Source organism: Lissotriton helveticus, chromosome 7, assembly GCF_964261635.1.
Source record: "Lissotriton helveticus chromosome 7, aLisHel1.1, whole genome shotgun sequence".
Classification (NCBI taxonomy): domain Eukaryota; kingdom Metazoa; phylum Chordata; class Amphibia; order Caudata; family Salamandridae; genus Lissotriton; species Lissotriton helveticus.
In genome coordinates, this window is record NC_136068.1 from 1,760,055,155 (window position 1) to 1,761,208,587 (window position 1,153,433).

Here is a 1,153,433-nt window from a genome sequence, read left to right on the forward strand (position 1 = left end):
TAGAAATGACAATACTTTCCATCCCCAGGCAGATATGATACTCCAGAGCCAACCGGACCATGTCCAGGTGCCTGGATTCTGGTGTAACTGATGGGCAATTTTGTGAAGTCTGGTTATAGCTGAATAAACATACGGCGCGTTATTAGGAATAAAAATGCAGCAACTAGATCCGATGACTCTACATGCTCCTCCTCTATCGGCCAGTATGACGTCAAGAACGAGACGATTTTGGAGCACGACAAATCTCATAGCAGATTGCTCTTCGGTTAAGTTACCTAGAGCAGAAGTAGTCTCATTCACTACTGCTTCAAGGGTTCTGGTTAATCTACGTATTAACTTACTATTCTGGATAGGTCCTATAAAGAAGAAGAAACCTTTATTGAAGTCTTGATATTGTTCTAGAGTAGTTTCAGTTTGATCGACAATTGGGGACTCGATCTCCCTTCTAGGTCTGACGTGTACTAGATGTGTGTTTCTGTGATAATCAGATGGGGCTAGAAAAACTGGTGGCAGTAGGAAGGCAATGTAACATGTTCCATCCCAATCGAGGGGCAGACGAACATATGCGGTCTGATCACAAACAAAATAAGAATGACGTGAGGCTTTGAAAATAGATTTCCCACTGTCACTATACTCAACAGTAGTAGTACAATCACTATGTCCTACATGTGCGGAACCATTCTTTCTGACACATAATTCGCCTTTGACTGGTAATACTGAAATATCAGGCAAATCTGGAGTAGTATCGGACTGAACATTCAGGACCATAAAATTCGAAGAATAATTACCTAAATCATATACTTCATTTTCTAGATCTAACCCTGTTCTATGGGGGAGACCTTGCTTGTCTGGAAAACATGTTCTATTCAGGAGGGACATATCATTGGAGGATGACGTTAACGTGGACCATGCTCCACACGAACCATTATGTGAAAACGGGTATGGAAAGAGTGGCAGAACTCCCTTCGGTGTCTGGAAAGGGGGGAGTCGACCACACACCCAACAATTAGTGGCATTGCTGGTCTGGTGTGAATAGTGTAACATTCGGATGAATGTATTATTTCGCATAGCAAGACGATAGGATAGCTCGTGAGGAGGCAGATCACTAAATGTGTGCTCTACTGTAGCATTAGAAAACTTATTTACATGAGAAATTGGAAAACATAAATGTAATGCATAACTTGTGCAGGTAACCATTAAACTTAGAAACAATAAGAAACTTAAAATGACGATACATCGTATAGAGTTTTGACTAACTCTCTCACTATGGGGGTCTATCTCATACATGTCAGGGACCTGTCTAACCGCTTCACCCGAGAGGGACTTAGACAATTAAACTGGCTGACTTATTTTACTAGACCTCAACTTCAATTTGTACTCCTGTTGCGGAGTTTTCTCTAACAGAGGAACTTTCAGTTCCGAATCAAGTTCAGAGTCTGGTTTCAGGCAGTCTTTAAAAATGTCCTTTGCAAATGTTTTTTCTCGAATTCCATGGAACTTCTTTACGTGGGACAGATGGACCCACCCCTTGCGGCCCTCCAACTTCACGGCCGTGCGGGTGGTCAGAAGGACAAGTCGTGGCTCCTTCCAACGGGGCTCCAGTGGACTTGAACGATCAAAGTTCCTGACGAGGACAAGGTCGCCTGGAATGACCTCATGCGGTTTCACTTCGGTATTGTCTGGAAATGCAGCGGCAACCTGTGAACGACAAGAGTGTAGGGCAGACATCAAGGAAGCTAGGTAATCTGTCAGCATATTACTGGAAACATCTGTAATACTGCGGGGTCTGGGTGTACCCCACATGTTTGGGGGGCGGCCGAATACGACCTCATAAGGGGACAGACCTGATCTGGAATGTGCAATCATTCGCATATAAAATAATGCAACTGGCAGGGCAACTAGCCAGTCTACACCTTTCTCTTTACATGTCTTGGCAATACGGATTTTCAGGGTCTGATTATGTCTCTCTACGAGACCGGCTGCTTCAGGATGGCGCACACAATGGAACTTCCACTGGTACCCTAACAAAAGGGAAACATGTTTCATTAACTCGGATGAGAATGGCTGGCCGTTATCAGAATACACGACCCTAGGGAGTCCATAACGGGGAAAGAATTCACGAACCAACTGCTTGGCAGTGGTCGCGGCTGTGTAATCTGGAACTGGATATGCTTCTGTCCACCTGGACAAAGCGCATACAACTACGAGGACATACTTGAAACCTCGACATCGCTCCATCTGAATATAATCCATCTGGAGGACTTCAAAAGGGTGGTCAGGAGGTTGGAATCCACCTTGTTCCACCGGGACACTTTTACCTGGATTGAACTGACAACATATCATACAGGTACGGACTTTCTGCTTGGCTGCAGCTCGTAAATGCTTGTTGAACCAAAGGTTCTGAATACTGTCTAACATAGCTTTTTCTCCTAAATGTGCTGGACTATGTGCGGTATTGATAATGACTTGAACCATAGAGTCGGGGAGAAACCATGTGGCTTTTCCCTTCGTCACCCATCCCTGATCTGTCTGGACCCCTCCTTGTTCGGACCATTTCTTTATTTCTTCGGGAGTAGCGTGCAACTGTATGTCTATGACATCTTGTGTAGGGTCCTTAACTGTCATACAGGTAGTCTGATCTGGAGTGAGTGTCTGTGTCGTGTTAACTGGAATGTCTGGAGTCTGAGCTGTAAGCTTGGCTGTTCGATCTGCTAGATCGTTACCCTGGGAAATGATATCAGTAACTTTCGTATGTGCTTTGCACTTCATGATAGCAATAGCTGTCGGTAAATGTATTGCATCTAACAGAGCTTGAATGAGGAGACCATGCTGAATCTTGGTTCCATGAGAAGTCATGAAACCTCTCTCCTGCCAGAGCACTCCGAAGTCGTGTACAACTCCGAATGCGTAACGTGAATCTGTATATATGTTTACTTTCAGGTTCTTGGCACGTATGCAGGCTTGGGTCAGAGCAACTAGCTCTGCTGCTTGAGCAGACAGGGTGTCAATACAATGTGTTTCTATAACTTCAGTGTCAGTAGTCACTGCATACGTGGCTACTAGTTCTCCTGTACTTGTTCTCATACATGAACCATCCACATAGAGTGTCAGGTCGGGGTGAGGTAATGCAATGTCTGTCAGGTCTTGTCTTGGCTTGGTCATAGTGTTAACAACTTCCACACAGTCATGTGTGGCAGGATTTGAAGTAACTGACGGTAACAGTGTAGCAGGATTTAGAATGTTGCAGCGTCTGATTTCTATGTGTGGCTGGAACAGTGTCAGTTCATAACCTGTTAAACGTGCAATTGTCAAGTGCTGAGTCTGTGTTCGGTTTAAAAGAACTTCCACGGAATGTGGAACTTGTACTGTCAGGGAGTGTCCTAATACTATGGAATCACTTTGTCTGATAGCTAGAGCTGTGGCTGCAACTGACTTAAGGCACGCAGGCAGAGCCTGGGCTACTGGATCTAATGTGCTAGAAAAATAAGCACAGGGCTTGTACTGTCCTGCTTGATCTTGTGTGAGAACAGATAATGCAGTACCATAACGTTCTGTAACAAAAAGTGTAAAAGGCTTACTGTAGTTCGGTGTTGCTAAAACAGGTGCTTGGCATAAGGCTTTCTTTAATTCATTAAAAACAAGTGTATGTTCAGATGTCCAAGGGAGGACAGTCGATACGGCTGCCTCCTGTGTCGTTAACTGTATCAATGGCTTGGCTAGAAATGCATACTGAGGAATCCATTGTCTGCAGTAAGAAGTGAGGCCAATAAAAGCTCGTACCTCCTTCTGTGTCTTGGGCTGTGGAAGACTCGCTATTAACTGGATACGGTCTGGTGTCAACTGCCTACCCCACTTGGACAGTAAGTGGCCTAAGTAGATCACTTGCTGGACACAGAACTGAAGCTTCGAAGGGGACACCTTGTGCCCCATCTCGGCTAGAAAATACAGAACTGTAAGTGACGCACGCTCGCAATCACGTTCAGAATGGGCTGTAATCAGTAGATCATCGACATACTGGAGCAGGGCAGTGTCAGTTGGCATGTGAATATTGTCTAGTTGTCTCTTAAGTCTTTGACTGTAAATACTAGGACTTTCTGTGAAACCTTGAGGAGCTCGTGTGAATTTATTGCTCCTTCCATTTAAACAAAAACCGAAAAGGTACTTGCTGTCTGGATGAATCGGGACACTGAAAAAGGCATTCTTGAGGTCGATAACAGTAAAAAATGTAGCTTCCGAATCAATGGCTGTCAATAGGGAAGAAATATCTGGGACTACTGGATACTGGGGTATGATACATTTATTAAGCTCTCGAAGGCATTTGGATCAGTACGTTTCATGACTGGAATGATAGGAGAATTACATACATTGGAGTCAGTTTCTACAACCACTCCTTGAGCAATGAGCTCGTCAATAATTCTGGATAAGGCTGCTACAGCCTCAGGTGGCAATCTGTACTGTCTGATTCGTGGCAAAACTATACCTTGTTTGAGAGTCACACGATGGGGTGTGATTTGCATAAAACCTACATCAGTTGGACCTTGCGCCCATAGATGCTGCGGTACATTCAGTAATCTTGGATCAAAATCACGTAATACATAGTGACCTTTAAAGTCTCTGAGGAACAATCGGACTCCTTCTGGGGAACAGCATATAACTGCACCTAATTCTTTTAACGTCTTGATGCCTAACAAATTTTCGGGACATGATTTCGTGAGTAATAAATCAGTAGTTCAGGACAATGGACCAACTTCTAGAGTAACTGGTTTTGAAATCTCGTTCACAATAGGCTTTCCTGAAAATCCAAGGGAAACATTTTTAGAGCCTGAGAGCGGAGCCCCTGGAACCTCGTCATGACTGATAGTAGTCCTACTTGCCCCTGTATCAATCAAAAACTTTCTGTCTTTCCCTAATACTTGACTGTGTACATAGGGACCCTCTTGATCTACAGGTATCTCGATGAGAGGCAAGCCTACCTCCCTCTCTAGGCTGTTTCATGAATACTGTTGATACTCTGGATACTCTGGCTGGGCATACTGGTACATTTGCTGTGTAACATGCTGTGTTGCAGCGATAGGCTGCGGTGCTGGAACTGTCTGTTGTGCATTCTGTGGTGACTGAGAAGTCTGTGAAACTTGTTCTTGTCTAGGCGGACGTGGTCTTTCTTTAGTCTTACCAGTTGCTATATTGTGTTTCAGGACTGCACACTCGTTTATAAAATGACCCGGCTGTTTACAATAATTGCAAGTCCCTTTAACGGGAGCTGCAGGATGACTGGCTTGATTCGGACCCCTCTTCTGACTGTCCTGTGGAACAGATTGTGCAACTAATACTTTCATTTTCGTGTCTTTCATACGTCTCCTTTCGTGTTCTTGCTCTTCCCTGATTCTGTTCTGGTGATACTGGAGCATCTGTAACATTTGTGACGGGGTATTAGCTTGCCAGGTACTTTCGACTTTCAAAACTCGATTTTTAACTTGTGGACTGGAATTCTCGACTAGTTTAGTAACAAAAAGATGAGGGTATGACTCGCTACTTGTCTTCAGACCACTGTTAATAATAAAACATTTCTCAAATCTAGAATAAAAATCACTAGTATCTTCATCCTGTTTCTGTTTACATGCTGAGATTGCATCCCAATCTTCCTTTTTCGTGGCTAGTAACCTTGGCAAAACTTGTATCAATAACTCAGGCAATTCTTTACATTTGTCCCCAAGACCGGTACCTGGTACTCGTATTTTATCTTCAGCTTCTAGAGCTGTCCAATCAATCTTTTTCTCTCCCACCTCCCATTCTTTTTCCTTGAGTTTTTCATATACCCCTGCGGGCAACAAGACCTTTAGCATTTTAATGATATCAGGATACGTGTATTCTCCCATACGGAGCATGTCTTTTAATTCTCGATGGAACCCTGCTGGATCTTTGTCGTGACAGGGAATTAATTTCTTCATCTCTAAGAGTTCCATCTTTGTGATAGGGGTGTAAACAAATACTCGTTGCATTTCACCACCCGCTGTCCTAACTGGGTGTACTTCTCGTAACGGATGCTGTCTATCTATGTAAAATGGTTTACTTTCTGGAGGTGAGACGTGAACAAAATGCGGATTCAGAAACGTTCCATATTTGTGGCGCTGTTCTAGAATGATACTAATTAAATCGGTACCTAAACCTCTCCATTTATACTGGAGTAACTCGTTCAGAACATCATGTAACGGACCTGGATCAGAATGTTGTCCCTCATATAGTGTAATGAGGTGCTGGATCATATACATACCCACCAGTCGCTGCTCGGCTGGGGGCAGTTTCAGAAACATTTGTGCCACTATTTCGTCTGGAAAAGTGGTAGAATCAGTAGTCCATCGGACTGCTGATCGGACTAGTTCTTGTTCATGCATAGTACTAAGTTCATTATAACCGATTCGTGATTTCAGAATGTGATCGGTAACTTGAAATACTTGTTCAAGAGAACCTTGTTCTGGTGCTGGAAGAGGAAAAACTTTCTTGTGTTCTAGACGTGAATGTCGGTCGGGAAGTCTAGTTCTACCTACATACGCTATTCTGGTGGGATTCTCGTCGTCTACTTCTTCAGTAGCAGAGTCGTCTTCTTTCTCGGACACTTGTGCTGCTTTGCGTTTCTCGTGTAACCTTATTATTTCCTTACGAATTTTCTTGTACATACTCTCTATACAACTTAGCGTCCTGTGTCTTCCCTCGGCTATATGATCACTCCACTTTGTCAGGACTCTCATTTCGGTCCGATCTTTATCTGGATAATCTTGTTCCCTTATTAAACAATTAATTAGAAACTTTAATAGCATGAGCTGAGTCTCAGTTTTCCTTTGAGACATGGCTTCGCCAATACTTTCTGGATCTGTTCCTGTACGGATGAAACGATATATTCTGTCTAGATCTTCTTTCATATTGGGTAGGGTGTCCAAATACTCGGTCACCCGTCTTACACGCAATGAATATATGACCATATCATCTTTGCCTGGGACTGAATCATAACGGCATTCGGTAAGCGCTCGTCTGATATCTGCAACGGACTGCTGTTTGGGCGTACGCTGTAACGCACGTTCATGTAACTAAAGTAACGTTACACGTTTGTGTTGCGGCGGGGTTCCCGGAGGACTTCCCCCCCCCCCCGCGGCTCCTAAACTGGAATCATCGACGGGTATCATACGGGCTGGCAGAGTGACTGATGTAGCGGGTACTTGTACTGTGGGTTGGACCGGGGGTACCGTAACAGGTGCCCCGGTGGCTGGAGGAACAGGAATTACATTATTTACAGGAGCTGTCGGAGCAGGATTTGCATATTCTGGGACTGTGTCGTCCAAGTAGGACGAGAGAAAAATATCAGCTGCGGTCGATTTGTGACGTAGCTTAATCGGAACTAATGGCGGCGGAAAATTACATGGTGCTTCCGGGGTTGCTTTTGGCAAGCCCTCGGCAAGAAGAGGATACATACCCTTAATAAGGGCATTTCTCTGTCTTTCTGACTGTTCGGCTTTAACTCGTTCACCTACTTTGATTAATTCCCTTTCTTGGGCTCTTTCTGAGGATTCTCTACTTAATTCTGACTTTCTGATTTCTTTTTCTGTTCTTTTATGAGATTCTTTGCGCCATAACTCGATGGCATCTTTCTGGGACTGTCTGGCTTTCTTTTTCCATAATACTTCTTCTACTCGCATGATGCACTCGGCATCCCACGTACCTGATACGGGCCATCTATATTTCTCTTCTAATTCCTTGGTGTACTCCACCCATAAGTCTAGATATAATATGGCACTTATGCCATGCTTATGATACATAAAATGACCTGGACTGTCCCTAGGCGGGACAGGAACTGCTTCTTCGAGCAGACCTTTTCTAGTTTTTAACTGACGTAATTTCGAGAACAGAGGCATAACTTAGGCTGGAGTCTGGACACAATACAATACACGATAAACACAATAATAACTTGAATACAAATCACTCATACCACGACATTGAAAATACATGGAATAACATTTAAAACAACAGTTCGGACAGAATATTACCTGAAATACTGAAAAACAGAACACATGAATTTCTCGAGAACAGAACTTACTAGACTGACTAGATGTACTGCTAAAACAGCACGAAACTTACCGGTCCCATAAAGAGACACGTCAGGACCCGCGTCCACCTAGGTGAACACTTCGTGTTGGATTTGCGTACCCAAACCCACGACAAATTAATTGACCCTGTCTAGATACTACCCCAGCAACGGTACTCACCGGGCAGCAAGAACGGAAGGCCTCGGACTGGACTGGACTGCTACGACGACGGACGGACGAACTCCGGACTTCAGTTACAGGTGGGCCTCCGGATACCTCGGACCTTGGACTCTCGGCTTGGGCTCTGGTCGGGACTCGCCGCGTTCCTCCACCGCCTCGTCTGGACGCTGGACCGCAACCTCCCTCTCCTCCGTGGGCCTGAGGGATACTTGAAGCAGAAATATCTGCACGTGCACGGTATGGTTCCGTCACGGCTGCAGAGGATCAGGGGGCCTGCGTGGCTTCTCCGGCGCGTGGGGAAAGGGCAAGTCCCTATTCGGGCGCCATTATGTGGTAAATAAATAAATTATTACCGGATCTATTTTTCGGAATTAATCAATAAACAGGTAGCTCAATAAATAAGAGTCAAGATTCGAGGTAGCTGAAGTTTACAGGCTTTAATCAGGCATAAAGGACAGGAACAGGACAGCCTGTACGGGAATAGGATGGCACGGCAGCTGCCAGGGACAGGAATGGGAATGGCTAGCAAACTTTTAATAACAGTGCACAATATATATAGTTAAACAAATACATTACATTCAATACAGTAGGCGTAGCAGTAGGCGTGGTTTGTAGCAGTCGCGAAAGATAAGGGCAAAATGATGTAACAAGAAGGCGTGTACAGGGCGTATACATAGACATGCGATGTAAACGTAACAGAATATGTCATAAATGGGGCAGAAACATGGAGGGGGCTACCTGAGCAGCTGGGACCTCTAACCTAGTGGTGCGCGCAAACTGGCAGTGACGTGTTACCAGGGAGAACTGGGGGCTATGGCTTCTGCGCTAGAAGAGGAGACTAAAGTCTGGAGTGTCAGAGCGACATGTACCCAGGCATATCTAGTATCTGGTGTTTAGAGTACATGTTGATAGAATCCAAAAGTTATCAGGGTAAAGGCTAACAGACACTAAGACTGGTGTATGCATAATTCTAAATGTATTGCGTGTGCGAGGAATATTCTATGAATATTAATACAGTATTTCTCTTACATGGAGACATAAAGGCTAGACCATGACGGAAACTATTGATGCGATTCAGTAGCTTAGGAATGCAGAGAAGGAGGACTGGACTGATAACTAGAAACATAACATACTCTTGGCAGACTGGGAGGCAGAGCCAGGCCGGGCCGGGCACTGCGAGGCATGAAGTAAGTGAAGGGTCAGGGATGCAGGTGGGGGCTGTATCGCTCCTCGGAGAGGGTTCAGGAGACAGGAGCTGAATCTGAGTCCGGGCCCTTTTGAGGCCTAGAAACGGGGATATTTCAATGAATTAACGTGCACACTGTGAAATGTGGCAACGTAGGTTTACATAGGCCTAATATTCGTTGCTTTCACGGAGACTGGAAACTGGCATACTAGAGATGGACACAACTGTAATTGCGTCTTTAATCGATCAGGGGGGAATACATGCATATCGATCATGCACATATAACATAAGATGGGGAACACGTAGGCACATATAACATGGCAAAATTTACTTTTCCACACACCACGGAGCTGAGCCGCTTTCGCCAAAGCCCGCCACGTACCTGTCACCAGTGTCCCGGCGCTGTATTTCACCGAGCCTGAGCTTTCTAAGCGATCCTCGTGTCTCGGCCAGGTCTGACCCCAAAATGGCGGCCCGCTTCACCCGGCGCGACTCCCAGCTGCGTTAAGACACCCACTGAGTGACTCTGCCATCCCCGGCCTCGCCACCATATATACAGCCCATGAAGAATTGGAGTGACCCTCGCCAAAGGTGTGCTGTCTAGCGCCCTCACCTGCTCTGCTCAGTACTCTTGAGGAGCCTTGGCTGACCTCAAAATGGTGGCGGCTGGGACATTTTTTCGGCGCGAAGATCCCTGTTAATAAGACAAAAGCCCACCTACCATGCTTAAGTTCTATAAGGAATCATATCTTGTGTCACCAAATGCTGCTAACCTAATCACATGCACTGCCGCCTCAAGCCAGGACCCTGCAGCACTCTCTCAGAGAGTACATCAGCCGCTCCTACACTCTCCAAGCTCTGCTGAGTGTCCATCCTGCCGCTGAATCGCATTTCGCACAGCACCCTACTGTCTCAGGGTTCACGGGGGAGTGCTGAGTGTCGCCAAGTACCAAGACCAAGACACCAAGTCGCCAAACGCCAAGACCCAGTACCCTACTGCCCCAGAGCACATGGGGTTCCTGAATATCGCCAAGACTTGCTCTAAGAGGTGGTACAAAGATCAACACCACGCCAATTGTGCAAATAGCAGTGGAGAAAACGATATACACATAGGCAACGAATCCCGTGTGGTGCCCACCCTACAGCCAGCACACGTCGCCCGTGTCAGTGCCTGCACCCGGCCCCAGTTTCAGCATATCTACTTCCACTAGAACTGGTCCTGCTGTCAAGCTGGAAAATCTCCGCTTCACGCGAGCCCGTTAAAGAAATCCAATAAAATGTCTGAGAGAGAAGACAAGAAAAACACCCAGAAAGTGAAGCCAGAATTGTCCCTATCTGACTCACCTATCAAGGCAAGAGCGGACCTCAACAGCACCCTGGATATGATCCTCAAAAAGCTGGTGGAGGTGCAAAATCGACGAAGAGCAATACAGATACAATGCAGCTTGAACTGACATGAACTCGGTCCACAAGAGCTTAGACGAGGCAGAGCAAAGAATAAGTGTTGTTGAAGACAAAACCAACCTCTCGACCAAAACTATTTTCCAGCTTCAAAGATCAACCGACTCCCTCAGACGCCAGAATGCAGAATTGGAAGACAGAAATAGGAGGGGAAATGTTCGCATCTTTGGAGTTCCGGAGAATGCGGAGAAGGATGCTGACTCCTGCGTTGCTTTCTTGGAGGCCTGGATTCCTTTGGTGACAGGTATTTTGTTCAATCATGACTTTGAGCTTGACCGAGCTCACAGAGTTCCAACCTTCATCCCTCATGGATACAAAGGCCCGCGACCACTGATCTGTAAACCACTGCGTTTCCAGCACACTGAAGCCATCTTGCAATTCGCTAGACGCAACCACTCCGTCACCTGGGGAGGCCACAAAATCACCTTCACTCAAGAGTACTCGAAAGACACGATGGAGGTCAGGAAAGGTTTTCTAGCACAAAGAGAGAAGCTAAGATCGAAAGGTATACAGTTCTCCTTTGCAGGCCCAGCTAAATTTAAAATCATCACCAACGGCAGACCGCGCTTCTTCTCCAACCCTAATGAGCTGGCACAGTTTTAGGATGACCCACCTACTCAAACAATGGACTCATCTAACATTGCATCTAATAAAAGGAAGACAGAAATTCAGGAAGCTGAAAACTTGCCCACGGGGCAAGGTTGAGATGCCTTCAAAACGTAAGCTCAGGTTTATGTTACATTGGCTGGTTCCCTGCATCCAAAGTGTCAGGTAGGACCGGATTACACCTTCCTTGGTCCCCACGCTACATATTCAGTCTGCTCCTTCTTGCTACTTGGGGAACCGGAAGATCCATGCCCAAAGACTTACCTATGTCTCTACTGTTTAATACGCTCTGTAATGGAAACATTCACTCTTGTGACCCTTGCATGGTCACCGGGCTCCGCTGTTATTCCCTTAATGTTACAGTCCTGTAAATCGTTAAACTTGTAGTGGTTACTACTATTGTTATATGTTACATTAGCTGGTTCCCAGCATCCGGTATGTAACCTTTACCACGCATTTTTTACAACGCAATACCATTACCACGCATTTTTTACAACGCAAAAACTTTTACAACGAATACTTTTACAACGAATACTATTACAACGCAAGTACTTTTACAACGCATGTACTTTTACATCGCATTTAGTAAAATAAAGGGGTATTTTAAGGGTTAAGGGTTATGGTTGGGTTTTTGCGTAAAGGGGTATTTTAAGGGTTCAGGGCTAGGTTTGGGTTTTTCGGTAAAGGGGTATTTTTAGGGTTCAGGGCTAGGTTTGGGTTTTTGGGTAAAGGGGCATTTTTAGGGTTCAGGGCTAGGTTTGGGTTTTTGGGTAAAGGGGTATTTTTAGGGTTCAGGGCTAGGTTTGGGTTTTTGGGTAAAGGGGTATTTTTAGGGTTCAGGGCTGGGTTTGGGTTTTTGGGTTTTTGGGTAAAAGGGTATTTTTAGGGTTCAGGGCTAGGTTTGGGTTTTTGGGTAAAAGGGTATTTTTAGAGTTCAGGGCTAGGTTTGCGTTTTAAATAAAATTATATTAAAGTTAAATATAATTAAATGAAAAAAAAAATTAATTACATTTTTTTAAAAATTCTATACTTACCAATACTTACGTTGTAATGGTATGCGTTGTAAAGGTATCTGCGTTGTAAAAAAATGCGTTGTAATGGTATTTTGTTGTAATGGATCCTGCGTTGTAAAAAATGCGTTGTAAAGGTATGCCTGGTAAATGTATGCGTTCTAACGTCATACATCCCCAGCATCCAAAGTGACCCTCGCCGTCAGGTAGGACCGAATTTCACCTACTTTTGGGCCCCATACTACGTCCTTAGACTGCTCCTTCTTGTTACTTGGGGAACCGGAAGATCCATGTTCAAAGACTTACCTAATGACTTTACTGTTATATGCAAAGTGTTAAATACGCAGTTGTGATCAGCTATTGCCTATACAGGAGCTCTGCCAATGGCTTAGATTAGCTTACGAGTTATTCTCCTACAAAATACAAACAATAGCTAGACATATTAACTTAAGACAAAATCCTAAACGTACTACTTTTGGTATTCACAGAAGTTAGGATTTTGTCTTAAATTTGTCTTAAGACAAACTTAAGACAGACTTAAGACAGACTTAAGTTAGGATGTTGTCTGAAGTTTGTCTTAAGCCTGTCTTAAGTCTGTCTTAAGTCTGTCTTAAGTTTGTCTTAAGTTTGTCTTAAAACAAACTTAAGACAAAATCCTAACTTCTGTGAATACCAAAAGTAGTAAGTTTAGGATTTTGTCATAAGTTAGTTCTGTGAATCGACCCCACTGTCTGGTGCCCTGTTAGTTTAGGGGTCCAGATGGCACACTGTGAGCTAGCCTGGAATTAAGTCAATATTTTGATGATATTAGTGGACTCAGTCCCACATAGTTCTGGAGCTTATGTTGCCCAAATGCAGAGTCTAACTAAGAAAGTATGAACCATACAAAAGTCCTCATCAGTATTTTACATGTTGATCACCATTTATTCTCAAGAACTTTTTTTTCATATTTGAATCATCCAAGATGTCCTCAGTTCACCTAAGTTCTTTTTAAAAGGCATACATCTAGGTGGACTCATCCACGAGGCATTAGCCTTAATTTCTTTATGGCACAGCTGGGGTCCTACAAGTCAAACAATTTACCACCCTAAGCCAGCACAATGACAATACGCACCTACAGACCTTATAGGTCACTTAAACACAGGGCCTAAGGATCTGTCTGTATACTCAAAAGTTTTGCATCCATCTCCCTACAAAGATTGAAAGCTAGTTCAATAGCATGTAGCTGCAACGGTTATCACAAGCTCTTCTTCACCTCCAGATCCCTGGGATTCTATATGAATGCCTCCCTCTTTTTCAAAGAGAATGTACAGCAGAAATCTCATAAAGCTTGGTATGAGGTGACTTTCATTCTCGGGTTCAAGATCTTTCAACCAGCCACCAACTTTAGGTCCACAAAACAAGTGTTGTCTTTGCAAGTGTCATACATTTCAGGATAAGGGTAATACATTTGAGTAAATGATCTGCGTTTCCACATGATCTAGATTCTGCTTGCAAACCAGCTGAGCTCTGATGACACTGATAACAGTGCATTTTCCTTTGCAGATGTTATTGATTTGAAAATAGGGTTTAGAGCCACACACCTTCACACCTTGCCAAATGCCTGTTTACCTTCTCTGATGATTAATGCGCTATACAAATCAACATAACATAACATAGCATAACATACCATAACACAATATAACATCCAAGAAAGGTATGTGTAGATACATCTTCGTTGTCACCTCTCTCTACTTGGGACAAGCGGAGTTCTGCTTCAGAAGGAAGATAGAGTTATGCAAGAGCTAAGATAAATACAACCTGCCCATTCCAAAGATGAATCCAAGCTACATCTCTGGAATATGGCAGGTATTCTTGCAGCTGCTGCTACCTGCATGCTTTTATTCCTCATTATCCCAGACTATATGAAGGATTTTGCAGTACATATCACTTTTCCCTTGGTTTGTGAGAAGACGTCCTTCATTGTGGTGAAGTGTTGAGAACAGTAACTTCAGAATTTGGTACTGAGAGTGTGCCGTCAAGGGCTTCTGGCGACATCATAGTCACAGTTATGAATTGGATTGGTTAATAAATTTCATTTGAACCCCAAGATGGCGATGCGTCACTTTTCACTGCACACTCCTTGCGACACCAATGATACGTCATATTTAATGTCGCAAGGAGTTACAGATACGTCAGTATTTCTGACATATCTGTAAGCGCAAAAGTGACGCATTGCTGGAGTGTGTCACAAAAGTGACGCAACTCTAGCAATGCTCCCTTTCACATGGGGCAAGCCCCATGTGAAAGGGCATGCGTCAGTCTTACGCCTGCCGTGAGGCAGGCGCAAGATTTTGACACAACGGCGTCCTAAAAGTGACGCAGTGAAATCTCATAGATTTCAATGCGTCACTTCTACGACCCTTCCTTGCGTCAATACGCCCCCCTTGCATACATTATACCTGGCGCAGGTATAATGTGGCGCAGGGGTTTACAAAGTGACGCATCTACCTAGATGCGTCACTTTGTAAATATGGTGCAACAAGGCATATTATCTACGCTGCTGGTGCGTCACAAAAAGTGACGCACCGGCGACGTAAAAGTGACGCACGGCTTCATAAATGAGGCCCATGGTATCCAACATGTATTTTTTTCATTTCACTTATTTATTTTGGGGTAGAACCTTGAAGAGGCAATTTCTTCAACATGCAGCTCACATTGGGATCTGATTGGAGTTTAAGGTCCATTTTTCTGGCCAAGGCACACAGCACAGCGCAGCAAGTCACCTTGCTGCACTGCACTGCATGAAGGGAAGGGGCAAGGGCAGGGAAAGGACAGGGTGCCGTATTTAAGGCAATATGGCAAATTTCTGCCCTTTCCCTTGTGCTCTTTTGGCAACCTAGTAACTACACAGGCACCCTTGCACCACGGTGCAAGGGAGCCTGCATTGCATGCAGGATTGTTTTGTGCAGGAAGTGGCACTTTCCTGCACAACACAATCCTAGGAGGCATATTCCTCTTTCTATATGTGGTGCAGAATGCAGGACACATAGAAAGAGGAAGAAATGAGGAGAAATAAACATATTTCTCCTCGTTATGTCTCCACTTGGAAGGTGCATCCAGAGGTTTACAAGTCCGTGTTAATCTGGAGATGCGTCAAAATCCAAGGGAGTCTTTGTGAAAACACCCACACAACGCCCAAGGAATGCCTTCTCAGGGCATATTAATGCTGTGGTTTCCGCTGTGTTGCATTATTCTAGTTTTTAAAGCCACTCAGAGCCACACAAATTGGTTTCACGTGACTTAGAGGTTTTTGTCACAAATGTATTACTTTGTGTGGGGCAAACATGATGCAACCCTCATATAAATATGTCCCTGAATGTTTAGAATACATTGTTAATGAAACAATAGGCATTGGTGAAGAACAGGGTCAGATTTAGGTGATTCTGCGGCAACAGCATAACTGTGGAGGTGCCATATTTGTCACATAAAGTGCGTAATAATTTGCAGAATTTGCAGATTTCACCAAAAATTGTGTTTCTAGTTCAAATGGATGAAAATACCCCAACAAAGAATGTGCCACCCAACGAGCTCAACCCTGCAGGCCCGGCCTTGAACCAAGTGTGTAATAATGAATCCACATGCAGTGTGTGAAAATAAACATTGTTATTGCAGAACATTGCCCTATCACTTTATTTTCTTTCTTTGTATATGTCGAGTTGGACCTACACTATGGCGTTAATGTATTAGAATAAAAAAAGCATCATTTAGAATGCAAGTTTTTAATTAATTAATTTTCTTCCAACGAGCTTTGCATTTAAAATGTGACATCATAATACAAATGTATCATAGATCTCATTTCGAATACTAGCACATTATCCTCAACAAAAACATAGATTTCTCAAAACATTGACAAACATATCTGCAGGGTCAGAAAAATAATAAATATCAAATGGATAACACTCAGATATTTTTAAAGAGTACAAAAATCAATTAATAATGTAATATAATATGTAATGAGTAACATGCCTAATGTGATCCTATATTGCTGTCTCGTGGTTCAGGATCAGCCTGGATCCATCCACCTGGTTTATAAATGTCACCATAATCCCTCAATGGCAAAATAGGCCCTTTTACACAGTTACCTGTTATGTATTCTCTCTGTATTACCTACTGGCGGTCGCCAGTAGGTAGTTATAGTTAGGATCGTTTTCCATAGGAAATCTGCAACATTCTATTGGGAATAACTTTGGTGCCGAATGAGGGATCTGCCTGTAATTTTCCTTAACTGTGCCTCGCTGCACTCCGCTGCTTCCCTGAAAGTTTCGGGGGGATCCGTCAAGCGGGGGCCGAGATAAAAGGGGGGTCCCAAAATGTGTTTTCCCCATGTTAATTTCCATAGGGCGGTTGGACTCACTTTTAGCCCGGCTGAATGGATTTCCACCAAACTTGGCAAAATTGTAGGGACTGGTACCCAGATGTGCCTTTGCTATGTCTCAAGATATATGCTCCAGTGTTTTTTACGAAAATTAACTTTGAAAAAATATATATTGGGCTACATTGGGCTATATATATGTTAGAGCCCAAATGTAGCCCAATGTAGCCCAATGTAGCCCAATGTAGCCCAAAGATGGCCACCAGAGACAAAAAAAAACAAATGTAGCCCAAATATCAGCCAGATGTAGCCCAACTATAGCCCAATGGCAGAATGTACCAGCCAGAGTGTTCTAAAGAACAACTAGAGCGCTAACAGTCTTACTTATGACAAAAGTATGGCACTCCTGAAGTCATCTTGATTGGAATAAAGTTTTAACACTTAAAACATTTAATTTGCAAAGGAACAGAATGAGGGGGTTCATTTTGCCATAGAAATTATGATTAGTGCTGAAGAAAGAAAAATTAGGGCACATTTTGAGTGACTTCTCAAATCCTCTTATATTTCATTACAAAAATTCTGATATGCAGTCTCCCAAGATGGCCACCAGAGACAAAAGAGCCCAAATGTAGCCCAAATATCAGCCAGATGTAGCCCAACTATAGCCCAATGAGAGAATGTCCCAGAGTGTTCTAAAGAACAACTAGAACACTAACAGTCTTACTTATGACAAAAGTATGGCACACCTGAAGTCATCTTGATTGGAATAAAGTGGTAACACTTAATACATTTAATTTGAAAAGGAACAAAATGAGGGGTTTCATTTTGCCATAGAAATTTTATATATATATATATATATTCATTGGAAAAACCATAGGTTACACACCAGTTATAGTTAGGAATTAGCATTTAAAAAACCTTCGAAATTCACTGAAAAAACCATAGGTTTCACACCAGTTATAGTTAGCTGGAAATTTTACTGGCATAAAACCATTGAAATTCCCACGTTATAGTTAGCTGGACTCACTATAACTTGCACGTCTGCAATGCACTGCTGATGACGTCACATATTACATCACTCATGCATATATATAAGCCAGTTAACCAATCCATTTTTTTTTTAAAACACTGTCATGAGTGATGTAATATGTGACGTCATCAGCAGTGCATTGCAGACGTGCAAGTTATAGTGAGTCCAACTAACTATAACGTGGGAATTTCAATGGTTTTATGCGAGTATAATTTCCAGCTAACTATAACTGGTGTGAATCCTATGGTTTTTTCAGTGAATCTATATTTAAGTATGTGTGAGGGAGTATGTATGTGTGTGCATCGATTGTGGACACAGCAGTTTATAATAAAGCTAAAGCAAATGAATGGGTCATAAAGATCTTATATACATCAGAAAAGTGGGAAAGAGCAAGAAGTAAGGTCATATAAGCCGAACATATCAGCAAAAATGGTTCAAATGCAACAGTTTCTCTCTATATCTAGTTCTAGATGGCTATCACAGGATGTCATGCTTCTCTACGAGCCTCACAAAGGCATGAGAGTTATTGGATGTTCCTTCACATGTTCAGTTGAGTTTAATAAAGTGACTGATATTTCAGGAAAGCCAGAGAAATGTCTCAGTCCCATTCAGGGTGTCAATCTCTGATCAGAATCTGATCTGATCAGAATGCAGGTGGAGCTCCAGAAAGTCTACGTGGATGACGAAGACAAGGCCCTTGTGCTTGCCCTTCAAGTACCTACAGCAAACGTCCATCTGCTTTCAGAACTGGGATCCAGACATCCACTAGGAATGCCCCAATCCCTTATCCTCCTATCCCCTTGGTCAAATTTTTCTAAATTCAACTCAGGTAGAGCTCTCAGATAGAGCCCAGCAGTTGTCCAGGGCTCAGCCTGAGGACCTAGCCATTAGGCAGCCCGCAAGGCAGGACTTTATAGAATTGTGAAAGTACCAAATGACCTGCCAAAGTTACAGACATCTACAGGGCAAGAAGCATAATTACGACCTTAAATAGAGCTGCCTGGAGACCAACGTGCACGAAGGAGGAAAATAACTGGCCTGTCCTCAGGGGTTAGCAGCTCAAGTCATTCCTCTGCCCAATTCCAAAATGACCCACTGGGCCTGCAAGAATCCTCTGGGTTTAATATCTCTTGGCACCCAGGACTGAGCAATGTGCGTTGGCAGTCCAAGCAGGGAAAGAGCTACTGAGTGCCACAATGACACTTTGGTTGCCTACATGAACTGGACTACTGATTCTACTCCAAAATCCCAAATGATTATGACCCCTAACTTTAGGAAATATAAATACTCTTGACCCTTAATTATACAAACCATTGACCTATGGATGCCCTATTCCATAGGCTACTAAATCTGCAGACGTTGGACTCCGCTGACATCATGCAATACTGACTTCATTTTCCTGACGTAGCTGTCCTGACTCAACAGCATGCTCTGTGTTCTAACTCCATTTCTTGACTTCAGTGAATTTGTAGCACAGTGAACTGAGACACCATAAATCTATTTAACATTTACATTTGTGATTTTGATTTTTTAATTTGTGGAGTTTATTTAATCTGTGCATCCCTTCCTTGTATTCTCTATTCACGCTACGCTGTTCCAGAGCTTGAATGTACTCCTAGCTGGTCCTCCTCATCACACGTTTTAGGCGGGTGAGATCCCCCGGGAAAAGAGAAATGGCCGAAACAAGCTGTGAGAAGTAAGATTAACCGCAAATGTTGGTCACAACCATGGCGCTTCATCCACTCCAATCTTCACCGTCATGAGGCTTACTCAGTGAGTTGGGATCTTCTCACCCTCGGACCATGAGGACATCTAGAGCTTCCTTTTCACAATCCTTACTCAGTGAGCCGGTGCCTTCTCACTTCCTGGACCATAACAGGACGGACAGAGATACCTTGTCACAACCCTTACTCAGTTAGCTGGTGTCTTCTCATTTCCTCAGTCATGAGGACAGCTAGGGCTTCCTTGTCCCAACCCTTACTCAGTGAGTTAGTGTCTTTGCACTTCCTGGGCCATAAGGACAGCTAGGGCTGCCTTGTCTCAACCCTTATTCAGTGAGCTGGTGTCTTCTCACTTCATGGACCGTGGCAAGGATGGCCAGGTCATTTCATCCATCTCTCTATCACGCTCTTTCTCCATCCCGCGCACCTGTCCTTTCATCTTCCTATCATACTTTTGAGTGTTTTAATCCCACTGTCCTCACAAACCCACTTCTAACTTACCTCATTCAGTATCTCCTGGGCCATCTCATATAAAATGTTTTGTGCTAGTGATGTTTGAATTTATCTCCAGTTTTAACCTCAATGTGTAAACAGATCTTTGCTGATTTTTTAAAATTAGTTAGTGTTGAAGGCTAATTAAATTTGCTATAGAAAAGTTTATTAAGTGCAGCATCATTGTCATCAATTGAAAATACATTATGTGGTACAAGAACTCTGCCATTTAGTGTAGCTGAACTATAATAATGCTAGTAGTTTGTACTGATGACAAATTCAAAATCGGTTCCTTCCTCTTAACTTCCCCTGCTTTTCTCTCCACTAGGGAAAATACCATTACAGTACAGAGGGAAACAACACAAAAATAAAGCATGGATGAAAGGGGTAGACATTAGGCCCCACAAATCCTTTAGAAATGCTTTATCGTTTGAACTGGGGAAATTGGAGAGTCTTTTAAAATCTGAGTATTTGGTCATCATGTTGGATAGCAGGGTTTCGTTGTATCTGCACATTCAAAAGACAAAGGACAGTCCTCCAGCACCAAGGTATAGCTATCTATAAATGACATTTAAAAAAAAGGGGTGACCCTGTGTCCCTCAGAACCTGGGTAAGTATGGAAATATAACAAGAATGGTTCTGTCGGGTAGAGTTAACATGAGTGATAGTTGCTATTAATGCTTATCAGAAAAACAATTTGGTATTGCGACACACAATAATACTTTATGAATAAATCTGACTCACGCAACTTTAGTAATTAATCAAGGATTGCTCCTTTCCTGCAGATACCGAGCCTCACGGCCCTCATCAATCTTTCTGGCTAATCAGTCAGCCTTCAATAGGGTGAGTAATTTTACAACCCTACATGTGCACTTTTACATACATGCACTCAATGCCCCTATGACACGCATTTCTCTATTTAAATTTCAGACAGTCTAACACCCCCTGAACTGTCTTGAGAAAGACCCGCCGTGACCACCCATTGGGGCACCACAGGGTCGAAACATCGACGCTTGATTCAAGGTCCAGCTTTACCAAGACTCTATACTTGAACAGATAGATATCTTAGTTTTTTAAATTAGTTACCTGGCCTTATCCTATTCTATTCCATTTGTATATTTGTGTATGTCCGCACTGTATATAATGTTCACCAATTAAGCACTATTGTACTTGTGTCACCTCCATTTGTTGTGTATCCCCTTTGACAGTCCATTCTACCAAATTGTATTTATCAATGAATGAAGCAATTCTGAGATAAACTTTCTCTTATAAGCAATTTTGCTCCATGATTGATTTATAAAGTATTATTGTGTGTCGCAATACCTAATTATTTTTCTGATAAGTATTAATAGCAACTATCACTCATGTTCGCTCTACCCGACAGAACCATTCTTGTTATATTTGTATCTATAAAAGACAGCAGGCAACATCAACAAGAACCCTACTTCCCGCTATGGATTTATACAACTTAAAGATTCATTCTGTGGGTTTATATGGAACTGAAATTTGTGGCCGTGTGACTACTGAATTGCTCACCTTGAGCAAGAGCACATTTGTTTGCTCACTTCTCCATCTACCCAAGAGTACTCCTCTAGTCCCTATGTTCCTGGATGTTGCCCTCAAAAGAGTGGAACATATTGCTCGGCTGAGGCTTCTCTTATATTGAGTGAGGATCTGGAATTCATGGAGCTTGTGTGGTATAGAAATGAGGTAGAGAAATTATTGGTGATAGATAAGAACATCACTTTCCTGTGGTTTTGGCATGTCCAATCATGGTTCCTGAGGTTCGGTCTTGGAAATATTCGGTCTGATCTGAGAAATGTAAATCCTTATTCGAAAAAACAACTAAAATCTCTTTACTGGGATTACATCCTAGCTAATCTCCATCGAAGCTCCCCTTTCGTTTTTAATTCTGAAGGGCAACCCTTACTATAAAGCTTTTCTGTACATCCCCAAACCACAGTTGGCCAAATCCCTATATTTAAAGTTCTAATATGGCACACTTGAAATAGGGTATTTTACATCTCTGTGGAATGCAGATAGGTCAACTGACCCTACTGATATCCATCCATTGTGTTGCCTGCCCTCCAAAGAAAACATAAGCAATATTTAGTTTTTTTGCCCTGCCGACGCCAAGCCAGGGAGTGATGGATCTGTCAACTGTGTAAACGATAAGGCCTCAGGTGACATCTCGAAGCAATAAGTGCACTGAAGGCAGACACATCTATTTCTATTGTGTATATCTTGAGTAAATATTTATTTGCTGTAGGACTGCTGAGGGAAAAAAAATATCACATTTTTAAGAGATGTTGAGTCCCTCTGCTTGGCTACCGTGTTAGACTCCAATGAAGGATATGCCTATATTGAATGAATTTCTTTTTTGTCCTGACCTTGAAGCCACATTTCACATTTCCTGCCACGGACTAGACTAAGGTGTTCTATGTAAGTGGTTGTTGACCTGTGGTCTGCAACAGCTTAGAAAAATACTAACAACAGATTAATAATGTGTACATAAATAACATTTTAAAACCTTCTGTACACGGGAAGTAATTCTGAAATTGGAAGCTAAAAATTAAGTTAGCATTCTCAGATTGATTTGTGGGAGCAGAGCAAGTGCATCAAACAGGTTGTACAATGGTTGACAAATGGCCTCGATTGAGTTTGGGAAAGCCCTAACCTTCACATTAAAATTAAAAAATATATATTTTTTATATTTGTGAATTGAATAGAAAAATTTCAACATTTGTGTATTTGTTTGATGAATGCTTGCTTCTTTATTTTATTTGTATTGTTTTGCAGTTGAGATAATCGAAAATGCTCAGCCTAGGAACCACAGCTTCCAATATTGATTCATTTTGAGATTTGCCATTTTGCCCCAACATTTGCACCAACTGATCAGAGGAAAAATGTTTTAGTCCAGTGGTAAGCTCTCAAAGTGTGGCAAATATTGGTGAAAAACTTGCACCGGCCTAAACGTAATGCAATTTAATCAAAAAATGTCATTGCAAAAGTCGCCCTGGCATCAATCAGCATCATCCCATGGCACTGGAGGGGAAGATACCGTCCTGCCACCGGTACCATGGATTGTAATCTGGCTCCAATAAGTGTGATGTGATGAGGCTTGTTTCCCTCTGCTTCCACGGCAGTCTGGTGTTACTCATTAAAAAATGATGTTGGTGTACACTTTGAAAAACAATCTGAGGCATAGTCTTGAGTTTAGAAAATGATCATATAATGGAAACTGTAAGATGGCACCTCCCCCCCAGGGTGCATCATCTGTCTTCAAACATGAAAGGATTCCAGCTGGCACATTCACATGTCTAATCTCTAATTGTTTTACTAAAATACCACACACACAACAAAAAAGACTGGCGATTAGTGATAGATTATTTAAGACTCAAGTTTATTTAAGTAGCAGCCATTGTAGCTGATTTACTGTACTGTACTGTATGTTGATAGCAAATACTAGCAAGTTAATGAGAGTTGGCGGGTGAGAAATGCAGAGTGGGGGCACACATTGAACATTCAAACATGGTTTCATATTTATCATTTTCTAAATTCCCTGTAAGAGTAAGATTAGGTGATAGCAGGAGAGGTCTGTAAATGGAGACTAACGAGACAGGTAACATCTTTCGATGATTCTAAATCTAATCACGAGGGCCGATTGATTAAGCAATCGCTACTCTAGCACAATTCAATATTCCATGTCGAAAAAGCATCAAACTGCGGGAAAGACTAATGGGTGATTCGTAAAGTCAATTCTGTAGGTTCAGGTGTTATACACATGAAAATTCTTCTAGGCCTTCAGATTTTCCAAATGGGTAATATGCAGCTGAAAAGTCGGCTCGGCTATTCCCAGAGAGGTGGCAGGGTGGTCTAGGAAATGCCATGGAAATGAGACGTGTCTTTGTCACACATTTAAACATAAATCTGAATGACATAGTGGTGGTAGGTGATGCAGTAAGTGTAAGAAAGTACCCCAATACTTTTAGGTCCGGCGTTAGCCCAAATCCTTCGATTTTACTCAAAAATATATACATAATGTCTTTTTATAGGGGCTTTCAGCTATCCATTTTCATCCATTCGTTTGATATTGAGTCATTAATATTTTAGGTCGAGCCACTAATGCAGCATCTTCCAGTGGGTCAGCCCACTTCAGCAATTGGCTAACTTTTGGTGCCCATTTACAAGGAGCACATGTACATACAAAGTAGTTCCATTCAGAATCAGAGACTACTATTGCAAGAGAACAAAAATTATACTCTTCTTTTGGCCCAAGTCTTTTTCAGATTAAGGAGTGTCCGACAGATTTCTCAATAATACATTTCGCGAAAATCGTAAGAAAGCATAACCAGCATTGACCAAACCATAAGACTCGCTGATATGCCAGATCTCCTGGCTTTGACAGTTTATATGTTATGGGAATCGGTATATTTTGACCTGACTTGACAAAGATTGTGGGTCAATGGGAAAACTTTTTCTCAAATTTCCTAACCCTTTGCAGATGGGTGTATCTCTCTGTATTGAGGGGACTGAAAGCATATCTAAGAAATATTGGCACTCATCATATATTTCCTATGTAAAAAATAATAATTCCAGGTTTGTAAACCGCAAACTTATCACCCCCTAAGGTTATCCAGGCGTCGGAGCCCGTTGGGGAGATTTAGGGCCAGATGTAGGTAAATCTCATTTGTGAATGAGATGTAGGTAGAAAATCGGTATTTTTTACCGAATCGGTAAATACCGAATCGGTATTTGCTATTGAATCCTATGGGCCTTGAAGCCCATAGGATTCAAAAGCAAATACCGATTCGGTATTTACCGAATCTGTAAAAATACCGAATTGCTAAGGGGGACAGGGTGTCACTTTGACACCCTGTTGCACCCCTTTAACTGGCGTTTGCGCCATGTGGCACACAGACATGCCCTTAGGGCATGTCTGTGTGCCACATGGCACAGGTGTACATGCACAGATGTGCATGTACACAAGAATTCGTAATTTACCATGCAATTGAATTGCATGGTAAATACCGAATTCTAAAGGCCCTGTAGCACTGTTAGAAGTGCTACCTACATCACAAAATACATTTTCGGTATTTTTACCGAATGGTAAATTTACCGATTCGGTCAAATTTACAGAATCAGTGAATTTACCGATTCTGTAATTTTACCGAATCGGTAAATTTACCCATTCGGTAAAATTACCGAAAATGTCAGTTTTTTGTGCCCCTACATCTCCATAGCCCTTTACCGGTCGGAAACGGCCGAAAATCGGTATTTTCGTCCGATTCCGACCGGTAAAGGGCTACCTACATCTGGCCCTAAGAGAGCTATTGCCTAGAGTCATATGAGTCTGAGATGTCGCCGGCGTTCCAGAGTCAGCCGCTCTGGCCGCTGCGCCACACATCCCCCCATATGGGAAATTGGAGGGAAACGATATTCAAACCGTTGATAGATTTATGAACAGAAGAACAGTTGTAAATCTCTGCAATCCTGAGCCTGTGTCTCGCGCCCTTTTGCTTGAAGTCACTTTGGCGGGCTTCGCCAGGCGCAGGCAGTTAGTTATTCAGGCGTGAGGTTGGAGGTATATACCCTGGGCAAATCACTGAGCACAATATTCACTCAATAAGCAAGATTATTCATTCACGCGGTCGCGCTCCTGTCATGATACTCTAAGAGGATCTTGATTGCAGCTGATAACACTTGATGACAATCTGCGTGCGCAACAACCATGGATTTGATCGACAGGCCCTTTTGGAAATAATACCATGCATTACAGCAGCTACGCGCATAAGGAAGATGAGGTTGTTGCCTGCCTGCTAGGAGAACTAATAAAACATTGTCATTTGCTGCTACTGCCTAGGGTGCCTGAACCAAGCTTACTTCAAAGAATAATTTAAAAATACATTTTTAAAGAAACATTTTGACACAAGTCAAGTCAAGTCAAGTCAGAATTTATATAGCGCACTACCTACCCAGAGGGTCTCAAGGCGCTTGAGGAAGGGGGGGGGGAAGGTTTACTTATCGAATATCCACGTTTTAAGCTGTTTTCTGAAGGCTAGGTGGTTTTGAGTAAGGCGGAGGTGGATGGGAAGGGAATTCCAGGTTTTGGCCGCTAAGTAGGAGAAGGATCTTCCCCCCATGGTGGCTTTGTGGATGCGCGGAACAGCGGCGAGGGCTTGGTTGGACGAACGCAGCTGGCGGGTGGGGGTGTAAAAGGAAAGGCGCGTGTTGAGACATTCAGGTCCAAGTTCGTATAGGGCTTTGTGTGCGTGGGTGAGGAGACGGAATGTTATTCTCTTGTTAACGGGGAGCCAGTGAAGTTCTTTCAGGTGAACGGAAATGTGGTCTGTGCGGGGGATGTCTAGTATGAGTCTGGCTGAGGCATTTTGGATGCGTTGGAGTTTTTTCTGCAGTTTTGCGGTGGTACCGGCGTAAAGGGTGTTTCCGTAGTCCAGACGGCTTGTAACCAGTGCGTGGGTGACCGTTTTTCTTGTTTCGGTGGGGATCCAGCGAAATGTTTTTTTGAGCATGCGTAGGATGTTGAAGCATGATGATGAGACTGCGTTGACTTGTCTGGTCATCGAGAGTGAGGAGTCCAGGATGATGCCCAGGTTCCGTGCGTGGTCCGTCGGTATCGGGGCTTTTCCTAGGGCCGTTGGCCACCAAGAGACGTCCCAGACGGAAGGGGATGAACCTAAGATGAGGACTTCCATTTTGTCCGAGTTCAGTTTCAGACGGCTGTGCTTCATCCACTCGGCTACTTCTTTCATCCCTTCATGTAGGTTGGTTTTGGCGGTCGTTGGGTCTTTTGTGAGTGATAGGATCAGCTGAGTGTCATCAGCGTAGGAGATGATGTTGAGGTTGTGTTGACGTGCGATGGTTGCGAGGGGGCTCATGTAGACGTTGAAGAGGGTGGGGCTGAGTGATGATCCTTGCGGGACGCCGCAGATAACTTCGGTGGCCTCTGACTTAAAAGGGGGGAGGCGGACTCTCTGAGTTCTTCCAGCGAGGAACGAGATGATCCAGTCCAATGCTTTTCCTTGAATTCTGATGTTTCTGAGGCGTTGTATCAGGGTGCTATGGCAGACTGTGTCGAAGGCTGCGGAGAGGTCAAGTAGGATGAGGGCGACTGTGTCTCCGTTGTCCAGTAGTGTTCGAATGTCGTCTGTTGCTGCCATGAGGGCGGTCTCGGTGCCGTGTTTGGCTCGGAAGCCAGACTGTGAGGAGTCGAGTGATTTGTTGGTTTTGAGGAAGGCGGCGAGCTGATTGTTGATGGCTTACTCAATGACTTTGGCAGGGAATGGGAGGAGCGAGATGGGGCGGTAGAGTTTGAGTTCGGTGGGGTCAGCTGTGGGTTTCTTCAGAAGGGCGCTGAGTTCGGCGTGTTTCCAGCTTTCTGGGAATGTGGCGGAGTTGAGGGAGCAGTTGATGACGTCTCGGAGATGGGGTGCGATCATGGAGTCTGCTTTGTTGAAGATGTGATGGGGGCATGGGTCTGTAGGGGATCCTGAGTGGATGGAGTTCATCAGGCGAATGGTGTCTTCTGTGGTGATTGGGTTCCAGTCGAAAAGGTTATTTGGAGGAGGTACAGGTTCGGAGGTGGGTGGGGTGGACTGGTTTACGGGTTGGTTGTCGAAGCTGTTATGAATGTCGGCGATTTTGTCATGGAAGAATGAGGCGAGGGAGTCGCAGAGGACTTGAGAGGGGGTGATGTCGTTAGAGCTGGCGGTGGGGTTGGTGAATTCTTTGACGATGTTGAAAAGTTCCTTGCTGTTGTGGGCGTTGTTGTCTAGTCGGTTATTGAGTGCTGATTTCTTGGTTGTCCGGATTAGTTGGTGGTGTTTGCGGGTGGCGTTTTTGAAGGCGGCTTGGGTGATAGTGTTTGGGTCTATTTTCCAAGTTTTCTCAAGGGAACGACAGAGCTTCTTGGATTTCTTAAGGTCATCGTTGAACCAGGGGGCGTTCTTGCTTCCTTGCTTGATTTGATGTTTTTTCAGGGGTGCTAGTTTGTCGGCGGTTTGGGTTAACCATTGTGTGAGGTTGATGGCGGCTTGGTTAGGGTTCGTTGAATAGGCAGGGGGTTTTTGAAGAAGCGATGTGGAGATCTGGTCGATGGTGATTTTGTTCCAATTTCTTCGCAGAGTTGGTTAAGGCTGGTTGTGGATCGTAGTCTTATTGTAAATGAAGTGGATGCAACTGTGGTCCGTCCAGTGGAGGGGTGTGGTGTGAGTGAAGGAGATATGCTTGCTGGGAGTGAAGATAGGGTCGAGTGTGTGTCCTGCATAGTGTGTGGGGGTGTTAACAAGTTGTTTGAGTCCGAGATTGGCGAGATTGTCCAGAAGGGTGGTAGTGTTACTGTCGTTGTTCTTTTCCAGATGGAAATTGAGGTCTCCTAGTAGAATGTATTCTTCCGAGGGGAGGGCGTGTGGGGTGATGAAGTCAGTGATGTCTTCGCTGAATTTTGTACGGGGTCCTGGTGGCCAGTAGAGGAGGGTGCCTCTGAGTGTGGTCTTGGGGTCGGTGTGGATCTGGAAGTGAAGGTGTTCGGCGATAGCGAGATTGTCTTCTGAGCTGGTTGAGACGCGGATGGTGTTCTTGTGGACGATGGCGATGCCTCCTCCTGTTTGAATGGTGCGGTCCTTACGGATGATCTTGTAGCCGTCCGGGATGGCTATGGCGATGTCTGGAGCTGAAGAGGCATTCATCCAGGTTTCTGTTAGGAAGGCGATGTCCGGAGAAATGGTGTCGAGTAGATTCCAAAGGTCGACAGTGTGTTTGTGAACCGAGCGGGTGTTGAGAAGGATGCATTTAAGGTGGTTGGTGTTGGATCTCTGTTTGGTGTTTGTTGGTTTGGTGTGGGTCTTGATGCAGGTGAATTTGCAGGAGTGGCAGCAGAAGGGTCCATGTGTGTGTCCTGGTGCTGCTTGGGCGCAGTTAGGGAGTCGGCCGGGGTTAAGTGTTAGGAGGGTGGATGGGTCGTATGTGATGCGGGAGGGGTGGGCAATGCGGGGACCAGGGGGTCTGGCGCTGGGCGCGGTCCAGGCGCGGACGCGCGTAGACGGGCTTACCTTTGGCGCACCTTCGGCGCGGCCGCTGCGCGTGGACGCTGCGCGCTGAGTCATCTGTCTTAAATTGATAGTGGAGGGGGTGGAGTGTGGGAGGGTCAGCTGGGAACCGGGAGCTGGGAGGAGACACGGGCTCACGCAGGTAAACACAAACCTAAAATGGCAGCCCGGTCCCTGAAACGAAACTGGGTCACAGCCGGAGTGGTACAAGTTAAAAACACTCTCCACACAATTTTCTCTTCCCCCCAAAGTAATGCCAATAGTGCGCAGCAATAATAAACTGAGTTAATGCAGGCAAATGAAACCAGGCGCCGAATGCGCTATTACTTAAATTAATGAATTGATAAAATGTCAGCAGAACGATACCAGGCGCTGAATGCGCTCTTTCAGGGCAGGCAGGCAGCAGCGCGATGTCCTGATCAGTGCGATTCAGGCAGCAGCGAGTTAAAGCGTCTGAAGGGAGGCAGAGGGCGAGGGGAGCGACCGCAAAGGAAAGCGTCCACACGGTCTGTTACATGAAACGTTATGCCCTTACCTTTGCAGGTCTCGCCTACGCATTTCATAATGCATTTCTATATATCAAGGAGATGGTCTTTTCTGGGGTGTGTCCATCCAAAACTCGGTCTTCGAGAGGGGAATGCCTTCGGGTATGTGGGCGAGAAGGGCATGCCTGATCTGTCGATACCGTAAATGTTCATTATCAAATGTATGCACGCTGTCTCTGCCCCACACATCCTTAATCTGACTAATCCCAATGAGGTCCCACTTGTCAAATCCTTTGGATTTCCACAAGCTCCCGAGCTTCTCAGAGCAGAACAGGGGGGTGGCCAACGTCAACTTTCCCTCCCATCCCAAACTTCTGGTAGCCGCGTGCCAAACGTGCACGGCCTGTGCTGTCGGGCCTGCCAGCGAGAACCTCCCGGGTCTAGCATACAAGGCTCTGACAATGTCTCCACCCGGTGCCTGCCCGCGGTCCATAGCATAACCTGGGTCCCCAGGTGGGCCATAGACAATGTGATTCACAGCCGCGAGGTGAGCGGCCCAATAATACTTCTTCAAATCCGGGAGCCCAATCCCCCCATCGTACCATGGGAGGGTTAATTTAACAAAAGCTATCCTGAGTCTACCGTCCCAGAGGAGCTGCAGCTGAAGTACCTCAATCTCCTTAAAATAGGACATCGGCACCAGGTCCATTGTGTTTTGGAGCACGTATAAGAACTTAGGCAGAGCCATCATTTTAAATAACACCGCCCTCCTGAGCAGTGATAGCGGGAGAGCTTTCCAGCGCTCCACATCATTCTTGAACCGGCTCAAGGGGGGTCCCAAGTTGTTAGCATACCTCATCTTCGGGTCTAAAGTTATATATATATCCCTAAATATTTGAATCCTATAGGCTCAATCTTTATAGGGCATGACTGCGAGATCTCAGGTGGCTTACCTGATATAACGAACAATACCGACTTTGACCAATTTATAGCAAATCCGGAGTATCTGCCAAATATGGCCAGAACATCCAGAAAATTTATCAAGGACACCCTAGGGTTGGTGAGATACAGCAGAATATCGTCCGCATAGAGTGAAATTTTATCTTCCCACTCTGGCCTCCACCGCAAGCCACGAATAGACCGGTCCCATCTGACCCACGCCGCCAAGGGTTCCCGTGCCAGAGCAAATAGAAGTGGAGACAGCGGACATCCCTGTCTCGTGCCTCTCCCATGGGAAAAGTCAGCCGACTTGCAATTATTTACAACCACCCTGGCCAAGGGATCTGCATAGAACAATCGAACCCAGCCGATATACTCCTGACCAAAGCCCAACTTAGCCAGAACTGCAAACAAATAGGCCCATTCAACCCGGTCAAAGGCCATCGTGGCATCCAACGAGACCAGTACTTCCGGCTCAAGTATCTTTTGGGAACCGCCAAGGATCCCGTGCAGCCTCCGCAGGTGCAGGGCCGTGCTCCGACGCGACATAAAGCCGGATTGATCAGGGTGTATCAGGGTCGAGATGACCTTGACTAATATGATGGCAAGCAGTTTCGCTAAGATCTTAGGCTCAGCATTGAGAAGTGAAATGGGCCGATACGAGTAAGGCAGCGTCTTAGGCTTGCCTGCTTTGTGAATGACCACAATATTTGCCACCCGCTGGTAGTACGGAAGCTGACCTCATTCCTTACTTTCCAGGAACATAGCCCGGATATGCGGAGCGATCTTATGGGCATTCAGTTTGTATAATTTTATTGGTATCCCATTTGGACCTGTTGCCTTCCATGATTTTATGCCTCTAATCGCCTGCGCGGCTTCATCGTCAGTAAACGCAGAGTCCAAATATTCCCTATGATGTTCCGATAATCCTGGCATGCTAATATCCTTGATCATTTCACCATTCTCTGCCTCAGTGTAGCCACCAGTTGTAGTGTACACCTCCCTGAAATACTCAGAAAATCCATCTGCCACTGCCTGCGGCTCTGTGAGTCTATCGGATCCCGACCCCTCCAGCTCTCGCACTATACTAGATGCCCATTCCCCACGCTCCAGCCAAGCAATCAACTTACCGGCCTTGTCTCCGTGCTCATATATTCGACTCTGTACTGCATCGTTCTGAACAGTCGCCCTCTCCCTGGCGAGGCCTTTGTATTCATCCTGTTTTAACTTCAATAAGTGGAGGTCCCCCTGAGCGGCCGATTCAGCCACCCTCTCCTCCAACCTTATCACATCGGACTCTACCCTAAGCACCTCCACCTGACTCTTCTTTTTCTTGGCCGCCACCAAGGAGAGGACCTCACCCCTCAACACAACTTTATACGCCTCCCACAATGACTGCGCTGAATCGACCGCACCTACATTCTCCTGAAAGTAGTGCTCCGAGACCCGAAGTATCTCCTTTTTGATGGCAGGATCCTTCAGTTGCCACGCACTGATCGGAGCAACCCTACCCACAGCTGGCTTTCCGCACTCAACCTGTATCCACATTGGGGAATGATCAGAGATGCCTCTGCCAAGATATCGCCCCTCTCTAATTGCGGCAGCCATAGCCGCCGGTATCAATATGTAGTCCAGCCTGGACATACTTTTATATGCGGCTGACACATGAGTAAAATGCTTCTGCGTCAAATTGCGTAACCGCCAGCAATCAACCAGTCCTAATGTTTCGAGGAAATCTGGAAGCCACCTCTGCGATGGAGTGTGCATTTGCGCCGAATACCTATCCATTTCCCCATCAAGCACTGCATTGAAATCACCCCCCAGTACCAGGAGGCCCAAGGGTAGCGTCAAAAACACCACCCCCAAGTCTATGAAAGTGTCTGACTGAAGGCCAGGTGGGACATAAATTGACAAAAAGGTAACTGCCTTTCCCCCCATCTGCCCGAGACACCGACATATCTGCCTCTTTGGTCCGCCCATGTAGCCTGAATCGCCAATGGGAAGGAATTATTTGTCAGAATACCGACTCCCCCTAGACCCCGATGTAAACCCAGCGTGAGCCACCAATTTATACCCCGCTTTATGAAGGGTCAGGCATCGATTACTGATAAGGTGTGTCTCCTGCAATAGTACTTTTTATGCAAATTAACATGCCCAGGCAAAACTAGAGAAAGGCAATGAGTGCAAATAAAACAATCTAGGCACTTGAAATTATAGAAATATTAAATTTAATATATTGATAAAAAGTTGATAAGGTGCGGATTTAGTATATATTCATAAAAAATACATGGAATTAAAACATTTTCAAACGTTCATATAGTATGAATAAAACAGCAGTGTAGTTGGTGACCCAATGAATGTGGGAAAACCAGACGATTTCTTCTCTACGCGTTTCGACACGAGCGTGTCTTCATCAGGACAAAAATCATCTTTAATTGAAAATCTAAAGATAAACGGACAAACTTTAAAACATTGTTTTGACATAATCAAGTGCACAAATGATTGTTTCAATAGAATACAGTATTGCCTACAGCATTGCCTTTAAATATGATAAGAATACATGGTATACCGCTCTAAAGTCATGAGACAGATGTCCAATCTGAAATGGTCTCCTGCAATAGTACTACATCTGGGGAATGTAGTCTAACAAGCTGATTCACCATCCCCCTCTTAATCTTGTCTCGCAGGCCATTAACATTCCAGCTCAGCACTCTTATCCCGGATCCCTGACTTTTGCGCGACATTCAACCCACACCTCTAGCATCCAGCTGCAATATGACCGCCTGATGCGAAAAGAAAACACATACAAACAAAGACCCCCTAACATCCAATATGCAAGGGAAGATTTTTTCCCCAGAATCAAGTATGTCTGGCGTATACAAATGGGGGACCAAAATTGAACAAAACAAATACAAATGTTGCTACACTAAATGACAAAACGAAACTCACCCATTCCACCCCCCAACTTCCATCCCCCCTCCCTGCACCCCTGCATATGGCCAATGCCCATCCCCAACTCGCAGTGTGCCTGTCACCCTATAACCCCCAAACTAAGTGACTAAAGGTAGAAGTGAGGAGGAAGCCAATGCCCTGCCCTCGCCCCCAGCCCCCAAAACAACATCACACTCCCTGCGCTTCTTACACCAGTAAAGAAAGTTCTCCAGATATGGAAGATACTGCACCCGGTTTGTTTCACAAATGTTCGAAGTGCCTCCCAGGCGCACCCAGTCCCAGGCCCCAGTCCTACTGTTCCGTCCTCTCCTCCTCCCTCTCGCGCTCATGGCCCTCGGGTCCGGCCGAATGCCTGCTGTCAATCCAGTCCGATGCGACTTCCGGATTGTCAAATAACCAAGCCTTTCCTTCAATTTCCACCCGCAATCGAGCCGGATACATCATGCCATATCGCAGTCCCTTCTCCCACAGCTTCTTCTTCACTCGGAGGAAGCTCTGTCTCTGCTTCTGCACCGACTGAGTAAAGTCTGGGAAGAAGGAGAGAGTGTCGTTCTCATATTGCAACGGAGCCCCCGTCCGCGCCGCCTGCAGGATAGCGTCTCTGTGGCGGAAATTAAGCACTCTGGCGATCATTGGGCAAGGAGGTGCTGCAGGCTTAGGGCTCCCCCCCGGCACTCTGTGGGCCCTATCGATGGCAAAGAAATTTCTTAGACCTTTGGGCTTAAGATGGTCAAGAATGATACCCTTCACAAACAGATCTGGTGCCGGACCCTCCGATCTCTCGGGAACCCCCAGGATGCGCACCTTGTTGCACCGGGCTCTCCCTTCGTAGTCATTGAGTTTCCAGTCTGCAGAGTCACGAGAGGCCTTGAGGGCGCGCACTTCCTCCTGTAGTTCCGCCACATCGTTGATCAAACTAGTGTTCTTGATATCCAGTGACTTCACTTTCTCGCTAGCCTTTGTGAGGTCCGCACGTATCAGGTTTACTTTGATCGTGACGGCATCCAATTTATTGTCCATAGACTCCATCTTTTTCCCAAGAGATGACTGGACCCCCATTATTGCAGCCATGAGATCTGACAGCGTTGGCTCAGTGGGGGCATCAAGCTCGCCCCCGTTCGGCCCTTGAGTCTTCTTAAGCTACACTGGGGACCCCTTGGGCATAGTGTACCTATCAAGCTTATTAGATTGCACCTGTTTCATCCTCTTTGATGTCCTGGGCATGGACCTATCAGAATCAAACTTCGTCACCATCACTGTAAGTAACACACCCCCGTAACACGCCCCTGCCCTGAACGTGCGGCTCCACTTGGGGAGCAGTTGTCGTCTGCCGTAGGTATGCTTTCGCTGGCGACACTTACTTCCAACGGCCTCTCAGTCAGCAGGATATATGACGTTACAACGCGGACTTTTACCACGCAGACCATTACCACGCATTTTTTACAACGCAGGACCCTTTACCACGCATACCATTACAACGCTGGTATTTACAACGCAGGTACTATTACAACGCATACCATTACAACGTAAGTATAGGTAAGTAAATAATATGGTAAAATAATTATTAATAATATTTTTTTAAATTATTAAATTATTATTTTAATATTTAATATTTTAATTATTTATGTTAATATTTAATTATTAATTTTTAAATATATATGTTAAAAATACCCCTGTACCCCAAAACCCAAACCCAGCCCTAAAACCTAAAAATACCCCTGTACCCCAAAAACTGAAAACTGACCCTGAACCCTAAAAATACCCCTGTACCCCAAAAACTGAAAACTGACCCTGAACCCTAAAAATACCCCTGCACCCCAAAAACTGAAAACTGACCCTGAACCCTAAAAATACCCCTTTACCCAATAACTGAAAACTGACCCTGAACCCTAAAAATACCCCTTTACCCAAAAACTGAAAACTGACCCCGAACCCTAAAAATACCCCTTTACCCAAAAACTGAAAACTGACCCTGAACCCTAAAAATACCCCTTTACCCAAAAACTGAAAACTGACCCTGAACCCTAAAAATACCCATTTACCCAAAACCCAAACCTAAAATATTTTAAATAAAATTATATACTTACCAATACTTACGTTGTAATGGTATGCGTTGTAAAAGTACTTGCGTTGTAAATACCAGCGTTGTAATGGTATGCGTGGTAAAGGGTCCTGCGTTGTAAAAGTTGCGTGGTAATGGTAGGTCGTGGTAAAAGTTGCGTGGTAAAGGTTGTATACCAGTCAGCAAGCTCAGCCACCACCGGCCAGTCAGCGTGCGGAGCCACCTCTGAAATGTCGCAACTGAATACTGCGGCACCCTCTGTCTTAACTGCCAGGTTTCACATGTCGAGGGGCGTGAGTCATCACATCCCGGACCCTCACTCATGGCCAAGACTCCAAGGCGGGACATCCGTCGCCCCCCATCTCAGAAATAAGAACTGTACTCTGATTCAGCCCACAGTCCTTCAGCAGTCCCGGGCTGCCGCCTTTATATACATACAATCTCAGTCCTGGCTGTCTCCTGCCAGTTACTCAGTGGTGCCACATTGCCTCACCCTCCAATACGCCCATCAAATATCCCATGGAGGGCGCCGCTCACACCAGCACCAGGCCGACTCTTCCTTACAGGATCGCTGTATGGCCCGGCGTCAGCGCAGCGGCCTGAGGCACTCCGCCCATTCACCCCCGGCAGCGCGGGGTCTCACTCCCTCAAGAAATTCAAGCCGCTCTCCTCCGGTCTCACAGCAGACAGCTGGTGACCCGACCAGCGGCACCCGGCCTCTTTATGTCGCTCAAGAAGTTGCAGTGCACCAGCCAAGGTCCGTCGTCAAGATTGGGGCCGGACCGGAGACTTCCGGTCACCGGCACCCGACACTACTCCATAACGCACTGGGCATCGCGTCTGCCTCAGGTAGCGACCCAGGGGGACAGCAGGCACCACCACAACCCCAAGCCGGCACCTCCAGTCGAAATCGCTGCAGACCCAGCGTCACGCAGCGGCTCGAGGCAGTCCGCCCGGTCGCCTCCCAAAACGCCGGATCCCACTGCCTCCAAGGGACTCCCTCCGCGCTCCTCCGACCCCACGGCAGTCAGTCGAGAGCCCAACCGGCGGCGCCTCTGCTTCCTCGCTGCCCCGGGCAGCCACTGCAACTCACCCGCACCGCAGGTGTGTCAGCTGGCGTCTATTAGCAAGCCGGGTAAACTTTATGTCCGAATCGGCGCCGGGCCGGCGACTTCCGGCACTCGGCAGCTGATGTTGTTCACTTGCGGCCGGGGGAGCGACCCACTCCAGGGCCCGGCTCAGGCAGGCGGCAGGACCCGTCCCCACGGGCGGCACAACTTGAAGACCAGAGGTCGGATCACGCCGGGGTTGCTGCGCTGGGTGCCGCTTCTCCTACACCACAGGTGCATCGGCGCAGGGCGCAGGATGTATCGACGGAGGCTGGGGTCTCAGGAGCCCCCGAGCTCATGCGCCCATCTTGGTTCCACGCGTAGCTCCTCCTCCCAGTTCTTACTTTTAACAGGGAGATGTGTTCGGGTAGGTTCTCCGGGCGGACCTCCTCTTCTTCCAGTACTGCCTCCCTTGGTATACGGTTGCAACACAGAGCCACACAGGCAACATAGCAAACCCCCCTCATAAAACAAGCATTGGCATGTGCTGGATAACTAAACACTTCCCAAAGGCGAGACCTATTGGCTATGACACTGACAGTGTTTGTCAGTGTGTGTTAATGATATCATGATGTATTTGCTGTGGTACATATGTGCATCACTGTGCATTACGAAAACCAAGCACAAATGGGCATTACTACAGCACTGCATAAGTAGGACAGATAAGTTTGCTACTGCATAATTGTGATCGGGAAGCGTGCAGTGGCATTGTGGCAAAGGGACAGACATTTCCGCTAGTCCAGCACTGTAGAATTTAGAGTACCATGTGGATCAGTGTGGCATTGTGAAAATCGCATAATGTAGATTACAGAAGCATTGTGAAAAATGTGGGCTTTATTGCATTTTTATGCAGTTGCAAAGCATCTGAAGCATTGCAGAACCTGGACAAATGTGCATTACGTGCGGCTAGGACGACTATCCAACTGCAGCACTGCGGAGATTAGGCAAACGCGAATTACTCCAGTTTGTGCAACCCCCCCCTCCCCCGCGTACTTCAGGAGCCTAAAAACTGGGATGCATTCTTGTATCACAATCAAACTGGGTAAAACGTGGATTAGTGCAGCACTGTGGAGACTGCATGAATACGTGCAGTAATCTAGGAAAATGGGCTAACTGTATTGCTGCATCTCTGTGTGCAGACTACAAAAGATGCTTTAGTGCAGCAGATTTGTGGAAACGGACATTTGTGCTCTACTGTGCAGTGTGAAAAAAATTGTGTAGTTCTGTATTTTAGATTTACTGCCATAATGAGACATTTCATCAAAATGAATATAAAGTAGAGTTGCCAGCACGGCCCTCCCCGACCCCCAGTTTGGTCCCCACACTCAAACACTACCCTGCATGACCCCCCAGCACTACCCTAAACCCTAAAACACTACCATACACTACACAATCACCACAATACTACCCTAAACCCTAAAACACTACCCCAGCATGACCGTCCCCCGACTCCCAGTCTGGTCTCTACACTCAAACACTACCCTCTATGACCCCCCAGCACTACACTGAACCCTAAAACACTACGCTACACTACACAAACACCACAACACTACTCTAAACCCTAAAACACTACCCCCAGCACAACCCTACCCCGACCCCCAATCCGGTTCCCACACTCAAACACCCTGCACAACCCTCCAGCACTACCCTAAAACACTACCCTACACTACACAAACACCACAACACTATCCTAAACATTAAAACACTACCCCCAGCACAACCTCAAGTCAGGTCTCCACACTCAAACACTACTCTACACAAGCCCCCAGCACTACCCTACCCTGAAACACTACCCACACTACACAAACACCACAACACTATCCTAAACCCATAAAGCACTACCCCCAGCACAACCCTCCTCCGACCCCCAGTCCGGTCCCCACACTTAAACACTACCCTGCACGACCCCCCAGCACTAACCTAAAACCTAAAACACTACCTTACACTACACAAACACCACAACACTAAACCCAAAAAAACACTACCCTCAGCACAACCCTCCCCCAAACCCCAGTCCGGTACCTATATTCAATCACTACCCTGCACGATCAACCAGCACTACCCTAAACCCTAAAATAGTACCCTACACTACACAAACACCACAATAGTATATTAAATAAGGCATACAATAGTATAATGAATAAGGCACCGATCTACCATTCAGCATTGAATAGAATGTTAATAGTGGTCTGTGTAAAGTCTAGTAGTATTCAAATTGTTTGTATTCACTAAATGTTCTGCATTGTAAATGAAGACTATGCGATTACAAATAAGTATGTGCTTAGTATTCTGTTAGTATTCAAGCGGCGAGAGCGATTGTCGGTCTGCCCAGATTTTGTCCGGTGGCGAGTGTCCTTCGCTCCCTACACTGGCTCCCGGTGAGGAAGCGTATTCTCTTTAAGGTCCTCTGTTTGACCTTTAAGATCTTGAGAGGTATAGGCCCTGAAATCTTGTCTAGCTGTCTTTCTCTCTATGTCCCCACTCGCACCCTCCGCTCTCAGGGCCAGGCCCTTGCTGTAGTTCCTAGATTCAGACTCAGCCGTATGGGGGGTCGCTCCTTCAGAGTAAAAGCTGCACTATCTTGGAACTCTCTCCCAGTTGAAATTCGTCTTCTAGAGGACCTTATGACCTTCCGGAGAGCAATAAAAACCTTTTTGTTTTAGCTGGCCTTAATTTGTCTTACCTTTTCCTGTTGTGTTATGTTTCTCCTTGTCTATGCGCCGGGACGCTCCTTGGCTGGAGTAGCTGTGCGCACAATAAATCAATATAACATAACATAACATAACATTCAAAAAGCACCACTCACATATCAGTAGTCTTCATGCACTAGCCTTCCCAAAAAGAACACTATTGAATACTAAATATGGCATAAAATAGTCTTCGAATGCTATAAAAAGATAGGTTAACCACTAAATGTAGTATTCGACTTCGGTAAGGGTCCTTCAGTCTGTAGGCATTCACTCAGTTGGAGAGATCAAGGCTGACTTGGACAGTGTGAGAGTTACTGCTCACTGGTCACTGAAGAGAGCTTTCCATTCAATCTGTAATACCGGAATGTGGATATGGGGATCAAACTAATTGGTATAGGACTGCAAGAAGTGTTTACAATGATGAATAAAAGATTGTGTGCAGAGGTGGGCACGTTTGTGTGATGTACGAAAGCGCAGTGCAGCAGGGTGGGCCAGAACATCAAAATGAGGAGTTTCTGGAGGAAATGTTGCTTCAGGGACAGACAGCAGCCTGGTGCCTGGAAGGAAAAAATACACTGATTGTCAAAATTGGTAAGTGGGGTGAGAATTACGATTATAGACCATGGCTTATTATTTTACCCAGTGATGACGCACCGTGGAAACTTGATGGCTCTTTTTTCTTAAATAATAGGCAGTCAGTCAGTCAAAGGAAACTTTATTTCGACCATACAAGCGAAAAAAGCACATACGTAAAAAAACAGAACAATGTATACATGAGAAAAAAAAGGTAAGAAGTAAGACTACTATTTCTCATCATGAAAACTGCTATGACCATGCTATATACTCTTTCTGAAGTTGATTTAGACGAAAGTGTAAATTCATTAATTGTCCTCTCTATTTGAGCTTTTAATAAAGTGCAATGTACAATACATTTCTAATTTCTGTAATTGTTTTGCAAATAAAATGACACATATTACAACTTAAATGCTAGTACATTACCTATAATGCCTGTTGGTTGCTAAAAACATTTAAACTTCGTCTAGAAGATGTTTCTAACAAATGTTAAAAAGAGACTAAAAACAGATACAATTCAATGATTAAAAAGCCATCCAAATAGGTTAGTTAGAGGGGGTGGGAGCCATAGTGTGAATATGTGCAAAATCACGTTATTTTTCCCTATCGTACGGCTTTTCCGGACATGTAACTGTGGAGATTACTAGTAGCTACAGATTTCCGAAGGAAGTTTGCTCAAAAATGGCTCTACAGGTGCACCACATAGAGTAAATACATCGTGAGCTGGCAAACACAATAAGTGAGTCAGTACCGTACCTAAGGAGCCTGTAAACTTCTGTGCAATGTCTAATCCCCATGTTTCTGCACAGCTGTAAGGTCCACCGTGACCTGGGTTTACCATAGGCAGGGCATAAGAAGAGGACATGCGTTTCAGTTTCCTCGTGCTTGATCACACCCAGGGCAATCCAAGGGGTGGACTCCCTGCCATTTGTTCCTGAGTGCAGGGAGCAGGAGCGCCCCGTGTCTGAACTGAGTGAACAAGTGGGCAAGTCTCTATATGATAGTGATCTTTCTTTTAGGAGAAATGAAATCAATGTTGGTGGCAGGGCTGGGTTACATAGTTTGAGTAGGGGGGACACATATACCAATTACCGATTTTTCCAGCAGGGCAAGCGGTTGCAAGTTCTCTCCGATGCTTTTTTAGACATTTCCACTTAGCATGACTTGAGATTTATCTGGTCTGTTTTGAGAAGCACAGTTCATTCGACTTCTTCATGGAATGCAGACTCGATCAGGTGTAAAAGAGATTTTTTTAAAACTGCCTTAAAGTTGTCACCGATGAAAATATAAAAGATTGGAGTGAAGCAGGCATTGACACATGATGCAATGATGGCCACCAACATACTTGCTTGTGTCAGTAACTCTGGGACAGATCCTCCGAAGAGTTTTAAACAATGGAGCAGGTGGTATGGTGTCCAACACACAAAGAATGACACCACAGAGACCATTATGACTTTAATTAATTTACTTGACCTTGAAATGCTTCTCACATTCACCTTGAAGGCTATGCTGACATAGCAGGAAGTGATGACCACGAATGGTAAAAGAAATGCAACTAAAAACCTGAATAGGAACAGGCACAGGCGGATTTTATCTCTTCTGGCTTGTACTTCTGGAGTTTTCCAGTCATCAGAAAATAAGTAATTGTTGGTACAGGTGGTTTTATTATTCTTTTCATCATGCCTGAGTTCTCGAAAAACCAAATATGGTGCACTTAACATGAAAGCTGCGCTCCAGATGGAATAGCTGATTATTGTAGCCTGTCGGGGTGTCCTGTAGCGCCTGGCACAGATTGGGTGGAGAACCAGGATGTACCGGTCTATACTAATGATGGTCAAGGTGAACACTGAAGCATACATAGAGAGAGAAATAAGCGTGTTCACCATTTTGCACATCGCTTTGCCAAAAGGCCAGTGGGAATCAAGCAAAACAAACCCCCCAAGGATTGGCATGATCATCGAGTAAGTCCAACTCGACAAAACCAAGCTGAAAAACCATACGGTGTTGACTGTCTTCTTCATCCTGAATCCCAAAGTCCATAGGAAAAGAGAGTTTCCAAAAATACCAATGGAAGCAGTAACGAAAAAAAACACAGATGATACCAAGTTCACTGTATTATTGTATTTCTCCTCAGAAGACAAATTCGTCCTGTTATGTAGAACCATAATGCCCTGGGAGAGAAGAGACAAATGAGAAGAATTAGGCAGCATGTGAAAACCTAGAGAATGGGACAAAGCACATTGCTTCACAACAGTTTAAATTGTGGAACCTAAGACAAACTGGACCAGATGTATCAATAGTGTTTCCCGGTCGCAAATGTTTGCGAACGGAAAAAAGCCTTTTGAGCTGTATCATTACAAAAGGCATTTGCAAAAAATTTAATCGCATAAATTGTGATACCCTATTTTGCAAATGCATTTAAGGAATCGCAATTTGTGATTCTTTAAATGAAATGCAGCAAGCAAATAAAATTTGCAACCTTGCTTTAAGGAATCGCAAATCATCCTCCAACTTCAAGTTGGTGGTAATATGCAAATTCCATGAAAAATGCATTTTTTTTCATTTTTCAAGGTGCCTTGAGGCGTCCATACATGTCCATAGTGCATGTATGTGCGCCACATGGGCAAACTTGCATATTTCAGGGGTGCAACAGGGTGTCCATTTGACACCCTTGCACCCTTGAAATTGCATGCGCAATTTGCGAGTACCTATTGGGTACTCGCAAATTGCGCATGCAATTCCCATTCATTCCTATGGGCCTGTAGAAATGAATGGGAAGCCATTCCTTATTTGCGACTCACAATTTACGAGTCACAAATAAGGAATAGGTAAGAATTTCAAATATTATTGCGAGACCTACATACATTGCATCTTGCGATTCCATAATAGTGAATCAGTACATTTCGCTATTATGGAATCGCAAAATTCAATATTGATACATCTGGCCCTTTTCGTGTCCTGAGAATATGTTCAGTTCAGAGGCAACAATGAGACCATTTCATTTGATGAGCTACTTGTAGTCCCAAGTGAAAACTTTAGACAAATTCCAGATCTTTTGAATTTGATTGCAAACGTGTTTTTCTAACATGATCCTGCAAGTTCTTAAAAAATGGTCTCTCTAACTATAATTGCGAAATAAATGTCAATTTATAGTGACCCCCACATGCAATAGAAAACAACCACCTATGCAATTTGTTTGAAAGGAAACACTTACAAATAATTTAGGTCTAAATGTGCCAAAGGCCCATTTAGAATTTGGTGCTTACTGAAATGGCTCCAGTTTCTATAGGAAATTATAACAAGAGTGTGTTGGACCGGGTGCGTGGCCTAGATGGCAACAAAGGCAAATGTGTGAGCTGGAGCTCCGTGTAAGGCACAAAAATGATCCAGAGCCTAATCCGTCCATCCTGCCTCACATCCTACAATGGGTCCGCCTAAGTGCTCCTGCAGCCCCACCACGCCATCTGATGACTCTCTGACTGCGCTGGGCACCGAGGTGCCACTGAACCTGCTTTGCGCCCTGCCCAGCTAAGCCTACATGCAAGGTGCTCTGCTGAGGACTACCTGCAGCGCTCTAGTAAACGGGCTCTCTAGGACTGAGTAGCGAATGCGAGGTGTGCGTGGTCCCAAGATGTCAACCCCGCCAGCCGCAAAGTTGCGAGAGGTGCTGGGTGTCTTGCTGATATCCGACGCCCTGAGGGAGTGAGGCTTTCCTGCGGACCATCGATGCTGTGGCTAGCGGCTGGGCCTGAGGTGCGTCGGGCACCCTGTTCCCGGATGTTGCCTGTAGCAAGGTAGGATCCTTCTGCATGGTTACTCCACTTTTTGCCTGGTGCTAAGCTGTTATTGCAGAGCTGGCTCTGTATATACTATATCAAAGTGTGATGTATAGTGTGCACAGAGTCCAGTGGATCCCCAAAGGTAGGCAGAGGTAAAGTTAGATAGCTCCGCTCTCTCTATTTGTGGTAGTGTGGCCGTGCAGTAAGGCAGTATCAGAGGACAATGTTAAGCATTTGTTGTACACACTCAGTCAGCAAATGAATTCACACACTCAAAGATTGAACAGCAGACCGATTGTTTTTGTATCAAAATATTCTTTAAGTTATTTAATTTTCTAGAACCAAGCAAGCGTGACACAGGTAGGTTGATACTTTGCAGTACATATACAGTTTGAACTGCAATTGTAAATGTACGTTGAAGGGGTTACAGTTTGAATTAGTGGTAATGCAATACTGTGGAATGCTGTACATATACTTTGTATCAATCTTGCAGTGAAAATACAGGTAAGTTACTTTTACATTACTTTTGAGATAACTTTTTCTACTCAGTGTGATATGACTACATATCACACCGGGACATTTCCTAGAGAAAAGGTAAGTAAAGTCAGTTTTGCACAATTGTTATTTTTCCTTACAAATCACCTCCACACAAAGGAAAAACAGTCAATAGGTTCCTATGGAGAGAAATGAAGTGAACAGTTACCAGGTAAGTAATCGGTCTTTGGAGCTGAGCTTCTGGGGCTAGAAAAAGGGATCCTCCCGGGTCAAGGATGCATTCTTGTTACACCCTCAGCGGCACTAGTGCGGCCAGGTGCAGAGTGCTGAGGCCCAATGTTATCCAACGGGGCTTAGGGGGCCGCCGGTAGGTGGCTGCTGGCTGGCAGGCCACTCGGCTATTGGAGAAAAGCTCTAGGACTTTAGCTCAGGGCAAATGGGGAAACAAAGTAGCACCAAAGGTGCACCCTCAACAGCAATAGGGCGGCCAGGTGCAGGGTGATTTTTCAACTTTGGGTGCCCTGTTGGTTTCAATAGGGAACCTCCGGTTTGTAAAGGCACTGCAGGCTTGGGGACGAAGGTCTTCTGGGTGCGACCACTACTTCCAGAGGTAAATTGGGAAGTTAGGGGTTGATTAGGCACCGTCGGTTTAGGCACACAAGGCCGTGGGGCGTTGGGTGCATGGGTGCTTTTTGGGGTGGGATCTTCTTATCAGCTCCTGGTGGCGGTTGGGGGGACCTTCTGGATTTAGGCTGCAGGGGTCACCTGGAGGCTTGAGGCAGGTCAGGGGTCATCAGATCTTGGGTCAGGATTGCCGGGGTGACCTCCTCATGGTGTTTGCCCACTCAAGCTCAGGCCATGGACGGCAGGTGCAGAGTGGGTCAGATCAGTGGTGTCTGGCCGGAGCCAAAGGTTGCAGATGAACAAATCCGGTGTTCAGGGGAGACAAAGGGCTAGATGTAGGTAATCCAAAAAAACTGATTCTAAAATACCGAATTTTACCGATTCGGTATTTCAGAATCAGTATTTGGTATGTAGATAATAATTCGGTAAAAAATACAGAATCTGTAAGATTCGATATTTACCAAATCGGTAATTATCGATTTGTTATTAGGAATGAATGTCAATTACCGAATCGGTAATTATCGATTCGGTAAATACTGAAAAATTCAAGGGTGGCGGGGTGTCACTTTGACACCCTGTTGCACCCCTGATTAGTGATTGTGTGCCATGTGGCACACATACATGCCCTAAGGGCATGTATGTCTGTCACATGGCACAGGTGTACATGCACAGATTTGCATATACACAGGTATTCGTTATTTACCACCAACTAATAGTTGGTGGTAAATAACGAATCCTTAAAGCCCTGTGGCACTGTTTACAGTGCCACCTACATAAAAAAATACAGATTCGGTAATTTTACCGAATCGGTAAATTTACCGATTCAGTAAAATTACCGATTCTGTAAAATTACCGACTTGGTAAAATTACCGAATCTGTATTTCGAGATGCCCTACATCTCAGTATCCAAATACCGGTCGGTAACGGCCGAAAATCTGTATTTTCGGCCGTTACCGACCGGTATTTGGATACCTACATCTGGCCCAAAGTCTTTGTAGTTGAAGGCAGGGAGGTCCCGCAGGATTTTTGAGGTTGGTGGCTGCAGGACACACTGGGTTTTTACAGGAGCAGGTTCGAGGGGGAGAAAGGTCGGTAGGGCTGGGGCCAAGTCAGCGGGTGTCTGACTCTTGTTAGATGCTGCACGGCTGTTCGGTTCTTCTTCTTTTTCTAGTTTCTTCTTGTCTGAGGAACCAAGGTTCAGGGGTGCCCCTAAATGCTAGTTTTAGGGGAATTACAGGTAGGTGAAAGGCAGGGACCAATGGATCCCTTCCCTGGGGTGGGTACACCCCCCATTATGCCATCCTCCAGTAGGAGGGGGGCATGAGCCTGTCCCTGGTTGGCTGAGTCCCCCATCTTCAAGATGACGTGGACTGAGAGTTGTGCTTTACCTTGCCTCGAAAAAACAATAGGGAGAGCAAGGGTTTCTGTTCACGTTACGTGAACGGGGAGTACTCCTGTACCCCATGGTATATCAATAGAAACAGAGAAAGGAGTACCACCAACGTGGAATCACAGATTCCTAATGGGGTGTGTGGTTGTACAAAAGTGAGAAATTCTCCTTTTGTTAAAAAACCCCTCACTCACCACCTAGTGGTGACATGCTTCATCATCGGGGTCCACCCTAATGACCTAGCGTCATCAGGGTGTGCTACAACACCTGTTTACAGTGGAGCAGGTTGTGAGTGAAGGTGCATGAACAAAAATAATAAGTGTGTTAAAAATTGTCCTGGTTTAACTTGGGAAAAATAAAACTTTATTTTCAAGCAACTGGACAATGTTAAAAACAATGGCGAGATAAGGTGAGGGTGATTATGAGCCCGTGTATCTCTATGTGTGTCTGGTCTACATGTTTCAACCGTAAAGGTATAATTTAACCAGGTTTTCTTCAGGACCAAAAAAAACCAAGGGAGTGGATGGTCTGCGTCCCCTAAAAGACGCACCCGATCCTACTCTCTGGAACCACAAAAGGGCAAAAGTGTGCCTGTGGTGTCAGCTTATACCACAATGGGTAAGCGTAAAAAATGATCAAAATACCTGTAAAGAAGGTGAAGACAAATGTCAAAATTTAAACTTCTACATGCCTGTTACGTTGTGCAGTGCCTCAAAATCGTGCCTGCATGCTGTCAGTCCCATTAGGATAATTTAATTGCTCGGCGTCGCAAAAGTCAGGGCGCAAAGGGTTGTTGGATGTGCCTTTTCTCAGTGAGAGGATGTGTTTGTGCATGGCCGTGGATAGGCGGTTGATATTTACCACAACTTGCAAGCTTTACAATTGTGCGTGCTGCGTGGTAACTATGTTTCTAAAAAACTCACGCGCTTCTCATCAATTTAAGTGGCGTGATCATATCTCGCATTCAGAATCGTGAGGGCGAGGCCGTATCTTATAGATAGTGCATGTGCTGCCATACTTCACATACTCAACATAAAACAGACTCACTGACATTAATACGTGTAGGACAAACAAACATATAGTTGATAATATGAGGCTTACTCTCAGTGAGGTATTGATAGACATCATAGGGCAGGGAAAGGTTATCCTCACTATGAAACGTATTCTGAAACGAAAATAGGTATACCGTTTCATGAATAGCGTTTTGGGGAGACCGGCAAAGGACACTGAGCCGTATCTGGAAAAAGCGCTACGGAGCTTGGTTGAAAAGCGGTACCCTTAGTGGTTCTATGACTATGGGCTGGTCTGACAGGCTTACAGTTTCGATGAGTGGTATGAAGCCGTTAACCTACTTCTGTCCGCCGCCCTGCTACAGTGAGACCGGGCGCTCGGGGACTGAAATACGGAAGTTCGACTTCCGCGTAGGGCGGAGCTACGTTCCGGTCACGTGGGGCGTTACCATGGGTGCCTGTGAGACAGCATCGCCTATGGAAGCTGTGTAGGTTCACACTCGGCTTTCACGGAAGGGGTTCGATCCTGGGTTGAGGGACCGATAGATAGTTGCTAAATTAAATGGCTGGATTCCTAAAAAATCTTTTAATGAGAAAGGAATATTCACATTATGTATCGGCATATTTGGAATCATGATTTCCAGTTGTTTATTTGAGTACAATCATCTCGGGTTTTTCATGAGTCATCGCAACACTGTCATAAAAGTGAAGGATACTAGCGTCATTCAGTACAATGCTGGTAATTTCTAGGGTGGGTTACCCGGTGGGGTGAACCTATTGTTTGGCGCTATCAACAAGGATATGGTTGTGGTGGAGTAGGGAATACACAATTGGTCTGGTTCCTTTTCGTGCTGATATCAATGTCAGGGTATGTTAGTACAACCACCGCATTACTGTCATAAAAGTGGTTGATACTAGCGCCGTTCATATCAAGAATGATAGATTATTGGGTGGGTTACCCGATGGGGTGAACCTATTGTATGGCGCTATTAACAAAGATATGGTTGTGATGGTGTGGGGAATATACAGTAGGTCTAGTTCATTTTAGTACTGATGCCCACGGGATATTGTCATTAAGGCCTGTTTTGTGGGTCGACAATCTATAGACCCAGCGATGCTCTTTTTCGTATAAGAGCTGTTGTGTATTAGGTCCAGGTGCGATCTGTTCAATAATGGTCCATCTCATATCGTTTGGTGTGTGGTGTGCTTCTAGAAAATGATCTGTCAGTTTTGTCGCATTCTTCTTGCAGCGTATGGTGCTGCGGTGCTCACAAATGCGTTGCTTGACTTTGCGTGTAGTCATGCCGATGTAGGGTGCTAAATTAACAACACCAGGAGCAGATCGGGAACGAGCAAAGCAGGACCCAGCAACATGAGGAACTAGTGACCAACTTGTCATCCAGAACCCTTACTGATATAGAAACCAAGGTCCTCAACAAAGGCCTTGGCTTTGTACCAACAACACGACTAGACAAATTCAAGCTCCATTGCGAGCTGGCCACTTTCTTCCGAAAACTGAAACTAAAAGCTTTCTTTGAGAAACATCCAAGCAAGGAGACTGAGGAGAAACCCAATGAAACGGGACTGAGAATCAAGTCCACATTCATACCACCACCCCATACCATTCCTGTGGAGATCAATACGTTTGAACAGGCAGTGTTCAATGACATCGAGCAAATGAGAGTAACCAAACAATTCCAAAATAATAGCAAGGCAGAACAAGATGCCATTCTGAAACTAAAAGCAGACAACAATGTCATAATCAAACCAGCAGACAAAGGGGGTGGCCTTGTCATAATGAACAAAACTGACTACAACACAGAATGCAGGAGATTGTTAGGGGATGTTAGGAACTACCAACCCCTACTAAGGGACCCCACTGAAGACCTTAGAGCAGAAATTCTACAACTGGTAGAAACGGCAGAGGCAACAGGAAAAATTTCCAAGCAGGAAGCAGATTATCTGAGCAAGATGGAAGGCAAGATCCCGTATTTCTATATAGTGCCCAAAATGCACAAAGGAAAAATCCCCCCTCCAGGCAGGCCTATCGTTTCAGGGATTGGTTCACTGTTAGAACCACTTTCAAGGTTCTGTGACTTTTTCCTCAAGACTATCGTGCAATCCACACCCACATATTTGAAGGACACTAAGAACCTGTTGGTACTCCTCAATGAAATCAGAGTTGATGATGAAACCATCTTACTTAGCTTTGACATCGAAAGCTTATACACAAGCATACCACAGGATGCCACCATCAATGTACTCAAAACCACCCTGGAAGGGAGCACCTGGGAGCTTCAAACACCAAAATCATTTATCCTACAATGTGCCACTCTTGCATTAAAAAGGAACTATTTTGAGTATGAAGGTTCACTCTACCTCCAAACCGGAGGTACCTCTATGGGCAGTGTTTTTGCCCCAAGTGTGGCTGGACTATACATCCACGACTTTGAAGAAAAATTCATCCTGGCGGAGACAAACCCTTTCGCCGATCACATCAAGTTTTGGCGACGATACATTGATGACGTCCTAGCTATCTGGCAAGGGCCAGAACAAATACTCAAAGAATTTATCACATGGATCAACACCTGTGACCCACATCTAAGATTTACCCACTGTTATGACAAACAACAAATGGTCTTCTTGGATATAGAAATCTCAAAGGAGGAGAATGGGTTGACATCCAAAACCTACTTCAAACCCACTGCCAAGAACAACCTCCTCAGATATGAAAGCGTCCATCCTCGCCCACTCAGAGAAAACCAGCCCTACGGGCAATATCTAAGGTTACGGAGAAACTGTAGCAAACTGACGGACTATAAAGCCCAAGCAAAGGACCTAACCAGCAAACTCAAACAACGTGGGTACCCCTCCAGGATCATTGATAAATGCCAAAAAAGAGCCAGAAATCAACCGAGAGACATGCTCCTAGAAGACAAAATGGTTCACAATGACCCGGTTCCACTCACCTGTGTCACCACATACAACACAATATCGAACCAAGAGAGTAGGAGTATCAACAAGCATTGGTCAATATTGAATACGGGCATGCTACAATGGGAAAAACCACTCTTCTCTTACAAAAAGGCACCCAGTCTAAAAGACAGTCTAGTCAACACCAGACCAAAAGTGAAACCACCTAATCTGAACCCAAGTGTCACAGAGGCGTGGAACCTTCCACCAGTAACAGGACACTTCAAATGCGGGGATTGCAGTGTGTGTCACCTGACAGAGAACACAAAGACTCTGAATTTGGAGGAAGGAAAGGTCTGGGAACAACGAACACATACGAACTGCAACAGTGCAAACGTTGTGTACCTGATCAAGTGTGCATGCGGAAAATCCTACATCGGCATGACTACACGCAAAGTCAAGCAACGCATTTGTGAGCACCGCAGCACCATACGCTGCAAGAAGAATGCGACAAAACTGACAGATCATTTTCTAGAAGCACACCACACACCAAACGATATGAGATGGACCATTATTGAACAGATCGCACCTGGACCTAATACACAACAGCTCTTATACGAAAAAGAGCATCGCTGGGTCTATAGATTGTCGACCCACAAAACAGGCCTTAATGACAATATCCCGTGGGCATCAGTACTAAAATGAACTAGACCTACTGTATATTCCCCACACCATCACAACCATATCTTTGTTAATAGCGCCATACAATAGGTTCACCCCATCGGGTAACCCACCCAATAATCTATCATTCTTGATATGAACGGCGCTAGTATCAACCACTTTTATGACAGTAATGCGGTGGTTGTACTAACATACCCTGACATTGATATCAGCACGAAAAGGAACCAGACCAATTGTGTATTCCCTACTCCACCACAACCATATCCTTGTTGATAGCGCCAAACAATAGGTTCACCCCACCGGGTAACCCACCCTAGAAATTACCAGCATTGTACTGAATGACGCTAGTATCCTTCACTTTTATGACAGTGTTGCGATGACTCATGAAAAACCCGAGATGATTGTACTCAAATAAACAACTGGAAATCATGATTCCAAATATGCCGATACATAATGTGAATATTCCTTTCTCATTAAAAGATTTTTTAGGAATCCAGCCATTTAATTTAGCAACTATCTATCGGTCCCTCAACCCAGGATCGAACCCCTTCCGTGAAAGCCGAGTGTGAACCTACACAGCTTCCATAGGCGATGCTGTCTCACAGGCGCCCATGGTAATGCCCCACGTGACCGGAACGTAGCTCCGCCCTACGCGGAAGTCGAACTTCCGTATTTCAGTCCCCGAGCGCCCGGTCTCACTGTAGCAGGGCGGCGGACAGAAGTAGGTTAACGGCTTCATACCACTCATCGAAACTGTAAGTAAATAGCCTGTCAGACCAGCCCATAGTCAAAGAACCACTACCGGTACCGCTTTTCAACCAAGCTCCGTAGCGCTTTTTCCAGATACGGCTCATTGTCCTTTGCCGGTCTCCCCAAAACGCTATTAATGAAACGGTATACCTATTTTCGTTTCAGAATACGTTTCATAGTGAGGATAACCTTTCCCTGCCCTATGATGTCTATCAGTACCCCACTGAGAGTAAGCCTCATATTATCAACTATATGTTTGTTTGTCCTACACGTATTAATGTCAGTGAGTCTGTTTTATGTTGAGTATGTGAAGTATGGCTGCACATGCACTATCTATAAGATACGGCCTCGCCCTCACGATTCTGAATGCGAGATATGATCACGCCACTTAAACTGATGAGAAGCGCGTGAGTTTTTTAGAAACATAGTTACCATGCAGCACGCACAATTGTAAAGCTTGCAAGTTGTGGTAAATATCAACCGCCTATCCACGGCCATGCACAAACACATCCTCTCACTGAGAAAAGGCACATCCAACAACCCTTTGCGCCCTGACTTTTGCGACGCCGAGCAATTAAATTATCCTAATGGGAGTGACAGCATGCAGGCACGATTTTGAGGCACTGCACAACGTAACAGGCATGTAGAAGTTTAAATTTTGACATTTGTCTTCACCTTCTTTACAGGTATTTTGATCATTTTTTACGCTTACCCATTGTGGTATAAGCTGACACCACAGGCACACTTTTGCCCTTTTGTGGTTCCAGAGAGTAGGATCGGGTGCGTCTTTTAGGGGACGCAGACCATCCACTCCCTTGGTTTTTTTTGGTCCTGAAGAAAACCTGGTTAAATTATACTTTTACGGTTGAAACATGTAGACCAGACACACATAGAGATACACGGGCTCATAATCACCCTCACCTTATCTCGCCATTGTTTTTAACATTGTCCAGTTGCTTGAAAATAAAGTTTTATTATTCCCAAGTTAAACCAGGACAATGTTTAACACACTTATTATTTTTGTTCATGCACCTTCACTCACAACCTGCTCCACTGTAAACAAGTGTTGTAGCACACCCTGATGACGCTAGGTCATTAGGGTGGACCCCGATGATGAAGCATGTCACCACTAGGTGGTGAGTGAGGGTTTTTTTAACAAAAGGAGAATTTCTCACTTTTGTACAACCACACACCCCATTAGGAATCTGTGATTCCACGTTGGTGGTACTCCTTTACCTTGCCTCCCCACCTGAGGGGTGTTGGTAGAGGTGAGCACACACTTCTTCCTCACTTGTTGTCCACACAGGTTCTCCCACCCAAAGTGGGGGTCAGAACCAGAGGGGACGAGTTGCTGAGAGCAGCAAGTGGCCTGGAAGAGCTCATAAAGGCAGCAAGCCTATGAAGCTTCCCCTTTGCGAATCCTGCCCATTCTGGGGGAGGAGACTTGGCATCTGGTCCCAGGATGTGCATTGTTTAGGCCCCAGAGAGCAGCAGGCTCTCAACCCAGGGGTCCAGAAACATCATGTCTGGTAGTAGCAGCTGAAAGCAGCCACTCAGCCTGAACACTAGTTGTATGTTAATTTTTAGGGGGCATCTCTAAGATGCCCTCTGTGTGTATTTTTCATTAACTCCCACACTGGCATCAGTGTGGGTTTAATGTGCTGAGAAGTTTGATACCAAACTTCTCAGTTCTCAGTATAGGCATTATGGTGCTGTTCAGAATGACAAACTCCCAGCACCATATACTCTTAATGGCAGCACTGCACTTACAATGTCTAAGAATGAACTTAGACAATGTAGGGGTACAGGGTTCATGCTCTGGTATAGTGCAAACAGCTAGAGGGGTGACTGATCTATGCCAGGGCAGTGGGTTTTAGGCATGGCACACAGGGATGTGTGCCATGTCGACTCTTCAATTTGCTCTGCACCAAGACATGCAGCCTGAAAAGGCAGTGTGTGAGTGTCAGGTACAGGACCTCTAAGGGTAGCACAATAAGTGCTGCAGACCTTAGAGGCCTTCTCTGGTCACAGTGCCCTAGGTAACTGTGGTACAATTTACCAGGGGCTGACCTGTGGCCAAAGATGCCGATTGTGTTTTGGCTTCAATGCTGTTTTAGGGAAAGAACACAGGCCCTGGGTATCTGATTAGCAGGAGTCCAGGGCACCCTCAGTCAAAGTACATCAGCAATTCAGCAAAATGTGAGGGCAGCCATGCAGAAAGAAGGCACTTTCTCACAGTTATTGACTAGTCAGACTGGTATCCTGCTAACCAGGACCTCAGTCTTTCTTCTTTCTCCCTTAAATTGTTATGTTCAGCATTTAAGTGCATCCCATATTGGATACTAGGATACCCTTACCAGTCCCTAGTATATGATAACCAGGGCATAGGTACCCCAGAGGTCTCTCATGGGCGGAAGCATGCATTATTCCACCCATGGGAGACCATTCAAAATGGAACTACAGGCCTGTCATTACAGCCTGTGTATACTGGTGCTAGCACCACTTACTAAAGATATACATTTCCTATATCTAGGGTCACTGCACTTAAAACTTATAAGTCGTCCTCCAGCAGGCCTTTGCAATCCTGGAGGCAGGGTGCTTGGTTATAAATGTGAAGGTGCCTCTGCATGAGCAGGTCACCCCTACAGCCTATGGAGTCCATTCTCCTGGATTGTAAGTGAAGCAGCCATATACTATACAGAGGGGCACTCCGTAATTATGCAATGACCATCTCGAAATTTAGTATCAAACATGTTGGAATCATACCCCCACACCATAAACGGTGTGGGGGTATGATTCCAAGCACTGGAAGAGCCCTCCTTAAGGCTCTCAGTGTTCCTTGTAAAAGTTTTCTAGACCCAGACAGCACAAAATGGTTGCTGCCGATCAAAAACACGATTCTGCTCTCCTGCTGCTGAGCCAAGCTCGAGCAGGGCAAGGGAGAACAATAGGTATCATGTCACAGGTAGTTGTGACCACCTCCCAGACAGGATTTAGTCTATTGGGACCGGGTGGATGTGCTTGCCAGCACCACTAAGTCTGCATGAGGGGCACATTTTGTGTCCCTGTGCATATTCCAGTTCAAACCAGTCCTGGGAGCCGTTGGTTCCCGCTCTGGTGCAAAATTGGACAAAGGACATTGGAGTAACTTCCCCTCTGTCTAGACCCTCCCCTGGGAGGTTAACCTGAATTGTCCCAACCCATTCCCTAGGGTACTCAGGGGCCTACCTGTGGTTGGATCCCTAGATTCTTTGTAGGACAAGATTCAGATCTGACACCACTTCTACTTTTACCGTGTAGACACTCAAGACTTCGCTGAGCTTCGTTTGGGCTCGACTTTGTCTCCCTTCCAGTCTGCTCCATCATCTGTACCTGTGCACCATACAGGAACCTTTCAAGGCCTGTGGGCATCAAAAACACCTGAAGCAATCTCCCTTGAAGTAAAGGAGTCACTTCCCCGCATTTTCAGGCACCGCAACGAATTCGACTGGTCTGCTGATCCTGAGCTCCTCCGGACTCTGAAAGGTTCAGCAACACAGGTGGTAGTTCTTCACAGCTCTTGAGGCCTGCCCTGCCCTCTCACCAAATTTGATCTCTCGTGCAGGCTGCAATAACCGAACCCCTGTGCACCGCATCAACTTGCAGTTGCAAAAGGCTTGTAGGCTTTCTTCCACCAAGATCTTTGGGCTCCAAGTATCCCCAACCTCAAACATCTCCAGTGACCAAATTCTTCATCCACACTGCATTGCTTGCATCGTGACCTGCATCTTTTGGTGAGCCGCTCAAGGTCATCTTGCGACTCCAGTGGCTCCGGCCTGTGGCTCCTCTTGAGGGTCACATTTTTTTCTAGTGCACTCCCCTATTTGCCCAGGCCTGCCCTGACTCACTTGTTTGTGGAGAGTCCCCTGGACCTTGCTGGTCCCGACATTTCACCTTCTTCGACTTCTGCGTGGGTTTCAATTGTCAAGGCTTGGTGATGCTCCCGCCAGACACCGACCCCTCAGCACTCGACATCCAAATTGGGACAGTTCGTGCACAGCTCTTGGTCTTCCTCAGTGTTGCCTGGTGCTCTCAGCTGTAGAGTCAAGGTCATCATCATCTCTCCTGCAATTAATCACTCAATCAATACACTTGTAGAGCGCGCTACACACCCGTGAGGGTCTCAAGGCGCTGGGGGGATGGAGGTGCCGCTACTGCTCGAAGAGCCAGTTCTTGAGGTGTTTCCTGAATGGAGATGGTCCTGGGTCAGTCGTAGGTGGGTGGGGAGGGAGTTCCACGTCTTGGCCGCCAGGTAGGACAATGATCTTCCTCCGGCGGTGGTTCTGCGGTTCCGTGGGATGGTGTTGAGGGTGAGGCTGGCGGATCGGAGTTTCCGTGTTGGAGTGTAGAACGTGAGGCGGTTGTTGAGATATTCGGGACCTATGTCGTGGAGCGTTTTGTGTGCGTGGGTGAGGAGCCTCAACGTGATCCTTTTGTTGGCGGGGAGCCAGTGCAGGTCTCTCAGGTGGGCTGATAAGTGGCTGTGGCAAAGGATGTCGAGGATGAGTCGTGCGGATGCGTTCTGTATGCGTTGGCGTCTTTTCTGAAGTTTGACTGTGGTTCCTGCTTATAGGGCGATCCCGTAGTCTAGTCGGCTGGTGACGAGGGCCTGGGTGACCGTCTTTCTAGTTCCGGTAGGGATCCACCTGAAGATCTTACGGAGCATGCGCAGGGTGTTGAAGCATGAAGATGAGATGGCGTTGACTTGCTTGGTCATCATGAGAGAGGAGTCCAGGATGAATCCCAGGCTGCGTGCGTGGTCAGTGGGTGTTGGTGCGGTGCCCAGTTCTGTGGGCCACCAGGAGTCGTCCCAGGCGGATGGGAATGGTCCGAGGATGAGGACCTCCGTCTTGTCTGAGTTCAGTTTCAGACGGCTGAGTTTCATCCATTCAGCGACGTTTTTCATTCCTTCCTGGAGGTTGAGCTTGGAGGTGGCTGGGTCTTTGGTGAGGGAGAGTATCAGCACGGTGACGTCGGCGTATGAGATGATGTTGAGGTTGTGTTTGCGCGCGATGGTGGCGAGGGGGCTCATGTAGATTTAGAAGAGGGTCGGGCTGAGCGATGAGCCTTGGGGTACGCCGTAGATGATCTCGGTGGCCGCGGAGCGGAAGGGAGGGAGGCGGACTCTCTGGGTTCTGTCGGAGAGGAATGAGGTGATCCAGTCCAGGGCTTTACCTTGGATCCCGGTGTTGTGGAGGCGGGTTATTAGGGTACGATGGCAGACTGTATCAAAGGTGGCTGAGAGGTCTAGGAGGATGAGGGCAGTGGTTTCCCCGTTGTCGAGTAGGGTCCTGATGTCGTTGGTGGCGAGGGCTGTCTCGGTGCTGTGGTTGGCTCGAAATCCGGACTGGGATGGGTCGAGGGATACATTGGCCTCGAGGAATGCGGTCAGCTGTTTATTGACGATCTTCTCAATCACTTTCGACGGGAAGGGAAGAAGAGAGATGGGGTGGAAGTTTTTGAGGTCTTTGGGGTCCGCTGTGGGTTCCTTCAGTAGGGCGTTTATCTCTGCGTGCTTCCAGCTCTCTGGGAAGGTGGCAGATGCGAGGAAGTTGTTTGTGATGTTCCATAGGTGGGGAGCGATGATGGTGTCGGCTTTGTTGAAGATGTGGTGAGGGCATGGGTCGGAAGGAGAGCCGGAGTGGATGTTGTTCATAGCGTGGGCAGTGTCTTCGGTGCTGATGGGAGTCCAAGTTCTGAGGGTGGTTGTAGGGGGCGTTGGTTCGGTGGCTGGGGGCAGAGTCTGGGCACCTAAGCTGTTGTGCATATTGTCGATCTTGCGGTTACAGAACGTGGTGAGGGAGTTGCAGAGGTCTTGCGACGGTGTGATGTCGTTGCTGTTGGCGTTGGGATTGGAGAGCTCTTTTACGATGCCTGAAGAGTTCCTTGCTGTTGTGTGTGTTGTTGTCCAGCCGTTCTTTGAATTATGTCTTTTTGGCGGTGCGGATCAGCTTGTGGTGTTTGCGGCTGGCGTTCTTGAGGGCTGTCATGTTTTCTGTCGTCTGTTCGCGGCGCCAGGTTTTCTCAAGGGTTTGGCATGATTTCTTCGATTCTTTGAGGTCGTTGGTGAACCATGTTGTTTTCCTGTTGCCGGGCTTGCCAGGGTTCTTCAGTGGTGCAAGGCCGTCGGCGCAGTTGACGATCCACTGTATGAGGTTGCGGGCTGCGTCGTTGGTGTCAGTGGTTGTGTCAGGTGGGTTCTGGCTCAGTCATGTGGTTAGCTGGTCTGCGGTGACTTTGCTCCAGCATCTATGGGGGATCTGTTGCGGGCGATGGTGGGATGTGGTCTTCTTAAAGGTGAAGTGGATACAGCTGTGGTCGGTCCAGTGTAGTCTGGTGGAGTGGCTGAAGGCAACGTGGCTGCTGGTAGGGATGATCGGGGTCGAGCATGTGGCCAGCGTAGTAGGTGGGGGTGTTCACCAGTTGCTTGAGTCCGAGGTTGGCGAGGCTGTCGAGCAGGGTGGTGTTGTTGTTGTAATTGTTGTTCTCCAGGTGGAAGTTCATGTCCCCTAGGAGGATGTAGTCTGATGAGGCGAGGGCATGTGGGCTGATGAAGTCGGCGATAGCTTCACTGAATTCTGTGCGTGGGCCCCGGGGTCTGTAGACGAGGGTTCCTCCAGTGCTGGGAGCCCATTGTTTGCCGCCTCATCCCCTGGAAGCGGGTGCTCACGGCCGATGATCTTGAACCCTGCGGGCCCTGGTCAATGTGGGTGGCCCTGCCGTCAGCCCCTGCATGCACACAGAAGGAGGTGCTGCTGTGCGGAGTGGACCACGGTGCTCCCCATTGACTATTGCCATGTAGGAGCTGGAAGACCTGACAGCCTCCACCTGGTATTGCAACAGCCGACATTAGAGGGCATTCATTGTCCAAGTCTCCTGGTCACTCCGGAGTGACATAGATTCTGTCCCCTCGGCTTCCAGGTTCTTCCCAACTAGAATCCACCTTCAGATTCCACCGGACACCTTCTCTTCTTCCAGTAGCGGCACTTTCCTAAAGTCCTACATTGGGTTCAACTGCAGGTTTCCAACACTACTTCACACCTATGCACCCGGCTTCCCTGGTGTAGGTAACAAGGGTAATAGGGTATCCATGTGTGGGGTGGCTCTCCAACCTTCTGTCTTCCCCTGAGTTTCTTCAGGGTCCACTAGGAAGGGTCCTTATCTTTAAAAATCTAACCATGACTTCCACGTAGAGTTGTACAGAGATCTCAGTTGTGTACTCAAACTGCACTCACTCTCTGTGGGGTCCCTATCTACTTACCTTGGGTGGTTCCTTGGGTCCCCAGCCCTTCTACGTCCTCTAGAAATTCTCCTGACACGAGTCATGGTTCTTATACCCCTTTCTTAGTATGTGGTTTGGTCCCCCCATGGGGTCCACTGTGTATTCTCTACTATTTACTTGATTTCCATGCAAAGTATTGTGTGCATTGTGTATATCTCCAGGTAGGAGATATTTGTATGTATTAGTGAGTGTTATATAATAAATATATATTTTTCTAAATTCATTGTGCAGTTCTTTTTCACTTGTTCCTATACTATAAGATTACATTCTGGTAAAATAAGCTGCTTTACACTCCTTCTGGACTAAGACTGAAGGCTGCTCTCCACATGTACCACTTAGAGAACTTTCTAAGGTTGTCTAAGAACTCTTAAATCACTGTCAGGGTTGTCTGGACTGGTGCAGGGTGCCCACTTGCATTAGTGGACATCATATAGCAGGCCAGCCTCTCACAGCGCCTGAGCGCAGAGGTACCTGGTGGAGGAGTGCAGGCACCACATCCATCTATTCACAAGAGCACGTGGGCCATCTGGGAGCCCCTCCAGTGCTGGGAGCACATTGTTTGCCGCCTCATCCCCTGGGCATCGGTGCTCATGGCCGATGATCTTGAACCCTGCGGGCCCTGGTCAATGTGGGTGGCCCTGCCCTCAGCCCCTGCATGCACACAGAAGGAGGTGCTGCTGTGCGGAGTGGACCACGGTGCTCCCCATTGACTATTGCCATGTAGGAGCTGGAAGACCTGACTGCCTCCACCTGGTATTGCTGACTACCAGAAGCTTGATGCCATAGGGAAGCAACCACACATCATTGCACCATCAGTGGTCAGGGCCTGCTCATGGAGGACCGCACTTGTGGTGCTCCTCTGCATGCCTCAGTGCCTTTTGGGTGCAGTAGAACCAGCAGACTTTTGCCTTTTTTTTGTCCTTGACCGTGTGCAGCCACACTGCGCCTCCCACCTGAACCTGTGGGGTGCCCCGCTCCTCCTGCCTATTGGACAACATTTGATCACCCTCTGTTGAGAAGAAGACCCTTCTGACACCTGGGGGGGTGCACACTGCACCCATCAATTGCCTTCATCAAGCTGTCGCTCGCAGCGCTCCACTCGAGGGGTCCCGAATCAGTGGAAGCTCCTGGCTCTAGTACAGACTTAGGGCACCCGTACTGACCTGGCTCGGAGAGCTGCAGGGAACTAGTGATTGTTTCTTCCTCAATCACTCACTTTGTTGGGGAGGTGTGCGCTGGCAAATTGAAGGCGCTCAAGAAAAGACACTCATGCGCCTGCCTGACCTGCTGCACGCTGCCAGCCCTGACTCTGGCCCACTGGCTTGCCGAGGACCTCGCTCCTATTCAACTCAACTCGCCCATCTCCTGCGCAGCAAACCAAACTACACCTGTTTCTATCCCTTGCTACTCTCCTCAGGGACTGGGGACAACCTCTGCCAGACCCCTTTACCCTCTTGACTGCTCACCAACACTGGCTGCACTTCACACCTGTCCCCTCAGCCACCCCCTTAATTTTCGCAACGTGGTAGGCTGACCGTGTGAGCTGTAGCATCTGGGTAAAGGACTTCCCGATGAAGGTGAAACACAGTGTGAAACCTGACCCTCAACTGCCCACAGCTTGGGTGGACCCGCTGACCAAACAAAGAGGGGCACAGGCTACATTCTCGTGTTGCAGACTCTCCCCGCAGCTAGTATTATCCCATGAACATTGTGAAAATAAAGGGTACCAAAATATTGCACATGGGCAGGGCTGATGCCAAAATGGACCTGGCGCTTGTGGACAGAACTCTTAGTAGCCTCTAACATCTCGAAAAGACCCTCCAGGCAAACTCTGTGCAATTTGATAAAGTACTACAGGCCATTTTGGACATTAAGACCTCCCTGGAAGCGCATCCACTCAGTCATTGTGGAAGTGAAATTATTGCGTGCCGACCACCGTAAGCTGTCGTACCGAGTAAAAGGAACCGAGTCTGCACTGGCTGTTCTGCACCCCTCAACCACAGAGCTACTGTGCAAGGTGGAAGCTGAGGTCTCCTTGTAACACCACAGGGCAGAAGACGCTGAAGGCAGATCTAGACACAACATCATTTTCCAGATGGGCTTCCCCGAACGTTCAGGGGCCCCCAGTGTGAAGCTGTTCTTGGAAGAATGGCTGATGCAGGACATCCTGGAGGGCAAGGCAACACACTTCTTCTCGATCGAGAGAGTGCACCCCACTCTGGGACCACCCCCTCTCCCGGGAGCTCCTCCGTGCCCCATTGTACCGCATCTCCTCAATTACCTGGACCATGACCTGCTCTTGCAGCGATTCTGTACCATGGGTCCATGGACTTTTAAGAATGCCAAGATAGCAGCATACCCAAATTTCACCATGGAAGTGCAGCGTCACAGGGATCCTACACCCGTGTCAAACAATACCTCTGCTGTTTACATTGAATGTGCCATTAAGTACAGGGCTATTGCTTTTATGTGATATTAGAAGCCTCCTTTAATAACTTCCTATTGTTAGGGCTCGCCTGCTGATGCGCTTCAGCGCATAGCTGGCGAAGCTCTATAGGGGCTTATCCAGTGTTTATCCACTGGCGATTCCACTGGCGATTCCTTCAAGTGCATGTGCTTTTTAGGTCATTGCGCTTGCGCAAGCCCTAAAAAGCGCGTGCACAATGCCACCAGCCGCCTGCCTGCCTGCCTCGCATTACCACATCAAAGGCAGCCCTCCGAGCGCATTTCTCACCCCCTAATTATTCACGGCCGGCCGGCAGGCACATCAAAGGCTGCTGCTGCCGTGACTCGCATTTCTCCTCCCTCCTCCCCTATCACTGCCCAGGCCGGCCATACTTTCTCTTTACAAGGGCGCCCATTCCTGAATCACTTGAAATCTCTCCACATTATTTGCATTTTGTTAATTAAAAAAATTAACTTCAACACAGCGTTGCACATTTTTCTCGACTTCGGAAGGATGAGTCCCAATCTCATTTGTACAAAGTGTTGTAATGGGATTATTGGAGAGTTAGAGAAACGTGCTCACAAGTTACATTTTTATGCAAATCATCTGAGTAAATAAACAATAGCATGGTGCCGTTTGCGTCCTTGACTTGATCTGGTTTTTATTTTTATTTTGCTATTATTCTCACAAAGGCTAAGAAGGTCTGCCTACTTTAGTATTAAGTGCTATACGTCGCATAAGCAACAGCTAACCATTCACTCACCCACGCAACGCCACTCACCCATGCAACGCCACTCACCCACGCAACGCCACTCACCCACGCAACGCCACTCACCCACGCAACGCCACTCACCCACGCAACACCACTCACACACGCAACGCCACTCACACACGCAACGCCACTCACACACGCAACGCCACTCACACACGCAACGCCACACACGCAACGCCACACACACACGCAACGCCACACACACATGCAACGCCACACACACATGCAACGCCACTCACACATGCAACGCCACTCACACATGCAACGCCACTCACACATGCAACGCCACTCAACCACGCAACGCCACTCACACACGCAACGCCACTCAACCATGCAACGCCACTCACCCACGCAACGCCACTCAGCCACGCAACGCCACTCAGCCACGCAACGCCACTCAGCCACGCAACGCCACTCAGCCACGCAACGCCACTCACACACGCAACGCCACTCACACACGCAACGCCACTCACACACGCAACGCCACTCACACACGCAACGCCACACACACACGCAACGCCACACACACACGCAACGCCACACACACACGCAACGCCACACACACACGCAACGCCACTCACACATGCAACGCCACTCACACATGCAACGCCACTCACACATGCAACGCCACTCACACATGCAACGCCACTCACACACGCAACGCCACTCAACCACGCAACGCCACTCACCCACGCAACGCCACTCACCCACGCAACGCCACTCACCCACGCAACGCCACTCACCCACGCAACGCCACTCACCCACGCAACGCCACTCACCCACGCAACGCCACTCACCCACGCAACGCCACTCACCCACGCAACGCCACTCACCCACGCAACGCCACACACACACGCAACGCCACACACACACGCAACGCCACACACACACGCAACGCCACACACACACGCAACGCCACTCACCCACGCAACGCCACTCACCCACGCAACGCCACTCACCCACGCAACGCCACTCACCCACGCAACGCCACACACACACGCAACGCCACACACACACGCAACGCCACACACACACGCAACGCCACTCACCCACGCAACGCCACTCACCCACGCAACGCCACTCACCCACGCAACGCCACTCACCCACGCAACGCCACTCACCCACGCAACGCCACTCACCCACGCAACGCCACTCACCCACGCAACGCCACACACACACGCAACGCCACACACACACGCAACGCCACACACACACGCAACGCCACTCACACACGCAACGCCACTCACACATGCAACGCCACTCACACACGCAACGCCACTCACACACGCAACGCCACTCACACACGCAACGCCACTCACCCACGCAACGCCACTCACCCACGCAACGCCACTCACCCACGCAACGCCACTCACCCACGCAACGCCACTCACCCACGCAACGCCACTCACCCACGCAACGCCACTCACCCACGCAACGCCACACACCCACGCAACGCCACACACACACGCAACGCCACACACACACGCAACGCCACACACACACGCAACGCCACACACACACGCAACGCCACACACACACGCAATGCCACACACACACGCAACGCCACTCACCCACGCAACGCCACTCACCCACGCAACGCCACTCACCCACGCAACGCCACTCAGCCACGCAACGCCACTCAGCCACGCAACGCCACTCATCCACGCAACGCCGCTCACCCACGCAACGCCGCTCACCCACGCAACGCCGCTCACCCACGCAACGCCACTCACCCACGCAACGCCACTCACCCACGCAACGCCACTCATCCACGCAACGCCACTCATCCACGCAACGCCACTCATCTATATGCAAAACGAAAAATGTCAAACTCTTCTATTGCGAGACCTATTGCATTTTCAATGCTTGTTTTTATATTTGTATTGATTATTAATTTGTGCGGGTCACTGTTTACAGGTGCTGTAATACAGTAATTTGAGGATTTTTGACCAATTGATGTTCTTTTATACTCTCATGGTCTAATTAGACCGGATAATGTTTATCAAAATGAAAATGAAAGCAGGAGACTGATAAGTAATGCATCTGAGTAATTCACAGGAGTTCACTATGGTACCTCTGAATAAACACGCGTTTTCATACTATTCACTCCACAGAATGTTTAGGGTATTAATGCTTATTGGTCCCATGTCATGGGTGGCCCCTTCAACCACATGCACATGCCTTTTGTCTCAAGATAGTTATTGTTCTTCTTTGCAGCTAATTATCACAGAGGTAAATTCATAAGCAGCCCTCAAATTGTGTCATTTACACCTCAGTATTGCCGCCAGTGATTTCTGGCTATAAGGTGGCATTGAAAATTAGAAAAAAAGATATTTAAAGTATTTTCATTTTCAAAGTGTGTTCTATTAAATAATGTATTGTTAATATCCTTTTATTTTATTTTTTTAATCACCTTCACAATACATTTTGGGAATGGTAGTTTTCATTTTTAACATACTAATCACTGTTTTAAGTGGACAAGGTCCTGTCTCTAGTGGGCCCTCATTTCTGTACTTGACAGTGGCATCAAAAGTAACCTGAAATCAAAAAAATAAAGACAAATCTGTGTGGTAGGCTTAGAGGCTGTATCTGAACAAAGTCATTTTGAGAGCTTTCTGGGAAAGGAAGCACTAGGAAGATTCGGATGAAAAGTGGGGGTTTAGGGTTCAAGGGGTGGAAGACTAGGAGGGCTAGGATAAGAAGAACCAGTCCCAGGGAAACCTGATCTATGAGGACCAGCGTTACCAATGCCAGAGGGGACTCGGAACAAACATATCATGAGTAGCAGGATACTGAAAAACCACACTAGGTGTACTGAGACCAGGGTGAGAAGGATCAGGAGGGCCAGGAGAATGTGGAACATGGGGACCTGGAGCCAGTGGACAAGGGTCTAAAGGAAGAGAATGGCCAGAGATAGAAGGAACAGAGAGTGTGGACAATAATGGTAAAAAGGGCTATGAGGGATGAAGGCCAGGCGTAGCAGATCCAAGTAGACAGACCAAAGTGGGCCAGTACCAGGCGATCAGTAGAGAGAAGGGCCAATGATAGTAGGGCAAAGACCACAGATATCAGATAAAGGAGGACAAAAGTGCCAGATTCATAAGAACAAAGAACACTACAACCAGATATCTACTTTTTGATATGGCGATACACAAAGTTTGTGATGCAGGAATGTCATTGACAAAAATATCAATTTTCCACGGTAAGTAATATCAATGTTAAAAATATCTATTTTGATATCATTTACAAAAATCCTTCATTTTAACGGCCTTTCCTTTTACCAACTGTCACATTCAGCTGCCGTCTTATCCTGTGTGCTAATATCCCTTCCTTCAAAATGGTTAGAATGTGAATTGTGGGTCATAGTTCTGTTTATTGGGCCAGAGAGTGCACTAGAAAGAGTGGCACTGACAGGGACATTGGTTTGTCTGGAAATTACTTGTATAAAGTATCATCTGTCTGTCATACTAAAACGCTTTCTGCGCCCTCAGACCTCTTCCAAGCTATTCACTTTGCCATTTCATCCTCTCCTTCGGTGTCCTTCACAGGTCTCCTCATTTACAGACCACCCGGCCCCAGATCCTGCTTTAGCCTTAATCTATTTAAAATCTTGGAACCCTATTTTGGCAAACCCCAACTTACGATTCTGGGAGACCTTAATTTTCATCTAGATGACTTTTGTTCTAAGGACACCCTCTCCCTGGTGGACCCCCTGGCCGCATGTGGATTCATCAGCTGGTTGATAGCCCTACCCACCTGGCTGGCCACATCCTTGATGGGGTGTTCTCCAATGATCCTAGATTATCTGTAGGCCCCCCTATTCCTCTGGTCTGGTCAGACCATCTGGCGGTTCCCTTAGAACTTAAAACCATTTCCTCTTCTCTACCTCAACAAAGTTCTACTAATAAAATACTTAAGCGGAACTATAAGGGTATCACCAATGACTCTCTTGCCCCTCTTATAGTGCAGGCTCCTATCCCCCCCTTGAAGGATGCCAGTGACGCTGCACTGGATTTTGCTAATTCTATTTTCAGAGCGGTTGATCTATTAGCCCCTGCCTCTCTACGCTATTCAGCTAGACGGAAACCTTCTGCCCCCTGGTTCACGGAGCAGCTTAGACTGCTGAGGCAGGGATGTAGGAGGCAGGAAAGGCAATGGCGAAAAACTTGGAACCCTACAGATAGGGATAAACACAATTTGTTACTTGGAGAATATAAGACTAAGGTCATCAAAGAAAAGCAGGACTACTTCTCTAGGCTCACATCGTCCCTTACATCCCCTAGGGAATTATTTAAGATTGTAGATTCCTTGTGCTCTCTACAAACGCCCGGTCCCATCATAGGTTCCCAAGAGCTATGCGACAAGATTGCTCAGTTCTTTCATGCTAAGATCGCCGATATCTCTCTCACTCTGGAAACACAGAGAGATCTTATGTGTTCCTGTCCCCTCCCGCCTCAACCTGTCTTAGAATCGTGGGCCAAAGATCCCTCTAAGACTTTGACCAACTTCCCGCTCCTTACCCTCGACCAACTAGACTCACTGTTAAACAGGACAAAATCTGGTTCACCCATGGACCCCTACCCTCTGAAGGTTCTAAAAGACTGCAGGGAAATCCTGCTGCCCCCTCTTCTTGAGGTAATGAACCAGGCTATGGCTCAGGGCCTTTTTCCTGCATCTTGGAAACAGGCCATAGTCAAGCCATTGCTCAAAAAGCCCACTCTGGATCCGGACACCCTTAAAAACTTCCGGCCGATCTCCTTACTGCCTGCTCCAGCCAAAATGTTGGAATCACACCTCAATCAGCATCTTACTGCTTTCCTTGATGCCTCTGGGTTCCTGGACCAGTCTCAACATGGCTTCCGAAAATTCCACAGCACTGAGTCGGCGCTCACAGTAGTTACAGACAATATACGATCTATGGTCGACCGAGGCCAAACCACTCTTTTGGTCCTCTTAGACCTGACCGCCGCTTTTGATACCCTATCTCCCTCGACTTTAACAGCTCATCTGAGGGAGATAGGGGTGGAGGGCCCAGCACTGAGCCTGCTGTCCTCTTTTCTTGATCAGAGAGAACAGAGGGTCAAGCTAGTAAGCATGGGCGGATTTTGCGGATCCACGATTTCGGATTTGCGTATTCACGGATCGTGGATCCGCAAAATCCGCGGATTTTGCGGATCGGCGGATTTGGGGCGGGGCTTCCGTGCCAGGATCATCGTGCCAGATTGAACCCTGCCCTTCATATTTATTCAAGAAGACGCCACCGTTTTGTGCCATACCTCTGCTCAACTGGAGTACTTCCTACTAGATAATCAGTAAGTGCTACCTCGTTGGGTAGATGTATTGTGCTTTTACTACACTACAGCTGCCTAAAGTGCCAGGGAGTTGTCTACAGCGACCAGGTGTGTGTTACTATGCAATCGCGCCGAAGGGCGCAGGGGTCCCGTGAGTGAGCTGTCATAGTGGGTAAATGGCGGGAAGACGGTGCACACCACGAGTGTGTGGGCGGGGCCAAACGGACGGGGCTTCCATGCGAGTGCACATGCCTCTTGTGTGCATTAAAGATGAGAGACCGATCAGAGCCGCAGATAAAGATACAGAAGCTCCTGGCCACAGGAACAGCACGAGGATTGCGCTCGTGAAAGTCAAGGATGCAAAGGCCTCTGTCCAGCATCACAGCTGATTTGCGATGGTATATTAGGGAAGAAGGCACATCTGCCTAGCCTTGACAACGCTCACGATTGTTTTTGGGCCAATGAATGAGTCACTGAATTTAAGCTTCAACCAGGGCACATGCTTAATCGATATCTGAAAGTGCCTGCGGTTCAGGTTTAATTTTTGTGCCAGGACCGTCGTGCCAGAATGAACCCTGCCCTTCATATTTATTCAAGAAGACGCCACCGTTTTGTGCCTGTTGTAACTAATTTACGATGGCGCCGGCAAGCTGCCAGCGCCATCCTAAAATAGTTACTAAATTAGCTTCAACAGGAAGCTCTAATAGATAAAATAAAGCAGGCGCTCGATGACCTGCTTTATCTTATCTATTAGAGCTTCCTGTTGAAGCTAATTTAGTAACTATCTTAGGATGGCGCTGGCAGCTTGCCGGCGCCATCGTAAATTAGTTACAACAGGCCAGCAAGGCTTGAACTTTTGCCCCCGGAATCCGCCGCTCGCGGATTGCGAATTTTCGGTAAATTCGCGAGAGTTCGCGGATCGCGGATTTACCGAAAATTCGCAAAATCCGCGAGCGTAGCGGATTTTGCGCTCATGCTTACAAGCTAGGAGAGTTCCTCTCCCCTGCCAAGCCTGTGCAATGTGGGGTTCCACAGGGGTCGGCCTTGAGTCCGACCCTCTTCAACATTTATGTGGCCCCACTTGCTAGGCTAGTAAGAGCTCAGGGGATGGAAGTGGTGTCATACGCCGATGACACCCAGATCATGGTGTCCCTCTCCCACCCGGCGAGTACCTCTGCGCTCGGCTTCAGGAACTGCATGCAGGCTGTCTCCGATTGGATGATTTTAAATGCCCTGAAGCTGAACGGAGAGACAACCGAGGTCTTGATTTTCGGTAAAGATCAAAACAGCTGGTCCAGTGAATGGTGGCCTCCTTCTCTTGGAGCTTGTCCCGTATCATCAAATTCCACCCGGAATCTTGGCGTGATCTTCGATACCTCTCTGGACATGTCATTACAGGTCAATAGAACTGTTTCTACCTGTTGGGGAGTTATTAAAGTTCTTAGAAAAATCGCTCACTATCTCTCCCCTCAAGCCCGCAAACAGACCGTGGTGGCCTTAGTTACATCACGGCTGGATTATTGTAACGCCCTTTACGCTGGCATCAATAAAGGCCTCATCCAACGCCTCCAGACCATCCAGAACGCGGCTGCCAGATTTGTTCTGGATGTCCCTAGCATCGCTTCTGTTTCTCTTGCTAGGAAGAGTCTTCACTGGCTCCCGATCCAGTCCAGAGTCTCTTTTAAAATCCTATGCCTAGTTTTCAGTGCACTATCCGGCGGAAGCTCTGAGGCCATAAGCTCCCTTCTGAGTCCCTACACCCCCAGCAGAAATCTTCGCTCTGCCAATAAGAACCTTCTTACCGTCCCTCGGACAAACAAAGTCAGATGGGGTTGAAGAGCCTTTTCATCTGTAGCCCCTAAACTATGGAATGACCTCCCCTCTGAGATCAAATCCCAATTCACCATGGCTCTCTTTAAGAAAGCTCTAAAGACGTGGTGTTTCACCAAGGCCTACCTGTAATCATGCTCTTTGACCTCATCGTTTTATTTGGCTAGGCGCCTTGACGCCCGCTGGGGCTAAGTTGCGCGATATATAAATCTGGCTTCATTCATTCATTCATTGGCCAGAGAGAGTTAAAGTGACAGCAATTGCTGCCTTTTGTTGAGAGCATTGCAGATTGGCAATATCTAGACCTCTTAATTGTGCACTGTAGTGGCAATGACCCAGGCATTTTTTCAGAGAATTGGAAATTGCAATGAAAGAGACCTTTGGCTAACTAATGGCACTTTTCCCTTGCACTGCCTTGGTGTACTCAAACATTTGCCAAAGGCAGAAATGGAAATGGTCAGACAAACTTTGTCAACAAATATACAAAGCCAGGGTACATATTACAAAACTGTTTTTGCAATCCTTAGCGACTACAACATGGGCTCTATCACCAACAACAACTTGCGCTTTGACATGGAGCATGTATATAAAAGTGATGGAGTACATTTCTCTGAGAAAGGCAACAGGACATTCCTTCATAACTTGAAATACTTTATCATGTTTTATGTGTAGGCATAGCTACAATCAATAAGCCCAAAGGCTATTCTAAGAGGGATGTATGTTGAAACATCGCGCACCATTACATCGCATGCTTTTAGCACACGTTTAATACATCGCAAAGTCCACAACTTCGTCAACTTTAACATCGCACGTTGTTGCAACGCCAATGCGTTGATTGCAATTGGCAAGTACATAACTTCGCAGACTACTTAATCCTACGGCATGACAACGCCTCGAGGTGCGGACACGAGGCACAGTGATGAGAAGGTCGCCACCCCGCTCAGATCGCTATAATGATGTGCAAAGGGGAAAGGCTGGAGTGATGGGGCTGGGCCAGGCAGACAGGAACAGGCAATGGATTCTGAATGTAAGAGGTTAAGAAGGGGGGGGGCTGGCGCGGCAGCAGGTGACGAGCGAAAGGAGGCAGAAACAGAAAGCGCTGCAAGTCTGAGAGAAGTCAGGCACCTCCTTCCAGTTTTGGGAGTCAACGGAATGCATTGGTCCTTATCTGCTATCTTCTAAAAAAATCCTCCTGTTGGGATTTTAATTTCCATGGCAAAGTAATCTCAAAACCTGAGGTCGCTCTTCTTTTAGTAGACTTAGAGAAACCTTGAATAAACTATTGTGTTGCAGGTCCTACACATGTGGCTTGCCACACACTGGACTTGCTCCTCACTAATTCCCCCTTTTTGCATAGTGAAGACCCTATTCCTCTTACTTTGATAGACCGTCATCTGATTTAGTTACATATTGCCAAGCCAGATCGTACTAACAGGTCTTCCAAAGAGCTCTACAAAGAGCTCAATGACTTTGCCTAGCCTCATGCCTGCACCTTAGATATTCCAACTTTTCTACAACTATGTGACTCCTTAGCTGACCTTTTTTAGGATAAACTTGAGACCACATACAAGAAGTTTCCCACCAATCGGGGTCAGACTAACTCTATCCCTATTGTTCACCCTAAGTTGTCAGGATATGCCCAGACGTGGGTCCCTTGCTCACTTTGCCACTGTATTCAAGCTAGACTGGCTGATGAGGGGTCTACCCCTCATCAGCCAGTCCTGGGACCCAGGATGCTTGTTTCTGGTCCAGGGAAGACATGGCTGGCAGTTCGGACTGGTCTGTTCCCATGAGGCACAGGGTCAAGAGTAATTTGCATATAGCTGTGTCTGAACTGGGGTGGCATGTTGAGCTAAAGAATGATGATGGAAAGAATCCAGATCTGTGACTGGGTTTGAGTGTTTGATAGTTTCAGTACTCCGTCCATCATCTCCTAGTGTTTACTTTGTTCGCCCTAAGTAGGCAGGAAATGCCCAGGCGTGGGTCCTTTGCTCACTTTTTCACAGGATTCAAGCTACCCGGGCTGATATTTATTTATTAATTGAATTTATGTGTCAGCGCAACAGCTACCCAAAAAGGGTTTCCTGGCGCTGTGAGGGAACAGCAAAGACACAGGAGAGAACTATAGGCCAAAGAGCCAGGTCTTCAAAGATTTGCGGAATAAGAGATGGTTGGATTGTGTACGGAGAGACAGAGGCAGAGCATTCCATAGGACAGGACCCAAGTATGATAAGGAGCACCCTCCCATATTGGAAAGTCTGGTCTTAGGGACTTGGAATTTTGCTAGTGTAGAAGACCGAAGAGTGCACAAAGGAATGTAAAGATGAGCTAGGCGTTGTAGGTAAAGGGGAGACGCTGCATGCTTAATGCGGAACATGTAAGTAAGGGCCTTAAACACAACGTGTTTCTCCACCCAGAGCCAGTGGCGGCTCCCCAGGAGCCTAGAGGCCAAAGCGGTTTTGGAAGATTAGCAAAGTAATCTGGCAGCAGAGTTTTAGACTGTCTGCAACTTACGTGTTACATCCTTATTGACGCCCAGATAAAGGATGTTCCCGTAGTCCAGCCTTGATGTAATGAGGACCTGGACTAAGGTACGCTGGGTATGAGCAGGTAGCATCCACACAATGTTCCTCAGCCATTTTAAGAACAGGTCGTGGCAACCTTGGTAAGTTGCTGACGCATGGATAGTGAATCGTCGATGATGAAACCAAATTGCGTGCCTGAGTTGAGGGTTGTGGGAGCACACTCATTTCCGGGGGCAAGTGTTGGGGGCCCCAGAGATATTTATCTTTGCCCAGGACCAGGACCTCTGTTTTTTCGCCATCAAGTTTTAGGAAGTTGGCCTTCATCCAGGTTATTCCTTTGCTTAGGCCTGTTTTGAGGATAGACGACTCAGAGGTCTGACCCGCTGAAAGGGAGAAGATGATCTGGGTGTCATCGAGGTATGAGAATAGCGACAGCCCAGAATCCTCTACCAACACTGCCAGGGGTCTAACATAAGTGTTAAAGAGCAGGGGGCTGAGAATTGAACCCTGTGGGACCCCGTAAGTTGAAGAGTAGGGCTTAGATTTAGCAGCAGATGAAAAAACCTGGAAGGAACGATTGGAAAGGAAAGATGAAAGCCAGCTCAGGGCCGTCTCAGTGACCCCAGAGGAGTGGAGGGCCTTTATAAGAACGGTGTGGGAGACCGTATCAAAGGCCGCGCTGAGATCCAGCAATACCAGGGACATAGTTCCACCTGCATCCAGGTTCTGTCGGAGCATTTCAGTCACACCTAAAAGTGTGGCCTCCGCAGAGTAACCGGTTCTAAAGCACGATTGGGATGGGTTTTACCCCGAAACCGGTCCCAGGATGCTTGTTTCGGTCCAGGGAAGACATGACTGGCAGTTTGGGCTGGACTGTTTCCATGATGCATGGGGTCAAGACTGATTACCGTGTAGCTGTGTCTGAACTGGGGTGGAGTAGTGAGCTAGCAAATGATTATGGATTCAACCCAGATCTGTGACTGGGGGAGAGTGTTTGAAATGTTTCATCACTCCGTCCTTCATCTCCTTGTGTTTTTCTTTGTTCGCCCTAAGTTGGCAGGGTATGCCCAGACCTGGGTCCCTTGCTCACTTTGCCACTGGATTCAAGCTACCCGGGCTGATGAGGGTTGTTACCCCAAAACCGGTCCCAGGATGCTTTTTTTCTGGTCCAGGGAAGAGATGGCTGCCGGTTCAGGCTGGACTCTTTCCATGAGGCACAGGGTCAAGAGTGATTTGCATATAGCTGTGTCTGAATGGGGGTGGTGTAGTGAGCTAAAGAATGTACCTGGGGTGAGTGTTTGAAAAGTTTCAGCACATCATCTCCTTGTGTTTGCTTTGTTGCCCTTAGTAGGCTGGCAATGCCCAGACGTGGGTCCCTTGCTCACTTTGCCACTGGGTTCAAGATGCCCTGGCTGATGATGGGTGTTACCCAGAAACCGGTCCCAAGATGCTTGTTTCCAGTCCAAGGAAGGCATGGCTGGAAGTTCGGGCTGGACTGTTCCCATGAGGCACATGGTGAAGACTGATTTGCATATAACTGTGTCTAAACTGGGGTGGTGTAGGTTTGTAGGTTTTTATTAAATTAGCACAGTTAATTATAACCATCGCAATACTGTGTCATTATAGCGCAATTACCACGTTAAAAGCAAAAACTAAAAAAACATCAAGTTTAAGTTCCTATACATATAACTAACAAGGCAATCCTGTAGTTACCATTATAATCACGTAACCGGTTTCCAGAGCCAAGAATAAAAAAAATTAGTACAGGAATACAAGGACAGGGGGTGAAAAAAGTTGGTGATATGTTTTTGCGGGGAGGAACTGGAAGGGGAGGGGCCAGTAAGGATAAAAAGAGATTGTCCAGGAGTCTCACATATTTTCACTTGAGTGTCTAAGGAAGTAAAGCAAAGGGCCGATGCCTCCCAACATGTTCTGATGCCCCTTTTTAAATATAAGGGTTTTAAAAGAAGTCTTCTGGGAGCGTCAAGGGCGGGACAACAGCACAAAAGATGCAATCATGATTCAGATCTGAAGTTGCACAGTCTGCAGGCCCCCTCCTCACTTGTTGGAGCCCATCGGTTGAAGGTACTGGAGGGCAGACCTAAGAGACGCATGAACATTATGTTCTTCCGGGCCACTGCCTTCAGATTTTCCAGGAGGTAAGATTGAGGTACCCCAAGGAGGTATGAGTTATTCAAGGGAAGCAGGATAGTTGATGATTTAGAACCTGGATGTCCATCCGGTAGGAAATTTGTCTGACCTGCTTATTGATAACCCTTTTCCAGATTGTGTATGGAATAGTGTCTGCGGTTAGTAATGAGTTGTCAATGTCTAGCGTTCCTATGGCCTTCATGATTTGACGATTCCACGGATTCCCAGAGCTGGCAAGAGTTTCTTTTAATCGGGCTTTTAGAGTGTTGTCTGCTGCTTTTAGTGTCCTTATAAAGTATTTCAGGGTATCAGCCTCACAGAAAATAGATTGTCTTTGAAGGCCCAGCTCCAGTCGTAGTCTTACCCTGTGGATGAAATTCGGAAGTTGGAAGATTTTTTTATAAATGAAAACTTGGGCGTGGTCGAGACTGGCTGAACATGCGCCAGAAAAGGCCTGATGCCCATAGTTTAAGGCGGGGAAAAGAGTGGCTTTAATCACCTTCAGAATGGGTTATGCAGAAGGACTACTCAGGGACATGTTGAGTCGGGTCAGAGTGAATGTTATTGCTCCAGCTCTCTTTTTCAAGGCTGCTAGATGAACTGATGGCCTGGAAGACTCGCTAAACCAGACCCCCAGGTAATTGTATCTTGATGTTGTTTTGATCTTTGCGGGCATGTTCCACCTTAAACTTTTCTTGTTCTTGCAACAGCTGAATATCAAAACCTTTGTCTTTTCCTGGTTGATTTTTAGAGCGTTTGCAGTATTATATTTGTGGAGCGTGCTTAAGGCTCTTTGAAGGCCAGATTTTGCCTGGTCCATTATAACAATATCGTCGGCATATTGCAAAATGTGCAGGTTCATTTTTGCGAGGACCAGTTTTGGCAGAAGGAGATTGCTTTTCTCCAGGAATCTTCCCAGGTCGGTGGTGTAAAGGTTGAACAAGAGGGGGATAAGAACGCAACCTTGCTTTAGGCCGTCTGAGGTTGGAATTTTTGCACAGACTGTCATTGGGCCAGTTCTGACTTCTATCCATGTGTTCTTATGCAAGGAGATAAGGGCTCCTAGCAGACTCTGAGGGATCCCTCACGTGTCTAATTTTCTCCATAAGGTGTTGCGAGACACTTTATCAAAGGCAGCACTGTAGTCTATAAAGCAGCAATAAAGGGGGAGATGATTTTTTTGCACTGCTTGTTGACTCAGGATGGCTAGAGTGGTGATCTTGTCTATTGTGGAGGCCGAGGATCGAAACCCAGTTTGAAAGTATGGTAGAATGTTGTTTTCCGCTACCCATTTTTCTAGCGACCCGAGAAGACAAAGGGCATATACCTTGGCCTCAAGATCTAATAGGGCAATGAGTCGATAATTAGCTGGGAGGGAGGGATCTCCTTTCTTAAAACTTGGGCATAAGATTGAGCCTTTTCATGAGTCTGGTAACTGATAGGTAGTAAACGGGTTGTTATATAAGGGCACTAAAAGCTTAGCCCAATCTTCCAGCGCACATTTGAATACCGCAGATGGAAGGCCATTGGGCCCGGGAGCGCCATCGTTTTTCATGTCTTGGAGACCTCGACCAGAGTAGTGAGCTCATGGGTTTCCATCTGCGTAGTATCTCTAATTTCACCCTCCACCCTCCACAGGGTCCAGGGTATCACAGCAGTATTGTTGAATCACATGCTGGGACAAATCTTCTTCAATGACTGCGTTCCCCCTGCTCCTATTGGAGGAACGAAGTTTGTTTATATGGTTCTAAAACTGGGTCAGGTTTTCCCTTTAACAGGGCAAATATTTTTAGCCAGTCATTCTGTTCTTTTTGTCTCTTGGCTTCCCACGATGATTTTTGTAGTCTTTGCGCAGTAAGGCCATATTGTTAGCAGATTGCTCTGTGCCTTTCGATTTGTGCAGGCGCACAGCCCTCCTTAGGGCTCTTCTTTGGATGGCTAACACTGGGTCAAAAATCTGCTTCAGGTGAGGCCTGGGGGATCCGTGGTGAGCTTCAGGGCCTGTTAAGAGGTCTCGTAATTTGACAATGGCGTTGTCCCACCAGTGATGGAAGTTTGTCGGAGCATTGTGCATCAAGTTTGAAGTTGTTCCCATGAGCCAAGTGCCCACCTTATCAGAGCTCGAAGCATCCCATTTAGTTTATCTGACTAGAGTGTGGAGTTCGATCTGCATTGAATGCCCCACTTCAGTTGTTTCGGCAGCAGCAGGCACTTGCAGGTCCATTGTTACAGTCAAAGGGTTATGGTCGCTCTCAGTACGAGTGGGTATTTCCATCATGATTCATTTATTTGCCAGAGATGGTGATAAAAAAATGTAGTCAATGGTCGAAAGATTTTTAAATGTTGGCGACAGATGGGCACCAGGTTCCTGTTCCAATGTGATTTGCTACGCAGAAAGTAAATTGTAATTGGTTAAAATAGTGGTCATGACTTCTTGCTCTTTAGTTTTGGTGACTGAATGGGTGTTGGAAGCCAGGTCTCTGATGTTGAAATCCCCTAGTAACAGTACTTCTGCAGAGGCAAATTCCAATAAAAGTTATTCAAGATGTTTGACCAAAAGGACTGTTGACGTTGATTTTGCTGTGTTGTGGTAACAGTTAATTAAGAGCAAGGGAAAGGCCCTGCTTTAAGTTGAAAGACCGGTAATTAGTACAGTTTGCCCCGCCGTTAAGTTCCGATAGATGGGAGTAGCTGTGATCTTGCACCTGTGTTTAATGAAAATGGAGAGGCCCCCAGAAGGTCTTCCATAGGAATTGGGCTGGGAGGCTGATTGAAAGAGTTCATAATTGTTGTGGAGAGCCGATGGAGATAGAGCCCAAGTCTCTTAAAAACAAATTATGTCACTTTTATTCATATATTCCACTGCTGATTTGGATGAGAGGATTGACTTTAACCCAGCCGCATTCCAAGAAGAAATGGTCAGTTTGGAGTCTGACCATTTGGTTTTCCCGTTCAGAGGAGTACTGCTGGGAGCATACAGTACTTCCATCGAGAGCATGGAGGCTCTCGATGGAAGTACCCATAGTGGCTGTGAGTATTGTGGAAGACAGGGAGACTGGATTTACAGCTCACCAGACTTTGATTGTTATTACATGAGATGTTTATGAGGTTATCCGCTTTCGAAGCTTCTAGAAGCCAAACATGGGTTGCACCCCGAGTCCCCTTCAGTACACTGATGTACGGCCTCACTGGGTCATCCTGAAGAAGAACGTGGGGATATTTTTATTGTAGAGAGACCCACAGTTCTATGCCCCAGTCTTCAAAGAGGCTGGCTTCCAAAAAATTGCATCCCTTAGGGATTCTCGAGACCACGTTGTAACAGTTGCTTCCGAACCCCCTCTGCTTGGTATTGAGGCAAACTTGACCAATGTAAGATATGAAGAAGTAACCCCAGAAAGCACCGGAACATGGTTGAATAAGCGGATGAGGTTGTTTCTATTAAGGATGTCGTGCGGGCCCTTGCGTACAAAGTGAGGAAAAAAAGCAAGTTCTGCATCTTTTTCCAGACTTTGGTATTTCCGTCTCCCAGCTATTCCAGATAGAGGCACAGGGACCTTGAGATGTTGGGGTCGAACTTCAGATAGATGATTATTCCCCACCAGTTGACTTTGCCCTCCCGAGACATGTATCAATTGAGACTGAGAAGGCCTCTGCATTTGTATAGGGTGATCCCGAAGAGTTTTGGGTGGGTCACCTGACGAGTGACACAGAGAAGGGCCCGTCAGTACACCTTCTGTTGTAATTTGGAAATCTACGTTGGTTTGTTTTGCATTTTCCGAGCACTTGTTTGGGCTATTCCATGTGTTTGGGACTTCCATTAGGGGCTGAGCTATGCTGTCTTGCCTGCCCAGGCTTTGGCTTTGAGAGGCTGTCCCCTTGGTTTAGTTGTCAAAGATCCATGCTTCGCGATTGTATAGTTCAATGATTCCGGAGGCCGGGGGGGGGGGGGTTCCCTTAGGCACTTACTGTGTTAATGACCGGAGATTATTGGTGGCATCATTATTGTCCATATAAGTCATTCTAGTCTCAGGGGTTTTTATTTTAGGTTTTGAGGCTTGGTTAAAAATGGGGAAGTAGGAGAGCTCCCTCGCTTCAGAAGCAGGCATACTAGATGCCCCTGACCCATCGAGCCCCGATCTCCTTTCGCAAGATGTTGTTTTTTTGATTGTTTTTTAAGTTTCTTTCTCTCCCTCCTAGACAGTGGTCATTTTGTGGGAAGATTAGATGGCAGGTAGGCGATGTTTAAATGGGCTGGGTCAGTGAGATCAGACTGCGTAATCGCTGATGTAATGGTCATTAGACTGCTGATGTTAGTGGACTCCGAGCCAGCTTTGGGATCACTTGGGCCGGTTGCCAAGGACAAGCAAGGTGAGAAAGGTGAATTTTCTAGGTCTAATTCCAAGGAGGGGGAGATAGTTCTTCTCGCTGATGATAGGGCATCCAATGTTGCTACACACAAGGATTCTTCAGAGAAAAAAACGTTTTGAGTCTCTTGAGTGGATTTCAGTTTCCCGTTTTTATTGGTGTTGAGCTTCACCCTGTCCAAAAGCAAGCCCAGAATTTCTAGAACGGATGAAAGTTTGTTAATTAATGGACAGCAGGAACAAGAGTTGGAACTGTCGGTGAGGCCCTACGGACCTTTCGAGAGAGCTTAGCCTGGAGCCCAGGTCAGACAGTGCTGAAGCCAAAGTTTGAATCAGTAGTTCCATTTTCTGAGATTATCATAACAGAGCTGTTGCAATTGAGTCTTGCTTTACGCGAAGGGATGTCAACGAGACCGAGAAAGGACTTATAGTCCCCAAGGGGGTAGGCACAGATGGGTCCTTGTCTTCTTGCACAGTGCTGAAGAATAGTAGTGAGGGCTGTAGCCCGGTGTATGGGCTAGGGCACAGCTTTCCAAACTTTTCATGTTGGTGACACACTTTTTAGACATGCATAATTTTCGCGACACGGTAAGTCAGTGTAGCGAGTGACCCCGAGCCCCCTAAGTGGGCAAATGGTGGATTTTCAAGCAAATTTGAGAAAGCAGGAAGGTTAATAAAGCAATTGTGAATCTGTTCTAACATAGACAGTGACTGGAAAAACTGGGTGTAAGGTTAGGTTTCTGCCTTAAACACGAATATAATGATGCACACATTGATTGACACATGCCCCAGTAATTTACGGCACAAAAAGGGCGGGTGCAGGCACTGCAAACCCTTTTAACCATGCACAATGTCTGCCTGCTGCCAAGTCTATGAAGGGCCATATATAATTTTAAATTTCAGTGTTGAAGGTTAAAATGACACATTTTCACCTTCCAGTATTGCTTGTGAAAATTGTCCATTTTCAAATTTGAAGAATTGTTCTTCTAGGTTTGAGGAGAAATACAATATGTACGCAAAGGTACATACATTGCATAAAACTTACGAGGGAGCAAAGGTGTGTTACTGGTTCTGCTCTTCCGGCTGTTGGGCTAGTGCTAGTTCCTTTAACTGTTATGGTTTGTTTGGGATGTAACAAATGTGTATGTCCTAAAATTTAAAGAAATTACAGCCTGATTCATGAAAAACGGCATTTGCGAGTCTCAAATAGCGATAAAATGCGAATCGCTATTGAGAACTCGCAAATCAGAATTCATGTACATTACGGGGAAAAAAAAGCGACTCGCACGCGGGCGCTAAATCCGTTAGCGACTAACTATAATCGCAGAATAATCGCTATTTCCGGCTACCAGCGTCGGGAATGCGAGTCGCAATCTCGTGCGATCGGGAATGCGAGTCGCAATCTCGTGCGATCGGGAATGCGAGTCGCACTCTCGCGCGATCGGGAAAACGGGAAGTCGCTTTTCGAGCACAGTGATGACATCACAACCAGGAAGCAGGCAGTTCCCACCCCCAAACACCACAGTGAGGGAAACCTCGAGGGAGCAAGTCAGAAAGCAGCAGCTAATCTGGTGATTGCGAAATTACTACCAAACTGCTGCCATGTCTGAGGAACCTGTTCCTGGCCCCAGCAACAGCACAGGGCGGAAGAGGAAGCTGAAGTTCTCAGAGCAGGAGCTCGAGAATCTGATAGAAGGGGTGGTGGCCAACCACGACAGACTCTTTGGGATCAACTCCAGGAAGGTCCCAGAGCAAGACAAAAGGAGGATCTGGCTGGGAATAGCCTCCAGTGTGAACTCCGTGGGTGTGGCCGATAGGTCATTGGAGGAGCTCAAGAAGCGATGGTATGACCTCCGAGGTCGTGCCAAGGAGAGGGTGGCGGAGCGCCTTGGAGAGGCATCGGGCACTGGAGGTGGCGGACCTACAGTCCCTCCCAACACACCCTTGGAGGACCAGGTGGAGAACACCCTTGAGAGGGAGGCGTGCGTTGGCGTCACACCTCTGGACTCCTCCCGCCCCACCCAAGACACCCAAGGTAAGTGGCATGCGACTGCGACCCTGTCCCCTATGACCGTCCCTGACCAAATAGGCTCACATAATGGCCCTTAGTCATGCCTTTGTTGCGCATCAGGAAATGCCCTGAAGCATTGTGGGAGATGTAGTATGTCCACAATGTAGTAGTACCACAATGCAGCCAGACAGGTTCCAAAGTACGCAAATCCACAGCCATCCAGGGAATGTCACCCAGCATGCATGTAACATCAGCACGTCTGACAGTCACATGCAACTAATGAGTATCCACTTACCCTCACAGGTGGCGCAGAAAGCAGCGACAGTGAGAGGCTGCTGATAGATGAGGAGGCCCAGGAGGAGGATTTTCAACCGGAAACCCAGGCACCAGCCCCTGCCGCTGCAACAACACCAGCAGCCAGGCCCCCCACCGTTGTGGCCCCTGCATCTGCCGTTCCACCCGCAGCCAAAGCCAGGCCCCCCACCGTTGTGGCCCCTGCATCTGCCGTTCCACCCGCAGCCAAAGCCAGGCCCCCCACCGTTGTGGCCCCTGCATCTGCCGTTCCACCCGCAGCCAGAGCCAGGCACCCCACTGTTGTGGCCCCTGCATCTGCCGTTCCACCCGCAGCCAGAGCCAGGCACCCCACTAATGTGCCTCCAGTCCCTGCCGCACCAGCAACGCCTGCTGTGACACCACCTGCAGCTGGTGCTACGACATCTGGTCCTGCGACAGCGCCAACACAGCGGCCAGCCACTGTGACAGGCCAGCAGAGCAGGCGTGGGAGTTCTCGCCATCACACCACAGCTCCAATCAGCAGGAGGGGCAATGGACAGCGCCATGCCTGTTTGAGCGTAGAGAGACGCATGCTGAGGATCCATCAGCGCCAGTCACAGCAGCAAGGTGCCATTCAGCTCCAGCTGCACAAAATTGGGCGCAATGTGGCCGGAGTGGGAGACCGCATGGACCGCATGACGGCGGCCATGGGCCGCATGACTGCAGCCATGGAGGCAAACACTGCTGCGATGATCAAGCAGCGCAGTGCAGCAAGCCGGCGCCACCACCAGCTCATGAGCCGGCTGGCCTCCTACAGCAGGTCTAATTATGTGGCTGCAAATGCCACCTCACAGTTGTCGCGGCGGTCACTCACACAGCAGCACCAACTAGTACAGTGCTGTGAGGACATCACCAGGGTCCTGGAGCACCTCACCACGGCGGTAACGGCACTACACCCTCCTGCTCTACCTGCCACTGTAGGGGGTGACGATGGCAGTGAGGGGGCTTCCAGCGTCAGCAGCCAATCTGCCACACTAGTCCCGCCACTTAGGCGCAGCACCAGGGCAACGCCAGGTACAGGTGCCCCGGAAGAGGAAGAGCCTCAGAGGCGCTTGGGCATAACGCGCAGGAGGCGCAATTGACTCTGTCAGAAAAACACTGGCACAGGCTGACTATAAGCCTGCCATGTACATTCACACTGCAGTATGAAGGAATACTGTTAGTTGTAAATAGTTGTACTGATTACCTTTTTTTTGTGAATGAAACAAATATATTTATTTTGCAGCACACATTAGCCTTGTGTAATCATTACATTTTGCATGCAATTGTGATTTGTGGGGTGGGGGAAGAGGGTGGGCTAGAAATTGTTCTCTGTGATGTGGTTGCGACGTCTGTGGCCTTCAGCTGGGTTCTCCCCGCTTGCATGGTGCGCATGTGCTGGTGGCCGGTCATCCCCTTCTGATTCACTGCCTGAGATCTCAACAGGTATCCGGCGCTTGGTTGCAATGTTATGAAGCATTGCACAGACAGCCACAATGCGGCAGCACACAGCAGGACTGTAATACATGGCCCCACCTGTCTTGTGCAGTATACGGAACCTGCTCTTGAGCAGCCCAAATGTCCTTTCTATACAGTTCCTTGTCCGGATGTGCGCAACATTGTAGCGCCGTTGCTGAGGTGTGGCAGGGTTGAGGTAAGGGGTCAGGAGGTATTCCCGTAGGGCGTAGCCACTGTCACCTGAATGAGAGGAGCAGATGTTGATTGCCTGTGCAGCGCAGTGACTTCATTGCAATGTGACATTGTCGACAAAGTGTACTTACCAAGTAGGTGTCCTTCCCCAAACTCTCCCCTGAGCAGTCGTGTGTGGAGTCCGCTGTGCCTGAAGATAAAGGAGTCATGGGTACTCCCTGGGTACTGGGCGACAATGTCAGTGATGATGGTCTTGGCATTGCAGACCATCTGTATGTTGAGGGAGTGGTAGGACTTCCTGTTGCGGTACATATACTCCGTGGCAGCTGGTGGGCAGATGGCGACGTGGGTACAGTCTATGCAGCCGAGGACATGGGGAAAATGGGCTACATTGTAAAATTGTAGTTTTGTCAGGTCCAATTCCTGTTGGCTCGTGGGAAATGTGATGTGGCGGTGGAGCTGGGTGAGCATGGCGTCAACGAAAGTGTGGAGGCAGCGTGACATGGTGGGCTGGGATATCCCCCCAGCAGCCGCTACTATGCCCTGGAAACTGACGGAGGCCAGGAGGTGCAGGCTGCACAATACCTGCACATGTGTAGGCACCGAATTGTTTCGCCTTGTTGGGTGCTGCATGAGGGGGTCAAGTTCATGTATCAGCCAGATGATCATTTCCCCATTCAGCCTGTATTTAGCATATATCTGTTCTCTGGTTTGGCCCAGCAAGGTGACCCGCTGCCGGTAAATCCTTTCCTGCCTCATGCGTCTCCTCCGTGCTGCTCGCTGTAGCCTTCGCCGCCTCACCACCATGTACATTCCTGGCATTGTGGAACGCCTAATGCTGCTGCTCAATGTCCTTATGTGTGATTGGTCAGGCCTGGACCTGTTGGTGATTGGCCAACGGTTTTTCAAATTTTAGTTAATCATGGCTTTTATGGTTACCACCTGCTTTGAGTTGTCCTTAATTTGCGCCGCGCAAACTGCGAATTTGGGGTTTTTCGCAATTGTATAATTTTCATGAATGCCGATAGAGAATATATTGCGTTTCGCTATTTCTTTCGCAGATTCCGTGGTTGGTCACTATTTCCGTATCGCTAATGCTCGACTACCGGGAATCTGCGACTATTATAGCGTAATCGCTATTATATTCGCTATTCTGTGTTTGCGAATTCGCTATTTTGTTCTTGAATGCCAATTCCGTAATTTGCACCCGCAATTGCATTTTCGCAGCGATTGCGGGCGCTATTTCGCTTCATGAATCAGGCTGCATGTTCCATGTGGTCAGATGCTAATTTCAGGGGTTTATCAAGGTGTCCTTTGGCACCCTTGCAGCCTTGAAATTGCATGCGCAATATGCGAGTACCTATTTGGTACTCGCAAATTGGGCATGCAATTCCCATTCATTCTTATTGGCCTCTAGGCCCATAGGAATGAATGGGAAGCTATTCCTTAATTGTGAATCGCAATTTGCAATGCGCAATGCGCAATGCGCAATTAAGGAATATGTAGAAATTGCAAAAAAAAATTGCGAATCCTACATGCATAGGCAATTGCGTTTCTATATTTGTGATTCCTTAATAAACGCAATAATGGAATCGCATTTGCACACAATGATGCAAGTGCCCCAGAGTGACAGAGAGAGTGGTGAAAGAAGTGAAATCTGCGTGTGATGGTACAGAGAGATCTCTGAAGGAGAGAGGAGAAACAGTTACCCAAGAAGTGGCAGAAAGAAGAAAGAAGAGTAAAAAATGGGAATGTGCAGTGTGTGTAATAATGAGCATAGTCTTCCCTATATGATATGTTGTGTGCTGTTTTTTGGGGGCGGGCAAGTTTGGTTGCGCAGTGTCTAATTCTGTCGCATAACACCTCAATCCTAATGTTAGCAGGTAACAATATATTTTGTTTTATTGTATTTCAAAGTATATTTTGTGTAGTTCTCACACTACCCTTTGGCTGACTCCTTGCAGCAGCATTGATGAAGTGGAAGTGTGCATTGCCAGGACGATTTCCTGATTATTGTGATGTTTTCTAGTGTTGTCGAGAACAACTAGGCTACCATGGGTCTGTTTAGGTCAGAGAAGTGACCTGCTTTGCTTAATTGGTAGATTTTCTAATACCACGACTCTTAATCAGTTAACACAGATAACACACACAAAAACACAGGCACACATATGGTATATGCAGATGTGCAGAGGATAATAAAGCATCTTTTTCCATTGTTACTATCGTTGTGTTTCATACAGCACACACACAGCAGGCCACATAAGAGTGATAGGTGCAAATCTACAAGTTATTTGTGACTTTCAATGAGACCATGTTACACTTCTGTGACCCATGGGGTATTTCGCCAACTTCTTCGACAAAGTGGCAATCATTGGGAGCATTAAGAAATCGACATTCACAGACTGAGTTGTGTCTGGCGGCAGATTTATCATTGAGTTGTGTTGCTCTTGCACCATGCAAGGCAGTGCTAGGGCAACGTAACAAGTGAGTCTGGATTATCAACCACCTTGCAAAGCCCTGCATTGCCCTGCATGGCCCGGCGTGGCCCTGGTTGCTTGATAAATCTAGAGCAACGCGTTGCAGTGCAATTCATTGCCTTGCGTTACTCTGCCCCAGGGAGGTGTTCCATAGTTGGAGCTTGGGTGTGTAGAAAGTAGAAGATGGAGTCTGAAGTATAATTTCAAGTATAAGTTTATTTGCAACAGCCCCACACCTAGTGCGGTGCGTAGGTAAGGCATGAAATGACAGGAAAGACCGTTGGTCATAGGAGGGGGGCCAGAGGGAGTGTGGAATGTTGGGGAACCAATGGGAAAGGTGTGGGGACAAAGGGTGCTCTCGCGTAGGAGAGATGGATTGTCACCGTCACGCGCTTAGGGCACGAAGGAATTGCAGAACTGGGATACAACACATCTTCCTCTCTTGCGAGTTTTAACAAATAGGCCACATAATGTGATATAACAAAACATTAATGTATATTTAACTTTGCACCTTTAGTCACAAACAAAGTCTTCATAGCGTTTGGGTTTATGGATGGTTCTCCCAAACCTTCCCGTGACTAAGTGGGGATCAGGAACACTTTCTGTGTCTGAGTGAGGATCATTTCTGGTTCTACCAAACCTACCACTGAAGCTATGACCGTCAGACATGACTTCAGAGTCAGAGTGTGAGTCACCGTAACAACTCCGATTGGGTATCGGAGTGCGAGGACTGACATCAACAGACTGGTCTGATGAGTGACAATCAGCAGAGTCAGTGACAGGTGGGCGATCGTGTGAAATCTCATTTCTGGGCATGCAGCCATGTTCTAAACTGGTTTTATCAACATCTACCCACAGATCTTTGCAAAAAGTATTATGTTGCAGTTGATTGGGTACATTGACTCCATGATGATATCTGGCCAACCTACTCATGTGCCACACTTTCCCATCACTGAGTCTGGCCGCATTGTAATAAAGTTCATCGATCTGAAGAGGAGCGGTGAATCTGCTTTCTCCTTTTCTCACTTTTTTTTCTAAATGAACTTTTACAAGGTCGCCTACCTTAAATGAATGTTCTTTGGCACCATGTTTGGAATCATACCATTCTTTGTAGTATTTTTGCGCCTTGATTATGTTACTTCTGATGACATCTGGTGACCATTCTAGTTGTTTTGAAGTAGGCATCCAACCGAGATCTATACTCAGGGGCTGTCTGCTTCTCATGAGAACAAATGGTGCATTACGGGTGCTGGCACAAGGAGATATCCTGAAGGCCCAGATGAGTTTGAACACTTCTTCTTCCCAGTTAAGGTTAGCATTTCTTGACAGCTGTATGTGTCCTTTCAAGACGGGGTTGAAACGTTCAGTGAGGCCATTTCCTTCTGGATGGTATAATGAGTTGGTGTGGTGGGTGAAGGAATGACTTGAACGCTTCAGAGCAAAATTGTGGCCCATTGTCAGTGAGCACAAATTTGGGTAATCCTTCACTCAAGAATAGTTTATCCAGGAAGGAAATAACTGTTGAGCTGTCAATTTCTGAGACAATTTCTATTTCAGGCAACTTGGAGAAGTGATCTATTACCACTAAGATATACTTGATCTCTCCATCATGACCTTCAATGGGTCCCGCGATGTCCAGGCCTAACGCGTGGGTTCGTATCCCATCCTCATCGCCACTTGTAGAAAGTAGAAGATGGAGTCTGAAGTATAATTTCAAGTATACGTTTTTTATCAACAGCCCCCTCCTACTATTGTGGAGAAGTGTGGCTCACTGGTTAGAAGCGGCACACCCTGAAGCAGAGGTCGGCCCGGGACCAGGGTTCAATTCCCGACGCGGCAGGGTCTTGGGTCAATGTCCGCGGACTCGATAATTCTTGCTTAGGTGCCTATGCTAACCATGGGTCCCACTCTGCAACTCTGGGCAATAGCTTGCTTAATCTCCACAACGGCCCCAGCAACGCCGGGGATGCCTGGCTTCACCTTGGGGTGCCCTCTCACAGGGAAAGCCAGGACGGGTTCCCCAGCGGTATACAGCGCCAGGACACCACGTAACGAGGTAACAGTGCGCTTTACAAGTATACATACATTACATTACATTACATTACATTACATTACATTACCTAGTGCGGTGCGTAGGTAAGGCATGAAATGACAGGAAAGACCGTTGGTCATAGGAGGGGGGCCAGAGGGAGTGTGGAATGTTGGGGAACCAATGGGAAGGGTGTGGGGACAAAGGGTGCTCTCGCGCAGGAGAGATGGATTGTCACCGTCACGCGCTTAGGGCACGAAGGAATTGCAGAACTGGAATACAACAGGGTGGAACGGGTTTGTTCCCATGCATCCACCCATGGATTTTGGCACATTTACAGATTTAACATGACTCCTAGACCTGGGAATGCGTTAAATGACACACCTCCCCAGGGGCGGCATATTGAGGAGAAATGTGTCAATTTCTCTCTGTTTTTCCTCTTTCTATGAGTGCTCCTTTCGGCAGAGAGATGATGTTGCATAACAGCCAGGGCTTCCGAATTTGAACTTTGGGCTCAGGTTCGAGTCACGGTGTAGACTTAACATCCTGTCATTCTGGGCAAATCACTTAAATTCCTCATGCCTACAATATTGAATGTGTCGTTGTGTAATGTAACTGGTGTTCCTTCCTGCACAAAGCAATCTTGCCTATAGCACAGGCACCCTTGCACCATCGAGCAAGGCTGTCTGTGCCAGTGCAAGGAAATGACAGGAATGCACCATATAAAGTTAAATACGGCTCATTCCTGCCCTTTCACACAGCACAGCTCATCAATGGGCTTCTTACAATTTGGTAACAGTTAGAAAGAGCGCACAGCAATTATAGGTAATGTCATATGACAACATGTAATAAGGTGCTCAAGGAGAAAGGGGGCCGGTTACCACAACCCCAAAACAAATCACAAATGCGATTCAAACAGTTATAAAGATCTTCCGATGGGCTTGCTGGGTTGCGCTTTGTAAAAGCTTGATAAATGTGCCCCTTAGGTAATTACAGGACCGATATTATGAGTACCCAAGTAAATGCTACTTCGTGATATCGATGTGGGATGGATAAAAGACTAGGTTTTCCACACAGGCATGCAACCTGTGACTTGCTGCTTTTTATCAATTTAAAGGACAAGTGTAAAGATTGGCCAAACTAATGGTATACTTTTGACTACAAAGGAAGAATACAATTTGGGAAGGGTCTAAAGAAGCGGGTCTTCAGCACACGCTCTAGACAATTAAAATGTCAGTTTGAAGTTGTTTAAAATCCACCATCCTAGGGGTAACACCAGCATTTTTATTTTTATTCCTCATTTAAAAATGTCCAACATTGTTAGAACTAATCTTGATATAAAAATGGCCACTGCAATATTTGCTGAAAATGCAGGGACCTGGAAATGATTTTAATGCAGACCACTGAAGCCCCCTCGGTGCGCGGGTGCCCTACATTGTTCACTTCAAAGTAAGAAAGTAGTATCTACAGTGGCCCAAAAATTTGGGTCCCCCCGGTTAAACTGCCACTTACACTCATGCACCCATACAGCTTCATTAAAAGATCTCCAAAAAAGAGACCCTTTGGGGGAACCACAGGGCATTACAGTGCCGGCCCGATGAGGAACAAAAGTCCAATGTTGAAGCATGACATCTTTCGGGGTGTGTGAGGGCATCAAGATGAGGACACACTGCCCCCCACAATTAGAGTAGCACACAACAAGAGTACCCCTTACTCTCCTTCCTTCTCTCTCTACTTATGAGCGGTGACTCCCTGTTAGTATAAGTGCACACACTTGCCAGTTTCTAAACCATCCATTTTCTACATATTAGTCACCCCTAAGGTAGGCCCAAGGTATCCTTGTGAGCAGGGTTCATTTTATGAGAAAGGTAGGATATGCCCTGATGTGTGTGGCATGTCCTGATTGTGAAATACATCCAATTTAGTTTTTCACTATTGCAAGGCTATCTGTTTCCATAGGACAGAATGGAGAGTTTGTTTATAACATCATATAAACATAACTGACACTGGGAACAAGATAGAAAAATAAAGTTAAAATACCTGAACTTTTAGAAAGTAAACATTTTCTTGCCTAACCTTCCAGTGTGCCTCCTCATGGACACAACAATGTCATCCCTTCTGTCTCTCTGCATCTGGAACTGCTGTTTAAGCTGCTTTAGAAGGAAATTGCAACACTGACTCTAGCGAGTTACGCCGTAACCTGCACCAAAGCCATGGGTACTGCTCGTGAAGAGCACGATGCACCGCCCCAACTTACACTGTTCCCCAATGCCTGCCGACGCTGTGCCGCATCGACTCTGAAGCCGTCAACGAAGCCGCTGCCTGCGCCAGAGCCAAGGGCACCGCTCGTGACACCCATGGCGCACTCTCACAACTCGCACTGCAGCCCGGACTTCACCGATGTGGTGCTCCATCAATGCGGAGCTGATCCTTGACGTGGGCGACTCGTAAATCTAACGATATCGCACAGTCAAAAGGAAGTGACGCATCGCCGCCATCCGTGACGTCACCTCTCCGACACAGTAAGGAACTAATGTCTTACCTCTCCTGCGCTGCAGTAAGGAACAGAGGCATCACCTCCCCTAGAGTCATAAAGTTTTTCAGCTGCACAGCCGGGGCTGCGTGGGAGTCCGTATATCCTCCCAGCCGCAAAAAGGTACGGCATCAGAAAAAACAGGCACAGATGTCGCTGCCTGGATTTTCTTCTACATTCTGCTGCAAAGCCACCGCAATGGCCAAGAACTTGAATTGGCGCCACTTGGCAGGTCATAACTCCCAGCAGAGGAGTCCAGGGGCTGCAGGTGTTTGATTTCTCAACAGGAGGCAAGCTCATATAAGCTCTTGGAGAATCTTCTGAAGCAGGATACAAGGCAAAGTCCAGTCCTTTTTCTCTCCAAGACAGAAGCAGCAAATGCAGGCCAACACAGCAAACCAAAACTGTAAAGAGGCAGTACTCCCCCTGACAGCTCTCCAGCTCTTTCTCGTGGCAGCCTCCTCTTACTGGTCCAATACTTATACCCCATTTCACCTTTGAAGTAGGCATGCTTCAAAAGATAGTCTATGTAGTGCACAGATCCTGACTTGCCCTGTCCTGGCTCCAGACACACTACAATGGGTTGGAGACAGCATTGTGAGAGGACAGCCACATCCCTAATCAGGTGTCAGTGACAACTCCTCCCACTACTGTAGCTCAGTAAGACACATCAGCCTAGTGATGTGCAATCAGGATATGCAGGGCACATCTCAGTTCCTTTGTGTAACTGTCTAGACCAAATGCACAAACAGCCCTACTGTCAGTGGCAACCAGACATGGATTCCACAAGCAGGCAGAGACACAGGATGGTAAACCAATAAAATGTCCACTTTCTAAAAGTGATATTTTAAAACCACCTTCACAGGAAGATGCGTTTTTAGATTCTGATTTCAGGGAACCCAAACTCCAAATCTCTATCTCTTTCTAATCGAAAGTTAAACTTGTAAGATGTTACAAGGCAGCTCCAATGATAACCTATTGGAGAGATAGTCCATACAATAATGAAAAATGAAATTGTCAGTACTTCACTATCAGGACATGTAACACATACAAGCATGTGTCCTACCTTCCACATTCACTGCTCCCTGCCCATGGAGTTACATTGGGCCAACCTTAGGGGTGCCTTAGACGTAATAAAAGGGAAGGTTTGGGCCAGGCAAGGGAGTAACCTTTAAAACTGCACATCCAGACACTGCAGTGACAGGCCTAAGATGTTTGTAAGGATACTCATGGGGGTGGCACAATCAGTGCTGTAAGCCCACTGGTAGCACTAAATTCACAGGCCTCGGGCATACACAGAGCACATTACTAGAGACTTACCTGTAAATCAAATATGTAAATCATGGATAACCAGCCATCAATACAATTTAGTCGGAGAGCATATGCCCTTTAGCACTGATCAGCAGTGGAAAAGCCCGTAGCATTCTAGAGCTAACAAAATAAGGTCAGACTAATTAGGAGGAAGAGGGAAAAATGTTTGGGGATAACCGTGCACAAATGGCCAAGCCCAACAAGAGGTTAACCAGTGCTAGAATGGAAAGGGATAACAACATTATACGGTTTGCCGAGATCCTCGAGAGACATGCATCTGCAGAGGTGAACTGGATTTGGCTTTGGTCAGTACTCCAAAGTAAAAGGTTAGAGTTTATCCAAATGTGGAATTAAATAATTAAGGGTCACAGTTTGAGGAATAGAGTTAAGCAAACACAAGGAAATGATGTACGGAGTGCTGAATCCTTTCGAACACTCACCCCCAGTCACAGATCTTGGTTGAATCCATCATCATTGTTTAGCTCACTACGCAACCCTGGTTCAGAGACTGTTATGTGCAATCCATATAGATCCTGTGCCTCATGGAAACAGCCCAGCTCGAACTGCCAGCCATGTCTACCCAGGAATGGAAACAAGCATCCTGGGACCGGTTTCGGGGAAACACCACTCATTATCAAGTCTAGCTTGAATCCAGTGGTAAAGTAAGCAAGTCACCCACGCCTAGGCATACCCTGCCAACGTAGGGTGAACAAAGCAAACACAAGGAGATGATGGACGGAGTGTTGAAACCTTTCAAACAATCACCAGCAGTCACAGATCTGGGTTAAATACATCATCACTCTTTCGCTCACTATGCCACCCCACTTCAGACACTGATATATGCAAATCAGTATTGACCCTGTGCTTCATGGGGACAGTCCAGCCCAAACTTCCAGCCATGTCTACTTTGGACCAGAAACAAGCATTCTGGGACTGGTTTCGAGGTAACAACCTTCATCAGGCAGAGTAGCTTCAATCCAGTGGCAAAGTGAGCAAGGGAACTGTGTCTGGGCAATTCCTGCCAACTTAGGGCGAACAAAGCAAACACTAGGAGATGATGGATGGAGGGCTGAAACTTTTCAAACATTCAACCCCAGTCACAGATCTGGATTACTTTCATCATCATTCTTTAGCTCACCTCGTCACCTCAGTTCAGACACAGCATTATGCAAATTAGTCTTGACCCTGTGCCTCATGAGAACAGACGAGTCCGAACTGCCAACCATGTCTTCCCTGGACCATAAACAAGCATCCTGGAACCGGTTTCGGGGTAACAACCCTCCTTAGCCAGGATAGCTTAAATCCAGTGGCAAATTGAGCAATGGACCCACCTCTAGGCATACCCTGCCAACTTAGGGGGAACAAAGCAAACACAAAGAGATGATGGACGGAGTGCTGAAAATTTTCAAACACTGATCTGCAGTTACAGATCTGGGTTGAATCCATCATCAATTTTTAGTGCTCAATCTTTAGCTCACTACACAAGAGGACTCACGCATACCGGTTCTGCACTACTCGCGCATACCCGTCCTGCTCCAGAGAGCATACTGAAAAGCCGCACATCACGCTTTGAAGGTCCTGCTGCCGGTGACTGCTACCCCTTGGTGTCCCCCTTAGCATTCCGGGGGTCGCCTGAAGGCTGGGGGTAGCGGCGGAGAAGCCTGTGATGGCGCGAACCTCCTGTGTGGCCTGGTGCGCTGTTTTGGCTTCTGAGACGAGGTGAGGCGGTGAGCGGTTCCTGCTGGGCACGGTACGCCGTGAAACCAACTGGGCTGTGCTCCGACACTGCAGCTGCAGCCGGTGCTCGCACGGTGGGTGTGCTCCTGTGTGCGAGCTCGATAGACTCTTCCAGGCTGTTGTGAGCCTAAATCGTGATGGATTGTGGTCCCTATAGTTTCTCCCTCCACCACACTAACTGGCTTCCTGTTTGCGGGGTGCAACCTGCTACAGAGGGGTCCAGCGTGTCCAGCCGCAGCCACAACCAGCCGCCTGTGCAGATCGGGGTGAGACGAGCAGAGCCAGAACCAGAGTTTTGACCCGGCGTCCTGAGGAACGGATCAAGGTGCTGGGGTTGCTGCGGTGGAGCTGAGGGGGTTGAGCAGGGTCAAGCCACGCAGGTCAGTGCAGCGGCGGCAGTTCTTCCTGCACCCCGCTTCCCCGCTCTCAGTTCCTCAGGTGCTCTCAGTATCTCAGGTGCGTTCACCATCTCCTCTTCCTCCCTCACGCCCACGCACCGTGGTGGTTGAGCGGTATACAGCGGCGCAGAGCAGGGATTAGAGCCCCGCTCCTACAGACGACCCCAGGCAGACCCGGACTGGAATGGACCAGACTCCATCAGAAGGGGGATAACTCCTTCCACACCGCCTTCAACACACGAGAGATGCCCAGTTGGGTGGCAACGAGGGAAAAGGTTGTCTTCCATTGCCTTTGAACCCATCCATGTGAAGACTGTTGGGCAGCAAGGAGTGCGAAGTGGCCCAGCTCACCTAGCTCTGCTCACCTATCAGCAAAGAGGAGAGAGGAAGGCCTTGCAAAATGCCTTAATCACCACTAGCGCCTCTGGTGGCAGTAAGTGCCTTCCACTACCACTACCACGTTATACAGACGGGCTGCTTACAACTACAGCTAGTTTGCCACCCTCACTGGCGTAAGCAATCGCTGGACAGTGCGGAGAGGGGTTGCTGATAGGGAGAGCGCAAGCTCCAAGTCGCTAATTTGAAAGCACTACCTCGCGGGAGATTTATGGAGGGTCACTATGCCACGTAGGAAACTTCCCCGGAGAGAGGGTACCACCCTTTGAGCTGTCTCCCTGGTGGGTGCTCTACAAAAGTCGCCGTCACTGCAAGACAAAGTGTTATACCCAGGTGGCCAACTGTCACAAGCACGGATTAATGAGTTTTTCAGTAAACCCGCTCCTCAAACTGGCTCTGCCACTATCACGACATCGCAGTGCAATGTGGAAGTCCAGGACCATGACCAGCTCTCTTCCCACAGTCCTGGGCATATTAAAAGATCACTTTCGGAGAGTCCTCGCTTATTCTCACCTGAAGCTCAGGTTCCTCCCATGGGCGCTGGAAACCTTTCTGCACAAGACCCTGGCTTAGACTTTACAAAAACTATTGTAACAACTACTGTAGCCAAATTACAAGTTGAAGCCCAAGTCCATGACAGCATCTTGTCCACCTCTTTAAATCTTCAAGAAAGCAGCAGAGACCCAGCAGCACCTCATTCATCATCAAAGCCTGCACCGCGATGCAACCCGGGTGCACATCAAATTGAGCCCAGTGACTCCTCATCTTTAAGGATGCGCCCAAAGTATGAAAGTCCCTTGTCATCTAAAAACCTATCCGATCGATTTTTGGCTTCCTTAGAAGCCTGAATCGAGGATTTCCTAGCCCAGAGCTTTCCCAACTCTGTGTCGCGACACAGTACTGTGTCGCCTGCCATGTGTAGGTGTGACGCACGATGTTGACCAGATGCGGAAATATTCACTTTTTTGCGCAGGACTGCATGTCAGTGATGCAGGACTGTACGTGGAGGAAAGAGAGGGAGATCTTTATGTGAGCGTGTGGGCGTGGCCTCGTTACCTTTGCAGCACGTGTCTAATGCGCAGTCAGTCCTCAAAGCCGCCTCTGCTCCACATTCCATGTGCTCGGTACGGCGCAGTTTTGATAGGCGAGGCAGCCCGGGTGTTCCCGCAGCCATGTGGTAAAAACAATGTCGCCAATTATTTAATTTTACTCTGAACATTTGAATAAAATGCGAGGTGCATCAACAAGTGGTCAGCAAGGGCAGCATTGAACAATAATCCGTATAGCTTCAGCAATATTTGTAAATCTATAAATCAGACGATCAACATTATTATCAGCTGATTCATCAAGCCGAAATCGGCTCGCAAAGGGCCAGATTCTGAGAATCTGGCCCTTTGCAAGCGCTATTTTTGCATTTGGGATTCATCATCCCAAATGCAAAAATCGGTAATAGCGATTTCGCTATTTTGCGAGGAATTACATTTAAGGAATCTCTATTTGAGATTCCTTAAATGCAATTCATCATCCATTTAAAAATTGCGAATTCGCAATTTCGGCCTGCTATTTACCGTGAGGTCAAACCTCGTGGTAAATAGCGAAAACTTAGAAAAATGCTTTTAAAAGCATTTTTCTAAGTTGCATGTTGCACACACACATGTCCTTTGGACATGTGTGTGCGCAACACCTGTTTCAATTTGCATTTAAGGGGTGCTACAGGGTGTCCGTTGGACACCCCTGGCACCCTTTAAATCGCTATCTAATTTGGGATTAGCAAATTGCTAATCGCAAATAAGGAATACTCCCCATTCATTCCTATGGGCCTTTTGGCCCATAGGAATGAATGGGGAGTTATTCCTTATTTGCGATTAGCAATTTGCTAATCGCAAATAAGGAATGTGTAGGAATCGCATTTCTTTATGCAATTTCTACATGAATCCCGTTTTGCAAGTCCTTAATAGCGATTCGTTATGAATCGCTATTAGGGGCTCGCAAAACGGGAGAATGATGAATCAGGCTGATGGAACTTTGACAAATGCACTTTTGTGCAGTTTTCTAAGTTTTCAAAAATTACCATCAACTTTGAATTGATGGTAATTTACGATTGCCATTTGCAAAATCGATATTTCCTTTTTCATCATGCATTGCATTTAGAGAATCACAATTTGCGTTTCCCTAAATGCATTGGCAATTTAAGTAATAGCAAATTTTGCGATTACTTAAATTGCGATTTTTCATTTGGGTTGATGCATCCCAAATGCAAAAATACCGGTCGCAACAGGGCAGATTCTGGGAATCTTGCGCTTTGCGACCAATATTTAGAATGATGCATGTGGCCCAATGTCTCCGCTCTTTCCTTCCTTGCACACCTCTCAATACCTTTCCCTCTTCCTTACTTCAAAGCCTTTGTTTTTCCTGTGTCCCCTCATTGCACAAATTTCAATACCTACCTTCCCTATTAAATCTCTGGTCTCCGCTACTTTGTTTCTTCTCTCGCGCCTTAGCAAGGCACCAAAAGCATCTTTTCACTCTCGCTCTGTGTCAGCGTGTCCTCTCCTTCATTACTCCACTCTATACACCTTTTTTTCTTCCTTCTAGCTCACATTATGTTTTTTTTATTTTCTCTCTCTATATGTGCACCTTTTTAAACACACCTCTCTCTGATCTTTGCAGCCTTATCATATAATTTCTCTTCCCTTTCGTTGCACACCTCTGTATACCCTTCCTATTTTCATCTCTTTTCCCTGTCGCATTTCTTCACTCTTTCTTTCTTTGTATATCCCTTCATACATCTCCTTTCTTCCCCGCTCTGACGCGTTGCTTACTTTGCTCTCTTATCTTCTTAGCAGCCCTTACCTTTCATTCTTGTGCCAATGTTTTCACGCGCTTCTCTTTCTCTCCTTTGCACTGTTCTCTGTACTATCACTCTTCACTCTCTACAGACATTTTGCTCATGTTTCTACACTATCACCGCTTTCATCATCCCAGCTCTCTTCACTTTCTTTTCGCTCTTTCCTTATATGCACACCTGTCTCTAGCCTCTCCTGTCGTTCACGCCCACTCTCTGTTGCTTCTTCTCTTCCCAGCCTTCTTTTCACCCTTCTGTATACCCTGCCCCTCCTTTCCTTCCCACACTCTCTCACTCACCTTTGCTTGAGCCTTGGGCAGTGCTCTGGAGCCCACAGTGACCCTCCCTTTGTTCTGTACTCGGGGTCTGAGTAAGTGATGCCCTCGGGGCTGATAACATGTCAGAGTTTGTAGCAAAGTAGAGCTACAATATAGAATCCACCAAAGGGGATGTTGCAGCGAGATTGCCACAATGATTGTCACTCCCCTAGCTCCCCTTGTTTCTGTGAAAAGCCAACGGAAATGACTTTCATTTTTCTTTTTATTTTTAACTCTAACTCGTGATAAATATTTCAACAGAGCATTTTGCATCTTTCGGATTAGGAGATGTTCTCTTGGCGGTAGAGGAAGACATGACCGCGTAACAACACTCATGGTAAAACGATAATGCAGCGTACCCTCAGCTACTTTAATCAGCGCCTCTTAGCGTTCTTGCGACTAACATGAGGCTAAGACCAATAGGCCACTATACTTAAGGCATGTGTAGATATAGTTGGCAAAAACATACTAGCGCCCACTATAAGTATCTCTACAAAGTGGTTCTTTTAACCCCGAGCAAGACCATACATTAGCACCTTTACTCTCCATTATTTACTGCCTTCCTAGGTCAAGATGTATTGGTAGAGGGAAAATGTCACTTAACCAATCGTGATCAAAAAATGTAAAGCATTAAGAAAAAAGTGTATGTGTGCAATTTTGTATATTATTTCGTCTCATTACAGATTATGAAGGAGAATTTCCTAACTACATAATCAAACAAAGTGTGTCTATACCTGAAAAACTACTACACTAATTGTGTGAGTACCAATTTTTTATGTTTGTTAGTCCTGACGAAAGCTCCATAGACCCATCCAGGCCCAAGGAGCTGAAACATGTCGACGTATTCCTCTAATTATACTACTAGACTCAGTAACTTGGTCTAAAGGCGTATTACTCATTTTTAACGTGGTGGTTAAAACAACCTTTATTAAAGAACTTCTGGGTCGTTTACCATTTTTAACGATTCTTTCCTTTTTTGCACAATTTAATTTACACCTTTTTTCACTCAATTTCTCTGGACGCTGCACCCTAGACCAGAGGCGCCTCGGGTGAGGCTGGCAAATTCACCACTTCGGAGTAGCCAATGATAACTGCCACAACTCTAATGTGGGGCGGATGAACCAGATATACCGCACCTCTTTCCAACTATAACATAGAGTTTTTTGAGGCTACTCTGATCTTTATTCCTTGTGCCAATGGTCATAAGGTGTAACTAGTGTCCGTTTCCTTAACTGATGAATATAGAACTGACTACGGGGAATGAAACGGAGATTCTGATCCCTTATCCCTCCTTTTGATTAATTACGGTAGAGGAAGACAAGCATCAACTCCCTAACAGTAAAACGTGATACAATGTATATAGTGCATGCTCTTGCCACTCTCGTTTTATGTTTTATTGGTTACTGTTTTTTCCTTATTTAGCTTTATTGTGAACATTTATGTATTATTTTTATTGTGATGTATTTTTTTATCTGAGTGCACCACTTGATGTTGCTTATTAAAAATTATGTGATTTTAATAATAACTTTTTGTATTAGTGATCTTCTCCTCCACATATATTAGTCCTTGTGTATGTATCCTAATTGCCTAGGAATTGTTGCATATATATAGTGCATGCTTTCCATCACAATAAAACAAGCACCGGCAAATGCAATAGGGCTAGCCAGCATTTTCAGTTATCATCACAACCCATAATTTTGTCATTGCTTATTTATCATTGAGAACAAACACCACAACCAGTCCTAGGGCACAGAAAGGCTTTGAGAATTAGTAACTACCTCCTTTGAGGTGTTGCTAACTGATCAATGGTTTGCAGCGGCAGTTGCATTCTCAAACCCTTGATAGGTAGCGTTGCGACTCACAATTAGGACGGAACATCCCTTTTAAACTATTTATTGGTGAGAATAATGTTTCCATTTCTGACCTTCTGGGCTGCATATCCCCAAGGGAATCTTTTTATTGCTTTGAACATTATCTCTCTGCACATGTTTTAAAAATGTTCTGTAATTGTGATCGATTCAAATTTACAAATAAATTATAAATGTATTGCATCATATAGAATGTGGGAGGCACCAATAAGTGTGTGGAAATGGCATCCCCGACCAATACACACCCCAAAAGTGCAGAAGGGCAAAGTTCAAGTGGAGGTAAAGGATTTTCAGCTAACATATAGTCCAGAAGCACTTGAGAGTAGCATTCAAGAGGATGGACAGGATGTCCAACTAATGCATTGTCCTGAAGCACTGGAGAGCAGCATTCAGGAAGAGGTACAAGAGCTTCAGCCAACACACAGTCCAGAAGTGCCGTAGAGTCACATTCAAGAAAAGGTAAAGGATGCCCAGCTAATACTTAGTCCAGAAGTGTGTGAAAGGAGCTTTCAAGAAGAGGTACATAATGTCCAGCTAATATGCAGTCCAGAAGTGCTGGAAAGAGATATTCAAGAGACATTCAAAAAGAGGATTAGACTATCCAGCCAGTACACAGTTCGGAAGTGCAGGAGACCAGCATTAAAGAGGTGGTGCAGGATTTCCAACTAATACACTGTCCAGACGTGAATTAGAAAAGTACTCAAGAGAAGGTACAAGAAGTCCAGCTAGTTCACAGACCAGATTTGTGGGAGAGCAGCATTCAAGAAGAGGTACAGGATGTCCAGCTAATAAATAGTCCAGAAGTATGAGCATGCAACATTCCAAAAGATATACAGGAGTTTTAGTTAATACACAATTCATAAGTGAGAGTGAGTGGAATTCACGAAGGGGTACAGGATGTCTATGTGATACATAGTTCAGAAGTGTGTGAAAGCAGATGCCAAGAAGAGTTGCTGGATGTCTAGCTAATACACAGTCCATAAGTGCAAGAGAGCAGCATAAAGTAAGAGATACAGGAGATCGAGCTAATACACAGTTTTTGGAAGGTAGGGACAGACCACTAACAATAAGGCCAACAACCAATTTAGATGGTGCAGTCAAGGTCCCAAAACATTGGCCCCTGACTCAACCCTTGGTAGCTCTCTACAAGCAGGCAGATTTCACTTACGAGATAGGTATGTAAAGCATTTAAATTCACCAATACATTAAATACGTTTGGCAGAACACACCATTAACATCCCACACCAATTTACAAAAATAGGAAATATTTTTATCTTTAAAAGAATGCATTACTGATTAAAATCCAATATAGGAACCAGAGATATGAATTTTTAAAAGTTTAACACTTTCCTGTGCTTAAAAACATATAGCACTACTGTGGGACATCTGGTCACGCTTGCCCAGTCAAAGTTTTACCTCAACACTTAGTAACTTTTCTGTTGGATTTTCTCTTTACGTTGTGCGGTCCCCTCGACCAGGCCACATGCCAAAATCTGTTCCAAACTTCTGGAACTTCTCCCTGAAGTTAATCTTTAGGGTGCAGCATGTCCAAATTACAAATCCAAGAGACAAGAAGCTCTGAGAAGGTCCTTCCTCATCCGGACTACAATTCCCACAATGAATCGGGCCAACCCCTTAAAAGTCCACAGGATGCACTCCCGGCTGGATACTTCATGAAGTAGATAGTGCAGGGAAGTTCTGTTAACCTGTTGCTTTCAGGGAGTCCACTCCTTAATCCTTTTTGAAGCAAGGCAAAGTCTTCAGGGATGTAGTTACAAGTGTGCAACAGGGGCAGTCCTTCAGGGAGTAATTCAGTGTGGTCCAGACTAGGGTTCCAGCAGGCAGTCCTTTGAGTTCTAGTTAAGTGTGGGTGAGTATATTTCAAGAGGAGGGAAAAGATCCCTGATAACACACAGTCCAGAAGCATGGAGGAGTGGTATTCAATATGAGGTAGAAGATGGCCAGGTAATAGACAGCCAAGAAGTAGGACACTGGCATTCAGAGAGAGGTACTGTATGGCCATCTAATACACAATTCAGAACAATTGAAGAGACAAGAAGCTTGGAAAAGTGTAAATCAAGAAGTGGAAGAGAATGTCCAGCTAATACACAGCCATGAAGCATGGGAGAGAAGCATATAAAATGAGGTGCAGGCTGTCCAGCTAAGACACAATTAAGAAACAGAAAAGAGGTGGCATGCAAGAAGATTTGCAAGAGGTCCAGGTAATGCGCAGTACAGGAGCGAGGGAGAGCATCATTCAAGAAGAGGTACATGGTATCAAACTAATATACAGTCAAGATACACAGGAGGGCGACATCCAAAGTTAGGTACAGGATGTGTGATAAATTGAGTTATTAGTTGTGGTAGGTAACTACCCCCTCAAGTAATAATCACAATCCTTGTCAGAGAGAACGACTACAGTCACTACATAACCTTACGTTCAGCTCACTTGTAGTTCCTGAGCATTGCCCAAATGGTCATCCTGCCAGAGGAACAGACAAAATCTCCGCTCTCTAGTCTTGTCTCTTGTTCTGGGAGAAGTTTCCATACCTCATTTGCTGAGCAATTGCCAGAGTTGCACACTCAGAAGGCTGCAGCTACAAGCATTGCAAATTAGGCTATAGGTAGGAAAATGTATCCTTTGTTAAAAGTACATTTTCCTTAACATTTAATAAAAATTCGACGTTACCAATGAAGTGTACTATTAATAAATATCACATATAGTACAAGAATGTAATTTCTAGCCATTTTCTAGCTGGAAATAGCATTATTAAATATAACATTAAATCAAAGTGATTTTCCATGGACTAGCTCACTTGCTACAAAGAAAATAGCTTTTGGGGCTTTTTAACTGTAACCACATGTTTTAACATTATTTTTCTATATTTCCTACTTTTAAATACCATGAACCTATTGCCTATTTAACAGCAAGACATATGTAGGGATGAAATATTAATATTTAAAATAAAGGTGTAGACCTGTTAAAAGGATTTATGTTGACATGTCAAATGGCAGGTTCAAAGCTGCTTTAGTCAAGCTACAATAGTAGGCCTGAGGATGTGTTTACACAGTCACTATAGCTGATGGCACAAAGGGTACTGCAGTCCATTAATGATATTAACCTTAGAGGCCCTGGGTACATTTTCTACCATTTACTAGGGACAAATAGGCAAGTTTAATTTGCCAATTAGGAGTGTACCAATTTTATCATGTTTATAGGAGGAGCACAGGCACATTTTCACTAGTTAGCAGGGCATTGAATTTCACACAGAGCCAGGAGTGAGTGGATCTAAATAGGTGAGTCTGGGGCATGATATTCTTGATGACTGTGTGATGATATAGATATGCCAGCCCGCCCCCTGAGGAGCTTTGCGAGTGACCCAAAGTTGGCACAAACAATTTTACCAACAAGCATGGTCAGGCAAGTCTCCAGAAGCCATGCATAATATTCAGATACATATTTTTAGAAAAACAATGGTTCAGGGGTGGCCTAATGAGGTCCTTAAAAAATATATAAAGCATACAATTAATTCACGCTGGGGAGCTGGAGATGTAGGTAGACCTAAATTCATTAGTTTATTTTCATTTTTTAGCATATATCAAAACATTTCAGGTGCTCATACGGGTGACAAAAAATAAATAAATAAATAAATAAATAAAATAATAATATTCAGATACTGCATGTGATTTTCACGTAGAGTGGCTATTTTCTGCAAGTAATCGGGGACATTTAAAAGTCCCTATGTCCTGACGGAAGCCCTGGACGTTGTGCAAGTCAGTGATAAGACTGAAACATGTTGACAAAATAAGAAAGGGTCATAGGACCATAATAAACCTAGACAACCCTGTGTGGGGCAGTTGGTATCCAGGAGGAGAGAGAGTGCATGGAGCAGAAGCTTCTTGGTGTGTTGGCTGAGTTGTACAACCTGTAACTTAAATAGAGGGACTTCATATCAACTGCTGTAGACTGATACTTCATTACATTGCTGAAGATTGGCAAGAAACTCATCTTGTCCCTCACCCCTACTCCACTGTGAATATTAACCAATGTTAACCAATGTTAGATTAATCACTTTAACCCTGTTTGTAATTCAGCTTGTCATAGGAACATTTTCAAGGCAGGTGACTGTGACTATTCATGGCATTATCTTATATTTTAGCCCATTTTAGGATATAAATGTGCTGCAAGTTACTGTGCATGTGATCCCATTGGTGCCAGTTGCTTGTGCCACATTCTGCATGCCACCACATCCCAGCAGCTCCAACTTTCTCTCTCGACTTTGTGTGTTCATTTTTATTATGTATGATAACAGCAGCTTGCTTGTGTAGTTCCATTTCATTGCTTGCACATCTCCCCGAGCACACATTTGGTGGCAGCAGATGCATTTTACCCACTTTCATATATTGGGCAGCACAGGGAACTGCTAGCATTTCTGGTACCCACCATCTTAGATTGGGAAACATAGTGGCTGGTAAGATTTCGGAGTTAAGTCATCTTGGATTGGGCTGTACCTTGGATATGTGTTATTTCTGAACCACCATTTCGGATTGGGCAGTACCTAACAGAATAAGTGGGTTTCACAAACATTGGAACTCGACTATTGTATGGAGCATTTTAAGGAACTTTGGAACTCGTCTTTTTTTGTGGAGCAACTTTTAGTTTCTGTGCGATCTGCTCCTTGCAGGATCTTCACTCCTGATGCTCGTTCAAAGCAGTTGTCTTCCTCATGCCAGTTTACAGTAGCTGTTGTACTTCCTTCTCTGAGCCTTTTTTCCCAGTAAAGTAGCAATCTGATGTTTAAAGCTTGAGTGCAGTAGTACATCTCCTGGGTTGCCATATACCTTTTGGTAAACGGTGGCAAAGGTCTTAGGAAACATTGGGAGAATGTATCACTTTGTGGAAATTGGCGTCAAAATGTAATTTTTGTGCATATAGTGAAGCACATTTGAGGGATCAAATCATGTTGGGTTGCTTGGGAAGAGCAAAAGAATCATTTAGGCAAAAGGATAATTCTTTACTAACTGAAGTAAGCACATTTGCCAAGACAAGTAAACTTTGTCAAGCCTATGCATAAATAAACAATGGGTGGGCTGCTCTAATAGGAAAAAAGGCGAAATAGAGGTTGTCAAATTTTACAACCGATGCTAACATGCATTAGCGCATGTTATCAGCCGTTTTGCTGACGCCTCGCTTTGCATCTCTAATGCGATGCAAAGTGGGCATCACTGGGCATACCTCTGATGGACTACCTTTTAAATTATCGCTAAATACACATCTCAATATTTACAAGCTGGCCCTCAGGATTTTAGCAGATGTAACAGGGTGGTATCATCAAGCAAATTGCCGTTTTGCAGGGAACATCCCTGGAAAATCCAGCGATGCTCCCTGCAAAACCGGCGATTTCCCCACTATTGCTGGAATATATATCGCCCCTGAGTTATGCGTTGATGATAACATGTTAACTCAGTGATTTAATTTAGCGATAGCCTGCGTTAGGGAAATCAGCGCTAGGCGCGATGGGCGATAATTATCGCCCCTTGTTGTTGTTGACATGCCCCTTAATGCTTAAGCTGGTTCCTAATGAAAGTCCAACTGTAAGTTGCTTCAGATTGTTACTATTAGACCTGAATATGAGAAAACCTTTCCTGATGTCTTTCAAGACAGGTTGTGTTGCCTCAAAGGATATTTCATAACGTTAAACAAAAAGGGTTCTCTGCCTGTCGTAAGTAAAGTCAGATCGATGGACACAATGGTTAAGGACCGGATGCGGGAAGAGTTACAGAAAAGAAAAGAAGCATAATTGAGGTAGTTGAAGGGGCTGAGTGGGTTGTCCCAGTTATAATGGCACATAAAGCTAATGGAGAGGTAATATATTTTGTGGATTAATGTGAATGTGTTGAAGCAGACTATTACTCATTAACCCAACATAACTGAAATGTGGTCTGTTGAAGGGTGACACTTTTTCTCATACATAGTTCTTCTTACCACAGCTCATCATCAGGTGATGTTGCATCAGGACACCCAAGATGTTACTGCATTTGTCACAGCATTTGAAACATTTACATTTCTGAGGATGTTTTTTAGGCTGATTTCTACTGCTGCAATATTCCAAAGAGTGATAGAAATTGTGTTGAAAGGAGTGAATGTAATAGGAGGCTAAAAAAAGTGGCATAACATTAAAAGCCAAGAAATGTAAATTCAATCTTACAGAGATTGACTACTTGGGACACAAAAATCGCTTCTTCAGGTACTGAACCTACTGAACCTAGACGTGAATTGGTTAGTTCTATCAATAAAATGGTGAGTCCTAAGTGTAATCAGGAAGTTATTACATTTTGAGCACATCAGAATATTATAAGAAGTTTGTCCCAAATTTTGCAGAAAAAGCTAAGGGTCTGATTTAGATTTAGTCAGACAGGTTACACCTTCACAACAGTGGCGATTTCTATTTTCGCAGACTGGATATCCATCACCGTTGTGACAGAAAAACCTGTCTGCTGAAATCTAAATCAGGCCATAAATGTATGAGAAGTTTGTTTAAAAAGGCTCAGTGTTGCAGTGGAATGGTGAAAGTAAGAAAGAATTCAATTGTATGAAATCATGATTATGAAAGACCTCTAGTTTACAAGGTTTTGAACCGGGTCATGGAGCCTTTATTATGTGTTATGCCAGATAAAAGGCTTGGGGGCTGCTCTACTATAACAACATAAGGACCATTTCAAGAGGTTTGAAATGGGCAGAATTGAATGATTCTGTGCTAGAGAAGGATGCATTGACTGTTTATTGGGCTGTGCATAAGTTGATAAAATGTAGTGGGGGGGGGGCAAATTTAGGATCAAACCAGATCATAAAGCTTTGAAAGACAATTTTGAAAATAAAGGAGTAGATACCTTCAGGAAGAATTAGGTTTTGAATTTGATGCAACATATGTACACACTGAAAAGAACAATTTTACAGATTGATGCTTATGTCACATTGGTGAGAGTGAGAAGAATGATTTGGAAGTAAAAGGTGATGAGGCAGATGATTTTGATGCCTGTCTTATCAGAGATAGCATCATAAAGGAGGATGAGAGTTTGGGAGAAGTTGGTAAGGATTTGCTTTTGCAGCAGGTGTTTAGATGTCAGCATGTGTTTAGATGTCTCAAGGATGGTTAGAAAGCTGTAGATAAGTTAGGCAATCAATTATCAGGAATGAACATACACATTAGGCTGGGTTTCTGCTATAAGGAACCAGATTGATCCCACCAATCTCTCTGAGCGAAGGCCAGATTGCCTTGGCTCATGAGAGTTATCTTGGCATTTCTAAAACAAAAGAAATACTCAGACACTCAGGTATTGGTAACTAGGCATTAATATCCAGGAAGAGAGATCAGTAAGAGAAGGTCTGGAGTATTTACATTCTGATAAACAATTAAATGCAGGGTGCAGCCCATGGTTTTAAGAAGAGTACCTAAAGAACCTTTGGCTGATGTCACTGTGGAAATTTTAGGTCCTATCAGGATTTTAAAGGCATCGACAAGTATGCAATCTCTTTACTAGGCATGCACTCAAGATGGCCTGAAGTTGGAATCACTAGTTGTGTCAAAACTTGTGATTTGAGTGATTTCCTTGATTAGGTGTTTGAGAAAGAAGATTTTACTTCCACTTGTTTGACTTACAGCGGTGTTCATCTGCTTCCAGGGAAAAGGCATCAGAAAACTACTGTGTTGTATATCTGAGGTAAATGGCATGGTAGACATGTTCAATATTGTATTAAAAGAAACAATACAGGGAGCAGTTTTGGTATGATTATGTTGGACAAACGTAGTACTTTTGAAAGATTAGGAATTGCAGATTAATACCTCATACAACAACAGGGGTCACCCCATTGGAATTGAAGAGGAGGGCTAATACATTTATTTGTTCATCCTCTGTGAATGATATGTTAGTGAGTGGTATGAGTGTTAATCATGATGCAGAAGAGTGGAGAGAAGTAGAACAACAGAAGATAGTTCAGAGACAGGGAAAATGTGATGGCCAGAAAGCCGTGAAGAAGACTTTGGTGCAGGTGGGTGATGTGGCAAAGATAAAAAAACCCATGGAGAGGGACTGCACAATCTAATTTCTTATCTACCATGAAGGTGATTAAAGTATTCACGATTGCTGTCAGGACAGAGGATCAAGGGATCTGGAATATGAAAAGATTTGCAAAGATGCCTGGTGTGAAGTCTTCTAGTGGTTATGTAAGTACTAATGAGAAAGCTGAGTGGTCCAATGCGGGTAAGGGTGTGAGGAGAAGTGAAAGATGATACAAGAAATCCGCTGTTTGAAAGAATATGGGTAACCTTTTCATGACGGAAAATGTCTTCTATTCGGATTCTAAAACTCAATGATACTCATGTCAAATGCTTTTAGGATCAAGTGTTTTCTCATGTGAAATGTTTTACGTTCAAGTGTTTTCAACTCACCCGAGAGTAGTTTGTTTATGGGTATAGTATTATGGCTTTCTCTGCTCAGTTTATTTTGATGTTAATTTATTTTTCCTACCTTTTTGTTTCAATAAAGCAAGGGTGATGTGCGGTATTTTCTGATTATGGAATGACAATACTCATAGTGTTTTAGAGATTCAGTAAGTAGTACGTTGGGAGGTTGATAGTCAAAAGAAGACAGAGAGCTTGGAACAGAAGCTGAGGTATACAACCTGTAAATTAAATACAGGAACTTCATTTAAACTGCTGTAAGCTGATATTTCATTACAGAGAAAAAGGATGTTCCGCTAATACACAGTTAAAAACTAGAAGTGTACTAGAACAGCATTCAAGAAGAGGTACAGGACACTGAGCTAATACACAGTCCAGTGGAGTGAAAGAAAAGGGAGATACAGGATGTCACCTAATGCATAAAACACATTTGGGAGAGCAGCATTTCATAATAAACCATGAGATGCTCCGGTAAATAAATGAATGAAATTGACTAAAGAGTGAGATTTTGCCACTTACACTCAGCATTCCTTAATAAACGTGTTCAGGATCTTTACATATTTGGCCATTATAGTCAATCAAGGTCTCTGAGACATGGTACCTTGTAACATGAGGACACTGAGGCAAAATTGAACATTGCACCACTTTTTAACTATTTCTTTAGATTGCTTGCTCTGGTGAAGCCCATTTTTAAGAGAAATGGAATCTCAAAGTAAATACTTCATATGGGATACAGCAAAATGTAGGCTTAAGGTATCTAAATGAAATGGTGCAACCACTTCTTTTGGCAAGTAATCGCCTCTTGTTATATGGTGCATTCAATGGAACATTACCCATACATATGACCGTATTCCAGCATGGGTACAGATAGAAAAAAAAATATTGTCGTTTCTGGGTAAATTGATATGTCATTAAACCAACTATATACTCCACTCTTTTGGCATGGTGCTCTTTAAAATCAATGGCCACATCTATGTTGAAGTGCTTGTCTGGAAAAAACTAAGGTCCTAATCAATCCCTTTATAATTGGTGCCTACAGAACATTTTAAATCATTCACTGAACTTACATATGACATTGGCCTCCTTACATTGCAACTATTGAGATTTAACCAAATACTGCAATTGCATAACATCTAAGCTAGCTCTACCACTATATCACCCTCCCACATCTCCAATATGGCCTCTCTAAATATGCGAATAAAAGTGTAATATCAAGCGTGGCAAAAACACCTTCCAATGTAATTTACTTAGGGATGATAATTGGCCAAATATGCTGTGTTTCATCAAAATGGGCTCAGAGAAAGCCATGTTAAATTAAATGTTAAGGGTCTCCATGATTGGCATTGGGCACCCAAGATACTGAAACATTCCAACTTGAGCAAATCTTCAGATTGTTTGAAGTGTGGCTACTTGGGTTGTAATGCATATGCTTTGGCCGTGCCCTACCCTAACCCACTATTGGACACTATACCGGCTTGTGATGGCTGCTTTAATCACATTACATGTTTCAAACATAACTACTCCTATTGCTAATTGGGGATGTTGACTCTTTACATCGCTTTAGGTCACAAAATTACCTATGCAGAGAAAATAAGTCCCGTATTGCCTTAGCAAATAGGGGCTAGCTTAGGGAATGATGACATGGCTGTTTGTGAAGACTAATTTACAGACTCAGAAATCAAACTCAATTTTCAAAAAAAACTATTGGGACATTTATCACACTTGAATTTACTACTATGATGTATGGTTCCTTGTGTGTGATAGTCTTCTCGAGCTCATGATTTTGTGGACATTCTTTGTTACCACAGTGACAGCTGCGGCCCATGGAGGAAGTTCCGCGGGGCAAAGAGGCGGGGTGGGGGAGGGATAGGGTGGGGGTACTAAACACCGGAATATGGACAATTGGAGGTAAGTAAAAAATATAATAAATAAAACAAATTTCATAGCGCGCTGCATCAAATTTTGCAATGCTGGGCGCGCTACGAAATTTATTTGCAGATGAGTGTCTGCCTGAATCATCCTCTGGCTGCCAGCGAGTGGAACCCAGAGTCAATCATAAAGTTGAAGCCTGATTGTTATTCAAGCCAACTTCACGGGGCTGAGGAGGTGCAGGCTGTTTTTGGCCACAACATATTCTAAGATGCGAAGGGAAATAAAGCTTCTGCCATTTATACCAGCACCACAGGGAGCATTAATTGTAATGAGTGTTGCACAAACCAGAGTAAAGAACATTGGTGCATACCTGAGTAGGAGACCATTAGTTATGCGCCCGCACTCCTGAGCTGCTTCACGGAAGTGTCTACCTTTTGGACTGGTTATCCCGCACCATCATGAAACATAAAGAGAAGACAAATTTGAGTGTGTAGTTTTTAAGTGGCTACTATTACCAGCAGTCGAAAGGAGAAACACAACAATGTGCTATTCAATACTTGGAGGTATTTGCTCCTGAAAATAATTTTATATATATCATTCCAAAGTAAAACACTTGATGATTGATAACCAATCCTTACAGTCATTAACTCTTCCCCCAATGTTTTTATCTTTAGCTGGCCCACCACTGATTATATGAGAGGAATGGATTCACAACTTTGAAAATTAATTTGAAGCAATTAATGGCCTCAATTTTAGACCATCGGGGCAAAGAGCTTTATAAATCAATGCATTAGGCAATGAGGGGCAACATGTTTTTAAGTTCTAACTAGTTGCCAGGGGCACACAAATACGGCATTAACAGATGCTTATCTGGAAGCTTAGAATTGGTTATTTTGGCAAGCAGGTTAATATTAGTATGTAAATACACAAATCTTTGCTCCGCCTAAAAGAGGTCATGATTATTTAGAGTAGTAGTATTGAGTTTTACCTGCTTTTATAGATCACAATGGTCACTAGTCAGTGAAGAATATTCCCTAAATTATGTTTAGTTCGTTCCTTCTTTCAACCATTGCAGGGTAGAATACTGATCTGTGCAGTAGTTTTTCACCTACATGACCTAACATTGTATGATTGTACAGATCATAGAACTGGGCTTGCTAGGACACATATATTGTTCTATTGTCGATGCTGATGATATGAGAAAATCAATAAAGTTTGTTTACAAAAAAAATGAAATGGTGGCTAGTTTGTGAACAGACTGAGGGAATTAGTTGTCAAATGTTACTTTGAGGAAATTAAAGATCAAATGATCAGAGATCAACTAATAGTGCAATGTAAAAATAAAAATGCAAGAGAGATTATGTGCTGCATGGAATCCCTCCTTGTAAGAAAAAATAGGCATTGAAAACATTGTGGAAGAGTTAGATATGTGCATGTGAGAGATGCAACAAATGGATGGGAGGAAAGGTGAAAATGTTAATGTAGTTCAGAGGAGAGATAGCCAGGCAAGGTTTTCCAAGGATTGGACAATAAAGGGAGTTCAATAGAGAGAAATAAAGATAAACAAACTCAAAGCTACAATATGTCATCATTTACGGCATAGACTTCAAGGGATGTTTTGTGAAAGACAAAGATTGTCTTAAATGTGGGAAAAGGTCACATAGCAAGGGTTTGTGGAGACTTAAATAACTTACAGGTTAGGTGTGTGGATGAAGATTACTAATTCACAGATAGGGTGGTATGCATTGAGGATAAGGGAAATGCAAGGAGAACCAGACCAAAAGATGATTTTGTGGGAATCTCCATTCACAAATGAATACATTTAATGGGTGACCCTGGTTCTATGTACACCAATATTTCATAATTGTTCCGTGAGAAGATGGGCAGCACACTTCATTACATCCAAGAGACATAAAGCCTAAAGGATATGGAGGCTTTATATAGATTTTTGAGATCCATGGAATCCACCTTTTCATTAAGGTTCAGGAAGCAAATGGATAAATTCATTCTTTCACAAAATGCACCTGCACTACGGAGGTGGGTTCAGCATTACAATATAGAGATAATACAGTTCCCTGGGTCTAATGAACAAGTGTTGGGTGTTATAGGTAATTAGTCAGTGGAAGGTAGAGTTGAAAGTGTGTTTTAAGAAACAGCTGGATCAATAAAGGGATATGTACAAGAGATCCATTTTAAAGAAGGAGTTTTAATAGTAAGACACAATTAAAGGAAATTACCCATTACAGTTAGAGACAAAGTTAAGAAAATGCTAGAAGACGTGAGAATCAAGGGTATTGTAGAAGTCATTGGGGCTCCAGAGTGCCTGCCTCTTGTTGCAATAACGAAAAAAGCAGATGGTTGTTTAAGATTTTGTGAGGATCTAAGAAGCCTTCACCAGTGTTTAATGATGGATGGAGCTTCTTTACTGAACTTTTCTGAAATGGTTTTATTACTCAATAATGCCAACTTCTTCACTAGAGTAGACTTGAAGCATGCATACCTCTCAATTCCAGTCTGTTGATGGTGTTTATTACTATGGAAGTTCATTTTACCAAACTTCCCTTTGGGTTAGCATCAGCTGCGAGTGTATTTCAGCGAATGATGAATAGTTTGTTTAAGGACATTTCAAACGTATGGTTTTTCCAAGGTGACATACTGAATTTTAGAACCACAATAGAAGAACATTATGAGGTTTTAGTAGAAGTGTTGAATGCATTGAGGAAAGTAGGTCTTACTTTACGTAAAGAGAACCATCAGCTTTTGTTGACACACATTGAATATTTGGGGTACGCCATTACAGAGTAAAGAGTCATGCCTAATGAAGATTTATTGAAAGCAATCAGGTTGGTCCCAGTTCCACAAGGAAATGATCAGTTGAATTTATTCATTGGGTTTGTTGAAAATGTATGCATAAGTTGTGTATAAAATTGTAGTCAAAACAGATACATTGCGACCCATTGAGAGAATAATGAAGGAAATATAAATAATTAAAATAGAAGAAGAGACAAGAAGAAACTTTTGATTGTGTCAAAAATTAGATTAGGGAAGCAAAATGTAGATTCCACTCAGTCCTAAATGTATGAACATATTAATGGCCGATGCAAATGCCCATGGGCTAGGGGCAGTTTTATCCAAACTAAAAGTGGGAGTTGAAAAGCCTGTAGCCTTTGTTTCAAGATTACTGAATACCACAGAGCACAATTATGAAATAATTCTGTGTGAAGCTTTAGCAGCTGCTTGGGGGTTGAATATTTTTGAACATATTTGTAAGGTGTGACTTTCATATTATGTAGAGACAGGGCTGGACTGGGAACCCAAAGTAGCCCTAACAAATGTTGTCAGACCAGCCCGTGTATGATCTATAGTGAGCGATCCTGACCACAACATTTGGGAACAAATGAAAAAAATGGTGCATTCAACAACACATTTTTCAGTATATATTCAACAATATTAGCTTTTAAAACATAGCAAATGATGACCTTACAATGCACCAGAATACAACAATCCTTATTGGGGCTTCAATGATTCCCTCACTATCACCAGCCCTCACATGTATTTCATTTGTTTTATAGCACCTCTCATACCAGTTAGAGCATTTAACACTACACACACACATACAGAGGCAAGGAATCATATGAGTGTAAATCAGTGTATAAAACATGTTACATAACACAAAGGGCACTACAAGGGGTAACATTCACATGTTATTCAATCCATACTGGTAGGTATTTTAAAAGAGTGCTTGCTGATCGAGAAGTACAAACTCATGATTCTGAACGTAACACAGTTGTTAGGGCCAGCTTTAGTAATGAGAATTTATTTCTACTTAAACACACCCTTTTTTAGCAACATGCACTTCAGCACTGGTTAGCAGTGATAAAGTGCACAAAGTCCTAAGGCCAACAACAATTAGATTGGTAAAAATGGAGAAGTAAGGAAAAGAGTGTGGAGGGAAACCACCCTAAGGTTTAACACCTTCAACCCGGACTAACCCTTGTAACTCCAAGGGTCAGTTGTCTGAACTTCTGTTTTGAGCTTCAGGGACACAGCAAGAGCTCCAAAGACCTCCCTGTAACTGACCAGCTGACCTACTGCAACAGGGCCTGCCTTTACCTGCAACTGGACCTGCCTGAGCCCTGCTGGCTGTCTGCTAGAGAGAGTCCCTGATCCACAAGATATTTCTCCCCAGGTCCTGGATCCTTGACTGGCATCAGCGTGCACTCAAATGAAGAAAAGGGAAAAATCATGACATTTTGTGTCCTTCAAAAGTGTGATTGGGCCCATTCTTGCCGAAATCATGCCACCAGTTACAACCGGTGACACAAGGTCTGCACTTCGTGCTACTGCCACAACAGCCACGGTGGCCACCAATGCAAAGATCTGGCAACAACCCTCTGTGCCGCCTGACAGGTTCTCTGTGCTACAGCGACGACCATCTGCAACACCAGGCTGCTACAGCTATGACCATCCATAAGACTATGAATCATATGAGTGTAAGATTAACATGTCATCCGTACTGGTAGGCATTTTGTAAAAGCACTTGGGCTGGAAAAGCACAAAGTCAGGATTCAGAACATAACACAGTGGTTAGTGTAGCTTTGCAAACGTATTTCTACTCAAACACACCCTTTTAAGCAACTTTTGGACAATGAATGCCTTGAAATAAACATACCTTTCTAACCTTTCCCATGAAGGTGGCATGCAGCTCTTTTTGCTCACTGTGCTAGATTATGATTGTAACTCATGACCTGCACAGAGAAAATTAATCTCTTTGACAAAAGCAGTTACCCACTGAAATGTGCAAATAAAATACTGTTCTGTGATATGCATGGTACATGTTCTTTGACGCAAGTATATTAACCCTCTGTGCTGCCTTAGATGAGTCAAAACTGGCACTAGACAAAACTCTGATCTCTCTCTAATAGGTATATTAATCCATTGTCACTAGAGTTATCTTGACACTTGTAATATTGCCTGAAAACTGCTACATATTCAAGGAACTCCACAGCGGGTGCTTTTTAAACTGCTGCACTGCTACAAAACTGACCAACAGTAACAACGCTGGCCCCCCAACCTTCCACCCTCCCAGCAAAAAGCCTGTTGCCTGGTATGGCCAGTCCGTCCCTCCTTGCAGATCATAAACCATTGCTTAAAGGATTACAACCAGGAAGAGTGAAAAAAGGTTTCAGCGAGATTGGCACGATTTGTTTCATGTTTGCAAGATATATAGACATAAAGTGGAGCTTGTAGCATGGTGGAAAAATGTACAGTCTGATTGCTGGTCTTGACTTTCTTTGAGGCATGATTTCCCCAGTCTTTTTGCTTCTGACCTCCTGTTTTTTGACTGTACGCTGCATTTCGTTTTTTTGCTGGTTTTAGGACCCTGGGCACTTTATCACTGCTGATCCGTGCTAAAGTGCAAGTCCTCCCTGTATAAATTGTATTGGTGATTGGTTTATCCATTATTGGTATATTTGATTTACTAGTAAGTCCCTAGTAAAGTGCAGCAGGTATACCCAGGGCCTGTAAATCAAATGCTACTAGTGGGCCTGCTGCACCAATTGTGCAACCCACATGAGTAGCCCTGCAAGCATGTCTCAGACGTATCACTGCAGTGTCTGTGTGTGCAGTTTTAAACTGCCATTTTGAACCCTGTAAGTGCGCCTACTTGCCAGGATCAAACCTCAACTTTTACTACTTGAAAGTCACCCTTAAGGTAGGCCCAAGGCAGCTATATGGACAGGGTGCAGTTTATTTTTTTACATGTCCTAATAGGGAAATACTGCTAATTTCATTTTTCACTATTGCAAGGACTATCTCTTCCATAGGGTAACATGGGGATTGCCTTGAAATAGCTATTAAGTTTAATTTTCCATTGGGAGTAGATGGAGATTTGAAGTTTGGGGTCTCTGAACTCACAATTTAAAATTGCATATTTTGGTGAAGTTGGTTTTTAAATTTCATTTTGGAAAATGACACTTTTAGAAAGTAGACATTTTCTTACGCATCCATTCTGTGCGTCTGCCTGTCCGTAAATCCCACGTCGGGATTGGCTGACATTTGGGCTCTTGTGCATTCACTTTAGATAGACTCTAAGTGTGGCTTGTATATCCTGATGGGTCATCACCGGGTTCGTGGGCCTTCCTGAGCTAGGGAGATGGGAAGGGACACCTGAATAGCTGTGCCTGTCCTCACAAAAAGCTGTCTCCACCCCCCTGTAGTCTGTCTGTAGCCAGGTCAGGGTAAGGCATGTTCTTGTGCACTACAAAGACTTTCTTTTGAAGTCTGCCTACTTCAAATGCAGAAACATATATAAATACTGGAGCTATGACAACATAACTTTGGAACACTTCTGGACTAAAGACATTCTTCCTGGATGAAGAGCTGGACTGATACTCTGCCTGTTGCCTTTTGCTGGCCTGTTGCTTGCTGTTTCTGTCCTGGGAGTGAAAGGACTGTTCTTTGCAGTCTGTATCCTGCGTCACAGGTTCTCTAAGGGCTTATGTGTGCTCGCCTCCTTTTGAGATGTCTCAGGGCTCTGAAAGACTTCACCTAAAAGTGCCTGGGCTCTTCTGCTGAGACTTCTGACCTGCCAAGTGGTGCCACATCCAGTTTCTAGGCCTTTGGAAGTATAATCTGGTGATCTCAGACAAAAGTTCATGCATCGGTTCCCAGCAACTATTTTATTGATGCACCGCAGCCCAAAATTGCCGCATCGCTGCTTTGCAGCTGAAGAATTGATGCAGTGACTGCAGAGTGACTGAAACATTGCTGCATCATCAGTCGTGTGCCCTATGTCACCAGCGTCCGTGGCACCCACTGTGACTCCTATGCCTCCTCCTTTTGTGGCTGTGGAAATGACACAGCACCTATTTCGCTGCTGTCGCATTGATGCAGCGCATCTTGATCTACGATGCATCATCCCTGGGTGCCGAGTTTTTATCGACACCGCAGTAAAGATATGAGGCTGTGTGTCTGGATCATGACACCACACCTCCCCTACCAACAAAGAATTGATGCCTCACCTCCCGTTTCAGCAAGTATTTGATGCATCACCTCACCTGTCAGCAAGAAATCAATGCATCACCTCCCCTGCCTAGCAGTAAGGAACCGACGCATCAGGTCCTCTGCAGTTAGGAACCACCGTATCACCCCCTCTGCCAGTAACAAAACGATGAATCACCTCTTCTGTGTAGTGAGGAACCTACGCACCACTGTGCTTTCCAGTGCCTCACCTTCCCTGCGGACCTCATTGTCTTTGTTTTTGATGCATCTCAGATACTTTGTGCAAAAACAACTGCATACATTGATTTCTGTGGATTAAGACTTATTGAACTGTTTGTAAGTGATAACTTTACTTATTTATGTTTGGTTTTTGCCGTTTTGGTCTTATTTTATTTAGGTAAATATTGGCTATTTGTCTAAACGGGTGTGGACTAATTTTTTTCTCTATGTAACTGTGCATGTATTTACAAATGCTTTACACGCTGCCTCTGAAATAAGCCTGACTGTTCACACCAAGCTACCAAGGGGATGAGGGGGGTTGGCTTCCTAACCCTGACTAGAGTGAGGGTCCCTACTTGGACAGGGTGCTAACCACTGTCAACTAGGACCCCATTTCTAACAGACTCTGTTGTGGCAAACATCACAGATGTTTTGGAAGCACTGATCGGTGGACTTCTTCTTGGAAAGCAGACTCGATCAGGTGCAGAAGAGACTTTTTAAAACTTCTTTAAAGTTTTCTCTGATTAAATTATAAAATATGGGAGTGAAGCAGACATTAACACATGATGCAACGGTTGCCACCAACATACTTGCTTGTATCTGTAAGTCTGGGACAGATCTTCTGAAGAGAGCACATGAAGAATGACACAACAGAGACCATTATGACTCTGATGAATTAACTTGACCTGGCAAGGTTTCTCAAATTCACCTTGAAGGCTATGCTAACATAGAAGGAAGCGATGAACATGAATGGTAAAAGAAATGCAACTACAAACCTGATTAGGAACAGGAACAAGTGGAATTGTTCTCAACTGGTTTCCACAGACACAGGGAAGCACTGTATTCACAAGGGTACAGTGCACTCCATGTGTTTTCCCTTGCGCTGATAATAACAACCAAGCACCAATGCAGACTCCCTTGAGCCATGGTGCAAAGGTGCCTGCGTGGATCACAATTGTTCTTTTTGCAGCTGCGCAGGGGTGTGCACAAAGTTGGCACATGTTACAGTTAATATGAAATGATGAACCTTGGCTCTGCAAATATGTTAGCATTAACGCCCTGCACTTTTTCATTCAAAATATGGCCCATTGTCCACTGGTGTACATGACTTGCAATCTACCACACAACCAGTCATATATTTGTAGATGAGAGGGGTTAAAGTGGTCCATTCCATGGCAGCTGACACCTGTGTGGTCTGAGCCTGCATGCCAGAACCGCTGAGTACCATGTAGTTTGATCTAGGGGAGCATAGAATTGAGTCTTGAAATGTCCCTATGAGTAGGCGGTACCCATGACCTACATACCCCCCATCCCGCAGGTTTGTTGTTTCTATTGTGACATACCAATCATATGCTAGGCATTTGCATGTCAGGTTCATGTGTATGGGCCCAGGAGAGACAGAGGGGAATATTTCACAGACAGGTGGTGCAGAGCAGCTCAGCGCAAGGAACCATTTTGCAGAGCAAAGCTGTGTGAATTGGAAATTGCAGGCTTGAGCTGTGTTTAGGAGGATACAACTCTTCCCTGTGCTTGGAATGTTGCTGCTCTTTCATTTTGAGGTAGGATAGTATAGCTAGTAAGGCTTGCAAGGCTGCCCTATGCCAACATATTATCCAAATGCGCATGAACATTCCATAGATCTACTGTCTGACCTTGGATGAGCCAAGTGGCTACTACTTATCCTACAGACAGTACCTCAGAGCACAGGGACATAGCTGCGTAGGGGATCCACATTATGTGGCTCCCCTCATTGGCCCTTGTTAGGATTTACCCTGTTGGCGTTGTAATTGTTCAAAGTCAGCACTTTCCTGTCCCGCAAATCCAACCACTGACGCCTCAGAGATGATAGCGGACACCAGCTCCTCCAATGGATCAAGCTCCTCCTGGGGCGCTGGACTACCATCTCTGGTCTTTAATGCTGCCTGGAGATTTGTTGTCAGTTTCACCCTTGTTTTGCACTTGCCATCATGCCAACGCTTCTTGCAATCCGTACTTTCCTCTTGACTTCAGCAACACTGTTCACCTTGTTAACTATGAACTGCCACATGGCCTTTTTCCTCCCCAATGACACTTTGGAGATGATGAAAAGCTGGTGTTGGTGCTCCATCACCTCTGTGATCAAGATTTCATTCTCGTCCTGAACTTGCATTTCCTCTTCCTCTTCCCTTGGGACTCTGGCTGGTCATCCTGACTGGTAGTGGAGTTATTGTTATGTGGTGTGCTCTCTCCGGGCTGCTCCATCACTGCTTTCAGGTGAGTGTAACTTTTTTTTTCTCTCTGTGACTTTTTTTTCGGGGGGGTGCCACTATGCCCAGAATAGTGACATTAGGCCAGCTGGCGTGAACTTTCTCACAGCGAATTGGCAGAACGACACTTATTTTACCATACCGTAAATTTCTTTATTTACTTGACACTGATTTCAGCATCAGTTTTTTCAGCTGTTTAATCTTCCTTTCACCATGAGTGCCATATTGTAAATATGACACTAAAATGTAGTTAGGAAGTCTCGTATCGCAGTGATAACATTTTTGAAACAGTGGAGCACCATTTCTTTTAACTATACGTCCAACTTTGTTGCCAATGTCTGTGACCCCCCCATAGCTGTAAATTAACCACTGGTAGCCTGAGCGCCAATTAATCATATATGCATGTATATTGCAGCCAGTCTCATCAACATAACAATTTCCTTTGCTTAATTTCCTTCTCCGCTTTAAATTTTAAGGTCAATCACATACCTCAACCTTTACCCTCTTTTCTTCAGTGAATACTCCTTCATCCCAAACGCGTTCATCTCTTCACTGAGCTAAGATTGCCTTATCAGCCACCTGTCACAAGCAAGTTACTACATGGAACAGGCAGTGTCTGTACAAAAAGGTGCAGTCCAACATACTTAGCTAACACCTTCCCCAATGACTACCACTAATGCAGATGCTACAATATAAAGACACACAATCCACTGCTCTCTAACTGTAACTCCTCCAACCTCACATCCTCAAGAAAACTGTAGGTAAACTTAAGAGCCAGAAACTCTAACACCAATTCCACAACAGTTTAACTATTAGAACTTTCCTTCTGTGTCAGCCACACCTTCAACATAACCATGCCTGTGCACAAACTTGCAAACAATCTCACCCTTCCTGTCAGTAAGTCTCACCCCCTTCTGTGTACACACCCTCTATGTCAACCTAGCCCCTCTCCATACAATATCCTTTAACATGAACTCTTCTTATCAGTTTTGCCAGGTATCTGTTGCTTGGTCCTGTGTGGTCAGATATGCACCCACCCAAGCCATTCGTTGCCAAATGTACACTCTCACCAACAGCCTTAATACCAAACATTAAGTCTACTAATATACCAAGAAGTTCAAAGCAAAACAACTGAAACCAAGCTCTTGATCTTAGCAACTCCTAACTAGGACAGCTTAAACATATGGTGGTCCACTCTCTTTCTCAAAATTCTATACAATGCATGTAGATTGTCCATAACTATTAGATGCAATTTGTAAAACCTTGCCTACCTTAACATAGTAAACAGGTGTTTACCCCTGTCCCAAGGCTCCCACTGCTATCTTGAAACAAGTATTCTGACTTTTACTCAGCCCATGCTGTCATTTGCCTGTGCACAGAGGATTAGGCTCATCATTGATAACGAGGGTACCAGACCCTGCTCTGTGAATTGGCGAGGGGCTTCAAATGTGTCCTTATAGCAGACCCTGGACAACCATCCAGTTCCATATTGCATCACCTAAAGTGGTAGTGTCCACGCACCATGTTTTTCAATCTGTAGTCCTGTGGACCTTTACCCACTTTTCGGGAGGTGGCAGTCTATAGACAGCCTGCAGGCATTTCTTGTGCAGAGTTCTGCTGTTATATGAAGCCCAGAAACTTGCTCTGACATCCCATGTTTATGTGCAGTGAATATGAAGCACCACAATTTGTTTCAATCACAAGCCCTTCTTCAACGAAGAGCTCTATGAACTACTTGAAGAGCTGCTATGCAACCAGGTCTTGTGTTTGCCTGTCTTTTAGGGGACATCACCTGAAGTCTGCACATTTCTGCTGGATGAGCTGAGTATCTTTTTAAGTGCCTTGAAGTCTGACTACCTGCTGTGAGAGGGACGCACTGTGCCTGCCCCGCAAGAGGAGTGGCTATCCGAGAGACGATCCTAGTATTGTTGCCACTTGAGAAACATACAAAGCTGACTATCATAGCGAGCAAAGCCAAGGGGGGCCATGCTGTGAAGGGTTCTCCTTGGACTCTCTGCCCAGTTCCCATTAGAGTTGCAGTTATGTTGTACCAGATCAAGTATTCACCCTTGATGCCTGGCAGTCTGCCCTAGAATTGAGAGACCAGTGTTGCCACTACCGGCATTAAGAATGAAATGGATGTATGTCATTACCACGCATGCTTTTACAACGCATGCCTTTACCACGCAACTTTCACAACGCAAGTCGTTACAACGACTTGCGTTGAGGGGTGCTGGATAGTGAATAGTTTAATTTACTATTCCAACTCCAGTCCCAGTGGATAGTAGGGAAGGTTTTGGATAGTAAATTAACTATTCCCTATCCTAGAGTGCCCCCCAGCGCAAGTCGTTGTAACGACTTGGTTGTAAAAGTTGCGTGGTAAAGGTACTGCGTTGTAAAAGTTGCGTTGTAAACGCTGTTCCCCGAATAAAATATGTGTAGCTGCCAAAGCAGGAAGCTCCGTTCGGCCTGGAGGCTGTGACTGCCAAACACCACATCAGTGTATTCAGTCTGGCAACCACAACTGCCGACTCTGATTACTCGTCCACAATGAGCCAGGACGGCTGCCGCTGACATGTCATGTCCCTCAGATTTGTCTCTTCATTCCATGCCTGCAAACACTGTCCATAGAGTGCTATCATTGCATCCCTGCTAGAAAACAGCCACCAGCACGTGGGCAGTGACCGCATATACCACACAGCCTACACTGCATTGATAACTCCCAGGTAAGTGTAGCATGCACCTGGCGCAAGAGACTAACTTGCGGATGAGTCTGCCATGCTGCATAGGAATTTTGTTAAAGGTGCAAAACGACATTGCGTTGCAAGGGTGACCATTGACAGTAATTAATGCACCTGTTCCTAAGCAGTGCCTGAATTTGTAGATTCTAGTGGACAATAGATACAGGATCTTGCCCATAGCAGAAAGAAAATAGGATACCAGGAAGAGAGGGAGTGTAGCACTTTAATGTTAACCCCAATTTATGTCACAATCCGTTCAGATGTGCTCATCAGATTGTGTATTCTTTCTTTCTTTTTACATAAATGAAAAGCTCTGGTTTCAACTACATATCATTGTGTTTGTGTTTTTTACTGTTGAGCTCTGAGCTCTTGCTCCACACTACCTCCCAGGGAAGCTTGCTTCCTAGAGAGTCAAGTACAAAAAGGGTGGTACCTGGCCCATTTCCCAAAGCCATATTAGGATGACAGTGGCAAATGAACCTAACCAACACGGTTTGGGCCCTGAATCCCTGTATGCCAGGTGGCACTCCAAACGAGGGTGTGATGACTAATTTTGTGCTTTAAATTTTTAGCTTGTTGCCTATCGCCCTGCTTGATAATATGCCCCATAATCTTAAAACTAAGTTGCTTGACCAACTTCTAAAGGAACTGAGGGGACTAGAACCTAGAAGGTATGAAGACATTCTTGTTTTCTGGCTGAATACAAAGGGAGCTGATACCTCTTCAAAGAAATTCAGAAGCTGGTAGTACCTGAAAACATAGTTGTGTACTTTAAATTGAGTTTTATGAACATGCTTGCAACTTGAGCCAATGTTTTTTTAAGGAACGTTTCTTGAATGTATGAAGACTTTCTGAGTTCAGGAAAAGAATTGCAGAACTTTTTCTAAAAGTTTGGACCTACAAAAAAAAGTGTATATTAGGAGCACCAGGGCAAGATAAGATGTTGAGGGAGTGAGACCTTGACCTCCAGTCTGGGTCAGCTCTCTCCCGGCAGCGCCCCATCTCTAACACCTCGCCTCTGCGCCTCCTCCTCCTCCTTCTGGTGAGGGTTCACGCCAGCAGACATATCCTGCCTTGGAGCTGCACCCTCTCGCCCTCATTTATTTTAACTCAAACCTAAGCTGCACCCTTCTCGCCCTCATTAAATTTAATGTAATCTTAAAGCTGCACCCTTCTCGTCCTCATTTAATTTAATTTAATTTAATTTTAAAGCTGCAACATTCTTGCCCTAATTTATTTAAATGTAATCATAAAGCTGCACCCTTCTTGCCCTCATTTATTTTAATTTAAATCTTAAGTTTATTTTCACTCCTCTGCACCGCCGGTTTCCGGCCGCTGCTGCCCCTGAGGCCCCACTCCCTTGCTCAGCCTCCACTCCCGCCTCCCTACCTCTCGTCCCGTCCCCCTCCCCTACTTAATGGCGGCCGCTGCGGGGGAGGGCGAGTGAGACCTTGACCTCCGGCTCATCCCCACCGCCACTAACAGAGCTGGACACACCCTGGACCCCATCTTTGTAGGACAAACAAACACCCACTTCAGCCACACCACGCAGCCCCTCTGGACAGACCACCACTGCGTACACTTCACCTTCACCAACTCCACCGCACCCAAACCCGCTGCCCTCCTGCCATGGAGGAACTGGAGCAAGATCACAGAGGAACAACTCAATAACACCCTCCTCCACGACCCCCCCTCTGCCACAACCAACGCCAACTCTGCAGACAGAGAACTACACCGCTGGATCGCCAGCTGCGCTGACAAGCTCGCCCCCCTCCACCACCCCATCAAACAACGTCCCCTGAAGGCAGCCTAGTTCACCACTGACCTCCAAGAAGCCAGATGCTCCTGCAGGCGCCTCGAGAAACTCTGGCGGAACAGGAAAACCACAGAAGACCAGAACAACTGCAGAAACACCATGAATGAAAACCACCAGCACATAAGAGTCACCAAGCGGACCTTTATCAAGAATAAAATCCACACCAATGCAAGCAATGCAAAAGAACTCTTCAACATAATACAGCAGTTTGCCAAACACCCCAGCGATGCCACAGACTGCGCTCCTTCTCAGGACCTCTGCAACAAGCTGAGCTCCCACTTCCATCTGAAACTCAAGGCCCTCTATGACAACTTCAGCTAACAGACTCCGGACACTGCACCCGTCTCCACCACCGACAACCAGCTGACCATCACCACCTGGAAACCTGCCACCACTGAAGACACCACCACGACCATGAATAACACCCACTCAGGAGCTTCCACGGATCCCTGCCCACTGCACCTCTACCACAGAGCTGACGCCGCCATAGCACCCGAACTAGGCCGGACCATCAACGCCTCCCTCGATTCCGGCATCTTCCCTGATAACTGGAAGCGGGCAGAAGTTAAGCCTCTCGTCAAGAAACCCTTGGCCGACCTGATGGTCCTGAAAAACTACCAGCCCATCGCTCTCATTCCCTTCACAGCCAAAGTCACTGAGAGATTCATCAACACCCAAATGACCGCCTTCATTGAAGAGAAAACCATCCTCGACACCCTACCAGTCCGGATTTCACAGCAACCACAGCACAGAGACCGCCCTCCTTGCCGCCACCAATGACATATGCATGCAACTAGTCTAGGGCTACACTGTGGCCCTCATCCTACTAGACCTCTCAGCAGCATTCAACAACTTCTCCCATTGGACTCTTGCAGCCAGACTCCACGATGTCAGTATACAAGGAACCACCCTTGACTGGATTCTCTCCTTTCTCTCCAGCAGAACCCAATGGATCAAACTCCCTCCCTTCCTCAACAAACCTACTGAGATCAACCGCAGAGTACCCCAAGGATCCTCGCTCAGTCCCACACTCTTCAACATCTACATGACCCCCCTCGCCGCCATCGTCAGATAGCATGGGCTGAGCATAGTATTTGAGCAGAGGATACCCAGCTCATCCTCTCCCTCACGAAGAACCCCGAAGACACTAGCCTCAACTTCCAAGAAGAAATGAAAGATGTTGCAGCCTGGATGAGCAACAGCTGCCCAAAACTGAACTCGAAGAAGACAAAGGTCCTCGTCCTCAGACCCTCCCCACTGCGTGGGACAGCTCCTGCTGGACTCCTGACCTTGGAAACCCACTCACATCGACAGACCATGCCCAGGAACATCTGCATCATTCTAGACTCTTCCCTCACCTTGACCCAACGGATCAACGCCGTCGCCTCCACCTGTTGCAACTCCCTCTGCATCCTCCGCAAGACTTTAAAGTGGATCCCCCCGAATGCAGAATGACTGTCACCCACGCACTCATAACCAGCAGATTGCACTACGGCAACGCCCTCGACACCGGAATCAAAACAACCCTGCTACACAAGGTCCAAACCATCCAGAACTCCACAGCCAGACTCCCCCTTGGGACCCCACGACACAAGCACATGACCCGGCACCTACAAGACCCCCACTGGCTCCCCATCAAGAAGAGGGTGACCTTCCAACTGCTCACCCATGCCTACAAATTCCTCCACAACATCAGACCCAAATACCTCAACGAAAGAGTCTCCTTCCACGTACCCACAAGGAACCTCCGCTCCGCCGACCTCACCCTGGCAGAGACCCCACTCATCGGCAGAACCAGAACAGGCGGAAGAGCCTTCTCCTACGCTGCAGCAAAGACCTGGAACAAGCTCCCAGTCAGCATCAGACGGTCCCCCACTCTGCACACCTTTAGGAAGTGCCTCAAGACCTGGCTCTTCGACTTATTCGGAGCTGCACCCCCCAGCGCCTTGAGACCCTCATGGGTAAGTAGCGTGCTTTTCAAACCTTTGATTGATTGATTGATTGATTGATTGATTAATTGATCAAAAAATATAGGACCTTAACTGGAAAAAAAATTTGTAAGTTGGTTCCACTTTTAGGTGTTATCTCTGATGCTACAGTGGAACTTGGAAAGAGCTTTATCTAGATTTGTGTAGACCTGTGCCGCTGCATATTTCATCTTTTTCTTCAGAGGCGGGGAGTTTATATCGTGCGACATTGACATAAAGGTATCAGAGCGCTTTACATTGCACCAGTTGGTTACAGATGGACACATTTATTTTTGTTTGACACAGGGAGATTTATGTGATTTGCCCAGAATCACAGGATGTTGAGCGTCCCTGTTGAGATTCGAACCCGGTTCACAATTGTTAGACCTGGCACCTTGGCGTAGGTCTCACTTTCATTTTTTGCTGTTTCCTCATGTATTTTTGCTGTTGTTAGATGCTTTGGGCACTGTGCCACTGCTGTCCAGTGCCACAGTGCAAGTGCTCCCTATTGTAAAATTGATGTATGGATTAGTGATTCCATGATTGGCTGGTTTGGTGTACTTGTCAAACCTTAGTACAGTGCACCAGGCGTGCCCAGGGCTTGTAAATCAAATGCTGCTGGTGGGCTTGCAGCACTGGTTGTGCCACCCACTGAAGCAGCCTGTAAAAGCGTGTCTAAGGCTTGTCATTGCAGAGCCTGTGTGCAGTCTGGTACTGCCATGCTGAATGAGCAAGAGCACCCACTTGCCAGTCCCTAAACCTTCCCTTTTCTTCATATCAGACACCTCTACGGTAGGCCCAAGGGAAGGTTGCATTGTAAGTATAAGGTAGGACATGCCCTGATGTGTGTGGCATGTCCTAATAGTGAATTACAGGCATTTTCGTTTTTCACTATTGCAAGGCTACCTGTTCTTCATAGGCCAGAATGGGCAGTTGGATTATTACATTTTATAATCCTGACTGACTATGGGAACATGATAGAAATTCGACTTTAGTATGCTTGAACTGAGAATGATAAAATACATCTTTTAGTGAAGTTGATTTTAACATTCTGTGTTTGAAAATACCACTTTTAGAAAGTAGGTATTTTCTTGTCTAACTATCCAAGCCTGCCTCTGCCAGGTTGTGTAATCTTTGTCTGGAGTTTAAGTGACCGGGGCTGGGGGAGTCAGCCCAGTGGTGAATAGAGAGATCTGCATCTAGATGGGAGGGAGGAGTTGCACCTGGGACCTAAATAGGGCTGTGCCTTCCCTCCACAATGCTGGCTCCACCTCCTATGGTGCATCTGATTTCTCTGCCCTGTGAAAGGAGAGAAGGAGTCATGTCAACAGAGTGCTACAGGGCGGTGCCTTCCCTTCACAATGCTTGCTCCACCTCCTGTGGGGCATCTGATGTTTCTGCCCTGCACTGTGAAAGGAAAGAAGGAGTCATGTCAACAGAGTGCTCCAAGACTGACCAGAACTGGTTTGGACTAGGCAAAGGCCTCTCTGCCTTCAGAGAACAAAGAGAAAAGTAGTATAAAAGAGGTGACTCAAACCCCAGAGAATTAGATCACTTTTGGACAACAAGAAGAAACCTTTGCTGAGGAGTGGATCCAGAAAAAACTGAGGAGAGACAATCCCTAAGCTGAAGTGCTTGGCGGATTGGCCTGCAGTGGTTGCCTGACTGCCAAAGAAAGGAGAAAGTAACTTTGTGTACTTTATTCAACTTGTAAAGGATCTCCAAGGGCTTGAGAGAAGAGCTTGCCTACTGCTGAAGTCTCGGGGGCAACAGACTTCAACCACCAGCACCCCAAGAGTTCTTTGGAAGTGCCGGCTGCTGTAGTGGGCCTTCTGAGGGACTGCGTGTCACAAGGAGCTGGAAGCATCTCGCAACATGCCTGTCGCCGTCCCATCTGCTGCCGTGGCATCGAAGGATGTCGCCGCTATAGCTGTCGCATTGCACTGCATCACGAGAAGCGTCTCACAACATCGAAGAAGCGTGTCACCGTCGCAGCCGCTGGCGTTGCATCACTGAACAAGGGTATCGCCGCTGTAGCTGTCGCATTGCACCGCCGAAGCGCCTCGCTTCCACAGAGAAGCATGCCACTGTCAAAGCCGATGTTGTCGCATCATGGAACAAGGGTGTCGCCGCTGCAGCTGTCGCATCGAGCGGAAGCTTTTTGCATCATCGGAGAAGAGTGTCGCTGCTGAAGCCACTGTCGTCGCATCACAGAACAAGGGTGTCACCCCTACAGCTGACGCATTGAGTCAAGACTTTTGTCACATTCCCGCCCTGGAATTGGGTAAAATCCGATGAATGATTGTGGTATGTGTGCAAAACTACATGTCCCAGAAAGCCAGGGGCGGCGAATCTCCTCCTCTCTTTCTGCTGCTTCCCTCTGCTTCCCTCTGCCTACTTATACACTTTCTGTCTCTGACTCAGGTGCTTGTCACCTGATATCGTCGTGAAGCCTGTGTTGGTTCAACCTTGCTTGTTCTGGCATCAAACCGGTAGCGCATAGCCGCGCTGGATCTCCTGCAAACTGCTAGACTTATTTGATTGCTCAGCGCTCTGTCGCGCTGACCCGCCGAGCCTCGTGACGCGCTGGAAGCTGAGCGCGAGGTATCATTTGTTTAGAGAAGCGTGTGAAGCGCTTCTCCTCTGAACATCGAGACGCGCTGAAAATGGAGCGCGAGGAATTGTTTATTTCATTTTAGCGTGTGCCGCGCTGGATTATGGGCGCCCTCTACATTTGGCTCTGAGAGTGACGAGTAGAAGAATTCTCTGCTGTTTACCCGGAGGAGTGTGGAGGGTTTATCACCGTGCACGACTGTTGCTGAATTATTCCTTTTAGTTGCATATAATGCTGATAAGAGTTGTCTGAGCGTTCGAACACAAGCATCTGGCTCCAGGAGCTCCGCTGGTTGCAGATAAGTACAATTGTTGGGTATGAGGCAACATCCAATCAAGTACAGTTAATTACCATCAACATTCCGAAGTAGTAATTATCGCCTGTGAACCTTTCAGTTATTTTTCTTGCTTTATTTTTCTCTTTTGTACCTTTTTCTTGAGAGATACTTGTGGCAGTTATAACTGTAAGTTTATGTTCACACATAGACATATTGATAACCCCGCAGTGGTGTGTATGGTATGTATGACGTGTCCTCTCTCCCCTACAGGGTTGTGGCCAGTGAGTAGTCATTCCCCGCAGCTTCCAACCAGTCCAGACTTGCTGATTTAAACTGCTGCAACTTTATTGTTTATTTATCCATTTTTCCCCTTCCCCTGGTGTGGTGCCTTGTGTATGAGTTTCACGTTTACTCGCAGGAGGTTCAACATAGGGGAGGATGGAGAACACACATCGGTCATCGCTCCAGCTGTATCCGGCTTTGGAGGTTAGTTAACCCATGTTCACTTCTTGACAACTTCTCGCAACATCAGAGAAGTATGCCCATCAAGAAGAAAACTACGTCTTTATTTCTTTGCACCAACATTTAATTGCATCGCTGCGTTGCTCGCAGCGATGCAATTAAATTTTGATCGCCCCAGAAACGCAGTAAGGAATCAACGCAACACAATCTTTACAACACTTTCGTTGCACTGCGTGTCACATCTTAAGGTACATTGACTCAAAGTGTCGCATTTTAAGATCTAAAGAGAACTAGGCTAATTCTACCATTTTAAGTACAGTATTGTGGATTTTTGTCGTTTGTGGTCTTGTGGTAAATCTATACAAAGAATCCTTATTTTTAATATACAACTGTGTGGTGTCCATTGGAAGTGCTGTCACTGGATTACTGGATGTGTTCACAAATGCTTTACACACTGCCTCTGAGATAGGCCGTTCTGCTCGTGCCAAGCTACCAAGGTGGTGAGCAGGGGTTATTTTAGGAGTGTACCCCCTTACCCTGGCTAGAGACAAGGGTCCCTATTTGTCACAAGTACCTACCTGTGCCAACTAGAGACCCCCAAATCTAACATCCAGCCTCGAGGTTGACAGCTTAATGAAGAATCCACAACTCCAAAATGTAGTCCACTGGCTATTCACAAGGGCAAATCACTAGATTTTACCCAGTCATACTCTATCCCTGCTTAGACAAAAAGAGTTCTGATGCCCCATTCCACTTCATCAAACAATGAAGATAGAATTTACCTTTCCATTTATTTCTTCTGGAAAGTTTTTTACAATAAATCTTGATCACAAAATATTACTTTCCTTATTAGATTTCCCTCTAACTCAGTCAAATTGGAATTTGTGTAATTGATTTATTTTTCAACTGTACTGTTTTTGTGTTGTTACTCATAGATCATGTGCATTTACTGAGATAAATATTGCTGTTTAGCCAAACTATCAAGCGTGAGCTGGGTATTCCTCACAGAAATCTGTCTATGGATTAGAAGATATTGTTCTTGTTCCTAGCTTTTGGGACTTTGTGGCTGCTATTTAATAGCCTTTCTCACATGTAAAATACCATTAGTTCTCTTACAAAGTAATTAAGAACTGTGTACATTCTTCCTACATGCTGTCAGCGCTCAAACAATGTGAAAAAACAACACCCATCATTGAATAGAAAAAAGAATCAAAAGCTTCTTTGTGAGTGAAATGTAAACAATCTGAAACAAAACTCGCAATTACATCATCCATTAAAACATCCCTCTAATATTCCTTCAAATCACCCCTCCACTTGTAATACTTCAATATCTCGAATTGAAAACCTGTCAAATCATTAACTTTTTTTAAATTGACTTCAAATGACAATGACATATCTCCCTTATCAATCTTCAAGTGCCTTCTCCTGGCTGTGTCAAGGTCCTGCATGGAAATAAACACCTCCTCATGTGCCAAAATATTCTAGTCCTGTATAAAAACTTATATATTTACCTGCATGATCTGGTCAATTACCAACAAAACTTCTAACTTACCTTCCATTGCAGTCTCCTGCCAAGAAATGTCTATGGCATTTTCCCCACCTCATTTCTAGATGGACTCATCCCAAAGGGATAATCTTCAATCTTAATACGGCACTGGTGGAGGTTCTACAAACCAAACAGGTTTCCATCGTTTGCAATGAAAAAACACAACTACAAACCTCAGAGGTCACTGAAGCACACTGCTTAAGGCGCTGTCTGTATATTAAACATTTTTGCAGGCATCTCCCTGCCAAGATTGAAAGCTAGCTATTCGGCACGGAGCTACAACTGTTATCACAATCTTTCCTTCCCCTCCAGATCCCTGGGATTCTACATGAATGCCTGCCTTTTTTTCAAACAGAATGTAAAGCAGAAATCTCATAAAGCTTGGCATGAGGTGACCTTTAATCTTGGGTTCACGCTCTGCGAATCAGCCACAAACTTTACGTCCCAAAAACAAGTGTTTGTTGGCAAGTGTCACACATCTCAGGTTCGGGTAATACATTTGAGTACATTGTCTGCATCTCCAAAAGATCTAGGGGATCATTATGATGGCCGTATGCCCGCCATCATAATGGGTTTGGGACCGCCGAGCAGACATGCGGCGGTCCCACCAGTGCAATTAGGATGCGCCCGCCATACTGGAGGGCACATCCTGGCCTTTTAACATTGCGGACGGTGCTGCAACACTGTCTGTAATGTCAAAAGAGCATGCACAGCATTTCCTTGCATGGAACTGCAGGGGGTTACCCATCAGTGCTCCCCCCCACACACAGAGGGGGCCCGCAACAGGCCCCCAAAGCCATTCTCCGCCTGTCTTTTTGCGGCAGGATTTCCACTGCAAAAAGACAGGGGGAAGGGCATACCCCAATCACTATTGCCCTGGTTCCGGGTTCTGCAAGGCCGTCAGAAAAGGACCGCCTTGCGCAACCATAGCGGACTGAATTTCCGTCTGACGCAGAACCATTGTGATTCCCACCACCATCCTAATTTGGCGGTGGGAATTTTCAGTATGAGGATGGAAGGACCACCACAGCCGGCCCGGCAGTGACGGTCCTTCCGCTATCATAATTAGCCTCCTAGATGCTTTCTAAAAATCAGCTCAACTCTGATAATAGTATATTTTCATTTGCAGACATGTTATTGATTTCAAAACAAAAATCCTTGGCACCGCACACTTAGACACATTTCCCAAGCACCTGGATATCCTCTCAGGCAATTAGTACGCTATAAAAATCAACATAAACTAAAATAACATACAACCAGGCATGAAGTTTCAAACCAAGATATTGCATGCTAGCATCTCATCTAGAGTTCCAGAAAGCCCCTGTGAATGACTAAGACATGTGTTAGAAATGGGATTCCTAGTTGGCTAAGACTTGCGCCAAAGCCAGGTAGAACCACCACTCTAGTCAGGGCAAAGGAGTTACACACTGAAGAGAACCCCTGCTCACCCCCTTGTTAGCTTGGCACTAGCAGTCAGGGTTATCCCAGAGGCAATGTGTAAAGCGTTTGCACAACACACTCACACAGCAGTAACACACTAGGCATACCACAAAAGGAACTCCACACAAGGTTATATAAAAAATAGCCTTTGTATTGTCATAAACACATTAGACACGTAATCACACATTTACACTGTGTCAACTGGCATGGGCAATATTCACAGGGGACTATATACAGGACCAGGCCAATCGGGCCACACTCAGAACCATCAGAACAGGTCAGTAAAATGTAAAACACAACCAGTAATTACTGGTACCATGATGACCCAAGCATTTTCACATTAGACATAAACCCACACTAGGACCCCACACCTCATCATCCTAAACACATTACGCAATGGGCCTCACCAGCATAAACACATTATGCACTAACCCCATAAGCATAAACACATTACACAAACAGGTACTACCCCAAAACATCATCGCATGACATGAGGCATTAGCACATTAGGTACAAACCTTTCTAAGCATAACCACATTACGCAATAATCAAGGTAGGTCAGCCATAAGCTTAATCATAATCATAGGCAGGTACCATACTAGGAATAAACCTATTAGGCCTACCCACAGAACTGACCCCAGGCCATCGGGTCTTTCACCGGGGTGCCAATGCCCTACGTCCAGCTCCAAAGTGGATTTTACATATCTGACAGTCTTTGCGACATGTAATAATGAATCCACCCCCCCAGTGTTTGAAAATAAACTCTGTAAATGAAGAACACACATCTCCTGTCACGTTTTTTTCTTTCTTTATATATGTCGAGTTGAACTTACAATATAGCGTCAATGTGTTACAAAATAAAAGCACATTTTAGAATTCAAGTTTTAATGAATTATTTCCTTCCACTGAGCTGTGCATTTAAAATGTGATATAATATAAATGTTGCATAAATCACATTTTAAATATTAGTTCTTCATCAACAGCACAAACATATATTTCTCAAAACATTGGCAGACATATCTGCAGTCTCAGGTAAAGAATCAAAATCAAATGGATAACACTCAAATATTTCTTAAGAGTGCTAAAATAATTTAATAAATAATGAAACATAATATGGAATGAGTAACATATGTAATAATATATGATCCTATATTGCTATCTTGTGGTTCATGATCAGCCAGGATCCAGTCTCGCGTTACATAAATGTCACCAGAGCCACTCACTGACAAAATATACCATTGTTACACAGTTTACTGTTATGTGTTCGCTCTCTATCTATTTATGAATTTGTGTGACAGTGTGTGAGTGAGTCTCTGTGTGTGAGTCTCTGTGTGTGTGTGTGTGTGTGTGTGTGCACGCGCGCACACTTATTGTGGGCTCAGCAGTTTATAATAAAACATAGTCATGTCAATAGGATGATAAAGATCTCATACACAGCAGAAAAGAGGGAATATGCTAGTGGTAAGGTTACCAGTCATGGGTCGAACAAATTAGCAATAATGGTGCAAATGCAACAATTTCTCTCTAAATCTAAAGTTCTAGATGCCTATCGCAGACTGCCATGCTTTGCCTTGCATTTCACCTATAAAGACAAGAGAGTTAGAGTTCCTAGAGGTCCTCTCAACTATTCAGCGGCGCCCAGGCTATGATTTCAGGCACCGACCTGTGACTCTCCTAAGAATGACTGATATTTCCGATAGACTCGGCAAAGCTCCCAGTCTTATTCAGGGTGTCAAGCTCTGGTCAGACTCAGGGTAGAGCTCTAGAAAGTCTATGTGGATGACCAAGGCAAGGCTAATGTGCTTCTCCTTCAAGTAACTATAGGAAACGTCCATCTGCTTTCAGGGCTGAGATCCAGACATCCACTAGGTTTCTCAGTTTCCCCTGGAGCAAACATTTCTAAATATAACTGAGTTAGAGCTCTCAGACAGAGACCAACAATTGTTCAGGTGAAAGCCTGAGGACCTGGGCATTAGGTGCACTCCAAGCAGGAGTTTATGTAATTGTGAAAGTACCAACCCACCTGCAAACATTCATAGACTCCTACTGGACATGAAGCTCAAAAAAGACCCTAACTAGATCTGCATGGAGACCACGGTGAATGACTAAGGCAAATCCCTGGCCTGTCCCCAGGGGACAGCAACATGAGGCGTTCCTTTGCCAAATTTTAGAATGCCCCACAGAAGCTCCCAAAATCCTCTGGGTTGAAAAGCTCTTGGCACCAGGACTTAAAAATGTGCGCTGGCAATCCAAGCAGGGAAAAGGCCACCAAGTGCTACAAATGACAGCTTGGTTGTCTAAAAAAACTGATTCTGTTGCAAAAACTCAACTGATTCTGACCCCTAACTTTAGGAAATAGAAACACCTGTGACCCTTAATTATACAGGCCATTGATACGTGGATGCCTTACTCCATAGGCAATTGCAGACATCTGTCTCCATGGAGACCGTGCATTAATGACTTGACTCTCCTGATGTAGCTGTCCTGACTCAACAGCATGCTCTGAGTTCTAACTCCACTGATTCTTGACTTCAGTGAATCTTTAGCCCAGTAAAATCAGGCACTATAAAACTATTTAAAAATGACATTCGTGATTATGGTCTTTTCTTTTGTGGAATTTATTTCATCTGTGCATCCCTTCCTTACTTGTCTCTGTATTGATGTTGCGCTGTGCCAGAGCCTGAATGTACTCCTAACTGGTCCTCCTCATCACACTTTTTAATCTTTGAAGATGTCCAGGGGAAAAGAGAAATGACCGAAATGAGCTGTGACAAGGAAGAGTAACCGCAAATGTTGGTCGCTAACCATGGCACTTCATCCCCCCAAATCTTCACCGTCATGATCCTTACTCAGTGAGTTGGGATCTTTTCACCCTCTGGGCCATGAGGACATCTAGAGCTTCCTTGTCACAATCTTTACTCAGTGAGCCGGTGCCTTCGCACTTTCTGGACCATGAGGACAGCTAGGTGTTGTGTCTGCCTCTCTCCTTCCTTGCTGATATATTGTTTCTATTATAAAATAGGGACATGTGTAGTGTCTGCCTCTCTCCTTTCTTGCTCATCCACTGTTGTCATCTTGTGGAATGTTAACATTCAATGATGATGTATTAGAATGTTGGTTTCCCTGTCTCTGATGAGTTCAGTTGGGAGCTTGGGGCTGAGCTGAATGGAGCCTGCTCCTGGTGTTTTGTTTCAATTTATTATCCTAATTACTACCCTGATTTTCCTTCACTACATTGGCGACTATTTGGGCGAACTTATGCCTACTACTTCAACCTCAAGGTAATGTACTTTGTTTTCATCTGACTACTAATTCACAAGTGTTACAATGATGGAAGGTCCAGAGGTGGTAGGTTTCAAGTAGGTATTTATTGAGATACAAGTTGATGTTAAAGCCAGGATGTAAAGTAAGCCATTAAGTATCCTTGTAAATATGCCCCACCAGGAGCTGTCCTCCTGGCAGCTCAGCCTTCAGTCACCAACTGAATCTGTACTCTCATTCAACATTCTTATGACATGTGTAACATTCTACTTAGGGAGCAGGGGAAGAAAGAGAATATATAAACACCTATACAACATATCCCCTTTCTTTACACTAGAGATAAAAAGAAAAGAAGATTCAAAGAATGAATAAAATATGTTAAATGTAATAAACATTAATTGAAGAAAGCATATATGTCAACGGAATAGAATAGAAGACTAGGGAGTAAATTGAATAGAAGAACTAATAATCTAGAATATTTATGAAAGCAGAAATGTCAACAGAATAGAATAGAAGACTAGGAAGTAAATCGAATAGTATAACTAATAAGTTTGAAAATAAGAGAACACACATCTTCTCTCTTTAATAGTGAAAAAATAAGTAAAACAGTTACAAGAAATAGAGAAGAATTAGAAAAATGGATAGTTAGTGAAGAGTTCACAGACACATCAACACACACCAGTTGGCCGGACCAGGATGGAGAGTAACCAATGAACATGAACACCATGAAGAGAAAAAACAAGAGAAGTACTCCCAACAGGAGAATTCATGCGAAAACTCCACTTCAAAATTGAGAAAAGAGAAGTGAATATGTAAGAGAATATGTACAATGAACAGGAGTACGACGAAGAAAAATAATTTTTTGCATTTTCCAGTAATAAGGAAACATGCGCATAAAGGAAGAAGAACTGGCATCAACTTTAAAATATAAATGTGAAGGGATACACTCACCCAACACTCTAACTGAATTCCGTGTGACGTACGTCTACGCACAGGAAATACAGGAGCTCTAGAATAATAATCATAAAACAGTACTTGATTTTAAAGAATGACGTCAAAATGTACATTTTAAACCGGTAAATGTAGACATGTGTCCACTAATAAAACATGTTTAAGCTTGAAATATTAATATATTATTTGTATCTTTTAAACCGGTAACTGTAGACATGTGTCCACTAATAAAACATGTTTAAATCTAAATTATTTAAATACTATTTGTATCATTTAAACTGTTAATCGTAGACAAATACTGTCCACTAATATAGCATGCGTAAAATCATCAATAAAGTATGCATTAAATCGACTTATATAAACAAACACTCATATTCGGAACAAAATCTACAGTAATCATACCTGCAGCAACTCATAAATAAATAGCATTGAAATAGTAAAAGGCTTATATAAACTGTACTTCCTTAATGATACAGGTTATTATTTCCAAGTTCCCACAAACTCCATGAAAATATTTAAAAGTGGAACTTCATGTTCCTTCAAACTCCATTAAAGTATTTTTAAAAAAATGGAATACCAAGTTCCATAAAACACCATGTAAATATCACTCCCATTCCTAGGAACTAAATTTCAGGGCACTTAGCTCCCATAAACTCGGTGAGTAAACGGTGAGCGATGTCTCACCCAAGATCTTCATAGGGGTAGAGAAGTCTGTCCTTAAACTGCCGGAATTCACAAATCCAAATCACAAACTAAAGACCATAGAGTGTATTGAGAAGTTTGCTGAGAAATACACCCTGCACAGACATTTTCATCTTCTTCACATCGACATGTCGGTGCATATGGTTAATTGCGGCAGAAGTTATCAAAACAGTACCTTTTCCTGAAGTGTCTTAGCTGAAACACGAAGCATTTTGACATTTTCTCACATTTCCTTGCTGTCTCTGTGAAATGCGCTGTAACTCTGTCCACAATGTAGGTGTAAACTGAACGTGTAAGCTCCATGGCTCCGACTTCAAAACGTAGTGTTTCCATGGTTTCAAATAGTTGCAGACTAAAGTGGAGGCAAGCAGTTTACGTTCTGCCGGATGGCTACCGGCACGTTAAAGCAGCAAAGCGTCTATATTCAGCACAATATCGTCGAGCAGGCAAGGTAAGGTGTGCGCGTGTGAAAACCGAACTTTCACAAAGGTTTAAACATCGCACACTTCAACGGCAATTACTTCAACTGACTCCGGAATGGCTTGTTTTGCTTCGTGTTAGAAGATAAAATAAAGCAACAATTTCTCTCTTTGGGTTCATAAACTGTAAAGCACGAGTTAGTTACCAAGTGCATTTGCCGAAAGTGAAGCTCTTAGGTGCAATAGTATACACGTTCATGTTTAAATTGTTTAAAACGTTGGGCACTTATCTGTTCTCCATGACTCATGAAAGCATACATACAGGCAGGCTCTTACTTGGACACAGCTGTTTTCCAGACTACACATCAGCTGATTTATGCTCTAGTAATTGAAGTGCTGTCTCTTCTCAGCTGTTCCCTGCCACATCGCATTTCTATATGCTGCTTTCAGTTACTGTTTGCCGTTTCACTGCTCAGTACAGCTCCAGTTCAATCAAGAGCAGGCAGTAGAAAAATGGCACACTTCTCTGGTTATGTTGTTATTAAAGATGACTTCACTTTAAACGTGTAAGCTTAATTTGGTTGCTTAGTGTCAGTTGGTTAAACACATGTAAACATAAAATCTTCACAAGTTCAACAGAATTGTAAAATAAAACACTGCAGGTTTTCAATAGGCAGACGAAATTTGGGAATAAATACTGCAGGCTTCATTAAGTGCAGTTTTCACTCGACATGGGTGTGTGGGAATAACACAGCAGGCTCCATAATCATTGTGCTTCAGACTTTCAAATTAGTAGGTTCATAAATCAAACGCTGTAGGCTTTTAAATGAATAAGCTTCTTAATTAGGTGAAGCAGATTTTAAATCGGCAGGCTTGAAAATCTTGTGTAGCTGAAGATAATTTAAAAGGAAATACAGTCAATTTAGAATATGTAAATGAACTCACCAAGCTTCAGTAGCAAATTGGCATGCCCGAGTTGAGGCTGACGATATCTTTGTCACTGGTGGGGCTGGGGCTGCCAAGGAAATTTTGCTCAGTAAGTACAAGATTGGGTTCTTGAAATAGTTGAAGTCTTTTAATTTTTTTTTATATAATTTGCTGTAGAAGGGAGTTCTTTGAAGTAGGATCCACGCAGGTTTTTTTTTCCAGAAACGTCGCCAATGTTACAATGATGGAAGGTCCAGAGGTGGTAGGTTTCAAGTAGGTATTTATTGAGATACAAGGTGATGTTAAAGCCAGGATGTAAAGTAAGCCATTAAGTATCCTTGTAAATATGCCCCACCAGGAGCTGTCCTCCTGGCAGCTCAGCCTTCAGTCACCAACTGAATCTGTACTCTCATTCAACATTCTTATGACATGTGTAACATTCTACTTAGGGAGCAGGGGAAGAAAGAGAATATATAAACACCTATACAACAACAAGCATACTGGCACACAAAGAACCCCACCAGTGACCATTTCACCAGTGGCCCTCATCCCAACAGTACCAGTCCCTGCCGCAATTATGCCTGCCTGCTTCCTGCCTTCTACATGCCCACTATCTTGATCTCTCCTTTTTCTGCTGCCAAGAAGCAAGTGTCACTTTCTTTCTTCCCATTCTTCAACGTTAGGATTCTCTGCTTCCTCTGTGTGGCGTTGTTCAGGAGAGCTCCTGCCCTGATGTGCTGTTGTCCCTATTTCAATCTCCATAGTTTATTCTGCATTTTAAAGTTATGAACTTAAGGTCTGGTGAGAGAGGACCCCTGATTCTGTTTGCCATGTGGGAGTACAACTTTCTAGTGCTGTGGGAAAGTATCTACCTTCCTCTTTCCGCTTCAACAGCATTTCGCATAAGCAATATTATTTTTCATTCACCTTGTTCATACAGATCCGTAACCTCTGATTACCCTTGGATTTTTAATATTTATAGAGTCTATGGCTTTCAGTGAAGAGACGTATATACAATAATTACATTTTTTTAAATGCCTGTAAAGTCTGGCAAATCTAGTTACTTTTTGGCAGTTGATCCGCCATTCTACGTTCAAAAATAAGCAAGAGGGTATACCTCTGTCACAGCGTTCTCGTGCTCTTCCCTCAGTGACAGTCTTTATTTCAATCTCTGAATCCTCAGTTGTGACGTTCCGGATTAGTGCCATTTCTTCAAACGTTGTGATGCACGCTCTCACCTTGAACCACCCGGCCGTGCGTAATAAAATGTGCCTCTATCTTAGGAATTCCACTCTTCGCCTACCAAGTTTTATTTTGTTCACATACAATAAAGTTTTCATCATCAAGCAACTACTTCATCTCCTCTTCTGATGTTCTGTTTTTTTTAAAGACGATTTCATCTTTCTAATTCACCAAGTTACTGGCTTGACACCGATTACAATGTTCAACGTGTAAGAGGTATTCTTATTGAATGTATCATCCCACTGCCTCAAAGGATCTTCCTATTTGAACACAGGTACTGTTTCCCTGTATCTACTCTTCGTAATTGAACTGTACATGAACAACTACGCCACGCATGTCACCCTGCATTCTGTGAGCACAGCCGTTACTGTTTCCTGATACATACACTGATGGACAACGGTGACCACTTTTATTATTTTATTTTATTTTATTTTTTTGTTTCCACAGAAACACACTTTGGGTGAGAATTCGCTCACCATTTTCTGCTTCAGTACTATTGATTAATGTATATTGTGCTATTGTATTTGGTGTGCGCTGTAATGTTATTCATTCTATATTTTTGCCTTTCTATATAATTGTTGTATGCAGCAGGCATAACTACCAGTTCTTTAATTACGTTGATTTTTTCACTATTTAATGCTTGGTTCTAATTTCATTTTTATGATGCATCTCACAGTTTTGCTGTCCAAGCTATTTTATTGCATTCACCATGATTGTTATAAGCAGGAGATATAAGTATCAGTACTTTAATTATGTTAATGTTTCAATGTTTAATGCTTGGTTCTAATTTAATTTTTATGATGCATTTCGCAGTTTTGCTTTCTGAGCTACTTAGTGTAATTTTCTACTTATCTGCGATTCTTCCGATTGAATGTACATTCTTGTTTCATATTATAATTGCTGATGTCAGTTTTCAACTTTGATGGTTCTTTGCACGGAACCTTCCTAATTCTTCTTCATGAGCTCTGTGATTGTCCAACAATTGTTATGCCAGCTTTCTCCTTTGCACAAAGATTTTATTCATTGATATTTCTGGCAATTGAGGTTTTACCTCAAACTTCATTTGTGTTCGTAGTCCTTTTAGGTGTCTTCTTCTCACCTTTCTTTCTGCTATTTAACTAGAAATTTCCTTCTGGTTTCTTCTTTCAGGAGTACTTTTCTTCTATATTCTGGTTGTTTTCATCTTCCTTCTCTGATGTTCGTTGGTGTTCATCTCCATACCTGTCTGGCCAACAGTTGTGTTTTGATGAACCCTTAACGTTTTTCCCTTTTGTTCGGATTCTTGTCCTGTTTTCGATCTTTTGTTACTGTATTGTTACGTCTTCTCTTTCATTCATTTTCAGGAAGAAGATGGTCTATCTCCTTTATCTCCTTTATCTTCTATTTTTTTCTATGAAATTCTTTCACTCATCCTTATAGTGTTTCTTTATGAAATTATTTCTTTCATTCTTACATTGTTCTTTCATTTCTTACCTCCTTTTCTATTCTTTTCATTATATTCCCTTAATATTCTCTTTTTCTATTCTTTTCATGAAGTTTCCTTATTATTCTCTTTGGTTAATTTGCTAATATTATGTGACATCTTACATATTGTTTCTATTTTAAAAGAGGCAGATGTGTAGGGTCTGCCTCTCTCCTTTCTTGCTCATCCACTGTTGCCACCTTGTGGAATGTTACATTAGCATCGATTGATGATGTATTAGAATGATTGTTTCTCTGGTTCTGATGAGTTCAGTTGGGAGTTTGGGGCTGAGCTGAAAGAAGCCTGCTCCTGGTGGTTTTTTTATTTATTATCCTTTATTACTACCTATGGACACACCACCTTGTACCATCTTAAAATAAATATATACTTGAAACTACATGAATCCTGATTTTCCTTCACTACACTAGGGCTTCTGTGTCACTACATTTGCTCAGTGAGCCAATGCCTTCTCACTTCCTGGAACATGAGGACAGCTAAGGCTTCTGTGTCACTACCCTTAGTGAGCTGATGACTGCTCACCTTCTGAGCCACAAGGACATGCTTCAACCCTTACTCAATGAGCAGGTGCCTTCTCACTTCCTGGACCAAGGCAAGGACAGCTCTTTCACCAGTCCTTCAGTCCCACTCTTCCTCCATCCCGTGCCAGACCTTCCATCTTCCCATCATGCTTTGGAGTGTTTTAATCCCACTGTCCTCACAAACCCATTCCTAACTTACCGCATTTCAGTGTCTCTTAGGCCGTCTCATATAAAATGTTTTCTGTCTGCGATGTTTGAATTTATCTTCAGTATTGACCTCAATGTGTAAACAGATCTTTGCTGTTGATTTCAAAATTAGTTAGAGATAAAAATTTTATTAAGTGAAACATCACTGCCATCCATGGAAAATACATTTTATGGTTCATGAACTCTGCCATTTACTGTAGATGAGCGATCATACTGCTACCGATAACACATTTAAAATGGTGTCCTTCCCCTGAGCTTCAGCTGCCTTTCCTTCTGCCGGGCTGTAACGAATGTCTGTCAGTGTGATAAATACCAGCACAGCACAGGGGGAAAAGACACAAAAATAAACCACGGATCAACAGGGCGGACCTGCAAACTCCTCATGTGCCAAAGGTCACAAGGTCACAAACTCACTGCTGCAAGTTAGGGCTGCAAACTACCGACAGCGCATCTCTGTACGTTTCACAGATCCCACGATACCGACACAGGCATCAAACTGTACCTGTAAGTGGGTCTTGTCCTTGGAGGTTCTTCTGAGCATAGTTTACGGGCTTACTTTCTGTCTCAATCGCTTATCAATAAATACTACTGCTATTCGTAGGAGGATTCTTTCCTGGCTCTGTATTTAAATGAGATGCAAATGGTTGAGGTAGATCTCCTGAGGCAGCAGGCGAGCTCTGCTGATAAAGACTTGTCTGCACCGCATAAGACCGAGCAGGCGTTGGTGATGTTTAAGGATGTACTTGTCTCTTTTGCACCCTCATGGTGCCCACTTGGTTCTGACCTTTAAGCCACATTTCACATTTCTAGCCACGGACTAGACCAAGGATGTTCTATGTAAGTTGTTGTTAAACTGTGGTCTGTGACTGCTTAGAAGTATACTAATAACAGATGAATAATGTGTACCTAAATAACATTTTAAAACCATATGTACATGGGATGATTTAGATTTTAGATTTAATTCTGCGTGATTAATAAAAATCATTTCAATCAAAACATCTTCACAATCACATAATAGGTAAATACAGAGAACTCTGTACTTCAAATGTTATTAACAATTGCACCAATACATTCATAAATATGTGTTAAAATCAAACATAGACCGAATCATGCAATAAAAATTAATTCTAAGAAGAAACAAATTCATTTTGGAAAATGTCAATGATTACTATAGCAAGATATTGCACATATTGCGATTTAAAGTGTCAATGTGCATAATTAGTAATTCCATAGCTCAAGGACAATAATAAAGTGCATCAATTTGGTCTGACCCAGGGTTGTCTCAATTATTACATTGCTTAGTTATTACCAGGAAAACATATACACTTGTTCTACTAGGTATCAAACTGTCCAGAGGATCGCTGGTGATATATAATTTATGCTATAAATAGCAATTCCATTGATGAAACAAAGTTATTTAAAAAATAAAAATGAAAAAAATCAACAATTACTATAGCAAAATATTACACCTATTTTGTCTTAAAGTGCCATGAATTGTAATTTCATAGGACCAGGATGATAATGAAGTGCAGCAAATATGTCTGTCCCAAAATAGAAACAATAGGTTCAGTTTGTGCTACTAGGTATCTGACTGTGCAGAGGATCTCTTAAGTTCAGGCAATACAATTTTAATACATCTCAAACTAGAGATACCAAACATTTTTCCGCTGCATATAAAATGATTATTAGCTGTAATAACAACGGAATCGACTCACTAGATAAGTACCTGACAAGTGCCTGGCCTCCTGCTCTAACCCCAATCTTCAGAAATAGGGGTTTTAAATAAATACACCGAATTGTAATCAGTTTAGGATACACACATACTATATGAACTAATGATTTTTGTGGCCATCCGCATAATCTGCAGTTGGTATCCGTCCACTGCTCAATGCAGGGCTGCATACACTCTTTTGTCAAATGTATTCCCATATGCAGATTTAAAAAGCTATTTTTTATTTTAGCAGAGAAGTATGCTGTCAACTAGGGCCAAATATATAACGACTGATATGAATGAAACACATACCATGCATGCTTTTTCCCTGCTAACGACACTTTTATCCAATTTAAGGTATTCAACTTTAATTTGCTTTTTTTAAATCAACTTATAATTGGGCGTTGTCAATTCCTGAAGTGCTACTTGCAGACCAGTATCCCTTAGGCATGTTGAAATATGAGATCTCCATTTAACAGTATAGGCAGACCTATTTATATCAATCCAGCAATAGTTCTCTAAGGAGACAGGGGCAGCAGAAAACATAGAGAACATACATTTCAAAAAAGCTCTGGCTGACACCAAGCTCTACCTTTGGAGACCAAACTCTAGTTTTATACCTGCTTGCCCTTCTGATATGGGGATCACATAAATTGATTTAAGCGCCTTGATAACCAATAAATACCGAAGCTTTACATCTTTCCCCCTAGTGATTGGTGAGCCATCTAACAGAGTTGGCTCTCACTGAGCTTTGATGACTTTAAGAATATAATGATAAGATTGACAATTCAACAATTTGTTTTTTTTTAAAATTTTAAAAGCATGAATTAAAACCATAGTTTTTGCCCTTAGATCTTTAAAATTAAATTTAAAAGAAACTCTATTATCAAACACCACACCTAAATTTCTGGGAAGGAATTCTGGAATTGGAAGCTAAAAATGAAAGGATTTATTTACAAGCCCTGTGCAATACTGGTTCGTCACATTTGTTATGCACTGGCGGCGCAACCTGCTGCCCCATATTTACACGCAACACTTTGCGTGAAAAAGGCATGACAAGGGTGTTGCTGTGGGTGTTCCCACCCAACACCCGTGGGTTCTACCACATTTACAGATTTACGAGAATATTTAAACCTAGAAATGAGTCAGAATGTTATGCCTCCCCAAGGAAGGCATAGGGAGGTGCAACAAGGAGAACTGTTTTCATTTCTCCTCTTTTTATTTCCACTTTTTAGGCATGTTATGAATTGCAGCCTACATAGGGCCTCGTTTCTGAAAAGTGTTGCATTACTGCAATAAAACAACCATGGATGAGCCATATTTACCGTGCTGTGCTCCATTTCGCAAGGTTTGACAGATGCGTCAGGAATCCTGATGTATCTGGAATGCATGTGGGAGGCCTATACCTATTGCACTGCATCACCCTTACGTCTGATAGTAGGCAGGCGTAAGGTTTTAACACAGTGGTGTCCTAGAAGTGGCGCAGTGACATCTGAAATTTACTGCGCTACTTCTACGAGGCTTTATTGCAGGGGAAGCCCACCCTGCAAACATTATATCTGACGCAGGTATAATGTGGCGCAGGGGTTTACAAAGTGACACATCTAACTAAATGCTTCACCATTTAAATATGGTGCAAAGTGGCGCCTTATTTACTCTGCCGTTGAAACAGGAAAAGTGACACAATTGCAGCACAAAAGTGTGGCAAGGTGCTCATAAATAAGCCCCATAGAAAAAGGGAATCGCCTCTTGTTATTGTGTATGTGCAGGAAGGTGTCTTTTCCTGCACATGAACAATCTTAAAAAAAAATGACCCTTTTCAACCTGTATGAGTGTTGCATTAAGAAGCATACATAGAAGTTTAAAAACACAATTTCAGATTGTTTATGTGCAGGAAGCGACACCTTCATTCCCCCGTGCACTATGGTTATGGTGCAATGGTGCCTGTGTCGGCACATGACAACAAATTGTGCGCCAGCGCAGATGGCCGCAGAGGTAGGATCGGTTTGGGATCACTAACTAGTGTAAATCCCACCCGGCCCGTTCACCCTGCCATCAGCCATCACTCTCTCAGTCAGGACTTACCAATCCGGGTGCCTGACGGCTCTGGGAAGACGTCCCCTGCCCTCCGGCTGTTCTGCCTCGCCGGAGCTGGGAGCCGCCCCCGGCACTCCGGCTGAACTGCCCCATGGGAGCTGGGAGCCGCATCGGTGACCCCCGAGGCGGCGACACGACGACGAAGTGGCCAGGACCATCCGATCTGCCCTGCGGGAGATCGGAGCTGCATCGTACCGCTCCCCCACCGATGCCTTAACCCGGCGGGAGCATAGAACAGAAAAATCGCGCCCGCCAGCTGCTGGGGTTGTGACGCTCGGCTCTGCTGCCCCCCTCACCACAGAGCACGCTACGAGCTCGAACGTGACCCCCCTTCCCTCCCGCTGCAACGTCTGAGGGGAGCCGGGATCGGCTCAATTGTCGAAGCCTGGCCTCAAGATGGCCGCTGCCTGGGACCGGAAGGACGGAAGAAAAGCACATTAGGCAGCTCCTTCTGAAGCTGGAGCACGCCTCCTCCTCCCTTGCACTGCACAGTGAGTCCCCTGCTTTACCCCAACAGAAACGTGGCAAAGAGATTGAATCCCTCGTAGGATCGGCTCAAATGGCGATGCCTGGGCCTAAGATGGCCACCGCCCGGGACCTGAATGACATAATAATGAGCACATCAGGCGGCTCCTTCTGAAGCCGTAACACGCCTCCACCTCCCCTGCCCTTCACAGTGAGTCCCCCTGCTAAACCCTGCCAGAAGGTCTGTAAAGAGTTGAATTTCCACACAGGATCGGTTCGGATGGGGATGCCTGGCCCTAAGATGGCTGCCGATTGGGACCTCGAGTGATCAGTGGAGTTCACCTGAAGCTGTTTCTGCCACCTTCTAAATCGCTTATTAACACGGAGGCGAGACCCCTGCTCACCGGGGCACTCAATCAGATGAAAACGCTCCCCCCCTGAGATCTGCCTAACAGAATACATAGAATTGAGCTCCTTCAACGCCAATTCACCTCGGCATTAAGAAAGTGGCCCTTAACCCGCCGCCAGGTTTAAGACTACACCTAGGTCGCCAAACCAAATGCCCATGCAGCCTAAGGACATAACCAGGACGCCCAAGCAAGCGCGATCCGCCCCTCACATTTCCTGTCCTGATGAGAATTAAGGCCAGCCCTCCGAAGATTTCCGGACCCTTTCGATGGTGAGCAACAAGTAACAACAAGGACCACCCTCCGCTCTGCTCCAACGACGCTAGCGACCCCTGGCCTACTCTAAGGTACCAGTCCAGCTCCAAGACCCCTACCGCAACCAATCTTATACCTTAATCCACTCCGTATCCCCTCCACTTGCCCCTAGCCCCACGCAGCAATCACCCCTATAACGTAGTCCACTCTGTGCCCCCCTCTACTTGCTCCACGTCGCTTTCTCCCTCCTTCAGAAACCACCACTATACCTTAGTCTACTCTGTGCCCCCGTAATCACAGCTCCCGTAAGTAGGGTGGAATCCCAAGGGCCCACCAATCATTCTTCGTGGCCAGTCACCCACAGTCGATACTTCCAGTCCAAGGGAGTGCTTTCCCCCATCAATAGCTCGTCCCGTACCGCCTAGACAATTCACAAAAATGTCACCAGGCACACCTGTTTCCGTTGACCCACCCATGTCGATCCACATGAAACCGCACAGCGCAAATACCTTCGCCATTATCTTCCCCCTAACCTCTCACCTAAAGCGAGAAGAAATCACATACACAATCTAATCAGACAACACCCAGAATGCTATTTGTAGACACGTACCACTGCTCCTCCAAAGGGCAGGTGAAGATGGATTACATCTTCCACACTGACAGACCTGAGAGCTGGAACACCACTCTAAGAATGCAACTTCACATATCTAAAACGATGACCAGCTCACATACCCGTAAACTGACAACCTCTCTTCCCAACCAGGCAACTAGAAAAGGTAATACATCAGTGACCATTTACACAAATGGCACAGTTCTGATACAGGCCAATGACGAGAACTTGGAGGCCTTTGACTACCTCTTCCCCACTCTTTGCTCCTCTCATCTACACTTTCTTCATCTCGCCCCACCCAAGCCCCCCTCCCCGATCAACCGGCCCCTTCAGGAGAAGCAATTATCTACCTCCACTCCCACATTGAGACCCCCCAACCCCACCTAGAAACTCCTCCCACTCCTCTGTCCCCACGAATCGTGGCAAGGAAGATCAGTCCCCACAACCCCCTCAAGCCTATCCTCCTCAACATTACCCCATCATCCCTCGGGTTCGGTCTACTGACCCCCTTCTTTCACACGAAGAAGAGCAACCTTCATTGCCCCCTCAATCGCATCTTCCTCACCAGCACAACATCATCTTCGGGCTCTCTCCACCGACCCCCCATCACTCCTCTAGAAGCATTAGGGAAGAGCCCATGACTAATCCCCCTACCAAGGGTCAAGAACAGAGACAGCCTGGTTGTCCCTTCCAGCATTAGACCTCACAAGTCGACCCTGTCCCCCACCCCACGAGTGGTCCCAACCCAAAACTACACGCCACCAGCCCCGAAAGAGATGGCGCACCGGCTGGATCTACTAGAAAACCAACTAGAAATTATATTCAGAGGCCTTGATGAAATCCTTCCCAACCTAGACAAGGCGAGAAAGCCCCAATATTCCCAACCAATGCCTTCCTATCCGGCTGAGTTTACCCCACTAAAACCCCAACTCGAGACCGCTCCCGCCCGCGGGAACAGAATTCTGAGGCCCACTAAAACCAACGCTATGATCCCTCCTCAATCTCTCACAGGAATCAAAGCCCCCACATCCGGAGCTCAGAGCCACACTGACAAGGATGTGGAGACCCAAAAACAACTTATGACTCCTCTTTCCCAATGCCCACTAACTCCAATATCCAAGTGATCACGGGCTTCGGAAGAGACCTCCCTCTCGTGAAAACATCAAGACCCCCGCCCTACCTCACCACCATACTGAGGGCCCCATTAGGAAAGCATCTGAACAAAAATAATCCAGCGACTAACTGCATGCTCATTAACTGCAGATCCGCCCCCAAGCATACAACGGAATTAGCTGAAATCATCCTCTCTCAGGACCTTGACATTGCGTTCATCACGGAGACATGGCTAAATGAGACCTCCCCACCCTGTCTAGACATGCTGGTATCCCCAGGTTTCACCATCATCAATAGAGACAGAAAAGGTCAACGCGGGGGTGGTGTAGCCATCATCCATAAAGATGACATTGACATAGCTGTAACAGACCCATGCAAATATAGCTCTTTTGAATGTCTATCTGTCACCATCAAGACTAAGGATAACCGCCCTTTAGTTGTTCACCTTCTCTATCACCCACCTGGCAATTCCCCCACTTTTGGCGAACACCTATCATACCTGATTGCCCACTGCACTCTCAAAGACACTAACTGTTGCCACGCCCCGCCTTGCCTTGCCTTGCTGAAACACTGCCGTCGACGTTGGAGGAGGAGGCGGAGTGACGAGTTACGAGAGACGCTCGGAGTTGAGCCGAGTACGACGATACGTGGGAACTAACGGCGCGAAAACGCCGCGGATGCCCGGAGCTGAGCCGAGGGACTGTTGCTTAGTAAACAGATTGCTACACACGGAGCCCACGGAGTAAACGCCGAAAACGCCGAAAAAATGGCGGGATAAGCGCGATAAACGCCACAAACCCAATAGTCTCTGGAAGCAAGCTTTAACCCAAAAAAACACCAAAACGCCGTGTTTTGCATGGCTGGGGAGTGCGAGCCGCTTGTGCTATGAAGTGCAGTGCGGAGAAGCGGTGACCGCGCCACCTGTCAAGGTGAAACCCGCGCCGCACGGTAAAGCCCCCAAGCACCCCCGGTCATGGCCGGAGAAACCAAGGACCGGGAGACCGAGAAGGGCGAGAGGTGTGGCCAGTTGCGACCCCAGGGGGATGGGACAGAGTTGCAGAGCCATAGAGCTGTAACTCGAGTGTTCCACCAAGGCTGAACTTTCTCAATAAGCCTGAACCTTTTTGGATACCCCAGTTTAGGGGAAAAGACGGAAAAGACTTCCAGAGAAGGAAGAGGAGGAAGAGAACATTATAAACCCTCGGCAAGGCAGGCTGGTGGACAGTGCACAATAGAGGTAAGTGAGCTACAGTGTGGAGGAGTGTGGAGGAGTGGATGGTTTAAATATAACAACATTAATTGGCGACTACTTCTTACACGGTAAAGTAAGAAGAAAGGAAGCCTAGGAGGGATAAAGCAAATAATCCCCCCAGTATAACCCCATAAAAGGGTATGGGCCCCAAATTAAGACAGAAAGCATGGAAGGATGCACCAGATAACAGCCTGGAGATGAGCGAAATACTGGTAGGATCCAGGTCAAGGGAAGAGAGCCAAGAGAGTCTGATTTCCCAGGAGGATACATCCGTGGGGAGACGCAAGAAATGGAAATGTAAAAAAGGAGCAAAAAAGTCCCCGCAAGCAAGAAAGGGGTGCTCCTTAATATCTTCCAAAAAAAAGACCATCGAGTCCTCAAACCCTGGAAAGGTCTTCTTAGGTAAACACTATAAAGTTCAAAATTCATCTGCAATTAATGTGGACTCGGAAGAGGAGGATGGCTCCGAGACATCAAATAGAGAAACAGATGATGTGCCTCAAGCAGACCAAAACCTGGGAGAAATGCTAGGAAAAGTACAGGAAGATGAGATAGAGGATCCTCTGTTAATAAATCTATCACTACACAGTCAGGATTCAAATCTGCCGGTACCTCGGCTCTCTTCATCCCCAAAACTGTTTTCCCTCCAAGCTTCGGGAAACAAAGACCATATGAGAAGAGTCAGCCTGGGGACAAGTTTTGTTTGGAGGGCAACCCCCAACCAAGTACCACTGAGTGAAGAAAGGGGAAACAACTCAAATACGCAGAACCCTGGAAAAACCAGAAGTCAAACAATCCCTGAGAGAAGCAGCCAACACGATCCCGACCGCTCAGCTACCCCTACCACCTCAATGATGGACCTTTTATTAATGCTACAAAAAACTCTGCAAGGGATCCTTGAAGTTTCACTACTGAACAATGGGGTTTTGAATGCCCAAAAACAATACTTAAAAAAGATAGAGGATGAGTTGACTGGAATTAAAGGACAAATGTCTACCTTGATAAGACCAGTAGGAACTACCCAAGTTATTGAACAAAGCTTAGGAAGTGATCTGGTAGAGCCTTCAGATAATGTGTATATTTCTAGGCGCCCAATGCTGGTAAGAAGGAAATGTGATCATGTAAGAGCCCACACCAAAGGTAGGGCAGACAAAAAGCAGGCTAGACAGGTAGCGCCAAAGGAAAAGACGAAGAAAAAGGAAACCGGAGGTACACTAAATGTTATGGCTCGGACCTTTGTCCCGACCAGACCTTCGGAAACAGAAGTGACAAGGCTCAAAACATACAGAAAAAGAGGCAGAATGGCAAGGACTCCAAAGAGATAGTACAAAAGAATAAACCTTTAAGCCAGAGAATAACCACCTCACTAAAAAGCCAAAGGCAGACCCCCCGAGACATCGTAACCTGGAAGATATATCTCAGTTGCACGAGCTAGAAAGGGGAGCAACATGGAAGAAAGGACCAAGACAGATAAATACAGCGTCCCCAGAGAAAGGATATGATCAGGGGAACAATAAATGGGTCTACTTAGAACCAGCAGAGGAAGGCCAAAGGGGTAAGAAGTCAAGGAAAATAAAACCCCTAAATAGATCACAAATTTTGGCGATCTTCTCTAAATGTGTAAACCTGAGTGGGATCGACACAAAAGATCTAAGACAGGTGGGCTTCATAGATAGCTCACAAGGTAGGGAAATAACAAAAGTATAGTTATACTCAGACCTGGTAAAAAAGGCAATTTTGAGGGCAGCCAGTGAGATTCTCCAAGAGAGAGTAAAGGTCTCTGCAGGCGTGGCTGACGGACAGGCTGAATGATCTAGCCCCTGTGATGGCCCCCCGATTAACATCTAAACGGGTCTCTGCCCCTTGGTTTACTGAAGCACTGTCGGCTTCTCGGCGGCAGTGGAAGGTGGCCGAGAGGGCTTGGCGTTCACAGTATGATTCCGCAGCCAGGCTTGTCTACAGGATAGTGGTTAAAGCTTACCATCGGGATATCCTCCTTGAAAAAAAAGGCTACTTCGCTAGGAGGATAGAGGCTGCCTCTAATTCCTGTAAGGAGATTTTTACCATTGTTAGGGAATTTACGGCCCCACGATCCAATTCGACCCAGGCCGTTCCTTCCGAGCCGTGGGTTTCTGCCCTTGCCAACTTTTTTACTACCAAGATAAAACTGATCCAGGACTCTTTCCCCTTGAGGATGGTTGAAGTACCTCCCAGCATCGAGGGCGGGTCAGTTCCACTGGCCCCTTTGGGTCCCGTCTTGGCAGACGTTCCGCCAATTTCAGCTTCTTTGTCATTGGCACTCATGGCCAACCTTAAATCTGGGTCGCCTCTTGACCCATGCCCGGCCAAATTCCTGGCGAAGATGGCGGTACTTGTAAATCCGTTGGCGAACCCACTTTTGAATCTTTCCTTGAGTCGGGGGGTGGTTCCGCAAGCTTGGAAGCAGGCGATGGTTATTCCCCTTCTCAAGAAGCCTGGCCTAGACCCCGAGGCTTTGGCCAATTACAGGCCCATCTCTCTCCTCCCTGCGCTGGTTAAGATCTTGGAGAAGCATGTGCATATCGTGCTTTCCAATTTTTTGGAATCCCACGACTTGCTTCACTCCACTCAATCTGGCTTCCGCCCCAATTTAAGCACCGAGACGGTGGTTTTGGAGGTGTCTGAAGCCATTAAAGAGGCACTGGATTCGGGAGGCAAAGCTATGCTTGTAATGCTTGATCTGTCGGTGGCCTTTGACACCGTCCCCCATGAGGGTGTCCTCGCCAGACTCCATGAGATCAGTCTGAGGGGGACGGTGTTCAGCTGGTTTAGATCATTCTTGGCTGGCCGTCGACAAACGGTCTGGGCCTCTCCTAGCTCTGCCGTGATGCCACCTTTGGGAGTCGGAGTCCCGCAGGGCTCTGTGTTGAGCCCGACTCTCTTCAACATCTTTATGACCCCTCTGGCGGCACTGGCGGAGTCTTTTGGGGCCCAGATCATATCCTATGCCGACGATACCCAGCTCCTCTTTACGTGCGGGAAAGGAGAAGATTTCGAAGGAGAGAGTATCCGTGCGTGCCTTGGGCCTGTTTTTAAATGGTTCCAGCTCAACAGCCTCAAATGCAACTCAGACAAGTCTGAGGTGCTCTTCTTCGGATGTCCATCTGACCCAGACTGGCAGGAATGGTGGCCTGTTAATATGTTTCCTCCAGCGCGCTCGTCCCAGCTAGCAAAGAATTTGGGGATCAAGATCGATAACGGTCTGACGTTAAGATCTCAGATCCTTGGTCTCACGGGAACATGCTTTGGCCTCCTTAAAATGCTCCGTAGGTTTCTTCCTTTGCTCTCAGAAGATCATAGGAAGACTACGGTGCAGGCCTTAATCGGTTCAAGACTGGACTACTAAAACGTCCTATACCTTGGCCTGCCGGAGTATCTCCTGCAACGGCTGCAGGTGGTCCAGAACTCGGCCGCGCGGGCCATCTTTGGCCTCCATAGGCGAGCCAGAGTCTCCGGCCTTTTGCAGTCACTTCATTGGCTGCCTATCCGGAACCGGATAGTTTTTAAGGCCTTGACCTTGGCCCACAAGGCTCTCCACGCCTCGGGAGCAAAATATCTCCAAAGGAGGCTCGCCTTTTACCATCCGGCCCGATCTCTCAGATCTGAATCATTGTTCCTTGCTGTGGTCCCTCGATAAAAAAGGCCCGCATTGGAGGGCGCTCCTTTAGGCTGATGGCACCACAGCTTTGGAATGCTCTGCCTTTGGCATTACGCAGCACCTCTAATCTGCTGACTTTTAGGAAGGGCCTTAAAACTTGGCTTTTTGCCCTTTAGTGCGCTCTTCTGTCTTTTTGCTGGGTTTGTTTATTTCACTGTGTTGTGTTTTTCTGCTACGAGCTGTCAATAAAAGCGCCGGGACACTCTGCGGAGTAGTCGCGCGCTATAAAAGACTAAATTAACATAACATAACATAACATAACAGGTGTTCACTGAAAAAGACCTAAGGGGAAATGCACTTCTAGGAAGGGACTTCCTAAATTGTCATGCAGGTCTGAGGATGAGACCGGTGAGACTACATCAGGGTAAAGAGGAAGGGAGTAACCATCTAAAGGTAGTGATAAATAACACGGCGAAAGAGGATTGGAGGGGCAATTGGAGTCAATGCAGTTATGTAGGGGACTCAACTGAGTGCGATCTGGATGGAAGTGGGGGAGATGGGGGATTAAGTGAGATAGAATAGGAGAGGCGGGTGCCACCTGCCCTAAGTCTCTTAACGTGGAATGTAAATGGGCTAGGCAATGATCTCAAAAGAGAACAGATAAATAATCAAGTAAATGAAGTAGCAATTGCCTGCCTACAAGAGACTTGGGCATGTGGCGAAACCCCCATCTTCGAGGGCTACTACCAGCTAAAACGACCGGCAACGAGACAAAGATTTGGTTGCCCTTCGGGGGGAATAATGACGCTTATCTCAACGAAAATATTAAAAAATGTGACATTGCTAAAAGTAAAGAGTAAATGGTTATTGGTGTGCAGGATAAACCACCTCTCCCAGGATAAGACATATGAAAAGTTAATTGTCATAAATGTATATATACAGTGGGACAATGTAGGTGACTACGTAAGAGGTTTAAAACAGACTGCCCCGCAAAGAAAACCTCTAAAAAAGATTACAAAATTCCCCAATCGACTATGTCTTTATGCCAGCTTGGAACTTCCCCTTAGTGCAGGACTTCAAGGTACTTCACGGTGAGGGTAGTGACCATAACCTGCACTCTGTGAGTTTAAAATGGGGAAGGGTGGAATCAAGGGAAAAAGTGATTCACCAAGAAGTGGATTACCCAAAAAGGGCAACAACCAGAGTAACCGAAGAGTATGTGGAAAAGTTAAAATCATTCCAACAAAATACAGAATTAGTAAATCTTGAAAAGTTAAAATTAAAATGGTACGAGGAGAAAATTGCCCAATCAGTCCAATGCCTTAGGATAGAATTAAACAATAATAAAAGAAAAGGTATAATAAATCAGGCTCAAAAGGGAGATAAGGGCTGAAGCTAGAAAGCAAAAGAAAGAATTCAATCAAGAGAGGAAAAAACATATTATTTCTCTAAAAGTAGTGTTTAAAAAGATGGTCCTCGACGCAAAAAGGGAATATAAAGAGAAATGCTGGGGAGAGCTGCTAGAATCAATTGAGAATAAGAACTTGAGACAATTTTGGAAATTGATAAAAGCAGCATCGGCTGCCCCAGCTGGAGACATGATTTGCATCGTAAGTGAGGCAGCCTGGGACAAATACATAAGGGAACTGTACGAAGCTAGATTAGTCTCAGGAGCAAGAGTAACCCCAGACTGGCAGGAAATCTCAGATGAATTTAAAGTAGACTTCACAGAAGACCATGTTGTAGAAATAATTAGGAAGCTGAACCTAACTAGAGTGGCAGGGCCGGATAACCTCCCAGCCATAATCCTTAAGTCCCAAATAAAATGGTGGGCAAAGTTTTTCTCCCACCTTTTCCAACTATTCCTAACAGAGGGAAACATGCCAATAAATTGGAAGGGGGCAATAATTAGACCTATCCACAAAAAGGGTATCCCAGGGGAACCACAAAACTACAGATTGATAAATCTCCTGCACATAGGGGAAAAGGTCTTTTCAAAACTAGTCTTAAACAGACTAAATGAGTGGGTTGAGGAGAACTCAATAATACCGATTGAACAGGGAGGGTTCAGAGCAGGACATTCAACGACAGATCATTGCTTCTCCTTATAGGCAATGGCAAGGAAGTCGACGGAGCAGAATGGAAAACTCTGATGCTGCTTCGTGGACTTCCGAGCCGCATTCAACTCTGTGGACAGGGACTGTCTCTGGGAAATATTAACAAAGAAAAATATCCCAAGAGTCCTCTTGACGGTACTTAAAGAATTGCACCGGGAAGATTGGGCTCAAGTGATCAGTGATACTGAGGGGTCACTGACACCGAAAATTCCAATTGGAAATGGTCTGAGGCAAGGTTGCGTACTGGCCCCCCAGTTATTCTCCATTTTCCTATCTGAATTGCCGAAATGCCTTGAAGTGAAGGGTATTGCCAGCCCAAGAATGGATGGCAATAAGGTGCCGTGTCTGCTATACGCAGGTGATCTAGTAATAGTGGATCAAACAGAAATTGGCCTACAAAGGAAATTAAATTCCTTTAATGAATATTGTAAAAAGTTATTTTTAAAGGTAAATCTAGACAAGACGAAAATCCTGTGCTTTGGGAAAAAAGCGATCAAGTTTAATTGGTTTTTAGGGGATCTTAAATTAGAATCTGTAAATGAATACCGATACCTAGGAGTGTGGTTCGATAAAAAATTAAACTGGCAAACACACCTGGAAGCCCAAAAAGCGAAGTCACAAACTTCAATTGCTGGTTTAAAAATGTTTAACCGGGATTATGGGGATAAGTCTCACCGACCATTACTGAAAGCTTTTAATGCGATGATTCCACCACAAGTCCTCTACGGAGCAGAGATCCTTTATTTGAGCGGTAAGGAAGTCTGGGACCTAGAGGAAGGAAAATGCTTGAAAAAGCTCTTATCCCTACCCCCATCGGCAATGGATCAAGCCATAAGAACTGAGCTAGGGACAACTGCTTGGGGGGTGCAGGCACAATGTGCAGTAATTAGATTTTGGAAACGCCTTGAAAATGATAAAAAAGTTGCACACTGGTGTCGAAAAGAAATAAAACAAAGCGACCTAAAATGGGCAAAAATGTGTAGGAAGAGAATGTTACAGGCCTGCGAAAATATAAATGTGGATATATGCTGTGATTCGCTAACAATAGAGTGCTCAAAACATGAGCTAAGAATTAATGGCCAAGCCTCTACTAGAAGCATGGATAGGGAATATCTTGGTAAGAAAATATCTGTGGATTTTATGATGAATGCATGGGGAAAGGAAACCTGGTTCCCCTATTTGGATCTATTGCCTAACCGGTGGTTTAGACAAGAGAGCCTAAGGTTACGCATTGGGATCAATCCATGGATATCAAATAAAGGATTTAAAGCCAAAATGTTGGACCCTAATGGGCAATGTAAATGCAGGTTGGGTACAAAAGGGGATACCGTGCACTTTTTGTAGGACTGTATAAAAATAATAGAACAGCGTAAACTTTGGCTGCGTCCAATATTTATAAAATACGATATAAGAAACAGGAAACAAGCACTTGAGCTAATAACAGAACTTCCAAGCATTGATATTGTAATCGCACTTGGGAAATTCATAAAGGTTGTACAGAGTTTTATAATAAGTCAGAAATAGATTTTGAAGTTTTACATAGAAATGTGTCTAGAGCTAACCGGTTTTATGAATCTTTTAGGATAAAAATCATTTGGAGTCATTGATAATACGTGCACCCAGTTCTAAATACCAAATGATTGAGGGAAGTCCATTTACACCTTTCTTTTAAAGGAATGAGATTTTAACGAGAATTTTGTATGAATTGTATGAATTGTTGTTAATAGATTATATTTTATTGCAAGTAAATACTGTGTATTGGTTTAAAGATTATGATCTATTTTATTATTTTATTTATTTTAAGGTTTTATAGAGCGCGTAGTAACCCTAGAGCATCCCAGCGCTAGAACCAGAACTCAGGAGAGGTCAAAATCGAAGGGGGGGGGATTTAAGGAAAGAGAAAGGTTTTCAAGGCCTTCCTGAATTGGAGAAGATTAGGTTCAGTTCTCAGTCTCCGAGGAAGGTTGTTCCAGTGTTTGGCCGTGTGGACCGAGAAGCGGCGTCCTCCGGACCGGGCCTTTTTGACTCTGGGAACAGTGATGAAGTTCTCTCTGCCTGAGCGGAGGACCCTACTCGCATTGTAAGGGATGATGAAATCCTTGAGGATGGGTGGGCCTTTGTCATGGAGGGTCTTATGGGCCAGACAGAGGGCCTTGAAAGCCACCCTTTCTCTGACTGGGAGCCAATGCAGGAGCTTCAAGGCTGGCTTTGCCGAGGATCTGGCGGGGGTGTCGGTAAGTAGGCGGGCCGCGGCGTTTTGGACTTTCTGCAGGGTATTGAGGGTGGCTTCGGGGGCACCCAGGTAGATTGCGTTGCAGTAGTCCAGCCTCGCCATAATGAGGCCCTGAATCAGGAGTTTCTTGGAGGTAGCGGGGAGCAGGGGGAAGACCTTTCTGCAGGCCCTAAGGAGTCCAAAGCAGATTCCTGCCGTTTTTTTGGCCTGTGATCTGAAGCTCAGGTCCTTTTCGAGCCATACGCCCAGGCTCTTGACCTCCGCCTTCGGTGTAGGGGGGTCACCTAGACAGACGGGCCAGATGTCAGGCGGCAGGGAGGGCTCTTTATGTCCGAGCAGCAGGATCTCGGTCTTGGACCCGTTCAGTTTCAGTGCCGAGGAGTTCATCCAGTTATGAATTTCCGAGAGACAGCTGTGAAGGTCGGGTGGGGATTGGTGCGGGTGTGAGAGGGTTACCACCAGCTGGGTGTCGTCGGCGTAGTTGATAATCGAGACGCCGAACGGGTTGACCAGTTTCTCCAGCGGGGACATATACACGTTAAATAACGTAGGGCTGAGAGATGAGCCCTGCGGTACTCCACAACGGAGGGGGATTGCGGGGGAGTGGCTGTCATTCTCCCAGACTTGGAAGGAGCGTCCGTCTAGGAAAGATTTTAGCCACTTCAAGGCCGTGCCCCTTACTCCGATGTCTCCCAGTCGTTGGATTAGGGTGTGGTGGCTCACAGTGTCGAAGGCCGCACTGAGGTCCAGGAGAATCACTGCCACTGATCCTCCCGTGTCCAGAATGCTTCTGGCCTTCTCCACTGCTGCCAGGAGGGCTGTGTCAGTGCCCTGTCCTGGACGAAACCCTGTCTGGGAGGTCCCGAGTAGGTTGTTGCTCTCAAGGAATAGTGATAGTTTTTTATTCACTAGCTTCTCCGTGATCTTGCTATTTCCTGGGAGGAGGGAGATAGGTCTGTAGTTGGCTAGGTCCAGGGGGTCTAGAGAGGGTTTCTTTAAAAGGCCTTTGACCACTGCCGCCTTCCAGCTAGGAGGGACTAGACCCTGCGAGAGGGAGGAATTAATGAGGGACGTGAGGGGGGGGAGGATGGTGCTAGACACTTTTTTCGGAAAACGGAGGGGGGCGGGATCGCGAGGAGAGCCACTTTTAATTGTAGCCAATGTCGCGGCTACCTCTTCCGTAGACACTGGGCCAAAGGTGTCCAGAAAGGGTAGGTTGCCATCAGGGGAGTGAGGGCAGTAAATGGGAGATTTAGAAGGATCCCCGCCCAGGTTGTCAGCCGTGATTGGGGGTAGGTCCGCGAGAATTTTTGGATTTTCTCGTCGAAGAAGGTGGAAAGTTTAATGCATTTGCTTTCCGCTGCTTTGGGGTCCAGAGGTTTTACTGGGGGGTCTGGGGCCTGGAGGAGTTCCTTAAGGACGGCAAAGGTTTAATGTGCCGAGCAGGAGGCGTTTTTAATTCTATCTTCGTAGAAGGCGCTTTTAGTATTGAGGAGTTCCGTTTTATAGGATTTTAAAGAGGCCCGAAATATATCTTTTTTGTCTGCCTTTTTATCTTTCCTCCATAAGCGTTCGTTCCTCTTACATTCCTTCCGTAGTAAGTTTAATTCGGGGGTGTACCAGGGGGAAGGGGTGACTCTCTTGGTACGTTTGAGGGTGCTGGATTTCGGGAGGATGTCGTCCAGAGATTGGGAGATCCATGTGTTAAATTTGGTGTCAGCAGTGATAGTGTCTTGAGAGGGGGGAGGGGTATCTTCACTTAGTTTAGCTGCCCATTCCTCTGGGACCAGTTTATGCCAGCGTCTAATAAGGGTTCTGAATTTAGGAGGTTGAGGTGGAGGGATGTTAATGTGCCATTCGAAGGGGACCAGGAAGTGGTCGGTCCAAGGGACTTACCCTTTGACTTGACTTGACTTGACACTAACTTCATAATCCTGGGTGATCTCAAATTACGCTGGAACGAAGCCAATCTCTCAACAATCTCCTTTGTGATAATAACCTTTCCCAACACTGCTCTGAAGAAACCCACAACAAAGGAGCGACCCTGGATGCCATCATTGCCCACCAAGACGTAATCACGATCGACAACATCCTCCCAGTGGACTGGTCGGATCATCACATGATTTTTTTCCACATCAACCAAAGAATCCTATCCCTGCCTCCTGCTCAAGATCCCCCCAAATGGTCAAAAAATCTAAACCAGATCCCCCTGGACTTCATGGAGGAGAGACTCAAGTTGCTCCTACCAAATGACAAAGATCTCTCCACAAACGACCTCACCTCGCTCTATAACGTGAATTTGAGATCCCTTCTTGACCAACTAGCATCCTTGAAACTAAGAAAAAAGCGAGGCATCCCATCCAGACCCTGGTTCGACTCTGACACTAATGAAGAAAGGAGACAACTAAGAGCCGCAGAAAGACGCTGAAGGAGCTTGTCCACTACCTGCCATCGCGACAAACTCAGAACTATCCGGAATAAATACAATAATCACATCAAGAACAAAAAAATCTATGTTCTTCTGCTCTGCTCTGGAGAGCGCAAAAAACAGACCCAAGGAACTCATTAGACAGCAAACCCCCAAACCAGATACTTCCCTGGAGCAGGCCTCCAAAGAACGATGCGAAAACTCCGCCAACTTCCTTGATGATAAGATCTCCAAGATCGAGCACTCTCTGGTCACCAACTACACCCCCCCCCCCACAGCAGACATGGAGGAGTGCTTGGTAGCGCACCCCCTACCACTACTAAACCCTGGTAACTCTTTCAGCCCATTCTAGAAGTAGAGATAGTCAAACTTATCGCCACCCCCAAACCTTTGACCCCCTTCCTGCTCAATTCACCAAAAAATTTAAACTCTCCCTTGCCCCACTTTGGTGCAGGATTATCAACAGCTCCCTAAAAACTGTGGTAGTCCCAGACTGTTTGAAAGTGGGACAAGTCACCCCACTACTAAAAAACCAGGCCTGGGCAGAAATGACTTGAACAACTTCAGACCCGTCTCTAACCTTCCTCTTCTCTCCAAAATCATAGAAAGATGTGTTCTCCACCAACTAACTCGGCACTTAGACAATACCAGCCTACTCGACTCACATCAATCGGGATTCAGGAAAGGGTGCAGCACATAAACTGCAATCCTCAATGTACTTGATGACTTACACAAATCACTGGACTCAGACCATTGCTGCCTCCTCATTCTCCTAGACCTATCGGCAGCATTTGACACAGTCGATCACATTCTTCTCCTCAAAGCTCTGGAAGAAAGGGCCGGACTCAACAATGTGGTCCTCAACTGGTTCTCCTCATTCTTGCACAACTGCTCCCAAAGAACCAAAATCAGAAGCTTTGAATCCGACTTCCACCCAGTCAAAAGGGGAGTACCCCAAGGCTCAGTGCTCTCTACCCAACTCTTCAACATCTACAAGGAACCCCTCACCATCCTACTCAGAAAACCTAACATGCCCTTTCACCTCTACGCTGATGATACACAACTCTACCTGGGAACCTGTCCTTGGCTGACTCCGTCAAATCATTAGGCATCACGCTAGACTCTAAACTTGACTTGACCAAACACATCAAGATCTCGGCAATGAGTGCCTTCCTTAACTTGAAACTACTAAACAAAATTAAACCTTTCATTCCATCCAAAGATCTCAAACAAGCCACCCAATCATTGGTGTTGTCACGAATGGACTATGGAAATGCAATCCTCTCGGGAATAGCCAAAACTCACCTTGCTCCTCTGAAAACAACCCTCAACGCGGCCGCCAGAATGGTTACTGGAATAAAGAAATGTTATCACATTTCTCCGGCACTAAAATAACTCAAGTGGCTACCAATAGAAACGCGGGCGAACTTTAGAACAGCCTGCCTCACTCACAAAACCCATCACACAGGCAAACCTGAATATCTGGCATCCAAACTCAGAAAAGCGGGTAAGAACAGGACTACCAGAAGCTCTAACACCCTACTTCTTATCCCACTAAAAGCACGAAAACAAAATAACGCGGTCAGGTCCTTTGCCGGGAATGCTCCCAAAATATGGAACTCTATCCCCCCCAACTCACAACTATTCCTTCCTTTCCGAAATTCAAAAGCCAGCTCAAAATCCTTTTCCTCGACCGCTCCCTATCGAACAGATAGGAACTGTTTGGAGTGTTTAAAACGCCACTGCTCTCCTCTACGATGCGGTTTGTCAAGACCTGTTTTTGGAACTCGTCAGCACCCTCTCTACTACGACTCGTATCCTGAATGTCTTGCTGACTGTATTATATTTGCTTTCTTTTGCACTGCTCTCTACTTGTTGTGAAGCGCTCCGATACCTTCCGGTCAGGCTAGAGCTATATAACCCTTCTTAAATAAAAAAAAATAATAATAAAAAAGGGGAGAACAAAGCGATCCATCATATCATTGTAGTTTTGACACATCTTTGTGCTTCGGAATTAACGCAGCCCGGTGCAGCCAAATGGCTTGCCGCACCATGCTGCGTTAATTCCTTGTAAATGTGGCCCTAAGTTAATATCCTCAGATTAATTTAATAGAATATGTCAAAATTTTGTTAATGAATGACAGATTTTTTGCATTTTATGTGTATTGTTTTGCAGTTGAAGTATTCGAAAATGCTTAACTCGGGAACCACAGCTTCCAATAATGATTCATTTTGAGATTTTTGATATTGCACCAAAATATGCACGTATTGATCCGTGCAAATACATTTAATCATCTGAAAAACTCTCAAAGTATGTGAAAATGTTGGTGGAAAATTGCACTGACCCAAATATAAAGCAATTTGAACAAAAAATGTAATTGCAGAAGTAGCCCTGGCATCAATCAGCATCATCTCATGGCACTCGAGGTGCAGACATTGTCCTGCCACCGGTACAATGGATTGTAATCTGGCTCCAAGAACTTTGATGGCTTGTTCCCCACTGACTGCCACTGCAGTCTGGTGTTCCTCATTAAAAAAGATTTTGTTTTAAACTTTGAAAGATAATCTGAGCCATATCCCTCATATAAATGAAACTCTAATATGGCACCCCCCCCCCAGGGTGCATCATCTGTTCTCAAACATGAAAGGATTCTAGCTGGCACATCACATGTCTAATCTCCTGCGTGTCCTACCAAAAAAACACACACAGAACAAAAAAGACTGGCGATTTGTAATACCTTAATTAAGAGTCAAGTTTATTTCGGTAGTAGCCATTGTAGTTGACATACTGTACATAGATTTAGATAGCAAATACTAGCAAGGTAATGAGAGTTGGCGAGTGAGAAATGCAGAGTAGGGGCACACATTCAAAATACAATCATATTTCCATATTTCCAGTTTCTAAGTTCCCAGTAAGATCAAGAGTATGTGAAAGCAGGCGTTGTCTTTCAGTCTGCAGGCATTCACTCATCAGTAGTGGGCATCATGGCTGACTTGGACAGTGTGAGAGGTACTGCCCACTGCTCAGTGAGGAGAGCTTTCCATTCAATATTTAATACCAGAATGTAGATATGGGGATCAAACTAAGTGGTTTGGGACTGAAGGAAATGTTTACAAAGATGTATTAAAAATTGTGTGCAGAGAGGGACACGACAGGGGTGTCCCCTCTCACCCTTGCTTTTTGCCATGTCTCTGGAACCACTTGCCGCCTGGATCAGACAGGACCTCTCCCTGAGGGGGCTTCGGTGGACTGATGGCTGGGAGGATAAGATATCGCTCTACAACATCCTTCTCTATCTCACGAGACCCCGTAAGTCCCTTATAGTAGCCATGGACGTCTTCACTAGATTCGGAAGGAACTCGCGGTATGGTATTAATTGGGGCAAGTCCCTACTTTATGTTCTTCATTGTGACCCTCCGGTGATCCCCCGGAATTGCCCGATTAAGGTGGCCACAGATGGGTTTAAATACCTTTGGATCTTTATCTCCAAAGAAAAGGCCACCAGATATGAGAGGAATCTCCTGCTGCCTTTACAGCAGTTCAAAAGGGACTCTGCCTCTTGGCGGAAGCTCCTGCTGTCCCTACTAGGTAGGGCGTCACTCTTTAAAATGATGGCGCTGCCGAGATTTTTATATGCCCTGCAAAATTATCCAGACCTGGTTCCACAGTCCTACTTTGCGTCTATTGAAACCACGCTGAGAGAGCTACTATAGTCCGGGGCGACTCATATTTCCCTACAGAAACTCACATTGTGATGGTTTGACGGAGGTATAGCGCTCCCGGACATTCGGAAGTACTACTGGGCTGCGCATCTCTCGGCCATTAATCAGGGCACATATTGTGATGGCAACGATCCGGGATATGGAATGGACCAGTGGGTCCTACCGGGCGGGAATTTTGAGGCGGCGTTATACTCCAAACCTGGCAGGTACCCGCTTACCGGGCCCACAAAGCACTCAGTTCAACTATGGCACATTGTGCAGCGTAAATTGGGATGGGCCGGCACCCTAACTATGGCTACCCCGCTATGGGTCTCAGAAAGATTGGGCACTTTGAGCCGCACCAAAGGGTTTCGCAACTGGGCTTTAATTGGGATCTCCCACATAAAAGACTTATGGGGTCCAGAAGGTGTTGTGTCCTTTGCCTCACTCCAACACACGTAGGAGCTCGCCCAAACAGAATACTTCTGATATCTACAGGTCAGACGCTCCCTGCAATCCAACATCCCCCCGGGGACCTTGCCCCCAGCCTCCGCACCCCTGGAGGACAGACTACTGGACGCCCATCTTTCCGAGCATGCCATTTCACTCACATATAAAAAATTATTAATAACTCCCCAGATTTATTGCAAAACCTTAAAGGGAAATGGGAAGCTGATGGGTTGGAAATAGATGAGGAGGAGTGGAGGAGTGTGCTAGCGTCCCCCAAGGAAGTAGCTATATCAGCCAGACTTAGGCTGATTCAGCTTAAAATTCCACACCGAGTTTACATCTCTGGGACTAGGTTGCAAATGATGGGCGGCAGTGAGGATGGGCTCGGCAGGAGGGGATGTGGAGAGGTGGGGACATTCTTCCACATACTATGGGAGGTTCCAGTGCTCCAGGTGTATTGGCAACGGATACATTGATGTATGCAAGAGGTGTGGGAGGTGGAGCTTCGAGTTGAGGCAAAGAGGTGCCTACTGAATATTTGGGAGCCCACAGACCTGTCACCCCCTGGGAGGATCTGGGCCACACTGGGATTCGCAATTGCAAAGAGGAACATTGCTAGGCTATAGGGGCAGTGGGGCCTCCGAAACTGAGCTCATGGAAAACGGACATGGACTGGTGCATGCTCCAGGAGAAGACAGTGTATGTAGCCAGGGGGTGCCCCAGGAAATGGCTGAGGTATGGTCGAAATGGAATGAATACAGGGGTCACATATGCAAACCCCCCCAAATAACTCCGGTTGACGAACCACTCGCATTGTTGACTGTTTAGTGATGAACTGCAATGAGTATTTTAAACTGTACACGGCCTGTATGCTTTGTCTTTCCTAAGGTACAACTGTGAGTATAATATTGTCTGATTGTGACGACCACCACTGTTTTCTGAAACGTTAATAAAAAGATTTGTGCAGACGGGGCCATGGCTATTGTTTATGTGATGTATGAAAGCGCAGTGCAGCAGGGTGGGTCAGAAAATCAAAATGAGGAGTATATGGAAGAAATGTTGCTTCAGGGACAAGCAACAGCCTGGTGTCTGAAAGAATAAAAAGCGACTGATAAAAAATTGATAACGGGGGACTTTGTGGATTAGTGGGCAAATGCGTCTGCTGAAGGGGCCTTTGTTTGACTTCATGGTCACAGCTTCAAATTCTGGCAGGTCCACACAGCATTTCATCCTTCTACGGTCAATAAAGTGAGAACCACTGAGTTGAGTAACAATGAGCAACTGCTATTCAGTGCCAAGATACCCTTCTTGGTTAATGTGCACTTTACAAATACTTATGTTATGTGTGAAGATAAAGATAATAGCGGGTAGCTGATTATTTTACTTAGTGTTGACACGCAGTGGAAACTGGTGGCTGTTTCTTAAATGACAGGAAGAGGCCCCAGGGTATTGTTGTGTAGTCCTTTTAATCCATATGATCTGCGCCTTTTTGGACAACGGTGTCTAGAGTGCTTCCTGACACCCGCAGGATATGTTGGCCTACAGACCAGCTAGCTCACAGTTCCACCGTAAGCCCCCCTTACCTTATCAGGAAGCAAATGGTTTCTAGCCACCACTGAACATGACAACCCTGACCCCACTGGGAGCATGGAAACAGTACAGAACATTTCGCTCAGTCACTCATGCTCACTTTTTCTAAGAGAAGTATAGAGAGAATACACAGTGGGACGTGTACAATAGGTTTATTGAACCAATGTTATTCTCGTAAAAAAATATGTATGCTGCAATGATTAACAGACAGATGCAGATAAAAGTGATTACAAGCACCAAAAGCATAATTAGTATATATAGATCTACCAAGGTGCTAAAAGTATGCATATATGCAGGCACATAACAACGCAGTAATCTGGCGTACTCCTCCAATGCAAATCCTACTCTAAATGTACCTAGAGTGTGTGTAAGTGTGGTGCTAAGAATCCCCCCAAGAAACGATCCAACCCCATTACCTGATGGGAGAGAATGAAGGACCCACAAACAGACACCCCTCATGAGAGTTCAGTGATGAAGTCTCAGCATGCAGGGACCCCGAATGTTGTCTGAAGTTCCTCTTCTACTAATCTATCGGGATGCTCATCTTTTATAATAGAATGAAACCTTGCGATGTGCGTATAGACTAGTGATGTTGTGGATATGTAGATAACCCTGTCACCCCGTGGATGTAGATAGACATGGCATGTGTACATAGTGTGAGAAGAGACCTTCAACATGATTTTCAGGACATTGTGATAATGTTGTGCAAAGCTAGATGTGTAAACAAGTTTATTTCCAGGGAAACTAATGTAACGTTGTGCACGCAAATATGTGCGAAAGTTCACAGCTGAAAATGTTATTTTGAGGACAATGTAAGAAATAAGTTGCTTCGCCTAACCCGGTAATATAATAGTAGAGGAGAGGAGAAGATTGTGGGTGAAGATAAGGCGAATGAAGTGATAAAAGTTAAGGCCCTCCCTTGTTTGGGAGAGAAAAGATGGTACGAAAGCAAAATACTTTTTGCAATTCAAAGTGAGACAACATTAGACTTCATGGAATTGGGGGTCTTCAAGCCATTGGACGTATGATATATATAGGATAGAATGATTGGATAGAAATGTTTTACAGGGCAGATCCTTGGAGAAGAGAGTTAGAGGCCTTGTTTAGAGTTTGGAGGGACCCGGAAATCATCTGACTTCTAGCAGAAACTCTAAATATGTGCTGGAGTTTGTCAGCTGAATTTTATACTCCACCTTGATAGAAATCTGTGGAAAATTCTGCCTCAGGATTCTAGTTCGCACTCAGTATATCCTCCTGAAACAGGAGGCTTGTCAGTACTTTCCACCCTCTAAATGAGGCCCTTATTGATTTTAGGATCCTTGGATTGGAGGGGGAAAAGGGAAGCAGTGTCAACGGTAGTAAGGGTATGCATTCCAAATATTTGGTGAGGAAAAAGCAAATTGAAGTGAGAGCAAAGGTGTAAGGCAGCAAGTAAAGCAAGGAGGGAAAAAGGCAATTTTCTATCTGATAGTCCTATTTTTAAGAGAAATTAAAGCAATGTCTTATGAAGGACTGGGTTGCAGGACTGGGTTACATAGTTTGAGGAGGGGGACACACATATCAATTTTTCCAGCAGGGCAAGCTGTTGCATGTTCTCTCTGATTCTTTTATAGACAAATCTTCTTGGTTAATTTGAGACTCATCTATTCTGTTTTGAGAACCACAGTTCAGCCGATTTCTTCATGGAAATTGGACTCGATCATGTACAGAAAAGACTTTGTTAAAATTGTTTTAAAGTTGTCACCGATGAAAATATAAAAGATGGGAGTGAAGCAGGCATTGACACATGATGCAATGGTGATTGCCAGCGTACTTGCTTGCACCAGTACCTGTGGGACAGATCCTCTGAAGAAACTTAAGCAACCGAACAGGTGGACTGGTGTCCAACCCACGAAGAATGACACAACAGAGACCATTATAACTTTAATTAATTTACTTGACCTTGACAGGCTTCTCACATTCATCTTGAAGGCTATGCTGACATAGCAGAAAGTGATGACCATGAATGGTAAAAGAAATGCAATTAGAAACTTGATGAAGAACAGGTACAGGCGGATTTTCGTTCTTCTGGTTCGTACTTCTGGAGTTTTCCAGTCATCTGAAAATGAATAATTGATGATACAGTTGGTTTTATTCTTTTCATAATGCCTGATTCCTTGAAAGACCAGGCACGGTGCACTGAACATGAAAGCTGCGCTCCAGATTAAATAGCAGATGATTGTAGCCCTTCGGGGTGTTCTGTAACGCCTGGCCCAGACAGGGTGGAGAACTAGGATGTACCGGTCCAGGCTAATGATCGTCAAGATGAACACTGAAGCATACATACAGAGAGACATAAGGGTGTACACCACTTTGCACATCGCTAAACCAAATGACCAGTGGAAATCAAGCAAAGCAGCTCCTCCAAGGATTGGCATGGTCATTGAGAAAATCCAACTGCACAAAACCAAGCTGAAAAACCATACAGTGTTGACTGTCTTCTTCATCTTGATTCCCAAGGTCCAGAGAAAGACAGAGTTTCCAAGAATACCAATGAAAGCAGTGAAGAAAAAAACCACAGATGATCCCAAGTTCGCCAAATTCTTGTCTTCTCCCTCATAAGTCAAATTCTTTGAATAGTAAGTCCTATTATGAAGAGCCATAATGCCCTTGGGGAGAAGAGACAAATACGAAGAATTAGACAAAAGGGAAAATGTTAATGAAAGGAACAAAGCACATTTCTTCACATTAGTTTAAATTGATTCATTTTCTTCTTGAAAACATGTTCAGCTGAGCCGCAGCATTGAGACCATTCCTATAGTGGCCTACTTGTTGTGCCAAGTGGAAACCTTTAGGGAAATTCCATCCCTCTGGAATTTGGCTGCAGAAATGTGTTTTTCCAGCTTGTTCATAAAAGTTCTGTAACATTTTTCTGTCTAAGTATAATTTTTTTTTTAAATGTCAGTTTCTAGTGACCACTCACCCACAATAGAAAACAACGACCAATGCAATTTATTTAAAAGCAAACGCTTGAAAATAATATAGGTGGAATAAAGTATATTTGCTGAAGGAAACTAGTTTGAAATGCATAGGGTGTAATCTAAAAGTGGCAAAAGACTTATTTGCAAAATATAACTGAAATGGATCCAGTTTTCATACTAGATTCTAACACGAGCATGTAATCCATCAGCAGTATATTACCCTTGTTAGAGAAAATATTGAGGAAATGAAGCTGCTGGAATCTACACAGTATACTGTGTACACAGTTTCCTACAGACATTTGAGGTTATTAGTTAATCATCAAACTCTAATCAGCGGCGAACCATCGTACCCATTTGGCCATTTGATGTTTCACGTGCAGTTCAAAGCAAATATAATTATAAATTCAAATTCAAATAAAGGGAGACAGCGTTTACAACTCTGGCAATACCACGCTGGTTAAAGTCCACATTTGTAAAGCGCACAATCACCCGTAAGGGTCTCTAGGCGCTGGGGGCCGTCGGGAAGATTAAGCGAGCTATTGCCCAGAGTCACATGGTGCTGGGCTAAGCTGCCGCCGGAGCCGGGGATCGAACCGTGGTCCCCAGATTCCAGCGTCAGTCGCCCTGGCCGTGGCGCCACACCTCTCCCTGGTTGATAACAAAGCAGTTGTTACAATGACCGCGTTGTTACCATGCGTGGCATTACATCGCAAGTCGCTTCAACGACTTGCACAAGGTGGCGGGAAACACCAGGGAATGAGTTGGATTTTAAATCCAACACCTTCCCTGCTGTTGCGCTAACTGGAGCAGGAATAGTAATTTATAATATTCCTAAGTCCAGCGTGCCACCTATCGCAAGTCGTAGAAACGACTTGCGATGTAATGCTACGCCTGATAAGAACTCGGTCATTGTAACAACCGCGTCGTTACCTACCACGTGGTAACACCACGCGTTGTATCATCATGCATTCATAAATTAATGACGTAGCCGTATACATTCATCAAATTTAGGAACGTTTTAAACATTCAGAAATCAAGCCTTGTTTGGGCCAAATAAGATCAGGAGGGGTTATAGGCCAGAAACACAGTGTATCTACATACATCAAAGTAAGTCACAAAGGGGCATGTTGATGTTTTTTGTGGTGTAGGGCAGCCAGGAAGTCACTTTGCTGCACCGCCCTGCATCACAGGGCAAGGGCAGGAATGCGCAGTATTTATCCAAAACAGCACATTCCTATCCTTTTAACTTGAGCTGGTGCGATTTTCGCAGCCTACCACCAATGCAGGCACCCTTGCACAATGGTGCACGGGTGTCTCTGTTGCATGCAGGATTGTTTTTGTGTAGGAAGGTGCACCTTCTGAAATAAAAAAAAGTCTTAAGAGGAATTTTTCCTCTTTCTATGTGTGCAGCATACATTAAAAGAATTAGAAATTAGTAGAAATAAACATATTTCTCCTTGGTACGCCTCTCCTGGGGAGGCTTATCTCTTTGGTGCATTTTGGTTGGTCAAGTCCTTGTAAATCCGTGAGTGTGTGAAAAAACATGGGAGTTTCATGGAAACACCCACAGCAATGCCTATAGAACACCTCCCTTGCACAGAGTAAGGCAACGCACCGATCTGTGCTGCGCTGCTTTACTTTTGAAGACATTCAGGTCCACGCGAAGTGGAGTTGCAGGGCTTGAAAAATCTGACTCATGAGGTTTGCGTCACGCCTGTACCATGTTGCATGGTGCAAGCATGATGCAAAGCTCTCATAAATATGCCACCAAGAGTGTTTGAAAGCCCCTGTGACCACCCCAGCTCTGAATTAACCCTGCAAAGCTTGAGCCCTAATTAATCATAGAAGCACCCTTATGCACCAGTCTCATCAACACAGTCACTTCCCTTTCCTAATTTCCTTCTACCTTCAGCATTTTAAGGTTGATTACATGCCACAACCTTGATCCCCTCTTCATCAGTGAATTTTCATTCATCCCCAACTCATCCATGTCATCACTGAGCAGTTATCAGATTGCCTCAACATCAGAATATATGATGATACAACGCGATCATGTTGATCGTTGTATCTTACAATGCAGGTTTTACAACGCTGGAGGGTGCTGGACTTAGGGTCAGTACGATTTACTATTCCAACACCAGTCTACATACAGTAGGGAAGGTGTTGGATAGTAAATCGTACTATTCCTTAGCTTGCAGCGCCCTCCAGCGCAAGTCGTTGTAACGGTATACAGTCAAAATACTGAGTTTTTAATATCGATTTGCATTAATATCGATTAAAAAATATAGAATGGACACAATATCGACTGGACAGAATATAGACTACAAAAATATCGAATAGGATTGCATTAATATCGAATTCGAAAATATAGAATGGACATAATACCGAATGGACAGAATATAGAAAACAAAAATATAGAATGGACAGAATATAGACTACAAAAATAACGAATTTGAGGTAAGTAAGTTGATATCAATTTTTAAAGTGTTTTTTATGTTAGTATATGTTTGAAAAGTGTATATTTATTTTATTATTTATATTAATTAATTATTTTGATGGTATTTAATTTTTGCATAATATAATTCTGTAGCAGGTTGTGGGTTTATAGGGGAATAGGGTGGGAAGTAATTTAATTATAATAAATTAAATATGTTAATTTATTTATTGGAATTTATTTTGAATTAATTGTTAACTAATTATTAATTGGTAATTAATTAAAATATAATTGGTAATTAATTTAAATTAATTGATTAATTGATAATTATGTTCATTTTAGTAATTTATTTTCTGTAGCAGGCTGTGGGTTTATAGGGGAATAGGGTGGGAAGTAATTTAATTATAAATAATTAAATATGTTAATTTATTTATTGGTATTTATTTTGAATTAATTGTTAATTAATAATTAATTGGTAATTAATTAAAATATAATTGGTAATTAATTTAAATTAATAGATTAATTGATAAATATGTTAATTTTAGTAATTTATTTTCTGTAGCGGGTTGTGGGCTTGTAGGGGAATAGGGTGGAAATATGTTAATTTATTTATTTGTATTTATTTTTAATTTTTATTAATTAAATATTAATTGGTAATTAAGTAAAATATAATGGGTAATTCATGTTAATACATTTATTAATTGATAATTATGTTAATTTTATTAATTTCGTTTCTGTAGTGGGTTGTGAGTTTATAGGGGAATGGGGGAGTAATTTAATTCTAAGTAATTCTATTTTTAAATTCTTTTTTTTATTTTATCAAATTGTTAATTATTTTTTAATTGTTAATTAATTCATTGTTAATTGGTAAATATTTTGTATTAGTAGGTAATTATTTTTATTAATTATTTTTTATTTGTATTTTTAATTGATTAATTAATATATAATATAAAAGTGTTAAGTATAATTTTTTTTAATTTTATTTATATATGAAGTATTTACTTTCCCTACTGTTGCACTCACTGGAGTGGGAATAGTAATTTCTACCCCCCTGCTATCCAATGCTTTCCCTACTGTTGCACTCACCGGAGTGGGAATAGTAATTTTTACCCCTACCCTATCCAACGCTTTCCCTACTGTTGCACTCTCTGGAGTGGGAATAGTAATTTGTACCCCTATGCTATCCAACGCTTTCCCTACTGTTGCACTCTCTGGATTGGGAATAGTAATTTTTACCCCTACGCTATCCAGCGCTTTCCCTACTGTTGCACACTCTGGAGTGGGAATAGTAATTTTTACCCCTACGCTATCCAACGCTTTCCCTACTGTTGCACTCTCTGGAGTGGGAATAGTAATTTTTACCCATATGTTATCCAGCGCTTTCCCTACTGCTGCACTCTCTGGAGTTGGAATAGTAATTTTTACCCCTACGATATCCAACGCTTTCCCTACTGTTGCACTTTCTGGAGATGGAATAGTAATTTTTACCCCTACGCTATCCAGCACTTTCGCTAGTGTTGCACTCTCTGGAGTGGGAATAGTAATTTTTACCTCTACGCTATCCAACGCTTTCCCTACTGTTGCACTCTCTGGAGTGGGAATAGTAATTTTTACCCACCCGCTATCCAACGCTTTCCCTACTGTTGCACTCTCTGGAGTGGGAATAGTAATTTTTACCCATATGTTATCCAGCGCTTTCCCTACTGCTGCACTCTCTGGAGTTGGAATAGTAATTTTTACCCCTACGCTATCCAACGCTTTCCCTACTGTTGCACTCTCTGGAGATGGAATAGTAATTTTTACCCCTACGCTATCCAGCACTTTCGCTAGTGTTGCACTCTCTGGAGTGGGAATAGTAATTTTTACCTCTACGCTATCCAACGCTTTCCCTACTGTTGCACTCTCTGGAGTGGGAATAGTATTTTTTACCCCTACGCTATCCAACGCTTTCCCTACTGTTGCACTCTCTGGAGTGGGAATAGTAATTTTGACCCCTACGTTATCCAGCGCTTTCCCTACTGCTGCACTCTCTGGAGTTGGAATAGTAATTTTTACCCCTACGCTATCCAACGCTTTCTCTACTGTTGCACTCTCTGGAGTGGGAATAGTAATATTTACCTCTGCGCTATCCAATGCTTTCCCTACTGTTGCACTCTCTGGAGTTGGAATAGTAATTTTTACCCCTTTGCTATCCAACACTTTCCCTAGTGTTGCACTCTCTGGAGTGGGAATAGTAATTTTTACCTCTAAGCTATCCAACGCTTTCCCTACTGTTGCACTCTCCGGAGTGGGAATAGTATTTTTTACCCTCCCGCTATCCAACGCTTTCCCTACTGTTGCACTCTCTGGAGTGGGAATAGTAATTTTTACCCCTACGCTATCCAGCGCTTTCCCTACTGTTGCACTCTCTGGAGTTGGAATTGTAATTTTTACCCCTAGGCTATCCAACGCTTTCCCTACTGTTGCACTCTCTGGAGTGGGAATAGTAATTTTTACCCCTACGTTATCCAGCGCTTTCCCTACTGCTGCACTCTCTGGAGTTGGAATAGTAGTTTTTACCCCTATGCTATCCAACGCTTTCCCTACTGTTGCACTCTCTGGAGTGGGAATAGTAATTTTTACCTCTACGCTATCCAACGCTTTCCCTACTGTTGCACTCTCTGGAGTTGGAATAGTAATTTTTACTCCTACGCTATCCAACACTTTCCCTAGTGTTGCGCTCTCTGGAGTGGGAATAGTAATTTTTACCTCTACGCTATCCAATGCTTTCCCTACTGTTGCACTCTCTGGAGTGGGAATAGTCATTTTTACCCTCCCGCTATCCAACGCTTTCCCTACTGTTGCACTCTCTGGAGTGGGAATAGTAATTTTTACCCCTACACTATCCAGCGCTTTCCCTACTGTTGCACTCTCTGGAGTTGGAATTGTAATTTTTACCCCTAGGCTATCCAACGCTTTCCCTACTGTTGCACTCTCTGGAGTGGGAATAGTAATTTTTACCCCTACGTTATCCAGCGCTTTCCCTACTGCTGCACTCTCTGGAGTTGGAATAGTAGTTTTTACCCCTATGCTATCCAACGCTTTCCCTACTGTTGCACTCTCTGGAGTGGGAATAGTAATTTTTACCTCTACGCTATCCAACGCTTTCCCTACTGTTGCACTCTCTGGAGTTGGAATAGTAATTTTTACTCCTACGCTATCCAACACTTTCCCTAGTGTTGCGCTCTCTGGAGTGGGAATAGTAATTTTTACCTCTACGCTATCCAACGCTTTCCCTACTGTTGCACTCTCTGGAGTGGGAATAGTAATTTTTACCCACCCGCTATCCAACGCTTTCCCTACTGTTGCACTCTCTGGAGTGGGAATAGTAATTTTTACCCATATGTTATCCAGCGCTTTCCCTACTGCTGCACTCTCTGGAGTTGGAATAGTAATTTTTACCCCTACGCTATCCAACGCTTTCCCTACTGTTGCACTCTCTGGAGATGGAATAGTAATTTTTACCCCTACGCTATCCAGCACTTTCGCTAGTGTTGCACTCTCTGGAGTGGGAATAGTAATTTTTACCTCTACGCTATCCAACGCTTTCCCTACTGTTGCACTCTCTGGAGTGGGAATAGTATTTTTTACCCCTACGCTATCCAACGCTTTCCCTACTGTTGCACTCTCTGGAGTGGGAATAGTAATTTTGACCCCTACGTTATCCAGCGCTTTCCCTACTGCTGCACTCTCTGGAGTTGGAATAGTAATTTTTACCCCTACGCTATCCAACGCTTTCTCTACTGTTGCACTCTCTGGAGTGGGAATAGTAATATTTACCTCTGCGCTATCCAATGCTTTCCCTACTGTTGCACTCTCTGGAGTTGGAATAGTAATTTTTACCCCTTTGCTATCCAACACTTTCCCTAGTGTTGCACTCTCTGGAGTGGGAATAGTAATTTTTACCTCTAAGCTATCCAACGCTTTCCCTACTGTTGCACTCTCCGGAGTGGGAATAGTATTTTTTACCCTCCCGCTATCCAACGCTTTCCCTACTGTTGCACTCTCTGGAGTGGGAATAGTAATTTTTACCCCTACGCTATCCAGCGCTTTCCCTACTGTTGCACTCTCTGGAGTTGGAATTGTAATTTTTACCCCTAGGCTATCCAACGCTTTCCCTACTGTTGCACTCTCTGGAGTGGGAATAGTAATTTTTACCCCTACGTCATCCAGCGCTTTCCCTACTGCTGCACTCTCTGGAGTTGGAATAGTAGTTTTTACCCCTATGCTATCCAACGCTTTCCCTACTGTTGCACTCTCTGGAGTGGGAATAGTAATTTTTACCTCTACGCTATCCAACGCTTTCCCTACTGTTGCACTCTCTGGAGTTGGAATAGTAATTTTTACTCCTACGCTATCCAACACTTTCCCTAGTGTTGCGCTCTCTGGAGTGGGAATAGTAATTTTTACCTCTACGCTATCCAATGCTTTCCCTACTGTTGCACTCTCTGGAGTGGGAATAGTCATTTTTACCCTCCCGCTATCCAACGCTTTCCCTACTGTTGCACTCTCTGGAGTGGGAATAGTAATTTTTACCCCTACGCTATCCAGCGCTTTCCCTACTGGTGCACTCTCTGGAGTTCGAATAGTAATTTTTACCCCTACGCTATCCAACGCTTTCCCTACTGTTGCACTCACTGGAGTAGTAATAGTAATAATACCCTTTTCGCTATCCTACGGTAAAAATATAGTACATTTTTTATTAATGTTACGTTTATATATATATATATGTATTAACAAATCAATTTGTATTTTTTTTTACTTACATTATTAATTATTTAATAAATTTAAGGTTATTTAAGTATTTTAAGTATGTTTAAGTTAATTATATTTATTATTTCATTATTTTTTTATTAATTTCAAGCATTTTAAAAAATGTGATATTTTGACTAACTATATTTTTTACATCAATATTTTTGATTCGATATTTTTGTACTTACCTGTTTGGAGATAAGAGGTCGATATTTTGGTATTCTATACATTTACCTCGATATTTTGGTAGGTCGATATTCTGGCATTCTATATTATGTCAGTGATCCCGTTGTAACGACGTGCGTTGTAAAACCCACGTTGTAAAGCGCCCGCGGTGAATCTCCCGCGTGGTAAAGGTTATCTCTCTCAATATCAGTCACCATTCACAAGCAATTAACCAAATGGAAGAGGCAATGTCTGTACCAAAAGGTGCAACTCAACATAATCAGTTAACAGCTTCCCTAACTACTACCACTAATGCAAATGCTACAATATAAATCAACACAATCCACTGCTCTCCAGCTATAATTCCTCCAATTTCACATCCTCAAGAAACTTGTAGATAAACTCAAGGGCCTGACACTCCAGCACCAATTTGACAACGGTTTAACTATTGGAACTCTTCTTCTCTATCCACCACACCTCCAACATAACCATGCCTGTACACAAACTTTTAAATAATCTCACCCTGCCTGTCAACAAGTCTCACCCCCTTCTGTGTACAGCCATGGTATGTTGACCTCCACACTCCGCAATACGGTGTCTCCTAACCTGGATTATGATCTACTAATGAGTCCCTTAGTTGTTCATGAACTAAACTGTTCTGGTGTCGGAATAATGGCCTGTGCACCAGCACATGGAGTCCTTGGGAATTGGAATATATGAACTGCAGCCCATGACTTTCTGGCACACAGTTATCTCAAAGAACATCCCAGTTAATGGTGCTAGAGGCTCCAGTTGTTGAGGAACATGTGTGTTCTTTTCCACTGCTTCATTGGATGGCTGAAATGTTTGCTGAAGAAAGCAACAACTTCATGTTGGAAGCTGTTGCCACGTATTGTGCCTATACGCTGTTGGATTGAAGTAACAATTTTTGGTCTCATTGCTTCACAGACACGTACTGCACTCATTTTTTTTCTTTTTCTCAACATTTTTTTCTCGTATCACATGTGTTTTGACATTATGCTCCCCTGTTGGGTTACTTGAATTTTATATTTCCTAATTCGGATTTTTCTTCCAATTACCTGGTTTGGCAAAATTTTAAACTTGGTTCTATCTCATTCGAACTTGAACTCTGCGTTCTAAATACTTGCCCCTTACGTCTTGTGCATTCTCCAATCAAGGGAGGGTGTAGTGAGGCCTGAGCCTAGTTTGCGTATACTGTTATGTTAGCATGAGTTTATTAGAAGTTTAAACGCCATTTTACTTTTTTGCTGCTTTTGCACACAACACTGCATATAACTGTTTTTGTAAGTTAGGCTGCGTGAAATGCTTTACATGACAACGGCTTCTTTTCGGCTTCCCTAGACTTACATTGCATCCCTAGTCTGCACAATGAGTGCTCAAGCCTCCAAGGTTATCATAACAAGGTAGCTGTTGTTCGAACTGATTGGTTCACGTTTTTAGACCTAAAATACATCCAGCTGCAAACCAACGGAGATGCTGGCACCATTAATATCACACTGTAAGCATGATTTCATGCACTTGGAAGAATTCAGTTTCCAGAGACAAAGAGCTTTTGCAGATCCTGATGTGATTTACTCCTGCTGATCTTAGAGGTATGGGGTCCCCCACACAAGCCTGAGAGACCTTCTATATTTTATAAAACATAGTTCCTAGCACGGGAGGGTGGATTTATTAGGCGCTATAATACTCATTTTCACCATCATTGCAATATGATTTCTCCTTTTGTGTTTTATGAAGTTGTAACAATGCTGATCATATTATTTCTAATCATATGCCTGCTTATGATAGCAAAGATACTGCATCTTAGAGCACGTCGTTAAAATAAATATTTTAACCTTTCCAGTGTTTCTTTTTTACTCCTGTTGTGGACTGGTATGAGAGTATGACAAAAGAGTGTTCTTATTTCCCACCATTCCAGAGTATAGCCTAAGTCGCATGTTCTGGGATGTCTAATCATTGGTTCCTTTGCTGTAGGACGAAGAGCTAATGAGACACTGATGCTAACTGGTTAGGGTTTTTAGGTACTGAGGTGAGTTTTCTGGTACACCCCAATTCACTGAGGTCCTGGGTCTCTGTGCACAGTTCTGTGTAGGAGCAGAATGCTAGCAACAGCACTGCCTTCCTCTGAAGCTTGCTTTCCTGAGAGTCAAGTGCAGAAAGGGTGGTACCTGGACCATTTTCCAAAGCTATATTAGAATGGCAGTGACAAATAAACCTAACAACCACGTTTGGGGCCCTGAACCGTCTGCCATGTGACCCTCCAATCGGGGTCTGACATTTTATTTAACATTTTACATCTTTAACACTTTTTATGCTTTACATTTTTAAATTAAGCTGCTTGTCCCACTACTAACTGAGATGACTAGACCCTAGACAGTAAGAAGACATTATTGGTTTCTGCTTGAAAAACTCCTGATCAAAGGGAGCTGATAGCTCTTTACAGAATTTCAGGAGCTAGTAGTACAAGAAAACTTAGCTGTGCACTTGAAATTGAGTTTTGTGGACATGATTGTAACTTGAGCCATTGGTTTTTAAGGATCGTTTCCTAAATGTTTGAAGACTTTCTGAGTTTTGCGAAGAAAGTTGTAGAATCTTTTCTTAATTTGAGACATAGTAAAAGTGTACCTCTGGAGTGCCAGGAGAAGATGTTAAGTGTCCTCAAAAAATGTATGACCTTCACTGCAACATTTTTTAAGTCGGTCCCACTTTCCACAAGTGCAATGTCCAACGCTTCAGTGGGAGTAGGGAAGAGACTTATCTGGACTTGTGTAGCCCTACCCTGCTACACATTTCAGCCTTGGCTCAATGAAGAACCCGCAACTCAAAGGTTGTGTCCAATGGTTCTTCACAGGGGAAAAACCACTAGATTTTACCCAGTCATAATCTATCACTACTTGGGCAAAAAGAGTACCAAAGACCCATTTTATTGCACCACAAATTAAAGATAGAATGTAACTTCCCCTGTATTTCTTGTGGAATGTTTTTTACAATCAATCTCGATCCCAAACTACTATTTTGCTTATCAATTTTCCCCCTTATAACTAATCCAAATTGAAATTTGTGTAATTAATTTGCTTTTCAACTGTATTGTTTTTGTGTTGTTGCTCATAGTTCATGTGCATTTGGGGGCAGATGTATCAAGATTCTATTTTGCGATTCCTAAATAGCGATTTATAAGGAATTGCTATTTAGAAATCGCAAAATGGAATGTATGAAAAAAATCGCTATTTTTTTGCGATTCTTTACACTTTCTTATTTGCGAATTCGCATTTTGCGAATTCGCAAATAAGGAATCATTTCCCATGCATTCCTATGGGCCAGAAGGCCCATAGGAATGATTTTGAACTAATTCTCAAATTGCGAATTCGCAATTTGCTAATCGCAATTTGAGAATTATTTCAAGGGTGCAGGGGTGTCTGAAAGACACCCTGCTGCACCCCTGGCGTGTACATATGTGTGCATATGGCGCACATACATGCCCCATGGGCATGTGTGCGCGTCACATGCCACCTTTAAAAATGTAAAATAGTGCATTTGTTGAGGACTACGCAAATTACCATCAACTACAAGTTGGTGGTAATTTGCGATTCCTTAATCAAAATGCGCAACAGAAAAATGCTTCTTACATAGCATTTAAGGAATCGGAAAATTTGCGATTCCTTAAATGCTATGGCAAATTAAGGAATCGCAAATCTTTGCGATTTCTTAATTTGCGAATTTTTGATACATTCAAAATAATGCAAAATGACCATTTGCGAGTCGTAAAGGCCGAAATTCTGTGAATTTCGGCCTTTGCGAGTCGCAAAACGGTTGATACATCGGCCCCTTACTGAGGTAAATATTGCTGTTTATGAAAAAATACCAAGCTGGAGATAGCTATTCCTCACAGAAATCTGATTATTGATTAGAAGAGATTTTTTCCAACTTTCTTTGGACGTGTGTTTTTAACAGCCATTTTCACATGTAAATTAACAATATGTCTCCTACAGTGTATTGAACAACTATGTAAATTCTTGCCTCATGCTGTCACCGCTCAATCAGTAGTAAAAAATATGAACCTTCAGTGAATAAACACATTTATCAAAAGCTTTTCTACGAGTAAAATGTAAACAATCTGCAATAATCTTCACATTTTCATCATCAATGACAACATCCCTCTACCACTTGTTATACCTTAGAGCACCTCTTAATTCAAAATCGGTAATATTATTAATTTAACTTAATAAATGTGTTGAAGCAGACTATTACCCATTCACCCTACATAACTGAAATGTGGTCTAAGTTGAAGGGTGACATTTTTTTCTCGTACATAGTTCTTACCACAGCTCATCATCAGGGGATGTTGCATCAGGACACCCAAGATGTTACTGCATTTGTCACAGCATTTGAAACTTTTACATTTCTGAGGATGTTTTTTGGGCTGATTCCTACTGCTGCAATATTCCAAAGAGTGATGGAAATTGTGTTGAAAGGAGTGAATGTAATAGGCGGTTAAAAAAAGTGGCATAACATTAAAAGCCAAGCCCTTAAAAGCCAAGAAATGCAAATTCAATCTTACAGAGATTGACTACTTGGGACACAAAAATCGCTTCTTCAGGTACTGAACCTACTGAACCTAGACGTGAATTGGTTAGTTCTATCAATAAAATGGTGAGTCCTAAGTGTAATCAGGAAGTTATTACATTTTGAGCACATCAGAATATTATAAGAAGTTTGTCCCAAATTTTGCAGAAAAAGCTAAGGGTCTGATTTAGATTTAGTCAGACAGGTTACTCCTTCACAACAGTGGCGATTTGTATTTTCGCAGACTGGATATCCATCACCGTTGTGACAGAAAAACCTGTCTGCTGAAATCTAAATCAGGCCATAAATGTATGAGAAGTTTGTTTAAAAAGGCTCAGTGTTGCAGTGGAATGGTGAAAGTAAGAAAGAATTCAATTGTATGAAATCATGATTATGAAAGACCTCTAGTTTACAAGGTTTTGAACCGGGTCATGGAGCCTTTATTATGTGTTATGCCAAATAAAAGGCTTGGGGGCTGCTCTACTATAACAACATAAGGACCATTTCAAGAGGTTTGAAATGGGCAGAATTGAATGATTCTGTGATAGAGAAGGATGCATTGACTGTTTATTGGGCTGTGCATAAGTTGATAAAATGTAGTGGGGGGGGGCAAATTTAGGATCAAACCAGATCATAAAGCTTTGAAAGACAATTTTGAAAAGAAAGGAGTAGATACCTTCTCAGGAAGAATTAGGTTTTGAATTTGATGCAACATATGTACACAGTGAAAAGAACAATTTTACAGATTGATGCTTATGTCACATTGGTGAGAGTGAGAAGAATGATTTGGAAGTAAAAGGTGATGAGGCAGATGATTTTGATGTCTGTCTTATCAGAGATAGCATCATAAAGGAGGATGAGAGGTTGGGAGAAGTTGTTAAGGATTTGGTTTTGCAGCAGGTGTTTAGATGTCAGCATGTGTTTAGATGTCTCAAAGATGGTTAGAAAGCTGTAGATAAGTTAGGCAATCAATTATCAGGAATGAACATACACATTAGGCTGGGTTTCTGCTATAAGGAACCAGATTGATCCCACCAATCTCTCTGAGCGAAGGCCAGATTGCCTTGGCTCATGAGAGTTATCTTGGCATTTCTAAAACAAAGGAAAGACTCAGGCACTCAGGTATTGGTAACTAGGCATTAATATCCAGGAAGAGAGATCAGTAAGAGAAGGTCTGGAGTATTTACATTCTGATAAACAATTAAATGCAGGGTGCAGCCCATGGTTTCTAAGACAGGACCTAAAATTTAAAGCCATGGGCTTTAAACAAACTTCTCATACATTTATGGCCTGATTTAGAAGAGTACCTAAAGAACCTTTGGATGATGTCACTGTGGAAATTTTAGGTCCTGTCAGGATCTTGAAAGGCATCTACAAGTATGTGATCCTATTACTAGGCATATACTCAAGATGGCCTGAAGTTGGGTTCACTAGTTGTGTCAAAACTTGTGATTTGATTGATTTCCTTGATTAGGTGTTTGAGATAGAAGATTTTACTTCCACTTGTTTGACTCACAGCCGTGTTCATCTGCTTCCAGGGAAAAGGCATCAGAAAACTGTGTTATATATCTGAGGTAAATGGCATGGTAGACATGTTCAATACTGTATTAAAAGAAACAATACAGGGAGCAGTTTGGTATGATTATGTTGGAAAAACGTAGTAATTTTGAAAGATTAGGAATTGCAGAAATAAAAATCCCTTGGAAAGGGACTGCACAATCTAATTTATTTGCTACCATGAAGGTGATTAGAGTATTCACGATTGCTGTCAGCGCAGAGGATCATAGGATCTGGAATGCGAAAAGATTTGCAAAGATGACTGGTGTGAAGTCTTCTAGTGGTTATGAAAGTACTAATGAGAAAGTTGAGTGGTCCAATGCATGTAGGGTGCGAGGAGAAGTAAAAGATGATACAAGAAATCCACTGTTTGAAAGAATATGTGTAACGTTTTCATGACAGATAATGTCTTCTATTCCGATTCTAAAACTCAATGATACTCATGTCAAATGCTTTTATGATCAAGTGTTTTCTAATGTGAAATGTTTTCAACTCACCTGAGAGTAGTTTGTTTATGGGTATATTATTATGGCTTTCTCTGCTCAGTTTATTTTGATGTTAATTTATTTTTCCTACGTTTTTGTTTCAATAAACCGAGGGTGATGTGCGGTATTTTCTGATTATGAAATGACAATACTCATAGTGTTTTAGAGATTCAGTAAGTAGAATGTGGGGAGGTTGATAGTCAAAAGAAGACAGAGAGCTTGGAACAGAAGTTGAGGTGTACAATCTGTAAATTAAATAAGGGAACTTCATATCAACTGCTGTAAGCTGATATTTCATTATAGAGAAACAGGATGTTCAGCTAATACATAGTTAAAAACTAAAAGTGTGCTAGAACAGCATTCAAGAAGAGGTGCACTGAGCTAATACACAGTCCAGTGAAGGGAAAGAAAAGGGAGAGACAGGAGGTCAGCTAATGCATAAAACACATTTGGGAGAGCAGCATTCCATAATAAACATGAAATGCTCCAGTAAATAAATAAATGAAATTGACTAAAGAGTCAGATTGTGCCACTTACAATAAGCATCCCTTAATAAAGGTGTTCAGGATCATCACATATTTGGCCATTATAGTCAATCAAGGTCTCTGAGACATGGTACCTTGTAACATGAGGCCACTGAGCCAACATACATCAGGTGATTTTCTGTTATGTACCTCCCTATGGCTTGCTTTGTACAGGAAGGGTTCATGTGGGGCAATTGAACATTGCACCACTATTTAACTATTTCTTTAGATTGCTGGCTCTGGTGAAGCCCATTTTTAAGAGAAATTGAATCTCAAAGTACATACTTCATATGGGATACATCAAAATGTAGGCTTACGGTCTCTAAATTAAATGGGGCAACTACTTCCTTTGGCAAGTAATTGCCTCTTGTTATATGGTGCATTCAATGGAACATTACCCATACATACGACCGTATTCCAGCATGGGTACAGATAGAAAAAAGAATATTGTCTTTTCTGGGTGGATTGATATGTCATTAAACCAATTATATTCTCCACTCTTTTAGCATGGTGCTCTTTAAAATCAATGGCCACATCCATGTTGAAGTGCTTGTGTAGCAAACAACTAAGGTTCTAATCAATCCCTTTATAATTGGTGCCTACAGGACATTTTAAATCATTCACTGAACTTACATATGACATTGGCCTCCTTACATTGCAACTATTGAGATATAACCAATTACTGCAATTGCATAACATCTCAGCTAGCTCTACCACTAGACCACCTTCTCACATCTCCAATATGGCCTCTCTAAATATGCGACTAAACGTAAAAGTGTAATACCAGGCGAGGCAAAAACGCCTTCCAATGTAATTTACTGAGGTATGATAATTGGCCAAATATGCTGTGTTTCATGAACATGGTCTCAGAGAAAGCCATGTTAAATTTAATTTTAAGGGTCTCCATGATTGGCATTGGACACCCCAGATACTAGAACATTCCAACCTGAGCAAATCTTCAGATTGTTTGAAGTGTGGCTACATGGGTTGTAATGCACATGCTTTGGCCACGCCCTACCCTAACCTAACCCACTATTGGACACTATAAAGGCTTGTGATGGCTGCTTTAATCATATTACATGTATCAAACATAACTACCCCTATTGCTAATTGGGGATGTTGACTCTACATTGCTTGAGGTCACAACATTACCTACGCAGAGAAAATAAGTCCTGTATTGCCATAGCAAATAGGGGCTAGCTTAGGGAATGATGACCATGGCTGTTTGTGAAGACTAATTTACAGACTCAGAAATCAAACTCAATTTCCTAAAAAACTATTGGGACATTTATCACACTTGAATTAACTTCTATAATGTATGTTCCATGTGTGAGCTCATGATTTTGCGGGCATTCTTTGTAACCACAGTGATCATCATCTGTGAGGTCACGGAGGTCTAAAGGCTTACAGACAGTTGGTAGAGTGCAGGCGAAGGCGCGCCGGTATGCTATTGGAGATGTTCAATAAAATAAATCTTTTTTTATGTTTAGCAACAGAGGTATATCATTTCAGTTTGCAGATGAGTGTCTGCCTGAATCATCCTCTGGCTGCCAGCGAGTAGAACCCAGAGTCAAGCATAAAGTTGAGGCCAGATTGTTATTCAAGCCAACTTCATGGGGCAGAGGAGGTGCGGGCTGTTTTTGGTCACTACATATTCTAAGATGCCAAGTGAAACAAAGCTTCTGCTGTTTATACCAGCCCCACGGGGAGCATTAATTGTAATGAGTGTTCCACACAACAAAGTAGAGAACACTGGTGCACCATTAGATTTTGTGCCTGGACTCCTGAGCTGCTTCACGGAAGTGTCTACCTTTTGGACTGGTTACCCTGCACCATCATGAAATATAAAGAGAATACAGACCTGAGTGTGTACTTTTTGAGTGGCTATTATTACCATCAGGTGAAAGGAGAAACACAACTGTTTGCTATTCAATACTTGTAGGTATTTGCTCCTAAAAATAATTGTATTTATATCATTCCAAAGTAAAACACTTGATGATTGAGAACCAATCCTTACAGTCATTAACTCTTCCCCCCATTTTTTTATCTTTAGCTGGCCAGCCACTGATTATATGAGAGTTATGGATTGACAACTTTGAAAATTATTTGGAAGCAATTAAAGGCCGCAATTTTAGATCATCAGGGCAAAGAGCTTTATCAATCAATGTATTAGGCAATGAGGGGCAATGAGGGGCACTAGTTGCCAGGGGCGGAAAAATACAGAATTAGCAGACGCTTATCTGGAAGCTTAAAAAATATGTTGACGATTTATTTTGGGAAGCAGGTTAATATTGTTATGTAAATACACAAATCTATGCTCGGCCACAAAGAGGTCATGACTATTTAGAGTAGTAGTATTGCGTTTTACCTGTTATTATAGATCAGAATGGTCACTAGTCACTGAAGGATATTCCCTAAATTTTGTTTAGTTCTTTCCTACTTTCAACCTTTGCAGGGTAGAATACTGATCTGTGCAGTAGTTTGTCACCTACATGACCTAGCTAGGGGAAGCCGTTCATGTCAAAATTACAGATCCCCTTATAAGACACCTCCTGAAATGCATGGAGTGCTCCAAAATAAATTTGACACACACCAGAATGAATGTAACATGTGTCTAAACAAATATGAAACATGGCAGAGTGAATGTGCTACTTAGTGATTAACATGAATAATACACAATCCGAATTGAATACGAGATATACTGAAATATATATCAGTCAAACTAAAATGAATATGGCCCTCACTGTAAACAATATAGCAATCACTGAAGCGAATGTAATAAGCATCAGGAAGAATTAAACATTTCTTGATTTGATGTACATATGCCAAGATGAATATGACATATATTGAAATGTATATTACAGATTGAAATGAATATAAGTTACTGAAATGAATATGTTATATTCTGAAAATGATATGATGCACATTGAGAATATTATAACATACACTGAAATGAACATTACATATGTTGCAATTAATATGAATTGCTGTGAAATTAATGTTACCCAGATTGCAATGAATATGAGATATACAGAAATGAATAGGAGATGTTTTAAAATAAATATGGCTTGTATGTAATTAATATAAGCCCTATAGATTTGAGTGTGGCAAGCCTTAAAATGGGTATGACTAAAGCTGAAATTCTCATGACATCCATCAAACTTAATATGGCATGCATTGACATTAATATGATATATATACAAATGAATATAATATATTTTAAAAAGGGTAAGTTGCATCTTAAAATGAACATGACAAATGTTAATATGAATATGGCATCTATTGAAATAAATACAACATTGATTGAGAGGAATAGGACACATTAAAATGAATATGCATGTGTTAATATAAATATAAGCTTTTGTAAAACGAATTTGACATGATTTAAAATGAATACGAGTAATGTTGCAATGAACATGACATTTATCAGAATGAATATGGCTTGCTCTGAAAAAAAGTACGATTCACAGATATGTGGTAAAATGGATATGTCTTATGTTAACATTAAAATAAGAAGTATTAATATGAATGTGACATCTAGTGAAAATAATATGTCACATGCTAAGATGAAAGTGACATGTGTTGAAATAAATATGAGTCTCATTGGAATTAATGCAACTTGCTTGAAAATGAATATGACAAATGCTGAAATTAAAATGGCCCCCAGCAAAATAAATATGACATGCATTAAAATTATTATGATAAACATTGAAATGCATATCACATATTTTGGAATGGATATGACTCACGTTAAAATGAATATGACAAGTGGTAATATTGATATTACATCCACTGAAATGAACATGGCATGAGTTAAAATTAATATAACAGATATTAAAATTAATATAACATACGTTGAAATGAATATAAGCTTTATTGAAATGAATTTGACATGTTTTAAAATGAATATAAGTAAAGTTAAAATGAAAATGACATTTATCAAAATGAATACGACTTGCATTGAAAGTAATATGATATGCATTTACATGATCATGATATGTGTTGAAATGGATATGATTCATGTTAAAATTAATGTAAGATGCGCTAATATGATTGAAACTTCCATTGAAAGGAATATGACAAATGCTAAGATGAATATGACATGCATTGAAATGAACATGATCCCCTTTGAAATTAATTCAACATGCCTTAAAATTAATATGACCCATGCCGAAATGATAATGAAACTTGCCAAAATGAATATGGTATGCTTTAAAATGGATATGATACACATCAACATTAATATTGCATCTATTGAAATTAATATGATCTATGTTTAAATGGATAGGACCCATGTTAAAATTATTATGGCAGATACTCCGGAGCAATGCATCGTCAACGCGACCTCTGGGAGTTTACTGAGGTGCCCGCAGGACCAAGCCACCATCGTCGACACCAAACATGGCCTGCTGACGAGACTGATTTGCATATAGCCATGTCTGAACTGGGGTGGCAGAGTGGGCTAAAGAACAGTGATGGATTAAACCCAGATCTTTTGACTGGGTGTGAGGGTTTGATTGATTCAGATGCTCCGTTCATCACTACCCCCTTTTGTACCGCTTTTGGCCGCCATAAGTGTGGCAGGGTATACTCAGACGTGAGTCCCTTGCTCACTTTGCCACTGGATTCAAGCAAGCCGGGCTGAAGACGGCTGGAATGCCAGAAACCGGTCCTCGGAAGCTTGTTTCCGGTCTAGGGAAGACATGGCTTGGCAGTTCGGGCTGGACTGTTCCCATGAGGCACAGGGTCAGACTGATTTGCATATAGCCATGTCTGAACTGGGGTGGCAGAGTGGGCTAAAGAACGGTGATGGATTAAACCCAGATCTTTTGACTGGGTGTGAGTGTTTGATTGATCCAGATGCTCCGTTCATCACTACCCCCTTTTGTACCGCTGCTGACGAAACCAGCATGACGCTGAGAGAAAAAGAACCAAAAAAGTGACTATGTCCAAAGGTAAGGTTTTGACCGGTCCAAACCCCCAAGTCCATTACGGTGGGCCTGAATTTTGACTTGGTCCTGGTCTGGTGCATCCAGATAGCTGCAGTTGGCACTTTTAACTTTCTGGTGCTAAAAAGCACAGTTTTACATTTAATCTTTGAAAATGTATGTCTCTGGCTCCCTACCTTGGATTTTTGTCATTTTGGTGTCATTTTAATCATAACAAAATTTCCTATTTTAATAAATTGGTGTTGGATTATAATTGTCGGTTTTTTCTTTCTTATTTAGTGTATTGGTGTTTTTAAATGCTTTACACTCCTGTCTCCTAAGATAACTTTGTCTGCTGGCAGCCAGCTACCAAGTGTTGAGCAGGAGAATAACTTATCAAGACCTTGACTGAGCCTTATATTGTGATTGTGGTGTTGATACTTATTTATCTGTATTTATTTATTTGAGCTTTATATAGTGCTGGCTAATCCCGGAGGTATCAGAGCGCTTTACATAAGGTTCCACAAAATTACATCAGTTACAAGTTACATCAGTTACTAGAAAAATATTTCAAGGACTTAGAATACAAAATAAATGGAGCTTAGAAGGGTAAGGCGGTTGGGTAAAGGGGAAGGAGGGAGATAGGATGGAGAGACGAAGGAGAGTCTGCCCAAAATCCGGCTGGGTAGGTGACGTCCGAGGGGGAAGACAACAGCCCAACACCTCTATAGCTATCAGGTAGCTCCACCGGGCATCAGCCAAACAGCTAGGTCTCAACCGGAAAACAATTAAAGATCAAAGAGGAGGGATAAATGTATCATAAAGGAGAAAGTGAGTAGAGTAAAGGGGTAGGAGGGAGAATACGACAGAGAGACGAAGGAAGGTCTGCCTAAAGTCCGGCTGGGTAGGTGACGGCCGAAGGGGTACTGCACAGCCCATCTCCTCTTTAGCTATCTAGTAGCTCCACCGGGCATCGGCCAAAAAGCTAGGTCTCTACGGTCAGGGGCCTCCCTTAGGGTGATTGTTTTTGTTCCCTGGAGACGATCTTCCGCAGGTGCCATTTTGTTGCACAACTTTGGGCTCATACGCGTTTCACAAAAAAGGCTCAGGGAGAGTATTGATTTCAATTACCCTAATAGTCTAAAGGAAGACAGTTCATTGATATGTAGCTTAATGTCAGTTCACCCCTTGAGAGAGGATTGATCTGCCCTTATTGTCCTTTCTGAGCCCCAGTCTTGTGGTTGCTCCTTTCCTCCTGCACATTATTTACCTTGTACGCCGTCTCTGGCACTCACGTTGGTATTGATGCCTGTATTGTGGCAGCGGCCGCCATTTTGAAGCCAGGCAGGCCGCTTGGGGGCTTTCTTACTCATTCAGGTGCCGCTGGGGAGCCTCTGTCCTATTGTCTCCAATGCCCCAGGTGCCGATGCTCGCTGTAGTGTCACAAAAGTGTGTCTTACAGCTAGTCTGGCCAGTAATCTCTCAATTCACTCCTTCAGTCCATAGTATAGTAGTACTGAGTAGTACTAGCGGTAGGTACCTACTTGCACCTACTACCAAACCACCATTCAACAAACACCCCAATCCATTGGGGGTCTTCCTTGGCAGGCCCCACACTGCAGCCAAGTAGGGAGAGAGTCTGTGGCATGCACACAGTTGGCATTGGAGGAGAGCCGTAGAACAATCCTTGCATCACTTCCTTTTAATTCTGCTGACTAAAGATAAAGTTGTCCTGCAGAGGTTGACTAAATGGGGGATCCAATGACTAAGGAGCTATTCCATACCATCCAATTTTTGGGTTGCCCAAAGGCTGATTTGCTCCTGATGGGCACATTCACCTACTTTTGCATTCGGGCATTGAGCGGAGAGCACTATCATCTGTTTCCTGAGGAGCTGCTGAAGCCAAGATATTAACCATGTTCTTAAATCAGGTGTGCAATGACTGTAGGGCTAAAAGGGCTTTAGCCCTTTCCTGTGTCTCAGCCCGGGCCGCTGCAGCTCCAACTGCTGGGGCAGATAAGGGCTAGAAGTACTGGCTTTGGGTGATTTCACTTATTTCTGTGCTGGCTGGCACATCAAAATACTGGTGCTGCCGTTAGAAATCTGGTCAGCTGGCAACCCGAATCCGGAGACTGAAAGTTTGTTGCAGGATCAGCACTTCATTTATTTACTCCACTCTCAATCCCTGATTGATGCCATAATAGCAATAGTTTAGCTTATATCTGAAACCCTACGCCAGCCGTCAATACAATGCTGCATTCAGACAACTCACTCCTCATTCTCACTCTTCACTTTTATGATTACCCTGCACTCACAGCAGTCACACAGCACTCACATTGCTCACCAGGCACTAAAACCCCTTCACCCTCCTCCTACCCTGCACTCACACTTGCACACCGCTCACCCTGCACGCACATGACACTCCAATCACTTGTAACGTTCACTGCTCACCATACACTCATAGCGATCACACTGCACTCATGCTGTTGCCCTGCACTCATACCATTCACCGTCCTCCTAACCTGCACTCACACTTGCACGCCACTCACCCTGCACACACATAACACTCCACTCACCTGTAGCTTTCACTGCTCACCCTACACTCATAGTGATCACACTGAACTCACGATGTTACCCTGCACTCATGCTGTACATCCTTCTCTTACCCTTCACTCACACAAGCACACTGCTCACCCTGCACTCACAGTGACCACACTGCACTCATGCTCCTTGCTTTCAACTCACGTCGTCCTCCCTCTACTTACCCTGTGGTCACACGAGCACACTACCCACCTTGCACTCATTTGACACTTCACTCACCTGTCACTCTCATGGTTCACTCTTCAATCTCACTCAAACAAGCACATCAATCACTATGCATTAATTCCTCTCACTCTGTTCTCTTACCTGCACCTAAACTCATCTGTCACATCAGTCACCCTGCAGTCACTCCTCTAACCCTCCTCTCACACTCTCACATCGCTCACTGTGCACTGAGAGGTACTCCTTTCATTCACACAGCTCACCGTTCACTCACATGGGCACAGCACTCCCCCGGCACACATACCATGCAAATAAGCACAGCACCCACACCACTCACCCTGCACTTCCTCTTCTCATCCTGTACTCACACAAACAAACCTCTCAGCCTGTTTTCCATATAGGCAATCTGTTCCTCGTGTCTGCACACAGGGACAATAGTCTGCCTGAACTCATGGGGACACACAACTCACGCTGCAGTAACTCCTCTCACCATGCACTCACCCGTCTCTCTCACAGACCACCCTTCATTCTCACCGCTCACCCTGAACCACGCACAGGTACACCACTCACCCTGCATTTAGACCGCTTACACCACCCTGCATTCACTCCTCTCACCCGACACATGAGCCCTCCTCTCACATTGCATTTAGCTCACCCAACGCTAACATCTGCACATTTTTTACACTACACTCGCACCACTCATGCTGCACTCCCTCATACTATTCACCATCACCCAGCAGCACTTAAATGAGCATACCTATTATTCTGCACATATAAAAATGACACAACTCTCATGAATATAAACATATTTCTACAAAGGCACCCACAGAATACCTGCTCTTTCCAAAGTACTAAATGCCTACTAAATTCCATCTTCAACAACGGGGCTGGTGCAAGAGGGGAGAGCGGACTGAGAATGTGAGAAGGCACAAGGGGTTGGCACACAATCCTCAATCCATCACCATATACCAAAGATTCAGCCCTATGACTGAGGCTTTGAGGTGTGATTAAGGATCATGTGACTCCTTCAGCCATTCCTGGCTTTTCATTCACCACAATGCTTCATTCCAGGACATGTGGTGTTTCTTTACATTGTAAGTTGGGTCTCAAAAACCCAAACATGCAAAGTGTTACTGGATAAAATCCATGGTTGCAGAAGAAGTCAAGCATTTTATTAGATCAGTTGGATGCTGTGATATTACATGTTAGAATGTAGATTAGTTATTTTCCAGTACTGTAACTGTTTGATCCACACGTGAAACCAAATATAAGTCCAGCTATTTTAAGGAAGTGCACTTTTCATTCACATTATACTTGTAACAAACATTGACAAGGCGTTATATTATTATTTTTGGATAGCGTGTAGAGAATATGTTTTTATTAGGATTCATTTTTAAGGAAAGGCAGGTATAGCAGAAGCAGCCGAGCAAGCTTATCTAACACAATACAAGCAGATTGACTAATGGAAGTATAAGTGGGAGTGTGTCTGTGTGTGAGTGTGACAGAGTATATATGTAGGAGAGAGTGCAAGACAGAATGAGAATGTGTGTGTGAGAGAATCTGTGAGTGTATATGTGTTATGTGTGCAAGTGTGCTTCTGGAGGTTATTCTTGCTTTATTGACAAGGGCACTAACAGCATATGGATGGGAGGTGTTACCTATGGCAAACTGCAGGCCCTGACATGCATCTATTAAGACACCATCATTGTCTGAGGGAACTTGAACTGTCTAAGTGAGAAAGCCACTAGCCCAGTCATACCCAGCGGCAGGGACACAGAAAACATGCCGCGAAACCTGTTTGAAGACCTAGACATGATGCTTGTGATTCTTAGCATATGGGGTGGGTCCATAGCAAAATGTTGGAAATGATATTTGAGGTAACTCTTGTTATAAGATTTCCTGTACTCATTTTATGTGGGGTGTCAATGAAAAAATGCTGGCTCATGTATGGAGTGAATTTTAGAGGTACCCCTGACATGACATGAAATTCTGGCACTGTCATATTGAATGTACTCCTTGGCATAAGGGGTTCACCCATGAAATAATGATGACCTTGGTATAGTGGAAGTAATTTCTGACTTAAGACATTTGAAAAACATGAGATCTGCTATGAGGAAAGGCCAGGTTTCCCTGGTGCACCAGGAAAGTGCTGGAATATTTCATGAATGCCCTATAAGGGCCTTTGGTGTTTTAGCAAATTTGATCCCAAACGTTTCAGAAAAAAATTCAGAGGAGAAATCACTCTCCCTTAAATCATCTAAAAGAAATCTGTTAACTTATTTTGCTTGCTGGAATTTGGGGGAAGTATCACACCTCACCAGTTACATATATCTTTAGGTCTCGTCCTTTACCATTCCGAAGGAATGGGAAATGGCCGAGAATTCAAGTGCTCGAACGGATTGTCAAACCACCGTTTTTTTCGTGGCGTTTTCTTCGAGTGCACGTACAGGCACGCGCTTTTGGCCCATACACTTTCATGGCCATCTGTTCCTGTTTCTCAATGTCCCTCCCACCCTTCGTTTGATCTTGCCGCGAGTTCAGGCTAATGGCCCTCCCCCCTCCCCCAGCACAGAGCGCGCATCGCGGCCGCACAGCACATCAAAGGGCTTCTCCCAGCGTGTGCTGTGCAGCTTCTCCTCCCCTAATTATGTGGCCGGCCGTACTTGTGTTTCCTGGCCGCTTCCCGGCCGCTCTTGTATTTAATTAGCAGCAGCAGCATTTCTCCTGCGCCAGGCCACATCAAAGGCTCTGTGCCACTTTCACCCACACAGCAACACTTACAGACACGCAACGCCACTCACACCCACGCAAGCCCACTATCATCAACGCAACACCACACTCACCCACGCAACGCCACTCACCCAAGCAACACCACTCACACACGCAACCCCACTCATCCACGCAACCCCACTCATCCACGCAACACCACTCATCTAAGCAACCCCACTCATCCACGCAACGCCACTCATCCACGCAACGCCACTCATCCACGCAACGCCACTCACCCATGCAACGCCACTCACCCACGCAACACCACTCACCCACGCAACGCCACTCACTCACGCAACGCCACTCACTCACGCAACGCCACTCACACACGCAACGCCACTCACACGCGCAACGCCACTCACACGCGCAACGCCACTCACACGCGCAACACCACTCACACGCGCAACGCCACTCACACGTGCAACACCACTCACACGTGCAACTCCACTCACACGCGCAACGCCACTCACACACGCAATGCCACTCACACGCACAACGCCACTCACACGCGCAACGCCACTCACACGCGCAATGCCACTCACACGCGCAACGCCACTCACACACGCAACGCCACTCACACGCGCAACGCCGCTCACACGCGCAACGCCACTCACACGCGCAACGCCACTCACACGCGCAACGCCACTCACACGCGCAACGCCACTCACACACGCAACGCCACTCACCCACGCAACGCCACTCACACGCGCAACGCCACTCACACGCGCAACGCCACTCACACGCGCAACGCCACTCACACGCGCAACGCCACTCACACGCGCAACGCCACTCACACACGCAACACCACTCACACGCGCAACGCCACTCACACGCGCAACGCCACTCACACGCGCAACGCCACTCACACGCGCAACGCCACTCACACGCGCAACGCCACTGACACGCGCAACGCCACTGACACGCGCAACTCCACTGACACGCGCAACGCCACTCACACGCGCAACACCACTCACACGCGCAACGCCACTCACACGCGCAACGCCACTCGCATGCGCAACGCCACTCGCACACACAACGCCACACACACACGCAACGCCACTCGCACACGCAAGCCACTCGCACACGCAATGCCACTCGCACACGCAACGCCACTCACACACGCAACGCCACTCACACACGCAACGCCACTCACACAGGCAACGCCACTCACACACGCAACGCCACTCACACATGCAACGCCACTCACACATGCAACGCCACTCACACATTGTGGGTGCAGATTGTGGGTGCAGATTCAGAGAAAACTCAGCAGCACCACCACCATTGCAATGCAATAGGTCTCGTTTTAACGCAAATTTAAGCTATAGGCCTTGTAAATGGCAAAGCCTTTTATTTATGTTCCAAAAACCAGAACGCAAAAATAAAGGGCATAATCATTTACAATGCTAATAGTTCAGACTCGCGTTATTGCGAGACCTATTGCATTTTCAATGCTTGTTTTCCTCATATAATGGCTAAGAGGTTAGCTCTGACCCCATTTCTGGAAATGTGTGTCCTGCCCCATTGCTGGGGTCCTGACTGGCTTTAGGGCGAAGCGACCAGTGCAGCAGCACCTGGCTTTTGACTCACTGTAAAGTAGCGCAGAGGGTTTATATGTCTGCTGCAAAGAATGTGTACCATGCAGATCACACAACTGAGCTTGAGTGAACTGTAACACTATAAAAAAAAATGAAATGTACATCAGAGAAAGGCTATGGAGAGATGAGATGCACTGTTGGAAAGTGGTAGTGAGGGAATATATGGAGAAGATGTTGTAGGAGAGAAAAGCACCAAAAAAGCCTGTGGTAACGGCCGCCACCAGTGCTCGAGCTAGCCCTGGCAGGGAGTCTTAGCTCCCCAAAAGTTTGGGTCTAGTTGTGCCCCTGTCTTAAATGAGAAGATGGCTAGACAACTGGTAACCAAGCTCTACTCCTCCATACAGGCCGAGCTCTCAACACTAAGGCCTAGTACCAAGGTGCTGTGGGATGTGGACCTGGGAGATCTAATTACAGATAAGAAGTGGCCTTACTGTTGTAGCTAAATTGAGGAGCTATCTCCATCAGCATGTTTACACAGGACATACCACACTCTCCTCAAACTGATTAATCACAAATCACAGGTCACTTCAGGTTTGTAAGATGTAACGTGCTATAAGTGGGCTTCCTGCATCTGACCTGAGCATGCCCACTGATTGCTAGCTACTGGGGGAAAGTATTTCATGTTCTAGGAGCTATACTAAGGCCGCGCCATGTGACAGTTCACATTGATGGCACTACTGTTGGCAGAGAGGCGTGTGTCTTGTATGAGGGGTAGGGATCACATACCTACTGTGAGAACCTGGTTGCATGATATGATATACTACAGTGACCAACTGGAACTCTACTCTTCCACTATTCTACAGTGTGTCCAACCCAACATCTGGGGCCCATTGCAAACTTACTTGTAAACTCATGATATCAATGTCATCGCAACCCGTTGAAAATGTGGCCAAACATGCAGAATAGGGGAGGGATGGAGGCATGGTGGGAATGTACATACACATTGATTCCTGGACAAAAGCTCTAAATGTAATAGTACCTGAAGTGCCATATTGGCCCCATTATAGCTTCGATTAATGCAACTGTGCTTTGTAGGTGCCATCTTTATGTGTGAAAAAGATGTTCTGGGAAAAGAATGATTCTGCTGGACTGTTAATCTGTTGATGTATTAAATGACATGCTGTTCCATGTGTTAAGGTGCTGTCATTTACTACATGCAAGTGTACTGTTTTGCATACAGTTGATATAACATGAAAGCTAATTTAAAAATGAATTAAAACATTTTCCTTACAAATGGTTTAAATATGACAAATCTTGAAATTGATATAACTTAGAGTGAAGCAAATAATACTGTTGTCAAAATTAATATGGGCATCACTGAAATCGGATATGAATCACATTGATTTGCATAGAGTACTGAAGGAACTGGATACGGATGTGAATGAATTGGATATGGTGAACTGTTGTGTATAACATGCACTGAAAAGCACATGACACTGAGAGCCAATCAGAGTGGAGTCCAATGCGGAAACCATGCAGAGCTTCGGCGCCTTCTCCCCGAGAATGCTGAATGCCGGTTCTTTCTCTCTACGGTGTGGGAGACCCCTGGGCCTTCTCGGTACTAAACTGTGGCTTGGACAGGATAGTCTGTCTTGCAGTCTCACAGTTCTGTCTGTGCTCGCAGGTCGGGGGTGGGGTCCGGACTCGTCCACGACCGAAGCAACGCCAGGAACGCAGTGATGGATGAGGCCCCGGGTCTTAGCGCCATTATCACAGCTCTTATGGGTAACACGGACCGGTACTGGTTCACTCGACCAATCCTGCCCTGGTGCACGCCCGTCCGTGCCCCCCTCATTCCATTACAACCGCAGTGCTCGGCTAGGGCTGGGCCCACCTGTGCGGCCGGGCCTCAGACTGTAATAATATCTGACTTTAAAAATATTTAATTTTAGAGCGTCACTGAGCAGCGTCCGCTCAGCTGACGCATAATGACGATGGTAACCACTTCACCGCCGGCTGCTGGTGAGCGTTGACCACACGGAGCAGGCTCAGAATGTAGCCGGCCCTTCTGAGTTTGTGTATTTCATCGAGGGCCCGGTATTGCAGGCTTCGCATATCAGCGGTGTGAGGGGCACTAGGGGCACGAGGCTGAATGAATTTCTCAAGGAGTGCGAGACACGAGACTGGAGCCAGTTGCTGCTTCAGGTTGTATGGTAAAAGAAACTCCCCTGACGCTCTCCGAGTTGCGATTTTAGTTCCACTGAAAGGGCAAGCATGTAATAAAATTCCAGTTGCAGCAACTCAAACTAGCATCATGAATAATCATTTAATACAGTCCTCTGTGCAGCTCTCTACTTTGCTCAGCTGAAAGTATGACCGCTGCCGGAGACTCCTCGCGCCGTGGCACACATTTACTTAATGTACAGCTGAGCGTGCCTTGGCATTAGCCTTTCGCTCACTGCTTGTATCCTCGGGCTACACCGAAATGATGCCTCTGCAGGCTGGGCACTGGGCAGCGAGGTCAGCTTCAGTGGCTCTACATAACTGTTTTATATTCTAGCAGCTGATATCTTTTACTGTGTGATACGATGACTTTTGGGAGCAAAGCTAAAGTACTGCTTAAGACAACTTATAAAATATGTTAGCAACCTTCCATTGTTCCTGATTTACAACACTTTGTACAGCTTCTTAAAATTTCCTGTTGTTCAAATGGATATAATTAGTGATATTTATATATTAGCCTCGTCTTCATTGCTTGATTTGGCATGCCAAAAAGTGTCACTCATACTTGTTGAAATGTCACTCATAATTACACTGAAATTATGAAAACGTCACTCATAGCAATCTGAAACCTTGGCAGCTATGCCGGGGGAGCCCCTCTCATCATGACGCCTCATGATTGACCCGGCTGCTGGAGACTCGACCTTTTTGGAAATATGTTTAAAGTTTACAGCGTCAGCCTGTAAGTATCGCCCTCTCCTCAGGCTGAGCTGACAGTGAGTGGGACCGTCTGCTAGAGACTCGTAACGGCCGTGGTTCACAGTCACTGACACCCTCGGGTCTTATCATCCTTCTTGTACTGCAGGTAGCAGTGAGCATCTTCCTTGCCTGTTTGTTTTCTGCCAAAGGCACAATTTCATGCGCAATCTAGGACTGCCATGAGTCTTGAAAAGAATTATAAATTAGGATTTGGATCTGGAGACTTGCTTAGGCTTGCGGCTAAATCTGCAGAAGAGGTAGGCATTCACTGCCAACACCCCACTGAGCGTGTGCCTGCATTTCCACCCTAAGCTAACCTGCTCTTCTTTACAGCCATTTTATAATTCGTGGCATTTTTACCAGCTGTATGTACATTTTAAAAAGATCAACATTTTTTAGAATCTTAACAAAGTTATAGCATAAAATACAAAATATCAAGTTCTGGTGACTCATCCATTGCACTAGAAGTGGTCGTAATCTTCGAGCTCACAGCTGCGCTCAACCACTGCTACGTAAAAGTGATTGTGTACAATTAAGCAATCAAAGCAGGGTTGTTTTTACACTTATGAACGGAGAAGCTCAGGGTTCACACACTTCTATAATCACATTGGTTTCGCCTCAAGTCCCATAGCACACATTGTCTTTCGAGTTCATGGAAGTCCCAACAGACACCAAACTCCCTACATTGGAAGCCTACCCATTCTATATCATTTTTTCAAGCTATCAGCGGTCATAGTTTATTTCCCTCTCTACGCCTTGGACAGGCTGCAGTGACCTCGGTTTTCTACTGGGTAGTAGGTTATTATTTTGAACAGTCATTCCTACTCTCGGGCATTGTTCTTTCCTTCTTTCTGATGGCATTGCTTAAAAGCCTGTGCACCTGGACATGTACAGTTGAATGCCAAACTTGAACAGTAAATCAGACTGGGTAGGAACAGTGAAGGCTCCCAGGTTCAACTTGTGAATCCTTTGTGGTTCACAAGAACAGGTTTGATAGGCAACTATCACCATCAACTGATTGGTGGTTTCAAGCTATTGCAGTTATTTTAAGTCCCCTTTAAACTACCACCTGTAACTAAAGTTACTAAAGTGTCACTCATAAGCCTTGAAATGTCACACATAAATGCACTGCACACATTGAATGTCACACATAAGCCAACCAAACCTTGGCAGCTATGGGGAGGGGGGAGTAGGACTGCAGGGCACGTTCTGCTTGGTTGGCCCAGGGTTGGGGGCAGCTATGGTGGGGTCAGCTATGGTGGGGTCAAGAGCGATGTGGCACTGCCCTTAGCGCCTGTCAGTGCCCACAGTACAGATCGCAGGCTGCAGTGATCTGTGCATAACTGGTTTCAAATCCAGATAAGCAGACTCTTCATCATCCTGCTACTCAAAAAAAATAAAGTGTGCCCAGGCCCCGGACCGCGTTCAGGCCTTGGGTTCAGTCGAGGTCTCCCACCTGGTCCCAAGTCCATGCAGTGCTCACCCCAGCTACTCGGGTCAAGGCTGAGGCGCAGTGTACAACCATTTGGGTGCGTGCTTTGACACCCGACCACTGGTCGGATGCGAGGGAGCCCCTTTATTGGCATACAAGGGGTCGCACACCGCCCCAGCATAACCGCAAGGCTGGGGTGGCTTATAATTACGATTGGTGCTCAGCGTCAGACATGAACACTGGTTTGAGCTCCACCCCAGTGGATCACGGGCCCTCAGCGGGATCCTTTTCTCCGGGCACCATTTCCGTCCCTCTTGTGGGCAGACGATCACGGTTGCCCATGTGTGGGTGGGTAGTAGCTGCACGATCAGTGGCAGTATCCCTTTAGCCGAAAACTATGTGAAATGCAAGACCGGCTCAACCATGGCGATCACGCAAGGGGTTAGGTTTATATTTCAGGAAGGTATGATGGCTTTTAAAGGTGTGCAAGTTAGAGACCAGTGCCTAGGGACCCAGTGATACAGTATAATGGTCCTATGTAGTTATGTACCCCTCCATCACCTGTATAATCATTTAGGGGGAGAGCTGCTTGGGAGGAGCAGGAGGCGGGCCCATGGGTGTCTGCTAGGGTCGCTCTCCAGCCTTCTAACTCTTTTAGACCCGTGGTGCTGGGTATGGGCTGTTCCGGGGCCCCTCCCCCTTTTTAGGTCTCGCCTCGATGCAGCGCATGTGCTCCACGCTTGCGAGATCTATTGTTGTCGATTTAGCTTGCGAAGGGGGACAGGAGATGTGCACGTGCCCGGACAGGCGATGTGTACATGTACGGCTCGTGGAGCACAACGCACGCATGGCACGCTTTCACTTTCCTAGTTTTCTTCTTTGGTGGCACAAAGGAATTGCTCAGAAGATGGCAAGAGGGTGTCTTACAGCTGTCCGTGGATATTATCTTATGTTGCCCAGTGTCAGAAGGCATATCTCCTCAAAAAATGTGTCACTTTGTGGCATCTTAAATTGTCTACAGCCAAAGGGGGTTTCAAAAATGTGAACGCACCGGATTTTCTCAGACGTGCATTTGAAAGGTAGGGTGTGTTCAAAGACATACTGACTCAGTACAGAAGATCTGTTGGTTTCTGAAAAACCAACCAGGGCAAAAGGAGTTTGTCGCGCGTCCAGCACACCTGCCTGTATAGTTTTTTCGGTCTTAATTAGAAATACATATGCGAACATTCTCAGACTCTTAGAGAAAGAAATATGGTAATAAAATAGTTTTATTTACAGAATGGGTGACACAAAGGAATCGATTGCTTAGAAGACGGCGAGAGGGTGTCCCACAGGTGTCCGTGGATACAACACATCAAAAGTGTCTGGAGAATTTGTCTTACTCGGTCACAACTCATGTTGAGAAGATCACTCCTGAAGGGCATGTGAAGTCATTTATAGGACCATGGCAGAAGGGTGGTGGTCTCTTGTTTCTGTTTACTAACTAATGTTTTTGATTGGTACAATAAAATCAAAAATATGCACAAATTATAATTAAGACAACATGAAAATGCATATGCATGCAAAAATGAGGCAGAATAAGTAGTTTGATTAATTGTTGACCATTCGATTATTTAAACCCATTACAGTAAAAAGATAAAAGATTAAATTCAGTCCGATGTTGGTTCCAACTTTTGCTGATAGAGCTATGGGGCTTAATTTGACTTGTACCCAAGTTCCCTTGTGAGGGGATATGATGGCTTTCAGTAGCTTAGGAGGTACCCCAGGATAACAGTTTTCCCCAGAGTTTGCCCCCATCGACTTTATCAAAAGCTGTGCTGTAATCGATAAAACAGCAGAACAACGGCAGGTGACTGACTTTCCCAGCACGTTTTGAGAGGTAGGCCAGGGCCATGATGTTGCCGCTGTTTTTCCTGAAGCCGGTCTGGTAGAATGGTAATATTTCGTTGTTATTATCCCAGTCCTCTGGATCTCTCAATAGTAGTTTGGCAAAAGCTTTGGCTTCTACATCCAGCAGGGCCACTAGCCTGTAGTTTCGGGGTTGGAGTGGTCGACTTTCTTGTGAATAGGGAAGAGGATAGATCCTTTCCAAGAGTGTGGAAATATTGCTGTTGCATATGAAAAGTTGTATAAGGGGGTGAGGACGGTGGAAAAGAATGTTTGAACTGTTTACAAGCCGTGGCTGGAACTCCGTTTGGGCCTGGCACCCAGTCATTCCTCATTTTCCTAATCTCCATCATTATTTCAGCTTCCGTAAATCCATTGCCCTCAAGCATCAATTGTCCTGCGTCTTCTGTGTGCTTGGGGAGAGTGGCTGTGTAGGAGCCTGTTCTTCAAAGGGACTTGGTCAGTAGCTGCTGTACCTCTGGTATATAATCCCCTTACGTACTCTTGCCACTCGTTGCTTGCAATGTTGTTCTCCTTGCTCCTAGGTTGAGAGCTCAGGCGGGTTCTTTAAAGAGTGGGCCGTATGACAGATAGTTTTTTTACAGTGATTTTTGCCCAGCTTCCACAACAGGTTTTCTGTCAGTTCTTCCCAGCGACCAATCACCTCCCGTAATCCTCGAGCCTGACACGTTAATACCCACTCATGCATTTTCCCTTTGAGAGAAGTTGTCCATTTTATTCCTTTAATGTCTCAGAAGCGTTAGTCACCTGTGGTTTCTCCCAGCATTTTCTAGAGATTTGCTGCTTCCATACCTAAGTTGAATCTTGCGCGTTGAGGCCTATGGTCACTTCCCCTCTGTCATCGACCTGGAATTCTTCCAACCTATAGGTTATTTCCTCATTGATTAAAATATAGTCCATGATAGATATATTCCGGAACAATGGTTTGGAGCACCACAAGGGTGATCGTAATTTCTTCAGGAAGTGGGTTGAGTGGAGTTTAAAATTTATAAGAATACAAATCATTGGGCCTGCCTTTTGCTGTTTGTTCTGGTTTCCCGTGGCACTTTCCAAGCCCCTCAAGTTAAAGTCTGCTGATAAGAATACATTGTAGTGCTTATATTTTATTAATATGTCTTCCAGCGTGTTGGTAAGAGATGTCATACTGGCAGTAGGCAGTGCCGGGTTGATGTAGCAGTTTATGAGCAGCAGATTAAACTGCAGGTGGCTCTCCCTTAACCCAGCGATTGTTATTGCTTGCAGGTCTGGGGAGTTTACTATTATTCCTGTGGGCTTGAGTTTTCTCGCGTGGCTTATGAAGATATAAAGACCCCCCGATGGACATCCAAAGATTTTTTTTGTTGCATTAATCCGATGTTCATGAAAGTCCACTATGGGTGTTGATGTCATTGACCAAGTTTCTTGACAGCAAATAATGTCCCCTTTTGCAAAATAGTCCTTTACTTCCTTGGTCCCTGCTTTTTTGTTTAACCCTGCGATGTTCCATGATATGAGGGTTAAATCTTGGGGGAGGTCCAAGTTTTGGCCTTAGCATTGATCTTCCAGCACCAGCTTTACCCTTCCTTCTCTATCGAGGACTTGATTTTTGCTAGGGGTGCTGTTTGCCAGCTGTCGCATATTGTAGCCTGGTTCGTTTGACCCATTATCACTCTTCGCAGGTTGTCTCTTTGAAAGATAGACATATTGATTGGTGTTTTAGGGTGTTCATTAATGTATTCTCCTTTTTTCCTGTTATGAGTGGTGCCTTTCAGGATTGATGTAGGCCCCAGCCCCTCTGTTTGAGGTATGAGGACGAAGGGGTAATTAGATTGAGTGGGTACTGTTACTTCTATGCCCCAAATTGCGAATTGTTGGGCTTCACCAAGGACTGCTCGTTAAGGGATTGCTCGCAAAAACCCAGAAGAGTTGAATCGCCGTGGCTGTCTCCTGGTGACCTTTTGAACTTTTCCCACTCTATATTTTCCGAGGTGATCTGAGACATTGGTTTGACATGGCCAAAACGTCGTAGGATATTAGTTCTGTTTAAGATGTCTTGAGGCCCTTTCATGTGGTACCTGGAGGTGAGCGCCACCTTGTAGAATGTGGAAGGATCCACAGGATTTCTTGTTTGTGTAACCCCCCCCCCGGTTGCACTTGCTGCTTGATTTCAAACTGTGGGAGGGTTTGATCAGGGTTAATCAATGTTGTTCATCTTCTGCCCTGTTGTTATTTCCCCGCATGCTAGCTATATGCTTTTGCTCCATCGGTGGCGATGTAATGTGCTCCACAGGACCTTTGTGACCCTCCAGTTCCAATAGGTCATAGAGCCTTATTTGTGTGGTGGCGTCCTCCTTACCCATGCTGACCTTGTTAGTTGTCGCCAGGTCTGCCGTTGATGATAACACTGCTGGGTGTGGTAGGTCAGCCTGGTTTTCTTGAACCCTGCCTTGTTGAATTGCGCCGCCCCTTTCTCTTTCTTAGGCCTTTTCTTTGTCTCCCGGTAGGCTCTGGCTCTTGATCTGCTGTTTGGGATAAGAAATCGAGTAGTAAGTTGCTTTTGTCTTCAGGTCTATGGCTATTCAACATTGCCGGTAGGAGGGATCTTCTTTTCATTTTTGATCTCTTCATCTGTTTCTTCAGCTTTCTCTTTGCCCTCCTTGTTAGTGGTCCTTCTGTTCTGGCTTCAGGTTTCCCCTCCATGTTTCATTTTTGTTCTTTGGCTTTCTTTGTATCTGATCTTGCCAGAGCTTCCCAGGTATCACTCTTTGTCAGGGATGCCAGAGTCTCTTGATTAGTCTTCTTGTTCTCTAGGGCTTTTGTTTCCATTTCCCTCGCTTGGCCGTGTTCTCCCTTGAAGGCCACTTTGAGATTGCCCTTTTCCAGCGGTTCAATTGTTCCTGGTGTTTTTAACAGTTTGCCCCTGCTCTTGGTTAGTGCCACTCTATCCCCCAGAATTTCTGGCAATTCGGCTCACTTACCTATTATGTTGACGATTGAGCTTGTACGAGCTATCATTGTCTAATTATATCTGATTGTTACCTCCAATTTGTCCAGTTTGTGGCCCTGCTTCTCTAGGCACTGGGCTATTAATTGTAGAAGGTCAACTTGGACCTCCATTTTAGTTGCTTGCCATATCAGGGCCTTGGCTATTGACTTCTGAGCTTCTCTGATGGTTGTCAGAAGGGAGGTGTCTTCTTGCTCGTCTTGCTCATCCCGATCCTTCTGGCCTGTCGATGAGGACATCCCTGCTCGTTATTTGCCCTGGTTTACTGCTACGTCCCCAATACGGAGGGGGGTAAGGTCCAAAGTTCTTTCAATTGTCTGATCTAATTTTTGTAAAAAGGAGTTGGTGAAATCTCCTATCTCTAGTGAGTGAAGGTGTCGTCGTCCAGTAGATGAAACCTTTGAATTTAGTCATGAGGTGTCGCGCGGACTAGTATGCGTTGGATCTTTGCCCTCGATAACTTCCAACGTGTCTTCCTCCTGGGGCCGATGGATCAAGGCTTTAATTGGTGAAAGGCTGTGTATCAGGTCAATGGGCTTCATTCCGATCCGAGCGACTGTTGTGAGCCTCCCAGGGGTCAGAGTCGCCGAACCTTTCTTTATATGTTATGCTATTTTCATCTGCAATTAGTATTTTACACCCAGTAGAAGGGGACACGTTTTAATCTCCCTGTGCCCATGTATCTCGTGCCTGGACCTGGTCCTGGTCCTCTTCATTGGGCAGAAGGTTGCTTCCTCCCCCAGATGTTGTTTTTTAAATATATAGCTGCTTGATGATTGCCTTACCGGGTCGAGGTGCTTGGGGGTTACTCGCAGTGACCTCTTCCGGGTCTTCAGTCCCCCCGGAAAGCATGCCAGTGGGTGGCGAGCTGCCTGGCATATGAAAATAATGGGTGATGAGCCCATGTTGAAAGGATTGTAAAAGGGGGCTCATGGTGTGCGACTCTTGTCTAACGTTCTGAGCCGTACTCCTTGTGACCCTAGTTGTTTGTCCATTGGGGACTTCTTTATCAGAGTCAGCGTCAGTGTCCCTCTTTTGTTTGAACAGTTTTCCCTTGAGCATTGTCCTCCGCGCACCAGGGAAATGTATTTGAAGGTGTTTTAAGATTCATAAAAGTCACTCCCTTAGTTTTTGTTTCCCGTGAGCACTGTTTCCTGTGAGCACTCTTCTACTTCTTCCACTCTTCTACTTGTGCTACCTGGGCCACACTCCTCGCAATGTAATTGGGCTAAACCAAAATAGGAAAGCTTTGACTCCTGCAGCCTTCTCCACTGTTACTCTGCCTGTGCACTTTTATCCCTTTGTCCTTTTGCGCTTGCGGATACTCAGACTAGTTCTCTTGCTCTCTTGCCACGCTGCTCACTCTAAGCTCCTAACCGGTAGCCACCACCACTAGCCATCAGCCAGGTATCATGCGCTTCTGTTGATAGTCTCTCTCCCTTTCTCTTTTCCCCAGCGATATTTGGTGGGGGCTGAGCCTGGTTCGGGCTGCGTGGGGGATATGAGGGAGGTGTGAGGGGTATGAGGGTGTGGGGGAGGGGTGATAGTGATCGTGCAGGCTTTTTCAGTTTTTTCTCACTCACCCGGTGCTTGTGCAGTAGCCCCCTCGCAGCTCGCCGGTTGCTGCGCCACTGTGCCGGATGCTTGTTTCCGGTCCAGGGAGGACCTAGCTTGGCAGTTCAGGCTGGACTGTTTCCATGAGGTTCAGGGTCACGACTGATTTGCAGATGGCCAGGTCTAAACTGGGGTGGCATGGCGAGCAAAAGAATGATGGATTTAACCCAGATCTCTTGACTGGAGGTGAATGTTTTGATTTGTCCTGCATTCCGTCCGTGAATTGTGTGTCTTTTGCTTTCTCGCCCTAAGTGTGCCAGGTATGCCCAGACGTAGGTCCTGGGCACACTGTGCCACTGGAATCAAGCTATCCTGCCTGAAGAGGGGTGAAACCCCGAAACCGGTCCTAGGATTCTTGTTTCCGGAACAGGGAGGACCTGGCTTGGCAGTTCGGGCTGGACTATTCCCATGAGGCAAAGGGTCAAGACTGATTTGCATATGGCCAGGTCTAAACTGGGGTGGCATGGTGAGCAAAATGATGGATTAACCCAGATCTCTTGACTGGGGGTAAATGTTTTGATCTGTTCTGCATTCCGTCCATCAATTGTGTGTCTTTTGCTTTCTGTGCTGGGCTGGGTGTTATTCTGACCAATATCAAGTTTCAGTTCCCAGTATTTTCCAGCCCCAATGCCCTCTCTCCGCGTGGCACCTGCGACTTGATGGATGTGTCCAGAGAGGGTGGGAGCAAGTAAAAGTCTTCTCCTGGAACTGGTGTCACTCAATTCTCCCGCAGCCCCCCTCGGCTTCCAGCAGTTCCCCAAGGCTTAACATGGCTCCCTGTAGTGGTTCGTGGTTCGTGGTGCGGTTCTCGGTCAGGAGTTCCTTGCTCCCGCGGCTCTGCTGCCGCTATTGTTGTTTTCTGCGCTCTCCCTAGGTCTCTCACAAGACCTGGACTAGAGTCACAAGACACAAAGCATGTAAAACATACAGAATAAGTAATCCCTTGTCGTGATTAACGTGATGTGCCATGAAATAAGTTTCTGATTAAAAAGCAAAGTTCTGAATAGGAGTGTAGGGTTCACCAAGGGCTCTGGTAGGTCCACCCCCCACCCCCTGCCCCCCACACCATAGTGCAGACGTGCTGGTAAGTTATTCAGTGTGTTTCATTCTGGACCTCTCCTCCACCAGGGCAACAGCTGGGCTACCCTGTGGGCAGGGAGTACTCCTGTGCCCCTCTCTCACCTCAAGGTGATGCATCACCCCCCCCCCCCCCCCCATAGGTTTCACCTAATCGGAGAGCCACCTCTGAGGTACACCAGCGCAGATATCTCGACTTCCCTCTGGGCAGTGCTGCCACCGGTCAACAAGAAGTCCTAGTACAACAACTGCACGCCTCAGTCCTTCTCTTATAGGTACTTTTCCAACAGACTTTTTTTATTTTGCATCTGAACTTTGAGGCGCTATCAGGCAGGATGAGCTGCTTTGTGTATCTGTGCTTTGTCAGTTAATACGCTTTCTTTGTGTCCAGGATTCATTGGCGGGGTGGCTCTACTGGAGATGGTTCACTTCCACCCACCCAAAACATGGATGGAGAGGACAAGACAGGCTTCACGTCTTGCCACTACCACCAGCACTGCTAAGTACCACACATCAGGCATAAGACTAATCCATTTTAGTGAGGTGTCTGAATTACTACACTTAAGTGCACTGGTCACGCGTTTATAGCGCCCAACAACCATCTGTGAGGCGTCTCAGCGAGGAGCTGCATTGTGCATGGAATGTGGTGGCGGGTAGTGCGTTGTGCTGCCTGAGCCTTGTGCTGTCTCAAAAATGCACTGTGTCATCTCTTGAACTTGTTTAGACCCACGATTATATGATATCTGACTAGTTCGATGATACAGTTAACTAAACATACAGCGTGACTGGGGCATCAATCAAGGGGAGCCCGGGCCTTTCTCTTCAGCGTACCACGTTGCCTGTCAGTGCCCTGTGGTATTGTAAATAACAACCCTGAGGACCCGGCAGGCCCTCACATGGATCATGTTGTAGCAAGACATGGCCTAGCACTTTTACAGTAGAGACAGCAGTGTGATTTGTCTGTTGTTCTGCAGTGTAAGAAGGTATAAACAAGCATTTCACAATGCAATAGGTCTCGCATTTTCTAAGCTTTGACCTATTGGCATTGTAAATGACAATGTCTTTTAGTTATGTTCACTTTGTACTTCTAGTCGTCGCTTGCACATAAATAAAAATGCATTGTCACTTACAACGCCAATAGCTCAAAATCTCGCAAATGCGAAACCTATTGCATAGCAAATGCTTGTTTCGCTACGTGGGTGGTTTTCCCGCCCATGACCTGGTGGACAGTGGGCAAGAGTGGGCTCGGTATACAAGCTGCAAGGGGGGCTGGTCAGGCACGCTAGCAGCGCAAGGCAGAGTTCTGTGAGCGCAAGGGGCACACAGAAGTTTCTCTCTAGAGCGAAGAAACAGGCGGCACAAGGATGGATGGCAACTAAGGGGGTAGTCAGCTTGAGTTGTAGAGGTAGCAGCAGTTGGCTGTGCAGCAGTGTAGCTGGGTTCGGGACACAGGTTACTGCTTGTGCATGATTCGGGGCATGGGGCGCCAGGCCAAGCCCTCGCATAATAAGTAGTGTCAGGGGAGCTTCTGCACATGTGCACTGTGCTGTGCCAAGCAGCATTGGGCTGGTGAGCGGCACCAGGGCTCATTCTGGGAGTGTACCACACATGACACAAACGCATAACATACATTTGGCATAATAGCAACAGGATCTAGGTTAGTGCATGGACTGCTACATGAGTGGCCCAGTAGACCTCTTCTCCACTAATACAGGTAAAAAGGGCTGGTCAGAACTATGGATTCGCAAAGCTTGGTAAGCTACCACCACTTATGTCCATGCTAAACCTACAACAGGGACAGTAGTCCTCTTTCAGTAAATGACAGTACAGTTGATGTTCCCCACCAGGTCACCAAACATGTCCAGAGCCTCTCTCATGTCAAAGTACAGGCCTAGGCCTCTGTGCACAATCTACATTATGATGAAGCTAGGGCCAAATATCAAAAATCAGGAAACCAGATACTTGCAGCCGGGCAGGAGAACACAGCTGTACACCATGTAGGAGAAATTCCTGTCTCAATAAACAGAAACACTCTCAAAGTTACATCTTTCTCCACGGGCAGAGTTTAATACCGTGGAGTGTGTTTGTTGGGCATGGGATAGCCTCCACTGCCGGGCTCAGTGACACTGCCTATATGCCCCCTCCATCCCGTCAGCTTACAATCCAATGCTGCCAGCCCTACATGATGATGGTGCTTAAGTGCTGGCACATAGCAAGAAACTATTTACATACAGTGATTTATACCCTGACTGTCAATTCTTCCCCCCCATTTGCAATGGAGGAGAACACACCATGCTCAACACACTCTATTATCAGATTCGCACCACATGCATGGCGCAACACACTACATTTCCTGAACCTCTGCCTAAACTACATGCCCTTTGAATACATATTGACAAAAGCCTTCCCTCGTAGACTAGTCACATGCCTGTACGCCACCATGCAAAATAAGGCACCTGCTCGCAGCCCCATGGCCTTAGCTGGGTGGGCAGCAAACATAGTCCCCCCACCTACGGAGGCACAATGGACTTATTGCTGTGAACAACTGGGGGCCCTTTCGCTCAATTACAGACTCAGAATCCTATATTTCATATTCCTATACAGGCTATATCGTACACCTGAACAGATGCATTGTATGGGCCTTCTGAAAGAGGCATGCTGTGTGCGATACTCAGTGCCCCAAGCCTCCTTCCTACAATTAGCCTGGGAGTGCCCCAAAGTTGCAGACTATAGAAGTGAAATACATCACACTATCCACCAGTAAATTCGTCACTCACTATCGCCAACTCCACTAGTCAGTCTATTGTGTTATGTAATAGACATCCCACCTGAACATCGACGCCTCACGGCCATGCTCTAGCTTCAAGTCCAAATGTCAAAATGCTAATAGTTGGGGTAGAAAACCCTGGTTATGAGACGTCACCTACTGCCAAGAGCAATTGGTCCATTACTGGAAATTAATGCAGCTGACCTCCAGCCCTATAGACATTTGGGTACCATTCTTAACTTACCTACGATTCCGAGCTCCTTCCTCTTCTTAGTGGCTGTGTGATATATCTGTTCCCTAGCCATTGCTGTCCGCGAATCGATCTAGCCAAATTGATGCAACCTATGGCTGGTAATTCCTCTTTGAATTTGTCTTTGTATTAAAAACTGCCATATTAGGAAATACCACAGCATTGTTGTGCTTTACAGTGAATTTGCTCTTATTCATAGTTGTGGCTCCTTGAATGAAAAGTTTTATGGGATGATATAATGTTTCAATGACTACACAGAATTCTGCCTCTCTGTTCTTTATATAAAATGCAAATAAAAATAAAGAAATACTAAAAATAGTTACGTCTTTCATTGTTTAACACAACACATGGTTAGTCTTGAAGGCCTCTTTACAACTGTCATACCCTTTTCCCTGTGATAACGGGAAGCAATGCCAGTTATCCAGTGTTACATCTTTTACAGTTGAGGTGCTGGTTGAATGTTCCCCGCTATAAATCTGAGAATCCTCAGTAAAATATGTTGTAAATGTGGTATAATAAAAATAGAATGTGTTATGGTGCTGTACGATGTCTTGAAGATCTCTGTATTACATTTACTCCTATTATGGTCCTGGTACGGAAGCCCATTTCAGCTATAGGAAAACTAATTAACTCTGTAACAGTACTTTGTAGTATTGTGTGGGGCTTGTGTTTGCCATTGTTTACTAGTGATATCTAATCAGCAGTGCTTGGTTGAGGTAGAACTATCCGATCTAATCTTCATTTCAGTTGCCATGTTTAGGTTCACTTGTCTAAATGCTTCTTGTCGGGTTCACAGGTGATTCCATACAGAATTCCAATACCTCAGGAGCGAAGCCAATGTCTCAACTTTCCCTAAGGGTGCCTCCCTCACTGTGTCAGCAAGGAACAAGGCAGGGATGAGAGGCAACCCGAGAAAAGGAAGAGACCAAGTCAGTGGTCAATCCGCTGGAGGAGTGTTTCAGGCAGGGAGGGCGGCTAATAGCTGCAGTGGAAACAAGAAAGAGAACAGGACAATGTCACTCTATTCTGTTTAGGTGCAATAATAACTTTCTTAATATAAATGACCTGACGTGTGTGCTGCCCCACACTTACCTGTGACTTCAATAAGGAAGGATTTCCATAAAGGTGATCCAACAGGATCAACTTGGTCTCTTATCAAATGAAAAAGGCTCCAGATATATTCCACCAGGGTTTGACACAAATAAACACCACCCAAGATTGATAGCAGGATAAGGATTGAGTAGCAAACAGGATAATCCAAAATAAAAAAATAATCGTGTCCGAATCCAGAAGGAACACGAAGGCAGGTTACAGCGGCATACAAGATTCGGTATGTCCCAGATTCACAAAGGAAATCCGTTAGAACGCGTGAAAACGTCTTGATCTAAATAGCAAAGGTGCAGCGTCTCTCACACGCTGTTCGTTGATCGCCCAAATGTATTAATAAAGTTTTATTCAGATGGGGGCAAACAAACAACAAAAAAGAAAAAAGGAACGCGTCGACCCGTTGCCTTCACGGGGACACTGACCTAAATTGCAAGGAGGTTTCTTTGAGCAAGGAAAAAGTATCGTGCCGGAGCTCAGAACAAACAAAAAGTTGTGTCAGGAGCGAGCGCGTCACAGACACACCGAGAGAATCCAGGAGCGGGCAGGGGTCACAATGGAGAGTCACGGGAATCCAAAGAGGAATCATGCAGGAGAAAAGGGAGTAATGAGCGCTACTGACTCGAGGAGAAATTACACGAGACACCAGCAGTGCAGCTTGACACGAGGAGGAATCCAACAAGAGTAAGGAGAGTAGGAGTGGAAAGCCAAGCGCCGCCATTATTGCGCTAGAGGCTTAAGAACCTCCCTTCAGGATCAGCTGATCTGTCACAAGGCAGTATGGAACAACACACCGCTCCTCCCATAGAAGTGCATTATGGTACTAGTAGTGCAGCCTGTGATCCCCTTCTATGAGCCCTAACACTTCTGATATTGAATGGACATGTTATGGTAATGGAACATCTAGATGTTAAACGAATATGTGGCTTTAATGCCTTATTTGAGCGTATGATGACCAACTGGTGTGCTGAGTTTGTTCCGTTAGAGGGTGATGATTAAATAGTTTCATGTGCATTAGCCGTTGAGATGGCAACTTGTAATATACTATTGACCTGTTTCACAAATCTATTTGTGTTAATGGCAAGATTTACAAATGCACAGAACAGAGCACAAAATAGTTATTTAACAGCTGTAAATCACTTTGCTCCTGCTTAAGAATACTTTGATACGCCCACAAAAATAAAAAAAATATGGTGACAGGATTTTCCCAAGTTTACTCCTGTAAACTTTTATGATTTGTAGACCTAGAGATCTAATATGCAAATTGCTCTCAGTTTCATGCCCTGCATGTCTGTGGTGCCATGGTGTCCACTTAATTGTCTCCAGTGGTGTGTCTAACATTCTTATTTGGAGTATGGGAAAGAACAACTATATCTGGACAGAACTGAAAAGTTACATTGTTGAATGCTGGATTGTTGTTTGATCTTCAGATGTATCTGATTAACTAGCATATTGGAACAAGAATAAATAGTAGTGATACTTACTGTCTTATATGGTAAATTGGAATATAGTGTGTAATTTCATGGGCTTTGGCGTTGTCTGTAAATTGTGATAGTCGAAGGCACCTCTGTATGGCGTTGTAGATGTCAGATGACCTCTTCTGTATGTTCTTTTGGAAACTGGGTTGCTCCAATAGAGGAAAGCAGCAAATGAAATTTATAGCTTCATACTTATAGATATAGGAATTAAATAGCAGTTTCTTCCCTGCAAAGAACACACAATTAGTGAATGAGCGGTATAGGAGGAAAAAATAGGTAAATGAAGTTTTGATGATATTTCATAGTGAGGGGATCCTGTTGGAATGGTAGTGATAACGGAAGGATGGACTGATTCTCAAGGTCAGAGCGTTTATGAGGATGACAATTAAAAATTTTTTTTTTTTTTAATTTAAAGCATGGAGTAAGATCGATGGTAACCCACCTACGCTGGACGGATAAAGGAGATAAATTATCAGATCATTGACACTGTTATCTGTAAGGATACCCAAGTTTTGCTATCATTAAATTTAGTTAGCCGAGTTTCTTAGTGCTTGCGGATTTGAGATCTGCATAAAAGGTTTGTACGGTTTATATATAAAGTTATATACAGATATCAAATAAAGTTATCAAATATCTAAATATCTATATATTTATATATATTATATATTATATATTATACTTTATATATTATTATATTATATATTATTTTATATATTATACTATTTCATATTGCATATTTTATATAATTGTATACTTTTATATATTTATTATATATTATATATATTTATATATATTATATATGTTTATATGCACATATATTATTATATTATATATTGTTTATATATTATATTATTTTATATTTTATATATTCTATATATTTATATATTATATATTTATAAATTTATATATCTAAATATCTAAATGTCAAAAAATTTAAATATCTAAATGTTATCAAATATCTAAATGTTATATGGTCAGTCCTGCAGAGTTATCTCTCTAGCTTGGGCAAGGGGTCCACCTTATTCTCAGAGAAATATAAAGAGAATACACAGTGGGACATTTTCAATAATGTTTATTGAACCAATGTTATTCTTGCATAAAATAAGTGTGCTGCAATGATTAGGAGACAGAAGCAGATACACGTGATTAGAAGCACCAAAAGCATAACAAGTAGGTAGAGTTCTACCATGGTGCTAAAACAATGTATATATGCAGGCATATAAACAAGACAGTAATTGGGCGTACTCCTACTCTGCGAATCATACTTTAAGTGTACCTAGAGTGTATGTAGGTGTAGAGCCAAGAATCCCCCAAGGGACGATCCAACCCCATTACCTGATGGGAGAGAATGAAGGACCCTGTTTTGGTCACAAACTGGACACCCCTCACGAAATGTCAGGTAGCTGCATGATGATTTCTCTGCATGCAAGGACCCTCATTGTCAGCTGAAGGACCTCCTCTACTAATCTATCAGGCTGCTCATTTTTGATAATAGAAAGCAGTCTAACTGACTAATGGTTGCCACTGTTCTCTGCTTATATGTATTATTGCTGGTTTGACTTCTGGTTGTGCAAGTCTTATTCATGCTCCTTAATTCTTCTTTGAATGTCATTATCCATGCCTACCTCTCTCGAGGAGGTGATGTCAGTCATCCTAGTGAAATAGAAATAATTTATAGTTCTCAATACAGCTGCGTGTATCGACTTCAGAAGAATGGAAGGCTGACGTCCTACAGCGCGCTAGGTGCAGAGAGGAATGTCAAACTAAACTCACCACCCTCGTTGCGGCCTCGGCTCGAGGAAGAATGTATGTGGGATCGGAACGGAACCGGAATCCTCACAGACTCGGACTATCTTGTTGAAAAGTCGGTTCACCCGTACTGAGCCTAAAGACCACCGCGGTCTTACAGTTGCTACAGGCCCTGACTCAGGCTGAATTATAGTGGGACGATGATAGTCTAGTCATACGTGGCCGCCGAGGACCCGTATCACACGCAGCACTCGTCCCCGCTTTTTAGACAAAAAGCACACAGATCACTTTATTACTTGTTGTTTCTTAGACAAATAAATTTGGGTTTTGTTTTAATAATTCACCAGACAAGGTGGCTTCTGTCTACAAATACAGGATCAACTGAAAGTGTGATTAGCAGATTAGCCTCTGTCTGCACTGTTTGCAAAGTTCCCTGGTTAATCCAACTGTGAGCATCACCATCGCTGCAAAAATCAATGTATAATTTAAATAAAATATTCCGATAATATGGACACTTTGGACTTACTTTTGTGCACATCACGTCGTCACCACCACATGATCATCCCCCTTTCGCTACTACACACACAACAACCAGCACTGGACGTGGCGGTGATGCCACATCACCCCAGCCATCCCGCTAAGCGTTTTTGGCCAAACAAACACTCACAAGACAAGAAGAAGTCAGACTACGTAAAATAAACACACACCAAGAGATTACCCACTGATAGCTTTTAAATCCTAATATTCTTCTCACAGGCCGCATGTAGCACTGCAGGCACCATGGTCCATGATTAAAAAAATCTCATTCATTGACTGTACTGTTTTACTGAGCAACATCGACGTTAGTGCCGGTGTTAGCAAGCACCAATCAATCATGATGCGCTGCCAGAATTTCAACAGTCATACTCACCTCCAGTCCTGCTGCCAGGCACAGAGGCCTGTAACTTACAGGCCTGGCAGCAGGCGGTGTTGAAGAAGTTCTGGCGGGCCGGCGCACGCCTGATTGGTATAGGTGCGCACTGTGCAGGGGATTGATTGAGGCTACTACGGGGTGGTCTACGGCTACAAGCAGGAAAAGAATCTTACTTTCTGTTTCATCAACACACAGATCCATCAGAATCAGATGGAGTCTCGTTGTCAGAAAATCAATGATCAATTAGATGGATGCCTGCTAGCTAGCAGCTATCTGAAATCTGAAGTACGTCAGTCATGAGCAGTAGGACATTAGATCTGTGTGTCGTGTCGTGTGTGGCGGGGTGATGGACTGCAGTGCGTGAGGTGACGTCACTACTAACGAAATGGCTAATCACTGTCTGCATGGCTTCACATAAGCCACAGTGATTGGCCATACATATTTAGTCAAGTGCGGCAGTGCCACCACCCACGCGCGGCACCCAATGCTTCTCAGGCTCAGGCTGCGCGGTGTCTCAGCCAATCCAGAAGCTGCATTAGCAGCGCCAGGATTGGCTAGGGCACCAATACGGCCCGCCCATTAGGAGACCAGGGGCTGCTGCATGAAGCAAGCAACCCTCAGCCTCTCGGGTCCCCCCTCGCTCTCCTAATGGCTTGGGATTGGGGGAACGTAGTGTAGTGGCTCTAGTGCACATGTTCTGGCTGGTCATAAAAATGACCAGCCCAAACCCGAACATGCGCACTACGCGCCGCTGTCAGTGTGACAGTCTGAGTCTGACTGTTACTCAAACCACCACATTCGGTGCTCCCGCAGCCCCGCCCCCACCCACTTCAGCGTCGCGGCCGATTGCTTAGGGCCTGTCCCGACTCCCAGGTACAACAGCTGAAGATCTTTTCAGCGCGAGTCGCAAGTGAGACTGCGAGTTTCATGAACTGTTGCTTGTACAAATTTAGGGCGTGATGTGGCTAGTGGGGCAACGCTCCAATGGACGCACTGCCCCTGACTTTAACCCCCTGGGACAGAAAACAAAACCAATTCACCACCCTGAAGCATCAAAATGATACACAGAGGAACACAAAAAAAGCTAAACTGGAGCTTTGCCAGTTATGGCAAAATGGCAGAAAACATATACTCCGGAGAATAAGAAAATGTTTTGGTGCGACTAAAAGCCTACAAGAAATCAATTTGGGGGGCTTAATATGCCTATTTAGCAAATAAAATCCTAAATTCTGGCAAGAAAACTAAAGAAATACTTGATACTGTCAGCAAACTTTCTGACCCTGATCTCTCAAGTATGACTACTTGGGCTTCTTTTTCATAAAAATACGGTTGATTAAAGACAGTATTCCTCCCAGCCTCCTAACTAGCACTACTGGCTCGGAAGATGTGAATTTTATAACACTCTCAGTTTTACATGGATGGGCTGTGCTGAGGGGTCCCCCACGGGGCTGCAGGTGCCTGTGTTACACCACTGCCCTGAGGGCTAGTAATTAGCTGCGTTTTGTAGTAGTACAATAGCACTACTAGCATACTGACAATGGTATTCACAAACCTCTGTGCATAGTTTTCACCTCTACTGCTCCTAACATTTGTGGGCATGGAAGGAACAGGGAAGTGGATGGGCAAAACAGCATACTTACTACTAAAGAGGAGGTTTTGGGGAGGAGTTTAGGGAGGGGCAGTGAGAAGTTTAGGGAGCCCCCTTGGGGACGCACCAGATCATGACGGCGGCGGGCCCCCACCAAGAACATGTGCATTAGCCGTTGACCCACCCACACCTGAAATGTGGGCATCGCAGTCACAGGCAGAGGTTGGGCTCAGGCAGGGCGGTGACAGCACAGAGGGACAGCAGTCGGAGCTGAATAGCCAAAGAAGAGCTGCTCAAACCCGTGTCATTGGGATGCCTTACGGCAGGGGCACTGGGAGCAGTCAACAGGTCAGCATGGCAGAGCAGAGGGTGGACATGGCATTTGCAGCCCTGGTCAGGCATGGGTGCTGCCCTTCAACACTTGGCAGCAAGGTGTAGCCTAGAGGCTGCAAAAAAAGGACTAGACCTGCTGACAAAGGAGGTATTCGCTCAGGACACTGTCAAAAAAGGGTTGTGCTGTCAAAATTGAAGCAAGGAAGCAGGAATTGCATGATTGATTGAAGTGTTTTGAAGTTTGTATATGACAATATGTAAATAAAACGGTGGCCTTTTGCACCATCAATGAATTAAGTGTTTTGTAGAATAAAGGAATTTAGGGTGCACAGGTTACATGCATGGCTGGAATCTCAAGGGGCTTATGCTCCATATCTTTGTTAATACAGAACATTTTTATTTTCTCCCTTTCACACAACGCAGTGCAGAAAATTGTCTTTGTGTCAGCGTTGTGTGAAAGAAAAATAAATCTGGGCCCCAGTGTACAGCCAGTCCTCAAAGCCTGAGTGCCTACTGGAAATTGCCTTCAACTTTGAACAACCTCAATATGGTTTGCAGGAGTGGTGCCTTTGCTTAGACCCATACATTTGTATAGTCTCAAAATATAAAAACAATTGAACCACACAAGAACACAGCGAAAACCAGCAACACCGCAGAAAACATCAAAAGCTCTAGAGGGCACAAAAACACAAAATAAAAGCAAAACAGCAAACAACAACTCAGCAACACTACACCGAACAAAACTACACGAACACCACAGAAAACATTAATACTACAAGATTCAATATTGTTAAACAACACTCAACACAGCCACGTGCTATAGGAGGATTTTAGAAATTACTAAAGGCACATGGCCTTAGTGCAAACAGTGCAACAGGGCATAGTCTGAAGCTCAAAGTTGTTGCTGAAGGGCAGAGTTTAGATAGCATTTTCTAGTTTTGGCCTAAATAAATCACTTATAAAACATTGTTAAAGTGAATCACTGACACCCGTAGAGAGAGAAGTAACCTATACATGATAGATCGACAGACAGATAGAAAGATAGTGTTAGAAATGGGATTTCTGGTTGGTTATGGTTTGCACCAAAGCCAGGCAGGAACCACCACTCTAGTCAGGATAAGGGAGTTACACTCCTAAAATAACCCCTGCTCACCCCCTTGGTAGATTGGCACGAGCAGTCAGGCTTATCTTAGAGGCAGTGTATAAAGCATTTGAACATAACCAACAGTAATACAGTGTAAGCACTACAAACGGACACTACATGAGTTTAGAAAAATATCCAATATTTTTATATACTCAAACAAGACCAATTACAATAAGCATCCACAGTACAGTACTTTAAAAATAGTTGCGTTACAAGATGTCTTGGAAACACAGTACTTTGATGTCGATAGCTCCGTCCGAGCTATCACAGTCTCGTGAACAAGCAAGTCCAAACAGTTCTGGCTGGACGCGGCATCGCGGGTCAGCTGCGATGTCGGGAAGACCCGCCAACAGTACCTTTCAGAGATGCAGGTCGTCGATTACCTCTCGTTGTCACGCCCGTTGCAGGTCGATCTCCTCTCTGATGGAATCAGGAGCGCGGGCGTTGGCAGGCGTCGGGTGCTGCGGTGCAAAGTGCGGCGTGTGGTGCCCTCAGTTTGCGGTGCAAGCAGCGGCTCGGTGGCGGCGTCCGATGGCGTCATCGGTGAGACCAGGGTCGCGGTGTGAGATGAAGGCAGTGCTCGTCACGGTACTGGCAGGTCACGGTGCAGCAGCTGCGTCGCTGTTGTTGAAGCGCTGTCGTCAGCTGACAACTGGAGTCAATGGCACCGGCGTCGGTAGGCCAAGGCTGTGATGCGAAATGAGGGCGGTGCGTCGTATAACTTTATGAGCGGTGCCCCCGAACCACGGTGCATGCAGCAGCGTTGAGTCCGGCGTGGAGTGTCGTCGTCAGGGGTACCACGGCGTCGTCGTGAAGCAAGAAGTTGTGGAGGGCGGTGCCCACAGGTCGCGGTGCGAGCAGTGGCGGCGTCAGCAGGCGTCGTCGGGAAGACCAGGGTCACGGTGCGGCGTTGCGGTGGTGCTCTCTGCGGTGCCTTCAGGACACGGTGTCGGCAGTGGCGTTGTAGACGGCATCGGGCTTGAAGTCTTGGATGTTCCTGAGACTTCTATAACAGGGAGCTCTACCTCAAGCCCTTGGAAATGCTCAGCACAAGTAGAGAAAGTTCAGTCCAGTCACTGCCCAAGGCAGTAGCAGCAACTGCAGGCCAACTAAACAAAGCAACAACACTGCAGTACTCTTCCTGGCAGCTCTTCCAGCTCTTCTTCTTGGCAGGTTCCTTGAGTTGGAAGTAATCTAAAGTCTTGGGGTCTGGGCCCCAATATTTATACCAAGAAATCCTGTGTCCTCTAAAGGCAGAGGGGCCTGGACCTCCTTCAAACCAGTTCGGGGTGCATTCTGCCAGGGTGCACCTTCTTTCTTTGTCCGTGTGAGCCAGGGCCCTCAGACGCACCAGAGGAAGTGGAGCCAGCATTGTGGACGGTGAACTCAGCCCTATTCAGACCTAGACACTACTCCTCCCACCCATCTAGGTGTAGATGTGCCTATTCAGCCCGGATGAATCACCCTGTCTCCCCCCAGCTCCTGTCACTCACAAACCAGACAGACAATGCACATGCTAGCAGAGGCAGGCTGGATGGTTAGGTCAGAAAACATATATCTAAAAGTGGTATTTTCAAATACAGAATGTTAAAACCAACTTCACTAAAAGGTGTATTTTATCATTCTGAGTTCAGGTATACTAAACTCGAATTTCTACCATGTTCTCTGAGTCAGTTAGGATCATAGGATGTAATGATCAAACTGCCCATTCTGGCTTATGGAGAACAGGTAGCCTTGCAATAGTGAAAAACAAAGTAGGCTGTAATTCACTATCAGGACATGCCACACACACTAGGGCATGTCCTACCTTTTACATACAATGCACCCTGCCCATGGGGGTACAATGGGCCTACCTTAGGGGTGACTCACATGTAGCAAAGGGAGGGTTTAGGGACTTGCGAGTGTGTGCACTCGCCAAGTCGGCACGGCACCCCCAGGCTGCGTACAGGCTCTGCGATGGCAGGCCAGAGTAACACTTTACTGGCTGTTTACGTGGTTGGCACAATCCAGTGCTGCAGCCCACCAACAGCATTCGATTTATAGGCCCCGGCACCGCAGTGCACTTTACTGGGGACTGACACATAAATCAAATATACCAATCATGGAAACACCAATCCATAGCACATTTTATACAGGAGCACTTGCACTTTACCACTGTACCGCGGTGAGAAAAGTGTGCAGAATCATTACACCAGCAAAACCGGGAGGTCAGAAAGCAAAAAGTCAGAGGAAACACGCCAAAAGATACCAAGTCTAACAGATAGATCGATAGATTGATAGAAAGATAGATTGGATGCTTTACCATAAATAATTTGGACCTTGCATATGGTACACCCTTCGTTGAATAGCTGTATGTTGTCTAATTGCTCTACCAACAGGGCCAAGAAGATGAAGTCTTTTTTTTACTCTCCGTCTTTGAATTCTTAGTCCTCTACCTCTCAAGCTTCCACATTCATAACTTTCTCCTGAATCAGGCGTTGAACTTAGAATGTTTATGATTTGTTGATCAAGCTCTGCATCACGTTTATTGGTAAATTTATTTTCAGAAGATGTGCACAAACTCATTTCAACTCTTCTTCTGTAAAGAGTTGAGGAACTTATGTTCAAACATGATGCAATTGATGCCCATGAAAATCCAATCTCCCCTAGGTACTCCATTTTGTCTTTTGAAACAAGAAACCTGCAGAAACAGAATTAAAATAGACTGTAAAAAGCCATTTGCAAAACAGTGTGACTGAAATAAGAAAATTGAACTTACCTTGGCCTTCTTACACCTTGATTTGCTGCAGGTGTATGAAAAGGACTTGCAGAAACAGTTGACAAACTGGTGATTTTGTTTTCAATGTTTGTAATGGAAACAGAAGTGAGCCTACACAACTCTTCCAAAATGAAGCTCACAGTGATGGTCGCACTTCCAGAAAGATTGTAGGCCGTTAATATGGCAATTAAAATTTCCAAATGGCTCCCCAGTTTTCTCTGCAGGTGTTCCAAACAGTTAATATTAACACACAACAAAGCTCTATCTAAAGCAAAAATGAATGACTTTGAAGAGGTAAGATGGTCCACAAGATCATCTGATAATGCTCATTTAAGAAACAAACTAACAAAATCAGCAAAAAGCTAAGGGGTATATTCACAAGGAGCTATCGCCAAATTAACGGGACTTTATCGCAGCCGAAGTAGTTATACATTTACCTCCCCATTCACAAGCTCATGTAAACAGCCCATAGCACCATTTTATCGGCGATAGCAGCCGCAAAAAACATCGCTGCAAAGGATCCCCGCAACTATCGCTAATGAGATGCAGAGTGGGTGTTCCCCTGCAAAAAGCCTCAACAACATCACACCTCAACATTTCAATGACCAGCCAGATCTGCGATAAGAACACAAACAGGTGATAAGGTGCGTTAGCACCAGGAAATTTACACCTGCTCTGACCAGGTGTAAAGTCGGACGGCAGCCTGCACCACAAAAGGGAACACAGCCCAGTGCTACATCGGAAGGGCAACAGATGCCATGGAGCCACTCATCATGCGGCCCAGACACCCAAGAGGGCCACAACACCCACCACCACCACCCCAGGACCCCAACCCCAACCCACACCCGGAACCCCCCCCCCGGACCACCACAGATGCAGCACAGACAAATACAGCAGACCCCCAGGAAGTGTACCAGCCGCACAGACCCAACATCTGACAATGTCACGGTCCACTACAGGCTGAAAGGGACAACATCCTATGCATTCTGACCATCATCGTGTAACAGGCCTAGGGCACCAACACAGCGGACAACCAACATCCCAACCCACAGCAAGCTGCTGGCTTGACTGTACCTGTTGACCCCTGGTACCCCCCAACCAGCACCCGCCAGAGTTGGAGGAGTCTCACAATCAGCCACATCCAAGTCCCCCACACCTGTCATGAACATCACCATCACCCTGGTACCCCAAGCCCCATACGTCCAACACAATGCACAAGATCTCCTGGAGCCCAAGTAAGGACCATACGCCCCAGCAGGATGCACGCACATGTTGGGGGCAATACACAGCACACATGTCCTACATGTGCCCCCTGGTGACACAGCACACAATCACCACAACAGGAAGCATACGTCTCACATCAATGTGCAGGCAACAACAGAACACTGTAGAACTGTGGATTCCTTCATCCTCCGACAGTCCATCATCAACCAGCGTTCCCAGGATGGCAACAAGGGAAATGCACAGCCCCTTGGCAAATTCCAAATGAACACCCCACTCACCTCAACTCCACAACCATGCAACTCACAACTCTGGCAATGCACACATCACAAAATCACAACCAACATGCACAACAACATGTTCACCCACGTAACACGACAGAAGAACGTACAATGGTAACCTGGTCAAGCCCTGAACATGAGCCAGCAACGGCATGGCACCTCAGCCACACAATAGCCAAATGTGGGGAGAAGTGGCAACCAGGCATGTGTGAAGGATGCAGTAGAACCATGATTGGTAAAGTACACAATCTTAAGAGTGGCGAAGAAGTTCTGGACAGACCGCAGTATGCAGAACACACCCATATCCATGGCGACATACACCTCTGGTGTATGGAGTGTAGTGGACAGTGGACGCAACCATGCCATCAAAGCCAGTGGGGGACCGCGCGGAAATGTTGCCCGTTACACCCCCCCTAAGCGTGACTGGAGTGGGATGGCCCAGCGTACGCCACACCAGCGTAGGGGTGTGAATAAAAAGCACATAGCCCTGGGCGTGGTCCTCTTCCGGAAAGCCCAACGTCTCTGCCAGGGCGGCGCCTGTCACCCACCATGAGGCCGATGCCGTCCTCATGAGCGCAGTTGCCTGCGATGCTGTGCGCCTGCCCGACCATGGCACGCTGGACCACAAACCCGTCAGGTCCGCCCCTGCGCAGCCAGGCCACACTGATCACCTGCCGACAAGGAGGGCCCACCATGTGCTGGCACTAGCTCCAAGCCCGAGTCCCGCGACCTTGGCAGCCTCCTCAGACCATCACGGCCTCCACGACACAGGCCAGATTTAGTCTCGTTGACGTACTCTACTGCCGTCTTTGGCCTACTCTTCGGCCCAGTAGGTCCCATATGTAAAACTGTGTCCTGAGTCATGAATGGCAGTGACCCCAAATACGGGCCAGCGGCCTCAGCACCAGACCCCACCCGATCAGTGATGCATAGTTCCATATGGGCATCTTGCGAAACGTGGTGCCACTAACCCTGTTCAACGTCAGCCGGCTCCACATGGAGCCACTAACCCTGTTCAATGTAAGCCGGCGACACGTGGTGCCACTAACTCTGTTCAATGTCAGCCTGCTACACATGGTGCCACTAACCCTGTTCAACAACAGCTGGCGACACGATGTGCCACTAACCCTGTTCAATGCCAGCCGGTGCCACGTGGTGCCACTAACCCTGTTCAATGCCAGCCGGCGACACGTGGTGCCCCTAACCCTGTTCAATGTCCTAGTTGCAAATCACGAATGGCAGAGTCCACACCAGTGGTCGCACGGAGAGGAATAGGAGGAAGATGCGGCTCAGTCCGGACTAAAGCCGGGTCAAATACACGGAGGTGACCGAACACGTGGTGCCACTGAACCTTAACTACGCAGGCCGGAGGGGCTCTGCAACCTATGCCGGCAACACTCGGTGAATGGGCCGTGCTGACCGCTGCCTCCAGCCTACACTGCGTTCCAGTCGGTCGCAGTCTTCATTTGGCAATGGTGGAGTTCATATCAGTGTACTGACATCATTGCAGACTGCATCCCCTCTCAGCACCTGTTCCACTAAGTCTGTTCTCCGACATTCATGGACACTCACTGGTCGTACATTGGTGACATTTGAGTCTATGGACTAGGGGTTAGTTTTCATACTCATGTAGCTGATACCGAATTGTTGGCAAAAACGAGGGTTGCACTTTCCACTCCTTCTTTTGCTGCTTCAAGATAACATCAGAACTTCTCGCATGGCCCATCTGACTGCACCACAAGTCACCGTCCCGTGGCTAGGTGCCTGTGCCGGCTGCAGTGCATCCAGGGCCATTAACTCTGTGCTGGTCAGGTCTGGGACCCCTTCTGCTGAGATATTGGATGGCCTCTGAAGGGATGGTCTTGGGGTCATTAACGCCAGGTGTCTGTGGCCCTGTGCTGTCCGCAGCCTCCAGCCTCCACTGCGGGCCACCAGGGCCCACACATAGAATCAAGTCCTGACCGGCCCGGACTTCGCATCACTGCATCTACCAGCCTCGAAACGGTGGTCCTGACAGACCTACAGAGTTGCTCAGACCTGTCGTGGATGTCATCATCGGCCTGATACCCTGCTCAGCACTCCAGGTGGCAGTGACTCAGTGCACCGCAAAGCATTGTCTGTTACTGATTGAGTTTTGTGCTGTGGAGAGGTTGCGCAGCAATGTCACCTCAAACAGTGTGGGAGCCCTGGTATGTTGATGTGGGAGATGATGCAGGTCTAACACACCCCACATCATCTGCATCATGTGTATATATCGAAGGGACACAATCTGAGACTTTTTCTTCACATGAGCGCGCTCATCTCCAGTGCCTCAACCCCAGTGCCCAGCAACTCACGGACATTTCTGTTTGCATGTTGGCTGTCCTCTGGAATTTCTCTGGCTCACTCCATTTTGTCAGCTGTTGACTCTGTTATGCATGAGTTTTCTGTTTCTGTGGCACTGGTGTCCAATGTTCAAGTTGCCAACACCAAGCATTCCGTGTGGACTGGCTTACACTCACCCCACACACATCCAGCACAGGCATCACTGTACATGTGGCCATGCCAATAAAGGGGCCGGGTGCACATGCCCGTAGCCATGCTGATCCAGTCCCGGTTTTGGCTCCCGCTGGTTCTACCTGGCGATTCTGCTGACTGAGTTTGACGAGGAGGACATTTGGAGAGAGCTGCTCCCGCTTTTCTGCCCTCACAACCTCCGCGGCCCCGCGGTCTGCCAATAAACCACAGCCAGGTGAAAGGACCCGCATCGAGTTGCGGCTGCGAGGGAGACGGGGACGGCGACGGAGACTTAGGAGCAGCGGTCGCAGCTGTTCAATCAAACCCATGGTGATGGCGGCCGTTGTCCTGACCATCTAACCAGGCAGTAAAAGAGGTGAGAGGGGGTTTAAGGGAGAAAGCCCCGACAGGTCTCACTGTCCAACAACATCTGCATGCCCCCCCCCCCCCACTGCTGCTGACGCCTCTCCTGCTTGGATGTAATGAGCAGGGGTCTGAGGATTGGTTCTACCGGCGTATTTGTACTGCCCGCCACCCGCCTGGAGGAAAGACTGCTGAGTGATTGACCACAGACTGCGGATTTGGCAGCTTTAAAGACATTTGATTTTCTTTTACCTGTGTCATATTGATGGTTGCTGCTGTACAAGTGTGGCAGGCAGTGTGGCAGGCAGAAGCCCTATGAAGCAGCTCGAAGTGTCCTGCACGCACAAGCTGAGCTGAGAGCTCGTTGGTGCATTCTGGGTTCGCTTCTGAACGCAGCGGAGCCTGGTGTGCGGCCGAAGCCGCGAGGGTTTTTCAAAATATGGCAGGAGCCTCGAGTGAGGCCTAGTCCACTGTAAAAGCCACAATTGTTTCCCGGATGCGGCAGGTGCTGCAAAGGTGTCAATCCCTTCTGTGTTTGGTGATAACAAACGCTCCATTTTGTTCGTGATCACCAGCCATTAGGTGAGCTATTGTGATACTTGTGTTTATGTCCACGGAGAGCTGTATTCGGCGCGGTGTAAGGGGCCGCACAAAACCTTGTTGACTCTACCACGATTACCACGATTGACAAAAGCAGGAGCTTAGCAGTTTCGCTACATAAACAGTAGGTGGATTGAGCAGTCAAGGGACGCTTGCCGTGATTTGTAGTGATCGACACGAGCCAGGGGGTGTCGGGGGTCAATGCCCAGAACCAGTGTGTATAGATTAGTATACCGCAGCTCCTGGTCTGAGTCCTCTTCCAAGCACCTTCCTAAAGGACCCATTATCACTTGTGAGAGTGCGAGGCTGCAAGGGAGTCTGCTTAATCAACCACCAGCAATAAGTTTGTCAATTCACCAAGACATCGGCACAAAGGAGAAACAACGAAGAAAAAGCGTTGAATGCTGAGAAGTAGGGGATAAGTGTTGTACGGAATAGAAACCTCCTTCACCTACTACCCGACAGGCTTACGCTGATCAGTTACTTAAACGAAAAGAAAGTCAAAATAAGTTCAAAGGTGAAAACACGTTAATTATAAGTAAAATGAGGTCTGGGAGAACCAGAAAACAATTGATACAAAAAACGGCCAAGCGGGGAGAAAGAAAGCAAAAGAAGGTGAGGACTCCCTGAAAAAAGTCAGGAAAAAACAAGTCCGCTAATTCCTTTACAATTCTCAATATTTGGAAAACCGGCTATCAATAAAAAATTTATGTTGTTAAAAGATCCGACGACAGCCATTTTTTCAGAAACAGGCCAACTAGAGGGTCTTCCAAACCCATTAACACCGCAAAAAAATCATTTAAAACCTGAGAACAACAACATGGAGAACACAGAAACTTGGAATAAAAGTCACATAGTCATCCAAGCTCAAGTACATGCTACTGACAGTGTAGACTACGTACATTCAACACCAAAATCAGCATTACAGACAACATCATTTACACAAATGCCTGAAGAATCGCATCGGCATACCCTCAACTGTGCCAGGCGTACACAGAACAATTCATGGCTACACTCAATTTCATTAAACAACAATACTGATCTCCTTCAAGCTCTGGAAGTCGAAACCTTAAACGTTCTAGAGAATAGAAAGAGCAAAGTAGTAATAGGAAAATGGATAGATCCCATGTACCCGACGATTGACATCTCAAGTACCTTGGAGCAGCCAATCCAAACCCTGAGCCTACCAAGTAACAAGGATATCGCGCACGAGCGGGAAGTAGAAAACTTAAACGCTCCAGAGAATAGAAAGACAAAGGAATCAACAGAAAAAAGGAAAGAGCCAAGGATGCAACTATGGAAATATCAAGTACTCTAGAGGCCTCAATCCATAGTCCATCAAATCCGAATACAAAAAAAGCGGATCGAGAACAGCCGGCTCAGGGCTGTGTGAAAACTGACACAGCAACGTCATCACAGAGTATTATCCGATCACTAGACAATGTTTTGGAATTAGGAACAAACAAAGATAAAAGTGGAACCATACCAGCATCTGAAGAAAAAGGAGTGACTCAGCAGGCAGCATATACATCATTACTTAAAGTGCTGGAGACTACAATAACAGTCTTGAATATGCAGTCTGATAAGTTAGATACCCAGATTGACCTCATGAACATCATTGCCTCCTACATCATAGGAATAAATACGAAACTGGAAACACTAGCTGATCTAACAATGAAAGACCTAGAAATAAAAACAGTATTCAGCAAAGACTGTGTATGTGGCCCGATAATTGATAAGCTAAGTAATGTCCCAGCGATACTAACAAGCATTCTAAATGATAGAAAAAAGTTCAATGTACAGGAGGAAATAACAAACAGTCTAACAAAAGCTGCAGTAGCAAACCCACAAAGTGTCGGTACCGGAGTTTCAAAAGTATCAATTGTGGCAAGAACACCAAGGATTTCTACGGATATCGAAAGTCACAATCATAAGAAAGGTAACACCGGGAAGGAACCACAATATATGACAAGTGATGGGCATAGGACCATAGTAAAAAATGCAACCGATAGTCACAGTGAGCAATGGCAACAAGAAGGTCAAAACAAGGTAAAGAATGGCTGGCAAACAAAGAGACAGAGAAAAAGAGCAAGGAAAACGAGAAAGAAAAATCTCAATGCAATACAGGAAACTACTATTAGTAGGAAATGGTTCCCCATCTTTGAAACCAAAAAACATGACGTCGACTCAGAAATGAGAGAGGTACAAATAGATCAAAAATCTACAATAGACAAAGACTGTCAACAAGGAGATCTTACCCAATGGTCATCATTAAGCCATAGCATACAAACAGATGAATCATGTGATATAAGGCAGATAAATCATCATCAAATTGTATGTGCATCAAAAAGCACCATCGCAAAGTGTACAACCATCAATAAGAATAATCTGCCAAAACCCACGGTTAGCTTACAGATGGAGCAAAGCGATCGCCCACAAGAGATGCAAAAAACAGAAACCAACGCAAAAAAAGGCAACAAGCCAGATCTCTTTGGAAAGATGCAAAGAGGGACAGTAGAACAACCACAAGAAAGGCACCCTTTGTGCGGTAGAAGTAATACCGTGGAAAGAAATGGCACAGTAGAACTGGACGGTAGAAATTGTGCAAGTAAAGAGGAATCGAAGGATAAACTGAGCATTAAAATCAACACACAATCAGGGGTTAGATATGGAAGTATTCACAGAGAAGTTTCATGCCTCACCTCCACAATTCAAGCGGCAGATGACCATATTGACCTAGTGCATAGGAAGGAAGCAGCAGAGATGGAGCTGAGGAAACCACCGATTGAAGAAGTACCCAATGAGAACCTCATAATTAAAGTCTATAAGCGGGAAGGTGACAGTAATGGAACCACTCAAACAGAGGTACTCCAACGCACAGAACCAAGAGTCACGCATCAGAGTAATACTCGAGAAAATAATTGGGATAAACAGATCATATTGACCCCCCAATATATCTCTCAGGGACAACAAGATCTTCTCAATCGAGGGAATTTATTAAAATTAAAATTAATAGCTGCAATTCCGTCACTGAAGCATCTGTCTACTTCTGATTTGTTGTCAATCGAATTTCTGGATAAAGAAGAGAATAGTAGTTTGGAAAAAACATTATCAACCTGGCAAAATGAAGATACTGTAGCATTAATAATGAATGCCAGAGAACGGTTTGAAAGTTGGGGTATCGTATTGACAAGACCAATAAAGAAACGATGTCCCTCACCCCTAATAACAGAGATAAAGACAAGGAAAAAAGAGGAAGTACAGAGCATACCAGCATACTCAGTACTCCATAACGCAAGAGGAAAATCAAACCTGGCCGGAGAAACTACAGTGAGTCCTATTTCGCAACAAGAGGCCAATAAATGGAATTGGATGGCCACAGCCCTAAATGTTAGAAATATGGTATGACCAGCCATAAAGGGCAAGAGCACCATCAGGAGTAATATAAGATTTTTATCTTGGAACATCGCGGGTGCTAAAAAAGAATTAGAGGAAGACACAGCTCCAGCCTATTGGGAGTGCTATGACATCATCACCTTGCAAGAAACATGGATGATGGAGTGTATGGAGGTACCCAATTATACACTTCACCAAGTAAAGGCTATCAGAATACATAATTATGGAAGGCCGAAGGGCGGTTTGGCAACCTACATCTCAACTGCGCTAAATATCCGCACAGAGCAATTATCAAGTACGACACATGATCTACAAGTAATAAAAATGGAACAGGGTCAAAAGAAAAATAATACAACAATTATTCTAATAAACCTCTACATGCACCCAAATGCAAGGAAAAAGAAGGTACAAATAGAAACATTAACGTCATTAGTCGCCTCGATCAGATTTGATAATCCAGAATGGGAAATCATAATAACTGGGGATTTTAATTCACATTTAATCCATACACCAGAAGATGATGATCAGCTATCAGTAGACAATGAGCGATGGGCCGTTCCGCCACAAGCACATGCATTAACGAAGATACAGGACCTAAAGGGGCAACAGCTGGTCCCGACACTAGAACATCTAGGCCTGCGAGTCCTAAACGGTAGAACAAAAGAGGACAACCCTCCACGGTGGACCTATCAAGGTATTCACGGGCAGTCAATTCTAGACTATACTATAATAACACTTCCCTTACTGGAGTGCATGACGAAATATAAGATTAAATATTCCACCCGAAGCGATCACGCATATCAAGTATTTGAACTGGAATTAGGTTATAACAAGCATTGTGCTGCCCCTGCAGATCTGGGTCAGTTGACCATGACAAACCTCAAAAGAATTCGGTGGTCAACAGATACCCTACCTGAACTACTAATATTGGCTAAAGAAATAGTCGAAGCCAAGAATACAACAGGAAAAAACACAGTAGAATGTTGGTCTATCTTCACCAAAACGCTATTGCTTAAGGCTCCAAAAATCAATTTCGCACAGTCCAGGAAGCCTAAAATCAAAACTAATATACCTAGGACAGCATACTGGTTAAGAAAAGAATTAAGAAAGATGGTAAGGAAAAATAACACACAGAAAGCCCCCAAACAGTTATGGCAGGATATAAAGACCGCCAAAAGGCAGTATAAAATTCAAATTTGGAAGGATCGAGCACAACAGGAAAGTCTATGGACAAAATTACTCTACAGCGCCAAACAAGCAAACAACAGGCTATTCTGGGAACAAGTCAACCAATTGATACGATCAAAAAAAGTGATAAACAGCGCATCGGTATCAGAGAACGCATGGGTATCCCATTTAACAAAAATATTTGAGGATGATACAAGATCCGTGAATCAGCCAATCACTCTGACTACCAAGGCCTTAACTGTATTACCCACTGGGAAGAATCAGGCAGGATCATTCGACCAAGGAACGATTATAACCCAGGAAAGTCAGGGCTACCCAGTAGAAGACATTGCAAGAATAATAAAAAAGGGACGCAAGGATGGCGCCCCTGGTCCAAATGGCATTCCTCAGGCCCTTTTCAGAACGGATCCAGACTACTGGGCAAAATCACTACATGGCCTTTACAAGGAGATCACCATAACAAACACCCTACCCAAAAGCTGGAAGGGGTCAATCATTAACCCAATTCACAAGGGTGGTGACCGGGCAGATCCAGCAAACTACCGATTAATTGCATTAATGGACGTGGAGGCAAAATACTTTGCCACACTAATCCTGGAGGACCTGGTGAAATGGTCTACAACGAATGGCCTGATTTCTGTAAACCAAACGGGATTTCGTAAAGGTTGTGGTACCACTACAAATATCCTAGCTCTTGCAATGATCGCAGATAAATGCAAACACCTGCAACGACCGCTACATGCGTGTTTCATAGACTTCAAAGCGGCATTTGATCGAGTGAACCGTGGGCTACTATGGACCAAACTACATACCCTGGGGCTTCCAGAAACAATATTACTTCCAATTATACAACTCTACACAAATACATGGGTCCGTGTAAAACTGGCGAACGGTACCAAATTAACAAAAAAAATACCAACTAACATCGGACTAAAACAAGGTTGTGTATTAGCCCCCCATTTATTCAATCTCTTTATGACTGACCTCTCACCTCGATTGGATCAAGCTAATGCTCATCCACCACGTCTGGGAAAACTGCCCATAACGCATCTCTCTTATGCAGATGATATTGTGTTGCTTAGCCTGACCCGTGTAGGCCTTCAAAGAGCGCTCAATGAACTTTTGCTGTTTGCCAACATTAACGCACTGGAAATCAACGAGACTAAAACAAAAACCATGTTGTTTACAAACTGCTCACGACATCAGTATCAATTTAAATTAGGAGAAAAACGCCTTGAAATAGTAAAAACCTATAAATACCTAGGGGTTTATATTGACAAAAGTCTGAATTTTCAATCCCAAATTCAATATCTCGGAAAAAAAGGAAATGGAAATATTTACGCCTTTTGCGCTATCGCAAAGAAATTATATGGCCCGTCATTTACGCCTCTAATATCTGTGATGGCCGCAAAACTTCTACCATCAATCATGTATGGAAGCATAGCGTTAAACGGGAAAGAGTCAAAATCTTAGACTCATTACAAGCAAAGGCATACAAAAAAGCTTTCAGACTACCCCAGTCAGCAGCCCCGGCACAGGTCCGACTTGAATTTGGCCTCATTAAGCAGGATATTGGAAGAAAATATGCAGCAATCAAAACATGGTACAAACTATGGCAGAATCAATCCAACCTGCTAAATGAAGCCCTTTGGCAAGCCCAGGAGGATCCAAATTCAAGCTACGGTAACTATTTAAAAAAAGGCATTAGATGAGACAAAGACAAAAGAGCTATGGTTAAAGAACCCGTCATTCCAAATTTTCCGTAGCTTAGCTAACAAGGGGGCAAAACTACAATCATTATTGGCAGAAAAAGCCACCTTATCAAAAAGATCGCACGGATGGATGGTTCTCCAATCATACACAATACTGCGACCGGCGGAATATCTCGGCGCAACATACTCGGCGCACTTGAAACTCAAATTAATGGCAACAAGATTTGGGGTATTACCAAGCCTAGCTGAGCAACCGTCGTGGAAATATAGTGGCATCAAATCTTGTGGTTTATGTGGGTACGCATGGCAAGATATCATCCATCTAATATGCGTCGGTCCTAATCTAAAAATGGAACGCACGAGATTACTGAAAAAAGCATTCAATGTCAGAGGTATTCGAACGTGTAGAGGTGCAATAATTAAAGGACTCAGTACAACTGACCCTCAGCTGACTTGTAAAATTATGAAATTCATATTGTATTATGAGACAAATTTTAAATTGGCATCATGAGAAGAACACTGCTGTCGTTTTATTGGTTACTGAATTATATCATTCTTTAAAAAAAATATTTTATAATGACATTATAGTACTACTATGATATTGTTATGGTTTTAACTAACTGAAACAATAAAGATTCCTTCATTCAGTACGTGCCCGGTTCAACATGATATATGCGTGTGTCCCTGTGGTCTTATTGTATGCATGAGGGCCCTAGGGCATTACATTATTCTGTGTACATCAGATGCAGACATGTCACCGCAGGCAGCGGGTTGTAGCTTGGACATGTAGCTTTGTCGTCACCCAATCAATTTGTAAGGGGAGTGCCCAGGGCCGTCATATGCATAGCCAACATGGATGTGTGACTGCTATTTGTGCACCCCTGGGCGTGGTTCTGTACAGTGAAAGTGCATCTGCATGTGTCTCTATAGCAGTGTGGGTCTCCTTTGTGGGTGTGGGTGGTCCCTGAAGGGTGATAGACACCTATGTATGTGTTCTAGTTCACATTCCAGGTGTTCGGCTCCCACCCACACCTGTTGGGCCATCTCCTTTGGCATGCTGACACATGGCATTGTGGTGCCATGTGTGGGTGGGTGAAGTGTTGTGAGCCAGCTGTGCTTGCGTGTGCTTCCTGCTGTGTGGTCTGTTGCAGGCTCTGTGTTTTCCTCTGAGTAGCTTGGTTGCACGGGTCCTGGTGGTGGGTTGCGTGGGATATCCATGGACTGTTGTAGGACGTTGATGTCGTTGGTGTGGTGGTCCTCTCCGGCATCGCAGATGTGTTGTCTTCTGTGCTCTTCTGGAGGTTTTGTGTGCCCCACTGCAATGTGCATGGGAGATGCATGTTGACATTGTGTTGCAATGTATGTTGGCGCATTGTTCTGGTTTACATGCAGACTGTATGACAATGTACATTGTGACTGTTTGGGATGTGCTGGATTCTTCTGCGCGACAGTGTACATTTGGACTACATGATGGATGTGAGGTCGTATGTGTACATTTCCATTTCACACTTTACAGCTCTGTCAGATGTAGTAGTCATGTTTCTGGGTATGTACTGAGGCAGTTATGTCCTCTGTTCTGCAGTGTCGGCTATGCGCATTGTACCACATTGTCATCGATGTGCGTATGCTGTTCATGCTATGTGTGTGTGCTGCAGTGTGCCAAGGGGATCTGGGACATGATCCTGGGTAATTATGGGTGTGCAGTGTGGAGAAGTGTGGCTCACTGGTTAGAGGAGGCAGACCTGGAAGCAGTGGTCAGCCCGGGACCAGGGTTCAATTCCCGGCTCGGCGGGGTCTTGAGTCCTAAAAATGTCCATGGACTCGACAATTCTCGCTCCGGTGCCTACTCGATTCACGGGTTCACACTCTGCGACTCTGGGCAATAGCTTGCTTAATCTCCACAACGGCCCCTCGCGGCGGGATGCCTGGCTTTCACCTTGCGGATACCCTGCCGGGGTTATCTCACAGGGGAATACCAGGACGGGTTCCCTAAGCAAGCGCTTAGAAACCGCTTGGTGATTTGCGCTATATAAATTCCTGTACATTTACATTTACATTTACACCTCGTTGTACATTTGTGCCATTGTGCCCATCTCCCCCGTGCCCCCAGTTCTGTTCATTACACTCCCTGTTGATATTGTGTCAGGTCCTCTCGAGCTGTGTCCGTACTCCCTACTCCTTGCATAGTCTCCACACTGATGACTGTGGCCTGGGTTTCCTCCAGCTCCTCCTGTGGCGCTGGACTGCCACCTCCTGTCACCTTTGCGGCCTTCCTGTTGGCAGCGGGTTTGTACCTGGTATAGGTTGTCACGTCCTGCCAGCGACTCTTGGCCTCCTTGATTTGCCTCCTCGGCACTCCGACTGCATTCCAGGTGGTCTGCTTGTGGGTCTGTGGCTGGTAGTGGTCTGTTGCCTCTGTGACGCTGGTCTTGTGTTCCTGCGGTCTGCACCCCGTCTTCCTCTCCCTTTTCTCCTTGGCCTTCCCCGACCCCATTGTTCCTTACAGGTGGTCTGTGCGGGTTGTGGGGTTCGCGTTGACCTCTGCGCTGGGTCAGGGTGCATCCATGTTGCTACGTGTTTTGGCTTGTTTCTGGTGTGTTGTTTCTGTGGTTTATATGGTGCATTTTCCCGCCAGACGTGTGGGATTTACAGGCCTGTGGCTGGTTTCCGCTACTTTTTGTACTGCGATTGGCCTCATTGCATGATTTTTCGCGTTTTGCAATTTTGTTGGCGTGGCGTTGATTTTCACGCTGACATTTGACGCGTTATCTGGTGACTATCGCATTCTACCTCCTTGTTGTGAATTCCATGTTGACAGTGTGTTATTTTCCTGCGATGGGCTGCGATATTGAAAGTTGTGTTACGCTGCGGTAGTTATCACACATTCTTTTGAATATACCCCTAAATGTAGAGGCATTTGTTAAAGCCATGCTCACTAAGGGCTAAAAACTCAAGGACTGAGCATTTTAAGAAGTTGCATTTCCTGTTTGACTTTTCCTGCATTTTGATTGGGCCACTATGTCATGTGCCTTACAGTGCGACTGAATCGGCCACCTCAGTAATATTTATTTATCTAGGCAGTTGTTGGTTAACTGTAGCAGTCCTTTTTACTTTATGTGCATATCATATTCATCATAGAATGTCATAGTCAATTAGGTGAACTACACATTAATTTCAGTCCATGCTATAATCATGTGAGTCCAGATTTTATGTACTTCATTTGACTTTATTATTTGTTTGGTGTGTGATAAACTAATTCTAAGATGTATCAAACTGATTTTAATCAGCGTGGGCCGTATTCATTTTAATCCACATCAAATTCATTTCAACTGCAATCATATTTATATTAACATGTCATATTCAGTTCAGTATTAGTGATATTCATTCGAACATGTGTCATATTCATTTGTTCATGGCTTGTATTCATTGCTGTATGTCAGACATTCACTTCATGTGTGCCACAGTCATTTTAAAAAGTGTCAAATTCTATTTAATATGTGCCATATTTGTTCCAGTGTAGGTCAAATTCATTTCAGCACTGGTGTATATCATTTCAATAAGATTTATATTCACTTTAGTTCTAGTTGTATTCTTTTCACCAACAGTCATATTCCTTTTAGCGTAGGTGCTATACATCTCGGTTTATCTTATATCCAATTCAATGTGTATTATTCATATAGTCCAATAGATAGTATGTTTATTCTGCCATGTTTCAATGATTCCAATGCATGTTGTATTCAGTTTGAAGCTTCTCATATTCATTTCAGTGTGGGCCATATTCATTTAAATTGCACACCAAATTTATTTCAACTGGAATCATATTTATATTAACATGTCATATTCAGTTCAGTGTTAGTCATATTCATTCTGACACTAGTCATAATTATTTCACCTTATCATGTATTCATTCGAACAAGTGTCTTTTTCATTTGAACATGGCTGGTATTCATTGCTGTATGTCTGGCATTCATTTCATGTGTATCACAGTCATTTTAAAGAGTGTCAAATTCAATTTAATATGTGCCATATTCGTTCAGATGTGGCTAATAATCATTTCAGCACCGGTGTATATCATTTCAATAAGATTTATATTCACTTTAGTTCTTGTTGTATTCTTTTCACCAACAGTCATATTCCTTTCAGCGTAGTTGCTATACGTCTCTGTTTATCTTATATCCAATTCAATGTGTATTATTCATATATTCCAATAGATAGTATGTTTATTCTGCCATGTTTCACTGATTCCAATGCATGTTGTATTCTGTTTGAAGCTTCTCATATTCATTTCAGTGTGCGCCATATTCATTTAAATTGCACACCAAATGTATTTCAACTGGAATCATATTTATATTAACGTGTCATATTCAGTTCAGTGTTAGTCATATTCATTCTGACACTAGTCATAATTATTTCACCTTATCTTGTATTCATTTGAACATGTGTCTTTTTCATTTGAACATGGCTTGTAGTCATTGCTGTATGTCTGGCATTCATTTCATGTGTGTCACGGTCATTTTAAAGAGTGTCAAATTCAATTTAATATGTGCCATATTCGTTCTGATGTTGGTCATATTCATTTCATCACCAGTCTATATCATATCATTAAGGTTTATATTCATTTGAGATCTTGTTGTATTCTTTTCAGCAACAGTCATATTCATTTCAGCGTAATTGCTATACATCTTGGTATACCTTTTATCCAATTCAGAGTGTGTATTATTTCTATTGTCCACTAAGTAGTATATTCGCTCTGCCATGTTTCATATTTGTTTAGACACATGTTACATTCATTCTGGTGTGTGTCAAATTTATTTTGGAGGATTCCATGCATTTCAGGAGGTGTCTTATATAGGGATCTGTAATTTTGACATGATCGGCTTCCCATACCTAGCGTTGTATGATTGTACAGATCATAGAACAGGGCTTGCTAGGACACAGATATGTTTCTATTGTCGATGCTGATGATATGAGAAAATCAATAAAGTTTGTTTACAAAAAAAATTGAAATGTTGGCTAGTTTGTGAACAGATTGAGGGAATTAGTTGTCAAATGTGAGTTTGAGGAAATGAAAGATCAAATGATCTGAAATCAACTAATAGTGCAATGTAAAAATAAAAATGCAAGAGAGATTATGGGCTGCATGGAATCCCTCCTTGCAAGAAAACATAGGCATTGCAAACATTGTGGAAGAGTAAGATTTGTGCATGTGAGAAATGCAACAAATGGATGGGAGGAAATGTGAAAATGTTAATGTAGTTCAGAGGAGAGATAGCCAGGCTAGGTTTGCCAACGATTGGACAATAAAGGGAGTTCAACAGAAAGAAATAAAGATAAACAAAGTCGAAGCTACAATAAGTCATCATTTACGGCATGGACTTCAAGGGATGTTTTGTGAAAGACAAAGGTTGTCTTAAATGTGGGAAAAGGTCACATAGCAAGGGTTTGTGGAGACTTAAATAACTTACACGTTAGGTGTGTAGATGAAGATTACTAATTTACAGATAGGGTTGTATGCATTGAGGATAAGGAAAATGCAAGGAGAACCAGACCAAAAGATGATTTTGTGGGAATCCCCATTCCCAAATGAATACATTTAATGGGTGACCCTGGTTCTATGTACACCAATATTTCATAATTGTTCCGTGGGAAGACATGGCAGCACACTTCATTACATCCAAGAGACATAAAGCCTAAACCGTATGAAGGCTTTATATAGAATTTTGAGATCCATGGAATCCACCTTTTCATTAAGGTTCAGGAAGCAAATGGGTAAATTCATTCTTTCACAAAATGCACCTGCAATATAGAGGTGGGTTCAGCAGTACAATACAGAGATAATAGATGTCCCTGGGTCTAATAAACAAGTGTTGACTGTTATAGGTAATGAGTCAGTGGAAGGTATAGTTGAAAAATGTGTTTTAAGAAACAGCTGGATCATTAAAGGGATATGTACAAAAGATACATTTTAAAGAAGGAGTTTTACCAGTAAGACACAATTAAAGGAAATTACCCACTACTGTTAGAGACAAAGTTAAGAAAATGCTAGAAGACATGAGAATCAAGGGTATTGTAGACGTCCTTGGAGCTCTAGAGTGCCTGCCTCTTGTTGCAATAACGAAAAAAGCAGATGGCTGTTTAAGATTTTGTGAGGATCTAAGAAGCCTTCACCATTGTTTAATGAAGGATGGAGCTTCTTAACTGAGCTTTTCTGAAATGGTTTTATTACTCAATAATGCCAACTTCACCTCACTAGAATAGACTTGAAGCCTGCATACCTCCCAATTCCAGTCATCTAACAGTGTGTATTACTAGAGAATGTCATTTTACCAGACTTCCCTTTGAGTTAGCATCAGCTGCAAGTGTATTTCAGCGAATGATGAATAGTTTGTTTAAGGACATTTCAAACGTATGGTTTTTCCAAAGGTGACATACAGACTTTTAGAATTACAATAGAAGAACATAATGAGGTTTTAATAGAAGTGTTGAATGCATTGAGGAAGGTAGGTCTTACTTTACGTTAAGAGAACCATCAGCTTTTGTTGACACACATTGAATATTTGAGGTACCCCATTACAGAGTAAAGAGTCATGCCTAATGAAGATTTAGTGAAAGCAATCAGGTTGGTCCCAGTTCCACAAGGAAATGATCAGTTGTATTTATTCATTGGGTTGGTTGAAAATGTATGCAAAAATTGTGTATAAAATTGTAGACAAAACAAACACATTGGGACCCGTTGAGAGAATTATGAAGGACATGCAAATAATCAAAATAGAAGAAGAGACAGGAAGAATCTTTTGATTGTGTCAAAAATTGGATTAGGGAAGCAAAATGTAGATTCCATTCAGTCCTAAATGTATGATCATATTAATGGTCGATGCAAATGCCCATGAGTTAGGGGCAGTTTTATCCAAACTAAAAGTGGGAGTTGAAAAGCCTGTGGCCTTTGTTTCATGATTACTGAGTACCACAGAGCACATTTATGAAATAATTCAGTGTGAAGCCTTAGCAGCTGCTTGGGGGGTTGAATATTGTTGAACATATTTGTAAGGTGTGACTTTCATATTATGTAGAGACAGGGCTGGACTGGGAACCCAAAGTAGCCCTAACAAATCTTGTCAGACCAGCCCCTGTATGATGTATAGTGAGCAATCCTGACTACAACATTTGGGAACAAATGACAAAAATGGTGCAATCAACAACACATTTTTCAGTATATTTTCAACAATATTAGCTTTTAAAACATAGCAAATGATGACCTTACAGTGCACCAGAATACAACAATCCTTCTTGGGGCTTTAATGATTCCCTCACTATCACCTGCCCTACATGTATTTCATTTGTTTTATAGCAACTCTCTTACCAGTTGGAGCACTTAACACTACACACACACATACAGAGGCAAGGAATCCTATGAGTGTAAATCAGTGTATAAAAAATGTTACATAACACAAAGGACACTACAAGGGGTAAGATTCACATGTTATTCAATCCATACTGGTAGGTATTTTATAAGAGTGCATGCTGATCGAGAAGTACAAACTCATGATTCCGAACGCAACATAGTTGTTAGGGTCAGCTTTAGTAATGAGAATTTATTCCTACTTAAACACCTATGGGCAGATTTATGATGCCCTTGCGCCTCCTTGCGCCGCAATTGCGTCACTTAATGTGACGCAACGGCGGCGCAAACAATGTGCCCTATTTACAACGTGACGCATCTAGGAGATGCGTCACGTTGGAAAGCCCTGCGCCATAAGGAGGCGTTCCTGCGCAGGGGGGGGGGGCGTTCCTGCGCAGGAACGCCTCCTAAAAGTGGCTGAGTGAAATCAATGAGATTTCACTCAGTCACTTTCTACGTCAATTCCTTACGCCTGCTTGAAGCAGGCGTAAGGGTGACGCACCATGCATGGAAGAGGTGGCTCCTGTGCATTGCAGGAGTCATGTCGCCCTTGTGACATGACTCCTGCAATGCGCCGCCCGTACGCCGAGAGATGCGTCACGCATCTTCACTGCCTTGCACCATGGTGCGCCGCATCATAAATGCGGCGCACCATGGGTGGCGGAGCAGTGGCGCACTGTGACGCACGTTAACTGGCGCATCCCTGGGGATGCGCCAGTTAACATAAATCTGCCCCACCCTTTTTAGCAACATGCACTTCAGCACTGGTTAGCAGTGGTAAAGTACACAAAGTCCTAAGGCCAACCACAATGAGATTGGTAAAAATGGAGAAGTAAGGAAAAGAGTGTGGAGGGAAACCATCTTTTAACCCCTTCAACCCAGACTAACCTGTGTAACTCCAAGGGTCAGTTGTTTGAACTTCGGTTTTGAGCTTCAGGGACACAACAAGCTCCAAAGGCCTCCCTGCAACTGACCAGCTGACCTGCTGCAAAGGGGCCTGCCTTTACCTGCAACTGGACCTGCCTGAGCCCTGCTGGCTGTCTGCTAGAGAAAGTCCCTGATCCACAAGATATTCCTCCCCAGGTCCTAGATCCTTGGCTGGCATCAGAGTGCACTCAAATGAAGAAAAGGGAAAAATCATGAAATTTTGGGTCCTTCAAAAGTGTGATTGGGCCCATTCGTGCTGAAATCATGCCACCAGTTACGACCGGTGACACGAGGTCTGCACTTCGTGCGACTACCACAACAGCCACGGTGGCCACCAACGCAAAGATCTGCTAACATCCCTCTGTGCCGCCTGACAGGATCTTTGTGCTACAGCGACGACGATCTGCAACACCAGGCTGCTCTATGTGAGAATGCTATGTTCATCCATGAGATTATGAATCATATGAGTGTAAGTTTAACATGTCAGACCATACTGGTAGGCATTTTGTAGGCGCGCTTGGTCTGGAAAAGCACAAAGTCAGGATTCAGAACGTAACACAGTGGTTAGGGTAGCTTTGCAAATTTATTTCAACTCAAACACACCCTTTTAAGCAACTTTAGGACAATGAATGACTGGGAATAAACATAACTTTCTAACCTTTGCCATGAAGGTGGCATGCAGCTCTTTTTGCTCACTGGGCTAGATTATGATTGTAACTCATGACCTGCACAGTAAAAAAGGAATTTTTTTGACAAAAGCAGTAACCCACTGAGATGTGCAAATAAAATACTGTTCTGTGATATGCATGGTACATGTTCTTTGCCGCAGGTATATTAACCCTCTGTGCTACCTTAGGTGAGTTAAAACTGGCACTAGACAAAACTCTGATCTCTCTCTAATAGGTACATTAATCCATTGTCACTAGAGTTATCTTGACACGTGTAATATTGCCTGAAAACTGCTACATATTCAAGGAACTCCAAAGCGGGTGCTTTTTAAACTGCTGCAGTGCTACAAAACTGACGAACAGTAACAAAGTTGGCCCCCCAACCTTCCAACCTCCCATCAAAAAGCCTGTTGCCTGGTATGGCCAGTCCTTCCTTCCTTACAGATCATAAACCATTGCTTAAAGGATTACAACCAGGTGGAGGGAAAAAAGGTTTCAGCGAGATTGGCACGATTTGTTTCATGTTTGCAAGATATATAGACATAAAGTGGAGCTTGCAGCAGGGTGGAAACATGTACAGTCTGATTGCTAGTCTTGACTTTCTTTGAGACATGATTTCCCCTGTCTTTTTGCTTCTGACCTCCTGTTTTTTGACTGTGCGCTGCGTTTCGTTTTTGCTGGTTTTAGGACCCTGAGCACTTTATCACTGCTGACCAGTGCTAAACTGCAAGTCCTCCCTGTATAAATTGTATTGGTGATTGGTTTATCCATTATTGGTATATTTGATTTATTAGTAAGTCCCTAGTAAAGTGCAGCAGGTATACCCAGGGCCTGTAAATCAAATGCTACTAGTGGGCCTGCTGCACCAATTGTGCAACCCACATGAGTAGCCCTGCAAACATGTCTCAGACCTGTCACTGCAGTGTCTGTGTGTGCAGTTTTAAACTGATATTTTGAACCCGGTAAGTGCGCCCACTTGCCAGGCCCAAACCTCACCTTTTACTACTTGAAAGTCACCCTTAAGGTAGGCCCAAGGCAGCTCCATGGGCAGGGTGCAGTTCTTTTTTTTACATGTCTAATAGTGAAATAATGCTAATTTCGTTTTTCACTATTGCAAGGACTATCTCTTCCATAGGGTAACATGGGAATTGCTTGAAATAGCTATTAAGTTTAATTTTCCATTAAAAGCAGATAGAGATTTGGAGTTTGGGGCCTCCCAACTCACAATTTAAAATTGCATACTATGGTGAAGTTGGTTTTTAAATTCCATTTTGGAAAATGACACTTTAAGAAAGTAGATATTTTCTTACGCATCCATTCTGTGCTTCTGCCTGTCCGTAGAACCCACGTCTGGATTGGCTGACATTTGGGCTCTTGTGCATTCACTTTATGCAGACTCTAAGTGTGGCTTGTATATCCTGATGGGTCATCACTGGGCTTGTGGGTCTTCCTGAACTAGAGTAATGGGAGGAGACACCTGAATAGCTGTGCCTGTCCTCACACAAAGCTGTCTCCACCCCCTGTATTCTGTCTGTAGCCAGGTCAGGGTAAGGCAGGTTCTTGTGTACTACAAAGACTTTCTTTTGAAGTCTGTCTACTTCAAAGGCAGAAACTTATATAAGTACTGTAGCTATGACAACATAACTTTGGAACACTTCTGGACTAAAGACATTCTGCCTGGATGAAGAGCTGGACTGACACTCTGCCTGTTGCCTTGTGCTGGCCTGTTGCTTGCTGTTTCTGTCCTGGGAGTGAAAAGACTGTGCTTTGCTCTCTGTATCCTGCGTCCAAGGTTCTCTATGGGCTTATGTGTGCTCGCCTCCTTTTGAGATGTCTCAGGGCTCCCAAAGACTTCACCTACAAGTGCCTGGGCTCTTCTGCTGATACGTCTGACCTGCCAAGTAGTGCCACATCTAGTTCCTAGGCCTTTGGAAGTATAATCTGGTGATCTCAGACACAGGTTTATGTATTGGTTCCCAGCAACTATTTTATTGATGCACCACAGCCCAAGATTGCAGCATCGCTGCTTTGCAGCTGAAGAATTGATGCAGTGGTTGCAGAGCGACTGAAACATTGCTGCATCATCAGTCCTGTGCCCTATGTTACCAGCGTCCATGGCACCCACTAAGACTCCTATGCCTCCTCCTTTTGTGGCTGTGGAAATTATACAGCACCTGTTTCGCTGCTGCCGCATTGATGCAGCGCATCTGGATCTACGATGCATTGTCCCTAGGTGCCGATTTTTCATCAACACCTCAGTAAGGATACAAGGCTGTGTGTCTGGACCATGACACCTCACCTCCCCTACCAACAAAGAATTGATGCCTCACCTCCCCTGTCAGCAAGTATTTGATGCATCACCTCACCTGTCATCAAGAAATCAATGCACCATCTCCCCTGCCTAGCAGTAAGGAACCAACACATCACCTCCTCTGCAGTAAGGAACCACCGTATCACCCCCTCTGCCAGTACAAAAACGATGCATCACCTCTTCTGTGTAGTGAGGAACCTACGCACCACTGTGCTTTCCAGTGCCTCACCTTCCCTGCGGACCGCATTGTCTTTGTTTGTGATGAATTTCAGATTTTGTGCAAAAACACCTGCATACATTGATTTCTGTGGATTAAGACTCATTGAACTGTTTGTAAGTGACATCTTTACTTATTTATGTTGGATTTGTGCCATTTTGGTCTTGTTTTATTTAGATAAATATTGGCTATTTGTCTAAACGGGTGTGGACTCATTTTATAGTGTTTTCACTATGTAACTGTGCATGTATTTACAAATGCTTTACACGCTGCCTCTGAAATAAGCCTGACTGTTCATACCAAGCTACCAAGGGGATGAAGGGGGTTGGCTTCCATACCGTGACTAGAGTGAGGATCCCTACTTGGACAGGGTGCTAATCACTGTCAACTAGGACCCCATTTCTAACAGACTCTGTTGTGGCAAACATCACAGATGTTTTGGAAGCTCTGATCGGTGGACTTCTTCTTGGAAAGCAGACTCGATCAGGTACAGAAGAGACTTTTTAAAACTTCTTTAAAGTTTTCTCTGATTAAATTATAAAATATGCGAGTGAAGCAGACATTAACACGTGATGCAATGGTTGCCACCACCATACCTGCTTGTATCTGTAAGTCTGGGACAGATCCTCATAAGAGAGCACATGAAGAATGACACAACAGAGACCATTGTGACTCTAATGAATTAACTTGACCTGGCAAGGTTTCTCACATTCACCTTGAAGGCTATGCTAACATAGAAGGAAGCGATGAACATGAATGGTAAAAGAAATGCAACTACAAACCTGATTAGGAACGGGAACAGTTGGAATTGTCCTCAACTGGTTTCCACAGACACAGGGAAGCACTGTATTCACAAGGGTATAGTGTACTCCATGTGTTTTCCCTTGCGCTGATAATAACAACCAAGCACCAGTACAGACACCCTGGTGCCATGGAGCAAGGGAGCCTGCGTTGGCTCACAATTGTTATTTTTGCAGCTGCGCAGGGGTGTGCACAAGGTTGGCACATATTACAGGTAATATGAAATAATTAAGCTCTGCTCTGCAAATATGGTAGCATTAACGCCCTGCACCTTTTCACTCAAAATACGGACCATGATCCACTGGTGTACATAACATGCAATCTACTACACACCCAGTCATATATATGTAGATGAGAGGAGTTCATATGGTCCATTCCATGGCAGCTGACACCTGTGTGGTCTGAGCCTGCATGCCAGAACAGCTGAGTACCATGTAGTTTGCACTAGGGGAGTATGGAAGTGAGTCTTGAAATGTCCCTATGTGTAGGCGGTACCCATGACCTACATACCTCCCATCCCTCAGGTGTGTTGTTTCTCTTGTGATATACCAATCATATGCTAGGGATTTGCAGGTTAGGGTAATGTGTATGGGCCCAGGACAGACAGAGGGGAGTATTTCACAGATAGGTGGTGCAGAGCAGCTCAGTGCGAGGAACCATTTTGCTGAGCAAAGCTGTGTGAATTGGAAAGTGCAGGCTTGAGCTGTGTTTACGAGGCTACAACTCATCCCTGTGCTTGGAATGTTGCTGCCTTTCATTTTGAGGTAGAATAGTATAGCTAGTAAGGCTTGCAAGACTGCCCTATGCCAACATATTTTCCAAATGCCCATGAACATTCCATAGATATACTGTCTGACCTTGGTTGAGACAAGTGGCTAGTACTTATCCTACAGACAGTACCTCAGAGCACAGGGACATAGCTGCGTAGACAGCACAAAATTATGTTTCCGAACACGGATGGAGGAGCAGACGGTGCCATATACCATATTAGAGGTCCCATGACAGTGATTTATACTGCCCCCGGCAACTTGAACGAACGCCACCCGGCGTCGAGTTTTACATTTATCGACCAGAACTGTTGGCGCAAAGCACAAATACACCCCCATTGGGGGCAAGAACAACCTTTTCGTTTTCTCTGCAAATAGTATTACTCCGCCTATACCAAGGAATGCATTTGGATTTCCTTCCAAGAAGACGACCCAGAATAAAGGCATTGGACACTCGGGTCCCTGGCTATAAATTTATCTTGCGCCCACGGTGAACGTGCAACTTTTCTATTGAACTAATGGACTGAGATGATGTTACTTTAGCCCTGACGAAATTCCCAAGGCACAAAAAGGAAAAAAAAGCGTTGGCTGTGCCTCTGTATTCTTAAAAGAAAGAAACCAATAAAGAAGGAACAGAAGATTCACAAATTCTACGAACTTTTTTTGCTAATTACATCTTTGAGTGCACCTCTCGAACTTTTTGTAAATTCTTAGCACAAAATTATGTGGCTCCCCCCATTGGCCCTTGTTAGGATTTACCCTGTTGGTGTTGTAGTTGGTCAGAGTCAGCACTTTCCTGTCGCGCAAATCAAACCACTGACACCTCAGATATGATAGCGGACACCAGCTCCTCCAAAGGATCAAGCTCCTCCAGGGGCGCTGGACTACCATCTCTGGTCTTTAATGCTGCCTGGAGATTTTTTTGTCAGTTTCACCCTTGTTTTCCACTTACTATCATGCCAACGCTTCTTGCAATCCATCACTGTCCTCTTGACTTTAGCAACACTCTTCACCTTGTTAACTATGGCCTGCCACATGTCTTTTTTTCTCTCCAATGACACTTTGGAGCTGATGAAAAGCTAGTCTTGCTGCTCCATCACCTCTGTGATCAAGATTTCATTCTCCTCCTGACTGAACTTGCATTTCCTCTTCCTCTTCCCTTGGCACTCTGGCTGGTCATCCTGACTGGTGGTGGAGGTATTGTTCTGTGGTGTGCTCTCTCCTGGCTGCTCCATCGCTGCTTTCAGGTGAATGTAAGTTTTTGTTTCTCTCTGTAACTTTTTTTTGGGAGAGGGTTCACACTAGGAGCAGAATAGTGACATTAGGCCAGCTAGAGTGTATTTTATCACATATAATTGGCAGAACGTCACTTATTTTACCATACCGTGATTTTTTTATTTACTTGACGCTGACTTCAGCATCAGTTTTTTCAGCTGTTTAATCTCCCTTTCGCCATGTAGTGCCATATTGTAAATATGACACTAACATGTAGTTAGGAAGTCTCGTACTGCAGTGATAACATTTTTGAAACAGTGGAGCACCATTTCTTTTAACTATAGGCCCAACTTTGGTGCCAATGTCTGTGACCCCCCATAGCTGTGTATTAACCACAGTTAGCCTGAGCCCCAATGAATCATACATGCATGTATATTGCAACCAATCTCATCAACATAATCATTTCCTTTGCTTAATTTCCATCTTTGCTTTAAATGTTATGGTCAATCACATACCTCAACCTTTACCTTCTTTTCTTCAGTGAATACTCCTTCATCCCAAACTCGTCCATCTCTTCACTGGGCTAAGATTGCCTTATCAGCCACCTGTCACAAGCAAGTTACTACATGGAACAGGCAGTGTCTGTACAAAAAGATGCAGTCCAACATACTCAGCTAACACCTTCCCCAATTACTACCCCTAATGCAGATGCTACAATATAAAGCCACACAATCCACTGCTCTCTAACTGTAACTCCTCCAACCTCACATCCTCAAGAAATCTGTAGATAAACTCAAGAGCCTGAAACTCTAACACCAATTCCACAACAGTTTAACTATTGGAACTTTCCTTCTGTGTCAGCCACACCTTCAACATAACCATGCCTGTGCACAAACTTGCAAACAATCTCACCCTTCCTGTCAGTAGGTCTCAGCCCCTTCTGTGTACAGACCCACTATGTCAACCTAGCCCCTCTCCATACAATATCCTTTAACATGAACTCTTCTTATCAGTTTTACCAGGCATCTGTTGCTTGGTCCTGTGTGGTCAGATATGCACCCACCCAAGCCCTTAGTTCCCAAATGTACACTGTCACCAACAGCCTTAATACCAAACATAAAGTCTACTAATATACCAAGAATTTCAAAGCAAAACAACTGAAACCAAGCTCTTGATCTTGGCAACTCCTAACTAGGACAGCTTAAAGATATGGTGGCCCACTCTCTTTCTCAAAATTCTATACAATGCATGTAGATTGTCCATAACTATTAGATGCAATTTTTAAAACCTTGCCTATCTTGCATTTAACATAGTAAACAGGTGTTTACTCCTGCCCCAAGGCTCCCACTGCTATCTTGAAAAAATAGTATTCTGACTTTTATTCAGCCCGTGCTGTCACTTGCCTGTGCACAGAGGATTAGGCCCATCATTGATAACGAGGGTACCAGACCCTGCTCTGTGAATTGGTGAGGGGCTTCAAATGTGTCCTTATAGCAGACACCGGACAACCATCCAGGTCCATGTTGCATCACCTAAAGCGGTGGTGTCAAACCACCATATTTTTCAATCTGTAGTCCTGTGGACTTTTTCCCACTTTTCAGGAGGTGGCGGTCTACAGGCAGCCTACAGGCATTTCTTGTGCAGAGTTCTGCTGTTATATGAAACCCAGAAACTTGCTCTGACATCCCATGTTTATGTGCAGTGAATATGAAGCACCACAATTTGTTTCAATCACAAGCCCTTCTTCAATGAAGAAGGGAGAGCTCTATAAAGTACTCCAAGAGCTGCTATGCGACCAGGTCTTGTTTTTGCCTGTCTTTTAGGGGACATCACCTGAAGTCTGCACATTTCTGCTGGATGAGCTGAGTATCTACTTAAGTGCCTTGAAGCCTGACTACCTGCTATGAGAGGGACGCACTGTGCCTGCCCCGCAGGAGGAGTGGCTGTCCGAGAGACGATCCTAGTATTGTTGCCACTTGAGAAACATACAAATCTGACTATCATAGCGAGCGAAGCCAAGGGGGAGCCATGCTGTGAAGGGTTCTCCTTGGACTCTCTGCCCAGTTCCCATTAGAGTTGCAGTAATGCTGTACCAGATCAAGTATTCACCCTTGATGCCTGGCAGCCTGCCCTAGAATTGAGAGGCCAGTGTTGGCACTACCGGCAATAAGAATGAAATATGTGTAGATGCCAAAGCAGGAAGCTCTGTTCGGCCTGGGGGCTGTGACTGCCAAACACCACATCAGTGTATTCAGTCTCGCAACCACGACTGCCGACTCTGATTACTCGTCCACAATGAGCCAGGACTGCAAACACTGTCCTTAGAGTGCTATCATTGCATCCCTGCTAGAAAACAGCCACCAGCACGTGGGCAGTGACCGCATATACCACACAGCCTAAACTGCATTGATAACTCGCAGGTAAGTGTAGAGTTAGCATGCACCTGGCACAAGAGACTAACTTGCGGATGAGTCTGCCATGCTGCATAGGAATTTTGTTAAAGGTGAAAAAAGACATTGAGTTGCAAGGTTGACCATTGACAGTAATTAATGCACCTGTTCCTAATCAGTGCCTGAATTTGTAGATTCTAGTGGACAATACATACAGGATCTTGCCCATAGCAGAAAGAAAATAGGATACCAGGAAGAGAGGGAGTCTAGCACTTTAATGTTAAACGCAATTTATGTCACAGCCCGTTTAGATGTGCTCATCAGATTGTGTATTCTTTCTTTCTTTTTACATAAATGATAAGCCTTGGGTTCGACTACATATCATTGTGTTTGTGTTTTTTACTGTTGAGCTCTGAGCTCTTGCTCCACACTACCTCCCAGGGAAGCTTGCTTCCTAGAGAGTCAAGTACAAAAAGGGTGGTACCTGGCCCATTTCCCAAAGCCATATTAGGATGACAGTGGCAAATGAACCTAACAACACGGTTTGGGCCCTGAATCCCTGTATGCCAGGTGGCACTCCAAACGAGGGTGTGATGACTAATTTTGTGCTTTACTTTTTTAGCTTGTTTTGTGCTTTACATCTTTAAAGAAAGTTTCTTGACCAACTACTAAAGAAACTGAGGGGACTAGAACCTAGAAGGTATGAAGACATTCTTGTTTTCTGGCTGAATACAAAGGGAGCTGATACCTCTTCACAGAAATTCAGGAGCTGGTAGTACCTGAAAACATAGTTGTACACTTTAAATTGAGTTTTGTGAACATGCTTGCAACTTGAGCCAATGTTTTTTTAAGGAACGTTTCTTGAATGTATGAAGACTTTCTGAGTTCAGGAAACAAATTGCAGAACTTTTTCTAAAAGTTTGGACCTGCAAAAAAAAGTGCATATTTGGAGCACCAGGACAAGATAAGATGTTGAGGGAGTGAGACCTTGACCTCCAGTCTGCGTCAGCTCTCTCCCCGGCAGCGCCCCATCTCTAACACCTCGCCTCTGCTACGCCTCCTCCTCCTGGTGAGGGTTCGCGCCAGCAGACCTATCCTGACTCCTGCCTTGGAACTGCACCCTTTCCCCTCATTTATTTTAACTCAAACCTAAGCTGCACCCTTCTTGCCCTCATTGAATTTAATTTAATCTTAAAGCTGCACCCTTCTCGTTCTCATTTAATTTAATCTTAAATTTATTTTCACTCCTCTGCACCGCCGGTTTCCGGCTGCTGCTGCCCCTGAGGCCCCGCCCCCTTGCTCAGCCTCCACTCCGGCCTCCCTACCTCTCGTCCTGTCCCCCTCCCCTACTTAATGGCGGCCGCTGCGGGGGAGGGCGAGTGAGACCTTGACCTCCAGTCTGGGTCAGCTCTCTCCCCGGCAGCTCCGCATCTCTGTCACCTTGCCTCTGCGCCGAGTCCTCCTCCCGGTGAAAGCAGACGGATCCTGACTCCTGCCTTAGAGCTGCACCTTCTTGCCCTCTTTTAATTTAACTCAATACTAAACTGCACCCTTCTCGCCCTCATTTATTTTAATCTAATCTTAATGCTGCACCCTTCTCGCCCTCATTTAATTTAATTTAATCTTAAAGCTTCACCCTTCTAGCACTCTTTTATTTTAATTGTATCTTAAGCTGCACCCTTCTTGCACTCATTTATTTTAATTGAAATCTTACGTTTATTTTCGCTCATCTACAATGTCGGTTTCCCTCCGCTGCTGCTCCTGAGGCCCCGCCCTATTGCTCAGCCCCCACTCTTGCCTTCCTACCTCTCACCCCCCCAACCCTACTTAATGGCGGCCACGTGCCGCTGACAGGCAAGTCCGTCTGCGCCCGTCCGTGACCCGCGCATCCACAGAGCCAGAGCAGGCACATTGCAGCCAAAACCTGGAACGAGCTCCTGCCAGACATCAGACATGCACCCTCCCCGAACACCTTCAGTAAGACTCTCAAGACCTGGTTCTTTCGCTGAACGGATCTGCGCACTACCCCTCAGTGCCTTGATACCGTCATGGGTGTGTTGTCCACTTACAATTCTCTGATTAATTGATTGAATGATTGACCCGACCGCGGCAAGCACCAGGGACCCTGGATCTACGACTGCCCCACTGCTACAAATCTGCCACCCTCCTCGTACTGAACCCCGGGAGAAACAACCACTGCCAGATATCGGCGCCGACCACCACCCATGGCCAGTTCTCCTGCCGACACTGCTGAATATCCTTCACCATCAATAGCTCTCCCATGACCACAAAACCCCTCGATGGACGCCCTGATGTGCTTTCTCCTCAAAATGCGGTCCCTCCACAGACACGCCACGGAGATCTGGGACCTGCTCGACAGTCTCTCGCCTGACGTCGCCTTCTTCACAGAAAGCTGGACCAACACCACCTCCTCCTCCCGACATCGCCACGGCCATCCCTGATGTATACAAGACCCAAAGAAAGTCCGGCACCCTCCGCCAAGGAGGAGGACTCTCCATTGTACACAAGAGCTCCCTTCAACTCTCCACCTCCAGCACGAGCGACCCCCTCTCCAACACCTCCACTTCCAGTTCCAAACCAGCCCCAGAACCATGCTGTGCGGGACCCTCGTCTACAGACCCCAGGACCCCGGGCCTCTTCCGCCACCACCATTGCAGACTTTGCCGCACCCCACTCCATCACCTCCATGAACTACATTCTCATCGGAGACTAGAATTTCGACCTCTACAACCACAGTGACCCCTGCACCAATCAATCAATCAATCAGAGCATTTGTATAGCGCGCTACTCACCCGGAGGGTCTCAAGGCGCTTGGGGAAGGGGGGTCTGCTACTGCTCGAACAGCCAGGTCTTGAGTTGCTTCCTGAAGGCGAGGTGGTCTTGGGTCAGGCAGAGGTGTGTGGGGAGGGAGTTCCACGTCTTGGCAGCCAGGTAGGAGAAGGATCTTCCTCCCGTTGTGGCTCTTCGGATGCGGGGGACGGCGGCGAGGGCGTGGTTGGTCGATCGAAGCTGGCGGGTGGGAGTGTAGAAGGTCAGCCAGTCGTTGAGGTATCTTGGGCCTTGGTTGCGGAGAGTTTTGTGTGCGTGGGTGAGGAGTCGGAATGTGATTCTCTTGCTGACTGGGAGCCAGTGCAGGTTTCTCAGGTGTGCGGAGATGTGGCTGTGTCGGGGGATGTCCAGGATGAGTCGTGCTGAGGCGTTTTGAATGCGCTGGAGTCTTTTCTGGAGTTTTGCAGTGGTTCCGGCGTAGAGGGAGTTGCCGTAGTCCAGTCGGCTGGTGACGAGGGCCTGGGTGACCGTCTTCCTGGTTTCGGTGAGGATCCACCGGAAGATCTTACGTAGCATGCGTAGGGTGTTGAAGCATGACGAGGAGACGGCGTTGACTTGTCTGGTCATGGAGAGGGAGGAGTCCAGGATGAAGCCCAGGTTGCGTGCTTGGTCTGTTGGTTTGGGTGCGCTGCCCAGGGCAGGGGGCCACCAGGAGTCGTCCCAGGCGGATGAGGACTTCCGTCTTATCTGAGTTCAGTTTCAGGCGGCTGTTCATCCCTTTGTGTAGGTTGGTTCTGGCGGTAGCGGGGTCGTTGGTGAGGGAGAGGATCAGCTGGGTGTCGTCGGCGTAGGAGATGATGTTGAGGTTGTGTTGGCATGCGATGGCCGTGAGGGGGCTCATGCAGATGTTGAACAGCATGGGGCTGAGTGATGATCCTTGTGGTACACCGCAGATGACTTCGGTAGCCTCGGATCTGAACGGGGGGAGGCGGACTCTCTGGGTTCTTCCGGTGAGGAAGGAGATGATCCACTCCAGTGCCTTCTCCTGGATTCCGATGTTGTGTAGGCGCTGTTCTAGGGTGCGGTGGCAGACCGTGTCGAACGCCGCGGAGAGGTCCAGGAGGATGAGGGCCGCTGTTTCCCCGTTGAGCAGGGTTCGGATGTCGTCGGTGGCTGCGATGAGGGCGGTCTCGGTGCTGTGGTTGGCCCGGAAGCCGGACTGCGAGTGGTCGAGGGATCCATTCGTCTCGAGGAAGGCGGCCAGCTGTCTGTTGGCGGTCTTCTCGATGACTTTGGCAGGAAAAGGAAGGAGCGAGATGGGGCGGTAGTTTTTGAGGTCGGTGGGGTCTGCTGATGGTTTCTTCAGTAGGGCGCTGAGTTCGGCGTGCTTCCAGCTCTCTGGGAAGGTGGCGGTGTCGAAGGAGGCGTTGATGGTGTTCCGTAGATGGGGTGCGATGACGGAGTCGGCCTTGTTGAAGACGTGGTGAGGACAGGGGTCGGTTGGTGATCCGGAGTGGATGGAGTTCATCGTGCGGATGGTGTCTTCAGTGTTGATCGGGGTCCAGGCGCGGAGGGTGGTGGTGGGGGGCGTTGGTGCGGTCGGACGGTGCGTCAGCTGTGTGCTGAAGCTGTTGTGTATATCTGCGATCTTGCTGTGGAAGAACGAGGCGAGCGAGTTGCAGAGGTCTTGCGATGGGGTGATGTCGTTGTTTCCGGCGCTGGGGTTGGAGAGCTCTTTGACGATGTTGAAGAGTTCCTTGCTGTTGTGGGCGTTGTTGTCCAGTCGTTCCTTTAATGCGGTTTTCTTGGTGGCGTGGATCAGTTGGTGGTGTTTTCGGGTAGCGAGCTTGAGGGCGGTCATGTTGTCTGTAGTAGGGTCTCTGCACCAGGCTTTCTCGGGGACCCGGCAGTTCTTCTTGGAGCTCTTGAGTTCGTCAGTGAACCAGGAGGCTTTCTTGGTGCTGGGTCTGGCAGGGGGGGTTTTCAGTGGAGCGAGGTCGTCTGCGCAGTTGCTGATCCACCTCGTGAGGTTGATGGCAGCTTGGTTGGGGTTCGCTGAGCTGGCGGGAGGGTTCTGGCTCAGGGATGTGGCGAGTTGGTCGGCTGTGATCTTGTTCCAGCTTCTGCGGGGGACCTGTTGCTGGTGGTGGTGGAGCGTGGTCCTTCTGAAGCTGAAGTGGACGCAGCTGTGGTCTGTCCAGTGAAGTCCGGTGGCAAGGCTGAAGGAGATGTCCTTGCTGGAGGAGAAGACTGGGTCAAGCGTGTGGCCGGCGTAGTGGGTGGGGGTGGTCACCAGTTGCTTGAGTCCGAGGTTGGCGAGGTTGTCCAGTAGGGTGGTGGTGTTGCGCTCCTTGTTGTTCTCCAGGTGGAAGTTGAGGTCCCCGAGGAGGATGTAGTCAGCGGAGGGGAGGGCATGCGGGCAGATGAAGTCGGCGATGTCTTCGCTGAATTGTGTGTGTGGTCCCGGGGGTCTGTAGATGAGGGTGCCTCTGAGGGTTGTCTTGGCTGTGTTGTGTGTGTTGTGGATCTGGAAGTGCAGGTGTTCGGTGGCGGTGAGGGTGTCGTCAGCGTTGGTCGGGAGGCGGATGGTGTTCTTGTGGACGATGGTGATGCCTCCTCCAGTCTGGTTGACGTGGTCCCTCCAGGTGATCTTGTATCCGTTCGGGAGGGCGATGGCGATGTCGGGCGCTGAAGAGGCGTTCATCCAGGTTTCCGTGAGGAAGGCGACATCTGGGGCTGTGGTGTCGATGAGGTTCCAGAGTTCTATGGCGTGTCTGTGGATGGAGCGGGTGTTGAGCAGGATGCATTTCAGGCTGCTGGTGCTTGTCTCGGCGGGTGCAGTGCAGGTCCGGATGCAGGAGAACTTGCAGAGTTGACAGGTGAAGGGTCCGTGGGTGCGTCCTGGGGTGGCTCGGTGGCAGCCGGGGGTTCGGCCGGTGTTGAGAGCGTTGAGGGTGGCGTGGTCGTAAGCCCGGCGGGTGGGCTGGCTTCTTCGGGGGCAAGGGGGTCTGGCGCTGGGCGCAGACGGGCTTACCTTTGGCGCGCCCGCTGCGCGTCAACGCTGAGTGTACGCATGCACTCTGCCATAAATGGAGAGTGGGGAGGGGAGGGGCGAGGGAGGAGCAGCTGGGAGGCGGGAGCGGGGTGGCGAGTGGGGAGGGGAGTGCTGCGAGGTGAGGCTGAAGGAACGGGGGTGGGGCCGCGGGGGAGCAGCGGCAGGGAGCGGGGAGCGGGGTGGATCTGCGGGAGCACAATCAAGGGCACAACAGTGAAACCAGGGGGAGGAACGGCGATAGCACGGAGAGAACAGAGAGAGCAGAAATACAATCAAGGGAAACAGAGTACAATGCAATACAAACGGTGATAGCACGGAGAGAACAGAGAGAGCAGAAATACAATCAAGGGAAACAGAGTACAATGCAATACAAACGGCGATAGCACGGAGAGAACAGAGAGAACAGAAATACAATCGAGGGAAATACAATCAAGGGAACAGAGTACAGTGCAATACAATAAGTACAGTGCAATACAATAACAGACCAAGCAGTGGCGGCAGTGGCGGCGGCAACGGGGACTGGGCACACGCAGGTGGGCCACGTGGCGGGTGGAGCGACCGGCACTGACCAGGTCAGGTCAGGTCACAGCTCCCCACCTCGCGGACCCCACCTTAAGTAATCAGTGGGAGGGAGGAGCAGCTGGGAGGCGGGAGCGGGGTGGCAAGTGGGGAGGGGAGCGCTGCGAGGTGAGGCTGAAGGAACGGGGGTGGGGCCGCGGGGGAGCAGCGGCAGGGAGCGGGGAGCGGAGTGGATCCGCGGGAGCACAATCAAGGGCACAACAGTGAAACCAGGGGGAGGAACGGGGATAGCACGGAGAGAACAGAGAGAGCAGAAATACAATCAAGGGAAGCAGAGTACAATGCAATACAAACGGTGATAGCACGGAGAGAACAGAGAGAGCAGAAATACAATCAAGGGAAACAGAGTACAATGCAATACAAACGGCGATAGCACGGAGAGAACAGAGAGAACAGAAATACAATCGAAGGAAATACAATCAAGGGAACAGAGTACAGTGCAATACAATAAGTACAGTGCAATACAATAACAGACCAAGCAGTGGCGGCAGTGGCGGCGGCAATGGGGACTGGGCACACACAGGTGGGCCACGTGGCGGGTGGAGTGACTGGCACGGACCAGGTCAGGTCAGGTCAGGTCACCACCACCCTCCTTGACAACCTCGCCAACCTCGGACTGAAGCAGGTCATCACCACCCCCACCAACAGAGCTGGACACATACTGGACCCCATCTTTGCAGGACAAACAAACATCCACTTCAGCCGCACCACGAAGCCCCTGTGGACAGACCACCACTGCGTATGATGGAGCAAGGTGGCAAGACAACATTTTGTGTACCCCTTGTAAAGTCAATGTTCCATAACGTTAATATTTACTAATGGTATGTTGTGTTAAAATTAATCAACCATAGAGTAAGTTGCATACATTTTTACATACAGGAATACTAATTTTGCCTGCATGATGCCATAAAATTAACTAATATGTGTTGTTATCGTGTTGTGAATTAATGCACAGCTTAAATATAAACAAACGCAGTTTAAATGTGCTTATTGTACATGTTTTGTGCTAGAAAAGTTGTCGGATATGTAAGTATGAAGCGCATTTATGTAGCTTATTTGCTAGGTAACAACTAATGGGGAAACATTAGTATGGTTGGAGGTAAATAGAAGGGTTTTAGTTCCATATTTAACATGAATTTGTGTTTGTTTCTATGATAGTTCCAAAAAGTGGCCTCTGAGGCCTGTCAGAAAATGGCTGCTCGGGTAAACTGTGAGCAAGTGCTGGACAGCGCAGGCGCGCCTAAAGCCTGCAAGTCAGACTGAACTGCCTGTGCTCGGGGAGGTTCAAGGCTACCTTACCCCGGAACCAAGGATGGGTGCCAAACATGGACGTTCGAATGTTCTGATCCTGGGAAAAAGTCCTGAAGTTGCGAGTGAAGGAAGTGACTAGGCCATGGAATGTCCTAAACAAAGACCCTTTAATTTTCTGCTGAATCATTGTGAAAATGATGTTGTAATGGTGAGAAGATGCTCACCCACCCCAAATTGTCCAATCAGAACCCGAATTGGTAATGTTAGATACTTTTTAGATAGATTAAGTTAGGAAATTAGTGTATAAAAACCCCTGGTTTTGCTTAAGAAGCGTCGCTTTTTCGATTTCCTCTTGAAGTGCTGCCCGATTGAAGATCGATTCTTGGATGTAAGAGAACTCTAATTTTTCTCCTTGTTTGTTTTTCAGGATATAAGGATAAGATGAGGGCGTTAGTTAGGGATGTTAGGAGAGAATGAATTTGGAACTATCTGTTCTTTGCTAAACTTTTAACTGTTTTCTAAATAAATGATTTTGCTGAGCTCTAAATAAAATGATCATTTTGAAATAACGATTAAGATTTACTTAATACAGATTTATTAATGCTTAAATGACAGACATATTAAAGTTTTGCTTTTAATAAAATTGGGAAAATGGAATATTAAAGCTGGTCTTGTGATTTTCCTACGCCTAATTTTCTTTCTAGCAGTTCCATTGCCACTATGGTGGTGCGTCTGAATAAAACTGAAATATTTGGAATTAAACCATGGTAAATGTATAAAACTGTTGGTGTAAATAATAATTGATTAAATAGGTTTAGACACTCCACCAAATGTTACAGCATTTCTCCATTTTGATTCACCAAAAGCCTTGAAGCCAAGTTTAAGTGAAAGAGTAAAAGTGCAGTGTTATGGGCCCCACTGACGAATGGTTGTGTGTTTGAAGGTTTCAGGGAAATGGTGAGTGCTGATTAGAAACGATTTTTGGAGTTCCGCTGTAGCACGTACACTTCACCTTCACCAACACCACCGCACCCAAACCCGCTGCGCGCCTGCCACGGAGGAACTGGAGCAAGATCACAGAGGAACAACTCAATAACACCCACCTCCACGCCCCCCCTCTGCCACAACCAACGCCAACTCTGCAGACAGAAAACTACACAGCAGGATCGCCAGCTGCGCCGACAAGCTCACCCCCCTCCGCCACCCCATCAAACAACGCCCCCTGAAGGCAGCCTGGTTCACCACTGACCTCCAAGAAGCCAGACGCTCCTTCAGGCGCCTCGAGAAAATCTGGCGGAACAGGAAAACCACAGAAGACCAGAACAACTGCAGTAACACCATGAATGAATACCACCAGCGCATAAGAGTCACCAAGCGGACCTTTATCAAGAATAAAATCCACACCAATGCAAGCAACACAAAAGAACTCTTCAACATCATACAGCAGTTCACCAAACACCCCAGCGATGCCACAGGCTGCGCTCCTTCTCAGGACCCCTGCAACAAGCTGACCTCCTACTTCCATCTTAAATTCAAGGCCCTCTATGACAACTTCAGCTAACAGACTCCGGACACTGCGCCCATCTCCACCACCGACAACCAGCTGACCATCACCACCTGGAAACCTGCCACCACTGAAGACACCACCAGGACCATGAAGAACACCCACTCAGGAGCCTCCACGGACCCCTGCCCACCGCACAGCTACCACAGAGCTGCTGCCACCATAGCACCCGAACTAGTCCAGACCATCAACGCCTTCCTTGATTCCGGCATCTTCCCTGATAACTGGAAGCGGGCAGAAGTCAAGCCTCTCCTCAAGAAACCCTCGGCCGACCTGATGGACCTGAAAAACTACCAGCCCATCGCTCTCATTCCCTTCACAGCCAAAGTCACTGAGAGATTCATCAACACCCAAATGACCATCTTCATTGAAGAGAACACTATCCTCAAACCCTACCAGTCCGGATTTCACAGCAACCACAGCACAGAGACCGCCCTCCTTGCCGCCATCAATGACATCTGCATGCAACTCGACTAGGGCTACACTGCGGTCCTCATCCTACTAGACCTCTCAGCAGCATTCAACACCTTCTCCCATCGGACTCTTGCAGCCAGACTCCACGCTGCCGGTATACAAGGAACCACCCTGGTCTGGATCCTTTCCTTTTTCTCCGGCAGAACCCAATTGATCAAACTCCCTCCCTTCCTCGCCGAACCTACTGAGATCAACCACAGAGTACCCAAAGGATCCTCGCTCAGCCCCACACTCTTCAACATCTACATGACCCCCCTCACCACCATCATCAGACAGCATGGGGCCAGCATAGTATTTAAACAGAGGACACCCAGCTCATCCTCTCCCTCACGAAGAACCCCGAAGACACCAGCCTCAGCTTCCAAGAATAAATGAAGTATTTTGCAGCCTGCATGAGCAACAGCTGCCTAAAACTGACTCAAAGAAGACAGAGGTCCTCGTCCTCAGACCCTCCCCCACTGCGTGGGACAGCTCCTGCTGGACTCCTGACCTTGGAAACCCACTCACCCCACGCCCAGGAACATCTGCATAATTCTAGACTCTTCCCTCACCTTGACCCAACGGATCAATGCCGTCGCCTCCACCTGTTTCAACTCCCTCTGCATCCTCCGCAAGACTTTCAAGTGGATCCCCCCGAATGCAGAATGACTGTCACCCACGCACTCATAACCAGCAGATTGCACTACAGCAACGCCCTCTACACCGGAATAAAAAAAAACCTGCTACACAAGCTCCAAACCATCCAGAACACCGCATCCAGCCTCGCCCTCGGGACCCCTGGACACAAGCACATGACCCGGCACCTACGAGACCTCCACTGGCTCCCCATCAAGAAGAGAGTGACCTTCAAGCTACTCACCCACGCTTACAAATCCCTCCACAACATTCGACCCAAATACCTCAACGAAAGAGTCTCCTTCTACGTACCCACAAGGAACCTCCGCTCCGCAATACATCACCCTGGCAGAGACGCCACTCCTCCGCAGAAGCAGAACTGGCGGAAGAGCCTTCTCCTACATTGAAGCAAAGACCTGGAACGAGCTCCCAGTCAGCATCAGACGGTCCCCCGCTCTGCACACCTTTAGGAGGTGCCTCAAGACCTGGCTCTTCGTATTCGGAGCTGCACCCCCCAGCGCCTTGAGACCATCAAATCCTTGACTGATCGATCGATTGATTAATTTATCAAAAAATATATGATCTTCACTGGAACTTTTTTTGTAAGTTGGTTCCACTTTTAGGTGTTATCTCTGATGCTACAGTGGAACTTGGAAAGAGACTTATCTAGATTTGTGTAGACCTGCGCCGCTGCATATTTCATCATTTTTTTCAGAGGCGGGGAGTTTATATCGTGCGACATTGACATAAAGGTATCAGAGCGCTTTACATTGCACCAGTTGGTTACAGATGGACACATTTATTTTTGTTTGACACAGGGAGATTTATGTGATTTGCCCAGAATCACAGGATGTTGAGAGTCCCTGTTGAGATTGAAACCTAGTTCACAATTGTTAGACCTGGCACCTTGGCGTGGGTATCACTTTCATTTTTTGCTGTTGCCTCATGTATTTTTGCTGGTGTTAGATGCTTTGGGCACTGTGTCACTGCTGTCCAGTGCCACAGGGCAAATGCTCCCTATTGTAAAATTGATGTATGGAATAATGATTCCATGATTGGCTGGTTTGATTTACTTGTCAGACCCTAGTACAGTGCACCAGGCGTGCCCAGGGCTTGTAAACCAAATGCTGCTGGTGGGCTTGCAGCACTGGGTGTGCCACCCACAGAAGCAGCCTGTAAAAGTGTGTTTAAGGCTTGTCATTGCAGAGCCTGTGTGCAGTCTGGTACTGCCATGCTGAATGGGCAAGAGCACCCACTTGCCAGTCCCTAAACCTTCCCTTTTCTTCATATCAGACACCTCTACGGTAGGCCCAAGGGAAGGTTGCATTGTAAGTATAAGGTAGGACATGCCCTGATGTGTGTGGCATGTCCTAATAGTGAATTACAGGCATTTTCGTTTTTCACTATTGCAAGGCTACCTGTTCTTCATAGGCCAGAATGGGCAGTTGGATTATTACATTTTATAATCCTGACTGACTCAGGGAACATGGTAGAAATTTGAGTTTAGTATGATTGAACTCAGAATGGTAAAATACATCTTTTAGTGAAGTTGATTTTAGCATTCTGTGTTTGAAAATACCACTTTTAGAAAGTAGGTATTTTCTTGTCTAACTATGCAAGCCTGCCTCTGCTAGGTTGTGTAATCTTTGTCTGGAGTTTGAGTGACAGGGGCTGGGGGAGTCAGCCCAGTGGTGAATAGAGAGATCTGCATCTAGATGGGAGGGAGGAGTTGCACCTGGGACCTGAATAGGGCTGTGACTTCCCTCCACAATGTTGGCTCCATCTCCTGTGGTGCGTCTGATGTCTCTGCCCTGCAAAAGGAGAGAAGGAGTAATGTCAACAGAGTGCTCCAGGGCTGTGCCTCCCCTCCACAATGCTGGCTCCACCTCTTGTGGAGCATCTGATGTTTCTGACCTGCACTGTGAAAGGAAAGAAGGAGTCATGTCAACAGAGTGCTCCAAGACTGACCAGAACTAGTTTGGACTAGGCAAAGGCATCTCTGCCTTCAGAGAACAAAGAGAAAAGTAGTATTAAAGAGGGGACCCAAACCCCAGAGAATTAGATCACTTTTGGACAACAACAAGAAAACCTTTGCTGAGGAGTGGAACCAGAAAAAAACTGAGGAGAGACTGTCCCTAAGCTGAAGTGCTGCTTGGGGGATTGGCCTGCAGTGGTTGCCTGACTGCCAAAGAAAGGAGAAAGGAACTTTGTGTACTTTATTCAACTTGTAAAGGATCTCTAAGGGCTTGAGGGAAGAGCTTGCCTCCTGCTAAAGTATCAGGTGCAACAGACTTCAACCACCAGCTCCCCAAGAGTTCTTTGGACGTGCCTGCTGCTGTTGTGGGACTTCTGAGGGACTGCGTGTCGCATGGAGCTGGAAGCGTCTCGCAACATGCGTGTCGCCGTCGCATCCGCTGCCGTGGCATCAAAGGATGTCACCGCTATAGCTGTCGCATTGCACTGCATCACGAGAAGCGTCTCACAACATCGAAGAAGTGTGTCGCCGTCGCAGCCGCTGGTGTTGCATCACTGAACAAGGGTATCGTCACTGTATCTGTTGCATTGCACCGCAGAAGCGCCTCGCATCCACGGAGAAACGTGCCACCGTCAGAGCCGCTGTTGTTGCATCACGGAACAAGGGTGTCGCCCCTACAGCTGTCGCATCGAGCGGAAGCTTCTCGCATCATCGGAGATGAGTGGCACTGCCGAAGCCGCTGTCGTTGCATCACAGAACAAGGGTGTCGCCGCTGCAGCTGACGCATCGAGTCAAGACTTCTCGCAACATTGGAGAAGTGTGACCATCAAGGAGAAAACTGCGTCTTTATTTCTTTGCACCAAAATGTAATCATATCGCGGCGTTGCTCGCTGCATCGGCCCGGAAACGCAGTAAGGAATCAAAGCATCACAATCTTTACAACACTTTCGTTTCCCTGAGTGTCACATCTTAAGGTACATTGACTCAAAGTGTCGCATTTTAAGATCTAAAGAGAACTAAGCTACTTTTACCATTTTAAGTACAGTATTGTGGATTTTTGTCATTTGTGGTCTTGTGGTAAATCTATATAAAGAACACTTATTTTTAATATATAACTGTGTGGTGTCCAACTGAAGTGCTGTCACTGGATCACTGTATGTGTTCACAAATGCTTTACACACTGCCTCTGAGATAGGCCTGTCTGCTTGTGCCAAGCTACCAAGGTGGTGAGCAGGGGTTATCTTAGGAGTGTACCCCTTACCCTGACTAGAGGCAAGGGTCCCTATTTGACACAAGTACCTACCTGTGCCAACTAGAGACCCCCAAATCTAACATCCAGCCTCGAGGTTGGCCGCTTAACGAAGAATCCACAACTCCAAAATTTAGTCCACTGGCTATTCACAAGGGCAAATCACTAGATTTTACCCAGTCATAATCTATCACTGCTTAGACAAAGAAGAGTTCTGATGCCCCATTCCACTTCATCAAAAAATGAAGATAGAATTTACCTTTCCATTTATTTCTTGTGGAAAGTTTTTTGCAATAAATCTTGATCACAAAATATTACTTTCCTTATTGAATTTCCCTCTAACTAAGTCAAATTGGAATTTGTGTTATTGATTTATTTTTCAACTGTATTGTTTTTGTGTTGTTGCTCATAGATCATGTGCATTTACTGAGATAAATATTGCTGTTTAGCCAAACTACCAAGAAAGATCTGGCTATTCCTCACAGAAATCTGACTATGGATAAGAAGATATTGTTCCTAATTTTTGAGACTTTGTGGTCGCTATTTAATAGCCATTCTCACATGTAAAATACCATTAGTTCTCTTACAAAGTAATTAAGAACTGTGTACATTCTTCCTTCATGCTGTCAGCGCTCAAACAATATGAAAAAACAACACCCATCTTTGAATAGAAAAATGAATCAAAAGCTTCTTTGTGAGTAAAATGTAAACGATCTGAAATAAAACTCACAATTACATCATCCATTAAAACATCCCTCTAATATTCCTTCAAATCACCCCTCCAACTCTTATAAATTGATTTCAAATGACAATGACATATCTCCCTTATCAATCTTCAAGTGCCTTCTCCTGGCTGTGTTGAGGTCCTGCATGGAAATCAACACCTCCTCATGTGCCAAAATATTCTAGTCCTGTATAAAAACGTATATTTTACCTGCATGATCTAGTCAATTACCAACAAAACTTCTACCTAACCTTCCATTGCAGACTCCTGGCAAGAAATGTCTATGGCATTTTTCTCACCTCATTTCTTATCAAAAGGCAACAATACATCCAGATGGACTCATCCCAAAGGGATAATCTTTAATCTCAATAAGGCACTGCTGGAGGTTCTACAAGCCAAACAGGTTTCCATCCTTTGCAATGAAAAAACACAACTACAAACCTCAGAGGTCACTGAAGCACACTGCCTAAGGTGCTGTCTGTATATTAAACATGTATGCAGGCATCTCCCTGCCAAGATTGAAAGCTAGCTCATCCGCACGGAGCTACAACTGTTATCACAATCTTTTCTTCCCCTCCAGATCCCTGGGATTCTACAGGAATTCCTGCCTCTTTTTGAAACAGCATGTAAAGCAGAAATCTCATAAAGCTTGGCATGAGGTGGCCTTTAATCTTGGGTTCACGCTCTTTGAATCAGCCACAAACTTTACGTCCATAAACAAGTGTTTCTTGGCAGGTGTCACACATCTCAGGTTGGGGTAATACATTTGAGTACATTGTCTGCATCTCCAAAAGATCTAGGCGATCATTATGATTGCGGGCGGGCATCAGTATGCCCGCCATCATAATGGGTTTGGGACAGCCCAGCAGACGTGCGGCGGTCCCACCAGTGCAATTAGGATGCGCCCGCCATACAGGTGGGCACATCCTGGCCTTTCAACATTGGGGACGGTGCTGCAGCACCGTCTGTAATGTCAAAAGAGCATGCACAGCATTTCCCTGCATGGAACGGCAGGGGGTACCGACCAGTGCTCCCCCTGACACACAGAGGGGGCCCGCAACAGGCCCCCAAAGCCATTCTCCGTCTGTCTTTTTGCGGCAGGATATCAGCCACAAACAGACAGGCGGAAGGGCATACCGTAATCACTATTGCCCTGGTTCTGGGTTCTGCAAGGCGGGCAGAAAAGGACCGCCTTGCGGAACCACGGCAGACAGACTTTCTGTCTGCTGCGGAACCATTGTGATTCCCACCACCATCCTAATTTGGCGGTGGGAATTTTCAGTATGAGGATGGGAGGACCGCCACAGCCGGCCCGGCAGTGACGGTCCTTCTGCTATCATAATCAGCCTCCTAGATTTTTCCAAAAAAACAGCTCAACTCTGATAATAGTATATTTTCATTTGCAGATATGTTATTGATTTCAAAACAAAAATGCTTGGCACCGCACACTTAGACACCTTTCCCAAGCACCTGGCTATCCTCTCAGGCAATTAGTTCGCTATACAAATCAACATAAACTAAAATAACATACAGCCAGGCATGAAGTTTCAAACCAAGATATTGCATGCTAGCATCTCATCTAGAGTTCCAGAAAGCCCCTGTAAATGACTAAGATGTGTTAGAAATGGGATTTCTAGTTGGCTAAGGCTTTCGCCAAAGCCAGGTAGAAACCACCACTCTAGTCAGGGCAAGGGAGTTACAGGCTGAAGATAACCCTTGCTCACCCCCTTGGTAGCTTGGCACGAGCAGTCAGGGTTATCTCAGAGGCAATGTGTAAAGTGTTTGCGCAACACACTCACACAGCAGCAACACACTAGGCACAACACAAAAGGAACTCCACACAAGGTTATATAAAAAATAGCCTTTGTATTGTCATAATTTTGGGAACCACACCGCTGTTGGGCGGGTCCGCTTCCCGGCGTAATTCTCTCCAGCAGCGCCATATTGGAAGTACTTGGTGCCGCTTTTCGGCGCCAGCAGGTAGGCTTCACGCGCTAGTCGTCAGAAGGACGCTAGGCGTGTACTTAATGTGAGTCATGCTGACGCGCAGCGGTTACGCGCAGCGGGGACGCCGGACTGACGCCGGAGTTACGCCAGAGTTCAGCCCGTCTGCGCCCGTCCGCGCTGAGGACGGGCTGCAGGAGGGGCTGGACGCTGGAACTCCTGTGTGGTCTGGTGAGTCTTCTAGTAGGGATCTGGCTCGCGTCCTGTTGTCCCTCAGACCCCCAGCACTTCTCTGCCATCATCGGCTTCCTCCAGAGGTCCTTTGCGTGGCGCGGGTCTGTCCCTCGTGTAAAACCTGTCTGAATATATCTTCGCAGACGGTCCCAAAGTCGGGTCTTTTTCCCTTAGGCCCGCGTACCTCCCAATCCAAACATGGCTTTCTGATTAATGCGAGGTCGTTGGTCAAACACAATATTGACTTCCACGACTTTGTGACCTTAAGACAACCCGACTGGGTCTTTGTTACTGAGACCTGGGCTTCGGAGACTTCTGGTCATGACCTCCTGTTGGCTATTCCAGAAGGATATGCCTTTCAGAGGCTTGATAGAGTTCGTTGCAGAGGGGGTGGACTGGCTATCATCTTTAAGTCCGCACTCTCCTGTACCATAAAATCTCTATCGGTCCCCGCAGACCCATGTGAGGCTTTATACTTTTGCATCGGGAATGCCCCCTCAAGCTCCTTCACTGGAATTCTTATATACAGGCCCCCAGGATCTAGAACTAATTTTTGTTCTGAGCTATTTAGAATTCTGGAACCATATTTTGGTAGATCGCATTTTACCATTCTGGGAGATATGAACTTCCATTTAGAGAATCTGGAGTCTAAGGACACATCCTCCCTAGTTAACCCCTTGGAAGCCTGTGACTTTATACAAAGAGTGCTCCATCCGACCCATAAGGCTGGCCACATCCTAGATGGGATATTCTCTAATGATTCCAGATTAACGGTCGGCCTGCCGGTGCCGATAGTCTGGTCTGATCATTTTGCTGTTCCACTGTCCCTGGATACTTCCTGTTTAGAGGCGAATCCGGGTATAAACAGGAAGTGTTTTAAAAGAAGCTTTAGGAACCTTACGAATGAAACACTGGCCCCTTTTATTCAAAGTATGAATATTACATCTTTGCGGATTGTGGATGAATCGGCCCAAGAACTCGCAGACTCCATCACTAAAGCAGCTGATGAGCTGGCCCCCCCCTCACTCAAACATGTGGCCCGGCATAAGCCGACAGCCCCATGGTTTACGGAAGAACTTAGATCCTTCAGACAAAAATGTAGAAGGAAGGAACGATGCTGGCGTAAATCATGGGATCCCAAAGACCGTGAGGTCTACAAGGGCTTGCTACGAGATTATAAGAACAGAGTAATCAAGGAGAAACAGGACTACTTCACCAACTTAACCTGTTCTCTTACGTCATCCAAAGAGCTTTTCAAGATCGTTGACTCCTTATGCTCACTCCAGCTGCCCGACCCTGTGGCCACTTCACAGGAGCTATGCAATAACATCTCAGATTTCTTCTATAAAAAAATAGATGATATCTATGTGGCTCTTCAATCTCAGAGGAACTCACTTGGGGAGGAGGACTTTTCTAGAGTCCAACTTTTGGAATCTGGGGATGCGGCTACTCCCCAAGTCTTTAATCAATTTCCTATGCTTTCTCTGGAAGGTCTTAATCGCCTATTAGATAAAACAAAATCTGCTTCCCCTGTGGACCCGGTCCCGTTGAGAATACTAAAGATCTGTAGGGCTACTATTCTTCCTCCAATGTTGGAAATTATGAATGGTGCTCTGGAGCAGGGTGTTTTCCCAGGGGCGTGGAAGAGGGCTATTGTAAAACCCCTCCTTAAAAAGCCCACCCTTGACCCTGGTCTATTGAAGAACTTTAGGCCCATCTCCCTGCTGCCGGCGCCTGCCAAAATGTTGGAGGCTCATCTGAACTGTCATCTGTCCAACTTTTTGGACGCCTCAGGGTTTTTGGATGGGTCCCAACATGGGTTCAGAAAGCTGCACAGCACGGAGTCGGCCCTGACTAAGGTCGCAGATAACATCCGTCGGAAAGTCGACCTTGGGCAGACCACTGTGCTAGTCCTGCTGGATCTTACAGCGGCTTTTGATACCCTGTCTCCCTCCACGTTAACATCTAGGTTAAGGGAGGCAGGGGTAGCAGGTCCGGCTCTGAGTCTCCTGAACTCCTTTTTACATCAGAGAGAGCAGCGAGTGATGCTTGGGGACTACCTCTCCCCTGTTAAGTCTTTGCAATGTGGGGTGCCACAGGGGTCGGCGTTGAGTCCGACCCTGTTCAATATCTATGTGGCCCCCCTTGCAAGGCTAGTAAGATCTCAGGGGATGGAGGTAGTGTCGTATGCCGACGACACGCAGATTATGGTGTCCCTGACCCACTCCGTAAACGTCACCTCGTCCAGCTTTAAAGCCTGTATGCAACTTGTTGCAGAATGGATGGTCTTCAACTCACTAAAGTTGAACGGTGACAAAACGGAGGTCCTGGTCTTCGGCAAAGACCAGGGTATGTGGTCAGGTGAGTGGTGGCCCTCATCGTTAGGCATCTGCCCCACACCCACCGAATCTGCTAGGAACCTAGGCGTCATTTTTGACACTCGGCTCTCCATGGAGCTTCAGGTCAATAGGACAGTGGCCACCTGTTGGGGGGTCATTGGAATTCTGAAAAGAATTGCTCACTATCTGTCCCCACAGGCACGCAAACAGGTTGTGGTTGCCCTTGTTGGCTCAAGGCTTGATTATTGCAACTCTCTCTATGCCGGGGCCAACAAGGGTATTCTACAACGCCTGCAGGTGATTCAAAACGCCGCGGCACGTTTTGTTTTGGCCCTCCCATGGCGGACCTCTGCAACCTTGGCAAGGAAGAGTCTCCACTGGTTGCCCATCCCTTCCAGAGTGTCGTTTAAGCTTCTTTGCCTTACCTACAGCGCCCTGAGGGCAGGCCCGAATGATGCTTTGGGGTCTTTGTTAACTAGGTATGTCCCAAATAGATGCCTCCGCTCTCTCGAGCTTAACCAACTGGTAGTCCCGCGCGCCAGGATGGCGAGATGGGGGAGCAAAGCCTTCTCCATTCTTGCACCACAACTGTGGAATGCTCTCCCCTTAGAGATAAAATCACAGCCTTCACTGGATCTCTTCAGGAAGGCATTGAAAACTTGGTGCTTCATTAAAGCCTACCAGTGAGCTCCTGGTTTCTGTTTGCCGTCAGCTAGTTTTGGAGTTAGGCGCCTTGACGCCCATTGGGCATAGTTGCGCGGAGATAAATAACATTTCATTCATTCATTCATAAACACATTAGACACGTAATCACACATTTACACTGTGCCAACTGGCAATGGCAATATTCACATGGGACTATATACAGGACCAGGCCAATCGGGCCACACTCAGAACCATCAGAACAGGTCAGTAAAATGTAAAAACACAACCAGTAATTACTGGTACCATAATGACCCAAGCATTTTCACATTAGACATAAACCCACACTAGGCGCCCAAAACTCATCAGCCTAAACACATTACGCAATGGGCTTCACCAGCATAAACACATTCTGCACTAACCCCATAAGCATAAACAAATTACGCAAACAGGTGCTACCCCAAAACATCATAGCATGACATGAAGCATTAGCACATCAGGCACAAACCTTCCTAAGCATAACCACATTACGCTATAATCAAGGTAGGTTAGGCATAAGCATAGTCATCGGCAGGTACCATACTAGGAATAAACCTATTAGGCCTACCCACAGAGCTGACCCCAGGCCATCGGGTCTTTCACTGGGGCGCAATGCCCTATGTCCAGGAATGTTAGACTTCTCTAGGGCTATCCCATTAGCCCTCTGGCTGCCAATGCAGCAATCACCGGGGCACAGTTGCAAAAACCTAAACGTAGCAGCTGCCCACTACTTGCTGGGCAGCTGCGGAGCAGTACGTGGACCTGGGCACTCACTGTGCCTTCCCTTAAAGTGTCCCCAAGGAAAAGAATATGGCTGGCACTACAGTGTCTGCTGAACCCCCACCGGGGCTCCTCAACAAAATCTGCCCCCACGTTGCAGTTGCCTACTACGGCGGCGCAACTGAGGAAGTCAACAGGTACTGGCACCAACATGCCCTTTGGGCCCCCACTGGGGTCCGGGAAACAATGTGCCCACGTGGGAGCGGCCCACTCTACTGTGGAACAGCTGAGGGAGCCATTAAACACCAACAATGTTATCAAGCAGACCCCCACTCTGGGCGTCCGCAAAACAAATGGCCACCACGTCGGGAATTCAGCAAGTACCGTGCCCCCTTCACCGGGGTACCTCCTGTGTAGCTCTGGCTCTAACACCACTCCGTGAGCCCCCCCTCCTTGCAGTCAGAATGAAGCAAAAGGAGCAGCCCCACTCACAGGACTGACTCAGGACTCCCTCGCTGCTCTCTGGGCAGGTCTTCCTCCCTATTGGGAACACGCAGGGCTCCCACCACACACGGGATCCCTCCTCTGGCAGGCGCTCCCTTCCTCTCACCCCGTTCTACTCACGTCCACTAATGCCTGCAGGCGGGGCGAGCTCCCGCCCCAGACTCCACATGGTCGGCTCTTTTGCTTCATTCTGCTTCATTCTGACTGCAAGGAGGGGTGGCTCTCATCTCCGGTTCCCTCTCAGGGCTCCTGCTGGCATGCAAGGGTACCGCCCCTCTTCCTGGCGCTGACTTCCCCCACGACTCCCTGGTCGCTATGGCAACTTACTGGGGGCGCTGCACTCAGCCTCGGGAACAGAGGCAACTTCTTCCGGGCTGATCTCAGGCCCCGTCCGCAACCAGGCTTTGACTGCCTGACTTCCGAGTCACCGCAGGCAGCGCGGCAGCCCTCAGTGTTATTTGGTGGTGGCGGCCTCACACAGGGGGGCACAGACCGGCTGGGCTCCTGCTCTGGTTCTAATTATAAAAATAAGCGGAGTGGGCATCCGCGTTGTCGCAGACTCCATAAGCGGGATGGGCACAGCAAGCACGTTAAGAATGCGGGGTGTGCACCCGCAATTAATACTGTAAGCAGCACAAATGCGGGGTGGGCACCAGCTCTCCTGGCATCGATGGGGGGGATCCCCATGTCGGGACCCCCTCACAACAAGCTGCGGCTCAGCCCTGCAAGGTCAATGCACAGAGGCTCCTCTTTTCCCTGGAATCACAAGCAAATGGCTCGCAGGGCGCCACCAGCAAAAGTCCTGCTGGAAAAAGAATCAGTCTCCTCAAAATGCTCCTCTAGGTCCAGGGGGCATAGCGGGGCCCAGGGAGGTCAGCACAGAGGGCCCTCCAGCAGGGAGGTAAGCCTCCATGGCAGTTCCTCCTGGGTCCCAAAAGCAGCAAGCTTCCAAGAAGTCAGGAACAGCCCAAGAACTGAACAAACACATGGGGTCACAGCACCTTCTTTTATACACCCTTTCTCTTTGTGTCACAGCACAGGGCTTGGGGATAGCAGTCAGAACTGGTTTAGGCGGGATTTGGAGCACTTTGTTTGCCACGCTCCTCTTCCCCTTTGTCAGGCGGGGGCTCACCATCAGACACACCACAAGGGGGTGGAGCCAGCATTCACAAGAGAAGACACCAGCCAATTCAGAGTCAGGGGATTACCCCTCCCACCACTCTTCCTCCAGGTGTCCCATTCAGCTCAGCACTGACTCACCCTACCCCTCCCACACCTCTCAGCTCATGTCACTCACAAGCCAGACATGCAATTCACATCAGGCAGGTAGACACATAGCACACAGAAATGCCAACTTCTAAAAGTGGCATTTCTCCACCACCACCAATCACCATAAATCTGCGCACACCATTGCGCAGCATTTACCCTAACGAGTTCATACATACTAAACTCATCCCCAATGCATTCCTATGGCAGGGCAGGCCCATCACACCACACATACACAGAGAGCGCACACACTTAGCACTGGACCACAGTGCTAAAGTGCGCAGAGGCCTGAAATCACCAACACCAAGTTACAGCAAAAGGCTGGGAGAATGCAAAACGTTTGGGGAGAACCTGCCAAAAGGGCCAAGTCCAACAACATGGATGCATCTACTAATCATAAAGCCCAGACTCCTGGCCCTCACCCCCTGGCACCAAGAATGTATACTCACCAATGTGGAGCGGAATTGCCCATGCACCCTGCTGCACATTATACTAAAAATAGGACCTTAATTTGCACATGCAATCAATCCTGCCACCATCCTTGCAGGTTATTTTGAAAGTTTCCTATAGCCACCCCTTAATTGCTACTTGAGGAAAATAGTTAATCTACTACAAATCTTTATTATGGAATTAGCAATTACAGAACAGCTGTAAGAAAGTGGTAGTAAATAGTTATCAAAATACAAATACAAGTGTACAAAATGAGCAATCCAAGAAAGGTATTTGTAGATAAATCTTCTTTGTCTCCTCGCTCTAACTAAGACAAGCTGAGTTCTACCTTGATGAGCAGGATGATAGAGTTATGCATGAGCCAAGCTGAATACTACCTGGTGAGCCCGAGGATGAAACCAAGCTACATCTCTGGAATTTGCCAGGTATTCTTGCACATGCCGCTTCCTGAATGCTTTTATTCCTCAGAAAATATGAAGGTTTTAACCTTATGTATCTCTTTTCATTTGATTTGTGAGAAGACGTCCTTCATTGTAGTGACGTGTGAGAACAGTAATTTCAGAGTTTGGTAGTGAGAGTGTGCCGCCAAGGGGTTCTGGTGACATATTAGTCACATTTATGAACTGGATTGGTTTTTAAATGTCACTTAAACACCACGATGGCAATATTGGTCAGCAATACACATGGTACTCATTATGTATTTTTTTCATATCACTTGTTTATTTTGAGGTAGATAGCTTGAAGGGGCAATATATTCAACATGCAGCTCACATTCAGCACTGATTGGAGTTTGAATGTTTAGAATTGATTTGCCTTTAAAGAATAAATTCTTGATACAACAACGGGCATTGGTGAGGATTCTTTGGCAACAGCATTTACTGCTCAAAAGTGGATTTTACATATCTGACATTCTTTGCGACAAGCATATAATAATGAATCCCCACTCCCCCCCAGTGTGTGAAAATAAACTCTGTAAATGAAGGACACACATCTCCTGTCACGTTTTTTTCTTTCTTTATATATGTCGAGTTGAACTTAGAATATAGTGTCAATGTGTTACAAAATAAAAGCACATTTTAGAATTCAAGTTTTAATGAATTATTTCCTTCCACTGAGCTTTGCATTTAAAATGTGATATAATATAATTGTTGCATGAATCACATTTTAAATATTAGTTCTTCATCAACAGCACAAACATACATTTCTCAAAACATTGACAGACATATCTGCAGTCTCAGGTAAACAATGAAAATCAAATGGATAACACTCAAATATTTCTAAAGAGTGCTAAAATAATTTAATAAATAATGAAACATAATATGGAATGAGTAATGTTAGACATGGCATCATTGGCATGAGTCTCTCCTCCATTTTTTTCTGTTTGCCTCCTCTGTTTACAATGTTTTTGCTGGTATATTGCTTTGGGCACTGTGCCACTGCTGATCAGTGCCACAGTGCAAGTGCTCCCTATGTGAAATTGATGTATTGATTGGATTCCATGTTTGGCTTATTTGGTTTACTGTCAGTCCCTAGTAGAGTGCACCAGGAGTGCCAGGGCTTGTAAATACAAATGCTGCTAGTGGGCTTGCAGCACGTGTTGTGCCACCCACAAGAGCGGCCTAGTAAAAGTATGTCTAAAGGTCTGCCATTGCTAGACCTACGTGCAGTCTGGTACTGTCACGCCGAATGCGCAAGTACACCTACTTGCCAGTCCCTAAACCTTCCCTTAACTTCATGTTAGTCACCCCTATGGTAGGCCCAAGGGCAGGGTGCATTGTAAGCATAAGGTAGGACAAGCCTGACAAGGTTGGCATGTCCTAATAGTGAATTACAGCCATTTTCGTTTTTCACTATTGTAAGGTTACCTGCTCTCCATCAGTTAGAATGGGCTGCCAGGATTATTAATGCTATAATCCTAGCGGGCTCGGGGAGCATGGTGCAATGTCGAGTTTGGTATCCCTGAACTCAGGGTTTAATAACGCATCCGTTTGGTGGATGGTTTTTGGACTCTGTGTTTGAAAATAGCACTTTTAGAAAGTAGCTATTTTCTTGTCTAACTGTCTACCGGTCTCTGCTGGTTCTGGTGTGCGTGTGACAGGAGCTGGGTGGCTCCAGAGGTCTGAATGAGTCAGTGTGGGATGAGTGGGGCATTTGCATTGAGAGTAGGGGAAGAGTAGCTCCTGATAGCCTGCCCTGCCTGATACAATGCTGGCTCCGCCCCCCTGCCAGGCGACTGATGACTCTGTGCCTGCCAGGGACTTTCCTGGCCCCACCTCCTGCCGGGCGACTGATGGCCCTGCCCCTGCCAGTGACAATGCTGGCTCCGCTCCTGCTGGGCGGCTGAAGACTCTGCCCTGCACAGTGAATAGGCCAGGTGCCTCGGCCTGGCAACACCCACAACAAACCCACGATGGGGGGAAATTCCCCTGCATGGACAAAGGGATCAAAGCCAAAAAGGGGTATAAGAGAAGGACCCCTGAACCAAGAATTCAGATCACTTCTGACAAGGAAACTGGAACCAAGGACAAGAAGCCTGCTGATCCAAGGACTTGCCTACCCCTTCTGCTAGTGTGCTGTTTGTTGGGGGAATCCTGCAGTTGCTTCTTTATTTTTGCCAAGGAACCAGGAGAGAGGAACTGAGTGTGTACTCTCAAGACTTGCTAAAGAAAATCTCCAAGGGCTGGAAGAGTGCCAGCCTCCTGTTGAAGTCACAGGGCCAAAGGACTTCATTTGTTTGCTGAAAGTGCTTGTTGCTGGAACCTGAAAATCCAGCACCTCTGAAGAATCCAGCAATCTCGACGCCGACGGACGCCGCCGAATCCAGCTCGACATCGTGAGTGCAGCTCCCGTGTCCCGCACCTTCGACGCCGGCCGCCGGGCCCGATCGACGCCAGTAGCGACGCCAGTGAGCAGCGAGTTCGGCTCCAGCTCCAAGTGACCCTGTGTCGACGCCGCTGCTGATCGCATGGACCTCGAGCCCTCTCGACGCCGTGAGCGCTGCTCACTCTTGCAACATCATCATCGACATCGACGACAACGCCGTATCCTGCTTCGCCTCGTGAGCGCTGCTCCTGCCTGACATCTGTCAACGCCGCTGCAGATCGCCCCGACTCCGAGGCCCGATCGACGCCGAAGACGCGACGCCGGACATCTCGACGCCGCTGATCCTCGAGTGCTTCACTTTTCCAAGGTACTGTGTTGTGGGGGGTCTGTGCGACTCCGGGCTCGACGTAGCGCTTTTCGCGGTCGACGCCGAACCTTTGGATTAACTTTGCCTCGACGTCGTGTGACTCCCGTGTGGGTTACATTGTTGCCAAGAACTGTGTTTTAAAGAAGAAGAGTTGCTTTTGTTACTAAAGACTTTGTGCTAAGAAGAAACTACGCTTGAACTATTATTTTTCCTTCCAAGAGTATTTATTAAGATTGTGGTATATTTTTGTCGTTATTTGGTCTTGTGCTAAGCCTTATATAAACATTCTTATTTTTACAATACTACTGTGTCGTGTCCATTTGTAGTATATTCACTTTATTACTGTATGTGGTCATAAATGCTTAACGCACTGCCTCTGAGATAAGCCTGTCTGCTTTGCCAAGCTACCAAGGGTGTGAGCAGGGGTTATCTAAGTGTGTGATCCCCTTGCCCTGACTAGAAAAGGTGTGTCCCTATTTGTCAGAAATGTATACCTCTGCCAACTAGAGACAGCCGCTTCTAACATTGGTGGCAGCGGTGGGATTTGAACTTTGCATTTATGACCCATGTGCAGTGATTAGTGTGCGCTACATAGTGAAAGCAGACTATAGCGCAGCCACAATCTGTTTTTGGTAGGATTCTATTTTTGTTCTCCGCTTTCCTGGAGCTTGATTTTTGAAACTGCCAGTTTTGACCATGAGTGATGCCGGAGTCACTACCCCTGTTGTTGTGGAGGAGTTTGATAGGAAGAAGATAAAGAAATACAACAGAAGGCAACTGGAGCACTTTTGCGAGCAGTTGAAAGTCCCTACTCCAGGCCTCTCCAGAAAAGCAGAATATCTCAAAGCATTGGAGGCCTGGTTAGAGGCCAGAGATCCCTCTGATCCGGTGGTGGTACCGACAGGGGAAGGGGAAGAGGAAGTGCCCGTGAATGGGCCTGTATCCCCTCCTGGCAGCAGTGTTTCCTCCAAAGGTCTTTCTCCTGAAGAAAGAGAAGAAAGGGCGAAGGAGCGAGCATACAACATGGAGATGGCAAAACTTAAGATAGATGGGCAGTTGGAGATAGAAAATGCAAGAGGCAGGAGAGAAGCTGATATGGAGATCAAAAGGTTGGAGTTTGAAAGAGAAAAGTTAGCTTTTGAGCGTGAGAGAATGGTGAGGGAAATTGAGCTCAAGGCTAAGAATTTAGAATTGAATCCCTCTGGTGGCAGCATCCCATCTGTGCCTGCAGAAAGTAGGTTTTATTTTCCTAAAGATGTGATCAAAGATTTTCAGAAGAATGAAGATGTTGGTCAATGGTTTAAAGCATATGAGTTAGCATTGTTGGCCCACCGGGTCCCTGAGAAGGATTGGGGAGCGGGGGTGTGTGGTCGCTTTGTGAATGAGGGAAGAGATACCCTGTTAGACATGCCTGTTGAGGATAGGATGTCTTATACTCATATGAAGGATGCCTTAATGTTAAGGTATGGCCTAACCCCAGAAAAGTACAGACAGGCCTTTAGAGAATGTAAGAAGTTGCCTGGTACTACGTGGGTTGAATATGTGTCATTTTTTTGCAGAGCCATGGATGGTTGGGTAAAGGGCAGCAAAGTGGAAAGTTATGATGCTCTTTATGATCTGTTTGCTTGGGAGCACTTGTCTAATAACTGTTTTCCAGAGCTGCGCCAGCACCTTATTGATAGCAAGATATCTAACCCTAGAAAACTTGCTGAGGAGGCGGACCGCTGGGTCAGTACCAGGGTCCACAAGGGTCCAGTGGGAGACTCAGCCAAAGGTGGGCAGGGTCCCCAGCAGAAGAGTGGGGGGGACAAGGGTAAACAGAGGGAGTTCCAGAAAGGGCCCCAAAGTAATCCCCAAGGGAACCAAGGGAAGGGTTCCCAGCCTCCCCCTGTGAAGAAGTCAGAGGCCCCGACAGGTAAACCTGTTCATAGGGGCCCAATGACCTGCTATGTTTGTAAGCAGGTGGGACACCGTTATTATGATCCTCAGTGTCCCCTGAAGAACTCTAATGCACCACCACGTGCACCCCCCCCCGTCAGTTGGCAAGTGTAGCCCTGGGAGGGGAGGAGATGGTTGCCCATGGTGGGGAGGGTCCCGCAGAGATGTCCCTGGTCTCTTTAGGAGACATGGAAATGGTCCCTCCACCCCCTCTGCCTAGTAACACTAAGAAATATAGGCAGTGGGTGACCATTAATGGCCATAGAGTGGAAGCTCTCAGAGACACCGGAGCGAGTGTGACAGCTGTCAAGTGTCACTTGGTGTCCAGAGAGCAGGTTGTGTCCCACGCATTCTACCCTGTGATAGCTGCTGACAACTCCCAGAGAGAGTGTGAGGTAGCTCAGGTTTCCTTTGAATGGGGGGGAGTTTCAGGTACTCTTCAAGTTGCTGTAAGGCCCGCCATGCCTGTTGATTGTCTCCTGGGCAATGATTTGGAAGACTCCCCTTGGGCTAAGGTGGAGAGGGAGACACATTTGAAAATGTTGGGTGTGCCAGAGTGGGTGTGTGCAACCACTCGATCGATGACAGCAAGTAAGGGTGTTGATGGGTTTCTGGAGCCTGAAAAGATGGCCCAGGACCCAGCTGTGAAGAGAAGAGGCAGGGGGCGCGGGAAACCGTCCTCCGTAGTTCCCGTGGTCCAGAAGGAGGCAGACCTTGAGGGGGATGCCCTGGAACCCACAGGTGAACAAGTTGCTGAACTGGGAGACCTGCCCGAGCTGACCCACTGGCAGCAGGATGGTGGTCCCTCCAGGGAAGAATTTTGTGCAGAACAGAAAGTGTACCCTTCTCTTGTGGGTATGAGGCAGCAGGCCTCAGCCCAGACAACAGGTGATCAGTCAGGGTCACATTTGGTCTACTGGGAGAACGATCTCCTGTATAGCAAGCCTAAGGCTGCTGAGCCTGGGTCAGCCCGTGTGATGGTGGTACCCCAGCGCTTCAGAGCCTTCCTACTGGGTTTGGCTCATGACGTTCCGTTAGCTGGACATCTGGGGCAGGACAAGACCTATGACAGGCTTGTCACCCATTTTTATTGGCCTCAGATGAGAAGGGATACAGATATCCATTGCAAGACCTGTCAAACTTGCCAGGCAAGTGGGAAAAGCGGGCGGAAGCAGAAGGCTCCCCTCCAACCTTTTCCCGTGGTCAGTACCCCCTTTGACCGGGTGGGGATTGACATTGTTGGGCCCCTGGACCCCAAGACAGCCATGGGCAACAGGTTCATCCTGGTCTTGGTGGATCATGCCACACGGTACCCGGAAGCCATCCCTCTCAGAACAGTGACGGCCCCCGTGGTGGGACGGGCACTGATGGGTGTTTTTTCCCGAATGGGGTTCCCCAGAGAGGTGGTGTCAGACCGGGGCACCAACTTCATTTCCAACTATATGAAGTCTCTATGGAAGGAGTGTGGGGTAACCTATAAGTTCACCACTCCTTACCACCCCCAAGGTAATGGGTTGGTTGAGAGATTCAACCGTACCCTCAAAGGCATGATTATGGGTCTTGAAGAACCAATGAGGCGTAAATGGGACGTCCTCTTGCCATGCCTGCTATTTGCTTACCGTGAGGTGCCACAGAAGTCTCTAGGGTTCAGCCCCTTTGAGCTTTTGTATGGACACCCATTAAGAGGTCCTTTGAGTCTGGTCAAAGAAGGCTGGGAGCAATCTCCCAGGAAACCTCCCCAGGATGTATACAGTTACATGCTGGCCTTTAGGAACCAGACTAGGCGCTTCAGAGATCTTGCTCAGGCAAATCTGGAGGCCAGCCAGGAAGAGATGAAGCGGTGATACGACCGGAATGCCACTCTGGTGGGGCTTCAGCCTGGTCAGAAAGTTTGGGTCATGTCCCCTGTGGAACCTTGTGCGCTCAAGGACAGGTGGACTGGACCATTTGAGGTTGTGGAGAAAAAGAGCGATGTCACCTACATGGTGGACTTGAAGTCTCCCAGGAACCCCTTGCGGGTCCTGCATGTCAACCGTTTGAAGCCCCACTTAGAAAGGTCCGAAGTGGGAATGCTCCTAGCTACAGAAGCTGGAATGGAGGAGGAGAGTGAGCCTCTTCCTGACCTCCTGTCTGCAAAAGAGCAATATGGGTCAGTGGATGGTGTTGTCCTCTCTGACACACTGACCCCTGAGCAGCAGCAGGATTGTCGCCAACTGTTGGGACAATTCCCTGATCTGTTCTCCTTGATTCCTGGTGTCACTCAGTGGTGTGTCCATGATGTGGACACTGGGGACAGCACTCCTGTGAAGCACAAGGCTTACAGAGTGACTGACAAGGTCAGAGCATACATCAAGGAGGAGGTCTCCAAAATGTTTGCCTTAGGGGTGGTTGAGTCCTCTAGCAGTCCTTGGGCCAGCCCAGTTGTCTTGGTCCCGAAGGCTGCGGCGCCTGGTGCTTCACCAGAACTTCGGGTTTGTGTGGCTTACCGAGGACTCAATTCAGTCACCAAAACTGACGCGCACCCCATCCCCAGAGCTGATGAGCTCATAGATCGGTTGGGGGCTGCCCGGTACCTCAGTACGTTTGATCTAACGTCTGGGTACTGGCAGATCGCCTTGACTGATGGGGCAAAAGAGAGGTCAGCATTCTCCACACCAGATGGCACTACCAGTTCCGGGTTATGCCCTTTGGGATGAAGAATGCCCCTGCCACCTTCCAGAGGTTGGTCAACCAGGTCTTGGCTGGACTGGAGGATTTCAGTGCCGCCTACCTGGATGACATCGCAGTGTTCAGCGCCAGCTGGGAGGAACACTTCCGCCACCTCCAGGAAGTGTTGTTGGCCCTGCGCAGAGCAGGCCTCACAATCAAAGCCAGTAAGTGCCAGATTGGGCAGGGTTCAGTGGTGTACTTGGGGCACCAAGTAGGGAGCGGCAAGGTGGCCCCCCTGCAACCCAAGATTGATACCATCCTGGCTTGGGCACCGCCCAAAACCCAGACTCAGGTGAGAGCCTTCTTGGGTCTCACGGGTTACTACAGGAGGTTCGTCAAGGATTATGGTAACATTGTGCACCCCTTGACTTTGCTGACTTCCAGGAAGCAGCCACGACTTGTGATCTGGACTGACGCCTGTCAGACGGCCTTTGACACCCTGAAAACTGCAATGTGCACAGCACCCATACTCCAGGCACCCGACTTTTCTAAAGAATTTGTTGTCCAGACGGACGCTTCAGAGCATGGCGTGGGGGCTGTTCTAGCTGAGGTGAATGAAGATGGCCGAGAATTACCTGTAGCCTTCATCAGTAGGAGGTTACTTCCCAGGGAACAGAGGTGGAGTGCGATAGAGAGAGAAGCATTTGCTGTGGTCTGGGTGCTGAAGAAGCTAAGACCCTACCTGTTTGGGACTCACTTCCGGGTTCAGACAGACCACAGGCCCCTCAGATGGTTGATGCAGATGAGGGGTGAGAATCCAAAGCTGTTGAGTTGGTCCATTTCCCTACAGGGGATGGACTTCACGGTGGAACACCGCCCTGGCACAGATCACGCCAATGCTGATGGTCTGTTCAGATTTTTCCGCCTTAGTGATGAGGACTCCCTAGGGTAAGGGTAGTTCTTCCCACATTTCAGCTGGAGGGGACACGTGTTAGACCTGGCATCATTGGCATGAGTCTCTCCTCCATTTTTTCTGTTTGCCTCCTCTGTTTACGATGTTTTTGCTGGTATATTGCTTTGGGCACTGTGCCACTGCTGATCAGTGCCACAGTGCAAGTGCTCCCTATGTGAAATTGATGTATTGATTGGATTCCATGTTTGGCTTATTTGGTTTACTTTCAGTCCCTAGTAGAGTGCACCAGGAGTGCCAGGGCTTGTAAATACAAATGCTGCTAGTGGGCTTGCAGCACGTGTTGTGCAACCCACAAGAGCGGCCTAGTAAAAGTATGTCTAAAGGTCTGCCATTGCTAGACCTACGTGCAGTCTGGTACTGTCACGCCGAATGCGCAAGTACACCTACTTGCCAGTCCCTAAACCTTCCCGTAACTTCATGTTAGTCACCCCTATGGTAGGCCCAAGGGCAGGGTGCATTGTAAGCATAAGGTAGGACAAGCCTGACAAGGTTGGCATGTCCTAATAGTGAATTACAGCCATATTCGTTTTTCACTATTGTAAGGTTACCTGCTCTCCATCAGTTAGAATGGGCTGCCAGGATTATTAATGCTATAATCCTAGCGGGCTCGGGAGCATGGTGCAATGTCGAGTTTGGTATCCCTGAACTCAGGGTTTAATAACGCATCCGTTTGGGTGGATGGTTTTTGGACTCTGTGTTTGAAAATAGCACTTTTAGAAAGTAGCTATTTTCTTGTCTAACTGTCTACCGGTCTCTGCTGGTTCTGGTGTGCGTGTGACAGGAGCTGGGTGGCTCCAGAGGTCTGAATGAGTCAGTGTGGGATGAGTGGGGCATTTGCATTGAGAGTAGGGGAAGAGTAGCTCCTGATAGCCTGCCCTGCCTGATACAATGCTGGCTCCGCCCCCCTGCCAGGCGACTGATGACTCTGTGCCTGCCAGGGACTTTCCTGGCCCCACCTCCTGTCGGGCGACTGATGGCCCTGCCCCTGCCAGTGACAATGCTGGCTCCGCTCCTGCTGGGCGGCTGAATACTCTGCCCTGCACAGTGAATAGGCCAGGTGCCTCGGCCTGGCAACACCCACAACAAACCCACGATGGGGGGAAATTCCCCTGCATGGACAAAGGGATCAAAGCCAAAAAGGGGTATAAGAGAAGGACCCCTGAACCAAGAATTCAGATCACTTCTGACAAGGAAACCGGAACCAAGGACAAGAAGCCTGCTGATCCAAGGACTTGCCTACCCCTTCTGACAGTGTGCTGTTTGTTGGGGGAATCCTGCAGTTGCTTCTTTGTTTTTGCCAAGGAACCAGGAGAGAGGAACTGAGTGTGTACTCTCAAGACTTGCTAAAGAAAATCTCCAAGGGCTGGAAGAGTGCCAGCCTCCTGTTGAAGTCACAGGGCCAAAGGACTTCATTTGTTTGCTGAAAGTGCTTGTTGCTGGAACCTGAAAATCCTGCACCTCTGAAGAATCCAGCAATCTCGACGCCGACGGACGCCGCCGAATCCAGCTCGACATCGTGAGTGCAGCTCCCTTGTCCCGCACCTTCGACGCCGGCCGCCGGGCCCGATCGACGCCAGTAGCGACGCCAGTGAGTAGCGAGTTCGGCTCCAGCTCCAAGTGACCCTGTGTCGACGCCGCCGCTGATCGCATTGACCTCGAGCCCTCTCGACGCCGTGAGCGCTGCTCACTCTTGCAACATCTTTAGTAAATATTGGGGTTGAACCCATATAGTCAACGGGACCTGGGTATTTATTCGGTATAAGAAGAGAGGGGTCCCAGACACAACACAACAAATTCCACAATTCGAAGTAAAGTACATGGGAATATTTCACAAAAGGGTCAAGTCAAGGTGCAACGTGTTTTAATTTTCACAGCACCGTTGCTAAATATTCATTAGCTCATTACTCACAGCATGAATACACACATATTGAACATAATTACAATGAGCCCGGAAAAGGGGAGAGAGGGAGAGGGAAGTGCAAGGGGGAAGAAATTAACATTTTTTGCTAGTTAGACATCACTCTTACAAAAAACATATTTACAAATACATGTGACCATGTTTGGAAATTCACATACACAGATCCCCAGGCGTGGGGTCTACAACAACGTGTGAGAAACCAACATCATGTTTTGTTTTGTTAGTGTCTTTTTTATATACAGAATCTCCTATATGGCTGTGTACATTAAACCATTCCGTGGGAGTTCAAAATAGTAGAGAAGTCTACGTTTCGACCCTAGGTTGTAGGACAGTGTATCCTTACTAGGCGGGTCTTCGTCAGGACGTGAGGGAGGGGAGGAGTGTAGGGCTGTTCCTAAAGGTGAAAATAGAAGAAACTTTAAAAAAGGTCTCCGAAGGGAGTCCCTGTTTTGTGCATCAAAAAACAACGAAGTTAAAGACAAAAAGGGTTTATGATTGACAAGGAGGTATGAAAAGCGTGTTACCTGCTCAGGAGTCATATAAGATCCTGCTTAGCACATAGTTCTAGGCCGAAGCCGGGCGAAGTGATGGATCGTTAAAAAGCCAACGGTATCTGGGGGTCACAGAATGAGGGAAAAGGGAACCGTCATTGAAAATGCTAGTCACCCAGAGTTAACAGAAAACATTTCAAATATTTGGAAAAGTACTTGAAAAAACTAATTGAAAAAACTAGGCCGGTATTCCTACCTCCAAAGCGTGGCTGGGTAGGATCAGGGTGCATGTATCATTAAAATGAGGTGTGGTCCATACCGATCAAAATTCAGCATACGATCTGTGATGTATGGAGGAGCCCAATTAGTATACCAGTCTTAGGAAAAATGTTTTCAGTTGTCTGTAAAAAACGTCTAAGCACAATAGGCAATTAAGACACCTTAATTAATAACTCACCCGCGATGACCTGGTAAAGCTGAAACGCGAATCAGCGTCAGTAGTGTTCAGGGTCCGATATTTATATTGCAAAAGTCTAAGGGCCAAAAACAATTGGGGGTGGCATTCAGTAATTGTGCGCCAGATAATAAACGTTTGTACATCAAAAAATATATACATTGCCCTTACAACGTACCTCTAATTTAGAGGGAACCTTGTAGTGAATATTCAAAAGAGGTCAAAAGATTTTCTTAACGGGCGGCAGTGTGCTCGAGGCGAGATTCCACCATTAAATCTGTGAAGTTAAAACAGGCGGACTTAGTGAAAGCGTTTCACTAACACGTGGATTTTAAAGCGCTTCACAGCAGGACATACAGATGCCGCGACTAGACTCACCCAAAGTGTTTGTCTCCATGCGTGCGTGCATGCAGCGGCGTCTCATCTCAGTCTGAGAGAACCAGGAAGTGCTGCCTAGGATACGGAGATCGTTTTCTAACCTCGCATACGGCGAGACTGGTGTTACCAAGGTAACCCAGGACGCCAGTCACCGACCCGGCCAGCGCGACGGAGTTAGAGGGAAAAATACGGGGCTTGACAAAAAAACTTTTCTGGTAGAGATTACAGTGGCAACCTTTCAAGGATTGTAAATTGTGACGCCCCCGTGCTACATTTCATGGAAAATGATGATACAATACCATTAAATCGAAGATTACATAAAATATGGCAAATGAAAAATAATTAATTAATTAGGCTAGCTGAGCGGACCTGCCCTTAACATGGTAGTCTAAGCGCAGCATTTTGAGGTCTCAAAACGGTAAACAACCACAGTATTCATACAGATCCTGGACATTGATGAGCTCATCTCATAGAGACCGTTGACAAAACAGATATTTACAAGCGTGCATCATTTACAAGGTTGTCAAAACCAGAAATACTCCATACACTGGAACAAAAGTTATTATTGACAAACTAGTCAATACAGAAGACACACATCACGTCACAGTTATCCACCGCATGGGTCATGGCCGACACATTGACCAGAGTAATGCGTGAACCTACCACATGGTGGTTAAGACGCAAGATTTACAGAGTGGCCATTTGAGAGAAACTGCTTTCTGATTCATTCAACCCCAGCCGTACTGAATCAAAAAACCTGATCCATTTTATCTCTCTGATGTTCAGGATTGGCTCAAGGTTCCCACCCCTAGGGCCCAGTCTAACTTGTTCCAAAATGGTCCATTTAAGACTTTCCGGGGGGTGAGCAAGGTTCTTGCAATGGTCTACCAAAGGTGCTCCCTCAACCTTGCACCTAACACGGCTGCAGTGTTGTAAGAAACGTACTTTTGCACGTTGCTGGGTCTGGCCAATATATATTAAATTACAGGGGCACATTATGCAATAGATAACGTTGGATGAGTTGCAGTTGGTGTGTGACTTTAGTGTCACTTGATGTTGTCCATGCACAAAGACTTTAGTCTGGATAGTCGCTGGGCAGGCTTTACAAGATCCACAACGATAGTGACCCACGACGGGGGGTAAATTCCACATTGATGTAAGGGATTGTTCCTTTTCTGTATTCAGGAAAGAGGATACCACGTGATCTCGAACATTCTTCGCTTTCTTAAAAGCGTGAAGTGGTGGGTGGCTGCAATTTAGGTCCTCGGCGATCAAATGCCAGTACTTGTTTACAATTTTCTTTATCGAATTGCTTTTTGTCGAGAAAGTGGTTACACATACGATGCGTTGGTCAACATTGTTTTCCTGTTGAGCTCCCTGTTGCAGTAGAATGTCCCTTGGGTTATGCCAGGCTCTCTTTTTGGCTTTTTTTATCAGGCGTCTCGGGTACCCACGTTCAGACAACCGTTCCATCAGAATGGCAGCTTGCTCATCATAGTCATCCTTTTTGCTGCAGTTACGGCGAATCCGTAAAAATTGCCCGAAGGGGAGGTTATCACGCAGTCCCCGTGGATGATGGCTCGAATACAGAAGCAAGGAGTTTCTCTCCGCAGGTTTTCTAAAGAGGGTGGTATGCAAAGTCTCATTCTCCTCAAAGATGGTAAGATCCAAAAAGTCTATGGATTTTTTGTCATACTGAATCGTGAACTGAATGTCCGCCGTGCGTCCATTTAACCAATCCAGGAATGACATGATCTCCTGTTCATTCCCAGTCCAGATACAGATGATATCATCTATGTACCTCATCCACATATTTATTTTGGGTCTGAAGGGATTGGTATCATTCAATATGAACACCTCTTCATACATGGACATGAAAATGATGGCCAGATCGGGAGCAAATGCCGCCCCCATCGCCACGCCCTTGGTCTGTAGGTAGAATGAATTGCAAAAAATGAAGAAATTCCTCATCATTGCGATTTTTAATAGCAAGATGATAAAAGATGTAGGGACACGAACTGGTGCCTCCCGTTTGTCAAGTGCAATGGTCATGGCTTGAAGGGCCTCCTCTTGGGGTATGCTGGTGTACAGTGACACGATGTCGCAGGTTACCAGGATTTCTTCATGCGAGTTGTATGGACGTCCGTCCATCAAATTAATGACCTGTGTAGTGTCTCGCAGATATGTTGTGGTTGCTTCTGCTAGGGGCTTCAGAAAAAAGTCAATATACCTGCATAGTGGTTCCAGCAGGGAGCCACAGCCCGATACAATTGGTCGGCCAGGTGGATGGTGTAGGTCCTTGTGCACCTTCGGCAGTGTATAGATAGTGGGAAGGCGTGGGTTCTTTTGGTTAAGATATTGAAATTCGTGATCCGACAAGAAACCTTGTTGGAGGCCTTCCTGTGTCACTCTCAGGATTTCGGCTTTGAGATCACCGGATGGATCCCCATCCAAACGTTTGTAACTCACCCCATCATTTAATTGTCTCATTATCTCACCAGTGTAATTTTCCAGGTCCTGTACCACGATTGCACCACCCTTATCTGCAGGTTTTACTACCACATCGGTGTTGTCCTTGAGCGATCTAAGCGCCACTTTCTCTGCTTTGCTGGTATTAAACTTAACAAATTTGTGTTCTCCCAAGATTTTATTCACATCCCGTAGGACGAGGCTCTCAAAGGCCAAGATACGCTGAGTCATAGCGTAAGTGGAAGGAACAAAGGTAGAAGGTGGCCTGAAATGGGTCGCCGAGAGAGACTGAACAGAGGGTTTATCTTTGAAAAAATATCGCAGTCGTACCTTACGAAAGAACTTATGAAGTTCTACTATGGTGTTGAAGGTATCAGGCTTGGCGGTTGGAACGAATGATAGACCTCGACTGAGTATCTTGATTTCGTCATCAAGTAGAGTGTATTTAGAGATATTGATAATGGGGGAAATCCTTTTTACCACCTGTAGTTCTTCCTGCGGGTGGATCGTTCGCCGTGTTCCTCCTGGGGGAAGCTCACTTGTTTCGTACCCCTCCCTCTCACGGAGTCCCACTCCTGACCAGCATTGGATTGGCCCCTGCTGTTGCCTCTGTTCCAGTTGTTTGATCTGCCACGAGGGGGTCTCCATCCGGCCTGCCCTAAAAAAGGTTGGGGTTGGTATGTGGGTCCGTAGGGATCTTGATAGCCGTATGTACCACTTGGGCCGGCCCGATCAGAATCCTCTCCCGAGCTATACGACGAATCAGAGAAAGTGGTGTAATTTCGTCTCCCTCTGAAGGAACCGCGGCCGCGGTTAGTGAATCTTCCCTGGCTATCTTGCCTGTAGTATTCGTCCTGGAGGTAGGGATATGTTCTTTTTTTGTCATACAATTTCACATCACGTGCCAATTTCTCAAGTTTCCTCTTTATCGTATTAGTTTCAAAGTCTTGTAGAGTGGCCACAAGTTTAGTCAAAGCTTCCTTTGAATTTGTGAGGGTAGCGTCTCCACTTATTTCTGCCTTGAGGTCCGATATCTGTTTTGTTAAGATGGCAATTTGCTCATTGGCAGTTTCAATTCCTAAGACCATCCAATGTCGCGAACAATTGTTCGCGACAAAACTGAAGCCTTCACGGAATTTGGGCACGTCTATGAAAATTGCTGGTTCTACCTTAACCTGTAGGCCTACAGGGATAATGTTCGACTGCAAACATTGGGCCAGAAAGTGACCATGGAGTTTGGTTCTAATCAACTTCTTTTCCAGACGTTCCAGATTGTTTATTTTGTCATTAAGAGAGAAGTCCAAGACAGGTGTGGTAGGTGACAGAAAGTTATTAGCAGGGTCTAGGAGAAGTTGTTTAATGTAATCATCAGTGTATGAAGGACCTCCTTGTCAACCATAGTGGTTGAGTGAAATAACAAAAAATTACAAAAAATTACTTATAAGAAGAATCACACAGGAAGAAACCTCGCAGACCAGCGTCTGCACGAAGTATTTAGTAAATATTGGGGTTGAACCCATATAGTCAACGGGACCTGGGTATTTATTCGGTATAAGAAGAGAGGGGTCCCAGACACAACACAACAAATTCCACAATTCGAAGTAAAGTACATGGGAACATTATCCCTGTAGGCCTACAGGTTAAGGTAGAACCAGCAATTTTCATAGACGTGCCCAAATTCCGTGAAGGCTTCAGTTTTGTCGCGAACAATTGTTCGCGACATTGGATGGTCTTAGGAATTGAAACTGCCAATGAGCAAATTGCCATCTTAACAAAACAGATATCGGACCTCAAGGCAGAAATAAGTGGAGACGCTACCCTCACAAATTCAAAGGAAGCTTTGACTAAACTTGTGGCCACTCTACAAGACTTTGAAACTAATACGATAAAGAGGAAACTTGAGAAATTGGCACGTGATGTGAAATTGTATGACAAAAAAAGAACATATCCCTAGCTCCAGGACGAATACTACAGGCAAGATAGCCAGGGAAGATTCACTAACCGCGGCCGCGGTTCCTTCAGAGGGAGACGAAATTACACCACTTTCTCTGATTCGTCGTATAGCTCGGGAGAGGATTCTGATCGGGCCGGCCCAAGTGGTACATACGGCTATCAAGATCCCTACGGACCCACATACCAACCCCAACCTTTTTTAGGGCAGGCCGGATGGAGACCCCCTCGTGGCAGATCAAACAACTGGAACAGAGGCAACAGCAGGGGCCAATCCAATGCTGGTCAGGAGTGGGACTCCGTGAGAGGGAGGGGTACGAAACAAGTGAGCTTCCCCCAGGAGGAACACGGCGAACGATCCACCCGCAGGAAGAACTACAGGTGGTAAAAAGGATTTCCCCCATTATCAATATCTCTAAATACACTCTACTTGATGACGAAATCAAGATACTCAGTCGAGGTCTATCATTCGTTCCAACCGCCAAGCCTGATACCTTCAACACCATAGTAGAACTTCATAAGTTCTTTCGTAAGGTACGACTGCGATATTTTTTCAAAGATAAACCCTCTGTTCAGTCTCTCTCGGCGACCCATTTCAGGCCACCTTCTACCTTTGTTCCTTCCACTTACGCTATGACTCAGCGTATCTTGGCCTTTGAGAGCCTCGTCCTACGGGATGTGAATAAAATCTTGGGAGAACACAAATTTGTTAAGTTTAATACCAGCAAAGCAGAGAAAGTGGCGCTTAGATCGCTCAAGGACAACACCGATGTGGTAGTAAAACCTGCAGATAAGGGTGGTGCAATCGTGGTACAGGACCTGGAAAATTACACTGGTGAGATAATGAGACAATTAAATGATGGGGTGAGTTACAAACGTTTGGATGGGGATCCATCCGGTGATCTCAAAGCCGAAATCCTGAGAGTGACACAGGAAGGCCTCCAACAAGGTTTCTTGTCGGATCACGAATTTCAATATCTTAACCAAAAGAACCCACGCCTTCCCACTATCTATACACTGCCGAAGGTGCACAAGGACCTACACCATCCACCTGGCCGACCAATTGTATCGGGCTGTGGCTCCCTGCTGGAACCACTATGCAGGTATATTGACTTTTTTCTGAAGCCCCTAGCAGAAGCAACCACAACATATCTGCGAGACACTACACAGGTCATTAATTTGATGGACGGACGTCCATACAACTCGCATGAAGAAATCCTGGTAACCTGCGACATCGTGTCACTGTACACCAGCATACCCCAAGAGGAGGCCCTTCAAGCCATGACCATTGCACTTGACAAACGGGAGGCACCAGTTCGTGTCCCTACATCTTTTATCATCTTGCTATTAAAAATCGCAATGATGAGGAATTTCTTCATTTTTTGCAATTCATTCTACCTACAGACCAAGGGCGTGGCGATGGGGGCGGCATTTGCTCCCGATCTGGCCATCATTTTCATGTCCATGTATGAAGAGGTGTTCATATTGAATGATACCAATCCCTTCAGACCCAAAATAAATATGTGGATGAGGTACATAGATGATATCATCTGTATCTGGACTGGGAATGAACAGGAGATCATGTCATTCCTGGATTGGTTAAATGGACGCACGGCGGACATTCAGTTCACGATTCAGTATGACAAAAAATCCATAGACTTTTTGGATCTTACCATCTTTGAGGAGAATGAGACTTTGCATACCACCCTCTTTAGAAAACCTGCGGAGAGAAACTCCTTGCTTCTGTATTCGAGCCATCATCCACGGGGACTGCGTGATAACCTCCCCTTCGGGCAATTTTTACGGATTCGCCGTAACTGCAGCAAAAAGGATGACTATGATGAGCAAGCTGCCATTCTGATGGAACGGTTGTCTGAACGTGGGTACCCGAGACGCCTGATAAAAAAAGCCAAAAAGAGAGCCTGGCATAACCCAAGGGACATTCTACTGCAACAGGGAGCTCAACAGGAAAACAATGTTGACCAACGCATCGTATGTGTAACCACTTTCTCGACAAAAAGCAATTCGATAAAGAAAATTGTAAACAAGTACTGGCATTTGATCGCCGAGGACCTAAATTGCAGCCACCCACCACTTCACGCTTTTAAGAAAGCGAAGAATGTTCGAGATCACGTGGTATCCTCTTTCCTGAATACAGAAAAGGAACAATCCCTTACATCAATGTGGAATTTACCCCCCGTCGTGGGTCACTATCGTTGTGGATCTTGTAAAGCCTGCCCAGCGACTATCCAGACTAAAGTCTTTGTGCATGGACAACATCAAGTGACACTAAAGTCACACACCAACTGCAACTCATCCAACGTTATCTATTGCATAATGTGCCCCTGTAATTTAATATATATTGGCCAGACCCAGCAACGTGCAAAAGTACGTTTCTTACAACACTGCAGCCGTGTTAGGTGCAAGGTTGAGGGAGCACCTTTGGTAGACCATTGCAAGAACCTTGCTCACCCCCCGGAAAGTCTTAAATGGACCATTTTGGAACAAGTTAGACTGGGCCCTAGGGGTGGGAACCTTGAGCCAATCCTGAACATCAGAGAGATAAAATGGATCAGGTTTTTTGATTCAGTACGGCTGGGGTTGAATGAATCAGAAAGCAGTTTCTCTCAAATGGCCACTCTGTAAATCTTGCGTCTTAACCACCATGTGGTAGGTTCACGCATTACTCTGGTCAATGTGTCGGCCATGACCCATGCGGTGGATAACTGTGACGTGATGTGTGTCTTCTGTATTGACTAGTTTGTCAATAATAACTTTTGTTCCAGTGTATGGAGTATTTCTGGTTTTGACAACCTTGTAAATGATGCACGCTTGTAAATATCTGTTTTGTCAACGGTCTCTATGAGATGAGCTCATCAATGTCCAGGATCTGTATGAATACTGTGGTTGTTTACCGTTTTGAGACCTCAAAATGCTGCGCTTAGACTACCATGTTAAGGGCAGGTCCGCTCAGCTAGCCTAATTAATTAATTATTTTTCATTTGCCATATTTTATGTAATCTTCGATTTAATGGTATTGTATCATCATTTTCCATGAAATGTAGCACGGGGGCGTCACAATTTACAATCCTTGAAAGGTTGCCACTGTAATCTCTACCAGAAAAGTTTTTTTGTCAAGCCCCGTATTTTTCCCTCTAACTCCGTCGCGCTGGCCGGGTCGGTGACTGGCGTCCTGGGTTACCTTGGTAACACCAGTCTCGCCGTATGCGAGGTTAGAAAACGATCTCCGTATCCTAGGCAGCACTTCCTGGTTCTCTCAGACTGAGATGAGACGCCGCTGCATGCACGCACGCATGGAGACAAACACTTTGGGTGAGTCTAGTCGCGGCATCTGTATGTCCTGCTGTGAAGCGCTTTAAAATCCACGTGTTAGTGAAACGCTTTCACTAAGTCCGCCTGTTTTAACTTCACAGATTTAATGGTGGAATCTCGCCTCGAGCACACTGCCGCCCGTTAAGAAAATCTTTTGACCTCTTTTGAATATTCACTACAAGGTTCCCTCTAAATTAGAGGTACGTTGTAAGGGCAATGTATATATTTTTTGATGTACAAACGTTTATTATCTGGCGCACAATTACTGAATGCCACCCCCAATTGTTTTTGGCCCTTAGACTTTTGCAATATAAATATCGGACCCTGAACACTACTGACGCTGATTCGCGTTTCAGCTTTACCAGGTCATCGCGGGTGAGTTATTAATTAAGGTGTCTTAATTGCCTATTGTGCTTAGACGTTTTTTACAGACAACTGAAAACATTTTTCCTAAGACTGGTATACTAATTGGGCTCCTCCATACATCACAGATCGTATGCTGAATTTTGATCGGTATGGACCACACCTCATTTTAATGATACATGCACCCTGATCCTACCCAGCCACGCTTTGGAGGTAGGAATACCGGCCTAGTTTTTTCAATTAGTTTTTTCAAGTACTTTTCCAAATATTTGAAATGTTTTCTGTTAACTCTGGGTGACTAGCATTTTCAATGACGGTTCCCTTTTCCCTCATTCTGTGACCCCCAGATACCGTTGGCTTTTTAACGATCCATCACTTCGCCCGGCTTCGGCCTAGAACTATGTGCTAAGCAGGATCTTATATGACTCCTGAGCAGGTAACACGCTTTTCATACCTCCTTGTCAATCATAAACCCTTTTTGTCTTTAACTTCGTTGTTTTTTGATGCACAAAACAGGGACTCCCTTCGGAGACCTTTTTTAAAGTTTCTTCTATTTTCACCTTTAGGAACAGCCCTACACTCCTCCCCTCCCTCACGTCCTGACGAAGACCCGCCTAGTAAGGATACACTGTCCTACAACCTAGGGTCGAAACGTAGACTTCTCTACTATTTTGAACTCCCACGGAATGGTTTAATGTACACAGCCATATAGGAGATTCTGTATATAAAAAAGACACTAACAAAACAAAACATGATGTTGGTTTCTCACACGTTGTTGTAGACCCCACGCCTGGGGATCTGTGTATGTGAATTTCCAAACATGGTCACATGTATTTGTAAATATGTTTTTTGTAAGAGTGATGTCTAACTAGCAAAAAATGTTAATTTCTTCCCCCTTGCACTTCCCTCTCCCTCTCTCCCCTTTTCCGGGCTCATTGTAATTATGTTCAATATGTGTGTATTCATGCTGTGAGTAATGAGCTAATGAATATTTAGCAACGGTGCTGTGAAAATTAAAACACGTTGCACCTTGACTTGACCCTTTTGTGAAATATTCCCATGTACTTTACTTCGAATTGTGGAATTTGTTGTGTTGTGTCTGGGACCCCTCTCTTCTTATACCGAATAAATACCCAGGTCCCGTTGACTATATGGGTTCAACCCCAATATTTACTAAATACTTCGTGCAGACGCTGGTCTGCGAGGTTTCTTCCTGTGTGATTCTTCTTATAAGTAATTTTTTGTAATTTTTTGTTATTTCACTCAACCACTATGGTTGACAAGGAGGTCCTTTCATACACTGATGATTACATTAAACAACTTCTCCTAGACCCTGCTAATAACTTTCTGTCACCTACCACACCTGTCTTGGACTTCTCTCTTAATGACAAAATAAACAATCTGGAACGTCTGGAAAAGAAGTTGATTAGAACCAAACTCCATGGTCACTTTCTGGCCCAATGTTTGCAGTCGAACATTATCCCTGTAGGCCTACAGGTTAAGGTAGAACCAGCAATTTTCATAGACGTGCCCAAATTCCGTGAAGGCTTCAGTTTTGTCGCGAACAATTGTTCGCGACATTGGATGGTCTTAGGAATTGAAACTGCCAATGAGCAAATTGCCATCTTAACAAAACAGATATCGGACCTCAAGGCAGAAATAAGTGGAGACGCTACCCTCACAAATTCAAAGGAAGCTTTGACTAAACTTGTGGCCACTCTACAAGACTTTGAAACTAATACGATAAAGAGGAAACTTGAGAAATTGGCACGTGATGTGAAATTGTATGACAAAAAAAGAACATATCCCTACCTCCAGGACGAATACTACAGGCAAGATAGCCAGGGAAGATTCACTAACCGCGGCCGCGGTTCCTTCAGAGGGAGACGAAATTACACCACTTTCTCTGATTCGTCGTATAGCTCGGGAGAGGATTCTGATCGGGCCGGCCCAAGTGGTACATACGGCTATCAAGATCCCTACGGACCCACATACCAACCCCAACCTTTTTTAGGGCAGGCCGGATGGAGACCCCCTCGTGGCAGATCAAACAACTGGAACAGAGGCAACAGCAGGGGCCAATCCAATGCTGGTCAGGAGTGGGACTCCGTGAGAGGGAGGGGTACGAAACAAGTGAGCTTCCCCCAGGAGGAACACGGCGAACGATCCACCCGCAGGAAGAACTACAGGTGGTAAAAAGGATTTCCCCCATTATCAATATCTCTAAATACACTCTACTTGATGACGAAATCAAGATACTCAGTCGAGGTCTATCATTCGTTCCAACCGCCAAGCCTGATACCTTCAACACCATAGTAGAACTTCATAAGTTCTTTCGTAAGGTACGACTGCAATATTTTTTCAAAGATAAACCCTCTGTTCAGTCTCTCTCGGCGACCCATTTCAGGCCACCTTCTACCTTTGTTCCTTCCACTTACGCTATGACTCAGCGTATCTTGGCCTTTGAGAGCCTCGTCCTACGGGATGTGAATAAAATCTTGGGAGAACACAAATTTGTTAAGTTTAATACCAGCAAAGCAGAGAAAGTGGCGCTTAGATCGCTCAAGGACAACACCGATGTGGTAGTAAAACCTGCAGATAAGGGTGGTCCAATCGTGGTACAGGACCTGGAAAATTACACTGGTGAGATAATGAGACAATTAAATGATGGGGTGAGTTACAAACGTTTGGATGGGGATCCATCCGGTGATCTCAAAGCCGAAATCCTGAGAGTGACACAGGAAGGCCTCCAACAAGGTTTCTTGTCGGATCACGAATTTCAATATCTTAACCAAAAGAACCCACGCCTTCCCACTATCTATACACTGCCGAAGGTGCACAAGGACCTACACCATCCACCTGGCCGACCAATTGTATCGGGCTGTGGCTCCCTGCTGGAACCACTATGCAGGTATATTGACTTTTTTCTGAAGCCCCTAGCAGAAGCAACCACAACATATCTGCGAGACACTACACAGGTCATTAATTTGATGGACGGACGTCCATACAACTCGCATGAAGAAATCCTGGTAACCTGCGACATCGTGTCACTGTACACCAGCATACCCCAAGAGGAGGCCCTTCAAGCCATGACCATTGCACTTGACAAACGGGAGGCACCAGTTCGTGTCCCTACATCTTTTATCATCTTGCTATTAAAAATCGCAATGATGAGGAATTTCTTCATTTTTTGCAATTCATTCTACCTACAGACCAAGGGCGTGGCGATGGGGGCGGCATTTGCTCCCGATCTGGCCATCATTTTCATGTCCATGTATGAAGAGGTGTTCATATTGAATGATACCAATCCCTTCAGACCCAAAATAAATATGTGGATGAGGTACATAGATGATATCATCTGTATCTGGACTGTGAATGAACAGGAGATCATGTCATTCCTGGATTGGTTAAATGGACGCACGGCGGACATTCAGTTCACGATTCAGTATGACAAAAAATCCATAGACTTTTTGGATCTTACCATCTTTGAGGAGAATGAGACTTTGCATACCACCCTCTTTAGAAAACCTGCGGAGAGAAACTCCTTGCTTCTGTATTCGAGCCATCATCCACGGGGACTGCGTGATAACCTCCCCTTCGGGCAATTTTTACGGATTCGCCGTAACTGCAGCAAAAAGGATGACTATGATGAGCAAGCTGCCATTCTGATGGAACGGTTGTCTGAACGTGGGTACCCGAGACGCCTGATAAAAAAAGCCAAAAAGAGAGCCTGGCATAACCCAAGGGACATTCTACTGCAACAGGGAGCTCAACAGGAAAACAATGTTGACCAACGCATCGTATGTGTAACCACTTTCTCGACAAAAAGCAATTCGATAAAGAAAATTGTAAACAAGTACTGGCATTTGATCGCCGAGGACCTAAATTGCAGCCACCCACCACTTCACGCTTTTAAGAAAGCGAAGAATGTTCGAGATCACGTGGTATCCTCTTTCCTGAATACAGAAAAGGAACAATCCCTTACATCAATGTGGAATTTACCCCCCGTCGTGGGTCACTATCGTTGTGGATCTTGTAAAGCCTGCCCAGCGACTATCCAGACTAAAGTCTTTGTGCATGGACAACATCAAGTGACACTAAAGTCACACACCAACTGCAACTCATCCAACGTTATCTATTGCATAATGTGCCCCTGTAATTTAATATATATTGGCCAGACCCAGCAACGTGCAAAAGTACGTTTCTTACAACACTGCAGCCGTGTTAGGTGCAAGGTTGAGGGAGCACCTTTGGTAGACCATTGCAAGAACCTTGCTCACCCCCCGGAAAGTCTTAAATGGACCATTTTGGAACAAGTTAGACTGGGCCCTAGGGGTGGGAACCTTGAGCCAATCCTGAACATCAGAGAGATAAAATGGATCAGGTTTTTTGATTCAGTACGGCTGGGGTTGAATGAATCAGAAAGCAGTTTCTCTCAAATGGCCACTCTGTAAATCTTGCGTCTTAACCACCATGTGGTAGGTTCACGCATTACTCTGGTCAATGTGTCGGCCATGACCCATGCGGTGGATAACTGTGACGTGATGTGTGTCTTCTGTATTGACTAGTTTGTCAATAATAACTTTTGTTCCAGTGTATGGAGTATTTCTGGTTTTGACAACCTTGTAAATGATGCACGCTTGTAAATATCTGTTTTGTCAACGGTCTCTATGAGATGAGCTCATCAATGTCCAGGATCTGTATGAATACTGTGGTTGTTTACCGTTTTGAGACCTCAAAATGCTGCGCTTAGACTACCATGTTAAGGGCAGGTCCGCTCAGCTAGCCTAATTAATTAATTATTTTTCATTTGCCATATTTTATGTAATCTTTGATTTAATGGTATTGTATCATCATTTTCCATGAAATGTAGCACGGGGGCGTCACAATTTACAATCCTTGAAAGGTTGCCACTGTAATCTCTACCAGAAAAGTTTTTTTGTCAAGCCCCGTATTTTTCCCTCTAACTCCGTCGCGCTGGCCGGGTCGGTGACTGGCGTCCTGGGTTACCTTGGTAACACCAGTCTCGCCGTATGCGAGGTTAGAAAACGATCTCCGTATCCTAGGCAGCACTTCCTGGTTCTCTCAGACTGAGATGAGACGCCGCTGCATGCACGCACGCATGGAGACAAACACTTTGGGTGAGTCTAGTCGCGGCATCTGTATGTCCTGCTGTGAAGCGCTTTAAAATCCACGTGTTAGTGAAACGCTTTCACTAAGTCCGCCTGTTTTAACTTCACAGATTTAATGGTGGAATCTCGCCTCGAGCACACTGCCGCCCGTTAAGAAAATCTTTTGACCTCTTTTGAATATTCACTACAAGGTTCCCTCTAAATTAGAGGTACGTTGTAAGGGCAATGTATATATTTTTTGATGTACAAACGTTTATTATCTGGCGCACAATTACTGAATGCCACCCCCAATTGTTTTTGGCCCTTAGACTTTTGCAATATAAATATCGGACCCTGAACACTACTGACGCTGATTCGCGTTTCAGCTTTACCAGGTCATCGCGGGTGAGTTATTAATTAAGGTGTCTTAATTGCCTATTGTGCTTAGACGTTTTTTACAGACAACTGAAAACATTTTTCCTAAGACTGGTATACTAATTGGGCTCCTCCATACATCACAGATCGTATGCTGAATTTTGATCGGTATGGACCACACCTCATTTTAATGATACATGCACCCTGATCCTACCCAGCCACGCTTTGGAGGTAGGAATACCGGCCTAGTTTTTTCAATTAGTTTTTTCAAGTACTTTTCCAAATATTTGAAATGTTTTCTGTTAACTCTGGGTGACTAGCATTTTCAATGACGGTTCCCTTTTCCCTCATTCTGTGACCCCCAGATACCGTTGGCTTTTTAACGATCCATCACTTCGCCCGGCTTCGGCCTAGAACTATGTGCTAAGCAGGATCTTATATGACTCCTGAGCAGGTAACACGCTTTTCATACCTCCTTGTCAATCATAAACCCTTTTTGTCTTTAACTTCGTTGTTTTTTGATGCACAAAACAGGGACTCCCTTCGGAGACCTTTTTTAAAGTTTCTTCTATTTTCACCTTTAGGAACAGCCCTACACTCCTCCCCTCCCTCACGTCCTGACGAAGACCCGCCTAGTAAGGATACACTGTCCTACAACCTAGGGTCGAAACGTAGACTTCTCTACTATTTTGAACTCCCACGGAATGGTTTAATGTACACAGCCATATAGGAGATTCTGTATATAAAAAAGACACTAACAAAACAAAACATGATGTTGGTTTCTCACACGTTGTTGTAGACCCCACGCCTGGGGATCTGTGTATGTGAATTTCCAAACATGGTCACATGTATTTGTAAATATGTTTTTTGTAAGAGTGATGTCTAACTAGCAAAAAATGTTAATTTCTTCCCCCTTGCACTTCCCTCTCCCTCTCTCCCCTTTTCCGGGCTCATTGTAATTATGTTCAATATGTGTGTATTCATGCTGTGAGTAATGAGCTAATGAATATTTAGCAACGGTGCTGTGAAAATTAAAACACGTTGCACCTTGACTTGACCCTTTTGTGAAATATTCCCATGTACTTTACTTCGAATTGTGGAATTTGTTGTGTTGTGTCTGGGACCCCTCACTCTTGCAACATCATCATCGACATCGACAACGACGCCGTATCCTGCTTCGCCTTGTGAGCGCTGCTCCTGCCTGACATCTGTCGACGCCGCTGCAGATCGCCTCGACTCCGAGGCCCGATCGACGCCAAAGACGCGACGCCGGATATCTCGACGCCGCTGATCCTCGAGTGCTTCACTTTTCCAAGGTACTGTGTTGTGGGGGGTCTGTGCGACTCCGGGCTCGACGTAGCGCTTCTCGCGGTCGACGCCGAACCTTTGGATTAACTTTGCCTCGACGTCGTGTGACTCCCGTGTGGGTAACATTCTTGCCAAGAACTGTGTTTTAAAGAAGAAGAGTTGCTTTTGTTACTAAAGACTTTGTGCTAAGAAGAAACTACGCTTGAACTATTATTTTTCCTTCCAAGAGTATTTATTAAGATTGTGGTATATTTTTGTCGTTATTTGGTCTTGTGCTAAGCCTTATATAAACATTCTTATTTTTATAATACTACTGTGTCGTGTCCATTTGTAGTGTATTCACTTTATTACTGTATGTGGTCATAAATGCTTAACGCACTGCCTCTGAGAAAAGCCTGTCTGCTTTGCCAAGCTACCAAGGGGGTGAGCAGGGGTTATCTAAGTGTGTGATCCCCTTGCCCTGACTAGAAAAGGTGTGTCCCTATTTGTCAGAAGTGTATACCTCTGCCAACTAGAGACAGCCGCTTCTAACAAGTAACATATGTAATAATATATGATCCTATATTACTATCTTGTGGTTCATGATCAGCCAGGATCCAGTCTCGTGTTACATAAAGTCACCAGAGCCACTCACTGACAAAATATACCATTGTTACACAGTTTACTGTTATGTGTTCTCTCTCTATCTATTTATGAATTTGTGTGACAGTGTGTGAGTGAGTCTCTGTGTGTGAGTCTCTGTGTGTATGTGTGTGTGTGTGTGTGTGCACGTGCGCACACTGATTGTGGGCTCAGCAGTTTATAATAAAGCATAGTCATGTCAATAGGATGATAAAGATCTCATACACAGCAGAAGAGAGGGAATGTGCTAGTGGTAAGGTTAACAGTCAGGGGTCGAACAAATTAGCAATAATGGTGCAAATGCAACAATTTCTCTCTAAATCTAAAGTTCTTGAAGCCTATCGCAGATTGCCATGCTTTGCCATGCATTTCACCTATAAAGACAAGAGAGTTAGAGTTTCTGGAGGTCCTCTCAGCTGTTCAGCTGCAGCACCCAGGCTATGATTTCAGGCACCGACCTGTGGCTTTCCTAAGAATGACTGATATTTCCGATAGACTCGGCAAAGCTCCCAGTCTTATTTAAGGTGTCAAGCTCTGGTCAGACTCAGGGTAGAGCTCTAGAAAGTCTATGTGGATGACCAAGGCAAGGCCAATGTGCTTCTCCTTCAAGTAACTATAGGAAACGTCCATCTGCTTTCAGGGCTGAGATCCAGACATCCACTAGGCTTCTCAGTTTCCCCTGGAGCAAACATTTCTAAATACAACTGAGTTAGAGCTCTCAGACAGAGACCAACAATTGTTCAGGTAAATGCCTGAGGACCTGGACATTAGGTGGCACTCCAAGCAGGAGTTTATGTAATTGTGAAAGTACCAACCCACCTGCAAACATTCATAGACTCCTACTGCACGTGAAGCTCAAAAAAGACCCTAACTAGATCTGCATGGAGACCACGGTGAATGACTAAGGCAAATCCCTGGCCTGTCCCCAGGGGACAGCAACATGAGGCGTTCCTGTGCCAAATTCTAGAATGCCCCACAGAAGCTCCTAAAATCCTCTGGGTTGAAAAGCTCTTGGCACCAGGACTTAAAAATGTGCGCTGGCAATCCAAGCAGGGAAAAGGCCACCATGTGCCACAAATGACAGCTTGGTTGTCTAAAAAAACTGATTCCATTGCAAAAACTCAACTGATTCTGACCCCTAACTTTAGGAAATAGAAACACCCTTGACCCTTAATTATACAGACCATTGATACGTGGATGCCTCACTCCATAGGCAATTGCAGACGTCTGTCTCCATGGAGACCGTGCATTAATGACTTGACTCTCCTAATGTAGCTGTCCTGACTCAACAGCATGCTCTACGTTCTAACTCCACTGATTCTTGACTTCAGTGAATCTTTAGTCCAGTAAAATCAGGCACTATAAAACTATTTAAAAATGACATTCGTGATTATGGTCTTTTCTTTTGTGGAATTTATTTCATCTGTGCATCCCTTCCTTACTTGTCTCTGCATTCATGTTACGCTGTGCCAGAGCCTGAATGTACTCCTAACTGGTCCTCCTCAACACACTTTTTAATCTTTGAAGATGTCCAGGGGAAAAGATAAACGACCGAATTGAGCTGTGACAAGGAAGCGTAACCGCAAATGTTGGTCGCTAACCATGGCGCTTCATCCCCCCAAATCTTCACCGTCATGATCCTTACTCAGTGAGTTGGGATCTTCTCACCCTCTGGGCCATGAGGACAGCTAGGTGTCGTGTCTGCCTCTCTCCTTCCTTGCTGATATATTGTTTCTATTATAAAATAGGGAGATGTGTAGTGTCTGCCTCTCTCCTTTCTTGCTCATCCGCTGTTGTCATCTTGTGGAATGTTAGCATAAAATGATGATGTATTAGAATGTTGTTTTCCCTGGCTCTGAGGAGTTCAGTTGGGAGCTTGGGGCAGAGCTGAAAGGAGCCTGCTCCTGGTGTTTTGTTTAAATTTATTATCTTAATTACTACCCTGATTTTCCTTCATTACATTGGCGACGATTTGGGCGAACTTATGCCTACTACTTCAACCTCAAGGTAATGAACTTTTTTTTCATCTGACTACTAATTCACAAGCATACTGGCACATAAAGAACCCCACCAGTGACCTTTTCACTAGTTGCCCTCATCCCAACAGTACCAGTCCCTGCGGCAATTATGCCGGCCTGCTTCCTGCCTTCTACATGCCCACTATCTTGGTCTATCCTTTTCCTGCTGCCAAGAAGCAAGTGTCACTTTCTTTCTGCCCATTCTTCAACGTTAGGATTCTCTGCTTCCTCTGTGCGGCATTGTTCAGGAGAGCTCCTGCCCTGATGTGCTGTTGTCCCTATTTCAATCTCCGTGGTTTATTCTGCATTTTAAAGTGATGAACTTAAGGTCTGGTGAGAGAGGACCCCTTATTCTGTTTGCCATGTGGGAGTGCAACTTTCTAGTGCTGTGGGAAAGTATCTACCTTCCTCTTTCCGCTTCAACAGCATTTCGCATAAGCAATATTATTTTTCATTCACCTTGTTCATACAGATCCGTAACCTCTGATTACCCTTGGATTTTAATTATTTATAGAGTCTATTGCTTTCGGTGAAGAGACTTATATACAATAATTAAATTTTTTTAATGCCTGTAAAGTCTGGCAAAGCTAGTTACTTTTTGGCAGTTGATCCGCCATTCTACGTTCAAAAATAGGCAAGAGGATATACCTCGTCACGGCGTTCTCGTGCTCTTCCCTCAGTGACAGTCTTTATTTCAATCTCTGAATCCTCGGTTGTGACGTTCTGGATTTGTGCCATTTCTTCAAACGTTGTGATGCACGCTCTCACCTTGAAGCACCCGGCCGTGCGTAATAAAATGTTTCTCTATCTTAGGAATTCCACTTTTCGCCTACCAAGTTTTTTTTTGTTCAGATACAATAAAGTTTTCATCATCAAGCAACTACTTCATCTCCTCTTCTGATGTTCTGTTCTTTTTTAAAGACGATTTCATCTTTCTAATTCACCAAGTTAATGGCTTGACACCGATTACAATGTTCAACGTGTACGAGGTATTCTTAGTGAATGTATCATCCCACTGCCTCAAAGGATCTTCCTATTTAAACACAGGTACTGTTTCCCTCTATCTACTCTTCGTAATTGAACTGTACATGAACAACTACGCCACGCATGTCTCCCTGCATTCTGTGAGCACAGCCGTTACTGTTTCCTGATATACACACTGATGGACAATGGTGACCACTTTTATTATTTTATTTTATTTTATTTTTTGTTTCAACAGAAACACACTTTGGGTGAGAATTCGCTCACCATTTTCTGCGTCAGTACTATTGATTAATGTATATTGTGCAAAGTACTATTGTATTTGGTGTGCGCTGTAATGTTATTCATTCTATATTTTTGCCTTTTGATATAATTGTTATATGCAGCAGGCATAACTACCAGTTCTTTAATTACGTTGATTTTTTCACTATTTAATGCTTGGTTCTAATTTCATTTTTATGATGCATTTCACAGTTTTGCTGTCCAAGCTATTTTATTGCATTCACTATGATTGTTATAAGCAGGATATATAAGTATCAGAACTTTAATTATGTTAGTGTTTCAATGTTTAATGCTTGGTTCTAATTTAATTTTTATGATGCATTTTGCAGTTTTGCTCTCCGAGCTACTTAGTGTAATTTTCTACTTATCTGCGATTCTTCCTAATGAATGTACATTCTTGTTTCATATTATAATTGCTGTCGTCAGTTTTCAACTTTGATGGTTCTTTGCACGGAACCTTCCTAATTCTTCTTCATGAGCTCTATGATTGTCCAACAATTGTTATGCCAGCTTTCTCCTTTGCACAAAGATTTTATTCATTGATATTTCTGGCAATTGAGGTTTTACCTCAAACTTCATTTATGTTCGTACTCCTTTTAGGTGTCTTCTTCTCACCTTTCTTTCTGCTATTTAACTAGAAATTTCCTTCTGGTTTCTTCTTTCAGGAGTACTTTTCTTCTATAATCTGGTTGTTTTCATCTTCCTTCTCTGACGTTCGTTGGTGTTCATCTCCATACCTGTCTGGCCAATAGTTGTGTTTTGATGAACCCTTAATGTTTTTCCCTTTTGTTCAGATTCTTGTCCTGTTTTCGATCTTTTGTTACTGTATTGTTACGTCTTCTCTTACATTCATTTTCAGGGAGAAGATGGTCTATCTCCTTTATCTTTTATTTTTTTCTATGAAATTCTTTCACTCATCCTTACATTGTTTCTTTATGAAATTCTTTCTTTCATTCTTACATTGTTATTTCATTTCTTTCCTCCTTTTCTATTCTTTTCATTATATTCCCTTACTATTCTATTTTTCTATTATTTTCATGATGTTTCCTTATTATTCTCTTTGGTTAATTTGCTAATACTATGTGACATCTTAGATATTGTTTCTATTATAAAAGAGGCAGATGTGTAGTGTCTGCCTCTCTCCTTTCTTGCTTGTCCACTGTTGCCACCTTGTGGAATGTTACGTTAGCACCGATTATTGTATTAGAATGTTGGCTTCCCTGGCTCTGAGGAGTTCAGTTGGGAGCTTGGGGGCTGAGCTGAAAGGAGCCTGCTCCTGGTGTTTTTTATTTATTTATTATCCTTTATTACTACCTATGGACACACCACCTTGTACCATCCACTTGAAATAAATATATACTTGAAACTACATGAATCCTGATTTTCCTTCACTACACCAGGGCTTCTGTGTCACTACCTTTGCTCAGAGAGCCAATGCCTTCTCACTTCCTGGATCATGAGGACAGCTAAGGCTTCTGTGTCACTACCCTTACTCAGTGACCTGATGACTGCTCACCTTCAGGGCCACAATGACATGCTTCAACCCTTACTCAATGAACGGGTGCCTTCTCACTTCCTGGACCAAGGCAAGGACAGCTAGATCTTTCACCAGTCCCTCAGTCCCACTCTTCCTCCATCCCACGTGCCAGTCCTTCTATCTTCCCATCATGCTTTGGAGTGTTTTAATCCCACTGTCCTCACAAAAACACTCCTAATTTACCGCATATCAGGGTCTCTTGGGCCGTCTCACATAAAATGTTTTGTGTCTGCTTTGTTTGAATTGATCTTCAGTATTGACCCCAGGGTGTAAACAGATCTTTGCTGTTGATTTTAAGATTAGTTAGAGATGAAAATGTTATTAAGTGAAACATCACTGCCATCGATGGAAAATACATTTTATGGTTCAAGAATTCTGCCATTTACTGTAGATGAGCGATCATACTGCTACCGATAACATATTTAAAATCGTGTCCTTCCCCTGAGCTTCAGCAGCCTTTCCCTCTGCCGGGCTGTAACAAATGTCTGTCAGTATCATAAATACCAACAAAGCACAGGGGGAAAAGACACAAATATAAACCACGGATCAAAGGGGCGGACCTGCAAACTCCTCGTGTGCCAAAGGTCACAAGGTCACAAACTCACTGCAGCAAGTTAGGGCTGCTCACTATCGACAGCGCATCTCCGTACGTTTCACGGCTCCCACGATGTCGACACAGGCATCAAACTGTACCTGTAATCTCGTTTTGTCCTTGGAGGTCCTTCTGAGCATAGATTACGGGCTTACTTTCTGTCTCAATCGCTTATCAATAAATACTACTGCTATTCGTAGGAGGATTCTTTCCTGGCTCTGTATTTAAATGAGATGCAAATGGTTGAGGTAGATCTCCTGAGGCAGCAGGTCAGCTCTGCTGATAAAGACTTGTCTGCACCGCTTATGACCGAGCAGGCGTTAGTGATGTTCAGGGATGTGCTGGTCTCTTTTGCACCCGCATAGTGTCCACTTGGTTCTGATCTTGAAGCCACATTTCACATTTCCTGCCACGGACTAGAAAAGGATGTTCTATGTAAGTGGTTGTAACCTATGGTCTGTGACTGCTTAAAAGAATACTAAAAACAGATTAATAATGTTTACATAAATAACATTTTAAAACCTTCTGTACACGGGATGATTTAGATTTTAGAATGTAATTCTTTATTGCGTGATTAATAAAAATCGTTGGAATCAAAACATCTTCATATTCACTCTTGCAGCCCGCCCCGACCTTGTCCGGGAGCAATCAGGCTTTCCCGCCCCCCGCCCGCCCCGACATAGCAGCCCGTCCCGAAATGAGTGTTCAGGGCCCCCGTCCGCCCTGGCCCCCGCCCGCCCCCCGCCATGAGTGTTCAGGGCCCCAGCCCGCCCCGGCCCCCGCCTGCCCCGACCCCCGCCTGCCCCGACATTGCCCCCGCAGCCTTACCTCAGCCGCCGCTCCTCCCCCGCGCTCCTCAGTTCATCACTCCGCCGCTCCTCGCCGCTGGTCACCGCTCCTCCCCGCCTGTCCGCCGCTCCTCACCGCCTGTCCGCCGCTCCTCACCGCTCCTCCCCGTTTGTCCGCCGGTCCTCCCCGCGCTCCTGACGTCAGCACGCAGGTCGCGGCCGGCGCTTCTTCCATGGGACAACTTTTTTTTCGCTAAATTTTTTAAATAACGTATATTTTTTACCTTTATATAGCCTATGTCCATCTGCACACCCTGACGATTACAACAATGTATCGGGTGTGTGGATTGGCGCTGTGGTTCCCGAGTTTACCCGCCTCAAAGGTTCAAAGTTCTTCCTTTATAATAGTAGTATAGATAATAGATAAAAACAGAGAACTCTGTACTTCAAATGTTATTAACAATTTCACCATACATTCATAAATTTGTGTTAAAATCAAACATAGACCGAAAAATGCAATAAAAACTAATTCCAAGAAGAAACAAATTAATTTTTGAAAATGTCAATGATTACTATAGCAAGATATTGCACATATTGCAATTTAAAGTGTCAATGTGCATAATTAGTAATTCCATAGCTCAAGGACAATAATAAAGTGCATCAATTAGGTGTGACCCTGGGTTGTCTCAATTATTACATTGCTTAGTTATTACCAGGAAAACATATACACTTGTTCTACTAGGTATCAAACTGTGCAGAGGATCGCTGGTGATATAATTTATGCTATAAATAGTAATTCCATTGATGAAACAAAGTTATTTAAAAAATAAACGTTAAAAAAACTCAACAATTACTATAGCAAAATATTACACCTATTTTGTGTTAAAGTGCCATTGTGCCATAAATTGTAATTTCATAGGACCAGGACGATAATGAAGAGTAGCAAATATGTCTGTCCCAAAATAGAGCGCTACAAAAGGGGGTGGTGATGGACGGAGCATCTGAACCAAACAAACACTCACACCCAGTCAACAGATGTGGGTTTAATCCATCACCGTTCTTTAGCCCAATCTGCCACCCCAGTTCAAACATGGCCATATGCAAATCAGTCTGACTCTGTGCCTCAAGGGAACAGTCCAGCCCGAACTGCCAAGCCATGACTTCCCTGGACCGGAAACAAGCTTCCTAGGACCAGTTTCTGGCATTTCAGCCGTGTTCAGCCAGGCTTGCTCGAATCCAGTGGCAAAGTGAGCAAGGAACTCACGTCTGAGCATACCCTGCAAACTTATGGCGAACAAAGCGGTACAAAAGGGGGTGGTGATGGACGGAGCATCTGAACCAATCAAGCACTCACACCAAGTCAACAGATCTGAGTTTAATCCATCACCGTTGTTTAGCCCACTCTGCCACCCCAGTTCAGACATAGCCATATGCAAATCAGTCTGACCCTGTGCCTCATGGGAACAGTCCAGCACGAACTGCCAAGCCATGCCTTCCCTGGACTGGAAACAAGCATCCTAGGACCGGTTTCTGGCATTTCAGTCGTCTTCAGCCCGGCTTGCCTGAATCCCGTGGCAAAGTGAGCAAGGGACTCACGTCTGAGCATACCCTGCCAACTTATGGCAAACAAAGCGGTACAAAAGGGGGTGGTGATGGACGGAGCATCTGAACCAATCAAACACTAACACCAAGTCAACAGATCTGGGTTTAATCCATCACCGTTCTTTAGCACACTCTGCCACCCCAGTTCAGACATGACCATATGCAAATCAGTCTGACCCTGTGCCTCGTGGGAACAGTCCAGCCCGAACTGCCAAGCCATGCCTTCCCTGGACCGAAAACAAGCTTCCTAGGACCGGTTTCTGGCATTCCAGCCGTCTTCAGCCAGGCTTGCTTGAATCCAGTGGCAAGGTGAGCAAGGGACTCACGTCTGAGCATACCCTGCCAACTTATGGCGAACAAAGCGATACAAAAGGGGGTGGTGATGGACGGAGCAACTGAACCAATCAAACACTCACACCCAGTCAACAGATCTGGGTTTAATCCATCACCGTTCTTTGGCCCACTCTGCCACCCCAGTTCAGACATGGCCATATGCAAATCAGTCTGACACTGTGCCTCATGGGAACAGTCCAGCCCGAACTGCCAAGCCATGCTTTTCCTGGACCGGAAACAAGCTTTGTACGACCAGTTTCTGGCATTTCAGCCGTCTTCAACCAGGCTTGCTTGAATCCAATGAGAAAGTGAGCAAGGAACTCACGTCTGAGCATACCCTGCCAACTTATGGTGAACAAAGCGGTACAAAAGTGGGTGGTGATGGACAAAGCATCTGAACCAATCAAACACTCACATCCAGTCAACAGACCTGGGTTTAATCCATCACCGTTCTTAAGCCCACTCTGGCACCCCAGTTCAGACATGGCCATATGCAAATCAGTCTGACCATGTGCCTCATGGGAACAGTCCAGCCCGAACTGCAAAGACGTGCCTTCCCTGGACCGGAAACAAGCATACTTGGACCGGTTTCTGGCATTTCAGCCGTATTCAGCCAGGCTTGCTTGAATCCAGTGGCAAAGTGAGCAAGGGACTCACGTCTGAGCATACCCTACCAACTTATGGCGAACAAAGCAGTGCAAAAGGGGGTGGTGATGGACGGAGCATCTGAACCAATCAAACACTCACACCCAGTCAACAGATCTGGGTTTAATCCATCACCGTTCTTTAGCCCACTTTGCCACCCCATTTCAGACATGGCCATATACAAATCAGTCTGACCCTGTGCCTCATGGGAACAGTCCAGCCTGAGCTGCCAAGCTATGCCTTCCCTGGACCGGAAACAAGCTTCCTAGGACCGGTTTCTGGCATTTCAGCCGTCTTCAGCCAGGCTTGCTTGTATCCAGTGGCAAAGTGAGCAAGGGACTCATGTCTGAGCAAACCCTGCCAACTTATGGCGAGCAAAGCGGTACAAAAGGGGGTGGTGATGGATGGAGCATCTGAGCCAATCAAACACACACACCCAGTCAACAGATCTGGGTTTAATCCATCACCGTTCTTTAGCCCACTCTGCCACCCCAGTTCAGACATGGCCATATGCAAATCAGTCTGCCCCTGTGCCTCATGGGAATAGTCCAGCAAGAAACTGCCAAGCCGTGCCTTCCCTGGACCGGAACCAAGTTTCCTAGGACCACTTTCTGGCCTTTCAGCCGTCTTTAGCCAGGTTTGCTTGAATCCAGTGGCAAAGTGAGCAAGGGACTCACCACTGAGCATACCCTGCCAACTTATGGCAAACAAAGCGGTACAAAAGGAGGTGGTGGTGGACAGAGCATCTGAACCAATCAAACACTCACACCCAGTAAACAGATCTGAGATTAATCCATCACCGTTCTTTAGCCCACTCTGCCACCCCATTTCAGACATGGCCATATGCAAATCAGTCTGACCCTGTGCCTCATGGGAACAGTCCAGCCGGAACTGCCATTCCTTGCCAGACCAGAAACTAGGTTCCTAGGACCGGTTTCTGGCATTTCAGCCGTCTTCAGCCAGGCTTGCTTGAATTCAGTGGCAAAGTGAGCAAGGTACTCACCACTGAGCATAACCCTGCCAACTTATGGCAAACAATGCGGTACAAAAGGGAGTGGTGATGGACGGAGCATCTGAACCAATCAAACACTCACACCCAGTCAACAGTTCTGGGTTTAATCCATCACCGTTCTTTAGCCCACTCTGCCACCCCAGTTCAGACATGGCCATATGCAAATCATTCTGACTCCGTGCCTCATGGAAACAGTCCAGCCCAAACTGCCAAGCCTTGCCTTCCCTGGACCGGAAACAAGCTTCCTAGGACCGGTTTCTGGCATTTCAGCCGTCTTCAGCCAGGCTTGCTTGAATCCAATGGCAAAGTGAGCAAGGGACTCACGACTGAGCATACCCTGCCAACTTATGGCAAACAAAGCGGTACAAAAGGGGGTGGTGATGGAGAGAGCATCTGAACCAATCAAACACTCACACCCAGTCAACAGATCTGCGTTTAATCCATCACCGTTCTTTAGCGAACTCTGCCACACCAGTTCAGACATGGCCATATGCAAATCAGTCTGACTCTGTGCCTCATGGGAACAGTCCAGCCCGAACTGCCAAGTCATGCCATCCCTGGACCGGAAACAAGCTTCCTAGGACCGGTTTCTGGCATTTCAGCCGTCTTCAGCCAGGCTTGCTTGAATCCAGTGGCAAAGTGAGCAAGTACTCACGTCTGAGCATACCCTGCCACCTTATGGCGAACAAAGTGGTACAAAAGGGGTGGTGATGGACGGAGCATCTGAACCTATTAAATACTCACACCAAGTCAACAGATCTGGGTTTAATCCATCACTGTTCTCTACCCACTCTGCCACCCCAGTTCAGACATGGCCATATGCAAATCAGTCTGACCCTGTGCCTCATGGAAACAGTCCATCCCGAACTGCCAAGCCATGCCTTCCCTGGACCGGAAACAAGCTACGTAGGACTGGTTTCTGGCATTTCATCCATCTTCAACCAGGCTTGCTTGAATCCAGTGGCAAAGTGAGCAAATGACTCACGTCAGGGCATACCCTGCCAACTTATGGCGAACAAAGCGGTACAAAAGGGTGTGCTGATGGACGGAGCATCTAAACCAATCAAACACTCACACCCAGTCAACAGATATGGGTTTAACCCATCACCGTTCTTTAGCCCACTCTGCCACCCCAGTTCAGACATGGCCATATGCAATCAGTCTGACCCTGTGCCTCATGGGAACAGTCCAGCTCGAACTGCCAAGACTTGCCTTTCCTGGACCGGAAACAAGCTTCCTAGGACCGGTTTCTGGCATTTAAGCCGTCTTCAGCCAAGCTTGCTTGAATCCAGTGGCAAAGTGAGCAAGGATCTCACGTCTGAGCATACCCTGCCAACTTATGGCGAACAAAGCAGTACAAAAGGGGGTGGTGATGGACGGAGCATCTGAACCAATCAAACACTCACACCCAGTCAACAGATCTGGGTTTAATCAATCACCGTTCTTTAGCCCACTCTGCCACCCCAGTTCAGACATGGCCATATGCAAATTAGTCTGACCCTGTGCCTCATGGGAACAGTCCTGCCGAACTGCCAAGACATGCTTTCTCTTGACCGGAAACAAGCTTCCTTGGACCGGTTTCTGGCATTTCAGCCGTCTTCAGCCAGGGTTGCTTGAATCCAGTGGCAAAGCGAGCAAGGGTCTCACGTCTGAGCATACCCTGCCAACTTATTGCGAACAAAGTGGTACAAAAGGGGATGGTGATGGACGGAGCATCTGAACCAATCAAACACTCACACCCAGTCCACAGATCTGGGTTTAATCCATCACTGTTCTTTAGCCCACTCTGCCACCCCAGTTCAGACACGGCCATATGCAAATCAGTCTGACCCTGTGCCTCATGGGATCAGTCCAGCCCGAACTGCCAAGCAATGCCTTCCCTGGACCTGAAACAAGCTTCGTAGGACCAGTTTCTGGCATTTAAGCCGTCTTCAGCCAGGCTTGCTTGAATCCAGTGGCAAAGTGAGCAGGGGAGTCACGTCTGAGCATACCCTGCCAACTTATGGCGAACAAAGCGGTACAAAAGTGGGTGGTGATGGACGGAGCATCTGAACCAATCAAATACTCACACCAAGTCAACAGATCTGGGTTTAATCCATCACTGTTCTTTAGCCCACTCTGCCACCCCAGTTTAGACATGGCCATATGCAAATCAGTCTGACTCCATGCCTCATGGAAACAGTCCAGCCCAAACTGCCAAGCCTTGCCTTCCCTGGACCGGAAACAATCTTCCTAGGACCGGTTTCTGGCATTTCAGCCGTCTTCAGCCAGGCTTGCTTGAATCCAATGGCAAAGTGAGCAAGGGACTCACGACTGAGCATACCCTGCCAACTTATGGCAAACAAAGCTTTTACGAAAGGGGGTGGCGATGGACGGTGCATCTGAACCAATCAAACACTCACACCCAGTCAACAGTTCTGGGTTTAATCCATCACCGTTCTTTAGCCAACTCTGTCTCCCCAGTTCAGACATGGCCATATGCAAATCAGTAGGACCCTTTTCCTCATGGGAACAGTCCAGCCCGAACTGCAAAGACGTGCCTTCCCTGGACCAGAAACAAGCATACTTGGACCGGTTTCTGGCATTTCAGCCGTATTCAGCCAGGCTTGCTTGAATCCAGTGGCAAAGTGAGCAAGGGACTCACGTCTGAGCATACCCTACCAACTTATGGCGAACAAAGCGGTGCAAAAGGGGGTGGTGATGGACGGAGCATCTGAACCAATCAAACACTCACACCCAGTCAACAGATCTGGGTTTAATCCATCACCGTTCTTTAGCCCACTTTGCCACCCCATTTCAGACATGGCCATATACAAATCAGTCTGACCCTGTGCCTCATGGGAACAGTCCAGCCTGAGCTGCCAAGCTATGCCTTCCCTGGACCGGAAACAAGCTTCCTAGGACCGGTTTCTGGCATTTCAGCCGTCTTCAGCCAGGCTTGCTTGAATCCAGTGGCAAAGTGAGCAAGGGACTCATGTCTGAGCAAACCCTGCCAACTTATGGCGAGCAAAGCGGTACAAAAGGGGGTGGTGATGGATGGAGCATCTGAGCCAATCAAACACACACACCCAGTCAACAGATCTGGGTTTAATCCATCACCGTTCTTTAGCCCACTCTGCCACCCCAGTTCAGACATGGCCATATGCAAATCAGTCTGCCCCTGTGCCTCTTGGGAATAGTCCAGCAAGAAACTGCCAAGCCGTGCCTTCCCTGGACCGGAACCAAGTTTCCTAGGACCACTTTCTGGCCTTTCAGCCGTCTTTAGCCAGGTTTGCTTGAATCCAGTGGCAAAGTGAGCAAGGGACTCACCACTGAGCATACCCTGCCAACTTATGGCAAACAAAGCGGTACAAAAGGAGGTGGTGGTGGACAGAGCATCTGAACCAATCAAACACTCACACCCAGTCAACAGATCTGAGATTAATCCATCACCGTTCTTTAGCCCACTCTGCCACCCCATTTCAGACATGGCCATATGCAAATCAGTCTGACCCTGTGCCTCATGGGAACAGTCCAGCCGGAACTGCCATTCCTTGCCAGACCAGAAACTAGGTTCCTAGGACCGGTTTCTGGCATTTCAGCCGTCTTGAGCCAGGCTTGCTTGAATCCAGTGGCAAAGTGAGCAAGGTACTCACGTCTGATCATACCCTGCCAACTTATTGCGAACAAAGTGGTACAAAAGGGGGTGGTGATGGACTGAGCATCTGAACCAATCAAACACTCACACCCAGTCCACAGATCTGGGTTTAATCCATCACTGTTCTTTAGCCCACTCTGCCAACCCAGTTCAGACATGGCCATATGCAAATCAGTCTGACACTGTGCCTCATGGGAACAGCCCAGCCCGAACTGCCAAGCCTTGCCTTCCCTGGAGCGGAAACAAGCTTCCTAGAACCGGTTTCTGGCATTTCAGCCGTCTTCAGCCAGGTTTGCTTGAATTCAGTGGCAAAGTGAGCAAGGTACTCACCACTGAGCATAACCCTGCCAACTTATGGCAAACAATGCGGTACAAAAGGGAGTGGTGATGGACGGAGCATCTGAACCAATCAAACACTCACACCCAGTCAACAGTTCTGGGTTTAATCCATCACCGTTCTTTAGCCCACTCTGCCACCCCAGTTCAGACATGGCCATATGCAAATCAGTCTGACTCCGTGCCTCATGGAAACAGTCCAGCCCAAACTGCCAAGCCTTGCCTTCCCTGGACCGGAAACAAGCTTACTAGGACCGGTTTCTGGCATTTCAGCCGTCTTCAGCCAGGCTTGCTTGAATCCAATGGCAAAGTGAGCAAGGGACTCACGACTGAGCATACCCTGCCAACTTATGGCAAACAAAGCGGTACAAAAGGGGGTGGTGATGGAGAGAGCATCTGAACCAATCAAACACTCACACCCAGTCAACAGATCTGCGTTTAATCCATCACCGTTCTTTAGCGAACTCTGCCACACCAGTTCAGACATGGCCATATGCAAATCAGTCTGACCCTGTGCCTCATGGGAACAGTCCAGCCCGAACTGCCAAGTCATGCCATCCCTGGACCGGAAACAAGCTTCCTAGGACCGGTTTCTGGCATTTCAGCCGTCTTCAGCCAGGCTTGCTTGAATCCAGTGGCAAAGTGAGCAAGTACTCACGTCTGAGCATACCCTGCCACCTTATGGCGAACAAAGTGGTACAAAAGGGGTGGTGATGGACGGAGCATCTGAACCTATTAAATACTCACACCAAGTCAACAGATCTGGGTTTAATCCATCACTGTTCTCTACCCACTCTGCCACCCCAGTTCAGACATGGCCATATGCAAATCAGTCTGACCCTGTGCCTCATGGAAACAGTCCATCCCGAACTGCCAAGCCATGCCTTCCCTGGACCGGAAACAAGCTACATAGGACTGGTTTCTGGCATTTCAGCCATCTTCAACCAGGCTTGCTTGAATCCAGTGGCAAAGTGAGCAAATGACTCACGTCTGGGCATACCCTGCCAACTTATGGCGAACAAAGCGGTACAAAAGGGTGTGCTGATGGACGGAGCATCTAAACCAATCAAACACTCACACCCAGTCAACAGATATGGGTTTAACCCATCACCGTTCTTTAGCCCACTCTGCCACCCCAGTTCAGACATGGCCATATGCAATCAGTCTGACCCTGTGCCTCATGGGAACAGTCCAGCTCGAACTGCCAAGACTTGCCTTTCCTGGACCGGAAACAAGCTTCCTAGGACCGGTTTCTGGCATTTAAGCCGTCTTCAGCCAAGCTTGCTTGAATCCAGTGGCAAAGTGAGCAAGGATCTCACGTCTGAGCATACCCTGCCAATTTATGGCGAACAAAGCAGTACAAAAGGGGGTGGTGATGGACGGAGCATCTGAACCAATCAAACACTCACACCCAGTCAACAGATCTGGGTTTAATCAATCACCGTTCTTTAGCCCACTCTGCCACCCCAGTTCAGACATGGCCATATGCAAATTAGTCTGACCCTGTGCCTCATGGGAACAGTCCTGCCGAACTGCCAAGACATGCTTTCTCTTGACCGGAAACAAGCTTCCTTGGACCGGTTTCTGGCATTTCAGCCGTCTTCAGCCAGGGTTGCTTGAATCCAGTGGCAAAGCGAGCAAGGGTCTCACGTCTGAGCATACCCTGCCAACTTATTGCGAACAAAGTGGTACAAAAGGGGATGGTGATGGACGGAGCATCTGAACCAATCAAACACTCACACCCAGTCCACAGATCTGGGTTTAATCCATCACTGTTCTTTAGCCCACTCTGCCACCCCAGTTCAGACACGGCCATATGCAAATCAGTCTGACCCTGTGCCTCATGGGATCAGTCCAGCCCGAACTGCCAAGCAATGCCTTCCCTGGACCTGAAACAAGCTTCGTAGGACCAGTTTCTGGCATTTAAGCCGTCTTCAGCCAGGCTTGCTTGAATCCAGTGGCAAAGTGAGCAGGGGAGTCACGTCTGAGCATACCCTGCCAACTTATGGCGAACAAAGCGGTACAAAAGTGGGTGGTGATGGACGGAGCATCTGAACCAATCAAATACTCACACCAAGTCAACAGATCTGGGTTTAATCCATCACTGTTCTTTAGTCCACTCTGCCACCCCAGTTCAGACATGGCCCTATGCAAATCAGACTGACCCTGTGTCTCATGGGAACAGTCCAGCCCGAACTGCCAAGCCTTGCCTTCCCTGGAGCGGAAACAAGCTTCCTAGAACCGGTTTCTGGCATTTCAGCCGTCTTCAGCCAGGCTTGCTTGAATTCATTGGCAAAGTGAGCAAGGTACTCACCACTGAGCATAACCCTGCCAACTTATGGCAAACAAAGCGGTACAAAAGGGAGTGGTGATGGACGGAGCATCTGAACCACTCAAACACTCACACCCAGTCAACAGTTCTGGGTTTAATCCATCACCGTTCTTTAGCCCACTCTGCCACCCCAGTTTAGACATGGCCATATGCAAATCAGTCTGACTCCATGCCTCATGGAAACAGTCCAGCCCAAACTGCCAAGCCTTGCCTTCCCTGGACCGGAAACAATCTTCCTAGGACCGGTTTCTGGCATTTCAGCCGTCTTCAGCCAGGCTTGCTTGAATCCAATGGCAAAGTGAGCAAGGGACTCACGACTGAGCATACCCTGACAACTTATGGCAAACAAAGCTTTTACAAAAGGGGGTGGTGATGGATGGTGCATCTGAACCAATCAAACACTCACACCCAGTCAACAGTTCTGGGTTTAATCCATCACCGTTCTTTAGCCAACTCTGTCTCCCCAGTTCAGACATGGCCATATGCAAATCAGTAGGACCCTTTTCCTCATGGGAACAGTCCAGCCCGAACTGCAAAGACGTGCCTTCCCTGGACCAGAAACAAGCATACTTGGACCGGTTTCTGGCATTTCAGCCGTATTCAGCCAGGCTTGCTTGAATCCAGTGGCAAAGTGAGCAAGGGACTCACGTCTGAGCATACCCTACCAACTTATGGCGAACAAAGCGGTGCAAAAGGGGGTGGTGATGGATGGAGCATCTGAGCCAATCAAACACACACACCCAGTCAACAGATCTGGGTTTAATCCATCACCGTTCTTTAGCCCACTTTGCCACCCCATTTCAGACATGGCCATATACAAATCAGTCTGACCCTGTGCCTCATGGGAACAGTCCAGCCTGAGCTGCCAAGCTATGCCTTCCCTGGACCGGAAACAAGCTTCCTAGGACCAGTTTCTGGCATTTCAGCCGTCTTCAGCCAGGCTTGCTTGAATCCAGTGGCAAAGTGAGCAAGGGACTCATGTCTGAGCAAACCCTGCCAACTTATGGCGAGCAAAGCGGTACAAAAGGGGGTGGTGATGGATGGAGCATCTGAGCCAATCAAACACACACACCCAGTCAACAGATCTGGATTTAATCCATCACCGTTCTTTAGCCCACTCTGCCACCCCAGTTCAGACATGGCCATATGCAAATCAGTCTGCCCCTGTGCCTCATGGGAATAGTCCAGCAAGAAACTGCCAAGCTGTGCCTTCCCTGGACCGGAACCAAGTTTCCTAGGACCACTTTCTGGCCTTTCAGCCGTCTTCAGCCAGGTTTGCTTGAATCCAGTGGCAAAGTGAGCAAGGGACTCGCCACTGAGCATACCCTGCCAACTTATGGCAAACAAAGCGGTACAAAAGGAGGTGTTGGTGGACAGAGCATCTGAACCAATCAAACACTCACACCCAGTCAACAGATCTGAGATTAATCCATCACCGTTCTTTAGCCCACTCTGCCACCCCATTTCAGACATGGCCATATGCAAATCAGTCTGACCCTGTGCCTCATGGGAACAGTCCAGCCGGAACTGCCATTCCTTGCCAGACCAGAAACTAGGTTCCTAGGACCGGTTTCTGGCATTTCAGCCGTCTTCAGCCAGGATTGCTTGAATCCAGTGGCAAAGTGAGCAAGGGACTCACGTCTGATCATACCCTGCCAACTTATTGCGAACAAAGTGGTACAAAAGGGGGTGGTGATGGACTGAGCATCTGAACCAATCAAACACTCACACCCAGTCCACAGATCTGGGTTTAATCCATCACTGTTCTTTAGCCCACTCTGCAAACCCAGTTCAGACATGGCCATATGCAAATCAGTCTGACACTGTGCCTCATGGGAACAGCCCAGCCCGAACTGCCAAGCCTTGCCTTCCCTGGAGCGGAAACAAGCTTCCTAGAACCGGTTTCTGGCATTTCAGCCGTCTTCAGCCAGGCTTGCTTGAATTCAGTGGCAAAGTGAGCAAGGTACTCACCACTGAGCATAACCCTGCCAACTTATGGCAAACAATGCGGTACAAAAGGGAGTGGTGATGGACGGAGCATCTGAACCAATCAAACACTCACACCCAGTCAACAGTTCTGGGTTTAATCCATCACCGTTCTTTAGCCCACTCTGCCACCCCAGTTCAGACATGGCCATATGCAAATCAGTCTGACTCCGTGCCTCATGGAAACAGTCCAGCCCAAACTGCCAAGCCTTGCCTTCCCTGGACCGGAAACAAGCTTCCTAGGACCGGTTTCTGGCATTTCAGCCGTCTTCAGCCAGGCTTGCTTGAATCCAATGGCAAAGTGAGCAAGGGACTCACGACTGAGCATACCCTGCCAACTTATGGCAACCAAAGCGGTACAAAAGGGGGTGGTGATGGAGAGAGCATCTGAACCAATCAAACACTCACACCCAGTCAACAGATCTGCGTTTAATCCATCACCGTTCTTTAGCGAACTCTGCCACCCCAGTTCAGACATGGCCATATGCAAATCAGTCTGACCCTGTGCCTCATGGGAACAGTCCAGCCCGAACTGCCAAGTCATGCCTTCCTTGGACCGGAAACAAGCTTCCTAGGACCGGTTTCTGGCATTTCAGCCGTCTTCAGCCAGGCTTGCTTGAATCCAGTGGCAAAGTGAGCAAGTACTCACGTCTGAGCATACCCTGCCACCTTATGGCGAACAAAGTGGTACAAAAGGGGTGGTGATGGACGGAGCATCTGAACCTATTAAATACTCACACCAAGTCAACAGATCTGGGTTTAATCCATCACTGTTCTCTACCCACTCTGCCACCCCAGTTCAGACATGGCCATATGCAAATCAGTCTGACCCTGTGCCTCATGGAAACAGTCCATCCCGAACTGCCAAGCCATGCCTTCCCTGGACCGGAAACAAGCTACGTAGGACTGGTTTCTGGCATTTCAGCCATCTTCAACCAGGCTTGCTTGAATCCAGTGGCAAAGTGAGCAAATGACTCACGTCTGGGCATACCCTTCCAACTTATGGCGAACAAAGCGGTACAAAAGGGTGTGCTGATGGACGGAGCATCTAAACCAATCAAACACTCACACCCAGTCAACAGATATGGGTTTAACCCATCACCGTTCTTTAGCCCACTCTGCCACCCCAGTTCAGACATGGCCATATGCAATCAGTCTGACCCTGTGCCTCATGGGAACAGTCCAGCTCGAACTGCCAAGACTTGCCTTTCCTGGACCGGAAACAAGCTTCCTAGGACCGGTTTCTGGCATTTAAGCCGTCTTCAGCCAAGCTTGCTTGAATCCAGTGGCAAAGTGAGCAAGGATCTCACGTCTGAGCATACCCTGCCAACTTATGGCGAACAAAGCAGTAGAAAAGGGGGTGGTGATGGACGGAGCACCTGAACCAATCAAACACTCACACCCAGTCAACAGATCTGGGTTTAATCAATCACCGTTCTTTAGCCCACTCTGCCACCCCAGTTCAGACATGGCCATATGCAAATTAGTCTGACCCTGTGCCTCATGGGAACAGTCCTGCCGAACTGCCAAGCCTTGCCTTCCCTGGAGCGGAAACAAGCTTCCTAGAACCGGTTTCTGGCATTTCAGCCGTCTTCAGCCAGGCTTGCTTGAATTCAGTGGCAAAGTGAGCAAGGTACTCACCACTGAGCATAACCCTGCCAACTTATGGCAAACAAAGCGGTACAAAAGGGAGTGGTGATGGACGGAGCATCTGAACCACTCAAACACTCACACCCAGTCAACAGTTCTGGGTTTAATCCATCACCGTTCTTTAGCCCACTCTGCCACCCCAGTTTAGACATGGCCATATGCAAATCAGTCTGACTCCATGCCTCATGGAAACAGTCCAGCCCAAACTGCCAAGCCTTGCCTTCCCTGGACCGGAAACAAGCTTCCTAGGACCGGTTTCTGGCATTTCAGCCGTCTTCAGCCAGGCTTGCTTGAATCCAATGGCAAAGTGAGCAAGGGACTCACGACTGAGCATACCCTGCCAACTTATGGCAAACAAAGCTTTTACAAAAGGGGGTGGTGATGGACGGTGCATCTGAACCAATCAAACACTCACACCCAGTCAACAGTTCTGGGTTTAATCCATCACCGTTCTTTAGCCAACTCTGTCTCCCCAGTTCAGACATGGCCATATGCAAATCAGTAGGACCCTTTTCCTCATGGGAACAGTCCAGCCCAAACTGCCAAGCCATGCCTTTCCTGGACCGGAAACAAGCTTTCTAGGACCGGTTTCTGGCATTTCAGCCGTCTTCAACCAGGCTTGCTTGAATCCAGTGAGAAAGTGAGCAAGGAACTCACGTCTGAGCATACCCTGCCAACTTATGGTGAACAAAGCGGTACAAAAGTGGGTGGTGATAGACGGAGCATCTGAACCAATCAAACACTCACATCCAGTCAACAGACCTGGGTTTAATCCATCACCGTTCTTAAGCCCACTCTGGCACCCCAGTTCAGACATGGCCATATGCAAATCAGTATGACCCTGTGCCTCATGGGAACAGTCCAGCCCGAACTGCCAAGACATGCCTTCCCTGGACCGGAAACAAGCATACTTGGACCGGTTTCTGGCATTTCAGCCGTATTCAGCCAGGCTTGCTTGAATCCAGTGGCAAAGTGAGCAAAGGACTCACGTCTGAGCACACCCTACCAACTTATGGCGAACAAAGCGGTGCAAAAGGGGGTGGTGATGGACGGAGCATCTGAACCAATCAAACACTCATACCCAGTCAACAGATCTGGGTTTAATCCATCATCGTTCTTTAGCCCACTATGTCACCCCATTTCAGACATGGCCATATGCAAATCAGTCTGACCCTGTGCCTCATGGGAACAGTCCAGCCCGAGCTGCCAAGCTATGCCTTCCCTGGACCGGAAACAAGCTTCCTAGGACCAGTTTCTGGCATTTCAGCCGTCTTCAGCCAGGCTTGCTTGAATCCACTGGCAAAGTGAGCAAGGGACTCATGTCTGAGCAAACCCTGCCAACTTATGGCGAGCAAAGCGGTACAAAAGGGGGTGGTGATGGATGGAGCATCTGAACCAATCAAACACTCACACCCAGTCAACAGATCTGGGTTTAATCAATCACCGTTCTTTAGCCCACTCTGCCACCCCAGTTCAGACATGGCCATATGCAAATCAGTCTGCCCCTGTGCCTCATGGGAACAGTCCAGCCCGAACTGCCAAGCCGTGCCTTCCCTGGACCGGAACCAAGTTTCCTAGGACCAGTTTCTGGCCTTTCAGCCGTCTTCAGCCAGGTATGCTTGAATCCAGTGGTAAAGTGAGCAAGGGACTCACCACTGAGCATACCCTGCCAACTTATGGCAAACAAAGCGGTACAAAAGGGGGTGGTGGTGGACGGAGCATCTGAACCAATCAAACACTCACACCCAGTCAACAGATCTGAGTTTAATCCATCACCGTACTTTAGCCCACTCTGCCACCCCATTTCAGACATGGCCATATGCAAATCAGTCTGACCCTGTGCCTCATGGGAACAGTCCAGCCGGAACTGCCGATCCTTGCCATCCCTGGACCAGAAACTAGCTTCCTAGGACCGGTTTCTGGCATTTCAGCCGTCTTCAGCCAGGCTTGCTTGAATCCAGTGGCAAAATGAGCCAGGGACTCATGTCTGAGCAAACCCTGCCAACTTATGGCGAGCAAAGCGGTACAAAAGGGGGTGGTGATGGATGGAGCATCTGAGCCAATCAAACACACACACCCAGTCAACAGATCTGGGTTTAATCCATCACCGTTCTTTAGCCCACTCTGTCACCCCAGTTGAGACATGGCCATATGCAAATCAGTCTGCCCCTGTGCCTCATGGGAACAGTCCAGCCCGAACTGCCAAGCCGTGCCTTCCCTGGACCGGAAACAAGCTTCCTAGGACCAGTTTCTGGCCTTTCAGCCGTCTTCAGCCAGGCTTGCTTGAATCCAGTGGCAAAGTGAGCAAGGGACTCACCACTGAGCATACCCTGCCAACTTATGGCAAACAAAGCGGTACAAAAGGGGGTGGTGATGGACGGAGCATCTGAACCAATCAAACACTCACACCCAGTCAACTTTTCCGTTCTGTAGCCCACTCTGCCACCCCAGTTTAGACATGGCCATATGCAAATCAGTCTGACCCCGTGCCTCATGGGAACAGTCCTGCCCAAACTGCCAAGCCTTTCCTTTCCTGGACGGAAACAAGCTTCCTAGGACCGGTTTCTGGCATTTCAGCCGTCTTCAGCCAGGCTTGCTTGAATCCAGTGGCAAAGTGAGCAAGGGACTTTCGACTGAGCATACCCTGCCAACTTATGGCAAACAAAGCGGTACAAAAGGGGGTGGTGATGGACAGTGCATCTGAACCAATCAAACACTCACACCCAGTCAACAGATCTGGGTTTAGTCCATATATATATATATTATATTTAGCATTTGTTAAGCGCACTGTCACCGTTGCAGGCATCCTGGCGCTGACTGAATCATATGAAGGCAAGAAAGTAAGAACACAGGAGCGGGAGTTCTCAGGCGGTAGTTTTGGGGAATAGCCAGGTTTTAATCCTTCTCCTAAATGGGAGAAGTTCGAAGATGAGCCTGATTTCCACTGGGAGCGTATTCCAGAGCTTGGCAGCTGCTACCTCGAAGGATCGGCCTCCGGATCTAACTTTCTTAAATCTGGGAACCACTGCTAGCTTGGCCTCAGAGGAGCGAAGCTGCCTAACTGGCGTATGCCAGGCGAATTTCAATTGTAGGGAGGCCGGGCCAATTCCATGGAGCGCCCTGAATGCTATACAAAGGGCCTTGAATTGTACTCTCTGTCTCACCGGAAGCCAGTGGAGTTTGCTCAGAGAGGACGACCCATGTGCTCTTCAAGGAAGCCCTAAGGCTAGTTTAGCCGCTGCAGATTGGACCCTTTGAAGCCTGTCCAGCAAGAAGCCAGGGGATCCCAGCAGAAGGGCATTACAATAGTCCAATCTGCTGAGGATGGTACATCTTACCACTTGGGCGTGCGCATGAGAGGGAAGGAGAGGCAGTACCTTCCTTAGGGAACGGAGTGTGGAAAAGTAAATTTTGCCATGTTCTGTGTCCCTACGTGTCCCCCATCTTATGTTGTATGTGCATGATTAATATGCCTATGTATTCCCCATGATCGATTAAAGACGCAATTACAGTTGTGTCCATCTCTAGTATGCCAGTTTCCAGTTCTCGTGAAAGCTACGAGTATTAGGCCTATGTAAAGCTACGTTGCCACGTTTCTCAGTGTGCACGTTATTTCATTGTAAAGTCCCTGTTTTCTAGGCCTCAAAAGGGCCCGGACTCAGATTCAGCTCCTGTCTCCTGAACCCTCGCTGAGGAGCGATACAGCCCCCACCTGTATCCCTGACCCTTCACTTACTTCCTGCCTCACAGTGCCCGGCTCGTCCTGGCTCTGCCTGCCAGTCTGCCAAGAGTATGTTATGATTCTAGTTATCAGTCCAGCCCTCCTTCTCTGCATTCCTAAGCTACTGAATCGCATCAATAGTTTCAGTCATCGTCTAGCCTTTACGTCTCCATGTAAGAGAAATACTGTATTTATGGTCATTTAATATTCCTCAACACACACTACATGTAGAATAATGCATGCACCAGTCTTAGTGTCTGTTAGCCTTTGCCCTGATAACTTTTGGATTCCATCAACATGTTCTCTAAACATCAGATACTAGATAGTGTTTAGGTACATGTCGCTCTGACTCTCCAGACTTCAGTCTCTTCTTCTAGCTCAGAAGTCATAGCCCCCAGCTTCTCCCTAGTAACACGTCATTGCCAGCTTGCGCGCACCACTAGGTTAGAGGTCCCGGCTCCTTAGGTAGCCCCCTCCATGTTTCCGCCCCATTTATGACATATTCTGTTACGTTTACATCACATGTCTATGTTCACGCCTCCTGTTACACCTACTTTCACCCTTATCTTTCGCGACTGTTACAAGCCCCACCCACTGCTACGCCTACTGTATGAACTCTAATGCAATTGTTTTAGTATATATATGTTGTGCACTGTTATTAAAGTTAGCGCGCTCATTCCAGAACCTGCCCGACAGCTGTCGGGGCCCCCTGTTGGCTAGCCATCCCAGATCTTGCCCGTGCAGGTTGTCCTGTTCCTGTCCTTTATGCTGTATTAAACCTGCAAACTCCTACTACCTCGAATCTTGACTCTTATTTATTGAGCTATCTGTTATTGTTATTGTTATATCTAGTCAAAAATAGAGGTATTATTTATTTATTTACCACATAATGGCGCCCGAATAGGGACTTGCCCTTTCCCCACGCGCCGGTGAAGCCACGCAAGCCCCCTGATCCTCTGCAGCCGTGACGGAACCATACCGTGCACGTGCAGATATTTCTGCTTCAAGTATCCCTCAGGCCCACGGAGGAGACGGAGGTTGCGGTCCAGCATCCAGACGAGGCGGTGGAGGAACGCGGCGAGTCCCGACCAGAGCCCAAGCCGAGAGTCCAAGGTCCGAGGTATCCGGAGGCCCACCCGTAACAGAAGTCCGAAGTTCGTCTGTCCGTCATCGTAGCAGTCCAGTCCAGTCCGAGGCCTTCCGTTCTTGCTGCCCGGTGAGTACCGTTGCTGGGGTAGTATCTAGACAGGGTCAATTGCATTGTCTCTGGTCCGTGGGTTTGGGTACACAGATCCAACACGAAGTGTCCACTTAGGTGGATGCGGGTCCTGACGTGTCTCTTTATGAGACCGGTAAGTTTCGTACTGTTTTAGCAGTGCATCTAGTTTCTGTTCTAGTCCGTTCTGTTCTCGAGAAATTCATGTATTCTGTTTTCAGTATTCCAGGTAGTATTTTGTCAGAACTGTTATTTTAAATGTCATTCATGTATTTCAATGTCGTGGTATGAAAGTGGTGTAATTATTGTGTTCATTGTGAATTGTATTGTGTCTAGACTCCAGCCCAGTCATGCCTTTGTTTCCCAAATTACGTCAGTTAAAAACTAGAAAAGGTCTGTTAGAAGAAGCAGTTCCTGTCCCGCCTAGGGACAGTCCAGGTCATTTTATGTATCAAAAGCATGGCATAAGTGCCATATTGTATCTAGATTTGTGGGTGGAGTACACCAAACAGTTAGAAGAAAAGTACAGATGGCCCGTATCGGGTACATGGGATGCCGAGTGCATCATGCGAGTAGAAGAAGTATTATGGAAAAAGAAAGCCAGACAGTCACAGAAAGATGCCATCGAGTTATGGCGCAAAGAATCTCATAAAAGAACCGAAAAAGAAATCAGAAAGTCAGAATTAAGTAGAGAATCCTTAGGAAAAGCCCAAGAAAAGGAACTAATCGAAATAGGTGAACGAGTTAAAACCGAACAGTCAGACAGGCAGAGAAATGCCCTTATTAAGGGTATGTACCCTCTTCTTGCCGAGGGCTTGCCAAAAGCAACCCCGGAAGCATCCAGTAATTTTCCGCCACCCTTAGTTCCGACCAAGCTACGTCACAAACAGACCGCAGCTGATATTTTTCTCTCGTCCTATTTGGACGACACAGTCCCAGAATATGCAAATCCTGTTCCGCCAGCTCCTGTAAATAATGTAAATCCTGCTCCTCCAGTCACCGGGGCACCTGTTGCAGTACCTGTTACGGTACCCCGGTCCAGCCCGTAGTACAAATTCCCGCTACTTCAGTCACTCTGCCAGCACGAAGAGTATCCGTCGACGATTCCAGTATAGGGGCCGCGGGAGGAGGTCCTCCTGGTACCCCGCCGTCAAGTAGACGTTTAGGAGCAGTCGAGTTACATGAACGTGCGTTACAGCGTACGCCCAAATATAAGACTATTGCAGAAATCAGGCGACTTCTTACTGAATGCTGTTATGATCCAGTCCCAGGCGAGGATAGTATGGTTATATATTCCGTACGTATAAGACAGGTGTCCGAGTATTTGGTCACCCTACCGAATATGAAAGAAGATCTAGACAGAATGTATCGTTTCATTCGTACAGGACACGATCCAGAAAGTATTGCTGAAGTCATGTCTCTCAGGAAATCTGAGATCCAGTTTATGCTATTAAAGTTTCTGATCAATTGTTTAATTAGGGAACAAGATTCCCCGACTAAAGATCCGACCGAAATGAGAATTCTGACAAAGTGGAGTGATAATATAGCCGAGGGTAAGCACAAGACACTCAATAGTATTGAGAATATGTACAAGAAAATTCGTAAAGAAATAATAAGGTTACACGAACAACGCAAAGAAGCTCTAGGAAGCGAGAAAGAAAATGACTCTTCTACTGAAGAGGTAGACGACGAGAATACCGCCAGAATAGCGTATGTGGGTAAATCTAGAATTCCAGACCGACATTTACGCCTAGAACACAAGAAAGTCTTTCATCTTCCAGCACCGGAACAAGGTTCCCTAGAACAAGTATTTCAAGCTACCGATCAAATTCTGAAATCACGAATCGGTTATAGTGAGTTAAGTACTATGCATGAACAAGAACTAGCCCGATCAGCAGTCCGATGGATTACTGATTCTACCACTTTTCCAGACGAAATAGTGGCACAAATGTTTCTGAAACTGCCCCCAGCCGAGCAGCGACTGGTGGGTATGTATATGATCCAACACCTCATTACACTGTATGAGGGTCAACATTCTGATCCAGGTCCGTTACATGATATCCTGAACGAGCTACTCCAGTATAGATGGAAAGGTTTAGGTACCGATTTAATTAGTGTCATTCTAGAACAGCGCCACAAATATAGAACGTTTCTGAATCCGCATTTTGTTCATGTCTCACCTCCAGAAAGTAAACCGTTTTACATAGACAGACAGCATCCGTTACGAGAAGTACACCCAGTTAGGACAACGGGTGGTGAAATGCAACGAGTATTTGTTTACACCCCAGTTACCAAGATGGAACTCTTAGAGATGAAGAAATTAATTCCCTGTCACGACAAAGATCCAGCAGGGTTCCACCGAGAATTAAAAGACATGCTCCGTATGGGAGAATACACGTATCCAGATATTATTAAAATGTTAAAAGTCCTGTTGCCTGCAGGCATATATGAAAAACTCAAGGAAAAGGATTGGGAGGTGGGAGAGAAAAAGATCGATTGGACAGCTCTAGAAGCTGAAGATAAGATACGAGTACCAGGTACCGGTCTTGGAGACAAATGTAAAGAATTACCTGAATTATTAATATAAGTTTTGCCTAGATTATTAGCCACTAAAAAGGAAGACTGGGATGCAATCTCAGCCTGTAAACAGAAACAAGACGAAGACACTAGTGATTTTTATTCTAGATTTGAGAAATGTTTTAGCATCAACAGTGGTTTGAAGACGAGTAGTGAGTCATACCCTCATCTTTTTGTTACTAAACTAGTCGAGAATTCAAGTCCACAAGTTAAGAATCGAGTTTTGAAAGTCGAAAGTACATGGCAAGCTAATACTCCGTCCCAAATGCTCCAGATGCTCCAGTACCACCAGAATAGAATCAGAGAAGAGCAAGAACACGAGAGAAGACGTATGAAAGACACGAAAATGAAAGTACTAGTTACACAATCTGTTCCTCAAGACAGTCAGAAGAGGGGTCCGAATCAAGCCAGTCATCCTGCAGCTCCTTAAAGGGACATGCAATTATTGTAAACAGCCAGGTCATTTCATAAACGAGTGTGCAGTTCTGAAACACAATATAGCCACTGGTAAAACTAAAGAAAGACCACGTCCGCCTAGACAAGAACAAGTTTCACAGACTTCTCAGCCACAGAATGCACAACAGACAGTTACAGCACCGCAGCCTATCGCTGCAACTCAGCATGTTACACAGCAGATGTACCAGTATGCACAGACAGAGTATCCAGAGTATCAAGCGTATACATGAAACAGCCTAGAGAGGGAGGTAGGCTTGCCTCTCATCGAGATTCCTGTAGATCAAGAAGGTCCCTATGTTCATAGTCAAGTATTAGGGAAAGACAGAAAGTTTTTGATTGATACAGGGGCAAGTAGGACTACCATTAGTCACGACGAGGTTCCAGGGGCTCCGCTCTCAGGCTCTAGAAATGTTTCCCTTGGATTTTCAGGAAAGCCTATTGTAAACGAGATATCAAAACCAGTTACTCTGGAAGTAGGTCCATTGTCCCGAACTACTGATCTATTGCTTACGAAGTCCTGTCCAGAAAATTTGTTAGGTATTAAGACACTGAAAGAGTTAGGTGCAGTTATTTGTTGTTCCCCAGAGGGGGTACGTTTGTTTTTACGTGACTTCAAGGACCACTATGTTTTACGAGATTTTGATCCAAGATTGTCTAATGTTCCGCATCATCTATGGGCGCAAGGTCCAACTGATGTTGGTTTCATGCAAATCACACCCCATCGTGTGACTCTCAAGCAAGGTGTAGTCCTGCCAAGAATCAGACAGTACAGATTGCCACCTGAGGCTGTAGCAGCCTTATCCAAAATTATTGACGAGCTCATTGCTCAAGGAGTAGTTGTAGAAACTGACTCCAATGTATGTAATTCTCCTATCATTCCAGTCATGAAACGTACTGATCCAAATGCACCCCCAGTATATCGATTAGTGATTGATCTTCGAGAACTTAATTAATGTATCATCCCCCAGTATCCAGTTGTTCCAGATATCTCATCTCTATTGACAGCCATTGATTCTGAGGCTACATTTTTCACAGTCATAGACCTCAAAAACGCATTTTTCAGTGTCCCCATTCATCCAGACAGCCAGTACCTTTTCGGTTTTTGTTTAAATGGAAGGAGCTATAAATTCACACGAGCTCCTCAAGGTTTCACAGAAAGTCCTAGTATTTACAGTCAAGCACTTAAGAGACAACTAGACAACATTCACATGCCAACTGACACTGCCCTGCTCCAGTATGTCGATGATCTACTGATCACAGCCCGTTCTGAACGTGCTTGCGAGCGAGCATCACTTACAGTCTTGTATTTCCTAGCCGAGATGGGGCACAAGGTGTCTCCTTCGAAGCTTCAATTCTGTGTCCAGCAAGTGATCTACTTAGGCCACTTACTGTCCAAGTGGGGTAGGCAGTTGACACCTGACCGTATCCAGTTAATAGCGAGTCTTCCACAGCCCAAGACACAGAAGGAGGTACGTGCTTTTATCGGCCTTACTTCTTATTGCAGACAATGGATTCCTCAGTATGCATTTCTAGCCAAACCACTGATACAGTTAACGACACAGGAGGCAGCCGTATCGACTGTCCTCCCTTGGACATCTGAACATACACTTAGTTTTAATGAATTGAAGAAAGCTTTATGCCAAGCTCCCGTTCTAGCTACACCGAACTACAGTAAGCCTTTTACACTTTTTGTCACAGAACGTAATGGTACAGCATTATCTGTTCTCACACAAGATCAAGCCGGACAATACAAGCCCTGTGCTTATTTTTCGAGCACACTAGATCCAGTAGCCCAGGCTCTGCCTGCGTGCCTCAAGTCAGTTGCAGCCACAGCACTAGCTATCAGACAAAGTGATTCCATAGTATTAGGACACTCCCTGACAGTACAAGTTCCACACTCCGTGGAAGTTCTTTTAAACCGAACACAGACCCAGCACTTGACAATTGCACGTTTAACAGGTTATGAATTGACACTGTTCCAGCCACACATAGAAATCAGACGCTGCAACGTTCTAAATCCTGCTACACTGTTACCGTCAGTTACTTCAAATCCTGTCACACATGATTGTGTGGAAGTAGTTAACACTATGACTAAGCCAAGACAAGATCTGACAGATATTCCATTACCAGATCCTGACCTGACACTTTATGTGGATGGTTCATGTATGAGAACGAGTACAGGAGAACTAGTAGCCGCGTATGCAGTGACTACTGACACTGAAGTTATTGAAACACACCGTATTGACACCCTGTCTGCTCAGGCAGCAGAGCTAGTTGCTCTGACCCAAGCCTGCATACGTGCCAAGAACCTGAAAGTTAATATTTACACAGATTCACGCTACGCATTCGGAGTTGTACACGACTTCGGAGTGCTCTGGCAGGAGAGAGGTTTCATGACTTCTCATGGAACCAAGATTCAGCATGGTCTCCTTATTCAAGCTCTGTTAGATGCAATACATTTACCAACATCTATTGCTATCATGAAGTGCAAGGCACATACGAAAGTCACTGACATTATTTCCCAAGGTAATGATCTAGCAGATCGAACAGCCAAGCTTACAGCACAGACACCAGACATACCAGTTAACAAGACACCGACATCCACTCTAGAACAGACTACTTGTATGACAGTTAAGGACCCTACTCAAGATGTCATAGATATCCAGTTACATGCTACTCCCGAAGAAATCAAGAAATGGTCCGAACAAGGAGGGGTCCAGACAGATAAGGGATGGGTGACGAAGGGTAGAGCCACATGGTTTCTCCCCGACTCTATGGTTCAAGTCATTATCAATACCGCACATAGTCCAGCACACTTAGGAGAAAAAGCCATGTTAGACAGTATCCAGAACATTTGGTTTAACAAGCATTTACGAGCTGCAGCCAAGCAGAAAGTCCGTACCTGTATGATATGTTGCCAGTTCAATCCAGGTAAAAGTGTCCCGGTGGAACAAGGTGGGTTCCAACCCCCTGACCACCCTTTTGAAGTCCTCCAGATGGATTATATTCAGATGGAGCGATGTCGAGGTTTCAAGTATGTCCTTGTAGTTGTATGCGCTTTGTCCAGGTGGACAGAAGCATATCCAGTCCCAGATTACACAGCCGCGACCACTGCCAAGCAGTTGGTTCGTGAATTCTTCCCCCGTTATGGACTCCCTAGGGTCGTGTATTCTGATAACGGCCAGCCATTCTCATCTGAATTAATGAAGCACGTTTCCCTTTTGTTAGGGTACCAGTGGAAGTTCCATTGTGTACGCCATCCAGAAGCAGCCGGTCTCGTAGAGAGACATAATCAAACCTTGAAAATCCGTATTGCCAAAGTTTGTAAAGAGAAAGGTGTAGACTGGCTAGTAGCTCTGCCAGTCGCCCTATTTTATATGCGCATGGTCGCACATTCCAGATCAGGTCTGTCCCCTTATGAGGTCGTATTCGGCCGCCCCCGAATGTGTGGGGTACACCCAGACCCCGAAGTATTACAGATGTTTTCAGTAATATGCTGACAGATTACCTAGCTTCCTTGATGTCTGCCCTACACTCTTGTCGTTCACAGGTTGCCGCCGCATTTCCAGACAATACCGAGGTGAAACCGCATGAAATTGTTCCAGGAAGCTTGGTTCTCGTCCGGAATTTTGATCGTTCAAGTCAGCTGGAGCCTCGCTGGAAGGAGCCGAAGTTAGTCCTTTTGGCCACCCGTACTGCCGTCAAGTTGGAAGGCAGGAAGGGGTGGGTACACCTGTCACACGTCAAGAAATTTCACGGACTAACAACTGTTTCCAAGAACTTTTCCAAGGATTGTCAAGATTTTAAAGACTGCCAAGAAACTATTCTTAAGGACTGTCCCGCAAATGACATTGATACCAAGCCTCCCCTGTTAGAGAAAACTCCACAGCAGGAGTATAAAAGTAAGCTCCGGTCTAGTAAAATAAGTCAGCCAGTTTAATTGTCTAAGTCCTCTCCTAGGTGAAACGGTTAGACAGGTATCTGACATGTATGAAATAGACCCCCATAGTGAGAGAGTTAGTCAAAACTCAATCCGATGTATCGTTTTTCTAAGTTTTATATTGTTTCTCAGCTTGATGGTTACCTGCACAAGCTATGCATTTCATTTATGTTTTCCAATTTCTCATGTAAATAAGTATTCTAATGCTACAGTAGAGCACACATTTAGTGATCTGCCTCCTCACGAACTATCCTATCGTCTTGCTATGCGCAACAATTCATTTATCCGTATGTTACATTATTCACACCAGACCAGCAATGCCACTAATTGTTGGGTGTGTGGTCGACTCCCCCCTTTCCAGACACCGAAGGGAGTTCTGCCACTCTTTCCTTATCCGTTCTCACATAATGGCTCATGTGGAGCCTGGTCCATGTTAACGTCATCTTCAAATGATATGTCCCTTCTGAACAGTACATGTTTTCCAGACAAGCAAGGTCTTCCCCACAGAACAGGGTTAGATCTAGAAAATGAAGTTTATAATTTGGGTAATTATTCTTCGAAATTCATGGTCCTGAATGTTCAGTCTGATCCTACTCCAGACTTACCTGCTATTTCAGTACTACCAGTCAAAGGCGAATTATGTGTCAGAAATAATGGTTCCGTACATGTAGGACATAGTGATTGTACTACTATTGTCGAGTATAGTGACAGTGGGAAATCTATTTTCAAAGTTCACGTCATTCTTATTTTGTTTGTGGTCAGACCGCATATGTTCGTCTGCCCCTCGATTGGGATGGAACCTGTTACATTGCCTTCCTACTGCCACCAGTTTTTCTAGCCCCATCTGATTATCATAGAAACACACATCTAGTACACATTAGACATAGAAGGGAGATCGAGTCCCCGATTGTCGATCAAACTGAAACTGCTCTAGAACAGTATACAGATTTCAATAGAGGTTTCTTTTTCTTTATAGGACCTATCCAGAATAGTAAGTTAATACGTAGATTGACCAGAACTCTTGAAGCAGTCGTGAATGAGACTGCCTCTGCTCTAGGTAACTTAACCGAAGAGCAATCTGCTATGAGATTTGTCGTGCTCCAAAATCGTCTCGTTCTTGACGTCATACTGGCCGATAGAGGAGGAGCATGTAGAGTCATCGGATCTAGTTGCTGCATTTTCATTCCTAATAACGCGCCGTCTGTTTATTCAGCTATAACCAGACTTCATAAAATTGCCCATCAGTTACACCAGAATCCAGGCACCTGGACATGGTCCGGTTGGTTTTGGAGTATAATTTCTGCCTGGGGATGGAAAATATTGTCATTTCTAGGTATTGCAGTAGCGATCATATTCAGTTGCTGCCTCTGTATACAATGTGGCCCTGCGATTTGCGGCATTTGTGCTACCTCTTGTATTCCTAGTCCCAAGTCCCGTCCTAGATCCCGTTCCAAGAAATTTCGAGACGAGCAAATGATACTGTATGAAATGATAGATGGTATCATGAATATTGATGTTTCCTGATGGAAACGTAGTGACAAGGAGGGAATGTGGAAAAGTAAATTTTGCCATGTTCTGTGTCCCTACGTGTCCCCCATCTTATGTTGTATGTGCATGATTAATATGCCTATGTATTCCCCATGATCGATTAAAGACGCAATTACAGTTGTGTCCATCTCTAGTATGCCAGTTTCCAGTTCTCGTGAAAGCTACGAGTATTAGGCCTATGTAAAGCTACGTTGCCACGTTTCTCAGTGTGCACGTTATTTCATTGTAAAGTCCCTGTTTTCTAGGCCTCAAAAGGGCCCGGACTCAGATTCAGCTCCTGTCTCCTGAACCCTCGCTGAGGAGCGATACAGCCCCCACCTGTATCCCTGACCCTTCACTTACTTCCTGCCTCACAGTGCCCGGCTTGTCCTGGCTCTGCCTGCCAGTCTGCCAAGAGTATGTTATGATTCTAGTTATCAGTCCAGCCCTCCTTCTCTGCATTCCTAAGCTACTGAATCGCATCAATAGTTTCAGTCATCGTCTAGCCTTTACGTCTCCATGTAAGAGAAATACTGTATTTATGGTCATTTAATATTCCTCAACACACACTACATGTAGAATAATGCATGCACCAGTCTTAGTGTCTGTTAGCCTTTGCCCTGATAACTTTTGGATTCCATCAACATGTTCTCTAAACATCAGATACTAGATAGTGTTTAGGTACATGTCGCTCTGACTCTCCAGACTTCAGTCTCTTCTTCTAGCTCAGAAGTCATAGCCCCCAGCTTCTCCCTAGTAACACGTCATTGCCAGCTTGCGCGCACCACTAGGTTAGAGGTCCCGGCTCCTTAGGTAGCCCCCTCCATGTTTCCGCCCCATTTATGACATATTCTGTTACGTTTACATCACATGTCTATGTTCACGCCTCCTGTTACACCTACTTTCACCCTTATCTTTCGCGACTGTTACAAGCCCCACCCACTGCTACGCCTACTGTATGAACTCTAATGCAATTGTTTTAGTATATATATGTTGTGCACTGTTATTAAAGTTAGCGCGCTCATTCCAGAACCTGCCCGACAGCTGTCGGGGCCCCCTGTTGGCTAGCCATCCCAGATCTTGCCCGTGCAGGTTGTCCTGTTCCTGTCCTTTATGCTGTATTAAACCTGCAAACTCCTACTACCTCGAATCTTGACTCTTATTTATTGAGCTATCTGTTATTGTTATTGTTATATCTAGTCAAAAATATAGGTATTATTTATTTATTTACCACAGGAGGATAGCAAAACAGCAAGCCATAGTCTTTTGTGTGTGCGTCTCCATACTGAGCCTGTGGTCCAGCATGACCCCAAGGTTGCGGACTGAATCCACCGGCCGAACTGTGGTCCCAGATTCAGAGGGCCAGAAGTTGTCTGGGAATGGCCGTGGAAGCTTAGTTCCAGCGCTAAAGATCACCTCCGGTTTGCCTGCGTTAAACTGGAGGGAATTGTCCTTTAGCCAGCGAGAGATGTCGCGCAAACAGTTGTGGAAGACCTCAAGCAAAGTAGAGTCCTCTCCCTCCAAGGAGAGGATCATTTGCGTGTCGTCAGCATAATTGACAATTTTAATATTGAAGCTTTTGATTAGCGTAATCAGTGGTCTGAGGTAAAGGTTGAAAAGGATTGGGCTAATTGCAGAGCCCTGGGGGACCCCATGGGAAATCACAGTAAAAGCTGACTGAAAGGGAGGGACAGACACCGCCTGCTGCCTATCCTGCAGAAATTAATGGAACCACTGCATTGCTGACCCTCTAAGTCCCGCCTCAAACAACCGCTTCAGCAAAATGTTGTGGTTCACAGTGTCAAAGGCGGCAAACATGTCAAGCAAGATCAAGAACGCTGCCTGCCTTCTGTCTGCACGCCTCTGAAGTTCGTCCATAGCGGTGATGAGGGCGGTCTCGGTTCCATGGGCGGGCCGGAAGCCAAATTGATCAGCATCTAATAGTTGGTGACGTTCCAGATGATTGGAGAGGGTATTACTAACCCACCGTTCGGCAATCTTGGCTGGGAATGGTAAAAGGGAGATGGGACGATAGTTTTTAGAGCAGTCTGGGTCGAGAGAGGGATTTTTTTAGCAGAGGGGATACTAACGCCCGCTTCCACTGAACTGGAACAGTCCCAGTCGTAAGTGATTGGTTGCAGATAAGATGGAGTGATGGAAGCAGTTCCCTCTCAAATTCTTTCCATATTTTATGTGGAACAGGGTCTAAGGGAGACCCGGAAGAGATCTCTCTGGCTAATTTACAGAAGGCCTCGTACGTTATAGGCGGGAACTCGAGTAGGAGATCACTCGAGGCCAAGGTTGGCCCTGCTAGCTGGTCCACCAGGGGTCCCAGTCTCAAGTCGGCGGGAGGGATAGAGTCTGGCGAGGCTTCTAAGTCCCTAATAATAAGTTCGATTTTTTCCTTAAAGAAGACAGCAAGGTTCTCACAGAGATCTTGAGACGGGTCAATGGCGTTTTTGGCGCATTCTGGATTCGTGACGCTATTCAGTATATTAAAAATGTTTCTGGAGCTGTTGGTGGAGTTACAGATCATGGAGGAGTAGTATTCCGCTTTTGATTTTTTAATCAGGTTCTTATATTCCCGAACTTTGTTTTTCCACAACTCCTTAAAGGTTTCTGAGTAGTCACGTCTCCACCTTCTCTCGGCTTGTTTACAGCCCTGCTTTAGATATTTTAAGGTATCGTTAAACCAAGGCGCGGAGTCAGTGCCCTTACAACTACGCGTTTTTAGAGGGGCATGAGCATCAATGATGGTTGTAATACTTGTGCAAAGTGAGGAGTAGTTGTCATCTACCTGTTTTTCCTCGTCAAAGAAATGCCCCAGCTGGAACACTTCCCCCATGGAATGCAAGCGTGTGAGGGCTCTCCAGTCTCTACAGTTAATTTTGTTGGTGAACCCAGGAGCCTTATGATGACCACCGTTCAAAAGTCTAAAACAATTTATAAGAGAATGGTCGGTCCACTCCATAGATAGGGTTTCCCCCATTGCTACTAACTGAGGACCTGCGAACAAAAGATCTAAAAGGTGACCTCCCCTGTGTGTTGCTCCAGTAACCAATTGGGAGAGGTCGAAACTTTCGCAGGAATGAAGTAAGTTACGGAGACCAGAGTCAAGGGCGCCATTGCGCCAGAGATTAAAATCTCTGAGAATAAGCAGTTTGTGATGGGAACGTCCTATATTGGTCAGAGTGACCAAGAGCTATTGTTGTTGCTGGAGGCTAAACGCACCAGGTGGGCGATAGCATACTATCCCGGTCACAGTGGTCCCGGAGTAGGCCTGAATTGATAAGCATGAAAGCTCAGGGCCTTCGGTCGGATCTAAGACAAGAGCCGTAATGTTGCAGGACGCAATGAAAATCACACCTAACCCCCCTCCTCTACCACTAGCCCTAGGAGTGTGTAGGAATTGATATCCGGGGGGACATGTGAAACCAGGGTCAACCAGGCAGTCAGGACGAGTCCAAGTTTCCGTCATAAAAAGGACATCTAGTTCATGAGTTTCAATAAGTAGCTGGATCTCAATGCTATGCCTAGGCAGGGACCTTACATTCAAAAACCCACATTTTAACATAATGTTACCCAGGAAATCGGCTTGTGGGGAGGCCGCATGTAACAGTTTAAAAGTACCTTTGTCAGCATGTAGCTCACCGTTCTTTAGCCAACTCTGTCCCCCCAGTTCAGACATGGCCATATGCAAATCAGTCTGACCCTTTGCCTCATGGGAACATCCAGCCTGAACTGCCAAGCCATGCCTTCCCTGGGCCGGAAACAAGCTTTCTAGGACCGGTTTCTGGCATTTCAGCCGTCTTCAACCAGGCTTGCTTGAATCCAGTGAGAAAGTGAGCAAGGAACTCACTTCTGAGCATACCCTGCCAACTTATGATGAACAAAGCGGTACAAAAGTGGGTGGTGATGGACGGAGCATCTGAACCAATCAAACACTCACATCCAGTCAACAGACCTGGGTTTAATCCATCACCGTTCTTTAGCCCACTCTGGCACCCCAGTTCAGACATGGCCATATGCAAATCAGTCTGACCCTGTGCCTCATGGGAACAGTCCAGCCCGAACTGCCAAGACTTGCCTTCCCTGGACCGGAAACAAGCATACTAGAACCGGTTTCTGGCATTTCAGCCTTCTTCAGCCAGGCTTCCTTGAATCAAGTGGCAAAGTGAGCAAGGGGCTCACGTCTGAGCATACCCTACCAACTTATGGCGAACAAAGCAGTACAAAAGGGGGTGGTGATGGACGGAGCATCTGAACCAATCAAACACTCACACCCAGTCAACAGATCTGGGTTTAATCCATCACCGTTCTTTAGCCCACTCTGCCACACCAGTTCAGATATGGCCATATGCAGATCAGTCTGACCCTGTGCCTCATGGGAACAGTCCAGCCCGAACTGCCAAGCCATGCCTTCCCTGGACCGTAAACAAGCTTCCTAGGACTGGTTTCTGGCATTTTAGCCGTCTTCAGCCAGGATTGCTTGAATCCAGTGGCAAAGTGAGCAAGGGACTCATGTCTGAGCATACCCTGCCAACTTATGGCGAACAAAGCTGTACAAAAGGAGTGATGTTGGACGGAGCATCTGAACCAATCAAACACTCACACCCAGTCAACAGATCTGGGTTTAATCCATCACCGTTCTTTAGCCCACTCTGCCACCCGGAAACAAGCTTCCTAGGACCGGTTTGTGGCATTTCCGCCATCTTAAGCCAGGCTTGCTTGAATCCAGTGGCAAAGTGAGCAAGGGACTCACGACTGAGCATACCCTGCCAACTTATGGCAAACAAAGTGGTACAAAAGGGGTGGTGATGGACGGTGCATCTGAACCAATCAAACACTCACACCCAGTCAACAGATCTGGGTTTAATCCATCACCGTTCTTTAGCCAACTCTGTCTCCCCAGTTCAGACATGGCCATATGCACTCAGTCTGACCCTTTGCCTCATGGGAACAGTCCAGCCCGAACTGCCAAGCCATGCTTTCCCTGGACCGTAAACAAGCTTCCTAAGACTGGTTTCTGGCATTTCAGCCGTCTTCAGCCAGGATTGCTTGAATCCAGTGGCAAAGTGAACAAGGGACTCACGTCTGAGCATAACCTGCCAACTTATGGCGAACAAAGCTGTACAAAAGGAGTGATGTTGGACGGAGCATCTGAACCAAACACTCACACCCAGTCAACAGATCTGGGTTTAATCCATCACTGTTCTTTAGCCCACTCTGCCACCCCAGTTCAGACATGACCATATGCAAATCAGTCTGACCCTGTGCATCATGGGAACAGTCCAGCCCAAACTGCCAAGCCTTGCCTTCCCTGGACCGGAATCAAGCTTCCCAGGACCGGTTTCTGGCATTTCAGCCGTCTTCAGCCAGGCCTGCTTGAATTCAGTGGCAAAGTGAGCAAGGGACTCACGACTGAGCATACCCTGCCAACTTATGGCAAACAAAGTGGTACAAAAGGGGTGGTGATGGACGGTGCATCTGAACCAATCAAACACTCACACCCAGTCAACAGATCTGGGTTTAATCCATCACCGTTCTTTAGCCAACTCTGTCTCCCCAGTTCAGACATGGCAATATGCAAATCAGTCTGACCCTTTGCCTCATGGGAACAGTCCAGCCCGAACTGCCAAGCCATGCCTTCCCTGGACCGGAAACAAGCTTTCTAGGACCGGTTACTGGCATTTCAGCCGTCTTCAACCAGGCTTGCTTGAATCCAGTGAGAAAGTGAGCAAGGAACTTACGTCTGAGCATACCCTGCCAACTTATGGTGAACAAAGCGGTAGAAAAGTGGGTGGTGATGGACAGAGCATCTGAACCAATCAAACACTCACTTCCAGTCAACGGACCTGGGTTTAATCCATCACCGTTCTTTAGCCAACTCTGGCACCCCAGTTCAGACATGGCCATATGCAAATCAGTCTGACTCTGTGCCTCATGGGAACAGTCCAGCGCGAACTGTCAAGACTTGCCTTCCCTGGACCGGAAACAAGCATACTAGGATAGGTTTCTGGCATTTAAGCCGTCTTCAGCCAAGTTTGCTTGAATCCAGTGGCAAAGTGAGCAAGGATCTCACGTCTGAGCATACCCTGCCAACTTATGGCCAACAAAGCGGTAGAAAAGTGGGTGGTGATGGACAGAGCATCTGAACCAATCAAACACTCACTTCCAGTCAACGGACCTGGGTTTAATCCATCACCGTTCTTTAGCCAACTCTGGCACCCCAGTTCAGACATGGCCATATGCAAATCAGTCTGACTCTGTGCCTCATGGGAACAGTCCAGCGCGAACTGTCAAGACTTGCCTTCCCTGGACCGGAAACAAGCATACTAGGATAGGTTTCTGGCATTTAAGCCGTCTTCAGCCAAGCTTGCTTGAATCCAGTGGCAAAGTGAGCAAGGATCTCACGTCTGAGCATACCCTGCCAACTTATGGCGAACAAAGCAGTACAAAAGGGGGTGGTGATGGACGGAGCATCTGAACCAATCAAACACTCACACCCAGTCAACAGATCTGGGTTTAATCAATCACCGTTATTTAGCCCACTCTGCCACCCCAGTTCAGACATGGCCATATGCAAATCAGTCTGACCCTTTGCCTCATGGGAACAGTCCAGCCCGAACTGCCAAGCCATGCTTTCCCTGGACCGTAAACAAGCTTCCTAGGACTGGTTTCTGGCATTTCAGCCGTCTTCAGCCAGGATTGCTTGAATCCAGTGGCAAAGTGAGCAAGGGACTCACGTCTGAGCATAACCTGCCAACTTATGGCGAACAAAGCTGTACAAAAGGAGTGATGTTGGACGGAGCATCTGAACCAAACACTCACACCCAGTCAACAGATCTGGGTTTAATCCATCACTGTTCTTTAGCCCACTCTGCCACCCCAGTTCAGACATGACCATATGCAAATCAGTCTGACCCTGTGCATCATGGGAACAGTCCAGCCCAAACTGCCAAGCCTTGCCTTCCCTGGACCGGAATCAAGCTTCCCAGGACCGGTTTCTGGCATTTCAGCCGTCTTCAGCCAGGCCTGCTTGAATTCAGTGGCAAAGTGAGCAAGGGACTCACGACTGAGCATACCCTGCCAACTTATGGCAAACAAAGTGGTACAAAAGGGGGTGGTGATGGACGGTGCATCTGAACCAATCAAACACTCACACCCAGTCAACAGATCTGGGTTTAATCCATCACCGTTCTTTAGCCAACTCTGTCTCCCCAGTTCAGACATGGCCATATGCAAATCAGTCTGACCCTTTGCCTCATGGGAACAGTCCAGCCCGAACTGCCAAGCCATGCCTTCCCTGGACCGGAAACAAGCTTTCTAGGACCGGTTACTGGCATTTCAGCCGTCTTCAACCAGGCTTGCTTGAATCCAGTGAGAAAGTGAGCAAGGAACTTACGTCTGAGCATACCCTGCCAACTTATGGTGAACAAAGCGGTAGAAAAGTGGGTGGTGATGGACAGAGCATCTGAACCAATCAAACACTCACTTCCAGTCAACGGACCTGGGTTTAATCCATCACCGTTCTTTAGCCAACTCTGGCACCCCAGTTCAGACATGGCCATATGCAAATCAGTCTGACTCTGTGCCTCATGGGAACAGTCCAGCGCGAACTGTCAAGACTTGCCTTCCCTGGACCGGAAACAAGCATACTAGGATAGGTTTCTGGCATTTAAGCCGTCTTCAGCTAAGTTTGCTTGAATCCAGTGGCAAAGTGAGCAAGGATCTCACGTCTGAGCATACCCTGCCAACTTATGGCGAACAAAGCGGTAGAAAAGTGGGTGGTGATGGACAGAGCATCTGAACCAATCAAACACTCACTTCCAGTCAACGGACCTGGGTTTAATCCATCACCGTTCTTTAGCCAACTCTGGCACCCCAGTTCAGACATGGCCATATGCAAATCAGTCTGACTCTGTGCCTCATGGGAACAGTCCAGCGCGAACTGTCAAGACTTGCCTTCCCTGGACCGGAAACAAGCATACTAGGATAGGTTTCTGGCATTTAAGCCGTCTTCAGCCAAGCTTGCTTGAATCCAGTGGCAAAGTGAGCAAGGATCTCAGTCTGAGCATACCCTGCCAACTTATGGTGAACAAAGCAGTACAAAAGGGGGTGGTGATGGACGGAGCATCTGAACCAATCAAACACTCACACCCAGTCAACAGATCTGGGTTTAATCAATCACCGTTATTTAGCCCACTCTGCCACCCCAGTTCAGACATGGCCATATGCAAATTAGTCGGACCCTATGCCTCATGGGAACAGTCCAGCCGAACTGCCAAGACATGCCTTCCCTGGAGCGGAAACAAGCTTCCTAGAACCGGTTTCTGGCATTTCAGCCGTCTTCAGCCAGGCCTGCTTGAATTCAGTGGCAAAGTGAGCAAGGGACTCACCACTGAGCATAACCCTGCCAACTTATGGCAAACAAAGCGGTACAAAAGGGAGTGGTGATGGACGGAGCATCTGAACCAATCAAACACTCACACCCAGTCAACAGTTCTGGGTTTAATCCATCACCGTTCTTTAGCCCACTCTGCCACCCCAGTTCAGACATGGCCATATGCAAATCAGTCTGACTCCGTGCCTCATGGAAACAGTCCAGCCCAAACTGCCAAGCGTTGCCTTCCCTGGACCGGAAACAAGCTTCCTAGGACCGGTTTCTGGCATTTCAGCCGTCTTCAGCCAGGCTTGCTTGAATCCAATGGCAAAGTGAGCAAGGGACTCACGACTGAGCATACCCTGCCAACTTATGGCAAACAAAGCTTTTACAAAAGGGGGTGGTGATGGACGGTGCATCTGAACCAATCAAACACTCACACCCAGTCAACAGATCTGGGTTTAATCCATCACCGTTCTTTAGCCCACTCTGTCTACCCAGTTAAGACATGGCCATATGCAAATCAGTCAGACCCTTTTCCTCATGGGAACAGTCCAGCCCGAACTGCCAAGCCATGCCTTTCCTGGACCGGAAACAAGCTTTCTAGGACCGGTTTCTGGCATTTCAGCCGTCTTCAACCAGGCTTGCTTGAATCCAGTGAGAAAGTGAGCAAGGAACTTACGTCTGAGCATACCCTGCCAACTTATGGTGAACAAAGCGGTAGAAAAGTGGGTGGTGATGGACAGAGCATCTGAACCAATCAAACACTCACTTCCAGTCAACGGACCTGGGTTTAATCCATCACCGTTCTTTAGCCAACTCTGGCACCCCAGTTCAGACATGGCCATATGCAAATCAGTCTGACTCTGTGCCTCATGGGAACAGTCCAGCGCGAACTGTCAAGACTTGCCTTCCCTGGACCGGAAACAAGCATACTAGGATAGGTTTCTGGCATTTAAGCCGTCTTCAGCTAAGTTTGCTTGAATCCAGTGGCAAAGTGAGCAAGGATCTCACGTCTGAGCATACCCTGCCAACTTATGGCGAACAAAGCGGTAGAAAAGTGGGTGGTGATGGACAGAGCATCTGAACCAATCAAACACTCACTTCCAGTCAACGGACCTGGGTTTAATCCATCACCGTTCTTTAGCCAACTCTGGCACCCCAGTTCAGACATGGCCATATGCAAATCAGTCTGACTCTGTGCCTCATGGGAACAGTCCAGCGCGAACTGTCAAGACTTGCCTTCCCTGGACCGGAAACAAGCATACTAGGATAGGTTTCTGGCATTTAAGCCGTCTTCAGCCAAGCTTGCTTGAATCCAGTGGCAAAGTGAGCAAGGATCTCAGTCTGAGCATACCCTGCCAACTTATGGCGAACAAAGCAGTACAAAAGGGGGTGGTGATGGACGGAGCATCTGAACCAATCAAACACTCACACCCAGTCAACAGATCTGGGTTTAATCAATCACCGTTATTTAGCCCACTCTGCCACCCCAGTTCAGACATGGCCATATGCAAATTAGTCGGACCCTATGCCTCATGGGAACAGTCCAGCCGAACTGCCAAGACATGCCTTCCCTGGAGCGGAAACAAGCTTCCTAGAACCGGTTTCTGGCATTTCAGCCGTCTTCAGCCAGGCCTGCTTGAATTCAGTGGCAAAGTGAGCAAGGGACTCACCACTGAGCATAACCCTGCCAACTTATGGCAAACAAAGCGGTACAAAAGGGAGTGGTGATGGACGGAGCATCTGAACCAATCAAACACTCACACCCAGTCAACAGTTCTGGGTTTAATCCATCACCGTTCTTTAGCCCACTCTGCCACCCCAGTTCAGACATGGCCATATGCAAATCAGTCTGACTCCGTGCCTCATGGAAACAGTCCAGCCCAAACTGCCAAGCGTTGCCTTCCCTGGACCGGAAACAAGCTTCCTAGGACCGGTTTCTGGCATTTCAGCCGTCTTCAGCCAGGCTTGCTTGAATCCAATGGCAAAGTGAGCAAGGGACTCACGACTGAGCATACCCTGCCAACTTATGGCAAACAAAGCTTTTACAAAAGGGGGTGGTGATGGACGGTGCATCTGAACCAATCAAACACTCACACCCAGTCAACAGATCTGGGTTTAATCCATCACCGTTCTTTAGCCCACTCTGTCTACCCAGTTAAGACATGGCCATATGCAAATCAGTCAGACCCTTTTCCTCATGGGAACAGTCCAGCCCGAACTGCCAAGCCATGCCTTTCCTGGACCGGAAACAAGCTTTCTAGGACCGGTTTCTGGCATTTCAGCCGTCTTCAACCAGGCTTGCTTGAATCCAGTGAGAAAGTGAGCAAGGAACTCACGTCTGAGCATACCCTGCCAACTTATGGTGAACAAAGCGGTACAAAAGTGGGTGGTGATGGACAGTGCATCTGAAGCAATCAAACACTCACACCCAGTCAACAGATCTGGGTTTAGTCCATATATATATATTATATTTAGGCATTTGTTAAGCGCACTGTCACTGTTGCAGGCATCCTGGCGCTGACTGAATCATATGAAGGCAAGAAAGTAAGAACACAGGAGCGGGGGTTCTCAGGCGGTAGTTTTGGGGAATAGCCAGGTTTTAATCCTTCTCCTAAATGGGAGAAGTTCGGAGATGAGCCTGATTTCTACTGGGAGCGTATTCCAGAGGTTGGCAGCTGCTACCTCGAAGGATCGGCCTCCGGATCTAACTTTCTTAAATCTGGGAACCACTGCTAGCTTGGCCTCAGAGGAGCGAAGCTGCCTAACTGGCGTAAACCAGGCGAATTTCAATTGTAGGGAGGCCGTGCCAATTCCATGGAGCGCCCTGAATGCTATACAAAGGGCCTTAAATTGTACTCTCTGTCTCACCGGAAGCCAGTGGAGTTTGCTCAGAGAGGACGACCCATGTGCTCTTCAAGGAAGCCCTAAGGCTCGTTTAGCCGCTGCAGATTGGACCCTTTGAAGCCTGTCCAGCAAGAACCCAGGGGATCCCAGCAGAAGGGCATTACAATAGTCCAATCTGCTGAGGATGGTACAGCTTACCACTTGGGCGCGCGCATGAGAGGGAAGGAGAGGCAGTACCTTCCTTAGGGAACGGAGGATAGCAAAACAGCAAGCCGTAGTCTTTTGTGTGTGCGTCTTCATACTGAGCCTGTGGTCCAGCATGACCCCAAGGTTGCGGACTGAATCCACCGGCCGAACTGTGGTCCCAGATTCAGAGGGCCAGAAGTTGTCTGGGAATGGCCGTGGAAGCTTAGTTCCAGCGCTAAAGAGCACCTCCGTTTTCCCTGCGTTAAACTGGAGGGAATTGTCCTTTAGCCAGCGAGAGATGTCGCGCAAACAGTTGTGGAAGACCTCAAGCAAAGTAGAGTCCTCTCCCTCCAAGGAGAGGATCATTTGCGTGTCGTCAGCATAATTGACAATTTTAATATTGAAGCTTTTGATTAGCGTAATCAGTGGTCTGAGGTAAAGGTTGAAAAGGATTGGGCTAATTGCAGAGCCCTGGGGGACCCCATGGGAAATCACAGTAAAAGCTGACTGAAAAGGAGCGACAGACACCGCCTGCTGCCTATCCTGCAGAAATTAATGGAACCACTGCATTGCTGACCCTCTAAGTCCCGCCTCAAACAACCGCTTCAGCAAAATGTTGTGGTTCACAGTGTCAAAGGCGGCAGACATGTCAAGCAAGATCAAGAACCCTGCCTGCCTTCTGTCTGCACGCCTCTGAAGTTCGTCCATAGCAGTGTTGAGGGCGGTCTGGGCGGGCCGGAAGCCAAATTGATCAGCATCTAATAGTTGGTGACGTTCCAGATGATTGGAGAGGGTATTACTAACCCACCGTTCGGCAATCTTGGCTGGGAATGGTAAAAGGGAGATGGGACGATAGTTTTTAGAGCAGTCTGGGTCGAGAGAGGGCTTTTTTAGCAGAGGGGATACTAACGCCCGCTTCCACTGAACTGGAACAGTCCCAGTCGCAAGTGATTGGTTGCAGATAAGATGGAGTGATGGAAGCAGTTCCCTCTCAAATTCTTTCCATATTTTATGTGGAACAGGGTCTAAGGGAGACCCGGAAGAGATCTCTCTGGCTAATTTACAGAAGGCCTTGTACGTTATAGGGGGGAACTCGAGTAGGAGATCACTCGAGGCCAAGGTTGGCCCTGCTAGCTGGTCCACCAGGGGTCCCAGTCTCAAGTCGGGGGGAGGGATAGAGTCTGGCGATGCTTCTAAGTCCCTAATGATAAGTTCGATTTTTTCCTTAAAGAAGACAGCAAGGTTCTCACAGAGATCTTGAGACGGGACAATGGCGTTTTTGGCGCATTCTGGGTTGGTGACGCTATTCAGTATATTAAAAATGTTTCTGGAGCAGTTGGTGGAGTTACAGATCATGGAGGAGTAGTATTCCGCTTTTGATTTTTTAATCAGGTTCTTATATTCTCGAACTTTGTTTTTCCACAACTCCTTAAAGGTTTCTGAGTAGTCACGTCTCCACCTTCTCTCGGCTTGTTTACAGCCCTGCTTTAGATCTTTTAAGGTATCGTTAAACCAAGGCGCGGAGTCAGTGCCCTTACAACTACGCGTTTTTAGAGGGGCATGAGCATCAATGATGGTTGTAATACTTGTGCAAAGTGAGGAGTAGTTGTCATCTACCTGTTTTTCCTCGTCAAAGAAATGCTCCAGCTGGAACACTTCCCCCATGGAATGCAAGCATGTGAGGGCTCTCCAGTCTCTACAGTTAATTTTGTTGGTGAACCCAGGAGCCTTATGATGACCACCGTTCAAAAGTCTAAAAAACTTGATAAGAGAATGGTCGGTCCACTCCATAGATAGGGTTTCCCCCATTGCTACTAACTGAGGACCTGCGAAGAAAAGATCTAAAAGGTGACCTCCCCTGTGTGTTGCTCCAGTTACCAATTGGGAGAGGCCGAAACTTTCGCAGGAATGAAGTAAGTTATGGAGACCAGAGTCAAGGGCGCCATTGCGCCAGATATTAAAATCTCCGAGAATAAGCAGTTTGTGATGGGAAAGTGCTATATTGGTCAGAGTGACCAAGAGCTCTTGTTGTTGCTGGAGGCTAAATGCACCAGGTGGGCGATAGCATACTATCCCGGTCCCAGTGGTCCCGGAGTAGGCCTGAATTGATAAGCCTGAAAGCTCAGGGCCTTCGGTCGGATCTAAGACAAGAGCCTTAATGATGCAGGACGCAATGAAAATCACACCTACCCCCCCTCCTCTACCACTAGCCCTAGGAGTGTGTAGGAATTTATATCCGGGGGGACATGTGAAACCAGGGTCAACCAGGCAGTCAGGACGAGTCCAAGTTTCTGTCATAAAAAGGACATCTAGTTCATGAGTTTCAATAAGTAGCTGGATCTCAATGCTATTCCTAGGCAGGGACCTTACATTCAAAAACCCACATTTTAACATATTGTTACCCAGGAAATCGGCTCGTGAGGAGGCCGCATGTAACAGTTTAAAAGTACCTTTGTCAGCATGTAGCTCACCGTTCTTTAGCCAACTCTGTCCCCCCAGTTCAGACATGGCCATATGCAAACCAGTCTGACCCTTTGCCTCATGGGAATAGTCCAGCCCGAACTGCCAAGCCATGCCTTCCCTGGACAGGAAACAAGCTTTCTAGGACCGGTTTCTGGCATTTCAGCCGTCTTCAACCAGGCTTGCTTGAATCCAGTGAGAAAGTGAGCAAGGAACTCACTTCTGAGCATACCCTGCCAACTTATGATGAACAAAGCGGTACAAAAGTGGGTGGTGATGGACGGAGCATCTGAACCAATCAAACACTCACATCCAGTCAACAGACCTGGGTTTAATCCATCACCGTTCTTTAGCCCACTCTGGCACCCCAGTTCAGACATGGCCATATGCAAATCAGTCTGACCCTGTGCCTCATGGGAACAGTCCAGCCCGAACTGCCAAGACTTGCCTTCCCTGGACCGGAAACAAGCATACTAGGACCGGTTTCTGGCATTTCAGCCTTCTTCAGCCAGGCTTCCTTGAATCAAGTGGCAAAGTGAGCAAGGGACTCACGTCTGAGCATACCCTACCAACTTATGGTGAACAAAGCAGTACAAAAGGGGGTGGTGATGGACGGAGCATCTGAACCAATCAAACACTCACACCCAGTCAACAGATCTGAGTTTAATCCATCACCGTTCTTTAGCCCACTCTGTCACCCCAGTTCAGATATGGCCATATGCAAATCAGTCTGACCCTGTGCCTCATGGGAACAGTCCAGCCCGAACTGCCAAGCCATGCCTTCCCTGGACCATAAACAAGCTTCCTAGGACCGGTTTCTGGCATTTCAGCCGTCTTCAGCCAGGATTGCTTGAATCCAGTGGCAAAGTGAGCAAGGGACTCACGTCTGAGCATACCCTGCCAACTTATGGCGAACAAAGCTGTACAAAAGGAGTGATGTTGGACGGAGCATCTGAACCAATCAAACACTCACACCCAGTCAACAGATCTGGGTTTAATCCATCACCGTTCTTTAGCTCACTCTGCCACCCCAGTTCAGACATGACCATATGCAAATCAGTCTGACCCTGTGCCTCATGGGAACAGTCCAGCCCAAACTGCCAAGCCTTGCCTTCCCTTGACCGGAAACAAGCTTCCTAGAACCGGTTTCTGGCATTTCAGCCGTCTTCAGCCAGGCTTGCTTGAATCCAGTGGCAAAGTGAGCAAGGGACTCACGACTGAGCATACCCTGCCAACTTATGGCAAACAAAGCGGTACAAAAGGGGGTGGTGATGGACTGTGCATCTGAACCAATCAAACACTCACACCCAGTCAACAGATCTGGGTTTAATCCATCACCGTTCTTTAGCCAACTCTGTCTCCCCAGTTCAGACATGGCCATATGCAAATCAGTCTGACTCTTTGCCTCATGGGAACAGTCCAGCCCGAACTGCCAAGCCATGCCTTCCCTGGACCGGAAACAAGCTTTCTACGACCTGTTACTGGCATTTCAGCCGTCTTCAGCCAGGCTTGCTTGAATCCAGTGGCAAAGTGAACAAGGGACTCACGTCTGATCATACCCTGCCAACTTATGGCAAACAAAGCAGTACAAAAGGTGGTGGTGATGGAGGGAGCCTCTGAACCAATCAAACACTCACACCCAGTCAACAGATCTGCGTTTAATCCATCACCGTTCTTTAGCCAACTCTGCCACCTCAGTTCAGACATGGCCTTATGCAAATCAGTCTGACCCTGTGCCTCATGGGAACAGTCCAGCCCGAGCTGCCCAGCTATGCCTTCCCTGGACCGGAAATAAGCTTCCTAGGACCGGTTTCTGGCATTTCAGCCGTCTTCAGCCAGGCTTGCTCGAATCCAGTGGCAAAGTGAGCAAGGGACTGATGTCTGAGCAAACCCTGCCAACTTATGGCGAGCAAAGCCGTACAAAAGGGGGTGGTGATGGATGGAGCATCTGAGCCAATCAAACACACACACCCAGTCAACAGATCTGGGTTTAATCCATCACCGTTCTTTAGCCCACTCTGCCACCCCAGGTCAGACATGACCATATGCAAATCATTCTGACCCTGTGCCTCATGGGAACAATCCAGTCCGAACTGCTGAACCATGCCTTCCCTGGACCGGAAACGAGCTTCCTAGGACCGGTTTCTGGCATTTCAGCCGTCTTCAACCAGGCTTGCTTGAATCCAGTGGCAAAGTGAGCAAGGGACTCATGTCTGAGCATACCCTGCCAACTTATGGCAAACAAAGCGGTACAAATGGGGGTGGTGATGGACGGAGCATCTGAACCAATCAAACACTCACACCCAGTCAACTTTTCTGGGTTTAATCCATCACCGTTTTTTAGCCCACTCTGCCACCCCAGTTCAGACATGGCCATATGCAAATCAGTCTGACCCCGTGCCTCATGGGAACAGTCCAGCCCAAACTGCCAAGCCTTGCCTTCCCTGGACTGGAAACAAGCTTCCTAGGACCGGTTTCTTGCATTTCAGCCGTCTACAGCCAGGCTTGCTTGAATCCAGTGGCAAAGTGAGCAAGGGACTCACGACTGAGCATACCCTGCCAACTTATGGCAAACAAAGCGGTACAAAAGGGGGTGCTGATGGACGGTGCATCTGAACCAATCAAACACTCACACCCAGTCAACAGATCTGGGTTTAATCCATCACCATTCTTTAGCCAACTCTGTCTCCCCAGTTCAGACATGGCCATATGCAAATCAGTCTGACCCTTTGCCTCATGGGAACAGTCCAGCCCGAACTGCCAAGCCATGCCTTCCCTGGACCGGAAACAAGCGTTCTAGGACCGGTTTCTGGCATTTCAGCCGTCTTCAACCAGGCTTGCTTGAATCCAGTGAGAAAGTGAGCAAGGAACTCACGTCTGTGCATACCCTGCCAACTTATGGTGAACAAAGCGGTACAAAAGTGGGTGGTGATGGACAGAGCATCTGAACCAATCAAACACTCACATCCAGTCAACAGACCTGGGTTTAATCCATCACCGTTCTTTAGCCAACTCTGGCACCCCAGTTCAGACATGGCCATATGCAAATCAGTCTGACCCTGTGCCTCATGGGAACAGTCCAGCCCGAACTGTCGAGCCCTGCCTTCCCTGGACCGGAAACGAGCTTCCTAGGACCGGTTTCTGGCATTTCAGCTGTCTTCAACCAGGCTTGCTTGAATCCAGTGGCAAAGTGAGCACGGGACTCACGTCTGAGCATACCCTGCCAACTTATGGCAAACAAAGCGGTACAAAAGGGGGTGGTGATGGACGGAGCATCTGAACCAATCAAATACTCACACCCAGTCAACAGATCTGAGTTTAATCCATCACCCTTCTTTAGCCCACTCTGCCACCCCAGTTCAGACATGACCATATGCAAATCAATCTGACCCTGTGCCTCATGGGAACAATCCAGTCCGAACTGCTGAACCATGCCTTCCCTGGACCGGAAACGAGCTTCCTAGGACCGGTTTCTGGCATTTCAGCCGTCTTCAACCAGGCTTGCTTGAATCCAGTGGCAAAGTGAGCAAGGGACTCATGTCTGAGCATACCCTGCCAACTTATGGCAAACAAAGCGGTACAAATGGGGGTGGTGATGGACGGAGCATCTGAACCAATCAAACACTCACACCCAGTCAACTTTTCTGGGTTTAATCCATCACCGTTTTTTAGCCCACTCTGCCACCCCAGTTCAGACATGGCCATATGCAAATCAGTCTGACCCCGTGCCTCATGGGAACAGTCCATCCCAAACTGCCAAGCCTTGCCTTCCCTGGACTGGAAACAAGCTTCCTAGGACCGGTTTCTGGCATTTCAGCAGTCTACAGCCAGGCTTGCTTGAATCCAGTGGCAAAGTGAGCAAGGGACTCACGACTGAGCATACCCTGCCAACTTATGGCAAACAAAGCGGTACAAAAGGGGGTGCTGATGGACGGTGCATCTGAACCAATCAAACACTCACACCCAGTCAACAGATCTGGGTTTAATCCATCACCGTTCTTTAGCCAACTCTGTCTCCCCAGTTCAGACATGGCCATATGCAAATCAGTCTGACCCTTTGCCTCATGGGAACAGTCCAGCCCGAACTGCCAAGCCATGCCTTCCCTGGACCGGAAACAAGCTTTCTAGGACCGGTTTCTGGCATTTCAGCCGTCTTCAACCAGGCTTGCTTGAATCCAGTTAGAAAGTGAGCAAGGAACTCACGTCTGTGCATACCCTGCCAACTTATGGTGAACAAAGCGGTACAAAAGTGGGTGGTGATGGACAGAGCATCTGAACCAATCAAACACTCACATCCAGTCAACAGACCTGGGTTTAATCCATCACCGTTCTTTAGCCAACTCTGGCACCCCAGTTCAGACATGGCCATATGCAAATCAGTCTGACCCTGTGCCTCATGGGAACAGTCCAGCCCGAACTGTCGAGCCCTGCCTTCCCTGGACCGGAAACGAGCTTCCTAGGACCGGTTTCTGGCATTTCAGCTGTCTTCAACCAGGCTTGCTTGAATCCAGTGGCAAAGTGAGCACGGGACTCACGTCTGAGCATACCCTGCCAACTTATGGCAAACAAAGCGGTACAAAAGGGGGTGGTGATGGACGAAGCATCTGAACCAATCAAATACTCACACCCAGTCAACAGATCTGAGTTTAATCCATCACCCTTCTTTAGCCCACTCTGCCACCCCAGTTCAGACATGGCCATATGCAAATCAGTCTGACCCTGAGCCTCATGGGAACAGACCAGCCCGAACTGCCAAGCCTTGCCTTCCCTGGACCGGAAACAAGATTCCTAGGAACAGTTTCTGGCATTTCAGCCCTCGAATTCAGTGGCAAAGTGAGCAAAGGACTCACGTCTGAGCATACCCTGCCAACTTATGGCTAACAAAGTGGTACAAAAGTGGGTGGTGATGGACGGAGCCTCTGAACCAATCAAACACTCACACCCAGTCAACAGATCTGCGTTTAATCCATCACCGTTCTTTAGCCAACTCTGCCACCCCAGTTCAGACATGGCCATATGCAAATCAGTCTGACCCTGTGCCTCATGGGAACAGTCCAGCCCGAGCTGCCCAGCTATGCCTTCCCTGGACCGGAAATAAGGTTCCTAGGACCGGTTTCTGGCATTTCAGCCGTCTTCAGCCAGGCTTGCTTGAATCCAGTGGCAAAGTGAGCAAGGGACTCATGTCTGAGCAAACCCTGCCAACTTATGGCGAGCAAAGCCGTACAAAAGGGGGTGGTGATGGATGGAGCATCTGAGCCAATCAAACACACACACCCAGTCAACAGATCTGGGTTTAATCCATCACCGTTCTTTAGCCCACTCTGCCACCCCAGTTTAGACATGACCATATGCAAATCAATCTGACCCTGTGCCTCATGGGAACAATCCAGTCCGAACTGCTGAGCCATGCCTTCCCTGGACCAGAAACGAGCTTCCTAGGACCGGTTTCTGGCATTTCAGCCGTCTTCAACCAGGCTTGCTTGAATCCAGTGGCAAAGTGAGCAAGGGACTCACGTCTGAGCATACCCTGCCAACTTATGTCAAACAAAGCGGTACAAATGGGGGTGGTGATGGACGGAGCATCTGAACCAATCAAACACTCACACCCAGTCAACTTTTCTGGGTTTAATCCATCACCGTTCTTTAGCCCACTCTGCCACCCCAGTTTAGACATGACCATATGCAAATCAATCTGACCCTATGCCTCATGGGAACAATCCAGTCCGAACTGCTGAGCCATGCCTTCCCTGGACCGGAAACGAGCTTCCTAGGACCGGTTTCTGGCATTTCAGCCGTCTTCAACCAGGCTTGCTTGAATCCAGTGGCAAAGTGAGCAAGGGACTCACGTCTGAGCATACCCTGCCAACTTATGGCAAACAAAGCGGTACAAATGGGGGTGGTGATGGACGGAGCATCTGAACCAATCAAACACTCACACCCAGTCAACTTTTCTGGGTTTAATCCATCACCGTTCTTTAGCCCACTCTGCCACCCCAGTTCAGACATGGCCATATGCAAATCAGTCTGACCCCGTGCCTCATGGGAACAATCCAGCCCAAACTGCCAAGCCTTGCCTTCCCTGGACCGGAAACAAGCTTCCTAGGACCGGTTTCTGGCATTTCAGCCGTCTACAGCCAGGCTTGCTTGAATCCAGTGGCAAAGTGAGCAAGGGACTCACGACTGAGCATACCCTGCCAACTTATGGCAAACAAAGCGGTACAAAAGGGGGTGCTGATGGACGGTGCATCTGAACCAATCAAACACTCACACCCAGTCAACAGATCTGGGTTTAATCCATCACCGTTCTTTAGCCAACTCTGTCTCCCCAGTTCAGACATGGCCATATGCAAATCAGTCTGACCCTTTGCCTCATGGGAACAGTCCAGCCCGAACTGCCAAGCCATGCCTTCCCTGGACCGGAAACAAGCTTTCTAGGACCGGTTTCTGGCATTTCAGCCGTCTTCAACCAGGCTTGCTTGAATCCAGTGAGAAAGTGAGCAAGGAACTCACGTCTGAGCATACCCTGCCAACATATAGTGAACAAAGTGGTACAAAAGTGGGTGGTGATGGAGAGAGCATCTGAACCAATCAAACACTCACATCCAGTCAACAGACCTGGGTTTAATCCATCACCGTTCTTTAGCCAACTCTGGCACCCCAGTTCAGACATGGCCATATGCAAATCAGTCTGACCCTGTGCCTCATGGAAACAGTCCAGCCCGAACTGCCAAGACTTGCCTTCCCTTGACCGGAAACAAGCATACTAGGACCGGTTTCTGGCATTTCAGCCGTCTTCAGCTAGGCTTCCTTGAATCCAGTGGCAAAGTGAGCAAGGGATTCACGTCTGAGCATACCCTACCAACTTATGGCGAACAAAGCAGTACAAAAGGGGGTGGTGATGGACTTAGCATCTGAACCACTCACACCCAGTCAACAGATCTGGGTTTAATCCATCACCGTTCTTTAGCCCACTCTGCCACCCCAGTTCAGATATGGCCATATGCAAATCAGTCTGACCCTGTGCCTCATGGGAACAGTCCAGCCCGAACTGCCAAGCCATGCCTTCCCTGGACCGTAAACAAGCTTCCTAGGACCGGTTTCTGGCATTTCAGCCGTCTTCAGCCAGGCTTGCTTGAATCCAGTGGCAAAGTGAGCAAGGGACTCACGTCTGAACATACCCTGCCAACTTATGGCGAACAAAGCTGTACAAAAGGAGTGATGTTGGACGGAGCATCTGAACCAATCAAACACTCACACCCAGTCAACAGATCTGGGTTTAATCCATCACCGTTCTTTAGCCCACTCTGCCACCCCAGTTCAGACATGACCATATGCAAATCAGTCTGACCCTGTGCCTCATGGGAACAGTCCAGCCCGAACTGTCGAGCCCTGCCTTCCCTGGACCGGAAACGAGCTTCCTAGGACCTGTTTCTGGCATTTCAGCTGTCTTCAACCAGGCTTGCTTGAATCCAGTGGCAAAGTGAGCAAGGGACTCACGTTTGAGCATACCCTGCCAACTTATGGCAAACAAAGCGGTACAAAAGGGGGTGGTGATGGACGGAGCATCTGAACCAATCAAATACTCACACCCAGTCAACAGATCTGAGTTTAATCCATCACCATTCTTTAGCCCACTCTGCCACCCCAGTTCAGACATGCCCATATGCAAATCAGTCTGACCCTGAGCCTCATGGGAACAGTCCAGCCCGAACTGCCAAGCCTTGCCTTCCCTGGACCGGAAACAAGATTCCTAGGAACAGTTTCTGGCATTTCAGCCGTCTTCAGCCAGGCTTGCTCGAATTCAGTGGCAAAGTGAGCAAAGGACTCACGTCTGAGCATACCCTGCCAACTTATGGCGAACAAAGCAGTACAAAAGTGGGTGGTGATGGACGGAGCATCTGAACCAATCAAACACTCACACCCAGTCAACTTTTCTGGGTTTAATCCATCACCGTTCTTTAGCCCACTCTGCCACCCCAGTTCAGACATGGCCATATGCAAATCAGTCTGACCCCGTGCCTCATGGAAACAATCCAGCCCAAACTGCCAAGCCTTGCCTTCCCTGGACCGGAAACAAGCTTCCTAGGACCGGTTTCTGGCATTTCAGCCGTCTACAGCCAGGCTTGCTTGAATCCAGTGGCAAAGTGAGCAAGGGACTCACGACTGAGCATACCCTGCCAACTTATGGCAAACAAAGCGGTACAAAAGGGGGTGCTGATGGACAGTGCATCTGAACCAATCAAACACTCACACCCAGTCAACAGATCTGGGTTTAATCCATCACCGTTCTTTAGCCAACTCTGTCTCCCCAGTTCAGACATGGCCATATGCAAATCAGTCTGACCCTTTGCCTCATGGGAACAGTCCAGCCCGAACTGCCAAGCCATGCCTTCCCTGGACCGGAAACAAGCTTTCTAGGACCGGTTTCTGGCATTTCAGCCGTCTTCAACCAGGCTTGCTTGAATCCAGTGAGAAAGTGAGCAAGGAACTCACGTCTGAGCATACCCTGCCAACATATGGTGAACAAAGCGGTACAAAAGTGGGTGGTGATGGACAGAGCATCTGAACCAATCAAACACTCACATCCAGTCAACAGACCTGGGTTTAATCCATCACCGTTCTTTAGCCAACTCTGGCACCCCAGTTCAGACATGGCCATATGCAAATCAGTCTGACCCTGTGCCTCATGGAAACAGTCCAGCCCGAACTGCCAAGACTTGCCTTCCCTTGACCGGAAACAAGCATACTAGGACCGGTTTCTGGCATTTCAGCCGTCTTCAGCCAGGCTTCCTTGAATCCAGTGGCAAAGTGAGCAAGGGATTCACGTCTGAGCATACCCTGCCAACATATGGTGAACAAAGCGGTACAAAAGTGGGTGGTGATGGACAGAGCATCTGAACCAATCAAACACTCACATCCAGTCAACAGACCTGGGTTTAATCCATCACCGTTCTTTAGCCAACTCTGCCACCCCAGTTCAGACATGGCCATATGCAAATCAGTCTGACCCTGTGCCTCATGGGAACAGTCCAGCCCGAACTGCCAAGCCATGCCTTCCCTGGACAGGAAACAAGCTTCCTAGGACTAGTTTCTGGCATTTCAGCCATCTTCAGCCAGGATCTTTGAATCCAGTGGCAAGGTGAGCAAGGGACTCACGTCTGAGCATACCCTGCCAACTTATGGCGAACAAAGCGGTACAAAAGGGGGTGGTGATGGAGGGAGCATCTGAACCAATCAAACACTCACACCCAGTCAACAAATCTGAGTTTAATCCATCACGGTTCTTTAGCCCACTCTCCCACCCCAGTTCAGACATGGCCATTTGCAAATCAGTCTGACCCTGTGCCTCATGGGAACAGTCCAGCCGAACTGCCAAGACATGCTTTCCCTTGACCGGAAATAAGCTTCCTTGGACCGGTTTCTGGCATTTCAGCCGTCTTCAGCCAGGCTTGCTTGAATCCAGTGGCAAAGTGAGCAAGGGTCTCACGTCTGAGCATACCCTGTCAACTTATTGCAAACAAAGTGGTACAAAAGGGGGTGGTGATGGACGGAGCATCTGAACCAATCAAACACTCACACCCTGTCCACAGATCTGGGTTTAATCCATCACTGTTCTTTAGCCCACTCTGCCACCCCAGTTCAGACACGGCCATATGCAAATCAGTCTGACCCTGTGCCTCATGGGATCAGTCCAGCCCGAACTGCCAATCCATGCCTTCCCTGGACCGGAAACAAGCTTCCTAGGACCAGTTTCTGGCATTTAAGCAGTCTTCAGCCTGGCTTGCTTGAATCCAGTGGCAAAGTGAGCAAGGGATTCACGTCTGAGCATACCCTTCCAACTTATGGTGAACAAAGCGGTACAAAATGTGGTGGTGATGGAGGGAGCATCTGAACGAGTCAAACATTCACACCCAGTCAACAGATCTGAGTTTAATCCATCACCGTTCTTTAGCCCACTCTGCCACCCCAGTTTAGACATGGCCATATGCAAATCAGTCTGACTCCGTGCCTCATGGGAACAGCCCAGCCCAAACTGCCAAGCCTTGCCTTCCATGGACCGGAAACAAGCTTCCTAGAACCGGTTTTTGGCATTTCAGCCGTCTTCAGCCAGGCTTGCTTGAATTCAATGGCAAAGTGATCAAGGGACTCACCACTGAGCATAACCCTGCCAACTTATGGCAAACAAAGCGGTACAAAAGGGAGTGGTGATGGATGGAGCATCTGAACCAATCAAACACTCACACCCAGTCAACAGTTCTGGGTTTAATCCATCACCGTTCTTTAGCCCACTCTGCCACCCCAGTTTAGACATGGCCATATGCAAATCAGTCTGACTCCGTGCCTCATGGGAACAGCCCAGCCCAAACTGCCAAGCCTTGCCTTCCATGGACCGGAAACAAGCTTCCTAGGACCGGTTTCTGGCATTTCAGCCGTCTTCAGCCAGGCTTGCTTGAATCCAATGGCAAAGTGAGCAAGGGACTCACGACTGAGCATACCCTGCCAACTTATGTCAAACAAAGCTTTTACAAAAGGGGGTGGTGATGGACGGTGCATCTGAACCAATCAAACACTCACACCCAGTCAACAGTTCTGGGTTTAATCCATCACCGTTCTTAAGCCCACTCTGGCACCCCAGTTCAGACATGGCCATATGCAAATCAGTCTGACCCTGTGCCTCATGGGAACAGTCCAGCCCGAACTGCCAAGACGTGCCTTCCCTGGACCAGAAACAAGCATACTAGGACCGGTTTCTGGCATTTCAGCCGTATTCAGCCAGGCTTGCTTGAATCCAGTGGCAAAGTGAGCAAGGGACTCATGTCTGAGCATACCCTACCAACTTATGGCGAACAAAGCGGTACAAAAGGGGGTGGTGATGGACGGAGCATCTGAACCAATCAAACACTCACACCCAGTCAACAGATCTGGGTTTAATCCATCACCGTTCTTTAGCCCACTCTGCCACCCCATTTCAGACATGGCCATATTCAAATCAGTCTGACACTGTGCCTCATGGGAACAGTCCAGCCGGAACTGCCAATCCTTGCCTTCCCTGGACCAGAAATTAGCTTCCTAGGACTGGTTTCTGGCATTTCAGCCATCTTCAGCCAGGCTTGCTTGAATCCAGTGGCAAAGTGAGCAAGGGACTCACGTCTGATCATACACTGCCAACTTATGGCAAACAAAGCAGTACAAAAGGGGGTGGTGATGGAGGGATCATCTGAACCAATCAAACACTCACACCCAGTCAACAGATCTGCGTTTAATCCGTCACCGTTCTTTAGCCCACTCTGCCACCCCAGTTCAGACATGGCCATATGCAAATCAGTCTGACCCTGTGCCTCATGGGAACAGTCCAGCCCAAGCTGCCAAGCTATGCCTTCCCTGGACCGGAAACAAGCTTCTTAGGACCGGTTTCTGGCATTTCAACTGTCTTCAGCCAGGCTTGCTTGAATCCAGTGAGAAAGTGAGCAAGGAACTCACGTCTGAGCATACCCTGCCAACTTATGGTGAACAAAGCGGTACAAAAGTGGGTGGTGATGGACGGAGCATCTGAACCAATCAAACACTCACATCCAGTCAACAGATCTGGGTTTTATCCATCACCGTTCTTTAGCCCACTCTGCCACCCCAGTTCAGACATGGCCATATGCAAATCAGTCTGACCCTGTGCCTCATGGGAACAGTCCAGCCCGAACTGCCAAGACGTGCCTTCCCTGGACCGGAAACAAGCATACTAGGACCGGTTATGGCATTTCAGCCGTATTCAGCCAGACTTACTTGAATCCAGTGGCAAAGTGAGCAAGGGACTCACGTCTGAACATACCCTTCCAACTTATGGTGAACAAAGCGGTACAAAAAGGGGTGGTGATGGATGGAGCATCTGAACCAATCAAACACTCACACCCAGTCAACAGATCTGGGTTTAATCCATCACCGTTCTTTAGCCCACTCTGCCACCCCAGTTCAGACATAGCCATATGCAAATCAGTCTGACCCTTTGCTTCATGGGAACAGTCCAGCCCGAACTGCCAAGCCATGCCTTCCCTGGACCGGAAACAAGCTTCTTAGGACCGGATCCTGGCATTTCAGCCATCTTCAGCCAGGTTTGCTTGAATCCAGTGGCAAAGTGAGCCAGGACTCACGTCTGAGCATACCCTGCCAACTTATGGTGAACAAAGCGGTACAAAAGGGGGTGGTGATGGACGGAGCATCTCAACCAATAAAACACTCACACCCAGTCAACAGATCTGGGTTTAATCCATCACCGTTCTTTAGCCCACTCTGCCACCCCAGTTCATACATAGCCATATGCAAATCAGTCTGACCCTTTGCTTCATGGGAACAGTCCAGCCCGAACTGCCAAGCCATGCCTTCCCTGGACCGGAAACAAGCTTCCTAGGACCGGTTTCTGGCATTTCAGCCGTCTTCAGCCAGGTTTGCTTGAATCCAGTGGCAAAGTGAGCCAGGACTCACGTCTGAGCATACCCTGCCAACTTATGGCGAGCAAAGCGGTACAAAAGGGGGTGGTGATGGACAGAGCATCTGAACCAATCAAACACTCACACCCAGTCACCAGATCTGGGTTTAATCCATCACCGTTCTTTAGCCCACTCTGCCATCCCAGTTCAGACACTGCCATATGCAAATCAGTCTGACCCTGTGCCTCATGGGATCAGTCCAGCCCGAACTGCCAATCCATGCCTTCCCTGGACCGGAAACAAGCTTCCTAGGACCAGTTTCTGGCATTTAAGCTGTCTTCAGCCTGCCTTGCTTGAATCCAGTGGCAAAGGGCCCGATGTAGGTAGCCCTTTACCGATCGGAATAGGCCGAAAATACCGATTTTCGGCCGTTTCCGATCGGTAAAGGGCTATGGAGATGTAGGGGCACATTTTCGGTAATTTTACCGATTCGTTATCATTACCGAATCGGTAAATTTACCGAGTCGGTAATATTTACCGAGTCGGTAATATTTACCGATTCGGTAATGATAACGATTCGGTAAAATTACCGAAAATGCAATGTAGGTAGCCTATGTTCCGGCAGCACATGGCTTACAGAATCGGTATTTTACCATGGAATACAAATCCATGGTAAAAAACCGATTCCTGTGTACATGCACATCTGTGCATGTACACATGTGCCATGTGACAGACAGACGTGCCCTTAGGGCATGTCTGTGTGCCACATTGCACACATGGCCGTTTTGGGGGTGCTAGAGGGTGTCAAAGTGACACCCCCTGCACCCTTGTGAATTCTTTAATTACCGATTCGGTAAATACCGAATCGGTAATGCCTAATCATTCCTATGGGCTTCAAAGCCCATAGGAATGAATGGGCATTACCGATTCGGTATTTACCAAATCGGTAATTTAAGAATTGTTAAGGATTCGGTAACGAATCCAGATGTTGGGACCTACATCCCATTTACCGATTTTTGAATACCGAATCGGTAAGATTCGGTATTTCAAAATCGGTAAATGGGATTTACCTACATCGGGCCCAAAGTGAGCAAGGGAGTCACGTCTGAGCATACCCTGCCAACTTATGGTGAACAAAGCGGTACAAAAGGGGGTGGTGATGGAGGGAGCATCTGAACGAATCAAACACTCACACCCAGTCAACAGATCTGAGTTTAATCCATCACCGTTCTTTAGCCCACTCTGCCACCCCAGTTCAGACATGGCCATATGCAAATCAGTCTGACTCCGTGCATCATGGGAACAGTCCAGCCCAAACTGCCAAGCCTTGCCTTCCCTGGACCGGAAACAAGCTTCCTAGGAACGGTTTCTTGCATTTCAGCCGTCTTCAGCCAGGCTTGCTTGAATCCAATGGCAAAGTGAGCAAGGGACTCACGACTGAGCATACTGTGCCAACTTATGGCAAACAAAGCTTTTACAAAAGGGGGTGGTGATGGACGGTGCATCTGAACCAATCAAACACTCACACCCAGTCAACAAATCTGAGTTTAATCCATCACGGTTCTTTAGCCCACTCTCCCACCCCAGTTCAGACATGGCCATTTGCAAATCAGTCTGACCCTGTGCCTCATGGGAACAGTCCAGCCGAACTGCCAAGACATGCTTTCCCTTGACCGGAAATAAGCTTCCTTGGACCGGTTTCTGGCATTTCAGCCGTCTTCAGCCAGGCTTGCTTGAATCCAGTGGCAAAGTGAGCAAGGGTCTCACGTCTGAGCATACCCTGTCAACTTATTGCAAACAAAGTGGTACAAAAGGGGGTGGTGATGGACGGAGCATCTGAACCAATCAAACACTCACACCCTGTCCACAGATCTGGGTTTAATCCATCACTGTTCTTTAGCCCACTCTGCCACCCCAGTTCAGACACGGCCATATACAAATCAGTCTGACCCTGTGCCTCATGGGATCAGTCCAGCCCGAACTGCCAATCCATGCCTTCCCTGGACCGGAATCAAGCTTCCTAGGACCAGTTTCTGGCATTTAAGCAGTCTTCAGCCTGGCTTGCTTGAATCCAGTGGCAAAGTGAGCAAGGTAGTCACGTCTGAGCATACCCTTCCAACTTATGGTGAACAAAGCGGTACAAAATGTGGTGGTGATGGAGGGAGCATCTGAACGAGTCAAACATTCACACCCAGTCAACAGATCTGAGTTTAATCCATCACCGTTCTTTAGCCCACTCTGCCACCCCAGTTCAGACATGGCCATATGCATATCAGTCTGAACCTGTGCCTCATGGGAACAGTCCAGCCCGAACTGCCAAACCTTGCCTTCCCTGGACCGGAAACAAGCTTCCTAGAACCGGTTTTTGGCATTTCAGCCGTCTTCAGCCAGGCTTGCTTGAATTCAATGGCAAAGTGATCAAGGGACTCACCACTGAGCATAACCCTGCCAACTTATGGCAAACAAAGCGGTACAAAAGGGAGTGGTGATGGATGGAGCATCTGAACCAATCAAACACTCACACCCAGTCAACAGTTCTGGGTTTAATCCATCACCGTTCTTTAGCCCACTCTGCCACCCCAGTTTAGACAAGGCCATATGCAAATCAGTCTGACTCCGTGCCTCATGGGAACAGCCCAGCCCAAACTGCCAAGCCTTGCCTTCCATGGACCGGAAACAAGCTTCCTAGGACCGGTTTCTGGCATTTCAGCCGTCTTCAGCCAGGCTTGCTTGAATCCAATGGCAAAGTGAGCAAGGGACTCACGACTGAGCATACCCTGCCAACTTATGTCAAACAAAGCTTTTACAAAAGGGGGTGGTGATGGACGGTGCATCTGAACCAATCAAACACTCACACCCAGTCAACAGTTCTGGGTTTAATCCATCACCGTTCTTAAGCCCACTCTGGCACCCCAGTTCAGACATGGCCATATGCAAATCAGTCTGACCCTGTGCCTCATGGGAACAGTCCAGCCCGAACTGCCAAGACGTGCCTTCCCTGGACCAGAAACAAGCATACTAGGACCGGTTTCTGGCATTTCAGCCGTATTCAGCCAGGCTTGCTTGAATCCAGTGGCAAAGTGAGCAAGGGACTCATGTCTGAGCATACCCTACCAACTTATGGCGAACAAAGCGGTACAAAAGGGGGTGGTGATGGACGGAGCATCTGAACCAATCAAACACTCACACCCAGTCAACAGATCTGGGTTTAATCCATCACCGTTCTTTAGCCCACTCTGCCACCCCATTTCAGACATGGCCATATTCAAATCAGTCTGACACTGTGCCTCATGGGAACAGTCCAGCCGGAACTGCCAATCCTTGCCTTCCCTGGACCAGAAATTAGCTTCCTAGGACTGGTTTCTGGCATTTCAGCCGTCTTCAGCCAGGCTTGCTTGAATCCAGTGGCAAAGTGAGCAAGGGACTCACGTCTGATCATACACTGCCAACTTATGGCAAACAAAGCAGTACAAAAGGGGGTGGTGATGGAGGGATCATCTGAACCAATCAAACACTCACACCCAGTCAACAGATCTGCGTTTAATCCGTCACCGTTCTTTAGCCCACTCTGCCACCCCAGTTCAGACATGGCCATATGCAAATCAGTCTGACCCTGTGCCTCATGGGAACAGTCCAGCCCAAGCTGCCAAGCTATGCCTTCCCTGGACCGGAAACAAGCTTCTTAGGACCGGTTTCTGGCATTTCAACTGTCTTCAGCCAGGCTTGCTTGAATCCAGTGAGAAAGTGAGCAAGGAACTCACGTCTGAGCATACCCTGCCAACTTATGGTGAACAAAGCGGTACAAAAGTGGGTGGTGATGGACGGAGCATCTGAACCAATCAAACACTCACATCCAGTCAACAGATCTGGGTTTTATCCATCACCGTTCTTTAGCCCACTCTGCCACCCCAGTTCAGACATGGCCATATGCAAATCAGTCTGACCCTGTGCCTCATGGGAACAGTCCAGCCCGAACTGCCAAGACGTGCCTTCCCTGGACCGGAAACAAGCATACTAGGACCGGTTCTGGCATTTCAGCCGTATTCAGCCAGACTTACTTGAATCCAGTGGCAAAGTGAGCAAGGGACTCACGTCTGAACATACCCTTCCAACTTATGGTGAACAAAGCGGTACAAAAAGGGGTGGTGATGGATGGAGCATCTGAACCAATCAAACACTCACACCCAGTCAACAGATCTGGGTTTAATCCATCACCGTTCTTTAGCCCACTCTGCCACCCCAGTTCAGACATAGCCATATGCAAATCAGTCTGACCCTTTGCTTCATGGGAACAGTCCAGCCCGAACTGCCAAGCCATGCCTTCCCTGGACCGGAAACAAGCTTCTTAGGACCGGATCCTGGCATTTCAGCCGTCTTCAGCCAGGTTTGCTTGAATCCAGTGGCAAAGTGAGCCAGGACTCACGTCTGAGCATACCCTGCCAACTTATGGTGAACAAAGCGGTACAAAAGGGGGTGGTGATGGACGGAGCATCTCAACCAATAAAACACTCACACCCAGTCAACAGATCTGGGTTTAATCCATCACCGTTCTGTAGCCCACTCTGCCACCCCAGTTCATACATAGCCATATGCAAATCAGTCTGACCCTTTGCTTCATGGGAACAGTCCAGCCCGAACTGCCAAGCCATGCCTTCCCTGGACCGGAAACAAGCTTCCTAGGACCGGTTTCTGGCATTTCAGCCGTCTTCAGCCAGGTTTGCTTGAATCCAGTGGCAAAGTGAGCCAGGACTCACGTCTGAGCATACCCTGCCAACTTATGGCGAGCAAAGCGGTACAAAAGGGGGTGGTGATGGACAGAGCTTTTGAACCAATCAAACACTCACACCCAGTCACCAGATCTGGGTTTAATCCATCACCGTTCTTTAGCCCACTCTGCCATCCCAGTTCAGACACGGCCATATGCAAATCAGTCTGACCCTGTGCCTCATGGGATCAGTCCAGCCCGAACTGCCAATCCATGCCTTCCCTGGACCGGAAACAAGCTTCCTAGGACCAGTTTCTGGCATTTAAGCTGTCTTCAGCCTGCCTTGCTTGAATCCAGTGGCAAAGTGAGCAAGGGAGTCACGTCTGAGCATACCCTGCCAACTTATGGTGAACAAAGCGGTACAAAAGGGGGTGGTGATGGAGGGAGCATCTGAACGAATCAAACACTCACACCCAGTCAACAGATCTGAGTTTAATCCATCACCGTTCTTTAGCCCACTCTGCCACCCCAGTTCAGACATGGCCATATGCAAATCAGTCTGACTCCGTGCATCATGGGAACAGTCCAGCCCAAACTGCCAAGCCTTGCCTTCCCTGGACCGGAAACAAGCTTCCTAGGACCGGTTTCTTGCATTTCAGCCGTCTTCAGCCAGGCTTGCTTGAATCCAATGGCAAAGTGAGCAAGGGACTCACGACTGAGCATACTGTGCCAACTTATGGCAAACAAAGCTTTTACAAAAGGGGGTGGTGATGGACGGTGCATCTGAACCAATCAAACACTCACACCCAGTCAACAGATCTGGGTTTAATCCATCACCGTTCTTTAGCCCACTCTGTCTCCCCAGTTAAGACATGGCCATATGCAAATCAGTCAGACCCTTTTCCTCATGGGAACATTCCAGCCCGAACTGCCAAGCCATGCCTTTCCTGGACCGGAAACAAGCTTGCTAGGACCGGTTTCTGGCATTTCAGCTGTCTTCAACCAGGCTTGCTTGAATCCAGTGAGAAAGTGAGCAAGGAACTCACGTCTGTGCATACCCTGCCAACTTATGGTGAACAAAGCGGTACAAAAGTGGGTGGTGATGGACGGAGCATCTGAACCAATCAAACACTCACACCCAGTAAACAGATCTGGGTTTAATCCATCACCGTTCTTTAGCCCACTCTGCCACCCCATTTCAGACATGGCCATGTGCAAATCAGTCTGAAACTGTGCCTCATGGGAACAGTCCAGCCGTAACTGCCAATCCTTGCCTTACCTGGACCAGAAACTAGCTTCCTAGGACCGGTTTCTGGCATTTCAGCCGTCTTCAGCCAGGCTTGCTTGAATCCAGTGGCAAAGTGAGCAAGGGACTCACGTCTGATCATACCCTGCCAACTTATGGCAAACAAAGCGGTTCAAAAGTGGGTGGTGATGGACGGAGCATCTGAACCAATCAAACACTCACACCCAGTAAACAGATCTGGGTTTAATCAATCACCGTTCTTTAGCCCACTCTGCCACCCCATTTCAGACATGGCCATATGCAAATCAGTCTGACACTGTGCCTCATGGGAACAGTCCAGCCGGAACAGCCAATCCTTGCCTTCCCTGGACCAGAAACTAGCTTCCTAGGACCGGTTTCTGGCATTTCAGCCTTCTTCAGCCAGGCTTGCTTGAATCCAGTGGCAAAGTGAGCAAGGGACTCACGTCTGATCATACCCTGCCAACCTATGGCAAACAAAGAGGTACAAAAGGGAGTGGTGATGGAGGGATCATCTGAACCAATCAAACACTAACACCCAGTCAACAGATCTGCGTTTAATCCATCACCGTTCTTTAGCCAACTCTGCCACCCCAGTTCAGACATGGCCATATGCAAATCAGTCTGACCCTGTGCCTCATGGGAACAGTCCAGCCCGAGCTGCCAAGCTATGCCTTCCCTGCACCGAAAACAAGCTTCTTAGGACCGGTTTCTGGCATTTCAGCCATCTTCAGCTAGGCTTGCTTGAATCCAGTGAGAAAATTAGCAAGGAACTCACCTCTGAGCCAACCCTGCCAACTTATGGTGAACAAAGCGGTGCAAAAGTGGGTGGTGATGGACGGAGCATCTGAACCAATCAAACACTCACATTCAGTCAACAGATCTGGGTTTAAACCATCACCGTTCTTTAGCCCACTCTGCCACCCCAGTTCAGACATGGCCATATGCAAATCAGTCTGACCCTGTGCCTCATGGGAACAGTCCAGCCCGAACTGCCAAGACGTGCCTTCCCTGGACCGGAAACAAACATACTAGGACCAGTTTCTGGCATTTCAGCCGTATTCAGCCAGGCTTGCTTGAATCCAATGGCAAAGTGAGCAAGGGACTCACGACTGAGCATACTGTGCCAACTTATGGCAAACAAAGCTTTTACAAAAGGGGGTGGTGATGGACGGTGCATCTGAACCAATCAAACACTCACACCCAGTCAACAAATCTGAGTTTAATCCATCACGGTTCTTTAGCCCACTCTCCCACCCCAGTTCAGACATGGCCATTTGCAAATCAGTCTGACCCTGTGCCTCATGGGAACAGTCCAGCCGAACTGCCAAGACATGCTTTCCCTTGACCGGAAATAAGCTTCCTTGGACCGGTTTCTGGCATTTCAGCCGTCTTCAGCCAGGCTTGCTTGAATCCAGTGGCAAAGTGAGCAAGGGTCTCACGTCTGAGCATACCCTGTCAACTTATTGCAAACAAAGTGGTACAAAAGGGGGTGGTGATGGACGGAGCATCTGAACCAATCAAACACTCACACCCTGTCCACAGATCTGGGTTTAATCCATCACTGTTCTTTAGCCCACTCTGCCACCCCAGTTCAGACACGGCCATATGCAAATCAGTCTGACCCTGTGCCTCATGGGATCAGTCCAGCCCGAACTGCCAATCCATGCCTTCCCTGGACCGGAAACAAGCTTCCTAGGACCAGTTTCTGGCATTTAAGCAGTCTTCAGCCTGGCTTGCTTGAATCCAGTGGCAAAGTGAGCAAGGGAGTCACGTCTGAGCATACCCTTCCAACTTATGGTGAACAAAGCGGTACAAAATGTGGTGGTGATGGAGGGAGCATCTGAACGAGTCAAACATTCACACCCAGTCAACAGATCTGAGTTTAATCCATCACCGTTCTTTAGCCCACTCTGCCACCCCAGTTCAGACATGGCCATATGCATATCAGTCTGAACCTGTGCCTCATGGGAACAGTCCAGCCCGAACTGCCAAACCTTGCCTTCCCTGGACCGGAAACAAGCTTCCTAGAACCGGTTTTTGGCATTTCAGCCGTCTTCAGCCAGGCTTGCTTGAATTCAATGGCAAAGTGATCAAGGGACTCACCACTGAGCATAACCCTGCCAACTTATGGCAAACAAAGCGGTACAAAAGGGAGTGGTGATGGATGGAGCATCTGAACCAATCAAACACTCACACCCAGTCAACAGTTCTGGGTTTAATCCATCACCGTTCTTTAGCCCACTCTGCCACCCCAGTTTAGACATGGCCATATGCAAATCAGTCTGACTCCGTGCCTCATGGGAACAGCCCAGCCCAAACTGCCAAGCCTTGCCTTCCATGGACCGGAAACAAGCTTCCTAGGACCGGTTTCTGGCATTTCAGCCGTCTTCAGCCAGGCTTGCTTGAATCCAATGGCAAAGTGAGCAAGGGACTCACGACTGAGCATACCCTGCCAACTTATGTCAAACAAAGCTTTTACAAAAGAGGGTGGTGATGGACGGTGCATCTGAACCAATCAAACACTCACACCCAGTAAACAGATCTGGGTTTAATCCATCACCGTTCTTTAGCCCACTCTGCCACCCCATTTCAGACATGGCCATGTGCAAATCAGTCTGAAACTGTGCCTCATGGGAACAGTCCAGCCGTAACTGCCAATCCTTGCCTTCCCTGGACCAGAAACTAGCTTCCTAGGACCGGTTTCTGGCATTTCAGCCATCTTCAGGCAGGCTTGCTTGAATCCAGTGGCAAAGTGAGCAAGGGACTCACGTCTGATCATACCCTGCCAACTTATGGCAAACAAAGCGGTACAAAAGTGGGTGGTGATGGACGGAGCATCTGAACCAATCAAACACTCACACCCTGTAAACAGATCTGGGTTTAATCAATCACCGTTCTTTAGCCCACTCTGCCACCCCATTTCAGACATGGCCATATGCAAATCAGTCTGACACTGTGCCTCATGGGAACAGTCTAGCCGGAACAGCCAATCCTTGCCTTCCCTGGACCAGAAACTAGCTTCCTAGGACCGGTTTCTGGCATTTCAGCCTTCTTCAGCCAGGCTTGCTTGAATCCAGTGGCAAAGTGAGCAAGGGACTCACGTCTGATCATACCCTGCCAACCTATGGCAAACAAAGAGGTACAAAAGGGAGTGGTGATGGAGGGATCATCTGAACCAATCAAACACTCACACCCAGTCAACAGATCTGCGTTTAATCCATCACCGTTCTTTAGCCAACTCTGCCACCCCAGTTCAGACATGGCCATATGCAAATCAGTCTGACCCTGTGCCTCATGGGAACAGTCCAGCCGGAGCTGCCAAGCTATGCCTTCCCTGCACCGAAAACAAGCTTCTTAGGACCGGTTTCTGGCATTTCAGCCATCTTCAGCTAGGCTTGCTTGAATCCAGTGAGAAAGTGAGCAAGGAACTCACCTCTGAGCCAACCCTGCCAACTTATGGTGAACAAAGCGGTGCAAAAGTGGGTGGTGATGGACGGAGCATCTGAACCAATCAAACACTCACATTCAGTCAACAGATCTGGGTTTAATCCATCACCGTTCTTTAGCCCACTCTGCCACCCCAGTTCAGACATGGCCATATGCAAATCAGTCTGACCCTGTGCCTCATGGGAACAGTCCAGCCCGAACTGCCAAGACGTGCCTTTCCTGGACCGGAAACAAACATACTAGGACCAGTTTCTGGCATTTCAGCCGTATTCAGCCAGTCTTGCTTGAATCCAGTGGCAAAGTGAGCAAGGGACTCACGTCTGAGCATACCCTACCAACTTATGGCAATCAAAGCGGTACAAAAGGGGGTGGTGATGGATAGAGCATCTGAACCAATCAAACATTCACACCCAGTCAACAGATCCGGGTTTAATCCATCACCGTTCTTTAGCCCACTCTGCCACCTCATTTCAGACATGGCCATATGCAAATCAGTCTACCCTGTGCCTCATGGGAACAGTCCAGCCGGAACTGCCAATCCTTGCCTTCCCTGGACCAGAAACTAGCGTACTAGGACCGCTTTCATGCATTTCAGCCGTCTTCAGACAGGCTTGCTTGAATCCAGTGGCAAAGTGAGCAAGGGACTCATGTCTGATCATACCCTGCCAACTTATGGCAAACAAAGCGGTACAAAAGTGGGTGGTGATGGAGGGAGCATCTGAACCAATCAAACACTCACACCCAGTCCACAGATCTCCGTTTAATCCATCACCGTTCTTTAGCCAACTCTGCCACCCCAGTTTAGACATGGCCATATGCAAATCAGTCTGACCCTGTGCCTCATGGGAACAGTCCAGCCCGAGCTGCCAAGCTATGCCTTCCCTGGACCGGAAACAAGCTTCCTAGGACCGGTTTCTGGCATTTCAGCCGTCTTCAGCCAGGCTTCCTTGAATCCAGTGGCAAAGTGAGCAAGGGACTCATGTCTGAGCAAACCCTGCCAACTTATGGCGAGCTAAGTGGTACAATAGAAGTGGTGATGGATGGAGCATCTGAGCCAATCAAACACACACACACATTCAACAGATCTGGGTTTAATCCATCACTGTTCTTTAGCCCACTCTGCCACCCTAGTTCAGACATGGCCATATGCAAATCAGTCTGCCCCTGTGCATCATGGGAACAGTCCAGCCAGAACTGCCAAGCCTTGCCTTCCCTGGACCAGAAATTAGCTTCCTAGGACCGGTTTCTGGCATTTCAGCCGTCTTCAGCCAGGCTTGCTTGAATCCAGTGGCAAAGTGAGCAAGGGACTCACGTCTGATCATACACTGCCAACTTATGACAAACAAAGCAGTACAAAAGGGGGTGGTGATGGAGGGATCATCTGAACCAATCAAACACTCACACCCAGTCAACAGATCTGCGTTTAATCCCTCACCGTTCTTTAGCCCACTCTGCCACCCCAGTTCAGACATGGCCATATGCAAATCAGTCTGACCCTGTGCCTCATGGGAACAGTCCAGCCCAAGCTGCCAAGCTATGCCTTCCCTGGACCGGAAACAAGCTTCTTAGGACCGGTTTCTGGCATTTCAACTGTCTTCAGCCAGGCTTGCTTGAATCCAGTGAGAAAGTGAGCAAGGAACTCACGTCTGAGCATACCCTGCCAACTTATGGTGAACAAAGCGGTACAAAAGTGGGTGGTGATGGAGGGAGCATCTGAACCAATCAAATACTCACACCAAGTCAACAGATCTGGGTTTAATCCATCACTGTTCTTTAGTCCACTCTGCCACCCCAGTTCAGACATGGCCATATGCAAATCAGTCTGACCCTGTGCCTCATGGGAACAGTCCAGCCCGAACTGCCAAGACGTGCCTTCCCTGGACCGGAAACAAACATACTAGGACCAGTTTCTTGCATTTCAGCCGTATTCAGCCAGTCTTGCTTGAATCCAGTGGGAAAGTGAGCAAGGGACTCACGTCTGAGCATACCCTACCAACTTATGGCGAACAAAGAGGTACAAAAGGGGGTGGTGATGGATGGAGCATCTGAACCAATCAAACATTCACACCCAGTCAACAGATCCGGGTTTAATCCATCACCGTTCTTTAGCCCACTCTGCCACCCCATTTCAGACATGGCCATATGCAAATCAGTCTACCCTGTGCCTCATGGGAACAGTCCAGCCGGAACTGCCAATCCTTGCCTTCCCTGGACCAGAAACTAGCGTACTAGGACCGCTTTTTTGGCATTTCAGCCGTCTTCAGCCAGGCTTGCTTGAATCCAGTGGCAAAGTGAGCAAGGGACTCACGTCTGATCATACCCTGCCAACTTATGGCAAACAAAGCGGTACAAAAGGGTATGGTGATGGAGGGAGCATCTGAACCAATCAAACACTCACACCCAGTCCACAGATCTCCGTTTAATCCATCACCGTTCTTTAGCCAACTCTGCCACCCCAGTTTAGACATGGCCATATGCAAATCAGTCTGACCCTGTGCCTCATGGGAACAGTCCAGCCCGAGCTGCCAAGCTATGCCTTCCCTGGACCGGAAACAAGCTTCCTAGGACCGGTTTCTGGCATTTCAGCCGTCTTCAGCCAGGCTTCCTTGAATCCAGTGGCAAAGTGAGCAAGGGACTCATGTCTGAGCAAACCCTGCCAACTTATGGCGAGCAAAGCGGTAGAAAAGAAGTGGTGATGGATGGAGCATCTGAGCCAATCAAACACACACACACATTCAACAGATCTGGGTTTAATCCATCACTGTTCTTTAGCCCACTCTGCCACCCTAGTTCAGACATGGCCATATGCAAATCAGTCTGCCCCTGTGCATCATGGGAACAGTCCAGCCAGAACTGCCAAGCCTTGCCTTCCCTGGACCGGAAACAAGCTTCCTAGGACTGGTTTCTGGCATTTCAGCCGTCTTCAGCCAGGCTTGCTTGAATCCAATGGCAAAGTGAGCAAGGGACTCACGACTGAGCATACTGTGCCAACTTATGGCAAACAAAGCTTTTACAAAAGGGGGTGGTGATGGACGGTGCATCTGAACCAATCAAACACTCACACCCAGTCAACAGATCTGGGTTTAATCCATCACCGTTCTTTAGCCCACTCTGTCTCCCCAGTTAAGACATGGCCATATGCAAATCAGTTAGACCCTTTTCCTCATGGGAACAGTCCAGCCCGAACTGCCAAGCCATGCCTTTCCTGGACCGGAAACAAGCTTTCTAGGACCGGTTTCTGGCATTTCAGCTGTCTTCAACCAGGCTTGCTTGAATCCAGTGAGAAAGTGAGCAAGGAACTCACGTCTGAGCATACCCTGCCAACTTATGATGAACAAAGCGGTAAAAAAGTGGGTGGTGATGGACGGAGCATCTGAACCAATCAAACACTCACACCCAGTAAACAGATCTGGGTTTAATCCATCACTGTTCTTTAGCCCACTCTGCCACCCTATTTCAGACATGGCCATGTGCAAATCAGTCTGACACTGTGCCTCATGGGAACAGTCCAGCCGTAACTGCCAATCCTTGCCTTCCCTGGACCAGAAACTAGCTTCCGAGGACCGGTTTCTGGCATTTCAACCGTCTTCAGCCAGGCTTGCTTGAATCCAGTGGCAAAGTGAGCAAGGGACTCACGTCTGATCATACCCTGCCAACTTATGGCAAACAAAGCGGTACAAAAGTGGGTGGTGATGGACGGAGCATCTGAACCAATCAAACACTCACACCCAGTAAACAGATCTGGGTTTAATCAATCACCGTTCTTTAGCCAACTCTGCCACCCCATTTCAGACATGGCCATATGCAAATCAGTCTGACACTGTGCCTCATGGGAACAGTCCAGCCGGAACTGCCAATCCTTGCCTTCCCTGGACCAGAAACTAGCTTCCTAGGACCGGTTTCTGGCATTTCAGCCGTCTTCAGCCAGGCTTGCTTGAATCCAGTGGCAAAGTGAGCAAGGGACTCACGTCTGATCATACCCTGCCAACCTATGGCAAACAAAGAGGTACAAAAGGGGGTGGTGATGGAGGGATCATCTGAACCAATCAAACACTCACACCCAGTCAACAGATCTGCGTTTAATCCATCACCGTTCTTTAGTTAACTCTGACACCCCAGTTCAGACATGGCCATATGCAAATCAGTCTGACCCTGTGCCTCATGGGAACAGTCCAGCCGGAACTGCAAATCCTTGCCTTCCCTGGACCAGAAACTAGCTTCCTAAGACCGGTTTCTGGCATTTCAGCCGTCTTCAGCCAGGCTTGCTCGAATTCAGTGGCAAAGTGAGCAAAGGACTCACGTCTGAGCATACCCTGCCAATTTATGGCAAACAAAGCGGTACAAAAGTGGGTGGTGATGGACGGAGCATCTGAACCAATCAAATACTCACACCAAGTCAACAGATCTGGGTTTAATCCATCACCGTTCTTTAGCCAACTCTGCCACCCCAGTTCAGACATGGCCATATGCAAATCAGTCTGACCCTGTGCCTCATGGGAACAGTCCAGCCCGAGCTGCCAAGCTATGCCTTCCCTGGACCGAAAACAAGCTTCTTAGGACCGGTTTCTGACATTTCAGCCATCTTCAGCTAGGCTTGCTTGAATCCAGTGAGAAAGTGAGCAAGGAACTCACCTCTGAGCCAACCCTGCCAACTTATGGTGAACAAAGCGGTGCAAAAGTGGGTGGTGATGGACGGAGCATCTGAACCAATCAAACACTCACATTCAGTCAACAGATCTGGGTTTAATCCATCACCGTTCTTTAGCCCACTCTGCCACCCCAGTTCAGACATGGCCATATGCAAATCAGTCTGACCCTGTGCCTCATGGGAACAGTCCAGCCCGAACTGCCAAGACGTGCCTTCCCTGGACCGGAAACAAACATACTAGGACCAGTTTCTGGCATTTCAGCCGTATTCAGCCAGTCTTGCTTGAATCCAGTGGCAAAGTGAGCAAGGGACTCACGTCTGAGCATACCCTACCAACTTATGGTGAACAAAGCGGCACAAAAGTGGGTGGTGATGGACGGAGCATCTGAACTTATCAAACACTCACATCCAGTCAACAGACCTGGGTTTGATCCATCACCGTTCTTTAGCCCACTCTGCCACCCCATTTCAGACATGGCCATATGCAAATCAGTCTACCCTGTGCCTCATGGGAACAGTCCAGCCGGAACTGCCAATCCTTGCCTTCCCTGGACCAGAAACTAGCGTACTAGGACCGCTTTCAGGCATTTCAGCCGTCTTCAGCCAGGCTTGCTTGAATCCAGTGGCAAAGTGAGCAAGGGACTCACGTCTGACCATACCCTGCCAACTTATGGCAAACAAAGCGGTACAAAAGGGTATGGTGATGGAGGGAGCATCTGAACCAATCAAACACTCACACCCAGTCCACAGATCTCCGTTTAATCCATCACCGTTCTTTAGCCAACTCTGCCACCCCAGTTTAGACATGGCCATATGCAAATCAGTCTGACCCTGTGCCTCATGGGAACAGTCCAGCCCTAGCTGCCAAGCTATGCCTTCCCTGGACCGGAAACAAGCTTGCTAGGACCGGTTTCTGGCATTTCAGCCGTCTTCAGCCAGGCTTCCTTGAATCCAGTGGCAAAGTGAGCAAGGGACTCATGTCTGAGCAAACCCTGCCAACTTATGGCGAGCAAAGCGGTACAAAAGAAGTAGTGATGGATGGAGCATCTGAGCCAATCAAACACACACACACATTCAACAGATCTGCGTTTAATCCATCACTGTTCTTTAGCCCACTCTGCCACCCCAGTTCAGACATGACCATATGCAAATCAGTCTGACCCTGTGCATCATGGGAACAGTCCAGCCAGAACTGCCAAGCCGTGCCTTCCCTGGACCGGAACCAAGGTTCCTAGGACCAGTTTCTGGACTTTCAGCCGTCTTCAGCCAGGTTTGCTTGAATGCAGTGGTAAAAGTGAGCAAGGGACTCACCACTGAGCATACCCTGCCAACTTATGGCAAACAAAGCGGTACAAAAGGGGGTGGTGATGGACGGAGTATCTGAACCAATCAAACACTCACACCCAGTCAACAGATCTGGGTTTAATCCATCAGCGTTCTTTAGCCCACTCTGCCACCCCATTTCAGACATGACCATATGGAAATCAGTCTGACCCTGTGCCTCATGGGAACAGTCCAGCCCGAACTGCCAAGCCATGCCTTCCCTGGACCGTAAACAAGCTTCCTAGGAGCGGTTTCTGGCATTTCAGCCGTCTTCAGCCAGGCTTGCTTGAATCCAGTGGCAAAGTGAGCAAGGGACTCACGTCTGAGCATACCCTGCCAACTTATGGCGAACAAAGCTGTACAAAAGGAGTGATGTTGGACGGAGCATCTGAACCAATCAAACACTCACACCCAGTCAACAGATCTGGGCTTAATCCATCACCGTTCTTTAGCCCACTCTGCCACCCCAGTTCAGACATGACCATATGCACATCGGTCTGACCCTGTGCCTCATGGGGACAGTCTAGCACGAACTGCCGAGCCATGCCTTCCCTGGACTGGAAACAAGCTTCCTAGGACCGGTTTCTGGCACTTCAGCCGTCTTCAGCCAGGCTTGCTTGAATCCAGTGGAAAAGTGAGCATGGGACTCACGACTGAGCATACCCTGCCAACTTATGGCAAACAAAGCGGTACATAAGGGGGTGGTAATGGACGGAGCATCTTAACCAATCAAATACTCACACCCAGTCAACAGATCTGAGTTTAATCCATCACCGTTCTTTAGCCCACTCTGCCACCCCAGTTCAGACATGGCCATATGCAAATCCGTCTGACCCTGAGCCGCATGGGAACAGTCCAGCCCGAGCTGCCAAGCCTTGCCTTCCCTGGACCGGAAACAAGATTCCTAGGAACAGTTTCTGGCATTTCAGCCATCTTCAGCCAGGCTTGCTCGAATTCAGTGGCAAAGTGAGCAAAGGACTCACGTCTGAGCATACCCTGCCAACTTATGGCGAACAAAGCGGTACAAAAGTGGGTGGTGATGGACGGAGCATCTGAACCAATCAAATACTCACACCAAGTCAACAGATATGGGTTTAATCCATCACTGTTCTTTAGTCCACTCTGCCACCCCAGTTCAGACATGGCCATATGCAAATCAGTCTGACCCTGTGCCTCCTGGGAACAGTCCAACCGGAACTGCCAAGCCATGCCTTCCCTGGACAGGAAACAAGCTTCCTAGGACCGGTTTCTGGCTTTTCAGCCATCTTCAGCTAGGCTTCCTTGAATCCAGTGGCAAGGTGAGCAAGGGACTCACGTCTGAGCATACCCTGCCAACTTATGGCGAACAAAGCGGTACAAAAGGGGGTGGTGATGGACGGAGCATCTGAACCAATCAAATACTCACAACAAGTCAACAGATCTGGGTTTAATCCATCACTGTTCTTTAGTCCACTCTGCCACCCCAGTTCAGACATGGCCATATGCAAATCAGTCTGACCCTGTGCCTCATGGGAACAGTCCAGCCCGAACTGCCAAGCCATGCCTTCCCTGGACAAGAAACAAGCTTCCTAGGACCGGTTTCTGGCATTTAAGTCGTCTTCAGCCAGGCTTGCTTGAATCCAATGGCAAAGTGAGCAAGGGACTCACCACTGAGCATAACCCTGCCAACTTATGGCAAACAAAGCTTTTACAAAAGGGGGTGGTGATGGACGGAGCATCTGAACCAATCAAATACTCACATCCAGTCAACAGACCTGGGTTTAATCCATCACTGTTCTTTAGTCCACTGTGGCACCCCAGTTCAGACATGGCCATATGCAAATCAGTCTGACCCTGTGCCTCATGGGAACAATCCAGCCCGAACTGCCAAGACTTACCTTCCCTGGACCAGAAAAAAGCATACTAGGACCGGTTTCTGGCATTTTAGCCTTCTTCAGACAGGCTTCCTTGAATCCAATGGCAAAGTGAGCAAGGGACTCACGTCTGAGCATACCCTGCCAACTTATGGCGAACAAAGCTGTACAAAAGGAGTGATGTTGGACGGAGCATCTGAACCAATCAAACACTCACACCCAGTAAATTTTTCTGGGTTTAATCCATCACCGTTCTTTAGCCCACTCTGCCACCCCAGTTCAGACATGGCCATATGCAAATCAGTCTGACCCCGTGCCTCATGGGAACAGTCCAGCCCGAACTGCCAAGACTTGCCTTCCCTGGACCGGAAACAAGCATACTAGGACCGGTTTCTGGCATTTCAGTCTTCTTCAGCCAGGCTTCCTTGAATTCAGTGGCAAAGTGAGCAAGGGACTCACGTCTGAGCATACCCTACCAACTTATGGCAAACAAAGCGGTACAAAAGGGGGTGGTGATGGACGGAGCATCTGAACCAATCAAACACTCACACCCAGTCAACAGATCTGGGTTTAATCCATCACCGTTCTTTAGCCCACTCTGCCACCCCAGTTCAGATATGGCCATATGCAAATCAGTCTGACCCTGTGCCTCATGGGAACAGTCCAGCCCGAACTGCCAAGCCATGCCTTCCCTGGACCGTAAACAAGCTTCCTAGGAATGGTTTCTGGCATTTCAGCCGTCTTCAGCCAGGCTTGCTCGAATTCAGTGGCAAAGTGAGCAAAGGACTCACGTCTGAGCATACCCTGCCAATTTATGGCAAACAAAGCGGTACAAAAGTGGGTGGTGATGGACGGAGCATCTGAACCAATCAAATACTCACACCAAGTCAACAGATCTGGGTTTAATCCATCACTGTTCTTTAGTCCACTCTGCCACCCCAGTTCAGACATGGCCATATGCAAATCAGTCTGACCCTGTGCCTCATGGGAACAGTCCAGCCCGAACTGCCAAGCCATGCCTTCCCTGGACAGGAAACAAGCTTCCTAGGACCGGTTTCTGGCATTTCAGCCGTCTTCAGCCAGGCTTCCTTGACTCCAGTTGCAAGGTGAGCAAGGGACTCACGTCTGAGCATACCCTGCCAACTTATGGCGAACAAAGCTGTACAAAAGGAGTGATGTTGGACGGAGCATCTGAACCAATCAAACACTCACACCCAGTCAACAGATCTGGGTTTAATCCATCACCGTTCTTTAGCCCACTCTGCCACCCCAGTTCAGACATGACCATATGCAAATCAGTCTGACCCTGTGCCTCATGGGGACAGTCTAGCCCGAACTGCCGAGCCATGCCTTCCCTGGACTGGAAACAATCTTCCTAGGACCGGTTTCTGGCACTTCAGCCGTCTTCAGCCAGGCTTGCTTGAATCCAGTGGCAAAGTGAGCATGGGACTCACGACTGAGCATACCCTGCCAACTTATGGCGAACAAAGCGGTACAAAAGTGGGTGGTGATGGACGGAGCATCTGAACCAATCAAATACTCACACCAAGTCAACAGATGTGGGTTTAATCCATCACTGTTCTTTAGTCCACTCTGCCACCCCAGTTCAGACATGGCCATATGCAAATCAGTCTGACCCTGTGCCTCCTGGGAACAGTCCAACCGGAACTGCCAAGCCATGCCTTCCCTGGACAGGAAACAAGCTTCCTAGGACCGGTTTCTGGCTTTTCAGCCATCTTCAGCTAGGCTTCCTTGAATCCAGTGGCAAGGTGAGCAAGGGACTCACGTCTGAGCATACCCTGCCAACTTATGGCGAACAAAGCGGTACAAAAGGGGGTGGTGATGGACGGAGCATCTGAACCAATCAAATACTCACAACAAGTCAACAGATCTGGGTTTAATCCATCACTGTTCTTTAGTCCACTCTGCCACCCCAGTTCAGACATGGCCATATGCAAATGAGTCTGACCCTGTGCCTCATGGGAACAGTCCAGCCCGAACTGCCAAGCCATGCCTTCCCTGGACAGGAAACAAGCTTCCTAGGACCGGTTTCTGGCATTTAAGTCGTCTTCAGCCAGACTTGCTTGAATCCAGTGGCAAAGTGAGAAAGGGGGTCACGTCTGAGCATACCCTGCCAACTTATGGTGAACAAAGCGGTACAAAAGGGGGTGGTGATGGAGGGAGCATCTGAATGAATCAAACACTCACACCCAGTCAACAGATCTGAGTTTGATCCATCACCGTTCTTTAACCCACTCGGCCACCCCAGTTCAGACATGGCCATATGCAAATCAGTCCGACTCTGAGCCTCATGGGAACAGTCCTGCCCGAACTGCCAAGCCTTGCCTTCCCTGGACCGGAAACAAGCTTCCTAGAACTGGTTTCTGGCATTTCAGCCGTCTTCAGATAGGCTTGCTTTAATTCAGTGGCAAAGTGAGCAAGGGACTCACGTCTGAGCATACCCTGCCAACTTATGGCGAACAAAGCTGTACAAAAGGAGTGATGTTGGACGGAGCATCTGAACCAATCAAACACTCACACCCAGTCAACAGATCTGGGTTTAATCCATCACCGTTCTTTAGCCCACTCTGCCACCCCAGTTCAGACATGACCATATGCAAGTCAGTCTGACCCTGTGCCTCATGGGGACAGTCTAGCCCGAACTGCCGAGCCATGCCTTCCCTGGACTGGAAACAATCGTCCTAGGACCGGTTTCTGGCACTTCAGCCGTCTTCAGCCAGGCTTGCTTGAATCCAGTGGCAAAGTGAGCATGGGACTCACGACTGAGCATACCCTGCCAACTTATGGCAAACAAAGCGGTACAAAAGTGGGTGGTGATGGACGGAGCATCTGAACCAATCAAATACTCACACCAAGTCAACAGATGTGGGTTTAATCCATCACTGTTCTTTAGTCCACTCTGCCACCCCAGTTCAGACATGGCCATATGCAAATCAGTCTGACCCTGTGCCTCCTGGGAACAGTCCAACCGGAACTGCCAAGCCATGCCTTCCCTGGACAGGAAACAAGCTTCCTAGGACCGGTTTCTGGCTTTTCAGCCATCTTCAGCTAGGCTTCCTTGAATCCAGTGGCAAGGTGAGCAAGGGACTCACGTCTGAGCATACCCTGCCAACTTATGGCGAACAAAGCGGTACAAAAGGGGGTGGTGATGGACGGAGCATCTGAACCAATCAAACACTCACACCCAGTCAACAGATCTGGGTTTAATCCATCACTGTTCTTTAGCCCACTCTGGCACCCCAGTTCAGACATGGCCATATGCAAATCAGTCTGACCCTGTGCCTCATGGGAACAGTCCAGCCCGAACTGCCAAGACTTACCTTCCCTGGACCAGAAAAAAGCATACTAGGACCGGTTTCTGGCATTTTAGCCTTCTTCAGACAGGCTTCCTTGAATCCAATGGCAAAGTGAGCAAGGGACTCACGTCTGAGCATACCCTGCCAACTTATGGCGAACAAAGCTGTACAAAAGGAGTGATGTTGGACGGAGCATCTGAACCAATCAAACACTCACACCCAGTAAATTTTTCTGGGTTTAATCCATCACCGTTCTTTAGCCCACTCTGCCACCCCAGTTCAGACATGGCCATATGCAAATCAGTCTGACCCCGTGCCTCATGGGAACAGTCCAGCCCAAACTGCCAAGCCTTGCCTTCCCTGGACCGGAAACAAGCTTCCTAGGACCGGTTTCTGGCATTTCAGCCGTCTTCAGCCAGGCTTGCTTGAATCCAGTGGCAAAGTGAGCAATGGACTCACGACTGAGCATACCCTGCCAACTTATGGCAAACAAAGCGGTACAAAAGGGGGTGGTGATGGACGGTGCATCTGAACCAATCAAACACTCACACCCAGTCAACAGATCTGGGTTTAATCCATCACTGTTCTTTAGCCCACTCTGGCACCCCAGTTCAGACATGGCCATATGCAAATCAGTCTGACCCTGTGCCTCATGGGAACAGTCCAGCCCGAACTGCCAAGACTTGCCTTCCCTGGACCGGAAACAAGCATACTAGGACCGGTTTCTGGCATTTCAGTCTTCTTCAGCCAGGCTTCCTTGAATTCAGTGGCAAAGTGAGCAAGGGACTCACGTCTGAGCATACCCTACCAACTTATGGCAAACAAAGCGGTACAAAAGGGGGTGGTGATGGACGGAGCATCTGAACCAATCAAACACTCACACCCAGTCAACAGATCTGGGTTTAATCCATCACCGTTCTTTAGCCCACTCTGCCACCCCAGTTCAGATATGGCCATATGCAAATCAGTCTGACCCTGTGCCTCATGAGAACAGTCCAGCCCGAACTGCCAAGCCATGCCTTCCCTGGACCGTAAACAAGCTTCCTAGGAACGGTTTCTGGCATTTCAGCCGTCTTCAGCCAGGCTTGCTCGAATTCAGTGGCAAAGTGAGCAAAGGACTCACGTCTGAGCATACCCTGCCAATTTATGGCAAACAAAGCGGTACAAAAGTGGGTGGTGATGGACGGAGCATCTGAACCAATCAAATACTCACACCAAGTCAACAGATCTGGGTTTAATCCATCACTGTTCTTTAGTCCACTCTGCCACCCCAGTTCAGACATGGCCATATGCAAATCAGTCTGACCCTGTGCCTCATGGGAACAGTCCAGCCCGAACTGCCAAGCCATGCCTTCCCTGGACAGGAAACAAGCTTCCTAGGACCGGTTTCTGGCATTTCAGCCGTCTTCAGCCAGGCTTCCTTGACTCCAGTGGCAAGGTGAGCAAGGGACTCACGTCTGAGCATACCCTGCCAACTTATGGCGAACAAAGCTGTACAAAAGGAGTGATGTTGGACGGAGCATCTGAACCAATCAAACACTCACACCCAGTCAACAGATCTGGGTTTAATCCATCACCGTTCTTTAGCCCACTCTGCCACCCCAGTTCAGACATGGCCATATGCAAATCAGTCTGACCCTGTGCCTCCTGGGAACAGTCCAACCGGAACTGCCAAGCCATGCCTTCCCTGGACAGGAAACAAGCTTCCTAGGACCGGTTTCTGGCTTTTCAGCCATCTTCAGCTAGGCTTCCTTGAATCCAGTGGCAAGGTGAGCAAGGGACTCACGTCTGAGCATACCCTGCCAACTTATGCCGAACAAAGCGGTACAAAAGGGGGTGGTGATGGACGGAGCATCTGAACCAATCAAATACTCACAACAAGTCAACAGATCTGGGTTTAATCCATCACTGTTCTTTAGTCCACTCTGCCACCCCAGTTCAGACATGGCCATATGCAAATGAGTCTGACCCTGTGCCTCATGGGAACAGTCCAGCCCGAACTGCCAAGCCATGCCTTCCCTGGACAGGAAACAAGCTTCCTAGGACCGGTTTCTGGCATTTAAGTCGTCTTCAGCCAGACTTGCTTGAATCCAGTGGCAAAGTGAGAAAGGGGGTCACGTCTGAGCATACCCTGCCAACTTATGGTGAACAAAGCGGTACAAAAGGGGGTGGTGATGGAGGGAGCATCTGAATGAATCAAACACTCACACCCAGTCAACAGATCTGAGTTTGATCCATCACCGTTCTTTAACCCACTCGGCCACCCCAGTTCAGACATGGCCATATGCAAATCAGTCCGACTCTGAGCCTCATGGGAACAGTCCTGCCCGAACTGCCAAGCCTTGCCTTCCCTGGACCGGAAACAAGCTTCCTAGAACTGGTTTCTGGCATTTCAGCCGTCTTCAGATAGGCTTGCTTTAATTCAGTGGCAAAGTGAGCAAGGGACTCACGTATGAGCATACCCTGCCAACTTATGGCGAACAAAGCTGTACAAAAGGAGTGATGTTGGACGGAGCATCTGAACCAATCAAACACTCACACCCAGTCAACAGATCTGGGTTTAATCCATCACCGTTCTTTAGCCCACTCTGCCACCCCAGTTCAGACATGACCATATGCAAATCAGTCTGACCCTGTGCCTCATGGGGACAGTCTAGCCCGAACTGCCGAGCCATGCCTTCCCTGGACTGGAAACAATCGTCCTAGGACCGGTTTCTGGCACTTCAGCCGTCTTCAGCCAGGCTTGCTTGAATCCAGTGGCAAAGTGAGCATGGGACTCACGACTGAGCATACCCTGCCAACTTATGGCAAACAAAGCGGTACAAAAGTGGGTGCTGATGGACGGAGCATCTGAACCAATCAAATACTCACACCAAGTCAACAGATGTGGGTTTAATCCATCACTGTTCTTTAGTCCACTCTGCCACCCCAGTTCAGACATGGCCATATGCAAATCAGTCTGACCCTGTGCCTCCTGGGAACAGTCCAACCGGAACTGCCAAGCCATGCCTTCCCTGGACAGGAAACAAGCTTCCTAGGACCGGTTTCTGGCTTTTCAGCCATCTTCAGCTAGGCTTCCTTGAATCCAGTGGCAAGGTGAGCAAGGGACTCACGTCTGAGCATACCCTGCCAACTTATGGCGAACAAAGCGGTACAAAAGGGGGTGGTGATGGATGGAGCATCTGAACCAATCAAATACTCACAACAAGTCAACAGATCTGGGTTTAATCCATCACTGTTCTTTAGTCCACTCTGCCACCCCAGTTCAGACATGGCCATATGCAAATGAGTTTGACCCTGTGCCTCATGGGAACAGTCCAGCCCGAACTGCCAAGCCATGCCTTCCCTGGACAGGAAACAAGCTTCCTAGGACCGGTTTCTGGCATTTAAGTCGTCTTCAGCCAGGCTTGCTTGAATCCAGTGGCAAAGTGAGCAAGGGGGTCACGTCTGAGCATACCCTGCCAACTTATGGTGAACAAAGCGGTACAAAAGGGGGTGGTGATGGAGGGAGCATCTGAATGAATCAAACACTCACACCCAGTCAACAGATCTGAGTTTGATCCATCACCGTTCTTTAACCCAGTTCAGACATGGCCATATGCAAATCAGTCCGACTCTGAGCCTCATGGGAACAGTCCTGCCCGAACTGCCAAGCCTTGCCTTCCCTGGACCGGAAACAAGCTTCCTAGAACTGGTTTCTGGCATTTCAGCGGTCTTCAGATAGGCTTGCTTTAATTCAGTGGCAAAGTGAGCAAGGGACTCACCACTGAGCATAACCCTGCCAACTTATGGCAAACAAAGCTTTTACAAAAGGGGGTGGTGATGGACGGTGCATCTGAACCAATCAAACACTCACACCCAGTCAACAGATCTGGGTTTAATCCATCACCGTTCTTTAGCCCACTCTGTCTCCCCAGTTCAGACATGGCCATATGCAAATCAGTGGGACCCTTTTCCTCATGGGAACAGTCCAGCCCGAACTGCCAAGCCATGCCTTTCCTGGACCGGAAACAAGCTTTCTAAGACCAGTTTCTGGCATTTCAGCCGTCTTCAACCAGGCTTGCTTGAATCCAGTGAGAAAGTGAGCAAGGAACTCACGTCTGAGCATACCCTGCCAACTAATGGTGAACAAAGCAGCACAAAAGTGGGTGGTGATGGACGGAGCATCTGAACCTATCAAACACTCACATCCAGTCAACAGACCTGGGTTTGATCCATCACCGTTCTTAAGCCCACTCTGGCACCCCAGTTCAGACATGGCCATATGCAAATCAGTCTGACCCTGGGCCTCATGGGAACAGTCCAGCCGAACTGCCAAGACGTGCCTTCCCTGGACCGGAAACAAGCAAACTAGGACCGGTTTCTGGCATTTCAGCCATATTCAGCCAGGCTTGCTTGAATCCAGTGGCAAAGTGAGCAAGGGACTCACGTCTGAGCATACCCTACCAACTTATGGCGAACAAAGTGGTACAAAACAGGGTGGTGATGGACGGAGCATCTGTACCAATCAAACACTCACACCCAGTCAACAGGTCTGGCTTTAATCCATCACCGTTCTTTAGCCCACTCTGCCACCCCATTTCAGACATGGCCATATTCAAATCAGTCTGACCCTGTGCCTCATGGGAACAGTCCAGCCGGAACTGCAAATCCTTGCCTTCCCTGGACCAGAAACTAGCTTCCTAAGACCGGTTTCTGGCATTTCAGCCGTCTTCAGCCAGGCTTGCTTGAATCCAGTGAGAAAGTGAGCAAGGGACTCACGTCTGATCATACCCTGCCAACTTATGGCAAACAAAGCGGTACAAAAGGGGGTGGTGATGGAGGGATCATCTGAACCAATCAAACACTCACACCCAGTCAACAGATCTGCGTTTAATCCATCACCGTTCTTTAGTTAACTCTGCCACCCCAGTTCAGACATGGCCATATGCAAATCAGTCTGACCCTGTGCCTCATGGGAACAGTCCAGCCGGAACTGCAAATCCTTGCCTTCCCTGGACCAGAAACTAGCTTCCTAAGACCGGTTTCTGGCATTTCAGCCGTCTTCAGCCAGGCTTGCTCGAATTCAGTGGCAAAGTGAGCAAAGGACTCACGTCTGAGCATACCCTGCCAATTTATGGCAAACAAAGCGGTACAAAAGTGGGTAGTGATGGACGGAGCATCTGAACCAATGAAATACTCACACCAAGTCAACAGATCTGGGTTTAATCAATCACTGTTCTTTAGTCCACTCTGCCACCCCAGTTCAGACATGGCCATATGCAAATCAGTCTGACCCTGTGCCTCATGGGAACAGTCCAGCCCGAACTGCCAAGCCATGCCATCCCTGGACAGGAAACAAGCTTCCTAGGACCGGTTTCTGGCATTTCAGCCATCTTCAGCCAGGCTTCCTTGAATCCAGTGGCAAAGTGAGCAAAGGACTCACGTCTGAGCATACCCTGCCAATTTATGGCAAACAAAGCGGTACAAAAGTGGGTGGTGATGGACGGAGCATCTGAACCAATCAAATACTCACACCAAGTCAACAGATCTGGGTTTAATCCATCACTGTTCTTTAGTCCACTCTGCCACCCCAGTTCAGACATGGCCATATGCAAATCAGTCTGACCCTGTGCCTCATGGGAACAGTCCAGCCCGAACTGCCAAGCCATGCCTTCCCTGGACAGGAAACAAGCTTCCTAGGACCGGTTTCTGGCATTTCAGCCGTCTTCAGCCAGGCTTCCTTGACTCCAGTGGCAAGGTGAGCAAGGGACTCACGTCTGAGCATACCCTGCCAACTTATGGCGAACAAAGCTGTACAAAAGGAGTGATGTTGGACGGAGCATCTGAACCAATCAAACACTCACACCCAGTCAACAGATCTGGGTTTAATCCATCACCGTTCTTTAGCCCACTCTGCCACCCCAGTTCAGACATGACCATATGCAAATCAGTCTGACCCTGTGCCTCATGGGGACAGTCTAGCCCGAACTGCCGAGCCATGCCTTCCCTGGACTGGAAACAATCTTCCTAGGACCGGTTTCTGGCACTTCAGCCGTCTTCAGCCAGGCTTGCTTGAATCCAGTGGCAAAGTGAGCATGGGACTCACGACTGAGCATACCCTGCCAACTTATGGCGAACAAAGCGGTACAAAAGTGGGTGGTGATGGACGGAGCATCTGAACCAATCAAATACTCACACCAAGTCAACAGATGTGGGTTTAATCCATCACTGTTCTTTAGTCCACTCTGCCACCCCAGTTCAGACATGGCCATATGCAAATCAGTCTGACCCTGTGCCTCCTGGGAACAGTCCAACCGGAACTGCCAAGCCATGCCTTCCCTGGACAGGAAACAAGCTTCCTAGGACCGGTTTCTGGCTTTTCAGCCATCTTCAGCTAGGCTTCCTTGAATCCAGTGGCAAGGTGAGCAAGGGACTCACGTCTGAGCATACCCTGCCAACTTATGCCGAACAAAGCGGTACAAAAGGGGGTGGTGATGGACGGAGCATCTGAACCAATCAAATACTCACAACAAGTCAACAGATCTGGGTTTAATCCATCACTGTTCTTTAGTCCACTCTGCCACCCCAGTTCAGACATGGCCATATGCAAATGAGTCTGACCCTGTGCCTCATGGGAACAGTCCAGCCCGAACTGCCAAGCCATGCCTTCCCTGGACAGGAAACAAGCTTCCTAGGACCGGTTTCTGGCATTTAAGTCGTCTTCAGCCAGACTTGCTTGAATCCAGTGGCAAAGTGAGAAAGGGGGTCACGTCTGAGCATACCCTGCCAACTTATGGTGAACAAAGCGGTACAAAAGGGGGTGGTGATGGAGGGAGCATCTGAATGAATCAAACACTCACACCCAGTCAACAGATCTGAGTTTGATCCATCACCGTTCTTTAACCCACTCGGCCACCCCAGTTCAGACATGGCCATATGCAAATCAGTCCGACTCTGAGCCTCATGGGAACAGTCCTGCCCGAACTGCCAAGCCTTGCCTTCCCTGGACCGGAAACAAGCTTCCTAGAACTGGTTTCTGGCATTTCAGCCGTCTTCAGATAGGCTTGCTTTAATTCAGTGGCAAAGTGAGCAAGGGACTCACGTCTGAGCATACCCTGCCAACTTATGGCGAACAAAGCTGTACAAAAGGAGTGATGTTGGACGGAGCATCTGAACCAATCAAACACTCACACCCAGTCAACAGATCTGGGTTTAATCCATCACCGTTCTTTAGCCCACTCTGCCACCCCAGTTCAGACATGACCATATGCAAATCAGTCTGACCCTGTGCCTCATGGGGACAGTCTAGCCCGAACTGCCGAGCCATGCCTTCCCTGGACTGGAAACAATCGTCCTAGGACCGGTTTCTGGCACTTCAGCCGTCTTCAGCCAGGCTTGCTTGAATCCAGTGGCAAAGTGAGCATGGGACTCACGACTGAGCATACCCTGCCAACTTATGGCAAACAAAGCGGTACAAAAGTGGGTGGTGATGGACGGAGCATCTGAACCAATCAAATACTCACACCAAGTCAACAGATGTGGGTTTAATCCATCACTGTTCTTTAGTCCACTCTGCCACCCCAGTTCAGACATGGCCATATGCAAATCAGTCTGACCCTGTGCCTCCTGGGAACAGTCCAACCGGAACTGCCAAGCCATGCCTTCCCTGGACAGGAAACAAGCTTCCTAGGACCGGTTTCTGGCTTTTCAGCCATCTTCAGCTAGGCTTCCTTGAATCCAGTGGCAAGGTGAGCAAGGGACTCACGTCTGAGCATACCCTGCCAACTTATGGCGAACAAAGCGGTACAAAAGGGGGTGGTGATGGACGGAGCATCTGAACCAATCAAATACTCACAACAAGTCAACAGATCTGGGTTTAATCCATCACTGTTCTTTAGTCCACTCTGCCACCCCAGTTCAGACATGGCCATATGCAAATGAGTTTGACCCTGTGCCTCATGGGAACAGTCCAGCCCGAACTGCCAAGCCATGCCTTCCCTGGACAGGAAACAAGCTTCCTAGGACCGGTTTCTGGCATTTAAGTCATCTTCAGCCAGGCTTGCTTGAATCCAGTGGCAAAGTGAGCAAGGGGGTCACGTCTGAGCATACCCTGCCAACTTATGGTGAACAAAGCGGTACAAAAGGGGGTGGTGATGGAGGGAGCATCTGAATGAATCAAACACTCACACCCAGTCAACAGATCTGAGTTTGATCCATCACCGTTCTTTAACCCAGTTCAGACATGGCCATATGCAAATCAGTCCGACTCTGAGCCTCATGGGAACAGTCCTGCCCGAACTGCCAAGCCTTGCCTTCCCTGGACCGGAAACAAGCTTCCTAGAACTGGTTTCTGGAATTTCAGCCGTCTTCAGATAGGCTTGCTTTAATTCAGTGGCAAAGTGAGCAAGGGACTCACCACTGAGCATAACCCTGCCAACTTATGGCAAACAAAGCTTTTACAAAAGGGGGTGGTGATGGACGGTGCATCTGAACCAATCAAACACTCACACCCAGTCAACAGATCTGGGTTTAATCCATCACCGTTCTTTAGCCCACTCTGTCTCCCCAGTTCAGACATGGCCATATGCAAATCAGTGGGACCCTTTTCCTCATGGGAACAGTCCAGCCCGAACTGCCAAGCCATGCCTTTCCTGGACCGGAAACAAGCTTTCTAAGACCAGTTTCTGGCATTTCAGCCGTCTTCAACCAGGCTTGCTTGAATCCAGTGAGAAAGTGAGCAAGGAACTCACGTCTGAGCATACCCTGCCAACTAATGGTGAACAAAGCAGCACAAAAGTGGGTAGTGATGGACGGAGCATCTGAACCTATCAAACACTCACATCCAGTCAACAGACCTGGGTTTGATCCATCACCGTTCTTAAGCCCACTCTGGCACCCCAGTTCAGACATGGCCATATGCAAATCAGTCTGACCCTGGGCCTCATGGGAACAGTCCAGCCGAACTGCCAAGACGTGCCTTCCCTGGACCGGAAACAAGCAAACCAGGACCGGTTTCTGGCATTTCAGCCATATTCAGCCAGGCTTGCTTGAATCCAGTGGCAAAGTGAGCAAGGGACTCACGTCTGAGCATACCCTACCAACTTATGGCGAACAAAGTGGTACAAAACAGGGTGGTGATGGACGGAGCATCTGTACCAATCAAACACTCACACCCAGTCAACAGGTCTGGCTTTAATCCATCACCGTTCTTTAGCCCACTCTGCCACCCCATTTCAGACATGGCCATATTCAAATCAGTCTGACCCTGTGCCTCATGGGAACAGTCCAGCCGGAACTGCAAATCCTTGCCTTCCCTGGACCAGAAACTAGCTTCCTAAGACCGGTTTCTGGCATTTCAGCCGTCTTCAGCCAGGCTTGCTTGAATCCAGTGAGAAAGTGAGCAAGGGACTCACGTCTGATCATACCCTGCCAACTTATGGCAAACAAAGCGGTACAAAAGGGGGTGGTGATGGAGGGATCATCTGAACCAATCAAACACTCACACCCAGTCAACAGATCTGCGTTTAATCCATCACCGTTCTTTAGTTAACTCTGCCACCCCAGTTCAGACATGGCCATATGCAAATCAGTCTGACCCTGTGCCTCATGGGAACAGTCCAGCCGGAACTGCAAATCCTTGCCTTCCCTGGACCAGAAACTAGCTTCCTAAGACCGGTTTCTGGCATTTCAGCCGTCTTCAGCCAGGCTTGCTCGAATTCAGTGGCAAAGTGAGCAAAGGACTCACGTCTGAGCATACCCTGCCAATTTATGGCAAACAAAGCGGTACAAAAGTGGGTAGTGATGGACGGAGCATCTGAACCAATGAAATACTCACACCAAGTCAACAGATCTGGGTTTAATCAATCACTGTTCTTTAGTCCACTCTGCCACCCCAGTTCAGACATGGCCATATGCAAATCAGTCTGACCCTGTGCCTCATGGGAACAGTCCAGCCCGAACTGCCAAGCCATGCCATCCCTGGACAGGAAACAAGCTTCCTAGGACCGGTTTCTGGCATTTCAGCCATCTTCAGCCAGGCTTCCTTGAATCCAGTGGCAAAGTGAGCATGGGACTCACGACTGAGCATACCCTGCCAACTTATGGCAAACAAAGCGGTACATAAGGGGGTGGTGATGGATGGAGCATCTTAACCAATCAAATACTCACACCCAGTCAACAGATCTGAGTTTAATCCATCACCGTTCTTTAGCCCACTCTGCCACCCCAGTTCAGACATGGCCATATGCAAATCCGTCTGACCCTGAGCCGCATGGGAACAGTCCAGCCCGAACTGCCAAGCCTTGCCTTCCCTGGACCGGAAACAAGATTCCTAGGACCGGTTTCTGGCATTTAAGTCGTCTTCAGCCAGGCTTGCTTGAATCCAGTGGCAAAGTGAGCAAGGGGTCACGTCTGAGCATACCCTGCCAACTTATGGTGAACAAAGCGGTACAAAAGGGGGTGGTGATGGAGGGAGCATCTGAATGAATCAACACTCACACCCAGTCAACAGATCTGAGTTTGATCCATCACCGTTCTTTAACCCACTCGGCCACCCCAGTTCAGACATGGCCATATGCAAATCAGTCCGACTCTGAGCCTCATGGGAACAGTTCTGCCCGAACTGCCAAGCCTTGCCTTCCCTGGACCGGAAACAAGCTTCCTAGAACCGGTTTCTGGCATTTCAGCCGTCTTCAGATAGGCTTGCTTTAATTCAGTGGCAAAGTGAGCAAGGGACTCACCACTGAGCATAACCCTGCCAACTTATGGCAAACAAAGCTGTACAAAAGGAGTGATGTTGGACGGAGCATCTGAACCAATCAAACACTCACACCCAGTTAACAGATCTGGGTTTAATCCATCACCGTTCTTTAGCCCACTCTGCCACCCCAGTTCAGACATGACCATATGCAAATCAGTCTGACCCTGTGCCTCATGGGGACAGTCTAGCCCGAACTGCCGAGCCATGCCTTCCCTGGACTGGAAACAATCTTCCTAGGACCGGTTTCTGGCACTTCAGCCGTCTTCAGCCAGGCTTGCTTGAATCCAGTGGCAAAGTGAGCATGGGACTCACGACTGAGCATACCCTGCCAACTTATGGCAAACAAAGCGGTACATAAGGGGGTGGTGATGGACGGAGCATATTAACCAATCAAATACTCACACCCAGTCAACAGATCTGAGTTTAATCCATCACCGTTCTTTAGCCCAATCTGCCACCCCAGTTCAGACATGGCCATATGCAAATCCGTCTGACCCTGAGCCGCATGGGAACAGTCCAGCCCGAACTGCCAAGCCTTGCCTTCCCTGGACCGGAAACAAGATTCCTAGGAACAGTTTCTGTCATTTCAGCCATCTTCAGCCAGGCTTGCTCAAATTCAGTGGCAAAGTGAGCAAAGGACTCACGTCTGAGCATACCCTGCCAACTTATGGCGAACAAAGCGGTACAAAAGTGGGTGGTGATGGACGGAGCATCTGAACCAATCAAATACTCACACCAAGTCAACAGATGTGGGTTTAATCCATCACTGTTCTTTAGTCCACTCTGCCACCCCAGTTCAGACATGGCCATATGCAAATCAGTCTGACCCTGTGCCTCCTGGGAACAGTGCAACCGGAACTGAAAAAGCCATGCCTTCCCTGGACAGGAAACAAGCTTCCTAGGACCGGTTTCTGGCTTTTCAGCCATCTTCAGCTAGGCTTCCTTGAATCCAGTGGCAAGGTGAGCAAGGGACTCACGTCTAAGCATACCCTGCCAACTTATGGCGAACAAAGCGGTACAAAAGGGGGTGGTGATGGACGGAGCATCTGAACCAATCAAATACTCACAACAAGTCAACAGATCTGGGTTTAATCCATCACTGTTCTTTAGTCCACTCTGCCACCCCAGTTCAGACATGGCCATATGCAAATGAGTCTGACCCTGTGCCTCATGGGCACAGTCCAGCCCGAACTGCCAAGCCATGCCTTCCCTGGACAGGAAACAAGCTTCCTAGGACCGGTTTCTGGCATTTAAGTCGTCTTCAGCCAGGCTTGCTTGAATCCAGTGGCAAAGTGAGCAAGGGGGTCACGTCTGAGCATACCCTGCCAACTTATGGTGAACAAAGCGGTACAAAAGGGGGTGGTGATGGAGGGAGCATCTGAATGAATCAAACACTCAAACCCAGTCAACAGATCTATGTTTGATCCATCACCGTTCTTTAACCCACTCGGCCACCCCAGTTCAGACATGGCCATATGCAAATCAGTCCGACTCTGAGCCTCATGGGAACAGTCCTGCCCGAACTGCCAAGCCTTGCCTTCCCTGGACCGGAAACAAGCTTCCTAGAACCGGTTTCTGGCATTTCAGCCGTCTTCAGATAGGCTTGCTTTAATTCAGTGGCAAAGTGAGCAAGGGACTCACCACTGAGCATAACCCTGCCAACTTATGGCAAACAAAGCTTTTACAAAAGGGGGTGGTGATGGACGGTGCATCTGAACCAATCAAACACTCACACCCAGGCAACAGATCTGGGTTTAATCCATCACCGTTCTTTAGCCCACTCTGTCTCCCCAGTTCAGACATGGCCATATGCAAATCAGTGGGACCCTTTTCCTCATGGGAACAGTCCAGCCCGAACTGCCAAGCCATGCCTTTCCTGGACCGGAAACAAGCTTTCTAAGACCAGTTTCTGGCATTTCAGCCGTCTTCAACCAGGCTTGCTTGAATCCAGTGAGAAAGTGAGCAAGGAACTCACGTCTGAGCATACCCTGCCAACTAATGGTGAACAAAGCAGCACAAAAGTGGGTGGTGATGGACGGAGCATCTGAACCTATCAAACACTCACATCCAGTCAACAGACCTGGGTTTGATCCATCACCGTTCTTAAGCCCACTCTGGCACCCCAGTTCAGACATGGCCATATGCAAATCAGTCTGACCCTGTGCCTCATGGGAACAGTCCAGCCGAACTGCCAAGACGTGCCTTCCCTGGACCGGAAACAAGCAAACTAGGACCGGTTTCTGGCATTTCAGCCGTATTCAGCCAGGCTTGCTTGAATCCAGTGGCAAAGTGAGCAAGGGACTCACGTCTGAGCATACCCTACCAACTTATGGCGAACAAAGTGGTACAAAACAGGGTGGTGATGGACGGAGCATCTGTACCAATCAAACACTCACACCCAGTCAACAGGTCTGGGTTTAATCCATCACCGTTCTTTAGCCCACTCTGCCACCCCATTTCAGACATGGCCATATTCAAATCAGTCTGACCCTGTGCCTCATGGGAACAGTCCAGCCGGAACTGCAAATCCTTGCCTTCCCTGGACCAGAAACTAGCTTTCTAAGACCGGTTTCTGGCATTTCAGCCGTTTTCAGCCAGGCGTGCTTGAATCCAGTGAGAAAGTGAGCAAGGGACTCACGTCTGATCATACCCTGCCAACTTATGGCAAACAAAGCGGTACAAAAGGGGGTGGTGATGGAGGGATCATCTGAACCAATCAAACACTCACACCCAGTCAACAGATCTGCGTTTAATCCATCACCGTTCTTTAGTTAACTCTGCCACCCCAGTTCAGACATGGCCATATGCAAATCAGTCTGACCCTGTGCCTCATGGGAACAGTCCAGCCCCAGCTGCCAAGCTATACCTTCCCTGGACCGGAAACAAGCATCCTAGGACCGGTTTCTGGCATTTCAGCAGTCTTCAGCCAGGCTTGCTTGAATCCAGTGAGAAAGTGAGCAAGGAACTCACGTTTGAGCATACCCTACCAAATTATGGCGAACAAAGCGGTACAAAAGGGGGTGGTGATGGACGGAGCATCTGAACCAATCAAACACTCACACCCAGTCAACAGATCCGGGTTTAATCCATCACCGTTCTTTAGCCCACTCTGCCACCCCATTTCACACATGGCCATATGCAAATCAATCTGACCCTGTGCCTCATGGGAACAGTCCAGCCGAAACTGCCAATCCTTGCCTTCCCTGGACCAGAAACTAGCTTCCTAGGACCTGTTTCTGGCATTTCAGCCGTCTTCAGCCAGGCTTGCTTGAATCCAGTGGCAAAGTGAGCAAGGGACTCACGTCTGATCATACCCTGCCAACTTATGGCAAACAAAGCAGTACAAAAGGGTGTGGTGATGGAGGGAGCATCTGAACCAATCAAACACTCACACCCAGTCAACAGATCTGCGTTTAATCCATCACCGTTCTTTAACCAACTCTGCCACCCCAGTTCAGACATGGCCATATGCAAATCAGTCTGACCCTGTGCCTCATGGGAACAGTCCAGCTTCGAGCTGCCAAACTATGCCTTCCCTGGACCCGTACCAAGTTTCCTAGGACCAGTTTCTGGCCTTTCAGCCGTCTTCAGCCAGGTTTGCTTGAATCCAGTGGCAAAGTGAGCAAGGGACTCACCACTGAGCATACCCTGCCAACATATGGCAAACAAAACGGTACAAAAGGGGGTGGTGATGGACGTAGCATCTGAACCAATCAAACACTCACACCCAGTCAACAGATCTGGGTTTAATCTATCACCGTTCTTTAGCCCACTCTGCCACCCCATTTCAGACATGGCCATATGCAAATCAGTCTGACCCTGTGCCTCATGGGAACAGTCCAGCCCGAACTGCCAAGCCGTGCCTTCCCTGAACCGGAACCAAGTTTCCTAGGACCAGTTTCTGGCCTTTCAGCCGTCTTCAGCCAGGTTTGCTTGAATCCAGTGGCAAAGTGAGCAAGGGACTCACCACTAAGCATACCCTGCTAACTTATGGCAAACAAAGCGGTACAAAAGGGGGTGGTGATGGACGGAGCATCTGAACCAATCAAACACTCACATCCAGTCAACAGACCTGGGTTTAATCCATCACCGTTCTTTAGTCCACTGTGGCACCCCAGTTCAGACATGGCCATATGCAAATCAGTCTGACCCTGTGCCTCATGGGAACAATCCAGCCCGAACTGCCAAGACTTACCTTCCCTGGACCGGAAAAAAGCATACTAGGACCGGTTTCTGGCATTTTAGCCTTCTTCAGACAGGCTTCCTTGAATCCAATGGCAAAGTGAGCAAGGGACTCACGTCTGAGCATACCCTGCCAACTTATGGCGAACAAAGCTGTACAAAAGGAGTGATGTTGGACGGAGCATCTGAACCAATCAAACACTCACACCCAGTCAATTTTTCTGGGTTTAATCTATCACCGTTCTTTAGCCCACTCTGCCACCCCAGTTCAGACATGGCCATATGCAAATCAGTCTGACCCTTTGCCCCATGGGAACAGTCCAGCCGGAACTGCCAAGCCATGCCTTCCCTGGACCGGAAACAAGCTTTCTAGGACCAGTTTCTGGCATTTCAGCAGTCTTTAGCCAGACTTGCTTAAATCCAGTGGCAAAGTGAGCAAGGGACTCATGACTGAGCATACCCTGCCAACTTACGGCAAACAAAGCGGTACAAAAGGGGGTGGTGATGGACGGAGCACCTGAACCAATCAAACACTCACACTCAGTCAACATATCCGGGTTTAATCCATCACCGTTCTTTAGCCCACTCTGCCACCCCATTTCAGACATGGCCATATGCAAATCAATCTGACCCTGTGCCTCATGGGAACAGTCCAGCCGGAACTGCCAATCCTTTCCTTCCCTGGACCAGAAAATAGCTTCCTAGGACCTGTTTCTGGCATTTCAGCCTTCTTCAGCAAGGCTTGCTTGAATCCAGTGGCAAAGTGAGCAAGGGACTCACGTCTGATCATACCCTGCCAACTTATGGCAAACAAAGCGGTACAAAAGGGGGGTGGTGATGGAGGGAGCATCTGAACCAATAAAACACTCACACCCAGTCAACATATCTGCGTTTAATCCATCACCGTTCTTTAGCCATCTCTGCCACCCCAGTTCAGACATGGCCATATGCAAATCAGTCTGACCCTGTGCCTCATGGGAACAGTCCAGCCCGAGCTGCCAAACTATGCCTTCCCTGGACCGGATCCAAGTTTCCTAGGACCAGTTTCTGGCCTTTCAGCCGTCTTCAGCCAGGTTTGCTTGAATCCAGTGGCAAAGTGAGCAAGGGACTCACGACTGAGCATATCCTGCCAACTTATGGCAAACAAAGCGGTACAAAAGGGGGTGGTGATGGACGGAGCATCTGAACCAATCAAACACTCACACCCAGTCAACAGATCTGGGTTTAATCCATCACCGTTCTTTAGCCCACTCTGCCACCCCATTTCAGACATGGCCATATGCAAATCAGTCTGACCCTGTGCCTCATGGCAACAGTCCAGCCGAAACTGCCAATCCTTGCCTTCCCTGGACCAGAAACTAGCTTCCTAGGACCTGTTTCTGGCATTTCAGCCGTCTTCAGCCAGGCTTGCTTGAATCCAGTGGCAAAGTGAGCAAGGGACTCACGTCTGATCATACCCTGCCAACTTATGGCAAACAAAGCAGTACAAAAGGGTGTGGTGATGGAGGGAGCATCTGAACCAATCAAACACTCACACCCAGTCAACAGATCTGCGTTTAATCCATCACCGTTCTTTAACCAACTCTGCCACCCCAGTTCAGACATGGCCATATGCAAATCAGTCTGACCCTGTGCCTCATGGGAACAGTCCAGCTTCGAGCTGCCAAACTATGCCTTCCCTGGACCCGAACCAAGTTTCCTAGGACCAGTTTCTGGCCTTTCAGCCGTCTTCAGCCAGGTTTGCTTGAATCCAGTGGCAAAGTGAGCAAGGGACTCACGTCTGATCATACCCTGCCAACATATGGCAAACAAAGCAGTACAAAAGGGTGTGGTGATGGAGGGAGCATCTGAACCAATCAAACACTCACACCCAGTCAACAGATCTGGGTTTAATCTATCACCGTTCTTTAGCCCACTCTGCCACCCCATTTCAGACATGGCCATATGCAAATCAGTCTGACCCTGTGCCTCATGGGAACAGTCCAGCCCGAACTGTCACGCCGTGCCTTCCCTGAACCGGAACCAAGTTTCCTATGACCAGTTTCTGGCCTTTCAGCCGTCTTCAGCCAGGTTTGCTTGAATCCAGTGGCAAAGTGAGCAAGGGACTCACCACTAAGCATACCCTGCCAACTTATGGCAAACAAAGCGGTACAAAAGGGGGTGGTGATGGACAGAGCATCTGAACCAATCAAACACTCACATCCAGTCAACAGACCTGGGTTTAATCCATCACCGTTCTTTAGTCCACTGTGGCACCCCAGTTCAGACATGGCCATATGCAAATCAGTCTGACCCTGTGCCTCATGGGAACAATCCAGCCCGAACTGCCAAGACTTACCTTCCCTGGACCGGAAAAAAGAATACTAGGACCGGTTTCTGGCATTTTAGCCTTCTTCAGACAGGCTTCCTTGAATCCAATGGCAAAGTGAGCAAGGGACTCACGTCTGAGCATACCCTGCCAACTTATGGCGAACAAAGCTGTACAAAATGAGTGATGTTGGACGGAGCATCTGAACCAATCAAACACTCACACCCAGTCAATTTTTCTGGGTTTAATCCATCACCGTTCTTTAGCCCACTCTGCCACCCCAGTTCAGACATGGCCATATGCAAATCAATCTGACCCCGTGCTTCATGGGAACAGTCCAGCCCAAACTGCCAAGCCTTGCCTTCCCTGGACCGGAAACAAGCTTCCTAGGACCGCTTTCTCGCATTTCAGCCGTCTTCAGCCAGGCTTGCTTGAATCCAGTGGCAAAGTGAGCAAGGGACTCACGACAGAGCATACCCTGTCAACCTATGTCAAACAAAGCAGTACAAAAGGGGGTGGTGATGGACGGTGCATCTGAACCAATCAAACACTCACACCCTGTCAACAGATCTGGGTTTAATCTAGCACCGTTCTTTAGCCCACTCTGTCTCCCCAGTTCAGACATGGCCATATGCAAATCAGTCTGACCCTTTGCCCCATGGGAACAGTCCAGCCCGAACTGCCAAGCCATGCCTTCCCTGGACCGGAAACAAGCTTTCTAGGACCAGTTTCTGGCATTTCAGCAGTCTTTAGCCAGGCTTGCTTGAATCCAGTGGCAAAGTGAGCAAGGGACTCATGACTGAGCATACCCTGCCAACTTATGGCAAACAAAGCGGTACAAATGGGGGTGGTGATGGACGGAGCACCTGAACCAATCAAACACTCACACTCAGTCAACAGATCCGGGTTTAATCCATCACCGTTCTTTAGCCCACTCTGCCACCCCATTTCAGACATGGCCATATGCAAATCAATCTGACCCTGTGCCTCATGGGAACAGTCCAGCCGGAACTGCCAATCCTTGCCTTCCCTGGACCAGAAAATAGCTTCCTAGGACCTGTTTCTGGCATTTCAGCCTTCTTCAGCAAGGCTTGCTTGAATCCAGTGGCAAAGTGAGCAAGGGACTCACGTCTGATCATACCCTGCCAACTTATGGCAAACAAAGCGGTACAAAAGGGGGGTGGTGATGGAGGGAGCATCTGAACCAATCAAACACTCACACCCAGTCAACATATCTGCGTTTAATCCATCACCGTTCTTTAGCCATCTCTGCCACCCCAGTTCAGACATGGCCATATGCAAATCAGTCTGACCCTGTGCCTCATGGGAACAGTCCAGCCCGAGCTGCCAAACTATGCCTTCCCTGGACCGGATCCAAGTTTCCTAGGACCAGTTTCTGGCCTTTCAGCCGTCTTCAGCCAGGTTTGCTTGAATCCAGTGGCAAAGTGAGCAAGGGACTCACGACTGAGCATATCCTGCCAACTTATGGCAAACAAAGCGGTACAAAAGGGGGTGGTGATGGACGGAGCATCTGAACCAATGAAACACTCACACCCAGTCAACAGATCTGTGTTTAATCCCTCACAGTTCTTTAGCCCACTCTGCCACCCCATTTCAGACATGGCCATATGCAAATCAGTCTGACCCTGTGCCTCATGGCAACAGTCCAGCCCGAACTGCCAAGCCATGCCTTCCCTGACCCGGAACCAAGTTTCCTAGGACCAGTTTCTGGCCTTTCAGCCGTCTTCAGCCAGGTTTGCTTGAATCCAGTGGCAAAGTGAGCAAGGGACTCACCACTGAGCATACCCTGCTAACCTATGGCAAACAAAGCGGTACAAAAGGGGGTGGTGATGGACGGAGCATCTGAACCAATCAAACACTCACATCCAGTCAACAGACCTGGGTTTAATCCATCACCGTTCTTTAGCCCAAAGTGACACCCCAGTTCAGACATGGCCATATGCAAATCAGTCTGACCCTGTGCCTCATGGGAACAGTCCAGCCCGAACTGCCAAGACTTACCTTCCCTGGACCGGAAAAAAGCATACTAGGACCGGTTTCTGGCATTTTAGCCTTCTTCAGCCAGGCTTCCTTGAATCCAGTGGCAAAGTGAGCAAGGGACTCACGTCTGAGCATAACCTGCCAACTTAAGGCGAACAAAGCAGTACAAAAAGGGGTGGTGATAGACGGAGCATCTAAACCAATCAAACTCTCACACCCAGTCAACAGATCTGGGTTTAATCCATCACCGTTCTTTAGCCCACTCTGCCACCCCTGTTCAGACATGGCCATATGCAAATCAGTCTGACCCTGAGCCTCATGGGAACAGTCCAGCCCGAACTGCCAAGACGTGCCTTCCCTGGACCGGAAACAAGCTTCCTAGGACCAGTTTCAGGTATTTAAGCCGTCTTCAGCCAGGCTTGCTTGAATCCAGTGGCAAAGTGAGCAAGGGACTCATGTCTGAACATACCCTGCCAACTTAGGGCGAACAAAGTGGTACAAAAGGGGGTGGTGATGGACGGAGCATTTGAACCAATCAAACACTCACACCCAGTCAGCAGATCTGGGTTTAATCCATCACCATTTTTTAGCCCACTCTGCCACCCCAGTTCAGACATTGCAATATGCAAATCAGTCTGACCCTGTGCCTCATGGGAACAGTCCAGCCCGAACTGCCAAGACGTGCCTTCCCTGGACCGGAAACAAGCATACTAGGACCGGTTTCTGGAATTTCAGCCATATTCAGCCAGGCTTGCTTGAATTCAGTGGCAAAGTGAGCAAGGGACTCACGTCTGAGCATACCCTACCAACTTATGGCGAACAAAGCGGTACAAAAGGGGGTGGTGATGGACGAAGCATCTGAACCAATCAAACACTCACACCCAGTCAACTTTTCTGGGTTTAATTCATCACCGTTCTTTAGCCCACTCTGCCACCCCAGTTCAGACATGGCCATATGCAAATCAATCTGACCCCGTGCTTCATGGGAACAGTCCAGCCCAAACTGCCAAGCCTTGCCTTCCCTGGACCGGAAAGAAGCTTCCTAGGACCGCTTTCTCGCATTTCAGCCGTCTTCAGCCAGGCTTGCTTGAATCCAGTGGCAAAGTGAGCAAGGGACTCACGACTGAGCATACCCTGCCAACCTATGTCAAACAAAGCAGCACAAAAGGGGGTGGTGTTGGACGGTGCTTCTGAACCAATCAAACACTCACACCCTGTCAACAGATCTGGGTTTAATCCATTACCGTTCTTTAGCCCACTCTGCCACCCCATTTCAGACATGGCCATATGCAAAGCAATCTGACCCTGTGCCTCATGGGAACAGTCCAGCCGGAACTGCCATTCCTTGCCTTCCCTGGACCAGAAAATATCTTCCTAGGACCTGTTTCTGGCATTTCAGCCTTCTTCAGCAAGGCTTGCTTGAATCCAGTGGCAAAGTGAGCAAGGGACTCACGTCTGATCATACCCTGCCAACTTATGGCAAACATAGCGGTACAAAAGGGGGGTGGTGATGGAGGTAGCATCTGAACCAATCAAACACTCACACCCAGTCAACAGATCTGCGTTTAATCCATCACCGTTCTTTAGCCAACTCTGCCACCCCAGTTCAGACATGGCCATATGCAAATCAGTCTTACCCTGTGCCTCATGGGAACAGTCCAGCCCGAGCTGCCAAACTATGCCTTCCCTGGACCGGAACCAAGTTTCCTAGGACCAGTTTCTGGCCTTTCAGCCGTCTTCAGCCAGGTTTGCTTGAATCCAGTGGCAATGTGAGCAAGGGACTCACCACTGAGCATACCCTGCCAACTTATGGCAAACAAAGCGGTACAAAAGGGGGTGGTGATGGACGGAGCATCTGAACCAATCAAACACTCACACCCAGTCAACAGATCTGGGTTTAATCCATCACCGTTCTTTAGCCCACTCTGCCACCCCATTTCAGACATGGCCATATGCAAATCAGTCTGACCCTGTGCCTCATGGGAACAGTCCAGCCCGAACTGCCAAGCCATGCCTTCCCTGAACCGGAACCAAGTTTCCTAGGACCAGTTTCTGGCCTTTCAGCCGTCTTCTGCCAGGTTTGCTTGAATCCAGTGGCAAAGTGAGCAAGGGACTCACCACTGAGCATACCCTGCTAACTTATGGCAAACATAGCGGTACAAAAGGGGGTGGTGATGGACGGAGCATCAATCAATCAATCAATCAAGACATTTGTAACGCGCACTACTCACCCGGAGGGTCTCAAGGCGCTTGGGGGGGGGGGTTAGCTACTGCTCGAACAGCCAGGTCTTGAGCTTCTTCCTGAAGGAGAGGTGGTCTTGGGTCAGGCGTAGGTCGGGAGGGAGGGAGTTCCAGGTCTTGGCGGCCAGGTGGGAGAAGGACCTTCCTCCTGTTGTCGCTCTTCGGATGCGGGGGACGGCGGCGAGGGCGTGACTGGTCGATCGGAGATGGCGTTTGGGAGCGGAGAAGTTAAGGCGGCTGTTGAGGTAACTCGGGCCTTGGTTGTGTAGGGCTTTGTGTGCGTGGGTGAGGAGCCGGAAGTGAATTCTCTTGTTGACCGGGAGCCAGTGCAGGTCTTTCAGGTGTCTGGAGATGTGACTGTGTCTGGGGATGTCGAGGTTGAGTCTCGCTGAGGCGTTCTGGATCCACTGGAGTCTCTTCTGGAGCTTGGCGGTGGTTCCGGCGTAGAGGGCGTTGCCGTAGTCCAGACGGCTGGTGACGAGGGCCTGGGTGACCGTCTTCCTGGTCTCGGTGGGGATCCACCGGAAGATCTTACGTAGCATGCGCAGGATGTTGAAACAAGACGAGGAGACGGCGTTGACCTGTCTGGTCATGGAGAGGGAGGAGTCCAGGATGAAGCCCAGTCCAGAATGAAGCCCATCTGAACCAATCAAACACTCACATCCAGTCAACAGACCTGGGTTTAATCCATCACCGTTCTTTAGCCCACTGTGACACCCCAGTTCAGACATGGCCATATGCAAATCAGTCTGACCCTGTGCCTCATGGGAACAGTCCAGCCTGAACTGCCAAGACTTACCTTCCCTGGACCGGAAAAAAGCATACTAGGACCGGTTTCTGGCATTTTAGCCTTCTTCAGCCAGGCTTCCTTGAATCCAGTGGCAAAGTGAGCAAGGGACTCACGTCTGAGCATACCCTGCCAACTTATGGCGAACAAAGATGTACAAAAGGATTGATGTTGGACGGAGCATCTGACCCATTCAAACACTCACACCCAGTCAACAGATCTGGGTTTAATCCATCACCGTTCTTTAGCCCACTCTGCCACCCCAGTTCAGACATGACCATATGCAAATCAGTCTGACCCTGTTCCTTATGGGAACAGTCCAGCCCGAACTGCCGAGCCATGCCTTTCCTGGACCGGAAACGAGCTTCCTAGGACCGGTTTCTGGCATTTCAGCCGTCTTCAACCAGGCTTGCTTGAATCCAGTGGCAAAGTGAGCAAGGGACTCAAGTCTGAGCATACCCGGCCAACTTATGGCAAACAAAGCGGTACAAAAGGGGGTGGTGATGGACGGAGCATCTGAACCAATCAAACACTCACACCCAGTCAACAGATCTGGGTTTAATCCATCACTGTTCTTTAGCCCACTCTGGCACCCCAGTTCAGACATGGCCATATGCAAATCAGTCTGATCCTGTGCCTCATGGGAACAGTCCAGCCCGAACTGCCAAGCCATGCCTTCCCTGGACCGTAAACAAGCTTCCTAGGAACTTTTCTGGTATTTCAGCCGTCTTCAGCCAGGCTTGCTCGAATTCAGTGGCAAAGTGAGCAAAGGACTCACGTCTGAGCATACCCTGTCAACTTATGGCAAACAAAGCGGTACAAAAGTGGGTGGTGATGGACGGAGCATCTGAACCAATCAAATACTCACACCAAGTCAACAGATCTGGGTTTAATCCATCACTGTTCTTTAGTCCACTCTGCCACCTCAGTTCAGACATGGCCATACGCAAATCAGTCTGACCCTGTGCCTCATGGGAACAGTCCAGCCCGAACTGCCAAGCCATGCCTTCCCTGGACAGGAAACAAGCTTCCTAGGACCGGTTTCTGGCATTTCAGCCGTCTTCAGCCAGGCTTCCTTGAATCCAGTGGCAAGGTGAGCAAGGGACTCACGTCTGAGCATACCCTGCCAACTTATGGCGAACAAAGCGGTACAAAAGGGGGTGGTGATGGAGGGAGCATCTGAACCAATCAAACACTCACACCCAGTCAACAGATCTGAGTTTACTCCATCACAGTTCTTTAGCCCACTCTGCCACCCCAGTTCAGACACGGCCATATGCAAATCAGTCTGACCCTGTGCCTCATGGGAACAGGTCAGCCCGAACTGCGAAGCCATGCCTTCCCTGGACCGGAAACAGGCTTCCTAGGACCGGTTTCTGGCATTTCAGCCGTCTTCAGCCAGTCTTGCTTGAATCCAATGGCAAAGTGAGCAAGGGAATCACGTCTGAACATACCCTGCCAACTTATAGCGAACAAAGTGGTACAAAAGGGGGTGGTGATCGACGGAGCATCTGAACCAATCAAACACTCACACCCAGTCAACAGATCTGGGTTTAATCCATCACTGTTCTTTAGCCCACTCTGCCACCCCAGTTGAAGGACTGGGCTATTTAAGGCCCAGCGGTGCCAGGGAACAACACCTAAAACCTTCACGGGATACCTGTTTTGGCGCACTAAAGACAGAGACACGGGAGACTTCCTTCGGCGTCAAAGATCAGCGTTTATTACTGCAGGGAGGCAAAAGTCACAAGAAGTACAAGCTCATGTAGGTTCTGAGAGTCTGCTTCAAATTGCATATGTGGGCATCTCTCTTTTATACAGGATTTTGTCATTGCACAATATGTAAGCAAAAGGTTACACTCATTTCCCACAGTAAAATTTAAAGGGTCGCTTTCATGTATTCAGAGCACCGGAACATAATTACATTAACATCACCAGTTCCAACTGTAAAAGCACATCTTCCCACCATTAGGTACATTCCACTTGAGTTGTAAAACAGGAGAAAGAGACAAGAACAGCTGCAAGGAAGTCAGACAGCAGGGAAGAGGGAGTGTCAGGATAATATTGGATGCGTAATCGTAGCCTGAAAGGACTTGATCCCAGCACGTGCGAGGCTGAAACAATAGACCGGCACGGCAGGATCACCTCCGAGCGGAGGCAACTGCTTTAGCAGTGTCTCCCCCTACTCATAAAAGACGCATGAAAGGAATATGCTTCTTCCGTAAAGCTTGGGAACGAAAAGGTCACGATGCGGACAGTTGCCTGTTCGCTGACTACGTGAGGGCAAGAAACAAAATGGATGCCATATCTAAAATGGAACCCAAGGGTTCAGATGTAGAAACACGTAAATAAGGCGAACCATGCCAGGTAGTGTAGTGAAAACGCGTACTCTTTCTGAACACGTCATTTACGGTTCATAGATACCTTACTTGCCCATATTCGTTCATGCCTAAAACGTCGTAACGATTTTTACGGAACCTCAGACGCTCCTTTTGCCCTCATGTAGGCAAGAACTAGTCGAAGTCGGAGTCGACCTCGATATTCATTAGATCATTCAGATGTTGTTGGAACATACTTCTATCCATCAATGTCTCCTTGGAAACGGGTGGCCTTCTTATACACGTTGTGGCACAAAGGCCACATAAGGCAGGACCACACTGTACACAAAGACAACACGTGAACAGAAATGTCACGACAACCCCTATGATCATCAGAATCTTCCAACCCCAAGTCGACATTAGACCCCAAAACCATCCTAGAAGCGTCCAATCTCCCTCGTCCTCGTGTATGGACTCTGAGATTTTGTGCAACTTGGAGATGGCTTGATAAACCGTTGGAGCGTTATCAGGTATGAATATGCAGCAGCTCGAATGGATGACTTTGCACACACCACCTCTATCTGCTAGAACCACGTCTAGAACCATACGGTTCTGTAACGTCATAAGCCTATCCGCTTGAAGCTCTGCTGTCAGATTACCAAGGGCGCTTGCAGTTATGTTAGCAGTTGACTCTACTACACGAGTTAACTGTCTCAGATTTCTGCTATTGACCATGGGGCCCCAAAACGGTAGAAAACCGTTGAAGAAGTCTCCTGGTTCTTGACCGGAAGTATCCTCTTTACTAATGACACCTCTCACAACTCTGGTTTTGTGATAGTTGGCAGCAACAGTGAAAGTCGGGGGCAAGAGATTTGCAATATAGCAGGTACCTGAGAAGTCATGTGGTAACCAAGTATATGCTCGGTCATAACATACAAAATAGGTACCCTTGGCAGTCAGAAAGACAGGGGAAGAGAGCATCGTTAGAACGTAGGTATCCACGCAAGCACTTTTCCCAAGCTGGGCTCTTGGATTTCGGCCACGGCCTTGCAGACAAAAGTGGCCTAGGTGAGGTACAATCCAGATTGGAGATGAGCTTTTAAGCTGCCTATCACCCACTGATATACTATACTCAGCCTCACTAAGGTACTTATAGGTTTGCACCTCTTCTTCTGGGATAAGTGACGTATCGAAGATATCTCTATCTAGATCGGCAATAGCTATCATTAGAGGCTTGTGGTACGGGTCAGGACCAAAGTTTGCTGAGCGTGGCTCTCGATGGGGGTAGGAATCTAGTGCACTACGGAACATTATTTGGAATGCCCGAACTGACCCTTGGGGGCTGTACGGAAGGACCAAATATGGAATACCCCTGTCCATGGTATGTGGCATTAGCCCACACACCCAACAGTTTGTAGTATTTACCACCAACTGATGCTGATGCAAAAGTTGCACAAAGGAATTGTTTCTAAATTCCGCACGTCTGACTTGCTCATGTTGCGGCAGTAGGTGAAAAGAATGTGGAGAAACAGTAGAGACGAAATTTAGATCATGAGAAGGAGGAGTAGGTGTAATGGAAGGTAATAATAATTGAATCCCAAAATATACCCCACCCACCAGTAGCATTGAAACGGTTAGGAACAACATAAAGATCTGAAGTAGAAAACATTTTGTACAAAACACTTTTGATCTTTGCGCCAACATTTTCTCTCTTTCCGACAGCTTCGAGAAGTTCATCCTCTAAAAACCGTCCGTGGCGTTCTTGACGCACTTCGTTCTGAGTAGCGATTGCCAATTCCCAGGAGTTCCCAGAATTTGACAAAAGAAACCGACCTAGTGTCGATAGCTGCTAAACAGAAGGAAGTACCCGCACGGCCCTACGGCCAACCCAGATGATAGGTTAAATGAATTAGAATTCATTCAATAATAGTCTCTTAGCTGCATGAAAAGAAAAGGCAAACACAATATATAATGTCCACAATGTTCATGACAACAGTAAGGGGTACTGTAAATTCAAAAAGGGAATAAAAAAACAGAACTTTTTTATTTGTCCTTAACGCGCGGTCGAAGAAAGTATCGACTTCTCCCGGGTTGAGTCTGATCTTCAAACAGTGGAGTGGATGGCGAAAGAGTGTTCGATTGTCCAGGCAATTGTTCAGTACTTATATTCTCCAACGTTGAAGGAAGAGAAATTGTTTGAGAGGGATCAACAGGGATGTCAGATAACACTGAAGTGTTCCCTATGGTCTGAGCTTCGCTAAATGGGACAAAGCGCTGGGGAACGTCTGTTTCAGATGAGGAAAAACCTTTACGTATCCACGTGTCTGCCGGCAGAGGAAGCGGAAGCTTCTTGGTGTGGGTGGCATGCACCCAGTGTTTCCGTCCCTCCAGTCGAACCGCCGTCCTCGTTGCTAGTAGCACCTGGAAGGGTCCCACGAATCTTGGCTCAAGATGGCGTTTTCGTCCGAAATTTCTAGTGAGGACCCAGTCCCCTGGTTGGAGCCGATGACCAGGACCCTCTGTTTGTGACGGCAGAGCCTCAAAGACCTGTTGATGAATCAAACTCAATTTAGCAGTCAGATCATATAGATAATCAATTAACATTGGATATTCAAGTATGTTCAGTTCTTTTAGTCTCGGAACCCCCCAAATATTCGCAGGGCGGCCGAACACAATCTCATATGGGCTAAGCCCTACCCGAGAGTGTACAGTAGCCCTGGTCGATAAGAGAGCTAGAGGCAAAGCGTCAGGCCATGATAAACCAGTTGTTGCCTGAATTTTAGCAAGTTTTAGTTTCAGGGTGCCATTGTATCCTTCCACCAAACCCGCTGACTGAGGATGATTAGCACTATGGAATTTCTGGGATATCCCTAAACCACAACACACACTCTTCATCACGCTCCCCACAAACTCACTTCCGTTGTCCGACCATACAATCCGAGGCATGCCATACCTGGGGAAATACTCTTTTAGAAGAATTTTAGCTGTGGATAGGGCAGTATTATCCTTAAGGGGGTAAGCCTCAATCCATCTGGAGAACGCACAAACCACAACCAGCACATACTTTAAGTTATTGCATCTCTCCATGTGGATGAAGTCCAATTGGATAACTTCGAAAGGACATGAAGGAGGGGCAAAATGACCAGGTGGAGTGTGGGTGCCCTTACCGGGATTATGCATCAAACATACCATGCAATTCTTAACCACTCTCTCTGCACATTTAGTAATCCCATCATTCTTCCATACAGGAGACAACAACTTGCATATGCCCTTCGAGTTAATATGTGCTGTGCCATGGGCCATTGTAACAACAGCAAGCACATATGCATCTGGTAACATCCATCTCTGTTTCTCTGACAAATCGACCCAACATCCATCCTCATCTAATTTTCCCGTGCTTTCTTTCCACTTAGTCTTCTCCATCTCAGTGGCCTCATTCTGTATTTCCTTCACACTCTCCACTGTGTCCTCACACACACTAGTTTCCGCAGGCCATCTCACTGAACTTGTAACATACATTCGATTTGTCAGATCTTTCGCTGTCTCCTTAGCGGTCTCATCTGCAAACGCATTACCACGACCAACATCATCTGTCACTTTTCGATGCGCACTACATTTAATTATGGCCACCTGTTTAGGCAATGTGAGTGCATCTAAAAGGTCATTCACAAGCTGTCCATGCTGAATCTTTGTGCCATGCGAAGTTAAGAATCCTCTTTCTTTCCACAATCGCCCAAAACTATGTGCAACACCAAAAGCATACTGACTGTCTGTGAACACATTCACCCGTTTTCCTCTGGACAACACACACGCTCTCGTCAAGGCGATCAACTCAGCAGACTGAGCCGAGTTCTGATTTAATCTCGTAGATTCCACAACCGTTCTCAACGTCACTACAGCATACGCAGTCGTCACATCACCATTTGGTAACTTAAAACAGGAACCATCAACATACAAAGTACCATCGGGATCTACCAATGGAATATCCTTTAGGTCAATACGACCCTTCGTCTCTTTTTCGGTTCTTTGATAACAGTCATGTGGTGCTACATCACTTGACTCCGTGTTGATCGGTAACAATGTTGCTGGGTTCAACACATTACACCGTTTTATCCTTATGTGACTAGCCAGTAACGTCAGCTCATACCCAGACAACCTTGCGCTCGTCAAATGTTGAGTTTTCGTTCGGTTCAGGAGAGTGTCAACTGCATGCGGAACCATCACCGTAAGCATATTATCCATGACCAGACCTGCGGATTGTCGAATGGACGCCGCAGCTGCCGCTGTTGCTCTCAAACAACTCGGCAAAGCTCTAGCTACTGGGTCTAAGGTCGAAGAAAAATATGCGCATGGACGCTGTTTGTCGCCGAATTGTTGTGCCAGAACACTCAACGCACAACCATCCCTCTCATGAACGTACAGTGTAAACGGCTTACTGTAATCAGGAGTACCTAACACAGGAGCCGAACACAACGCATCACGTAATTCAGAGAAACTTTTCTGACACTCTTCAGTCCATGGCAAAGGAGTCGGAACATCCTTGCACGTGAGAGCTAACAATGGTTTCGCCAATAGAGAAAAATTTGGGATCCATTGTCTGCAGTATGACGTGATACCTAGAAAGGCACGTACATCTCTCTGAGTTTTTGGCACAGTCATTCGAGTAATCGCTGCAATTCTCTCTGGGGTCAATCTTCTCCCTTCTTTTGATAATAAGTGACCTAAGTAGGTTACTTCTTGGCAACAATATTGCAGCTTGGAAGATGACACCTTGTGATGTAAGTCACATAAATGCCGCAACAATGATACTGTAGCAGTTCTACAAATATCTTCAGTATCAGCGGCGACCAACAGGTCATCAACGTACTGAATCAAGGCTGTGCCTGCCGGTAATATAAATGAATCAAGTTGAGTTTTAAGGGCTTGACTGTAGATCGACGGACTCTCACAATAGCCCTGTGGTGCGCGTTTCAGTCTAAAACTGCGACCACCTAATGAGAATCCGAATAGGTCTCTGCTTTCCTCAGCAATCGGGATACTAAAGAAAGCATTCTTTAGATCGATCACCGTGAACCAGGAGGCAGAAGCTGGAATCAGGGTCAACAAAGCCGTTATATCAGGGACCACGGGAAACTGTGGGATCACGATTTTATTCACTTCTCTCAAATCAATTATGAAACGATACACAGGAGGTTTAGATGGATCAGTGCGTTTTAAAATTGGTAGTACAGGACTATTACACACATTTCCTCGAGTTTCTTCAACGACATCCTTTTTGATCAGGTCGTGTACAATCGCTAATAGCGCCCGTTCTCCCTCAATGGAGATACGATACTGTGGTATACGTGGCAATCGCACATTTGGCTTCAGCTTGATTACATAAGGTGGGATGTCCAAGAGACCCACGTCATTGGGACCTGTGGCCCATAGAGATGCAGGAAGGGAGCTCAATTCCGGTGGGAATTTATCGATCGACAAGTACATAGGAGAGATTACTCTCCGAACTAATGTAAGCTCCACTCCTTCAGGAGAGCAATACAAAGTCGCATATAATCGTTTTAGCAAATCCAGACCCAAAAGATTCTCACCACAACCAGTAGATAGAATCAATGGAGCCTCCAGCTCATGAGGACCAATAGTAAGGGGCAAAGGGCTAGAGACAGGATTGCTAACCGGGGCGCCAGAGAATCCAACGGAAACATTTGTCAAGCCGGACAAAGGTGCGCCAGGGAGTTTCGAATGCATGATGGAACTTTTCGTCGCACCAGTGTCTAACAGAAAAGGCTCAACTACGCCAGATGTAGCAACTGCGACGTAAGGCCCACTCTGATCAACCGGAACTGATACTACTCCCTCTCTCTGTCGGTGGCTGTCCTAGTAACGGTCGTTTACAACAGTCTCATGTTCAACGTAATAGTCGTCCGCGTAATACTGCGCTGATTTATCGGACCTTACATTTCGCTGGTCAAAACAATTATTTGCGTCCGAGGACGTTTTAGGGTGCTCAGTCTGATTTTGGAAGGTACCGCGACCTCTACCTCGGGATGCTTGTTGAGGACCACCACGACCCCCTCGTGCCGATACACCATTAAGGCGGTCACGCAAAGTGGGACAATCCTATTTTATATGTCCCTCTCTTCTACAATATGCGCACTGATTATACCCAAGCATATCTCTAAAGTCAGAGGAATCAGAACGTAACTGCATTCTGGAGGACTGCGATTGCGGCCTATACTGCTGCTGCGACTCATATTGATTTGAACGTGGAGGATACGCCTGTTGTAACAAAACCTTCGTTTTGAGCTCCTTCGTTTTGTTGTCTGAACGATCACTTTCTTCCTTTTCCCTATTCTCATAATATTGAGCCGTTGCCAATATCTGTGCAGTGGTTGAAACAGCCCATGCACTTTCTGAATTCTTCAATTTGTTGCCTAGTTCAGGCAACAAATTTAAAACAAATTTATCGACGAATAACCGTTGGCCTCCCTCAGTGCCCATATCCTGACCACTATGATCGACAAATGCCTCTTCGAATCTAGTAAAGAAATCGGAGACACTCTCATCCTTCTTTTGCTTACAAGCTGCTAATTTGTCCCAGTTTACCCTCAACGCTGGCATAAGCGTTTTCATGAGCGTAATGATTTTCTGGGGGAGATCCGCAATTATTTGTTCAGGCTTAGCTCCACCAACTTGTCGGCCATCAGCCGCTATTAATGCAGCCCAATCACCGCCTAACTCATTCTGATGATTTTGCTGGCGAATTTTCGCCCAAACTGGTTGTGGTACAACATTACCAAACAACATATCGATGTCGGCTAGGTTCATAGTAGTAGCATCTACCAATTGGGATAATTCCTTGTAATAACCCGCCGGATTCTTGCGTGGATCAGGCAAGGACTGCTTGACCTGCAAGACTTCTGATCGCTTCCAGGGGAGGTGTATCCAAACTCTTTGGAAACGTGCCGGAACTGTAGGATTAGCTGCAGGATCCCCTGGTATGTATACTGGCGGAACCTCTCTCATAGGATACTGACCAGGAGCCGCTTTCCAAGTTTCTAAGTCGTCCTCATTAAATGACACACGAGAAGGCACTGTGGACCTAAAGGATAACAATCGCTCTAAGGCACGTCGTACATCGCCACCTACAATCATACCGTTTGAAAATTGACTCTGAAGTTCAATCATATCGGGCGGTACGTTATCTAAATTGTCATTATACCATTGTTCCCTCAAAAAGTTACACATTTCTTCGAACACGAATCTCTGTGTAGGCTCATTAAACTGAGAAAACGTCTCGAAAACCATGCGTGGAGGGTAGTTAGCAGGATGTCTTATCCACCTACGAGCCATTGTCGCTAATGTTGCACTCTCTCTTCCACCAGGGATTTGACTTCGTCTCTGGGGAGTTTCGGAAGCACTGGTTGGTAGGATCGATCCGGATAGTGGGGAATAGAGCGTAGCAACAGTATTAGGAATACGGGTACGAACAGAAGGAGAAGAAGGAAAAAGAACAGGGGCGACAATATTAGAAGTGAACGTAGGAACAGCAGAAACAGGCAAGATAGTCGGGGTAACAGGGACAAAAGGCTGAGAAGGTACAGGCAAAGGAGCAGTAGGAATAGAGACAGGTGGAACAAGCTGCAACAACCACTAAGGACTGGGAGCGACCCACAAATACTTAACTGAAAATATAATGGCGTCACCCGGAAGGCCCGTCTATCGTCTCGCTTGTACGAAAGGTCTACGGCAGGCATCGAAAACAGGTCGACAGTCGGGGCATCGGTCCGTCGCAGCCGTCAGGAGGCGGGAACCTTCGCGGGAAAAATCTTCGGACCACTTATTTCGACAACAGGATCGATGAAGCAGGGTGCACCTTTTCCTCGGAGATTTCACACGAAGTTCCTCACAATCGTCAGGCTTTGGACCGGTACCGCCGATGTCGCCCCGAGTTGGGCGCCAACTGAAGGACTGGGCTATTTAAGGCCCAGCGGTGCCAGGGAACAACACCTAAAACCTTCACGGGATACTTGTTTTGGCGCACTAAAGACAGAGACACGGGAGACTTCCTTCGGCGTCATCCAGACATGCTTGAATCCAGTGGCAAAGTGAGCAAGGGACTCACGTCTGAGCATACCCTGCCAACTTATGGCAAACAAAGCGGTACAAAAGGGGGTGGTGATGGACGGAGCATCTGAACCAATCAAACCCTCACACCCAGACAACTTTTCTGGGTTTAATCCATCACCGTTCTTTAGCCCACTCTGCCACCCCAGTTCAGACATGGCCATATGCAAATCAGTCTGACCCCGTGCTTCATGGGAACAGTCCAGCCCAAACTGTAAAGCCTTGCCTTCCCTGGACCGGAAACAAGCTTCCTAGGACCAATTTCTGGCATTTCAGCCGTCTTCAGCCAGGCTTGCTTGAATCCAACGGCAAAGTGAGCAAGGGACTCACGACTGAGCATACCCTGCCAACCTATGGCAAACAAAGCAGTACAAAAGGGGGTGGTGATGGACGGTGCATCTGAACCAATCAAACACTCATACCCAGTCAACAGATCTGGGTTTAATCCATCACCGTTCTTTAGCCCACTCTGTCTCCCCAGTTCAGACATGGCCATATGCAAATCAGTCTGACCCTTTGCCTCATGGAAACAGTCCAGCCCGAACTGCCAAGGCATGACTTCCCTGGACCAGAAACAAGCTTTCTAGGACCAGTTTCTGGCATTTCAGCAGTCTTCAGCCAGGCTTGCTTGAATCCAGTGGCAAAGTGAGCAAGGGACTCATGACTGAGCATACCCTGCCAACTTATGGCAAACAAAGCGGTACAAAAGGGGGTGGTGATGGACGGTGCATCTGAACCAATCAAACACTCACACCCAGTCAACAGATCTGGGTTTAATCCATCACCGTTCTTTAGCCCAATCTGTCTCCCCAGTTCAGACATGGCCATATGCAAATCAGTCTGACCCTTTGCCTCATGGGAACAGTCCAGCCCGAACTGCCAAGCCATGCCTTCCCTGGACCGGAAACAAGCTTTCTAGGACCGGTTTCTGGCATTTCAGCAGTCTATTGCTTGAATCCAGTGAGAAGGTGAGCAAGGAACTCACGTCTGAGCATACCCTGCCAACTTATGGTGAACAAAGCGGTACAAAAGTGGGTGGTGATGAACGGAGCATCTGTACCAAAAAAAACTCACATCCAGTCAACAGACCTGGGTTTAATCCATCACTGTTCTTTAGCCCACTCTGGCACCCCAGTTCAGACATGGCCATATGCAAATCAGTCTGACCCTGTGCCTCATGGGAAAAGTCCAGCCCGAACTGCCAAGACTTGCCTTCCCTGGACCGGAAACAAGCATACTAGGACCGGTTTCTGGCATTTCAGCCGTATTCAGCCAGGCTTCTTTGAATCCAGTGGCAAAGTGAGCAAGGGACTCACGTCTGAGCATACCCTACCAAATTATGGCGAACAAATTGGTACAAAAGGGGGTGTTGATGGACGGTGCATCTGAACCAATCAAACACTCACACCCAGTCAACAGATCTGGGTTTAATCCATCACCGTTCTTTAGCCCACTCTGTCTCCCCACTTCAGACATGGCCATATGCAAATCAGTCTGACCCTGTGCTTCATGTGAACAGTCCAGCCCAAACTGCCAAGCCATGCCTTCCCTGGACCGTAAACAAGCTTCCTAGGACCGGTTTCTGGCATTTCAGCGGTCTTCAGCCATACTTGCTTGAATCCAGTGGCAAAGTGAGCAAGAGACTCACGTCTGAGCATAACCTGCCAATTTATGGCGAACAAAGCGGTACAAAAGTGGGTGGTGATGGACGGAGCATCTGAACCAATCAAACACTCACATCCAGTCAACAGATCTGGGTTTAATTCATCACCGTTCTTTAGCCCACTCTGCCACCCCATTTCAGACATGGCCATATGCAAATCAGTCTGACCCTGCGCCTCATGGGAACAGTCCAGCCCGAACTGCCAATCCTTGACTACCCTGGACCAGAAACAAGCTTCCTAGGACCAGTTTCTGGCATTTCAACCGTCTTCAGCCAGGCTTGCTTGAATCCAGTGGCAAAGTGAGCAAGGGACTCACGACTGAGCATACCCTGCCAACTTATGGCAAACAAAGCCATACAAAAGGGGGTGGTGATGGACGGAGCATCCGAACCAATCAAACACTCACACCCAGTCAACAGATCTGGGTTTAATTCATCACCATTCTTTAGCCCACTCTGCCACCCCAGTTCAAAAATGGCCATATGCAAATCAGTCTGACCCTGTGCCTTATGGGAACAGTCCAGCCCGAACTGCCAAGACATGCCTTTCCTGGACCGGAAACAAGCTTTCTAAGTCCGGTTTCTGGCATTTAAGCCGTCTTCAGCCAGGCTTGCTTAAATCCAGTGGCAACGTGAGCAAGGGACTCACGACTGAGCATACCCTACCAACTTATGGCGAGCAAAGCGGTAGAAAAGGGGGTGATGATGGACAGAGCATCAGAACCAATCAAACACTCACACCCAGTCAACAGATCTGGGTTTAATCCATCACCGTTCTTTAGCCCACTCTGCCACCCCAATTCAGATATGGCCATATGCAAATCAGTCTCACCCTGTGCCTCATGGGAACAGTCCAGCCCGAACTGCCAAGCCATGCCTTCCCTGGACCGGAAACAAGCTTCCTAGAACCGGTTTCCTGTATTTCAGCCATCTTCAGCCAGGCTTTCTTCAATCTAGTTGCAAAGTGAGCAAGGGACTCACGTCTGAGAATACCCTGCCATCTTATGGCAAACAAAGCGGTACAAAAGGGTGTGGTGATGGACAGAGCATCTGAACCAAACAAACACTCGCACCCAGTCAACACATCTGGGTTTAATCCATCACTGTTTTTCAGCCCACTCTGCCACCCCAGTTCAGACATGGCAATATGCAAATCAGTCTGACCCTGTGCCGCATGGGAACAGTCCAGCCCGAACTTCCAAGCCTTGCCTTCCCTGGACCGGAAACAAGCTTCCTAGAACCGGTTCGTTCCATTTCATCCGTCTTCAGCCAGATTTGCTTGAATCCAGTGGCATAGTGAGCAAGTGACTCACGTCTGAGCATACCCTGCCAACTTATGGTGAACAAAGTGGTACAAAAGGGGGTGGTGATGGACGGAGCATCTGAACCAATCAATCACTCACACCCAGTCAACTTTTCTGGGTTTAATCCATCACCGTTCTTTAGCCCACTCTGCCACCCCAGTTCAGACATGGCCATATGCAAATCAGTCTGACCCCGTGCTTCATGGGAACAGTCCAGCCCAAACTGCAAAGCCTTGCCTTCCCTGGACCGGAAACAAGCTTCCTAGGACCAATTTCTGGCATTTCAGCCGTCTTCAGCCAGGCCTGCTTGAATCCAATGGCAAAGTGAGCAAGGGACTCACGACTGAGCATACCCTGCCAACCCATGGCAAACAAAGCAGTACAAAAGGGGGTGGTGATGGACGGTGCATCTGAACCAATCAAACACTCACACCCAGTCAACAGATCTGGGTTTAATCTATCACCGTTCTTTAGCCCACTCTGTCTCCCCAGTTCAGACATGGCCATATGCAAATCAGTCTGACCCTTTGCCTCATGGGAACAGTCCAGCCCGAACTGCCAAGGCATGCCTTCCCTGGACCAGAAACAAGCTTTCTAGGACCAGTTTCTGGCATTTCAGCAGTCTTCAGCCAGGCTTGCTTGAATCTAGTGGCAAAGTGAGCAAGGGACTCATGACTGAGCATACCCTGCCAACTTATGGCAAACAAAGCGGTACAAAAGGGGGTGGTGATGGACGGTGCATCTGAACACTCACACCCAGTCAACAGATCTGGGTTTAATCCATCACCGTTCTTTAGCCCACTCTGTCACCCCAGTTCAGACATGACCATATGCAAATCAGACTGACCCTGTGCCTCATGGGAACAGTCCAGCCCGAACTGCCAAGCCATGCCTTCCCTGGACCGGAAACAGGGTTCCTAGGACCAGTTTCAGGCATTTCAGCCGTCTTCAGCCAGGGTTGCTTGAATCCAGTGGCAAAGTGAGCAAGGCACTCACATCTGAGCATACCCTGCCAACTTATGGCGAACAAAGCTGTACAAAAGGAGTGATGTTGGACGGAGCATCTGAACCAATCAAACACTCACACCTAGTCAACAGATCTGAGTTTAATCCATCACTGTTCTTTAGCCCACTCTGCCACCCCAGTTCAGACATGACCATATGCAAATCAGTCTGACCCTGTGCCTCATGGGAACAGTCCAGCCCGAACTGCCAAGCCATGCCTTCCCCGGACCGGAAACAAGCTTCCTAGGACCAGTTTCTGGCATTTCAGCCGTCTTCAGCCAGGCTTGCTTGAATTCAGTGGCAAAGTGAGCAAAGGACTCATGTCTGAGCATACCCTGCAAACTTATGGCGAACAAAGCGGTACAAAAGGGGGTGGTCATGGACGGAGCATCTGAACCAATCAAATACTCACACCAAGTCAAAAGATCTGGGTTTAATCCATCACCGTTCTTTAGCCCACTCTGTCACCCCAGTTCAGACATGTCCATATGCAAATCAGTCTGACCCTGTGCCTCATGGGAACAATCCAGCCCGAACTGCCAAGCTTTGCCTTCCCTGGAAGGGAAACAAGCTTCCTAGGACCAGTTTCTGGCATTTCAGCCGTCTTCAGCCAGGCTTGCTTGAATCCAGTGGCATAGTGAGCAAGTGACTCATGTCTGAGCATACCCTGCCAACTTATGGCGAAGAAAGCGGTACACAAGGGGGTGGTGATGGACGGAGCATCTGAACCAATCAAACACTCACACCCAGTCAACAGATCTGGGTTTAATCCATCACCGTTCTTTAGCCCACTCTGCCACCCCAGTTCAGACATGGTCATATGCAAATCAGTCTGAACCTGTGCCTCATGGGAACAGTCCAGCCCGAACTGGCAAGACTTGTATTCCCTGGACAAGAAACAAGCTTCCTAGGACCGGTTTCCGGCATTTCAGCCATCTTCAGCCAGGCGTGCTTGAATCCAGTGGCATAGTGAGCAAGTGACTCACGTCTGAGCATACCCTGCCAACTTATGGCGAACAAAGCGGTACAAAAGGGGGTGGTCATGGACGGAGCATCTGAACCAATCAAACACTCACACCCAGTCAACAGATCTGGGTTTAATCCATCACCGTTCTTTAGCCCACTCTGTCACCCCAGTTCAGACATGTCCATATGCAAATCAGTCTGACCCTGTGCCTCATGGGAACAATCCAGCCCGAACTGCCGAGCCTTGCCTTCCCTGGACGGGAAACAAGCTTCCTAGGACCAGTTTCTAGCATTTCAGCCGTCTTCAGCCAGGCTTGCTTGAATCCAGTGGCATAGTGAGCAAGTGACTCATGTCTGAGCATACCCTGCCAACTTATGGCAAACTAAGCGGTGCAAAAGGTGGTGGTGATGGACGGAGCATCTGAACCAATCAAACACTCACACCCAGTCAACAGATCTGGGTTTAATCCATCACCATTCTTTAGCCCACTCTGCCACCCCAGTACAGACATGGCCATATTTAAATCAGTCTGACCCTGAGCCTCATGGGAACAGTCCAGCCCGAACTGCAAAGCCTTGCCTTCCCTGGACCGGAAAAAAGCTTCCTAGGACCGGTTTCTGGCATTTTAGCCGTCTTCAGCCAGGCTTGCTTGAATCCAGTGGCAAAGTGATCAACGGACTCACGTCTGAGCACAATCTGCCAACTTATGGCGAACAAAGCGGTACAAAAGGGGGTGGTGATGGACTGAGCATCTGAACCAATCAAACACTCACACCCAGTCAACAGATCTGGGTTTAATCCATCACTGTTCTTTAGCCCCCTCTGCCATCCCAGTTCAGACATGGTTATATGCAAATCAGTCTGACCCTGTGCCTTTTGGGGACAGTCCAGCCCGAACTGCCAAGCCATGCCTTCCCAGGACAGGAAACAAGTTTCCTAGGACCGGTTTCTGGCATTTCAGCCGTCTTCAGCCAGGCTTTCTTGAATCCAGTGGCAAGGTGAGCAAGAGACTCACGTCTGAGCATACCCTGCCAACTTATGGTGAACAAAGTGGTACAAAAGGGGGTGGTGATGGACGGAGCATCTGAACCAATCAATCACTCACACCCAGTCAACTTTTCTGGGTTTAATCCATCACCGTTCTTTAGCCCACTCTGCCACCCCAGTTCAGACATGGCCATATGCAAATCAGTCTGACCCCGTGCTTCATGGGAACAGTCCAGCGCAAACTGCAAAGCCTTGCCTTCCCTGGACCGGAAACAAGCTTCCTAGGACCAATTTCTGGCATTTCAGCCGTCTTCAGCCAGGCCTGCTTGAATCCAATGGCAAAGTGAGCAAGGGACTCACGACTGAGCATACCCTGCCAACCCATGGCAAACAAAGCAGTACAAAAGGGGGTGGTGATGGACGGTGCATCTGAACCAATCAAACACTCACACCCAGTCAACAGATCTGGGTTATGTTAATATGTTATGTTAATAACTTTTATTCAGCGCACAGCTGCCCCAGCAAAGGGGCGTCCTGGCGCTTGATCAAGTACCACAACATAACAGATCGCCGCTGAGAAGAAGAAATTAGTTAACGGAGGTGAACAGATGGGTCTTAATCGCCCGTCTGAAAAGAGTCAGGCTATTCAGGGCACGGATATGGACAGGAAGAGAATTCCATAATCCAGCCGCCATAACACAGAAAGAACGACCTCCTATCCTACTCAATCTAAATCTAGGCACGTTCGCCAGGTAGAGGGATTCCGACCTGAGAGACCGCCTGGGGACATAAGGGGAAACAAGGCCCAACAAGGCGGGGGGAGACGAGAGTTTCAGGATCTTAAATGTCAAACAGAGTGCCTTAAATTTGATTCTCTGTCTGACCGGCAGCCAATGCAGGGAGGTCAAGACTGCCGATACAGAGCACCGTCTCGGGAGGCCTACAATGGCCCGCGCAGCGGCATTCTGCACCCTCTGCAGTCTAGTCGCCTCGACCTGATTAACGCCGAGCAACAGAGCACTCCCGTAGTCCAGCCGGGAAAGAATGGAGGCTTGGACCACCAGTTGCCGAGTGGGGGGGTCGAAGAATTTAAGGACCGGTCTTAGTCCTCGCAGAATCCCATAACAGGTGGCTGCGATCTTCTTAGTATGGCTGGTAAAAGAAAGGTTGGAATCCAGCCAGACCCCCAAGTTCTTCACTTCAGCCGCTGGAATGGGAGTCACCCCCAGCTCAGGAGGCCACCATTGATCTCCCCACAAATCCGCTTGCTTTCCTAAAATCAGGACTTCGGTTTTCTTGGCGTTTAACTGTAAACAGTTAATACGCATCCAGTCCGCCACGGCAAGAAGCCCTGCGCGAAACCTGGGGGCAGTCACCTCAGGGTCCCCACTGAGTGTCACCGCTAGCTGCGTGTCATCGGCATAAGATGTCATGGTTAAGCCAGATTGTCTAACTACGGCAGCTAGCGGTTTTACATACAAGTTGAACAGCGTGGGGCTCAACGCCGAACCCTGAGGGACTCCTAACCCCAGAGGATGGAACGAGGACTGACCAGGAGGAATGGCCACTTTAAAAAACCGGTCCGAAAGGAAAGAGCGGAACCATTGAAGAGCCTTGCCCTCAAGTCCCACTTCCTCCAGCCTCCGCAACAAGATGCCATGAGACACAGTATCAAACGCGGCGCTCAGGTCTAACAAAAGGAGCGCCGCTGTCTGCCCCACATCCAGCACCGAACGGAGATGTTCGCTCATAAAGAGCAGGGCCGTTTCGGTGCTGTGTTGTGCCCGAAAGCCATTCTGACTCTCGTCAAGAATATTATTACGAGAGAGATGGGCAGACAAGATGGAATTTACATGTGCCTCAGTGACCTTGGCGGTCCAGGGCAGGAGGGAGATGGGGCGATAATTCTCAGGGAGCAGAGGGTCTAGACTAGGCTTAATTCAGCCGTCTTCAGCCAGGCTTGCTTGAATCCAGTGGCAAAGTGAGCAAGGGACTCACGTCTGAGCATACCCTGCCAACTTATGGCAAACAAAGCGGTGCAAAAGGTGGTGGTGATGGACGGAGCATCTGAACCAATCAAACACTCACACCCAGTCAACAGATCTGGGTTTAATCCATCACCATTCTTTAGCCCACTCTGCCACCCCAGTACAGACATGGCCATATTTAAATCAGTCTGACCCTGAGCCTCATGGGAACAGTCCAGCCCGAACTGCCAAGACTTGCCTTCCCTGGACCGGAAACAAGCTTCTTAGGACCGGTTTCTGGCATTTCAGCCGTCTTCAGCCAGGCTTGCTTGAATCCAGTGGCAAAGTGATCAACGGACTCACGTCTGAGCACAATCTGCCAACTTATGGCGAACAAAGCGGTACAAAAGGGGATGGTGATGGACGGAGCATCTGAACCAATCAAACACTCACACCCAGTCAACAGATCTGGGTTTAATCCATCACTGTTCTTTAGCCCACTCTGCCATCCCAGTTCAGACATGGTTATATGCCAATCAGTCTGACCCTGTGCCTTTTGGGGACAGTCCAGCCCGAACTGCCAAGCCATGCCTTCCCAGGACAGGAAACAAGTTTCCTAGGACCGGTTTCTGGCATTTCAGCCGTCTTCAGCCAGGCTTTCTTGAATCCAGTGGCAAGGTGAGCAAGGGACTCACGTCTGAGCATACCCTGCCAACTTATGGTGAACAAAGTGGTACAAAAGGGGGTGGTGATGGACGGAGCATCTGAACCAATCAAACACTCACACCCAGTCAACTTTTCTGGGTTTAATCCATCACCGTTCTTTAGCCCACTCTGCCACCCCAGTTCAGACATGGCCATATGCAAATCAGTCTAACCCCGTGCTTCATGGGAACAGTCCAGCCCAAACTGCAAAGCTTTGCCTTCCCTGGACCGGAAACAAGCTTCCTAGGACCGATTTCTGGCATTTCAGCCGTCTTCAGCCAGGCTTGCTTGAATCCAATGGCAAAGTGAGCAAGGGACTCACGACTGAGCATACCCTGCCAACCCATGGCAAACAAAGCAGTACAAAAGGGGGTGGTGATGGACGGTGCATCTGAACCAATCAAACACTCACACCCAGTCAACAGATCTGGGTTTAATCCATCACCGTTCTTTAGCCCACTCTGTCTCCCCAGTTCAGACATGGCCATATGCAAATCAGTCTGACCCTTTGCCTCATGGGAACAGTCCAGCCCGAACTGCCAAGGCATGCCTTCCCTGGACCAGAAACAAGCTTTCTAGGACCAGTTTCTGGCATTTCAGCAGTCTTCAGCCAGGCTTGCTTGAATCTAGTGGCAAAGTGAGCAAGGGACTCATGACTGAGCATACCCTGCCAACTTATGGCATACAAAGCGGTACAAAAGGGGGTGGTGATGGACGGTGCATCTGAACCAATCAAACACTCACACCCAGTCAACAGATCTGGGTTTAATCCATCACCGTTCTTTAGCCCAATCTGTCTCCTCAGTTCAGACATGGCCATATGCAAATCAGTCTGACCCTTTGCCTCATGGGAACAGTCCAGCCCGAACTGCCAAGCCATGCCTTCCCTGGACCGGAAACAAGCTTTCTAGGACCGGTTTCTGGCATTTCAGCAGTCTTCAACCAGGATTGCTTGAATCCAGTGAGAAGGTGAGCAAGGAACTCACGACTGAGCATACCCTGCCAACTTATGGTGAACAAAGCGGTACAAAAGTGGGTGGTGATGAACGGAGCATCTGTACCAAAAAAAACTCACATCCAGTCAACAGACCTGGGTTTAATCCATCACCGTTGTTTAGCCCACTCTGGCACCCCAGTTCAGACATGGCCATATGCAAATCAGTCTGACCCTGTGCCTCATGGGAAAAGTCCAGCCCGAACTGCCAAGACTTGCCTTCCCTGGACCGGAAACAAACATACTAGGACCGGTTTCTGGCATTTCAGCCGTATTCAGCCAGGCTTCCTTGAATCTAGTGGCAAAGTGAGCAAGGGACTCACGTCTGAGCATACCCTACCAAATTATGGTGAACAAATTGGTACAAAAGGGGGTGTTGATGGACGGTGCATCTGAACCAATCAAACACTCACACCCAGTCAACAGATATGGGTTTAATCCATCACCGTTCTTTAGCCCACTCTGTCTCCCCACTTCAGACATGGCCATATGCAAATCAGTCTGACCCTGTGCCTCATGTGAACAGTCCAGCCCGAACTGCCAAGACTTGCCTTCCCTGGACCGGAAACAAGCTTCCTAGGACCGGTTTCTGGCATTTCAGCCGTCTTCAGCCAGGCTTGCTTGAATCCAGTGGCAAAGTGATTAACGGACTCACGTCTGAGCACAACCTGCCAACTTATGGCGAACAAAGCGGTACAAAAGGGGGTGGTGATGGACGGAGCATCTGAACCAATCAAACACTCACACCCAGTCAACAGATCTGGGTTTAATCCATCACTGTTCTTTAGCCCACTCTGCCATCCCAGTTCAGACATGGTTATATGCAGATCAGTCTGACCCTGTGCCTTTTGGGGACAGTCCAGCCCGAACTGCCAAGCCATGCCTTCCCAGGACAGGAAACAAGTTTCCTAGGACAGGTTTCTGGCATTTCAGCCGTCTTCAGCCAGGCTTTCTTGAATCCAGTGGCAAGGTGAGCAAGGGACTCACGTCTGAGCATACCCTGCCAACTTATGGTGAACAAAGTGGTACAAAAGGGGGTGGTGATGGACGGATCATCTGAACCAATCAAACACTCACACCCAGTCAACTTTTCTGGGTTTAATCCATCACCGTTCTTTAGCCCACTCTGCCACCCCAGTTCAGACATGGCCATAGGCAAATCAGTCTGATCCTGTGCCTCATGGGAACAGTCCAGCCCAAACTGCAAAGCCTTGCCTTCCCTGGACCGGAAACAAGCTTCCTAGGACCGATTTCTGGCATTTCAGCCATCTTCAGCCAGGCCTGCTTGAATCCAATGGCAAAGTGAGCAAGGGACTCACGACTGAGCATACCCTACCAACTTATGGCGAGCAAAGTGGTAGAAAAGGGGGTGATGATGGACAGAGCATCAGAACCAATCAAACACTCACACCCAGTCAACAGATCTGGGTTTAATCCATCACCGTTCTTTAGCCCACTCTGCCACCCCAGTTCAGATATGGCCATATGCAAATCAGTCTCACCCTGTGCCTCATGGGAACAGTCCAGCCTGAACTGCCGAACCATGCCTTCCCTGGACCGGAAACAAGCTTCCTAGAACTGGTTTCCGGCATTTCAGCCTTCTTCATCCAGGCTTTCTTCAATCTAGTTGCAAAGTGAGCAAGGGACTCACCTCTGAGAATACCCTGCCATCTTATGGCGAACAAAGCGGTAAAAAAGGGGATGGTGATGGACGGAGCATCTGAACCAATCAAACACTCGCACCCAGTCAACAGATCTGGGTTTAATCCATCACTGTTCTTCAGCCCACTCTGCCACCCCAGTTCAGACATGGCCATATGCAAATCAGTCTGACCCTGTGCGCATGGGAACAGTCCAGCCCGAACTGCCAAGCCTTGCCTTCCCTGGACCGGAAACAAGCTTCCTAGAACTGGTTTCTTCCATTTCAGCCGTCTTCAGCCAGATTTGCTTGAATCCAGTGGCATAGTGAGCAAGTGACTCACGTCTGAGCATACCCTGCCAACTTATGGCGAACAAAGCGGTACAAAAGGGGGTGGTGATGGATGGAGCAACTGAACCAATCAAACACTCACACCCAGTCAACAGATCTGGGTTTAATCCATCACCGTTCTTTAGCCCACTCTGTCACCCCAGTTCAGACATGGCCATATGCAAATCAGACTGACCCTGTGCCTCATGGGAACAGTCCAGCCCGAACTGCCAAGCAATGCCTTCCCTGGACCGGAAACAGGCTTCCTAGGACCAGTTTCAGGCATTTCAGCCATCTTCAGCCAGGGTTGCTTGAATCCAGTGGCAAAGTGAGCAAGGCACTCACATCTGAGCATACCCTGCCAACTTATGGCGAACAAAGCTGTACAAAAGGAGTGATGTTGGACGGAGCATCTGAACCAATCAAACTCTCACACCTAGTCAACAGATCTGGGTTTAATCCATCACTGTTCTTTAGCCCACTCTGCCACCCCAGTTCAGACATGACCATATGCAAATCAGTCTGACCCTGTGCCTCATGGGAACAGTCCAGCCCGAACTGCCAAGCCTTGCCTTCCCTGGACGGGAAACAAGCTTCCTAGGACCAGTTTCTGGCATTTAAGCCGTCTTCAGCCAGGCTTGCTTGAATCCAGTGTCAAAGTGAGCAAGGGACTCACGTCTGAGCATACCCTGCCAACTTATGGCGAACAAAGCGGTACAAAAGGGGGCGGTGATGGATGGAGCAACTGAACCAATCAAACACTCATACCCAGTCAACAGATCAGGGTTTAATCCATCACCGTTCTTTAGCCCACTCTGCTGCCCCAGTTCAGACATGGCCATAGGCAAATCAGTCTGACCCTGTGCCTCATGGGAACAGTCCAGGCCGAACTGCCAATCCTTGCCTTCCCTGGACCGGAAACAAGCTTCCTAGGACCAGTTTTTGGCATTTCAGCCGTCTTCAGCCAGGCTTGCTTGAATTCAGTGGCAAAGTGAGCAAAGGACTCACGTCTGAGCATACCCTGCCAACTTATGGCGAACAAAGCGGTACAAAAGGGGGTGGTCGTGGACGGAGCATCTGAACCAATCAAACACTCACACCCAGTAAACAGATCTGGGTTTAATCCATCACCGTTCTTTAGCCCACTCTGTCACCCCAGTTCAGACATGTCCATATGCAAATCAGTCTGACCCTGTGCCTCATGGGAACAATCCAGCCCGAACTGCCAAGCCTTGCCTTCCCTGGACGGGAAACAAGCTTCCTAGGACCAGTTTCTGGCATTTAAGCCGTCTTCAGCCAGGCTTGCTTGAATCCAGTGGCATAGTGAGCAAGTGACTCATGTCTGAGCATACCCTGCCAACTTATGGCGAACAAAGCGGTACAAAAGGGGGTGGTGATGGACGGAGCATCTGAACCAATCAAACACTCACACCCAGTCAACAGATCTTGGTTTAATCCATCACCGTTCTTTAGCCCACTCTGCCACCCCAGTTCAGACATGGTCATATGCAAATCAGTCTGAACCTGTGCCTCATGGGAACAGTCCAGCCCGAACTGGCAAGCCTTGCCTTCCCTGGACGGGAAACAAGCTTCCTAGGACCAGTTTCTGGCATTTCAGCCGTCTTCAGCCAGGCTTGCTTGAATCCAGTGGCATAGTGAGCAAGTGACTCATGTCTGAGCATACCCTGCCAACTTATGGCGAACAAAGCGGTACAAAAGGGGGGGGTGATGGACGGGGCATCTGAACCAACAAACACTCACACCCAGTCAACAGATCTGGGTTTAATCCATCACCGTAATTTAGCCCACTCTGCCACCCCAGTTCAGACATGGCCATATGCAAATCAGTCTCACCCTGGTCCTCATGGGAACAGTCCAGCCCGAACTGCCAAGCCATGCCTTCCCTGGACCGGAAACAAGCTTCCTAGAACCGGTTTCCGGCATTTCAGCCATCTTCAGCCAGGCTTTCTTCAATCTAGTTGCAAAGTGAGCAAGGGACTCACGTCTGAGAATACCCTGCCATCTTATGGCGAACAAAGCGGTACAAAAGGGGGTGGTGATGGACGGAGCATCTGAACCAATCAAACACTCGCACCCAGTCAACAGATCTGGGTTTAATCCATCACTGTTCTTCAGCCCACTCTGCCACCCCAGTTCAGACATGGCCATATGCAAATCAGTCTGACCCTGTGCCGCATGGGAACAGTCCAGCCCGAACTGCCAAGCCTTGTCGTCCCTGGACCGGAAACAAGTTTCCTAGTACCGGTTTCTTCCATTTCAGCCGTCTTCAGCCAGATTTGCTTGAATCCAGTGGCATAGTGAGCAAGTGACTCACGTCTGAGCATACCCTGCCAACTTATGGCGAACAAAGCGGTACAAAAGGGGGTGGTGATGGATGGAGCAACTGAACCAATCAAACACTCACACCCAGTCAACAGATCTGGGTTTAATCCATCACCGTTCTTTAGCCCACTCTGTCACCCCAGTTCAGACATGGCCATATGCAAATCAGACTGACCCTGTGCCTCATGGGAACAGTCCAGCCCGAACTGCCAAGCCATGCCTTCCCTGGACCGGAAACAGGCTTCCTATGACCAGTTTCAGGCATTTCAGCCGTCTTCAGCCAGGTTTGCTTGAATCCAGTGGCAAAGTGAGCAAGGCACTCAAATCTGAGCATACCCTGCCAACTTATGGCGAACAAAGCTGTACAAAAGGAGTGATGTTGGACGGAGCATCTGAACCAATCAAACTCTCACACCTAGTCAACAGATCTGGGTTTAATCCATCACTGTTCTTTAGCCCACTCTGCCACCCCAGTTCAGATATGACCATATGCAAATCAGTCTGACCCTGTGCCTCATGGGAACAGTCCATCCCGAACTGCCAAGCCATGCCTTCTCTGGACCGGAAACAAGCTTCCTAGGACCAGTTTCTGGCATTTTAGCCGTCTTCAACCAGGCTTGCTTGAATCCAGTGTCAAAGTGAGCAAGGGACTCACGTCTGAGCATACCCTGCCAACTTATGGTGAACAAAGCGGTACAAAAGGGGGCGGTGATGGATGGAGCAACTGAACCAATCAAACACTCACACCCAGTCAACAGATTTGGGTTTAATCCATCACCGTTCTTTAGCCCACTCTGCCACCCCAGTTCAGACAAGGCCATAGGCAAATCAGTCTGACCCTGTGCCTCATGGGAACAGTCCAGGCCGAACTGCCAATCCTTGCCTTCCCTGGAGCGGAAACAAGCTTCCTAGGACCAGTTTTTGGCATTGCAGCCGTCTTCAGCCAGGCTTGCTTGAATTCAGTGGCAAAGTGAGCAAAGGACTCACGTCTGAGCATACCCTGCCAACTTATGGCGAACAAAGCGGTACAAAAGGGGGTGGTCATGGACGGAGCATCTGAACCAATCAAACACTCACACCCAGTCAACAGATCTGCGTTTAATCCATCACCGTTCTTTAGCCCACTCTGTCACCCCAGTTCAGACATGTCCATATGCAAATCAGTCTGACCCTGTGCCTCATGGGAACAATCCAGCCCGAACTGCCAAGCCTTGCCTTCCCTGGATGGGAAACAAGCTTCCTAGGACCAGTTTCTGGCATTTCAGCCGTCTTCAGCCAGGCCTGCTTAAATCCAGTGGCAGAGTGAGCAAGGGACTCACGACTGAGCATACCCTACCAACTTATGGCGAGCAAAGCGGTAGAAAAGGGGGTGATGATGGACAGAGCATCAGAACCAATCAAACACTCACACCCAGTCAACAGATCTGGGTTTAATCCATCACCGTTCTTTAGCCCACTCTGCCACCCCAGTTCAGATATGGCCATATGCAAATCAGTCTCACCCTGTGCCTCATGGGAACAGTCCAGCCCAAACTGCCAAGCCATGCCTTCCCTGGATGGGAAACAAGCTTCCTAGGACCAGTTTCTGGCATTTCAGCCGTCTTCAGCCAGGGTTGCTTGAATCCAGTGGCAAAGTGAGCAAGGCACTCACATCTGAGCATACCCTGCCAACTTATGGCGATTAAAGCTGTACAAAAGGAGTGATGTTGGACGTAGCATCTGAACAAATCAAACACTCACACCTAGTCAACAGATCTGGGTTTAATCCATCACTGTTCTTTAGCCCACTCTGCCACCCCAGTTCAGATATGACCATATGCAAATCAGTCTGACCCTGTGCCTCATGGGAACAGTCCAGCCCGAACTGCCAAGCCATGCCTTCCCTGGACCGGAAACAAGCTTCCTAGGACCAGTTTCTGGCATTTCAGCCGTCTTCAACCAGACTTGCTTTAATCCAGTGGCAAAGTGAGCAAGGGACTCACGTCTGAGCATACCCTGCCAACTTATGGCGAACAAAGCGGTACAAAAGGGGGTGGTGATGGATGGAGCAACTGAACCAATCAAACACTCACACCCAGTCAACAGATCTGGGTTTAATCCATCACCGTTCTTTAGCCCACTCTGTCACCCCAGTTCAGACATGGCCATAGGCAAATCAGTCTGACCCTGTGCCTCATGGGAACAGTTCAGGCCGAACTGCCAATCCTTGCCTTCCCTGGACTGGAAACAAGCTTCCTAGGACCAGTTTTTGGCATTTCAGCCGTCTTCAGCCGGGCTTGCTTGAATTCAGTTGCAAAGTGAGCAAAGGACTCACGTCTGAGCATACCCTGCCAACTTATGGCGAACAAAGCGGTACAAAAGGGGGTGGTCGTGGACGGAGCATCTGAACCAATCAAACACTCACACCCAGTCAACAGATCTGGGTTTAATCCATCACCGTTCTTTAGCCCACTCTGTCACCCCAGTTCAGACATGTCCATATGCAAATCAGTCTGACCCTGTGCCTCATGGGAACAATCCAGCCCGAACTGCCAAGCCTTGCCTTCCCTGGACGGGAAACAAGCTTCCTAGGACCAGTTTCTGGCATTTCAGCCGTCTTCAGCCAGGCTTGCTTGTATCCAGTGGCATAGTGAGCAAGTAACTCATGTCTGAGCATACCCTGCCAACTTATGGCGAACAAAGCGGTACAAAAGGGGGTGGTGATGGATGGAGCAACTGAACCAATCAAACACTCACACCCAGTCAACAGATCTGGGTTTAATCCATCACCGTTCTTTAGCCCACTCTGTCACCCCAGTTCAGACATGGCCATATGCAAATCAGACTGACCCTGTGCCTCATGGGAACAGTCCAGCCCGAACTGCCAAGCCATGCCTTCCCTGGACCGGAAACAGGCTTCCTAGGACCTGTTTCAGGCATTTCAGCCGTCTTCAGCCAGGGTTGCTTGAATCCAGTGGCAAAGTGAGCAAGGCACTCAAATCTGAGCATACCCTGCCAACTTATGGCGAACAAAGCTGTACAAAAGGAGTGATGTTGGACGGAGCATCTGAACCAATCAAACTCTCACACCTAGTCAACAGATCTGGGTTTAATCCATCACTGTTCTTTAGCCCACTCTGCCACCCCAGTTCAGATATGACCATATGCAAATCAGTCTGACCCTGTGCCTCATGGGAACAGTCCAGCCCGAACTGCCAAGCCATGCCTTCTCTGGACCGGAAACAAGCTTCCTAGGACCAGTTTCTGGCATTTTAGCCGTCTTCAACCAGGCTTGCTTGAATCCAGTGTCAAAGTGAGCAAGGGACTCACGTCTGAGCATACCCTGCCAACTTATGGTGAACAAAGCGGTACAAAAGGGGACGGTGATGGATGGAGCAACTGAACCAATCAAACACTCACACCCAGTCAACAGATCTGGGTTTAATCCATCACCGTTCTTTAGCCCACTCTGCCACCCCAGTTCAGACATGGCCATAGGCAAATCAGTCTGACCCTGTGCCTCATGGGAACAGTCCAGGCCGAACTGCCAATCCTTGCCTTCCCTGGAGCGGAAACAAGCTTCCTAGGACCAGTTTTTGGCAATTTCAGCCGTCTTCAGCCAGGCTTGCTTGAATTCAGTGGCAAAGTGAGCAAAGGACTCACGTCTGAGCATACCCTGCCAACTTATGGCGAACAAAGCGGTACAAAAGGGGGTGGTCATGGACGGAGCATCTGAACCAATCAAACACTCACACCCAGTCAACAGATCTGCGTTTAATCCATCACCGTTCTTTAGCCCACTCTGTCACCCCAGTTCAGACATGTCCATATGCAAATCAGTCTGACCCTGTGCCTCATGGGAACAATCCAGCCCGAACTGCCAAGCCTTGCCTTCCCTGGACGGGAAACAAGCTTCCTAGGACCAGTTTCTGGCATTTCAGCCATCTTCAGCCAGGCCTGCTTAAATCCAGTGGCAAAGTGAGCAAGGGACTCACGACTGAGCATACCCTACCAACTTATGGCGAGCAAAGCGGTAGAAAAGGGGGTGATGATGGACAGAGCATCAGAACCAATCAAACACTCACACCTAGTCAACAGATCTGGGTTTAATCCATCACCGTTCTTTAGCCCACTCTGCCACCCCAGTTCAGATATGGCCATATGCAAATCAGTCTCACCCTGTGCCTCATGGGAACAGTCCAGCCCAAACCCGCAAGTCATGCCTTCCCTGGACCGGAAACAAGCTTCCTTGAACCGGTTTCCGGCATTTCAGCCATCTTCAGCCAGGCTTTCTTCAATCTAGTTGCAAAGTGAGCAAGGGACTCACGTCTGAGAATAGCCTGCCATCTTATGGCGAACAAAGCGGTACAAAAGGGGGTGGTGATGGACGGAGCATCTGAACCAATCAAACACTCGCACCCAGTCAACAGATCTGGGTTTAATCCATCACTGTTCTTCAGCCCACTCTGCCACCCCAGTTCAGACATGGCCATATGCAAATCAGTCTGACCCTGTGCCGCATGGGAACAGTCCAGTCCGAACTGCCAAGCCATGCCTTCCCTGGACCGGAAACAAGCTTCCTAGAACCGGTTTCTTCCATTTCAGCCGTCTTCAGACAGATTTGCTTGAATCCAGTGGCATAGTGAGCAAGTGACTCACGTCTGAGCATACCCTGCCAACTTATGGCGAACAAAGCGGTACAAAAGGGGGTGGTGATGGATGGAGCAACTGAACCAATCAAACACTCACACCCAGTCAACAAATCTGGGTTTAATCCATCACCGTTCTTTAGCCCACTATGTCACCCCAGTTCAGACATGGCCATATGCAAATCAGACTGACCCTGTGCCTCATGAGAACAGTCCAGCCCGAACTGCCAAGCCATGCCTTCCCTGGACCGGAAACAGGCTTCCTAGGACCAGTTTCAGGCATTTCAGCCGTCTTCAGCCAGGGTTGCTTGAATCCAGTGGCAAAGTGAGCAAGGCACTCACATCTGAGCATACCCTGCCAACTTATGGCGATCAAAGCTGTACAAAAGGAGTGATGTTGGACGGAGCATCTGAACAAATCAAACACTCACACCTAGTCAACAGATCTGGGTTTAATCCATCACTGTTCTTTAGCCCACTCTGCCACCCCAGTTCAGACATGACCATATGCAAATAAGTCTGACCCTGTGCCTCTTGGGAACAGTCCAGCCCGAACTGCCAAGCCATGCCTTCCCTGGACCGGAAACAAGCTTCCTAGGACCAGTTTCTGGCATTTCAGCCGTCTTCAACCAGACTTGCTTGAATCCAGTGGCAAAGTGAGCAAGGGACTCACGTCTGAGCATACCCTGCCAACTTATGGCGAACAAAGCGGTACAAAAGGGGGTGGTGATGGATGGAGCAACTGAACCAATCAAACACTCACACCCAGTCAACAGATCTGGGTTTAATCCATCACCGTTCTTTAGCCCACTCTGCCACCCCAGTTCAGACATGGCCATAGGCAAATCAGTCTGACCCTGTGCCTCATGGGAACAGTCCAGGCCGAACTGCCAATCCTTGCCTTCCCTGGACTGGAAACAAGCTTCCTAGGACCAGTTTTTGGCATTTCAGCCGTCTTCAGCCGGGCTTGCTTGAATTCAGTGGCAAAGTGAGCAAAGGACTCACGTCTGAGCATACCCTGCCAACTTATGGCGAACAAAGCGGTACAAAAGGGGGTGGTCGTGGACGGAGCATCTGAACCAATCAAACACTCACACCCAGTCAACAGATCTGGGTTTAATCCATCACCGTTCTTTAGCCCACTCTGTCACCCCAGTTCAGACATATCCATATGCAAATCAGTCTGACCCTGTGCCTCATGGGAACAATCCAGCCCGAACTGCCAAGCCTTGGCTTCCCTGGACGGGAAACAAGCTTCCTAGGACCAGTTTCTGGCATTCCAGCCGTCTTCAGCCAGGCTTGCTTGAATCCAGTGGCATAGTGAGCAAGTGACTCATGTCTGAGCATACCCTGCCAACTTATGGCGAACAAAGCGGTACAAAAGGGGGTGGTGATGGACGGAGCATCTGAACCAATCAAACACTCACACCCAGTCAACAGATCTGGGTTTAATCCATCACCGTTCTTTAGCCCACTCTGCCACCCCAGTTCAGACTGGTCATATGCAAATCAGTCTGAACCTGTGCCTCATGGGAACAGTCCACCCCGAACTGGCAAGACTTGCATTCCCTGGACAAGAAACAAGCTTCCTAGGACCGGTTTCTGGCATTTCAGCCGTCTTCAGCCAGGCGTGCTTGAATCCAGTGGCATAGTGAGCAAGTGACTCACGTCTGAGCATACCCTGCCAACTTATGGCGAACAAAGCGGTACAAAAGGGGGTGGTCATGGACGGAGCATCTGAACCAATCAAACACTCACACCCAGTCAACAGATCTGGGTTTAATCCATCACCGTTCTTTAGCCCACTCTGTCACCCCAGTTCAGACATGTCCATATGCAAATCAGTCTGACCCTGTGCCTCATGGGAACAATCCAGCCCGAACTGCCAAGCCTTGCCTTCCCTGGACGGGAAACAAGCTTCCTAGGACCAGTTTCTGGCATTTCAGCCGCCTTCAGCCAGGCTTGCTTGAATCCAGTGGCATAGTGAGCAAGTGACTCATGTCTGAGCATACCCTGCCAACTTATGGCAAACAAAGCGGTACAAAAGGGGGTGGTGATGGACGGGGCATCTGAACCAATCAAACACTCACACCCAGTCAACAGATCTGGGTTTAATCCATCACCGTAATTTAGCCCACTCTGCCACCCCAGTTCAGACATGGCCATATGCAAATCCGTCTGACCCTGTGGTTCATGGGAACAGTCCAGCCCGAACTGCCAAGACTTGCCTTCCCTGGAGCGGAAACAAGCTTCCTAGGACCGGTTTCTGGCATTTCAGCCATCTTCAGTCAGGCTTGCTTGAATCCAGTGGCAAAGTGAGCAAGGGACTCACGTCTGAACATACCCTGCCAACTTATGGCAAACAAAGCGGTGCAAAAGGGGGTGGTGATGGACGGAGCATCTGAACCAATCAAACACTCACACCCAGTCAACATATCTGGGTTTAATCCATCACTGTTCTTTAGCCCACTCTGCCACCCCAGTACAGACATGGCCATATTTAAATCAGTCTGACCCTGTGCCTCATGGGAACTGTCCAGCCCGAACTGCCAAGACTTGCCTTCCCTGGACCGGAAACAAGCTGCCTAGGACCGGTTTCTGGCATTTCAGTCATCTTCAGCCAGGCTTTCTTGAAACCAGTGGCAAGGTGAGCAAGGTGTGGTATATAAATAAATAATACCGGATCTATTTTTGTCTAGGCATAGCAATAACAGATAGCTCAATAAATAAGAGTCAAGATTCGAGGTAGTAGGAGTTTGCAGGTTTATTACAGCATAAAGGACAGGAACAGGACAACCTGCATAGGAATAGGATGGCAGGGCTTGACAGGGGGGTCCCGACAGCTGCCGGGCAGGATCTGGGATGAGCGCGCTAACATTTAATAACAATACACGATCATATATACTAAAACAGTTGCATTACAATACATACGATAGGCGGAGCAGTGGGTGTGGTCAATAGCAGTCGCGAAAGATAAGGGTGAAAGTAGGTGTAACAGAGGCGTACACATAGACATGTGATGCAAACGTAACAGAATATGTCATGAATGGGGTGGAGACATGGAGGGGGCTACCTAAGGAGCCAGGACCTCTGACCTAATGGTGCGCGCAAACTGGCAATGACGTGTTACTAGAAGAAACTGGGGGCTACGAACTCTGTGCTAGGAGCAGAGACTGAAGTCTGGAGAGTCAGGGCGACATGTACCTAAGCAGTATCTAGTATCTGATGTTTAGAGAACATGTTGATAGAATCCAAAAGTTATCGGGGTAAAGGCGAACAGACTCTAAGACTGGAGCATGCATTATTCTACATGTAGTGCGTGATGAAGAGTATTAAATGATCATTAATACAGTATTTCTCCAACATGGAGACGTAAAGGCTAGACAATGATGGTAACTATTGATGCAGTTCAGTAGCTTAGGAATGCAGAGAAGGAGGACTGAACTGATAACTGGAATCATAACATACTCTTGGCAGACTCAGAGGCAGAGCCAGGCTGAGCCGGGCACTGCGAGGCAGGAAGTAAGTGAAGGGTCAGGAACACAGGTGGGGGCTGTATCGCTCCTCAGCGAGGCTCAGGAGACAGGAGCTGAATCTGGTGTCCAGGCCCTTTTGAGGCCTAGAAACGGGGACTTTACAATGAAATAACGTGCACACTGAGAAACGTGGCAACGTAGCTTTACATAGGCCTGATATTCGTAGTATTCACGAGAACTGGAAATTGGCATACTAGAGGTGGACACAAATATAATTGCGTCTTTAATCGAACATGGGGAATACATATGCATATTAATCATGCACACATAACATATGATGGAGGACGCGTAGGGACACAGAACATGGCAAAATTTACTTTTCCACATTCCCTCCTTGTCACTACGTTTCCATCAGGAAACATCAATATTCATGATACCATCTATCATTTCATACAGTATCATTTGCTCGTCTCGAATTTTCTGGGAACGGGTTTTAGAACGGGACTTGGGACTAGGAATACAAGAGGTAGCACAAATGCCGCAAATCGCAGGGCCACATTGTATACAGAGGCAGCAGCTGAATATGATCGCTACTGCAATACCTAGAAAGGACAAGACTTTCCATCCCCAAGCGGAAATTATATTCCAGAACCAACCGGACCATGTCCAGGTGCCTGGATCTTGGTGTAACAGATGGGCAATTTTATGGAGTCTGGTTATAGCTGAATAAACAGACGGCGCGTTATTTGGAATGAAAATGCAGCAACTAGATCCGATGACTCTACATGCCCCGCCCCTATCGGCCAGTATGACGTCAAGGACGAGACGATTCTGTAAAACGACAAATCTCATAGCAGATTGCTCTTCAGTTAAGTTACCTAGAGCAGAGGCAGTCTCATTGACTACTGCTTCAAGGGTTCTGGTTAACCTACGAATTAGCTTACTATTCTGGATAGGTCCTATAAAGAAAAAGAAACCTCTATTGAAATCTGTATACTGTTCTAGAGCAGTTTCAGTATAATCGACAATGGGGGACTCCCTTCTATGTCTAAGGTGTACTAGATGTGTGTTTCTATGATAATCAGATGGAGCTAGGAAAACAGGTGGCAGTAGGAAGGCAATGTAACAGGTTCCCTCCCAATCGAGGGGCAGACGAACATATGCGGTCTGACCACAAATAAAATAAGAATGACGTGAAGCTTTGAAAATGGATTTCCCACTGTCACTATATTTGACAATAGTAGTACAATCGCTATGTCCTACATGTACGGAACCATTATTTCGGACACATAATTCGCCTTTGACTGGTAGTACTGAAATAGCAGGTAAGTCTGGAGTGGAATCAGACTGAACATTCAGGACCATGAAATTCGAAGAATAATTACCTAAATTGTAAACTTCGTTTTCTAGATCTAACCCTGTTCTGTGGGGAAGACCTGGCTTGTCTGGGAAACATGTACTGTTAAGAAAGGACATATCTGTTGAAGATGACGTTAACGTGGACCATGCTCCACATGAACCATTATGTGAAAATGGATAAGGAAAGAGTGGCAGAACTCCCTTCGGGGTCTGGAAAGGGGGGAGTCGACCACACACCCAACAATTAGTGGCATTGCTGGTCTGGTGTGAATAATGTAACATGCGGATAAAAGAATTGTTACGCATAGCGAGGCGGTAAGAGAGTTCATGAGGAGGCAGATCACTAAACGTGTGCTCTACTGTAGCATTAGAGGACTTATTTACATGAGAAACTGAAAAATACAGATAAAACGCATAACTGGTGCAGGAAATCATAATACTGAGAAATAATATGAAACATAGAAAAACGATACATCGGATTGAGTTTTGACTAACTCTCTCACTATGGGGGTCTATTTTATACATGTCAGAAACCGGTCTAACCGTTTCACCTAGGGGAGGACTTAGACAATCAAACTGGCTGACTTATTTTACTAGACCTTAACTTAAGTTTATACTCCTGTTGCGGAGTTTTCTCTAACAGGGAAGGGTTCGTAGCAATGTCTTTTGCGGGACAGTCCTTAAGAATAGTACTTTGGCAGTCCTTTAAATCCTCGGAAATGTTCTTTGAAACTGGTTTCAATCCATAAAATTTCTTGATATGCGAAAGATGCACCCAGCCTTTGCGTCCCTCCAACTTCACGGCTGTACGGGTGGCCAAGAGGACCTGTCGGGGCTCCTTCCAGCGAGGCTCCAGCGGACTTGAACGATCGAAATTTCGCACTAGGACCATGGATCCGGGAACGATTTCATGCGGTGCCACCTCGGTATTGTCTGGAAATGCGGCGGCAACCTGTGAACGACAAGAGTTGAGGGCAGACATCAAGGAAGCTAGGTAATCTGTCAGCATATTACTTGAAACATCGGTAATACTTCGGGGTCTAGGAGTACCCCACATGTTAGGGGGGCGGCCGAAAACGACCTCATACGGGGACAGACCTGATCTGGAATGTGCGACCATGCGCATATAGAACAGGGCGACCGGCAGAGCTATGAGCCAGTCCACACCTTTCTCTTGACAAACTTTTGCAATTCGAATTTTCAGGGTCTGATTATGTCTCTCTACGAGACCGGCTGCTTCTGGATGGCGTACACAATGGAACTTCCACTGGTACCCTAACAAAAGGGAAACATGCTTCATGAGTTCAGATGAGAATGGCTGGCCGTTGTCAGAATATACGACCCTAGGGAGTCCATAACGGGGGAAGAACTCACGAACCAACTGCTTGGCAGTGGTCGCGGCTGTGTAATCTGGGACTGGATATGCCTCCGTCCACCTGGACAAAGCGCATACAACTACAAGGACATACTTGAAACCTCGACATCGCTCCATCTGAATGTAATCCATCTGGAGGACTTCAAAAGGGTGGTCAGGGGGCTGGAATCCACCTTGTTCCACCGGGACACTTTTACCTGGATTGAACTGGCAACATATCATACAGGTACGGACTTTCTGCTTGGCTGCAGCTCGTAAATGCTTGTTGAACCAAATATTCTGGATACTGTCTAACATAGCTTTTTCTCCTAAATGTGCTGGACTATGTGCGGTATTAATAATGACTTGAACCATAGAGTCGGGGAGAAACCATGTGGCTCTACCCTTTGTTAACCATCCTTGATCTGTCTGTACCCCTCCTTGTTCGGACCATTTCTTGATTTCATCGGGAGTAGCATGTAACTGGATATCTATGACATCTTGAGTAGGGTCTTTAACTGTCATACATGTAATCGGATCTGGGGTGTGTGTCTGTGTCGGATTAACTGAAGTGTCTGGAGTCTGAGCTGTAAGCTTGGCTGTGCGATCTGCTAGATCATTACCTTGGGAAATAGTGTCAGTAACTTTCGTATGTGCTTTGCACTTCATGATAGCAATGGATGTCGGTAAATGTATGGCATCTAACAGAGCCTGAATAAGGAGACCATGCTGAATCTTGGTTCCATGAGAAGTCATGAAACCTCTCTCCTGCCAGAGCACTCCGAAGTCGTGTACAACTCCAAATGCGTAACGTGAATCGGTGTAAACATTAACTTTCAGGTTCTTGGCGTGTATGCAGGCTTGAGTCAGAGCAACTAGCTCCGCTGCTTGAGCAGACAGGGTGTCAATGCGGTGTGTTTCAATAACTTCAGTGTCAGTAGTCACTGCATATGCGGCTACTAGTTCTCCTGTACTAGTTCTCATGCAGGAACCATCCACATAAAGTGTCAGGTCGGGATCTGGTAATGGAATATCTGTCAGATCTTGTCTTGGCTTTGTCATGATGTTAACTACTTCCACACAGTCGTGTGTGGCAGAATTCGAAGTAACTGATGGTAACAATGTAGCAGGATTTAAAACGTTGCAGCGTCTGAGTTCTATGTGTGGCTGGAACAGTGTCAATTCATAACCTGTTAAACGTGCAATTGTCAAGTGCTGAGTTTGTGTTCGGTTTAAAAGAACTTCCACGGAGTGTGGAACTTGTACTGTCAGGGAGTGTCCTAATACTATGGAATCACTTTGTCTGATAGCTAGTGCTGTGGCTGCAACTGACTTGAGGCACGCAGGCAGAGCCTGGGCTACAGGATCTAATGTGCTCGAAAAATAAGCACAGGGCTTGTATTGTCCTGCTTGATCTTGTGTGAGAACAGATAATGCTGTACCTTCGCGTTCAGTGACGAAAAGTATAAAAGACTTACTGTAGTTCGGTGTTGCTAGAACTGGGGCTTGACATAAAGCTTTCTTTAACTCATTGAAACTAAGTGTATGTTCAGATGTCCAAGGGAGGACAGTCGATACGGCTGCCTCCTGTGTCGTTAACTGTATCAGTGGCTTGGCTAGAAATGCATACTGAGGAATCCATTGTCTGCAATAAGAAGTAAGGCCAATAAAAGCACGTACCTCCTTCTGGGTCTTGGGCTGAAGAAGACTCGCTAATAACTGGATACGGTCTGGTGTCAACTGCCTACCCCTCTTGGACAGTAAGTGTCCTAAGTAGACCACTTGCTGGACACAGAATTGAAGCTTCGAAGGGGACACCTTGTGTCCCATCTCGGCTAGGAAATACAAGACTGTAAGGGATGCTCGCTCGCAAGCACATTCAGAACGGGCTGTGATCAGGAGATCATCGACATACTGGAGCAGGGCAGTGTCAGTTGGCATGTGAATGTTGTCTAGTTGTCTCTTGAGTGCTTGACTGTAAATACTAGGACTTTCTGTGAAACCTTGAGGAGCTCGTGTGAACATATAGCTCCTTCCATTTAAACAAAATCCGAAAAGAAACTGGCTGTCTGGATGAATGGGAACACTGAAAAATGCGTTCTTGAGGTCTATGACTGTGAAAAATGAAGCTTCGGAATCAATGACTGTCAATAGGGAAGAGATATCTGGGACAACTGGATACTGGGGAATAATACATTTATTAAGCTCTCGAAGGTCAATCACTAATCGATATACTGGAGGTGCATTTGGATCAGTACGTTTCATGACTGGAATGATCGGAGAATTACATACATTGGAGTCGGTTTCTACAACTACTCCTTGAGCCATGAGCTCGTCAATAATTTTGGATAAGGCTGCTACAGCCTCAGGTGGCAATCTGTACTGTCTGATTCGTGGTAACACTACACCTGGTTTGAGAGTCACACGATGGGGTGTGATTTGCATAAAACCAACATCAGTTGGACCTTGCGCCCATAGATGCTGCGGAACATTAGACAATCTGGGATCAAAATCTCGTAATACATAGTGACCCTTGAAGTCACGTAGGAACAATCGTATTCCCTCTGGGGAACAGCATATAACTGCACCTAACTCTTTCAGTGTCTTAATGCCTAATAGATTTTCTGGACATGACTTAGTAAGTAACAGATCAGTAGTGCGGGACAATGGACCTACTTCTAGAGTAACTGGCTTTGATATTTCATTTACAATAGGTTTTCCTGAAAATCCAAGGGAAACATTTCTAGAGCCTGAGAGCGGAGCCCCTGGAACTTCGGCGTGACTTATAGTGGTCCTACTTGCCCCTGTATCAATCAAAAACTTTCTGTCTTTCCCTAATACTTGACTATGAACATAGGGACCTTCTTGATCTACAGGTATCTCGATGAGAGGCAAGCCTACCTCCCTCTCTAGGCTGTTTCATGAATATGGCTGATACTCTGGATACTCAGACTGTGCATACTGGTACATCTGCTGTGTAACATGCTGTGTTGCAGCAATAGGCTGTGGTGCTGTAACTGTCTGTGGTGCATTCTGTGACTGAGGAGTCTGTGTAACTTGTTCTTGTCTAGGAGGACGTGGTCTTTCTTTAGTCTTACCGGTAGCTATGTTGTGTTTCAGAACTGCACACTCGTTTATAAAATGACCTGGCTGTTTACAATAATTGCAGTTTCCTTTAACGGGAGCTGCAGGATGACTGGCTTGATTCGGACCCCTTTTCTGACTGTCTTGAGGAACGGATTGTGCAACTAGTACTTTCATTTTCGTGTCTTTCATACGTTTCCTTTCATGTTCTTGCTCTTCTCTGATTCTATTCTGGTGATATTGAAGCATCTGTAACATTTGGGACGGGGTATTAGCTTGCCAGGTACTTTCGACTTTCAAAACTCGATTCTTAATTTGTGGACTTGAATTCTCGACTAATTTAGTAACAAAAAGATGAGGGTATGATTCGCTACTTGTCTTGAGGCCACTGTTTATGGTAAAACATTTCTCAAATCTGGAATAATAATCACTAATATCTTCATCTTGTTTCTGTTTACAGGCTGAGATTGCATCCCAGTCTTCTTTTCTAGTTGTCAATAACCTAGGCAAAACTTGTATTAATAATTCTGGTAATTCTTTACATTTATCTCCAAGACCGGTACCTGGTACTCGTGCCTTGTCTTCGGCTTCTAGAACTGCCCAATCGATCTTTTTCTCTCCCACCTCCCATTCTTTTTCTTTGAGTTTCTCATATACCCCTGCGGGCAACAAGACTTTTAACATTTTAATAATATCTGGATACGTGTATTCTCCCATACGGAGCATGTCCTTTAATTCTCGGTGGAACCCTGCTGGATCTTTATCATGACAGGGAATTAACTTTTTCATCTCTAAGAGTTCCATCTTTGTGATAGGGGTGTAAACAAACACTCGTTGCATTTCACCACCGTCTGTCTTAATTGGATGTACTTCTCGTAACGGATTCTGTCTGTCTATGTAAAAGGGTTTACTTTCTGGGGGTAAGACATGAACAAAATGTGGGTTCAAAAACATACTATATTTGTGGCGCTGTTCTAGAATGACACTAATTAAATCGGTACCTAAACCTTTCCATCTATACTGGAGTAACTCGTTCAGGACATCGTGTAACGGACCTGGATCAGAATGTTGACCCTCATACAATGTAATGAGGTGCTGGATCATATACATACCCGCCAGTCGTTGCTCGGCTGGGGGCATTTTCAGAAACATTTGTGCCACTATTTTGTCTGGAAAAGTGGTAGAATCAGTAATCCATCGGACTGCTGATCGGACTAGTTCTTGTTCATGCATAGTGCTTAACTCACTATAACCGATTCGTGACTTCAGAATGTGATCGGTAGCTTGAAATACTTGTTCTAGAGAACCTTGTTCTGGTGCTGGATGATGAAAAATTGACTTGTGTTCTAGGCGCAAATGGCGATCTGGAAATCTAGATTTTCCTACATACGCTATTCTGTCGGGATTCTCGTCCTCTACCTCTTCTGTAGAAGAGTCATTTTCTTTCTCGCTTACTTGTGCTTCTTTACGTTGTTCGTGTATCCTTATTATTTCTTTACTAATCTTCTTGTACATACTCTCTATACTACTGATGGTCTTATGCTTACCCTCGGCTATATTATCACTCCACCTTGTCAGGACTTTCATTTCGGCTCGATCTTTGGTCGGATAATCTTGTTCCCTTATTAGACAATTAATCAGAAACTTTAATATCATGAGCTGGACTTCAACTTTTCTTTGGCACATGACGTCACTAATACTTTCTGGATCATTCCCTGTACGGATGAAACGATATATTCTGTCTAGATCTTCTTTCATATCTGGTAGGGTGACTAGATACTCGGTCACCTTTCTCACGCGTAATGAATATAAAACCATACTATCCTCGCCTGGGACTGGATCATAGCCACATTCGGTAAGGGCTTTTCTTATTTCTGCAACAGACTGATACCTGGGCGTACGCTGTGACGCTTGTGCATGTAATTCGGCTAACGTTAAACGCTTGTGTGGCGGCGGGGTTCCAGGAGGACCTCCCCCTGCGGCCCCTAAACTAGAGTCGTCTACTGATGCTCTTCGTCCTGGCAGAGTGGGAAATGGAAATGCAGGCTGGACTTGTATGGCGGGCTGGACCGGGGGTACCGTAACAGGTACTCCGGTGTCTGGAGGAGCAGGAAGTGCCTGATTTACAGGGACTGGCGGAGCGGGATTTGCATATTCTGGGACTGTGTCGTCCAAATAGGACGAAATGAAAATATCAGCTGCGGTCGGTTTGTGACGTAGCTTGAGCGGAACTAATGGTGGCGGGAAATTACTGGATGCCTCCGGGGTTGCTTTTGGCAAGCCCTCGGCAAGAAGAGGATACATACCCTTGATGAGGGCATGCCTCTGTCTGTCTGACTGTTCGGTTTTAACTCGTTCACCAATCTCGATTAGTTCCCTTTCCTGGGCTCGTTCCAAGGATTCTCTACTTAGTTCTGACTTTCTGATTTCTTTTTCGGTTCTTTTATGAGATTCTTTGCGCCATAACTCAATGGCATCTTTCTGTGACTGTCTGGCTTTCTTTTTCCATAATGCTTCTTCTACTCTCATGATGCACTCGGCATCCCACGTACCTGATACGGGCCATCTATACTTTTCCTCTAACTGTTTGGTATACTCTACCCATAAATCTAGATACAATATGGCGCTTATGCCATGCTTCTGATACATGAAATGACCTGGACTGTCCCTAGGCGGAACAGGAACTGCTGCTTCTAGCAGACCTTTTCTGGTTTTTAACTGACGCAGTTTTGAAAAGAGCGGCATGACTGAACTATAATCTGGACACAACACAATACACAATAAACACGATAATTACTTCACACTCATACCACGACATTAAAATACATGAATAACATTCAGAATAACAGTTCGAACAGAATACTACCTGGAATAGGGAAAACAGAATACATGAATTTTCTCGAGAACAGAACTGACTAGAACAGAAACTAGATGCACTGCTGAAACAGTACGAAACTTACCGGTCTCATACAGAGACACGTCAGGACCCGCATCCACCGAAGTGGACACTTCGTTTTGTGGGTCTGTGTACCACCAACCCACGGACCAGAGTCAATTAGATTGAGCCTGTCTAGATACTACCCCAGCAACGGTACTCACCGGGCAGCAAGAACGGAAGGCCTCGGACTGGACTGGACTGCTTCGACGCCGGACGGACGAACTTCGAACTTCTGTTACGGGTGGGCCTCCGGATACCTCGGACCTTGGACTCTCGGCTTGGGCTCTGGTCGGGACTCGCCGCGTTCCTCCACCGCCTCGTCTGGATGCTGGACCGCCACCTCCGTCTCCTCCGTGGGCCTGAGGGATACTTGAAGCAGAAATATCTGCACGTGCACGGTATGGTTCCGTCACGGCTGCAGAGGGTCAGGGGGCCGGCGTGGCTTCACCGGCGCGTGGGGAAAGGGCAAGTCCCTATTCGGGCGCCATTATGTGGTATATAAATAAATAATATCGGATCTATTTTTGTCTAGGCATAGCAATAACAGATAGCTCAATAAATAAGAGTCAAGATTCGAGGTAGTAGGAGTTTGCAGGTTTATTACAGCATAAAGGACAGGAACAGGACAACCTGCATAGGAATAGGATGGCAGGGCTTGACAGGGGGGTCCCGACAGCTGCCGGGCAGGATCTGGGATGAGCGCGCTAACATTTAATAACAATACACGATCATATATACTAAAACAGTTGCATTACAATACATACGATAGGCGGAGCAGTGGGTGTGGTCAATAGCAGTCGCGAAAGATAAGGGTGAAAGTAGGTGTAACAGAGGCGTACACATAGACATGTGATGCAAACGTAACAGAATATGTCATGAATGGGGTGGAGACATGGAGGGGGCTACCTAAGGAGCCGGGACCTCTGACCTAATGGTGCGCGCAAACTGGCAATGACGTGTTACTAGAAGAAACTGGGGGCTACGAACTCTGTGCTAGGAGCAGAGACTGAAGTCTGGAGAGTCAGGGCGACATGTACCTAAGCAGTATCTAGTATCTGATGTTTAGAGAACATGTTGATAGAATCCAAAAGTTATCGGGGTAAAGGCGAACAGACTCTAAGACTGGAGCATGCATTATTCTACATGTAGTGCGTGATGAAGAGTATTAAATGATCATTAATACAGTATTTCTCCAACATGGAGACGTAAAGGCTAGACAATGATGGTAACTATTGATGCAGTTCAGTAGCTTAGGAATGCAGAGAAGGAGGACTGAACTGATAACTGGAATCATAACATACTCTTGGCAGACTCAGAGGCAGAGCCAGGCTGAGCCGGGCACTGCGAGGCAGGAAGTAAGTGAAGGGTCAGGAACACAGGTGGGGGCTGTATCGCTCCTCAGCGAGGCTCAGGAGACAGGAGCTGAATCTGGTGTCCAGGCCCTTTTGAGGCCTAGAAACGGGGACTTTACAATGAAATAACGTGCACACTGAGAAACGTGGCAACGTAGCTTTACATAGGCCTGATATTCGTAGTATTCACGAGAACTGGAAATTGGCATACTAGAGGTGGACACAAATATAATTGCGTCTTTAATCGAACATGGGGAATACATATGCATATTAATCATGCACACATAACATATGATGGAGGACGCGTAGGGACACAGAACATGGCAAAATTTACTTTTCCACAAAGGGACTCACGTATGAGCATACCCTGCCAACTTATGGTGAACAAAGTGGTACAAAAGGGGGTGGTGATGGACGGAGCATCTGAACCAATCAAACACTCACACCCAGTCAACAGATCTGGGTTTAATCCATCACCGTTCTTTAGCCCACTCTGCCACCCCAGTTCAGACATAGCCATATGCAAATCAGTCTGACCCTTTGCTTCATGGGAACAGTCCAGCCCGAACTGCCAAGCCATGCCTTCCCTGGACCGGAAACAAGCTTCTTAGGAGCGGATCCTGGCATTTCAGCCGTCTTCAGCCAGGTTTGCTTGAATCCAGTGGCAAAGTGAGCCAGGACTCACGTCTGAGCATTCCCTGCCAACTTATGGTGAACAAAGCGGTACAAAAGGGGGTGGTGATGGACGGAGCATCTCAACCAATAAAACACTCACACCCAGTCAACAGATCTGGGTTTAATCCATCACCGTTCTTTAGCCCACTCTGCCACCCCAGTTCATACATAGCCATATGCAAATCAGTCTGACCCTTTGCTTTATGGGAACAGTCCAGCCCGAACTGCCAAGCCATGCCTTCCCTGGACCGGAAACAAGCTTCCTAGGACCAGTTTCTGGCATTTCAGCCGTCTTCAGCCAGGTTTGCTTGAATCCAGTGGCAAAGTGAGCCAGGACTCACGTCTGAGCATACCCTGCCAACTTATGGCGAGCAAAGCGGTACAAAAGGGGGTGGTGATGGACAGAGCATCTGAACCAATCAAACACTCACACCCAGTCACCAGATCTGGGTTTAATCCATCACCGTTCTTTAGCCCACTCTGCCATCCCAGTTCAGACATGGCCATATGCAAATCAGTCTGACCCTGTGCCTCATGGGAACAGTCCAGCCCGATCTGCCAAGCTATGCCTTCCCTGGACCGGAAACAAGTTTCCTAGGACCGGTTTCTGGCATTTCAGCCGTCTTCAGCCAGGCTTGCTTGAATCCAGTGGCAAAGTAAGCAAGGGACTCACGTCTGAGCATACCCTGCCAACTTTTGGTGAACAAAGCAGTACAAAAGGGGGTGGTGATGGACGGAGCATCTGAACCAATCAAACACTCACACCCAGTCAACAGATCTGGGTTTAATCCATCACCGTTCTTTAGCCCACTCTGCCACCCCAGTTCAGACATAGCCATATGCAAATCAGTCTGACCCTTTGCTTCATGGGAACAGTCCAGCCCGAACTGCCAAGCCATGCCTTCCCTGGACCGGAAACAAGCTTCTTAGGAGCGGATCCTGGCATTTCAGCCGTCTTCAGCCAGGTTTGCTTGAATCCAGTGGCAAAGTGAGCCAGGACTCACGTCTGAGCATACCCTGCCAACTTATGGTGAACAAAGCGGTACAAAAGGGGGTGGTGATGGACGGAGCATCTCAACCAATAAAACACTCACACCCAGTCAACAGATCTGGGTTTAATCCATCACCGTTCTTTAGCCCACTCTGCCACCCCAGTTCATACATAGCCATATGCAAATCAGTCTGACCCTTTGCTTCATGGGAACAGTCCAGCCCGAACTGCCAAGCCATGCCTTCCCTGGACCGGAAACAAGCTTCCTAGGACCAGTTTCTGGCATTTCAGCCGTCTTCAGCCAGGTTTGCTTGAATCCAGTGGCAAAGTGAGCCAGGACTCACGTCTGAGCATACCCTGCCAACTTATGGCGAGCAACGCGGTACAAAAGGGGGTGGTGATGGACAGAGCATCTGAACCAATCAAACACTCACACCCAGTCACCAGATCTGGGTTTAATCCATCACCGTTCTTTAGCCCACTCTGCCATCCCAGTTCAGACATGGCCATATGCAAATCAGTCTGACCCTGTGCCTCATGGGAACAGTCCAGCCCGATCTGCCAAGCTATGCCTTCCCTGGACCGGAAACAAGTTTCCTAGGACCGGTTTCTGGCATTTCAGCCGTCTTCAGCCAGGCTTGCTTGAATCCAGTGGCAAAGTAAGCAAGGGACTCACGTCTGAGCATACCCTGCCAACTTTTGGTGAACAAAGCAGTACAAATGGGGGTGGTTATGGACAGAGCATCTGAACCAATCAAACACTCACACCCAGTCAGCAGATCTGGGTTTAATCCATCACAGTTATTTAGCCCACTCTGCCACCCCAGTTCAGAATCCAGATCTGTTGACTGGGTGTGAGTGTTTGATTGGTTCAGATGGGTATGCGCAGACATGAGTCCCTTGCTCACTTTGGCACTGGATTCAAGCAAGCCAGGCTTAAGACGGCTGAAATGCGAGAAACCGGTCCTAGGAAGCATGTTCCCGGTCCAGGGAGGTCATGGCTTGGCAGTTCAGGCTAGACTGTACCCATGAGGCACAGGGTCAGACTCATTTGCATATGGCCATGTCTGAACTGGGGTGGCAGAGTGGGCTAAAGAACGGTGATGGATTAAACCCATATCTCTTGACTGGGAGTGAGTGTTTGATTGGTTCAGATGCTCCGTCCATCACACCTCCTTTTGTACCGCTTTGTTCGCCATAAGTTGGCAGTGTATGCTCAGACATGAGTCCATTGCTCACTTTGCCACTGGACTCAAGCAAGCCTGGCTGAAGACGGCTGAAATGCCAGAAACCATTCCTAGGAAGCTTGTTTCTGGTCCAGGGAAAGCATGGCTTGGCAATTTGGGCTGGACTGTTCCCATGAGGCACAGAGTCAGACTGAATTTGCATATAGCCATGTCTGAACTGGGGTGGCAGAGTGGGCTAAAGAACAGCGATGGATTAAACCCAGATCTGTTGACTGGGTGTGAGTGTTTAATTTGGTTCAGATGCTCCGTCCATCACCACCCCCTTTTGTACCGCTGTGTCCCAAAAACTATACAATAGGTTCAGTTTGTACTCCTAGGTATCTGACTGTGCAGAGGATCTCTTAAGTTTAGGCAATACAATTTTAATACATCTCAAACTAGAGATACCAAACATTTTTCAGCTGCATATAAAATTATTATTAGCTGGAATAACAACGGAATCGACTCACCAGATAAGGACCTGACAAGTGCCTGGCCTGCTGATCTAACCACAATCTTCAGAAATAGGGGTTTTAAATAAATACACCGAATTGTAATCAGTTTAGGATATACACATACTATATGAACTAATGATTTTTGTGGCCATCCACATAATCTGCAGTTGGTATCCGTCCACTGCTCAGTGCAGGGCTGCATACACTCTTTTGTCAGATTTATTCCCATATGCAGATTTAAAAAGCTATTTTTTATTTTAGCAGAGAGTATGCTGTCAACTAGGGCTGAGCATATAACGGCTGATATGAATGAAACACATACCATGCATGCTTTTTCCCTGCTAACGCGATTTTATCCAATTTAAGGTATTCAACTTGAATTTGCTTTTTTTAAATCAATTTATAATTGGGTGTTGTCAATTCCTGAAGTGCTACTTGCAGACCAATATCCCTTAGGCATGTTGAAATATGGGATCTTCATTTAACAGTATAGGCAGACCTATTTATATCAATCCTGCAATAGTTCCCTAAGGAAGCAGGGGCAGCAGAAAACATAGAGAACATACATTTCAAAAAAGCTCTGGCTGACACCAAGCTCTACCTTTGGAGACCAAACTCTAGTTTTATACCTGCTTGCCCTACTGATATGGGGATTGCAAAAGTTGATTTAAGCGCCTTGATAACCAATACATCCAGAAGCTTTACATCTTTCCCCCTAGTGATGGGTGACCCATCTAACAGAGTTGGCTCTCACTGAGCTTTGATGACTTTAAGAATATAATCATAAGATTGACAATTCAACAATTTGTTTTTTAAACTTTTAAAAGCATGAATTAAAACCAGAGTTTTTGCCCTTAGATCTTTAAAATTACATTTAAAAGAAACTCTCTTATCAAACACCACACCTAAATATCTGGGAAGGAATTCTGGAATTGGAAGCTAAAAATGAAAGGATTTATTTACAAGCCCTGTGCAATACTGGTTCATCACATTTGTGATGCACTGGCGGCACAACCTGCTGCCCCATATTTACACTGTGCGTAAAAGAGGCATGCCAAGGGTGTTGCTGTGGGTGTTCCCACCCAACACCCATGGATTCTGCCACATTTACAGATTTACGAGAATACGTAAACCTGGAAATGAGTCAGAATGCTATGCCTCCCCAAGGAAGACATAGGGAGGCGTAACAAGGAGAAATGTTTTAATTTCTCCTCGGTATTTTCCTCTTTTGAGGCATGTTATGAATTGCAGCCTACATAGGGCCTCTTTCTGAAAAGTGTTGCATTGCTGCAATAAAACAACGATGTAACACTTTGCACTGCACTCTCCTTGTGGCACCATAGATGAGCCGTATTTACTGTGCTGTGCTCCATTTCGCAAGGTTTGACAGATGCGTCAAGAATCCTGATCTATCTGTTAGAGCAAAACTCACACATTGCTAGAGTTTTGTCACAAGCATGACCCAGCTCCAGCATTGCATGGGAGGCCTATACCTATTGCACTGCATCACGCTTACGCCTGCTAGGAGGCAGGCGTAAGGTTTTGACACGGGTGTGTCCTAGAAGTGGCGCAGTGAAATCTGATAGATTTTACTGCGCTACTTCTACGAGGCTTTATTGCAGGGGAAGCCTACCCTGCATACATTATATCTGGCTCAGGTATAATGTGGCGCAGGGGTTTACAAAGTGACACAACTAACAAAATACTTTACTATTTAAATATGATGCAAAGTGGCGCATTATTTACTCTGTCGTTGCAACATGAAAACTGACCCAATTGCAGCACAAAAGTGTTGCAAGGTGCTCATAAATAAGCCCCATAGAACAAGGGAATCGCCTCTTATGATTGTGTATGTGCAGGAAGGTGTCTCTTCCTGCACATGAACAATCTTTAAAAAAATGACCCTTCTCAACCTATATGAGTGTTGCATGAATAGAAGTTTAAAAACAGAATTTCAGATTGTTTATGTGCAGGAAGCGACACCTTCCTGCACATCCACAATCATTCCCCCCTTGCACTATGGTTATGGTGCAATGGTGCCTGTGTCGGCACATGACAGAAAATTGTGCGCCAGCGCAGGGGAGAACAAAGGGATCCGTCATATCATTGTAGATATGATGCATCTTTGTGCTTCGGAATTAACGCAGCCCGAAGAAGCCAAATGGCTTGCGGCACCACGCTGAGTTAATTCCTTGTAAATGTGGCCCTAAATTAATATCCTCAGAATAATTTAATAGAATATGTCAAAATGTGGTTGATGAATGACAGATTTTTTGTATTTTATGTGTATTGTTTTGCAGTTGAAGTATTCGAAAATGCTGAACTCAGGAACCACAGCTTTCAATAATAATTTATTTTGAGATTTTTGATATTGACCCAAGATATGCACGTATTGATCCGTGCAAAAACATTTAATCTTCTGGAAAGCTCTCAAAGTAAGTGAAAATGTTGGTGGAAAAGTGCACCGGTCCAAATATAAAGCAATTTAAACAAAAAATGTAATTGCAGAAGTAGCCCTGGCATCAATCAGCATCATCCCATGGCACTCAAGGTGCAGACATTGTCCTGCCACTGGTACAATGGAATGTAATCTGGCTCCAAGAACTTTGATGGCTTGTTCCCCACTGAATGCCACTGCAGTCTGGTGTTCCTCATTAAAAATTATTTAGTTTTAAACTTTGAAAGATAATCTGAGCCATATCCTAGGAAAGTCTCATATAATGGAAACTGTAAGATGGCACCTCCCCCCAGGGGGCATCATCTGTCCTCAAACATGAAAGGATTCCAGCTGGCACATCACATGTCTAATCTCCTGCGTGTCCTACTAAAAAAACACATACAGAACAAAAAAGACTGGCAATGTGTAATACCTTAATTAAGAGTCAAGTTTATTTCGATAGTAGCCATTGTAGTTGACGTACTGTACATAGATTTAGATAGCAAATACTAGCAAGGTAATGAGAGTTGGCGAGTTTGAAATGCAGAGTGGGGGCACACATTCAAAATACAATCATATTTACAGTTTCTAAGTCCCCAGTAAGATCAAGAGTATGTGAACGCAGGAGATGTCTTTCAGTCTGTAGGCATTCACTCATCAGTAGGGGGCATCATGGCTGACTTGGACAGTGTGAGAGGTACTGCCCACTGCTCAGTGAGGAGAGCTTTCCATTCAATCTGTAATACCAGAATGCAGATATGGGATCGAACTAAGTGGTTTGGGACTGAAGGAAATGTTTACAAAGATGTATTAAAGATTGTGTGCAGACGGGGCCAGGGCTATTGTTTATGTGACGTATGAAAGTGCAGTGCAGCAGGGTGGGTCAGAAAACCAAAATGAGGAGGGTATGGAAGAAATGTTGCTTCAGGGACAAGCAACAACCTGGTGTCTGGAAGAATAAAAAGCAACTGATTTTCAAAATTGATAAGGGGAGATCTTGTGGATTAGTGGCCAAATGCGTCTGCTGAAGGGGCCTTTGTTTGACTTCATGGTCTCAGCTTCAATTTCTGTCAGGTCCACACAGCCTTTCAACCTTCTACGGGCAATAAAGTGAGAACCACTGAGTTGAGTAACAATGAGCAACTGCTACTCAGTGCCAAGATACCCTTCTTGGTTAACGTGCACTTTACAAATACTTATGTTATGTGTGAAGATAAGGATAATAGAGGGTAGCTGATTATTTTACTCAATGTTGACACGCAGTGGAAACTAGTGGCTGTTTCTTAAATGACAGGAAGAGGCCACAGGGTAGTGTTGTATAGTCCTTTTAATTTGTATGATCTGCGCCTCTTTGGACAACGGTGTCTAGCGTGTTTCCTGACACCCGCAGGATATCTTTGCCTACAGACCAGCTAGCTCACAGTTCCACCGTAAGGCCCGCTGACCTTATCAGGAAGCAAATGGTTTCTAGCAACCACTGAACATGACAACACTGACCCCTCTGGGTACACGGAAACAGTACAGAACATTTCGCTCAGTCACTCATGCTCACTTTTTCTCAGAGAAGTATACAGAGAATACACAGTGGGACGTGTTCAATAGGTTTATTGAACCAATGTTATTTTCATAAAAAATATGCATGCTGCAACGATTAACCGACAGAAGCATATAAAAGTGATTACAAGCACCAAAAGCATAATTAGTATATATTGTTCTACCAAGGTGCTAAAAGTATCTATGTATGCAGGCACATAACAACACAGTAATCTGGCGTATTCCTACTATGCTAATCCTACTCTAAGTGTACCTAGAATGTGTGTAAGTGTGGTGCTAAGAATCCCCTCAAGAGACAATCCAACCCCATTACCTGATTGGAGCGAATGAAGGACCCACAAACTCAACACCCCTCATGAGAGTTCAGTGATGAAGTGTCAGCATGCAGGGACCCTGAATGTCAGCTGAAGTTCCTCTTCTACTAATCTATCAGGATGCTCATGTTTTATAATAGAATGAAACCTTGCGATGTGCGTATAGATTAGTGATGTTGTGGATATGTAGATAACCCTGTCACCCCGTGGATGTAGATAGAGATGGCATGTGTACATAGTGTGAGAAGAGACCTTCAACATGATTTTCAGGGCATTGTGATAATGTTGTGCAAATCTAGATGTGTAAACAAGTTTATTTCCAGAGAAACTAATGTAAAGTTGTGCACGCAAATATGTGTGAAAGTTCACAGCTGAAAATGTTATTTTGAGGACAATGTAAGAAATAAGTTGCTTCACTACATGGGCCTAACCCAGTAATATAACAGTAGAGGAGAGGAGAAGATTGTGAGTGAAGATAAGGCAAATGAAGTGGTAAAAGTTAAGACCCTCCCTTGTTTAGGAGAGAAAAGATGGTAAGAAAGCAAAATACTTAGGGCGTTTGAAAACTTTTTGCAATTCAAAGTGAGACAACATTAGACTTCATGGAATTGGGGGTCTTCAAGCCATTGGATGTATGATATATATAGGATTGAATGATTGGATAGAAATGTTTTTACAGGGCAGATCCTTGGAGAAGAGAGTTAGAGCATTGTTTAGAGTTTGGAGGGACCCGGAAATCATCTGAATTCTAGCAGAAACTCTAAATATGTGCTGAAGTTTGTCAGCTGAATTTTATACTCCACCTAGATAGCAATCTGTGGAAAATTCTGCCTCAGGATTCTAGTTCGCACCCAGTCTATCCTCCTGAAATAGGAGGATTGTGAGTACTTTTCACCTTCTAAATGAGGCCCTTAATGATTTTAGGTTCCTTGGATTGGATGGGGAAAAGGGAAGCAGTGTCAACGGTAGTAAGGGTATGCATTCCAAATATTTGGTAAGGAAAAGGCAAATTGAAGTGAGAGCAAAGGGGTAAGGCAACATGTAAAGCAAGGAGGGAAAAAGGCAATTTCCTATCTGATAGTCCTTTTTTTAAGAGAAATTAAAGCATTGTCTTATGCAGGACTGGGTTACATAGTTTGAGGAGGGGGACACACATTCCAATATTTCCAGCAGGGCAAGCTGTTTCATGTTCTTTCTAATGCTTTTGTAAACAATTCCTCTTAGATGATTTGAGACTCATCTGGTCTGTTTTGAGGACCACAGTTCAGTGGACTTCTTCATGGAAATTGGACTCGATCATGTTCAGAAGAGACTTTGTGAAAACCGTTTTAAAGTTGTCATTGATGAAAATATAAAAGATGGGAATGAAGCAGGCATTGACACATGATGCAATGGCGATTGACAGCGTACCTGCTTGCATCAGTAACTGTGGGGCAGTTCCTCCGAAGAAATGTACCCAACTGAACAGGTGGACTGGTGTCCAGCACACGAGGAATGACATAACAGAGACCATTATAACTTTAATGAATTTACTTGACCTTGACAGGCTTCTCACATGCACCTTGAAGGCTATGCTGACATTGCAGAAAGTGATGACCATGAATGGTAAAAGAAATGCAACTAGAAACGTGATTAAGAACAGGTACAGGTGGATTTTCGTTCTTCTGGTTTGTACTTCTGGAGTTTTCCAGTCATCAGAAAATAAATAATTGACGCTACAGATGGTTTTATTCTTTTCATAATGCCTGAGTTCCTGAAAAGCCAGGCACGGTGCACTTAACATGAAAGCTGCGCTCCAGATGAAATAGCAGGTGATTGTAGCCCTTTGGGGTGTTCTGTAACGCCTGGCCCAGACAGGGTGGAAAACTAGGATGTACCGGTCCAGGCTAATGATCGTCAAGATGAACACTAAAGCATACATACAGATATACAGAAGGGTGTACACCACTTTGCACATCGCTAAACCAAATGACCAGTGGAAATCAAGCAAAGCAGCCCCTCCAAAGATTGGCATGGTCATTGAGAAAATCCAACTGGACAAAACCAAGCTGAAAAACCACACAGTGTTTACTGTCTTCTTCATCCTGAATCCCAAGGTCCAGAGAAAGAGAGAGTTTCCAAGAATACCAATGAAAGCAGTGAAGAAAAAAACCACAGATGATCCCAAGTTCGCCGAATTCTTGTCTTCCCTCTCATAAGTCAAATTCATTGAATAGTAGGTCCTATTATGAAGAGCCATAATGCCCTGGGGGAGAAGAGACAAATACGAAGAATTAGATAAAAGGGAAAATGTTAATGAAAGTAACAAAGCACATTTCTTCACAATAGTTTAAATTGATTTATTTTCTTCTTGAAAACATGTTCAGCTCAGCTGCAGCGTTGAGACCATTCCTATGATGTCCCACTTGTTGTGCCAAGTGGAACCTTTAGGCAAATTCCACCTCTCTAGAATTTGGCTGCGGAAATGTGTTTTTTCCAGGTTGTTCATAAAAGTTCTTTAAGATTTTTCTCTCTAAGTATAATTTAAAAAAATGTCAGTTTCTAGTAACCACTCACCCACAATAGAAAACTACGACCAATGCAATTTATTTAAAAGCAAACGCTTAAAAATAATATCGGTGGAATAAAGTATATTTGTTGAAGGAAACTATTTAAAATGCATAGGGTGTGATCTAAAAAGACCTAAAAAGAGGGCCTCTCAATGACTCTAAATTTTCTATTCAAGGTACCCTTTTATTTCCTACCTGCAATAGCCTAATATGATTGGCGGGGCGATTGACCACTTAACACTGCGTGACCCTAAATTGGCGACTGCGCTAGTAGCGCTTGCTTAATACCAGTCTAGGGGAGTTAACACTTTACCTCACTCATACCAGATCCTTAACTCTTCACTTGCGAGCTGCCCATTTGCTATCTGGGTACAATAACGAGCATCTTCATTGACTCTGATCTCCCTGAATATATGATGGCGCCCGCCTAGTGGAAACCTGACTTTCCACATCATTTGTGACTGTACACTCAACATCCACGCACTTCTGACCCGATAGTGCAGAAGCCTGCTAAACACCTCCCAATCGCATGGATGGTTCGCTCTGGACTACAGATACCACAGACAGTGGCATGGAGCGCGAAGCTGCACGGTACCCCCCCATATTGCCGAAATGACCTAACACTTAATCTTGGCACTGGACTTAATGACTATGTGACCCCATCTGAGCTATGAGCCCATTTACTCTTACATCCTGGGCCCCCACAAGGTATTTCTCTACCACTGCTAATCTGCCAGAACTGTACTGCTTCTTAGTCCCCTGTTACTACCGCCCCAGCCCCCCCCATTCCCTCTATTCCTCTATTGGGACTGGTTTCTTCTGTGTTTGACTATGTAACTGTAACAATTGTAACCTTGTTTTTCCCTGACTGCCGAGACCTGAGCAACATGGCTGATGTCCAGTGGACCTGCTAGACAGCTCTAGAGGAGATCCGCCCTGGCTCACCACCTCGGCTGTCACCTACCCAGCTGGACATTGGGCACTGTTCTCCTCGTCTCGTCGATGCAGCCGTAACTAATGTATCCTAGTTTTACCTGACCGCTGAGACCTGAGCTAAATGGCCGATGCCCGGTGGAGCTGCTCGACAGCTATAGAGGAGATCTGCCCTGGCTCACCACCTCGGCCGTCACCTACCCAGCCGGACATTGGGCACTGTTCTCCCCGTCTCCCCGCCCTGTCTCCTTCCTCCCCCTCCCTTCGACGAATTACTGTAATATTGTTGTTTTGCCTATGTTTTACTATGCTCTGGTAACGGATGTAATTTGTAACTTGTAATGCTACGATTCCTCATGTAAAGCGCTCTGATACCACCGGATCTAGCTAGCGCTATATAAAACTTCAAATAAACAAATAAATAAATAAAGATCTAAAAGTGGCAAAAGGCTTATTTGCAAAATATAACTGAAATGGCTCAAGTTTTCATACTAGACTCTAACAAGAGCATGTAATCCATCAGCAGTATATTACCCAGGTTGGAGAAAATACTGTGGAAATGAAGCTGCTAGAATCTACACTGTATACTGTATACACAGTTTCCTACAGAAATTTGAGGTTATTAGTTAATCATCAAACTCTAAACAGCGGCGAACCATCATACCCATTTGCCCGTTTGATGTTTCACGTGCAGTTCAAAGCAAATATAATTATAAATTCAAAGCAAACATAATTATAAAAAATAATACTTACTGTATTATACATGGGAGCTTGTAATAGTTTAAAATTCATATAATTGCTCCTGAAGTTTATAGTCACCTCTAATAAATAAAGCAAGACAGCGTTTACAACTCTGGCAATACCACACTGGTTGATAACAAAGCAGTCGTTACAACGACCGCGTTGTTTCCACGCGTGGCATTACATTGCAAGTCGTTTCAACGACTTGCACTAGGTGGTGTGAAACACCAGAGAATGTGTTGGATTTTAAATCCAACACCTTCCCTACTGCTAACTGGAGTAGGAATAGTAATTTATACTATTCCTAAGTCCGACACGCCACCTATCGCAAGATGTAGAAACGACTTGCGATATAATGCCACGCCTGATAAGAACTCGGTCGTTGTAACAACCTCGTTGTTACCTACCACGTGGTAACACCACGCGTTGTATCCTCATGCATTCATAAACAAATGACGTAGTTGTATACATTCATCAAATTTAGGAACGTTTTAAACAGTCAGAAATCAAGCCTTGTTTGGGCCAAATAAGACCGGGAGGGGTTATCGGCCATAAACACAGTGTATCTACATCAAAGTAAGCCACAAAGGGGCATGTTTATATTTTTTGTGGTGTAGGGAAGCTAGCAATTCACTTTGCTGCACCGCCCTGCATCACAGGGCAAGGGCAGGAATGCACCATATTTATCCAATACAACACATTCCTATCCTTTTTCCTTGCGCTGGTGCGATTTTCGCAGCCTACCGCCAACGCAGGCACCCTTGCACCATGGTGCACGGTGTCTCTGTTGCATGCAGGATTGTTTTTGTGCAGGACGGTGCACCTTCCAATACAAAAACAGTCTTAAGAGGAATTTTTCCTCTTTCTATGTGTGCAGCATACATAAAAACAATTAGAAATGAGTAGAAAAAAACATATTTCTCCTTGTTACGCCTCTCCTGGGGAGGCATATCTCTTGGTGCATTTTGGTTGGTCAAGTCCTTGTAAATCCGTGAATGTGTGAAAAACCATGGGAGTTTCATGGGAACACCCACAGCAATGCCTATAGAACACCTCCCTTGCACAGAGTAAGGCAACGCACCGATCTGTGCTGCGCTGCTTTACTTTTGAAGACCTTCAGGTACATGTGAAGTGGAGCTGCAGGGCTTGAAAAATCTGACTCATGAGGTTTGCGTCACGCCTGTACCATGTTGCATGGTGCAAGCATGATGCAAAGCTCTCATAAAAATGCCACCAAGACTGTTGAAAGCCCCTGTGACAAGCCAAGCTCTGAATTAACCATGCAAAGCCTGAGCCCAATTAATCATAGAAGCACATGTATGCACAAGTCTCATCAACACAGTAATTTCCCTTTCCTAATTTCCTTCTACCTTCAGCATTTTAAGGTCGATTACATACCACAACCTTAATCCCCTCTTCATCAGTGAATTTTCATCCATCCTCAACTCATCCATGTCATCACTGAGCAGTTATCAGATTGCCTCAACATCAGAATATATGATGATAAAACGCGATCATGTTGATCGCAGTATCTTACAACACGGGTTTTACAACTCAAGTAATTTCAACGACTTGCGCTGGAGGGCGCTGGACTTGGGGACAAGTACGATTTACTATTCCAACACCAGTCTACATTCAGTAGGGAAGGTGTTGGATAGTAAATCGTACAATTCCTTACCTTGCAGCGCCCTCCAGCGCAAGTCGTTGAAATGACATGTGTTGTAAAACCTGCGTTGTAAAGCGCCCGCGGTGAATCTCCCGAGTGGTAAAGGTTGTCTCCCTCAATATCAGTCACCAGTCACCATTCACAAGTAATTAACCAAATGGAAGATGCAATATCTGTATCAAAAGGTGCAGTCCAACATACTCAGTTAACACTCTCCATACAATATCCTTCAACATGATGTCTTCTTACAAGTTTTGCAAGGTATCTGGTGCTTGGTCCTGTGTGGTCAGATATGCACTCACCCATGCAATCCATTCCCAACTGTACACTCTCATCAACAGACTTCATACCACACATAAAGTTTACTTATGTAAGAAGAAAGTCAAACCAAACCAACTGAAACCAAGCTCTCAATCATAGCAACTGCTAAATCGGACAGCTTAAAAATGTGATGGTCCACTCACTTTCTCAAACATTTATATAATGCATGGAGACTGTCTATTACTATTAGATGCAATTTTTAATTTGCATCTAATCGTAAAAGAAATGTAAATTTAAAGCTTTACATAGTAAACAGTTGTGTACCCCTGTCTCAATGCTGTCACTGGTCTGTGCACAGAAGCTTAAGCCCATCATTAATAATGTGAGACCCAGATCCTGCTCTGTGACTTGGTGAGGGGCAACAAATGTGTCTTCATAGTAGACACTGGAAAACCATCCAGGTCCTTGCTGCATCACCTCAAGGAGTGCACCATGTTTTTCAATCTGAGTGTAGCTGGACCTTTTCCTTCATGTTAGGAGGAGGCAGCCCACATGCATTTCTTGTGCAAAGATCTGCTGTTATGTGAAACCCAGAAACTTGCTCTAACATCCCATGTGTACGTGCAGTGAGTTAGACGTGCCGCAATTTATTTCAGTCTCAAGCTCTTCTCCAACAAAGACCTGATTTGCAACCAGGTCTGGTGTCTGCCTGTCTTATAGGGGTGTGAGGACATCACCTACAGCCTTCACTTTTCTTCTGGGTGAGCTGATGATCTTCCTGAAGTACCTTAAAACCTGACTGCCTACAATGAGAGGGAAGGAGTGTGCCTGGCCCTGTAGGAAAAGGGACTGCCCAAGAGAAGAAGTTGATACTGAGAAAGCTGACAATCTTAGTGAGTGAAGCCAGAAGTTACCCATACTGTTAAGGGTTCTCCTTGGACTCTCTGAGCTTCAGTAAGTCTGTAACAGATCAAGTATTCACCCTTGTAACAAGGCAGTCTGTTGTAGAATTGAGAGACTGATGCTGCCACTACTGGCATTGAGAATGAAATCTATGTAGCTGCCAAAACAGGAAGCTCTGTGCCAAACGCCACATCAATGTATTCAGTCTGTCAATCGCAACTGCAACATCTGGTTTCTCATCCACAACCATCCTGGAAAGCTGCTGCAGACATGTGATGTCCCTCACAGCTGCCTATTCATTACATGCCTGCACACACTGACAAGAGTGAGCTGTCGCTGCACCCCTGCCAGAAACAGCGATCACCAGGTGGCCTGGACCGCATATACCACACAGCCTAAAGTGCACTGATAACTACCCGGTAAGTGTAGGCTTAGCAGGCACAAGGGACATAAGACTAATGTGCAGATGAGTCTGCCATGTATGCATAGGAATTTTGCTATAGTGACAAAAAGACATTGAGCTGCACAGTTGACCATCGACAGTATTTGATGCCCCTGTTTCTCAGCAATACCTGAAATAGTAGTGTCTTGGGGACTGTAGAGACAAGATCTGGATCATAGCAGAACGAAGTTAAGATAAAGAGGGGGTGTAGCCCTTTACTGATAAACGCAACTTAGGTTAACCCAGTATGATTTGGCCATCAAATCGTGTAGTATTTCGTCCTGCTATGAGATTAGAGTACTTGCTTTTTATTTAAAAGATAAGCTGTGGGATCAACTATACATTATTGTGTTTCATTTTTTGATGTTGAGTTCTAAGCTCTTGCCCCGCACTGTCTTCCTCGGAAGCTTGCTTCCCTGAGAAACAAGTGCAGAAAGGGTGGTACCTGGACCATTTTCCAAAGCTATATTATAATGGTAGTGACAAATAAACCTAACCACCACATTTGGGACCCTGGACCGTCTGCCATGTGACCCTCCAATGGGGGTCTGACAACTGATTTAACATTTTACATCTTTAACACTTTTTGTGCTTTACATCTTTAAATTAAGCTGCTTGCCCGACTACTAACTGAGATGACTAGACCCTAGACAGTAAGAAGACATTATTGGTTTCTACTTGAATAAGTCCTGGTCAAAGGGAGCTGATAGCTCTTCATAGAATTTCAGGAGCTGGTAGTACCTGAAAACTTAGCTGTGCACTTGAAATTGAGTTTTGTGGACATGATTGTAACTTGAGCCATTGGTTTTTAAAGAACGTTTCCTGAATGTCTGAAGACTTTCCGAGTTTTATAAAGAAAGTTGTAGAATCTTTTCTTAATTTGAGACATAGAAAAAGTGTACCTCTGGAGTGCCAGGAGAAGATGTTAATGTCCTCAAAAAATGTATGACCTTCATTGCAACATTTTTGAAGTTGGCCCCACTTTCCACAAGTGCAATGTCCAACGCTTCAGTGGAACTGGGGAAAAGACTTATCTGGACTTGTGTAGCCCTGCCCTGCTACACATTTCAGCCTTGGCTCAATGAAGAATCACAACTCAAAAGTTGTGTCCATTGGCTCTTCACAGAGCAAACAAATAGATTTTACCCAGTCGTACTCTATCACTACTTGGTCAAAAGAGTTCCAAAGCCCCATTCTACTGCACCAAAAATTAAAGATATGATTTAACTTCCCCTGTATTTCTTGTGGAATGTTTTTTGCAATCAATCTCGATCCAAAACGACTATTTTGCTTATCAGTTTTCCCCCTCATAACTAATCCAAATTGGAATTTGTGTAATTAATTTGCTTTTCACCTGTATTGTTTTTGTGTTGCTGCTCATAGTTCATGTGCATTTACTGAGGTAAATATTGTTTTTTAGCAAAGATGCCAAGAATGAGCTAGCTATTCCCCACAGAAATCTGATTATTGATTAGAAGATATGTTTTCCAACTTTCTTTGGACTTGTTTTTAAACAGCCATTCTCACATGTAAATTAACAATATGCCTCCTACAGCGTAGTGAACAACTGTGTAAATTCTTACCTCATTTTGTCACCGCTCTCTTCGTTGTAAAAAATATGAACCATCAGTGAATAGAAACATTTATCAAAAGCTTTTTTATGAGTAAAATGTAAACAATCTGCAACAATCTTCACATTTTCATCATCAATAACAAAATCCCTCTACCACTTGTTATTCCTCAAAGCACTTCTCACTTCAAAATCTGTCACATTATTAACTCTCTCAATTGACTTCATGTGACAATGGCACATCTCCTTTTCCAATATTTAGATGCCTTCCCTTGCTTGTTTTAAAGTCATGGCTAGAAGAATATGTGACATTTCACATGCGTTTACAATTCATGCCTTTATAACGACCGCGTTGTTACCACACATGCCATTACTTCACAAGTCGTATCAACGACTTGCTGTATAGGGCGAGCTGGATTTAGGAATATTAATAATTACTATTCCTACTCCAGTTTGTGCAACAGCATGGAAGGTGTTGGATTTAAAATCCAACACATTGCCTGGTGTTGCACGCCCCCTACAGCAAGTCGTTGATACTACTTGCAATGTAATGGCATCCATGGTAACAATGCTGTTGTTGTAACAAGTACAATGTAAAGTTACTGTGTTGTGGAGACAGAGTTGTAGACGCTATTTTCCAGGCTAGACATCATCACCACCTCCCCATATGCCAATATATTCTGACACTCCATGAAAACCTATATTTTTGCTGTGTGTCCTTGACAATTACCGACCCATCTCACACCTTACTTTCCTTTGCGAAGTCCTGGAAAGAAATGCCGAGGACTATTTTACTGCCATAGGTTATCCTCCTTGCTGCCATAGACAGACACCGCCAGTTTCCTGTTCATCTGTGAAGGCTTTTGAAAGACCAGAAGTGAAACATCTGCTTAGCAAATGGTACACCACTAAAAGGGCATAAACACTGGAATTATGAGGTCTGTGTCCAAAGGTGTTCTTCAAAAACGTCCTTTATTTTTTCAATCAATTCAAGAACTCTATAGTTGAGCAGAACAGCCAAGACATTTCGTCCAAAGAAAAGGACTTCTTCATGGCATATGTCAAGAAACTCTTGACATATCACCATGGAATGTCCATAAATGATGGGTGTGACTAGGTATAGAAAATTCTGTATCCAATTTCCTTTGATAAAAAGTTGAGCAGTTGTCTGTGTTAATAATAACTACCGGACTACAAAGGTGTCCAAATAGGGTGAATAATATGGTCACACAAACAGAGCCGCAGGCCAGATAAGGACCATCAAGAGTACCCCACCATGCTTAGCATTATTAACATGCATTACTGCTTGACTTTATATCAAAGAAATTGGATGCAGAATTTTGTACATAGGTCGGCTTAGAAGCAATCCAAAGCAAACTAATCCATAAAAAATGCATGAGCATATCTTAAGGAAAATACCAGAAGTTATACTATAAAAGCATAGTAAAAATCGGTTTAAAATCAGGCACTCATACAATTTAAAGGCCCTAAACATAAAGAAAGCTGATAGCTGTTAAACATATAAAAACATTAAAGTGCAAGACAATTTAAAACAAGCTTGGAAGTTAACACCTTAGGAGCTTCGTAAACATACCTCCCCAGTGCTGCGCTGTCCATTATCCAGTGCTGAACTGGACGTCCAACGGTCGCACGCAGCACTGGGGAGGTAGTGCCCGTGACGACCGTTGGCCGACGGCAGCACTTAAAGGGTTAAAAGCAGGCCAAATCAAAAGGTTTTGAGCACATGGAAAGCCAAATGTTTACATGTTCCGAATGGTAGAAGAAACATTGCTGTTCTGAGCGTCCACAAGCAATGACCCCAGAGGCACACCTCGGAGCAAATTGATAAAGTCAGTTCTCATCCAACCCCCACAACAGCAGCTGAGGAAGGGAAGTCCCCCACTCAGTATTCTGTTAAAACAGAGCCTAGTTCCAAATCACCAGGTGCTAAAGAAACAGAGGGAAGCTCCACAGAAACATGGCCAGGAGCAACGGAATCTGCAAACGACAGCTGCACAGATTTGCTTTCATTGGATCAATTAGTACATGTACACCTGAAAGTTCAACCAATTGCAACCCCAAGCACAAGTTCAGGGCACGCTTGTGAATGCACAAGAGGCAGTGGGCCACAGGCTGTACTCAATGAAGCCATACAGGCTGAAATGAAAGGGACCAATGTTCATCCAGTTCTCCAAGCAAAGGCATGCCAAAAAAATGCACCATACATTCATGAGGCAGTGACAGCTCCACTTGAACTTGAACTGGGACATCCATTGCAGAAAAAAATATCAAAAGCAGTATTTCTGCAACTAGGAGCAGTACCAGTGGAAGACCTCTAAGGACGCTGCAGAGGATGGAGTGGATAAATGATGGAACAACTCCAAACGCCCTCTGGAAATTGCTGACCAACCCAGAGCCAATGCACATAAAAAACACTACAATTCCAGTCGTACAAGACATGTTAAAAATACGATGGACTGGCTCCACAAAGTGTGGTGGGAATTTGGTACGGAGAAGCACCTGTATCTTCGAAGAGGCACACACCAACTGAAAATAAAGCGTCTCCTTGGCCGAAGTTAAGGCCATATAATAAGGCTTTCAATTTGCTCGCGGTGTTAAAAATTAACATTGGTGAGATTAATTGAAGGTCATAGCATATCCTCCCTAACTGCATGGGCATGCGGAAACAGGACTTGTGTACAGCATGTAACAATGAAAGATACGGTCACCACATAAGCAACACCTGGTTTCATATGGCAGCAACCTTTACTGTCAACATCAGGTAACTCCTATTCGAAGAAATCTGAAAGTTTGACATATCATGGCTGCCAGAGAGCCTTTCAAGTCGCAGGGCAAGTTTGCCACAGACGCATTGTATGCTCTGTGCAACGGAGTGCCTGTGCATACTAGGGACCCAATTAAAGTTTTCTCACTGTCAGAGCCACTAAGAAAAGTTTCAGTTTCCTTATTCCGACAACGGAATGTTAAAGAAAGTTCCCATTGTTTGTGTATGTACACTTCACCCAACGCTTCATATCTGCCCACTTGATGGCGTTGTAGACAGTACTAAAAGTGGAAAATCGAGATTTATTGTGTAATTTACCTATGGATTATCCAATCTGAGCATGCTATTTTAGCAATGGTAAAAGGTAATTTCTCCAGTCTTTCAAAATGTAACATAGTGAAGTTAGCATCCATTCATTCCATAGCTATCTGTTGTTCTGAAAAGTGGTATTGTGAAAACATATTTGTGATGTTTAGAATTTAGTGTCTGTAGTGTCCAACTTAACAATGGAATTAACCTAAATTGGGACTGCCCATTTAGTAATGCATAGAAGTCTTGTTGAAGCACATATTATGTGGATGTGTCAATGTTACCTAATGAATACATTCTAGACGATAGGGTAGTCATACCGTTGTCCACTACTGCAAGAGCCTGTTCTAAGTTGGCTGTGTCAATCTCACACAGCCTTTCAGCAGCCGCTTGTTGAGAAATTTTCCATATTTCAATATAGACGGCATGAAGGAATGGCTTTTGACGTGGTTTCTGAGGACCCAATAAAGTCTGGAAATACCAGGTCATCAGAAAGAAGGGATAAGTTCTAGACTGTTCTAGAATCACACTCTGATGGTTCTCTTTCGCAGCATGAAAGTGTAAAGTGTAAGGGGGAGAAAGTAGTTTTTAAAGCAATCAATTAATCAATAATTCTTTTAGATACATAATAACCCTTGGACAACTATTTAAGGTAAGTTAATTTATTACATTGCCAAAAATAACTGAACATAGAGACACCTCAACACAATTGTGAAGAAATACATAGGGCTCAGTATGAAGACAAATCTGTGTATCCAGTTTAGACGGTGCAGCTTAAGCAACACAATTAGTTGAAGAAGTAGAATACAGAAAATCAGAAAGCATGAGTCCAGATTACCCTGCATCGAGGGTTGGTGAGTGAAAAGCATTAAATCTATTCCTACTCTAACACTAAGGTGACATCCCTAAATAAGCATTTTCAGGAGGAAGGATAAAAGGTGTCAGCATGTGTAGTCTTCCCAAGAAGTCTCTCCATGATCAATGGGTCAAGTAGCATGAAGCTACCAAAGACAGAGCTCGTTCTAGGATTCTCTCAATCTGGAGGCAAAAAAGAAGTGGCACACTATCCCTACTTCCAACAAACAGTTATCCATAGGTAGCAATCGCATGATGCACCTCGGATCATGCCATCCACCCTGGGTACAGTCCTGAAGGTATTTTTGCACAATGTCGATGGTGCACCTTCCTTGATATAATTCGTCCTTGGTTCCGAGGCCCTCTCCTGAGTGAAGCATAACAACCTTCCTTTATCGACTTAAGCTTCACGATTGTAACTTCTTTTCTCATTGACTGACCAGTAAAACAAAGACATTATTCTATCTAAGAGTGCGCCTCTTCACCTACAACTCAAAACGTGAGAAAGAACAGATTCCACAGCACACATGAAATTCAAACTGTTAATTCTAAAGCGAGAGTCTCAGGGACTTGCGCTTCAGGCACTTCAGGCCTACGTGTTTTAGCTAACATAAGAGAGACATAATATAAACTTGGCAAAATCACATAACATTAATGCAATCTCAACTAACATTTACCTATATTTAAAATAAAGTAATTATTAAGCACATTTAATATGTGAATAAGTGTCAATTGCACAACATGAGTTCTTTCATTTTAATGTTTCCTGCTAGTTACATTCATTTTCTATGTCAATTCTCTATGTTACTTGTCTCTGGGCTAAAATACACCATGTATTTGTGTGGATATATTTCAAAATTCTAGCACTTCATGTTATTACAACAAGTGATTTTATGTGGGTGCCCTTCACACATGATTATTATGCACCCCTACAATTAAAATTAAACCTCAGCTTAGTCAGTTTCGAGGTTTTTAGTCTATCAAGGCACAACTTCCCAACACTGTAAATTGTTACCACAGTCTGCACATACCGCATGTCAGGCTTATTTGCTGTAAATCCCTTGCTGTTCCCTAGGAATATATTCTGAAATCTGTTAGTGTCTCGCGGCCAGACTATCCATCTCTTCCGATTAAGATCTGATGAGTTACCCCTACTCTTACACAGCACGTTATCGATAGTGTTTTCATTGTGTGGTGTTAACTGCTACCAGTTGTCAAATTATGTAAGAGAGCGAACCCATGGTGTGTTCAAATCCTTTATCTTGGCCAAGCCACGGCTAGTTGTCTGCTGCACTGTTTTGTTCAGGAAAATCATTTGTTGTGGTATTACACAGGGCCAAAATAAAGTCTGCATTTTCTGAACCTGACAATCTTTAGTCCCCAGATAGATTTTACATCTACTGTATCCCTCTAAAAGTTGAAAACTTGTACAGAGAGTTGAGAAAGGAAATAAGCAGAGTAAATTAGCTTGGTGCAGTTAACATATTTTTCTTTGCAGGTGGCAGTGCAAGCCTATAATAAAATGAGGCTGGTTTAGATGTATCATAACCAGAAAAATTGTCAACCTTCTGTGCAAATGCTTTCTGAACTACCTGTCTCTGGTGTAGGGCAATGTTCCCATTGTGTAAAGTTAAATAATTCACCAGGTCTACTAGCCCTGTGTAGAAAATGATGATTGTAATGTTGAAAACAGAGCATTTCATCACAATTAGCTGTACCATCCTATAACTCATCGGAAGAAAATACAGTGGAATGTTCTAGATCTTCTAATATTTCATACACTCTATCAATGTCCCAATCATCAGAAATTTTACCCTGGTAATATTTTCATTTAAAGATATTTTAACAAATGGGCAATTTGCAAAGGTTCAGTGGGACCAAACACACCATACCATACCGTGTCCCATACAATCACATCCATATCTAGAACAGCTGAACTGTTCACCAGGGGCAAGTATCTTTGCTAACCATGTGATGATGCATGTGGTTTCAGAACCCAGTTTACTATGTGTACTGCAGAGCATTCTGGGACAAAATGACCATTCAGGAGAAGGAAGAACACAGTCACAAAACCATTCCAAAGGACTAGGAAAAGTAATGGAAATGTACTGCAAAGGTGCAATAGTGGAGAAAAAAGTTATGTTCTTTTCATCCAAAGGGTGGGGCGGTGGTGCTTCCGGTACATTGGAAAAGAAGTCATCAAAGTTGATGGCGCATCCAGAAGTCATCTGGTCTATCTTGGGCAGCTCAGCAGGTTAGTTTGAATTCGATCTGCGATACATTGACGTAGATCTTGTTCTTTTCAGGATTCCAAATCGAAATGTGTGTTTCTGTACTTGTTGACTGCACAGTTGTCATTTTTTTTAAACCGGTATAAGATATACTTCATTGTGGTATAATGTTGTCTCTTGTTGAAGAGAGCAGGCTTCATTTGTAATTAAAGCTTTCATCTCAACCTCCTGAACGGCAGCAAGAGGAGATTGGTAGCTACCCAGGAGTCCGCACAGTTTACTGTTGAGAATCAGCAACATAGTGTGGCTTGAACAAATCAATAAAGACAAACCATTTGTCTTGGCATCCGGAAAGAGGTGGGAGAAGTAATGTTTGTGTGCCTTCAGCAGCCAGGACAGGCACAGGCTCTCTGTAAAATGGCCCAAATTCGTTCTTAGCCACAATCTTTTCTCTGACCAGATCCCCAGCCTTGGGGATTCAGCAGGTCCTTGCCGGAACAACTTTCACTTCTCCAGTGGCAGGGTGTTTTAATTGAATGGGGCTTTGTTTGCCACGAAAATGTTTCAATTCCTCTAAAACGGCTAAACGCTCATTTATGTCAAACAGTGTTTCCGCGGCCTCTATGTTGGCATAATCCAGATCTAGGACCCACATCTTAACCCCAAACAGGATCTTAAAAGGAGTCTGACCACCCAGGGATTTTCTTGGTGTATTGTTCAAAGCCCGATGGACCCCATGTGGGTGATGGACTCAACGTTCATCTGAGCCTAATACCCTTGCTGTTAAAGACTACTTCAAGTCCCAGTTTTTCCACCCACAACTGCATTTCCCTCAGTATGGTATGGAGATGAGAAACTCTGTGTCACACCCAAACTTCCCACGGCCTCTTTGTAAGCCCGAGAACTAAATGACCCTGAACAGAATGTAGTGCACCAACTGCATATGTCCTGATAAAAACTAGCAGATCCTTTAGAATAGTTCTGGCGTGAACCGATCACTGTGGCCATACCCACAGGAATTGAGAGCAGGAATCCACTGCCACCAAAATGTACTTTTAGCCCTGTCAGACAATTGGGGGTCTCAAAGTTCCAAATAAACACAAGTCAAGGGCTTGGTAAAATCAAAAGAGGTGTCTGAGGTGGACGCGCCACCGTGGAGCGCTTCATCTGCTGACAGATGTCGCATCTCAGGGCAAACACCTTGGTCTGTTTGTAAAGACCCAGACACCAATGATGTTACAGCAGTAGTGACATTGTAGCAGCCACCCCTGCATGTGCACAAGCCAGACCCTCATGAGCAGCCAGAATTAATCCAAGTCTGTGATCACTGTTTGGTATTACTCTGTCCACCACTCCTGGAATCTGAGCAAATAGTGTGTTTTGCACATGTAACTTTTAGGAGTACTTCAGTGGACAGCCTTTTGGCAGGTGTGTGTCATCGCATGCAGTATTGGCGGCAACATGATATTGTCGATTCTCATACTCGAATGAGTGATTGCTGCATCTACAGCAGTGCGAAGCGTCACCTTTTGGCTTATCTGCCAAATAATTTCCTGTAACGTGAATAACAACACATTAATGACACAATGTATGAATGACATGAGTCCGTGGCAAGCATTATTTTAACTTTGCCACCTGTTCCGTAAAGAAATTTGTGCTTCACAGTGCAGCCTTTTGAATCCCTGAATCCATTCTGACTCCAATAATGAAGATACTCATTAAATGACTGTAGACAATAATACGATTCACACACAATAAGTGTGGTGAATCAGGCATCTGTATTAAGTAGTGGCCGAACCGGAGCCTTGAGTTCTGCCAGCTGTGCAGTGCAATCACAGTGTAGTTGTGTGTAGGTTTTTTCAGGATGCAAAGTTCCATTGTGAATACGGCCTCTTATGACTGCACATGCAGCTGAATATTAGTGGTTGTTTCTTACAGAAGGCTGAGCAGAACCATCTTTGTAAATGATGTAGTCACAGCGTTCTAGAGGTATGTTTTCATTAGGCAGAAGAGATTCCTGTTCATACTGGAGAAATGCTATGTTTGTATTGTAGGGTCAAATCTGTAGTCTACATCTGTTGCAGTGAGGGAATTTTCCCATTGTATGCATCTTTAATTTAGAGCTTTAGCAATCAAAATGCTTGCTTTGGTGACCGCCTCTAAGGTCGGTACCGCAGTCATACCAATAATTGTTTCCTTTGAGCCAGGGCACGCTCTCTCACTAAAAAAGTCTGAACTGCTGTCAGCATTCTTTCAGTAAGTGCAAAATGCATTTCTGCAGTTGGATAGAGATGTGATTTATGTCACCTTCATTGAGCGTGAAAGATGAATACAATGATGTAACCGCGATTAAACGGATCAGACAGGTATGTTGTATTGACACATGTGAACAGATATTTGGAAGCTATCATGTCAGCTTGGACGGAACATAAAATGTCGGTGTGCTCTTGTGACAAATGAGTGCTTGAAAATTCTTGACAAATGAGATCATAGGATGGCTTTTCCCCACTAGACATCTCAAATTGATTTTTCTGCCAGTATTTTGGCAGGAAAAATCTTTCACACACGGATATTCATTAGCACAGCAATGTGTGCATTTTATACTGCAAATGTGCGAGTAGCTGAGTTTAGGTGCCTCTAATTTAATACTAGATGAAATGATTGAACTGGTTTCATGACAGGAAACAGAGGATTATTCAGTTAAGAGGTGCAACTTTGAATACCACATTGATATATTAAGTTGTTCTAGGAAAAATGCTTTTTTTTAACAAAATATCAAATTCTGACAGCGTTACAGGTCACTGGTCACGGGAAACGCAAAATGTTCATGACTCCCATGCCCACAAAAGTCAGCTTTTCCAATGTGTAAGTCTTACATCCGGGATAGATATGGTGGGCAACAGAAGAAAGACTACATATATGACTCTACACTACAAACACAGGCTTACCTTCAGTATGAATAAGAATACACTCTGCCCAGTGATATAATTCCTTTAGATCAGTATCACTTTATAGTTTACACTGATACTTTGGCCCAGCCTGGAGTCAGAACAAAACATCAATACTCAGTCCCTTGCGCAGCAGTAAGTGGTAAAATGAGGGATGGAGAATTTCAACCTCTAAAAACATTCATGCAGTCACCAGGTGATTGCACGGCACAGCTAGCTTAACTGAAAACTCTAATTCTGACATAAATTCCCCACACTTATAGTGTTTGATTTATATCATTCTCTGGTCTTAATATGAATATCTACACTATTGGAGCCAGAATGGATTCAGAGACTCAAAATAGTACACTATCAAGCACAAGTAGTAAAATTGGCAAATCTTAAAGCAAGTTTGCCTCAGGCTCATGTTATCCATACAATGAGCCACCAATGTGTACGAATACACATTGCAGGGAATTCATGGGCTGATGAATAGTGCAGACTTCTGTCATAGCTGCAGTGTCATCCAATATGAGTATAGATGGAGACAGCTTTGTGTGTGGCACCCTTTACCAGAAACATATCCAGCAAAGCATGCCTACCTTCTCAGTGCACAAAACATTCGATTTTCTTACCTTCCCAGAGTGGCAGATAAACTAATACCACATTTGGACAGCAGGCCAGAATTAATCATAACAAATGAGGGTCTAGTATCTGCACATGGTGGGGTGGCAGCTGTAGTTTCACTGCTACCGCAGTAATATTGGTTGTTAGGTCTATACAAACAGGCTAAGGAGTATGTCCTTGAATGTGATATATGGCAACAAATAAAAGTTTCCACCACAGCACAACCACCACAGACACCTCTCTCAATAGTAAACAAGCATATGCCTTGAATTTATGTAGACCATTCGGCCCACTAGATACATTCTGATAATTGTGGATTGCTGTTCTCAATTCCTATGGGTATGGCCACAGTGATTGGCTGATGCAAAAACTTTTATAAAGGACTTGCAAGTCTTCATTGGGACATATGCATTCCATTCGGACCAGGGCCCATAGTTTGCCTCTATGGCCTACTGGGATACCATGAGTACCTTGGGTGTGGCTGTACACTTTCCCATATTATCCTGAGGGAAATGCGATTGTGGAGAGGAAAAACTTTTAGTTAAAGAAGTCTTTAATAGCTAGAGTATTAGGTTCAGGTCACAATTGAATCCACCACCTGTATGGGGTACAGAGAGCTTTGAATACTGTGCCAAGAACATCTTTGGGTGGTCGGACTCCCTATGAGGCCCTGTTTGGGGTCAAGATATGGGGTCTAGACCTTGACAATCCAGGTTCCGTGGCAGTGAAAACACCTGTGACTGTTTGGCTGTCTTACAGGAACTGAAAGCCTTTCAGGACAAGCAAAGCATCGAGCTTCAGAAATGTTGTGCCCCTAATAAGGGGAAAAGACAACCAGTAACTCCTGGTTGGATTGCAAAGATCAGGTATCTGATTTGAGAAAATATTTTGGACGAGAAGGAGTTTGGTCCATCTTCCAGAGGGCTGGTGCTGGTCCTGGCTGTTGAAGCTACCAGAAGTATACTTCTACCACCCCTTGATGGTTGTAAACACAAGAGATTTGTATCTATAGATCTCAATGGACCACACCATGTGGCCAGTTCTGCATAGATTGCAACAGGGACTCCTCGATTGTTGTCTGCCTCCTCTCATTAACTTACAGGAAGTCACATTGCAAGCTTTAACCAACACTGAGAGGAAACATCCATTACAACACAGTCATTACATCGCACTGCTTTTAAAACACAACCGTTAAAACGCATCTGCCTTTACATTGCATGCCATTACAACGCATGCCATTACAATGCATGTCACTACAACGCATGCCATTACAATGCACAGCATTACAATGCATGCCATTACAACGCATTATAAGTTAAGTATTGGAATTTTTTAAGTATTAGGGTGGGTATGGGTTTTGGGGTAGTTGGGAATAGTAATATTTACCCCAACGCTATCCAACACTTTCCCTACTGTTGCACTCACTGAGGTGAGAATAGTAATTTTTACCCCTACGCTATCCAACATTTTCCCTAGTGTTGCACTCACTGGAGTGTGAATAGTAATTGTTAACCCTAGGCTATCCAGCACTTTCCCTACAGTTGCCCTCACTGGAGTGGGAATAGTATTTTTTACTCCTACACTATCCAACGCTTTCCCTGCTGTTGCACTCACTGAGGTGAGAATAGTAATTTTTACCCCTAAGCTATCCAACATTTTCCCTAGTGTTGCACTCACTGGAGTGGGAATAGTAATTGTTAACCCTACGCTATCCAGCACTTTCCCTACTGTTGCCCTCACCGGAGTGGGAATAGTAATTTTTACTCCTACACTATCCAACGCTTTCCCTACTGTTGCACTCACTGAGGTGAGAATAGTCATTTTTACCCCTAAGCTATCCAACATTTTCCCTAGTGTTACACTCACTGGAGTGGGAATAGTAATTGTTAACCCTACGCTATCCAGCACTTTTCCTACTTTTGCCCTCACTGGAGTGGGAATAGTAATTTTAACTCCTACACTATCCAACACTTTCCCTACTGTTGCACTCACTGGAGTGGGAGCAGTAATTTTTACCCCTACACTATCCAACACTTACTTGGCTGTTGCACTTAAAGTATTATGCATTGTAATTGTATATATTGTAATAGAATGCATTGTAATGATAGTTCTTAAAAATGCTTTCTAATGGCATGCGTTGTAAAAACATGCGTTGTAACGCTAGTGGCGATGTAAAAAACATGTTGTAAACGCATGTTTTGTAAATATTATTAATATTATTATTATTATTTGACATTTGTTGAGCGCACAGCTACCCCCAACGGGGGTGTCCCGGCGCTGAGGAATGCAGGTGGGAGTGGCAGTAGCATGTTTATAGTATTAACTTAGTGGGCTAAAAATAAAAAGGTTTTCAGTTTGCCCCTAAACTGAGATTCAGTGTCGGTCATCCTAAGGCTGATGGGCAGAGAATTCCACAGTTTGGATACTGCCACTGTGAAGGCTCTACCACCCTTTCTCGCAAAACGGAAACGGGGAGTAGACAGCAAGTGAAGGTGGTTTGATCGGAGGTTAAGAGTGGAATGCACTGGTTTTAGTCTGTGACTCAGGTATTTAGGGCCTTTCCCCTTAAGAGCTCTAAAGGCTAGTATCAGAGCCTTGAATTTAACGCGAGCAGCGATCGGTAGCCAGTGCAATTTCTTCAAGTGGGGGGAGATTGAGTGACGATAGGGGACTTTGCAAATCAGCCTGGCAGCAGCATTCTGCACAATTTGCAATCTGTGCAGCAGGTAGGCGGGGAGTCCTACGTACAGGCTATTCGCATAGTCCAAGTGTGACGTAATTAGAGCATGTGTCACTGTTTTCAGAGCTTCAATGGGAAGAAAGGGGGAAATCTTTCTAATCATATGGAGTTTCCCGAAGCATGCTGAGGTGACTTTCTGAATCTGAGTCTTAAACGATAGATCATTATCAAATTGAACTCCGAGATTGCGAGCCACCCTCACCGGAGTAGGTGGAGGGTTGAGTTCCACAGGCCACCATGTGGAGGGGGGTAGGGAAAGAGTCTGATTAAAAAATAACACCTCAGTCTTATCCGTATTTAGCTTTAGCGTGTTAGAGGTCATCCAGGCCACGATATTAGAAAGACAACTTCTAAAATTGTCGAAACCTGAGGGTGAGTGATCTTTAAAAGAGAAGATAAGCTGGGTGTCGTCAGCATACGATATCACTCTTACCCCTAAAGACTCGATTACCTTTGCTAGGGGCGCTACATAAATGTTGAAGAAGAGGGGGCTAAGAGCAGAGCCCTGGGGCACCCCACAATCGAGAGGTTTCTCATCCCTGGACCAGAAAGGGCGGCACCAGACTTGTTGTGTGCGGCCTGTGAGAAAGGAGGAGATCCAGGCCAGAGGGGTGCCATGAATTCCCATCTTGCGGAGTCTCCCCAGGAGGATGGCATGGGAGACAGTGTCGAAGGCCGCGGACAGGTCGAGGAGCACTAACATAGCCACCTCTCCCCTGTCCACGGTTTCCCGCACCGTCTCCGCCACCTCTAGTAAAGCCGTCTCCGTGCTGTAGCCGGTCCTAAAACCAGATTGTGAGTCATGCAGCAGGTTCTGGTTTTCAATATAGTCCGCTAGTTGTTCCTGTACTATTTTTTCCAAAATTTTGGCCGGTTTTGGTAGCAGGGATATCGGACGGTAGTTACTGAGGACCGCCGGGTCCGCGTCGGGTTTCTTTAACAGGGGGATGAGAACTGCCTGTTTCCAAATGTCTGGAAATTGTCCTGATCTAAGGGAGGAATTCCATATTGATAGTAGGGGTTGCACGATCACAGGAGCAACTGTGGAGTACACGTGGGCAGGCATCGGGTCTAGGGGAGAGCCTGATTTACATAGATGGAGTTTGCATAGTGCAGAATCTAAGGTGATGGGTTTGAACGCCGTAAACCTCTTGTCCTCGGGGCTGACGTCAGTAAGGGGAGTGACATCTGTATCGAGGTCAGATCCTGTATTAAAAGTTGCATAGATGAGGGAAATTTTCTCATAAAAGAAATTGGATAGATTGTCGCAGAGTTCTTGACAGGGCTCTGTCTTTTGTAGAAGGGCAGAGGGATTCGTGAAATTTTTTACAACTTGGAAGAGTGCCTTGGCACTGTTATCTGCCGCTTTGATTTTATTAGCAAAGTATTCCCTCATGGCAGTCTGCTTAAGTTTATGGAAATTTTTTAGTGCCCCTCTGTATGTTATTTTGGCACCTGGATCATAGGCACGCCGCCAGAGGCGTTCAAGCTTTTTGCATTTGCTTTTTTCTTCCCGCAGCAGCTGGGAGAACCAGGGAGCAGAGGGCTTGGTTCTAGCTGAGGAAAGGGTAGTGAGGGGGGCGATATTTTCAATGGCCGTGATGAAATATTGGTTTAGGTTAGCCACATCCTCGTTGATGTCAGCGGAGGGTTGCCATTCCAGTTTGGCTAAGGCGGGCTCAAGCTCCTCGGGCGTAACTTTAAACCACTTTCTACCCGTCCTCTCTGACCTACAGACTGAGGACATAGTCGTGGCGAGTTTTAGATTAAAAGGGATCGTAAAATGGTCTGACCAAGTCACAGGGAGAGGGGTACCGGTGGCGAGACCGGGGAGGTTAGTGAAGATCAGATCTAACGTGTGCCCTGCAGAGTGTGTGGGGCCAACAACTTTCTGCAGAAGGTTGAAACCCTCCAAGGTCTCTACCAAAGAACAAGCCTTAGTGCAGTTACTATCATCTGCGTGTAGATTAAAATCCCCCAATACAGTAAAGTGCGAGTGTTTTAGTGAGAGGTCAGCTAACCTAGATATTAATTCCGTAATATGAGTGGGGGGGGTGTTCGGGGGGTTGTAGATAAGTACCCCTGCACAGATAAGGAGAGCTGCCTCGGAGATACAAAAATACATAGCTTCAATAGGGCCCAAGTTGTCTAGTTTCCTAGAGGAAATTGTCCAGTGGGCTCTGAGAATGATAGCTATTCCTCCCCCTGTCTTGGCGCCTGGTCTATCAAGCCCAGCAAATTGATAGTTCGGGGGGACAGCTAGGGCGATGTCGGGGTGCGAGTGCTCCTTGGTCCAAGTTTCCGTGAGGAACAGCATGTCCCAGGCATTAGTAGAGAGGGAGAGCCAGATGTCACTAGCGTGTTTAGGCAGGGAGCGGCAGTTGACTAAACAAGCCTTCACTTCACGCAAAAGGGAGCTGTGACAGCTTATGCTGGTAATCTTACATGAGTTGGTACTCGCCGGTTGCAGGGAAAAATGACACTTAGGGCAAGAGTAGCTTTGCAACATTAACGTAGGGATGTACCTTGGGTGGTTGTCAACTGATATGGGTCTGAGATCTAGGAGACTTTCTCTAGACCAGCTCCGGCGTATCGATGAGTCATTTTGGGCATAGTGACCGGCGCTGAGCGCGGGCCTGGCGCGGACGGGCGCAGACGGGCTTGCCTTAGGCGCGCCTTTGGCGCGCCAACGGCGCGCCCGCTGCGCTCGCCCGCTGCGCGTTCTCAGACACATTGATTATATAGGAAGCGGAGTTTGCAATCAGCTCCGCCCCATGTGGTGCCGGAACCGCCCTGCGCGTTCAGGTGCCGGTCTCCACGCCCTCCACTCAAACAGCAGGCAGCTGCGGGGAACGAGGCGGGAGCCAAGCGGTATAAATGTATATGTGCAAATTGCAAGTTAAAATAAGTTTTAAATGAAGTTAAAAATCGTCCATCATTTTACATCATTCTAAAACATTTTTCTAGCGTTTCTGTTAGTTTTCCACACAGAGAATAATGCCCCCAATGTCAGAAGTATGCAGAGCACAATGGTAAACACAGAGGGTGTTGGGGGGACAGGCAGCCGCCTACTCACCGCAAATATTTGCATTGTAACGTCATATATTCACACTGAGGCTTATGCTCCCTGTATGGGTATATCTGACACTGAAGTTGTGCTACCTCCAGTTATATCTACCAACACAATACACTGTATGCACATTCACAAGTTTTAACACCATGTGTTAACAATAACATTGTTTTTATTGCCATTAAAGTTGACTACTAGCTCATCACAACTCAGCGAGGTCCCTGATTTTGCACAATCATCCTTTGGCTACTTTGTTGACATTGATGACTTTCCCTTAGGTTCTTTAGACCCACACCACATCGAACTTGTGCATTTATAATTTGGCTCAAAAAGATATTTGTTCCACCTTAGATTTACATTCGAATTTACACTTCATTGCTTTCCTTTGGATTGGTGTTGTGACATATTCTTTTTGCGTCTGAATTGACACTATCTCCTAGAAAGCTCTGCTGTTGAAAATTTAACAAAAGGAATTGAAGCCTTATTCTTCATCACACAAAGCATGAAGACATCTGTCCCTTGTGAAAACTTCAGCGGTTCCATTGTTGATTTGAAATATATTTGGGGGATGAAAGGCTGGCTAAATGAAGGTAATGAGTCTTTATTTAGAGCTTGTGTAATACCACACCAACATTTTTGTCCTCAACAAAACAGTACAGAAAACATCATGCCTCAGCCTGGCCAAGATAAAGTACAGGAACACACCAAACATTCCCACATTTGCACATATTGGAAATTGGCAGTCATATAAATTACACAGAGGAAAAACTCATCAACATGCGCAAGAATGGTGCATACAATCCTTCACATTCCAGTCCAGAGTGATGGCTAGTGTGGCCATTTGATATCAATGGTTGTGAGTGTTTGATTGGTTCAGATGCTCCGTACATCTCCACCCCCTTTTGTACCGCTTTGGCCGCCAAAAGTGTGGCAGGGTATGCTCAGACGTGAGTCCCTTGCTCACTATGCCACTGGATTTAAGCAAGCTTGGCTGAAGACGGCTGGAATGCCAGAAACCGGTCCGCGGAAGCATGTTTCCGGTCCAGGGAAGGCATGGCTTGGCAGTTCGGGCTGTACTGTTCCCATGAGGCACAGGGTCAGACTGATTTGCATATAGCCATGTCTGAACTGGGGTGGCAGAGTGGGCTAAAGAACGGTGATGGATCAAACCCAGATCTTTTGACTGGGTGTGAGTGTTTGATTGGTTCAGATGCTCCGTCCATCACCACCCCCTTTTGTACCGCTTTGGCTACCATGAGTGTGGCAGGGTATGCTCAGACGTGAGTCCCTTGCTCACTTTGCCACTGGATTCAAGCAAGCCGGGCTGAAGACGGCTGGAATGCCAGAAACCGGTCCTCGGAAGCATGTTTCCGGTCCAGGGAAGGCATGGCTTGGCAGTTCGGGCTGTACTGTTCCCATGAGGCACAGGGTCAGACTGATTTGCATATAGCCATGTCTGAACTGGGGTGGCAGAGTGGGCTAAAGAACGGTGATGGATCAAACCCAGATCTTTTGACTGGGTGTGAGTGTTTGATTGGTTCAGATGCTCCGTCCATCACCACCCCCTTTTGTACCGCTTTGGCTGCCATGAGTGTGGCAGGGTATGCTCAGACGTGAGTCCCTTGCTCACTTTGCCACTGGATTCAAGCAAGCCGGGCTGAAGACGGCTGGAATGCCAGAAACCGGTCCTCGGAAGCATGTTTCCGGTCCAGGGAAGGCATGGCTTGGCAGTTCGGGCTGGACTGCTCCCATGAGGCACAGGGTCAGACTAATTTGCATATAGCCATGTCTGAACTGGGGTGGCAGAGTGGGCTAAAGAACGGTGATGGATCAAACCCAGATCTTTTGACTGGGTGTGAGTGTTTGATTGGTTCAGATGCTCCGTCCATCACCACCCCCTTTTGTACAGCTTTGGCTGCCATAAGTGTGGCAGGGTATGCTCAGACGTGAGTCCCTTGCTCACTTTGCCACTGGATTCAAGCAAGCCGGGCTGAAGGCGGCTGGAATGCCAGAAACCGGTCCTCGGAAGCGTGTTTCCGGTCCAGGGAAGGCATGGCTTGGCAGTTCGGGCTGGACTGTTCCCATGAGGCACAGGGTCAGACTGATTTGCATATAGCCATGTCTGAACTGGGGTGGCAGAGTGGGCTAAAGAACGGTGATGGATCAAACCCAGATCTTTTGACTGGGTGTGAGTGTTTGATTGGTTCAGATGCTTCGTCCATCACCACCCCCTTTTGTACCGCTTTGGCCGCCATATGTGTGGCAGGGTATGCTCAGACGTGAGTCCCTGGCTCACTTTGCCACTGGATTCAAGCAAGCCGGGCTGAAGACGGCTGGAATAACAGAAACCGGTCCTCGGAAGCATGTTTCCGGTCCAGGGAAGGCATGGCTTGGCAGTTCGGGCTGGACTGTTCCCATGAGGCACAGGGTCAGACTGATTTGCATATAGCCATGTCTGAACTGAGGTGGCAGAGTGGGCTAAAGAACGGTGATGGATCAAATCCAGATCTTTTGACTGGGTGTGAGTGTTTGATTGGCTCAGATGCTCCGTCCATCACCATCCCCTTTTGTACAGCTTTGACTGCCATAAGTGTGGCAGGGTATGCTCAGACGTGAGTCCCTTGCTCACTTTGCCACTGGATTCAAGCAAGCCGGGCTGAAGGCGGCTGGAATGCCAGAAACCGGTCCTCGGAAGCATGTTTACGGTCCAGGGAAGGCATGGCTTGGCAGTTCGGGCTGGACTGTTCCCATGAGGCACAGGGTCAGACTGATTTGCATATAGCCATGTCTGAACTGGGGTGGCAGAGTGGGCTAAAGAACGGTGATGGATCAAACCCAGATCTTTTGACTGGTTGTGAGTGTTTGATTGGTTCAGATGCTCCGTCCATCACCACCCCCTTTTGTACAGCTTTGGCTGCCATAAGTGTGGCAGGGTATGCTCAGACGTGAGTCCCTTGCTCACTTTGCCACTGGATTCAAGCAAGCCGGGCTGAAAGCGGCTGGAATGCCAGAAACCGGTCCTCGGAAGCATGTTTCCGGTCCAGGGAAGGCATGGCTTGGCAGTTCGGGCTGGACTGTTCCCATGAGGCACAGGGTCAGACTGATTTGCATATAGCCATGTCTGAACTGGGGTGGCAGAGTGGGCTAAAGAACGGTGATGGATCAAACCCAGATCTTTTGACTGGGTGTGAGTGTTTGATTGGTTCAGATGCTCCGTCCATCACCACCCCCTTTTGTACCAGTTTGGCCGCCATAAGTGTGGCAGGGTATGCTCAGACGTGAATCCCTTGCTCACTTTGCCACTGGATTCAAGCAAGCCGGGCTGAAGACGGCTGGAATGCCAGAAACCGGTCCTCGGAAGCAGTTCGGGCTGGACTGTTCCCATGAACCACAGGGTCAGACGGATTTGCATATGGCCATGTCTGAACTGGGGTGGCAGAGTGGGCTAAAGAACGGTGATGGATCAAACCCAGATCTTTTGACTGGGTGTGAGTGTTTGATTAGTTCAGATGCTCCGTCCATCACCACCCCCTTGTGTCCCCCCCCCCAGAGGGCATCTGTCTTCAAACATGAAAGGATTACAGCTGGCACATTCACATGTCTAATCTCTAATTGTCTTATTAAACTACCACACACACAACAAAAAAGTCTGGCGATTAGTGATAGATTCTTTAAGAACTCAAGTTTATTTATGTAGCAGCCAATGTAGCTGATTTACTGTACATAGATGTTGATAGCAAATACTAACAAGGTAATGAGAGTTGGCAAGTGAGAAGTGCAGAGTGGGGCCACACATTCAACATTCAAACATGGTTTCATATTTAGCATTTTCTAAATTCCCTGTAAGAGTAAAATTAGGTGATAGAAGGAGAGGTCCTCCTGTCTGTAGGCATTCACTCAGTAGGGGAGATCAAGGCTGACTTGGACAATGTGAGAGTTACTGCCCACTGGACAGTGAGGAGAGCTTTCCATTCAATCTGTAATAACAGAATGTTGATATAGGGATCAAACGAATTGGTATAGGACTGCAAGACGTGTTTACAATGATGAATAAAAGATTGTGTGCAGAGGTGGGCACGTCTGTGTGATATATGAAAGCGCAGTGCAGCAGGGAGGGCCAGAAAATCAAAATGAGGAGTTTCTGAAGGAAATGTTGCGGCTGGAAGGAAAAAATACACTGATTGTCAAAATTGGTAAGTGGGGTGAGGATAACGATTATAGACCATAGCTTATTATTTTACGCAGTGATGACGCACCGTGGAAACTTGGTGGGTCTTGTTTCTTAAATAATAGGAAGAAGCCCCGGATTAGAAGAGGGGAGAACATTGTGGGCGGAGATACAGCAAATTAAGTGATAGAAGATAAGGAACTCCCTTGTTTGGTACAACAAAGGAAGTTAGAAAAAATAATAATTAGAGTGAAAAATGTAATAAAAAATAAGAGAGCATTAAACTGCAAGTAACTTGGGGACTTCAAGGCATTGTGCTTATGATATATATAGAATATAATGATTGGATTCAAAAGTGTGGCAGGGCAGATCTTTGGAGAAGAGAATTAGAGCCTTGTTTAGAGTTCAGAGGGACCTGAAATCATCTGACTTCCGGTTAAAACTCTAAATATGTGGTGGAGTCCAACTGCTGAATTTTATCCTCCTTCTGGATAGCAATGCGGGGAAAAGTCTCCTGCAGGGTTCTTAATCACATTTATTCTATCCTCCTGAAATTGGAGGATTGTCAGTTCCTTGCACCCTCTAAATGAGGCTTTCAATGATTTCAGCGAACTTTGGATTGGATGGGGAAAGGGAAGAAGTATTAATGTCTGAGGTAGGGCTGGGTTTCATAGTTTGAGGCGGGCAGCACACATACCAATTACCAATATTTCCAGCAGGGCAAATGAGAAGAATTAGGCAGCAGGTAAAAACCTAGAGCATGGTACAAAGCACATTGCTTCACAACAGTTTAAATTGTGGAACCTAAGACAGACTGCACCAGATGTTTTTAGCGGTTTTCCCGTTTGCAAACGTTTGAGAACGGGGAAAAGCCTTTTGGGATGTATCATCCCAAAAGGCATTCGTAAAATAGGGAATCTCAACAATTGCGATGCCCTATTTTGCGATTGCATTTAAGGAATAGCAATTTGTGCTTCCTTAAATGAAATACAGGAAGCAAATAAAATTTGCGACCTAACTTTAAGGAATCACAAATTACCCTCCAACTTCAAGTTGGTGGTAATATGCGATTTCCATGAAAAATTCACTTTTTTTTGCATTTTTCAAGGTGCCATTTGGCGTACATACATGCCCATAGGGCATGTTTGTGCACCACATGTGCATACTTGCATATTTCAGGGGGCAACAGGGTGTCCATTCGTCACCCTTGCAATTGCTTGCCCAATTGCGAGTACGTATTGCGTACTCACAAATTGCCCATGCAATGGTCATTCATTCCTATTGGCCTCTAGGCCCATAGGAATGAATGGGAAGCCTTTCCTTATTTGCGACTCGCAATTTGCAAGTCTTAAATAAGGAATATATAGGAATTGCAATTATTATTGCAAGACATACATACATACATTGCATTTTGCGATTCCATAATAGCGAATTGGTAAATTTCGATATTATGGGATCACAAAATCCTATATTGGTACTTCTGGCCCTCTGTGAGTCCTGAGAATATGTTCAGTTAAGAGGCAACGATGAGACCATTTCATATGATGAGCTACTTGTAGTTCCAAGTGAAAACTTTAGGCAAATTCCAGATCTCTAGATCTCTAGAATTTGAAAGCAAAAATTTGTTTTTATAACATGTTCCTGGAAGTTCTTGAAAATTGGTCTCTCTAACTATATTTGCAAAATAAATATAAATTTATAGTGACCCCCAAATTCAAAAGAAAACAGCCACTTATGCAATTTGTTTGAAAGGAAACACTTACAAATAATTTAGGTCTAACAGCCTGATTCATGAAGCGAAATAGCGCCCGCAATGGCTGCGAAAACGCAATTGCGGGTGCAAAACACGGAATCGGCATTCAAGTACGAAATAGCGAAATCGCTAAAAAATAATAGCGAGCGGAATAGCGATTACGCTGTAAAAGTCGCAGACTCCGGGAAGTCGAGCATTAGCGAAAATGAAATAGCGACCAACCACGGAATCTGCGAATTGGATAGCGAAACGCAATATTGTCTCAATCGGCATTCATGAAAGAAATACATTAGCGAAAAATCGCTAAATCGCACATTAGCGCGGCGCAATTTAAGGACAACTCAAAGCAGGTGGTAACCATAAAAGCCATGATTAACCAAATTTTGAAAAACTGTTAGCCAATCACCAACAGGTCCAGGCCTGACCAATCACACATAAGGACATTCAGCAGCAGCAATAGGCGTTCCACAATGCCTGGGATGTACATGGTGGTGAGGCGGCGAAGGCTACAGGGAGCAGCACGGAGGAGACGCATGAGGCAGGCACGGATTTACCGGCAGCGGGTCACCTTGCTGGGGCAAACCAGAGAACAGATTTATGCTAAATACCGGCTGAATGGGGAAATGATCACCTGGCTGATACAAGAACTCGACCCCATCATGCAGCACCCAACAAGGCGAAACAATTCTGTGCCCACACATGTGCAGGTATTGTGCAGCCTGCACCTCCTGGCATCCGGCAGTTTCCAGGGCATAGTAGCCGCTGCTGGGGGGATTTCCCAGCCCACCATGTCACGCTGCCTCCACACTTTTGTTGACGCCATGCTCACCCAGCTCCACCGGCACATCACATTTCCCACGAGCCAACAGGATTTGGACCTCACAAAACTTCAATTTTATAATGTTGCCCATTTTCCCCATGTCCTTGGCTGCATAGACTGTACCCACGTCGCCATCTGCCCACCAGCTGCCACGGAGTATATGTACCGCAACAGGAAGTCGTACCACTCCCTCAACATACAGATGGTCTGCAATGCCAAGACCATCATCACTGACATTGTGGCCCAGTACCCAGGGAGTACCCATGACTCCTTTATCTTCAGGCACAGCGGACTCCACACACGACTGATCAGGGGAGAGTTTGGGGAAGGACACCTACTTGGTAAGTACACTTTGTCGACAATGTCACATTGCTATGAAGTAACTGCGCTGCACAGGCAATCAACATCTGCTCCTCTCATTCAGGTGACAGTGGCTACGCCCTACGGGAATACCTCCTGACCCCTTACCTCAACCCTGCCACACCTCAGCAACGCCGCTACAATGTTGCGCACATCCGGACAAGGAACTGTATTGAAAGGACATTTGGCCTGCTCAAGAGCAGGTTCCGTATACTGCACAAGACAGGTGGGGCCATGTATTACAGTCCTGCAGCGTGCTGCCGCATTGTGGCTGTCTGTGCAATGCTTCATAACATTGCAACCAAGCGCCGGATACCAGTTGACATCTCAGGCAGTGAATCTGAGGGGGACGACCGGCCACCAGCACATGCGCACCATGCACGCGGGGAGAACCCAGCTGAAGGCCACAGACGTCGCAACCACATCACAGCTAACAATTTCTAGCCCACCCCCTTCCCCCACCCCACATATCACAATTGCATGCAAACTGTAATGATTACACAAGGCGTATGTGTGCACCAAAATAAATGTATTTGTTTGAATCACAAAAAAATAAATGGGTCTTCGTAACAACTATATACAAAAAGCAGTATTCATGCATACTGCATGAGACGCTCCATTGCAGGCTTAAGTTCAGCCTGCGCCTGTGTCCCTGTCACAATGTCATTGGCGTCTCCGGCGCACAATTCCCAGGCGCCTGGGAGCCTCTTCCTCTTCCTGGGCAGCTGGAGGTGGGGCAGCCCTTGCGCTGCGCCTAGGTGGGGGGGCCTGCGTGGCAGAGTGGCTGCTGACACTAGAGGCCCCCTCACTAGCATCATCACCCCCCACAATTGCCGGAATCACAGGTGCGTGCAGTGCGGTGACCGCGGTTGTCAAATGCTCCAGCACCCGGGTAATATCCTCGCAGCACTGGACGAGTTGGTGCTGCTGGGTTAAGGAGCGGCGCGCAAGCAGGGTGGTGGCATTTGCCGAGGCATAATTGGAGCGGCTGTAGGTGGACAGCCGGCTCAGCAACTGGTGGTGGCGCCTGCTAGCAACACTTCGGTGCTTCACCAGCGCAGCAGTGTTGTGTTCCATAGCCGTCGTCATGCGGTCAATGGCCGCCGTCATGCGGTCCACCCTGTCGCCCACTCCCGCAACATTGCGGCCGATCTTCTGCAGCTGGAGCTGGATGGCTCCCTGCTGCTGCGACTGGCGCTGGTGTAAACGCAGCATGCGCCGCTCCACACTCATGCATGCGTGGAAGTGGCCATTGCCCCTCCTGGTGGTCGGCCGCTGTGTAGCCGATGTGGCTGGCCCAGATGGTGGTGGACGAGCTGCAGGTCTTGCAGCAGCTGGTGTTGCAGGTGCGGCAGGTGTGGTGGGTGGCCTGGCCTTGGCAGCCGGTGGGCCTGAGGCGGATGCGGCAGGTGTGGTGGGTGGCCTGGCCTTGGCAGCCGGTGGGCCTGAGGCGGATGCGGCAGGTGTGGTGGGTGGCCTGGCCTTGGCAGCCGGTGGGCCTGAGGCGGATGCAGCAGGCAAGGTGGGTGGCCTGGCCTTGGCAGCCGGTGGGCCTGAGGCGGATGCAGCAGGCAAGGTGGGTGGCCTGGCCTTGGCAGCCGGTGGGCCTGAGGCGGATGCTGCAGGCAAGGTGGGTGGCCTGGCTGCTGGTGTTGGCGCTGGCGCAGGGGCTGGTGGCTGGGTAGCAGGTAGGGATTCCTCCTCCTGGGCCTCCTCGTCGATCAGCAGCCTCTCACTGTCGCTGCTATCTCCTGCACCTGTGAGGGTAAGTGGATACTCATTAGGTGCATGTGACTGACAGACGTGCAGATGTTACATGCATGCTGGGTGTCATTCCCTGGGTGGCTGTGTATTTGCGCACTTTGGAACCTTTCGGGCCGCATTGTGGTAGTACTACATTGTGGACATACTACGTCTCCCACAATGCTTCAGGGCATTTCCTGATGCACGGCATGACTAAGGGCCAATGAGTGAGCCTATTTGGTCATGGGCGGTCATAGGGACAGGGTCGCAGTCGCATGCCACTTACCTTGGGTGTCTTGGGTGGGGCGGGAGGAGTCCAGAGGGGTGACGCCAACACACGCCTCCCTCTCCAACGTGTCCTCTACCCGGTCCTCCAGGGGGGTGTTGGGTGGGACAGTCGGGCCACCTCCTCCGGTGCCTGATGCCTCACCAAGGCGCTCCGCAACCCTCTCCTTGGCACGCCCTCGGAGGTCGTACCACCGCTTTTTTAATTCCTCCAGGGACCTGTCCGCAACTCCCACAGAGTTCACACTTGCGGCAATCCCCACCCAGATCCTCCTCTTCTCCTGCTCCGGGACCCTCCGGGAGTTTGCACCAAACAGCTGGTCGTGGTTGGCCACCACACCCTCTATGAGGTTCTCCAGCTCCTGTTCAGAAAATTTCAATTTGCGCTTTCGGCCAGCGCTGTTGCTGGGTCCGGGCTGCGGGTCGTCTGACATAGCGGTCGCTATTTCGGCGGGGTCGGGATGCGCAAACGGCGGGTTGGTGGCAGCTTTCCGTCGTGGACAGTCGACTGTTAGCGTCACTGTGGTGTTTGGGGGTGGGATTTGGCTGCTTCCTGGTTGTGATGTCATCACGGTGCTCGGAATGCGTCTTCCCGTTTTCCTGATCCCGCGAGAATGCGACTCGCAATCCCGTGCAATCGGGATTGCGAGCGCAATCTCGTGCGATCGGGATTGCGAGTCGCAATCCCGATTGCAGGTAGCCGGAAATAGCGATTATTCTGCGTTTTTTGTGGGTCGCTAACGGCTTTAGCGCCCGCATGCGAGTCGCTATTTTTTCTCAGAAAAGTACATGAATGCCGTTTTGCGTTTCCTCAATAGCGAGTCGCTATTGATCGCTATTAGGGACACGCAAAACGGCCCGTACATGAATCAGGCTGTAAATGTGCCAAAGGCCCATTTAGAATTTGGTGCTAATTGAAATGGCTCCAGTTTGTATGGGAAATTATAACAAGAGTGTATTGGACCGGGTGTGTGGCCTAGATGGCAACAAAGGCGGATATGTGAGCTGGAGCTCCGTGTAAGGCCCAACAGTTATCTAGAGCCTAATCCGTCCATCCTGCCTCACATCCTTCAACGGGTCCGCCTAAGTGCTCCAGCGGCCCTTCCACACCATCTGATGACTCCCTGACTGCGCTGGGCACCGAGGTGCCATGCAACCTGCTTTGCACCCTGCCCAGCTGGGTCTACATGCAAGGTGGTCGGCTAAGGGATGCCTGCCATGCTCTAATGAAGGGCTTTGTAGGACTGAGTCTAGAATACAAGGTGTGCATGGGCCCGAGATGGCCACCCCGCCTGCCGCAAAGTTGTGAGAGGTGCTCTGTGTCCTGCTGATATCCGACACCCTGAGGGAGTGAGGCTTTCCTGCGGACCATTGGTGCTGCGGCTAGCGGCTGGGCTTCAGGTGGGTAGGGCTCCCTGTTCCCGGATGGTGCCTGTAGGAAGGTAGGATCCTTCTGCATTGTTATCCCATTTTTTGCCTGGTGCTAAGATGTTATTGTAGGAAGTTGGCTCTGCATATACTATATGAAAGTGAGGTATAGTGTGCACAGAGTCCAGTGGATCTCCAAATGTAGGGAGAGGTAAAGTTAGATAGCACCTCACTCTCTATTTGTGGGAGTGTGGTCGAGCAGTAAGGCAGTATCAGAGGACAGTGTTAAGCATTTGTTGTGTACACTCAGTCAGCAAATGAATTCACACACTCAAAGACTGAACTGCAGACCAATTGTTTGTGTATAAAAATATTCTTTTAGTTATTTTATTTTCTAGAACCAACGAAGCCTGGCACAGGTAGGTTGATAAATACTTTGCAGTAAATATACAGTTTGAAATGCAATTTGTAAATGCACTTTTGTAGGGGTTACAGTTTTAATTCCTGGTAATGCAATACTGTAGAATGCTGTACATATACTTTGTATCAATCTTGCAGTGAAAATTACAGGTAAGTTCCTTTTACGTTACTTTTGAGATTCTTTTTAGATAATTTTTTCTACTCAGTGTAATATGCCTACATATCACACTGGGACATTTACTAGAGAAAAGGTGAGTAAAGTCAGTTATGCATAATTGTTATTTTTCAGGTTTCCATACAAATCAACTCCACACACAGAACAATTTTCAACGGAAAAACAGTCAATAGGTTCCTGTGGAGAGAAATGAAGTTAACGGTTACCAGGTAAGTAATCGGTCTTGGGAACGTAGGTCTTCTGGGTGCGACCACCATTTCCAGAGGTAAGTTGGGAAGTTAGGTGCTGATTAGGCACTGTTGGTTTGGGCACACAAGGCCGTGAGCATCGGGTGCAGGGGTGCCTTTTGGAGTTGGATCTTCTTACCAACTCTTGGTGGCGTTTGGAGGGACCTTCTGGATTTAGGCTGCAGGCATTGCCTGGAGGCTTGAGGCAGGTCAGGGGTTACTGGATCTCGGGTCAGGATTGCCAGGGTGACCTCCTTGTGGTGTTTGCCCACTTGAGCTTGGGCCGTGGAGGACGGGTGCAAAGTGGGGCAGATTTGCGGTGTTCGGCCCGAGCCAGAGGTTGCAGATGAAAAAATCCAGTGTTCAAGGGAGACAAAGTCTTTGCAGTTGAAGGCAGGCAGGTCCTCTGGGTTTTCGAGGTTGCTGGCTGCAGGACTCACTGGGATTTCACAGGAGCAGGTTCGAGGGGGAGACAGGCTGGTAGGGCTGAGGCCAAGTCAGTGGGCGTCTTCCTCTTGTTAAATGCTGTACAACTGTTCCGTCCTTCTTCTTCTTCTTGTAGATTCTCCTTGTCTGAGGAAGCAAGGTTCAGGGGTGCCCCTAAATACTCGATTTAGGGGAGTTACAGGCAGGTAAAAGTCAGAGACCAATAAGTCCCTTCCCTGGGGTGGGCCATCCCCTATTATGCCACCATCCAGTGGGAGGGGGGCATGAGCCTGTCCCTGGTTGGCTGAGTCCACTCATCTTCAAGATGGCATGGACTGAGAGTTGTGCTTCACCTCGCCTCCCCCACCTGAGGGGTGGAGTTGGCAGACGGGGGCACACATCTCTTCCTCACTTGTTTTTCCCGCTGGTTCTCCTGCCCAAAGTGGGCATCAGAACCTGTGGGGATCCGTTTCTAAGTGCAGCAAGTGGCCTAGGGAAACTCACAAAGGTGGCAAGCTTTTGAAGATTCCTCTTTGTGATCCCTGCCCATCCTGGCGGAGTAGACTTGGTACCTCTTCCCAGGATGCACATTGTGTCAGGCCCCAGAGAGCAGCAGGCTCTTGATCCAGGGATCCAAAAACATGTCTGGTGGTGGCAGCTGAAACAAGCCACTCAGCCTCGACTCTACTGGTAGATTCATTTTCAAGGGGCATCTCTAAGATGCCCTCTGTGTGAATTTTTCATTAAATCCCACACTGGCATCAGTGTGGGTTTAATTTGCTGAGAAGTTTGATACCAAACTTCTCAGTTTTCAGTGTAGCCATTATGGTGATGTGGAGTTTGTAATGACAAACTCCCAGCACTATATACTCTTAATGGCAGCACTGCACTTACAATGTCTAAGAATGGACTTGGACGTTGTAGGGGTACAGGGCTCATGCACCCATACCCTCACCACTGGTATAGCGTACCCAGCTAGAGGGGTGACTGAGCTATGCCAGGACAGTGAGTTGTAGGCATGGCACACAGGGATATGTGCCATGTCGAATCTTCACTTTATTCTGCACAAAGACACGCAGCCTGCAAAGGCTGTGTGTGAGTGTCAGGGTACAGGGCCTCTAGGGGAGGCGCAATAATTGCGGCAGCTCTTAGAGGCCTTCTCGGGTCACAGTGCCCTGGGTACCTGTGGTACCATTTAATAGCGGCTGACCTGTGGCCAGAGATGGCGATTGCGTTTAGGCTTCAATGCAGTTTTAGGGAAAGAAAATAGGCCCTGGGTACCTGATTAGCAGGAACCCAGGGCACACTCAGTCAAAGTACATCAGTAATTCAGCTAAATGTGGGGGCAACCATGCAGAAAGAGGGCACTTTCTCACAGTTGTTACCTAGTCAGACTGGTATCCTGCTAACCAGGACCTCAGCCTATCTGCTATCTCCCTTAAATTATTATGTTAAGTATTTAAGGGCATCCCAGATTTGATACTAGGATACCCTTACCCGTCTCTAGTATATGAAACCCAGGGCATAGGTACCCCAGAGGTCCCCCATGGGCAGAAGCAGGAATTATGCCACCCATGGGAGACCATTCAAAATGGAACTACAGGCCTGTCATTGTAGCCTGTGTAAGCTGGTGCTAGCACCGTCTACTAAAGAGATACGTTTCCTATATCTAGGGTTGCTGCACTTAAAACCTATAAGTCACCCTCTAGCAGGCCTTTGCAATCCTGAAGACAGGGTGCTTGGTTATAAATGTGAGGTTGCCCCAGCCTTTGGAGTCCATTCTCCTGGGTTGTAAGTGAAGGAGCCATATACTACATAGAGGGGCACTGCGTAAATATTCAAGGACCATCTCGAAATTTAGTATCAAACATGTTGGAATCTTGGTCGTCCTCAGTGTCGCCTGGCCCTATCAGCTGTAGAATCAAGGTCATTGTCATCTCTCCTGCAACAGCCGTCATCGGAGGGCACTCATTGTCAAAGTCTCCTGGTCACTCCTGAGTGACATAGATTCAGTCCCCTCTGGTTGCAGGTTCTTCCCAACTAGAATCCACCTTCAGTTCTGCCGGACACTTTCTCCTCTTCCAGCAGCGGCACTTTACTGAAGTCCTCTATTGGGTCCAACTGCGGTTTCCAACACTACATCACACCTATGCACCCGGCTTCCCTGGTGTAGGTAACAAGGGTAATATGGTATTCATGTGTGGGGTGGCTCTCCAACCTTCTATCTTCTAATGATTTTCTTCAGGGTCCACTGGGAAGGGTCCTTAATCTTTAAAAATCAAACCTCGACTTCCATCTAGAGTTGTACAGAGATCTCAGTCGTGTACTCACAGTGCACACACTCTCTGTGGGGTCCCTATCTACTTACCTTGGGTGGTTTCTTCGGTTCCCAGCACTTCTACGTCCTCTCGAAATTCTCCTGACACAAGTTGTGGTTCTTATATCACTTTCTTAGTTTATGGTTTGTTCCCCCCATGGGGTCGACTGTGCATTCTCTGCTATTTCCTTGATTTCTATGCAAAGTATTGTGTGCATTGTGTATATCTCCAGGTAGGAGATATTTGTATGAATTAGTGAGTGTAATATAATAAATATATATTTTTATAAATACATTGTGTGGTTCTTTTTCACCTGTTCCTATACTATATCTTATAGTCTATAAGATTCCATTCTGGTAAAACAAGCTGCTTTACACTCTTTCCGGACTAAGACTGAAGGCTGCTCTCCACGCCTACCACTTAGAGAACATTCTAATGTTGTCTAAGAACTCTTAAGTCACCATAAGGGTGACTTAAGAGTTACCCTCTGGACTGGTGCAGGGTGCTCACTTGCATTAGTGGACATCATATACCAGGCCACCCACCCACAGCGGCTGGTGGAGGAGTGCAGGCACCACATCCATCTATCCACAAGAGCATGTGGTCCATCTGGGAGCCCCTCCAGTGCTGGGGGCCCATTGTTTGCCGCCTCACCCACCGGGGTGCGGGTGCTCCCAGCCAATGATATTAATCCCTGCGGGTCCTGGTCAATGTGGGTGGCCCTGCCCTCAGCCCCTGCATGCACACACAAGGAGGTGCTGCTGCGTGGAGTGGACCACAGTGCTCCCCATTGATTATTGCCACATAGGAGCTGGAAGACCTGACTGCCTCCGCCTGGTATTGCTGACTACCAGAGGCCTGATGCCATAGGGGGGCAACTGCACACCATTGCACCTTCAGTGGTCGAGACCTGCTCATGGAGGACCACACTTGCGGTGCTCTTCTCCATGCCACAGTGCCTTTTGGGTGCAGAAGCACCGGCAGACTTTTACCTTTCTTTTGTCCTTGGCCGTGTGCAGCCACACTACGCCTTCCACCTGGATCTGCGGGGTGCCTCCATCCTCCTGCCTACTGGACAACATCTGATGAACCTCTGTTGAACAGAAGACCCTTCTGACACCTGGGGAGGGGTGCACCCTGCACCCATCAATTGCCTTCATCAGGTTGTCGCTCGCAGCTCTCCACTCGAGGGGGCCCGAATCAGTTGAAGCTCCTGGCTCTGGTACAGACTTAAGACACCCATACTGACCTGGCTCGGAGAGCTGCAGGGAACTAGTGATTGTCCCTCCCTCAATCACTCACTTTGATGGGGAGGTGGGCGCAGGCACATTGAAGGTGCTCAAGAAAAGACACTCATGCGCCTTCCTGACCTGCTGCACGCTGCCAACCCTGACTCTGGCCCACTCACTTGCTGAGGACCTTGCTCCTTTTCAACGCAAGTCGCCCAGCATCCCCCGAGCAAACCGGACTACACCTGTTTCTATCCCTTGCCACTCTCCCCGCGGACAACTTCTCACAGACCTCTTTACCCTCTTGCCTGCTCACCAACACTGGCTGCACTTCACACCTGTCCCCTGGGCCACCCCCTTAATTTTCGCAACGTGGTAGGCTGACCGTCTGACCTGTAGCATCTGGGTAAAGTACTTCCCCACGAAGGTGAAACATAGTGTGCAACCTGATCCTCAACAGCCCGCAGCTCTGGTGTACCCGCTGACCAAACAAAGAGGGGAGCAGGCTACATTGTCGTGGTGCAGACTTCCCCCCGGCTAATATTACCCCACGGACATTGAGAAAATGAAGGGTACCAAAATATTTTACACAGGCAGGGCTGATGCTGAAATGGACCTGGTGCTGGGACCAGGACCCTTAGTAGCCTCTAACAGCTCAAAAAGACCCTCCAGGCACATTCTGTGCAATTTGATAAAGTGCTACAGGCCATTTTGGACATTAACAGCCTGATTCATCATTCTCCCGTTTTGCGAGCCCCTAATAGCGATTCATAACGAATCGCTATTAAGGACTTGCAAAACGGGATTCATGTAGGAATTGCAATAAATATTGCGATTCCTACATGTTCCTTATTTGCGAGTAGCAAATTGCTAATCGCAAATAAGGAATAACTCCCCATTCATTCCTATGGGCAAAAAGGCCCATAGGAATGAATGGGGAGTATTCCTTATTTGCGATTAGCAATTAGCTAATCGCAAATAAGATAGCGATTTAAAGGGTACCAGGGGTGTCCAAAGGACACCCTGTAGCACCCCTTAAATGTAAATTGAAACAGGTGTTGCGCACACACATGTCCAAAGGACATGTGTGTGTGCAACATGCAACTTAGAAAAATGCTTTCAAAAGCATTTTTCTAAGTTTTCGCTATTTACTACGAGGTTTGACCTCGCGGTAAATAGCGGGCCGAAATTGCGAATTCGCAATTTTTAAATGGATGATGAATTGCATTTAAGGAATCTCAAATAGAGATTCCTTAAATGTAATTCCTCGCAAAATAGCGAAATCGCTATTACCGATTTTTGCATTTGGGATGATGAATCCCAAATGCAAAAATAGCGCTCGCAAAGGGCCAGATTCTCAGAATCTGGCCCTTTGCGAGACAATTTCGGCTTGATGAATCAGGCTGCATGACCTCCCTGGAAGCGTTCATCAAATCAGTCACTGTGGAAGTGAAATTATTGCATGCCGACCTCCGTAAGCTTTTGTATCAAGTGGAAGGAACCCAGTCTGCGCTGGCTGCTCTGCACCCCTCAACCTCAGAGCTACTGTGCAAGGTGGAAGCTGAGGTCGCCTTGTAACACCGCAGATCAGAAGATGCTAAAGGCAGATCTCGACCCAACATCATTCGCCTGATGGGCTTCCCCGAACGCTAAGAGGGCCCCAGTGTGAAGCGGTTCTTGGAAGAATGGCTGATGTAGGACATCCTGCAGGGCAAGGCACCACACTTCTTCTTGATCGAGAGGGTACGCTGGTCTCTGGGACAACCCCCCACCTGGGAGCTCCTCCGTGCCCCATCATAGCGCATCTCCTCAATTACCTGGACCATGACCTGCTCTTACAGCCTTTCCGTACCAAGGGTCAATGGACTTTTGAGAATGCCAAGATAGCAGCATACCCAAATTTCACCATGGAAGTGCAGCGTCACATGGGATCCGCCACCCGAGTCAAATAGCACCTCTGCTGTTTACATTTATTTATTTTATTTATTTGCAAGCTTATACCGCGCTGGGAATCGACTCCCTAGGGAGTATCTCCGCGCCATTGGCAACCTCAGAAAGCAAATAGCCCTGTCATGTCTAAATAACATACTACAAGTGTCAATAGTTGAATAAAAAAGTTTTTAGTTTTTTCCTGAAAGGAAGATGTTCCCTGCAAGCTCTGATTTCCAAGGGGAGTTCGTTCCAGAATTTCGGGCCGGCCACAGACAGAGCTCTACTACCTTGTCGTGTTTTCCAGAATCTGGGGACACATAGTAGTTCATGGTCTCCAGATCTCAGAGTTCTTACGGGAATATATGGAGTAAATTTCCCTGTTAAGACCTCCGGGCCACTACCAGACAGGCACTTATGGATAGTACAACAAGTTTTAAACAGCACTCTCTGTTTTATGGTAAGCCAGTGGAGTTTTTTTAGAAGGGGTTTTGAGGGGGTTCTGGCCGGGGCATTTAGAACAAGGCGGGCAGCCGTGTTCTGCACAACTTGAAGTCTAGCGATGACCCCTTCATTGGCGGATAGCAGCAGACCATTGCAATAGTCCAGTCTACTCAGCACGAGTGACTGAACTAAAGTTCTTCTGGTGGAATCGGGTAGCATGGGAAACACCCTACGGAGAAGACCAATAACGTGAAAACAGGAGCCTACTACAGAAGTAGCGTGATGTTTTAAAGTAAGCTCCTGATCCAGTTTGACTCCCAGATCTTTTACTACCATTTTTGGCTCTGGGACTGGGCCAAGATCACAGGGCCACCAGTCCGGAGTCCATAGTTGTTTTGCTTCCCCAAAAAGCATCACCTCCGTCTTGGAGACGTTGCACTGAAGGAGATTTGCTGCCATCCAGTGTGCTACTTCTTTCATCCCTTGAGCAAAGGAGTGGCGCACTTCAGGAGTCAAGATTTTAAAAGGAAAGAGGAGTTGTGTGTCGTCTGCATACGATACAGGGATAAACCCGTGGGATCTCACGATGTTAGCTAGGGGTGCCACGTAGATATTAAATAATGTAGGGCTCAAGCAGGAGCCCTGTGGCACCCCCTTTGAGATCTCCACCTCCTCTGACTGGTAGGAACCCAGTATTACTCTCTGAGTGCGTTTGCTGAAAAAACTCCTCAGCCAAGCTAGCGCCTTGCCACCCAGACCGATGTTAACTAGTCTGGCGGTCATGATCTCGTGTGACACTGTGTCAAACGCCGCTGACAAATCTAATAGCACCAGGATAACGGAGTACCCCTTATCCTGAAGCATACGAAGATTGTCAGTGACGGACAGCAAGGCGGTCTCGGTGCTGTGCCTAGGCCTGAAACCCGATTGAGAGGGATCTAGTCCCCCTACACTCTCAATGAAGTTGGATAAGTGCCGATTAACAAACTTCTCGGCCAGCTTCCCTAGGAAAGGGAGAAGAGAGATGGGTCTCAGGTTCGTGAGGTCAGTCCATGGAATGGAGCTGTTCTTACGTAGAGGCCTCACCAAGGCACGCTTCCAATTAAGGGGAACATCACCTGATGCTAAAGATAAATTAAGCAACTGTTGAATCCCTACTCCTAGATCTTCCCTTAGAAGAGACATGATCCGGGCTGGGACAATATCTGACGGGCAACCGCTCTTGGTCTGGTTGATTAGAGTATCAATTTCCTCGATAGATATAGGGGGGAATTCAACAAGTTTATTAGCACTAACTTCTGTTGTGCAGGGGTGAGGTGGAACCATGCTATCCACAGTACACGAGATGTTGGAGGAGGAGTTTGAGGCCAGGATCTTTGCATAAATGCCCTCTATTTTCCTTACAAAAAACTGCGAGATACTGCTGCAAAGTACCTGGGACTCAATGTCCTCAGTTTCACAGGCTGTAGGTTTAACAAAGGTCTGTAAGATCTGATAAAGGACTTTCACGTTTTTACCTGCAGCTGTTATTTGGTCTGCTATGTGATGTTTACGAGCAGAACAAATTGCTTTATGGTAATTTTTCTGTGCAGTCCTATAAAGGACCTTATCCTCAGCCTTATGAGTGGCTCTCCATAATTTTTCCGACTTCCGTGCCGTAATTTTTAATTGCCTTAGATCATCTGTGTACCAGATTTCTTGTCTTGGGGCAGGACGGGGCTTATATGTTTTAAAAGGAACAGCATGATTAATGGAAATAGCTACTGCTTCATTGAGAGCGGTTAGTGCCGCATTAACATTGTTGCCATATTCAGGCCAATTGGGTTCAATAAAGTTATCCCTGAAGCTCTTAGGCGTTAGTTTATTCCAGGGTCTTCTAACATCAGCCAATATTTTATGTGCTCCTTTAGGCACGTGAGTGAGTCGAGTATAGAACTCAATAATAGAGTGATCCGTCCAATCCACTTGGCAGGGAGGTAGACACTTTATAGAGGCGGAATTATATAGCACAAGGTCCAAAGTGTGACCAGCTAAGTGCGTGGGTCCCTGATTAACTTGGTGTAGGCCTAGAGTGGTTAGATCTGTCAAAAGAGTCTGCGCCTCCACACAAGAAGAAAGTTCACTGTGGACATTAAAATCCCCTACCAGGAGAAAATCAGAATCAATCTGTATGTGTGGGGCCAGAATTTCAACAAGTTGGAGAGAAAAATTCCCAAGCGAGCCAGGGGGTCGATAGGCTAATGCTCCCTTCGTTGTATTTTTCGAGTTGGGGTTTACAGTAAAGATGAGGAGCTCCATTTGTGAATTACATACGGTCTCAGTGACCACAACCTCGAAGTCTTGTTTAAAAACAATAGCCAATCCCCCACCAGTTTTAATGGGTCTGTCCACCCGTACTAATTTGTATCCTTGTGGTATCCCCATAGTAATGGCTGGGACATTGAATGTGCCATTAAGAACAGGGCTATTGCTTTTATGTGATATTATAATCCTCCTTTAATAACTGTTCCTATTTTATATTTTAATTGATTATTTATTCTTGTGGGTCATTGTTTACAGATGCTGAAATACAGTAATTTCGGGATTTTTTACCAATTAGTGTTTTTTACTGTCATGGTCTAATAAGACCGAATAATGTTTATCAAAATGAAAATGAAAGAAGGAGACTGATAAGGGTGAACAACACTTACAACGAAACTTTTACAACGCACTACCATTACAACACGGTCATTACAACGCAAACTACTACAACACATTGCTCTAGGGGGCGCTCTAGGATAGGGAATAGGTTAATTTACTATCCAATAACCTTCCCTACTATCCATGGGGACTGGAGTTGGAATAGTAAATTAAACTATTCACTATCCAGCACCCCAAATCGCTATGCGTTGTAATGGACTGCGATGTAAAAACCGCGTTGTAAAGGCAGGCGTTGTAATAGCCTGCGTTGTAACGTCATACACCCCTGATAAGTAATGCATCTGAGTAATTCACAGGAGTTCACATTGGTGCCTCTGAATTAATACACGTTTTCGTACTATTTACTCCACAGAATGTTTAGGATATTAATTCTTATTGATCCCATGTCATGGGTGGCCCCTTCAACTACCTGCACATTTTAGTCACCTTCACAATGCATCTTTGGAATGGTAGTTTTAATTTTTAACATGTTAATCACTGTTTTAAGTGGACAAGGTCCTGTCTCTTGCGGGCCCTCATTTCTGTACTTGACAGTGGCATCAAAAGAAACCTGAAACCAAAAACAATAAAGACAAATCTGTGTGGTAGGCTTAGAGGCTGTATTTGAACAAAGTGATTTTGAGAGCTTTCTGGGAAAGGAAGTACTAGGAAGATTCGGATGAAAAGTAGGGGATTAGGGTTCAAGGGGTGGAAGACTAGGAGGGCTAGGATAAGAAGGAATAGTCCCAGGGAAACCTGATCTATGAGGACCAGCATTACCAATGCCAGAGGGGAATCGGAACAAACATATCATGAGTAGCAGGATAATGAAAAACCACACTAGGTGTACTGAGACCAGGGTGAGAAGGATCAGGAGGGCCAGGAGAATGTGGAACATGGGGACCTGGAGCCAGTGGACAAGGGTCTAAAGGAAGAGAATGGCCAGAGATAGAAGGAACAGAGAGTGTGGACAATAATGGTAAAAAGGGCCATGAGGGATGAGGGAAACAAAGGCCAGGCGTAGCAGACCCAACTAGACAGACCAAAGTGGGCCACTACCAGGAGATCAGTAGAGAGAAAGACCAATGATAGTAGGGCAAAGAACACAGATATCAGTTAAAGGAGGACAAAAGTGCCAGATTCATAAGAGCAAAGAACACTACAACCAGATATCTACTTTTTGATATGGCGATACACAAACTTCGTGATGCAGGAATGTCATTGCCAAAAATATCTATTTTCCAAGGTAAGTAATATCAATGTTAAAAATATCTTTGTTGATATCATTTACAAAAATCCTTCATTTTAACTGCCTTTCCTTTTACCAACTGTCAGATTCAGCTGCCGTCTTATCCTGTGTGCTAATATTCCTTCCTTCAAAATGGTTGGAATGTGAATTGTGGGTCATAGTTCAATTTATTGGGCCAGAGAGTGCGCTAGAAAGAGTGGCACTGACAGGGACATTGGTTTGTCTGGAAGTTACTTGGATTGGTCAGAGAGAGTTAAAGTGACAGCAATTGCTGCCTTTGGTTGAGAGCATTGCAGATTGGCAATATTTAGACCTCTTAATTGTGCACTGTAGTGGCAATGACCCAGGCATTTTTTCTGGGAATTGGAAATTGCAATGAAAGAGACCTTGGGCTAACTAATGGCACTTTTCCCTTGCACTGCCTTGGTGTACTCAAGCATTTGCCAAAGGCAGAAATGGAAATGGTCAGACAAACACTGTCAACAATTAGACAAAGCCATGGAACATATTACAAAACTGTTTTGCATTCCTTAGCGACCACAACATGGGCTCTATCTACAACAACAACTTGCGCTTTGACATGGAGCATGTATATAGAAGTGATGGAATACATTTCCCTGAGAAAGGCAACAGGACATTCCTTAATAACTTGAAATACTTTATCATGTTTTATGTGTAGGTATAATCTACAATCAATAAGTCCAAAGGCTCTTCTAAGAGCCACCCTATTACCAAACGCTAAATAATTGTCATTTTAAATCTGAGTTGAGACTCCCATGTGGATCTGCAAAGCAAAAGCAAAAATTCAATGCACAACAGCACATTTAACGTTTAGAACTCTCACCTTGACTCGATCAACATGATAATGGCTCTGTGAGTATTTTTGACTGTTTAGATGTGTAAGTCGGCGCATACACGTCTCAGTGAGTCTGTGATTATATACATCACTTTCTGAGTGGGTATGCTAGTGTGTGCCCAAGTGTCTCAGTGGGTTTGAGAGTGGGTGTGTCAGTGTCTGAGTGGGTCTGGGAGTGGGTGCATACATTTCTGAGTGAGTTTGTAAATGGGCTCCTACATATCTAAATAGGCTCGTGACTGAATGAGTGTTTGTTTCAGTTGGTCTGTGAATGGATGCATCAGTGACTACTTGGATCTGTAAATGGGTACGTGACTGTCTGAGTGGGTGTGTGGGTGGCTGCATAAGCCTCTTAGAGGGTGAGTGAGTGAATGTGTGAGGTTCTGACTGGGTATGTACATGGGTGCATAACTCTATGAGTGGGTCAGTGAGTAGGGGTGCGAGCCTCTGAGTAGGTGAGTGAGCGGGTGCATGAGTATTTGAGTGTGTCTCAGAGTTGATGCATGAATCTCTGAGTGAGTGGGGTGTGAGTCTCTGGGTAGGTCTGTCACTGCATACATTAGTGTGCAAGTGAGTGTGTAAATGTATATATATATATATATATATATATATATATATATATATATATATATATATATATTACCTACTGGCGGTCGCCAGTAGGTAGTTATAGTTAGGACCTAGTTTCCATTGGAAATCCGCGACATTCTATTTGGAATAACTTTGGCGCCGGTTGACAAATACACGCGGAATTCTCAAAGAAAATGGCCTGCTCCGCTACGGTCCTTCCCTGAAAGTTTGGGGGTGATTTGTGAAGCAGGGGCTGAGAAAAAGGGGGGTCCCAAAACGTGTTTTCCCCATGCAATTTTCCATAAGACCTTTAGCCAGGGCTACAGATCGAACGGCTGAACGGAATCACACCAAATTTGGCAAAAAGGTAGAGTTCGGTTTGCAGATTACGCTTTTTGTTAAATGGTGCAAATCCGTTCAGTAGTTCCTGAGAAAATCAAAAGTAAATACATAGATATATCTATAGATGAAGTTCCATACTCTGTACTGTACTCTGTACTGTACTCTGTACCTTCCCGAGCACGAGCTGCATGCTCATTGGCTGTCAACTGTCTGTTAACACTCCAAACCAGGAAGGGTTGGCAGCCATCTTGTGCCTCGGCAGACCCGAGGCACAAGAAAACAGTAAAACAAACGTGCAAAACACACAAAGGGGGCTGGGTAGAACCCCCCTGACCCCCTAGGCCTTCTGAGGGGGTCCCACAAGTACGCTTATGCGTACCGCACTCTGTACTGTACTCTGTACCTTACAGAGCACGAGCTGCATGGTCATTGGCTGTCAACTGTCTGTCAACACTCCAAACCAGGAAGTGTACTGGAGGTTCCTGGTGGGCTAGTTGGCTCCCATGGACCCACAGTATGCAAGGGGAATTAGCTCTCTCTCTGCAAACGCGCCAGGGGGCTGCGTTGCAGAGAGGTGTAAAAAGGGGAGTGGCCTCATTACACCTCTCTGCAAGGCAGCCCCCTGGCGCATACTGGAGTTTCCTGGTGGGCTAGTTGGCTCCCAGGGACCTCCAGTATGCAAGGGGAATTAGTTCCCCCTCTGCAAACGTGCCAGGGGGCTGCGTTGCAGAGAGGTGTAAAAAGGGGTGTGGCCTCATTACACCTCTCTGCAACGCAGCTCCCTGGCACATACTGGAGGTTCCTGGTGGGGTAGTTGGCCCCCAGGGACTCCCAGTATGCAAGGGGAATTAGTTCCCCCTCTGCAAACATGCCAGGGTGCTGCGTTGCAGAGAGGTGTAAAAAGGGGCGTGGCCTCATTACACCTCTCTGCAATGCAGCCCCCTGGCGAATACTGGAGGTTCCTGGTGGGTTAGTTGGCCCACAGGGACCCCCAGTATGCAAGGGGACTTAATCCCCCAACGTAGAACACGCTACGGGGCGTGTATGCACAGTGGTGAAGGTAGGGGGTGGGGCTTGAGGTGATGTGAGTGCAAACATGCCCTGTGGTGCATTTTAAGTTGGGGAATTAATTCCTCTTCAATCCAGAGGTCCCCTAGGGGGCAACTAGTCCAACAGGTATCTCCAGTAAGTGCCACGGAGCTGTGTTGCTGAGTGTTGTAAAAAGGGGGCGTGCCCTCTGAAAACCTCTCTGCAATACAGCTCCCTGGCGCATACTGGAGGTACCTGGTGGGCTAGTTAGCTCACAGGAGACCTCAGGATTGAAGAGGAATTAATTCCACAACCTAAAACGCGCCACAGGGCGTGTTTGCACACATGTTACCTCAGGCCATGCCCCCTTCCTTCACTATTGAGCAAAATATTCCTGTAAAATCAGCCGAACTACGAATTCCAATTTACTCACCTGTTATCACAAGAGACGTCAGTGCTGCATCTTTGAGCGCACTACTGATCCAGAAAAGTAATTCTAACCATACGTACAGAAACTTGAATTTCCTTCTATAGGCTAACATTGGCTGGTTTCACTTGGAAATTTTTCTAAGTGTGGAATTTTGGAACTTTAAAAAATTCCTTTAAAATCAGCCAAACTATGAATTCCGATTTACTCACCTGTTATCATGAGAGACATCAGTGCTGCATCTTTCAGCCCACTACTGATCCTGAAAAGTAATGCTAACCATACTTACAGTAACTTGAATTTCCTTCCATAGGCTAACATTGACTGGTTTTACTTGGAAATTTTTCTAAGTGTGGAGTTTCGGAACTACCTCTGCCTGTCTCCCTCTCTGTTAACTGAAACACCCAAGAGCTTTATTTCGCCTCCATTATCAACTATTTGAGAGAATTCTAGTTCTTCCTCAACTATTCTACCAGTGCTGTTTATGGGGCACACTGTAAGAACGACTCAGAGCCATCTTCATGGCATTTATTACATATCCCTTCACTACAGGCACATGCAACTGAAATTTGGAATCTCTTAGCATCACTTTCCCCCAAAATCTTAACTAAATAAGTCAGCTGTCCCCTGTATTCATCTTCCACTGCCTCATAACTACCAGTTGGTCAGACTGGTTAGAGAATCCAGACTGGCTGGTGGAGTTGCCATTGCATTTCACAATTTTGTTAAGGTTTAAGGTATTGAATCCTTTAAAGCGGAGTTGGTGGAAATGTGCATTTTTAGATTTGAGCTGCTGACAGGTCCACACTGGAAGGGAGCATTGGTTTATCACCCACCAAGACCTAAGAAAGATTTTAGTCATCTTCTGACCGAATGCATTGGTCCTTATCTGCTATCTTCTAAAAAAAAATCCTCCTGTTGGGATTTTAATTTCCATGGCAAAGTAATCTCAAAACCTGAGGTCGCTCTTCTTTTAGTAGACTTAGAGAAACCTTGAATAAACTATTGTGTTGCAGGTCCTACACACGTGGCTTGCCACACACTGGACTTGCTCTTCACTAATTCCCCCTTTTTGCATAGTGAAGACCCTATTCCTCTTACTTTGATAGACCGTCATCTGAATTAGTTCCATATTGCCAAGCCAGATCGTACTAACAGGTCTTCCAAAGAGCTCTACAAAGTGCTCAATGACTTTGCTTAGCCTCATGCCTGCACCTTAGATATTCCAACTGTTCTACAACTATGTGACTCCTTAGCTGACCTTTTTTAGGACAAAATTGAGACCACATACAAGAAGTTTCCCACCAATCAGGGTCAGACTAACTCTATCCCTATCATTCACCCTAAGTTGTCAGGATATGCCCAGACATGGGTCCCTTGCTCACTTTGCCACTGGATTCAAGTTAGACTGGCTGATGAGGGGTGTTACCCCTCATCAGCCAGTCCTAAGACCCAGGATGCTTGTTTCTTGTCCAGGGAAGACATGGCTGGCAGTTCGGACTGGTCTGTTCCCATGAGGCACAGGGTCAAGAGTAATTTGCATATATGTGTGTCTGAACTGGGGTGGCATGGTGAGCTAAAGAATGATGATGGAAAGAATCCAGATCTGTGACTGGGTTTGAGTGTTTGATAGTTTCAGTACTCCGTCCATCATCTCCTAGTGTTTACTTTGTTCGCCCTAAGTAGGCAGGAAATGCCCAGACGTGGGTCCTTTGCTCACTTTTCCACAGGATTCAAGCTACCCGGGTTGATATTTATGTATTATTTATTTATTAATTCAATTTATGTGTCAGCGCAACAGCTACCCAAAAAGGGTTTACCGGCGCCGTGAGGGAACAGCAAAGACACGGGAGAGACCTACTGGCCAAAGAGCCAGGTCTTCAAAGATTTGCGGAATAAGAGAAGGTTGGATTGTGTACGGAGAGACAGAGTCAGAGCATTCCATAGGACAGGACCCAAGTATGATAAGGAGCACCCTCCCATATTGGAAAGTCTGGTCTTAGGGACTTGGAATTTTGCTAGTGTAGAAGACCGAAGAGTGCACAAAGGAATGTAAAGATGAGCTAGGCGTTGTAGGTAAAGGGGAGACGCTGCATGCTTAATGCGGAACATGTCAATGAGGGCCTTAAACACAACCCGTTTCTCCACCCAGAGCAGGTGGCGGCTCCCCAGGAGCCTGGAGGCCGAAGTGGTTTTGGAAGCAGAGTTTTAGACTGTCTGCAACTTACGTGTTACATCCTTATTGACGTCCAGATAAAGGATGTTCCCGTAGTCCAGCCTTGATGTAACGAGGACCTGGACTATGGTACGCTGGGTATGAGCAGGTAGCAGCCACACAATGTTCCTCAGCCATTTTAAGAACATGTCCCGGCAACCTTGGTAACTTGCTAACGCATGGATAGTGAATCGTCGATGATGAAACCAAAGTTGCGTGCCTGGGTTGAGGGTTGTGGGAGCACACCCATTTCCGGGGGCCAGTGTTGGGGGCCCCAGAAATATTTATCTTTTTCCAGGACCAGGACCTCTGTTTTTTTGCCATCAAGTTTTAGGAAGTTGGCCTTCATCCAGGTTATTCCTTTGCTTAGGCCTGTTTTGAGGATAGACGACTCAGAGGTCTTACCCGCTGAAAGGGTGAAGATGATCTGGGTGTCATCGAGGTATGAGAATAGCGAAAGCCCAGAATCCTCTACCAACACTGCCGGGGGTCTAACATAAATGTTAAAGTGCAGGGGGCTGAGAATTGAACCCTGTGGTACCCCGTAAGTTGAAGAGTAGGGCTTAGATTTAGCAGTAGATGAAAAAACCTGGAAGGTACGATTGGAAAGGAAAGACGAAAGCCAGCTCAGGGCCATCCCAGTGACCCCAGAGGAGTGGAGGGTCTTTATAAGTACGGTATGGGAGACCGTATCAAAGGCCGCGCTGAGATCCAGCAATACCAGGGCCATAGTTCCACCTGCATCCAGGTTCTGTCGGATCATTTGAGTCACACCTAAAAGTGTGGCCTCCGTAGAGTAACCAGTCCCAAAGCACGATTGGGATGGGTTTTACCCTAAAACTGGTCCCTGGATGCTTGTTTCCGGTCCAGGGAAGACATGGCTGGCAGTTTGGGCTGGTCTGTTCCCATGATGCACGGGGTCAAGACTGATTAGCGTGTAGCTGTGTCTGAACTGTGGTGGAGTAGTGAGCTAACAAATGATTATTGATTCAACCCAGATCTGTGACTGGGGGAGAGTGTTTGAAATGTTTCATCACTCCGTCCTTCATCTCCTTGTGTTTTTCTTTGTTCGCCCAAAGTTGGCAGGGTATGCCCAGACTTGGGGTCCCTTGCTTACTTTGCCACTGGATTCAAGCTACCCGGGCTGATGAGGGGTGTTACCCCAAAACCGGTCCCAGGATGCTTGTTTCTGGTCCAAGGACATGGCTGGAAGTTCGGGCTGGACTGTTCCCATGAGGCACATGGTGAAGACTGATTTGCATATAACTGTGTCTAAACTGGGGTGGTGTAGGTTTGTAGGTTTTTATTGAATTAGCACAGTTAATTATAACCATCGCAATACAGTGTCATCATAGCGCAATTACCATGTTAAAAGCAAAAACTAAGAAAACATCAAGGTAAAGTTCCTATACATATAACTAACAAGGCAATCCTGTAGTTACCATTATAATACCGTAACCGGTTTCCAGAGCCAAGAATAAAAAAAATGAGTACAGGAATACAAGGACAGGGGGTGAAAAAAGTTGGTGATACATTTTTGGGGGGAGGAACTGGAAGGGGAGGGGCCAGAGAGGGTAAAAAGAGATTGTCCAGGAGTCTCACATATTTTCACTTGAGTGTCTAAGGAAGTAAAGCAAAGGGCCGATGCCTCCCAACATGTTCTGATGCCCCTTTTTAAATATAAGGGTTTTAAAAGAAGTCTTCTGGGAGCGTCAAGGGCGGGACAACAGCACAAAAGATGCAATCATGATTCAGATCTGTAGTTGCACAGTCTACAGGCCCCCTCCTCACTTGTTGGAGCCCATCGGTTGAAGGCAGTGGAGCGCAGACCTAAGAGACGCATGAACATTATGTTCTTCCGGGCCAGTGAGTTCAGATTTTCCAGGAGGTAAGATTGAGGTACCCCAAGGAGGTATGAGTTATTCAAGGGAAGCAGGATAGTTGATGATTTAGAACCTGGATGTCCATCCGGTAGGAAATTTGTCTGACCTGCTTATTGATAACCCTTTTCCAGATTGTGTATGGAATAGTGTCTGCGGTTAGTAATGAGTGGTCAATGTCTAGCGTTCTTATGGCCTTTATGATTTGACGATTCCATGGATTCCCAGAGCTGGCAAGAGTTTCTTTTTACCGGGCTTTTAGAGTGTTGTCTGCTTTTTTTAGTGTCCTTATAAAGTATTTCAGGGTATCAGCCTCACTGAAAATAGATTGTCTTTGGAAGGCCCAGCTCCAGTCGTAGTCTTACCCTGTGGATGAAATTCGGAAGTTGGAAGATTTTCTTATAAATAAAAACTTGGGCGTGGTCGAGACTGGCTGAACATGCGCCAGAAAAGGCCTGATGCTCATAGTTTAAGGCGGGGAAAAGAGTGGCTTTATTCACCTTCAGAATGGGTTCTGCAGAAGGACTACTCAGGGACATGTTGAGTCGGGTCAGAGTGTATGTTATTGCTGCAGCTCTCTTTTTCAAGATGGCTAGGTGAACTGATGGTCTGGAAGACTCGCTAAACCAGACCCCCAGGTGATTGTATCTTGATGTTGTTTTGATCTTTGCGGGCTTAATGTTCCACCTTAAACTTTTCTTGTTCTCGCAACAGCTGAATATCAAAACCTTCGTCTTTTCCTGGTTGATTTTTAGAGCGTTAGCAGTATTATATTTGTGGAGCGCGCCTAAGGCTCGTTGAAGGCCAGGCTTTGCCTGGTCCATTATAACAATATCGTCGGCATATTTCAAATTGTGCAGGTTCGGTTTTGCGAGACCCAGTTTTGGCAGAAGGAGATTGCTTTTCTCCAGGAATCCTGGAGGTGTAAAGGTTGAACAAGAGGGGGACAAGAACGCAACCTTGCTTTAGGCCGTCTGAGGTTGGAATTTTTGCAGACACTGTCATTGGGCCAATTCTCACTTCTATCCATGTGTTCTTATGCAAGGAGATAAGGGCTCCTAGAAGACTCTGAGGGATCCCCCACTTGTCTAATTTTCTCCATAAGGTGTTGCGAAAAACGTTATCAAAGGCAGCGCTGTAGTCTAAAAGCAGCAATAAAGGGGGAGATGATTTTTTTGCACTGCTTGTTGACTCAGGATGGCAAGAGTGGTGATCTTGTCTATTGTGGAGGCCGAGGATCGAAACCCAGTTTGAAAGTATGGTAGAATGTTGTTTTCCGCAACCCATTTTTCTAGCGACCTGAGAAGACAAAGGGCATATACCTTGGCCTCAAGATCTAATAGGGCAATAAGTCGATAATTAGCTGGAAGAGAGGGATCTCCTTTCTTAAAAATTGGGCATAAGATTGAGCCTTTTCATGAGTCTGGTAACTGATAGGTAGTAAATGCGTTGTTAAATAAGGGGACTAAAAGCTTAGCCCAATCTTCCAGCGCACATTTGAATACCGCAGATGGAAAGCCGTTGGGCCCGGGAGCACCATCGTTTTTCATGTGCTTGGAGACCTCGACCAGAGTAGTGAGCTCATGGGTTTCCATCTGCGTAGTATCTCTAATTTCACACTCCACAGGGTCCAGGGTATCACAGCAGTATTGTTGAATCACATGCTGGGACAAATCTTCTTCAATGACTGCGTTCCCCCTGCTCCTATTGGAGGAATGAAGTTTGTTTATATGGTTCCAAAACTGGGTCAGGTTTTCCCTTTAACAGGGCAAATATTTTTAGCCAGTCATTTTGTTCATTTTGTCTCTTGGCTTCCCACGATGATTTTTGTAGGCTTTGCGCAGTAAGGCCATATTGTTAGGAGATTGCTCTGTGCCTTACGATTTGTGCAGGCGCTCAGCCCTCCTTAGGGCTCTTCTTTGGATGGCTAACACCGGGTCAAAAATCTGCTTCATCCGAGGCCTGGGGGGTCTGTGGTGAGCTCCAGGGCTTGTTAAGAGGTCTCGTAATTTGACAATGGCGTTGTCCCACCAGCGATGGAAGTTTGTTGGAGCATTGTCCATCAAGTTTGAAGTTGTTCCCATGAGCAAAGTGCCAACCTTATCAGAACTCGAAGCATCCCATTTAGTTCGTCTGACTAGAGTGTGGAGTTCGATCTGCATTGAATGCCCCACTTCAGTTGTTTCGGCAGCAGCAGGCACTTGCAGGTCCATTGTTACAGTCAAAGGGTTATGGTCGCTCTCAGTACGAGTGGGTATTTCCATCATGATTAATTTATTTGCCAGAGATGGTGATAAAAAAATGTGGTCAATGGTCGAAAGATTCTTAAATGTTTGCGACAGATGGGCACCAGGATCCTGTTCCAATGTGATTTGCTACGCAGAAAGTAAATTGTAATTGGTTAAAATAGTGGTCATGACTTCTTGCTCTTTAGTTTTGGTGACTGAATGGGTGTTGGAAGCCAGGTCTCTGATGTTGAAATACCCTGGTAACAGTACTTCTGCAGAGGCGAATTCCAATAAAAGTTCTTCCAGATGTTTGACCAAAAGGACTGTTGCCATTGATTTTGATGTTTTAGCTGTGTTGTGGTAGCAGTTAATTAAGAGCAAGGGAAAGGCCCTGCTTTAAGTTGAAAGACCGGTAATTAGTACAGTTTGCCCTGCAGTTAAGTACCGATAGATGGGAGTAGCTGTGATCTTGCACCTGTGTTTAATGAAAATGCAGAGTCCCCCAGAAGGTCTTCCACAGGAATTGGGCTGGGAGGCTGATTGAAAGAGTTCATAATTGTTGTGGAGAGCCGATGGAGATAGAGCCCAAGTCTCTTAAAAACAAATGATGTCACTTTTATTCATATATTCCACTTCTGATTTGGATTAGAGGGTTGACTTTAACCCAGCCGCATTCCAAGAAGAAATGGTCAGTTTGGAGTCTGACCATTTGGCTTTCCCATTCAGAGGAGTACTGCTGGGAGCATACGGTACTTCAATCAAGAGCATGGAGAATCTCGATGGAAGTACCCATAGCGGCTGTGAGTATTGTGGAAGACAGGGAGACTGGATTAACAGTTCCACAGACTTTGATTGTTATTACATGAGATGTTTATGAGGTTATCAACTTTCGAAGCATCTAGAAGTGAAACATGGGTTGCACCCCGAGTCCCCTTCAGTACGCTGATGTACGGCCTCACTGGGTCACCCTGAAGAAGAACGTGGGGATATTTTTGTTGTAGAGAGACCCACAGTTCTATGCCCCAGTCTTCAAAGAGGCTGGCTTCCCCAAAAATTGCATCCCTTATTGATTCTTGAGACCACGTTGTAACAGTTGCTTCCGAACCCCCTCTGCTTCGCATTCAGGCAAACTTGACCGATGTAAGATCTGTAGAATTAACCCCAGAAAGCACCGGAACATGGTTGGATAAGCCGACGAGGTTGTTTCTATTAAGGATGTCGTGCTGGCCCTTGCGTACAAAGTGAGGAAAAAAACAAGTTCTGCATCTTTTTCCAGACTTTGGTATTTCTGTCTCCCAGCTATTCCAGATAGAGGCGCGGGGACCTTGAGATGTTGGGGTCGAACTTCAGATAGATGATTATTCCCCACCAGTTGACTTTGCCCTCCCGAGACATGTATCAATTGAGACTGAGAAGGCCTCTGCATTTGTATAGCGTAATCCCGAGGAGTTTTGGGTGGGTCACCTGACGAGTGACACAGAGAAGGGCCCGTCAGTACACCTTCTGTTGTAATTTTGAAATCTATGTTAGTTTGTTTTGCATTTTCCGAGCACTTGTTTGGGCTATTCCATGTGTTTGGGACTTCCCTTAGGGGCTGAGCTATGCTGTCTTGCCTGCCCAGGCTTTGGCTTTGAGAGGCTGTCCCCTTGGTTTAGTTGGCAAAGATTGATGCTTCGCGATTGTATAGTTCAATGATTCCGGAGGATGGGGGGGCTCCCTTAGGCACTTACTGTGTTTATAACGGAGATTATTGGTGGCATCATTATTGTCCATGAAAGTCATTCTAGTCTCAGGGGTTTTCATTTTAGGTTTTGAGGCTTGGTTAAAAATGGGGAAGTAGGAGAGCTCCCTCGCTTCAGAAGCAGGCATACTAGATGCCCCTGACCCATCGAGCCCCTATCTCCTTTCACAAGATGTTGTTTTTTGGATTGTTTTTTAAGTTTCTTTCTCTCCCTCCTAGACAGTGGTGGTTTTGTGGGAAGATTAGATGGCAGGTAGGTGATGTTTAAATGGGCTGGGTCAGTGAGATCAGACTGCGTAATCGCTGATGTAATGGTCATTAGACTGCTGATGTTAGTGGACTCCGAGCCAGCTTTGGGATCACTTGGGCCGGTCTCCAAGGACAAGCAAGGTGAGAAAGGTGAATTTTTTAGGTCTAATTCCAAGGAGGGGGAGATAGTTCTTCTCGCTGATGATAGGGCAGCCAATGTTTCTACACACAAGGATTCTTCAGAGGAAAAACCGGTTTGAGTCTCTTGAGTGGATTTCAGTTTCCCGTTTTTATTGGTGTTGAGCTTCACGCTGTCCAAAAGCAGGCCCAGAAATTCTGGAAGGGATGAAAGTTTGTTAATTATTGGACAGCAGGAACAAGAGTTCAAACTATCGATGAGGCCCTACGGACCTTTCGAGAGAGCTTAACCTGGAGCCCAGGTCAGACAGTGCTGAAGCCAAAGTTTGAATCTGTAGTTCCATTTTCTGAAATTGTCATAACAGAGCTGTTGCAAGTGAGTCTTGCTTTACGAGAAGGGATGTCAATGAGACCGAGAAAGGACTTATAGGCCCCAAGGTGATAGGCACAGATAGGTCCTTGTCTTCTTGCACAGTGCTGAAAGAATAGTAGTGAGGGCTGAAGCCTGGTGTATGGGCTAGGGCACAGCTTTCCAAACTTTTCATGTTGGTGACACACTTTTTAGACATGCATCATTTTCGCGACACGGTAAGGCAGTGTAGCGAGTGAGCCCGAACCCCCTAAGCAGGAAGGTTAATAAAGCAATTGTGAATCTGTTCTAACAAAGACAGTGACTGGCAAAACTGGGTATAAGGTTAGGTTTCTGCCTTAAACAAGAATACAATGATGCACACATTGACACAAAAAGGGCGGGTGCACGCACTGCCAACCCTTTCAACCATGCACAAAGTCTGCCTGCTGCCAAGTCTATGAAGGGCCACCTATTGGCGCAACGTCCTTACTAGTATCTGTATTTTGATCTACGCTCCTGGCACCGATCCGCCACGGCTTGTGCCGTTTGCAGCGGCGGTGGCCACACGAGCGCACTTTGACTTCCGCCCTACATCCCCACTTCCGCCCTGCTCCCCAACTGGCAGGTTAGCGGTGTAGTGGTTATCTTTCTGGGTGTATATAATGCCACAATGGCGGAAGCGCAGCGGACGAGCGCAGCGGGAGCGCCGACTTCGCGCCGAAGTCGTGCCAAAGTCCTGCCCGTCTGCGCCCGTCCGCGCCAGCACGTGCCCAGGGCTCAGCTCCCCTGCACAGACCCCTATCTCCTATTCACGCTCCGCTTTACTGTATTTGCGAGAACCACTGTGCCCCTCACATACCGTGCTGAATTGTAATAATGCTCCCATATCTTGTTCCCATTGCTCTTTGGCTCTAGACTCTCTAGACTCATGTATAGACAGCATGTCATCCACTTTTTGGAATTTCTCCTCCCCTACGTGCACCTTACCATCCACCTTGCACAATCCCTCACCTGCTCTGAGCTTCATCAGTATTAACTGTCGGTCTCTCTCAAAACATAAGAGAGATATTTTCGACCTCTTGGAGACAGCGAATCCTGCTGCCATGTTTGTCACTGAAACTTGGCTAAATGATAGCTCTGGCCCCGATATCGCCATGGCTCTTCCCAACGACTACACCTATGTGGGACGAAATCGAGCACTTAAAGACGGCGGGGGAATTGCTATCATCTTCAAGAGAGCATTCTCTTGTAAATGGGAAGATTTAGATTTTCCAGACTGTGAAGCTGGCCTATTTAAATTAACTCTTTCTCCTCAGTTCACCCTAACTGGCACCCTGATTTACCGCCCGCCAGGTTCAGCTAGCTGCTGGGCCGCTTCATTTCCTGATCTCATCGCCCCTTTCTTAGCACAATCTACCAACTTCACCATTGTTGGGGATTTGAATATCCATTTTAATTCTGTTTCTTGTGCCATTGCGAAACGACTTATTCAGGATCTTGAAGCCTTGGATCTGCACCTCTTTAACTCCGACCCTACTCATAAGGCCGGTAATCTTCTAGATCCTATCATCTCCAACTTGATTGGCATTTCCTATCAATCCTCTATCCCTGTCTTCTGGTCTGATCATTTTATTGTTAATTTCTCGATCAAAACGTGTGAAGCTGTTCCGTTTAGGCCTGACCCCCCTCACAAAGCTAGCAGGAACTGGAAGCGCTTAGATCTAAACAAATTAAACTCTCTTCTTGTCAGTTCCAAACCCTCGGTTTCCAACTTGACTATCAAAGAGTTACCGGTGGTTACATCATGGCTAACTACTGCTTTAGACTCATGTCTCCCTACACAAAAAAACAAATCTCAAATTCATTACCCCCCGGCACCCTGGTTTAATGATTCCCTCCGTTCTGAAAAATCTAACTGCAAAAAATTGGAACGAATTTGGCGGTCAAATTATAACCCTGAGCATAAAGCAAATTATAGGTCAGCTCTTAAAATCTATCATGCGGCATGTGATACCGCTAGAGCTAACTTTGCCAACAGTACCATACTCACAGCTCAAAATAGACCTAAGGCCTTGTTTAAAATAGTCAAGGAGCTCTCAGGTGCGTCCTCTGTTCCCAAGGATCCCTGCCTAGACACGGCCCAGTGTAACGCTCTAGCCGACTTCTTTTGTGTAAAAATTGATAAAATCTATGCGAATTTCAACTCAACTCACGTTGCTCTTACCCCGTGCAACTTCCCTTCGGCTATTACCCCTTGCTCGTTGCTTACTACCACCCCACTTCACGCTTGGGATCTTATTTCCCCCGTGCTTCTAAAAAAGTATCTTCAGGACATCAAATCTGGTTCCCCCCTTGACCCTTTGTTGTATAGCTCCTATATATCCATATTTCGTGTTAAGTTAGCATAGGTACATTTCAGATTTAAACGCCATTTTTCCTTTCTTGCAACTTCTGCACACGACCCTTAATTGTTGACTTAGCTTTCAACCTAGTGGTTTGCCGTGGTGAATGTGAGAATAATATGTTATTGCTCTGATATCTGCTTTGTTTAATAAAACATGTCTGCACGGAGAGTGCTGAAGTTTCAGGAGCAACACGATATGGAATTGTTATGAGGTCTGATCTCCACGCCTTCATAGTCATAACACAAGTGCAGCCTTTGCCAACTTGGGCTTGAGGCGGGATTGATATTGCTTTGCACGAGAATTGTTAACACACTTGATGCGGTGCACATGCAGAGAGAGCTGGTGTATGCTGATGTGATTCCTTCATGCTAGGACACTAAGGTATGGGCCCGCCCTAAAACAACCCAAAGAGACCTTCTTAGATAATAATATAATATATGTGTTAGGGAGGGTGAGATATAAGTGTTGTTAACTCTTATTCATTACAGCATGTTAGCATGCTGTCACCATTCGCTTTTTATGTCTTAGTAACTATGCTGATAATTTTGCTACTGATAATAAGTATACTTGTATTATCAAAGATACTGCGCCTGAGAAGACGGCATTAGTAAATAAACATTTCAAATGCACATGTGTCTTCTTTACTCCATGTTCTGGTTTGTAATGATAATATAACGAAAGAGTGTTCATGAGTCCCACGTACCCTGAGGTACTGTAAGTTCATGTTCTGGTTTGTCTAAACATTGGGTGTTTGATATGTCCAATGAGACACTGTAGCTAGCTCGGTAAGGGGTGAGTTGGTTGCTAAGGTAAGTTTTGGGACATCCTAATTTGCCGAGGTTCCACTCCTCTGTGCACAGTTCTGTGTGAGTACAGAAACCCTGCAACATGGCGCCCAACGGTTTCGGTGGTCTTATATCATGACACTCGAGTAGTTTATCGTTCATGCCTTAACCCCTTCACGTCCGTTTCCGGAAAACGGGGTGTTGGTGAAACCTACCTATTTTTTGAAATAGGTCTTTATTCAAGCTTGATTCTTACTTAAACGGTTTCTTTGAATTACTACCCAGTTGTGCTACAAAGTATTCTTTGTGTTTTCTTGTTTCCAATTCTGTGATGGCGGCAGCGGTGGCTATTGCGCAGCATAGTCGCGTAGCGATACGCAACCATCTTCAGACATACCAGGTCCCAGTAGATGGGATGGCTGTGATTTTCGTGGTAAGTGCAGATCCGGCGTTTCCTTACGAGTTGTTTTACTCTTGGGTTACGTTTCCGGCTGTGGACGCTAATTCTGGTTTGTACCACTCCTACACCGCCTCGGATGTCCCGGCTGAATATACGCCATACAGGGCATTGGAAATACCTATTGATCATTGGCAGCATCGAGTTTGGTTTGATGGCGCCCTCCCCCACTCTTTGTCCCGTGCGAGGTTAGGTCCACTCTCAATTCCAGGTACTAATTGGCCTGCGTTGGGTGGCTTTACCCCGCACCCGAATCACGGGGCTTGTACCCTGGCAGAAATTCGCAGGCTACATGTGGTTTCCATTTCCGTGATTCGTGCTTTAGTGCAATACATTGGTCGGCATCTTCCTGGTGGTCCCCAGGGGGGTGCGGCCGCTCCCATGGAACGAGGCGGAATGCGTCTCAATCCAGTGATGGTAAATTCGGTTTTTGGTGCGCGTCCTGTTGACAACGATGACTTCCCATTCTGGCTAGCAGAGAAGTTTGATCAACTGGAGGCGGTTTTTCCGAATTCTACTCCTGCTGATAAACATAGAATGTTGACGATTACTCTACCGAAGGATATTACTCCTGAACTTGCTGACTGTGACAGCTGGGGAAAAACATTTGCGGCAGTTTATACAAGGTGCTTCGGCACCCCGTCTATGACTGCCCTGCCTGAAATCGTTCGACGTGTTCAGAATGATCACGGTCCAGAGGCAGCGGTTGAATTGGGTATGCGCCTGTGTGGTTCTTTTGAGATTGTAAGTGATCTCATTCTCTCCAATGTTAAAGGAGATGCAGTTAACTTTCAGGTGTCGAATGCTTTGGCTGCTCTGCCCGATGCCGACAAACCCCGCCAGTTAGCAAAGATTGTGGTGGCCGCTTATAAAACGATTGGCCGCACAAGTAGAGGTCTGAAATATTTTCCAGTGAAGGAAAAAAAACAACCACTGGGACAATCTGCAGTGACAGATGCCCAGCCCAAGTCCAAGAAACAAAATTGGCCTAAAAAACAGACACAGGGGAAGCAGACAACGCAGACTCAGGGTCCTTTTCCTGCAATACTAGCTCCTGCACCACCCGAAAAAGTTTATGATTTGCGCGACCGCGCGATGATTAAATCACCTGATCGTTTTCAGGGTTCTGATCAACGCTCTCCTCGTTCCTTTCAGGACACATCGGCCCAGAAAACCGGTGGAGGAGGAGGGGGTGGACGTGGACGTGGTGGCCAACAAGGACGTGGTCAGTCCCGCCAGACGGACGGCGCAGTGAAGCAGGAGGATTCTACGCCTCGGCGTCCGCAGTTTGCGAAAAAGAAAGTCGCAGCCTTAACAGCGCATCGATATGCCACAGATAGTGAGAACGCGGCTTCGGAATCTGACGTGGGCTCTGACCTTGCTGGACAGCGCGGCGGAGATAACAATAGTCAGAGAGGCGCTGCGTCCACTACTGAGGGTGACAGCGACTGAGGTCTACGTTGTGATAGAAACAGCGGATACGAGACTTGCTCCCCCTGAAAGACTATATGAAATTGTCCTGTTAATTGAAGGTGACATACAGCGTACCGTTAAAGGTGTATTTTGGGAGAATCTGTCTTCTACATATGATATTTTACTTTCGGAGGCTGACTGGCCCCCACCTTTTGTGCTCGCGGCGCCGCGAGGGGAGGAGGTAATCCTACCCAGTTTCGCGAACACTGTCTCGAAAGAGCATGCGCAGCATTTTGCAGAAGAGTGGGCTCGGGCTCTCGCGCCGGCTCTGTACCGTAACCAATGTGGTTGGGATAAATTGTCGCCTTGCCACGAAATACCGTTGCGGTCTCAGCCGCAGCCTCAACCTCAATATCCCATTCGGCGTGAAGCAAAATCTTCCGTCGCGGAAATCCTTGAACAATTGGAATATCAGGGAGTTATTGAAACGTGTGTGTCACCGATGAATAATCCCCTTTTTACTGTGAATAAACCTGACGGATCATATCGTTTGGTTTTGGATTACCGGCATTTGAACTCGCATTGCCGTAACTGTGCAGTACAGAATACCCACGGCTCTGCCCTAGTGGATAGTCTCGTGCGTAAGCGTTTCAAGACAACGCTTGACATATCCAATGGTTTTTATGCCCACAGACTGGACAGCTTTAGCTCCCAATGGACCAGTTTTACAAGCGCTGGAGTCCAAAAGCAATTCCGGCGTCTTCCAATGGGCTACAAGAATAGTCCTGGTGTATTTACCGCTCGAATTGTCTCTATTCTGGAGGCTCTCGACCCGGATGCTTTTTCGTATGTGGATGACATATATCTCACAGACGACGATATTTGGGAGCATCTGTGTCGTGTAAATTCTCTTGTTTGCAACTTCGCAGACATGGGTTACAAATTCAACTTTGCAAAATCGCACATTGCTGAACACACAGTGTTGTTTTTGGGCTATGAGCTCAACAATGAAGGTAGAGGTTTGGCTCCTCACTTCTTGGAGAAGTGCGCACAATTGCGCGCACCAACAACACTGAAGAAATTACAATCCTTACTGGGCTTTTTGAATTTCGGCAGAACTTACATTCCGGAATATGCCCAGCGTGTCAAGCCTCTGTATGCTTTGATACAACCAACTTTCTCAAAATCATGCTGGCTGCCTGAGCATTCAGCCATTTTGCAATCCTTGCAGGCTGATCTGCTCGCTTCTAAATATTTACTGACTCGTGATAACCACACCAACCTGGTAATAAGAATAATTCCTGGGACGGTGGGTTTCACCTACCTCACTTTTAATGAAGGTGACACAGTACCTATTGCTTACAAGTCACACTTGTACACCTCGGCTGAGATGCGGTTTCCCACCATAGAAAAGGTTTTAACTGCTGTACAGATGGCAATTCTAAAAGAACGTGCTCTGTCACAGGGGAAACGCATGCTAGTGGTAACACCCTGTCCTCATTTAGAGGCAGTCACGAAAGCCAGTGTACCAAATTCAAAGGCTTTGCACCCTCGGTGGATTCAGTGGGCTGCGTCATTGTCATCCGCAGATGTCATGTTTATTTTTGACGCCTCCTTACGGTCACAGGAGTACTTGCAGTATGAATTCGTTCATCCTGCTCCTCTGGCGATGCGACCTTTGGAGGACTTCCATTGCATCATTTACACTGATGGGTCGGCGCAGGTTGCGCATGGCTCTAAACATGCCTACGTTTCCGCATGCGCCATTGTGGTCGGTGCTATGTTGAATGACGAGTTCATTTCCAGGGAGGTACACACGTTGCCCCTGGGCGATTGCACTGCACAATTGGCAGAGCTTCGTGCTCTATTACTAGCTTTGGAGTACGCAGATCCAAGTGTTACTACTCTAATTGTAAGTGATTCTTACTACTGTGTCCAGTCTTACAATGAAAACTTGTTCTTTTGGATTCAAAATGACTTTCGTGATTCCAAGGGTAGCACAATAAAACATAAGATGATCTGGGTTCGAGTGGCAGAGCTTAAAGCTATGTTGCCACTCGTTTATGTGATTCATACTCTCGGTCATCAGCGCGTGGGAGTACACGCTCTTGGCAACTCGCTTGCTGATGAAGCAGCGAAATCAGCAGTATCTACATACTTAGTTGCAGCAGTTACTAGGTCTAAAACCAAGATTGATAGCGACATCTTGGCAGCGGTTGCTGCCTCTGAGAAGGGAAGTAAACATCCTTCGGGATTCCCTTCGAAGTATAAATACCACTTAAGTCCCGAAAAGGTTCCTTTTGTGACAATTCCTGATGTTGGGGAACGGCTGATTCCCAACACGGATCGCAGAACAGACTTGATTACAGCGGCTCATGAAGGTGTGGCGTCTGCGCATGCGGGCGTCTCAGCCACTGTAACGCAACTACAACAACGTTTCTGGTGGCGGGGACTGTACAAACAGACGCGTGATTATGTCCTTCTTTGTGACATATGCCAGCAGATTAAACCTTCAACTGCTACGCGTCCGCCTCAGACTCAGTTGTACATTTCTAATAAACCACTAGGCTGTGTTTATTTAGATCACTGCGGTCCATTTTCATCTGATACTGCGTATAAATACATCTTAGTAGCAGTTGACTCATGCACACGCTTTGTGTGGTTATGGCCACATCGCAGCGCTGATTCCCGGACTGTCATCAGAGATTTGCGTATCTTTATAGGGATTTTTGCCTGTGGTACCTTCCATTCGGATCAGGGTCCGGCTTTCGCCTCTAAGGCGTATAAGGATGCCATGACTTCGATGGGGGTCCAAGTCAAGTTTTCGTCACCCTACAGACCCGAGGGTAATAGTGTAGTTGAACGAATGAACCGTGATTTAAAGCAATCTTTGACAGCCCGAGTTATAGGCACTGGCAGAAACTGGCTGGCTCACCTCTATGGCGTGCAGCGTGCTCTTAATAATCTCCCTAGAAGGTCTCTGGGTGGGCGGACCCCATACGAAATGCTCTTTGGCATCAAGATGTTCGTCCCTGACCTTGACGGTCTAGACTCGGTGGTTCGCGCCACTTCCTTTGACGCAGATGAACATTGCAATGTTTTACAGAATCTACAAAAGACGAGAGACACTCTTGCAAAGGAACATTTGCCCTCCACATCGGATGATGCGTTGCAGATCCCGGTAGTTGGCTGGCTACCCCAAGTTGGAGAACTGGTTCGAGAGAAGATCGACAACAAGAAAGAGTTTGGTCCCTCCTATCGAGCTCCGGTCCCAGTGCTTGGAGTGAAGGGCACAAGAACAGTCATTTTACCACCACTTCCGGGTCGTAAGGAAAACAGGTTTATTTCTATTGACAATGTCAAGATACACAGAGTGGCCGATTCTTCTTAGCATGACACCGGCTGTTTCCTGTCCTTCCATTGTGAGAAATTCAATTATGCCCACTGATTCTAATAATGAACCTGAGGTGGCCATCGAATTACCTGCTGTTTCCAGTCCATTATTGAATAATTTACCAGGAACTAACCTTGATGAGACAGACTATACATACCCCACTGATTTGTCCATGCCCGACCTGCATGCTCGTTTGGCCACGGAATCCAGATTTTCATTTGACTCTGCTTCCCTTGCCTCGAAAAAACCCTCTAAAATTGCAGTATATGCCAGCCTGTTTAAAAAACATTTTTTGATACCTCCTTGGATATACATTTGGCTGGTCCTTTTTTCAGTTTACCTTTTTATGTCAATTGGTTTTGTGTTTTATTTTTTTCGTATTATGAATGGACACTATGTCGAGGAGAGAACTTGCATTACTCATTTGAATGGAACTTTGGCCCCGCTTTCCTCTTCACATTCTACACACAGATTAAAAAGAGACTTGACTTTGGTTAACATCACAGCATGGCCTGTTCTGGATGGAATCGCGTGGGATGCAGTTCGTTTTCAGATTCATGGTCCAACGGAAGTCGTTAATGTCCCTAATGTACTAAGAGTTAATATGGGGGATGTAGTGAAACAAAACATTCGTTCTGATGATTGGGATGTTAATGCTGTGGAGAGTTTGTTTTCTGATTTGAAATATTATGCTGCTTTTGATGCTGAGGATTTATATTTAGAATCTGCTAATTATGGTGAATTGTTCTGTTACCAACATTATGGCAATCACTTCTTACACAAGACATCTTCCCGGAGGGATGCGGTTAATTTTACTCAGTGGGAACATTGCCCAGCACCAACACAAGGGAGTTCAGAAACGTTTCTTAAAAAGTATACTTATTTCACTGACTTTAATCAGTCCAATCCCGAGTCCTTTTATTTTAAATTTCACAAACAGCCACAGTCCAAGGTTCGACTTACAAATACAAAATTGTTATATTCAAAAGCCTTCCTGGATCAATTAGTTACTGGAGGGTATGAGTTATGGAAGGATACCATAGACCTTAAATCAGTTTGGGGCTCAAGGGCCTGGCAGGTACAAGGCACTGAGGCTTTGCACCGTGCATGTCTCATCCCAAATCATATGTGGTTTTTAAATGAAACCATTTCCCAGACCACGTGCTTTGGATTGGCTACATCTAAAAGGTTAAACACCCCGTCTTTCCCGGAGTTGGAGGAATATGAGAATTGGAGTAATTTTACTAAATTGTCCATTAGAGAAATACAGGCTTTGCTTCTGAATTCCTCCTTTAACATTTCCAGTATGAATCCCAAGGGTTGGCTGCTTTGGCACCGTAGTGCTGATTCTTGCCAAAAGAGATTTTTAAATATAACTGACGGTTTTAAGGCTGTTAGATCTGATCCCCGTTTTGATTTGAGTCATACTGTCACCTCTTACTCAGTTGGCAAGTTGTGTCAAGCTTGGCTGAAACATTCAACTTTACCTGCGGTTAAGTATCACCTTTCCAAACTGAATGCAGACGTGGATTTGAATGATTTCATTAAAGGCCCAGCTAGTGGCAGGTCGAAAAGATGGTTATATGGGGTTTACAATGAAATTTGGAAACTATCACAGATTGAGGCTGCTTCACGCCTTAGGGCTATTGATCAAGCAAATCTTGAAAAAGTGCTTGCAGTGGTTGACAATAGCATTAACGTGCTTTCCTCTAGAATTTACACATTAGATAATATTGTGTCGTCTGTTGTTGATATTGTGCATGATGAGGTGTCTGTATTATACCATGGTCAAAATCAATTACGTTCAATCATGCAGTTTGCATGGACACTACAGACTCTAAAAATGGGTAAAGTTCCCTGGGGATACATGAACGTTTCCTCTTTATTTGCACCGTTTAATTTGACAGACAAACAACGCTTGCTTTCAATGCGTGATGCTTCCTTTTCTATGCTCCATATTGAAAGATTGGAATCTTTACCTTTCTCTGTGGCAGAGACCACTGCTGCTACGTGGCTTATCCACGGTTTAATAACACTGCCTTTTGCTTTATATAAGTTTTCCAATTGTATGAAATATGTGCCAATAGGTCGTTTTGAACCCTTAGGAAGCGGTTTTCTTCATGAGGTCTGGTCACTCCCATACACATACAGATGTTTCAAGGATGACCAAGAGGTTTATCTAACAGGGGATGAGTGTACTGAGACTCCAGATCATTCTTTAATGTGCAGACACATACAGTTGCACGGTTCATGTAACAAGGACCGCCCGAATATGGCTTGCGTTTTACAGGGCACGCCAGTTCCTGCTATCATCCCCACGTTTAAATTGTTAGAGAATGGTAGTTATTTAATGCTCAATAATGAAAACTGTTGTGGTTTAATTAAAGGTATAGCTTTCATAGTAACAGTTAGTGAGCGAGTTATTTGCTGCAGAAATGTTCTTTATCCTCCCACACGTGAACATAGGGAGTCTTCCATTTGGCCACAGATACCGACCTTGGGGGCAGAATTCAGCGGCATGGCTAGAATAAGAGCTCTATTGTCCCAGAAAGAGGTGGCCTTGAGCTCGGCCCGTGAAACTTTCGTGCTTCACATTGCTAACACCCGCACGGAGGTTCAGGCTCTTTTAAACACTGATTTGCCCTTGCATTTCGGAGCCATGGTCCGTTCTATCTTTAACGCATCCTCCACAACGGGCCTAGCACATTTTTTTAAAGTTGTTAGCGGTGGTCTCGTGACTTCCTTTGAGAAGATTTTTGGAGTCATCCCTGCTTTCTTCCATTCTATTTTTTCATCCTTATTTGGAGGGTTCCCGTTTTTACTTGCTTTAGCGGCTGGCGCATTGGTGGTTTTCTGCCTTTTTAAATATGGATGCCCTTCCTGTGCAAGGCCACGCACAGCTACTACTGACGCGGTTTCGCAACCGCATGCTTGATTACTATGGCACACTGCCGTTAGCGACTCTAAGCACGGCTTTTGGATTATCTTTTCGGTTCTCCTATTTCACCTGTGTCCAGCCTGTATTTCGCTGCCTGACCTGTGATTTCCTTTGGGCCATTGATTTGTGTCTCTGCGGACCGATATCTGCTGACGTCGATTTTGATCAACTGATGAGTCCTATCATTGCTCACGAGTTGGTTTGTTCTGACGAAAGGATTATGGCCTTGGCGGTGGCACATGGACTAATGGGTCCCTGGGATGTGTTGTCGGCAGCGCAAAATTTCTTGGAACTAAGTTTTCTTGAGAACCCACCGAGCTGTCCTCTGATGGTTATAGAGGATCCGGTGCTGGAAGATCACGTATGTTCCTTTCATCTTTTAAATTGGATGGCTGAACTGTTTTCGGATGAGGACAGTGACTTCCTCCTGGAGGCTGTTGCAGCTTACTTTTCATATACAGTCTTATCATAGACACTGCCTCAAATTGGCATGCTGATTGATAGCATTTCCTTGATTTTATTGACTTTTGGTCAAGACATTTTATTTTTGCTTGCCTATTGGCTTGAGCCACATTATATTTGTGGACTATTTTTTAGCATTAGTTTTTATTATTGAATTTTTATTCATGCTCGTTTGTAAATGAATTCTGCTCTCATGTGATGGCACTTCTGTTACCTTATTTAGTCCGTTCTCGGATCATGGGGGGGTGTTGTATAGCTCCTATATATCCATATTTCGTGTTAAGTTAGCATAGGTACATTTCAGATTTAAACGCCATTTTTCCTTTCTTGCAACTTCTGCACACGACCCTTAATTGTTGACTTAGCTTTCAACCTAGTGGTTTGCCGTGGTGAATGTGAGAATAATATGTTATTGCTCTGATATCTGCTTTGTTTAATAAAACATGTCTGCACGGAGAGTGCTGAAGTTTCAGGAGCAACACGATATGGAATTGTTATGAGGTCTGATCTCCACGCCTTCATAGTCATAACACAAGTGCAGCCTTTGCCAACTTGGGCTTGAGGCGGGATTGATATTGCTTTGCACGAGAATTGTTAACACACTTGATGCGGTGCACATGCAGAGAGAGCTGGTGTATGCTGATGTGATTCCTTCATGCTAGGACACTAAGGTATGGGCCCGCCCTAAAACAACCCAAAGAGACCTTCTTAGATAATAATATAATATATGTGTTAGGGAGGGTGAGATATAAGTGTTGTTAACTCTTATTCATTACAGCATGTTAGCATGCTGTCACCATTCGCTTTTTATGTCTTAGTAACTATGCTGATAATTTTGCTACTGATAATAAGTATACTTGTATTATCAAAGATACTGCGCCTGAGAAGACGGCATTAGTAAATAAACATTTCAAATGCACATGTGTCTTCTTTACTCCATGTTCTGGTTTGTAATGATAATATAACGAAAGAGTGTTCATGAGTCCCACGTACCCTGAGGTACTGTAAGTTCATGTTCTGGTTTGTCTAAACATTGGGTGTTTGATATGTCCAATGAGACACTGTAGCTAGCTCGGTAAGGGGTGAGTTGGTTGCTAAGGTAAGTTTTGGGACATCCTAATTTGCCGAGGTTCCACTCCTCTGTGCACAGTTCTGTGTGAGTACAGAAACCCTGCAACACCTTTGCCCCCTCAAGTTCTGAACTCCCTTGACCCAGCCCCACTCCACATTATTTTGGACGTCCTGAACGCTTCCCTCACAGAAGCAATTGTCCCAAATGAATGGAAGCACGCAATGGTGGTACCATTACTAAAAAAGGCTAACGCAGACCCCAATAATCCTTCCAATTTTCGCCCTATTTCTTTGCTTCCTTGCTTTTCCAAGATTTTGGAGAAGCATGTTAATTCTTTGTTGTCTTCCTTTGTTGAATCCACCAATTTTCTTCATGGTTCTCAATCCGGGTTCAGGGCTGGTTTTTCCACGGAAACAACTCTCCTTGGTGTGTCAGAAACCATCAGACGCCAAGTGGATAATGGTGAGACGGTGGCACTCATTCTGCTTGACTTGAGTGCCGCTTTTGACACCGTCTCCCATTCCATCTTATTATCCACCCTGGAGGCAGTTGGTGTCGGTGGTACCGCCCTGGCCTGGATTGCCAATTTTCTTTTGGAGCGCACTTTTCAAGTTTTTTCCTCCACATCTGTCTCATCTACTCTCCCTTCCCCTCACGGTGTCCCTCAGGGGTCTATTCTTAGTCCCCTCTTTTTCAACCTGTACGTGAGGCCGCTTGCTTTCCTGGCGGAACAAGCTGGCCTCACAATTTATTCCTACGCTGATGACACTCAAGTCATCTACTCTCTCTCCGCCAATAAAAATCTCCCCTCTTCCTCTCTGCAAGTTGGATTGAAACACATATCGGACTGGATGTTGAAGCACAAACTAAAATTGAACGGGGATAAAACAGAGCTGCTCCTGTTTGGCCTAGACACTTCTCTCTGGGGCCCACACCATTGGCCTCCAGAGATGGGTCCTCTTCCCGTTCAATCTGTGTCTGCCCGCAATCTTGGTGTAACCTTCGACAACCAACTCACTTTCAAACAACACGCTGTGAAAGTCTCAGCCACCTGTACTACCATCATCAGGTGGCTGAGAAAGATCACCTGGATGTTACCTGCGGACACCTTGAGGACCGTAGTCCAGGCTCTTGTCATCTCACGCCTGGACTATGGGAACATCCTGCTCCTAGGTGCTGCCAAAGAGGTAATCAGGAAGTACCAGGTGGTACAGAATATGGCTGTCCGCTTGATCTGTCACCTTCCTGCCCGATCCTCGGTCGCTCACCATATGCGGAATCTGCACTGGTTGCGGATTGAAAGCAGAGTTAACTTCAAAGCACTCTGTTATATGCACAAAATTATGACTGGTAGAGCCCCTTGCTATCTCTCTGCTCTGGTGCAGCAATACATCCCCCCCCGCACACTTAGGTCTTCGACGCAGAATAAATTTAAGATTCCGCGCATCAACAGAGCCAAGATGGGAGGACGTTCGTTTTCCCTGTTAGCCCCATCTTTATGGAATTCTCTTCCTCAATCTTTGCGCACTGAATTGTGTTTTCTGAAATTCCGTAAGGGAATAAAAACTTGGCTTTTTAACAACTAATTTGATTTTATGATTCTCCCTTCCTTTCTCCGTTCAGTTTGCTCTAGCGCCGGGAAACCTCCGGGTAGCTGTGCGCTCAACAAATGCAATTATAAATAAATAAATAAATTATAAATAAATAAAATATATAATTTTAAATTTCAGTGTTGAAGGTTAAAATGACACATTTTCACCTTCAAGTATTGCTTGTGAAAATTGTCCATTTTCAAATTTGAAGAATTCTTCTTCTAGGTTTGAGGAGAAATAAAATATGTACGCAAAGGTACATACATTGCATAAAACTTACGAGGGAGCAAAGGTGTGTTACTGCTTCTGCTCTTCCGGCTGTTGGGCTAGTGCTAGTTCCTTTTACTGTTATGGTCTGTTTGGGATGTAACAAATGCATGTGTCCTAAAATGTAAAGAAATTAATGATTTCAGGTTGGTTATAGGAAAGGAAGAAGTTAGATTTTCTGTGTTGGAATAAGTGGCTTTATTAGTGTTAAACGTTGACAGTTAACATTATTACCTCAAATATTTCGTCTGTAATGCAACTGGTGCTCCTCTAAAGCTGTATGATACCTTTGGGCCGAGTTTGCACTATATAAAACTACAACAACAAAAAAAGGTTCTTTTATGTCTAGTTTGAAGTGAGATGCTCTTGGTCAGGGGTGATGTTCCGGTTTTGTGCGGATTCGTGTATTTCTGGGATCAAGGCTTCCTTTGTTCAGACCCAGATTCTTCATCCTCCGCCCGAGGTGAGGGCCATGTTTCTACTGTTGCTCACTGAAAGTAGGAGTGTTGGGCTTCCGTTCACGCTGATTGAGTTCTGTAGGATCTGGGAAAACTCCTGCCAGTGTTGTTGAGTCTCCCTTCCCATCTCAGGTCCACCTCAGCATTCTATCCCGTTTTAATTGGAGACAGCCTCGTTAAGCCCATCTGTTCCCTTGAGCCCCGTTGGCCCTGGGATGCCGGGAGACCCGCTCTAATTAGGAAACAAACTGCATCCTCTTCATCCAAAGAAGCTGCATTCTTTGGAAATAATGTCTTCAGACCCATGCCTGTCTTTCGCTTACGTTTCCTCTCCTGAGATATTTTCTGCTTTCCCATTTCTTCCCATTCCTACCCACCCATGCCTGCTTCTGACCCACTTGTTTTCCCATCTTCTCCTGTATTGGCCTAAAGGAAAACGATTCTCACTCCCTTCTGCCTGAGACTCGCACGCCAAAATCACGCCCTAACCTTCAGATCTCCATCCGAATCATACCCCACCATACCAGGCATATAATAATGTTGATCGTCTGATTTATAGATTTACAAATATTGCTGAAGCTATACGGATTATTGTTCAATGCTGCCCTTGCGGACCACCTGTTGATGCACCTCGCATTTTATTCAAATTTTCAGAGTAAAATTAAATAATTGGCAACATTGTTTTTACCTCATGGCTGCGGGAACACCCATGCTGCCCCGCCTATCAAAACTGCGCCATACCGAGCACATGGAATGCGGAGCAGAGGCAGCTCTGAGGACTGACTGCGCATTAGACACGCGCTGCAAAGGTAACAAGGCCACGCCCACACACTCACATAATGCTCTCCCTCTCTTTCCTCCACGTACAGTACTGCATCATTGACATTCAGTCCTGCTAAAAAAAGTGAATTTTTCCGCATCTGGTCAACATCGCGCAACACACCTACACATGGCAGGCGACACAGTATTGTGTCGCGACACAGAGTTTGGAAAGCTCTGGGCTAGGAAATCCTCGATTCAGGCTTCTAAGGAAGCCAAAAATCAATCAGATAGGTTTTTAGATGACAAGGGACTTTCATACTTTGGGCACTTCCTTAAAGATGAGGAGTCACTGGGCTCAATTTAATGTGCACCCGGGTTGCATCGCGGTGCGGGCTTTGATAATGAATGAGGTGCTGCTGGGTCTCTGCTGCTTTTTTGAATATTTAAAGGGGTGCACAAGATGCTGTCATGGACTTGGGCTTGAACTTGTAATTTGGCTACAGTAGTTGTTACAATAGTTTTTGTAAAGTCTAAGCCAGGGTCTTGTGCAGAAAGGTTTCCAGCACCCATGGGATGAACTCTTAATGGGTCAGTAAAAGTGTCCTGGATCGTGATGACATCCTCCTGGAAAAACCTGTGCGGCTGGGGATTCTCAGGTGGAACCTGAGCCTCAGGTGAGCATAAGCGAGGATTCTCAGAAAGTGACCTTTTAATATGACCAGGGCTGTGGGAAGAGAGCTGGTCATGGTCCTGGGCTTCCACATTGCACTGCGATGTCGTGGTAGTGGCAGAGCCAGTATGAGGAGCGGGCTTACTGAAAAACTAATTAATCCATGCTTGTGACAATTGGCTACCTGGGTATAACACTTTGTCTTGCAGTGACGGTGACTGTTGTAGAGCACCCCCTGGGGAGACAGCAGACAGCTCAAAGGGTGGTACCCTTTCTCCGGGGAAGTTTCCTACGTGGCATAGTGACTAGCCCCTCCATAAATCTCACGCGAGGTACTGCTTACAAATTAGTGACTTGGAGCTTGCGCTCTCCCTAACAGCAACCCCTCTCCGCACTGTCCAGTGATTGCGTACACCAGTGAGGGTGGCAACTAGCTGTAGTTGTAAGCAGCCCGTCTGTATAACGTGGTAGTGGTAGTGGAAGGCACTTACTGCCACCAGAAGCGCTAGTGGTGATTATGGCATTTTGCAAGGCCTTCCTCTCTCCTCTTTGCTGATAGGTGAGCAGAGCTAGGTGAGCTGGGCCACTTCGGACTCCTTGCTGCCCAACAGTCTTCACATGGATGGGTTCAAAGGCAATGGAAGACACCCTTTTCCCTCGTTGCCACCCAACGGGGCATCTCTCCTGTGCTGAAGGCGGTGTGGAAGGAGTTAATCCCCCTCTGATGGTGTCCGGTCCATTCCAGTCCGGGTTTGCCTGGGGTTGTCCGTGGGAGCGGGGCTCTAATCCCTGCTCTGCACCGCTGTATACCGCTCAACCACCATGCTGCGTGGGCGTGAGGGAGGAAGAGGAACTGAGAGCGCCTGAGGAACTGAGAGCGGGGGAGCGGGGTGCAGGAAGAACTGCCGCCTCTGCACTGACCTGCGCGGCTTGACCCTGCTCAACCCCCTCAGCTCAACCCCAGCAACCCCAGCACCTCAATCCGTTCCTCAGGACGCCGGGTCAAAACTCCGGTTCTGGCTCTGCTCGTCTCACCCCGATGTGCACAGGCGGCTGGTTGTGGCTGTGGCTGAACACGCTGGACCCCTCCGTAGCAGGTCGCACCCCGCAAATAGGCAGCCAGTTAGTGTGGTGGAGGGAGAAACTACAGGGACCACAATCCACCACGAGCGAGACCCACAACAGCCTGGAAGCCCTCCGTAGCAGGTCGCACCCCGCAAATAGGCAGCCAGTTAGTGTGGTGGAGGGAGAAACTACAGGGACCACATTCCACCATGAGCGAGGCCCACAATAGCCTGGAAGAGTCTATTGAGCTCGCATACAGGAGCCCACCCTCCGTGCGAGCACCGGCTGCAGCTGCAGTGTCAGAGCACAGCCCAGTTGGTTTCACAGCGTACCGTGCCCAGCAGGAACCGCTCACCGCCTCACCTCGTCTCAGAAGCCAAAACAGCGCACCAGGCCACGCAGGAGGTTCGCGCCGTCACAGGCTTCTCCGCCGCTACCCCCAGCCTACAGGCGACCCCCGAAATGCTGAGGGGGACACCAATGGGAGCAGACACCATCAGCAGAACCTTCAAAGCGTGATGTGCTGCTTTTCAGTGCGCTCTCTGGAGCAGGACAGGTATGCGTGAGTAGTGCAGAACCGGTATGCGTGAGTCCTCTCGTGTAGTAAGCAAAAGATTGAGAGCTAAAAATTGATGATGGATTCAACCCAGATCTGTAACTGCGGATTTTCAGCACTCCGTCCATCATCTCTTTGTGTTTGCTTTGTTCGCTGTAAGTTGGCAGGGTATGCCTAGAGGAGGGTCCATTGCTCAATTTGCCACTGGATTTAAGCTAGCCTGGCTAAGGAGGGTTGTTACCCCAAAACCGGTTCCAGGATGCTTGTTTATGGTCCAGGGAAGACATGGTTTGCAGTTCCGACTGGTCTGTTCCCATGAGGCACAGGGTCAAGACTAATTTGCATATAGCTGTGTCTGAACTGGGGTGACGAGGTGAGCTAAAGAATGATGATGAAAGTAATCCAGATCTGTGACTGGGGTTGAATGTTTGAAATGTTTCAGCATTCCGTCCATCATCTCCTAGTGTTTGCTTTGTTCACCCAAAGTTGGCAGGGTATGCCTAGACGTGGGTGACTTGCTCACTTTACCACTGGATTCAAGCTAGCCTTGATAATGAGTGGTGTTACCCCGAAACCGGTCCCAGGATGCTTGTTTCCATTCCTGGGTAGACATGGCTGGCAGTTCGATTTGGGCTGTTTCCATGAGACACAGGATCTATATGGATTGCACATAACAGTCTCTGAACCAGGGAGGCGTAGTGAGCTAAACAATGATGATGGATTCAACCAAGATCTGTGACTGGGGGTGAGTGTTAGAAAGGATTCAGCACTCCGTCCATCATCTCATGGTGTTTGCTTAACTCTATCCCTCAAACTGTGACCCTTAATTATTTAATTCCACATTTGGAAAAACTCTAACCTCTTACTTTGGAGTACTGACCAAAGCCAAATCCAGTTCACCTCTGCAGATGCATGTCTCTCGAGGATCTCAGCAAACCGTATAATGTTGTTATCCATTTCCATTCTAGCACTGGTTAACCTCTTGTTGGGCTTGGCCTTTTGTGCACGGTTATCCCCAAACATTTTTCCTTCTTCCTCCTAATTAGTCTGACCTGATTTTGTTAGCTCTAGAATGCTACGGGCTTTTCCACTGCTGATCAGTGCTAAAGTGCATATGCTCTCCGACTAAATTGTATTGATGGCTGGTTATCCATGATTGACACATTTGATTTACAGGTAAGTCTCTAGTAATGTCCACTGTGTATGCCCAGGGTCTATGAATTTAGTGCTACCAGTGGGCTTACAGCACTGATTGAGCCACCCCCATGAGTATCCCTACAAACATCTTAGGCCTGTCACTGCAGTGTCTGGATGCGCAGTGTTAAAGGTTACTCCCTTGGCTGGCCCTAACCTTCCCTTTTATTATGTATAAGGCACCCCTAAGGTTGTCCCAATGTAACTCCATGGGCAGGGAGCAGTGAATGTGGAAGGTAGACACGTGCTTGTATGTGTTACATGTCCTGATAGTGAAGTACTGACAATTTCATTTTTCATTATTGTAAGGACTATCTTTCCAGTAGGTTGTCATTGGAGCTGCCTTGTAACATCTTACAAGTTTAACTCTCGATTAGAAAGAAATAGAGATTTGGAGTTTGGGTTCCCTGAAATCAGAATCTAAAAACGCATCTTCCTCTGAAGGTGGTTTTAAAATATCACTTTTAGAAAGTGGACATTTTATTGGTTTACCATCCTGTGTCTCTGCCTGCCTGTGGAATCCACGTCTGGTTGCCACTGACAGTAGGGCTGGTTGTGCATTTTGTCTAGACAGTTACACAAAGGAAGCTGAGATGTGCCCTGCATATCCTGATTGCCCATCACTAGGCTGATGGGTCTTCCTGAGCTAGAGTAGTGGGAGGAGTTGTCACTGACACCTGAATAGGGATGTGGCTGTCCTCTCACAATGCTGTCTCCAACCCCCTGTAGTGTGTCTGGAGCCAGGACAGGGCAAGGTAGGATATGTGCACTACATAGACTATCTTTTGAAGCATGCCTACCTCAAAGGCGAAATGGGGTATAAGTATTGGACCTGTAAGAGGAGGCTACTACGAGAAAGAGCTGGAGAGCTGTCAGGAGGAGTACTACCTCTTTACAGTTTTGGTTTGCTGTGTTGGCCTGCATTTGCTGCTTCTGTCTTGGAGAGAAAAAGGACTGTACTTTGCTTTGTATCCTGCTTCAGAAGATTCTCCAAGAGCTTATATGAGCTTGCCTCCTGTTGAAAAGTCAACACCTGCAGCCCCTGGACTCCTCTGCTGGGAGATATGGCCTGCCAAGTGGTGCCAATTCAAGTTCTTGGCCATTGCGGTGGCTTTGCAGCAGAATGTAGAAGAAAATCCAGGCAGCAACGTCTGCGCCTGTTTTTTCTGATGCAGTACCTCTTTGCGGCTGGGAGGATATATGGCGTGCCTGGGTCCAAGTTCGTTGCAGCTGCAGCCTGTGTCCCGAGTAATCTGTCTCTGACGACTGAGACACCCGTTCCGACTCCCACGCAGGCCCTGCTGTGCAGCTGAAAAACCTTATAACTTGAGGGGAGGTGATGCCTCTGTTCCTTACTGCAGCGCAGGAGAGGTAAGACATTAGTTCCTTACTGTGTCGGGGAGGTGACGTCACGGATGGCGGTGATGCGTCAGTTCCTTTTGACTGTGCGATATCGTTAGATTTGCGAGTCGCCCACGTCGAGGATCGGCTCCGTGTTGATGAAGCACCACGTCGGTGAAGTCGGGGCTGCAGTGCAAGTTGTGAGAGTGCGCCATGGGTGTCACGAGCCGTGTCCTCGGCTCTGGCGCAGACAGCGGCCTCGTTGACGGCTTCAGAGTCAATGCGGCACAGCATCAGCGCTCATCGGGGAACAGTGTAAGTCGGGGCGGTGCGTCGTGCTCTTCACAGGCGGTACCCATGGCTTTGGTGCAGGTTACGGTGCTTAAACAGCAGTTCCAGATGCAGAGAGACAGAAGGGATGACATTGTTGTGTTCGTGAGGAGGCACACTGGAAGGTTAGGCAAGAAAATATTTACTTTCTAAAAGTTCAGGCATTTTAACTTTATTTTTCTATCTTTTTCCCAGTGTCAGTTATGTTTATATGATGTTATAAACAAACTCCCCATTCTATCCTATGGAAACGGATAGCCTTGCAATAGTGAAAAACGAAATTGGATATATTTCACAATCAGGACATGCCACACACATCAGGGCATATCCTACCTTTCTCATAAAATGAACCCTGCTCACGAGGATACCTTGGGCCTACCTTAGGGGTGACTAATCTGTAGAAAATGGATGGTTTAGAAACTGGCAAGTGTGTGCACTTATACTAACAGGGAGTCACCGCTCCTAAGTAGAGAGAGGAGGAAGGGGAGTAAGAGGTACTCTCGTCGTGTGCTACTCTAATTGTGGGGGGCAGTGTGTCCTCATCTTGATGCCCTCACACACTCCGAAAGATGTCATGCTTCATCATTGGACTTTTGTTCCTCATCGGTCCGGCACTGCAATGCCCTGTAGGTCCCCCAAAGGGTCTCTTTTTTGGAGATCTTTTAATGAAGCTGTATGGGTGCATGGGTGTAAGTGGCAGTTTATCAGGGGGCACCCAAATTTTTGGGCCACTGTAGATGCTACTTTCTTACTTTGAGGTGAACAATGTAGGACACCCGCGCAACAAGCGGGCTTCAGTGGTCTACATTAAAATCATTTCTAGGTCCCTGCATTTTCAGCAAATATTGCAGGGGCCATTTTTATATCAAGATTAGTTCTAACAATGTTGGACATGTTTAAATAAAGAATAAAAATAACAAATGCTGATGTTACCTTTAGGATGGTGGATTTTAAACTTCAAACTGACATTTTAATTGTCTAGAGCGTGTGCTGAATACCCTCTTCTTTAGACCCTTCCCGAATGTTATTCTTCCTTTGTAGTCAAAAGTATACCATTATTTTGGCCAATCTTTACACTTGTCCTTTAAAATGATAAAAAGCAGCAAGTCACAGGTTGCATGCCTGTGTGGAAAACCTAGGGGCATATTACCAGGCAATAGCGATAATTATCGCTATTGCTTGGTTAGAGACAACATTTTACCGCTGAGCTGCGGCGATTTTTACCGCAGATAAACCTTGGTATTACCAAGGTTTATCGCAAATGCGATAAAAAACGGCCGCAATGCATGAATATCGCTGAAAAGTCAGTGATATTCATGCATTACCGAGCTAATGCTCTTAGCCATGTTATCCACCTCCCATTGGATAACATGGCTAAGAACTGCTCAGGGCAGGTGTTAGCTTTTGGAGATATTTGCGCTTAGCGCAAATATCTCCAAAAGTTGGTAATAGGAGATAGCGATGTTAGCGACTATTTCCAGTCGCTAACATCTTGGCACGCCCACTTTGCATGCCATTAGCGATAAATATCACTGACATGCAAAGCGGGGCCCAAGATGGTCGCTATCTTCTACTAGCTGTCGCTAACTGGTGTTAGCGACAGCTAGGTAATAGGGAGATAATTGTATCTCCGCTTTCTTGGCTTTTAAAGCCAAAAAAGCGGAGATAAACCCCCTTGATAATATGCCCCACAATCTTTTATCCATCCCACATCGATATCATGAAGTAGCATTTACTTGGGTACTCATAATATCGGTCCTTTAAATACCTAGGGGCCACATTTATCAAGGTTTTTACAAAGCACAACCCAGCAAGCCCATTGATGAGCTGTGCTGTGTGAAAGGCAGGAATGAGCCGTATTTAACTGTATATGGTGCATTCCTGTCATGTCCTTGCACTGGCACAGACAGGCTTGCTCGATGGTGCAAGGCTGCCTGTGCTATAGGCAAGATTGCTTGGTGCAGGAAGGAACACCAGTTACATTACACAAGGACACATTCAATATTGTAGGCATGAGGAATTTGAGTGATTTGCCCAGAATGGCAGGATGTTAAGTCTACACAGTGACTCGAACCTGAGCCCAAAGTTCAAATTCGGAATTTCTGGCTGTTATGCAACATCATCTGTCTGCCGAAAGGAGCACTCATAGAAAGAGGAAAAATAAAGAGAAATTGACATATTTCTCCTCAATATGCCGCCCCTGGGGAGGTTTGTCATTTTAATGCATTCCCAGGTCTAGCAGTCATGTTAAATCTGTAAATGTGCCAAAATCCATGGGTGGATGCACGGGAACAACCACGTTCCACCCAAGCTCCAACTATGGAACACCTCCCTGGGGCAGAGTAACGCAAGGCAATGAATTGCACTGCAATGTGTTGCTCTAGATTTATCAAGCCACCAGGGCCACGCCGGGCCATGCAGGGCAATGCAGGGCTATGCAAGGTGGTTGATAAACCAGGCTCATTTGTTACGTTGCCCTAGCACTGCCGTGCATGGTGCAAGAGCGACACAACTCAATGATAAATCTGCCGCCAGACACAACTCAGTCTGTGAATGTTGATTTCTTAATGCTCACAATGATTACCACACTTATATTGCCATTTTTTCGAAGAAGTTGGCGAAATACCCCATGGACGGCTGAGTCACAGAAGTGTAACATGTTCTCATTGAAAGTCACCAATAACTTGTAGATTTGCACCTATCACTCTTTTTTTTTTTTTTTTTTTTTTTTTTTTTTTTTTTATTGTGGGTGCGCCGCAGGTTTAGTTTGGTGGCCCTGTCCGGCAGGAACCCGGACTGGTCTGGGTGGACCAGGCCCGGTATTACCTGTCGTAAGCGTCGTGCCAGAATAGTGGCCAGGATTTTAGTCTCAATATTCAGCAGCGAGATTGGGCGATAGGAGGAACAGTCGCCACGGGGCTTGCCTTCTTTGTGAATCGGGATTATGGTAGCTAGGGCCAGGTCCGGCGGTAGGCCTCCCGAGGCGAGAGCGTCCGCATATAGCGACTTCAAGTGACGCGAAAGGAGGTCCCCCGTTCGTTTGAAGAACTCCGCTGGGAAACCATTTGGTCCCGGAGCCTTCCCCGGTTTCAGGGCAGCCATCGCCTCTGCGATTTCATCTAGGGACAGGTCGGCTTCCAAAGCCTCACTATCTTCGGGGGTCAACTGCGGAACTTCCACGCTACCCAGGAACGACTGCACCGCCTCGCAGTCCCCTAGGTCCCGCGCCCTGTAGAAGTCTTCGAAATAAGTCGCAAAGGCCTCCGCTATAGTGTCGTCTGTGGACGCCCGTGCCTTACTGGGGAGCTCAACCCAATCCACCCACCTGGCAGCTTGCTCGCGCCTGCTCAGCCATGCCATGAGTTTACCAGATTTGTCTCCGACATCGTATAAGCGATGCAGGGTGGCCAGCGCCTGTGTACGCGCCTCGTCCGTGCTTAGCTCTCTATACAGCCTTTGAGTGTCTAGCAGTATTCTGAGATCTACCTCCGCCTTCGTTCTGTGATATTCAGCCTCCCGGGTCAAGATGTTTGCCTCCTCCTTCGCTATAGCTTCCGTGCGTTTCCTTCTGGCCTCCCCCACCCTGGATTGGAAGCGGTCCCTCAACACCGTTTTCATGGCTTCCCATAGTGTCACCCCGGACTGTACCGATCCCTCGTTTTCCGCCAAAAAAACTCTGATATCCGCTCTTATGCCCCCTAGAATTGCAGGAGTCTGTAACTCCCATGGCGACATATGCCACTGTGCCTGACCTCTCCCCCTTCCCCGACCTATGTGTACGAACAGCGGGGAATGGTCCGAGATACCCCTCGCCCTGTAGTCTGCCTCGTCTCCCGCCGAAAGCTCCTGTCTCGATGTGAAAATGTAATCTAGCCTAGAGAAGACCTTGTGGGCCCCAGAGTAGAATGAGTAAGCTGCGTGGGTAGGATGAAGCCACCGCCAAACGTCGGTGAGACCGATCGTGTCCATTCTACGCGCCAAAGCCGTCTCCGCAGCCACCGTGTGGGGGTTCCCAGAACGATCGCGCATCGTGCACATCACGTCGTTGAAATCCCCCCCCACAATCTGTATCGTGTCCGCCGTGTCTAGCAGAATGGTCGTGATCTCCTGCATTGTTCGTGTTTGTAATTTGGGTGGAGCATAAACCGACAACAGAGTGTACCTGCGCCTCCTCCATGTCCCCTGCACCCCGGCAAACGATCCCTGTGGGTCCAACCATGTACGTGCGACTGTGAAAGGTGCTGTTTTCCTGACTAGTATTGCCGTGCCCCGTGAGTCCATGGTGTACCCCGCATGTGCCAGAACGACGTACTGCCCGCGCGCCAAAAAAGCACAGCGGTTCCCCCTCAGATGTGTTTCCTGCAGGAAAACGATGTCAGGTGCTACACGCTTAATATATGCAGTAACCAGGCTCCTCTTAATTTTGGACCCCAAACCGTTCACGTTCCAGGTTAGCGCCTTAACCCCGGCGCCTTCACCGTGTGGTGTAGCTAGTGTACTCGCCATTGTATCACCTGAGGACTGTCCAGTACCGGGCCCCAGGGCCGGGACGGTAGCAAGGGTAAACTCTCCCGAAGTTGCTGCTGCATGCACACCTGTCTCCCCCCCTTCCCAACATCCCAACACCCCAACATGAGGTAAACTGTAACCAAACCCCTTCCCGCACCCCCCTCCCCACCTCCCTCCCCTTCCAGTTGCATCCCAATCCGGGTCTCAACTATCCGTGGGAGAAGGCCTGTCGCCCTCCCACACATCCCACCCTCAATCAACAAACAGTAACCAGTACTGAAAACTTAAGGAATAGTAGGGGGGTGTGTCAACTTGCGTGCTCCGCTGCGCCGAGCCGCTATCTTCCCCGATCCCTATACAGCAACGATCACGAATGTGAGTCCTGAGTGTCCATATTCATCCCTTGACCCGAGGAGTCTTGTTCCAATTGCTGGATTTCTGCGACCAGCGGATGCACTGAGTCGTTCACTGTTTCCCCGTCCTCTCTTCCAGATATGCGGTCCTCCAAGTCCTCCACGTCTTCACCTTCTGAACGGGTTCCATTCCGCAGGCAATGGAATCTCGAGCCCGCCACGGAGTCCGTGCCCGGGGATGTGGATCTGCTGCCTCTCCCACCCTCCTTGTCTCGTGGCCTGTATGGTGTCGCCGGTGTTTTCTTCTGCGTCCTCCGTACTCCCCGTCGCCGTGTTTTCGGCATTTCCCAGGGCGTCCTCTCCCGGACCGATTTGTCCAGCGCCGCTCGACCTGCCGCCTCTCTACTGTTCAGAATAGGTCGCTCTTCGAGCCATTGCCACACATCCTCCGGGTGAGCAAAAAAGATGGAGTTGTCTTTATAGATCACCTTGAGTTTGGCGGGGAAAAGGAGCATGTAAGTAATGTTCAAAGATCTCAGCTTTGCCTTCACCGAATCAAACGAGCGGCGTTGCTTCGAGACCTCCTGACTATAGTCCGGAAAGATCATTATGGTGGTATTCTCCAAACGGATCTCCCCCATTTTCCTGGCCTCCCGTAAGATCAGGTCTCTGTCCGCATAGTTCAAGAAGCGCGCTATCACTGGTCTCGGTCGCGCACCCTCCGGAGGCTTGGCTAGAAGCGCCCTGTGTGCCCTTTCGATGATGAAGCACTGGGAGAATTGCGCTGTTGGGAAGGTATCTTTCAGCCATGTGAGGAGAAAGGCGGACATGTTCTTTCCCTCAATCCCTTCTCTAAAGCCTACAAAGCGAAGGTTATTGCGCCTCGACCTATTTTCCGCGTCGTCCACCTTCCACAGCAGTTGACGGTGAGAGGCCTGGAGTTCCGCCATGTCCTTCTTGAGAGTAGAAATCGAGGCTTCATTGTCAGTCAACCTAGATTCGGTTGCCGTTACCCGGTCCGTCAAATTTCGGAAGTCCTGCCGCAGTAGCGTCACCTCGGACCCCACCTCTCCAATTTTCGTCTCCAGGGCCGTCCGGGACGCTTGTATGTCGGTCCTGGACGCTTGGATGGCCTCCATTAACATGGCCGTGTCATTGCGCGTGTCAGGCTGCAGAGAGTGTTGCACCGCCCCAGAACGCGTTGCCGTGAAGTCGTCCATAGGTCCCCGCCTCGCAGCCCTGTTCGCCGTGTCACCCTTCCCCATGATGATGAAGTCTGCAGGCCGGAGGCTCCCTATGCAGGCGTCCTGTCTCAGAGGCGCGGAGGGGCCCAGTCGCGTAGCTCCAATGACGCTAGGTACTCCGGATGTCACTGTCCGCTGTACCGCGTCAGCGGTCTCCCCGGCTCACCTCCCGTCGCAGTCCTGAGGTCCCCCAAGTGTCACCGTGAGGTCCGATGGCAGGGGTCGCGTGTCTGCCGTCCTGCAGACTAAGCCTCCAATGGTGGGGGCTGGGTAGTCAGGGCCCAGGCTCTCAGCCACTTTTCTCCCTCCAGTGCCCTTCAGGCCGGGCGCCTCCGCAGCTTCGCCGCCATGTTGGTAAAGGCGAGAGCCGCGCTCGAGCCAGTCTCTGCTCTCAGATTGCCAGGAGGACGGCCCTTGATTCCTCTGTCCTGGGCTTACCTCCGCTCCGCCTCGACGAGCACTCTCGGGCAATCCGCGACCCGGGGAGTGCAGCCGGTGGGGGATTCCGCCGTCACACACCGCCGGCCGCCATCTTGGTGCAGGCAGCCGGTGCCTCGCGACTGTCTCGGCTCACCTCCCCTTCTCTGCCGGCGAGACGTTGGTCACTCTTGGGGGTCAGGCGGGTCGCGGAGCCACCTTCAGCTGGGCAGTGTGCGGCAAGACCGCACGTGGGGCACTGGGAGCGCCGCGCTCCGCCAAGCGCCGCAGGCGCCCTCCTGGCCGCCGGAGAGCCGCCGGGGACACCGCACAGCCCGGGTTTCTGCAAAGGCGGCTGCACTCCACTACGCAGGTACTCCAACCAGGTGCCAGGGTGTATTGTCGTCCACACAGTGCCTCTTTGGGATCGTGGGGGATATGAAAAGTCGGATAAAGTGCCGCTCGGCCGGAGCTCCGGCAAGGCACGTCTACTCAGCCATGCTGTTGGCCACGCCCCCTGCACCTATCACTCTTATGTGGCCTGCTGTGTGTGTGCTGTATGAAACACAAGGATAGTAACAATGGAAAAAGATGCTTTATTATCCTCTGCACATCTGCATATACCATATGTGTGCCTGTGTTTTTGTGTGTGTTATCTGTGTTAACTGATTAAGAGTCATGGTATTAGAAAATCTACCAATTAAGCAAAGCAGGTCACTTCTCTGACCTAAACAGACCCATGGTAGCCTAGTTGTTCTCGACAACACTAGAAAAAATCACAATAATCAGGAAATCGTCCTGGCAATGCACACTTCCACTTCATCAATGCTGCTGCAAGGAGTCAGCCAAAGGGTAGTGTGAGAACTACACAAAATATACTTTGAAATACAATAAAACAAAATATATTGTCACCTGCTAACATTAGGATTGAGGTGTTATGCGACAGAATTAGAAACTGCGCAACCAAACTTGCCCGCCCCCAAAAAACAGCACACAACATATCATATAGGGAAGACTATGCTCATTATTACACACACTGCACATTCCCATTTTTTACTCTTCTTTCTTCTTTATGCCGCTTCTTGGGTAACTGTTTCTCCTCTCTCCTTCAGAGATCTCTCTGTACCATCACACGCAGATTTCACTTCTTTCACCACTCTCTCTGTCACTCTGGGGAACTTGCATCATTGTGTGCATATGCGATTCCATTACTGCGTTTATTAAGGAATCACAAATATAGAAACGCAATTGCCTATGCATGTAGGATTCGCAAATTGTTTTGCAATTTCTACATATTCCTTAATTGCGCATTGCAAATTGCGATTCAGAACTAAGGAATAGATTCCCATTCATTCCTATGGGCCTAGAGGCCAATAAGAATGAATGGGAATTGCATGCCCAATTTGCGAGTACCAAATAGGTACTCGCATATTGCGCATGCAATTTCAAGGCTGCAAGGGTGCCAAAGGACACATTGATGAACCCCTGAAATTAGCATCTGACCACATGGAACATGGAACTTTGACAAATGCACTTTTGTGCAGTTTTCTAAGTTTTCAAAAATTACCATCAACTTTGAATTGATGGTAATTTGCGATTCCTATTTGCAAAATCGATATTTCTTTTTTCATCATTCATTGCATTTAGAGAATCACAATTTGCGTTTCCCTAAATGCATTTGCAATTTAAGTAATAGCAAATTTTGCGATTACTTAAATTGTGTTTTTTCATTTGGGTTGAGGCATCCCAAATGCAAAAATACCGGTCGCAACAGGGCAGATTCTGGGAATCTTGGGCTTTGCGACCAATATTTAGAATGATGCATGTGGCCCAATGTCTCCGCTCTTTCCTTCCTTGTACACCTCTCAATACCTTTCCCTCTTCCTTACTTCAAAACCTTTGTTTTTCCTGTCTCCCCTCATTGCACAAATTTCAATATCTACCTTCCCTATTAAATCTGTGGTCTCCATTACTTTGTTTCTTCTCTCGCGCCTTAGCAAGGCACCAAAAGCATCTTTTCACTCTCGCTCTGTGTCAGCGTGTCCTGTCCTTCATTACTCCACTCTATACACCTTTTTTCTTCCTTCTAGCTCACATTATGTTTTTTTTATTTTCTCTATCTATATGTGCAACTTTTTAAACACACATCTCTCTGATCTTTGCAGCCTTTTCATATAATTTCTCTTTCTTTTCGTTGCACACCTCTGTATACTCTTCCTATTTTCATATCATTTCCCTGTCGCATTTCTTTACTCTTTCTTTCTTTGTATATCTCTGCATACATCTCCTTTCTTCCCCGCTCTGACGCGTTGCTTGCTTTGCTCTCTTATCTTCTTAGCAGCCCTTACCATTCATTCTTGTGCCAATGTTTTCACGCTCTTCTCTTTCTCTCATTTGCACTGTTCTCTATGCTATCACTCTTCCCTCTCTACAGACTTTTTGCTCATGTTTCTATACTATCACTTCTTTCATCATCCCAGCTCTCTTCACCTTCTTTTCTCTCTTTCCTTATATGCACACCTGTCTCTAGCATCTCCTGTCGTTCACGCCCACTCTCTGTTGCTTCTTCTCTTCCCCAGCCTTCTTTTCACCCTTCTGTATACCCTGCCCCTCCTTTCCTTCCCACACTCCCTCACTCACCTTTGCTTGCGCCTTGGGCAGTGCTCTGGAGCCCACAGTGACCCTCCCTTTGGTTCTGTGCTCGGGGTCAGAGTAAGTGATGCCCTCGGGGCTGATAACATGTCAGAGATTGTAGCAAAGTAGAGCTACAATATATATTCCACCAAAGGGGATGTTGCCGCGTGTCTGCCACATTGATTGTCACTCCCCTAGCTCCCCTTGTTTCTGTGAAAAGCCAACGGAAATGACTTTCATTTTTCTTGTTATTTTTAACTCTAAATCCTGATAAATATTTCAACAGAGCATTTTGTCTCTTTCGGATTAGGAGATGTTGTCTTGGTGGTAGAGGAAGACAAGCATCAACTCTGCAACAGTAAAATGGGATACAATGTATATAGTCCATGCTTTCCATCACTATAAAAGAAAGCACCGGCAAATGCAATAGGGCTAGCCAGCATTTTCAGTTATCATCACTACCCATAGTTTTGTCATTGCTTATTTAGCATTGGGAACAAACACCGCAACCAGTCCTAGGGCACAGAAAGGCTTTGAGAATCAGTTACTACCTCCTTTGAGGTGTCGGTAAAAGATCAGTGCTTTGCAACCGCAGTTGCATTCTCAAACCATTGATAGGTAGCGTTGCGACTCACAATTAGGACGGAACATCCCTTTTAAACTATTTATTGGTGAGAATAATGTTTCCATTTCTGACCTTCTGGGCTGCATATCCCCAAGGGAATCTTTTTATTGCTTTGAACATTATCTCTGCACATGTTTTAAAAATGTTCTGTAATTGTGATCGATTCAAATTTACAAATAAATTAACTGGTTAGACAGTAAATGTATTGCATTACACAGAATGTGGGAGGCACCAATGAGTGTGTGGATATGGCATCCCCGACCAATACACACCCCAAAAGTGCAGGATGGCAAAGTTCAAGTGGAGGTAAAGGATTTTCAGCTAATATATAGTCCAGAAGCACTTGAGAGTGGCATTCAAGAGGATGCTCATGATGTCCAACTAATACATTGTCCTGAAGCACTGGAGAGCAGCATTCAGGAAGAGGTACAAGAGCTTCAGTCAACACACAGTCCAGAAGTGCCGGAGAGTGACATTTAAGAAGAGGTACATTATGTCCAGGTAATACGTAGTCCAGAAGTGTGTGAAAGGAGCTTTCAAGAAGAGGTACACAATGTCCAGCTAAATGCAGTCCAGAAGTGCAAGAAAGAGGTATTCAAGAGACATTCAAAAAGAGGACCAGACTATCCAGCCAGTGCACAGTTCGGAAGTGTAGGAGACCAGCATTCAAGAGGTGGTGCAGGATTTCCAGCGAATACACTGTCCAGGCGTGAATTAGAAAAGCACTCAAGAGAAGGTACAAGCGTTCCAGCTAGTTCACAGTCCAGATTAGTGGGAGAGCAGTCTTCAAGAAGAGGTACAGGATGTCCAGCTAATAAATAGTCCAGAAGTATGAGCAAGCAACATTCCAAAAGATATACAGGAGTTTCAGTTAATGCACAATTCATAAGTGAGAGTGAGTGGAATTCACGAAGGGGTACAGGATGTCTATGTGATACATAGTTCAGAAGAGTGGGAAAGCAGATGCCAAGAAGAGTTGCTGGATGTCTAGCTAATACACAGTCCATAAGTGCTAGAGAGCAGCATAAAGTAAGAGATACAGGAGGTCTAGCTAATACACAGTTTTTGGAAGGTAGGGACAGACCACTAACAATAAGGCCAACAACCAATTTAGATGGTGCAGTCAAGGTCCCAAAACATTGGCCCCTGACTCAAACCTTGGTAGCTGTCTACGAGCAGGCAGATTTCACTTAGGAGACAGGTATGTAAAGCATTTGAATTCACCAATACATTACATAAGTTTGGCAGAACACACCATTAACATCCCACACCAATTTATAGAAATAGGAAATATTTTTATCTTTAAAAGAATGCATTACTGATTAAAATCCAATATAGGAACCAGAGATATGAATTTTTAAAAGTTTAACACTTTCCTGTGCTCAAAAACATATAGCACTACTGTGGGACATCTGGTCACGCTTGCCCAGTCAAAGTTTTACCTCAACACTTAGTAACTTTTCTGTTGGATTTTCTCTTTACGTTGTGCGGTCCCCTCGACCAGGCCACATGCCAAAATTTGTTCCAAACTTCTGGAACTTCTCCCTGCAGCTCATCTTTAGGGTGCAGCATGTCCAAATCACAAATCCAAGAGACAAGAAGCTCTGAGAAGGTCCTTCCTCATCCGGACTACAATTCCCACAATGAATCTGGCCAACCCCTTAAAAGTCCACAGGATGCACTCCCGGCTGGATACTTCATGAAGTAGATAGTGCAGGGAAGTTCTGTTAACCTGTTGCTTTCAGGGAGTCCACTCCTTAATCCTTTTTGAAGCAAGGCAAAGTCCTCAGGGATGTAGTTACAAGTGTACAACAGGGGCAGTCCTTCAGGGAGTAATTCAGTGTGGTCCAGACTAGGGTTCCAGCAGGCAGTCCTTTATGTTCTAGTTAAGTGTGGGTGAGTATATTTCAAGAGGAGGGAAAAGATCCCAGCTGATACACAGTCCAGAAGCATGGAGGAGTGGTATTCAAGATGAGGTAGAAGATGGCCAGGTAATAGACAGCCCAGAAGTACGACACTGGCATTCAAGGAGAGGTACTCTATGGCCATCTAATACACAATTCAGAACCGTTGAAGAGACAAGAAGCTTGGAAAAGTGTAATTCAAGAAGTGGAAGAGAATGTCCAGCTAATAGACAGCCATGAAGCATGGGAGAGAAGCATATAAAATGAGGTGCAGGCTGTCCAGCTAAGACACAGTTAAGAAACAGAAAAGAGTGGCATGCAAGAAGATTTGCAAGAGGTCCAGGTAATGCGCAGTACAGGAGCGAGGGAGAGTATCATTCAAGAAGAGGTACATGGTATCAAACTAATATACAGTCAAGATACACAGGAGGGCGACATCCAAAGTTAGGTACAGGATGTGTGATAAATTGAGTTATTAGTTGTGGGAGGTAACTAGCCCCTCAAGTAATAATCACAATCCTTGTCAGAGAGAACCACTACAGTCACTACATAACCTTACGTTCAGCTCACTTGTAGTTCCTGAGCATTGCCCAAATGGTCATCCTGCCAGAGGAACAGACAAAATCTCCGCTCTCTAGTCTTGTCTCTTGTTCTGGGAGAAGTTTTCATACCTCATTTGCTGAGCAATTGCCAGAGTTGCACACTCAGAAGGCTGCAGCTACAAGTATTGCAAATTAGCCATCAGAGGCCATAGGTAGGAAAATGTATCCTTTGTTAAAAGTACATTTTCCTTAACATTTAATAAAAATTCGACGTTACCAATGAAGTGTACTATTAATAAATATCACATATAGTACAAGAATGTAATTTCTAGCCATTTTCTAGCTGGAAATAGCATTATTAAATATAACATTAAATCAAAGTGATTTTCCATGGACTAGCTAACTTGCTACAAAGAAAATATCTTTTGGGGCTTTTTAACTGTAACAACATGTTTTAACATTATATTTCTATATGTCCTACTTTTAAATACCATGCACCTTGCCTATTTAACAGCAAGACATATGTAGGGATGACATATTAATATTTAAAATAAAGGTGTAGACCTGTTAAAAGGATTTATGTTGACATGTCAAATGGCAGGTTAAAAGCTGCTTTAGTCAAGCTACAATAGTAGGCCTGAGGATGTGTTTTACACAGTCACTATATCTGATGGCACAAAGGGTACTGTAGTCCATTAATGATATTAACCTTAGAGGCCCTGGGTACATTTTCTACCATTTACTAGGGACCAATAGGCAAGTTTAATTTGCCAATTAGGAGTGTACCAATTTTATCATGTTTATAGGAGGAGCACAGGCACATTTCCACTAGTTAGCAGGGCATTGAATTTCACACAGAGCCAGAGTGATCCAAATAGGTGAGTCTGGGGCATGATATTCTTGATGACTGTGTGATGATATAGATATGCCAGCCTGCCCCCTGAGGAGCTTAGGGAGTGACCCAAAGTGGGAACAAACAATTTTACCAACAAGCATGGTTAGGCAAGTCTCTATGTGATTTTTATGTAGAGTGGCTATTTTCTGCAAGTAATCGGGGACATTTAAAAGTCCCTATGTCCTGACGGAAGCCCTGGACGTTGTGCAAGTCAGTGATAAGACTGAAACATGTTGTCAAAATAAGAAAGGGTCATAGGACCATAATAAACCTAGACAACCCTATGTGGGGCGGTTGGTATCCAGGAGGAGACAGAGTGCATGGAGCAGTAGCTTCTTGGTGTGTTGGCTGAGTTGTACAACCTGTAACTTAAATAAAGGGACTTCATATCAACTGCTGTAGACTGATACTTCATTACATTGCTGAAGATTGGCAAGAAACTCATCTTGTCCCTCACCTCTACTCCACTATGTATATTAACCAATGTTAACCAATGTTAGATTAATCACTTTAACCCTGTTTGTAATTCAGCTTGTCATAGGAACATTTTCAAGGCAGGTGACTGTGACTACTCATGGAATTATCTTATATTTTAGCCCATTTTAGGATATAAATGTGCTGCAAGTTACTGTGCATGTGATCCCATTGGTGCCAGTTGCTTGTGCCACATTCTGCATGCCACCACATCCCAGCAGCTCCAACTTTCCCTCTCGACTTTGTGTGTTCATTTTTATTATGTATGATAACTGCGGCTTGCTTGTGTAGTTCCATTTCATTGCTTGCACATCACCCCGAGCACTCATTTGGTGGCAGCAGAGGCATTTTACCCACTTTCATATATTGGGAAGCACAGGGAACTGCTAGCATTTCTGGTACCCACCATCTTAGATTGGGAAACATAGTGGACTGGTAAGATTTCGGAGTTAAGTCATCTTGGATTGGGCTGTACCTTGGATATGTGTTATTTCTGAACCACCATTTTGGATTGGGCAGTACCTAACAGAATAGGTGGGTTTCACAAACATTGGAACTCGACTATTGTATGGAGCATTTTAAGGAACTTTGGAACTCATCTTTTGTGTGGAGCAACGTTTAGTTTCTGTGCGATCTGCTCCTTGCAGGATCTTCACTCCTGATGCTCGTTCAAAGCAGTTGTCTTCTTAATGCCAGTTTACAGTAGCTGTTGTACTTCCTTCTCTGAGCCTTTTTTCCCAGTAAAGTAGCAATCTGATGTTTAAAGCTTGAGTGCAGTAGTACATCTCCTGGGTTGCCATATACCTTTTGGTAAACGGTGGCAAAGGTCTTAGGAAACATTGGGAGAATGTATCACTTTTTGGAAATTGGCGTCAAAATGTAATTTTTGGGCATATAGTGAAGCACATTTGAGGGATCAAATGATGTCGGGTTGCTTGGGAAGAGCAAAAGAATCATTTAGGCAAAAGGATAATTCTTTACTAACTGAAGTAATCACATTTGCCAAAACACGTAAACTTTGTCAAGCCTATGCATAAATAAACAATGGGTGGGCTGCTCTAATAGTAAAAAAGGGGTAATAGAATTAGTCAAATTTTACAGAATCAAGAGCAATTTGTTTAATAGAAACTTGGAAAACAACAGAAGAAGTATTGCAAGAAATTTCAGGATTGATGCTTTAGATGTAGAGAATATGTTCAATTGGCTAATGACGCGGAATGTGTTGGCTGGAAAGCTATGTGCAAAATGTGTGGAAGAAAGGCTCATGTAAAAATGTTTTAGAGATGGGAATTCAAGAAAGAAAATTCAGGAAATAACTTGGACATAGACTGAGATTTTAAGGAGATAGTCTTGCAGGTGATGGAGCAGATATTCCCGTTTAGGTGGTCGAAAACGGGAATGTGTGGTTGCGCATGTAGTTTGACTCAGGCTAAAATAACAATGATTACTAAATGTATATGGAAAATAATTAAAAGACAAAATCACACTTTAGAAACACAGGGGCATGGGGTGAACCCATCAACTTTTTAGACTATTTTTCATTATGTGTCTATTTCAAAGGAAGGTATATAGTAGAGAAGATTAACGTTTTGGTGAGAGGTGATTTTCATTATTTGGTTTAATCAAAAAGATTTTGGGGCATATTATCAAGGGCCTTATCTTGGCTTTTTTGGCTTTTAAATCCAAAAAAGTGGAGATAATGTTTTCGCCCTATTTGCAAACCGGTGCTAACATGCATTAGTGCATGTTATCAGCCGTTTTGCTGACGCCTCGCTTTGCATCTGTAATGCGATGCAAAGTGGGCGTCACTGGGCATACCTCTGGTGTACTACCTTTTAAATTATCGCTAAATACACATCTCAATATTTACAAGGTGGCCCTCAGGATTTTAGCAGATGTTAAGTTTTGGCGAAAACTGCGATTATCGCCGAAAACTAACTTCTGCTAAAATCCTAACTATTGTGTGTTGAAAATGGGAGGTGGATTGATGTGTTACCACCACAGGGTGGTATCATCAAGCAAATTGCCGTTTTGCAGGGAACATCCCTGGAAAATCCAGGGATGCTCCCTGCAAAACCGTCGATTTCCTCACTATTGCTGGAATATATATCGCCCCTAAGTTATGCGTTGATGATAACATGTTAACTCAGTGATTTAATTTAGCGATAGCCTGCGTTAGGGAAATCAGCACTAGGCGCGATGGGCGATAATTATCACCCCTTGTTGTTGACATGCCCCTTAATGATTAAGCTGGATCCTAATGAAAGTCCAACTGTAAGTTGCTTCAGATTGTTACTATTAGACCTGAATATGATAAAACCTTCCCTGATGTCTTTCAAGACAGGTTGTGTTGCCTCAAAGGATATTTTCATAACGTTAAACAAAAAGGGTTCTCTGCCTGTAGTAAGTAAAGTCAGAGGGATGCCCACAATGGTTAAGGACCGAATGCGGGAAGAGTTACAGAAAAGACAAAAAAGCATAATTGAGGAAGTTGAAGGGGCTGAGTGGGTTGGCCCAGTTATAATGGCACATAAAGCTAATGGAGAGGTAAGATATTTTGTGGATTAATGTGAACTTAATAAATGTGTTGAAGCAGACTATTACCCATTAACCCAACATAACTGAAATGTGGTCTAAGATGAAGGGTGACACTTTTTTCTCATACATAGTTCTTACCACAGCTCATCATCAGGTGATGTTGCATCAGGACACCCAAGATGTTACTGCATTTGTCACAGCATTTGAAACATTTACATTTCTGAGGATGTTTTTGGGCTGATTTCTACTGCTGCAATATTCCAAAGAGTGATAGAAATTGTGTTCAAAGGAGTGAATGTAATAGGAGGTTAAAAGAAAGTGGCATAACATTAAAAGCCAAGAAATGTAAATTCAATCTTACAGAGATTGACTACTTGGGACACAAAAATCACTTCTTCAGGTACTGAACCTACTGAACCTAGACGTGAATTGGTTAGTTCTATCAATAAAATGGTGAGTCCTAAGTGTAATGAGGAAGTTAATAAATTTTGGGCACATCAGAATATTATAACAAGTTTGTACCAAATTTAGCAGAAAAAGCTAAGGGTCTGATTTAGATTTAGTCAGACAGGTTACTCCGTCACAACAGTGGAGATTTCTATTTTCGCAGACTGGATATCCATCACCGTTGTGACAGAGAAACCTGTCCGCTGAAATCTAAATCAGGCCATAAATGTATGAGAAGTTTGTTTAAAAAGGCTCAGTGTTGCAGTGGAATGGTGAAAGTGAGAAAGAATTCAATTGTATGAAATCATGATTATGTAAGGTCTCTAGTTTACAAGGTTTTGAACCGGGTCATGGAGCCTTTATCATGTGTTATGCCAGATAAAGGGCTTGGGGGCTGCTCTACTATAACAACATAAGGACCATTTCAAGAGGTTTGAAATGGACAGAATTGAATGATTCTGTGATAGAGAAGGCTCCATTGGATCACTGAAATATTATTGACGGTCACATTATCGACTTGCTAAAATATCGTTGAAAAATTATCGACGCCAAAAATATCGACTTTGTATATTTATTACACCAACTACAAAAATATCGAGTCAAAAATATCGACTCTTTAGAATATCAAGTACATAAATATCGCCTTCATAAATATCGACTACAAATATATCGTTTTTCATGAAATTACCACTAACACTACAAAAATATCGACTACTAAAATATAGAGTACAAAAATATCGTTTAAAATACAATATCGAGTTCTTTTTTGTATCCTTTCATGTCTAAAATACGATATTATTCGACAATAAAAGTCATTGCTCTATACAAAAAACATTTTACATACAATACCTGTTACTTTTATAACATTCCTATTTATCTACATTTGCTATACATTCTATTAAATGCGTTCTATCATTTGAAAAATATTCTTTACATTTAAATAACATTTTCATTATTTATTTTCACTTACACATCTATTTTATTTAACAACTAACCTGCTTTAATGCGGAAATGACCACATACCACCATTCTCACATCAACAAACACACCAATTAACAAAAAAAAATTCAAACTAGCCTATACAATGCTTCATTTCATCCTACAACCAATCAAATCAAAGCACACAAAATACACATACTATAAAAGGGATACATGCATTCTACCATTTGTTGCTGCTAACTCTATAGAAAGAAGATGCCAACACTCTGAAGATTTTGTTCCAGAACAAACATCTTTAAAGATCCAGCTCACTAGCTAATTATTCAAGTAAGTTACAGTGCATTATTTAGAAATCTAAATTAGAATTGTACTATTTTACTTATATCTCCTAACTCTTGCACTTATTTAAATGTTATCTCCTCCTACATTTCTGATAGAAACTACTCCAAATAAATTCCTAATACATGCTCCTATTTCTTCACCTGGAAAATCAGATAGTAAGTATATATTAATGCTCTGTTATACAACAACTGCTGTTTTTAAACACTATTTCACAAGATTCATTCTTTATTTTAAACATTTTATTCACAGATATTCTGAGATTTTCCTATTTCAACACTACAAATGTATAAAACTACACTAATTAAACATGTAAGTATATATGTTTTTGTTAGTAAACACCCAATATTAAAAATGCTATTTTCTAAACAACATATCTTGCATATTACATCTTCCCTACAGATCCAATAAAAACATCCAACATCAACTATACCAAAAGACAAGACTACCCTTGTAAAAAACGTAAGTATACTTGTAATTTGTCTAAAACTTCCTAAATAAACGGAAACTATGTTCTTAACACCATGTTATTTATTTTATATTTCCTCTACAGATATTCAGAATTCATCATACATCTATTCTACCTACATCAAACAAAACTACTTATTTAGAAGTTAGTATACTTTTAATTATTTCCAATTTCCCAACGGTTCCAAATATTATTAATAATATTTTACATTTATTTATTCTATCTTCTCTACAGATCTGAACTTTACTACCTTGATGTACACCACCAAATACTACAACTCAACTATTTAAACAAGTAAGCATATGTAATGTTTACATCAAATGTACTACTAAGCAAAATAGAAAACTGCTTTTTCCTAGGAAAAACGTTTATTATATGGAAACATTAACTTAGCATTTCTATATTTTCATACCAACAGTAAATAAAGAAATACATACAAGAAAATCCTTCAAAATACAGTTCTGCATTTGTGATTACTACTTTTAGTAACTGTACGTATAAATACATCATTAATTATGTTTGCACCACAAAGTGAAATATATGCTTTTTGATTTTGTTTCTTTCTACTCTTTCCTAGAACAAGTAAAACAAAATGACAGAAGGTGCACAATTTGTTATGTCACAGAAAAATAAATTACTGTTATGTTATATGGGTTATGTTTATAATCAGGAAAGACAAAGTGGTAGAAAAGTTTTCTGGAAATGTACCAAATATTACTCAAACAAATGTTATGGAAGGGCTACTACTGAGGAAACTAATGTGTTATTTACCAGGGAACACAATCATCCCCCCAATGTCACAGAAATTGAAATAAGAGATGCTTTAGAAAGTATAAAAACTGCTAGCACACAAAGTGATAAACCAACAACACAAATCCTTAAAGAAGAACTGTTAAAAGTCCCAGCCCATGCTTCAGGTCAACTACCCTCTATTGACTCCCTTAAGCGCACAATTGCATACACTAAAAGACTCACTACCACAACCCAACCCAACCCTACTACTTTTGAGGAAATTATTATTTCACCAGAAATGTGCATCACACACAATAAAGACAAATTCATCCTTTTTGACAATGAAAGCAGTACTAACAGAATCATAATGTTTGCAACTGCAAGTAATTTAAGAAAAATCCAACAGTGTCTCCAATGGATGATGGATGGAACATTTAAACCATGCCCAAAACCTTTTTATCAACTATATTCCATCCACGGTTTATACCATAACTATAACATCCCTTTCATTTACTGTTTGCTACCTAACAAACAGCAAAACACTTATACAGAAATATTAAATGTTCTCAAAAATGAAATCAATAATTATTTTCCACAAAAAATCATTATTGATTTCGAATTAGCTATGATTAATAGCATTTTGAAAACATTTCCCCACACAGCAATCCAGGGTTGCTACTATCATTTCAATCAGAGCATATGGAGACATCTCCAAAAATCAACTTTAAGTATTCTATACTCAACAGATAGCACCTTTGCCTATCAAATTAAAAAATTGATAGCACTGGCCTACGTTCCTGTTACCGATGTAGCAGAACACTATAATTTATTAATTGACAGCACATATTACAAGAGGAATGAAGATAAACTAACCCCATTACTGGACTATTTCGAAGATACTTGGGTGGGAAGGTTGCACAGATCTGGACATCGACGCCAACCCAAATTCCAAATCCCTTGGTGGAATGTCTATCTTAGTACTTTAAACCAAGAGGCTAAAACAAACAACAGTGTAGAAGGGTGGCATAATGCTTTCCAAGCTACCACAAGCAGAGCCAAACCCACATTCCATAACCTACTAGAAGCTTTGAAAAAAGAACAAAGCTATCAAGAACTAAGAATGGAACAATCTGTGACCCAAATTGGTCCAAAACTAACTAAACAAACTAAACAAATGTTCCGACTACTGCAAAGTCAAGTCACACTATATCCTACAACTAGAGGATTAGAATACCTGTCAATAATAGCTAAAAGCCTACGATAAAAATGTCTACAAAATATACTAATGTCTTCTTACAATAATGGTAAATATAAAAATCATAAACATTTCTAAACAATTAAAAATAATACATATTTGTTTAAGAAACTTATCAAAATTGGGGTCATTATTTCTGAACAAATATGCAATATTTATAATTACATCACACATACACATTACATAAAGATCGACATTTCCCACCCAATTAAAAAAGTATGTTAAATACTTACAATTTTTGTAGATGAAAAAGACGTAATGAAGCAAAATACAATCCATACAATCCATTGCAATGTAGGACAATTCCAATATGGGAAACCCTCAAAAACCCGAAAATTATGTAAAAATGAAATAAACGCTCCAGGAATTCACGAAAACAGTAGTGTGGACACTTTAGTATTTAAAGTGATATACACACAACTTTTAAAAAACGGTCACGCATATCAATGTATCAATCCAATACGAAACCCTAAAAAAAAACGAAAAATGATTAAAAAATTTAAAAACCGCTCCTGGCAAACACGAAAAATAGGAGATACATGTCAAAATATAACCATAATAAGTTATACATTAGTTTCTCCGTAAAAAAACACGCTTCCTTCCATGTAGTTTTCATGCGAGGAACCGGAACCTGTAAAAAAACATACATAACGAAACCCACCCACAAATAGCCCATAACATGTGTAAATACACTCACAATTAACATTAACCATGTAAGAAGACATTTCCTAACACTTAAAATAACACTAGAACTAAAACATACACAACGCATCTATAACTACGATATTTCACCTAGACGCTACATAAACAATTCATACATACACACAAAAACACTACACAGTTCGAATATACCCTCAAACATTACCACTCATTTATAAATTGGATGTAAAATTAACCTTACCTCTCTCCACGCGAAGCAACTCCCAACCGCGAGCTTCTCCAGTCCTGAATGAAGCGCAATAACCTTACGCGGTAAAAAAGTAGTCCCCTTAAACCATTTTTGAAAAGGTATCATAGAAAATACAATGTTATAGTTATAGTTAATGTTATAGTTAGTTATAGCTATTCCCAAAATAAAGTCCCCTCTTTTTCTCCTCTGGTCTCCACAAATGTTATAGCGCGGGGATGCCTCCGGGCCACCAGGCGCTCTACAAATCGCTAAAATAAAATAAATAAATAGTTAAAAAATATAATACATACACATTGTTATTTTAACAAATGAATACACTAGACTCATTCTAATTTAAACAGTTTAAAAAATATAAATATATTTAATATTAATTAATATATAGTAATTATTATATATTAATAATATAAAAAAATTAGATAACACTTCAAATAATATATGTAACTAATTTCTTATTGTGTACATTTATTGGAATAACTTTGTGTTTGTTTATAAGTAAACATTATAATAGTTTATGTTAATAATTAATAATAATAAATAATATAACTCATTTATTGTTATTAATAAAAAAATGTGTAACCATTTAATATTTAAACAATGGCCTGAAATAATGTATTTTTATTTCTCTGAATGTATGTTTTTCAGAAAAGAAGAGATAAATGATTATGTTTAGTAATTAATAATAATAATAATAAATATATTTGTTATTATTTTTATTAATTATTACAAAATGTTTTATAATAATTTGTAAGTATTATAAAAGTATATAATTGCATAAATAATCTTTTGGCAATACCAAATATTATTATTCAACATATTCTTCCCCTATACAGTTATAAAGTTTACAACATAATATATTTATATGTTTCATGTAAAAACAACATTGTCTGAAATATGTACCAAAAAATGTCTTAATTTGTATTTCCATATCTTGAGCAAAAATAATAATTGTGATGTTACTTTATAAAAATGTAAATTAAAAAATTAAATATTTAATAATATTAATATATAATATAAACATTATTAAATATAAATGGAAGAAGCAGAAAAAAACTGGTTGTTTATTTATTTCAATATAAATACTTGTTACTCAAAGTTAATGATGATAAATATGCTTATTTACAGAAATAATGTTGTTAAATAATTTTGTGTGATAATTTACAACATGTACATAAATGATAATGTGTTATTCTGCAAATACTATATTTCCCAAAAATGTTATGTTCTTTTTGATTGTGATTGTATTGTAGTACACATAAAAAAATAAAAAATTGTTAATAAAGTTTTGTGAAAACATCCATTTTGCATTATTTTGTAATATAATAACACGGTAATGTACAATTATATGCAAATGTGCTGGACACTGACCAATAAATATTTACTATTGCTACTCCAGTCAAGCTAATATCATGGAAAGTGCTGGACACTGACCAATAATTATTTACTATTCCTACTCCAGTCAAGCTAATATCAGAGAAGGTGCTGGATAGTGACCAATGATTAATTACTATTCCCTGTACCCCAAAAACCCAAAACTGACCCTGAACCCTAAAAATACCCCTTTACCCAAAAACACAAAACTGACCCTGAACCCTAAAAATACCCCTTTACCCAAAAACTGAAAACTGACCCTGAACCCAAAAAATACCCCTTTACCCAAGAACTGAAAACTGACCCAGAACCCTAAAAATACCCCTTTACCCAAAAACTGAAAACTGACTCTGAACCCTAAAAATACCCCTTTACCCAAAAACTTAAAACTGACCCTGAACCCAAAAATATACCCCTTTACCCAAAAACTGAAAACTGACCCTGAACCCAAAAATATACCCCTTTACCCAAGAACTGAAAACTGACCCTGAACCCAAAAAATACCCCTTTACCCAAGAACTTAAAACTGACCCTGAACCCAAAAAAAAACCCTTTACCCAAAAACTGAAAACTGACCCAGAACCCTACAAATACCCCTTTACCCAAAAACTGAAAACTGACCCTGAACCCTAAAAATACCCCTTTACCCAAAAACTGAAAACTGACCCTGAACCCTAAAAAAACCATTTACCCAAAAACTGAAAACTGACCCTGAACCTTAAATATACCCCTTTACCCAAAAACTGAAAACTGACCCTGAACCTTAAATATACCCCTTTACCCAAAAACTGAAAACTGACCCAGAACCCTAAAAATACCCCTTTACCTAAAGACTGAAAACTGACCCTGAACACTAAAAATACCCCTTTACCCAAAAACCCAAAACTGACCCTGAACACTAAAATTACTCCTGTACCCAAAATTAATTAATATTATTTAATTAACAATTAATGATTAATTAACAATAACTAATAAGTTAATATATTAGCCAAATAGCTGTAATAAATTGAATGTAATTATTAATAATATTTTTCCCCAATTAATTATTTAATAATAACAAAATATTACATATAAAAAATATTTGTATTAATGTAATTAACTAATTAATATTAATTAATTAATTACTAATTAATTACTAATAATAAATATGTATAACATTATATGAATTAATTAACTAATTAATATTAATTATGTACCAAATAAATAAAAAATAAAAATTATAAGAAACATATATTAATTAATTATGTATTTTTAATTACTCCCCACCCTTATCCCCTATTAACCCAACATCCCGCTCCTAAACATTAACTACAATTTATAACAATAACAAAGAAGTTAATATATTAGCACATTAGCTGTAATTAATTTAATGTCATTATTATATTTTTTTCCCCAATTATTTAATTGACTATAACAAAATATTATATATATAACAATTACTCTAATTAATGTAATTAACTAATTAACATTAATTAATTACCAATTAATTACTAATAAAAATGTTATACAAAATTATATTAATTAATTAACTAATTAATATTAATTATTTTCCAATTAACTAATTAATAATAATTAATTACCAATTAATTACTAACAAAATTTTATACAAAATTATATTAATTAATTAACTAATTAATATTAATAATTTTCCAATTAATTAAAAATTACAAATATTTACAAACATATATTAATTAATTATTTATTTTAAATCACTCCCCACCCTTATCCCCTATTAACCCAACATCCCGCTCCTACACATTAACTACAATTTATATTACTTTTAATAATTGTTTTTTTTTTTTACCTTTTTTCAACATATTATCGATATTTTTTACTTTGACTATTAATCGATATTTTTGAGTCGATATTTTTGTACTCGATATTTTATTATCATTATTTTATTCGATATTTTTACCAACGATATTTTTGTTATAGATATTTTATTATTGTCGATATTTTTAACTCGATATTTTGTCCATTCGATATTGTGGAGTCGATATTATGTCTAGTTACCGGCTCCATTGACTGTTTATTGGGTTGTGCATAAGTTGATAAAATGTAGTTGGGGAGGCAAATTTAGGATCAAACCAGATCATAAAGCTTTGAAAGACATTTTTGAAAAGAAAGGAGTAGATACCTTCTCAGGAGGAATTAGGTTTTGAATTTGATGCAACATATGTACACACTGAAAAGAACAATTTTACAGATTGATGCATATGTCACATTGGTGAGAGTGAGAAGAATGATTTGGAAGTAAAAGGTGATGAGGCAGATGATTTTGATGCCTGTCTTATCAGAGATAGCATCATAAAGGAGGATGAGAGGTTGGGAGAAGTTGGTAAGGATTTGGTTTTGCAGCAGGGGAAACATCCTTTACCACGCAACTTTTACCATGCAGTGATTTTACAACGCAGGTTTTACAACGAAAACCATTACAACGCATTGCACTGGGGGGCGGTCTAGGATAGGGAATAGTTTAATTTACTATCCAACACCTTCCCTACTATACACGAGGACAGTAGTTGGAATAGCAAATGTAACTATTCACTATCCAGCACCCCCCAAAGCAATGCGTTGTAAAGGCTTGCGTTGTAAAACTTGCGTTGTAACAGCATGCGTGGTAAAAGTATGCGTTGTAACAACGTACATCCTTGCAGCAGGTGTTTAGATGTCAGCATGTGTTTAGATGTCTCAAAGATGGTTAGAAAGCTGTAGATAAGTTAGGCAATCAATTATCAGGAATGGACATACACATTAGGCTGGGTTTTTGCTATAAGGAACCAGATTGATCCCACCAATCTCTCTGAGCGAAGGCCAGATTGCCTTGGCTCATGAGAGTTATCTTGGCATTTCTAAAACAAAAGAAATACTCAGGCACTCAGGTATTAGTAACTAGGCATTAATATCCAGGAAGAGAGATCAGTAAGAGAAGGTCTGTAGTATTTACATTCTGATAAACAATTAAATGCAGGGTGCAGCCCATGGTTTAAAGAAGAGAACCTAAAGAACCTTTGGCGGATGTCACTGTGGAAATGTTAGGTCCTATCAGGATTTTAAAGGCATCGACAAGTATGTGATCCTATTCCTAGGCATGTACTCATGATGGCCTGAAGTTGGGTTCACTAGTTGTGTTGATTGATTTCCTTGATTAGGTGTTTGAGAAAGAAGATTTTACTTCCACTTGTTTGACTTACAGTGGTGTTCATCTGCTTCCAGGGAAAAGGCATCAGAAAACTGTGTTGTATATCTGAGGTAAATGGCATGGTAGACATGTTCAATACTGTATTAAAAGAAACAATACAGGGAGCAGTTTTGGTATGATTATGTTGGAAAAACGTAGTACTTTTAAAAGATTAGGAATTGCAGATTAACAACTCATACAACAACAGGGGTCACCCCATTGGAATTGAAGAGGAGGGCTAATACATTTATTTGTTCATCCTCTGAATGATATGTTAGTGAGTGGTATGAGTGTTAATCATGATGCAGAAGAGTGGAGAGAAGTAGAACAACAGAAGATAGTTCAGAGACAGGGAAAATGTGATGGCCGGAAAGCTGTGAAGAAGACTTTGGTGCAGGTAGGTGATGTGGCAAAGATAAAAACCCATGGAAACGGACTGCACAATCTAATTTCTTATCTGCCATGAAGGTGAATAAAGTATTCACGATTGCTGTCAGGACAGAGGATCATAGGATCTGGAATATGAAAAGATTTGCAAAGATGCCTGGTGTGAAGTCTTCTAGTGGTTATGTAAGTACTAATGAGAAAGTTGAGTGGTCCAATGCGGGTAAGGGTGTGAGAAGAAGTGAAAGATGATACAAGAAATCCGCTGTTTGAAAGAATATGTGTAACCTTTTCATGACGGAAAATGTCTTCTATTCGGATTCTAAAACTCATTGATACTCATGTCAAATGCTTTTATGATCAAGTATTTTCCCATGTGAAATGTTTTACGTTCAAGTGTTTTCAACTCACCTGAGAGTAGTTTGTTTATGGGTATAATATTATAGATTTCTCTGCTCAGTTTATTTTGATGTTAATTCATTTTTCCTACGTTTTTGTTCCAATAAAGCGAGGGTGATGTGTGGTATTTTCTGATTATGGAATGACAATACTCAGTAAGTAGAACGTTGGGAGGTTGATAGTCAAAAGAAGACAGAGAGCTTGGAACAGAAGCTGAGGTATACAACCTGTAAATTAAATACAGGAACTTCATTTCAACTGCTGTAAGCTGATATTTCATTACAGAGAAACAGGATGTTCAGCTAATACACAGTTAAAAACTAAAAGTGTGCTAGAACAGCATTCAAGAAGAGGTAAAGGACACTGAGCTAATACACAGTCCAGTGGAGTGAAAGAAAGGGGAGATACAGGATGTCACCTAATGCATAAAACACATTTGGGAGAGCAGCATTCCATAATAAACCATGAGATGCTCCGGTAAATAAATGAATGAAATTGACTAAAGAGTGAGATTTTGCCACTTACACTCAGGATTCCTTAATAAACGTGTTCAGGATCTTCACATATTTGGACATTATAGTCAATCAAGGTCTCTTAGACATGGTACCTTGTAACATGAGGCCACTGAGGCAACATACATCAGGTGAGTTTCTGTTATGTACCTCCCTATGGCTTGCTTTGTACAGGAAGGGTTCATGTGGGGCAACTGAACATTGCACCACTGTTTAACTATTTCTTTAGATTGCTTGCTCTGGTGAAGCCCATTTTTAAGAGAAATGGAATCTCAAAGTAAATACTTCATATGGGATACAGTAAAATGTAGGCTTACGGTATCTAAATGAAATGGTGCGACCACTTCTTTTGGCAAGTAATCGCCTCTTGCTATATGGTGAATTCAATGGAACATTACCCATACATATGACCGTATTCCAGCATGGGTACAGATAGAAAAAAAAATATTGTATTTTCTGGGTGGATTGATATGTCATTAAATCAACTATATACTCCACTCTTTTGGCATGGTGCTCTTCAAATCAATGGCAACATCTATGTTGAAGTGCTTATGTAGCAAACAACTAAGGTCCTATTCAATCCCTTTATAATTGGTGCCTACAGAACATTTTAAATCATTCACTGAACTTACATATGACATTGGCCTCCTTACATTGCAACTATTGAGATTTAACCAAATACTGCAATTGCATTACATCTAAGCTAGCTCTACCACTATATCACCTTCCCACATCTCCAATATGGCCTCTCTAAATATGCGAATAAAAGTGTAATATCAAGCGTGAAAAAAACGCCTTCCAATGTATTTTACTGAGGGATGATAATTGGCCAAATATGCTGTGTTTCAGGAAAATGGGCTCAGAGAAAGCCATGTTAAATGTAATTTTAAGGGTCTACATGATTGGCATTGGGCACCCAAGATACTGAAACATTCCAACCTGAGCAAATCTTCAGATTGTTTGAAGTGTGGCTACATGGGTTGTAATGCATATGCTTTGGCCGCGCCCTACCCTAACCCACTATTGGACACTATACCGGCTTGTGATGGCTGCTTTAATCATATTACATGTTTCAAACTACTCCTCTTGCTAATTGGGGATGTTGACTCTTTACATCGCTTGAGGTCACAAAATTACCTATGCAGAGAAAATAAGTCCCGTATTGCCTTAGCAAATAGGGGCTAGCTTAGGGAATGATGGCATGGCTGTCTGTGAAGACTAATTTACAGACTCAGAAATCAAACTCAATTTTCTAAAAAAATATTGGGACATTTATCACACTTGAATTTACTACTATAATGTATGTTTCCTTGTGTGTGATAGTCTTCTCGAGCTCATGACAGCTGCGGCCCGTGGAGGAAGTTCCGTCGGGCAGAGAGGGGGGTACTAAACACTGGAATATGGACAATTGGAGGTAAGTAAACAATATAATAAATAAAATTAATTTCATAGCGCGCTGCATCAAATTTTGCAATGCTGAGCGCGCTCCGAAATTCGTTTGCCGATGAGTGTCTGCCTGAATCGTCCTCTGGCTGCCAGCGAGTGGAACTCAGAGTCAAGCATAGAGTTGAGGCCTGATTGTTATTCAAGCCAACTTCACGGGGCTGAGGAGGTGTCGGCTGTTTTTGGCCACAACATATTCTAAGATGCCAAGGGAAACAAAGCTTCTGCCATTTATACCAGCACCACAGGGAGCACTAATTGTAATAAGTGTTCCACACAACATAGTAAAGAACATTGGTGCATACCTGAGTAGGAGACCATTAGTTATGCGCCTGCACTCCTGAGCTGCTTCACGGAAGTGTCTACCTTTTGGACTGGTTACCCCGCACCATCATGAAACATAAAGAGAAGACAGACTTGAGTGTGTAGTTTTTAAGTGGCTACTATTACCAGCAGGTGAAAGGAGAAACACAACAATGTGCTATTCAATACTTGGAGGTATTTGCTCCTGAAAATATTTTTATATATATCATTCCAAAGTAAAACACTTGATGATTGAGAACCAATCCTTACAGTCATTAACTCTTCCCCCAATGTTTTTATCTTTAGCTGGCCCACCACTGATTATATGAGAGGAATGGATTCACAACTCTGAAAATTAATTTGATTTGAAGCAATTGAAAAGAGCTTTATCAATCAATGCATTAGGCAATGAGAGGCAACATGTTTTTAAGTTCTAACTAGTTGCCAGGGGCACACAAATACGGCATTAACAGATGCTTATCTGGAAGCTTAGAATAGGTTATTTTGGCAAGCAGATTAATATTAGTATGTAAATACACAAATCTATGCTCCGGCTCAAAGAGGTCATGATTATTTAGAGTAGTAGTATTGAGTTTTACCTGCTTTTATAGATCAGAATGGTCACTAGTCAGTGAAGGATATTCCCTAAATCTTGTTTAGTTCTTTCCTTCTTTCAACCATTGCCGGGTAGAATACTGATCTGGGCAGTAGTTTTTCACCTACATGACCTAACATTGTATGATTGTACAGATCATAGAACTGGGCTTGCTAGGACACATATATTGTTCTATTGTCGATGCTGATGATATGAGAAAATCAATAAAGTTTGTTTACAAAAAAAATGAAATGGTGGCTAGTTTGTGAACAGACTGAGGGAATTAGTTGTCAAATGTGACTTTGAGGAAATGAAAGATCAAATGATCAGAGATCAACTAATAGTGCAATGTAAAAATAAAAATGCAAGAGCGATTATGTGCTGCATGGAATCCCTCCTTGTAAGAAAAAATAGGCATTGAAAACATTGTGGAAGAGTTAGATTTGTGCATGTGAGAGATGCAACAAATGGATGGGAGGAAAGGTGAAAATGTTAATGTAGTTCAGAGGAGAGATAGCCAGGCAAGGTTTTCCAAGGATTGGACAATAAAGGGAGTTCAATAGAAAGAAAGAAAGATAAAAAAACTCAAAGCTACAATATGTCATCATTTACAGCATGGATTTCAAGGGATGTTTTGTGAAAGACAAAGATTGTCTTAAATGTGGGAAAAGGTCAGATAGCAAGGGTTTGTGGAGACTTAAATAACTTACAGGTTAGGTGTGTGGATGAAGATTACTAATTCACAGATAGGGTGGTATGCATTGAGGATAAGGGAAATGCAAGGAGAACCAGACCAAAAGATGATTTTGTGGGAATCTCCATTCACAAATGAATACATTTAATGGGTGACCCTGGTTCTATGTACACCAATATTTCATAATTGTTCCGTGAGAAGACATGGCAGCACACTTCATTACATCCAAGAGACATAAAGCCTAAAGGATATGGAGGCTTTATATAGAATTTTGAGATCCATGGAATCCACCTTTTCATTAAGGTTCAGGAAGCAAATGGGTAAATTCATTCTTTCACAAAATGCACCTGCAATACGGAGGTGGGTTCAGCATTACAATATAGAGATAATACAGTTCCCTGGGTCTAATGAACAAGTGTTGGGTGTTATAGGATAGGTAATGAGCAAGTGGAAGGTATAGTTGAAAGTGTGTTTTAAGAAACAGCTGGAACAATAAAGGGATATGTACAAGAGATACATTTTAAAGAAGGAGTTTTAACAGTAAGACACAATTAAAGGAAATTACCCACTACAGTTAGAGACAAAGTTAAGAAAATGCAAGAAGACATGAGAATCAAGGGTATTGTAGAAGTCCTTGGGGCTCCAGAGTGCCTGCCTCTTGTTGCAATAACGAAAAAAGCAGATGGTTGTTTAAGATTTTGTGAGGATCTAAGAAGCCTTCACCAGTGTTTAATGATGGATGGAGCTTCTTTACTGAACTTTTCTGAAATGGTTTTATTACTCAATAATGACAACTTCTTCACTAGAGTAGACGTGAAGCATGCATACCTCCCAATTCCAGTCTGTTGATGGCGTTTATTACTATGGAAGTTCATTTTACCAAACTTCCCTTTGGGTTAGCATCAGCTGCGAGTGTATTTCAGCGAATGATGAACAATTTGTTTAAGGACATTTCAAATGTATGGTTTTTCCAAGGTGACATACTGACTTTTAGAACCACAATAGAAGAACATTATGAGGTTTTAATAGAAGTGTTGAATGCATTGAGGAAAGTAGGTCTTACTTTACGTAAAGAGAACCATCAGCTTTTGTTGACTCACATTGAATATTTGGGGTACGCCATTACAGAGTAAAGAGTCATGCCTAATGAAGATTTATTGAAAGCAATCAGGTTGGTCCCAGTTCCACAAGGAAATGATCAGTTGTGTTTATTCATTGGGTTGGTTAAAAATGTATGCAAAAGTTGTGTATAAAATTGTAGTCAAAACAGACAAATTGCGACCCGTTGAGAGAACTATGAAGGAAATATAAATAATTAACATAGAAGAAGAGACAAGAAGAAACTTTTGATTGTGTCAAAAATTAGATTAGGGAAGCAAAATGTAGATTCCATTCAGTCCTAAATGTATGAACATATTAATGGTCGATGCAAATGCCCATGGGCTAGGGGCAGTTTTATCCAAACTAAAAGTGGGAGTTGAAAAGCCTGTAGCCTTTGTTTCAAGATTACTGAGTACCACAGAGCACAATTTTTAAATAATTCAGTGTGAAGCTTTAGCAGCTGCTTGGGGTTTGAATATTTTTGAACATATTTGTAAGGTGTGACTTTCATATTATGTAGAGACAGGGCTGGACTGGGAACCCAAAGTAGCCCTACAAATTTTGTCAGACCAGCCCCTGTATGATCTATAGTGAGCGATCCTGACCACAACATTTGGGAACAAATGAAAAAAATTGTGCATTCAACAACACATCTTTCAGTATATATTCAACAATATTAGCTTTTAAAACATAGCAAATGATGACCTTACAATGCACCAGAATACAACAATCCTTATTGGGGCTTCAATGATTCCCTCACTATCACCCGCCCTCACATGTATTTCATTTGTTTTATAGCACCTCTCATACCAGTTGGATCACTTAACACTACACACACACATACAGAGGCAAGGAATCATATGAGTGTAAATCAGTGTATAAAACATGTTACATAACACAAAGGGCACGACAAGGGGTAACATTCACATGTTATTCAATCCATACTGGTATGTTTTTTTTAAGAGTGCTTGCGGATCGAGAAGTACAAATTCATGATTCTGAACGTAACACAGTTGTTAGGGTCGGCTTTAGTAATGAGAATTGTTTTCTACTTAAACACACCCTTTTTAGCAACATGCACTTCAGCACTGGTTAGCAGTGATAAAGTGCACAAAGTCCTAAGGCCAACAACAATTAGATTGGTAAAAATTGAGAAATAAGGAAAAGAGTGTGGAGGGAAACCACCCTAAGGTTTAACACCTTCAACCCGGACTAACCTGTGTAACTCCAAGGATCAGTTGTCTGAACTTCTGTTTTGAGCTTCAGGGACACAACAAGAGCTCCAAAGGCCTCCCTGTAACTGACCAGCTGACCTGCTGCAACAGGGCCTGCCTTTACCTGCACTGGACCTGCCTGAGCCCTGCTGGCTGTCTGCTAGAGAGAGTCCCTGATCCACAAGATATTCCTCCCCAGGTCCTGGATCCTTGGCTGGCATCAGAGTGCACTCAAATGAAGAAAAGGGAAAAATCATGACATTTTGGGTCCTTCAAAAGTGTGATTGGGCCAATTCGTGCCAAAATCATGCCACCAGTTATGACCGGTGACACGAGGTCTGCACTTCATGCTACTGCCACAACAGCCACGGTGGCCACCAACGCAAAGATCTGGCAACAACCCTCTGTGCTACCTGACAGGATCTTTGTGCTACAGCGACGACCATCTGCAACACCAGGCTGCTACAGCTATGACCATCCATAAGACAATGAATCATATGAGTGTAAGATTAACATGTCATCCGTACTGGTAGGCATTTTGTAAAAGCACTTGGTCTGGAAAAGCACCAAGTCAGGATTCAGAACATAACACAGTGGTTAGTGTAGCTTTGCAAATTTATTTCTACTCAAACACACCCTTTTAAGCAACTTTTGGACAATAAATGCCTTGAAATAAACATAACTTTCTAACCTTTCCCATGAAGGTGGCATGCAGCTCTTTTTGCTCACTGTGCTAGATTATGATTGTAACTCATGACCTGCACAGAAAAAAGGAATCTCTTTGACAAAAGCAGTTACCCACTGAGATGTGCAAATAAAATACTGTTCTGTGATATGCATGGTACATGTTCTTTGCCGCAGGTATATTAACCCTCTGTGCTACCTTAGATGAGACAAAACTGGCACTAGACAAAACTCTGATCTCTCTCTAATAGGTACATTAATCCATTGTCACTAGAGGTATCTTGACACTTGTAATATTGCCAGAAAACTGCTACATATTCAAGGAACTCCACAGCGGGTGCTTTTTAAACTGCTGCACTGCTACAAAACCGACCAACAGTAACAAAGCTGGCCCCCCAACCTTCCACCCTCCCAGCAAAAAGCCTGTTGCCTGGTATGGCCAGTCCGTCCTTCCTTACAGATCATAAACCATTGCTTAAAGGATTACAACCAGGAGGAGTGAAAAAAGGTTTCAGCGAGATTGGGACGATTTGTTTCATGTTTGCAAGATATATAGACATAAAGTGGAGCTTGTAGCAGGGTGGAAAAATGTACAGTCTGATTGCTGGTCTTGACTTTCTTTGAGGCATGATTTCCCCAGTCTTTTTGCTTCTGACCTCCTGTTTTTTGACTGTACCCTGCATTTAGTTTTTTTGCTGGTTTTAGGACCCTGGGCACTTTATCACTGATGATCAGTGCTAAAGTGCAAGTCCTCCCTGTATAAATTGTATTGGTGATTGGTTTATCCATTATTGGTATATTTGATTTACTAGTATGTCCCTAGTAAAGTGCAGTAGGTATACCCAGGGCCTGTAAATCAAATGCTACTAGTGTGCCTGCTGCACCAATTGTGCAACCCATATGAGTAGCCCTGCAAACATGTCTCAGACCTATCACTGCAGTGTCTGTGTGTGCCGTTTTAAACTGCCATTTTCAACCCTGTAAGTGCGCCTACTTGCCAGGCCGAAACCTCAACTTTTACTACTTGAAAGTCACCCTTAAGGTAGGCCCAAGGCAGCTATATAGGCAGGGTGCAGTTTATTTTTTTACATGTCCTAATAGGGAAATACTGCTAATTTCGTTTTTCACTATTGCAAGGACTATCTCTTCCATAGGGTAACATGGGGATTGCCTTGAAATAGCTAAAAGTTTAATTTTCCATTGGGAGCAGATGGAGATTTGGAGTTTGGGGTCTCTGAACTCACAATTTAAAATTGCATATTTTGGTGAAGTTGGTTTTTAAATTCCATTTTGGAAAATGACACTTTTAGAAAGTAGACATTTTCGTACGCATCCATTCTGGGCTTCCGCCTGTCCATAAAACCCACGTCTGGATTGGCTGACATTTGGGCTCTTGTGCATTTACTTTAGACAGTGTGGCTTGTATATCCTGATGGGTCATCACCGGGCTTGTGGGCCTTCCTGAGCTAGGGTGATGTGAAGAGACACCTGAATAGCCGTGCCTGTCCTCACACAAAGCTGCCTCCACCCCCCTGTAGTCTGTCTGTAGCCAGGTCAGGGTAAGGCAGGTTCTTGAGCACTACAAAGACTTTCTTTTGAAGTCTGTCTACTTCAAAGGCAGAAACTTATATAAGTACTGGAGCCATGACAACATAACTTTGGAACACATCTGGACTAAAGACATCTGCCTGGATGAAGAGCTAGACTGACACTCTGCCTGTTGCCTTGTATTGGCCTGTTGCTTGCTGTTTCTGTCCTGGGAGTGAAAGGACTGTACTTTGCTGTCTGTATCCTGCGTCCAAGGTTCTCTAAGGGCTTATGTGTGCTCGCCTCCTTTTGAGATGTCTCAGGGCTCTCAAAGACTTTACCTAAAAGTGCCTGGGCTCTTCTGCTGAGACTTCTGACCTGCCAAGCGGTGCCACATCCAGTTCCTAGGCCTTTGGAAGTATAATCTGGTGATCTCAGACAAATGTTCATGCATCGGTTCCCAGCAACTATTTTATTGATGCACCGCAGCCAAAGATTGCCGCATCACTGCTTTGCAGCTGAAGAATTGATGCAGTGGCTGCAGAGTGACTGAAACATTGCTGCACCATCAGTCCTGTGCCCTATGTCACCAGCGTCCGTGGCACCCACTGTGACTCCTATGCCTCCTCCTTTTGTGGCTGTGGAAATGACACAGCACCTATTTCGCTGCTGCCGCATTGATGCAGCGCATCTTGATCTACGATGCATAGTCCCTGGGTGCCGATTTTTCATCGACACCGCAGTAAAGATATGAGGCTGTGTGTCTGGACCATGACACCACACCTCCCCTACCAACAAAGAATTGATGCCTCACCTCCCCTGTCAGCAAGTATTTGATGCATCACCTCACCTCTCAGCAAAAAATCAATGCATCACCTCCCCTGCCTAGCAGTAAGGAACCGACGCATCAGCTCCTCTGCAGTAAGGAACAACGTATCACCCCCTCTGCCAGTAACAAAACGATGAATCACCTCTTCTGTGTAGTGAGGAACCTACGCATCACTGTGCTTTCCAGTGCCTCACCTTCCCTGCGGACCTCATTGTCTTTGTTTTTGATGCATCTCAGATACTTTGTGCAAAAACAACTGCATACATTGATTTCTGTGGATTAAGACTTATTGAACTGTTTGTACGTGATAACTTTACTTATTTATGTTGGGTTTTTGCCATTTTGGTCTTGTTTTATTTAGGTAAATATTGGCTATTTGTCTAAACTGGTGTGGACTAATTGTTTTCACTATGTAACTGTGCATGTATTTACAAATGCTTTACACGCTGCCTCTGAAATAAGCCTGACTGTTCATACCAAGCTACCAAGGGGATGAGGGGGTTTGGATTCCTCACCCTGACTAGAGTGAGGGTCCCTACTTGGACAGGGTGCTAACCATTGTCAACTAGGACCCCATTTCTAACAGACTCTGTTGTGGCAAACATCACAGATGTTTTGGAAGCTCTGATCGGTGGACTTCTTCTTGGAAAGCAGACTCGATCAGGTACAGAAGAGACTTTTTAAAACTTCTTTAAAGTTTTCTCTGATTAAATGATAAAATATGGGAGTGAAGCAGACATTAACACATGATGCAACGGTTGCCACCAACATACTTGCTTGTATCTGTAAGTCTGGGACAGATCTTCTGAAGAGAGCACATGAAGAATGACACAACAGAGACCATTATGACTCTGATGAATTAACTTGACCTTGCAAGTTTTCTCACATTCATGAATTGGAAAGTGCAGGCTTGAGCTGTATTTAGGAGGAAACAACTCATCCCTGTGCTTGGAATGTTGCTGCCCTTTCATTTTGAGGTAGGATAGTATAGCTAGTAAGGCTTGCAAGGCTGCCCTATGCCAACATATTAATCCAAATGCCCATGAACATTCCATAGATCTACTGTCTGACCTTGGATGAGCCAAGTGGCTACTACTTATCCTACAGACAGTACAGACAGTACCTCAGAGCGCAGGGACATAGCTGCGTAGGGGAGCCACATTATGTGGCTCCCCCCATTGGCCCTTGTTAGGATTTACCCTGTTGGTGTTGTAATTGGTCAAAGTCAGCACTTTCCTGTCCCGCTAATCCAACCACTGACGCCTCAGAGATGATAGCGGCCACCAGCTCCTCCAAAGGATCAAGCTCCTCCTGGGGCGCTGGACTACCATCTCTGGTCTTTAATCCTGCCTGGAGATTTGTTGCCAGTTTCACCCTTGTTTTGCACTTGCCATCATGCCAACCCTTCTTGCAATCCGTCACTTTCCTCTTGACTTCAGCAACACTGTTCACCTTGTTAACTATGAACTGCCACATGGCCTTTTTCCTCCCCAATGACACTTTGGAGCTGATGAAAAGCTGGTGTTGGTGCTCCATCACCTCTGTGATCAAGATTTCATTCTCGTCCTGACTGAACTTGCATTTCCTCTTCCTCTTCCCTTGGGACTCTGGCTGGTCATCCTGACTGGTAGTGGAGTTATTGTTATGTGGTGTGCTCTCTCCTGGCTGCTCCATCGCTGCTTTCAGGTGAGTGTAACTTTTTTTTACTCTCTGTGACTTTTTTTTTGGGGGGGGGTTCCTACTAGGGGCAGAATAGTGACATTAGGCCAGCTGGCGTGTACTTTCTCACAGCTAAGTGGCAGAACGTCACTTATTTCACCATACCGTGAATTTATTTATTTACTTGACGCTGACTTCAGCATCAGTTTTTTCAGCTGTTTAATCTTCCTTTCGCCATGTAGTGCCATATTGTACATATGACACTAAAATGTAGTTAGGATGTCTCGTACCGCCGTGATAACATTTTTGAAACAGTGGTGCGCCATTTCTTTTAACTATACGCCCAACTTTGTTGCCATTGTCTGTGACCCCCCCATAGCTGTAAATTAACCACAGGTAGCCTGAGCGCCAATTAATCAAACATGCATGTATATTGCAGTCAACCTCATCAACATAATAATTTCCTTTGCTTAATTTCCTTCTCCACTTTAAATTTTACGGTCAATCACATACCTCAACCTTTACCCTCTTTTCTTCAGTGAATACTCCTTCATCCCAAACGCGTTCATCTCTTCACTGGGCTAAGATTGCCTTATCAGCCACCTATCACAAGCAAGTTAGTACATGGAACAGGCAGTGTCTGTACAAAAAGGTGCAGTCCAACATACTTAGCTAACACCTTCCCCAATTACTACCACTAACGCAGATGCTACAATATAAAGCCACACAATCGACTGCTCTCTAACTGTAACTCCTCCAACCTCACATCCTCAAGAAATCTGTAGATAAACTCAGGAGCCAGAAACTCTAACACCAATTCCACAACAGTTTAATTATTGGAACTTTCCTTCTGTGTCAGCCACACCTTCAACATAACCATGCCTGTGCACAAACTTGCAAACAATCTCACCCTTCCTGTCAGTAGGTCTCAGCCCCTTCTGTGTACAGACCCTCTATATCAACCTAGCCCCTCTCCATAAAATATCCTTTAACTTGAACTCTTCTTATCAGTTTTGCCAGGTATCTGTTGCTTGGTCCTGTGTGGTCAGATATGCACCCACCCAAGCCATGCGTTCCCAAATGTACACTCTCACCAACAGCCTTAATACCAAACATAAAGTCTACTAATATACCAAGAATTTCAAAGCAAAACAACTGAAACCAAGCTCTTGATCTTAGCAACTCCTAACTAGGACAGGTTAAAAATATGGTGGTCCACTCTCTTTCTCAAAATTCTATACAATGCATGTAGTTTGTCCATAACTATTAGATGCAATTTTTAAAACCTTGCCTATCTTAACATAGTAAACAGGTGTTTACTCCTGTCCCAAGGCTCCCACTGCTATCTTGAAAAACTAGTATTCTGACTTTTATTCAGCCCGTGCTGTCACTTGCCTGTGCACAGAGGATTAGGCCCATCATTGATAACGAGGGTCCCAGACCCTGCTCTGTGAATTGGTGAGGGGCTTCAAATGTGTCCTTATAGCAGACCCTGGACAACCATCCAATTCCATATTGCATCACCTAAAGTGGTAGTGTCAACGCACCATGTTTTTCAATCTGTAGTCCTGTGGACCTTTTCCCACTTTTCAGGAGATGGCAGTCTACAGGTAGCCAACAGGCATTTCTTGTGCAGAATTCTGCTGTTATATGAAACCCAGAAACTTGCTCTGACACCCCATGTTTATGTGCAGTGAATATGAAGCACCACAATGTGTTTCAATCACAAGCCCTTCTTCAACGAAGAAGGGAGAGCTCTATAAAGTACTTCAAGAGCTGCTATTCAACCAGGTCTTTTAGGGGACATCACCTGAAATCTGCACATTTCAGCTGGATGAGCTGAGTATCTATTTGAGTGCCTTGAAGCCTGACTCCCTGCTGTGAGAGGGACGCACTGTGCCTGCCCCGTAGGAGGAGTGGCTATCCGAGAGACGATCCTAATATTGTTGCCACTTGAGAAACATACAACGCTGACTATCATAGCGAGCAAAGCCAAGGGGGCCATGCTGTGAAGGGTTCTCCTTGGACTCTCTGCCCAGTTCCCATTAGAGTTGCAGTTATGTTGTACCAGATCAAGTATTCACCCTTGATGCCTGGCAGTCTGCCATAGAGTTGAGAGACCAGTGTTGCCACTACCGGCATTAAGAATGAAATGGATGTATGTCATTACCACGCATGCTTTTACAACGCATGCCTTTACCACGCAACTTTCACAACGCAAGTCGTTACAACGACTTGCGTTGGGGGGTGCTGGATAGTGAATAGTTTAATTTACTATTTCAACTCCAGTCCCCGTGCATAGTAGGGAAGGTTTTGGATAGTAAATTAACTATTTCCTATCCTAGAGTGCCCCCCAGCGCAAGTCGTTGTAACGACTTGGTTGTAAAAGTTTCATGGAAAAGGTACTGCGTTGTAAAAGTTGTGTTGTAAACGCTGTTCCCCGAATAAAATATGTGTAGCTGCCAAAGCAGGAAGCTCCGTTCGGCCTGGTGGCTGTGACTGTCAAACACCACATCAGTGTATTCAGTCTGGCAACCACAACTGCCGACTGTGATTACTCGTCCACAATGAGCCAGGACGGCTGCCGCTGACAGGTCATGTCCCTCAGATTTGTCTCTTCATTCCATGCCTGCAAACACTGTCCATAGAGTGCTATCATTGCATCCCTGCTAGAAAACAGCCACCAGCGCGTGGGCAGTGACCGCATATACCACACAGCCTACACTGCATTGATAAGTCCCAGGTAAAGTGTAGCATGCACCTGGCGCAAGAGACTAACTTGCGGATGAGTCTGCCATGCTGCATAGGAATTTTGTTAAAGGTGCAAAACTACATTGAGTTGCATGGGTGACCATTGACAGTAATTAATGCACCTGTTCCTAAGCAGTGCCTGAATTTGTAGATTCTAGTGGACAATAGATACAGGATCTTGCCCATAGCAGAAGGAAAATAGGATACCAGGAAGAGAGGGAGTGTAGCACTTTAATGTTAACCCAATTTATGTCACAATCCGTTTAGATGTGCTCATCAGATTGCATATTCTTTCTTTCTTTTTACATAAATGAAAAGCTCTGGTTTCGACTACATATCATTGTGTTTGTGTTTTTTACTGTTGAGCTCTGAGCTCTTGCTCCACACTACCTCCCAGGGAAGCTTGCTTCCTAGAGAGTCAAGTACAAAAAGGGTGGTACCTGGCCCATTTCCCAAAGCCATATTAGGATGACAGTGGCAAATGAACCTAACCAACACAGTTTGGGCCCTGAATCCCTGTATGCCAGGTGGCACTCCAAACGAGGGTGTTATGACTAATTTTGTGCTTTAAATTTTTAGCTTGTTGCCTATCGCCCTGCTTGATAATATGCCCCTGAATCTTAAAACTAAGTTGCTTGACCAACTTCTAAAGGAACTGAGGGGACTAGAACCTAGAAGGTATGAAGACATTCTTGTTTTCTGGCTGAATACAAAAGGAGCGGATACCTCTTCAAAGAAATTCAGGAGCTGGTAGTACCTGAAAACATAGTTGTGCACTTTAAATTGAGTTTTATGAACATGCTTGCAACTTGAGCCAATGTTTTTTAAGGAACGTTTCTGGAATGTATGAAGACTTTCTGAGTTCAGGAAAAAAATTGCAGAACTTTTTCTAAAAGTTTGGACCTACAAAAAAAAGTGTATATTAGGAGCACCAGGGCAAGATAAGATGTTGAGGGAGTGAGACCTTGACCTCCAGTCTGGGTCAGCTCTCTCCCGGCAGCGCCCCATCTCTAACACCTCGCCTATGCGCCTCCTCCTCCTCCCCCTGGTGAGGGTTCACGCCAGCAGACATATCCTGACTCCTGCCTTGGAGCTGCACCCTCTCGCCCTCATTTATTTTAACTCAAACCTAAGCTGCACCCTTCTCGCCCTCATTAAATTTAATTTAATCTTAAAGCTGCACCCTTCTCGTCCTCATTTAATTTAATTTAATTTTAAGGCTGCAACATTCTTGCCCTCATTTATTTAAATTTAATCATAAAGCTGCACCCTTCTTGCCCTCAGTTATTTTAATTTAAATCTTAAGTTTATTTTCACTCCTCTGCACCGCCGGTTTCCGACCGCTGCTGCCCCTGAGGCCCCACTCCCTTGCTCAGCCTCCACTCCCGCCTCCCTACCTCTCATCCCATCCCCCTCCCCTACTTAATGGCGGCCGCTGCGGGGGAGGGCGAGTGAGACCTTGACCTCCAGCTCATCCCCACCCCCACTAACAGAGCTGGACACACCCTGGACCCCATCTTTGTAGGACAAACAAACACCCACTTCAGCCACACCACGCAGCCCCTCTGGACAGACCACCACTGCGTACACTTCACCTTCACCAACTCCACGCCACCCAAACCCGCTGCCCTCCTGCCATGGAGGAACTGGAGCAAGATCACAGAGGAACAACTCAATAACACCCTCTTCCACGGCCCCCCCTCTGCCACAACCAATGCCAACTCTGCAGGCAGAGAACTACATCGCTGTATCGCCAGCTGCGCTGACAAGCTCGCCCCCCTCCGCCACCCCATCAAACAACGCCCCCTGAAGGGAGCCTAGTTCACCACTGACCTCCAAGAAGCCAGATGCTCCTGCAGGCGCCTCGAGAAACTCTGGCAGAACAGGAAAACCACAGAAGACAAGAACAACTGCAGAAACACCATGAATGAATACCACCAGCACATAAGAGTCACCAAGCAGACCTTTATCAAGAATAAAATCCACACCAATGCAAGCAATGCAAAAGAACTCTTCAACATAATACAGCAGTTCACCAAACACCCCAGCGATGCCACAGACTTCGCTCCTTCTCTGGACCTCTGCAACAAGCTGAGCTCCCACTTCCATCTGAAACTCAATGCCCTCTATGACAACTTCAGCTAACAGACTCCGGACACTGCGCCCGTCTTCACCACCGACAACCAGCTGACCATCACCACCTGGAAACCTGCCACCACTGAAGACACCACCACGACCATGAATAACACCCACTCAGGAGCCTCCACGGACCCCTGCCCACTGCACCTCTACCACAGAGCTGACGCCGCCATAGCACCCGAACTAGGCCGGTCCATCAACGCCTCCCTCGATTCCGGCATCTTCCCTGATAACTGGAAGCGGGCAGAAGTCAAGCCTCTCGTCAAGAAACCCTCGGCCGACCTGATGGACCTGAAAAACTACCAGCCCATCGCTCTCATTCCCTTCACAGCCAAAGTCACTGAGAGATTCATCAACACCCAAATGTCCACCTGCATTGAAGATAAAACCATCCTCGACCCCTACCAGTCCGGATTCCACAGCAACCACAGCACAGAGACCGCCCTCCTTGCCGCCATCAATGACATCTGCATGCAACTCGACTAGGGCTACACTGTGGCCCTCTTCCTACTAGACCTCTCAGCAGCATTCAACTACTTCTCCCATCGGACTCTTGCAGTCAGACTCCACGATGTCAGTATACAAGGAACCACCCTTGACTGGATTCTCTCCTTTCTCTCCAGCAGAACCCAATGGATCAAACTCCCTCCCTTCCTCGACAAACCTACTGAGATCAACCGCAGAGTACCCCAAGGATCCTCGCTCAGTCCCACACTCTTCAACATCTACATGACCCCCCTCGCCACCATCATCAAACAGCATGGGCTGAGCATAGTATTTAAGCAGAGGACACCCAGCTCATCCTCTCCCTCACGAAGAACCCCGAAGACACTAGCCTCAACTTCCAAGAAGAAATGAAAGATGTTGCAGCCTGGATGAGCAACAGCTGCCTAAAACTGAACTCGAAGAAGACAAAGGTCCTCGTCCTCAGACCCTCCCCATTGTGTGGGACAGCTCCTGCTGGACTCCTGACCTTGGAAACCCACTCACATCGATGGACCACGCCCAGGAACATCTGCATCATTCTAGACTCTTCCCTCACCTTGACCCAACGGATCAACGCCATCGCCTCCACCTGTTTCAACTCCCTCTGCATCCTCCGCAAGACTTTCAAGTGGATCCCCCCGAAGGCAGAATGACTGTCACCCACGCACTCATAAACAGCAGATTGCACTACGGCAACGCCCTCGACACCGGAATCAAAACAACCCTGCTACACAAACTCCAAACCATCCAGAACAGCACAGCCAGACTCGCCCTCGGGACCCCACGACACAAGCACATGACCCGGCACCTACGAGACCCCCACTGGCTCCTCATCAAGAAGAGGGGGACCTTCCAACTGCTCACCCATGCCTACAAATTCCTCCACAACATCGGACCCAAATACCTCAACAAAAGAGTCTCCTTCCACGTACCCACAAGGAATCTCGGCTCCGCCGACCTCACCCTGGCAGAGACCCCACTCATAGGCAGAACCAGAACAGGCGGAAGAGCCTTTTCCTACGCTGCAGCAAAGACCTGGAACGAGCTCCCAGTGAGCATCAGACGGTCCCCCACTCTGCACAACTTTAGGAAGTGCCTCAAGACCTGGCTCTTCTACTGATTCGGAGCTTCACCCCCCAGCGCCTTGAGACCCTCATGGGTAAGTAGCGTGCTTTTCAAACCCTTGATTGATTGATTGATTGATTGATTGATTAATTGATCAAAAAATATATGACCTTAACTGGAACATTTTTTTGTAAGTTTGTTCCACTTTTAGGTGTTATCTCTGATGCTACAGTGGAACTTGGAAAGAGCTTTATCTAGATTTGTGTAGACCTGCGCCGCTGCATATTTCATCTTTTTCTTCAGAGGCGGGGAGTTTATATTGTGCGACATTGACATAAAGGTATCAGAGCGCTTTACATTGCACCAGTTGGTTACAGATGGACACATTTATTTTTGTTTGACACAGGAGATTTATGTGATTTGCCCAGAATCACAGGATGTTGAGCGTCCCTGTTGAGATTCAAACCCGGTTCACAATTGTTAGACCTGGCACCTTGGCGTAGGTCTCACTTTCATTTTTTGCTGTTGCCTCATGTATTTTTGCTGGTGTTAGATGCTTTGGGCACTGTGCCACTGCTGTCCAGTGCCACAGTGCAAGTGCTCCCTATTGTAAAATTGATGTATGGATTATTGATTCCATGATTGGCTGGTTTGGTGTACTTGTCAAACCCTAGTACAGTGCACCAGGCATGCCCAGGGCTTGTAAATCAAAGGCTGCTGGTGGGCTTGCAGCACTGGTTGTGCCACCCACTGAAGCAGCCTGTAAAAGCGTGTCTAAGGCTTGTCATTGCAGAGCCTGTGTGCAGTCTGGTACTGCCATGCTGAATGGGCAAGAGCACCCACTTGCCAGTCCCTAAACCTTCCCTATTCTTCATATCAGACACCTCTACGGTAGGCCCAAGGGAAGGTTGCATTGTAAGTATAAGGTAGGACATGCCCTGATGTGTGTGGCATGTCCTAATAGTGAATTACAGGCATTTTCGTTTTTCACTATTGCAAGGCTACCTGTTCTCCATAGGCCAGAATGGGCAGTTGGATAATTACATCTTATAATCCTGACTGGCTCAGGGAACATGGTAGAAATTCGACTTTAGTATGCTTGAACTCAGAATGATAAAATACATCTTTTAGTGAAGTTGATTTTAACATTCTGTGTTTGAAAATACCACTTTTAGAAAGTAGGTATTTTCTTGTCTAACTATCCAAGCCTGCCTCTGCCAGGTTGTGTAATCTTTGTCTGGAGTTTAAGTGACCGGGGCTGGGGAAGTCAGCCCAGTGGTGAATAGAGAGATCTGCATCTAGATGGGAGGGAGGAGTTGCACCTGGGACCTAAATAGGGCTGTGCCTTTCCTCCACAATGCTGGCTCCACCTCCTGTGGTGCATCTGATTTCTCTGCCTTGCGAAAGGAGAGAAGGAGTCATGTCAACAGAGTGCTCCAGGGCTGTGCCTTCCCTTCACAATGCTTCCTCCACCTCCTGTGGGGCATCTGATGTTTCTGCCCTGCACTGTGAAAGGAAAGAAGGAGTCATGTCAACAGAGTGCTCCAGAACTGGTTTGGACTAGGCAAAGGCCTCTCTGCCTTCAGAGAACAAAGAGAAAAGTAGTATAAAAGAGGTGACCCAAACCCCAGAGAATTAGATCACTTTTGGACAACAAGAAGAAACCTTTGCTGAGGAGTGGATCCAGAAAAAACTGAGGAGAGACAATCCCTAAGCTGAATGCTTGGGGGATTGGCCTGGAGTGGTTGCCTGACTGCCAAAGAAAGGAGAAAGTAACTTTGTGTACTTTATTCAACTTGTAAAGGCTCTCCAAGGGCTTGAGAGAAGAGCTTGCCTACTGCTGAAGTCTCGGGGGCAACAGACTTCAACCACCAGCACCCCAAGAGTTCTTTGGAAGTGCCGGCTGCTGTAGTGGGCCTTCTGAGGGACTGTGTGTCACAAGGAGCTGGAAGCATCTCGCAACATGCGTGTCGCCGTCCCATCTGCTGCAGTGGCATCGAAGGATGTCGCCGCTATAGCTGTCGCATTGCACTGCATCACAAGAAGCGTCTCATAACATCGAAGAAGCGTGTCGCCGTCGCAGCCGCTGGCGTTGCATCACTGAACAAGGGTATCGCCGCTGTAGCTGTTGCATTGCACCGCAGAAGTGCCTCGCTTCCACGGAGAAGCATGCCACTGTCAAAGCCGCTGTTGCCGCATCATGGAACAAGGGTGTCGCCGCTGCAGCTGTCGCATCGAGCGGAAGCTTTTTGCATCATCGGAGAAGAGTGTCGCTGCTGAAGCCACTGTCGTCGCATCACAGAACAAGGGTGTCACCCCTACAGCTGACGCATTGAGTCAAGACTTTTGTCACATTCCCGCCCTGGAATTGGGTAAAATCCGATGAATGATTGTGGTATGTGTGCAAAACTACATGTCCCAGAAAGCCAGGGGCGGCGAATCTCCTCCTCTCTTTCTGCTGCTTCCCTCTGCCTACTTATACACTTCCTGTCTCTGACTCAGGTGCTTGTCACCTGATATCGTCGTGAAGCCTGTGTTGGTTCAACCTTGCTTGTTCTGGCATCAAAGCGGTAGCGCATAGCCGCGCTGGATCTCCTGCAAACTGCTAGACTTATTTGATTGCTCAGCGCTCTGTCGCGCTGACCCTCCGAGCCCCGTGACGCGCTGGAAGCTGAGCGCGAGGAATCATTTGTTTTGAGAAGCGGGTGAAGCGCTTCTCCTCTGAACATCGAGACGCGCTGAAAATGGAGCGCGAGGAATTGTTTATTTAGTTTTAGCGTGTGCCGCGCTGGATTATGGGCGCCCTCTACATTTGGCTCTGAGAGTGACGAGTAGAAGAATTCTCTGCTGTTTACCCGGAGGAGTGTGGAGGGTTTATCACCGTGCACGACTGTTGCTGAATCATTCCTTTTAGTTGCATATATCGCTGATAAGAGTTGTCTGAGCGTTCGAACACAAGCATCTGGGTCCAGAAGCTCCGCTGGTTGCAGATAAGTACAATTGTTGGGTATGAGGCAACATCCAATCAAGTACAGTTAATTACTATCAACATTCCGAAGTAGTAATTATCGCCTGTGAACCTTTCAGTTATTTTTCTTGCTTTATTTTTCTCATTTGTACCTTTTTCTTGAGAGATACTTGTGGCAGTTATAACTGTAAGTTTATGTGCACACATAGTCATATTGATAACCCCGCAGTGGTGTGTATGGTATGGATGACGTGTCCTCTCTCCCCTACAGGGATGTGGCCAGTGAGGAGTGATTCCCCGCAGCTTCCAACCAGTCCAGACTTGCTGATTTAAACTGCTGCAACTTTATTGTTTATTTATCCATTTTTCCCCTTCCCCTGGTGTGGTGCCTTGTGTATGAGTTTCACATTTACTCGCAGGAGGTTCCACATAGGGGAGGACGGAAAACACGCATCGGTCATCGCTCCAGCTGTATCCGGCTTTGGAGGTTAGTTAACCCATGTTCACTTCTTGACAACTTCTCGCAACATCGGAGAAGTATGCCCATCAAGAAGAAAACTACGTATTTATTTCTTTGCACAAAAATTTAATCGCATCGCTGCGTTGCTCGCAGCGATGCAATTAAATTTTGATCGCCCCAGGAACGCAGTAAGGAATCAACGCATCACAATCTTTACAACACTTTCGTTGCGCTGCGTGTTGCATCTTAAGGTACATTGACTCAAAGTGTCGCATTTTAAGATCTAAAGAGAACTAAGCTAATTCTACCATTTTAAGTACAGTATTGTGGATTTTTGTCGTTTGTGGTCTTGTGGTAAATCTATATAAAGAATACTTATTTATAATATACAACTGTGTGGTGTCCATTGGAAGTGCTGTCACTGGATTACTGGATGTGTTCACAAATGCTTTACACACTGCCTCTGAGATAGGCCTTTCTGCTCGTGCCAAGCTACCAAAGTGGTGAGCAGGGGTTATTTTAGGAGTGTACCCCCTTACCCTGACTAGAGACAAGGGTCCCTATTTGTCACAAGTACCTACCTGTGCCAACTAGAGACCCCCAAATCTAACATCCAGCCTCAAGGTTGAGAGCTTAATGAAGAATCCACAACTCCAAAAGGTAGTCCACTGGCTATTCACAAGGGCAAATCACTAGATTTTACCCAGTCATACTCTATCCCTGCTTAGACAAAAAAAGTTCTGATGCCCCATTCCACTTCATAAAACAATGAAGATAGAATTTACCTTTCCATTTATTTCTTCTGCAAAGTTTTTTACAATAAATCTTGATCACAAAATATTACTTTCCTTATTAAATTTCCCTCTAACTCAGTCAAATTGGAATTTGTGTAATTGATTTATTTTTCAACTGTATTGTTTTTGTGTTGTTATTCATAGATCATGTGCATTTACTGAGATAAATATTGCTGTTTAGCCAAACTACCAAGCGTGATCTGGGTATTCCTCACAGAAATCTGTCTATGGATTAGAAGATGTTGTTCTTGTTCCTAGCTTTTGGGACCTTGTGGCTGCTATTTAATAGCCATTCTCACATGTAAAATACCATTAGTTCTCTTACAAAGTAATTAAGAACTGTGTACATTCTTCCTACATGCTGTCAGCGCTCAAACAATGTGAAAAACAACACCCATCATTGAATCGAAAAAAGAATCAAAAGCTTCTTTGTGAGTGAAATGTAAACAATCTGAAACAAAACTCGCAATTACATCATCCATTAAAACATCCCTCTAATATTCCTTCAAATCACCCCTCCACTTGTAATACTTCAATATCTCAATTGAAAACCTGTCATATCATTAACTCTTATAAATTGACTTCAAATGACAATGACATATCTCCCTTATCAATCTTCAAGTGCCTTCTCCTGGCTGTGTCGAGGTCCTGCATGGAAATCAACACCTCCTCATGTGCCAAAATATTCTAGTCCTGTATAAAAACGTATATATTTACCTGCATAATCTGGTCAATTACCAACAAAACTTCTACCTTACCTTCCATTGCAGACTCCTGCCAAGAAATGTCTATGGCATTTTTCTCACCTCATTTCTTATCAAAAGGCAACAATACATCTAGATGGACTCATCCCAAAGGGATAATCTTCAATCTTAATACGGCACTGGTGGAGGTTCTACAAGCCAAACAGGTTTCCATCGTTTGCAATGAAAAAACACAATTACAAACCTCAGAGGTCACTGAAGCACACTGCCTAAGGCGCTGTCTGTATATTAAACATTTTTGCCGGCATCTCCCTGCCAAGATTGAAAGCTAGCTCATCGGCACGGAGCTACAACTGTTATCACAATCTTTCCTTCCCCTCCAGATCCCTGGGATTCTACATGAATGCCTGCCTTTTTTTCAAACAGAATGTAAAGCAGAAATCTCATAAAGCTTGGCATGAGGTGACCTTTAATCTTGGGTTCACGCTCTTCGAATCAGCCACAAACTTTACGTCCCAAAAACAAGTGTTTGTTGGCAAGTGTCACACATCTCAGGTTTGGGTAATACATTTGAGTACATTGTCTGCATCTCCAAAAGATCTAGGGGATCAAGTCAAGTCAATATAGCTTTATTCGATTTTGATACAAAAAATCATAAAAGCGTACAGTTTCAAACAGTTATAAATAGAAGCATACATACAATAATACATACTATCTACATGTTAAAAACTTTTACCCAACCCGTGGGAGTAAGTGTCTTGGTTATAACGTACTATACACAGGTCAAAATTTGATCAACCAACAATTAATGGGGGTTCCAGTACTTAGAACTATAGAGCAATGATTCTTGACGGTTATGAGTAGGAAAACTTCTGCCCATTAACATGTTGCACCCTGCCTTTAGACTGGATTTGGGGGACCACGACATTCTGGGGTAAAAATCGTGCAAATCCCAGACGTAGATTGGGCTGTTTCCCACTTGGGGTGCGCAGGTACGCAGGTACGGGACAATATTTCTCTGCCTAAATCTAACAAGAACTAAGTCACCAACGATATCTTTTTCGAGGGAACCCAGCCAGCCCACCCTTCTAACACTCATTATTGTACCCACAAGGTTGGGTGGCAAGGGTCTATTGATGGTCAGCCAAAATTTGACCTTGTTCAGCAAGTCGTGTTGTCTCTCGGTTTTGCCTGGGGGAAGTACTAGTACTCCTGCGAGGACACAGACAAAAGGAGCTGCCTCCGGGGGGAGGTGGATGGAAGTAACTTTGTTATAGTGTGCTCTAGGAGCAGCAAGTTGCGAGAGAGTAGGTACAGGGGAGGGTCTGCGAAGTATTGGGGCTAGTACATTGGAGGCTAGTGGTTGGGTTAAGACCCTTTTGTCTTGCGTGGTTGGCTTTGGGTCTTTCGAAGTAGAAGGTGGGTCAGAACATTTGGGTGCTACAGTACTTTTGTTAGCTGGCAAGGTGGACTTGGTGGACTTGATGGTTTCTTCCAGTCCCGTCAGCCTGTCCCCTAGTGTGTTTATTTTATCTAACAGTGGTGTTATGAGAGAGCTGACCAGTTGTTCAATAAGGGATAATAGATCCACCTGTATAGGAGATGGTAGAACAAATAGTTTCTCAGCAGTCTCCGGAATCATGGAGGGGTTGCTGGCAGGAAGTGTAGGGCTTAAGCACAATTTTTGAGGTTTAGGTTGATTCCCCATGTTATTAACCCCATTACATTTCCTTATGGCGGATGAGGAATCAGGAATAGCGAGCCTTTGGGTGTTTTGGATGTTATCTTGATTAGATGATGGGAGGGGTTGCAAAGAGCTGACAGTGTCGGGTGATGCACAGAAGCTTTCAACAGGGAGCGGCAAATCCACAAAAACGTGTGTGGTTTTGCATAGAAAGTTTAACTCATCTAGCCACGAGGATGCTTGGTCTGCGTCTACTGTTTGTAAGGTCTCAATGGGCATTGTTGTATTATCCCCCTTGTAAGTCATATTGTGGTTTAAGTCCTAGGACAGAGGCAAAGTCAGTGGATAATACGGCGATGAGATGCAAGTGTTCTTTACTTCATCTTTTCATGAACTCACGAAATCAAGGGGGATGGCCCCGTCCCGTCCTCCTCGGGTCTCTGAGGGCCTAAGAGGGCCCGCCCTATTCCCGGGCTTAGCCCGGCGTCCCGCGAGGCGAAGCTCACAGCAAATATATGCGCCTCCTGGCACGGTTAGGATGGATCACAGGTGCAGCGGGTGCCGCAAGGGTTGCTGGGACTTGTAGTCCCCGCCCGCACTCCCCACTGCAGCCTCCCTGGCAAGGTTGCTATAGCTGGGGGGCCGGCGGGAGGCAGAAGAACGGCTCCGGCGGTGTGGAGCTGCCTCTATGGTGGCAGCAGTGCTTCAGCAGAGGAAAGGGAAGATTTCAGCAGGACCCTCACAGGATCGACGTTGATCTAGGGGATCATTATGATGGCGGTATGCCCACCATCATAATGGGTTTGGGACCGCCCAACAGACATGCAGCGGTCCCACCAGAGCAATTAGGATGCGCCCGCCATACTGGAGGGCACATCCTGGCCTTTTAACATTGTGGACGGTGCTGCAACACTGTTTGTAATGTCAAAAGAGCATGCCCAGCATTTCCCTGCATGGAACTGCAGGGGGTTACCCATCAGTGCTCCCCCCCACACAGAGAGGGGGCCCGCAACAGGCCCCCAAAGCCATTCTCTGCCTGTCTTTTTGCGGCAGGATTTCCACTGCAAAAAGACAGGGGGAAGGGCATACCCTAATCACTATTGCCCTGGTTCCAGGTTCTACAAGGCCGGCAGAAAAGGACCGCCGTGCAGAACCATGGCGGACTGACTTTCCGTCTGCCGCAGAACCATTGTGATTCACACCACCATCCTAATTTGGCGGTGGGAATTTTCAGTATGAGGATGGAAGGACCGCCACAGCCGGCCCGGCAGTGACGGTCCTTCTGCTATCATAATTAGCCTCCTAGATTCTTCCTTAAAAATCAGCTCAACTCTGATAATAGTATATTTTCATTTGCAGACATGTTATTGATTTCAAAACAAAAATGATTGACACCGCACACTTAGACACATTTCCCAAGCACCTGGATATCCTCTCAGGCAATTAGTACGCTATACAAATCAACATAAACTAAAATAACATACAACAAGGCATGAAGTTTCAAACCAAGATATTGCATGCTAGCATCTCATCTAGAGTTCCAGAAATGGGATTCCTAGTTGGTTAAGGCTTACGCCAAAGCCAGGTAGAAACCACCACTCTAGTCAGTGCAAGGGAGTTACACACTGAAGATAACCCCTGCTCACCCCCTTGGTAGCTTGGCACAAGCAGTCAGGGTTATCCCAGAGGCAATGTGTAAAGCGTTTGCGCAACACACTCACACAGCAGCAACACACTAGGCACACCACAAAAGGAACTCCACACAAGGTTATATAAAAAATAGCCTTTGTATTGTCATAAACACATTAGACACTTAATCACACATTTACACTGTGCCAACTGGCATGGGCAATATTCACAGGGGACTAAATACAGGACCAGGCCAATCGGGCCATACTCAGAACCATCAGAACAGGTCAGTAAAATGTAAAACACAACCAGTAATTACTGTTACCATAATGACCCAAGCATTTTCCCATTAGACATAAACCCACACTAGGACCCCACACCTCATCAGCCTAAACACATTACGCAATGGGCCTCACCAACATAAACACGTTATGCACTCACCCCATAAGCATAAACACATTACACAAACAGGTACTACCCTAAAACATCATCGCATGACATGAGGCATTAGCACATTAGGTATAAACCTTTCTAAGCATAACCACATTATGCAATAATCAAGGTAGGTCAGGCATAAGCATAATCATAGGCAGGTACCATACTAGGAATAAACCTATTAGGCCTACCCAGAGAACAGACCCCAGGCCATCGGGTCTTTCACCGGGGTGCCAGTGCCCTACATCCAGGAATGTTAGACTTCTCCAGGGCTATCCCATTAGCCCTCTGGCTGCCAATGCAGCAATCACCAGTGCGCAGTTGCACAAACCTAAACGTAGCAGCTGCCCACTACTTGCTGGGCAGCTGTGGAGCAGTACGTGGACCTGGGCACTCACTGTGCCTTCCCTTAAAGTGTCCCCAAGGAAAAGAATGGGGCTGGCACTACAGTGTCTGCTGAACCCCCACTTGGGGTCCTCAACAAAATATGCCCCCACGTTGCAGTTGCTCGCTACGGCGGCGCAACTGAGGAAGTCAACAGGTACTGGCACAAATATGTCCTTTTGGGCCCCCACTCTTCTGTGGGACAGCTGAGGGAGCCAGGAAACACCAACAATGTTATCAAGCAGAGCCCCACTCTCGGCGTCCGCAAAACAAATGGCCACCACGTCGGGAATTCAGCAAGTACCGTGCCCCCTTCACTGTACCTCCTCTGCAGCTCTGGCACTAACACCACTCCGTGAGCCCCCTCTCCTTGCAGCCAGAATGAAGCAAAAGGGGCAGCCCCACTTACCGGGCTGACTCAGGACTCCCTCCCTGCTCTCCGGGCAGGTCTTCCTCCCTTTTGGGAACACGCAGGGCTCCCACCACATACAGGAGCCCTGCTCTGGCAGGCGCCGCCTTCCTCTCACCCCCGGTCTACTCACGCTCATTAAGACCTGCAGGCGGGGTGAGCTCCCGCCCCAGACTCCAAATGGTCGGCTCTTTTGCTTCATTCAGACTGCAAGGAGGGGGGCTCTCATCTCTGGTCCCCTCTCAGGGCTCCTGCTGGCATGCAGGGGTCCTGCCCCTCTTCCTGGCGCTGACTTCCCCCGCGACTCCCTGGTCGCTTGGCAACTTGCTGGGGGAGCCGCAATCAGCCTCGGGAACAGAGGCAACTTCTTCCGGGCTGATCTCAGGCCCCGCCCGCAACCAGGCTTTGACTGCCTAACCTCCGGGTCAACGCAGGCGGCATGTCGGCCCTCAGTGTTATTTGCTGGTGGCGGCCTCACGCAGGGGGGCACAGACCGGCTGGAGTGCTAAAGTGCTTAGAGGCCTAAAATCACCAACACCAAGTTACAGAAAAAGGCTGGGAGAATGCAAAAGGTTTGGGGAGAACCTGCCAAAAGGGCCTAGTCCAACAACATGGATGCATCTATTATTCATAAAGCCCAGACTCCTGGCCCTCACCCCCTGGCACCAAGAATGTTTTCCCGCCAATGTGGAGCGGAACTGCCCATGCACCCTGCCGTACATTATACTTAAAATAGGACCTTCATTTCCACATGCAATCAATCCTGCCTCCATCCCTGCAGGTTATTTTGAAAGTTTCCTAGAGCCACCCCTTAATTGCTACTTGAAGAAAATAGTTAATCTACTACAAATCTTTATTATGGAATTAGCAATTACAGAACAGCTGTAAGAAAGTGGTAGTAAATAGTTATCAAAATACAAATACAAGTTTACAAAATAAGGAATCCAAGAAAGGTATTTGTAGATAAATCTTCTTTGTCTCCTTGCTCTAACTAAGACAAGCTGAGTTCTACCTTGTTGAGAAGGATGATAGAGTTATGCATGAGCCAAGCTGAATACTACCTGGTGAGTCCAAGGATGAAACCAAGCTACATCTCTGGAATTTGCCAGGTATTCTTGCAGATGCCGCTTCCTGAATGCTTTTATTCCTCATTGTCCCAGAAAATATGAAGGTTTTAACCTTATGTATCACTTTTCATTTGATTTGTGAGAAGACGTCCTTTATTGTAGTGACGTGTTGAGAACAGTAACTTCAGAGTTTGTGAGAGTGTGCCGTCAAGGGGTTCTGGTCACATCATAGTCACATTTATGAACTGGATTGGTTTTTAAATGTCACTTAAACACCACGATGGCAATATTGGTCAGTAATACACATGGTACTCATTATGTATTTTTTTCATATCACTTGTTTATTTTGAGGTAGATAGCTTGAAGGGGCAATATATTCAACATGCAGCTCACATTCAGCACTGATTGGAGTTTGAATGTTTAGAATTGATTTGCCTTTAAAGAATAAATTATTGATACAACAATGGGCATTGGTGAGGATTCTTTGGCAACAGCATTTACAGCTCAAAAGTGGATTTTACATATCTGACATTCTTTGCGACAAGCATGTAATAATGAATCCCCCCCAGTGTGTGAAAATAAACTCTGTAAATGAAGAACACACATCTCCTGTCACGTTTTTTTCTTTCTTTATATATGTCGAGTTGAACTGACAATATAGTTTCAATGTGTTACAAAATAAAAGCACATTTTAGAATTCAAGTTTTAATGAATTATTTCCTTCCACTGAGCTTTGCAATTAAAATGTGATATAATATAAATGTTGCATAAATCACATTTTAAATATTAGTTTTTCATCAACAGCACAAACATACATTTCTCAAAACATTGACAGACATATCTGCAGTCTCAGGTAAACAATGAAAATCAAATGGATAACACTCAAATATTTCTAAAGAGTGCTAAAATAATTTAATAAATAATGAAACATAATATGGAATGAGTAACATATGTAATAATATATGATCCTATATTGCTATCTTGTGGTTCATGATCAGCCAGGATCCAGTCTCGTGTTACATAAATGTCACCAGAGCCACTCACTGACAAAATATACCATTGTTACACAGTTTACTGTTATGTGTTCTCTCTCTATCTATTTATGAATTTGTGTGACAGTGTGTGAGTGAGTCTCTGTGCGTGAGTCTCTGTGTGTGTGTGTGTGTGTTTGTGTGTGTGTGCACACTTATTGTGGGCACAGCAGTTTATGATAAAGCATAGTCATGTCAATAGGATGATAAAGATCTCAAACACAGCAGAAAAGAGGGAATGTGCTAGTGTTAAGGTTACCAGTCATGGGTCGAACAAATTAGCAATAATGGTGCAAATGCAACAATTTCTCTCTAAATCTAAAGTTCTAGATGCCTATCGCAGACTGCCATGCTTTGCCATGCATTTAACCTATAAAGACAAGAGAGTTAGAGTTCCTGGAGGTCCTCTCAGCAGTTCAGCGGCAGCACCCAGGCTATGATTTCAGGCACTAACCTGTGGCTTTCCTAAGAATGATTGATATTTCCGATAGACTCGGCAAAGCTCCCAGTCTTACTCAAGGTGTCAAGCTCTGGTCAGACTCAGGGTAGAGCTCTAGAAAGTCTATATGGATGACCAAGGCAAGGCCAATGTGCTTCTCCTTCAAGTAACTATAGGAAACGTCCATCTGCTTTCAGGGCTGAGATCAAGACATCCACTAGGCTTCTCAGTTTCCCCTGGAGCAAACATTTCTAAATACAACTGAGTTAGAGCTCTCAGACAGAGACCAACAATTGTTCAGGTAAACGCCTGAGGACCTGGACATTAGGTGGCACTCCAAGCAGGAGTTTATGTAATTGTGAAAGTACCAACCCACCTGCAAACATTCATAGACTCCTACTGGACACGAAGCTCAAAAAAGACCCTAACTAGATCTGCATGGAGACCACGGTGAATGACTAAGGCAAATCCCTGGCCTGTCCCCAGGGGACAGCAACATGAGGCGTTCCTTTTCCAAATTCTAGAATGCCCCACAGAAGCTCCCAAAATCCTCTGGGTTGAAAAGCTCTTGGCACCAGGACTTAAAAATGTGCGCTGGCAATCCAAGCAGGGAAAAGGCCACCAAGTGCCACAAATGACAGCTTGGTTGTCTAAAAAAACTGATTCCGTTGCAAAAACTCAACTGATTCTGACCCCTAACTTTAGGAAATAGAAACACCCTTGACCCTTAATTGTACAGACCATTGATACGTGTTTGCCTTACTCCATAGGCAATTGCAGACATCTGTCTCCATGGAGACCGTGCATTAATGACTTGACTCTCCTGATGTAGCTGTCCTGACTCGACAGCATGCTCTGCGTTCTAACTCCACTGATTCTTGACTTCAGTGAATCTTTAGCCCAGTAAAATCAGGCACTATAAAACTATTTAAAAATGACATTCGTGATTATGGTCTTTTCTTTTGTGGAATTTATTTCATCTAAGCATCCCTTCCTTACTCGTCTCTGTATTCATGTTGCGCTGTGCCAGAGCCTGAATGTACTCCTAACTGGTCCTCCTCATCACACTTTTTAATCTTTGAAGATGTCCAGGGGAAAAGATAAACGACCAAATTGAGCTGTGACAAGGAAGAGTAACCGCAAATGTTGGTCGCTAACCATGGAGCTTCATCCCCCCAAATCTTCACCGTCATGATCCTTACTCAGAGAGTTGGGATTTTCTCACCCTCTGGGCCATGAGGACATCTAGAGCTTCCTTGTCACAATCCTTACTCAGTGAGCCGGTGCCTTCGCACTTTCTGGACCATGAGGACAGCTAGGTGTTGTATCTGCCTCTCTCCTTCCTTGCTGATATATTGTTTCTATTATAAAATAGGGAGATGTGTAGTGTCTGCCTCTCTCCTTTCTTGCTCATCCACTGTTGTCATCTTGTGGAAAGTTAGCATTCAATGATGATGTATTAGAATGTTGGTTTCCCTGGCTCTGAGGAGTTCAGTCGGGAGCTTGGGGCTGAGCTGAAAGGAGCCTGCTCCTGGTGTTTTGTTTAAATGTATTACCTTAATTACTACCCTGATTTTCCTTCACTACATTGGCGACGATTTGGGCGAACTTATGCCTACTACTTCAACCTCAAGGTAATTAACTTTTTTTTCATCTGACTACTAATTCACAAGCATACTGGCACACAAAGAACCCCACCAGTGACCATTTCACCGGTTGCCCTCATCCCAACAGTACCAGTCCCTGTGGCAATTATGCCTGCCTGCTTCCTGCCTTCTACATGCCCACTATCTTGGTCTATCCTTTTTCTGCTGCCAAGAAGCAAGTGTCACTTTCTTTCTGCCCATTCTTCAACGTTAGGATTCTCTGCTTCCTCTGTGCGGCATTGCTCAGGAGAGCTCCTGCCCTGATGTGCTGTTGTCCCTATTTCAATCTCCGTGGTTTATTCTGCATTTTAAAGAGATGAACTTAAGGTCTGGTGAGAGAGGACCCCTTATTCTGTTTGCCATGTGGGAGTGCAACTTTCTAGTGCTGTGGGAAAGTATCTACCTTCCTCTTTCCGCTTCAACAGCATTTCGCATAAGCAATATTATTTTTCATTCACCTTGTTCATACAGATCCGTAACCTCTGATTACCCTTGGATTTTAATTATTTATAGAGTCTATTGCTTTCGGTGAAGAGACTTCTATACAATAATTCAATTTTTTTAATGCCTGTAAAGTCTGGCAAAGCTAGTTACTTTTTGGCAGTTGATCCGCCATTCTACGTTCAAAAATAAGCAAGAGGGTATATCTCCGTCACGGCGTTCTCGTGCTCTTCCCTCAGTGACAGTCTTTATTTCAATCTCTGAATCCTCGGTTGTGACGTTCCGGATTTGTGCCATTTCCTCAAACGTTGTGATGCACGCTCTCACCTTGAACCACCCGGCCGTGCGTAATAAAATGTGCCTCTATCTTAGGAATTCCACTTTTCGCCTACCAAGTTTTTTTTTGTTCAGATACAATAAAGTTTTCATCATCAAGCAACTACTTCATCTCCTCTTCTGATGTTCTGTTTTTTTAAAGACAATTTCATCTTTCTAATTCACCAAGTTAATGGCTTGACACCGATTACTATATTCAACGTGTACGAAGTATTCTTAGTGAATGTATCATCCCACTGCCTCAAAGGATCTTCCTATTTGAACCCAGGTACTGTTTTCCGGTATCTACTCTTCGTAATTGAACTGTACATGAACAACTACGCCACGCATGTCTCCCTGCATTCTGTGAGCACAGCCGTTACTGTTTCCTGATATACACACTGATGGACAATGGTGACCACTTTTATTATTTTATTTTATTTTATTTTTTGTTTCAACAGAAACACACTTTGGGTGAGAATTCGCTCACCATTTTCTGCGTCAGTACTATTGATTAATGTATATTGTGCAAAGTACTATTGTATTTGGTGTGCGCTGTAATGTTATTCAGTCTATATTTTTGCCTTTTGATATAATTGTTATATGCACCAGTTCTTTAATTACGTTGATTTTTTCACTATTTAATGCTTGGTTCTAATTTCATTTTTATGATGCATTTCACAGTTTTGCTGTCCAAGCTATTTTATTGCATTCACTATGATTGTTATAAGCAGGAGATATAAGTATCAGAACTTTAATTATGTTAGTGTTTCAATGTTTAATGCTTGGTTCTAATTTAATTTTTAGGATGCATTTCGCAGTTTTGCTCTCCGAGCTACTTAGTGTAATTTTCTACTTATCTGCGATTCTTCCGATTGAATGTACATTCTTGTTTCATATTATAATTGCTGTCGTCAGTTTTCAACTTTGATGGTTCTTTGCACGGAACCTTCCTAATTCTTCTTCATGAGCTCTATGATTGTCCAACAATTGTTATGCCAGCTTTCTCCTTTGCACAAAGATTTTATTCATTGATATTTCTGGCAATTGAGGTTTTACCTCAAACTTCATTTATGTTCGTACTCCTTTTAGGTGTCTTCTTCTCACCTTTCTTTCTGCTATTTAACTAGAAATTTCCTTCTGGTTTCTTCTTTCAGGAGTACTTTTCTTCTATATTCTGGTTGTTTTCATCTTCCTTCTCTGACGTTCGTTTGTGTTCATCTCCATACCTGTCTGGCCAACAGTTGTGTTTTGATGAACCCTTAACGTTTTTCCCTTTTGTTCGGATTCTTGTCCTGTTTTCGATCTTTTGTTACTGTATTGTTACGTCTTCTCTTTCATTCATTTTCAGGGAGAAGATGGTCTAATTCTTTCACTCATCCTTACATTGTTTCTTTATGAACTTCTTTCTTTCATTCTTACATTGTTCTTTCATTTCTTTCCTCCTTTTCTATTCTTTTCATTATATTCCCTTACTATTCTCTTTTTCTATTATTTTCATGATGTTTCCTTATTATTCTCTTTGGTTAATTTGCTAATATTATGTGACATCTTACATATTGTTTCTATTATAAAAGAGGCAGATGTGTAGTGTCTGCCTCTCTCCTTTCTTGCTTGCCCACTGTTGCCACCTTGTGGAATGTTACGTTAGCATCGATTATTGTATTAGAATGTTGGCTTCCCTGGCTCTGAGGAGTTTAGTTGGGAGCTTGGGGGCTGAGCTGAAAGGAGCCTGCTCCTGGTGTTTTTTTTATTTATTATCCTTTAATACTACCTATGGACACACCACCTTGTACCATCCACTTGAAATAAATATATACTTGAAACTACATGAATCCTGATTTTCCTTCACTACACCAGGGCTTCTGTGTCACTACCTTTGCTCAGAGAGCCAATGCCTTCTCACTTCCTGGATCATGAGGACAGCTAAGGCTTCTGTGTCACTACCCTTACTCAGTGAGCTGATGACTGCTCACCTTCAGGGCCACAATGACATGCTTCAACCCTAACTCAATGAGCGGGAGCCTTCTCACTTCCTGGACCAAGGCAAGGACAGCTAGATCTTTCACCGGTCCCTCAGTCCCACTCTTCCTCCATCCCACGTGCCAGTCCTTCTATCTTCCCATCATGCTTTGGAGTGTTTTAATCCCACTGTCCTCACAAAAACACTCCTAATTTACCGCATTTCAGGGTCTCTTGGGCCGTCTCATATAAAATGTTTTGTGTCTGCTTTGTTTGAATTGATCTTCAGTATTGAACCCCAGGGTGTAAACAGATCTTTGCTGTTGATTTTAAGATTAGTTAGAGATGAAAATGTTATTAAGTGAAACATCACTGCCATCGATGGCAAATACATTTTATGGTTCAAGAACTCTGCCATTTACTGTAGATGAACTATCATACTGCTACCGATAACACATTTAAAATGGTGTCCTTCCCCTGAGCTTCAGCTACCTTTCCCTCTGCCGAGCTGTAACCAATGTCTGTCAGTGTGATAAATACCAGCACAGCACAGGGGGAAAAGACACAAATATAAACCACGGATCCACAGGGCGGACCTGGAAACTCCTCGTGTGCCTAAGGTCACAAGGTCACAAACTCACTGCTGTAAGTTAGGGCTGCAAACTACCAACAGCGCACCTCTGTACGTTTCACAGCTCCCACGATATCGACACAGGCATCAAACTGTACCTGTAGGTGGGTCCTGCTCTTGGAGGTCCTTCTGAGCATGGTTTACGGGCGTACTTTCTGTCTCAATCGCTTATCAATAAATACTACTGCTATTCGTAGGAGGATTCTTTCCTGGCTCTGTATTTAAATGAGATGCAAATGGTTGAGGTAGATCTCCTGAGGCAGCAGGTCAGCTCTGCTGATAAAGACTTGTCTGCACCGCTTATGACAGGGCAGGCGTTAGTGGTGTTCAAGGATGTACTTGTCTCTTTTGCACCCGCATAGTGTCCACTTGGTTCTGATCTTGAAGCCACATTTCACATTTCCTGCCACGGACTAGAAAAGGATGTTCTATGTAAGCGGTTGTAACCTATGGTCTGTGACTGCTTAAAAGAATACTAAAAACAGATTAATAATGTTTACATAAATAACATTTTAAAACCTTCTGTACACGGGTTGATTTAGATTTTAGAATGTAATTCTTTATTGCGTGATTAATAAAAATCGTTGGAATCAAAACATCTTCATAATCACATAATAGATAAAAACAGAGAACATAGACCGAATCAAGCAATAAAAACTAATTCAAAGAAGAAACAAATTAATTTTTGAAAATGTCAATGATTACTATAGCAAGATATTGCACATATTGCGATTTAAAGTGTCAATGTGCATAATTAGTAATTCCATAGCTCAAGGACAATAATAAAGTGCATCAATTAGGTCTGACCCAGGGTTGTCTCAATTATTACATTGCTTAGTTATTACCAGGAAAACATATACACTTGTTCTACTAGGTATCAAACTGTGCAGAGGATCGCTGGTGATATATAATTTATGCTATAAATAGTAATTCCATTCATGAAATAAAGTTATTTAAAAAATAAAAATGAAAAAAAATCAACAATTACTATAGCAAAATATTACACCTATTTTGTCGTAAAGTGCCATTGTGCCATAAATTGTAATTTCATAGGACCAGGATGATAATGAAGTGCAGCAAATATGTCTGTCCCAAAATAGATACAATAGGTTCAGTTTGTACTACTAGGTATCTGACTGTGCAGAGGATCTCTTAAGTTCAGGCAATACAATTTTAATACATCTCAAACTAGAGATACCAAACATTTTTCAGCTGCATATAAAATTATTATTAGCTGGAATAACAACGGAATCGACTCACCAGATAAGGACCTGACAAGTGCCTGGCCTGCTGCTCTAACCCCAATCTTCAGAAATAGGGGTTTTAAATAAATACACCGAATTGTAATCAGTTTAGGATACACACATACTATATGAACTAATGATTTTTGTGGCCATCGCATAATCTGCAGTTGGTATCCGTCCACTGCTCAGTGCAGGGCTGCATACACTCTTTTGTCAGATTTTTCCCATATGCAGATTTAAAAAGCTATTTTTTATTTTAGCAGAGAAGTATTCTGTCAACTAGGGCTGAATATATAACGACTGATATGAATGAAACACATACCATGCATGCTTTTTCCCTGCTAATGCGATTTTATCCAATTTAAGGTATTCAACTTTAATTTGCTTTTTTTAAATCAACTCATAATTGGGCGTTGTCAATTCCTGAAATGCTACTTGCAGACCAATATCCCTTAGGCATGTTGAAATATGAGATCTCCATTTAACAGTATAGGCAGACCTATTTATATCAATCCAGCAATAGTTCCCTAAGGAGACAGGGGCAGCAGAAACATAGAGAACATACATTTCAAAAAAGCTCTGGCTGACACCAAGCTCTACCTTTGGAGACCAAACTCTAGTTTGATACCTGCTTGCCCTACTGATATGGGGATCACAAAAGTTGATTTAAGCGCCTTGATAACCAATAAAGGAGCTTTACATCTTTCCCCCTAGTGATTGATGAGCCATCTAACAGAGTTGGCTCTCACTGAGCTTTGATGACTTTAAGAATATAATTATAAGATTGACAATTCAACAATTTGTTTATTTTTTTACTTTTAAAAGCATGAATTAAAACCACAGTGTTTGCCCTTAGATCTTTAAAATTACATTAAAGAAAAACTCTCTTATCAAACATCACACCTAAATATCTGGGAAGGAATTCTGGAATTGGAAGCTAAAATCGAAAGGATTTATTTACAAGCCCTGTACAATACTGGTTCGTCACATTTGTTATGCACTGGCGGCGCAACCCGCTGCCCCATATTTACATGCAACACTTTGCGTGAAAGAGGCATGCCAAGGGTGTTGCTGTGGGTGTTCCCACCCAACACCCATGGGTTCTGCCATATTTACAGATTTACGAGAATATTTCAACCTAGAAATGAGTCAGAATGATAGGCCTCCCCAAGGAAGGCATAGGGAGGTGCAACAAGGAGAACTGTTTTCATTTCTCCTCGTTTTTTTCCCACTTTTGAGGCATGTTATGAATTGCAGCCTACATAGGGCCTCGTTTCTGAAATGTGTTGCATTGCTTCAATAAAACAACCATGGATGAGCCGTATTTACCGTGCTGTGCTGCATTTCGCAAGGTTTGACAGATGCGTCAGGAATCCTGATGTATCTGGAATGCATGTGGGAGGCCTATACCTATTGCACTGCATCACCCTTATGTCTGATAGGAGGCAGGCGTAAGGTTTTAACACAGTGGTGTCCTAGAAGTGGCGCAGTGAAATCTGAAATTTACTGCGCTACTTCTATGAGGCTTTATTGCAGGGGAAGCCCACCCTGCAAACATTATATCTGACGCAGCTATAATGTGGCGCAGGGGTTTACAAAGTGACACATCTAACTAAATGCTTCACTATTTAAATATGGTGCAAAGTGGCGCATTATTTACTCTGCCGTTGCAACATGAAAAGTGACCCAATTGCAGCACAAACAAGCAAGGTGCTCATAAATAAGCCCCATAGAAAAAGGGAATCGCCTCTTGTTATTGTGTATGTGCAGGAAGGTGTCTTTTCCTGCACATGAACAATCTTAAAACAAATTACCCTTTTCAACCTATATGAGTGTTGCATTAAGCAGCATACATAGAAGTTTAAAAACACAATTTCAGATTGTTTATGTGCAGGAAGCGACACCTTCATTCCCCCGTGCACTATGGTTATGGTGCAATGGTGCCTGTGTCGGCACATGACAAAAAATTGTGCGCCAGCGCAGATGGCCGCAGAGGTAGGATCGGGAAAACGGGCTTTCGGGTTTGGGATCACTAACTAGTGTAAATCCCACCCGGCCCGTTCACCCGGTTCACCCTGCCATCAGCCATCACTCTCTCAGTCAGGACTTACCAATCCGGGTGCCCGACGGCTCTGGGAAGGCGTCCCCTGCCCTCCGGCTGTTCTGCCTCGCCGGAGCTGGGATGAGCCCCCCCGCCCTCCGGCTGAACTGCCCCACGGGAGCTGGGAGCCGCATCGGCGACCCCCGAGGCGGCGACATGATGACTGAGCGGCCAGGACCATCCGATCTGCCCCGCGGGAGATTGGAGCTGCATCGTACCGCTCCCCCACCGATGCCTTAACCCGGCGGGAGCATAGAACAGACAAATCGCGCCCGCCAGCTGTAGGGGTTGTGACGCTCGGCTCTGCTGCCCCCCTCACCACAGAGCACGCTACAGGCTCGGACGTGGCCCCCCCTCCCTCCCGCTGCAAGGTCTGAGGGGAGCCGGGATCGGCTCAATTGGCGACTCCTGGCCTCAAGATGGCCGCCCCCTGGGACCGGTAGGACGGAAGAAGAGCACATTAGGCTGCTCCTTCTGAAGCTGGAGCACGCCTCCTCCTCCCTTGCACTGCACAGTGAGTCCCCTGCTTTACCCCAACAGAAACATGGCAAAGAGATGGAATCCCTCGTAGGATCGGCTCAAATGGCGATGCCTGGCCCTAAGATGGCCACCGCCCGGGACCTGAATGACCTAATAATGAGCACATCAGGCGGCTCCTTATGAAGCGGGAACACGCCTCTACCTCCCCTGCCCTTCACAGTGAGTCCCCTGCTAAACCCTGCCAGAAGGTCTGTAAAGAGTTGAATTTCCACGCAGGATCGGTTCGGATGGGGATGCCTGGCCCTAAGATGGCTGCCGATTGGGACCTCGAGTGATCAGTGGAGTTCACCTGAAGCTGTTTCTGCCCCCTTCTAACTCGCTTATTAACATGGTGGCGAGACCCCTGCTCACCGGGGCACTCAATCAGATGAAAACGCTCTCCCCCCCTGAGATCTGCCTAACAGAATGCATAGAATTGAGCTCCTTCAACGCCAATCCACCTCGGTATTAAGAAAGTGGCACTTAACCCGCCGCCAGGTTTAAGACCAAACCAAATGCCCATGCAGCCTAAGGACATACCCAGGATGCCCAAGCAAGTGCGATCCGCCCCCCTCATTTCCTGTCCTGATGACAATTAAGGCCAGCCCTCCGAAGATTTCCGGACCCTTCGATGGTGAGCAACAAGTAACAACAAAGACCACCCTCCGCTCTGCTCCAACGACGCTAGCGACCCCTGGCCTATTCTAAGGTACCAGACCAGCTCCAAGACCCCTACCGCAACCAATCTTATACCTTAATCCACTCCATACCCCCCTCCCCTTGCCCCTAGCCCCACGCAGCAATCACCCCTATAACGTAGTGCACACTGTGCCCCCCTCTACTTGCTTCACGTCGCTTTCTTCCTCCTTCAGAAACCACCACTATACCTTAGTCTACTCTGTGCCCCCGTAATCACAGCTCCCATAAGTAGGGTGGAATCCCAAGGGCCCACCAATCATTCTTCGTGGCCAGTCACCCACAGTTGATACTTCCAGACCAAGGAAGTGCTGTCCCCCATCAATAGCTCGTACCGTCCCGCCTACACAATACACAAAAATGTCACCAGGCACGCCTGTTTCCGTCGACCCACCCATGTCGATCCACATGAAACCGCACAGCGCAAATACCTTCGCTATTATCTTCCCCCCTAACCTCTCACCTAAAGCGAGAAGAAATCACAAACACAATCTAATGAGACAACACCCAGAACGCTATTTGTAGACACGTACCACTGCTCCTCCAAAGGGCAGGTGAGGATGGATTACATCTTCCACACTGATAGACCTGAGAGCTGGAACACCACTCTAAGAATGCAACTTCACATATCTAAAACGATAACCACCTCAAATACCTGTAAACTGACGACCTCTCTTCCCAACCAGGCAACTAGAAAAGCTAATACATCAGTGACCATTTACGCAAATGGCACAGTTCTGATACAGGCCAATAACGAGAACTTGGAGGCCTTTGACTACCTCTTACCCACTCTTTGCGCCTCTCATCTACTCTTTCTTCGTCTCTCCCCACCCAAGCCCCCCTCCCCGATCAACCGGCCCCTTCAGGAGAAGCAATTATCTACCTCCACTCCCACATTGAGACCCCCCAAACCCCACTAGAAACTCCTCCCACTCCTCTGTCCCCACGAATCGTGGCAAGGAAGATAAGTCCCCACAGCCCCCTCAAGCCTATCCTCCTCAACATTACCCCATCATCCCTCGGGTTCGGTCTACTGACTCCCTTCTTTCACACGAAGAAGAGCAACCTTCATTGCCCCCTCAATCGCATCTTCCTCAACAGCACAACATCATCTCTCGGGCTCTGTCCACCGACCCCCCCATCACTCCTCTAGAAGCATTGGGGAAGAGCCCACGACTAATCCCCCTACCAAGGGTCAAGAACAGAGACAGCCTGGTTGTCCCTTCCAGCATTAGACCTCACAAGTCGACCCTGTCCCCCACCCCACGAGTTGTCCCAACCCAAAACTGCACGCCACCAGCCCCGAAAGAGTTGGCGCACCGGCTGGATCTACTAGAAAGCCAACTAGAAATTATATTCAGAGGCCTTGATGAAATCCTTTCCAACCTAGACAAGGCGAGAAAGCCCCAACATTCCCAACCAATGCCTTCCTATCCTCCTGAGTCTACCCCACTAAAACCCCAACTCGAGACCGCTCCCGTCCGCGGGAACAGAATTCTGAGGCCCACTAAAACCAACGCTATGATTCCTCCTCAATCTCTCACAGGAATCAAAGCCCCCACGTCCGGAGCTCAGAGCCACACTAACAAGGATGTGGAGACCCAAAAACAAAGACCATCCAGAACGAAAGCAGCAATGTCCACCGAAGAAGCTGCGGACCTAGCCTCCACTTATGACTCCTCTTTCCCAATACCCACTAACTCCAATATCCAAGTGATCACGGGCTTCGGAAGAGACCTCCCTCTCGTGAAAACATCAAGACCCCCGCCCTTCCTCACCTCCATACCGAGGGCCCCATTAGGAAAGCATCTGAACAAAAATAATCCAGCGACTAACTGCATGCTCATTAACTGCAGATCCGCCCCCAAGCATACAACGGAATTAGCTGAAATCATCCTCTCTCAGGACCTTGACATTGCGTTCATCACGGAGACATGGCTAAATGAGACCTCCCCACCCTGTCTAGACATGCTGGTATCCCCAGGTTTCACCATCATCAATAGAGACAGAAAAGGTCAACGCGGGGGTGGTGTAGCCATCATCCATAAAGATGACATTGACATAGCTGTAACAGACCCATGAAAATATAGCTCTTTTGAATGTCTATCTGTCACCATCAAAACTAAGGATAACCGCCCTTTAGTTGTTCACCTTCTCCTTCACCCACCTGGCAATTCCCCCACTTTTGGCGAACACCTAACAGACCTGATTGCCCACTGCACTCTCAAAGACACTAACTTCACAATCCTGGGTGATCTCAACTTACGCTGGAACGAAGCCAACAACACACTAATTCAATCTCTCAACAATCTCCTTTGTGATAATAACCTTTCCCAACACTGCTCTGAAGAAACCCACAACAAAGGAGCGACCCTGGATGCCATCATTGCCCACCAAGACGTAATCACGATCAACAACATCCTCCCAGTGGACTGGTCGGATCATCACATGATTTCTTTCCACATCAACCAAAGAGTCCTATCCCTGCCTCCTGCTCAAGATCCCCCCAAATGGTCAAAAAATCTACACCAGATCCCCCTGGACTTCATGGAGGAGAGACTCAAGTTGCTCCTACCCAATGACAAAGATCTCTCCACAAACAACCTCACATCGCTCTATAACGCAAATTTGAGATCTCTTCTTGACCAACTAGCACCCTTGAAACTAAAAAAAAAGCGCGGCATCCCATCCAGATCCTGGTTCGACTCTGACACTAATGAAGAAAGGAGACAACTAAGAGCCGCAGAAAGACGCTGGAGGAGCTTGTATACTACCTGCCATCGCGACAAACTCAGTACTATCCGGAATAAATACAATAATCACATCAAGAACAAAAAATCTATGTTCTTCTGCTCTGCTCTGGAGAGCGCAAAAAACAGACCCAAGGAACTCTTCAGTATCATTAGACAGCAGACCCCCAAACCAGATACTTCCCTGGAGCAGGCCTCCAAAGAACGATGTGACAACTCCGCCAACTTCTTTGATGATAACATTTCCAAGATCGAGCACTCTCTGGTCACCAACTACACCCCCCCCGCAGCAGACACGGTGGGGTGCTTGGTAGTGCACCCCCTCCCACTACTAAACCCTGTTCGCTCTTTCAGCCCATTCTAGAAGTAGAGCTAGTCAAACTTATCGCCACCTCCAAACCTTCATCTCACACCCTTGACCCCCTTACTGCTCAATTCACCAAAAAATTGAAACTCTCCCTTGCCCCACTGTGGTGCAGGATTATCAACAGCTGCCTAGAAACTGGGGTAGCCCCAGACTGTTTGAAAGTGGGACAAGTCACCCTACTACTAAAAAAACCAGGCCTGGACAGAAATGACTTGAACAACTTCAGACCCGTCTCTAACCTTCCTCTTCTCTCCAAAATCATAGAAAGATGTGTTCTCCACCAACTAACTCGGCACTTAGACAATACCAGCCTACTCGACTCACATCAATCGGGATTCAGGAAAGGGTGCAGCACATAAACTGAAATCCTCAACGTACTTTATGACTTACACAAATCACTGGACTCAGACCATTGCTGCCTCCTCATTCTCCTAGACCTATCGACGGCATTTGACACGGTCGATCACATTCTTCTCCTCAAAGCTCTGGAAGAAAGGGCTGGACTCAACAACGTGGTCCTCAACTGGTTCTCCTCATTCTTGCACAACCGCTTCTAAAGAACCAAAATCAGAAGCTTTGAATCCGACCTCCACCAAGTCAAAAGGGGAGTACCCCAAGGCTCAGTGCTCTCCACCCAACTCTTCAACATCTACAAGGAACCCCTCACCACCCTACTCAGAAAAGCTAACATGCCCTTTCACCTCTACGCTGATGATACACAACTCTACCTGGAAATCTCCTCCTCTAAATACATCCATAGACTAAATGAAACACTAAAGGATGTCCAACGTTGGCTGTGAAGCAACGATTTAAAGCTTAACCCGGACAAAACTGAACTACTTCTTATCTCGAACAAAGAAGAGAACCCACAAATGATAGAATGGCTAAAAGATATTGATATGGGAACCTTTCCTTGGCTGACTCCGTCAAATCATTAGGCATCACGCTAGACTCTAAACTTGACTTTACCAAACACATCAAGATCTCGGCAAAGAGTGCCTTCCTTAACTTGAAACTACTAAACAAAATTAAACCTTTCATTCCATCCAAAGATCTCAAACAAGCCACCCAATCATTGGTGTTGTCACGACTGGATTATGGAAATGCAATCCTCTCGGGAATAGCCAAAACTCACCTTGCTCCTCTGAAAAAACCCTCAACGCGGCCGCCAGAATGGTCACTGGAATAAAGAAATTTGATCACATTTCTCCGGCACTAAAATAACTCAAGTGGCTACCAATAGAAATGCGGGCGAACTTTAGGACAGCCTGCCTCACTCAGAAAGCCCTTCACACAGGCAAACCTGAATATCTGTCATCCAAACTCAGAAAAGCGGGTAAGAACAGGACTCCCAGAAGCTCTAACACCCTACTTCTTATCCCACTAAAAGCACGAAAACAAAATACCGCGGTCAGGTCCTTTGCCGGAAATGCTCCCAAAATATGGAACTCTATCCCCCCCACATCACAACTATTCCTTCCTTCCCGAAATTCAAAAGCCCGCTCAAAATCCTTTTCCTCGACCGCTCCCTATCGAACAGATAGGAACTGTTTGGAGTGTTTAAAACGCCACTGCTCTCCTCTACGATGCGGTTTGTCAAGACCTGTTTTTGGAACTCGTCAGCACCCTCTCTACTACGACTCGTATCCTGAATGTCCTGCTGACTGTATTATATTTGCTTTCTTTTGCACTGCTCTCTGCTTGTTGTGAAGCGCTCCGATAACTTCCGGTCAGGCTAGAGCTATATAAAACTACTTAAATAAAAAAAAATAATAATAAAAAAGGGGAGAACAATGGGATCCATCATATCATTGTAGATATGACTCATCTTTGTGCTTCGGAATTAACGCAGCCCGGTGCAGCCAAATGGCTTGCGGCACCACGCTGCGTTAATTCCTTGTGAATGTGGCCCTAACTTAATATCCTCAGATTAATTTAATAGAATATGTCAAAATGTGGTTAATAAATGACAGATTTTTTGCATTTTATGTGTATTGTTTTGCAGTTGAAGTATTCGAAAATGCTTAACTCGGGAACCACAGCTTCCAATAATGATTCATTTTGAGATTTTTGATATTGCCCCAAAATATGCACGTATTGATCCGTGCGAATCCATTTAATCGTCTGGTAAACTCTCAAAGTAGGTGAAAATGTTGGTGGTAAATTGCACTGACCCAAATATAAAGGATTTTAAAAAATGTAATTGCAGAAGTAGCCCTGGCATCAATCAGCATCATCTCATGGCACTCGAGGTGCAGACATTGTCCTGCAACCGGTACAATGGATTGTAATCTGGCTCCAAGAACTTTGATGGCTTGTTCCCCACTGACTGCCACTGCAGTCTGGTGTTCCTCATTAAAAAGGATTTTGTTTTAAACTTTGAAAGATAATCTGAGCCATATCCTAGGAAAGTCTCATATAATTGAAACTCTAATATGGCACCTCCCCCCCAGGGTGCATCATCTGTTCTCAAACATGAAAGGATTCCAGCTGGCACATCACATGTCTAATCTCCTGCGTGTCCTACCAAAAAAACAGACACACAACAAAAAAGACTGGCGATTTGTAATACCTTAATTAAGAGTCAAGTTTATTTCGGTAGTAGCCATTGTAGTTGACATACTGTACATAGATTTAGATAGCAAATACTAGCAAGGTAATGATGGTTGGCGAGTGAGAAATGCAGAGTAGGGGCAGACATTCAAAATGCAATCATATTTCCATATTTACAGTTTCTAAGTTCCCAGTAAGATCAAGAGTATGTGAAAGCAGGCGATGTCTTTCAGTCTGTAGGCATTCACTCATCAGTAGTGGCCACTGCTCAGTGAGGAGAGCTTTCCATTCAATCTTTAATACCAGAATGTAGATATGGGGATCAAACTAAGTGGTTTGGGACTGAAGGAAATGTTTACAAAGATGTATTAAAAATTGTGTGCACGGAGAGGAGCCAAGCTGGCGACCAAGATGGCCACTTAGGCTCCCGGCTCTGCAGACCTCCTCATCCTGCTACAAGATCCTGCCGGTTATCCTGTGCCTATGAAACTCTCCCGGGCAGATGAAACGAAATAACGCTACTCCGAGTGACCCGAAAGTTCCACCTGCTTCGATAATGGAGAAACGTTGCCTTGAAGTTTGCGGCCTACATCAGCATTGAAGCCCGGGCCTCGAGTGGGAGTGCAGCCGGCTTCTAGTTGAACAACATCGGCCATAAGAGTTCGGGAGGAGCTGGTCCACCGGAATGGAAGCATATTTTGTCCGATCTTAACATCAAAGATCCGTATGGATTAGCGCCGAAATGGGGCAACTCAATGACAGTGCGGATGCGAACTGAATAATTGGTTATCGAAGCCCGGAATATATTCGGCTTGGTGCCGTCTAAACTGCGACCCGAAGGTTCCGGGCATATCCTGAAGACAGCTCCGCAATATCCTTGCATGTAGAGGGGTTGGAATGTGTGTCTTTGCTTCGAATTCCACTAGTCTATCCCGAGGGCCCAGGGGTGGACCGTGAACGAAATGCGCGAAATGACGCTCAATACTGACCTTTGTGCGAATCGGACCCGATCCTCCGAGAGGTCTGGGAAAATCAGAACGGATGACCTGGGACGACATATCCTATCTAAGGGATCTCCGAGACCGGACCAGACTTTCCCTATCGAGGGGGACCAACTAGTGCTGACCAGGGTTGAACCTACGCTTGGGGCTATAATGACGGCGATCGAGGGTCTTCATCTCTCTCTGAACTGGAAATCCCAAGACTTGGAGCACAAATTGGATGCCGTGGCTTTTGGACTGGGACATACTGACATAGCTTTCATTCAATTTAATGCCACTGCGGAAGTAACGACATCCACACTACCCGGACTAACGGCGGCCAACATTTTCCATAAAACGAGCGATGCGGGAGACCCTGGATTGCTCATTAGCTAAGGCCCGTGTATTGGAGTATCGGTTATGTCAGTGCTCACACTATTGTTATCGACCGAGGGCAAATCGCACCAGGCAATGTATCGGATGACTCATGCGACGACTCAGGAGTGGCATAACAAGGTGGCCCTTTCTCTCTTTCCAAACTCAGTGCACCTGGACTTTAAACAACTTATGTTCTTAAGTTCTTATCAACACTGATGGGACCCAGTGACAATGCGACTGAGAAAGCCCAGCTGTTACCGGCTCGCTACTGTTCTTTCGAACTTTCCAAGATGGCGGCTGTCTGGTTTAATAACATTCGTGTAACTGATCGAACGGGTCAAGGCTAAGAACGACCTATCGTTTCAAGACTTTTATTTAAATGGTTGTAGTGCGGGATTCACTTTCTAATGTTGAGACCGGGAGGCACTGTAGGCGAGTAATGTATCCCCGATTTTTGCTTGATAGTGAAATGATAACGTATCTGTAATAAGGGGAGGCTTAGAACTGGCGGGGTGGGGAGAGGCCGGGAGCCTGTACGAAGGCCCTCCTCCACATACTACTTTTAGTATTTGTAGATTAGATGGGGCGACAGGCACACTGCTAGTTGGAGATTGGCGTAAACTACATGCAGGGGTGCAGGGTGGAGGGTGGGGTGTTGCGCACGTTGCGTTTTTTTATTTTATTTTCTTTCTTTATTTCTTGTATATCCTGACTCTGTTCTTAGTATTAAGGTGCCGATGCGAGCTCTATTATTTTGATTAGTCAGTTTTTCGCATACAAATGTCTGTTCCTTATCCTGTTTATGATCTTAGTATCGAGGGGCGCAATGATCTTTGATATCCTGATTTTGTGGGTGGGAGGGCCTGTGGGTTGCGCACATTGTTATAGGATAACTTCGCTAGTTTTATAATCCAGATTCGTCAAACTTGTGTTAGAATCTCAGTGTCCTGCTTTAACGACTGCCGATATTGCGATCTTTCAAATGTTTGATTCCCTGTATGTGTTGGACTGCATTGCACTTGCTACGCTCTTATTGTTTTTCTGTTTTTTATAACAATAAAAAGATTTATAAAAAAAAAATTGTGTGCAGAGAGGGACACGACAGGGGTGTCCCCTCTCACCCTTGCTTTTTGCCATGTCTCTGGAACCACTTGCCGCCTGGATCAGACAGGACCTCTCCCTGAGGGGGCTTCGGTGGACTGATAGCTGGGAGGATAAGATATCGCTCTACGTGGACGACATACTTCTCTATCTCACGAGACCCCGTAAGTCCCTTATAGTAGCCATGGACATCTTCACTAGATTCGGAAGGAACTCGGGGTATAGTATCAATTGGGGCAAGTCCCTACTTTATGTTCTTCATTGTGACTCTCCGGTGATCCCCCGGAATTGCCCGATTAGGTGGCCACAGATGGGTTTAAATACCTTTATCTCCAAAGAAAAGGCCACCAGATATGAGAGGAATCTCCTGCCGCCTTTACAGCAGTTCAAAAAGGACTCTGCCTCTTGGCGGAAGCTCCTGCTGTCCCTACTAGGTAGGGCGTCACTCTTTAAAATGATGGCGGTGCCGAGATTTTTATATGCCCTGCAAAATTATCCAGACCTGGTTCCACAGTCCTACTTTGCGTCTATTGAGACCACGCTGAGAGAGCTACTATGGACCGGGACACCCCATATTTCCCTACAGAAACTTACATTGGGATGGTTTGACGGAGGTATAGCGTTCCCGGACATTCGGAAGTACTACTGGGCTGCGCATCTCTCGGCCATTAATCAGGGCATGTATTGTGATGGCAACGATCCGGGATATGGAATAGACCGGCGGCGTTATACTCCAAACCTGGCAGGTACCCGCTTACCGGGCCCACCAAGCACTCAGTTCAACTATGGCACATTGTGCAGCGTAAATCGGGATGGGCCGGCACCCTAACTATGGCTACCCCGCTATGGGTCTCAGAAAGATTGGGCACTTTGAGCCGCACCAAAGGGTTTCGCAACTGGGCTTTAATTGGGATCTCCCACATAAAAGACTTATGAGGTCCAGAAGGTTTTGTGTCCTTTGCCTCACTCCAACACACGTAGGAGCTCGCCCAAACAGAATACTTCCGATATCTACAGGTCAGACGCTCCCTGCAATTCAACATCCCCCCGGGGACCTTGCCCCCAGACTCCTCACCCCTGGAGGACAGACTACTGGACGGCCATCTTCCCGAGCATGCCATATCACTCACATATAAAAAATTATTAATAACTCCCCAGATTTATTGCAAAACTTTAAAGGGAAATGGGAGGCTGATGGGTTAGAAATAGATGAGGAGGAGTGGAGGAGTGTGCTAGCGTCCTCTAAGGAAGTAGCTATATCAGCCAGACTTAGGCTGATTCAGCTTAAAATTCCCCACCGAGTTTACATCTCAGGGACTAGGTTGCAACTGATGGGCCGCAGTGAGGATGGGCTCTGCAGGAGGGGATGTGGAGAGTTGGGGACATTCTTCCACATACTATGGGAGGTTCCAGTGCTCTAGGTGTATTGGCAACGGATACATTGATGTATGCAAGAGGTGCTGGAGGCGGAGCTTCGAGTTGAGGCAAAAAGGTGCCTACTGAATATTTGGGAGCCCACAGACCTGTCACCCCGTGGGAGGATCTGGGCTATACTGGGATTCGCAATTGCAAAGCGGAACATTGCTAGGCTATGGGGGGCAGTGGGCCCTCCGAAACTGGGCTCATGGAAAACGGACATGGACTGGTGCATGCTCCAGGAGAAGACAGTGTATGTAGCCAGGGGGTGCCCCAGGAAATGGGCTGAGGTATGGTCGAAATGGAACGAATACAGGGGTCACATATGCAAACCCCCCAGATAACTCCGGTTGACAAACCACTCGCATTGTTGACTGTTTAGTGATGAACTGCAATGAGTATTTTAAACTGTACACGGCCTGTATGCTTTGACTTTCCTAAGGTACAACTGTGAGTATCATATTGACTGATTGTGACGACCACCACTGTTTTCTGAAACGTTAATAAAAAGATTTGTGCAGACGGGGCCATGGCTATTGTTTATGTGATGTATGAAAGCGCAGTGCAGCAGGGTGGGTCAGAAAACCAAAATAAGGAGTGTATGGAGGAAATTTTGCTTCAGGGACAAGAAACAGCCTGGTGTCTGAAAGAATAAAAAGCAACTGATAAAAAATGGATAAGGGGGATCTTGTGGATTAGTGGGCAAATTCGTCTGCTGAAGGGGCCTTTGTTTGACTTCATGGTCACAGCTTCAAATTCTGGCAGGTCCACACAGCATTTCATCCTTCTACGGTCAATAAAGTGAGTACCACTGAGTTGAGTAACAATAAGCAACTGCTATTCAGTGCCAAGATACCCTTCTTGGTTAACGTGCACTTTACAAATACTTATGTTATGTGTGAAGATAAGGATAATAGCGGGTAGTTGATTATTTTACTTAGTGTTGACACGCAGTGGAAACTGGTGGCTGTTTCTTAAATGACAGGAAGAGGCCCAGGGTATTGTTGTATAGTCCTTTTAATCCATATGATCTGCGCCTTTTTGGACAACGGTGTCTAGAGTGCTTCCTGACACCCGCACGATATGTTGCCCTACAGACCAGCTAGCTCACAGTTCCAACGTAAGCCCCCCTTACCTTATCAGGAAGCAAATGGTTTCTAGCCACCACTGAACATGACAACCCTGACCCCACTGGGAACATGGAAACAGTACAGAACATTTCCCCCAGTCACTCATGCTCACTTTTTCTCAGAGAAGTATAGAGAGAATACACAGTGGGACGTGTACAATAGGTTTATTGAACCAATGTTATTCTTGTAAAAAAATATGTATGCTGCAATGATTAACAGACAGAAGCAGATAAAAGTGATTACAAGCACCAAAAGCATAATTAGTATATATAGTTCTACCAAGGTGCTAAAAGTATGTATATATGCAGGCACATAACAACGCAGTAATCTGGCGTACAATGCAAATCCTACTCTAAATGTACCTAGAGTGTGTGTAAGTGTGGTGCTAAGAATCCCCCCAAGAGACGATCCAACCCCATTACCTGATGGGAGAGCATGAAGGACCCACAAACTCGACACCCCTCATGAGAGTTCAGTGATGAAGTCTCAGCATGCAGGGACCCTGAATGTTGGCTGAAGTTCCTCTTCTACTAATCTATCGGGATGCTCATCTTTTATAATAGAATGAAACCTTGCGATGTGCGTATAGACTAGTGATGTTGTGGATATGTAGATAACCCTGTCACCCCGTGGATGTAGATAGACATGGCATGTGTACATAGTGTGAGAAGAGACCTTCAACATGATTTTCAGGGCATTGTGATAATGTTGTGCAAAGCTAGATGTGTAAACAAGTTTATTTCCAGGGAAATGTAATGTGCACGCAAATATGTGCGAAAGTTCACAGCTGAAAATGTTATTTTGAGGACAATGTAAGAAATAAGTTGCTTCGCTACATAGGCCTAACCCGGTGATATAACAGTAGTGTAGAGGAGAAGATTGTGGGTGAAGATAAGGCAAATGAAGTGATACAAATTAAGGCCCTCCCTTGTTTGGTAGAGAAAAGATGGTATGAAAGCAAAATACTTAGACCGCTTGAAAACTTTTTGCAATTCAAAGTGAGACAACATTAGACTTCATGGAATTGGGGGTTTTCAAGCCATTGGACGTATGATATATATAGGATAGAATGATTGGATAGAAATGTTTTACAGGGCAGATCCTTGGAGAAGAGAGTTAGAGCCTTGTTTAGAGTTTGGAGGGACCCGGAAATCAACTGACTTCTAGCAGAAACTCTAAATATGTGCTGGAGTTTGTCAGCTGAATTTTATACTCCACCTTGATAGAAATCTGTGGAAAATTCTGCCTCAGGATTCTAGTTCGCACTCAGTCTATCCTCCTGAAACAGGAGGCTTGTCAGTACTTTCCACCCTCTAAATGAGGCCCTTAATAATTTTAGGATCCTTGGATTGGAGGGGGAAAAGGGAAGCAGTGTCAACGGTAGTAAGGGTATGCATTCCAAATATTTGGTGAGGAAAAAGCAAATTGAAGTGAGAGCAAAGGTGTAAGGCAGCAAGTAAAGCAAGGAGGGAAAAAGGCAATTTTCTATCTGATAGTCCTTTTTTAAGAGAAATTAAAGCAATGTCTTATGCAGGACTGGGTTGCAGGACTGGGTTACATAGTTTGAGGAGGGGGACACACACATATCAATATTTCCAGAAGGGCAAGCTGTTGCATGTTCTCTCTGATGCTTTTATAGACAATTCCTCTTGGTTAATTTGAGACTCATCTGGTCTGTTTTGAGAACCACAGTTCAGCCGATTTCTTCATGGAAATTGGACTCGATCATGTACAGAAGAGACTTTGTTAAAATTGTTTTAAAGTTGTCACCGATGAAAATATAAAAGATGGGAGTGAAGCAGGCATTGACACATGATGCAATGGTGATTGCCAGCGTACTTGCTTGCACCAGTACCTGTGGGACAGATCCTCTGAAGAAACTTAAGCAACTGAACAGGTGGACTGGTGTCCAACCCACGAAGAATGACACAACAGAGACCATTATAACTTTAATTAATTTACTTGACCTTGACAGGCTTCTCACATTCATCTTGAAGGCTATGCTGACATAGCAGAAAGTGATGACCATGAATGGTAAAAGAAATGCAATTAGAAACTTGATGAAGAACAGATACAGGCGGATTTTCGTTCTTCTGGTTCGTACTTCTGGAGTTTTCCAGTCATCCGAAAATGAATAATTGATGATACAGATGGTTTTATTCTTTTCATAATGCCTGAGTCCTTGAAAGACCAGGCACGGTGCACTGAACATGAAAGCTGCGCTCCAGATGAAATAGCAGATGATTGTAGCCCTTCGGGGTGTTCTGTAACGCCTGGCCCAGACAGGGTGGAGAACTAGGATGTACCGGTCTAGGCTAATGATCGTCAAGATGAACACTGAAGCATACATACAGAGAGACATAAGGGTGTACACCACTTTGCACATTACTAAACCAAATGACCAGTGTAAATCAAGCAAAGCAGCTCCTCCAAGGATTGGCATGGTCATTGAGAAAATCCAACTGCACAAAACCAAGCTGAAAAACCATACAGTGTTGACTGTCTTCTTCATCTTGATTCCCAAGGTCCAGAGAAAGACAGAGTTTCCAAGAATACCAATGAAAGCAGTGAAGAAAAAAACCACAGATGATACCAAGTTCGCCAAATTCTTGTCTTCTCCCTCATAAGTCAAATTCTTTGAATAGTAGGTCCTATTATGAAGAGCCATAATGCCCTGGGGGAGAAGAGACAAATAGGAAGAATTAGACAAAAGTGAAAATGTTAATGAAAGGAACAAAGCACATTTCTTCACATTAGTTTAAATTGATTCATTTTCTTCTTGAAAACATGTTCAGCATAACCGCAGCATTGAGACCATTCCTATAGTGGCCTACTTGTTGTGCCAAGTGGAACCTTTAGGCAAATTCCATCTCTCTAGAATTTGGCTGCAGAAATTTGTTTTTTCCAGCTTGTTCATAAAAGTTCTGTAACATGTATCTCTCAAAGTATAATTTTTTTTTTAAATGTCAGTTTCTAGTGACCACTCACCCACAATAGAAAACAACGACCAATGCAATTTATTTAAAAGCAAACGCTTGAAAATATTATAGGTGGAATAAAGTATATTTGCTGAAGGAAACTAGTTTGAAATGCATAGGGTGTGATCTAAAAGTTCAAAAGACTTATTTGCAAAATATAACTGAAATGGCTCTGGTTTTCATACTAGATTCTAACACGAGCGTGTAATCAATCAGCAGTATATTATCCTTGTTAGAGAAAATATTGAGGAAATGAAGCTGCTGGAGAACCATCGTACCCATTTGGCCATTTAATGTTTCACGTGCAGTTCAAAGCAAATATAATTATAAATTCAAATTCAAAGAAAGGGAGACAGCGATTACAACTCTGGCAATACCAAGCTGGTTGATAACAAAGCAGTTGTTACAACGACCGCGTTGTTACCACGCGTTGTTCAACGACTTGCACTAGGTGGCGTGAAACACCAGGGAATAAGTTGGATTTTAAATCCAACAGCTTCCCTGCTCTTCCGCTAACTGGAGCAGGAATTGTAATTTATAATATTCCTAAATCCAGTGCGCCACCTATCGCAAGTCGTAGAAACGACTTGCGATGTAATGCCACGCCTGATAAGAACTCAGTCATTGTGACAACCGCGTCGTTACCTACCACGTGGTAACACCACGCGTTGTATCGTCATGCATTCATAAATTAATGACGTAGCCGTATACATTCATCAAATTTAGGAACGTTTTAAACATTCAAAAATCAAGCCTTGTTTGGGCCAAATAAGATCAGGAGGGGTTATAGGCCAGAAACACAGTGTATCTACATACATCAAAGTAAGTCACAAAGGGGTATGTTTATGTTTTTGTGGTGTAGGGCAGCCAGGAAGTCACTTTGCTGCACCGCCCTGCATCACAGGGCAAGGGCAGGAATGCGCACTATTTATCCAAAACAGCACATTCCTATCTTTTTAACTTGAGCTGGTGCGATTTTCGCAGCCTACCACCAATGCAGGCACCCTTGCACCATGGTGCACGGGTGTCTCTGTTGCATGCAGGATTGTTTTTGTGTAGGAAGGTGCACCTTCTGAAATAAAAACAGTCTTAAGAGGAATTTTTCCTCTTTCTATGTGTGCAGCATACATAAAAAGAATTAGAAATGAGTAGAAATAAACATATTTCTCCTTGATACGCCTCTCTTGGGGAGGCATATCTCTTTGGTGCATTTTGGTTGGTCAAGTCCTTGTAAATCCGTGAGTGTGTGAAAAAACATGGGAGTTGCATGGGAACACCCACAGCAATGCCTATAGAAACACCTCCCTTGCACAGAGTAAGGCAACGCACCGATCTGTGCTGCGCTGCTTTACTTTTGAAGACATTCAGGTCCACGCGAAGTGGAGTTGCAGGGCTTGAAAAATCTGACTCATGAGGTTTGCGTCACGCCTGTACCATGTTGCATGGTGCAAGCATGATGCAAAGCTCTCATAAATTTGCCACCAAGAGTGTTGAAAGCCACTGTGACCACCCCAGCTCTGAATTAACCCTGCAAAGCTTGAGCCCTAATTAATCATAGAAGCACACTTATGCACCAGTCTCATCAACACAGTCACTTCCCTTTCCTAATTTCCTTCTACCTTCAGCATTTTAAGGTCGATTACATGCCACAACCTTGATCCCCTCTTCATCAGTGTATTTTCATTCATCCCCAACTCATCCATGTCATCACTGAGCAGTTATCAGATTGCCTCAACATCAGAATATATGATGATACAACGCGATCATGTTGATCGTTGTATCTTACAATGCAGGTTTTACAACGCTGGAGGGTGCTGGACTTAGGGTCAGTACGATTTACTATTCCAACACCAGTCTACATACAGTAGGGAAAGTGTTGGATAGTAAATCGTACTATTCCTTAGCTTGCAGCGCCCTCCAGCGCAAGTCGTTGTAACGGTATACAGTCAAAATATCGAGTTTTAATATCGATTTGCATTATTATCGATTAAAAAATATAGAATGGACACAATATCGACTGGACAGAATATAGACTACAAAAATATCGAATAGGATAGCATTAATATCGAATTCAAAAATATAGAATGGACATAATATCGAATGGACAGAATATAGACTACAAAAATATAGAATGGACAGAATATAGACTACAAAAATATCGAATTTGAGGTAAGTAAGTTAATATCAATTTTTAAAGTGCTTTTTATGTTAGTATATGTTTGAAAAGTGTATATTTATTTTATTATTTATATTAATTAATTATTTTTACGGTATTTAATTTTTGCGTAATATAATTCTGTAGCGGGTTGTGGGTTTATAGGGGAATAGGGTGGGAAGTAATTTAATTATAATTAAATATGTTAATCTATTTATTGGTAGTTATTGTGAATTAATTGGTAATTAATTATTAATTGGTAATTAATTAAAATATAATTGTTAATTAATTTAAATTATTTGATTAATTGATAATTATGTTAATTTTAGTAATTTATTTTCTGTAGCGGGTTGTGGGTTTATAGGGGAATAGGGTGGGAAGTAATTTAATTATAATTAATTAAATATGTTAATTTATTTATTGGTATTTATTTTGAATTAATTGTTAATTAATTATTAATTGGTAATTCATTAAAATATAATTGGTAATTAGTTTAAATTAATAGATTAATTGATAAATATGTTAACTTTAGTAAATTATTTTCTGTAGCGGGTTGTGGGCTTGTAGGGGAATAGGGTGGAGAGTTATTTAATTATAAATAATTAAATATGTTAATTTATATATTTGTATATATTTTTTAATTAATTATTAATTGATTATTAATTGGTAATGAATTAAAATATAATGGGTATTTAATTTTAATGTATTAATTGATAATTATGTTACTTTTATTAATTTAGTTTCTGTAGTGGGTTGTGAGTTTATAGGGGAATAGGGAGGGGAGTAATTTAATTCTAAGTAATTCTATTTTTAAATTCTTTTTTATTTTATCAAATTTGTAATTATTTTTTAATTGTTCATTAATTTATTGTTAATTGGTAAATAATTTGTATTAGTAGGTAATTATTTTTATTATTTAATTTGTATTTGTATTTTTAATTGATTAATTAATATGTTATATAAAAGTGTTAAGTATTTTAATTCATTTGTAATTGGTATTAATATTTTTTTTATTTTATTTATATATGAAGTATTTACTTTCCCTACTGTTGCACTCACTGAGTGGGAATAGTAATTTCTACCCTCCTGCTATCCAATGCTTTCCCTACTGTTGCACTCACTGGAGTGGGAATAGTAATTTTTACCCCTACGCTATCCAACACTTTCCTTACTGTTGCACTCTCTGGACTGGGAATAGTAATTTTTACCCCTACGCTATCCAGCTCTTTCCCTACTGTTGGACTCTCTGGAGTGGGAATAGTCATTTTTACCCCTACGTTATCCAGCGCTTTCCCTACTGCTGCACTCTCTGGAGTTGGAATAGTATTTTTTACCCCTACGCTATCCAACGCTTTCCCTACTGTTGCACTCTCTGGAGTGGGTATAGTAATTTTTCCCCTACGTTATCCAGCGCTTTCCCTACTGCTGCACTCTCTGGAGCTGGAATAGTAATTTTTACCCCTACGCTATCCAACGCTTTCCCTACTGTTGCACTCTCTGGAGTTGGAATAGTAATTATTACCCCAACGCTATCCAACGCTTTCCCTACTTTTGCACTCTCTGCAGTTAGAATAGTAATTTTTACCCCTACGCTATCCAACACTTTCACTAGTGTTGCACTCTCTGGAGTGGGAATAGTAATTTTTACCTGTACACTATCCAACGCTTTCCCTACTGTTGCAGTCTATGGAGTGGGAATAGTAATTGTTACCCTCCCGCTATCCAACACTTTCCCTACTGTTGCACTCTCTGGAGTGGGAATAGTAATTTTTACCCCTACACTATCCAGCGCTTTCCCTACTGTTGCACTCTCTGGAGTTGGAACAGTAATTTTTACCCCTACGCTATCCAACGCTTTCCCTTCTGTTGCACTCTCTCGAGTGGGAATAGTAATTTTTACCCCTACGTAATCCTGGTCTTTCCCTATTGCTGCACTCTCTGGAGTTGGAATAGTAATCTTTACCCCTACGCTATCCAACGCTTTCCCTACTGTTGCACTCTCTGGAGTGGGAATAGTAATTTTTCCCCTACGGTATCCAGCGCTTTCCCTACTGCTGCACTCTCTGGAGTTGGAATAGTAATTTTTACCCCTACGCTATCCAACGCTTTCCCTACTGTTGCACTCTCTGGAGTGGGAATAGTAATTTTCCCCTACATTATCCAGCGCTTTCCCTACTGCTGCACTCTCTGGAGTTGGAATAGTAATTTCTACCCCTACCTTATCCAGCGCTTTCCCTACTGCTGCACTCTCTGGAGTTGAAATAGTAATTTTTACCCCAACGCTATCCAACGCTTTCCCTACTGTTGCACTCTCTGGAGTGGGAATAGTAATTTTTACCCCTACGCTATCCAACGCTTTCCCTACTGTTGCACTCTCTGGAGTTGGAATAGTAATTATTACCCCTATGCTATCCAAAGCTTTCCCTACTTTTGCACTCTCTGGAGTTGGAATAGTAATTTTTACCCCTACGCTATCCAACACTTTCGCTAGTGTTGCACTCTCTGGAGTGGGAATAGTAATTTTTACCTTTACGCTATCCAACGCTTTCCCTACTGTTGCACTCTCTGGAGTGGGAATTGTAATTTTTACCCTCCCGCTATCCAACACTTTCCCTACTGTTGCACTCTCTGGAGTGGGAATAGTAATTTTTACTCCTACACTATCCAGCGCTTTCCCTACTGTTGCATTCTCTGGAGTTGGAACAGTAATTTTTACCCCTACGCTATCCAACGCTTTCCCTTCTGTTGCACTCTCTGGAGTGGGAATAGTAATTTTTCCCCTACGTTATCCAGCGCTTTCCCTACTGCTGCACTCTCTGGAGTTGGAATAGTAATTTTTACCCCTACGCTATCCAACGCTTTCCCTACTGTTGCATTCTCTGGAGTGGGAATAGTAATTTTTCCCCTACCTTATCCAGCGCTTTCCCTACTGCTGCACTCTCTGGAGTTGAAATAGTAATTTTTACCCCTACGCTATCCAACGCTTTCCCTACTGTTGCACTCTCTGGAGTTGGAATAGTAATTATTACCCCTACGCTATCCAACGCTTTCCCTACTTTTGCACTCTCTGGAGTTGTAATAGTAATTTTTACCCCTACGCTATCCAACACTTTCGCTAGTGTTGCACTCTCTGGAGTGGGAATAGTAATTTTTACCTTTACGCTATCCAACGCTTTCCCTACTGTTGCACTCTCTGGAGTGGGAATAGTAATTTTTACCCTCACGCTATCCAACACTTTCCCTACTGTTGCACTCTCTGGAGTGGGAATAGTAATTTTTACCCCTACACTATCCAGCGCTTTCCCTACTGTTGCACTCTCTGGAGTTGGAACAGTAATTTTTACCTCTACGCTATACAACGCTTTCCCTTCTGTTGCACTCTCTGGAGTGGGAATAGTAATTTTTACCCGTACGTTATCCAGCGCTTTCCCTACTGCTGCACTCTCTGAAGTTGGAATAGTAATTTTTACCCCTACGCTATCCAACGCTTTCCCTACTGTGCACTCTCTGGAGTGGGAATAGTAATTTTTACCTCTATGCTATCCAACGCTTTCCCTACTGTTGCACTCTCTGGAGTTGGAATAGTAATTTTTACCCCTACGCTATCCAACAATTTCCCTAGTGTTGCACTCTCTGGAGTGGGAATAGTAATTTTTACCTCTACGCTATCCATCGCTTTCCCTACTGTTGCACTCTCTGGAGTGGGAATAGTAATTGTTACCCTCCCGCTATCTAACACTTTCCCTACTGTTGCACTCTCTGGAGTGGGAATAGTAATTTCTACCCCTACGCTATCCAGCGCTTTCCCTACTGTTGTACTCTCTGGAGTTGGAATAGTAATTTTTACCCCTACGCTATCCAACGCTTTCCCTACTGTTGCACTCTCTGGAGTGGGAATAGTAATTTTTACCCCTACGTTATCCAGCACTTTCCCTACTGCTGCACTCTCTGGAGTTGGAATAGTAATTTGTACCCCTATGCTATCCAACGCTTTCCCTACTGTTGTACTCTCTGGAGTGGGAATAGTAATTTTTACCTCTACGCTATCCAACGCTTTCCCTACTGTTGCACTCTCTGGAGTTGGAATTGGAATTTTTACCCCTATGCTATCCAACACTCTCCCTGGTGTTGCACTCTCTGGAGTGTGAATAGTAATTTATACCTCTACGCTATCCAACGCTTTCCCTACTGTTGCACTCTCTGGAGTGGGAATTGTAATTTTTACCCTCCCACTACCCAACGCTTTCCCTACTGTTGCACTCTCTGGAGTGGGAATAGTAATTTTTACCCCTATGCTATCCAGCGCTTTCCCTACTGTTGCACTCTCTGGAGTTGGAATAGTAATTTTTACCCCTACGCTATGCAACGCTTTCCCTACTGTTGCACTCTCTGGAGTGGGAATAGTAGTTTTTACCCCTACGCTATCCAACGCTTTCGCTACTGTTGCACTCACTGGAGTAGTAATAGTAAATTTTACCCTTTCCGCTATCCTACGATAAAAATATAGTACATTTTTTATTAATATTATGTTTATATATATATATGTATTAACAAATCAATTTGTAAGGTTTATTTTTTACTTACATTAATTATTTATTAATTTTAAGGTTATTTAAGTATTTTAAGTATGTTTAAGTTAATTATATTTATTATTTCACACATTTTTAATTAATTTCAAGCATTTTAAAAATTTTGATATTCTGACTAACTATATTTTTTACATTGATATTTTTGATTCGATATTTTTGTACTTACCTGTTTGGAGATAGGAGGTCGATATTTTGGTATTCTATATTTTTACCTCGATATTTTGGTAGGTCGATATATTGGCATTCTATATTATGTCAGTGATCCCGTTGTAACAACGTGCGTTGTAAAACCCGCGTTGTAAAGCACCCGCAGTGAATCTCCCGCGTGGTAAAAGTTGTCTCTCTCAATATCAGTCACCATTCACAAGCAATTAACCAAATGGAAAAGGCAATGTTTGTACCAAAAGGTGCAACTCAACATAATCAGTTAACAGCTTCGCTAACTACTACCACTAATGAAACTTCTACAATATAAATCAACACAATCCACTGCTCTCCAGCTATAATTCCTCCAATGTGACATCCTCAAGAAACTTGTAGATAAACTCAAGGGCCTGACACTCCAACACCAATTTCACAACGGTTTAACTATTGGAACTCTTCTTCTCTATCCACCACACCTCCAACATAACCATGCCTGTACACAAACTTTTAAATAATCTTAACCTGCCTGTCAACAAGTCTCACCCTCTTCTGTGTACAGCCATGGTGTGTTGACCTCCACACTCCGCAATACGGTGTCTCCTAACCTGGATTATGATCCACTAATGAGTCCCTTAGTTGTTCATGAACTAAATTGTTCTGGTGTCGGAATAATGGCCTGTGCAGCAGCACATTGAGTCCTTGGGAATTGGAATATATGAACTGCAGCTCATGACTTTCTGGCACACAGTTATCTCAAAGAACATCCCAGTTGATGGTGCTAGAGGCTCCGGTTGTTGAGGAACATGTGTGTTCTTTTCCACTGCTTAATTAGATGGCTGAAATGTTTGCTAAAGAAAGCAACGACTTCCTGTTGGAAGCTGTTGCAACGTATTGTGCCTATACGCTGTTGGATTGAAGTAACAATTTTTTGTCTCATTGCTTCACAGACACATACTGCACTCATTTTTTTTCTTTTTCTCAACATTTTTTTCTCATGTCACATGTGTTTTGACATTATGCTCCCCTGTTGGGTTACTTGAATTTTATATTTCCCAATTCGGATTTTACTTCCAATTACCTGGTTTGGCAAAATTGTAAACTTGGTTCTGTCTCATTCGAACTTGAACTCTGCGTTCTAAATACTTGCGCCTTACGTCTTGTGCATTCTCCAAGGGAGGGTGTAGTGAGGCCTGAGCCTAGTTTGCGTATACTGTTATGTTAGCATGAGTTTATCAGAATTTTAAATGCCATTTTACTTTTTTGCTGCTTTTGCACACAACACTGCATATAACTGTTTTTGTAAGTTAGGCTGCGTGAAATGCTTTACATGACAAAGGCTTCTTTTTGGCTTCCCTAGACTTACATCGCATTCCTAGTCTGCACAGTGAGTGCTCAAGCCTCCAAGGTTCTCATTACAAGGTAGTTGTTGTTCGAACTGATCGGTTCACGTTTTTGGACATAACATACATCCAGCTGCAAACCAACGGAGATGCTGGCACCATTAATATCACACTATAAACATGATTTCATGCACTTGGAAGTATTCAGTTCTCCGAGAGAAAGAGCTTTTGCAGATCCTGATGTGATTTACTCCTGCTGATCTTAGAGGTATGGGGTCCCCCACACAAGCCTGAGAGACCTTCTATATTTTATAAAACATAGTTCCTAGCAAGGGAGGGTGATTTATTAGGCGCTATAATACTTATTTTGACCATCATTGTAATAAGATTTCTCCTTTTGTGTTTTATGAAGTTGTAACAATGCTGATCATATTATTTCTAATCATATGCCTGCTTATGTTAGTAAAGATACTGCATCTTAGAGCACGTCGTTAAAATAAATATTTTAACCTTTCCAGTGTCTCTTTTTTACTCATGTTGTGGACTGGTATGAGAGTATGACAAAAGAGTGTTCTTATTTCCCACCATTCCAGAGTATAGCCTAAGTCGGATGTTCTGGGATGTCTAATCATTGGTTCCTTTGCTGTAGGACGAAGAGCTAATGAGACACTGATGCTAGCTGGTTAGGGTTTCTAGGTACTGAGGTGACTTTTCTGGTACACCACAATTCACTGAGGTCCTGCGTCTCTGTGCAGAGTTCTGTGTAGGAGCAGAATGCTAGCAACAGCACTGCCTTCCTCGGAAGCTTGCTTTCCTGAGTGTCAAGTGCAGAAAGGGTGGTACCTGGACCATTTTCCAAAGCTATATTAGGATGGCAGTGACAAATAAACCTAACCACCACGTTTGGGGCCCTGAACCGTCTGCCATGTGACCCTCCAATCGGGGTCTGACATTTTATTTAACATTTTACATCTTTAACACTTTTTATGCTTTACATCTTTAAATTAAGCTGCTTGTCCCACTACTAACTGAGATGACTAGACCCTAGACAGTAAGAAGATATTAATGGTTTCTACTTGAATAACTCCTGATCAAAGGGAGCTGATAGCTCTTCACAGAATTTCAGGAGCTAGTAGTACATGAAAACTTAGATGTCCACTTGAAATTGAGTTTTGTGGACATGATTGTAACTTGAGCCATTGGTTTTTAAGGATCGTTTCCTAAATGTTTGAAGACTTTCTGAGTGTTGCAAAGAAAGTTGTAGAATCTTTTCTTAATTTGAGACATAGTATAAGACTACCTCTGGAGTGCCAGGAGAAGATGTTAAGTGTCCTCAAAAAATGTATGACCTTCACTGCAACATTTTTGAAGTCGGTCCCACTTTCCACAAGTGCAATGTCCACGCTTCAGTGGGAGTAGGGAAGAGACTTATCTGGACTTGTGTAGCCCTACTCTGCTACACATTTCAGCCTTGGCTCAATGAAGAACCCACAACTCAAAGGTTTTGTCCAATGGTTCTTCACAGGGGAAAACCACTAGATGTTACCCAGTCAGACTCTATCACTACTTGGGCAAAAAGAGTACAAATACCCATTTTATTGCACCAAAAATTAAAGATAGAATGTAACTTCCCCTGTATTTCTTGTGGAATGTTTTTTACAATCAATCTCAATCCCAAACTACTATTTTGCTTATCAATGTTCCCCCTTCTAACTAATCCAAATTGAAATTCGTGTAATTTTTTTTTTTCCAAGACCTTTATTGCACATTTTCAAATTGACACAGCATAGAGCCTACGACCCCGAGGGCCGGCTGCGGTACATATAGGTACTTAGCAAGATTCCCAGAATAACACAGCCATTTAGCCGACATCCCGGAGGTTCGGCGGCGTGGTAGCACGGTGTGCATAGAGTAGTCAAAGCCTTGTATCGGATAATCCATAGGTCTATGGTATTTCCATTTTAAAACAAACATAACTAGTCGAAGCAGAGGAAACATTTATGTGAACAATTGCAGTCAGCATTCTTCGCCACAGAGCACGCACGGCACGGCAGCAATCATATCCACACTCACCGAGGGATGACCTGCCTGGTCATAGCCATATCCGCCGTTGGGGAAGTACACAATAGGCATTCCATCGACCCCACTTCTTATCCCAGACTCCGGGACAACCCCTAGTTTTGTAAACTGATTTTTCCGACAGCATGCACACATCCATTGCAGCCACCCATCTAATCAGGAGCGGTTTGTGTGGTGAACCCCATTGCATGGCTATCTCACGCTTTATTAGGAGGAAGCTTAGGTCCACCCAGTGCTGTTCTATCGCAGTTAGGTCTGTGGGGTCCCATATATTAAGAAGCGCGCATTTGGGAGTCAGAGGGACCGGTTTCCCTAGAGCATCAGTCATTTTCAGGACAGCGCGGTTCCAAAGATCTTGGACTGCCGGGCATTCCCATAGGATATGATAGAAAGTGCCCGGTGAGCCACAGTGACGGAGGCAAAGGTCAGATGGGCGTCGGCCTATTTTGGCTAAGCGGGGACCCGACATGTATGTCCGGTGTAATATTTTCAACTGTATCAACCGGAATATATGATTGATGGCTGATTTGCGCGGGGACATCAATGCTGACTGCCAGAAATTCGTCTAATTAATTTGCTTTTCAACTGTATTGTTTTTGTGTTGTTGCTCATAGTTCATGTGCATTTACTGAGGTAAATATTGCTGTTTATGAAAAAATACAAAGCTGGAGCTAGCTATTCCTCACAGAAATCTGATTATTGATTAGAAGAGATTTTTTCCAACTTTCTTTCTATCTCCTACAGTGTAATGAACAACTATGTAAATTCTTGCCTCATTCTGTCACCGCTCACTCAGTAGTAAAAAATATGAACCATCAGTGAATAAAAACATTTATCAAGAACTTTTCTACGAGTAAAATGTAAACAATATGCAACAATATTCACATTTTCATCATCAATGACAACATCCCTCTACCACTGGTTATACCTCAGAGCACCTCTTAATTCAAAATCGGTAATATTATTGACTCTCTCAATTGACTTCATATGACAATGGCACATCTCCTTTCCCAATGTTTAAATGCCTTTCCTTGCTTGTTTTAAAGTCATGGCTAGACGAATATGTGAAGTTGCAACGCATGCGTTTACAATGCATGCCTTTATAATGACTGCATTGTTACCACGCGTGCCATTACATCACAAGTCGTATCAATGACTTGCTGTATAGGGCGCGCTGGGCTTAGGAATAGTATTAATTACTATTCCTACTCCAGTTTGTACAACAGCAGGAAAAGTGTTGGATTTAAAATCCAACACATTCCCAGGTGTTGCACCCCCCCTACAGCAAGTCGTTGATACGACTTGCGATGTGATGGCATGCGTGGTAACAATGCGGTTGTTATAACAACCGCATTGTATAGTTACTGCTTTGTGTAGACAGTGTTGTAAACGCTGTTTTCCTGGCTCGACATCATCAACATCTCCCCATATGCCAAAATATTATGACCCTCCACAAAAACCTATATTTTTCCTGTATGATCTTGACAATTACCAACCCATCTCACACCTTACTTTCCTTTGCAAAGTACTATAAAGAAATGTCGGGAACCATTTTACTGCTATAGGTTATCCTCCTTGCTGCCACAGACAGACACCGCCACTATCCCATTCATCTGAATGTGTTTGCACACACAACTGCCCCTTTACCAGTGAGTGAACCAAATATTCACAGTGATGAGTGGCCAACAATGTCAAGTTCTAGTCCTGAGTAACCAGCCAAAACCTGGACCCTCTGGCGTAGAAGGATTGAGCCCATCCTGTTGGCTGTAGGTGGTGTAAACTGTGACGTATAAACCGGCCACACAAACTACCAACCCCCAGACCAGTGTGCGTCCCAACCACAGCGGCCCGAAGACCACTGAACCGGTCCAGAGCACAACTGGGGAATAATGTAAACTCAATGCTATCTCATCCCTTTTGGCATGCAGTGATAATGTTTCAATGACCCCAAACACGAACATACTCCACTGACCTTTGGCACAACAGTTTGACCAATCCATAAACACTTTCTTAAATAGGAATACACACCAAATGCTTGAACTAACCAAGCTCATACCCCTTAGCCTCCTAAATGGCAATGGGCAAGTGGGGAAAACATGAACCCCAGCCACTCTCTGGTGCTGGCCTTATCTACTACACCAAAGCGTAAAGAGGGCAAATTTGCTTTGATAGGGCCTTTTAAACCAATTCTAACACCCCTCTCCTCCCAGTTCCACGTTGCTGAGTGCTTGGACGTCCACGCTACACAGAAATGAATGACAGGCCGGATAGAAAGGTCTGCAGCAAACATTTAAATCAGGAAGCCATCTTGCTGCATCCTTCTAAATGTGCTTAGTCTGTCAGCTGTGACTACTTTTTATTCCTCTCTTCGTCCCCTATTAGGTCTGGAGTCAGCCAAGAACGTTTAATTTTACTAAAATTCTTTCTATAATATAATTATAAAAGCTTTTAGTTAGCCCTCATTATCAAATATGTGTTATGTATTTGTAATTATAGTTAAGGCTCCCAGTTTTCCCTTTTTACTGATTTTTACAGTTAAATAAAGACAGAAAACAACCTATTTCCTATCTGTATTTATTTTTAAAAGCGGAGTGAAACCAGAACCAAGCAGGTAGACATCATGGGGATTTAATAACATGAGATGTCCTTAAATATAGGCATGTGTTTACATGTATTTGTATATAATGCTGATATTTACCTGTTAGAGTTTTGTTTTATTTGCCTAATGTGCCAAAACGCGAAAGTCATTAAAGTACGAGTGCATGTTGATCAGTTAAATAATTGTGGAAATATACAATTTTACGTGTTAGTTTATTCTCAAAACATAAAATAAATATGGATAAACACCAATAAAATGGTCAAAAAAGGCCAAAAAATAAATATGGATAAATACAGATGGAAATGTTCAAAAAATAAATACGATTAAACCGGGAGCCCTAATTATAGTCAATCAGCCCTTTTCACTAAAGTATTGGTATAATACAGTGAATTTCAGCCACGGTAATGTGCTGCACAGCTAAATACTGAGAACCAAAAAGCGAGACCTATTGGGTCTGACAATGCTTGTATCCTTAAGCAGTCGGTACAAAGTAACATTGATGATGTTGTTTAGAAACTTTACAAATCCTGATGGAAAAGGCAGAAGTGCTGAATGTAGTACTGTATATAGCTTTAATTATAAGTGTTTTCTTTGTTTCTTTCTTGTGGACTGCTTCCTTTCTCTTGCAGATCAGATAACAATTTCAAGTATCGTGTAAGGTACCAGTGAACTGTCTCCCTCAAAGTTATCATGCAGAATGTGTCTCCTCCACAATCTTTCTTATTGAACCCTGATGACCGTTCATTGAAATGAGGGAAGTGGAACAATGTTTTTTCTTATTTTGCGCATGTGTGGTGCTTCATTGAGAGCAGAACATAAATATATTGTGTTGCTGCACTGTTTAGGAACGGAGGGTCAGAAAGTCCTTATACATTTGCCTGAAGTATACGCTGATGGGGCACGTTACTTGAACAAATATCAGATTGTCTAAAGAAATCGGACGTACATTTCTTAGCAAATGGTTTCACTGTTCTTGAAAGATATCCTTTTGGTAAACGGTGGCAAAGGTCTTAGGAAACATTGGGAGAATGTATCACTGCATGGATATTGGCGTCAAAATGTAATTTTTGTGCATATAGTGAAGAACATTTGAGGGATCAAATCATGTTGGGTTGCTTGGGAAGAGCAAAAGAATCATTTAGCCAAAAGTATAATTATTTACTAACTGAAGTAATCACATTTGCCAAGACAAGTAAACTTTGTCAAGCCTAGGCATAACTAAACAAAGGGTGGGCTGCTCTAATAGGAAAAAAGGGGTAATACAGGTTGTCAAATTTTACAAAAAAAATCAAGAGCAATGTGTTAAATAGAAACTTGGAAAACAACAGAAGAAGTATTTCAAGAAATCTCAGGGTTGATGCTTTAAATGTAGAGATTATGTTCAATTGGCTAATGACACGGAATGTGTTGGCTGGAAAGCTATGTGCAAAATGTGTGGAAGAAAGGCTCATTTAAAAATGTTTTAGAGATGGGAATTCAAAAAAGAAAATACAGGAAATAACTTGGACATAGACATAGATTGTGAAGAGATAGTCTTGCAGGTGATGGAGCAGATATTCCCTTTTAGTTGGTCCAAAAAGGGAATGTGTGATTGCGCATGTAGTTTGACTCTAACTAAAATAACATTGATTACTAAATGTATATGGAAAATAAATAAAAGACAAAATCACGCTTTAGAAACACAGGGGCATGAACCCATCAAGTTTTTGGAGTATTTTTCATTATGGGGTTGATTCCGATTCGGGAAAAAACACTAGCCGTACGGAGAGTTTTTCCCCGACGAATCGTACCCTGCAACGTCCCCCGTACGTACGACGAAGTACGATTCATACCAGCAGCAGGACTCTGTACGAATTGTAGGAATAGGAATAAAAGATTCTGCCATCACCTGGTTTCAGTCATACCTCACTGAAAGAACCTTCCAACTTCATTGCCCACCCTTCAAATCTTCTCCTCGCGATGTTAGCCACGGGGTTCCACAGGGCTCTAGTTTGAGCCCTACCTTATTTAACATCTACATGGAACCCCTGGCATACATCGCGGAGGAATTTGGGGTGGGCATTGTCAGCTATGCTGACGATACCCAGTTGGTGTTCAAAATAACGCCAGACAGTAGAGACCTAGCTTCCAACTTCTCTAACTGCATGTTAAAAATAGCGACATGGATGAACGCCAACTGCCTCCGTTTAAACGGAGATAAAACAGAGGTATTAATAGTTGGGAAGGAGACCTCAGTCTGGTCGCAAGCATGGTGGCCTAGTGAGTTGGGAGAAGTGCCCATGCCTGTAGAAAAAGTGAAGAATCTCGGAGTCATGCTTGACACCGATCTCTCAGGCAGAACTCAGGTAAACAAAGTAACAGGCAAATGCTACAGTACTTTAAAAGTACTGCGTAAAGTACTAGACCTTCTTCCAACCGAAGCAAGAAAGACCATAGTCCATGCCTTAATATCCCCTCATTTGGACTATGGCAATGCTCTCCTACTTGGTCTTAATCAAAAGAGCCTACACCAGTTACAGTGCATTCAAAACTCTGCTGCACGACTGGTGCTTGGTCTCCCTAGGAGAGCATCCACTAAAAATGCACTTGCCAAGCTTCACTGGCTACCCATTAAAGAGAGGATCATATTCAAAACTCTCTGCTATGCACATCGCATTGCCCAAAATAAAGGTCCCAGCTATCTGAGAGGCCTTCTTACCATCCATTGGCCGGTCAGAGACCTCAGATCAGCAGGCATGATGCTATTTAAAATCCCTCGCATCACTAAAGCTAAAATGGGAGGAAAATCCTTCCGCTATTTAGCCACCAAGCTTTGGAATGCCTTACCGACACAGCTCCGGATGGAGCCATCGGAAACCAGGTTCAGAGCCAAACTCAAAACGCATCTATTTCCCACAGCTTAGCTCCTCTACCTGTTCTCTGGCCTCTGGATGGGTTGAACTTGCAGTCAGCGCGGGGACACACAGTTTTGTGCAGCCAGGCGCTTAATAAATGATTATTATTATTATTATTACTTGTTTGACTCACAGCGGTGTTCATCTGCTACCAGGGAAAAGGCACCAGAAAACTGTGTTGCTATCTGAGGTAAATGGCATGGTAGACATGTTCAATACTGTAATAAAAGAAACAATACAGGGAGCAGTTTTGGTATGATTATGTTGGAAAAACGTAGTACTTTGGAAAGATTAGGAATTGCAGATTAACACCTCATACAACAACAGGGTCACCCCATTGGAATTGAAGAGGAGGTCTAATACATGTATTTGTTCATCCTCTGAATGATATGTTAATGAGTGGTATGAGTGTTAATCATGATGCAGAAGAGTGGAGAGAAGTAGAACAACAGAAGATAGTTCAGAGACAGGAAAAATGTGATGGCCGGAAAGCTGTGAAGAAGACTTTGGTGCAGGTGGGTGATGTTGCAAAGATAAAAACCCCATGGAAAGGGACTGCACAATCTAATTTCTTTTCTACCATGAAGGTGATTAAAGTATTCATGATTGCTGTCAGGACAGAGGATCATAGGATCTGGAATGTGAAAAGATTTGCAAAGATGCCTGGTGTGAAGTCTTCTAGTGGTTATGAAAGTACTAATGAGAAAGCTGAGTGGTCCAATGCGTGTAGGGTGTGAGGAGAAGTGAAAGATGATACAAGAAATCCGCTGTTTGAAAGAATATGTGTATCCTTTTCATGACGGATAATGTCTTCTATTCCGATTCTAAAACTCAATGATACTCATGTTAAATTCTTTAATGAACAAGTATTTTCTCATGTGAAATGTTTTACGTTCAAGTGTTTTGAACTCACCTGAGAGTAGTTAGTTTATGGATATATTATTATGGCTTTCTCTGCTTAGTTTATTTTGATGTTCATTTATTTTTCCTACGTTTTTGTTTCAATAAACCGAGGGTGATGTGCGGTATTTTCTGATTATGGAATGACAATACTCATAGTGTTTTAGAGATTCAGTAAGTATAATGTGGGGAGGTTGATAGTCAAAAGAAGACAGAGAGCTTGGAACAGAAGCTGAGGTGTACAACTTGTAAATTAAATAAGGGAACTTCATATCAACTGCTGTAATCTGATATTTCATTACAGAGAAACAGGATGTTCAGCTAATACAAAGTTAAAAACTAAAAGTGTGCTAGAACAGCATTTAAGAAGAGATACAGGGCACTGAGCTAATACACTGTCCAGTGGAGTGAAAGAAAGGGGAGAGACAGAATGTCAGCTAATGCATAAAACACATTTGGGAGAGCAGCATTCCATAATAAAACATGAGATGCTCCGGTAATTAAATAAATGAAATTGACTAAAGAGTGAGATTATACCACTTACACTCAGCATGCCTTAATAAAGGTGTTCAGGATCTTCACATATTTGGCCATTATAGTCAACCAAGGTCTCTGAGACATGGTACCTTGTAACATAAGGCCAGTGAGGCAACATACATCAGGTGATTTTCTGTTATGTACCTCCCTATGGCTTGCTTTGTACAGGAAGGTTTCATGTGGAGCAATTGAACATTGCACCACTGTTTAACTATTTCTGTAGATTGCTGGCTCTGGTGAAGCCCATTTTTAAGAGAAATGGAATCTCAAAGTAAATACTTCATATGGGATACAGCAAAATGTAGGCTTAAGGTCTCTAATTTAAATGGTGCAACCACCGCTTTTGGCAAGAAATTGCCTCTTGGTATATGGTGCATTCAATAGAACATTACCCATACATATGACCGTATTCCAGCTTGGAAACAGATAGAAAATAGAATATTTTCTTTTATGGGTGGATTGATATGTCATTAAACCAATTATATACTCCACTCTTTTAGCATGGTGCTCTTTACATTCAATGGCCACATCGATGTTGAAGTGCTTGTGTAGCAAAAAACTAAGGTTCTAATCAATCCCTTTATAATTGGTGCCTACAGGACATTTTAAATCATTCACTGAACTTACATATGACATTGGCCTCCTTACATTGCAACTATTGAGATATAACCAATTACTGCAATTGCATAACATCTCAGCTAGCTCTACCACTATACCAAAACGCCTTCCAATGTAATTTGCTGAGGTATGCTAATTGTCCGAATATGCTGTGTTTCATGAAAATGGTCTCAGAGAAAGCCATGTTAAATTTAATTTTAGGGTCACCATGATTGGCATTGGACACCCCAGATACTGAAACATTCCAACCTGAGCAAATCTTCAGATGGTTTGAAGTGTGGCTACATGGGTTGTAATGCACATGCTTTGGCTGTGCCCTACCCTAACCTAACCCACTATTGGACACTATAAAGGCTTGTGATGGCTGCTTTAATCATATTACATGTTTCAAACATAACTACCCCTATTGCTAATTGGGGATGTTGACTCTTTACATCGCTTGAGGTCACAAAATTACAAATGCAGAGAAAATAAGTCCTGTATTGCCTTAGCAAATAGGGGCTGGCTCAGGGAAAGGATGACCTTGGCTGTTTGTGAAGGCTAATTTACAGACTCAGAAATCAAGCTCAAATTTCTAAAAAACTATTGGAATATTTATCACACCTGAATTTACTATTATAATGTATGTTTCCTTGTTTGTGCTAGTCTTCTCAAGCTCATGATTTTTTGGGCATTCTTTGTAACCACAGTGTTCATCATCTGTGAGGTCACGGAGGTCCAAAGGCTTGCGGACAGTAGGTAGAGTGCCCGCAAGGGAGCTCTGGTATGCAATTGGAGATGTGCAATAAAATAAAAAAAAATTTTTATGATTAGCAAACGAGATATATCATTTCAGTTTGCCTATGAGTGTTTGATTGAATCATCCTCTGGCTTCCAGCGAGTGGAACCCAGAGTCAAGCATAAGTTATTCGAGCCAACTTCACGGGGCAGAGGCAGTGCAGGCTGTTATTGGTCACTACATATTCTAAGATGCCAAGTGCAACAATGCTTCTGCCGTTTATACCAGCCCCATGGGGAGCATTAATTGGAATGAGTGTTCCACACGTGTGCACTCCTGAGTAGCTTTTCAGACGTGTGTACCTTTCGGACTGGTTGCCCCGCACTATCATGAAATATAAAGACAATACAGACTTGAGTGTGTAGACATGAGAGTTCCACACAACAGAGTAAAGAACACAAGTGCATACCTGAGTAAGAGATCATTAGTTGTGTTTGTGCACTCTTGAGCAGCTTCACGTGTGTACCTTTTGGACTGGTTGCCCAGCACCATCATGAAATATAAAGGGAAGACAGACTTAAGTGTGTAGTTTGTGAGTGGCTCTTATTACCAGCAGGTGAAAGGAGAAGCACAACGGTTTGCTATTCAATACGTTGAGGTATTTGCTCTTAAAAATAATTTTATTTATATAATTCCAAAGTAAAACACTTGATGATGGAGAACCAATCCTCTTCCCCCAATGTTTTTATCTGTAGCTCGCCCACCACTGATTATATGAGAGGAATGGATTGACAACTTTGAAAATTATTTGGAAGCAATTAATGGCCTCGATTTTAAACCATCGGGGCAAAGAGCTTTATCAATCAATGCATTAGGCAATTAGGGGCAAAATGTTTTTAAGTTCTAACTAGTTGCCAGGGGCGCAGAAATACGGAATAAACAGATGCTTATCTGGAAGCTTAAAATAGGTTGACGATTTGTTTTGGCAAGCAGGTTAATATTATTATGTAAATACACAAATCTATGCTCGGCCACAAAGAGGTCATGATTATTTAGAGTAGTAGTAATGCGTTTTACCTGCTATTATAGATCAGAATGGTTACTAGTCAGTGAAGAATATTCCCTAAATGTTGTTTAGTTCTTTCCTTCTTTCAAACATTGCAGGGTAAATTGCTGATATGTGCAGTAGTTTTTCACCTGCATAATCTAGCATTGTATGATTGTACAGATAATAGAACTGGGCTTGCTAGGACACAGATATTGTTCTATTATCGATGCTGATGATATGAGAAAATCAATAAAGTTTGTTTACAAAAAAATGAAATGGTGGCTAGTTTGTGAACAGACTGAGGGAATTAGTTGTCAAATGTAACTTTGAGGAAATGAAAGATCAAATGATCAGAGATCAACTAATAGTGCAATGGAAAAATAAAAATGCAAGAGAGATTATGGGCTGCATGGAATCTCTCCTTGCAAGAAAAAAAGGCATTGCAAACATTGTGGAAGAGTTACATCTGTGCATGTGAGAGATGCAACAAATGGATGGGAGGAAAGGTGAAAATGTTAATGTAGTTCAGAGGTGAGATAGCCAGGCTAGGTTTTCCAAGGATTGGACAATAAAGGGAGTTTAACAGAGAGAAATAAAGATAAACATAGTCGAAGCTACAATAAGTCATCATTTACGGCATGGACTTCAAGGGATGTTTTGTGAAAGACAAAGATTGTCTTAAATGTGGGAAAAGGTCACATAGCAAGGGTTTGTAGAGCCTTAAATAACGTACACGTTAGGTGTGTGGATGAAGATTACTAATTCACAGATAGGGTGGTATGCTTTGATGATAAGGGAAATGCAAGGAGAACCAGACCAAAAGATGATTTTGTGGGAATCCCCATTCACAAATGAATACATTTAATGGGTGACCCTGGTTCTATGTACACCATTATTTCATAATTGTTCCGTAAGAAGACATGGCAGCACACTTCATTACATCCAAGAGACATAAAGCATAAAGGCTACGGAGGCTTTATGTAGAATTTTGAGATCCATGGAATCCACCTTTTCATTAAGGTTCAGGAAGCTAATGGGTAAATTCATTCTTTCACAAAATGCACCTGCAATATGAAGGTGGGTTCAGCAGTTCAATATAGAGATAATACATGTCCCTGGGTCTAATGAACAAGTGTTGGCTGTTATAGGTAATGAGTCAGTGGAAGGTATAGTAGGAAAATGTGTTTTAAGAAACAGCTGGATCATTAAAGGGATATGTACAAGAGATACATTTTAAAGAGCGAGTTTTACCAGTAAGACACAATTAAAGGAAATTACCCACTACAGTTAGAGACAAAGTAAAGAAAATGCTAGAAGACATGAGAATCAAGGGTATCGTAGAAGTCCTTGGGGCTCCAGAGTGCCTGCCTCTTGTTGCAATAACGAAAAAAGCAGATGGCTGTTTAAGATTTTGTGAGGATCTAAGAAGCCTTCACAAGTGTTTAATGATTGATGGAGCTTCTTTACTGAACTTTTCTGAAATGGTGTTATTACTCAATAATGCCAACTTCTTCACTAGAGTAGACTTGAAACCTGCATACCTCCCAATTCCAGTCAGCATTACTATGGAAGATCATTTACCAGACTTCCCTTTGGGTTAGCATCCGCTGAGAGTGTATTTCAACGAATGATGAATAGTTTGTTTAAGGACATTTCAAACGCATGGTTTTTCCAAGGTGACATACTGACTTTTAGAACTACAATAGAAGAACATAATGAGGTTTTAATAGAAGTGTTGAATGCGTTGAAAAAGGTAGGTCTTACTTTACGTAAAGAGAACCATCAGCTTTTTTTGACACACATTGAATATTTGGGGTACACCATTACAGAGTAAAGAGTCATGCCTAATGAAGATTTAGTGAAAGCAATCAGGTTGGTCCCAGTTCCACAAGGAAATGATCAGTTGTATTTTTTCATTGGGTTGGTTGAACATTTATGCAAAAGTTGTGTATAAAATTGTAGACAAAACAGACACATTGGGACCCTTTGAGAGAATTATGAAAGACATATAAATAATTAAAATAGAAGAAGAGACAGGAAGAAACTTTTGATTGTGTTAAAAATTAGATTAGGAAGGCAAAATGTAGATTCCATTCAGTCCTAAATGTTTGATCATATTAATAGTCGATGGAAATGCCCATGGGTTAGAGGCAGCTTTATCCAAACTAAAAGTGGGAGTTGAAAAGCCTGTAGCCTTTGTTTCAAGATTACTTAGTACCACAGAGCACAATTACGAAATAATTCAGTGTGAAGCTTTAGCAGCCGCTTGGGGGGTTGAATATTTTTGAACATATTTGTAAGGTGTGACTTTCATATTATGTAGAGACAGGGTTGGACTGGGAACTCAAAGTAGCCCTAACAAATTTTGTCAGACCAGCCCCTGTATGATGTATAGTGAGCGATCCTGACCACAACATTTGGGAATGAATGACAAAAATGGTGCATTGAACAACACATTTTCAGTATATATTCAACAACATTAGCTTTTGAACCATAGCAAATGATGACCTTACAGTGCACCAGAATACAACAATCCTTATTGTGGCTTCAATGATTCCCTCACTATAACCCGCCCTCACATGTATTTCATTTGTTTTATAGCACCTCTCATACCAGTTGGAGCACTTAACACTACACACACACATACAGAGGCAAGGAATCATATGAGTGTAAATCAGTGTATAAAAAATGTTACATAACACAAAGGACACTACAAGGGGTGAGATTCACAATTTATTCAATCCATACTGGTAGGTATTTTTTAAGAGTGCTTGCTGATCGAGAAGTGCAAACTCATGATTCCGGATGTAACACAGTTGTTAGGGTCAGCTTTAGTAATGAGAATGTATTTTTACTTAAGCACACCCTTTTTAGCAACATGCACTGGTTAGCAGTGGTAAAGTGCACAAAGTCCTAAGGCCAGCAACAATGAGATTGTTAAAAATGGAGACGTAAGGAAAAGGGTGTGGAGGGAAACCACCCGAAGGTTTAACACCTTCAACCCAGACTAACCTGTGTAACTCCAAGGGTCAGTTGTCTGAAGTTCTTCTTTGAGCTTCAGGCACACAACAAGCACCAAAGGCCTCCCTGCAACTGACCAGCTGACCTGCGGCAACAGGGCCTGCCTTTACCTGCAACTGGACCTGCCTGAGCCCTGCTGGTTGTCTGCTAGAGAGAGTCCCTGATCCACAAGATATTCCTCCTTTGTGCTACATCGACGACCATCTACAACACCAGGCTGCTCTATGTGCTACAGCTAAGACCATCCATAAGACAATCAATCATATGAGTGTAAGATTAACATGTCATCCATACTGGTAGGCATTTTGTAAGAGCGCTTGGTCTGGAAAAGCACAAAGTCAGGATTCAGAACATAACACAGTGGTTAGGGTAGCTTTGCAAATTTATTTCTACTCAAACACACCCTTTTAAGCAACTTTAGGACAATGAATGACTGGGAATAAAGATAACTTTCTAACCTTTGTCATGAAGGTGGAATGCAGCTCTTTTTGCTCACAGTGCTAGATTATGATTGTAACTCATGACCTGCACAGTAAAAAAGGAATCTCTTTGACAAAAGCAGTAACCCACTGAGATGTGCAAATAAAATAATGTTCTGTGATATGCATGGTACATGTTCTTTGCCACAGGTATATTAACCCTCTGTGCTACCTTAGATGAGTCAAAACTGGCACTAGACAAAACTCTGATCTCTCTCTAATAGGTACATTAATCCATTGTCACTAGAGTTATCTTGACACTTGTAATATTGCCTAAAAACTGCTACATATTCAAGGAACTCCAAAGTGGGTGCTTTTTAAACTGCTGCACTGCTACAAAACCGACCAACAATAACAAAGCTGGCCTCCCAACCTTCCACCCTCCCAGCAAAAATCCTGTTGCCTGGTATGGCCAGTCTGTCCTTCCTTACAGATCATAAACCATTGCTTAAAGGATTACAACCAGGAGGAGTGAAACAATGTTTCAGCGAGATTGGCACGATTTGTTTCATGTTTGCAAGATATATAGACATAAAGTGGAGCTTGTAGCAGGGTGGAAAAACGTACAGTCATTGCTGGTCTTGACTTTCTTTGAGGCATGTTTTCCCCTGACTTTTTGCGTCTGACCTCCTGTTTTTTGACTGTGCGCTGCATTTTGTTTTGCTGGTTTTAGGACCCCGGGCACTTTATCACTGCTGACCAGTGCTAAAGTGCAAGTCCTTCCTGTATAAATTGTATTGGTGATTGGTTTATCCATTATTGGTATATTTGATTTACTAGTAAGTCCCTAGTAAAGTGCAGCAGGTATACCCAGGGCCTGTAAATCAAATGCTACTAGTGGGCCTGCTGCACCAGCTGTGCAACCCACATAAGTAGCCCTGCAAACATGTCTCAGACCTGTCACTGCAGTGTCTGTCTGTGCAGTTTTAAACTGCCATTTTGAACCCGGTAAGGGTGCCCACTTGCCAGGCCCAAACCTCACCTTTTACAACTTGAAGTCACCCTTAAGGTAGGCTTACCTGTCCTAATGGCTTACATGTCCTAATAGTGAAATACTGCTAATTATGTTTTTCACTATTGCAAGGGCTATATCTTCCATAGGGTAACATGGGAATTGCCCTGAAATAGCTATTAAGTTTAATTTTCCATTGGGAGCAGATAGAGATTTGGAGTTTGGGGTCTTGTGCATTCACTTTAGACTGACTCTAAGTGTGGCTTGTAGATCCTGATGGGTCATCACTGGGCTTGTGGGCCTTCCTGAGCTAGAGTGATGGGAGGAGACACCTGAATAGCTGTGCCTGTCTTCACACAAAGCTGTCTCCACCCCCCTGTAGTCTGTCTGTAGCCACGTCAGGGTTAGGTAGGTTCTTGTGCACTACAAAGACTTTCTTTTGAAGTCTGTCTACATCAAAGGCAGAAACTTATATAAGTACTGGAGCTATGACAACGTAACTTTGGAACACTTCTGGAATAAAGAGATTCTGCTTGGATGAAGAACTGGACTGACACCCTGCCTGTTGCCTTGTGCTGGCCTGTTGCTTGCTGTTTCTGTCCTGGGAGTGAAAGGACTGTACTTTGCTGTCTGTATCCTTCGTCCAAGGTTCTCTAAGGGCTTATGTGTGCTCGCCTCCTTTTGAGATGTATCAGGGCTCTCAAAGACTTCAACTACAAGCGCCTGGGCTCTTCTGCTGAGACGTCTAACCTGCCAAGTGGTGCCACATCCATCTAGGCCTTTGGAAGTATAATCTGGTGATCTCAGACAAAAGTTTATGTATCGGTTCCCAGCAACTATTTTATTGATGCACCACCGTCCAAGAATGCCGCATCACTGCTTTGCAGCTGAAGAAATGATGCAGTGGCTGCAGAGCGACTACAACATTGCTGCATCATCAGTCCTGTGCCCTATGTCACCAGTGTCCGTGGCACTCACTGTGATTCCTATGCCTCCTCCTTTTGTGGCTGTAGGAAATGACACAGTACCTGTTTCGCTGCTGCCGCATTGATGCAGCGCATCTGGATCTAAGATGCATCGTCCCTAGGTGCCGATTTTTCATCGATATCGCAGTAAGGCAACGAGGCTGTGTGTCTGCAACATGACACCTCACCTACCAACAAATAATCGAAGCATCACCTCTCCTGTCAGCAAGTATTTGATGCATCACCTCACCTGTCTGCAAGAAATCAATTCATCACCTCCCCTGCCTAGCAGGAAGGAACCGACGCATCACCTCCTCTGCAGTAAGGAACCAACATATCACCCCCTCTACCAGTAACAAAACGATGCATCACCTCATCTAAGTAGTGAGGAACCTACGCACCACTGTGCTTTCCAGTGCCTCACCATCCCTGCGGACCGCATTGTCTTTGTTTTTGATGCATCTCAGATACTTTGTCCTAAAGCACCTGCATACATTGATTTCTGTGGATTAAGACTTATTGAACTGTTTGTAAGTGATATCTTTACTTATTTTTGTTGGGTTTTTGCCGTTTTGATCTTGTTTTATTCAGATAAATGTTGGCTTTTTGCCTAAGCTGTTGTGGACTCTTTTTGTAGTGTTTTCACTATGTAACTCTGCATGTATTTACAAATGCTTTACACGCTGCCTCTGAAATAAGCCTGACTGTTCATACCAAGCTACCAAGGGGATAAGGGGGGTTGGCTTCCTTACCCTGACTAGAGTGAGGGTACCTACTTGGACAGGGTGCTAACCACTGTCAACTAGGACCCCATTTCCAACAGACTCTGATGTGGCAAACATCGCAGATGTTTTAGAAGCACTGTTCGGTCGACTTCTTCTTGGAATGCAGACTCAATCAGGTACAGAAAAGACTTTTTAAAACTTCTTTAAAGTTTTCTCTGAATAAATTATAAAATATGGGAGTGAAGCAGACATTAACACATGATGCATTGGTTGCCACCAACATACTTGCTTTTATCTGTAAGTCTGGGACAGATCCTCTGAAGAGAGCACATGAAGAATGACACAACAGAGACCATTATGACTCTAATGAATTAACTTGACCTTGCTAGGTTTCTCACATTCACCTTGAAGGCTATGCTGACATAGAAGGAAGTGGTGAAAATGAATGGTAAAAGAAATGCAACTACAAACCTGATTAGGAACAGGAACAGGTGGAAGTGTTCTCAACTGGTTTCCACAGACACAGGGAAGCACTGTATTCACAAGGGTACAGTGCACTCCGTGTGTTTTTCCTTGCGCTGATAATAACAACCAAGCACCAACACAGACACCCTGGGAAATGGTGCAAGGGTGCCTGCATTTACTCACAATTGTTCTTTTTGCAGCTGTGCAGGGTTGTGCACAAGGTTGTCACATATTACAGTTAATTTGAAATGATGAAGCTCGGCTCTGCAAATATGTTAGCATTAACGCCCTGCACCTTTTCTCTCAAAATATGGCCCGTAGTCCACTGATGTACATAACTTGCAATCTGCCACACACAAAGTCATATATATGAAGATGAGAGGAGTTCAGGTGGTCCATTCCATGGCAGCTGACCCCTGTGTGGATCTGAGCCTGCATACCAGAACAGCTGAGTACCAAGTAGTTTGATCTAGGGGAGTATGGAAGTGAGTCTTGAAATGTTCCTATGTGTAGGCGTTACCTATGACCTACATACCCCCCATCCCTCAGGTGTGTTGTTTCTCTTGTGACATACCAATCATATGCTAGGGATTTGCATATGAATATGGGCCCAGGAGATACAGAGGGGAATATTTCACAGACAGGTGGTGCAGAGCAGCTCAGGGCAAGGAACCACTTCGCTGAGCAAAGCTGTGTGAATTGGAAAGTGCAGGCTTGAGGTGTGGTTATGAGGATACAACTCATCCCTGAACTTGGAATGTTGCTGCCCTTTCATTTTGAGGTAGGATAGTATAGCTAGTAAGGCTTGCAAGGCTGCCCTATGCCATTATATTTTCCAAATGTCCTTGAACATACCATAGATCTACTGTCTGAACTTGGATGAGCAAAGTGGCTAGTACTTATCCTACAGACAGTACCTCAGAGCGCAGGGACATAGCTGCGTAGACAGCACAAAATTATGTGGCTCACCCCATTGGCCCTTGTTAGGATTTACCCTGTTGGTGTTGTAGTTGGTCAAAGTCAGCACTTTCCTGTCCCGCAAATCCAACCACTGACGCCTTAGAGATGATAGCGGACACCAGCTCCTCCAAAGGATCAAGCTCCACCTCGGGCGCTGGACTACCATCTCTGGTCTTTAATGCTGCCTGGAGATTTGTTGTCAGTTTCACCCTTGTTTTGCACTTGCCATTTTGACAACGCTTCTTACAATCCCTCACGGTCCTCTAGACCTCAGCAAACACTGTTCACCTTGTTAACTATGGACTGCCACATGGTCTTTTCCTTCCCCAATGACACTTTGGAGCTTATGAAAAGCTGGTGTTGTTGCTTCATCACCTCCATGATCAAGATTTCATTCTCCTCCTGACTGAACTTGCATTTCCTCTTCCTCTTCCCTTGGGACTCTGGCTGGTCATCCTGACTGGTAGTGGAGTTATTGTTCTGTGGTGTGCTCTCTCCTGGCTGCTCCATCGCTGCTATCAGGTGAGTGTAACTTTTTTTTTCTCTCTGTGACTTTTTTTGCGGGCGGGGGGGTGGTTCCCACTAGGTGCAGAATGGTGACATTAAGCCAACTAGCGTGTGCTTTCTCACAGCTATTTGGCAGTACTTCACCTATTTTACCATACCGTGAATTTTTTTATTTACTTGAGGTTGACTTCAGCATCAGTGTTTTCAGCTGTTTAATATCCCTTCTGCCATGTAGTGCCATATTGTAAATACAACACTAACATGTAGTTAGGAAGTCTCGTACCACAGTGGTAACATTTTTGAAACAGTGGACCGCCATTTCTTTCAACTATACGCCTAACTTTGTTGCCAATGTCTGTGACCCCCCCATAGCTGTATATCAACCACTGGTAGCCTGAGCCCCAATTAATCATACATGCATGTATGTTGCAGCCAATCTCATCAACATAATCATTTCCTTTGCTTAATTTCCGTCTTCGCTTTAAATGTTATGGTCAATCACATACCTCAACCTTTACCCTCTTTTCTTCAGTGAATACTCCTTCATCCCAAACTCGTCCATCTCTTCACTGGGCTAAGATTGCCTTATCAGCCACCTGTCACAAGCAAGTTACCACATGGATCAGGCAGTGTCTGTACACAAAGATGCAGTCCAACATACTTAGCTAACACGTTCCCTAATTACTACCCCTAATGCAGATGCTACAATATAAAGCCACACAATCCACTACTCTCTAACTGTAACTCCTCCAATCTCACATCCTCAAGAAATCTGTAGATAAACTCAAGAGCCTGAAACTCTAACACCAATTCCACAACAGTTTAACTATTGGAACTTTCCTTCTGTGTCAGCCACACCTTCAACATAACCATGCCTGTGCACAAACTTGCAAACAATCTCACCCTTCCTGTCAGTAGGTCTCAGCCCCTTCTGTGTACAGACCCTCTATGTCAATCTAGCCCCTCTCCATACATTTTCCTTTAACACGAACTCTTCTTATCAGCTTTACCAGGTATCAGTTGCTTGGTCCTGTGTGGTCAGATATGCACCCACCCAAGCCATGCGTTCCCAAATGTACCCTCTCACCAACAGCCTTAATACCAAACATAAAGTCTACTAATATACGAAGAATTTCAAAGCAAAACAACTGAAACCAAGCTCTTGATCTTAGCAACTCCTAACTAGGACAGCTTAAAAATATGGTGGTCCATTCTCTTTCTCAAAATTCTATGCATGTAGATTGTCAATAACTATTAGGTGCAGCTTTAAAACCTTGCCTATCTTGCATTCAACATAGTAAACATGTGTTTACTCCTTTCCCAAGGCTCCCACTGCTATCTTGAAACAATATTCTGACTTTTATTCAGCCCATGCTGTCACTTGCATATGCACAGAGGATTAGGACCATCATTTATAACGAGGGTCCCAGACCCTGCTCTGTGACTTGGTGAGGGGCATCAAATGTGTTCTTATAGCAGACACTGGACAACCATCCAGGCCCATGTTGCATCACCTAAAGCAGTGGTGTCAAAGCACCATGTTTTTCAATCTGTAGTCCTGTAGACCTTTTCCCACTTTTCAGGAGGTGGCGGTCTGCAGGCAGCCTACAGGCATTTCTTGTGCAGAGTTCTGCTGTTATATGAAACCCAGAAACTTTCTCTGACATCCCATGTTTATGTGCAGTCAATATGAAGCACCACAATTTTTTTCAATCTCAAGCCCTTCTTCAATGAAGAAGGGAGAGCTCTATAAAGTACTCCAAGAGCTGCTATGCGACCAGGTCTTGTGTTTGCCTGTCTTTTAGGGGGCATCACCTGAAGTCTGCACATTTCTGCTGGATGAGCTGAGAATCTATTTAAGTGCATTGAAGCCTGACTCCCTGCAGTGAGAGGGCAGCACTGTGCCTGGCCCGCAGGAGGAGTGGCTATCCGAGAGACACTCCTAGTATTGTTGCCACTTGAGAAACATACACGGCTGACTATCATAGCAAGCGAAGCCAAGGGGGAGCCATGCTGTGAAGGGTTCTCCTTGGACTATCTGTCCAGTTCCCATTAGAGTTGCAGTAATGCTGTACCAGATCAAGTATTCACACTTGATGCCTGGCAGTCTGCCAGAGAGTTGAGAGACCAGTGTTGGCACTACTGGCATTAAGAATAAAATATGTGTAGATGCCAAAGCAGGAAGCTCTGTTCGGCCTGGAGGCTGTGACTGCCAAACACCACATCAGTGTATTCAGCATGGCAGAGGCAAGATCACAGTCCGACAGTGGAATACTCCGGGGTGCAGTCGGCCGCTCGGACAGTAGTAAGGGAGGATTGACCAACCTACGGATCATCCATCAAGGCTGGTCAGGAGTTTCCAGCCAGGCACGGAAAGTCCTACCTCCAACGGCAAGCCTAGTGGACAATAAGATGGATGAAGCATGAAAACCGAACCCGAAGGTATGCTCTTGGAATATAAATGGACTGGGAGGTAAAACAAATGACATAGAACTAATAGCATTCCTCAAACAATTTTACATTATACTATTCCAAGAGACCTGGTCAACTTCATCGGACCACATAAATGGCTTCAAAGAAATTCAACAACATGCCATTAAAAGAGGCCCATCGGGCAGGGCAGCTGGAGGCCTATCGATCTATTTGAACAACAGCATCCCATGGTCGTATAAGTCAATCGACACAGGACATACATGGATCCAATGCATCAAAATCTCGCTCCCGCCTGACTCCAGTTTAGGACAACAGGATACCCAAGAGTTTCGGTCATTGGTCATCTGCAACATCTACATACATCCGACATCCAAGAAGAAACTAGAGAAAATTTTGACCTTGAAAGCACTCGTCAAATCCATGCAAGCTACTTACCCACAGGCGGGTTTGGTGGTTTCTGGTGATCTGAACATGTTCCTATTACAAAGGGATCCCGCATATGACACCCAACGAAACAAGTTGAATGGGAAAACAATCCCTCCAACAATAACAAACCATCGAAAAAAGGACAAGCATGGCCAGCAGTGCGCCCAAATGTTAGCCGAAATCGGACTGATTACTCTAAATGGCCGATTTTCGCAAAACCAGCCGGCATCCTCGACCAGAATTGTCAAACAGGCTCAATCAATTCTGGATTATACTATGGTGGACCTTGAGGTATTCCAAACAGTCGTCACCTATAGAATAATCCACAAACTGGAGAGTGATCACAGTCTGCAAGCAATAGAGCTCAGATTCCAACACACAAGGGCCCCAGCATGCAAAGACTTGACCGAAACCCCGACCTTTTACAATCTCAAGCGACTAGCATGGAATGGAAAGAATGTAGGAGAAATCATGATCCATGTGAAAATCACGTCGGCAGAAGACGACGGGAAAAACCCATTAGCATACCAGGATAATTGGGAAAAAATGACTGCAAGCCTAACTGACAAATTTGGTCAACAAAATCAGACCAACAAAAGAAAACCTTGTAAGGCACACCAAGTGCACCTGGGTGCAATAGGGAGCAAAAAATGATTTTTAATAAGGAAATCAGAAAACTTCAAGGGAAAGACACAGAAAGGGGCGAAGACATCAAGCGGCAAATCCACAACTTAAGGCAAACATACAAAAAAGAGGTTTGGTCTGCAAAGACAAAACACCAAACTGAAATCTGGCAACAACTATTAGAAGCCAGTAAATCCAATAACAACAGGAAATTTTGGGCAGAAATCAACAAAGTAGCTAATGGAGCAGCCCACGCCTTTAATGCAAACATACTACAGGAAGATTGGATCCACCACCTAGAGCAAATTCAAATGACCAACCCGCAAGCAAGGAATCAACATCATCTCACTTACCTGCTGAATGAAAAGCATGAAGAAGATCAAACCTTCGGTGAAAACTGGATCACGCAATGCCAAGTCCAAATGGTCTTGAAAAAATTGAGGTCAAAAGGTGCGCCAGGCCCGAATGGCTTGCCCAATGGGCTCTTCAAACACAACCAATTGCTTTGGGCGGAATACCTTAACCCACTGTACAATCACGCCTTTCAATCAGGAAGTATTCCCCCTTCATGGAGAGGGAGTATTTTTCACCCAATCTTCAAAGCAGGCGTTTGAACAGACCCAGCGAACTACAGACTGATTGCGCTTATTGATGTAGAGGCCAAAGCATATGCATCAAACCTCCTGAAAGCACTGGAAGACATGGTTAGCCTCAACAACATCCTTCCAATCACCCAGACGGGGTTCAGGCCTGGAACCAACACATCATGCAATCTGATAGCGCTAAACCTTCTTGTCGATAGAGCAAAGGCCAAATCAACAAAACTGTACACCTGTTTTGTTGATTTAAAAGCGGCGTTCGACACAGTACCAAGGGAGATCTTATGGGAAAAGATGGCTAATTGGGGCACACCACCGAAGTTGTTACTGGCCATCATAAATCTATCCACATCCACCTGGGTCAAGATAAAACTAGGCAATGGGGACAGAACAACATCAAAAATCCCCACCAACATCGGCCTCAAGCAGGGATGTGTATTGGCCCCCACCCTTTTCGACATCTTTACCGCGGACCTCGACAAGAGCATTTCGGAGATACAAAGTGACCCACCAAAGTTAGCCCAACACAAAATAAGGAGTATGCAGTATGCCGACGACATCGTCCTTTGCAGCCAGACCCCCCTGGGTCTTCAACGCGCCATAATAAGGTTGCACAAATACATCTGCATGCATGGGTTGCAATTCAACTACAAAAAAACGAAAGTGGTATGCTTTGTGTCACAGCCAGGGCAGCAAACATTCAGATGGCACATTGCGGGAAACAGCATAGAGCAAAGCCCCTCTTATAAGTACCTGGGAGTACTGGTCGATTCAAGATGGTCATTAAGTGAACACACCCTGTACAGAAAAGCCCAGGCAAACAAATTGCGGTTCGTCCTAAACATACTAAAAACAAAATTAAAATGCCCATCCAATGTATACCTGCTGAAGGTGATCGCTGCAAATTTTTTACCCTCGTTCACGTACGGCTCTGACTTATATAGAGGCAAAGATGCAAACTTCTTGAACCTCCAACAGTCAGCGCTGTTCAAATACATTCACCAGATTCGGACGTTCGCATCACAGGCGCAGGTACGCCTTTAATTCGGGTTACTAAATCAGCACCAAGCCAGACAAGCCGCCATATTAAAAACGTGCTGGAAATTAATAACAGCCCAAGAGGACACGCTGATGGGTCATTGTTGGTCCGAAATAAATAATCAAACAAAAGGAAAAAAGGCATGGAAAATAACACTGGAAGAAGCATTGAAAAACCTCGATATGCAAGAGATGTGGAATACCAATCATACCCCCGTGGCCTTCAAAAAAGCAGCCAACAGTGCGGCAAAACACAAATCCTGGATTGCAGACAAAGCCGCACTTGTTAAGAAAACACACGGCTGGATGGTATTGGCCACGTACGAGAGATGCGTCCCGCAACCGTATTTAGTCAACTATATAACACCGTCTACTCAACAAATGCTTTTATGATTATGGCTGGGAACCTATACTTCAAAAGACCAGATCCTGGCATGAAGGCAAACATGGCCAACATCATTGTGCAGACTTTGTGGTCTTTCTGAAGAAACCCTGATTCACATCTTGTGCAGTTGTCCATCTGTAACTTGAGACGGTACTATCTCCTTCAAATATTTCCCCTTTTCCAAATCAGAACATGTCGGCCGGCAGTCATGTTAGTACTGAACAGCCAACAGCTGCAGATAGCCTGCAGGGCCCCCAGATTCTTCCAGAAAGAGAGCCTCCTATTGTCGAAAAATGAAAAAGAGATGATCAATGGGGTAAAACCCAAAGCCTAAGGACAACAAAAGACTTCGAATTTAGACAACGAAAAATAGACTTTGTTACTTTTAAAGGGACATCACAGACTGCAGATGTATTTTTATCGATTTTATGGAATACGTTCTCTTGAAAAAAAATTTGTAAAGGTTTTACCTAACCACACACAATAAATATTTACTTACTTACGTATTCAGCATGTCAACCGCAACTATTTATTTTTATTTTATTTAGTGTTTTATAGAGCGCAAACTTGACCCGTGAGGGTATCAGAGCGCTTTAGATGGTATACAGAGGTGAACAAACAAAGTCTAAAGTGCAGAAAAATACAAAACTATTCTAAAGGTTGGCGAGGGGCAGGGGTGCTGGAAATGTAGGGGAAGGGGGATACAAGTGTATGATTGCAATCATAGTTATAGTCAGTAAAAACAAAGGCCCCACATATTCTCTGCGGGGAGAATTGGTGATCTGGGGAGGAAGCGATAGTCTTAGATTCATCAGGCCCAACATGATGGATGAGGGTAGGCCTTAGACAAGGAATTTACCGATGAGGAAGGTTTTGGCCTCCTTCTTGAAGCGTGCTAGAGAAGGGATTCTTCTGATGTTGGGTGGGAAAGAGTTACAAATTCTTGGTGCTGCCCCAGTGAACGCCCCATTGTAAGTTATTTTTTTCTGAAAAAAAGGCAGGTTGGAGTAAGAGGTTTCTAGCTGACCGGAAGTTCCTGCTACCTCCAGATACCACTAGTTGCTGTGCCAGATAAGCAGGGGAGTTTGCTTATAGAGCCTTATGTGTAATGCATGCCAGTTTCAACTGAATTCTGGCTTTTAGAGGGAGCCAGTTCAGAGCTTTCATATATAGAGAGATGTGGTCGAATTTTCTAGTGCCGGTGAGGAGTCTGGCGACCGTGTTGAGGCAGGCTTTTAGAGGTGCTAAGGAGATCTTGGGTAGTCCAGTAAGGGTGGAACATCCATCTTCCAGTCTAGAGATGACTAGTGTTTGAACTGCCATTTTTAAGTCAGGATCATCAACGAAAGGTTTCAGCTTCCATAGGTAGCTCAGGTGGAATCTGGCTGCTTTGGCCATCGAGTTAATGTGGTCTCACATGTTCAGGTGACAGCCAAGGATTATGCCCATAGATTTGGCAGAGTCCACAATGGTTGGCGGGCAGTTTAGGGCTGTGATGGCATTGATCCACATCTGAATCCCTGGGTTGGCTTTTGAAGGGGAGATTAGGAGAAATTCAGTTTTCTTTGCGTTGAGTTTGTGTTGGTTAGTGGCTAGCCATTGGACAGTCAGTTTCAGGGTCTCATTCAGGGAGAGGATCTCCTCGAGCAAAGAGATATTGATGTATATTTGCTTATCATCCACGTACATATGGTAAAAGATGTTGGCGTTGCGAAGAACTTCGGTGAGTGGCTCTAAGTAAAGATTAAAGAGGGTGGGGGACAGGGTTGAGCCTTGGGGGACTCCAACAGTGACCGGGGTGGGAGCTGATAGGTTGCCGTTAATGAGAAATCTCTGAGATCGGTTATGGAGGAAGTACCTGAACCATTCTAGGACCACACCATCCAGACCCATGGAGAATTTAAGGCGTTCAAGTAGTTTGTCATGGTGGACCATATTGAAGGCTGAGGATAGATCTTAGAGGATTGGAAGGCAGCTTTTGCCTTGGTCTAGGTTTTGGGGGGCATGGTCCACAATGGGGAGCATAGTGGTTTCAGTGCTATGCCCCGGTCTGAATCCAGATTGGACGTCATCAAGTAGGTGGAAGTTGTTGATGTGTTGGCTTAGTTGCTGTTCTACACACTTCTCCAATACTTTGGCTAATAGCGGGATATTGGAGATAGGTCTGAAATTGTTGGGAGAGGCTGGGTCCAGTGATGGTTTTTTTAAGATAGGGAGGACTTGGACGGATTTCAAAGGATTCAGAATCGAACCCTGCTGGAGAGTGGCATTAATTATTGCAGTCCAGCAAGGAACAATGGATTGGGAGGCAGCAGCGAGGCAGTTGGAAGGTAGCGGGTCATTAAAATGTTTTTTTGGGTTTAACGTGGAGAGGATTTTGGAGATGGAGTCTTTGTCATAGTATTCGAAGTCAGTCCAGCGGGCTTGGTTTTTGGTGAGACTAGAGAAAGTGGTGCTGAAAAAGGGGGCAGGTCCAGAAGGGGTTGAGAGTGAGTGGCTGTACTGAGTTCAATTCCTAATGCTGTGATTTTATCAGCGGAGAAAGAGGAGAATTCATCTGAGGATATTAGGGATTTAGGGGATTCTTTCTTTCAATTCCGATCTGAAATATTCTTTTTTGGAATTGAAGTTTTAGATGCATAGCAGAGGGGTGTTGTCTCCAGTTTCTTTCAGATTGCCGTAGGGATCTCCTCTCCATGTTGAGGGGACCAGTGAACCAGGGGTTTCTGTCTTTGATTCGTGTTCTTTTTAGTTTTAGAGGGGCAAGGTCGTTCAGAATGTTTGAAATAGATGACAAGTAATGATCATTGAGGTAGTTGACCGTTGTTATGTGCGAGGTGGCGGGAGGTCAGATTTGCAGTGGGCCTCCAGTTTCATAAGGTCGAGGTTCTTAGTGTCTCTGGTCCGGCGTTTTGGAATCACTGGTTGCGGTGTCTTTGTCTTGTGGGTCCCAGGTAAGATGAAGGAGATGGAGTGGTGGTCAGACCAGTCACCTGGGTCTATGGATATAAGCTTGACTGAGGATTTCTAAGAAATGATCCAGTCAAGGATGGCCCCTTTTGAGTGAGTAGGTTGAGAGCCGGCTTGAGTCAGGGCTCGGTCGGTAAAAGGTCTTTAATGGCGTTGACGTAGGGATCTTTAGTGTCATTCCAGTGCAGGTTGAAATCACCCAGTAAAATCTCTTTGGCATTGGAGGAGATCTTAGTTGTGATGATTTCCAGAGGTGATCGGTGAAAGAGACGTTGGAACCTGGAGGGTGGTTAAAAATGTGCAAGTTGCAGAGATGGAATGAGTTGCTGCAAATGGAAAGTGCGAGGTATTCTTAGGAGTCAGTGGTGTCCGCCAAGAGTTCTGTGACAAGGAGGGAGGATCAGTAGATGCAGGCAATGCCTCCTCCTTTCCTGTTGGAGTATCAGTCCGGTCTGGCGAGTTGTAATTGGGAGGGACTAATAAATCCAGGCAAGGGGAGGAGTATTCATTGTGCCAAGATTCTGTTAGTATGGCTAGGTCTAAATTTTTGTTCAGGATGAGGTCAGCAATATCAGCGACATGCTTGACTGCTGAATGGCAATTGATTAGGAGACCAGATAGGGAGGGGCCTGGGGGAGTGTCAGAGGTCTGGACGGTCAGGTGCGAGGTTGCTTTTCATCACACTTCTGTGGTGGAGGGTTGGTGGCCTATTGGGGTTGATGGTGACCACGCTGATGGGGTGTCCAGGACTTATGTCTAGTGGGCAAGGGATGGCTTGGGCAGAATTGTGGTCTTGGAGGATGGCTAAGATTTTGTTTCCCGTGAGGTCTAGAGGGTTAGAGGTAGCAGTGGTAGAGTTGTAGGAGACTGCGAGAGCTCGGGATTCCTCCTCTGAGAGGTGGCAAGGTTGTTTGCGCGGGCGAAGATGTCTCAGAGGTAGCGGGAGTGGATGCTTGGGAGGCTCGGTGAATGGTGGGGGGGAGGTAAGAGGTGACTTGAGGATAGCAAGGGAGAGCTCGGCATGGTGAAAGAGGTTCATAAGGTCCAGAATGGAGCTATGGATGCTCTGGGTTAGTTTAGTCACTCTGGAGTGCAGAGTTTCTAGATCAATATAAGCTGGGGGTGCCATAGGACAAGGGGGTAAAGGTTCGGGAGCAGTCCAGAGGGCATGTAAGGGTGGAGGGGAAGAAAGGTTGGTTTGAGTAGACTCCAGGGTCTTTAGAGGAGTACCTAGCTCACGATTTTGGTGGATGGCTGGCGGGGCGGAGGTCGGAAGTCTGGGGGCGGCTCTATTAGAGGTGCAGGTGGACGAGCTATACATGTAAGGACAATCAGAGTTGGGAGCCAATGGAGAACTAGTTTGAGTTGAGTCCGGGGTCAATGTGAGCTTACCAGTCTCCCTGTTGATGGGGGGCGCTGGGAGGGAGGGGATCAAGGGTATAGGGGAGCGTTCGTAATCGAGGTCAGTAGTCATGCTGGGGAGATAGGAGGAACTGCAGTGGAAGCCCTTGGGAGGGGGGTAAGCGGGTGGCTGGACATAAAAGGCAGGCAGGACGGTGCGTCATTGGTGCAGCAGTTAGTTATCCTATTTGTGTTGTGCAAATGGTTTCTGAGTAGGATGAAAAGGTCTGCGAATTTAGTAAGATTATTGGTTGAGGCTTGGATCAGAACTATGCCATTTTTGTAGAGGGTGATGGTGAGGTCTGCTCATAGTGTAGAGGAGGGAGCAATTGTGAGTCTGGTGCCATAAGGAATGTTTCTGATTGAGTGAACAGTAGGGAGGTGCACCAAGGTTTTGCGCCAAGCGACGGTTCTTCTGGAATAGAAAAGAAGGTCATTTATGCAAATGCCGCTGCCCGCATTGAAGCGCAGCTCGGATATAAGCGTCTCAGGGTGGATTTTTAGGGTGGCGTGCTTGAAAGATTTAGCAGCGGTTTTGTAGAGGTTGTGGGGTAGACCAGAGTGTAGGAATTTTCCCCTGACCATGTCAGGTGAGGACGTGACATGATCGTTAGGGAATGGCGCTAATGTGAGTAGTAGGGTAAAGTCAGATATTAAAGGAGGTCTTCGGGTGAGCGTGGCTGAGTCATGAAAGACCCTAGTGTAGTAGGGATCAGATGAAGTTGTAACCTACACTTTAGAAGTAGGTGAGACTTCAGGCACAGCACTATAAACTGAGATGTCACACAATAAAGTTTTTAGACAATAAAGTTTTGAGGCAGTACCATCTTAAGGTCACGAACAGTGAGGAGAATCAGGTTGTCTTGGATCGTCACCATCTTAGAGTCAGGCATTGCTTGGCATATAGTGTGCAGGCAAGAATCTGCCGAATCTGATTACTCATCCACAATGAGCCAGGAAGGCTGCCGCTGACATGTCATGTCCCTCAGATTTGTCTTTTCATTCCATGCCTGCAAACACGTTCCAGAGTGTGCTGTCATTGCACCCCTGCTAAAGAACAACCACCACCACGTGGGCAGTGACCGCATATACCACATAGCCTAAACTGCATTGATAACTCCCAGGTAAGTGTAGGGTTAGCATGTACCTGCACAAGAGACTAACGTGCAGATGAGTCTGCCATGCATGCATAACAATTTTGTTAAAGGTGCAAAAAGACATTGAGTTGCAAGGTTGACCATTGACGGTAATTGATGCACCCGTTCTTAAGCAGTACCTGAATTTGTAGATTCTTGTGGACAATAGATACAGGATCTTGGCCATAGCAGAATGAAGATAGGATACCAGGATGAGAGGGTGTGTAGCACTTTAATGTTAAATGCAATTTAGGTCACAACCCGGTATCATTTGCATATCAGATTGTGTATTCTTTCTTTCTTTTTACATAAAAGATAAGCTGTGGGCTCGATTATATATCCTTGTGCCTGTTTTTTTTTTACTGTTGAGTTCTGAGCTCTTGCTCCACGCTACCTCCCAGGGAAGCTTGCTTCCGTTTTGAGTCAAGTACAAAAAGTGTGGTACCTAGCCCATTTTCCAAAGCCATATTACCTTGACAGTGGCAAATGCACCTAACCACCACGGTTTGGGCCCTGAATCCCTGTATGCCACATGCACTCCAATCAGGGGTGTGATGGCTAATTGTGTGCTTTAAATCTTTAACTCGTTTTGTGCTTTACATCTTTAAACTAAATTGCTTGCACAACAACTAACTGAACTGAGGGGACTAGAACCTAGAAGTAATGAAGACATTCTTGTCTTCTGGATGAGTACCTCCTGGACAAAAAGAGCTGATACCTCTTCACAGAAATTCAGGAGCTGGTAGTACCTGAAAACATAGTTGTACACTTTAAATTGAGTTTTGTGAACATGCTTACAACTTAAGCCATTGGTTTTTAAAGAAAACGTAAATGTATGAAGACTTTCTGAGTTCAGTAAACAAATTGCTGAACTTTTGTTTTACTTTGGACCTAAAAATAAAGTGTATCTTTGGAGCACCAGGACAAGATATGTTAAGTATCATCAAAAATATATGACCTTCACTGGAACATTTTCGTAAGTTGGTCCCGCTTTTAGGTGCAATCTCTGATGCTACAGTGGAACTTTGAAAGAGACTTATCTAGATCTGTGTAAACCTGTACTGCTACACTTTTCATCATTTTTTAGGGGGGGCAGGGAGTTTATATTGTGCGACATTGACATAAAGGTATCAGAGCGCTTTACCACTCAATCAATCAATCAGGGGTTTATAACGCGCGCTACTCGCCCGTGAGGGTTTCAAGGCGTTGGGGTGAGCGGGGGCCTGAACTAACTGGGGCCATTAGCACCAGTTAGCACCAGTTGGTTACAGAATGACACATTCATTTTTGTTAGACACAGGGAGATTTATGTGATTTTCCCAGAATCACAGGATGTTGAGCGTCCCTGTTGAGATTCAAACCCGGTTCTCCAGACTCGAGGTTGACCGCTTAATAAAGAATCCACAACGTAAATATTTTTTCCACTGGCTATTCACAGGGGCAAATCACTAGATTTTACCCAGTCATACTCTATCACTGCTTGGAAAAAAGAGTTCTGATGCTCCAATGTACTTCATTATAAAATAAAGATAGAATTTAAAATTCCATTTATTTCTTGTGGAACTTTTTTGCAATAAATCTTTGTTGGACCTGGCCCTTTTGCCAGGGGCGTGCTGCTGCTTCCCTGGGCCCTGCCCAGCCCCTGGACTCCTGAAGGACTTGGTTGCATTATTTTGGCATCTAGCGCTTGGGAGCGCTTTATTTTTTATTCTAGCGCCTGGGAGCGCTTTCTTTTAATTACTGGGCAGAGCGCTGTCATTTTCCCTTAGAGGGAAGCGCTCCTGCCCCTTGATGCTTATTTGCATATATATATTTTTTTATTTTATTGATGGGTGCCACCCCATTTATTTAATTGTCTAACGGGTGCTCACCCCGTTTCTACTCTTATCTTTTCAACCGAGGGTGCCCACCCCTCGTTGTGCCCCTTTGAATCACCGCCGCTGCCCGGAGATCGATATGGAGGCGCTGCGCCCACCTCCCTGCCAAGGGCCGCGCTGCCATTGGCGGCCCTCAGCACAGGAAGTCAGGCGATCTACGTAGGGACAGAGGTGGGGCTTAGCAAGGCCTCAGGGAAGTCCCGCCTGCTGACCGGAAGTCAGCCGAGCCTCGCTGGGCTCCATGAGGGAGGAGTGCCGGGTAGGAAGGAGTATGGCGGCCGAGGCAGGCGGGGCTCCGGTGGTTGAGGAGAGCCCCGCGCTGCCCTAAAGAGACCTGCGTGTGAGGATGCCCGAGGAGGAGCTGAGCCCGACCGACGAAGAGTCCGGGAGGAGCCCCGCCCGAAGAGAGCAGCCGGTGAGTGAGATAGGCTGGGGCGGGCTCTGAGGTGGCTACGGCTGGTGCGTGGGACGGGCATAGCAGGAAGGACATGCAGGGTGGCCCCGGAGGGCAGTGGGCTGCCCCACCATTCTCAGTGCCCGCATTCTTGGTATTCAGCTGCCCCCGTGTTGGCAGGGGTCAGCTGCAACGAGGGCCTGATTGCTTTGGGGAGCCAGAATGCTCCGAGGGGGCACATTGTTCTAGAGCCCCGAAGGCTCCACCGAGGGCCCGTATTTGTTTCAAAAGTCCCTGTGAGGGGCTTGGGGACCATGCTTGTGTAGAGCCCCGAGAAGGCTCCGGGGGCCATATTAGTTAGAGGGGGCATCGGGGCACATTGCCGGCGCCCGCCCCCTCCTGCCTGCGAGGGATCTGTTCAGAGACTCGAGGGCTCCATGGGCCATAATTGTTTAAGAGCCTGTGTGGCTCCAACGTTTGGGGCACGTGAGATGCCCAGAGCCTGTGTGGCCCCAGCAGTGGGCGCAGTTTGCGCCTAAGGGTCAGTGAGGGCCCTGTCGCAGTTTTGTTAACTCCCAGCTGCCCAGCAATTAGTGGGCGGCTGCACCGTTTAGGCGCTTGAGATTGTCCACAGGTGCCCAGCAAGTAGTGGGCACCTGCACTGTTTAGGGCCCTGACTTTTGGACACAGGGCGTCCTAGCCCCAACAAGGCCAGTTGGCCTAGGGACTGCCACAGGTGTTGGCTTATGTAAGGTTTTGTGCAATTGTGTGGTTTTTCCTTGCACCTCTGAATGTTTAGGCATCATGTGTTTTTGCGCTATTGAGTTGTGTTTTCTTTCCTGGCACCTCTGAATGTTTTTAATGCATCATGTGCCCTCCTTGATTCTACACCTCTGAATGTGTTGGTTGATGCATCATGTGTTTTTCTTTCCCTGCACCTCTGAATGTGTTTTTGATGCATCATGTGCCTTGTTATTACACCGCTGAATGTATGTTTTATGCATCATGTGTTTACCTTTTTCCCTACACCGCTGAATGTGTTTTTGATGCATCATGTGTAATGTGTTCTTGCTTCTACCCCTAAGTGTATTTTATTCTTAGGTGGTTGTGTTTTGCCTAGTATAGTAATACTAGAGAGGTTATGTATCCATGCGTGATCTAGGCCTATGGTTAGTAGTATTGCGTAGTGTGTACCTACCTTTATCAGTAGTTACTGGTTGTGATTTATAACTGTTATTTTGTGCTACAGTGATTTTATATCCTTTTATTCTAATTTCTGACAGTATTTCTATTTCTACTAAGTGTTGATTCTGACAGTGGCCCATGTGGCCCATGTGGCCCTGTCTTGTAAATAATCCCTTATGAATATTGCCCGTGCCAGTTGGTACAATGTGCATGTGTGATTTCTATCTGATGTGTTTTGACAATACAGAAGTTATTTTCATATAACCATGTGTGGAGTTCCTTTTGTGGTGTGCCTAGGATGTTGTTGCTGTTGTTGCTGTTGTGTGCTGGCGCAAATGCTTTACACATTGCCTCCGATTTTAGCCTCACTGCTCGTGCCAAGCTACCAAGGGGGTGAGCAGGGGTTATCTTGGCGTGTGACTCCCTCGCCCTGACTTGAATGGTGGTTTCTGCCTGGCTTTGGCGTCAGCCTTAGCCTACCAGAAATAGCCAGTTCTAACATTGGTGGCAGCGGTGGGATTAGGACTTGTGTTTGCGCAGTACCACAGCGACAGCTGGCTACATTACAAAACTCTGCAATTTTTAGATAGTCACATGTTTGGGATTATTGTTTGTGATTTTGTTTTTCCTCAAGAGTGTCATTTTCAGATGGTGTTCCTGCACTTTATGTTTAGTGGCAGATGAGAGAAAATGACAGGGCGGGATGCCAGTAGAGGGGGAGGTTCCCATAGATTAGGAATCCCTTGCTGGGTTCAGTGGCCAATCCTGTTCCTGTCCCTGTGTGGGTAGATGGAAGAAAGCGAGTGTGGAGGAGAAATGGTTTGCTCGGGAGGGTGGTTATTCCCTGAGTGTAGTGTGTGTGTCTGGATTCCCCAGTATGGTAGGATCCAGTGGTGGCAGCTTAAATGTGTCCAGTGTGTGAAGTCCCATTCCCAGTTCCCAGAGTATGGTTCCTGGTGCTCAGTAAGAGGGGTACAGTTTGAGAGTCAGGGGCAGTGAGGAACTGTCTCACCAGTCTGGAGGGGGAGTGTGTGGATTAGTGGTGTGTTGAACTGGAGGAGTTGGTGTTAGTTTTTTTTAAAGGAGCTTGCACGGGAGGTGTACCTCTGGTGGTGTGCAGGAGGTCCTGCAGAGGCACTGGATTAGAAGGTGGATGTCTGGCGGTGTGCTAGGTGTCTTGCAGAGGAATGTATGACGTTACAACGAATTCCGTTGCAACGCATGCCTTTACCACGCATGCGTTACAACGGAATTCGTTTTCCACGCTTAACCTTTACCTCGAATATTCCTTTACCACGCATACATTTACACCGTTTTTTGTTGTAAATGTATGCATGGTGAGGGCTTACTCTTGATAAAGGTTAAAACTCTCCCCTTACATTCCCCCAGCCTCACTCCTTACATTTACCCTTAATATATATATGTATTTTACTAAAATACCCCTTACCTTTTAACTCGCCTTCCCTCTATCTTCTCTGGTTACGTCGGTCGTACTTCGTTAAGAGGAAGCGGAAGTTACTTTCCGTTTCCTCCCTAACGACGTTGATTGCTTCAGCTTTGGCTTCGGCTTTTGCTTCGGCTCCTAAGGTCAGTTTTGTTTTTTTGGGGGGGAGACCCCCCCCTAGCCCCCCTTTTTATCCCAGCGCTTTATTTTTTTTATGGGGGAGACCCCCAAACCCCACTTCGTTTTTCTTTTCATTTACCTCACATGGCTTTACTAAGTATTTCGTAGTAAAGGTATGCGTGGTAAACCCTTTCGTTGTAACCACGCATGCGTTGTAGTGCATGCGTGGTAAATGATTTAGTGGAAACGGCTTCATTGTAGAGGCCGTTTCCCCTTGCAGAGGCACTAGGGAGTGATTCTAAAAGGAGTGGCTTGTGTATCTGATGATCCTGTGTAGGTGAAGAGGTTCATGTGTAGCCCAGCTAGGTCCCAGTAGGATGGTAGGGGTGTAGGGGCTCACGTCCTGTCTCAGTGGAGGCGGAGTGAGTGTGGGACGGTGTGTCCCACGTTGGCCCGAATCCCTGTCTCAGGGCCTGGAGGGTTCCCTAAGGGAGCGCCAGGTCAGGGGCCTAGGCTGTACATACAGGTCATTTGAGGAGGATCTTCCTTTGTCTAGAGGATGGGGAGTATCTGTAACCAGAACTCCGGCGGTCCTGGTGTTTGGCTTCAAGAGGTACCGCTCCAAGGTGGGAGGGTGCAGAACTCTGGAAAGGGGTGCAGAGGGACGGTGTACTTCTGACCCCGGTGCAACCTGAGAGTTTAGATCCTAGGTTGGGAGATTAGGAAGCTTCCAGGTCAAGAGGAATCTCTACCAAAGTGGATCAGCTGAAGAGACTGAGGGGGCTGCCCTTGCTGTGTGATCTGGGGCTCACCTGCAGTTTGTTGTTTCCGCTAAGGTGGAGGAAAGGGGACTTTGCTGTGTGCTGTGTCCCCCCACCTGCTTAAAGAGGGACTGTGCTGTGTGCTTTGTACCTCAGAAGTGAAATAGTTTCCAGATGGTAGGCTAGTGACGGAGTGAGGTCCTGATCTGGTGGGAGAATTGTGTTCTGGTGGGTGCTTCCCTGTGAGGGTGCGGAAACCCCAGAAGTAGAGGAAGGGTGAGGCATTCTTGCCAGTGACCTCTGGTCAGCCTGAGGGTATGGTCCCTAGGTTGAAGGATCAGTGGTAGTTGTAGCTACACTGAGAGGGAGAGTGGAGACTGGCTATTGTGTGCCAGGGGTTACTACCCCCCGCTCTGTGGTTTGGACAGGACCTGTGATATTTGGATGGCCTAGGGCCTGGTCCTGGCTGTGGATGACTAGTGTGTGCCAGTGGGGTACCCTAGTTGGGTCAGAGAGTTCTGGTTTGGAGGTAACCAGGTGGGTTCAGAGTGGCGTAGAACCGGAAGGTGTCCCTGTCGTGCGGGCCCGTGTCCGTGTTTTGTCGCCCAAAGCAAGGAAGCCCATCAGTGGAGTGATTGGTCTACCCTGCGTTTTGGCTGGAAGGGGGTTGTGATGGACCTGGCCCTTTTGGCAGGTTCACCCCAAAAATATTTGCTTTTTCCTAGCCTGTCTCTGGGACCTGGTGTTGGTGATTTTAGGCCTCTGCGCACTTTTTCACTGTGGTACATTGTAAAGTGCGTGAGCTCTCTGTGTATGTGTGGTGAGTGACCTGCCCTCCCATAGGAATGAATGGGGAATATGTATGCCCATGGTAGTTCCTGATGTGTGGGGAGTGCAGGGTCGAGTTTGGTATGTGAGAACTCGGAAGATTGAATGCTGCGTAATGGTGTATGCGGCATGATTGTGTCTAGTCTAGAAGTGCCACTTTTAGTAGTTGCCATATTTGTGTAATTTGTGCCTGGCGTGTGATTGGCTGGTGAGCCTGGCCCAGGAGTGCCTGGGCCTGCTTGCAGATTGACTGTCTGGCTTGAGGGTGACAGGGGCTGGGGAGCCCCCAGGAGGTTGTCTGAGTCAGCCCGTGGATGAAAGGCTGTATCTGCTGCCAGGGAAGTGGGAGGAGATAGCACCTGGGAGTGAATGAGGCTGTGCCTGCCTGCCACAATGCTGGCTCCACCTCCCCACTGGGCGGCTGTCACCTCTGTCCCTGATACTGAAAGAAAGAAGGAAGCCAGGAAGCCCAAGGGCTCCAGCAACACCCAAGAACTGGTTTAGACCGGGTTCAGGTCCCACTTCAACAAAGACTTCAAAGACTTTTCTCTGTATAAGAAGGGGCTGTGTCCCCTTCCAAAATGTTCTTGTGTTTGGACTTGAATCTGCCAGGGGCGTGCTGCTGCTTCCCTGGGCCCTGCCCAGCCCCTGGACTCCTGAAGGACTTGGTTGCATTATTTTGGCATCTAGCGCTTGGGAGCGCTTTATTTTGTATTCTAGCGTCTGGGAGCGCTTTCTTTTACTTAATGGGCAGAGCGCTGTCATTTTTCCTTAGAGGGAAGCGCTCCTGCCCCTTGATGCTTATTTGCATATATATATATTTTTTTATTTTATTGATGGGTGCCACCCCATTTATTTAATTGTCTAACGGGTGCTCACCCCGTTTCTACTCTTATCTTTTCAACCGAGGGTGCCCACCCCTCGTTGTGCCCCTTTGAATCACCGCCGCTGCCCGGAGATCGATATGGAGGCGCTGCGCCCGATTCTCTGCCAAGGGCCGCGCTGCCATTGGCGGCCCTCAGCACAGGAAGTCAGGCGATCTTCGTAGGGACAGAGGTGGGGCTTCGCAAGGCCTCAGGGAAGTCCCGCCTGCTGACCGGAAGTCAGCCGAGCCTCGCTGGGCTCCGTGAGGGAGGAGTGCCGGGTAGGAAGGAGTATGGCGGCCGAGGCAGGCGAGGCTCTGGTGGTTGAGGAGAGCCCCGCCCTAAAGAGACCTGCGTGTGAGGACGCCCGAGGAGGAGCTGAGCCCGACCGACGAAGAGTCCGAGAGGAGCCCCGCCCGAAGAGAGCAGCCGGTGAGTGAGATAGGCTGGGGCGGGCTCTGAGGTGGCTACGGCTGGTGCGTGGGACGGGCATAGCAGGAAGGACATGCAGGGCGGCCTCGGAGGGCAGTGGGCTGCCCCACCATTCTCAGTGCCCGCATTCTTGGTATTCAGCTGCCCCCGTGTTGGCAGGGGTCAGCTGCAACGAGGGCCTGATTGCTTTGGGGAGCCAGAATGCTCCGAGGGGCACATTGTTCTAGAGCCCCGAAGGCTCCACCGAGGGCCTGTATTTGTTTCAAAAGTCCCTGTGAGGGGCTTGGGGACCATGCTTGTGTAGAGCCCCGAGAAGGCTCCGGGGGCCATATTAGTTAGAGGGGGCGTCGGGGCACATTGCCGGTGCCCGCCCCCTCCTGCTGCGAGGGATCTGTTCAGAGCCTCGAGGGCTCCATGGACCATAATTGTTTAGGAGCCTGTTTGGCTCCAACGTTTGGGGCATGTGAGATGCCCAGAGCCTGTGTGGCTCCAGCAGTGGGTGCAGTTTGCACCTAAGGGTCAGTGAGGGCCCTGTCGCAGTTTTGTTAACTCCCAGCTGCCCAGCAATTAGTGGGCTGCTGCACCGTTTAGGCGCTTGGGATTGTCCACAGGTGCCCAGCAAGTAGTGGGCACCTGCACCGTTTAGGCCCCTGACTTTTGGACACAGGGCGTCCTAGCCCCAACAAGGCCAGTTGGCCTAGGGACTGCCACAGGTGGTGGCTTATGTAAGGTTTTGCGCAATTGTGTGGTTTTTCCTTGCACCTCTGAATGTTTAGGCATCATGTGTTTTTGCGCTATTGAGTTGTGTTTTCTTTCCTGGCACCTCTGAATGTTTTTAATGCATCATGTGTCCTCCTTGATTCTACACCTCTGAATGTGTTGGTTGATGCATCATGTGGTTTTCTTTCCTGCACCTCTGAATGTGTTTTTGATGCATCATGTGCCTTGTTATTACACCGCTGAATGTATGTTTTATGCATCCTGTGTTTACCTTTTTCCCTACACCGCTGAATGTGTTTGTGATGCATCATGTGTAATGTGTTCTTGCTTCTACCCCTAAGTGTATTTTATTCTTAGGTGGTTGTGTTTTGCCTAATATAGTTATACTAGAGAGGTTATGTGTCCATGCGTGATCTAGGCCTATGGTTAGTAGTATTGCGTAGTGTGTACCTACCTTTACCAGTAGTTACTGGTTGTGATTTATAACTGTTATTTTGTGCTACAGTGATTTTATATCCTTTTATTCTAATTTCTGACAGTATTTCTATTTCTACTAAGTGTTGATTCTGACAGTGGCCCATGTGGCCCTGTCTTGTAAATAATCCCTTATGAATATTGCCCGTGCCAGTTGGCACAATGTGCATGTGTGATTTCTATCTGATGTGTTTTGACAATACAGAAGTTATTTCCATATAACCTTGTGTAGAGTTCCTTTTGTGGTGTGCCTAGGATGTTGTTGCTGTTGTGTGCTGGCGCAAATGCTTTACACATTGCCTCCGAGTTTAGCCTCACTGCTCGTGCCAAGCTACCAAGGGGGTGAGCAGAGGTTATCTTGGCGTGTGACTCCCTCGCCCTGACTAGAAAGGTGGTTTCTGCCTGGCTTTTGCGTCAGCCTTAGCCTACCAGAAATAGCCATTTCTAACAATCTTGATCACAAAATACTATTTTGCATATTAAATTTCCCTCAAACTAATTCACAATGGAATTTGTGTAATTTATTTATTTTCCAAATGTATTGTTTTTGTGTTATTGCTCAAGGATCATGTGTATTTGCTGAGGTAAATATTGCTGTTTAGCCAAACTACCAGGAATGATCTAGCTATTCCTCACAGAAATCTGACTATGTATTAGAAGATAGTGTTCCTATTTTTTTTTACTTTGTGGCAGCTTTTAATAGCCATTCTCACATGGAAATTAACATTAGTTCTCTTACAAAGTGGTTAAGAACTGTGTACATTCTTGCTACATGCTGTCAGCTCTTAATCAATAGTAATAAATATGAACTAATCCTTGCCATTGCTCTCACCAACAATTCATTTAGATGGGCTCATCCCCAAGGTTGAATCCGTGCATGCGGAGAGGAGTACATGGCTTTAACAGCAGTGATTATTTTTGGACCAAACCCCCTTGCTGCTAAGATCCACCACAGATACTCCCAGTCCACCCGATCAAAGGCCTTCTCAGCATTGAGTAGGACCATAGGACCATAGCCATTTGTTTCCCTGTCCCAGCCATAATTTCGAACAGTGTTATTGCCCAACGAATATGATCCGTTGTTCCTATGCGGGGAATAAATCAATGCTGCCAGGGCGACACTAGGTCAGCTATGACCCTTCCCAATCGAGTTGCCGAGATTTTCAAAATGCCTTCGCGTCTATGTTTATTAATGAGATTGACCTGTATGATGCTGGGTCACTAGGGTCTTTATCCTTTTTGGGAAATATCACTAAGTCAGTGCCCTTCCACGACTCCCGTGGAACCCCTGTATATTGAACCCCTGTCAAAAGTCCATTTCCTATGCTGTTTGCCTTTTGAATGGGTTTCTACCTCCAGGATTGAGTTGAGTTGAGTTGAGTTGAGTTGGGATTTATAAAGTGCATAGCTACCCTAGGGCATCCCAGCGCTGATGACCATAGATCCAGAGAGGAAGAGGGAAGGGAAGAATGAGGGTTTAAGGGAAGAGCCAGGTTTTCAATTGCTTCCGAAAGCTGAGGAGGTTATGTTCTCTCCTCAGAGCAGGTGGGAGGGAGTTCCACAGTTTTGGGGCGTTGTAGGAGAACAGGCGGCCGCCGGTTCTGGCCTTCCTTATCCTTGTAACGCTGGCGAGAGCGAGAGAGTCGGATCTTAATTGTTTGTTGGACTGATGCAGTTTCATCATAGGTCTGGATGGGGGGGCCTTCGTCGTGCATTATTCTGTGGGAGATGCACAGGGTTTTGAAAGTAACCCGTTCTTTCACTGGAAGCCAGTGGAGGCTTCTGAGAGCTGGTTTGGCCGAGCATCTCGCTTTAGTTCCAGTTAGGATTCTGGCAGCCGCGTTCTGGGCGCACTGCAGTCTATGAACCACTGAAGCTGGGGCCCCCAGATACAGGACGTTGGCATAGTCTAGTCTGGAGTTCACCAGCCCTTGCATCAGTAGTTTTCTTGAATGGGAGGGGATCAGGTGGAGAATCTTTCGGGACATCTTGATGAGGCCGAAACAGGTGCCTGCGGTTTTTCTGGCCTGAGTTTTAAAGCTAAGATACTGGTCCAGCCAGATGCCAAGACTTTTAACTTCGGTCTTGGGGGTTGGAGGCGTTCCCATACAAGGTGGCCAAGAGAGGGTTGTAGGGATCTTGTGTGGGTTTCCTAGGAGAAGTACCTCTGTTTTATCTCCGTTTAGTTTTAAACGGGATTCACACATCCACTGATACACCCTGTCTAGGCAGCAAGCCAAGTTATGTTTGCTATTGCTTGATTGGTTGAGAGAGACCACCAGCTGGGTGTCGTCGGCATACATTATTGTTTGATGCCAAAGGGCGCAACAATGTCCTCTAGAGGGGACATGTAAATATTAAAAAGCGTGGGTCTCAGGGAGGAACCCTGGGGAACCCCACACTAGAGTGGCTGGGCCTTGGACATGGCGGAACCATCCGACACTTGGAAGGATCTTTCTTCCAGGAAGGATTTGATCCAAGCTAGGGCGGAGTCAGCGACTCCTATCAGACTTAGTGAGTTTTAAAAACAGTCAGAACAAAGATACACAAATGATTTTAAAAATAACAGGGAAACACACTCCCGGCTTCCGCCTCAGGAGTAGGATCAGGGTCTGAGAGCCAGTCGCTCGTAGTCAGCGATTTATACTGGATTTGTTGGGGGCGTGGCCTAAAAGGGGCGTGGCCAGAGTCCTCGCGGTGCGATGCTCGTAGGGAGTGGTGAACATGGTCAAGGCAGCGTGGTAGCGTTAGAATCCGCTCCCCGTGCCGAGTGTGCTACTCCAGGTGCCCAAGTGAGTTTGTGAGTTTTAAAAACAGTCAGAACAAAGATACACAAATGATTTTAAAAATAACAGGGAAACACACTCCCGGCTTCCGCCTCAGGAGTAGGATCAGGGTCTGAGAGCCAGTCGCTCGTAGTCAGCGATTTATACTGGATTTGTTGGGGGCGTGGCCTAAAAGGGGCGTGGCCAGAGTCCTCGCGGTGCGATGCTCGTAGGGAGTAGTGAACATGGTCAAGGCAGCGTGGTAGCGTTAGAATCCGCTCCCCGTGCCGAGTGTGCTACTCCAGGTGCCCAAGTGAGTTTGTGAGTTTTAAAAACAGTCAGAACAAAGATACACAAATGATTTTAAAAATAACAGGGAAACACACTCCCGGCTTCCGCCTCAGGAGTAGGATCAGGGTCTGAGAGCCAGACGCTCGTAGTCAGCGATTTATACTGGATTTGTTGGGGGCGTGGCCTAAAAGGGGCGTGGCCAGAGTCCTCGCGGTGCGATGCTCGTAGGGAGTGGTGAACACGGTCAAGGCAGTGCGGTAGCAATAGAATCCGCTCCCCGTGCCGAGTGTGCTACTCCAGGTGCCCAAGTGAGTTTGTGAGTTTTAAAAACAGTCAGAACAAAGATACACAAATGATTCAAGGATCAATGGATTATGATCCGAAACTAGCTTAGGTAATTTTCTTATCTTGCTTTTGCTTGCCAGACTTTCTGAGAACAGGAAGTATTCAAATCGTACATGTTTCTTATGAGGACATGAATAATAATTTTATCCTATATCACTAGGTTGATGATATCATAAATCTACCAAACTGGGGCTATCCCCAAGAGAAGCTATTGCCCTATGGACATGCGGTTTCCTCCCAAGGTATTGGCTCTCTTGCTGAGGGTCAGTTGTGGGGGATCAATCAGAAGTTATAAGAGTTTCAAGGGGGACGAGGCAGGGGTGCCCATGCTCCCCTATCCTATTTGCAGTATATATAAATCTGTTAATCCAAAAATGAGCTCTCCAACCCCAGCGCCGGCACCAACGACATCATACCCTCGCAAGACCTCTGCGACTCACTCGCCTCGTTCTTTCACCGCAAGATCGCCGACATACACAACTTCTTCGGCGCACAGACCACGCACCCAACCACAGAACCAGCGACCCCCACCACCACCCTCTGCACCTGGACCTCAGTCAGCACCGAAGACACCACCAGCACGATGAACACCATCCAATCCGGCTCCCCAACCGACCCGTGCCCACACCACATCTTCAACAAAGCCGACTCCATCCATGCACGCCAACTCCGTGACATCATTAAGAGCTCCTTCACATCCGCCACATTCCCGGAGAGCTGGAAACACGCCAAGCTCAGCGCCCTCCTGAAGAAACCCACCGCGGACCCCACGGACCTCAAGAACTTCCGCCCCATCTCGCTCCTCCCTTTTCCTGCCAAAGTCATCGAGAAGACCGTCAACAAACAACTCTCCGCCTTCCTCAAGACAAACGGATCCCTCAACCACTCGCAGTCCAGCTTCTGAGCAAACCACAGCACCGAGACCGCCCTCATCGCAGCTACCGATGACATCAGGTCCCTGCTCGACAACAGGGAAACAGCTGCCCTCATCCTCCTGGACCTCTTAGCAGCCTTCGACACCGTATGACAACGCACCCTGATACAGCGCCTCAGCAACACCGGAATCCAAGGAAAGTCCTTGGAGTGGATCACCTCGTTCCTCGCCGGTAGAACCCAGAGAGTCCGCCTCCCCCCGTTCCGGTCCGCGGCCACCGAAGTCATCTGCAGCGTCCCGCAAGGATGCTCTCTCAGCACCACCCTCTTCAACGTCTACATGAACCCCCTCGCAGCCATCGCACGCCAACACAACCTAAACATCATCTCCTATGCAGACGACACCCAGCTGATCCTTTCCCTCACCAACGACCCCACCACCGTGAGAGCCAGCCTCCAGGAAGGAATGAAAGACGTTGCGGAATGGATGAAGCTCAGCCGTCTGAAACTGAACTCAGACAAGACGGAAGTCCTCATCCTGGGAACATCCTCCTCTGCCTGGGACGACTCCTGGTGGCCCCCTGCCCTGGGCACCGCCCCCAAACCAACGGATCATGCACACAACCTGGACTTCATCCTGGACTCCTCCCTCACGATGGCCAAGCAAGTCAACGCCGTCTCGTCATCCTGTTTCAACACCCTGCGCATGCTCCGTAAGATCTTCCGGTGGATCCCCACCGACACCAGGAAGACGGTCATCCAGGCCCTCGTCACCAGCCAACTGGACTACGGGAACACCCTCTACGCTGGAACCACAGCCAAACTCCAGAAAAGACTCCAGCGCATACAGAACGCTTCTGCATGACTCATCCTGGACATCCCCCGCCACAGCCACATCTCTCCCTTGCTGGGAGACCTGCACTGATTCCCCGTCAGCAAGAGGATCACGTTCAGACTCCTCACCCACGCACACAAGGCTCTCCATGACATGGGCCCCAAATACCTCAACAACCGCCTCACATTCTACACACCCACCCGCCAACTCCGGTCCGCCAACCTCGCCCTCGCCATCGTCCCACGCATTCGCAGATCCACCACCGGAGGAAGATCCTTCTCCTACCTGGCGGCCAAGACATGGAACTCCCTCCCTGCCCACCTATGTCTGACCCAGGACCACTTCTCCTTCAGGAAACAGCTCAAGACCTGGCTCTTCGAGCAGTAGCCCCCCCCCCTCGTCCCAGCGCCTTGAGACCCTAACGGGTGAGCAGCGCGCTATACAAATCTGGATGATTGATTGATTGATTGATTGAATAAGTAACCATGGGATAAAACCTATAAAACAGCAAGGTATACAAGACTAAAGTTCTTGCGTACACTGACGACCTAGCGGTGCTCACTACGGATCCCCAGACAGCAATTAAGGAAATAGAAAACATTGCTGAGGACTTCGGCAAGATCACAGGGTACTCCTTGAAAAAAAATAAAATGCAGATTATCTGTACAGACAACCTGAGGTTTCAGGATACAAGATGTGTCAACTCAGCTGTGTATTTAGGGGTCTGTATCAGCCCAAAAGTGACAATGATAGCCAAAATCTATTTCGCCCCGATAATGAAGAAAATGTCAACTGTTCTTAAGCGTATAAATGGGCTGCATCTATCAAACATTGGAAGGGCTAATGTACTAAAAATGACCATGCTGCCTAAGGTTCTATATTTATTTAGGTCTTTACCAGTAATGGTCGACAAAATAATATTAAAGACTTTGGATTCAATGTTTATTAACTTTGTATGGCAATATGGCAAAAGAAGGCGCTTAATGAAATATCTTTCTCTCCCACAGAGTTGAGGGGGACTGGCAATACTCAATATTAGGCTGTATTATTGGGCGTAATCAAGAAAGGGATGCACTCCTGTTTTAGTTGTAATCCAAAATTAATCCAAATGCTGAAATGTTGAGTGCTCCTCAATGAAGTGCCTTGCCCAGGCCCCCTAGAACTGACCCGGGGATCCCACTTCCTTCTACCTCAAGAACTTTAGCCCCCGCATCTGAAGCTCAGACATACACTAGTAAAGATGTGGAGACCCAATCAAATAGGCCTCTCAGATCTGCAGCAGCAATGTCAGATGAAGAAGCTATGGAACTAGCCTCCACCTATGTTTACCATCCCCCAACTGCCACCAACGGCAAGATTCAAGTGATCACGGGCTTCGGAAGAGATTTCACACCTGTGACGCTAACCAGACCTCTACCCACCCTCACCTTCATACCGAGGGCCCCTTTAGAAAAGCAGTCGACCAAAAACAATATTCCTACCAACTGCATGCTTATTAACTGTAGATCTGCCCACAAGCATGCAACGGAACTTGCCGAAGCCATCCTCTCCCGGGACGTAGACATTGCGTTCATCATGGAGACTTGGCTAAATGAATGCTCCCCACCTTGCTTTGACATGTTAGTGCCCCCAGGTTTCAAACTCATCAATAAAGATAGAATAGACCAACGCGGTGGAGGGATAGCCATCATCCAGAAAGAGGATATTGACATCACTGTACTGGACCCTTGCGAATATAGGTCCTTTGAATGTTTATCGGTCTCGATTAAGCTTAAGGACAACAGCCCTTTAGTAGGTCACCTTCTCTACCACCCACCCGGCAACACCCCTACTTTTGGGGAACATCTTTCTGACTTGATGTCTGAAATGGGGTGGCTGAGTGGGCTAAAGAATGGTGATGGATTAAACCCAGATCAGTTGACTGGGGGTGAGTGTTTGATTTGCTCAAACGCTCCGTCCATCATCCCCTTTTGTATCTCCCCGACCTCATAGCAGCATGGGGGGGGTGCTTGGTAGCGCTCCACCACCAAATACTAAACCATGGTTACTCTTCCAGCCCATTCTAGAAGAGGAAATAGTCAAACTTATCTCCACCTCGAAATCTTCATCTCATACCCTTGACCCCCTTCCTGCTCTTCTAACCAAAAAACTGAAACTCTCCCTAGCTCCACTTTGGTGCAGGATCATTAACAGCTCCTTAAAAACCGGAACCGTCCCAGATTGCCTGAAAGTGGGATAAGTCACCCCATTGCTAAAGAAACCAGGCCTTGATACAAATGACTTAAATAACTTCAGACCCTTGTCCAACATTCCTCTCCTTTCCAAAATACTAGAAAGGTGTGTTCTCCAACAACTAACACAGCACTTGAACAATACCAACCTCCTTGACTCACATCAGTCAGGATTCAGGAAAGGGTGTAGCACGGAAACTGCAATCCTTAACATAATTGATGACATACACAAATCACTGGACCAAGACCAATGCTGCCTCCTCATTCTCCTCGACCTATCTGCAGCATTCGACACAGTTGACCATTTTCTTCTCCACAAAGCCCTCTAAGAAAGGGCTGGGCTAGACGATGTGGTCCTCAATTAGTTCTTCTCTTTCCTGCATAATCTCTCACAAAGAATCAAAATGAGAAGCTTTGAATCCGACCTTCATCCAGTCAATAGAGGAGTTCCACAAGGTTCAGTGCTCTCCCCTCAACTCTTCAACATCTACATGGAACCCCTCTCCACCCTACTCAGGAAAGCTAACATCCCCTTCCACCTCTACGGAGACGATACCCAAATCTATCTGGAAATCTCCTCCGCTAAAGACATTCACAGACTCAACGATCTAAAGCTGAACCCTGACAAAACTGAATTACTCCTCATCTTGAACAAAGAAGAGAACCCACAAATGATCGAATATCTAAAAGATATAGACGCGCTCAATAAGAATCTCTCCCTAGCGGACTCCATCAAATCACTAGGCATCACACTTGACTCCAAACTAGATCTGACCAAACACATCAAGATCTCGACTAAAAGCGCCTTCCTTAATCTGAAGCTACTAAGCAAAATAAAACCTTTCATTCCACCCAATGATCTCAAACAAGCCACCCAAGCATTGGTGTTATCAAGACTTGACTATGGGAATGCAATCATCTCCGGAATACCCAAAATACATCTTGCTCCTCTGAAAACAACATGGCTGCCGGAATGGTCACTGGAATAAAGAAATTTGACCACATCTCTCCGGCACTAAAAGAACTCAAATGGTTACCAATAGAATTGCGGGCGAACTTTAGAACAGCCTGCCTCACCCACAAAGCCCTTCACACTGGCAAACCTGAATATCTGGCGGCCAAACTTAAAAAAGCGGGTCAGATCAGGAACCTCAGAAGCTCTAACACCCTACTCCTGATCCCACTAAAAACTCAAAAACAAAAAAACAAGGACCGGTCCTTTGCCCTGAATGCACCCAAAATTTGGGACTCCATCCCCCCCGACATCAAAACTATTCCTTCTTTCCCTAAATTCAAAAGTCAGCTCAAAATCCTGTTCCTTGATCACTATCAGATAGGATCACCCTGGAGTGTCCTAAGAGATTCTGCTCCCCGCCCGGACGGGGATGGCCAAAAACCATGTAATGGATTTCTCCCTCTTCCTCCTACTGTGACTCGCACCTTGAATGTCTCTTTGCACTGTATTGTACTTTGCTATGCTCTGTTTGCTTTCTTTTGCACCGCCTTGTAATTATGTGAAGCGCTCTGATACCTTGCGGTCTTGCTAGCGCTATACAAAACTTCCTAAATAAAAATAAAAAATAAATACTGTGTTATTGCTTTCACATTTGAAACCCAATTTCTCAATTATAAACCATGTAATCCTTCACTCCCAATCTGCACAATGCACTTCACTCCTCCTTTCCTCAATTACCATTCTAACCACTGCATTATCCCCCAACTGTAAAATGTCCCGCATATCGTTACTGTAGCTCTGTTACGGAACGTAATGCACTCGATTACCCCAATACTGCGATACGTCACATTTAACTACACTCTGCATTTTCAAATCTATGCCTCACGTAGCTGCCCCATTCAATCCAACCACTGTCGCTGGAGGTTATTTTGAAAGTTTCCTAGAGCCACCTCTTATTTGCTGCTTGATGAAAATAGTTAATCAGATCTTTATTATGGAGTTAGCAATTAGAGAACATATGTAAGAAAGTGGTAGTAAATAGTTATCAAAATACAAATACAAGTGTACAAAATGAGGAATTCAAGAAAGGTATTTGTAGATAAATCTTCTTTGTCTCCTCACTCTACCTAAGACAAGCTGAGTTCTGCCTTGATGAGCAGGAAGATAGAGTTATGCATCAGCCAAGCTGAATACTACCTGGTGAGCCCGAGGATGAAGCCTAGCTACAGGTCTGGAATATGCTAGGTGTTCTTGCAGATGCTGCTCCCTGGATGCTTTTATTTCTCATTGTCCCAGAATATATGAACCTTATGTATCACTTTTCATTTGATTTGTGAGAAGACGTCCTTCATGTATTGACATGTTTTGAGAACAGTAACTTCAGAGTTTGGTAGTGAGAGTGTGCTGTCAAGACGTTCTGGTGACATCATAGTCACATTTATAAACTGGATTGTTTTTTAAATGTCACTTGAACCCCAAGATGCCCATGTTGGTCAGTAATACACATGGTACTCATCATGTATTTTTTTCATATCACTTGTTTATTTTGTGGTAGATAGCATGAAGAGCCAATATATTCAACATGCAGCTCACATTGGGCACTGATTAGAGTTGAATGTTTAGAATTGATTTGCCGTTATAGAATAAATTGTTGATACAACAATGGGCATTGGTGAGGATTCTTTGGCAACAGCATTTACAGCACAAAAGTGGATTTTACATTTCTGACATTCTTTGCGGCAAGCATGTAATAATGAATACACACCCCTGTGTGTGAAAATAAACTCTGTAAATGAAGAACACACATCTCCTGTCACGTTTTTTTTAGTTTATATATGTCGAGTTGAACTTACAATATAGCGTCAATGTGTTACAAAATTAAAGCACATTTTAGAATGCAAGTTTTAATTAATTCTTTCCTTCCACTGAGCTCTGCTTTTAAAATGTGATATCATAATATAAATGTTGCAAAAATCACATTTTAAATATTAGTTCTTCAGCACCAGCACACACATACATTTCTCAAAACATTGACAGACATAACTGCAGTCTCACTAAACAATGAAAAACAAATGGGTTGCACTCAAATATTTCTAAAGAGTGCTGAATGTAATAAATATTGAAACATAATATGCAATGAGTAACATGTGTAATATGATCCTATATTGCTATCTTGTGGTTCATGATCAGCCAGGATCCAGCCTCGTGGTTCATAAATGTCACCAAAGAAATGTACTGGAAAAATATTCCCTTGATACCTGTTATGTATTCTCTCCCTAACTATTTATGAATTTGTGTGACAGTGTGTGTGTGTATATGTGTGTGTGCGCGCGTGTGTGTGTGTGTGTGTGTGTGTGTGTGCACTTATTTTGGGCACAGCAGTTTATAATAAAGCATAAGCATGTGAATTGGATGATAAATAATTCATACACAGCAGAAAAGAAGGAAAGTGCTAGAAGTAAGGTTACCGTTCAGGGGCCATATCAGCCAAACAAATTAGCAATAATGGTACAAATGCAACAATTTCTCTCCAAATCCAAAGTTCTAGATGCCTGTCACAGACTGCCATGCTTTGCCAAGCGTTACACCTATGAAGACAAGAGAGTTAGAGTTCCTGGATGTTCTCGCAGATGTTCAGGGGCAGCACCCACTCTATGATTTCAGGCACTGACCTCTGACTTTCCTAAGAGTGACTGATATTTCCAAGTGTCAAGCTCTGGTCAGACTCGGGGTACAGCTCCAGAAAGTCTATGTGAAGGATCAAGACAAGGCCCATGCGCGTGTCCTTCAAGTAACTGCAGGAAACGTCCACAGAAGAAAGGAAGCGGACCTGCAAACTCCTCATGCGCCAAAGCTCACATGCTCACCGCTGCAGTTTAGGGCGGCAAACTACCAACATCACATCTCGTGCAGGTTTCAAAGCCCCCAAGATACCGACACATGCATCAAACTGTACCTGCAGGTGGGTCTTGTCGTCGGAGGTCCTCCTGAGCCAGGCTGGCTGGAAAGGGTTTGCTTTCTGAAGAAAAAAGGCCGTCGCTTAACAATAAATACTACTTCTGTCCTTGCTTGGTATTTAAATGAGATGCTAATAGTTGAGGTAGATCTCCTGAGGCAGCAGGCCAGCTCTGCTGATAAAGACTTGTCTGCACCGCTTCTGACAGAGCAGGCGTTGGTGATGTTCAAGGATGTACTTGTCTCTTTTGCACCCTCATGGTGCCCACTTGCTTCTGATCTTGAAGCCACATTTCACATTTCCTGCCACAGACTAGACTAAGGATGTTCTATGTCAGCGGTTGTTAACCTTTGGTGTGTGACTGCTAAGAAAAATACTTATAACAGATTAATAATGTGTACATAAATACCATTTTAAAACCTTTTGTACACGTGAAGGAATTCTGAAATTGGAAGCTAAAAATCAAGTTAGAATTCTCAGATTGGTTTGTGGGAGCAGAGCCAGTGCGTCAAACGGGTCGTAGTATGGATGCTAGGTGGCCTCGACTGAATTTAGCAAAGCTTCTACCCTCACATCAAAATTAAAATGTTGGTGTTTTTTACATTTGTTTGTGAATTAAATAGAATATGTCAACATTTGTGTATTTGTTTCATCAAAGCTTGTTTGTTCATATTATGTGTATGGTTTTGCAGGTCAAATAATCAAAATCCTTAACCCGGGGTCCACAGCTTCCAATAATGATTCATTTTGAGATTTTTCATTTTGCCCCAACATTTGCACCTACTGATCAGAGCAAAAACACTTTAGTCAGTTGTTAAGCTCTCAAAGTATATGCAACTTTTGGTGAAAAAGGGCACTGGCACAAGCGCAACGCAATTTACACAACAAATGTCATTGTAAAAGTTGCCCTGGCATGAATCAGCATCATCCCATGCCACTCGAGGTGCAGACATTTTTTTTTTTGTTTTTTTTTTTTGGCAGAGTTTTATATAGCGCGAACTAGACCCGAACCGAATCAGGTATCAGAGCGCTTTACATATTTTCCAGTTACGTTACATGAGGACACACTTTCATTTTAGGCACGCGGAGATTAAGTGATTTGCCCAGAATCACAGGAGGTTTTGGCGTCGTTACTCGAACCCAGATCCCCAGGTCCGAGGTCGAGCGCCCTAGCCGTTAGGCCAACTCCTCTCCACAATAAAAGACTAAACGTCAGCAGCTGCAACCGCAGAAGCACTGAAGGGTACGGGTTCAATGCCGAAATCCAGTGAGACAGATGATGTAGTATCCACGACTGGTGATGACACAGATGTGGTGACTCCAAAGTACAGACACTATTTCAATGATCTAAGGAGACTAGAGTTTGGCACGTACAAGGGTTAAAAGAGAAACATCAAGATGGCATATGAGAGACTGTGTGGATTAGTTTGTTCTGTTGAACCGTGTCAATAACTTCAACACATGGAGAGGTGATCATTGGCGGTAGATCTGGGTAGGCCCTTACCTTCTGCCATCTTCATCCACCCTTTCGCATACTTGAAAATGTTTTTTCAACATTCATAGCTACACTAACACACATACTTCAGAATCTGCCATCGGGGGACTTAATATGAGCACTGCCTGCTATGTAGCACCTCTTTTACCTCACTTTTAGCGGGTGATGTGTTATACTGATAATGTATTAAAATAAAAGGCAGATTACTTTTATTTTGCTTTTCACAGTTACTTTTGTTGTTGTAACTGGCTGGGTTTGAACCTTGTAGTTCCGAAACTTGGTCATGGGAGGCACATTTACACCACTGACACACATGAAGTACAAGTTAAACCTCACCTAGTCTGGATGATAGGTTAGGGGAGCGTGGCTGGGCACACCAAAATACCCAAAAGTGGCAGGCGGGAAAAACAAATTATTCATGAATAAAATTATAGGAGAGGATACAAGGGATGGCTACAAACAAAGCCGACCTAATGCAGTCATACAAGGACACCTTGGCAAAATCGTGTCACTCCGAGCGCTTTTACTCAACAATAGGGGTGCGGAGATACTCAAAAGGTAAATATTCGTAACTTGGAAAGCTTAAAAACATTGTCATCACAGATGTAGCCTTTCTGCCCGAGAGGCATCTGACCGATTACTCTGCAGATGCCCACAGGGTTCTCATTTGTGTATGACAGGGTTGTGACTTTCATTGTGTCAATTAATTGAACGTGGAAGGATCATTTACACCCATACTCACAACTAGAAGAGCACTGAATGCAACTGCAATGTGTGAATGGCTGTCACATTTAAAACTGTATGATGTTTGAAGGGTATAATATCCTGATTCTTCCAAATACGAATTGTACATAAACTACACCTATGACTGATGGCATCATTGATGGGCTCGCAATCTATTACATCCAAACTGAAAAAAAGAAAAGACATGCCCATTCCAAATAGGAAATCGATAGTATTTTCAGTGACTAGCAAAAGAAAGTTATGCTCAACTTGACATAAGAAAAGTCTGATCTATTAGTACAGCCCATTTCTGTTCAGGGAATTAAGGAAGATCTGCAAGTGGAGCTTTAGGACAAAGTTGGGACCCAATTCTCCCTTTGGTAGCCATCTTTACAATGGCCTCTGGGATGCCATTGTCATACGATAACTGTGTGTATATCAGGCTTTCATATAGTAGTAATGCAAGTTACATGCAGCAGACATGCTTAATTGCAAGGTTGCTTTTACTACTGGAGAATGTACCATAGGGTCAAGAAAAGTGGGTTGATAGTATGGTAGTACTAACAAATGTGTGCTAGGTAACTATGTTTCCAGTGTAGAAACCTCATGTTTTCTGACGATGTTCACACTAACAAGACAGAGAAGGAACATTTTCAGCTTCTCTGGGGCATTTGTTCTAAATGCGGAAGATGACCTTACACATAAGTGCTTTATAAAGTGTCCTGCCACCGGTACAATGGATTGTAATTTGGCTCCAAGAACACTGAGGAGACTTGTTTCCCCACCACTGCCACTGAAGGAAGGGATGCACAGATGAATGAAAGCTTGTGTCCAGAGGTGGACATGTTTAATGTCTGTGTGATGTATGAAACCACAGTGCAGCAGGGTGGGCCAGAAAAAAATGAGGTGTTTATGGAAGACATGTTGCTTCAATACAGACACAAGCCTGGTGTCTGGAACGATAAAAAGACACTGATTGTCAAAATTGATATGTGGTAGCTTAGTGGACTAGCTTGTCCACTGTAGGGGCCTGTGTTTGACTTCATGGTCACAGGTTCAAATCCTGGCATGTCACAAACGCCTTCCATCCTCCTAATGGCACTAAAATAAGTACCGTTGGGTAACAATAGGCAACGGCTATTCTGCACCAAGGTACCCTTCAAGGTGAATGTGTGCTTTACAATTGCATAAGTTATATGTGAGGGGAATGATAACAGACGGTAGCTGAATATTTTACTCAGTGATGACGCACAGTGGAAACTGGTGGGTCTTGTTTCTTAAATGATAGGAAGAGCCCCCAGGGTAGAGGAGGGGAGAAGATTGTAGTGAAGATAGGGCAAATGAAGTGATGAAAGTTAAGGCAATCTCTTGTTTGGGAGAAAAAAAGGCAGCTAGAAAACAAAGTAATTAGAGTGTAAGAAACATTTTTGCAATGAAAAATGAGACAAGATTAGACTTGGATTTGGGGGACTTCAAGGCATTACATGTATGAAATATATGGGATTTATTGATTGGATTGAAAGGTGTGGCAGAGCAGATCATTGGAGAAGAGATTTAGGGTCTATTTAGAGTTCAGAAGGACCTGGTTCTGATCTGATTTCTGTCAGAAACTCTAAATATGTGGTGGAGTCCATCAGATGAATTTTATCCTCCTTCTGGATAGCAATGTGGGGAAAAGTCTGCCGCAGGTTTCTAGTTCACATTTAGTCGATCCTCCTGAAACTAGAGGGTTGACAATTCCTTGCACCCTCTAAATGAGTAATTAGTGATTTTAGGGATCTTTGGATTGGATGGGGAAAAGGGAAGAAGTGTTGATGGAAGTAAGGGTATAGATTGATAAGGTTTGGTGAGGAAAAAGCAATTTGCAATGGGGACAAAAGGGTATTTAGAACCCATCACAGCATAGAGCTGGTGGAGCTGGTGATTCTGTCGGTGCTGAATGAACTCAGGCTCAGGGCCAACAGCAAGAAGCTGTGTGCCTTGATTCTACTAGACCTCACAGCGGTGTTCAACACAGTCAACCACACCCAACTCCTGGCACGAATCAGGGACTTGGGCAGTAGTGGGATGGTATATCAATCAATTGCTTCCTTCCTGACAGCCCAGACTCAAAAAATCCAGATGGGGGACTGCGTGTCCAATAAAGGGATATTAACCTGTGGAGTCCCACAATGGTCTGCACTATCCCCACTTATGTTCAATATCTATCTCAGACCATTGGTGGGCGCCATAGCCCGCATACTCTGCCAGATGTTTAACTACCCAGATGACTCACAATTAATTCTCCAAATTGACAAAACTTCTTAAGCCAACTCACACGTGCAAAATAACATCAGATACGTGGTCAACTGGATGACAGTTAATTCACTCAAAGTTAATCCATACAAAAGTGAGGTCCTTGCCATCTCCACAAGAAGCAACCTGTGGACTGACCACTTCTGGCCACCGGAGCTGGGCGCCACAACTACTCCAGTTCCAGGTGTTAAATGCTTAGGCAATAAATTAGACAACAAACTCACATTTTCTAATCAAGTGTCCTCTGTAGTTGGGACCTGCATGGGCCTGCTGAAACAGCTAAGGAAATTATCACCCCTCCTCTCTTTCTACACCCTGCGGACAGTATTGACTTCATTGATTGTGTTCCACCTAGACTATGACAACGCGCTATATATTGGACTACCTGGAAAGCTATTAGGCAAGCGGCAAGTAGCAATGAATGATGTAGCCAGGCTGATCTTCAAGACCTCTAGACGGGTCCGGGGCACACCTTTGTTCCAACAGCTACTCTGGCTCCCCGTCAAGCAGCGGGCCAGGTTCAAAGGCCTCTGCATTGCCCAAAATGCCCTTCACAGATAGGCTCCAATATACATCAAGGAGCGCCAGGAAAGATACTGCCCTGGACGTACCCTCCAGTCATCAGAGACAGGTGTTGGCCACCAACCTACTTGCTTGTATCAGTAACTCTGGGAAAGATCCTTTAAAGAGAATTAAACAATGGAGCAGGTGGACTGGTGTCCAACAAACGAAGAATGACACAACAGAGACCATTATAACTTTAATGAATTTGCTCGACCTTGACAAGCTTCTCACATTCTCCTTGAAGGCTATGATGATGTAGCAGGAAGTGATGAGCATGAATGGCAAAAGAAATGCAACTAGAAACCTGATTAGGAACAGGCACAGGTGGATTTGATCTCTTCTGGCTTGTACTTCTGGAGTTTTCCAGTCATCAGAAAATAAGTAATTGTTGGTGCATATGGTTTTATTCTTTTCATCTGGCCGCCTTAGTTCCTGAAAGGCCATGTATGGTGCACTTAACATGAAAGCTGCGCCCCAGATGGAATAGTAGATGATTGAAGCCCATCGGAGAGTTCTGTAACACCTGGCCAGACTGGGTGGACAACCAAGATGTACCGTTCCAGGCTAATGATGGTCAAGATGAACACTGAAGTGACATCAGCGTGTTCACCACTTTGCACATTGCTACGCCAAAAGGCCAGTGGAAATTAAACTAAACATAGCCTCCAAGGATTGGCATGATCATCGAGAAAGTCCAACTGGACAAAACCAAGCTGAAAAACTATATGGTGTTGAGTGTCTTCCTCATCCTGAATCCCAATGTCCACAGGAAGAGAGAGTTTCCAAAAATACAAATCAAAGAAGTGAAGAAAAAATCCATAGATGATGCCAAGTTCATTGTATTCTTGTCTTTCTCCTCATAAGACAAATTCATCGTATAGTAGGTCCTAATATGATGATCCATGATGCCGTGGGAGAGAGCAGGCACATCAGAAGAAGTAGACAGAAGGGGAAAATCTTAAGAAATGGAACAAAGCACATTTCTTCAAAATAGTTAAACTTGACTAATTTCTTCATGAAAACATGTTCAGCTCAGCCGCAACAAATAGACCATTCCTATTGTGACCTACTTATTACAAAGTTAAACCTTTAAGAAAATTCCACATCTCTAGAATTTGGCTCCAGAAGTGTGTTTTTTCTAACATCAAAGAAAAAACAGGCATTTATCAAGCACCCTCACAAAATATATAATGATCCAAGTAATAATCATAAGTTTGTAAAATATAGTTCATTGATAGGAGAAAGGCTTCCAAAATACGGATCCAGAGTCAAACGTTGGACTTCAAATCTTTTATTTCATAATCATTAAAATTATTTCCAGCTTGTCCTGCCGACACGTGTTTCGTCTCTTTGGAGACTTTTTCAAGGCTGGAAGTATAGAAAAGCTAAAATCAATATTTACATAACATACACAATACATATACAATATCAAAGGCAAAAATATATACATAGAAGTCTAACACAAACATGTATTTATCTAAAGGTGTATCCCACCTTACGGAGAAACCACAAGAACAAGAAAAGGAACTCGTAAGCATGTTAATAATCATACATTAAATAGTCTATTTAATGTATGATTATTAACATGCTTACGAGTGGAATGTAGTTTATTTGCTGAAGGAAACTGATTGAAAATGCATAGGGTGTGATGTAAAAAACACCCAAGGCCTCTTTTTTAAAATGTAACTGAAATGGCTCTAGTTTTCATAGGAAATTCTAAGAAGAGCATATAATCCACCAGCAGTATTTCACCCTTCATAGAGAAAATCTTGTGAAGGAAATTCAGTAGCTAGAATCTACTCAGTGTTTACAGATTTCTACAGAAATTATAGGTTATTTCTTAATCACCAAACTGTAATCACCGGGGAAGAGTTATATTCATTCGCTGCTTTGATGTTTCACATACAGTTCAAAGCAAAAGGAATTATAAATTCAAAACAAAAAGATTTATATAAGTAATAGTTACCGTATAATATGGAAACCTGCATTCCCTGAAAAAAATCCCATCACTCTAATAAATTAATGACATAGCCATGTATGTAGTCATATATATTCAACCTATCTAAACAAGTTTCATACATTCAGAAATCAAGCCTTGCGTGGGTCTGTTAGGATCAGGTAGGGGTCATATGTCAGAGCCATTGTGTCTCTACACCAAAGTAAGCCACCAAGTTTGTTGCCAGCCTCTCTGACCACCCCAGCTGTAAATTAACCATGCGTAGCCTGAGACCCATTTAATCATACGTGCACATACATTGCAGCCAATCTCATCACTACAATCACCTACCAAAACCGTGATCCCCACTGCATCAGTGAATCTTCATTACCTCCTTGTCTGACCTCCCCATCCCAGTCCTTACATACGTGCTGCGCCCGCTCCCCCCACAGACTGACTCAAGCAAAAACACTCCAGGCCACGCCCACATCCTACAGAACGTAAACACTAACGACACATCCAGAAATCCTGTAATCCAAAGTCAAATGAGATGAGGACAGGGAGGAAGGGATGGGAACCCGGACTCTGACGGAGACATCTTAGACTTGAAGTAATGACCTTTACCGGTAAGGAACCGCCCATTCACCCCAAACTCATCCATGTCTTCACTGTGCTAAGATTGCCTCACCAGCCACCTTTCATAAGCAAGTAACCATTTCTGAAAGGCAGTGTCGGTACCAAAAGATGCAACCCAACGTACTTAGTTAACACCTACCCCTAGTGCAAATGCTGCAATACAAAGCAACACAATCCAATGTATCTGCTGTATTGACCCCAAAGTGTAAACAGGTCTCTTGCAATGGTTTTTAAATTAGTTAGTGATGAAGGCTAATTACATTTGCGACCGAAAATCTTGTTAGGTGAACGACTACTGTCAATGGAAAATACATTATATGGTTCTAGAACTGTAGCATTTACTCTAGATGAGCTATCATACTGCTAGTACTTTTTACTGATGACAAATTCAAAACCGTGCCCTTTCTCTTAGCTTCAGCTGTCTTTCCCTCTGCTGGGGCTGTAATGAATGTTTGGCACCAGGGAAAATACCAGCATAGCACAGAGAGAAATGACAACAAATATAAATCACAGATGAAAGGGGCTGACCTGTAAAACTAATCATGTGCCAAAGGTGAAACACTGAACTCTGGGGCAGGATTAACAAGAAGGTGCCGCAGCATGGCACCGCAAGCCCCTTGGCTGCTCAATGCTGCGGCACTTCCAGAGCACAGGAATGCAACATATTTACAAGTATATGCCGCATTTCTGTGCTCTCACCTGCGCTGGCGCACAAACAGCTGCCATGCACTAGCGCAGGCACCCTTGCACCATGGTGCAAGAATGCCTGCGTCATGGGGAGATTGATTTTGTGCAGGAAGAGGCACCTTCCTGCACAGACACAATAATTACGGGCATTTTCCTCTTTCAATGCATGCTGTAGAATGCAACACCCATTAAAAAAGGAAAAAACAAGGAGAAATGAGAACATTTCTCCTCATTGCGCCTCGCTACACCACCCCTAGGGTCGCGTAGCAGCCTGGCGCATTTCAAGGTTTACGAATCCTCGTAAATCTGGAAATGTGTCTGGTTCCATCGGTGTTGCGTGGAAACACCCACTGCAATACCCATGGAACTCCCCTTTCACGCAAACTGCTGCGTGTAAAGGGGTCGTATTTACAAGGACAGGAACAGCCATGCACGGTGGCTTTTTCTGTCCTTGTAAATGTGGGGTAGTGCAATGTGCTGCCAGTGCATCACAAAACATGACCTACTGGCAGCGCAAGGGGCTTGTATGGTAGGGGTCTAAACTATCAACAGCGCATCACGTGGACGTTTCAAAGCCCCCAAGATACCAACACAGGTATCAAACTGTACCTGCAGGTGGGTCTTGTCCTTGTAGGTCCTTCTGACAATGTTTACTGCTTTACTTTCTGAAGAAAAGTGCGAGTCGCTTAACAATAAATACTACTTCTGTTTGTAAGAGGAATCTTTCCTTGCTCTGTATTTAAATGTGATGCAAATGGTTGAGGTAAATCTCTACCTCTCCTGAGGCAGCAGGTCAGCTCTGCTGATAAAGACTTGTTTGCACTATTTATGACAGAGCAGGCGTTGGTAATGTTCAAGGATGTACTTGTCTCGTTTGCACCCTCATTGTGGGTACTTGTTTCTGACCTTTAATCTACATTTCAAGTTTCCTGTCACGGTCTAGCCTAAGGGTGTTTTATGTAAGTGCTTCTTAACCTGTGGTCTGTGACGGCTAAGAAAAATACTAATAACAGATTAACAATGTATACATAAATATCATTTTAAAACCTTCTGGACATGTGAAATTGGAAGCCAAAAATTAAGTTAGTATCCTCAGATAGATTTTTGGGCGTTGTAGTATGGTTCACAAGTGGCCTCTTTGAATTTCGAAAAGCTCCAACCCTCATATAAATTTTTTTTTTATATTTGTATATTTGTTTGAGAATCAAATAGAATATGTCAAAATGTGTATATGGTTGATGAATGATTGGTTTTGCATGTTATGTGTATTACTTTGCATTTGAAATAATGGAGAATGCTTAACACGGGTTCCATAGCTTCCAATAATGACTCACTTTGAGATTTTTCCTTTGGCCCCATGATGTGCACATGTTGATCAGTGCAGTGGTAATCTCTCAAAGAAGGTGCAAATGTTGGTGGAAAAGTGGTCTGGCCCAAGCTCAACGTAATTTAATACATACATTTCATTGCAAATGTCGCCCTGGCATCAATCAGCATCATCCCATGGCACTCGAGGTGCAGACATTGTCATGCCACCGGTACAGGGTATGTAATCTGGTTTCAAGAATTTGGAGGAGGCTTGTTCCCCTACTGACTACCACTGCTGTTGTGTTACTTATTTGAAAAAAATAATTTGGTGTAAAATTTGAAAAAGAATGTGAGCAATATGTTTGAATTTAGAAAAGGATCATATAATGGAACCTGTATTTTCGTTCCTCCCACCTAGGGACCACCATATGTCCTTAAACATGAAAGGATTCCAGCTGGCACATTCATACATCTAATCTCCTATGTGTTTTACAAGGAAAAAAAAAACAGCCAGAACAAAAAAGGTGGGCGAATTGTTGTAGATTATTTAGGAGTCAATTATTTGATGAAGTAGCCACTGTACCTGAATTGCTGCATACAGACTTCGATAGCTAATACTAACAACATAATGAAAGTTGACGAATGACAATTGGAGAGTGGGATCTCAATAAAGTGTGCCCTGAATTGGGGAATGTCCCCTAGTCACTGCAATGTCCCCTCCTGGGGTTGTAAGTTTGTTCAAATACAACTTTAACACTTCATTTTCATTCATGAATATGCAATTTATTGTATTCCATTCAAGAGTTGAAATTCACTCTAACGCTCATTTCTTAGTGCAATCCTATGTGCTTAATAGTAACCACCTCCAATGCATTTCGGCTATAACTTAGCCTTCATCAGGGAGCTTTAATCTGTAAACGAATAAATGCTGTAAATACAAGAGGACTATGACAAACATAAAGTGTTGATCTCCTGTGACTTATACCTGAACCATGTGGATCATGCGTCCATGTCCATGCGTGTTTACTGAGTGATGGTTGCAGGAATCTATCCCAAGAAAAACGAAGGAATCGCTGGTGTGTAATACAGGTGGGTGGCAGCTAGGTCCATTTTCCCCCTTCCACTCTGACACCAGCCAGATGGCAGGCAAAAGGAAGGAATTGCAGCTGCAGGAGGTAGGGGAGCTATGGCAATGAGCCATCCTGGAGGATGGTTTAGCTAAATCTTGCTTCTGTGCTGAGACTTCAGCTATATTGAATTTTGGAAGAATAGTACTTTCTGGTAGACCATTGTGACACACTATGGAGATAAAGGTCATGCTCTGGGGTGTTGCCCTGCACCTCAATGGACAAGAATTTCCTCCATCTTGACCCCAGGGAACACTGAAGAAGTATCTTAGAGTGGCAGAGCCTCTCAGATCTGCTGCTTAAACCCACAGAAGGAGGGTCCATGCCTGAAGTTTGATTTGTACCAACTAGGCATTGCACTCTGACTGACTGCACCTGCTGCACAATCTGTTACTACATGCCTGTTGAACTAACCTGCTTCAAGAGGAATGAAGAGTGGACTCCCTGCAAGCTACAGGTTGATAAAGCTCAACTGGAACATCACAACAAAGAATCCCCAGCCTGGAGTTCGTCCAGTGGCTTTATAAGGGTTTTGTCCAAGTAGATTGTGGGAACTGAAGCCCCAAACTTGCAAGGACCTTCTTGGAGAATCCAGACCCTTGGATTGTGTTTTTGACACTTTGGGACCCCAAAAGCAACTTCAGGAAGAAGTTCCAGAAGTGTGTAAAAGGTTGGAACAACTTTGGAAAAAGCTCTATAAGTGGACCAACTGGACCTGGCCAGCCAAGCCGGCGCTCCTCAACCGCGAACTGGCCTGCCCTCCAGGTTCATCCCACTAAAAAGCAGAGGTGGTCCAGCTTTCAGAGCTGAAAGCCTAGCCAGCGAACCCTCATCCAACCCAGCCTGGTGAAAAGCATCTAGGGACCCTGGAAGAAAAAGCTGTGTAAAAGTTTGTAAGTCTGAAGGTAAAAGACTTGACCATTTCCAAATTGATAGTCAAGCCACCCACCTTCAACTGCAAGCCGGTCCGAATACCTTGTTCATCCTTCCGGAAATCTCCAGAGGTCTGACGTCCATAGTTTGACGTTGAGCTCGTCGAAAGGTAAGCCGGCGAACTATAAAGAGATCCTAGAGCCCCTAAGCACCACTTTTCCACTGCTAGTGCCTATTTTTTCAACCCCGGTTCTGCTAGCGTCATTTTCCAAACATGATATGCAAGGTAGTCTTTCCATTGGAAAACCTCTCGCAAAACTGATGTCGCCATATGTACAAGGATTTTCTGAAATGCTGGTACTTTAAAATAAAACTGCTGCCAAGTCCCATTGGCAGAAATATTTTTACCGCTAAGGGATGACGCTTGCAGAATTTGACAAGCTCAGCTATGCCATGGATCTACTGCTATTGCAGCTAGGAGCACCAAGGAAACGACCACCGAGGTAGTGCAGGTGTAGAGAGTGGACATATCGCCAGAGGATAGCCTTCATTGATGTCAGTGAGGAGGAGGTCCTTTCCCATTACAGGCTCAGGAGGGAGTCCATTGTTCACCTACTGCACCAGATTGCACCAGTGCTGCAGCCAACATCGCCATGCTGCACTAAGATCCCTTTGCAGGCAAAGCTACTGGCTGTACTCCACATGCTGCATCTGGAACATTTCAATCCACCACAACCAGAGTGGCAGGAGTATCCCAGGCAACCTTCTCCAGGTTCCTCACCTCTGGATGCCATTACAAACCTCATGCCCTAGTAGCTCTACTATTTCAACACAGTGCTTCAATACCAGCACAACAAGCAAGGCTTTTATACAATTGCAAGATTCCTACAGATGTTAGGGGCAATGGACAGCAAGCACACATGCACAACTTGTGCCTCCTGCAGCTACATCCCATATCTACAGCAACAGGTAGCACATTTATTACATGAACGTGCAGGCAATTATGGACAATCTGGGACTTTTCATCTTGTCTTTGTGAAGTACCCAGGCAGTGCACATGACTTTTTCATTTTCCGGCATTCTGCCATCAATGAGCGTATTTAGAATGGGACCTATGGGAATGGCCTACTGGTTGGTAAGTACATCTCAAGCATATGCCAGACCACAAGGCAGTCAATCATGTAGGAATATGTAAACATATCAGTCTTCGGTTGAGTGAGACAGTGCATACATAGTTGGTGTGGGTCTACATACTTGTACACATTCACAACACAACCCTACAAGTTACACATGCCAACACCGTCTACACCACTGTGGGCTCCAAGTGTAAGAGATCTGTACTGATGGACTATCACTATTCATGATGCTCTGGTGGAGCAACTTCCCAAATCACATTAATGAGGCAATGCAAATATGCAGTATAGCAATCCACACCAAAGTGCAGCATTCATTCAACCTACGTTAAGGATGTCTACCATGGACCTTGCGGTGGTCTGTCCCATCCAAACAAATGATTAAGTCACACATTTACATATAACGACTCAGGGACACTGTGCAACTAGTGTTCCTCACAAAGGGAGGTGAAATGAGGTGAAAAAATGTGTAATTTGCTAATGCAACATGCATTGGAGCGATGTTGTCATAACCATTTGCCCGATTAATAGCCTTTTGTAATCATACACTAATTGCTGCCCCGTACCCTCTCACACTTACAGCGTTTAATTGTCAGGCCAATGTGGTATGCTTACAGTACCCATGGGTGGACCCAGTATTTAGTTGTACTTGATGTTTGCATCCTTGAATAGGCACTTGCTAGTCATCACAAAAATAGTGATTACAAATTATGTTACATTCCCAAAGCCTACCATTGTCCTGGACTCCACAAATCATGTGTTCCTTTAGCAAGTAGTTTGTGTCGTTGCCTCCTGGACCGGTCAATGGTCAACATGGTTCTGACTCCTAGAGACACACAACACACAGGTAGTAAATATAAGTGCATTTACTTACAAGTAAAAATGTTGAAGTGGCTCACAGCAAATGTTCATTGGACAACAACCCCAAAGTGGTGTTTAGAGCCAGTGGATGTCCAGAGTCCATGAGGGAACATGGCATGGGACATATTGAGGATAGGAGTGGTTCAGTCAAGAGCATACAACAATGAGGATAGGCCACATAGACAGTCCACAAATGGTCAAGGTGAACAGGGAAAAGTCCAAATGAGCACAGTGACAGCAGATGTTCCCTGGCATGTTAATCAGCCCCAAAGGCTAAGGTGAAACTGGCTGTGTGGCACAGATGTAAGCTACCACAGACTTTTACCGTCCACATCTTCCTCCTCTGATGTGTGCAGTGACTTGTGTGAGGGTAGTGTTGTAGATGCAGCAGCTGAGGGAGGCACACACACATAAGGGGTGAAATATATGGCCCCTGTGCCCGCGGCAGTATTACTCTGTGCCAACACATTAGGCAGCACAGCAACTAGGAGGATCTGCAGGTTTTGCAGCACAGCAGCAAGGTCACAGTGGAAGGCACCAATGGCAACCATGTGGGAGTACTGCTCCTTTGCTCCACAATCTCCAAGATTGTTCTGATTTCCAGCAGCTCTTTGGCCAGAGACTGCTGTAGACCATTGAGCAGAGAGTAGGTGCACCTGATGACTGCAGTGTTGTCTCTATTGAGACTGAGGGACCCACGGCCTCCCTCAAGGGTGTTTCCTCAGTCTACATTCCCAGCTGCACCTGATCTGCCGTAATCCGTTTGAAGGTAATCTGACCGTCCTCGGAGTACAAGGTTCTGGGTAGGGTGACAGGTGTTGCTTGTTGATTGTTAGGCAGGGTATGGGGAGATGCAACCCTGTTGCTTACCCTCACCCTGTCTGGAGACAGTTTCCCAATGAAGTCCAGGAGTTTTCGGAGGGCGTCATTGTTGTTAGGTTTTCATCATTGCCATCATCACTGATGTCGGGGAAAGGGTGCTGGCCAGGAGGCAATGAGATGGAGAAATGCTATTGGTGATGTCCTCTACACGTCAACATGGTTAACACAGTTGACAAACAAAGGGAGATATTTACAAAGAAGTGGCAGAGTGAGGCATTAGTGTTTCCCCCTGCGTTGGTGCGACACTTAGCAGAGTAGCACCCATGCAGGCACACTTGCACCATAGTGCAAGTGTGTCTGCGTGCAGGGAGGATTGTTTATTTGTAGGAAGGTGACCCTTCCAGCACATAAACAGTACTGAAATGCCATTATGTCACTTATATGCGTGCTGATTAATGCAGCACACATGGAAGTTACAAAATGTCATTTATTAAAGGATTGTTTTGTGCAGGAAGGGTTGCCTACCCACACATAAACAATCCAAGACGTTTTGCTTTTTCCATGTGTGCTGCACAAGGCAGCACACATGGAAACAGCAAAAACAAAGAGAAATAAAGCATTTGTCCTTGTTATGCCAAGTTAAGACCAGGTTTTCGCTGCCTCCTATTTATGCTGCCCTTGTAAATAGGGGGCAACATCAAAAGCAATGGCTGTTGTGGTGGGGGATTCCTTCAACCCCCCTACTTTAATACCTCAAAGCACCTCTCAATAGAAAATCTGTCACTTCATAAACTCTTGAAAATTGACTAAATATGACAATGACATATCTCCTTTCCTGATCTTTCGTTGCCTTCTCCTGGATCTTTTGAAGTCATCTGTGCATTCCCTCCTTACTTATCTATTCATGTTGCACTGTTCCAGAGCCTGAATAACCTCCTAGCTGGTCCTCCTCATCACACTTTTTAATCTGAGAAGATGGCCCGGGAAAAAGAGAAACTGCCGAAACGAGCTGTGACAAGGAAGAATAACCGCAAATGTTGGTCGCTAACCATGGCGCTACATCCACCCCAATCTTCACCGTCATGATCCTTACTCAGTGAGTTGGGATCTCCTCACCCTCTGGGCCACAAGGACATGTAGAGCTTCCTTGTTACAACTCTTGCTCATTGAGCTGATGCCTTCCCACTTCCTGGACCATGGGAAAGACAGCTAGATCTTTCACCAATCCCTCAGTCCCACTCTTCCTCCATCCCGGGTCTCACCATGATTTGGAGTGTTTTAAACCCACTGTCCTCACAAACCCACTCCTAACTTCCCCCATTTCAGTATCTCCTGGGCCATCTCATATAAATGTTTTGTGTCTGCGATGTTTGAATTTATCTTCTGTAGTGACGCCAATGTGTAAACAGATCTTCGCTGTTGATTTTTAAATTAGTTAGCGATGAAAATGTCATGAACCCCTCAGGAGCAGTGGTAATTACGCCGCGGCGCTGGGGGGGGAGTGGAGGTAGCGTGCCGCCACCATGCTCGTGACGGAACCATGCCATCATGAGCAACGGAGCTGGCTGTGCTTATGACGGTGTGGTTCCGTCACGACCCCACCCACTCACTAATTTGCCCGCACAGGCGGGGAATCAGTGCCGCGTGGGCAGAGCAGCTGCAGCATGATGGAACCACGCCGTCATGAGCACACGCAGCCCGTGGCTCATGACGGTGTGGTTCCGTCATGAGCAATAAAGGGGTTAAGTGAAACATCACTGCAATCATGGAAAATACATTTTATGGTTCAAGAACCCTGCCATTTCTTGTCGAAGAACTATAATAATGCTAGTAGTTTTTACCGATAACACATTTAAAATCGTGGGGCATATTACCAACGTTAAGCGATATTTATCGCTAACGATGCTTAGCAACGAATTTTTTACCGCTAAGCATCGTCAGAAATTATCGCAGATAAACCTTGCTATTATCAAGGTTTATCGCAAATGCGATAAAAAACGGCCGCAATGCATGAATATCGCTGAAAAGTCAGCGATATTCATGCATTACCGAGCTAATGCTCTTAGCCATGTTATCCACCTCCCATTGGATAACATGGCTAAGAACTGCTCAGGGCAGGTGTTAGTTTTTGGAGATATTCGCGCTTAGCGCGAATATCTCCAAAAGTTGGTAATAGGAGATAGCGATGTTAGCGACTGTTTCCAGTCGCTAACATCTTGGCACGCCCACTTTGCATGTCATTAGTGATAAATATCACTGACATGCAAAGTGGGGCCCAAGATGGTCGCTATCTCCTACTAGCGGTCACTAACTGGTGTTAGCGACAGCTAGGTAATAGGGAGATAATTTTATCTCCGCTTTCTTGGCTTTTAAAGCCAAAAAAGCGGAGATAAACCCCCTTGATAATATGCCCCCGTGTCCTTTCTCTTAGCTTCTGCTGCCTTTCCCTCCGCTGGGGCTGTAACGAATGCCTGGGAGCATGGAAAATACCAACACAGCACAGACGGAAAAGACACAAATATAAACCGGATTAACAGGGCGGACCTGCAAACTCTTTATGTGCCAAACGTCACAAGGTCACAGAATAACTGCTGCAAACTACTGACAGCGCATCCCTTGCACGTTCCAAAGCTCCCACAATACCAAGAAAAGTCTCAACCGCTTATCAATAAATATTACTTCTATTTGTAGGGGGATCCTTCCTGGCTCTGTATTTAAATGAGATGCAAATAGTTGAGGTACATCTCCTGAGGCAGCAGGCTAGCTCTGCTGATAAAGACTTGTCTTCACCGCTTAAGACAGAGCAGGCATTGTTGATGTTCAGGGATGTGTTTGTCTCTTTTGCACACTCATTGTGCCCACTTGGTTCTGAACTTTAAGCCACATTTCACGTTTCCTGCCACAGACTAGACTAAGGATGTTCTATACAAGTGGTTGTTAACCTGTGGTCTGTGACTGCTTAGAAGAATACCAATAACAGATTAGTAATGTGTACATAAATAACATTTTAAAACCTTCTGCAATCAAAACATCTTCACAATCACATAATATATAAAAATAGAGAACTATGTACTTCAAATGTTATTAACAATTGCATCAATACATTCATAAATATGTGTTAAAATCAAACATAGACCGAATCCTCCCATGAAAACTAATTCCAAGAAGAAACAAATTCGTTTTTGAAAATGTCAATGATTACTAGAGCAAAATTAATGCACATATTGCGAATTAAAGTTTCAACGTGCATAATTAGTAATTCCATAGCTCAAGGACAATAATAAAGTGCTTCAATTAGGTCTGGCCCAGGGTTGTCTAAATTATTACATTGCTTTGTTATCATCCGGATAACATATACACTTGTTCTACTAGGTATCAAACTGTGCAGAGAATCACTTGGGTTCAGGTGATACAAATTATGCTATAAATAGTAATTGCATTGATTAAACAAAGTTAAATAAAACATCAACAATTACTATAGCAAAATATTACACCTATTTCGCTTTAAAGTGCCAATGTGCCATACATTGTAGTTTCATAATGAAGTGCAGCAAATATGTCTGTCCCAAAATAGATACAATGGGTTCAGTTTGTACTACTAGGTATCTGACTGTGCCGAGGATCTCTTATGTTCAGGCAATATAAATGTAATACATTTCAAACTTGCAATACCAAACATTTCTCAGCTGCACATAACATTTTTATTAGCTGGAATACCAACGGAATCGACTCACTAGATAAGGACCTAACAAGGGCCTGGCCTGCTGATCTAACCCCAATCTTCAAAAAAGGGGTTTTAAATAAATACGCCTTATTGTAATCAGTTTAGGATACATATATACTATCAGCCTGATTCATCAACGGGCCGTTTTGCGAGCCCCTAATAGCGATTCATAGCGAATCGCTATTAAGGACTTGCAAAACGGTATTCATGTAGGAATTGCTAAATAAATAGCGATTCCTACACATTCCTTATTTGCGAGTAGCAAATTGCTAATCGCAAATAAGGAAAAACTCCCCATTCATTCCTATGGGCCAAAAGGCCCATAGGAATGAATGGGGAGTATTCCTTATTTGCGAGTAGCAATTTGCTACTCGCAAATAAGATAGCGATTTGAAGGGTGCCAGGGGTGTCCAAAGGACACCCTGTAGCACCCCTTAAATGCACATTTGAACAGGTGTTGCACACACACATGTCCAAAGGACATGTGTGTGTGTAACATGCAGAAGAAAAAAATGCACTAAAGTGCTTTTTACACTATTTTCGCAATTTACCACCAAGTCAAACTTGGTGGTAAATTGCGACCAAATATTGCGATTTCGCAATTTCTAATTGGTTGATGAATTGCATTTAAGGAATCTCTATTAGGGATTCCTTAAATCCAATTCCTCGCAAATATGCGATTTCGGTAATAGCGATTTTTGCATTTGGGAGGATGAATCCCAAATGCAAAAATCGCACTCGCAAAGGGCCAGATTCTGAGAATCTTGCCCTTTGCAAGTGCAATTTAGCTTGATGAATCAGGCTGTATATGAACTAATGATTCTTATGACCATCCGCATAATATGCAGTTGGTATCCGTCCACTGCTCAATTCAGGACTGCATACACTCTTTTGTCGGATTTATTCCCATACGCAGATTTAAAAAGCTATTTTTTATTTTAGCAGAGAAGTATGCCATCAAATAGGGCTGAAGACATAACGACTGATATGAATTGATCACATACCATGCATGGGTTTCCCTGCTAACTCGATTTTATACAATTTAAGGGATTCAACTTTAATTTGGTTTTTAAAATCTACTTATAATTGGTCATTGTCAATTCCTGAAGTGTTACTTGCAGACCAATATCCCTTAGGCATGTTGAAAGAGATCTCAATTTAACAGTATAGGCAGACTTATTTAAATAAATCCTACTATGGTTCCCTAAGGAGGCAGCGGCAGCAGAAAACATAGAGAACATACATTTAAAAAATGGGTGACACCAAGCTCTGCCTTCGGAGACCAAACTCTAGTCCTTTACCTGCTTGCTCCACTGATCTGGGGATCCCAAAAGTTGATTTAAAAGCTTTGACTACCAATAAATCCAAAAGCTTTGCATATTTTCCCCCTGTAATGGGTGAGTCGTCTAACAGAATTGGTTCTAACTTAGCTTTCATGACTTTAAGAAAATAATCATAAGATTGACAATTCAACAATTTAAAAAAAAAACTTTTAAAAGCGAGAATTAAAACCACAGTTTTTTCCCTTAGGTTTTTAAAATTAAATTGAAAAGATACGCTGTTATCAAACACCGCCCCTAATTATGTGGGAAGGAATTCTGAAATTGGAAGCTGATAATGTAGGGGCTTATTTACAAGCTCTGTGCGCTGCTGGTTTGTCACTTTTTGTGATGCACCGGCGGCGCAACCTGCTGCCCCATATTTACACATAACGTTTTGCATGAACGGGGATTCCATGGGTGTTGCTGTGGGTGTTCCTACACAACACCCATGGATTCTGCCACATTTACAGATTCATGAGAATAGGTAAACCTGGAAATAGGTTAGAATGCTATGCCTCCCACAGGGAGGCATAGGGAGGTTTTTTCCTTTTTCTATGCATGCTACGAACTGAGACACACGTAGGGCCTCATTTCTGAAAAGTGTTGCATTGCTGCGATAAAACAGCGATGCAACACTTTGCACTGCGCCCTCCTTTTGTTGCCATGGATACGCCAAATATACTGTAATGTGCTCCTTGTCGCAAGGTTTAACAGATGCATCAGGAATCCTGATATATCTGTCAGCGCAAAACTCACACATTGTTAGAGTTTTGTCGTAAGCGTGACACAACTCCAGCAATGCATGTGGGAGGCCTATACCTTTTACACTGCATCACCCTTACGCCTGCTATGAGGCAGGCGGAAGGTTTTGACACAGTGGTGTCCTGAAGTGGCGCAGTGAAATCTGATAGATTTCACTACGCTACTTCTCCGAGGCTTTATTGTAGGGGAAGCACACCCTGCATACATTATACCTGACTCAGGTATAATGTGGCACAAGGATTATAAAGTGACGCATCTACCCAGATGCTTCACTATTTAAATATGGTGCAAAGTGGTGCATTGTTTACTCTGATGCTGCAACATGAAAAATAACCCAACAGTAGTGCAAAAGTGTCATAAGGTGCTCATAAATAAGCACCATAGTAGAAGGAAATCACCTCCTGTGATTGTGTATGTGCACGAAGGTGTCTCTTCCTGCACATAAACATTCTTTAAAAAAGTGACCTTTTTTCAATTATATGTGTGTTGCATTAGGCACCACACATAGAAGTTTAAAAACACGATTTCAGATTGTTTATGTGAGGGAAGGGACGCCTTCCTGCACATCCACAATCATTCCCCTCAACGCAGGCACCCTTGCACTATGGTTATGGTGCAATGGTGCCTGTGTCAGCACATGGTAGAAAATTGAGTGCCAGCGCAGGGGAGAGCAACGGGATCTGTCATATCATTATAGATATGAAGTGTCTTTGTGCTTCGGAATTAACATAGCCCTATGCAGCCAAATGGCTTGCGGCACCACGCTGCTGTTAAAACCTGAGTCGGGTCGGGGACAATCGATATTTGCCCGGCGGTATTGCCTCTGTGACCCTCTAGTTATTTAATCAATGAAGAGGCAGGCGCTGGAGACTGGAAAGCAGGAAACAAGGTTTTTATTCTCTCCGGAGGAGAACACAGCAAAACGGACAGCAGGTATCGTTCTGAGGTGCTCTAACTTACGTTTGAGGCCTGGCCCCTTATATACAGTGTTTGTGGTTTTTATTACAGTTTACATACATATGATAAAGCTTTGATGTACGGAAAGACATTCCCGGAATCCCCCTTCGGGCCCGTTCCCACACATATCTACAGTAGAAGTCCCCACCCTGGTCACAGCAGGTGATGACTATCGCACAGCTGGATATTCCGCCAATTCATGGAATGCGGGGTTCGATCGGATCTCATGGGGTGGGGGCTTTGGTCAACTCGGGGGTCCTTTGATGAGGGAAGCTTTCTATTGCACGGGGAGGGGCAAGGGATAGTATCGGCAGAGCTGGGTGTCGGCCTGGGAACGGGGAAGACAAACGGGCACACGGGGAAAAGGGGGTTTGCATCTAAGGGCCGGGGATCATGAAAGGGAAGAAGGGAGGTGTCGCGCTGGGAACAGGATGAGGGCCTGGGGCAGAGCAGCGCCGAAGAGGGGTTTATGATTCAAGGCAGGTGCAAGCAGGGGGTTGGTCAGCGTGCAGGCTTAGTGAGGGCGAAGGGCTATGTCAGGGGCCAGCGGCATGCGAAAGGGTTCGTTCTGATCAGGGCATCTTAAAATGGCGGGTGCGCACGACAAAAGTGTGGCATCAGGGGAAGAGGCAAGATGGCGCAGATAATGTTCACCAAACCGTACTAATTTTCAACAGTCCTCCCTTTAACATATTCAAGACATCTTGCTGGTTCATTTTCTACTTGGTTCTATTGTGGTGGGCATGAGAAAGAAAACGGTAGGAACCCTAGATGAAAAGAGTTGTAAACAATACATTTTGAGATTTCTAGTTTTTAGGAGGTGGACCTATTTGATAAACTTTGATAAACTTGTTCAGCAGGAAAGTCATAGGAATGCAATACAAAAACGATTCTGTAGCGAGAGCAGCAAGTACATTTCATAACGTGGACTGGCAGGTTGTTACATATATCAGATTCGGATTGGAGCGTGATCAATACAATGGCGGCTGGGAGAGAAATGAGGCGCAGCAGAAATGGTGATTGAGGACGTCAAAGTGTTCGTAGTTAACGAGTTCTCAGTATTCTTTGTTGTCTTTTCGTTGGCGCTGTGGAGCACCGGCGATGGAGCTACGGGTCCAGCTCTATTCTAGGTCTCGCGTTGCAGGGCACGACCTTTCCCTCGTATTCCTGGTCGGAAAGGTCCTTTTCGCCCTGTGTCCTTTGAGGTGATTGTCAGAAAGTTCAGATGGAAGAAGAGCGTACAAAACAGTCCATAGGGTAGGTCGGAGGAAAAGGGGGATGGAGCAAGGCCAAATTAGGAACAAACTAGGGGAACGAGAGACTTCAGATGGGCGGGCTCGTGACCGAGTCTAGAGAGCGGGGACCTTTCGGCACACATTCAGACATAGAGCGGGGGCATCAGGTTAGCCCTTCCTTCTCACTTTGCTGGAGGTAGTGCCTCGTCCTGTAGCTCTGTTCTGTCGCGGTCTCGCCTTGGCCCATGTCGCAGGTGTTCCATAGTCTGCAGTCAAGCCTCGTGCTCTCACATCCGGTCCTTCTCTCTCCTGACAGCCGTACCCTTAAACGAGTTTGAAAAGACAGTCTTTAGAGAATTTGCAGAGGAAGGCAATCACAAAAGTCTATTTCTCTCCCAGCTTCAGACAGAAATGAAAACGTCCGTTATTTTAGGGTTCACAATTAACATATAAATGACCGATGACGGGCCTGTTGGATGTACTATGACTTTCCTTCATAATTATTTATTACAGTTTCGACAGTTTATCTGATGGAGACCCACCTTCGTAAGACGGGTTTGACAAAGATATGCCGTTCTCTAGGGCTTTATATTTACCAAGGGTACTGTGTGCTATCGACATGGTACTAAACAGGTATTTTGCTGAGGGACGAACATAGGCTAAACATTTCTTTTTATCAATGCGTCCTGTTTTTCAACTAAACATTTTTCACTTTCGGCAGGGTTCATTTCAACGAGTTCTTCACTTTGGTCTAGTCTTTTAACCTTGTAAAACATCATTCTGGTTCCTACGTAGCTTCCTACGGCCTGATTACTTAATCAGAAAAGACAGGGGTTTTATGGGAAACAACTAGGGACATAGAAAAGTTATGGTAAGGGCGTAAATCGACCCATCTCTCACAACCGGGAGTGAGGGGTAGTTTCATAACTCCAGTTTGGAGCGGCTGATACAGGGGATGTAACAGGGGTGATCATTTTTCCTGTTTGGGTATTGCGACAATTCGGGGCGGGGAGGGTCGCGTATTCTGAGGTCCTTTTTTTTTTTTTTATACCATAGGAGCCGTTGACATGTAATTCCCTTATTACGGGTCAGATTAGGGAACCTTTGTCGTCTTACCTGTCCTTTCCCTTACGGCCCAACCTCGGTTCATTGACTTCTAGCGGAAAAGGAGAGGTAATGACGCGGTCTCAGGGTGATTGTATTAAAGATAAGTTTTTGTGCAAATACTGACGGTATTTGAAACCAATTAGGTGGTGTGCTAGGGGTGGCAGTCTGCCAATTTCGGGGCTAACCACTCGGAAGAGTGGGAGTGCAAAAATAGAGGGAGAGAGAGAGAGAGAGAGAGAGAGAGAGAGAGAGAGAGAGAGAGCGCAACGGCAGGCTAAATAGTACACGTGCAACAGAGAGGGTGGCAGTGTATTCAAGAAAGGCTATTTAGTGCATTACACAGTAAAGGACATTCACGGGTCTGCGTTAGAATCTTGTAATCATGCAGTTTGAGCATTAGACAGGGTAGAGGGGACGTGCCTTGAGAAAAAGGAAAGAAGAAAGGAGGTACCATTTTGTCGCACTTTCTCGCATTCTCGGTCCTTCGACCAGTTGGGTCAACGCCTCAGTCACACACACACACATTCTCTCATAGTTTCGCATCATACGTGACATGGGTTCATTCGTGTGGTCTGGTTTAAGGGTGATCACTTTTTATCAGGTCATACTAATTTTACGGGTTTGTTCGATACGTGAGTAGTTAGTAGGCGTGCTTAGGCACCACCTTGCAGCGCTAGTCTGCTTCGTACATTTAGACATGGCAAGGCTTCAGGTCTTCGCCATACCTCGGCTGTAATCTCTGATGTAACCTGCAGAGGGAGGAAAAAGGGGGTGGGGGAGACAGCATTCGCGCATATTCAAATACATGGATTCATAAGTCCTTTACTTACCTCTTACTCGTCTTTCCTCCTCGGGGCAGAGTCCCGGGGGTATGGTTTCTGGGGTCGGGAGGGGAGAGGGGCAGTGTGCCCTTATAGGTCGGGTGTAGGAAAACGTTAAGAAGAAAACCAAAGATACCTAGTGTGAGGTATCCAGTTGGTAGGTGCATCTAGCTATCGGGGTCCTTAAATCTCCTTCAACGTTGTGACATTCTGCGGTTCATTAGTTCTTTGGTCAACTCTGTTCCCTAGTACCTTCGAGCGTTGTACTTAATAATATTTACATCATTTCATTTCACCCTTCTTTTACATTCCCCATTTACACCGTTCGTTTTACCCATCCTTGGAAGTCGAGGTCTTCCTCCATGCGAGAGTTCATGACTCAGTCGCGTACTTTGAAGGCAGAGTGTCGTGTTGTCGATCCGATCCGACCTCCAGGGCTGGGCAACCATCTTTCTCTTTTTTTTTTTTTTAACCTTAAAGAGAGAGCAGAGTAGGGTGCACAGAAAAGAACTTTCCCACCGATCCCACATTTTTAAAATAAAGCATGCAATACCCGTCCATAGTTTCGAAAACCTTTATTTGGCAAAATCATTTCAGCACGTGGATTATGAGGGTGCGGTCGTATTTGGCCGGACGTGGCAATGGCTAAAGTGCGTACAGTGGGGGTGTCGTCTCGCAGCAATAAATACATTGGAAAGTTTTATTCATTCATTTGTAAGAAACTAAAACGTCTATTAATTGGCTGGAGGTTCGGGGGCATTTATTTCATAATTTAGAAGCATAATCATAATAGTCGCAATCAGATTTCCTATATGCATACCGTATGTGTGCGTCATAGATGGGGTTATACATCAGCAACGAAAATATAATACACCGCACATTTGTAATCGACATTTTTAACGGGACCCTTTCACAATGTTCGTCGAGTGAACTCTCCTTGTCTTTTCTAGCCAAGTGTACGAAGGATCATATAAGTCTCAGAACATCAAGTTTGTATTAGTGCGAAGGAACACCACGAGGTGTTCGCAAGTCCCTCTTGATACCGGAGCCATTTTGGGCGGGGCCGGCTCAGTCCGGAAGTAGCATCAGGGGGAAATGTTTCCCATTACTGGCAGTTGGACCAGAGTCCTTTTCGGCAGTTCTAGAATTCATGCTAACAGAGGGAGTGGCAATGTCACGTTTATTTCGTTGGCGGTCAAGGCAGCCGTCCCTTACCGGAAGCCTGCAGAGGCCGAAGGCTCCGCCGAGGACCTTTGTAGAATCTTCGAGGCTGCGGAGATGCTGTCGGAGATGGGGGCTCGTGCCCCAGTGGGCAAGTGTCCGAGTTATATTGCTGGTCAAAGTTACTCTAGCGGCCGGGGCCCGCCTTCCAGCGGACCCAGACGCCATTTTGAGGCCCTACAGGGGCCACTCTCGTCGAGTTTGCAAGAGTGGAAGAGACCCTTCGGAGTGAAAGGAAGAGGGCTCTGTTTTGTGAGAGCGGGACGTTCGGCTGGGGTGCAGCTGTGATGCCCCCACCTGGGGGCGAGGGAGACTCGTTCGCGCCGTCTCCTTCTTCCGGGGCACCCCATGCTGCTCTTTTTCATCGGCCCGCACCTAGGTCTCTCCCCATCCGGTGCTTCTCAAGTCGTGTGCTCCGTGCCGTGGGAGTATGGCCATCTGTGGCGCACACTCGGTGCTCCGCAAGTATCGGTGCAGTCATTGCAGGTTCAGTGTTCCGAAAATATGGGCACCATTGCACGTTCGGTGCTGCGCAAGTATTGGGGCACCATCGCCTGACTGGGGGTGTTCGGCGTTGGGCCGGGGGCTGGGAGACCTCCTATCGGTGGAGGTGGGAGAGGCTCGTCCGCGTCGCCTCTCCCTCCCAGCCCGACCTGGACGCATTCCTGCAGAGGTATGGACAGGGCATCCCGCCGCCCAGAGCTGCTGCGGTTGTTACGGAAGGGAAAAGAAAGAGGTGCCTCGTTCTTCTCTGGACATGTGGCGGGACTACCTACAACTGCCCAGGCTGCTGGCTCCTGCCTCTCCTCCGGCTCCCCCATACGTTAAGATTTCCTGACCAAGAGTTGGCAGCAGGGCCCGCCTTATATGGGTTGCCGCTGGTTGGGCGTAGCCGTAACCCTGCCCTACTTTGGAAGGTTCCAGAATGTGGGGGGGGCGAATGTTCTATTGACTTTCATGTTCTACAGTTTACCGTTCTTGTTTTTCTAGCGTTATTGTGTTTTCTCTTGCCTGTTATGTTAAAATAAAAGTTCGTGTTTATCAGTGGCTTACTGATTTCGTTTCCCATTTCTTTCTTTCCAGGTTGTTTCATGCTAAAATTTCTATTAACATAGTTTATGTAACATGGAAGCACGTGCAGGGGGATGACGCAGATTCATATATTACGTACACACAAACTCAGACGGGGGGTAGTAGAAAAGTATGACACGCAAGATCCGAAGACAAACATAAAACAGTGATTATTTGGCCAAAATTATCTTTTTCTGTCTGTTAACTTAGAACTAGGCTGGGTTCCCGTTTTTATATTGTCCGACCTAGGAAAACTCGAACATGCCGCTGAAATTGTTCTGGCGAAATCTGTGCCATCGGGCATAATCGAACGTGGTGGTTCTATCTGGTCTGTCCATGTGAGTCTGATTCTTCTTTGTCTCGCGCCCTTTCCCTTTCTGTTGGCCTGTTACTCCTGTCGGCCCTCTGCCCCTACTCACGCTCAGTAGAGTCGGGCATTGGGCTTTCCAGTGTCCGACATATCTACAAAAAGCACATTGGTCTGGCCCTAAGTCTGGCCGTCCTGTGCGTAGTGTCGGGGGATAACCTTCGGGTCGTGGTGTCCAGGGGTTGTCCTGTTGATATGTTCCTCTACCTGCTCTGTCCTCGTCTTTTTTCTGTCGTTGCATTGCCTCTCTTCGCCACATACCGAGACTGTCGAGCATAATAGGCGTCGTCTTATTATTACGAAGGGCTATTTCTAACGTTTCTATTTTATCAAGGTCGAAGGATCCTATCAGTGGCCACTGTTTGTCTTGACTTTCTTTGGTATACCTGTGCCACAATTTATTATAGGCTATGGTAACTAATCCATAGTTTATGAACATGTCCTTATTAGGGGTACCCTCCAGCGGGGCTAGATGATCCACCTCTAACAGACGGTCCGGGTTGAACCAAGTATCAATCAATGGGGAGAAGACAGACATGACGGCTCGCAACGAGGGACAAAAAGTCAGCACTGCCTATCTTATCACTGTGTGCAAAGACTAGACAGAATATTTCTATTCTACGTTGTTTGCAGGCAGTGAATACCTCATGAACGAATATCAAAGAATAATCAATAATAAAGAACAATCAATGATAAAGAACTAGAATAGAATCAATGGGGAGAGTAAGCAGGGGCGCAAAAGTCTGCGTCCTCTACCCTTTCACTATCCGTAAAGAGGAATCTGTTATTCCCTGTTTGCAGACAGAGAATCTCCAGAAGACAATCTGTGAACCGCAGTTCGGGGTCAAGGAACCCAGTTAATCAGTGTGGGAGAGGGAATCTCCTGAAAACCGTTAATAAATAATAGAATCAGTGGGGGAGAAAAATAGGTACGACGGCTGCGTTACCTATCCTTCACTGTTTGCAAAAGGGAAAGGGCCTACTGTTTCTCCGTGTGCAGACAGTGAATCTCCAAATAAGTCAAATAACGAGCGATACTAGTATTTAAACAATCAAGCAATTATTTCGCACTTGTCGTGTTTACACGACCTTACCCGGACCGTACGGACAGTTTCTTGTCTTCCGAATCCAGCGCCCGTTCGTCCTCTTTTTCTCGTATTTCTCACGGCACTCCTAATGGTTCCCAGTCAGGACCGTAGATCACTCGAGAGAGGTCTGTTCGGAGCTAGTGAAGTTCGGATGATCGGCTGCCAGACGAGGGTCTATTGGGCAAGAGGTCTCCCGATCGTTGCAGTCGTTCACTCTGTCGTCGGGACCTCTCCCACTGGATCCACGAGTCGCTGATGGGCCCCACGCTTGGGACGCCAATTGTTAAAACCTGAGTCGGGTCGGGGACAATCGATATTTGCCCGGCGGTATTGCCTCTGTGACCCTCTAGTTATTTAATCAATGAAGAGGCAGGCGCTGGAGACTGGAAAGCAGGAAACAAGGTTTTTATTCTCTCCGGAGGAGAACACAGCAAAACGGACAGCAGGTATCGTTCTGAGGTGCTCTAACTTACGTTTGAGGCCTGGCCCCTTATATACAGTGTTTGTGGTTTTTATTACAGTTTACATACATATGATAAAGCTTTGATGTACGGAAAGACATTCCCGGAATCCCCCTTCGGGCCCGTTCCCACACATATCTACAGTAGAAGTCCCCACCCTGGTCACAGCAGGTGATGACTATCGCGCAGCTGGATATTCCGCCAATTCATGGAATGCGGGGTTCGATCGGATCTCATGGGGTGGGGGCTTTGGTCAACTCGGGGGTCCTTTGATGAGGGAAGCTTTCTATTGCACGGGGAGGGGCAAGGGATAGTATCGGCAGAGCTGGGTGTCGGCCTGGGAACGGGGAAGACAAACGGGCACACGGGGAAAAGGGGGTTTGCATCTAAGGGCCGGGGATCATGAAAGGGAAGAAGGGAGGTGTCGCGCTGGGAACAGGATGAGGGCCTGGGGCAGAGCAGCGCCGAAGAGGGGTTTATGATTCAAGGCAGGTGCAAGCAGGGGGTTGGTCAGCGTGCAGGCTTAGTGAGGGCGAAGGGCTATGTCAGGGGCCAGCGGCATGCGAAAGGGTTCGTTCTGATCAGGGCATCTTAAAATGGCGGGTGCGCATGACAAAAGTGTGGCATCAGGGGAAGAGGCAAGATGGCGCAGATAATGTTCACCAAACCGTACTAATTTTCAACACTGCGTTAATTCCTTGTAAATGAGGCCCTAAATTAGTATCCTCAGATTGATTTAATAGAACATGTCAAAATTTGTTTGATGAATGATTCATTTTGAATTTTATGTGTATTGTTTTGCAGTTGAAATATTCGAAAATGCTTCACCCGGGGTCCACAGCTTCCAACAATGATTTGTTTAAGATTGTTGATATTGCCCCAAGATATGCACATATTGATCAGTGCTAAAACATTTTAGTCGACGGGTAAGCTCTCAAAGTAGGTTCAAATGTTGGTGAAAAATTGCACTGGTCTAAATATAAAGCAATTTAAATAAAAAATGTAATTGCAGAAGACGCCCTAGCATCAATTAGCATCATCCCATTTCACTCAACGTGCACTGGTACAAAGGATTGTAATCTGGCTCCAAGACCTTTGAGGAGGCTTTTTCCCCACTGGCTGTGACCGCAGTTTGGTGTTCCTCATTAAAAATGATTTTGTTGTAAACTGTGAAAAATAGTCTGAGCCATATTCTTGAGTTTAGAAAAATCTCATATAATAGAAACTGTAATATGGTGCCTCCCCCCCCCACGGCATTATCTGTCCTCATAACAGGATTCCAGCTGGCACGTCACATGTCTAATCTCCTGCGTGTCCTACCAAAAAAAACACACATAGAACAAAAAAGAGTGGCGATTTTTAATACTTTTATTAAGAGTCAAGTTTATGTATGTAGTAGCCATTGTAGTTGACTTACTGTCACAGATTTAGATAGCAAATACTAGCAAGGTAATGAGAGTTGGCGAATGAAAAATGCAGAGTGGGGGCACACATTCAAAATACAATCATGTTTCCATATTTACAGTTTCTAAATTCCCAGTAAGATTAAGAGTATGTGAAAGCAGGAGAGGTCCTCAAGTCTGTTGGCATTCACTCATCAGTAGGGGAGATCATGGCTGACTTGGACAGTGTGCGAGGTACTGCCCACTGCTCAGTGAGGAGAGCTTTCCTTTCACTCTGTAATACCAGAATGTGGATATGGGGATCAAACTAAGCGGTTTGGGACTGAAGGATATGTTTACAACGATGTATAAAAGATCGTGTGCAGAGGAGGACATGGCTATTGTTTGTGTGATGTATGAAAGCGCAGTGCAGCAGGGTGGGCCAAAAAACCCAAAAAGAGGAGTTTATGGAAGAAATGTTGCTTTAGTTGCTTTAGGGACTGATAGGAGGAATGTGGTGGATTAGTGGACTAATGCATCTGCTGAAGGGGCCTTTGTTTGTCTTCATGGTCACAGCTTCAAATTCTGGCAGGTCCACACAGCCTTTCATCCTTCTACATTCAATATAATGAGTACCATTGAATTGGGTAACAATAAACAACTGCTGTTCATTGCCAAGATACCCTTCTTGGTTAACATGCACTTTACAAATACTTGTGTTATGTGTAAAGATAAGGATAATAGTGGGTAGCTGATTATTTTACTTTGTGATGACACGCAGTGGAAACTGTTGGCTCTTGTTTATTTTCTTAAATGACAGGAAGAGGCCCCAGGGTAGTGTTGTGTAGTCCTGCGCGTTTGTTGGACAACGGTGTACAGCGTGATTCCTGACACACCCGCAGGATATGTTGGCCTATAGGAAAGCTAGCTCACAGTTCCTAACATTATCAGGGAACAAATGGTTTCTAGCAACCACTGAGCATGACAACCCTGACTCATCAGGGAATGTGGAAACAGTACAGAAACTTTCGCTCAGTTACTCGTTCTCACTTATTCTCAGAGAAGTATACAGAAAATACACAGTGGGACGAGTTCAATAGGTGTAAGTGTGGTGCTAAGAATCCCCCCAAGAGACGATCCAACCCCATTACCTGATGGGAGTGAATAAAGGACCCACAAACTTGACACCCCTCATAAGATGTCAGTGATGAAGTCTCAGCATGCAGGGACCCTGAGTGTCGTCTGAAGTTCCTCATCTACTAATCTATCAGGATGCTCAACTTTTATAATAGAATGAAACCTTTCGATGTGCGTATCGATTAGTGATGTTATGGATATGTAGATAGCCCTGTCACCCCGTGGATGTAGATAGAGATGACATGTGTACATAGTGTGAGAAGAGATCTTCAACATGATTTTCAGGGCATTGTGATATTGTTTTGAGAAGCTAGATGTCTAAACAAGTTTATTTCCAGGAAAACTAATGCAACATTGTTGTGCACGCAAATATGTGCGAAGGTTTTCAGCTGAAATTTTATTGTGAGGACAATGTAAGAAATAAGTTGTTTCACTACATGGGCCTTACTTGGTAATACAACAGTAGAGGAGAAGAGAAGACCTAGGCAATTTGCCTATGTGAGAACCACTAGCTTTTGCAAGGGGGGTTACCTTTGTTTTAGGCCCCGTGCTAGACGGCCATCTAGGTAAACCTACCAAATCTACACATTTCTGAAAAATAGACACCCGGGGGCTTCCAAAGAGGTATGGCTTGCGTGGATCCTCCAACGTCCCTTTACCCAGAATCCCTTGCAAACCTCAATTTTAGGTGAAAAAATCAGTTTTTTCACACATTTTTGTGTGGGAAAGCATGGCATCACTGGGCTCACACAAATTTCCTCCCACCCAGCGTTCCCCCAGGTCTCCTGATAAAAATGGTACCTCACTTGCGTGGGTAGGCATAGTGGCTGCAACATGAAAAGGGCCAAATCGTACGGTGGAGACTTAAAAATTACCTGTAGCTAAACTACCTTATTTTTTTTGGGGGGGGGCACCTAGGTTTTTGGCCCGGGGCTCGGCGGCCATCTTTGGAAACTACCAAACCCAAACAGTTCTGAAAACTAGACACCCGGGGGAGTCTAGGGAGGTATGGCATGCGTGGGTCCCCCAACGTTTTCCTACCCAGAATTTCCTGCAAACCTTAAATTTAGGTTAAAAAAACACTTTTCCATACATTTTTGCGTGGGATCTCCGTGCCGGCACAAATGTCCTACCACCCAGCATTCCCCTTGTTCTCCTGAGTAAAATGATACCTCACTTGTGTGGGTGGGCCAAAGGCCTGTGACTAGGATGACCCCAAAACAGTAGAATTCTCTGTGCTTAATTTGTCAATCCTAAACGCTACAATTTCTTAAAAATACATTTTTGGCCTGTTCTTCTTTGGCCCACCCACACAAGTGAGGTATCATTTTACTCGGGAGAACAAGGGGAACTCAGGGTGGTAGGACATTTGTGCCGGCACGGAGATCCTACACAAAAAAGTGTGGAAAAGTGATTTTTTACCTAATTTTAAGGTTTGCAAGGAATTCTGGGTAAGAAAACGTTGGAGGACCCACGCATGCCATACCTCCCTGGACTCCCCCGGGTGTCTAGTTTTCAGAACTGTTTGTATTTGGTAGTTTCCCAAGTTTGCCACCGAGCCTCGGGCCAAAAACTCAGGTGCCCCCCTCAAAAAATAAGGTTGTCTTGCTGTAGGTTAATTTTAAGTCTCCACCGTACGATTTGGGCATTTTCCTGTTGCAGCCACTATGCCTACCCACGCAAGTGAGGTACCATTTTTTTCGGGAGACTGGCGGGAACGCTGGGTGGGTGGAAATTTGTTGATCCACGCAGATTTCAGAACTTTCCACCACAGAAATGTGAGGAAAATGCATTTTTTTTGTCAATTTTTTAGCTTTGCAAGGGATTCTGGGTAACAGAACCTGGTGGGAGGTATTTGGGTCACCCCATCCTAAATTCCCCTGGGTGTCTAGTTTTCAAAAATGTATAGGTTTGCTAGGTTTCCTTAGGTGCCGGCAGAGCTAGGGTTCAACAACGAAAGATAGGCACTTTGCCAAAAAAAGGCCCATTTTCAATGCAAAATTGCGGTGCAACCACGGTGCGTTTTGCGCTGTTTCCTGTCGCAGGCACTAGGCAGACCCAGGCAAGTGAGGTACCATTTCTTTCGGGAGACTTGGGGGAACGCGGGGTGAGTGGAAATGTGTTCATTCACGCAGATTCCAGAACTTTCCACCACAGAAATGTGAGGAAAATGCGTTTATTTTGTCAATTTCTTAGCTTTGCAAGGATTCTGGGTAACAGAACCTGGTGGGAGGCAGTTGGGTCACCCCATCCTGAATTCCCCTCGGTGTCTAGTTTTAAAAAATGTATAGGTTTGCTAGGTTTCCCTAGGTGCCGGCAGAGCTAGGGTTCAAAATCGAAAGATAGGCACTTTGCCACAAAAAAGGCCAATTTTCAATGCGAAATTGCGGTGCCACCACGTTGCGTTTTGCGCTGTTTCCTGTCGCAGGCACTAGGCAGACGCGGGCAAGTGAGGTACCATTGTTTTGGGAGACCTGGGGGAACGCGGGGTGGGTGGAAATTTGTTGATCCACTCAGATTCCAGAACTTTCCACCACAGAAATGTGAGGAAAATGCATTTTTTTTGTCAATTTTTTAGGGATTCTGGGTAACAGAACCTGGTGGGAGGCAGTTGAGTCACCCCATCCTGAATTCCCCTGGGTGTCTAGTTTTCAAAAATGTATAGGTTTGCTAGGTTTCCCTAGGTGCCGGCAGAACTAGGGTTAAAAAACTACAGGTAGGCACTTTGCCAAAAAAGGGCCCGTTTTCACTACGAAATTGTGGTGCGAACACATTGCGTTTTGCGCTGTTTCCTGTCGCAGGCACTAGGCAGACCCAGGCAAGTAAGGTACCATTGTTTTCGGGAGACCTTGGGGAACGCAGGTGGGGGTAGAAATTTGTTGATCCACGCAGATTCTAGAACTTTCCACCACAGAAATGTGAGGAAAATGCGTTTTTTTGTCAAGTTTTTAGATTTGCAAGGGATTCTGGGTAACAGAACCTGGTGGGAGGCAGTTGAGTCACCCCATCCTGAATTCCCCTGGGTGTCTAGTTTTCAAAAATGTATAGGTTTGCTAGGTTTCCCTAGGTGCCAGCAGAGCTAGGATTCAAAAACGAAAGGTAGGCACTTTGCCAAAAAAGGACCCGTTTTCACTGCGAAATTGCGGTGCGACCACGTTGCGTTTTGCGCTGTTTCCTGTCGCAGGCACTAGGCAGACCCAGGCAAATGAGGTACCATTTTTTTCGGGAGACCTGGGGGAACACGAGGTAGGTGGACATTTGTTGATCCACGCAGATTCCAGAACTTTCCACCACAGAAATGTGAGGAAAATGTGATTTTTTTGTCAATTTTTTAGCTTTGCAAGGGATTCTGGGTAACAGAACCTGGTGGGAGGCAGTTGAGTCACCCCATCCTAAATTCCCCTGCGTGTCTAGTTCTCACAAATGTATAGGTTTGCTAGGTTTCCTTAGTTGCCGGCACAGCTAGGGTTAAAAAAATGAAAGGTAGGCCCTTTGCCAAAAAAGGGCCTTTTTTCACTGCGAAATTGCGGTGCAAACACATTGCGTTTTGCGCTGTTTCCTGTAGCAGGAACTAGGCAGACCCAGGCAAGTGAGGTACCATTTTTTTCGGGAAACATAGGGGAACATGGGGTGCGTGGAAATTTGTTGATCCACGCAGATTCCAGAACTTTCCACCACAGAAATATGAGGAAAATGCATTTTGTTTTGTCAATTTTTTAGCTTTGCAAGGGATTCTGGGTAACAGAACCTGGTGGGAGGCAGTTGAGTCACCCCATCCTAAATTCCCCAGGGTGTCTAGGTTTCAAAAATGTATAGGTTTTCTAGGTTTCCCTAGGTGCCGGCAGAGCTAGTGTTCAAAAACTACAGGTAGGCACTTTGCCAAAAAAGGGCCAGTATTGACTGCGAAATTGAGGTACGACCACGTTGCGTTTTGCGCCGTTTCCTGTCGCAGGCACCAGGCAGACCCAGGCAAGTGAGGTACCATTTTTCTCATAAGACTTTGGGGAACGCGCGGTCGGTGGAAATCTGTTGATCCACGCAGGTTCCAGAACTTTCCACCACAGAAATGTGAGGAAAATGCGTTTATTTCCCCAATTGTTTAGGTTGGCATGGGATTCTGGGTAACAGAACCTGGTGGGAGGCAGTCTAGTCACCCCATCCTGAATTCCCCTGGGTGTCTAGTTTTTAAAAATGTATAGGTTTGCTAGGTTTCCCTAGGTGCCGGCAGAGCTAGGGTACAAAAACTACAGCTAGGCACTTTGCCATTAAAGGGTCAGTTTTTACCTGCAAAATTGAGGTGTTACCACGTTGCATTTTGCGCCATTTCCTGTCGCAGGCACAAGGCCGACCCACACAAGTGAGGTCCCAATTTTATCGGGAGACTTAGGGTAATTCAGATTTGTAAATCAACTGTTATTACTTATTGAGTTTTCATTCATTTCTCCCTTCCCAATGAAAGACATTGTGTAAAAAAAAATCTTTTTGAAAAATGACCAATAATTCTCATGCTAGTATGAGTATTTCCAATTTTGAAAATGTGAAAATATATACTGTTTCTAAACTCTATAATTTGTACCCGATTCAGAAATACATAGGTGTCTTTTATACCGATTTTTCCATGTATACATTTTCCAAGAATAAGTGCTCTATGCCCAGTAAATATTAAAAAAACCATTGCAAGTTGCTGCTCAGTTTTTGGCTCTGGGTTCGTCGGGTTCTTGGTGAAACTACAAGTCCTATATATCCCCACAACCAAGAAGGTCAAACAGATGTAACGGTATATTGATTTCAAACAGCTGTCAAAATTACAAGAAGTTACAGGTGAAAACATTGAGACAAATGCTGTTTTTTTCAACTAATTTTTAAATATTACAATATCTAACTGTTAGTTTCTATAAAGAAACCTTCATGCATTTAGACAAATGACCCCTTTCTGAATTCAGAATTTTGTCTACTTCTCATAAATGTATAGCTTTCTAGGATCCATTCTTGCTTTCAAACTCATTTCTACCATTAACTGGAAGGAGGTTGAAAGCTCTAAAAATAGCAAAAATAGGCTATGTCCCAGAAAAATGCCAAAAGTGTGTGAAAAATGTTGGTTCTCTGACAAAAGACTGTCATTCCCTAAAAGCTGAGAAAATGGAGGTTTCAGCCCCACAAACCCTTTTTGATAACATTTGCAGGGAAAAACCCAGAGGCTTTCATTTGCAGCCCATTTTTCCCAATTTTCTGAAAAACCCCACAATTTTTACTGTATTTTGCTTAATTTCTGGAACCCCTGCAAGGGAATCCACAAACCCTGGGCACCTTCAGAATCCACATGATGTTGGAAGAAATGGTGGCAAATTTGGCGTGGATACCTTATGTGGTCAAAAAGTTACAGGGGCCTAAGCGCGCACTACCCCAAATCGCCAAAAAAAGGCTTAGCACTGGAGGGGAAAAGGCCTAGCAGCGAAGGGGTTAAATATAGGATCCTTGGATTGGATGGGGAAAAGGAAAGCAGTGTCAACGGAAGTAAGGGTATGCATTTCAAAGATTTGGTGAGAAAAAGGCAAATTGCAGTTAAAGCAAAAGGGTAAGGCAACATGTAAATCAAGGAGGGAAAAAGCCAATTTTCTATCTGATAGTCGTCCTTTTTTTAAGAGAAACATAAGCAATGTCTTATGCAGGAGTGTGTTACATAGTTTGAGGAGGGGGACACACATAAAGAATACCAATATTTCCAGCAGGGTAAACTGTTGCTTGATCTCTTTGATGCTTTTGTAAAGGAGAGGAAAAGTCACGCAGGGTGGCATTTCCTCTCATTGTAAATATGGAGAAATGAAATGCGCTTCCAGGACGTCACAAAAAGTGACGTACTGGTGGCTCAGGGGGCTCATAAATCTGCCCCGATTACTGTAATGTTGAAAACAGAGCATTTCATCAAAATTAGCTGTACCATCATATAACTCATCGGAAGAAAACACAGTGGAATGTTCTAGATCTTCTAACATTTCATACACCATATCAATGTACCAATTATCAGAAATGGTACTAGGGTGATAAATTCATTTAAAGATATTTTAAACAAATGAGGAATTTGCAAAGGTTCAGTGAGACCATACACATCAAACCATACCGTGTCCGATACAATTACATCCACATCTAGAACAACTGAACTGTTCACCAAGGAGAAGTCTCTTTGCTCACTATGTGATAATGCATGTGGTTTCAGCACCTAGTTTACTATGTGTACCGCAGAGCATTCTGGGACAAAATGACCATTCAGGAGAAGGACGAACACAGTCACAAAACTATTCCAAAGGACTAGGAAAAGTAATGGAAATGTACTTCAAAGGGGCAATAGTGGAGAAACAAGTATGTTCTTTCAGCCAAAGGGTGGGGTGTTGGTTCTTTCGCTACATTGGACGGTAAGTCATGAAAGTTGATGGAGTATCCAGAAGTTGTCCAGTCTATCTTGGGCAGCTCAGCAGGTTGGTTTGAATTCAATGAAGATTCGATCTGTGATACGTTGACGTAGATCTTGGTCTTTTCAGGATTCCAAATCAAAATCAGTGTTTCTGTACTTATTGACTGCACAGTTGTTCATTTGTAATAAAGCTTTCATCTGAACCTCCTGAACTGCAGCAAGAGAAGATTGGTAGATACTCAGGACTCCACAAGACTTACTGTTGAGAATCAGCAACATAGTATGGCTTGAACAGATCAATAAAGAAAAACCTTTTGTCTTGGCATCTGGCAAGGGGTGGGAGAAGTATTGCGTGTGTGCCTTCAGCAGGCAGGACAGGCACAGGGGCTCTGTAAAATGGCCCAAATTCTTTCTTATCCACGATCTTTTCTCTGACCAGATCCCCAGCCTTCAGGATCCAGCAGGTCCTTGCCGGAACAGCCTTCACATCTCCAACGGCAGTGTGTTTTAATTGGATGGGCCTTTGTTTGTCCCGAAAATCATTCAATTCCACTAAAACAGCTAAACCACATTTACGTCAAACAGTGTTTCCTCCGCCACTATGTTGGCAGAATCTAGATCTAGGACCCACATCTTAACCCCAAATAGGATCTCATAAGGACTCTGACCACCCAGGTATTTTCTTGGTGTATTTTTCAAAGCCCTGTGGACCCCATATAGGCCATGGACTCAACTTTGACCCAAGCCTAATATCCTTGCTGTTAAAGACTGCTTCAAGTCCCAGTTTTTCCTCCCCACAACCAAATTTCACTCAGTGTAGCATGGAGATGAGAGACGCAGTGTCACACCCAAACTTCCGACGGCCTCTTTGTAAGCCTGAGAGCTAAATGCCAGACCCTGATCAGAATGTAGTGCACCAACTGCTTAGGCCATGATAAAGACTAGCAGATCCTTTATAACAGTTCTGGCATGAACCGATCACTGTGGACATACCCACAGGAATGTAGAGCAGGAATCCACTGCCGCCAAAACGTACTTTAAGCCCCGTCGGACAATAGGGGGCCCCAATGTTCCAAATAAACACAAGTCAAGGGCTTGTTAAAATCAAAAGAAGTGTCTGAGGTAGACGCGCCACCGAGTACCCCTTCATCTGCTGACAGATGTCGCATCTCAGGGCAAACTCTTTTTGTAAAGACCCAGACACCAATGGTGTTGCAGCAGTAGTGAAATTGTAGCATCCACCCCTGATTGTGCAGAAGTCAGACCCTCCTGAGCAGCCAGAATTAATCCAAGTCTGCGATCACTGTTTGGTATTACTCTGTCCCCCACTCCTGGAATCTGACCATGCAGTGTGTTTTGTGCATCTAACTTTTAGGAGTACTATAGTGGAAAGCGTTTTGGCAGGTGTGTGTCATTGCATGCAGCATTGACTGCACCATGATATTGTTGATTCTCATATTCTAACAAGTGATTGCAGCAACTGTAGCAGTGTGAAGCATCACCTTTCAGCTTATCTGCCAATTAATTTCCATTAACGTGCATGACAACACATTGATGACTCAATATGAATGACATGATTCAGTGGCAACCATTATTTTAGCTTCACCACCTGTTCCATAAAGAAATTTGTGCTTCACAGTGCAGCGTTTTGAATCTCTGAATCCATTCTGACTCCAAAAGAAGGCTAAGCAGAACCATCAGAACCATCAGTAAATGATGTAGGCACAATGATCTAGAGGCATGTTTTCATGAGGCAGAAGAGATTCCTGCTCATACTGGAGAAATGCTTGTGTTTGTATTGTAGGGTCAAATCTGTAGTCTACATCTGTTGCAATGAGGGAATTCCCCCATGTATCCATCCTTAATATAGAGTTTTAGCAATCAAAATGCTTGCTTTGTTAGGCCCTAAGTGAAGAGGAGTTTTCTTCAAAATCTTGAGCCTAGCTACTACAAAACAAAATGCTTTAAAGTGATCTAGGCTGCTTATATGGCGTGGATTCAGATCCAGCAATATCTGTGAATCAACAAGCCTAATTTCTACACACCCATTACATCCTTAGCACTTCCTGTGTTTGTTTTCTCTGACACCACAATGAATAGATGGAGATGGAAGGGCACCTCAACCTTGGGTGATTTAGTGGACGATACTGGGGTTAAGTTTTATTCTTCATTGGTGTCTGAATATGTTCTCCCTAAAACCGATTTCTTTAAATTCTTGCAGGTCGGGACTACCTGATCAGGAAACCGATGTAATGTGTTTGGCCCAAAAAAGTAGTCTACTAGAGATAGCTAAGATGAGAAGAAAGATTGGTACCTTATATCAATGTCTCAACAAACCACAGAAGGATGACCTGGGGGGCGCAAAATTCTAAATGGAATATTAGGTTATCCTAGGAAGGGTGCTTGTTACAAGAATCTATTCTTCTGGCTTATAAACTTTTGATTTTGGCTAGCCTCTAAGCACAATATTATACAACCATATTTAATTTATACTACACCTGGCTAAAATTGTAGGATGGGGAGGGGTTAATGAGGGCAAATTACAAGGTGTGGGTTGGGTCCAGCTGATAGCTTACACTTGTTTTATGTATGCTCAGAATTTAGACATTTGATAAATAGGATAGAGGTCTACTTGACTGAAGTCACAGGGGAACGGGTTGAGATCACTCCTACAATTATGCTTTTGAGAGTATTAGAGAATGCAATGGCAGCTCAAGAGATGTTGACATTCAGATATTTAATTTTCATTGCTGCAACCATGGCTAGACTCTGTATAGCCTCACTCTGGTGGCAAAAAGAACCCTGAACCTTTGAAATGTGGAGAGGAAGACTCTATGTTATGTGACCTTAAAGGACATCAGAAGCGGAGACTGGGTGTCACAATATGGGGGCACTGACGGATAGCCTGTGCCCCATAAGACCTTAAGTTAGGCACTCTTTGTATCAAAACCGGTCTTTGTTATGCCTGTGATATAAATGTATTATCTAAATATGTAAATATGGTATTTATAAGTATGGTGACGTCTGTGACCTCGATAGCTCTATCTTTATGTAGAGGTATTTTATATGCTTCTTATTTGATATTTGTCTTTCATTCCTATTTGCTAAAATTCAAAGCTAATTTGAATTTTGAATGTTGTGTCCTCTCTGATTATATATCCTCTTGTGTTTAGCTTCGTGTTAGACCTGGCATCATTGGCATGAGTCTCTCCTCCATTTTTTCTGTTTGCCTCCTCTGTTTACGATGTTTTTGCTGGTATATGCTTTGGGCACTGTGCCACTGCTGATCAGTGCCACAGTGCAAGTGCTCCCTATGTGAAATTGCTGTATTGATTGACTTCCATGTTTGGCTTATTTGGTTTACTGTCAGTCCCTAGTAGAGTGCACCAGGAGTGCCAGGGCTTGTAAATACAAATGCTGCTAGTGGGTTTGCAGCACATGTTGTGCCACCCACAAGAGCGGCCTAGTAAAAGTATGTCTGAAGGTCTGCCATTGCCAGACCACGTGCAGTCTGACTGTCACGAGGACTGCGCAAGTACACCTACTTGCCAGTCCCTAAGCCTTCCCTTAACTTCATGTTAGTCACCCCTATGGTAGGCCCACGGGCAGGGTGCATTGTAAGCATAAGGTAGGACAAGCCTGACAAGGTTGGCATGTCCTAATAGTGAATTACAGCCATAGTCGTTTTTCACTTTTGTAAGGTAACCTGCTCTCCATCAGTTAGAATGGGCTGCCAGGATTATTAATGCTATAATCCTAGCGGGCTCGGGGAGCATGGTGCAATGTCGAGTTTGGTATCCCTGAACTCAGGGTTTAATAACGCATCCGTTTGTGTGGATGGTTTTTGGACTCTGTGTTTGAAAATAGCACTTTTAGAAAGTAGCTATTTTCTTGTCTAACTGTCTACCGGTCTCTGCTGGTTCTGGTGTGCGTGTGACAGGAGCTGGGTGGCTCCAGAGAGTCTGAATGAGTCAGTGTGGGATGAGTGGGGCATTTGCATTGAGAGTAGGGGAAGAGTAGCTCCTGATAGCCTGCCCTGCCTGATACAATGTTGGCTGGCGACTGATGACTCTGTGCTTGCCTGGGACTTTCCTGGCCCACCTCCTGCCGGGCAGCTGATGGCCCTGCCCCTGCCAGTGACAATGCTGGCTCCGCTCCTGCTGAGCGGCTGAGGACTCTGCCCTGCCCAGTGTGTGGAAAAGTAAATTTTGCCATGTTATATGTGCCTACGTGTTCCCCATGTTATGTCATATGTGCATGATCGATATGCATGTATTCCCCTCTGATCAATTAAAGACTCAATTACAGTTGTGTCCATCTCTAGTACGTCAGTTTCCAGTTCTCGTGAATACAACGAATATCAGGCCTATGTAAAGCTACGTTGCCACATTTTACAGTGTGCACGTTAATTCATTGAATTATACCCGTTTCTAGGCCTCAAAAGGGCCCGGACTCAGATTCAGCTCCTGTCTCCTGAACCCTCGCTGAGGAGCGATACAGCCCCCACCTGTATCCCTGACCCTTCACTTACTTCCTGCCTCGCAGTGCCCGGCTCGGCCTGGCTCTGCCTGCCAGTCTGCCAAGAGTATGTTATGATTCTAGTTATCAGTCCAGCTCTCCTTCTCTGCATTCCTAAGCTACTGAATCGCATCAATAGTTTCAGTCATCGTCTAGCCTTTACGTCTCCATGTGAGAGAAATACTGTATTAATGGTCATTTAATATTCCTCAACACGCACTACATGTAGAATAATGCATGCACCAGTCTTAGAGTCTGTTAGCCTTTGCCCTGCTAACTTCTGGATTCTATCAACATGTTCTCTAAACATCAGATACTAGATAGTGTTTAGGTACATGTCGCTCTGACACTCCAGACTTTAGTCTCTTCTTCTAGCGCAGAAGTCATACCCCCAGCTCCTCCTGGTAACACGTCATTGCCAGCTTGCGCGCACCACTAGGTCAGAGGTCCCGGCTCCTTAGGTAGCCCCCTCCATGTTTCCGCCCCATTTATGACATATTCTGTTACGTTTACATCACATGTCTATGTACACGCCTCTTGTTACACCTACTTTCTGCCTTATCTTTCGCGACTGCTACGAGCCCCGCCCACTGCTACGCCTACTGTATTTACTGCAATGCAATTGTTTTAGTATATATATGTTGTACACTGTTATTAAAGTTAGCTGTTGTCCCGAAACTGCCCCCCGGCAGCTGCCATCCTATTCCCGTGCAGGTTGTCCTGTTGCTGTCCTTTATGCTGTATTAAAACCTGCAAACTCTAGCTACCTCGAATCTTGACTCTTATTTATTGAGCTATCTGTTATTGTATATCCTGAAAAATAGATCCGGTATTTAATTATTTATTTACCACATAATGGCGCCCGAATAGGTACTTGCCCTTTCCCCACGCGCCGGAAAAGCCACGCAGGCCCCCTGATCCTCTGCAGCCGTGACGGAACCATACCGTGCACGTGCAGATATTTCTGCTTCAAGTATCCCTCAGGCCCACGGAGGAGACAGAGGTTGCGGTCCAGCATCCAGACGAGGCGGTGGAGGAACGCGGCGAGTCCCGACCAGAGCCCAAGCCGAGAGTCCAAGGTCCGAGGTATCCGGAGGCCCACCTGTAACTGAAGTCCGAAGTTCGTCGTCCGTCGTCGTAGCAGTCCAGTCCAGTCCGAGGCTTTCCGTTCTTGCTGCCCGGTGAGTACCGTTGCTGGGGTAGTATCTAGACAGGGTCAAGTAATTTGTCTCTGGTCCGTGGGTTTGGGTACACAGATCCAACACGAAGTGTCCATCTAGGTGGATGCGGGTCCTGACGTGTCTCTTTATGAGACCGGTAAGTTTCGTACTGTTTTAGCAGTGCATCTAGTCATTCCAGTAAGTTCTGTTCTGTTCTCGAGAAATTCATGTGTTTCTGTTCTCAGTATTCCAGGTAGTATCTTGTCCGAACTGTTATTTTAAATGTTATTCCATGTGTTTTCAATGTCGTGGTATGAATGAATTGTTCTTTCAAGTAATTATTGTGTTCATTGTATATAGTATTGTGTCTAGACTCCAGCCTAGTTATGCCTCTGTTCTCTAAGTTACGTCAGTTAAAAACTAGAAAAGGTCTGCTCGAGGAAGCAGTTCCTGTCCCGCCTAGGGACAGTCCAGGTCATTTTATGTATCATAAGCATGGCATAAGTGCCATATTATATCTAGACTTATGGGTGGAGTACACCAAGGAATTAGAGGAAAAGTATAGATGGCCCGTATCGGGTACATGGGATGCCGAGTGCATCATGCGAGTAGAAGAAGCATTATGGAAAAAGAAAGCCAGACAGTCCCAGAAAGACGCCATCGAGTTATGGCGCAAAGAATCTCACAGGAGAACAGAGAAAGAAATCAGAAAGTCAGAATTAAGTAGAGAATCCTCTGAAAGAGCCCAAGAAAGGGAATTAATCGAAATAGGTGAACGAGTTAAAGCCGAACAGTCAGACAGACAGAGAAATGCCCTCATTAAGGGTATGTATCCTCTTCTTGCCGAGGGCTTGCCGAAAGCAACCCCGGAAGCACCATGTAATTTTCCGCCGCCATTAGTTCCGATTAAGCTACGTCACAAACCGACCGCAGCTGATATTTTTCTCTCGTCCTATTTGGACGACACAGTTCCAGAATATGCAAATCCCGCTCCGCCAGCTCCTGTAAATAATGTAATTCCTGTTCCTCCAGCCACCGGGGCACCTGTTACAGCACCTGTTACGGCACCCCCGGTCCAGCCTACAGTACAAGTACCCGCTACATCGGTCACTCTGCCAGCACGAAGAGTATCAGTCGACGATTCCAGTTTAGGGGCCGCGGGGGGAGGTCCTCCTGGTACCCCGCCGCCACACAAACGTGTAACATTAGTCGAGTTACATGAACGTGCGTTACAGCGTACGCCCAAATATCAGTCCGTTGCAGATATCAAGCGAGCTCTTACCGAATGCCGTTATGATCCGGTCCCAGGCGATGATAATATGGTTATATATTCATTGCGTGTAAGACGGGTGACCGAGTATTTGGACACCCTACCGAATATGAAAGAAGATCTAGACAGAATATATCGTTTCATCCGTACAGGAGACGATCCAGAAAGTATTGGCGAAATCATGTCTCTAAGGAAAGCTGAGACCCAGCTCATGCTGTTAAAGTTTCTAATCAATTGCTTAATAAGGGAACAAGATTGTCCGACTAAAGATCCGACCGAAATGAAAGTTCTGACAAGGTGGAGTGATAATATAGCTGAGGGTAGACACAAGACACTCAGTAGTATAGAAAGTATGTACAAGAAAATTCGTAAGGAAATAATAAGGTTACACGACAATCGTAAAGCACAAGTAAACGAGAAAGAAAGTAACTCAGATACCGAAGAAGTAGAAGACGAGAATACCGCAAGAATAGCGTATGTAGGTAAATCTAGATTTCCAGACCGACATTCACGCCTAGAACACAAGCAAGTTTTTCATCCTCCAGCACCAGAACAAGGTTCTCTGGAACAAGTATTTCAAGCTACCGATCACATTCTGAAATCACGTATCGGTTATAGTGAACTAAGTACCATGCATGAACAAGAACTAGCCCGATCAGCAGTCCGATGGATTACTGATTCTACCACTTTTCCAGACGAAATAGTGGCACAAATGTTTCTGAAACTGCCCCCAGCCGAGCAGCGACTGGTGGGTATGTATATGATCCAGCACCTCATTACACTGTATGAGGGTCAACATTCTGATCCAGGTCCGTTACATGATGTCCTGAACGAGTTACTCCAGTATAAATGGAAAGGTCTAGGTACCGATTTAATTAGTGTCATTCTAGAACAGCGCCACAAATATAGAACGTTTCTGAACCCGCATTTTGTTCACGTCTCACCTCCAGAAAGTAAACCATTTTACATAGATAGACAGCATCCGTTACGAGAAGTGCATCCAGTTAGGACAGCGGGTGGTGAAATGCAACGAGTATTTGTTTACACCCCTATCACAAAGATGGAACTCTTAGAGATGAAGAAATTAATTCCCTGTCACGACAAAGATCCAGCAGGGTTCCATCGAGAATTAAAAGACATGCTCCGTATGGGAGAATACACGTATTCAGATATTATTAAAATGTTAAAGGTCCTGTTGCCCGCAGGGGTATATGAGAAACTCAAGGAAAAAGAATGGGAGGTGGGAGAGAAAAAGATCGATTGGGCAGTTCTAGAAGCTGAAGATAATGCACGTGTACCAGGTACCGGTCTTGGAGATAAATGTAAAGAATTACCAGAGTTATTGATTCAGGTTTTGCCTAGGTTATTAGCCACGAAAAAGGAAGACTGGGATGCCATCTCAGCTTGTAAACAGAAACCAGACGAAGATACTAGTGATTTTTATTCTAGATTCGAGAAATGTTTTATCATTAACAGTGGTTTGAAGACAGGTAGCGAATCATACCCTCATCTTTTTGTTACTAAACTAGTCGAGAATTCAAGCCCACCAGTTAAAAATCGAGTTTTGAAGGTCGAAAGTACTTGGCAAGCTAGTACCCCGTCCCAGATGTTACAGATGCTCCAGTATCACCAGAACAGAATCAGGGAAGAGCAAGAACACGAAAGGAGACGTATGAAAGACACGAAAATGAAAGTACTAGTTGCACAATCTGTTCCACAAGACAGTCAGAAGAGGGGTCCGAATCAAGCCAGTCATCCTGCAGCTCCTGTTAAAGGGACCTGCAATTATTGTAAACAGCCAGGTCATTTCATAAACGAATGTGCAGTTCTGAAACACAACATAGCCACTGGTAAGACTAAAGAGAGACCACGTCCGGCTAGACAAGAACAAGTTTCACAGACTTCTCAGTTACCACAGAATGCACAACAGACAGTTACAGTGCCGCAGCCTATAGCTGCAACACAGCATGTTACACAGCAAATGTACCAGTATGCACAATCCGAGTATCCAGAGTATCAGCAGTATTCATGAAACAGCCTAGAGAGGGAGGTAGGCTTGCCTCTCATCGAGATTCCTGTAGATCAAGAGGGTCCCTATGTACACAGTCAAGTATTAGGGAAAGACAGAAAGTTTTTGATTGATACAGGGGCAAGTAGGACTACTATCAGTCATGACGAGGTTCCAGGGGCTCCGCTCTCAGGCTCTAGAAATGTTTCCCTTGGATTTTCAGGAAAGCCTATTGTTAACGAGATATCAAAGCCAGTTACTCTAGAAGTTGGTCCATTGTCCCGAACTACTGATTTGTTACTTACGAAATCATGTCCAGAAAATTTGTTAGGCATTAGGACATTGAAAGAATTAGGTGCAGTTATTTGCTGTTCCCCAGAAGGAATACGATTGTTTTTAAGGGACTATAAAGGTCACTATGTATTACGAGATTTTGATCCAAGATTGTCCAATGTCCCCCAGCATTTATGGGCGCAAGGTCCAACAGATGTAGGTTTTATGCAAATCACACCCCATCGTGTGACCCTCAAGCAAGGTGTAGTCTTGCCACGAATCAGACAGTACAGATTGCCACCTGAGGCTGTAACAGCCTTATCCAAAATTATTGACGAGCTTATTGCTCAAGGAGTGGTTGTAGAAACTGACTCCAATGTATGTAATTCTCCTATCATTCCAGTCATGAAACGTACAGATCCAAATGCACCTCCAGTATATCGATTAGTGATTGACCTTCGAGAACTTAATAAATGTATCATTCCCCAGTATCCAGTAGTCCCAGATATTTCTTCCCTATTGACAGCCGTTGATTCTGAAGCCACATTTTTCACTGTCATAGACCTCAAGAACGCATTTTTCAGTGTTCCGATTCATCTAGATAGCCAGTACCTTTTCGGTTTTTGTTTAAATGGAAGGAGCTATAAATTCACACGAGCTCCTCAAGGTTTCACAGAAAGTCCTAGTATTTACAGTCAAGCACTTAAAAGACAACTAGACAATATTCACATGCCAACTGACACTGCCCTGCTCCAGTATGTCGATGATCTACTGATCACAGCCCGTTCTGAACGTGACTGCGAGCGAGCATCACTTACCGTTCTGTATTTCCTAGCCGAAATGGGGCACAAGGTGTCCTCTTCGAAGCTTCAATTCTGTGTCCAGCAAGTGATCTATTTAGGCCACTTACTGTCCAAGAGGGGTAGGCAGTTGACACCAGACCGTATCCAGTTAATAGCGAGTCTTCCACAGCCCAAGACACAGAAAGAGGTACGAGCTTTTATTGGCCTCACTTCTTATTGCAGACAATGGATTCCTCAGTACGCATTTCTAGCCAAGCCACTGATACAGTTAACGACACAGGAGGCAGCCGTATCGACTGTTCTCCCTTGGACATCCGAACATACACTTGCTTTTAATGAATTAAAGAAAGCCTTATGCCAAGCACCTGTTCTAGCAACACCGAACTATAGTAAGCCTTTTACACTTTTTGTTACAGAACGTGAAGGTACAGCATTATCTGTTCTCACACAAGATCAAGCAGGACAATACAAGCCTTGTGCTTATTTTTCGAGCACATTAGATCCAGTAGCCCAGGCTCTGCCTGCGTGCCTCAAGTCAGTTGCAGCCACAGCTCTAGCTATCAGACAAAGTGATTCCATAGTATTAGGACATTCCCTGACAGTACAAGTTCCACACTCCGTGGAAGTTCTTTTAAACCGAACACAGACCCAGCACTTGACCATTGCACGTTTAACAGGTTATGAATTGACACTATTCCAGCCACACATAGAAATCAGACGCTGCAACGTTCTAAATCCTGCTACACTGTTACCGTCAGTTACTTCAAATCCTGCCACACATGACTGTGTGGAAGTCATTAACACTATGACTAAGCCAAGACAAGACCTGACAGACATTGCATTACCTAATCCCGACCTGACACTTTATGTGGATGGTTCATGTATGAGAACCAGTACAGGAGAACTAGTAGCCGCGTATGCAGTGACTACTGAAACTGAAGTTATTGAAACACATCGTATTGACACCCTGTCTGCTCAAGCAGCAGAGCTAGTTGCTCTGACCCAAGCCTGCATACGTGCCAAGAACCTGAAAGTAAACATATATACAGATTCACGTTACGCATTCGGAGTCGTACACGACTTTGGAGTGCTCTGGCAGGAGAGAGGTTTCATGACTTCTCATGGAACCAAGATTCAGCATGGTCTCCTCATTCAAGCTCTGTTAGATGCAATACATTTACCGACAGCTATCGCTATCATGAAGTGCAAAGCACATACGAAAGTTACTGACATCATTTCCCAGGGTAACGATCTAGCAGATCGAACAGCCAAGCTTACAGCTCAGACTCCAGACATTCCAGTTAACACGACACTGACACACACTCCAGATCCGACTACATGTATGACAGTTAAGGACCCCACTCAAGATGTCATAGATATCCAGTTACATGCTACTCCTGATGAAATCAAGAAATGGTCCGAACAAGGAGGGGTCCAGACAGATCAGGGATGGTTGACGAAGGGAAAAGCCACATGGTTTCTCCCCGACTCCATGGTTCAAGTCATTATCAATACCGCACATAGTCCAGCACATTTAGGAGAAAAAGCCATGTTAGACAGTATACAGAACCTTTGGTTCAACAAGCACTTACGAGCTGCAGCCAAGCAGAAAGTCCGTACTTGTATGATATGTTGCCAGTTCAATCCAGGTAAAAGTGTCCCGGTGGAACAAGGTGGATTCCAACCTCCTGACCACCCTTTTGAAGTCCTCCAGATGGATTATATTCAGATGGAGCGATGTCGAGGTTTCAAGTATGTTCTTGTAGTTGTATACGCTTTGTCCAGGTGGACAGAAGCATATCCAGTTCCAGATTACACAGCAGCGACCACTGCCAGGCAGTTGGTTCGTGAATTCTTTCCCCGCTATGGACTCCCTAGGGTCGTGTATTCTGATAACGGCCAGCCATTCTCCTCTGAGCTCATGAAACATGTTTCCCTCTTGTTAGGGTACCAGTGGAAGTTCCATTGTGTACGCCATCCAGAAGCAGCCGGTCTCGTAGAGAGACATAATCAAACCCTGAAAATCCGTATTGCTAAGACATGTAAAGAGAAAGGTGTAGACTGGTTAGTAGCTCTGCCAGTCGCTCTATTTTATATGCGCATGGTCGCACATTCCAGATCAGGTCTGTCCCCTTACGAGGTCGTATTCGGCCGCCCCCCAAATATGTGGGGTACACCTAGACCCCGAAGTATTACCGATGTTTCCAGTAATATGCTGACAGATTACCTAGCTTCCTTGATGTCTGCCCTACACTCTTGTCGTTCACAGGTTGCCGCCGCATTTCCAGACAATACCGAGGTGAAACCGCATGAAATCGTTCCAGGATGTTTTGTACTTGTGAGGAACTTTGATCGTTCAAGTCCGCTGGAGCCCCGTTGGAAGCAACCTCAACTAGTCCTTCTGACCACCCGCACGGCCGTGAAGTTGGAAGGCCGCAAAGGCTGGGTGCACCTGTCCCACGTCAAGAAATTCCATGGATGTCACATAAAAACATTGGACTGCCAGAATTCTAAAGACTGCCCTATTTTCAAGGACTGTCCCGCTACAAACTTTGAGTCCAAGCCTCCCCTGTTAGAGGAAACTCCGCAGCAGGAGTATAAAAAGAAGCTCCGGTCTAGTAAAATAAGTCAGCCAGTTTAATTGTCTAAGTCCCCCTCGGGTGAAACGGTTAGACAGGTATCTGACATGTATGAGATAGACCCCCATAGTGAGAGAGTTAGTCGAAACTCTATCAGATGTATCGTTTTTCTAAGTTTTCTATTGTTTCTAAGTTTGATGGTTACCTGCACAAGTTATGCATTTCATTTATGTTTTCCAATTTCTCATGTAAATAAGTTTCCTAATGCTACAGTAGAGCACACGTTTAGTGATCTGCCTCCTCACGAGTTATCCTATCGTCTTGCTATGAGAAATAACACGTTCATCAGAATGTTACACTATTCACACCAGACCAGCAATGCCACTAATTGTTGGGTGTGTGGTCGACTCCCCCCTTTCCAGACACCGAAGGGAGTTCTGCCACTCTTTCCTTATCCGTTTTCACATAATGGTTCGTGTGGAGCATGGTCCATGTTAACGTCATCTTCAAATGATATGTCCCTTCTGAATAGAACATGTTTCCCAGACAAGCAAGGTCTCCCCCATAGAACAGGGTTAGATCTAGAAAATGAAGTTTATAATTTAGGTAATTATTCTTCGAATTTTATGGTCCTGAATGTTCAGTCTGATACTACTCCAGACTTACCTGCTATTTCAGTACTACCAGTCAAAGGCGAATTATGTGTCAGAAAGAATGGTTCCGCACATGTAGGACATAGTGATTGTACTACTACTGTCGAGTATAGTGACAGTGGGAAATCTATTTTCAAAACCTCACGTCATTCTTATTTTGTGTGTGGTCAGACCGCATATGTTCGTCTGCCCCTCGATTGGGATGGAACATGTTATATTGCCTTCCTACTGCCACCAGTTTTTCTAGCCCCATCTGATTATCATAGAAACACACATCTAGTACACGTTAGACATAGACGAGAGATCGAGTCCCCAATTGTCGATCAAACTGAAACTACTCTAGAACAATATCAAGATTTCAATAAAGGTTTCTTCTTCTTTATAGGACCTATCCAGAATAGTAAGTTAATACGTAGACTAACCAGAACCCTTGAAGCAGTAGTGAATGAGACTACTTCTGCTCTAGGTAACTTAACCGAAGAGCAATCTGCTATGAGATTTGTCATGCTCCAAAATCGTCTCGTTCTTGACATCATACTGGCCGATAGAGGAGGAGCATGTAGAGTCATCGGATCTAGTTGCTGCATTTTCATTCCTAATAACGCGCCGTCTGTTTATTCAGCTATAACCAGACTTCATAAAATTGCCCATCAGTTACACCAGAATCCAGGCACCTGGACATGGTCCAGTTGGCTCTGGAGTATTATATCTGCCTGGGGATGGAAAGTATTGTCATTTCTAGGTATTGCAGTAACGATCATATTCAGTTGCTGCCTCTGTATACAATGTGGCCCTGCGATTTGCGGCATTTGTGCTACCTCTTGTATTCCTAGTCCTAAGTCCCGTTCCAAGACAATTCGAGACGAGCAAATGATGCTATATGAAATGATAGATGGTATCATGAATATAGATGTTTCCTGATGGAAACGTAGGGCACAAGGAGGGAATGTGGAAAAGTAAATTTTGCCATGTTATATGTGCCTACGTGTTCCCCATGTTATGTCATATGTGCATGATCGATATGCATGTATTCCCCTCTGATCAATTAAAGACTCAATTACAGTTGTGTCCATCTCTAGTACGTCAGTTTCCAGTTCTCGTGAATACAACGAATATCAGGCCTATGTAAAGCTACGTTGCCACATTTTACAGTGTGCACGTTAATTCATTGAATTATACCCGTTTCTAGGCCTCAAAAGGGCCCGGACTCAGATTCAGCTCCTGTCTCCTGAACCCTCGCTGAGGAGCGATACAGCCCCCACCTGTATCCCTGACCCTTCACTTACTTCCTGCCTCGCAGTGCCCGGCTCGGCCTGGCTCTGCCTGCCAGTCTGCCAAGAGTATGTTATGATTCTAGTTATCAGTCCAGCTCTCCTTCTCTGCATTCCTAAGCTACTGAATCGCATCAATAGTTTCAGTCATCGTCTAGCCTTTACGTCTCCATGTGAGAGAAATACTGTATTAATGGTCATTTAATATTCCTCAACACGCACTACATGTAGAATAATGCATGCACCAGTCTTAGAGTCTGTTAGCCTTTGCCCTGCTAACTTCTGGATTCTATCAACATGTTCTCTAAACATCAGATACTAGATAGTGTTTAGGTACATGTCGCTCTGACACTCCAGACTTTAGTCTCTTCTTCTAGCGCAGAAGTCATACCCCCAGTTCCTCCTGGTAACACGTCATTGCCAGCTTGCGCGCACCACTAGGTCAGAGGTCCCGGCTCCTTAGGTAGCCCCCTCCATGTTTCCGCCCCATTTATGACATATTCTGTTACGTTTACATCACATGTCTATGTACACGCCTCTTGTTACACCTACTTTCTGCCTTATCTTTCGCGACTGCTACGAGCCCCGCCCACTGCTACGCCTACTGTATTTACTGCAATGCAATTGTTTTAGTATATATATGTTGTACACTGTTATTAAAGTTAGCTGTTGTCCCGAAACTGCCCCCCGGCAGCTGCCATCCTATTCCCGTGCAGGTTGTCCTGTTGCTGTCCTTTATGCTGTATTAAAACCTGCAAACTCTAGCTACCTCGAATCTTGACTCTTATTTATTGAGCTATCTGTTATTGTATATCCTGAAAAATAGATCCGGTATTTAATTATTTATTTACCACAAGTGAATAGGCCAGGTGCTTCGGCCTGGCAACACCCACAACAAACCCAAGATGGGGGGAAATTCCCCTGCATGGACAAAGGGATCAAAGCCAAAAAGGGGTATAAGAGAAGGACCCTGAACCAAGAATTCAGATCACTTCTGACAAGGAAACCTGAACCAAGGACAAGAAGCCTGCTGATCTAAGGACTGCCTACCCCTTCTGCCAGAGTGCTGTTTGTTGGGGGAATCCTGCATTGCTTCTTTATTTTTGCCAAGGAACCAGGAGAGAGGAACTGTGTGTGTACTCTCAATCTTTGCTGAGAAAATCTCCAAGGGCTGGAAGAGTGCCAGTCTCCTGTTGAAGTCACAGGGCTAAAGGACTTCATCTGCTTAAAGTGCTATTTGCTGGAATTTGTGAATCCAGCACCTCTGAAAGAATCCAGCAATCTCGACGCCGACGGACGCCGCCGAATCCAGCTCGACATCGTGAGTAACGGCTCCAGTGTCCCGCTTCCTCGACGCCGGCCGCCGGGCCCGATCGACGCCAGCAGCAACGCCAGTGAGTAGTGAGTTCGGCTCCAGCTCCAAGTGACCTCATGTCTGCACCGCCGCTGATCGCATCGACTTCGAGCCCTCTCGACGCCGTGAGCCTGCTCACTCTTGCAACATCGACATCGACGACGCCGTATCCTGCTTCATCCCGTGAGCGCTGCTCCCGCCTGACTTCGGTCGACGCCGCTGCAGATCGCCCCGACTCCGAGGCCCGATCGACGCCGAAGACGCGACGCCGGACATCTCGACGCCGCTGATCATCGAGTGCTTCACTTTTCCAAGGTACTGTGTTGTTGGGGTCTGTGCGACTCCGGGCTCGACGTAGCGCTCCTCGCGGTCGACGCCGAACCTTTGGATTAACTTTGCCTCGACGTCGTGTGACTCCCGTGTGGGTTACATTGTTGCCAAGAACTTTGTTTTAGAGAAGAAGAGTTGCTTTTGATACTTAAGACTTTGTGCTAAGAAGAAACCGTGCTTGAACTATTATTTTTCCTTCCAAAAGTATTTATTAAGATTGTGGTATATTTTTGTCGTTATTTGGTCTTGTGCTAAGCCTTATATAAAAATACTTATTTTTATAATACTACTGTGTCGTGTCCATTTGTAGTGTATTCACTTTATTACTGTATGTGGTCATAAATGCTTAACGCACTGCCTCTGAGATAAGCCTGTCTGCTTTGCCAAGCTACCAAGGGGGTGAGCAGGGGTTATCTAAGTGTGTGATCTCCTTGCCCTGACTAGAAAAGGTGTGTCCCTATTTGTCAGAAGTGTATACCTCTGCCAACTAGAGACAGCCGCTTCTAACATTGGTGGGTCAGCGGTGGGATTTGAACTTTGCATTTATGACCCATGTGCAGTGATTAGTGTGCGCTACATAGTGAAAGCAGACCATAGCGCAGCCACAATCTGTTTTGGTTGGATATTCTATTTTTTTTCTCCAATTTCATGAAGCTTGATTTCTGAAACTGCCAGTTTTGACCATGAGTAATGCTGGAGGCACTACACCTGTTGTTGAGGAGGAGTTTGATAGGAGTAAGATAAACGACTATCCAGTAAGGAAGCTGAAATCCTTTTGCAAGCAGTTGAAAGTTCCTACCACAGGCATTTCAAGGAGACCAGATTATCTCAAAGCATTGGAGGCCTGGTTAGAGGCCAGAGGTCCCTCTGATCCGGTGGTGGTACCGACAGAGGAAGAGGAGGAGGAAGGGCCCGTGACTGGGCCTGTATCCCCTCCTGGCAGCAGTGTTTCCTCCAAAGGTCTTTCCCCTGAAGAAAGAGAAGAAAGGGCGAAGGAGCGAGCATACAACATGGAAATGGAAAAACTTAAGATAAATGGGCAGTTGGAATTAGAGAATGCAAGAGGCAGGAGAGAAGCTGATTTGGAGATCAAAAGATTAGAGTTTGAAAGAGAGAAGTTAGCTGTTGAGCGTGATACCAAGTTGAGGGAGTTGGAGCTCCAGGCTAAAAAGTTAGAATTGAATCCCTCTGGTGGCAGCATCCCATCTGTGCCTGCAGAAAGTAGGTTTTATTTTCCCAAAGATGTGATCAAAGATTTTCAGAAGAATGAGGATATTGGTCAATGGTTTAAAGCATATGAGTTAGCATTGTTGGCCCACCGGGTCCCTGAGAAGGATTGGGGAGCGGGGTTGTGGGGTCGCTTTGTGAATGAGGGAAGAGATACCCTGTTAGACATGCCTGTTGAGGATAGGACGTCTTATGCTCATATGAAAGATGCTTTAATGTTAAGGTATGGCCTAACCCCAGAAAAGTACAGACAGGCCTTTAGAGAATGTAAGAAGTTGCCTGGTACTACGTGGGTGGAGTATGTGTCATATTTTTGCAGAGCCATGGATGGTTGGGTAAAGGGCAGCAAAGTGGAAAGTTATGATGCTCTTTATGATTTGTTTGCTTGGGAGCACTTGTCTAATAACTGTTTTCCAGAGCTGCGCCAGCACCTTATTGATAGCAAGATATCTAACCCTAGAAAACTTGCTGAAGAGGCGGACCGCTGGGTCAGTACCAGGGTCCACAAGGGTCCAGTGGGAGACTCAGCCAAAGGTGGGCAGGGTCCCCAGCAGAAGAGTGGGGGGGACAAGGGTAAACAGAAGGAGTTCCAGAAAGGGCCCCAAAGTAATCCCCAAGGGAACCAAGGGAAGGGTTCCCAGCCTCCCCCAGATAAGAAATCAGAGGCCCCGACAGGTAAACCTGTTCGTAGGGGCCCCATGACTTGCTTCGCTTGTAAGCAGGTGGGACACCGTTTTTATGATCCTCAGTGTCCCTTGAAGAACTCTAGTGCACCACCACGTGCCGCCCCCCGTCAGTTGGCGAGTGTAGCTCTGGGAGGGGAGGAGATGGTTGCCCATGGTGGGAAGGGTCCCGCAGAGATGTCCCTGGTCTCCCTAGGAGACATGGAATTGGTCCCGCCACCCCCTCTGCCTAGTAACACTAAGAAATATAGGCAGTGGGTGACCATTAATGGCCATAGAGTGGAAGCTCTCAGAGACACCGGAGCGAGTGTGACAGCTGTCAAGTGTCACTTGGTGTCCAGAGAGCAGGTTGTTCCCCACGCATTCTACCCTGTGATAGCTGCTGACAACTCCCAGCGAGAGTGTGAGGTAGCTCAAGTTTCCTTTGAATGGGGGGGAGTTTCAGGTACTCTTCAGGTTGCTGTGAGGCCCGCCATGCCTGTTGATTGTCTCCTGGGCAACGATTTAGAAGACTCCCCTTGGGCTAAGGTGGAGAGGGAGACACATTTGAAAATGTTGGGTGTGCCAGAGTGGGTGTGTGCAACCACTCGATCCATGACAGCAAGTAAGGGTGTTGATGGGGTTCTGGAGCCTGAAAGTATGGCCCAGGACCCAGCTGTGAAGAGAAGAGGCAGGGGGCGCGGGAAACCGTCCCCCGTAGTTCCCGTGGTCCAGGAGGAGGCAGACCTTGAGGGGTATGCCCTGGAACCCACAGGTGAACAAGTTGCTGAACTGGGAGACCTGCCCGAGCTGACCCACTGGCAGCAGGATGGTGGTCCCTCCAGGGAAGAATTCTGTGCAGAACAGAAAGTGTGCCCTTCTCTTGTGGGTATGAGGCAGCAGGCCTCAGCCCAAACCTCAGGTGATCAGTCAGGGTCACATTTTGTTTACTGGGAGAACGACCTCCTGTATAGCGAGCCTAAGGCTGCTGAGCCTGGGTCAGCCCGTGTGCTGGTGGTACCCCAGCGCTTCAGAGCCTTCCTACTGGGTTTGGCTCATGACGTCCCTTTAGCTGGACATCTGGGGCAGGACAAGACCTATGACAGGCTTGTCACCCATTTTTATTGGCCTCAGATGCGAAGGGATACAGATATCCATTGCAAGACCTGTCAAACTTGCCAGGCAAGTGGGAAAAGCGGGCGGAAGCAGAAGGCTCCCCTCCAACCTTTTCCCGTGGTCAGTACCCCCTTTGACCGGGTGGGGATTGACATTGTTGGGCCACTGGACCCCAAGACAGCCCTGGGCAACAGGTTCATCCTGGTCTTGGTGGACCATGCCACACGGTACCCGGAAGCCATCCCTCTCAGAACAGTGACTGCCCCCGTGGTGGGACGGGCACTGATGGGTGTTTTCTCCCGAATGGGGTTCCCCAGAGAGGTGGTGTCAGACCGGGGCACCAACTTCATTTCCAACTATATGAAGTCTCTGTGGAAGGAGTGTGGGGTAACTTATAAGTTCACCACTCCTTACCACCCTCAAGGTAATGGGTTGGTTGAAAGATTCAACCGTACCCTTAAAGGCATGATTATGGGTCTTGAAGAACCAATGAGGCGTAAATGGGACGTCCTCTTGCCATGCCTGTTGTTTGCTTACCGTGAGGTGCCACAGAAGTCTCTAGGGTTCAGCCCCTTTGAGCTTTTGTATGGTCACCCGGTAAGAGGACCTTTGAGTCTGGTCAAAGAAGGCTGGGAGCAATCTCCTAGGAAACCTCCCCAGGATGTATACAGTTACATGCTGGCCTTTAGGAACCAGACTAGGCACTTCAGAGATCTTGCTCAGGCAAATCTGGAGGCCAGCCAGGAGGAGATGAAGCGGTGGTACGACCAGAAGGCCACTCTGGTAGAGCTTCAGCCTGTACAGAAAGTTTGGGTCATGTCCCCTGTGGAACCTTGTGCGCTCAAGGACAGGTGGACTGGACCATTTGAGGTTGTGGAGAAAAAGAGCGATGTCACCTACATGGTGGACTTGAAGTCTCCCAGGAACCCTTTGCGGGTCCTGCATGTCAACCGTTTGAAGCCCCACTTAGAAAGGTCCGAAGTGGGCATGCTCCTAGCTACAGATGCTGGAATGGAGGAGGAGAGTGAGCCTCTTCCTGACCTCCTGTATGCAAAAGAGCAAGATGGGTCGGTGGATGGTGTTGTCCTCTCTGACACACTGACCCATGAACAGCAGCAGGATTGTCGCCAATTGTTGGGACAATTCCCTGATCTGTTTTCCTTGATTCCTGGTGTCACTCAGTGGTGTGTCCATGATGTGGACACCGGGGACAGCACTCCTGTGAAGCACAAAGCTTACAGAGTGACTGACAAGGTCAGAGCATACATCAAGGAGGAGGTCTCCAAAATGTTTGCCTTAGGGGTGGTTGAGTCCTCTAGCAGTCCTTGGGCCAGCCCAGTGGTCTTGGTCCCGAAGGCTGCGGCGCCTGGTGCTTCACCGGAACTTCGGTTCTGTGTGGATTACCGAGGACTCAATTCAGTCACCAAGACTGACGCGCACCCCATCCCCCGAGCTGATGAGCTCATAGATCGGTTAGGGGCTGCCCGGTACCTTAGTACGTTTGATCTAACGTCTGGGTACTGGCAGATCGCCTTGACCGATGGGGCAAAAGAGAGGTCAGCATTCTCCACACCAGATGGGCACTACCAGTTCCGGGTTATGCCCTTTGGGATGAAGAATGCCCCTGCCACCTTCCAGAGGTTGGTCAACCAGGTCTTGGCTGGACTGGAGGATTTCAGTGCCGCCTACCTGGACGACATCGCAGTGTTCACCTCAACCTCAACCTTGGGTGATTTAGTGGACGATACTGGGGTTAAGTTTTATTCTTCATTGGTGTCTGAATATGTTCTCCCTAAAACCGATTTCTTTAAATTCTTGCAGGTCGGGACTACCTGATCAGGAAACCGATGTAATGTGTTTGGCCCAAAAAAGTAGTCTACTAGAGATAGCTAAGATGAGAAGAAAGATTGGTACCTTATATCAATGTCTCAACAAACCACAGAAGGATGACCTGGGGGGCGCAAAATTCTAAATGGAATATTAGGTTATCCTAGGAAGGGTGCTTGTTACAAGAATCTATTCTTCTGGCTTATAAACTTTTGATTTTGGCTAGCCTCTAAGCACAATATTATACAACCATATTTAATTTATACTACACCTGGCTAAAATTGCAGGATGGGGAGGGGTTAATGAGGGCAAATTACAAGGTGTGGGTTGGGTCCAGCTGATAGCTTACACTTGTTTTATGTATGCTCAGAATTTAGACATTTGATAAATAGGATAGAGGTCTACTTGACTGAAGTCACAGGGGAACGGGTTGAGATCACTCCTACAATTATGCTTTTGAGAGTATTAGAGAATGCAATGGCAGCTCAAGAGATGTTGACATTCAGATATTTAATTTTCATTGCTGCAACCATGGCTAGACTCTGTATAGGCTCACTCTGGTGGCAAAAAGAACCCTGAACCTTTGAAATGTGGAGAGGAAGACTCTATGTTATGTGACCTTAAAGGACATCAGAAGCGGAGACTGGGTGTCACAATATGGGGGCACTGACGGATAGCCTGTGCCCCATAAGACCTTAAGTTAGGCACTCTTTGTATCAAAACCGGTCTTTGTTATGCCTGTGATATAAATGTATTATCTAAATATGTAAATATGGTATTTATAAGTATGGTGACGTCAGTGACCTCGATAGCTCTATCTTTATGTAGAGGTATTCTATATGCTTCTTATTTGATATTTGTCTTTCATTCCTATTTGCTAAAATTCAAAGCTAATTTGAATTTTGAATGTTGTGTCCTCTCTGATTATATATCCTCTTGTGTTTAGCTTCGTGTTAGACCTGGCATCATTGGCATGAGTCTCTCCTCCATTTTTTCTGTTTGCCTCCTCTGTTTACGATGTTTTTGCTGGTATATGCTTTGGGCACTGTGCCACTGCTGATCAGTGCCACAGTGCAAGTGCTCCCTATGTGAAATTGCTGTATTGATTGACTTCCATGTTTGGCTTATTTGGTTTACTGTCAGTCCCTAGTAGAGTGCACCAGGAGTGCCAGGGCTTGTAAATACAAATGCTGCTAGTGGGCTTGCAGCACATGTTGTGCCACCCACAAGAGCGGCCTAGTAAAAGTATGTCTGAAGGTCTGCCATTGCCAGACCACGTGCAGTCTGACTGTCACGAGGACTGCGCAAGTACACCTACTTGCCAGTCCCTAAGCCTTCCCTTAACTTCATGTTAGTCACCCCTATGGTAGGCCCACGGGCAGGGTGCATTGTAAGCATAAGGTAGGACAAGCCTGACAAGGTTGGCATGTCCTAATAGTGAATTACAGCCATAGTCGTTTTTCACTATTGTAAGGTAACCTGCTCTCCATCAGTTAGAATGGGCTGCCAGGATTATTAATGCTATAATCCTAGCGGGCTCGGGGAGCATGGTGCAATGTCGAGTTTGGTATCCCTGAACTCAGGGTTTAATAACGCATCCGTTTGTGTGGATGGTTTTTGGACTCTGTGTTTGAAAATAGCACTTTTAGAAAGTAGCTATTTTCTTGTCTAACTGTCTACCGGTCTCTGCTGGTTCTGGTGTGCGTGTGACAGGAGCTGGGTGGCTCCAGAGAGTCTGAATGAGTCAGTGTGGGATGAGTGGGGCATTTGCATTGAGAGTAGGGGAAGAGTAGCTCCTGATAGCCTGCCCTGCCTGATACAATGTTGGCTGGCGACTGATGACTCTGTGCTTGCCTGGGACTTTCCTGGCCCACCTCCTGCCGGGCAGCTGATGGCCCTGCCCCTGCCAGTGACAATGCTGGCTCCGCTCCTGCTGAGCGGCTGAGGACGATGCCCTGCCCAGTGAATAGGCCAGGTGCTTCGGCCTGGCAACACCCACAACAAACCCAAGATGGGGGGAAATTCCCCTGCATGGACAAAGGGATCAAAGCCAAAAAGGGGTATAAGAGAAGGACCCCTGAACCAAGAATTCAGATCACTTCTGACAAGGAAACCTGAACCAAGGACAAGAAGCCTGCTGATCTAAGGACTGCCTACCCCTTCTGCCAGAGTGCTGTTTGTTGGGGGAATCCTGCATTGCTTCTTTATTTTTGCCAAGGAACCAGGAGAGAGGAACTGTGTGTGTACTCTCAATCTTTGCTGAGAAAATCTCCAAGGGCTGGAAGAGTGCCAGTCTCCTGTTGAAGTCACAGGGCTAAAGGACTTCATCTGCTTAAAGTGCTATTTGCTGGAATTTGTGAATCCAGCACCTCTGAAAGAATCCAGCAATCTCGACGCCGACGGACGCCGCCGAATCCAGCTCGACATCGTGAGTAACGGCTCCAGTGTCCCGCTTCCTCGACGCCGGCCGCCGGGCCCGATCGACGCCAGCAGCAACGCCAGTGAGTAGTGAGTTCGGCTCCAGCTCCAAGTGACCTCGTGTCTGCACCACCGCTGATCGCATCGACTTCGAGCCCTCTCGACGCCGTGAGCGCTGCTCACTCTTGCAACATCGACATCGACGACGCCGTATCCTGCTTCATCCCGTGAGCGATGCTCCCGCCTGACTTCGGTCGACGCCGCTGCAGATCGCCCCGACTCCGAGGTCCGATCGACGCCGAAGACGCGACGCCGGACATCTCGACGCCGCTGATCATCGAGTGCTTCACTTTTCCAAGGTACTGTGTTGTTGAGGTCTGTGCGACTCCGGGCTCGACGTAGCGCTCCTCGCGGTCGACGCCGAACCTTTGGATTAACTTTGCCTCGACGTCGTGTGACTCCCGTGTGGGTTACATTATTGCCAAGAACTTTGTTTTAGAGAAGAAGAGTTGCTTTTGATACTAAAGACTTTGTGCTAAGAAGAAACCGTGCTTGAACTATTATTTTTCCTTCCAAAAGTATTTATTAAGATTGTGGTATATTTTTGTCGTTATTTGGTCTTGTGCTAAGCCTTATATAAAAATACTTATTTTTCCAATACTACTGTGTCGTGTCCATTTGTAGTGTATTCACTTTATTACTGTATGTGGTCATAAATGCTTAACGCACTGCCTCTGAGATAAGCCTGTCTGCTTTGCCAAGCTACCAAGGGGGTGAGCAGGGGTTATCTAAGTGTGTGATCTCCTTGCCCTGACTAGAAAAGGTGTGTCCCTATTTGTCAGAAGTGTATACCTCTGCCAACTAGAGACAGCCGCTTCTAACATTGGTGGGTCAGCGGTGGGATTTGAACTTTGCATTTATGACCCATGTGCAGTGATTAGTGTGCGCTACATAGTGAAAGCAGACCATAGCGCAGCCACAATCTGTTTTGGTTGGATATTCTATTTTTTTTCTCCAATTTCCAGAAGCTTGATTTCTGAAACTGACAGTTTTGACCATGAGTAATGCTGGAGGCACTACACCTGTTGTTGAGGAGGAGTTTGATAGGAGTAAGATAAACGACTATCCAGTAAGGAAGCTGAAATCCTTTTGCAAGCAGTTGAAAGTTCCTACCACAGGCATTTCAAGGAGACCAGATTATCTCAAAGCATTGGAGGCCTGGTTAGAGGCCAGAGGTCCCTCTGATCCGGTGGTGGTACCGACAGAGGAAGAGGAGGAGGAAGTGCCCGTGACTGGGCCTGTATCCCCTCCTGGCAGCAGTGTTTCCTCCAAAGGTCTTTCCCCTGAAGAAAGAGAAGAAAGGGCGAAGGAGCGAGCATACAACATGGAAATGGAAAAACTTAAGATAAATGGGCAGTTGGAATTAGAGAATGCAAGAGGCAGGAGAGAAGCTGATTTGGAGATCAAAAGATTAGAGTTTGAAAGAGAGAAGTTAGCTGTTGAGCGTGATACCAAGTTGAGGGAGTTGGAGCTCCAGGCTAAAAAGTTAGAATTGAATCCCTCTGGTGGCAGCATCCCATCTGTGCCTGCAGAAAGTAGGTTTTATTTTCCCAAAGATGTGATCAAAGATTTTCAGAAGAATGAGGATATTGGTCAATGGTTTAAAGCATATGAGTTAGCATTGTTGGCCCACCGGGTCCCTGAGAAGGATTGGGGAGCGGGGTTGTGGGGTCGCTTTGTGAATGAGGGAAGAGATACCCTGTTAGACATGCCTGTTGAGGATAGGACGTCTTATGCTCATATGAAAGATGCTTTAATGTTAAGGTATGGCCTAACCCCAGAAAAGTACAGACAGGCCTTTAGAGAATGTAAGAAGTTGCCTGGTACTACGTGGGTGGAGTATGTGTCATATTTTTGCAGAGCCATGGATGGTTGGGTAAAGGGCAGCAAAGTGGAAAGTTATGATGCTCTTTATGATTTGTTTGCTTGGGAGCACTTGTCTAATAACTGTTTTCCAGAGCTGCGCCAGCACCTTATTGATAGCAAGATATCTAACCCTAGAAAACTTGCTGAAGAGGCGGACCGCTGGGTCAGTACCAGGGTCCACAAGGGTCCAGTGGGAGACTCAGCCAAAGGTGGGCAGGGTCCCCAGCAGAAGAGTGGGGGGGACAAGGGTAAACAGAAGGAGTTCCAGAAAGGGCCCCAAAGTAATCCCCAAGGGTTCCCAGCCTCCCCCAGATAAGAAATCAGAGGCCCCGACAGGTAAACCTGTTCGTAGGGGCCCCATGCCTTGCTTCGCTTGTAAGCAGGTGGGACACCGTTTTTATGATCCTCAGTGTCCCTTGAAGAACTCTAGTGCACCACCACGTGCCGCCCCCCGTCAGTTGGCGAGTGTAGCTCTGGGAGGGGAGGAGATGGTTGCCCATGGTGGGAAGGGTCCCGCAGAGATGTCCCTGGTCTCCCTAGGAGACATGGAATTGGTCCCGCCACCCCCTCTGCCTAGTAACACTAAGAAATATAGGCAGTGGGTGACCATTAATGGCCATAGAGTGGAAGCTCTCAGAGACACCGGAGCGAGTGTGACAGCTGTCAAGTGTCACTTGGTGTCCAGAGAGCAGGTTGTTCCCCACGCATTCTACCCTGTGATAGCTGCTGACAACTCCCAGAGAGAGTGTGAGGTAGCTCAAGTTTCCTTTGAATGGGGGGGAGTTTCAGGTACTCTTCAGGTTGCTGTGAGGCCCGCCATGCCTGTTGATTGTCTCCTGGGCAACGATTTAGAAGACTCCCCTTGGGCTAAGGTGGAGAGGGAGACACATTTGAAAATGTTGGGTGTGCCAGAGTGGGTGTGTGCAACCACTCGATCCATGACAGCAAGTAAGGGTGTTGATGGGGTTCTGGAGCCTGAAAGTATGGCCCAGGACCCAGCTGTGAAGAGAAGAGGCAGGGGGCGCGGGAAACCGTCCCCCGTAGTTCCCGTGGTCCAGGAGGAGGCAGACCTTGAGGGGTATGCCCTGGAACCCACAGGTGAACAAGTTGCTGAACTGGGAGACCTGCCCGAGCTGACCCACTGGCAGCAGGATGGTGGTCCCTCCAGGGAAGAATTCTGTGCAGAACAGAAAGTGTGCCCTTCTCTTGTGGGTATGAGGCAGCAGGCCTCAGCCCAAACCTCAGGTGATCAGTCAGGGTCACATTTTGTTTACTGGGAGAACGACCTCCTGTATAGCGAGCCTAAGGCTGCTGAGCCTGGGTCAGCCCGTGTGCTGGTGGTACCCCAGCGCTTCAGAGCCTTCCTACTGGGTTTGGCTCATGACGTCCCTTTAGCTGGACATCTGGGGCAGGACAAGACCTATGACAGGCTTGTCACCCATTTTTATTGGCCTCAGATGCGAAGGGATACAGATATCCATTGCAAGACCTGTCAAACTTGCCAGGCAAGTGGGAAAAGCGGGCGGAAGCAGAAGGCTCCCCTCCAACCTTTTCCCGTGGTCAGTACCCCCTTTGACCGGGTGGGGATTGACATTGTTGGGCCACTGGACCCCAAGACAGCCCTGGGCAACAGGTTCATCCTGGTCTTGGTGGACCATGCCACACGGTACCCGGAAGCCATCCCTCTCAGAACAGTGACTGCCCCCGTGGTGGGACGGGCACTGATGGGTGTTTTCTCCCGAATGGGGTTCCCCAGAGAGGTGGTGTCAGACCGGGGCACCAACTTCATTTCCAACTATATGAAGTCTCTGTGGAAGGAGTGTGGGGTAACTTATAAGTTCACCACTCCTTACCACCCTCAAGGTAATGGGTTGGTTGAAAGATTCAACCGTACCCTTAAAGGCATGATTATGGGTCTTGAAGAACCAATGAGGCGTAAATGGGACGTCCTCTTGCCATGCCTGTTGTTTGCTTAGCGTGAGGTGCCACAGCAGTCTCTAGGGTTCAGCCCCTTTGAGCTTTTGTATGGTCACCCGGTAAGAGGACCTTTGAGTCTGGTCAAAGAAGGCTGGGAGCAATCTCCCAGGAAACCTCCCCAGGATGTATACAGTTACATGCTGGCCTTTAGGAACCAGACTAGGCGCTTCAGAGATCTTGCTCAGGCAAATCTGGAGGCCAGCCAGGAGGAGATGAAGCGGTGGTACGACCAGAAGGCCACTCTGGTAGAGCTTCAGCCTGGACAGAAAGTTTGGGTCATGTCCCCTGTGGAACCTTGTGCGCTCAAGGACAGGTGGACTGGACCATTTGAGGTTGTGGAGAAAAAGAGCGATGTCACCTACATGGTGGACTTGAAGTCTCCCAGGAACCCCTTGCGGGTCCTGCATGTCAACCGTTTGAAGCCCCACTTAGAAAGGTCCGAAGTGGGCATGCTCCTAGCTACAGATGCTGGAATGGAGGAGGAGAGTGAGCCTCTTCCTGACCTCCTGTATGCAAAAGAGCAAGATGGGTCGGTGGATGGTGTTGTCCTCTCTGACACACTGACCCATGAACAGCAGCAGGATTGTCGCCAATTGTTGGGACAATTCCCTGATCTGTTTTCCTTGATTCCTGGTGTCACTCAGTGGTGTGTCCATGATGTGGACACCGGGGACAGCACTCCTGTGAAGCACAAGGCTTACAGAGTGACTGACAAGGTCAGAGCATACATCAAGGAGGAGGTCTCCAAAATGTTTGCCTTAGGGGTGGTTGAGTCCTCTAGCAGTCCTTGGGCCAGCCCAGTGGTCTTGGTCCCGAAGGCTGCGGCGCCTGGTGCTTCACCGGATCTTCGGTTCTGTGTGGATTACCGAGGACTCAATTCAGTCACCAAGACTGACGCGCACCCCATCCCCCGAGCTGATGAGCTCATAGATCGGTTAGGGGCTGCCCGGTACCTTAGTACGTTTGATCTAACGTCTGGGTACTGGCAGATCGCCTTGACCGATGGGGCAAAAGAGAGGTCAGCATTCTCCACACCAGATGGGCACTACCAGTTCCGGGTTATGCCCTTTGGGATGAAGAATGCCCCTGCCACCTTCCAGAGGTTGGTCAACCAGGTCTTGGCTGGACTGGAGGATTTCAGTGCCGCCTACCTGGACGACATCGCAGTGTTCAGCGCCAGCTGGGAGGAACACTTGCGCCACCTCCAGGAAGTGTTGTTGGCCCTGCGCAGAGCAGGCCTCACAATCAAAGCCAGTAAGTGCCAGATTGGGCAGGGTTCAGTGGTGTACTTGGGGCACCAAGTAGGGAGCGGCAAGGTGGCCCCCCTGCAACCCAAGATTGATACCATCCTGGCATGGGCACCGCCCAAAACCCAGACTCAGGTGAGAGCCTTCTTGGGTCTCACAGGTTATTACAGGAGGTTCGTCAAGGATTATGGTAACATTGTGCACCCCTTGACTTCGCTGACTTCCAGGAAGCAGCCACGACTTGTGAACTGGACTGACGCCTGTCAGACGGCCTTTGACACCCTGAAAACTGCAATGTGCACAGCACCCATACTCCAGGCACCCGACTTTTCTAAAGAATTTGTTGTCCAGACGGACGCTTCAGAGCATGGCGTGGGGGCTGTTCTAGCTCAGGTGAATGAAGAGGGCCGAGACTTACCTGTAGCCTTCATCAGCAGGAGGTTACTTCCCAGGGAACAGAGGTGGAGTGCGATAGAAAGAGAAGCATTTGCTGTGGTCTGGGCGCTGAAGAAGCTAAGACCCTACCTGTTTGGGACTCACTTCCGGGTTCAGACAGACCACACGCCCCCCAGATGGTTGATGCAGATGAGGGGTGAGAATCCAAAGCTGTTGAGGTGGTCCATTTCCCTACAGGGGATGGACTTCACGGTGGAACACCGCCCTGGCACAGATCACGCCAATGCTGATGGTCTGTCCAGATTTTTCCGCCTTAGTGATGAGGACTCCCTAGGGTAAGGGTAGTTCTCCCCACATTTCAGCTGGAGGGGACACGTGTTAGACCTGGCATTATTGGCATGAGTCTCTCCTCCATTTTTTCTGTTTGCCTCCTCTGTTTACGATGTTTTTGCTGGTATATGCTTTGGGCACTGTGCCACTGCTGATCAGTGCCACAGTGCAAGTGCTCCCTATGTGAAATTGCTGTATTGATTGACTTCCATGTTTGGCTTATTTGGTTTACTGTCAGTCCCTAGTAGAGTGCACCAGGAGTGCCAGGGCTTGTAAATACAAATGCTGCTAGTGGGCTTGCAGCACATGTTGTGCCACCCACAAGAGCGGCCTAGTAAAAGTATGTCTGAAGGTCTGCCATTGCCAGACCACGTGCAGTCTGACTGTCACGAGGACTGCGCAAGTACACCTACTTGCCAGTCCCTAAGCCTTCCCTTAACTTCATGTTAGTCACCCCTATGGTAGGCCCACGGGCAGGGTGCATTGTAAGCATAAGGTAGGACAAGCCTGACAAGGTTGGCATGTCCTAATAGTGAATTACAGCCATAGTCGTTTTTCACTATTGTAAGGTAACCTGCTCTCCATCAGTTAGAATGGGCTGCCAGGATTATTAATGCTATAATCCTAGCGGGCTCGGGGAGCATGGTGCAATGTCGAGTTTGGTATCCCTGAACTCAGGGTTTAATAACGCATCCGTTTGTGTGGATGTTTTTTGGACTCTGTGTTTGAAAATAGCACTTTTAGAAAGTAGCTATTTTCTTGTCTAACTGTCTACCGGTCTCTGCTGGTTCTGGTGTGCGTGTGACAGGAGCTGGGTGGCTCCAGAGAGTCTGAATGAGTCAGTGTGGGATGAGTGGGGCATTTGCATTGAGAGTAGGGGAAGAGTAGCTCCTGATAGCCTGCCCTGCCTGATACAATGTTGGCTCCGCCCCCCTGCCAGGCGACTGATGACTCTGTGCTTGCCTGGGACTTTCCTGGCCCACCTCCTGCCGGGCAGCTGATGGCCCTTCCCCTGCCAGTGACAATGCTGGCTCCGCTCCTGCTGAGCGGCTGAGGACTCTGCCCTGCCCAGTGAATAGGCCAGGTGCTTCGGCCTGGCAACACCCACAACAAACCCAAGATGGGGGGAAATTCCCCTGCATGGACAAAGGGATCAAAGCCAAAAAGGGGTATAAGAGAAGGACCCCTGAACCAAGAATTCAGATCACTTCTGACAAGGAAACCTGAACCAAGGACAAGAAGCCTGCTGATCTAAGGACTGCCTACCCCTTCTGCCAGAGTGCTGTTTGTTGGGGGAATCCTGCATTGCTTCTTTATTTTTGCCAAGGAACCAGGAGAGAGGAACTGTGTGTGTACTCTCAATCTTTGCTGAGAAAATCTCCAAGGGCTGGAAGAGTGCCAGTCTCCTGTTGAAGTCACAGGGCTAAAGGACTTCATCTGCTTAAAGTGCTATTTGCTGGAATTTGTGAATCCAGCACCTCTGAAAGAATCCAGCAATCTCGACGCCGACGGACGCCGCCGAATCCAGCTCGACATCGTGAGTAACGGCTCCAGTGTCCCGCTTCCTCGACGCCGGCCGCCGGGCCCGATCGACGCCAGCAGCAACGCCAGTGAGTAGTGAGTTCGGCTCCAGCTCCAAGTGACCTCGTGTCTGCACCGCCGCTGATCGCATCGACTTCGAGCCCTCTCGACGCCGTGAGCGCTGCTCACTCTTGCAACATCGACATCGACGACGCCGTATCCTGCTTCATCCCGTGAGCGCTGCTCCCGCCTGACTTCGGTCGACGCCGCTGCAGATCGCCCCGACTCCGAGGCCCGATCGACGCCGAAGACGCGACGCCGGACATCTCGACGCCGCTGATCATCGAGTGCTTCACTTTTCCAAGGTACTGTGTTGTTGGGGTCTGTGCGACTCCGGGCTCGACGTAGCGCTCCTCGCGGTCGACGCCGAACCTTTGGATTAACTTTGCCTCGACGTCGTGTGACTCCCGTGTGGGTTACATTGTTGCCAAGAACTTTGTTTTAGAGAAGAAGAGTTGCTTTTGATACTAAAGACTTTGTGCTAAGAAGAAACCGTGCTTGAACTATTATTTTTCCTTCCAAAAGTATTTATTAAGATTGTGGTATATTTTTGTCGTTATTTGGTCTTGTGCTAAGCCTTATATAAAAATACTTATTTTTATAATACTACTGTGTCGTGTCCATTTGTAGTGTATTCACTTTATTACTGTATGTGGTCATAAATGCTTAACGCACTGCCTCTGAGATAAGCCTGTCTGCTTTGCCAAGCTACCAAGGGGGTGAGCAGGGGTTATCTAAGTGTGTGATCTCCTTGCCCTGACTAGAAAAGGTGTGTCCCTATTTGTCAGAAGTGTATACCTCTGCCAACTAGAGACAGCCGCTTCTAACACTTCGTAATTATATTTGACTGTTTATTGGCTTAACAAAAACATGCTTGCTTTGGTGACCGCCTCTAAGCTCGGTACTGAGGTCATGCCAATAATTGTTTCCCTTGTGGCAGGGCACGCTCTCTCACAAAAAAAATCTGAACTGCAAAATGCAACTCTCAAGTCGGATAGAGATACGATTTATATGCAATCGGTCACCTTCATTGAAAGTGAAATATGTATAACCTGATGTAACCGCAATCACATGGATCAGACAGCTTAGTTGTATTTACACATGTGAACAGATATTTGAAAACTATCATGTCAGCTTGGACGGAACATAAAATGTCTGTGTGTTCTTGTAACCAATAAGTGCTTGAAAAGTCTTGACACATGAGATCATAGGATGGTTTTACACCTTCTGCATTATCTGGAATGTATGTTCTGCCAAAATTCTGAAATCCTAACATGGATTGTAATCTTTTCAGAGTCGCTGGAGGCTGGAGCATGCACATTTTTCTAAAAAAAAGGGCTCTCCAGCCTCTTGCCCTCACTTGATAACTCATATCCCAAAAATTGGACACTGAGGTGGGCAATCTTTGATTTTTTTTTAATTGAATCCATAGCCCATATGAGCAAAACCCAAGATTATGTGGTCTACTCTGTCATCATCCATCAAGTATATGTCATCAAGATAGGACAAAGTATGATAATTCAAATGTTCAAGTAGTTCTGTAACTATTCTTATACCACTGGGATACATTTCAAAATAGTTTCTGAGTACCGAGCACCTTGAAGACCGTCATATATCTGCTTCCAGGAGCTATATTTTGGCACAAAAATCTATTTGAAATGTCTAATGTTATTTTGTATTTCTTCCACACAGGGATATTCATCAGCACAATAATGTGTGCATTTTATACTGCAAATGTGCGAGTAGCTAAGTTTAGGTGTCTGTAATCTAATACTAGATTATATGATTGAACTGGTTTTATTACAGGAAACAGAGGATTATTCAATGAAGAGGTGCAACTTTCAATACCACATTGATATATTAAGTTGTTTTAGGAGCAATGCTTTTTTCACCAAAATAACAAATTCTTACAGCGGTACAGGTCTCAGGTCACGGGAAGTGCAAAATTGCCATGACTCCCTTCCCCACAAAGTCAGCTTTTCCAATGTGTATGCCTTACATCTGAGATGGATAACAGAAGAGAGACTACATGTTTGACTCTACACTACAAACGCAGGCTTACCTTCAGTATGAATAAGAATACACTCTGCCCAGTGAGATAATTCCTCTAGATCAGAATGACTTTATAGTTCACACTGATAGTTTGGCCCAGACTGGAGTCGGAACAACACATCTATACTCTGCCCTTTGGGGAGCAGTAAGTAGTAAAATGAGGGATGGACAATTTCAACCTCTAAAAACATTCATGCAGTCACTAGCTGATTGCACAGCTAGCTGACCTGAAAGCTCTAATTCTGGCATGAATTCCCCACACTTACAGTGTTTTATTTATGTTATTCTCTGGTATTACTATGGTGCCAGAATGGATTCAGAGACTCAAAATGGTACACTATCAAGCACAAGTAGTTAGTGCAAAAATTGGCAAATTTTAAAGCAAGTTTGCCTCAGGCTCATGTTATCCATACACTGAGCTACCATTATGTAGGAATACACTTTGCAGGCAATTCATTGGCTGATGAATCCACGAAGGCAACAGTGCAAACTGTTGTCATAGCTGCAGTGTCTCATTCCAATACGAGAAAATAGATTTAGACAGCTTTGCTTGTGGCACCCTTTACCAAAAACATATCTAGCAAATTACTCCCCTTACTAAATGCACAAAACCTTCAATTTTCTTATCTTCCCAGAGTGGGAGATAAACTAATACCAAATTTGGACGGCAGGCCAGAATTATTCATAGCAAATGAGGGTCTAGCATCTGCTCATGGAGGGGTGGCAGCTGTAGTTTCACTTCTACAGCAGTGCTATTGGTGGTTAGGTCTATACAAACAGGCTAAGGAGTATGTCCTTAAATGTGAAATATGGCAACAAATAAATATTTCCACCACTGCACAACCACACCACAGACACATCTCTCAATATTAAAGAAGCATATGGCCTGCATTTATCTGGACCACTCGGCCCACTGGATACATTTTGTTAATGTTTGGGGTCAAGATATGGGTTCTAGACCAAGAGAAAAGACAGCGTCTCTCTCAGTGTGTCTGCTGGCGGGTTGGCTTCCTTCAGCACTTGCTGTAGCAGGATGCTTTGGGCAAGTAGATAGTCGAACTGCTCCAAACCACTGTGTGTTTGCTTAATGCAAGTGTTGGCATATTTATACCTTGAAGGTGCCGAGTTTGACGTAAAGGTGGACATAATAATGTCATCAAAGTGTCTCAGGTCTCCATGAGTTCTTGGATAAATCAATATTCAAGCAAGGGGAAGTCCCTAGCTGCTGAAGCCGAGTTTTCCAAGAAATCGTTGTGGATTTTCGGAACTAGTGGTAGTAGCCCTGCCTTATTTGGACTGCATGAGCTATGTCTAAATATGGTTATGATTTCTATGCCTATATAAGGATATGGTGATTTATACCTATATAAGGGCATGATTCGGGAAAATTATACGAGAGTCCTAAAATGCCATACAACAAGTTGTGCTACTTCCAGTTACATCTACTTACACAATACACTGTATGCGAATTTACAAGTTTTAACACCATGTGCTAACAACAACATTGTTTATTATGATCTGCCATTAAAGTTAACTACTAGCTCATCACAACCCACTGAGGTCCCTGCTTTTGCACAAACTTCCTTTGGCTACTTTGTCAACATCAGTGACTTAGCCTTGGGTTCATCAGACCCACCACCACATCGAAACTTGTGCATTTATAATTCGGCTCAAAAAGATATTTATTCCACCTTAGATTTACATTTGGATTTACATTTCATTGCTTTCCTTTGGATTGGTTTAGTCCACAACAGTGATGGACAGAGTGTGGATCAATGTCACACATTCACCCCAGTCCAAAGATCTGGGCCCAAATCCATCGTTTTTCCACTCCACACCACCCTGGGTTAGACAATGGCGATATGCAAATCAGCGCTGACCCTGTGCCCCATGGGAACAGTCCAGTCCGAACTACCTCGGTCTGGTCCTCGGATGCTTGTTTCCGTTCTGGGAAGGACATGGCTTGTGTAGTTCGGACTGGACTGTTCCCATGGGGCACAGGGTCAGCGCTGATTTGCATATCGCCATTGTCTAACCCAGGGTGGTGTGGAGTGGAAAAACGATGGATTTGGGCCCAGATCTTTGGACTGGGGTGAATGTGTGACATTGATCCACACTCTGTCCATCACTGTTGTGTTTGCAATTACCGCTCTAAGTGTACTGGGGATGCTCAGACGTGAGTCCCAGGCACTCCACACCACTGGATTCAAGCTAGCCGGGCTGATGAGAGGTGTTACCTCGAAACCGGGCCGGTCCTTGGATGCTTGTTTCCGTTCTGGGAAGGACATGGCTTGTGTAGTTCAGACTGGACTGTTCCCATGGGGCACAGGGTCAGCGCTGATTTGCATATCGCCATTGTCTAACCCAGGGTGGTGTGGAGTGGAAAAACGATGGATTTGGGCCCAGATCTTTGGACTGGGGTGAATGTGTGACATTGATCCACACTCTGTCCATCACTGTTGTGTTTGCAATTACCGCTCTAAGTGTACTGGGGATGCTCAGACGTGAGTCCCAGGCACTCCACACCACTGGATTCAAGCTAGGCGGGCTGATGAGAGGTGTTATCTCGAAACCGGGCCGGTCCTCGGATGCTTGTTTCCGTTCTGGGAAGGACATGGCTTGTGTAGTTCGAACTGGACTGTTCCCATGGGGCACAGGGTCAGCGCTGATTTGCATATCGCCATTGTCTAACCCAGGGTGGTGTGGAGTGGAAAAACGATGGATTTGGGCCCAGATCTTTGGACTGGGGTGAATGTGTGACATTGATCCACACTCTGTCCATCACTGTTGTGTTTGCAATTACCGCTCTAAGTGTACTGGGGATGCTCAGACGTGAGTCCCAGGCACTCCACACCACTGGATTCAAGCTAGCCGGGCTGATGAGAGGTGTTACCTCGAAACCGGGCCGGTCCTCGGATGCTTGTTTCCGTTCTGGGAAGGACATGGCTTGTGTAGTTCGGACTGGACTGTTCCCATGGGGCACAGGGTCAGCGCTGATTTGCATATCGCCATTGTCTAACCCAGGGTGGTGTGGAGTGGAAAAACGATGGATTTGGGCCCAGATCTTTGGACTGGGGTGAATGTGTGACATTGATCCACACTCTGTCCATCACTGTTGTGTTTGCAATTACCGCTCTAAGTGTACTGGGGATGCTCAGACGTGAGTCCCAGGCACTCCACACCACTGCATTCAAGCTAGCCGGGCTGATGAGAGGTGTTACCTCGAAACCGGGCCGGTCCTCGGATGCTTGTTTACGTTCTGGGAAGGACATGGCTTGTGTAGTTTGGACTGGACTGTTCCCATGGGGCACAGGGTCAGCGCTGATTTGCATATTGCCATTGTCTAACTCAGGGTGGTGTGGAGTGGAAAAACGATGGATTTGGGCCCAGATCTTTGGACTGGGGTGAATGTGTGACATTGATCCACACTCTGTCCATCACTGTTGTGTTTGCAATTACCGCTCTAAGTGTACTGGGGATGCTCAGACGTGAGTCCCAGGCATCCACACCACTGGATTCAAGCTAGCCGGGCTGATGAGAGGTGTTACCTCGAAACCGGGCCGGTCCTCGGATGCTTGTTTCCGTTCTGGGAAGGACATGGCTTGTGTAGTTCGGACTGGACTGTTCGCATGGGGCACAGGGTCAGCGCTGATTTGCAAATCGCCATTGTCTAACCCAGGGTGGTGTGGAGTGGAAAAACGATGGATTTGGGCCCAGATCTTTGGACTGGGGTGAATGTGTGACATTGATCTACACTCTGTCCATCACTGTTGTGTTTGCAATTACCGCTCTAAGTGTACTGGGGATGCTCAGACATGAGTCCCAGGCACTCCACACCACTGGATTCAAGCTAGCCGGGCTGATGAGAGGTGTTACCTCGAAACCGGGCCAGTCCTCGGATGCTTGTTTCCGTTCTGGGAAGGACATGGCTTGTGTAGTTTGGACTGGACTGTTCCCATGGGGCACAGGGTCAGCGCTGATTTGCATATCGCCATTGTCTAACCCAGGGTGGTGTGGAGTGGAAAAACAATGGATTTGGGCCCAGATCTTTGGACTGGGGTGAATGTGTGACATTGATCCACACTCTGTCCATCACTGTTGTGTTTGCAATTACCGCTAAAAGAACCTTAAACTTAGTTTTTTTATAGTAGCTTGGTTCCAGTATCTTCAGAAGATACCCATTAGCCTTTTCTCCAATAGAGAACCTATATATGGAGGGATAATGACACGTAAGTGCCTACATGTTTTGCCAACAACAAAAGGGAAAATACATTGCAAAGCTGATGCCCAATAATAAAATAAAAAGTATGGGATGCCCCATCCCCCAATGGATCTAGAAGTACAATTTTTTGGAGGTCCTTCTGCTCCTTTTAAAGCCCCACAGAAATCTTGAAGAGATGTTTTCAAGTTTTTTAAAGCAGCCAGCGGGGAACTCTAATGGAATCACTATGAAGAAATAAAGAAATTTAGGTAGCACCATCCTTTTCAACACATTTGCTCTTCCATGTAGTGATAAGTGCAAGTCATTGAGACGCTCTATGGTGGATTGAACTTTACCTAAAACTGGGTTGAAGTTGGTTTCTGGAATGTTACTAACTGGAGAGGAGATTTTAATACCGAGATATGTAGCCTCTCTTGCAAGGAGTATACCTGCCGGAGGATGAGCACCCACATACAGAATTTGAGTTTTATTAATATTCAACTTATAACCTGAAAAATTACCAAATTGCCTTGCAAGAGCTTCCACGGCTGATAATGCAGGCTGTAAGTCAGTAGTTGTTACCACAATATCATCGGCATAAGCTAATGCTCTATATTCAACCTCAGCAATGGTGATAGGTTTAATTTCTCTGCATTCAGTTAGTTTAAATAAAAAAAAAATCAATGTATAGGGCAAATAATAAAGGGGAAGACGGGCAACCTTGCCTAGTGCCCCGTAAAATCAGAAAAAAAGCCGACTCGTTTCCAGCTAGATGTATGGCTGCCATGGGCGCCGAGTACATAGTCTGGACTGACTGAAGGAATCGTGGCCCAAACCCCTTCAGACGAAGAACTTCCCAGAGATAGGGCCTTCTCGGCATCCAAAAGGGTAACACCTATAGCTGTTTTGGTTGCCTCTGCCCAGTCCATTAGGGCAATGACACGACACACGTGATCTGTAGTGTCCCCGCCAGGAATAAACCCATGTTGTAACTGGGATACTAAAGAAGAAATCAGACCAGAAAGCCGAGTAGCTATGATTTTGGAGTATAACTTACTGTCAGCGTTTATTATGGATATTGGTCTGTATGAAGATGGAAGCAACGGAGACTTATATTTCTTTAGAAAAATTGTGATTATAGATTTCTGCCACGAGGCGGGAGATATGCCTTCTTGTGCCGTGGTAAAAACTTCCCGCATATGGTCCTTCAAGACTGAAAAAAATGTGCGAAAGAATTCCAGGGGTATCCCATCAGGACCAACTGCTTTCCCCACGGCCAAAGAAGAAAGCACCACTTCAAGCTCCTGCGCTGTAAATTCCCCCCCTAACATTTCCCTCTGGGTATTAGTAAGTTTCGAAATTTCATAATCACCAATAAACTCGGCAGCCTCCTCAGCAGTATATAAAGAGTCTTCGTTTAAGTATAGATTACTGTAAAATTCTCTAAATGTTTCTAACATTTTTTCCGGTTCAGTATGTGTTACACCGTTAGAGTTTTGTATAGCCTCCACCTTCCTAGCCACAGCTTTCTGTCTTAACCGTTTGGCTAATAGACGTCCTGAATTTTCGCCAACCTCGTACATGTCAGAGCGATGAATTGCTATTTTTGCAGCTAATTTCTCAGCTAGGACTTCGTAAATTTTAATTCTTTGAATTGCCAGCTCCTTCAATTTTTGTTCATATAGTGGGTTTGAGTTAGTGATGTGCGCTAGAGCTAGTTCTAGAGAGCGTAATTTGTTCAATTCCGTAGCTTGTTTAACCCTAATGCTACGTTGTTTATTTATGGAGAAACTTAGCGTTTCCCCCCGCACACTAGCTTTAAAAGCGTCCCAGACAATGCCAATCGGAGCTGATTTTAAATTGAACTCAAAGAAGTCTGGTATCCATTTGACCATGTGTTGTACATACTTCTAGTCAACCAATAGCTGACGATCAAAGGTCCATGACCTCCTATTAGAATATGCCACATTATCACTCATTAATTCAAGAATAACCGGGTTATGGTCTGATATTATCCTAGAATAGATATCAATTTTGGCATTGGTTAGTAGTTCTGACGCAGCGAAGAAATAATCAATACGCACATGCTTTTGGTGGGGAGCTGAATCGAACGTATACCCAGGCAAACCAGAGTTTTACAGCGACCAAACATCAACTAACCCAAGCTCCTTAACCATCCCCCTAGTGGCTTTAAACCCCTTATGCTTTCTGCCTGAATAGACACCATTATGACGGATATCAAAATCTGATGGTAAAAGGAGATTAAAGTCTCCACAGACCACGAGAGGAGCGGGCCAGGAAGCAAGCTCGATGCTGATCTCATTAAGCATTTCCGGGTCATCCAAATTAGAAGAGTATATTGAACAGACAGTGTAAACAGAAGTGTTGACTTGCAATTCAATAATAGCCCATCTTCCATAAGGGTCTGCTTTAGCCCGTTTACACTCCCCCCAACCAAATTTTTTCAAAATCGCAACCCCTCTAGTAGTTGAGCCTTGCTTTGTACACACCAAAACTTCAAGCCCTAAATCCTTCAGACAGTCCCTGTTATTCCACACAATATGTGTTTCCTGGATATATAGAAGCTGAACCGCCATATTCTTTAAAATCAATGCCATGACCCCCTTTTTTCCTATTATTGAGCCCACAGACATTCCAAGAGCAGATACAAATCTTAGCCATTATCAGAAAAGAGAAGAAAAAAGAAAACATATGGAATTTTATTATTGCAACATCCTGCTTGCATTCTCCAATCCTTAACTATTATCCATGCCCCACAAAATGGGCTACCTCTGCAGCTGCTGTTCCTTGCCACTCCAACCCCAACCCCACCCCACCCTCCCACCCCAGAAAGCCCCTTACTACTCCCCCTCACCACCACCATCCAACGAAGCCACCTCTCTGAGGCTAAGGGACTGAATGGTCCCTCTAGTGATGGAAAGAAAGGTGTGGACGCTCTCCTACCACCCCTGATCCCCCCTGCAGTAGCTGTGACTCCTCTATTACACAGTATTTAGAAAAAAAAGTATGTCCACTGCAAAAAATAAAATAAAATGGAGGTGCCACCAAGAAATCAAAAAACGAGACATGAGAATACCTTACAGAGAAAAAAAAACCCACATCAGCATAATGGTCAGCTGGTTAGACCAGAAACAAACAAAGGCATTTTGGTAAACATAGTATGAACACCAGCTGATCATCACAAAGTATTAAAGAACTCCTTTGCCTTAATTTCAGAAGTAAAAAAAAAGGTTTTCTCTTTGGCAATGACCTTCAATTTAGCAGGATTTAATAAAAAAGGCTTGTGCACCCTTACTTTGAAAATTAGCAATCAGTTGATGAAGATGCCATCTTTCCTGTACCGTCGCCTGACAGTAGTCAGGACGAACAAAAAATTCACAGCCTTTTGCCCTACGTTTACGATCGGGACGAGCAAGATCATATAACTGCTCCCGTAATAAGTAATTGTTAAGGCAGATAAGAATAGCCCTTGGCTTACACCCCGCACCCCAAGGACCTGGCCGAATCTGAAAGGGGAACCTGTGAACTCTTTGCAGCTCCCTCTCCCACTCCCAATCTTTTAACTCAGGAAATGCTTCTGCACAAAAACGCTTTTTGTATGCAATATCTAATGAACTGTGGAAGGTTGTGCAGCAAGAAGTTGCTGAACTGATAAGTGAAATTCACAGAGTTAGTTCCAAAAGTCTACCTCAGTTTTCAATAATGGTATAAGTACTTTATCCACTCAAATGTATTATTTGAGGAACATTGTGTCATCAGCAATTGACATAATGCAGGCCGACTTGTCCTTCTCACAACGTGGACAGAGTCAGCTTAGATCAATCATGTTATTTAGCTGGACTTTACAGACACTGCCTCACATGCATTAGACACTTTTGAACACAACTGACTTGTTCCTGCCAAACAATTTATTAAAAAAGCAGAAAATTATGGCAAAAAAGGATGCAACATACACAATCGCAAATATTGTACATTTAGAGAAATTAGCGTTCACAGTGGCGAAACCACATCAGCCTACTAGATACTATTAGACTATTACATGTGTTCGTATCCCTGTCAATTTCAACATTCCACTTTACGTCCTGTTTAAAACACCATCAAGTTGGCAGGTATGAACCACAGGGGAGAGATTTGTACACAAGACATGGGTCCTACCTTTTAAGTATAGGTATAGAAATGAATAATCCAAAGTCTTTCCTAGCCGTACAGCCTGCAAGAACACTTTTGGCCATTCATTAGTTTGCAGGGAGGTTACACTTCACGTCCAAGGCAAAATTAGCTTGTTCTCTGAAGGGTTCCCCAGCTGTTATAATTTGTCTGGCATTTAGATTACTTTCCAATGGAAGATATGTGATATTGAATGACCAATGTTGCTGTGGGATGGCACCGGGAGTGACGTGTTATACAAATGCACTTTTTCTACCTGCACGCAAAGTTAAAGAGGTGATGATTTGGTCTTCAATTTCTATCTTAAACGTGAATCTTTAAAGTTTGAGCAGAGTGAAAGTCTTATTGTTTCAGAAGGAAGTCTCTCTAATATCTGCAAGGGATACGTTTGATCTTCAAGTTGCAAAATCTTCTTCTGAAATCCAGTCGCTATTACACACTAACCTGACACAAAATTTGAGAGAACTGGTGCACCGCATTTATAATCCATCAAACAATGCGAAAGTTGCAAACTTTTTCAAAATGAATGGGTCTGAGTTTGCTAATAGTTTCCAGACTTTCTTTTCAGTATTCCCTCTTTCACTCACAGCCTGGTTTCCAGCTTCTTTGGAGGCATAACCCTTGTCCTGTTTTTGATTGTCAGGATCTTTGTTCTATTTTTGCTGCTCCGCGGTGGATGTTCTACCATGCAGCCAAATAAGAGTAGCACTCCCCCATGTGCTATAATGCCGTGAACGCCTGATGCAGTGTTTTGGTGCACCCTTACTTCAGGAGCTGAATGACAACTGGTCCTTGTCACCAGTATGGCTACAATGTGTACTGCCAGTGTTTTGATGTTTGCTGTGCACTTTTGAGTGTGCTGTCGATATATGCCTCGGAAGGCAATTTGTATAATCTGCGGGTGTGTAACTCCCGATGAGTTTATTAAGAATACACTTGTACAGATGTCCTGCATGATTGCCAGTGTTACAAAATGCATATTATGAGCAGGATGCCTCTGCTCCTGGATTTTCAGATCCTAGCTCATCCTCTGCAGAAGCTCTACTAGTTTCCACAACTTGAGTGGCTGCTGATTGGGCAAGATACAACCATATCTGTCCATTTAACTTGTGATTAGGATGCCAATTGAAACATCATCTGCGGAATCTAGAAATAATATAGTTTCTTCAGACTCTCTGAACATTTAAACACTCTTGCAATTTCAAGAAGAAACTATTGCTTTTTATTCACAGATATTAATGACAGATTTTTAAATTGGCTTTTATATATGTAATTTGGCTTACATATAGCCTTCTACTTTTATTATTAAAGAGCATAGAACTTTCAAGACTTTTAGGTTTCGCATAGTGTCAGATCTGTAGAAGGTACCTGGGTTCGATTTTCTCAGAAGGAGAAGATAATTCCCCAGTCCCTCTCTGGAACCACTCTTGACGAAGAATTAACTGGCAGTCTTGAGGTTTAACGGAGTGGGAAAGGTTAGGGGATAAAATAGAGAGACTCCTCACTCAGGTGTTTCCTGCTCGCCTCTACTACTCTCACTCAGGAGTTTCTCAGCTATGCACCTATAATACATTCGCAACATATTAACAGGGACCTACTTCTCCTACAATTTACTCTCTCTAACTTTGATTTCTAATTATTCAATTACTTTTCAGACAGTAAACTTTTAACTTATATTTACCTGTTAAGGAGTTGAGGATTGCACCTCTCTGTATTTAGTTATGGAATAAAGAACGTATTGGTTATCTACGGTTGCAGAGTGTAATTGCATCCCTTAAGGTAGAATCACATGAAATTATTGTCATTCCAGAGAAAGTTCTTATAGGAGGTGTTCTTGATAATAGTGTATTCTCTTCTTGAGTAATATTGTTGCTATATATATATATATATCGGCCACGGGAGGGGGGCCACGCGGCCCCCTTCCCATAAAAAATAATAATAAAAAATTGGGGGTAGCCTCTGGGGAATGGGGTCCCCAGGGCCAAAAAAAAGCCCCCATTCTTAAAAGTAGTTAAAAAAAACGGGATCAGGAGGAGGCCACGCCCCCTCCCTGCACCTCTCTGCAATCGCACCCCCTGGCGCGTTCGCAGAGGTGGAACTAATTCCACTTGCATACTGGGGGTCCCTGGAGGCCAACTAGCCCACCAGGAGCCTCCAGTAAGTGCCAGGGGGCTCCCTTGCAGAGAGGCATAATGAGGCCACGCCCCTTTTTACACCTCTCTGCAACGCAGCCACCTGGCGCATACTGGAGGTTCCTGGTGGGCTAGTTGGCCCACAGAGACCTCCAGTATGCAAGGTGAATTAGTTCCCCCTCTGCAAACGCACCAGGGGGCTGCGTTGCAGAGAGGTGTAATGAGGCCATGCCCCTTTTTACACCTCTCTTTAACGCAGCCCCCTGGTGGGCTAGTTGGCACCCAGCGACCCCCAGTATGCAAGGGGACTTAATCCCCCAACTTAGAACACGGTACAGGGCGCGTTTGCACAGTGGTGAAGGTAGGGGGTGGGGTTTGAGGTGATGTGAGTGCAAACATGCCCTGTGGCGTGTTTTAAGTTGGGGAATTAATTGCTCTTCCATCCAGAGGTGCCCTAGGGGGCAAATAGTCCAACAGGTATCTCCAGTAAGCTCCACCGAGCTGTTGTTGCAGAGTATTGTAAAAAGGGGGCGTGCCCTCTGAACACCTCTCTGCAACACAGCTCCCTGGAGCATACTGGAGGTACCTGGTGGGCTGGTTGGCTCACAGGGGACCTCAGGATTGAAGAGGAATTAATTCCCCAACCTAAAACGCGCCACAGGGAGTTTTTGCACACATGTTCCCTCAGGCCCCGCCCCCTTCCTTCACTATTGAGTAAAATATTCCTGTAAAATCAGCCGAACTACAAATTCCGATTAACTCACCTGTTATCACAAGAGACGTCAGTGCTGCATATTTGAGAGCACTACTGATCCTGAAAAAAAATTCTAACCATACTTACAGTAACTTGAATTTCCTGCCATAGGCTAACATTGACTGGTTTCACTAGGAAATGTTTCCGAGTGTGGAGTTTTGAAACTTTAAAAAATTCCTCTAAAATCAGCCGAACTACGAATTCCGATTTACTCACCTGTTATCAGGAGAGACCTCTGTGCTGCAATTTCCTTCCATAGGAATCTGTTGTCTGGTTTTCACCAGAAAAGTTTCCGTCTACTTTCACAAACTAAAAATATTCTTTAAAAATCGCCTGTTCGACTTAAACACATTCTTTCAACTGTTTACAGGAGATGCACCCATGGTGGATCCAGGAGCCACCAATGAGTAAGAAAGAGTAGCGTTAACACTACTTACCTGCTAAGTGAATTTCCTCCCATAGGATAACATTGGTTATTCTATGTGAAAAAGTTTTTGTGTCAACTTTTAAAATACAATAATATTCCTTAAAAATCACTACTGTAAACACTTTTACTCAACTGTTTAGGATCCAGTCCTGTGGTTAAAAAAGTAATCCTAAAAGTAACTAATTGCATTTAACTAGAAATTCACATTGAACACAATGTTGCATTGTGTCTGAAATTGTGTTGCGCATTACAACAACTGTAACTACTGTACTTAGAAGACTATTGCCAATTTGCAAAGTATTTAAACTAAAGTAATTAACTCTGAGAAAGTATATTTTGTAATGTAATGTATAATGTAATTATAATGAAATTTAAAAAAATAAAATGTCTTAAAATAAACTGTGGAAAAATGTAGAAAATCAGTATAAAAAAATAACAAATAATACATTTAAAAATTGTCATTTACAAAACCTTTGAAATTCACTAAAAAAACATAGGTTTCAGACATGTTATAGTTAGGAATTAGCATTTAAAAAACCTTTGAAATTCACTGAAAAAAACATAGGTTTCGGACAAGTTATAGTTAGGAAATAGCATTTAAAAAAACCTTTGAAATTCACTATAAAACCATAGGTTTCAGGCACATTATAGTTAGGAATCAGCATTTAAGAAACTTTAGACATGCACTGAAAAAAACATAGGTTTCAGGGGCGTTATAGTTAGCTGGACAGTTCACTCATACAAAACCATTGAAATTCCCCTGTTATAGTTAGTTCACATATTACATCACTCATGACATGGTCAGTGACATCATTCATGACATCACTGATGACATTTCGAATGACATCACTAATGACATCACTGATGACATCATCCAGTGAATGTGTGTCTTTCTGAAAAATAAATATTTTTTATATATGTATATCTAAAGGTCGATGGAAGAATATATGGGTAAATAAGTGTCTAAATGGATGTTTTATTGTTTTATTTGTAAAATTGATTGTATAACTGACTTATTAAGTGTATCTTAGTGAATACATGTATTATTATATATATAAAAAAAATTATATATATATATATATATATATATATATATATATATATATATACCGAAAACTCCACTGCCAGTTGGCCTTGTCAGAAGCATGGAGCACGGACCACAGTTCAGTGCACAGAATCTCCTTTATTGGGTCACACTCTGTCGGCCTTTCGCGTTTCGGCACCAAGGTGCCTTGATCACATGACACGTGAGTCAGTCACCTGACTGCTTTTGTACCAACACACTTTTTTCTGTTTTTTTCCACCATGCTGTGTTAAAGTGACAGTGCATTTACATTTCGTTACTACATCAGGGATACACGAGGTGTTATAGTGTATGCAATATATACTGTGGAATTGTTGCCCATTGTGATAAACATTCCCTTGTTCTGAAATCAAGGTATAAATACCCAACTTTCTATGTGTCATTCTCACACATTGATCAAATCGTGTGCAAAATTAAGCAATTAAGACAAAGTGTAATATAGTTGTACATTGATATAAATACATACATATATAAATAGATCTAAAAATGTATCATAAAATCTATTTAAAATCTTTTAAAATAAACCCAAGTGTATATGAGAGATGGAATCTGTGCAATCCTGGGAGTCAGTACCCTTAGTTCTATGTTAATGTAAACGTACAACTACACATGTCCATGATCTGAATCTTTATCTGAACAGTCCACTCAAGTGGGTTTAACAAAATCCACAGGCCTTTTACAACTTGGAGGTACTTCAAAATCAAATTTAAATTCTATTTAAACAAACAGGGTTTTAAGAACAGGAATGCAGGATGTACAGTATAGAGCTCAAAAATGTTAAGAACCTCACGGGTAACATTTAAAAACTGATAGCAAGATAAAGGCTTTTATCTTGTGTTTTTATGTAGATGTTTTATGGTTTTAGTACACACTCCAAATTTCCATCTCACTCAAATGTACTCTACTTAAGACAGAGGCTTCTGTCGATCAGTAGGGTTTACTGCAGGGACAGGGGATAACAGCAAATATTCGTGTATATCGCTCGTCACATTGGTTCAAGCTCTTCCAACCAGCCACCAACTTTACATCCACAAAACAAGTGTTGTCTTTGCAAGTGTCATACATTCAGGATAAGGGTAATGTATTTGAGTGAACTATCTGCATTTCAATATGATTTAGATTCCGTCTGCAAACCATCTGAGGTCTGATAACACTGATAACAGTGTATTTTCTTTTGCAGATATGTTATTGATTTGAAAACAAGAGTGTTCGTAGCCACACTCCTTCTCGCCTTGCCCAAACGCGTGTATACCCTCTCTGATGATTAGTGAACTATAGGAATCAACATAACATAACATACCATACCACAACATAACATCCAAGAAAGGTATTTGTAGATACATCTTTGTTGTCACCTCCCTCTACTTGGGACAAGCGGAGATCTGCCATAATGAGAAAGAAGATTAAGATATGCAAGAGCCAAGCTGAATAGAACCTGCCCATTCCAAAGATGAAGCCAAGCTACATCACTGGAATATGCTAGGTATTCTTGCAGATGCTGCTCCGTGGATGTTTTTATTCCTCATTATCCCAGAATATGTGTAGGATGTTGCCTTACATATCACTTTTCCCTTGGTTTGTGAGAAGACGTCCTTCATTGCGGTGACGTGTTGAGAACAGTAACTTCAGAATTTGGTACTGAGAGTGTGTCGTTAAGGGGTTCTGGTGAAATCATAGTCACATTTATGAATTGGATTGGTTTATAAATGTCACTTGAACCCCAAGATGGCAATATTGGTCAGTAAAACATATGGTTGAGAGGGGAGGGGGCGGAGCAAGATGGCGGATCGTTGCCGCCAGCGAAGGGAGCGGTGTTGAGAGGCTTACGATCCCTCAGATGCTTTAATATGGAGGAAAGAGCAATCCCAGGATTGAAGAGAGTTGCTATGCTGTACTATGTACTGATTTACAGATTCTGAACTACGGAGGGTCCACGAGTAAAAGCAGACCAGCCAAAGTTGGGTAATCTGGACAAAACCTGTCTCCCTGCTCGGAGTTATCGGGTAAAGCGACGGCGTGTCCATGTGAACTTTGTACCACTTAGTGCCATTCAGTGCCACGGTTATTGTCACGCTTACTCTATATTCTCCCATATCTTACAGGTGGATAGCCCAGGTTGTTTGGGTCGTTGAAAAGCGGATGCGGCTGCCTGGTACTCGCTGGGGGTGGCAAACGCTACCTGTTTGGAGGCTCGCACTGAGCCAGTTGGCTGCGGGACGTTGGACTAGGTGGGCGGTCCTAGTGTTGCTCCCAGGGAGTGAGGAGCGAGAGCGAGAGCAAGCTGAAGCTGCGGGAGCCGAGCAGGTGAACGCGAAAATGGCTCCCAAACAGAATACTCGCTCCACCCGGGCTGGAAAAGGTGCAAAAATGGACTCCCCGGCGAGAAGCGCATCAGCGACCACAAAGGTAACGACTGGAGAGTCGGCTAGTGTGAGCGCTGGGCTGAAAGTAACGGGGGCTATAACAGTTACTCTACCAGTGGTGCAATCTGTTACCAAACAGTTAATTAGACCCCCGGTCTTTTAGCAGATTCGAAAGAAAACAATTTACATGCTGGTAGCAATGTATCCAGGGGACTAGGCGGTGAAGGGCCTACTGATGGGACTTTTTCATTAATTCATTCTAATGCGCAAAAGAATGGGCAAGATATAACGGTGTCATCACCAGTAGGAGACTTTGCTAGTAAAAAGAGCGAACAAACCCTACTTACCCCTTCGACTTCCGCCCAGTGTAGAGGTAGAAAACACTGTGGAGGACAGGACAACGGTGGTGAACTTACAACTAGATGGCAACGGGGACGGTAATATGACAAATATAATACAAAAAGAGGCAGAAACTGATGAAGTTATCGTAGTTGCTGTAGAGGGTGTCAGCAATAATGTAGCCCTGGAGGAGAGCAACAAGGGCTTTGATCTTATAGGAGATCCGCCAGGACATTGTTCCTCAAATATAGCTGAGCAGAGAGAGGACTCTCCGGACACGCTAGAAGATACTTTAGTCGAACATTTAATGATTGATATAAACACTATTGATAATGCAGAAAAAGTAGGGGAAATCACTGAGACGTCTGATAATGAGGCAGAAACTGTTATACAACTAGAGCTAGCTGAAGAGGGATCAAATACTGACTACGAAGAAATCTTGGATGAAGGTGAGAACAGAACGATGGATAGTAAGCTAAAATCTTCTAAGGCTGCAGGGATAAAAAAAAGGGAAAATGAAAGCCAAGACTAAACTAAAGAAAATTGTAAGTAGCCCACTGGTCAGGGATATGTCAGCGAACCATTTAGGGGTGAAGAAAGCTATTAGGGATGAGAGCCCTATAAGAAAATGGATGCAGGCGAAGGGAGGGGTCAAGATTATGGCTCTGAGACTTTCAGGAGCGAGCCCCGAAGAAGACATTAACTCAAGGTCTGGTGCGAATACAACTGCACAATCTGGCAATTTAAGCTTTCCCGCGCTAGGGCTACATATAACCATCTTGGACATTCCTGGTGCCGTAGCAAGGGAACTAACTACTGAAATCACTACCATAGATGCTCGGCCTATTGAGATAACTAACGTATTGGATAGTACTCGTCCTAGGAATGCTGCCCAGGAGCAGACTAGCAAAACCATTACGCAATTGCCTTTAACACAAGAGTTTACCGATACAGAAATGATTAATAGGGCATCTGAAATACCTGCAGGATCAAATATTACCAATAATGCCTCGGCTAAGAATGGTTTCGGGGGTCTTCCGTTGCCCACTGAGGACTCAGATATGGAGAGTAATGCACTGACAGAACAGGCTGGAGAAATGAGTGAACGATCAAACAACGAGAAAAACACGGGGGCGATAACTTGAATATGTCCTCTATGGACTTGATTATGCGGACACTTATGGCACAGCGACAGGAGCGACAACTACATTTCCTACAACTACGGGAAGACAATACCAAACTTCAGAATTTTATGCTGGAAGTATCCATCAAGTTAGGGGGGGGTTACACAGGAAATAGAAGATTTGAAGAAAAGAGTTGTGGGAGCGGAAGAAGGTGCTGCTAGATCTGAATCTTTAGCACAATCACACAATGGAAGAATTGCTAAGCAGGAGGCAAAGGTTGAAGATTTGGAAAACAGGGCGAGAAGACACAACCTTAGATTATTTGGGGTCCCTGAAGGGGCAGAAGGGGCTGATCCTCGGTCCTTCGTTGTGAAACTCTTTCAGAAAGCTTTTGTGGACCTATCTGACTGGGATTGGGATTCCCAACTGCAACGAGTCCACCGGTTGCCTCTATTTCAAAGAAACAAAGACAGCAAGTATTCAAGACCGCTCTTTTTTTTTTTTTTTCGTCCTCATATATGCCACCAGTAGATGTTAACTCTAGATGAGCTTACTCCAGGCCACTGACACAAACCAACCTTTCCTGCCCTTGTGTTTGTGGATAGCCGTTGGAGTTTGCCCAGAGGTAAGTTAATTCCGAGCCAACTCCCATTCCCGATGTTACTTGCCACTTTGGGAGGATCGGCCATTTAGCCTCTGGCATAATCATTGGACTTGGATATCATTTCTCACACCATACATTTAGTGCAGACCAAAGTTTAATCGAGTTTACCCCACCGCACAACAGGTCTAAGCGGCTTACTGCCATAATATTTCTTAAGCAGTCTGCAAACTTTGGAGGGTTTTCAGATTTCCACTCCTTGCAAATCTCCCTCCTGGCAATGACAACAACTTAAAAAATGAACTGTGTAATGCTACTTTTTATATTATAATCGTGCGAGAGACCAAATAAAGCTAATCTAGGACTATAAATTACTGGTGTTAATAACACTTCTTCAAGAAACCCACACACCTGCCTCCAGTACTTAACTATTTCTGAACATTCGACAAACATATGACCATCATCTGCTGCTGGAAAATTACATCTAGGGCATAAGTATTCTTCCGTTTGGAAAGTTTCGCAGGTGTCCAATATGCCCTATATGACGTAAACAGGTGATTTCTTCTCAAGTTTGAGGGTTTTATGATTTTTTGGGACAGAGTAAAAGAGTCCATCCAAACTTTTAACAAGTCACCTTCGATCTGTACTGTCCCATAACTGTACCATAACTTAATAATTTCCGCCTCTAAGTTATCTCTGGTTCCCACTAGAGTCCTATACCATAGAGCAACCTCGCCTTTCCATCCCTTCTCTCTACTGATTGGTTCAAAAATGGGACTCTCCTCCTCATTAGACCAGTTCTGATTTCCCCACCAGGCAGATAACTGGTAAAATTTAAATCTAGTCATAGTGCCTCCTGTTAGATTTGATAGGGATTCCCAGCTCAGTAAAGTAGAATTGATACTCAATTCCCCCCATTTCATAAAACCTGCTGTTTTCAGCGGAAGGGCAAGTTGGTCCTGTAAGCATTCTGGGGTGCCAGGGGAATCCCATATTGGGGCCTGAGAATGATAATATGGAATATCTAAAATTCTGCGTATTGATTGCCAATTATCTAAGGCTGCCCGTAGAAGCTTCAATCGAATTTTCTTAAAGAACTTCTGATCTCCGAATTTATAGAGAAAAAAGTCTGGGCCGTGTGTTAGGTCGGATGTCATTGCCCGAAAAAGTTTACCATGCGATGAGGAGTCCAATTTGTTAGCTAAGAATCTGAAATTTTTAAACTGAAAAGCATAACAGTAAAAAAGTAAATCCGGAAGAGCCAGGCCTCCTAGTTTCAACCCCCTCCTCAACTTCCTCCAGGCTATTCTCGGGGACTTTGTGGCCCATATAAACGAGCCAATCCTCCCTTGCAGGTTAGAAATGTCTTTTTTGTCAAATTTTAAGGGGATAGAATTAAATAAGAAGGAGACCTTTGGCAATATTATCATTTTAATTAGATTAACTCTACCGTAGATGTTAAGAGGCAAAGTATTCCATCTGATCAAGAGCTTTCTGACTTCCTTGATTACCATTGTGTGTAATGTAAATGTATAGGCATTTATATAGCGCACTACTTACCCGTAGGGTCCCAAGGCGCTTCGACCGCTGCGAAACCCTTCCTGGCTTCCCTGAGAGATGGTCCCTTAATGGGTATCTCCAGGGTGAGACCAGGCATCCCCGGCGGTCTGGTGGGGCCGTTAGTGAAGATGAGGCAAGCTAATGCCCAGAGTTGCCGAGTGTGATCGCTGATCAGAGTGGGCACCGAGGCGAGAGAATTATCGAGTCCGCTGACCCTGGTCCAGAAACCTGCCGCGCCGGGAATCGAACCCTGGTCCCGGGCCGTCCTCTGCTCTCGGGTCTGCCGCCTCTAACCAGTGAGCCACACTACTTCACTTCACCATTGACCAACTGGTTTTTGGGACTTCTTCCAAGTTGTGTGTGGGATAAATCCCTAGATACCTGATTTTTAATTTTGCTTCTGGGATTTGAACCGGGTTATTCCAACTCATTATGTCTGTTTTGTCTTTATTGATGCTGTATCCCGACACTAATCCAAAATTTTCAGCCAATTCAAATAGCCTTGGAATAGCCTCCATAGGGTTAGATGTATAGAGAAGGAGGTCATCTGCGTAAAGGGCGGTCTTAAGCATCAGATCCCCCATTATGAATGGTTTGATCATTGGATCCCGTCTCAGGGAACAGACAAAGGGCTCAATATAAATATCAAAAAGAAGAGGGGACAGAGGGCAGCCCTGCCTCGTTCCCCTGGAAATGTTCAGCCATTCAGACAAACTACCATTAACTAAAACCTTGGCCCGAGGACTCCTATATAAAGTTTCAATCCCTTTAATGAATATATCTGGGAATCCAAATTTTATCATAGTCTTCCATAGGAATTGCCAGTTAACTTGATCGAACGCCTTTGCGGCATCAATAGCCACTATAGTAAGTGGCATCTTCTTTTCAATTGCTGTATCTATTGCTCCAATTACTTGGAATGTCAGTTCATTCAATTGACGACCAGGGATAAACCCCCTTTGATCAGGGTGAATAATAGACTTAATGATTTTGGCCAACCTAGATGCTAGTAAATTTTTGAGTATGAATTTAAAAGGGAGATAGGTCGGTAAGATTCTATTTTTTTGGGATCTTTGTTAGGTTTAGCTATAGGGGAAATTGTGGCCTCGGACCACGAGGCTGGGATACATTCCCCCTATAGGAATATTTTATTAAAAAGTCTCAGTAATGAAACTATCACTTCTTCTAAGTTATCTTTATAAACTTCGGACGGCAATCCGTTAGGACCGGGTGCCTTGTTACTAACCATTTTTTTCAACTGAGACCTTACTTCTCCTTCTGTAATTTCAGTGGCTAAAAAAGTTATGTCTGAATGACTCAACTGAGGAAGATCTCTCAGAGCCCACCATGTTTCTAACTCTTCCAGCCCTTGTGTATTCTTTTCCTGATAAAGTTCCTCCATAAAACCTCTGGCCTCTTCCTTTATCTCTATATCTTCTGTTAAAGGCAGCCCTGTGCTTCGCTGTGTTAGGAGGCTGATATTATTTCTGGTACGCTCTGACCTTGCCTTCCATGCTAACATTGAGCCACACTTTTCTCCATACTCAAAGTTGCGGAGCTTACTCACTTCCCATCTGTCCTTGATTTTCTTATCGGCTTGAACTTTATAACTTGTCTGTAGATCTAATATTTCTTTCTCAAGACCCTGTATTCTGATTCTATCATTTAACGCCGCTTGTTGCAATTGGAGTTCCTTTGCTTTAATTAACTCTAACTCCTGGGTATCTTTTTCTTTCTTAAGTTTTCTATTTAGAGCCATTTGAGAGCTATAGATCCCTCTTAGATATGACTTAAGCATGTCCCATAGGGTTTGATCTGAAGCCGTTCCCTCATTGAACAAAAGAAACTCCAGCAAACTAGCCTTGATTTTATTTTTAATCTCACCGTATAATAAAATGGTCCTATCCAATGTCCACCTATACTCTAGGTAACTGGTTTTAAGAGTTATTTTTAGTTCAATCACCGAGTGATCTGACATTCCTACTGGGATGTGTGAGATTGAGACTATATTAGACAAAAATGATTGATCTAACAAAAAAAAGTCTATTCTGGAGAACTGACTATACTTTTTGCTATAGAAAGAATACTCTCTAAGATTGCCATACTTCACTCTCCAGACATCTTGTAATAAATAATCTTTCATAATGTTCTTTAAGGCTAGGGGGAATTTATTCGGAGTGTTATATTTGGCTTTGGAGGTGCGGTCTAATTGCGGGTCCAATAAAAGATTGAAGTCACCTCCCAATATGACAGGGACAGTATATTGTATCATGTATTGCTTTTGGAGAAAACAGGCATTGTCCTCATTAGGACCATAATAGACTGCACAGAGAAAGTTAAAACTACCAATCGAAAGGACTGCTGCTAACCATCGACCGGACTGATCCATCCCCCAGTCTTGAATCCTGATCCCCTTGTTAGCACGTACCATTATAGCTACCCCTCTGGTAGAGCCAGTTTGCTTAGAACAGAGAATTTCCTGAACTCAGTTAAATTTTATGAATACTTTCTCACACTCTTCTGCTTCCAGATGTGTTTCTTGTAAGAGATATACTAACGCTTCAGAATTTTTCAAAAAATCACAGACTCTTTGCTGTTTCTTTTGGCTACCTATACCATTTAAGTTTCAGGGGCCGCATTTATGAGAAATGACGCATCGCTGCGTGAAAGCAGCGATGCGTCACTTCTCAGTGCGACATTCCTGATGCGTCATATTTAATGTATGACGCATCATGTCGCAAGGAGTTACAGATACGTCAGTATTTCTGACGTATCTGTAAGCGCAAAAGTGACGCATTGCTGGAGTGTGTCACAAAAGTGACGCAACTCCAGCAATGCGTCCTTTCACATGGGGAAAGCCCCATGTGAAAGGGCTTGCGTCAGTCTTATGCCTGCTGTGAGGCAGGTGCAAGATTTTGACGCAACAGCGTCCTAAAAGTGACGCAGTGAAATCTCATAGATTTCACTGCGTAACTATTACGAGGCTTTTTGCGGGGGAACGCCCCCTCTGCTTACATTATACCTGACGCAGGTATAATGTAGCGCAGGGGTTTACAAAGTGACGCATCTGCTTAGATGCGTCACTTTGTAAATAGTGCGCAACAGGAGGCATGTTTTACGCCGCCGATGCGTCACAAAAAGTGACGCATCGGAAGCGCAAAAGTGACGCAAGGCCTCATAAATGAGGCCCCAGGAAAGGATTTTACAACTTAATGCCATATTTAATATCATGTAGCCATGATTCTGCGCCTAATGCCAGTAGTGACCTGTAGTCATGTTTGTGATTAAGAATATAAAGACTTATGGCAGATGAGGACATTTTTATTTGTTTTTCCCCTCCTTCCATAAGACCCCCCGAGGAACCCAACCTTTCTGTTTGGCGTAGTCACGCCATTAGGGGCCCCCGCACCCTTAGACTCCTTCTATGTGTAGTTAAACAACAGTGCTTTCCCCCAAAACGTTTTAAACACAAATTTTTTTTTTTTTTTTTGCTTTTGGCGAGAAGATTCTCTTTCGATATAATTTTTTTTTTTTCCCTCTAGAAAACAATCAAATGATTAAAGGGGATTAAGTAAGCTCCCCCACTCAGGAAGGATTAACTACTTTCTCATTTTTACTAATACATCATCAACTTCTTCTGGCAAATGGCAGGTGAACATCTTATTGTTCCACATTATTTTTAATAATGTAGGAAATTTCATTTGGACCTGGGCTCCTAATGAGCGCAGCTCCGGCATCCTTGAGCCCAATTCCCATTGCCTCTGGGCAGTCTTTCCCCCAATGTCAGATCTGATTTGGTAAGGGTTTGCACGATAGTGGAGGGAGGTACGTGCCAAACACCTACCAAGAATTAGTTCTTTAACACTATAAGTCTGGAAGTAGACTAAAATCTTCCTTGGTGCCTTACGATCTGGATGCAGTCTATAAGGGTCTCTATGTACTCGCTGGATTTCGGCTTCTAGATCGATATCCAGCCGGTCCTTCAGTATATCTTCCCGAAGTAATCTGCAGACAAAACCCTTAATGTCTTCTACCTCAGCCCCTTCTGGAATTTTGAGAATTCTAAGGTTATTACGTCGCGTCTGTGTTTCCAATCTCTCCAGATCCATCGTGAGTGTCCGGTTTTGAGCTTTAATGGCTTCTATATCTTTGGAATTACCTTTTGTGGTCTCTGAAAGTGTAGTAATTTTGCTCTCCAATGTGGTGGTCCTAGCCGTGATCTCCTCCAGCTTAGTCTCTAGAATATCAAATCTATCATGTAGCCCTTTTTGATTTCTCTCAGAGATCTCAAATTTACCCCACAAGTCCTCTCTAAGAGATTTAAACAGAGAGCCGAGCCTGTCTCTCCCAGTATCAGTCTCAGCCCCGTCTGGTCCATTGGCTCCATCAGGCTGAGGGGTCATACTATATGAGTCAGAGTAACATGGAGGCGGTAGGCTGACGGCTGCCGCGGAGCTCCTGCACTCCGAAGCACCTTCAACAGTATTCAGACGGTCTTCTCCCTGGATATAAGAGAGGATTGATTCATATAATGCGGTGAGAATGGGCGAACACTCCTTTTTTTTGGAGTGTGTAATCAAATACAAAAGAAATTTCCCTCTGTTGTTTCTTTGGAGGTCTGGCGGCTGGAAAAACGAGCAAGAGCATAGGGGCGCTAGGACCCAGCGGGATGCTTGTGCGTTACTATGCTAGCGACGCAGAGACCGGCCACCTGCATCGAATTTGGTGTTGTACGCTGAGGGAGGCTGTTGCCAAACAAACCGCCGAGAGCAGACGAGAAAGCGGGGAGCTTCGTGTCAGCCTTAGGAGCCTTTGGCTTCGTTCTAGGGAGACACTCTCCTCGCGAGGAAAAGGTCTGGTAGGCAGAGGAGCCTATGCCACTTCAAACAGCGGTAAGGTGGATTTTGGAGGGGAGGATTGCATGGAGGCAGTTACTATTAAACCAAGCTGCCAATTTAAGTTTGACAAAACGGTAAAAGACACTAGAATTGGTATTACTGAGGAGGGAGCAGAGGGAGTAGAGGGAGTGTCTGATTGTAACCATCATAAACTGGACAGTACAGTTAAGGGAAGAGTGGGGGAAGTAAGGAATAGATACCAGTTAAGGTCTAGACAAGAGCTAAAGAAACAAGGAGTATGGGACTGGGACTCTGCTGATACTATCGAAAGAGGAGGACCAACGCCTATTACACCATATAAAAAAAAAAGGAAAGGCGGTGTGAGAAAGGGTGGAACAGTAAAGGTCACGAAGCAGCCACAGCTACAAACACCAAAAAATACTCCCTCACTCAAAAGCTACTTTAAAATTATGGAGCAAGCAGTAAACTCTAAAGAGAGCTTAAAAAACAAAGAAGGAGCTAAATTAAGCACTAAAGTAACGGACAATGTTTCGCAGGATAAAGTACTTTCTCTCTCAATAACTTCGACATTACCCCTCTGTAATAAGTATGCAGTGTTGGAGTCAGTTACTAATGACGGAGATCTGGGGGCAGTTGCACAGACCACCATCGGTCCCGAGCATGAGCATGAGCCAGCTCTAAGATCGGAAGTAGGTTTAGCTGTTGACACAGACTCCCCCGTGATCTCGATGAGAGATGCTCCGGCTCCACATACTGCTCCAATAATGAAAGCACTTAGTCCCGCTGCGACTCTCCCTCCTCCTGCTCCCCATATTATCCATGCTGAGTCTTTCCCTCAGCCCCAACCAACATTCAAGACCGCTCTTGATTTATTTTGGGAACTTTTTGTTACGGCAAGCGGTGTCTTTAAAAGCAAAATCTAACAATCCTGTGACAGTAGACAATCTTACTTTCTTTGTTAGATCAGACTTGAGTAAAGAAACGATGGAAAGGCGATGGCAGCTACGCAAGTTGATCGATTAATTTAAAGAGATTGGATGTACAGTATACTTACAAGAGCCAGCTCGGCTCAAGGTGATTAAAAATGGTCAGGTGTACTTTTTTTCGGAAGAGAAGGAGGCAGAGCAGGCGCTGACTAAATTAAGTACCTAAAATAAGAAAGTGAATTTGATATGGGACATTAAAAAATTGAATAGTAAATATATAAGATATGCTATTGATCTTTTGAATTACTTTTTTCATTGGTTATTTAACTCTCCTTCTCCTCTTGTTATCTGTGCTCTTTTATGAGTCGGATGGAAACATTAGAGTATAGGCCTACGATACACACGATCTTTACAATTATTCGTTGCAAGGGTGTGGGGAGAGGGGGGTAATGGGTAATGATCTAGTAAAAATTAGGAATGTGCTTCCTTAGGTGCTTACTTAGACTCTTTTCTCCTATCAAGAAATGTTTGAAGTACTTATACAGAGGTGGTCGATTTTAGTCTCTCCACACGCTACTTCGTGATGCTGCTACACCATTTGCAGCAGGATATAGAGGTGAGCTCCCCGTTTGGGCACTTTTGGGTGGGTTGGGTTCGGGTTAGGGGTGGGATAAAAGGGGGAAAAATCTTATTGCAAGAAAGAAAGATTGACAATTATAGAGTGAAATCTCTCTCATGTTTTGGTTTTAAGCAATATGGAATGCAGAGGAGAGTGAAATGTCTAGTTATAAGATATGTATTTCTTTAGATGTCTGATATGGAATGACGCTGGTCTCAACAGTAAATATAAGAGGAGACTTGTACAAGAGGAAATTAATCTTTATAAACCTCATATAGTATTTATTTCGGAAACTCACATTGGGTTTCAAGACCGCAAATTATTATCTCAAATGGGATATGATCTTGTAGCGTGTTCAACGTTAGGGGCATCAATTTGGGGGGTAGCTATTTTGAAATAAAAGCATTTGAGGATGGAAATCATTAAAACTTTAGCTGACGTAAAGGGGAGGTGGGCAATCTCAAAGGTGTAATTTGGTCATAAGTGCTATGTGTTTTGTCTGGTTTATGGGCCTAATATCGATGAGCCTAAGCTGTATGAACAATTAAATGTAGAGTTACTTGAGTGGGAGGGTGAATTGTTGATAATGGGGGATTTTAACTGTGTCATGAATTACAAGATAGACTCTACAAGTAAAGGAACTATAACTAGGATGCGTAAAGTTAGGGCAGTAATTGTGGAACTAGGTAGGTTACACAATTTGAAGGATGTTTGGCATACTAAATACCCTAACTTATCAGGATTTGCGTACTATTCCCCACAAAGTCTGCTCTCGAATTGATATGGTGTGGGCAACGGATAATATTCTTGAGAATTGTAAAATAGAACTCTGCCCTAGAGTCTCGTCTGACCATAATCCCATATTGTTAGAATTCAAAATTCTTGATAAAGAAAAAACTCCCCGACAGTTCACATTCCCTAGATATTTATGTACGGATGCTTTATTTATCTCGGGTATTAAAGAACATGTAAGAGAATTTATAGCAATTAATATCAATTCTACTACAGTTAATTTTGTATGGGATGCCTGTAAGTGCAGCATAAGAGGCTTTGCTCAGCAATATATTCTTAAGAAGAATGCTGAAAGCCGGAGGGTAGATAGTGCAACTACATCTAGTATTTTAACAGTTGAACAACAGCTTGTAGAAGCCCTCATACAGGGTAAATCAAATGTTGAAGAGTTAAGAATGGAACTAGTCTCATTACGGTCGGCATTAAAAAATATTCTCAGGGAGAAGTATAGTTCAAAAATACATAAATATAACTTGGCACCATATGAAGGGGGTGATCGAATTGGGAAAGTCTTGGCATACAAGGTGGCAGATAAGAAAGCCAAACAATTATACAATCAATAAAAGGGACAGATGGTACAAAGTATAATAGACCGGATCAAATTCTAGACCAGTTTGCTAAATATTATTGTAATCTGTATACCCCAGAAAACATACCTATTCAAGAGAATATTATGCACTATTTGGAGAAATATCTACCCAGGCGACCAAGCAATGAAGCTATTAAACATCTTGGCTCTAAAATTATAACTACTGAAATAGAAATAGCTATACAAGCACTACCTTCAGGCAAAGCTGCGGGTGAAGACTGTCTACCGATAGAGCTCTATAAGATTTGTGATAAGGAACTTCTTCCGCTCTTTCAATTTGTAATAGACTCTATGGGGGAAACAGGAAGTGCTCCTCCTTCCTGGAAAACGGCAAAAATAGTGTTTTTAAAAAAAAAAGGCAAACCTCCAGAAGATTGTGGGTCATACAGGCCCATTTCATAAATTAATACAGATGTGAAAGTTTTCGCTAAAATCTTGGCCAACCGATTGTCACCTCTTATGCCGGAATTAGTAAATGTGCAACAACACGGGTTTATGGTGGGGAGAGACACCACTACCCATGTTAATACGGCCATCACTGCATTCGATGTAGCCTCGACTACTCTCACCCCGCTCGGAATGGTTATGCTGGATGCGGAAAAAGCGTTCGACCGAGTGGGGTGGGAGTATTTGTGGGCGACATTGAGTGCATTTGGCATACAGGGTCAATATCTTGGATGGGTCCGATCTTTATATGACTACCCTACGGCAATAATAAGCTATTTAGGAGCTAATTCGGCAAACTTTTCAATAAAGACAGGAACCAGGCAGGGGTGCCCGTTATCTCCCCTGCTTTTTGCATTATCTTTGGAGCCTTTTTTAAATGCACTAACGGCCCAAAACAGTATTATTCCAGTGCAACATGGAGGAAAGAGCTTAAAAATAACTGCTTTTGCAGATGACATAGCTATATTCACCACCGATTTAGCTAGGGCTATTCCTGCGATATTCGATGAAGCAATTAAATTTGGAGAGATAGCAGGATACAAATTAAATGTGAGTAAAACTCAAGTTATTGCTAATTACAAACCTGCTCAATCGATACCAGGACTTTGCCCCAATGCTGTTTATTTAGAAATCAGGCTCGCGCCCGAGGTAGAGAGAATAATATCACTGAACTATGACCCATTGCTTAAGGAGATAACTACATCTTTTAAAAATTGGCACAAGATACCACTTAGTTTGGTAGGACAAATCAAATTAATAAAAATGAAGATCGTACCAACATTTTTGTACTTATATAGATCTATCCCATTACAACTTAACAATCCTTTTTTTTTAAATTGGAGGGCATATGTAGTAGTTTCATCTGGGGCTATAAAAAGGCCCGCAGATCCATTGCGATTTTGAAACTACCAATAGAAAAAGGAGGTTTAAACTTCCCAGATTTTAAATTATGCTTTTTTGCAACCATTTTCCGGCGCTTACGTAGTCTTTTGATAAATGAAAACTCCCTATTTTTTCATCAATTTATGTTGGGATCAGATAGTAACCAATTTTTGTTTCGTGTGCATGATCCAAATTATTTCAAAAGAGTCAAATTTAAGACCGCTAGACACATTAAAAGAATTTGGGATCAAATTATGATCTTAGATAAGATATCCTTTTTTAATGCTGAACTTCAAATATAACCCAGGAATACCCGGTATTTTTTCTTATGGAGCGGGGGCTTTGTGGATAGGGCATGGCATAATTACTCTAGGAGACCTATATGGACCGGACGGTTTCCTAAACTTCACCGCATTAAAATTGATGTATAAAGTTAATGATGGTATGTATTACAAATACATTCAGATAAAGGATTTTTTGGTTAATAAAATGAAAATTGATAGAGTTGAATATTCAGTTACTTTAAAATGTCTTTACTCGGGTCGAACTAAATTGCTCATAAGTGAGAGTTATGGGCATTTAAATTGTGGTAGGATAGGAGACTGAGAAAATGGCGGATAAATGGTCCAATAGATTAGGAATCAACATCAATTCGAATCAGATTGCAGGATCACTTCGGCAAATAAACCAAGTAGTTCAATCTTCTAACTTAAGGTTGCAATTCTATAGAACCGTGAGTCAAATCTATTATACACCACAAAGAATTGCTCGATGGGCACTTGGAAATGCCGCTAGCGAGCGAACTAAATGTCCTAAATGCAATTTGGAAGCGGCTGGCATTGAACACATGCTCTACCAATGCCCGGAACTTGGTATGTTTTGGAAAGGTATAATAACGGTCCTAAATAATAAACAAATAATATTTCCACCACTCTCAGCTCATTTAATACTGCTCCATATTCAGGATATTACTATCAGCCAGAAGAATTTGATAACAATAGTTTTTGCATGTGCCAGGCTAGCTATAGCAAGGACTTGGATATCTAAGGAACCTCCCTGTGTAATGGAGTGGTGGAGTCTCATCAATGAAATCTATACAATGGAAATAGCATTGGCAAAACTAAGGGGTCCCAAGGCATTGAAAGGGAGGGAAAACATTTGGGGCTCATTTATTGACATGTTTATATTTCTGTATCTTTTTAAGGAGATCAACCGACCTTGTACTTGCTTTTGGGCTATGATTTAAACATTTTGAATTTATGTATTGTATTCCTCCGTTTGAACTTTAATGCAAATACTTATGTCTGGATGTTCTTTTTCTTTTTTCTTTTGCATATGTATGTAAAGAATTGTTTCTTTTCTTGCAATAAAAAAAATAAAAAAATAAAAAAGCAAGTGTCATACATTCAGGATAAGGGTAATGTATTTGAGTGAACTATCTGCATTTCAATATGATTTAGATTCCGTCTGCAAACCATCTGAGGTCTGATAACACTGATAACAGTGTATTTTCTTTTGCAGATATGTTATTGATTTGAAAACAAGAGTGTTCGTAGCCACACTCCTTCTCGCCTTGCCCAAACGCGTGTATACCCTCTCTGATGATTAGTGAACTATAGGAATCAACATAACATAACATACCATACCACAACATAACATCCAAGAAAGGTATTTGTAGATACATCTTTGTTGTCACCTCCCTCTACTTGGGACAAGCGGAGATCTGCCATAATGAGAAAGAAGATTAAGATATGCAAGAGCCAAGCTGAATAGAACCTGCCCATTCCAAAGATGAAGCCAAGCTACATCACTGGAATATGCTAGGTATTCTTGCAGATGCTGCTCCGTGGATGTTTTTATTCCTCATTATCCCAGAATATGTGTAGGATGTTGCCTTACATATCACTTTTCCCTTGGTTTGTGAGAAGACGTCCTTCATTGCGGTGACGTGTTGAGAACAGTAACTTCAGAATTTGGTACTGAGAGTGTGTCGTTAAGGGGTTCTGGTGAAATCATAGTCACATTTATGAATTGGATTGGTTTATAAATGTCACTTGAACCCCAAGATGGCAATATTGGTCAGTAAAACATATGGCATCCATCATGTATTGTTTTCATATCACTTGTTCATTTTGGGGTAGATAGCTTGAAGAGACAATTTCTTCAACATGCAGCTCTCATTGGGATATGATTGAAGTTTGAGGTCCATATTTCTGGCCAAGGCTTACAGTGCAGCGCAGCAAGTCACCTTGCTGCACCCCACTGCACTGCAATCACGGGGAAAGGGCAAGGCGCTATATTTAAAGCAATACAGCACATTTCTGCCCTTTTCCTTGTGCCCTTTTGGCAACCTAGTGACAACGCGGACACCCTTGCACCATGGTGCAAGGGAGCCTGCATTGCATGCAGAATTGTTTTGTGCAAGAAGGAGCACTTTTCTGCACAAACACATTCCTAGGAGGCATATTCCTCTTTCTATATGTGCTGCAGAATGCAGGACACATAAAAAGAGGAAATAACCGTATTCCTCATTATGTGTCCCCTGGGAAGAAGTAAGATTTTGGTGCATCCATGGGTTTACAAGTTCTTGTTAATCTGGGGATGCCTCAAAATCTTAGGGAGTTGTGTGGAAACACCCACACAATGCCCAAGGAATGCCTTTTCAGGGCAGATTAATGCTGCTGTTTGTGCTGTGTTGTATTACTCCAGTTTTTGAAAGCCACTCAGAGCCACGCAAATTGGTTTTGCGTGATTTAGAGGTTTTTGTACTACTTTGGAGGTGATTAGGATGGCGGTCGAAAAACCATTCCGACTGCCATGGTAGCGGAAATTAACCGTCCATGGGTACCGCGGGAAAACCTGCGGTCAGATTAGGATCAACCACCAGAAAAATATGACCACAGTGGAACGATGCCACAAAAGACCACCGGTAGCGGGCGGAGCAGGTGAAAATCCATCCGCGACTGTAGGATTCGCTGTGGAAAAACCCAGGTCCGCCACGAGGCGAGCGGAGTGACTGCATGCACAATTAGGATACCATTGAGGTGACAGCGGAGCGATCCACTGTTTCCGACCGCCGTGATCGCTAACAGTGATGAATTAGAGAGCAGGCAGAAGGGCTGTAGCATACCCACCGCCGTGGCCGCTCTGGAACTATTATGGCGGTCGACAAAAAAAACACACAAAAAGGCCACCAAGTGTACACATCAAAAACGCTCACCCCCAAAAACATCTAACACAACCCAAGGACATCCCCCCCATGGCAAATAAAAAAAATACAAATCCCAGGACAACCCACACAATATACCTGCCAGCAATACTCTGTTTTGACACACCCACATAGCTGAGAATAAGGCCTTCCCTACCCTGACCAGAATCATGCAATACTCCAGCCCTGAAAGAACTAAACCCTACAATACAAAGGAGAGGCAAACCACCACACATCTCACCAGCACAACAACACACACACACACACCACTTACATCACCCCCAACATCCTCACACCTGCACCTCAAACCATTTGCACATCACACACTATAGCACATAAGAACATGCCCACATTCACTGACAATGATTTGTAAGTCATGGCAGATGAGATAATCAGAGTAGAACCACAATTGTTTGGTAACCTGGTCCAACAGACACCATTAGCCATCAGACCACAAATGTGGGGAAGGATAGTCAACAAGGTCAATGCAGTGTGGACCTCCCTGCGCACCAAGAAGGAAATCATGAAGCGGTGGCATGACATCAAGAGGCAGGTGAAATAGAAAAACTGCAAGAACTGTCAGCTGGCTTAGATGACTGTCGGTGGCCCTCCTATTCCTCCAAGAACATTCAATGCATGAGAGGAGAAGGTGCTTACCATATTGCATCCAGAGTCTCACAGGAGTATCCGGGGGAGTGGAGGTTGGTAAGTACAAACAAATGTCTACCGTAACACTGCTATGTACTGTCTTGCACAACTACAAAGCTACACCCCTAGGCCCAATTCCATTTGTCTGCACCACACACTCCCCAACACATGTCTCACAGATCCAACACTCACTCCCTCTCATTCATACCAAAGGTAGCTAGCAACATTCCCTGGGTTGAATGTGTACAGGCAGCCAGCACTACAACTCCCACCAGGCCCCCTGCCCCACAGCTGAGCAGGATGGAACACTCTCTCCACCCAAGAGCCATGTGTAACCATTCCCTCCATCTGATCCTCAGGGAGCCAGCAATCTTAGCAGGGATGGGTGTCTGTGGATAGGCAGCCAGCACTACTACTCCCACAAAGGCCCCTTGTCCCACAGCTCAGCAAAATGGAGCACTTCCACCCCACCCAGAAGCATGTGGAAGCCATTGTATTTCAACAATCAAACTTACAGGTAGGTAGCCATCTTAACAGGGAGGGGTGTTTGCTCACATCAAACTTACAGGTAGGTAGCCATCTTAAAAGGGAGGGGTGTTTACTCACATCAAATTTACAGGTAGGAAACCATCTTAACAAGGACGGGGTTGTGGGTGGGAAGACGGCACAAAACCCCCCACCATGCCCACTTGTCCCAGAGCTCAGCAAGATGGAGCACTTCCACCCCACCCAGAAGCATGTGGCAGCCATTGAATCTCACTCATCAACGTTACAGGTAGGTAGCCATCTAAACAGGGAGGGGTGTTTGCTCACATCAAACTTACAGGTAGGTAGCCATCTTAACAGGAAGGGGTGTTTATGGGTGGGAGGCCAATACTTCAACTCCCAACAGGCCCCCTTGTCCCACCACTGAGCAGGATGGAGCACTCCCCCACCCCCAGAACCATGTGGCAGCCATTGTACCTCACCAACCAAACCTACAGGTAGGTATCCATCTTCACAGGGAAGGGGGTTTGTGGTTAGGAAGCCTGCATTACAACTCCCACCAGGCACCCTTATCACAAAACACACCAGGATTGAGCACCCCGCCACCCCCCCCACCGAGAATCCTGTGGCAGCCATCACATTGCCCTCATCAAACTAACCGGTAGGTGGCCATCTTAACAGAGGGGGCGTTGTTGGTAGGAAGCCAGCACTACAACTCCCACTAGGCACCCTTGTCACAAAGCACATGAGGATGGAGCGCCCACCCCACCCCACCCAGAATCATGTGGCAGCCATTACATTGCCCTCATCAAACTAACAGGTAGGTAGCCATCTTAACAGGGAGGGGGTCTGTGGGTGGGAGGCCAGTACTATAACTCCCAACAGGCCCCCTTGTCCCACCGCTGAGCATGATGGAGCACTTCCACCCCGCCCAGAATCATGTGGCAGCCATTGTATTTCAACAACCAAACTTACAGGTAGGTAGCCATCTTAACAGGGAGGGGGGATTGTGGGTAGGAAGGCTGCACTACATCCCTTAATAGGCCCCCTTGTCCCACAGCTCAGCAAGGTGGAACACTTCTACCCCACTCAGAAGCATGTGGCAGCTATTGTACCTCACCAACAAAACTTACCTGTAGGTAGCCATCTTCACAGGGAGGGGGCTTTAGGTTAGGAAGCTTGCACCACAGCTCCCACCAGGCACCCTTGTCTCATAGCACACAAGTATGGAGCACCCACCCTACCTCACCCAGAAGCATGTGTCAGCCATTGCATTGCTCACTTTAAAGTAACAGGTAGTCATCTCAACAGGGAGGGGTGTTTGAGGTCAGGAAGCCTTCACTACAACTCCCACCAAGCCCCCTTGTACTCATACCACCCACAACCATGTGACAAACATTCCAATGCTCACCTTCACCTAACAGGTAGGTAGCCATCTTAACAGTGAGGGGTGTGTGTGGCTGGGAGGCCAGCACTCCAACTCCCAACAGGCCCCCATGTCCCACAGCTCAGAAAGATGGAGCACTCCACCACACATTCATGAAGATGTGTTTGAAATTCCTCCCAAAAGTGCCACGGAACAGGTAAGTAGACAGTGCATGCACCCCGCCATTTCTCTCAAAAAGCATGGAGCCATATGACCACACCAACTCCCTATTTAATCTTCGTCGCTGTCTGGAGGAAACGGCCAAATGGATGAACGACTCCTTTCTGAAATTGATAGGGGATAAAAGCGAGTTGGTGATCATAGGGAACCAATCTCCTCTCGATCTCAACTTAATATGATCGACCACCATGGGCCCTGTCCCCTCTCCCAAGACTGAACTAAAGAGCCTGGGTGTTTGGCTGGACCATGATTTTACTTTCCGGACACAGGCATGCAACTTAGCAGCTGCGTTCTATGGTATCCTGAAATTGTTGTGAAAGATCCTTCCCTCCTCCCATTTCAAGCTAAAAAGACCATGGTTCAGGCTTTGATTTTGTCTCGCCTGGATTATGCAAACGCCCTCTATTTGGATGCTCCCGCCTCAACCCAATCCAAACTTCAGACCATCCAAAACTGGGCCGCCAGACTGCTTCTGGATATCCCTAAATTCCAGTCAGCAAAACCTGCACTGATCTCTCTCCACTGGCTCCCAATTAGGGAGAGAGTCAAATTCAAAGCAATGTGTATTACCCACAAGTCCTTAGCAGGAAAGGGCCCTGCCATCAACGATTCCAATATCCAGCCCTATCGGGCTAAAAGATGTCTCCGCTCAGATGACTTGAATTTTGTCACTGTACCCAAGATCAGGAAAGCCCGTAGTGGAGGCCGGCGTTTTGCACTTAATGCCACCAAGCTATGGAAAGCCCTTACATTGTATCTTCGTAAGGAACCTAATCATCTCGCCTTCCGCAAACTTTTAAAGACTTGGCTATTTCCTCAGTCTGGCCGTTTCTCTTGTTAGCTGTTTCGAGCGCTGGGATGCCTTTGGGTAGCCATGCGCTATACAAATGTCAACAATAACAATAACACCAGCCCACACATACCACCAAACTTGGCATAGATCCAATTGCCACTTACAGTGTGCAGACAGCTAAGCATATGTAACTGTCACAGAAACCAAAGTGTGACTCACCAAATCACATGTTGAAGAAATTTAGGGCACAATCATGCACAGCACTGAATGCTATCTGTAAGTGCCGTGGGGGTAGAGCATCAAGGCCCATATGAAAACAAAAGAACCATGGTCTGTAGTAAAAAGAAAGCAAAGCACATGACATGAAAAAGGTATCCATGAGCTTACAATGTCTAGTTCATACCCAGATATAGCATCTTCCATGCAGAGTAATCAACAAAGATGCTTCACATAAAGTTGTTGTGCTGCTATTCGTTAGATGACAAAATGTCCTTGTAATCACAAAATCTGCACGTGGCGCGTGGTATCTATTGACATGTCACACCATGGACAAGTAATGTATGTACCTCCACATCATGTCATGATGCACATTACTGTGCAGACATACAATGTGATGTCAAGGTAAACTGTGTGGTGTATAACTTGTAAAAAAAAACATCTAACACCAAGCTTGAGGGGTACACTTCAATGACCATTTCCCCTCTGTTCCACAGGTGCCCAGGAGCTGACAGCTGAAGATGACCACACCAACCTGTTGAGCCAGTCTCCCCCCCGGAACATGGACTCTCTGATGCAGACTGCCTGGAGTTCTTGGATGCGGAGCCAGAAGCCGGCCCATCAAGCATGCCAGAGCGCAACAGGTCCCAGGACCCCACTGTCCCCACCGCCACCACCTCAGCAACAACAACTACGCTGAACCCTGCTGGAATTACCTGTGCGGCCTCCCCCACCACAACCACTGGTGCTGCCTTCAACACTGTTCTTGCCTCAGAGAATGACCATACCACCCCATAATCTGAGTAGGGCAGGGAGAGTATGTGGGTGGTAGAGTGGAGGCGCCTCAGGCCCAGGATTGTAGGGCTGGTGTTAGAGCAAATGGGCATCAAACCCAACCAGACACTGGGACCGAAGCCCTGGCCAACATCGCCATCCTTGGGGCCTATGAATGAGCCCAGGGACACACAGGCAAGACTCTTGAAGATTCCCATGAGCTCCGCCTACTGCTGAGGTCCATGTACACACGCATGGGCCAAATCTTGGATTTCTTGGGCCTGCTTGTGGATGCTCAAGAGACAGGCCTGCAGCTCAAACAACAGCTCCACCTCCCTTCAGTGGCCCATGGGATGACAGTTCTCCCACCTCACCTGTGGCTACAGAGAGGGGTGAGTCCTTAGACCCCGCTGAGCCTGCAGCAGAGGCCCCTCCTTCCAAATGCTCAAGAGGCTGTCTAAAGAAATCCCAGGGAGGACGCCAGTCAAGGAGTCGGCCATGATGGCACCCCTCTTCACCATGCCATTGACTTTGTTGACTGTCCTTACCCACATTGCTAGGTTAATGGCATGCGTCTGTTGGACTGGGTTACCACAATAATGTGGTGACTACTCTATTGTCTCATCTACCATCACTGACAACTCATTGATTCCCTTTTCACCATTTTGTAAATATTCACTTCCCTGTCACATATACCAATTGTAAATAAAGACTCCTTACACAACTATATTTTCATGTCAGCTCCATGTTTATCACAGGATGTACAATGTTGACTCTGTTTACAATGCACCAGGAGCACTGATTGTCTGGACTCACTGAGAGGCTGAAGGGTCCTAGGAAAACACATAAGAACACTATTCAATTGTCAGGTGCTGGCATCACAGCCATTACAACACTTGTCATCAAGGTACTCAAATCTGCACACATTACAATGAGCAACAGTACCAATATAGACATCCTGTAGTTGAGCATAACTACCCTGTCTCAGAAACATTCAGTGAAAAACATTCCCAGGCAGTGTGGAACATAGGCAATGTAAGACAAGGAGTTCACGAAAAGGTTATATTAAAAACAACTTTAGATTTTAATGATTATGACAATTATTAAAAACAAAATCAATAATTTTCAATGGTATATTTGAAAATCATTACATGTTGAACAATAAAAGAAAGTAAATGATGGTAGCTTCGTTGCGCGTTTCGACACAGGCGTGTCTTCGTCAAGAAATACCATCAGGTTAAAAAGTTTATGTAATCCAAGTGGATATGGTCAGCCTTATTTAGTAGAGATGTTGCCAATGGATATAATCAGCTGGGAAGTAGACTTCTCGTTTCAAACAGTGTGTTACAGACGACGCATACAGGGTGGACATGTAGCTTGAGCCAGCGTTTAAGAAGATACTGTGCACGTGGTGCTGTCTACGGCTTGCTCTGGTGTTTGAAAATGCACAGGGGCGTGCACTAATAATTAGGGCACTACCGCCGTGTATGACTGTGTTCTTATTTTAATGGCAGTCCTGTTAAAACTACAGGTTTATGACAGGGCGTGTAGATGGCTTGATAATAGCCGTAAAATTAGGTTGCTGGTAATATCAGAGTTCTGCGAGGTAATGGGTGCCTCCTAGTAATACTACAACGCGCAGCTGGTGTGGGGCCGTAATATTTGGGAGGTTGATAGTGAATGCCTCCTGATGATCTCGCACTTCGTGGTGATGTTGCGAAGCTGCAGTCTACTCGATGAAAAAACATTAGCAGCCAGCACAGAGCCAACAACAGGCAGCAGTCAAAAAGCTCACCTAGGACTTTTCACCGACAACAAAATCAGCAGACAATGGCACCGTTGTACATTTTCACTCACCTTCAAGGGAAGTAGCAGTTGATGAGCTGTTGATGCAGGTCGACATCTTCCTTCTCTCCACTATCGTCACTGCATATGTGTGGGTTTGCAGGCGGGGTCCTCGGCTGCTCATCATCATCCAGGAGCAGGGGGATCTCCTTGTGCAAGGCCAGGTTGTGGAGCATGCAGCATGCAACTTCGATCTGACACACCTTTTGGGGGAAGTACATCAGGGCACTTCCGGTATTGTCCGGACAGAGAAATCGTGACTTAAGTAGGCCAAAAGTACCCTCCACCACACGACGTGTCCTGCATGAGCATCATTGTAGCGGACATCACCCGGGGTCCTGGGATTCCTCAGTTGGTTCAGCAACAAAGGCTAGTTGGGATATGCAGAGTCACCTAGGTATGAGATACACAGACCAATTTTGTAATATAACTGCAGCTGAGGACAGCATGTCACACATACAGCACACTACTTGACTCTGCATACTGACCCATAATCCACGCACGCTCTGGGTGCATATTTGCCATCAGCTGTGGTACAATGCTGTTACGCAGGATGTAGGAATCATGGGCTGATCCTGGAAATTTGGCACAGACGTGAGATTATCATATCCACCTGGCATACCACTTGCACATTGATGGAATGGAAATGCTTCCTGTTTCTGTAGATGTGCTCATGTGCCTGTTGTGGAACCAGGCCAACATGTGTGCAGTCAATGGCACCAACAACATCGGTGATGTGGCCAAGGACATAAAAATCACCCTTCACAGCCGCCAATTCATGCCTCCTTGAGAAATGGATGTATGTGTCCTTGTAGGTCATCATAGCGGACAGGACATCACGGAGCACCATGCTCAACATAGGTTGCCACATCCCACCTGCGGTGGACACCGTGTACTGGAATGAACCAGTAGCTAAGAAATACAGGGCCACCATCACCTTACACGTTGGTGTCAAAGCAGTTGGATAGGTTCTGCGAGGCCTCAGATGGGGCTCTAACAGAGCTTATAGGTCTTGAAGGGTGTAGGTCCATCCAGACTGAATTTCTGTATGATGTCCTCATCCTCCATGCCCGCCAGCACTGTGAATGTATGATGTACATTTTGTTGCCTCCTAGGTGAGCTGAAAGAGAACACATGTTAATTAAATCCCTCTATGTGATATGTCCAACGTCTTAGGTGTTGACTGAGACAGCTCCAACAATGACTGACAAAAACACTTCAGCTTACTGCACAACTCACATGTAGGAACACCTTGACCTAAACTAGTCACACACTTTTCCAGTATGCACATAGAGATTTATCCAAAGCAGATCCATACTATGTGAATTCAAAAAGGAGGTACATTTCACATCTTGTGCCACCTGAGAGCAGTTGACACAGCACATGTGCGAGACAGCAATACTGCTAGCTTCTACATAGCTGCAGTACCTGCAACATCTTGCGTAAGTCGGACAGGGCACACATTAACAACACAATGTGCACAGTGCGTGCAGAAAGAACAAGTATTAACATAAGTTCAGCAATCTACAACGTGAAATAGGCACATTATGTGGTCAGACCTTCATTACTGTGTGTTGCTTAAACATCTCACACAGTGAAATGTGTACACATGTAAGAGTCCATCACACCACTGATCTGTGTACATTCACAACAATTTCATAAGTGACATGTGAGTGAGTACATGCCTGTGCATGAAATCCTGTGCACTGACATAGCATGTGTAGTCATCAGTGGGCTAAATGTCACACTAGCATTGGTTAGCACTATCTGGTGGCATGATTCATGTGTCTACTGTACAGTTGAGAACTGGCCATTGACACTGCCACAGCATGATGTGTCCATAGGTGCCATAAGCGTGCACCGCCACTACAATCACAGACAAAGGCACCAATATCAAGCGGCCAAATCATGGTAGCGACTGCCTGGCCCCTGCGGTGTGTCACCGCCAATGACCATGCCCTCACAGCCAATGTGTACCGCAATCGCGGTAGTGAAATACACATTGGAAAATAGCAGTTGGCGTGCTCCGCCACCAGAATCACGGCCATGGACTCCAATATCAGGCAGCCAAATCACAGTAGCGACTGCCTGGCTCCTGCGGTGTGTCACCCATGCCCTCAAAGCCAATGTGACCCGCAATTGTGGAAGTGATATACACATTGGAACATGGCGGTTGGTGTGCTCTGCCACCACAATCACGGCCATAGACACCATATCAGGCAGCCAAATCATGGTAGCGACCGCCTGGCCCCTGCGGTGTGTAACCGCCAATGCCCATGGCCTCACAGCCAATGTGAACGACAATCGCGGTACTAATATACACATTGGAAAATGGCAGTTGGCGTGCTCCGCCACCACAATCACGGACATGGGCAAAAATATCAGGCGGCCAAATGATGGTAGCAACTACCTGGCCCCTGCGGTGTGTCACCGCCAATGCCCCTGCCCTCACAGCCAATCTGACCCGCAATCGAGGTAGTGATATACACATTATAAATAGCGGTTGGTGTGCTCCGTCACCACAATAATGGCCATGGGCAACAATATCAGGCGGCCAAATCACGGTAGCGATCGCCTGGCCCCTGCAGTGTGTCACCGTCAATGCCCATGCTCCCACAGCCAATTTGAACTGCAATTGCGGTAGTGACGTACACATTGAAAAATGGTGGTTGGCATGCTCTGCCACCACAATCACGGCCATGGGCACCACTATCAGGTTGCCAAATCACGGTGGTGACCACCTGGCCCATGCAGTGTGTCACCGCCAATGCCCACGCCCTTACAGCCAATGGGAAGCTCATTCGAGGTTGTGATATACACATTATAAATAGCGGTTGGTTGCTCAGCCACCACAATCACGGCCATAAGCAACAATATCAGGCGGCCAAATCACGGTAGCCACCGCCTAGCCCCTGCGGTGTGTCACCGCCAATGCCTATGCTCTCACAGCCAATGGGAACCCAAATCTTGGTAGCCAAATGCAATTTTAAAGATCGTGGTAAGCGTGCTCCGCTACCATGGGGCTAGTCATTGGATGCATTTGAAAAAATCTGATCTGGAACACCAATTGCAGAAGCGTAGTACCACTGAAACAACCCCAGGGTGCTATATATGTGTGGGAGAGAGACACACATTTCCACTGCTTTCAGACACTGCTGACTGACACACTTCACCAACAACTGCTGCTGTTCCTGTCTCCTGGACCCAGTGTACTGAGAACATCAGGGCCCGTCCCTTCACCACAGAGGAGCAGGAGGTCCTGGTGGACAAGGTACTCACACAGTATGGGAGGCAATATGGTGCCCCTGATGTAAGGGACTGCAGGGAGTGCACACATGAAGGTGATCTGCTGCAGTATGTGCCTGAGAGTGAGAGTTTGTGTGATACACTGCCTAGCATGCTAACTTCAGGGGAAAGGAGTTTGTAGCCTATTTTGCATATTTCTCTGGCTGCATATCAGGATGGGAGGGACATGCAGTTTTTTTTTGCAGCCATACAGTGACACTGCAAGTTTGGTAAGTGGGAGTCAGGACAGAAATTGCCTGTGCTAATAGATGTTTAGGTCCATGAGGTTCTTCACAGGCTCATCTGTGACACAAAGAGTTTCCGTCCTGAGGGTACTGATGGGAGTGAGTATGACTTTATATTGCCACCATGGATATGTCAGCATTGTGCACAAGAGTGAAAAACCAGATGGCTACACTCTTGGTGGAAATTCACATAAGACACAGCAGATTGTTGTACTTATGAAACATCCCCCTTCCGTTTTCTTCATATTGTGTACTGACTCGCATGTGTAGGCACTGTTTTCCCTCTCATATTCTACATGCATGTGACCGTTCTGATGGCTCATGAAGGACCGCAGTGTGAGCCCCCCTGGTCTGCACAGTTACTGCCCAATTTGTCAGAGACCCATCACTTAATGGACAGAGTGAGACATATGGGTTGTCTGCTGTCCTATTCCTCAATGAGCTATCTTAGGCCTGTGGATTTCACAAGACAGACATTGTGAGAAGGGTCTGAGATTGTAAGATCATGTCCCTATATGTGACCTCCGTGACACAGGTAGCCATTCACAGGCCAAGGACATTGAGGGGTGTGCAGTGCTGGACGCAGTGAGTCTGCCCCAAAACATCATTTGCAATGTAATGTATGTCTTGCTAACTCACATACTGCATTACAGATGTGGGACATCTTCACCATGCTTTCGGTGCTGGCATTCTGCATGTGTATGAGCAGGCCAGGTACTGTGTCGATCCTCATACCTGCATGCATTTCTATACAATTATCTGATGCAAATGTACTACGTGTCATGCTGTATTCTCTCTGCTAAACCTATCTGAATAGCTATGCTGAGTGTGGGCATGCTCGTGTACTGAGACACAGTGGTACATAACCCAGTGTCACTGAAATTTCCTCTTCTTGTCTCCCATGCCTGCAGCTCAAAGTACACCAGCGTAAGGCCGTATGGAGGGCCATTGCACGCAAGGTGTGGGCTCTGGGTATATCCAACCGACGGCACACACACTGTCACAAGAGATGGGATGACATCTACTGGCTGAGCAAAAACGTGGCAGTTATGACGCTGGGGCTGCTCCCTTGGACAGGCAGCTTGGCACTCAGGATTATGACACCACTAATGGCCCACATATTGGCAGTAACACAGCCAGAGCTGGATGGATGTTTGAGGGCCCATCAGCAGCAAGTTGGGGGTGAGTATTCTGGGAAGGGTGACTTTGGGTGTGAGTGACTGCATGCATTCCAACCTTGAGCCAGTGCATAGCTCTGTGATGCTTCTAGTGTGATGCAATAGCTTGTAAGTGGCCTCTTGGTTCAGTGCAGCTGTCATGCATTTAAACCACATGTACTTTCTTGTGTCTTTAATGTAATGGACTTTGACATTGCATACTGAGATGTGGCTTCATGACATCTGCTGCATCAGGGTAGTCATGGACATCACTGGGCAGTAAACAGTAGTGTGCCTCAGCTGAGTGTGCGTTCGTCAATGTGCGCAGTGCCTGACCTTGAAATTGTGAGAACTACACATCGGACACCAATGTGCAACTGTAGTTGTGCACCAAAGCACAACATGGTGGATGGCAGCAGCTCATGGCCATTGCTCAATCAATCAATCATTGCCACTTGTAAAGCGCGCTACCTACCCGTAGGGTCTCAAGGCGCTGGGGGGGGGGGGGTGCCGCTACTGCTCGAACAGCCAGGTCTTCAGCTTCTTCCTGAAGGAGAGGTGGTCTTGGGTCAGGCGCAGGTCGGTCGGGAGGGAGTTCCAGGTCTTGGCGGCCAGGTAGGAGAAGGACCTTCCTCCTGTAGTCGCTCTTCGGATGCGGGGGACGGCGGTGAGGGCGTGGTTGGCTGATCGGAGGTGGCGTTTGGGAGCGTAGAAGTTGACTCGGCTGTTGAGGTAGCTCGGGCCTTGGTCGTGTAGGGCTTTGTGTGCGTGGGTGAGGAGGCGGAAGGTGATTCTTTTGTTGACGGGGAGCCAGTGAAGGTCTCTCAGGTGTCCGGAGATGTGGCTGGTTCGTGGGATGTCGAGGATGAGTCTGGCTGAGGCGTTCTGGATCCGCTGGAGTCTCTTCTGGAGCTTGGCGGTGGTACCGGCGTAGAGGGCGTTGCCGTAGTCCAGTCGGCTGGTGACGAGGGCCTGGGTGACGGTCTTCCTGGTCTCGGTGGGGATCCACCAGAAGATCTTCCGTAGCATGCGTAGGATGTTGAAGCACGCCGAGGAGACGCTGTTGACTTGCCTGGTCATGGAGAGGGAGGTGTCCAGGATGAAGCCCAGGTTGCGCGCATGGTCTGTCGGTTTGAGTGCGGTGCCCAGGGCGGGGGGCCACCAGGAGTTGTCCCAGGCGGAGGGCGAGGAGCCCAGGATGAGGACCTCCGTCTTGTCCGAGTTCAGTTTCAGGCGGCTGGTCGTCATCCACTCGGCTACCTCTTTCATCCCTTCGTGCAGGTTGGTTCTGGCGGCGGCGGGGTCGTTGGTCAGGGAGAGGATCAGCTGGGTATCGTCGGCGTAGGAGATTATGCTGAGGTTGTGTTTGCGTACGATGGCCGCGAGGGGGCTCATGTAGACGTTGAAGAGGGTGGGGCTCAGAGATGAACCTTGGGGGACGCCGCAGATGACTTCGGAGGCCTCTGACTTGTACGGTGGTAGGCGAACTCTCTGTGTTCTTCCGTCGAGGAAGGAGATGATCCATTCCAGTGCCTTCCCCTGGATTCCGGCGTTGTTGAGCCGCTGTACTAGGGTGCGGTGGCAGACCGTGTCGAAAGCCGCGGAGAGGTCTAGGAGGATGAGGGCCGCTGTTTCTCCCTTGTCCATCAGGGCTCGGATGTCATCGGTGGCGGCGATGAGGGCGGTCTCGGTGCTGTGATTGGCCCGGAAGCCGGACTGTGAGGGGTCGAGGGATCCGTTCGTCTCGAGGAAGGCGGCCATCTGCTTGTTGACGGTCTTCTCGATGACCTTGGCTGGAAACGGGAGGAGCGAGATGGGTCGGTAATTCTTGAGGTCGGTGGGGTCCGCTGTTGGTTTCTTGAGTAGAGCGCTGAGTTCGGCGTGTTTCCAGCTCTCCGGGAAGATGGTGGTGTCGAAGGATGTGTTGATGATGTCTCGCAGGTGGGGTGCGATGACAGCGTCGGCCTTGTTGAAGACGTGGTGAGGGCAGGGGTCTGTCGGTGATCCGGAGTGGATGGAGTTCATCGTGCGGATGGTGTCTTCGGTGCTGATCGGGGTCCAGGCATGGAGGGTGGTGGTGGGGGGTGGTTGTTCGGTCCTGGTGTGCGTAGGTTGGTTGTTGAAGCTGTTGTGTATGTCCGCGATCTTGTTGTGGAAGTATGAAGCGAGGGAGTTGCAGAGGTCTTGCGATGGGGTGATGTCGTTGTTACCAGCGCTGGGGTTGGAAAGCTCTTTCACGATGTTGAAGAGTTCCTTGCAGTTGTGTGCGTTGTTGTCCAACCGGTCCTTGAATGCTGTTTTCTTGGCGGCGCGGATCAGCTGGTGGTGTTTCCGGGTGGCAAGTTTGAAGGAGGTCCTGTTGTCTGGTGTCGGTTCCCTTCTCCAGACTTTCTCGAGGGCTCGGCAGTTCTTCTTGGAGCTCTTGAGTTCGTCAGTGAACCATGGGGCCTTCTTGCTGCCGGGTCTGCTAGGCGGGGTCCTCAGTGGGGCGAGTTCGTCGGCGCAGTTGCTGATCCATTTCGTGAGGTTGTCGGCGGCCTGGCTGGGGTTCGCTGAGCTGGCAGGAGGGTGCTGGCCCAGGGAGGCGGTGAGCTGGTCTGCCGTGATCTTGTTCCAGCTTCTGCGGGCGGCCTGTTGCTGGTGTTGGTGGGTCGTTGTTCTCTTGAAGGTGAAGTGGACGCAGCTGTGGTCCGTCCATTGAAGCTCTGTGGTGTGGCTGAAGGTGACGTCTTTGCTGGATGAGAAGACGGCGTCGAGTGTGTGTCCGGCGAGGTGGGTGGGGGTGGACACCAGTTGCTTGAGTCCCAGGTTGGCGAGGTTGTCGAGCAGGGTGCTGGTGTTGCGGTCGTTGTTGTTCTCCAGATGGAAGTTGAGGTCTCCCAGGAGGATGTAGTCGGCGGATGGGAGGGCATGCGGGCTGACGAAGTCGGCGATGTCCTCGCTGAATTGCGTGCGTGGTCCAGGGGGTCGGTAGATCAGGGTGCCTCTGAGGGTGGTGTTCGGGTTGGTGTGGATCTGGAAATGCAGGTGTTCGGCGCTGGTCGGAGTGTTGTCGGTGCTGGTCGTGAGACGGATGGTGCTCTTGTGGATGATGGCGATGCCTCCTCCCATCTGGTTGGCGTTTCGGTCCCTCCGGACGATCTTGTAGCCCTCCGGGATGGCGATGGCGATGTCGGGAGCTGAAGAGGCGTTCATCCAGGTCTCCGTGAGGAAGGCAACGTCAGGGGCTGTGGCGTCTAGGAGGCTCCAGAGTTCGATGGCGTGTCTGTGGACGGAGCGGGTGTTGAGCAGGATGCACTTGAGGTGGGTGCTGCTGGTGTTCGATTTTGCGGGTGCTGGTGCGAGGCAGGTCCGGCTGCAGGTGAACTTGCAGGCGTGGCAGCTGAAAGGTCCGTGGGTACGTCGTGGAGTGGCCTGGTGGCAGTCTGGAAGTCGGCCGGTGTTGAGTGCGATGAGGGTGGCGGCGGAGTACGTCAGGCGGGTCGGTCGGGATCGTCGAGGTCCAGGGGTCCTGGCGCTGGTCGCGATCCGGTCGCGGACGGGCGCAGACGGGCTTACCTTTGGCGCGTCTTCGGCGCACAATCGGCGCGCCCGCTGCGCGTGACCGCTGCGCGTTCGCACGGTCGCCATTTAAGGCGAAGTGCGCGGGTGGGCGGAGCAGCTGGGAGGCGGGAGCGGGGAGGGTTACAGAAGGCAAAAAGGGGCGGGGCCAAGCGGCGGTGGCGGGAAGGGAGGGCGGGGGGCGTCGAGGAAGGCGGTAGGCGGACAACAAGGAAGGAGGGCAACACGGAGGAGAAAACAATGTAGAAAAACAGGCACAAATGCACGCAAAAGCTGGGAAAAACAAGTTAACACAGACAAGCACAAATCACCGTCAAAATAATACAAAAAACCACTCGCAGCGGCGGGAGCCGGCAACGAGGCAGCAGCGAGGCAGAGGGCGGCAGGGGGCACACGCAGCAGCTGGTGGCCGTGCGGCGCGGGGGTGTCCCACAAGTGGGTCACACTCACCTGCGTCGCACGGTCGCCATTTAAGGCCAAGTGCGCGGGTGGGCGGAGCAGCTGGGAGGCGGGAGCGGGGAGGGTTACAGAAGGCAAAAAGGGGCGGGGCCAAGCGGCGGTGGCGGGAAGGGAGGGCGGGGGGCGTCGAGGAAGGCGGTAGGCGGACAACAAGGAAGGAGGGCAACACGGAGGAGAAAACAATGTAGAAAAACAGGCACAAATGCACGCAAAAGCTGGGAAAAACAAGTTAACACAGACAAGCACAAATCACCGTCAAAATAATACAAAAAACCACTCGCAGCGGCGGGAGCCGGCAACGAGGCAGCAGCGAGGCAGAGGGCGGCAGGGGGCACACGCAGCAGCTGGTGGCCGTGCGGCGCGGGGGTGTCCCACAAGTGGGTCACACTCACCTGCGTCGCACGGTCGCCATTTAAGGCCAAGTGCGCGGGTGGGCGGAGCAGCTGGGAGGCGGGAGCGGGGAGGGTTACAGAAGGCAAAAAGGGGCGGGGCCAAGCGGCGGTGGCGGGAAGGGAGGGCGGGGGGCGTCGAGGAAGGCGGTAGGCGGACAACAAGGAAGGAGGGCAACACGGAGGAGAAAACAATGTAGAAAAACAGGCACAAATGCACGCAAAAGCTGGGAAAAACAAGTTAACACAGACAAGCACAAATCACCGTCAAAATAATACAAAAAACCACTCGCAGCGGCGGGAGCCGGCAACGAGGCAGCAGCGAGGCAGAGGGCGGCAGGGGGCACACGCAGCAGCTGGTGGCCGTGCGGCGCGGGGGTGTCCCACAAGTGCTAAATGACATTTTTGAGTCTGTGCCTGTGTTGTCCCCTTATGGTCACTCCAAATGTGACTGTGACAACATGTTCAGATTGACATCTTTTTCACCTACAGGCACATAGGTATGCTCACATGTATGCTCACATGTATCTATATGTCAGGTTACATGGAGGCACGGGCAAGCTATTTAGCTGTGTGGATATCACATGGTTCATTAATGCCAAGTGTGCATGTTACCATGCATGTTTTGAGTTTTGAATTAAGGTGACACATGCAGACTGCACAGGGTTGTGTGAAACATGGGGGTAACATCATCTTGTTTTGGGCTTTGCTTGCATATGATGTTTGTTTGTATGGCACTAAACTGAACCTACGTCTTTGTCTCTTGCAGTATCTTCCGAGGGCACAGAAGGACATAGGATGGACACTAGTGATGATGCTACACATGAGCTCCCTGACATTGATGTGACCAGTGCCTAGGAGGGGGACAGGAGCGCCCTTGAGGAATCACACCCAGAAACACCAACCTCAACGTCAGCTGACGCCAGCGGTGACTCCTCGATGCTGGCAGGCATAGGGAGTGGAAAATCTGCCTCCTTTTCCTCCACACATCGTCCAGTGCCCATCCTCCCAGCTACTTCCACTAGTGCTGCAGGTGCTTGCACCAGTACGAAGGGAAGAGTGTCCTTCCCCCAGGCACCACTACCCCTGCCCCTGCCTCCCCTGCTGCCCTCAGCATTGAGGCTGTAGACCTTTTGTGCCAGATGTGTGTGGCTCAGACAACTATCCTAAATGCCTTCAAGACCATGACAAGAAGTTGGCTCAGGTAGTTGCCTTCATGGAGGGCATTCATTCAGACATGGATGGGTTACACAGGGCTGTCCAGTTTTTGTCCTCCACCATGATGGTAGCCATTCAGCTGTCACATGCTCAGAGTACAGCTCCAGTCCCTTAAGCAACTCCCCTGCCAGTGGCTACATGTGACCACACCCCACATGCTCCCGGTACACCACAAGCAGTACACTACAGCAGCACCCCAAGCAGGCCAGAGTGCAGACACCATCCTCCAAACAACTAAAGTCACACAGGAGCGCAAAGGCAAAAGCATTCCAGGTGACACTCAGGGGCATCAAGCCAAGAAGCAGGCCTCGGGCTCACAAGCCTCAAAATCTGCTCCCATCCAAGGACACTCCTGTCCCAAAAGCGTCTCCTAAAGACAGGAAAACAGTTGCCATGCCTGCTGTGAAGGTGGTGCCTGCTCAGAGTCTGCAGAAAAAGCCCTCTAAGGCAGATTCACCCACAACCTCAACTCCCATCCACACCCCTGTGAAGCTAGGACAGGGGGGCACTGTGGGGGATTCACCTGGTCAACAGGGGATGGAGGGGAAAAGGCAAGGCCAGGCCAAGCATTCTGCCAGATCCAGCAGATCCCCAGAGGGAGGGCCAAAACCTGCACCTGCACCTGCAACTGATGCACCTGTGGTGGAGAGTGAGGCTGTCGTGCCTGCCCCACTTCCCACTCCTACCAAGACAATTATTACCCATCGAATCCCCAAGAAGTAGAAAGTCAGCCTTCTACATTCTCCCTCCCACACTGTGCCTCACGGCAGTATGTCTCCGCCACCACACCACTAGGTCCAAGCAGCCCTCTGGCTCACAAAGCCACTGATGCCTATACCTCAAGTGGTCCTCTCTCCCAGGTCTAGTCTTCCATCTTGCACCTACAATCAGCCACTTCCCAGTTCGACTGACAGGCAAGCCTGAGGAATAGTCCCCCTCCCAAACCTATCTCTCTCACAGCGGTGCCTGGACTGCCCATTGTTATCCCCCTAGCTGTGTTGCTGACAATGGCAGTATATGGTGTCACCCATTCGCTGTGCATGTTCTCATGCACACACATCCTTCCTTTGCACTATGGACTGACCACTGGCCTTGCTGTTAGTAATGTGGATGCCCATTCCCTGTGCAGGTTCTCATGCACACATGTACCTCCTTTAAACTTTGAACTGGCCACTGGCCTTGCTGTTTGTAACTTTGATGCCCATTCCCTGTGCAGGTTCTCATGCGCACATGTACCTCAATTGAACTATGGACTGGCCACTGGCCTTGCTGTTTGTAACTTTGATGCCCATTCCCTGTGCAGGTTCTCATGCGCACATGTTCCTCTTTTGCACTATGGACTGGCCACTGGCCTTGCTGTTTGTAATTTGGGTGCCCATTCCCTGTGTAGATTCTCATGCACGCATGTACCTCCTTTGAACTTTGATGCCATTTCCCTGTGCAGTTTCTCATACACCAATGTACCTCCTTTGAACCATGGACTGGCCACCGGCCTTGCTGTTTGTAACTTTGATACCCATTGCCTATGCAGGTTCTTATGCACACATGTACCTCCTTTGAACTATGGACTGGCCACTGGCCTTGTTGTTTGTAACCTTGATGCCCCTTCCCTATGCAGGTTCTCATGCACACATTAATCTCCTTTGAACTATGGGCTGGCCACTGGCTTTGCTGTTTGTAACTTTGATGCCCATTCCCTGTGCAGGTTCTCATGCACACATATACCTCCTTTGAATGATGGACTGGCCAATGGCCTTGCAGTTTGTAACTTGGATGCCCATTCCCTGTGCAGGTTCTCATACACAATTTTTTTTTTTTTTTTTAGTTAAACATTGTAAACGTGACAGCGTTGCATGATTTCGTTACAACAGATATATAGGTACTGTTAGCGGGTAAAATACAATTACAGCCATTTTCCGATCATAAATATCGAGCATAATATTCTCTGTACAGTATAACCTTACTACACATGTCTTGACCAGTTCCACTAGTCCGAATCTTCACCCTCCTCAGTGACACATGGTGGTTCGCAAATATTACCCCTGAATGCATTCCAGGCCCCCCAGATTCTACCCCACTTTCTTGGGCAGCCGCGGTGGATGTAGACCGCCTTCTCTGCCACCATCGCCTCATCCACATCCCTACACCAATCTCAAAGCGTCGGCGATATTGCCGAACCTCAGAGCCTGGCGATATTCCGTTTTGCTATCAACATGCCCAGCATTACCCAGTCTTGTTGGCGATGGTTCAAGTCATTGGGCTCCCATACATTTAACAGGCAGCGACGAGGTTCCGGGAGCAGTGAGATGTCTATGGTCTGGGAAATCGTGCACATCACTGCCGTCCAGTAGGTCGCCATTTATCTGCATTCCCATTTGGTGGGGAAAAACGTTCCCTCCTCCCCACAGTTACGTAAGCAGAATTTATGCGTGGCTCTTCCTATCCTGAACAAAGTCGTTCTGGTGTAGTATGTGCGGTGGAGTATTTTGAGTTGTATCAATTTCAATCTGGAGGGGATAGCGGTCTCCCAAGGCGAGGCGAGGGCCTCTTGCCATTCAGAGTCTTCGAATGGGCCCACCACCTCCGACCAGTGCTGTTTCAGGGAAGTAGTCACGTCTGGTAGGTTATTTATGAGCTTTCTATATGTGAGGGAGGTTGCCTTCTCCTGCATGTGTTCGGTCAGAAGTCTGTCTTCAAGGGGGGACGAGTCTTGTAGGACAGTACCTGTCGGTATAACCGATTGTAGTGCATGCCTTATTTGTAGATATCTAAACTTCTCCGTTTGTGACAACTCATATTGCGTTTGTAAATGGGCAAATTCCACCACCCCACCCCTCTTCCAGAGATCGCCCACCACCGATATACCAATGGTATCCCAAGCCTGAAATCCCTTACTGTTTCGGAGGAAGCCTAATTTGCTGGAGTCCCACAACGGCAAGCATTTAAGACGTCTATTGGCCTTGTACCATAACTGCATCGAGCGTTGCGTCGGCCCTATCAGATATGGAGGTGGACGAGGGCTGTAGAGAGTACTTAGTAGTCCCCTGCCTTCCAGGGAGTGTCTGTCAGCAAGATATGCTGGCTCAGTTTGTGGGGCATGTAACCAGAAGTTGATCTGCTTTAGATGAGCCGCCCAATAATATAGTTCTACATTTGGGAGTGCTATTCCCCCATCATACCAGTCCCTGGTTAACTTATCTTGTGCGATTCGGGGCGGCTTCCCTCCCCATAGTAGATGGGACACTGTTGCGGCGATAGCTTTAAAGTATTGTGAAGGGACCGTGGAGGGTGTATTTTCCAGCACGTAAAGGAAGCGTGAGAGTGCTATCATTTTATACAACGCGGCCTTGACCAGAAGTGTAAGAGGGAGAGTCTGCCACACTTTAACGTCACGTTTAAACCTCTCCAGAAGGGGGCGGAGGTTCTGGTCGTAAAATTTGGGATCTAGTGTGACAACTATACCCAGGTACTTGAATGTCGTTGCGGCAGTCACCAGGGGGCAGCTCAGAGGCAAAACAGGCGGGGGACCTGCCAGGGCAAATAGAATTGATTTACTCCAGTTAATCCTATATCCGGACACTCTGCCAAACTTCTCACATACATTTAATATTTCCAGAATAGATTTTTTGGAGGAGGTGAGATATACGTCCGCGTATAGGGATATACGATCCTCCCACAAATCGGTCCAACGGATCCCTTTGATGGAAGGCTCCCATCTAATCCAAATCGCTAGAGGTTCCAAGATCAACGCGAAGAGCCACGGGGACACAGGGCAGCCCTGCCTTGTGCCCCGGCCAAGAGGGAAGTCCCGTGAGACGTGCCCGTTCGCGACAACATGCGCTAGGGGTTTAGTGTATAATAAATTAATCCAGGCGCAGAATTTGGGACCAAATCCCATATGTTGGAGCACTGCAAATAAATAAGGCCATTCGACTGTATCGAACGCCATAGTAGCGTCAAGTGAAAGGATGACAGCAGGTTCTTTGAGGTGAGGTGCACGCGCCAAGACCGCATGAAGCCGTCGGAGGTTAAGGGCTGTGCTCTGATGTGGCATGAAGCCTGACTGTTCCGGATGTACCAGCGACGGCAGGTGAGGAGTAAGGTGCAGCGCTAGCAGTTTGGCCAGTATTTTAGGTTCCGCGTTGATGAGTGAAATTGGACGATAGGAGGCACAGCTTGTTTTAGATCTACCAGGCTTATGTATTGCGACAATTGTGGCCAGTCGTTGATCGCGCGGTAACTCTCCCATTTCAAGGCTATGGGATAACATATTTAGGAAGAAGGGTGCTGTCGTTTGTACCGTTCTTTTATATAGTTCAACCGGGAACCCATTTGGCCCCAGTGCCTTGCCGGATGCCAGCGCATAAGTGGCCGCCTGGATCTCATCAGTGGTTATGTCCGTCTCCAACAGGAGTGCTGCCTCCGGGAAGAGCTTGGGTATCTCCAAATCCTTAATATAATCGTACGCCTCTGCAACTGTATAGGTTACCCGGGGAGCATATATTTGTTCATAGTGGTCAGCTAAAAGATCCACTATATCGTTAGGGTCAGAGACTAGGGAGCCCGCAGGGGATAGCAGTTGCGCAATGACTTTATTCGCTCTTTTCTTCTTATATAGCCACGCTAGCATTTTCCCTGCCTTGTCTCCCAGTTCGTACACCTTGTGCTTAGTGGCCTGTATTTTAAGTTGTGCCATTTCTCTTTGGCGGGTCACAACTTCCGTCTGCTTTAAACAGACCTTACGAGCAGTTCCTTGAGAAGGGTGAGCCTCCTGCTCCTCGATGACCATGGGCAATTCAGCTTCATGGCTGTCTAACTCTGCCCGACTCTCCCGTTTGTGATCTAGGATGGAAGCCATCGCCTGACCTCGGAGCACCACCTTATATGTCTCCCAGAGCACACTGGGCGAGTCCACCGAGCCCTGGTTTTCTTGGAAAAATTGCTTAGTAGTACGTGTGAGGGCCGTTGTAACCGGTGCCATCTGGATGAAGCCAGCGTGCACCGGTAACATGCCTCTTCTACAGGCCTTGTGAAGGGTATATTTAAAGAGTATCGGGGAGTGGTCCGATATGCCCCTGGGGAAGATAGTGACCTCCTCAATGCCCTGCAGGGTGTCGGCCGATGTCAGGATATAATCTATGCGTGTAAGAGAGTTATGGGCTGTCGAGTAAAAAGTGAACCTGGTGTCATTCGCGTGTTTGAATCTCCAGCTGTCCGTTAGTCCCAGGGCATCTATGAGGCCAAGAAGACGGCGCCCACCCTGTGTCTCCGGTCTAACAGGGAATCTGTCCAAGTTGCCATCAATTATGTCATTAAAGTCGCCCCCTATTAAGAGTGTCGCCACCGGTAGTGTCAATAGGAATGCAGTAAAATCGGAATGGGCCTGTGTGTGAAGCGCCAGCGGTATATAAACCGAAACCAGATTAAATAACCGTCCTTCCCACTGGCAGGTCAACGCCGCAAAGCGGCCCTGGTCGTCAACTCGTGTTTGCTGCACCACCAAGGGGAAGTTTTTCCTGATAAGAATCCCCATGCCCCTGGAGCCCGAGGAAAAGTCTGCATGAGCTACCATCTGGAATCCCCATCTGTCCATGGCTCGAACAGTTGTTCCAACCAGATGTGTCTCCTGTAATAAGACCACTGCAGGGTCATAACGCTTCAAGTGTTGTAGTACTAGGCCTCTCTTTACTTTGTCTCCCAATCCCCGAACATTCCAGGTAAGTAAAGTGAGGGTGGTGCGAGGAGCCTGTAACCCCAGTGAGACAGTTTCAGCCGCCATCTACAGTGAGGTGTGTCAAACATCTGGAAGTGCATTCGGCCCGCAAAGCTAAAGTAATATCCCACATTGCTGTCATATCCAGTTTACATTCGACAAAACAAAAGAGAACAATCAAACACGTAACATATTCAACAGAATTGAACACTTCAGTTACCTTCCCATCCCAGATCCCACCCACCCACCCTGCCTCCCTGCTCAGCGAACCTACAACTGCCGGCCGCCCCAACTTTGCAGAGCGCTTTAATTTCCCTCCCTGTGCTGCTATACTTGCGTGTCGAGGGAGGCGTCCTACGAGGCAGTAGCCTTTACGAGTCCTATAGGCCCCCCCTAGTCCAAGGTCTTGAGTTCACTACAACTTTAATATCGTTGGTGCCGCATCATCAGCTATAAAGGATTGTTCACTATACTGCCAACCTTATTCTTCTTCAGGAGGTAAATCGTGGTGCGGCTCCTGACCGCCAGAGCCCATGTCTCCTGGGGATTCTTCCCCCACTCGACGGCGGCGCGGCCCCGGTCTCCAGTCTGTTTTGTTTACTGGTCACCATCCCTCCCGCTTCGTTTGTTGCCTCCGGAGAGTCAAAGAACCAGGTTTTCCCTTCAGCCACTACCCTCAGCTTCGCAGGAAAAAGCATTAAATACGGCAACTCCTGCGCTCTGAGCAATTTTTTAACTTCAAAGAAGCTGCAACGTCTCCTCGCAACAGCTGCCGTGTAATCCGGGAAGAAGGAGATGGTCGAGTTTAAGATCCGGATAGGGGGGGAGATCCGTGCCGCTTGTAGAATTGCGTCTCGATCTCTAAAATCTCTGCCGCGTTCGATACCGTCCCCCATGAGCTTCTTCTTGGCCGGCTGGCGGACATAGGCATTGGAGGGGTTGTGTTAGACTGGCTGTCCTCCTTCTTGTCTGATAGGACCCAGCAGGTCTGGCTGCCTCCCTATGCCTCTAAGCCTGAGCCTCTGCTTACAGGTGTCCCGCAAGGTTCCACCCTTAGCCCCTTACTGTTCAATGCCTATATTACACCTTTGGTTTATCTAGCTGAGCAGTTCGGGGCTAAGATCATAGGGTACGCAGACGATACCCAATTGCTGTTTACCTGGCCAGATGACAACCTTGATACCTCTTTAGTTCATCTATGTTTGTCCGCTGTATTTCGCTGGTTGACGAGGGCCCAGTTGAAGTGCAGCGAGGACAAATCCGAGGTTCTCTTTTATGGCTCCTTTCCCCCCTCGTTCATGAGCACTCTATGGCCTTCTGACATCCCAGGCCCGAAAGAGATGGGGAGACCTGCCAAGAATTTGGGTATCTGGTTCGGAGAGGATTTAAGATTCGAACATCATATTAAAAAACTCACTGGCACATGTTTTGCGACCTTAAAAATGCTTCGCAAATTTTTTCCCCTGCTTCCTAGAGAGGCAAAGGAGTCTGTTGCGCGAGCGCTTATACTGTCCAGGTTGGACTATGCCAATGCATTGTTCAGTGCAATCCCCTCTTACCTGGTAAAACGCCTGCAAGTCATCCAGAACGCGGCAGTCCGCCTTCTATTCAACATTCCTAGATGGAAGAGCGTTCGCGCGGAGATGCGCACACTCCACTGGCTCCCGGTTGCACAGCGCATCCGGTTTAAGTCATTGGTTTTGGCGTTCCGTGCCATCCACGAACAAGGCCCCCAGTACCTGAGAAAAAGATTAGTTAGTTACGTCCCCACACGTACTCTGAGATCTTCCCCTCTGTTTCAACTATCCCTTCCCCGTTTTAAACGTGCCAGACTTGGTGGTCAGTCGATTGCGGTGGTCGTGGCTCGCGCCTGGAATGCTCTTCCTCTTCAACTGCGCTCCACACCCAATGTAGCCGCATTCAAAAAACATCTGAAAACTTATTTGTTTAACAGCGCTATTTGAGAGTCCTTTCTTGAGGGTCTGTTGTTTGCCGTTCTTTCTCCCGCGCCAGGATACTCCCCAGTAGCAGAGCGCGCTATAAAATGGTTTATAATAATAATAATAATAATAATAAAGTTAAAGAGACGCGCAAGAACTGGTCTCGGTGGCGCCCCGTGCTTCGACTTTCCGCCAGGCACTCTATGAGCGCACTCAACCGAGAAGAAATGTGAAAGTCCCATGGGTTGCAACCTGGTTTTTATGAGTTCCTCTACATATAATTCCATTGCCTGGGCGCCTTCTGATTCCGGAATACCTATGATTCTGACGTTATTCCGTCTTGCGCGCCCTTCTTGGTCGTCCAGCCGGTCGACTAGCATTTTGTTATCCTTTTCCAGTCGGGTCACTGATAGCTGGAGGTCAGACGTGTCCTGAACCAAGGATTTTGCCACTATTTCAATGTCCTTAACTCTGTCCGCCATTTTGTGGAGGTCTGCCCGTAGCAGGGACACATCCGTGGATATCGTCCCAACTGTTGTCTGGACATTTGCAAGTGCCCTCATGATGTCGTCCAGCGTGACCTTCTTCCCACCGTCGCCCTCCTGTGTTTTGCTGTGAGGCGGTGTTGTGTTGGATCCTTTCTCAAAAGCGAACTTGTCCAACTTCGCCTGGACAGAGTGATTTCTAGGACCTCTGCTCGCCATGGTGCGATATAGTGTCCAGCGTACAACTAAAACAGACGGGGTGGATCAAACCGAGAGAACGGTATCACGCACCCAAACTGCACCACTTCCAGTGTCCCAGACCCCAAGGTCCGCAGCCGATGCTGATGCAACTTGGTAGGGTCCGCAGCGGCGTGAGTTGATGGCCAGGGGGAGAGGAGGGAGGGAGGGCCGGACAAGCGATGGATCCGGTAGCCCCACTGCGACTCAGTGGACGGTGAACCTCGGAAGTCGCCATACCCAGCGCAGACCTCAAGGCAAACCCCCCGGTTAGGCAGAGGGACCCCCGACCAACCAGCAGGACACAGAATAGTCACTCTCAGATCACGATGCCTCTAGCAGTCCAGCCAGAGGTCCACTCGCAGTCAAAGGCCAGAAGGAAAGGCCATCACTGCAATATTTCCTCAGACTCCGGCCGGTCGTTCGTTGAACCAGTGCGCCCCCAGGGCCACGCAGCTACGCCAGCCAGGGCAGAAAGTACACACCTTCAAGGCACCAGCCGGCCGCCGCCATTCACCAGGGGGAAGCGTGAGGTATGGTGAGGCAGATCCGCATGGGCACATCACCACGTTCCGGTCGCCACCTCCGCCGTCCCTGAGACCATGGTCAAGTCCGGGGCATAATCAGATCACAGCCGGAGGGTCGCGTGGTGGTCCGTAGTGCGCATTCAGCTCCTGACACCATAGGGAGCCCAAGAGGCCGCGAAGTCGCCGTCTAAGCCTCGCGGACGTCGGCGCTCCCCGCCCTGCAGCCAGATCCCAGGCAGTCGCCTCCGCCACTCCAGTCCCCGGTCTCCCAGGCCCTGCTAGGCCGTGCCTGATCAGGTGGCGAGAACTTCAGCCAGCGGCATCCGATTAGGTCACGGATGCGACCGATGCGTGTCGGGAGAGTTCTGATGTCTGGGGAACCTCATGACGGATTTTGCTGTGACGGATAAATGAGCAGATTTAAATCTTAAGGCCGGTACTGCTCCGGAGCTCCGGGTCTAGGCGGCCATTTTCCACGGCCGGTAGCCACGCCCCTCTGTTTTCTAATTTTTATGCCTAATATGTAATATGTAATATGTAATAAAGACAGTTACTCCTGTTGTCTGCTTTGTCAGTGTCCTTGCTTAATAAAAAGTTTTCTGTATGGACATCGTCTCATGTTAAACATGCTCTGTATGCCACTTTACATTGCCAATTGCTTGTTTTACTTTTTCAGAGTTTGCCAGAGGTGACAGGCACTCCCATGGCGAAAACCTACTTGTTGTTGTTGCTAGTTGTGAATATGCTGAGTGTGTGACTGGCAAGTCTGTGTTGTGTTTTGTTGTTCAGCCATGTGTCTTGTTACTGTTTGTGCTCACTGTGCAGATCTGCTTAACCACACTGATATTGTTGGTGAGTTTTCTAATGCATTGCTGTCAATTGACCCATTTTTGGCTCCAGTATGGTCTGTGGGTTGTGGAGTCATACCATCCCCTATCTGTGCTTCTGATGCCTACCCATTGTGAGTGACTCCTCTATGTGTTTGAGTACCCTCCTGACCTGTCCACTACTGACATACACAACACTTCAAGCTCATGTCACTTACCCATTGGCTTGCCACTGTGTGAGCCTATCCACCACTTCATTTGTTACACTATGCTTTGTGCTGCTGATCTGTGCACATGACCAATGTGCCGCCCAGGACAGTTTCCCATACGGTTATGTGTGATTTGCTTGCATTGGTTTGCAGTCAGGGTTGCCCATGTGCAGCGCAACTGTTTGTGCTGTACAGTCCTCTAGTCATGTTGTTTGCACCTGGGTGTCCCTGAGTTGTGCATCTGTGGGTGTTGGATAAGCTGTATGTGTGTTTGCTGAGGTACTGCTACCCTTCCTGAGCATGATGTTGTCTATATGCTGTGCTGATTTGTGTTGTGGGAGTACATGTTGTGGCACTGAGTTGTGTGTGCTACTGATTTGATGGTGTGCACACACTGCTTGGTATGCATGCAGTGCTGTCAGTGTATGTTGCCTTGTACTTGCCTGGTGTGCATCCCCCTGATGTCTAGCTGAGTTTCCAATGTGATGGATTGGCATGTGCATCTGTTGTGTTTTTGATGTGGATGTATGCAGTGTTTGGGCTGTGTTGGCTCTTTCTGCTGACAAATGCTCGGTGTGATGTTCTATTTGCATGACATTGTGTGTGCGTACTTTGGGCATTGTGATACATTCAGATGTGTGTTGCAGGTGTGGTGTGCATTACTTGTGTGCCTGTCACATGCAGCAAGGAGTATTCTAGTTACTGGGCTTGTTTTGAGTGCACACTAGTGCTATGTCCTCCTATATTTGACATTTCACTAGTCAGGTTTGTGCATGTGCATTCTTGTGGTACACTGCGACACCATGTTGACTTGATGGGTGGTGTGGTGTCTCTATCTGTGTTAGCTTATTGTCCCATTGATCCCAGTTAGTGTTCATTATTGTTTTGAGATTATGCAAGTTTGTGTTGGGGTATGGTGCCTGTGCATTGGTCCTGAGTGACAATGTTTTGTACTCCTGTTCTGTCTGGGGCCCCATTGTCTTTCCAGTGTCTGGGTGGTCCTATGTGGGCTTGTTGGACTTCTGTGTATGTTGTTTCTGAGGTTTGTGTTAGGCTATTGTTTTTGTGTCTGCATTGGCTCAGGCATCCCTGAGTGTGTGTGTGACGTTTGTGGATCCATCCGAGGGAGTGTAATTGGTTGTCAGTGTATTTACAGGACATCATTTGCACCATTCTGTGTGTTTAACACTGTTGTTGAGTGCTGCAGGTGTGAGGTGGGTAGGGAAGGGGTATGTGTGAAGGATCCAACTTGTGTTTGAAAGTCAGGGAGTGTGACAGTGAGCCATGTGTGTTGTGCTGATGACATACACATGTCAAGTAAGTTGACACAGATGTGTGGCTGATCACTGTTTTACTTCAGACACTTCCTATCATTCCCGTGCCTATGCATGGCTTGCCTTGATGACTCCCTAAGTTGTTGAACAGAGCTCACTTTGGTTTGATTTCACTCACTGTGCCACCCATGTCTGATTTGATGGCCTAAGGGTGATGTGATATGTTCCTTCTCTTACATGTGATGTACACACGCTTTTTGGTTTGCTCCATGGCTTTCCATCACTATCCACTTAACTTTTGGCTAGCCCATTTAATGTCCTCCATTGCTGCTGACATCTGATATGCGTATGTGGCTATGTTTCAGTGTAGGGTGTGTCTGAGTGACTTGACAGGCAGTGTGGATAGTTCAGTGGACGTTCATATGCAGTGTGAGTCTTCATTTTGTGATTGGACTTAGTTTGCTTGCCATGAGTGAAGCGTAGGTGTGAGGAGGAGGAATGCCCTGCCCCTAAGATTCTGTGCAGGGTGTTCCTCTTCACCCTTAACTTCTAAGACAGGCTCCCTCATTGTTTGGTGTGTGTGATGCAGGATCTGGCTACACCTGGCAGATGAATTGTACAGAGGGGCACAGGAGGAGCAGACAGCATGTCCCCAAATGGGTGTAGGGGTATAGTGTGTGAAGGGTGGAGGTGGGGCCCTATAATCATTGTGGACTGCCGATGCCTGGCACTGGCACTGGCCCTGACTACTACCTTCTGGGCAGGTTTTCCTGCGTCTGCACAACTGCAGTGACGTGACCGGGACATTGCAGTGATTTCGCTGTTGATGGGTGAACCGGATGCCTAGGGGTGATTTTCATAAAGGTAGGACATGTGTGATTACACTTGGGGATGTGTTCCTGTCCCTGCCAGAGTGTCTGATGTGGACAGGAACCATATATCAGCCAAGGAGTTCAATTGTTGTGGTTGCGTGCGGAGTTGTGTGTTTGCATAGCTGTGGCATTGTCTGCAACGGTCCATTATTTGCTGGTAGTAAATCAGGTACAGCACCGGAAAAGCTTGTAGAGCTGTATCCACAGAGGTCTGGAATGGTTGGAGGGGACTGGGAGTCTAGTTTCGTGCTCCGCTGTCGTGTTTCTGCCGTCTCAAGTTGGGTGGTTTCTCTGCTGCGATGTGACGGGCTGTTTGGGGAATCCTGATTTGTACGGCGGATGGGACATCATTCGGTCTCGATTGGCTCCCACCGCCGCGGTGGCGAATTCTAATTTGATGGGAAATGGGCTATGTTTGCCCATTGTAATATGATGGGCGGGAGGACCGCTACCGGAGTGCGGAAAATGAAATTTTCTGCCAGCACCACGGATGTGACTCTGCCTGCCATCCTAAAGAGCCCCTTTGTGTGGGGCAAACGTGACACAACCCTCAAAAAAATATGTCCCTGACTGTTTAGAAGTTTTGGGTTATTATGGAATACATTCTTTTTTTTTTGATTAAAGACTTTTATTGCTCAAATTACAAGAACACAGCCAATGGCCTACAACCCATAAATGGGCCGGCCGCAAAAAGACGTCACTCATACATCCCACCCAATAATACAATCACTGTATCCGAGATGAAGAGCAATGCATTGTCAGATAACAATCCAGAACCTGAGTCTTGTGATAATTCTTATGCATAGTATAAGCAGTCTCAATTTATAGATTTCCTAACTCTAATTAACCGTTTACCATCCCCCCACCCAACACCCCGGGTCTCATAGCCTAACAGCGATGAGTCTTGTAGACAAGTATGCATCCAGAGAGGTACACAGAACAGATCGTAGAACATTTCTTGAGACAATATTGAAGGTACGGCAGAACCATGAGCTACCTGTATGTCACCATTATCAATCCTTGCAGGGAGAAGCTTACCCATGCCCCAACCATTCAACAGACTCCAGCATCCATACATGAAACAAACTAGGGACTCCCATCCTCTGCAAGCCTCGACAACATGTATACTGTGTACGGGTCACATATATCTCGAGGCCTTGAGGCTTCCGGCAGTTCCTCATAGTAACAGTGCAATTGGTCTCGACAATATGCCATGTCTTGCAGCCAAAGGTTGACATCTGGTGCACGTTTCCCCCCCCACGACACAGCCACTCTGCGCTTAGCAAGTTGTAGTGCCAGCACTATCAAGCGTCGTACCCCGGTAGGCACTCCTGAGACCACACCCAACAAGCATAAACGCGGATCGGTAGGTATACCTATCGATGTCATCGCAGACAACGCCGCAGTCACAGCTATCCAGAACTTATATACCCGATCACTTCCCCACGCCAAGTGTATAAAGTCAGCATCCTCTGCACCACACCGCACACATCTAGATTGGTCTCGCAGGCCATATCTCATCAATTGAACAGGCGTATAGTACCACTGCTGTAGATATTTATAGTGAATGAGACGGAAGTTCCCATTAGCTGAAAAACCGCCAGTCATAGAACAACACTCGGCCCATTCATCAGCAGTCAGCAGATCCGGCAAGCATGCATCCCACCTCGCTTTGGCCACCGCCCCTCCCCCTCCTTCATCCTCCTGTGAGGCCCGATATAAACGCGAAATCAATTTCACTCGGTCCGTTGATGTATGTAGCAACTGTAAGGCACCTAACACCTGAGGCTCCTCTGGGAAGGAGGGATACAAGGCACACACTTGCAGCACGGAGTCTAACGTAAATGAATGTGGCCATAGTAGGATTATTCGTTTGATCTAACAGGGTCTGCAAAGGAAGGAACGCAGCAACCGGGAATACATTTCCCATAGTGAGTATACCTGCACCCTGTAAAAGATGTAAGGCTCCCAATTCACTCGAGATCGTTATCTCATCATGATAAAGTAGGGGCATAGCCGGGGCATATAGTGGCAATCTATTAGATCATTTGCCCAATTCTTGCCACCCGCTGTAAGTACTGCGTATCGTATCTACCTCCCCCTTCTCAAACACGGAATACGTGTTCACTATCATTGCCTTCAGTGGTCGTGGGGTGACAGCACTAGCCTCGAGCGCCACATGTGGTGTATACGGCGGTGCCGATAACCAGTAAGTAGCAAAATGGGCCTGAGCGCAGAGATAGTACAGCTTCATATCCGGTACCGCAAAACCCCCCAGCTCATATGGTTTCGTCAACACATCCCATCTCACCCGCGACTTCTTTCCGGCCCAAGCCACCGTGATAAGTAACGACTGTAGTTGTGCAAAGAAATGGGATGTCAGGGCGATTGGCACATTAACAAAATAGTACAAAAATGTAGGGAGTACCACCATTTTGATGAGAGAGACCCTGTCCGCAAATGACAGCGGCAGTCTAACCCATCTCTTCACCTGGTCTTCCAATTTCGAGATGGCTACTCCGTAGTTAGCCCGTATTGTCTCAGTGCAATCCCTGTGCACCCAGATCCCCAGATAGCGCACCGGTTCCAGCGCCCATTCCAATGGGAATTCTAGTGGGAAGGGCACCGTGGCATCCGTGAGGGGAAGCAATATGGACTTGTTCCAATTGATGGACAGTCCAGAAAAGAGCCCGAACCTGATGAATTCCCTAAGCACTCTTTCCAGATTTTGAGCCGGATCTCTTATGTACAGGACCATGTCGTCAGCATACATGGACACCGCCAGTGACCTGAGTGGGAATCGCAACGCTGCGTCAGCATATCTTTGTCGCAGAATGCAAGCCAGGGGCTCCAGCATAAGAGCAAATAGCAGGGGCGAAAGAGGGCATCCCTGTCTAGTCCCCCTTTGTATATGGAATGTTGCCGACACATGTCCATTAATCCTCACCCGCGCCATCGGCTTTGTGTACAACAGAGTAATCAAGGACGTGAAAAAATACGGCACACCCATGCGATGCAGCACTGCTATCATGTATCTCCAAGCCACAGAGTCGAATGCCTTAGCCGCATCCAAAAGCACCGCCACTGCTGCAAGATCCGGCTTGAGAAGATGCAGAACCGCGAACAAAGCCCTCAAATTGTGAGTAGTGGAGCGGAGGGGAACGAAGCCGGACAGGTCAGGTAAGACCATAACCGGCAGAATAAGTCGCAATCGCGTCGCTAGCACCTTGGCAATGATCTTAACGTCTGTGTTCATCAGAGACAAAGGCCGATACGACTCGCAGAGATTCAAGGGCTTGCCCGGCTTCGGCATTGCCACCAACAGCGCTTCTCTCATTGTTGCCGGAAGCTGTCCCTGTTCCATCGCTTCCTCTAGGACATTCGCCAAACGCGGCAACAACAGATCCACGTACTCTTTATAAAATTCGTATGGCAAGCCACCTGTGCCTGCAGCCTTGCCATTAGGCAGAGCGGTAATTGCATCCCGAAGCTCCCCCTCTGTAATGTGATGCATTAAGAAATCTTGCTGTCCCTTGGTTAGCCAAACCAACGCTATGTCGTCCAAATAACGTGCCAAGTCTTCCTCATCTGCCGTGTCCCTGAAACCATACATCCGCTCATAGTACTGTACAAAACAATCCAGGACGCCAGTTGCGCTAGTTATGGTAGCACCCTCATTCACTATCTCCTGAACCCCACAGTGCCTAGCCCAGGGCTCTCTAACTCTATCAGCCAGCCCACGGCTTGCGCGCCCCCCCTCACTGTAATACCGCGCTCTCGTGTGTTTGGACAAGAATTTAATCTCCTGATCTGCGAGTTCGTTATAGTCAGTTACTTTCTTCCGGATCTCCGCCAACCTAGCATCGTTCGGTAGCTGCTCCTGCTGCCGTTCTAATGATAACAGTTCATCTTCCAGTTTACTCATGGAGTTCCTCAATGATTTAAGGACCCCGGATTGCATGCCTATACACGTTCCACGGATTGTTACTTTAAAGGCTTCCCACACCGTTCCTATGCTCTCCACGGACCCCACATTCTTTTCAAAAAATTCTTCAATATTCGTTCTTAGGTCTTCACGCATTACCGGATCTGTTAGCATACCAGGGGATAGGCGCCACGAAAATGGAGCCGGCGTATGTGATGGCCAACCCACCTCCAGAAGCACAGGGGCGTGATCTGAAAGCGTCCTAGGTAAATGGCTATTCTTCCTGACCCACCCACTAACATCCCGCATCACTAGCCAATAGCCCAGCCTCGACCATGTGTCATGCGCAGATGTATAGCAAGTGCCTTCTCTCGCACCCGGATGCCTCAGTCGCCACACATCCCCCAGTCCAAGTCCACTCATACCATCACGCACCGCATCAGCAGCTTTCCTGTGCTCATAGGGCCTTTCATCCTTCCTATCCAGCATCTTATCCAGCGTCACGTTCCAATCCCCTCCACAAACCACCGTCGAAGGCGGTAAGGCATACACCTTGTTCCACAGATTGATATAAAAGTCAGGATCGTCTATATTTGGACCATATACATTCAACATCGTTATCAATGTGCCATACAGTTTTCCCTGCAATATAATGTACCTGCCTTCTTTATCAATCTCTTCATGCATCGAAACAAATTGCACATTTTTCTTAATCAAAATCATGACCCCACGAGCAAAGGAGGAGTATTCCGTCGCCACCCGAACGCCCGCCCACTGCTTAGCTACTGCTTCGACCGCCTTCCCCCCTAGGTGTGTCTCCTGAAGGAAGAACACCTGAGCCCCATGTTTATTAAGAAAGGCCATCATCTGTCTAGTCTTCTGAGGTCTATTCAGACCTCGCACATTCCATGTTATCCAACTCATCTTCCCACCCTCAGCCATAGGGTCTACCCGTCCAAGAATCTTGAAGCATGCAGAGGAAGCAAATCTCCCAATTCCAACTGCCAATTACATGGCCGTCAAACAAATAATCAACTACGGTAAGCATGCTAAGAGCAATGCAATGTGTCAACCCATAATTCTGAATCACAGTGTCCACAACCTTCAACCCCTCACTCACATACCGGAATAGCAATATACATACTTGAAACCCTCGAAATCCCACCAACCGCCCCCCCACCCACTTCAGCACCCCCAACCTGCCAAAGCCTATCCCAACCCCCCAGCCTCCCAACCTCGATCCCTACATCAAACAAAGCGTGGGGAACTCCCATATGCGGGGGCGTAGAGGTGCCCAACTCCCACTAGTAAGCTAAGCAGGAGAGGATCGGATTAGTCATTCAAACATCCGCCCCAGTCGTCCCAGCCGTGATGGCCCATAACACAAGGGTCGTGCATACTATATTCGAGGAGGCAATGTTACCAGTATCCGCTTATAGCCACACTCTAGTAAACAGAATATCAAAGTGTAACCCCCTCCCACATCCAAACCGTAGGCCATGTCCACAATAATGGCTCATCTCCCTTTCCAGTCCGGAGAACTAGCATCAAACTGCAGAACCCATTAATAATCAGTAAGTTGTTACACAAATGTCATATATCGTTAGTCAGGGTTCATGATGCATCTTTGGAACCGCATAGTCATTCCAGCCAGCACTTAACATCAGCAGCCATGCAGAACGAGATCGTCAGTTACAATAACCGAGTGGTAATGAGTAACAGCGCCCCAACAGAGCAAAGGAAGAGCAATGATCGTGCTGGCAAAGAGTGCATGCTCACTCGGCTTCGTCATGTATTTCGTCCTCCCTGTCCTGCGCTGCATTGGCATCTCGCTTTCTTTTTTTCTGCTTCTTCGCATAGTCCATAGCTGCCTTAGAAGAGGTAAAGATTTTCTTATCCGACAGAGGTCCAATCCGCAGGCGCGCCGGATATAACATAGCATATGGAACGTCCTCAGCCCTGAGAAGTTGCTTCACCGCATTGAATTCTTTTCTCGCCGTTTGCACCGCCACCGTAAAGTCAGGGTAGAATTTGAGTTTACTGCCTTGCCAGTCGATGGTGCCCTTCTCCCGTGCTAGGCGCAGGATCACATCCCTGTCTTTATAGTTTAGTATGCGGGCAATAATAGGCCGTGGCGGCGCTCCAGCCACTGGTCGCTTAGCTAACGAACGGTGTGCCCGTTCCACAAAGAACACTCGTGACAACTGATCTGCCCCAAAAATATCAGTGATCAGTCATTCCATGAAGTCTTCCATGCGGCCAACATTTGTAGACTCGGACAGCCCCGTGACGCGGATGTTGTTGCGTCTGGACCTCCCTTCCAACTCCTCATTCTTGGCCTGGATGACCGCCAAGATGCGCTCCATGTTGAACACCTTCGTAGTCACGGTGGGCAGACCATCCTCCGTAGCAGATACCCTTTGCTCTACCTCCCCCATCCGTTCGTTCTGCCTATCAAACTGCGTAGCCATGTGATCCAGTCTGTGATTCACAGCTTCCATGGTACCTTCAATGGATTGCAAAGTCTTTTGCATAGCCACAAGCACCACTTCCAAATTCGGCGTCCCGCCAGACGCACCAGCAGTTTCAGTGTCCGGTGGAGCCTGCGAGGCTGACATGGTGGTTTTCTTTGAATCAAAAGTCAACTTGGGTTGATTCCTTTCAGTTCTGCCCATGACGCCAGCAGCTCAGCACACCCAGCCACACCCACCGCAGTTTTCAAAAAGTGCCAGAAGTAAGCAACAGGGCACCCCAGAATCCTCTAGTGGCAAGCCGAGCGGCACCAGCCTCCAGTAAAGGCGCGCCCCAGAATCCACACAGGCCGCTCCACGCGCCAAAAGTCGCAGTCAGCAGAGGCCTAGTCCGCGCTCTCAGGGCGCCAGGTGTATCCTTCAGGCCATAGGTATGTGCAAACCCGGGCCCCACCGATCAGCAAGATGTCCACACTCCGCAGTAGTTATGCCCAAGCACTGATCAGGTCAGTCGCGGCCGCACTTTATTCCACGTATAGCCGTCCGGGAGGTAGAGCTCCAAGCGCCACAGTACCACAGCAATCAGCTATCAATGTGGCTAGTTGGCCCCAGATACAGTTCACACCCAATGTACGCTAGCGGGCAATGATACTCCAGGCACTAACGGGGCACACCACGACTCAGCCAGTCTCCCGCTGTAGTTCCCGAGCCCGCCCCGCCCCCACCAGCCTCAGTTTGCGCGGAGCGGCCCAGTGCGGCCTAGCGCCATCTCCGCAGCCCCGGGCTTTCCTAGGCCGCTACCCCACTCACCGCAACCGGCAGAGACCGGACACAGCCCAGGAGTCGAGCGCTCTCCTCCGACGTCCTGCAGCGCCCCTCCGTCAGTCCGAGTATGCTGTGCCGACGTCTGATCCGCTCCCAGCCGCAGCGCCAGTGGCCTCCAGAGACCTCCCCCGCCACTAGTCCTCAGCTCGGCCACAGCTCCAGAACACCACAATGGCGGACATCAGCCGGCAGACCCAGTCGCCGCGCTCGCCGTCAGAGACGATCCGGTCAGCCAAAAGCAGTGCCAGTCGGTGCAGCCTCGTACTCCTTCACAAGTAGCCGCTACTCTGGCACGTCACTGGGGCAGATTATAAAGGATAATTAAAGGATTTTATTCCGATCTGGCGGAGCCTCACATACGTGCGTCCATCTTGCCTGGCGCCCTCTAGCGCCCCCCCCTTATGGAATACATTCTTAATGAAACAATAGGCATTGGTGAGGAACAGGGTCAGATTTAGGTGATTCTGCGGCAAGAGCATAACTGTGGATTTAAGACCGAGAGAAGTACACAGTTCCCCAAGGAAACAGAAATTGTTAAAAGGACCAAGCAAAGGGATGGAGAAAGGGGGCAAAAAAGAGGAAATGCCCCTTTCGAAACTAAAACCCTCACACATCCAGCGAGCTAGGTGTCATGCTTCATCATCTGGGTTCTGCTCCTTGTCAGACTGGCGCTGCAATGTCTGACGGGCACCCGCGAAGGGGCTCTTTATCGGAGATCTTTTGTTCCTGCCATCTGTTGCATGCGGGTATGAGGGTACTAATATTAGTGTAGACGTAGGGAGATGTGTGAAAGTCTAAAAAAGGTTAGGTAATCCACGGCGAAATTTTTATGGTGTGGTTGCCTACCTTGGTAAAAAAAGTGAGGGAGGGATATACATTGGTACTATGGTCCAGTGGTGTATCTACTGCCTGTGGTTGTGGGCAACATGTTTAATGCTAATCTATGCAAATCGTCAGGACCTAAATAGAGTTCTACACATAGGAAGGGGCTATACTACCTTCCTTTGGGAGTAGCAGGGCAGGCCAGCCGGTCCTGCTCCGAAAGTTGAGACACAGTAGGGTTAAAGAAACGCTTCTACAGTCAATCCCGTGTTGTGGCACCATAAGGGAAGCTACCTGTCAGTAGCAATGACAAGTCCTTAGTCACCTACCCACACGGAGTCCCTGAGTGGACTCGGAAAGACTGGAGCCTGAGTCTGCTCGTTTCTTTAACCCTACTGGGTCTCAACTTTCGGAGCAGGACCGGCTGGCCTGCCCTGCAACTCCCAAAGGAAGGTAGTATAGCCCCTTCCTATGTGTAGAACTCTATTTAAGTCCTGACGAATTGCATAGATTAGCATGAAACATGTCGACCACAACCACAGGCAGTAGATACACCACTGGACCATAGTACCAATGTGTATCCCTGCCTCACTTTTTTTTACCAAGGTAGGCAACCACACCATTAAAATTTGGCAGTGGATTACCTAACCTTTTTTAGACTTTCACACATCTCCCTACGTCTACACTAATATTAGTACCCTCATAATCCGCATGCAACAGATGGCAGGAACAAAAGATCTCCGATAAAGAGCCCCTTCGCGGGTGCCCCTCAGACATTGCAGCGCCAGTCTGATGAGGAGCAGAACCCAGATGATGAAGCATGACATCTAGCTCGCTGGGTGTGTGAGGGTTTTAGTTCCGAAAGGGGCATTTCCCCTTTTTGCCCCCTTCTCCTGCCCTTTGCTTGGTCCTTTTAATTATTTCTGTTTCCTTGGGGAACTGTGTACTTCTCTTGGTCTTGAGTCTTTGATAGGGCTAGTACACTCGACCCCGTTAAACATTGCCCTATTAGGTTCCTCCTTTTGTTGACACATAACTGTGGATTTGCCATATTTGTCACATAAAGTGCGACATAATTTGTAGAATTTGCAGATTTTACCAAAAATTGTGTTTCTAGGGCAAATGGATGAAAATAACCCCATCAAAGAATGTGCCACTCGACAAGCACAACCCTGCAGGCCCGGCCTTGATGCAAGTATGTAATAATGAATCCACGTGCAGTGTGTGAAAATAAACATTGTAAATGCAGAACACTGTCCTATCACTTTATTTTCTTTCTTTATATATGTAACATATTACATTAAAAAGCATATTTCAGAATGCAAGTTTTAATTAATTAATTAATTTTCTTCCAATGAGCTTTGCATTTAAAATGTGACATCATAATACAAATGTAGCATATATCTCATTTCAAATACTAGCACATTATCCTCAACAAAAACATACATTACTCAAAACATTGACAGACATATCTGCAGTCTCAGGCAAATTATCAATATCAAATGGATAGCACTCAGTTATTTTTAAAGAGTACTAAAATAATTTATAATGTAACATAATATGTAATGAGTAACATGCCTAATATGATCCTATTCTGCTGTCTCGTGGTTCAGGATCAGCCAGGATCCAGCCACATTGTTTATAAATGTCACGTGAATTCCTCAATGGCAAAATAGGCCCTTATTACACAGTTACCTGGTATGTATTCTCTCTATGTCTATATATAAATATGTGTGAGAGAGAGAGAGTGTGTGTGTGTGTGTGTGTGTGTGTGCGTGTGTGTGTGTGTGTGTGTGTGTGTGTGTGTGCACCGATTGTGGGCACAGCAGTTTATAATAAAGCTTAAGCAAATGAATGGAGTCATAAAGAGCTCATATACAGCAGTAAAGTGGGAAAGAGCAAGAAGTAAGGTTACCGTCAGCAGTCATATAAGCTGAACATATCAGCAATAATGGTGCAAATGCAAACATTTCTCTCTATATCTAGTTCTAGATGCCTATCAGAGGCTGTCATGCTTCTCTATGGGCTTCATAAAGGCACAAGAGTTAGAGTTAATGGAGGTTCCCTCACATGTTTAGCTGCAGCACCCAGGCGTTGATTTCAGGCACTGACAAGTGAGTTTAATACAGTGACTGATATTTCAGAAAAGCCAGCGACATTTTTCAGTCCCATTCAGGGTGTCAAGCTCTGATCAGAATGCAGGTGGAGCTCCAGAAAGTCTACATGGATGATCAAGACAAGGCCCATGTGCTTGTCCTTCAAGTACCTACAGGAAAGATCCATCTGCTTTCAGAACTGGGATCCAACATCCACTAGGAATGCCCCTATCCCCCTATCCTCCTATCCCCTTGGTCAAACATTTCTAAATACAACTGAGATAGAGCTCTCAGATGGAGCCCCGCACTTGTCCAGGGCTCAGTCTGAGGACCTGGACATTAGGTGCACCCCAAAGGCCGGACTTTATATATTTGTGAAAGTACCAAATGACCTGCCAAAGTTCTCAGACATCTACAGGGCAAGAAGAATAATTAAGAGCTTAAATATAGCTGCATGGAGACCAACATGCACAATGGAGGAAAATCCCTGGCCTGTCCTCAGGGGACAACAGCTCATGTCATTCCTCTGCCCAATTCTAAAATGAGGTTTAATAGCTCTTGGCACCCAGGACTGAGCAATGTGCGTTGACAATCCAAGCAGGGAAGTGTTACCGAGTGCCACAATGACACTCTGTAAATGAACTGGACTACTGATTCCACTCCAAAATCTCAACTGAATCTGACCTCTAACTTTAGGAAATATAAATCCCCTTGACCCTTAATTATACTGACCATTGATCCATGGATGCCCTATTTCATAGGATACTGAATCTGCCGTCGGACTCTGCTGACACCGTGCAATTCTGACTTCATTTTCCTGATGTAGCTGTCCTGACTCAACACCATGCTCTGTGTTCTAACTCCATTTCCTGTCTTCTGTAGCACAGTGAAATGAGACTCCATAAAACTATTTAACAATTTCATTTGTGATTCTGGTCTTTTTATTTGTGTAGTTTATTTCATTTGTGCATCCCTTCCCTGTCATCTCTATTCATGCTGCGCTGTTCCAGAGCTTGTATGTCCTCCTAGCAGGTCCTCCTCATCACACTTTTTAGTCTGTTAAGATGCCCCGGGGGAAAGAGAAATGGCTGAAACGAGCTGTGTGCAAGTAAGAGTAACCGCAAATGTTGGTCACTAACCATTGCGCTTCATCCACCCCAATCTTCACCGTCATGAGTCTTACTAAGTGAGTTGGGATCTTCTCACCCTCTGGGCCATGAGGACATCTAGAGCTTCCCTGTTACAATCCTTACTCAGTGAGCCGGTGCCTACGCACTTCCTGGACCATAACAGGAGGGATAGAGCTTCCTTGGCACAACCCTTACTCAGTACGCTGGTGTCTTCTCATTTCCTCAGTCATGAGGACAGCTAGGGCTTCTTTGTCCAAACCCTTTCTCAGTGAGTTGGTGTCTTTGCACTTCCTGGGCCATAAGGACAGCTAGAGCTTCCTTGTCACAACTCTTTCTCACTGAGATGGTTTTTCCTCACTTCATGGACTGTGGCAAAGGACTGCTAGGTAATTTCATCCATCTCTCTATCACACTCTTCCTTCATCCTACACACCAGTCCTTTCATCTTCCCATAATGCTTTTGAGTGTATTAATCTCACTGTCCTCACAAACCCACTTCTAACTTACCTCATTTCAGTATCTCCTGGGACACCTCATATAAAATGTTTTGTGCTTGCGATGTTTGAATTTATCTCCAGTATTAACCTCAATGTGTAAACAGATCTTTGCTTTTTTTTATTAGTTATTGATGAAGGCTAATTACATTTACTATAGAAAATTGTACTAAGTGCAGCATCATTGTCATCAATTGAAAATACATTATGTGGCTCAAGAACTGTGCCATTTACTGTCGATGAACTATAGTAATACTAGTAGTTTGTACTGATGACAAATTGAAAATCGTGTCCTTCTTCTTAACTTCACCTGCCTTTCCTTCCACTGGGGCTGTAATGAATGTATAGCACTAAGGAAAATACCATTACAGTACAGAGGGAAACAACACAAAAATAAACCATGGATGGAAGGGGTGGACATTGGGCCCCATAAATACTTTAAAAATGCTTTATCCTTAGTACTGGGGAAATTGGAGCGTATATTTGGTCATCATGTTGGATAGCAGGGCTTCGTGGTTTCTGCACATTCAAAAGACGAAGGACCGTCTTCCAGCTTCAAGTTTTTGCTATCTATAAAAAACAGCAGACAACATCAACAAGAGCCCTACTTCCCGCTATGGATTTATACAATTAAAGATTCATTCTGTGGATTCATATGGAACTGAAATTTGGGGCTAAGCCAACAATGAATTACTCACCTTGAGCAAGAGCCAGTTTGTTTGCTCACTTCTCTATCTCCCTAAGAGTACTCCTCTAGCCCCCATGTTCCTGGATGTTGCCCTCAAGAGAGTGAAACATATTGCTCGGCTAAGGCCTCTCTTATATTGGGTGAGGATCTGGACGATAGAGGAGCTTGTGTCATATAGAAATGCGGTAGAGAAATTGTTGGAGATAGATAAGAACATCACTTTCCCTTGCTTTAGGCATGTCCAATCATGGTTGACAAGGTTGGGTCTCGGAAATATTTAGCCTGATCTGAGAACTTTAAATCCTTCTTCGAAAAAGCAACTAAAATCTCTTTACTTGGATTACATTCTAGCTAATCTCCATCGAAGCTCCCCTTTATGTAGAATGTCAGCCCAGCTTTTAGGTCTCGCCTGAGCCAGCACATGTGCTGCTATGGCGAGTCATTTAGTGAGTGGGATTTAAAAATATGACCACACGTTTTTCGTCTGGGCTAGAGCGTGCGGTTACATGCACAGGTAGGCGCAGAGCCTCCATCTGGCTTTCCTATCTTTTCCTCATTAAGGGCTTCGCTCGCGGGCACCCTCACGATCACTTTCACTTCCGTGGCCGCGTCACTTTTGTATTTCAGTGGTTGTTTACTGTACTCTGTATACAGTCCTTCCTAAAGCGCTTATCTTTTGTGCTGCGTGGCAGGGTCTCTATCTTATTTTATCTTAGTGTCCCTTCCTAACCAGTGTACGCGTGTTATGTTACAAACACCACTTTCTGTGGGTTCGTGGTCATGTTTATTTGAAATCTTACTTGCGTTGACACTACCCCTGACACTGCATTGAGATGCAGCTAGCCGATGCTGCTCTTGCAGAGTATTTACTGGCCCTGGAACTTCGCACCTCTTCCCCAGAGTTTTCTGCTATTCAGATTAGGGGCTCACCCCTTTGGACACCAAGGGGGGGTCTGGTCAAGAAATGCTAGGGGGATCTGGAGGGGGGGTCGGGCCTGAATAGGGTAGATTGACCATTACTAGGCCCAATTGAAAATTGCAACACCGCTTTTTTACCATCTAGCTGTAGTGAGAATAATGCCTCAGTTGCTCCTTGTTCTTTAGGACCCTCAAGTGCCCAGAGTCAGGTGGTTGAAGGAAGGTGGAAATCTTGTGATGGTTTAGCTGATATGGTTGTAGCGGCTGAAACTAATATGAACACCCTTAATCTCCTTTCTTGGAATGTAGCGGGGCTAGAGAAGAAATTATTGCTCCCTGAATGGAATGAATTTATCGAACAGTTTGAGATTTGTTTATTCCAGGAGACGTGGAGCCTTACCCCCATTAACAAATCAGGCTACATCACCTACTCCACTCCGGCCATTAACTTGGGTAAAGGCCGCCCCTCTGGGGTTTAGACAAAAGGTGGGAACAATGGACCAGGTCTTCAGATTCTTCACGATCTACCGGAAAACAGTAAATTTAGGGAAAGGCAGTTTGTATTTGGCCTTCATAGATCTGAAGACCGCGTTCGACCTGGTGCCCCGGGAAAAACTTTGGAATTGTCCTTCATCAACTAGGTATTTCCCCCCTGGTCCTTGATATTTTGCAAAGCTTGCACAATGACAACTATGCAAAATCAGGTGGGGATCACAGGGGCAGTTGACAGAGAGGATTGTGGTGAACAGGGGGGTCTGCCAGGGATGCGTGCTGGCTCCCACCCTGTTTTCTTTATACATCAATGGGGTGGTTGATTTTTTAAGGCAAGAACCAGCAGACGCTCCCATCCTGGCGGGGGAGAAGACACCGACCATCCTGTTTGCCGACGATACCCTTCTGATTTCTAAATCACCGTGGGGACTCCAGAAACTTTTGAACAGGTTTGGCGACTTCTGTAATTCTCGGGGGTTGATAATTAATACGACAAAAACCAAACTCATGACTATAAACCCATCTAAATGTTTTAGAAATGGCATTACCCTGAATGATTCCCCTTTGGACACTGTTGAGTCCTTTGACTACTTGGGAATCCGTGTCTCTAAGAATATGAGGTGGGGCTCCCATTTAGCCAAAATGCTCTTAAGCCACAAGCGGGTCTCTGGGGCTATCATTAGAGAGCAACATCTATCTAGGAGTAGGCCAGTAGCCCCTACGCTTGCAGTCTATGATGGCAAAGCACTCCCTTCGGCCCTATATGGGTCCGAACTTTGGGGCTTCGAGAACGTCAGTGAGCTCGCCAAATCTGAAAACAAATTCATGAGAGATCTTATTTCCCTCCCTGTCTCGACCCCCTTAAAACCTTTATTTTATGATATGGGAAGGCATTCCATTCAGGACATTGTACGATTGCGTCCCCATCTTTTCTGGGCACGTATAAGAAGGACTGTTGAATTGTCCAACTATGCGGCAGCCCTGGATGAACTGATATTAGCTGACACAGGGAGCAGGATTAAATGGATAACTGATCTCCAACAGCTTTTAACAGATATAGGCCTTAGAGAGGCCTGAGTTAGACAGGTCCCCCCGACAAAGCAGGATCTGAAGCGAGCCTACTGGGGTTGGGTCCAGACACATGAGATTTTGAACCCCAAAATAGGGAAACTCACTGAGGGGTTCTTCAAACACAAATCTATTTGTAGACTGGAACCCTACCTGAACTTCACACAGGTCCCCAGGGATAGAGCACTGTTTGTGAAACTGAGATTAGGGACTCTCCCCATCAACAGTGTGACTGCTTCTTGGAAAGGGCCAAATTCGATACCTATGCCCTGTCCAGGTTGTGACTACCACAATGAGTCAACTGCGCATCTTTTATTCGCCTGCCCAGCCTACAGGTCGGCCAGAGCCAAGTGGCTAAAACTGTTCTACTAATTGATTGGCCCAATGAACCATCGTGCTGCACTCCGCATCTTGTGTACTGATACATCTTCATTGACATTGATTTGCGGGGTGGCCAAGTTTTTAGGCTGTGCATGTCTGATAAGAAATAAGATTTTGGCAAAAAAGGCAGTATGCCCCACCAGCTCGGTCACGCTATGAGAATGAAGGCTGGGTTCAGAGTGCCACATGTTTCATTCAGCTGCTGCTATGTACTTCGCTATAGTGCTCTACCTTATAAAATGTTCTATGTTTTAACTCTCTGCACTTTTTAATGATTGGATTTTAATATGCAAATTAGAAGTGTATAGCATGATGCATGTTTTATTTTAAATTGTTGTACATTCCTTTTAACATTGTAACTTTTTTTAACAATTGTATATGCTTTTATGATATTTTATGTATTGAATAAAGCTCATACTACTACTACTACCACTGCCCCTGTCTCCGGCTCTCACTGATGCTTTGTCATTAACTCTGTTGTTCATATTGTGAATTGAACTCGTATAGTAGCAGCGAACAGTGGTGCATAAAAGTGCGTCAGAACGAGATCTCGGGTGTTCTCTACTAGTCTCTCTCTCTCCGAGCCACTCTTACCACTCTGGTATTGTCAGCTGAACCACATCCACCAAGGATGTCTCTAACTTAGCTGTCTTTCTAGGAGATTTCGGTCGCTCTTACTGCTTCCCCTTGTTTCTCTTCCTTGTTTGTCTGATCCCTTTCTTTCTCTGTTATCTCACCTGTCACTACCTCATCCTTTCCCTACTCGTTTCATTCACATGCAGCTGCACCCCTTTGCTATCACTCAGTCCTTGAACAGTTTCTCACCCAGGTCCCTGTTACTGTTTTACACCTTTCCCATTCTGGTTGCGTTCCTCATGCTATCTCTCGCTACCTCTAAATGCTGCTAGCGACCAGGGGCCTAACACAGGCCCACGCATCCCCCGCTGTGCGGGGGGGCCCTCAAGCTCAAGGGGGCACCCTCAGCACTGCACTTCAGCCTGAGAGCTCCTAATAGAGTCCAGAGGGGGCCCCTCCACGTACCTGGCAGGGGGCCCCCTCAATTATCGTTACGCCACTGCTAGAGACCCCATCACTTACATACCACGGCTGCGCTCACCCTCTTCTCTTACCCACACCCCTAGACGCTTGGCACTCTAGTCTGACTTGCTCCCTCCCTGACTTCTATATTTCACGCTGTGTGGGGGACGCCAACACTCTCTAAACACAGACCTCCTGTAGCACCTATTTTTGGGGGCTAGGGGATACTCTCTTCCCCTAGTCACTCTCCTCCCCCCAACCATAGCTTCCCAGAGTGTATGTTCTTCTTCCTGTCAGGAGATCGAAACCGTTAGACCGACCAAAGTCACCCACCGCTGCTCGCGGGCGGCAAGGGGGTGTAGTAATGCTGTGTCCTGTACTACCCAGTTGCAGCCTAGGGACTTCCACATCCTGCGGCACCTGACCCTTCCTCCGTTCAGGGACAGACAGCAGCCTGGTGGCTGGAAGAAAAACATGCACTGATTGTCAAAATTGGTAAGTGGGGTAAGGATAACGATTATAGACCATAGCTTATTATTTTACGCAGTGATGACGCACTGTGGAAACTTGGTGGGTGTTGTTTCTTAAATAATAGGCAGTCTGTCAGTCAAAGGAAACTTTATTGCGACCATACAAGCCATAAAAGCAAATACGATAAAAAACAGAACAATGTATACCTGAGAAAAAGAAAAAGGTAAAAAGCAAGACTACTATTTATCATTATAAAAACCACTATGACCATGCTATATAGACTTTCTGAAGTTGAGTTAGACCAAATTGTACATTCATTAATTTTACTCTCTATTTGAGCTTTTAAGGTCGATTAAAGTGCAATGTACAAGACATTTCTAATTTCTGTAATTGTTTTTAAAATAAAATGACACATATTACAACTTAAATGCTAGTACATTAAATGAAATACCTGTTGGTTGCTAAAAACATTTAAACTTCGTCTAGAAGATGTTTGTAACAAATGTTAAAAAGAGACTAAAAACAGATACAATTCAATGATTAAAAGGCCATCCAAATAGGTTAGTTAGAGGGGGTGGGAGCCATAGTGTGAATATGTGCAAAACCACGTTATTTTTCCCTATCGTACGGCTTTTCCGGACATGTAACTGTGGAGATTACTAGTAGCTACAGATTTCCGAAGGAAGTTTGCTTAAAAATGGCTCTACAGGTGCACCACATAGAGTAAATAAATCGTGAGCTGGCAAACACAATAAGTGAGTCAGTACCGTACCTAAGGAGCCTGTAAACTTCTGTGCAATGTCTAATCCCCATGTTTCTGCACAGTTGTAAGATCCACCGTGACCTGGGTTTACCATAGGCAGGGCATAAGAAGAGGACATGCGTTTCAGTTTCCTCGTGCTTGATCACACCCAGGGCAATCCAAGGGGTGGACTCCCTGCCATGTGTTCCTGAGTGCAGGGAGCAGGAGCGCCCCGTGTCTGAACTGAGTGAACAAGTGGGCAAGTCTCTATATGATAGTGATCTTTTTTTTAGGAGAAATGGAATCAATGTTGGTGGCAGGGCTGGGTTACATAGTTTGAGGAGGGGGACACACATACCAATTACCAATATTTCCAGCAGGGCAAGCTGTTGCGTTTGCAGACAATTCCACTTAGCATGATTTGAGATGTATCTGGTCTGTTTTAAGAACCACAGTTCATTCGACTTCTTCATGGAATGCAGACTCGATCAGGTGTAAAAGCGATTTTTTAAAAACTGCCTTAAAGTTGTCACCGATGAAAATATAAAAGATTGGAGTGAAGCAGGCATTGACACATGATGCAATGGTGGCCACCAACCTACTTGCTTGTATCAGTAACTCTGGGACAGATCCTCTGAAGAGAATTAAACAATGGAGCAGGTGGTATGGTGTCCAACACACGAAGAATGACACCACAGAGACCATTATCACTTTAATTAATTTACTTGGCATTGACAGGCTTCTCACATTCACCTTGAAGGCTATGCTGACATAGCAGGAAGTGATGACCACGAATGGTAAAAGAAATGCAACTAAAAACCTTAATAAAAACAGGCACAGGTCGATTTTATCTCTTCTGGATTGAACTTCCGGGGTTTTCCAGTCATCAGAAAATAAGTAATTGTTGGTACAGATGGTTTTATTCTTTTCATCATGCCTGAGTTCTCGAAAAAACAAATATGGTGCACTAAACATAATAGCTGCGCTCCAGATGGAATAGCTGATGATTGTAGCGCATCGGGCTGTCCTGTAACGCCTGGCCCCGATTGGGTGGAGAACCAGGATGTACCGGTCTAGGCTTATGATGGTCAAGATGAACACTGAAGCATACATAGTGAGAGAAATTAGCGTGTTCGCCACTTTACACATCGCTTTGCCAAAAGGCCAGTGGAAATCAAGCAAAACAAACCCCCCAAGGATTGGCATGATCATTGAATATGTCCAACTGGACAAAACCAAGCTGAAAAACCATACGGTGTTGACTGTCTTCTTCATCCTGAATCCCAAAGTCCATATGAAAAGAGAGTTTCCAAAAATACCAATGCAAGCAGTAAAGAAAAGAAACACAGATGATACCAAGTTCACTGTATTATTGTATTTCTCCTCAAAAGAAGAATTCATCGAATAGTAGGTCCTATTATGTAGAACCATAATGCCCTGGGAGAGAAGAGACAAATGAGAAGAATTAGGCAGCAGGTAAAAACCTAGAGAATGGGACAAAGCTTCACAACAGTTTAAATTGTGGAACGTAAGACAGACTGAGCCAGATGTAGCAAGCGTTTTTCCTGTTCGCAAACGTTTGCGAACGAGAAAAAGCCTTTTGGGATGTATCATCTCAAAAGGCATTTGCAAAATTGGGAATCGCAAAAATTGTGATTCCCTATTTTGCGAATGCATTTAAGGAATCGCAATTTGCGATTCCTTAAATAAAATGCAGGAAGCTAATAAAATTTGCAAATTGGCTTTAAGGAATCGCAAATTACCCTCCAACTTCAAGTTGGTGGTAATATGCGAATTCCATGAAATATGCACTTTTTTGCATTTTTCAAGGTGCCATGTGGCGTACATACATGCCCTTAGGGCATGTATGATCGCCACATGTGCACACATGCAACAGGGTGTCCATTTGACACCCTTGTACCCTTGAAATTGCATGCGCAATTTGTGACTATCGATTGGGTACTCTCAAATTGCGCATGCAAGTCCTATTCAATCCTATGGGCCCATAGGTCCATAGGAATGAATTGGAAGCCATTCCTTATTTGCAACTCGCAATTTGCGAGTTGCAAATAAGGAAAATGTAGGAATCGCATTTAATATTGCGAGACCTACATACATTGCATTTTGCGATTTCATAATAACGAATCTGTAAATTTCGATATTAAGGATTCGCAAAATCCAATATTGATACATCTGGCCCTCTGTGTGTCCTAAGAATATCAGACACAGTTCAGAAGGCAACGATGAGACCATTTCATATGATGAGCTACTTGTAGTCCCAAATGAAAACTTTAGGCAAATTCCAGATCAATAGATCTCTAGAATTTGGTTGCAAAAAATTGTTTTTCTAACATGTTCCTGCAAGTTCTTGAAAATTGATCTCTCTAACTATAATTGCAAAATTAATGTCAATTTATAGTGGCCCCCACATGCAATAGAAAACAACCACTTGTGCAATTTGAATGAAAGGAAACACACCTATAATTTAAGTCTATATGTGCCAAAGGCCCATTTAGAATTTGGTGCTAACTGAAATGGCTCCAGTTTCTACTGGAAATTATAACAAGAGTGTGTAGAACTGGGTGCATGGCCTAGATGGCAACAAAGGCGGATGTGTGAGCTTGAGCTCTGGGTAAGTCCCGAAAAATATCCAGAATCTAATCCTTCCATCCTGCCTCACATCATACAACGGGTCCGCCTAGTTGCTCATGCGGCCCTTCCACGCCATCTGATGACTCCCTGACTGCGCTGGGCACCGAGGTGCCATGCAACCTGCTTTGCACCCTGCCCAGCTGGGTCTACATGCAAGGTGGTCGGATGAGGGCTGCCTGCCACGCTCCAGTGAACGGGCTCTGTTGGACTGAGTTGAGAATGCGAGGTGTGCATGGGCCGAGATAGCCACCCTGCCTGCAGCAAAGTTGAAAGAGGCGCTGGGTGTACTGCTGATATCCGACACCCTGAAGGAGTGAGGCTTTCCTGCGGACCATTGGTGCTGCGGCTAGCGGCTGGGTCTGAGGTAGGTCGGGCACCCTGTTCCCGGATGGTGCCTGTAGGAAGGTAGGATCCTTCTGCATAGTTACCCCACTTTTTGCCTGGTGCTAAGCTGTTATTGTAGGAAGCTGGCTCTGTATATACTATATCAAAGTGAGGTATAGTGTGCACAGAATCCAGTGGATCCCCAAAGGTAGGCAGAGGTAAAGTTAGATATCATCTCGCTCTCTATGTGTGGTAGTGTGGTCGGGCAGTAAGGAAGTATCAGAGGACAGTGTTAAGCATTTGTTGTACACACTCAGTCAGCAAATGAATTCACACACTCAAAGACTGAACTTCAGACCAATTGTTTTTGTATAAAAATATTCTTTTAGTTATTTTATTTTCTAGAACCAAGCAAGCCTGGCACAGGTAAGTTGATAAATACTTTGCAGTAAATATACAGTTTGAAATGCAATTGTAAATGTACTTTGAAGGGGTTACAGTTTGAATTACTGGTAATGCAATACTGTGGAATGCTGTACATACACTTAGTATCAATCTTGCAATGAAAGTTACAGGTAAGTTACTTTTACGTTACTTTTGAGATTAATTTTTAGATAACTTTTTTTACTCAGTGTGATATGTCTACATATCACACTGGGACATATCCTAGAGAAAAGGTAAGTAAAGTCAGTTCTGCACAATTGTTATTTTTCAGTTTTCCATACAAATCAACTCCACACATTTCAAAGGAAAAACACTCAATAAGTCCTATGGAGAGAAATGAAGTTAACGGTTACCAGGTAAGTAATCAGTCTTTGGAGTTGAGCTTCTGGGGTTAGAACAAGGGTTCCCCTCGGAACAAGGATACATTCTCGTTACACCCTCAGCGGCACTAGTGCGTCTGGGTGCAGAGTGCTGAGGCCCGATGATATCAAATGGGGTTTATGTGGCCCCCGGTTGGTGGCTGCTGGCTAGTAGGCCACTCTCCTGTGGTAGCAAAGCTGCAGGACTTTAGCTCAGGGCAAAAGGGGAAACAAAGTAGCACCAAAGGTGCACCCTCAGTGGCACCAGGGCGGCCAGGTGTTGGGTGCTGTTTCGACGTCGGGTGCCCTGTTGGTTTCAATGGGGAACCTGCGGTTTGCAAAAGCACTGCAGGCTTGGGGACGAAAGTCTTCTGGGTGCGACCACCTGTGGAAAAGTAAATTTTGCCATGTTCTGTGTCCCTACGTGTCATCCATCATATGTTATGTGTGCATGATTAAATATGCATATGCATTCCCTATGTTCGATTAATGACGCAATTACAGTTGTGTCCACCTCTAGTATGCCAGTTTCCAGTTCTCGTGAATACTACGAATATCAGGCCTATGTAAAGCTACGTTGCCACGTTTCTCAGTGTGCACGTTATTCTATTGAAAAGTCCCCGTTTCTAGGCCTCAAAAGGGCCCGGACACCAGATTCAGCTCCTGTCTCCTGAAGCCTCGCTGAGGAGCGATACAGCCCCCACCTGTATCCTCGACCCTTCACTTACTTCCTGCCTCGCAGTGCCCGGCTCACCCTGGCTCTGCCTCTGAGTCTGCCAAGAATATGTTATGATTCCAGTTATCAGTTCAGTCCTCCTTCTCTGCATTCCTAAAGCTACTGAATCGCATCGATAGTTTCCGTCATTGTCTAGCCTTCACGTCTCCACGTTAGAGAAATACTGCATTTAATGGTCATTTAATATTCTTCATCACGCACTACATGTAGAATAATGCATGGTCCAGTCTTAGAATCAAGTTAGCCTTTCCCCTCCTGACTTCTAGTTTATATCAACATGTTCTCCAAACATCAGATACTAGATGCTGTTTAGGTACATGTCGCCCTGACTCTCCAGACTTCAGTCTCTGCTCCTAGCACAGAGTTCATAGCCCCCAGCTTCTCCTAGTAACACGTCATTGCTAGTTTGCGCGCACCATCAGGTTAGAGGTCCCGGCTCCTCAGGTAGCCCCCTCCATGGTTTCCGCCCCATTCATGACATATTCTGTTACGTTTGCATCACATGTCTATGTATACGCCCTGTTACACCTCTTTTCACCCTTATCTTTCGCGACTGCTACGCATCACGCCTTTTGCTCCACCCACTGCTACGCCTATTGCAATGTAATGCTATGTGTTTGCGTCATGTATATATGCTCATGCACTGTTATTAAAAAGTTATTTCCCCTTGTCCCGATCCTGACCCCGGCAGCGCTGCTGGGCCTTGCCATCCTATTCCTGTATTTGCTGTATTAAACCTGCAAAACTCCTACTACCTCGAATCTTGACTCTTATTTATTGAGCTATCTGTTATTCATTTATTCATTCAAAAATAGGGTATTATTTATTTATTTACCACATAATGGCGCCCGAACAGGGACTTGCCCTTTCCCCACGCGTCGGTGAAGCCACGCCGACCCCCTGACCCTCTGCAGTCGTGACGGAACTCTTCTGCGCACCGGCAGATATTTCTGCTTCAAGTATCCCTCAGGCCCACGGAGGAGACGGAGGAGGCGGTCCAGCATCCAGACGAGACGGTGGAGGAACGCGGCGAGTCCCGACCAGAGCCCAAGCCGAGAGTCCAAGGTCCGAGGTATCCGGAGGCCCACCTGTAACAGAAGTCCGAAGTTCGTCCGTCCGGCGTCCAAGCAGTCCCGTCCAGTCTGAGGCCTTCCGTTCTTGCTGCCCGGTGAGTACCGTTACTGGGGTAGTATCTAGACAGGGTCGATTTAATTGACTCTGGTCCGTGGGTTGGTGGTACACAGACCCACAAACGAAGTGTCCACTTCGGTGGATGCGGGTCCTGACGTGTCTCTTTATGAGACCGGTAAGTTTCGTACTGTTTCAGCAGTGCACCTAGTTTCTGTTCCAGTCAGTTCTGTTCTCGAGGAAATTCATGTATTCTGTGTTCCGTATTCCAGGTAGTATTCTGTTCGAACTGTTATTTTTAAATGTTCTTCATGTATTTTAATGTCGTGGTATGAATGGGGAATAAGTATCGTGTTCATTGTGTATTGTATTGTGTCTAGATTACAGTCCAGTCATGCCCTTGTTTTCTAAGTTACGTCAGTTAAAAACTAGAAAGGGTCTGCTGGAAGCAGCAGTTCCAGTTCCGCCTAGGGACAGTCCAGGTCATTTTATGTATCAGAAGCATGGCATAAGCGCCATTTTGTATCTAGACTTATGGGTAGATTATACCAAACAGTTAGGAGAAAAGTATAGATGGCCCGTATCGGGTACATGGGATGCCGAGTGCATCATGCGAGTAGAAGAGGCATTATGGAAAAAGAAAGCCAGACAGTCACAGAAAGATGCCATCGAGTTATGGCGCAAAGAAGCTCATAAAAGAACTGAAAAAGAAATCAGAAAGTCAGAATTAAGTAGAGAATCCTTAGAACGAGCACAAGAAAAAGAACTAATCGAGATAGGTGAACAAGTCAAAGCCGAACAGTCAGACAGACAGAGGCATGCCCTTATTAGGGGTATGTATCCTCTCCTTGCCGAGGGCTTGCCAAAAGCGACCCCAGAGGCATCCAGTAATTTCCCGCCACCATTAGTTCCGACCAAGCTACGTCACAAACAGACCGCAGCTGATATTTTTATTTCGTCCTATTTGGACGACACAGTCCCAGAATATGCAAATCCTGTTCGCGCTCCGCCAGTCCCTGTAAATCAGGCACTTCCCGCTCCTCCAGACACCGGAGTACCTGTTACGGTACCCCCGGTCCAGCCCGCCATACAAGTCCAGCCTACATTTCCATTTCCCACTCTGCCAGGACGAAGAGCCTCAGTAGACGACTCTAGTTTAGGGGCCGCAGGGGGAGGTACTCCTCAAACCCCGCCGCCACACAAGCGTTTAACGACAGCCGAATTACATATGCAAGCATCACAGCGTACGCCCAGACATCAGACTGTAGCAGAAATAAGAAAATCCCTTGCCGAATGCGGCTATGATCCAGTCCCAGGCGAGGATAATATGGTTTTATATTCATTCCGCGTAAGAAAGGTGACCGAGTATCTAGTCACCTTACCGAATATGAAAGAAGATCTAGACAGAATATATCGCTTCATCCGTACAGGGGATGATCCAGAAAGCATTGGCGAGGCCATGTCTCAAAGGAAAGCTGAGACCCAGCTCATGATATTAAAGTTTCTGATCAATTGTCCAATAAGAGAACAAGATTACCCGTCTAAAGATCCGGCTGAAATGAAAACCCTGACAAGGTGGAGTGATAATATAGCCGAGGGTAAGCACAAGACCGTCGGTGCTATGGAGAGTATGTACAAGAAAATCCGTAAAGAAATAATAAAGTTACACGAACAGCGTAAAGCAGCACAAGTAAGCGAGAAAGAAAGTAACTCTGATCCTGAAGAGTTAGACGACGAGAATCCCGACAGAATAGCGTATGTAGGAAAATCTAGATTTCCAGATCGCCATTTACGCCTAGAACACAAGTCTATTTTTCATCATCCAGCACCAGAACAAGGTTCTCTAGAACAAGTGTTTCAAGTTACCGATCACATTCTGAAATCACGAATCGGTTACAGTGAGTTGAGTACCATGCATGAACAAGAACTAGCCCGATCAGCAGTCCGATGGATTACTGATTCTACCACTTTTCCAGACGAAATAGTGGCACAAATGTTTCTGAAAATGCCCCCAGCCGAACAACGACTGGCGGGTATGTATATGATTCAGCACCTCATTACATTGTATGAGGGTCAGCACTCTGATCCAGGCCCGTTACATGATATCCTGAACGAGTTACTCCAGTATAGATGGAAAGGTTTAGGTACCGACTTAATTAGTGTCATTCTAGAACAGCGTCACAAATATAGAACGTTTCTGAACCCGCATTTTGTTCATGTCTCACCCCCAGAAAGTAAACCATTTTACATAGAGACAGAATCCGTTACGAGAAGTCCACCCAGTTAGAGGAACGGGTGGCGAACTAGAACGAGTGTTTGTTTACACTCCGATTACAAAGATGGAACTCCTAGAGATGAAGAAATTAATTCCCTGTCATGATAAAGATCCAGCAGGGTTCCATAGAGAATTAAAAGACATGCTCCGTATGGGAGAATACACGTATCCAGATATAATTAAAATGTTAAAGGTTCTGCTGCCCGCAGGGGTGTATGAAAAGCTCAAGGAAAAAGAATGGGAGGTGGGAGAGAAAAAGATCGATTGGGCAGTTCTAGAAGCTGAAGACAAGGCACGAGTACCAGGTACCGGTCTTGGAGCGAAATGTAAAGAATTACCAGAATTATTAATACAAGTTTTACCTAGATTATTGACAACTAGAAAAGAAGACTGGGATGCAATCTCAGCCTGTAAACAGAAACAAGACGAAGACACTAGTGATTTTTATTCTAGATTCGAGAAATGTTTTAGCATCAACAGTGGCCTCAAGACAAGTAGTGAGTCATACCCTCACCTTTTTGTTACTAAATTAGTCGAGAATTCAAGTCCACAAATTAAAAATCGAGTTTTGAAAGTCGAAAGTACCTGGCAAGCTAATACCCCGTCCCAGATGTTGCAGATGCTCCAATACCACCAGAATAGGATCAGGGAAGAACAAGAACACGAGAGAAAACGTATGAAAGACACAAAAATGAAAGTACTAGTTGCACAATCTGTTCCTCAAGACAGTCAGAAGAGGGGTCCGAATCAAGCCAGTCATCCTGCAGCTCCCGTTAAAGGGAACTGCAATTATTGTAAACAGCCAGGTCATTTTATAAACGAGTGTGCAGTTCTGAAACACAACATAGCTACTGGTAAGACTAAAGAAAGACCACGTCCGCCTAGACAAGAACAAGTTTCACAGACTCCTCAGCCACAGAATGCACCACAGACAGTTACCGCACCGCAGCCTATTGCTGCAACACAGCACGTTACACAGCAGATGTACCAGTATGCACAGTCTGAGTATCCAGAGTACCAGCAGTATTCATGAAACAGCCTAGAGAGGGAGGTAGGCTTGCCTCTCATCGAGATACCTGTAGATCAAGAAGGTCCCTATGTTCACAGTCAAGTATTAGGGAAAGACAGAAAGTTTTTGATTGATACAGGGGCAAGTAGGACCACAATTAGTCACGCCGAAGTTCCAGGGGCTCCGCTCTCAGGCTCAAGAAATGTTTCCCTTGGATTTTCAGGAAAACCCATTGTAAATGAAATATCAAAGCCAGTTACTCTAGAAGTAGGTCCATTGTCCCGCACTACTGATCTGTTACTTACTAAGTCATGTCCAGAAAACCTATTTGGCATTAAAACACTGAAAGAGTTAGGTGCAGTTATATGCTGTTCCCCAGAGGGAATACGATTGTTCCTACGTGACTTTAAGGGTCACTATGTATTACGAGATTTTGATCCCAGATTGTCTAATGTTCCGCAGCATCTATGGGCGCAAGGTCCAACTGATGTTGGTTATATGCAAATCACACCCTATCGTGTGACTCTCAAGCCAGGTGTGGTGTTACCACGAATCAGACAGTACAGATTGCCACCTGAGGCTGTAGCAGCCTTATCCAAAATTATTGACGAGCTCATGGCTCAAGGAGTGGTTATAGAAACTGACTCCAATGTATGCAATTCCCCGATCATTCCAGTCATGAAACGTACTGATCCAAATACACCCCCAGTATATCGATTAGTGATTGACCTACGAGAACTTAATAAATGTATTATTCCTCAGTACCCAGTCGTTCCAGATATCTCTTCCCTATTGACAGCCATTGATTCCGAAGCCACGTTCTTTACTGTAATCGACCTCAAGAACGCGTTTTTCAGTGTCCCTATTCATCCAGACAGCCAGTTCCTTTTCGGATTTTGTTTAAATGGAAGGAGCTATATGTTCACACGCGCTCCTCAAGGTTTCACAGAAAGCCCTAGCATTTACAGTCAAGCACTTAAAAGACAACTAGACAACATTCACATGCCAACTGACACTGCCCTGCTCCAGTATGTCGATGATCTCCTGATCACAGCCCGTTCTGAACGTGCTTGCGAGCGAGCATCCCTTACAGTCTTGTATTTCCTAGCCGAGATGGGGCACAAGGTGTCCCCTTCTAAGCTTCAATTCTGTGTCTAGCAAGTGGTCTACTTAGGACACTTACTGTCCAAGAGGGGTAGGCAGTTGACACCAGACCGTATCCAGTTAATAGCGAGTCTTCCTCAGCCCAAGACCCAGAAGGAGGTACGTGCTTTTATCGGCCTTACTTCTTACTGCAGACAATGGATTCCTCAGTATGCATTTCTAGCCAAGCCACTGATACAGTTAACGACACAGGAGGCAGCCGTATCGACTGTCCTCCCTTGGACATCTGAACATACACTTAGTTTCAATGAGTTAAAGAAAGCCCTATGCCAAGCTCCAGTTCTAGCGACACCGAACTACAGTAAGCCTTTTACACTTTTCGTCACTGAACGCGAAGGTACAGCATTATCTGTTCTCACACAAGATCAAGCAGGACAATACAAGCCCTGTGCTTATTTTTCGAGCACATTAGATCCTGTAGCCCAGGCTCTGCCTGCGTGCCTCAAGTCAGTTGCAGCCACAGCCCTAGCTATCAGACAAAGTGATTCCATAGTCTTAGGACACTCCTTGACAGTACAAGTTCCACATTCCGTGGAAGTTCTTTTAAACCGAACACAAACTCAGCACTTGACAATTGCACGTTTAACAGGTTATGAATTGACACTGTTCCAGCCACACATAGAAATCAGACGCTGCAACATCCTGAACCCTGCTACACTGTTACCATCAGTTACTCCGAATTCTGCCACACATGACTGCGTGGAAGTAGTTAACATTACGACAAAGCCAAGACAAGATCTGACAGATATTCCGTTACCAGACCCCGACCTGACACTTTATGTGGATGGTTCATGTATGAGAACAAGTACAGGAGAACTAGTCGCCGCGTATGCAGTGACTACTGACACTGAAGTTATTGAAACACACCGTATTGACACCCTGTCCGCTCAAGCAGCAGAGCTAGTTGCTCTGACACAAGCCTGCATACACGCCAAGAACTTGAAAGTTAATGTTTACACAGATTCACGCTACGCATTTGGAGTTGTACACGACTTCGGAGTGCTCTGGCAGGAGAGAGGTTTCATGACTTCTCATGGAACCAAGATTCAGCATGGTCTCCTTATTCAAGCTCTGTTAGATGCCATACATTTACCGACATCTATCGCTATCATGAAGTGCAAAGCACATACGAAAGTTACTGACACCATTTCTCAAGGTAACGATCTAGCAGATCGCACAGCCAAGCTTACAGCACAGACTCTAGACATTCCAGTTAACATGACACACACTCCAGATCCGATTACATGTATGACAGTTAAAGACCCTACACAAGATGTCATAGACATACAGTTACATGCTACTCCCGAAGAAATCAAGAAATGGTCCGAACAAGGAGGGGTCCAGACAGATCAAGGATGGTTAACGAAGGGTAGAGCCACATGGTTTCTCCCCGACTCTATGGTTCAAGTCATTATTAATACCGCACATAGTCCAGCACATTTAGGAGAAAAAGCTATGTTAGACAGTATCCAGAACATCTGGTTCAACAAGCATTTACGAGCTGGGGCCAAACAGAAAGTCCGTACCTGTATGATATGTTGCCAGTTTAATCCAGGTAAAAGTGTCCCGGTGGAACAAGGTGGATTCCAGCCCCCTGACCACCCTTTTGAAGTCCTCCAGATGGATTATATTCAGATGGAACGATGTCGAGGTTTCAAGCATGTCCTTGTAGTTGTATGCGCTTTGTCCAGGTGGACAGAAGCATATCCAGTCCCAGATTACACAGCCGCGACCACTGCCAAGCAGTTGGTTCGTGAGTTCTTCCCCGTTATGGACTCCCTAGAGTCGTATATTCTGACAACGGCCAGCCATTCTCATCTGAGTTAATGAAGCATGTTTCCCTTTTGTTGGGGTACCAGTGGAAGTTTCATTGTGTACGCCATCCTGAAGCAGCCGGTCTCGTAGAGAGACATAACCAGACTCTGAAAATCCATATTGCAAAAGTATGTAAAGAGAAAGGTGTGGACTGGCTAGTAGCTCTGCCAGTCGCTTTATTTTATATGCGCATGGTCGCACATTCCAGATCAGGTCTGTCCCCGTATGAGGTCGTTTTCGGCCGCCCCCCTAACATGTGGGGTACTCCTAGACCCCGAAGTATTACCGATGTTTCAAGTAATATGCTGACAGATTACCTAGCTTCCTTGATGTCTGCCCTCAACTCTTGTCGTTCACAGGTTGCCGCCGCATTTCCAGACAATACCGAGGTGGCACCGCATGAAATCGTTCCAGGATCCATGGTCTTGGTCCGCAATTTTGACCGCTCAAGTCCGCTGGAGCCACGCTGGAAGGAGCCCCGACAGGTCCTCCTCGCCACCCGTACAGCCGTGAAGTTGGAGGGTCGCAAAGGCTGGGTGCACCTTTCACATATAAAGAAGTTTTATGGACTGAAACCCGTCTCAAAGAACATTTCCCAGGATTTGAAGGATTGCCAAAATATTGTTCTCAAGGACTGTCCCGCAAAAGACATTGCTACAAACCCTCCCCTGTTAGAGAAAACTCCGCAACAGGAGTATAAGTTGAAACTCCGGTCTAGTAAAATAAGTCAGCCAGTTTGATTGTCTAAGTCCTCCTCTAGGTGAAACGGTTAGACTGTTTCTGACATGTATAAAATAGACCCCCATAGTGAGAGAGTTAGTCAAAACTCAATTCGATGTATCGTTTTTCTATGTTTCATATTGTTTCTCAGCATTATGATTTCCTGCACCAGTTATGCATTTTTCTTGTATTTCCCAGTTCTTCATGTAAATAAGTCTGCTAATGCTACAGTAGAGCACACGTTTAGTGATCTGCCTCCTCATGAACTCTCTTACCGCCTCGCTATGAAAAATAATTCTTTCATCCGCATGTTACATTACTCACATCAGACCAGCAATGCCAGTAATTGTTGGGTGTGTGGTCGACTCCCCCCTTTCCAGATACCGAAGGGAGTTCTGCCACTTTTTCCTTATCCATTTTCACATAATGGTTCGTGTGGAGCATGGTCCACGTTAACGTCATCCTCAACAGATATGTCTTTTCTTAACAGTACATGTTTTCCAGACAAACAAGGTCTCCCCCACAGAACCGGGTTAGATCTAGAAAATGAAGTGTATAATTTAGGTAACTATTCTTCGAATTTCATGGTCCTGAATGTTCAGTCTGATACTACTCCAGACTTACCTGCTATTTCAGTACTACCAGTTAAAGGCGAATTATGTGTCCGAAATAATGGTTCCGTACATGTAGGACATAGTGATTGTACTACTATTGTCAAGTATAGTGACAGTGGGAAATCCATTTTCAAAGCTTCACGTCATTCTTATTTTATTTGTGGTCAAACTGCATATGTTCGTCTGCCCCTCGATTGGGAGGGAACCTGTTACATTGCCTTCCTACTGCCACCAGTTTTCCTAGCCCCACCTGATTATCATAGAAACACACATCTAGTACACATTAGACATAGAAGGGAGTCCCCAATTGTCGATTATACTGAAGCTGCTCTAGAACAGTATACAGATTTCAACAGAGGTTTCTTTTTCTTTATAGGACCTATCCAGAATAGTAAGCTAATCCGTAGGTTAACCAGAACCCTCGAAGCTGTAGTAAATGAGACTGCCTCTGCTCTAGGTAACTTAACTGAAGAGCAATCTGCTATGAGATTTGTCGTTTTACAGAATCGTCTCGTCCTTGACGTCATACTGGCCGATAGGGGCGGGGCCTGTAGAGTCATCGGATCTAGTTGCTGCATTTTCATTCCAAATAACGCACCGTCTGTTTATTCAGCTATAACCAGACTCCATAAAATTGCCCATCTGTTACACCAAGATCCAGGCACCTGGACATGGTCCGGTTGGTTCTGGAATATAATTTCCGCCTGGGGATGGAAAGTCTTGTCCTTTCTAGGTATTGCAGTAGCGATCATATTCAGCTGCTGCCTCTGTATACAATGTGGCCCTGCGATTTGCGGCATCTGTGCTACCTCTTGTATTCCTAGTCCCAAGCCCCGTTCTAAATCCCGTTCCAGGATAATTCGAGACGAGCAAATGATACTGTATGAAATGATAGATGGTATCATGAATATTGATGTTTCCTGATGAAAACGTAGTGACAAGGAGGGAATGTGGAAAAGTAAATTTTGCCATGTTCTGTGTCCCTACGTGTCATCCATCATATGTTATGTGTGCATGATTAAATATGCATATGCATTCCCTATGTTCGATTAATGACGCAATTACAGTTGTGTCCACCTCTAGTATGCCAGTTTCCAGTTCTCGTGAATACTACGAATATCAGGCCTATGTAAAGCTACGTTGCCACGTTTCTCAGTGTGCACGTTATTCTATTGAAAAGTCCCCGTTTCTAGGCCTCAAAAGGGCCCGGACACCAGATTCAGCTCCTGTCTCCTGAAGCCTCGCTGAGGAGCGATACAGCCCCCACCTGTATCCTCGACCCTTCACTTACTTCCTGCCTCGCAGTGCCCGGCTCACCCTGGCTCTGCCTCTGAGTCTGCCAAGAATATGTTATGATTCCAGTTATCAGTTCAGTCCTCCTTCTCTGCATTCCTAAAGCTACTGAATCGCATCGATAGTTTCCGTCATTGTCTAGCCTTCACGTCTCCACGTTAGAGAAATACTGCATTTAATGGTCATTTAATATTCTTCATCACGCACTACATGTAGAATAATGCATGGTCCAGTCTTAGAATCAAGTTAGCCTTTCCCCTCCTGACTTCTAGTTTATATCAACATGTTCTCCAAACATCAGATACTAGATGCTGTTTAGGTACATGTCGCCCTGACTCTCCAGACTTCAGTCTCTGCTCCTAGCACAGAGTTCATAGCCCCCAGCTTCTCCTAGTAACACGTCATTGCTAGTTTGCGCGCACCATCAGGTTAGAGGTCCCGGCTCCTCAGGGAGCCCCCTCCATGGTTTCCGCCCCATTCATGACATATTCTGTTACGTTTGCATCACATGTCTATGTATACGCCCTGTTACACCTCTTTTCACCCTTATCTTTCGCGACTGCTACGCGTCACGCCTTTTGCTCCACCCACTGCTACGCCTATTGCAATGTAATGCTATGTGTTTGCGTCATGTATATATGCTCATGCACTGTTATTAAAAAGTTATTTCCCCTTGTCCCGATCCTGACCCCGGCAGCGCTGCTGGGCCTTGCCATCCTATTCCTGTATTTGCTGTATTAAACCTGCAAAACTCCTACTACCTCGAATCTTGACTCTTATTTATTGAGCTATCTGTTATTCATTTATTCATTCAAAAATAGGGTATTATTTATTTATTTACTTCCAGAGGTAAGTTGGGAATTGAGAGGTTGATTAGGCACCATTGGTTTGGGCACACAAGGCCGTGGGGCGTCGGGTGCAGGGGTGCCTTTTGGGGTCAGATCTTTCATTACCAGCTCCTGGTGGTGGTTGCAGGGACCTTCTGTATTTAGGCTGCAGGCGTCGCCTGGAGGCTTGAGGCAGGTCAGGGGTCACCGGATCTCGGGTCAGGGTTGCCGGGGTGACCTCCTTGTGGTGATGAGAAGGAAGATAGAGTTATGCATCAACCAAGCAGAACACTACCTGGTGAGCCCAAGATTGAAGCCAAGCTACAGCTCTGGAATATGCCAGGTGTTCTTGCAGATGTTGCTCCCTGGATGCTTTTATTTCTCATTGTCCCAGAATATGTGAACCTTATGCATCACTTTTCATTTGATTTGTGAGAAGACGTCCTTCATGTATTGACATGTTTTGAGAACAGTAACTTCAGAGTTTGGTAGTGAGAGTGTGCCGTCAAGACGTTCTGGTGACATCATAGTCACATTTATGAACTGGATTGGTTTTTAAATGTCACTGGAACCCCAAGATGCCCATGTTGGTCAGTAATACACATGGTACTCATCATGTAGTTTTTTCATATCACTTGTTTATTTTGTGGTAGATAGCTTGAAGGGGCAATATATTCAACATGCAGCTCACATTGGGCACTGATTGGAGTTTGGATGTTTAGAATGTATTTGCCTTTATAGATTAAATTGTTGATACAACAATGGGCATTGTTTAGGATCAGGGTCAGATTTAGGTGATTCTTTGGCAAAAGCATTTACAGCACAAATGTACATATTTTTCACATTCTTTGCATCAAGTATGTATTAATTAATCCACCCCCCAGTGTGTGAAAATAAACACTGTAAACAAAGAACACTGTCCTGTCACGTTTTTTTCTTTCTTTATATATGTCGAGTTGAACTCATGTCAATGTGTTGGCTGGTTATTAATACAATTCGAAAAAAAGTATCTACTGATGTCGACCCTTGTTGTTATTTCAACTACAATTTAATAACTGTGGATTTGCCCTCTTTAATGTTTCTATGAACGTGTGCCCAGGACTTAGTTTTCATTTTAATGTGTTACAAAATAAAAGCACATTTTAGAATGCAAGTTTGAATTAATTACTACCTTCCGCTGAGCTTTGTATTTAAAATGTGATAGCATACTATAAATGCTGCATAAATCAGACGTTAAATATTAGCACATTATCCCCAATACAAACATCCATTTCTCAAAACATTGACAGACATATCTACAGTCTCAGGTAAACATTGAAAAACAAATGGATAACACTCAAACGCTCAAATATTTCTAAAGGGTGCTAAAATCATTTATTAAATAATGAAACATCACATGAAATGAGTAACATGTGTAAAATGATCCTATATTGCTATCTCGTGGCTCATGATCAGCCAGGATCCAGCCTCGTGGTTCATGAATTTCACCAGAGAAACTCACTGGCAAAATATACCCTTGTTACACTGTTAACTGTCATGTATTCTCTATCTATCTATCTATCTATCTATCTATCTATGAATTTGTTTGACAGTGTGTGTGTGAGCCTGTGTGTTTGTGCACTAATTGTGGGCACAGCAGTTTATAATAAAGCATAAGCTTGTCAATAGGATGATAAAGATCTCATACACAGCAGTACAGAGGGAAAGTGCTAGAAGGAATGTTACCAGTCAGTGGTCGAACAAATTAGCAATAATGGTGGAAATGCAGCAATTCTCTCTAAATCTAAAGTTCTAGATGCCTATCACAGACTGCCAAGCTTTGCCTTGCGTTTCACCTATAAAGACAAGAGAGTTAGAGTTCCTGGAGGTCCTCTCAGCTGTTCAGCGGCAGCACCCAGGCTATGATTTCAGGCACTGACCTCTGACTCTCCTAAGAGTGACTGATATTTCCAAAAGACTCAGGAAAGCTCCCAGTCTCATTTAGGGTGTCAAGCTCTGATTAGAATCTAGGTAGAGCTCCAGAAAGTCTATGTGGATGACCAAGGCAAGGCCAATGTGCTTGTCCTTCAAGTAACTATAGGAAACGTCCATCTGCTTTCAGGGCTGAGATCCAGACATCCACTAGGTCTCTCAGTTTCCTCAGGCGCAAACATTTCTAAATACAACTGAGTTAGAGCTCTCAGACAGAGACCAACAATTGTCCAGAGCACAACCTGAGGACATGGACATTAGGCGGCACCTCAAGCAGGAGTTTATGTAATTGTGAAAGTACCAACCCACCTGCAAAGGTCCCCAGACTCCTACAGGACATGAAGCTGAAATCAACCCTAACTAGACCTCCATGGAGATCACGGTGCATGACTGAGGCACATACCTGGCCTGACCCCAGAGGACACCAACCTGAGGCGTTCCCCTGCCCAATTCTAGAATGCCCCACAGAAGCTCCCAGAATCTTCTTGGTTGCAAAGCTCTTGGCACCCAGGACTGAAAAATGTGCGCTGGCAATCCAAGCAGGAAAATGGCACAAATGGCAGCTTCCTTGTCTAAATAAGCGTGACTACTGATTCCACTGCAAAAATTCAACTGATTCTGACCCCTAACTTTACGAAATACAAACCCTCTATTTATGCTATGCTGTTCCAGAGCCGGAATGTCCTCCTAGTTGATCCCCCTCATCACACTTTTTAATTTTTGAAGATGCCCCGGGAGAAAGAGAAAAGGCCAAAACTAGCTGCGTCAAGTAAGAGTAACCGGAAGTGTTGCTCACTAACCATGGCGCTTGATCCACACCAATCCTCCCCGCAATGATCCTCAGTCAGAAAGCTGGCATCTTCTCAGCCTCTGGTCTATGAGGACAGCTAGAGAGCTTCCTTGTTTCAACCCTTACTCAGTGAACCGGTGACTGCTCACCTTCTGGGCCACAAGGACATCTGGAGCTTCCTTGCCACAATCCTTACCCAGTAACCCAATGCCTTCTCACTTACTGGACATTGAGGACAGCTTTGGCTTCTTTGTCACTACCTTTACTCAGTGAGCTGGTGTCTTCTTACTTCCTGGGCCGTGGCAAAGACGGCTAGATCTTTCACCAGTCCCTCAGTCCCACTCTTCCTCCATCCCACCGCCGCCTCTCACCATGCTTTGGAGTGTTTTAATCCCACTGTCCTCACAAACCCACTCCTAACTTCCTTCATTTCAGTGTCTCTTGGGCCGTCTTATATAAGTGTTTTGTGTCTGCAATGTTTGAATTTATCTTCAGTATTGGCGCCAAATGTGTAAACAGATCTTTGCTGTTGATGTTTAAATTAGTTAGCGATGAAAATGTAATTAAGTGAAACATGACTGTCATCAATGGAAAATACATTTTAAGGTTCAAGAACTCGGCCATTTACTGTAGATGAACTATTATACTGCTAGTAATTTTTACCAATGACAAATTCAAAACCGTGCCCTTTCTCTTAGCTTCGGCTGTTTTTGCCCGCGCTGGGGTTGTAAAAAATGTCTGTAACCAGGGAAATACCATCACAGCTCAGAGGGAAACGACACAAATATAAACCGCGGAATAAAGAAGGCGGACCTGCAAACTCCTCATGTGCCAAAGGTCACATCGCTGCATTTTGGGGCAGCAAACTATCAACATCACATCTTGTGCACGTTTCAAATCCCCGGCATACCAACAAAAGCATCAAACTGTACCTGCAGGTGGGTCTTGTCGTCGGAGGTCCTCCTGAGCCAGGCTGGCTGGTGAAGGTTTGCTTTCTGAAGAAAAAAGGCAGTCGCTTGACAATACATACTACTTCTGTTTGTAAGATCAATCCGTCCTTGCTCGGTATTTAAATGAGATGCAAATGGTTGAGGTAGATCTGCAATCTTATGACAGAGCAGGCGTTGGCAATGTTCAGGGATGTACCTGTCTATTTTGGCCACATGATACATTTCCTCACTCTAAGATGATCAGTTTCACATTCACACCTCATGGTGCCCACTTGCTTCTGATCTTGAAGCCACATTTCACATTTCCTGCCACAGACTAGACTAAGGATGTTCTATGTAGGGGGTTGTTAACGTTTGGTCTGTGCCTGCTTAGAAAAATACTTATAACAGATTAATAATGTGTACATAAAGAACATTTTAAAACCTTCTTTACACGTGAAGGAATTCTGACATTGGAAGCTAAAATTTAAGCATTCTCAGATTGGTTTGTGGGAGCAGAGGAAGTGCATCAAACAGGTTGTAGTATGGATGCTAGGTGGCCTCGATTGAATTTAGAAAAAGTTCTACCTTCACATTAAAATTAAAATGTTGATATTTTTTACATTTTTTGGTGAATTAAATAGAATATGTCAACATTTGTGTATTTGTTTGATGAAGGCTTGTTTTTGAATTTTATGTGTATGGTTTTGCAGTTCAAATAATCAAAAATGCTTAAACCAGGGTCCACAGCTTCCAGTAATGATTACATTTTGAGATTTTCCATTTTGCCCCCAAATTTGCACCAACTGTACGTCCGCTGTAAATGATCACCCCTACTCTCTTTCTCCACCCTGCGGATGGTGGTGACTGCATTGCTTGTGTCCCTCCTAGACTATGGCAACGCGCTACATATTGGACTACCTGGAAAGCTATTAGGCAAGCTGCAAGTAGCAATGAATGATGCAGCTAGGCTGATCTTCAAGCTCCTTAGATGGGCCGGGCCACACCTCTGTTGCAACAGCTACACTGGCTCCCAATTAGGCATCGAGCCAGGTTCAAAGGCCTCTGCATTGCCCACAAGGCCCTTTACGGACAGGTTCCTGTATACATCAAGGAGCGCCTGGAGAGATACAGCCCTGGACATACCCTCCGGTCATCAGAGACAGACCGGCTGACCTGTCCACGGTTCAACACAACGACCAAAGGGGGACGAGCCTTCTCGGTCTTGATCCCACAGCTGTGTAATAAGCTGCCAGGAAACATTCACAAAGAAAAAGCCCATCTCCTTTTTAGAAAAAAACTGAAGACCCTCTTCTTTATAGAGGCCTGGACATAACACACGCATTGGGATGTATGACGTTACAACGCAAGCTTTTACCATGCATGCCTTTACAACGTAGGTTTTACAACGCAAGTCGTTACAACGACTTGCGTTGGGGGGCGCTGGATAGTGAATAGTTTAATTTACTATTCCAACTCCAGTCCCCGTGGATAGTAGGGAAGGTGTTGGATAGTAAATTAAACGCTTCCCTATCCTAGAGCGCCCCCCAGCGCAATGCGTTGTAATAACTTGCGTTGTAAAAGTTGCGTCGTAATGGTAGTGCGTTGTAAAAGTTGCGTTGTAAAGGATGTTACCCCACGCATTGCCCTGAAACCAACAGTCACTCTGGGGTAGGCCAATGCCACTCTCTCTTTAGCACTTAGAGACCTGCCAGTGATTATGCGCTCTGCAAATCCCAATTAACATTAACATTAAAGCAATATGTAAATCAAGGAGGGAAAAAGTGGGAAATTGTACATTTGATAGTGGTCTTTTTATGAGGAGAAATGGAATCAATGTTGGCGGCAGGGCTGGGTTACATCATTTGAGGAGAGGGACATGCATACCAATTATTAATATTTCCAGCAGGGCAAGCTGTTGCAGGTTCTCTCTGATGCTTTTGTTCATAATTCCACTTGTATGATTTGAAACTCATCTGGTCTGTTTTGAGAAACACAGTTCAGTCAACTTCTTCATGGAAAGCAGACTCAATCAGGTACAAAAGAGACTTTGTAAAAACTTCTTTAAAGTTTTCTCCGATGAAAATATAAAAGATGGGAGTAAAACAGACATTGAAACATGATGCTGTGGTGGCCACCAACATACATGCTTGTATCAGTAACTCTGGGACAGATCCTCTAAATAGAATTAAACAATGGAACATGTGGTATGGTGTCCAACACACGAAGAATGACACAACGGAGACCATTATGACCTTAATGAATTTGCTCGACCTTGACAGGCTTCTCACATTCACCTTGAAGGCTATGATGATGTAGCAGGAAGTGATGACCATGAATGGCAAAAGAAATGCAACTAGAAACCTGATTAAGAACAGGCACAGGTGGATTGTATCTCTTCTGACTTGTACTTCTGGAGTTTTCCAGTCATCGGAAAATAAATAATTGTTGTTACAGATGGTTTTATTATTTTCATCTGGCCGCCTGAGTTCTCGAAAGGCCAGGTATGGGGCACTTAACATGAAAGCTGCACCCCAGATGGAATAGCAGACAATTGTAGCCCATCGGGGAGTTCTGTAATGCCTGGCCCAGACGGGGTAGACAACCAAGATGTACCGGTCCAGGCTAATGATGGTCAAGGTGAACACTGAAGCGTACATACAGAGAGACATCAACGTGTTCACCACTTTGCACATCGCTATGCCAAAAGCCCAGTGGAAATCAAACAAAACAAACCCTCCAAGGATTGGCATGATCATCGAGTAAGTCCAAGTGGACAAAACTAAGCAGCAGAACCATACGGTGTTGACTGTCTTCTTCATCCTGAATCCCAATGTCCAGAGGAAGAGAGAGTTTCCAAAAATACCAATCAAAGCAGTGAAGAAAAAAACCATAGATGATACCAAGTTCACTATATTCTTGTCTTTCTCCTCGTAAGGGAAACTCATTGAATAGTAGGTCCTATTATGATGAGGCATGATGCCCTAGGAGAGAAGAGACAAATCAGAAGAATTAGACAGAGAGAAAATCTTAAGGAATGGAACAAAGCACATTTCTTCACAGTAGTTTAAATTGAATTTTTTCTTCTTGGAAACATGTTCAGCTCAACTGCAACAATGAGACCATGTCCATGGTGACCTATGTATTGTCCCAAGTGGGACTTTTAGACAAATTCCACATCTCTAGAATATGGTTGCAGATATGTGTTTTTTCTAGCTTGCTCATGAAAGTTTTTTAAAACTGTTTTCTCTAAGTATACTTTAAAAATAAATGTCACTTTCTAGTGACCAACCACTCACAATAGAATCCCTTCATTCTCTAGTAGTGTTATGTTCTGGTAAGCGCTGGGATGCCTATAGGTAACCAGGCGCTATACAAAACTCAGAATAATAATAATAATAATAATAATAATAGAAGACAACCACTTATGCAATTTATTTAAAAACAAACGCTTGAAAATAATATTGGTGGAATATAGTATATTTGCTGAAAGAAACATGTTGGAAATGCATAGAGAGTGATCTAAAAGCGGCAAAAGGTCAATTTACAAAATGTAACTGAAATAGCTACAAATTCCATGGGATACTATAACAAGAGTGTATAATCCATCAGCAGTATTTCACCCTTCGTAGAGAAAATATATTGGTGCAAATTCAGCTGCTGGAATCTACACTGTATACACAGTTTTCTATAGAAACTGGAGGTTATTAGTTAATCAACAAACTCCAATCAACGGGGAACCATCATACCCATTTATCCCTTTGAAGTTTCACATGCAGTTCTAAGCAAACATAATTAGAAATTCAAAGCAAAAATAATTATAAAAATAATACTTATTGTGTAATGCCGGGGGACCTGTAATCCCTGTAAAAAATCCCATCACCACTTGTGATGATTCTAGTCACTTCTAATAAATAAATAAAGTAGCTGTATACATTCAACATATTTAAGCAAGTTTCAATCATTCAGAAATCAAGCCTGGTTTGGGCCAAATAAGACCAGAAGGGGGTTATAGGTCTGAACCTCAGTGTATCTACTTCATTGTAATCCACAAAGGGGCATATATCCTTCATTTGTGGTGTAGGGCAGCCAGCACGTCACTTTGCTGCTCTGCCCTGCATCATAGGAAAAGAGCAGGAATGCGTCATATTTATCCAATAAGGCACATTCCTGTCCTTTTCCCTTGCGCTGCTGCCATTTTTGCAGCCTACCTCCAACAAGGGTGCCTCTGTTGCTGTTTTTGTTAGGGCTGGGCGTAGTTTGCGAAGTAGCGCTTTGCGAAGCTTTGCAAAGTGCACTACGTGAACTGCCAAGTAGTATGTTCGCACTGTGCAAGATGCCATTTTCAATGATTGCACAGTGCGGACAAGCATCTACCACTGTGCAATCATTGAAAACTGCATCTTGCACAGTGCGAGCTGTAGTTTTCTGCCACTCGAGGAGATTTTTCTTCGAGCGGCAGCTTTCTCAACGTGGACTGGTAGTTTCTCATCACGAGCGGTCGCGAGCATACGCGACCACTCGCAATGAGAAACCAGACATCCCCATGTTGAGAATCTCGCACGGAGGTTTATTTTCCACGCTCGCGATCGGCAACTTGATGTTGCTGATCGCGAACGAGGAAAAAGTCTCACCAGGATGTCATTTTGCTTGCTCGCGGTCGCCAACTTGACGTTGAGGACCACGAGCAAGCAAAAAATGACCGCTGCACTACGCTACGTGTGTTCGCACTGTGCTATGTGCAGTTCGCGTGCTGAGAAGTTGCGCAAACTTCGCAAACTACACGAGCGTAGCATAGTGCTTTGCCCAGGTCTAGTTTTTGTGCAGGAAAGAACACTTACCAACACAAAAACAATCCTAAGAGGATTTTTCCTCTTTCTATGTGTACAGTAAACATAGAGAGATATACAAATGAGTAGAAATAAACATATTTCTCCTTGTTATATCTTTTTGGTGCATTTTGGTCGCAAGTCGTTTTAAATCTGTGAATGCATAAAAAAACATGGAAGTTGCGTGGGAACACCCTCCGCAAGGCCTATAGAACACCTCCCTTGCACAGAGTAATGTCACTCTTCGATCTGCTCTGCGTTGTCTTACTCCAGATTTTGAAGACATTCCAATCAATGCAAAGTGGATATGCTGGGCTTGAAATATCTGACTTTCACGCATGTACCATGTTGCATGGTGCAAAGCTCTCATAAATATGTCCCCAATAGTGTTGAGAGTGCCAATTAATCATACAAGAAAATGTATGCACCAATCTCCTTATCACAATCACTTCCCTTGCCTAATTTCCCTCTCCCCTCAGCATTTTAAGGCCGACCACACACCACAACCTTGATCCCCTCTTTATTACTAAATCCTCATTCATCCAAATTTGTCCATGTCTTCACTGAGCAGTTATCAACATCAGTCACCAGTCACAAGCAAATAACCACATGGACGAGGTAGTGTCTTGACTAAAAGGTTCAACCCAACATATTCAGTTAACACCACCTGCTACTACAACCCCTAATGCAAATGCTACAATATAAAGCAACACAATCCACAACTGCTCACCAGCTCTAACTCATCCAACCTCACAACCTCAAAGAACCTGTAGATAAACTCAAGGGTCTGAAAATCCACACCAATTTCACAATGGTTTAACTCTTGAAACTCTTGTTCTGTCTCGACTACACCTCCAACATATCCATGCCTGTACACAAACTTGTAAACAATCTAACCCTTTCTGTCAACAAATCTCACCCATTTCTGTGTACATCCCCTCTATGTCGACCTCACCACTCTCCATACAATATCCTACAAAATGAACTCCTATTAGTTTTTCTAGGTATCTGTTGCTTGAGCCTATGTGGTCAGATATGCACCCACTAATGCAATCATTCCCAATGTGCACTCATCAGCAGCCTTAATGCCACACATAAAGTCTACTTATGTACGAAGAAAGACAAACCAAAACAACTGAAACCAAGCTCTCAATCTTAGCAACTGCTAACTAGGACAGCTTATGTGTTGGTCCACTTACTTTCTGAAACATGTACATAATATGTGCAGCAAGTCCATTACTATCAGATGCAATATTTAAATTACATCTAATAGTAAAAATAGCGAAGAAATGTTTAACCATGTCTATCTCGATTTACCTAGTAAACAGGTGAATACACCTGTCCCAAGGCCTCAACTGCTATCTTGAAACTGGTATTCTGACTTTTATTCAGGCCCTGCTGTCACTCCCTTGTGCACAGAGGCTTTGGCCCATCATTGGTAATGTGAAACCCAGACCATGCTCTGTGACTTGGTGAGGAGCACCAAATGTGTCTTCATAGTAGACTCTGGAAAACCATCCAGGACCATTCTGCCTCACATCAAGCAGTGGTGTCAATGCACCATGTTTTTCAATCTGTAGAGTAGCTGGACCTTTCATTTGATGTTAGGAGGAAGCAGCCTACAGGCATTTCTTGTGCAGAGATTCACTATTATGTGATACCCAGAAACTTGCTCTGACATCCCATGTGTATGTGCAGTGAATAAAACGCACCACAATTTGTTTCAGTCTCAAGTCCTTCTTCAACAAAGAGCTGAAATGCTACCAGGTCTGATGTCTGCCTGTCTTCTAGGGGCCTGGGGACATCACTTAAAGACAGCACTTTGCTTCTGGATGAGCTGAAGGTCTGCCTGATGTGTCTTGAAGCCTGACTACGTGCTGTGAGAGGGAAGGAGTGTGCCTGGCCCTGTAGGAGAGGAGACTGTCCAAGAGAAGAATTTGAGAATTGAGAAACATACAGAGAAAGCTGACAATCCCAGTGAGCAAAGAGGACTCTTTGAGCGGCAGTAAAGCTCTACCCAATCAAGTATTCACCCTTGAGGCATGTCAGTCTGCAGTAGAGTTGAGAGACCGATGCCGCCATCATCTGCAGTGAGATTGAAATCCATGTAGCTGCCATAGCAGGAAGCTCTGATTGGCCTGGAGGCTGCAATTGCCAAACACCACATCAATGTATCCAGCCTGACACCCACAACGGCAGAATCTGGGTTCTCGTCCACAGCCATCCGGGAAGGCTGCCGCAGAGATGTGATGTCCCTCAGAGCTGCCTATTTATTCCTTGCCTGTAAACAGTTTCCAGAGTAAGCTGTCACTGCACCCCTGCCAGAAACTGCCACCACCATGTGGGCACTGATCACATATACCACACAGCCTACACTGCACTGATAACTACCAGGTAAGTGTAGGCTTAGCATGCATCTGGGATATAAGACTAATGTGCAGATAGGTCAGCCATTCATGCATAAGAATTTTGCTAAAGGGACAAGAAGACATTGAGCTGCACAGTTAACCATTGACAGTATTTGAGGCACCTGTTCCTAACCATTACCTGATTTTTTTATTTACACGCTCCTGTCACCACCAAAACGTCACTTTTTTCTACCTTGTGGTGGCAATAAGGGCCTCTCCTTATTTGCAAGGCAGCCTTAAGCCACTTAATGTGGCTTAACTCTGCATTGTGAATAAGTCCCCCTTTCTAGCTATCGGGCAATGGGTGCTGTGGCGGACATTACCCCGCAACACCTATTTATTTTGACACTGCCCCATATTTACAAGGGTTGCGTAAATATGGGGCAGAGCCAAAATGAAATCCAGAAAAAACTGGCCTTAACAGGGTGCAACAAGTAGAAATGCATTGTGCAGCACACATAAAAACAGCAAAATGCCATGCATGGATGTTTATGTGCATTGAAGGTGTCCCTTCCGGCATATAAACAATCATTTTAAAAATGATGAGTTGCAACATCTTTGTGTGCTGCACAAAGCTACACACATGAATTACAAATTGCCATTTGTGATTGTTTTTGTGCAGGAAGGGACACCTTCCTGCACTTAAACAATCATTCCCCACATTCCTGCACGTAAAGAATCATTCCCCACAATGTAGGCACCCTTGCACGATCGTGCAAGTGTGCCTGTGTTGGCGATAGGCAGCTAAATTTAGTTCCCGCACCGAGCGAAATGCAGGGCTGCACTGTATTGTTGTAAATACGGTGTAGCCCTGCGTTTCAGAAGTGGCGGAGTGTGGAGCTAATCCAAAAAGGCTAACGCTGTGCTCCGTCACTTCCTAGTACATATGCCCCATAGTGTCTTGGGGACTGTAGATACAGGATCTCGACCATTGCAGAATGAAGATAGGCTACCAGGAAAAGAGCACTTTACTGAGAAACGCAACTTAGGTTACAAGCCTGTATGTTTCCATCAAATTGAGTATTATTTTGTTCTGCTATGAGATTAAAGTACTTTCTTTTTACATAAAAGATAAGCTGCCGGCTGTACTATACATTATTGGGTCTGTTGTTTAATATTGAGTTCTGAGCTCTTGCCCCGCACTTTCTACCTGAGAAGCTTGCTTCCCTGAGAGTCAAGTACAGAAAGAGTGGTAAATGGACCAGATGTATGACCATTTTTGCATGCGCAAACAGGTTTGCGAACTCGTTTGTGCATGCAAAAACAACATGGAGAATGTACAAACCAACATTGCACAAAATAAGGTTTTGTGACTCGCTATTAGGAAGGGGTGTTCCCTTCCGAATAGCGAGCGCAACCCTTTGAAAGAATATTTTGTGTCCGTAATTGTGGGCGCAGAACACTCACTAATTACCATCCTCTTCAAGAGGGTGGTAATGCACTCGCAAAAGATAACGCTTTCCCGTTTGCAAATGCAGGGGAAAATATTTTTTAAGGGCAGGCAGTGGTGCCAGGGACCACTACCTGCCCTTAAAATTTGAAACTAAAACATTAAAATGTTTTTTTTTTTTTTAAATGCATTCGGTTTTCCTTTAAGGAAACCTGCTGCCTTACAAAAAATAAGACTGCTTTAATTAAAAGCAGTCCCTGACATGGTGGTCTGCTGAGCCCAGCAAGCCACCATACCTGGGAGGGCCTGGCATTCCCAATAGGGTCGCAAGTTGCGAGAGGCTCATTAATATTCATGAGCCTCTCAATTTGTGACCCCATTGGGAATCGCTAACAGTGTGAAATACACTGTTCTACATTAGAAATAGCGCCTCGCAAATTGTGAGTTGCAAAAAACTCGCAATTTACGAGGCGCTTCTTCCACGGTCTTACATCTGGCCCTAAATCTTTAGCATGTTTGGAGTTTTACATCTTTAAATTAAGCTGCTTGACCCACTACTAACTAAGATGACTAGAGCCTAGAGAGTGAGAATCCATTATTGGTTGTTGCTTGAATAACGTCTGGTCAAAGGGAGCTGATACATCGTTTCTCAAAATTTTAGGAGCTGTTAGCACCTGAAAACTGTGCACTTGAAATTGAGTTTTTGTGAACATGCTTGTAACTTTAGCCATTGTTTTTTAAGGAACCTTTCTTGAATGTTTGAAGACTTTATCTTACTGCAAATGCTGTACGTATTATAAGTTCTGCAAATAAAGTTGTAAAACATTTTCTTAATTTGGGACCATGAAAAAAGTCTACCTTTGGAGTGCCAGGAGAAGATGTTAAGTGTCATCAAAAACTGCATGACCTTCACTAGAACATTTTTGACGTTTGTCCTACTTTTCATAAGTGCAATGTCTGAAGCTACAGTGGGACTGGGAAAGAGACTTATGTGGACTTGGGTAGCCCTGATCCGGTACACATTTCATCCTTGGCTTAATGAAGAATCCACAACTCCAAAATGTAGTCCAATGGTCCATCACACTAGCAAATCACTAGATTTGACCAAGTCTTACTCAATCACTGGTTGGTCAAAAGGAATTCCAAAGTCCTATTCTACTGCACCAAAAAATAAAAGTAGAATTTTACTTTCCCTGTATTTCTTGTGGAAGGCTTTTTGTAAACAATCTTGATGCCAAGCTACTATTTTGCTTATCAAGTTTTCCTGTTTATAGCTAATCAAAATTGGAATTTGTGTAATTGATTCATTTTTTAAATGTATTTTTTTGTGTTGTTGCTCATGGATCATGTGCATTTACCGTGATAAATATTGCTTTTTAGCCAAACTACCAAGAATGAGCTAGCTATTTCTCACAGAAATCTGATTATGGATTAGAAGACATTTTTTCCTATTTTCTTTGGACTTTATGACAGCTTTTTAACAGTCATTCTCACATGTAAGTTAACATTTGCGGCCACATGCATCAAGTGAATTTGGAGTCGCAAACGGTGCGAATCGGAAAAATCGGCCTATTGCGATTCCAAAATCACTTTTTGGGATGCATTAAACAATTGTAGAAAACTCGCTATATTTTGCATTTCCTAAAAATGCTATTGCATTTAAGGAATCGCATTTGTGCGATTCCTTAAATGCAATGCATGAATTTAAAAAAAAATGCGAATTAGGAAATAGGAAGTGCAAATTAACACGAGGTTGACCCTCGTGTTAATTTGCGAAATTTTGGAAAAAAGCTCGAAAATGCATTTTGGAAAGTGTCATGTTACACACACACATGTCCTTTGGACATGTGTGTGTGAAACTTGCACTTAAAAAACTTTCAAGGGTGCAGGGAGGGTCCTTTGGACCCCCCTCAGCACCCTTGAAATGCATCAACAAATTGCGAATCTAAAAAAAAAAAATGCAAAACGGCATTGATTCCTATGGGCCTCTAGGCCCATAGGAATCAATGTAATGCCATTCCTTAATTGCGATTCGCAATTAAGGAATCGCAAATACAGAAAATTAAGAAATCCCCAAAAATATTAGGATTTGTTGATTAGGATTTTGCAATTCCAAAATTGCGATTCCTTAATTTTCGCAATTTAAAGAAATGCAAAATCCTACAATGATGCATGTGGTCGTAGGTCTCTTAAACTGCAGTTAAGAACTATGTAAATTCTTGTCACATGCTGTCAGCGCTCACTAAATTGTAAAAAAAAATCACCCTCATTGAATAGAAAAATTGATTACAAGCTTATTTGTGAGTAAAATGAAAACAATCTACAAAAATCTTTACATTTACATCATCAATGCCAACATCCCTCGACTACTTGTTATGGCTTAAACACCATTCAATTGAAAATCTGACACATTAGTAAACCTCTCAAATTGACTTCATATGACATTGCACATCTCCCTTCCCAATCTATAGATGCCTTCCAATGCCTGTTTTAACATCATGGCTAGCCATCATTAACATCTACCCATGTGCCAAAATATTCTGACCCTCCACGAAAACCCATTTTTTACCTGTATGATCTTGACAATTCCCAACCCATTTCCCACCTTACCTTCCTTTGCAGAGTCCTGGCTATTTTACTGCTATAGTTTCCCTCCTGACTGCTACACACAGACACTGCAACTATTCCATTCATCTCTGATGGCTTGAGGACGACTAGTAGTGAAACATCTGCCACATGGTCCTGTCGCACGGTCACATAGTACCCGGGCACAAGCACTACCATTTTACATGCTCACGCTTAAAATGTGCATCTTTTGAAACAATGACTTTTAACACACACTTCACAATTAAACCATAGCTGCAGTTCCCAAAAACCACACAGCTTATTGTCGTATAGTTTCCAGTAATCAGTAGGAAATGCTTGTTTGTGTACATCATGAACTTAGGATGGTGCCAGACTGATTCCATGCACACCTGCAGGGTATGTCAAATCTTGGACCAGCTAGCTCAAAGTGCCACTGTTAGCCCCCCTAACCGAGTCAGGGAGCAAACAGTTCTGGCAACTACTGAACATGAAAACCATGTTCCCTCAGGAATCATGGGAACAGATCTAGAACCTTTTGCTCAGACACTCCTGCTCTCTGTCACTCAGAGAAATATACAAAGAATACATGAAGGGACGTTTTTCAATATTTATTGAACCGAAGTGATTTGTGTATAGATAACATGTGCTGCAATGATCAATAGACAGAAGCAGACAAAGCAGGCAAAGCAAAGCAAAGCAGACAAAAGTTATGATGCATGTAAAGACAGTGAATAAAATGTTCCACCATCTTGTTGCTATGAACCTCTATGAACCTCTATGTATCCCTAATAAGGCCTAGGTAGATGCACAACCTTTTACCTACATTTGTCCTACCATTGTTCTACATAACAATTCTGGCGCTGACCTTTTACCTAGTTAGGTGCTGCATAAATGTTGTGTGGTTTCCTCTGAAAACTAGCCTAATTTATTATGCATGAGGATTCTCAGTATCACAGCAAGATTACCATCTTTTGCATAACAACTCTGTATAAGGGTCACTACTATCGTCATCCTTGGCCTACATGCCCATAGTACCATGACACATCTAGGTAGGACCGCTGAGGTTACCTTTAGGGTATATAAGCACCACATCTTTGTTGGGCAGCCGAAAGAGAAGAAACGTCCATGCTGACACGCTGACACGAGACGCTGAAATACCTGCATGCAAACACTCCAGCACGCAGTGGTCTGATATTACTAGCGGGGTGGCCAACTCGAGACTAAGATGTAGGGTAGTTCCTATAGACCTGATTGGCTCTGCACATTGGAACAATATACACTATAGTTTTGACATAGGACTGAGGTCAGTATGTCTCTATCGAGTAGAATAAAGTTAATTACTTGTGTGTGCCAGATAACTCAGAGGTCACTAGAAACTTCTTGAATGAACAAGAAGGGATTAGTTTCTGACAACCGCATAAACATGACAACTTTGTTTCCCTTAGAGCCAGAACAATCTCAGAATCGTGGAAACAATAGATAACAGTTTCACTCAGTCAATCGTGCATACTTCATTTTTACAGAGTTTGCACAGAAATAGGGAGACGGGCGTTTCAATAAAAATGGTTTATTGAACAGTCTTATTTCTCATGCAAGAGATATGACATATATTCATAAAAATACATACATAAATAACACAGGCTAAAATACTCATCTGTTGCTTCTAAAATAATCCTACCCCAGTGTACCTAACCTAAGTGTAGTAAAAGGGAAGAAGTGTGTGCTGTTTAGCTATAGGCTAGTTTAGCCAAGAGTTGCCAAAAGTTTCTCTAGGTTCTAGTCCGCTCCATACCTTAGGATGAGTGAGGTTGGAATCTCTTTCCGGGTCTCAATCTCGAACAACCCGCAAGGGGAGTCAGAAATACTGGAACTGGATTCTCTGCGAGGAGGATGACAGCGTCTGGTCAGTGCATCAGTTGGGGACTTGACTTCCTTACAAACTTGCCGTGGCGAGCCAAGTCGTGCAAGTAGGCAGTTGAACCTTACCATGGTTTGCCATGGCAAGTGAAGGTATATTTATACCTTGAAGGTGTTTAGGAATGCCAGTATTGACGTAGAAGTCGGGCATAAGAACATCATGAATGAACCCCTAAGGAACAGAGGTTCATGCATAATAATTGAGTTCTTGGAAAATCAATATCCAAGCAAGGGGAAGTCCTAAAGGCTTAAGTGTCTGGTTTTCCAAGAACTCGTTGTGATGTGGATAGACAGATGTAGTTGACCAAGCCTGCATTTGGTTAGCATGAGCAATGCCTAAATAAGGGCTGGATTTCAATGCCAAAGCAAGGGCAATGTGAATTGTACCTATATAAGGGCATGACTCCGGGAATCTATATACGGTATCTAAATCGACACAGAACACCCACTCCACTTACGTATGAACAACACTACTAAATCCTAAACATGTTAAACATATCTAAAATATAGTTTCTTATGATTTGCTTAAAACATGTAAAAAAAAGAAAATTCATTTAAAAATGTTGCTGTACGCATTAAAGCAATGCTTCATTCTAAGCAAATGTAGACGTTTACATGCTACATGAATAAATCATAAACATATATACATGATCAAATGGCTCATAAATACAGAAGAAAAAGGGTCCAAACCCATTTCATTTCAGATTACATAATCATTTTATTGTGGATATGGTCATATATTGTCTCTGGAAGTATTCAAAGAATTCTTGTTCTCTATGAATAGTTCTACTATAAGCAGATTACTTGTGCCAAAAAATGAAAAATACAAATTTGGAGAAAAAAAATTAATCATAGGAAAAAGTTCCAAAGTTAGTCCCTTCTTTTTGAAAAATGAAGGTCAAATTCAAAGTCTGTCAGAACACTGTATGCCAAAATCAAAAGTCAGTGTTAGGGCTTAGAGAAAACATGAAATCTTCTATGTCTGTAGACAAAAAGTTGTCTACCATTGTAGGTGAAAGTTGGATTACCTCGTTTAGAAGACTAACCGCACACAGATGAGAACCATTGCTTTCAGCATTTGTCGTGTCAGCAATGTTTATATCGGATGTTACCTGTGTGCATGTTGTTTCCTCCCATACCTCAGCAGTAGCATTTTTACATCTGTGAGATCTCAATGAATGCCTTCATCAGGATTGGTAGCCGCTAGGGACAACACAGAGCATGGGCCATTGCAGGGTCCAGCAGAGTATCAATATCCTAAGGCATGACTGATGGGAGTGTTAGACAGATGCCTAGCATGCATTCTTCATCACAAAGCAGGTTGTGTAAAACAGGTTAGATGCAATCTTGCCAGATTGGTCTGAATGACAGAAACCATGTGGTATTTAATTATCGTAGACGAGGTAAACCTAAAATTTGGACGATGTGCTCACAACACTTCGTCCTCAATAGAGCTCTCTCTATGGTGCTTGGAGTGACGTTGGTGATTTGGCTTGCCTTATCAAAGCGGAAGGAGCAAAAATAGGATCCCTGCAATGAGTCCAAAAAGTAGTGGCAGTCCACCAAACACAGAGTGCACGAAGTTGGGAAGTATTCCGAGGACTTCTTGAAAAGGTTCTAACAGTCCTGAACACACAGTCTTAAATACATGTACAATACCACTTGTATCAGACATGTTTAAGATACGTTCCAACATTTCTGAGAACTGTATAGGGCAATTTGTATTCAAAAGGGCATGTATCTCGGCAGAAGTCCTTGCGACTTGTAGATCATAGGTTTCTTTGGCCGAGGTCAGTGGCACAGCTTGTGGCAAAATAATGGCTTTCATTCTGCTTAGAGTATCAATTCGTATAGAAGAGATGTTGAGTAAAGGCCATAAAGGCGCCTCCCTGGCTGTCTTAGTTTGTGGAAACAATACTTACGTATAGCAAGTGACCCTGAATGAAACAGTTACTAGTTATGGGATACCTGGTAACATGCCACAGCAGCTGTGATCATACAACATGAGGTAACCTCAATTAAAAAGTAGTCCAAAAATTGGGTTAATAACTTCAGCTGGTTAGCCTTGCAGGTGACAGGATACAGTTGTAGTGGAACCATCACAGGCCCCATGTAAAATGCGCCATTGAGGGCCCACCGCAGACCTGACGGCCCTGCCAATGTCCCGCCAGAATTTCATCCTTCTCGGATGGTGTTACCTGTCAAGAAGACACAGTGAGACACCATCACTACACCTGCTCCATGTCCCAGAGACACACACTTGCACATCTTTGATAATGTGAAAAGGGCATAGGATGCTGACAGGACTTGCATCATTGTCCATTTGAATTTGGCCTGTGTGCACGCCCCAATGCACTACATGGCATTGAAGGCCAACAGATGGCGTAAGGGGTACAACACACTCACTGATCATGGCACACACTGGGCAGCACTTGCAACTGCAGGGTATGTGACAGCACGTGCCAAGCAGTCACATATCCCACTCCACTGAGGAACCCTCAGCAGACCACACAGACACACCCTGGCACAGATCACTCGCCTGTCACTGACAACAGCAGATACAACCCTCACTTTGCACATGTGCCACTTGCCTGTGGGGTGTCACAGGTGTCGTGCTAGCTTTGCAAGTCAGGCACACAGCACTGCTTACTTGTCACATCAAATGGGGAGAGCTGCTCCATACGCCATGCAGCAGTGTTGCAACACATCACATACACACTCACCCACATGACAAGGCACATTCACGCACACCAATGTCCATGAGGTTGTAACCATCATTTGGACAATCTCACCACAGATCCACTCAACTCATGAACATCTGTGAGTACAGTCACCTGTCACTCTGGGGGGACCACTGTTCCACCCCAGGACATTTGGAAATAAAGACACCAAGGTCTGGCACGGCTGATTTTGTCATTCACTATGCAGTGAATGTCACAGTAAGCACAATGCAAGTGAGGAGTGAACACATATGAAATACATCATGCCCAGCATGAGAGACATCACCATATACACCCCATGGGACTCACTCCAAACCACATTGCATGTCTGTCCCACCTGGACACAATGCCTGTTGTTACACTCACACAACAGGTGCACAGTCTAAGGTAGTGGAGTCAGCACTCATCTGCTCCTCTGTTCTCCCATACAGCGTGCTGTATTGTGGTAGGAGGCTTGCCAGCAGGACCTGGTTCTCCTCCTCTGTGAAGGCTGGGGCCCTTTCCACAGTACCTGCCATTGTAGCCAGAGAATGCAGAGACAGCAGAAGTGTGGTTAACTCCAATGTTGTGCAGGCAAGTGCCCTCTCAGGGGTTCTTGCTGCCTTAAATCAGTGCTGCTGAGGGGCATTAAGTTTGAGGAGTACATAGTGATAGGTCAGATTCGTTCGCATCGTACGTTTCCTCCAATCCCTTTAAACATACGGCGCTGACAGCATTTGCATTGTTCACAATTTGAGCTTCAGCTCAACAATAATTTTGCAACATTGTATTTGTGCAGGTCACCTGGTTGACACATAGCTACTCAAAAGTCAGTATCTATGACACCCAGGATGCATTCAGGGCCTACTACTAGTCCCCTTATTAATTTTGAAATACACACATGTATACGGTTGGTGTGTATCACTTACAACGCAACTTTTACGTCGTAATGCTGTTACAACGCAGCTATTACAACGCAGGATCCATTACAACGCATGGCATTACAACGCATGGCATTACATCGCAGATGCTATTACAACGCATACCATTACATCGTAAGTATTGGTAAGTATATAATTTATTTTAATTTTATTTAATATTATATAAATGATTTAATTAATATTAATTATAAATAAAAATAAATAAAAATATTTATTTATGTATTTAAATATTATAAATTAAATTTATTAATTTAAATAATTTTTTAAATAAATATGAGTATAGGAGTATATGTATTGGTGTACTGAGGTTTTAGGGCAGGGTTTGGGTTTTGGGGTACAGGGGTGTTTTTAGGTTTCAGGGCAGGGTTTGGGTTTTGGGGTACAGGGGTGTTTTTAGGTTTCAGGGCAGGGTTTGGGTTTTGGGGTACAGGGGTGTTTTTAGGTTTCAGGGTAGGGTTTGGGTTTTGGGATACAGGGGTGTTTTTAGGTTTCAGGGTAGGGTTTGGGTTTTGGAGTACAGGGATGTTTTTAGGTTTCAGGGCAGGGTTTGGGTTTTGGGGTACAGGGGTGTTTTTAGGTTTCAGGGCAGGGTTTGGGTTTTGGGATACAGGGGTGTTTTTAGGTTTCAGGGCAGGGTTTGGGTTTTGGGGTACAGGGGTGTTTTTAGGTTTCAGGGCAGGGTTTGGGTTTTGGGGTACAGGGGTGTTTTTAGGTTTCAGGGCAGGGTTTGGGTTTTGGGATACAGGGGTGTTTTTAGGTTTCAGGGCAGGGTTTGGGTTTTGGGGTACAGGGGTGTTTTTAGGTTTCAGGGCAGGGTTTGGGTTTTGGGGTACAGGGGTGTTTTTAGGTTTCAGGGCAGGGTTTGGGTTTTGGGGTACAGGGGTGTTTTTAAGTTAAATAAAATTAATTATATTATATTAATTACATTTCTTAATTAAAATAATTAAATTAAATACATTATTTTAAATCATTTATTTTAATTACAATAAATTTTTTTTTAAAATAAATTAATTTAATTATATTAATTAAATAAAATTAATTACAAATTTTATTAAAATTAATTTAAATAAATAGATTTAAAATTATTAAATAAAAATAAATACTATTTAAAAAAATATTTTAATTAAAATAATTTAATTAAATTAAAATAATTACATTTTTTTTAAAAAGGTATACTTACCTATACTTACGATGTAATGCCATGCGTTGTAATAGCATCTGCGATGTAATGCCATGCGTTGTAATGCCATGCGTTGTAATGGATCCTGCGTTGTAAAAATTGCGATGTAACGGTCTGCGTTGTAAAATAACGCGTTGTAACATCATAGATCCGTATACGGTGCATTTCACGCGCTGGCGTATGGTACCATTACAATAGTGATACGATGCACACACACACGCCTGGAAAGTAGGGGTACGGTTTCACATGGTGCGTTTCACAAGCTGATGTGAATGCAGGGGTACGGTGCATTTCACACGCTGTTCTGAATGCAGGGGTACGGTGCGTTTCACACACTGATGTGAATGCAGGGATGCGGTGCATTTCACACGGTGCGTTTCACACGCTGATGTGAATGCAGGGGCACAGTGTGTTTCACACGCTGATGTGAATGCAGGGGTATGGTGCGTTTCACACGGTGCGTTTCACACGCTGATGTGAATGCAGGGGTGCGGTGCATTTGACACGCTGATTTGAATGCAGGGGTACGGTGCGGTTCACACACTCACATATGGCACCATTACAATAGTGATAAGAGGCGTACACACGACAGGGATGTAGGGGTACGGTTCACACAAGGATATCTATCAAGTACTTGTCATTGCATACTTTCATGTGCAGGCCCTAGGTGTGGCAGCCAGTGATATAGCACAGGGCATCTTATATTGTTGCACAATCGATGTGTGATGACATGTGGACACATGTCATGTGTGATGGGGCACTATCTGGCACACATCACCTTGACACTTGTCCCATGTGTATCATTAGGCAGATTTTGTTATGCACAGCAACACTGGGATGGCACAGTCATCACTACCAGCACCTGTCTCCTGATGCCAGGGACAGGGGCACTTTGTCAACTGACATGTCACGCTCAGCATGACCCTATGTGACTATGTCAGGTGTGTGTCATGTGTAACATTGAGCTTGCTGTTTGTGGTACGTAAACTGCATCTGCTGTTGATGCATCTAACATGGGTCTGTGTTGAGATGGGAAAGGTTTCACATCTACGCACACCATGCCACATGTGCATTCCCACGGCTGTTGGGTCTGATGGCATCAGACATCATATTTCCCCAGGCATACATGTCTGCGTCGTGACAATGGCTGTGTTGTTTTGTTGTCACTGTTCACCTTAATCGCAATGTGTTTGATATGTACATTTGACATTCCATGTGACCTGTGCGTGTGCATTGCAGTCAGCTGTCTGGATGGGAGGACAACCTTCCACTGAAGGTATTGTGACGTTTCTCACTCCAGTGATATCTCGGCTGTTCACTCAGACCGGCCCAGCAACTCATTTCAGGGCATGTCATGTTTATTTGTCAATCAACAGGTGTATCTGGCTTTTCGTAGGAGTGCCAGCAAGCTGGCATATGTGTCCTGGATGTATTGCACACGCCAGACTCCATAGTGACCTGATGTCTAGTAGCAGTTTTGCATGTGCTATGTACATTGCCATTGATGTTGGCTGACTGTTAATCTCCATTATTCCCAAATATGTCCTGCAGGGCACCGCCTCTACCAAGGCCATTCCCAGACTTGGCTACCATGAGGGAACGTGCCTGCTTCCGACGTTACAGATTCACTCAACAGTTTATTCAGGAGTTGACGAACAAGCTGGCACCACATCTCCAATCGCAACAAAGGTATCCTACTGCGCTGACCCCCAAGATAAAGGTGATGGCAGCCCTACATTTTTATGCTACAGGTACGTTTCAATTAACCATAGCTGATGTAGGTGGAATGTCACAGATGATGTTCAGCCATGTCCTGCGTGATGTTTTGACAGCCATGTTGCAGCCCATTGATGAATTCATCAAATGTCCAACTCCTGGGAGGGATGCCACATGTCATTGGGTCCATTGATGGGAAACATGTGGCTTTGGTGCCACCACAGGCACAGGAGCAGGCTTACCGCAACCGTAAACATTATCATTCAATAAATACCCTTGTGGTGTGTCTTGCTAACATGCTGATTTCCCACGTTTTTGCACGTTTTCCAGGATTGGCACACAATGCATTCATCATGAGGCGTAGCAGGGTGCCACAAATTATGCTGCAGCTGGGCACCGAGTGGGCATGTCTTGTTGGTGGGTAAACTCTGTTTGTCCTGTGTGTTTCAGTATCTTTTGCTCTGACGGCATCTCCTGACCCACTTATTTACATGATGTATCTATGTGGGGGACTCATGATATCCCAACATGCCATGGCTAATGACACCTCTCCGCAACCCAAGAACAGCTGCAGATCAGCGGTACAATAATGCACACGGGCAGACCAGGCAAGTGATTGAGAGAACGTTTTTCCTTCTGAAGAGCCGATTCCGATGTCTCGATAAGACCGGCGGATCCCTCCCATATGCACCGGACAAGGTCTAGGAGATCTTCATCGTGTGCTGCATGCTGCACAACATGGCAGTTGAGAAGGCAGTGCCACTCATCCTGTATCCTGAGGAGCAGGAACATCCACCCATTGAGGATCAAAGTCTTCGTCACGATGCAAGTGATGAGGAGGAGGATGATATCTGGAGTCAGCTCATACGCAACTTCTTCTCATAATTGTGAGTCACTGGGAATGAGTAAGCAAGCTTGTAGCATTGAGTGGCATGTGTTGCAATGTGTGTGTCCAGCTCACTGTATGCAAAGTGACTTTGATGTATGTTCTGATGTGTCATGCAAGTGCTAATGTCATGCCACACAGTAATGCGCAATGACTTTCCTTGAAATTTGTACGTGTCCTACATTGTTCCTGTTTCGTAACTGCCCATGTCTTTTGTAAAGATTTTTACCGGTGACCTCTTGTGTGTCTGTCATTCCCAGGTTGCTGGGCCTGTTGTCTGTTCGTGTCATCCTAGTCCTCCTGCTGTTCCTTATGATGATTCCAACGTGGGCTGAATCAGTGTTCCATGCACGGACATGTGAAAATGTCATTTCGGGTAAGAGATCCAAACAGGCTGTTTGGTGTTGGTATGGTTTGGGAATGTGTGGGAATTGTTTCTGTGCATGTTGTAGTACCATGCATACGGATCACTGACATAATATCGAGGGACATAATATCGAGTTGAAAAAATATCGTTAACAAAATATCGACAGACAGAAAATCGAGTTTTTATCTACAAACAGGTAAGTACAAAAATATCGACACCGAAATATCGTTTACAAAAATATAGTTAATTAAAATATCGACGTTATTAAAAACAGTGTTAAATTAAATTAATATTAATAATTAATTACTGAAATATACTTAAAAATACTTAAATTACCTTATAATATTTAAATAATTAATGAAAGTTATAAAAAACATTTTTTACATTCATATTTGTTAAAACATATATATATATATAGTAACATAATAATAATCAATATTATTACCGTAGTATAGCATAAGTGTACAAATTACTACTCCCACTCCAGAGAGTGCAACAGTAGGGAAAGCGTTGGATAGCGTAGGGGTAAAAATTACTATTCCCACTCCAGTGAGTGCAACAGTAGGGAAAGCATTGGATAGAGTAGGGGTAAAAATTACTATTCCCATTCCAAAGAGTGCAACAGTAGGGAAAGCGTTGGATAGCGTAGGGGTAAAAATTACTATTCCCACTCCAGTGAGTGCAACAGTAGGGAAAGCGTTGGATAGCGTAGGGGTAACAATTACGATTCCCACTCCAGTCGGTGCAACAGTAGGGAAAGCGTTGGATAGCGTTGAGGTAAAAATTACTATTCCCACTCCAGTGGGTGCAACAGTAGGGAAAGTGTTGGATAGCGGAGAGGTAAAAATTACTATTCCCACTCCAGTGGGTGCAACAGTAGGAAAAGCGTTGGATAGCGTAGGGGTAAAAATTACTATTCCCACTCCAGTGGGTGCAACAGTAGGGAAAGCGTTGGATAGCGTAGAGGTAAAAATTACTATTCCCACTCCAGTGGGTGCAACAGTAGGAAAAGCGTTGGATAGCGTAGGGGTAAAAATTACTATTCCCACTCCAGTGAGTGCAACAGTAGGGAAAGTGTTGGATAGCGTAGAGGTAAAAATTACTATTCCCACTCCAGTGGGTGCAACAGTAGGGAAAGCGTTGGATAGCGTAGAGGTAAAAATTACTATTCCCACTACAGTGGGTGCAACAGTAGGGAAAGCGTTGGATAGCGTAGGGGTAAAAATTACTATTCCCGCTCCAGTGGGTGCAACAGTAGGGAAAGCGTTGGATAGCGTAGAGGTAAAAATTACTATTCCCACTCCAGTGGGTGCAACTGTAGGGAAAGCGTTGGATAGCGTAGGGGTTAAAATTACTATTCCTACTCCAATGAGTGCAACAGTAGGGAAAGCGTTGGATAGCGTAGAGGTAAACATTACTATTCCCACTCCAGTGAGTGCAACAGTAGGGAAAGCGTTGGATAGCGTAGGGGTAAAAATTACTATTCCCACTCCAAAGAGTGCAACAGTAGGGAAAACGTTGGATAGCGTAGGGGTTAAAATTACTCTTCCCACTCCAAAGAGTGCAACAGTAGGGAAAGCATTGGATAGCGTAGGGGTAAAAATTACTATTCCCACTCCAAAGAGTGCAACAGTAGGGAAAGCGTTGGATAGCATAGGGGTAAAAATTACTATTCCCACTCCAGAGTGTGCAACAGTAGGGAAAGGAAATACATCATATATTATTTTAAAAAATATAAATTAATATCTATAACACATTTTTTTAAAGTAATTACCAATTAATTTTAATATAACAATTAATCAATTGAAATTACAAATTAAAATTAATTATTACTATGTGTTACCTATTAATGAAAATAAATTACAAATTAAAAATTAATTAATTATCAATTAAAACTTATTTATCTATTATTTCAAATTAAATACAATTAAATAAATTGAATTATTTAATTAATTATAAATACATTACTTCCCACCCTATTCCCCTATAAACCCACAACCCACTACGGAAAATAAATTAGTAAAATTAACATAATTAGCAATTATTTAATTAATTAAAATTAATTGCCAATTAAAATTTAATTATTTACCAAATATAAATTAATTAACAATGAATTAAAAAATAATACCAATAAATAAATGTACATATTTAATTAATTATAATTAAATTACTTCCCACCCTATTCCCCTATAAACCCACAACCTGCTTCTGAAAATAAATTATTAAAATTGACATAATTAGCAATTATTCAATTAATTACAATTAATTGCCAATTAAAATTTAATCATTTACCAAATATAAATTAATTAACAATTAATTAAAAAATAATACCAATAAATACATTTACATATTTAATTAATTATAATTAAATTACTTCCAACCCTATTCCCCTATAAACCCACAACCCGAACACAGAATTTAATTACGCAAAAAAATTCATTATTTAAAATTAATTATCATAAATAAATAATTTTCACACATATAATAACATGAAAAAATTATAAAAAATTAGATACTATTAAAAATTAGATATTTTTAATTACCTATATTATATACTTCGATATTTTAACTGTCTATATTTTTAACATTCGATATTACATTACTTACCTTAAAAACGATATTTTTGATGTCGATATTCTGTCCAGTCGATATTTTGTCCAGTCTATATTTTAAACTCGATATTATGTCCAGTCGATATTTTGGAGTTGATATTATGTCTGTTTACCCATGCATACATGTCACTTCACCATGGATCAACTTACACGTTGCACCACTCCCATGACATGACAGTCACCGTTGCGTTATCATGCGGACCTTCTTGCTCGTCTTCAGCCCTTAGATATTCTGTGGCTTGGCTTTCCTTCATTGAATATAGAACCTGCTCCTATTGACACCAGTCCTCTACTCGTGATTATTGTTTCACCTATTTCTTGTCGGGGCTTATATTACTCAATTCTTTTTGCATAAACACTATATATCGTCCACTTAGACTCTGATTACTCGAAATGTTTGTGGATCACGACCAGTCCACAACGACAACTTAGTTAGTTCTATGAGATGAGTTGTAACTGTCTTCTTTCAAGACAATTGTGTTTAAGTCTTTACTACCACTTAGAAGACAACTTTCCAGTGCTCATCATCAATATATGTAACATAGGTTTAAGACATCAGATTTCAAATTTTGTTGTACATACAAGGCCTCGATTCATCACGGTTTCAATCATCCATTTAGCCTTGAGAAAGTCGTGGTACGGATTTGTTGTACAGACGAAACATGTGTTGGCTGTTTCTGTTGATGCTCTGACTATTTTTTATGACGCTTCCTGAATAAATGGAACAACAAACATAAATGAACTTTTTGTTGTGTTATCCTGTCCAAGAATGAAGACCTTATGATGCTTGGAATTGGACTTGTGCTATTTTTTGCTACACAAACTGTTGTGACTAATAAGTCATTTGTTTCTACTTGTGCTTAGGATTGTGCTTCTCTTGACCCTTTTGTTTAAATGTATAGACTTGCCAACCTTTTAGATTGGCAAGAGTCACCCCTGGTAGTAAGTGACAGTGGTCCTTGGAGCACTCCGTCTAAATTTGATGTTTCACCTTATATTATAAGCCCAGTATTATTTCTTTTTGTTTAAAACAAGTGAAGGTGCGGTTATTCCCATATGGGAAGCACCACTGTCAAATTGTTCTACTATTATCACTCCCATGACATGACAGTCACCCTTCTTGACAGTCATCTGTAATGGAGTGTGGACTCTGGTGAAAGCATCAATGTGTTTAAACCTTGCCCCTGACACATTGCGGATACCACGGATTGACATTGTTGGGGACATCACAACAACACGCTCAATGGGGAATTGCAGTCTCGCTGTGTGAAGCAGGATGTGTTTGGCTTATCAACTTTAGCCAGTACATTTTGATTTCCAACAACCAAGTTGTGGGCCAGCGTATGTCCCACATGTTCTGTCAACTGTCCTGTGAGTCTGTTCGTATGGATGCATTGCCCTTTGTGCCAGTATGTCATGTCACTGTCACGTCGCTTCCTCAGGGCCGGTGGAGAACACTGCTTTGCAAGCCTTCTCGGTAAGTTGATGATAAATTTCTATTCCCATGAAGCCAAGAACATTGCGCTGATGATGTCACAACGTTGCACTGTAGCAAATGTAAACGCTTCTGTGGCACCAGTCAGGTGCCGTTAATTCCAGGATTCTCTTGGGGTGTGCTGCATATCCTGGTCACGCGAGGGGTGCTTTTGTGCCATCGCTCCTCATTACTCTCTGTTGAGTTCTGGCCCAGCAGCTTGTTCTGTTTCGCATTTCAAAGCCCAGTTGGATGAGCCAATGACTGGCTCTTGCGGGGCTTCCTTATGTTTACCTAATTCCCTCCCTCGTTGGATGAGCTATGCAGACTTTCCTGTGAAGCACAACAACAGTTAAACCACCTGGGACAAGGCAGACCTACTGGACTCATACAGGTCTAGCCGGACTCTCGTGCAAACCTTGCGAAACAAACAACCATCAGATACCTTTCAAACCTGAAACCCGCCACACACAGACATCACCATATCATCACCACAGACAAGAGGACATCCTTCAGGTAGGGCATAGGCACCAACACACACAACATCAAGGAGCTCATCAGCATCGTGAGGGAACTATCTAACCCCAGCTCTCCATCCAAAAGACATCCCCCCCTTGCAAGGTCAAGGGGATCCCTTGCAACATTCTACCACTGCAAGCTCGTGGATGTACATGACAGCCTCGCCACACAGAGGCAGACAGTGCTATTATCCACAGGACATACCCCCTTCAGGCCCTGGACTCCCATCAGCAGCAAAGACACCACCCGGCTCATGTACACCATCCACTCCAGCTCTCCATCAGTGCCCTTCCCACGCAACATCTCAATCACAGCATACCCCATCCTTGAAGCCCATCTCCGGCACATCATGAATGTCTCCTTTGAGTATGCCACTTTCCATGGGAGCTGGAGGCATGCAGAGACCCAGGCCCTTCTTTAACAACGGACAGCAGTACCTCAGTATCGCCTGGAACATCACCCTGCTTCCCTACCCGGCAAATGTCATCAAGAAGACAGTCAACAAGCAACTGACCATTTCCCTCCAAGCAAACACCTCCAGGCAACCCGCCCCAGTCCATCTTCCACAGTAATAACCCCACTGCAACAGCCCTCATTGCCTTCTCCCCTCCCCTTGCACCCTTCTCCCCTCCCCCTTGTACCCTGGTCCACCTCCGCCTTGCATCCTTTTCTACCTTGTACCCTTCTCCCCTCTGCCTTGCACCCTTCTCCCCTTCTACCAACGACATCTTGGACCCTGCTCCCCTTCCCCCCTTCTACCAACGACATCTTGGACCCTGCTCAACAATGGTGAGACCACCACCCTCACCCCCTCGACCTCTCAACGGCATTCTACACCATGTGCTACCACACTGTCAGATCACACATCTCCAACACTGGGATCCAGAGGAGGGCCCAGGATGAAATCGCCAAGTACTTCACCAGCAAGGCCCAGGGAGTCCGCCTCCCCCCTTCAGCATGTAGTACACTAGGGTCATTGGGTCCAGGGCTCACCTCTCAGCGTGACAATCTACAATGTCTTCATGACCCCTCTCTCCACCATCACATGCGCACACGACCTCATCATCATGTCCTATGCCATGGACACCCAGCTGCACCCTCACCCTCACCAAAGACCCAGCCACTCCCAGATCCAACCTTCAAGAAGGCTATGGGGTCCGTTGACAAATGGATAAACATCAGCCACCTGAGGCTGGATTTGGACAAGACTGAGGTCATCATCTGAGGATTGTCCCCTTACGGCTGGGACAACTCCTTGTGTCACACCGGCTTGGGCAGCGCACCAGCACACAGTGGCCACGCACGCAACAGGTGTTCATCGTACACTCCTTGCTCACAATAACCATGCAATCTCTACCTCATGCTGCAACTTCCTCTGCATGCTGCAAATGATCTTCAGATAGATCCACTCCTAGGCAAGACAGACAGTCACTCAGGTCCACAACACCAGCTAGTTCAATTACGGCAAACACCCTCTATGCAGGAACAACAGCCTGACTCCAGGAGGTCTTGTGCACATCCAGGGTACATCTGCACACCTCATCCTCAACATCCCCAGCCACAGCCACATGACCGTCCACCTGAGATACCTACAAGAGGCTCGCTGTCAACTGCAGGATCACCTTCAGACTCCTCACCATACTCAGGAGGCATTCCACAACTCCAGCCTCAAAGACGAACATGGACGTCTCCCATCCAACACCCCATTGCCCCAACTCAGTCCAGCCAACCTTGCCCTGGGCACCATTCATCACATCCACAGTACAACTGCATGCAGGAGATAGTTCTCACACATCACCAAACAAACCTGGTACTCCCTCCCTGGGCACCTCCACTTGACCCATGACCTCTATGCTTTCATAAATCTCTTCCAAAACTGTCTGTCCGAGCAGTATGGCAAGCTCCCCCTCCCCCCCCTCAGCAGCTTGAAACCATCACAGGTGAGTATTGCGCTCCATGTATGTATTTGATGATACATTGTGACCTATGTGTGTCCTCGACCCGACTCAGATCCCAGTGTATGGATGGCTTGAGTTTGTTCCACACTCTGGCATACTTTGACATATCCCCACATGTATGTTGTTGACTCATGCTAAATGACGGCAACATCAATTTTACTTGTGATTGTTTTGTTTATTTATCAGTCGTATGTGTGAATAGTGAGTAAGTGATAGTTGCTGTACAAAAATGCTGTGAATCCAAAGTTCACAGAGGAAGATGTGATGCCTTGCAGGTGGAATCAACAGAGTCCAGACCACAGTGCTTGGCATCATTGTTCAGAATGCAACCAGCAAGTCCATGTGGGAGAGTAGGACAGTTAATGAGGTGATGCTGTTGCACACAAAGTCAACGTGCCAGACCAGGTGACCAGGGAGATGCGCATGGCCCACTGCCTGTCACTGTCTTTTCCGTGGATGACCCACCTTCCTTGGGGGACCCTCATATGCAGGCCTTGACGATGCATGGGATGCTCCATCAGACGATTCCTCCTCCTCCTCCCTCCCTGTGCCTGTTTGCGGTTTCCGCCTAGAAGTGTATTGCCTGGTGACAAAGGGAGCGTGCTCCATGTTGTCTGCGATCCGATGGAGTGAATGGCTTATGTCCCTTTGCACCGCCAGGAGCTTAGCCAGTCTTGCCTCCATCCGTCCTTGGTGTTCTTGTTGACTGGCGTGTTGCTCGGCCTGCAGGTTTTTGATCTCTGTGAGGGTCCCCACTACCTGGCTGAACTCCCTGGTGTCCAGCTGGTATGCCTCCATGATGTTGCGTAGTTCAGACATACCGGGCCCTACAGCAGGCTGGTCAGGTTCTCGCCTCCGCCTGCCGCCACTCCCACCACCCCTGCCCACACGAGCCTTGCCTGCCGTTGTGGGCACATCGGGTCGATGGGACCCCTGAGGGATGGCAGTGGTGGTGTTGTCTGCTACCTCCTGGGTGTCCGGCGAACCGTGTCCCTCATTGTCAGACTGGCTCAGTTGTTGACTGTGGGCAGGGCTGCAAGATGTCTGCTGGGATGTGGCAGGAATGGTGGTGGTGGTTGGCACAGATATTCCTGATCCAGGTGCTGCACGGGTTTGGGCACCAGAGGTGCCAGGTTGGTCGGGGTCATCCGTGGAGTGGTGAGAGGCGTCTCTGTCAGTGGGATCAGGGTCCTGCAGAGCCTGGGACTGTGATTAATCTCCCCCGTTGTTGGGGGTAGATTCTGCATGTTGCCCTGTGAGTGTGAGAGACAGACAATGTTAATGTCATTTAATGCAACATCCATTTTTCATACACTTTGTAGTTGGCACTGTTCCACCTGATAGTTGTCTATGCTTTGGATTGTCCTCAATGTTCACTTGTAAATGGGTATGTTGTGGGGTCAGATTGATCTGTGCTCAGGAGTCATTGACATGTGAGGACATATTTACAATAACTGGCACAGCCCTGCATATCAGCAGGGATTCGCCAGTCATTGTGCACCACAGCTATGCCAGCATGGATGCAACACATTTACAATGCGGAGTACCATGGGGGAAAAATGGCACAGCTGCGTCAATCATCTGTGCCGTAGAAGTGGCGCATTGCTGGAGTTCCGTCACCATCGCTACGCAGTTCCAGCAATGCTCTGTGGGGCCCTATCTTCACAATGCTGTGTCACTCCATACGCCTGCTTCAAGGATGCGCTGGGTTTTAACGCAGCGTGTGGTTAAAGGTGACTGAGTGAAATCTTGTAGATTTCACTCAGCCACTTTTGGGAGGCGTTGCTGCACCGGAAGGCTCCCCCACCCCACCCCCCCATGCCAGAACACCTACTTCTGGCGCAGGGCTTTAGAACATGACACATCTCCCAGATGCGTCACCTTGTAAATACACAGCACCATGGCGCCACTTTTGTGTGGCCGCTGCGTCACAAAGGTGACGCAATGGCAGCGTGAAAGAAGTGCAAGGGGCTTGTGAATCAGCACCGTCCATTTTTTGCTTGGATGCCTCAGCAGATCTGTAATGGTTTTGTTGTGTTACTTGACTATTGTGACAGTGGGGCACTCCATTGCCTGTACCAGGAGGGTATGTTTGTGTAAGGGGTGGGTGACAGGCCATGCTGGTAGTTGCAGTTTTATTTGGAACTGGGCCTCCCTCGTGGTGTGGCTGTTCCCCCATGGAGCATGCTGCCATGACAGTGGTTGTGAGTTCCTGTCAAAGATATCTGACCTTGTTGTCCTGGTATTTGTGTTTGCACTGGTCACAGGGGGCCTTGTGCTGCCTACATCAGGGTCTAGTGTCAGATATCTTGTCAGTACTTTCCCACTCCCTGTGCATTGAGCATGGTGCATGGGTGTGTACCTGGGCCATATGGGATGAGGGCAATTGGGCATGTGCATCCACAGAAATGTTTCTAGGGGTGGGCAAATTTTTAACGTCATCACCATCCCCCTTGCACCCTTCTCACCACTGCCTTGCACCCTTCTCTCCTCTGCCTTGCACCCTTCTCACCCTCCCCCTTGCACCCTACTCGCCCTCCCGCTTGCACCCTTCTCCCCCTCCCCAATGTACCCTGCTCCACCTCCGCCTTGTACCCTTTTCTACCTTGCACCCTTCTCCCCTCTGCCTTGCACCCTTCTCTCCTCTGCCTTGCACCCATCTCGCCCTCCGCCTTGCACCCTTCTCGCCCTCCCCTTGCACCTTTCTCCCCTCCCTCTTGTACCCTGCTCCACCTCCGCCTTGTACCCTTTTCTACCTTGCACCCTTCTCCCCTCTGCCTTGCACCCTTCTCTCCTCTGCCTTGCACCCATCTCGCCCTCTGCCTTGCACCCTTCTCGCCCTCCCCCTTGCACCTTTCTCCCCTCCCTCTTGTACCCTGCTCCACCTCCGCCTTGCACTCTTTTCTACTTTGCATCCTTATCCCCTTTGACTTGCACCCTTCTCCCTCTCCCCCTTGTACCCTGCTTCACCTCCGCCTTGCACCCTTTTCTACCTTGTACCCTTCTCCCCTCTGCCTTGTACCCTTCTCCCCTTTTACCTTGCACTCTTCTCCGCCTTGCACCCTTCTCCGCTCCACCTTGCACCCTTATTGCCCTCCACCTTCTACCCTTCTCCCCTCTGCCTTGCACCCTTCTCCCTCTCAGCCTTTCACCCTTCTCCCTCTCCACCTTGCACCCTTCTCCCCTTCTACCTTGCACCGTTCTCTGCCTTGCACCCTTCTCCCCTCTACCTTGCACCCTTCTCCCCCTCCACCTTGCACCCTTCTCCCCGTCCGCCTTGCACCCTTCTTCCTCTCTGCCTTGCACCCTTCTCTACCTTGCACCCTACTCCCCTCCCCTTGCACCCTTCTCGCCCTCTGCCTTGCACACTTCTCGCCCACCCCCTTGCAGCCTTCCCACCCAATGGAGGGGGCTGCCACCTGGAACAATGGCACCATTTCAAAAGCATGATGGACTAGGGCCGGCCCTGACTGGGCCCACACCAGACGCACTGGAGATCCAGGGGGGCCAAGAGCCCCCATTGCCCCCCCTGCGGACGCCCATGCAATTGGGTCTGATTTGGAGTCCCACAATGCATTTTGTGACACCCACCCGCCCAGCATACCGGACGTCCATTTTAGGGTCTGTGCTTCCTGTAGCATGGGACATAGCATGGCATTGCTTTCTCAATGGGGCATAGACATGTTAGTGGCATTAGCGTTGCTTTTGGATGTAGTTGTGGGCAGTGGGCGCTTGGGGGTTGGTGATGGCATTTTTTGTGCTTGAGGTGTGGATGCCATTACCCCATGTTACATGAGTTGTTTGTGTACTCACCAGGCTCTACGACTCCTTCAATTCCATGTACTCCCACTGGTGGTAGCAGGGCCATCACCTTCTCCTCCCAGGGATGATACTGTACTGGTCTGCGGGGACCACCACCTCCAGTGTGCTGGCTCTGTGTGTTACCGTCGTCCATTTTCCGCTTTATCATCCTCCGCAGATCGTACCACCTGGCCTGGCAGTCTTTCCTTGTGCGTATGATGGGTGCAACAGCATTCACCCTATTGACTATCCTCTCCCACAGGCGTGTTTTCTCAGCTATGATGGTCCGTCTGACCAATGCACCAAACAACTGTGGCTCAACTCTGATGACTTCATCTACAAGGATCTCCATCTCCTCCTTTGTGAACTTTGGATTCTTCTGTATGGACATGGTGTGAGGTGACGGTATGTAAGGATGTGGGTCTGAATGTGAATAGGGCTGTGTGGGCTTGAATGCGATTATGGGGGTATGTGTGAAGGTGGATGTGTGCAGTTGTTGGTGTGTTGTCAGTGTGTCTTGCAAATTGGGTCTGTTGCAAAGGATCATGGTTTGTGTGTGGGCCCTTTTTATTGGTCCATTTGTGGGTGGGGCTTAGTTTGAATTTTTGGTGGGTGTGTTATAAGGGGTGCTTCTGAGTTATCCCCTCTGTTTGCCTGTTTGGATGTGGCCAGGACATTCATTTCCATGGTTTGGACACTGGAGACGTGTTTTGTGGTGTTGTGTGAGTTGTTTACACCCTCCTTGTGCTGTTTTACAGTGTCAGCGTGGTTCAGTATGGCTCTTTTACTTGTATTTACTTCTGTTTATTTGTGTGTGCAACGCGACGTTCACACGGTACGAGTGTTTCTCTACCTTCTTTGCTGTTTTTAGGGGTTCTTGTGCGCTTCATTCAGGGGGGATTCGTCTCGTATTTGATTTTGTGGCTCGCTCAAACGCAACGTTTTTACGGGATTCGCTTGCACTTTGTTCAGGGGGGCTCGTCTCGTATTTGATTTTGTGGCTCGCTCATACATGGCGTTTTTACGGGGTTCGCGTGCGCTTCGTTCAGTGTGGTTTTGTCTCGTATTTGATATTGTGGCTCGCTCATTTGCGAAGTTTTCCATCCAAATCGCAGCTCATACGCAACGTTTTTCAGTACGAATCGCATTCTGATTCCCCGGTCTGGATCGTACTTGTCGGGTCATACAGCATGTTTACGATTCATACGGTTCACTTTCAGGGTCCGTATCGCACGGATTTTCCCTTGATTTTCATACGGTTTGCAAAGATTCTGACGTATTATTTACCTACTGATCGTACTACGCTATTCGGACGGATTTATACGATTCGTATGGAAACGGCTACGAATTCGAATTGTTGTATGGATTACTTTCCCGAATCGGAATCGACCCCTGTATGTTGTTACTATCCAAGGATGCTGTCTTTGAACATATCTTGGGTCTGGCCTATTGATAGGTAAACACTGTGTTTTGTTCAGGTATCGATTTTGACAGTTGTTTGTGTCTGTGGGTCAGAGCAACCATTTTTTTCATGCTGGATCTGATCTGTTGTGGTGCAAAATATCATGTACGTCAACCTTCCTCCGTGTAGTGGTGCTATTACTTGTAGGAATAGGTATGGTCATGTGTTCATGTCTTTGATCTTGGCTAACCCAAGGCAAGACGTTTGTTGGACAGTGTAATTTAAAAACATAATTTGCTCAGGGATGATACAGGCTCTAAACAAAGCTTTTATCCCCTGCACTAGCCAATCTTTTGTACCCCAGACAGTTTTTGTATCAATGTTGTCTTTCCAAAAGTCGAAACCCTTTCTAGACAGTTAGGCAATAAAGGCTGCAGAATAAATCTGTTTTGTATTTGTTAACATATTTTTCATTCCTGTTTTGTTCACATTTTTAAAATAAAATGATTCAGCATTAGATATATTGAACCCTGAAAAATATAGAAATTTCATAGCAAAAGGTTTTGAGCTACCCTTTGGAGGTGCAGGACAATGATCCCATTGGTTATACATATACATTTCTAGGCATTGCAGATTTGTGCAAGAAATGATGACCATAATGGTTATACCAATACATTTGTTCATAGTGTGATGAACCCTCTAAAAATTCATGATTTGTGAATACTGCAGACATTTCTAGATACGCGACGGCGTTCCATAGAGAGAAGTGCTGCTGCGCCGTGACTTTGCTCGGTCGTTTGCTTCGGGAATTCCAGCTGTATCCTCAGCCCCCGTATTTACATTAGAGGAATTAATTGTCCTCTACCACCTGGGACCGCTTATTGTGTTGGGAAGGTTGCTGTACCTTCTTTGGACCCCCAAAAAGGAGAAGGGAAACAAAACTCTTTACCTATATCCCGACAGTTACTTTTGGCTTCGTCGTCCTCTTCATTTATCCTACATATTTAAGTCATTTTGGTACCAACGGTGTTGCTCGGAGATCGCTCGTGAGGGCTTCGCCTTCTGGAATACAGAGCGCGATCGGCTATTCCATACAAAGTGGCGTGCACTACCCCAATATTTCGGAAAGTATCTATATTCGCTATCCTCAGCTTTAAGATATAGCCCCTGTGACATTTGGCATCAGGTCCTAAAAAGATTGATTTATTGAAATCTCAACAGATCCATGACTGTGAAGAAACTTATATGATTTTTCTTGCGCCCTGACGAAGGAACTTTTGGATATTTGTCCTTTCCAAAACGCACGTTGGCGCCATGTTTTTGCTTGTATTATTTTTGTTCTTGTTTTTTTCTTGTAACCCGTGGTCCTGTTAATATTGTATTGTTCTTGTGTTTTGGTGTATGACGGTGTGGTTGACTGAGGGGATGATTGAATGTAAGAGTTTGGTTGGGGGCTATCTGATGTGTTTCTGTTGATCAAATTGTATTGTATATATATATATGGAGTGTTTTCTATGAAACAATTTAGGATTGACTTGAAATAATAAAACCATATGTTTTTCTAATAATGTTTGCTGTGTGGGACAATGATGGTATGTGAAAAGTAATTGATATATTACCTACAGATATCTAATGTTCTAGGAGAGGTTTGTTTGTTTTTTGAGACATTTCTAGATCAGACATCATGTTATTAACAGTCTCAAAGTCCCAATCATAAGAAAAAGTACTAGAGGTAATAAAGTCACTTAATGAAATCTTGAATTAGTGTGGAATCTTCAAAAGCTATGATGGGCCAAAAATGTCATATTCAGTTCTGTCCCACACTAAACCATCCAGTATAGGTACGGCTGTGATATTCACTGCTGGCAAGTCTCTTTGTTCACGATCGGATGATTTGTGTGGCTGGAGAAGTAAGTTCACTTTTTTACTTGCTGTGTCCATTTGAATATATCTTCCATTTGTCAGCATACCCAGAGTTATAACCAGAGCTAACCAAAGTAGAAAGAAGAATATTCCCAAAACAATCCATGGTCAAATCCATGGTGAAACCAAATACGTCTTTTTCAGCAGATGAAAAAAGTCTGTCCCTTGTTCTTTGAAAGTTCTTTGTGCTGGCGTCATTGCAGGTTCGCTAGGATCTTCAGAAAATGTATTAAAGTTAATGAAATAGTCAGAGGCCGTAATGTCAATGATTGGAATTACATCAGGATTTGTTGACATTGCTGGAACCACTTGATCACTTGTTACTTCTTTATAGACAGGTGTATCAAGAATAACTGCTATTTGGGTCTCAAGAGGGACAAATTCCATAGCTTTGTTGCTTAGTCCTTCATTTCTCACTATAACATCTTCAAAGGTGATGAGTCTCTCAGTTTGAACCTCTTGGATTGTAGTTAGAGGAGTGCGTCCGCTACATTGTCAGAGTCCACGTGGCCATCTGCTTACTATCGGCCACATAGTGTGGTTTGATCAGGTCGATGGACACAAATCGTTTCTCCTTTTTACCAGCAAGGGGCGGCAGTAGTACTGTTCTTGAACAGTGGATTGTTAGGACAGGTACTGGTTGTTTGTAAGAAGGCCCAAATTCCTTCTTGTCCGCGATATTTTCTCTGACTAGATCACCAAGCTTTGGGATCCAGACAGCCCTTGCTGGGACAGTTGGTTTTTCCCCAGTGGGGGATGCTTCAGAAGCACGTTGCTTAGTTTTTATCTTAGTTCATTTAAGTCCTGTAAAACAGCAAAGCGATCTCTGATATCAGATTTCTTATTTTCCACCACGGTTCCATGACAATCAAGAACCGGAACCAACATTCTTGTCCCAAATAGGACCTCAGATGGAGTGACACCACCTAGAGAACTTCTTGGCAAATTGTTTAAAGACCGTTGGACCCCATAATGATGTTTGACCCACCCATCACCTGAACTTAATACCCTAGCTGTTATAGACTGCTTTATGTCCCATTTTTTTCTTTCCAAAACAGATTTTCCCTCAGGATGGAATGGAGAAGAATACCGCAATTCAACGCCCAAACATACCATGGCTTTTTTGTAAGCTCGAGAGATAAACGCAAGGCTCTGGTCAGGGTATAGTGTGCCTATTGCGTATGTGCCGATAAAGACTCGCAAATCTTTTATAGCAGTTCGAGCGCTGAGGCCATATCCACAGAACCTTGATTTAGTGTTTGTGGGACTGCATTCGTCCAGAGGGACGCCTGCACATAGATAGTCTACTGCTGTCTAACAATGGTGTCTGTACTGGGCTGACTATGCTGTAGTGAGTTATCCAGTGGCGTTCTGTGCTGCAATCTCTATTGCAGTTTATGCAGTTAATGATGAAGATGTGAATACGTGCATTCATCCCTGGCCACCGGTACATCTCCTTTAATGCTAATATTGTTCTAGAGGTCCCCTGATGTATCAGACCCTCTCCCATATGTGCTTTGTACATCAAAGCTGTCCTACATTCCATGTTTGAAATTATCCTATCGCCCAATCCAGGGATTCGAGCAAACGGAACGCTATTCGCATCAATTATATATGAGTATTTTAGTGGAAACTTTTTAGGTAACGCTCCACCGCTGCCTTTGCTTGAAGCATTGACAGCCAGTATTATTTCACTGTCTATTTTCATTTTTGAACGAGTGATTGCAGCTACGGAAGCCGTTCGCACAGCCCCCTTCGCGACTTCATCAGCCAATAAATTCCCTTTAACGTAAACGCCATCAGGTTGATGACTCAGCGTGTGTATCACATGAGTGGTTTGTAGTCCGTTTTGCAACTGAACTACTTGTTCCCAAAGCGTTTTGTGTTTGATTGTGCCACCTTTTGCATCTTTGAAACCGTTATGAAGCCAATTCTGCCAATTTTCATTGTAAGATTGAACACAGTAAAAGAAATCGCACACTATGAGTGTGGGGAATTCGCAATCCGTATTTTCAAGTGCCTTTATGAATTTTGAAATTCAGCTCGCAGAGCTGTACAATCTCCTAGAGATTGGGTTTTTGTGACCACAGGTCTGAATTTGCCATCGTGCATATGACCTTCAACTATCGCGCATGCTGCACTACAAGCTTGCTTACCCCTCCGTAGCGGGTTGTGCAGATTTGTCAGTATAAATTATACATTTCTACTGATCAAGAGGTAGAATTTTAGTAGGCAGAGGACATTTGTGTTCGTATTGCACGAATGCTTGTGTTTTTAAATAAGGATCTAAAACATATTCAACATTAGTTGCAGCAAGATAATTAACCCATTGTATCCATCTCGGATGTAAAGCTTTTGCATTTGGAATGCTCGCTTTTGTAACTGCCTCTAAGGCTGGTACAGGTGTTATGACAACAATGCGTTTCCCCTGTGCTAGGGATCTTTCTTTTGCTACAGCGGTTTGAACTGCTGTCAGAACTTTTTCTGTCGATGTAAATTTCATTTCTGCTTGCATGTGCAAATGAGATTTGTATGCAATTGGTACTTTTTCACCTTCATTAAAAGTTAAGTAGGTGAATCCGCATTGACCCGGAATGATTCGGATCACTAAGTTGCGTACGTTTACAGTGTGTTTGTAAATGTTTTGTTGCTAACATGTCTGTTTGTAGTAAACGCAAAATTTCAGGGTGTTCTTTTATCCTATTTATTATTTTAAAATCAGGTTTGATTAATTCGTAGTGAGGTTTAACCCTTGCTGCGTAGTTTAGAATGTAAGTTCTTCCAAAATCCGGAAACCGAGAATCGTCTGTAAGTGTTTCAGGGTTTTTGGAGGTTGGAGCAGTGAACACTTTTCTAAAAAGTTGTCTGCCAGGCTTTTACTTGATAGTTCATATCCTAGAAAAAACACGTTGAGAAGGGCAATTCTTGATTTTTAAAAATTTAATTCATACCCTTCAGAGGCTAAGCCCAGTATAATGGTGTTCACCCTGTTCAAGTGCTTGTTCAGGTAATCGTCTGTCAGATAGATATCATCGACATATGACAATGCCTCATCATCATAAGTTTGTAGTAACTCTGTAACCCTTGCTGAGAATAACCCCAGACTTTTCTTGAATCCTTGAAGGAGACAACAGAACTGGCGCTGGGTCCCCATTATTGAGAAAGCGGTCAAATGTTTTGACAAAAGAAACCGTTAGAAATATCTAATGCAGTTTTATATTTTTTACGCGCAATGTTATTAATTAATGTTGTACTGGGTGCATTTTGCACTGCAAATGATTTACAACAAGAGTTTATGTGTCTGTAATCCAAAACTAGACGATATGTATTGTCCGGTTTGGCGACAGGAAACAAAGAATTGTTCATTGATGAGGTGCATTTTTCAATCACCCGTTGGTATTCAAGTTGATCTAAGATCTCCCTGACCTGTTTTTTAGCTTCTTGCTTAATTTGATACTGCCTTTGCGCAGTTGGTTGATTTTTTAACTGGATTTTATGGTGAGGTGTATCCTCATCCCATCCTACATGAATTTTGTATAATGCTGGGTCTTGGGCAACAGCCAATTTCGTGGCATAAGTACATTTTAAATGTATTGGAACATGGTTGGAGAAGGCTGGCATATTGATGTCTTCGCCATGGGGGCACTCTCTGACAAATTCTGCTGGCCAGTCCCGTTCTGCTAGAAGAATATCATCTCCCTTTGAAAGATGCTCCCAAAAGAGTGCTTTCACTTTTCTTGGTATGTTTCCCTCCATCTGGAGAGGTATTTCATATAACCGATGTGGAGAACTAACCCTGGTGTCTGCAGCTTCAACTTGAATGTCTTCATTCAGATCCACTGTGTCCAGAAGTCCCTTCAGATTCTGGTGAGCTATTGATACTTCTGCTGCACCTTCCAACATTGTCTGAGCCCATTCTCCATACTTGAGCTGTGTTCTCAAAATCCTCGGCATCTCTGATCTTTAGACCTGCTACTTTCTTCTTGGAGAATTGAGGTTTTGGTTTGTATTCTGAATGTGTTGATCGTCTTTGGACTTCACGAGTTCTTCTTTTCGATCCGACCGTCCTCTTCTTTCGGATGTCTGTCATGATATCTGAAAGGTACGAGTGCAATGTGTATCTGTTTCAGGACGTCGGGTATTACCACCGTAGACAGAAAACCATATGATTTAGTGTAGATAGCAGCAAAGACTGTTCCCCAGGTGGTGCAGTATTCCAGATGTGGTGTTATCCCCATTGGTAAACAGATTGTTAGAATTCTGTTTGTCATAGGGGCTGGTATTAGGAAATACTGCTTCGTTTGAGTAATTTTTTTAGCTATCCAGAATGGAATTTATTCACGTTTTGCGGGCAATTTACCCATGACTGCGTGTAAAGTCTGTGGAATGATTTTTAGTGTATTTCCCTGGTGAGAGGTTTGCTATTGAATAACTAATGGTGGTTGGACTATGAGAGTCTGCATGACATATTGGACTAATTGTCTCTAAATCTTGATTAACTCTTTGAGTTGAGCAAGTACTTCTATGTCTGTCATGTCTTCGATTTCAGGATGAGGTGTGTAACCTGCTAAAACCACCCATGTTGCTACTGGTCTACATAGTGGATCAAGCCTGGTAATGTGATTTAAGTGTTTTAGGGTGCCTTTAAACCAGAGTTCATGCTCCTGGTATGTGAGTGGAATATCCTCGAGCGGAATATATTCCTCAGGTGGTACATCTTCTTTGTAGAAGTGAAACACATGTGATACTGGATGTGATTCAGGGAATACTAACCATTAGTAAAATACCTCTGTCTGGTGAGATTCATGTGCCTCCATCACAAAAACTGCTCTACCACCTCTTGGTGTTAGACCATGCTTTATAGGTTTGAGAGTGATGGCTCTCCTTAAATTTGAGGAATGATTATTGCATTCGCATTTTTTTCATTAAAACCTGTATTGTCAAAAAGTACCGCAACATTGTCAGGTACAGCTTTGTTGCAGAGCAAGTTTCAAGGGAACAAAGATAAGGTGCAGAATATTTTAGAACACTTGATCTTTCAACATTGAACACATTAAACAGCTAATACATAGGAGTGTTTTGTCCTACTCAGCTTTGGCGGATATTATCCCTACACACTTCTCATGTCTAATGGAGTTTTATGAGTAGGGCTCTCTGAGAAAAGCAAGACTGAGTTACTTCAGTATCTAACATTAAATTTGTGCCTTACCAAACCGTTGGGTGACACGTAGTGTAGTTCCTATATCCCTGATAGGCTCTGCGCATTAGAATAATATGCACTATAGTTTTGACATAGGACTGAGGTCAGTATGTCTCTGTAGAGTACAGTAAACTTAATTACTTGTGCGTGCCAGCTAACTCAGAGGTCACTAGAAACTTCTTGAATGAACAAGAAGGGATTAGTATCTGACAACCGCATAAACATGATAACTGTGTTTCCCTTAGAGTCGGAACAATCGTGGAAACAATAGATAACAGTTTCACTCAGTCAATTGTGCATGCTTCGTTTCTACAAAGTTTGCACAGAAATAGGGAGAAGGGAGTTTCAATAAAAGGGTTGATTGAACAGCCTTGGTTCTCATGCAAGAGATATGAACTGCTACAATCGTAAGACAGAATGCGAAGTAAAATACGTACAGCGTTTGCAGTAAGATAAAATAATACTGTAATAGCATGGTTTGTAGCTATGACATATACTCATAAAAATATATACATAAAAAACACAGGCTAAAATACTAATCTAGTGCTTTTAAAATAGTCCTACCCCAGTGTACCTAACCTAAGTGTAGTATGAGGAAAGAAGTAGGTGCTGTTGAGCTAAGAGTTGCCAAAAGTTTCTCTAGGTTCTAGTCCGGTCCATACCTTAGAATGTGTGAGGTTGGAATCTTTTTCCGAATCTCGATCTCTAACACCCCACAGGGGAGCCAGAAACACTGGAGCTGGATTCTCTGTGAGAAGGATGACAGTGTCTGGTCAGTGCGTCATTTGGGGACTTGACTTCCTTCCGAACTTGCCGTGACAGGCCGCGTCGTGCAAGTAGGCAGCTGAACCATAAAGTGGTTTGCCATGGCAAGAGAAGGTATATTCATACATTGAAGTTGTTTAGGAATGACAGTATTGACGTAGAAGTCAGGCATAAGAACATCATGAATGAACCCCTAAGGAATAGATGTTCATGCATTATAAATGTGTTCTTGGAGAAATCAATATCCAAGCAAGGGGAAGTCCTAAAGGCTTAAGAGTCTGGTTTACCAAGAACTTGTTGTGACGTGGATAGATGGATGCAGTTGACCATGCCTGTATTTGGTTAGCATGATCAATGCTTAAATAAGGGCTGGATTTCTATGCCTAAATAAGGGCAATGTGAATTGTACCTATATAAAGGCATGAATCGGGAAATCTATATACGGTATCTAAATCGACACACAACAAAGATGGGTCCTTCGCCCACTCACATCAGGTAATGGTGTTGGCTTTTTTCTAGGTGGATTCTTGGCTATACATCTACATATATGCCAGGTACACTTAGGTTTGCATTAGAGGAGTATGCGTTATTATTGTCAGGTACTTATATGCCTGCATATATTCACTGTTCTAGAACTATGGTAGAATTCTACCTTTTAAATGACTCTATTGGTGCTTGTAATCGTATATATATGTTTCGGTCTCATGGTTGTTTCAGCACACATATTTTATACTAGAATCACGGTGGTTCAATAAATACGTATTGTAAACATCCCCACCATTTTTTCTCTGTATCTCTCTGAGCCTGAGTGACTTAGCTAAAAGTACTGTTCTGTTTCCACGATCCCTGAGGGATCAGGGTTGTCTTGTTCAATAGTTGCCAGAAACTATTCTCCCATTGGTAAGGTTGTGGGGCTTATAGTGGCACTGTGAGCTAGCTGGTCTATAAACTAACATATCCTATGGCGGTGTCTGGAATCAGTTTGGACACCAGTCCCTTACTTTATGTTGTCTAAATGTGCAGATCCTGTATAGATTTGTAGGAACTACATGACATGGTACCACCTACATTGGTTTTGTTCTTATATAACAGTCAAATCTGAGTAGTCCAGTCGAGATTTCTCAGAGATCCTGCCACAGCTGAGTCGGTGTACCCTATGTATTGGCTCTAGGTTTAGTTAAGCTTGAAATATATAATTTTTCCACATTGTGCAAAACCCTTATCTCTTTTTATATAACCTGCAACAATAATGTATCAGACAGCAAACACAGCTGCAGATGACAATGCTAGTACTAGAAGAGAGGAAGATGAGCAGGAAGGTACTATAAACATTTCAGAAAGTTGCTGAAAAATGACAAATCTTTGGCCTCTCAGCTCTAGGAGGGGCCGTAACTGTTATACTAGCAGCTCAACCAGTGTGAGTGTGGTGTAGAATGTTGGTGCATGATGATGCTGTGGAATGTTGGATGAGTGAGGGTGGCAGTTGGTGTACGGGCTGAACAGCAGAAAGTCAGCAGAGACTGAGCGACTCCGATGGTCCTGGCTGCTGGAAATTGACACACTACTGGGAGAAGACTTATGGCCACTTCACAAAGCAATAAGAAAACTTTATAGAAATCTGGCACGGTTAATTATGAGAACACTTACACTTCAACCTAAAAGGGATACTCCAGCAGGTCAACTATGAGGGACTGCAACTAAAATCACCCCACAAACACTGAGCGCAGTTATGGGAAGAATGCACACTAAACTTGAGCAAATGCCATTCTGGATAGCACAGAAAATAGCACAGTTAGAGGCACGGTTTCTACACATAGGCCCACAAGAAAAACACATGATATTGACAATTTGCTTGCCCATGGGGAAAGTTGCCCGGATAGAGGATTGTACCACTTGGGGTACTGTTTTTCTGCCATCTATACCAGGACTCATGGCACTCCTTCAATAGCAATGATACCAGAGGTATTAAGACAAATACAGAGTATGGAGCAGAACCTGCTATGAACTTAGGGATTAAATGAATAGGCACATTTTCCCAGATATCTACAATTATGTTAGCAAACATAAAAGGGGAGGCAACATTGGTGGCTATATGCCAACAGCAAATACAAAAGGTCCCTGAAAGAATATGTAGATCAAATGTTGTAAACTAGCTCAATGTATCCTCAATGGACATATTACATAGGCACTCTTAGCAAAATGCTGCTGATGATTCTAAAAATCCCCTTCAGGTTGTTACAATACCAAAAAACAATGAAACGTTTATGCCATCACAGTATCATTATCCGGGTTGTCACAGTGATAATATAAAGAAACAAAACAGAACAGTAATGTGAACACAATAGTCTCAAATGGCAGTAATCAGTTTTTATTATAAAAACTATTCAGCACATATTAAAAACATATTATCAAAACATCATGCAACAAATGTCATCAATTCGAGGGTTAAAATCTGAAAACTACATAAAAAGTTAATGTGGCATTTCGGTGAAATTCGGATTGGTCACCTTCTTCAGGACATAGTTTTCTACAAATGTAATATACAAAAAGGCATCATATTAAATTACTATTACTTCAAGACACAATTAGAATAATACTTTTCATAGAAACAAACCATAACTCGATTATACATCTGTGTACATCACTTATTGCTACATTGATAAACCCCTGCATGGCATTAATCAGACAGCAATTTATCTGCCCGAAAACCCCCTTATGTAGGTATAGAGAGCACAGACTCAAAACATGGCATAGTGACAAAAAAATATTAATTTGCTAGAAACAACAAATGATCCAACATATTTGCATAGTAACTTACCTATTAAAAAAAGTTTTTCAAGGTAGTGGATCCCCTGTTTGATTCAGATGGGAAAATACCTTTTCAATGTAAAAGCAAGGAATGTCATGAAATGAGACAAATCGTGTAAGAAAACCAACAAGTATGTTGATGAAAGCTATCTAATGAACTAATCATTACTACACACTTATAGTGTGGTGTACCTCTTCATATGGCACAATTCCTTTTGTTTCTTGCATGTGTAGGAGCCACCGAAATTTGATGTTTCTAATTGAAGGATTTTACCATTAAGAGCTTATAACTTTTCTCACCCGAATCTGGTGAGCCGTGATTGGACTCCCGTACGGTATTGGTGCACGTTATTTCCTTCACACCAGTGACACTGGAAATTCGATCAATATATTGTAAGTTCTTGCTCTTGTTTCTTTGGTGTTCATTATCTATCAGGTTACTCAAGTATGTGGTTGTTGATATCAGTTACCTGATTGTGTTGCCAATCTTGATAGTGGAACTTTACTAAATGGTGGTTTCTGTACGGGTCAAAATTTGAAACCCACAATTAGTGCCTGACATGTGTACATTCTAGATTTTGTTTAAGACACAGTTTAAGACACAGTCTAGACCTATTCTGTGTTTAAAATTAGTTATGTCAGAGCTATCTAATGATTTTATAGAGTCCTTACCAATTTCTTAGGAACTAAAACATACAGCGGTATGAGGCTTGTCTCGCAGTAGCAGAGAACCCTGTGTGCTTAAAGTTAATTATGTCAGAGCTGTTAGTTCTATCTAATGATTTTATACAGTCCTTACCACCTTCTTATGGACTAAACATACAGAGATTTTGGCAGGGATTCCGTTCTCCTACAGAACTGTGCATAGAGATTTGGAACCTCAGTAAATTAGGGTGGCCCAAAACTCACCTCAGTACCCAAAATCCCCTTACCGAGCTAGCTACAGTGTCTCATTGGTCATAACAAACTCCCAATGTTTAGACAAACCAGAACATGAACTTACAATACCTCAGGTCACGTGGAACACATGAGCACTCTTTCGCTATACAATCATTTCAAACCAGAACGTGGAGTAAATGAGGACACGTGCACATTTGTAATATTTATTTACTAATGCCGTTTTCTCAAACGCAGTATCTTAGATAATACAAGAAAACAAATTATCAGAAGCAAAGTTATCAGCATAGTTACTAATCCATAGAAAGCAAAAGGTGACAGCATGCTAAGATGCTGTAATGAATAAGGGTTAACAACGCCTAATTCTCACCCTCCCTAACTAGCATATTATATTAATATCTAAGAAGGTCTCTTTGGGTTTTAGCATGGTGGCCCCATACCTCAAGATCCTAGTGTGAAGAGATCACATCAGCTTCCACCAGCTCTCTGCATGCGAACTGCATCAAGTGTGTCTTTGTGCTCTAAGCAAAGCCATATAAAACGCGCCTAAAGCCAGAATTTGGCAGAAGCTGCACTTATGTTATGTCTATGAAGTTGCGAAGATCAGACCTCACAACAATACTGTGTCGAGTTATCCTTGAAGCTTCAGCACTCACTGTACAGACATAGTTTACCAAGCAAAGCTGATATCAGAGCAATAACATATTATTCTTACGTAAATCACAACGCTCTTCTAGGCTGAAAGCTAAAACAACAATTATGTGCCGGGTGCAGAAGCAGCAAAAAGGAAAAATGGCGTTTAAACATTTAATAAGCTCATGCTAACTTAACACGGTATACAGGTAAGCAGTAACTATATGACACCCCCCCATCATCCGAGCACGGATAATATAAGATAAGATAAGCGGGTCCTCATGAAGGCAGAGTTCAAGAACGATGAGCAATGTCAAAATTTTAAAATCAGATGGAGAAATCTTCATAAGTCAAATTAAAAAAATTCGAAAGTGTCAATACAGTGTTTACTTTTACTCAAACCGATAGGTCTGGGCGTTGAAAAATTTAAGCACAATTTGAAAAAAGTTATGTCAGTAGAAAAGGGGTTATGATCAGACACCTGGAAAGCTTTTTAGGCAAGACCGAATATGCAAAATATGCAGCCACAGCCTCCAACATGAAGTCACCGTCTTCATCCGAAAACAGTTCAGCCATCCAATTTAATAGTGGGAAAGAACATTCGTGCTCTTCTAGTACCGGAGCCTCTATCACCATCAGAGGACAACTCGGTGGGTTCTCAAGAAAGCTCTGTGCCAAGAAATCTTGCGCTGCTGCGAGTATGTTCCAATTACCCCTTAGTCCATGCATCGCTGCCATGGCCATAATCCTTTCGCCAGAACAAACCAACTTGTGAATCACTACGGGACTCATCAGATGATTAAAATCAACGTCAGGAGACACCATCTTGCAGAGACACAAATCAAGTGCCCAGTCGAAATCGCAGCTCAGGCAATGAAACACAGGCTGGACACACTTAAAATAGGAAAATCGAAACGATAATCCATATGCCGTGCTTAAAGTCGCAAGCGGCAGTATGCCATAGTATTCAAGCATCCTGTTGCCAAAAAGTGCCAGGAGGGGCTGCGCGGCATCTAGCACAGGAAGGGCATCCATTTTTAATAAAGCAAAAAACCACCAGAACGCCTGCCGCCAGTGCCAGCAAAACCGGGAATCCACCAAACAGACTCGAAAAAATAGAATGGAAGAAAGCAGGAATGACCCCAAATATTTTTTCAAATGAAGTCACGAGACCACTGCTAACTATCTTAAAACAATGCGCTAGCCCAGTCGTGGAGGACGCGTTAAAGATTGAATGAACCAGTTCACTGAAATGCAACGGCAATTCAGTATTTAAAAGGGCCTGAACCTCTGTGCGGGTGTTAGCTATGTGAAGCACAAATGTTTCTCGAGCCGAACTCAAGGCCACTTCTTTTTGGGACAAAAGAGCTCTTATTCAAGTCATGCCATTGAACTCTGCTGTCAAGGTTGGGATGCGCGGCCAGATGGAAACATCCCCTTTCCCATGCGGGGGTGGATATAGAACATTTTTGCAGCAAACTACACGTTCAGATACAGTCACCACATAAGCAACACCTTTAATTAACCCACAACAATCCTCATTATTTAAAAGTAAATAACTGCCGTTTGCCAGTAAGGTAAAAGTGGGGACGATTGCGGGAACTGGAGTTCCTTTTAAAACACAGGCTAAATTAGGCCGTTCCTGGTTGCAAGAACCGTGCAATTGAATGTGTCTACACATTAAAGAGTGATCTGGGGTATCTGTACACTCCTCCCCATTCAGATACACTTCTTGTCCGTCTTTTAAACATCTGTAAGTAAATGGGAGGGACCAGACTTCATGGAGAAATGCATTACCCAATGGTTCATATCGACCTATAGCAACATATCGCATACAATTTGCAAATTTATATAAAGCAAATGGTAATGTTATTAACCCGTGGATAAGCCACGTTGCCGCAGTGGCCTCTGCCACAGAGAAAGGCAAGGATTCCAACCTTTCAATATGTCACATGGAAAAAGAGGCATCTCGCATAGAAAGCAATCGCTGCTTGTCAGTCAAATTAAAAGGGGCAAAGAGGGAGGACACATTCATGTAGGTACAGGGCACCTTGCCAGACTTCAGTGTCTGCAGGGTCCAAGCAAATTGCATCATAGAACGCAACTGATTTTGACCATGGTATAACACAGACACTTCATCCTGTACAATATCTACCACAGAGGACACAATATTATCTAACGTGTAAATGTGGGAAAAAAGCATATTAATACTATTATCTACCACGGCAAGCACTTTTTCTAGATTAGCTTGATCAATAGCCCTAAGGCGTGTCGCCGCCTCAATCTGTGATGTCTTCCAGATTTCATTGTAAATTGCATATATCCATCTTTTTGATCTACCACTAGCCGGGCCTTTTATGAAATCATTTAAGTCTACATCATCATTCAGCTTGGAAAGATGCAGTTTAACCGCAGCCAAGGTAGAATGTTTCAGCCAATGTTGACATAATTTGCCTACTGAATAAGTCGTGACAGAATGGTCAGTTTCAAAACGTGGATCAGGCCTTACCTGTGTAAAGCCATCAGATAAACCTAGAAAACGATGCTGGCATAAATCAGCACTCTTGTGCCACATCAGCCAACCTTTTGGATCCATACTGGATATGTTAAATGATGAATTTCGCAAAAGGGTCTGCAATTCCCTAATGGTAAACTCAGTAAAATTACTCCAGCCAGAATATTCTTCCAACTCAGGGATGGTAGGTGTATTTAAGTTTTTTAGAAGTAGCCAATCCAAAGCATGTTGTCTGCGAAATAGTAGAATTCAAAAACAACATATGATTTGGGATGAGACATGCTCGGTGCAAAGCCTCAGTGCCTTGAACCTGCCAGTTTTTAGAACCCCAAACTGATTTAAGGTCAATAGTTTCCTTCCACAATTCGTAGCCGCCAATAGCTAACTGATTGAGAAAGGACTTCGAATACAATAATTTAGTATCGGTAAGTCTAACCTTGGACATTGGCTTCTATGTCATTTTAAAATAAAAGGACTCGGGATTGGACTGATTGAAGTCGGTAAAATAAGTGTACTTTTTCAAAAAAGTACTCGAACTGCCTTGCATAGGAGCTGGGCAATGCTCCCATTGCATATAATTTACAGTATTCCTTCTGGAAGTAGTTTTTATTTAAGAAGTGATTGCCAAAATGTTGAAAACAAAACAAATCACCATAATTAGCAGATTCTAAGTACAAATCCTCAGCATCAAAGGCAGCATAGTATTCCAAATCAGAAAACAAAGCCTCTACTGCCTGAACATCCCAATCATCAGAACGTATGTTTTGTTTCACTACATCCCCCATGTTAACTCTAAGCACATTAGGGACATTAACAACCTCAGTAGGGCCATGGATCTGAAATCGAATGGCATCCCACACTATCCCATCAAGGACAGGCCAAGCAGTGATGTGAACAAATGTCAAGACTCTTTTCAATGCAATGTATATGCCGCTGGCCGCGCGACGCGAAGCGGAGCTAAGCGAGACAGCATCTTAGTCCCACATTCCGCGCGCACGCCAGCTCTGGCCCGCCCCCTTTCATGCGCGCCAATGGGAGCAGGCCACCAGGTGTGAGGGGCGGCCCTTAAGGGGTTTAAGTCTAGCGCGGCAGCGAGGCTCGGCCTTTCCTGCCGTCGCGTTCCTGGCTGCTCTGCGCTGTTGCGGCTCAAGCACGTTTCTCTTCCGTCTGGATTCTCCCCGGCACTGCGCTGTTACCTCTCCCCCTTTTCACCTGATGGCCGTTGCTGCCCGTACGCTGTTCCATGCGTGTTTCAGCTTCAGTTTGCTGGCGGTCGTGTCCTGGTTCTCGTCGCGTTTCGGGGGGATTTGTTGGCGGTGAGTTTGGCCTTTTGGGTGAAGACCGCAATTAAATTGTTGATGTTAAGCGCATTTTGGGGGAGCAAGGGGTAGGGTGTGATGGACTGATCTTTGTTTGCGATCCCTGGTGCGAGGTTTGGTTTGCGGGACGTGTGAGTTCGGCTTTGCCCCCGGGCCCTTTCCTTGTCATGCCTTCCGCCTGACGTGTGTTGCATTGGTTGTGTTCTTCGAGGGAGGGGTGAGTCGGTGCCCCGTTTCCTCCGGGGCCGCGTGGTCGTGGTCATGCGCACGGCCTTGCCCCCGGTGTCTCTCACTGAATCTTGCTTGATGCCCCCCCCTTTTTCTTCTGCTTAGGTGCGCTTCCCTGAGAGGGTGGGTTATGCGGGGGGGGGGGGTTCTGCATGCATGGCCTCCTTTTCTGCTTAGGCGCGCTTCCCTGAGAGGGTGGGTTATGCGGGGGGGTTCTGCATGCATGGCCTCCTTTTCATCGTCGACGAAGACGGTAGGTCGCGGCCCGCTGCTGGCCTAGTCGGGCAGGGGCGCAATTGGTGGGCTGCGCGTCGCGGTACGTTTGCTAGCCTGTTGGACCGGGCTCTGCAGGTCGCTGGTGCTCCACTGTGCAGGTCAGGTTACTGCTGGGCCCTGCACTTTTGCGACCACGTGGCGGTCTCTCGCCGGAGTGCTTGCGGCTCGGCCTCACCTGGTGTCCCTGCGGTCCGACCCCCGTGCCATGGGGTAGTGTGTGGCTCATTGTTGGTGCGGGGCACTGGGCGATGTGGTGCCGTGCCTCCCCCCCTTTTGTTCGCGATGCTCCCCCCCCCCTTGTATGGGCGCCCTGGGCACGTTGGGCGGGCCGCACACGAGGGGTCTGGTCGGGGACGGGCCCGCGACTGGGCGCGGGCCGGGATCGCGTTCGGACCGCTCGCCTCGGCGGGGGAGGGTGGGTCGTGCACACACGCATTACGGAGAACTAAATTTTGGCAAATTGTGCTACTGGGTATGAAATTATTAACTCGTAGCATTTTAGGGTCATGTTTGCCCCCCGGTAAATTATTTGGCTCATGATAATGTTGTTTGGCTCATGATAATGTTGTATAGCGCAGCTGCTGCCCTTCGTGGCTGAAGAGCTTCACAATAGGAGGATCATTTCCTTGGTACACATGGACATTCACGTTTATGCACGAGCAATTGTCGGGCGCACCCTGTGGCGCATCTGGTAGCGCTCTGCTTCTCGGCCCGTTACAGAACTGAGTTCTAGTCCCGCGTCCATCAGCGTTTAGTACTAGGCTGGCGCGTGGGGTCACTTTGTGATGCAGCTCCGGGTATCATTTAGGGAGGAACAGTTTGTGCAGGTCAGGTTACTGCTTCCCTCGTGCGAATTAATTTATGGAGGTTTTGTTATAGGCGGACATGGCAGGTCTTAGAGCTTCTCAATGAATAATGAACCTTCACTTTCAAGTTATTGTTTTATGCCCAGGATGTTACAGCTTGTGCGTAACTTAGATGCAGGTTGTGATATATCATGTTCAGTCAAATGATAAAGGGCAGTTGTAGCACAATAACACTAGGGTATATCTTGGCGTTTTCTTGAGCTATTTATTAGTTATGCGGCTTATATAGCTCAGACTTTACCCGGAGGTGTCAGGAACAGAACTGATACATTAGAACATTACATGCGAACAATTTCCGAAAGCACCGTACATTAAATGAGGCTATAGTGACAATCGTGAGCGAACAAATTACAAGAGGTAGCAAACGGTGCTCACAGGGGGAAAAAGTGGCAAGTGTGCAGGTTACTAGAGAAAACTAAGTAAACATAGGGGTATAATACTGCAATATTGGAGGACACTCTATCACAAGAACATATGTTACGTAGGCACTGGTGACACCGGTGCAGGTATCGATAACAAACAAAATGTAGGAGGTAGGTAACAGCATGTTACAAGAGAAATGTGACGTGCATGTAACAAACGAGTACGGTCTGGGAGCATCACAGGTAGAAGTATATACTGCTATAAATGGCAGACTCTCGAACCACAAGAACACACTGGGGAGGTACTTCCATAGTCATGTAAATTCTTTTACTTGAATATTTGCATGTTGCTTTCCAGGGTTGAGGACCACTAAGGGCGACTATTGTATGTTAGGGCAGGTAGAGCACACCAAGAGGCAATCTTGGGAGAGCTTTGTTTCACGCAGGTTTATGCGTGGTTACAAGGGAGGAAGGTCATTAATATAGTTTTAGGCCGCATGCTAGTGTTCGGAAGGCTACCTGGACAAGGCATGGCAACGTTTTGGCTCACGTTGTTAATCGTTTTGCGGAGTTGGGAACAACTTCATTTAAGGGCAGTGTATGTTATGTGTTGGTATGCTCAATGGCAATGGCATTCTCGTTTTAGAGGAGCTTCGGTGACCTCTGAGGTTCGATGATCAGTCACTGCCCGCCGTTGTCAAAAGGGTTTGATAGGATTAGTTCTCGGTGTGCAGAGAGCGGAGAGGAGGTGGCCTTACTACGAAAGCGGTGGACTTTCATGCTTTGACGCTCCGCATCCCGCTGCAGTTGACTATCATGTACTCGCTCTGTTATATGCCTTTATATAGCGCGGCCTTTACCCGAAGGTGTCAGAGTGCTCCACATTGGAGCAGAACTATACATGAGGCACTATAAGTGACACAGGACATAAGCAAATGCTGAGTTACATGAAGCACAGTGACGAACGCGAGCTAACAATACAAGAGGTAGCAAACAGGCTTTACAGGAGGAAAAAGTCACATGTGTGCAATTCACAAAGGTGTATAAAGGACCGTGGAAGTAAACTACTGCAATACATAACAGACATCAAACACAAGAACTAACGTTAGGCAGGCAATGGGGGCACTTGTGCAAGTATCGAACACATTGTAAGAGGTAGCAAACAGTGTGTTACGAGTAGAAAGTGACGGGTGCATGTTACAGCGGAGTACCAAGCACAGGCAGTAGGATTGTACTGCAATAATTGCAGACTCTCTAAACACAGGATTACACTGGGAAAACACTTACATAATAAGAAGAATAGAATTTTCTGAATAATGGTACTCCTTCAGGTAATATACTTTGGTAGTTGCTAGCACGGGCAACTCAAAAAATGATGTTGTGCTCTCAAACAATACACATTGCCATACCAGCCATTGACACGAAAGGGGAACCACTTGGTGTGTGGATGGGTCATTCACGGTAAACATGCACATAATATTATAATGTTACAGCGCTATGGCCCCCTTCACTTGGTTTGAACCAGGATGAGTCACAGGCAAAAGGCTTTTAGGATAATGGCGCACAAACACAGTGGTGTAATTCCCTGGAGTTACTCTCAACTTCAGCACAGAAGAACTGGTCGACCCATTACAAGGGCAGCCATTTAGTGCAGGAAAGCTTAGTCGGTTATAATTGTACAGTGAAGGGCAATTGTTTTTGAAAACAGCTACTGAACTTGTTCCATTAATAAAGCAATGCACGCAAAAGACTATCACACACTGAAGAAAATTTTATTAAAGGAATGTTTTATTACCAATTGCGTAACAAGTTTACTGCCCAGGGCCCGAGTAATATAAGTGGGGGATGAAGATTATCACACACTGAAGGAACTTCTATTAAAAGAATGTTTATTGCCAATGGCGTAATAGGCTTATAATGCCCAGGGCTCGAGTAGGGGTATCACGCGGGTTGACCTCCCCCCCCCCGCCCACCCATTTTGCTAGGAGCCCGATTACCGGAGCCACACATTCAGCCTTTGGCCTCCATAGGGCGAGATCGGAGCTCATTCAGAACGCTGCTCTGATTCAATCACATCTAAGGGGTGCGCGAGGGTGGGCAATGAGACTGATGGTGTAAGCCATCTTTCGGGACGACACTTCCTGTCGTGACATCAGCGTCCCTGCACTGCAGTTGGGAGCCGGGCCATGAGGCTGGACCCGGGCGTCGCCTGGCCGGGTGGCCGACGCTCCAGCGGATGCGGGTGCCAGGGGTGAGGAGACCCCCGCCTTCGCGCCCCACCAATGACCCGGGGGAAGTGGTGTGAGGGCCACCTTGTCAGCGGATTACATTTTGCAATGATCCAGAGAGCACGATTCGTGCATCAAGTCAGCTCTAATGCACTTTTTAAGCCTGCGCTACTGAACATTGTAGAAGGCTGCTCGATATACGAGAGGTTATTTGCGCGGGGCTCGGGGAGGGCAAACTGGTACCAACATGCAATATAAGCAAATGAATTTGCCCCCTAGGGTGGCCAGGGCACGGTTAGAGTGCCTGAGTAACAAAGGGCATCACCTGTAGATGGGATGGTAATGAATTCCAATGGCACGATACGAAGGGGCTCAGGTAGTGGGGGCTAGAGTTCTGGCACGCCACGAAGGGGCTCAGGTAGTGGGGGCAAGAGTTTTGACTGCTCCATTCGATCCACAAAGGAAATCCACCAGTGTTGGCAGCCTCTAATTAATAAACAATTAGACCGTTCCGCGGGGGACCAGAGCAAGACAATTAAAGGGGTGGTTTGTCGGCATTCTAACAGTCGCTCTGACTTCACTCCGTCCCGCACCGGGGCATCCCTCGTGCCCAGGCTTTATTAACTCTGGCGTGGCTTGACACAGTCGTATCACCCACAAGCCTGAATATTTATCAGAGGGCTGGCTTCTGTGTTCGCGCCGCACGCTGGAGGCCGAACACGTTATTAATTAAGAAACAGGTGCTGCGGATTATTGCAAAGGTATAGGTGGCGTTGAGCATATATTTTGCCTGGCATCTGCCAGCAGGCACGATGTTACTTCTTCCCAACGATGTTTTATACATAACTATTTAACCGTTATGCCGTTTTGTGTGTCGGACATAACAAGGGTACTGACCATTGCTAAGTAAAAGGGACTCAAAGGAGTTCTCAGAATGATGAAGGGCTGTGTGGCTTTGCGGAGGGTAAAACTTAGGCATCAAGGTAACAAAGATAGCAACAGCAGGCTTGTCTGCTGACTCTGATCACTTTCAATTTTGATTGAACACCCGAATAAACTAATTTTGCAGGAAAGTGGGGAAATTATACCTTAGTTGCTTAAACAAGTGAAGCACTTCTCAATCACGACAAAGGTTAAAAGTAAAAGGGACTCAAAGGAGTTCTCAGAATGTGAAGGGCTGAATGGCCTTGCGGAGAGTAAAACTTATGGCATCATGGTAATAAAGATAGCAACAGCAGGCGCCTAGCTGGCTTGTTGCTGACTAAGAAAGACACAAGAAAGGAAGATGTTGGGTGTCTGGAGCTTCCAGAACCATCCCCCGCACCAGTGTACCACAGAGACAATTGGGGGTGACCTAACAGGCAGAACATTCCTTCCCAGGTTGCTTTCAGAACTCACTTTTTAGAGCAGAGAGTGCCTGATTGTAAGTACCTAAGAGAGTGGAGGAAGGGAGCAGTATGCAATTCTACCGCAGAGTTGTATTTAAGACCTAGGGGAATACAAAATAGCACCTATTGAACGGATACAAGCACCTTATCCTGTTGTTGTCCTTCAACAATCTGCTGTTGTGATTGTGTTTAGTTACAGAATAGATACGAGATATTTGCCGAAGACCATTGCTGGTATCTGGTTGTAATTTCACGCACATAATGCCGTCAACACAAATGTCGACATTAAAAGTACCTACAGCAAGACCCAGCAGTTGATGCCCCTATTAGCTATATGCTGAAACATTGGCATGAAAGGAATTGCCAACTGCAAGCATGTCCCTATAAATATGGTAGGTTTGGGGCTGAAATATTAAATTAAAAGAGGTCGGACACGTCGAATTGAAACAGGGTGAAATTACAGACAAACATGGTGGGGTTTAGATGGAGGATTAGGTCTTTTTAGTACCCCAGGTTTGGCCAAGGTGACAGCCTAATCCTGTTTTGGGTCATACTCCAATGAGTACAGTACGGTTGGTATTTTGGGTATCTTGGGCGCGCACGATGATCTACTTCTCCAGGAGGATTAGTGGTAAGGCTTAAATAAAGGGGTCACGATGGGAATGATGGGTTCAAGGTGAATGATGCCTCTGTAATAGATCTCGTATGCGACGTGCGGGGGTAAATAACGCCACTAGGTAAACAAAATACATGAGGTAGCCCACTGTGCATTACAGAAGGGGGAAGTGACAAGGGGCAGGTTACAAGAGAAACCAAGTTCAATTGGAGGCGGCATGCCGTACAGGGACAATGTCTGTGAAGAACAAGAAAGCGTATTCCTGAGTGTTAAATTTCGAACTGGGGTGATCATAAATCTTTGAACACTGGAGTTGACAGTGCCCCTATGAAGTTGGTCAGGCGAAGGGAGCTCGAGCTAAGAGCCACCCAAATACGCAATGGGGGTAGGTGGAATGCTTGTCGGGACTGGGGGTGAACATATCCCTCCTGGATTACAAGTGGTACGTAACAGCGAGGCAAAGTAGCTAAGTGGGTGGGGGGGCTCTGTCATCGACGGGGGCCTCCTCCAGAGCTGTGGCGGAGTACAGGGCGATCTGGAAGCAGATGGACAGTAGGGGTACCTCTGCGGCAGAAGGACACAGTCAATACCTCTGCCTGGCACAGTAGGGGTGCCTGAGCCAAGAACCTGGAGCCGAGGGGGTTCCAGCGAACAGCGTCGGCGCCCCGTTAGTCCTTCGGGCGGTCGGGGGGCCTGAACCGACCGGGGGTGTGCCTCATCGCTCCGCCCTGACAGGGGGGGTGGGAGTGAACGAAAGAAAGCGATAAGGGACTGCACCGTCAGAGCATCGACTCGCCGTGCAAGAATGGCTCATTAGGCATGCGGGACAGCGAGGGGCTGCCGCATTGGATCGCCCGTAAGATGACCCACCTTATTTCCACTTGTTGTGCAAAATAAACCTGCACCACTGCTTTCCCACTAATTTGTCTCATGAGTTTCCTTGGTATGTGAGTGTTATGGGGCGCAGAGTGGAGTAAGCGCTGGGAGTGTGGGCACTATGCCGCTGGCCGCGCGACGCGAAGGGGAGCTAAGCGAGACAGCATCTTAGTCCCACATTCCGCGCGCACGCCAGCTCTGGCCCGCCCCCTTTCATGCGCGCCAATGGGAGCAGGCCACCAGGTGTGAGGGGCGGCCCTTAAGGGGTTTAAGTCTAGCGCGGCAGCGAGGCTCGGCCTTTCCTGCCGTCGCGTTCCTGGCTGCTCTGCGCTGTTCCCTCCCTGGCCCAGACCCAGCGGCAGAGCGGCAGGCAGGCATGTTTTGAACTGTTAACGGTCTGTTTTTGTGTTGCAGGCGGAGTCACAGGGCGATCTGGAAGCAGATGGACAGTAGGGGTACCTCTGCGGCAGAAGGACACAGTCAATACCTCTGCCTGGCACAGTAGGGGTGCCTGAGCCAAGAACCTGGAGCCGAGGGGGTTCCAGCGAACAGCGTCGGCGCCCCGTTAGTCCTTCGGGCGGTCGGGGGGCCTGAATCGACCGGGGGTGTGCCTCATCACTCCGCCCTGACAGGGGGGGCGGGAGTGAACGAAAGAAAGTGATAAGGGACTGCACCGTCAGAGCATCGACTCGCCGTGCAAGAATGGCTCATTAGGCATGCGGGACAGCGAGGGGCTGCCGCATTGGATCGCCCGTAAGATGACCCACCTTATTTCCACTTGTTGTGCAAAATAAACCTGCACCACTGCTTTCCCACTAATTTGTCTCATGAGTTTCCTTGGTATGTGAGTGTTATGGGGCGCAGAGTGGAGTAAGCGCTGGGAGTGTGGGCACTATTAGCTGTGCATCCTTCACGGGCGACATGTTGCTCCGATTCAGTGTAGTATTGTAACCGGCGTGGCTCAGGGTTGTCCACGTTTTTAGGATAGCACGCATGGAACAGAGGATATGAGACAAATAAATAGATTAAAGTTGGGAAAAAAGGTGTGCACCGGGCCATTTCTGCAGTGCAATTATATTTTTTCGACCCACCGCACGGAGCACCCACAAGAGTATATTCAAAAGGAGTAACAACAGAAAGAAGTCACAGAGAAGAAAAACATCGCAAGAGAGACATCTGCATCATGAGCACAGCATTGCTTGAAGATTTGAAATGGATGAAAAACATATGAAAGAGGACTCATGTTTAAATTGAAAATATCACAGTTTAGCAACGCACATAAATACGTTTGTAGCACATAAAGGCTCGACTTGCGGGGAGTTATATATAATAATCAACGTCAGGTTTAGCATCTGAGGGAGGGCGGGGCAATACTTGTTGGATATGTGAACAGTGTAATCGATAAAAGGGTTATAGGCGCTTGGTGGTGAAGAAACTGGTTTAGTGCATTGTGGGTATGGCAGGCAACAGCAGAGGCGAGGAGTAGAAAGTGAAGTAGGATCACGTAGTGGATACAGTTAGATGGGAAACAGGTGTGGTAGAGAGGTGGAGAAAACAATGAGGTATAAGAAGCAGAAAGTCAAGAAGGTGGAGACTTTCGTAAGAGACGATGGAAATGTTGAGAGCATTGACATGGTGTAAGGTATAGAGTATGGAGGGGAGACGGGGAGCTAGTGTGGAGGGATAGAAATGTGTGTAGAGGAGTAGGGCTTAAAGAGAGGGATAACGGGGAAGGAAGGAGACATTACGTAGGTGGTGAAGTGGGTATAAGAATGAACGTTGCGCTTGCAGAGAGGCACAAGGGGAGACAGGTATCGATGAGAACAGAGATATCCAATTAGAGATGAAGCAACACCTATATTTATTGCGGGTAGACCCTGATTTCAGGTGGTGGGTCGAGGGTGAAAATGTGCACTGTAATATCTAGGGAAAGCGGGGTACACACAGTCTAAACCATGTGTTTTTGCATTTTTAGATAAACTTAACCCTTGACGAAGGGCCGACTGGAAGGCCCGAAATGCATTGGGTAATTGAGAGTCATGCTAGTGGATTAAGACTCACGTACACCCTCGGGGTGCAATATGAAGCATGGATAAGCACTTTTGCATCTTTTAGAAAATGGTGAAACAGGAGGAGTCTCTCCTGTGACTTATGTACAAATGATGACGTTCTGCAATAAATGTGGATTATAAAGATCAACAAAGGAATATGGATTACGAAGCAAAAATAAAAGAATTTGGAAGAAAAAATGAAAAGAGGATTTGCATTTGTCAATGCAATGTATATTAGCTGTGCATCCTTCACGGGCGACATGTTGCTCCGATTCAGTGTACCATTGGGAACTAAGACCATCCACTCTATGGGCATAAAAACCGTTGGAAATGTCAAGCGTGGTTTTAAAGCGCTTACGCACAAGACTATCCAGTAGGGCAGAGCCGTGAGTATTCTGTACTGCACAGTTACGGCAATGCGAGTTTAACTGCCGGTAATCCAATACCAAACGATATGACCCGTCCGGCTTGGTCACAGTAAAAAGAGGGTTATTCATTGAAGACACACACGTTTCAATTACTCCCTGATATTCTAATTGTTCAAGGATCGCCGAGACGGAAGCCTTGGCTTCACGCCGAATGGGATATTGAGGTTGAGGCTGAGGCTGAGACCGTAAAGGAATCTCGTGGCTTGGGGACAATTTATCCCAACCACATTGGTTGCGGTACAGAGCCGGCGCTAGAGCCTTAGCCCACTCTTCTGCAAAATGCAGCGCATGCTCCTTCTAGACAGTGTTCGCGAAACTGGGGAGGATTACCTCCTCCCCTCGCGGCGCTGCGAGAACAAAAGGTGGGGGCCAGTCAGCCTCCGAAAGCAAAATGTCATACGTAGACAAAAGATTTTCCCAAAATACCCCTTTTACAGTACGTTGTATTTCTCCTTCAATTAACAGGACAATTTCATAAAGTCTATCAGGGGGAGCAACTCTCGTATCAGCTGTTTCTATCACAACATAAATATCAGTCGCTGTCACCCTCAGTAGTGGACGCAGGGCCTCTCTCACAATGGTAATCTCCGCCGCGCTGTCCAGCAAGGTCAGAGCCCATGTCAGGTTCTGAAGCCGCGTTCTCACTATCTGTGGCATATCGATGCACTGTTAAAGCCGCGACTTTCTTCTTGGCAAACTGTGGTCTCTTCGGCGTTGAGCCGTCCTGTTTTCCTGCACCGTCTGTCTGGCGAGCCTGGTCACGTCCTTGCTGACCACCCCGTCCCCTGCCGCCTCCTCCTCCACCGGTCTGCGGGGCCGATGAGTCCTGAAAGGAACGAGGAGAGCGTTGATCAGAAACCTGAAATCGGTCAGGTGATGTAATCGTCGCGCGATCGCGCAAGTCATAAACACGTTCTGTTGGCGCAGGCATCGGAGACGCAGGACGAGATTCCTGTGTCTGCTGTTGTTGTTGTTGCTTTCCCTGTTTTTGTTTCTTAGGCCTATTTTGTTTTTTGGACTTGGGCAGAACTTCTTTCTCCGAAGTCTGCCCCTGGGGTTGCTTCTTCTCCTTGATAGAAAAAGACTTTAGACCCTTGCTATTGCGACCCACTGTTTTATAAGCAGCCACAACAATCCTAGCCAACTGATGGGGTTTCTCGGCATCGGTGATTGCCGCCAAAGCATTAGCCACCTGAAAGTTCACCGCATCCCCCTTGACATTAGCAAGAATGAGATCGCAAACTATATAAAAGGAGCCACACAGGCGCATACCCAATTCTACCGCCGCCTCCGGTCCGTGATCATCTTGAACACGTTTAATGATCGTAGGCAGAACAGTCATAGACGGAGTGCCATAACACCTCGCATAGACAGCCGCAAACGTTTTTCCCCAGGTCTCACAGTCAACAAGTTCTGGGGCCAAACCCTTCGGTAAACTAATCGTTAAGATCCTATGTTTATCACCGGGAGTTGTATTAGGAAATACTGCTTCCAGCTGGTCAAATTTTTCGGCAAGCCAGAAAGGAAAATCATCCTTTTCTTGGGGACGCTTACCCATTACTGAATTGACCATCACAGGACTGAGCGTCAAACCGCCCTGTCCCGCTGGAAGAGCCGGACCCCCCGGGGGCCCACCCAGGAGATGACGACCTATGTATTGCACTAATGCACGAATCACGGCAATAGAAACTACAAGTAGTCTACGAACCTCCGCCAAGGTACAATTGCCGTGTTGAGGATGAGGAGTAAATCCAGCCAAAACAGGCCAATTTGTGCCTGGAATGGACAAAGGACCTAACCTCGGAGCGGTTAAAGAATGGGGTAGGGCGCCACCAAACCAAACGCGATGCTGCCAATGATCAATAGGTACTTCTAGTGCCCTGTACAGAGTATATTCATTCGGCACAGGTGAGGGAGTGTAAGTGTGGAACACACCAGAATTAGCGTCCACAGCCGGAAACGTCACCCACGAATAAAAGAGTTCGTACGGGTAAGCTGCTTCCGCACTCACCACCAAAATCACAGCCAAGCCATCAACGGGAACATTGTAAGTCTGCAAATGATTGCGCACCGCAATGCGAATATGCTGCGAATGTCCACGGCATTGGCCATGACAGCACAGGAACGTATAAAAACAAAGTAAACTTTGTAGCACAACTGGGTAGTAATTCAAGGAAACCGTTTTTAGAAAGATTCAAGCTTGAAAAGACCTATTTCAAAAATAGGTAGGTTTTGTCCGACACCACCGTTTTCCGGAAACGACAGCGAAGGGGTTAAGGTTTGAATGATTTACTACTCGAGTGTCATGAATTAAGACCACCAACGGTTGGGCGCCATGTAGCAGGGATTCCGTTCTCCTACAGAACTGTGCATAGAGATTTGGAACCTCAGTGAATTAGGGTGGCCCAAAACTCACCTCAGTACCCAAAATCCCCTTACCGAGCTAGCTACAGTGTCTCATTGGTCATAACAAACTCCCAATGTTTAGACAAACCAGAACATGAACTTACAATACCTCAGGTCACGTGGAACACATGAGCACTCTTTCGCTATACAATCATTTCAAACTAGAACGTGGAGTAAATGAGGACACGTGCACATTTGAAATATTTATTTACTAATGCCGTTTTCTCAAACGCAGTATCTTAGATAATACAAGAAAACATATTATCAGAAGCAAAGTTATCAGGATAGTTACTAGTCCATAGAAAGCAAAATGTGACAGCATGCTAAGATGCTGTAATGAATAAGGGTTAACAACGCCTAATTCTCACCCTCCCTAACTAGCATATTATATTAATATCTAAGAAGGTCTCTTTGGGTTTTAGCAGGGCGGCCCCATACCTCAAGATCCTAGTGTGAAGAGATCACATCAGCTTCCACCAGCTCTCTGCATGCGAACTGCATCAAGTGTGTCTCTGTGCTCTAAGCAAAGCAATATAAAACGCGCCTAAAGCCAGAATTTGGCAGATGCTGCACTTATGTTATGTCTATGAAGGTGCGAATGATCAGACCTCACAACAATACTGTGTCGAGTTATCCTTGAAGCTTCAGCACTCACTGTACAGACATAGCTTACCAAGCAAAGCTGATATCAGAGCAATAACATATTATTCTCACGTAAATCACAACGCTCTTCTAGGCTGAAAGCTAAAACAACAATTATGTGCCGGGTGCAGAAGCAGCATAAAGGAAAAATGGCGTTTAAACATTTAATAAGCTCATGCTAACTTAACACGGTATATAGGTAAGCAGTAACTATATGACAAGATATAAGTCATAATTCGCAATAATACTCTGTGGTCCCATTGTAAACACCTCTCTTCTCCTCGACTGTTCACCAATTGTCCCTTAAACCAACTACTTCCTTTGATATTACTTGCATTGCAGGGAAAGCATGTTATATTTAGCTGCGTTAAGTTTGGTTTCAGTGCCCAATGCTACCTAAATCAAAAACCTAAATAAAAAGAGAGAGTTTTTGTTCCTCGCGGCTTGTTTGTTAAAATGGACCTGCTCCTAAGCTGTGTTAAGTTCGGTTTTAGTGCCCAATGCTACCTAAATCAAACCCTAAATGCAAAATGTTGTTCCTCGCGGCTTATTTTTTAAAGACAGACCGGCCTCCCTGCTCCCACTTAGCCACCTTCTGGGTCAGGATACGTGATATGCCTTTACCCTGATGCGGTGTAAATATCCTGTAGGTGGTCATGTGTTTTCAATTAACTCCACAACGCCACAAGGAGATTACCTGACACTGCGGCGGCCTTCTTTTAATGTTTTAATTATGCCGTGTATGAAACCTTTCCTTAACCCACTCAAGGGTTTCCTTTATATAATTTGACTACGTGTGAAAGTCACAATATTAAAAAAATGGCAAAATTGAAAGAATGGATGAATACTTTCAAAAAGTGCATAGACCAACATTTTTTCGAGACGATCTCCCTTTAAAGGGTAACGGGTAACGAAAATTATACATTCTCCATATTTGTCTCGATACAGGGAAAAGAAGGTATTAATGTAGTGTACAATCTTATGTGTTCCCCAAGTCTAGAATTTACTAGAGACACTATTGAATATACAAATAGCATCATGCTGAAATTAATGTGGACACATGTTACTCTAGAGTGCACAGACAAGGAATCCTACTTAATGAGTTTCATCATGGACATGTGCTATTGTTAAAGTGTATCTACATGGAATCCTATCTGGTTACCCTCATCATAATTGATCTATTGACAAAGAACCCCATGAAATGACTTTCTCCCAGTCTTCTTTGTTGTTCAGGCCTAATCTGAATGTCTGAAATTTAGACATATAAAACTATTCTTGTTTTTTACGTTTTATTCTTATATCTCCCCCTCGTGCATTCACTTGAATTATCTCTATCACGCACCACTTCAGATGATCAGATGTGTAACCCTTTTTTTAGCCAGTGTTCTACTTACAGGGCATTTCTTTTACTGGTTCGGATCGCAGACTTATGTTCGCTAATCCGGATATGAATTTCTCTGGATGTTTCTCCTATGTAGCCCAGATTGCATGGACATAGGATCAGATAAATCTGATTCTTTGACCGGCAGTTTGCCATGTTTCTGAATTTATGAGTTACATTATTATGTTCAACACTGGTTCCTTTAAGAATATTGTTACAGTTGTTACAAGCACCACAGGGGAATGTGCCTAAAGGAAGAGGAGCGTAATTTATGCTACATTTTTTCTTATTAGTATCATTCTTGTACGTACGCACTAAGCAATTTCTAATTTTCCTATTTCTACGGAATGAAAACAGGAGGTTGTCCAGTTTCATTTTGCCCTGTCTGTATAGTAAGTGCCAATTTCTGTTGATGATATTTTTCAACTTATTGCTGATGTTACTATAATTTGTAACAAAGATCATCGACAAATGTGAAGCATTTTGGTTCGTATCTTTACTTTGAAAAAAAGACTCTCTGTTATAATATTTAGCTCATTTATATGCCTGTTTAATGAGCCTCCTTGGGTATCCCCTATCTGCTAGTTTCCTGGATAGTCTATCAGCATGTATGTTGTAATCTTTGATGTTACTGCAATTTCTTTTGATTCTGTCCCTATATGCAGTAATACGGTGGCTCTTTCATTTTGGCTACATGCTAATGCCTGAGGAAATGCAGTCCTGCACAACAGGAGCAAAAATTACAACTAATTATCAAAGATACATATACTGAATAGGGTAGAGATATTTTGGGAGCTAGACCTATGAAACCACAGGTATACATATGTAATTACGAATTGAAAGTTAAAATAAAGCAAGCTTCGATTCAATTATATTAATTTCATTTGAGGCGGTATTTGCAGCCTTTATTTTTTTAATATAAAATTGAACATTCTGTTCACTTTTTTTTTATTGCGTCAGACGCAAATCTTTGTTTTGAGGCTTGAACCATTCACAATAGATATGCAATGCTTGCTGTTCAAATGCTTAACAGTCGAGGTAATTATCTTGTGGTACAAGTATCAGTGATTTATTTTTTATTTCTTTGATAAAGGCGGAAATAATGATGCTGTCTGTTGTAATTTTTTTTATGAAAAGACATTTAACTAATTCAAGTAATACTTTTCTCTTATGCTCAATTGCAATTCTTGGATATTTTGATAATTATTTTATGAAAACTTTATTACTTTAAATATGGTTTTCTACAAGTGCGATTACAACAGCTTTAGTTTAATTTCCACACGTGAAATTCAAAATTATTTGTTTTTCACTTGGCTTATTTGTTATATGCCAGGCTATCGCCTCTATCACTACAACTTTACGTTTTTCAGAGCTTTATCAGGAGTTCTGTGTATCATTTTGTGCTGGCTTCTCTTTGAAACAGGAAAAAAAAACACTAACAGGAGGGAGAATATTAGTCAAAGGGAGAGATTATTTGTATGACTAGGGCACCACATGCTATATACCTTTTTTCTCCCCAGTTCAAAGTGAGCATTTAAGGCCTGAATTAATATTGACCAGGAAAGCAAAACCCTCCAATTGTTGAATGCAGTGGTAAAGAAGCCAGGGTGAAATGTAAATTACAGTGATATTCAAATACGTTTGGGGGTTCTGTGTTCTTCTTGTACTGTAAAATCCTTGAAATGACAACATTATGCCATAATGCCATTTCACTTAATTGCACATCATTCACAGTAGAAATCTACAGTTACCATACCATTTGTGGTAAAAATGTACTGCAAACACCCGGGAACAACAGAATGTGAATTGCTGCTGCGGTGTTATTGTTTTTTGCACTTTTTGTATAGAGTGAAATGCCTCCTGTATCAAACATTGACACAAGGATGCATCGTGCGATAAAGTATATGGGCTGATTATGATGAGGGTCTGCCGAACGTCCAACTAACATAGTTTCGGGATTGGGACCACGCCCAAAAATTAGACACTTGACCTGACCTCCGAATTACAATCCGACCTCCGTGTAGGAGGTTGGAAACATGCCTTTTTACATTGAGGCTTCTGCTGTGGCCCGGAAAAGGGCTGCAGCACAAGCCTCAATGCAAAACTGCAGGTTTAGAAACATCCCTGCACCGCATGCCAAGCACCATAGCGGAGGCTCAGGGGCACTGGATTCCTCTTAGGGGCCCTCAAAATTGCATGCCTTCTGCCTTTTCATGGCGGTTGGATCATAATCCTGTTGCTCTTTCCCTGCGACCACAATACTGTGACCACTGGCATCACAATCAGGCGGTCAGACCACGACCCTGGCTGTTGGACGGACCATCACTGACGGCCTGTCGGTCACTGTCGATACAACAGTGTAATCGGGCTCATAGTGCTAAATGACAAATTTCCATTTCACTTAATTGCATATAGTTTTCTGTACTTTTGTCAAAATTTCACATAATTACGGAAAAGCGAATTACACACATTTAACAACCCTCTAGTTGAAAGCCCTTTGTTAGACGATTCTGGACCAGTACAAAATCTGTCAGTGAAATTACCTCCTGCTCAGGATAGTATGGTATAGTAATTTCACTACAGGATTTTCCACCAAATGAGAATTCTCCAGTGATGGATTTATAAATTCCTGCGTTTCCACTCCTCTTTACATGGGGCTCTTCAGTCTTCAACACTGCGGATGTTAATAGTTGCATACAAACTCAGGGCCTAATTTATGAGGAATTGGCAAAGGGCAGCACCACAAATATTCTTATTGCGCTGACCTGTGCCAATGTGAAAGGGGAGGAATGCACTGTATTTATGAAATACGGTGCATTCCTGTCCTTTCCCTCCATGCTGGTGGACAATTTGCTGCCTAGCACCAGCATGGGCACTCTTGCACCATGGTGCAAGGGTGCCTTCATTGAAAGCAGGACTGTTTTTGTGAAGGAAGGGGCACCTACCTGCACAAATCCAGAGAAATGCTTCCCTATTTTTATGAGTGGTTCTGATTGCAGATAGCAAAATTAATGGGACCCCCTCGAAACTAGAGCTGGTCAGGGAAAGAGGGGAATGAAGAAACACAAGAAAAACATATTTCCCTCATTGACCACAACACCTTTGCAAAGATATGATTCTCATTTACTGTTGAACATATTTTAGAACATGGGTGACAAACGCACAATATTAATTTTTCCTTTTTATAAAGTTGTATTAATTTTTTCCACAAGGTGTTCTCTTTTATTACTTTTCATATATAATTTATTCTTCTTTTCTTTTTTCTTCATCTCATGAAAGTTTATACTACCTTCCGTCTATCTTCATGAACAGTTCATAAACCTTGAATATGGATTTTCATGACAAATTCATACAAAAATTTAGCATGTTAAGATATACACATAATAAAAAGCACCAATATACAAAAAGATTATAATAAAGCAATTTCACCCCTGGATCACACCACTCTCCATCAGTCAATCTCACGCAATCATACCCTTACTACATTCATTCAAACAAAATCTGCACAAGGACTGGATCTAATTGGTAAAGGAAATCTGCCAGTAGATAAATCTCAGACCACAGTATGAGATTCCGCACTTGGTCTACGCGCGTTTCGGTTGTAACAAGCCACCTTCCTCAGGACCTCTTCCAGATTACACAACCAAACATGCCCAGGGGACATCAAATACAAAGCCACTATTCTTGTCTAATATCAGAAATTTCAGCAGTTGGACGCCGCTACAGAGTACACTCCATTAGCCTATAGAATGTGGAAGGAGCTACCCCAAATGTCGTAGCGTGGTGTACTATACAAGTCACGAAGTCAGTACAAGCTTGGGATAAGACCATGTGTCTCATGCGCTTTTATTAGGTATATATCTCTTAAATCCATCAAAATGGCCCATTGTTGTGTTTCTCCTCAGTAAGATGCCAAGTAAATTGCTATTGTATAAACCTCCTTAACACCTAAATCAGAGGTTCCAGCGGGGCCGTAGTGTCTACCAACTACATGACACGAATGACACATGGATAGAAAGAAAACGAGGAGAAAAAAAAATCTCCTTGTTACGCCTGCTCTGGGGAAGTATAAGATTTTGGTGCTGCCCCAGGTTTAAATGTTTACATTAATCTGGGGCAGCATCAAAATCATGTGTGCTGTCTGGGAAAGCCCACCGCAATGACCATGCAATATCTGTTTGATGCAGAGTAAGGCAAGGCAGCGGCTTGAGCTGCTTTGTCTTACTCCATATCTATAATGCCATGCAAAGCCATGCAGATTGGCTTTGTGTCACCTCATAGATAAGATTGAGAGGCTTACGCTCGAATAAATAAGCCCCTGGGTGGGAAATTATTAGTTTATTTAAACGCCTCTGGTTGCTAAAAAGCCTACTATTTGTGGAGGAAATTATAGATCTGGTGGAAAAATATCACCAGAATATTGTCCAAGCTATGGATAAAAGGTATGGATAATATGGAGGAGATAATTACAAGTCTGATTATCCCACATTAGCACTATGGTGGAATGGCCATACTCTTCTATGTAGGTGAAAACTCCACCTGTGTATTTTCATATTTATTAGCCCAAAATTGAAGGATTTCGATTAATGAACTCTAAATAAGGTTCTTTAGGCGGATTTAGTATTCCTTTGTAACATTTCATCTGCCTATAGAATGGGAAGGTGGCAATTCCTTTACTGGAAGAGTCTCTAACAGTAGAGAGTAAGTCAGCAGATTACAATTGTTATGCTAGACATTTGATCAAGGTCACTAGAATTGGGTGACCCAATTATGCAGCAGGTTTGACTTAATTATGTGGCAAGAAAACGCACATTTTGTGATAGTATTACTCCCATTATGTTGTCTCTTTTTACATGTTAACACTGTATGGGCAAAGTTTCCCCCTATGTAGTAACATTTTAACACTGAAATATAGCAATAGCCAATCAAAAGGTCACCAGTAAACTTTTGAGAAGGCTTTAAACTGTGCGTTAACGCATCTTCTTCATTGTAGTAACTTTTGATTTATTTGAGCTGCAAAGAAATTGTTAGAGAAACATCTGCAAATTATGCAGCAAATGACAGATTATGCAGCAAATGTGTCAAATCCATAATTATCTGGAAAACACCATGGCCGCAGAATTGCATAACTCCAGGTGCCCTGCATATGATGAAGGTAACACTCTGCATGCAGAGAACTAGAGGACTCTGTGTTACGACCCACCCCTTAATAAGAAAATATATCTTCATGTATCTCAGTTCCATTTCCTTCCAACATTGAGGATATTACCATTTGTCTAAAAATGTCTGAAATGTGAGAAAAAATGTTTGAAATGTCCGAAAAAGTCTTGAGTTTGAGTTAGATGGGAATAGAAGTTTCTGTGATTTGTATAGCAAGTTATACATTTGGAAAATAATCCCCCAGTGGAATTGTCTCCAATGTATGCAAAATATAGTTGAGGAAACTGCAATTCAGGATAACCCACTCTAACCATGTGGCACATTATCCATTCAAAAGCTATGGAAATGAAGCATTCCATACAATTATTCTTTCATTTTTAGCACTTGCTCCTCAAACTGAAGGTTTTTTTTGTATCAGGCTCTAAAGGCTGATTTAAACATCATTAAAATCAATGCTATTAGGTTGGTCTTTATGACACAGTGGTGCAGATCAACTAGATAATCAGCTAGAGAACAACTACTTAGTACCTGGACAATCCTTCTGCCTTAGCTGTTTTGGACTTTTTTGCTTGATTAGTTAAAATTGACCACAAAATGTTCCAGAGGATTTAGCCTAGTACGCATGAGGTTGGATACATAAATTAAATATTTGTATTCCACACTAAGCATACTTTTGTGACTTCCTGTCCTTTTGTCGATGACAAACTAAAAAGGAACTTGGTAGAATGAGTGAGTGGGTGTAGCAGTGAATCATGTGAAACCCTGCACAGTATAAATATTTACAGCAAGAAATTGTGATTTATTTCCCATTGCAGGTACAATTTACCCACTACCTGGAATGTCGAATCGCTTTCCTGCATGCTATTTCGTATTGGATGCTTTCTTACCAAGAAAAACTCACATGTGTTACTGGGGCAGCGACTGCTAATATTGTCCTGGACCATTTTTTGTCTACAGAGTAGGGGCGGAAACATGTTGACAAATTGAGGGTCACAAGACCATTATATTGCAATTTATTACCGCATGACTAATTTTATATCATAACCATCTGGACTGCCAATAAAGGTATATCTTGGTCTGGATGAGGTATTTCTGTCTCTTTAGCTTCCCCTTGTCACCAAAATATCTCAAGTGGTCCCTGAAACACAATGGAGCCCATCCTGGCTTTTCGGGGCGAGCATGAGACCCGATGATGAAGCAAGCCACTACTAAAGTGGGCGAGGGTCTTAATATAAAAAGAAATAGAGTCTTAGTTCTTCAGTGATAGGTGGTTTCCCACGAGAGATGCAAAATCATGAGGTATGTAAGGGATAGCTGGTCCTTTGGTTATTTTGCATCTTAGTGAGAGTGTATCCCTTGGACCTATTCCCTCCCTTCCTGTAGGAAGAGTCCCCCATAGGGCCTCTCATACTGTATAAATACTATCCACCTAGGAGCATCATAGGCATACCCCTGTAAGACGCATATTTCAAAAATGACAAGTTAATTTCAAATATTTGGGGTCCTCAAAGGTGCATCATAGTCGTTGTGCCATGAATGCAATATGTCATTTTATTCTTTGCCATCTTACTCTGTGACCAATTATATTGTTTGTAGTACAGGAGTAAAATTAACTTTGAAACATGCAAGAGAATGCAGTCTTACAAAAACCATCAATGTCTTTTGCAGGTGGGCATATTGCAAACCAAGCTGCATATAAGTAAAGAGAGCTGGACTCAGACGCAATGAAGAAGGACACAAGGAAGATGGCTCATCATGTAATTTACAGGTTCTGGGTTCAGTCAAAAGACAGAAAGATAATCAGTGTGCAGGGTGTTATCCCATCTCCCCATATCAGAACTGTGTTAATAAACAAAGTGAGAAAACTGCAAAGGTTTACTTCATCAGAACACAACACCTGGAATTTTGAAAGACCATGAGTTATCTTCAGCAAATGATTTGAAAATAAAGACCAGCTAAAAATGAATGAACTGGTTATGGGACTATACCTGGGCTTGTAAAACTTGATTTTGCTATCAAGAGTGCTCACTATGATGAGTATTCACCAAGCTTATTGCGAATCAAATACAATCTAGAGTGAGTTGTATGATATTACAACGCATACCCTTACAGAGCATGCTTTTGCACTGGGGGCATTACAACGTAAACACCACTACAATGCATGATTTTACAATGAATACAATTATAATGCAGTCCCATAGAGTAACAACACATACCATTACAACGTATACCATTGCAACATATACCATTACACGCATACCATTACAGCACAATTATATTACACATTAAAATACTGTTTATCAGCTACTCAAAATGTTTTCTAAAAAACTATAACACTTCAATTTAACATAGCAATAACAAAACAAATGACAGAAAGAACATTACCTGTACTCAACAAGGGTAACCTAATCAATTAAACTCTGATCGAAAAAGAAGCAAATGCAGTACAAAAAGAATTTTAAAGGCGTAATTTCTCTATTTTTAGTAAATGTCTGAATTCAGTGACCTAGCAAAATGGCTGCCGAACTAACCATGAAAGAAAAAAATATCTGTAAACATAACATACTAAATATAGGGTCAGTCCGAAATAGGTTCACAATTGAAAATGCAATTGAAACCATATTTTGTTCTATATAACAATTTGCTACACAAAAACGTATAAATTGAGCACACCACCATTTTGTGCTCAGTGGATCACTGACATCCCTGGTGTCCACATGCATCGGAGCACGGAGAAAAAAAAAGGCAGATTGCTTTTGAACACTGCTACCTACAGCTCAAGTAAGTAAAAGTTTTACATCTAACACACCTACAGATAATACACTAAAACCCTTAAACATTTGGTAATAATATTTTAATAATCTACAGACTTTGACAGGAAACTCACAAATGTAAGTTTATTTTATAGAAATCTATTGGCATTAAAAAAAACATTTTCAATTATTATTTTTTTTTTAAATACAATAACTAAATTACTGTGGTGCTTTTTAAAATTACTAATATTAGTATGCCAGGGAATGTCATTTAGAAGTGCTCAAAATGTACCTCAGGGCAGATGCTGGATAGTGATCCAACTCCGACAAAGGTTTACCTCATGGACGGTAGAGGATGGTGGTGGGGGGCACAATCATTATTTCTATCCCAACAAGTGTTTGCCTAAGGTAAGGTGTTGGATGGTGTTGGGGGAAAACTATTCCTACTCTGACAGGTGTTTGTCTCTGGGAAGGTTCTGGGTGGTGGTGAGTGGCAAAATAACTATTCCTACTCCAACAGGTATTTGCCTCAGAGAAGGTGCGGGATCACAGCATAATAAAGACAATACAAAGACATTGTAATGTCTCAACAGGTCAAAATGTTATACAAGAAACTCATTGATTTCATAAAGTTTTAAAATCTGTCACACTATAAGAAGGTAAATATAAAACCACTCTTAACCCAATCTCACCAAACAAATTAAAAACATATATCTGAGTAAATTAAGTATATAAAAGCTAACCCGATATAAAGACTAAGGGGCCCATTACGATGTCGGGCGGATCGCCACCGCAATGGAGGCGGTGGCGATCCACCCGACAAATAATGCCCGTCTGCCACCTATTTCCCCCCCGCCATATTACTATGGCGGGGGGGACCGCGGCGGACGTAAACACCATCTGCCGCTTTTCCGCCCCGGTCGCCTTGCGTCCGGGGCGGAAAATGTTTAATATGGTGGTGGTGTCTATGAGACACCACCAGCCATATTATGATAGGCTTCTTGACATGCTTTTCCGTGGCGGCATTGCATGCGGAGACTCCCTGTGGGGGCCTGTTGCGGGCCCCTAGGGAGTCCGGGGCGGGGGAGTGCAAATGGGGGGTACCCCCCCACATTTCAAAGTGCAACATGGCAGGCACCGCGCGGTGCCTGTCATGTTGTGCGTTGAAATGCACAACATGCATTTTTACCATTGCGGCGGGCGGCGCTTCCTGCACCGCCCACCGCAATGGTAAAAATACAGGATGCGCCCGCCAGTGTGGCGGGCGCATCCTAATGCCCAAGGCGGGACCGCCGCTCCTATGGCGGGAAGTCCCATTTTGCACGAGGATGGCGGGCGGGAAAAGTCCACCCGCCATCCTAATGGGGGCCTTTGTCTCTTTTACAGGTCTAATACAGACCATTTGAAAAAAAATGTATTCTGCCATATCTTCTTTACATTTCTCTACAGATCATTCCATATCACACCACCAGTGTGGAAGAACACATCCTCAAAAAAAGAAAAAAACATCATTATCAGAAGTTGCTGATCACACAACAGGCCAACCCATTGAAAGTAAACTGAATTAAATCATAGTTAGCACCAATATTACGTTTCTTTTCACAACTTTAAAGGAAAAAAAACTTTTGATTGCAAACATAGCATGACCTAAAATGGAGAATCTCAAATAAATAATTTCTAAACGTTTTCCCTTGCAGGATAATATTAAAAGAAGATTTGTAAACCAAATCATGAACACATTTTGCTTCCTTTTCCTTTCTATGCAGATCAACCCATACCACACCACCTATCGGGAAGAAATCAATCTCCACCAATCCAAATAAATCCACACCATATTCTTTGAAATTTTCTTTTCACAGAATGGAGAAACCCATTTAATGTAACATACAACAAAAACTAGATTATCACCCAAATAACGTTCTTTTCATGGGGATCTACTCGGAAACAAACATAGCAAAATCTAAGATAAATATCCATTGTTATTAAAAAGAATTTCAGATTGTGAAATACATAATGTTAATACATTTTCCCTTCCAGGTAAGATTTTACCAAAAGACATTCAGCAAACAATTAACTAAAACATTTTTTTATCTTTGTTTTTTTGCCTGCAGATAAAGAATGACTGCAAGAAAATCAGAAAACTTTATTAAATCAAGCAGGAGAAACAGACTACTGAGCTACAGTGTCTACCTTTATTGTAAGGAGAGATTAACTGAGTCCAGGAGTCATCTGAGCAACTTTTGGCAAAAAATGCAACAGTTTACATTGTCAGTGACTTCAGACTACCTGGAAAATATTGCAAGCATGCTACATTTCTAATACAAGCTAATTCCTTCTTCTTACTTACTTGGCTGTTTTAAAAAAAATTACATTGCCATTTAAAAAAAAAAAATTGTAAACTTATTAGGAACGTCAGACATCCTACCTGCAGAAGTCGTCCTTCTTCAACTTTTGGTGATGATCAATTCATCCTGTCACCAAAAGTCTTCTTTACTCAAATAATGCAGAGGGTTTAGTTATAAATTCTTGAATTCCCAAATGCCCCTATCAAAAAATGGAAACACAGAGTGTAGTAAACACTAGTACCAACAACGTATTAGTTGGTTTAAAAATCTGTGTTCTGATTAAAAAATGAAAACCAAAAACAAAATATCAAAAATCTAATCCATAACTACGATACAGGATCAATATTGAATAAAATGTGTCCAAGTCCATCCTTGTTTACCAACTTCCAAAACACAGTAATCCATTAAAAAAATCTGTTCCTCAAAACCTTCTTTTCCCTGTTGAAAAGCCTCATCCAAACTTCTTTCAAAGAGGTAACGTGTATTGTCAAAAAACTTGAAACAGTACTAAAAAGAAATGCTGCAAAAATAAAATTGCTATTCCATTCAATTCAATAATTTTTATTTGCATATAAAATATCCATGAAAGCAGAAAGGAAAATGCCAGCAAAATTAAACATTTAAAAACATTGCATAGTTAAAACAATAGACACATGGCTTAAAACAATGAATACACAGAGACCTAAACATTGTGCAAAACAACGCAGTGAATTCATCATAAAATTATGATTAGATCAAGACCCATAAAAGGTATTTCATAGAATATAGCAGCATAATGTAGTAAAGTGCAAACGGTTTAGCAAAGTGCAGCAGAGTATTATCAGGACACAATCCAGTATAAACAACATAATATATTAAAGTGCATTTAAATTAGACTATAAAGTTAGGACCATGGAATAAGTAACAACACTTTTCAGGGCATCAATCAAGATCCAAATTCATGTTCATTATCAACATAAAAACAACATTTTAGAAAAGGGCAATCAGGTCTACTTATAAGGTACTCATGGAGGTGCGTGAACGGAAGGCCATTTTTAGAAAAGTGCTGATGCGGAGAGTTACATTTCCCCCATTAAGCTTAAGGATATCCCTGTAGGCTACCTTAAAGTCAAAGTTGGCCAGGGCATAAAAAAAGGGATCACCAGTTGTTTTCTATATTTTTGGTAAAAGTTGCAAAATAATAGCAAATGTAACATAGATTGATTGCCACGGTCACCGCAGGGACAGGGCATTTGCTAGAGATTGATGTTGAAGCATAGGGGGAAACCCAGTAGATATTTTAAAGTGCCAGCCCTAAGGCAAAAGAGCAAGCTTCGGTCCCAGTGGTTATTTAACTTTTAGGAGGTAACTAGCTGGCAAATGTGACAGGGGACTGTCAACGTCCACCATGGATATGTACCCAGCGACTGATGATTTAGAGAGTTCTTGTTCATGTCTCATGCCACCATATTGTTCATTTAGGGCCACCTGAATAATCTTTTTTATTAATTCCCTCCATGTGATTTGGGTTTGAAAAGATATGATCAAAATTTACGCTATTCAGACTAGCCCTAACAGCCGCCAGCCATGGTATATCTCTGCCCTTGTAAATTTTACATTAAACCCCTTCCAACTACCTCCCTCCTCTCTCCTTACAAAAACAATGGCCATCTACAGCTCCAAGTTTTAATAAGGAAAAGTTCTTACCTGACCGTAACTTTCCCTTGCATCCGATCTTGACTGCGACTCTCCACCAACTGTAGAAACAGAAGTTTAACCATGTGTGTCAAGGCTGAAAGTAAAAAGGAAAAAAAGGACAATTATTACCAGTGAAAATAATGGAAAATATGTATGTACTGTTTAATAAAATATTGACACAGTTCAAAATTGTACAAACATTTAAAAAAAATATTACATAACTATCTTTATTTGTAAAAAATTAATTCTAACTCTTTAAAAGTGTATTTCATATGTATTACTATATATTACAACTATTTTTTGTTTTTAATTATTAAGAAAAATATGTAATACTTTTGAAAACTATTAGGTGTAAATTATAAATATGTTTTGATGCTCTTTTTCTGTTTTCATAACATTTCAAATAAAACAATTAACGTTTGTAAATCAATACTCAGGTATTAAAATGAATAGCTGATTATTAATAAACCTTCCCACCCATAACCCCTAAAACCCTCACATCCCTATGCCTAAATGGTTATGCTTCAAACCCTTTTGTTATATATATATATATATATATATATATATATATATATATATATATATATATATATATATATATATATATATATATATATATATATTACCTACTGGCGGTCGCCAGTAGGTATATATAGTTAGGATTTTTTCTCTATGGGATTTTTGAAAATTCTATGTCTAATAACTTTGGCGTTTGTGGACGGAATTGGCTGTAATTTTCAGGAAAATGGCACATTTCGTTTCTGAGCAGCCCCTGAAAATTTTGGGGGGGTTCGTCAAGGGGGGGCCGAGAAAAAAGGGGGGTCCCAAAACGCGTTTTTCCCATGTTAATTTCCATAGGGCGGTTGGCCTCACTTTTAGCCCGAACGGCTGAATGGATTTGCACGAAACTTGGCAAAATTGTAGGGACTGGTAGCCCGATGTGCCTTTTGTAGGTCTCAATATATGTGCTACAGTGGATTTTGAGAAATTAACGTTTAAAAAAAGATATATATCTGTAACAGCGGACCTGGCAGCGCCCAGGACGCGTACTTTTTGCGCAACGGAGCTTTGTGAAGCGAAGCTGATTGGTTCTCCGGCGTCTGTCAACATTCCAAACAGTCCGTAGCGGCCGCCATCTTGTCTCTCGGTAGGATCGAGAGACAAGAGGAGGCCAAAGCGAAGGGGCAAATGACCATAAGGGGGAATAGTAGATCCTCGCTGACCCCCTACGTTTGATGTGGAGGTTTTAAAAGGGCCCCGCGGGGCAAAAAAAAAACAAAATAATAATAATCGAACGGCTGAATGGATTTGCACGAAACTTGGCAAAATATTAGGGACTGGTAGCCCGATGTGCCTTTGCTAGGTCTCAATATATGTGCTCCAGTGGATTTTGAGAAATTAACGTTAAAAAAAAGATATATATCTGTAACAGCGCTCCGCTTCGCGTACTTTTCGCGTTACGGAGCTTTGCGAAGCTGATTGGTTCTCCGGCGTCTGTCAACATTCCAAACAGTCCGTAGCGGCCGCCATCTTGTCTCTCGGTAGGATTGAGAGACAAGAGGAGGCCAAAGCGAAGGGGGAAATGACCATAAGGGGGCATAGTAGATCCTTCCTGACCTCTTAGGTTTGATGTACCATTTTGCCAAGTTTGGTGTAATTCCGTTCAGCCATTCAGGCTGTAGACGTATGTAAATGTCCTATGGAAAATTGCATGGGGAAAACACATTTGAAAGTGTTGAAATTTAGAACCAATTAAAATGTTACTTTGGTTTTGTATTTGTGTGTGATGAAAGTTAATTGGTTATGTATATATGTCAAATGAGAGGAAACCACAGCCATTTTGTGATACTACTGTCTGAGGTACATTTGTGAGGAATTTTTGGTGGTGAATTTCTGGTGTTTGATTTACACAGTACTAACACTTCTGCTACTTTTAAAAAGGTGAGTTGTTAATTTGTAAGGGGAACTATGTTGTACACTTGAAGATAATTTGAAAAATGTTTTCTGTTATTTATTTGCAGTCCTTCTGTTATACTAAATACTTGATAAAGTTAGTTTTATATTATGTATTACTAAAAACGATAAATGAAAGTGATTATTTTTTTCTGCAATTTACAGCAAGCAATTTCAAAATAAAATGGCTCACAATGAAGAGACCGTGGCAATTTCTTTTGAATTGTCCACTACATTGATTGAAATTGAGAGCACCAATAATGAAATATTGTCACAAGGAGGACATGACTTGTATGATTCCATTAGATTGATTGAAATGGACAGCACCAAGAATGAAATATTGTCACAAGGAGATGACTTGAATGATTCCACTACATTGATTGAAATTGAGAGCACCAATAATGAAATATTGTCACAAGGAGGAGATGACTTGTATGATTCCATTAGATTGATTGAAATGGACAGCACCAATAATGAAATATTGTCACAAGGAGGAGATGACTTGAATGATTCCACTACATTGATTGAAATTGAGAGCACCAATAATGAAATATTGTCACGAGGAGATGACTTGAATGATTCCACTACATTGATTGAAATTGACAGCACCAATAATGAAATATTGTCACAAGGAGGAGATGACTTGAATGATTTTTTTGATCAATCTCTTGATGGCGAATTTATCGAGTGTTTGGAGACCATAGAGTTACAAGAATCATCATTGGAGACTTTTAATGAGGACATTGCTGATGAGGACATGTTACTAGTTCTTTCAAATTTAGAAAATTCTGAAGAATAAATTTATATTTAGAAATCAAAAATTGTTTGAGACATTATTCATTTTTATTTTTAATTTATGAGGTTGTAGCGAAGTGATTGTAGTATAAAATGAGACTTATAGTATAGAGTGCAACATTTTTATGTTACATGGTAAGTTTACTCATATTTACTTCCCTTCTGCCACTATATTATCTCCAATGTGTATTTGACATCTCTTCTTCATCTCCGGCCTCCTTTCTCTCACTGTGTGTCTCCGATGCATCTTATCGCTGCTATTTTGTGTAATTACAGAAGAGAGTAAAATAAAATAGTTCGGAACGTGAAAAGGGGGCAAAGTAGAGTACTCCTCACCCCCTAGGCCTTTTTAGGCGGTCCCAAAAGGATCAGTTTCTGCTTTCCTGAGAGATTATGGTATGAGTTCCATATACCACAATAACTTGCATTACAACATGCAAGATATCTATCTCCTATTACCAACTTTTGGAGATATTCGCGCTAAGCGCGAATATCTCCAAAAAGTAACACCTGCCCTGAGCAGTTCTTAGCCATGTTATCCAATGGGAGGTGGATAACATGGCTAAGAGCATTAGCTCGGTAATGCATGAATATCGCTGAGTTTTTAGCGATATTCATGCATTGCGGCCGTTTATTATCGCATTTGCGATAAACCTTGATAATAGCAAGGTTTATCTTCGATAATTTCTGACGATGCTTAGTGGTAAAAAATTGGTTGGTAAGCATCGTTAGCGATAAATATCGCTTAACTTTGGTAATATGCCCCAACGTCTGTTAACGTTCGATTCGAAGGAAATGAGGAAGTGTTGAAAAACATTGTCTGCGCCATCTTGCCTTTTTTGAAATGCCACACTTTTGTCGTGCACGGCAGCCATTTTAGATGTCTTGACCAGACCCACTCTCTGCACGCTGTCGATTCGTAGCATGGCTCCTCACCCACGCAAGCATCTTCCCTAGGCACTGGTCACCACCGCTCTCTGTCTTATGCATGGGCAATAAACCTCCCCCCATCTGCGCTGCTCTTCCCTGAGAATCACACTCTGTGCCCGCCCGACACCTCCCTTTCGCCCTATTCACTACCGCACCCTCTGACACTCCTCTTTCTCTGTGTCCGATTGTCCAGGCTATCAGCTAGCCCTGCAGATGTAGTTTATGGCCCCAGCTGTAAAGAATCACCCCTCTTCAAAGGAGTTATAGTAGATCAAGGCCCACACCCGATGAGATCCGTCACACCACACGTGTTCCTACTATCTGAAAACCATCCTGTATTGTGATTGGGGAGGGGACCGAGCCTGAAGCGGAAGATTCCAGGAATGACTCTTTGTACATCAAAGTTTTTACAATTATGTGTCACATTAAAAATATATAGCACTCCAACAAAGTAGTAGGAATATAAAACTTTAATAACATATAAATATATACAAGAAAACAAAAACAGTAAAAACATTTAAACAACGAAGAGACCGTGGCAATTTCTTTTGAATTATCCAATAGATTTATTGAAATTGACAGCACCAACAATGAAATATTCTCACAAGGAGGAGATGACTTGAATGATTTTTTTGATCAATCTCTTGATGGCGAATTTATCGAATGTTTGGAGACCATAGAGTTACAAGAATCATCATTGCAGACTTTTCATGAGGAAATTCCTGATGAGATGATTGAAGAGGAAATTCCTGATGAGGACCTGTTATTAGTTCTTTCAAATTATGAAAATTCAGAAGATGTTGCCTGGGGGTGGGTCGTCAGTAGCAGTCTGTTGTGCGAATAGTTCCAAGGCAGCAGAACGCGCTGAAATCTAGATGGCACGAAAGTGATGTCTAGTAAGTTGCCACCCAGCAAATAACGGCGTGGGGCACCGCGGGGGTGAGTGAGTCCAGTAGGCACCACAGCTATTCTTACCGGCATTGCAGAATTACTGCTGGGGACAATGCCTGTGCTGTAGCAGGGTCACAGCAGAAACAAAAAGGATTCTGTTGAAGATGTTGTTGGTTTTCAATTTGAAAACAGTTCTGGTGTCAACTGCTATGCTAATGTAGTGGTTAATGTTTTGTTTTCTCTAGAAAATGTAAAAGAGGGGGAGGCAGTCCAAAGTTCCGTTAAAAGGGCAAAGGAAAGGATCGGTGGTTTGAACTATCAGTCAAAAAGGGGAGGGGGTGCAATAATTTTTCCTACCGGGTCACACTGTGCTTTCACCGGAAGTGAGGTGTGCAGGATTCTAGTAATTCAAAGTGAGGCTGGCGCCAGCATGGGAGCGCCGACGTCCCGCGGATACAGTTTCGTCACTCCACGGGCGATCATGGCAGTCATTCCCCATCGGGGGTCGGAGACTCCCGCGGCTCCTCTAGAATCTTCAAGGTCGTGGAGGACTACGGTGGTGGAGTCAACCAGTGACCGGGCCATTTCTTTATGCTGGGCCCGCTCTTGCCAGGTCGACCGCCATTTTGAGAGTTCGGCAGCTACCGGCGATCGCGGGGTCACATGAGCGGACGGGCTCCACCCTGCCGGGCGAGACGTTGCAGCATGGCCACAGTGGAAGAACCCTTTTCCGGGCGCCTGGAGCGCTGAGGGTGCAGCTGGGAAGCCTCCACCTGGGGAGGCGGGAGAGGCCTGTTCGCACCGTCTCTCCCTCCCAGTGCACCCCACGGCGTCTCGCTTGAGATTTGTTATGGCCGGACCAGGCGATGAGGACGAGGGGGGGGGGTCGGAGGCATGTGCAAGACATCCCCCCCCAGTGTTGTCGCAGCCATTATTCAAGAAAGAAGAAGTGTCCCGTCCGTCTTCGGGCCGGGCTTCCGGTAGATGTCGGCCGGACGCCCCTGGCTCTGGCCCCATGAACGGGTTTCTTGGTTTATCGGCTGCAGCCGGATCCCGTCGGCCTCGGCCCCCCGACCATTGGTGGCCGGACCGGAAGAGCATGTGGCGGGACTACCTGAAACTGTCAAGGGCCACCGCGGCCGAACTGGGAGAGAGAGGGGAGGGTCGAGGAGACATTCCCCCCCCTGCAACTGTTCAGCGTTGTAAAGGCAATCCCCTGGCCGGGTCCCACTGGCCTCGGCCTCTCCTCCGGCTACACCCTACGTTAGGATCTCCTGGCCGAGGCGTGGCAGCAGGACCCGCCTTATATGGGCTGCTCCCGGCTGGGCGTAGCCGGAACCCTGCCCCACCTTGGAAGTTTCCAGAGTGGGGGTGGATGTTCTACTGACTTGCATTTTCCCTAGTCTATCGATTTTCTGGGCGTGGCAGGCGGTGGGACAGCGAGGGGTGATTTGGTTTCTCTTACTGTTTTTCTGGTCTCTCACCACTGGCATATTTTAACGTTTTCTTGTTTCTAGGACATTAATAGGTTTCATCATTACGTTATGTTATCGTTTCTTTGTTCGTTGTTTAATAAAAGTTCATGTTCATCAGTGGCCTACTGATTTTCGTTTTCCTATTTTTTTCTTTCCAGGTTGTTTCATGGTAAAGTTTCTGTTAACAGGATACAGTGATCACTTCGTTATTATTGCATATGTCCTTTTCACTAGGGGTGCTCTCTGGTCGGGCCAGATGACGTATCTCTAGTAAATGGTCCGGGTGAAAAAGGTGCATCAATCAGTGGGGAGTAGATAGGCATGACAGATTACAACGGGGGAGAAAGGTCCGCATTACGTACCCTTTCACTACTTGCAAAGATTTTCCTACGTTTATTTGCAAACAGGGAATACCTCCAAAAAGAACTAATTCCCAAACAGTCAATGTTCGGACAATCAATCAATCAATGAGGAATGAAATAGGTACGACGTGTTAAAGGCTTGCGTTACCTACCCTTCACTATCTGCAAAGGGAGAGAGAATATTCCTATTCTTCCTCGTTTGCAGGTAGAGAAGATCCTTAAGAGAATTAACTTCGAACAATTCAATGCTCGATTGAAACAATCAACAAGGGGTACTGTGAACACAAATGAACGCCGCTTATATACATACGCATTGCTATTTTCAACAGGTTGTTCCTATTTTAGCGAGGTCAAAAAGAGATCCCATTAGTGGCCTACTGATTTTGCTCGATTCCTTTTGTTTTTTTACACGATTTTTCGCTATCTGCAAAGACTAAACAGAGTATTGCGACTCTGTTCTTGTTTGTAAATAGAGAATGAACCAAAGAGAACAATCAATCAAATGGAGAGAGAAGCAGGCACGACGGATTACAAAGGGGGCAAAGGGCTGCGTTAACTACCCTTCACTATCTGCAAAGAGAGAGTACTCCTAATAGAAATGAGGGGTGGGGGGCAGCATTCAAAGCAGATCAGTGTGCATAAACACGAAAATGTTTTTACTTACCACGTACTTGACATTCGACAGCTTATGATATTTGCTATTAAAAAACCATTGAAATTCACTGAAAAAACCATAGGTTATAGACCATATATAGTTAGGAATTAGCATTTACAAAATCTTGAAAATTCACTGAAAAAACCATAGGTTATACACCATATATAGTTAGGAATTAGCATTTAAAAAACCTTATTTTACTCACACAAAACCATTGAAATTCCATATATAGTTAGTTGCACTAACTATATATCGCGCACCCGCAATCCACTGCTGATCATGTCACATATTACATCATTCATGACATGGTCAGTGACATCACTGATGACATCACTGATGACATCTCAAATGACATCACTGATGAGATCACTGATGACATCATCCAGTGACTGTGTGTTTCTGTAAAGTTTAAATATGTTTTACATATTGAAGAATGAGTAGATGTATAAGTGTCTGGACGAAGGATTTAGTAGGTGCATGACTGAATGTATGAGTGAGTGATTAAATGTGTCTCACTGAGTGCATGGGTTAGTGACTAAACTGTCTTAATTTGTGCATCATTATGTCTGTTGTTCTGTAAACTGCTGCATGTGTTGATCAGTAGCTATATGATTAACTATATGGGTTATTGATTGATTGTCCAAGTATTTGTATAGGAGACTGAGTGTGTGTGTGGCTGGCTGGGAGGTGTGTGACTCTGTGCAGATCAATGTGTACTTGTATCAATGATTGTATAAGAAAGTATGTGTTAGTATATGTTTGAAAATGTAAGGTGCTCTATGTTTAACTGTATAGACAAGAAAATGGAAGTGTGATTGATTCTTTACAGGACTGACTAGGTGTGTGAGTAACTCCATGGATGAGTGGCAGAGTGTAAGTGTCTGTATAGGTGTATGAGTGCATATGATAGTGTTGTAAAGATGAGTGATTGTATGTATGAATGATTGTATGGGTGAATGAGTGAATGTGTGTGTAGACGTAGGAATCAGTGAGTACGTATGTAGTAACTAGTATTGGTGTGTCAATGGTTTCAAAAATTATACTCTGTATTTAACACTGGGTGAAACAGAGGTTATATTAAAACGTGAGGAGATGCATTGTATTGTCACATGAATGATATCATCAGTGATGTGGTCATTGATGTCAAATGAGATGTCATCAGTGATCTCATCAGTGATGTCATTTGAGATGTCATCAGTGATGTCATCAGTGATGTCACTGACCATGTCATGAATGATGTAATATGTGACATGATCAGCAGTGGATTGCGGGTGCGCGATATATAGTTAGTGCAACTAACTATATATGGAATTTCAATGGTTTTGTGTGAGTAAAATAAGGTTTTTTAAATGCTAATTCCTAACTATATATGGTGTATAACCTATGGTTTTTCAGTGAATTTTCAAGGTTTTGTAAATGCTAATTCCTAACTATATATGGTCTATAACCTATGGTTTTTTCAGTGAATATATATATATATATATATATATATATATATATATATGTATATATATATATATATATATATATATATATATATATATATATATATATATATATATATATATATATATATATATATATATATATATATATATTCACTGAAAAAACCATAGGTTTCAGGCCTTATATAGTTAGGAATTAGCATTTAAAAAACCTTTGAAATTCACTGAAAAAACCATAGGTTTCAGGCCTTATATAGTTAGGAATTAGCATTTAAAAAAACCTTTGAAATTCACTGAAAAAACCATAGGTTTCAGGCCTTACATAGTTAGGAATTAGCATTTAAAAAAACCTTTGAAATTCACTGAAAAAACCATAGGTTTCAGGAGTTATATAGTTAGGAATTAGCTTTTACAAAACCTTTGAAATTCACTCAAAAAACTATAAGTTTTAGTGGTGTTATAGTTAGCTGGACATTTTACTCATACAAAACCATTGAAATTGCTCCTATATAGTTAGTTGTACTAAGTATATATCGCGCACCCACAATCCACTGCTGATGATGTCACATATTAGATCATTCATGACATGGTCAGTGACATCACTGATGACATCTCAAATGACATCACTGATGACATCATCCAGTGAATGTGGTTTGCTTCGTTATTTAAATATGCATTATATACATAACAATTTGCATTGAAGAATGAGTGGATATATATAAATAAATATTTGGATGGAGGATTTAATAGCAGTGTAATTGACTGTTTACTTGACCAATTTATAATGTCTCACTAAACATAGTGGATAGTGACTAAACTGTGTGAATATCTGTATCACTTTGTCAGTTGTTGTGTAAACTGATTCTACAGTTGGTTACTAGCTATGTGAAAGTCTATATTAGTTATTTATTAGTTAACTGAGTATTTGTATGGGAGTGTGAAAGTGTGTGTGGTTCGGTGGGGGGTGTGTGACTGTCCAAAGATGTGTGAATAGTTGATTCAGTAGATATATGAAGTTAAAACTACATGTTCTAACAGTTTGGGTGAGGGAATCTCTTTATGGGTGTGGTGATGAGCAAATATATTTCTCAAAGGTACAGGTCCAACAAACTAGAAAAATAAAAGGGAGTGTATGTGTCAATTGTTGTATATAAATAAGTATACATAAGACACAATGATTTTGTGAGTGACTGTATGGATAACTGTATACTTGTAATAATGATTTTATAATTCACTAAGTATGACTTACTATCTAAATGAATAGAAGAAGTGTTGTTTGTATAAGTGTTTTGCTAAGTAAATATGTAAGTATGATCCATTGTTTGCATAAGTGAGTAGGATGACTTCATATGTGAATAGGATGCGTGCTGTTGTGTAATGTCGATATAGATGTATAAGTATTTTTGATAGTGTTCTATTGTTCATTGACAGCATGTATGAGTGAATCCATAGGTAAAGGGATTAGATGTGTGTATACATGTATGAATCACTGAGTGGATTTTTAGATACTTGTATTGCTGTGACAATGGATTTAAATATGATACTCTGTATTTTACAAAGAGTGATGACAAATTTTAATAGTGTATGAAAAGGTGTATGTGATTGTCATGTGGATGATGTCATCAGTGATGTCATCAGTGATGTCATTTGAGATGTCATCAGTGATGTCACTGACCATGTCATGAATGATCTAATATGTGACATCATCAGCAGTGGATTGTGGGTGCGCGATATATACTTAGTACAACTAACTATATAGGAGCAATTTCAATGGTTTTGTATGAGTAAAATGTCCACTAAAACTTATAGTTTTTTGAGTGAATTTCAAAGGTTTTGTAAAAGCTAATTCCTATAATGTCTCACTAAACATAGTGGATAGTGACTAAACTGTGTGAATATCTGTATCACTTTGTCAGTTGTTGTGTAAACTGATTCTACAGTTGGTTGACAGACATTGGCAGCCAATCAGAATGCAGCTCGCGCACTAGAGGTACGCGTACCGTACGCGCACGTACGCATACCGTAAGCGTACCGGTAAGCTCACGGGTAAGCTGCTATAGATATATAAACTTTTTTGAACCTAAATTACTCAAAATCCTCTGGAGCACATATCTTGAGACATAGCAAAGGCACATCGGGCTACCAGTCCCTACAATTTTGCCAAGTTTGGTGAAAATCCATTCAGCCGTTCAAGCTAAAAGTGCGACCGACCGCCCTATGGAAATTAACATGGGGAAAACACGTTTTGGGACCCCCCTTTTATCTCGGCCCCCACTTGACGAATCCCCCCCAAACTGCGAGAGGTGCTCCCGAAATGCGTTGATCAGTGTTTGTCTTATCTGCATAATGCTATCTGAAGGCTTTAAAAGTAAATAAAAATAGCAAAAGATTTGGAAGTACGAGAGTTCGTCCCAATTTTTCTCTCTGCCAAGGGAGGATTGTGTGCATATATATCAATATATATATCGCAACAAACTCCTCTGCCAGCCGGCGTTTGTAATTCCACAAGAAACAGGAGCATAGACCACCATTAAGTGCAGAGAATACTTTATTAGGTTGCGCTCAGTCGGCCATTACGCGTTTCTGTACCAATAACTACCTACTGGCGGTCGCCAGTAGCTAGTTATAGTTAGGACCTAGTTTCCATAGGAAATCCGCAACATTCTATTTGGAGTAACTTTGGCGCTGGTGGACAAATCTTCGCGAAATTCTCCAAGAAAATGGACTGCTCCGCTCCGCTCCTTCGCTGAAAGTTTGGGGTTGATTCGTCAAGCGGGGGCTGAGAAAAAAGGGGATCCCAAAATGTGTTTCCCCCATGCAATTTTCCATAATACCTTTAGCCAGGGCTACAGCCCGAACGGCTGAATGGAATTTCACTAAATTTGGCAAAAGGGTAGAGTTCGGTTTGCAGAATTTTGTTAAATGGTGTAAATCCGTTCAGTAGTTCTTGAGAAAATCAAAAGTAAAATCATAGATATATCTATAGGCAAATACCCTACGCGTACCTTCCCGATCACGGGCTGAATGCTAATTGGCTGTCAACACTCCAAACCAGGAAGTGTTGGCAGCCATCTTGTGCCTCAGTAGAACCGAGGCACAAGAAAGCAGAAAAACAAATGTGCAGAACGCAAAAAGGGGGTACGGTAGAAACACCATGACCCCCTAGGCCTGCTCAGGGGGTCCCACAAGGACCCCCAAGCCCCCCAATTTTTTTTATTGTTTTTTAAATCGCGGGGTACATGTAGGTACGCGTACCCCGTGAAAAAAAAAAAAAACACGGTCTGCTTTTTTTCAAATTAGCCCCTGGGGGGACCAAATCCCAGGGGCATACTGCAAAGAAGTGTGGAGGGGGCCCAATCCCCCCACACTGCCCTGGGGACCGCCACCCCCCGGTGCAAAGTAATTATAATAGCGGGGGCACACGGCCCCCCGCAGCCCCGGGGACCGCCACCCCCCAGGGTTTTGAATTACATCTTTTTTTAAAACCTGTGTGAGTGGCTGAAGCCCCACACACGCCCCGTGGACCGCCACCTCCCCGGGGCTCTAATATGTAAAATAGGACACCCCAGCCCCAGGTATCCCTCCTGGATCCCTCGATGGCCCTCGGGACCGCCACCCCCAGGGCCGGCTTGTGCAGTGTCCCGGGATGCCCACCCCCGGGACTTCTTTGGAAACCTGCTCTCTCTTCCAAAAACCAAAGACTATTGCTTTTCTGCATGGTGAGAAGCATGTTAGCTGCTACCCATGCAGAAAAGCAATGCCGGCTCCCCCAGAATGCAGGGAGTCGACAGGGACCGTGGGGGCTTAGGGACCCCCCACGGCCCCCAACAGGGCCAGGCCCCGGGGGATCGGGTCCCCTGGACCAGAAGTGGCTGAGGAGGGGGGCCACGCGGCCCCCCTCCCCCCCAAAATGTTTTTTTAAAAAGGCCGGCCCCAGCGGATAGGGTCCCTGGGGCCAAAGGTGGCCACAGGAGGGGGGCAAACCAGCCCCCCTCCAAATTTTAAAAAATAAAAATAAAAAAAGGCCCAAGACCCGGGGGATGGGGTTCCCGGGGTGGAGTATGGCACTGGGAGGGGGGCCACGCGGCCCCCTTCCCGATTTAAAAAATATAAAAAAAAGATTGGGTGCAGGCCCTGGGGATGGGGTGCCCAGGGCCAAAAAAAAAAGAAAAAGAAGGGGGGCTACACAGACCCCCATCTTAAAAGTTTTTTTTTTGTTTAAAAACGGGATCAGGAGGAGGCCACGCCCCCTCCCTGCACCTCTCTGCAAACGCGCCCCCTGGCCCCCAGGGACCCCCAGTACATCCCCCTCTGAAAAAGCACCAGGGGACTGCGTTGCAGAGAGCTGTAAAAAGGGGTGTGGCCTCATTACACCTCTCTGCAACGCAGCCCCCTGACGCATACTGGAGGTTCCTGGTGGGCTAGTTGGCCCCGAGTGACCCCCAGTATGCGAGGGGAATTAGTTTCCCCTCTGAAAAAGTGCCAGGGGGCTGCGTTGCAGAGGGGAGTAATGAGGCCACGCCCCTTTTTACACCTCTCTGCAACACAGCCCCCTGGCGCATACTGGAGGTTTCTGGTGAGCTAGTTGGCCACCTTGGACCCCCAGTATGCAAGGGGAATTAGTTCCCCCTCTGCAAACGTGCCAGGGGGCTGCATTGCAGAGAGGTTTAATGAGGCCACGCCCCTTCTTAAAAGTATTTTTTTTAAACGGGATCGGGAGGAGGCCACGCCCCCTCCCTGCACCTCTCTGCAAAAACACCCCCTGGTGCGTTTGCAGAGGTGGAACTAATTCCACTTGCATACTGATGGTCTCTGGGGGCCAACTAGCCCACCAGGAACCTCCAGTATGCGCCAGGGGGCTCCCTTGCAGAGAGGTGTAATGAGGCCACGCCCCTTTTTACACCTCTCTGCAACTCAGCCCCCTGGCGCATACTGGAGGTTTCTTGTGGGCTAGTTGGCCGCCAGGGACCCCCAGTATGCAAGGGGAATTAGTTTCCCCTCTGCAAACGTGCCAGGGGGCTGCGTTGCAGAGAGTTGTAATGAGGCCACGCCCCTTTTTACACCTCTCTCTTCAACGCAGCCCCCTGGCGCATACTTGAGGTTTCTGGTGGTCTAGTTGGCCCACATGGATCCCCAGTATGCAAGGGGACTTAATCCCCCAACTTGCACAGTGGTGAAGGTAGGAGGCGGGGCTAGAGGTGATATGTGTGCAAACATGCCCTGTGGCGCGTTTTAAGTTGGGGAATTAATTCATTGCTGCATCTTTGAGTGCACTACTGATCCTGAAAAGTAATTCTAACCATACTTACAGTAACTTGAATTTCCTTCCATAGGCTAACATTGACAGGTTTCACTTGGAAATTTTTCTAATTGTGGAGTTTTGGAACTTTAAAAAATTCCTCAAAAATCAGCCGAACTACGAATTCAGATTTACTCATCTGTTATCAGGAGAGACCGCAGTGCTGCATCTTTCAGCTCACTACTGATCCTGAAAAGTAATTCTAATCGTAGTTACAGTAACCTGAATTTCCTTCCATTGGATATCATTGCCTGCTATATAAAATATATATACATTAAAATAATATTTAAAAACAAATATATATTACAATTTCAATATTTTTAAAACATTTGTTTTCAATTTATATAAAAAATTGGTAATGTAATTTTATAAAATAAAATATCTAAAAATAAATAATTTAAAATAATGTAGTAAATCAGTATAAAAAAATATAACAATTAATACATTTAAAAATTATCATTTACAAAACCTTTGAAATTCACTGAAAAAACCATAGGTTTCAGCCATGTTATAGTTGGAAATTAGCATTTAAAAAACCTTAGAAATTCACAGAAAAAAACATATGTTTCAGTTACGTTATAGCTAGGAATAAGCGTTTAAAAAACCTTAGAAATTCATGGAAAAAACCATAGGTTTCATACATGTTATAGTTAGCTGGACATTTCACTCATACAAAATCATTGAAATTCCCCCTTTATAGTTAGATCAGCTAAGTATAAATCGCGCGCCTGCAATGCACTGCTGATGACATCATATATTACATCACTCAAGACATGGTCAGTGACATCACTCATTACATCACGTTATTTGGGAATAAACTAAACTTTTTAAGCAAACCTGCCTCCAAGTGCGCATCTGCTTTATAACAGCAATTTGGAATTGTGGAATTAATTTCACGGCTTTGGGTTTGCCGTGTTTATGCGCCACCTGACTACGGGAGTACGATCTCAGAAGAACCCGGAGTGTTTGGATATATATATATATATATACCCCCTTTTGTGTTGATCCTAGGCCGATCAAGGGAAATTATAATTGTAAAACAGATCACGCCGTTTATGTCTTGACATGCACCTGTGGCTTAAAATACATTGGAAGTACCAAGCTTCAGGTGCATGTCAGGATACTACAGCACTTACGTGCGATCTTACATAACAGCCTGGCCTATCCGGTTGCCCGCCACTTCAAAAGAGTACACAACAACGACTTATCTTGTTTAACATACTTTGTGGTTGGAGCTATCCCACACCTAAAAGAGGGGAAGACCGCGAACTTTTATTGAGAAAGCTCGAAACAAAAATGATACTTGGATTTGATAGCCCATGGCCCAATGGATTAAATAATATAGAAGAAATGCACCATTTTTGTGAGGGTCCAGTTGTGCTTTGATTAATTGACAGTAATCACTACTCCCTCTTAATTAGGTTACCTATTATGAGGTCAGAGATAGTGGTTAGCAGTGATCATCAGACTTTTCACATCGCAGCAAATGAAGTTTTCTAACCTACTTATACTGTATCTATTTTTATCCTAGCAACGTATTCATTCTGGTCATTATTTATTCCTTGATATTGATATATGTAATGTGTATATTTAAAGATAGGATGAATTTCCTGATCTCTTTTATATAACTATTTATACTATATTTGTATCGATTTTCAGATTGTGTTTTGTATATACTTATTACTTATTTATATCTTATTATAGGTTGTGGGTTTTAGCTTTTTGAAACTTTTTGATACTCTTTTACTGATCTTTTTAAGAGATAGATGGATTTCATTGAAGTAGACAGTTACCATATCTCAGGGATCTGAGACATCTTTGATATGACAATGATTTTATCTCTTGATGTCGACAGTATTGCACTTTTTTCTGCTTACTTTGCGCATATATTTGCACTATCTTATTTGCACTTTATCATCTATTGCTGCTTTGCTAAAGTTTTGCACATGTAACTTATGAATATCAATACGTTTTTTGCACAAATTTTCTAACTAGAAGGCTCGTTCAGTATTTGACTTTAGAGCGAGGTTATAACTATGTATTTATACAGTTATTATAATCATGTTTTCCTGCTGTAAGAAAAGGTATCTTCACACAGTTTTATTTCATTTGTTGAAATGTGTATAATCATTTTTACCTTTGACGGATAACTGAGGAGTATACAACATTGGGATTTATCCTGATATTTAATTGTGCCTAGTTTGTTGCAAAACTACAAGTGGCAGTATTTCTTCACTTTTTATTATGCACGTGATAGTTGATGTCACCATGAGTGGGTGTACACGTATCCTTGCAAATATAAAAAAAGCATTTGTTTATTGTAATGTTGTAGTGTGAACAAGGGTGAGTTAGCCTGAAACGCGTAGCTGTTCTCTGTGTGGTTGCAATAAAAACATCTTTGCTGATTCCCAGTGGTCCGTCTCCCTCGTTTGCTGGCGTGCGCTGTGGCTCGAAACGCTGAGAGAGTCGAGGAGGAGCTGACGTTTATATATATATATATATATATATATATATATATATATATATATATATATATATATATATATATATATATATATATATATATATATATATATATATATATATATATATATATATATCCACTCCATCTCTCCTTAGTGCCTCCGCGCACAAACAGGATCACAGACACAAACTTCGCTGATACCAGAATTTTATTTCATTTAATTTAAAGTGCTGGAACAGTGCATGCCTCAAGACGCGTTTCGGACAAGGGGCTATATATATATATATATTTATATATATATATATATAGATATATATCTATATATATATATATATATTAAAATATTACATGGAGGGCCACATGCATCATTGTTGCCGTTTGCGATTCCTTAATTGTGAAAATTAAGGAATCGCAATTAAGGAATCGCAAACGGCAATGCATCAAAAAATCACAATTTTTTTTGCGATTCCTTATTTTTCCTTAATTGCGATTCACAATTTGCGAATCGCAATTAAGGAATCCCTTTACATTGATTCCTATGGGCCTAGAGGCCTATAGGAATGAATGTGAAGGCATTCTCATTTTGCGATTCGCAATTAAGGAATCGCAAAATGAGAATGCAATTTCAAGTGTGCAGCGGGGGGTCCAAAGGACCCCCCTGCACCCCTGAAATGTACCTGAAAGTGCTTTTTTCACATTTGTTTAAAATGAAACTAAAATTACCATGAAGGTTAACTTCATGGTAATTTACCACTTCTAATTTTCAAATTCGCAATTTTTTTGAATCATGCATTGCATTTAAGAAATCGCAAAAAAAATGTGATTTCTTAAATTGCGAAAATAGCAAAAAGCTTCATGCAACCCAAAAACGGGATTTGCATTCGCAAACGGACGAATTTTGCGATTCGCACCGTTTGCGAATGCAAAAACCCTTGATGCATGTGGGCCTATATGTATTAATTCTCTAAATAAATAAATACAAAGGTATTACAATTAATACTTGAGTATTAATACACTTCCCACCCATAACCCTTGAAGCACTCACAACCCGTGCCTAAATAATTATGTTACAAACCCCTTTCTTATTATACATTTTTTAAAATATTCAATTATATGCATTAATTACCTACATTCATTAATACACACGTATTAAAATTAATACCTGATTATTAATACACTTCACCACCCATAACTCCTAAATCCCTCATATCCCTTGCCCAAAGAGTTACTTTTTTTCTCAAAAACCTATGTATACACATTTTTTAAAATCACTAATTATATACCCACCTTATAATCTTCCAATAATTATTAAAATACAAAAAAACAATTAAATGCATTTAAATTCATCTGGACACTTACCTTAACAATAATTGCGATGATAAGGCATGAGTTGTAATGGCGTCTGCATTGTAATAGCATGTGTTATAATGACATGCATTGTAATAATAATAATCCACATTTGTAAAGCGCACAATCACCCGTTAGGGTCTCTAGGCGCTGGGTGCCGTCGGGAAGATTAAGCAAGCTATTGCCCAGAGTCACATGGTGCTGGGCTAACCTGCCGCCGGAGCCGGGGATCGAACCATGATCCCCAGATTCCAGCGTCAGTCGCCCTGGCCGCGGCGCCACACCTCTTCCATGTAATGGAGTTATTATTATGACAGAACACTATAATGCCTACGTATTAATGTTAGTTCCCCTCTAGAGTTAAGTGAATTACATGTGTTCACCTTTGGCAAACGTCTGTTTTTGTGGTTTAAAATGTAACATAGGCCAAGAAACATAAGGGTATTTGCTTGGTAAATGAAATTGTGACAAGGGGTTTGTGCGTGAAATGGTTTTATTTATTAGCAGCTTAAGCAGCATTAATGGCACTCAAATGTAGCTGATGCATGTATAACTTAAAAATATATTGCTGTGACAGAACATGTTTTTATGTAACATTTTGAAGAATCAAATATACCCTTTGTTCTCTGATTTCAAAGTTCAACTATTACCATTGCAAGCATGAGGCAACGGAAGTCACCCCAAGAACTATGCATAATGGAAATATGTTAGTTTCAATATTTTTATTAATGTTTCTTTGTTTCCTCTGTTTGAAAACTGCCATGGCTGAAAGAAAATATGCCATGTGTCAAAGGAGAGCGAGGAGAGCTGTACTGATTAGTAGTAGCATAACTGCCGGATGTATGACGTTACAACGCAGGCTATTACAACGCCTGCCTTTACAATGCGGTTTTTACATCGCAATCCATTACAACGCATAGCGCTTTGGGGTGCCGGATAGTGAAAAGTTTAATTTACTATTCCAACACCAGTCCCCGTGGACACTAGGGAAGGGCTTGGATAGTAAATTAAACTTATTCCCTATCCTAGAGCGCCCCCCAGCGCAATGCTTTGTAATGGTTTGCGTTGTAATGACCGCGTTGTAATGGTAGTGCGTTGTAAAAGTTTTGTTGTAAAGGTTGTTCACCATAACTGCCATTAGGCCAGTATTTGATCTTTAGTCAACAACACTTCACTTTTTATAATAGGGCTGGGAGTTTTTTCATTTTCCGTTATCGGCATGGACCTCGCTGATACATCTTGCAACAGACCTAGCTGAAGTGCCACACATGGAAATTATGAAACGGTATTACCAGTTAAAGGCAGCTAATAGGGTGTTCAGGTGAAATGCACTGCATGGACCATCGTGTTGACACAACATCATAAGTGGCACCTCTCAGTTGTTCTGCCCTACTTTAAATTGACCATTTACAACACTTGAACAGAGATATGCTCTTCCACAGTTGAATACCAATAATGTTCAGCAGAACGTTTCATCAGTGTGAGGGACATCATGCCAAGGTGTTTGTGAATATTTCTTATCAATCATCCAGATGTGTCAATATCATGTACACAAGTACCACTACTGTTGTATGTAATTTTAAAATGATGCCTATACCCAGCTAAATAAACAAGAAAGCTAAGGTGCTCTCATACTGCTGCATATTCAAGATGCCTGAGTAGAGGGTTTTTGTTATGCACAGAATCAAAGTAGATGGCTTGATACATTCTAGTCTAAGACCCTAGATTATACAAAAAGATCTCAACTATGTTGAATCCAGCTGAATATTTTCTGACATAGTCTTTCTGTTGCTCTAAGTTGTCTCCTTTCATTGATAATGTCCATGTTGAACTAGGATCTAGATGGGATGTTCCTGGTTTTTATTAGTTTCATGGGGTTACTTGGTCTAGAATGGATGTCAAGGTTGTGTTGTAATGGGCAGTGAGTTCTGTAGTGGATAGATCATCTACAGAAGTAGTGAGGAGAGAGTTTACCCTTTCCTCCAGGTGAGTCATGTTGATCTGAGTGAGGTTTCTGGTCCATTGGGGATAGTCTTGGGTGGGGGGTTGTAAAGTGATCGGTTGAGTGAGGTGGAAGAGGATTAAGTGATGATCTGACCAATCCATGGGCAGGGTATGGTTTAGCGTGACTGTGCCGCATTTGGTGACAATGGCATCTAGGATTGCTCCTTTGTTGTTAGTTTCCTCTGTGCAGTGTTGGGTAAGGTTGTTGTTGTGTAGCAGCTCATTTAGGTTCTGGATTAGCAGGTTGTTTTCTTCATTCCAGTGTAGGCTGAAGAATTAGGTTATTCACATCTCGGAGAGAGCAGTGGGCAATCAGGTCAGACAGGTGTTCAGTGAATGTGGTGGAGTTGCCGGGGGTGGTAGATAAGGTGGCAGATTAGTGTTTTGTTGTTGCTAGTGTTGATGTTTATGGTTAGGCATTCAAAGGTGTTGTAGTTGAAGGAGTCTGTTTCCGTCATGGAAATATTGTCTCTGTGGATGATTGCTATGCCACCTCCTCTTTAGTCTTTTCTATCTTTGTTGGTGTTTGCGAAGCCTGGGGGGATGAGATTGTCCAGGAGTGGTAGGGAGGAATCATTTAGCCAAGTTTCGGTGATGAATGCAACGTCTATGTGGTGAGTAAGGATGGATTCTGCTAGCTCTGTGGCATGCTTGGTGCTTATCTGCAGTTTATGAGCATGTAGTTGGTGGGGGTCGTCTCTGTTTTGGGTTTCTTCGTTCGGGGGGCCGAGGTGATGATAGTGTGGGTGGCCAGGGGTCTGGGTGATTTCGGAGGGGTCTGGTCTCTTCCTAGTCCGGTGATCACCTTAATTTTTTATTGAAGGGTGACAGTAATATGATTGTCATTTGAGGAGGCAAGGACCGCCGCTTCACTCTCAGACATTGCATCTCTATTTCTTTTGGGTCCCTGTGTCTGATTAGAGAGGGGGTAGAGATCCACCTCTGGAGGGGGGCCTCGGAAGGCCTTTGTTGTGTATGGGTGGGGAAGCGGCAGGTACGCAGAGGCTGATGGGGCGCAGCGAGGTTGGATACTATTTCGCTAAAACCATGGATTATAGTTGCTATCTAGGCTTCCATCAGTGAGTCACTGCCCTGTCTCTAAGCTGGTGAGGTACCGGGGTGGGTCCTGGGTGGGTATGTTAGACTTGGGGGGGAGAGTCTCATATTGTTGGGTTGCCTTATTGTGGTTGTGTTGTCCGTGTGGGTTCTAGGCGGGGCGGTGAGTGCAGGGTGGCAGGGGTCATGTTGGGGTTTCGGTCTTTTATTGTATGTGGTTTTGGGGAGGTGGTTGGGAGTCAGAGATTTTGTGTTAAAGTTTTTCAAGGTGGATTGAGGTGGATGGAGGGCTGGCAGCAGGTGGGGGTGAAAGCCAAAGGGGGGAAGTATTGTTTTTTTTTTCTCTATGAGGGTGATGAGGATGATGTCACGTGGCAAACTGTGGGTGTGGTTAATAGGGAGCAATGGAAAGGTGGGCGAGTTCTTATGGAGGGTCCAGTTTTCAGGGGGAGGAGTAGGGGTGGGAAGGAGTGGAGTGCTTGCAAGAGGGAAGTCCAGACAGACGGGAAAATGGCATCAAAGGACTCTGGATTGTCGTTATTGGCTTGTATCAGGATTGTGCCATTGGAGTAGATGGTCACAGTGGTACTTCCAGTGCCCCTTGTGAGGTATGGAGCTGATAGTGTCAGTTTGCAGCTATGAGAAGTGTTAGTTGTTTTGGAAATATTGAGCTGCGATCTGAGGATGGAGTTCCATATTTCGGGTCTTTCAGTGTGGAAAATGAGATACATTTTTACGTGTCCTTTGGAGGAGCAGTGGTAGATGTCTGCCAAAAGTGAATAAGAATGTTGTCTGATCAGTTTTTGCTTAAAGTTTTTTTTAGCTTTGGTTGAGAGGTTAGGCAGGAAACTGATTGAGAAGGAGTTCGGGCTGTGCGTTTTTATGTGGTACGCAGAAGAGGGAAAGGTGTGGTCTGACGTGGCAGAAGGCATTGTGTCTAGGTAGGACGGGGGCAAGCTCCTTTTAGGGAAGGTGGGATAGTGTTTCCAGAGCCGTCCTTAGAGGGTAGTAAAAGAGTGAATCAGAGTTTTTTGCTGTTATTCTAGGGCTAGTTATTGAGAGCAGACTCGGGGTTGCTGGCGATAGAGGCACGGGCGGTATATATTGCTGGGGTCATCACTGTGTGCAGAAAGTTAGAAAGTTGCTTGTGTGGGGAGTTAGATGGTGTAAGCTATGGGTTCACTTGTGCGAGCTGTTCCGTCGAATGGACTGAGGGCAGCTCTTTTTTATTTTTTGAATGAGAAACTGCTTCACCACAGGTCCCGGTTATGACAGATGTTTGATCATCAATCATACCAAAATTTGTACATTATCGAAAACAATTTGCATCACTTCTTGGAATTTGTTAGATGGCATGTTATATTTCAACTATCCATCGGGTCGCAATTCACTGAGTTCGGGAAAGGTACCAAAATGAAAAAGTGTCCGTGGATGCTAGGATGACATACATGCTGGCCACGGAGTGTCTTAAAGGCCAAGTGGTTTCTTTATGCCATCCACAAACAATTAGCCAATGGGAGTGCTGAGCTCCCATTTACAGAGTAATATCATGTGATTTCCTGCATAAACTATCACCATTGAAAGACAGTCCTTGCTGAAACGCGTACGGCTAATAATAATGTGGGTTTTGGTGGTAATGTTAATGTGTGACTTAATCACTATGAGACACTATGCATTTTTTACTCCCTCCTTTTAACTGAAACCCTTTTCTAAGAGGTGCGCCCTTTTACGAGTTCTCTGCACTTTTCACCAGTCTCTGTTTTATCCTTCACGTGACTTCATCATTTTTCCTTTTTGCAGCACTTCACTGCGCAGTAATATCCCCGGGTGCCGCATACTTGCCGAAGTAGTCCTTAATTGGACCATGGTTCCACTTTAATCGCCCACCGCACCATCACTTGCATGTCCCATTATAAATTCATCCAGTATGGCGACCATCATGCCGTTTTAGTTGTTAATTGTGTTGACGCAGCAGACACTATATAAACCCTCACGTCATTTCCACATACACTCTGAACACCCAACCATCGACCAACAGATCACTGCAGGTAAGTGTAATTGAGCCCCCGTATCTTGAGTAAGCCCAACTCACCTTATGTCCCCATCCTAACTCCACCGTGCCCTCTTCTCTTTTTCACGCTATTTAGCCCCTCCTCCGGTCACGCCACTGCGGACCTTTTCACTTTGACAACTCCTGTAATTACAGGTAAGCCACCGTGCTTCAGTGCTCCCCGCCGTGCTCCCTGCGGCCCCCCTCTCCACCAAATCTCCTCAATCTATCCCAGGTTCCTTCACAGGAGCCTCCCCCCTTCTCTTCCATATGGTCCACACAGGGCATCTCCTCTAGACCTTAATTTAACACCTACTTGCCAGCACCTGATCCCTTATCTTTCTGGAACCCTACAAGTAACTCCGGCAGTCCTGTATCTACCGCCATTCCCTTTGCGGTAGGTTTTTAAGCTTTGCATGCCCTACCCTATGCCTAATAGTCTTATTTTAGGTCACTAACTGACCCTAATTACCTTTAGGATTCATGCTCTTTCCAGCACATTACTGAACCTTGCTTTCGACCAGTCCCTGCACCTGGTAAGCCATCTACCCAGCCTCCTATCCACTCTCACTCTAATTTTTGGGTCAGATACACCCCACCATGCACACTCTCAATACTCCCTGCCCTGTTCTTTGTTTAAGGAATTCAAGGCTAAACCACCTTGTCTTTCGCATCATTGCCACAATTTTCCTCCCCCCATTGTCCAAGGCACTTAAGTCATTTTTATTTCACCGCACCGTTCGCATCATTGCTGCAAAGGAAGTTGTCTTTTCACTTTGTATTAGTTAATTCTAAAATCTTCTTTTTCTGCCTTTTTCTTCCCATTCGTTTCATGTTTCACAGGCCTGATGTATCCGAGGCATGTGTTCATTTTGCCCTGATGATGATCCTATTATTTTTACAAAAGGATCGACACGTTGTCGACCTGCTTAACATCGAATACAATGTTAAATTCAGACTATAAGTGCAACGGCGTTTGTTCTTAATACCCATTTAGCACATGAATTAGATGGTTTTGTTCAAAATTACTTCTTTTTTACATGCTGTCTTACTTTTTGAAGGCAGAAATACAGAGAAAGACAAATAATATTAACACTATTTTGTGTTTTCCTACATCAGCCGATAAAAATGGTAACTCACTTGTGTGGGTAGGCCTAGTGTCTGCGACAGGAATTTGCCCAAAACACAACGTGGACACATCACATTTTTCCAATGAAAACTGCCCCTTTTTTTGCAATGTGCCTAACTGTGGAATTTGTGCCCTATGCTTAGCCAGCACCTTGGGAAACCAAACAAACCTGTAAATTTGTTAAAGCTAGCCATCCAGGGGAATCCAGGATGGGGGACTTGTGTGACTCTCACCAGGTTCTGTTACCAAGATTCCCTTGCAAACCTCAAACTTTGTACACCAATGACACATTTTCTCAACATTTCTGTGACGAGCTGGCTTGTCATGAGCACGGAAGGTGTAAACATGCCTTATGCCATATTGTCCAATTTAAAACAAGGCAAGTGGCAGAACGTAGACACTCACTGTAATACCCACACTTTGCATTGACAGATGTGCATTAAGAGCTAATAACAAAGTTACTTAAACCTCTTATCCCCTAAACCAAAACATTGCAGATGATACCAGGATGAAACTAAAACAAAACCTGGACCTAGAGGACAAAAGTTTAAATAGAAAACATAACATAAATGGATATAATAGGATATTTGTTGTACCCTTGAAAAAAAAGCGGTGGAAGAGGAAATGCTCCATTTAGCATAACCAATTACCACCCTCTCTTGACGAAGCACACACAGTTTTGCACATGTTTGAATGTGTAATAAAGCCTTGGATTGTTCACCTTTTTCTGGCATCCAGTGCCACAGTGCTTGTGGTCTCGCTCTAAACTGGCACTGTAAAATTGATTTCATCCAATAAATTTCCAGTAAGCCATCAAACGTTGGCGCAGGAATTGCATCAGTGGTGTTGTGGTCAGCCCAGTATCAATGGGGTAATTCATGGTAGAACGCCCAAGCCCCAAAAGGAAACACACCATATTTGCAGAAAAGGATAACCAGCAGGTATCTCTCACACCTCAACTAGCGAGTTATGCTCTGTTAGACATGTAGGGGCTGATTACGATGGCGGTCGGACAAGCATCCAACCACCATTGTTTCGGGATCAGGACCACCTGACAACTATACGATGGTACCGACCTCCGAATTCTCATGCCCCCCAAGAGAAGGCATATCAAGGAGGAATATTTGTATTTTTGTCCACAAAAACAATCCTGCCAACAACACAGGCACCTTTGCCCCATGGTGCAAGGGGGCTGCAATGGTGCTTGGCAGCCCATTGTGCACCGGAGCAGGGTGGAATGGACAGAAATGCACTGTGGTGTATAAATACAGTGTATTCCTGTCCGTTCACATTGGCATAGGGCAGTGCAGCGAGAAGACTAGTGGTGCTGCCCTACGCCGGTCCCTCATAATTAAGCCCATGGTGTCAGGTGGACATTGCATTGGTGGTACATTGGCATTCCCATAAACCACCTATGCAATTTAACTCAAAGCCATCTACTAACAATACAATACAGATTTGTTACACGGAAGGCTCAAAGAGCACCAACGCTGGAGGAGAGAGACAGTGCCTTATCTATGTAGAAATGGCACAGTCTTGCTCTCCCCCTCACAGAAAGCAGTGCTGCACAGCTGGATTGCTGAGCTGCTGACACATTTGTAAATATGTCCTGCAGCATTTAGTACACTAAAGGAGGGATGTAGGAAAGTCCCCCTTTTTGCATGTTTACCCCCTAACTTTTTGCCAGATACCTGTTGCTAACTTGTCTCAGTGTATGCTGGGTCACTGCTAACCAGGACATACAATATATTGTCAGTAATTTGAAAGTATTGCATAGAAGTCTCACTAATTTTAACTGAGCTCAACTTGGTTCCTAGAAATAAAAGTAACTAAAGTAATATTTGTATACAAACATTGGCCTGGAGTCAGTCATTGAGTGTGTGCTCCTGCCTTGTATGCATATGCACACCAAAAGCATTCACACTACCCTCTGATAAGCCTAGCTGCTCTGCCCAGCTACCACTAAATTGAGAGTAAATTATTATCTACTTTAACCTCTGCCATACGTTTGGGGACTCACTGGACACTAAACCACGTTTTGGTATAGTATATGTAGACCCAGCTTCTGACAAGGGGAAGGCAGATTTATAAAAAACGAGTGCAACACAGCACTACAACCCAAGTTAATAATACCACCTGCTTTGGTAAACAAAAACAATTCGGTAAATGTAAATTTGTAGTTAAGATACAATATAGCCTATTTATGTATCATATGTTCCAGTTTTACAAATGACAACTTTGCATGTCCAACATATACTCCTCTGCATCCTCGAAGACTTTTAAAAGCTTGTGACAAACCGATGAAAAATGTATCTAGAGCAAGTTTTCAATCTAGTGTAGCTTCAAGCAATTTAAAATAATTTGAGCAGTACCTAAAGATCACTACGATATAAAGAAACACTTTAAAGTTGCAGAATTTGGCCATTTTCAGAAGTCCCTTCTTAAATTGCGCCTAAAATGTTGTACTACCATTTTCATCAAAACCTGCAACTTACTTTTACCTATTTTACTTTCATCTAATTTGCTCTATTGAGCTCCTAGTTCTAGCCTAGTTTTAATTCTTTTTTAGGGGAATGATGTGACACAACTGAACTACTTGGATTCAGACAACTGTTTAAGGCATCATTTAGGCACAATTGCATGTTAAGTGTATACGATCTAGCAAATAATTGTAGTTCTCTTTGATTGTGTTGTGATGAGTATACTAGGGAAGCTGTTACCAACATATTCACTCCTCATAGGAATAGTAATGTAGCAGAGGTTGGGATTTGAGCAGGCACCATTACAAGTGGACATCCAACAGTCAGATGCCACTGAAGGGATCCAATGTCAAATTTGATGGGTCAGTCTTCACAAATATTTCTGTTCATTCTCACCGGCACTATGCATGCCATTGTAGTGTCGATATCTCAGTGGGCTAATGCACCCACTGCAAGCGCCTTTGTTTGTACCTATAGCTGCATGTTGGAATCCTCGAAGTCCATTTACCCTTTCCTTTGCCCACGGTAAAAGAAATTAGTTCCAGTCTGTTGGGTAACAATAAACATTATCTTTTGTTATCTGTCAACAGTGCCAAGAAACCCCTGAACTGTTGAAAATGCACACTACAAAGTAATGCCACAAGCAAGACAAAAAGAAGACAGAGAGAAGAAGTAAAAGGTTACATACCGTCTAAATGGGAAACAAGGATTCTATTCAATTGTGAAATTAAAGCAAGCATGTACTTAGAAATGAAGAGGATTCACTAGGCCTGGACGGTAAATTCCGTTCCACTTGCGGAATTTGCAGAATTTAGGTGATTTAGCGTTCTGCAGAGAATGCGGAATTGCCAAAAATTCTGCGATCCGCAGCTTCGCAGAATTTTTGTCTTGTTCACGCTTTCAAAATGTGTGTTCACGAGATATTTCTCCCCGAGCACGCAAACAGCATTCGTGAACAGGGAAAAAGAATCGCGAACGGGCAAAACAAGCAATTCCTTGTGTTCGCGGAACTTTTGCATGCTCACAGAGATGTTTTACCGTTTCGCGGAGCATTGCGTAGCGCGACTACGCAAATTCCACCCACCCCGAGAATTTACCAGAATGAATTCTGCATTTTGACAATTTCATCATTTTGAAAATTCTAAGCAAATATGCTTGTGGGTAATATTTTTTCAGAACAGATTTCCATCAGAATGTTTTCATTCAGAATCACTTAAAGCCCAGTGGATTAATAAACAATCTACTTTTCACTATGGATCCATGAGACTTCAAGTGCAGACATATCACTAATTAAAACTCTTGTTCTTTCTCTTATCTTCACCTGTAATCCCTCCACTGGGGCAGAAATGAAAGTGTGGAACATTGAAAAGCACTATTATAGTCCAGAGGGAAATAAAACAAATATAAAGCTAGACTCAAAAGGAGAGGACCTGTAAGCTCCTGATGTGCTAAAGGTCAAACACCCAAAGGTGCATGTTAGGGTTGTAAATGATTTCTTCTATAACAGATCTCATGCAAGTTTCAAAGCTCCTAACATACCAAATCTTGCGTTAAATTGTACCTGTGGGTGGGTCTTGTCCTTGAAGGTCCTTCTGAGCAGGCCTAACACATTAACAGATTTATATCCTGAAGAAAAGCTGCAGTCTCCTAACAATAAATACACATATATTTGTAAAAGGAGTCTTTCTTGTAAAAGGAATCTTTCCTTACTTTCACTCAGCTCCAAATGGTGTTTCTTCTGATACTGCAGGCCAGCTCTGCATGACAATGACCAGCTTACAGAGCATCTGGCAGAGTAGACGTTAGAATTGTTCATAGGTGTATTTGGTAAAGAGCAAAGTCCAAGTTTCTGTTTTAGCCATGTTGTATATTTCCTCATACAGTAAGTTCATCAGTTTCACATTTAGTCCACCATTGTGTGAACTTACTTCAGACCAAAAACCACATCTACAACATTTCCTGCTACGAGCTAGCCAAAGGATGTTGTATGTTTTCTTAGTGATGTAAATACAGAAAACAGAGAGAAGGGATTTTCCACAATGTGGTCGTACATCTCGGCATAGTGGTACAGGTTTTTTCTACTTAAATGATTTCTTCCTTAGACTACTACTTCACTGTTTATTTATTTTTCAACACATTTTATACAGAGAAATATGATATATCATCCTGAATACCAACTGTAATATAATAGATGTCAAACTAAGTAGCACTGAAAAATATTTCATCATATCCTTGATCCAATTTTCTGTTTTACTCAGTTTTCAGTCTTCAATTTGATCCAGTTCATTATTCAATATTATATACAGTAGTTTATTAAATCTTTGTGCCCTCAAATCCCTTTGTCATTCTTCTATTCCATCTAATTTTTTATCCATTCTTTTATTTGATCGAATCCTTTATACAAATATATGTTTTAGCCATTCTCTAAAGTACACATAAATTGATGTTTGAATTAATCTCAGCCACTGGTATTCAATTGGGCTACATCCTAGTCCATCATTAATGCACGCCATGCCACCTCAGTTCACGTCCAGCCTGAACTGCTGGACCAGGGATGTATGACAGAACCAAGCATGCATTTTCAATGCAGACTAAACCATGAATAAGTCTCAACCGCGCACGTCGTTACATTAGCACATTTCCTAAAATGCAGTAACAGTGCAACAATGCAGGTATTGTTCTCGCAAAAAAATCCAGATAATACTTCTCAATACTAATTAAACAATATATATATATTTTAGACAAATATATTAGAAACGATCCCAATACAACTGTAGTACTTTCTTTGTGTCTATAGTTATAAAACTACCTAGGCAAGACTAAAATGGCTGTTGTCGCAAGTGACAACTTTACAAAACATTTTCCTCAGACGTTGTTTTTGAGTATTAAGTAGGGGGAAAGGACGCACCCCGTTCATAGTTCTCGATCTCTCTTTTGTTTCTTGCATGCAAAATATTCTACATGATTAATTTAAGGTATTTTCTACATTATTTTGAGGATTTAGACAACTACTGGAAAAACAAAATTCCCCGTACAGTAATCACTTACCATAATGTGAGTACACATGAGTTACATTTTACATAAAAGCAGTGACGGCTCGCCTAGGGAGTGCTGTGGGGCGGCGGGGTGGAGCAGGGGAGAGGCAGGGTGTCGGGGTTGTGGATGCCGCGTTGGCAATGCAGTGCGCCCAAGGTAAATTGATTTATTTACTTAGTTTACTCTGTTCTGCCGTATGTCAGACTCCACTACCCCCAACCTGCCCCCCCCCTGCCACACAACTCCCTCGGCGAGCCACCATTGCATAAATGTAAATAGAATTTTTTTAAATATTTTCTATTAAACCCCCACTATGGGCGTCCATCTGAGCAGGTGCTAGACACGTTTCTTGCAAAAATTACTAATGAAAATGCTCTGTGGGTCTTTAATATGGCAGTTGCTGGTCAGCGTTTAGGGGCAAAACTACTACTGTAACTCCACTGGGGACACCCCACTGGACAGGTGCTGGACAGTGACTCGGGGCAATAGTACTATGCTAGTTCTGCTGGGTGTGTCCCTCTGGGCAGGTGCTGGACAGTGCCTGGGGAAAAATTAAAAAAGAACATCGAACAAGTGCAAAATCATGCATCTACCGCCAATGAACCATGCGACTCAGTCCTGAGGGAAATATCAGAAAACATTCCCATCCATGTTGCTAGGAGTATGCCTGCAATACCCAAGCATAGAAGGATGATACAGAGTCAAAAACAGGCAAGTAATCCCCGTGTGACCCCACAGACCTTTTCTGATATCAACATTTCCCAAAACTAACAAATACATTTTGCTAATGAAACTTTTCTACTGCATGATAACGTAAACCCTCAAAAAAAAATACAAATTTTTTCAACAACACATAACCTGGAAATAGAGTGATTCTTACCATAACTCGTAAGATAGCGAGCAACCCCAAAAGAAAGAGAAGAATAAAGGAGGGATAAAGAGAACGCCGGATGGGCGTTTTTTAATTTTGGGGTTGCTCGCTATTCGGGTGTTTGTTTCATGTACAAGAGACGAACTCCTGACTTTGTTGTTTATTTGTCTCTCTAGAGCGGTGCTTCACTCTACTCCTGAGCCACTGCCAGGTGGGGTGAGGCCTCCATTTCTTACGAGTTATGGTAAGAATCACTCTATTTTTTACATGGCATATAATTGGTATATCCTAAAAATTGTGAGTTTATAATGCACGACGAACATGATCGTTTGATAGTCAGCACAGATAGTCTGACTCAAGCTTAAGGTTCTTAATCTTTAGACCTAGCTATCCAGTGGGATTTGTGTAACTGTGTGTGAATTCTACTTACTTGACACTTTTTGCTTTGACCTTTTTAGTGAACGACATAACCTGTAAGGAACAAGACAAGACCTTTTCACCTAGAAACTACAGGTGATCTCTGTACTTGTCTTTTGAATCTTGTTTCGTCACTAAATTAACATATTTTCACTTTTATAGTTTTGCAGTAGCGGTCAATTTATTGTAAGGTCCTGAAGAAAGCAAGGACATATTTGTCCATCAATTGCTGAAACATGTAGACCTAGTTCCATTTCTAGACAGCATATATTTCCAAACTGTCTTCACAAATTTTTTAACATTGGTGGAGTGAGTATCATCTGAATACATTCTGTTCTGTACTCCCTCATCCAAATTTTAAGACACACTTTACTTATTATTTTTTCACTTTTAGCACTGCACTGCATCAGTCACCTTACACTATTCCACACATTAATCTTGAGAAGTGGCCTACCATACTACCGGTTTTCTCAATCAAGGAGATCTATCTACATCTTGATCTTCTTCTTCTTTTTGAGAATAACCCACTTGGGTAGATGGCAATGGAAGAAACCCAAATGATGAAGGGCGGTTCCGAGTGGTGACTGATGGGTATCTTTGACCATCCCTCAGGTTGTCATAGAATACTTTTTCATTTAAGGTCCATTGCGAATTTATTTCTTATCTAGTTTTTCACACACACCACAAATCAATTGTTTTTCCTTTCGAGACACTCTGGTATTTTGTTGTTGTTATGTATTCGTTGGGGATATATACAGAGCTTGGTCTATAAATATTCCCCTGGGTCCCACCTTATCGTTATGTTGTTGTTATTAATATGTTTCTCCAGCAACTTGCTGTATAACGGAAGCAAGGAGATGGGCCGATAGTTTGTAATAACATCCGGTGGAAGTTTGGAGTTTTTCCTAATTGGCATGACTTGTGCGTCTTTCCATTCCTTCGGAAGTTTGCCCTCAATAATCGATATATTAAAAACCACCTCTAGGGGTTCTGCCAGTTCCTTTGCAAGGGTTTTTACAATTTTCACCGGAATGAGGTCTTTAGGGGACCCTGACTTAGCCGATTTAAGAAGGATTTTGGTTTCTCCTGTAGTAAGAAGGGGAAACACACTTAGTGAAGGTTGGGTGTGCTTGTAGGGGCTAGTGTGTAGTAAATCTGTGTCTATCTCTCGAGAGCTGGGACAGGAAAATTTAGAGTAGATATCCTCAATCTTCTGAGTCAGATGATTAGCAATATTATCGCAAAGTAATTGGGACAGTTGGTCCTCAGGGCTACAGGCTATGGGATTAACCAGTGAATTAAGAATCTGAAAAAGTATTCTGGAGGTATTGTCAGCTTGCTCCAGTTGTAATACTATGTGCTTTTTACGGGTGTTTCTAAGACTCTTATGATATTTCCTCAACAGCTCTTTAAAATTGTCCCTGTCTGATTGTGCTTTGTTGCGGCGCCAGATACGTTCCAGTGCCTTACATCTCCTTTTCTCTGTCTTCAGTTCTTGTGTGTACCAGGGAGCCTGGGGGCGACGTGCTAAGGTGGAACACGTTTTTATTGGTATGGTGGCATCTAATGTGAGATTAATAGCGGCGTGAAGGGATTTAAGGTGCTCCTCGACTGTACTATCGGAAGACTGTGGGAAGGCATGGAAAGCTTCTGAGAAGGACGCTGGCGAAAGTTTGTGCCATTGCCTAAAACAGCGGGAGCCTGGCTTTTTGTTAGGTACGTTTGCCCTGGGTCCCACAAGGCCAAATGTGATCATATGATGATCCGACCAGGTTAGAGGGAGCATTTGTTTGTAAATTAAATCCAGGGAATTCGAAAGAACTTGGTCTAGAATATGGACTGCATTATGTGAAGATGCGTTGTTTTTCTTGATAAGGCCTAGAGGAGATATTTCACTAAGGAAATGCAGGGTCTCTGGGTCTAGTATGTTTTCACTGTGGATGTTAAAATCACCCAGAAGAATAAATCTATTAGTGGAGATGACATGGGGTGCAATCATCTCTGAAAGATCGAGTCGGCAACGGAGCCCGGATGGCGATAGACAAGTGCGCCTTTCTAATTAAGTTGCGAATGAAGATCTATTCTAAATATAATTACTTCTAAATTGTTGCTCAGGTGTTGATCCAGAATAGTGGCTTTTATGGGGTCTTTATAAATAATAGCAATCCCTCCCCCTGCTTTCTTGGGTCTATCTAATTTTAGGATCCTATATCCTTCAGGCAAAGCTGTTGCAATGGCTGGGGCGGAGGTGGTCTTTAGCCATGTTTCTGTGAGGAACCCAAGATCCGGGTTCGAAGAGGAAAGAAAATCCCAGATGTGGGTTGCATGTTTGGGCAGAGAGCGAACGTTGGCTAGAAAGGCTTTCCAAATGTAGTCGGCTTGGATTTCCTCCATAACTTGAGTGCTTTGAGGGAGTATGTTTAAATTTGCGGGAAGGCTATGAAACCTACAACTCCGGCATGAGATAGGACCTTCCAGGCATAAGGGAAACTGATTTTTACAGCAATGGATCAATGAGTCAGAGCAGTTCTGTCTGACAGAATGGTCAGCGAGATTTAATAGCTCCTGTCTAGAAAAGGTGACCTTCTGCGGTGTGAGTCCTACCTTGGGGGAATCTAGCATAATGACTGGCACCTGGCAACAGACTGAAGCTTGCCTTTGGCGCGCCCGTTGTGCCCGCCCGCTGCGCAGTCGAATGATTACTGTCATTTATGCCCAGAGAGGGCAGGGTTTACAGAACAACTAGTCCGCAGCCAAAAGTCCAACAATATGGCCGCTCACCCCCAGTGCGTCCCCCGACAGCACCTAATCGTCTGCGGGGACCAGGGTTCGAGCGCGGTAAGGGGGCGGTGGGGACAAAGTACAAATAAGCAGAAGTGCAAAATAAGCAGTTAAAAGTTATTTTTAAAAACACAATCTATCCTGTCTTTCGCGGCTTCCGCCTCAGGAAAGTGAGCTTAGCTTCTAATGTCAACCAGCGCAGGTGGGAGAGCGTGGCTTAAGTAGCAGCAAGGGCGAGGTTTACAGAACAACTAGTCCACAGCCAAAAGTCCTTCCAATATGGCTGCTCACCCCCAGTGCGTCCCCCGGCAGCACCTAATCGTCTGCGGGGACCAGGGTTCGAGCGCGGTAAGGGGGCGGTGGGGACAAAGTGCAAATAAGCAGAAGTGCAAAGTAAGCAGTTAACAGTTATTTTTAAAAACACATTCTATCCTGTCTTTCCCGGCTTCCGTCTCAGGAAAGTGAGCTTAACTTCTAATGTCAACCCCGCAGGGAAAATACTCGTAAATGGAAGAGTTTCAAAAGGTTTCCAGATCAGAAGAGGCACAAGGGAGGGTCGCCCATACACACCTTTTCAACCTCTACATTGAACCTTTAGCTAATATGATAAGATTTTCTGAAGAAATCGTTCCTTTTAGTTTTAATGGTTGGGCTCTGAAAGTGGTGTTATATGCTGATGATTTAATGATCTACACGAGTGACTTGAACAAATTGCTGGTTAGCATCAATTACTTATTATCAGACTTTGGGAGGTTATCCGGTTATCAAATCACCCACCAAAAAATGGAAGTTATGCATTGGAATATAACGCTACCTTTGACTGAGTCTAAAAATAAAATCAAATATTTGGGGATTGAGGTTCCAAGAAGCATTGAATATGTGGCTCAAGTTAATCTTGATCTTAAAACCAAAGAAATGAGGAAACTGTTAAAATGGTAGAGTTGTTTACTTCTTACATTCTTGGGGAGATCAAACATCATCAAAATGGCCATTCTACCAAAAGTTCACATTCATATTTAATGCAATCCCTTTGGAGTTCAATTCTGTGGGGATACGAAAGATACAGAGTAAAATTAGCTCCTTCATTTGGGCATCTAAAGGGGTAAGAATAGCCTGGAGAAAGCTTTACCAAAAGAAAAGTAGCGGGGGGATCGCCCGTCCGGATTTAGACATGTATTATAAAGCTTTTCATTTTAAAAACAACAGGATTTTATTTCTCTCCCGGGAGTCCTATCCCGCCTATTGGAAAGCTGTAACCGATCACGATTAATGTCTTCAAATATATTCGATACAAAAGGGGATGATGGACGGAGCGTTTGAACAAATCAAACATTCACCCCCAGTCAACTGATCTGGGTTTAATCCATCACCATTCTTTAGTTCACTCAGCCACCCCAGTTGAGACATGGCTATATGCAAATCAGTCTGACCCTGAGCCTCATGGGAACAGTCCAGCCCGAACTGCCAAGCCATGTCTTCCCTGGACCGGAAACAAGCATCCTGGGACCGGTTTCGGATTCATAATCCTCATCAGCCAGGCTATCTTGAATCCAGTGGCCAAGTGAACAAGGGACTCACGTCTGGGCATACCCTACCACACTTAGGGCGAACAAAGCGATACAAAAGGGGATGATGGATGGAGCGTTTGAACAAATCAAACACTCACCCCCAGTCAACTGATCTGGGTTTAATCCATCACCATTATTTAGTTCACTCAGCCACCCCAGTTCCGACATGGCTATATGCAAATCAGTCTGACCTTGTGCCTCATGGGAACAGTCCAGCCCGAAATGCCAAGCCATGTCTTCCCTGGACCGGAAACAAGCATCCTGGGACCGGTTTCGGATTCATAATCCTCATCAGCCAGGCTATCTTGAATCCAGTGGCCAAGTGAACAAGGGACTCACGTCTGAGCATACCCTACCACACTTAGGGTGAACAAAGCGATACAAAAGGGGATGATGGACGGAGCGTTTGAACAAATCAAACACTCACCCCCAGTCAACTGATCTGGGTTTAATCCATCACCATTCTTTAGTTCACTCAGCCACCCCAGTTCAGACATGGCTATATGCAAATCAGTCTGACCCTGTGCCTCATGGGAACAGTCCAGCCCGAACTGCCAAGCCATGTCTTCCCTGGACCGGAAACAAGCATCCTGGGACCGGTTTCGGATTCATAATCCTCATCAGCCAGGCTATCTTGAATCCAGTGGGCAAGTGAACAAGGGACTCACGTCTGAGCATACCCTACCACACTTAGGGCGAACAAAGCGATACAAAAGGGGATGATGGACGGAGCGTTTGAACAAATCAAACACTCACCCCCAGTCAACTGATCTGGGTTTAATCCATCACCATTCTTTAGTTCACTCAGCCACCCCAGTTCAGACATGGCTATATGCAAATCAGTCTGACCCTGTGCCTCATGGAAACAGTCCAGCCCGAACTGCCAAGCCATGTCTTCCCTGGACCGGAAACAAGCATCCTGGGACCGGTTTCGGATTCATAATCCTCATCAGCCAGGCTATCTTGAAACCAGTGGCCAAGTGAACAAGGGACTCACGTCTGAGCATACCCTACCACACTTAGGGCGAACAAAGCTATACAAAAGGGGATGATGGACCGAGCGTTTGAACAAATCAAACACTCACCCCCAGTCAACTGATATGGGTTTAATCCATCACCATTCTTTAGTTCACTCAGCCACCCCAGTTCAGACATGGCTATATGCAAATCAGTCTGACCCTGTGCCTCATGGGAACAGTCCAGCCCGAACTGCCAAGCCCTGTCTTCCCTGGACCGGAAACAAGCATCCTGGGACCGGTTTCGGATTCATAATCCTCATCAGCCAGGCTATCTTGAATCCAGTGGCCAAGTGAACAAGGGACTCACGTCTGAGCATACCCTACCACACTTAGGGCAAACAAAGCGATACAAAAGGGGATGATGGATGGAGCGTTTGAACAAATCAAACACTCACCCCCAGTCAACTGATCTGGGTTTAATCCATCACCATTCTTTAGTTCACTCAGCCACCCCAGTTCAGACATGGCTATATGCAAATCAGTCTGACCTTGTGCCTCATGGGAACAGTCCAGCCCGAAATGCCAAGCCATGTCTTCCCTGGACCGGAAACAAGCATCCTGGGACCGGTTTCGGATTCATAATCCTCATCAGCCAGGCTATCTTGAATCCAGTGGCCAAGTGAACAAGGGACTCACGTCTGAGCATACCCTACCACACTTAGGGTGAACAAAGCGATACAAAAGGGGATGATGGACGGAGCGTTTGAACAAATCAAACACTCACCCCCAGTCAACTGATCTGGGTTTAATCCATCACCATTCTTTAGTTCACTCAGCCACCCCAGTTCAGACATGGCTATATGCAAATCAGTCTGACCCTGTGCCTCATGGGAACAGTCCAGCCCGAACTGCCAAGCCATGTCTTCCCTGGACCGGAAACAAGCATCCTGGGACCGGTTTCGGATTCATAATCCTCATCAGCCAGGCTATCTTGAATCCAGTGGGCAAGTGAACAAGGGACTCACGTCTGAGCATACCCTACCACACTTAGGGCGAACAAAGCGATACAAAAGGGGATGATGGACGGAGCGTTTGAACAAATCAAACACTCACCCCCAGTCAACTGATCTGGGTTTAATCCATCACCATTCTTTAGTTCACTCAGCCACCCCAGTTCAGACATGGCTATATGCAAATCAGTCTGACCCTGTGCCTCATGGGAACAGTCCAGCCCGAACTGCCAAGCCATGTCTGCCCTGGACCGGAAACAAGCATCCTGGGACCGGTTTCGGATTCATAATCCTCATCAGCCAGGCTATCTTGAAACCAGTGGCCAAGTGAACAAGGGACTCATGTCTGAGCATACCCTACCACACTTAGGGCGAACAAAGCGATACAAAAGGGGATGATGGACCGAGCGTTTGAACAAATCAAACACTCACCCCCAGTCAACTGATATGGGTTTAATCCATCACCATTCTTTAGTTCACTCAGCCACCCCAGTTCAGACATGGCTATATGCAAATCAGTCTGACCCTGTGCCTCATGGGAACAGTCTAGCCCGAACTGCCAAGCCATGTCTTCCCTGGACCGGAAACAAGCATCCTGGGACCGGTTTCGGATTCATAATCCTCATCAGCCAGGCTATCTTGAATCCAGTGGCCAAGTGAACAAGGGACTCACGTCTGAGCATACCCTACCACACTTAGGGCAAACAAAGCGATACAAAAGGGGATGATGGATGGAGCGTTTGAACAAATCAAACACTCACCCCCAGTCAACTGATCTGGGTTTAATCCATCACCATTCTTTAGTTCACTCAGCCACCCCAGTTCAGACATGGCTATATGCAAATCAGTCTGACCCTGTGCCTCATGGGAACAGTCCAGCCCGAACTGCCAAGCCATGTCTTCCCTGGACCGGAAACAAGCATCCTGGGACCGGTTTCGGAATCATAATCCTCATCAGCCAGGCTATCTTGAATCCAGTGGCCAAGTGAACAAGGGACTCACATCTGAGCATACCCTACCACACTTAGGGCGAACAAAGCGATACAAAAGGGGATGATGGACGGAGCGTTTGAACAAATCAAACACTCACCCCCATTCAACTGATCTGGGTTTAATCCATCACCATTCTTTAGTTCACTCAGCCACCCCAGTTTAGACATGGCTATATGCAAATCAGTCTGACCCTGTCCTCATGGGAACAGTCCAGCCCGAACTGCCAAGCCATGTCTTCCCTGGACCGGAAACAAACATCCTGGGACCGGTTTCGGATTCATAATCCTCATCAGCCAGGCTATCTTGAATCCAGTGGCCAAGTGAACAAGGGACTCACGTCTGAGCATACCCTACCACACTTAGGGCGAACAAAGCAATACAAAAGGGGATGATGGACGGAGCGTTTGAACAAATCAAACACTCACCCCCAGTCAACTGATCTGGGTTTAATCCATCACCATTCTTTAGTTCACTCAGCCACCCCAGTTCAGACATGGCTATATGCAAATCAGTCTGACCCTGTGCTTCATGGGAACAGTCCAGCCCGAACTGCCAAGCCATGTCTTCCCTGGACCGGAAACAAGCATCCCGGGACCGGTTTCGGATTCATAATCCTCATCAGCCAGGCTATCTTGAATCCAGTGGCCAAGTAAACAAGGGACTCACGTCTGAGCATACCCTACCACACTTAGGGCGAACAAAGCGATACAAAAGGGGATGATGGACGGAGCGTTTGAACAAATCAAACACTCACCCCCAGTCAACTGATCTGGGTTTAATCCATCACCATTCTTTAGTTCACTCAGCCACCCCAGTTCAGACATGGCTATATGCAAATCAGTCTGACCCTGTGCCTCATGCCTCAAATATATTCGGCCATCCCAAATACTTTAAAAAGATCAGACTGAAGGTATTAGGATCAGCATATAAAATGTGGTCAAAGATAAGGAAAGTGTGGAGGTTTTCGTATGTTAGTCCTCTGGCCCCAATATGGAACTCGCCGGGCACTTCAGAATGCCTGTAAGACGCCCTAGCATGTCCTCTGAAACAAGCAGGAATAGAGAGGTGGGGGGACCTTCTTGAAAATGGGAATCTTAAATACTGGGACGTCTTAGCGGAAAGAACTAATAACGAATTATCAACTCCTTACAGACTGGAACATAGGCTCGGATCCTATGGTACCGGACTATTAGCAGTTCCCAAAATTCATAAAGCCCGAATGGGGGGCAGATCCTTCAGGCTACTCGCAGCTAAGAGCTGGAATATGCTTCCGATGGAGCAGCATCTCGAACCTTCTGAGGCAAAGTTCCGCAGAGCTCTTAAAACACATCTTTTCCGCTCAGTACTGATGTAATCTCCTTGTTCTGGCCACGTCTTACTTCTCTCTCAGCGCGGGGACACGCCGGGGCGCGTAACCAGGCGCTTTATAAAATCCCATAATAATAATAATAACAAATACTACCAAATGGCCACTTGGACCAGAGGAAAAGTAATAATATTGCACCCGGGCAGTACGCTGGAGGCGAACCTACAAAAAAAAACAATTTGAAAGTTGAAAGGAAGTTTCATTGTGGTACTGGCACTTGATCGAAGGGAAATGAGGCCGACTTTGGGACACCTGATGACATTTGGAAGAAAATCTTTCCGGATATAGACGTACAACATTCTTGGCAGGTATCTTCCACTTTTTTATGGCACATTATTGTTTCTGCACCTCTTAGGAGAAACCATCTTTTTACTTTGCACAGGTCGTATTGGACACCCGAAAAATTGTCAAAGATGAACACACAGATGATGAAAAAATGTCCTAAATGTGGAGAGATGAAGGCCAACAACATACACATGTTTTTTACATGCACTCACCTTGACGTTTACTGGCATGCAGTTGGTAAGATTGTAGATAAAGCTCTAGATTTAAATGTCAAGGTAAGCTCTTTCACTATCATATTTGGCAATTTAGACACTGCTAACTCTATTATTCATTTAAGTAAAAAGCAGAACCACTGCTATTTATGTCCATGTTATTGGCTAGACGAGAGGTGTGTAAAAATTGGATTCTCCCATCACCTCCTGAAGTAGACAATTGGGTTAGGGCAATGAACAAATTCAGAGATAGGGGTACAAACCTACGACCATGAACATTTTTTGGCAGAGGCAGGGGTACAAATCTCAGACGATGGAGACTTTGTGTCAGGGACAGGGTACAGAACTCAGACCATTGGGACTTTGAGTCAGAGACAGCGGGACAAACCTAAGATCACGGGGCTTTGTGTCAGAGATAGGGGTACAAACCTCAGACCACTGGGACTTTGTGTCAGAGACAGAGGTACAAACCTCCGACAATGAGCAGTTTTTGTCAGATACAGGGCTACAAGTCTCAAACCACAGGGACTTTGTTTCAGAGGCAGAAGTACAATCCTCTCACCATGGGGACTTTGTGTCAGAGATGGGTGTACACACCTCAGATCACAAGACGTTGTGTCATGGACCAGATACAAACCTCAAATCACAAGGACATTGTTTCATAGACCGGGGTACAAACCTCAGACCACGGAGACCTTGTTTCAGAGACAGAGGTATAAACCTCAGACCCTGGGGACTTTGTGTAAGAGACAGGGGTGCAAACCTCGGACCATGGCGACATTTTGTCAAAGACAGGGGTGTAAACCTCAGACCACGGGGGCCTTGTGTCAGAAACAGGGGTACAGACACTCAGACCATAGGGACTTTTTGCCAGAGGCAGGGGTACAAACCTAAGACCACTGTGATTTTGTGTCAGAGAAAGGTGTAAAACCTCAGACCACAGTGACTTTGTGTCAGAGACATGGGTACTGTTAGAACTGGGGGTCTCTTGTTGGCAGAGGTAGGTACCACTATCTAAATAGGGACCCTTGCTTCTAGTCAGGGTAAGGAGGATACACTCTTTAGATAACCCCTGCTCACCCCCTTGGTAGCTTGGCACAAGCAGTCAGGCTTATCAAAGGCAATGTGTAAAGTATTTGTACCAACACTCACAGTAACACAGTGAAAACACCACAAACTGACTCCACAACAATTTAGAAAAATAAAGGTATTTTAATCTAAACTACACAAGACCAAAACGACAAAAATCCAACATACACAGTTCAAGAATATGGTTGCAAAAATGTTCTTAAAGTTGCGTTAAAATAATCCACAGTTGCGTGAAAAGTTCACTGTTTGCATCATGTTTAGCCAACAGTACCTTCAAATGTGACAAAGTTCCAAAACAGAAGCTAGTGCGGTTGAAAACAAGCGATGCGTCACTCCTGAGACCTTGGGGAGGTGATGCAACAACCCCGCTGGATGTAGCGGGCGTGTTGCGATGAATCCGGTGTGTATGGGGAGGGAGGCGATACCTTGTATGGATTCCGGTGCACAGGTTCCGTAGTGAAAAGCTCGCAAAGGCACGATGCGATGATCTTTGGTGGCTGAGACGATCTCCGGGGCGACAATGCGTGGTCCAGCGGCAATCTTCCTCTTGCAGCTCCTCGATGCGATGGCTCTGTGACGATGTTCGCAGCGACGTGCTGTGGTCTGCAAGCAAGCGGTGAGACAATCTCACCCAGTGACGATAGGCTATGCGACGATAGTCTCAGCGATGGTAATCTTCCCACACCGGACGGGTGCGTCCCGCAAACGAAGGAAGCGATGACTCTGGCAGCGGCAACAGGCGCTGCGATGATCTCAGCCTGTGTAGCGGCGGGAATTTCCTCGCACTGACGGGGATGCGCTCCGCAAATGAGTGATGCGATAAAACTTTCAGAAAGTCTTTAAAATCTTGGTTTCCAGCTTCCCAACACAGCTACAACTTCCAGAAGCACCACAACTGGCCAAAGCACTCTTGGAAGGACAGAACTCTCTCAGGAGAGTTCAGGGAAGCTGAGGGCGAAGTCCTTTTGTTCCTGGGACTTCTTAACAGGGAGCCAGCTCTTCTCAGGCCCTTGGAGATTCCTTCATGCAAGGGGACACAGCACAAAGCAAAGTCCTTCCCCTCTCCTTGGCAGCAAAGCAACAGCAGGTCAGTCCAGCAGAGCAACAGCAGGACAGTCTTCCTTCTTCAGTTTCAGCTTTCTCCTTGGCAGAGGTTCCTTTTTGATTCCAAGATGATATATTTTCTGTAGTCAGGGGTCCTGTACTTATACCCCTAAAGGTCTTTGATCCCTTTGTGCAGGAGGGTTTCTGAGCCCCGTCTGAACCAGTTCTGTGTGTTCCTTGAGCACTTTTTTTCCTGGCCTCTCCTTTCCTTTCAGAGAGAGGGGCAGGGTCATCAGCCGCCCAGCAGGAGGTGGAGCCAGCATGGTGGAAGGCAGGGACATCTACCCCCTCCCACCACTCTAGATGCAGATGGAGTTATTCAGCCCAGGGATGGCCCACTCAGCCTCTGGGAGCCACCCAGCCCCTGTCACTCACAAACCAAACAGTTAATTCACAAACAGGCCAAGGCACACAGAAAGGTCAGACAGGAGAACAGCCACTTTCTAAAAGTGCTGTTCTCAAACACAGGATTTAAAAACAACCTTTCCTAAAAGATGTGTTATTAAATTCTGAGTTCAGGGATACCAGACTTTTATGTCCTATCTTGCTCCTATGGGAACATGTGCTGGTAGCCACTGTAGCCAGCATTCCCCATGATAGCCTATGTGGCAAGATAGCCTTACAATAGTGAAAAACGAAAATTGCTGTAATTCACTACCAGAGCATGGCACCTGCACTAGTACATGCTCTACCTTTCACATGCACAGCACCCTGCCCAAGGGGGTACCTTGGGGCTTCCATAGGGGTGTGTACAGAAAGGGAAGGGTTAGGCCTGGTCAGTGGCCACACTGACCAGGAGGATATGGCAGTTCACAGACTGCACACAGGCACTGCGGAGGCCGGCCTGAGACACCATTTTAGGGCTACTCATGTGGGTGGCACAATCAGTGCTGCAGGCCCACTAGTAGCATGTGTTACCACCAGCTCTGGCACACTCTGTGCACTTTACTAGGGACTTCTTGGTGACACAAATATGCCAATCATGAATAACCAATCACAATAACAATTTACACAGGGAGCTATTGCATGTTGACACTGAACACCAGTGGCAAAGTGCCCAAAGCATCTAAACCAGCAAAAACAAAATCCAGTACAGCATCAAAAATACAGGAGGTAGAGGCAAAAAGACAGGGGAAACCACACCAAAGATGCCAGGTCTAACAGGTACAAACCTAAGACCACAGGGAAATGTGTCAGAGACAAGGGTACAAATCTCCGATCCCAGGCAGTTTGTGTCAGACACAGGGGTACAAACCTCAGACCATGGGGACTTTGTGTCAGAGACAGGGGTAAAACATCAGGCCACAGGGACTTTGTTTCAGAGATAGGGGTACAAACCTCAGATCCCATGGACTTTGTGTCAAAGACAGGGGTACAGACCTCAGACCACAGGGACTCTGTGTCACAGACCGGGTACAAACCACAGACCACGAGGACTTTGCGTCAGAGACAGGGGTACAAACCTGCATCTGCTAGGACTGAAGTTACTTCAATTTCCTGTTTTGTCTGAATTACTCTGCAACATTTAAATATGAAGGGGCAAGGCTCCTTGCAACGATTGGGATTATAAGCCCAGTCATGATGACATGTTCAGTGTGCTTGGTTGCATGTTAGGCACATGTCCTATGGCATAGGAAATCGTCGCATCCACAGCATTACCGAGAACTGCCAAAGACGATATCCGAGACATCACAGAGGTTCAAAGCACACACAACAAATGGAAGAACATAACACAACCTGAAGGTGTGCAGAGGAAGCCTGAGGGCTTACAGAGGTGACCAGGGATGAAGAGGAGCTATAGTTCAGGCTGTACATCACTTTCTGAATCAGAGGAGTGCAGATACAATGAGAAAACCAACAGAGCATGTAAGGTGTATATTGCCCCTTAAACTGACTTTTGAGATATAACCAAATATTCAACCTGGAGGCAAGATCCGGAAGACAACCTGTTTTTTTTCGGAGACTTCCATTTAAACTCTTGCTGTACCTAACTTTCCAACCGTGACTCAAGATCCGAGTCACTATTTTAAGTCACATCGACGACTGCAACTCACTTTTCTTGGGCTCCCCAAGATACATTCTTCAACACCTTCAGTGTAGCCCATCCCACTTCTGTTTTATTTCCAAATCTAAGGGTATGGTTTTAGGGCCTTCACCATCAAGGGCCCGTTTTAGTTCCACAAAACTGTTTCCACTCGCCTTGCAGCTCAGATCAACAACAGCGCGTCTCTTACGACTAGATTTACGAAAGTCATGAATATCGATTTCCTACTTGCGCTTTCCTGCGAATCACAATTAGGAAATCGCTATTTCTAATGTATGAAACTCTTAAGTTTCATTAGAAATTCCTGGTGAGTTGCAAATTGACCTACCTCATTAATATTAATGAGGAAGGTCGCAATATGTGACCCACTGGAATCGCAGGGATCACATGGATGGTGGCCCGCTGGGGTTAGCAGACAACCGTGTGTGTGATTGCTTTTAAATAAAGCGATCTATTTTTTTTAGTGCAGCTCATTTCTTTGAAGGAAAAAGGTATGCATTTAAACGTACAAAATAAAACTTTGAAGGGTCATTTTTAAGAGTAGGCAGTGGTCCCTTGGACCATTGCCTGCTCTTAAAAAAATATGTTTAAACCATTCTCAAACGGGAGGCCTTCCCATTTGTGAATGGGTTACCGCCAACTTTCCATTGGCGATAATTTTAGAATGTTTTGCGACCATGTTTCAGTTGCAAAACATTTGCACTTCTCATTCCATTTCAGTATTAGGAATGGATGCCCTCAACACGCCCCTTCTTAATACTGAATTGCAATTTGGGCTTTATATAAGCAAATTGTAATTCCCCACAGCGCTGCTTATCTGGAAACAGGACACAGACTCCATGTGTGATTTTCAAAATGTATTACTGATAGTATGGCAGGATGACGCGTTTCGCCCACCTCACTGGGCTTGCATGCATATATATACATATATATATATATACATACACACACATATATATATATATTCACAGAAAAAACCATAGGTTATAGACCGTATATAGTTAGGAATTAGCATTTAAAAAACCTTATTTTACTCACACAAAACCATTGAAATTCCATATATAGTTAGTTGCACTAACTATATATCGCGCACCCGCAATCCACTGCTGATGATGTCACATATTACATCATTCATGACATGGTCAGTGACATCACTGATGACATCACTGATGACATCTCAAATGACATCACTGATGACATCACTGATGACATCTCATTTGACATTACTGATCACATCACTGATAACATCATTCATGTGATGATACGATGAACCTCTTCAGACTCTAATATAACCTTAGATACACTCAGTGTAAACAGACACTCACAGACTGTCACTCATCCATGGAGTTACTCACACACCTAGTCAGTCTTGCAAAGAATCAATCACACCTCCATTTCCTCAACTATATAGTTATACACACCTTACTTATTGAAACATATAATAACACATATTTACTCTGTTATACAATCCCTGATACAAGTTCACAATAATCCATACAGCCACTCACACATTCACTGGTTCTTATGCACAGTTATTTATATATGTCAACTATCACATGTACTGTGTTTTACATATGTACTTACTTTGACATGTAGCACTGAGATATCCATTCACTCACCAATACACTCATGCATACAGTCAACTGCCCAAACAGCTGTTTCCACATGCACTTTTGAACCCATACATCTGCTCACACATCTATGCACAGAGTCATACACCTCCCAGCCACCCACACACACACTCAGTCTCCCATACAAATACTTGGGCAACCAATCAATAACCCATATAGTTACTCATTTAGCTACTGATCAACACATGCATCAGATTACAGAACAACAGACACAATAATGCACAATTTAAAACAGTTTAGTCACTAACCCATGCACTCAGTGAGACACATTTAATCACTCACTTATACAGTCAGTCATGCACCTACTAAATCCTTCATCCAGACACTTATACATCCACTCATTCTTCAATATGTAAGACATATTTTAACTTTACAGAAACATACAGTCACTGGATGTTGTCATCAGTGATGTCATCAGTGATGTCATTTGAGATGTCATCAGTGATGTCATCAGTGATGTCACTGACCATGTCATGAATGATGTAATATGTGACATCATCAGCAGTGGATTGCGGGTGCGCGATATATAGTTAGTGCAACTAACTATATATGGAATTTCAATGGTTTTGTGTGAGTAAAATAAGGTTTTTTAAATGCTAATTCCTAACTATATATGGTCTATAACCTATGGTTTTTTCTGTGAATTTCATTGGTTTTTTAACAGCTAATATCTGTAGCTGTAAAATGTATTCTTCTTTAAATCCAAAAATATATTTTATATGTTTATGAATAATTTTTTTTTTTAATATTTTTTTTTCTTCGTTCCCGCTTCTCGAATCGGGAAGCTTCCCGTTAGCTGACCTTGATGCCGCGAAATAGACCGCGAGCCGGTAAACGTTTCTTTACCGCAAGTGCCGCGTTACAAAACAACATCGTGACGCCTCCCGTCCGCATGACGTTTCACGTTGTCGCGTGATACGTCATATGACGTGCTACGTTAGCGAACTGGTACGCGAAGCGAGTCGCAAAGCGCAGGTTTCTGGAAGCAAACCGGGAGGCCCTGCAAAGCGCTTAACGTAAACACAGCAAGTCATGTGACTTGGTAATAACACTTTTCATTGGTTCATTTCACTTTTGGTTTCCTAATGATGTAAGACTAGGTCATATAATCTAAAATGAACACTTTTGATTGGTTGAGAACTCTTGTTTTTCCCAAATGATGAAAATCCCTCCTTCTTTCCTCACTCTGACTTTCATCATTGTGAGAGAAAGACCCTTTGTGATCACTGAGCAATGGCTTCTTTAGTAGCTTCAGCTGGTGCTTCCCCACCACCTCCACCACATCCAAGGAAGAGTGGACCACCTGCTCAAGTTGTAATTCAACAAGAAGAAGAAGAAGAGGAACAGGAGGACGAGCACGAAGAGAGGCAGTTTTTGCCTGAGCAGCCCAGGACGTCTCACCGGAAAGAAAACTTCATTTGGCAATTTTTTTAAATTCCCAAAGGTCAGAAAAAAGTAAATGCAAGATACGTAACTTGCCTTATATGTCAAGATAGACTGTCCAGAGGGACCGACAAAAAATACAGTTTCGGAAACTACACAATGCATCGCCATATGACTAGGTGGCATCCTAACAACTACAGTGCTGCACAGTTTCGGAACGACCTAGATAATCTCCCTATTATGGCCAGAAGATCTGTTGTACCGGAAGTAACGGGACCAGAGGGCAGGGAGATGGTGCCAAATATACAAATGAGATTTGGTGAAGTAAAACACACCTGCGTATTTTGCGATGGATTCATTTCCTACGGAGAAAGAAGCATCACTCTGATCAACAGAGCTATTGACTATCATATGCAAGTTTGTCCGAAACGCCCAAAATAATAAATACTTCTTTTTTTTGTTTTGTTGCTCCTGTTGAGCCCTTTACAATGAATCGTTTTCATTGCCCCCTCCAAGAAAAACCCAAAAAAATATAAAACTGTTCCGAAAAATTCAAAAACAGTAAAAAAATGTTCAGAAAAATAAAAAAAAAAGTTCTTTTCAGAACTACCTCCCCGTTATTAAAAAATTGGTACAATATTTGGAACTGTGCCAACCTCTATTTCTCTTAGTTCGCTTCCCAGTTCGCTCGCGGGTACGCGAACCGGAAGCGACCCAAAAACAGTAAGTATAAGGGAAGGAAACAGACACTTATGTTAAAAGAAAGACAGCTATAAGGGAGTAAACTAGAGATACCATTACCCGTAATCCACTGCTGATGATGTCACATATTACATCATTCATGACATGCTCAGTGACATCATCAGCAGAGGATTGCGGGTTTTTTGGCAACATGCCTTATCCACGGTTTAATAACGCTGCCTTTTGCTTTATATAAGTTTTCAAATTGTATGAAATATATACCAATAGGTCGTTATGAACCTTTAGGTAGTGCTTTTCTTCATGAGGTCTGGTCGCTTCCATACACATACAGATGTTTCAAAGATGATCAAGAAGTTTATCTGAATGGAGAGGAATGCACTGAGACGCCAGATCATTCACTAATGTGTAGGCACATACAGTTACACGGTTCATGCAACAAACACCGACCAAATATGGCTTGCGTGTTGCAAGGCACGCCAGTTCCTGCTATCATCCCCACGTTCAAGTTGTTGGAAAATGGTAGTTATTTGATGCTCAATAATGAAGATTGTTCTGAGTTAATTAAAAGTATTCCTTTTATCGTAACAGTAAGTGAACGGGTTATTTGCTGCAGAAATGTTCTATTTCCTCCCACACATGAACATAGGGAGTTTTCAATCTGGCCACAAATACCAACCTTGGGACACGTTTCAACGGCATGGCAAGAATAAGAGCTCTTTTGTCTCAGAGAGAGGTGGCCTTGAGTTCGGCCCGTGAAACTTTCGTACTTCACATAGCGAACACCCATACAGAGGTGCAAAACCTTTTTCAATTAACATTTGCCTTTCAATTTCAGCAACATGTTTCCGACTATCTTTAACGCATCCTCCACAAAGTCCCTGGTGCACTTTTTTAAAGTTGTTACCAGTGGTCTCGTGACTTCATTTGAGAAAATCTTTGGAGTCATCCCTGCTTCCTTTCATTGTATTTTCTGCACTCTGGTTCGTGGATTGGCATTTTTACTTGCATTACCAGCGGACGCTCTTGTGCTTTTTTACATTTTTAAATATGGATGTCCCTCCTATGCAACCTCCGACCCTGCAGCTGCTGACACTGTTCCGCAATCGCATGCTAGAATATTATGGCACAATGCCGTTGGCGATATTAAGCACGGCATATGGATTATCTTTTCGGTTCTCCTACTTCACCTGTGTCCAGCCTGTATTTCACTGCCTGACCTGTGATTTCGATTGGGCCATTGATTTGTGTCTCTGCGGACCGGTTTCTCCTGACGTCGACTTTAATCAGCTGATGACTCCTATCATTACTCACGAGTTGGTTTGTCCTGGCGAAAGGATTATGGCTGTGGCATTGATGCATGGACTACTTGGTCCCTGGAATTTACTGGCGGCAGCACAGTCTTTCTTGGAAGAGAGCTTTCTTGAAAACCCACCGAGCTGTCCTCTGATGGTGATAGAGGATCCGGTGCTGGGAGAGCACGTATGTTCTTTTCCGCTTTTAAATTGGATGGCTGAACTGTTTTCGGATGAAGACGGTGACTTCCTATTGGAGGCTGTTGCAGCTTATTTTGCATACACAGTTATGTCATAGACCTTTTTCATGTTTGATATGCTGAGTACTAGCATTTCATTGACAATTCATTGACTTATTTGTCAAGTTTTTATTATTTACCTTGCCTATTGGCTTAAGACTCGATAAAGTACTTGGCTGTTTTATTTTTCTTTAGCATTACATTTTCCTAGTTTTTAATGCTTTACCTTGCGGACCGTCCACATATAAACTTGCAATCTGCTCTCATGAGATGGCACTTCTATTATCTTATTCAGTTCGTTTCCGGATCATGAGGAGGTGTCATCTAGGTCCTGGATATCTTTACACCGTGTTAAGTTAGCATGGGCTCATTACCGGTTTAAACGCCATTTTTCCTTTTTTGCAACTTCTGCACACGACACTTAGTTGTTGCTTTAGCTTTCCACCTAGTAGTTCATCGTGGTTTACATGAGAATAATATGTTATTGGTCTACTATCTGCTTTACTTGTTAAACTATATCTGTACAGCGAGTGCTAAAGTTTCAAGAACAACACGATACAGAATTGTTATGAGGTCTGATCTCCACGACTTCATACTCATAACATAAGTGCAACTTCTGCCAATTCTGGGCATGAGACGGGTTTTATATTGCTTTGCCGAACACACATACACAACAGTTGATGCGGTTCACATGAAGAGAGAGCTGGTGTATGGTGATGTGATTCCTTCAAATCTAAGACACTAAAGTATGGGCACGCCCTAAACCAACACAAAGAGACCTTCTTAGCAAATAATATAATATGTGTATTAGGGAGGGTGAGATATAAGCAGCCGCGGGCCGTGGAGGGAGTTACGATGGGGCAGGGAGGCGGGGAGGGGGAGAAGCAGGGTGGAGCCCTCTCTACCTTGCCCCTCCCCCTCCCCGCCTCCCTGCCCCACCGTAACTCCCTCCACGGCCCGCGGCTGCTTATAAGTGTTGCTAACTCTTATTCATTTACAGCATGTTAACATACTGTCACCATTCGCTTTTTATGTACTAGTAACTATGCTGGTAATTTTGCTACTGATAATATGTGTACTTGTATTCTCCACCCTGCTTCTCCCCCTCCCCGCCTCCCTGCCTCACCGTAACTCCCTCCACGGCCCGCGGCTGCTTATAAGTGTTGCTAACTCTTATTCATTTACAGCATGTTAACATACTATCACCATTCACTTTTTATGTACTAGTAACTATGCTGGTAATTTTGCTACTGATAATATGTGTACTTTTATTATCTAAGGTACTACGCCTGAGAAGACGGCATTAGTAAATAAACATTTCAAATACACATCTGTTCTTCTTAACTCCATGTTCTGGTTTCTAAGAAATCTATAACGACCGACTGTTCATGAGTTCCACGTATCCTGAGGTACTATAAGTTCATATTCTGGATTGTCTAAACATTGAGAGTTTGTTATATCCAATGTGACACTGTACCTAGCTTGCTAAGGAGTTTTTGATTACTAACGTGAGTTTTGGGACACCCTAATTCGCCGAGGTTCCAATCCTCTGTCCACAGTTCTGTGTGACAACAGAAACCCTGCGACAGGGGCACCCCCGACCCTTGCTGGAGCTTCATCACACTTGCGATACAACTCCAGCAATGCATTCGCCGAGGTTCCAATCCTCTGTCCACAGTTCTGTGTGAGAACAGAAACCCTGCGACAGGGGCACCCCCGACCCTTGCTGGAGCTTCATCACACTTGCGATACAACTCCAGCAATGCGCCACCTTTACGGCACAGATACATCACGCATCTGTGCTGTTTTTGCCCCATGATGCGCCGCATTGTAAATGCAGCACACCATAGGTGACGGAACAGCGGCACAGAATGACTAACACATCCCTGGTGATGCGCCAGTCATCATAAATGTATCCCTATGCTTCTTATCTTGTTAGAGATGAACCGCCATATATATCATCAAAGTTTTTTGCATTTCCTAAATAGCGAACTTTAAGGAATAAATAGCGATTCTTTACCATTCCTAGTTTGCGATGAGCTATTTGCTAATTAGCCGAATGTAGCCCAATGAAGCCCAATGTAGCCCAATGTAGCCCAAAGATGGCCGCCAGACACACAAAAAAACAAATGTAGCCCAAATATCAGCCAGATGTAGCCCAACTATAGCCCAGTGACAGAATGACCAATCAGCTTCGCAAACCTCCGTTACGCGAAGCGGAGCGCTGTTACAGATATATATCTTTTTTTGAACGTTAATTTCTCAAAATCCACTGGAGCACATATATTGAGACCTAGCAAAGGCACATCGGGCTACCAGTCCCTAATATTTTGCCAAGTTTCGTGCAAATCCATTCAGCCGTTCAATTATTATTATTATTATTTTTTTTTGCCCCGCGGGGCCCTTTTAAAACCTCCACATCAAACCTAGGGGGTCAGCGAGGATCTACTATGCCCCCTTATAGTTATTTCCCCCTTTGTTTTGACCTCCTCTTGTCTCTCGATCCTACCGAGAGACAAGATGGCGGCCGCTACGGACTGTTTGGAATGTTGACAGACGCCGGAGAACCAATCAGCTTCGCTTCACAAAGCTCCGTTGCGCGAAAAGTCCGCGAACCAGAGCGCTGCCCGGTCCGCTGTTACAGATATATATCTTTTTTTAAACGTTAATTTCTCAAAATCCACTGGAGCACATATATTGAGACCTACAAAAGGCACATCGGGCTACCAGTCCCTACAATTTTGCCAAGTTTCGTGCAAATCCATTCAGCCGTTCGGGCTAAAAGTGAGGCCAACCGCCCTATGGAAAACTCAATGTTAAAAACACGTTTTGGGACCCCCCTTTTTTCTCGGCCCCCACTGGATGAACCCCCCCCAAATTTTCAAGGGCTGCTCAGAAACAAAATGTGCCATTTTCCTGAAAATTTCAGCCAATTCCGTCCACAAACGCCAAAGTTATTAGACATAGAATTTTCAAAAAACCCATAGAGAAAAAATCCTAACTATATATACCTACTGGCGACCGCCAGTAGGTAATATACGTACAAATATATATATAAATGTATATATACATATGTATATATATTCACTGAAAAAACCATAGGTTTCAGGCACGTTATAGTTAGGAATTAGCATTTAAAAAACCTTAGAAATTAGCTGAAAAAATACAGGCTTCAGGGGAGTTATAGTTAGCTGGACATTTCACTCGTACGAAACCATTGAAATTCCCCCATTATAATTAGTTCATAACTCGCGCGCCTGCAATGCACTGCAGATGACGTCACATATTACATCACTCGTGACATGGTCATTGACATCACTCATGACATCTCAAATGACATCACTCATGACATCTCAAATGACATCACTGATGACATCATCCCTGTGATAGAGTGGCAGACCTCCTCTCACCCTAATATAACCTTTCATTCACACATACAAAAATAGAAACTACAATTTTCAAAACAATGGACATACCAATGCCAGTTTCAACAACCTATTCAGTAATTTCATTACAAGAGAAGGAGGCTACATTATGCATTAATCCTTTAATGCCACTCACAACAGCCGCTTACATCACAAAGGTAAAACAAAGAATTAGATGACATCACATCAGCAATATAAGGCATGAGCAGGAGTAGAGCTGCCTCTTTTAAATGCGGCTCACAACAGATAAGTAACTCCTCTTCAATCTTTACTGTTGTTTACCTTTTGTATATTCATATGGTGCCTATATTTTAACAATGTGCTTATACTTTAATAATGTGATTAGATGTTAAATGTGCTTAATTGTTTCGACGAACTATGGCACCTTTCAGACTGAAATTGCGGTGTGACTCGCTTCCCACCCCTCCCTCGATCGCTGTGACTCGCTGCGATTCCCCCCCCCACCCTTCCTCGACTTCCAATCTATGGTTGTCGGTTTCTTGTCCCTCTCTTTCCCTTCCCTCGTAAAAGGTTTCCCTCGGTATACTGCGCGTCGCGCTCACTCCTCTCTCCTACCTCCCTTCTGGACTGTGCTTGTCTCCTTTGTGGACTGTGCCTTTCTCGCGCCTCCCGCAGGACACCGCTTCCACTCTTCCCGATCTCCCGAAAAGCCCCCATCGCCTCTTCATCGTTTTGGGACTGGAGAAATGGCCCTTAGCAACAGCAACGCAACGCTGTGTACCTACTAGGGTCCATTCCTCCGTTTCGATCATTAGGCTGCTCGAGCGCATCGGTTGCCGTTTCAAGGATTTACCGACTGTGCTCTTACCTAAAGCAGCTGTTCCTTGCCTTTCGAGTGCACCCTTCAAATTTTGGACCCCTTTGACTCACTATTAAAAAAAAAAAAAATTTAAATAAATACTGGACTTTGGTTAGCTTAAGTTAGGTTCTTAAACTAAAATATATAAAAAAAGGGTGATTTATTAGCTTACTCTACTTCAATTAATAATTATATTACCATATCCCTTAAGCTTTACCTTATTTTAATAATTATTTAATCTATTTCATAATAAAGAAATAACCCTCTTACACCTTACATTATTTTACTTACCTGCCATTTCTGAGTTAGAATCAGATGACGCTATGGCAAGCTCACCCATCCATAACATCGATTATTTCAAATCTTTCCTTCAAAGGGAAATGAGGTCCTGCATGTTAGATACATTGCGTGAAGTCATGTCTAATAAAAGGTCCCTTTTACTTGATGAAAACACTTCCGATCCGGAAGCTGAACACTCTAAGGCTAATAAAAAAAAAAAACATTGCCTAAGCACTGATGGAGGTCGCGCTACCTCAAATGAGATGGGAGGTCCAAGCACCTCAAAAGGCATGGGAGGCCAAAGCGCCCCAAATGGTAAGGTTGCCCCTCGCGGCACGCATGGTTTGACTGTCCCTAGCGGCACGAATTTGGTGTGCGCCCTCAGCGACGCAACTATTGTCAGTGCTCGTGTCGATTCCAGCTCCGAGGAAGACGAGTTCTTCGACGATCCCGACGACTAATTCGTCCTGGATCTTGATGAGCAAGACACTGATGACTGGGACCTTAACGCTTTCTCAGAGGCGGATTCCTCCGCCTCGTCGATGGACGCAATCCTTGATCCTCTTGGTGGGGAAATGTTCTCCCCAAAAAACATCTCCCACCCTAACAGTAAAAATTGGTACTCTCACGATCACGTAGCTAAATTTGTCACCAAATGGCAGAAGAACTCTCTAGAAAGAGAATCGCGTAACACCATGAGGTCCGAGTGTCCTCGTCCATTCATAGAGGGTAAAGTCTGTCAGACACCTAACTTAGACACCGACCTGATTAAGTTCTTGGGTAAATTAGGCAAGGATCCAAGAAAAGGCCTGGAAAGGGCCCTTAAAGCCTGTCAAGATCGTCTTCTTGACCTACTAGGCCCCCTTACTAGGATCCTCGACCTTGCTGAGGAATCACATATTTCCAACACACCCTTGGATATTAACCTAATAAAGGGTTGGAGTCAGAGAGCCATAGTATTCCTTGGGAATGCTAACTCCTCGCTCAATATTGAAAGGAGGAATTCCGGGCTCATTAGAATCAACCCGAAACTCGGGGATCTTGCTGAAAAAGAGCCATCATGTAAGCCTAATGGTCTCCTCTTCGGAGAGGATATGATCAAAACTCTTGGCAAATACGTCGCAACAGTTACAGCTTTGGACAAAGCCCAAAACAATATGAAACTTGTTTTTGGTCTGGCCGGTGGAAGAAGCCGTTCTTCCGGCCGAGGGAATTTCCGGCCCTTCACTTACGGAAGAGGAAGAGGTTCATCCGGTAGAGGTAGAGGCTTCTACCCCTCCAACACCATCCAGTACTTCCCACAGAGAGGAAGAGGTTCACGCGGAAGAGGCTTCCCCGCGCATGGTGCTTCCAACAACACCACCTCAAGTAAGTGCCTTTCTTTCTTCTTCCCCTCCAAAGGTCGGGGGCAGACTCAAACATTTCATTCACGTCTGGAAATCTTTGACTCAAGAGCCGTGGGTTCTCGAAACAGTTCAGGGTTTCAAAATAGACTTCACAGAGATTCCTTTCCAATCTACCACTCCCAATCCTCTGGTTCTCTATTCAGAACATCTAGAGATCGTCAAAGAAGAGGTTTCTTCTATGTTAAAGAAGGGCGCAATAATAGAGGTTCCTTGGTCTCAAAAGAATTTTGTAAGCACCCTTTTCCTAGTCGAAAAGAAAGACAAGGGTTGGCACCCAGTAATAACCCTTCGGGAGGAAAACAAGTACCTCGTCTACAGTCATTTCAAGATGGAAGGCATCCATCTGCTCAGGGACCTTCTACTCAAAGGAGATTGGCTAGTCAAATTGGACTTAAAAGATGCCTATTTTACCATACCCATGGCAATAGAACATCAACCTTTTCTCCAATTTATTTGGGACAATCGCCTTTTTCAATTTCATGCCCTCCCTTTGGGTCTTTCATCCGCCCCTTGGTGTTTCACCAAAATCATGAGAACGATAGTCTCCATCCTAAGAGCCAGGGGTATTCGTCTCATCATCTATTTAGACGATATTCTGATAATGTCCCAATCTCACTCACCGATTCTAGAAGATCTACAAACCTCCATGAACCTCATAGAGAGCCTTGGGTTCATTATTAACAGGGAAAAATCCATCCTTTTACCCTCCAATTCTCTGGAGTTCCTTGGCTTCACTGTGGACACGTCCAGGTGTCTCCTCTTACTCCCCAAAAAGAAGATTGCCAAAATTCGGAAAGAGATCAGATTTGTCCTCAAACATCAGTCTCTCTCCCTCAGAGAGTTGGCCAGACTTCTTGGTCTTCTTTCTTCCTCGATCCAAGCTATCTTCCCTGGTCCCCTGAACTACTGTGCTCTTCAGAGAGTGAAAGCCAAAGCTCTCAGATCCGGACTTTAGTACGGAGACCCGGTTTCTCTGGACGAAGAAGCCAGACTGGAACTTTCTTGGTGGCTGGACAATTTGGATGCCTGGAATGGAAGAGCTATCTTTGGTTCAACTCCAGACTTCGTTCTAGAGTCAGACGCCAGCCTTCATGGTTGGGGTGCTCGTCTCCTCGACCAGGACACTGGTGGTGTTTGGACCCCTTCGGAGTCTTCCCACCATATAAATTTCTTAGAAATGATGGCCGGGCCCTATGCTTTGATGAGCTTCAGACAATCTCTTCAGGGCAGATCCGTTCTCCTAAAGATGGACAACGTTTCCGCAGTCTCATATATCAACCGTCTCGGCGGTACGAAATCTGCCGACCTATCTGATCTGGCCAAGAAACTCTGGATGTTCTGTCTAGAACACAAGATCTCCCTGAGGGCAGAGTACCTCCCCGGAAATCCAATTTCTCAGCGGATTGGAACTCGAGATTCCTAGTAGATTTGAGCGACTGGAAACTCAATCCGACCATTTTCAATTCTCTGGCTCACTATTGGGGTCCTTTCTATGTGGACCTTTTTGCAAGCCGTTTGTCTTTCCAACTTCCACAGTATTTCAGCTAGATGCCAGACCCGGGTGCTCTCGCTGTCAACGCTTTCCTCCAACCTTGGGCTCCTCTCCGCCCCTACGCCTTTCCCCCCTTTGCTATGATCCAAAGGGTCCTGCAGAAAGTGAGACAGGAACAGTGCTCCCTGATCCTGATAACCCCTTTCTGGCCGTCTCAAGCATGGTTCCCCACAGCTCTGGAACTTTCTTGCGACGTTCCCCTCCTGATTCCGGCTTCTCAAGGACTCCTCCTAAACGCAAACGGAGAAGATCACCACCTGGTTCTTTCAGGGAACCTGAACCTTCTTGCCTGGAAAGTGTCAGGAAATCTAACCAATTGTCTGGACTTTCGTCATCTGCTCTCACACTCCTCGGAGAATCTTGGGCACCTGGAACACACTACAGATATAATAGCATCTGGAAAAAATGGTCTAGTTGGTGCTTGGAAAGGGACTTGGATCCCGTGGAGGCTCCTATCGTTAATATAGTCAATTTCCTAGTGGAACTTTTCGACAGAGGTCTCTCCTATAGATCTATTAACTGTTATAGATCTGCCATTTCCGAAGGTCACTCTATTGTCAACGGTAAGACGGTAGGTAAGAATGTTATTATTTGTAGAGTCCTTAAAAGTATCAGACTTAAAAGACCCCCTAGGCCTAAATATCAATCTGTTTGGGATGTTAAACTACTGCTTGACCTTTTTTGCTCCTGGCCTGATAACTCCCTTCTTAACAGAAAATGTCTTTCAATTAAACTTGCCTCTCTCTTATGTCTGATTTCTTGTCGCAGAGTATCCGTAGTTAAGGCCCTAGATATCTCTTATAGGAGTTATGACATGTTTGGTGTTAAATTTGAATTTTATAGAAGAACAAAAACTATGTCTGATTTCATTTTCTACCCTCGTTTTGATCTTTGCAAAAAGCTTTGTGTAATTGATTGCATGAAGGAATATGACTCAAGAATGAAAGACCTTCATCCTCCTGGTGCAAATCAACTTCTGGTTTCCTATGTCAAACCCTTTAAACCCATTTCTTCCTGCTCTATTGCTAGGTGGGTTAAGCTGGCTATGAACTTTGCTGGTATTGATCTCTCTAAATTTCAAGCTCATTCTCTAAGAAGTACTATGGCCAGCAAATCTTTCTGGTCTGGTGGTAAGATGGATGTTATCCTTAAGTGTGCAGATGGGTCTAATGCTTCTACCTTTGCGCATCACTACTGCAAACCAATAGAACATGTCTCTGATGCTGTTATTCATGGCTACCAACATGCATAATGTAGCCTCCTTGTCTTGTAATGAAATTGCGATTCTCCTATTAACATGACCAGAGAATTTATTTATTTATTTATTTATTAATGACATTTGTTAAGCGCAAGGCAAATGCCCGACGGCGTCTTGGCGCTAGATAATGACAGCTCAAAACGGGAAGATAACATAATTTACTGGTTAAAAAGCCAGGTCTTTATTTTCCTTCTAAAGAGGGTAAGAGTCGGGCAGGATCTGATGTCTGCATCAAGTGAGTTCCATAGTTTGGATGTGGCAACAATGAAACGGCGGTCACCCCATGAAGCTGTTTTAGTTCGGGGGACAGTCATCAACAGGGCATTCATGGAGCGTAAGGTTCTGTTAGGGGCATAGAATGCCAAGGAATTGATGAGGAAGCGAGGCCCTAGGTTACGGGAGGCTTTATAGGCTATACAAAGTGCCTTAAATTTAATTCGATTGTTTACTGCCAACCAGTGATCATTTTTAATCACTTGGGAGATAGATTTAAATTTTGGGGTCCTAGAGAGCATTCTAGCAGCTGCGTTTTGCACAGACTGTAGTTTGCGAATAACTTTCTTTTGCGTATTAATGAAAAGTCCATTACAATAATCCAGGGTTGACATAACAAAAGCCGTGACTAATGTCTTACCTGAGTCTGGAGGGAGAAAAGGAAGAATCTTTTTGATAGATTTAAGTTTATAGAAGGCAGTTGAAACTATAGAATTTGCATGAGCAGCAAAAATTAATTTGTCATCTAGTAGTACCCCCAGGTTTTTAACTTTGGAGGAAGGTATGGGCGGGAGCCTAATTCATTGGGCCACCATGCTCCTGGCCAAAAGGGGGACAAATTTCCAAAGATCATTACCTCCGTCTTATTAGAGTTTAACTTAAGACAGTTGGTCGTCATCCAGTTGAATCTGGATTTCATTAAAGACACGGAGGCTAACATTATCCCTCCCGTCCCTCCCTTGGACGGAGTATATATTTTGGGTTATATTCTTGATGTGTACTCATTTATCAATTCTAAGTATGCTTACATCGATTTTTACTGACTTTCCTCTGATTTTTTCATCAGACACTTGACATTCTTCATTTCATTTTCAGATACTTCAAAATAATGGATCTCCAGCATCCCTCCTTCTCTTCCTTCCATGGATATTCAACCCGTATTTCAACCCCTTCACCGTCCTTGTACCAAGTTGTTATCCTAACTTCTCATCGTTCCTTCGCATTTAAAAGAGGCAGCTCTACTCCTGCTCATGCCTTATATTGCTGATGTGATGTCATCTAATTCTTTGTTTTACCTTTGTGATGTAAGCGGCTGTTGTGAGTGGCATTAAAGGATTAATGCATAATGTTAGCCTCTGTGTCTTTAATGAAATCCAGATTCTCTGGTGATGTTAATAGGAGAATCGCGATTCCCTGGTGCATACTGGAGGTTCCTGGTGGGCTAGCTGGCCCCCAGGGACCCCCAGTATTCAAGGTGAATTAGTGCCCCATCTGCAAATGGGCCAGAGTGCTGCAGGCAGGGGACGGGGCCTCCGGCGGGATGACGGTCATTTATTTATTTATTTTTTAAGAAGGGGGCTGTGTGGCCCCTCTTCCTTCCCTAATTTATTGGCCCTGGGGACCCAATCCCCCAGGGCCTGACCCCTATTTTTGTTTTTACATTTTAAAAAAATGGAAGGGGGCCACGTGGCCCTCTTCCAAGGCCCTAATCGGCCCGATTAACCCATCCCCGGCGCATGGCCATGGCTGCGTAGCCCCCCTCTTGAGACCATTTATGGCCCTGGGGACACGATCCCTCGAGGTCGGCCTTTCCTTCTTTACATTTTTTTATAAATGGTGGAGGAGGGCCGCGTGGCCCCCCTCCTGAGGCCATTTTTGTCCCGCGGGACATCATCCTCCGGGGCCGGCCCTCTCTGTTAGGGACTGTGGGGTGGTCCCCTATCCCGCCACAGTCCCGCCGGCTCCACGTGTCCAGCGGGAGCCAGCATTGCTTTTCCACATGGAGAGCTGCTAAGATGCAGCTCCCTGTGTGGAAAAGCAATCTGCTTTGGTATTTGGAAGAGAGAGCAGGTTTCCCTGCGTTCTCTTCCAAATATCAAAGCAGAGTTTGCTATGGCATGGCAGAAGCACCCCCAAATCCCCAGGGGTGGCGGTCCCCGGGGCTTGAGGAGGCTGTGAGTCCCCTGCAAAAATGTAATAAAAGCCCCGGGGTGGCGATCCCTGGGGCTAATTAATAACAAAGCACGGGAGCCCACGCTTTGTTATTTCTTTTTCACCGCCAGATCCGTGCAGGGTGCGTGGATTTAGTTGATTTGGGGGTACTTGTGGGACCCCCTAACCACATTCACAGGATGATGTCATCAGTGATGTCATTCGAGATGTCCCCAGTGATGTCATCAGTGATGTCACTGAATGATGTAATATGTGACATCATCAGCAGTGCATTACGGGCGCGGGAGTTATAGTTAGCAGAACTAACTATAACGGAGGAATTTCAATGGTTTTGTACAAGTGAAATGTCCAGCTAACTATAACAGCCCTGAAACCTATGGTTTTTTCACTGAATTTCTAAGGTTTTTAAAATGCAAATTCCTAACTAGAACATGTCTATAACCTATGGTTTTTTCAGTGAATTTGTAATTTTTAAAAAATACTATTTTCTAACTATAACATGTCTGAAACCTATGGTTTTTCAGTGAATTTCAAAGGTTTTTTAAATATAATTCTTAAATATAATAATAGTTATATGTATTTTTTTATACTGAACTGTTTAATATAAATGGAAAAAAATGTTTTTAGAAATATTGAAACTTAAATATTTTTTTTTATTTGTAATTTTTTAGATATTATTTTCTTAAACGGGTGCGTATTTTCAGAGATGTGCGCGATCAGTCCGCGACTCCAGCTCCTGCGCATTCACGACACATGCGCATTACTGTATGCAGCGCTTGCGCAGGGACGGGTTCCCAACTTTCAAGTGACGTCATATACGTATTGGGCGGGGTGCATGCACGACTCCCTTGAATTTTTTAAATTTCTAAAATGATATATATATGTCTTTAATATACATATTAGGGCAAGACATTATCCAAGGTATTCATAAAAATAAAATATTTTTACTTGTAGTAAACATATTACTTTTAAATACACTTTCGCGAAGTCACGTAGGGTGCGTGCTGGGTGTGCGCACGGTGCGCGGATCCCATGTGACATGAAAAAAAAAGATTTGATTGGTTCAAAACATTTTCCATTGTAACTATTGAAAGACCCCACCCATTTCGATCATTCTGCTTTGAGCATCTTTGGAGAGCCATCTCTGTGGTTTGAAGAACCCTAACTTCACCATTTTTTTGTGGTGTTTTTTTTTTTAAAAAAAGAACATGGCTTCAGGACAACAGCAACAGGAGGAGGAACATTCTTCGGAGGAAGAATTTTTGCCAGAAGCTCCACGTCCTCAAAGGCCAGAGTCAGTGGTATGGAAATTCATCACCTTTCCAGAAGGACAGAAGAAAGTGAATGCCACTAAGGTCACCTGCCGGATTTGTGACCGAGTGTTATCTAGAGGGACTGCTGAAAAGAAGTATTCCTGTGGCACTGCTTCGATGTATAAACATTTTAAAAAGCATTCATCCGGCAAATCTGGCTCGGGAGGAGAGTAGAAGAGCGGAAAGGAACCCTCCACCTGTATTTCTTAGTACTTCTGGAACATCAACTGCTGCATCTCCACCTGACATACGCCCTGAGTTTGCTTTGCCAACAGCACTGCGTCAAGTGCAAGAAACATTGGGCCATATGTAGGTAAATTGCCAATACCGAATCCTTAATACCGATTCATACCGAATCGGTATTAAGAATGAGGTAAACGTGATGTAGGTAAAAATTCGGTAAACATTACCGAATCGTTGCAAATCGGTATTAAATACCGAATGTGAACAGATCGGTAATAAAAATACATACCGAAAGGCTATTACCGAATCGGTGTTACAGATTCCACACCCAAATTCGGTATTACCGACTCGGTAATTCAAAAAATAGCGTTTTGGTGAATCAGCCAATCCTGATACACCCATTTACTTCCCAAACAGGAAGTTGCCACACCCAGCCAGGTGCACAGGGCCTGGAGCTCACTGTGAGGCAGGCAGGCAGGCAGGAGAGCTGAGGAGCCAGCACCAACACAGCCAAGAAAATAAAAAGGAAAACCACTGAACAAGCATTGAAATGGCAAGCCAGGACAAGGAGAAGGAGGCAGGTGAAAGAAAAAGAAAACTCAAGTTCAGCGACAAGGAGCTTGAGATCCTGATCGAGGATGTCACACAAGAGTACCACAAGCTGTTTGGAGCCCAGTCCCAACAAGTGCCAGACGCACAGAAGAGGCAAATATGGAGTGGCATTCGGGACAAGATCAATGCCATAGGTGTGACCCTGCGCACCATAGAGGACATCAGAAAGAGGTGGTATGACCTCAGAAAAACTGCAAAACAGAGGATGGCAGAGAGACATAGGCTGGCAGGGAAAACTGGAGGAGGAAAAAATCGAGCCCCAGTACCTACACCACTGGAACAGATGGTAGAGTCCACCATCCAGCGGGAGAGTGTGAGTGGCATAGGAGACGCAGACAGCTCCGCCAGAGCAGCTAGAAAACAAGGTAAGAAGCATGCCCAGCATGCTGCCCTACCCCCTCCCCCACCCCAACCCCCATAGTGGTAAATGTGCTCCCACTCCACACCATGTCTTACTGCTTACCTGCAATGCATTCTGGGTGATGTAGTCAGTGTGAAATCATGATCAGGACTGTCAGGGCAGCTAACACAATAGCATGGTAATAGAATTCGATAGGTCAGGATAACCACTGTGCACTGTTGGCATGTACTTTAATGCAATGGCAATGCAGACAGAGCATTGAGAATATTTACATTTGTGTCATTGCAGGCGAGTCATCTCGCAGTGCAGCTGAGGGCAGCAGAGGCAGGTCAGCCAGGCCAGAGGGGAGTGGACGGGATGAAGACAGCATGCCTGCAGGGAACACCAGCTCTGCGCCATCGCAGCCAGCCAATCCTCCACCACAGCCATCACCACAGCGCCAGGGAGGTCCGCAATCCCCTCTCACTCAGTCACCACTGCGACGTTCACCAACACCACCACCACCACCACCACCACCACCACCACAGTCAGGCAGGAGGCATGCCGTGAACACCCTCCAGCAGATGGAGTCGTCGGAGGAGGAGGGCAGCCAGCGCGCACAAAGTCCTATCGTAGAGAGATCCAACAGGGCGCGGGCTGGTTCTGCATCCGAGGGTGCGAACATCTCATCACGACGCCGCAGGGCAAGGCCAGACAGTCCAGTGGCAGTTCAGCAGGGTGACAGTGTGTTCGATGGACTGGAAGGCAACATGCTGAAGGTCCAGCGCCTGCAATGGAGGGAGATGAAGTCATTACACAGGGAGGTGGCAAACATTAACAGACATATGCACAAGATGGAGAAGGGTATCAGTGCCATGGGGGAGAATATGTCTGCAGGGATGGAGAGGGTAGCAACCTCGGTGGACAACCTCTGCAGCCAGCTGGAGCAGGACCGTGTTGGCATGCGCCGGGAGAGACAGAGACTCCAGGACTATACCAAGTCGGTGAACCGGCTGGCCACTACGACATCACTGATGTGTCGCCGGTCCATCGCCATGCAGGAGGAGATGGCGCATTGCAGCAGGGATGTGGCCAGGGGGATGGTGTCCATGACCTCAGTGCTAGAGCTCATGCAGAATGCCAAGGCCTCTAATATGGAAGGGGGGGTGGGACAGTGAGGAGGCTACCAGCCGTGGTAGCATTACACCCTCACCCACCGAGTGCAGGAGGCGTAGTGGACGTAATGCCCCAGCACAGGAACGGTCCGACTCACCAGTCTGTGTCGATGGGGAACAAGCACGTGCTGCACGGGGACGCAAGAAGTGAAGGACACTGGCTGTCCACATGCATGTGATGGGTGATGTAACCCATGTCCAATTGGACTATGCTCACAATGCTGGAGGTGTGCCAAATAAACACCTCTACATGTAATTTGAAATGCCTCAGTGTCATTACTCACTCAGAAATAGTGTGATGTAATCTCTGCCCGTCTATGTCTCCCATCATATTCAATAGCAGCACCAGCCGCGCTGGGCTCTGGCTGAGGGTTGTCATCGTCCTCGTCCTCTGACTCAGTTAGTTCCACTGCTGTTCCTTTTTTAGTGGCCAGATTGTGTAGCATTGCACACGTAGCAATGATCTTGCAACATTTGATGGGGCTGTACACCTCCTGTTTTGTGGAGGCAACGGAATCTGCTTTTGAGCAAACCAAAAGTGCGCTCCACCACGTTGCGTGTGCTCCTATGTGCCACATTGTATCTCCTCTCCCTTCGGGTGGTTGGGTTCAGATATGGTGTGAGGAGAAAAGGCCGGAGGGCATATGCGCTGTCACCTATGATGAGAAGTAAGTTGCATTGATTGGTGTGACCAACAGCTTGTGCCAGGGTGTACATCAGGGTGTGTGACATTTACTTACCAAGTATGTATCCGTCGGCAAATTCACCAGCAAGCAGACGTGTATGTATGCCACTGTTCCTGAAGATGTAAGCATCGTGGGTACTCCCGGGGTATTTTGCCACGATGTCTGTTATTATGTGTTTAGCATTGCAGATCACCTGCACATTGATTGAGTGGGTGGATTTGCGGTTCCTGTAAATATATTTACTTGCTGCAGGTGGGCAGATGGGAATGTGGGTCCCATCGATGCAGCCGATCATGTGGGGGAAGTGGGCAAGTTGATAGAACTCCAGCTTGGTTCTCTGCAGCTCCGCCTGCGTACTGGGGAAGGATATGTAGTGTTCCATTCTGTCCATCATGGCGTCTAGGAAGGTGTTGAAGAACCGGGATAGGCAGCTCTGTGATACTCCACCCACTACTGCTATCACGCCCTGGAAACTTCCTGATGCAAGGAGGTGCAGGCAGCAGAGTACCTGGACATGGGTGGGGATTGCGTGGGCCCTTGGCGTCTGGTGCTCCCGATAGGGTCTTAGGTCCCGTATTAGATCCAGGATGGTTTGTGGGTGCAATCTGTATCTCTCGTGTATTTCTGCCTCTGTCAACTGGAACAGAGTGATGCGTACTCTGTACACCTGCTCCTCACGTCTCCAGATCCTCATTCCTGCTGCTCTCAGGCGTAGCCGCCTTGCTATGAGATAGAGGCCTGCCATAGTGTCCACAGTGATGCATTTTGGGTCTGTTTATATAGACTCCTCCTGTTTACCACATGCTCCTGAAACGTGGTAATTAACGATTCGGTATTACCGATTTTGGTCAAAATCGGTATTACCCGGGTTTGCTACATAGCATATTTGGGGTTATTACCGAATCGTTTATACCGATTCGGTATTCATTGTTTCGGCGATTCCGAGTCGGTAACTTATGTTTATTACCGATTCGTTATTATCGAACCTATTCGGTATTACCTACATCTCACATGGCTACATTTTTGTCGGTAACACCGAAAATGACCCTTTTTCGGTGTTAGCGATCGGTATTTGGCCACCTACATATGGCCCTTATTTGTTTTGTGGTGCAGCTGTCGAAGCAGTTTGTGCTGTGCAACGGAACCATCATTACTAGTTTTTGTTTGCTTTTTCTTTTTGGAATGCAACATAATTCCTGAAGTTTCCTGTTTTTTTGTTCTTTTTTTTTTTTTAAAAATAGCAAAAAAATACAAAATTGTTCAGAAAAATACAAAAAAAAAGAAAAAAGAAAAAAAATACTTTCTTCTCAGAACTAACTTCTCTGGTTAAAGAAAGAACTATATTTGTATGATAATGTGTGAAAGTTTGGTTGGATATATTTGTAGAGCTTAATTGACTGAAAGAATGCATTATTAGTGTATGGTGAATGTATAAGTGCAGAACTATAAGGAAGTGATGCAGCGTGACACTGTAAGCTCTTTAGCTGCACTGTACTGTGGTAAATCCGAAGCACAGGAATGTGACATATGTACATAAATATGTTGCAACTCTATGCTTCCCTCTGCACTGCTGCTCAAACCGCAGACATACAGTGACATAGGCATCCCTGGTGCAAGGATGTTTGTGTTGTGGGGAGATTGTTTTGTGCAGCAAGGGACACCTTCCTGCACAAAAAAATCAGTAAAGGCATTTTCCTCTTTCAATGTATGCTGTGCAATGCAGCATACATTGAAAAAAGAAAAAATGAAGAGAAATGAAAACAATTCTCCTTGTTGTGCCTTGCTACACCAACTGGAGGATTGTGCAACATTCACACAGATCTCCAGATTAATGATTTATGATAAATCTGGAGATGTGTCTTGTTCTATGAGTGTTGCGTGGGAACACCCACAGCAACACCTATGTCACGCCCTTTCAATGCAAAGTGCTGTGTATGAAGACTTCGTATTTACAAGGAGAAGAAAAGCTATGCAGGTTGCCTTTTCCTCTCCTTGGAAATATGAAGGTGTGTCTGGCGCCATCAGTATGTTACAAAAAGTAACGTATTGTTGGTACAGGGTGCTTCTAAATCTGCCCCATAAGTGCTTAGGTATTGGCAGACTGATACAATAAGAACATATTGCTGGTTGGTTGATTGAAGAATTGCATGAGAGTGACAGGAGGTAAGCACAGAGATAGCTCTCCAAAAAATGGTCCAACAAGAATGATTGAAATGGTTGCGGTCCTTCAATAGTTACAGTGGGAAATGTTATGAACCAATCAAATCTTTTCTTTCTCATGTTACATAACATCCTATAACAGAGGGATTCCAATACTACATAGGTATTAACTGGGAATTTAGAAGAGTGTATTAATACGTTGTACCTTGGTACAGGTCTGCATGCATAGTATATAAAGAAATTTACTTGTACCAGTGTTAGTGGCTAGGCCAATCATTAAGCATATAAGTAATTTCAGTACTGCAAAGAGAATGTAAGATAGATTTAAAAATACTTAGCTTTTGGCAAAGTGATAGGATACTTTCATAGTGCTTAATGGGTGAATAGACAAGTGCTTGGGACAGACAGAAGGTTTCCTAGACTGCTTAGTTACTAACTGAGTATTTTAAAGAGTGTATCAATTCTATGTAGGTGATTAGAAGTTTGCATACATACTGCACAGAATATTGTGGTTGTACTAGTTTTTCTGTTTATGCCATTCCTTTGATACTTGACTAGTTAATAAAATAATTGCATTGTTCTAAAGAGAATACATGCTTCCAGTAAGCACCACTGTGCTGCGTTGCAGAGAGGTGGTCTAGGTCGTACCCCTTTTTACATCTCTCTGCAATGCAGTTCTGTAGCGCTTACTGGGCATGTGTAGTGGGCTAGTTGGACTCTAGGGAGCCTCAGGATTCAAGGTGACCTAATCTTCCAACATAAAACAGCTATAGAGCGTGTTTACACAGTGGTGAAGGGAGGGGATGGGGCCAGATGTGACATGTTCAAACACACCCTGTGGCGTATTTTAAGTAGAGGAATTAAAGGGCATATTATCAAGGACCGGTGTTAAAATTATCGCCATTTTATCGGCAAGAGACTTGATAATACGCCCTTGTTAATTTCCATAGAAGCCCATGTTAACACAAGAAGGGCTTCTATGGGAATTAACAAGGGCGTATTACCAAGCCCAATATCGCCATTTTATCGGCATTTTCCTGCCGATAAAACGGCGATAATTTTAACAACGGTCCTTGAAAATATGCCCCCAAGTCCCCTTTCATCCTGAAAGTCCCTGGGTTCTACTAGCCCACCATGACCCTCTATTAAACATCATAGAACTGGTGGTTTAGTTGGCCCCCAGGGACCCTCAGGATTCAAGGGGACTTTCTCCCCTAACTTAAAAAGACCACAGAGCGTGTTTGCACACATTTCACCTCAATCCCCCCCATTCTTCACCAGTGTGCAAACGCAGCCCATTGAGTGTTTTAATAGTTAGTTTTAATCCTCCTGTCCTATTATGTACTAGGGGCTTAAAGAGGAAGTCATGCTAATTACAGGGGTACCCCCAACGCATAGTGTTCCCTAGTGTATGTAGGTGTTTTTACTGTATTCTAACTGTCTTTTACCATACCACTGGCTCTAGGCCTGGTTAGTCAGAGTGGAATAAAAAGAAGGATGTCTAGACTGTATAGGTACTAACTGAATATTTAAAATTCTGTACCAATGCTATGTACCTGATTACAGGTCTGCATACATAGTGCACAGAATATTAAAGCTGTAATTGAAGAAATGCATGGGATAGACACAAGGATTCCTAGATTGCATAGTTAGTACTTGACATAGTACTTAGTTAGAGGCTAATACACATAGTGCAGAGCTGGACCTAGTAGTGTATTGATAGTGTTTGCATTACCTAATCTTACCTTGATAGTAGTATATTTCAAAAAATGCTTAACAATTTTTTACTTGTTTTTTATAATTTAAATTATTAAAATTTCGTATTTTAGAATTAGGATCTGTGAAAGAGAAGAAAAAATACAGTTATAATATATAATATTATACTTTTTAAAACACAAAATAATTTTAACATTATATGAATTATTTTGTTTGCCTTTTTTGCTGTTAGCAGAATATATTTAATTTCACTACACACAGTCATTTTAATGTTACTCATCACATAACAACGGGCAAAAAAAAACAATCAATAAGATTGTTAAAAAAAACAAATCTGTGTCAAAAATATTTTCAATATTCTCAACTATTTCTCAACATTCCATAAAAACAACATCGTCAATAACATACCATATAATACAAATTACACATATATAAAATGCTGCTTTCTAAGAGAATTTTCTTACTTCAATATGAAAGAACTGAAATAATAATTTATTTATTTTTTAAAATGTTTTTAATATCATTGCAAGAGAAAGAGAAAAAAAAGCATTTCTTAATTACAAGCATAGTGTTAAAAGTATCATTATAAGTTCTTAATACAGAGGAATCTATTATAACATAATTTTCATAAAGAAATAAAGCAAATATCCTAAATACCTAAATGTGGTCTTAACAGCATTTTAGAATCAAAAACTCAGATAAACATTCTCCAAATTTTCTCTCGTTTTCTCATTGAGCGTGGCCCCCTCATCTTTGCTAATGATAATTCCATAGTATAAATTTCATTTATCAGAGTCCACCACTCCATAACATACGAAGGTTTCGGAGAGATCCAAGTCCTAGCTATTGTCAACCTTGCACAGGCAAATAAGATAGTATTCAAATATTTATGGGCGCTATTTACATCCTGTAGGTCTAATAAAATCATATGAACAGAAAAAGGCGGGAATATATTTTGCTTCTTAATAAGAACATCTTCTATTCCTTTCCAGAACTCAGACAGAGCGGGACAAGAAAAGAGCATATGCTCCAGATCAGCAGCCAGTAGTTCGCATTCAGGGCATTTAGTGCGATCATTCAATAGATTACTTGATAGCCAGCTAGATATTCTTTGAGGAGTATAATATAATTGACAAATGGTTCTGTATAATTGAAGTCTTATACTAGAAGACTGGACCACCTGGTTGATTTGACAAAGGGAAGCAGATATTTGATTTAGCGTTATATATATCCCTATTCTAGCAGTCCATTTAGCCGCCAGTTTGTAACAATCATTTGCTTTCAGTTAAATTAAGTGTCTATAGCTTTCACTAATAAGTGATTTGGTCCGATCAGAATACAAACAATTTAAAATGTCAGAATGACAAACTTCGTTAATTTTCATTTTTCGAACTAAAAAGTCCTGAATTTGCATGTATTTGGAATACATACCGTCATTCAATTTATAAAGAAATTTTAATGATGTGAAGTCAAGTAATCCTTCAGAACCATAAAGATCACCTAGGATATTAACACCACAGCTGGACCATAAAGCCCCAGCTCCATCTGAAAAGATTCCAGGAAGTCCCGGATTGCCCCATAATTGAAGTTCTGCATGGAAAGGAGAAATCCTACCATAGATCATAATCAGATTCCAAATTCTTATGATATCCCTGGCAGTCTTAAACTTGACTCGTTTAAAGTAGTTTGGATCATGGACTCTGGTTAGAAATTGTTTACAGTCAGGGCCTAACATAAACTGATGAAAAAATAGTGAGTTTTCGTTTTTAAGCAAGCTTCGGATATGACCAAAAAAAGTTGCATAAAAATATAATCTAAAATCAGGGAAGGTCAACCCTCCTTTTTCAATTGGGAGTTTCAGCAACTGAATTGATCTGCGAGCTTTTTTGTACCCCCAGATGTAGCTACTGCATATCCCATCGAGTTTTTTAAAGAAAAGATTGTTGAGGCATAAAGGAATCGATCTGAATAAATAGAGCAATTTGGGTACGATTTTCATTTTAATTAAATTAATCCATCTGACTAAATTGAGCTGTATCTTATGCAATCTTTTTAGTAAGAGAGTTACCTCTTTTAATAATGATTTATAATTAAGTGCATTCAATTTGTCGATAGTTGCTGAGATTTTCACTCCTAAATATACAGCATTTGTGAACATACCTTGAACAGAAGAAAGTGGTTTATAATTAGCAATGACCTGTGTTTTATTTAAATTTTATTTGTAACCAGAGATATCCCCAAACATTTTAGCTTCCCTGGTTATCCCCGGAATAGCTTTAGCAACATCAGTGGTAAAAGGGGGTAATATCTACTTGAGAGAGAAGCGCATTTAAGAATGGTTCCATAGAGAGAGCAAAGAGCAAGGGTGACAGGGGACACCCTTGCCGAGTGCCCCTCGCTATTGGAAATTTAGATGAACTTATGCCTGCATAACTTATTTTAGCAGTAGGCTGATCATACAATGACCTAATCCAGCCACGGTATTTATCCTGAAAACCAAAGGCTTTGAGTAATGCCCATAGATAGTCCCACCCCACTCGGTCAAATGCTTTCTCAGCATCCAGCATGACCATTCCAAGTGGGGTGGACTCAACTACTGCAATATCGAAGGCAGTAATAGCCATATTAACATGGGCTGTGGTATCTCTCCCCATGGCAAAACCATGCTGTTGTGTATTAACCAGCTCCGGCATAAGGGGAGGTAGCCGGGTGGCAAACATTTTCGCAAAAGCCTTAGCATCCGCGTTGATTAGTGAAATCGGTATGTATGACCCACACTCATCTGCAGGTTTTTGTTTTTTAAGAAAAAATACAATTTTGGCAGTATTAGACGAGGCAGGGGCCTTCCCTGTTTCCCCGATTGAGTCTATAACTAAACTAAAAAGAGGGAGTAGTTCCTGGATACAGATTTTATAAAGTTCAATGGGGAGCAAGTCTTCCCCAGCTGCCTTACCAGAAGGGAGAGAGGCAATTGCTTATCTCTGTGAAAGTGATATTTGATTCCAATTGATTGATTACTTCTCTAGCTCGTTGATCAGTCAGATGAGTATTAAGGTAAGAAAGTATATGATCATTAATGGGAGAGATTTCTGGAGTGTATAGCCTGCTATAATATTTGACAAACTGATCGAGTATCTGCTCTGGTTAGATAGATGTTTTAGCTTTCTTGTCAGCTATCTTGTAGGCTAACACTTTCCCAATTATATCGCCACTTTCGTACTGCGATAGATGGTACTTATGAAGTTTCGCACTGTATGTCTACCTCAACGTCTTTTTAGTAGCTGACTGCAAGTTCACCAATTCAGTTCTTAACTCGTCAGCATTAGAGTCTCCTTGTAGAAGGGCTGCTGCCAACCGAGTTTCCCCAGACAAAATATTGAGTGTCATAGATTTAATCTCTTTCTGGCGCTCTGAGTTTTTTAAAAAACATATTGCTGGGCAAAGCCCCTTATACTGGCTTTACATGCATCCCAGACAGATATTACTGTAGCAGAATTCAAATTGATCTCAATAAATTCAGTAAAACTGAAATAATATTTCAATGAACAATTTGTTTTAATTTCCAAATCCTTTAAATGATGTTCTTTAAAAAATATATGCTGGTAGAATGTCCAAGAAAAAGTCCTTAATTCAAATTAATACCTTTCCTCTAGGCCAAATGGTATTCCTGAAATCCTTTATACTGAAATTGTCCAATAGTAATCGTATTAATACATTTTAACATATTCCTAATAGGCCGAATTATGTTCTTAAAACTTTTGCTTTAAAAATATTAGGTAGGAACTTGGTAATTTGTTAGGCAAATGCTGTTTAAAAACCAATTGAGCATCATTACAATATGTCCATCCATTATTGCATTTTAAATAGACAGTGTAATGTACAGATGTTGTAGAAGCACCATCATGGAAAATAATTGCTGCTGCTACAAAAGTTCTTGATATTGATAGTTTACTTACTACAAAATGTTTAATTAAATTTTCCATTTTTCTTCTGTCAGCTGTACAACGTTGTATCATTAAAATTATATATTGTCCCAATTTTTGTATAAATAACGCTGATAACATTTCTGATTTGCATCAGCTACGCTCCATGTTTTGATTTGCTGCTTTAACTAGTTTGCTGAAAGACACTGTTTTACAGTCTGGTAATGAAAAATATATAAATCCTTCAGTATTTATGTTAGTGCTACATGTAAACATACAATTTTCACATTCATGTTCCCATTTATAATGAAGGTCAAACAGATTTTCAATTTCTATTCCTTCATTTTCAAATACTGCAGGCATATACATTAGAAATTCCTGAGCATCTTGTTGAATATTCAGCGTAAATTGTGTAGAACCACAACTTATATCGAAAAGATTAAGAATATCAGAAAACACTTTGTATTTTACTATTATCAGTTCTCAATTTTTCATAAATATGCAACAAGGAACAAAATATTTTTTCACAATTCTCCATAATTTGCGGTTGCAAACTTTCTAGAAAAAATACAACATTGACCATTAGCAGAGCAGTTGATACCTGAACTATGTTCTAACTGATACCCAACAATCTCTTCAATAGGGTCCTTTTTCTTTTTGCTTGCAATCTCAACATTATCTTGATTTTTTCCCTTCTCTATAACTTCTCTACAGATATTCTCTTATCTTCTTTTTCGACCTACTACACGCTTTTCAAATACAAGATATTCACCTAAATTGGGAGCATGCGCTCTTATTAACCAATTATACTCTTTTACACAGTTTGCATCTGCACTCATCAAAATCAATCAAAAACAATCCTTATAAAGTTCTGACTCGGGACAAAGCAACATATGCCATACTCTCTTTAAATAGGGTATTTCCAATGTTTACCAAAGCATTATCTACACTTAAACCTTGATATTTATGAATAGTCACTGCATATGCCAGAGAAAGAGGAAACTGTTTTATACAAACATATAAATCTTTAACAAGCAAAAACAACGACCAATTTGTTTTACTTCTTCAATCTGATCAAATTTGATTTTTAAAAATTCAATTCCATCTCTATTATGATAATTAGCAAAATCAACAACTTTACCCATTGCTCCATTTACTAAACCTTTTTCCACATCCAAATTATGCCGTAAAATTACCTGACAGTTTACACATACATATAAATTATTTTCTAAACCAGCAGTTTTAGATATAGATTTTTCTAAAGTATCTAATTTTGTTTTAAATGTTTCCATTAAAATAATAGTGAATCCTTCATGCTCTGTTTTATCAATAGCTTCCATTTTTATTATTTGTTCATTTTCTAGCTTCAAAAGTTGTTCATCGAATGTAGAACACCCACGCACTGTTGGTATTAAGTGGATTATAGATTTATTTTCTGCAATTTTCATATATATTTTCTCAGGAACTATATTTTCATTTGGAAACAAGTTTGTAAGTAGACGGCTTTGCAAAGCTTGTTTGCCATGTTCTGTCAGTACTCTAATTCTTATATCTTGAAGAATAGTTCCATAATCAACATCAGTTGCCTGTTGCATATTTGTAATGAGTTGTTTGTATTCAAAAGATGACCAAATGTTAACGTTTCCAACACTTCCCAAAGACTTTCTGGTGTCTTCATGCCCAAGTGTTTTAAATATTGGTTGTCCTTTTACGGAAGTAAGTTGAAGTAGATCTACAAAAACTATCACATGTTTTCCTTCAAAGGAAACATCATACTCTGTTTTAAGAATTTGCTGCCTTCTTAAATGCACAAAAGCAAGCATTAAGTTTGATACCATGCTTACCTCATCAATAATGAGAAATTTCATTTTCTTTAGCACTCTTGAAACTTCATAGCAAGCTTCTCCAGATAGTTTATTATATTACAATTTATGTTCATGCGCTACAGGTAGCATAAGTATACAATGTAATGTAATTCCTTTAATAATGTGTGCTGCCAACTCAGTTGGAGTAGTTACAACACAAGACAAATGTGAGTCAATTGTTTTCTGTTGATAACTGGTCAATACTTTAATTAAGAAACTTTTTCCTATTGTCGTGGTGAGCCTCAGCTAGGCCTACCAGTGCTAGGGGTTCGCCCTTCTCTGCACAAAGTCCTTAGACCAATAGGAAGAAGTTGACATGGAAACTGGAATATAAAATACAATGTTTATTAAACCTCATGAGGTGGAACTACATTCACACAACACCCTTCGGTAATGTAAGAGGTAGCACCCTGAACAGTAGGTGCATGGACCTTTTATACCAACACAGGGGCTCAAAAGAAGGTGGTACAAGTACAGAAAGAAGGTTTTAGGTACATATAAGATCATACAGAAAATGCACAATCAACAAGTGGGAGGAGCTAACAGTTGCTAATTCCAGTAAACACATCCTGACAGTTACAGACTAAAGGCAGCTGCATGGACAGCTGCAAGCTCAACTGAGTATGTGCAAAGCAGAAGAGGCTAAATATACCTTGTCACTAGGCAGAGTATAAGAGCAGACAACAGAAAAGTGGGACAGAGCACATGGTAAGCCCATGGACCCACATGGCATACAAAATGGCTGCCAAATTCAAGATGGCTTCAGCTAGATGCTAACCCTGATCGCTGCCAAATTACAACACTATTCCAGCTTGACAACTGACATACATCCGGATAGGTTGAAATGATGTGCATGTGCATTCTTTCTTGTCATGAAGAAATCCATGGTCAATCTGTTGTCTCACTCGCTGATATATTTCTTTCTGTTCAACATTTAGTAGTTCTTCCAAGTTTCCTAAATCCATAATATCTTCTTGAGCTTGATGCATTGCTGTTTCCACTTCATTCATTGCGATTGCCGCTTCATTTTTAAGGATTGTTTGTCCTACTGGATCTTGACTCAGTGGAGCAGAACTTTGACTGTCTTGAGAACTGTCTCCAGCAATCTCAGCTGCAATAGTAGCATCTTGATCTATTTCATCGTTCAACATTTTGAGATAATTTGGAAAAACAGTACCTTCTATGGTATCTTTCCAAGCATTGAAGGAATCCTCATAGCTCTGAAAATCTCCAAGTAATTCCAATTATGTACGCCACGATTTGAAGAGTTACAAAAGTGCTACATAGTAAAATTCCCTTTTACACGGAGTATCACAACTCCGTTTTCTGTGAGTAATCACATTTCCTTTCCTTTGTTTCACCAAACATCCTTCGGAACCTATCACTGGATATTTTCTTTCATTTATGTTTTCTGAAGTATCCGTTTAAAAGTGTAATATTGCAGCACTTCATAGAGACATATGTTCTCAAGATGATGACTTCTATTTGGATAATATGTGTCCAACATATTTGTTTTGACAATATCTGTACTTTCCGGTTCTTTTTCTGCTAAATATTCGATTTCTTGTACAGATTTAAGTACTCGATTTCGCGTTGCAGCAAGACCTAGACTCACCCAAATGATTCTTCTAGATTTTGAGTATAAACTTGCAGATGAGAACCGATCTGAGCATTCATACGCTCCAATTTCTCGATGGGATAACATCTTCAAACTGAAACTGTACAATTTCTTACTAAGACTCTTCTTGTGAGAAATTTCTTCCCACATTTATTTTAACTACGTCTTTTCTGATTTTGTAATATAAGATGTCACATACCAGGCAACAGCAATGGAATTATCTCCAACATACTGAATATCTATATTAGCATTCCACATTGAGAGAATAACTGGATTATAATCATCGATATATTTTGATTCTTGACTTTTTCTCAAATTGTATGTATTTTTGGGACATTTTCTAGTAATGGTATGTCTCACAGCTGATATAAAACTGTTTTCTTTTCCTTTTGATCTTACTGGACGTGGAAATTCAAAACGACATTTGGTATAAAACCTTTCCTTAAACTTGTACTTTCATCGACAGTATTTTCCACATCAATGACTTTGGAATCGTAAGACTTCTTGCCTTAAGGTGTTTTGTTCTGTTCTTTTTTGTATAGCACATGTGGCATATTTTTCAATAAAGGACAAAACAGTGTCATCCGAATCAGTTTCGAATTTGGGTGCATCCTTGATCCATAACAGCATATGTATATGAGGAGCCCCTGCAGCTTGATACTCCTTTCTCCCCAAAAAATCCACAACTTCCCAAAGAGGAGGATTCTTTTTCTTGCAGATGAAAGACATCATAGCTTCAAACCTATGATTGAAATATCTGCATACATTAATAGGATCCAAAGAGCACAATTCTCCAGGTGTCTTGTATTCAATATATTTTATATGGGAATTTGCTTCTCGAAGACTTTCAAGTAAATCATACCAAGCGTATTCAGCACAACTTAGGGTAAGAAACCACATAGGAGTTCCTAAGTTCTTTAGCATACATTTAAGTTCTCCATGATGACGGTACCAATGCTCATTAGTACCAGGCTGACATGTCATCAAATTAATCAGCCGAGATTCTAAATGATCATCTCTCTGATGTACTTTATCCATAAATTCCTTTGCAGAAACATTTTGAAGATGTACTCCTGTTTTTAATATATGGTTGACTGCATATGAAAGTCCAGACAAGTCACTCTCAAACAAAAGATGAAATATATATGGGATACATTGACAAAATCGTGGATCTTCTGCATACAAACTTGTTGTTCGATATTCAGATGCAGGAATCTGCACTGATCGTTCATCATATCGTCTACCTTTTCCAGTTGGGAACAGCTGCGGAAAACAACGAGCTTTCAAACTTTTTTCCCATACATTTATGGGAGTCCCCTTTGCTTTTTTCATTTGGAATAATGCAATAGTATTCCCCATCACTTCTTTCAATTGAAGTGGATATACACTATAATGTTCATAGATTTCTTCACTTTTGGTCATGACCACTTTTTCAATTTGACCACTTGACATTTCAGTATCATTTCCTAAAAGTATTTCTTCTTCTTCCATATAGACATTTTTGTAATAATCATTGTTTTTTTATCAGATATAATGTTGCCTTTTGCACTTTCCTAATATCCACTAATTCTTGACAGATTTTCTCACTCTTAGTATGAACACCATTAACTAGAATAACTAGTGGTTAACTTTCTACATTCTCTACACCAATAGTTTCAATATTTTTCTTTAAATCTATAGGTAAATATACAACTCTTCCTTTTAATTCTCTCTGTAAATCTGTTGGAGGCAATTTACCTGTTTTAGGTTCTATACGAACAATAGCCTGAAATGGGTGTGCACATTGAATCAGAATAGACTCATACATATTTAAATCTATCAGTTCTGGAGGAATAGTTACCAACTATGGATTATTATGGACATCTCTAGCGGGCATTTTCTTCTTGTCTAATTTGTTTAACAATATTTACAAATACGCTGATCAGAACCCAAATCAAAACAATTCCCTACCAACAAATAAGTTGCAAATTCCTTCCACTTATCATTATTTTCTCTTTCACTTTTTAAATACAGATCAACAGTCCTAGTTTGAATTTTAAAGTGAGTTCGCCAGCAACAAATACAAGAACAATGTGGCCTTTCACCTGAAATCACCTTAAACTTTGTAATTTGGTCTTCAAAATTTTTTGTTGTAGTATGTTGCACATTCTCTTCAACATTTTCTTCTATTATTGTGTCAGTTTCTGTATTCTCTTGTTCAGGACCAAAGTAATGAAACCCAATTTCATCACAAACCTTATTCATATCTGATACTGACCCACGCAAAAGAGCACTGTTCAACTCATTTAACATAAGTGCTGGACATTTTGTGTAATATAATCTTCCGACTAACTTCCGCATTTGAGAATGATGTAATGCTAACATTCTGCAATGATGAAAAACACTTTGACATACTTTCCTAGAAAGACAAGCCAGAGAATAACCTTGCAAACCAGTCTTAGGGGCTCATTATGATGGAGGATTTTCCGCATCCTCCGGGCCGGCGGAAGCCACCGCCGGCCCAGAAGATGCGGAAAATCCTCTGCGGACCCACCAAAGACCCACCGCCAGATTAGGATGGCTGGTGGGTCCTGGTTTCAGTCTGCCGCTTTTCCGCCGCGGTTGACTTACAACCGCGGCGGAAAAGCTGTAACATGGCTGGCGGTGTCTATCAGACACCGCCAGCCATATTAGGATGGCGTAAAAGAGATGCTTTTCCACGGCGGCTTTTCCACCGTGGAAAAGCATGTGTAACTTCACTGCGGGGGACCGTTGCGGGCCCCCTGGGTGAAGGGAGGGTGGGGTGCACATGGGGAGGTACCTATGGTACCCCCCTGCATTTGTATGCAGTAATCGGCAGGCACCGCACGGTGCCTGCCGCTTTCTGCATACAAATGCAATGTATGCATTTTTAACATTGCGGCAGGTGCAGCTTGAAGCCGCACCCGCCGCAATGTTAAAAATAGAGGATGTGACCGCCAGGGTGGCGGTCACATCCTAATTGGACAGGAGGGAACTCCGCAGACCATGCAGAGGTTCCCTCCTACTCTATGGTCGCGGACGGACTCAAGTCCGTCCGCGATCATAATGAGCCCCTTAATCTTTTGTTTAACACTTTTTTTACTATACTGTCGTACAAAATAGCGTAAAATATTAAAAGATTCCTGTCATATACTACAAATACTACTGCAATCCCAAATATACACTGGGGCTTTTGGACGTCTCCCTAGAACTTCACCAGCTATTAGTTCTTCTAAATTTCTAGAAAACATCTTTTCTTTCTCTGAAAAGGCAGGTCAGCGCAGTGGTGTCCTCCAGTCTATTTCAGCTGAAGAAAATTAAGAAAATTGCGCGTTTCTTCTCTTTGGAGGCGCTCACACAGATTGTTATCTCCCTGGTTCTGTCCAGATTGGATTTTTCCAACAGTCTCTATCTTGGGCTCCCGATCGGCGAGTTAAAGCGCCTCCAGTTGATTCAGAATCAGGCAGCCAGACTCATTCTGAATCTACCTAAGAGGCAGTCTGTCAGACTGGGCCTAAAACAACTACATTGGCTGCCTGTTGAGCAACGGGTGGCTTTTAAGACTGGTTGTATTTTATTTAAGTCCTTACAACAAACAGGCCCTCTATTCATCAGAGATCTGTTTAAAAAATATGACCCCCCTAGGAATCTTCGCTCCATGCACAAACATCTTCTGACTGTCCCCACTTATAAAAGGAAGCGTCTTGGAGGCAGCTGCTTTGACCACCTTGCAGCTGCCTTCTGGAATTCCCTTCCTCTTCACCTTAAAATGTGCGGAAACATCCTTAGTTTCAGACACTCCCTCAAAACATGGCTCTTTTCTCAAGCGTTTTGATGAGTACCTTTTTGCTTCCTGTGACTGATGCGTTGTGTCCCTGTCTATAGCGCCATGAAGCCCCCGGGCGAACGAGCGCTTTATAAATACATCTCAATATCAATATCAATATCAATAGGACAACCATATTTAACCTCATAACCTTGACCACTGGTTTAACCCCTTCAGTGCTAATGACAAGGGTAACTCGTCATGGAGTTTCCATTGATTTCAATGGAAAGTCAATGGACCCACCCCCACACCCCTTAGCAGCCAAGTGGTTAAACTACATGCAATAAATCATTGGTCTGAAAATAACTCTCTTCATTAAAGAAAGGCTCTGAACTTGAACTGTGTTTACATTCACCCAAACAAATATCACAAACATTAGTTCTGTTAATTACTCTTTTGTTCTTACTTTTGGCCTTCATAAAATGGATTGGTTTATCTAGTGTTTGAATTCTGTTTTTATAAAATAGTGCTGGTTTTTTAAATATTTTTCATATCTTTCAACAAATTAAAGACAACTCTATTGTAAAACATCCTTTTTCTTATTTCTTTATACTGACTCTGCCTTCTTTTACCATACATTGAGCCTTTCAAACGTAATTTTTCATTTTTTGCATTTTATTTATTCATATTCCTTTTTCTGGTCAAAGCATTCTTTGTACTTTTCACAATCTGCCCACTGTTTTTAGGCTCTGAAAGTTTTTTAATAAATTGTTTCATTCGCTTATCAGAAGACATTCTTTTTCTGCACATTTTGTTGGTCATCCAATACTTGTTGATTTTTTTTCCAAATATTAGTCCTTTTTCTGTTCTTTTCTCTTTTCTGTTTTTTTTGTCATGATAAGTTAATTTTAATGATGATAAACAATATCTGTAAAAAAAATATATATAAAATGATTTCAATAAATCCATAAAATATACTTTTCTACTACTAAACAAACACATTGTACATTAAAACAATGTAAACACTCCCTCTTGTAATCACAATTAATTCACTGAAGCACACAGGTACTAATTGAATAATTATTACAAAGAATATATTTTTTATAAATGCATACCCAGTAAATGAGTATGCAGTGTAGTACTAGCTCACAGCAAAGTATCCCATTGCTTGTTTGAGTGCTGACTCATTATCCAAGAGCATAGACAGTGAGTGGGTTCACAGGCTGGTATTAGTTGAGAGCCTAATAAGTTTATAAGTGCTTAAGTTTCAGTGGAAAACACAGACTCACAGTGTGTTTAAAAAAAACATGACTATTCCCTGGACTACTCCAAGACTGACTCAATAGTTTACAAGGGATTAGGTGACCGTATACATTATGCACATTTGACTGTATCACTGCTTGTCTAAAAGCCTAATTCATTCTCCTAATACGGACAGTGACTGGGTTCTCACTCTGCTAATAGTTGATAGCAAGATAAATTGATAAGCACTTATGTGTCAGCAGAGAAATCAAATAAGGACATGGTTCTGTTAGGATGATTCTAAGACTGGCCACAGACTCACAGTGTTTTTGCAGACAGGCAAGACTATTCCCTGGACTTTAGTAGGAGAGACTCCGTAGTCTGGAAGGGGTTAGGGTACCGCATACATTGTGCTCATTTGACTGTTCCACTGCTTCTCTGAATGCCTGACTCATTCTCCAAGTGCATACACAGTGACTGGGTTCTCATAGTGCTAATAATTATCATCACGATAAGTTTATAAGCACTTATATGTCTGCAGAGAGATTAAATAAGCACATTCTTCTGTCAGGGTAATTCCAAGACTGGACACAGACTCTCAGTGTGATTGCATACAGGCAAGACTATTCCCTGGACTTTAGTAGGAGAGACTCAGTAGTCTGGAATGGGTCAGGGAAACGCATACATTGTGCTAATTTGACTGTTCCTCTGCTTCTCTGAATGCCTGACTCATTCTCAAAGTGCATACACAGTGACTGGGTTCTCATAGTGGTAATAGTTATCATTATGATAATCTTAAAAGCACGTATATGTCCGCAGAGAGATTAAATAAGCAAATGCTTCTGTCAGGGTGTTTCTAAGACTGGACACACACTCCCAGTGTGATTGCATACAGGCAAGACTATTCCCTGGACTTTAATAGGAGAGACTCAGCAGTCTGGAAGGTGTTAGGGGAACGCATACATTGTGCTCATTTGACTGTTCCTCTGCTTCTCTGAATGCCTGACTCATTCTCCAAGTGCATACACAGTGACTGGGTTCTCATAGTGCTAATAGTTATCATCACGATAAGTTTAAAAGCACGTATATGTCTGCTGAGAGATTAAATAAGCACATACTTCTGTCAGGGTGATTCAAAGACAGGACACAGACTCACAGTGTGATTGCATACAGACAAGACTATTCTCTGGATTTTAATAGGAGAGACTGAGTAGTCTGGAAGGGGTTACGGCAGTGGTTCCCAAACTTTTTCGGCCCGTGGCTCCCTTTATCTATTGGCCATTGTCCGCGGCTCCCCATTATGTCATTTTATTTTTCGGGTGGTGGGGATGTGAGCCCGGCCTTTGGAGTACTTCCATTTTTCTCCTCTTTTGTCCGGTGATTGGTCGCTTGCTTACCAAGACGTCCAATGGTTGTTCAAAAAACACCGGGGGTTCTGCATCACAGACAGACTGTGCTAAAGTGGCATGTACACAAAAACCCCAACAGTAAATAAATGAGCCTTTAGCGCTGCCACCTGACCAGTTTTCTACCAGCCTCACCGGTAATTTCAAGTCACAGCAGGTCCAAAAATAAACAACTCCACCCAAAGCTGGTATTTTTATAGCCCTAATGATCTGTACATGCTTCAAACAGCAAATATAATTTGAGATCTCTTTAAATGTGTTCTAGAGCTGTGTTGATGATAAGTGACTAATAACTGAAGTAAGCACCTTCATGCAAATTGCTGCTGTCTGTTGAGTCTTGTAGCTGACACTGGAGCAATCCTTGGCCATGAACCTTCCCAGTGTGTACAGTGGAACCATCAGTGCTGTGAACTTACCTCCAAACGGACTTGTGCTGATTCGTGAGTCGCACGTGTAACCGTATTTTAGTATAGACAAGTAGGTGTTTATGAACACACATGTTCTACCACGTTCCAAACGTTTTACAGAGTGGTGAATATTTGCAAGAGTGGGGAGGGGGCATAAGAAGGTTGTTGTCTTAATTTTTGAAGATAGACCAACTGCCGATGCAGCATTTTGTTTGTATTGGCAGGAAAAGTTACAACGCACACAACATAGTTCATCAGTCATCTCAAACACCCCCATACCTTCACAAACACTCACACCTGAGCATTGGTTTTGGTTAGGAAAATATCTTTAACTTCTCAGCCATGCCAGCTCAAGGCTTCTCAAGCGCTCTTAGCTTCCAATTGCAACGGAGAAGTAGCTGCAAGGGCTTGGAAATGTTAGACCGCTATCTCGAATAGGAATGTTTTTTGCGTGCAAATAAAAAATAATATACAGTGCACATGTGATGTACTTCCCTATCTGCTACGCACCACCATCATTTTTGTTTATTTTATTGTTGAGCTGATTACTAGATCCAGACAATAGAAAATGAGCGCTATTCTCTGGGAGCATGGAGTTAATTAATATTTAATTGTGTGTTGTTTCTTTCTTGGCAGAAATTGGTAGGTCCAGTGCTCGGTTTCAAGGGGGGGGGGAAGCACTGCATGCCATGAACCTGAATGAACCACACTGCGCTCAGTGATCTGCAAATCAGCAGCACACATGACTAGGATATTATTATCATGTGTATTCAGTGGAAGTTTTCACTAGAATTTGCAACTGCGCCCCTCTTCCAAGGCCTCTTTTACCTTGCATTCAACATTCTTTGCCCACGAGTCACCTTTGCTAACTGGATGTCTTGTGATACACACCACACACGAAGGACACGTTTTGGGAGTGAAGGGGTGATGAAGACATTAGCTTTGCTGGTAAATATACAAAAAGTTTTAATCAAACAATCTTACATTTATAATGATTACCTGATTTTCCTGGTAAACACCATTACTAGAGTCACTACAGAGCACGAGCAGCAATAACGCTCAGCATTATGTTATAATTGTTTGCGCCTGCCCTGCAACACGTCATACGCTGGTCCAAAACATTCCAGAGGCTGACAGGTGCGGCTTCCAAAACTCCCCTGCAAGACATGTTTACTCGGGCCGCAAGTGCACAATTCAAATATGCAACTAAAATTGAGGCGTACTGATAGAAAGCTTGCTATCTTTCACATGTCCCCCAGAAGGGCCCAGCGCCCCTGGCAAGTTCCTGTGGCGCACCGGGGAGCCACGGCGCACAGTTTGGGAACCGCTGGGTTCGGGGAACACATACATTGTGCTCATTTGACTGTTCCACTGCTTCTCTGAATGACTGACTCATTCTTCAAGTGCATACACAGTGACTGGGTTCTGATAGTGGTAATAGTTATCATCACTATATGTTTATAAGCACGTATATGTCTGCAGAGAGATTAAATAAGCACATCCTTCTGTCAGGATGATTCTAAGACTGGGCACAGACTCACAGTGTCTTTGCAGACAGGCAAGACTATTCCCTGGACTTTAGTAGGAGAGACTCCGTAGTCTGGAAGGGGTTAGGGGACCGCATACATTGTGCTCATTTGACTGTTCCACTGCTTCTCTGAATGCCTGACTCATTCTTCAAGTGCATACACAGTGACTGGGTTCTGATAGTGGTAATAGTTATCATCACTATAAGTTTATAAGCACGTATATGTCCGCAGAGAGATTAAATAAGCACATCCTTCTGTCAAGATGATTCTAAGACTGGAGACAGACTCACAGTGTCTTTGCAGACAGGCAAGACTATTCCCTGGACTTTAGTAGGAGAGACTCACTAGTCTGGAAGGGGTTAGGGGACCGCATACATTGTGCTCATTTGACTGTTCCACTGCTTCTCTGAATGCCTGACTCATTCTTCAAGTGCATACACAGTGACTGGGTTCTTATAGTGCTAATAGGTGTCATCACAATAAGTTTAAAAGCACGTATATGTCTGCAGAGACATTAAATAAGCACATGCTTCTGTAAGGATGATTCTAAGACTGGACAAAATCATCCTGACAAAAGCACGTGCTTTTGACAGGATGATTCTAAGAAAGGACACAAATTCACAGTGTGATTGCAGACATGCAAGACTATTCCCTGGACTTTAGTACGAGAGACTCAGGAGTCTGGAAGGGGTTAGGGGACCGCATACATTGTGCTCATTTGACGGTTCCACTGCTTCTCTCAATGCCTGATTCATTTTCCAAGTGCATAACATACACAGTGACTGGGTTCTCATAGTGCTAATAGTTATCATCACGATAGGTTTATAAGCTCTTATATGTCTGCAAAGACATTAAATGAGCACATGCTTTTGTCAAGATGATTCTCAGCACTGCTTGTGTGAATGCCTGAATCATTCTGCAAATGCATAAGCAGTGACTGGGTTCTAATACTACTAATAATTGACAACAGGATAGGTTTTTAAGCAGTCATGAATCCACAAATAGATTAAGTAATCATATACTTCTGTCAAAATGGTTGCACAAGTGGACACAGATTCACAGTGTGATTAAAGAGTCTGGAAGGGGTTAGGGGACCGCACACATTGTGCTCATTTGACTGTTCCACTGCTTCTATGAATGACTGACTCTTTCTCTAAGTGCATACACAGTGACTGGGTTCTATTGTGCCAAAAAATATCATCACAATAAGTTTAAAAGCAGTTATATGTCTGCAAAGAGATTAAATAAGCACATGCTCCTGTCAGTATTATTCTTAGACTAGACACAGACTCACAGTGTGTTTGCGGACAGGCAAGACTATTCCCTGGACTTTAGTAGGAGAGACTCCGTAGTCTGGAAGGGGTTAGGGGACCGCATACATTGTGCTCATTTGACTGTTCCACTGCTTCTCTGAATGCCTGACTCATTCTTCAAGTGCATACACAGTGACTGGGTTCTCATAGTGCTAATAGGTGTCATCACAATAAGTTTAAAAGCACGTATATGTCTGCAGAGACATTAAATAAGCACATGCTTCTGTAAGGATGATTCTAAGACTGGACAAAATCATCCTGACAAAAGCACATGCTTTTGACAGGATGATTCTAAGAAAGGACACAAATTCACAGTGTGATTGCAGACATGCAAGACTATTCCCTGGACTTTAGTACGAGAGACTCAGGAGTCTGGAAGGGGTTAGGGGACCGCATACATTGTGCTCATTTGACGGTTCCACTGCTTCTCTCAATGCCTGATTCATTTTCCAAGTGCATAACATACACAGTGACTGGGTTCTCATAGTGCTAATAGTTATCATCACGATAGGTTTATAAGCTCTTATATGTCTGCAAAGACATTAAATGAGCACATGCTTTTGTCAAGATGATTCTCAGCACTGCTTGTGTGAATGCCTGAATCATTCTGCAAATGCATAAGCAGTGACTGGGTTCTAATACTACTAATAATTGACAACAGGATAGGTTTTTAAGCAGTCATGAATCCACAAATAGATTAAGTAATCATATACTTCTGTCAAAATGGTTGCACAAGTGGACACAGATTCACAGTGTGATTAAAGAGTCTGGAAGGGGTTAGGGGACCGCACACATTGTGCTCATTTGACTGTTCCACTGCTTCTATGAATGACTGACTCTTTCTCTAAGTGCATACACAGTGACTGGGTTCTATTGTGCCAAAAAATATCATCACAATAAGTTTAAAAGCAGTTATATGTCTGCAAAGAGATTAAATAAGCACATGCTCCTGTCAGTATTATTCTTAGACTAGACACAGACTCACAGTGTGTTTGCGGACAGGCAAGACTATTCCCTGGACTTTAGTAGGAGAGACTCCGTAGTCTGGAAGGGGTTAGGGGACCGCATACATTGTGCTCATTTGACTGTTCCACTGCTTCTCTGAATGCCTGACTCATTCTCCAAGTCCATACACAGTGACTGGGTTCTCATAGTGCTAATAATTATCATCACGATAAGTTTATAAGCACGTATATGTCTGCAGAGAGATTAAATAAGCACATTCTTCTGTCAGGGCAATTCCAAGACTGGACACAGACTCTCAGTGTGATTGCATACAGGCAAGACTATTCCCTGGACTTTAGTAGGAGAGACTCAGTAGTCTGGAAGGGGTTAGGGAAACGCATACATTGTGCTAATTTGACTGTTCCTCTGCTTCTCTGAATGCCTGACTCATTCTCAAAGTGCATACACAGTGACTGGGTTCTAATACTACTAATAATTGACAACAGGATAGGTTTTTAAGCAGTCATGAATCAACAATTAGATTAAGTAATCATATACTTCTGTCAAAATGGTTGCACAAGTGGACACAGATTCACAGTGTGATTAAAGAGTCTGGAAGGTGTTAGGGGACCGCACACATTGTGCTCATTTGACTGTTCCACTGCTTCTATGAATGACTGACTCTTTCTCCAAGTGCATACACAGTGACTGGGTTCTCATTGTGCCAATAGTTATCATCACAATACGTTTAAAAGCAGTTATATGTCTGCAAAGAGATTAAATAAGCACATGCTCCTGTCAGTATTATTCTTAGACTAGACACAGACTCACAGTGTGTTTGCGGACAGGCAAGACTATTCCCTGGACTTTAGTAGGAGAGACTCTGTAGTCTGGAATGGGTTAGGGGACCGCATACATTGTGCTCCTTTGACTGTTCCACTGCTTCTCTGAATGCCTGACTCATTCTTCAAGTGCATACACAGTGACTGGGTTCTCATAGTGCTAATTGTTATCATCACTATACGTTTATAAGCACTTATATATGTGTGCAGAGAGAATAAATAAGCACATGCTTCTGTCAGGGTGATTCTAAGAATGGACACAGACTCACAGCAGTGTGATTGCATACAGGCAAGACTATTCCCCGGGCTTCAGTGTGAGAGACTCAGTAGTCTGGAAGGGGTTAGGGGACCACATACATTCTACTCATTTGACTGTTCCACTGCTTCTTTGAATGCCTGACTCATTCTCCAAGTGCATACATAGTGACTGGGTTCTCTAGTGCTAATAGTTATCATCACTATACGTTTAAAAGCACTTACATGTCTGCAGAAAGATTAAATAAGCACATGCTTCTGTCAGGATGATTCTATGTCTGGACACAGATGCACTGTGTGATTGCGGGCAGGCAAGACTATTCCCTGGACTTTAGTAGGAGAGACTCGGCAGTCTGGAAGGGGTTAGGAGACCACAATAATTGTGCTCCTTTGACTGTTCCACTGCATCTCTGAGTGCCTGAATCATTCTTCAAGTGCATACACAGTGACTGAGTTCTGATAGTGCTTGTAGTTATCATCACTATCAGTTTAAAAGCACCTATATGTCTGCTGAGAGATTAAATAAGCACATCCTTCTGTCAGGATGATTCTAAGACTGGATACAGACTCACAGTGTGATTGCAGACAGGCAAGACTATTCCCTGGACTTTAGTAGGAGAGACTCAGTGTTCTGGAAGGGGTTAGGGTACCGCATACATTGTGCTCATTTGACTGTTCCACTGCTTCTCTGAATGCCTGACTCATTCTCCAAGTGCATACACAGTGACTGGGTTCTCTTAGTGCTAAACATTATCATCACAATAGGTTTATAAGCACTTATATGTCTGCAGAGAGATTAAATAAGCACAAGCTTCTGTCAGGATGATTCTAACACTGGACATAGACTCACAGTATGATTGCAGACAGGAAAGACTATTCCCTGGTCTTTATTAGGAGAGACTCACTAGTCTGGAAGGGGATATGTGACCGCATACATTCTATACATTTGACTACAGCACTGCTTGTGTGAATGCCTGAATCATTCTGCAAATGCATAGGCAGTGACTGGGTTCTAATACTACTAATAGTTGTCAACAAGATAGGTTTTTAAGCAGTTATGTGCCAGAAAAGAGATTAAGTAACCACATGTTTCTGTCAAAATGGTTGCACAAGTGGAGACAGACTCACGGTGTGATTCTAGACAAGCAAGACTATTCCCTGGACTTTAGCAGAGGGACTCCCTAGTCTGGAAGGGGTAGGTGACCGCATACATTCTACACATTTGACTACAGCACTGCTTGTTCGAATGACGGAACCATTCTGTAAATGCATAAGCAATGACTTGGTACTAATGCTACTAATAGTTGACAACAGGATAGGTTTTTAAGCAGTTATGTATCAGCAAAGAGATTAAGTAACCACATGCTTCTGTCAAAATTGTTGCACAAGTGGACACAGACTCACAGTGTGTTTCTAGACAATCTAGACCATTCCATTGACTTTAGCAGAAGAGACTCACTAGTCTGGAAGCGGTTAGTTGACCACATACATTCTACACATTTGACTGCAGCACTTCTTGTGTGAATGCCTGAATTGTTCTGCAAATGCATAAGTAGTGACTGGGTTCTAATACTACTAATAGTTGACAACAGGATAGGTTTTTAAGCAGTTATGTATCAGCGAAGAGATTAAGTAACCACATGCTTCTGTCAGGATGTTTCTAAGACTGGGCACAGACTCACAGCATGATTGCAGACAGGCAAGACCATTCCCTGGACTTTAGCAGAAGAGACTCATTAGTCTGAAATGGGTTACTTGACCGCATACATTCTACATATTTGAGTACAGCACTGCTTGTGTGAATGTGCACCTAAGGACCCTTCACCTGCCGGACCTGCGGCTTCACCAGCATCCGGCCCACCAAACCGCCAACAAAAAAGCTAACTACCTCAGATGCATCCTCCTCAACACCCGCTCCGCCCGCAAACACGCCGTTGAACTCTAGGTCCTCCTCGACTCTACCTCCCCAGATGTCGCCTTCCTGACGGAGACCTGGCTGAACCCCGCTTCAACATCCGACATCATCATAGCCATCCCGGAAGGGTACAAAATCACCAGCAAGGACCGTACCAATGGCGTTGGAGGGGGAATCACCATTGTTCACAGGAACACCCTCAGAGTCTCAACCAACACGGACGACACCTGTAGCACCGCTGAACACATGCACTTCCAGATTCACACCACCCCCGAATACCACCCTCAGATGAATCCTCATCTACAGACCTCCTGGACCACGGCCACAGTTCAGTGACTCCATTGCCGACCTCATCAGCACACACGCCCTCACCTCCACATACTACATCCTCCTCGGGGAGCTGAACTTTCACCTCTAGAACAACAACAACACCAACTCCACCACCCTGATGGACAACCTAGCCAACCTCAGACTCAGACAGCTTGTGACAACACCCATCCATGCTGCCGGTCACAATCTTGACCCCATCTTCACAGCAAGCCCCCATGTCACCTTCAACCACACCACCGGACCCTTCTGGACCGACTACCACTGCAATATATGTAAAGTAACACTCCCAGGCATATACCAATTACACAATAGATTTAAACAAACAAACTAGTCCAGTTTAGAACAAATACATTTTTAATAAGATTTAAAAAAAGGATAAAGAGACAACACTAAAAATCAGTGCATTGATTACAGTTAATAAAACATTCCTATAATTGTACATCTGTTTATACAAGGGATTTCAAATTTAAAAAAGGGAAGATTAGATGGCATCCGGTCGACGCGTTTCAACATAAAAATATGTCTTCATCAGGACATATACCATCCAGTTTCTGTAAAAAAGATCACAACAATATTTTACTTATTTGGCCTCCTAACGTAGTATAATATAACTGAACTAGTTTAGGTTTGTTTACATTTTCTATCGGTAAAGACAATACTTTCACATTCTTGATATACCGCTTTCTTTTCACAAATATTTTACACCTATACAGAAGAGGGTTATACAAGGTCACTCATAGTGTTCCATACATGCCGGCATATACATATATAATACAGCAAAATTGATACATTTGCTATATATCAGACTAACACATTAGAAATGCATTCATCATTTTCAGATTTATTTACGTTACAAAAGACCTAATTTCATGTTTTTAGATCAGATGAGTTCATTATTGGATAGTTTCCATCATTTCAATTACCCTCATTTAACATCATTTCAATAGCCATTGATTACATGTGGATTTCACTATTAATTTACCCCTCCTAAATATTCAATTCGTGAAGAATTAAGGAATAGAAGAAAAACGGGGAGAAGGAAAGGAGATAAAAGATGATTCAAGCAGTTCTTTATTTGGTGCCCCTAAGCGTATCCTACTTACTAACTTTCTAAGACAAAGGTTATTTATTTAATTGAATGACGTCCCATTCTCTTACCAAAAGTTGTACTTGTGTACAAAGGTAAATCTGTTCTTTGTTTATTCTTATAGATTTAAAAAGCTGATTCAAGGCTGTATTATCGCGTTCCAGGTATTGATATCTTGATTTGTAATATTCTAAAAGAGACAAACTCAAATCAAAATAGGCTGTAGAGATGCGGTCTAAGTTTCTCATTTTAAACCCTCATGGACATACATAGCCGCTCACCTTATGCATATAATCGTGTTTCCTTTGTGATATACATGATCTGGATTTGTATAATTTAAGCAAGTAATATCAACCTACAAATAAGAACACTTGTTTTAGTTTTTAACAGTGATAATTAATCCTTATTTAGTAGAGGGGAAACGCTTAAAATTACCTTACCCCTGAAATGTTATCGGGCAGTTCCTCATCTGGGGTCCTTTCTATCAGTAACGTACCACGACTCAAGGCTGTTGTAGTAGATACTTTCCTAAACATTACAAAAATGCAGTCAGCGGTCATGCTGTTACATTGTTGCTCTTCAATCCCTAAATTCGGTGATTTTAACATTGCCACTTACCTAAATGATCACAAAGCAATAAGTAGTCGTGGTAACGGTCCTATCTCTGAGTATTATTAAAAACGGATATGTTCGGCGTAGGCGTCTCACTTTTAGTTTTATTACGCCGCCAGTCACGGAAAAAACCTAATAGTGAAAAAACAGGGGAAGCTATTTAGTTTCCCTTCCTAAAGCAGAAACGAACATACTTTCCAATAACAATGATACCGCTTACCTATTTCTAAATAGAGCAGTGTTCAAAAATATATACGTTGTTCCCTCGTGGTTTGCGGTTTAAAAGTATACGGCGAAGGCGTCCTGGTAATTGTTCTTTTTAAAGCCACGCGCACGTTACTCCTGTTGATTAGAATAGAACCTCTTAGCATTCAGTAAACATTATTTTTCACCGACTCTAGATTTAATGCTAATTTTAACTACACCCGGTGGTTGTTATCTTACCCGGTGAGAATCCACGAGGCTGCAGGAAAATTGCCGGATACACTGCCGGTCGGTCAGGTATTCAAGAAAGAACAACCCTTGTTGGTAGTTCAAACGCGCTTATATAAGCGCTACTCTCATTGGTTTAATTCCTACCTAAAAATTTAAAGGGGAAGACCTAATTTACAGGAGGCAGATTTCTTAAGGCCTATATAGCAGATGTCATACAATGGCATTATGCCAAGGCAATTCATTATTAAGACCCTGGCTAAAGGTCTTAAGGGAGAAAATCCAGAAAACTTCTCGTTTTCTTCTTATTTTTTCACCTCCCTTTGTACTCGGTGTATGGATTTTTTCCAATATGCGCCACCGTATTTCAGATGGGGCATGTTTGTAGTCAGTGAAATGCGCAACAAGAGGGGCAGCCAGTTTCTTAGTTTTTATCGCTGACCTATGCTCCGTTAAACGGGTTTTAATGGTTCTTGCTGTTTCGCCCACATATCCTAAATTACAGGGGCACACGAGCAAATAAATCACATTGTTCGTATTGCATGTCCACAAATCATTTGCTATAATATTATATCCGTTTAGTTGGTAAATTTGACCTAGAATGATGCCATCGCAAGACTGGCAGGAGCCACATCTTGAAGTACCCTTTATGGGATTTGTACCTTGAATCGATTTTTGTACAAATGGGGGTCTTTCAGAGGTACCAGAATATCTTGATCTAACTACAATATCTTTTAAATTTTTATTTCTACGATGTGCATACATAGGCTTTTTAAGTTTTGGTGCAGATGGTTCCAGATTTAGTAAATGCCAATTGGCATTTACTACTTGCCTAATAGTTGAATTCAGTGTTGAGTGTCGTGTGACACACACTAGTTTAGATTCCTGGGATTCATTTTTTGGTCTTAAGAGCACATCACGGTCATAGTATCGGGCCCTCTTGTATGCCTCACGTACCAGACGATGGGGATATCCTCTATCAAGGAATTTTCGCTTCATATTTTCGGATTGTCTATCATAGTCTTTGATGTTAGTACAATTACGTCTCACCCTAAGGAACTGAGAAAAGGGTATTCCATCCTTCTGGCTCCTAGGATGATAACTAGAGAAGTGGAGCAAGGTGTTTCTTGATGTGGGCTTTGAGTATAGGTCTACTTCCAGTACATTGTTATTGTTCTGGATATAGATATCCAAGAACTCAACCTTCGTGGTATTAACATGGGCAGTAAAATGAAGGTTCTCGTCAGCAAGATTAACCCACTCAAGGAATTCTCCCAGAGTCTGTTCCCCACTAGTCCAGATGAAAAAGATATCATCGATGAACCTGAACCAGTGAGAAACAGACTCATAGAAGGGGGCCATCTCGTTATATATATTACGTGCCTCAAAAAGGGCCATGTATATATTAGCTATGGAAGGAGACATGGCTGCCCCCATGCTCACTCCTTTGGTTTGCTGATACATATGTTCTCCAAATTGGAAAACATTTTCCTGCAATATTATGGAAAGACATTCATACACAAACTGTTTATTGCAAGGTATTTTGTGTAGATCTATAAACCACATAGTGGCATCTAAAGCACCTTTCTGTGGGATGTTACTATATAGTGCTTCTACATCAAGCGTTACTAATAAGTCCCTGTTTTCATTAAATTTAAGGTTTTCTACTTTTGCAATCATTTCTCCTGTGTCCTTAATATAGGAAGGAGATAATGATATGTAGGGTCTGAGTATATTATCTACATATTTCGAGAGAGCCTCCGTCGGGGTGCCTATAGTGGAGACTATGGGTCTATATGGCGGATTCAACTGATCTTTATGCATTTTGGGAAGACCATAAATGCAACCTAGTTTCCCTTGTGATTTGTTTAAAAATTCGTATTCTTTTTTGTTTATTATTTTGTCATCAAGAGCTCTCTTTGTTGTTTGCCGAATCTTTCTAACCACCTTATCTATCGGGTTAACTCTAACCTCTCTATAGAACAGGGGATCATTAAGCATGTTTAACATGTTTTCCTCATATGCAGTGGAATCGATGAGGACAATACCACCTCCTTTATCGCTGCTTTTTATTATTAGAGATTTATTGTTCTTTAAATTAAGTAGCGATTCATGCTCCTCTTTAGAGATGTTATATTTTGATTTAGGAACATATCTAAGGGCTTGATCTAATTTTGCTAAGACAACTTTTTCAAACATAGCCATCTCTGGACCGAGTTGGTCAAGTGAAGGTGTAAATGTTGATGGCAAGGCTACTATGTTGTTTGTAGTATTCTCATATTCTAATTCTACTCTGTCCATAAAGAATTTTTTAAGTCTAATTTTCCTGAAAAACGAATGTATATCTTGGTATAGTTCGAATAGGTTTACATTTGCATGTGGGACAAATGTTAGACCCTTTGATAGTAGAGACATATCTGAAGCCCCCAAGTCATACTTGGAAAGGTTAAAGATCGGTATTACATCCAGTGTCTCTGGTATTGCCTGCTGCGGGTTTCTAGATAGTGCTGTGGTTGAGCTTCCATGGGGTGTTGGTATGTTTGGTGTCCACGGGATGACGGTTGAAAGCGTACTCTCTGCCGTCCCCGTCTCGCTCCTCGGTATCCTAAAAAAGGCTGTCGTAAATTTCTGCGGCCATTCTGCGGATTATAATGACCATCATCCTGATAATTCTGTTCATTTTCAGATTCTGGGTCAGAGGAGTCAGAAAAATTATTTATTCTCGGTTGATTGTGATGTCCTTCTCCTTGCTGATTATCATGGTTATAGAAACTATCTCCTAAATACGGATATGCTCGTTCCAATGTGTAGAATCTCTTATCCTTTGTGAATTTCTCCTGTTTTCTCTTCGTGAGATATTCAGCAAACGATAGGATATCTTTATTTAGGGATTCAAGTTGCTTCTCAGCATCTGTGATTACCGTGGACGTCTTAATTTTATTTTCTAGTTCTTCTATTTCTTTTTTTATATCCGAGGCTAACTCCTTTGAGGTAGAAATGATCAGGATCATTAGGTCCCTGGAGCACCTACTAGCTATCATGCTCCACTTTTGTAAAAATGATTTTATGTCAACAAATAGGCCCGGGATATTTCTAACCCTTAAACCTAAAGGGATGATAGCAGCTTTTAAATAATTCAACATGAATTCACCATGTGCTTCAATCCTTATTAATTTCTTTTTCAAATTAGATAACTTTATTAGGTCACTATTATTTTGTGGTTTTGACAACAAGTTAGAACTAGTAGATACAGTAGTACCTACCAAAAAGGCAAAATCCTCGTCCGAGAAACCAAAGGTCTCCAAATGAGCCATCTGGAGTCCGTAGGCGAAGGTAATACCAAGATTAGTAGGAAGGATAAGGACAAAGGATAAAAAAGAGAAAAGATAAAGATGTCTAGGTGTCTAACAAGCGGTAAATTAAATACAAAGTTATGCTAAACGGTCCCACACGGATAACCGTGGGTAATACTGTGTTAACAACAAGGACCCCCTGATACGGATCAATATCCTGGGACAGGGAAAAACAATATATGTAAAGTAACACTCCCAGGCATATACCAATTACACAATAGATTTAAACAAACAAACTAGTCCAGTTTAGAACAAATACATTTTTAATAAGATTTAAAAAAAGGATAAAGAGACAACACTAAAAATCAGTGCATTGATTACAGTTAATAAAACATTCCTATAATTGTACATCTGTTTATACAAGGGATTTCAAATTTAAAAAAGGGAAGATTAGATGGCATCCGGTCGACGCGTTTCAACATAAAAATATGTCTTCATCAGGACATATACCATCCAGTTTCTGTAAAAAAGATCACAACAATATTTTACTTATTTGGCCTCCTAACGTAGTATAATATAACTGAACTAGTTTAGGTTTGTTTACATTTTCTATCGGTAAAGACAATACTTTCACATTCTTGATATACCGCTTTCTTTTCACAAATATTTTACACCTATACAGAAGAGGGTTATACAAGGTCACTCATAGTGTTCCATACATGCCGGCATATACATATATAATACAGCAAAATTGATACATTTGCTATATATCAGACTAACACATTAGAAATGCATTCATCATTTTCAGATTTATTTACGTTACAAAAGACCTAATTTCATGTTTTTAGATCAGATGAGTTCATTATTGGATAGTTTCCATCATTTCAATTACCCTCATTTAACATCATTTCAATAGCCATTGATTACATGTGGATTTCACTATTAATTTACCCCTCCTAAATATTCAATTCGTGAAGAATTAAGGAATAGAAGAAAAACGGGGAGAAGGAAAGGAGATAAAAGATGATTCAAGCAGTTCTTTATTTGGTGCCCCTAAGCGTATCCTACTTACTAACTTTCTAAGACAAAGGTTATTTATTTAATTGAATGACGTCCCATTCTCTTACCAAAAGTTGTACTTGTGTACAAAGGTAAATCTGTTCTTTGTTTATTCTTATAGATTTAAAAAGCTGATTCAAGGCTGTATTATCGCGTTCCAGGTATTGATATCTTGATTTGTAATATTCTAAAAGAGACAAACTCAAATCAAAATAGGCTGTAGAGATGCGGTCTAAGTTTCTCATTTTAAACCCTCATGGACATACATAGCCGCTCACCTTATGCATATAATCGTGTTTCCTTTGTGATATACATGATCTGGATTTGTATAATTTAAGCAAGTAATATCAACCTACAAATAAGAACACTTGTTTTAGTTTTTAACAGTGATAATTAATCCTTATTTAGTAGAGGGGAAACGCTTAAAATTACCTTACCCCTGAAATGTTATCGGGCAGTTCCTCATCTGGGGTCCTTTCTATCAGTAACGTACCACGACTCAAGGCTGTTGTAGTAGATACTTTCCTAAACATTACAAAAATGCAGTCAGCGGTCATGCTGTTACATTGTTGCTCTTCAATCCCTAAATTCGGTGATTTTAACATTGCCACTTACCTAAATGATCACAAAGCAATAAGTAGTCGTGGTAACGGTCCTATCTCTGAGTATTATTAAAAACGGATATGTTCGGCGTAGGCGTCTCACTTTTAGTTTTATTACGCCGCCAGTCACGGAAAAAACCTAATAGTGAAAAAACAGGGGAAGCTATTTAGTTTCCCTTCCTAAAGCAGAAACGAACATACTTTCCAATAACAATGATACCGCTTACCTATTTCTAAATAGAGCAGTGTTCAAAAATATATACGTTGTTCCCTCGTGGTTTGCGGTTTAAAAGTATACGGCGAAGGCGTCCTGGTAATTGTTCTTTTTAAAGCCACGCGCACGTTACTCCTGTTGATTAGAATAGAACCTCTTAGCATTCAGTAAACATTATTTTTCACCGACTCTAGATTTAATGCTAATTTTAACTACACCCGGTGGTTGTTATCTTACCCGGTGAGAATCCACGAGGCTGCAGGAAAATTGCCGGATACACTGCCGGTCGGTCAGGTATTCAAGAAAGAACAACCCTTGTTGGTAGTTCAAACGCGCTTATATAAGCGCTACTCTCATTGGTTTAATTCCTACCTAAAAATTTAAAGGGGAAGACCTAATTTACAGGAGGCAGATTTCTTAAGGCCTATATAGCAGATGTCATACAATGGCATTATCACAAGGCAATTCATTATTAAGACCCTGGCTAAAGGTCTTAAGGGAGAAAATCCAGAAAACTTCTCGTTTTCTTCTTATTTTTTCACCTCCCTTTGTACTCGGTGTATGGATTTTTTCCAATATGCGCCACCGTATTTCAGATGGGGCATGTTTGTAGTCAGTGAAATGCGCAACAAGAGGGGCAGCCAGTTTCTTAGTTTTTATCGCTGACCTATGCTCCGTTAAACGGGTTTTAATGGTTCTTGCTGTTTCGCCCACATATCCTAAATTACAGGGGCACACGAGCAAATAAATCACATTGTTCGTATTGCATGTCCACAAATCATTTGCTATAATATTATATCCGTTTAGTTGGTAAATTTGACCTAGAATGATGCCATCGCAAGACTGGCAGGAGCCACATCTTGAAGTACCCTTTATGGGATTTGTACCTTGAATCGATTTTTGTACAAATGGGGGTCTTTCAGAGGTACCAGAATATCTTGATCTAACTACAATATCTTTTAAATTTTTATTTCTACGATGTGCATACATAGGCTTTTTAAGTTTTGGTGCAGATGGTTCCAGATTTAGTAAATGCCAATTGGCATTTACTACTTGCCTAATAGTTGAATTCAGTGTTGAGTGTCGTGTGACACACACTAGTTTAGATTCCTGGGATTCATTTTTTGGTCTTAAGAGCACATCACGGTCATAGTATCGGGCCCTCTTGTATGCCTCACGTACCAGACGATGGGGATATCCTCTATCAAGGAATTTTCGCTTCATATTTTCGGATTGTCTATCATAGTCTTTGATGTTAGTACAATTACGTCTCACCCTAAGGAACTGAGAAAAGGGTATTCCATCCTTCTGGCTCCTAGGATGATAACTAGAGAAGTGGAGCAAGGTGTTTCTTGATGTGGGCTTTGAGTATAGGTCTACTTCCAGTACATTGTTATTGTTCTGGATATAGATATCCAAGAACTCAACCTTCGTGGTATTAACATGGGCAGTAAAATGAAGGTTCTCGTCAGCAAGATTAACCCACTCAAGGAATTCTCCCAGAGTCTGTTCCCCACTAGTCCAGATGAAAAAGATATCATCGATGAACCTGAACCAGTGAGAAACAGACTCATAGAAGGGGGCCATCTCGTTATATATATTACGTGCCTCAAAAAGGGCCATGTATATATTAGCTATGGAAGGAGACATGGCTGCCCCCATGCTCACTCCTTTGGTTTGCTGATACATATGTTCTCCAAATTGGAAAACATTTTCCTGCAATATTATGGAAAGACATTCATACACAAACTGTTTATTGCAAGGTATTTTGTGTAGATCTATAAACCACATAGTGGCATCTAAAGCACCTTTCTGTGGGATGTTACTATATAGTGCTTCTACATCAAGCGTTACTAATAAGTCCCTGTTTTCATTAAATTTAAGGTTTTCTACTTTTGCAATCATTTCTCCTGTGTCCTTAATATAGGAAGGAGATAATGATATGTAGGGTCTGAGTATATTATCTACATATTTCGAGAGAGCCTCCGTCGGGGTGCCTATAGTGGAGACTATGGGTCTATATGGCGGATTCAACTGATCTTTATGCATTTTGGGAAGACCATAAATGCAACCTAGTTTCCCTTGTGATTTGTTTAAAAATTCGTATTCTTTTTTGTTTATTATTTTGTCATCAAGAGCTCTCTTTGTTGTTTGCCGAATCTTTCTAACCACCTTATCTATCGGGTTAACTCTAACCTCTCTATAGAACAGGGGATCATTAAGCATGTTTAACATGTTTTCCTCATATGCAGTGGAATCGATGAGGACAATACCACCTCCTTTATCGCTGCTTTTTATTATTAGAGATTTATTGTTCTTTAAATTAAGTAGCGATTCATGCTCCTCTTTAGAGATGTTATATTTTGATTTAGGAACATATCTAAGGGCTTGATCTAATTTTGCTAAGACAACTTTTTCAAACATAGCCATCTCTGGACCGAGTTGGTCAAGTGAAGGTGTAAATGTTGATGGCAAGGCTACTATGTTGTTTGTAGTATTCTCATATTCTAATTCTACTCTGTCCATAAAGAATTTTTTAAGTCTAATTTTCCTGAAAAACGAATGTATATCTTGGTATAGTTCGAATAGGTTTACATTTGCATGTGGGACAAATGTTAGACCCTTTGATAGTAGAGACATATCTGAAGCCCCCAAGTCATACTTGGAAAGGTTAAAGATCGGTATTACATCCAGTGTCTCTGGTATTGCCTGCTGCGGGTTTCTAGATAGTGCTGTGGTTGAGCTTCCATGGGGTGTTGGTATGTTTGGTGTCCACGGGATGACGGTTGAAAGCGTACTCTCTGCCGTCCCCGTCTCGCTCCTCGGTATCCTAAAAAAGGCTGTCGTAAATTTCTGCGGCCATTCTGCGGATTATAATGACCATCATCCTGATAATTCTGTTCATTTTCAGATTCTGGGTCAGAGGAGTCAGAAAAATTATTTATTCTCGGTTGATTGTGATGTCCTTCTCCTTGCTGATTATCATGGTTATAGAAACTATCTCCTAAATACGGATATGCTCGTTCCAATGTGTAGAATCTCTTATCCTTTGTGAATTTCTCCTGTTTTCTCTTCGTGAGATATTCAGCAAACGATAGGATATCTTTATTTAGGGATTCAAGTTGCTTCTCAGCATCTGTGATTACCGTGGACGTCTTAATTTTATTTTCTAGTTCTTCTATTTCTTTTTTTATATCCGAGGCTAACTCCTTTGAGGTAGAAATGATCAGGATCATTAGGTCCCTGGAGCACCTACTAGCTATCATGCTCCACTTTTGTAAAAATGATTTTATGTCAACAAATAGGCCCGGGATATTTCTAACCCTTAAACCTAAAGGGATGATAGCAGCTTTTAAATAATTCAACATGAATTCACCATGTGCTTCAATCCTTATTAATTTCTTTTTCAAATTAGATAACTTTATTAGGTCACTATTATTTTGTGGTTTTGACAACAAGTTAGAACTAGTAGATACAGTAGTACCTACCAAAAAGGCAAAATCCTCGTCCGAGAAACCAAAGGTCTCCAAATGAGCCATCTGGAGTCCGTAGGCGAAGGTAATACCAAGATTAGTAGGAAGGATAAGGACAAAGGATAAAAAAGAGAAAAGATAAAGATGTCTAGGTGTCTAACAAGCGGTAAATTAAATACAAAGTTATGCTAAACGGTCCCACACGGATAACCGTGGGTAATACTGTGTTAACAACAAGGACCCCCTGATACGGATCAATATCCTGGGACAGGGAAAAACAATATATGTAAAGTAACACTCCCAGGCATATACCAATTACACAATAGATTTAAACAAACAAACTAGTCCAGTTTAGAACAAATACATTTTTAATAAGATTTAAAAAAAGGATAAAGAGACAACACTAAAAATCAGTGCATTGATTACAGTTAATAAAACATTCCTATAATTGTACATCTGTTTATACAAGGGATTTCAAATTTAAAAAAGGGAAGATTAGATGGCATCCGGTCGACGCGTTTCAACATAAAAATATGTCTTCATCAGGACATATACCATCCAGTTTCTGTAAAAAAGATCACAACAATATTTTACTTATTTGGCCTCCTAACGTAGTATAATATAACTGAACTAGTTTAGGTTTGTTTACATTTTCTATCGGTAAAGACAATACTTTCACATTCTTGATATACCGCTTTCTTTTCACAAATATTTTACACCTATACAGAAGAGGGTTATACAAGGTCACTCATAGTGTTCCATACATGCCGGCATATACATATATAATACAGCAAAATTGATACATTTGCTATATATCAGACTAACACATTAGAAATGCATTCATCATTTTCAGATTTATTTACGTTACAAAAGACCTAATTTCATGTTTTTAGATCAGATGAGTTCATTATTGGATAGTTTCCATCATTTCAATTACCCTCATTTAACATCATTTCAATAGCCATTGATTACATGTGGATTTCACTATTAATTTACCCCTCCTAAATATTCAATTCGTGAAGAATTAAGGAATAGAAGAAAAACGGGGAGAAGGAAAGGAGATAAAAGATGATTCAAGCAGTTCTTTATTTGGTGCCCCTAAGCGTATCCTACTTACTAACTTTCTAAGACAAAGGTTATTTATTTAATTGAATGACGTCCCATTCTCTTACCAAAAGTTGTACTTGTGTACAAAGGTAAATCTGTTCTTTGTTTATTCTTATAGATTTAAAAAGCTGATTCAAGGCTGTATTATCGCGTTCCAGGTATTGATATCTTGATTTGTAATATTCTAAAAGAGACAAACTCAAATCAAAATAGGCTGTAGAGATGCGGTCTAAGTTTCTCATTTTAAACCCTCATGGACATACATAGCCGCTCACCTTATGCATATAATCGTGTTTCCTTTGTGATATACATGATCTGGATTTGTATAATTTAAGCAAGTAATATCAACCTACAAATAAGAACACTTGTTTTAGTTTTTAACAGTGATAATTAATCCTTATTTAGTAGAGGGGAAACGCTTAAAATTACCTTACCCCTGAAATGTTATCGGGCAGTTCCTCATCTGGGGTCCTTTCTATCAGTAACGTACCACGACTCAAGGCTGTTGTAGTAGATACTTTCCTAAACATTACAAAAATGCAGTCAGCGGTCATGCTGTTACATTGTTGCTCTTCAATCCCTAAATTCGGTGATTTTAACATTGCCACTTACCTAAATGATCACAAAGCAATAAGTAGTCGTGGTAACGGTCCTATCTCTGAGTATTATTAAAAACGGATATGTTCGGCGTAGGCGTCTCACTTTTAGTTTTATTACGCCGCCAGTCACGGAAAAAACCTAATAGTGAAAAAACAGGGGAAGCTATTTAGTTTCCCTTCCTAAAGCAGAAACGAACATACTTTCCAATAACAATGATACCGCTTACCTATTTCTAAATAGAGCAGTGTTCAAAAATATATACGTTGTTCCCTCGTGGTTTGCGGTTTAAAAGTATACGGCGAAGGCGTCCTGGTAATTGTTCTTTTTAAAGCCACGCGCACGTTACTCCTGTTGATTAGAATAGAACCTCTTAGCATTCAGTAAACATTATTTTTCACCGACTCTAGATTTAATGCTAATTTTAACTACACCCGGTGGTTGTTATCTTACCCGGTGAGAATCCACGAGGCTGCAGGAAAATTGCCGGATACACTGCCGGTCGGTCAGGTATTCAAGAAAGAACAACCCTTGTTGGTAGTTCAAACGCGCTTATATAAGCGCTACTCTCATTGGTTTAATTCCTACCTAAAAATTTAAAGGGGAAGACCTAATTTACAGGAGGCAGATTTCTTAAGGCCTATATAGCAGATGTCATACAATGGCATTATGCCAAGGCAATTCATTATTAAGACCCTGGCTAAAGGTCTTAAGGGAGAAAATCCAGAAAACTTCTCGTTTTCTTCTTATTTTTTCACCTCCCTTTGTACTCGGTGTATGGATTTTTTCCAATATGCGCCACCGTATTTCAGATGGGGCATGTTTGTAGTCAGTGAAATGCGCAACAAGAGGGGCAGCCAGTTTCTTAGTTTTTATCGCTGACCTATGCTCCGTTAAACGGGTTTTAATGGTTCTTGCTGTTTCGCCCACATATCCTAAATTACAGGGGCACACGAGCAAATAAATCACATTGTTCGTATTGCATGTCCACAAATCATTTGCTATAATATTATATCCGTTTAGTTGGTAAATTTGACCTAGAATGATGCCATCGCAAGACTGGCAGGAGCCACATCTTGAAGTACCCTTTATGGGATTTGTACCTTGAATCGATTTTTGTACAAATGGGGGTCTTTCAGAGGTACCAGAATATCTTGATCTAACTACAATATCTTTTAAATTTTTATTTCTACGATGTGCATACATAGGCTTTTTAAGTTTTGGTGCAGATGGTTCCAGATTTAGTAAATGCCAATTGGCATTTACTACTTGCCTAATAGTTGAATTCAGTGTTGAGTGTCGTGTGACACACACTAGTTTAGATTCCTGGGATTCATTTTTTGGTCTTAAGAGCACATCACGGTCATAGTATCGGGCCCTCTTGTATGCCTCACGTACCAGACGATGGGGATATCCTCTATCAAGGAATTTTCGCTTCATATTTTCGGATTGTCTATCATAGTCTTTGATGTTAGTACAATTACGTCTCACCCTAAGGAACTGAGAAAAGGGTATTCCATCCTTCTGGCTCCTAGGATGATAACTAGAGAAGTGGAGCAAGGTGTTTCTTGATGTGGGCTTTGAGTATAGGTCTACTTCCAGTACATTGTTATTGTTCTGGATATAGATATCCAAGAACTCAACCTTCGTGGTATTAACATGGGCAGTAAAATGAAGGTTCTCGTCAGCAAGATTAACCCACTCAAGGAATTCTCCCAGAGTCTGTTCCCCACTAGTCCAGATGAAAAAGATATCATCGATGAACCTGAACCAGTGAGAAACAGACTCATTTGTTGAAACGCGTCGACCGGATGCCATCTAATCTTCCCTTTTTTAAATTTGAAATCCCTTGTATAAACAGATGTACAATTATAGGAATGTTTTATTAACTGTAATCAATGCACTGATTTTTAGTGTTGTCTCTTTATCCTTTTTTTAAATCTTATTAAAAATGTATTTGTTCTAAACTGGACTAGTTTGTTTGTTTAAATCTATTGTGTAATTGGTATATGCCTGGGAGTGTTACTTTACATATATTGTTTTTCCCTGTCCCAGGATATTGATCCGTATCAGGGGGTCCTTGTTGTTAACACCGACTACCACTGCATCCACTTCACCTTCAGGAAGCCCACCACGTACCACCACACCCAGCAGATGCCTCGCCGCAGCTGGAGCAAAGTCACCAAAGACCAGTTAACCACCACCCTCACCCAGAGCCCACCCACCAACCCCATCGACCTGGACACCACTGCCCGCATCCTCAGACAATGGATTGACAACTGCACCAACACCCTTGCCCCGCGGAAGGCACCCTCCAATAACCACACCAGCAAGAAGGCCACCTGGTTCACCAAAGACCTCCCAGCCTCCAAACGATCATGCCGAAAACTGTAGAAGAACTGGCTCCGCGAACTCCGGACAGACACGCAACCGACAAGAACGCCACTCGCAAACACCATCAACTCTTCAGAACCGCCACAAGGGCTTCATTTAAAGACTGCCTAAATAACAATGCGCACAACAGCAAAGAGCATTCCAACATTGTGAAGGAGCTCTCCAACCCCAGCTCCAACAACAACGACATCCCGCCTTCACAAGACCTATGCGGCTCACTGGCCACCTTCGTCCACCACAAGATCGCCGACATCCACGGCAGCTTCAACGTCACAACCCACCCGACACCTACTGCCCCCACGACCACCACCCACACCAACCGCCTGCTCTCCTGGACCAATATCAGCGAGGAAGACACCAGCAAGATCATGAACACCATCTTCTCCGGATCACCTTTAGACCCATGCCCTCACCACATCTTCAACAAAGTCTGCACAGCCATCGCACCTCATCTCCAGAAAATAATCAACATCTCCTTCCAGACAGCAACCTTCCCGGAAAGTTGGAAGCACGCTGAGATCAACGACTTACTCAAGAAACCCAAGGTAGATTCCAAGGACCTCAAGAACTTCCGACCCATCTCCCTGCTTCCGTTCCCGGTGAAGGTCACAGAGAAAATCGTCAACAAACAACTGACCCGCTACCTCGAGGAGAACAACATACTGGACCCGTCCCAGTCCGCTTTCCACAGCAACCACAGCACCAAAACTGGTCTCATTGCCGCCACCGACGACATCGGGACCCTGTTGACTATGGAGAAATAGTGGCCCTCATCCTCCTTGACCTGTCAGCTGCCTTTGACGCGGTCTGCCACCGCACACTATGAACACGCCTACACAACACCAGGATCCAAGAGAAAGCCCTGGACTGGACCACATCCTTCCTATCCGCCAGAACTCAGAGCGTCCGCCTCCCCCTTTCCGCTCCATTGCCACCAAGATCATCTGTGGCGTACCCCAGGGCTCTTCCCTCAGCCTGACGTTGTTCAACATCTACATGGCACCCCTCGCCCACGTCTCTCAACAGCATGACCTCAACATCATCTCCTACGCCGACGACACCCAGCTGATCCACTCCCTCACCAAAGACCCTCACACTGCCAAAACCAACCGCAGGAAGGAATGAAGATCGTCGCCGAATGGATGTGGAACAGCCGACTGAAGCTGAACTCAGACAAAATGGAGGTTCTCATCCTCAGGCCCCACCCCCTCAGCCTGGAACGAATCCTGGTGGCCGACCACACTGGGAACAGCCCCGACACCCACCGACCACGCACGCTACCTAGGGGTCATCCTCGACTCCAGTCTCTCCATGACTAAGCAGATCAACTCTGTCGCCTCATCCTGCTTCAACACTCTCCGAATGCACCGCAGGATCTTCAAATGGATCCCCATTGAAACTAGAATACCAGTCACCCAGGCTCTTGTCACCAGCAGATTGGACTACGGAAACACCCTCTACGCAGGAACGTCGGCCAAACTCCTGAGACGACTGCAACTCATCCAGAACGCCTCGGCACATCTGATCCTCGACATCCCCCGCCGCAGCCATATCACACCTCACCTGAGAAATCTGCACTGGCTCCCCGACAACAAGAGGATAACCTTCAAGCTCCTCATCCATGCCCACAAAGCTCTCCACAACACCGGCCCAGCATACCTCAACAGACGACTTAGCTTCAACACCCCCACTCGCCATCTCCGCTCCGCTGGCACCGCCCTCACCAACTGGAGTGGGAATAGCAAATTTTACCCGTTCTGGTGTCCAACGCTTGCCCTTGTGCTGCAATATTTATACATTTTTGCTGCAGTACACTTGTTACTTTTATTATTTATTGGTATGTGTAACTATATATATGTGTTCTTGGTATATCTCAAAAAGATTAGCACATAAAAATATAGAATATAATGAATACTTTTCAAAAGTTTGAACTATATTTGAATATGTGAATATATGTTTGTTTGAATAGGTTTGCATGTATAAATATGTAATATTTACTGTTTTTAACTATTTATATATACATATATATATATATATTAAAAACAATATGTGTTGTATATTTTCTTTCTATATTAGTGTAAAACGCTATTTTTAATTGATATTTGTGTACTTACCATTATATGTCTAGAAAAACAGTATTTTTGTGATCAATACTGTAGGCACGATATTTCTCTATCACGATATTTTTGATTTTGATATTGTGTCAGAGAACCGATTACGTATGATTATGGAGCACCTGGTCTTCTCTCATCAGGTATTTTATTTTCACACATGAGTTACTTCTGTAATTGGTGCACACCTGTGGGGCAAAATGATGGGGCAAGGTACATAAAATACACAAGGAATGTATGAAAGCTGAGTAAAGGAGAAACGAAGACTAAACGTTACTTCTGCAAGAACACATGAAGGAAAAGTGTATGGCATGTTTGTGTAAACCTAAGAAATATTATGTTACGAGAGAAGCATGTTAAAGTTGTCATGCCCTTTGGCAGTGTGTGATAGATCGGAAAAAAAATAAGTTTCATTGAAAACACCAATAAGAACATGTATTTTATGTGAAATGAAAAGATAAGTGTAAGTTACGAAGATGTTAGGCATTACATAATGAAAGCATACATTGTATTGGGTTCTGGATCATTGTAATAGCAAGGTCTCAGCGAATGCGATGCTATCTATGCTGCATGCACAGGATGGCCGCCGTCCAGGAGCTCCCCAGGTGGGGAATTACTTTGGATCTAATTCCCGGGAGTTTGCCCATCTTGGCGGTTGCGAGGGCGAGAACGAGCTGGGAGGCAAGTTGGCGGCAGGTGAAGCAGGACCGCTGTGTCTCATCGACCGGACCCTGCTGAGAGAGATCGACAGGGAAGACGGACCCAGGTCCGGCCAACACCCACAATGGGACCGGCGGTGCTGAGGAGGTCCGTGACCGCAGGTGGAGAGAGGCGGAGCGGGCGGACATGCCATTGAGAGCGCCTTGGTCTGTGGTGGAGATAGGGAGGACTCGGCTGCCTCGAGCGGTGAGTCTGTAGTGTGTGAGTCTGTAGTGTGAAGCCACAGACGAGTTGAGCGGAGTTAGGGGAGAGTGAGCGTACCGCCGCTCCCGTGTGTGCCCCGAGTTGATGCATGCAGGCGCCGGAGCCCACCCCTCGACCCCGCCGTTTTTTGACGAAGAGCTACATTTACTAAGAATGCACAAAGTGGTTTGGTCAAAAAATAATGCTTTCTTGAAGCTGGTGTTATGTAGGAGAAACGTATACATTTCTCTAAACATTTCACTCATGTGTACTGTCCAGCACACAGTAAATCATGAAAGGTTTATACTTTGCTTAAGCATAGCATTTTGTACTGGAAGGGTACCCTTACAGTACAAAACCTATTCTACACCCCAGCCCTCTCCTTTCCTCCTATGTGTGTAGCGCTAGGAAGTCTGTTTGTGTCCTAGCACTTGGGAAGTGATCCACGCTTGGGAAGTGAGCAAGGAGGAGCGAGGAGGCAGTACAGCACAGAGCAGCAATAATGACGGACAAAACAAGTCAGGGGGAACGAGCGAGGGGACCTCTAGTGTACACTGGAAGCGTTATATATGTATTTTTTTTAAACAGAGTATCAAGTAAAAACTCAAAGCAGTGTTTTTCTTCGTGGTCTCAGAAAAGGAAACCCCAAGCTGTAGTAGTTCCGTTTTCTGTATACGTGCGTGTGAGGCTCTCACGCCAAATGCAGCTAGTTCCTGTAAATAACAAATTAATACAAAAAATGTGCAAAATGTAGCTGCACACATGCTGCCTGGAACAAGTAAAGCTTTCTTGAACATAAACAGGGTTTGCACAGAAGTGTATGATGATAAATGAGCATTTGCTTGTCTGCCAAAAGTTTGGGAAAATGTCATGAATTCCAAACAAAGATGTATCTCTTTCAATCAATCAAACAATCAATCTATCAATCAATCAGGCGTTTATTGAGCGTAACTACTCACCCATAAGGGTCTCAAGACGTTGGGGGTGGGTGGGGGGGGGGTGCAGGTTCTAGTCTATCAAGGAGGGGGTCTGTCGAAGAGCCAAGTTTTGAGGTTTCTTGCGAAGATGGGGAGTGATGTTATCTGTCTGAGGTGGACCGGAAGAAAGTTCCAGCCTCTGGCCGCGAGGAAGGAGTAGGAGCGGCCTCCCAATCTGCTCTTTCTGGTGCGGGGGACCACAGCGTAGGAGAGCTGGGCTGATCATAGTGTCCTTTGGGGTGCGTGGAATTTGAGTCGGCTGTTCAGGTATTTTGGTTCGGTGTCGTGGAGGGCCTTGTGTGAGTGGGTGGGCATCTTGAAGGTGATTCTAGCTTTGATGGGGAGCCATTGGGGTGTGCGCAGGTGCTGGGAGACATGGCAGTGTTTTGGCAGGTTGAGGACTAGTCTTGAGGCTGATTTCTGGATGTTCTGTAGCTTGCGGGTGAGGTCTTTGTTTATTCCGGCGTAGAGTACTTTGCCATAGTCGAGTCTGCTGGTGACCAGAACATGAGTGACGGTCTTTCTGTGTTCAAGGGGGATCTATTTGAAAGTCTTACATAGGAGGCGGATGATGTGGAAGCAAAATGAAGTTAATCTGGCGGACCATTTTGAGCTCGGAGTCCAGAATGATTCCCAGGTTGCGTGCATGGTCCGTCGGGCTGGGCGGGCTTCTGAGGGTGGAGGGGACCAGGTGTCGTTCGAGGTGTCAGGTTTTGGGCCCATGATGAGTACTTCTGTTTTGTTGGTGTTTAGTAGTAGGCAATTGTTTTTCATCCATTTGGCGATGGATTCCATACCTTCTCGAAAGTTGTGTCTGGCGGTGTATAGTTCGTTGGATAGGGAGAGGATGAGTTGGGTGTCATCTGTGTATGACACAATGTTGAGTACATCCGAACTTAAATAAGTTATTGTCATGGACAATGATTGTGGTATGCCCTTTGGCTGTGCATCAGCGCGATTAGTTTAGGTTTGTTATCCGAGGTGCCGTACAGCTCAACATGAAAACATAAATGTTTGTAATGAGTGGCGTCAACAAAAATCGGCACAAAACGGCACCAAAAGCACTAAAGCCGGCTCTGGCTGCAAACTACGTCTTATGACACTGCTTCTTACTTCACTGCTGACCCATCATACAACTATGTGAAAATGTGGCAGAAAGTGGCCCACCGTATCTTTGGGGAAAATGACCAGCTCTATGGTTACCTGGGCCACTACAAGGTATGGAATGGCTCTCACAGGATATTCTACATACCATGGACCCTGTAGTGCACACTATGAAGGTGAGATTATCTTAAAAGGAAAGTGAAAATCATTTACAGTAGCCATCACATCGACACACAGGCTACCTGAGAACCCGCCCCAGTGCTGTGCCCTTGGCCTTGAGAGAATCTAGAACCATCAGTGATTGACGGCTCAATTGTGGTTGGGTTGGAGATTGGAGGAGTGGAAGGGTAAGAGCTATGTGCAAACGTTAATATTCAGCTTGACCAGCAATCATTACAGGGATACCATGGCCAGTGAATGAGGACTTAATTTAGTGATATATCTAAGACCATTAGATGTAATGGAACGGATTATGATTGATGGATTGTTGGACGTGACTGACATCCTAGGAATGGGTTTGATCCAATGTTTTGCCTTCCACCTTCCTGTTTTGCTGACTTTGTTTTTTCTGGCTTTAAGACTCTGCTCACCTTACTTGCGATAACAAGTGATAAAGGGCATGAGCTCTCTCCTTTAAACCTGGTAGCATTGGCTAACACCCAATTAACATATTTAATTTAATTTTAAGTCAATTATAAAGTGGTACTACATTAACTAAGGGCCTGTAAATTAAATACTCCTAGTGGGCGTGCAGCACTGCTTGTGTCAAGAACTTAAGTATCCCTATAAACATGGCTCAGGCCTGCCATTTCAGACTGTGGGGCTACTTATGATGTCGGGCTGATTCGCGGCCGCCCTACACCATTGCAAACCTCAGGTTGGAGGTTCTGATCTCATTATTTGGATGCGACCACCTACGGGGCGGTCAGAAACATCAATTTTTCAATGCAAGCTTGGGCAGTGGGCAGAAAAGCCCTGCAGCACAAGCTTCCATTGAAAAATTGGTGTTTTCAAAACATCCCTGTACCGTGTGGCAGGCACCTCACAGTGTCTGCCACATGGGGCAGGGATGTGTAGGGGGCACCAGTGCCCCCTGGCCACAATGCCAAGAGCGAGGAAGGGAGTAGGCCCTGATATGGGGCTACCAATGTCACTTTCTGACAGCCTTTCCATGTTGAGAAGGCTGCCATGGAATCGCTGTTGGAAACCAACATCGTATACCTGTTTTGGCTAGATGAGGGTTATTGTCTCGAAAAGGGCGCACTGCTAAGAATTGGCGCAATCGCATAACTGATAGGCTTTGTCCTCTCCAAAATCGACACCTATTGACTGTATACATGTTCCAGAGTGTGCAGGGGTATTCAAATTCCAACATCATATACCTGACTGCAGAGCAGCTTTCATTAAGGGATTTTTGAGTTGTTTCTGACCCACCGAGGACCTCCTTGAGCCCATCAGGAAGCTTCGGACTCTCCCTCCGCCTCCTGCCTCCGACAACATATATTGTAATGTGTCAGACGGAACGCAGCACCATATGGAGGTCGGGCGGTTGCGGTCATAATCGAGCCTTGTGTGTGCAGTTTTAAACAACCATTTTGACTTGGCAAGATAAACCTCTTCCCACTACCAAACCTCCTGTTTAAATGTATATAAGTCAGCCCTAGAGAAGGCCCTAAACAGCCCATAGTACTTTGTACTTTTAAGTTTTACATGTCCCACTAGTGAAACACCCATAAATGTGTGTTTTAATACTGTAAGGCCTACCAATTTCAAAGGATAACATTGGGTTAACTTATTACTTTGAATAAGTGATAACTTTGAATTAAGACCAGGTAGGAATGTCACATTTGGTGTCTATAGAATTGTGATTTTAAACCTTCTTTAATGGCAAAGTCGGATTTTAAGTCAAATTTCTGAAAATAACACATTTATAAAGTTGGCCCTTTCTTGTCCTAACCTTTGGTGTCTGCAGCCTGTATCCTGGATTACATGACTAGGTGAAGCCGTCAGTTGCTTTAAGTGTATTGCTCCCAGACAGTGAGACGAAGCGAAATAAGTGTTGGCGGAATGAGCCATCTCTGACTTGAGGGAGGGAACTGTTACCTACCACTCTTGCACATCGCAAAGGCTCTGCCTGAGCACACTCACAAATGGTTTGCCAATAGTCTTTTTGTACCGCAGACAAGCTGGGTCAGAGGAATTTCCAAACACTTCTGGGTGTGAAAACCTCCAGAACCTTTTCTTATTTCAAAGTGGGCATGAGGTATAAAAGTACTGGACGCTCGGACCCAACTCTTCAGTACACCTCCGCACCTGTGGAAGACTCAGAAGGACTGCACGCTGCTCTACAAAAAAGGATATCTACTCTGTTGCTCTGCAGCCTAAGTAAAAGGACTGGACCAGCATCTCAAACCTAGGATCACCAGAGTGACTCTAAGGGCTAGTTGGCTGGCCTCGAGAACAGAGCCTCAGGGACAGAAAAGGCTACAGCCACCTTCAACCCAGCACATTTACTCTGTCTGCTATGAGTCCTAACCCCCAAGTGATACAGCCATAGGCCTGGATCTTTGGAAGTGGGCTGAATGTACCCAGCCAGCCCACTGAAGAAGGGTGAAACCCCGAAACTGGTCCTAGGATGCTTGTTTCTAGTCAAGGGAGGACTTGGCCTGGCAGTTCGGGCTGGACTTTTCCCATTGGGCTCAGGGTCAAGACTGATTTGCATATGGCTGGGTCCAAACTGGAATGGCATGGTGAGCAAAAAAACGATGGATTTAGGCCCAGATCTCCGCAATGGGATGAATGTATCACATTGTTCTGCATTCTGTCCATCAATTGTTCTTTTTGCATTTGTCACCCCGAGTGAGACGGGTATGCCCAGATGTGGGTCCTGTGCTCTCCATGCCACTGGAATCAAGCTAACCTGACTGAAGAGGGGTAAAACCCCAAAATCGGTCCTAGGATGCTTTTTTCCAGTCCAGGGAGGACCTGTCCTGCAGTTCGGGCTGGACTGTTCCCATTGGGCGCAGAGTCAAGACTGATTTGCATATGGCTTGGTCCAAACTGGAATGGCACGGTGAGCAAAAAAACGATGGATTTAGGCCCAGATCTCTCTACTGGGGTGAATGTATGACATTGTTCTGCATTCTGTCCATCAATTGTTCTTTTGCACCACTCAGAAGCAGAGCAGCGTGAGGCATCCCCGACGTCAAGCCACGCATCAGAGCCCACAGTCTCCACGTAACTGCCACTGTTTGATACATCCTCGATGCAGGCCTTCACATTAGAAGCCCCTCATCAATGCCATCCTCAAGACAATGCAGTACTCTGCAAAGCAGTGCTGCCGCTTCTTCAGGACTGCAGGTGCGCATCGCATCTTCGATGCAGGACTGGCCCCCTCGTCAGTGGCATAGTTGATGAGAATGCAGTACTATGTGCCCCAGCCAGCCGCTCCTCTGAAATACGGCTGTGTGATACATGCTCAACTCAGGATATTGCAAGCTCTGAAAACCAGGATTTAACATACATTGTTTAGTGCCCATAAGTTGGTCCCTGTATCAGGTCCACAATCCATTGCTGTCAGCCTGAAATTGTGCCTTTGTCCCGGAACGGCGTGATCACATAACCACAGTTGGCGATTTGTGCTTTTAGCACTATTTTCACTTAATGCTTTAAAACTGGATATCTCCAGTGTTACTGATTTTTGTGTTTTTGTTCTCAAATAATTTATTCAATTGTACTCTATGTTTCCAAAATGGAGTAGGATTTTTGTTGTTTTCACTGTATTATCATTTAAAATGCTTTATAAATACTGTACATACTGCCTCTGGGTTAAGCTTGACTGCTTTTGTGCCAAGGTACTAGACGGTTGAGGACAGGGTAATTTGGGATTTGCTTGTGTTTTAACCTGACAGCGATAATGGATGTTGCTTGATTTGTGTTTCACCCGAATCAACCAGTAACCCAATTTCCTACATGGATCCTATGTGGTTAGGCTAGAGAAAGGATGAGTGGAAAGGCAAGAGATACAAGCAATTTTAATTCAAACCTTGATCAATAATCATTTACAGGACACTCTGGCTGCTGGAGGAGGATCTGCACCAATACCATGAGACTAAGGGATGCAATGGAGCTAAGTGTGATTGATGACACTGGAGGATTTGAAGAGAATGAGACATGTGAGAACTCTTATAACAAACCTTGACCGATAATCAATACAGGACATCCTGGCCGCTGGAGTAGGACCTACACCTTTGCTGCGGCTGAGACTATAAGATGCAATGAAACTAACTGTGATTAATGGATGAACTTAGACACTGGAGGAGTGGAAGGGCATGGGACATGTGGGAATTCTTATCATAAGCCTTGACCAATAATCATTTTAGGGCCATCCTGGCAGCTGAAGCAAGATGGGCACCAATGCTGGGACTCAGACAACCAGGTGCAATGGAACTAACTTTGATTGATGGCTTAACTTGGTGACTGAAGGAGTTGAAGGGCAAGAGACGTGAATATTCGTATTATAAACCTTGACCAATATTCATTAAAGGGACATCCTGGCTGCTGGAGGACGACCTGCACCTACGCTGCGGCTGAGACATGAGAGGCAATGCAGGGAAATGCAATGGGTCAACTATGTTTGGGTTAGAAACTAGAAGGGCTCTTAATGCATAGCTGCACCAACAATATAACTGCAAAATTGTGCAGGTCACATATGTGCTGAAAGAGAAATGGTTTCTATACAGTTTAAAGCATAGAAATTCAACCAAGTCACGAATCACCCAAAACTATGACATCAATTAAATTACTTATAGGGCCTGATTCAAAAACTGCACTTTTGAGTAAATTTACCACTTTTCTGTATTCACAAACTGCAATTTCGTAGGAACTTACACTTTTTTTGGAGTAAGTCCAGCACTACACATGGCCAACCACTGGTACTGCAAGAACTTACCATAGAAAATAATGAACCTAGCCACACATTAGGAAATAATGTTAAGTTAAATGAACATTTTTAAAATGGTTAAAAATGTAAATAAATATAAATTAATATCTCTACTATTTTTATACATAGTTAGCCTAGACTTACTACAAAAGTGTGTGACTACAAAAGTAGAGTATGTGAACACACACAAAGTAGTAAACTTACTCAAAATTGCGAACTTACTGAAAAGTGTGAGTTACCTGTGTTAGTCAGGCCCATAATGTGCATCATCATCTTAGAAAATGTGTAATGGTCATGGCATTTTAGCAGCTGTACTTGGTATTACTGAGAATGACATATCCACCTCTGTTATGATCAAGGTAATATTAATATCGCCATCTGTAGAGCGCGAACAGCTACTGATGGCGCAAGGTTTCCAGCTTGGGTTATATCTAAAACATCATACTCACCTGGGCCCAAAAAACATTCACACAATAAGCTGGCAAACCTGCGCCGAGGTTCAGGATTCTATCTGACTTGAATTTTGAATTTACCTGTACACCTTTTTTTACCAAACCATAATACCCTAATTTCCTCCTCTGGTGGATGAATCAGGTTGTTAGAATAATAGGCATAAAAATAACATTTATCCTTATTTCTTTAAATTAATGCAAACTCGAGAGAGAGTTTGAAAAATGTAATCTATGCAATATTTTGTGAGTCAAATACCAATACATGTAAGTTATCAATTTCTCAAGGATAAAAATAATGATCAAAGCAAAAATCTTAGTTAAATTTCTAGACATTGGAACCTGGGCAGGATGAGAAAAGGAAACGGTACAAAGACATACCACACAGATTTATATTTACCTAGAATGGTGCAAGACCAACCCCTGGCCCAGGGCTGGAAAGAAAGGGCTCCCAACTAATCAGGAGCCAACAGGTCAGGACAGGTGCAGGACAGGACAGGTAACCTCCACTAAGTGCAACACCAGCGTTACATCCCTCTCTGCAGCTACTTTCGTTCCCCTTCTAGAATGGACAGAGTCTTCTCCTTCAGCAATCTCCAGATTCTTCTTTCAGAGTGCTCAACCAGCCCTCTGAGTTCCGCGACATCCACGATCTCCTTCAGCATACGTTGGGTCAGTAACAGCTCTGTGACAAGTCGGACAATCTAACTTACTAAGCTTACCTTAGTTATACCAATTTCCAGGGTATGTACCACCCCCCAATGTTTCAATATACTAATGTGAAGTCATTTTCTTTGGTTTAATTGTTCTATGTTTCCACCCTTAAATTTACTTTCCCAAGCTTTAAATCCACCCAGCAACATTCATATTACTTTTAATATAATGTATTATAATTTGTACACATCTTATTCCTTTCTCCGGGTCAAGAGGTAAAGTTCTCAGGTGCTTCACTGGTAAGATGGGAATTGGCAATTCTTTAATGTCACTGCTCGAGGTCTTGCAGTGTTCCCAGCATATGCGGAGAAAGTTTTCAAAAATGGCGATTCAAATCACCCTTCAGGCCCAAATACGAGCTAATAATAAAGTCAAAGAAGGACATGTTAGAATACAAAAAAATGAATGCACTGTATTTCACTTATTTCTACTCTAATCCCATTACCTTATTTCAACTATTGCATTAGCAGATTAACAAAACACACGAGGTTTAGTTTAAGCAAAAGCATATGCATTAGCATGTGAGGATCAAAGCTGCCATTTTAAGCACTACTGTGCAGCTGCAAAGTATTTCCACCAAAAGCAAAGGACGCCATACTACGTAGAAGGCATGCGCAGAAGAGTTCCTGCGTTTTCAGCAGCCGTTTTTAGACACTCAGATTACTTGTTAGTAAACACATAGACAAGCTTCCCCTAGATGCAAAAAATGTTGTGTGGTGCAATTATTAGTATTTTTCACAAAACATGTTGATTCATTTGTTACATGTTATTTCGAGAGGATTAAGTACAAGCAAGTTTCTTTACCTATGAAACCTTGCTCCATCACTACCTCCAGCAGAGGTGTACCGGTGCTAAAAACAATCGGCAGTTAGTAGCCAGGCCGTGTCACGCCAGAGTCCTGAGAGCAGTTTAAACTGGGCGGAAAGGCCAAGTTTTTACAGCTTTCCTGAATAGTGGTTCTGACATAATCAGATGTAGGCGGTTAGGCAAGGAATTCCATAGCTTAAATGCCCCCACTGTAAACGATCTGCTGCCGAGGCGGGCTTTCCTAACTCGCGGAATGCAAAGCATATTTTGAGAGTTGAACCTTAAGGCGTGATTCTGTTTGTAGATGCATACACATTTTTTTTCAAATAACTGGGACACCTCCCATGAATTACCGGAAGGCTAAGGTTGGGCTTTGAATTCAATTCTATTTTCCACTGGCAGCCAGTGAAGCTCTTAGATGTGCGGAGAGATGTGATGACGAAATGGAACCTGTCTAATCAATCTCGCAGCCGGATTCTGTACCGTCTATAGTTTTTTGATAAGGTACCCTGGCAAACCCAGGTATAGGCCATAGCATAGTCCAGCCTAGATGTCTCTGTGGCATGAACTATGACCCAGCGGGAATCCTCCGGCATCAAATGTAGGAATTTTCGCAGGTGTCTCAGCTTCCTGAAACAGGCAGCTGTTACTTGCTGTATCTGAGCAGAAAAGGAGAGCTCAGCTTCCCACTTTACTCCCAAATCTTTTACTGTGCCTGCTGAAACGGGCGGGCTGCCCATTTCCATTGGCCACCACAGGTGGCTGGATCTTGCAGAAGAGCAATACCTCCGTTTTCTCAGCATTGAGTTTAAGTTGGTTATTATTCATCCAAAGAGCTATGTCCTTCAGGCAGCCTTTAATATTCTTAAAAGAATCTGCCGACTGATCTTTAAAAGAAAACATCAACTGTGTTTTAGTCGGCGTAAGATATCGCCTTAATGCCCCAGTTTGCTATAAGTGTGAACAGTGGGGTCAGGTATAATATTAAAAATGATCAGTTTCAACACCGACACCTGGGGAACCTCACGCTATAAACTTTTGGGTTCAGACAGATAAGGTTGCAGAGAGACCCTTTGAGTACGATTTTCAAGAAAGGACTTTAAACATGCAGGGTACTCAAAAGTCATTGTCAGCCTTTCATTTTACATATGATTTGATCTGTCTTTTATCAAATAGAGCAATGTATACACACACACACACACAAACACACACCTGCTGGTATACACATTTATTCTAAATTCTACATTTCATAGATGATATGTTGTGCCACTGCACAAAGCGCCCTAAAAGGCACTGCACAAACAGCAATACATGCTTGAACCCAGATGTAACTCAGGCCTAAAATAGGCACATGAGGCCAAGGCACAACCACCAACACATTCACCATAGGTACAGGAACAACGTCGATAGAACAGGACCTATCGTTGCTTTATGATTCCATGGAAGGTCTCCATGGAAGGTCTTCCAACACTTGCATTCAAAAGGTTATCAAAGTTTGGACCCGCATGTAGCTCGGGTCCAAGATAAGCACAGGAAGCCAAGTCACAACTATCAACATATTCCCCCAGGTGCATGAACAACAGTACTATGACAAGACCGGCAATTCTTTTATGATTCCTCAGAGGTCTTCTAAAACCGACATTTCTTCAGATATGCAGAGGGTCTGTAACCTTACCAGCAGGGACAGAGGATGGACAAGAGCCTGCACCCATGGTGGCTGGAGGTGGAGGGAAGAGGGAGATTTCCATTCAACCATGGTATGTGCCTGGTAGGAACAAACCATCACTTTGGTCTTATCTGAATAGTGAGTGAGTGCTTCCACTGCTTACTTAGACCAATGTTATGATCATGAGGCACCTCCACTCCTAGGGGTGGTGATCCTAGGTAATACCAGGGCACACGTATACACCTCTTAGTCTGTGGCCGGTGTCATTTGGGTGGTTAGAGCACACTATCTGCATAGCCTCATTAGCACGAGAAGCTTGGGTGGAGAATAGATACCAAAGGCAACACACCATCGAAAATGCACATTCAACGCACCCTTTTATGGACTGCCTAGGAACATCACATGACCAATAACTGCAGTGACAACCAAGCAAATATTTATAATTTTGCAAAACGTCTGTGTACTGTGAACTGTGCTAGAGTAGTAGTAATCATTCAGCCTTGCCAAGACTACAGATCTTTCCATGACTGTGACATCGCCAAGGCCAGGTCGTGATAAGTGGAAAACATAAAGAATCCATATTTTCTCGTGAGGTGTTTGGGCTTACAAAGAGGTGGAGCGATTGGGTTTTAAATCATGGAGTAAGGTGGGGAGAAAAAGGGGGTAGGATGAAGGTGTTTTGTGGGATGCATTTGCGTTACAAGGATGATATGACATAATTAGTTGTACAAATATTTATATTTGACATTTTCACCTATTAGTGTACTGTCATCAACCCTGGTCTTTGGTTTCTAGTTTGGAGCTTCAGTCTGTTGTCTCTTGTAGATGTTTTCTTTTGCTTTGATCACAAGATGTCCATTTTGCACTCCATCTCAGGTGGGTGTTACAGAGTCAACCGCTGATGTTTAAACATGTGAATCTAGACATCAGCAATCCAAAGGTCTACTCGAAAATGTTCCTGGTCAGTTCGATTGTGGGCATCACTGAAGAACATTTTCGTGTAGTGTGACTGGTGGACAGCCAGGCCTATGAAGGGGTAGGCAGTGTCACCCCTGTGAGCTTATTACCTGACACACTGCTATGTATATCCCTTCCGGTGTATCTCAATGTACATGTAACTAAGTTTGACTATGTCTCTATTGACAAGTTTGATCTTTTTTCTATCAATCAATCTTGATTTGTAAAGCACGGCTAATCACCTGTGAGGGTAGCCAGGTGCTGAAATACAAGTCTACATGTGTGCACTTGTATTCTGCAACATACATAAGAGCCATGTTACCTGCTGAAATTGTCTCTTCATTTTTGCTGAAAATTGCTGTTCAGAGTATGTATGGCCGGTGTGCACGGACATGTAAACAGTAACTCAACATTCCTTCTCCATGTTCATGGTTCGTTTCATTCTTCAGTTACTGAACACATGAGTCCTTGCTTTTTATGCTTGCATTTGGAGCCATTATAGTATATTGCACCCACCACATTTAGTGCATAAACTTTAACAGATAACTGCATTTTCTGATTTTGGGTTTGGTGAAGGGGAAAGCAGGCACAGTTGTTTACTTGTCGTAACAAGGCATCCATGACCTAAGGATGTTTGAGAAGCCTGGATGCGAAGTGCCTGTGCCAGGCTAGGGTGTTCTGAAATGAACCACTGACACCATAATGCAGGATAGTCAGCCACCACTAGGGGTGCGGCAGTGGTAGGGCTTCCATGTTCTGGATATTGGGGGCCAGATGTATCATACTTTCACACAAAGCAATTCAGCAAGACAGCTTGCTGTGCTGAATGGGAGGAAGAGATCAGGATTTTGACATATTTAACAATATATGGTGCATTACTGTCCTCTCCTTACATTGGCACACAATGTACTGCTTAGCATCAACTCAGGCATCCTTGTGTTGTGTTGCAAGGGCCCGGTCTTGTAGGCAGGATTGTTTTTTGCACGAAGGATTACCCAGGACTGTTGCTCCCTCTCAAAATATACACTGTGCCCAGCTGAGGTATATGGTGGTAGGGGGGCTGTCAAACCGCCCACCCCACAGGAGGAGCATAAAGCAAACTAGGCACCATGGAAAAATGCTCAAAACAAAAAGAATGGATGAGGGTGGCCCAGCTAAGAATAGGCCACTCTCCTACCCTGGAACGAGCCCAGCAGTTTTTCTGACTCCTATCTCGGGATGACAGGTCCAGCCCAGTTGGACTAGGGAGTAGGCTAATTACCATGGTCCATTAGAGGGGACAATGCCCACCTACTGGAATTAGTCTGCATGTTTTGCCCCAATATGACACCTTGCTGTGTCTAGGTCTAATGGGAGTGAAACAGTACTTCAGGGCACATTTTTCCTGTGTGTATAATACAATGACAACACTACAGATCCTTCAGTTAGTCCTACAGACCTTCTCTAAGAATGCCTACTTGTATTTTAAAGCCTACCCCGTATCAGCTGCAATGCTTACAGAGTCCCTTTGGTGCCAGGGTACCTGTGTGCAATTACCGGGCTGCATACAACCGTTTCACCTGTGCAACCCACATATGTGCACACACATGTATTTACCTGTGTTCACGTTGACCCGCCCAGTGCCTCTTACACTAGCAATGCAGCAGGGGCCTAATGTTAAATTCACAGTTAACATACCCAGTCCAATTAACGTCACTTTACTGTGAGTGAGACTCAGTAGTCAGAATCACTCATAGTATAAAAGTAAAAAAACTGGTAGTCCAAAGCAAAAACTCCTAATTATTTGGACAGACTCAATTTGCTACAACTTCCATGCAAAAGGGCCAGAGCTAAAATCTGTAGCGAGAGTAACCACATCTGAAGCTTTTCAATTTCTCATAGACGTGTTTAGTAAAGAATGATACCCTGAAACTATTGTAACAATAATGGGGTGCACTATTCATCAAAGGAATTGTTATTTTGAGGACAGCTTTGTATGATTCATGGTTACAGGGATGTTATAGTTTAGAATTAGCATTTACAAAACCTTACATGTTCACTGAAAACAACAAAGGTTACAGGGATGTTTTAGTTAACAAATATAATTGAAAAAACCTTAGGAAGACACAGAAAAAACTAAGATTACAAGGTTACAGGGACGTTATAATTAGGGTCAGATTTCACTCATACAAAACCAGTGAAATTCAGTAGTTATAGTTACCTGAGCTAACTATAACCTACGTCCCACAATGCACTGCTTATGACCTCACATGTTACATTACTCATGACATGATCAGTGACATCACTGATGACTTCTGAAATGACAAAGTTAACAAAGACTCTGTCAATTCAGCTGTTACAATGTTGAATGCATATGATGCGGCTATGCACGATAGAATCCAAAATATCATTGCCTTCTAGAAAAAAAAGGCAAACATGGAGATAACTAGAGACACAGCTGCTAAAAGCAGGAACCAAAAACGTTCTTCAACCACACTCTCGCTTAAAACGAAAGATCAACACCCTGCAACCTGAATCTATTGAATTGGATGCAGATGCAGTATGCCACCACATGATTACCGCACAACATTGTCTCCATGAGGGTGGCGACAAATCCAGGAACATTGCTGGCCTGGCAGAGCCGGCGGAAGATCAAAGCCAGATGATAATTCAAATACAGGGTAGGGAGGGCACCCTATAATCCACAGATGAAGAAATACTACGGGAATTTACGGCACACTATAGTGCCCTGTATGAAGCCTGGCCTTGGCAAACTCTACCCAGATCGAGGATTACCTTGCAGAGATTACACTACCGACCCAGCCCAACATTGACCGCAAATCGCTACAGGTGGATATTACTCTGGAGGAGGTCCAAAATGCCATGCTTCGCTGAAAACCCAGAAAAAGTTCTGGCCCCAATGGCCTCCCAGCTGAATTTTTTAAGAAACAAGCAGATATACTAGCTCCTCACATACACCACCCATACCACGTGAAAATGGTATACTTCTTCCAGATCTCCATAGAGCCACCATAGTAGTCATATAAAAACTGGGGAAACCTTTCACCTCCTGTGGCTCCTACCACCCTATTTCCCTGATAAATGCAGAGACCAAGGTCCTAATTACAATTTTAGCCACAAGATTTTTTAAAGTGCATACCTCATTAGTCCACAATGATCAATCCGGCTTTATGCTAAAACGCTCCACCTGAGGGAACTTGTGTAGACTCCATAATAGGATGGCAATGACTCAACATAGGCAAGACCCCCACCTTTTCATTTCACTTGATGCTGAGAAGGCCTTTGATGTGATTTACTGGCCTTTCATTGCCCACATTTTTCAGAAGCTAGGTTTCCAATCACCCTTCAGATAGAAGCTAGACCTACTCCACACAAAACTGTTTCCTGCAGTAAAGGGAAATATCACGCTGTCTCTTGTCTTCCCCATAAAGAGATCAACTCGGCAGGGATGCCCACTTTCCCCCCTCCTTTTTGCCCTGACCTTGGAACCCCTAAGATGTCTGATTTGTACTCACACTGAAATTAAAAGCTTCCAAACTGAGGGTTCCCCATCCCAAAAGGAAAAAGCGCCCTGAACGATGACATTCTGCTTTATCTCACTCAACTCACAGAATAGATCCCAGCAGTCTTCTATATGTTTGAAGGTTACTGACAAATCAAAATATCTAGGGAAGGATTCCAGTACTTAGGGATGTATGCCACAACAGACTCTGAGCGATGCATCAGTGAAAATGTAAAAACAATATTCAATTATGTTAAACTAGATGTGACACGCTGGAAACTACTTGCCCTAATTCTCTTGGAAAGACTGGGAATATTTAAAATGATAACCCTTTCAGAATTCATATATGCCATGCAAAATACATATTACAGATGATATTTTTACTCAAATTGAGGGCGAATTTAGGAAACTCCTGTGGAACAACAGCCAAGAATAGCCCTTCATAACCTACAACGCAATCCATATAAAGGTGACATGGCCTCCCTGATCTCCAGGACTGTTACCGGGTGTCCCATTCAATAGCCAGCTATGACTGGGGATATATGGATAGGAGTTATCCAACTTATGTCCTTGAACAGACCCAATTCCAGACACTCACATATCACCACATTCTTTATGGAGGTACAGGGAGATCCAATCTCCTACCAGCTACCCAGATCACTTTGGAAGCATGGGATAAGGCAAATTCTTATATGAGATGGAAGCGAAAAATCACATGAAATGCCATTATGGATGGGCAGAAATCTACAAGAAATTATCAAACTCAAGGGCTTCATATTCTGGGACCGCATAGGTATTTTTAATGTAGGCAGTCTATTAAAAAGCAGCACTCTAATGCCCTTTACTTCTCTCCAGCACAAATTCCAACTCCACAACCAACAGCAATACAAATACGTACAGCCTGGAAAGCCAAAGAAATTCCCCAGGATCTCCCAGAGTACTCTTCTTTGGAAGGCAGACTCCTGATGGATGTGCCAAATGAAAAAGTAGTATCCTACACCTATAAATCTATTAACAACAATATGCCCGAAAATCACCAAAAACTTAGGCTAGCATGGGAAGTGGACATATGTTCATTTAAATACATTGAATGGGAAGCTGCATTAATGTTCCCATGAGAGGAGGCAATTAGATCCTGGTTACATCTCATACAACTGAAAATTCTGCATAGAACATATTATGACAGGGCCCGCCTTCCTAGACTGGGTGGAGCACCTTCTCCAGATTACCTGCAATGATGGAGGAGTCGGGGAGACTTCATTCACACATTATGGTTCTGTCCACTTATACAGGAATACTTGCACTGAATACGGTCAGAACTAAGGACAATATTAGAGATACAAATCCATGATGATCCCAAATTTATCCTTTTAAGAATACCAAACAATGTTGATATATCATGAATAAAGTTACTGTTGTGCAGTCTGGGACTGTTGGTAGCCAAATGAGACATAGCGAAGCAGTAGGGAACCCCTGAGGTACCTAGCCTTATTTAATGGTAGAAGGGTAGGGACTTAATTTTTGCTGTGGAAAGAATAACCTGTAAAAGCAGGGTATGCCCATGTAAATTCCATAAAATAAGTACTATGAACTTACCTGTAATGAGGATGATGCTGCCATGTCTTCTTTGTAATGATGTAGTGCAATTCATGTTAAATATATGGTATTATGATGCAAATGATCATGTCACTGTCTCTCGTCCCAGCTGAACTGCCCGCTGAACTCATACAGCTACTGTATTGTTGTTTTAACGCCATGATTTGAGGTTTTGAAAATAAAATTAAAATAATTTGAAGGAAAAAAAACAATTGACAGAGTTGCTGGATAAACCAGGCTATAGACAAAAGAATAACGGAGAACATCTAGGTTGGCTAGCGTGGCATCTGGTACAGTCCCCACACACCAAAATGATGCGATGTCTTGCCATGGACGACTGATTTGAGCTAGTGGCATATAGTTACAAATGGAGAGTCCCAACACATTTATCTAGCTCATCAAGGTGCTTTGAAAATCTGATGGGTGCCCCAGATGAAGATACACATTCAGAATGTCCAAATTACATAACTTCCGGGAAATTCACAACAGTTTGATTTTGTTGCCAATTTGAGAAGATACCTTTTTGACTATGTCCAGCCTGAGGGATACCCAAATAGCTAGACCACCTCTAGCCCCCCCCCCCCTTAGTTTCCTTTATGGCTGTATGAAGAGAAACCATCCAGGGTTATGTCATCCATTGCCCAAGTCTCCTGAAAGCAATAGATTGTTTTTGATTTTATGTATACAATCTACTCCTTGTGCTTTTGTTGTAAACCTGCAGTACTCCAGCTTAGGACTTTTATCTGGGCCTCGCATGCTTTGGACAGGGCTAACTCCTATGAACGGCACATTGCAAAAGTTAATGATACCGTTTTTAAGGTCATATCCCGTCCATTTAGTACAGTCTCAAATAGAATTTATTTTATTTATTAATTTATCTATACTACTATAATAAAGTAAGAACTTTCAGGCTTTGAGGCAGGTAAACTCGGGAACCACAGCGCCAATCTACACACCCAATACACCGTTGAAATCGTCAGGGTGTGTAGATGGTTATAGGCTATATAAATGACAAAATAAAACGTTATTTACAATTTTTATATTTAAAAAAAGTAGTCCCCCCAAAGTAGCGCCGGCCGCGACGTGCGTGCTCAGGTCAGCACGGGGAGGAGAGGCGTCCGAGGAGCGGCGGACATGGCGCGGGGGAGGAGCAGCGGCGGACAGGCGGTAAGGAGCAGAGCGGTGGAGCGGAGAAATGAGGACCGGTGGCTGAGGCGCGAGGATCGGTGAAATGAGGACCTGCGGCTCAGGTAATGCTCCGGGGACAATGTCAAGTCAGGCGGGTGTCGGAAAAACACCAGTTACAACGAAAGTGTATTGCATCGCGCTTCCATCGCAACGCGACTAGGACATCGCGGCAGGCTTCAGAACGCATGCAATTACGACGCATGCTATAACATCGCATGGACCTTTAAGTCTCTAGCGATTGCATAGCATATACATTGGGTGGCTGTTTGGAGGCTGATTTGGATGGCGCTGTTGAAATAAATACCGGCAAATACCACGCCGAGGCACATGATTTGGATGGCGCTGTTGAAATAAATACCGGCAAATAAATACCCAGATTTTAAAATATGAGGCACTTGATCAAAACAGTACGATGTTGAAATAAATACCTGCAAATACCACGCTGAGGCACCTGAAGATAAACATTACGAGCTAATAAATACCCGCAAATACCACGCTGAGGCACCTGTAGATAAACACATGAAGGCAAATGAAGATACATAAATAATTTATGATAGCGTAAAGAGATAAAAGATTCGTTTATGAAGGGGAAGGTCGTGAGTTCGAATCCCCAACTTGCAACAAATGCTACAAATAATTTATGCAAAATGTACATTTTTGAGAATGTTGTATGCTGTCACCTGAAGATAAACATTACGAGCTTACATTAAATACCTCGCTGAGGCACATGAAGATACAAATGTGGGGGGAAAAAAATACCACGCTGACTGACTACCTTTTCTTAATTAATTTATGATAGCGTAAAGAGATAAAAGAAACATTTATGAAGGGGTAGGTCGTGAGTTGGAATCCCCAACTTGCTACAAATAATTTATGCAAAATGTACATTTTTGAGAATTTTGTATGCTGTATAATTTTTCTGTTACGTGTACATGAAAAGCTGTTTCGTCATGTACACCGGTGGATGTACGGATGGATGAAGGGTGTATGGTTGGACGGGTGAAATGCTGGGAGGTTGAATGGACGGGAGAAAGGCTGGGTGGATGAATGGATGGATGAAAGGGTGGATGGAAGATGGTTGCATAATGAATGATGTATGGCTGATGAGCTGGTGGACGAATGATGGGTGCAAGGATGGGTGAGAGGGTGAGTGACTGTCGTTTGTAATGCACAAAAATGAATATTTGGCCGAACAATATAATATGGTTGCATGATGAATGATGTGTGGATGATGAGCTGGTGGATGAATGATAGGTGGATGGATGGGTGAGAGGGTGAGTGACTGTCGTTTGTAATGCACAAAAATGAATATTTGGCCGAACAATATAATACAGCGCTGACTGTCCAAATAACCATTCCCAGAAGACAAGTTGGGTCTCTAAATACCAGCTTCCCATTAAAAATGTATGATAGCGTAAAGAGCTAAACGGAACGTTTATGAAGGGGAATGTCGGCAGTTCGAATCCCGAAATTGCAACAACTGCTACAAAGAATTAATTCCACAAGAACATTTTGGAGAAATAACGTAAAGAAAAAAAATAATGCGATGTTCAGGATGTTAGGGCATTAATACTGTCAATATTGTATGCTGTATCATTATTCATGTACGTGTACATTCAAAGCTGTTTCGTCATGTACATCAATGGATGCATGGATGGATGGATGAAGGGTGTATGGTTGAACGGGTGAAACGCAGGGTGGTTGAATGGACAGGAGAAAGGCTGGATGGATGAAAGGGTGGATGGAAGATGGTTGCATGGATGAATGATGTATGGATGATGGGCTGGTGGATGGATGGGTGAGAGGGTGGGTGAACGGACAAAGGGTGTTTGGCTGGACGGGTGAAAGGTGGAAGGCAAGATGGATGGATGCATGGATGGATGGATTGATGGATGGATGGGCGGATGAAGAATGGGTGGGTGTATGGATGGATGGATGTGGGGCTGGTAGGGTGCAGATGGATGAAGGATAGGTCAATGGATGGATGAATGGATGGATGGAAGGGTGGATGGCCCAGTGGGGTGTCTCAGGTAATTAGTATTATGCCGATGTTCCCAAAATTACAATTATTGTTAATTGAACTCCAGTGGGCCTCTGAATGTCAATGCCAGTTTTTAGAATTATCTGCTGCCATCCGCTGCACCAAAGAGAGGCTCGGAAAGAATTGGATGGTGCTGTCTTCACAGCAGGACGGCCGCATTAATATATTCAAACCCCAATGCCCCAAACCCCAATGCCCATAGAGATCCCCTTTCAAGTAAGCGTGGGCGTAAAATCCGCTACGCCCGCGGATTTGCGGATTTTTGGGAAATCCGCAATCCGCGTATTTTGCGAATTTCCCACAAAATCCGAAAAAAAAAATCCGCGAACGTAACGGGTTCAAACTCGTGTACACAATGGCGCCAGCAAGCTGCCAGCGCCGTTGTAAAATAGTTACAAAGTTAGCTTGCACAGGAAGCACATAGATAAAATAAAGCAGCACCTGCTTTATTTTATCTAAATGCTTCCTGTGCAAGCTAACTTTGTAACTATTTTACAACAGCGCTGGCAGCTTGCTGGCGCCATTGTAAAATAGACAGTGACCAGTGCGCCCTTCGGCGCGATTGCATAGTAACACACACATGGTCGCTGGAACTAGTTGAAGCTCAAATGCAGTGACTCATTCATCAGCCCAGAAACAATCGTGAGCGTTGTCAAGGCTGGGCAGATGTGCCTTCTTCCCAAATCTACCGTCGAAAATCAGCTGTGATGCTGGATAGAGGCCTATGCATTTGTGTTCGCACGGGTTTCTGCCCGTTCGCGAGCGTTTTGTACAATAAAACCCTTGCGAACGTGCAGAAACCCGTGCGAACACAAAAAAATAAAAAATACGCTAGGATCCGCGGATTTTGCGTATTTTCGAAATCCGCAAATCCGCAAATCCGCGGATTGCCGATACGCAAAATCCGCCCATGCTTACTTTCAAGTGAACCTCCTTTTCCCGCTTTCCCTCACCCCGCATGGTCTAACCCCATATGCGTGATGCCTGGCAAAGCTGATGGTCCAACTGTTACACAGCTTTTCTCACAAATGCCAACATTTCAGGAAAATTGGTAAACTCCTTATCACTTGAAAACTAATGTGATACAGAGATTACCCGAATCGTCCCAACAATTTAACAAGGACCCAAAAATTTGAATTGCCACTTACTGAGAATTGTAGAGATTCTTTGACAAATGTAGAGAGATAATGTGCAAAGTCTAATACCCCCATTACATACGTCTGGTAAATGGTATGGCATTTATCACACTTTATAACGTCTGCAGAGTCAGCGTTTATTGAGGTCATAAATAACACCCAATTCTTTTTTTGGGGGGGGGCGTAACATGTACGTTTTCTTTACTTTCCGCACCAAAATTGTTTGCATGTCTTACTAAATACTGAGCGTTTTCCCCCCAATAATTATCGACACGTTGAAGCTGGTGATATTTATTACAAAACAAATAATTGTGATACTTGCTGTAAGAGGAGTTGCCACACATATGGCAAATAAACGTGCTGCTCGTAATGAGGCAGATCAGCTCAGCATCATGTGACTCAGGGCAATAGCTCACGTAATCTCCCCCACGGCCCCCAAAGTCTAGAGACCCTTATGGGTGATTAGGTGGCACTGTACAACTACCGGGTTTTTGCAAAATGTGTATCAACAGGAAGTCACAAAAACTCCTTCGTCAGTAAAGACAGGAGGTATTTTGTAAGCCATTAAGACTAACTGCAAATGCATGGATTGGGCCCGCAAGGGAGGACGGATCTCCAGACCTGCATGTGCTTTCCTTACACGAAACAAGCTAAAATTAAAATAAGAGTTTAAAAAAATAGGGTTACATTACTTGCAATTTACAAATGAATAATATACCATACTAACAAAGTAATAAAAGCAGAAGATTTGGGGTCGAGGGGGATGAGAGGGGGTGCAGGGGTAGTGGTGGGTTCATGCGGCAAACACAAGACACCGCGTTGTTTTGCCCATCGACGTAATGTACTGCGGGGTGATGTTCGGGCCAATGGGAAGCAATGCAATCGCGTTGCAAAGGGATGCGATGTCATTGGTCAGGATGTAATGGAGGAAGCGATGTAATAGGCGCGATGTTACAGCGTGCGATGTAGCTGACCCCGATTTAGCGTCATACATTCGCGGGTGTCGGGCCAGGCAGGGGACGGGAAATTACTAAAACAATGATCGGGGTAGGCGGGGGACGGGGCGGGCGGGGGCACGGGCTGCTGGCGAGGCCACAGGCTGCTGGGCAATGTCGGGGCAGGCGGGGGTAGGGGAAGCCTAAATGCTCCCGGACAAGGTCGGGACGGGCTGCTAGTTTAATTTATAAAGCGCACTGTCACCAAAAAGGCATCCTAGAGCTGACGGCTCAAATTAAGGAAAGGAAAAAGAGTGCTCCAGAACCGACAACCAACTAAGTTTTAGGAAACAGCCAGGTTTTAAGTCTCCTACTAAAGACATGGAGATCACTAACTTGTCTTAGCTCCAATGGGAGCTGATTCCAAAGTTTGACAGCATCAATCCCACAGGATCGACCACCTGCCCTAACTTTCCTGAATCTGGGAATCTTTTCAAGTCTTGCCAAGGAAGAGTGAAGGCTTCTCACAGGAGCATACCATTCAAACTTTCTTTGCATAGACACAGGCCTCAACCTATGCAAGGCTTTAAACACTATGCAGAGAGACTTGAACTGGACTCTGTGTCTCAGCGGAAGACAATGCAGTTCTGCCATGGCTGACGAGGAAGCGAATCTTCTGGGCCACCCGAGGGCCAACTTGGCAGCAGTTAACTGAATCCTCTGCAGCCTGTCAAGCAAGAATTTAGGAGACTCGAGAAACAAAGCATTGCAAAAATCAAGTCTACTAAGAATAGTACTGCGCACTATCAATGCACGTGCATGAGATGGTAGCAGATGAAGAATCTTCCGCAGTGACCTAATAATGGCCAGACAACAAGTCACAGTTTTTATGACCTGAGCTTCCAAGGTGAGTTTATAGTCAAACATGACGGCCAGGTTGCGGGACCTTCTTCACTGGTTGAACCACGGACAAAGTAGCAGCGGGCCAGAAGTTACTTTCCTGAATCTGGGAATCTTTTCAAGTCTTGCCAAGGAAGAGCGAAGGCTTCTCACTGGAGCATACCATTCAAACTTTCTTTGCATAGACACAGGCCTCAACCTATGCAAGGCTTTAAACACTATGCAGAGAGACTTGAACTGGACTCTGTGTCTCAGCGGAAGACAATGCAGTTCTGCCATGGCTGACGAGGAAGCGAATCTTCTGGGCCACCCGAGGGCCAACTTGGCAGCAGTTAACTGAATCCTCTGCAGCCTGTCAAGCAAGAATTTAGGAGACTCGAGAAACAAAGCATTGCAAAAATCAAGTCTACTAAGAATAGTACTGCGCACTATCAATGCATGTGCATGAGAAGGTAGCAGATGAAGAACCTTCCACAGTGACCTAATAATGGCCAGACAATAAGTCACAGTTTTTATGACCTGAGCTTCCAAGGTGAGTTTATAGTCAAACATGATGGCCAGGTTGCGGGACCTTCTTCACTGGTTGAACCACGGATGAAGTAGCGGCGGGCCAGAAGTTACTGGGCAAGGCAGAGGGAATCCTGTCCCTAGGACATTAAAGCACCTCTGTCTTATCCGTGTTGAATTGCAGTGAGTTCTCCTTCAGCCAGAGCGCCGTATGATGCAGGCAATTATGAAACACTTCTAACGGGGTTGACTGGTCTCCCTCAAGGGAGAAAATCAACTGTGTGTCATCCGCATAATTAACTATATTAATGTTATACTCTTTGATGACAGCAATCAGGGGTTTCAAATAGATGTTAAATAAAATGGGGCTGATAGCCGAGCCCTGTGGTACGCCATGCGAGATATTAGTATAAGCAGATTGAAAAGGGGGAAGGGATACCGCTTGCTGTCTATCCAGTAAAAATGACTGGAACCACCTCAGGACAGATCCCGTCACCCCCACCTCTCTCAGTCTACTCAGCAGAATCCCATGGTTGACTGTATGTATCGAAGGCGGTAGACAGGTCAAGCAGAGCCAAAACAGCTGCCTGCCCCCTGTCTGCCTGTATCCGAAGTTTGTGCATCATTGTCACCAGAGCCGTTTCAGTGCCATGGGCCGGCTGAAAACCAAACTGAACCTCCTCCAGCAAATTACGTTGTTCCAAAAACTCAGACAGAGTGCTACTCACCACTCGCTCCACAATTTTAGTTGGAAAAGGCAGGAGAGAGATAGGCCTAAAGTTCTTAGGACATTAGAATGGAATTCCTATTGACTAGTCACTTAGGGCTCTCAACCAGAAAAGAGCACCATGAATTTCTTAGTAGAATAAAATCTTGGCCCAATACTCTTGGAGTGGATTGCTCACAAAGAGTCGAACTCCACAGTCATATGCACCGTTACCCCCCTGGAGCACTGGAAAGCAATCCTAGAGGAACTAAAACGTAGGGGGGGGTCGGAAAACACCCAAAGGCAGGCCATCCACACTCACCGACTCCCCTCACAAATTCTCCCAAGAGAACTTCACCCAACAAAACGCAGCCTCTTAAAGGCCCTGAAGGCAAGGAGAAAGGAAACCAAAAATCTGCAAACAAAGGCAATAACAGTTCTCCGCCGGAACATAGAAAGAAAGTCTGGGAGATAAGAGCTAAGAAAATCTAGGCAGAATGGTGGAAAATATTCACCCTCCTCAAAGAAAGGGGGCACATCCAACTTTGGAAGTTTATAAATCAACATAGTAATACTGGCCAGACAAAAAGGAATGGAGTGGCAGAAGCGGAATGGGTCAAACACGCAAAGCAGCTATACTCTAACCACCAGAACAAGCCCCACACTCGCCCACAACAACTTTTCCCAGTAACATACAAGGTCGACAAAACACCTAACATCACGGATGCCGAGGTAATCATCTTCATAAAAAAAAATTAGGACAGACTGTGCCCCAGGACCCAATGGGTCCTGCATCAGTGTGTAAAGCATCACCTGCATTCTGGCCAGAACAGCTCACACCACCCTTCAGGTACGCTTACGCTACTTCAACTGTCCTACCATCATGGAAAGGTTCCATTCTTTTCCCCATTTATAAAAAAGGGGACAGTACGAAACAAGAAAATTACCGTCTTATTGCTTTATTAGACATTGAACCAAATGCGTACAGAAGAACACTACTGAAAGAACTAGAAGCGTGGGCAAAAGATAACAACATCCTTCCCCTCTTTCAATCTGTTTTAGGCCTGAAAGTTCCCCCTTGCATAACATTCTAGCATTGGGTCATCTGTCGCATCGAGCAACCCAGCTATCACAATTACCCCTCTTTTGCTGCTTTGTGAACTACAGTGCAGCATTTCACCGGGTTGATCGAGTGAAGCTGTGGGAAAAACTTGACTCCTGGGGAATTCCCCAACAGTTGGCTAAGGGCAATAATTGCACTACATCCGGGGACCTGGGTCTGCATCAAGACCAACCAAACCATGGTAACAGACAAGGGGCCAACCAATAACGGCCTGAATCAAGGGTGTGTCCTTGCCCCTCTTCTCTTTAATCTTTTTACAGCAGACCTGGGAAAAGCCCTGGAAGGAGCAAGTTTACTAACAACAAAGCTGGGGAAAGTGCGTCTCCACTGCGATAATGGATCACACGCGGTCTGGCTTACAGAAAGCTCTAAATGCCTTTCACAGGTACAATCAAAAGAGCAACCTTTCGGCTAACCAGGAGAAGACCAGGATACTTATTTTGGGGTAGTATCACTGAAAGCAAACAGCACGATGGCGCCTAGGCGATCTGCAAATCAAAACATGCATAAGTTATAACTACCTGGGGGTCAGGCTAGCAGAAGGGGTAAAGCGAACAGCCCACCTGAAACATCTAAGAAGCAAGGTGGCCGGCATTATTTACAGTTTGCGACGCTTAAACCAGTGTTTTCATAGTCCAACAGCAGAACCAAACCTGACAGTTTTGAGAGCAAAACTTGTTCTCTCTCTTAACTATGGACATTTGGGGCATATTAGCAAGAACCTCGTTACAATTATTGCCGTTTAGCGGCAGGAAACTGCCGCTAACATGGCGATAATGGGCTTGCTAATATGCGTTATAGAATTCCAATAGAAGCCCAGGTTAGATGTCCTGCACATCTAACCTGGGCTTCTATTGGAATTCTATAGCGCATATTAGCAAGCCCATTATCAATGTTTTATTGGCTGTTTCCTGCCGCTAAAACTGCGATCATTTTAACGAGGTTCTTGCTAATAAGTCCTTTAGTCTTTCCTGGCGCCTTCAACAAGCTCCTCACAAACCTCCAAATCTCAGCCTGCAAGAAAGTTCTAGCTCTTCCACGACAGGCCAGGAGAGCCAGAGTAATTCTGAAGCTGGGCCTAACTTGCCCGATATCACCTGCTAAGGGGACTTATTAAAATACTATATTAGTACTTTGCCTGCCTCTGCATCCTCATTGAAAACCCATATCAAAACAATCTTTGAAGAGAATGGCTCCCTATGGCAGTCACAGTTGGCAGTAGCTACAAGACTACTTGAAATAGAAGCCCAAAATCTACACAATCTGGACATCCCAGCAACAGCCTGGAAAAAGACAGGGAACACACAGGTTAAGAGAAAATCCTTCGAAAAGGATCAGGAGAGACTACTCCATCAATCCAATCTTTCGACACTGGATGCCTCTTATATCCTGGGAAAACCTCAGCCTTATTTTGAGCAAGCACTGACAGTTCTGGGCAGGAAAAGAATCACTTACATGAGACTTCTAGCTCTGCCTATTGCGGACATTAATCCATCCTGTGCCCGGCAAGACAATTCAGTTGCCTGTCATCTTTGCAGTTACCACTGCAAATCTTGGCTTCATCTGTTGCGTTGCTGCCCAAAGTTAGCTAGAGAGTGGCACTGCCCGGTACTCCAAATTTGCAGGTCTCACGGCTCCATATGATGCAGAGAAGTTTAAGATTTGTGCTTCTCTGCTAATACAACTCAAACAGTGGCCTGACTAGGGAAATTCACAGATGCCATCCGGGCCGCACTGACACAAACTATAAAGATATAAGATGTAACTAGCCGGCCACCAAGCTAGAATGACTAGGACCAAATAATTTTTAAAACATAACATCATTCCTGTGTCTACAATAAACCCAGAGTCCTGCTTTGGTTTACAGTCATTACAAAGCTCAGGTTCACAAGGGAACCAAAAAGGCCAAGACCAGTGGACTAAGTAGGCTAACCCAGGTACCTGGCGCCAAAACCAGGAAAATTCAGTTGTTTTAAATGGCCCGTCATCAAATTAAACCTTGTTTACCGGGCACAGGGACCACTTGAAAAGATGCGCAAACTGGGTCCCCAATTGCTGAAGCAACCCCTATGTACCAGCACTTCAGTTCCAGACTGGACAATTGTTTTTAAGATTTAAGATTTTTAAGTTTTAAGCAAACTCTGTGAGCCTTTTTTTAAATTTCCTTTCCTATTTTCTTTTATAGCATTCTGTAATTATAGCATATTATAATGATTTTAATTAATTGAACAATAATGGACAATACTAAGAAGACTAGTCACTTAGCGTTGCCTTAAATCTGGGCATTCATCCTTGCTGTCAATGGCTTCACATATATATCCAGGCCGCAAAATTCATTTTTGAAATTGTGACTAGTTACCTCTCAGGCTGAAACAAAGGCGGAGGACTTTGAGAGCACTTCAAGCTGCTTGATAATGGGTGAGACTTAACCCTTTTCAAGAGCCATTGGATATGGTTAAGGTAAACCCTTGCATATTAATATGCACCAATTATCAAGGGTAGCAATATTGCTCAAGACTGAATCTGCTGTGCTGTTATTTGCCCACCACATTATGGTGGGCAAATAAGCTATTATGTGTGTTGGTTTTTGATTCAGTGGAATTCATATGGACACGGGGGTAGGGCCTAGTTTACCATCCTAGGTGCCCACCTTATACCAGTAGGAAACCTTTGCATGTGTATGTGCTCCCGACTTCAAGCTGTGGATTTGTGTTAGGAATTGTTTATACTTTTCCATCTTGCAATTTTGAACTTTCTGTCCTTTGTATGCTTTCCCCTATGATTGGCTGATCACCTGTTGTTAAAATTCTAAACAGTTTTAATTGACACTTCCTATGGTTCTTTTTTTGAGGCTATTGACTGCTTTAGGTGATTACCTCCAAACTCCACAGAAAAATTAATTCACCTCAAGGCCACATGCAGTGGGTGAGCTGATATCAACATAGCAATGTTTAAATCCTTGTGTGTTAGACCTGTCAGCCTTTCCCCAACTTTTTGACTTCCTCTTCTGTTTTTTCTTACCTTGGTTATGCTTGCCACTGTTAACCGTTGCTAAAGTGCTTGTGCACCCCCCTCCAAACATGGTAATATTGGCTTATCCCCATCTGACATATTTAATTTACTTATACCACTCTAGTAAAGTGGTACTACAAGTACCCAGGGCTTGTAAATTAAATGCTACTAGTTGGCCCGCAGCACTGGTTGTGCCACCCACTTAAGTAGTCCTTCCAACAATTCTTAGGCCTGCCAAGTTTAGAGCCTGTCTGTGCAATTTTAAACCACCATTTCAACCATGTAAAATAAACCTTCTGACAGGCCCAAACCTTTTCTATTACATACGTCACCCCCGGCGTAGGCCCTGCACAGCCCAGAGGGCAGGGTGCAATGTATTTAAAAAGTAGGACATGTACTTAAGTAGCCCTTTAACACTTGTATCTGGCCTAGCCTGCCTGCATTTGTAAACTGCCTATTCGACTTATCAAAATGACCCCTTAATATATATAAGTCACCCCTAAGGTAGGCCCTTCGCATTCCATAGGGCATGGTGCAGTATAATTAAAATGGTGGGCATGTACCTGTAAGTATTACATGTCCTGGTAGTGCAAAACTCTTAAATTAATGTTTCACTACTGAAAGGCCTATCTGTCCCAAGGAATAACATAGAATAAGTGTAATACCCAAATGGAAAGTTATAACCAGTTCATGTTCGGTGTCTCTGAATTCTTATTTAAAATCCTAACATGATGAAGTCAGATTTTAAATTTAATTACTGAAAATATCACCTTAGAAAGTTGCCATTTTCTTTCTTTAGTCATTTAGTGCCTGTAGCCTGTCTATGGTCACATGAGTGGGTGTAGCTAACAGTTGAGCTTTGTGTATTCCTCCGAGGCAGCCACACACACTAGGGGGCTTAGGTGTGTCTGGATGGGTCATCACTGGCAGGATGGGAGGGAGGAGCTAGGCACAGCACATCTTACACCTGAATATACTGTGTACTGCCTCCACACAAAGGGCTGCATACCCCTGCAATTAGTCTGGAGCCAGGGCAGGGTAGGGAAACATCTAGAAAATTCTCCACCAATTCAAAAGCATACGGGACCTCAGACACCGCCTCTTCAACACACGTCTGGACACTGCTGGGGGACTGCACCTTGCTGGACTCTTGCATTGCTGTGTTCAACTGCTGCCTGTTGCCCTCCAGCACTCCAGCCTGGCTTAGAAGCACTGGACCTGCTTCTCTTGAACCCAGAGTGACACTAAGGGCTAGTTGGCTAGCCTCCTGATCTGACCCCTCAGGAAGATAAAATGCTTCCAACTGACTTGCATCTGCACTTGGATTCTGCCATCTGTGAGTGAGCCCACCCTGCTCATGTGGTGCCACGCCAGTCTTGGACCTTTGGAAGTGGGCTTAACATGCTTTACCAGCCTCTGAGGATGAAGCAGAACCAAAGCATCTCCTCTGCTGTGTGACGCAACCCCCAAGCAGAACCAGCACATCTCCCTGCTGAATGGATTGGACCGCACTGTATTAGCGCCATGAAACCTTTTTGGTATACGCGCGCTCTATAAATTCCCTCAACTTCAACTTCAGCTTCAACCCAATGCAAAGACTCACATCACTTGCGCAACCCGCAACACCGTAAGAACTGCCACAGCATGACGCATCCTTGGCATAGACCCTCACATCTCACGTCAAAGACAGCCGTGACAATGACGTCATACTCCGTATTGCAGACATACAGCTCTTTAGAATGACACATCGTCCTGACTGCATGCCACATCCTCGACGCCAGATTTGGCATATTAAGCCCTATCAACGGGCACCTCAGCGATGAAACAGGTCCTCGCACAGCAGCCTTGCTGCATCTTAGAACTGACGCATTGCTTCAAATGCGCAATGCAGTTTCTACATGGATCCATGCAATACTATGCAAACCAGGATTGAAAGTATTTTTGTTCACCAGGCCCAACTGGATCCATGTTGCCAGCTCACTCCCATCGGGCTCGGCCTAAACTTGTGACTTTGTCCTGAGCTGGAGTGACCGGATATCCACAGGTGGCACTTTTACGCCTATTGCTGCTATTTTCTCCAAAAACTTGAACAGACACACGGACACATTCTGAGCTAAAATATAGCACAGAATGACAGATTAACATTTTTTGCAATTCTGTATAATTTTCAGCAGTGCCTGCTGCCAAAATAAAATGGGTAGGCTGTGCGGAGGCACATAATTTAAAAAATGTACTTACCTGCTTCTCCTGCTGCTGATCTGTCTGCCTGAAGCCTCAGTGCTCCTCCTCCAGAATTCCTGAGACAGCACAGGCTCCCAGACTCCCCACCCATTCCAGACACTGCTCTCGTTCTGTGAGAGCTGAGCCTGGATTGGTATGGGCGGCCTGGTTAGGCACTCACATGGAGACTGGGAGCCTGTGTAATTTCTCTACCAGCTGTACAATTCAGCTAGGTGGAGCAATTCTAAGTGCCCATGTCTGTTAGGTCAGCCTAAGACGGCCAGCCAAACAGACATGCACACTTACAAGTGCCCTCCACTCGTCCTCCCAGTCCCTCGCTAGTGTTGAGAAGATTATCTGGCCTGGCCTACACTCTGCAGTGTCGGCTGCCAGTGAAAAATAAAACTACAATAAAAAATGTCATTCTCAGTGGAGCGATGCTCCTCTGCCATTGCGGAGGAGCCACCGATGATCTTTTTTTGAAATGTTGTGCTATCATGAGAAACCAAATTACGTGTACATTCCTAAAAACAATGCCATGATTTATAAGTAAGAAGTCCTTGCAAACATTACCAGACAAATCTGCTATAACTTACTACCATTCCTCATCAGCCATACCATTCCTTACTTACGATACCTAACCTACCATACCTAGCTGCCTGGGACATATACAGTACATTTCTACTACACCTACCATACTTAAACTAACTGTTACTAACCTACCATACGCTTCATACCTACTGTATCACATCTAATTTACCTACCATACTGAACATAACATTACCAACCAGTCATGCCCCCAAACTACTTACCACAGCCAATTATTTGCCAAACCTACCATACATAGCATACCAACATACCACACCATAGCTACGATAACTGCCATTCATCTATATCTACCATTACTATGATACCAACCTGCAATATCTACTGTGAATACTTACCATAGCTACCTCTTACCTACTTTTTACCTACCTTACTCCCACACATACCTACCTCCATACCTACCTAGCACACCTACCACACTTAAAATAAATTACTAAACCATAACTAACCCATCATACTGATCAGATCATATTGAATATGACTACCATATAAATCTACTCATCCACAATACCTATCTATTAACCTCCCACACCTTCTATCAGAAAGTGCCTCCATTGCACGGTCACCCTCATAGACTGATGCTGCTAGTTGTTTTACTTGCTGCACTGGTACTTTGCTACTCTGCTTATCAGGCCCCAGTGTAGGTGCTCTAACGCCTACAACATGTTGTGTTTGGCGTACTCTTAATTGGCCAATTTAACTGTCCTATAAGGCCATAGTATATGATAACCCAAAATACATGGAATGGGATGGAAAGTTACATTTCACCTATGGACCATTGCACTAATGTTCCCTTCACTAGTGTGACAAGACACACATTCCTACAGGCCTGCCACTGTACCATGGTTGTGGTAGTTTTAAAATTACTCTTTTGACAGGAGAGACCTGACAGGAGAAGCCTTCCTTTTAAATATTAACAAGTTACCTCTATGTAGACCATGTAGCCCACAAGGCAGGGTGCGTGGTATTTAAGTGTAGGATATGTAGAAATGTCAAATGAATTTGATCTTATAGTGACTAGCATCTAAAAACAACGTTTACTGTAGGAAGACTATCTGGCCGATTGAGAAACAATGAGAAGCAATATTAAATATTAATATCGCTTTCTGAAACTAGGGACCAGCCAAAAAATTATCAAAGTGCTATTTTTCATTTTTATTAAAAACCTATCAAAGGGGTCCATTACGATGCCACCATAATGTTGAACGGGACCGACCGCCAAAGGTGCGGTGGTCCTGCTGTGGCCATTAGGATGCGACCGCTGCATATTCAACATTGTGGCAGACGGTGCTGTAAGCAGCACCACCACAATGTTGAAAATGCATGTTGTGCATTGGCATGCACAACGTGACAGGCACCGCACAGTGCCTGCCACATTGTGAATGCCAATGTAGGGGGGTACTATGGGTAGCCCTCAAGTGGAGCCCCCCTGCCCCCCACACACCTCCTGGGGCCTGCAACTGGCCCCCAAAGTAAACTTTGCATGCCTTTCCATGTCAGACTCTCCCACCCATCATATTATGGATGGCTGTGCCTGCAAGGCACCGCCACCATTTTATGGGCCTTTTCCAGCCAGCAGGCAATTGTGACGATTGCCTGCCAGCAGAAAAGCGGCGGACGGTCTTTCCATCTGCCCGGTACCCCCGCCATGCTAATGTGGTGAGGGTAATGGCTATCCGGCGGGGTGTTTTGGCAGGTGTATCACCACCGCCGGTAGGGCGTTGGCGAGACGCCTGCCATGATACTAGGCCCCATAATGTTGACATTTGAATTTTGCTAAATATTAAGGAAAATTTACTTTTAGAAAATTACCGTTTCCCTGCCTGAAACTCCTGGAGGCTAATTTACGTTAGTCACCCACTGTCACCCAAATGGTGAATAGATCTGATGAGGAGAGGAACCTCATCAGATCTGTTAAGAGATCAGGGACAATGGCCTAGTTTTGGGGATACCTTTTTGTTCCCCTGGAAGGAAGAAAATGGGCCTTTTCTGTCACAAGCAGATGAGACCAGCACAGTACCTTTATTTGTCCTCCAAATCTGGGAGGAACCAAACCAGGAGGGGAACAGCTGCTTCCAGAACTGGTTTCGAGTGACCCCCGGGAAGGGGATATTAATTACCCTGGCCAATCCTCTTGGTGGGCACACAGGCTCTGCTCAAGGTAAGAAGAGTTTCTCCATTTTCAATCTAGTAAGTGAGAGGCATTGTGCTTTTTTAGCCCATTGATTATGGAATGGCCAGGAGTTGTCACCACCCACAAGCTAGAGCCGGGCATGAATGTAGAACCTCAATGCACCTTCTTGATAACACTATGGTCATGTGAAAGAACAGAATAAGAATTGCACCTGCTGTTTGTGAACTGTGAGAAGACCTGAAGGGCTGGGCATGCTCCAACTTGTACTCAGGACAAAGAAATTGACTCTGAGTCAGTTGACACTTGTGCAGTGAGAGGGTCACAACAAGCTGTAAGAGTTATTTTTCCTGAAGTGCCCAGTTGACCAGTATCAAGTGGACCTGGCCCGGATCTTGCTGGTGGCTTGTCCTTAGTGAGTCATGAGTCCCAAGTGAAGCAGTCCTTGGATCCTTGTCTGTGTCTAAATTAACTTCTCCTTTCACCCCTGAAAACCTAGGACTTAGAAAATGTTTAGACTCCAACACCTTTGACGACCAGGACAAACCTGAAATATAGATATGCCCAAGGTAGAACCTTGCTTGACTGACAAAAATAGTTTTTCTCTGCTCAGAGCTTCTCAAAATCAACAAATCTGTTTCAGCAGGACCTGCGCAATACGGTATCCAGCCTTGTGGAGCTCTTATCATACATACCCCATAGACTTTGCTTGCTAGAGGATTCTGAGATGCTAAAAGTGACTAAGTCCGAAGATAAACAACCTGATGGGGCGAAGGCTCCAAAAGGATCCAAGTGGCAAGATGACTTCCCTGGGCACATAATCGAATTTTGCTGCTTTTAACTTTTCTTGTCAAAACCAACTGCTTCACTGGGACCTTGCCTGACTCCTATCCGACATCATGGAGCTCTCTTCAGCTACAGCGTGCTACCTTGCTTTGCTAAAAGAGTTTGATTTTCAGAAAGAAGACTAATCTCCAATGCAAAACCTAAGATCCTGTCGAACCTGGTTCGTGTAACCCACCTGTGATCTATTGCGTTCAGCCACAAATTGTGTCTACATCCTGGTCTACTCTGACCACGTGTACTTACATTTTTCAGAATTCAAATCTGTTTCCTGTTTTGTATTTTGTCATTTCTGTGTAATTTTGCTCATTAAATTAGTCATCATTTTTAAAAATTGGAGGGGGACTTTAACTGTGTGTAAGTTTTTGACTTTTTAACCCTTTTTTTATTACTAAATGCTTTATGGAATTTCTCTTAGCTAAACCTATCTGTTCTGTACAAAAGCTACAAAGGGCTGAGGTCAGGTTTAAATAGGTGAAACCTTTTATTATACCTATCAAGAAAATCCACAGTCCTCCCAACCGATATATCACTTTCTCACACCATAATACCATCACTAACGTTCTGCAAGAAAATGGGTATTTGATTAAGGAAGGTTAACATCTCTCTCAAGCACCACCCACAGTCCATGTCAGGCTGAACTTCAAAAGTCACAAAATGTTCCTGTGCTTAATACTTTGGCAGCTTAATAAAAAAACAGCCAGGTTTAACCTACAGGCACTGTGTTAAGTATTTATACAGCAGACAAACAAAATATAGTGAAAACACAACACAAGAGATAGCCTGCACCAATTTATAAGACGCTAGATTAAAATTTTATGAGTAAAATAAGACCAAATTGACAAAAAAAACTGAAAAAATTACCTCCTCAAAGTCTGGTGCGCAATGTTCAAAACTTCAGTATTTCGCAGAAGGAACTGAACTGATGGTAACCTAGGGTTCCGGACCTGTGGAAGTTCCTTTTGGGAACAGGAACAGGAACTCCCTCCAGCACAGGCAAATAGGGCTCAGGCAGGTCCAGTTCCAGGGCCAGACAGGGCCAGTGGTTGTAGGTTAGCTGGGCAGTGGCAGGGAGTTGTCTGGAGCTTGCTGAGTCCCTATAGTTTAGAACAGGTCAGCCAAGTGACACTGAAATCACTCTGCTAGTCCTGGGTTCAAGGCGTTCAAGCAGCAATGAAGGCCTTCTCTCTCTAAAGAAAAAGACAGGTCTCAAGCAGCACTGTAGTCCTTTGGTAATAGGACAGAAATTCTCTGAGAAACATGCCAGGCCTCAAGCAGCAGGGCAGTTCTCTGAAATACAACACCATTCTTCTAAATTCTTCCACAGGTACAGGAATCTACTGAAGAGTTGGTCTAAGGGTCCCATTATTTATACTTGGTGCCAGCTTTAAAGTGGGACAAAACCTCTGGAGTTTTTACCCCACTGCTCAGGCACCAAGAGGTCAGGGGTGACAAAATGTTGGTGTGAAGTTCCTTGTGGGTATGCTGTGGCATCTTCTTTGAAATATAAGTGGGAGAGGGACCAACTCCGCCACTTCCCTCTTGGCTGGGTGGCCCAATTTGACAACACCTATTCCCCCTCTGCCTCACTGTCTGGGAAGAATAGACAAAAGCCAACTGCCAATTTATTCACAGTAAAGTGACACAGGAGACAGGCTGTAGACCCCAAATGGTTAGGGCATGAAATTGCCAACCTTCTAAAAGTGCCATTTTCAGAATTGTGACTTTTGACTTTACATGAAAGAGGATTTTAAATTATAATTCTTTAGAGACCAAGTATGATCTTTCTACCTGCTCCCAAACAAAAGTTATCACTTACTAACTGTAATAAGGTAACCCACTGTTATCCTATGAGAGAGGTAGGCCTCACTGTACTGAAAAATGAATTAAATAGTTTTTCACAACCAGGACATGTAAAACTTAAAACCACATATCCAATGTTTTAAATACAATGCACACTATTTAGGGCCTACCCTAGGAGTAACATATAAGTATTAACAACTAAGATTTAGGTCTGACAAAAAAAGCTTATTGGCAGTTTAGACAGCACATAGGCAGAAAAAGGAGACATGTTTACAAAGTCTACTTAAGTGGAGGAATCAATAGGTTCTGCTGGCCCATTAGTAGCTTTTAAGTTACTGTCGCTGGTACAGGTACTACCACTTTACTAGGGACATATAAGTAAATTACATGTGCCAATTGGCTGTAAGTCTATTTTACCATACTTAGAGGAGTGAGTCCAAGCACCTTACCACTGGTTAGTAGTGGTAAAGTGGGCATCGTCCCAAATAGGCACGTTGAGCTGCAAGGGGGTTGTGCAACGCAAGAGAAAATGAAGGTGAGGTGGCAAAGCACTCTATGTACAAGAAACATCCACTGATTTGCCACTCTAACGTAGTACATCAGACTCTGAGGGCTTCACTTGGAGTATGGTTGGAGGGTCGCTGTGTGTGATGTTTGCCAAACTACCACACACCATATTTTGAGATCCTCTCCGGGCCAATGGAGATCTCTGTGCCTTCCGAAGAGTTGCCAGCATGGCATATCTTCTGAAGGCACTGAAAATTTCCTGACTGGCCACCATGTTCAAGTGGTATCTGAGAAAGCTTTAATAGCGTTCAAAAACAAATTCTTCAATGGTTTGCCTTTGAAAAACAAAAAAAGAATAAACCCGGGGAGTGGGATGAGGGGCGTTATTATTTTTTTCTGTTTAGGACCGCTAGCGTTTTCTTGGTGGCTATGAACTTAAAAACATTAAATCTGATCATCTGCTCTCAATAGTGCAGATGGTGTGATCCACCTACACCGACGGTCCACTTCATCAGGCCATTGTTGCAGAGTTTTCACTAGAGGAGCTAGTGGGGGCAGCGCCGAAGAAAACATTAATATCCATCTGACTTTAAATATAGCAGATGGACGGTCTGCCATTTTTCCAGGCAGGGTACCCAGTCAAATTTGTGTTGGAATACTTGTCCACCAAACTCTAAATCAGGCCCTTAATCTTCATATGTCACCTGTTTCTAAGCGCTTGCCACACAGTATTTGCAACATAAAAATCACATACAAGCTGCAGTTACTGAATTTGGTAGAGCAAAGTCACCCTCCCCCTCCCCCTTTCATTTGATAAAATGAGTACCATTGACTTGGGTAGCTATAAGCATCCGTGTTTCAGCATCGATGTGTCACAAAGGGTGAACCTGTATTTTTTACAAAGTCAGACAGGTTGATAGGGCTGGGGCAAGGTTAGTCACATGTAAGGCAAAGCTTAGGCTTTCATGGGACTGGCTGTTCCCCAGCTAGCTTTACTATTCTTTACTTGTATTTGAGAATCAGAGCTTGACAGGACGAAATGTGACTTGTCCCCTGCCCCCATCAGTTCTTTAGATGCAACTCTAAGGTACCAGCCTGCATTCTCTCCCCACTGCATTCCATGTTGCGGCAAGAAATAAAGACGTGCATAAAATCAAGGTTTGTACAATAACTTGTACTTGATATTGCGTTATGGTTTGAAGGTTCGCAAAATGACATGAAAGCTTGTAATATTAAATAAAACTTGTAACTAGTAGTCAAATACTTTAGCCATAAAATAACAAGCATTTGCAATGCAGTAGGTCTCACATTTGTGAGACTTTGAGCTTTTGGCATTGTAAATGACAATGCCTTTTATTTGGTAAATGGTCAAAATATCGATTCCAAAATATAGACTGACCTAAATATCGACTCCAAAATATAGAATGGACAAAATATCGAATGGACAGAATATAGACATCCAAAATATCGTTTTGAAGGTAAGTAATGTAATATCGATTTTAAAAATATAGACAGTCAGTATATCGAAGTACATAATATAGTTTATTAAAAATATCGAATTTTTAATAATATAGAATTTTTAAGTGTTTTGTGTGTGAAAAGTGTATGTATTTTTGTAATTTATTTTAAGTAATTAATTTTATGTTATTTAATTTTTGCGTAATTTAATTCTGTATCGGGTTGTGGGTCTTTAGGGGAATAGGGTGGGAAGTAATTTAATTCTAATTAATTAAATATGTTAATTAATTAATTGGTATTTATTTAGAATACATTGTTAATTAATTTTTAATTGGTAATTAATTAATTCGTAATTGATAATTATTTTTATTAATTGATTAATTGATAATTATGTGAACTAAATTTATTTTCTGTAGCGAGTTGTGGGTTTATAGGGGAAAAGGGTGAGAAGTAATTTAATTATAATTAATTAAATATGTTAATTAATTAATTAGTATTTATTTAGAATACATTGTTAATTAATTTTTAATGGGAAATTAATTAATTCTTAATTGATAATTAATTTTTATTAATTGATTAATTGATAATTATGTGAATTAAATTAATTTATTTTCTGTAGTGGGTTGTGGGTTTATAGGGGAATAGGGTGGGAAGTAATTTAATTATAATTATTTAAATATGTTAATTAATGTATTGGTATTTATTTTGAATACATTGTTAATTAATCTTTAATTGATAATTCATTCATTCCTAATTGATAATTAATTTGTATTACTTGATTAATTGATAATTATGTGAATTATATTAATTTATTTTCACTATAGTGGGTATAGTAATTTTTATCCCTACGCTATCCAACGCTTTCCCTACTGTTGCACTCTCTGGAGTGGGAATAGTAATTTTTACCCCTACGCTATCCAACGCTTTCCCTACTGTTGCACTCTCTGGAGTGGGAATAGTAATTTTTACCCCTACGCTATCCAACGTTTTCCCTACTGTTGCACTCTCTGGAGTGGGAATAGTGATTTTTACCCCTACGCTATCCAACGCTTTCCCTACTGTTGCACTCTCTGGAGTGGGAATAGTAATTTTTACCCCTACGCTAACCAACGCTTTCCCTACTGTTGCACTCTCTGGAGTGGGAATAGTAATTTTTACCCCTACGCTATCCACCGCTTTCCCTACTGTTGCCCCCTCTGGAGTTGGAATAGTAATTTTTACCGCTAGGCTATCCAACGCTTTCCCTACTGTTGCACTCTCTGGAGTGGGAATAGTAATTTTTACCCCTACGCTATCCAACGCTTTCCCTACTGTTACACTCTCTGGAGTGGGAATAGTAATTTTTACGCCTACGCTATCCAACGCTTTCCCTACTGTTGCACCCTCTGGAGTGGGAATAGTAATTTTTACCCCTACGCTATCCAACGCTTTCCCTACTGTTACACTCTCTGGAGTGGGAATAGTAATTTTTACCCCTACGCTATCCAACGCTTTCCCTACTGTTTCACTCTCTGGAGTAGGAATAGTAATTTTTACCCCTACACTATCCTACGGTAATAATATTGTGTATTTTTTTAATTAATATTATGTTAATATATATATATATATATATATGTTTTAACAGATATGACTGTATATTTTTTTTTATAAGTTAAATTAGTTATTTAATAATTTTAAGGTAATTTAAGTATTTTTAAGTATATTTTAGCTATTTATTTTAGCTATTTTTTTTATTTTACATTATTTTTAAGAAATTCGATATTTTTACAAAGTATATATATATATATATAAACGATATTTTGGGTTCGATATTTTGGTACTTACCTGTTTGTAGATAGTAATTCGATATTTTGTCTGTCGATATTTTGGAATCTATATTTTGGGTAGTCTCTATTTTGTCCCTCGATATTTAGTCAGTGATCCCTTTTATTTATCTGTTTTGATAATTAACACATAAATAAAAGACATTGTCATTTACAATGCCAATAGCTCCAACTTTTCAAAATTGGAGACCTATTTCACTTCAAAGAAGCAGCCACTATTGTCCCGTGATGCATGGAAACTGAAAGCACGCATGGTGCGCTGAATGTTGCAGGAAATCATGTCATGTCTGCAGTAGAAGAAACTCATTAAACAAAATAGTGCTCTGTCCTAAAGAACACAGTTAGCTGATAACAGTGCTTTGTTTTAAGTATAAAAAATTAGCAGCAGTAAGACGCTCTGTAATGGCCATCACTAACATCTGTGTTACAGCAAACAAATGATGGACGGAATGCTGACAATGCAAACATGCTCCCCCAGACACTAACATCCGTGGCATTTTTATCCTATCTAGGAGAAGGTGTTCAAAGGGAAGGGACTCCAAATATTCTTCAGAACCCCACCCCCATTTCCAATAATCACACTTTGGATGCTTAAGGTAAGTCTAAACATACATAAACATTACCAATTTAATAGAATAATTGTGAACAATTCTGAAGGGGGCACTTATTATTTTTCCATGGGGTGGGGGTGGGGGGCAACATTAAAAAGTTTGAAGACCACAGCTCTAAGGTTACAGCTCTGACTGGGTGAAATATACTACTTGTGCTGCCACCACAAATGCGTAAAACCTGATCAAACTCCACTGCGTCAAGCTTGGAGCATTATCTGGGCATCACATGTGCGTCACCATCAAGTCTTGATGGCACAGCTACCATCACCTCTCTTTCATCCGGGCACCTCAGAAATAGAACCCCGATCCCTCTTCTGCAAGGCGCTTCAGGGGCCCAACAAAAGGTACGGCATGCTATAGAAATGATACAACACAGTGCAATGCTGCAGTTGGAAAGTTTGCATGCCGCTGGTAGGCGCCTCAGTGCTGCCTCCTGAAGCTTTGACTACCTTTTCCTCAGACAGGAATAGCCCTCCACCCTTTTCAACACCGCGTGAAAGAGAAAACCGAAGCGTATTTGGCGCAAAAATGAATAAATGGACCGGAACGAAGTCAGAGGCACCAGCAAAGCATTACTTATCACAACATTATGACAGTGCCAATCCGAAACCAGCAGTGTGAGGCTTATCCCTCCTGCAATGTCAAGGGCAGCCAATAAGTGTATAGCGTCAAGAGGCTGCTCGCTTCACAGTGGGCGCTAACTGAACGCTCTCATTTTCTGGGAAGGCAAGAGTAGCAACTGCGCTTGCCCATACCCCATACCCCTATAATTATTATTATTTTTTTTAACTATTGAAGTTCATTTAATTTAAAAAAAAACAAGAAAATAAAAATAGCAGGTTATTAATTGCCCGGCAGGGCTGAAAGTAAGCGAGGGCTTGGAGTGCCAGGGCGCTGCGGGTGTAATGGGTGACCACCCCTGCCATCTCGCTGCAGGGACACGGCGCCTGCCGCTAATTGCCAGGGCGAGAGGCGGGCGACCTAATAACAGCTCTCTTCGCCCAGCTCTGCTTTGCTAACAGTCACCAGCAGTAGACAATCCAGAGTATTTTGTTACCATTCACGGGGTGTCGCCTTTAAGTGGCACAAGTAAGGCTCCTTATTGACAATTTATCATGGCAGCAATGAACACAAGTTAAGTATTGAAAGAAACTCACCGCCGCACCCCGGCTTGAACAGGAAGCCAGGCAACCTGTGTTGGGACGGGGGCGGGGCCGCAAAAATACAGGAAGCAAACAGGAGCCTACCCCGTGCTCCTGTGCCCGTGAATCCAGCCGGAAGATTTGCGTGTCAGCTAGCGGGGCTCCCGTGCTCGTGGAGAGCCCCGCCTGTTGGCGAGAATGACCCGCTGGCTGCCGAGGGAGAGAGGGACACGCGAAAAGAACCCGGTGAGTGGGGTGTGAGGGGGGATGTGTGCGCGCATGTGTGTGCGAGTGTGTCTGTGTGTGTGTGTCTGTGTGTGCGCATGTGTGTGTATGCGTGTGTGCGCATGTGTGTGTATGCGTGTGTATGTATTCGTGCGTGTCTAAAAAGAGCCCGATGACTGGTGGGGGGGGAGGGAGAATGGATGTGTGCGCGAGTGTCTGTGTGTGTGCGTGCGCGCGCGTGCGTGTGTCTCTGTGTGCTGTACGAGCTAAGGGAGACAGGAGATGGTGAACGCGCACGCAACCTGATCCGATTGCGGCAGGTTGCGCGTGCACATCTCTTGTCTCCCTTAGCTCGTTGTAAGCAGAACCGCCAACAATAGGGCTCGCAGCGACATCGCTTCGCGATAGTCGCAGGTGCGAGACCTAAAAACGTGGGAGATGAAACTAAATTTATACCAGGAAATGCAGACGAGTAATATGAAATAAGGGATTCCAGAGTGATATAACATCTGCAGGTTTTCACATTTACACTATTTTTTAACAAGACATCATCTGAAATTGCGCTTTGCAACATGAACTGAACGCATGTAGAATAAAATGAGCATGAGATGTCAGGTAACTTAAGGTCTGTAACACGAGCTGAAGGCTTGAAGGGGCCTCCCTTGCGCCATCGGAACGTCACTATTTGTGAAGCGTGCATGATATTTATCAGGCAGCACTAAGCCACAGGGAAGAGCCTGCAGCTCTTCCCTATGGCAAAACCTCATAAATGAGGCCCAAAGCGTCCAATGAAGACGGGCAACAGGGAACGCTGGTTTGCAGCATGAAAAGAAGTGACATAGCATGCAGAGGTGTAATATGACACCCAGGCGGGTCACCTGAGGAACAAGTGTAGCATAAAATGGCGACTTGCTGCAAGAGGGAATTCTTGCACACACAATGAAGGCTTGCAACATGAAATGAGATCTTGCAACATCAAGAGCTCCTCGGTAATGTTGGTCTGGACTTTATTAGTCATTTCCTGTCTTTCTTGTTATTTCGGGAGAATGGTATTGAAAGGCTTCCTCTTTGCACAGAGCCCAGAATACAACAAACAATGAAAGTGGAAGTAAGGAGAAGAAATCTTAGAACATTCAGAAGCTCAGCAGCAGATTATGACAACGCGTCAGCATGCTCCCCTCTAGGCACAAGCACATAATCATCACCCACAACATGAAATGGTATTGTTGGATTATAAGAGGGATGAATATTAGAGAACTGCAGGCGTGCGCCACAGACTTCATCCGTGTTTCCAATGGACTTTTCATGACAATTTTTCATCATTTAATAATATTGAATAAAATGAGGTGCTTTTTTAACATTAAATCAATCTAGAAACAGAGCTGACCTTCATTTGTGAGATGTCGGGTTCTGGGAAGTAAGGCCCACACTCCCTTCAAGGAGCAGACAGCAGATTTCTCATGCAATTGAAACCATATACCTGTTTAAGTAAAAAGCAGCAGTTCAAATGACGGCTAGGTAATTTGGTTGCTCTGATTTAAAACCATATATGCATCATTACATCTCCAACAATTTGCCCCGGACCAAAACGAAATTTTAGACCGAAATTAAGGCCAAGGAGTAAATTATAATGCATTCAATGTGTATTTTGTATGTGGTACGTTTACCTTATTTTTATACAATTTTGACTGAAAAAGAAATCGAGGTAGAGAGTAATTAAGTGAATTACTAGGATTATGTACTCAATTATTGACGTGTTTTGTAGAGGGTTTCCAGAGGCCTGGCAGTTACTACCCTGTCCTGCTCCATGCCAACTAGGGTTGGGTGGTAGGGGCAAACTTCAAATCGGACTGTCAGAATTTAGTAGGGGCCGGGTGTAGTGTAGTGTCCCCCTCAAGTTGATGTGCAGATGTCACAGAGGTGGCACCGGCTAGTCCTCGGCTGGATCACAAGAAGTGTGACGTACGAGGTACTTCTGTGTGCTATGCCACACAAAGTCTCTGACACACCTCGTCACCCTCAATCAGCCCTGTGCAGTACAATGAAGATCCCTCCCCCAGTTCCCTGACGCGGCCTTCATACAGGTGTGTAGACAAGACCTGCTCAGGGAGGGACCTTAACCAACAGGGTCAATCACCTTCCACAAAAACAGGGGGAGACGGTGATAAATACCCAGGCTGCGGTTTGGTTGAAAAAGGAATAGCATTTCTTTTAAATCGTGAGGATTGGCAGGTACGTCATGTGTTGTTGACTGCGTGACAGATGATGTTTGGATGTAGGGCTGCAGCTCCTCACTTTTTCCAGTAGAGGGCTCGAGATACAAGCAGATGTATTGAGAGGCAGAGCGAGAGGTCTTACTAGGCCTAAATACCCAATAAATGAACTGGGAAAAAGTAGGGGTGGGTGGTGGAGCCAAACTCTGTTACATAGTTTTTTGCCAAACTACGTACTCCCAGAGGAAAGCGGTGTTGGCAAAAATCCTTGAACTCTGGTCGCAGATCAGAGTCTACCGCCCAACCCTACCATACAGCTCATGCTGTAAAGGTTCTACATTTTTTTGTACATTACAATGCAATATACCATGAAGTATACATGCATAGACAAGGATCTACGGCTTATCACACATCACACATCACAATGGTGATGTTAAGTACACAAAGTACAGTGCCATATAATCCATTACATGATTGTCCTTTGTAGGGACCATCACATTTTTCACTGGTAATCTGATTTCACTCTGAGTTTTAGAGGCACATTGTAGCCTATGGGAATGGCAACAAATACCTCCACAACACCGGACCCCGATAACTCAATGAAAGAATCCCCTTCTACATACCCAAGAGAAACCTCTGTTCCCCCAAACTCGCCCTCGCCAACACCCCACTCATCCGCAGAGCCAGAATGGATGGAAGAGCCTTCTCCTACATCACAGAAAAGACCTGGAACGAGCTCCCAATCAACATCAGGCGACCCCTTACTCTGCACATCTTCAGGAAGACCATCAAGACTTGACTCTTCGACTGACCAGAGCTGCACTCCCCCCACTGTCTTGAGACCCTTAGGGGTGAGTAGCGCGCTTCACAATTCCCTGATTGATTGATTGATTGATGGAAAGGATAGAGTTGAACAGAGTATAATATGGTTGTGAGATAGTTAGATGTTCCTCTGGTGAGCCAAAGAGCTGGCCATTCAGGGGAAGGTCCTGTTCAACCAGGGTCTCTAGCTCCTCTGGAGAGAAGGGATGGGCCCTCTCTACCGCCTGGCCTGGCATGATTGCTCCCAGAGGTGCAAACAGCAGCGAAAGTGGTGGAGGTGTTGATAGCAGCAGTGTCAGGAGGCAAGTGAGTTATTTTTTAAACCGCGGCATATATGTATGCCATGTGCGCAGTCATCAGCATAGACGCACACAGCCATTGGACCACGACTGTCACAATCACCGCTAGCCAATGCTATGTCCGTCGTGGATGAAACCACTCACTGCTAGTTCAACTTCCACCAGAGGCTGTACAATACAAATGTCCTATATGTGAGGTCAGGCCTTTGCCATTTTAGCAGTTGAAAGTATAGTATTGGTAACTGTTAAGTGCGTCATCACCACTTCAAATGAGGGCTAACATGTTTATATATGGACTACTCTATTGTCATGTAATTTTCATGACACAAATCATCTGTGTAGTGCATTACTGTGCGTAAAGGCAAAATGTGCGCACTTCACAGTACACTGCCATTGACGGTTTTTGGGATAAAATATGCTAAATTCATCATGATTGTGCTAAGATTCAATTTCTGACAGTATAATGTGCACATTTATGTTACAGATACATGTTAAGGCCACAATGGGGATTATTGGTGGTTGTTTGACTGTTGTGCGCATTCGGGGGGTCACATTCTTGACGGAATCTTTTCAGACTGCCCTTTTATTCAGGTCACCTCCTCTTTACCGCTTGCATGTTACAAAACACTTGATTGATTGATTGAATGATTGTCCTCATGCAGCTGCTTCATTTCCTGGATTCTAATCAATACTTGGCCCATCACATCTTGGGAGTCCTGATAGGCTCCCAAGAATTGGTCAATGGTGGCCTGGGTGTGATTGACCCCAGTGGCCTCATTCTTACGGCCCACAGTAGCCCTCCCAAGAACCCTACCCCGACAAGACTTTGCCCTTGGCTAGGGTGCCCTCTCCCACTGGGTTCTGGATCATCTATGACTGGGTTGGTGATTGTCACCTCAGAATCCAGGACTGGGGGGCACAAGTTAGGAATTGTGCTAAGTACGCAGGTTGTGGCGGTGGTGTTGGCTCAGGTGTTGCAGCTGGGGTGGGAGGTGTTGGTGTGGGCACAGTGAGACCCACAGTTGCTGTCTGCCCAAGCTGACCAGATGTGCCAGGACCGTCATCCACATCCACATGTTGACGTGTGTTGTCATCATTGAGGGGTTGATCCTGGGTGGAGTGGGAGTCTCTTTGGTGGCCAGGCTCTGCCCGGATGCTCTGCCAGATCGACATGATGTAAAATAGAGAACATTGCTATTGGTGGAAGTGTGGTGTCTACATCCAAATGTTTAGTGTCACAGTGAGTAAAGACCTAGGAAAAACAAACTAGTTAGAGAATACTATTGTGATCTATTGCTGTGGTGTTTCACATGTTAACATAACACTTAGAGCCATTCAATACATGTACTAGAATTAAGCAGCTCATTAGATGGGTTGATTTTTTTTGTTGTTTTTTTTGTAAAACAATTTTTATTGCAGAGTCACGCATTTGATGTAGTTACAGTTTGCACAGCAAAGTTAGAAGCATAGTCCCCATCACAATGTAATACACAGCCATTTAGCCCTCAACCCGGAGGTCGGGCGGCGGGTCATGTGGTTCCGTTATGCGCATAGGTGCGTTAAGTCATATATGAGGAGGATAGGTCAACCGCTGTCTGCTTTATGTTTTTATTCTCTTCCTGCTGCTCCGCTTCTAGGTTTAACCGTTTAACTATGGTAACGCTTATGTTGGTCTGTGTCCTCCCTCCCCCTCCCCCTCAGTGTGTCTTCGCCTATGTCTGGTGCTGGTATCCATAGCTATGGCAGATGTAGAAGAAGTTTTATGTGCTGTTCTGTGTGTGTGTGTGTGTCTGGTGGCAGTGCTGGGTGGGCGATGGGTGCCAATGGGGTTGGAGGTCCCTCTGCCCCCTCCCTGTCTAGTCCCTCCAATGTATTGTCCTTCAGCTCTTGGACCAACGCTTCCCACGCCCTCGCCGCTTCCTGCGCTTTCTCATCTGAGCATCGGCGGGCTAGTTGGTATCTAATCGTGCTCTCGGCTGCCGCCCATTTCAAGAATTCGTTTAGCCATCTCTTGTGTGTCGGGCCCGTCTTTGATTTCCATCCCCTGGTCAGCTCCCGTTTGGCCAGGAGCAGCCCCATGTCAATGAATTTGCTTGTGAGCTTGATTTTGCGTGTGTGTGGGAACCAGTGGAGAAGTGTGACCGCAGTGTCATAATGTAGTCCCCTGTCCGTTACTGCGTTCAGTGTGTCGCCTATCTCACTCCAATACTCCTGAACTTGAGGACAACTCCGGAGCATATGGAGGAGATCTGCCTCTATGAGGCCGCATCTAGGGCATGCTGCGTCCGGTACTCCAAAATATGTTGCCACTTTGCTCGGGGTCAAGTAGGCTCTGTGAAGGATGTATAGGTGGATAAGTTGGAAGCGCGCATTCCTAGTACTTTTCCTAGCTCTGCGTACTATTTGGGACCATGTTGCGTCGGGGATTTCTTTCTGCAGGTCTGCCTCCCATTTCATTTTGAGTGGAGTGAGGGGTCGAATGTTTTCTGAAGACAATCGAGAATATAGGCACGTTACTGCTTTGAATGTCCCCGCCGCCATCATTGCGTATTGGCACACTAGTGTTGTCTGTGGCTCGAGCAGCCCCTCTCCCCAGTGTGTTTGTATGGCCCTCACCACCGCTGCGTGTATTAGATAGTCGCCTCTAGGAAGGCCGTAGCGCTCCTGAAGAGTCTGAAACGGTGCCAGAACTCCATCGTCGTATAGGTCCCCTAACATTTGTAGACCTGCTGCCTCCCAGCCCTGTAGACCTGACCAGTCCCCCCCATGGGGGAGTGCTGTCACCATGCCCAGTGGGATTTTGGGCGCGTATGGGTGTGTCCGCTCCGCTCGCTTCTGCGATCTGTTCCAGCATAGCCGAAGCGTTCGTTCCTCCAGAGATAGTCCTCTAAGTACCAATTTCTGTTGCATAGTAATGTATGCTAGGACATGACGGGGTATTCCGGTGTCCCTCTCATGGTCCGGACCTCGATAGGCTCTCGCAACCTCTTGCGTGAAGTATTGTAATTGGGCCGCCAGGTAGTATAACTCAAAGTCCGGGACCGCTAGGCCACCCTCGTCTTTCGAGCGGGTCAGCGTCGTCAAAGCAATTCTACGTCTGCCTGCTCCCCACAAAAAGGAGATTACTAATGACCTAAGCCGTTTAAAGATCGTTCCGGGAATCCATATCGGGAGGTTCCGGAAAAAATATAGTAGTCTTGGAAGGGCTATAATTTTCAGCAGTGATACTCGACCCGACATGGACAAGGGCAGGGTTGCCCAAAAGGAGATACTGCCCTGCAAAGCTCTGATGCAGCGGCCGATGTTGCCGTCCAATAGGTCCGCTGGGTCATGGTATATATGTACCCCCAGATAGCTCAGGCAGTCGGGCTCCCATCTCACCATAGAGTTGGAAGGGGGACTCGCTCCCTTCCTTCGCAGGGGGAAGAGACAGGTTTTCGCCCAGTTCACCCGTAAACCAGAGATATCGCCAAAGCATTCCAGCAGCCTCTCGGCTCCCGCTACCGCCTCCCCAGCATTCTCCAAGAAGAGGAGCAGGTCATCAGCATATAGGGAGATAAAATGGCGGGTGCCCCCGGAGTCCAAACCACAATAGTGGTCGCCCCGTCTGGCAGTCGCCGCTAGGGGTTCCACTGCGAGTGCGAATAGTAGGGGAGAAAGTGCACACCCCTGTCTGGTTCCCCGATTCACCTCATACCTTTCAGATATCAAGGCTCCGACTCTCACTCTGGCTGTTGCCGACGCGTATAGTACTTTCGTCCACGCTATGTATCCCTCGCCCAGTCCAAAGATCCTCATCACTCTGTAAAGGTAATCCCACTCTAGGCTGTCGAATGCTTTCTCTATGTCGACCGCGAGCACTAGGGGGGTCCGTGTCTCGGGAGGAGGATTATCTATCAATCTGAGGAGCCTTCGTATGTTATGCGTCGTGCTTCTCGTGCGTATGAATCCCGATTGATCTCTGTGGATTAGTCTTTGCATGTGGGACAGCAACCTGGTGGCCAATATGGTACTGAGGATTTTGTAATCCGTGGTCAACATAGACAGCGGCCGGTAGGACGCTGGGTCTGTGCTGTCTCTTCGAGGTTTTAAGAGGGGAATCATTATGGCTTCACGCATTGAGCAAGGGAGCCTGCCCGTCCCCTTGGCTTCATTATAGATTATTCGGAGGCGTGGGGCCAGTTGGTCAAGGTATTTGATATAGAATTCAACGGGCAGCCCATCCAGTCCCGGCGTTTTGTTATGCGCCATATGTTTTACTGCGCCCTTTATTTCCGTCAAGGCTATCGGGCTGCCCAAGGCTTCTGCGTCTTCCCGAGTCAGTTGGGGCAAATGTAAGTCGGCCAGGAAGGTGTCTGTTGCCGCGCCCCGGTCCACCAGCCTGCTCTGATATAACCGTTTGTAATAGGAGCGGAAGCAGTTCAGTATATCTGGCTGGGTTTGGAGCATATCACCTCCATTCCCCTTAAGAGACATAATTGGCTGACTGTTCCGGCTAGGGTTCGCTAGCCAGGCTAGGAGCGTGCCGGGTTTATCTCCTTCAGCGAGGGTCCTCGTCAAGTACGTTTTAAGGTCAAAGCTGCGCAGGCGCTCTACCTCTACCGCCACTGCCTCCCGCGCATCGCTGACCACGTCCTGGAGTTCAGGGTGGTTGGGGCGATCCCGCTCCGCGTTGCGCAGTTGTGATTCTGCCCTATCCAAATCCTCTACCAGCGTCCTGCGCGCTCCCGCGAATTTCCCTATACAGTGTCCCCTCACCACTATATTAAATGCATCCCATTCTACAGCTATAGAAGAGGCAGTGTCCTCGTTCTCCGCGAAGTACTGCAGTATCCTCTCTCCCAACGCTTCACGGAAAGGTGGGTCATCGAGCGTGTCCGGTCGTAACCGCCACGTCGGAATAAGTGTGGGTACGTTCATCCAGTTTAGCGTGAGGAGTAGGGGGTTATGATCGGATAGTGTGCGCGCTAAATATTCAGTTCGGGCCACCGATGGGAGTACCGTTTGCGAGCATAGAAAGACGTCGAGGCGGACGTGCAGATCATGAATGCTGGAGTAAAACGAATAGTCTCGATCCCCCGGGTGCTGTACCCGCCAGGCATCTGACAAGTCCCATTTTCCCTGCCAGTCCGCTCGGTGCTTTGCTAGCCTGTGTACTGGGGATGCCTGTAATGGTGGGTGTGATCTGTCCAGAGAGACATCCGCTATGGAGTTGAAGTCCCCCCCTATCAGTAAAGGATTAGTGAAGTAGCAAGCCAGAGTCCTAGAGAGTTTCGTGAAGAATGCTGCTTGATCTACATTCGGAGCATACACACTAGTGAGGGTTATGTGTCGGCCTCTAAGCAGGCCCTCGACTGCTACAAATCGCCCATCTGGGTCCACAGTGTGTCTAGTGGCCTGGAAAGGTGTACCCGCTCTGATCCAAATTAATACCCCTCTAGCGAAGGCAGAGTATGTAGTGTAATAAAGGTGGCCCCTCCACCTACGCTGTAGCGCCACCCCCTCCTTTCGTGTCAGATGGGTTTCTTGCAGGAACGCTATGTGCACCCCTCTACGGACCAGATAGGAGTGGATCTTGTGTCTCCTCGTCATCGTGTTTAATCCCCGCACATTCCAGGACACACAGTTCAATGATCCCATATTAGCCATAGTCCCATTGGGTACAAGTCAATCCAAGCTTGGTTGGCAACCAGACAATAGGTACGACAACTTTTCCCACCCTCCCAACAACCCCAACAACCCCAAAATACCCCCCCATTAAACTGTGCCCCGAGTGTCCCCAACTACTCCTGGCTCCCTCCCCCCCCAGAACAGGACCTGACTGCAATCGAGTAGCTCCCATCCAAACAGGTGAGCAATCTTGCTCTAAACTTCTACGTGCCCGTGATTAGTATCAAGGGAGCCTTATGGGCTCTGGGGAGCGTGAGCTAGTTACTGGTAGTTTCCAATGTCGTCTCCACAGATCCCTCCCGCCATATGCTGCATAACTTACGAAACTTCAGTCTAACAGCATCCCGCCCAGGTGTGCGTAGAGGCCATTCAGCATGCCGTTGCTAGGTGACCAGTGGCCATGTTCTGGAGGTTAGCTGCCGATTATCACTTCCGAAGTTTGTGGTGTGAGTCTCGGACCACCAGTTTTGCTCATTTCCGACAATTCAGATTCTGATCTCGAGTTCCGTTCTTCTGAGCCCGATTCTTTCTCGGACCGGCGCAGAGTGGATCCCGAGACATCCTTCACCGCCTGGAGCGCTGCCTGTCGCTCGCCCTCCGTTTGGGACTGCGTCGGTTTCCCGGTGCGCTGCCTCAGCCGCCGGAGTCTCCTCGATTTCCTCACCGGTTGATTCCTGCGTGCCTCCTCAGCTCTAAAAAGCGCCCCATCCGTGCCCGTTTTGTAGGTGTCCCACCAGGTCCAAGCCTCCTCCGCCGTCGCAAAGAACTGAGCTTTCCCATCAACCTCTATTCTGAGCCTGGCTGGAAACAGCAGAGAATATTGGATGCCTTCCGTGCGTAGTTCTTTTTTGATGGAGAGGAAAGAGGCGCACAGCTTTTGCGTTTTAAAGGTATAGTCCGGAAACAGGGTTACTTTGCTGTTGTCTACTTGGAAGGGCCCTGTTTCCCTGGCCCGTTGCAATAGCCAGTCTCTGTCTTTGTAGTGCAACAGCTTGATGACCACTGGGCGAGGAGGCAGGCCCGGTTTCGGGGGCCTAGAAGGGACACGGTGCGCTCTTTCCAATGTGAAAAAGGGGGAGAGACCCTCAGGGGCCACCACAGTCCGTAGCCAGTCATCTAGGTAGCCCACCATGTCTGCACCTTCTTTTTTCTCTGGAAGGCCTACGAGGCGCACGTTGTTTCTGCGGCTTCGGTTTTCAGCATCCTCAGCCCGCCTCTCTAGGGCCTGGATGCGGTCCAACGCCTCGGTGAGTCGTCCCTCCGTTGATTTCTGCGCTGGTGCCAAGGTCGCAATGGAGTCCTCTGTCTCCTTGACTCTATCCGCCAGTTTTGCATGGTCTGCACGGAGGAGACCAAGGCCCGTTGACACTTGTGCGATATCGCGGTGTAGGGCATCCTTCGTGTCTGTGATCGCCTGGAGGATCGTGTCCTGCATGCGCTGTAGGTCCGTGGGTGGCGGAGGACGTTCCTCCGGATGGTCTGTAGTGGGGCTGGCATCCCCTTTTGGTCCCTTCGTTTTCCCCATTGTGTCGTGTCAGCAGGAGAACTGGGCAGTGGCGAGCGAAAGGGAAGCCCGGCGGTCTCTTAGTGGCGCGGGGGCCCCCGAAATGGAGTGTTCACCGCTGCAACCGGGCCTGTCTCGGGGCGCTGCTCCGCCGTATTACTGTGCTCCTGGGAGGGCGATTTCCCTCACTCCCTAGGGTCCCACCTCCGTCCGATCGGTAGCCGCCTGGTGATCGTGGCCGTCCACAACGCCCCTAAGTCCGGTCGTGCGGCCACAGGTGGACCGCGGTCTCAGGCTTCAGTGGGGGGTCTCCGGTTCGGTCGGGGGGCCCCCCCTACCAGATCTGGGGGTCCCTTCAAGTGTCCCACCAAGCCGGGATCCGTGGACAGCAGTCTCCCCCAGGGAGGTCGAGGGCGCAAGGCCCAGCACAGTTTCCCGGGTCCGCCGCCGGCTAGGAGCAGCCGCCCTTCCAGGTCTCCATCAGGGTAGTCTGGGTCTCCGCCGCGAGATCTCAGCACCCGGTCGAGGGTCAGCCAGGTCGGCGTGTGCTTTCTCAGGGACAGGGTGGGGTCGTAAGAGCACCCCCGATCGTTCCAGCCCTCCAGGCCAGCACCCCACTCCACTCAGCTCACCGCGGCGCCCTCACGGGGGATGGCCCCCCAGGTCTGTTCCAGCCGCTAGGCACCCTCAGCAGTTCTCCGCGTAGGGCGGGCCGCCCCAGACCGGTTTCAGGGATGCAGGCAGAGCCGTCTTCCTCCCGGGCCGCCCGGAGCCGCCCCCGGGCTCACTCCGCGGGCGGGTGGTAAGTGGCCTCGAGGTCTCGGTGCGGGGAAGGCACTCACCCCGGGGGGCGCCGACCGCGCCGGAGCAGCGATCGCGGGCCTCCGCGCTGGGCAGGCGCGCCCGCTCACATCGGGGGTAGCAGGCCTCGGTGGCGCCGGGGCCTCGATTTCAGCCTCCCGGGCAGGGAGGAGTCGCCTCAGGGCCGGACGGGCGCGGAGCTTGGTTCCCCAACGGCTTCCCCTCGAACGTAGAGGGTTACCGGGTGTTGACGTCGGGGGATCGCCCCCGGTCACCTCTGGGGTTCACTCCCGCACACTCAGCTGGGCTCCAGGGTCACACTGCAGGTCTCGGCGTCCCAGTGGTTATGGGGCCGCCGCCATCTTGCGTCTCAGGTCCGCGGCGCGTCTCCTGGGCAGCACGTCTCCCTCGGCGCAAAAATCGGCCTACCCGCAGCACCGTAGCAGGCAGCAGTATGTCACTGGGGTCACCCCTGGTTTTCACGGGGTTCCCGAGCTTTATTCAGGAGAAATTAGGCGGATTACAGGCGTTGAGTACGGGAGTCTCGTTAGGCTGCCACCATCTCCGTTGGCTGCTAGCCACGCCCCCCTCATTAGATGGGTTGATATGTTGCATTTTGGATCAGGGTATGAACATGACATCTCCAAAACATTTAAGCCAACACAGTGGAGAAGAAACACGTGTAGTTTATCATTCCAAGACTTGGTTGTGTACAAAACATGCAATCACACAACTTGGTTGTATATTTAGCATGAGTCATCATGTGAGCATGAGCAGTGCAGGGTCAATGGGTTACCTGCCAGTTCTAATCAGTTGACTTAGCTTACTGCCTTACAAATAGTTGAGGTATACTGTTTGGGCCAGATGTACAACGCATTTTTGCAGGTTTGCCAGCAGTTTGCGCATGCAGAAATACCTAAGGGCCACGTAGAAACCCCAATTAGTGAGTTGCAATTAATTTGCGACTTGCTAATTAGGATTTGCGACTCACTATTAGGAAGGGGCGTTTCAAAGGTGTCCCTTCCTAATAGCAAGTCTGAGCCCTATGTATGACTGTTTTGAGGTCGCAAAACAGTCACAATTTACCACCTACTTCAAGTAGGTGACAAACGATTCACAAATGGGAAAATATATTTTAAGGGCAGGTAGTGGCCACAGAGACCACTGCCTGCCCTTAAAAAATGAAATGAAAACGTTTAATTAATTTTTTTAAAAAGCATCCTGTTTTCTTTAGGGAAAACGGGCAATTGTTTTTTAAACTGCTTTATTTAAAAGCAGTCCCAAACATGTAGGTCTGCTGAGCCCCGCAGGCCACTATCCCTGGGAGAACTAGCCATTCCCAATGGGGTCGCAAATTGCGAGTGGCTCAAAAATATGTATGAGCTTTGCATTTTGTGACCCCATTGAGAATCGCTAACAGTGTCTCTGACACTGTTGTAAATTTGTTGCGCGACCCGCAATTGGCCGCACATTTGGCCCTTGGTATGGTGTCACTCATGCCCTCAATAGTTTCAGTTGAGGAGACCAGGACTACATCAAGCAAAGCAGTTAGACATGTGTCTCAGTAGAGCATTGTATGTACATTGCACAATTCATAAGAATTGAACATCAGTGGTAATATGTCAGACAAGTGAAAATGGTCAAACTCACAATTTCATCTTGTTTATAGTTACTACCTCATGGTAGTTGTAGTCATTACATGTTCTACTTACTAACACTTGACACATGGTTAACTCCATGAGATATAAACATTAGTTGTAATACACTAAATAAGCAAGAATGGGCAAACTCACAATTTCATGTTGTTTAGAATTTTAGAAACAGGGCTTCCTGGAAGTTGTAGTCATTACAATATCTACTTACCAACACTTAACAATTAGTTAACTCCATGAGGCATGAACATCAAATGTAATATGTCAAATAAGCAAGAATGGGCAAACTCACAATTTCATGTTGTTTAGAATTTTAGAAACAGGGCTTCCTGGAAGTTGTAGTCATTACAATCTCTACTTGATTGATTGATTGATTTTGATTGATTGTAAACTTATATGCGCGTACTGTCACCCCACGGGTATCCTGGCGCTTCAGACTAAAAACCGAAACACGATGGAGCAGGTCGCAACTGGCAGAGCAAAGAGAGAGGACTCAGACTAAGCCTTAGGAAAAAGCCAGGTCTTCAGGTTCCTGCGAAACTCTAACAAGGAGCTGATCTGTCTAAGACTCTGGGGAAGTCCATTCCACAGTCGGAAGTCCATTCCACAATTGGTTAACTCCATGAGGCATGAACATCAATTATAACATGTCAGATAAGCAAGAATGGACAGACTCAAATTTTCATCTTGTTTAGAGTTACAGAAACGTCCTCATGATAGTCTTTTTTTTTCAATAAAAAATTACAGAAATAAAAAAATCAAAAAAAAGTTGCTACTTACAAACACTTGCAAAATGGTTAGTGTAACATACCTGTTGCGAAAATACAGTTGGGATGGACCATACAGTTACATATAAGCACATAGCATGAGACCGGGGTGATAATTTAATAGTAAAACACTTACAGACACCATTGCAACATGTGACATGTAATGGAGATTCATGCATGTGATCTTATATATAACAATTCACATTAACAGAGACAAACCGGGGGGGTTGGGAGGGGGAGTGGGCTGGTCTTGCCAGGCAGCAAGATGGCCGCTCATTGAGAGGACTCTGCCAGTGGAGCACACAATTCTAATTTTATCCAATGCTTTTGTGGGCACCCAACACTGGTAACCGAGGACACAGCAACCATTTGCCCTAGCAGGCCAACGTATACCACTTTGGGGCCTTGGGTCTCCGCCCCTGTGCTTGTGGTGAGGGTGGCACTACCAGACCTGCCTGCAGCCTGCTGCGGCATTTGTAGCATGGCTTGGCAGGCCGCGGGTCTGCTGGGCCATGCCGCACACTGCGACCTCTCTTATCAGGAGCCATGTGGACTTCCTTTACTCATCCACGCATTTCCCAGCTGGGGGCCCAGACCTTGTCATCTTGTGGCTGGGCTACATTGCTGAAAACCGACCGCGGCCTGCTAGGCTCCCGCGACTGCTGCGAATGGCTCAGATCTCCTTGATGGCATTGGTCACAGAGTCCAAGACTATCGGAGAGGTGTGGCGCCGCGGCCAGGGCGACTGACGCTGGAATCTGGGGATCAGGGTTCGATCCCCGGCTCCGGCGGCAACCATGTGACTCTGGGCAATAGCTCGCTTAATCTTCCTGACGGCCCCCAGCGCCTAGAGACCCTTACGGGGGATTGTGCGCTTTACAAATGTGGATTATTACAAATGTGGATTATTATTATTATCGGAGGCTGGCGGCGAGGCCCCGGTGTCTCTGTAGACATGCAGCAAGGAACGGTGCCCCCGTAGGTAGAGGGGGGGCATATATCTTGAGGGGGGACTGATCCACCCCCTCTGCACCCCTCTTTGCCTGGTGCCTGGCATAACTGCATTTCAGATTTGCCCATTCTTGACTGAGTTACTATCATATTATTTTAAATTAGCCCCCGGTGGGAGGTTGCTATTAAGGTGCTATGAGAAATGCCAGCCACCCTCAGAGGATATGATTTAAGGCACAGCTCAAAGATAATTTGGCAACAGATAACATTCAATTGCACTATTTGAGTCCCCTTTCCTGTCATCTTAGCGTGCTGTCACATCAGGGGAAAGCCCTGGCCTTGGCGAGTGTGCAAGTAGCATCTGCACTGCTGTAAACATCTGCAGGGAAGCAGCTTTGATCAATCAGGACTTTTACCTGCCAAGAAAATCCTTTAACAAGCTCGTACACCATACACTCTCCTATATACGGCCATCATTCGTGGATAAAATGCACTTCTTCGTTGAATCCAAATCTGCTTTGAAATTCACCAAAAATAAAAGCAAAATGCAGCTATCCCCGACATCCTCACAGCTATCATGAAAACAGGCCCAGGTCAGCGACCATGACTAAATACTCGCTGTGTTACGCACACATAACCCGATGAGCAGATGGGTGGTTTTTGGGAGGTGGGCCCGCCCTGAAAGATTATTCTATTGCAAAGTACATGTCAACCTTTCTGGGTGCGATGGTTCCACTTTCTTTTCATGCTTCTTTTTGCTGTTTAAAAGAGAAATTCACTATGAAATATTAGGGAGCCCCTAAATTGATAGCTTGGCCACCCCTCAGGTCTGCAGGGTAGTTCGCTTGGTGATTCCCAGCCCCACATGCATACCTGGCCTGCTCCCCTAGTTTGTGATTTTTCCGGGGATTGGGGGCGGGTAATATTTCATAACATGATTGCGAGGTTTATTTGGGAGGGAGGTGGCTTTTGTTTATGTTCAGGGATGCATTCAAACTTGATTGGGGAGTAGACGGGGTGGGGGAGTCCTTCTGTATAATCACAGCACTGTTATTTTCTCTTTCTGTCCCTATTTCGGTTTTTCATGTTCTTAGCATGCAACTAATATAGATACATCCACATTATTCTATAGTTGGTTAAGTGCCTTCCGACACTTTCTGGGCACCTACATGTCAAGACCCGGGACACACCATGGATAATTTAAATTGCATCACCTGGAATAAACTCAATGATTACAGAAAGTCGCGTTTAGTCCACGCCTATCTGAACGACACAAGGTGGACATATGTTTTCTACAAGAAATGCACCTACCAGACCCATTTGCTCCCAGACTCTATGCTCTTTGGTGGTGGGAAGTATATTCATCCATCTATTTTATTTTTTATTGCTAGAAGCGTTGAGGTGTTAATCTGCAGGTGGCCACCTGGGTTTTTGTCCCATTCCATAGTTGACCCAGAAGGCGGAATTAGTATTCTAATGGAATCCATCCATGGGAGGCAGGTGAAATAAAGATGATCCTGATTGTTTTACTCATTATGGGCAAAAATTGTACACCTTGGTATAAACACTATTCTCTGAGGGGGAGACTTCAACGCAATCATGGACGATCGATCAGATCAATATGGCACCTTTAAAGATTTGCACCCACAGGCCACGCTGGTGCTGAGGGCACTTACACATCAAAGACAGGGGCAGGGAGGATAACAGTCCAGTATACGCTCTCCCCAATAAATATAACAAAATATCAGTTTGGTATTCCGATGCATGACAGCCTAAGAGAGACTATCCCTAGCTGTGTGCAGTTCCCCAAAGAAGCATGAGCTTGCAAGAACAGTTGCCCTTTCTCACCCTCAGGTGACATGCTTCATCATAGGGTGGTGCTCCATTCCAGACCGATCTGCAATGCCTTGCGGGCCCCGCAAGGGGGTGCTTGATTGAGATCTCCGAATCGACACCGATGGAGCACAGTAGGGTCAAGGTGGAAAACCCCACAGAAGTGAGAAGATTGGTGAGTGGTGTAGAATACAAATTAGCTACCACCCTGGTGTTGGCAAACTATTTAATGAAGATTCGGTGGTGGGTGGTGTTGAGTTAAAAAGAATGGCAGGGAACCGCAGGATATAATGTTTCCTGAAAGTAAGCAGTCAATCGGTCACTCATAGGCCAGCTATTTGTTTATGGTCTATGAAATGGTAAACATGTTTCATGCCATTAGCAGCCGTGAAGTGATCTACTGCCATTTCATCAGGATCATGTGTTCTGTGACCTAATCTTCTCAATAGAGTGAGGGTGCTAAAATATTAACCCCACTCTGGATTTGAGAGGCAAGCTGTCAACCAAAATCTTACCCTTACTGTGGAGCGCTCTGCTAATAATGTGCCCGGTTATGAGTCACCTCCATCAAAAACAAACACAAAGCAAAAAGTCAATGCATCATATTAAAACATTCACATATGTGCGTTTGCCCCATAGTCATGTCTGAAATTAGATGGATGTGTTGCCATGGCATGCTTCATGCTGACAAAGTGGTGTCTGCCAACATGTGTATATGTAGCGTTGAGGGTCAAATAATAGTGACAGAAAGAACATTGAAACATGCGTAGATCATATAGCATCCTCACTCTCCTGAGATTTTTGAGCAGACCAACCACCGGGATGATATGTCTAGGACACAGGAGGCTACCTATATTGCAGGGGTAGTATGTGAAAAAGAGTAGTGTTTCCACAAAGACGTGGGCATCACCAAGACATAAGGCACAACTCTTTACACGAGGAATTCGGTAGGAAAACAAACAGTGGGTATCAGTCATGGGTACATTTACTAGTCTCTGTGCGTGTGTGCTCTTGTGCACCTACCCACTGCCTCCACATCCACAGGTAGCAATGTGGGAGGGCCTGTGCGTGTTGGTCATCCAAAACGGCGTGCAGGTCCAAATGGCGCATGTCTTTTAGGTACATCACTCCTAGTGGGGGAAGTGTCTCCCACTGCGTGAGTGGAGCACTAAGTAGCTAGCGTGTACATCCCAGGAGTGGGGACGTTAGCGCTTCGCATTCTTCTGATGAAGCAGGTGGGGAGTGTGATGCAGCAGGTGGGGGAGTGTCCCCCGCTGTGTGTCAAGCACTAACAGGCTGCCGTATGGGTTCCAAGAGTGGGGACTTCAGTGTCTGATCGTGACAGGGGAGGGGAGTAAAAATGTGGATTTCGGGGATGAAACCCTATAAAAAGAGAAATAAACTGATACTGGATATGGGAATTAATACCAGGAAATGGCAATATATAGATGCTGTATCATGTTTTCATATGCCTCCTCAAAAAATGACCCTGTATACAGTTGCTGAGGATAGGAGCGAGGAGGGCAACTACACAGCCCACCTGGACGCCACCCACATACATCACCACCTCATCAGACTAGAAAAAAGATCCTCCTTCAAAAACCGCCTAGACAACAATGCACACGACAGAAAAGAGCTCATCAGCATCGTAAAGGAACTCTCCAACCCTAGCTCCAACACCAACGACATCCCGCCCTCACAAGAACGGTGCAACTCACTAGCCATCTTCCTCCACTGCAAGATCGATGACATCCAGGAAAGCTTCAACACCACGACTGCCCCCACCATGCCAGCCGCCACCTCCCCTGTGAACACCACAAGCGCCAACCGCCTGACTTCCTGGGCCAACGTCAATGACGACGAGACACGCAAGGTCATGAACCCCATCCACTCAAGATCCCCATCAGACCCTTGCACACACCACGCGTTCAACAAAGCAGACGCAGCCATCGCACCCCAACTACGGAAGGTCATCAACATCTCCTTCGAAACAGCGACATTCCCGGAAAGCTGGAAGCACGCAGAAATCAACGCCCTCCTCAAGAAGCCCAAAGCAGGCCCCAAGGACCTCAAGAACTTCCGGCCCATCTCCCTGCTCCCGGTAAAGGACGTATAGAAAATCATCAACATGCAACTGACCCGCCACCTGGAAGACAACAACATCTTAGACCCATCCCTATCCGGATTCAGACGCAACCACAGCACCGAGACAGCCCTCATCGCCGCCACAAACGACATCAGACGCCAACTAGACTACGGCGAAAAATCCACTCTTATCCTCCTGGACCTGTCGGCCGCCTTCGACACGGTCTGCCTTCCCACTCTAAAAACACGACTCCTAGAAGCCGTAATCCAAGATAAAGCCCTGGAATGGACCACGTCCTTCCTCTCCGGCAGAACCCAGAGAGTCCGCCTCCCACCCTTCTGTTCCGAAGCCAGCAACATCATCTGCGGCGTCCCCCAGGGCTCATCCCTCAGCCCGACGCTGTTCAACATCTACATGGCCCTCCTCGCACAAGTGGCACGCCTTCACAACCTCAACATCATCTCCTATGCCAATGACACCCAACTCATCCTCTCTCTCACCAAGGACCCACTCAACTCCAAAGCCAACCTCCACAACGGAATGAAAGCCGTCGCCGACTGGATGAGGAACAGCCGGCTGTAGCTGAACTCAGACAAGACGGAGGTCCCCATCCTCGGACCCACCCCCTCAGCCTGGGACGACTCCTGATGGCCGACCACAATGAGAACAGCATCAACACCCACCGACCATGCTCGCAACCTAGGCTTCATCCTCGACTCCTCCCTCTCCATGTCAAAACAAGTCAATGTCATCTCCACCTCCTGCTACAGCACCCTCCGCATTCTCCGCAGGATCTACAAGTGGATCCCGACCGAAACAAGAAGAACGGTTACACATGCCCTCATCAGCAGCAGACTGTACTACAGCAACGCACTCTACGCAGGAATCCCAGCCAAACATCTAAGCCGACTACAACGCATCCAAAACGCCTCTGCCCGACTGATCGTCAACGTCCCCTGCCGCAACCACATCACCCCCACCTGAGAAACCTACACTGGCTCCCCGTCGACAAGAGGATCACCTTCAAGCTCCTCACACATGCATACAAAGCACTCCACAACGCCGGACCAGCCTACTTGAACAGCAGACTCAGCTTCCACACCCCCATCCGCCAGCTCCGATCCTCCAGTCTCACCCTCGCCGCTGTCCCCCGCATCCATCACACTACCTCTGGAGGCAGATCCTTCTCCTACCTCGCAAAGACTTGGAACACCCTCCCTACCCACATACGACAGACCCAATACCTACTCGCATTCAGAAGACTCCTCAAGACCTGGCTCTTCGAACAGTAGCAGCTTCCCCCCACAGCGCCTTGAGACCCTCACGGGTAAGTAGCACGCTTTACAAGTGCTCTGATTGATTGTTGATTGATTGATTGAGGAGATCCCCTGTGATAGTGATACTAACACTGTCTGTATTGTGTAACAATTTGTCCCATAATATAAAACCCTAAGTGCTGCTGCTGTGGGCGCCAGGTGGAGATCTCTTAAGGATGGAGACAAATGACAGAGTGTAATTGTCAGTACTGATTATATCATCTGAGAGACATCAGGTGTCTCTAGGGAGTCGAGATGGCTATCTGAAGTCAGTCTCTGGAATTTTATCATTCAGACCTGTGTAGTCTGTCTGTAAGCAAAATACCCAGCGCTGTTCTTTCTCATACAGACTTCTTGGCACATTGTGGCCTCACACAGTCTCAATGTCAGTCATTTTAGATCTGTGGTGGTGTGATTGATATTGACAAAATGAGTGCTAAGTTAAGTCATCTGTCTCTTACATCTAACATTGCTCTGATGCTCACAGATCCTGGTCTTGACAGCTCGTGTGTTCATCCTCACATTCTCAGCCCGCAGGGCCATGTGATGAGGTAGATGCAATGTTTTGATTGCCAGGTGGTGTGTCTTTCCTGGTGCCAGTCCCTCTCAAGACGAAGCTGAAGTGTCTTAGTGGCCTGTGTTTATGCTGACATGGGTAGTGTCCTGTCACAGGTGCCTTCCCACATGCATTGGTCATGCTTGTCTAGGTGTTAACACATTGGGGGCTTGTGTGGACAACTAGGTCCTGGATATTATTAGTGCAACTCATCCTCAGGAAAACATGGAATGTTTTACCTTAACATAATTCTAAATTAAAGTGAGTGACAATGAGTTTCACAAACAAAAACAAGGGATATTAGAAAAAAAAAATCGTTGATGTTGGACCAGGAGGTCAGGCGGTTGGCGCTGGTGGTGTTCACAGGGGAGGTGGAGGCTGGCGTAGTCGGGGCAGTCGTGGTGTTGAAGCTCTCATGGATGTCAGCGATCTTGCGGTGGAAAAAGATGGCTGGTGAGTCGCACAGTTCTTGTGAGGGCGGGATGTCGTTGGCGTTGGTGCTGGGGTTGGAAAGTTCCTTTACGATGCTGAAGAGCTCTTTGCTGTTGTGTGTGTTGTTATCCAAGAGGTCTTTGAAGGAGGATCTCTTAGCTAATCTGATGAGGTGGTGGTGTCTGCGGGTGGCGTCCTTGTGGGCTGCATGGTTGTCTGGTGTGCGTTTGTGGAGCCATGTCTTCTCTAGTTTCCGGCATGCACGTTTAGAGGTCTGGAGCTCGGCGGTGAACGAGGCCTGGCCAGGCCAGGTCTTGTTGCCCTGGCTGTTGGAGGGTTTCTTGATCAGGGCGACCGTGTTGGCGCAGTCGACGATCCACTGTCTGAGGTTTCGGGCTGCGGCGTCTGGGTTGGTGGGGTCGGTGGGGGGGTTTTTGGTGAGGGAGGTGATCAGCTGGTCTTTGGTGACTTTGCTCCAGCAGCGGCGAGGCAGCCGTTGGGTGCGGTGGTGCGTGGTTGGTTTCTTGAAGGTGAAACTGATGCAGCGGTGGTCGGTCCAGTCGTGGGAGCCTGTGGAGAAGACGGGATCCAGCATGTGGCCGGCGGTGTGGGTGGGTCCGGTAACGAGTTGTCTGAGGCCGAGGTTGGCGAGGTTGTAGATCAGGGTGGCGGAGTTGGCGTTGTTGTTCTCGAGGTGGTAGTTCAGGTCCCCGAGGAGGATGGAGTCCTTGGAGGCGAGTTTGTGGGTGCTGGTGAGGTCGGCGATGGAGTCGCTGAACTGAGCCCGGGGCCCGGGGGGTCTGTAGATGAGTGTTCCTCTGAGGGTGGTGTTGGGGTCAGTGTGGATCCGGAAGTGCAGGTGTTCTGCGGTGTTGAGGGTGTCGTCTGCGTGGGCGGCGACCTTGAGGGTGGACTTGTGGACGATGGCTATTTCTCCTCCGATTCCGTTGGCGCGATCCATGCGGGTGATCTTGTAGCCGTCTGGGATGGCTATGGCGATGTCGGGCACCGAGGAGTCCTTCCACCAGGTCTCGGTCAGGAAGGCATGTCTGGGGCAGAGGAGTTGAGCACATCCTAGAGCTCGACGGCGTGTTTGCGTGCAGAGCAGGTGTTGACGAGTATGCAGCGGAGGTGGTTGGGCCCAGTCGTTGGAGGTTTGGTGGTTCTGTCGCAGGTGAAGCTGCAGGTGTGGCAGGAGAAGGCTCCGTGGGTCAGTTTCGGGGCGGCCTGGAAGCAGGTGTGGTTTCGGCTGGCATTGAGTACGTGGAGGGTGCTGGCATCATAGTGGATTCTGGTGTCGTGGCATTTGCGGGGTCCAGTGGTTCTGGCGCTGGGTGCGGTCCAAACAATGCGAGGGGGGTTCGGGGAGCACTCCATTTTTTATCATCTTATTCCGTCTTATCCATATCTTGTAAAAGTGCGTGCAATATGACACAGTGCCTTGCCCTATGGCACTGGTATTCAAAATGAAACAGGGATGAGGCATCCTTCAGCTCCAAGTCAGATGCACAGCTATATAAAGCCTCATGGCCATTCCGTTTCATCCGTCAAGTCATCCATTTTTCAAGTTCCACTCAATTCTAACTTTTTAATCAACTCTTTTCAACCTCCTTAGTGATACTCCACACTCGGGTTTTTTTGCGCCATTTTCCATGCTTCTCATGTATAGACTGTGCCCATCCGGACCTCTTGTTTACACACGACAAATGCGCAGGTTCGTTCCAGCAGTGTTTATTTAAAACCCAATGCATTTCGGGGCTGTGAGCCCCTTCATCAGGGGACACTATAAAACAATAATAAACACATGTCATTATACCATAACTGCATGTTATTCAAACAACAATAACCAGTATCACATTATACCATTTATCTAAATGTTACCGTCTAAAAATGTATCTGCAATATTGTACTGACAACTATGCAAACAAAAAACGTACAGGTTTGAATGCACAAAAAAATCCTGCATAGTGATTCATAACATTATTCCCAGGGCGCCCCCAGTCCAACCACTGCTTCACATTGTGTCCAAACCTTTATCTTATGCCACTCTCGAATTAACTCACCCCCGAAGTTATAATTTACTGAAGCCCATCATAATAACTTCTCGTTCTTAACTCTATGCCTCTAAACTAAACATGAGACTCCGGCGTCTAACTTTCCCGGTATGTTGTTCATAGTTCCTTCCACTTAACCCTTTCTGCATGTTCCGTGGTGTACCAAACACCTTAGTGCTATCTAATATTTTTGAAATCTCTCAGTGTCTCGCATCCGCTATATATAAGAACTCTCAAGTTCCCCATTATTCTATAAAGAAGCTTGTAATTAATGCGACTGGCATCCACATACTTGCTTACAGTAATTAAAACTCCTCTTTCCTTCCGTGTCACGTAGTGTGGCTCACCGTGATTCGTTCTTACTTTTAAATCTGACCCCTCAACCATCCTGTCTCCTGATAGGTTCTGAATCCCTACTTTTCCTGCCACATACCTACTGCCAACTACTCCCTAGGTGAACTGACTCCAATACCCATAATGCATTTCAATGATACATTAGTATAATTTAAAGTAGACGTTGTAACATAATCTGTGAATAATCCATGCACATGTCTTATGTGTTTATTAACCATTTCCTGATGGCATTTTATCTAGTAAATGTCCCGGTTTTCACAACAACACTGATATTCCCGAACCTCGATCTTCACTCCGTCTGTGTGGCTGCTGTATCTTCGTGTCAAGTCTCTTTTTTACTTTAATCTCGGTGTGGGTGCTACCCCGTTGAGGGCAAAACTGTGACAAACAATGCGAGGGGGGTTCGGGGAGCACTCCATTTTTTATCATCTTATTCCGTCTTATCCATATCTTGTAAAAGTGCGTGCAATATGACACAGTGCCTTGCCCTATGGCACTGGTATTCAAAATGAAACAGGGATGAGGCTGGGTGCGGTCCAGGCACAGACGCACACAGGCGGGCTTGCCTTAGGCGCGCCCGCTATGCGGCCGCTTCTCGGCCTGCATATGAGGTGGCTTGGGAGGGAGTAGGATGCTCGGAGGCGGTAGCGGGGAGGCGAATGGGTGTGCAGGGGAGGGCGGGCCGCAGGGAAGCAGCAGCGGGAAAGGGCCAGATCGGGAGTGGGGGTGATAGGGGGAACTGGCGCACAGGGCAGAGGGGAGGGAAAAAAACAGGAAATATGGAGGCAGCAGGGAGGCAGGAACCAGGCAGTCAGGTGACAAGCAGCGGCGTGGGGGCGACCTGCCTGCGAGCAGGGTCACAGGTCACAAAAAAGCACAGAAAGATCACCAAAAACAAAGGGAAACGAGTGGCACAGAGGCACAAAGGTCACAACAGAGGGCAGAATCGGTCACAAAAACGGGGGGAAACGAGTGGCACAGAGGCAGGAAGGTCACAAGAAAGAGCAGAAAGGTCACAAAAACCGGGGGAAACGAGTGGCATAGAGGCAGAAAGGTCACAAGAAAGGGCAGAAAGGTCATAAAAGACAGGGGGGAACGAGTGGCACAGGAGGCAGAAAGGTCCCAAGAAAGGGCAGAAAGGTCACCGAAAATGCGAGGAAACGAGTGGCAGAGAGTCAGAAAGCTCACAAGAAAGGGCAGAAAGGTCACATAAAAACGGGGGGAAACGAGTGGCACAGAGCCAGAAAGGTCCCAAGAAAGGTCCCAGAAATATAGGGGCAGCTAAGCAACAGAAGGCAAAACAGACAGAGATACACGGGGGCCGCAAGGGGAGCAGAAGGAAAAACCAGGCAGAGAGACACCGGGGCAGCGAGGGAGAGAACGGGCACAGGCGGTGCTGTGCGGAGGGGGAGCAACCTACCTGGGTAGTATAGAGACTGTCTACCAGATTATCTAGTGTCATTAACAGGTATCCATTCTCTCATTTTGTAGCGTCCCTGGGATTTTTTATATATGAGGGTAAACTTGAAACAAATGGCTTAAGGAAGAAGTCTCTATACCTGGAGGTGTACTTTAATAGGCTACCTATGGAAGAAACAATAGGCCTTCCAGCTGGGTTAAGGCATTCTTATGTATTTTGGGCAAAAGATAAAGGATATGTATAGTTGGGTGATAAAATTTGAAGAAAAGGAATTCTATCCAATCAATCAATGCTTTCTCTCTCCAATTTGCCAAAATGTCCGTATTCTATGTAGGGATTGCTTATCAATGACAGTGCAGCATGAACAATAGGTGATCTGTCTTAAACCCGCTTTGATAAACATTTCTTTGGGTACAACAACTATGTCTCCCTCCCTTATCTGCAGGGCCTTTCATGATATCATCATCCTTTTCCAGATTATGGATAGCTCTCATCTGACTCCAGCTCAGGATATATTTGGGGAGGGAGTGCTTTATTTTGTAAGCTTTTCAATTCCAAAGGAACAACACTTTCAAAAGTATCACTTGCGTCATAGGTTGGATTAAGCACCTAAGTAGATCCCAGCTTGAAGTCGCTTGGGCTGTGTAGATCAACATCTGTGCCGAAGTTAGATAGATTGAGGAAGGGATTCTTACTGCTCTCTGTGTCACGTCAAGCAAAAGTGTGCAACAATTCAACCCCCACATTTACAGATTACTAATTTTATGTAGTGGGTTTAATGCAGTCCTGCTCTTCCTAGATCTTACATAGTGCACTTTCTTCAACTAAAGGTTGCTGAAAAAATGTGTACAAATCAACCCTACTCTTAGTATAATCAAACATACTAGCCAGACAAAAAGACAGCCCTAATGCCAAAACAGTGAGTTTATCCCTGGTTAAAGTTCTATTAGATAACTTAATGACTGTGCTGGCTATGTTATATATCCCTTGGTTGTTCATTGACCCCGTTGTCTTGAGTCCCACTGGAGTTTTGGAGTCTTGACTTGTGTTTGTTGCTCTACTTGTTTTCCTTATCCGTTCTCACATTTTTTGACTTCTCTTCCCCTTCTTCACTATTGTGCTCTGCCATGATTGAGCATGTGGAATTTGTTAAAAAAAAAGTGGGTTTGGTGTTTTCCACACAGCTCACACTACTCCTTTACAATGAGTCACTAACATCAAAGGTATTGGTTAATTCTGGGGCTGATCAACTGATGAGATTATCCTGTTTCATTTAGTTAGTTAGCAGTCTGTCATCCTGCTGGGTCTGCTCACAGCTCTTCCCAAAAGTAAGGATTCTACACATTTGTTGGTCCCTATAATCTTCAGCAAAAGTTTCCCATTTCCTCACTTTTATTTCATTTTCACACTTTTTGAATCATTTATTCATTTCCTCCACTAATTTTGTAAAGTTCTCCATGGTTTCCAATTGACATATGTGTTCTGTAAGGGATTGGATCTCCGCTAGGTGCTCGTCCCACTCTCATTTGGCATACTTTCTCAATAAATGTAACATCTCTTTTGTGCAGTTGGCAGAATTAGCTGCCCATTCCTCCAACATTTGCAGATCTGGGCCTTCAAAGGAGGGCACTGTGAAAGTTCTCAAACCATGTGGGATGCTAGCTACATTCAAATAGTTTTGTAAGATACTGCCTCCTACCTCTTATTGAGCAGATATCCGGGAGGTTTGAGAATAAAAAAATAAATTGGGGAAGGGAAATGCAGCCCACTCTACCTCGAGTCTTTATGAAGCCCAGGACCCCTTTTTCCAGCATCAATATTGATATTGTAGAGTGTATGCAGCCCCCCTTCCTGAGCCTCTGAGAAGCCCCAAGTATCCTATTTTCAATGGCGTACTGTTACATTTAGCTGTGGGGCATCAAGCACTCACCATGAGCTGTGCACTATTCAGTGGGACCCATCTACTGGAGCCTGATGAGAGCAGGGTACCGGGGACCCCATGCCCTGGGACACTACTGTTCCCAGCCCTGGAAAGTGAGGGCAGGGAATACAAATCTAATTTTGTGTCCACACTCTCCTGGGAAGGGAACACGTTTACTTACACGTGGCAGGAGCACACATGAAAGCTGTACCAGCCTGGGCGGGAGCAAAAAAATGTAACCGGCTCTTGCTCCAATCAGGGTGTGTGCTGGCCGGGGACCTGGGAGGAGCTTGAAGAACTCCAGTCTTCAATCTCAGGGGTCTCACTAATAGAAAGAACTTGTCACAGAAGCTGAAATATGAAAAGACATCTTTATTAAACTTAATTAAGTGAGACTTTGTCATACAGGAGCCTTTAGCAACTGAATGATGCAGTCTAACGAGTACAGAACACAGAGGCCTTTTATATGCTTAGGGTTACAAACTCAGCACAAAAGTAAAGGGCAGTCCTAGCTTTTGCAAGCATGCAAAATACCTAATATGGACATACAAAATCTGCAAAATATTAGCCAATAGAAAAACACTTAAAACAAGGCATCATGTAACCAGAACGTCTCCAAACACCCATTCTATGCAATCGCACGGGAAATACCCAGAGTCCGTCCAAGCCTCTCTGGAAGGCTTCTATTGTCCATCAAATCTGCTTCTGTTGTTTTCTTCCGCATGGGCCTCTTCATTCAGGCCTTTTATGAAAATGGTGATTCCCAGTATCCGGATAAACAACCGCAACGGTGCACCACAATATTCTTCAAGATACAATATTATTAATGAATAGCGGAAAGGTGATGTTTTTCTTGTTTTTGCAGACTCCGTCCAAAGTGGTTAACTTATCTTTATATCCAGCGGACATTAGAATTCAATACAGATTATCTTGACGGTCTATAAACATATCTCTACTACGTGGCAGAGCTGATTTACAACCACACGAAGTCTGCATCACCCACATCTTATATTTTTTTATACTTAAAAAAAGACCCCGACAAGGCCTACATCAAGTTTTTACAAAGACATCTGACATATGGATAGGCGCCATATAGACCCTTAACGTGGAAGATTGACTTGGAAGCATTGCTTTACAGTAAATAAGCCCTGAAGAAGTCCCAATGGGACGAAACGCGTCGGCTGTACGGTGTTAACGATTGAAAATAAAGACTTTTTGAAAAAACAAGAAAAACATCACCTTTCCGCGATTCATTAATAATATTGTATCTTGAAGAATATTGTGGTGCACCTTTGCGGTTGTTTATCTGTATTTCATTCCCTAGGGAATAGGCACAGTAACGGTGGGTGCCAGACAGTGTGCACACAAACCCCTATTGTAATTTGAGGGGACTATATATTTGTTTGGGGAGAAAGGAGGTCAGGTGCTGTCAGTAGGAAGGGTCCATCGTTATGCTTCACTTCTGATTCCCAGTATCCGTTGGAGTGCCTTCCTGGCAAACACTCACAGCTCACTTAAAAGTCTCAATGTCTCAATGCAGTGCACCAATATTTCCTGTGCTGCAGGCACTACAGATAGTGTTCTCATTATTGATCATGGGCACAGATCATCTCATGCAGACCCAAGTACTATTAATCGGGAAAGAGCAACAGACTGTCACACTCAGCAACACTTTCAGGCTCCAACACTCTCATTTCAGTGTCAAAGGATGCTCTGGCTGCTCTTTCATTTAATCATAGGTACCACAATGTAGTGCCTTTTGCCAATCCTGGATCCTCCGGTGCACTGCCTTTCCGTTGGAGCAAAGAAAAGGGGATGTGTGGCCAAAACTCAGGCCAAGGGGCTCAAGGGACTGCACACTGTCAGAGGTTACCAGCACATGACAGGTGGAAAACTGAAGCCTCAAAACAACAGGAATCCTACTCTTTCGCTCTTTTATACTGAAATTATGGTTCTGTGGCAAAACCAGATCCTCCTTCTTCTCTGATGTTCAACGCCTTCTGATGAAGCAAGCACAATACTTTGAAGACACCATTGATGGCGCGCTGGTGATCACTTTCCAGCCTTGCTACTTTTCTGGGTGCTGGGACTTTTCATCTATAGCTGTCACTGATGGGATTGTGGGTGAGTTCCGCAGGTAATTATGACTTAATCCTGCAGAACCTAGTGACGTAGGAAATGTGACACAGTTGTTAGTTTCCTTCAATTAAGTACAAAAACAGTTCATTGTATAACAAGGGGATTGCAATCAGGTGGCCTGCAATCTGCGAGGGAGTGGCCATACGCCATGGGACAATTCTGGTCTAGAATACACTGTCATTCTCAAAGGCAATACTTCTAATCTCTTCAATTGGGTATCCTTCATTATCCTCTGCCATCTAAGGGTAGATAACGACATGGGAATTCTATCTGAATGGATGTCCTCACATATGGTGGCATCGTCTAATGGCGTAAACACATTTTTTTCTCCAAATGATTACATATAGGTGTTCCTAAATTCCTTATCTAGAACACCTCAAAAGAGAGATCACATGATACAGATTATCAGGGACATATAGATACCTCCCTTTTAATAACTGTGTTTATGTTTACGTTTATGTTTATTAGATTTGTAATGCGCACAAATACCCGAAGGTGTCTCGGCGCAGAGGATTGTACATTGACAAGTTAATGCAAAATGAAATCATTGATCAAAGAGCCATGTTTTCAGTTGTTTTCGGAAAATTAAAAGGGTTGGACTGATTTTAATAGTGAGAGGGAGAGTATTCCAAAGCCTTGCAGTAGCTACTAGAAAGCGTCTATCTCCCCACGCAACTGTTCTCGTGCGAGGAAGAGGAAGAAGGTAGTTAGATGCAGAGCGAAGAGATCTGCTCGGGGTGTAGATCTTGAAAGCCTTTATTAGAAATTGAGGGCCCAAATTGTGGATGGCTTTATACGCAATACAGAGGGCGTTGAATTTTATGCGGCTCCTGACTCTAAGCCAGTGTAGTTGACGTATGGCCCCAGAAACAGAGTGGTATTTGGGAATTGAAAGAAGTACCCTTGCCGCCGCATTTTGGACCGATTGCAGTTTGTCCACTCCCTGCTGCTGGGCATTTAGCAGGAGGGCATTGCAATAGTCCAGTTTTGAGAATATTAAAGTTGGTATCAAGGTTTTTCCTGCCGCTGGAGGTAAGTAGGGGAGTCATTTTTTGATTTTTCTGAGGGTGAAAAAGGAGGATGAGATCACAGTATTAACATGATGGAGAAATGTTAATTTGGTGTCAAATATAACCCCAAGATTTCTGACCTTGGTGACTGGTACTGGCGGGGGGCCAAAGTCAGTGGGCCACCAGCTGTCTGGCCACACCGGGGATAAGTTGCCAAAGGTCATCACCTCTGTCTTGTCCGAGTTTAATTTTAAGCAGTTCATCGACATCCAGGAACCTATGGCTAGCATAGCCTCCTGGAATCTTGATGCAACTGCCAGTCCATTCCTATGGACAGCCAGCACCAATTGGGTGTCATCTGCATAAGTGTGCATCAGGTGCACTATGCAATACAAAGGCTAATGATCAAATGTGGAAACAAAAGACAAGAACTAGAGAGTCCTGGCATTTCCATTATTAAAACACATCTGGTCCATCAAAAATTAAAGCAGCAGAAATAAAGGAACTAAAAACCAAATTAGAATAGGCATTGAATTTGTCATATTCAAAAAAACGTAAGGGGTCTCCTATTGAGGTGGAAAACTTGTCTTACTATAGTATTGAGTCAGTTAACCAGTCCATCACTACCCTGACAGTCAGACTGGAAAACATCAAAGTAGGCCCAAAGAAAATTCTTGAAAACCAGTCTGGTCATAAAAAAGGAATAAATGATCTAACTGGTGAAAAGAATACGGAAAAGGGAAATGTGAGTAGGACACAGCTAAAATCCCCAATAACTAGGCACAATGCAACATCAGTCAGGGGAGAAGCAGCAAAAGAAAAATCTATAGGAAGAACAAAAAGTAATTACTCGGTGATAGCCAAGTTTGTGACATAATACCAAGAGTATGGGTGATGCACAAAAGTCAAAATAGTACACAAATTTTAACTCTACCGCTGGCCCCTACACCATATAGGGTCATCTCAGCTAATGTTCCAATTCCTTTTTCAGGGAAAAAATGAAAAGTTTAGGTCACCTTTAGCAAGAGCCACAAATCTATAATTTCATCCTTAGGTCCAATCAAGGAAACATAAATCTAGGGCTGCCTGTTCCTTTAATGGAAGAGCACAGTATCGTGACTAATTGCAGGTGACACACTTTGATCCTGTATATCTCTTTTATTTTAATTCAAAACTATATAGCCAAATTGGACATACACTGGTGAAGTGTTGTCTGTTTTGTTCACAGGATGAAAAGTCATATCTGTGAAATTTAGTATCAGCGCAAATTCATCCAACTGTTGTGCGCGATATACATCATCATGTGAAACCCTTCACAACACAGGTGAACTTGTAATCGTATCTAAAGCAGCAACATAAAACAAAAACATGCATAAAATAAAAAATAAAAACACACACATGCGAAGCCATCAGATATACGCGCTGTATATCAAGCACAAAAAGCATAGACAAAGTACTATAGCATATGTAAATAAGCAGTGACGCACAACACCATTGCATGCACTTTATGCACTCTGAACCTGCAGCCCAAAACACCAATATTGGCCTGCTTAATTTGTCAGGTTTAAAATCCTCACCCTCCTTTTGACAGCAGATCACCAGTTAGTGGAGATTTCGCTGTCAAATACAACTTACTGTGTCTCTTCTGACACACAGGACCAGCAGGAACAATTCATAAAAGGATAAAATGCAAAATCATGAAAAAATGCACTTTTCAAAGAAGTCATAATAAAAAACACATCTTTTTTTAACATACTGCTGACACTGCACATGACACACAAAATATCAACTGTAACCAACCATCTTTTGTAAACATGCTAAACCACCTTAATTTTTATTTTCAAAAATAAAAGTCTTTCACAGACACTCTGCGTGTCCCGTGCGCCAACCACCTTTGAGGCCCTGCTTTTTCAAGCAATCATTTCTCCATCTCTTTACACTTACTCCTAACTCCCACCTTACTGACCTTAAGGTCAAAACCTGCCTTGCGGGCTCCTCAGCCCTCTCCCTCTTCCTTACTCTAAGGCTGACATAGACAAAAAGCCTTCCCAACTCTTTCTAACCTGCAATAACCAACCCTATTTAAAAACACATAATATATATATTACTCCTGTTAGGGGCTACAATTTATTTCTATACTTAGATTATTAAAACAGTTACTGTGAATAATTCGCAGAACATAATAACACACATACCAGTTTTCAGAACAAATGCTTGTTTGCGATGGTACTCATTACATCAACCTTAAATGGATGAAGGTCTCAGTTAGGTCCAGCCAAAGTTAAAAATGTCCACCCTGATATTAAACTCAAACCTCTGCGACGGGCACATTGGCTCACTGAGCCATTTAAAAACAAACCCAAATGAGAACAACCTGCAAATTTGTATTATACCTAAATGTATGCATTTACTGAAGCCTAAAGCACTTTAAAACTATTGTAAATGGCAAGAATGTTACTGTTTCTTTTTTTTAAAAATGTTTCTTCATTACAAGGGTTAATTATTATTTAGCAATAGAACCAAGAATATGCTTAGAGAAATGCTTAAAGAGAGGAAAACCCTTAACTGAAATGTCTTCTTATAATACAAAATAATGAACCTTAGTTTGTAACCTTTTTAAAACAGCATTCTGAAATGCAAAGATTCACCCGTGCAACTGAGGGTAAAGTCCTGGCTGAATAAATATTCCTGTTTATTTAGCTTGTCTCTAAGTGTTTGTAACATGAGCACGCTGGCAGTCTTTTCAAACTAAAATATATCAATGCGTGTTCTATAATATTTTGAGTTCAGTAGGAATTTACTTCAGCTGATCTGTTTGCCTGTTAATATCTAACACAATGTATGTAATTAAAAAATACTATAAGTTTATTTTTCTACAAAACACACAATTTCGGTTTTGAGGCTTTTTTATTCCTAGTGAATGTGAATTTAAATTTTAGTTTTTAAGCATTTAGACATTTTGCTTAATAGACTGAAAACATCAAGAAGCACCACGAACAGACATTGAGCTCATTTCAGACATAAACAGAAAAGGGTCAAACACTCAGGACACACAATACGGCGCGCTTTAGCCATTTATTTCTTGAATAGCGCCATCGCTATTCACTTACAGAAATTACACTAATGGGAAAACCACATAGACATTTAAACACATATTTAACCCACATATCAATACTCAGAACAAAGGACAGCCCACAGACTGTACTTAAGCCAAACCATTTGTAAATACTAGTTGTAAGTCATATTTACAAGAAGCGCTTCTCAATTGTGTTCAAAAAGACTGCAAAAACAGCCCAACAGACTGATGTATGTCCAAGAAGCCAAAATACACTCAACTCACTAGCTTTGGCTAGCAGAACACCACATAAAATTGCACAGAACAAAGGATCCTTGTATGTATTATGTCCATATTTTAATTCCCTGGGGATACAGAATCACCAAGGAAGAAATATGTTTGTATACCTAAACCTATTTAGGTATTCCTTCTAGGAGAGCCGGCGAATTAATTTCACATTACACTATGGTACCTTCCAAATAAAGCAACACATTCTCATGTGAGCTTGAAACAGGCATGCCAAAAATATTGCAGAATATACAATATTATAATCAAAGTGGTGCTTAATGTACTTTTCGTACGTGCACCGTTCAACAAAACCAAATATAGAAAATTCTCCTCATTACCTGCCTACACAAATTGCAATTTGCATATCAAATCCATACAAATCAAAAGTTGGCCAACACAAATTCCAAGATTCCAAAGCTACAGTAAGCGTTACTAAACTACCCTACTCTTACCAATCAAAAGGTTGTCCAAATTCTAACTGCCAAGTTCTAAATGACCTAACGGTCCTTTTTTAGAATACTCACGCCAAAAAGGTTCTCAGTCAGGAGTGACATCATGTGGAGGATCAAAATCAGGAAGATCAGAAATATACTGGGCTGCAGAGACAGAGAATCCCCAGAATCCCTGTGCACAGAGTACCTTCTTAGTAGAATTCGGTCCTGTCCTCCTCAGTAGATTTCAGTCTCCTGACAAGATCACTCCTTCAAAAAGTCACTTCTCTGATGAAGCCCACGTTGGCCGCGCCATTTGAAGAACTCCAGTCTTCAATCTCAGGGGTCTCACTAATAGAAAGAACTTGGCACAGAAGCTGAAATATGAAAAGACATCTTTATTAAACTTAATTAAGTGAGACTATGTCACACAGGAGCCTTTAGCAACTGAATGAGGCAGTCTAAAGAGTACAGAACACAGAGGCCTTTTATATGCTTAGGGTTACAAACTCAGCACAAAAGTAAGGGGCAGTCCTAGCTTTTGCAAGCATTCAAAATACCTAATATGGACATACAAGATCTGCAAAATATTAGCCAATAGAAAACACTTAAAACAAGAGATCATGTAACCAGAACGTCCCCCTTATGTCGTGTTTCTGCCCAACCCATAAGTCAATCAATTACAGCACCTATAGGTCAATCAGTAATGGCAGGACATGTCTGTATGCAGTTAGGCCAGCTGGTGTCTGAGATTGGTTTTCAACCCAAGGACAGAGGGGGTTTTCTACACGTTGCAGTCAAAAGGGCAGAGACACTTCATGAATAGAGCAGCCTGTGTAAAGGCAACGCAAAGTGACGACAAATGTAAGATGGAGTCAAAATTAAAGAACCTCAAGCTGTGTGGGCCTGGGGGCTACACCCATGGCTTCTATCTTTAAAAAGTGTGGATACCCTGTGTGGGCACCAAGGCAAGCACAATAACAATAACAATAATGTACTATTCCCTAAACACCACCCATTTTGCAGTAGGTATTCCCCAATTTCCCATTTTACCTACACTTCACAATTTACACCTAAAATGCAGATTGAGGGATGTGCAGATCTCCGACCATGTTGACAGAGAGCTCCACATTGAAAAGATAGCAAAGGTCTTCACATAGGTTGTGAATAGCATTTTGCAGTAGTTCGAATAAAGTACTAGTTTACATACAGCAAGAGGTAGTTTATAAATAGGCCCTGTGGAGCCGGATGTACTAATGTTGGTAAATAAAATCACATGGTGTTGTTTGTACAATGACAGTGGTATGCTTCGAATTCTAAGTTGAGAATAGAAATTAGGTTATTATTTTGTGGGTGGATGTTTGTAGTAGTCTGTCCATCCCTTAACCTCTCCTTAATCTTCCCTAAAGCCCTCCCATTTTGCAGCAGATATTCTCAACATTTCACCACAGCTCCTTCTAGTTTCTCCCACATTTACTACTAAGGGGCCGAATACAAACTGGACCAGAAAGCATTCCTACCGAATCGGTATGGGAATGCTTTCCAAACGACTCGAATCGGGAAAGTCCGACCAATCGATTTGGTTGCATACAGATGCTTACGGATACGATTTGGTCAGACTCCCATTGACTTTGATGCGAGCCTGTGTTCCGAATGAATACACTGGCTACCATTGAAGAAAGGGATGGTTGGGGAAAATCGTACACCCTGTCGTGGGTACCCACTGGTGTCTGCCACATTGTATGTGGTTGGAAAGGGGGGTCCCTTGGGTACCCCCACAGGACTGATTTGGAAGGCCCCGGATGAAGGGGGGCCTGCTATGGGACCCAAAGACAGATTCCGGCAGCCGATTCAACTCGGGCAAGCAAACTTGAAACAGATGTCTGAATCGGTCATCATAATCGCTTGTCCAGAAACTGTGTCCATAGAGCGGTATGACTCAGCTCTGAAAGACTACTTGAACGGTTTCAGGGCATCGTAATCAGTCGTTAAGAAAACAGTACGATTCAGTAGGAGACAAGGGTTCCGAATTGGATTCGACAATACCGAATGCTATTCGGAGCCCTTCCTATCGACATCGCAATCTAAGTGGTAAACATACATGTGAGGAGACCTCCCCAAAGTAAAGATAGAGGAGGTGGGGATCTCCACTTGTGTTTTTTTGTATGGAATATTTCGTACTACTAAATGCAGTTTGTGAATCAGACCCCCATACAGTTTAGTTTTTATGACTGAGAGTGTAATAGCTTTATTATTCGCTAAATTTCCCCCACATACAGATTTACAGAGGGTTCACATAACCAGCTATCGTACATGAGTAAAATCTATGTTAATTTGCTGAACACATATTTTAAAACGACCTCATGTTGTTGGGCATATTTAAATAATAAAGAATTGAGAAGAAGTCAAAACCTCAATGTCCAGAATGGAAAACACTGATTAAATGCAGCACAAAAAGGTAATTCCAAACAAATGGGCCATTCTGTTGGTGCTAGAATAATGGTTACCATTCTTTGCATATAGCCATCTTTGACTATAATTGGAATCACCTTGGCATAATAGTGATATTTCCTAGCACATGATTGGAATTTTGTTCATGTGATGCTTATACATTAGCATGTAAATCATAACCTGTCCATTTGAGGCAATAAGGGCTATGAATTTAAGACCAGAGGCTCTGATTGTGCTCATCTTCCTCTAATGATGCATCTAATTGCAGCTCCTTTACCACAACAATAGATCAGTACCTCAGAAACATTATCTAATTGGAACTCAGCTGCTTTTAATTCCTCTTCCAAGAAGATGTCATGTTTTAAATTCTTTCTTCAGTTTCATATGATGTTAAGGATATGCGTAATAAATGTTTTACTTACTTTCTGGTGTGTTGTGAGAGAGTGGGGTTGGTTATGGTATAATTGTACTGAGGTAGAAAACACTGGCTTTGAAAGGCACTAATTGTTGTTGCAGTTCAGTGCATTTGAATCATGTGATTGTGTGATCAGTTGTGAGCTTGACAATCCGATATGACACCAGGGGGCCTAGTAGCAACAAATAGCGATATTTATTGATAAATTGGCTTTGTGCATTTTTTGTTATCGCTGCCTATCGCCGGATATTATTGCAGAGATAACATGCTATTAGCAACGTTTATCTCTAATGTGCGAAAATATCCGGCGATAGCAGCTCAATGCGTGAATATCGCTGGAAATCCAGCGATATTCAGGCATTAACGCTAATGGGGACTTAACCTGAATATCCACCTCCCATTGGATATATAGGTTAGGTTATTGTTTGAGCAGGCGTTAGGTTCTGGCGATAATCACGCTAAGCGCAATTTTTTTTATCGCTTCGCCTGCCTTGCTTATAGGCGACAGCTGTGTTAGCGACTGCTTTCGTCCCTAACACGTTGGGTACGCCCACTTTGCATGTCATTAGCGATAAATATCGCTGACATGCAAAGCGGGCCCCAAACCTATAGCTAACATCTAGAAAGCTGTCGCTAACTGCTATTAGCGACAGCTTGCCAATAGGGCGATACAAATATTGCCGCTTTAGCGGTAAAAAGTCCCGCTAAAGCGGTTATATCGCCCTTGCTAATATGCCCCCAGGGGTTTCAGCAGTTTAGGTAATGTGGCTATAGTTACACTAAAGTTTACATTTTGGGAGAAATCATAGCGTCTGTGGATAACATTATTCATTGCAGATAAGGTTGCTTAAGGTAACGTTGAAATAAGCACTAGAAAGTTCAAACTCTTAGGTAGCTATGAGGTTACTTGGAAGAGTCTCCTCATGTGTCAGAACCTCTGATTTCTACTGATGTGAGACTGTGTCTCCTATTGTGTGGCATTATGTGCAGTTTTTAGTTGGAAGTCGGGCATGTCAGGATCTCATCGATAATCTGCCCTAAGCTTTCTGCCAAAGGAGCAACAGCCAAGCACGAAGGAATTTGTCATTGCCTTTCTGTGGGCTTTGCCTCTATAAACACAAAAGCTCTGCATAGGGAACCTGCCTTCTTGGAAAATATAAGAAAGAAGCACTTTGGAGGATGGCCTCTCATGAAGGAGGGCTCAGGAAGCCATTTTGGAAAAAGTGTATATTTATTTAAAAAGCAATTCAAAGGCACCATTTTTGTTTGTGCACACCATTCTTGTTTTGGCTGACTGGCCAGCTGGAGAAGGTGTCCTTTTTATTGAATGAAGGATTGACAATTCGGTCTTACCAGTTTTTCATTAAAGTTAAGTCAATCTTTAGGATTTAAACAGGCACAACTACCTATTTTGCCCTTTCAAGATGAGTGATTATTTTCTTTCTACTTGTGGTTTTACTAGAAGTGAATCGATAAACAAATTCAATAAGAGATTTAAGAAGAATCAACAACTCATGGGTTATAACTCTAAAGAAAGATAAAATAATGAGCTCTTCTTTAACACTTCTGATAGATATAACATTGTCAAGATGAATCAAGAGAGTGGAGGTGTTTTGGGGATGGTCCATTAGGTGGGAAAATGATTGAGTTGGAAGGAATTCATAATCCAAGGTCAAAAGAGTGGTGACCTCTGGAGCATGTCTCCAAATATATTCATATATATTCAAATATTATCAAAATTGAGGAAGAATCTGGAGCCATTGTAGAGGAATTTATGTGATCTGAATGCAAATTACAGGTCATTTCGGATAAACTGTGTCAGGCACCAGAATTGGAACGTAAGGTGGACAAGTATATGTTCAAATTTGGCAAAGACACCAAAAAATGAGTTCAATTGTAATATTCCTGATGACTCAAAATCTAAATAATTACTTACCCCTTCTCTGGATTATCCCCAAGTGTAGTGTAGTTCCTATATTCCCAATAGGCTCTGCGCATTGGAATAATATATCCTATAGATATGACATTGCACTGAGGTCAGTATGTCTCTACCGAATATACTAAACTTAATTGTGAGTGCCAGCTAGCTCAGAGGTCACTAGAAACTTTCTAGAATACACAAGAAGGGATTTGTTTCTGACAACCGCATGAACATAACAACTTTGTTTCCCAAGAATAAAACGTATCTTCAGAGTCGTGGAAACAATAGATAACTATTTTACTCAGTCAATCGTGCATGCTTCGTTTCTACAGAGTTGCAGAGAAAAGTAGAGAGACGGGCATTTCAATAAAAGGATTTATTGAACAGTCTTCTTTCTCATGCAAGAGAGGTGAACTGCTACAATCGGTAGAGAGAATGCAAAGTATAATGCGTACAGCGTGAACAGTAATATAAAATAATACTGTAATAGCATTGTATGGTTTCTAAGCCATATAAAAATACATACCTAAATAACACATCCTAAAATACTCAACTGGTGATTCTAAAATACACCTACCCCAATGTACCTAACCTAGGTCTACTACGAGGGAGGAAGTAAGTATGGTGTTTAGCATAGGTTTAGTTTTGCCAAGAATTTGCCAAAGGTTTCTCTAGGTTCTAATCAGCTCCGTACCTTCGAATGAAGGAGATTTGGAATCTCTGTCTCGGACTCGATTTCCCAACACCCCGCAAGGGGAGTCAGAAACACTGCTTAAGAGTCTAGTTTTCCAAGAAATTGTTGTGATGTTTGGTGAACGGATCGAAGTAGCCATGCCCTTATTTGGGTAGCATGGGCTATGCCTAAATAAGTGCTTCATTTATATGCCTATATAAGGGCAACAAAAAATGTTACCTATATAAGGGTATGAATCGGGAAAATTCATTCGGAATCTAAAACGCCATACAACATAAGTATGGACTGACCACTCACTTATAGTCTTCAACTTAAGTGATCTATATAATTCTGAACATCTCTCTAATTTTTCAAATGTGATCAGAACACATAAAATAGTGAAAGAACAAATATTAACTAATCTTCAATCCTTTCTGTCTGACCTCTCTAGCTCTCCTAATAGTTATTCAAATAAACATGAATGGTCTGCTTCAGTTGCGCACACCCATGCCCATCTAAAATGGTGAAAAAAAACAAATTCTTCTAAGAGAACATCTAACTACTATCAAGTTCAAAACTAGGCAAACTAAATATAAGTGGTGCCTCACTATACTCCAGCATAAAAATCCTATGAGCAAAAGATCACTCAGATTAATCAATCAATCCTACATCATGAATCTTCCTCAGGCATCATAGCGCCAAATAGAATACAACCCTTACTTTCTTTTGAGGAATCATCTTTTCTTTCAAGTAATTTTTATTGAAATCTTCAGAATAGGAACAAAAGTACAAAAGGACAAATAATATAAAGAAATCTAAAAAAGGAATAAAGAAGGTTCCATTAATAAGACATGCTTATGAGAGAGAGGTACAGAAAGTACAGTGGAATACATACTACTGGGTAATGCAACAAGTAGGGAAATACATCATGACATTGTAGCATGCATTGAATCATACACTTATCATGATAGCATGGTAATCTGGATATCCTTATCACAGCAGAGTGAGGCAAACGTAACATAAACAACATCATCAATGCCACATATTAACACACTAACCTGGTGGGCATATCTACTAAGGAAAGTGCAGCATGTTGAGCTTAATATATACAGTGAGTGGTGGAACAAAAAGGAAGAGGAGGGGAAGGAGAACATATATATTTGAGTTGAGGGAGAAGTTTTTCAGCATTAATTAAGTAGACTGAGCTTGACACGACCTGGTGATACCGTTCAGTTATACCCCAAAGTGGAATTTTTATCTTGTAAATATTGCCATACTCCAAGAAGCATAGTGTTGGTTTTAGGTATTTTCAGGGTGGTTCATAGTTAAAGGAAGAGGCATCAAGTGAATCCCACATTTTCCTAAGTGGGGGTTGCCATGGTGATAGCAGTAGGGAGATATTATCCACGCCTCTAAGAAAGAAGAGCCTTTCTTGCCACATCTTGAAGGAGACTGCTTTGGAGTTTTTCCAGTTATTAAGGATTGGTTTACATGCAAGTGTAAGCATTAAGTCTAAAAGAAAGCAATCAATTATTTGTGTAGTTTAGTGTCTAGAAAGCCCAAGAGGATATAGGAGAATTCTCTGGAGGGCTCAATGTTCAATGGGCTTTTAATACAGCTACATATTTTTGCCCATTAGTTTTATATAATGGGGCAATGGAATAGCATATGGGCTAAATCCCCTTCATATAGATTGCAGTTCCAGCAGGTCGGGCTCTGAAGAAGATTAAGTTAAAAAATTCTAGATGGCGTCCAGTATGTTCTGTTAATGATCATGTGTTTTGTTTGGGAAATTGAAAGTGAGATCTTGTTTGAGAAAGGGGTATTATGTATCATATTCCAGTCAAAAGTTATATTTCTGGTATTTGTTTCTGACTCAGCTAGTTACGGGAAAGGGATTTGCCCGGTTTTGGGAGTATTAGTTTATAAATTTTAGATATGATGTGTCCAGCATTCAAGAGATGACCCATAAGCGTAAGGATTGTGGGGTTTATAAGGTACATTGAGTGTTTCATTTTCTGAGCTTTTAAAAAAGTCCAGAGCATCTGGGTGATTTCAGGCTGTAGAAAGGTTGTGGTAATTTGCCCACAAAGAAGTTTTTGACCAAGTTGATACCGTTATTTAGACCATTTTTGCCAGTATGTCATATGTCCGTCTACTTTTAAGCCAGGGTTGTACAACAGGGAGGTCAGATTGTATGTGTGATTTTTACCTGCTATTGGCAATCTAGCCACAGGAGTGCTCATTTTGTATTCTGGGTGATATATTTAGATTGTGGGAGGTGGGTGATGTGCATTGGCAAGATTGTGGGGAGGAGAATGTTGTTTAAGAGTGATTTTTCTATATTCACCCAAGTCGGAAAATATTCTAAACCATTTGCGAAACACTAAAATCCCTGTTTGCAAAGGTATGCCTTTTGATAATTCCTGAGATTGGGAAGGCCTAATTGCCCTTTCTCTTTGGCTTGTTGAAGTTTCTTAAGTGATAGTTTTGATTTCTTTCCTTGCCAAGTGAAAGAATGAAAGCTATTGTCTATTTTGTTCAGAAAATCATTAGATAGAGTCATATGAAACATGCTGATTAGATTGTTGATTAGTGGTGAGATCATCATTTTTAAAGTTTCAACTCTTCCCCACTAGGATAAGAATTTGGGTGATCAACCATCTAGTAATGTGGTTATCTTTTTAATAAGGATATTTTCATTAGTCTGCACAGTGGTGATTAGATCCTTTGTGAACTCTAGTCCTAAATACTTGATGCAGCCTGGTTGCCATGTCACTCCTGAGTTCCCAATAAGATCATTGTTACCAATGTTATTAAGGAGCTTAACCTCTGTTTTGTCCTTGTTGAGCATATATTCAGAAGTTTAGGAGAATGTTATTATCGATGACATTAAAGCCTGTAATAGCGGTGTCAGCGTTTCCAGAGTTAATCAGTATGTCATTTGTGTAGGCAGTATTTTTGATTGTGGTTTTGCCAAATTGGAGGTCCGATATATCTTTATTTTCCCTTAGGTGGTATAAATAGGGTTCTACAAAGAAGGAATAGGGTGGGTGAGAGTGAGCAGACCTGTCTAGTGCCTTGCCTTAGATCAAGAAAGGTGGAAACAGTACCTCCTGCTCTTACCTTGGCAGTCGGTTTGTGGTAAAGGGCCATGATTATGCGCATTAGATCCTCACCTAAATTAAATTTCTCTAGTGTTTCTTTTAAGCATGACCAGTCAACTCTAACACTTTTTCAGCATTTAAAGGGTATAACTTCCATGGGGGATTCTGTTAATTTTGCCTTCTCTAGGGCCTGGCACAGGATACGTCGCTGGAGAAAAAACCCACTTGTGAGGGATGTATGAGTTTGTAAGTATGTTTTTGCAGGCATTTATCAAGAATCAATGCATATATTTTACAGTCCAAATTTATCAACAAGATTGGGCTATAATTTTTAGGGTTCAAAGGGTCTTTCTACAATTTCTTTAAAAGTCATTCGCCCATTGGATTTTTAAATAACCCATCTTCCCCGAGTGCCAGCTGTGCTTGTGACTAGGTCAATGTTGACTTTCTTTGAGATAAGTAGGACACTGTTTTTCTTACCATTGGCTGCAGAACCTGTCACATCAGAGTATTGGTTATTTGTTATTTCTAAATGAATTAAGTTGTGTGGCATCAATCTTTGTTTCTTGCATGAGCATGAAGTCGATTTTCTTTTTGTAAATGTAGTCAAAAATGTCCCTTCTTTTGAGTGGATGATTGATGCCTTTTACATTAAGAGACATTATTTTAATATTCTGTTGTGTCGATGTCATTGTTATTAGTAGTAGATCAGTCTGTACATGGGAGCCAGTATGATGTATTGAGTTGCAGGTTTCAGGTTGTCTGGTCTTTAGTAAAAATAAAATCTGGGCAGTGTGAGAAGGTTCATCTGAGTGCATGGTTCGCTCGGGGAGTGTTGAACGACTGTTTAATGGCCATCGATCATCAGGATATAGGCATAGAATCATTGTGAGGCACATCCTCCTAAAAGTATTGTGGCATTGCAGTCCTCCTTCTAGTAATGTAATAGTGAATGTAATTGTTGGAAATTTGGAGGAGTGAGTGCTGATCATATTTCCCTTAATAAAGCTGACTGAATGGGTATTAGACCTACAATCTATTAAAAAAATATATACATATAATGGTAACAAAAAACAACAAAAGCAAATAATACAGTGTACTAAACCAAGCCCATAGTCTGGTGTCCCACCCCCCAAAAATAGGGAACATGCATGGTAATAAGAGGACGAAACACTCCCCCAGGAAAACAGAAAATCATATCTAATTATATGCATTCAATAAATGAAGTGAAGGCAAATCATCAAGATATTGGAAACGTGGGACCTTCTTTGCTATGGAGGAACCGGTATTAACTATATGCAGCAGGTGAATTCAAAGTATAATCTCAGTCACGTCAGTTCCCAGATATTTCCTCGATTCAAGGGAACCGCAGTGTCTAGTGCCTCATAGGATTAGTTGTAAAAACAAACAGAGATATTATATAGGTCTACTAATTAATTACACAATTACTCAAATCCACAAAAACCTCCCACTCACATGGAAATTATAACCAGGTTTATTAGTTTCACCATAGTGGCAAACCAATCAGAGTAACCAATTTGGTCTTTGGATCAAAGTTACCAGGGAGCAAAGAGAGCACCAGCAAAGAGTAAAGAGAGCAACAGTTTGTATGCTTGCAAGTATAGTAAGTGATGCTGAGGTTTCTCATAGATAACAATTCTATCAAGGAAAATCAAGTTTTTATAGAACATGTCCAGACCGTGAATTCTATGTTTCACACAGACATCAGTCATGCAACATTGGTAGGCAACAGAGGCACTGCTGGCATCTTGTCCAGCTCAGTACTATCAAATGTATGCTCGAATGCAGAGTTAATGTTTTGACATCAAACTTGTTGTGCTATGGTTTGAGTTGTCCATTAGCGCCTCCTCTTTCTCGTCAGTGAAATTTTTCAGAGAATTGTAACCAGTGAAAGTGTATGGAGTCACTTGGAATAATATGCATTATTTAGCCAGGCCAGCAAATGGGAACTGATAGTTCTTGTCCTTAAGTCTTGGGCGGAAGACTAGGAAACCTTTTCTCATTTTCACTGTGGCCTTGCAATAATCCTGAGATATGAAGTTTTTGTTACCCTTCCATAGTATATGATTGTGCTTTCTCATAAAAGATAAGAGCAGTTCTACATGCTGGTATCGAAGTGGTTTGCAAACGATTGGTCTTGGAGATTTTTGGTTCATTAATTAATTGTTGGGACTCTGTGGGCCCTGTCAAATTCCAAGGGTCTGTTAAATACTAGATTTGTGGCTTGTATGAACCATTTCTCTAAGAAGGCGATGCATGATCCAGCTGAGTCTTTTCCCCTTCCAGGAACCAAAAGATCCGGAAGTTTCCACATCTGTTCCTGTCTTCCAAATCCGAGAGATGTTTTGTAAGTGAGTTTGTGGTAATACTGAGTGTTTGAAGGGATTTACTCATTTTAGTGCCTGACCCTACTCTCTACCTCTACAATTCTAGTATTGGTTTATCTGAGATCTTGGCGGATTGTGAAGATTTTGTTTTGTATAATATCGGTGTTTTCTTTAGTTGACTTGGATAATTCATGTACATCAGTAAGATTTTTTTAAGATGGTTTCATTTTGGAATTAATGTCTTTCCTATTTTTAGTTGATGAGTCTGGATTCGGCGGATCAGCCTTGATTCTCTTCAGGCTTGCTTTATTTTCTTTTGCTGCCATATTTGGTTGAAGGGTATATTTGATAGAAGCCTTAATAGGACCCAGGTTTGTATATTCTCCACTTTGCTCCTCACAGTTAAAAGGTCTAGTTGATCGCTTGGACCCGTTGGGCAGTCAGCACGAGCAATTTGGTGTTGGATATATTATTCCGAACTAGCCCTGTGCTGGAGGTCTTAGGTATTTCTTGTCAACCCTTGGAGACTGGGTTTTGTAATTCAAGTTTTATCTAATATATATGACTATCAGCAGTGATATTAAATGGTTGGTCAGCTGTTTACAATTGCCATTTAGAAGTACAGGGAGAGGTTTTCACACTGTTGGAGCAAGCAAATGGGTGGACTGAATAGATCATTGCGGTCGCATCTCTTGATCACCGCACTTTCTGAAGCATTTCTCTACAGTAATAAAACCTGGTCTGCAATATAGTGAGTTAGTTTAGTGTGAGGAGTGCTGAGACTCTTATATTTATTGCGGTTAAAGAGTATCACTGGGCTCTTTTATCACTCTATATAAAGGTGGCATGTTAACATTGGATCTGCAGGTGTTGAATACTCTGGTAAGGTTGGGTCACACTTTTGCTTCCATTCTTCCCACCCTATGGGCATGAGACTTGAAGGTAACAGCAGCATGGTTTTTCTGTGGCGATGAGCACATGAGCCCGAAGGGGTATAGGCGTGTCGGTATTCCCCGACGGCGAGGTTGAGTTTGTCATATGTGACACAAAGTGGTTACACTCTTTAGTTGCTGTAGATCTTAATTTTCACAGTTGAAAAAAGGAGGATGTTTTACCCTGATTAACCCATGATGTTGCTCAGGCAGTTGAGGACAATCACCATTTTTAGAGTCAAGCAGTCAGGAGGAGTTTGTTATTTAAATGTTAGTAGATGTGCCTGTCTCTCATTCACACTATAATTCTAATTAAATTGTAGACCTTACTTGGGGAATACTTTGTGGCTATGTTTGGATACAGAGGAACCAGTAAGGGACCAACGTAGTCTCCGAAGTTCACGCTATTTTACACTGTAGATTGCTGAATGGCTGGGCAGCTTCCATGAGTTCCCATATGCATTTTCAGATGAGTCAAAGTGGCTGGGACAAGAAGGGATTTGTTTCCTACATCGAGCGGTGATCCTCAATCATCAATAGTCTTATATGAGATCTGAAAGCATGGAATTTCTAGAGATAACTTGTCGTCGTCCTGAGAGGAGGTGCAGGCTCAAGCTGTCATCTTTTCGAATATCTTCTGATAGCTCTTCCCCCGTCTTCATCATTTTCACTGCCTCTCTTTGGATGCTTTTGTTATCATTTTCCAGGACTGTAAACCTGATTCTCCTCTTCATCTTATCCTACTCCTATTGATATAAAAATCACAAAAACTTCCCAGAGCTCACCTTTGTTTTGTTCAATATTATTAACATGTTTCTTCAATCTGATATTGTCCCTTTTAATCTTAAGCAAGGCACAGTTAGAACGTTATTAAAGAAATCCAAAATTAACCCCATGACTCTCCAATTCTAGGCATATAGCACACCCTCTTGTAGAGAGTAAAAGGCTTGACATCCTCATGGAATTAAATAGACACCTATCTTAAAAATAGCCAGCTACTGCCCTTACGTCAGCACTGATTGATTGCATTATAGCCATTATATCATGATGGCTGCTTACCAGAATTTTACCAGTGATTTAATTGTATTAGACCTATTGACAGCTTTAAACACTGTGGACCAGAGGCTTCTATTATCCAGTTTGTCTGAGTGTGGGATAAAATGCACAGTCTTGAACTTGTTTCTAACTTTTTAAATAATTGCACACAGAAAATAGTGCTAAATAATTTAATCTCCCCATCTATAACAGTACAAGCAGGAGTTCTTTAAGTTTGTACACACTCACCCTACATTTTTCAACATCTATATTGGACTACATCTTAACATCATCAAGGATTACTGCTGAAAATATTATTCATATTTCAACAATGCCTAACATATTTTCAAACTCACTGGTCAGAAATGTTTGATTAATGCCCTTCAAGACAGTCTCAACAACATTACAAGCTAGATGGATGGAAATTGGTTGAATAAAAATATGGAAGCACTGAGATTTTATTGATAGGTAAAGAACATGAAACTTGGCACGTCTGCAACTCCAACCCTGTCGAAAAAGTATTGAATGCAAATTTGATTCAAAACTGAAGCTTGAAACCCAAGTCTTCTCTTTTATCGTTTGATCACAAAAACACAATAATTGCAAACTACATTGGATGTAAGCTCGGCTATTGTAACACCCAAAACAGGAATATATCCAAACATCAACTGCACTGATTACAGATCACACAAAACTAGGTGGCCTGTGCAATTCTACAAACATCCCGCAAAACCTCAACCAAACTCATTGTACATGAGCGTCATTTGCTCAATTAAAAAACACAAACCTTTTTAAATCCTTTTCACATTTGGCACATAACATATTGCTGTATGTTGTGGAATAGGTAGCTTGAATAATGGACATGATAGAGAAATCAATCTTGATGGCAATTTCAATTAACACGGATTGTCTGTGAGGTTGGATCCAGACATCCATATGCTTGATTGGTAATTCTAATGCATCCCTTCCTGCAGAGAGAAAAATTACTATATTGATGCATATAAATTCTAAACTAATTGATATGGCCTACATGGAAAACAGCCCAGGGGACGTTTTCTGGTGACTGTTTAATAAAACAATTGGTCAAGTATGCATCGCTCTTTTCTAATCTGGATTTTTGCGAGTACCTGGTGGTGCAGAGGTTGATTTCCCATTCAAGGACACTTTAGAACTCTGGGCTATTATCAAGACCAAACACAGTTCAGTAGAGCCAGTGGAAGTTTTGGGGGCTCTTCAGGCAGCAATAGGGTTTTAGCCTTAGAGAGACAGAGGAGGCTGTCTCAGGAGATGTTGAGTTAGAAGTCAGGCTGCAGGGGGAACATTACCATTGTTTTCTAAGAATGGTTCATCGTTCCGGAACGCTCAGCAGAAGAGGGCACGCCTCTAATGTGGTGAGCTGGCAACCACATATTACCCAGCACAGACACAGCGCAGTTTGACATGGCGTCTTCGGAACATCTTTAATCTGCCTCTCGTGTCTATGCCTGAAAATACAACACCTCCCAATACTTACTGAGACCGCAAAAACTTAAATAATGCATTATTTCACAATCACACACTTTTCAAGCAATCAATTTCTAAATTCATTGTCATGATCCTGAAAAACAATTGTTTTGTTCTAACAGTACGTTTTGCACATTAACAAATCATCATAAAATCATAATGAAACCTCCTGGTGAATTTATAATGCAGGTATCACCTAATACCTTACTATGTAGAGGCAAATCATGTAATCCGTTAAACATTTTTCATCCGATAAGTCACATCTAATTGAATTATGACAATTATGACTTTCCAGTTATAATGTGACAGATCCATGCGTACAATTCTGCCATCTAGTGGGTGTAATTCCTTTCATTATAATGTAGTAAGTTAAAATTAATAGTTCCGCCCTCAAGTGGGCATTGTTCCTATGTGAGTATTTCCAATGATTGGTAGCTATTCATGTGTAGTTGTCTATGCACATAAATAAAGCCAATGTCTCTGGACACAGAAATTTCTGCAATTCATAAATGGTTATGGAATTCTGCATCCAAATTATGTCCTGAAGGGTCCTCCAGTTTTTCAATTTATATATTTTGACTCGAATTCTCTGAATTTGTTGACACAATCACCCCCACTTACTGGTTTCTTACTACAAAATGTAGTGATTCAGATTGTCCATTTTGTGCTCTTTAATGTAATACCTTTTAATTGCATACACCCTCTTCAACGTATACATGAGCCCCCTTGCAGCCATCGCACGCAAATACAACCTCAACATCATCTCCTACGCAGACGACACCCAGTTGATCCTCTCCCTCACCAACGACCCAGCCTCCGCCAGAACCAGCCTACACGAGGGGATGAAAGACGTCGCCGAATGGATGAAGAACAGCCGCCTGAAACTGAACTCAGACAAGACGGAAGTCCTCATCCTGGGACCATCTCCCTCCGCCTGGGATGGCTCATGGTGGCCCGCCGCCCTGGGCTCCACTCCCAAGCCAACGGACCACGCACGTAACCTGGGCTTCATCCTGGACTCCTCCCTCTCGATGACCAGACAAGTCAACGCCGTATCGTCATCATGCTTCAACACCCTGCACATGCTCCGAAAGATCTTCCGCTGGATCCCCATTTAAACCAGGAAGATGGTCACCCAGGCCCTCGTCGCCAGCCGACTGGACTACGGGAACGCCCTCTACGCCGGAACCACGGGCAAACTTCAGAAAAGACTCTAACGCATCCAGAATGCCTCCGCACGGCTCGTCCTGAACATCCCCCGACACAGCCACATCTCCGGCCACCTGAGAGACCTGCACTGGCTCCCCGTCAGCAAGAGGATCACGTTCAGACTCCTCACCCACGCACACAAGGCTCTCCACGACCTGGGCCCCAAGTACCTCAATGACCGCCTGACCTTCTACACGCCCGCCAGCTACGGTCGACCAGACACGCCCTCGCCGCCGTCCCACGCTTCCGCCGAGCCTCCGCCGGTGGAAGATCCTTCTCCTACCTGGCAGCCAAGACATGGAACTCCCTCCCCATCCACCTCCGTCTAACCCAGGACCATCTCTCCTTCAGGAAGCAACTCAAGACCTGGCTCTTCGAGCAGTGACGGCCCCCCCTCCCCCAGCGCCTTGAGACCCCCCCGGGTGAGTAGTGCGCTATACAAATGTCATGATTGATTGATTGATCCTTGAATGTTAATTGCCAAAATATTATCCAAAATAAAAACATCTCTCTCTCTGTCTCTCTCTCTGTCTCTCTCTCTCTCTCTCTATATATATATATATATATACACATATATATATATATATATATATATATATATATATATATATATATATATATATATATATATATATATATATATATATTCACTGAAAAAACCATAGGTTATAGACCATATATAGTTAGGAATTAGCATTTAAAAAACCTTATTTTACTCACACAAAACCATTGAAATTCCATATATAGTTAGTTGCACTAACTATATATGGCGCACCCGCAATCCACTGCTGATCATGTCACATATTACATCATTCATGACATGGTCAGTGACATCACTGATGACATCACTGATGACATCTCAAATGACATCACTGATGACAACATCCAGTGACTGTATTTTTCTGTAAAGTTAAAATATGTCTTGAGTGGATGTATAAGTGTCTGGATGAAGGATTTAGTAGGTGCATGACTGACTGTATGAGTGAGTGATTAAATGTGTCTCACTGAATGCATGGGTTAGTGACTAAACTGTCTTAATTTGTGCATCATTATGTCTGTTGTTCTGTAAACTGCTGCATGTGTTGATCATTAGCTATACGAGAGGCTATATGTGTTATTAATTGGTTGCCCAAGTATTTCTATGGGAGATTGAGTTTGTGTGGGGGTGGCTGGAAGGTGTGAGACTCTATGCATAGATGTGTGAGCAGTTTATTCACTAGGTGTATGAGTTCAAGAGTGCATGTGGAAACAGCTACATGGGCAGTTGACTGTGTGCATGAGTGTATTGATGAGTGAATGGATATCTCAATGCTACATGTCATAGTAAGTACATATGTAAAACACAGTACATGTGAGAGTTGGCATATATAAATAACTGTGCATGAGAGCCACTGAATGAGTGAGTGGTTGTATCGATCATTGTGAACTTGTATCAGGGATTGTATAAGAGAGTAAATATGTGTTAGTATATGTTTCAATAAGTAAGGTGTGTTTAACTGTATAGTTGAAGAAATGGAGGTGAGATTGTTTCTTTGCATGACTGACTGGGTGTGTGAGTAACTCCATGGATGAGTGGCAGTGTGTGAGTGTCTGTATACACTGAGTGTATCTAAGGTTATATTAGAGTCTGAAGAGGTTTATCGTATTAGCACAAGAATGATGTCAAATGAGATGTCATCAGTGATGTCATTTGAGATGTCATCAGTGATGTCATCAGTGATGTCACTGACCATGTCATGAATGATGTAATATGTGACATGATCAGCAGTGGATTGCGGGTGCGCCATATATAGTTAGTGCAACTAACTATATATGGAATTTCAATGGTTTTGTGTGAGTAAAATAAGGTTTTTTAAATGCTAATTCCTAACTATATATGGTCTATAACCTATGGTTTTTTCAGTGAATTTTCAAGGTTTTGTAAATGCTAATTCCTAACTATATATGGTCTATAACCTATGGTTTTTTCAGTGAATTTCAATGGTTTTTTAATAGCAAATATCATAAGCTGTCGAATGTCAAGTACGTGGTAAGTAAAAACATTTTCGTGTTTATGCACACTGATCTGCTTTGAATGCTGCCCCCCACCCCTCATTTCTATTAGGAGTACTCTCTCTTTGCAGATAGTGAAGGGTAGTTAACGCAGCCCTTTGCCCCCTTTGTAATCCGTCGTGCCTGCTTCTCTCTCCATTTGATTGATTGTTCTCTTTGGTTCATTCTCTATTTACAAACAAGCACAGAGTCGCAATACTCTGTTTAGTCTTTGCAGATAGCGAAAAATCGTGTAAAAAAACAAAAGGAATCGAGCAAAATCAGTAGGCCACTAATGGGATCTCTTTTTGACCTCGCTAAAATAGAAACATTAGGAACAACCTGTTGAAAATAGCAATGCGTATGTACATAAGCGGCGTTCATTTGTGTTCACAGTACCCCTTGTTGATTGTTTCAATCGAGCATTGAATTGTTCGATGTTAATTCTCTTAAGGATCTTCTCTACCTGCAAACGAGGAAGAATAGGAATATTCTCTCTCCCTTTGCAGATAGTGAAGGGTAGGTAACGCAAGCCTTTAACACGTCGTACCTATTTCATTCCTCATTGATTGATTGATTGTCCGAACATTGACTGTTTGGGAATTAGTTCTTTTTGGAGGTATTCCCTGTTTGCAAATAAACGTAGGAAAATCTTTGCAAGTAGTGAAAGGGTACGTAATGCGGACCTTTCTCCCCCGTTGTAATCTGTCATGCCTATCTACTCCCCACTGATTGATGCACCTGTTTCACCCGGACCATTTACTAGACATACGTCATCTGGCCCGACCAGAGAGCACCCCTAGTGAAAAGGACATATGCAATAATAACGAAGTGATCACTGTATCCTGTTAACAGAAACTTTAGCATGAAACAACCTGGAAAGAAAAGAATAGGAAAACGAAAATCAGTAGGCCACTGATGAACATGAACTTTTATTAAACAACGAACAAAGAAACGATAACATAACGTAATGATAAAACCTATTAATGTCCTAGAAACAAGAAAACGTTAAAATATGCCAGTGGTGAGAGACCAGAAAAACAGTAAGAGAAACCAAATCACCCCTCGCTGTCCCACCGCCTGCCACGCCAAAAAAATCGATAGACTAGGGAAAATGCAAGTCAGTAGAACATCCGCCCCCACTCTGGAAACTTCCAAGGTGGGGCAGGGTTCCGGCTACGCCCAGCCGGGAGCAGCCCATATAAGGCAGGTCCTGCTGCCACGCCTCGGAGATCCTAACGTAGGGTGTAGCCGGAGGAGAGGCCGAGACCAACGGGACCCGGCCAGGGAATTGCCTTTACAACGCTGAACAGTTGCAGGGGGGGGGAATGTCTCCTCGACCCTCCCCTCTCTCTCCCAGTCCGGCCGCGGTGGCCCTTGAGAGTTGCAGGTAGTCCCGCCACATGCTCTTCCGGTCCGGCCACCAACGGTCGGGGGGCCGAGACCGACGGAATCCGGCTGCAGCCGATAAACCAAGAAACCCGTTCATGGGGCCAGAGCCAGGGGCGTCCGGCCGACATCTACCGGAAGCCCGGCCCGAAGACGGACGGGACACTTCTTCTTTCTTGTATAATTGCTGCAACAACCCTGGGGGGGGATGTCTTGCACATGCCTCCGACCCCCCCCCCTCGTCCTCATCGCCTGGTCCGGCCATAACAAATCTCAAGCGAGACGCCGTGGGGTGCACTGGGAGGGAGAGACGGTGCGAACAGGCCTCTCCCGCCTCCCCAGTGGAGGCTTCCCAGCTGCACCCTCAGCGGTCCAGGCGCCCGGAAAAGAGTTCTTCCACTGTGGCCATGCTGCAACGTCTCGCCCGGCAGGGTGGAGCCCGTCCGCTCATTTGACCCCGCGATCGCCAGTAGCTACCGAACTCTCAAAATGGCGGTCGACCTGGCAAGAGCGGGCCCAGCATAAAGAAATGGCCCGGTCACTGGTTGACTCCACCACCGTAGTCCTCCACGACCTTGAAGATTCTAGAGGAGCCGCGGGAGTCTCCGACCCCCGATGGGGAATGACTGCCATGATCACCCGTGGAGTGACGAAACTGTATCCGCGGGACGTCGGCGCCAGCCTCACTTTGAATTACTAGAATCCTGCAGACCTCACTTCCGGTGAAAGCACAGTGTGACCCGGTAGGAAAAATTGTTGCACCCCCTCCCCTTTTTGACTGATAGTTCAAACCACCGATCCTTTCCTTTGCCCTTTTAACGGAACTTTGGACTGCCTCCCCCTCTTTTACATTTTCTAGAGAAAACAAAACATTAACCACTACATTAGCATAGCAGTTGACACCAGAACTGTTTTCAAATTGAAAACCAACAACATCTTCAACAGAATCCTTTTTGTTTCTGCTGTGACCCTGCTCCAGCACAGGCATTGTCCCCAGCAGTAATTCTGCAATGCCGGTAAGAATAGCTGTGGTGCCTACTGGACTCACTCACCCCCGCGGCGCCCCACGCCGTTATTTGCTGGGCGGCAACTTGCTAGACATCACCTTCGTGACATCCAGATTTCAGCGCGTTCTGCTGCCTTGGAACTATTCGCACAACAGACCGCTACTGACAAGAATATTTCATTATTGGTGCTGTCAATTTCAATAAATCTATTACTGTTTTTGTTTTGTTGTATATATTTATATGTTATTAAAGTTTTATATTCCTACTACTTTGTTGGAGTGCTATATATTTTTTATGTGACACATAATTGTAAAAACTTTGATGTACAAAGAGTCATTCCTGGAATCTTCCGCTTCAGGCTCGGTCCCCTCCCCAATCACAATACAGGATAGTTTTCAGATAGTAGGAACACGTGTGGTGTGACGGATCTCATCGGGTGTGGGCCTTGATCTACTATAACTCCTTTGAAGAGGGGTGATTCTTTACAGCTGGGGCCATAAACTACATCTGCAGGGCTAGCTGATAGCCTGGACAATCGGACACAGAGGAAGAGGAGTGTCACAGGGTGCGGTAGTGAATAGGGCGAAAGGGAGGTGTCGGGCGGGCACAGTGTGATTCTCAGGGAAGAGCAGCGCAGATGGGGGGAGGTTTATTGCCCATGCATAAGACAGAGAGCGGGGGTGACCAGTGCCTGGGGAAGATGCTTGCGAGGGTGAGGAGCCATGCTACGAATCGACAGCGTGCAGAGAGTGGGTCTGGTCAAGACATCTAAAATGGCTGCCGTGCACGACAAAAGTGTGGCATTTCAAAAAAGGCAAGATGGCGCAGACAATGTTTTTCAACACTTCCTCATTTCCTTCGAATCGAACGTTAACAGACGTTGGGGCATATTACCAAAGTTAAGCGATATTTATCGCTAACGATGCTTACCAACCAATTTTTTACCACTAAGCATCGTCAGAAATTATCGAAGATAAACCTTACTATTATCAAGATTTATCGCAAATGCGATAATAAACGGCCGCAATGCATGAATATCGCTAAAAACTCAGCGATATTCATGCATTACCGAGCTAATACTCTTAGCCATGTTATCCACCTCCCATTGGATAACATGGCTAAGAACTGCTCAGGGCAGGTGTTACTTTTTGGAGATATTCGCGCTTAGCGCGAATATCTCCAAAAGTTGGTAATAGGAGATAGATATCTTGCATGTTGTAATGCAAGTTATTGTGGTATATGGAACTCATACCATAATCTCTCAGGAAAGCAGAAACTGATCCTTTTGGGACCGCCTAAAAAGGCCTAGGGGGTGAGGAGTACTCTACTTTGCCCCCTTTTCACGTTCCGAACTATTTTATTTTACTCTCTTCTGTAATTACACAAAATACCAGCGATAAGATGCATCGGAGACACACAGTGAGAGAAAGGAGGCCGGAGATGAAGAAGACATGTCAAATACACATTGGAGATAATATAGTGGCAGAAGGGAAGTAAATATGAGTAAACTTACCATGTAACATAAAAATGTTGCACTCTATACTATAAGTCTCATTTTATACTACAATCACTTCGCTACAACCTCATAAATTAAAAATAAAAATAAATGTCTCAAACAATTTTTGATTTCTAAATATAAATTTATTCTTCAGAATTTTCTAAATTTGAAACAACTAGTAACATGTCCTCATCAGTAATTTCCTCTTCAATCATCTCATCTGGAATCTCCTCATTAAAAGTCTGCAATGATGATTCTTGTAACTCTATGGTCTCCAAACACTCGATAAATTCGCCATCAAGAGATTGATCAAAAAAATCATTCAAGTCATCTCCTCCTTCTGACAATATTTCATTATTGGTGCTGTCCATTTCAATCAATGTAGTGGAATCATTCAAGTCATCTCCTCGTGACAATATTTCATTATTGGTGCTCTCAATTTCAATCAATGTAGTGGAATCATTCAAGTCATCTCCTCCTTGTGACAATATTTCATTATTGGTGCTGTCCATTTCAATCAATCTAATGGAATCATACAAGCCATCTCCTCCTTGTGACAATATTTCATTATTGGTGCTCTCAATTTCAATCAATGTAGTGGAATCATTCAAGTCATCTCCTTGTGACAATATTTCATTCTTGGTGCTGTCCATTTCAATCAATCTAATGGAATCATACAAGTCATGTCCTCCTTGTGACAATATTTCATTATTGGTGCTCTCAATTTCAATCAATGTAGTGGACAATTCAAAAGAAATTGCCACGGTCTCTTCATTGTGAGCCATTTTATTTTGAAATTGCTTGCTGTAAATTGCAGAAAAAAATAATCACTTTCATTTATCGTTTTTAGTAATACATAATATAAAACTAACTTCATCAAGTATTTAGTATAACAGAAGGACTGCAAATAAATAACAGAAAACATTTTTCAAATTATCTTCAAGTGTACAACATAGTTCCCCTTACAAATTAACAACTCACCTTTTTAAAAGTAGCAGAAGTGTTAGTACTGTGTAAATCAAACACCAGAAATTCACCACCAAAAATTCCTCACAAATGTACCTCAGACAGTAGTATCGCAAAATGGCTGTGGTTTCCTCTCATTTGACATATATACATAACCAATTAACTTTCATCACACACAAATACAAAACCAAAGTAACATTTTAATTGGTTCTAAATTTCAACACTTTCAAATGTGTTTTCCCCATGCAATTTTCCATAGGACATTTACATACGTCTACAGCCTGAATGGCTGAACGGAATTACACCAAACTTGGCAAAATGGTACATCAAACCTAAGAGGTCAGGAAGGATCTACTATGCCCCCTTATGGTCATTTCCCCCTTCACTTTGGCCTCCTCTTGTCTCTCAATCCTACCGAGAGACAAGATGGCGGCCGCTACGGACTGTTTGGAATGTTGACAGACGCCGGAGAACCAATCAGCTTCGCAAAGCTCCGTAACGCGAAAAGTACGCGAAGCGGAGCGCTGTTACAGATATATATCTTTTTTTGAACGTTAATTTCTCAAAATCCACTGGAGCACATATATTGAGACCTAGCAAAGGCACATCGGGCTACCAGTCCCTAATATTTTACCAAGTTTCGTGCAAATCCATTCAGCCGTTCGATTATTATTATTATTATTTTTTTTTGCCCCGCGGGGCCCTTTTAAAACCTCCACATCAAACCTAGGGGGTCAGCGAGGATCTACTATTCCCCCTTATGGTCATTTGCCCCTTCGCTTTCGCCTCCTCTTGTCTCTCGATCCTACCGAGAGACAAGATGGCGGCCGCTACGGACTGTTTGGAATGTTGACAGACGCCGGAGAACCAATCAGCTTCGCTTCACAAAGCTCCGTTGCGCGAAAAGTCCGCGAACCAGAGCGCTAACCGGTCCGCTGTTACAGATATATATCTTTTTTTAAACGTTAATTTCTCAAAATCCACTGGAGCACATATATTGAGACCTACAAAAGGCACATCGGGCTACCAGTCCCTACAATTTTGCCAAGTTTCGTGCAAATCCATTCAGCCGTTCGGGCTAAAAGTGAGGCCAACCGCCCTATGGAAAACTCAATGTTAAAAACACGTTTTGGGACCCCCCTTTTTTCTCGGCCCCCACTGGACGAACCCCCCCCAAATTTTCAAGGGCTGCTCAGAAACAAAATGTGCCATTTTCCTGAAAATTTCAGCCAATTCCGTCCACAAACGCCAAAGTTATTAGACATAGAATTTTCAAAAAACCCATAGAGAAAAAATCCTAACTATATATACCTACTGGCGACCGCCAGTAGGTAATATATATATACATATCAATGGAAAGAAAATGAGACCCTCGATTGAGACGCACTCGCAGGAGGTTTTTAAGCCAAGGAAGATCTTGTGGTTGCCGCGTCACCTGACGCGTTTCGGGCTCCACCCTTTTTCAAAGGTATGCTGTTCACAACCAACCAGCACAAACAAATTCCAGTATGTTCCCTCCTCTTTATTTAACAGGATTATACACAGGTGAGTGTCATCCCTCAGCATTCTGGGACTGGAAGTCCTGCATCATACCCGTGTGGGCTGCTGGTGAGTCGATTTAGCACAGTTCTTAAAAACACTGCATCCAGTCATGCAGTCTCCCCATCGTTACCTACTGCTCCTTAGGCCACAGTTCGCACTGCAGCAGATCCGTTTCATCACGGCGATGCCTCTCACGACCTGGATTTGGCCGTATTATTTGGAATATATATATATAAATATGACTTCCAGAAATTTCTTGTGCTTGGAAATTCTATTTTAGACTGTTTTGTGGAGCATGATCATCTTGCTTTCATGTATGTGTGCATATATTTAGATTTTATCTGATCCTGTACCACCTAAAATTAAATATTTATTGATGCAATCAAATTGTATAATTTAGGATTTAGTTCCATTGACGAAAACAAGCTATTTTTAACACAGGTTACCAGTTAGTATTGCTGATCCGGAGTTATACTGTTACTGTTATGAGTATGTAATAACACAGTAATAAACAGTGAGAGAGCTCTTTAATTCGTAAGCTAATGCCAATTGTTAACATTACCTTACTGTCGCAATTGGTATGCAAAGACACTTTAACCTAAATTACTTGAAGCTCCTCTCTCTCTTTCTTTACTTAAATGAATTTTCGACCCTCTCTGTCTATCTGCATTAGTCACTTTAATGTTACTTCCCCTTTTGCACTTTATACTCGTTCAGTTTGATGTGTTTACATGCCTATTTTTACATATAACTTTTATATGTCCATATGTGCCCTTTTAACACATTATTTATCATAACCTGGTGTTGATCATAATTGTTAATTTTTGATCATGCAAGGACTCCTCTTAATGATGGCACTTTGCACACTTGATTTTGTTTCAAAAAGGTTTTTAAAATTGAATTTGCTTGATCATTGCTTTAGCACCAGCACTTGTCTGTTATTTAGAGATAATCAAATGTACTTCACAGTGATTTATGATAATTGAAAAAAATATATAGAGAACAAAGAATAACAAGAGAAAATTGTAAAATCAAAGAAATATGCCAAGACAAAAATGTTAAGTATCATAAAAAATCACCTAACTATGAAAATTGCTTCTCTGTTTGTATTATAACACTTGCATAATTGAATTGCATATGGCAGCATAGTTTGCCATCATGTGAAATTGAGCGTACACAGTCAATCTTCTAAATAGCAGTAAAAAATGGAAGAGTGATCGAGCACTCATGCACTTTAAGAGATGCTCTAGATTGTGAGACTCTATGGTCCAGGAAAAAGCTGTGAAGTCAAAACGCATAGACTATCTTTTTAACCCATGTTCTGCACTTTGGTGCACCATTAAATATACGTGAAAACTACCTCTGCTGTGGTGCCGTGAATTCTCGCTGTGGAGGTCAAAATCCAAGGGTGGAATTAATCTTCGATATATGTGTATATATAGATATATATTCCCTGAAAAACAATAGGTTTTCAGCGACGTTATAGTTAGTAGTTAGCATTTAAAAAAACTTTAGAAAATGACTGAAAAAACTAAAGGTTTCAGGGACGTTATAATTATAAATTAACATTTAAAAAATATATAAATTCACTGAAAAAACCATAGGTTTCAGGGAAGTTCTAGTTAAAAATTAGTATTTAAAAAACATGAAATTCACAGAAAAAAACACAGGTTTCAGGGACGTTATAGTTAGAAATTAGCATTTAAAAAACCGTCGAAATTCTCTGAAAAAAATACAGGTTTCAGGGGCGTTATAGTTAGTTGGACATTTCACTTGTCAAAACCATAGAAATTCGGCCGTTATAGTTAGTTAAGCCAACTATAACTCGTGCCCCCACAATGCACTGTTGATGACATCAAATATTAGTGAAGAGGTGTGGCGCAGCGCCCAGGGTGCCTGACTTTAGACCACTGGGTTCACAGTTTGATCCCCGGCACCGGCGGAAGGTTAGCTCAGCACCATTGTGACAATGGGCACTAGCTCGCTTAATCTTCCTGATGGTCCCCAGCGCCAGGACACCTCTCCGGAGGTAGCTGTGCGATTTACAAATGCTGGTATTTCATTTAATGTATTACATCATTCATCATATGGTTAGTTACATCACTGATGACATCACTGATGACACCATCCAGTGATTGTGTGTTTCTGTAAAATTTAAATATGTTATATAGTTTAAAAAAAAAATATGAAGCAAGGAAAGCACTCTGGTCTCAGATTACAAAAGTGTTTATTGAAGACAACCTACCCCTCCAACAGGCGCGTTTCGCCTCACGGCTTCGTCAGTGTTGGCGTGTGTGAAAAACAGTGACCATTTTATTTCGTAAATTTCCATGGACAACCAGTAAACACTGAAAGTGGACTGCTTGCATGAATACCACTATGGCGGCCAACTTAAAACATGTTTTAACTGGGTCATTTCATTGGATAAAATGGTCACAAACAAGTGCAAGTGCAATAATAAAAACATTTTTATCATTCAACGACTAATTCATTGTGTGGAGAAGAGGAAAAAAGGAAGAAAGTTAATCAATTCCTTATGACAAATTCATACGTTTCTTTTTGTGCATTATTGATACCAATCCTAAGGATATATACAATTCTAATATATTGTGCACAATGTAACTAAAAGGCAAGAGTATAAATGCCATTCATAACACTAGAAATCTCTGTTAATATCTAAAATGGTCACCAAACCAGTCTCCAAAAAGTATCAAGCCCTATATGCTAAAAAAAATATATATATATATATATGTGTGTGTGTGACCAAGAGCAGGATTGCTCGAAACGCGTCTTTTTGTTTGCCCGATTAAAACTTGAAACCTTAAACTTTGTGGAAAAGTAAATTTTGCCATGTTGTATGTGCCTACGTGTTCCCCATCTTATGTCATATGCGCATGATCGATATGCATGTATTCCCTTCTGATCGATTAAAGACGCAATTACAGTTGTGTCCATCTCTAGTATGCCAGTTTCCAGTTTTCGTGAATACAGCGAATATTAGGCCTATGTAAAGCTACGTTGCCACGTTTCACAGTGTGCACGTTAATTCATTGAATTATCCCCGTTTCTAGGCCTCAAAAGGGCCCGGACTCAGATTCAGCTCCTGTTTCCTGAACCCTCTCCGAGGAGCGATACAGCCCCCACCTGTATCCCTGACCCTTCACTTACTTTCTTGCCACGCAGTGCCCGGCTCGGCCTGGCTCTGCCTCCCAGTCTGCCAAGAATATGTTATGTTTCTAGTTATCAGTCCAACCCTCCTTCTCTGCATTCCTAAGCTACTGAATCGCATCAATAGTTTCCGTCATGGTCTAGCCTTTGTGTCTCCATGTAAGAGAAATACTGTATTAATGTTCATAGAATATTCCTCGCACACACACTACATGTAGAATAATGCATGCCCCAGTCTTAAATGTCTATTAGCCTTTGCCCTGATAACTTTTGGATTCTATCAACATGTTCTCTAAACACCAGATACTAGATATGCCTGGGTACATGTCGCTCTGACACTCCAGACTTTAGTCTCCTCTTCTAGCGCAGAAGGCATAGCCCCCAGTTCTCCCTAGTAACACGTCATTGTCAGTTTGCGCGCACCACTAGGTTAGAGGTCCCAGCTGCTCAGGTAGCCCCCTCCATGTTTCCGCCCCTTTTATGACATATTCTGTTACGTTTACATCACATGTCTATGTATACGCCCTGTACACACCTCTTGTTACACCCACTTTATGCCTTATCTTTCGCGACTGCTACAAACTCCGCCTACTGCTACGCCTACTGTATTGAATGCAATGTATTTGTTTAACTATAAATATTGTGCACTGTTATTAAAACTTACCCAATTGCCTATTCCTGCCCCCGGCAGCTGCCATCCCATTCCCGTACAGGCTGTCCTGTTCCTGTCCTTTTTATGCTTAATTAAAGCCTGTCAACAACTCCAGCTACCTCGAATCTTGACTCTTATTTATTGAGCTATCTGTTTATATTGTATCCAGTCAAAAATAGAACCGGTAATTAATTATTTATTTACCACATAATGGCGCCCGAATAGGGACTTGCCCTTTCCCCACGCGCCGGAGAAGCCACGCAGGCCCCCTGATCCTCTGCAGCCGTGACGGAACCATACCGGCCACGTGCAGATATTTCTGCTTCAAGTATCCCTCAGGCCCACGGAGGAGACGGAGGTTGCGGTCCAGCATCCAGACGAGGCGGTGGAGGAACGCGGCGAGTCCCGACCAGAGCCCAAGCCGAGAGTCCAAGGTCCGAGGTATCCGGAGGCCCACCTGTAATGTAACTGAAGTCCGAAGTTCGTCCGTCCGTCGTCGTAGCAGTCCAGTCCAGTCCGAGGCCTTCCGTTCTTGCTGCCCGGTGAGTACCGTTGCTGGGGTAGTATCTAGACAGGGTCAATTAATTTGTCTCTGGTCCGTGGGTTTGGGTACACAGATCCAACACGAAGTGTCCACCTAGGTGGATGCGGGTCCTGACGTGTCTCTTTATGAGACCGGTAAGTTTCGTACTGTTTTAGCAGTGCATCTAGTCATTTTAGTCAGTTCTGTTCTCGAGAAATTCATGTGTTCTGTTCTCAGTATTTCAGGTAATATTCTGTCCGAACTGTTATTTTAAATGTTATTTCATGTGTTTTCAATGTCGTGGTATGAGTGATTTGTTTTCTTAAAGTTATTATTGTGTTTATCGTGTATTGTACTGTGTCCAGATTCCAGCCTAAGTTATGCCCCTGTTCTCAAAGTTACGTCAGTTAAAAACTAGAAAAGGTCTGCTCGAGGAAGCACTTCCTGTCCCGCCTAGGGACAGTCCAGGTCATTTTATGTATCACAAGCATGGCATAAGTGCCATATTATATCTAGATTTATGGGTAGAGTACACCAAGGAATTAGAAGAAAAGTATAGATGGCCCGTATCAGGTACGTGGGATGCCGAGTGCATCATGCGAGTAGAAGAAGCATTATGGAAAAAGAAATCAAGACAGTCCCAGAAAGATGTCATCGAGTTATGGCGCAAAGAATCTCACAAAAGAACAGAGAAAGAAATCAGAAAGTCAGAGTTAAGTAGAGAATCCTCAGAAAGAGCCCAAGAAAGGGAATTGATCGAAATAGGTGAACGAGTTAAAGCCGAACAGTCAGACAGACAGAGAAATGCCCTTATTAAGGGTATGTATCCTCTTCTTGCCGAGGGCTTGCCGAAAGCAACCCCGGAAGCACCATGTAATTTTCCGCCGCCATTAGTTCCGATTAAGCTACGTCACAAACCGACCGCAGCTGATATTTTTCTCTCGTCCTACTTGGACGACACAGTCCCAGAATATGCAAATCCTGTTCCGCCAGCTCCTGTAAATAATGTAGTTCCTGTTCTTCCAGCCACCGGGGCACCTGTTACAGCACCTGTTACGGTACCCCCGGTCCAGCCCATAGTACAAATTCCCGCTACATCGGTCACTCTGCCAGCACGAAGAGTATCAGTCGACGATTCTAGTATAGGGGCCGCGGGGGGAGGTCCTCCTGGTACCCCGCCGCCACACAAACGTGTAACATTAATCGAGTTACATGAACGTGCGTTACAGCGTACGCCCAAATATCAGTCCGTTGCAGATATCAAGCGAGCTCTTACCGAATGCCGTTATGATCCAGTCCCAGGCGATGATAATATGGTTATATATTCATTGCGCGTAAGACGGGTGACCGAGTATTTGGACACCCTACCGAATATGAAAGAAGATCTAGACAGAATATATCGTTTCATCCGTACAGGAGACGATCCAGAAAGTATTGGCGAAATCATGTCTCTAAGGAAAGCTGAGACCCAGCTCATGCTATTAAAATTTCTAATTAATTGTTTAATAAGGGAACAAGATTGTCCGACTAAAGATCCAATCGAAATGAGAGTTCTGACAAAGTGGAGTGATCATATAGCCGAGGGAAGACACAAGACACTCAGTAGTATAGAGAGTATGTACAAGAAAATTCGTAAGGAAATAATAAGGTTACACGAGAAACGCAAAGCAGCACAAGTAAGCGAGAAAGAAGACAACACTGATACTGAAGAAGTAGAAGACGAGAATACCGCCAGAATAGCGTATGTAGGTAAATCTAGACTTCTAGACCGACATTCACGCCTAGAACACAAGAAAGTTTTTCATCTTCCAGCACCAGAACAAGATTCTCTAGAACAAGTATTTCAAGCTACCGATCACATTCTGAAATCACGAATCGGTTATAGTGAACTTAGTACCATGCATGAACAAGAACTAGCCCGATCAGCAGTCCGATGGGTTACTGATTCTACCACTTTTCCAGATGAAATAGTGGCACAAATGTTTCTGAAACTGCCCCCAGCCGAGCAGCGACTGGTGGGTATGTATACGATCCAGCACCTCATTACACTGTATGAGGGACAACATTCTGATCCAGGTCCGTTACATGATGTTCTGAACGAGTTGCTCCAGTATAGATGGAAAGGTTTACGTACCGATTTAATTAGTATCATTCTAGAACAGCGCCACAAATATAGAACGTTCCTGAATCCGCATTTTGTTCATGTCTCACCTCCAGAAAGTAAATCATTTTACATAGATAGACAGCATCCGTTACGAGAAGTACACCCAGTTAGGACAGCGGGTGGTGAAATGCAACGAGTATTTGTTTACACCCCTATCACAAAAATGGAACTCTTAGAGATGAAGAAATTAATTCCCTGTCACAACAAAGATCCAGCAGGGTTCCATCGAGAATTAAAAGACATGCTCCGTATGGGAGAATACACGTATCCAGATATCATTAAAATGTTAAAGGTCCTGTTGCCCGCAGGGGTATATGAAAAACTCAAGGAAAAAGAATGGGAGGTGGGAGAGAAAAAGATTGATTGGACAGCTCTAGAAGCTGAAGATAAAATACGAGTACCAGGTACCGGTCTTGGGGACAAATGTAAAGAATTGCCCGAGTTATTGATTCAAGTTTTGCGAAGGTTACTAGCCACGAAAAAGGAAGATTGGGATGTAATCTCAGCATGCAAACAGAAACAGGATGAAGATACTAGTGATTTTTATTCTAGATTCGAAAAATGTTTCATTATCAACAGTGGTCTGAAGACAGGTAGCGAGTCATACCCTCATCTTTTTGTTACCAAACTAGTCGAGAATTCAAGTCCACAAGTTAAAAATCGAGTTTTGAAAGTCGAAAGTACCTGGCAAGCTAATACCCCGTCACAAATGCTTCAGATGCTCCAGTATCACCAGAATAGAATCAGGGAAGAGCAAGAACACGAAAGGAGACGTATGAAAGACACGAAAATGAAAGTATTAGTTGCACAATCTGTTCCACAAGACAGTCAGAAGAGGGGTCCGAATCAAGCCAGTCATCCTGCAGCTCCCGTTAAAGGGACATGCAATTACTGTAAACAGCCAGGTCATTTTATAAACGAGTGTGCAGTTCTGAAACACAACATAGCCACTGGTAAGACTAAAGAAAGACCACGTCCGCCTAGACAAGAACAAGTTTCACAGACTTCTCAGTCACCACAGAATGCACAACAGACAGCTCCAGCACCGCAGCCTATCGCTGCAACACAGCATGTTACACAGCAGATGTACCAGTATGCCCAGACAGAGTATCCAGAGTATCAACAGTATTCATGAAACAGCCTAGAGAGGGAGGTAGGCTTGCCTCTCATCGAGATACCTGTAGATCAAGAGGGTCCCTATGTACACAGTCAAGTATTAGGGAAAGACAGAAAGTTTCTGATTGATACAGGGGCAAGTAGGACTATTATCAGTCATGACGAGGTTCCAGGGGCTCCGCTCTCAGGCTCTAAAAATGTTTCCCTTGGATTTTCAGGAAAACCGATTGTTAACGAGATTTCAAAACCAGTTTCCCTAGAAGTTGGTCCATTGTCCCGAACTACTGATTTGTTACTTACGAAATCATGTCCAGAAAATTTGTTAGGCATTAAAACATTGAAAGAATTAGGTGCAGTTATTTGCTGTTCCCCAGAAGGAATCCGATTGTTTTTAAGAGACTTTAAAGGTCACTATGTATTACGCGATTTTGATCCAAGATTATCCAATGTACCGCAGCATTTATGGGCGCAAGGTCCAACTGATGTAGGTTTTATGCAAATCACACCCCATCGTGTGACTCTCAAGCAAGGTATAGTCTTGCCACGAATCAGACAGTACAGATTGCCACCTGAGGCTGTAGCAGCCTTATCCAAAATTATTGACGAGCTTATTGCTCAAGGAGTGGTTGTAGAAACTGACTCCAATGTATGTAATTCTCCTATCATTCCAGTCATGAAACGTACTGATCCAAATGCACCTCCAGTATATCGATTAGTGATTGACCTTCGAGAACTTAATAAATGTATCATACCTCAGTACCCAGTAGTCCCAGATATTTCATCCCTATTAGCAGCCATTGATTCTGAAGCTACATTTTTTACTGTCATCGACCTCAAGAATGCATTTTTCAGTGTCCCCATTCATCCAGACAGCCAGTACCTTTTTGGTTTTTGTTTAAATGGAAGGAGCTATAAATTCACACGAGCTCCTCAAGGTTTCACAGAAAGTCCTAGTATTTACAGTCAAGCACTTAAGAGACAACTAGACAACATTCACATGCCAACAGACACTGCCCTGCTCCAGTATGTCGATGATCTACTGATCACAGCCCGTTCTGAACGTGACTGCGAGCGAGCGTCACTTACAGTTCTGTATTTCCTAGCCGAGATGGGGCACAAGGTGTCCCCTTCGAAGCTCCAGTTCTGTGTCCAGCAAGTGATCTACTTAGGCCACTTGCTGTCCAAGTGGGGTAGGCAGTTGACACCAGACCGTATCCAGTTAATAGCGAGTCTTCCACAGCCCAAGACACAGAAGGAGGTACGTGCTTTTATTGGCCTCACTTCTTACTGCAGACAATGGATTCCTCAGTATGCATTTCTAGCTAAGCCACTGATACAGTTAACGACACAGGAGGCAGCCGTATCGACTGTCCTCCCTTGGACCCAGGAACATACACTTGTTTTTAATGAATTAAAGAAAGCCTTATGCCAAGCACCTGTTCTAGCTACACCGAACTACAGTAAGCCTTTTACACTTTTTGTCACAGAACGTGATGGTACTGCATTATCTGTTCTCACACAAGATCAAGCAGGACAATACAAGCCCTGTGCTTATTATTCTAGCACATTAGATCCAGTAGCCCAGGCTCTGCCTGCGTGCCTCAAGTCAGTTGCAGCCACAGCTCTAGCTATCAGACAAAGTGATTCCATAGTGTTAGGACACTCCCTGACAGTACAAGTTCCACATTCCGTGGAAGTTCTTTTAAACCGAACACAGACTCAGCACTTGACAATTGCACGTTTAACAGGTTATGAACTGACACTGTTCCAGCCACACATAGAAATCAGACGCTGCAACATTCTGAATCCTGCTACATTGTTACCGTCAGTTACTTCAAATCCTGCCACACATGACTGTGTGGAAATTGTTAACACTATGACCAAGCCAAGACAAGACCTGACAGACATTGCGTTACCTAATCCCGACCTGACACTTTATGTGGATGGTTCATGTATGAGAACTAGTACAGGAGAACTAGTAGCCGCGTATGCAGTGACTACTGACACTGAAGTTATAGAAACACATCGTATTGACACCCTGTCTGCTCAAGCAGCAGAGCTAGTTGCTCTGACCCAAGCCTGCACACGTGCCAAGAACCAGAAAGTAAACATATATAAAGATTCACGTTACGCATTCGGAGTTGTACACGACTTCGGAGTGCTCTGGCAAGAGAGAGGTTTCATGACTTCTCATGGAACCAAGATTCAGCATGGTCTCCTCATTCAAGCTCTGTTAGATGCAATACATTTACCGACAGCTATCGCTATCATGAAGTGCAAGGCACATACGAAAGTTACTGACATCATTTCCCAAGGTAACGATCTAGCAGATCGAACAGCCAAGCTTACAGCTCAGACTCCAGACATTCCAGTTAACAAGACACAGACATCCATTCCAGAACAGACTACTTGTATGACAGTTAAGGACCCTACGCAAGATGTCATAGACATACAGTTACATGCCACTCCCGAGGAAATCAAGAAATGGTCTGAACAAGGAGGGGTCCAGACAGATCAAGGATGGGTGACGAAGGGAAAAGCCACATGGTTTCTCCCCGACTCTATGGTTCAAGTCATTATCCATACCGCACATAGTCCAGCACATCTAGGAGAAAAAGCTATGTTAGACAGTATACAGAACCTTTGGTTCAACAAACACTTACGAGCTGCAGCCAAGCAGAAAGTCCGTACCTGTATGATATGTTGCCAGTTCAATCCAGGTAAAAGTGTCCCGGTGGAACAAGGTGGATTCCAACCCCCTGACCACCCTTTTGAAGTCCTCCAGATGGATTATATTCAGATGGAGCGATGTCGAGGTTTCAAGTATGTTCTTGTAGTTGTATGCGCTTTGTCCAGGTGGACAGAAGCATATCCAGTCCCAGATTACACAGCCGCGACCACTGCCAGGCAGTTGGTTCGTGAATTCTTTCCCCGTTATGGACTCCCTAGGGTCGTGTATTCTGATAATGGCCAGCCATTCTCATCCGAGCTAATGAAACATGTTTCCCTTTTGTTAGGGTACCAGTGGAAGTTCCATTGTGTGCGCCATCCTGAAGCAGCCGGTCTCGTAGAGAGACATAATCAGACCCTGAAAATCCGTATTGCCAAGACATGTAAAGAGAAAGGTGTAGACTGGCTAGTTGCCCTGCCAGTTGCTTTATTCTTCATGCGCATGGTCGCACATTCCAGATCAGGTCTGTCCCCTTATGAGGTCGTATTCGGCCGCCCCCCAAATATGTGGGGTACACCTAGACCCCTCAGTATTACAGATGTTTCCAGTAATATGTTGACAGATTACCTAGCTTCCTTGATGTCTGCCCTACACTCTTGTCGTTCCCAGGTTGCCGCTGCATTTCCAGACAATACTGAAGTGAAACCGCACGAGGTCATTCCAGGAGACCTTGTTCTCGTGAGGAACTTTGATCGTTCAAGTCCGCTGGAGCCCCGTTGGAAAGAGCCGCGACTTGTCCTCCTGACCACCCGCACGGCCGTGAAGTTGGAGGGCCGCAAGGGATGGGTCCATCTGTCCCACATCAAGAAATTCCATGGACTTCGTAAAAAGACATTCGAAAAGGACTGTTCCATTTCTAAAGACTGCCTGAAGCCAGACTCTAAACCAGACATTGATTTGAATCCCGAACTGAAAGTTCCTCTGTTAGAGAAAACTCCGCAACAAGAGTATAAGTTAAAGCTCCGGTCTAGTAAAATAAGTCAGCCAGTTTAATTGTCTAAGTCCCTCTCGGGTGAAACGGTTAGACAGGTTTCTGACATGTATGAGATAGAACCCCATAGTGAGAGAGTTAGTCAAAACTCTATCAAATGTATCATTATTCTAAGTTTTCTATTATATGTAAGTTTGATGGTTACCTGCACAAGTTATGCATTGCATTTATGTTTTCCAATTTCTCATGTAAATAAGTTTTCTAATGCTACAGTAGAGCACACATTTAGTGATCTGCCTCCTCACGAGTTATCCTATCGTCTTGCTATGCGCAATAACACCTTTATAAGAATGTTACACTATTCACACCAGACCAGCAATGCCACTAATTGTTGGGTGTGTGGTCGACTCCCCCCTTTCCAGACACCGAAGGGAGTTCTGCCACTCTTTCCTTATCCGTTTTCACATAATGGTTCGTGGGGAGCATGGTCCACGTTAACGTCATCCTCCAATGATATGTCCCTTCTGAACAGAACATGTTTTCCAGACAAGCAAGGTCTCCCCCATAGAACAGGGTTAGATCTAGAAAATGAAGTTTATAATTTAGGTAATTATTCTTTGAATTTTATGGTACTGAATGTTCAGTCTGATACTACTCCAGACTTACCTGCTATTTCAGTATTACCAGTTAAAGGCGAATTATGTGTCAGAAAGAATGGTTCCGCACATGTAGGACATAGTGATTGTACTACTATTGTCGAGTATAGTGACAGTGGGAAATCTATTTTCAAAGCCTCACGTCATTCTTATTTTGTTTGTGGTCAGACCGCATATATTCGTCTGCCCCTCGATTGGGATGGAACATGTTCCATTGCCTTCCTACTGCCACCAGTTTTTCTAGCCCCATCTGATTATCACAGAAACACACATCTAGTACACGTCAGACCTAGAAGGGAGATCGAGTCCCCAATTGTCGATCAAACTGAAACTACTCTAGAACAGTATCAAGACTTTAATAAAGGTTTCTTCTTCTTTATAGGACCTGTCCAGAATAGTAAGTTAATCCGTAGGTTAACCAGAACCCTTGAAGCAGTAGTGAATGAGACTACTTCTGCTCTAGGTAACTTAACTGAAGAGCAATCTGCTATGAGATTTGTCGTGCTCCAAAATCGTCTCGTTCTTGACGTCATACTGGCCGATAGAGGAGGAGCATGTAGAGTCATCGGATCTAGTTGTTGCATTTTCATTCCTAATAACGCGCCGTCTGTTTATTCAGCTATAACCAGACTTCATAAAATTGCCCATCAGTTACACCAGAATCCAGGCACCTGGACATGGTCCGGTTGGCTCTGGAGTATTGTATCTGCCTGGGGATGGAAAGTATTGTCATTCCTAGGTATTGCAGTAATGATCATATTCAGTTGCTGCCTCTGTATACAATGTGGCCCTGCGATTTGCGGCATTTGTGCTACCTCTTGTATTCCTAGTCCTAAGTCCCGTTCCAAGACAATTCTAGACGAGCAAATGATGCTATATGAAATGATAGATGGTATCATGAATATTGATGTTTCCTGATGGAAACGTAGGGCACAAGGAGGGAATGTGGAAAAGTAAATTTTGCCATGTTGTATGTGCCTACGTGTTCCCCATCTTATGTCATATGTGCATGATCGATATGCATGTATTCCCTTCTGATCGATTAAAGACGCAATTACAGTTGTGTCCATCTCTAGTATGCCAGTTTCCAGTTTTCGTGAATACAACGAATATTAGGCCTATGTAAAGCTACGTTGCCACGTTTCACAGTGTGCACGTTAATTCATTGAATTATCCCCGTTTCTAGGCCTCAAAAGGGCCCGGACTCAGATTCAGCTCCTGTTTCCTGAACCCTCTCCGAGGAGCGATACAGCCCCCACCTGTATCCCTGACCCTTCACTTACTTTCTTGCCACGCAGTGCCCGGCTCGGCCTGGCTCTGCCTCCCAGTCTGCCAAGAATATGTTATGTTTCTAGTTATCAGTCCAACCCTCCTTCTCTGCATTCCTAAGCTACTGAATCGCATCAATAGTTTCCGTCATGGTCTAGCCTTTGTGTCTCCATGTAAGAGAAATACTGTATTAATGTTCATAGAATATTCCTCGCACACACACTACATGTAGAATAATGCATGCCCCAGTCTTAAATGTCTGTTAGCCTTTGCCCTGATAACTTTTGGATTCTATCAACATGTTCTCTAAACACCAGATACTAGATATGCCTGGGTACATGTCGCTCTGACACTCCAGACTTTAGTCTCCTCTTCTAGCGCAGAAGGCATAGCCCCCAGTTCTCCCTAGTAACACGTCATTGTCAGTTTGCGCGCACCACTAGGTTAGAGGTCCCAGCTGCTCAGGTAGCCCCCTCCATGTTTCCTCCCCTTTTATGACATATTCTGTTACGTTTACATCACATGTCTATGTATACGCCCTGTACACACCTCTTGTTACACCCACTTTATGCCTTATCTTTCGCGACTGCTACAAACTCCGCCTACTGCTACGCCTACTGTATTGAATGCAATGTATTTGTTTAACTATAAATATTGTGCACTGTTATTAAAAGTTACCCAATTGCCTATTCCTGCCCCCGGCAGCTGCCATCCCATTCCCGTACAGGCTGTCCTGTTCCTGTCCTTTTTATGCTTAATTAAAGCCTGTCAACTCCAGCTACCTCGAATCTTGACTCTTATTTATTGAGCTATCTGTTTATATTGTATCCAGTCAAAAATAGAACCGGTAATTAATTATTTATTTACCACAACTTACTGGATCGGTGTGGCTCGTTCTTCACTTGTGGACTGAGTGAGGTTTTTTTGGATATATATATATATACAAAACACAAGGTTGCTCCCTTAAGTATACCTAACACGGAGGGGTTGCAGCACAAATCACCACAGGCAGCAATGATTACAGCATGTCGCAGGCTTCTCAAACTGCCATACGCGTTTCGAGCACCTTTTCTGCTCTTGATCACTGGCAAACTGACAACAAGGCGGGCAGATTAGGAACACTTGTTTTATTCAAGTAGCGAGTCCCACCCTCTATGGGCGCAAGGCATTCTGGGATAAGTAGTTTACAATTAATGCCACAGACTCCAATGTTTGTATACACCAAGAGGACACCACTGCCATGGTCAGCATAAAATGTCATACCCAGTTGGGTGAGGGACTGGTCAACAATGTTGAAAGCATTCCCATATTTTCCTGTGGCTGAGGCCCCCTGCATTTCAGCGAGTGCCCACGATTCCGAGCACTCAGGATCCACCCAGCAAGCGGCAGGGCATCTTCGCGGCTGGACTGGTGGCCAAAAAATACAAAACACAAGGTTGCCCCCTTAAAGATACCACACACGGAGGGGTTGCAGCACAAATCACCACAGGCTGCAATGATTACAGCATGTCGCAGGCTTCTCAAACTGCCATATGCGTTTTGAGCACCTTTTCTGCTCTTGATCACTGGCAAACTGACGACAAGGCGGGCTGATTAGGAACAATTGTTTTATTCAAGTAGCGCGTCCCGCCCTCCATGGGCGCATGGCATTCTGATATAAGTAGTTTACAATTAATGCCACAGACTCCAATGTTCATACTCACCAAGAGGACACCACTACCATGGTCAGTATAAAATGTCATACCAGGTTGGGTGAGAGACTGGCCAACAATGTTGAAAGCATGCCCATATTTTCCTGTGGCTGAAGCCCCCTCCATTCCAGCGAGTGCCCACGATCCCGAGCACTCAGGATCCGCCCAGCAAGCGGCGGGGCATCTTTGCGGCTGGACTGGCAGCCAAAAAATACAAAACACAAGGTTGCCCCCTTAAAGATACCACACACCGAGAGGGTTGCAGCACAAATCACCACAGGCAGCAATGATTATAGCATGTCGCATGCTTCTCAAACTGCCATATGCGTTTCGAGCACCTTTTCTGCTCGTGATCACTGGCAAACGGACGAAAAGGCGGGCTGATTAGGAACACTTGTTTTATTTTAGTAGCAAGTACGGCCCTCCATGGGCGCATGGCATTCTGGCATAAGTAGTTTACAATTAATGCCACAGATTCCAATGTTCGTACACACCAAGTGGACACCACTGCCAAGGTCAGTATAAAATGTCGTACCCGGTTGGGTGAGAGACTGGCATGCCCATATTTTCCTGTGGCTGAGGCCCCCTCCATTCCAGCGATTTTCCTGTGGCTGAGGCCCCCTCTATTCCAGCGAGTGCCCGCGATTCCGAGCACTCAGGATCCGCCCAGCAAGCGGCGGAGCATCTTCACTGCTGGACTGGCTGCCAAAAAATACAAAACACAAGGTTGCCCCCTTAAAGATACCACACACGGAGGGGTTGCAGCACAAATCCCCACAGGCAGCATTGATTTCAGCATGTCGCAGGCTTCTCAAACTGCATACACGTTTCGAGCACCTTTTCTGCTCTTGATCACTGGCAAACTGACGACAAGGCGGGCTGATTAGGAACACTTGTTTTATTCAAGTAGCGAGTCCCGAACACCATGGGCGCATGGCATTCTGGGATAAGTTGTTAACAATTAATGCCACAGACTCCAATGTTCGAACACACCAAGTGGACACCACTGCCAAGGTCAGTATAAAATGTCATACCCGGTTGGGTGAGAGACTGGCCAACAATTTTGAAAGCATGCCCATATTTTCCTGTGGCTGAGGCCCCCTCAATTCCAGCGAGTGCCCGCGATTCCGAACACTCAGGATCCGCCCAGCAAGCGGCGGGGCATCTTTGCGGCTGGACTGGCCACCAAAAAATACAAAACAGAAGTTTGCCCCCTTAAAGATACCACACACGGAGGGGTTGCAGCACAAATCACCACAGGGGCAATGATTACAGCATGTCGCAGGCTTCTAATACTGCCATACGCGTTTCGAGCACTCTTTCAGCTCTTGATCACTGGCAAACTGATGACAAGGTGGGCTGATTAGGAACACTTGTTTTATTCAAGTAGCGAGTTCCGCCCTCCATGGGGGCATGGCATTCTGGGATAAGTAGTTTACAATTAATGCCACAGACTCCAATGTTCATACACACCAAGTGGACACCACTGCCAAGGTCAGTGTAAAATGTCATACCCAGTTGGGTGAGAGACTGGCCAACAATGTTGAAAGCATGCCCATATTTTCCTGTGGCTGAGGCCCCCTCCATTCCAGCGAGTGCCCGCGATTCCGAGCACTCAGGATCCGCCCAGCAAGCGGCGGGGCATCTTCGTGGATGGACTGGCCTCCAAAAACAATGATTATAGCATGTCGTAGGCTTCTCAAACTGCCATACGCGTTTCGAGCACCTTTTCTGCTCTTGATCACTGGCAAACTGATGACAAGGCGGGCTGATTAGGAACACTTGTTTGATTCAAGTAGTGAGTTCCGCCCTCCATAGGTGCATGGCATTCTGGGATAAGTAGTTTACAATTACCTAAACTACCTCTAACACAGAGGAACAGACAGAGGCAAGAGGAGTGCGGAAAGAAGCAACAGAGGTACAGAGAGAGGCAAGAGAGGTTCAGAAAGAAGCAAGCGAAATACACTAAGAGGCAAGAGAATTGCTAAAAGAAGCAACAGAGGTGTAGAAAGAAGCAAGAGAAGTGCAGAAAGAACCAACAGAGGTGCAAAAAGAGCCAAGAGGGATGTGGCAAAGGGTAGGAGGTGTGCAGAAAGAGGTAAGAGAGGGTCAGAAAGAGGCAGGAGGGGTGCAGAAAGAGGCAAGAGAGGTGCATAAACAGGCAGGAAAGGTGCAGAAAGAGGTAACGGGTGCAGATAGAGGCAAGAGAGGTGCAGCAAGAGAAAAGAGGGGTACAGAAAGAGGCAAGAGATATCCAGAAAAAAAGTAACAGATGTGTTCAAAGAGGCAGCAGAAAGGACAAGAAAGCTGCAGAAAAAATCAAGAGAAGAGCTGAAAGAGGCAATTGAGTTGCAGAAAGAAGCATGAGGGGTGCCGAAAGAGGCATTAGAAGTGCAGAAAGAAGCATCAGAGGTGCTCAAAGAGGCAAGATGGATGCAGAAAGAGGCAAGTAAGGTACAGAAAGAAGCAAGAGCAGTGCAGAAAGAACCAACAGAGGTGCAAATAGAGTGAAGAGGGATGCAGAAGAGGGTAGGATGGGTGCACAAAGAGGTAAGAGAGTGTTAGAAAGAGGCAGGAGGGGTGCAGAAAGAAGGAAGAGAAGAACAGAAATAAGTAACAGAGGTGTGGAAAGAGGCACAAAGGGTGCGAAAAGAACAAGAGAAGTGCAGAAAGAGGCAACAGAGGTACAGAAAAAGGCAAGAGAGGTACATAAACAGGCAGGACATGTGCAGAAAGAGGGAACAGGGGTGCAGATAGAGGCAAGAAAGGTGCAGAAAGAGAAAAGAGGGGTGCAGAAAGAGGCAAGAGATCTGCAGAAAAAAGCAAGAGCGGTGATGAATGAGGCAGCAGAAAGGGCAAGAGATCTGCAGAAAAAAACAATTGAGGGGCATAAAGAAGCAAGAGAGGTGCAGAAAGAGGCAATAGAAGAGCAGAAAGAAGCATCAGAGGTGCACAAAGAGGCGGGAGGGGTGCAGAAGGAGTAGAGAGAAGTGCTGAAACAAGCACAAGAGGTGCTCAAAGGGGCAAGATGGATGCAGAAAGAGGCAAGAACAGTGCAGAAAGTACCAAGAGAAGTGCAGAAAGAAGCAAAAGAGGAGCAGAAGGAGGCACTAGGAGTGCAGAACGAAGGAAGAGAAGTGAAGAAAGAAGCAACAGAGGTGTTGAAAGAGGCAGAAAGTATGCAGAAAGAGTCAATAGAAGTGCAAAAAGAAGCAACAGAGGTACAAAAAGAGGCAAGAGTGGTACAGGAAGAGGGAAGAGAGGTGTAGAAAGAGGCTAGAGAGTTGCATAAAGAGGAAGGAGCAGTAAAAAAGAACCAGCAGATGTGCAAAAAGAGGCAAGTGAGGTACAGAAGGAGGTAAGAGAACTGCAGAAAGAGGCAATAGAGTTGTAAAAACAGGCGAAAGGGGTGCACAAAGAGGGAACAGGTGGGCAGACTAAGACAAAAGAGGTGCAGAAAGAAGGTAGAGGGGTGCAGAAAAAGGCAAGAGGGATGCAGAAATTTGGAGCAGAGGTGCAGGAAGAAGCCAGAGCAGTGCAGAAAGAACCAATAGAGGTGCAGAAAGAGGCAAGTGAGGTGCAGAAGGAGGCAAGAGAACTACAGAAAGAGGCAAGAGAGTTGCAGAAAGAGGCAAGAGAGTTGCAGAAAGAGGCAAGAGAAGTGCTGAGAGAAGCAACAGAGGTGTAGAAAGAAGCAAGGAAAGTGTAGAAAGAGGCAAGTGAGATGCAGAAACAGGCAAGAAATGTACAGAAAGTGGGAATATGAGTGCAGAAAGAGACAACAGGAGTGCAGAAAGAAGCAAGACCAGGTACAGAAAGAAGCATTGAAAGTGAAGAATGAAGCAACAGGGGTGGGGAAAGAGGCAAGAGATGTGCTGAAAGACGCAACAGAGGTGCAAAAGGAGGCAAGATAACTGAAGAAAGAGGCAAGAGAGTTGCAGAAACTGGAAAAGAGGTACAGAAAGAGGGAACAGAGGTGCAGACAGAGGCAAGAGAGGTACAGAAACAGGTAGAAGGGGTGCATAAAGAGGCAAGGGAGTGCTGAAATTTGCAAGAGAGGTACAGAAAGAAGCCAAAGCAGTGCAAAATAACTAACAGAGGTCCAAAAAGAGGTACGTGAGACATCTCGTCTCCACACCGACCCACAGGGCAGGACACACCCTCAACCACATTTTTGCAGCAGGCAACAGCGTTCATTTCAGCCACACTACACAACCCCCATGGACCAACCACTACTGCGTAAATTTCACCGTCGACAAACCTAGGGCACCAAAACCAGCCCCACGAAGAAATTGGAGCAATGTCACCGATGAACAACTCCGCCCTCACTCGGAACAACCACACCTCGGCAGCCGACGCCAACATCGCAGCCAGAGAACTCCACGCCTGGAGCTCCAAATCCGCAGACGAGCTTGCCCCGCAACGTAACCCCGACAAACAGCACCCCAGGAAAACACCTGGTCACCAGCGACCTCCAAGTAACCAGACGCACCTGCAGATGCCTAGAAAAGAACTGGAGAAACACCTAGACACCCAAGAACCATGCCACCTACAAGGAGGCCACGACAGACTACCACAACCAAATCAGAACCAAGAGGACCTTCATCCACCAACTCCAAGGAACTTCACTGTCATCCAGGAATTCACCAAAACCTTTGCAGCGAAGACACAGACATCACCCCGTCCCACGACCTCTGCAACAAACTTGGGACATACTTCCACCTCATGATCAAAAACCTCTACGACAATTTCATCAACCTTCCACCTGATGCCATAGCCGGCCCGCCCCCCAGACGCACCGACCAGCCCACCATCTCCACCTGGATTCCGATCACAGTTGAAGACACCACCTCAACATTGAAAGGCATCAACTCAGGGGCCCCCACCGACCCTTGCCCGCTACACATCTACCACAGAGCCACCGCCACCATCACACCCAAAATTCAATGCACCATCAACACCACCCTCGAAAGAGGCCCCTTCCCAGACGACTGGAAATGTGCAGAAGTCAGGCCCCTGCTCAACAAGCCAACAGCTGACCCCACTGACCTCAAGAACTACCGACCCATCTCGCTCCTCTCCTACGCGGTCAAAGTCACAGAGAAAACAGTCAACAAGTAACTGACACGATTCATCGAAGACAATGCAATTCTCAACACGTCCCTACCCGGATTCCGAAGCAACCATAGCACCGAAACTGCCCTACTCACCACCACATATGACATCCCCACCCTCCTGGACCTATGGCCACTTCGCAGATCTCATCCTACTCAACCTATCCGCAGCCTTTGACATCGTCTCCCACCGCACACACATCTCCAGACTAGACGACGTTGGCATACACGGAACAGCCCCAGACTGGATCCGATCATTCCTCACCAGAAGTAGCCAAAGAACTAGACTGCCACCCTTCCTCTGCGTTCCCAGGGAAATCACCTGCGGAGTACCACTGGGATCATCGCTGAGCCTGAACCTTTTCAACATCTTCATGGCTCCCCTTGCCCCCATCGTCCAACAACACGGCCTCAACATCATCTCCTACACCGACGACACCCAGCTCATCCTCTCCCTCACCAAAGACTCCGCTACCGTCAGACTCACCTTCCATAATAGAATGCGTGAAGTCGATGCCTGGATGACCAACAGCTGCCTCAAACTCAACGGCAAAAAGACAGAAGCCCTCATATTTAGAACCACCCTTCAGCATGGGACAACACCTAGTGGGCGACAGCCCTCGGAAGCCCACTGACCCCCTCGGGCCAAATCAAAAACCTCAGCATCGTACTCGACTCATCCCTCGCCATTAACCGAAATATCAACGCCGTCACCTCCAGCTGCTTCAACGCCCTCTGCATCCTCCGCCAGACCTTCAAATGGATCCCCCACAGTCAAGGAAGATAGTCACCCACGTACTCATTACCAGCAGACTGGACTATGGAAACGCACTATATGTTGGGATGAACAAGTCCCTACTCCAAAAACTCCGGACGATACAGAATACCACCGCCTGACTCTTCCTAGGCATCCCCCAGCACTATCACATCAGCCAATACCTCCAGATGGTCCACTGGCTCTCCTTGGAGAAAAGAGCCACCTTCAAGATTCTCACCCACACCTACAAATGCCTGCACAACACCAGACCCAAATACCTCAATGACATAATCAACTTCTACATACCCAAAAGAAACCTCCAATATTTCAACCTCACATTGGCCGCAACCCCACACATCTGCAGAGCCAGAGCAGGTGGAAGATCATTCTCTCACATCGCGGCCAAAACCTGGAACGAGCTCCCGGCAGACATCACCCATCCCCCCCTCCCTGAACTCCTTCAAGAAGGCCCTCAAGACCTGGCTCTTTGGCTAATGGAGCTGTAATCCCCCTACCCTCCCCAGCACCTTGAAACCCTCACAGATGAGTAGCATACTTAATAAATCCCTGATTGCTTAATTGAGGGATGGGAATTTGGAGCAGAGGTGCAGGAAGAAGCCAGAGCAGTGCAGAAAGAATCAACAGAGGTGCAGAAAGAGGTAAGAGGGGGACAGAAAGAGGCAAGTGAAGAACAGAACGTAGCCAAAGCGGTACAGAACGAAGCAAAAGAGATGCAGAAAGAACTAACAGAGGTGGAAAAAGAGGCAAGAAAGGTGCTGAAATGCTGTAGGAGAGGTGCACAAAAAGGCAATAGGGGTACAGAAAGAGGAAGAGAACTGCAGGAAGGAGCAACAGAGGTGCTGAAAGAGGCATTAAGGGTGCAGAAAGAGACAAGACAGGTGACGAAAGAAGGAACAGAGGTACAGAAAGAGTGGTGCAGAAAGAGGGAAGAGAGGTGTAGAAAGAGGCAAGAGAGTTGCACAAAGAGGGAAGAGGGGTACAGAAACAGGCAAAAGGGGTACAGAAAGTGAGGTGCAGAAAGAGGCAAGAGGGGTGCACAAAGAGGCAGGAGAGTTAGAAAAAGAGGCAAGTGAAGTGCATAAAGAGACAGTAAAACTGCAGTCAGAGGGAATAGAAGTACAGAAAGAGGCAAGTGAGGTACAGAAAGAAGCAAGATCAGTGCAGAAAGAAGAAACAGAAGTGCAGAGATGGAAGAGGGGTAGAAAGAGAGGAAAGAGGGGTGCAGAAAGAAGCAAGACAGGTGCAGAAATAAACAAAAGAAGTGCAGAAAGAAGGAACAGAGGTACAGAAAGAGGGAAAAAGGGTGCAGAAAGACGCAAGAGGGGCACAAAAAGAAGCACATGAGGTGCAGAAAGAGGCAACAGAGGTGCAGAAAGAGGGAAGAGAGGTGCAGAAAGTACAAGAGACTTGCAGAAAGAGGCAAGAGAAGTGCAGAAAAAGAAAGAAACATGCAGAAAGTAGCAACAGAAATGCAGAAAGAGGCAAGAGAGTCACAGAGGGAAGCAAGAGTGGCTTGCACACCATTAGTACCAATTTAACATCCACATTTAGCAATAAGTGACAGATGACCATTCTAGGTTTGCAAAGGGCCTTCTGCCATGCTGTAACACTTGTCTCTGCATTTTTGGTAACGTTTGAGCCATTTGAGCTAGGAACAATGCGTTTTGTGTACAAATCTGCAGATTAGGGAGCAGATGATGAATTATGTGGCTAATTGCGAAAATGTATAATTGTGCAAAAGTCGATGCAGCCAAACAGTCACATAATTCCAGTGGCCCTGCTCATACCTCCTTAGTGTTTAATTTTTTTTGTCTCACTGAGTTAATACTTGAGCTTCTATGGAAACGAGGAAGACTAAACCTGAGGTTACCACTCTACAATACAGACTACCATACCACATAATTGATCTCCAGAACATATAATCCTATACCCTAAATACCACATACTTTCTTTCCAAATAATTTCACTGCACAACATACCACATAATTCCACTACACACAACGGTCATTCAGTCCACTCAAAAAAACTAGGCCTGGGTGGTAAATTCACTCCGCGGGATTTTTTGCTTGTTCGCGCTTTCAAAACGCGTGTTCGCGAGATATTTCCCCCGGCACGCAAACAGCGTCCACAAACAGGAAAAAAAACATCGCTAAAGGGCGGAACAAGCAATTCCACGTGTTCGCTGAACTCTGCATGCTCGCAGAGATTTTTTAACGTTTCACTGAGTTTTGCATAATGCGACTACGCAAATTACGCCCACCCCTACAAAAAACATTAGTAGGCAACTTTTGCATATACAATGCCAATAGCTCTAATTGTTGCAAATGCGAAACCTATTACATTGCAAACACTTCTTTAAATAGTAGTCGTGTTTGCAGAGTAGTGGGAAAAGGGTGCTGGGCATCCAACTAGTGCTCAGGTGTTCTGATGCGTAGGACTTACAGGAGGTACCAGAAGTGCTTCTTGGCCCCCAAAAGTCCTTCTGGAGTAAATTGGTCTTTATCCCCATCCCGTAGTCTGCCAGGAGGCGAATTTGCAGAGTAGTGGAGAAAAGGGGGAGTGGCCTCCAAAGATGTTTTAGCAGACTTACTGCAGGTAACAAGAGGGGTAGTTGGCCCCCAAGGACATCCTTGGGGCCAACTACCCCTCCTGTTACCTCCTGTGAGTCCCACACATCAGGATTGCTAAGATCTCATAGCAGGCCACGCCCCCTTTGCCCACGAGTCTGCCATCGCGCTCCATGGCACGCACTTGGATGGGCATTGAAGTCCTCTTCGCTGCTGGGATTCCTTTAGGGGCTAGCTAGCCTACCTCTTACCGCCAGTAAGCCCCACACAGTGGGTTGCTGAGAGATGGACAAAGGCCATGCCCCCTTTCCCCATCATTCTGCAAACACACCTCCTGGCGCGTTCTAAGTTGGGAGATTAAGTCCCCATCATTCCTGAGGGTCCCTGGGGGCCAACTAGCCCACCAGGTACCTCCAATAAGTGCCACACGCCTGAATTGTTGAGAGTGGTCTTAGGCCACGCCCCCTTTTTACACCACTCTCTAAACGTGGCTCTTGGCGCACTGCTGCTCAAGGGATGAAATCCACTTGTGTCTGGGGCCCCCCCTTATAATTAGCAATGCGCCGGGGAGGTGGCGGTTCCCGGGGCTGCGGGTTCCCCCGGGGACCCCGCATACATTATAAATATTGCCCCCGGGGCCTGGCCTAGCCAGTGGCTCACTGATAACAAAGCGCGGTACATTTTTTGGGGGGTGTTTGGCCTGATTCGTGCACCCAGCGTGAATACGGCCAGTTGAAAAAAAAAAGCTTTTTGGGGGCCTGGGGTCCTTGTGGGACCCCCTGAGCAGGTCTAGGGTGTTTCTACCCTGACCACTTTTATGTTTTTCATTTTTTTTCACCCTTTTTCTTGTGACTCGGGAGTCACAAGATGGCTGCCAACACTTCCTGGTTTGGAGTGTTGACAGGCAATCAGAGTGAAGCTCGTGCCAAGGAGGGTTCGCAAATCCTCATCGGTGCTCAGATATCGATATTATTTTTTATTTCTCAGCAACTACTGAACGGATTTATACCATTTTTAAAAAAGCACGCTTTCTGGAGCAAGACCTACCTTTTTGCCAAATTTGGTGTAATTCCGTTCAGCAGTTCGGGCTGTAGCCTGTTTCAAAATCCCTACGGAAATTAACATGGGGAAAACGCGTTTTAGGGCCCCCCTTTTTTCTCGGCCCCCGCTTGATGAACCACCCGGAAACCTTCAAGACACGAGCTGACCTGAGCGAACCATTAGTTTTGAAAATTTCGCGAAGATTTGTCAACCGGCTCTAAATATATTGGCAAATCAAAAAACGTAACTGCCAGTAGGCAATATATTTATATAGATTTATACATTGAAACACAGCGCGCCCTTCAGTTGAGAAAGGCTTGACATTAAAGCTGAAACGCTTCCTGAATGTTGCTGGCTTGCCACATAAAAATGTTTGAATTTTCTCCCTCGTTTGGTGTGCAGACAGTTCTCTTTATCATAGAGGATGTGGTGATGAATATATTTGTACATGTAAATATATATACACACACATGTTTATATATAAATATGTATACAGTAAAACCCGGGTTTCTATAGGAAATCATTTTTTTTTTTTGTTTGCTAATAACTTTGCCGCTGTTTGACAAACCGTTTGACAAACCTTCCTAAAATGTTCCACTGAACAGGTTAGTTCGTTCCTGGAAAGTTTCAGAATGATCTGTTAAACGGGGGCCAAGAAAAAGGGAGTCCCAAAAGGTGTCTTTGCCATTTATTTTCTCATGAGAAAATTGAACAGCACAACATCCAAAACAGCTTAACAGAATTACACCAAATTTGTCAGAAAGCGAGATCTTTACCCAGAAAGCATGATTTTTTGTGATTTAGTGTAAATCTGTCAGTGGTTCTTCAATCAAGATTCAAACTGTTTTTATATATTGAGATAATGGGGGCCAAAAACAGTGGGGCGGATTTATGTTGGTAATGCGCCACGTTTGCGTCACGCAACTGCGGCGTAAACGTGGGGCATCCCTACGACCCATTTACAACGTGACGCATCTAGGCAGATGCGTCACGTTGTAAAGCCCTGCGCCACTTGTGGGCGTTCCGGCGCAGGGTGGGCGTTCCGGGGCAGGTGCGCCTCTCAAAAGTGGCTGAGTGAAATCTATAAGATTTCACTCAGTCACTTTCAGGCCAATGCTGCGTCAAAACCCTGCGCCTGGGGGGAGGAGCCAAGATGGCGATCGGAACAGTCGCATGAACGCTTCGCTCTGAGGTCCCTTCCTCCCCGCTTACCTATCCTGTCGATAATCCTGATCGAGGCTTTCCGATTTCTGCTGCTAGAGAAAATCGCTCACTTACCGTCTGATTTTGGGGCTCCAACGTGCAGTGGTTCCTGCGATCTGCCCTTGTCTGCTTGCTGGCCTTCCCGGCCCTGACGCCGGGGCCTCGAGTGCAGCGCCTGCCCGGCGGTGTTCGGAGTGTTGGTGGCCCTGGTCCGGATGAGAAGCCTGTTGGTGGGAGCCTGGGAGCCGCGAGCCGGGAGAGATGGACCGGACCCACTCCCAATAGTGGGTCACCCCGTATGCCCGAGCAGTTGGTGAACCGGAGAGAGGCCGTGTTGTCCGGTTCCCCTTGGGTGTGACGCCCACTCATGTTAATAGTCCCGCCCGGGAACCGGTGCCTGGCTCCCGGAGAGCTGCTGGGAGCACATCCGGCCTTCTGGTGACTCTCCTTTCTTCGCCGGGCGCCGACCGCCGCTGATCGGCTGTGGGTCCTGTTGCCTCTGGCGGTCGTCATGGACTTGGAGGTGGAGGGGATAATGGCGGCGAACGATGTGCTCAAGATGGCGGATGACCCCTTGGAGTGTATCCCTCCCGGAGACGGTGACATTGTTGCATTTGAGACCCCCAGACCTCGGTTACATGGGGCGGCGCCTACACGTAGTCATGTGCTGCTTGCGCTGGTTACTCTGCGGACCGATCTGCTCAGGAAGTCCCGGGACTTGGAATTACGGATCGCTGCCATTGTCGATCCGCCATTTTGTGGCTTAGTGCCTTCTCCCCGAGTTTGTGCCGTTGATTCTCCTCCGGTTGCTGAACCGGGGTCCCCGGATGAATCTACGATTTTGAGGGATCGAATAGACCTGGCGCCGGTGCTGCAATGTTTCCCACATCTTGTGTTCTCCAATCCGTGCTGGGCAGACCTGATTTTGGACTTGGCCGCGTTGGTGATTGGCTTACTGTTGCATTCTGGCTGCCGCCATGTATCCTTGGCTACTTCTTGGTGGCTGGGACAGTGTTGTGCGAAGATGCCGCCGGCCTCACCTGACTGGTATGGACTTTTTGTATCGTACTGTCTCCTGACTGCACGGATGTTTGGCAGTTCTACTATTCACAGAAGTGGCCAGGGGTGACCTTGGCTAGGTCCTGGCGGGACTTCCTCTTAGTTAATGGCGTATCTGGTACTCGTCTTCTGGACTGTTATTGATTGCATCCTGTGCGTTGGCTTTTCTCTGTATCCTTTCTGGCCTCGATCTGTAAGCTTTCAGTTGCGGGGAACCGGGTGTTTCCATCGCCGGCTCCTTCCTCATTCTTTCTTTTTCTCCCTTTCGTTATTTTTATCTTCTTCTTCTTTTATTTCCTTTCTTTCGGGTGAATCTGGGGCGACAGACACGCTGTTAGTGGGGTAGGCCATAGCCATTACGGTGATGTAGGGTGGCGGGTGATGGGGGGGGTTTGTTATTTTAATTTGTTTTGTTCTATGGTCCCTTTTTCTCCCCTTTCAAGGGGGTTGGCTATGTCTTTTTTTTCTCTCCTTCATTTATCCGGTGTCTGCACTTGCCTTTCTTACTGTTTGGTACGGGTGGGCTTTCTACACGACATCTTGCTAAATTGCTTGCTATTGTTTGACCTTTACTTCTGGCCCGCCTTTGGTGGGCGTAGGGTGTATTTGGCCCCGTTACTTATTATTGCTTTCTGATTGCATGGGGGGATATACCCCTCCCGTCTCCTTTTCTTTGATTGTGTTGCATGACGCCTTGGTTGATATAGCCGCTGCCTCCTCTTAATATCATAAAAATGAAACCTCTTTTATACTTGCGCTTTCCTGTGTTACGACCACATCTTACGGCTATACTGTACTTACTTTTTTATCGTACACGTCTAAACTGCTCTGTTTTTGATCTCCTGATTTTGCGGCCGGCCCCTGTGGTTGTAGGCCTGCGCTTGTATTGATCTGCTTATATCAATAAAGGTTTAAAAAAAAAAAAAAAAAAAACCCTCGCCTGCTTGAAGCAGGCGTAGGTCTTGATGCAGCATTGGTCAGATAGGGCACCCCCGAGCCTTGCTGGAGCTGCATCGCGCTTGCGACGCAACTCCAGCAATGCGCCACCTTTACGGCACAGATGCGTCACGCATCTGTGCCGTTTTTGCCCCATGGTGCGCCGCATTGTAAATGCGGCGCACCATGGGTGGCAGAGCAGCGGCGCAATATAACTGGCGCATCCCTGGGGATGCGCCAGTCATCATAAATCTGCCCCAGTGTTTTTTGTGGTACCGAACAGTTCTGAAGTCACTTTGGAAGATGAATGGTTTGAGCAAAGACAGCTAGTACCAGCCATCCTTTTTAGGTCGAGCCTAGTGTTGCAGCGCATGGGCCTCTCGCTTTGCGAGGCATGCAGTATTCAGTATAGCAAGGAAGTTTTGTGGAAGTTCCGCCCACTCGCTGCCCATCATTTTCATTGGCTTATGGTGCCTTCCGATTGGTTTTAGGTTTGTAATTCCCTCCATACGATGAGAATGTCGTCATTTGTATCCTTCCATGGTTACTGGCCCCTTTACTCCTATCACTATTTTCTTCCCGTGGCTCCCCCCTCCACTCCAGCAGTCCGTTACTTCTCGGCACTCGGAAGGGGGGGGGTTGCGTCACTCTGCACATTTCACGTTAGTCAAAGTGAAAGTTGCCGGCTTGCACAGAGCATGTGCGTAGCCGAGGGGTTGAGACCAATAACTGATAGCGAATCTGGCCCCCGTGCATCGTTTCTCTCCCCCTCTTTCATGTATTGCCAACACCAGCCCACATGACCAAACAGCCTCCGCTGTGTCCCAATGCCGCCTGCTGCTGCAACCTAGCAGTCACCTTACCCCTTGGTGGCCCCCGACTGACAGCAAGCAGCTTGCATGCAGATCCCATGGCCCCACGCCCACTAGAAACTGAGGTGGCTGCCCACCTGCCAGGGCCCCCTTTGCAGAGCACCGTGCCAGGCTCTCTTGCAGCAGCCTTTTCCCACTGCAGACCCCCGACCAAAACAAAATATGTGGGATTTTCTGGTATGAAAGTTGCTTTCTTTGAAAAGTTCTGTTTTTAAAACGTGTTCATTTCATTAAGGGCAACTTAAAATAACAACAAACAGTTACTGTTGAAAAGGGACATTTAAACTATGACTTCTCGTCCAGCGCCTCCACATGCACCCATTCAACAGAGGATCTGTTTGTGTGCCCTTTGTTCTCCCTTCCCCTGATTTATTCTCCCCCACCTACAAATGTTTCCTTTTTTAACTTAACTGCCGAAATCTTGGTTCCAACAAATATTGGTGATTGCTGGCTTCTGTGCATCTGAAAACCTGACTTGTTTTACAAACTAGATGCTGAGTTTACAGCACTAACTATCTCACAGTGACTAAAGGCAATAATATGTATTCTTCCCAGCTCAGAAGAGTCCTTATTGTTGCTAGGTATGTGAGTCCGCGGGAGGCTACATTTGCCTCGAGGCCAGGCCCAGAACGGCTTGTTGTGTTTCCGGCGCAGAGTAGCTCTTTTTGACGACGAGGACCAGTGTTCATTGTTGTTCTGGTGGCAGTCTGGTCCGTTCCAATATTTCTGATTTCATATGCTTGATTTCATGTGCCCATAGAAATGGGAGCATACTTTGTTGTGCAAGAGCCTCGGAATGCTGTATTTCTGCTCATAATTTTTGGCCGAATGACAGGAGCCTCCGGGGGATGCCTGCACAACAAATAGGGTCACCACCTCTGTGGCTGGGTTGAGCACGTGCATTCCGGCCCCTTTTTTTTAAGTGAGATGGTAGGCATCTGATTTGGGTACCACATCGAAATTTAAAAGGCAAACATTTATTTTGTGGTGTGTGACCACAGGATAGTAATAGTTTTGAGGCACCATGAAATACGGCGGAAAACTGAAACTGAACGCATTCAGGGGCATATTATCAAGGGGGTTTATCTCCGCTTTTTTGGCTTTAAAAGCCAAGAAAGCGGAGATAAAATTATCTCCCTATTACCAAGCTGTCGCTAACACCAGTTAGCGACAGCTAATAGGAGATAGCGACCATCTTGGGCCCCGCTTTGCATGTCAGTGATATTTATCACTAATGACATGCAAAGTGGGCGTGCCAAGATGTTAGCGACTGGAAACAGTCGCTAACATCGCTATCTCCTATTACCAACTTTTGGAGATATTCGCGCTAAGCGCGAATATCTCGAAAAGCTAACACCTGCCCTGAGCAGTTCTTAGCCATGTTAACCAATGGGAGGTGGATAACATGGCTAAGAGCATTTGCTCGATAATGCATGAATATCGCGGACTTTTCAGCGATATTCATGCATTGCGGCCGTTTTTTATCGCATTTGCGATAAACCTTGCTAATAGCAAGGTTTATCTGCGATAAAAATCGCCGATGTGCGGCGATAATTTTTGTCTCTAAACAAGTTAGAGACAAAAATTATCTCTATTGGTTGGTAATATGCCCCTCAGTGCTATATTTGTTAATACTTCTTGGCAACTGCATGTATGGGCACGCACATGTGGTGGGCACCTTCAGAGTGGCTGGGTATATGGCATGCCAGTTTAAACATAAGCCCTTTCTACAATGGAAGTAGTGGGGTGCATTCCCCTCTCGTCAGACACGGTGGGTCAAGCCATGGGCATTCCCCTTTGTTTGCAGTTCTTCTCATAGGGATCCTGGATGGGAGATGGCACGTGTCCTTCCCATTAAAGGTTTCATTTATCAGGGCATATCCAGCGCGCCATTTTCTCATGGGCATGAAAATGGGAAACCGCGCTATGCTGTGAGAACCGTGGTAAGCATTTGCATCGGTATTAAAGGGCCCCAAGGTTTAGTGTTTGGGGGTGGCCATTAAGCTGGGGAACTGAATATACCGGCAATGGCGTGGAACACATGTGATGCTGGTCAAATCATTTAATCTCCTGCGCATATATGAAGGGGTCCTCATGTAATGCACCTGGTGTGATGCTAAGCGCTCTCGTTTGAAAGTCTGGTTTCAATGTTCCTCAGGTAATGCAACTAGTGCTATGCTAGGCGATCTCCTTTGAAAGTCTGATTTCCAGTTAACGCAACTTATGCTATGCTAAGCGCTCTCATTTGGAAGTCTGATTTCATTGTTCCTCATGTAATACAACTGGTGCTATGCTGAGTGCTCTCATTTGAAAGTCTGATTTCAATGATCCTCACTTAATGCAACGGGTGCTATGCTTGGCTCTTGCAATTGAAAGTCTGATTTCGAAGTTTTTAAAAGCCCAGTTTCGGGTAAGCCAGCCATCACCATTTATGCTTAAAGTAAGCTTGGCCCAGTTCACAAGAAACGCAAGGTATATATTTTGGTATATTACCTGTTACTCTTATTGTTGTTCTAGTGAACATACCCTTGCTGAAGCGAACATATCCTTGCTTGCTAAAGATTTATGACAGCCTGGTTAGTTTGCTTGAATTCTCATTCCACATCTTGTGGTATTACTTGTGGAGTTATGTTTAGCGTGAGAATGTGTCGGGCTAGTCTCCAGTTAATGAATCAGAGTACGAAGAACTCAATGTTAAGCAAGGTCGCTGCGGTTGGAGGTTGGGACCTAGCTTGATCTGGACCTAGGGCCACCAGTCATTGACCTTGCCGTAGGCTCTAACAGGGATACACAGAAAGAGAATATCTTCATTGCTTTACTTATGATAGGAACGTATATGTATTAGAAGCATGTTAAGGTTAGCCATTTGGCAGCTTGTACCTATCAATGTATTGGACTTTCTGCATATAGCGTACATAATGTAAATAATAATAACATTTTTAATGTCTTTTATTTTATGTAATAAAATACGGTCGGGGTTTACTACCCCTAATCCCAAGCAGTGTGGTGCTTGAATTGTTTGCCTTGGGGATAAAAGAGGGGTGAGCCCCATGGGAGCCTAGAGGGTGTCCACCCCCAGGGTTGAGGGTGTAGAGGAGGGGGACTTTAGGCAAGTACCAGACCATAATGCTGAAGCACTTCCTGTTCAGACCAATATTATGCTGAGAAATCCGGCAGTGTTTGTTATGAACGCTTCATCTCCGCCTGAGAAGACAGACTACATTTCTGGTTCAAACACAGGCATACATGCCAATATATCAGAACAGGAAATTGAGATATTTTGCTAACAAAATAGGGGTGACTGTATTTTCCACACTAACTTCTACTGAAGCAAAGACAATTTTGTGCGGAAGAGAACTAAAATGAAGCCAATTTGCCTCGAAAATCAGGGGTCTCCCTGGTCTGTTAGCGAGTATGTATTCAGCCTGCACCTCATTTTCATCCTGAGAGCCTGAGGGGTGTGGCTACACTACATAGTCAACATAGTGTGGGCACAAAGGGACTCACGCGTAGTAAAGTTACAAGTGGGGAGTCTCTGCAGAGAGTGCGCCATATGGAGATTGTGCCCCGAGTAAGGAGATTCCGCCATGAGTGTAAAGACTCCGCCCCCATGGAGACGCGGCACTCATAATGTTAAAACGTGTAAGTCCCATTGTTAATCTGGGCCTGTGTGAGTTGATGTGAGTGGATTTGTGTTTTAACTTTATTTTGGCTCTTATAAACTTGTGCTGAGACTTTAACTTGTGCCGTTTTTTACTGAAATTGGTGCTAAAACCTAATGGACCTGCCATCCAGGAGTGTTTAGTAGAGTCTGCAGTTCATTACCTTGTTCAGAGTTGACTCCGTGCAGCAGTCTTGCTGTTAAGGCGATGGTGGGGATAAAGTTTTAACAGGACTGATGCGTTCAATCAGCTCATGAATTTACTGAGTAAGAGAGTGGTGAAATGTGTTATAAATTAAACAACTTAAAACTTTTAAAACTTGCATTGATGTTTTGAACTTGTGTTGTTCTTACTGAGATTGCTGCTAAAACCTACATAAATACTATTCAGTTGTAGCTAATAGAGAATCCTGCTCATTACTCTAATCAGACTTAACTACTGTATTTCAGTTATTTTTAGAAGTCACTTCCTTTTTGTTCCATAGGTGAGTCGCTATCTTGGTGAGCAATCTAGTTGCTCAGGCGATGGTATGCATGCCAGGGGCATAACAGAGTACCCAGCAGCCTCCATTTTCTTGTTTTGGTGGGGGGGCGCCCTCTTCCTTTAAGCCATGTCATTGCATGCCTTGCAGAAAGCGTGCAATGCATGCAATAAGAAACACTCGGGAAAGCCAATCTGCTTTACTGAGCAGGCCCCTGCAGTGTAGCGGGTGGAAACCATTTAGGGTGCCCCCACTGAGCTATTGTGCAGCGGGCCCTATTATTACGCATTACGCCGCTGGTGCACTCATCTCTGCAGTAAGCAAACACAGCTAGTGCAGCAACTGCATGCCATGGGCATGCCAAAGACAGGCACATCTGTTCCAGTCCGAGCCCAGATCACGGCTGCTGGATACAAATTCTGACACCACGCAGGCTAGGGAGTTAGGTGGGGTCCTTTTTACTCCTCTATAGAATTGTGTAATATGGCAACTGACAAGGAATTAGACAACTTGGCATCAAAGGAACGACTCATTGGATTAGGTCTGGTAACTGTTTAGGAATCATTTAAAATTGTCAAACAACACAAAGAACGAATACAGCACATATATTCGGCCAGGAGTTAAGCCTGAACAAATCAATAGGGGGGACTTCGGGCATGTTAATCAACTCCTGTTCTGGGAGGAAAAATGCACCTACTATTTATGACATAAATAAAGAAATCTAGACAGGATTTGCCTGACAGCATCATTGCTAAGATAAGAATGGGCTACGGGCTAATTTAGAGTTGGGTGGACAAGATGCTTCATCACAAACATGGCGAATATTCCATCCGCCATATTACAAGTAAGTATGGGCGTAAAATCCGTTCCGCTCGCGGAATTTGCGGATTTTTGGCAACTTCGCGATCCGCGAATTTTCGCGAATTTGCCGAAAATTCCCAAATTCGCATGCAGCGGATATTTTTGCTTGGTCGCGCTTGACAAATACAATATTGCGGCACGCGGCGTTCACTTACCGTCATTCAGCGTTTGAAGAGTTGTTTTTCTCCATGTTTGCGTGTGCTGCGCCATTTTGGATCTTGCTGCGGGATCCCGCGGGAGTTTGTCGACCGCGATTACATCATCGCAGCCCGCCACCTTGCACAGCGAGAGTTTGTCAACGCGAGTACGTCCTAAAGGCCCGTGATCACGCATGGCGGGAGTAAACAATTGCGAACACGTAGATGCGGCAGGCAGCAACAATCTCGCTTTTGCGAAATTGCAACATTTGCAATTCTGCACAAGAAATCCACCAGCATAAACCTTCTGAAAATGATGATTTTTATCAGAATAACTCCTCAGGTTGACATTTGCCTGCACTTTTTTTTGCAAGGAGTCCATTTTGGGGGCGGGGGGGTGGGAGGAAGGAAGTGCCCCACAGTCTCCAACTTCCTGTTCCTGTCCAGCAGGCTCCTCCCAGTGCTTTGTTCATGTCCTGGTCACTTTGATTTGGATCTTGACCTGGAAGGATTACTTTTTGTGGATGCTGCTGGCTATTTGGATTTGAGGCCTTTTTGACTTTCTTTGGATCACTTTTGGATTAGAAATTTCACAAGTAAGTTTGTTTGGGGCATTACAGTTGCTGCAACTACAATTTTGGAACTTTTGTAGAACATTAAATAAAATATATTGTGGGTAGCCACAGTATTCAGTAGGACCAGGGTTAGTTATGGGTGCATGATACAACTGTTTTGTTGAATTTCAACATGATTGAGGGCATGGATGGCATTGGATTGTGGTGATTTTTGTGTGTTTTTCCATTTTTTTGCTGTTGTTGGGGCCATTTGCCCAGGGGTACTCAGTGATGCATGGACTGAGTCTTTCTGTGGGGTCTCTTTAATGTAAAAATCATGGTGGGCATGGATGACATTGGATTGTGGTGATATTTGTGTGTTTTTTTATTTTTTGGCTGTTGTTGGGGCCTTTTGCCCAGGGGTACTCAGTGGTGCATGGACTGAGTCTTTCTCTGGGGTCTCTTCAATGTAAACATCATGGAGGGCATGGATGGCATTGGATTGTGGTGATTTTTGTGTTTTTCGATTATTTTGGGGTGTTGATGGGGCATGGCCATGTGGGTGGGGGGCATTTTGAGGACTGGTACAGGCAGGGCCTGGCCATGTGGTGGGGGTCAAGGGGCCATTTTGAAGCCAGGCAGTGTGCTTTGTGCAATAGGCCTGTATCCAATGTGCCTTGCTTTCATCCATTATGCCCAGGGTTACTCAGTGGTGCATGGGCCTAGTCTTTCTGTGGGGTGTCTTGAATGTAAACATCATTGAGGGCATGGATGGCATTGGATTGTGGTGATTTTTGTGTGTTTTTAGATTTTTTGGCTGTTGTTGGGGCCTTTTGCCCAGGGGTACTCAGTGGTGCATGGACTGAGTTTTTCTGTGGGGTCTCTTTAATGTAAACACCATGGAGGGCATGGATGGCATTGGATTGTGGTGATTTGTGTGTGTTTTTTTCGATTTTTTGGGGTGTTGATGGGGCATGTCCATTTGGGTGGGGGCCATTTTGAGGACTGGTACAGGCAGGGCCTGGCCATATGGTGGGGATCAAGGGGCCATTTTGAAGCCAGGCAGTGTGCTTTGTGCCATAGGCCTGCATCCAATGTGCCTTGCTTTCATCCATTATGCCCAGGGTTACTCAGTGGTGCATGGGCCTAGTCTTTCTGTGGGGTGTCTTGAATGTAAACATCATTGAGGGCATGGATGGCATTGGATTGTGGTGATTTCTATGTGTTTTTTGATTTTTTGGGGTGTTGATGGGGCATGGCCATGTGGGTGGGGACAAAAAATCAGAAAGAGGAAGCGTAGAGGTAGAGATAGAATCACCCTCCAAAACGATTCAAGTAAACAAAGAGATTCTATCAATATGTGGAGGTGTCAAATATTTTATGGTTTTTTGTTATTTTGTATTTAGTGTGAAATGATAGGTTCTCTCTTAGCGGTGGAAAGATGAGAGCACGTGTGCTTTGTTAAAATACCCCTCACACACAAAAAAAATCCGTTAGTGTCATGCTTCATCATAGGGGTCTTCCCGTCCCAATAACGGGGCGGGGCGTGCTACGACCAGACGGACTACGCGGGAGCACTGTAAATGTGACAGATCTATGTGTAGGTGTAGTGGTGTCAGTGAAGTGTAGGGATCTTACTAGTGAAATGCACAAAAAATGAAAAAATTAAAAATTCCCTGGCTAGTAGAACAAATACATTTTATTGGTATCTCTAGCTGGAAATGTTAAAAAGGGGGATAAAAAGTAGAGTAATTACTAACTACCAAGTCGACATGTTTCATAGGCAGTCCCCAGCTGCCTACTCATCAGGACCTTTCGATGATCCCTACTAGGAAAAAAGCTCAGTTCTACAGTAATATGCCTACTGTCCTATAAATATATCAGCAAAAATAAGCTGAATATTTATGCTTCGGGGCTTGAGCTGGCCCTATTGAAGCAAAGCACCGAGGGTCAGTGCCAAAAACGAGTGACCAGTGGTCTCTGTAAATGAAAAGGAAAAAAGGAAAAGAAAGCACAAGCATATTTGTATTTCCACTTCTGTTCATTCAATGTACATCAATAGTATGAGGTCACATTCGCTACTGGTTTAGTAGGATCTTGCTTACTTTGTGCCAATTCTTTAGTCACGTTTATAGTGCATTGGTCAATGTGCACCTCCTATTTATGGGCGCTATGCCCGACGAATTTGTCCAAAAACACCGTCCAAATGGAAACGGTTATTGATTCATTCATCATCCATACAGTCGTGACTCAACGCATCCATACACCCAATCATACTGGTAGGAGATAAGACCCTTATAAGACCCTTATTTCTATTAATTGGCTCCCTTGAGCTCTGAGCCGACGGGCTCCTGGATGCTGCCCTGCGTGCACCCTTATAAGACCCTTATCTCCTCACCTGTTGCTAATTTTAAAAACGCTGAAGGAGAATTGGACCGCGAGCACGAAGGACTCGCTCTTCCTGTTGTTTTTAACCCCACTCCTCGCGGAACCCGCTCCGCGGGTCCCGCATCGTTCTGGTCAACTTGGACGGCGCTGTTGCAAGTGCGCTGTATTGCAAAGTGGAAAGTCTGCTTCAATCACTTGTGATCCAGCTCCTGAGGCGGTGGTGAGAGCAGGGCTGCGAGCGAGGGGAGGCGCAGGACTACTAGTCCCAGGAGCGCCTGACCCTCGGCATCTACACCAGCTGACCCGCTCTCCCTGCTGGCTCCTCCCCCGCCTCAGCGCAGCTAAAAGGCAGCACGTCAGTTTCTTTGTCGGATTGCTCACCTGTTGCTAATTTTAAAAACGCTGAAGGAGAATTGGACCGCGAGCACGAAGGACTCGCTCTTCCTGTTGTTTTTAACCCCACTCCTCGCGGAACCCGCTCCGCGGGTCCCGCATCGTTCTGGTCAACTTGGACGGCGCTGTTGCAAGTGCGCTGTATTGCAAAGTGGAAAGTCTGCTTCAATCACTTGTGATCCAGCTCCTGAGGCGGTGGTGAGAGCAGGGCTGCGAGCGAGGGGAGGCGCAGGACTACTAGTCCCAGGAGCGCCTGACCCTCGGCATCTACACCAGCTGACCCGCTCTCCCTGCTGGCTCCTCCCCCGCCTCAGCGCAGCTAAAAGGCAGCACGTCAGTTTCTTTGTCGGATTGCTCACCTGTTGCTAATTTTAAAAACGCTGAAG

General features: G+C 45.1%; 6 protein-coding genes and 1 pseudogene across 10 annotated transcripts; all 7 read right to left on the reverse strand.

Annotated features, from left to right (window-relative positions):
• Window positions 1-40,118: 40,118 nt before the first annotated feature.
• On the reverse strand, window positions 40,119-539,216 carry LOC144767674 (putative G-protein coupled receptor 33). 4 transcript variants are annotated; one of them, XM_078651065.1, is made up of 4 exons: window positions 135,976-136,462; window positions 135,099-135,156; window positions 108,924-108,992; window positions 40,119-42,164 (listed from the first exon to the last, which is right to left on the reverse strand). In XM_078651065.1, the coding sequence occupies exon 4, from the start codon at window positions 42,156-42,158 to the stop codon at window positions 41,193-41,195; it is 966 nt and encodes a 321-aa protein (XP_078507191.1). In that variant the 5' UTR covers window positions 42,159-42,164; window positions 108,924-108,992; window positions 135,099-135,156; window positions 135,976-136,462; the 3' UTR covers window positions 40,119-41,192. The 4 variants fall into 4 exon arrangements, with proteins under 4 accessions (XP_078507191.1, XP_078507190.1, XP_078507192.1 ...); XM_078651064.1 differs by lacking the exon at window positions 108,924-108,992; XM_078651066.1 differs by lacking the exons at window positions 108,924-108,992; window positions 135,099-135,156; window positions 135,976-136,462 and adding an exon at window positions 539,154-539,216.
• Window positions 166,331-167,305, reverse strand: LOC144769689 (putative G-protein coupled receptor 33). Its single transcript, XM_078653878.1, has one exon. The coding sequence runs from the start codon at window positions 167,303-167,305 to the stop codon at window positions 166,331-166,333; it is 975 nt and encodes a 324-aa protein (XP_078510004.1).
• Window positions 451,865-452,839, reverse strand: LOC144769690 (putative G-protein coupled receptor 33). The gene has a single exon (XM_078653879.1). It carries the CDS (start codon window positions 452,837-452,839, stop codon window positions 451,865-451,867), a length of 975 nt encoding a protein of 324 aa, XP_078510005.1.
• Window positions 539,217-607,477: 68,261 nt separating the features above from the next.
• Window positions 607,478-608,452, reverse strand: LOC144769691 (putative G-protein coupled receptor 33). Its single transcript, XM_078653880.1, has one exon. The coding sequence runs from the start codon at window positions 608,450-608,452 to the stop codon at window positions 607,478-607,480; it is 975 nt and encodes a 324-aa protein (XP_078510006.1).
• A 64,500-nt stretch (window positions 608,453-672,952) lies between these two features.
• LOC144769692 (putative G-protein coupled receptor 33) lies at window positions 672,953-673,799 on the reverse strand (annotated as a pseudogene).
• A 142,399-nt stretch (window positions 673,800-816,198) lies between these two features.
• On the reverse strand, window positions 816,199-817,173 carry LOC144769693 (putative G-protein coupled receptor 33). Its single transcript, XM_078653881.1, has one exon. The coding sequence runs from the start codon at window positions 817,171-817,173 to the stop codon at window positions 816,199-816,201; it is 975 nt and encodes a 324-aa protein (XP_078510007.1).
• A 19,299-nt stretch (window positions 817,174-836,472) lies between these two features.
• On the reverse strand, window positions 836,473-937,352 carry LOC144767675 (putative G-protein coupled receptor 33). Of its 2 annotated transcripts, XM_078651068.1 has the most exons (4): window positions 937,266-937,352; window positions 909,230-909,314; window positions 907,624-907,742; window positions 836,473-837,776 (listed from the first exon to the last, which is right to left on the reverse strand). In XM_078651068.1, exon 4 carries the CDS (start codon window positions 837,768-837,770, stop codon window positions 836,793-836,795), a length of 978 nt encoding a protein of 325 aa, XP_078507194.1. In that variant the 5' UTR covers window positions 837,771-837,776; window positions 907,624-907,742; window positions 909,230-909,314; window positions 937,266-937,352; the 3' UTR covers window positions 836,473-836,792. The 2 variants fall into 2 exon arrangements, with proteins under 2 accessions (XP_078507194.1, XP_078507195.1); XM_078651069.1 differs by lacking the exon at window positions 907,624-907,742.
• Window positions 937,353-1,153,433: the final 216,081 nt, after the last annotated feature.

Bases quoted from the DNA above. Each gene is read 5' to 3' on its own strand.
- LOC144767674 (XM_078651064.1), bottom strand. From the start codon at position 136,133: ATGGAAACACTACGTTTTGAAGTCGGAGCCATGGAGCTTACACGTTCA. The intron at 135,157-135,975 runs GTACTGTTTTGA...TTATTATTCTAG, and splicing joins CTAAGACACTTCAGGAAAAG to AGCTCCTGTATTTCCTGTGC. The intron at 42,165-135,098 runs GTGAGTGTATCC...CTTCTCTCCCAG, and splicing joins GAATTCAGTTAGAGTGTTGG to GGCATTATGGTTCTACATAA.
- LOC144769689 (XM_078653878.1), bottom strand. From the start codon at position 167,305: ATGGCTCTTCATAATAGGACTTACTATTCAAAGAATTTGACTTATGAG.
- LOC144769690 (XM_078653879.1), bottom strand. From the start codon at position 452,839: ATGGCTCTTCATAATAGGACCTACTATTCAATGAATTTGACTTATGAG.
- LOC144769691 (XM_078653880.1), bottom strand. From the start codon at position 608,452: ATGGCTCTTCATAATAGGACCTACTATTCAAAGAATTTGACTTATGAG.
- LOC144769693 (XM_078653881.1), bottom strand. From the start codon at position 817,173: ATGGTTCTACATAATAGGACCTACTATTCGATGAATTCTTCTTTTGAG.
- LOC144767675 (XM_078651069.1), bottom strand. From the start codon at position 837,770: ATGCCTCATCATAATAGGACCTACTATTCAATGAGTTTCCCTTACGAG.